The sequence below is a fragment of the Furipterus horrens genome, unplaced genomic scaffold, assembly GCF_987537825.1.
Source record: "Furipterus horrens unplaced genomic scaffold, mFurHor1.1.pri manual_scaffold_17, whole genome shotgun sequence".
In the NCBI taxonomy this organism is placed as follows: domain Eukaryota; kingdom Metazoa; phylum Chordata; class Mammalia; order Chiroptera; family Furipteridae; genus Furipterus; species Furipterus horrens.
In genome coordinates, this window is record NW_028327187.1 from 18,796,338 (window position 1) to 19,949,770 (window position 1,153,433).

At 39.1% G+C, this 1,153,433-nt stretch overlaps 3 protein-coding genes, 1 non-coding gene and 10 pseudogenes across 10 annotated transcripts; 7 read left to right on the forward strand and 7 right to left on the reverse strand.

The window, feature by feature from the left end:
• The first annotated feature begins 16,652 nt into the window (after nt 1–16,652).
• Nucleotides 16,653–21,741, forward strand: LOC149990613 (ubiquitin-ribosomal protein eL40 fusion protein pseudogene; annotated as a pseudogene).
• A 42,737-nt stretch (nt 21,742–64,478) lies between these two features.
• LOC149990614 (N-acetylneuraminate lyase-like) lies at nt 64,479–69,792 on the reverse strand (annotated as a pseudogene).
• Nucleotides 69,793–172,123: 102,331 nt separating this feature from the next.
• On the forward strand, nt 172,124–726,246 carry FGF13 (fibroblast growth factor 13). 7 transcript variants are annotated; one of them, XM_090264776.1, is made up of 7 exons: nt 172,124–172,407; nt 194,409–194,625; nt 514,724–514,891; nt 654,597–654,707; nt 660,030–660,133; nt 723,358–723,556; nt 724,870–726,246. In XM_090264776.1, exons 2-7 carry the CDS (start codon nt 194,577–194,579, stop codon nt 725,004–725,006), a joined length of 768 nt encoding a protein of 255 aa, XP_090120902.1. In that variant the 5' UTR covers nt 172,124–172,407; nt 194,409–194,576; the 3' UTR covers nt 725,007–726,246. The 7 variants fall into 7 exon arrangements, with proteins under 7 accessions (XP_090120902.1, XP_090120906.1, XP_090120901.1 ...); XM_090264775.1 differs by lacking the exon at nt 172,124–172,407 and adding an exon at nt 193,169–193,315; XM_090264777.1 differs by lacking the exon at nt 172,124–172,407 and adding an exon at nt 193,612–193,745.
• LOC149990616 (choline/ethanolamine transporter FLVCR2 pseudogene) lies at nt 282,542–284,723 on the reverse strand (annotated as a pseudogene).
• LOC149990617 (lupus La protein homolog pseudogene) lies at nt 319,422–320,657 on the reverse strand (annotated as a pseudogene).
• Nucleotides 404,660–404,968, reverse strand: LOC149990618 (small ribosomal subunit protein eS27 pseudogene; annotated as a pseudogene).
• LOC149990619 (S-methyl-5'-thioadenosine phosphorylase pseudogene) lies at nt 516,174–651,965 on the forward strand (annotated as a pseudogene).
• LOC149990620 (U6 spliceosomal RNA) lies at nt 693,742–693,848 on the forward strand. Its single transcript, XR_016508846.1, has one exon. It is a non-coding gene; the product is annotated as a U6 spliceosomal RNA (small nuclear RNA).
• Nucleotides 726,247–785,644: 59,398 nt separating the features above from the next.
• On the reverse strand, nt 785,645–785,977 carry LOC149990621 (histone H2A-like 3). The gene has a single exon (XM_090264025.1). It carries the CDS (start codon nt 785,975–785,977, stop codon nt 785,645–785,647), a length of 333 nt encoding a protein of 110 aa, XP_090120151.1.
• A 10,375-nt stretch (nt 785,978–796,352) lies between these two features.
• Nucleotides 796,353–797,573, forward strand: LOC149990622 (zinc finger protein 599-like; annotated as a pseudogene).
• A 14,249-nt stretch (nt 797,574–811,822) lies between these two features.
• On the forward strand, nt 811,823–811,964 carry LOC149990623 (U6atac minor spliceosomal RNA; annotated as a pseudogene).
• A 15,291-nt stretch (nt 811,965–827,255) lies between these two features.
• On the reverse strand, nt 827,256–833,057 carry LOC149990624 (large ribosomal subunit protein eL20 pseudogene; annotated as a pseudogene).
• Nucleotides 833,058–861,692: 28,635 nt separating this feature from the next.
• Nucleotides 861,693–863,158, reverse strand: LOC149990625 (melanoma-associated antigen 10-like). The gene has a single exon (XM_090264026.1). The coding sequence runs from the start codon at nt 863,156–863,158 to the stop codon at nt 862,148–862,150; it is 1,011 nt and encodes a 336-aa protein (XP_090120152.1). The 3' UTR covers nt 861,693–862,147.
• A 210,237-nt stretch (nt 863,159–1,073,395) lies between these two features.
• LOC149990626 (translationally-controlled tumor protein-like) lies at nt 1,073,396–1,074,132 on the forward strand (annotated as a pseudogene).
• Nucleotides 1,074,133–1,153,433: the final 79,301 nt, after the last annotated feature.

Sequence of the window (1,153,433 nt, forward strand, 5' to 3'; positions counted from 1 at the left end):
TTATTAAATCATTTTTTACTGTTATTCTATTATTGTTGTCCCAATTTCCCCCCCTTTGCCCTCCTCTGCCCATCCCATCCCTCACTCCCACCGTCAATTCCCACACTGTTGTTAATGTCTGGGGGTCATTCATATACATTCTTTGTCTAGTCCCTTCCCTTTCTTTCCACCATTATCTCCCCCCACCCTCCCCTCTGGTCACTTTCAGACTGCCCCATGTTTCCATGCCTGTGGTTCTACTTTTTTTCATTCATTTTATTTAATTGTTGTTCAGTTACAGTTGTCCCAATTTTCCCCCACTGCTCTCCGCTGCCCTGCCCACGCCTCATTCCCACAGTCATTCCCCACCCTGTTGTTCATGTCCATGGGTCCTTTATACTTGTTCCTTGACAAGACTCTTACCCTTCTTTCCCCCATTATCCCCCACCCCCCGCTTCCCTCTCCCCCCTCCCCTCTGGTCGCTGCCAGTTTGTTCCTTATTTTCATGTCTCTGGTTCTATTTTGCTCATTTCTTTGTTTTGTTCATTAGGTTCCACTTATAGGTGAGATCATATGTTATTTGTCTTTCACCGCCTGGCTTATTTCACTCAGCATAATACTCTTCCATTCCATCCATGCTGTCACAAAGGGTAGGAATTTCTTCTTTTTTCTGCTACATAGTATTCCATTATGCAAATGTACCACAGATTTTTTTGTTTCTGTTTTGTTTTTCATTTATTTTGTTTATTTTTTTCCTTTTGTTATTGATTATGCTGTTACAGTTGTCCCAATTTCTTTTCCCCCTGCTCTCCACCTCCTTCCAGTTATCCCCCCCTTAGTCCATGCCCATTGGTTGTGCATATAGTTCTTCTCAACATCTTCCTGTCTACTCCACTCCCTCCGACTATGCTTCTTAATTCCTGCATCATTTCCCTCCCTCTCCCCTTTCCCCCTCCCCACTGACCTCCCCCCTATATGTTCCCTGTACCTATAGTTCATTTTCCATTCTTGTTGCCTACTTAATTTGCCTTTGTTTTGATTCCCTAGCTTCTGTTGTTGGTTGTTGTGATACAGTTTTCATTTTAATGTTCATAGTTTTGATCCTCCTTCTCCTAAATAAGCCCCTTTATCATTTCATATAACAGTGGTTTGTATCTGATGAACTCCTTCAGTTTTACTTTTTCCTGGAAGCACTTTCTCTGCCCTTCTATTCTGAATGACAGCTTCGCTGGATAGAGTAATCGTGGTTGTAGGCTTTTGCTTTGCATTACTTTGAATATTTCTTGCCAGTCCCTTCTTGCCTGCAGAATTTCTTTTGAGAAATCAGCTGATAGTATTATTGGGACCCCTTTGTATGTAATTCTTCTCTTCTCTCTTGCTGCTTTTAAGATTCTCTCTTTTTCCTTAATTTTTGACATTTTGATTATAATGTGTCTTGGTGTGGTTCTCCCTGGGTCCAGTTTATTTGGAACTCTCTGTTCTTCCTGGACTTGTAAGTCTATTTCCTTCCCCAGGTTAGGGAAGTTCTGCTTCATTATCTTTTCACATAATTTTTCAATTTCTAGTTCTTCTTCACCTTCTGGCAGCCCTATGATTCGGATGTTAGCCCGCTTATAGCTGTCTGATAAGTTTCTGTGCCTCTCCTCATTTTCTTCACTTTTCATTTCCTCTTGATGCATTGGTTGACTGTTTGATCCCTCCCTATGTTCCAATTTGTTAATTTGATCCATGGATTTTCCTTCCTCACCACTTGTCTTGTATGTATTTTTGTTCATTTCATCAGGACTAGCCTTCATTCCTTCCCTGTCTTGCTTCAGCCCCGCTGTTAGGTCTGTAAGCTGCCTCATGACTATAGCTCTAAACTTAGCCTTGGAAAGATTCGCTCTTTGTTCCTCAGTTAAGGCTTTTATTTGTTTTTTTTTTCATTAGCTGTGAGATTGGTATTTCAATCATTAATTCTGCCATTCTGACCGTTTTGTTTATCTTTCCTTCTTGGGTGGGGCGCTGTCACATCTCCTATGCTATATTGGGCGGAGCCCTGTGTGCTTGTCACAACCTGGCGACCTTTCTCACCACACTGTGATGCTTTATGTGGGGGCGGGGGTCCAAGATGGATGCCTGCTGTTACTCTCCGCTGAGGAACAGGGCTGCCTCCCAGTGGGGTCTGCCTTCCCGGGCGTTGGAATAACAAGCCAACGGATTTGGTCTGCAGCCAGGCCGGCTCCCAGGCACTTCTCTCCTCCCCCCAAATACAGGTGTCTGCTTACTGGGTCCCGCTGTTCGCTGCTGTGGCTGCCGCCTCCAGCACAGTTTGATCTTTCTCAGCTGCGTGTTCGCACTTCCTACCTGTCTGGACGAGCACCACTTTGTTTATGACTTTATACATCGGACTTCCATGTAGCTTTATTTTCAGGAACTTGTTATTATTTTTAGTTTTGCAGTAGTTGTAATCCTTCTTAGTTGTAGAGGGCGACAGAGCATATCAGTCTATGCCTTCATCTTGGCCGGAAGTCTGTACCACAGTTTTTTGAACCACTTGTCCACTGATGGGCACTTAGGCTGTTTCCAGCACTTGGCTATTGTAAATAACACCACTATGAACATAGGGGTGTATAGGTTCTTTTGAATTGTTGTTTCAGGATTCTTAGGGTATATTCCAAGCAGTAGAATCACTGGATCAAAAGGCAGTTCTATTTTTAGTTTTTGGAGGAAATTCCATACTGTTTTCCACAGTGGCTGGACCAGTCTGCATTCCCACTGACAGTGCACTAAGATTCCCTTTTCTCCACATCCTCACTAGCCCTTGTTTGTTGATTTGTTAATGATGGCCATTCTGACTGGTGTGAGGTAATATCTCATTGTGGTTTTACTTTGCATCTCTCTGATGGGTAGTGATGTTGAGCATTTTTTCATATGTCTATGGGCCCTCTGTATGTCCTCCTTGGAGAACTGTCTGTTCAGGTCCTTTGCCCATTTTCAATTGCATTGTTTATCTTCATGGGGCTGATTCACACGAGTTCTTTATATATTTTGGAGATCAAACCTTTGTCCAATATGTCATTGAAAAATATGTTCTCCAATACAGTCCATTCCTTTTTCATTTTGATGATGGTTTCTTTAGCAGTGCAGAAGCTTTTTAATTTGATGTAGTCCCATTTGTTTATTTTTCCTTTATTTCCCTTGCCCTAGGAGATACATCAGCAAAAATATTGCTACATGAGATATCTGAAATTTTCCTGCCTATGTTTTCCTTTAGGACTTTTATGGTGTCACAACTTATATTTAAGTCTTTTATCCATCTTGAATTGATTCAGGTGTATGGTGTAAGTTGGTGGTCTAGTTTCATTTTATTTATTTATTTATTTTGCTCATACCAGTCCAGTGCTCCCAACATCATTTATTGAAGAAGCCATTTTTACTCCATTGTATGCTCATGCCCCCTTTGTCAAATATTAATTGACCGTAGAGGCTTGGGTTTATTTCTAGGCTCTCTATTCTGTTCCATTGATCTATGGGCCTGTTCCAGTACCGGACTCTTTTGATTACAGTGGCCTTGAATGACTATATTTGTGCTCCAGTCATCCAGTCTTAGTTTATTCTGTTGGTACAAATTGAGTAATACTCTTGTTCCCTGCCCATCTATTTTGCCTGTAAGAACCTTATGTTCTATTAACCATTTCCATAACACTTTTACCTATTGGACCCCCTTGCTGCCACTCTCACCTTGCCATCCATTATGGCAATTGTGGCCTCATGGCTTCTGGCATTTAAGCTCCACCACTGACCTCTATATTTTTTGTGTCTTGTCATATACATTGCTATGGGCAAGCTAAGGTTTTGTTGACTCCCTCTCCTACTATCAGCCCCAGTCTGTAGAGGGGATCCACCACTGAACTTATTAGTTAGACTGGTGCCTGTCTCATCAGAGCATGCTTTATGGCCTTGGTACATGGTGTGTCCCAAGGTCCATTCTGTAGAACATGATCATCTCATGGTTCTCCCTCCGCTTTACAAAGTAGATCCATTCCACACTGCCTATCTTGCTGAACTTTTAAATCTTTTCCTCCGTCGTCAGTCTTGGCAATCCCAACATTTCAACTTCATTCAGCATGGACCATTACTTTTTCCATGCTTTTAGGAGTTATCCTATTAGGGAGTCATACCACTTCCTGGAGTCCTATTGAGGGCGTTAAATCCTGTGTCTCTGGAGAACACTCATAAGTCAGTATTCTCCATATCCAATTTTATGATCCACCTCCCCTTTATCAAGCACCTTCAGAATCTAGTCCCATGTGTTACTCCCTTAGCTCCTGTGGTACATGCTGGCTCATTCTTGTAGCTTCTGTGAGGGTATAGACCCTTCCCCCCCTCATCGAGTATAACACCTTCCCAGCTAAGTTATGCTATGACTTAACCCTGGTCGTGGGCTTAGTTGTCAGAAAAGGTTGGACGGGTTGAAGGTGGGAGGTACTAAGGGGAGTCCCTTTTGCCTTTTGTGTAGAGACTTTTGAATAATCTCAGGCAATGGGATGGACAACCAACTCCTACTAGATGGGCCACTTCAGTAGGCTCATGAAGTTCAGAAGTGTATACAATTTCCTTCATAAAAGCCTGATATGTCCTCATTAGTGCCTTCCTTTTTGTGGGACAACCCTTCCAATCCCGGTGAATGTTTTAACAGTTGGACCACCACTTGGGGCCAGAAGCTTTTTGTGTTCCACCTATTGATAGTGAGGGGAATTCTCATGGCCTGCCTGGCAGTGAGTGATCCAGCACCAAAGCCCTGTCTTAGCACCTGCTTTCTTGATCACTCCTCATACCAATTTCCTCATGCTGGGGTTTCCGGAACCAGTCACTAAGATGGAACTTGGAGTACAGGATGTTTTTTTAGGGAACAATGACCTGTGAAAGGAAACATGATTGAGTAGAGGAAGGAATCCAACTGCAGTACAGGTCTGACAATGACTTGGCCAACCTAATGTGGAGCTCTGGAGCAAGTGTTACCCTTCACAGTTGCCCTGTGGCAGGTAGGAATGGTGAGATTTTTTTACCCATTTCCCCTCCCCCACTTTGCTCAGTTGCTATATGTTGGCAACCTCAACCTCAAGTTACTTTCCTCTCTGCATGCATTACCTCAGGTGAGGTACTCTCTGCATCTGAGACAGACCCAAAAGGAACAGACAGCTGGTGACTGTGTGTGACCATACCCCCTGCAGGTGGGTAACAAGTTGTTCCTTGAAGCAGGATCTGGGCAGTGTGTCTCCATGTCTGCCACTTCCCCTACCATTAATGCTGCCTGTGTCAGTACCAGTTACAGATTGTGAACTGTCTCATTAATCCAAAGATCCAGACCATAACACAGCAATTTTCTGACTGGTACACAGTGCTCTGAGGCCAGCACCTCATTTGAACAAGATCCAATACATTGGTCCATGCCCTCAAGATGGGGTTTTCTTTAGCTTTTTAAAAATAAATCATCTCGGGAGAAACAAGATGGCGGAGGAGTAAGTGGAAGCTACACTAACTTCCTCCTAGAACTAGTCTGGATTTACAATGTAATTTTGGAGAAATCATCTGGAATAATGAACCGAACACCAGCTGGAGAGAAGTCTTATAACCACGGAGAGACAGAAAAGGCCGCTACATCACAACGTGACCGGTAGGGAGTGCGGAGACGTGGAAGGGCTGGCTGGGCTCCCACGGGTGGCAGCTGAAGGGGCTGAGAAACAGCTCAGCAGCCGGGGATTCCCCCTGAGAAGGGCAGGGTCTAAACCCCCAGCTGGGCTTCCCAGCCTACAGCGACAGAGTGGAAAGTAAAATAGTATCAGCTGTGAAAAGCGAAAAGCCACAGGCTTTCTTGCTAGCCGGAGAGAAACAGCAGGAGAAAAAGAGCTCTTAAGTGGATCACATACGAAAATATTTTGGCCACCACTTACCCTGGGCTCAAGCAGAGGGAAGGCAGAGAGGACTGGAGACACTTGGGGAGAATTTGGCACGGTGGCTTTGAGGGGAGAACTGGAGGAGCAGCTGACTGGGTCCCAGTGCTGACTCATCCCCAGTACTGCGGGTAGACCATTCCCCTCCAAGTGGCGTCAGCCTGAGGGGAAGCAAAAGCCCTGCCTACAGGAATTAAGCTGCCACACCCACAGTCCTTAAGCCTGACAGCTAATCACAGATTGAATAGATTAACAATCAAAGAAGACAGACAACAGCAGTAGATCCCTGGAAGTCTCCAACAGGCTGCCTAGGGCCAGACTGGTACATGATCTGACGCCACCAGAGGCAGATCCAGGAAGTGCAGATCATTCCAAGAAGCACCAACAAACAATAGGAGTCAAAAAAATGGGGAGACAGAGAAACAACCTCCCATCAAAAGGAAAGGTAGAATCCCCAGAAAGAGTGCTAAATGAAATAGAGGGGAGCGAACTATCAGATATGGAATTCAAAACATGGATTATGGAGAAGCTGAATGAGCTCAGCGGAAACTTCAAAGAACTCCAGAAAAACTACAAGGAACTCACAGAAAATTACGTGAGCATGAAAAAGGACATAGAAGCTATCAATAAGAGCCAGGAGGAAATGAAAAATACGATCTCTGAATTGAAGAACACAGTAGAAGGAATTAAAAGCAGGCTAGAGGAAGCAGAAGATCGGATCAGCGAGATGGAGGACAACCTACACAAAAACTCCCAGACAATGCAACAAAATGAAAAAAGACTGAACAAGACTGAAGAGGTTCTAAGACAGCTGCAGGACAACATGAAACGTAATAATATCCGTATCATAGGAATTCCAGAAGGAGAAGAAGAAGAGCAAGGGATAGAAAACCTCTTTGAAAAACTAATGACAGAAAACTTCCCTAACATGACGAGAGAAAGAGTCACGCAAGTCCAGGAAGCACAGAGGGTCCCAATGAAGATGAACCCCAACAGGCCCACTTCAAGACACATCATAATTAAAATGGCAACATTCAAAGACAAAGAGAGAATCCTAAAAGCAGCAAGAGAGAAACAACTAATAACATACAAGGGAGCTCCAATAAGGCTATCATCAGATTTCTCAGCAGAAACACTACAAGCCAGAAGGGAATGGCAAAAAATATTCCAAGCAATGAAAAACAAAGGCCTACAACCAAGAATACTCTACCCAGCAAGGCTTTCATTCAAAATGGAAGGTGAAATAAGGAGTTTCCAAGACAAAAGAAGGCTAAAAGAATACATCTCCACCAAACCAGCATTGCAAGAGATGCTAAAGGGTCTGCTTTAAGAAGATGAAGAAACAGAGAGACAGAGAGGAACACGAGTACAAAGGGGGAAAATGACAATGAATAAGTACTGAAAGAAAGAAGGAACTTCTACCATTTGCAACAACATGATTGGAACTAGAGAGAATTATGCTTAGCGAAATAAGCCAGGCAACAAAAGAAAATTACCTTATGCTGTCACCTGTTACAGGAAACTAATGAACAACACAAACAAATGAGCAAAATTGAACCAGAGGTATGTAAACAAGGAATAAACTAACAGTAACAAAGGGGGAGATGGGAGGGAGAGAAGGGGTAAGAAGGGGAAGGGTCTAGTCAAAGAACATGTATGAATGACCCATGGACATGGACAACTGGGTGGGGACTGACTGTGGGGGGGGGCAGGGTGCAGGGAAGCAAGAGGGGGAAAAAAAGTGAGACAACTGTAGTGGAAAAACAAACAAACAGAAAATTTTTTAGTGGGGGGGGAATAAAAATATAAAGAATAGAAATGCAAGTTCAGTGAATATTAGAAGGACAAGGATTTTCCTTCCGATAAGACAGTCCTACAGATTTAGAGACTTGTATGTGGGTTATGTTACATAAATTAACATGTGTTTTCTGTTTTCAAAGGGCATAAGCCTACAATCTCATTACCTGAGTGATTATCTGTATGCATAGGCCTCACTTAATCCTGTCTGCATTGCTGCCTCCTGAGACTCAATGGTTTGGCTGAACTAAGTGGCTGGGTTGGTGAAGAACAGGGTGGTCTGTGGGCTTCACTTTAAAACTGGTTTCTCTTTTCTATCCTAATGGCTTGGACAGAAAAAGCCCAGAGGCCTGAGATGGGGGAAACCTAAAATATTTCCCTCAGTCCAAAATAAGTATAATGGGCAAAAGGGTTTTGGACAGGTGAGATGTACCTGGCACACCTTCCTCCAAAGAAGCCCTTCTTTTCCCTAATGTGGGACATTGAAAAATTAATACCTGTCTTTTGTCATCTAGTGGTTACGGATTAAATGATGTCCTTTAACCCTGTTGCCCCCAGAATACAACAAGGATGCCAGCCTGTCAAACCAAGCATGCCGTTGTCCAGAGACAGCCAACCAACCTGGAGTCTGCACGATCCTTCCCCTTGTGGGAAGGCCACCCTCCCCTCCACATCCCCACTCTTATTAGGGATTTCTTGACCCACGGGTAGGTAGGACGACGACCATGTCCAGCTTGAAGCAGCTAGAGGAGCTCGAGACCTTCATCCATTGTCCTTTATAAGATTGTAAAGGGTCTTAAGTCTGAGAGGGAGGAATTGTTATTTTTTATTGTTAAAATATTTAACTAATTAATTAATTAATTTTAAAAAAAGAAGAAGAAGAATATATGAAAGGGTGAGGCGGGAGAGCTTGTATGTACGACCCATGGGCATGGACTTGGAGAGGGGATTGTTGGGGGGGGGGTGCTGGGCGGAGGGGAGCAAAGGGGAAAAAAAATTGGAACTATTGTAACAATATAATCAATAAAATATACTTAAAAAAAAATAAATCATCTCACTTCATCTAAATGTACAAAGCTGCTACAGAGAAGAGAAAGTAAAGTAGCAGATACTGATGCAGTGTATAGTGGGAAGAATGTGGGTGTTGGGTCAGGATGAGATTGCCTACTACTTACTTACTATGTGACCAGCACATATTCAGTTGTCCAAAAATATCATTAAGAGTAGTTTTGTTAAGAATAGATGCCTTACTTTCAAAGATCAATGCAATTTTCCATCTTTTCTAGCTGTATCCTGAAATATTAACTTTTGACAATGGAGCAAGAATCAGTATAATGTTAAGAAAGACATTTCATTCATTAGTTAAGTTTTAATCTTAGCTGTGAGCCAACATTAAAATTAGTGTTATATAACATCTTTACATACTTTAAAAAGCACATCTTTTCACTGCTGCAAGTTCTTCCCCCACTCTTCCTTAACTTTCTACTGATGATTTCTGGTACCTTGGTGAATGGAGTGTGCTGGCAGACTTGAGTATGGCCCCTCCACAGGAAATTGTCCCAGATCCCTCCAGCACACTCCATGCACCCAATTCACTAAATAACCTCTGATCAAACACTGATTTCAAGGTACCCAAAGAGCTAGTTTGCAACTCCTTGTTTTTCTTCCTTTCCTATGTCCTAAGAATCTTGAATTCAGTAAAATGTCTCTCTTTCTGGCCAGGTGAAATTAGGCCATAATTAGCTTTTCCCAGAAATCTCCAATACACAGCCATCATCTTTAATCTTGGGACCATGATCACATGTGTTTTTGAAAGTGTAAAGCATGTTCTATAATACTACTTCTAGTATTGGCTCACAGCTGAGATTAAACCTTTACTGATGAATGAACCTTTCATATATAAAGGCAATACCTAAGTAGTGTAATCCTTGAACTGGCAGTGATATGATAGCACACATGCTAGGAAAGTGTACAGAGCTTTAAAAACAAGCATTTTCTGATAATTTTAACTTTCCTACACTGTAAGAAGACTCACCAGCTCTATGGTTCCATACTCGAAGGGAAGGGATGGGGGTATTCACTGTATTCTTTACAGTCTTCATCTAATGTTTTCCAGCAAGTCACTGTCAGATCATTACCTCACTATCTACAAACCATATCCATTTCCATCATCACCATAGCCATCTTCATTGTAAAACATGACCGTATGCATACATGAATAAGCTGTTTTTTTTCAGGACCCTTTGCTTGAATTCTTCATTTATACATATATATATTATATATATATATATATATATATACACACACACATATATAATATTATAATATATATAATATATGTGTTATAACATGTATATAATATATATAGCATCCACCAGCAAATCCAGTTGCCTCCACATTCAAAAAATCCGGAATGTGATTAATTTATTAATATTTTATATAGATAATCTGTCACCTGGACCATATCCATAGCCTTCTAACTAATCTCTCTGGTCACCCCAAGTGATCACTCTTACCCCATACAATCTATTCTTTTTTCAGTAGCAACCTGAATGAGCCTTTGTTAATGTTAATCACATCATTTCACTCTCCTGTTCAGAAGCTTTTAACCATTTTTGGTTACATTCAGAATAAAACCCATATTTCTTGTCATCTACCATGAACCCCTGCCTGGTCTAGGTTCTCCTGACCTCTTAAGTTTCATGTCCTGTCACTTTCTTCCTTTCTAATTCTGCTCCAGCCACACTGGATAAAACAAGATAAGGCAAATGTTATAGTATATATAATGGGACTTTTCCAGTAGTTCTGGAAATCAGGTTGAGGCTCAAAACTAGGGGCAATGGGTGGTAAATAAATGAATAATAATGAAAGCTTATAGTTATTCATCACTTACTATGTGCCAGGCATGTTTCTAAGTACTTTCATTTAAACACAACTCCGTGAAACAGGTACAATTATCGCTCTCATTTTTCAGAGAAGAAAACTGAAGTACAAAGAAAATCCATAATTTGCTTGAAGACACACAGTGAGTGCTGGGGCCAAGAGTTGAATCTAGGTACTCTGATTATGCAGTCCTTGTTTTTCACAGCCACCTTTCAGCTGTTCCTCACAGTCTCACAGGATCAGCCAAAGACCTACCAAACACACCATTGCAATACTTGCTAAGAGGTAGCTAAACTACCCCTTTAGATCCTCATCTTTCACCCCATACAACCTAGATAAGCAGACAAATAGGGCTTTTTGAAGGGCAGGGTCTTCAGGGAGAAGGAATTTGTATTAGTGGGCTCTTATCAAGCCAAGTGAGGCCATTTTCCTTCTCTCCTTATGGGGGGCAAAGGACTCATCAACTTCAAGCCAAATGAGACTGAACTGCTGATATGTTCTAGAGTACCAATTGCACTGAGCTAATTAATGTCAGGGGCTATATATTTTTGAGTCTCTGAATCCTCAGTTACTAGCACAGTGTCAGGCACAGGATAGGAGTCTGGTACACGATTGATTGATGCACAGCTGCACTGAAGGTTTTGTATACTGTCAAGAACTTGCCTCAGTTGGCTTGGGAACACTCAGGAAATGAGATGGATGGATTGGACCTTGAGTTGCTTATGATCTAGACATGGTGATAGAAAGCAGGGCAATTGCAGGGGGAAGAATGACAAGTACAAAACAACACAGAGGAAAGTCCAGTTGACAAGTATGAAAACTAAAGATAAGTCCCGTTGCCAAGTATGAAACTAAAGGAAATCAGCAAGGAGGGCTTAGTAAAGTTGCAGTTATCATTATCTTCATGTAGTGAATGTCAAAACAAGATGTGAACTGATGATGCTGGCCATGGATTTATGCCCATAGTGCAATCAGATATGCCAGGAAAATTCAGTCACTTGATTTGCTAGGGCCTGTCTCCCATTTCATGTTGATTGACTGGGGCTCAAAGACAGAGGAACATCATTACAGGAAAAATCATGATAATGAAACTTGCTGGAGAATAATTACTACATCTTACAGCTGCATCTGATTCCACTACATCGACTCAGTCTGTAGTGCCAGAGTCACTTGAGTAATTGTAACCTGTTTAGGGAGGCTGCCAGCTCTGGCCCCTGCAATAGGTCTTGAAACTGGGAAAATGGAGTAAGCAAGTGTGGGAGAGGGATGTGCTTTCAACAGGAAACATGGGCAAGTGGATTAGAGAGTTCCTTTTACTAATAGGTGGCAGAGTTGTATGGACTATTGGTTATAAGCCAGGGCATTGGCACCACACTGTCTGGCTTCAAATTCTGGCCCGATTAGGAAACCACAATTAACTCGTTAATTTGGGCACTGGCATGTAAGACATTAACACCTACACAATTCTGTTTTGTCATCCATAAAACGGAACTCATAGTAGGGCCTACCTCATGTGATTGTTTTGAGTTAAATGAAATAGTGTATATGAAGTACTTGGCGCTTAGCTTGTGCTTAACAAATATTTGCTCTTTTTATTATTTATATTACTATTTTCTCCTATTAACATTTTTCACAGTATGGTTTCAATCCATCATAGATGAGAAAAATCATTTAGGCAGTCATGACCTGAATATTTCATTAATAAAATAAGATAAAATAAAAAATATGAGTGCATTGAATGTTATAAATATTGTTTCATGAAACTTATTTCAGGTGTTATGTGTATGCATGTATAATATACATGCATATGGAAACACAGAAGCACACACATATGCATGAGTACACAGGAAATATGTACACAGTTTTATGTGTAAGTATATACATAATAGATAAATACAAACACATTCACATACATACACACATGCATAAACACACACATAAAGATACACAAACACACATATACACATGCACACACATTTGCACATGCATATATACAAATTCATATCCATACATATACAAATGCATATCTACCAATACAAACATGCAATGCACTGATGCATATAAACATACTCATACCATATATACATAAACCTATACACACAATATATATACACAGCTAGGGACTAAATATCACAGTATTGATTATACAGGGGTGGGGAAAAAAAGTTTATAGTTGCGACTATGTAAAACACAGAGTTTATTCTTGTATTACTATTTATTAATTATTGTATTGTCAGGAAAACTCTGACTCCAAAAATCCTCCGCTGCCTTGCGGCATACCTCTTCAGGGGAAAGGCTAAGGGAGTAAACCCCGACAGAAAATCCGGAGCCGGAGTCCCTAAGGCGGTTTGACGTTGTAGTCAACACCGGCAACTCCTGCGGCGCACCTGAAGCCAAGCTGTATTGACTCCGTCTTTCCCTTGGACCCTTCAGCTGCGAAGAGAGGGGGGGTCTGCTGCATGGGCAACAGCAGACCCTCCATATCACCCTGCCCAGGCTCTGTAGCTTCAGCTCCACTGGAGAGGATACTCCAGCGTCATCGCAAGATGTTGATTCAACACGGGAGGAGACAGATACCGTGTCACTCCCGAGTCGGACTGCACAACCATTCTCGGCGGTGCAGATAGACTCTTAAGAAGCTACACCATCGTCTCTCGAGACGGACGGCTGCCGACGACGACGACGACGACTATTTATTAATTATTGTATTATTTATTTGTATTACAACTGTGAACTTCTTTTGCCCACCACCTCTGTAGTTTCATGGAGTCATGTGACTAGTTCTCACCAATTGCTTATGAATAAAGAAATCTGTATTACTCCCAAGAAAATCATGCACATTTACTTCAACCCATTTTCTCTTCTTACTGACTGAATGCAGAGGAGCATAGTGATCTGGGAAGCCATGTGTTGAAGGTAGAAGGAGCCTAGGTCTCTGAGTCACTGCTTAGAAGAGAGCTGTCTGAGTAACAGGAACACCCATTTAGAAGTCAAGTTCTGTTATATTTGAACCTATCACACATTTGAGTCTGTTTTTTGAGTTACCCTACTCTTAACTAATACAAATGCCTTAGGTTAATTGTATCTTTCTGGATTTATAATTAAGATAGAGCATTCCCTGAGTTTGGTCATTCTCTTAGTGTGTTTGGGCTGCTATAACAACAACAAAAAAATTATAGGCTGGATAGCTTATAAGAAACAAATTTATTTCTTATAGTTCTGTATGCTGGGAAGTCCAAGATTGAGGGTCTGGCAGATTCAGTGTCTCATGAGGGACTGCTTCCTGATTCATAGGCAGCTGTCATCTCACTGTGTCCTTACATGGCAGAAGGAATGAAGGAGCTCTCTGGGGTTTCTTTTGTAAGGGCACTGATGCCATTCATGAGGGCTCCATCCTCATGACCTAATCACCTTCCAGAGGTCCTACTTAACACCATCACATTGAGTGTTAGGATTTTAACATATGAAGTTTGAGGGGTCACAAAGGGTCTATCTAAGGAAGTCATGAATTCAAAGTAATAGAGGTTATCTAGAACCCTTTCTACTGATTTTGGCCATTAGCACTTGTGCTCTGCAAGTAGGCTGAAGATTTTTAATAAAGGAAAAAGGCAGCTAAATGACTATTGACCTTCAGATACTTTACTTGGTGCCAAACATATAAAGACTGTTTTGTTTAATAAACAATTAAAAAGCACTTACTCTGCCTGGTGCTATTATAACTGCTTTAAAAATATTAATTCATTCAATTTTCTCAACAATTCTATGATTTAAGCTCTATTACCACCTCAACTTTACATATGAGGAAACTGAGGTGTGGAGAGATTAAATCATTTGCCCAAGATGAAATCATTTGCCCAAGGTCACACAGCTAATAAGCTGCAGAGTTGGGGAGGAAAACCCAGGCATTCTGGTTCCAGAGCTCATGCTTTTATCTACCATACCAGATTGCTTCCCATTAAGAGATGAACTGTTTTTTTTTTTGTTTTTGTTTTTTTTTTTTTCACGTTCTACTCTTGGTGAAGAGCAGATCTGATGCCTTCCCTCAATTGTAAAAGAGGTAGTATATTTTCAAGGAGTATTCCGGTCCTTGGTTTTGCTTTGAGCAGAACTCTTCCTGAATTAGGAAGTAGATGACTGCCACCTACTACCTCCATGTTACCATTTTGAGTGTCCCTTGGAGGTTGCATGTGTGTACATGGAGGAAGACAGCCAGCCCCACTGAACTGCTTTGCCTGTGAGAATTAATAGGATCACAGCACACAGTAGTATGATTGCAAATAGAAATACTGCTCTGCGCAAACAAATCTGTTTCTTGCTTCATGCCAAGAACTACAGTGGGTAAACTTACATTCAAATTGGCCTTGGTGCATGGAGTGTTGTTTTTTTCTGTAACAAATCCTTGGCCTTGGCCAGAGTTCACTAGTCCATGATATCAGTTAATGAGTGTTTAGTAGGGCAGAATTGGCCCATGGCTCTGAGTTGTCAGAGGTCTGCCTTGTCTTTGGGTGAGAGAGGTAAATATCCCACAACCAGCAATCATCTCTTATCTTCACTAAAACTGGTTGTGGTTAGGTGGTTAATTCTCATACTCCCCCTTTTTTACTCCCCACTTAGAAGTTCCAGTGGGAGTTTTATAGCTCTTTTCTCTATAACTTTATTGCCAGGGCTAAATTTAACCCTACCTCCACTAACTCTATTATTGAGGCACCCCCTCAACCTTGTTTTGGTCTCTGTGCCTTCTTTAAAATTCTCCAAGAGCATGATGTTTCTAAATGTTTATATTTCTAGATATAAAATCATAAGAACTTAGAGTATCAGAACTGAAAGTGCCCTTAGAGATGATTTTCTACCCTAACACCTTCATTTTATACATGAGGATATTGAAGCCAAAGGGAGGATGATTCATTGCAAGGGTGTATGCCTGGAATTGGAAGTGAGCAAGAATGCTACTGAGGTTGGACCCATGTCCCTAAGTCAGGGCTACTACACTGATAAGCCATAGCTTCCTGAGAAAAATTGTATCTTGGGGTTGGCCTTCTAAGCAGTGCACTTAGGAGAGCCTAGATTACAGTTTAAGGGGCTTCGTGACTCAGTGAGAAAAGGTTGCAATCCAAGGCTAAAAAGTAGAAATAATAATAAATGCCAGACATCAGGTCCCTTAATCTAATCAGATGTTGTGCTGTTTGCTTTCATGCTCAACTTTTGAGACAAATAAGGGTTAACTATCACATCTATATTATCTTATTTGAGTATCACTGTAATCTTCCAAGGTTGGTTTTATTATGTTAGTTTATAGATCAGCAAACTGAGGACCCAAACTATTAAATAACTTGCCAAGGGTAACAGCAAGTAGATGCAGACCCAAGATTCACACCTAGCTCTGTCTTGCTTCACAGTCCACATATTAAATCCTGATCCAAGTGGGGACCGCTTTGCCTCAATATGAGGCTCTCAGATGCTCCCCTCCCAGAAGTAGGTTGAGATTGGAGCTTTCTGAGAGCTCTTTGATCATTTCCTTTGAGATAATCAGTAGTAGCATCTAAGAACCATGCCCTGGCTGGCAAACCAGGCCTTATCGTGGACTCCAGGGATAGGAGGAGTTTGGCTTTCTCAGCCCATTATCCCTTAGTAACTCATTATTTCCCCAGGTGACCAGCTGGAAAGTGGCCTGCTGAAGTTGCTCTACAAATGATCTGTACCATAAACTTCACACTAACCTACTGGGAAGTTTATGGATTTGGTTTCTGAGGAATTGTGGCGTTTCAGAAGAGAAGCAGTTTATTGCGTTTTCATTTTATTCCAGAGGGAGAGTGCTCATTTTTAAAATGACTTTATTTATTATTAGAGAGAGGGAAAGGGAGTGAGAAAGAGAAGGAGAGAAACATCAATGTGTGGTTGCCTGTCGTGCACCCCCAACTGGAGACCTGGCTCGCAACCCAGGCATGTGCCCAGACTGGGGATTGAATTGGTGACCCTTTGGTTCACAGGCTGGTGCTCAGTCCACTGAGCCATACTAGCCAGGGTAGGAGAGGGTGCATTAATAGTGAAACCCGTAGCATGCTTGGAGTAGGGGCAGGTGAGTGAGAGGAAGAGAAGAGTGGAGTTCTTGTCACTGGAATAAAACCTCACCTGGGTAAAGCTGTGATTCCTGTCACTACCATCTAGGTCTCACTTCCTTCAAAACAAGTTTTTCTTCTCTGAGTATGTTCTCACATGAAGCCATGTGTCCTGGCACTTGAAGAATTAGGCAAAATCCAGTGATAATAGCTAATATTTATGTGGCACATAGTACATGTCATATTCTTTTTTAAGTGCTTTATGTATCCATTAATTCACCTAATACAACAACCTTAGGAGGTAGCTACTTTTTAATTATTATCATCACTATTGTACAGATTTAGAAACTGAGAGACACATAAGTATTGTAACTTGCTCAAAAATGCATAGCTAGGAAATGATTATGTCAGCTTTGTAAACCCAGGCAGTCTGACTCTATACTTTGTGTTCTTGATCATCACACCACTCTATTTAAGGGAGAGAAATAATGGCTAAAATGTGATCCTGCATATCCTTTGAGGACAGGCTTCTTTTGTTCTGACTCAATTTTGGCCACAGGCTATTGACAAAGATTGCAGTGTGATGCACTAACCTTTATGCTGTAGGTATGATTGTTTGCTTGGCTGTCATCCCTATTCTGTATCATGTCAGGGCTACCAAGAGCAAGAATGGTCGACATCCAGGAGACAAAAATTCTGGATTTATCTATTTTCTCCTGCAAAACTGAAAATTGAGCCCTTTTTCCTAGTCAACTGATTCCACTCTTGTTCATTCTTTTGTGGACCCAGTCAGCATTTTGTTCAAATGAGTGATGATAACACCACCACTCACCTTGTTATGTCCTGTCCCTGGAGAAAAGTGAGAAGGCATACTTACCAGTAGTGTAGTCAAATAATCTCTGAATTGGACTGGTTTCAAATAATTTTAACTATAAAAGTATATGAGTCTGCAGGTAGATATTGGAATTCTAAGCATTTTTGCAATTTCTGATCATTGCAAAAAAAAATTTAAACCCAACCTGAAGAATTTCATAGTCCTGAAGCCCACTATTTCACTACAAAAAAAGGGGGGGTAGCAAGTGGCAAGGAAAATTTAATATTTGGTGCACTACATTCAGAAAAACAGAAGTGGTTTTAAATATTACAAATATGTTATTTTTAGAAGCCACCAAGTCCTTAGTCACTCAGTTTAGAAGGCTGATCAAAATAAACTAAAATAAAATAAATACCAATGGTTTCTTCTCCAATTAGGTCTGTCTCAGTTTCCATGGCATCCAATCTGTTAGCACCCATATGCTCACCAGGATCTGTGCTTAGCTTTTAGGACGGCAATGTTTGCATAGAGGTTTATAGGCCATATCATAGTTCAAAGGATTCCATTATAGTCAAGGAAAGAGGATTTATGGATGCCAGCGGTGATGCTATATTTGATCCCTGGTATCAGTGTTCGTTCCTATCCTTCACACGTCCCTGTGGGTAACTGGGATTTGATAGAATACAGGTGATATATTTATGATAAGAGCTTGGTCTCTAACTACATTGTTTTACAGCAGCCACTCCAGATAACATTCACAGGCTGACCCTAATAAAAGGGTACCCCAGAGCAATCATTCCATTGCAGAGAATGTGGAAACAACCAGGGTTTGAACAATGTGTAAACCTTCATTTTGCATTTCAGGAAACTTAGCCACAAGGTTCAAGATAAATTTTTCATGTATCAGTGGGTCCACAGTACATTTATTTCCTCAAGCAAACAAACAGACAGACCAAGAGGCAATCATACAAATAAAACATGTGTAGTTCTTCCTTAGAATGGGAAGACAATATGATTAAACTGAGACGTGCAATTTCCAAGGAAACTAACAGGAAGGCAAAGTGTAGACTTATTTATTAAAATATACATAACACTGTGAAATAAAAGAATGTTTAATAAATTTAGTAGGTGGAATGGACTGTTCTTCTCTGGACATATCACTTAAAAATAATATTCTATTTAGAAAACACATATGCAGGTCCCACAGTTTATAATTACCCCTGACTCTCAAAGTTCATGCATAGTGTTTTTACATCAGGTGACATCTTTCTTCAACCTTATGTCTTCAATTTTTTTTTTAAGTTTTCTATTTTTCAATCAGATTACAATTGGAGCAACGTCTTTGGGAAGATCTATTTAGAACACTCCTTACCTTTAGTTTCTTTGTTTTCAAAAGGAAAAGCTTGCATTATAACACAGGCTCTTATTCCGGGTTTCATGGATGGGATTCATGGGGGTCTCGAAGCCCCAGGAAACTGTATGCAAAATTTGGCATGCATATATAAGTACTTGTGTGCAGTGTTCTGAGGGAAGAGTCTATGGCTTTTATCAGACTATCAGATGTTCATGTAACTCCATAAAATTAAGAAATTTTGAGTAGGATGCTTTTTTGTAACCCTGAAGTTCAAAGAGATTTGCTAAGCAGATTTATTACAGCTCTTCCTTTGTTGAGGGGAGGGTGATAGGAAATTCAACAGGTAACCCAGTGGAAGCAGTATAATATTTGCCATAGTCAAGCATAATTGAAAATCTAACTATGTAATGAGATAACCTAATACACGATTTTTAAATTGGAGACAGAGAAGTAATAAGGACTAATAACTTCCAAGCCTCAATAATTTTGTCACATTAGTAATAATAAAAGGTTTCTTCAGGCCCACTTTACTTTCAGTATTGCTTTTTATTGTGTTAATTGTCTACTCATTCCTTTCACATATCTATGATATCCCATGGAAGCTACCCAAATACAGCATAAATATGTGAAGGAGACAAGATGAGAATGAAGCTATGATTACAAATAGGTCAAATCTATTAATATGTGATATTTATGTCTCCGCATACTTGAAGCTGCAAATCCTTTTGTATAACATTTCCTCTTTGATTGAAATTTTTTCACTCAAAATACTTCAAAACCATCATTTTAATTTTTATCATTCCTGAAAATTCCATTTTAAATGAAACACAATGTTATCATGCTGAAATGTGTGCCATTGTATTACATCATTTTGCATGGTGTGGAACTTTCTCTCGAGTTAATTTCATCACTCCATATCAGAAATGTGCCTGTGAACTTGGTTGGGGGTGGTAGTGGTTAGAGGACATAACTAATGAGCACAAAGTCATGGGTTCAGTCTTCATAAGTGTCTTAAATTAGTTATGTTCCCTGAGCATAGACTGTACCCCAAGTCTGGCCAAAAGACTCCTGGGCTCAATGGAATTCAGGAAAGAGAGGATATGACTTAGTGTATGAATAAACTCATCTTCCATGACTGAAGAGATAGCTGAACAAACACATTTCAGAATCTTCCAGTGTTAGTGTTGGAAAGAACCTCAGAGCACTTCTCTTTTTCATTCTTATCCAATGTCCAATATTTTTGTCAGAGTTAGCCAGTATACTTTTGAATACCTCCAGTGACAAGGAATGCATTGCCTTATAATGCCATCCATTCAATCTTAGAACAGTTCTGATCATTTTTTATGTGAATTACAACTGTCTGCCATTCTGTAAACTGGTTCTAGACCTCCTCTGTGGTATCAACAGAATAAGACTCCAAGCCAATCCTTTACAAGTTGGAAAACAACAAAATAGTTGAAGTAAGGGCTTCTGGCTTTACCTCTACAATGCCATACTTGTTGGCTTGTGTCAGCAGAGAGAGCCCTTGCTTAGAGAAACAAGCATTTAAGCAGAGATTTTGATTCCTTCATAGAAACACTTAGCTAAAGCATTTGGGAAAAGAACCTTAATTCCCTTCCAGTTCTTGAGAACCGTTTTTCATATAGCACACAGCTGGGTGATATAAAAAGGACCACTAGAGGGGTATCTATCAACCCTCAGCCTGCAAAGAACATTGCAACAGGCACCGCCCCCCAGCTGGAGATTTGGGACATTAATAGGTGGACATTAAAGTCATTGCTTCTCCAGAGGGCCTAATGAGGAGATCTTTGAATGAGAATATTGACTATTAGTCCCCACAGAAAACATGTACTAATTCATCCATTCAAAAAGTATTTATTGAAGACCTTTCATGCCCCATGAAAGGGATACAATGGTGAGCAAAACAAACAAGGACAACTGGGGGATATGGATGTTAAACAAATAATCACACAAGTAATATATACTTCCAAGTCATTATTACTGATCAAAAAGAATATTACAGGTTAGTTTTAGAGCTTAACAGGTCTGATTTGGTTGAGGGTTTCAGGGAAGGCTTGCCTGACATTTGAGCTAACATATAATGGATGAATAGGAATTACCAGTAAAGGGTGTAGAGGCGGAGGAAGCATTTTAGCCAGAGGCACAGCATATGCAAAGGCCCTATGGGAGAGAGGTGTAGGAAGAAGAATTGAATATTCAAGGAACTGAGAGAGGGCCACTGTAGGTGAAATTCAGAGATAAGGAGTGTTGTGGTACAAGATAAAGCTGGAGAGGTCATAGGGGCAAGTCCATGAAAGATCCAGCAGTCTATGGGTAAGACATATGCAACTTTACCTTTTGTTCTTCCCCTGACAAAGTCTCTGTCCCTTTCAGCAAATGCCATGATTACCAGCGCCCTTCAATTCTTTGCTTTTGCATTATTCTTGTCTCCAGTGATAAAGACTGACAAACCTGAAGAAAACACAATCAGGTCCTTTTTCTTCTCAATGAGGTGGCAGAGTGGCCTCCCCAGCAGATGCAGACACGCAGATCTTTGTGAAGAACCTCACTGGCAAGACCATTATCCTTGAGGTTGAGCCCAGTGACACCATTGAGACTGTCAAGGCTAAAATCCAAGACAAGGAGGTCATCCTGCCTTGACAGCAGAATCTGATTTTTGTGGGCAAACAGATGGGAGATGGTTGTAGTCTCTCATATTACAACATTCAGAAAGAGTCCACCTTGCACTTGGTGTTCATCTCCAGGATGACATCATTGAGCCTTCCCCCACCACTAGCTTGCCCAGAAATACAACTGTGACAAGATGATCTGCCCCAAGTGTTATGTCTGCACATCTGTGCTATCAACTGCTACAAGGAGTGCAGCCACACTAACAACCTGTGTCCCAAAGAAGAAGGTTAAATAAGTCCTCTCCATCACCTTCTCAGGCCTACAGGGTGGACTTCTGCCTGAACCCTGTGACCCTTGGGCCTCAATAACATTTCCCTTTCATCGACTGGAGGAGTTAAAAAAAAAAAGTAAAGTAAAATAAAGTAAACGCAATCAGTTTGGAGGGTCTATAGGAGGAGTTAGAGCTATGGAAATCTCATAAGTTATTGCAGGAGTAAGTGAGGACTCTACAGGAAGAATTCTATGCTTAAAATAAACCTCTATGGTCCTAACTTCCCCTTCATTTTACTTCCTCTTCCCTTGGTTAAATACCTCTTCATGTTGGCATGTCTGAGAGTGTGCATGTGGCTTGCCACATCTGCCCCAGTGGGTTGAAACTCTTTTTCCCCCCTGAATAAATCATTTTTGGTGGCAAAACACCTACTCAATATTAATTTTCAGTTGACACTAAGAACATTCTCCCTTCTCATCACCCATCTCCTACTTAATGTCTTACCTTCTCATTCTCTGAACTTTGGCATCCAGGAAGTGGGAGTTAAGGAAAAAGGCTCTAATGTATATTAAGCACCTGCTGTTCACCAAACACAGTGATTTTTAACCACTCATTGTAACACTGTGAAGTAGTGCCCTTTCCACCATTTCACAGATGGTGAAATTGGCTCTCAGAAATCTTGACTAATTGGTCCAATGTCATATAGTTAAATAAGCCCAGATAGAAATTCAGGTTTGACTGACTCCTAAGATTCTGCTCTTTCTCCTAAATCAAGCTGATTCTATTTTCCTTTTTTGTTCTTTTTAACTTCACAGTAGAAGTGTCCTGGTACACTGATTTTGACATTAAGGTAACCATTTGAAACCAGTTGCCGGTAGCAATGAGATAACATTCAGTGGGGGTTGGAGCTCCTGGGCACAAGAGCCCCATTCACAGCTCATAATACCCTTATATTCACAAGGAACTAGATGCAATCATCCCAGAAATTTTTACATAGAACATTTTTGTTATCACCCCTTGCAAGTGAGCACTTAACGCAGGTATTTGTCAGAGTTTTCTAATCATTTTTTGTAGCCTTTATGAAGCTAATTACCTCAAGACCCAACAAGATAACATTCTAACAAACATTCTGAACACCAAGAAAAATGTTAAAACAATTGTAATTAGCACTATAGATGTGGTCTCAGAATTCATCAAAGTAGATTCAAGTTTCCATGTATGTCAAACTTTCATAAAAATCTTTCTTAAACTTATTTCTTATGTTATTCTCTCAATAGCTCACACAATACAGATACCCCAAACAGCTCACATATTTCTTTCTCAAACTCTCCAAATCTTCCTCAAGCCTAGGCTGTGCTACTGACTCTTGTCTTTCTTACTCTTTCCTCTTATTTTCTGGATTTAGTCATCTCTTTTTTGCCAGTAGCTTTCTGCTCTGTCCATTATAAATGTTTCAAGTGGTTTCAGTGGTCAGGATGGCAGAAAAGGGATCTTTATAAATCAACAAGTCATTGAACATCTAAAATTTATTTTTACTTTCATTAATTTTTGTGATGTGTCTACTTCAAGATTCTTTCAACTTGATGCAATAACAGTTCAAAAATGATAAGTACATTGCCTCCCATTTTCTAATCTTGGCAGAGTCTGTTAATGCTCAAGGAAAACTCTGACCTACTCTGCACTTCTCACCATCCCTTTGTAGTTGAATTGGCCATGAGATTGGTTCTAGCATATGGAATTTGAATGGAAGCAATATGTGTCACTCTGCACCTAGACAGATAAATATGCAGCTTGCCTTTTCTGAACTATTTCACCTGTTTGATATCTGGATAACACCAGGATGACCTGGATGCCACTAGATGGAATCACTCTGAGTCTTTGAGTCACTGCTTAGAAGAAAGTTCATCAACATTCTTCAATTCTATCAGTGAGAAATAAAGTGTAGTTGCATTGTTTGTTTCAGTAGCTAGTGCTAATTAAGCTATTATATTTTCATGTTTTAATTAAAACTCATTAATAAGTTCACAAGTAATGAAGTCCACTTTATCAATATTTTCATCAATAGTTAATACTCTTCATGCTTCATTTAAGAAATTTTTGTCTAACCGAAGGTCATGAAGGTATTTTCTGATACATTATTCTAGAAGTTTTATTGTTTTATCTTTTACATTTAGCTCTATATGATCTATCTCAAGTTATTTTTAGTATACAATTTGAGGATCATGGTTAAATTTCCATATGGGCATGCAGTTGACCCAGTACCATATGTGGGAAAGACCATCCTTTTCCCACTAGAATTCAGTGGCCCCTTCTTTGGATTTTAGATATAGTAAACAATCTCTAAAAAGGCTCCCAAGGATCCCCATATTCTAGTTAGTATTCACACTCTCATGTAATCTCCTCCACTTAAGTGTTGGCTGGGTGTAGGGACTCACTTCAAATGAACAGAATATGTCAAAAATGACAGGTTACTTCTGTGATTAGGTTTAAAAAAGACCATAACTTCCATTTAGTTTCACTTTGTCTCACTCTGGCAGAGAACTTTACACTCCCCCATTTTAATCTGGTGTGTGCTTTGGTGAGGTTAGAGAGAAGGGATATTCAGAGAACTGCAAATGGTAGTCTGGGTTGATATTGCTCAAAATAAGATGGTGCTGGGAAGGTACCCCTCTGACAATTAGATTATTAGGAGGAGCCTCCACTAGTTACTTGCAGGAGATGATATCACACAGGAGCTCCCAGGTGCAAGAGACAACCAAACTGAATCCCCTGGTGCCATACTATGTTGGCAAGGATTCCTTTTATGTCAAAAAGGAAAAACCCTCTACCACATCTGGATTATACAACAGGTAACCAAATTTATATTGATTTTGTTACTTGGATTTAACCTTCTTTCAATAATAATACCACATATAAAATAGACCTCTTTTTTTTCTCTTTTTATAAGGCTCTGATTAAGAAAAATCTGAGGTATAAAATGTCATTCTTCAGCAGCATTGGTTTTGTGAACAATAGACAGAAATCAAATAAACATACTTTTGCTCCTATTCCTTACATCCTTCTTCTATGTAGACACAAAACCTGTTTATCAGAACATAAGCTTTCAGAGGCCAGAGAACATTCTTCTTTTCTTCTTGATAAGTGAGCTAGTCCCCTGTTGCTTTGAAATGCTTTTGATTTAAGAGCAAGATTCCAAGAGACACAAGCTATTCTAGTGGCTGGAATGTTACCAACTCCACACATGGAAAATTTTAAATCAGACTAGTTCTGCTCATTTAATTTCACAATTTTTTAGGGATCCCAAGAATTCCCAAATCCTCTAGTTCCCTCATGAGGAGCAGAAGGTATTTCAGTATCCATTTTGCAGCCCATTCAGCTGATGTGCTCAGGGCATCCTTAGCTTTGTTCTCTTCACCTAGCATGTGCCATTGCTCAGAAATAGAGTGCAGGGGTCTCAAATTACACCAGTGTCTGTGCAAAAGCAAGGTCAAATGAAAAAGAAAGGTGAGACTCAGTTAGTCCATTTGGGCTGGGTTGTGTTCTTACTATGAAGGATTGCCAGGGAAGGAAAAACACTAGGGAATGAATTTGCCACTTCAGCCAGATAAAATAAAGCAATTTAACTTCCATTTCTTAGGAGCATGGCAAAAACCCGAGCCCCTTACATTTTAGATAAGAAACTGGGTTAGACACAGAGAAAATAACAGCTGATATGAAATGAAATATGTAGTAAGTAGATCCAGGGTTTGAACCCAAGTCTGTCTGATTCCAAAGTCCATTCCCAGAACACTCATGGGACACTGAGTTCCTTATAGTAATAAGATGTTCAAGGGACAAAGTGATAGTACATTTTACAGTGGGAAAATATGCAGCCATAACAAAAACAATTTAAAAACTGGAAAGATAGCCCTGGGCAGGTGACTCAGTTTGTTGGGGCATCATCCCATGCATTGAAAGAACATATGGGAGGCAACTGATTGATGTTTCTCTCTCCCTCTCTCTCTCTCTCCCCCCCTCCCCCTCCCCCTTTTGCCTCTCTCTGTAAAATCAATGAACATATTCTTGGGTGAGAATTTGAAAAAATGGAAAGAGAGCCAATTTGGTTTTTGTTTATTCTGGCCCAAGAGTAACCTACTATGTTTCCAGCAGTTCTAGGTGCTGGAGAATACAATAACCTGCGTTCATGATGCTTGTATTAGGACGGTTTGGCACAGAATATAAACATAAATGTCATATCTGGCTGCAGTAAGTGCTACAAGCAAAATTAAACAGAGCTATGGGTGTTTTAGCACGGCTGGACAAGGAAGGCCTCTCTAAGGAGATGAGATCTAAGTGCTGAGAAGAATATAGTCATTCTACATTTCACTCAGGGGGGATGGCAAATATAAGAGCACAGAGAAGAGAACATATATCCTTTAGGGACAGAAAGAAGGGTGCCATGGCTCAAGCATAGGGATTGACTGTGTAGCAGCAGCAAGGACAGTAGTAGGAGATGTAGTAGGAGAGACTATCAGAGACCAGATGATTTAAGATGCTTTAGGTCACATTAAGAAGTTTGGATTTTATTTTTAGTGTTATAGAAAACAAGTGGTGTGTTTTATATAGGGAAGGTGTGACATGATCTGGCTGCTTCTGACGACTGAAATGTACTAGTGCAAGAAGGGCAACAAGGAGAACAGTTAAAAATTATTATGGTTTATGGCCATAAGAGAAGATAGGCAAATATTCTCCCCTATAAGCAATTATAGACCTGGTCAAAATAGACAAAATACCTATCTCTGGACTATAGAAATTGACCAAGGGCATAAAGTAAATTGAGAATTGCTTATTTAATAAAAACTACTGAAATTCATGTCAGAACAGTAAGAATTCAATGTCTTTTTTCAGTCTTGGGCTGCTCCTATCTCCCTACGTCTATCAGTGCAGCCATTCTGCTAGGGCAGGACAAGTTGTGAAACCAAGGGATTTGCTGCCAGAGGTGGCTAAATTGACATGGAGTGCAGTACAGAAAATCCCATGCCCCTGGGAATTATAAGAAACAGATGATCTTGGTGACAAATAAATGGAGGAAGGACAAAAATCACAGCTTGCCTGTTGTGAACCTAGTTGACAAAGCAACAGACTGACAGATTAACTTTAAACTTAACAGGAAAATCTAGTAAATGAGACAACTGGTGGGCCTTGATAAGCTCCCAAAATTTCTGGCAGTCTAGAAATCTGTGAACATTCTCAAGGCTGCATGAATACTGAGAGATGAGAGAGAGTCCTTCCTAAGCATAAGAACCTGGCTGAATGTGAGGCCTCACATGCAACAGAGACCTAAGAGGGCCTGGTAGAAAGTTAGAAGCTGGGACATAGCTATAAACTGCCCAAACTTTAAATGCAACCTCCAGTCCACAGAGAGATCCACTAATGGAAAGGTAGAAGGAACCCTTATTGACTCAAGGTGTTTATGCACAACATTTTACTAGTCATTGGCTGCTTACAAAGATATGATGACACAGGGGTGACCCATAGCAAGACAGGCTTAAAAATTAAAAACAAAGAAAATTTTAAAACCTGAGCTAAGACATTAATGGCTATATGTTTTGAGACTGCAGACTTTACACAATATGTATAGATAAAGTCTGTTAACTAACTAACTAACTAACTAACTAACTAACTAACTAACTAATCAAACACAGCAACTACACCTCCCTGTGAAAATCAATGCAGAGTTTCCATAGTTTTGTTTAAAATATTCATTTTTCAACAAAAAATAATGTGGTATTCAAAGAACCAGCAAAGTGTGACCTGAACTCCCAAAAAAAAAAAAAAAAACCAGTCAAAGAAACTGTCTCCAAACTGACTAAGATGTTGGATTTAATGCAAAAGACTTCAAAGCCACTATTTTAAATATGTTCAAAGAACTAAAAAAATGATGTTTAAATGATTAATATATTTTATGACCAAAATAACTCATCAAACAGAAGCAGGAGCCCTCATACATTAGTGGTGAGGGTATAAAAATGGTACAGTAACTTTGGAATCAGATAATCAATTGCTTAGCATATGACTCAACAATTCCACCAAAGATAAATGAAAATGTGTGCACACAAACACATGCATTCAAATGTTCATTTCAAAATTATCATAATGTTCAAAAACTGAACATAATCAAAAGAACCATTAACAAATACATAATGCATAACTAAAGTGTGGCATATCTATATGATGAAATATTATTTGAAAGTAAGAGGAATGAACTATAGGTACATGCAACAACATAGCTGAACCTGAAAAACATAATAAGTAGAAGAATCTAGGCATATTTATAGATATCTGAAACAAATAAGTGGTTGCCTTGGGTTGAAAGTGGGTTCATGGGTTACATGTAAAAGAAAGATGTGAGCAAACTGGGGTGATGAAAATGTTTTCAAACTAGGTTTTGGTTCTGATTTCAAAACCTAATTTTACAAGAAGTCATTTTCTTAATGCTTACAATAGATGAATTTTATATTATGTAAATTATACTTTAATAGAAGTATTAAAATTAAACATTTTTATAAAGGTTGACAGAGGTGTATGTTTGGAAGTTTCTTTGTCCTAATAAACTGGAGATTCTTCTCCCTTGCTGAGATAGACACCAGAGCAGGCAGGAGGAGCTGGAAAAAGGAACCCAGTCAATAACAACTGGCCATAACTTGTAAACTTCTTTATTGTCATAGCTAAATTTTTTTTTACCATGTACTCAGAGACATTAGAGCAGTTGTTGGCATCAGTAAGGGATCCCAGCACACCCTTCCCTTCCCCTCCTGAGAACACTATGCAGCCTGACCTATAAGACCTCTCTTACACACCTCAGTCAGCACTAGCAAGAAACACAGGGAACCTCAGTGGCATCAGATAAATGAATCAAACCAAAATAACACCACGAAGTCTCTAGAAACAAAATGCCATTGGAACCACAGCCCACAAAATTAGGTCAGGACTGAAACTAAAGCAGGGTGACTGCCTGCTGAACTAAAAGAATTAAATAGTTCTCAGTGTCCTAACATAATGAACAAAATATCCAAGATAAACTTGAAAACCACCCATCATAACAAGAACCAGAAAAATCACAACTTGAATGAGAAAAAAAAATCAACTGATGCCAAGACTGAGATGAATCAGATGCTGGAATGATCTGACAAGGATTTTAAAGCAGCATTCATAAAAATGTTTCTTCAATCGAATTATAAATTCTCTTGAAACAAATGAAAAATAATAAACTCTCAGCAAAAAATAGAAGTCATAAGAAAACCAGAAGGAAGTTATAGAACTGAACATTGTAAGAGAAATAAATAACTTGCTGAATGGGCTTAATAGTAGTGCGGAGATGACAGAGTTAAGCTTGAACACAGAATAATAGAAGTCACCCATTTTTAAACAACAGAGAGAAATTAAACTGAAAGGAAATGGAGCCCAAAGCTTATGGTGTAATAAAATATTCCATTGTTTGTGTAATTAGTGCCTCAGAAGGATAGGAGAGAGTGAGGCAGAAAGAGTATTTGAAGAAATAATGATTAAAAAGTTATAATTTGGCAAAAAATTTAGCCACAGATCTAAGAAGCTGAACAATTCATAAATAACAAATACAAAGGAAAATTTTCAGAAACATCATAGTTAAACTTTTGAAAAATTAAGACAAAGAAAAATATTGAAAGCAGCCTGAGAGAAATATCTATAGGGAGACACCAATTCCAACGTGTATTTCTTACCTGAAGACATAGAGGTCCAATGTGACAAAACATTTTTCAAGTGCTGATAGAAAAAAAAAAACTGTCAACAATATATTCTTTTATCAGTTGACACTATCCTTTAGGAGGAACAAAGAAAAAATAAAATATTTTAGCCCCCCGCCCCCCCCCCCCAAAAAAACCCTACAAGAGACTTCTGGTCAAGATGGAGGCATAAATAGACATGCTTCACCTCCTCATGCAATCACAGAAAGAATTACAACTACATCTCAAAAAAAAAAAAAAAAAATTGCACCCAGAGCCATCAGAAAGTCAAGCTGTATGGAGTCCAGCAACCAAGGCTTTAAACAAGCCACATTCATCCAGATGGGTAGGAGGGGTGGAGTTGCAGAGATAGGCAGAGAGGCATGGAGATGTGACGTGGCATGGTGAGGTGGTGGGGACAGCAATACGGATAGTCCCATATTCATGTATGGTGGATAAAAACCAGGAGGGATATCTTGGGATCCCAGCCCCAGGCCAGACTGCACAGCCCAGGGTTCCAGCGCTGGGAAGATAAATCCCCATAACTTCTGACTGTAAAAACCAATGGAGGCTGGGGTGGTGGAAGAAACTGCCAGATTTTCAGGAGACTCCATTTAAAGGGCTCACACAGACTTAGAATGTATGCAAACCTACTCACTCTGGGATTCAGCACCAGGGAAACAGCTGGAAGGGTGCCAGTTGCATACAGGAAGTGGGCGAAGTGACTGGAAACAGGATGAGTGCCAGGCAAACCTCCATAAGCCAAGCAGCAGCATTGTCCCTTCTCTGATCCCTCCTCCAACACAGAGCCACAAAGTGATAAATTGGGTTGCCCGCACCCTGACGATTACTTAAGGCTCATCCTCACACAACTTACAGATGCCTTTTCTACACTAGGCCACGCTACTAAGACAGGGAGTTGAGGAGGCTCTACCTAATACATAGAAACAAACACAGGGAGGCTGCCAAACTGAAGAGGCAAAGAAATATGGCCCAAATGAAAGAACAGAACAAAACCCCAGAAAAAGAACTAAATGAAATGGAGATAGCCAACCTATCAGAGGCAAGGTTCAAAACACTGGTGATCAGGATGCTCAAAGAACTTATTGAATATTACAACAACATAAAGGAAGAAATGAAAGTTACACTAACTGAAATGAAGAACAATCTACAGGGAATCATCAGTGGAGGGGAGGAAGCCAGGAATCAAATCAATGGTTTAGAACATAAGAAAGAAATAATCAGCCTGGCCCATTTGGCTTTGGCTGTGCACACAAGTGAGGGCACCTTTGGCCCATCACCCTGCCCTGAGCTGAGCGCATGAATGGGATACATTTAGCTCACCCACCCGCCCCGGGCTGTGCGCTCCCAGGGGCACATTCAGCCTGCCCCAAGCTGAGCACCCTTGCAGGGGCACATTTGGCCTGCCTTCCCCAGGCTGCACACTCACAGGGGTGCATGTGGCCTGCCCTCCCTGGACTGCAGCCATAGGAGGGTGAAGTGAACTAGAGGCACCTTGGAAAAGCTTTGGGCGCTGGTTTAGGAGAAAGAGCTGGGTAGCAGTGGATTGGATCCCAGTGCAGGTGCATCCAGTGCTATGGGGGAAATTTCTTAAGCAGACTACTCCCCTCCAAGTGGCATCAACCGGAGGGTGAGCAGCAGCCCCTCCCAGAGAAATTACTGAGCTCCACCCACCATGGTGCTTAAGACTGACTGCAGATTACATAGTGACTACAGCAAAAAACAACTGAAAGAGATAGACACAGGCAGTAGAACACTAGTAGACTTGAATAGACTGCCTAGATCCAGAGTGGGACATCAGGAACAGATCCAGAAAAAGAAGAAAGTGCAAAAAGAAAACCAAATTCTACAGAGACCAATTCCACTGAGATCTTCTACAGGAGTTTTCTGTCTCCTGCATTCTATACATCCTTATTAATACTGGATCATATGCAGCTGATCCAGCGATTGAGGGTGGGGGATATCTTTGGGAGTGTGGGATCCTTGTCTGGACTTGCAGCTCTGTTTTAGCAGCAGCTCAACAACTGTTTACAAGATGAGGTGGGCGGAGTGACTCTCTGTCAGCTAGCTGGAAGGAAGGACCCACCAAAGAGCAACAGAGCAACAACCAAAACCAAAATACCACCAGAGAGTCCAAATAAAAGGCATAAAGAGCATCCTAAGAGCATCAAGGTCAGGAGATTAAGGAGCCTGCACCACTGAAAGTCACACCACAAAGGTAGGAAATACAAGCAGAGCAACCTAAGCAGCAGAAACAAACAAGAAGAGCCACCTAAAATGCAGAGATGAAAAATCAACACCCCATCGAAAGGAAAGGAGGAATTCCCAGAAAAAGGGATAGAGATAAGCAAACTATCGGACATGGATTTCAAAACAATGGTAATGATAAAGCTCAATGAACTTGAGAAACTCAAAGAAAACTACAATGAACTCTTGGGAAACTACAAAGAACTCTAGAGAAACAACAAGGAACTTACTGAGAACTACACCAGCATTAAAAAGGACATAGAAACTATCAATAAGAGCTTGGAAGAAATGAAGAATACAGAAATGAAGAATAGTTCTGAACTAAAGAACACAGGAGGAGAACTCAAAAGCAGGCTACATAAAGCAGAAGATTGGATCAGTGGGCTAGAGAACAACGTAGAAAAATTCCCAGACAGTGCAACAAAATGAAAAAAGACTGAAAAAGAATGAAGAGGGTTTAATAGAGCTACAGGACAACATGAAACATAATAATATCCATATCATAGGGATATCAGAAGGAGAAGAAGGGGAGCAAGGGAAAGAAAACATAATTGAAAAAATAATGACAGAAAACTTCCCAAACATGAAGAGAAAAAATGTCTCAGAAGTACAGGAAGCAAAGGGTCCCAATGAAGATGAACCCAAGGTGGCTCACTCCAAGGCAATCATAATTAAAATGGCAACATTCAAAGACAAAGAGAGAGAACCCTAAAGTCAGCAAGAGTAAAACAGCAAATAACATACAAGGGAGCCCTGATAAGGCTATCAGCTGATTTCTCAACAGAAACACTGTAAGCCAGAAGGGAATGGCAAAAAATCATTCAAGCAAGGAAAAACAAAGGTCTACAACCAAGATTACTCTACCTAGAAAGACTCTCTTTCAAAATGTGAGGTGAAATAAGAAGTTTCCCAGACAAAGGAAGACTAAAAGAATACATCTACACCAAACCAGCATTGCAAGAGATGCTAAAGGGCTTCCTTTAAGAAGAAGAAGTAAAAGAGAGAGGGAGAGGAACACAGGTATAAAGGGAAAAAGTCACAATGAATAAATACCCATCAATAATAACCCTAAATGTAAACGGATTAAATGCTCCAATGACAAGACATAGGGTAGCAGAATGGATATGAAAACATGACCCACATATTTGTTGTCTACAAGAGACCCACTTCAAAACAAAAGATCTGCATAGACTGAAAGTGAAGGGACAGAAAAAAGTATATCAAGGAAATGGACAAGAAAAAAAAAGCTGGAATAGCAACACTTATATCAGACAAAATAGATTTGACAACAAAAACCTTAGAAAAAGACAAAGAAGGACATTTCATAATACTTAAGTCAACAATCCATCAAAAACATATAACCCTTGTAAACATATATGCACACAACATAGGAGCACCGAAATATAAAAGAAAAATCTTGGAAGACTACAAGGAGGATGTCGATAGTAAGGGACTGTAACACCCCATTGTCAACAATGGACAGATCTTTGAAACAAAGAAACACCAAGGATGTTGAGGCATTGAACAACACTCTAGATCAAATGGACTTGGTTGGTACATATAGAAGCAAAATATACATTCTTTTCAAGTGCACATGGAACATTTGCAATGATAGACCACATGGTAGGACACAAAACAAGCCACAAAAAATTCAAGAAAATTGAAATTATATCAACCATCTTCTCAGGTCACAATGGCTTGAAACTGGAAATCAACCTCAAGGAAAAAACTCAAAAACATAAAAACTCATGGAGAATGAATAACATGCTATTAAATAATGAATGGGTTAAAATCACATCAAGGAAGAAATCAAAAAGTCTCTAGAAACAAATAACAATGAACACACAACACCCCAAAACCTATGGGACACAGTGAAAGCAGTCCTGAGAGGAAAGTTCATAGCAACACAGGTCTACCTAAAAGGGATAGAAGAATCTCAAATAAAAAAATCAACCCTACAGCTACAAGAACTATTGGAACAACAATAAACAAGGCCCAGAGTGAGTAGAAGGAAGGAAATAATCAAAATCAGAGCAGAATTCAATAGAGACTAAACAAACCAAAAGGTAAGCAAAACAAGGAGCTGGTTCTTTGAAAAGATAAACAAAATTGACAAATCTTTAACCAGACTCATAAAAAAAAAAGAGAGAGGACCCAAATAAACAGAATCAGAAACAAAAGAGAAAAAATCACAACTGTTACCACAGAAATAGAAAGAATTGTAAAAAATTACTATGAACAACTGAATAAGAATAAGTCAGACAAACCTAGATGAAATGGACAAATCTCTGGAAACATATAAGCTTCCAAAACTGAATCAAGAAGAAGCAGAAAGCCTGAATAGACCAATAACAACTAGTGAAATTGAAGGAGTAATCAAAAAAACTCCCGGCACACAAAAGCCCTGGATTGGATGGCTTTACAGGTGAATTTTGCAAAATATTTAGGAAAGAACTAATGCCTATCCTTCTCAAACTATTCCAAAAAATCAGAAGAGAGCGAAGACTTCAAAATTACTTCTATGAGGCCAATATTACTATAATTCAAAAACCTGGTCAAGACACAACAAAAGAAAGAAAACTACAGGTCAACATTGCTAATGAACATAGATGCTAAAATCCTCAACAAAATATTGGCAAACCGGATCCAGCAACACTTTAAAAAGGTCATACACCATGATCAGGTCAATTCATCCCAGGGATGCAAGGATGGTTTAATATTCGCAAATCAATAAGCGTAATACACCACATAAACAAAACGGAAAACAAAAATCACATGATCATACCAACAGATACTGAAAAAACTTTTGATAAAGTACCACACTCATTTATAATTAAATCATTCAGCAAAATGGGAATATACGAGAAACCTGAAGCCAATATCATACTTGATGGGCAAAAACTGAAAGCATTCCACCTAAGATCAGGAACAGGATAAGATGTCCACTCTCCACTCCTATTCAATATAGTCTTGGAAGTTCTAGCCACAGTAATCAGACAAGAAAAAGAAATAAAAGGCATCAAAATTGGAAAAGAGGAAGTAAAACTGTCATTATTTGCAGATGACATGATAGTGTACCTAGAAATCCCTATAGGCTCCACCAAAAAATTACTTAACATAAAACATTAATTTGGAAAAATAGCAGGGTACAAAGTCAGTATTCAGAAATCAAGGGCACTTTTGTACATCAACAATAAAATATCAGAGATAGAAACTAAAAAAAAAAAATCCCATTTACTATAGCAACAAGAAAAATCAAATACCTAGAAATAAACTTAACCAAGGAGGTAACAGACCTGTACGCGGGAAACTACATAACACTGAAGAAAGAAATTAAAGAAGATACAAATAAATGGAAGCATATACCATGTTCATGGATGGGAAGAATCAACATCATTAAAATGTCCATACTACCCAAAGCAATTTATAGATTCAACGCAATTCCTATTAAAATACCAAAGGCATATTTTACAGACCTAGAATAAATACTCCAAAAACTCATATGGAACCAAAGGAGACCCCAAGTAACCACAGCAATCCTGAGGAAGAAGAACACAGCAGGAGGATTTACAGTACCTGACATCAAACTATACTACAAGGCCACTGTAATAAAAACAGTCTGGTACTGGCATAATAACAGACATATATATCAATGGAACTGAACAGAGAGGCCAGAAATAAATCCAGGTCTATATGATCAACTAATATTTGACAAAGTGGGAAAGAACATAAAATGGAGTGAAAACAGCCTCTTCAACAAATGGTGCTGGGAAAACTGGTCAGGGACATACAAAAACAGAAACTAGACCACCAACTTACACCATACACCAGAATAAACTCAAGATAGATAAAAGACTTAAATGTAAGCCGTGACACCATAAAAGTCCTAGAGGAAAATATAGGCAAGAAAATTTCAGATATCCCAAGTAGCAGTATTTTTGCTGATATATCTCCTAAGGCAAGGGAAATAAAGGAAAGAGTAAACAAATGGAACTACATCAAACTAAAGAGTTTCCGCCCAGCAAAAGAAAACATCAGCAAGATGAAAAGGGAACCAACTGTATGGGAAAACATATTTGCCAATGATACCTTAGACAAGGGATTGATCCCCAAAATATATTAAAAACTTACATGACTCAACACCAAAAAGACAGAGAATCTAATTAAAAAAATGGGCAAAAGACCTGAACAGGCACTTCTCCAAAGAGGATATACAGAGGGTCCATAGGCATATGAAAGAATGCCAACATCACTAGCCATCAGAGAGATGCAAATAAAAACCACAATAAGATACCACCTCACACCAGTCAGAATGGCCATCATCAACAAATCATCAAACACAAGTGCTGGTGGGGATGTGGAGAAATGAGAATCCTAGTGCACTGTTAGTGGGAATGCAGACTGGTGCAGCCACTATAGAAAACAGTATGGAATTTCCTTAAGAAATTAAAAATGGAACTGCCTTTTGATCCAGCAATTCCTCTGCTGGGATTACACCCAAAGGATTCTGAAACACCAATTCAAAAAACGTATGCACCCCTATGTTCATAGCAGCGCTATTTACAATGGTGAAGTGCTGGAAACAGCCTAAGTGCCCATCAGTGGATGAGTGGATCAAAAAACTGTGGTATGTTTATGCAATGGAATACTATGTGGCAGAAAGAAAGAAGGAACTCCTACCATTTGCAACAACATGGATGGAACTAGAGATAATTATGCTAAGTGAAATAAGCCAAGCAACAAAAACAAATACTATATGATATCCCCTAATACAGGAAACTAATTAACAACACAAATAGACAAGCAAAATTAAACCAGAGACATGTAAACAAGGAGCAGACTGACAGCGACCGGGGGGGAGGGAGAGAAGGGGGATAAGAAGGGGAAGGGTCTAGTCAAGGAACTAGTACAAATGACCCATGGACATGGACAATAAGGTGGAAATTGACTGTGGGAAAAGGGGTGGGCAGAATGGGGGGGAGCAATGGAGGAAAATGTGGGACAACTGTAATAGAAAAACAATTTTAAAAGGGGGGAGGAGATTTGGAAATATGGTAAAAAAAGATAGAAAGAAAAAAAGAGAAAGAAAGAAAAGAAAGAGGGAAGGAAGGAAGGAAGGAAGGAAAGAAGGAAGGAAGGAAGGAAGGAAGGAAGGAAGGAAGGAAGGAAGGAAGGAAGGAAGAAAGGAAGGAAGGAAGAAAGAAAGAAAGAAAGAAAAGAAGGAAGGAAGGAAGGAAGAAAGGAAGACGCATTCAACCAAAACAGCAAGAAGAATATAGAATTCAATAAAATGAGGATAGTATAAGGAACCTCTGGGACAACTTTAAATGTACCAACATCCGAATCATAGGGGTGCCAGAAGTAGAAGAGGAAGACCTAGAATTGAAGTCTTATTTTAGAGTAAACTTCCCTAAATTGGCAAAGGAAATAGACATACAATTCCAGGAAGCACAGAGAGTTCAAAGCAAGTTGGACCCAAAGAGGACCACACCAAGACACATCATAATTAAAATGCCAAAGATTCAAGATAAAGAGAGAATATTAAAAGCAGCAAGAGAAAAGGAGAGAGTTACCTACAAAGGAGTTCCCATAAGGCTATCAGCTGATTTCTCAAAAGAAACTTTGTAGACAAGAAGGGACTGGCAAGAAGTATTCAAAGTGATGAAAAGCAAGGGCCTACAACCAAGATTACTCTATCCAGCAAAGCTATCATTTAGAATTGAAGGGCAGATAAAGTGTTTGCCAGATGAAGTAAAGCTAAAAGAATTCATCATCACCAAGCCATTATTACATGAAATGTTAAAGGGACTTATTTAAGAAAAAGATCAAAGCTATGAACAGTAAAATAATAACAAATTCACAACTATCAACAACTGTATCTAAAAAACAAAAAGGAAAACAAACTAAGCAAAGAACCAGAAAGGAACAAAATCATAGATATGGAGATCATTTGGAGGGTTATCAGGTGGGAGGGGGAAGGGGAGAATAGGGGAAAAGGTGCAAGGATTAAGAAACATAATTTGTAGATACAAAATAGACAGGAGAAGTTAACAATAGCATAGGAAAGGGTGAAGTCAAAGAACTTACATGCATGACCCATGGACATGAACTGAGGGGCAGAATTGCTGGAAGGAAGTGGGGTACTGGGTGGAGGAGTGCAAGGGGAAAATTAAGACAACTGTAATAGCATAATCAATATAATATATATTTTAAAAACTACAAGAATATTTTTACTTGAAGACTTACCATTGAATATTGACTAAAGTAAATTCTTCAAACAGACCCATAATCATAAATGAATGAATGACATATGAAGCATCAGGATGAAAGAAGGAACAATGGAAAGAACAGGAAATTAGATACATATAGTAGTCTTTCCATGCCCACATGAGTTTTATAAATCATAAATGATGATTACAACAAATATTATATAGCACCCTCTAGTATAAAAATGATATTTTAAAGTGAATAAAGTAAAGAGACCTAAATGGAATTGAGATTTCCACACTTGAAATGGTAAAAGGTTGACACCAATAAACCTTTATAAAGCACATATTTGTATTGTAATAAACCAAGCCACCGCTATGAAAACTACACAAAGAGATAGACTCAAAACCACTGTAAAAATCGAGATAGAATAGTAAAAAATGTCAAACAACTGTAGGAAGGAAGGTAAGAAAAGAGAAACAGAGGAATGGGAACCAGAGAGATTAAAAAAGAAAATGACTTTTCTAATATATCAATATTACATGAAATATAAATGATGTAAATACAACAATTAAAAGACAAAAATTAGACAAGTAAATTTTTAAAATGACCCACATATATACCACTTACAAAAACATGAATGCCTTTCTTAGTTTCTTAAGGTAGGACCTTAGGTTATTGAGTTAATACCTGTGCTCATTTCTAATGTAAACATCTAGTGCTTTTAATTTCTTTCTCAGTATTATTTTTCAATGTTATAAGTAAATTCAATATTATAAATAAGTTGAAAGTAAAAGGATGGAAAAAATATACATTGCAAATATTAATTTTAGAAAGCAGATGTGGCTATGCTAATATCTGATAAAATAGGCATCGAATTAAAAAAATTATTACAAAGAGGGCCATTTTATAATTACAGAAATATCAATCACCCAGGAAAATATTAAAATCCTAAAAATGTGCATATCAAAATCAGTCTCAAAATAAATGAAGCAAAAGCTGATAGGGTTGAAAATAGAAATAGGCAAACCCAGAATTGGTTAGGGACTTTAAAATCTCCCCTCTCAACAACTGATAGAACTACAGCACAGAAAATCAGCAAAGATACAGAAGCAATTCTATCAACCAAAAGGATTAAATTGATGTATATACAATGAGGTCTGTCCAGAAAATTTCCAGTCATGCACTATGAAACATAGAGACAATTACCGAAGAAGATACAAGATACAAGAAACAGGACAATGACAACTCAATCTCCTTCAAAGTAGGCACTTTGGGACCTCACACAGTTCTCCCAGCATCTCTTCCATTGTTCAAAACCCTTGCAAAATCTGTTGTTGGAATCGCCATCAGCTGCCCTGTTATATTTTCCTGAATCTCATCAGAAGTCTGAAATCTCTTCCCTTTCAAAGATGATTTTTGTTTTGGGAAAAGCCAGAAGTCACAGGGTGCCAAATCGGGGCTTTTTTTTGGGGGGGGGGTGCTGAGTCACCTGGATCATTTGATGTTTTGCCAAAAATCTCTGCATGAGATGTGATGCATGAGCTGGCATGTTGCGATGATGAAGCTGCCAATCACCAGTTGCCCGTAGCTGTGGCCTTCTAGTTCATCCAAATAGTTTCTGTGGAGAAATGTTCAAGTTTAATGCAAAATTTGATGCAGGTTCATTGCTCTATTTGCTCCGTCATTTTGAATGCAATGGCCACACAGTACACATTCTCACTCAATGCCATCTACTGCCCCATGGACTAGAACAGTGAAGTCATCATTGTTCACACATGCACATTCCAGTCCACTCTCCTTGGCTGCCAGGTTACATCGATGTTGCACAAACCATTCTCATTATATTAACAATGGCTTGACTTTTTCCGGACAGACCAAGTATAGAAGATTCCACCCAACAACAACAGAATAAAATTTTTTTCAAGCATATGGGAAGTCACAGGCTCTAGAATAGATAAAAACAATATTGATAGAGAAGAATAAAGTGAGAGGAAATGCTCTGATAATAAGGCTAGTGTAATTAAGGTAATGTACTATTGGAGGAGGGATAGACAAAATGGTCAATGAAATAGAATAAAGAATCCAGAAATAGATCCTCACAAATATGCTCAATTATTTTTTAACAAATTACAAGAGTAATTTAATGGCGGGATAGACTCCTCAACAAATAGTGTTGGAGCAATTAGACATCCAAATGCAAAAACAAACAGACAAAAAATCTCCCCAAATCCCCCAAAACTTTCACCTAACTAAGCCTCATACTTCATACAAAAATTATCACAAAGTTTATCACAGGCTTAAATGTAAAACATAAAACTGTAATTTTTTTAGAAAAAACAAAGGACACAATCTTTGGGCACTAGGGCTAGACAGGAGGTTTTTAGGCTTGACCCAAAAAAAGAAAAGAAAGAAAAATTTAGCCTCATCAAAATTAAAAACTTTTGTTCTGTGCAAGTCCGTGTGAAGAAGATGAAAGATAAACCATGGACTGGGAAAAAATGTTTGCAACCAACATTATCTGACAAGGGACTAGTATTAAGAATATATAAAGAGCTCTCAATACTCAGCAGTAAAGAAACACAAAAAAATCTATTATGAAGTGATTAAGAGACATTTCACCAAAGTTGACATACAGATGGAAAATAAAGATGAAAAGATGTTAAACATCATTAGCCATCAGAGAAATGCAAATTAAAAACAATATAAATAACACATTTATCAGAGTGATTAAAATAAATAAAAAAAATTAGAAAACACCAAATGAAAGAAACGATTCAGAGAAACTAGACCACTCCTACATTGCCATGGTTTAAACACTTTGGAAACTAGCTTCACAGAGTGCTACAAAACTAAATGTGCAATTATTATATGACCCAGAAAGAGCACTCCTGGGTGTTTATTCCAGATAAATGAAAATATATGGTCTCACAAAAATCTGTACATGACTGTTCATACCATCTTTATTCTTAATAGGTAAAAACTGGAAACAGCCCGGACGTCTTTCAACAAATGAATGATTAAAGGCACTGTGGCATTTCCATACCATGGAATACTGCTACTCAGAAATAGAAAGGAATAAACTATTGAAACATGCAACAACTTTGATAAGTCCCCAGGAAATTATGCTGGTGGAAAAAGCCAATCCCAAAAAGGTTTTTTTAAAAAAGCATGATTCCATTTATATAGCAGTTTTGAAATGACAAAATTTTAGAAACAATGAGCAGATTAATGGTTGCCAGGTGTTAGGGACAGGAGTGGGGATGGCAGGAAGGAAGTGGGTGTGGTTATAAAAGGGCAACAGGAGAGGTCATTATGTGGTTGGAACTGTTCAGTATTTTGACTTTTGTGATGGATACATGAACCTACGCAGGAGAAAAAAGATGTGTAGAAGTAAATAAACAATACACACACACAAATAGACAAATAAGTACCAATAAAATGGAAAATCTGGGTAAGATTGGCAGATTGTATAATGTCAACAGCCTGGTTGTGCTATTTTGCTATAGTTTTGTAAATGACGGTCATATGGGTTATCTGGGCAAGCAAACAAGCAACCTTTCTTTATTTTTTACAACTGCATGGGAATCTTCAATTAATAAGAATTTTAAATTAAACATGTTTCTGCAGAAGTCTAGCAAAGGGATGAGGAAATTGGACTTGGATGATAATGGAGGTCTTGTCAGTGTATTAGTCAATTAAAAGAGTCAAGGTACAGATAGTTGTGCAGTGTATTCCTGTTTATGATATAAAAGGATACATTTATACATATTTGTATATCATCATCAAAAATTTCTGGAAGGGGACAGGAAACTTGAAATAGTGGCCTCTGGGAATTCTAGCATGGGAGGAAACTTCACTTTGCAAAATAAGCCCTTTGCTGGTACTGGTCCTTACTTTTTTAAAAACCACATGCCTATATTGCTTGTTTATACTAAAAAAAAAAATGCAGTACATAAAAACTTGAATATCATACATAAAATATAAACCAGTGTTTATTAAATTCAGAGTCTTTAATTGTGATGAGGATAACAACAGCAATGACTAAAAGTTTTAAATATGCCGTATGTGCTAAGCATTACTCTAAATGCTTTACATACATTAACTTGTTATCAACATAATAGTTTTAAAATATGAATTTTTACATTTGATACTAATGCACCCATCAAAAATTATTTCTATTGCTCTGAAAGCCCCAAGACTCCAGATTCCAAGCCTGAATACATTGCAGAGGAAGCTATCACCAGGGAGTAGGGGGAGTTGTGATACCACCTTCATGATAGTTTTTTAAAAGTTTCTGAAGGCACTGTATTTTTATGTGGAACTGTATGGAAGAAATAATTTTTTTGCACTACTGTGCTGTCATTTATACTGTCTCATTGACCACATTTTATATATGTTCATGAAAACAGGCCTATATTATTTATTTATTTATTTAGTTTTTAAAAAATTATTACAGTTGTCCCATTTTTCCCCCTTTGCCCTCCCCTGCTCCACCCACCTCCCCTCTCTCCCACAGTCAATCCCCACCTGTTGTCCATGTCCGTGGGTCATTTATACTAGTTCTTTGACTAGACCCCCCCCCCTTCTCTCTCCCCTTCTCTTCCTTCCCCTCCCCTCTTGTCAGTCTGTTCCCTGTTTACATGCCTCTGGTTCTATTTTGCTCATTTGTTTGTTTTAAAAAACACAGGCATATATAATTTAAAAGTTCATATCCTCCTAATGCTTGATTGTAAATATCAACAATATTGACAATAGTGGTATCTAATACTTCTTACAGCCTACCACTAGGGAAGAGAGGAACTGATGTGCAGATTACAGTAATCACTTGGGCCTAATGCTGGGTGCAGCTGAGCTCCCTAAAAGGCTGATCCATTGTAACAAAATTAGGAACATCTAGAGAGCAGGTCTATAGTACAATTAATTTTTGTATAAATTCTCTGAGACCTTTTCAGCTATATGTAAGCATCAGCCACATGCAGAGGCAAGACTCCACAAACAAAAGAGTGTGTAAACTGCAAAGGTGGTGGGTCACACTTAGGTTACCTTGGGCCAATGTGATTTTGAAAATGTTTGTCTTTTGACACTGATGTAAGATCTTTGATAAATCACTACTCCACAGAAACATTTTCATCATGGAACCCGTTTATCCCCTTATTTTTATTTTTGCTTCCCACTTTATATCTTAGGAAGGAGTTTGACAGTCAGCTGTTTAAAACAGCTAAAATGGATTTTGAAATAAATGATCTGGGCCTTTGGTTCCTGCTTCCATAAACCTTAAGGGCTGGAAGGCATCATAGCAGCACCCTTCCCCCTCCCCGGTTTTGTTACATGCTGGCACTTATGTTTAATTCTCGGTGGCTACCATGCTCTGCCTAGTGTCATTTCAGACACATTGCAGCCACACTATGTGGCTTGAGAAGAACGTGTTTGTTGAGGTGGATTATAACTTAAGCCAGTCTGTCAGTAGACCCCAAGGATTAAGGTGGGACTGCCTAACTGTTACCTCAATTTGATGTTGGGGTTGCAGAGGAACCCCTAATGGATCTGGGTGACTAAATAGTAAGTGACTTGGGACTACAGATGTGTCCTCACTAAGCAAGTCTTGGCAACCAATTGTTAGATGATTTTACAACATACTCCTTTCCTCCCTGGTGAGCCAGCCAACCTATCAGAACAGCTCCACTTCAAAGATTTGTAGGCACCTTAAACTCTCCATATTTCAAAATGAACTCGGGATTTCCCTTCTAAAAGTTGTTTTCTCCACCACCTCCTCAAGTTTGAATGCTGACTTCTTGTTCTCCCCACCCCAGTCCAATTAGTAGCCAAATCCTGCTGATAGTCCCTCCAAATATTATTCAACTCTGCCCCTCTTTTCTATTCCTGCTGCCAATGCCTTAAGTCAGGGCTTTAGCATCACCTACTCAGATGACTGTAACAGGTTCTTCTTTTCTTTTCTTTGCTCTTCCAAGAAATAATGATAATAATAATTAACACATATAGTTTTCTTCCTGTATATACTCTATAATAGTTGTTTTCTAAGACCTTTATATTCTTTGCCTTATTTAGTTCACACAACAACCTTGTAAGGTAAGTGCTATTATCATAGCCATATTACAGATGAGGAAATTGAGGCAGAGAGCAGTGAAGAAACTAGTCCAGGTTTACACACATCCAGTAAGTGCCCCAATTCATCCTGTATTGCAGTGATTCTCATGCTTGAGTGAACATAAAAATCATGGGGGAGAGAGTATGTTAAAATACTCCACTCTGATGCAATACGTTTAAAATTGGCTGGCAATCTACATTTCTACTAATATCACTGACTCAGATGCAGGTGGTCAGGAGTATACTTTGAAAAAAACTGGTCTGAAGCTTTAGGGTGAGGTTATTAAAAATTCAAATCTCATAATTTTACTTGCTGCCTTAAAACCTTTTGATGGCTCCCTATTGTTTTTTAGAATAAAGTCCAAAGCCCTTGGTATAGCACACAAAACCCTACACAGAGTAGCTTCTGACAGTCTCTCTAGATTCTCTTCACCCTTTTCCCCCATACCAGACTTCTTATATTTTTTAGCTATTCATTAATTTATTCACTCATCCAACCACCATTTACAAATGTTTTACTCATGCTGAGCACTATACTTAGGTTTGGAGATATAGTAAAAAAGATATGATACTTGCTCTCAAGAAACTTAGTGTAGTGGAGCGTAATTTTAAAGGGGCAGATCTACCTGGCATTCAGTGAAGGTATTACTGAGGAAGTAGCATTTGAGCTGAGACTTAAAAGATGAATAAGAGTTTACCCACTAGACAGACAAAGGAAGGAGTATTCTGGGTAGAGAGTCGCAGCACATACAGAAATAGGGAAATATGCATTCCAGAATATATACATAGCCCTGTAATTCTAGAGTGAAATTATGAGGGGATGAAATAGTAGTTGTCAAAATTGAAGCTAGACAGGAGAGCAAAGATTAGGGACTTACCTATTTCAGGAGGCAGAAATCTGAGATGGCCCTCAAGAGACACAGTGATAACTGGTTTGATTTTGCTCTATAAATTTCCTAATTCCTTAAATGCAGGAAGGACCTGTGTGTGTGTTGAGATATTACTCCAGTGTTTAGAATTTTTGATCAGAGTACAATGTTTCAGTATTGAAAATTAAATTTTGGAGATCTAATGTACAGCAATGTGAATACAGTCTACAGTACTGTATTTTAAACTTGAAATTTGCTAAGGGGAAAAAGAAAGAAATAGGGAAGGAGGGAAAGAAGAAAGGAAGGAAGGAAGGAAGAAAGGAAGGAAGGAAATGGTAACTATATAAGGTAATAGATATGTTAACTAGCTTGATTTAGCTATTATTTCACAATGTGCATGTACATCAAGACATCAGGCCTTATAATATGTGTATATATAATATATATTTGTAATTTTTATTTATAAATTATACTTCAATAAAGATGGGTAAACGTTTGGCTATTCTAGGTCTTTTGAAGTGTCTTATACACTTTAGAAACAGCTTGTTAGTGTTTACAAAAGAACATTTTAGGATATTTATTTTATTGCATGAACCTAGCAGTTAATTTAGGGAAAATGAACATCAGTTGACTGCTAATGTGTGTATTTATTTCTTTATTCTATTCCATCGGTCTATGTTTCTGTTAGTATGCCAGGACCACACTATGTGTATTTGATTACTGTAGCTTTGTAATATATTTAGAAATCAGGAACTGTGATGCCTCTAGCTTTGTACTTCTTATTCCAGGTTGTTTTGACTAATGGGGGTCTTTTGTGATTCCATATGAATTTTAAGAAACATTTTTTCCGTTTCTCTGAAAAATTCATTGCAATTTTGATAAGATTTGCTTTGAATCTGTAGATCACTTTGGGTAGTATGGACATTTTAACAATATTAATTCTTTCAACCCATGAACATGGGCTGTCTTTCCATTTATCTGTGTCTTCCTTCACTAATGTTTTATGATTTTTGATGTACAAGTCTTTCACCTCTTTGATTAAGTTTATGCCTAAGTATTTTTTTCTTTTTGTTGCTGTTATGAATGGAATTGTCTTCCTAATTTCATTTTTTGGATACTTCATTATTTATATAGAAAAATGCCACTAATTTTTGCCTGTTGTTGATTTTTGTATCCTACACTTTACTGTAGTACTCAGTTCTAATAGGTTTTTTTTTTTTTTTTTTTTTTTTTTTTTTAGTTTTTAGGGTTTTCTACATATGATTATGTCATCTGCAAATAAGGATAATTTTACTTCTTTCTTTCATATTTGAATTCCTTTATTTATCATTTTTTTGTCTAATTACTCTAGCTAAGACTATCAGTACTATGTTGAATAGAAGCGACAAGTGTGGGTACTCTTGCTTGTACTAGATCTTAGAAGTAAATTTTACAATTTCCCACTTGATTATGATATTACCTGTGGGCTTTTCATATATAGCCTTTATTGTGTTGAGGTATAGAATAAGCATACCTTGAAAACAAAAATCAAAGTGAACATACATATGAATTCAAGTGTTATTATAAAGTTTCAGAAATTAGACAGTGTGGTACTGGCATAGGGACAGAAAACTAGATCAATGACATAGAGTAAGGATTATAGATTTAAACCCAAAATTCTAAAGTCAGTTGATTTTTGACAAACATGCCAAAGTAGTTCAGTTAAAAAAAATACAGTCTTGTCTGTGTTTATAAGGGTTTTGTTTTGTTTTGTTTTGTTTTTGGCTTAATCCCTTCACCTTTGACACCCAGCCCCACAATTCCCTTCCCCTCTGACAGCTGTCAGTCTGTTCTCAATCAACAGCATGGTGATTACCAGAAGGAAAAGGGGGTGGGGTAAGTACAAGAGGATAGAGGGGGGATAAATTGTGACAGAAGGGGACTTGACTCGGAGTGGTGAACACACAATACAATATACAGATGATATATTGTAGAATTATACAACTGTAACCTATAAAATTTTATTAACCAATATCACCACAACAAAGGCAATAAAAATAGTGTCTTTTCAACAAATTGTACTGGAACAACAGGATAACCATATGGGAAAAAAATGAATCTTAACTTCTACCATACACAAAATGTAATTCAATATGAATCTTAGATATAAACATAATGCTTAAACTACAAAGCTTCTAGAAGAAAACATAAGCAAATATGTTTTCAATCTGGATGTAAGCATTTTTTTGTAGATAATACACAGAAAGAAATATATATTAAAGCAAATATCTTTGTCACCTATGCTTAATAAGAATAAAGAACTATTTATCAAAAGATACCATTAAGAAAATGAATAGGCAAATCAAATGCTTGGAGAAAATATTGATAAAATATATTAAGTATAATAAAAATGTGGAAAAGAATGTTTCCCTCAACTTGATTGTTCTCTATTATAGCTCCACAGTTTTTTTGTTTTGCCATTTATCATAGTATCTAATTATGCATTTACTTGTTTGTTGTCTCTCCCACAGAAATGTAATCTCCAAGAGAGCCAGGACTTTTATATTTCTAGCTCAGTGTACACAGTAGGTGCTCAAGAAATATTTGTTGAATAAATAAATAGTATTTATGTATTTATCTAGGAGGGGCTGGGACTGTATATTTATTCACTGGGTGAGGGTTGGCATCATCCAAGGAGGCAAGTCAGCTGTGTGTGGGAGTCCCTAAGTGTGCACTTTTCCAGCTCAGGCTGGATTTGCTTTGCTATTTCCTATTGTTGGCAACTTGAGATGTCTTTATTCCAGCCTCTGTCTCAGAAAGTGAAAATTGACGTGTGTTAATCCCCAGGAAATAATCTTTTAGGTGTGTGTTTTACCTCGAGTTATTCCTATGCTTACCTAGCAATTCAATTGGAATGGTCCTAAGTTTCATGGTAAATATTTTGGAGTAGAGTATGGCAAAACCCAGTACTTTATTATGAACTCAAGGTTGTTTTCATGCATTGATGAGGATATCAGAGGATTTCAAGCTCCAGATGAAAGTACTTAAATGAACTGCACATCATTTTGGTGCAGGAAATGTTGACTTATCAACCTTATCTCTCATCATAAAATGCTAGCAAAGATAGTGAACACTGAGAATAATTTAGGTATTGATTACTTATATACCAGCCATTGTTAAAATTTTGCTTTCAAATTCTCAAAATCAACTTCTATTTATTTCCACACAAGTAAAGAGGGTAGGGTTTTGACTCAAGTTGACACCTAAATAAATGCACCCTACAAATGCTTGCATTTGGCCGGCATTTCTAACCACCATCTCAAAGGGGCAAAGTGAGTACATTGTAAAGCTACGTTTACTCTGAATAAATGTGAGAAAAATCTATTTCAGTCCAATATATACTTAAGATAAAACATTGGATTAGACAAATGGCTGTTACAGATTAGCCAGCCTCTACCATGGTCAAAGTTAGGAGAGAAAGCCACTGGCTGCCTTTGAAGAGATGAATTATCTGGGCTCTTATGTGGCTGTTTAATATTCTAGTTACCCGTCCCTGGACCTCAGTTTACTCATTTGTTAAATGGAAGTTAATGTTTACTTTTATGGACAACAATGGGCACTACATGAGGAAATCATCCTAACTCACATTTCATCACAACTATACATTTCTTGAACACTTTGATATGTCAGGCACTAGGCTACCTACTCCTTTTTTACATTTACAAAACACTTTTATATGAATTTCCTCATGTAGTGCCCATTGTTGTCCATAAAAGTAAACATTAACTTCCATTTAACAGATGAGTAAACTGAGGTCCAGTGGGAAACGAGTGATGCCACACCACCAGTGGGTGGAAAAGCAGGATTCTAATTCCTCTCTCTTTCACTCTAGAGGTTTGCTTAGATTTTTTTCTTTCTCATTACAAATGTAATAGCATCAACTAAAAAATGTGGCAGGATGCGATAAAGAAACTTAAGAGACTAAGGTAGCAGGAGGGGTGCAAGGATCATGCGGGCTGGCTCTTCTGAGGCCCAGGACTTGGACAGGTACCTTTCTGGAACCACTATCAACTTACAGTCTCTATGAGAATTGCTTCAGAGAGCCTACTAATTTCTCAGGGAGCCATACATGATGATCTAGGAGTTGTTGCTACATTTACTCCAACCTGCAGAAATATTTCCAAGCCTCGAACTCCCAGCCTGGGAAGGGAAGCCTTCGGAGATGAAATGATGGTCCCTCCCTGTTTCTCTGAGTTGGCTCTGTCTTTCTCTGTGGCTGTGGCTGTCTGGATGGAGGAAAGAAGCCCACTGAAGACAGATCCAATCCTTAGGGGCTCATTTGAGTCCTGCAGAGTCAGTGCAAAGAATATAGCATACAAGCCCCTTCTCCTTTACATGCACAGGAAGCAAATAGTGTGGACCTGGAGATTCTGCGGAACCTCTAGCCTTAGACTCAGGAGATTCCTGACTGAGTAAGAGCAGAGGCTGACTGCTTTTGAGAATCCTCAGTGATTCTCCACTGTTTGAAAGACTTGGCTGAAGGCTGTGCATTAGATCTCCAGTACTTATTCATCTTCTATCTGCACTTTTGTACCCTTTGACTAATGTCTACCATTTTTTCCCACCCTGCAGCTTCTGGCAACCATTATTCTACTCTTTTTTTCCATGAATTTGGCTTTTTTAAATTCCACATATAAGTGATACCATACAACACTCCCAAGATTATTGCAGAATTATTCACAGTAGATACTGGAAACAACCTAAGTGTCCATCAGCGGGAATAGATAAAGAAGTGACATATCTCTACCTGTCTGTCTATCTATCTATCTATCTATCATCTATCTATCTAGAAATATTACTTATCCATAAAAAAGAAGGAGATTCTACCACTTGAAACAAGGATGGACCTTGTGGGCATTAATTATGCTAAGTGAGATAAGTCAGAGAGAGATCACACTCTTTAAAAAAAAGATTTTATTTATTTATTTTTAGAGAGAGGAGAAGGGCTGGAGAAGGAGAAGGAGAGAAACATCAATGTGTGATTGTCTCTTGCACATCTCCAACTGGGGACCTGGCCAGCAAACCAGGCCTGTGCCCCAACTGGGAATCGAACTGGCAACACTTTGGTTCACAGACCAGTGCTCAATACACTGAGCCACACTAACCAGGGTGAGATTGCATTCTTAAATCTTTATTATCCTGCTTCCAGAAGTTTCCCTAATCTGGAATCGGAATTACACTGTTGCCCATGCATCTTTCAATTCCAGTTGATCATAATAATAGTCCTAGGGACCCCCATACATTTAGCATTCATGATGTGCCAAGCACTTTACAAAATTTATTTTGAATCCTCATAACAATCCTGCCAAATAGGTGCTTTTCACTTTATGGATAAGAAATTTGGGGTTCATAAAGTTTAGGCAACAACTTCCTTCAAGATACGTAAGAATGGTAAGCATAAGAATGCCTTTGGAGCTGTACACCAATGAATTTCGTGAGACACTACCTGAACTGGTAAGAAACACAAAACCTCCTCTTCTTTTGAATCAGTGGACCTCTGAGAAATAGTAGAAAGTAGAAAGTGACTTCTTTGTCTTCACAGTCACCAGCCATGTCATCCTGGGCTAATTCATTCCTCTCTAGGAGTTTGTTTCTTATCTGTACAGTAGAGAAAACTCCTACCCCATAAACTTGCCAGGAACATTAATGAGAAAGTACATGCTGACCACCTAGCCCAGCATCCATCTGTTCATTATTCTTCCCTTACCTATAATTATAGATCTTCCCTTTCTGTGGACTGTTGGCAGGTTTCTGTTTCACCTTTGCAGTAGTCATGGCTGAAATTTAGCTAGACTATTTTCCACAATAGAAATATATAATTTTTCTATGTTAGAATTTGAATAAATTGGTAAAATTAAGCTGGAGTAATTTTGTACCTGACTTTTCCCCATTCTGAAAAACCCAAGCATTCTGATCTCTAAATGTTTACATGGAAATACTAACCTCCTAAAGAGTATATATCACAGAGGATTCCAAAATTTGACCTTTTTTTCTTATTTTATATTTTTAATGATACATGCACATGGGGAAAAAGGCAAAAAAGCAAATGAAGGTTGTACATTGAAGAATAAATTGCTTGTTTCCACGACTCTTTATCCCCTAATCACTCTTCTCAGAAATAACCACCGCAATTCTTCTGTGTCTTTCAAGAGATATTTTGTGCATATACAAGCATATGTGTTTTTTTCATCTCCTTGCTCATTTTGACAAACACAATAGCATATTCTACACACAAGTTTGAACCTTGTTTTTATTGTTTAACAATGTGTCTTGGCAATATTTTATTTCAGTGTGACTAGATTTCCCTCATTATTTTTAATAGCTGCATGGTATTCAAATAAGTGGATATCCTATAATTTATGTAAACAGTCCCAAAGTTGTTTATAGTCTTTAGCTATTAGAAATAATTTTGAAGGCATTATCTTCATACACACATCATTGCTTACATGCATGGAGTCATAATATAAATGGTCATTTCTGGAATCTCTTGATCAAGTGTATGTACATTTACAATGGTGATAAATATTGCCACATTGTCCTTTAAATAAGGTGTCTTAGTTTAATTACCACCAACAATGAATGATTGTGTTTCTTCACATCCTGGAACACAGTGCATGTAGATTTTTGTTCTTTTCAGTTCTAGTTGGAAGATGATAATTTGTTTTAGTTTAATTTCATATTCCTTTTACTCTGAGTGAATTGATCATATTTTCATATATTTGAGTCACTTAGATTTCTTTTTCAATATGAATGTTCCTTGCCAATTTTTCTTATGAACTTTTAATTTTATTTTACTTGTTTGTCAAACCTCTTTATATATTAAAACTTGATTCTCTACCATGTATATTGACAGTATTTTGTCTGCCATTTTTTACTTTATTCATGATGTTCATGATATTTTGATACATGGAATGTTTCAAATTTTAATGTCTCTGTCTCTTGTTTAATGGATTTTGGTGATATGTCATACTTATACAACATTACTGAGAATATAATAGTCAGTTTTTCCTGTTTTCTTTAGTTACTTTAGTGGTATTATTTTTTTTTAAATTATTTAACATTATAATTAATATGGTATTTATTTTAGCACAAAAATGGAACAGGTATCCAACTTTATTTTTTCAAATACCTAGCCAGTTGGTTCAATACCATTTATTGAATAGTTCATTTTCCCCTGTTCATTTTATTTATTTATTTATTTATTTATTTATTTATTTATTTATTTATTTATTTATTTTCACTGTGTGGTTGCCTCTCACTCGTGCCCCCAACTGGAGACCTGATGTGCAACCTAGCAATGTGCCCTGACTGGGAATCGTACCAGAGACACTTGGCTCACAGGCTGATGCTCAATTCACTGAACCACAGCAGCCAGGTACCCCCTGTTGATTTTAAATGTTTCCTTAATAATAAACCACATTTTATATGTAGATAAATATGTAGAAAGATATCTATCTATTTATCTACCTAGCTTTTCTAGATTCTTTGTTCCATTCCATTGATTTGTCAGTTCAGTTACTGATATCACCTGTGTTAATTATGTAAGTTTTATGATATTTTAAGTGGTGTTATTGCTAGCACTCTCACTACTCTTCTACAATATTATTGGCTGTATTTTTTATGCTATACTTTACATCTCCTGACTGTTTTGTAACTACCAATCTGTCCTCAATTCCTTCATTTTTTTCACCCAGGCCCCCAGCCTCTTCTCTTTGCCGTCAGTCTGTACTCTATAGATCTATGAGTCTGTTTTTGTTTCTTTGTTTACTTGTTTTTAAAATATTTTATTTATTTACTTTTTAGAGAGAGGGGGAGGGAAGGAGAAAGAGAGGTAGAGAAACATTGATGTGTGAGAGATACATTAATCAGTTACCTCTCACACGCTGCCAACAGGGGACTGAGCCCACAAACCAGGCATGTGCCCTGACTGGAAATTGAACCAGCAACCTTTTGGTTCACAGGCCAGCACTCAGTCCACTGAGCCACACCAGCCAGGGCTGTTTAATTGTTTATATTGATCTTTTGATTCCACATATAACTGAAATTATATATTTGTCTTTCTCCGACTGACTTATTTCACTTAGCATAATACCTTCTGTTGCAAATGGTAAGAGTTCATCCTTCTTATAGCCAATTAATATTCTATTGTATATATGTACCAATATTTTTTTAATCCACTCATCTATTGATGGGAAACTTGGGTGGCTTCCATAGCTTCACTATTGTAAATAACGCTGCAATGAACATAAGGGTGCATATATTCTTTCAAATTAATGTTTGGGTTTCTTTGGATATAAACCCAGAAGTGGAATTGCTGGGTCATAAGGAAGTTTGATTTTTAATTTCTTGAGGTAATTCCTTATTGCTCTTCACAGTGGCTGCACCAATCTGCGTTCCCACCAAGTGCACGAGGGTTCCCTTTTATACGCGTCCTCGCCAACACTTGTTGGTTGTCAACTTATTGATGATAGCCATTCTGACAGGTGTGAGGTGATATCTCATTGTGATTTTAATTTGCATCTCTCTGATGATTAGTGATGTTGATCATATTTTCATATGTCTGTTGGCCATCTGTATGTCCTCTTTGGAGAAATGTCTACTCAGGTCCTCTTCCCATTTTCAATTGGATTAGATTTTGTTTTTTGTGTTTCTTTTTGGTGTTAAGTTATATGAGTTCTGTATATATTTCAGATATTAACCCCTTATTGAATGTATCATTGGTGAATATGTTCTCCCATTCAGTAGATTGTCTTTTCATTTTGTTGATGGATTTCTTTGTTGTGTGGGAGAACTTTTAGTTTGATGTAGTACCATTTGTTTATTTTTTCTTTTGTTTCCTTTGCCTAAGGAGATATAGCAGAAAAAAGTATTGCTAAATGAAATGTTAGAGATTTTACTGCCAATGTTTTCTTGTAGGAGTTTTATAGTTTTTAATCCATTTTGAGTTTTTCTTTTATATGGTGTAAGAAGGTGGTTTAGTTTCATATTTTTTATATGTATCTGTCTAATTTTCCAAAAACTATGTATTGAATAGACTGTCTTTACTTCATTGCTTCCTTTGCTAAGTACTAATTGCCCATATTGGTGTGGGTTTATTTCTGGACTCTCTATTCTGTTCCATTGATCTATGTGTCTGTTTTTACGCCAGTACCATGCTGTTTTGATTACTATGGCTGTGTAGTATAGTTTGATACCAGGTAGCATGATTCCTCCAACTTCGTTCTTCTTTCTCAATATTGCTGTGGCTATTCCATGTCTTTAGTAGTTTCATATGAATTTTTGGATTATTTGTTCTAGTTCTGTGCAATAATATACTATTGGTATTTTGATAGGAAATGCATTAAATCTATATATTACTTTGGGTAGTATGGATATTTTAACAATATTAATTCTTCCTATTCATGAGTACCATATATGCTGCAATTTATTTTTATCTTCTTCAATTTCCTGCTTCAGTTTTTAAAATTTTCCAAGTAGAGGTCTTTTACCTCCTTGGTTAAATTTAGTCCTTGGTATTTTATTTTTATGCAACTGTAGATGCGATTGTTCTTAGTTTCCTTTCTGATAGTTGATTACTGGTGTATAAAAATGCAACCAATTTCTGTATATATATTTTGTATCCTGCTACTTTACTGAATTTATTTATCAGTTCTAGTAGTTTTTTGGATGAAATCTTTAGGTTTCTCTATATAGAGTGTCATTTCATCTGCAAATAATGACAACTTTACTTCCTTTTCTACTTGGGTGACTTTTTCTTCTTCTTTTTTGATTGCTGTGACTAGGACTTCCAGTACTATATTGAATACGAGAGGTAAAAGTGGACATCCTGTCTTTTCCCTGATCTCAAGAGAAACACTTTTGGTTTTTCCCCATTGAGTAAAATGTTAGCTGTGGATGAGTAATGCAGGGCCTTTATTATGTTGAAATATGTTCTGCCTATTCCCACTTTGCTGTGAGTTTTTATCATAAATGGGTACTGGCTTTTGTCAAATGCCTTTTCTGCATCTATTGATATGATCATATAACTTTTATCCTTCATTTTGTTTAGGTGGTGTATGACATTAATTTATTTGTGGATAGTGCTCCAAACTTGCATCCCAGGAATATATCCTACTTGATCATGATGTATAATCTTTTTAATGTATTGCTGGATCAGGTTTGCTAATATTTTGTTGAGAATTTTGGCATGTAGGTTGATCAGGGATATTGGCCTATACTTTTCTTTCTTTGTAGTTTCCTTATCTGGTTTCAGAATTGGGATAATGCTGGCATTGTAAAATGAACTCAGGTGTCTTCCCTTCTCTTGTATTTTTGGGAATAGTTTGAGAAGAATAGGTGTTAGTTCTTCTTTGAATGTTTGGTAAAATTCACCTTTGAAGCTATTCAATCCAAGACTTTTGTTTGTTGGAAGCTTTGTGATTACTGCTTCAATCTCATTAGTTGCAATCACTGTTCTTATTCAAAATTTCCTTGGGTTTCTTTTTTTATTTTTTATTTTTTGGTTTTTCAATTACAGTTGTCCCATTTTTTCCCCATTGCTCCCTCCCACCCAGCCCACCCCTTCTCCCACAATCATATCCCTCCCTGTTGTCCATGTTCATGAGTCATTTATACACGTTCCTTGACTAAACCCTTCCCTTATCCCCCTTCTCTCCCTCCCCTTCCCCCTATTGACTGTTAACCTGCTCCTTGTCCTATTTAGTTCATTTGTTTGTGTTGTTCTTTAGTTTCCTGTATTAGGTGATATCATATATTTTTCTTTCTTTGCCTGGCTTATTTCACTAAGCATAGTTCTCTCTACCTTTATCCATGGGTTTCTTAATGTTATATTTTCATTTAAACTTTAGAATACTTGTGGCTGATTCAAAATAGAATCCCATTTGGATTTTTGAAATTATAAATATTCATTTAAAAAAATTTAAGAGACTTTGAAAATTGTTTTTCTATTACAGTTCTCCCATTTTCCCCCTTTGCTCTCCCCTGCTCCACCCATCCTCTCCCTCTCCCACAGTCAATCCCTATTTAGTTGTCCACATCCATGGATCATTTATAATTGTTCCTTGATTAGAACCTTCCTGTCTTTCCCCCCCTTTCTCCCCCACCTCTGGTAACTGTCAGTCTGTTCCTTGTTTACACGCCTCTGGTTCTGTTTTGCTCATTTGTTTGTTTTGTTCATTTGTTTCCTGTATTAGGTGAGATCATATGATATTTGCCTTTAGCCACCTGGCTTATTTCACTTAGCATAATACTCTCGAGTTCCACCTATGCTGTCCTAAAGGGATTTCCTTCTTTCTTTCTGCTGCATAGTATTCCATTGTATAACTGTACCACCATTTTTTTGGCCACTTATCCATTCATGGTCACTTAGGCTGTTTCCAGCACTTTGCCATTGTAAATAGTGCTGCAATGAACATAGGGATGCATAGGTTCTTTTGAATTGGTGTTTCAGGGTTTCTTGGGTATAATCCTAGCAATGGAATCACTAGATCAAAAGGTATTTCCATTTATAGTTTTTTGAGCAAATTCCATTACTGTTTTCCATAGTGGCTGCACCAGTCTGCATTCCCACCAACAGTGCAGTAGGGTTCCCTTTTCTCCACATCCTCACCAGCACTTGTCATCTGTTGACCTCTTCTTGATGGCCATTCTGACTGGTGTGAGGTTTTAATTTGCATCTCTCTGATGGCTAGTGATGTTGGCATTCTTTCATATGCCTATGGGCCCTCTGTATGTCCTCCTTGAAGAAGTGTCTGTTCAGGTCCTTTGCCCATTTTTTAATTGGTTTATCTTTCTTCTTGGTGTTCAGTCCTATAAGTTCTCTATATATTTTAGAGATCAAACACTCGTCTGAGGTATCATTGGCAGTATGCTCTCCTATACAGTTAGTTCCCTTTTCATCTTGCTGATGTTTTCTTTTGCTGAGCAGAAACTCTAGTTTGATGTAGTCCCATTTGTTTATCCTTTCCTTTATTTCCCTTGTCCTAAGAGATATATCAGCAAAAATGTTACTATGTGGGATATATGAAATTTTACTGCCTATGTTTTCCTCTAGGACTTTTATGATGTCATGACTTACATTTAAGTCTTTTGTCCATTTTGGTTTATTCTGGTGTACGGTGTAAGTTGGTGGTCTAGTTTCATTTTTTTGCATGTTTCTGTCCAGTTCTCCCAACATCATTTTTTGAAGAGGCTATTTTCACTCCATTTTATGCTCTTTCCCCATTGTCAAATATTAATTGATTGTGGAGACCAGGTTTATTTCTGGGTTCACTATTCTATTCCATTGATCTATATGTCTGTTCTTATGTGAGTACCAAACCGTTTTTATTACAGTGGCTTTATAGTATAGTTTGATATCAGGTATTGTGATTTCTCCTACTGTGTTCTTCTGTCTCAAGATTGCTGAGGCTATTCGGGGTCTTTTTTGGTTCCATATAAATTTATGAAGTATTTGTTCTAGGTCTGTGAAATACGCCATTGGTATTTTAATAGGAATTGAGTTGAATCTATACATGCTTAGGTTCATTTTAATGATGTTGATTCTTCCCATTCATGAACATGGTATATACTTCCATTTACTTGCATCTTCCTTAATTTCTTTCTTCAGTGTTATGTAGTTTTCTGAGTACAGCTCTGTTACCTCCTTGGTTAAGTTTATTCCTAGGTACTTTATTTTTCTTGTTGCTATAGTAAATAGGATTTTTTTCTAGTTTCTATCTCTGATATCTTATTGTTGATGTACAGAAATGCCTTTAAATTCTGAGTATTTACTTTGTACCCTGCTATTTTGCCAAGTTCACTTTTTAGGTCAAGTAGTTTTTTGCTGGAGCCTATAGGGTTTTCTATGTATACTGTCATGTCATCTGCAAATAATGACAGTTTTACTTCCTCTTTATCAATCTGGATGCCTTTTTTTTCTTTTTCTTGTCTGATTGCTATGACCAGAATTTCCAAAACTATGTTGCATAAAAGTGGAGAGAGTGGACATCCCTGTCTTGTTCCTGATCTTGCGGGGGAAGCTTTCAGTTTTTGCCCATTGAGTATGATGTTGGATTCAGGTTTCTTATATATGGCCTTTATTATGTTGAGGTATGCTCCCTCTATTTCCACTTTCCAGAGCGTTTGTACATTAAATGGATGTTGTACTTTATCAAATGCCTTTTCAGCATCTATTGATATGATCATGTGATTTTTGTCTTTTATTTTGTTTATGTGGTGTATTACACTTACTGATTTGTGAATATTAAACCATCCTTGCACCCCTGGATGAATCCCACTTGATTGTGTTATATGAGCTTTTTAATGTGTTGCTGGATATGGTTTGCCAATATATTTTTAAACTTTATTTATAGTTTTTCTATTACAGTTGTCCTACATTTTCCCCCATTGCTCCCTGCACCCAGCCTACCCCCTTCCCACAGCCAATCCCCACCCTGTTGTCCATGTCCATGGGTCATTTTTATTAGTTCCTTGACTAGACCCTTCCCTCTTTTTCCCCCCTTCTCCTTCTCCCTCCTGCCCCCTGGTCACTGTCAGTCTATTCCTTGTTTACATGATTTTGGTTCTGTTTTGCTTGTTTGTTTGTGTTGTTCATTAGTTTTCGGTATTAGGTGATTTCATATGGTATTTGTCTTTTGCTGCTTGTCTTATTTCACTAAGCATAATACTCTCCAGTTACATCCATGATGTTGCAAATGGTAGGAGTTCTTTCTTTCTTTCTGCTGGGTAGTATTGCATTGTGTAAATGCACAATAGAGTTTTGATTCACTCATTTACAGATGGGCACTTAGGTTGTTTCCAGCACTTGGCTCTTGTAAATAGGGGTGCATAGGTTCTTTGGAATTTGTGTTTCAAAATACTTCAGGTATAATCCTAGCAATGGAATCACTGCTTTGCCAATATTTAGTTGAGGATTTTAGCATCTATGTTCATCAGCGATATTGGCCTATAGTTTTCTTTCTCTGTTGTGTCTTTACATGGTTTTGAAATTAGAATAATACTGGTGTTATAGAAGAGTTTGGGAGTCTTCCCTCTTCTTGGAATTTTTGGAATAGTTTGAGTAGGATAGGCGTTAGTTCTTCCCTAAATGTTTGGTAAAATTCACCTGTGAAGCCATCTGGACTGGGGCTTTTGAGTGCCATTAGGTTTTTTTTTTTTTTTTTAGTAATGCTTCAATTTCACTAGTTATCAGTCTATTCAGGATTTCTGGTTCTTCTTAATTCAGTTTTGGAAGATTATATGTTTGCAAAAATTTGTCCATTTCACCCAGGTTGTCAAGTTTTTTTGTCATACAATTGCTCATAGTAATATCTTACAATCCTTTGTATTTCTGTGGTATTGGTTGTGATTTCTCCTCTTCTATCACTGATTTTATTTATTTGGGTCCCCTCTCTTTTTTTCTTGATGAGTCTGGCTAAAGGCTTGTCAATTTTGTTTATCTTTTCAAAGAAGAGCTCCTGGTTTTATTGATCTTTTGATATTTTTGCTTAGTGTCTATGTCATTTAATTGTGCTCTGATCTTGATTATTTCCTTCCTTCCACTCGATCTGGGCTTTGTTTGTTTTGTTTCTCTAATTCCTGTAGCTGTAAGGCTAGGTTGTTTATTTGATACTCTTCTGTCCTTTTTAGGTAGGCTTGTGTTGCTATGATCTTTCCTTTCAGGACTGCTTTTGCTGTGTTCCATAGGTTTTGGGGTGCTGTGTGTTCATTATCATTTGTTTCCAGAAACTTTTTGATTTCTTTCTTGATGTCATTGTTAACCATTCATTAATTAATAGCATATTATTCATTCTCCATGAATTTGAATGCTTTTGAGTTTTTTCATTATGGTTGGTTTCCAGTTTCAAGTCATTGTGGTCTGAGAAGATGCCTGATATAATTTCAATTTTCTTGAATTTGTTGAGGTTTGTTTTGTGTCCTACAATGTGGTCTGTCTTAGAAAGTGTTACATGTGCATTTGAAAAGAATGCATATTTTGCTTCTTTGGGGTAAAAGGTTCTATATATATTAATTAAGTCCATTTGATCTAGAGTGTTGTTCAATGCCTCAATATCCTTGGTGTTTCTTTGTTTCGAAGATCTGTCCATCATTGACAATGTGGAGTTAAAATCCGCTCCTAGGAGTGTGTTGCTGTCAATATTCTTCTTAAAGTTCTCCAAGGTTTTCCTTATATTTTTGGGTGCTCCTATGTTGGGTGCATATATATTTATAAGTTATATCTTCTTGATGCATTGTTCCCTTAAGTATTATGAAGTGTTCTTCTTTGTCTTTTTCTATGGCCTTTGTTGTGAAATCTATTTTGTCTGATATAAGTATTGCTACTCCTGCCTTTTTTTAATGACCATTTGCCTGAAATACTTTTTTCCATCCTTTCACTTTCAGTCTGTGTAGATCTTTGGTTCTGAGGTGGGTGTCTTGTAGACAGAAAATATGTGGGTCAGGTTTTTTTTATCCATTTAGCTACCCTATGCCATTTTATTGGAACATTAATCAACTTACACTTAAGGTTATTATTGATAGATACTTATTCATTGTGATTTTTCCCTTTGTACCTGTGTTCTTCTCTCTCTCTCTCTCTCTTTCTTCATCTTCTTAAAGCAGACCCTTTAGCATCTCTTGCAATGCTGATTTGGTGGAGATGTACTTTTTTAGCCTTCTTTTGTCTGGGAAACTCCTTATTTCACCTTCCATTTTGAATGAGAGCCTTGCTGGGTAGAGTAGTCTTGGTTGTAGGCCTTTGTTTTTTATTGTTTGAAATATTTTTTGCCATTCCTTTCTGGCTTGTAGTGTTTTTGTTGAGAAATCCACTGAGCCTTATCAGAGCTCCCTTGTATGTTATTTGCTGTTTCTCTCTTACGGCCTTTAGGATTCTCTCTTTGTCTTTGAATGTTGCCATTTTTTTTTTTTTTATGATGTGTCGAAGGGCCTCTTTGTGTTCATCTTTATTGGTACCTCTGTGCTTCTTGGACTTGCATGACTTTTTCTCTCTTCAAGTCAGGGAAGTTTTCTGTCATTACTTTTTCAAACAGGTTTTCTATCCCTTGCTCCCCTTCTTCCCCATATGGTATCCCTATGATACAGATATTATTACATTTCATGTTGTCCCGCAGCACTCTTAAATCCTCTGCATTCTTTTTTAGTCCTTTTTCATTTTTGCACTGATTGGGAATTTTTTTTCTTATTTGTCTTCCAGCTCACTGATCCGATCCTCTGCTTCATCTAGTCTGCTTTCGATTCCTTCTACTGCGTTCTTCAGTTCAGAAATTGTATTCTTCATTTCCTCTTGGCACTTATTGATAGTTTCTATGTCGTTTTAAAAGCTGGTGTTGTTCAAAAAAAGTCTGTTGTAGCTTCCCTGGAATTATTTGTAGTTTACCTGGAGTTCTCCATGGTTCCCCTGGAGTCATTGTAGTTTCCTCTGAGTTTGTCAAGTGTATAGAGCTTCCTTATAATCATTATTTTGAATTCCATGTCTAATAGTTGGCTTGCCTCTGTTCCATTTAGGACTATTTCTGGGGACTCCCTCTTTCCTTTCATTGGGGGATTGTTTCTTTGTCTCCCCATTTTAGGTGACTCTTGTTTATTTTTGTTTCTTAGATTGGTCTGCTTTTATTTCCTGCCTTCTTGGTGTGACCTTATGTAATGTGAGACCTGTGGGATTCAGTGGTGCAGTCTCTTTGATCTCCTGAGCTTGATGCTCTTGGGAAGCTCTTTATGCCATTTATTTAGCTGTCTGATTGCGTTTCGGTTTTGGTTGTTGCTCTTTGGTGGGACCTTTCCTCTGACTAGCTTACTGGGGGTCACTCCACCCACCATGTTTTGAATTCTTTTGTGGAGATGTCTCTGCTCAGTATTTGTACTCCAAATCTGTTCCATGATGGGAGCAATCAGACAAAGCTGCTACTTACTCTGCCACCATTTTTCCCCCTTACATATCTTGATTGACTTGTTTTTGTAAGAATTATTTCTGTTGCTACTTAAATGGATTATTTTTTTGTTATTTTTTCTAAGTGGTTATTAGGTATATAGGAATGTTAATGTCATTTTTATTAAGTAATTTCCTATGTAGCTCTAAGACTGATATAGGGAAGCATATGTTTTGAGCATAAATGATTAGCACTCTGGCTTCAGTTTCGAAATACATAACCATATATAAAGACTTAGAAAATATATTGGCAGGACATCAGCCCAAATGTCAACATTGATTATCTCTGAATAATGGGTGATGATTCTGAATGATCTTTGTTGTCTTCCTTGTGGTGTCAAGTGTTTTCCATATTTCTTGCAGTAAATATGTATTACTATTATATCAAGAAGAAAAATATTTAAAAAGAGGAATGAGTTCATAGCATCATTAAGAGATGTAACCTTGGAGTATAGTTGTGGTGCTTATATAGGGAGGAAAGGAACAACAGGACCAATTGTATAATCAGGGTAGACTAACTGCTATAATTAAGTATCCAAACACTCAGTGGCTGGACAGAAGGAAAGTTTCCTTTCTTCTTACAATTTAATGTAGGTCCACAGGGACTGGGACAGGGAATGGGTACTGTTGCATATAGTAGGTTTTAGGGGGTCAGCCCAGAATTTATATGATCACTTCCACTCACATTCAATTGGCCGGCCCTCAGTCATGTGGCCATATCTAGTTGTAAGGGTGACTAGAAAATGTAATCTAGCTGTGTGCTCAGGAAGAAAAAAAATTAAATACTGGTGAGCACTCACAGACTCTTAGTGAGTCTAGTGAGCACTTAGAGTTGCATTATTGTTTTTGCATCATTTTCTAGGACAGTTATTTGGGTTTTGGAGTATTCTTCCCAAAGAGCTTTCTTGAATTTTTTGAGAGTATCAAAATTGTCCACGAATAATCAAACAAGCAGAGATGTTTCCTCCCCCATCAAGATTCACAGGCAAATTTCTTGGTATCTTGACCCCTCTGTCCAGCTATTTTTTGCATTGAGTCATCTTCAACCTGAAGTTCAATCCTCAGACTCTAATTTCCCATCTTAATCTGCTCTGATCTCATATCTTCAGTTATTTAACTCAGTATTTGACTTTCACCTATGATGGACACTGCTTGCTCTATGTACAATATTTTGGTGAATTGTCTATATTTTCCTCCGTGTCCGAACTCAGCCCATCTCCTACTTCTTGACCTGACACTGGGTTGTCAGGTTGGCATCTCAAAAAGACTCTGTGTCATCTTAATTAGGGCTGATTACTTCCTGGAAAAGGAGTAAATAATTTTCTCTTCCCTGGTTTCTGGAGAATGATTTATGAACCATTAACAGTTGAGTTAATGCAATCACCTGCCTAGTGTCCTTTGGTACCTTGAGTTTTTGTAAGGAAGCTGATAGATACATGTGGTACAACCTGACATGGCTTATTTGGAAAAGATCACTGATGGACAACTGATACCATCATCATTTCACAAAATATCAAAGTACATGTTATGGTGAAAACACTCAGTGTATTCATAAAGGACAAATCCTGCATAAGTATTCCAAGAAGTTGTGGTTCGATTTTGTTAGCTCTGTGCTCACATTGAAAGAAACTATTTGTTTCTTTCCCATAGGGGTTCCAGAGTGAAATTCCATTTTCACTCACTACAAATTTTCTGTGATGTGTTTTAAATGGGGCCCTTCAAAAGTATTTTCTGTGCTCTGCTCACGTTTTGCTATCCAACAAATTGCTAGGCAAACAAAATGCCTGGGGCCTATGACCAACTGTGGGTATTGGAATCCAGAGCTATTTTTAAAATAACATTTCCTTTCTTATTATAAAAGTAATGCATAACAATGACTTATGCTTTCCAGTTCATACTAAGAGCACAGTGCAGGATTCAGTCTTTCATGTGCATTAAATAATCTTCACAACAACTTTTTGGATGGAAATATAATGATTTCCATTTAATGTAGACAGAAACAGAGGTCCAAAGAAATCCAGTATCTTGTTTAGGTTGACAACCAGGAAGTGGTAATGCTAGGGGCCAGCACACTTTACTGACACCAAATCCTGCCTTTATATATAACTATTACAGCAAATCTGAAAATGTAAAATATAATAAAGAAGAAAACAAAAATAAAAATTATTAATAATGCCTTAACCTAGAGATATCTATTATTTCCAAATGAATATTTATTAAAATTAAAGTACATTATAGTAGTTTAAAATGAGAAAACCTTAAAATAGGATTAAAAACCAGAAATTAAGATAATAGGAACTCCCAAAGCAGATTGAATTAATCTATTACAATTTTCCTCTTGATTCCATTTTATCCATACAAGCAGAAATGTCTCTGTAAAAATTTTGAGCAATATTGAATGGCTCAGGGCTCATGATTCCTTTTGGAGTTTTTTGCCCCTTCACAAAATAAACTTTTAAAGATCATAGTAGGTACTTAAATACTTGTTTATTGATATGAGATTTCATTTTTTAAGCTCATCTATAAAGTCCTTTAGAAATGAATGCACTGTTCAGGTAGATTATATCTCAATGTACCCACCCTGAGTTGATAGAAAGGCATTAGCTACAGGCTTCCAAGTTTTCCCTCTTTAAATCAGTAAAAGAAAGGAAATCAAGCTCTTCAATTTAGCTTTCACATCATCAGTAAACTCCTTGGAGGATTTCTGCAGTGGAAGCTATGGTGGGTCCACTGGAATACCAGACACCAGAGTCATGATGGCTTTGATCTGTGACACTCCAAAACCTAGTTTGACCACAAAGTTCATAAATCTCTGAATACAAAACTAATCATTCTAGGCTGAAGAGAATGCCTTCCATTCAAAAGCCTCCAATATCTGGTTTGTCTTTTTCGTAGGTATAGATACAGCCCACTGCTCCAGTTGCTCCCTTCACCAGAGCACTCAACAGTTGCTCATCATCCCAAAAATAAAAGCAAACTGTCACTGGCAATTCTGATTGACACACTGCCGAAGTCTAACAGATCTGTGTCACTAAATTTCAGCCCTTGGAAGGTAGGGATCTTCTCCTGAATCCCATCCAACAACTCCTTAGCATGAACTGCTCAGAACAATGAGTGCTTCATTAATCTGCCCACCAGATATATCTATTTTATTTGGTACATGTTCTTCAAATCTTTACCCCTGATGGATAGGTATTTTTTTAAATGAACAAGTTTTATGCATGTTACTCCACTTTTAACATTTAACCTCTTATTATGAGCATATTTTCAAGTCATTAAATTTTGTTGAGAGCATTTTCCTGGTTGCATGCTATTCAAATGTACCATAATTCATTTAACCAGTCCCTTATTACTGGACATTTTTCTGCTTTCGGTTCTTGCTATTATAAAACTAGTTACAAATAATTCTACCATAAATTCATTTGACTATTTTTTTACTGATTATTTTCTTGTTATAAATTCCTAGTAGAATTACTGTTTTAAATATATGCACATGTTTAAGGTCCTTGACACATATTGTCAAACACAACAAATTCTTGATTGCATCTATATATCAACCAGCCATAATTGACTTTAATATACTTTATAATTGGTACTAATCAATACCAGAGATATCGTTTTTAATATGGCCATTAAATACAAAATAGATTAGGATTATTTTAAGTACCATGCTTTTTTCTTTATCTATAGATGAGTGTTTTAGGAATAAGAGAAAGATTTGGCCTCAAGCTTACCAGCTCAGAAAGGGCTTGATGACCTCAGGAGACCTGAGGTGGGATTGGATGGCATCTTCAGCAATATATGGCTACCAAGAAGGAGGACCTGCAGGATATGCTGAGGGAATTCTGCCTACTAGGAGAATTGTGCATAGATGCAATATTTGCAGATACATTTCTTTTGTGAGATTGGCATTCTTGAGTAAGAAAGAGAGGTAAAAATAACTTTGAACATTTAGTTTCTTTAAGCTTAGAAACTGAATTTAAACTACTACTCATTTGAAGCTGCCATGACTTTCCCTATGTAGTGCCCTTGCAACAACCCTATAAAGCAATGGTTCCCAGCCTTTTTGGCACCAGGGACTGGTTTTGGGGAAGACAATTTTTCCATGGATGGGGGAGACAGGAGGCCTATCTCAGGTCGGAATGGGAATGAAGCTTAGCTCACTTGTCCGCTGCTCACTTCCTGCTGTGTGGCCCTGTTCTGCACTAGTCCGTGGCCCAGGGGTTGGGGGCCCTGCTATAAGGCACACAGATTAAGTGTTATTATCCTCACTTTACAGAAGATAACAATAGTAACAATATAATTTTATCAAGTGCATACTATAGCACAGGCATTGTGCTAATACTTTGTATGTATTATTCTCCTTAATGCTCAAAAGAACCCTATGAAATTGGAACCACATTTCATGGATAAGGACATGATTGTGAACCCATGTCACCCCAATAAATGTAATAAAAAATAAAAACAACAATTTTAAATAACTGATTTAAAGTCACAAATTTATCAAGTGGCAGAAAAGGAATTCAAATGCACTTGGTCTCCAGAGAAATCTTGAGAGTGCTTAAAGTGCTTTGTTTCAAGTCCTCCAGAGACTGAGCAGTTGAACTGGAACCCATGTCCAGATCTCAGTGTTCAATGATATTTCCAGTACTCCAAGATTACACTGTTCCCATTTGGATGCAGTTGGCAATGTCAGCCCTTATTTGAAGTGCCAAAACTATTAAGAGTCTCTCAAGCACAGGCTAAATTTGCTTACAAACGCAGTGACAAATCATTGACTTTGTTCCCAACATCTGTGCATGCCACTGTGTGTGTGTTTGTACCTGTGGGAACCTGAAAATACCCATAGGCACCCATTTACTAATGAGTGGTGGAGGAACTAAAAGATAAAATAACCTGTTGAAGATGACATAGCTGGTAGTGAAAGTAGAGATCATAACACCCCTTTCCCAGAGTTGTTGAGAGCATTATATGTATGTTGGAAAGTGACTTTCACAAAGTAAACATTTGGTAAATATCAGTAAATAATAATGACTATGATGATGATGACAGTTATCCTGTTACTACAATAGGGTAATCAGCTCTTCTGCATCATTAATCCTTGTGTTCTCAAATGGAGACGATTAGGCTTATTACTTGTCTTACTGGATCAAATAGTGCCTGATAGATCTGCAAATATTGATTCCACAGTGTATGAAGAATGTCTCTTAGGAAGTTGCTGGTCAGCTAGGAGAAGCTCGTTAACCCTGAGATACTCAGATTTGTACCAAAACTATAGAAGCTTCCAAGCAGAGACATTATTTTCAGTGTGTCCACCTCACACTTATCTTTTATAAGCAGAGGCACTTCTACTTTTACACACTATACCTGAACATGAGTCTGCTTCAACATGATAGGAAGCAACAAGCTACCCAGTCCCTGCTATTTTAAGTTTTGAATAGCAAAATCCTGTGACAATCTAGAACACTTCTTTCTATAGAATGTGCTGACACAGAATAGAATTCAATGGGACCTCATACCTAGTGTATTTCACTACCAGCATGCTTTATTTATCCTTGCTTAACTGTATGAATGGGCAATTTTCCTTCCAGATGAAGAGGCACTCTAGTAACTGAACTATAATTTTCCAAGGAGAATTTCTTGGTCCCTGTTTTGAAGGAAGAGGTCATTTTGGCTGAGAGATAGTAATAGTTTCCTGGTATGATATTTTCATTACCACTAAAATACATGGTGTGTAGATTCTATCTTGATTTTTCCTATGAACAGTGAATGCAGATAGTGATGATATCTAGTCTTCTGTTATCACAGCTGTATATTCAAGTGAGGCTAGAACCAGACATGGCTCTGGGCTGGAGTTCTGGCTTTAATTGTACTGGGGTTCACAGGACTGCCATGTGCAGCAGTCTTCTTACTGGCAAATGGGAAAACAGAGCAAGCCATGCCCCTCGAAGAAGCATAGTGAAGAATGTAGGTTTGTGTCATTAGTCCTCCCCACAAAATTGTGTGCTGTGTATTGACGTGGCCAGGGCCAGCCATCACCCTGAGAATAGGCAAGAGAGTATGGCAGACATTATAAACCCACTCTTGCTATCAGAAATAAAATAAAATATAAAATAAATCAGTTAATGAAAAACTTGGTGTTTACTGAGTATTAGTTATGTGAATGAGTGGAGCACCTAAACTGTGCTGGGATATGGTAGTAGATGTTTTACTAACAGTATTGCCAAATTTCAAAACAATTATGTGGGATAGGTACTATTATTTTCATACCCATTTTATAGACGAGGAAACCAAAATGCAGAGAAATTAAATAATTTTCCAAAAGCAGACAATAGGAGGCAAACCTGAGATTGAATTCCAGAGCCTGTGTTCTTAACCTCTAAGCCCAGTTTTTCATAAGCATAAAAAACAGGTGTATTGCTATGGATTCCAGATCAATACAGAAATTTTACAATATATTCATTAGAATATTTGAGTCCCATTCTGTGTGGACTACTTTAAAAAAATAAAACATAGCTGTCTTCAAGGATAAATACTGTTATCACCACCATACAGATAAGGCAGCTGAGGCACACAATGACTTCCCCAAGATCATCTAACTTGTATGGTACAGAGTTAGTTTTTCTGGTTCTAAAACACCAGCCTGCAAGGAGGCTATGAAGATTAATGAAACAGCACCCTTGCCCATATGAATTTGTGTTCTAATAGGCAAGGAATGGACCCTGGACATGAATCACTAGAATTCAAAGTCCAATGTAATAAGTTCCATATGAGTAATAAAAAAGGAGGAAGACTAAAGAAGGAAAAGAAAGAATGGTAAATGGGATGAGGAGGAAGGACAAAAGGGGAAAGAGGAAAGAGAAGAAGTAATCCTGTAGAAGAGAGAAATTTAATTTCTGTTCATAAATAGCTCTGAAACAGGCCAGCAAGCCTGGCAGGACAAGTGGAGTAGAGAAACTGAGACAAATAGCTGAACAAACCGGCTGAGCAATTTACAGTCATCTCCCTAGGTATAACATCTAGGCCTCAGTTGCATTTCAGCTCCAGGACCAGAAAAGCAGCAAAACACAGTGGGCGGGCGACACCGGGAACAGAAACAATGACTCAAGACCCCCTGCCCTGTCACTGACCAATCAGTGGAAACCATGACCCTGAAAGGGCACACCTGGAGAACTGATGAATATTCTGCTGAAACCCTTCCCCGAGACCTCCCTTAAAATTCCTGCCTGCAAGAAAGAGATAAAAATTTAAGCCCTGGCTGGTGTGGCTCAGTGAATTGAGTGCTGACCTGCAAATCAAAGGGTCACCAGTTCGATTCCTAGTTAGGGCACATGCCTGGGTTGTGGGCAAGGTCCCCAGATGGGGATGCAAGAGAGGCAACCACACACTGATGCTTCTCTCTCTCTTCCCCTCTCACTGTAAACAAACAAACAAACAAACAAACAAACAAATAAATAAATAAATAAATTCTTTAAAAAAAATTGAGACAAAAGACCCAGCACTTGAGCTCTCCCTCTGGGGAGCAGCCAGCACTATTTCCTTTCCCTTCTTCTTCCCTCATTTCTTCCCCCACAGGCACACATCCTCTAAATGCTAAGGGACCCCAAGACTTACAATCATGGGAGTAGTGGACAGTGACAGCTTGTCCCAGGCTAATTCCCTGAAACTGTCCCCAAGCCCCTCTTCTCTGACTTTCCAGTGAGCTAAGGTAGCCCAGCCTAGGCTCTCCTGTTGCTTCCTCTATGCTAAGCCCTTCCTTGTTTCACTCTCCCCAGCTTTAATAAATGTACCCTCATAGTCACCTGGACTCATGTCGTGAAATCTTTCCTACCCGAAGTCAAGAACCCGCACACTACCTGCTGGCCCCAGGCAGACCCACTCAGGGGCAGGGCCACTGTCTGGTAACAGCTCCATTGACAAAGAGGTATTGAGTGCATCCCTGAGGGATGAAAAAGAATTGAATAAACAGAGCCTCCTTTTATTTATATGCCAGACATTGCACTAGGTTCTTTACATCCATTAAGACTGGGTCTCACAAGAACAATGTCATTGTTTCCAGTTTGTAGCAAAGGAAACAGAGGCAAAGCAAAATGATGTAGCCAGATGTAAGTGAATGGCATGAACAAAGGCCTGGCCTAGGGATAAGGAACAGAGATGTTGCTGGAACGGAATTTACAGTGGTATTAGAAAGGAGTGCTGGGCCCAGGTGCTGGAGTTCTGGGACTCTATCCTATTCACAATGGAGAGTTGGTCCAATTTCCTAAGAAGGCAGAAATGAGATAATGAGCACATTATCTTAGGAAGATTCTCCGGCATTGGTTTGCAAGGATGAATTGAATGGCAGTAACTAGAGTGAGTCAAGATGCTGTTCCTATACCCTAACCACAGGACAGTAGGCACAGGCCTAGAGGCTTAAGTCTGAGGCTGAGCTTTGTCACTGATTAACTGTGATCTTAAGGAAAGCATTCTATCTCTCTTGACCCTCAGTTGTCTCAGCTGTAGATGAAGATGATAATACAATGCCTTGCAGGGACGCTGTGAGGAGTAAACAAGACAAAAATATGTGAAATGCTCTGCTCAGTGCCTGATCCTTAGCAATCATGGGAGTTCCTATTTTGTTTCATGAAAAACTGATACTAGCTGAGAGGCTATTACAGTAATCCATGCACAAGGTAATAAGGGCCCTGCCTGACCTGGTGACTAGAGACAATCAGAAAAGATGAAATAATGGTAAGTGATAGTGACACTCCTTCTTACATGGCTAAGTTGTTGAGAAAAAATAAAATCGTACTTTAACCAGAATATTTTGCTGCCAAACTCAAAACAGATTTGAAAATGAAAATTATCTCTCATGTGCAGTATAGTATTTATATGGCTTTTGTCAGACTGAAAGACATTGACTCCAATATTGTTATATTTATCATTCTTTAAGCATTCAGTGGCCCTGGCTGGTTTAGCTCAGTGGATTGAGCGTCGGCCTGCGAGCTAAGTGTCGCTGGTTCGATCTTCCAGTCAGGGTACATCAGAGAAGGAAAACTCTGACTCCAAAAAACCTCCGCTGCCTTGCGGCATACCTCTTCAGGGGAAAGGCTAAGGGAGTAAACCCCGACAGAAAATCCGGAGCCGGAGTCCCTAAGGCGGTTTGACGTTGTAGTCAACACCGGCAACTCCTGCGGCGCACCTGAAGCCAAGCTGTATTGACTCTGTCTTTCCCTTGGACCCTTCAGCTGCGAAGAGAGGGGGGGTCTGCTGCATGGGCAACAGCAGACCCTCCATATCACCCTGCCCAGGCTCTGTAGCTTCAGCGTCATCGCGGGATGTCGATTCAACACGGGAGGAGACAGATACAATGTCACTCCCGAGTCGGACTGCACAGCCATTCTCAGCGGTGCAGATAGACTCTTGGGAAGCTACACCATCGTCTCTCGAGACGGACGGCTGCTGACGAAGCATTCAGTATATTGATGCCATATCTAACCAAACCCTTTTGAGATTAAGCAATGGATTTGAGAATATATGAAAGTGAGCCCTAAAATGGAAGATCGAATTTCATTTTTGTAACTTTTTGTTCTATGATCCTGAAAGACTTGCCTTTTCATGATTTCCATCATGTTTTCTGAACTGACATTAATGTTATAGATATTAACTTTGATATTTAATTAAAAGGAGGTTATCTGTTCATGTAATTGCTGTCCAGGTAATTAGTCACTTGTCTTAGGTGGCTAGGACTGAATGTTTCCACCACAAATCCATGTCAGCTATTTGACACATAAATCAGGCCCTAGAAAGAATAAGCTTAGGAATTTAATGTCTAGAACATGGCTTTGATTTCAATATCCAGCCCATAATATAAAATTCTAAAATGCCAATCTCTAGCCCTTACTTAAAATGAGTTTATTAGTTGATCATTAAACATACAGTATATGCCACAAAGTTAATTTTATAAAAAAGTTGGCTAGAGCCTGGGTAAATGAACAATTAACGTCTCCTCTAAGAACAGATCCATTATCATAATTCCTAACAAAAATACAATTCACATGCATGCATAAGACAAAAATAACACCTCCCTCTCTTTTAGGCATTTGATATAGAAGCAAAAAGCTCAATCTGTAAGATCTAGCAGGACTAATTCACTTCGTTGTTTTTTTCTTCACCTTACAATGATAATCAAGCATTTCTTATTTGAAATCTAAAACTTGTTTTTAACACTGGGATATATTATTAGGTATATTTTGAATACCTAGTTGAAATAAAGAGAGAACATATGCATTTCATTAGGAGGCTTTAAAATCATAATTAACCTAACGATCAATTATTTGTAATGTATCAATACATTGATATGTCAAATATTTCTGAATGAAATATAAGAGAAATGAGATGTTGCATACTTTGATAACTCCTCTGCTGCAGGCAATAGTATTGATGGATTAAATATCACAAAGATAAACAAAAAAGGCACAGCTGGTCTTGGATAAAAGGCAAGCATCTCCATGGATCAGATACAAAAAAGAAAAACACAACTGTGTGTGGGGCTGAATGTTGCTGGGCTCCTGCTCTGGTAATAGGCAATGATGGCCAAGAAATTAGGTCTTTTTGAAGAAGGCAGCTAACATGCCTCACACAAGAAGAGAGATCAGGACTAACTCAGTGCTTAAAATCAAGAATTGGGCATGGGGGGAACAGAACATTTCACCTTGTCTCATGAAAGGAAGCTGCAACTCTAGCCAGTGTGGCTCAGTTGGTTGGACACTGTCCTGAAAAGCAAAAGGTAATTGGTTGGATTCCCACTCAGCGTACATGTCTGGGTTACAGGCCAGGTCTCCGTTGGGGGCATGCAAGAGGCAACTGATTGAAGTATCTCTCACACATCAATGTTTTTCTCCCTCTCTTTCTCCCTCCCTTTCCCTCTCTCTAAAAATACATACTTAAAATCTTTAAATAAAAATAAGCTGCTAAATGTGGACTGAGACCATATCCCCTACAAGATATAGGCCTTAGAAAGTGGGAGGGCACGAATACAACCTCATGACCTAGGAATGAGCCAAGTTGCCCATTTGTTCCATGAAAGAATTTACCAATTGCCCAACATAACCACTGGGCAGAAACTCCAAACTGAGTCTGTAAGACCTGGTTCTGAAATAGGGACCTGTAGGGCTGAATGAAGACAATTATAAAGTGCCAGATGGGAAGGGATGAAAATAGAAAGAGATAGAAAGAAAAGGCCCTAGGCAAATTACTTTTAAGAAGGCACTTGCACACAGAGTCTCCTTAAATTTTGTGCCCCAACTGCCTAAGTCTCCTCACTAGGCTCTGCTAAGAATCAGCAAGTCCTTACAAATATAAGTAAATAATCAATAAATGGAGGATTAGTGAGAGCACTCCCTTACAAAAGTGTTAATAAATGTGGAAGGAATAATAGAAAATAATCATTTGGCAATAATTGTCAATGCATGCTAAAACTATTAGGTTACATTTTAATAAGGAATGATATATTTACAAACTTTCAAAGGCTCTCATCTACAACATATTTATTAATAAAAAAGGGGCAAGTAGGAAGTTTACAGTGGGAGAACCCACGTTTTCTTTTGATGAGAAATTTTAACACCTACTTTCTTAGCAGCTTTCAAATATGCAATACTTGCAATATATTTTTTCTTTTATTTTAAGTATATTTTATTGATTATGATGTTACAGCAGTTCCAATGTTTCTCCCCTTTGTTCCCATCTACCCAGTACCCCTCTTCCCTACAGCAATTCTATCCCCCTTAGTCAATGTCCATGGGTTGTTCATATAAGTTCTTTGGCTTCACCCTTTCCTATATTATTCTTAACATCCCCCTGTCTATTTTGTACCAACCAATTATGCTTCTTAGTCCCTGCACCATTTCCCCATTTCTCCCCCTCCCGCCTCCCAGCTGATAACCCTCCAAATGATCCCCATACCTATGATTCTGTTGCTATTCTGGTTTGCTAAGTTGGACTTTGTTTTTATATTTTTAGATTCAGTTATTGATAGTTGTGAGTTTGTTGTCATTTTAGTGTTCATACTTTTGATCTTCTTTTTCTTAAATAAGTCCCTTTGACATTTCATATAATAATGGCTTGGTGATGATGAACTCCTTCAGCTTTACCTTGTCTGGAAAGCACTTCATCTGCCCTTCCATTCCAAATGATAGCTTTGCTGGACAGAGTAATCTTGGTTGTAGGTTGCTTTTCATCACATTGAATACTGTTTGCCAGTCCCTTCCTTCCTGCAAAGTGTCCTCTGAGAAATCAGCTGATAGCCCTATAGGTACCCCCCTGTAGGCAACTCTCTGCCTCTCTCTTGCTGCCCCCAGGACTCCTTCTTTTTCTTTCACCTTTGGCATCTCAATCATGATGCGTCCTGGTGTGGTCCCCTCTGGGTCCAGCTTGCCCGGGACCCTCCATGCTTCCCGGACCTGTATGTTCATCTCCTTTGCAAAATTCCCGTTTTTTTCAACTTTTGCTTCTTTATTTTGTACTGGTCGACTGTGTTTTTTTTTTTTTTTTCCCTTATGTTCCAAATCACTGGTTTGAACCCCAGTTTCCTTCCCCTCACCATTGGTTTTGTGTGGATTTTCCTTTGTTTCACTTAGCATAGCCTTCACTTCTCTTATGCGCTTGCCATACTCAATCATATCTGTCAAGCCTGTGAGCATCCTTATCACTAGTGTTTTGAGTTCTGCATATGTTAGGTTGTCTATCTCCTCAACTGTGAGGTTGGCTATCTCCTCGTCGCTTAGTTCTCCCACTGGAACCTTGATCCATTCCCCTTTTTGGGCCATACTTCTCTGTCTCCTCATTCTGACAGGCTCCTGTGTTTGTTTGCTTCTGTATCCCAGGAAGAGCTGTCACTCCTGTTACGTTGTAAGGGGCAGAGCCTTAGGGATTTGTCAGTACAGGGCAACCTATTTTGCCATGTTGTGGTGCTGTATGTGGGGAAGGTGTCCAAGAGGAAACAATGCCACCTGCCCAGCACTCACCCCTTTTCCAGGCACCACTCCCACCTCTGCACTGGGCTGGCACCCCTCTAGCTGCCATCTTGGCCATTGTTCCCAGAGTGGGTGGGTCTGTGGATGTTCTAGGACCATGGGGTCCCTTTAAACAAGGGGACTCTGCTGAGACCAGCAGTTTCTGCCTCCACCCCAACCCCACTGGTTGGCACAGTCAGAAGCAATGAGGCTTGATTTTCCCCAGTGCTGGGACCATGAGCTGTGAGGTCAAGTGAGGAGCTGGGAACGCTCCCCAGGGGTCCCTCCTGACTTTTTAAAACATGTGACTCCACTTTCTGCCAGCCTGCCACCGCCGCCGCTGCTGCTGCTGCTGCTGCTGCTGCTGCCACCACACTGCGTCCTCTCCGCCCCATCTCTGCTCTGGCTCCGCCCCTCCTACCTGCCTGGATGAGTATTTCTTCTTTATATCTTTGTTTGCTGGACTTCCATGCACTTTGATTTTCTGGAACTTCTGGTGGTTTCTAGTTTTGAGGTAGCTGTATTCCTTCTTAGTTGTGGGGGGAGACACAGCGTGTCTATCTACGCTTCCATCTTGGCCGGACGTCTTCACTTGCAGTATTTTTAACTGTACTCACCATGCCATACATTATATCCCCATGACTTATTTATTTATTTTATACCTGAAAATTTGTACCTTTTGACTCCCCTTTTCCCCATTTCACCCGCCCCCACTACCCACACCTGGCTTTGTTTTAGATTTCACATACAAACAAGATCATACAGTATTTGTCTTTCTCTGTCTGACTTATTTCACTTAGGATAATGCTCTCAATTTCTAATCATTTTGTTGCAATTGAAAAGATTTAATTCTTTTGTATAGCATTCTGAATACTATTCCATTGTGTGTGGGGAAGGGTTTGCCACATTTTCTTTATCCATTCATCTCTCAGTGGACACATCAGTTGTTTACATGTCTTGGCTATTATAAATAACACTGCAATGAACATGGGGTTCATATCTTTTCGAGTTAGTATCTACATTTTCTTTGGATACATACCCAGAAGTAAGATTGATGGATCATGCGGTATTTCTATTTTTAATTTTTTGAGGAACCTCCATACCTTTTTCTACACTGGCTGCACCAATTTACATTCCCACCAACAGTGCACATAGGTTCCTTTTTCCCTATATGTCTAACAGTACTTGTTATTTCTTATGTTTCTGAAAGGAGCCGTCCTAACAGATGTGAGGTGATATCTCATTGTGGTTTTGCTTCTTATATCTTTGATATTTAGTGGTGTTATTTTTTTTTCATGCACATATTGACTATCTGTATGGCTTCTTCGGAAAAGTGTTTTATCACGTCCTCTACATGTTTTTTAATCAGATTGTTCTTTTGTTAATGAGTTGTTTATGTTTTTAATATATTTTGGATGTTAGCCCTTTATCAGTAGATTTGCAAATATTTTCTCCATTCAGTAAGTTGCCTTTTGATGTAGTCCCAATTTTTGTTGCCTTTGCTTTTGGTGTCAAATCCAATAATTATCACCAAGACATGTCAAGGAGCTTACTACCTATGTTTTCTTCTAGGAGTTTTATGGTTTCAAATCTTACATTCCTGTCTTTAATCCATTTTGAGCTAACTTTGTATATGGTGTAAGATAGCAGTCTAGTTTCCTTTTTTGCATGAAGATGTCCAGTTTTCCCAACAATATTTATTGAAGAAACTGTTGTTTCTCCATTGTATATTCTTGGCTCCTTTGTCATAAATTATGTATGGGTTTATTTCTAGGCTCTTTATTCTGATGTATGTGTCTCCTATTATGTCAATATCATAGTTTTAATTACTATAGCTTTATAATATAGTTTGAAATTATGGCATAGCATGATGTCTCCAGCTTTGTTCTTTCTTCTCAAGATTGCTTTGGGTATTCAGGGTCTTTTGTGGTTCTATATGCATTTTAGGTTTGTTCTATTTCCATGAAAAATGCCATTGGAATTTTTGATAGAGATTACATTAAATCTGTAGATTGCTTTGGGTAGTATGGACATTTTTACAATATTAATTCTTCCATCTATGAGCACGGTAAATCTTTGTATTTGGGTCTTCTTCAATTTCCTTCATCAAAGTCTTTTACTTTTCAGTGTATAGGTCTTGTGACTTTGTGTAAGTCACCCAACTTCTCTAAGTCTATGAGAGTAAAAGTTAGTATGGGTTAGTAACACTGGCCACTAATCCATCCTCTGAATCAATAAGCAGCCCCAACATTTCTGAGCTAGATTTATTTCAGTTGCATTTGCTGAAATGCTTAGAGAGGCCTGCCCTCTTTCTAAAGAGTAGAGAAATCTGGGGTATGGAATTTTTCTCTGTGAACCAGAGTCACATGAATGAAACTCCTTTTCCGATGCCTGAGGTCAAACTTAAAAATTCCCTAGATTCTTCTTTTGGAATCATGCACACATATGCATGCATGATATACACATACGTGTCATTTTGATTTGTTTGATTTTTTCCACTTCATCAAACCCAGCTTCCTTTGCCACTTTATTCTCCTTGTTCACTGCTGAGACTTTTAGACATATTATTTTTCTACTCAGGAGGAAAAAGCCTGATGACATTCACTTGATGGAATTCTGAGTGGAGCATTAGTAATCAGACCTGGCAGTAGTGATCACTCACCCAGGGTGACTTAAGGGGAGGAAGAAGCCAGTTTTGGTGCTGTAGAACACTGAATCCCAAAAATGGGTCTGAAGGACTTTGCCAGTCTTTGACAATGTTTTATATATCTGTATCTAAATGAGAAAAAAATAAAGACAAGGTCGTGAGTTTTTCATAAAACTAAAAGGATTCAACCTAATGACCTGTCCTCTATTTTGAGATGGTATATATCTCGTTTTGGGGGGGATAAAATGTCTTTTGAGATCATTGTGATAGCTTTTAAAAATGTATTCACTTAGCAATTAAACTTTGGAAGTCCTACATATGTTCCCAAAATGTTCGTGGAAAATGTTATTGTTCTATGAAATCCAAAAATCTGGAAACCAGTGATTTATATTGCCAAAGATGAAAGGATTTTCAACATTGAACTCCCCATCTCAATTTTACAGATAAGTCGACAGAGGGACTTAAACTTATGTAGCAAATTGGTAGCAGGACCTGGACTAGAACTGCATGACTTGATATCCAGGCTACTGAGGACCTGGACTAGAACTGCATGACTTGATATCCAGGCTACTGAGCCTTCCTCTCATCTGCCCTACTGCTCCAAATGGAAAGAGGAATGGATGAAAACTTCCCTTGACCTCACTATGTAACAAATTTTTACCATGCACTGTTTATTTCCTGTTTTGTTTTAAGTTCAGGAACTAAAAGAACATCCGAAATCCCAAAGGGTAATGATAACAACGAAGTTCTGTGACCCCTAATCATTAACCCTGTTGGAATGGGGGTGGGCAATAAAATGGTCACTTAAAGTTTTGCTGACTTGCTCACTGTTGAGTCAGAAGAAGTGCCTACTCAGAGCATTAATTTCTGATTAGCTGTTAGTCCAGTCAGGTTAGAAAATTGGATGGAGAAAAATAAGCATTCACATAGATTTTTCAGATCATTAACTAGCAATGGCTTACAGAAGTGGGTCAGTGCTGTTACAGAGGGGAAACTGGAGGTGTCTGAGCTCTACCCAAAACAAGAGACAAATCAGCTTCTGGCCTAGGGAAGCTGATGGGGGTGGAACCCGGTCAAAATTGGGCATTTGGGTAGCTCAGACCTAGAATTTTAACAGCAGTGTTAGGATTAGAGGGACCCTAGTAAGAATCATGGGAAGACATTGCTTTGGGAAAACCTCTCTATATCTATATTAAAGGAGGCCTGACTTTGATTAGAAAGGCCTCTAAATATCATGTTTTATACTCATGCATTCATTTACTATGGTTACTGTAACAAATCACCATGAGCTTAGTGGGCTTAAACAATGAAAATTTATAATAGTTATGTATGTCAAAAGTCCAAAATGAATCTCACTGGGCTAAAATCCAGGTGTCAGCAGGGCTGCATTCCTTCTAGAGGCTCTAGAGGGAATCCATTCCTTGCCTCTACCAGCTTCTAGAGACCACTATATTGTTTTGGTCCTATGGTGGCACCACTTAGACTTCTGCTTCCATAGTCACATCTCATTCTCTCTTTGACTTTGACCCTCCAGCCTCTGTCTAATGAGGACCCTTGTGATTACATTGGTCCTACCAGGATAATTTGCCCGTCTCAATATTCTTAATGTAGAACACATCTGCCAGTCCTTTTTCCATGTAAAATAGCATTCACAAGTTTCATGGATAAGGATGTAGACCTCTTGGGGGCATATTTTAGCCTACTGCAACTAGAAAAACTATTTTTTTCAAGTGAAATTATGTAAGGATCCCTAATGTGTAAATTGCACCGAAGCAGAGCAGCTGTAATTAAAATCTTACCCATTCAGTCTCTACAACTTCCTAACTGTGACAGTCACAGGAGCACCCAAATGGAACTTTGTGGTTCTAGGACCAATTTTAATAAAATTGATTTATACTTGAAAGGAGGACATCATTTGAAAACACCTCAGCCACTACATCCTCAATAGTCATTATATGCTTCATGAAACTATATGACTCTTAAAGCTTGTCAATGAGCTCTATGGGACAAGAGACCTTGCTCATTTAGTCCTGCATTACCAGAATCTGAGGTGCTCAATGTTTGTTAAATGAATGAGTTAATAATCAATTAATGGTGATTGAAAAATGCTTAGGCAGCATCCATTTCCCATTCCCTGCTCACAATTACATGAATCAGACCTATACATCTGCATTGTTGGGGAAAGATGAAAATGAAACTGTGCCACTTTGCTCTCCCTCCGTATATCCTGTCCCAGACCATTTATGTACATGAATACACAGTGAATTTAACTGTTTGTAGTGAGTCTTAACAGAATGTATCATTTTAAATCTTGATCATGGACATCTTATTTGCATATCATGGAAGTAAGCAGTGGTATAATATTTTTTTCCACTTGTTTCCCAGAACCTCATTCCTAGGGTAAGATTAAAGGTGGAGCAAAGAATGTTTAGAGATGAAGGTTCTTTGGTACCTTAAAGGCTATCTAGGGCAGATAACATTACAGATGAGGAAACTAAGGCCTGGTGAAGAGAAGGGATTTATCCAGTATCATAGAGCACATCTTATAAGATTGAAACTAGAACCCAGGTCTTATACTCCTCAGTGTTCCTTCTCTTGTTCCACAGTTGGTGGACATGAACAATGGTGAGGTGATTACCTGAGGAAGTGGGGTATGCTGGGTGGAGGGGGGCAAAGAGGGAAAAATTGGGACAACTTTAATAGCATAACCAATAAAATATCATTTTAAAAAAGACAAACTGTGACTTTAAGAAAACGGAGTCAGTAGGGAGGGTCTATGGGAGGAGCTAGGGCTTATGGAAGTTTATAAACTCTACATAATTGCAAGAACCCTACAGGATGAACTCTGTTTATAATAAAGTTCTATGTTTTAACTTCCCCTTCCCTTTTCTTTCTTTCCTTCTATAAATACCCCTCCTTTTTGGCACTCAAGCCAGAGTATGCACGTGGCTGCATGCACTGGGTCGCAACCCTTTCTTTTTCCTGAATAAATCCTTGTTGGTGAAATAAATAAATAAATACATACATACATACAAGCAACACTGGGGGAACAGAGTAGACCATTTGCTCCCATGAGTACAATTGCTCCCAAGGAAACAAGGACTGCATTGAGTTAAGCATGTCTAGTAATGTAATGAAATTTATCAACCAAATAAGTATTCCTCACTTGTGATGCTCAGTAAACACTTTATGGAGGCATACATAAATGGTACCTGTGAAAAGCGGAAAGTAAACTTGCAACACAACCTGTGGTAATTAGCGTAGCACAAACAGGAATCTTCATGTTTGCCTAAGGAACACTGGGATAGCTACAGTGAGGTCCTTGTGTAAATAGCACTTTGGAGCCCACATTACATCTATAGCACCAGGCTTCAGATCATCTCATATGCAACTGAAATATAAAGGCTGCCTTGACTTCTGCACAGAGAATCATAAGAAAACATCTTTCATCCTGATGTAAGGTGAGTTCAACTAGGGGCCAGGGAAAAGTTTTACTGATGGGTGTAGCTTGAATAAGGAGGATCAGCTAAAATTTTCACCAGTACCAAACTGGAACAAAAAAGATTCATTAAGCCAAAGCAAGTTTCATGCTTTGTTTTGTTTTGTTTTGCTTTGCTTTGTAGAACACCTGTTAATATCGTTCTATTTCTAGCCCTGTATCTCATTGAACTAATCCAAGACAACAAAAAGAATAGCTAAGTGGCCTCATGCTCTCAGAAGAAAATTCTCAGAATGGGGCTACCCTGTTCCTAAAGACCTCTATGATTTAGAGCCACAGGCTTGGAAGATAAAACATTTGAATCATCTCCATTTCCCTACAATACTGAGTTTAGTAATTGACAGTGATTGGAAAGGGTTGTGATCATGGTTACCAAATTTTTGACATAATAAGACAAGCAGGTTTTGTTACAGAATAGCTAGTTCTATTTCAGAACACTCAGTGGGGCTCCACAGTTTGCCGCCTATAGGCAAAACTCTGGAGTCAGAAGTTTGGTAGAAAAGGAAAGCGGTGGTCTATTTAAAAGCTATATTGTTTTCAAATAATTGGCAGGTTTCTGCCACAGGGCCTCGCTTCCTTTAAAACACCCAAAGATAAATAATCCTGCCACCCTTTTCCAGGCCAGACCAGTTCCAGAAAGTGCCTGGAATCCCTTTTCCCATATTAAGGTACTGTCCCCTGGGGAATGCAGGTGGCTACAGCATGCTTACCCAGGCTGTTTGGCAGGTTCCCAGTCATAGCTTGGCTCCAGGTGTCTCTCATGAGTCTGTGTGCACCTGGCTGGGCAGGGCCATGTAGCACCAGTCAGCGCTGCTGCCACTTTCTGTGTGGTAGGAGCTCCAGAAAGGTCCCCAGACCACGTGATCTCCAGGGCCCAGCAGTCTCAGGAACTTGAGCCCCCTATGGCTTACTGGACTAGTGAGGGGAGGGGAAAGGCCACATGTTTCACAGCACATTTCATTTTAAAGACTCGGCCCAGAAGTCCATGCATGGTGGAGTGTCTGGCATTTCAACCAATGCGCACCAAAGTCCACCATGTTTGTCAGCTCCCCAGTGTCTTTAACCCTCTTTCTGCCACCATTTTGCAAAAGGAAGCAGAAGTTTCCCAGCCACACACAGGTGCACAAGTCTTTCGGCCCAAGGCATCTTGCCCCCACTGCTCACACAGGCTCTGTACAAGCTCCCTCTCACTGGGTCACAAGCTCGCTGGTTGCTCACACTTCCCCAGAGAAAGGACGCCTATTTCACAGGCTGCAGCTTCAAATCACTGCCTCAGGGTTTCTTCCTGCCCATTTTGGGGGAGGTACTGGCTCTTGTGCCACCACTGCGGTGTCCTTCTCTGCTCCCCAGTGATCTGCCCTGACCTACCACGTTATAGTTTTGTACTGACACTTTTTCTTTCAGGAAAATTGTAGGCAAAAACACCAACACTATCTCCATGTGCATAGATGGGTCTGTGACCCAAAGTTCTAGGCTTAACTGGCAAAGCAGAGTTAATAATCTCACCATCCATTAATGGTGATCACCCACATTTAATCTGTTTCTGCTCACAGACTTTGATTAGACCATTCTTGTTAACTTGCTATAAATGATATCTGAGAATTAAATCCTTCCTGGGTCTAGGATTTCTATCAACAACTTAATGACCTCGACTTTTCTTTGTGTCACAATCATCGGTCTTCTCTTCACCCTGCTTGAACTTTAAAAAGAATTAAAGGGACAGGCTTAGTTCTGATATTTATAGGTGGTATTAATTCAACATTTATTGAGAGCCTGCACTGTGCTCTTTAGGCCCTTAACATACACTATCTGCAAGATTGATGGTATTCTCCCAAATTCCCAGGTGAGAAATCTTCTCATTACAGAGATGAAGTCCCTTGCGTAAGTTCCACAGAGAGTAAGTGGTGGAGATGGGATTCACACCCAGGTCTCCTGAGGTGCCAAGCTCCATAGACTGTTTCTAATAATATGCTCAACTGCTTCCAGCTGGCTTTCTAGCTCAATGCTAGATCAGAGGAACCAGTCCTTCTTCATGAGATGTTTACTTTTTTTCTTCTTCCAGTTGAAACAGTAAGAGGAGCTGGCTAATCACACTAGGATGGGCCCCTTAATGGTAAAGATTACTCACTGATTTCCTCTTTTGGGAAGAACAGAATGGTCCTCTTTTTATGTTATCTGCTCCTTTCTCTGGAAACTACGAAGTCTGAAGAAATGTAACATCTCTAAAATATGTTTTAGAGCTTCCTCCAGTAACTGCTGAAACTAACAAATGGCTTTGCTGGGCAGAGCTTCCAGTCACAGACTGAGGCTTGTACCACAACAGAACCTTTGTAGATATTTTAATTTAATCACTAATAAAATTTTTAAACAGAGATTTCAAGCAATTTCATTCAAGCCTCAAATCAGCAGGGATATAGAGTGCTGTCTCCACAGATAGGCATTAAAGTCAAGACCTGTGGGTCTGGCAGCCCTGAAAACCAAAACTCCCCATTCCAATTTTGGAGGTCAGAAGGCAAGACAATGGGAGAGTAGGAGTGTTACAATTCCTCAGTCTCTGAGTTGAAATATCCCAAAATACTTTTTTCTTAGGACATTCTTCCACACATGGGCACTCAGAAAACAGATAAGGAGAGAGGGAAATCTGGGAAATATAAGGTTGGTGCAAATATAATTCCCCATTTTGAGGTCTATTTTAAAAATAAAAAAGTCCATGATTATGAAAATATTTATTCATTGACATAACCTCGTTTGCTTTCTAGAACCTTATTCCATCTGTCAACTAGCTTATACATGCCACACTTGTAAAATTCTTCAGGTTTTGAAGCAAAATATGAAACCAACTCATTTTCACCATCTTCTCTTGATGTCAACATAAGACCACCAAAATGGTTCTGTAGTCCCCGAATCAAGTGATAATCAGAAGGAGTAAGGTCAGGAGAATATGGAGGATGAGACAATATTTCCCAACCAAGCTCTTTCAAGAAATTTTTGGTGAGTTGAGCTGTGTGAGGATGAGCATTATTGTGATGGAAGATGACACCCTTTCTGTTGACTAAGGAGATTCACTTTTGATTCAAAGCTGCTTTCAAATGATGAAGTTGTTTACAGTAAAGATTAGTAGTAATTGTTTGATTGTTGTCTAACAGTTCATAATGGACAATTCCTTCCATATCTCACCATACACTCAACATGACTTTCTTTGGATGAAGTCCTCCTCTTGGTTGTTAAACTTTTCTTCCTCCTTGACTGATCCACTAATGGTGGTGTTTAACGTTATGGAAAAGGATCCACTTCTCAGCACCTGTAACAAGCCTACCTAAAAAAGGTGCCTGAAGGTGTCACAAAAGCAATGATTCACAACAAGCAACACGCTGTTGCAGATTCTCTGGAGACAGTTCGTGTGGGACCCATCTTCTGACTCCTGAAACCTTTCCAATCCTTTTCAGTTGGTGTAGCACAGTTGTATGGGCTATGTAAAATTGTTCTGCAAGTTCCCTAGAGGTAATGGTGGGGTTTTCTGTGACAACAGCTTCCAATACTTTGGAATCAAGTTTTTTTGAATGACCCTCTTTTGGCTTCTTTTTCAAACTGAAATCCCCACCTCAGAAAAGGGAAAACCACCTCCTGCAACTTCTTTCAGTCACTGCATCATCCCCATAAGCTCTCTGAATAGACTCTGCAGCTGTACTTGCATTGGCACCTTTATGAAACTCATAGAGTAAAACATTTTTAATGTGGTCTTTAGATGGGATGAACATGGGTGCAAATATTGCAGACGATTATAAACAATACTTCAATAATCTGAAAAAATAAGGTATAAATTAGTCACTGTGACATCAAAAAATTATAAGAAGAGGCACAAATTTAATAAATGCTATCTAAAACTTTCTTTTAAAAAAGTCTGACATTACTTTTGCACCAACCTGATATTAGCTTAGAATTTATTCAGTGGATTTCAGGATCCTGGTGGAGTCAGGTGGCACAATCCCTAGAGTGACCTTCCATCCCAGCCAACCCAACATAAATCAGCTAAAAGAGGGTGAATCTTATATAAGAACATTGGAGAGTTCCTATAATTCTGGTACAAATTGGTGTTTTTATTTTTGTCAACAGAAGTCTTATACAAATGATTTCTCATTAAAGAAGCCTTGTGGTGAATCCTTTTGTAAACTGAAGTGACCTTTTGTAATGCAAATAAGCTCCCTCTAATCTATTTGTATTGTTTCTGAGTTTCCTGTGAAGGATTTTCTTAGATGATATATTAGTAATGCCCCAAATCACAAATATATTGCTTATTTATAAGCTTCTCATTTTAGAACACTTCCCACCTAGAAACTCATATACCATTGTTTCTCTTTATTGTTAATAAGTCTTGCAAAATACTGACTTTGTTTTATAGCCATTTAGCTTTGAAAAACATGCAGGAGATTTTCAAAACTAACAAGGACAAAAATCAAGCAGATCTTGGAATAAAAGAGAAGCCAGGTGTCAAATATCAGGGTAATGGCATCAAGATCTTTGTTTTTGCTTTCATTTTTATTTTTTCTTTGCAAAATAAAGTAGGTAGCCTTATGCATAACAAATAGGGCAGAAAGACTTTTCTCTTTTTTCACTTATTAAACTGAAGTTAGGGCACTGAAGTCATTAAAAAGAAGTCAGTCAAAACAAAAAGTTTTGCCTTAAAAAAAAAATCCAGACTTTTGATGGGTGTTGGAGACTTTTTGTTTCTTCGTTGGCTAATTTGCAGGTTGCACTCCTGCAGTTCCATCTGGATATCTGAGACATAAACAAGTTGGAGAAACCCACTGAGATTTAGGGTATAGTCCTCTGAAAAATAAAGTACCGATATTCAAATAGGATTGGAAGAATAGTACATTTGGGCCACAGCATTGGTCACTCCAATTGAATAGAGATCTGTTTTATTGATCACCAGCAACAGCAGTGTGAGAGGAAGTTCGTAATTAAACAGATGTGTCTTTTCCTGAGGAGACATTGCAAGTAGGCTGGTGATCCCAATGCTCTTGGACTCTTTCTTGAAGAGGGGGCTTTCCAGAAGATAACTAGAAGTTACAAGGACACAAACCAACAAACCTCAGGAGAACCAGGGAGACAAGGCAGTGAGAAGCAAGACTTCTAGAAGCAAATTTTTATATGTATTCAGAGACTGAAGCCCAGAAAAGGGAATGGAGACCAAGTAGATTGTTGGGAAGACATGGTGTCAAACAGGAATTGGTTTTATTTGTGAATTGAGCTAAAGAGTTGTTGGCAGGAAGTGCCCAGGTGACTGAGAAGATGTAAGTTGTGGAGTGGGACCTGGAGCCCAGAATATTGGGCAAAATTCCCTGACGGAGCCTCCATACTCTGTGCCACAGGTGAACATCAGAGTATATACACACATCAATTTGGTCTTATTTTCCTTACTTGTGTTATTGAGTTGCCAAACTAGGTAGATAATATTCAATTACACTCCCAATAAATTTAAACATAACTAGAGAGTAAGAGGGAACCATTTTGTTCAAATGTTAAGTAGTCACTGATGACATTTTTGAAATTAAACTTGATGAGAATCCTCAAAGGAGATGTTAATAGATGAATTTGTGCAATACGAAGTCAATTCACCATTAATTATGCTCTGCTTTCCTATATAAGAAAACAACTAATTTTGAAACAAATTGAATTGTGATCCTGTATTTGGTTTATTTAATTATGAATTTCCTTGTTTTTAAAAACTGCCTATTTCTTAATGACATCAGCATTCTCAAATTTCCTTCTTGAACAGATTTGTATGCCATTCTAGTAATCGAGCATTGCACTTAGACTTTTATCTATCCACACAGGGGTGAGCAAGGTGGTTGGGAGACAAATAGAAAGGAAGGTAGCTATAGTACTAAGAAATAAGATGACCTGCCTAGAGTCTGACAGCATTTTGCTTTGAATAACATGCTCATTCACTTATTTATATAATTCTGTGATTATAATAGCCCCCAAAACACATTTTATACTATAGTATTGAAAATGACTATCATTGCTGAGCCCTTCAAAAGTAATTGTAGGAATAAATGGTAGCTAATGCATAACAATTATCCTTTGGTAAAAGGCAAACAACATGGAGCCAGTCTGAGGACCAGATTAGTGATAAATGATAGTTAGAAAAATGATGCCTGGAGCACCAATCAGAGGGAAGTTCCCCAAGAGACCTGAAGGGCTGGATTAACTGTACTGAGGGAGGTCCTGTTCAGACACCAGAGTACTCCTCAACTTATGGGTGGACCTGGGAAGGATTTGGGGTTTTATTCTGCAACTTAATGATAGGCACCTGAAGAATAGCTCTCAGCTAAAGAGGCAAGTGGAAGGACCAGCACTGTGTCTTCACCCTCATCAATTACCTCATTTTATTTTATTTTATTTTATTTTTAGGTTTTTCAATTACAGTTGTCCCATTTCCCCCCCATTGCTCTCCCCCACCCATCCCACCCCTTCTCCCAAAATCATATCCCTCCCTGTTGTCCATGTGCATGAGTCATTCCTTGACTAAACCCTTCCTTTACTTATCCCCCTTTTCTTCCTCCCCTCTCCCCCCGATTGACTGCTATTCTGCTCCTTGTCCTATTTAGTTCATTTGTTTATGTTGTTCTTTAGTTTCCTGTATTAGGTGATATCATATGGTATGCTTCTTTCTTTGCCTGGCTTATTTCACTAAGCATAATTCTCTCTAGTTCCATCCATGTTGTCACAAATGGCAGGAGTTGCTTCTTTCTCTCTGCTACATAGTATTCCATTGTGTAAATGTACCACCGTTTTTTGATCCACTCATCTACAGATGGGCACTTAGGCTGTTTCCAGCACTTAGCTATTGTAAACAGGGCTGCTATGAACATAGGCGTGCATAAGTTCTTTTGAATTAGGGTTTTAGGATTTTTTGGGTATAATCCTAGCAGTGGAATCTCTGGTTCAAAAGGCAGTTCAATTTTTAATTTTTTGAGGTAATTCCATACTGTTTTCCATAGTGGCTGCACCAGTCTGCATTCCCACCAACAGTGCAGTAGAGTTCCTGTTTCTCCACATCTTCGCCAGCACTTGTTGTTTGTCGATTTGTTGATGACGGCCATTCTGATAGGTATAAAGTGGTATCTCATTGTGGTTTTTATTTGCATCTCTCTGATGGCTAATGATGTTGAACATTTTTTCATGTGTCTATGGGCCTTCTGTATGTTCTCTTCGGAGAAGTGTTTGTGCAGGTCCTATGCCCATTTTTTAATTGGGTTGTTTGTTTTCTTGATGTTGATTTGTATAAACTCTTTATATATTTTGGAGATCAGTCCCCTGTCTGAGATATCATTGACAAATATGTTTTCCCATATGGTTGGTTTCCTTTTCATCTTGCTGATGTTTTCTTTTGCTGAGCAGAAACTCTTTAGCTTGATGTAGTCCCATATGTTTATTTTTCCTTTATTTTTCTTGCCTTAGGAGATGTATCCATGAAAATATTGTTACGTGGGATATCTGAAATTTTCCTGCCTATGTTTTCCTCTAGGACTTTTATGGTGTCATGGCTTACATTTAAGTCTTTGATCCATCTTGAATTTTTTCTCGTGTGTGCTGTAAGTTGGTGGTCTAGTTTCATTTTTTTGCATGTCCCTATCCAGTTCTCCCAGCACCATTTGTTAAAGAGGCTCTTCTCACTCCATTTTATGTTCCTTCCTCCTTTATCAAATATTAGTTGACCATAGAGGCCTGGGTTTATTTCTGGACTCTCTATTCTGTTCCACTGATCTATATGTCTGTTCTTATGCCAGTACCAGAATGTTTTGATCACAGTGGCTTTGTAGTATTGTTTGATGTCTGGTATTGTGATTCCTCCTGCTGTGTTCTTCTGTCTCAAGATTGCTTTTGCTATTCGGGGTCTTTTTTGGTTCCATATGAATTTATGGAGTATTTGTTCTAGGTCTATGAAATATGTTATTGGTATTTTAATAGGGATTGCATTGAATCTATAAATTGCTTTGGGTAGTGTGGCCATTTTGATGATGTTGTTTCTTCCCATCCAAGAACATGGTATTTGCTTCCATTTATTTGTGTCTTCCTTAATTTCTTTCTTCATTGTTATGTAATTTTCAGAGTACAGGTCTTTTATCTCTTTGGTTAAGTTTATTCCTAGGTACTTTATTTTTCTTGTTGCTATAGTAAATGGTATTTTCTTTTTTGTCTCTGTCTCTGATATTTTATTGTTGGTGTACAGAAATGTCTTAGATTTCTGTATATTTATTTTGTACCCTGCGATTTTGCCAAATTCACTTATTATATCGAGTAGTCTTTTAGTGGAGTTTATAGGATTTTCTAGGTATACTATCATGTCATCTGCATATAATAATAGTTTTACTACTTTTTTCCCACTCTGGATGCCTTTTATTTCTTTTTCTTGTCTGAATGCTGTGGCTAGGACTTCCAACACTATGTTGAATAGGAGTGGAGATAGTGGACAGCCTTGTCTTGTTCCTGATTTCAGGGGAAATGCTTTCAGGTTTTGTCTATTGAGTATGATGTTGGCGTCAGGCTTCTTATATATAGCCTTAATTATGTTAAGGTATGCTCTTCTATTCCCATTTTGCTGAGTGTTTTCATCATGAATGGGTGTTGTACTTTATCAGATGCTTTTTCTGCATCTATTGATATGATCATGTGATTTTTGTCTATCATTCTGTTTAGGTGACGTATTATACTTATTGATTTGTGAATATTAAACCATCCTTGCATCCCTGGAATGAATCCCACTTGATCGTGGTGTATGATCTTTTTGATGTATTCCTGGATCTTGTTTGCCAAAATTTTATTGAGGATTTTAGCATCTATGTTCATCAGTGATATTGACCTGTAGTTTTCTTTCTTTGTTGTGTCTTGACCTGGTTTGGGGATTAGGGTAATACTGGCTTCATAGAAAGAGTTTGGGATTTTCCCCCCTTCTTGGATATTTTGGGATAATTTGAGGAGGGTAGGAGTTAGTTCTTCCCTAAATGTTTGGTAAAATTTGCCTGTGAAACCATCTGGTGCAGGGCTTTTGTGTGCCGGGAGATTTTGGATTACTATTTCAATTTCCTTCTTTGTTATTGGTCTGTTGAGGCTTTCTACTCCTTATTGATTAAGTTTTGGAAGGTTATATGTTTTTAGAAATTTGTACATTTCTTCTAGGTTGTCAAATTTTTTGCCAAACTGTTGTTTGTAGTAATTTCTTACAATCGTTTGTATTACTGTGGTATCAGTCGTGATTTCTCCTCTTTCATTTCTGATTTTGTTTATTTGGGTCTTCTCTCTTTTTTTCTTAATGAGCCTGACTAGAGGTTTGTCAATTTTGTTTATTTATTCAAAGAACCAGCTCCTAGTTTTGTTGATTTTTTGGATTGTTCGTTTCGTTTCTATGCCGTTTAATTCTGCTTTGATCTTGATGATTTCCTTTCTTCTTTTTGCCCTAGGCTTTGTTTGTTGTTGCTGTTCTAGTTCTTGTAGCTTTATGGTTAGGTTTTTCATTTGAGATTCTTCTAGCCTTTTCAGATATGCCTCTATTGCTATGAACTTCCCTCTTAGGACTGCTTTTGCTGTGTCCCATAGGTTTTGGCTGTTGTGTGTTCATTGTCATTAGTTTCTAGAAATTTCTTGATTTCCTCTTTGATGTCATTGTTAACCCATTCGTTATTTAATAGCATGTTATTAATTCTCCATGAGTTTGGGTGTCTTTGATTTTTTTCTCTGAGGTTGATTTTTAGTTTCAAGGCATTGTGGTCTGAAAAGATGCTTGATATGATTTCAATTTTCTTGAATTTGTTGAAGCTTGTTTTGTGTCCTATCATGTGGTCTATCTTTGAAACTGTCCCATGTGCATTTGAAAAGAATGTATATTTTGCTTCTTTGGGGTGAAAAGTTCTATATATATCAATTAAGTCCATGTGGTTTAGTGTGTTGTTCAGTGCCTGTATATCCTTGGTGTTTCTTTGCTTCAAAGATCTGTCTATTGTTGATAATGGAATGTTGAAGTCCCCTACTATGAGTGTGTTGCTGTTAATATCCTTCTTGTTGTCTTCTAGTATTTTCTTTATGTATTTGGGTACATATATGTTTATCAGTGTTATATCTTTTTGATGGATTGTTCCCTTAAATATTATGAAATGTCCTTCTCTGTCTCTTTTTATTGCCCTTGCTTTGAAATCCGTTTTGTCTGATATGAGGACTGCTACCCCGGCTTTTTTTTCTGGTCCGTTTGCTTGGAATACTTTTTTATATCCCTTTACTTTCAGTCTGTGTAAATCTTTTGTTTTGAGGTGTGTTTCTTGTAGACAGCAATTATGTGGGTCCTGTTTTCTTATCTATTTCATTACCCTATGTCTTTTATTTTTTTTATTTTTTTAAAGTATATTTTATTGATTATATTGTTACAATAGTTCCAATTTTTTCCCCTTTGCTCCCCTCCACCCAGCACCCCCCTTCCCCGACAATCCCCTCCCCAAGTCCATGCGCATGGCTCACCCTTTCATATATTCTTCTTCTTTTTTTAAAAAATAATTAATTAATTAGCTAACTATTTTAACAATAAAAAATAACAATCCCTATCTCTCAGACTTAAGACCCTTTACAATCTTATAAAGGACAATGGACGAAGGTCTCGAGCTCCTCTAGTTGCTTCAAGGTGGACATGGTCGTCGTCCTACCTACCCTTGGGTCAAGAAATCCCTAATAAGAGTGGGGGTGTGGAGGGGAGGGTGGCCTTCCCACAAGGGGAAGGATTGTGCAGACTCCAGGTTGGTTGGCTGTCTCTGGACAACGGCATGCTTGGTTTAACAGGCTGGCATCCTTGTTGTATTCTGGGGGCAACAGGGTTAGAGGACATCTTTCAATCCGTAACCACTAGATGACAAAAGACAGGTATTAATTTTTCAATGTCCCACATTAGGGAAAAGAAGGGCTTCTTTAGAGGAAGGTATGCCAGGCACATCCCACCTGTCCAAAACCCCTTTGCCCATTATACTTAATTTGGACTGAGGGAAATATTTTAGGTTTCCCCCCTCTCAGGCCTCTAGGCTCTTTCTGTCCAAGCCATTAGGATAGAAAAGAGAAACCAGTTTTAAAGTGAAGCCCACAGACCACCCCGTTCTTCACCAACCCAGCCACTTAGTTCAGCCAAACCATTGAGTCTCAGGAGGCAGCAATGCAGACAGGATTAAGTGAGGCCTATACGTACAGACAATCACTCAGGTAGTGAGATCGTAGGCTTATGCCCTTTGAAAACAGAAAACACATGTTAATTTATGTAACATAACCCACACACAAGTTCATAGATCTGTAGGACTGTCTTATCGGAAAGACATCCAGTTGCAAGGCATTTGACATTCTTCTTGCCTGTAAATTAAACATCTTTGATAATGCCACAGACATAGTTTAACTTTCAAATGAAAACAAATTTTAAATGAAAAGAAACTTTAAAGACGGTTAGCTGCACTACTTTATAGTCTACCACTGGGCATTGTGATCTTCCTTGAATCATGATTTTTCTCCCTAAGATTACCCTCCTTGTCATTAAAGGAAGTGCATTAAGTTCATTTTTAATTTATCCTGTTCATTTGCATAAACACAACAAGAGCAGCAAATGATCACTTATGATCTTTAGTTCTGCTTTGCTGGAACTTACGCAAGGAACATTTAGGGTGACCTTCAGTCTGCCCTTCAGGGCACAGAAGCTGAGCCACATACCTGGCATTCAGTCTTGCCTGTAAACGCCTGTCTTTTCCAGGTCCTCCTGGTTTTCCATTGTGCCTTAAGGTCCCTTCTAGCCATCTTTCAGGAAAACAACCTTTGTTCCTTCCCTGGAAAGATTGCTATGGACCGCTCATCCATCCAAGGTACCAGACCTTTTATCTTGTGGACTTTTATTACCTTTGAAAGTCAGTCCCAGTTGCTCAGGGCTTTTTGGTAACAACCAAAGCCCAAGCATGTCTCCTTTAGGCATGACATTCCAGTCAAAGTCTTAGTTTTATGCAAAGAAACTTAGGTCATTACTTACTTCTTTAGAATGCCAAGTTCTGGAGGTATCAGATAGGGAGAAAATATATACAGTGTGAAGGAAAATCCTTGTCCTTCTAATATTCACTGAACTTGCATTTCTATTCTTTATATTTTTATTTTCCCTCCCCACTAAAAATTTTTCTGTCTGTTTGTTTTTCCATTACAGTTGTCTCACTTTTTTCCCCCTCTTGCTTCTCTGCACCCTGTCCCTCCCTTCTCCCACATTCAGTCCCCACCCAGCTGTCCATGTCCATGGATCATTTATACATGTTCTTTGACTAGACCCTTCCCCTTCTTACCACTTCTCTCCCTCCCATCTCCCCCTTTGTTACTGTTAGTTTATTCCTCGTTTACATACCTCTGGTTCAATTTTGCTCATTTGTTTGTGTTGTTCATTAGTTTCCGTTAACAGGTGATAGCATAAGGTAATTTTCTTTTGTTGCCTGGCTTATTTTGCTAAGCATAATTCTCTCTAGTTCCAATCATGTTGTTGCAAATGGTAGAAGTTCCTTCTTTCTTTCAGTACTTATTCATTGTCGTTTTCCCCCTTTGTACTCGTGTTACTCTCTGTCTCTCTCTATTTCTTCATCTTCTTAAAGCAGACCCTTTAGCATCTCTTGCAATGCTGGTTTGGTGGCGATGTATTCTTTTAGCCTTCTTTTGTCTTGGAAACTCCTTATTTCACCTTCCATTTTGAATGAGAGCCTTGCTGGGTAGAGTATTCTTGGTTGTAGGCCTTTGTTTTTCATTACTTGGAATATATTTTGCCATTCCCTTCTGGCTTGTAGGGTTTCTGCTGAGAAATCTGATGATAGCCTTATTGGAGCTCCCTTGTATATTATTAGTTGTTTCTCTCTTGCTGCTTTTAGGATTCTCTCTTTGTCTTTGAATGTTGGCATTTTAATTATGATGTGTCTTGAAGTGGGCCTGTTGGGGTTCATCTTCATTGGGACCCTCCGTGCTTCCTGGACTTGCATGATTCTTTCTCTCTTCATGTGAGGGAAGTTTTCTGTCATTAGTTTTTCAAAGATGTTTTCTATCCCTTGCTCTTCTTCTTCTCCTTCTGGAATTCCTATGATACGGATATTATTACGTTTCATGTTGTCCTGCATCTGTCTTAGAGCCTCTTCAGTCTTTTTCAGCCTTTTTTCATTTTGTTGCACTGTCTGTGAGTTTTTGTCTACATTGTCCTCCAGCTCGCTGATCCGATTTTCTGCTTCCTCTAGCCTGCTTTTAATTCCTTCTACTGTGTTCTTCAATTCAGAGATCATATTCTTCATTTCCTCCTGGCTCTTATTGATAGCTTCTATGTCCTTTTTGATGCTGGTATAATTCTCAGTAAGTTCCTTATAGTTCTTCTGGAGTTCACTGTAGTTTTTCTGGAGTTCTTTGTAGTTTTCACTGAGCTCATTGAGCTTCTCCATAATACATGCTTTCAATTCCATATCTGATAGTTGGCTCCCCTCTATTTCATTCAGCACTCTTTCTGGTGACTCTACCTTTCCTTTCGATGGGAGGTTGTTTCTCTGTCTCCCCATTTTTGTGACTCCTATTGTTTGTTGGTGCTTCTTAGAATGATCTGCACTTCCTGGATCTGCCCCTGGTGGCATCAGATCCTGTTCCAGTCTGGGCCTAGACAGCCTGTTGGAGACTGCCAGGGATCTACTGCCTTTGTCTGTCTTCTTTAGTTGATAATCTATTCAATCTGTGATTAGCAGTCAGGCTTAAGGACCGTGGGTGTGGCAGCTTAATTCCTGTAGGCAGGGCCTTTGCTTCCCCTCAGGCTGACGCCACTTGGCTGGGAATGGTCTGCCAGCAGTGTGGGGATGAGTCAGCACTGGGACCCGGCCGGCTTCTTCCCCAGCTCTCCCCTCAAAGCCACCACACCAAACTCTCCCCAAGTGTCTCCAGTCCTCTCTGCCTTTCCTCCGCTTGAGCCCAGGGTAAGTGGGGGGCAAAATATTTTTGTATGTGATCCGCTTAAGAGCTCTTTTTCTCCAGCTGTTTCTCTCCGGCTAGCAAGAAACCCTGTGGCTTTTCGCTTTTCTCAGCTGGATACTATTTTACTTTCCACTCTGTTGCTGTAGGCTGGGAAGTTCAGCTGGGGGTTTAGATCCTGCCCTTCTCAAGGGGAATCCCCAGCTGCTGAGCTGTTTCTCAGTCCCTTCAGCTGCCACCCATGTGAGCCCAGCCAGCCCTTCCACATCTCCGCACTCCCTACCGGTCACGTTGTGATGTAGCGGCCTTTTTTGTCTCCCCGTGGTTATAAGACTTCTGTCCAGCTGGTGTTCGGTTGGTTATTCCAGATGATTTCTCCAAAACTGCGTTGTAAATCCAGACTAGTTCTGGGAGGAAGTTAGTGTAGCTTCCACTTACTCCTCCACCATCTTGTTTCCCTCACCCTATGTCTTTTAATTGGAGCATTTAATCAATTTACATTTAAGGTTATTATTGACATGTATTTATTCATTTCCCTTTGTACCTGTGTTCCTCTCTTCTTTCTTTCTTCTTTTTCTTAAAACATTCCCTTCAGGATCTCTTGCAATGCTGGTTTGGTGGAGATGTATTCTTTTAGTGTTCCTTTGTCTGGCAAACTCCTTATTTCACCTTCCAATTTGAATGAGAGCCTTGCTGGGTAGAGTATTCTTGGTTGTAGGCCTTTGTTTTTCATTGCTTGGAATAGTTTTGACCATTCCCTTCTCGCTTGTAGTGTTTCTGTTGAGAAATCAGTCGATAGCCTTATTGGAGCTCCCTTGTATGTTATTTACTGTTTTTCTCTTGCTGCTTTCAGGATATTGTCTTTGTCTTTGAATGTTGCCATTTTAATTATGATGTGCCTTAGAGTGGGTTTTGGGGGGTTCCTCTTCATTGGAAGTCTCTGTGCTTCTTGAACTTGCATAACTTTTTCTCTCATCAGGTTGGGAAAATTTTCTGTCAATACTTCTCCTATTAGTTTTTCTATTCTACTCTCCTCTTCTCCCTCTCTTATTCTGATGATCCTGATGTTGTTTCTTCTCATGTTATCCTGTAATTCCCTTACAGCTTGTTCATCTTTTTTCAATCTTTTTCTATTTTGTTGAATTGTCTGGGAATTTTTTTCTACATTGTATTCTAACTCACTGATCCGATCTTCTGCTTCGTTTAGTCTTCTTTTGATAAATTCTACTGTGTTTTTCAGTTCAGAGATTGTATTTTTCATTTCTTCCTTGTTCTTGTTAATAGCTTCTATGTCCTTTTTTGTGCTGGTGTAGTTCTCTGTAAGTTCCCTGTAATTTTCTTGGAGCTGTTGGTAACCTCCTTGGAGGCTGTCGTAGTTGTTTTTGAGGTTGTGGAGTATATTGAGCTTCTTCACCACCATAGTTTTGAATTCCATGTCTGACATTTGGGCTATGTCTATTCCATCTACCTCTCTTTCTGGGGATTTCTCTTTTCTTTTCATTGAGAGGTTGTTTCTGCATCTTACCATGTTGGATTCTTCTTGTTTGTTTTTGTTTTTTGGATTTGTCTGCTTTGACTTCCACCTTTGCGGTATGAGATTCTTTATAGGAGATCTGGGGTTTCGGTGGTGCAGTCTCTTTGATCTCCTGAGCCTGATGTTCTTGGGGTACCCTTTATGTCATTTGTTTATGCTGTCTGGTTATATTTCACATGCTCTTTGGTAGGATCTTCCCTCTGGCTAGTTGATTGAGAGTCACTCTGTCCACTTTGTCTTGAGTTCTTTTGTGGAGATGCTGTTAAAAGCATAAACACACAGCCCAGGCAGGAAACTCACACCCTCAAAAATATCCCCCACCCTCTATCCCACTATCGTCAGCCAGTGAGCCAGTATTAGTATAAATTTAGAGAGATTAGAGCTTTTATAATATAGGAAGAATAGATAAGAGTTGTTTTTAAAGAGGAAAAATATGATTTTTGAGTGAGGGGATGATAGATTAATAATAGTAACAAGTAGTGTTGAGACTATATAAGACAGTAGGTAATGTTTACATTGTATGTTAATAATAATAAAAGAAAAGGAGGGAAGAATGCAGAATGTAGTAAGAAAGTAGGATTGTATGGTATTAGATTTATATAGTAGTTATATTCTATTTAGTGTGAAAGGGAGGCTAAACTAGACAGACAAAAAATATAAACAAAAATTAAAAAAGAAGGATGAGAAGGAGAGATGTTATGAAACAAATTAAAGATATAGTTTTTTAAGGAAAAAAATTAAAAAATTAAAGTAAAATAAAATACAAATAAAAACACTAAAATGGAAATAAAAATTTAAAAAGTACATAAAAATTTTTTTTACTCAGTTCAGCCTTTGTGTGTCGTCTTCTTTTTCTGGCTCCACAGCTGGTCTAATGAGGTGGGCCAGAGGTTCCTGATCCTTGCAGTAGTGAATGCGCCCACGGCATGGAGGCTGGGGCGTTCCTTTGGCGCCTGTTGGAGCTGGCCGAGGTGCTTTTGCATGTGCACCTGTGCGTGAGCAAGGTGGCCTGAGCGCTAGCCTCAGGCCTGCTGAGCTGCGTTTTGGGAGTTGGTCTCTCGGTTCTTGGGGTGGGACCCTGGACACTTGTGCACAGTGGAAGTGAGCATCTGTGAGTCGCTGCCACTCGCTGTTCCCACGCTGCAGCCCCCGCAGTTCCCACACCTGCCTTGGCGGGCAGGAGCAGAGCCCGAGGAAGTGGTCTGTGCTCCAGCCTGGAGCCCATTGGAGCTGGCCAGGGGTGTCTGCACACAGCCTTCTGTGTGCCCAGCTGGCCCTCCCTTTGCCCATTGGGGCACTGATCTTATGCCTGTTGGGGTGTGTCCGAGGGGCACCTGGACGCGTGGCCCTGCATACCTGGGCCAGTGAATGAGGGCACTTCCCTGTGCGCTCCCGTGCAACCCAAGGGGAGGATTGGGGAGTGGGCAAGCGCACTTCTGCACCTGCGCTCCTTAAGAATGTCCTATCACCCCCAAACTTTCCTCCCCTCTCCACAGTTCACAAGAGAAAAATATAAAGGAAAATCACATTCTCACATGCACAGCAGTATGCTGTTTCTTGTCTTTCAGCGCCAATGCCACCTGGTCCAGTTCTGACTCTGTCAGCAGGCAGATATCCGCTCTCCTCCCGATTCCTCTCTGGGGAAGCCTGTGGTCACCAAAAAGCCTTTTTGTACTTCCAGCCGCAGCTTGGGTAGCCACCCCAGTCGGAAATCCCCTCTCGTCCCTTTTTCCTCTGCTATCCTCACCAAACAGTTCATTACCAGATGGTTTTTCTCTAATGCAGCAGTGCCAAAGCTTGACTCCTGCCAGTGTCCAGCTTCTCACTGAGATGTTCTGTCTGCAATTAGTCCAAAACTACAGACGAGTCTCGGGAGCCAGAAAGCGCAGCCTCCCCTCACTCCTCCACCATCTTCTAGAAAAAAAACTCAATTACCTCTTTATGTCACTAAATCTAGTGGATAATTTTTAGTCCTCATCTTACTTGACATGTGTCCCGGCATCTATTGTTGATTGCTCCCTCCTTGAAGCACTCACTTTTACAGCTATCATTCTGGTTTGTTCTGTCTCCTCAATTTATCCTCTACCTGATTTTTCAATGTTATTTATCAGTTCTGTAGTTAGTCCTCCTTTGTGTTCACTTTCTACTCCCCCTAGGTGAACTCCCTCTCTCCTTGACTTCAATTACCACTTCTATAATGAACTGACAGAATTCAGATTTCTATCTCCTTTCCTCTGAACTTTAGGTTTATATACACAACTGCCCACTGCCATGTCTCCAAAACACCTCAGTTCAACACATCTCAAAGTGAGCACACTGTCATTTCACCTCAGTCATTACCTGTTCTTTTTTCTGTATTTCCCATCCAATGAACAACTCCCATCTCCCACCCAGCATGCAAGCTAAAAATAGTCATCCCGGACACCTCCCTCTCCCTCACACTCCACATCCAATTCATCATCAAGTCTTTTCAGTTACTCTGACATCTCTCTCAAATCAACCCACTTTCTCATTCCTTCTTAGCACTCTTCCTACTACAAGCTGTTCCAACATCACTCATTGGACAATAGCATTCAAACAGGTCCCTGCATGTCCTGTCCTGGTCTGCCTTCCCTCAACCCAATCAACAGCTCTCCCACTACCCCTGAAACAAAGTATAAGCTCCTTATCATGGACAAAAGGCCCAGTAACCTGATCACCTCATTTTATACCATTCTTCCTTTTGCTGATTACCCCTAACCCCACTAGCAATCTCTCAGCTCTTTGAAACTTGTCATGTGCTTTCCTTTCTTGGGGTCCTCCCCAATATTTCCTTTGTCTCTAATCATTTCTTCCATCCAGCATCTGGCATCCTATTGCCTTTGCCTAGATAATTGCATCCTTCAGAGCTCAGACCGAACATTATTTCCTTAAGGAAAACTTCTGTGATACTCCAAATTGAATCAAGCCCCCATTATTTGCTCCCTTAGCAACCTGTTCCTTTTCTTTCCACCACCTAGACAGCAAGCAAGCAATTACAATAAAAAGTACATGATGACAATTATACAGTCACCTTCACTAGATTGTTAGAACTGTATGGTCTGTGACAGTGTCTGCTTTTTAGTCACCAATATATTTCTGAAACTGATCATAGGACTTGACAAAATATATGTGCTCACTTCATAGTGGTTAACCATATAAGTGAATAGCTCCAATCACCTTCTTATTGTTATTTCTTGCCCAATAAAATGTTGTTTCTGATCACTAAGGGCAGAGACTGCAGTGCCTGGGGAAGAAGTGGGTCTGGTTCAAGGATCAGCACTGGCCTCACTTCAGGGACACAGCAAGGCAGCTATAGGAGCCTGTTACTGAATGCCAAGTCTATGGGAGGTATACTCAGTATTTGCAGCAGGAGGAGCCATAGTGTGCAAGAAAGACCTGTCCAGAGGGGAGTCCAACAGCTAATCCTTCTGGGGCTCACCTGTCCCAAAGTGGCTTCCAGAGCAGTAACACTGAAACGGTTCCTCCATTTTCCAGAGTCCCATAGAAATAGACACCTCACTAGTGTGAGGACATAACTGTCACAAGTAATGGATGTGAGCAATAGGCAACTAGACAAGCTTTGAAGGATGGCTTAGGGGCAGCAGATGTGCGGGACAGCAGAGAAGATGGGTGAGACAGGTGGGTTGACTTTCAGAGATTTTAGAAAAAGTAAACAGAAGTTTCTATGTATTCAATGTTTCCCAGGTGCCAAGCACTGTGCTAAGGTTTTTGTGGGCATTCTCTCATTTAATCTTTGGAAAACTATGAAGTAGGTGCTTCTTTCTAGATGAGCATATTGAGGCATAAAGACATTAGGTAATTTTGTCAAGGCCATATAGTTAGCAAGGTGACAGAATCATCTTGAACTCCAGTGTAGAGACTTGCTCTCTGGACATGAAATAAAACAGACTTGCCCTGGCTGCTGTGGCTCAGTGTATTGAGCGTCGGCCTGAGAGCCAAGTGTCGCTGGTTCGATTCCCAGTCAGGACATATGACTAGGTTGCACGTCAGGTCCCCAGTTGGGGGCGCGAGTGAGAGGCAACCACACGGTGATGTTTCTCTCCTCTCTTCCTCCTTTCTCCTCTCTCTAAAAATAAATAAGTAAACAAAACAAACAAATAAATAATTATAAAAAAAAGAAATAAAACACACTAATGGGGCTTTGTAATCCCCCTGTGAAACACAGGAAGTTGGACAAGATCACCATTAAGGGCCTTTCTTAGTGTTTCTGTCTGGAAGTGACACCTTGTTTTCCTGGGAGAAGTGGCTGAGACCCTTTCTGAGCTCAGATGGTCTCATTGTACTGTGCTGTCAGCCTGTGCCTAGTATACCTACCTCAGTGACTTTCATTAAAACTCTGCTCCTAATGCTCTGTGAAGACAGGGGCAGACTGTTACAGGCTGCCACAGCCTCCTCATGCTCAGGGCTTTTCATCCTGGCACAAGCTGATTGAAATCCCATCTTCCCTTTGCTGGGCACCTGCTCTGGTCTCCCAATTGGGGTTGTCAGGGAAACAGTTGAGGCACAGGGGAGCTGGTTTCCTGACATTTGGGTGCCCAGCTTCTCTTTCACAATCTCATGATACAAATGGCTACTGAGCATTTGGTGTGTCCTATGTGCCAGTTTCTGTGCTAAATGCTATATTTGTGTTGCCACATGTGATTCTTGCCACAATGTGGTAAGGTAGACATAATCATGCCCATGAGCAAACCAAAGCTCAGGGAAATTACATCAAAGTGCTCATATCTAGAAAGTGGCCATAATGGAATTCCAAGACCTGTCATTTTCTTCCTACAGTGGTTCCTTGTTACTTACTCTATGTGGGTTTTGGCAAGTGACTTAGCCTCTCTCAGCCTCAGTTTCCTTGCCTGTGAAATGAAGACGATAATAGTGGCCATCTCATAGGCTTGCTACAAGGTTCAAAGCGCAGTAATGTGCACACCTAGTACATAGTAAGTGCTCCATAGTCTGTAGTCATAATAGTTGTGGTTGTAGTTGCTGCTGCTATTGTTATGATATCATTACTGCTGTAAACTATCCCCACTGAGCTCTTCCAGCCATCACTCTTCCCCACACAGCCAAGGCTCCAGGTTATAAGAGCAAAGCTTCTTTGTGGCTTGGGAACATGGTGACATTTTGTCTCTCAATGGTCAACTTCCCTTTTTCATCCTCTCTTCCCTGGGAGAGACAGCTTCTGAGTCATGGCTCTGCCCAGGTGACAATGATAGTGAGGTGATTTACATTATAGGCAACTGAGCTGCTTATGCCTAATAAAAAAAAGTGAAAATTTCTGAGGCTAGACAGCCAGTGCCTTTAAATAAAACTAAATCAAATGAAAGAAGAGCCCTTTACAATTGTTGAGATCATTGCCTCCTGCAACTGCAGAAGGGGCTCTGCAACACTCACGTGTTCAAATCTCATATGCGGGCTCCTCATCTCTTAGAACTGATTACTTTAATGAATTTTAAAGGGAGAGCTTTAATTAAAACAGGTCTCTGTGGACAGAAAGCATGCTATTTTGTGAGCTTTGTAAATATTACCATTTAAACCAATAAGTTCACTTACCAGAAATACTACTGTGTATAAACAGATGGCTTCTTTTTCTTCCTATACTATGGAAACATAACTAGATATTGAAGAGATGCTGGCTGCATTTCAAAGCCTGGCATTTGGCTTTCAAAATAACAGCAACTTAAATTTTCAGGACATCTTTTTCCTCTGGATCACAAAGAACTTTCCAGGCATGATCTCACCCTGTCTTTAGACATCCCCCTATGAAGCAGGACTGAAGAAGGCAACATTTATTAGGTCAGCTCTGCCAAGCCTTTGTGACTCACTTCAAGACCTCCATGACACCCCCACTCCACAGTATTGAGAAGACTGAGGCAGCCAAAGGGATGCAACAATTTATTTTCCCTTTACCCTTACCCAATCAGCACCACTTTCCTCTTGTTCAGAATAAGAATAATAAACAGTGTGAGTACTATTTATGATAATGCTGACATTTATGTTCCAGGCACTGGGCCAAGCAGTGACAATATGGATGGACCTGGAGAACATTATGCTGAGTGAAATGAGGCAGTCAGACAAAGACAATTACCATATGATTTCACACATGTGTGGAATCTAATGAACAAAATGAACTAACAAGCAAAAGAGAGACAGACTCATAGATGAATAGCAGGCTGACAGCTGTCAGGGAAGGTTGAGGGGGTGAAGGTATTGAGCAAAAAAGAAAAAAAGAAAAACTCATGGACACAGACAACAGTGTGGTGGTCACTGGGGGTAGGAGGAATGGGACTAGGGGCAGGTGGAGAAGGGTATGGGGGGATAAATGGTGATGGAAGGTGACTTGATTTGAGGTAGTAAACACACAATACAGTGTAAAAATGAAGTGTTGTGGAATTGTGCACCTGAAACCTGTATAATTTTGTTAACCAGTTTCACCCTGATAAATTCAATGAAAAGAAAAAAAAATCTTGATCAAAATGATCATTATGTTCTGAACTTCTTAGAGATGATAAAAAAAAAAAAAACATTATTTCATTTAACCTTCAAAACAAGCCTGTGAGATTAAGTACTAATATTATCCTTAAAGATTCTTCCATTTCACTCAGAGTAACAGCCAAAGCCTTTGCAATGGCCTGCAAATTCCTTTTAAAGGCCTTGTTAGCTCTCTGATCTCATTGCCTCCTATCTCCCCCTTTGCCTGCTTGGATATCTGAGAGCAAGACAGGCTTGAGCAGCAAGCCTCACATTTAGAAATTAGAATGTCACTATTAAAAAAAAAGAGAGACCCTCTATGGGCATTTTCTCTATGCCAAGTTTCATGCGAATCACTTTTACATGACCTGTTTACCTTTCCCAGTAGCTTTGTGGAAAGGATATCATCATTATACACATCTTAGTGATGAGAAAAACAAGATTTAGAGAGGTTGAATTTTTTTCCCAAGGCCATAAACCTAGTAAGTGGCATGTCCAGGGCTTAAAATGGACTGTCTACCTTCAGAGCCTTTTCTATTTCCATTAAACTCACTGTATTCCAAAGTTTAGAAATAGGTGGTCTTCAGACATATGGGTGGTTCTGCAACCTCTCTCACTGCACATCCCCCATTGGTTATATTTGCTTTAACTTCCCCTGTAGGCTGAAGAGTCAGTATGCATGGTTTATATCATCTGTCATTCACCTCTAATTATGTGACTCAGCCATTGAGTACTTTGTTGTCAGAAAGCAGATCCTTTCTGTCTGTAAAGGTTCTGTCTTTATTCAAGTAACCTCTAATTTGTGGGCTGAATATTCCATTTGGGTAAGTTGGAGGAAGGTATCAGTCATACTGTGGTCAGTTTCAGTATCCCAACTTATTTTCCTTTTGTCCTTACTTATCTTCAATTTTATTGTAATGACTTAGTGATTTGTATTCCTCATTAAAATCAAAGAATGGAGGACTCGAACTTGGAGGAAGTGGTGGAGACCCCCCAACACTTACCAATATTTGTATTCTCTTTTTTTAATTTTTAATTTTTAAAATATGCTTATTGATTATGCTGCTACAGTTGTCCCAATTTCTTTTCCCTCTGCTCCCCTCTATCCAGTGACATCCCTCCTTCCAGTTGTCTGCCCCCCCCTTAGTCCATGCCCATTGGTTGTGCATATAGTTCCTCTCAACATCTTCCTCTCTACTCCACTCCCTTCCACTATGCTTCCTAATTCCTGTACCATCTCTCACCCTTTCCCCCCTTCCCCCTCCCTGCTGACCTCCCCCCATAATGTTCCCCATACCTCTAATTCTTTTCACAGTCTCATTACCTACTTAGTTTGCCTTTGTTTCAGTTCCCTAGCTTCTGTTGTTGGTTGTTGTGATACAGCTTTCATTTTAATGTTTATAGTTTTGATCCTTTCTCCTAAATAAGTCCCTTTAACATCTCATATAACAGTGGTTTGGATCTGATGAACTTCAGTTTTACTTTGTCCTGGAAGCACTTTCTCTGCCCTTCTATTCTGAATGACAGCTTCGCTGGATAGAGTATTCATGGTTGTAGGTTTTTGCTTTGCATTACTTTGAATATTTCTTGCCAGTCCCTTCTTGCCTGTAGAGTTTCTTTTTTTTTTTTCTTTTTTTTTCTTTTGGTTTTTCAATTACAGTTGTCCCCTTTTCCCCTAATTTCTCTCCCCCACCCAACCCACCCCTCTCCCGCAATCATATCCCTCCCCGTTGTCCATGTCCATGTCCATGAGTCTTTTATACGGGTTCTTTGACTAAACCCTTCCCTTACTTATCCCCCTTCTCTCCTTCTCCCCTCCCCCCTATTGACTGCTATTCTGCTCTTTGTTCTATTTAGTTCCTTTGTTTGTGTTGTCCTTTAGTTTCCTGTATTAGGTGATATCATATGGTATTTTTCTTTCTTTGCCTGGCTTATTTCACTAAGCATAATTCTCTCTAGTTCCATCCATGTTGTTGCAAATGGCAGGAGTTCCTTTTTTCTTTCTGCTGCATAGTATTCCATTGTGTAAATGTACCACAGTTTTTTGATCCACTCATCTACAGATGGGCACTTAGGTTGTTTCCAGCACTTAGCTATTGTAAATAGTGCTGCAATGAACATAGGAGTGCATAAGTTCTTTTGAATTGGTGTTTCAAGATTCTTCGGGTATAATCCTAGTAGTGGGATCGCTGGTTCAAAAGGCAGTTCCATTTTTAATCTTTTGAGGTAATTCCATACTGTTCTCCATAGTGGCTGCACCAGTCTGCATTCCCACCAACAGTGCAGTAGGGTTACCGTTTCTCCACATCCTCGCCAGCACTTGTTGTTTGTTGATTTGTTGATGATGGCCATTCTGACTGGTGTAAAATGGTACCTCATTGTGGTTTTTATTTGCATCTCCCTGATGGCTAATGATGTTGAGCATTTTTTCATGTGTCTATGGACCTTCTGTATGTCCTCTTTGGAGAAGTGTTTGTTCAGGTCCTTTGCCCATTTTTTAATTGGGTTGTTTGTTTTCTTGATGTTGAGTCGTATCAGCTCTTTATATATTTTGGAAATCAGTCCCCTGTCTGTGATGTCATTGGCAAATATGTTTTCCCATATGGTTGGTTTCCTTTTCATCTTGCTGATGTTTTCTTTTGCTGAGCAGAAACTCTTCAGTTTGATGTAATCCCATTTATTTATTTTTTCCTTTATTTCTCTTGCTTTAGGAGATGTATCCGTGAAGAGATTGTTATGTGAGATATCTGATATTTTCTTGCCTATGTTTTCCTCTAGGACTTTTATGGTGTCACGGCTTACATTTAAGTCTTTGATCCATCTTGACTTTATTCTTGTGTGTGGTGTAAGTTGGTGGTCTAGTTTCATTTTTTTGCAGGTCCCTATCCAGTTCTCCCAGCACCATTTGTTAAAGAGGCTCTTCTCACTCCATTTTATGTTCCTTCCTCCTTTATCAAAGATTAGTTGACCATAGAGGCCTGGGTTTATTTCTCGACTCTCTATTCTGTTCCATTGATCTATATGTCTGTTCTTATGCTAGTACTATACTGTTTTGATTACAGTGGTTTTGTAGTATTGTTTGATGTCTGGTATCGTGATTCCTCCTGCTGTGTTCTTCTGTCTCAAGATTGCTTTTGCTATTCGGGGTCTTTTTTGGTTCCATATGAATTTATGGAGTATTTGTTCTAGGTCTGTGAAATATGTTATTGGTATTTTAATAGGGATTGTATTGAATCTGTAAATTGCTTTGGGTAGTATGGCCATTTTGATGATGTTGATTCTTCCCATCCAAGAACATGGTATTTGCTTCCATTTATTTGTTTCTTCCTTAATTTCTTTCTTCAATGTTATGTAATTTTCAGAGTACAGGTCTTTTATCTCTTTGGTTAAGTTTACTCCTAGGTACTTTACTTTTCTTGTTGCTATAGTAAATGGTATTTTCTTTTTTGTCTCTGTCTCTGCTATTTTATTGTTGGTGTACAGAAATGCCTTAGATTTCTGTATATTTATTTTGTACCCTGCGATTTTGCCAAATTCACTTATTATATCGAGTAGTCTTTTAGTGGAGTTTATAGGATTTTCTAGGTATACTATCATGTCATCTGCATATAATGAAAGTTTTACTTCCTCTTTCCCAATTTGGATGCCTTTTATTTCTTTTTCTTGTCTGATTGCTGTGGCTAGGACTTCCAACACTATGTTGAAAAGGAGTGGAGAGAGTGGACAACCTTGTCTAGTTCCTGAGTTCAGGGGGAATGCTTTCAGTTTTTGTCCATTGAGTATGATGTTGGTCTCAGGCTTCTCATATATAGCCTTAATTATGTTAAGATATGCTCCCTTTATTCCCATTTTGTTGAGTGTTTTCATCATAAATGGGTGTTGTACTTTATCAAATGCTTTTCCTGCATCTATTGAAATGATCATGTGATTTTTGTCTTTCATTCTGTTTAGGTGATGTATTATATTTATTGATTTGCGAATATTAAACCATCCTTGCATCCCTGGAATGAAGCCCACTTGATCATGATGTATGATCTTTGGGATGTATTGCTGGATCCTGTTTGCCAATATTTTATTGAGGATTTTAGCATCAATGTTCATCAGTGATATTGGCCTGTGGTTTTCTTTCTTTGTTGTGTCTTGACCTGGTTTGGGGATTAGGATAATACTGGCTTCATAGAAAGAGTTTGGGATTTTCCCCTCTTCTTGGATTTTTTGGAACCGTTTGAGGAGGATAGGAGTTAGTTCTTCCCTGAATGTTTTGTAGAATTCGCCTGTGAAGCCATCCGGTCCAGGGCTTTTGTGTGCCGGGAGATTTTGGATTACTGTTTCAATTTCCTTTTTTGTTATTGGTTTGTTGAGACTTTCCACTTCTTCTTGATTCAGTTTTGGAAGGTTGTATGTTTCTAGAAATTTGTCCATTTCTTCTAGATTGTCAAATTTCTTGTCATACAGTTGTCTGAAGTATTTTCTAACTATCATTTGTATTTCTGAGGTATCAGTCGTGATTTCTCCTCTTTCATTTCTGATTTTGTTTATTTGGGTCTTCTCTCTTTTTTTCTTGATTAGACTGGCTAGAGGCTTGTCGATTTTGTTGATTTTTTCAAAGAACCAGCTCCTAGTTTTGTTGATCTTTTGGATTGTTTGTTTAGTCTCTATGTCATTTAGTTCTGCTCTGATCTTGATGATTTCATTCCTTCTTCTTGCCCTAGGCTTTGTTTGTTGTTTTTGTTCTAGTTCTTGTAGCATTGTGGTTAGGTTTTTTATTTGAGATTCTTCTATCCTTTTCAGATAGGCCTGTATTGCTATAAACTTCCCTCTCAGGACTGCTTTTGCTGTGTCCCACAGGTTTTGGGCTGTTGTGTGCTCATTATCATTAGTTTCTAGAAATTTATTGATTTCTTCTTTGATGTCATTGTTAACCCATTCATTATTTAATAGCATGTTATTCAATCTCCATGAGTTTGGGTGTCTTTGATTTTTTTCTCTGAGGTTGATTTCTAGTTTCAAGGCATTGTGATCTGAAAAGATGCTTGATATGATTTCAATTTTCTTGAATTTGTTGAGGCTTGTTTTATGACCTATCATGTGGTCTATCTTTGAAAATGTCCCATGTGCACTTGAAAAGAATGTATGTTTTGCTTCTTTGGGGTGAAAAGTTCTATATATATCAGTTAGATCCATGTGGTTTAGTGTGTTGTTCAATGCCTGTATATCCTTGGTGTTTCTTTGCTTTGATGATCTGTCTATTGTTGATAATGGAGTGTTGAAGGCCCCTACTATGAGTGTGTTGTTGTTGATATCCTTTTTGTGGTCTTCTAGTATTTGCTTTATGTATTTGGGTGCTCCTATGTTGGGTGCATATATGTTTATCAAAGTCATATCTTCTTGATGGATTGTTCCTTTAAGTATTATGAAATGTCCTTCTTTGTCTCTCTTTTTTTTTTTAAGTATATTTTATTGATTATGTTGTTACAGTAGTTCCAATTTTTTCCCCTTTACTCCCCTCCACCCAGTATCTCCCTCCCCCAGCATCCCCCCCCAAGTCCATACCCATGGTTCGTAAAAAATAACTATCCCTCCCTCTCAGATATTAAGACCCTTTGTAATCTTGTAAAGGACAATGGGCGAAGGTCTCAAGCTCCTCTAGCTGCTTCAAGCTGGACATGTTCGTCGTCCTACCTACCCTTGGGTCCAGAAATCCCTAATAACAGTGGGGGTGTGGAGGGGAGGGTGGCCTTCCCACATGGGGAAGGATTGTGCAGACTCCAGGTCAGTTGGCTGTCTCCGGACAACGGCGTGCTTGGTTTAGCAGGCTGGCATCCTTGTTGTGTTCTGGGGGCAACAGATTTGGCAAAAAGGGTTAAAAAGCATCATTCAATCCATAACTACTAGGTGGCAAAAGGCAGGGATTAATTTTTCAATGTTCCACATTAGGAGATAAAAAAAAAAAAAAAAAGGGCTTCTTTGGAGGACGGTGTGCTAGGCACATCTCTCCTGTCCAAAACCCTTTTGCCCATTTTATTTAGTTTGGGCTGAGGGAAATAGTTTATGTTTCCCCCCTCTCAGACCCCTGGGCCCTTTCTGTCCAAGCCATTAGGATAGAAAAGAGAATTCAGTTTTAAAGTGAAGCCCACAGACCACCCCATTCTTCACCAACTCAGCCATTTAGTTCAGCCAAACTGTTGAGTCTCCGGAGGCAGCGCTGCAAAGAGGATTAAGTGAGGCTTATGCGTACAGACAATCACTCAGGTAATGCGGTCATAGGCTTATGCCCTTTGAAAACAGAAAACACATGTTAATTTATGTAACATAACCAACAAAAAAGTCTCTAAATCTTTAAGACTGTGTTATTGGGAAGACATACAGTTGCAAGGCACTTGACATTCTACTTGCCTGCAACTTGAATCTCTTTGGTGATATCACAGATATGGTTTAATTTTCAAGTGAAACCATTTTTTAAATGAGAAGAAACTTTTAAGACGGTTAGCTGCCCTACTTTACAGTCTGCCACTGATCATTGTGATTTTCCTTGAATACTGATTTTTCTCCCTAAGATTACTCTCCTTGTCTTTAAAGGGACTACATTAAGTCCATTTTTAATTTATCCTGTTCATTTGCATAAGCATAACAAGAGCAGCAAATGATCACTTATGATCTTTAGTTCTGTTTTGCTGGAACTTACCCAAGGAACATTTAGGGTGGCCCTCAGTCTGCTCTTCAGTGCACAGAAGCTGGGCCACATACCTGGCATTCATCCTTGCCTGTACACACCTGTCCTTTCCAAGTCTTTCTGGTTTTCCATTGTGCCTTAAGGTCCCTTCTAGCCATCTTTCAGGAAAACAACCTTCGTTCCTTCCCTGGAGAGATTGCTGTGGACCGCACAACCAACCATGGCAGCAGGCCTTATATTTCGCGGGCTTTTATTACCTTTGAAAGTCATTCCCAGTTCCTTAGGGCTTTTTGGTAACAACATGAGCCCAAGCATGTCTCCTTTAGGCTTGACATTCCAGTCAAAAGCTTGTTCAGAAAAAGGAACCTCTATTAACAACTGGTCTTATTAGGTCTATGCAAAGAAACTTAAGTCATTACTTACTTGTTTAGAATGCCAAACTCTGGAGAGATCAAATAGGGAGAAAAATATACAACGTGAAGGAAAATCTTTGTCCTAATATTCACTGAACTGGCATTTCCATTCTTCATATTTTCATTTTCCCCCACTAAAAAAAATTTTTTTGTTTGTTTTTCCATTACAGTTGTCTCACTTATTTTTTTTTTCCTCTCTTGCTTCCCTGTATCCTGCCCCTCCCTTCCCCCACATTCAGTCCCCACTCAGTTGCCCATGTCTGTGGGTCATTTATACATGTTCTTTGATTTTACACTTCCCCTTCTTACCCCCTTTTCTCCCTCCCCCCTCCCCCCTTGTTACTGTTAGTCTACTCCTTGTTTACATACCTCTGGTTCAATTTTGCTCATTTGTTTGTGTTGTTCATTAGTTTCCTGTAATAGGTGACAGCATAACGTATTTTTCTTTCGTTGCCTGGCTTATTTCGCTAAGCATAATTCTCTCTAGTTCCATCCATGTTGTTGCAAATGGTAGAAGTTCCTTCTTTCTTTCTGCTACATAGAACTCCATTGTGTAAATGTACCACACTTTTTTGATCCACTCATCTACAGATGGGCATTTAGGTTGTTTCCAGCACTTGGCTATTGTAAATAGTGCTGCTATGAACATTGGAGTGCATAGGTTCTTTTGAATTGGTGTTTCAGGATTTTTTGGATATAATCCCAGTAATGGAATTGCTGGTTCAAAAGGCAGTTCCATTTTTAGTTTTTTGAGGAAATTCCAAACTGTTTTCCATAGTGGCTGCACCAGTCTGTATTCCCACCAGCAATGCACCAGGGTTCCCGTTTCTCCGCATCCTCTCCAGCACAAGTTGTTTGTTGATTTGTTGATTATGGCCATTCTGACTGGTGTGAGGTGGTATCTCATTGTGGTATTTATTTGCATCTCTCTGATGGCTAGTGATGTTGAGCATATTTTCATATGTCTATGGGCCCTCCGTATGTCTTCTTTGGAGAAGTGTTTGTTCAGGTCCTTTGCCCATTTTTTAATTGGGTTGTCTGTCTTCTTGGTGTTGAGTCGTATGAGTTCTTTATATATTTTGGAGATCAATCCCTTGTCTGAGATGTCATTGGCGAATATATTTTCCCATATGGTTGGTTTCCTTTTCATCTTGCTGATGTTTTCTTTAGCTGAGCAGAAACTTTTTAGTTTGATGTAGTCCCATTTGTTTATTCTTTCCTTTATTTCCCTTGCCTTAGGAGATATATCAGTGAAAATGTTGCTACGTGGGATATCTGAAATTTTCCTGCCTATTTTTTCCTCTAGGACTTTTATGGTATCACGGCTTACATTTAAGTCTTTGATCCATTTTGAGTTTATTCTGGTGTATGGTGTAAGTTGGTGGTCTAGTTTCATTTTTTTGCATGTCCCTGTCCAGTTCTCCCAACACCATTTGTTGAAGAGGCTCTTTTCACTCCATTTGATGTTCTTTCCCCCTTTGTCAAATATTAGTTGACCATATGAACCTGGGTTTATTTCTGGGCTCTCTATTCTGTTCCATTGATCTATATGTCTGTTTTTATGCCAGTACCAGACTGTTTTGATTACCGTGGCCTTGTAGTATAGTTTGATATCAGGTATTGTGATTCCTCCTACTGTGTTCTTCTTCCTCAAAATTGCTGTGGCTATTCGGGCTCTTTTTTGGTTCCATATAAATTTTTGAAGTATTTGTTCTAGGTCTGTGAAATATGTTGCTGGTATTTTATTAGGGATTGCATTGAATCTATAAATTGCTTTGGGTAGTATGGACATTTTAATGATGTTGATTCTTCCCATCCATGAGCATGGTATATGCTTCCATTTATTTGTATCTTCTTTAATTTCTTTCTTCAATGTTATGTAGTTTTCTGAGTACAGGTCTTTTACCTCCTTGGTTAAGTTTATTCCTAGGTATTTTATTTTTCTTGTTGCTATGGTAAATTGAATTTTTCTTTCAGTTTCTATCTCTGAGTTTTTATTGTTGGTGTATAAAAATGCCTTTGATTTCTTAATATTGACTTTGTATCCTGCTATTTTGCCGAATTCACTTATTAGGTCGAGTAGTTTTTTTGTGGAGTCTATAGGGTTTTCTATGTACACTATCATGTCATCTGCAAATAATGACAGTTTTACTTCCTCTTTTCCAATTTGGATGCCTTTTATTTCTCTTTCTTGTCTGATTGCGGTGGCTAGAACTTCCAAGACTATGTTGAATAGGAGTGGGGAGAGCGGACATCCTTGTCTTGTTCCTGATCTCAGGGAGAATGCTCTCAGTTTTTGCCCATTGAGTATGATGTTGGCTTCAGGTTTCTCATATATGGCCTTTATTATGTTGAGGTATGCTCCCTCTATTCCCATTTTGCTGAGAGTTTTTATCATAAATGGGTGTTGTACTTTATCAAATGCTTTTTCTGCATCTATTGATATTATCATGTGGTTTTTGTCTTTCATTTTGTTTATGTGGTGTATTACGTTTATTGATTTACGAATGTTAAGCCATCCTTGCATCCCTGGGATGAATCCTACTTGATCGTGGTGTATGATCTTTCTAATGTGTTGCTGGATCCGGTTTGCCAATATTTTGTTGAGGATTTTAGCATCTATGTTCATCAGCGATATTGGCCTGTAGTTTTATTTCTTTGTTGTGTCTTGACCTGGTTTTGGAATTAGGGTTATACTGGCTTCATAGAATGAGTTTGGCAGTCTTCCCTCTTCTTGTATCTTTTGGAATAGTCTGAGAAGGATAGGAGTTAGTTCTTTCCTAAATGTTTTGTAGAATTCACTTGTGAAGCCATCCGGTCCAGGGCTTTTGTGTGCTGGGAGTTTTTTGATTACTGCTTCAATTTCACTAGCTGTTATTGGTCTATTCAGACTTTCTGCTTCTTCTTGATTCAGTTTGGGAAGACTATAGGTTTCCAGGAATCTGTCCATTTCCTCTAGGTTGTCAAATTTCTTGCCATACAGTTGTTCATAATAATTTCTTATAATCCTTTGTATTTCTGTGGTATCAGTTGTGATTTCTCCTCTTTCATTTCTGATTTTATTTATTTGGGTCCTCTCTCTTTTTTTCTTGATGAGCCTGCTTAAAGGCTTGTCAATTTTGTTTATTTTTTCAAAGAACCAGCTCCTACTTTTGTTGATCTTTTGAATTGTTAGTTTAGACTCTATGTCATTTAATTCTGCTCTGATCTTGATGATTTCCTTCCTTCTACTTGATCTGGGCTTTGCTTGTTGTTCTTCCTCTAGATCTTGTAGCTGTAGGGTTAAATTTTTTATTAGATATTCCTCTAACTTTTTTAGGTAGGCCTGTATTGCTATGAACTTTCCTCTTAGGACTGCTTTCGCTGTATCCCATAGGTTTTGGATTGTTGTGTGTTCATTATCATTAGTTTCCAGAAACTTTTTGATATCTTCCTTGATGTCATTGTTAACCCATTCATTATTTAATAGCATGTTATTCATTCTCCATGAGTTTGAATGTTTTTGAGTTTTTTCCTTGAGGTTGATTTCCAATTTTAAGCCATTGTGATCTGAGAAGATGCTTGATATAATTTCAATTTTCTTGAATTTGTTAAGGCTTGTTTTGTGTCCTACCATGTGGTCTATCTTTGAAAATGTTCCATGTGCACTTGAGAAGTATGTATATTTTGCTTCTTTGGGGTGAAAACTTCTATATATATCGACTAAGTCCATTTGATCTAGAGTGTTGTTCAGTGCCTCCATATCTTTGGTGTTTCTTTGCTTCGAAGATCTGTCCATTGTTGACAATGGGGTGTTAAAATCCCCTACTATGAGTGTGTTGTTGTCTATATCTTTCTTGGAGTCTTTCAAAAGTTTCCTTACATATTTGGGTGCTCCTAAGTTTGGTGCATATATATTTATAAGGGTTATATCTTCTTGATGGATTTTTCCCTTAAGTATTATGAAATGCCCTTCTTTGTCTCTTTTTATGGACTTTGCTGTGAAATCTGTTTTGTCTGATATAAGTATTGCTTCCCCGGCTTTTTTTTCATGTCCATTTGCTTGGAATACATTTTTCCATCCCTTTACTTTCAGTCTGTGTAGATCTTTTGTTCTAAGGTGGGTCTCTTGTAGACAGCATATATGTGGGTCATTCTTTCTAATCCATTCAGCTACCCTATGTCTTTTAATTGGAGCGTTTAATCCATTTACATTTAAGGTTATTACCTATAAGTACTTATTCATTGTCATTTTTCCCCTTTGTACTCGTGTTCTTCTCTGTCTCTCTCTGTTTCTTTATCTTCTTAGAGCAGACCTTTTAGCATCTCTTGCATTGCTGGTTTGGTGGAGATGTATTCTTTTAGCCTTCTTTTGTCTTGGAAGCTCCTTATTTCACCCTCCATTTTTAATGAGAGCTTTGCTGGGTATAGTATTCTAGGTTGTAGGCCTTTGTTTTTCATTGCTTGGAATACTTTTTGCCATTCCCTTCTGGCTTGTAGTGTTTCTGCTGAGAAATCTGATGATAGCCTTATTGGAGTACCCTTGTATGTTATTAGTTGTTTTTCTCTTGCTGCTTTTAGGATCCTCTCTTTGTCTTTGAATGTTGCCATTTTAATTATGATGTGTCTTGAGGTGGGCCTGTTGGGGTTCATCTTCATTGGGACCCTCTGTGCTTCCTGGACTTGCGTGACTCTTTCTCTCGTCATGTTAGGAAAGTTTTCTGTCATTAGTTTTTCAAAGAGGTTTTCTATCCCTTGCTCTTCTTCTTCTCCTTCTGGAATTCCTATGATACGGATATTATTACGTTTCATGGTGTCCTGCAGCTGTCTTAGAACCTCTTCAGTCTTGTTCAGTCTTTTTTCATTTTGTTGCATTGTCTGGGAGTTTTTGTGTAGGTTGTCCTCCATCTCGCTGATCCGATCTTCTGCTTCCTCTAGCCTGCTTTTAATTCCTTCTACTGTGTTCTTCAATTCAGAGATCGTATTTTTCATTTCCTCCTGGCTCTTATTGATAGCTTCTATGTCCTTTTTCATGCTCACGTAATTTTCTGTGAGTTCCTTGTAGTTTTTCTGGAGTTCTTTGAAGTTTCCGCTGAGCTCATTCAGCTTCTCCATAATCCATGTTTTGAATTCCATATCTGATAGTTCGCTCCCCTCTATTTCATTTAGCACTCTTTCTGGGGATTCTACCTTTCCTTTTGATGGGAGGTTGTTTCTCTGTCTCCCCATTTTTTTGACTCCTATTGTTTGTTGGTGCTTCTTGGAATGATCTGCACTTCCTGGATCTGCCTCTGGTGGCGTCAGATCATGTACCAGTCTGGCCCTAGGCAGCCTGTTGGAGACTTCCAGGGATCTACTGCTGTTGTCTGTCTTCTTTGATTGTTAATCTATTCAATCTGTGATTAGCTGTCAGGCTTAAGGACTGTGGGTGTGGCAGCTTAATTCCTGTAGGCAGGGCTTTTGCTTCCCCTCAGGCTGACGCCACTTGGAGGGGAATGGTCTACCCGCAGTACTGGGGATGAGTCAGCACTGGGACCCAGTCAGCTGCTCCTCCAGTTCTCCCCTCAAAGCCACCGTGCCAAATTCTCCCCAAGTGTCTCCAGTCCTCTCTGCCTTCCCTCTGCTTGAGCCCAGGGTAAGTGGTGGCCAAAATATTTTCGTATGTGATCCACTTAAGAGCTCTTTTTCTCCTGCTGTTTCTCTCCGGCTAGCAAGAAAGCCTGTGGCTTTTCGCTTTTCACAGCTGATACTATTTTACTTTCCACTCTGTCGCTGTAGGCTGGGAAGCCCAGCTGGGGGTTTAGACCCTGCCCTTCTCAGGGGGAATCCCCGGCTGCTGAGCTGTTTCTCAGTCCCTTCAGCAGCCACCCGTGTGAGCCCAGCCAGCCCTTCCGCGTCTCCGCACTCCCTACCAGTCACGTTGTGTTGTAGCGGCCTTTTCTGTCTCTCCGTGGTTATAGGACTTCTTTCCAGCTAGTGTTCCGTTGGTTATTCCAGATGATTTCTCCAAAATTAAGTTGTAAATCCAGACTGGTCCTGGGAGGAGGTTAGTGTAGCTTCCACTTACTCCTCCGCCATCTTGGATCTCTTCTTTGTCTCTTTTTATTGCCCTTGCTTTGAAATCCATTTTGTCTGATATGAGAACTGCTACCCGGCTTTTCTTTCCGGTCCGTTTGCTTGGAATATTTTTTTATATCCCTTTACTTTCAGTCTGTGTAAATCTTTTGTTTTCAGGTGTGTTTCTTGTAGACAGCAAATATGTGGGTCCTGTTTTCTTATCCATTCCGTTACCCTATGTCTTTTAATGGGAGCATTTAATCCATTTACATTTAAGGTTATTATTGTCGTGTATTTATTCATTTCCCTTTGTACCTCTGTTCCTCTCCTCTCTTGTTTTTTTCTTCTTTTTTCTTAGAACACTCCCTTTAGCATCTCTTGCAATGCTGGTTTGGTGGAGATGTATTCTTTCAGTCTTCCTTTGTCTGAGAAACTCCTTATTTCACCTTCTATTTTGAATGAGAGCCTTGCTGGATAGAGTATTCTTGGTTGTAGGCCTTTGTTTTTCATTGCTTGAAATATTTTTGACCATTCCCTTCTGGCTTGTAATGTTTCTGTTGAGAAATCAGTTGATAGCCTTATCGGAGCTCCCTTGTATGTTATTTGCTGCTTTTCTCTTGCTGCTTTTAGGATTCTCTCTTTGTCTTGGAATGTTGCCATTTTAACTATGATGTGCCTTGGAGTGGGTTTTTGGGGGTTCCTCTTGATTGGAACTCTCAGTGCTTCTTGGACTTGCATAGCTTTTTCTCTCATCAGGTTCGGAAATTTTTCTGTCACTATTTCTCCTATCAGATTTTCAATTCCATGTTCCTTTTCTTCTTCCTCTCGTATTCCGATGATCCTTAAATTATTTTTTCTAATGCTATCCTGTAATTCCCTTACATCTTGTTTATATTTTTTCAATTGTTTTTCATTTTGCTGTATTGTCTGGGAGTTTTTCTCTACATTATCTTCTAACTCACTAATCCGATCCTCTGCTTCGTTTAGTCTGCTTTTGACTGATTCTACTGTGTTTTTCAGTTCAAAGATTGTATTCTTAAGTTCTCCCTGGTTCTTGTTAACAATTTCTATGTCTTTTTTTATGCTGGTGTAGTTCTTTGCAAGTTCCCTGTAATTTTCTTGGAGCTGCTGGTAACTTCCTTGAAGGTTGTCATAGTTGATTTTAAGGATGTCGGGTATATTGAGCTTCTTTACCACCATTGTTTTGAATTCCATGTCTGACATTTGGGCTATGTCTATTTCATCTATCTCTCTTTCTGAGGATTCCTCTTTTCTTTTCATTGAGGGGTTATTTTTGCATCTTACCATGTTGGATTCTTTTTGTTTTTATTTATTTATTTATTTATTTGGTTTTTTTTTTTTTTTTCGGGGGGGTGGTAGTCTGTTTTGACTTCCCTCCTTTGTGGTGTAATATTCTTTATCGAGGGTCTGGGAGTTTCAGTGGTGCAGTCTCTTTGATATCCTGAGCCTGATGTTCTTGAGTTACCCTTTATGTCGTTTGTTTATGCTGTTCGGTTATATTTCAGATATTCTTTGATAGTATCTTCCTTCTGGCTAGTTGGTTGAGAGTCACTCTATCCGCTTTGTCTTGAGTTCTTTTGTGGATATGTTGCCCAGCAGCACGCTGTCTCCTGTCCTTCAGCGTCAATGCCACTTGGTCGAGTCCCGTGTCTGCCAGCGGGCAGAGGTCCGCACTCCGCCTCTAGAGTTTCTTTTGAGAAATCAGCTGACAGTCTTATTGGGATGCCTTTGTATGTATTTCTCTTCTTCTCTCTTGCTGTTTTTAAGATTCTCTCTTTATCCTTAATTTTTGACATTTTGATTATAATGTGTCTTGGAGTGGTTCTCCCTGGGTCCAGTTGTTTTGGAACTCTCTGTGCTTCCTGGACCTGTAAGTCTATTTCCTTCCCCAAGTTAGGGAAGTTCTGCTTCATTATCTTTTCACATAATTTTTCCGTTTCTAGTTCTCCTTTTTTCACTTTCTGGCAACCCTGTGATTCGAATGTTGGCCCGCTTATAGCTGTCTGATAAGTTTCTGAGCCTCTCCTCATTTTCCTCACTTCTCGTTTCCTCTTTCTGCACTGGTTGACTGTTTGTTCTTTCCCTATGTTTCGATTTGTTGATTTGATCCCTGGTTTTCTTGCCCTCACCACTAGTTTCTTATGTGTTTTTGTTGATTTCAGCAGGACTAGCCTTCATCCCTTCCCTGTCTTAAGATCTGCTGTTAAGTCTGTAAGTGCTTTTATAAGCAAAGCTCTGAACTGTGTCTCAGGAAGATTTTCTATCTGTTGCTTCATTAGATTAGAAATTTGCTGTCTGGTCAGTTGCATCACTGGGATCTCTATCATGATCTGTTCCATCCTGAACAATTTTGTACTTACCTTTGCTTCCTGGGCAGGGCTGCCACACCTCTTATGCTATAGGAGGGGGAGCCCTATGCACTCATCACAATCGGGCGTTTTCTATGAGGGTGGGGGTCCAAGATGAATTCCTGCCATTCAATCTCTGCTGAGAGACCAGGAGCCTCTTCCTCCATCCCCACCTCCACCGGGCCTCACAATCCAAGGCAATGGGGGTCTGCCTTCCCCAGCTTTGGAATAGCAAGCTGATGGGTCTGGTCTGCAGCTGGGGGTGCTTCCCAGGTGCTTCTTGCCTCCCCTTAAATACGGGTGTCTGTGCTTACTACTGTCCTACCACCATCACTGCTGCTGCCACAAATAGCACAGCCTGACCTTTCCTCCCCGGCTTCGCCCCTCCTACCTGTCCGGATGAGCACCACTTCTTTATAACTTCATACGTTGGACTTCCATTTATATTCTGGAACTTCTGGTTATTGCTAGTTTTGCAGTAGTTGTGTTCCTTCTTAGTTGTGGAGGGAGAGGGGGCGTGTCAGTCTAGGCCTCCATCTTGGCCAGAAGTCTCCTGTGTTTGTTTGCCTCCGTGTCTCAGGGAGAGTGTTGCTCCTACTACACTGTGAGGGGCAGAGCCTTAGGTATTCATCAGCAACTGGTGACCTGTTTCACCACGTTGTGGCGCTGTATGTCTGAGAAGGAACAATGCTGCTTGCCCAGCACTCGCCCGTTTTCCAGGCACTTCTCCCACTTCTGCACTGGACTGGTGCCCCTCTAGCTGCTTCCCTGGCTGTTGTTCCCGGAGTGGGTGGGTCTGCAGATGTTCTAGGACCCCGGGGGCCCTTTAAACAAGCAGACTCGGCTGAGACCGGCAGTTTCTGCCTCTGTCTCAACCCCCACTGGTTTGCACAGTCAAAGCAACGAGGCTTGATTTTCCCTGGAGCTGGGACAGTGAGCTGTTCTGGTGAGAAGCTGGGAACAGTCCCCAGGTGTCCCTCCTAACTTTTTAAAACATGTAACTGCACTTTCCGCCGGGCTGCTGCTGTTGCCACTGCTGCCACCACCACACCGTGTCCTCTTCATCTGGGTTCCACCCCTCCTACCTGTCTGGATGAGTATTTCTTCTTTATATCCTTGTTTACTGGACTTCCATGCACTTTGATTTTCTGGAACTTCTGGTTGTTTCTAGTTTCGAGGTAGTTGTATTCCTTCTTAGTTGTGGAGGGAGATGCAGCATGTCTGTCTACACCTCCATCTTGGCCGGAAGTCCTGTATTCTCTTATTCTTAGGTACATAGCTCAACTATGGTTCCCAAGCTCCCCTGTAATAAGGTGACTATTCCACACAAAATATGAGTGAGAATTATGTGAACTTTGTGCAGACTTAGCTCATAACAACTTCATGTGATTTTCATTCCCTTTCCTATACATCAGTTTTATAGAGAGAACTCTACAATTAGAGGACTCTAGGTCCAGGATGACAATGAAGGAGCTACCCAACGAAGAATACTTGCATTGGATTGGGATGTGAATGGCAACCCTTTTTCTGCTAGGTCCTAAAGTTTGACTTACAGAGCCTAGCTTTACTTACTCTAACTAATATAGAAGAAAACAATAGTTTCTGGGGGTCCATAATATAGATGGAAAGGAAGGAGTTATAACAAACCAAGGAAAAAAAGTCACTGATTAGGAGGAATCTGATATATAGTGAGTGAATAATGTCCTTTTGCCATTTTCATATATCCTTCCTTTTATTCCTCTCTTCTCCCTCCTGCAAAAGAATCAACAGAATTTAGGACAAGACCATTTCTATCCCATGTGCAGCTGATTAAGAACAGTAAACACCAATGGATGAGTGACTTCTGTGTATATGCAAAGCCACTGATTAACAATGTCTCTCCAGTTGGTAGAATATGTGTGTGTGTGTGTGTGTGTGTGTGTGTGTGTGTGTGTGTGTGTGTGAGTGAAGGGGTATTTTTGAGGAGGGATCTACTGTGTTGTGGTTACTACTGACAAAAGAGGAGTCATTATTCCCCACCACCAGTCCTCATGGGTCTCTCTGGAAATCAGCCTGTCCTCCCAGTCCTTCAGCAGTGACCCAGACACATTAGTGTCAACATAACAGAATAATCCAGGTGGGAGACAGAGATATGCATGTTCAATACCAGAAACCCTAATGAAGAAAGGGCTTTGGGCAAGAATGCAAAGAATCTTCTATATATTTTTTTAAAATATCTATTTATTTGTTTGTCTGTTTATTGATTTATTTTTAGAGAGGGGGAAAGGAGAAAGAGAGGGAGAGAAACATCACTGTGTGGTTGCCTCTCACTTATGCCCCCAACTGGGGACCTGACATGCAACCAAGTCATGTGCTCTGACTGGGAATTGAACCAGTGACACTTGGTTTGCAGGCCAACGCTCAATCCACTGAGCCACAGCAGCCAGGGGAATCTTCTATATTTTTAACAAGTGACACATAGGATTATTGTACATTCACCATGCTGTGGAGTCATTACTCTTAGTTTCAAAGGAGGTTTTATATAGATTGTGTAGGTGCAAACATGGGGGCCTCAGGGAGTGGGGTGGACATGATCTATTCAATATCCCATGGCTGGTCAGTGCCAGCGTGAGAATTTGATTAAGGCTGAATGCTTCAGACCATTTCCTAGCAAACTTGGGTTTAATCATTTCGTAAAGATTAGAAACAATTTTAAGGTAATAAATCTTTTATAGCATGCTGGGCTGAGAGGCATATCAGCCCCCAAACTCTGGGAAAGTTGTGAAAATATAGCTCAGTGAATAATATTTTTGTGTATATATTTACTTGAAAATATCAGAATGTTGTAAATGAAGTGTTTCCTTTTGAAATATTAATTTGGACATTTGCCTGAAATCATGCAGTGTTTTCCTCTGTTATGTTATGTAAAAAAATGGTTTCTTAATGAGTGACAAATAGCTGTGTTTTCTGTTTATCATACTTCAGTCATTAAACATGTACATAACACTTATTGTGGAACTCTGTTAGGTGTTGCTTGGAAGAGTATGTGGATGTGCGAGCCACAGACTCTTAAGCTGTTGGGACCCATCCTTTGTATTTCTCCACAGCAGTCTTCCAGAAAGAAAAGCAGCTTTGACCACAAAGCGAAGTTCTGCCTTTCCTTGGTCAGCACTGCTTTGTCCCAAATCCATATTTTCAGCTTCAGGGATTCATTCCCATAGTCTTCCCTGCTATTTAGCCTCTTCTGCTTTAAATGGCCTCCCTTGCTTTTTATTAAGCATTAAACATTTTAATTATCCAAAAGAGACATATTCTTTGTAGAAGCTATACAAAGTATAGGCAAGCAAATAGAGAAAATCATGTATTAACTCCACCAGCCACAGGAAGGCACTTTTGACATTTAATGAAAATACTTCCAGTCTTTTTTCATATGCATATAGACATACCTACATTTTTAATTTATATGCATGGAATTATATTTAACACACTCTTTTATAACTTGCCTTTTGATTAATTCTGAAAAAAATTATAAGCATAAATACATACTTTATTTTTATTTTTAGTGACTGCATGACATTTCACTGTATAGAACTATCATGTACTTAATCACATGTTGTTGAATATTAAGTTACAGTATTTCCAATTTTTTACTATAATGAATAGTATTTCTGTATTCATCCTTATATGTACATATTTGAAGCCTATTTACTTCTGAAGAATAAATTCATAGATGCTGAATTTCTACTTATATATCCTTTTTCAAGATTCTTAATATCTATCAGTTTGGCATTTGATTCAGCTTCTCCTAAAAATATTGTCTCCAAAATTGCTCCATTTTTGGCTGTAGAAACCCCAGACCAAGTTTTGCTCCATCAACCAAGACCTCAGGTCACATAGTCAGATAGCTATGTCAGGGTGAGACTAATACCTGTATTTCCTGATCCAATTGACATAAATATTTGAGTTGCCACTAAGGGTTAACAAAGGCTGCCAGCCCACCCCTTCTCACCAACAGTGATCTGGCTTGTGCCTGGAATGAAAAGAACATAGTCTGCAATGCAGCTCTGGATTTTCTTGGCATTTTTACTCGTGTCCAAATGCAAATCACATTATGTGAATTATAAAAATGATTTAACAATTTTAAAAATCTGTAGCTGTCTCCATTCTAACTGCCCATTAATGTGGGTAGAATGCCTTTAGAATTACTGAAAAAATGATATACAGATAAATATGAAGCTGAGAGGGAGGGAGAAAAAGGATACAGCCTCATCTAGTAGAGAAAAACAATAGGTTACAATTCTAACTCTCACTCTGCCACTAACTCTCCATGTGACCTTGAGAAGTCTTTTTGCCAAGGTGGGACTCAGTGTCCCATTGTGAACAAAGAGGAGGTTGGACATTTATCTCCATGATATGTGCCAGTTTTAATGATCTAATATTTAAAATCAACAAGTTAAAGTTTACCCTTTTTTTCACACTCTGATGTTTATAAAGAAGGAGTGTTTGAGATAGTCTAACAATAGACCCTGGGTCCAGAACTTGAAGAGAAGAAATAGGATATCACCTGGTCACCTTTATTAAAACATTTGAACTTGCTTGCCATGAATTTAATGTACCTCAAAGCTCCTAAATAGGACTAATTCAACATACCTTATAGAATCTAAGATGTTACTTTTGTACAGTGCTTTATTTTGTACCACTGAAAACTTTTTTAAAGCTGAAACAGTGCTGTCTTATGCACCAGTTATGTACAACATACGTTCCAATATCTGTGATGTTGTATATCTTAGAATCAATGAAATAGTATATGAATATATTTCCTCATGAAAAGTTAAAAGTGCATTGACTAAGTAATAAAAATGATCTTGAGATAGTTCAGCCTTCACACCAAGAGACCCTTCTATGTTGCACAGAGAAAGAGCCCAGAGAGGTAATGTGAGTAGCCCAAGTTCACAGAGACAGTATTGGAGTAGAACCAAAGAGCAATAGAAAGGGGGAAGCACTTGCAAAATGAGTAAGTCTATAAGAGACTCTCTTAATTAAAAATTGTTACAAGGACAAAGAATGACACTATTTATTGATAAAAGGGGCAGTCCATCAAGAAAATACAATTATAAATATATACATAGCTAATAATGGAGCCCCAAAACATGATGGAACAATTGAGATAAGTGAATAGATAGTTTTACATAACAGCGGAGATCTCAATACCTCATCTTATAAAATGAGTAACAGTAGAAGATCAATAAAGAAGTATTAGACTTGAACAATATCAACTAGACCTAAGACACTGTACCCACCAACAAAATATACATTTTTCTGAAGTGCACATGGAACATTATCTAGAGAGACAGGCCATAGATTAAGCCATAAAACAAGTCTCAATAAATATAAAAATATTGAAATCATATAAAATACTTCTCCATCTTAAAAGAAATGAAACTAGAAATCACTAACATAGAGACTTCCGGCCAAGATGGAGGCTTAGACTGACATGGTCTGTCTCCCTCCACAACTAAGAAGGACTAAAACTACCTCAAAACTAAAAACAACCAGAGGTTCCAGAAAATAAAACTACATGGAAGTCCAATGTATGAAGTTATAAACCAGTGGTGCTCCTCTGGACGGGTATGACGGGTGAAACTGGAGTGGAGAGGTCAAGCTGTGCTGGCAGTGGCAGCAGCCGGGATAGCGGTGGGACTGCAAGAAAGGCCAGGGGAGCACTCCCGGTGGCAAACGAGACCCGTCAGCTCATGATTCCAACACTGGGGAAGGCAGACCCCCATTGCCTCAGACTGTGAGGCCCAGAGGGCACAGGGATGGAGGAAGAGGCTCCCGGTCTCTCAGCAGAGAGTAATGGCAGGAATCCATCTTGGACCCCCGCCCCTTCCCACAAAGTGCCATAGTGTGGTGAAAAGGGTTGCCCGGTAGTGACGAGTGCATGGGGCTCCGACCTCTATAGTGTAGGAAGTGTGACAGCCAGTCATGCCCAGGAAGCAAAGGCAAACACAAAATTGTCAGGATGACACAGATCATGATTGAGATCCTGGTGACACAGCTCACCAGATAGCAAATACGGGACCTAAGCAATGAACAAATAGAGAATCTTTCTGAGGCTCAGTTCAGAGCTATAGTCATAAGGCAGCTTACAGACCTAACAGTGGGACTTAATCAAGATAGGGAAGGAATGAAGGCTAATCCTGCTGAAATGAACAAAAATACATATGAGACAAGTGGTGAGGAAAGAAAAACCAGGGATCAAGTCAACAAATTGGAACATAGGAAAGGAACAGTCAACCAGTGCAGAAAGAGGAAATGAAAAGTGAGACATATGAGGAGAGGCTCAGAAACCTCTGGGACAGATATAAGTGAATGAACATTCGAATTATAGGGTTGCCTGAAGGTGAAGAAAAAGAACTAGAAATTGAAAATTTATGTGAAAAGATAATGAAGCAGAACTTCCCTAACTTGGGGAAGGAAATAGACTTACAGGTCCAGGAAGCACAGAGAGTTCCAAAACAACTGGATCCAGGGAGAACCACTCCAAGACACATTATAATCAAAATGTCAAATATTAAGGAAAAAGAGAGAATCTTAAAAGCAGCAAGAGAGAAGAAAAGAATTAAGTACACAGGGGTCCCAATTAGGCTATCAGCTGATTTCTCAAAGGAGACCCTGCAAGCAAGAAGGGACTGGAAGAAATATTCAAAGTAATTAAAATAAAAAACCTACAGCCATGAATACTCTATCCAGCGAAGCTGTCATTCAGAATAGAAAGGCAGAGAAAGTGCTTCCAGGACAAAGTAAAACTGAAGGAGTTCATTAGATCCAAACCACTGTTATATGAGATGTTAAAGGGACTGGTTTAGAAGAAGGAGGATCAAAACTATGAACATTAAAATGAAAACTGTGTCACAACAGCCAACAGCAGGAGCTAGGGAATCAAAACAAAGGCAGACTAAGTAAGCAATGAGAGTGGACAAAGAATTAGAGGTATGGGGAACATTATGGGGGGAGGTCAGCAGAGAGGGGGAAGGGGGAGAAGGGAGGGAGATGGTGTAGGAATTAAGAAGCATAGTAGGTGGGAATGGAACAGACAGGAAGAGGTTGAGAAGAACTATATGAACAATCAATGGACATGGACTAAAAGTGGGGGACATCTGGAGGGAGGAAGGGTCACTGGATGGAGGGGAGCAGAGGGAAAAGAAATTGGGACAACTGTAACAGCATAATCAATAAAGCATAATAAAAAAATCACTAACATAGTAAATCTGTAAAATTCAGAAGCATGTGAAAATTGAACAACACACACTTAAACAACCAATGGATCAAAAAGAAATCACAAGGGAAATTAGAAAATATTTGAGATGAATGAAATAAAAAGTATTATATCAAAGCTTAATAGATGCAATAAAGGAAGTGCTCAGAGGGAAATTTATGGCTGGAAATGCCTACATTAAAAAAGCAAGATCTCAAATAACCCATTTTTACACCTTAAAGAACAAAAAAAAAAATCAGAGGAAACTAAACTCTACAGTAGCAGGAAGAAGAAAATAGCAAAATTTAGAGCATAAATTAAAAAAAAACAGAAAATAGAAAAACTAGAGAGATAATTAACAAAACCAAAAGTTGATTCTTCAAAAAGATCAACAAGTTTGACAAATCTCTAGCTAGAATGACCAATGAAAGCACAGAGAAGACTCAAATTACTAAAATCAGAAATAAAGTTGAGGACATTACTACTGACTTACAGAAATAAAATTATAAGATGATACTATGAACAAATAACATGCCAACAAATTAGATATCCTAGATGAAATGGATAAATTTCTAGAAACACTCAAACCTCACTCAAGAAAAAATATAAAATCTATGTCAACTCACAACAAATAGAGATTGAATTGGTAATCAGAAAAGTCCTAATAAAAAAAGCCCAGGACCAAATGGCCTAACTCATGTATTCTACCAAACATTTAAAGAAGAATTAACACCCCACCCTTCTCAAACTCTTCCAAAAAATCTAAGAGTAGGAAATACTTCCTAACTCATTTTTTAAAACCAGCATTACCCTACCAGAGCCAAAGACATCACAAGCAAAGAAAATTACAGATCCATAAATCTTGATGACTATGGATGCAAACATCCTCAACAAAAGGCCTTGAATACAATTGGGTGTGTAAATTAACACACTGAGTGTTTACTATGTGCCAAGCACAATCCTAAAGCCTTACACTGATTATCCATTTTTAATCCTATAATAATCTTGTGAGGAAGGCACTTGTATTTTACACTAAGTGGTTTATAAATAACAGAGATTTATTGCTCACATTTCTGGGCTGGGAAGCCAGGGATCAAGGTGCCCACAGATCCAGTGTTTAGTAATGGCATATTTACTGGTTCATAGACAGCTGGCTTCTCACTGTGTCGTCACATGGTGGAAAGGGCTGTGGGGTTCTCTGGGGACTCTTTTATAAGGGTACTGATCCCAATCAAGAAGGCTCCACCATATGACCTAGTCACCTCCAAAGGCCCCACCTCCTTATACCATAGCATTAAGAAGTAGATGTCAAGATATGAATTTCAGTCTATAGTCATACAATTACATTCAGTCTATAATAGTATGATTGCAACTAAGTAGCTGAGTACAGAGAGGTGAAATAATTTGACTATGTTTATACATCTATAAAGCGGCAGAGCCAGGCATCATATCTAGGTAGTTGTACCCAGAGCTCTTTAACCAGTGCACTATCCCAACCTTGCGTGAGAGTTTACCCAGAACTCATAAATTCCCCACTGGCAAAGTCCAGGTATTATTCCTGAGTTTATCTGTTTATTCATCTTTACCTCCAATGCCTAAAGTAGTGTGCAAGTGTCTTTTATTATAGAAAGTAACAAAATAAAAGTAACATGTTCTGAGTGAATGCTCACTTTGTGCTAGGCTTGACCAGGGCCTATCACATAAATTTACCTCATTGAATTTAAGGATCAAAACAATCTTTTCAGATAGGCATTATAACCCCAATTTATGTGCAACGAAACTAAGCCTTGTATAGATTAAGCAGTTTGTTCAAGATCACTAAGCTAGCACATGATAGGACTAGGATTTGAACCCAGGTCATCTGTCTCCTTGGTCTATACTTTTTGTCATTTAGCATGCTGCTTTGGCAATGATCTTCATAGACCCTTTCTGTTGTACTACTTCACGAACACTTCTTGACTTTGGCCATCTAAGCTGTGTGGTCAAGCTTACTATTTACTTTTTATGCTACCTCCTTCATGTTAGGTAGTTTCAGAGTCATATCACACACTGTCCTAATTTCATCAGTACCTAGGACACATACTCTAGTTATCAAACTCTGGCTCTACTCCTGTCCTCAAGGATTCCTCTACCCAGTGCATTTTCAGAGTGTATGGATGAGGACATAATGGGTGGTGATAGGGTGATGGTGGGCGCAAGTTAAACATACATGCCCATCAGCCATACCTGGGGCTTTAAAATTTGACAAGCCCGCACATTTTCTGCATGCTCTTCATTGGGTTTTAAATGTTTTTTTTTTTTTTAAGTACATCTTGAACTTCCAAGTGAAATCTGAGAAATCAAAGCAACTAAATGCACAACAAAAACATGTGCTAGACAATGGGTGGAGCTTGTTTTCAGACTTGAACAAAATGTTCTCCCTAGATCCTTTTTAACCATTGTCAGGTTGGAATGAGTTATGTTATATTAAATGAGATATTTTCAATTTACAGTAGAAAAATGGCACACCTATATACCCACATCTAACATTAATTAATGTTAACATTTTGCTTCAGTTTTCTTCATTTTTAAATTTAAAAAATGTTATGGAACATTCCAATTTTAAGGTGGTAGAATAAAATAGTGGTTTCTGAGTTGGGGGAATATAGCCTTGGGAGTACACAGGCACCTTGTAACCACTTTCATATCCTCTCCTTACATATGCTCTCCTGAAATTGATCTGCCTCAGAAAAGATGTCAGGACTTACTAGACTTGCCTACCAAGGTAGATCATTAAATATAGATAGTTCTTGATAAAATATGACTAGGTGATTTGGGCATATAATTCAGAAGTAGTTAAGAGAATTTAGTGACATTGCTATACCAAACTCCTAGTGTTTATGTGAACAAAGTTTCTTAACCCTCATACATACAAAAATGTAAGAGAGATAGAATTTGCCAAAAGGTAATATTAATTCAGAGATGCATAAATTAATTGAGAACTTATTCTCATTCAATGCATTAAGAGATAAGTAGAATTTTATTTTTAGGTTTCATAGTTTATATCAATACTTATATCATTTCAAACTATTGTGTAATAGTAATAATTATAATTGAGTCCAGAAAAATACATAAAGCCTTAGGTTCATACAAATTTTTAAAAATGTTTAATCTTCACCTGAGGATATGTTTATTGATTTGAGAGAGAGAGGAAGGAGAAAGAGAGGGAGAGAGAGAAAGAGAGAGAGAAAGAGAGAGAGAGGTCAATTGGTGCATTCTGGACATGCCCCCATTGGGGATCAAATCCACAACCCAGGTATGTGCCCAGACCAGGAGTCAAACCCATAACCTTTCAGTGTATGGGATTATGCTCCAACCTTAATCAACTGAACTACCTGGCCAGGGCAATTCGTAGAAAAATACTTTGAATTAATTTCTATATATATATTTCGATGTGGCAATTATAGATATTCAAGGTATAAAAATATTATGAAAAATCTCGGGGGAATGGAATGAATGTATGAGGTCAAGAAAAAACAGGACCTATGTATACTTAAAGTAGATAATTATGGGTAGTAAATAACAATTTAACAGTTTTTATTTCATTCATAATATGTGGGAAACTATAGTCCTTGTACCTGGTTATACATATGATAAAAATCAACTTTAAAATGTGCAAAGAGGCATATTGTTCTTAAAAATTCTTTTGGAGAATAAGAATAAAAATACCCAAATACTACTGAAGGAAAGACTTCACTGCCTCCTTCTTCCAGACATCATCTGAAACTGACCAGCTGAAAACCTTAAACTTACACAGTGATTCATGTCCATTATTTCTCAATAAAACTGGAGTAAAGAGGCATTAATTATACTTAGCCATCTTCTCCCATTGTTTTCCTGGGCTGTGTCATCAAACTCAGTATTTTTCCTAATATGTCTTTCTGATGACCTTTTTGACTTCTGAATTTTGATCTTCGAAGTTTTCAAAAAGATATTTAAATCACATTGTTTAAATACAACAACATTCTAGTTGGTTTGGTACTAATTCACTGCTGAAGCTAAAATCTAAGGATTCAAATTGCTTCTTTTCCATCAAAAGAAGCAAAAAAAATTTTGGCTGTCAAACTCAGAGGCTGTATCTTACAAAGGTACTTCAGACTGTCCAGAGGAGATCATTGCCTGGAGCTCTGCTCAAGATGAATGTCTGTGTCTCTCTGAAATTCCTGTGTTAAAACCAAAACCCGCCCTGGCTGGTGTGGCTCAGTGGATTGAGTACTGGCCTACGAACCAGAGGGTTGCAGATTTAATTCCCAGTTGGAACACATGCCTGGGTTGCAGGCCAGGTCCCCAGTTGGGGGTGCACGAGAGGCAACCACACATCAATGTTTGTCTTCCCCTCTTTCTCCCTCCCTTCCCCTCTCTCTAAAAATAAATAAATAAAATCTTAAAAAACAAAAAACCCAGTGTGATGATGGAAGTAGGGCCTTTAGAAGGTGATTAAGCCATGAGGGTGGAGCCTCATAAATGGCATTAATCCCCTAATAAGGGGCTGAAGAGCCCTTCTGCCACGTGAGTACACATGGAAATGAGGACTGTCTCATGTTCTGAACGAGGAAGCTATCACCGAACACCAAATCTGCCCATGCCTTGGTCTTGAACTTCCTAGACTCTAGAATCATGAGAAACAAATGTTTCCTCTAAGCCACCCAGTCTATGGTATTTTTATTATAGCAGAGCTAACAATTCAGACAAGCATCTTGGTCATGTCCATAGAAATATTTTCGTATGAATGTAAAATTTGATGCCTGCCTTTTTCTCTTTGGACACCACCTTTCCCATCCTCCCAGAGAGGAAAGCTAAGAACCAAAGTTATCTCATCTTTGGCTTAGGCAGAAGCAAATTTTTGATTTATTGTGCTTCTCAATGAGGTTTGCCAGAAGATTGGATCATATATGCTCTATAAACTTATAACCACTAGAAAAATGCAAAACAAATGCTTCACAGATTTTGCAAATACCCGTACTTTAGGTCATAGTGCCAGGTTTACTGGTCCCCCCCTTCCAGGTTTGTATGTGTATGCTTATCCAGGAAAGGTTGCACTCCTGCTCTCTCAAATCCAGTAACTGATCACTACGTACTGATTTCCATAATTCTTTAATGGAGAGGGGAGAATAAGTGACATTTTGAAAAAAAGCATCAGGCAAAAGACTTTATTGCCAATTCAGGATCTGGTATCTGCTCAGGAATATTTTAACATAATAGTAATTTCAAGATGTAAATTAGTGATTTTTTCCCAAGGCTGATAGTGCAAGTGAAACAGAAATTATGTTCCTAAGCAGTATCTGAATTAAATATATGCATGATGTGAATACTTAAAATATTTTTAAATGCAAATGGAAATGTAATCATTTAAACTATTGTTTGATTACAACTAATCTTGGAATTAGTGATGTGTCATTATCACACCAAATGCAATAGGGTTAAAATACAGGAAATTTGAATAAGTGAAATCGTATATGAATGTCAAAGTATTAGTGTATCTCAAGGTATTGAGGAGAAATATAATGAGATTCTAGAATTTTAAAAATATTAAGCTCAAATTGAACCACCTAAATCTCAATATAGTTACATGATAAAGTTGGGGCCAAATTTATCAAGAGAGCCCTAAGGTAAAAATGGGAAGAATAAATAGAAATTTTAAAAAAATGATACACATATATCATTCTGTATTATTCCTTCTCATTTATATAAAAAACTGTATACAAATACCTTTTATTTTATTTTTATAAAGTCAGCTATATATATTCATGTATAAAAATGAGGAAAAGCAGATAAACAGATGAAAAAGTTTAAAACACTCATAATGCTATGACTCAGTGGGAATTGTCATTTGTATCTTGATGTTTATTTCAGCTCATTGTTATGCACATATGTGTATAGATAGTTTTAAACAGGATTTTATTGCATATATTGTTTTAAAACTTTTGAAAAGGTAAAATTTAAAGCACATTTTGATAGGATCTGATTTCAAGATGGCTGCAGAGTAGATGGATGCTACACTCACCTCCTCCTTGCACCAAACCAGATTTACAGCTAAATTATAGAGCAATCAACCTGAATAACTGACTGAAAGCAAGCTGAACTGGAGTATTATAACCAAGGAGGTACAGAAGAAGCCACATAGTGACTAGTAAGAAGGGCACAGATGAAGAGAGGGCTGGCCCCTGCACCCATGTGGGGCAGCTGAGAATCTGGAGGAATATGTTGGTTGCAAAAATCTCCCCTGAAGAGCATGGGGTCTCAAACCCATGCTGGGATCCTCAGACTAGAGCATTGGGGCTGGGAAGAGGAGCCTGCATTTGGAAGTGAAAATCAGCAGTGTCTCTCTCCACTGCGAAGAAGAGGGAGTCTGCTAGAATCCCAGGTGTGCTCCTAAAAGGCCAATGCACAGGAGCTTGCTCTAGGGCACTCACCCAGGGCTCTGGTAGAGGGAAGGTGACTCAGGAGATACAAGAGTTATAAAAAGAAGATCTGAATGGCATGGCCTTGAAGAGAGATCTGGAGGGTCAGTTATTGAGGTTCTTGTCCTGATTCAATATTTCACATGGCCCTCAGGCACCATCCTCCCAGGGTTGGGCAATCCTAACAACACCAGCCTGGGGAGTGCACTAACCCAGTTCTCCAAATACTGGCAACACCAACCTGCCAAGTTTGAGTCTGGCAGCAAGGACTGTTGGTTGCACCCAACAGGGACCTTTGGTGAACTCTTTCTCTGGAGAAACTATAGATATATACTCAGACAGACATCAAACTGTGAGGCATTGAAACAGGGGAAAGCCTCCCTGCCAATCTCCAGACATTGTTAATGCGACAAGAATGGTTTGTGCAACATCAATATAACCTGGCAGCCAAGGGAGTGAACAGGAATGCGCATGCATGAACAATGATGTCTTTACTGTACTAGTCAGTGGCGGCAGTAACCGCTGTTGAGTGAGCATGTGTACTGTGTGGCATCGCATCCAAAATGACTGAGCAAGTAGAGCAATGAATCTGCATCAAATTTTGCATTAAGCTTGAACATTCCGCCATGGAAACTATTTGGATGATTTAGAAGGCCACAACCATGGGCAACTGGGGACTTGCAGCTTCATCACAACAATGTGCCCAATCATGCATCATGCCTCATGCAGAGTTTTTTTGGCAAAATATCAAATCACCCAGATGACTCAGCCTTCCTATGGCCCAGATATCGTGCCCTGCCACTTCTTGCCTTTCCCAAAACAAAAATAATCTTTGAAAGGGAAGATATTTAAGACCATCGATGAGATTCAGGAAAATATGGGGCAGCTGATGGTGATTGGGAGAACTCTATGAGGTCCCAATGTACCTACTTTGAAGGGGATTGAGGTGTATTGTCCTTTGTACAATATTTCTTATATCTTGTATTTTCTTCAATAAATATCTCTATTTTTCATATCACATGGCTGGATACATTCTGGACAACATATATATATGATGTCTACAAGAGAACTACCTCAGAACAAAAGATACAAACACACTGAAAGTGAAGGGATGGAAAAAATATTCCATAAAAATGGAAATGAAATAAGAGCTGGGCTAGCAATACTTGTATCAGAGAAAATAGACTTCAAAACAAAGGCCATAACAAGAGGCAAAGAAGAACATTACATAATACTAAATGAATTGTTCCAAAAAGAGGATAAAGCTCTTGCAAACATATATGCACCCAATATAGGAGCATCTAAATATGTAAAGAAAATATTGGTGAACATCAGGGGAGAGATCAATAGCAATACAATACTAGTTAGGTATTTTGACAACCCATTGATATCAATGGGTAGATCTTAACAGACAAAAAATCAAACAAACAAACAAGCAACAGTGATCTTAAATGACACACTGAACTCAGTGCATTTAACCGATGTTTACAGAACATTTCATTCCAAAGCAGCAGAATATACATTCTTTTCAGGTGCACATGGAACGTTTTCTAAGATAGACCTCATGATAGGACACAAGATACATTTTAATAAATTGAAGAAGTTTGAAGTCATGTCAAGCACTGTTTCTACTACAGTGGTATGAAACTAAAAAATAAATTACAACAAAAACTCTAAAAGCTCCTCAAACACATAGAGGCTAAATAACATGTTATTAAGCAATGAATGGGTTAAAATTAGATTAAGGAAGAAATCAAAAGTTACATGGGGACAAATGAAAATGAATACACAATAACCCCAAATATGTAGGACACAGCAAAATCAGTCCTGAAAGGGAAATTAATAGCATCACAGGCCTACCTCAAAAAGCAAGAAAAAAATTTGAAATAAATAATCTAACCCTATACCTAAAAGAACTAGAAAAAGAACAACAAACAAAACCATGAGTAAATAGAAAGAAGGAACTGGTAAAGATTATAGTAAAAATAAATGACATAGATACTAAAAATGATACAAAAGATCAATGGAACCAAGAGCTACTTCTTTGAAAAGATAAACAAGATTATCAAACCTTTAACCAGACTCATCAATAAAAAAAGACAGAGGACCCAAATAAATAAAATCATAAATGAAAAGGAGAAGAACAACTGACACCACAGAGATACAAAGGATTGTAAGAAAATATTATGAACAACTATATGCCAACAAATTGGACAACCTGGGTGAAATGGATGAATTTCTAGAAACATGCCATCTTCTAAGACTTAATCAGGAAAAAATCAGAAAATCTGAATAGACCAATTACAACTAAGGAAACTGAAGCAGCAATTTTAAAAACTCCCAGAAAAGAAAAGTCCTGGACCAGATGGTTTCACATGTGAATTTTCTAAACTTCAAAGAACCAACACCTATTCTTCTCAAACTATTCAAAAAAATTCAAGAGGAGAGATAACTTCCAAGCTTGTTTTACAAAGTCAGCATTATCCTCATACCAAAACCATATTAAGACACTACAAGGAAAAGATGTTATAGGCCAACATTCCTTATAAACATAGATGCTAAAATCTTCAACAACATGTTACATGAGCAAACTGTATTCAGCAACAGTAAAAAGATCATACATGATGATTAAGTGGGATTTATTTCAGAGGCACAAGGTTGGTATGATACTCATAAATCAATAAATGTGATGCATCACATTAACAAAATGAAAAATGAAAATCATATGATGTCTAGATGCAAAAAGCATTTAATAAAATCCAGCAACCATTTATGACAAAAAACCCTCAGCAAAGTAAGAGTAGAAGGATCGCTTCTCAACATAATATGGATCATATATGACAAACACACAGCCAATGTCTTACTCAATGGGCAGAGACTAAAAGCATTTCCCTTAAGATCAGAAACAAGATAGGGATGTCCACTTTCACCAATCTTATTCAACATAGTACTGGAAGTTATAGCCACAGCAATCATACAAGAAGAAGAAATAAAAGGCATTTAAATTGAAAAAGAGGAAATAAAACTGTTATCATTTAAAGATGATATGATATTGTATATAGGAAACCCTGAAGACTCTACTAAAACCTACTAGAACTGATTAATTAATTCGGTAAAGTAGCAGGATACAAAATTAATATTCAGAAATCAGTGGCATTTTAATACATCGATAATGAACTATCAGAAAGAGAAATTAAGAAAACAATCCCATTTACTATTACAATAAAAAATAAGGTACCTAAGAATAAATTTAACCAAGGATGTAAAAAACATATATGTGGATAATTATAGGACACTAAAGAAAGAAATAGAGAAAAATACAAACAAGCATAAACATATACCATGTTCATGGATAGGAAAGACATCATTAAATGTCCATACTACCCAAAGCAATCTGTAGATTCAACATAATTTTTATTAAAATACCAATGACATATCTCATCAATCTAGAACTAATATTCCAAAAAACTTATGTGGAACCACTAAAGACCCTGAATAGCCTAAGTAGTCTTGAGAAAGAAGTACATAGTTGGACGTATCACATTACCTGATATCGAACTATACTACAAGGCCATAGAAATCAAAAACACCATGGTACTGGCATAAAACAGAACAGAGAGCCCAGAATTAACCCAAACCTTTATGATAAATTAACATTTGACAATAGAGGCAAGAACATACAATGTTGAAAAGACAGTATCTTCAATAAATGGTGTTGGGAAAATTGGAAGATACATGCAAAAAAACAAATGAAACTAGACTACCAACTTATACCATATAAAAGGATAAATCCAGAATGGATCAAAGATTTAAGTGTAAGTTGCAAAACCATAAAAATCCTAGAAGAAAACATAGGTAGTAAAATCTCAGACTTCTCTCACAGCAAGGGAAACAAAACTAATTGAACAACAATTTAGAAAAAGAAAAAATAAGCAAATGGGACTACATCACACTGAAAAGCTTTTGCACAGGAAAAGAAACTATCAACAAAATGGAAGGTCAACCCACTGAATGGGAAAACATTTTGCTCATGATACATCTGATAAGGGGTTAATATCCAAAATACATAAAGAAGTTATACAACTCAACACAAAGAAAACAAACAATCCAATTAAATAAGGGGCAAAGGGCCTAAATAGACACTACTACAAAGAGGATGTACAGATGGCCAATAGATAAATGAAAAGATATTCAACATCGCTAGTCATCAGAGAGATGCAAATGAACACCACAATGAGATATCACCTCACATCTGTCAGAATGGCTATCATTGACAATTCAAGGTGGAAGTGGAGGCAAACGTGGCTTGCCTCCTCACACAACCACAGCAAAGTTATAGCTAAACTACAGAACAAATATTACTCAGAACTGTCAGAAAATCAAGCAGTATGGAAGTCTGACAACTAAGGATTTAAAGAAACCACATTCATCCAGATGGCAGGAGGGACAGAGGGGTGGAGACAATGAGACAGGGTACCAGTTCATCCCAAACCCACGTGTGGTGGATATAAAATGGAGGGGTATCTTGGCAGTGAGAGATCCCAGCCCCGCACCAGACCACCCCGCCCAGGGTTCCATTGCCAGGAAGATAAGTCCTTCAAACTTCTGGCTGTAAAAACCAGTGGGGTTTGGTTCAGCAGAAGAAAGTGTGGGATGCTCAGGCCTCTCCTCTTAAAGGGCCTTGCAACACACACAGACTTACTCAGACTCACACCCTCTGGGCTCCAGCACTGGGGCAGCACCTTGAAGGGCACCAGTGGCATATACGAAGGAACTGAAGCATCTGGCATCAAGGTGAGAGCTGGGGGACAACTTCCTCCCAGACAGAAATGCAGACAGTGGCCATTGTACCTTTTCTGATCCCTCCCCCACACAGAGCCACAGTGTGGCAGCACCATATCTGAATCTCCATGAACCTGGCTCACACCTGACAATTATCTAAGGGTCCTCCCCATCCAGCGTACAGGCCCACCCAAGCTGGTGGCAGTGGCTTTTCCATATGAAGGGCTGGGCTAGGTGAAGGCTTCTGACCTTTCTAAATCTTCCCAAACAAGCAACAGCTCAGCCCAGCCCCCGTACTTCTCGCTGAGTGGCCACAGGTCTGGCACTAGCAGCAGCTATATGCAAATTGCTTTATAGCTTACATCAAGGGGCCCAAGACAGAACACAGATGGAGGCTGACCTTGGCCTGCACCACCTGTGAAAACCCAGAGCCTGCACACCTAGTAGACAGTTATAGACCATGTCACGGTACCACCCAACCACCTCCACAAGCCACAGAGGGAGGTGGTTGATGGCCAGGAGTCACATCCAGTACTACCAGCTGTCTGCACTGGGTGAATACCTCCCATTGACCTGCTGACAGCAATCAAGATTCATCTATAAGAGGAGGGAATACCTTGAGTACACATCTTGGGAGATAGGGGAGGTTGTTCCACTGGACCCTACAGCACACCTACTACATTAGGCCATGCTACCAATACATGGAGTCAAAGCAGCTCTATCTAATACAGAGAAACAAACACAGAGAGACTGCAAAAATGAGGAGACAAAGAAGTATGGCTCAAATGAAAGAAAAAAACAAAACTCCAGAAAAATAACTAAACAAAAGGGAGATAAGCAATCTATCAGATGCAGAGTTTAAAACACGGGTTATAAGGATGCTCAAGGGATTCGGTGGGTACTTCAAAAGCATAAAAAGGATCCAATCAGAAATAAAGGAGACACTAATTGAAATAAGGAACAATTTACAAGGAAACAACAGCAGAGTGGATAAAGCCAAGGATCAAATCAATGATTTGAAACATTAGGAAGAAAAAGACATCCAACCAGTAAGGCAAGAAGAAAAAAGAATCCAAAAAATTGAAGATAGTGTAAGACACCTCTGGGACAACCTCAAGCATGCCAACATTCTCATGATACAGGTACCAAAAAGGAGAAGAAAAAGAGAAAGAGATTATAAGTTTATTTGAAAAAATAAAATAAAATAAAACTTCCCTAATTTGGTGAAGGAATTAGACATACAAGTCCATGAAGCACAGAGAGTCCCAAACAAGTTGGACCCAAAGAGGCCCAGTCCAAGACACATCATAATTAAAATGCCAAAGGTTCAAGATAAAGAGAGAATGTTAAAAGCAGCAAGAGAAAAGCAGAAAATTAACTACAAGGGAATTCCCGTAAGACTGTCAGCTGATTTCTCAAAAGAAACTTTGCAGTCAAGAAGGGACTGACAAGAAGTATTCAAAGTGATGAAAAGCAGGGACCTACAACCTAGATTACTCTATCCAGCAAAGCTATCATTTAGGATGAAAGTGCAGATAAAGTGCTTCCCAGACAAGATAAAGCTAAAGGAGCTCATCATCACCAAGCCCTTATTATATGATGTGTTAAAGGGACTTATTTAAGAAAAAGAAGATCAAAACTATGAACATTAAAATGGCAATAAATACATAACTATCAACAACAGAATCTAAAAAACAAACTTAACAAATAAGCATAACAAGAATGGAATCATAGATATGGGGAACACTGGCATTGTGGCCAGTTGGGTCATAATTTTACTTGCTTTCCTTCTTTTTGGTTCAAAAAATGTTAGTTATGGTTTCATTAATTACTCATGTTTTCCTCATACCTGAGGTGGAGATGACATTGCCTTGCACCCTTCTACATCTACATACAGTCCCTGTGCACATATCTTTAATTATTTCTTACTATAATTCCTAGAAGTGCAATTGAAACAAAGGATATGCATAGACACATTTTTAAAGACATTGTTACAAATGTCTCAATTGCTCTTGGGATAATTTCAGTTATTATGATAGTCTAGCATTATAATTTCCATGTCAAAAAGCTGTCCATTTACTAAGGTGTGCATGAATTTGATTTAAGATCTTCAGATATATAATTCTAAACTAATAGGAAGGACCAAATGCTAGTATTGTCATCATTAAAACATTTGATAATGAGATTCTTTGAGAGAATGTATAAAGATCACATTATATCAGCTTTTGCTAAGATAACTGAGATAAGCTAATGCCAACATCATTATTAGAAAGATGGGGAAAATAACTGACAGTGAGAGAAGGAGAAAGCTCAGTTGGTCCCTGGATGTCACAGTTTGGTCATACCCCCAGATCTACTAACTTTCAAGCCATTTCCTCTTCCTGCTCTAGCTTCTTGAAGTTCAAATCATCTTTGAAAACATAGCAACTTGGGCTCTGGCTCCAGATCCCCATGTAATCAGTCCTCCTGGTGAACTCGTCTGAATGATCCAGGCTCCCTTTGCCTAGACCAGAGATAGGCTAAGAAATCTTTTTTTTTTCTTTCCTCTTGGAGCTACTCTGATTCTTTCTTTTTTTCTTTCCTCTTGGAGCTACTCTGATTCTTCCTTTGCCTTCTGAGGATAGAAGCATCCTTTGATCCAGAGATATCCTAGGACCAGTAGAGAAATATACCTTCATCCTATCACACCTTGCCAACAGCAAGGGTGGTATGGAATAATTAGTTACAGCCTGTCATCCTCTTCTGGCTCCTGTTATTTTGGGGTGGTGCTTAAAAGTAGGCCATGAACTTGAAAAGGCTATGCAAGTCAGAGAGAGAATGATACAGAACAACCTTCAGGGTACAGAGTTATAAAAATTAGAGGGAGACTTGAGCACTTCAGCAGTGGATGCAGCAACATCCACTCAGCCTGTGTAAACCAGGATGATTGGTTACCCTAATGTGTTCCCTCCCCGCCATCTATTTATAGAGTTTACTATGTCTGTCTTCACCCTTCATATTGTCCTTGTAATTCAGCTTAGGGGCAAGCAGTGGGATGCCCTTTCCAAAGAACTGCATCCTTACATTCTAGCCCAGTGATCTAAGCCTTTCTCTACTGGTATGCATGAAAGATGACCTTCAGAAGCAACATGCACTATGGACTACTACTGTGTACTTTGAGGCAGTATAATCATGGCTGGATGTCCTTGGGGGTCAGCTTTTCTAAGACATCAGAAAATTCCAGGTTCTTATTTGGACCCCTGACCTCTCTTCTCCATCCTACCAGACCTGAGTGAGAGCTGAGCTGCGAGGAACTCCAGATGTCCCTGCTCTCAGTGAGCCATTGAGCCAGCTGGACCCCAGACTGTATTCAATGAGAGTGTCAGGTGTGGACCACCGTGGAATCACACCCAGTCCACCACCCTCCCTTCCAGTTCCCTGTACACAACTTTCCAGACACTTCCCAATGCCTCCAGGGTCAGTAAAATACAGTTAGCAGGTGATGTCCTCAGGGGAAGAACCTGTCCCTACCTCAGCACTCCTCCAACTGGGTCACCCATGGGAAACGTGTCCTTTAGCCCTTCCCCCAGGTATATATATGGAGGGTACAGTGAGGTCTTCTAGGTCATTTATAACTACCTGTATTATCTGTATAAACAAGTAGGATTTGAATGGGAAAGAGAAAGACACGGGATGGTCTTTGAGTCCATACACAATTCCCAGTGGATTTTCTATAATTGCATCTTTCTCTTATACTGCACAAGTATGCAAGTAAAAGAGATTTTTTAAATAGAGAAAACAATGAATCTTCCTCACTTTGCTTTCAGAGAAAGTATTCCATTCTGTATTACATGTGGCACCTCATAATTGTCCTTAGCACAATTATGTGTCATGCCACCTCGATTGAGAAGTGTTTTCCTAGCTCCTTTTCACTCAAGGTGTGTGTGGTTAGTACATAGTTCAGTATGGGCGTGGCCTTGAGGCTTATGAGAAATGCATAATCAGAATCAGACCTGCTGAAACAGAATCTGCCTATTAGCAAGGACTCCAGGTGATTCATTCTTGGGTTCAAGTTTGAGAACACTCTGGAGGAATGGTTTGCAAAGTGTGGGACCTGAACCAGCAGCATCAGCATCACCTGAGAAATTGTGAATAATGTAAATTCTCAGGCTTCACCCCAAATCTAATGTATCAGAGTCTCTTGGGGCAGAGCCCAGCAATCTGTGCTTTAACACACCCCAGGTGAGTCTGATATAATCCAAAGTTTGAGATCAGTGCTCTAGAGGATGGTTGGAAATGCAGGAGTTAGTTATGTGCTCCCATTCCACTATAATCAGCTCACGGCAGGCATTGCTAATCAACCATGACACTCTTTCTAACTGAATCTGGACATGGCCTCAGAGTCTTTCTCAAAACAGCGTTCTAGTCAGTCACTACCAATTTAATGGAGATGACCTACTTGTCATCCCAGCATAAGTGGCCACAGGACTGTCTGTACAGTAACCTGTGTACATATCTTAATACAGGAGAGAGGCAGGGGCCACAAGAGCCTCTGTGTAACTTATGGAAATGCTACTAGCAAGAGTAAGGATTAGGTAATTTATTTTTTAGTCTCATAAATCACTACTGTGATAAATTCTTGTTTTCAGGGGCAGTGTTCAAAATGCACTCCTGCCATGCTGTTTCAGCATGCTCAGTCCCTCTTCCAGCCCTCAGCCATCAAACTCAGTTTTTGTCCTCTTTAGATGTATTATGGGGCAGGAAAGCTGCGGCTGTGGGCTTGCTGATATATAAATTCTCATTGTACCCTGCACTTCCCATTTATAATAGTTTATTGAATGTATTGGGGTGACATGGTTCACAAAACTATGCATGTTTAAAGTGTACACCTGAACAAAACATCTGCATACAGCATCGTGTACCCATCTCCCAAAGCAAAGTCTTTTTTTGTCCCCATTCCCTCCCCTTTGTCCGCCTCCACCTGCTCTCGCACCCTTTCCCTCTGGCTATCACCACACTGTTATCTGTCTATGTGCTATGTGCTATGTGCTATGTGCTATATATATATATATATATATATATATATATATATATATATATATATATATATATGCCTCCTTTAATCCAAGACCTTTTAATTTTTAAAAAATTAACATCTGTCTTGCCCATTCCATGAAAGCAGAAATCACATTTATCTTTATCACTGTTTGTATTAATTACCTAGGGCTGCCATAACAAATTATCATATCATGTGGCTTAAAACAATAGAAATGTATTCTCTCACAGTTCTATGGTCCATAAATGTGAAATCATTGGCACTAGGCCAATATCAAGGCATTGGAAGGGCCACACTCCCTCTAGAGGCTGTAGGAGAGAATCTGTTCATGACCTCTTTCAGTTTCTGGTAGCTTCCAGAATTTTTTGTCTTGTGCTGCACCACTCCAATCTCTGCGTTTGTTTTCACATCTCTTTCTCTGACTTGGATCCCCCTGCCTTCCTCTTATAAGGACCTTTGTAATTAGAATGAGCTCTCCTGGATAATTCAGGGTAAGCTTCTTCTTAATTTAATCATAAATTAATCCTTAATCACAGCTTTTGCCATATAAGGTGATATTCATGGGTTCTGGGAATTAGGATGTGGACATGTGTTTGGGGCCATTATTCAGCCCACTCTACTGCTGAAATCACCATCAGTGCCTGGCTCATAGTAGGCACTTGATAAAACTGTGTGATAGGAATGGCTGAAAAAACAAATAAGTGATGATGCAGGAGTGGGTAGGATGACCTAGAAAGGGAGTTGTGAGAGAGAAGAAAGATTACAAAGGAAGCCTGAAAACATGCAATCCCTGTGGCCAGACTGGCTGGGTTTGTATCCCAGCTCTACTGTTCACTAGCTGTGTGAGCTTAGACAAGTCCCTTAACTTCTCTGGGCCTCTGTTTCTTCATCTGTAGCATGGACACGACAATACATACTTTGTAGAATTATTGTAAGAATTATATCAGCTATTGTGCATAAAATTATTAGAACAGTACTTGGCATGTTATATAATTTACTGCCTCTAGCACAAAGCAGGGGGCCAATCATTGAAGGTGCCGAGTAATGATTGTTGAATGAACTCTGGAAAGAAGGCACACACCTTGTCTTCCTGGCCCTTTAGGCTTGGTAAAAACTTTCAGAAAAACCTCAGGATAACTATTATATCCAGAAAAATGTGAAAAGTGCCCTGAAAGGGGAGAATGAAATGTTCATGAGGATCCCGAGAGGGGAACGTGACATAAAACTAGTGGCCTTGGGAAGGCCTTATGAAAGTGACAAACTCTGAGATAGGCCTTAATGAACCAGTTGGATTTCTGTGGTGGGCACAGGAACAGTTTGGATGGAGGATCTACTTGAGCAAAAGGATGGAAGTAGGAATGCATGGGGGCGGGGAGCTGATGGGTACAGCTGAAACTTTGACAGTGGGTAGCAAGAGAAAGGAAGAGAAAACATGTCAAGTTTGATTAGGTCCAGGTTGTGAACAGCCTTCAATGAAAGGTTAAGAAGAAAGTTGATGGAGTAGGCAATGGAAAGCCCTGAAAGATTTTTTTTAACTGCATAAATTATATAACAAGTAAGTATGTTTTGGAAATACTATCTGGGAAATAATGGACTGGAGATAGAGAGCTGCAGGGGGACTATTTAGGGTGCTACTGCACTGCATTAGGAACAGGCAGAAGAGGCCCTAGGCAGATGGCAGGAGGGACAGAAAGGAAAGGAGTGTTATGATACATGTTGCAGGGATTAAGTTAATTAATGATATTTAGTAGCAAAGGAAAGTGGGGAGGGGGGCGGGCACAGACTCCAGGCTTTCCCACTGTGTAGCAGTGGGACTTAGGACAATGCCGTTAAGTTCTCTGTGGCTTAGCTTCCTCATATGTAAAATGGGGATAGCGGCCTTGGAGAAATGTTCTGAGGCTCCTAATGGCATGTATTATATCAAATAATTGAGACTCTTATTGGTATGTGGAGGGTATATAAAAACTATTTTGTTGAAAATGACAGAAGCAAAATTCAATTAAGTTTAAAACAGAAAAGAGAGGAATATATTGGCTTCTATAATCAAGCCAGGGGAGAGAGAAAAATGAAGTTGGCCTTGGGTACAGCTGGAAAGCAGGAAGAAGAATGCTGTTAGGTATTCTTTTCCTCTTCTCATTGCTCTTTTCTTTATGTGTCAGCTTTATTCTCTACTGCTGGAGGATGGCATTCTCCATGCAGTGAGAAACCTGACCACAGGGAAACCTGAAGCTCACACATTTTCAGGTCATTGATAAGAGAACAAAGAGGGTCCTCGTATCCAACTCCAATGTGAGGAGTCTCAGAACCAGATGTAGACTGGCCAGGCTTATTTGGAACTACCTCCATGGCCACAGTGGGGATAGGAGGTGGGGTGCTTCCTAGAGTCACATAATCAGTGCAGGAGGAAGTGTTTCTCAAAACAGAGTTCAAGACCATGGGTATAGCACCTGAGGATACTTCTGGGACCTAAACAACTACCACAATGCAGGTCCCACAGCAGCTGAACTTGAAGGACTCAAGACAGGTTGAATGTTCAAGCCTGATTGTATCATTAAAAATTAAACTTCAGGAAAGCAGGAGATAGAGCTGGCATGTTGGAGAACATGTCAGTAGACTGCATTTCTGATGGCATCAAGTCCAGCCTCCTCTCAATCCCCAGCCCTGCCCCAGGCTTGGTAATAGCTGGGTCTGCCTTGCAAAGCCCTTGGTGACATGTGGCTCTGTTGCAATTCCATATTCTACTTTCTTCATTTCTTGTGTGTGTAGAGAATGAGTGGTTGTGTCCTGACCCTCTTTTTAGCCATGGCCAGGAGGCACAAGTGCGATGCTTAATTAGACACTCCAAGTGTGACTATAATGTGACCGAACTGTATGCTTTATGCCAACTGATCCTTTTTCCCTCAGGTTATGTAATTTTTTTCTTAAGTTGTCAGGATTAGATCAGAGATGTGCAAGTCAGTAGCACCCACTGGGCATTGCTGACCCTGGCCTTAGACTTTTCAGGTTGGACAACTCCACTAATACTTTGATGATGAGGACAACAAAGGCAATTATGATGATGGAGAAGAGAAGGAGTACTATAAGCATACACATAATTACTTAATTTTCCATGAGACCTATCTTTTAAAAGTGAGTCTCAGTCACACATGTCATGTCCCTATATCCTCACAACAACTCTGGAAGACAGTGAGGGATAGTAGAAAGAATATAACTGGCCAATCACAAAGACCTTGGTTTGTATCCCACTTCCATCATACATGGACAAGTCACTTTATCCCTTTGAGCCTCAGTTTCCCATCTATAAAACATAATGATAATAATAATATCTGTTTTGCAAGTTTACAGGGAAGACTCCATGTGAAAAAACACAAAGTGCCTGATATAGTAGTCATTCTAGAATCTTCATTCCTAATCTTACAGATCAGGGGTATCTGGGTCAGGTATTTTAGCTTTACAGTAGTCCCTCTCTATATTGAGGTTCACTTATCATGGCCTCACTGTATCGTGGGATTTTAAAAAAGATTATATTTAATTATTTATCGAGGATCTTTTGCTATATCACGGGATTTTGCAGTACTGTATACGTATGTTGTTAAAGTTACATAGGTTTAAGAGTGTTGATATGTTTAAGAACATAAGTAGTGTTTATAAAAATGTGGAAAAGGTTAATAAGGGAGTGGGAAAGGTTAATAAGGGACTGGGAATGGTTTATAAGTGTGTGGGAAGGGTTTCTAAAGCCTTAAAATATGTATAAATACTAAAATAAATATAAGGTTCCTACTTCGCGGATTTTCACCTATCGTGGGGGTGTCTAGACCATAATACCCACCATTAAGTGGGGGAATACTGTATTACTAAATAGAGTTACTAAATCATTCTGTGCCTCCAGTGCCTCATCCATAGGGAGAGGAGGGTCTTTTAATAATGTACTTAAAATGTTAGGAAAGTTAGATGTGTTTTAATTTTAAAGCACTGAGAAGAGTGCCTTGCCCTGGGGTCAGCACTCAATAAATTAAGTTTCCGAGTCAGGCAGAAATGAGTTTGAATGCAACTTCACTACATATTAGCTGCATGACCTGGGGCTAATTACTGAAGTACTCTCAGCCTCATCTGCAAAATAAAGATGATCATAGCATCTGCTCCCTACAGCGGTCATGAAGATTAAGTGAGGTAATGTATATATAACCCCCAGCACTGTCTCTGGCACCAATTCTTAACTGATACATATTCATTCTCCCTTACTCAAAGATAGCGATATCATGAAAAATCCAAATCTCCAAGCTTGAAAAAGCTGGAATTTGGTCACAGAAATAAGACCTGTAGTGAATTGAATGTTGGACCCTCAAAAGAATGTCCACATTCTATTTGCCAGAACCTGCTAATGTAATTTTATTTGTACAAAGGGGCTTTTGCTTATATAATTAAATTAAGCATCTCCAGATGAGATCATCCTGAATTATCTGGATGGGCCCTAAATCTAGTGACAAGTATCCTATTAAGAGAAAGGAGAGAGAGACTTGACAGAGAGACACAGAGAAGGGGATGTAAAAATAGCAGCAGACTATACACTTGAAACTAATACAAAATAATATTGAACGTAAACTGTAATTGAAAAATAAAATTAAAAAAAATAAAGTTAGGAGTGATTAAAAAAAAAAAGGCAGTCGCAGAGATTGGAGTGATACACATATGAGTCAATGAATGACAAGTGTTGCCGGCAATCCGCAGAAGTTAGGAGAGAGGCAGTGAATGGATTCTCCCTCAGAGCCTCCGGTAGGATCCATCCCTGCCTACAATTTCATTTCAAACTTCTTGCCTCTAGAATGGTGAGAGAATACATTTCTGTTGTTTTTGCCACCCAGTTTGTGGCACTTTGCTATAGGAACTCTATAAGATGCACTTTTTTTCCCCAAAGGGGGGGATGTCTGTGTGTCTTATGGAGAGAATATTGCATCACAGACCGTGATGTGTATTACCTGACCTGTCAGCAGGGGTGACAGCTGCTAGAAAAGGAAGCGGTGGGCCCATGAGAAACCCCTGGGGATGCTTAAATGTCCCACTTTACTGCTCAATCTCAGGGTGTCTGGTCAGTATGAAGATAGTGAACAAAATGATATCAGTGATAGTGAGGAACTGAGTTTCATTGATTCTGACACTAGTGATGATGAGTTCTTGGGGTTCCCAGAAAAGTAGAAGAGTACTTGAACCTTCAAGTTTTTCCTCATTTGTTAATGACAGTAATGACGGTTCTTAATACCGCTGTTGACTGCTGTTCACTTTACATGGTTGAGATATTATTCTGTTATATTTTATTAAATATTTTAGTACACCATTTGGCTCAGAATATTTTTTTCTTGTTTTCCTCCTCTAAACCTAGGTGCGTCTTATGGAGTAAAAAATATGGTAATTCAGACTCTAGAAACAAATGTAAGAGATCAGTTGGGGTAATGGAAGTGTTTTCCCCCCAGCCTGAAATATCACCTCCAACCCAAGTCAATACCCTGTTACAATCAGGGATCTACCTGTATGTGGTTGGAGACTTCTAGGAGCCTTATAAAAAGATATGTTCAAATTCTTTCAGATAGAAAAAATTTCCCAAGGGAAAGATAGGCCTCCTGCCCTAGGCAAATATCACATCTATGTAGGTACCCTAAGAGGTTCCAAATAATTTAAGGCATTGGCCATAAAAAGCCACCTGGGAAAATGAGCCAGGCAGACTAACCTTTGTGATAGAAGAGGCCAAAAACTAAAAAAAGACTCCATAAAAAACAAGAAAAGATCAATTCATCTTCTTGGCAATGCTGTAATCTCATTGCTTTTGAAAATTAAATTCCACTTAGGGAAAGGAAAGGGAACTATGAGTTATTGATTGCCAAAACTCTGCAGGTGCTTTACACACAATTTTGCATTTGATTGTCACAACTACCCTGAGAAAAAGACAAGCACTATTATTACTCTCAGTTTAACAATTAGGTAACTGAAGCACCAAATCACATAGCTAGTGAGTGATGGAGCTGAATTTTAAACTCACCACTGATAAGGTAAAATGTGTGTGCAAGTATATATATGCCCTTATCTGGAGAGATACAATTTTCATCAGATTTTTCAAGGGTATTATGACTCCAGAAACTGAAACACTCTTGCTGGGATCTTCTACTGTTATTTTTCTGGTATCCTCCGAGTTGTCACCTCCTTGGGCAAATTTTTCTCGACACTTGTCTCTAACAATAATTAAGTGACCTCCAGTCAAGATGGTGGTGTAGGCAGACATGGCTCTCCTTTTCACACAACCACATCAAAATTACAAAATAGAGAACAACTGTCACTGAAATGTGTCAGAAATCAAGTTGAATGGAAGTCTGACAACTACAAAATCAAGTTGAATGGAAGTCTTGACAACCATAGAATTAAAGAAACCACATCCATCCAGACTGGTACGAGGGGTGCAGATGTGGAAAGGGCTGGTCCTACACCCACGTGTGGTGGATAAAAATTCAAGAGGGTTGTCTCAGGAGCGAGGAGTCCCAGCCCTACACCAGGCCCCCGCAGTCCAGGGTTCCAGTGCCAGGAAGATAAGTCCGCAGAACTTCTGGTTGCAAAAACCAGCAGGGATTGAGTCTGTGAAAGAAACTGTTGGACCCCCAAGCAGTTCCTCTTAAAGAACCCACACGTAGACTCACCTACTCAGACTCACTCCCTCTGAGCTCCAGTATTGGAGTGGCAGCTTGAAAGGCACCAGTGGTATACAAGGAGAGACTGAAAATATGTGGCATCAAGGCAAGCAGAGGACATTGTCTCTTTTCTACTCCCCCCCCACAGAGCCAGCAAGCTGGTGCCATATCTGAGACTCCATCAACCTTGCTAACACTCGTTGACCTGCCTTAGAGATCTTCAGAGACTCTGCCTCACCCAACTTAGGCCCCAACAAGCTGATTTTCCATTTGAATGGCTGACCTTGGTTCATGCTTCCCAAATTCCTAAACCCTATCAAATAAGCAAGAGCTGGCTTCAGTGAACCCCAGGTCTAGCACTAGCACCAGCCAGCCTAGATTCACAGCTTGGCTGCACCTGGGAATCTCCAAGCCCAGCACCAGTAGCAGCTGTCTCATATTGCTTTATAGCTCAGGCAGGATGCCCTGGGCAAGACACAGGTGGGGGCTGATCTTGGCCTGCAGCACCCAGGAAACCCCAAGGTGAACCACCCAGTGGACAGCTACAGATCACATTGGAGCACCACCACCCTGCCCCTGCACAGATGATCCTCCATGAAAGGCAGAGGTTGGTGGTCAGTGCTCACAATCAGTCCTTGCAGCTGACTGGCCTGGATGAAGCCCTCCCATCGATCTTTCAACAGCAATCAAGGCTCATCTACAAGAGGAAGGTGTACTCAGCCCACATGAATGGTGCACCTCAAGTACCCAGCTTGGGTGATAGGGGATGCTGTGCCCCTGGACCCTATAGGACACCTACTACGTTAGGCCACACTACCAAGGCAGTTTTACCTAATACATAGAAACAAACACAGGGAAGCTGTCGAAATGAGGAGACAAATAAACATGGCCCAAATGAAAGAACAGATCAAAGCTCCAGAAAAAGAGCTGAACAAAATGGGAATAAGCAATCTAACAAATGCAGAGTTCAAAACACTGGTTATAAGGATGCTCAAGAAACTTAATAAGGACCTCAACACCATAAAAAAGATATACTAATTGAAATAAAGAACAATTTACAGGTAAACAACAGTAGAGTGGATGAGGCCAAGTATCAAACAAGTGATTTGGAACATGAGGAAGCAAAAAACAACCAATCAGAACAAGAAGAAAAAAAATCCAAAAAAACGAGGATAGTATAAGAAGCTTCTGGGACAACTTCAAGAGGTCCAATATTCACATCATAGGAGTGCCAGAAGAGAAAGAGCAAGATATTGGAAATCTACTTGAAAAAATAGTGAAAGAAAACTTCCCTAATTTAGTGAGGAAAATGGACATGCAGGTCCAGGAAGGACAGAGAGTCCCAAACAAGTTGGACCCAAAGAAGCCCACTCTAATACAAATCAAAATTAAAAATGCCAAAGCTTAAAGATAAAGAGATAATCTTAAAAGCAGCAAGAGAAAAGCAGATAATCACCTGTAAAGGAGTTCCCATAAGACTGTCAGCTGATTTCTCAAAAGAAACTTTGCAGGCTAGAAGAGACTGGCAAGACATATTCAAAGTCATGAAAGGAGGGACCTACATGCAAGATTGCTTTACCCAGCAAAGCTATCAGTTAAAATCAATGGGCAGAAGATGGCGCGGAGTAGGAACAGTGTTTTCAGCTCGCTCCTGTTAAGGAGACAATCCAGGAGGAACAAACTCAGGGAGGAATGACTGAGTGAGTGGGAATATCTGATAATGTGAATGGGGAGGAGATCGTGGGAGCAGCGTGGAGGGGGGTGGAGGGGTTTATCACAAACTGCAGGCTGAGTCATTCTGAGACTCCGTGCGTTTGCAGTATCAAGCCGGAGAGCTCACTAGCCGGGAGTGAATTCTTGTAGGGAGCTAGGGAGAGGATTTGGCCGAAAAAGCCAGAGGAGGGAGAGAACAGTGAACAATCAGGACTGGGAGAAACTGTGTGACCTGAGTCTAGAGAGAAACATCCTCAGCTGCAACCTCCGACCGAAAGCTCGGCATCCCGGGCGCGCCCAGCACTTGCGCTAGGGCCCTACAGAACAAAGGAGCAGTTTTGGGGCAAGGAGACGGGCTGCACAGAAAAACTGCTGCGGAACTCAGGACCGGGGGAGAACTGTGTTCTTGAAATCAGTGTTTGCTCTTTAGTCGCGCTAGAATCCAACAGAACAAAAGGCAGGTTTGGGGCTAGGAGAGAAATAGGACGGGCAGGGTGTGTAAGTAGGGAAGAGAGCGGAGGCAGAGGTTCTGGAGGGGAGGCGGTTTTAGGGCAAGGAGAAGGGCCCGCAGGGAAGGGCTGCTGCGGAGCTCCAGACTGGCAGAAAGCTCCGGGGAAGGAGAGTGCTGCGCTGACCGACCACACTAGAGTCCCACTGAACAAAGGGTCGGTGCTGTGGTGGGAAGAAAGATAGAGCGAGCAGGCCGATAGACAGGGAAGCCAGCGGAAGCGGTAGCTCGGAATAGAGAAAGTTTTGCGGCAAGGAGAAGAGCACAGGCAGGAAAGCCACTGCAAAGCTCCAGACTAGGGGAGAGGCCCGGGGCAGGAAAGGGCCACTGGGCCCGGCACTTTGACCGACTGTGCCAGAGTCCTGCAGAACAAAAGGACGATCTTGAGACAGGGAGAGAGGTAGGGTGCGCAGGCATATAGACAGGGAAGAGAGCAGAAGCTGTACCCTGGGAATAGAGACAGGACTGGAGGCAGGGCAGGGATTGCTGGCAGGCACAGGCTGGACCAACAGAGGGAAGGAGTAGCTGGACAAGCCTGAGGAGGGCTGAGGGTGCCTCAGGAGGGGACTACTAAAGGCAGCTCACAGCAGAGCGGAGGTAGGCCCACGAAAAAAAGACTAGCAACCCCAGAATCAAGCAGAACCCTCCCACAGCCAGCCAACCAACCAGAAAAGACTTGAAACTCATGGAATTTTGAATAGGAGCAGACTCAGGAAGGAAGCAAGGAAAAACCAAAAAACAAACCAAAAATACCCAGAGACTGTGCATAAAAGTTGAATTGAGTTAAAATCCTCATTCTTTTATCTCTCACTCTCTCTCTAACTACCCCTACAGTCAGTCCCTTCTTATTCTCGCTCCTTTTCTCCCCTCCCCTTCCCTCCCTTCTCTCCCCTTAGCATTCTCCCCTGCATCCTATTCTCAGTTAATTTTATAATTTTAAGTTCTCTCCCTTTCTCACCCTCTCCTTTCTCTGCGCTACGCACCTTCAACTTTATTAAATTTCTTTCTTTATTTTGTCCCCCTTCAGTCTACATTGATTTTTCTTTCATCTCTTGTCCTTATTTTCCTTCTCTCCCTATACATAATCTCTCTCTCTCCCTATTACACTTTATATTCTAATCTCTTAATATTCAAATTATAATTCTAATCTATCCCCCTCTCCCTTTACTCTCCCATTCTTACCCCTTCTCTTTTTCTACCCCATCCCCCCACTTCTTTCCCTACCTCTTGTATTTCTCTCCTTCATCCTATCTTTTGCCAACTCTTCAATTTCAATCCTCCCCTCCCTAATATCTCCTCTTCCTCCTGATTTCCTTCCCTCCTCTGAGCTCTTTTCCTCCCAAATCCTCTTGCTTTTCTATCTCCTATTCCTCTCTCTCTATATTCACTTTTTCTCTCTATCTTGCAACTTTATATCATGTTTTAATCTCCTAATCTTTTTTATAACATATAATTTAAAAAAGAATTTTAATCCAGTCCCCTCTCTTCTACCTCCCCTTCTTCTTTTGTTCTCTCTCCTACCCTTCTCTTCTCTACTTTCTCTCTCTCTTTCCTCTCTCCCTTCCTGTCTTGCTATTTTCTACTCTGTATTTTTATCCTTAAAAAATTCTCTCTCAATCTATTTCCTACCTTCTAACCTCCCCAGCCCTCTCTTTCAATTTCTGGCTGTCTGTCTACCTGGATGTCTGTTGTGTCTACCCTACCTCCCACGCTAATCATATAGTATATACCGATTATATAATCCTAATACTATACACTTCCACTTTCTCTCTCCACACTGTAACCCTCCCTCCTTTTCAAACAGACAGTGCAAGTGTTAATTGCTCTCTTACATAACCTTGATCCCAATTGCTAACATTAATACTCTATCAACTTCCAGCTCAAAAATTACCCTTCCTTCATTTAAAACAACTCCTTTCTGTTTCTCCTACGAAATAAGAGTCCCAGTAGCTCCAGAAGTATATTAACACGGGCTCATTTGCAGCCTATAGTGGGATTGTATTTGGGGGAGACATTGGAGGGTGTGGGTTTCTTGCCTGGGTTGTGTAATTATGTTTTAGCAGCACCTTCACAAAAGATCTCAAGACAAGGTGGGCAGAGTGACTCTCAATCAACTAATCAGAGAAAAAGATCCACCAAAAAGTAGCTGAAATACAACCAGACAGATTAAAGAAATATCATCAAGGACAACACAGACGGAGATCCAGGAGGGCGGAGGAGTAAGTGGAAGTTACACTAACCCCCTCCCAGGACCAGCCAGTGCTGACTCAGCCCCAGTACAGCAGACAGACCATCCCCCTCCAAGTGGTGTCATACTAAGGGGAAATAAAAGCCCTGCCTACAGGAATTAAGTTGCCACACCCACGGTCCTTAAGCCTGATGGCTGATCACAGATTGAGTATAGTAACAACTAAAGAAGAGAGACAAAGGCAGTAGATCCCTGGAAGTCTCCAACAGGCTGCCTAGGGCCAATCTGGTACATGATCTGACGCTACCAGAGGCAGATCCAGGAAGAACTGATCATTCTAAGAAGCACCAACAAACAAAAGGAATCACAAAAATGGGGAAACAGAGAAACAACCCCCCATCAAAAGGAAAGGTAGAATCCCCAGAAAGAGTGCTAAATGAAATAGAGGGGAGCAAAATATCAGATACAGAATTTAAAACATGGATTATGGAGAAGCTAAATGAGCTCAGTGGAAACTACAAAGAACTCCAGAAAAACTACAGTGAACTCCAGAAGAACTATAAGGAACTTACTGAGAATTATACCAGCATCAAAAAGGACATGGAAGCTATCAATAAGAGCCAGGAGGAAATGAAGAATACGATCTCTGAATTGAAGAACACAGTAGAAGGAATTAAAAGCAGGCTAGAGGAAGCAGAAGATCGGATCAGCGAGCTGGAGGACAACGTACACAAAAACTCCCAGACAATGCAACAAAATGAAAAAAGACTGAACAAGACTGAAGAGGTTCTAAGACAGCTGCAGGACAACATGAAACGTAACAATATCCGTATCATTGGAATTTCAGAAGGAGAAGAAGAAGAGCAAGGGATAGAAAACCTCTTTGAAAAACTAATGACAGAAAACTTCCCTCACATGAGGAGAGAAAGAGTCACGCAAATCCAGGAGGCACAGAGGGTCCCAATGAAGATGAACCCCAACAGGCCCACCTCAAGACACATCATAATTAAAATGGCAACATCCAAAGACAAAGAGAGAATCCTAAAAGCAGCAAGAGGGAAACAACTAATAACATACAAGGGAGCTCCAATAAGGCTATCCTGAGATTTCTCAGCAGAAACACTACAAGCCAGAAGGGAATGGCAAAAAATATTCCAAGCAATGAAAAACAAAGGCCTACAACCAAGAATACTCTACCCAGCAAGGCTCTCATTCAAAATGGAAGGCGAAATAAGGAGTTTCTCAGACAAAGGAAGACTAAAAGAATACATCTCCACCAAACCAGCAATGCAAGAGATGCTAAAGGGTCTGCTCTAAGAAGATAAAGAAACAGAGAGAAACAGAGAAGAACATGAGTACAAAGGGGGAAAATGACAATGAATAAGTACTTATCAGTAATAACCTTAAACATAAATGGATTAAACGCTCCAATTAAAAGACATAGGGTAGCTGAATGGATTAGAAAGAATGACCCACATATATGCTGTCTACAAGAGACCCACCTTAGAACAAAAGATCTACACAGACTGAAAGTAAAGGGATGGAAAAATGTATTCCAAGCAAATGGACATGAAAAAAAAGCCGGGGTAGCAATACTTATATCAGACAAAACAGATTTCACAGCAAAGTCCATAAAAAGAGACAAAGAAGGGCATTTCATAATACTTAAGGGAAAAATCCATCAAGAAGATGTAACCCTTATAAATATATATGCACCCAACTTAGGAGCACCCAAATATGTAAGGAAAATTTTGAAAGACTCCAAGAAAGATATAGGCAGCAACACACTCATCGTAGGGGACTTTAACACCCCATTGTCAACAATGGACAGATCTTCAAAGCAAAGAAACACCAAAGATATTGAGGCACTGAACAACACTTTAGATCAAATGGACTTAGTCGATATATATAGAAGTTTACACCCCAAAGAAGCAAAATATACATATTTCTCAAGTGCACATGGAATATTTTCAAAGATAGACCACATGGTAGGACACAAAACAAGCCTCAATAAATTCAAGAAAATTGAAATTATATCAAGCATCTTCTCAGATCACAATGCCTTAAAATTGGAAATCAACCTCAAGGAAAAAACTCAAAAACATTCAAACTCATGGAGAATGAATAACATGCTATTAAATAATGAATGGGTTAACAATGACATCAAGGAAGAAATCAAAAAGTTCCTGGAAACCAATGATAATGAACACACAACAACCCAAAATCTATGGGATACAGCGAAAGCAGTCTTAAGAGGAAAGTTCATAGCAATACAAGCCTACCTAAAAAAGCTAGAAGAATCTCTAATAAAAAATTTAACCCTACAGCTACAAGAACTAGAGGAAGAACAACAAGCAAAACCCAGATCAAGTAGAAGGAAGGAAATCATCAAGATCAGAGCAGAATTAAATGACATAGAGTCTAAAGTAACAATTCAAAAGATCAACAAGAGTAGGAGCTGGTTCTTTGAAAAGATAAACAAAATTGACAAGCCTTTAGCCAGGCTCATCAAGAAAAAAAGAGAGAGAACCCAAATAAATAAAATCAGAAATGAAAGAGGAGAAATCACAACTGATACCACAGAAATACAAAGAATTATAAGAAATTATTACGAACAACTGTACGGCAAGAAATTTGACAACCTAGAGGAAATGGACAGATTCCTGGAAAACTATAGTCTGCCCAAACTGAATCAAGAAGAAGCAGAAAGTCTGAATAGACCAATAACGGCTAGCGAAATTGAAGCAGTAATCAAAAAACTCCCAGCACACAAAAGCCCAGGACCAGATGGCTTCACAAGTGAATTCTACAAAACATTTAGAAAAGAACTAACTCCTATCCTCCTCAGACTATTCCAAAAGATACAAGAAGAGGGAAGACTCCCAAACTCGTTCTATGAAGCCAGTATAACCCTAATTCCAAAACCAGGTCAAGACACAACAAAGAAAGAAAACTACAGACCAATATCGCTGATGAACATAGATGCTAAAATCCTCAACAAAATATTGGCAAACCGGATCCAGCAACACATTAGAAAGATCATACACCACGATCAAGTAGGATTCATCCCAGGGATGCAAGGATGGTTTAATATTCGCAAATCAATAAACGTGATACACCACATAAACAAAATGAAAGACAAAAACCACATGATCATATCAGTAGATGCGGAAAAAGCATTTGATAAAGTACAACACCCATTTATGATAAAAACTCTCAGCAAAATGGGAATAGAGGGACCATACCTCAACATAATAAAGGCCATATATGAGAAACCTGAAGCCAACATCATACTCAATGGGCAAAAACTGAGAGCATTCTCCCTGAGATCAGGAACAAGACAAGGATGTCCACTCTCTCCACTCCTATTCAACATAGTCTTGGAAGTTCTAGCCACAGCAATCAGACAAGAAAGAGAAATAAAAGGCATCCAAATTGGAAAAGAGGAAGTAAAACTGTCATTATTTGCAGATGACATGATAGTGTACATAGAAAATCCTTTAGAGTCCACCAAAAAACTACTCAATCTAATAAGTGAATTCGGCAAAATAGCAGGATACAAAGTCAATATTAAGAAATCGAAGGCATTTTTATACACCAACAATAAAAACTCAGAGATAGAAACTGAAAGAAAAATCCCATTTACCATAGCAACAAGAAAAATAAAATACCTAGGAATAAACTTAACCAAAGAGGTAAAAGACCTGTACACAGAAAACTACATAACACTGAAGAAAGAAATTAAAGAAGATACAAATAAATGGAAGCGTATACCATGCTCATGGATGGGAAGAATCAACATCATTAAAATGTCCATACTACCCAAAGCAATTTATAGATTCAATGCAATCCCTATTAAAATACCAGCAACATATTTCACAGACCTAGAACAAATACTTCAAAAATTTATATGGAACCAAAAAAGAGCCCGAATAGCCACAGCAATTTTGAGGCAGAACACAGTAGGAGGAATCACAATACCCGATATCAAACTATACTACAAGGCCACGGTAATCAAAACAGTCTGGTACTGGCATAAAAACAGACATATAGATCAATGGAACAGAATAGAGAGCCCAGAAATAGACCCAGGTTCATATGGTCAACTAATATTTGACAAAGGGGGAAAGAACATCAAATGGAGTGAAAAGAGCCTCTTCAACAAATGGTGTTGGGAGAACTGGACAGGGACATGCAAAAAAATGAAACTAGACCACCAGCTCACACCATACACCAGAATAAACTCAAAATGGATCAAAGACTTAAATGTAAGCCGTGACACCATAAAAGTCCTACAAGAAAAAATAGGCAGGAAAATTTCAGATATCCCACGTAGCAACATTTTCACTGATATATCTCCTAAGGCAAGGGAAATAAAGGAAAGAATAAACAAATGGGACTACATCAAACTAAAAAGTTTCTGCTCAGCTAAAGAAAACATCAGCAAGATGCAAAGGAAACCAACCATATGGGAAAATATATTCGCCAATGACATCTCAGACAAGGGATTGATCTCCAAAATATATAAAGAACTCATACGACTCAACACCAAGACGACAGACAACCCAATTAAAAAATGGGCAAAGGACCTGAACAAACACTTCTCCAAAGAAGACATACAGAGGGCCCATAGACATATGAAAGTATGCTCAACATCACTAGCCATCAGAGAGATGCAAATTAAAACCACAATGAGATACCACCTCACACCAGTCAAAATGGCAATCATCAACAAATCAACAAACAACTTGTGCTGGAGAGGATGCGGAGAAACGGGAACCCTGGTGCATTGCTGGTGGGAATGCAGATTGGTCCAGCCACTGTGGAAAACAGTTTGGAATTTCCTTAAAAAACTAAAAATGGAACTGCCTTTTGAACCAGCAATTCCATTGCTAGGATTATATCCAAAAAATCCCGAAACACCAATTCAAAAGAACCTATGCACTCCAATGTTCATAGCAGCACTATTTATAATAGCCAAGTGCTGGAAACAACCTAAATGCCCATCTGTAGATGAGTGGATCAAAAAACTGTGGTACATTTACACAATGGAATTCTATGTAGCAGAAAGAAAGAAGGAACTTCTACCATTTGCAACAACATGGATGGAACTAGAGAAAATTATGCTTAGTGAAATAAGCCAGGCAACAAAAGAAAAATACGTTATGCTGTCACCTATTACAGGAAACTAATGAACAACACAAACAAATGACCAAATTGAACCAGAGGTATGTAAACAAGAAGTAGACTAACAGTAACAAGGGGGGCAGGAGGGAGGAAAAGAAAGGTGTAAGGGGAGGGGTCAAGTTAAAAAAAATATATATATATGAATGACCCACAGACAGGTGCAACTGAGTGGGGACTAAATGTGGGGGAGGGGAGGGACAGGGTGCAGGAAAACAAGAGGGCTAAAAAAGTGAGACAACTGTAATGGAAAAACAAACCAAAATTTTTTAGTGGGGGAAAAATGAAAATATGAAGAATGGAAATGCCAGTTCAGTGAATATTAGGACAAAGATTTTCCTTCACGTTGTATATTTTTCTCCCTATTTGATCCCTCCAGAGTTTGGCATTCTAAACAAGTAAGTAATGACATAAGTTCCTTTGCATAGAACTAATAAGACCAGTTGTCAACAGAGGTTCTTTTTTTTTTTTTTTTTTTTTCTGACCAAGTCTTTGACTGGAATGTCAAGCCTAAAGGAAACATACTTGGGCTCAGATTGTTACCAGAAAGCCCTGAGGAACTGGGAATGACTTTCAAAGGTAATAAAAGCCCGTGAGATAAAAGGCCTGGTACCATGGTTGGTTGTGCGGTCCACAGCAATCTTTCCAGGGAAGGAACGAAGGTTGTTTTCCTGAAAGATGGCTAGAAGGGACCTTAAGGCACAAGGAAAGACCAGAAAGACTTGGAAAAAACAGGTGTGTACAGGCAAGGATGAATGCCAGATATGTGGCACAGCTTCTGTGCCCTGAAGAACAGACTGAAGGTCACCCCAAATATTCCTTGGGTAAGTTCCAGCAAAGCAGAACTAAAGATCATAAGTGATCATTTGCTGCTCTTGTTATGTTTATGCAAACGAACAGGATAAATTAAAAATGGACTTAATGTAGTCCCTTTAAAGACAAGGAGGGTAACCTTAGGGAGAAAAATTATTATTCAAGGAAAATCACAATGATCAGTAGTAGAGTATAAAACAGGGCAACTAACCGTCTTAAAAGTTTCTTCTCCAGATTTAGAGACTTGCTTGCCGGTTATGTTACATAAATTAACACGTGTTTTTTGTTTTCAAAGGACATAAGCCTATGATCGCATTACTTGAGTGATTATCTGTACGCATAAGCCTCACTTAATCCTCTCTGCAGCGCTGCCTCCTGAGACTCAACGGTTTGGCTGAACTAAATGGCTGGGTTGGGGAAGAATGGGGTGGTCTGTGGGCTTCACTTTAAAATGGGTTTCTCTTTTCTATCCTAATGGCTTGGACAGAAAAGGCCCAGAGGTCTGTCTGAGAGGGGGAAAAACCTAAACTATTTACCTCAGCCCAAACTAAGTATAATGGGCAAAAGGGTTTTGGACAGGTGAGATGTGCCTAGCACACCTTCTTACAAAGAAGCCTTTGTTTTTTTTTTTTTCCCTAATATGGAACATTGAAAAATTAATCCCTGCCTTTTGTCATCTAGTAGTTATGGATTGAATGATGTTTTAACCCTTTTCGCCAAATCTGTTGCCCCCAGAACACAACAAGGACACCAGCCTGTTAAACCAAGCACGCCGTTGACCGGAGACAGCCAACTGACCTGGAGTCTGCACGATCCTTCCCCATGTGGGAAGGCCACCCTCCCCTCCACACCCCCACTCTTATTAGGGTTTTCTGGACCCAAGGGTAGGTAGGACGACGACCATGTCCAGCTTGAAGCAGCTAGAGGAGCTTGAGACCTTCGCCCGTTGTCCTTTACAAGATTACAAAGGGTCCTAATATTTGAGAGGGGGGGGATAGTTAATTTTTATGAACCAGGGGTATGGACTTGGGGGGGATTGCTGGGGGAGGGGGGTGCTGGGTGGAGGGGAACAAGGGGGAGAAAATTGGAACTGTTGTAACAATATAATCAATAAAAAACATTAAAAAAAATAAAATAAAATCAATGGGCAGATAAAGAGCTTCCCAGACAAGAAAAAACTAAAGAAGTTATCATCACCAAACCATTCTTATATGAAATGTTAAAGGGACTTATTTAAGAAAAGGTAGAGCAAAGATATGAACAATAAAATGGCAAAAAATACATATCTATCAACAATTGAATCTATAAAACAAACTAAGCAAACAAGAAGAATAGAGACAGAATCATGGATATGGAGAATATTTTGCTGACTTCCAGTGGGGAGGGGGGTGGGGGAGAGTGGGTGAAGAGGCAAGGGTATTAAGAACTACAAATGGGTTGTTACAGAATAGCTATGGGGATGTAAAGTAAAGTATAGGAAATGGAGTAGCCAAAGAATTTATACGCATGACCCATGGATATGAACAATGTTGGGGGGATTGCCTGAGGGAGTGGGGAGTGCTGGGTGTAGAGAGGTAAAGAGAGGAAAATCAAGGTAACTGTAATAGCATACTCAATAAAATATAAGTTGAAAGATAATTAAGCAAAGAGACTTGGCAAGATTCCCCTACTCCATGTCTTTATGCCACTTTTTCACAGTGGTTTCAATATAAATTCATACTTTTCCCTCCTCTATCACATTGTGAGCTCAAGAACAAGTAATGTGTTCTCTTCATCTTGCATCACTGGTACCAAACACAAGACTTGGTTTATGACAGAATCTTGGCAAATGTCAAATGGATGGTAGGTGGGTGGATGAGTGGATGAATAGACAGATGAGTTGATGAGTGGAAAGATGGATATTTGCATGGATGAGTGGATGGACGAAGGAGTGGACAAGTGGATGAAAGGATGGTACAGGGCATTTCTGAGTTCAATAGCCAGGCCTCTTTCATTGAAGCTTGTGATATATGAAGAAAATAAATAATTCCAATACAAAATTATAACACTTGTGCTATGTTTAAAATGCTATGAGTATATTACCAATTTTAACATGCACGTAAAGTATCACTGTAGTATAACTTTAGATTAATGAGTTATTATCTACAAAGGTCTCAGAACAGTACCTGGCGCATATCAAGTACTATATGTTTGCAGTTGTTATCATTTAAATATGATGTCAAAAAATTAACTTTAAGGTCCTCTGAATATGAGTCTTGGGCCCAGGGGCTTCCTTCCCTCATACACCACACTCCACATAGTCAGTCCTGGTTGACTAAATATTAGGACAACTCTTTTATTTGAGGAGCAGTCTTTTAATTAATCTCTTTGCCTTTGCTCTGAAAGCCCTTATTGTAGATGTATGTTGAAAGAAGTTGGTTTAGCTAATAAGATATAGATGCTCCTCAACTTATAATAGGGTTACATCCCAATAAACCCGTCATAAGTTGAAAATATCATAAGTCAAAAATGCAGTTAGTACAACTAACCTACTGAACATCATAGCTCAGCTGAATCTGATGCTTCAAAAGACCAAAACACAAAACATCAGAGTTTGGAGAAAGGAAATGTTTATTGATTAAGAAGGCATCAGCCAAGAAGATGGGAGACTTAGTGGTACCTCAAATCCATATGAAAAAAGTACAGAACTCAGACTTCTTTTATGTCAAGAGAAGGGCAAATAGGAGCGGCAAGAGGTAATCGACAAGCAAAGCCATCTAGACACTGGCAGGGGTTCAAGGAAGTTTGTGCTAGTTGATGTGAGTTCACAAGGTTCCTGCAAATCTTCAATAAATAGTACACACTTACCTTATCTCCTTAAGCCACAAGGAGAATTCCTCTAATGATTAGCATGTTTATATGCAAGACTAAGCAGAAACTAGTAGCTGGAAGGCCGTGGGGACAAAGCAGGAGTGAGCACCTTGGATCCAAAGAGTCCCAGCATTTTACTGTTATATTATTTTCCAGTTTTGTCCTCCAGTGCACTAAACTTGTTTATTCTTACCCAGCATTCATTTCCACATTTTCTGATGATACTTATATTTAATTGAGCAACCAGTTATCATTTATTCTCAGTGCAATTGGTTTTGATGGGATTGAACCTTATCCACACATCATGGGCCTATTGATGAATTCTAAGCTCTTAGCGACAGTGACAATCCAGTTCAAAGAGACTCAGTTCTAGAATTTTGGTTGGAATTATTGGAAAAAAGATCTCTTTCCACTAGACTAAACCTGCTTTGTATCCATTACCCAGCTACAATAATCATCACACAAAGGCATTCTTGTTTAATCTACGTCCCTAGACATTCACTCCTATCAATCATGTTTTATTTGAAGCCCATCTCAAACATCATATTGTTTCATCTACAAATGCTTCAATATATATCTGTAAATGATACGATAATTTTATCAATATAATTTATCACATCCAAAAATTTAAAAATTTCTTGACTATAAAATATCTGGTCCATATTAAAATTTCCCCTATTAAGAAGAAGGAGAAAAAAAAAACCCAGAGAAACATAGTTAAAAGAATAAAATGACAATAAATATGTACCTATGAATAATTACTTTAAATGTAAATGGCTTAAATGTTCCAATCAAAGAAAAAGAAAATATTTAAAAATAAATAATAAAATGGCAATAAATACATATCTATCAATGAATGACTCTAAAAATACAAAAACAACAAAGAAACAAGCAGAACAGAAACAGACTCATAGATACAAAGAACATTTTGACAAGATTGGAGAGGGGTTGGGGAGAAGGGTGGAAAAGGTAAAGGTATTAAAAAGTACAAATTTTTTGCCACAAAATAATCATGGGGATGTAAAGTACAGCATAAAAATATAGTCAGGGAGCTTTTCTGGTTCCTGAGCTGGCTTTCTCTGAGGCTCTGGCACTGGCTTGGGCTCTCTGTCTTCTGGGCATGTTCTCTCTGGCTCTCCAGCTCTTTTTCCTCGAGGATGCCTGAATGATCATGCTGCATATGCCTGCATTTTCCAGTGGATGGTATTTTGCATGGGAAGGAACTCTAGGCACAGCCTACGATCGGGCTGGCCAGCAGAGAGTGGCAGGGTTATTCTTCTTTGGGTATTCTAGAAGAAACAGGCTCTGAAGTAGAAGCCTCCCATTCTTTCAAAATTGTGTAGCTTTTGTGTATTATATTGTTTTAGTTTGTAAACTAACCGTAAAGAAACTAACAGGGGAATGATAGAACTCAGGTGTTAGAATTTAGCCTTAATTGATAGACTTAAGTGATTAAAGCTGTGACTTGATGGGCTTAAAAAATATATATACAGTCAATAATATTCTAGTAACTATGTATGGTGTCAGACAAGTGCAAATTTATTGGAATGATCACTTAGTAATTTATCTGATATCTAATTACTTGGCTATACACCTGAAATTAACATAATAATGTATGTTAACTATAATAGGAAAATAAAAATAATTTTAATATGGAAAAAATAAACACACACACACACAAAGACATAGGATAGCTGAATGGATAAGATGACAGGATTCATGTATATACTATCTACAAGAGACCGACCTCAAAATGAAAGATACACACAAGACTAAAAGTAGGAGGATGGAAGAAGATATTTCATGCAAAAGGGAAGAAAAAAAGGTGGAGTAGCAATACTTATATATGAAAAAATAAACTTTAAAACAAAGGCTTTCATAAGAGACAAAGAAGGACACTGCATAATGACAAAGGGAGCTATTCAACAAGAGGATATAACCCTTGTAAATATTTATGCATCTAACATAGGCCACCTAGATATGTAAAGCAAATCTAGATAAATATAAAGGGAGAGCTTGACAGTAATACAGTCATACTAGGGGATATTAACACCTCATTGACATCAATAGGTAGATCATCCAGACAGAAAATGAACAACAACAACAAAAAAAAAAATGAAGGCATTAAATGACATACTACATTAGATGGATTTAATTGATTTCTTCAGAGCATTTCATCCCAAAGCAGCAGACTATACATTCTTTTCAAGTGCACATGGAACATTTTATAGGATAGACCACATGTTATGACACAAAACAAGTCTCAATAAATTTAAGAGGATTGAAATCAAATCAAGCATCTTCTCTGACCATAATGGTATGAAAATAGAAATCAATTACAAGAAAAGAAAAAAGAAAAACACACAAAGACACGGAGGCTAAATAACATGTTACTAAACAATGAGTAGGTTAAAAATGAGATCAAGGAAGAAATCAAAAGATACCTGGAAAAAAATTGAAAGGAACACAGAACAACCCCCAATCTCTGGGACACAGAGAAATTATTCCTGAGAGAGAAGTTCATAGCATTACAGGCCTACCTCAAAACAAGAAAAATCTCAAATAAACAATCTAACTTTACACTTAAAGGAACTTAAGAAAGAACAACAAACAAAGCCCAAAGTAAGTAGAAGGAAAAAATAAGAAAGATCAGAGCAGAAATAAATGAGTCAAAAACAAGAATACAAAAGATCAATGAAATCAAGAGCTGGTTCTTTGACAAGATAAAGAAAGTTGATGAACCTTTAAATAGACTCATCAAGAAAAAAAGAGAGTGGACCCAAATAAATAAAATCAGAAATGAAAGATAGGTAACAACTGACACCAAAGAAATACAGGGTTGTAAGAAAACATTATGAGCAAGTATATGCCAACTAATTGGACAACCTGGAAGAAATGGATAAATTACTACAAACATACAATCTTCCAAAACTGAATTTAGGAAGAATCAGAAAATCTGAATAAGCAGATTACAACTAGCAAAATTGAAGCAGTAGTTAAAAATCTTCCAACAAACAAACATCCTGAAGAGACAGCTTAACAGGTTAATTTTACCAATTATTCAAAGAAAAACTAACACCTATTCTCAAGATACTCAAAAACATTCAAGAGGAGGGAAGTCAGCCAAGCTCATTTCAGGAGGCCAAAATTATCCTAATTTTAAAACCAGATAGGGACACTAAAAACAAAGATAATTATAGGCCAATATATCTGATGAACATACTTGCTAAAATTCTCAAAATATTAGCAAACTGGATCCAGAAATACATTAAAAAGATCATATACCATGATCAAGTAGGATTTACTCCAGGGAAGCAAGGTTGGTAACTTATCTGCTAATCAATAAATGTGATATACCACATACAAAAGGAAGGATAAAAATGACATGATCATATTCACAGATGCAGAAAAAAATATTTGATAAAACCCAGCACCCATTTATGATTAAAAAACTATCAGCAAAGTGGGAAGATAGGAACATATCTCAATGTAATAAAGACCACATATGAAAAACCTACAGCCAACATCATACTCAATGGTCAAAAAATACAAGTGTTCTCCTTAAGATTGGGAACAAGACAGAGATGTCCACTTTCACCACTCTTATTCAACATAGTACCAGAAGTCCTAGTCACAGCAATCAGACAAGAAAAAGAAATAAAAGGCATTCAAACTGGAAAGGAAGAAGTAAAACTGTCATTATTTGCATGTTACACAGTACTGTATAAAGAGAACCCTAAAGATTCCACCAAAAAAAAAACAAAAAAAAACTAAAACTGATAAATGCATTCAGGAAAGTAGCAGGATACAAAATAAATATTCAGGAATCGGTTGCATTGTTATACACTAATAATGAACGATCAGAAAGAGAAACTAAGCCCCAGCTGGTGTGGCTAAGTGGTTTGAGCACTGGCGTGCCAACCAAAGGGTTGTTGGTTTGATTCCTAGTAAGGGCACATGCCCTGGGTTGCAGGCTAGGTCCCCAGTTGGGGGTGCATGAGAGGCAACCATACATTGATGTTTCTCTCCCTCTCTTTCTCCCTCCCTTCTCCTCTTTCTAAAAATAAATAAATGAAACCTTAAAAAAGGGAGAGAGACTAAGAGAACAATGCCATTCACAATTGTTTCAAAAAGACTAAAATATCTAGGAAAATTATAAGACACTGAAGAAGGAAATTAATGAAGATACAAATAAATGGAAGCATATATTGTGTTCATGGTAGGAAGAATTAACACCATTAAAATGTCCATACTACCCACAGCAATCTATAGATGCAATGCAATTCTTATCAAGATACCAATGGCTTATTTCAAAAAAGTAGAACAAATATTTCAAAAATTTATATGGAACCACAAAGGAGCCCAAATAGTCACAGCAGTCTTGAGAAGGAATAATAGAGTTGGAGGAATCATGCTACAAGGCTACAGTAATCAAAGCAGCATGGTACTGGCATAAACTCAGACGTATAGATCAATGGAAAAGAATAGAGAGCCTAGAAATAAATACACACCTTTATAGTCAGTTAATATTTGACAAAGGAGGCCAAAACATGCAATAGGGTAAAAATAGTCTATTCAGTAATAGGTGTTGGGAAAATTGGACAGATATGTGCAAAAATATGAAACTAGATCACCTTCTTATGCCATATACAAGAATAAGCTCAAAATGGATTAAAGACTTCAATGTTAGACTCAAAAGCATAAAAATCATAGAAGAAAACATTGGTAGTAAAATCTCAGATATTTCTCATAGCAATATTTTTTCTACTATATCTCCTTGGGCAACGGAAACATAAGAGAAAAATAAACAAATGAGACCAAATCAAACTAAGATTTTGTACTGCAAAGGAAACCTCAACCAAAAGAAAAGACAACCCACTGAATGGGATAACATTTTGCCAATAATACATCTGATAAGTGGTTAATACCCAAAATTTATATAAAGAACTTATAAAATACTCAACACCAAAAAACCCCCAATCCAATTAAAAATGAACAAAGAACCTGAAAAGACACTTCTCCAAGGTGGACATACAATGGGCAATAGACATATGAAAAGATGCTCAACGTCACTAATCATCAGAGAAATTCAAACCCAAACCACAATGAGATATCACCTCACACCTGTCAGCATGGACATCATCAATAAATGAACAAACAACAAGTGCTGGTGAGGATGTGGAGAAAAGTGAACCCTTGTGTACTGTTGGTGAGAATGCACATTGACACAGCCGTTGTGGAAAGCAGTATGAAGGTACTTCAAAAAATTAAAAATGGGTCCTGGCTGGTGTGGCTCAGTGGATTGAGTATTGGCCTATGATCCAGAATTCCCAGTCAGGGCACATGCCTGGGTTGTGGACCAGATTCCCAGTTGAGGGTGTGCAAGAAACAACCAGTGGATGTTTTTTTCACACATCGATGTTTATCTCCCTCTTTTTCTCCCTCCCACCCCTCTCCCTAAAAATAAATAAATAATTTTTAAAAATTTAAAATGAGCCCCGGCCTGGTGGTTCCAGTTGGTTGGAGCATCGTCCTTTACACCAGAAGGTTGTGGGTTTGATTCCTCGTTAGGGCACATACCTAAGTTGTAGGTTTGATCCCCAGTCAGGGTGAATACAGGAAGCAACTAATCCATCTTTTTCTCTTACACTGATGTTTCTTGCTCTCTCTATCTCTTAAAATAAATAAACATATCCTTGGGTGAGGATTGAAAATGGAACTGCCTTGTGACCCAGTGATTCTACTTCTGGGAATTTATCTGAAGAAACCTGAAACACTAATTTGAAAGAATATATGCACCCCTATGTTCATTGCAATATTATTCACAATACCCATGATTTGGAAGCAGCCAAATTGTCCATCAGTAGATGAGTGGATAAAAAAGCTGTGGTACATATATACAATGGAATACTACTCAGTCATAAATAAGAAGGAAATCTTACATTTGGGACAGCATGGATGGACCTGAAGAGAATTATGCTAAGTAAGCCAGTCAGAGAAAGACAAGCAAGGATCATATGATTTTACTCACATGCGGAATCAAATGAGCAAACTGATCTAACAAGCAAAATAATGACAGACTCATAGCTCGAGAGCAGGATGACAGTTGTCTGGGGAGGGACTGGATGGGGTGGAGGGATTGAGCAAAAGAAAAAAAAGCTCATGGATATGAACAACAGTGTGATGATTGCCAGGGAAAGGGATGGTGGTGTTGGGAGGTAGAAGAGGGTAAAGGAGGGATAAATGGTGATGGAAGGAGACTTGACTTGGGGTGGTGAACACACAGTACAATATACAGATGGTGTATTATAGAACTGTACACTTGAAAGCCACATAATTGTGTTAACCATCTTCATGCTAATAAATTCAATCAAGAGGAAAAAAGAAAATAAAATTCCCTGTTGTTTCACAAATATGTTATTACATTTTTATATTTGATTCAGGGTCCACACAAGGTCCATGCATGGTATTTGGTTATGTTTCTCAAAAGTCTTTCAATCTTTATGTTCCCCCTTCTTTTTCATTTCCTTGAAATTTTATTATTCAAGAAATGGGGGACCATAAACTTATTTTTTGCTGTTTTCCTGGTTCCTAGTGTGGTGCCTTGAAAAGATTCAGAACTGAATCACTGTTTGTGAATGAATGAGGAGATGAAGGGCCACAGTTTCATCAGCCTGGTGCAACACTTGGTTGGGTTTTCCACTTCTTAGAGGCCTTTGCTTGGAGTCTATCCCTGGAATAGTCTCTCCTCATGCACCTCCTCAGTCTCCCGGTCTGCAAAGTGGAGCAGCTAATACCTGCCTTCTGCTCCAGTTCCTGGGAAGGTTGTAACAAAGTATGGGATTTTAAAAATAAAGCCTAAAACAGCTTTGAGCAATTGGTGCTATAAATATCAGGGAAAGGCTTCTATTATTAAATGTCCTTTGTTCATAGAAGCTTCAGGCAGAGTGGTAAGGTTGAGAAGTAGAATCCCTTTTCCTTGTCCTTTGTGCTTTCTTGGGTGTGGCAACTAGAAGGGTCAGGCCCAGGAACGTGCCCTGGGTGAGGAGCCCCAAGGCTCCCTTTAGACAAGTCAGCCCTGCTCTGGCGGGGGCAGGCCTGCAATATCCTATTCCATCCAGGCAAATATAGAATAGCCTGGAGACTGGGAGGACTGAGACAACTGTTCCTGTTTTGAAAAGTGTCGGAAGGATGTAGCTGCAGGTGGAGGGTGAATGTTTGTCTCTTACAGGGAAGTCCATCCAGGAAGTCGCAGGGCCCCAACAGGGGAGAGCTGAGATTTGGGTTGGACTCCTGACAGCATCTGTGGCCCTGGCGTCACTGGCAACAATGGAGGACTTCTTGTCTGGAAATTCTGCACATATTTATGAGTCAATTAGTTTTCATTTCAAACAAAAAGATCAGAGAAGCTTTGATGAGTGGCCAAGAACTACTACAGAGAAGTTAATAGCCAGTGAGGTCAAGTTTCAGCCTTCCCTGGTTTGGAGAGAATCCTGTTCTGAAGCCAGCAGCCCTGCCATATTACTCTGAGCCAAGCAAGCAGCCAGGAAATAAAAGGGGACCTTCCCTATGGGCATTTTGTACCTAAACTGCACGCCAGAGAGAGCTTTGCAAGGGCCTTTGTGGGAGGCTGTATTCAGTATTTTACTTCCTACTCAGCAACCCCCCCTTACCCCACATATTCTCCACAAGGTGGCACTTGAGGCAGGGTCTATTTTTTTCTTCTTAAGATTTTGTTTATTTATTTTTAAAGAGAGGGTAAAGGTGGGAGAGAAACATTGATATGAGAGAGAAGTATTGATCGGTTGCCTCTTGAATGCATCCCAATTGGGGTCAAACTCACAACCCAAGCATGTGCCCTTACTGGGATTTGAACCAGCGAACTTTTGCTTTGTGGGATGATGCCCAACCTACTGAGCCACACTTCTCAGGGCTACCTCAGGTCTTTAACAAACAGGGCATGCACACAGAATGTGTGCTGTGGGAATTACAAAAAATGACAACAGAACATAGGAGTTTGCACTAGGAAATCTTTTAATTTCTTTTTTTATTGTTGTTCTATTATAGTTTATCACAATTTCCCCCCCCCCGTTGCTCTCCCCTGCCCTGCTGACCTCTGTCCCTCTCCTATAGTCAATCCCCACCCCATTGACCATGTCCATGGGTCATTTATACTAATTCCTTGACTAGACCCCTCCCCTTCTTGCCCCCCTTCTACCCCTCTCCCCTCCCCTCTGGTCTCTGTCAGTCTGTTTCTTGTTTACATACCTCTGGTTCTATTTTGCTCATTTGTTTGTTTTGTTTATTAGGTTCTTGTTATAGGTGAGATCATATGGTATTTAATTTTAAAAGTAAATTTGCAAGTAATGAGCACTTAAAAGTTACCCATATGTGAAGGCAACATTTTCTAAGCTTTCTGTATGCCCAAAGGAGGAGTTTATTTTGGAAAGGAAGAAGTATGATTTTTCCCCCTTCAACTCAAAAGTGTTTGGACTGTTTTGGCTCAAACTGATAAAAGACAAAAACCAAATGTGCCAATATTTTTGTGTGGAATAGGGTGGAAGCAACCAGAGGGGTAAGACCATGAAAATCTAGTGCCTTGAAATCATATCCTTCCAGCTGATTTTTCAGATGCCCATTAGAGGATTTTGAGGGTAGGTTTGGGGGGCATAGGGTTCTGAGTCAAATAGGCAACTAACTCAAATTTAACCCTTTTAAAATAAGAGATTATTGGAAGTTTCCATTAATCTGAAATTATTTTTCCAAACATTCTCACTTTAGTGTTTATAAAGCTACTATCATAGCCAGGATGTTTTTATATGTGTTTAAGTAATGAATTTAAGTCGTCCAAAGCTATTAACACAAACTTTGGAGACAAATAGGACTGGGTTCATACCTGCTAGTTTCTCTTCCCTTACTAGATGCTTGAACTTAATATTAAGCCTTATTGCTTCTTTTGATAAATTTACTTCAGAAGTTTGTGATAAGTATTACCTAAGATGATAAACATGAAACACTTAGAATAGCACCTGGCAGATAATGAAATACCCCAAATAGCACTGATAATAATAGTATTTATGAAACTGGGGGCAGCCCAAGGCTTTTCTTTATGCTCTTTTCTACCAAATAATCTAGATCAATGTATTTTTAGAAAAGTTAAATTTTGTGAAGACTAGCAGTAAGAAATGCACTTTATGTGGTGATTGAATACATATGTACATAAAAGAAGCAAAAGTTTTACAGAACAATACTCACTTTTACTGTGTACAGTGCATTCTATTCTGTTCTATTCCATTCTATTCTATTCTACTCAGTTGTACTGTATTATGTGCTGTTCCATTCTATTCTATTCTATTCTATTCTATTCTATTCTATTCTATTCTATTCTTTTATTTCCTGGTCACAGCCCACTAAATAGATTTTCACTACCGTCTAATGGGTCTTGACCTTCAATTTGTAAAAACACTTCCTAGGTGAATCTGGAGGAAACAATTAACACCCTCAGAATCCCAGAGAGCTGCCTTCTTCTGAATTAACAACTCTGGTAAAGCTTTGTAGCCAAGATAAATGTTCCCTGAATTTTCTTCCCCATTAAAACTACCTTTTAGAACAATGCATGACAGCTGCAAAGTGACTAGACACCAGTCCTCCTCGTACTTTCACCCCTGGCCTGGCTCCTGGATGATGACACTCTTTTCTAGACCTCTCTAGCAAGTCAGACCAAGATCTATGTTTGGCTTGCAGAACCTGGCACGTGTGTATGTGAGGCAGAGAGAGAAAAAGAGAGAGGGTGGAGTCGGGGCGGGGAGGGAGGTTGTAAAAATTGGGGAAGAGAGAGGAAGGACTGCCAACTTCTCAGTTTTTCACTCTTATATCACCAACCTATCCAGTTTCTGACAGGTCGGAGTGGAATGTGCACTCCCTCTGGAGATGGCTGAGACAGTGAAAAACAGCCAAAGCACCAACAGTCACCAGCTCATTGCTCCACCTCCCTGGTTTGGTCCCTTCGACTTGACAGAGCCTTGGTCCAGTAAGATGATCTGGCCACAGCTGGTCTCCTACACTTAGAACAAGTTGGAAGCAAGAGAACTTGGGTAAGGAATTTGGTTTCACTAAAAATAGCTGCAATATAGACCCTGTGACTACCACTCCTCGGAACAGTCTGATATGAACCGCACAGGGTTCACTGACCCTTGCAATCACGTTGGACTATTTGCTTTCTCTGCCTGGATCCCTTGAAACCAGGAGTGGCTTAGGGAGTTGGGGGTGCTTTGGCTCAGATGAGGATTCTTGCAAATATCAGAAACGCATGGTGATGGTATGACCAAGAAGCTTCCTCCTCTAGGGAGCGCGTGACTGCTGGCACTCATAACAACAGGTCCCTTTAAGATTTTGGTCCATGGTGAGATCGTGCTTGTTCCTCACCACCAAGCCCGTTGCATCTCCACTTCTAAGGTAGGTGAAACCAAACTCATTGGGGGAAATGCTACTGGAATTGTGATGCTCTTGGGTAACCCTGGCCCAGGTTTCCTCAGCCTGGGGCAGGGAGGAAAATGTTAGAGTAGGTCATAGCTTACAAATGGAAGTCTAAGTCCACCTTCCTGACACACTGATCAAGCCTCAGCAATGTTTGGGAATTATTTCCTTTCCTTGTATTCTCCTACCCCAAAGCCAAGGTATTAGCTAGCAAGAAAGCACCTCGAGTGTTAAATTTAACCCTTTCTCAACTTCTCTGTTTATAGATGCTTTATTCTCATCCTTCCTGCCCTGCTATTAATGCTGAGAGTTTGAATTTGGATCAGGGCCCTGGTTATCCATGTTTGCCTTTTCTGCTGTACAGCAACAGAGTAATACAGACCTGTCTAGAGCAGGGATTCTTATAGGTTGGGCAGTCCCCGCAAGAGACTGGATTTGTCCAATCCAGGTGCACAAAACACTTGCTTGGATTCTATTCCCTTCCTGAAATACCGCTCTCAGGACTCATCTCTGGTTTCTAGCCTGTTTATAGCAATGGGCCTTCGGAGGAGTTGGAATTGAAAGGGGAGTTGGAAAGTTCTGGGTCTGAGGTTAGGAGCCTTCTGAAACAAAAAGAAGCTGCCATGATAGTTGAAGGGTTAAACACTAACAATTTCTTGCTTAAAGTTGACTTTTGAACCTCGCACTAAGCCAACTACTATGCCAGCATTCCAGCTTGCCAAACCAAGATGTTTTCATGTAAATGAAGAGACATCTTAGAAACGGATACATTACTTTAAATGAAAATGACAATCTCAAAGTATCACATGGCTGGAGGAAACAAATCTACAGACTCAGAATCATCTGTATCTGCTTTTTTTTTATTTGATGGACTACTGACTGATACTACTTAAACATTATAATCCATCTTCCCTTTTTTTTCCTTTCACCCATCTTCAAAGTATATGACTGTCCAAATAACATAAATTAAAATCTTAATCCTGTAAGAAATATCTTGGAAGTCATGTGGTTTACCTTTTACTTGAATTGGAGCATGAGTTGGAATGAGTGATCATCTGATCTGTACCTAGATTGTTGCCCCAACTTTCCCTGTGACCTCAAAACAAATACATGGTAGATACTTCCACTTTGAAGCCATGGCTCTATCGTATCGGCATCACATTTTACTATCATTTTCTCCTTTCCAATATTACTTTAAGGCTCACTCATGTTACTGCAAAGCTAGATGAAAGTAGCACATTTTCAATTATTCTTCTCATGTTGCATGTGTGCCACCATATGGCATCATTAATATCAGGCAATGGTCTCACCACCCAAAAGTGTTGTCACATTTTATTGAAAGTTATCAGGGGTTTTGCATTTCAATCCAGTAAGCATTTTGTTGAAACCCTCTAGAGAAAGCGATTTGCTAGAGCTTGCCTGTAAACATCACACTTGCGGAGCACTTTAAACAAATGACTCCACTAATAAAATCTCGATGAACAAACAACTTTTTAGGAATGCACTTGTTAGTAGAGCAATAATTTACTAACTCTATTTAATGAACCAATGCTAGGCTGGCTTTCCAGGAATAACCTGGAAAGATTATTTCAAAATATAATTTCTAGGCTGCATCCCTGAAAATTCAGATTCAAAAAGTCTGGGAATGGAGCCCCCAGAACCTGAGCTTTTAAAAGTGATCCTGATAATTCTGATGCATGGCCAGATTTAGGAAGCACTGTGAAAGTCCAGGTCCTCCTGCTTTTATTTTCTTTGTTTGTCTCAAATCTCTCAGTGAATTAAGTTCAAAATTCTTCACTTGGCATTCCCTAGGTCCTCCATAATCTAACCCTAACCCACATTTCCAATCTTACTCCTTATTAATCCTCTTCACCACCCTCACCCCCAGTCAAATTGAACTGGCCATGTTTTTGATTTTTCTTTCAGGCCCGAACACTTTGCTAATGCTATTACTTTTGACTGCTGCATCCTTCCTAAAATTTCTGCACATCCAAACCTGCTCATTTTTCATGGTGTGTACTTTAGTGTGCACGACTTGGAGGGCATCTTTATTTTTTTAAATATTTTTTATTGTTCTATTACAGTTGTCCCAATTTTTCCTCCTTTGCCCTCCTCTGTCCATCCCGACCCCCACTCCCACAGTCAATTCCCACACTGCTGTCCATGTCTGCGGGTCATTCATACATGCTCCTTAGAGGGCATCTTAAAAAAAAAACAATATATGGGACATGCTTCTGGGCATTCTGATTCAGCAGGTCTGGTGTTTTAGAGCACCTCAGAGGATCTGATTCTGACCGTGTTTTCAGAAACACTGCATCTAGCTCAAATGTCATTGGTTTATAAAACCACTTCTCAGAGTGTTCGTGCTTCCTCACTCCAATTCCCACAGCATTTGGTTTTAGCTCGGAATTGAACACTTCACTTTCTACCTTTTATTTGAATTATTTCTATATATCATCATTCCTTTCACTCAACATTCACTGTGTACCTAATATAAAAAGTATTTTTTAAGGGTTTTACTTATTTATTTTTAGAGAAAGGGGACTGGAGGGAGAAAGAAAGGGAGAGAAATGTCAATGTGTGGTTGCCTCTAACACACCCTCAACTAGGGGTCCAGTCTGCAACCCAGGCATGTGCCTTGATTGGGAATCAAATTGGTGACCCTTTGCCTCACAGGCCAGTGCTCAATCCACTGAGCCACACCAGCCAGGGCTAAAAAGTATATATTTTTATCTCAAGAACCCCAGCTTCTTGGCAGAAGTGTCTGTTCATTTCTCTCTGTGAACACCTTGGGCATGAGTGTGGAGTGTATCAGTGGGCATGGCAAAGTTTAAATCCCTCTGCAATAGATGAGGCTTTATTTTCCCTAGAATATGTGGATGTGAGGCAGATCCTTTCTGTCTCCATGCCCAAAATCTGAGATTTATGCACAAGAGTGGGCTCTGAGAAGCCTTCAGGGAGTATCATGGCTTAGGTAGGATGGGAAAACACCTGGCATTTCTAAATACAGTCGTTTTGACATAAGGGAGGGATGTGCACTGTGAGGAGAGCAGGGAGAGCAGAAGTGCAGGGGTCATTAGGTGATGGGGATTTGCAGGATATTCCCTTGGGACAGGCTTCCCTTATTTTCCTGACCTGGTACAGTAACTGCAATCACTCTGGAATTGTCTGTGACTGAAACTTTGTGGCTCTTTAGTTATTTTTAATTTACTTATATCCATATAATATATAATTATGTAAAATATAGTTAATAACCCATATTACCAGCCTAGTATGTATTCTTCCATATTTCTAAGCTCGTAATTATATAAAACAAACATATGTACACACATATATATATACACATATATTTTGTGTTATAGATTATTTTACAGAAATTATATCATGTTACAATTTTCTGCACGTTACCAGAAAATTCTTGCCATTTACTAGCTGTATGACATTAGGGCTTCAGTTTCCTCATCTAGAAAATGAGGTTGATAGTAATACCCATCTCATAGGGTTGCTGTGAGAATTCAATGAGTTAAAATACATACAACACTTAAAACAGTTCTATATATGAGTGTTTGCTGTTTATCTTGTTACTATTATACTCATTCAGCAAAACCTACAAGTTGACAAAAGTTGCTTAATTTCCATGCACCTGCAGCTGCACAGAATTTTGTTATATAGATGGAGAATTATTTATTCAAACATGCAGCTTTTAGTGGACATTCACTTTGCTTCCATTAGAAAAAATTTATTGTATTTTTCTCATTACCATTTGACTCTCTTATACCATTTTTTTTTATCACTAAAAAGCAACACTGCAATAAGCACCTTTGTACATATACCTTTACAAGCATTTGTTTTTCTTACTCTGGGACAGATTCCCAGAAGTGGAGTAGCTGTGTTGATTTCATTAAATGTTGCCACATTTTATAAAAATCACATAGCAAATGCACTATTCCACCAGCAATGTATGCATATATACCTCTTCCTGCACTCCAATCAACAGTTGATCTAACTGTTCTTTTAAAATTTTAACAGCCGTGCCCTGGCTGGTGTGGCTCAGTGGATTGGGTGCCAGCTTGCAAGCTGAAGGGTTGCTGGTTTGGTTCCTGGTCAGGGCACATACCTGGGTTGTGGGCCAGGTCACAGGCTGGGAGCATGAGAGAGGCAACCAATCGATGTATCTCAACATATTGTCTTTCCCTCTCTTTCTCCCTCTCTTCCCCTCTCTCTAAAAGTAAACAAATAAAATCTTTTAAAAAATGTTTAACAGTCCTATTGGGTCAAAGTGGCATCTCATTGTTATTTTAAATTGAGTTTCTCTGGCTACTCAGGAGACTGAGCATCCTTTAAAAAATGTGTTGGCCTTTTGGATTTATCTTTCTATAAAGTGTTTTTTTAATATCCTTTGCCTGTTTTTTGAATGGGATGTTTTTCCTTGTCAATTTGTAAGAGATGCTTACATATTAATTATATCTATAAGCCCCTCATTTGTTCTCTGTGTGCAGCTATGTTTTCGATTTCTTGTTTTATTGATTTTAATTATTGTACCTTCTGCCAAAACTTTGAAAATTTGTATATAGTTAAATTTCTTTTATAACCTCTGGGTTTTGAGGATTGGTCAAGAGGGTCTACCTACTCCTAGATTGTACATGCAGCTTCTTGGATTTTTTTTTTGCAAGACTTTTACTGTTATTATTTTTAAGTATGTCTTGATCTAGAATTTATATTGATTTTTGGTGTAAAATAGAGAACCAATTTTATAGTCTTTGAAATTAATAGCCAGTTGTAGCCATGTTGTTCATTAACAATCCATCTTTTTCCCACTGAAATGAAGTACCACCTTTGCCATATATAAATAATTACATGGGATTAAATTCTGCAGTCTCTGTTTTATTCTTCTGATCTAGTTGCCAGTTATTTTTTATGACACTACCATAGTTTGACTTAATTATGGTGACTTGAGAGTATATTCTGATATTTGGTTGAGATATTTCTCATTATTCTTATTTCTCATGGCTATTCTAAGGTTTTTATTCTTCCACATAAGTATTAAGATTATGTATATAAATAAATCCCCACTTTTCACTTTGAAAAATTGTGTTGAGAATTTAAATTGGAATTTTTAAAATAATATTAATTTTGGTAAAATTTAAATTTTATAATATCAAGTCCTATGATTGTGTCATTCATTCATTTTTTTCCAGATTTTGCTTTAGTCCTTTAGTAAACTATTGCAATTTTCTTCATACTGATCTAATGCTTTTCTAGTTAAACTTAGTCCTGTGTATTATATATTTTTTATTATTGTGAACGTAATATTTCCCATTTTTATTTCTTGGTGTTGATTGCATGAATAGAGAAACGCTATTTCTTTTGTATTGTAACCTTGGGTTCTTTATCATACCATATTCTCTAAATAAGTCTCACCAATTTTACTAGAGTGTTTTGTTTGTCTAGCTGTACAAATACACCATTAGCAGACAAAGAAATAGATAAATAGATATCTTTTCTAATGTGTATACAAGTTCTTTTTTTCTTTCTTCTTTTTTTAAGTCTTTTTTATAAGCTAGAATCTCCAAGGCAATGTTGAATAATAATAGGGATAAGAAGCATTCTTGTCTACTTCTGAATTTGATTTGAACAAGTCAGTATTTTGCTTGTTAGGATAATATTTGGCGTCTGCCTTTGGTAAGTGAGTCTGTATTATTTTAATAAATTTTCTTATAATCCTATTTAATTTAGAAATGTATTGGGAATACAGTTGAATTTTATCAGATGACTTTTAAGCATTTCTTGATATCATTATTCATATGGTTCTCCTCTTTAATTTATTGATGTAATGAATTATGTTGATAGATTTGCTGTTTTTGAACTTCCTTTGCATTTCCAAACATAATTGTATATGTCAGTTAGTAATTTATATGAAACATATTAGCCAATATCTCAGTGGCTTCAAAAAAAAAATCAATGATTTGTTATCACTCATATTAGTTGGGATCTGGCCCATCTGGCCTGGACTGGGCCGAGTGACACTGCTTGTCACTATAGGTCTGTTAGTCTGTTGGGGCTGCTTTGCTTCAGGTTGTGATGGCTAGTGTGGCTCTGCCCAGGGAACTCTTTGGGGCCCGCAGGTTAGTCAGACTAGTCTCAAGGTGACTGTCAGAACCACAAGACAGAAGGTAGAAATGTGTAAGGAAGACCTCAGCTGGGAAGTGGCACATTTCCACTTCATGTTACTCACCTGAACAAGACATTCCCAGACCCAAAGTTAAGGGATTCTGAGATGTATACCATACAAATATTTGCAGCAGAAACTCCAGAATCACATGGAAAAAATTCCTAAATACAAGGAAGGGGAAAGAATTGGGGTCAATACTATAATTCACCATGCATTTTTATAGCTATAATTTTACTTTATTGAAAGGGAGCTGGATTGTATTTGGAGGAATGTTTCATCAAAAGTTCAGCATCTATATTTTTAAAAAGAACATTTATAGGTTTCTCTTTTGTAGCCTCCTCTGTAGGTTTGGGTATTGAATTTGGGTTGGATTCATAAAAAGGAATTAGAGGGGTTCCCAGTGACCTGTTTTGCAGACCACCCCAGCAGTTTTTGTCACTAAAGAAATCAATGACTATCAAAGCAATTGCAGACTCCCCTGTAGATTTCACTGCATTTTTGCTCCACAGGTATTTTCATTCACTGACACCAGCCATCTGAGTCCCTCCCAGTTCCCTTCCCTTTGCTACCGCCTGAGCCCCAGACTCAAACCCACACCCACAGGAGCAACCAGCCCAGGACTCTTCGGCTGCATAAGTACAACACTCAAACCTAGACCCCCACAGATGAACAACACCACTGTGTGCACTCTCAGGGCTAGACATTCCAGCGTGTGCTTGCACACTGCCAGCCCAACACTCATCACCAGACTCCAATGCCATGTGCACACCTGTGGCAAGATCTTAACAGTTGCAGAAGTACACACTGATAGACAAGACCCACACATCTGCTTGTGAGCCTGGATCTTGCCTTGTCTCCTGTCACTGGCCTGAATTACGGGCTTACCTGCAGTTAGCCCCTCCAGCTGTGCACCTGCATGCCTGTAGCCTGAGTCTCAACAATGGCCTCCTCTGCTATGTGCATGCCCGTGGGGAGATCATACAGCAATGGAAACGCAGAACATTCCATCCAACAACAGCAGAATACACTCTTTCAAGTGCACAATGAAAATTCCTCAGGATAGATGATAAGTTATATCATAAAACAAGACTAAGCAAATTTTAAAAGATTGAAATTATACCAAGTATCTTTTCCAACTATAATTGTATGAAATTGGAAATCCGTGACAGGAAGATAACTGAAAAATTCACAAATATGTGGAAATTAAACAACACACAGCTGAACAACCAATAGGAACAAAGATGAAATAAAAAGATATCTTGAAACAACAAAAATGGAAAACAGCATAACAAAATCTATGGGATGCAGTAAAAACATTGCTAAGAGGAAAGTGTATAGAAATAAATGTTTGCATTTAAGAACTATGTCAAATAAACCACCTAACTTTCCACCTTATGGAACTAGAAAAACAAGAACAAACTAAGCCCAAACTGAGCTGAAGGAAGGATATAACAAAGATCAAAGCAGAAATAAATGTAATAGATAGCAGAAAAACAACAAGAAAAGGCCAATGATACCTAAGAGTTGGTTTTCTGAAAAGGTAAACAAAATTGACAAACCTTCATCTAGACTTACTAAGAAAAAAGAGAGAGAACTAAAAAACAAACATGTAAATAAGAGAGGAAACATTACAACTGATACCACAGAAATACAAAGGATCATCAGAGACTACTATGAATAATTATATGCCAATAAATTGAATGACTTAGAGTAAATAGATAAATTCCTCAAAACATACCAAGTCTGAATCATGAAGAAATAAAAAACTTGAACAGACCAGTAGCAAGTAAGGAGATTGAAGCAGTAATCAAAAACTTCCCAGCTGAGGAAAGCTCTGAACCAAATGACTTCACAGGTGAATTCTAGAAAACATTTAAAGAAAAATTAATGCTGAATCTTCTCAAACTCTTCCAAAAAAACAGAAGAGGAGGGAATACTCCCAAACTCATTTTATGAGGTCAGTATTACCCCAATATACTAAACCCAGATTAAGATACCACAAGAAAAAATAACTACTCCTGATGAATATAGATGCAAAAATTCTCAACAAAATACTAGAAAACTGAAATCAATAATGCATTAAAAGAATCATATACAATGATTGAGTGGAATTTATTTCATGGATGTTTCAACATACACATCTATAAATGTGATTCATCACGTTAATAGAATGAAAGACAAAAGTCATATGATCATCTCAACAGATAGGGAAAAAACAGTTGACAAAATTTAATGATAAATTATTCTTTCATGATAAAAAAGAAAAACAAAACCTCCCAACAAATTGTGTATAGAAAAAAATATACCTCAACATAATACTGGTCACATTTGACAAACCTACAGCTAACATCATACTCAAAGGTAAAAGGTTGAAAGCTTTCCCTCTAAGATCAAGAGCAAGACAAGTTGTCTACTCTCACCACTTCTATTCAACATTGTACTGGAAGTCCTAGCCAGAACAATTAGGTAAGAAAAAAAAAAAAGGCATCCATATAAGAAAGGAAGAAATAAAATCATCTCTGTTTGCTGATGACATGACCTTCTATATAGAAAATTCTAAACATCACCAAAAAACTGTTAGAATTAATAAGTGAATTTGGTAAATTTTCAGGATACAAACTTAATATATAAAAATCAGTTGCATTTCTATACATGAACAATGAACTATTTGTAAAAGAAATAAAGAAAACAATCCCATTTACAATAACATCAAAAGGAATAAAATGCTTTGGAATAAGTTTAACCAAGTAAGTGAAAGATCTATAGAGCAAAACCTATAAGAGACAGTGATGAAAAAAAAATTGAAGAAAACAACAATAAATAGAAAGATGTCCTATATTCATGGATCAGAGGAGTTAATATTATTGAACTGTTCATGCTTCCCAAAGCCATTTATAGATTTAATGCTATCCCTATCAAAAGTTAGGTGACATTTTTCACAGAGGAAAAACCATCCTAAAATTTGTCTGGAACCACAAGATAGCTAAAGCAGTCTTGAGAAAGAAGAAAGCTGGAAGCCAAAGTCACACACTTTCTTATTTCAAACTATATTGCAAAGCTACAGGAATCACAACAGTATGGTACTGGCATAAAAATAGATGCATAGACTAATGGAACAGAATTGAGAGGCCACAAGCAGGTAAGAATACTCAGTCAAGAAAAGATAGTCTCTTTAATAAACAGTATTGGAAAAACTGAACATCCACATGAAAAATAATGAAAGTGGACCCCTATCTTACACCACTCATAAAAATTAAACCTAAATGGATTAAAAATTTAAACATAAGGCCTAAAAACATAAAACTTCTGGAGGTAGATATAGGAAAAAATCTCTTAGACATTTGTATTGGTAATGACATTTTGGATATGACACCAAAAGCATAGGAAACAAAAGCAAAAATCAGTAAGTGGGACCACATCAAGCTAAAAATCTGCACAGCAAAATAAACAATCAACAAAATGAAAGGGCAACCTATGGAATGGAGAAAATACTTGCAAATTACTTATCTGATTTGCAAGTAGTTAATATCCAAAATATATAAAGAAGAATTCTCACAGCTTAATAGCAAAAAATAAATAAATAACATCTGATTAAAAGGTGGACAAATGACCTGGATATACATTTTTCTGAAGAAGATTTATAATGTCCAACAAGTACATGAAAAGGTGCTCAACATCCCTAATCATCAGGGAAATGGAAATCAAACCCACAGTAAGATATCACCTCACACCTATTACAGTGGGTATACATGTAATAAAAAAGGTAAGAGCTAAAAAATGCTGGTGAGGATGTGCGGAAAAGGGAAACTTGGTGTACTGCTGTGGGAATGTACATTGGTGCAGTCACTATAAAAGCAGTATTGAAGGTCCTCAAAAAATTAAAAACGGAACTACCATATGATCCATCCAGCAGTCCCACTTCTGGCTGTATATCCAAAGAAAATGAAATCATTACCTTGAAGCAGTATCTTCACTTACATGTTCACTGCAGCATTACTCACAATAGAGACAACATGGGAACAAAGTAAATGTTCCATTTATAGATGAATGAATAAAGAAGATGTGAGATATATGTATATGTATGTATCTATACACACACAGTGGAATGTTATTCAGCCATAAAAAGAAGAAAATCTTGCCATGTTTTACAATGTGGGTGAACATTTATGGCATTATGCTAAGTGAAATAAGTCCGATGTCACTGTTATGTAGAATCTGAAAACGTCAAACTCATAGAGACAGAGAGAAGAATGATGGTTGCCAGGACCTGAGGGGTGAGGTAAATGGAAAGATGTTGGTCAAAGAGCACAAACTTTCAGTTATAAGATAAATAAGTTTTGAGGATCTAATGTACTGCATGATGTTATAGTTAATAAGTATTGTATACTTGAGTATTGCTATGAGAGTAGAGGGTTAATATTCTCAGTTTTGCTACAACAAAAACAACAATAAAGTCGTAATTATGTGAGGTGATAAGTGTGTTAACTAACCTTACTTTGGTAATCATTTCTCAATATATACGTGTATCAAATCATGTTGAACACTTTAAAGTTACACAATGTCATGTGTCAATTATAACCCAATAAAGCTGGAAAAAAGGATTCAAGGGCTTTCCTTCTTTCTTATGGTCTGGGATAGTTTACATGACATTGAAATTACTTTTGTTTAAAAAAAGTTGAATTAAAACATATGAACCAATCTGTTATGATTATTTTTTCAGCAGTAATTAGTTAATTCATTTTTTCAATCTCTTCTGATAATTAACATATTCTACACTTCTTGTTGGGTTAATTTTGGTTTCTAAAAAATCATTTTTTCTCTGTGTTTTCAAATTTGCCTCTATAGAGTTTAATGTAATATTACTTTATAATTATTTAAATCTTTGCGTGTACTTTCTCACTTCCATTTTGTCAATTTTATTCTTTTTTCTTAATCAGTCTTGAAAAAGGGTTATCTGTTATATTAGTCTTCTCAAAGAAAAAATTTTGGTTATTTCATTAATTCCAGCTTCTTTGTTGTTAAAGCCTTTTCCTAGTGGTTTTCCCAAATATCTTAAGATAAATACTAAGTTCCTTTATCTTTTCATCTTTGTTTGTTAATACTGAAGACATTTAAGAATGTAATTTTTTCTGAGTACAGCATTCATTGTGCTAGGTAGGTTTTGGAATAAAGTTTTATTTTTTATTGCCTTATAGATAGTTCATAATTTCACTTTTTTAAACATTTTTTATTATTGTTCTATTACAGTTGTCCCACTTTTTCCTCTCCCCTGCCCTGCCCTCTGATTTCACTTTTGACCCAGTGGTGTTCTAGCAGTATATTTCTTAACTTCCAAACTCTTACTTTTTCATCTTTGAAATTATTTCTTTAAATTCTATAGCTGTTATGCTCAGAAAAGCTCTCTTGTAGTAGCTTTTAAGAAAATTATTGCCCTTTTTCTATCTCTTCCTTCTACTTCTAGAAGACTTATCATTCTCCAGGATCTTCAAGTCTCTTACATTTTCCTTTATGATTTCCCTCTCCTGGTGCTTTTCACTTGGTGCTCTGTGAATCTTTTTCCACTTTATCTTCCAGACCACTATCTTGGGTCTCAGAAGTGATCATCCTCTCCTTCAATTCATCTCCTGAACTGTTTCTTTGTGGAATCACATTTTGTAGTTCCAGAAAGTCTCTTTTTATGCTACACATGAATCTCTGTGTATGTTCTATTTGTTTTTATCACTACTGTTCTTCAAGTTATCATTACCTCAAAAAACTAAAAATGGAACTGCCTTTTGAACCAGCGATTCCACTGCTAGGATTATACCCAAAGAATCCTGAAACCCCAATTCCAAAAAACTTATGCACCCCTATGTTCATAGCAGCGCTGTCTACAATAGTTTATTTCTTTAGGCATGCTTTCCCTAGTCAACCTTCCTCTGGTTGCTGAAGGCTGGACCCACACAGATTGTTATATATTATTTTGTTGTCAGCCTATCAGGGTCATCTCACTGTGAAAGAGATCTCTGAGAACTCCCCAAAGCACCAGAAAGCCTTCAAATGGTGGAAAATGAAGTACTGAAGGCGGGCTCCCTCTTCCCAGGTCTCCTTGCCTGTTTCCTCCTTAATTGACCTGGTCTGCTGCTTTAGTAGATTCTTTCCTGGCCCGTTGGAGATCTAGGAGTCTGGAAAAAAATGGTCTGATATGTTTCCCCAACCTCTTCGTCTCCTTGTGCTGGGTTTTTCTGGTGCTGGATACAGGCTTTGCTCAGCACTAGAGAGAAAGCTCGAGAACACTTCCTTCTGCTGATACTCCCACAATATCTAGGACCTCATTCACATGCAGTTCTCCATAGACCTTTGTAGCTATTTAGCTGAGGATGGGCAAGCAGCCTGGAATTAGGAATGAGAAACAACTTGTGCCTGAGTTTTCATCTTCCCAGAGTCTTCTGTGGTTTATGAAGGGGGGAAAAAAAAAAAAGGCTTTTATGTGACTGGACCTTAGTTAAATGACTTCCCAGAGAGTCACTTTATAATAACATCTGACTGGAGGTGAGGTTCAGGGCAGGGTGGGATCTGTAGCAGTCTGGGCATAGTCATGAACATATTGACATAAAAAGGGGTTTTATATATATATATATAAACTAGGCTCATACAACTTGGGAGGATCTAAGAGAGCAGAGGTCCAGAAGGTTCATATAAGAGGATCAGTGACTTCAACTGGAAGTGTTGGGAGTGAGGAAACCAGAGCTCACAGGAATTGTGAGAAGTCATCAGGTCTAGCTGCAGAAGGTGACCAGAGAGGGGGAGCTTATGGAGAGATCTGTGAGGCCACACTGACTGTTACAGCCTTCTGAGAATAGTGGCTTCTGCTTCACTTCTACCTTCCAAGACTTCAGTGAGTTTCTCTCAGTGACAAACTTTAACCTGAAGCCACATACAAAAGTATCTTCTGGGTAACCTAGTTCCTGGCCTTGGTCAGAAGTGGCAGTGGTAGCTGAGCTGGCAACAGACATTCTATCACTGTACCCCAGCAGGAAGACCAAAGTGTAGCAATGAAGGATTATGGGTATGGCTAAAATGGCCTCTGGAAAGGACTTCCAGGTCTTGGGTCCCAATGGCATAGATCTCTTGACTGACATGGTTTAATTTTGGTCTCAGAGGTGTCTTCTTCACTAGCACCAAAGCCAGACCATCACTCACTCATTAGTCATGCATTCTTCCAGAATCATCTGGTCCATGCCAACCAGTGCCAAGACTGTTATGTAAGCCTTCTTGACTGTGTCAGCATCTGGCAGTACAAAGTATATAGGATTTTGCAACAGAAAGACCTAGGTTCATATCTTGCTAGTGCTATTCACTAGCTCTGGGAACCTGAACAGATAAATTGCTCCATCTCAGTCCTTTTCACTATTTATAGACAAAGGGTGACAATATCTAATTTTTTTTCAAAATTACAGTTTACATTTAATATTATTTTGTATTAGTTTCAGGTGTACTGCACAGGTGGTTAGACAATCTTATACTTTACGAAGTTGTCCCCCCGATATTTCCAATGCCCTCCTGGCACCATACATAGTTATCGCAATATTACTGACCAAATATCCTATACTCTACTTTATGTGTCCATGACTATTCTGTAACTACCAATCTGTACTTCTTAATCCATTTACCTCTTTCACCCAGTCCTCCAACACCTTTCCTCTCTGGCAACCACCAATCTGCTCTCTGTGTCTATAAATAAATATGGGTGAGGGGAGTAATGGGTAAGAGTCCTGCTGGACCCTAGCAGTGGGAGAGAGGATGAGAACATGAAAAGGGAAAAGGGAGGCTGCACTGACAGAAGTGGAATGGAGAAGAATAAAGAATTGCAGAAGGAGGAAACTGAGTAGGGGTGTTCCTTAAAGAAGACCACAATTAGCCACAGTCTGGCAGGTACAGTGACACGAACAGTGTGATGGGTACAATCACTCAGACTATGTGTCTGGTGCCTATCCATTCTTCAACAGATAAATCACATCCCATTGGGTTACAAACAATTTCAAGAGAACAGGTACAAGTGCCTCATTATTAGAAACTTGGCTTCATATTTCTTGACCATCTTCAAGTGACTCATCTTTCCCTAAAATATAACAGTCATATCAGTATCAGCTGGGTACCAGGGCTCTTTGGCAGGTGTAAATCCAGGCCTCAAAGAAGGTTCCAAGCAATATCCCAAAGATGAGGAAGTTGGAGGCAAAAGGCACTTGTGACACAGTAAAGTCACTTAAATGGCTAGAGGAAGAGGTGGACTCTCACAATCCCTCTTTACTGAAAGCCTGTGCAATAAGACAGAATTGGAGAGAAAAAGAGAGAGGATTCTCAGGCTGCATTTCTGAAAGCAGAGGGAGTTTGTAGTGAAGGCTGTTCTTTAGGAGCCAACAACTGTGAATGGAAGGGAGAAGAGGCAGGATCAGGCAGAGAGAGAAGTTAAACTGTGAAGCAGGACCAGTAAAGTCTTGGCTAAAGAGAGGGGGAGCTGTGGAGGGAGCAGTGTCTATCAGAGAGCCTGTGTTGACCCAAAGTGGCCAGGTCTTGCTTGCTCACTGGATGTGGGCTGTTTTAGGGAGGTGACCTCAGGCGAGGCCAGGATTCTACACTTGATACAGATCCAGAAGGAGCTGACGGCTGGAGGCTGCCCCTGACCCCACTCTTCACAGCTGGCAGCAAGCCCTTCCTGGAAGGGGAATGGGAACAGCACCCATCCACGTGTACTATGTGGAAGGTCACGTGTTGACAGGAAACGTAGGAAAGCCCAATAAGCCCTGGGATCTCTGCTCTTGCTCTAATTCTTGTCTTTATCTTTGGGGAAATTTAGAGACACTAGTTCTTTCATAATATTTACAAAATATGCAGTGTCATATTATGGAAAAAGCAGGGACCTTGGAAGCAGAATGACTACTTCAGTCTCAATCTAGGGTGTTTGTTCCTTTTTTACTGTGATCTTGGGTAGGTTGTTTCACAAGTTTCTTCATCTGGAAAATGTAGAAAATAATAGTCACTAATTCAGAGGGTTGCTTTGAGTGTACAATGGCATAATCTGGAGAAATATTTATTACTAAGCAAGAAACTCAGTAAATTAAATAAATGGTGTTATAATGATGAGGCTCTTTGCTGCGCCTTTGATGTGCTGGGCACTATGAAAACCATGGGGTGGCAATGGGGGGATTAGTTTTAAAAGAGTTTGACCCAATATTTATCACATAGTAGCTTATAGTCTCATTGAGGAGTAAAGATATGGGCAAATGAAAGTGTGCTAACAACTTACTACTATATCCAAGAATTTTTCAAGAAATAAAATGTTTCTACCTGAAGTGTTTTCTGTTAGTATTGTCACTATAACCACTAGAATGGAGGCAAGAACAAGATTTGAAAATCTTCTGGAAATTGACCAAGGCCATGGTCTTTTTTGAGTTATTTACTGGGAGAGAGTCTGATGCAGCGAATTGGGACCATGCTGTGAGGCAAAGGCCACCTTTAATTACTTATTCCTCTTAACACAGGAGGTTCTGAATGATGTGGACTGATAGGGATTCTGGATGGAGCACCGATGCTGCCCAATGGTGTTCCTTGTTTGGGGGCTAGAGTAGATCCTCGAACAAGCTCTATCTCATCGTTTTCTTCTTCACTGGAGAAGAAAGTGACAAAATATTTAAAGATGTTCATTCCTTATAGGTATCCATTACAATGGTCCAAAAGTTCAATTTCACAGGAGGTGGAAAATCACATATATGTTTGGTGTAGATTGGAAATATTATTTTTTTAGTTTAAGATTTATTTTTTATTATATTTTGTTGTTTATGCTACTACAGCTATCCCCACTTTTCCCCACTCTGCCTACCTACACCCGGCTCCCACCCCAGACAGTCCCCATTGTTCATGTCTATGGGACATGCATATACATTCTTCAGCTAATCCCTTCACCTTCTTTCAACCAGTCTCCCCCTCCTCTCTGACAGCTGTCAGCGTGTTCTGTGTATCTATGCCTCTGTTTCTATTTCGTTCATCAGTTTATTTTGTTCATTAGATTCTACATATAAGTGAGATCATATGGTATTTGTCTTTCAATGACTAGCTTATTTTACTTAGCATAATAGTCTCCAGGTCCATCCAATATTGGAAAGGTCTTAGTGTGAAGCTGTTTTTAGATAAATCATTGACATCTCTCATAACTTTCCTCTACTCTAAAGTCCCATTCTAATCTATAGAAGACCAAGAAACAGAGACAGCTTGGTACAAAAGTGATTCTAGGATTCTCATTTCAGTTATCTATTGCTGTGTATAACAAATCACCCCCAAACCGAGTAGCTTAAAGAAACTATTTTGCTCACAATTCTGTGGGTCAGGAATTTGGACAGGGCACAGAAAGACTGTCTCTTCTCTGCTCCATGAAGTCTAGAGCCCCGCAGCTTGAATGGCTTGAAGTTGACTTCAATAGCTTTTCTGGGGTCACATGTCTAGAGCCTTGGTTCCTACCCTTAGCTGGGTTCCTTAGTTCTCCTTCACATGGTCTCTCCATCTAGCCAGTTTGGGCTTCCACGCAAATACAGGTTTTAGAGTGTCTGCCTTCTTATACGGTGACTGACTTCCTGCAGAGAGACATGCCAAGTTTCTTAAAGGCTAGGCTTGGAACTGACATAGCATCACTTTGGCTACATTCTATTGGTAAAAACAAGTCACAAGGCCAGCCTGGATTCATGGGTACATGACCTCTAGAGGGTGGAGTGGCATATGCATACAGGCTTAGAAGAAATTGATGGTCACTATTCCATTTACTTTTTCTATTCTTACATAGCTTATTAACCCTAAAATGTAGCAGCTAAAATCATCCATTTAACATTGCTCATAATTTTATGGGTTAGAGATTTGAGAAGAGGTCCATTGGATAGTTATCCATCAACCAGTTTTCTCACAAGGTTGCAGTCAGATGTCAACTGGGACTGCAGTCATTTGATGGTGTGACTGTGCTGGACATCCAACATGGGTCTCTTTCTTGGCTGACAGGCTACAATGGCTATCGTCCAGGAGCTCAGCTAGCACTGTCAGCTAGAGAGCCAAGATGTACACTTTCCAGCATGGCAGTCTCAGGGTATGCACCCTGCATGCATGGTGCCTGGCTTCCCCCCGCCCCCGAAAAAAAAATACATCCCAACAGGGCCAGGTAGAAGCTGCATGGCCTTTTCGAACCTAGATTAAAACTCATAGAGCATCAGTTCCACCATACTGTGTAACAGTTATAAGCCCACCCAGAGTCAAAGAGAGAGGTCAATGTGGCCACCTCCCAATGGCCATGTTTTAAAACTGCCATATTTGCTATCTTTGGAGATGATCTTACCCAACTCTTATCTCACAGAAACCCACCAGCTCACCTGATATTCTGATAGAAAGCAATCTTAAATTGTGATGTAGACCAACACTGTAGGGTTTGAATCAGAAATGAATCCTTGCAGAGCTCTAGTATTTGGATTTCAAAGTTCACATTGTTGAGACATGAGCTTAAAACTTCCAGATCTTGGTCCAGTGGGCCTTTCTTGAGCTCATGTACCCTGCTTGAAAGTGTAGGTTATGCCAGGTTGCTTCCTTTTGGACCAACTTCCTGCTGTGGGTTTTTGCCCCCCAAATGAAAAACACATTTGGTCATGTGAGAAGCAGTCTTGTCAGTAAAACATCTAATTTGGTCAGCTTGTCTGAACCTGCCAGCAAAAATCCCAGAGTGTATCCAAACTCTGTGCCCCCACTCACCCCAACCTTAACCTCCAGTGCAGACACTGAAAGCTCATGACATCTTGCCCAGAAACAATGCTCAGAGCTGGTAAAGGATGAACAAACATGGAATACAGAGGCTGGTGTCCAGAGGCATTTGGGAGACTGGTATGAAATAGACACAGGGCTAAGAGGACGAGAGACTCTTGGGACATTTTCATACCAAAACTCAAGCCTCTGCCCCTTACTCCAGAAAAAAACCTGGCTCTCTTTAGAGGTGTGGCCATGAGGTATTTTATGATAGAATATTGATTTAATTCCAGGACTAGGTTACTCATCTGCACAGGAGTTGTGCCCAAAGTTTTATCAGATATTTGGAGTTCTCTCCCACACAGCAGTGGCAGAGACAAGATGGATGGGATGATTTTACCATAGCAACAAGGTAGAGGAGAATGAGGTGATCAGGTAGTGCAAATTGCTAGACTGAAGAGTGAAGGCCCTTTCACCCCAGTGGGATGGGGCAGAAGGATCTAGGTGGGGAAAAGGAAGTGCTACAGACTAAGCTAGGGATTTACTGATGCTTCCAGAATGATTCCATTTGGTGGTGGGGAAAAGACCACCATCTTAATGCCCTCACATAGATGTCAGACCTTCCAGCTGACCACCCCAAGTTACCAAGTATCTTGGGGACTGGAGACTGGAGCATGCCTTTTTCTGAGCTAGTACCAACATTCTTTTTATCCAATATTAAACATTTCACAGGGCTTTGAAGAGGGGAAAGCCCCCTTGTCTTTTACAAAAGAGGAGGCCTATGGCCTCCTTAGCAGGGTCTTCAGAAGCTTCATTTAGATGAGATTGCTTGTCCTGGTACTTGAATACTCATAATGAATGCCCTTATGCCATCATTAATTTGGCCCCATATGGACATACGTCACTATATTTTTCTTGCACGAAGTATTTCTTTTCTTTGTCTTCTTATTATTTCTTTTGTAGAGACTAACGTGATCCATACTTGACTTGCTCTTTGTTTGTCTTCATGGACAGACAGAGTCCACTAATACTCCCAAGTAGATATCCCTTCAACTCACCTCAAACATATTAACTAACCTGGGTTTAGACGTATGTCAACTATTAGTTTTCTTCAAAGAATAGGGTAATATCTGGCTTCCAGCTCTAAGTTACACTTGTTGGAGGTGTGTGCCATTAGTGATATTGCTTGGGGTAAGGGGTAGTTAACCTGTGCAGAGAATTTTCTTGGAAAATTTAATATGGTGGGAAAGGTGAGACAGGATGGACATAGGTATGGTGCTTAAGAGCTCCCAAAACAAAGACTGACTTTTTCCCAAAAGAGGTTCTTGTTGCTTACTGGGGGAAAGTGGAAAAAGCAAATGTTATGTGTATACGAGAAAGGAGAGAGAGGGAGGGAGAGAGTAAGAGACAGAAAGAGAGAGAGAAACACACACATGCAAAGAGTTTTTGAATGTGCTGAGTTAAGGGAGTTTGAAAAGATCTAAGAGTTTAGGACTGGCAGATAGGTCCAAAGAAAATGTGCTTCCCCCCTTTCTTTAAGAAGCCTATAGGAGTGTTGGGAGACCGTGTGATTTAACAGAGCACTGTGTGAAAAAGAGACCCACCTGATTTCTATCCCGGCTCTCCCAGTTTTTTATCCAGGGTCCACGACTCACCAGAAAGTTGATTACACTCTTAGATCCTCAATTTCCTAATTGGTAAAATAGAAATAACAAAGTCTCAGCACTTCCTAGGCCTGTTTGTGAAGATGAAATAAGATGATGTAAAGTATTTAGCATGCTGCTTGGCACAGTGTAGGCACTAAATCCATGGTAACTGACTATTATTGGGTGTAAATTGTCTAAGGACTCTATCTTCTTCCCTTCTATCTCTTCTCTAAAATCACCCAGCTCTCCACTCCCTTTGAATTTCAGTCATTTCAAGAGAAATTCCTTTTTCCCTCCCAGAGTACTGATATTAATTAATGGTCTAAGCCTGGGTTGGATAATCACATTGTGTCATCAACCTCGTGATTATTAGATATTATTTACAAGAAAAACAGGCCTGTAGTTCCTCCAAGACCTAGGACGGAGGCTGCAAATTTGATTTAGAGGGTTGCCGACCTTTAGACCCAGGCTGGCTGCAAGGGGCAGCCCACTCTCCTGGTCTTGAAAGCCACAGCAGGCTCTTGTAATTGGGTTACCGCTTGGGATTCAGTAGGACTAATCCATCTATATAATTTCTTTGCCTTGGTTAATGCCATTAACGAAACTGAATTAAAGAGCGGGTGGGGTTGGGTGGGACGAGGGGAAACAGATTTTCTGCATGGGAGTGGACGCTGCCTCTCCGCTGCCAGTCTGGAGCCTATGGCCTGATTAACGGATGGCTCTGAGTCCTGCCAGCGGCCACCCTAGTCTGTCATCGCATCGGGCTTCCGGGTATAGGTGCGCCCAGAAAAGGCCATCAGGGAGAGGGTTTCCCAGGACGCCTCAGGACTACCGTGTCCTTCCTTCTCTTTGTTTGGCTCTTTCTCCATATCAGTCCGCCCCTCCCATCCTTGTACAATTTCTGAGCAGTTTTTCTTCTAGTTAAAATATTCTGGGACCTTACATGTGTTTTGTGACTAGTGTGTCCCAGACAATATGTACTTATTCCAGCACTCGCCCCACTCCCACGTCACTCCGTTTGCCTGGGGTTGGCCATTCTTGGGGTGGGCACTCTTTACTCCCAGTTTGCCAACCAGAGCGTCCAGCCGAAGGAGGAGGGGCCTGCTTGTGGGGGTGGGGATGGGGGCGGGAGGTGGCTGCCGCTGCTGTCAGTTTCTCTCGGTGCCGAGTGATACCCAGATCCCAGCGCACCCTTCCCACAGAGATCCCGGCTATCTCAACTTGAGCAGCTGGCCGTTGGAGGCGAGAAGTCGCTGACTCCTGGAGTGAGATTCCACCACTCGTTGCAGGCTGTGGCCAACAGCGGAGTTCCCAAAGTGTAGGTGGCGAGCAGCGCGGGCCGGGACAGCGCTGCAGGGAGCCGCAGGCGCTGGGAGCAGGGGATCAAAGAGGCAAAGGGGAGTTGGGCGGGGGCATGGGGATCCAATCTCGGCCTCCGACAGTGCAAGTGCGCACCGGCAGTGCCCGTGGGCCGTGCGTTCCCCGAAGGGGCCGGGGGAACGTCCGGTCAACACGCTTGCTGGCTTTCTGGGCTCGCTGGGGTTTTGACAACTGGCAGCTGACGTCTGCGCTCCCCTGCCGAGCTCCCTTTACTACAGCCGGCCAGCGGCTGTGTGCCGCCCCGCCCTCGCCGGCCCCCATTCCCCGCGTGCCCACACCTTGCCGTGGATGTAGAAGGCGTCGCTGTGTAGAGCCACGGCTCCCGGACGCGAGAGTTCTTTGGAAGGAGAGCGAGAGCGAGGGAGTGGGTGAGCTTCGAGGGGGTGTTGGTGTAGTGAGAGAGAGCAGGTAAGGGCCAGCGGTTCCCGCTTCTCTGCCGGGAGCAACTCGGCCCCCCTTTTAGCAAAATGATAAGAACTGTGAATTGATTAAACAGAAAGGAAGGTGCGACCCTCCCCTCCAGATTCCCCGTAGGCAAGGAGCTGCGCGGTTGTGCGGTGTAACAGGCTCACACGTTGCTCATCACATGTTCAAACATTTCCTTTTTGGAGAGGCTCATTATTTTTACATGAATATTTTTGTCTTTGTTTTGATTTTTTAAAACCGTCCTTGGAATTTTATTTTGATTGAGTTGGCGGTTCGCTGCGGCTTGGGAAAGAGGGGAAATCAGCCCGCTGGCGCGCGGGGCAGCCCACCTAGGCAACTCCCCGGGCAGCCCGAGAGGCGGCAGCGGAACAGAGGAGTGCCGGCCGCCCCTTTCGGTGGCCCCGGGGTTGCGAGTGCGGCTCAGCGCGGGCAGGCGGGCTGGCGGTTTGGAGGGGCGCAGAGGGAGCGCCGCGCCGCTTTGTCTCTCTACTTCTTGAGCCAGGCGAGCGTCTCCTCCTGCGGCCGGCCGCTGGGGCTCGCATCAGCGGCGGCGGCGGCAGCGGCTCCTCCTTCACCTCTCTCCTTTCCTCCCCACTCGCTCACAGGCAGCGGCTGCGGCGGCGGCAACGGTGGGGGGAAAGCGGATCCCACCCCGAGCCACACCGAGGGGAGCTCGCGGTAGCTACTTGCCGCCCTAAGCACTCTCCTAAGTCCGGCCCGCTCGGCGAGGACTTCCGTCTCCTGGGCGAATCTTGTCAAGCAAGCTGGGATCTATGAGTGGAAAGGTGACCAAGCCCAAAGAGGAGAAAGATGCTTCTAAGGGTAAGCCTGCCCTCCGAGTACGCCTGCTTCCTTTCCCTTGGTTTTCCTCGCCCGGCTTGCGTTCGCTCCGCCCTTCGCGGCTCCCGGCCTCACTCCCAGAGCGTAAGCTGCCCATGACCTCTGAGACCCGGGACAGGAAAGGGGGGACCAGGGCCGCTGTGGGGGGATCTGTGTTTGCACCACTTTCCCGTGAAATTGTCGCCCCATGAATGCCTCCAGCCTCTTCCACTCCCCCTCTGGACGCACTGAGGCGGCGCTGCGGGCAGCCGAAGCTGCTGCAGCCTGGAGCGCCGGGTACAGCGCTGCCTGCTACCCGCCCGCAGACTGTGTGAGTTCGTGTGTGCAAGTGCGCGAGTGTGCATATGTGTGCTGCGCGGGTGCAACATGGTGACATAGTCAGGAATCTGCCCCAGTGTAAGAACCCAAGCTCGTACCCACCTTCAACACCCTCTCCCCGCCCCCAATGCAAACAAAGAGCCTGGCCAAGACAGAAAACCCCTCCCCCCCCACGCTCCTTTTCCCCTTACACCCCCTACTCCCTAACTCTGTGGCCCCCTCCCCAGAAGATGAGCTTGCAACCTTCCACATGCCATGAGCAAAAGTGAGCATTCCTGGTGCCCCGGAGCTGCCGGCGCTGCGCCTCGGCAGCGCAGCCTCGCCAAGCCTCGGGAGAACAAAGGCTATTGTCCCCTTGCCACTAGTGCCCAGCAGGAGTGGGCCTCCGAGGAAAGGAGAGTCCCCTCCTTCCGCTCTCTGGGGTTCAGCCACCTGGCTCGGAGTGCCCGGCCGCCGGTTCCCCAGAGTGTGCCGTCTCGGCCTGGGGCCTCCCAACGGAGGGCTGGGGAGGCGCAGTGGACTAGGGCTCAGGCTAGGGAGAACTCAGAAGAAGGAAGGGGCGTCCCCCCTGGTCCCCGCCAGCCCACCCTAGCGGTTGCCTAGCTGAGGACCTGGCTTAGCTCTGGCAGTAAACGAGACAGCATCCTTGGAAATCCGGGTGCGGAGAGAGGCACAGGGAGGGGGTGTGGTAGAGCAGTGGGGGAAAAGGCAGATGCATTAGGTGCAAGTGTCCAGCATGGCCACAAAGCAGACGCTGGAATGGACTGGATCCACTCGAACCGCAGCGACCCACGCTGAGTCCACGCTACAAAAGTGGAACTGCAGAGGGAGGGGGGTGTGCACAGCTTTCGTTCATGGGGCCCCGATTGCTCTCAGCCCTGGGGCCCCCTTCCCTCCCACTCCTTTCCCTGTTCCTTTTTCTCATCTCCTCCCAATCTCTCAGAGCTTTCTTCTCTGGGAGATTCTAGGGCAGCGCCAGACCTCCCCCGCGGAAAGTTGTCAAAGTATTCAGCTCAGGGCCTCTATCCTTGTTTCTAAATGGAACCGGTTCTCTTCCAACTAGGCAAACCGTTGACGAAATGCTTGGGAAGTTTGTGAAGGGTTTAAATCTGTAGTCTTAAGGATCAGTGTTCCTGCCAGTCTGGCTCAAGGCTAGAGTCCATCCCCTTGGACTCCCTGGACCCGCTGGCTATTTGATGCTCACAGGTCAATTGAAACAGTCACTTGGAAAGTAGAAGTGCTACGCATTCCCAGAGCTTTCCTAATTGTAATGTATCTTAATCGGGTGTTCATATGATAAGAGAACACAACTTTAGGATCTTTAAAATGTTCCTTTTTTCCACTGAGGACCAGGAATTGAAGACTACCACCAAATTGATCTAGGCAAGTGATTCCCCTTCTGAATCTGGTTGTACAGTATTTCGTTTGTTTCTGGAACTTGGGTTCCCGATTTCCGATTTCCATCAGGTGGTTACTTAAACTTTATTTCAGGCTACCTTTAGGAGAAGCCTGAAACCAAATTCACTCACAGAAAGTGAATTGCTGTTTTAGGAACATGATTTGCAATTGTCCAGAACTGATTGAATCTGGAAACATTAGAGTAAGTTTCTGAAGCTCAATAATGAAAATTTTACCAGGAGTATGTCATAACATTTTCTTATGTTGACTCACTACATTTGAAACTGAACACCTCTCTGTAGGAATTGTATAATTAGTATTTGGATTTATGGTTGCAATTAGAATAAATTAATTTTATAAGACAACTTTTAAGAAGGAATTTACTTTCCTGAGGAGATGGGAATCTTATGGCTGCTAAGAGCAGGAGTTCCACCTCTGCTTTTCTGTTGGTTGTTAAATTTACAGCATTTTCAAAATAGCGAATGCCTAATAGTCATCAGTATTTTCCCTTTCAAGTAAAAGTCTTATGTGACTATTTTTAAACACTACTTTTTATGTTAAGGATGAACAATACCAGGTTTATCAATACTTTTAATCAATAAAGTATATTGACCATATTTATGAAGAGATTTGGTTATTTATAAATTTCCTATATATGGGTCATTAAATTTTTTTAAGCTAGGGGATTCATTAGCACACTCTGTGCAACATAGCAAGATCAAGGATTGAACATTTAATAGATAATTTGAATATCTGCATATTTGATTTTGAACAATGGTGTGACAAATGATTGGATCCAGTCAAATAATTTGGTAATAGTTTGAATGAATTTCATAATCTGTTTTCAAGAGTCTACCACTCATTTAAATTCAGCCTCCCACCCCATCATTTGGGGTTCATGCCAACAGCCTATCATAACCACATAGGTGATTATCATAGAGTACAGTGTTTCTAGAGTTTTTAAAACATAGGTAGTAGGTAATCAGTAAATTATTTTGTGCTGCTTCATGAAATATGGCTTTTAGAGCATATAAATTGTTGATTGTCTTTTTAAATGATGTTTTCTTCAACTCATGGGAGGTTAAGGCCACTGATGGACAATGATATTTTGGATAACCTTTTCAATTATCTAGCCAGCCGAGATAGACTGTCTCCTCTGTGGCAGCAGGGAGGGCATCTTGATTCTCTTCGAAACTGTTATTATGGTCCCTTGTACAGCAAATCATCTTTTGTATATTTACGTAGGCTTTGAATAGACTTTGAAATTGGCAGATATGTATATATAGTTTGGGGCACTCAGGTCCTGAACAGGAGGACCTATTTCCATTTCAGGGAAGAACAAAGCATAACTTAGCTTTGACTCACTGTTCTCTACCTTGTCACATAAGATCTTTTGAGCAGTTCTGTGTTGGAAAAGCATTCAGTTAAGTCTGTGTCTGGTTTACTGCAACTGTGCTCTTGTGGCATTTGGAAAATGCATAGCCTGCTACGGATAAAACCAAATCATTTCTGGGTTGAGTAAAATTGCTAAAAAATTCTTGATTTTAAAACTATCATTTGGTTTGTATGTAGCTACCTGTTTGGAGCTGGGTGTGTTTTTCCAATAACCTTTTCCCTTATGCTTAGCCAGAGAGCTATCACACCTATGCAAATTTCAAAGCCAGGATAGGACTGCTGGAACCAGCATCATGCTGGGCTTATCCTTGCTGGCTGCTGGGCAGTGCAGGACAATTCCAGGCATAGCCCAAGAAGCCAGTGGCTTGCACAGCTGTTGCCACATGCATTTATGGGCACAGCTCATTTTCTGCTCACTTCCTGGTCTTTTCTCATGGCCTCTCTAATCGTACCTAAGAAGGACAGGGCATTGTGGTTATGCAACCAGCATATCACTTCTTGAACGTTGAATGCCATTTCAAAAGATCATCTTGGTCTTGGTGGGTTACTGTAATAGCATCCAGCAAGTGTCATGCTCAGGCTTGGGCCAGGTGAAGCAGATGTTTTAGAGGTATTTTAACCACAAGAAATCATGACGTTGGTGAACTCTTATTAGAAACTAACAATCATAATCTACCTGTTACTCATGCAGGGACTTGTTCTTTCACCTTGTGAATGAATCATCATGGACCAGTGCTTTTATGGAATATTTTAAGCCCCATATTTTCTTCTGGGCCAAAGATGGTGATTGCAGCCTTGGTGAGGGGTGTCAGCAGGGAGGTCTCTAATCAGAAAGTTAGTGTGTTCTTGGGGGATAGGTACAGAAGATGAGTGCACAGTGCCTGAAAATCCTCTCCATTACTATATCTAGTGGCTTTTTTATTGACAGAGACTGAAGCTAGAAGTGAGAGCAAGTTGGGACATGGCTGAGACGTACTGTATCCTCTCCCTTACTTAGTACTGCTTCCTCTAAGTCTCTTCCTAGTACAGTTCAAATCATTAAAAAGGGTTAGGATGTGTCCTTAAGCTGGATGTATAGATGAGGTTGGGGTGGGAATGAATGTTGGGTTGGGGCCTGGGTGAGAAGCAGAAAGTGAGCTGTGGGGTGAAGGGAGGGGATGAGGTTTCTGGCCAGGGTAGGGGAAGGTAGGATGGCCTTGAGAACAGGATCAGAACCATGGAGAGAACTGGAATCAGGGTTTGGGTGGTAAGCTGGAGGGCTCATTTGTGAGGCAGTGAGTAGGGAGATGAAACTGTTAACATTCCAGATCTCTGTGCAGCTGTGCTGTTTTATGTTCAAATCAACTCCTCATTCTGGAAATTACAATCAACACAGAACAACCAGAATATGTTGCAACTCTTCAAATATATCCAATAAAAAAGGATTTCTAGTGACTGCTTCATTACGGCTTATATTTTTAGAGTTGAGAAATTTGAAAGGAGTAAAAATTAATTGCCAAGATTAAACAATTCAAGGAGAAAAAAAATACACGAATTACAGTACAGTGGGTGGAGGGGATCCTACATGACTATTACCGTGCAAGTTTAACATGATCTTTGAGATCTAAAGATTGGGTACATAATATTGGTTTTAACAATTAGTAGAGAAGACAAACATCTGCATAAATAATTGTCTGCGGTCACTGATTTACATTTCTCTATAAAGAAGACATGTCAGCACCAGGATTTCTCAGCACAGGCTGAGGACTGGATTTCAGGCTCATTGTCCTGGGTAATGTGGTTCATTTTAGTCAGTCCTTACTAACTCAAAATTTAGCTTATCTATTTGTGATACATCAATTCTACAAGCTCAGTTGAATCAGATTTCTGACACTTTTAAATGTCGCATTTTATCACTTTGACAAATGCCATATCTTGATGAAACATTTCTCAGGGGTGCAGACTTCTGGCTAAATGCACTAATTTCCCAAAGAAAGTGAAATAGTATACAGTTAGTAATCATTATGACTATCATTCCAGCCAGCAGGTATATTTTCTCCTCGAAATGGATGACCATTTATTTTTCTCTAAAGAGGTATTTTCCAAGGCATTAACCCTGAAAATGTGAGCTTTACGTTAGGAAAGAGAGAAGTTCTTGATTCTCGGGGCACTATGAAAATGTGAAGGACTGTTTTATTAAGGATCTGGGTTGGTGAGAAATAAAACCTTGATTACAATGACTGTACGTTCAGATTACTGTAGAGCAGTCCCCATACCCTGCTCTTGCCTCTGCCCTTTGAAATGACTTTTAGCATTGATTTTCAAATTGAAATGGTATTAGTGTCACTGGCCAATGACCTTTCCCACAGGCAAAGGGGAGAGGGCAGTAGGTGTCCTTGCTGAGGCTTTTTAGCTCTGGCTTAACAACTGCGGTAAAGTTTAGGTTGACATTCTAGGGGGTGTTGTAGGACTGGGTTGGGCTGGGCTGGGTTGCTTGCTTGTCCTGTCAACTGTCAGCTTTCTGCAGAGACCTCATATTTGATTTGGACAATTACTTTTTGGCCCAAAGGAATTCTCAGGTGTACATGCCTGTCCTTTGTGGATCCTGTCGGTAGGGCCTGGGAAGAAGGAAAAAAAATTTTTTTTTGGTGAAAAGCAGGTCTCGTCAGAGGCCAAATTAGAAAGAAGTTAATTAAGAAAATAGTATGAACTCATTTCATTTTTTGGAATTGCAGATTATACTGAGTAACATGCCCAAATCTAAAGTTGCATCTCACTTTTGACAAATGTTTACACCCATGTAATCAGCAGCAAAATCCAGATACAAAGTATTTGCATCATCCAGGCAGTTTTCTCATGTCCTTTTCATGTCATTCCCCCTTCAAAGGCAACTACTATTTTGATTTCTGTCATATATTAGTTTTGCCTGTTATTGAATTTAATATACATGGAAGCATGCAGTATGCACTCTTTTTGACGCCTAGCCATCTCTCCATTCAGCATACTCCCTTCCCTAGTTGACACCTTTTCTCCTTATCTTGTCCTCTGGTTTCTTGGAAGACCCACACCTGTCCCACATTAAGCCACTCAACAGAGCCCATAAGGAGTATTTCTTGAATGATCTGGTCAGGTAGGGAATTCCATTAAGCAGGGTTATGTTTTATTCCTTAGAATAATAACAACAATGATTATAGTTATTATAGTTATCATTATAGTAACTTCTAAATTTTTGAGCACTTACCATTCACTAGGCATACAGTATTTTTACACATAGCTCAGTTAATCCCCATGATAGCCAAATGAAGTAGTGATTAAAATTTAGGGACTTTACAGATGAGGAAATTGAAGCTTAGAGAGATTATGTAGTTTGCCATAAGGTCACACAGCTGGTGGGTTGCAAATTACTAACACAGTGCTTGGCATTGCAGTAATCAATAAATAATTGTGTAATGCATGTACCAGACACATATCAAAACTCACTTGGTCCTATGCTACCTTCATTTCCAATTTCCTGTCCTATCAGAAAGCTGCATGATGGAAAAAATCTCTGTCAGTGACTCACTGTGGCTTACTCTGAACATGCCTGTGGCTATTTACATTTTAACTAATGATTGCCAGAGGCAGAGCTTTAACCCCAAGGAATTAATGTCTGTGGTTGGCTTTCTGACACCCATATAGTTTAGGGAAGTAATTTCAGTTGGGGTCTTAAAAATCATAGTTTTCCTGAACACTGACTATATGCCAGGTATTTCACAAGAAATATTTCATGAAATCTTTATAACATTCTCTGGAAGACAGTTATACATACTATTATTGTTCTCATTTGACACATGCAAAACCTGAGTCTCAGAGATTGAGGCCAGCCAGAGGTCACTTGCCTAGCAAGATGTAGAGTAAGCATTTGAACCAGGTTTCACTGACTTCAAATCCATTTCTTAGCCACTTTGTTATACTGCCTCCCTAGGCAACACAATTGGTTCTTTTCTAATGTAGGTTTGCACCAAGACAAAATTACTTCTGGTTTGCCAACAGGGACATGATTAGGAAGAGTGTACCTTTACATTCACGAGTGTTCCAGGGCTGTGGTCTTGGTGTAGCAGGACAAATCTCTTAGCATTCCTGGGGTGACTTTTGCATATCAGGCACTGTGCTGGGCCTGGGCATTTATGCAGGGATGAAAAGTCCAGTCCTACTTTAGGAGTGCCCTTTCCTTCTTATTTGCCCTTGGACAATGACTTTCTGCTTTCCAATATACATTGCCCCTCACTTGGCTACGACTGTGACTTTTAAAATTTAAGCACCTGTCAGTTTGAAAATAAGAGTCCTTTTTTCCCACAACTGTGTTTGGGAGTTTGTTTCACCTGTTCTCGAGATTACAAATCCCTTTAATTCATTGCTGGGTAAAACTTCCAATTGTTTGCTTTTTCCCATTACGTGGCATATGTTTTGAGTCTGTTTCTCATCAGAATCATGTCTCATTTCCCTTCTCCATCTTTCTCAATCCCACCCTGTTCTACCTCCCTCCTTCCCTCACTGGCTTCCTCTCTCCTTTTCTTTTCCTGTTCTTGTCAACAAATGTCCATGGTTTTATTTAACCATGTGTGGTTCCTTAGGGTCTGCTGGGATCATTGGAGAGTTCTCAGTTTCTGGACTTTTTCCCTTGATAGCAGTACTAACTTCAGCAAAAGAACCTCCCCCTCTCCTGCAGAAGAATCCTTTCAGTACTTATTATATAACTCATTTTAAATGGGAAAAAGTGTGAGCTTCATATTTTATACTGTTTATGCTGCTTTCAGTTAGATAATATTTCCGAAAATATATCTTGTTAACAGAGACACACTTTGAATGAGCATATTAATTATAGTTCTCAAAGTTAGGAATTGTAGTTTCTCTGTGCTGCAGAACCTATGTTTAACAGCTGTAATTAACAGCAATGTGTCTCTTGCATGGTGATAGGTAAGTTTAATAACAAATATAAAACCCAGTTCTCAAAATCTTTCCAAATGATGTACATAGCATTTCTACTGTTCTTGAACTGGGGGCTAGTAAGTAGATTGAGTTCTTACTTATTTATCTTGCTGTTAAAAGTAGAAATAAACAACCTAAAGAAGGCAGGCTGAGTGTAGTTCTTGAATATGCCTGTAGATACTTTGAGAATCTTCTTTCAACCATGACTTTGAAAGTATTGAGAATTTATATGCTATTTTGCCTTTGATTGTCAATATATATGCTTGCCTCTCCCCTTGGGGAGTTTACTGAACACGAAGACTTCCAAGAGCTGTTGGATTTAAGAGTGATTTTCAGAGTTCTGGGAACAATGTGAGCCCTTCTCCTGGAAACAGGGCCAGGTGCTCCTCACTGCCCCCATTTCAGGGAGCATTTGTTTTCCAACCATCTGGAAACTGGGCAGCAGTGCTGACTAGTCGCTCAGGTTAACCAGCGTCCCTCAGTAACCGTGGATCTGGCAGGCGAGTTTCTTTCAAACCTCTGTGTGTTTATTAGCCTCGTGATGTAGTGGCTGCCTAAAAAAGAAACACGGAAAAGTTGTGTCACCAAAGGTGAAACTTGACGAAGAGCCGCTTAGCGCTGGGCATGATGACAAAGCTCCCTTGCAGGCAGTGGCGGCGAGCAGCAGAGGACTTGAACCACTTGCCCGGGATGCCCACGGCCCGACCCGCTTGCGTGGGGACACTGCAAAATGAACCTCGGCCAGAGCCGGTGGTGCTGTCGGCTGCAGGAGGGGAAGGGGTCCGTCCCCAGAGCTAGATGGTGGCGCTAAGATGGTGGCAGCTTCAGGAAGCGCCCTCACCCCCACCCCCACCCTACCAGCCTGTGCTCCTTACTCTGCATACACTTGACCCACCCACCCAATGCCTGAAAGGCAGACAAGGAAGGCAGGTTCCAATCAAAGCCTAGAAGTCAGGGCTTGGCCAACGCAAGAGCTTTGGTTCCTCAGTCCTCTGGTCAGCGCTAATTCTTCGGTGTTTGCAGGTCGGAAACATAGAATACATCTTGAACAGAATGATCAGGGCCGATTTGAATTTATTTGTGTGATTTTTATATTGCTTATGTTTCATTGTATTGATTTTTCAGATTACAAAATAATTCATGTTTACTGGGGACAATTGGGAAAATCCTAAAAATACAAAAGAGGAAATATCACCCAAGAGTTTCACTCTCAGGTTAACTTTCTGAGGTCTTCCATTGTCCTTTCGTCTTTGAATTTTATGATACACTCACATACAAGGATAATTTTCTTCAAGTGTATGTGTGAGATCATACACTACCTACTCTATAACATGCTCTGTTCTCTTGACAACATGTTAGAATGTTTTTCTATGTTATTAAATACTCTTCTGTATCATCATTTTTAGTGTGTGCCCTAGGGGTGGACTTGAGGGTGACAAAGGTGAGAAGGTGAATTTATGCCTGTGGGTGTGAAAGGTTTTTCTGTATGGCCTTGAGATCCTTCTCACTGAGTTCCACAAACATCAGTTGTATTTTACAAATGTACATGTACATATATGCACACATATAAAGATATATATGCATGCATAAGCCTGTAAATAGAAAAATAAATGCATGTATTATACACACACACACACCACACACACACATATACGCATAGAATAAATCTTGGGGGAATCAAAACCAAAAGGAATCTCTGGGTGGTTGGCTATAGAAGATGCATGGTTTTTATTTGTATCTTCTCTTTTCTATACAGTGGTGATATATATATATATATATATATATATATATATATATATATATATATATATGATAAAATAAAAAGTATACCCCAAACCATAGCAGAAGTGTTTAGAATGACAGCAACGCTACATCTGGACTTAATATTGCTAATTTAATTTGGAGTGTACTTTCTACTTTACAACAGGCCATTTTCCAAATAAAAGTGGCTACATGGTTAAAAGCATGGATTTTAGAGACTTGGGTTTACATCTAATTTCCTCTACTATTTGCTGTGTGATGTTGGGCAAATAATCTTTCTAAGCCTTTTCATAATGGAGATAATTATATTTATCTCAGAGGCTTATTTTAAAGATGGAATGAGATAATGCATAGAAAACATACTTAGAATTTGGTCAATGGTGATATTGATAATATTACTAAAATTATAGTGATTTTCATATTGATTATTCAAGTTAGAAGGTTCTTTTCAGAAGGCTTGTTGGTCATAGAAACAAATCTACACATTCATACATCTTGTGACAGTCATACTCTAATATGGATTTTTATTATACTAACTCATGCATTAATTCACCCATTAATTACTCAATAAATATTTATATGCCAGGTACTGCACCAGATACTGAAGATACAGTAGCATGTGGAACAGGCAATGATCCCTGCCTTCATTGAGCCAATATTTTGCAAGTTTACTTAGAGGAACCAGACTTGCAGAGCACCAAGTACTCTGCTCCATGGAGATTGTATGTCAAACACTGAGTGCCTTTGTGCCTATCATGGCCATACAGGCCCTGCTCAGGCCAGACTATCAAGGAGGCACCCTGCCACGGGGTATTTTTTATCCTTTGGCCAGGGACTGCTAGAGCTGAGGTTCTTGAACCCACTTGGGCATCAGCATCACCTCCTAGCACATATATCCCCCACCATAAGAAGCTGATTTTGTAGATCTGAGTATGAGGCTTATGGACCTTTAAAAAAAATTCAATAATTAGTTTATTTATTTTTAGAGAGAGGGGAAAGGAGAAAGAGAGGGAGAGAAACATCACTGTGTGGTTGCCTCTCACTCGCGCCCCCAACTGGGGACCTGACGTGCAACCTAGTCATGTGCCCTGAGTGGGAATCGAACCAGCGACACTTGGCTCACAGGCCAATGCTCAATCCACTGAGCCGCAGTAGCCAGGGCCACCCATTTTTAAATAAATCTCCTCAAGTGATTCTAATGCTTAGCCATTTTCTGAACTTACTGTTCCTGAGCAGTGTTTCTCCAGTTTGCCTGAAGTTAAGTATCATATGTAGGGTTTGTTAAAAAGAAAAAAAAATATTACTCCTCTCATCCTGGCCTGCTGAATTAGAAATTTAGGAAGAGAGCTTACTAATCTGAATTGTAGACAAATATCTAGGTGATTCTTATCTTCAGGTTCTGGAGACACCAAAGTACCCCTAGAAATTATGTGTAAATGCATATTTTTCTGGTAAATGGTGTCTATAAGCTTTCAACAGATTCTTGAATTGTTCACTATCTCCAAAAATGTGAAGTGGAGCCCTGAGGTCCATGCCCAGCATTGTTGTCAACGAATTGTGTGCTTTGTGTCCTGAGTTTTCTAGTAGGTTGAAGACAATAACCTCCATTACTCACAGCTCTGTTCATCTTCCACATGCAAATATTCTGTTTGGAAGCCTACTTTCTCCTTTTTTGCTCCTCTGCACTCTCCTATTTCCAGTCTTTCCTTCATTCTTCCTCTTGCTGAATTCTCTCTAGGGGAAAATGGAGAAGAAGGGAATTTCAAAGCCTGGGCCCTTCCAAGGAAGGCAGGACTTGGAGGGAGTTTTGGGGATGCCATCCAGAGCTGGCAATCCCAGAACAGCTATTAGAATGGCAGAGGTCAATGCTCACGTATTCTGACCCATCTGGTGGCTTGCAACTCAGTGGATCTTGATGTGGCAGTGGTGGTGGAAGTGGGACTTCTATGATATCCCTTTGTCAGTTCAGAGCAGGTGGACAAGAGAATTCCTCTTCTTATATACCACTTTCCTGCCTGTATCTGAATAGCAGTGTGAGGCTTGGACCAGGCCTAGGTGCACCCCTACTTCTTCTTATCCTTAAGGCACCAAGCAGTGTCCTTGTAATTGGTTCATAACCAATCAAATGCATTGACCTATTACTGCTAGTTACTTTGAGTTATAAATGTTTTTAAAAAATTCCCTGGTGTAATTGGGAGTTCAGGCTGTATAGAATGACCTGATTTGTACCACAAGAGCCTTTGGGACTTTGACAGATCTTGCCATTGAAGAAACACAGAGTTTTCTCCCTCCACCCCGTGGGACGTAAAAGCAACCTTTGAATCGATGGAACAAAAAGCATGTCTTTAAAGGGCAGCATGCACAGAAGGGGAGGAAAGGGAAGTAAGACAGTTCATCCTCTTTTCTGAGGCCATTGTCTCCAGTCTAGTGACAAAACCAAATACCTTGAAAAATCTTGTATTGATTTTTAGTGCAGAGGCATCTTTTTAGGATCTTAAAAGCATGGTAGAAGGTAATAAACTTGTTTCCCTGCCTTTGAGCCAGAAGTTGAGTTGCTTAGTTTCTATGGAAGGAGGAAATGAGAGTAGTTGTTCCAGTGAGAGGGAGATTTTGGCCAGGGTGCATCTCTCTTGACCATATTTCATATAGGTGAGAATCAATTTATGAAAGCCTTGTATGTTACAGATGGGGCTCTAATGGGGAATGGGGGTAGTTACACTATTGAAGGAGTTCTTGCTTTATGAAAAGTTTTTCTTTTAATAATATCATTTCTGATATATCTGAATCTTTCTTTGGGGATGAAGGATTACTTGATTAAAAGTGAAAAAATAAAAACCAAGCCCAGAGGCCTCTCGTGGAAGCATTTAGGTTTCCAGCAAATTCTAATTATAAGTTATTGCTCAGAGTGGCTATTTGTGCTTTCGAGGTTCTTTTGAAAAACTTCAAAATTATCTTTATTTTTGTCATGGTAAAATATATAACATAGTATTTACCATTTTAATTATTTGAAGTGTATAGTTCTGTGGCATTACATACACTCATATTGTTTTGGAACCATCAGTACAAAGGTTCCCAGGTTCTTAATCAGAAGTTATAGTGGTTGGAAGGGATCATAATAACCACTTGTTCCAATCTTCCCATTGCAAAATAAAAAAAATAAAAAAAAAAAAAGGGAATCAGGCCCACAGAGAGGCAATGATGTACCCAAGGTCTTAAAGCAAGCTAGTGGCAGGGGCCTAACCCAGTGCATTTCCATGTGACCACACCGATAGACTCAGGCATGGCCTTTTACTCTACTGATCATAGAAATAAGGATCAATGTAAATATTTAGGATGCTTCCTGATTTTTTTCTTTTTTTTTTATCAGGTAAGCAATCAACCATTATGAATTAGAACCAGAAAGCCCTTCAGAGACACTGTTTGTCCAAATTCTTAATTTAAAATACTGTTTCTACTTGCTATTTCTATATCCACATTGAACTACAAAAAAGATGCTACCATCCTAACTTCTAAAATCCAGTAAAATTTTGCCCCAGCCTTCCTTTCACTGACTCCATGACATCCCATGGTTAAAACCAGGTCCTTTGTGGGTGGCTGTTATTAATATGCTTTCCTTGGGATGTTTACAGTAACTACTGTGACCTAAATAAGATTTCTTGTATTGTTTTCCCCCATGAAGGCTTGAACATTTTAAAAAAGTGTGCTCATCTCCTCTCATAGCATGGTATTTATCCATGACTAAAAGAACTGAGGCATTACAGTTTTTCCTGTTTATGTATTAGATAAGGAAACTTTCACTGGAAGAAGAATATGTCTACACAAGTTAAACATTTGGGACTTTGTCTACCATAACCATTTTGTCTTGGAATAGAGCTTCATAACAATGTATCTTCTTATGTACCATGTATCATCATGCTAGGTACCATATAGCATTATGACATGATCCTTTAAAAAATTATATCTAATTATGGTAAAATGCATAACATAAAACTTACCATCTTAACCATTTTTAAGTGTGTGATTCCAGAAATGTTAAATATATTCACATTGTTGTGCAATTAATCTCCATGACTTTTTCATCTTGCAAAACTGAAACTTTGTACCCATTAAATAAAAACTCCCCTTCCTCCTTACCCCCAGCCCCCAGCAACTACCATTCTACTTTCTGTTTCTATAAGCTTTATTACTTTAGGCACCTCATGTAAGTGGAATCATACAGTATTTATGTCTTTGTGACTGGCTTATTTCACTTAACATAATGTTCTCAAGGTTCATCCATATTGTAGCATGCATCAGAATGTCCTTCCTTTTAAAGGTGAATAATATTTTATTGCATGTTGTATTAGTCAGGGGTTTCCAGTGAAACAGCCCATACCTATCTACGTCTATATAGATAGAAATAGATACATGAGAGGTTTCTATAAGAATTGGCTCACATGGTTATTCAAGCTGAGAAGTCCCATGATTTGCTTTCTGCAAGCAGGAGAGCCAGGAAACCTGATGCTATAATTCAGTGCAAATATGAAAATATGAGAACCAGAGTAGCTGATGGTGTAATTCCCAGCCATAGGCTGCAGGCCTGAGGGTATAAGTCCCAGAATCCGAAGACCCAGAACCTGGAGCCCCAATGACTCAGGGCAGGAGAAGATGAACATAGCATCTCAAGAAGAGAGAAAAAAATTGTCCTTCCTCTCCCTTTTTGTTCTGTTGGGACCCTCAGTGGAGTGGATGATGTCTGCCCATATTAGTGAGAGAGATCTTCACTCAGTCTACTGACTCAAATGCTAATCTGTTCCAGAAACATACTACAGACATATCCAGAAGTAATGTTTAACCAGATATCTGGGAGTTCCTTAGCCCAGGCAAGTTGACACATAATATTAACCATCACATATATACAGTGGTACCTCAGTACTCATCATTAATTCATTCTGGAACTTGCGACGAGTACTGAATGATGAAGCATTTTCTCTTGCGGGGCCGTGCGATGATTCATGTAAGTTCTAGCAAGTGAGATGAGTCCTGAGCAAGCACCAAGTACTGAAACATTTTTTTTCTCATCAAAATGCAACGAGTACAGGGTTTGACAAGTTCTGAAGTCAATGAATACTGAGGTATGACTGTATATGCCACATTTTCTTTATTAATTTGTCGATGGGTATTGGGGTTGCTTCCACCTTTTGGCTATTGTGAATAATGCTGCTATGAATATGGGTCTTGATGGTTTTTTTTCAATTGATGGGAGAAATTGTTTTAAATAATCAACTTGTTTCCTCAGTAATCAAAACAACATGGTGAAAAAGTGAAGGAAAAACCCAAACCATCAGGTATCTGGAGTACTGAGGTGTTAAGCCAACTACTTGCAAGTTTGAGGACCATGACAAAAGTGAATATGGCTTTTCTTGGTCCTCCTAGGTCTACTTATTGTTTATGGTGCTTTTTGTACAGTGATTTTTTTTTTGTAGAAATAATTTGGTTCCTCTGTGGTGATAGCTTTTGAGACCTCTGTCCCTGCATTTGGAGTGGACTGTGCCTTTCTGTGCCCTTTGCAATTGATTTCCATTTTCCTTTTGCTTTGTATGTCTCTTGCACTATATTGTAAACTTCTTGACCCTGTCATTCTTCTCTGGATTCCCAGTACCTAGGACAGAGCCCATAAAGCAAATGCAATAAATGCTTGTTTGAATAGAAATTTGACTCAATCTGTCATTTGGAAAATGTTAACTTCCTAGTTAGTCTTGGAACAGTTTGACATTTTTGTTTGTTTTTCTCTGCTTCTTTTATGTGTGAGACATGGCTTATGTTCAGGAGCACACATTGGGTTTAAATATGTGACAATTAAGGGTTTTTTCCCCTCAATCCTTTTTGGGGAGTGGAAGAAACATTTGCTAAGTATTTTGCATCCAGTAGAGGAACTATAGAGGCCTGAGCTTTATTTTTGCTTTATGTAGGTCCCTCTGATCATCCTCACTGTGCATTCTCCCCTCCCAGCCATCCAAAAGTGGCTTCCATAGGCATCATGTGTGGCTTTGGATTGTACAGCTAGTGCTGTCAGTGAGATTGGTATCAGGGCACAGATTTCCCACTCTATGTATTGGCTCCTAAGCCTTGTATTTCATGCACCCTGCTGTCTTCTGAACCCTCCCTAACATCTTCATATGTTTCCAGAAATAGAAACCTCTCAAAGTGGATTCTGCCTTCTAATAAAAGCCCTAGCAATGTTTAATATATTTTGTTTCCCACTGGTGAACAGAGAGAATGGAGATACATTCTTTTCAAGTGATAGATAACACTTTAGAAACACATGTCTGAGAATCTGAACACCATTCTTTCAAGGAGCACTAGCCATATGCCAGGGTCAGTGCCTGGCACTAGGGAAACAGTGATGAGGAAGAGAGTCCTTGTTCTTGCTACCATGGAGCTGATGGTGGGTGAAATAGACAAGGAATCAGTATACTGACCTGGGAGGATAGAGAGCTAGGGAAGCTCATAGGAAACAGAACTGACCTAGTTGGGTGGTAGTAGTAGTGGGAACATTAACCTGACACCTGATAGATAAAAGAGGTTGTCAGTTGATGAGAAGAAAGAAAAGCATCGTGGAAAGTGGAACGGTATATGCAAAGGCTGTGAGGTGAGCAAGAACATGGCTTATTTAAGAACTGAAGGAAGTTCAATATTCCTAGAGGAGTGAGTCACCTTTGTTACATGGACAGTCCTTGCAAATGTTGGATTATGCCACTCACATTTCAGTGAATATTCTCATGAATTCCAAATTTTAAGGAAGAATATCTGAAATCCCATTTCTCCATGCTTTAATGAGCAGGTCCCTTGATTGAATGAAATATATGAAGAAACAAACTACTCAACATTCAAGCAGGCTCAATGTTAAGTTACGTACCTGTGTTAGCTTTGTGCCCACCTGTGTTAGCTTTGTGCCCAGAAGAAGGGAGGAGTTGGGTGAACCAGTTCAAAGCCTTTATTGAAGGATGTTCAAGCAGTCATCTGAGCAGACTGCAGCACCAAAGGAAGGGGTAGAGGGATTTTTAAGGGTGTGGAGCAAACTTTCGGGGGGATCGGTCACCCTGCTGGTCAGCACCAGAGTCCAGGATGTAGGTATTTAGGAAGGAACAATGTCCTTTGATTAAGGTTTGCTGTCAAGAGACTTATTGCCCTTGTTTCTGGGAAATGATTAAGGGAGAGGGGAAGGGGCAATGGGGTGTAATTAGCTCTCAGCAGGATGCGGCGACGATGTCTTAATCGCCTCTGTTAATGGGGAACCTTGTGATGGGATACATGGCTGGTGACTCAGACCCTCTGTGTTTCAACACAAGCAGTGGCTCAGGCTCTGTGTGACTGTAGACCACAGCTCCCGAGAACACTGGTCATAGCCTGTTTTGCAAGGCCTAACTCAAGTGGCAGGTTATGGGGCAGACAACATGGGATCTCTGACCCTAACAAAATGTTTATATAATGACTGAAGAAAATCATGGAATACTATGTTTTTAAATGAGTCAGACTCAGATTTTAAGTAGAGGCCTGATGTTTTTTCTGTTATTTATGTCTTTTCTTTTTCCTGCTGCTAAAATCAGAGCTGTTGGAAGTTTGTCAGTCAGCTTAATCAACTTTATTCACACAAAAGTACATGCTAGTTATATGGCTAGTATTCATAGGTCATGAATTTTTATTAAGTCAAAAAACCACATTGATATTTAACAGATAATAAATATCAAGCCAGACACAATTTATTTCCAACTCCAAGTTACATCACTTATGTTTGCTTTCAGCTTTGACTTCAGCATCGCATGAAAGTAAATGTACTTTCCCTAATATTGCCCAGACTTTGCCACATAGAAATTTCAGGATAGTTCCATTCATATCATGTATTCATTCATTGGACATGTATTGGTTGCCAGCTTGTGTCAGGCTTGATTGTAGGTGCTGGTGATACAAAGGTGAACAAGCTATAGATGGTCCCTGCCCTCATGGGGCTCACAGTCTAGAAGGGAAGACAAAAAGTAGTCACTTGGGATAAACAATGTGAGCAATGCTATAGTAGAAGCCTACTATGCAAGCCCAGATGACAGCTAACTCAGCTTTTGAAGGGTAAAGAAAGGCTTCCTGAAGAAGAGAGCTGTTTAACTGGGATCAGAAAAGTGGGGTAGGAGCTGGCATGGTAAAGAGGAAGGGCAAGAGGATTTCAAGCGGAGGGAATGGCACATTTTAAGACAAAGTAATGGAAAGAATGGAGGGAAGGAAGGGAGAGAGTGAGGGAAAGGGATTGCAAATATAAGTATAAATATGAATAATACTCATTGTGGCTAGGAGAGGCATGAGAGGGGCACCTGGTGCGGTAGACAGGAAACAGCACACGGAGGCATTGAGGGCTTTGTCAGGATGAGTTTGAATTTCATTTTTTAAAATTTATTTATTTATTTATTTATTTATTTATTCTTGTTTGTTCTATTACAGTTTTCCTCATTTTTCCCCCTTTTCCCTCCTCCATCCAGCCCAGCCCTGACTCCCATAGTCCATCCACACGCCGTGGTCCATGTCCGTGGATCCTTCATTCATGTTCTTTGACTGGTCCTGTCCCCTTCTTTCCACCATTCCCCACCCCCACACTCCTCTGGCAGCTGTCAGTCTGTTCCATGTTTTCATGTCTCTGGTTCTTGTTTGCTCATTAGTTTATTTGAAATGCATTGGGAAACCTTTGGAGGGTTGCATGGTGGGGAGGCCCTGTGAGCTGATGTACAATTTGAAAAGCTTTATCTGGTTGTGGGAGCAGTGAACATGCTGAGGGACCCAAGCTTAGAATTAGCAGGGTAGGAATGAAGACAATGTCTAAAGATGTGAGAGCACTATTCAGGGGTTGGAGGAGTTTGGGCTTAATGCTAATAATAACATAAGTGATACATTGATATTAATTCAGGAAGAGAGGAGTCAAGAGTGATGACTCTTGTGTTTCTGGAATCCAGTTCCATCTCTAGCACTTATAAACTGGGATTCAGCAATATCACTTCTCTGGGCACCTCCTTTTCTTCATCCCTTAAGTTTCCCCACTGTGATCTGTAAACCCATTTTCAATTATGATTGATAATGACCCTAATATCCTTTACTTCTAAGGTATATAGCAGACCTTTAATAAACATTGGTCAAATAAATGAACTAACATCAGTCAGTTACCCCTTATTTCCTTATGCAGGTACATCTCCTGGTTAAGTGCATACCAGCATATTGTCTCATTATTATTTTCAAGTTGTTACAGAGGGAACCTGTCTACAGGTTCCATTAGTCCCATCTGGGGTCACTAAAACTGTTACAGAGCGAAAGGTGGTTCTTTCACGTGGCCCCTTGGTGTAAAACACGACAACTAGTATTGCGGAAAACAGGTCTGTATTTACAATATTCCAACCTGGAGAGGGCAGTGAGCACTTTAGCTCAGAGCCCTGTTCTCCCACAGGACCCAGCCTTGCTACCCAAAAGGCTATAAGTAAAAAACATGCCCAGAAGTTCCCCATCTCTTATCTGTCAGCTGTCTTCAGGATCTGGGGTACGATGTCATCAGCCTTCGTATAACAGTCCAGGGAAACTTGTGCCACGTTGCAGTGGATCATGCATGGTTCTCTCTTTGCCCTTTCAAAGTCACATGGAGTTCTCTGCCTTCCTTGAGGACCGCGTGGATCTCCTCTCCTCCTCTTTTCTAAAATGGTTGCCACCTTATTTTTAAATCCCTGACTGTGTCCTGTGACACAGTGGGCGTGGTAACCAGTTCTGACCATTCACAGAACCTTGCGCAGGCTCTGTATGCTCTTTCTGCACCATTCCATGGTCAAAACCCCTCCCATCTCTTGGGGCCTTGGAAGAATCAAAGCCATTTGCATAACTAAGACACTAGCTACCAGCCATAGTCATGCAAAGGCATCTTAAAAGCTGTTCCCTTTTCCCCATCCCCCAATCCACAGGTTCTGGGGATTTTGGGAGATCCCCCACTCTGTAACAAAATGAGGACTTAACCAGTCAAAAGTGGAAATTAAACCTTAGAGTGAGTATGTTATAATGGTCCCCATATTGGATTGGGACTTTTATTTCCTATTTTCCTGTGGTCTTGCATTGAGAAAATCACTTAAGAGCTTTATATCAATATTCATGTCTCTAAAATGTAGATGCTGATGCCAAACCCTAAGTGGTATGGGTTGCTATTAACAAGATAATAGAGTTTAAGCACTTAGTGTTTATAGTAGACTACTCACCTAAGAATTTAAGGGTGGTTGTCATGGCCCTAGGCTAAGGCAGTCAATAGAAGCCCCTGAAGAGCTTTTTCAGAGAACTGGTTTATCTGGAGTCTGTGACACAACTGATTCACATTGGGGATTGTGGGCTGGACCTGCACAGTGGGCTACTGCTGTCTGGGGGATCCCTCTGCTCACCTCAGGGGAGAGGCCCTGCTCTGCAAAGTCTTGTGCAGCGTGGTCTTCTCTTGTTTCAGAAATACCACATGCAAAGTCACAATTGTTATGGACCCAATCGTAGTTAAGAGAAAATATACAGGTATTGGTATTGCTATTGACAAAGGCTAAATTTTAAGGTCAACGATGTGAAGTCATGCTGCTTTGGGAGCATTGCATCAGGGGATTGGTATCTTCTGAATAGACTAAAGGAAAACCGGTATTATATAATGGTATTATATTATGCATAAGCATACAAAATAATGTGAACTTCTAGCTAGCAAAATTTTACAGATTTCATGGATTTTGTGGTTTTGCCATGATAAATAAATACAAATCTTTTAAAATTTTCTTACTGTTTTTAGAAAGTAGGTATCGCTAGATTTATATGGCATGTGTCATGATGTACTCAGCATACCATTTCCCCTTAGGTAGCTCAAGGTCGGCTCCTGTGGGATTTATGAATTCTGTGCCGTCGAGTCTAATGAGTTAAGCTCCAGTGCAAAACAAAGATAATGCAGGTACTAACCAGAGCCGGTTTCATCAGTGCATGAACTAGAACTACTAAGTGGTGTACATTTGAGGCTATAATAGGGAGAGTTGTTCTGAAAATGGATTTGAGTGCTCTCTGAAGAAGACGGTCATGTTAATTCAGAACTGCATTAGCAAACACGAGGAAATGAAAAGGTTGTTCATTCTAACAGAAAACTAAAGTTGATATGGGAAAATCTTATTTCAACTTTGAAAGCAAGGTGTTCTCATATAACATTTGTTCCACAAATACTTATTGAATATCTACCATGTATAAGGCAGTGTTGGAGATGTAAGTGATATAGCATTGAATCAAACTAAGACCCCTGCCCTTCTTACAGGGGTGTGTGTGTGTGTGTGTGTGTGTGTGTGTGTAGAGGTGGGGGCACATAATAAACAAACTATAGGTAAAAAGATATGTTATCTGCCGACAAATGTAGAGAAATACCTGAGGATGTGTGGTGGTGGTGGCAGCAGTGAATGTGTGCAGTTTTGTGTATTATGGTTAGGGATAGACTCACTAAGGCGACGTTTGAGTAAAAACCTAAGAGAAAGTTATGCAGATATATGGGGAAACAGGACTGCCAACATTTTCATGTTGCCTGGGGGGAGAAGTGCCGAAGAATAAAATGTGTGTTACTCAGAATTGAGATAGTCGGGGTCGTTTTTTACTGAACAGGAGTGGAGCCCTTCTTTCTACATTCCTCTATAAATTCAGCAAAGGAGAATTTTAAGCACAATATGCAGTTACTTGCAGTTACTTAAAAGTATACAAACAGCTTTTTGCTTTAATGCAGTCTCTGAAATTTGTGTGTAAGCATCCCCATGACGTTGCATGTACTAAATTGGTCTCTACCATGTAACACCTGCTTTGGTGTTGAAAACTACTTGCTGATTTGCAAATGCAAGCATGGCAAAATTTTCAATTATGGAAATGAAAGCATAAATCATTTTTATGTCTTGGAAGAATGAGCACCTCCCTGGTCTGAAGGTTTGTTACTGAACTAAATGGGTTCATTTGCCTGCATGCATCAAAGGCCAATAAGACACAAACAGTAGTTTGCAGCAAGGAAAGTAAAGGTTTATTTGAGGAAATAGTACCAAGTCAGGAGACACAGGTGAACTGGTGCTTCAAAACCTGACTTACCGATAGCCCACAGTGGGCCAGAATTGATATGGAAAGAATATTAGTCATAGTGGTTAAGAGAGCTTGGATTGTGGACTGTACTGATTGGTTGAGGCCAGGGTAGGGAGTAGTTGATCATTGTAGCAGGTCCTGTTGTCCGCCATGGCTTCCTTCTGTATAATTTTGTGAGGGTATGCTCCTAGGGTCTTCCTCTTTCATGGGCCTGAGGCTGAAACACAAATGAGGTCAAGATGCTATCATTAGTTTGACCTAAACTCTGTTCCCTTCATCAAGAGGCCTGAGGCTTTTATTCCTGAGTGTTATGAAGCAGATCAGAACCTGATGTCCTATGGGCTCAATGCTTAAGGGAGTGGATGTAGTGTGTCACGGTGCTATTTGACTGGCCCAAACTAGCTTGAATTAAGGAAAAGGTTATATTAAAGAAGTGAAGTTTGTAAGATGCTACAGGTTCAACTTGAGCTACTTAGGATCATTTGAGTTGTGAAACTAAGAGGGTGTTACAGCTAGGTGGAACCCGCCTGTCCTGAGGACCTGAAAGGTGCAGGTGGGAGCAATACTGAACCACTTCATCAAATAGTGAGTGAGTCACAGTCACGGGGGGGGGGGTAGGGAGGGGGCGGGGAGACGTTCTCCTTTAATATTTGTTGTGGCTTAATGTCAGGACTTAATAGATGCATATTATTTCTTTCACTTTCAGCAGTGCTCTAACCCTTGGCACGTGCAGGTAGATCGGTAAGAAGACCCACGGGGACTGGAAGAGCAGAGCTCTGATCCTGCAGTGGGGAGATCATAAACCCAGAGTGAACAATTATCACTTCAGCCTTCATTGGACAAGATCTGGGCATGTGACATTTGATCTTCGGTACCCACCTGCTTGATGATTGTGTGCAAATATATGGAGTGTTAGAGTGGGTCTCTGCTAGGACAAGGAGCTGTTGTAATTGGGAAGGGGCTGCAGACTGAACTTCCCCTCCTGTCTTTGGTTAACTGCTCATTTTTAAAAAAAGATTTTTCTTTATTTTTAGAGAGAGGGGAAAGGAGGAAGGGAGGGAGAGGGAGAGAGAGAGAGAGAGAGAGAGAGAGAGAGAGAGAGATAGATCAGTGTACGAGAGATACATCAATTGCTTGACTTTTGCACACCCCAACTGGGAACCTGGCCCACAACCCAGGCATGTGCCCTAACTTGGAATCAAACCAGCAATCCTTTGGTTCCCAGGCCAGTGCTCAATCCACTGAGCCATACCAGCCAGGGCAAGTGCTCATTTGTTATATAAAGTTTTGAGTGGGACGCAGGTGGGGAGGAGGTAAACTGTATGTTCTTATGTGAAGGGGACAGGAACTGGGAGCCCTTGGGCGAGCCTCTTTTTGTCACTGGATCTCCGTTTTGTGAACCAATATACAATGAGAGTGGTATTTTCAAGCATCTATCAAGCTTGTTAGGGAATAAAATGAGATACAGTGTGTGAAAACACTTGATGTAGCACTTTTATATATGTGTACTTTTGTGAAGGAATAGAGCCCTGGCTGGTGTGGCTCTGTGAATTGAGTGCTGGCCTACAAACCAAAGGGTTACCAGTTTGATTCCCAGTCAGGGCACGTGCCTGGGTTGCAGTCCATGTCCCTGTTGGAGGGCATGTGAGAGGCAACCACACATTAATGCTTCTCTCCCACTCTATCCCTCCCTTACCCTTTCTCTAAAAATAAATAAATAAAATCTTTTAAAAAATTATAAATGAATAGACTAGCTTTGCCCTAGAAATCCTTTAATGGTGGAAGATTGTTCAACTATTCAAATGACACAGTCTTTTATCAGGAAATTACCCCAAATTAGGATTATTCACATTTGAAACTACATGTTTGGTTCCTAAAATTTTATCACCCTTATCATTTCATTCTGGTATCTTCTCCACCCCACCCCAGGGAAATATGTGAACGATTTAATATTGATAAATAAACATAGTGAAAGGGACAGGCCTAAATCAGCAGGAGGGCTTGCATTTCTGCTGCCTTGCTGTCATTCAGTGATAGAAATATTATAGAATGTTTATTACTATATGTATGAGAACAAAAGTCAATTTCAAAAGAAGGAACCTTATGACACTTTATTTAACATAAAAGACTGATGGTCCTATTGAAGTTCAAATAAAGAGCTGGATGTTTTTCAGTAAGGAACCTTGAACATATTTAGGGTATTCCTTTCAATGTCTCCTTGGAGGCTTTACCCTTTGATATTCAAGTGAAGGCACCCCTGAGACTGTTCACTGAAGTCACTTTTGCTCTCAACATCTCATAATGAAGAGATGATATGGCATAGCCCTTAAACACACAGAGTTTGTGCCTTCATTTTCCCAGCTATAAAATGGGGATAAAAATAGTGTGTACCTCATTGGGTTGTTGTAGGAATTAGGTCAGTTCAGGTGTATGTAATAACACTTAGAATAGTGACAGGCAGATAGCACTACATAAGTGTTTGTCTGCTACTGTCATTACTTATGTGCTCACAACTGAGATTATTGGCTTAGATGGTTTTTGTCTAAAACAAAAGTCTGAACAAAGTCTATGTTCTGTAGAGAGGGAAGAGGGGGTGGTGAAGGAATCATTCTCAGTAAATAACCAACAATATCTGCCACAAACGTTCTTGCCACCTCGTTCAAGTCCCTTCAAGACCTAGTTCAAAGATTCACCCTCCCTCCGTTCCCCACTCTTCTCCCCAAACCTAGTGCATAATCTCCAGTGTAATCTCAGCACTTTATCCAGTAAGTTCTTGGATGATATCATTTATCATACTGAACCATATTATCTGTTTATGGGTCTGTCTCCCTCACTAGGCTGTGGGCTCCTTGACGACAGACTGGTGTAATTTAAGTACAGTACCTCGGTACACAGTAGGCACTCAATTTGTGTTTGTTCAGTGCTGACTATAGCTGGGCGGAGATTTCTCTTTCAGGGCTGTCCTTCCTTGTGGTGACTGTCTTCCTCACAAAAGTAGACTAGAGCCAGCCCCAGGTGGCCTCAATTTTCTGCCTGCCCAGAGGCCTGTCCTCTCCACAGTGGGCAGCTGGACAGCTGAAAGAGGTGGTAGTCACAACTGGGGCAGGCTATGGCAGTTTACTGGGGCAGGGCTGATAGCTATATGCCTCACACTGTCTTTTTGGAGGCCTTCCTGAAGGCCCCCAGGCAGACTGAGCTGCTGCTCATCCCATACATTTACTGCAGTGTGAACATCTTTCTTTAAAGAAGTGATTTTATTGCATAATAACTAATACATAAACCACAGCTTGTTTGCCTGTTTGCTCCTCACTAGACTGCGGGCCACAAGAGGGAAGAGACTGTCTTTTTTGACACTGTAGAGCAGCCTACAGTTAAATGGTTGTTAAATGAGAAGAGTCGGTTTATCCTTCTGATACTACTTCATCGATCTGCCCAGATGCCGATGAAAAGCATATCTGATTACTTGTTTCTCAGCCATCTCTTGTTGGTTCCAACTTTAAGAAAACTGTGGAGCCATTCACTCTCACTTGGCACCTGGCACACAGGAGGGTTCAGTGAACGACTGTTGAATTGAGTACGTGAAAGCAGCATGGATCTCGGGTACTTCTATTTCCTGGGGGTATTTGGCGGCAGCAGTATGGGTCAGCAACCTATGGCAAGTAGCCACTGGGGGAGGGGTGTCAACATGCCAACTATGCAGTTAGGGAGTGGTGGGGACAGGGACCACACAATCACCAGTTAATCAGGTGATTCCATTGCACACCTGGTCTTCAACTCTACTGGAAGTTATATGTACAGCCCATTGTAATAACGATGCACATAAAGTGGCCGCATATGTTTGAGATCCTCTACTTGAGAACTTGAGGAAGTATATGGTATTTGTTAGAATTGAGTTTTTTTCATCCAGAGAGAAACAGAACTGAGAAAACAAAATTAACCCTCAGTATCTCAGAAAACTCAATATTTGAGTATTTTGGATAATAGCATTTTTTCAGCAGCCACCCAAGCTTAGATAAATTAGTGCATGGGAAACCCTTAGGGAACATCACTTCTAGATGATCATTTAGGGTGCCCAGCATGGTGCCAGCCATTGTAAAGAATACCAGATTGATAAGGCCTATTCTTTTTCCCCAAAGAGTTTGCATTCTCATTGATCTCTGAAGTTTATGTCTGAAATGGCAATGAGCCAGTGGAGAAGATCTAAACTATAAAGCTAAGCTGTATGTTTTGTATATGTGGGAGGTTTTCAGAGGGATCATGCTAAGGATGGGGTAAATCAGGGGAGCTGTATGGGAGGAGGGAGGACTTGGATGAGACCAGTAAAGGGAGTGGAAATTTCAGTCTAGGGAGGGGGCCAGGGGAGATGGGAATGGAAGTAAAAGTGGTCATGGGGTGTTGCTGGCGGGCCCAGGTTGACAGGATTATTCATTCATTCATCAGGTGAAATTTATTTCATCAACTACTTTGAGCCAGGCCCTGTGCTATATATGAGGGGACAGAGATACCTGGAACATGGTCCCTGCTCTTGGTAATATGGGGACACACAGGGATGCATTCCCTTACTCATCAGTGCCTGATTGAGAACTGTATGAGCAGAAGTAAAGTTTGAAAATCAATTGTTAGTGGAAAGAGATGCATCTTTACCTAAATAAATGAAAGAATGATTTCTCTAAGTGGGAAAATTGCTGTGAACTCAGGGGAGGTTGTAAAAAGTTTGAAGACATGTAGCGGCAGGGTAAGCAAAGGATTAAAAAAATAAGAAAGGACCATGTCTGGGTGTATTGCTTCACTAGTCCACTGTGAGATCCTCAGTGTGGATTAGCCATGATCTGGTACATTCTGCGCTGTTCTTTCTCGCCTCGGAGCTGGGCGGTGGTTGTGGAATCCTTCCAGATTGACTCCTGAAGACGAAGGCAGTCTTAATATTTGGAGAGGTTTTTGATTAAAAATGAGAACTTACTAGACAAGAGCCTTCCATGTCAAAACTCTGCCCCTCATATCACACTCAGATTGCTTTGATCTATTTCTTTTCCAAATAACCAGACCTAGGCTGCCTCCAGTCAGGCCAGTTGGCATCATAGAATATTGATTTAGAGTTAAATGTTCTGTAAAGTAAAACTATTGTTTAAAAAGCACATGTGGTATCTTACATCTGTATGTGTCAATTCTTGATCTTGCTGGCTTATAGTTCATAAGTTTATTTTTAAAAAGAAAATCTGTTAGGTAGTTTAGATGGTTACATGGATTTCTCCCTCCCTCCTCCCTCCTCCCTCTTCCCTCCTCCCTCCTCCCCTTCCCTCCCCTTCCTTCCCCTTCCTTTCTTTTTTCCTTCCTTCCATCCTTCCTTCCTTCTTTTGCTTAGTCAGTAATGTTAACATAAAGAAAGAGTTATAAAAACAATCTAGAATACTGGTGTGCAGTTTAATTCCTTATTCTTTCCTGCAATCAGAAGATAAAGTAGGGAGGTAACTGGAGTGTGTTTGTGACAAAAAATGCAGGAAAGAAATTGTGATTACAGACCTCACACCAAAAATATGATTATAGACCTGACACCCAAATTGTGCTGATTGAGACCACCTGAAGCACATGATACATGTTTTTCTATGCATAGTTTGCTTGATCTTTCTTTAAAGCCCTGAGATATCAAGCTGACTGTTGATAAGTTCTCTCTGTGGTAATCACATTCTGAAACCATCCCTTGAGGTTTTCACGGAGACTTTCAAACTTTGCAATAGTGCAGAAGAAATTCCATATATGACATGGTGTGGAGTGTGGGCTTGCTGGCTGTAAGTTTGTGATGGGATTGTTGGGGTGTTAGCATGAAAGTACCTGTATATACTTGGCAGCATTCTTTTGGGGGCTGTTAGAATTGAATGGATAGGAGTATTGATTGATTTGGAAGTCATCTCTGGCAGTAGGGTGTAATTGCTGTCTATCACATTCTTTCTTTCCATTTTCTCTGTCATCCTCCGAAACTCTGTTGACCTCAGAGAACAATCCAGCATTCTACAGTTGAAGTAACTGAAGCCTAGAGAGCATAAAGTACTTGCCTAAGGATTTTTTTGCACAGTAGTACCTCTTTATATCACAGTTCGCTTATCGCAACCTCACTGTATCCCGGAATTTTAAAAAATATTATGTTTAATTATCGGGGATTTTTCACTATATCGCGCGATTTTGCGGTACTGTATACGTATGTTGTTAAAGTTACATAGGTTTAAGAGTGTAGCATACATTTAAGAACATAAGTAGTGTTTATAAAAGTTTTGAAATGGTTAATAAGGGACTGGGAATGGTTTATTAGTGTGTGGGAAGGGTTCATAAAGCCCTAAAGTATATATAAATACTAAAATAAATGTAAGGTTCCTACTTCGTGGATTTTCATCTATCATGGGGGGGCGTCTAGAATGTAATATCCGTGATAAGTGAGGGAATACTGTATAGCAAAATATAGCTTTTGGAAATGCTTTTCATTAATCACATTGCTTGCCCTTTAAAACAAGTTGATAGGGTAGATGGGGTAGGTTGTTTTGTTACATTGTATAGCTGAGACTCTTGAGAGCCAGAGAAGTAAAATTGCTTGTTCAGGGTCCAAGAGATAGTCAGTGGCATAGCTGGGACTAAAGCCCAGACCTTCAAATTTCTAGTAGAACACCATCATGCCTCTGATTCTTTTTTCCCCAGAACAGACATTTCTGTTGTGTTGAGTTTGTCAAAGTACCTCGTACATCATTTTTTGACACTAGTCTTCATTGGTACTTGCATATTGCCTCAGATCGGTAATTACCTTTTTAAATTGGTAGCTATTTTGTTTCTCTAACTTAGTCATTTGTGCTGCTATAACACAATCCCACAGACTGCATAGCTTATAAACAACAGACATTTACATTTCACAGTTTTGGAGGCTGGACGTTCAAGATCAGAGTGCCAGCCTGCTTGGGTGAGGGCCGTCTTCCAGGTTGCAGACTTCTTTTTGTATCCTCACGTGGTGGAAGGGGCTAGAGAGTTCTTTGTGGCCACTTTTATAAGGGCACTAATCCCATTCATGATAGCTCTGCTTCATGACCTAATCACCTTCCAAAGGCCCCACCTAAAAGAATCACCTTGGACATTAATTTTTCAACGTGAGATTTTGAGAGCACAAACATTCAGACCATAGCATTAGCTACATTATAATTTCTTTGAAGATTTGGGATAGGCAGTTTTTATATAGCTTTTGTCTCCTCCTTAGTACCTAGCACATAATATACACTTGATGAATATTTTTGTTGATTGACTGATAGTTGAAATAAACTAGGGGCTCGCATATGTCTAATATAAATCTGAAAATTGTAGTGTGTTTTGGTTCTTGGCTCAGGATAAAAAAATCATGGGTAATACCATTTGCAAGTCTCCTAGCCTAATAAGGTGTTATGTAAAATTTGTCTCCTGATTTGAGAAATTCTGTGTCTGCCAACAGATTCTGACTGTTAGAACATGAATATACAGATTAATTTGTGGTTGCAGAGTTCTGGCACAGGGTTTGTGGAATACCATCTCAATTATCCCCAGAGCTTTCTGGTGTCTGCCAATAGTGAACAAGTTGATCTTTTTTCTCCTTTTAAGATTTCTATCTTTAGATTTTTGTGCAGAGCTTCACTGACGAATGTTCTGCTCCTAAAACCAGGACCTTGAAAAGCAAAGTTGGATCAAATACCTGGTTTGTGATAAGAGCCAAGAAAGTGGAAGCCAGTGCAGTCAAGATAGAAAATAGAGAGAGGGCAAGAGGAAGGGTGAAAGGGAAAGTTTGTAAGCGATACAAGCAGGAACTTAGGGTAAACCTGATGTTTGAATCAGAGAACAAGGCTCTTATGGGCCTGGCTGATTGTCATCTCCCCACATGACCTGCTGGCCAGAAAGAGTTAATGTGTCCCTTCACTAAGTCTGGCCTTCCATTCTGCTGCAGGTCTAACCCAAGGACCATCAAAGTAATCACATAAAACTTTCTACTCAAATTTGATTTGGGTCTTGATATTAAGGAGTTAAAAAAAAAAAAAAGAAAACATTTCAAACCATTTCATATGTTTATGAAAGCATGTGGGATTTTTATGGACCTATAGGAAATTTAATACAAATAAAATAGAAATACACAGTCATATCTGAATTTTATGTTGGAATCATAGTTTGATGAAGCTAGTTTTAAACAACTGTATTTACTGAGGACTCACTGGGGGCAAACCACATTCTATGTATGCTTTTCAGGTGTTTTTTTTTTTTTTGCTGGAGAGAGAGAGAGAAGCAGTCACAATGAAGTGACTTGAACGGTTATAAAGGAAAATAATAGAACAATGCATATTCTTCACTCTTGAAAAGTTTATGAATCAGTGGTATGTCAAAGAAATATCATAATCACAATGTAGAGAAGATAATCCATTGGTTATTTTTTTTGTATGAAGTCATTAGCATTCTAATTTATTCATTCATTTGGAAATAACACATTGAAAAGAAAACAATTAGCACTGCTCTTTCACATGACAGTGGTAAGCCCTTGGGCCCACTCAGAAAGCCACTGAGTAATGGGCATGCTGACCTATTATTAATGCATTATATATTTTAGAAAAAGCATCGAACTTGGGTATGTAATTGAATTTTTCTTTTTAAAAAATAAAAGTTGTTGTGAGAGGTGATAAGGAGACAAGCAGGTAGGCAAACAAGACAGGAAGGCAGACTGGGGCACAGGGTCTGTTCATACCCTGTTTCTGCTGATAGGAGATTATAATCTAAGAGTACATAGTAGAGATTTGGATTAGAACCTCAGATCTGAAGCTATTCATAGACTTTTCCTTTTCCCCACTTCCTGCACTTGTTTCTTTCACAAGCTTTCCCAGTATTCTTTGGGTACTCTGTTGTACGACCTAAAAGAAATTCAACATCTAATAGTAGTTTTCTTTAGGACGAGAAAGGAGCATAATCTAGAATTTGCATTTCACATGTTCCTAATAAGGGTTCTTCTTTTAAAAATAGCTCTGTGAATGGAGCCTCATTCTTTCATCAAGCTTGCTTTGGGCACCCACTATCAGCTCTTGGGGACACAAGATGAATGGGACATATCCTATTTGCCAGTAGCTCACAATCTGGTAGGCCTTGTGGGGGAGGAAAAATAATTTTCCTTCTACCCTTCAAAATTCTTCTAGCTTATGTAATAAGCAAATTGACATGAGACAGAGTAACAGGAGAAAATAACCAATTTTATTACATAAATACATATGGGGGTTGTGTAAGAATATGGGACCTGAGGCCAAAGCTGACAGTTGATATTTATATGCCATCTTGAGCTAACGGGTTGTGTGTGGGGGTAGTGGACTTCAAAGAAAAAGTAGGCAGTTCTTCTTTAAGCAGGTTTTTCTATTTGAATTGCTTTAGGCAGATAAAGGTGAGATAAAAAGCTCTCCTTGGGTCTTTCGTTTCTTAAAAATAACAAGCTTAAATAATCAATATCCCTAAAAAGGCATATTTGGTGGTAGCAAAACTGTTCTCCCTCAGCCCCATGTGTTAACACAAAGACAACCAATCTCAAGGGCCTGTGGGAATTAAGGGGAGGAGGAAATTGATTTCTGCTGGGGGACTCCTGGAAGAGGGCATTTGGAGCTGGTCCTTGATGGCATAGGTAGGATCTGGATGTACAGAAATAAGGGAAGGCAGAGGGAGCAGCCACAAGGTTGAGAAAGCATGTGGCATGGTGGCTGACAATGAGAAATAGATTTTTGTTGGGGTATAGGGCTTGTGGAGGAAAATGATGGGAAGTCAGGTTAGTAATATAAGCTGAAGCTGGATTGGTAAGGACAGCCTTCGCTGTCAGACCACCGTCTTTTGTACTTTGTTCATGGGTGGTGCTAAGACATCAGAGGATTAGCCGAACATCATTAGGAACCGAAATCTAGAGCATATTGTGATAAGAAACACAATAGAAATGAGTGCAGAATGGTTGGAAGCACAGAGAAGGGAACCAGTAAGATGCCAAGTATGGAAACTGTGGAATAGTCAAGAAAGGGTTCACATAAGTGATGACATTTAGCTGAGCCTTGACTGATGGATATGAGTTCTCCAGGGGATGAGTTGGGGAACGGCCTTCCAAGCTGAAGGAATAACACCTGCAAAGTCTGAGAGGTCTGTAAGAGCATGTCATGCTGGGGAATGGTGATTACTTTGGTATAGAAAGTGTTGCTATAAGTGGGTATCAAGAGATAAAACTAGGGAGAGGGCAGGGACTGGAGCACAACAGACCTGGCAGGCTAGGATAAGCAGCTTGGACTTAAAGGGCCATGTGCAGGAAAGAGGCCTGATGGACTGGTGCTTTAGAGAGATCACTGTAGCTATGGTAAGGAGGGTGGGTTAGCACAAATGTGGAAAGCTTGGCTTGCTGGGAGAGAGGGCTGGCTGGCAGTGGGACCCCAACGAGTAAACAGTGTTTGGGACTTAGAGTCTGGGCTAGATGTGGAGAATGAACTGAAAGGATTTAGGGGAATGGATTTTATGTTTTTAATTAAATACTATAGTTTAGCAATAGGACTCTTTGCTCCAAGGAAATCTTACACAAACTCCATGTGGCTGGGAAAGGGAAACTTGCCGATTTTTGTTTACACGACACTCACCTAGACTAAGAGACTTGGCATTTTGACTATTAAATATGAAACTTTCATGAAAACTAGTTGAGTTCACAAATGGTCTTAAATGAAACACCATGTGGCTGTAACGTGTGCTTTCACATTTACTCGTATGAGCATGAAATAGTGCCCTACTTTTCACTTTGAACTCCAGAGTCCTGTATTTGTGAAGTATGAAGTCTTCTCTTTAAGTGTAATCATATGGTCTTTGAAAAGGAAGATATTTGTAGTTTATATTCCAGTAAAGTTGGATTGTTATACTTTGCAAATTATTACTCCACAGTATTTACACATTAATTTTTGAGAGGACTCTTATGCTTTTTTTTTTTTTTTTAAAGCAGTTTATGGCATATTTATCATGACATTGTCCCTTATTTTTGCTATGTAGAATTTGTCTGACTTTGTGGGCTGATGAATGGTGCCATGTTTCTTTTCTCGATCAGACATGTGGCTGGTCAGTGCAGATATCACATATAAGCTCTGAGATTGCCAACTGGGACTCTAGATTCATTGGTGATAGGAATGTTTATCATTATCACTCACGAGAGATCAGGGCCACTTGAGATTTTGACACCTGGCTGTGTATTTGGTGTATTGCCATTGTTGGATGTCAATTATCTGGCGTACTGTTATTACCACATCCCTGAGTGAGTTGCCCTCTTTCTTCAGGTGTTGCCAACATTCATATTTCAGAGATTGGTCATAGAAAGTTTCTCAGAGTGAGTTGGGATGATTGACATTGACTGAGCCTCTACTTTACTATAATCAATGCAATGTTGACATATTGGTTTGGGGTGTGTGTGTGTGAATGTAATTGCTGACTTGACTTTTGCTTATCTTTATCTCTGTAATTAGAATATATTTTGTCTTGATGTTTAGATTAAACCTGCCATTTTCACATAAACATTTTACTATGTGCCAGCTGCTAGGCCAAGTACATGGTGTAGAGAGATTATTTTACCCTTGAAGAACTCACAATCCAGTAAGGGAGGCAGACAGTATACTTAAGCAGGTTCTTCAGTTGAATTATGTGCAGTTTATTAGAGGAACACAAGAGGAAGGAGATGTTAATTTATAAAGGATAATTGCTCAAGGGAGGTTTCTCTAAGGAGGTGATACTTGACATGAGTCTTAGTAAATAAATAGAAATTTGCCTAATTGAAATGCAGAGGGAACATTACTTGTAAAGGCGCAGAATCATCGAAGAGGATGAAGAGTTAGAGAGGCATGTGTGAGGTTAAGAGGGAGGGTGGAGATACAGGCGTAGGCCGGGTAATAAAGGATCTCATGTCTAGATGAGGAGTTTGCGTGTGTTGCGTTAGGTAATGGAGAATTGGTGGAGAGATTTAGATGGAGAAGTGCAATGTTCCAACTGTGTTTTAGGAAAGGCTCTCTGGTGGCAACATGGAGGAACTACAGCTGAGTTAGTGGTGGAAGGTGGAGCCCCTTTGTCATCTGGTCTAAAGCAAAGAGCCTGGGGCTAAATCAGAAAAGCCTGGGTTTGAGTTCTTACTGTACCACTTACAAGCTATGTGACCTTGAGCAAATGATATCCCTTCTCTGAGCTTCAGCTTCCCATCCTGAAATGGGGATGATAATTCCTAACTTACAGGGCCATGGTGATGATTAAATAATATCATGCATGTACATCACACACCTAGAATGTGGTAGATGCTCAGGAAATGCCGCTTCTCTTCCTAACTCCTTCTCATATTTTCAGTCCTGCCCTTCAAATAATATCTGGAATAGTCTATTTTGCGCTGAGATTTTCCCGAAAGTGCTTGTTTCGGTCTTGTTTTCCTCAGATGGCTTTGTGGTGTTCACTTGTTCATTTAGCTTTTTTTTCTTTTCTTTTCCTTCCCTTAATTTATTTATAATCATATTTTAAAGAGAGGAAGTTAAGAAACCTGTTCTCTTCTATCTCTAACTTCCATTTTCCTCTTTTTTAAAGTATATTTTATGGATTATATGGTTACACTATTGCAATATTTTCCCCTTTGCTCCCCTCTGCCCAGTACCCCACTTCCCTCCAGCAATCCCACCTCCCTTAATTCATGTCCATGGGTCATGCATATAAGTTCTTTGGCTTCACCCTTTCCTATATTATTCATAACTTCCCCCTGTCTATTCTGTGCCAACCAATTATGCTTCTTAGTCCCTGCACCATTTCTCCTCCTTCCCCCTCCCAGCTGATAACCCTCCAAGTGATCCCCATACCTATGATTCTGTTCCTATTCTGGTTTGTTTGTTTTTTTCTTTTTAGATTCAGTTGTTGATAGTTGTGAGTTTGTTGTCATTTTAATGTTCATAATTTTGATCTTTTTCTTAAGTAAGTCCCTTTGACATTTTATATAATAATATTTGGTGATGATGAGTTCCTTAAGCTTTACCTTGTCTGGGAAGCACTTTATGTGCCCTTCCATTCCAAATAATAGCTTTGCTGGATAGAGTAACCTTGGTTGTAAGTCCTTGATTTTCATCACCTTGAATACTTCTTCTCAGTTCCTTCTTGCCTGCAAAGTTTCTTTTGAGAAATCAGCGGATAGTCTTGTAGGTAATTGTTCTTTTCTCTTGCTGCTTTTGAGATTCTCTCTTTATCTTCAATCTTTGGCATCTTAATTATTATGTATCTTGGTATGGTCCTTTTTGGGTCTAGCTTATTTGGGACTATCTGTGCTTCCTAGACTTCTATGTCTATTTTCTTCACCAAATCTGGGGAGTTCCCCTTCATTATTTTCTCACAAAAGTTTTCCATTTCTTGCTCTTTCTCTTCTTCTGGCACCCCTATGGTTCGGATGTTTGCATGTTTAAAGTTGTCCCAAGGGTTTCTAAGCCTCTCCTTGTTTATTCAATTTTTATTTCTTCATTCTGTACTGATTGACTGTTTTTTTCTTCCGTATGTTCCAAATCATTGATTTGAACCCTAGTTTCCTTCCCTTCACCATTGGTTTTGTGTGGATTTTCCTTCATTTCATTTAGCATAGCTTTCATGTCATCCCTTATGCATTTGCCATACTTAGAATATCTGTCAAGCCTGTGAGTATCTTTATCACCAGTGTTTTGAACTCTGCATCTGTTAGGTTGCCTATCTCCTCGTCACTTAGTTCTCCCACTGGAACCTTGATTTGTTCCCCCTCTTGGGCCATACTTTTCTGGCTCCTCAACTTGACAGGCTCCTGTGTTTGTTTGCCTCTCTGTCTTAGGTAGAGCTGTTGCACCTCTTACATTGTGAGGGGTGGAGCCTTAGGTATTTGTCAGTACAGGTGCTGTATGTGGGGGAGGGGTCTGAGAGGGAACAATGCCACTTTCTCAGCACTCGCCCCTTTTCCAGGCACTTCTCCCACTTCTGTATGGGACTGGCACCTCTCTAATTGTTGCCCTGGCCATTGTTCCCAGAGTGGGTGGGTCTGTGGATGTTCTGGGACTGTCGGGGCCCTTTAAACAAGCAGACTCTGCTGAGAGACTGGCAATTTCTTCCTCCGCCCAAACCCCGACTGGTTTGCACAGTCAGAAGCAATGAGGCTCTGTTTTCCTCAGCGCTGGGACCATGAGCTGTGCGGTCTGGTCCGATGCTGGAATAGCTCCCAAGGTGTCCCTCCTGACTTTTAAAAATATGTTACTGCGCTTTCCACCAGCCTGCCACCGCTGCTGCTACCACCACACCACATCCTCTTGCCCCGGATCTGCCACTCCTACCTGTCTGGAGGAGTATTTCTTCTTTATATCTTCATTTGTTGGACTTCCATGCAGCTCTATTTTCTGAAACTTGAGGTTGTCTCTAGTTTTGACATAGGTGTATTCTTTTTTAGTTGTGGAAGAAGACACAGCGTATCTGTCTAGGCCACCATCATGGCCGGAAGTCCCCTTCCACGTAGCTTTTGATGCCTCACTTCAGTTTGATATAAACAGCAGTTTAAGGACCTGTTACTTTTTCCTCACTATGATTTATTGTGGCCTGTAAAGCTCAAAGGTGTTGTCTTGTAGGCTACAGTGTACCTAGCCTTGCCTTAGATTTTAAGTATGTTCCTCATGATGATGCAGTCATATCTACAGACAAAAATTTTGTTCGATGGCTTTATTTACCCTGTAAAATTTTGAATTTAATTATGAGTTGATGCCCCATAGGATCCAAACCATGATCAGCCACTTTGCAAGAGATGCAGTGATTTACTTGCTATAAATACCTTGTATGTTTCATTTCATTTCAACTTGCTTTTTTTTTTAATGTCTGTGATATCCAAGCCATTGGGCCAAGTGAGGAGTTAAGAGTTGATTCAGACATGGCCTGCGCCTTCCCACTGCTTGCTTTCTGTAGGGCAGGGAGGTGTGTAAACTGCTATGGGATTGACAGTGGAATTGAACGAGTGATAAAGGAAAGAGCAGATAAGCTAGCAAATGATTTGTATTGGAAAGCAGAGGAGGGGGACATTCATCAGAAAGAGATCAGAGAAGTATTACCTGGAGGAAGGTGGCTTTTGACCTGAACCATAGAAGTTTAATGAGAGATGTAAAGGTGGGGATGGCAATGCTAGATGAGCGAAGACATGGTGTGTAGCTGAGGAAGGGTGCATTGTTCATTGTGGTTGGAGGGTAAATGTATTTGGAGACTAGGGTGAGTAAAGTAGCAAGGCTCCTGAATGGCCTTGACTGCTAGGTTTGGCAGCATATTCCTGACATTGAAGAGTCCTGGATATTACTTACAGGTTATTTGATTGTGGTTTTGTTTCATTACCTACCCATTGTAAGAAACCTGGAAAATATAAAAACGTTCGAAAAAAAAAAAAAAAAAAAAAAAAGACAGCATAATTCACCCAATAGAAAAACCAGCTATAGTTTTGGTGAATTCAGAGAAGGAAAACTCTGATTCCAAAAAACCTCCGCTGCCTTGCGGCATACCTCTTCAGGGGAAAGGCTAAGGGAGTAAACCCCGACAGAAAATCCGGAGCCGGAGTCCCTAAGGCGGTTTGACGTTGTAGTCAACACCAGCAACTCCTGCGGCGCACCTGAAGCCAAGCTGTATTGACTCCGTCTTTCCCTTGGACCCTTCAGCTGCGAAGAGAGGGGGGGTCTGCTGCATGGGCAACAGCAGACCCTCCATATCATCCTGCCTAGGCTCTGTAGCTTCAGCTTCACTGGAGAGGACACTTCAGCGTCATCGCAAGATGTCGATTCAACACAGGAGGAGACAGATACCGTGTCACCTCCGAGTGGGACTGCACAGCCATTCTCGGCGGTGCAGATAGACTCTTAAGAAGCTACACCATCGTCTCTCGAGACGGACGGCTGCCGACGACGAGTTTTGGTGAATTTCTTTCTGGTGTTTAATCTATTTAGTGAGTATATACATGTTTACAGCTCTGCTTCTTATATATTTTTTCTCTTGTCATATTGTGAACCTTTTTTTTTTTTTTTTTTGGTATGATTAAAACATCCTTAACACATCATTTTTCATGACTGTGTACTGTTCAATCATGTGGGTGTAATATATTTTATCTAATCATTCTTCAATTGTTGGCTGTTTCAGAAGTTTATAATTTTGTATATGAAGGCTATGATAAATGATGTTGTTAATCTTTGTAGTGTCAGTGAAGGTTTTTAAGGAAGGGGAGGGACATGATCCTGTGTCAGTTTTAGGAGGATCATTCTGGGGGCACTATGAAAAATTGATTAATGAGATGAGAGATTTGAAACAGGGAGAAAGTGTAGATAAGAGAATATTCCATTAGTGCAGGTAAGAAAAGATGAGAGAGACACTAAGTCAGTGGCAATCGGAATGGAGAAGAGATGATAAATGAGAAGGACTCTAGGCAGGAAAATGAACAGGAATTAGGATTTATTGTTTGGTAAAGTGTAGCATCAGCACCACCATTTTGTAAAAAAAAAAAAAAAAAAAAAAAAAAGATCATGCCCTGGCTGGTGTGGCTCAGTGGATTGTGTGCCGGCCTACAAACCAAAGGGCTCTTGGTTCTATTCCCAGTCAGGGCACATGCCTGGGTTGCAGGTTAGGTTCCTAGTTGGGGGCGTGTGAGAGGCAACTGATTATACTGATGTTTCTTTCCCTCTCTTTGTCCCTCCCTTCCCCTCTCTCTAAAGATAAGTAAATAAAATCTTTTAAAAAATAATCACAGCCCTGGCTGCTGTGGCTCAGTGGATTGAGCGTCAGTCTGCAAGCCAAGTGTTGCTGGTTCGATTCCCAGTCAGAGCACGTGACTAGGTTGCACATCAGGTCCCCAGTTAGGGGTGCAAGTGAGAGGCAACCACACAGTGAAGTTTCTTTCCCTCTCTTTCTCCTTTCCCCTCTCTCTAAAAATAAACAAACAAACAAACAAATAAATAAATAATTTTTAAAAATAATCAAAAGTATCGAGCCTCCACCCTCTGCTATGCTATTGCTGAATAAGAATCTCTAGGGGAAGGGCCCTGTTTTCTGATAAGCTCCCCTGAATATTCTGCAAACTAAAGTTGGAGAACCACTTACTTAGGCCTGTGGGCTATAGGATTGAGGGCCTCGGTTTCTTGCTGGCTGTTGACCAGGGGTTACTCTCAGTTCCTTGCCAAATGGCCTTTGCCAATGTGACTGCTTGCTTCTTTAAAACTAGCAAGAAGGAGAGTCTCTTAGCAAGACATATGTTAAATTCTAGTGCATTGTAACTGTGTACACATAATCACGTACACCTCTCCAGCTTTGTAGTGTCCTCTTGGTTAGAAACAAGTCACAGGTTTCACCCACACTCAGAAGGTGGGGATTGTGCAAGGGTAGGACATCAGGAGGCTGGGCACATGGGGGCCACCTTAGAGTCTGCACCACACACACTGTGAGGGGGGTGGAGAGATGGTGAATTTAGTTTTCCATGTGTGACCTTTAAGGCACTTGTCAGCTAGTTGAATTTGTCACAAATCTAAAGATTCAATGTCAGGGCCCTAGACTTGAATGGCCCCTTACAAGGTCCCATACCTAATTTTATATACATAATTTCATATTTTATTTCTAAAAAGAGTTGTCTTGAATTGTGTAAACTTTAGGCCTTGCAAAACATAGATCTGCTCTGCTGACTGAGCTGTCTAGTAGGCTGTTAGTTTCTTGGGTCTGGAGCTCAGAAGAAAGGTCAGTCGGTGCCTACTGCGTTAGTAATCCATAGCAGTAATGGGGGCTCTCCATTATTATCAAGCAGGATGGTCCCAGGAGTTCTGCTTCAAGAGATTTCTTTGCTCTGCTGTCCAAAGTTCATGCTGACAAACAACCCCTGGCTGTGGCTTGTATCACCTTGGCCCAGCAGCTATTACCAATAGGTGGTCATTAGCAGGGGAAATTCCTAAATCATTATCCCAAGCAATTTCTGAAGAAGGGAGAGGACAAGTTCCAAAAGACTGCTTTTGTATCTGATCCAGCATGCTTTGAGAGCTCATGCTAAGCAAAGAGGAGAAAATAGAACTGTCGGGAAGATATTTGCATACTCTCCTCTACCCATCTGTTATCCACTAGGCATCTGCATCTCCAGGGCAAACATGACCCTGAAGACTGCTGGGTCCCGGCTCCTGTGCTGTGTCCAGTAAAAGCCATTGAATGTTCCTGCATTTCTTTCCGTATCCAGGACCTTACAAGTTTCTACCCCAGGACAGTGAGTCAGGGAGTCTGCAGTTAGCTGAAGTTTCCTGAAGATAACTCATGTAAGACAACTTAACAAGTCAGATAAGTTGTATCCCTATACTTCTCATCATGTGTGTGCTGTAGGATATTTTTGCCTAAGGTGGAGAATTGAGGGGCTTTCCTTCTAGTGGGTTCTTGTCGGCCAACACTGACCTGGCAGGGACCTCCAAGGAGACAAAGAACTGGACTAGGCTTTAAAGTTTTTCCAGCATTGATTGGGTCCCAACATGTGACTCCTGGACCCTAAGGATATGGAAGTGTCATTAATGCTTCTGGTGCTATATAGGCACAGCTGGTATTGGCTATAGACTAAGTGATCAGCATGGCCTATATCAGTGCTTCTGTTTTTCACATTTATATGTTTGTTAGTGTGATGGCAGGTGAAGAACATATGCTCTGGAATCTGACTGCTTGGCTTGAGATTCTCCATGTAGAACGCACAAGCTATGTGATGTGTGATGATGCTAGACAAATCACTTAACTTCTTTGAGCCTCAGGTGTTTTTTAAAAATTTTGTTTATTTATTTTTTAGAGAGAGAGGAAGGGATGGAGAAAGAGAAGGAGAGAAACATCATCGTATGGTTGCCTTTTGCACGCCCCCAACTGGAACCTGGCCTGCAACCCAGGCATGTGCCCTGACTGGGAATCAAACCAGCGACCCTTTGGTTCACAGGCCAGCACTCAATCCACTGAGCCACACTAGCCAGGACCAGCCTCAGTTTTGTTATTCGTAAAATGGACATAATAATTTTATCTCAGAAGGTTATCAGGCTTAAATTAGTTCCAAAAAAGTGCTTCGAACAGTTCCTGGTACAAAGTAAGTGCTTTATTGTTATAAAATACAGATTAACAGAACTATCCAATGCATTCTAGCTGGTTCAGGGTTTTCTCAGTCAGAAGATACTGAAAATACCAGCACTGTCATGCTCCTTACCTGAGCGCAGAGCTGGGGATGGAGCCCAGGGCTCCAGACTACAGTTGCCACATAACCTGTGCCACTGCAGACCCTACTTTTTGTCCCTTAAAGCCTTTGCTTAATGAAAGTAAGTTGACTTTTTTGTTGTTCTTGTTTTTGTTCAGGGCCTATTGTCCTTAAGGAGCTACATTTTAATATCAGGGACCTCTTTAATTAACCAGTAGTGATTATCTGGGCACTCTCTTCTCAGTTAATATGTCCAGAAGAGCCCTCATTCATAATTGTTTGCTTCTATGGTTATGTTATGTTCAGCCAGTACTTTCCTGAGACAATGGATATGTTCTCCTAGATGCCTTTCTTGCTGATATGGGGTTGGTAAGTATATCGATTTGTTGATGCTCTTAAAATGGTTGATTTATTGCATGCTTTGTGAGCAACACAAAATATTTTGAATAGAAAAACCTCATGGTAACTCAAAATAGGGCTATTTTTGGCCCCCTCATTCACTCCTGCATATGTGCTTGCTTATTGTATAGGTAGAAGCCCATTTCACTAGCATTTGTCCAAGAAAATCCTCTTATTACCAGGACCCAAGGACCTAGCAGCTATCCAGGGATAGTTAATGGATATTATATAGTAGGGAAAATGAGAAGACATTTCCTGTTTTTGGTCTTTTCTCAAGATAGTACCTGTGTTAGGTTCCTAGGATTGCTGTAACAAATTTCCACATATTTGGTACCTTGAAATAACAGAAATTCATTATCTTTACAGTTCAGGAGGCTAAAAGTCTAAAACCCAGGTGTAGGCAGGGCCATGCTCCCTCTGAAGGCCTCTTCTATCCTCTGGGGTTTCTGGCAATCCTTGGCATTCCAATCTTTGTTCCACCTTCCCATGGCCTTCTCAACCCTGTGTGTCTGTGTGTGTCACCTCTTTCTCAGTGTCTAAATTTCCCTCTTCTTGTAAGGACATCAGTCATTGAATTAGGGCCCACCCTAATCCGATATGACTTCACCTACTTGGATTTATCTGCAGAGACTACTTCCAAATACAGTCATGGTCATAGGTACTGAAGTGTCCTAGTTAGTTTAGGTTGCTATGAAGAATACCATAGACTGGGTGGCTTAAACAACAAACATTTATTTCTCAAAGCTCTGGAAACTGGAATGCTGAGATCAGGGTGCCACCATGTTTGGATTCATCATAAGGGACCACTTCTTGGTTTATAGATGGCCATCTTCTCACTGTATCTTCACATGGCAAAGACGGTGAGCTCAGGTCTCCTGATTTCCTTATAGGGACACTATGGCATCATGAGAACTCTACCCCCATGACTTCTTTCAAACCTAGTGTACTCCCAAAGGCCTCACCTCCAAAAACCATCACATTAGGCATTAAGTATTCAATAGATGGATTTTAGGGGGTTAAAAACATTCAGTTCATTTTATGGGGGTTAGCACTTGAGCATATCTTTTTGGGATATACAATTCAATGCACAACAGTAGCTATTTCCCTTTCTCTCTTGTTATTCCTATTTCTTATATTTAAAAAAAGAGGAAACTCCCCCTGCCTCCCCCAAACAACTCAGTGGTTCAGGAATGACTTCATTTATAAACCTGGATGAAAAGTCATAGACTGTTAAGAGTAGGAAGGAGAAAATAGAAGATACTGCCCATTTCTCTTATTCTACCAACTGAGGCCCTAGTGGAAGGGAGGGTACTTGGTTAAGGTTGGAAATCTGGTAAAGGGTAGAGCTGATATCAAATTTCTCATGTTTTCTGACCCCAGGTCAGTTTTTCTTTGCATTTGCTCTTGACAATGATGTTGGCAGTTGTGCTTAAATAACCAACCTATGTGATCACAGTACATTGAGGCAAATTCCTATAAAACCAGAAATTGCTGGGAAAATGAAAGCCAAGGTTGGTTTGACTGATATTGGCATATTTGGCTGTCTACAGGGGTAAATTGACAGCCAAAAGGCTTTCCAGACTCCAAATCTCTTTTCCATCCATTTCAGCTCAATCTGACCAATATTTTTATTGAGCTATTAACCTGAACTAGACTCTGGGGATTCACTGATCAGAAGAGCAAGTGCTGGCCCTGCCCAGAGAGGGCTAAAACAATGCTGGACTCAACTGTGTGCTCATTTATCTGAGGGCTGTGGAAGGAGCAGTATGTGACAGGGGCACCTGGTTCAACCTGAGGGTAGGGGGTGGGTGTGGGGGAAGTTGAGGAGCTAAGACCCAAAAGATGAGTAGGAATTATCCAGATAAGGAAGAGTGGAGAAGGGTCAGAGGAACAGGGGTGTTTCCCACAGAGGGAAAATGCACACGAGAGAGCAAGAACAGCACATTTTGTAAGAACTGAAAGAAAGTGAGTGTAGCTGAAGCACAAGGTATGGGAGGGGGTCATTGTGAACAGCTTTGCAAACTTTCAGGGATTTTATTTTATTTTCCTGAGGTTGGCAACTCATTTCAGGGTGTCTGTGCATGGAATAGGTATTCAGGCTGGGGACTCGGGTACCAAATGAGATTGAGCAGAGCTTTATTTTGAATAAAGAAAGCTTCAGGGTACCTCCATTCTGGGTACAGCCACCTTTCCAGTCCTTCCGCCTTATTATAAGATGGTTAAAAATTAGCTTCAGCATCTGTCTCAGGCCCTGGGGTAATTACCAGGTCTTGTTTTAATTTTTTTTTTAACTTAATTGCTCTGGTAATTACCCCAGGGCCTTCTTCATCTTTTTGTAATAGTTCACCGTGAGCTTAGAATTTCTTTGGGTTTGCTTTTACCTTCTTGGACTGAGTTAAGCTGTGGTTTCCTCTTCTCTTGTTGATCATATCCCGTGCTTTCCAGCTTCAAAGAATTCCTCAAATTTGAGTATACGGAGCACCCTTTTCCCCAGCTCTGTTCAATGTGTTGCAGTTAGTTCCTGTTAAGGTGATAAGTATTAGTTTATCTCAGTGTCTCTCAAGCTTTTAAAATTTTATTATTGCTCCCCTAAAGATCTCTTTTAGACATTTTTCCCTAGTTACCTGCTTATGAAACTTTAATAAAAAGATGATTTTATATCTGTTTGTGTACTATATGTCTGTGCTTTATATGAAAAAAAATAAATATAGGCTTACTTTTTATAACATGCAGAATTAAGAATGCTGACATTTTAAAGGTGAAAGCTAAATTGAAAATTAAAAAGCTACTAACAATAAATGATTTGTGTTTACTGAGTAACTGTTAATTGATTTGCATAAAAATTACAATGTGTCAAATTACATATGCCAATTTCCAATTTATAGAAATATGTAATAATAATGGCAATGTGATCAAATTAAAAACCATCATTCAAAATTTATTTTCTAGTAAAACTTAAATTAACTTCTTAAAAGTATATTTGTGAACTTAATTTTAAACTATTACTTGGTATTGGAAAATAGCTTCAAATTTAGCTGCTAGATATGTATTCAGATCTTACTGGCAGTTTTTCTTTGCATTTGACATAATTGATCATGAGTTGAATGATGTTTTTAGAATTAAATAAAATATAAACTGGGGATCAAGTATAAACAAGACTCACAAGGTTGCCAATGATAGCTAAAAGGCATGCACAGGCACATGCTGACCACAGTTTTATAGCTCTGATCTGCATGTTTTGTGTACCATCAATACATTCATTGTCAGTGACACTTATATGATATCTAAGAAAACCCAATAGGAGAAATTAAATACTGAGCAGTAAGATTTTGTTGGGTAGGGTGAGCTTTGGAGGGCCACAGATCATTGTGAGTTTTGCCTCCCTTTCTCCCCAAACAATTTCCATCCCCGTGAAGGCTATATTACTTGCAAGAGAAAGTATGGTTTATCTAATTGTGTCCTTTTAGAAGTCTAGCTGAGTGCTGGAAACAGCCTAAGTGCCCATCAGTGGATGAGTGGATCAAAAAACTGCAGTACATCTACACAATGGAATACTATGTAGCAGAAAAAAAGAAAGAACTCCTACCTTTTGCGACAACATGGATGGAACTAAAGAGTATTATGCTTAGTGAAGTAAGCCAGGTGGTGAAGGACAAATACCATGTGATCTCACCTAATACAGGAAACTAATGAACAAAACAAACAAATGAGCAAAGTAGAACCAGAGGCATGTAAACGAGGGACAGACTGACAGTTATCAGAGGGGAGGGGGGAGAGGAAGAGGGGGGAAATAAAGGGAAAAGTCTAGTCAAGGAACTAATATAAATGACCCATGGACATAGACAACTGGGTAGGGATTGATTGTGGGAGGGGTGTAGGTGCGCAGGGCAGGGAAGAGCAATGGGGGAAAGATGGGACAACTGTAATAAAAAACAAACAAAACAAACAAACAAAAAAAGAAGTCTAACATATAGGGCCTGTGAAAGCTGCATATTAAAAGGGTATAGGACAGAGGACCAGCAAAGATGCAGGGCATGAACCATTGGCCTGAAGAGCAGTTCAGGTGGGGCATTGAAACAAGAAGACTGGAGCACTGATGAAGATGCTACAGCAATGGGGTCAAGGCGGGGTTAAGGGCACTTCTTTGGGGTCCTTCTGTCTCTTAGGTTCATAGCATCCCAGGAATTTTGACACAATGACCAATTAGTGTTCTAGATGCTATCTAGTTGGTGAGCTGTGTGCAGGCATTTTATCTCGTTCTATTGCCTATATCTAGCACAGTGCCTGGCACACAGTAAATATTTGTTCATAGAATAGAGAGAAGGTACTGCAGATGGGCTTAGGCTATTTCATGGGCTAGATGAGGGCTGGATCCAACAGAAGAAAAGATGTATTCTCCAGTGAAACCCTCAAGCCACCATCTCCAAACAAAGCCTTCTCTTCAATACCACCTGGTCTACCTCAGCCCAAGGGAGGAAGTCACTGTGGATCGCTGAACCATTTTGCCATTTAGATACCAAAATAGTTGTAATGTGAAAAGTCGAGTAGGTACCTTTCTAAAATATACTAGTTAACTACTTTACTTTTTTTTGAAGCAAATACTGCTGAATATAATTTACCTTTTCCTGGAGACTCAAAAATATTCCTAAGAAGAATCAATTCTTGAGGTATGAGGAACATTTTATCCAGTACCACGTGGTCTGTGAGCACTCTTGAATTTTGGGGCTGACGTTTCTGAGTCGGCTTTTTGGTCTCCTTTCCTGACAGGTCAGTGACTGTCACTTTGAGTTGTTGTCAGTGGTCTACTGGGAGCTTTTGCTCTCCTCCCTCTCATTTGATGGTTCTGAGATGTTTCAGAGAATAATCAGTAGCAAACCTTGTAAACACTTTGTGTAAAGTAGGAAAAAGAAACTTCCACTGAGGAGTTGAGGAGCTCCCTGTGAATAAAATTTCTAGAACTCAGTGTGTGTGTGCACTTGTGCACTTTAGAGAGATCAATTCTGCCCCTCTTCCTTTTACCATCTAAGTTCTGGACAGGGGAAATATGCAAATAAGTTTTGTGCTGCATAAGCAACTGACTGGTGTAACATCTTCTCGGAAGAGGTTATGGAAAGTATACCCATGAGGAAGTTTAGCTTTGTCTCAATGTGCTGGCCAAAGTTCCTTTTGCGGGAACTCATCCGTGAATTAAGGGCTCTAGATTTCCAATTCATAGAAAAAAGTAACCCATGGGGAGATTTAGGTTGTTTTGTACATTATGACATGTACTTGCTCAAGTAATTATACCAAGTAACACTATTCAACAGTGTTTTTAAAAAGTGCTAATTAACATTTCGTTTGGAAAATGTAATTACTTGAATGGGAATTTTGACCCAGAAACTTAACTGCTATTCTTAGGACATTTTAAACTTAAACAGACATTTTTTTTCACCAATTATACTAACCAGATATAATACTAGTAGCCATTATAAGTGTGATGAGCACTTCAAATTTCTAGCATTTGTAATGATTGAGTCCTTGAATATTGATCCTGTATCCATTTAACAAAGTGGTCTCAATGTACTACAGCAGGTGGTCCCCCTTTTGATATCAATTCCATGTTTCTAATTTAATTCTTAAATATTTAATCTTATGTATTACAATAGTATATATTATTTTGATAGGTCTGGAAATGGAAAACCTTTGAAATGGTGGAAATTCATGATGTGCAAACATCTTGAAAGACTAGAGGAAGAGTAAAGGATAGAAGAAAAGGAGAGAGAGAGAAAGAGAGAGAGAGAGAGAGAGAGAGAGAGAGAGAGAGAGACAGAGAGAGAGAGAGAGCCACAGAGAGAGAGAGAATCCTTAAGGGAAATAATAGGGTCTTTGTAAATACATTGCCAAATCACTGAGACTGACCACTGAAGAGGCCAAGGCCTTTTTAACATTGTAGAAGACTAAGTCCAAGTTGCTTTGAAGAAATAATGATGTTTTGAGTGACTCAATATTGTACTTAAGATTTGATATTGGGGACAAAAGAGAATAATGGCCAGACTCTGAGGCTGGACACCTCACTGGCTGAACAATCCCTGTGTTCTGGGCTGGGGGACCAGGACACTACCCAACCTGTCCCCATGATTCTCAAAACACTTCCCAGGCATCTAAGCCTGTGGCAGGAAGAGGGAGGGGACAGCAAGGCCTGTTATGTATTGACAGCAAGACTGACATTAGGTGCAGGCTCATGAGAGCCAACAGCTCACGCATAGGTCCCCAGATGTGGGTTTTGTTGAACATGGCTGGCCTTTTAGTGTTTAAGATGGACATACCATATTTATTTGTTTTGGTTTCTCAACAAAAACTTCGTGATGCTTTACCATAGTATCTCATGGCTTCTTTCAACTAGCTGTCACCAACATTAGAAAGTCTAATTGCATTGGCAGCATTCTGTATCAGAGCTGATTTGGGAAGGCATTTTTAGGGTAATGATATTCAGAGTCCTCTTTCCCTTTTATTTATTTGATATTGCCAGCCTTTAGGAGTTATTATGTAAGCTGTGTACACCAAACATGTTCTTTCCCCAGGAAATTCTATCTCCCTCACTGAGAAATTTTAACATTATAGTCCCTAAATGTAAGAAAGCAATTCCTGGACAGTGTTTGAAGTTCTATTGTGAATAGGCAGGTGTGTGTTCTGTATGGGACTGCCCACGTTGGTCTAGGGTGAGGGAACAAGGAAATGCAAGGGCTGAGCAATGTGGGGGGGGGGCAGGAGCTGAGAAGGAAAACAGTTATCATCCACAGCTTTCTTCAATTTCCCTGCTAGTCTCTCACACTTGATAAGTATGAGAAGGGATGCAAAAAAACAAACAAACATAAAACGGAATTTATTTTTTAAAAAATGTGTATTTACTTTTACATGATTAAACTTTAGTCACCTTCAAAGTACTCTCCATTTGATGTAATGCACCTATTGAGATGGTTTCTCACTGCTCAAAACAGTTTTTGAACTCATTGATTTTGATGCCTTTTGGTGCTTCTGCTTTTTTTTGTTTCACTTCTTCCACATCATTAAAACGTTCCCCTTTGAGGACTTTTTTCATCTGGAGGAAACAACAAAAAGAGTCGCTCAGGGCGAGATTGGGTGAGTAGGGAGGGTGGGGCATGGGGGTCATGCCATTTTTGATCAAAAACTGCTGAACATTCAGAGTGGTGTGGGAAGGTGCACTTGTAAATCACCCATCATGAAATGGGCAAATGAGTTGAAATAGTCTTCAAAAAAAAAAAAAATTCACTGAAGCCGAATGCAGCCTCTCACAACAACGCCAGTTGGTACACTGATACAGATGGGTTCCTAGAGTGCTCACCTAGCAGGGAAGCTTGTACTACAAGGCATATGCCTTCCAGAAGATAATTCCAGTTTTTGTTTTCTTTTTGAGTCCCAGCTTGTAACTGTGTATGTAGAAAGTCTTTTGAAAGCCCAGGCAACCCACTGTCAAGGGAGCACTCTGCTACTCTTCCTTATTTGCAGAAGGGAGGATGTTCACATAAGTTGGGTACCTACTATGTACCAGACACTTTCACACATGTTCTGTTTACGGGGTTGAGTAGTGACCCCCCCTAAAATTCATGTCTACCCACAATGCCAGAATGTGACCTCATTTGGAAATAGAACCTTTGAAGATATAATCAAAATAAGATGAGCTCATACAGAATTAGGGTGGGCCGTAAATTCAGTGACTGGCATCTTTATAAGGAGAAAGAGATTTGGAGACACACAGACAGGGCTACGTGAAGACAGAAGCAGAGACTGGAGTTTTGCATTGCAGCCACAAGGCAAGGAAGATCAAGGGTTGCTGGAAATTACCAGAAGCTAGGAGAAGCTAGAAGAGCCTTCGGAGGAAGCATGGCCCTGCTGATACCCTGATCTCAGACTTCTAGCCTCCAGAACTTTGATAAAATAAATTTCCATTGTTTTAAGCCACCCAATTTGTGGTATTTTGTTTATGGCAGCCCTAGAATCTAAGACACTCTAAATTAGGACTTAGCACAACCTGGACAGGTGGATGCTCTTAGATGCTGATTACAGATCAAGAAGCTGAGTCTTATTGAGGAAATCCTGTTTCTCTGGCAGCACAGGTATTTTGTGAGTACCTGTAATTGGGCCTGGCCCTTGGAGGTTTATGGATGGCTAAGTGTAGCCTTCACCCCCAGGAAGCTACCTAAGTGTGTTTATGGAGTCCCCTGTATTGTGTTTGTTGTGGTGGCGTGCTGGCAATGTAGGTGAGTTTTCCCCATAGGCCCTGTAACAGGAGGTTACTTGGGTTGGGCAGCCTTCATCTGCTTTTAGGCTGCTTTTGTCCCCTACCCCCCTTTTGGTGTCTCTTCTGGATTCAAAGAAGATTAACAATGATAAGCCAAACTGAGGAAATTCAGAGCGAAATGTGCCCCCAGCTGCTTTCACCTGATTCTTTCCTTGACCTGTAAAAGTTGAGACAGTAGCTTAATATTCCCTGGAGAGGGTGTTGAGTTCTAGGAAGGCTTTTTAAGCTGGTGACATTTGATGTGGATTTTGAGGAATTTCTTCAGTGTGAAAAGGGAAGGAGGTAGAATGGAGGCATTGGTGGGAAGGCACTTCAGGCTGAGAAAGAGGCAAAGGGAGAAGGCGCAGAGAGGCGCTAGGGCTGGGTAGGGCAGGGCCACCATTGGTAGTGACAGTTAAGAGTGTAGGTTATGTGGCTTTGTGAGGACAGGAAGAAGAAAGGGAGGTTGAGGCCATGATGAGCAGTATTTCTCCTCCTCCCCCCTTTTCCTAGTTTTAACAGCTTTATGGAAATAGCATTGATACATGACAGACAGCACAAATTTAAAATGTACAGTTTGATAAGTTTTAGTGTATGTACACCCTGAAACCATCACCACAGCCAAGGTAATGAACATATCTATCACTCACAAGTTTTCTTGTACTTTTTGTAATCCCTCTCTCCCACCCCTCCCTGACTCCAGTGACCATACTTTGTCCTTGGGAAGCCACAGATGAAGTATTTCTTAAAGTGTGGTCTGAGGATCCCCAGGCATCCTGAGTTCCTTTGGGGGGTTCTGAGAAGTCCTGCCTTTTCTAATTACATACCTGTATAGGACTGGATTTTTTTTTTAATGTAATTCAGGTAAAACAACCTCACAACAAAATGAAAGCAAAATGCTGACATGAAAATCCAGCTTCCCTCTATCTAGTAAAACCAAATATTGAAGTGATTTGTTAAAATACAAAACAGTGTTGCCATACCTCCATTTTTGGTTGTTTTTAAAATTACAGTTATTTTACATAAAATGTCATTTTTTATAAAAGTATGGTATTTATGTTACCATGTAATTATATTATTTACATATTAGCATGTAGTAGGTCTATTATCATTAACTTTACATCCATTAATACCTGAATATTTAAAAATTTCTTGCAATTAGGATTTCTAATATGATAAATATGGAAAGATGTAACCCATATAAATAAAAGCTCTTTGGGCTCCACAGTTGTTGTTTTTTTCAAGAAGTACCCCTATTTCCCTCCTGCCACCTTTTGAATATGTTTTTAGATACTGAGATCAAAAAGTTTTAGGGTTGTTGCTGTGGAGGGCTTTCAATGCTAAACTGAGGTTTGTAAAAATTTTTCCCCTAAGTAGTAAGGACCTGCTGAAGATCTTTCCAGCAGTGGAGTGCCAGGATCTGACTTGGTTTTGGAAGGAGGCCTCTGGCAGCATCAGGATGGCTGGAGACTACAGGAGTCTAGGCTCGGAAAAAGGAAGACTTTCCTGAGGGGCATGGCTGCAGGGAGTGCAGACAAGTGATCTGCTTTGAGGGGTAATTAGGACAGAGGTACAGTTCCAGGACTTTGTTCTCATAGGATGTGGAAGTGAACTGCCCACTGTCCCCAAGGAAGGGAAGAGTCTCAGGCAGCGGTTAAGATGGAAGCAGCTTTTGTCCCCAGGGTTTTTGGCTGAACTGTGGCAGCTGTTCCAAACTACTGGGCTGGTTAACTCGAGCATGTGGAATCAGCTACTCAGATTACCAAATAAAAATCCAAAACATAAATGTGCTTACAGATTGCTGACTTTCTTTTCAAAATCTTCATAGCATGTTTCTCAGAGGCAAGTTTCTCATTGGCCTTTGAATCTCATGGGTTCCTTGTATTGTTTATTCTGCTTATCAGACTTAGAGGGAATGTAGCATTTGCATGGCAGAGCCCTATCTTTGGCAGTGTGTTGTTTTAACATTTTTCTTTTGAATGGCCTTAGGTGATCCTTCAAATGCCCAGACATTCTTGTTTTCATTAAAGGAAATCTATCAGGACCTCTACTTTCCACTCTCTCTTTAGCCTTTAGCTCATTATTACCTTTGGATGGTGACAGCCACCCACCACCACAATGAAGTCACTACCATTTGTGGAGTGCTTATTCTGTTCTTCCCATATATTAGTGCATCTAATGCTCATAAAACCTCTGAGGTAGGTATTATTTTTATTTCATTCTACAGTGAGGAAACCAAGGGTCAGAGCAGTAACACTACTTGCCCAACATCACATGCTTTGAAAGTGTCCAAGCCTGCACTGACCGGTGTGGCTCAGTAGGTAGGGCATCCTCCTGCAAACCAAAAGGTCATTAGTTCGATTCCTGGTTGGGGCACATGTCTGCGTTGCAGGCTGGTCCCTGGTTGGTAGTGCGCGAGAGGAAACCAATAGATGTTTCTCACATTGATGTTTTGCTCCCTCTCTTTCTCCCTCCCTTCCCCTCTCTCTAAAAATAAGTAAATAAAATTTAAAAAAATTAAAAAGTGTCCAAGGCAGAGGTTAAATCCCTCCAGACTGGTGTCCAAGTTCTCTGTATTAATTGCTGCACTATGCCTAAAAGCCAAACACCACTTATTCCTTCAATCTGTTAAGAATTAGAGACTTATTTTTAGCAGCAGATTTGGAAGAACAATGTACTTAGTTAAATTTTCTTGGAGAGAGTACTTTGTTATTTTCTGGAAGTTTACACCTTGTCTATTTTCATTGTCTGTGATGCCATTTATGTTTTTATGTGGTGGTATTTTTATCATTCTCTTTCTCTTGGCTGTCATTTTTATCTGCAGAACCTATAGCTGATTATCTGTGCTGTTTTTTCACTTGACAACTAAAATATTGACAATAAACATCTCAGTCATTGCTTGTAGCTTAGAAAAAATGTGGTGAAACACATTTATTGTAACTCAGTTTTGGAAACAATCTGTCTTCATATTCAGGTGACAGATGCACTTGTAAAGAACTGGTATTTACAACACTGATTTAGATCTTGCAGAAGGAATGAGGTGGTCTCTTGTAGCCCAGGGGCTTCTCAGGCAGTGCCTGCCTGTCCTTTGAGTGTTTGAGCCCTGCAAAGTCTTAATTCAGAGTAATCATCAGGGAATTCTTTTTCTGGCCCTCTGACTAGTCAGTATGTTGGTCCGAGGTTGCACCAAACCCATGACCTTACATTTACAAAAGTTAATGGGATCTGAGCTGCATTATCAGGCACCTGCTTTTACCAGTCATTTAACCAATATTTACTGAGTACCTACTATGTGCCTCTTAGGCACCAGAGTACTGAATAAGATTGATATATTTTCCATCTTCATGGTTTATTAGAAGAAACAACACTGAAGAGCTAAATATGTATAAATAAGGTAACAAAAGGAGTGGGGAAAGGCTGTGAAGGAGATGCACAAAATCAAGAGACTTGTCCTAGTCTATGGGTTCTGAGGTTCCCCCAGAAAGTGATTTTTCAGCTGGAATGGGATGGATGTGGAGGAGTTAGTATATAATGAGCAGGGAGGAGAGATTTGCAGGTCGAGGGATCAGCAGATGTGAAGGCCCATCAGGGAAAGAAAGAATAGAAACAGAGAAGTTCAACAGGGCTGGAGCAGAGCTAGCGAGCAGAGAGTGGCACAAGATGATGCTGGATTGAACCTTTTTTGGGCAACCATGGGAAGTCATTAAAGGATTTTAAGCCTGGGATAACAGGATTCAATTTGCATTTGCATTTTGAAAAGGTCAGTGCAGTTACTATTCATTCCAAAAATAATTATTGAGCATTTACTACATACCAGGCATTGTCTTTGGTTCTGGGATTAAGTCATAGAATTAAACAGACAAAAAATAATCCTTGCCCTTGTGGAACTTGCATTCTAGTGTGGGTGTGCGGGTGGGGTTGGTGGGGTGAGTGGGAGGTAGTAAAGAAACCAATAGTAACTATAGAAGAGCAGCAATGGTCCAGGACTGTGCAGTGCAGGAAAGGGTGTTGATTTAGAGTGGTAAGGGAAGGCTGCACACACAATGTGAAATTTCAGCAAAGGCCTGAAGGAAGTGAGAGTTGGAAGCATGAGGAGGAGAACAGTGGTCCGGGCAGATGAACAGGTGCAAAGGCCCCAAGCAGGACCATTTTGTCCTTATTGCAGAAAGAGCCACTGCGTTGAAAGTAAGGGGCAGTGTGGCTAACTGCAGCTGCCTCGCTCCTTTGGCTGTCCTTGTCTACTTTCACACCAGCTTCCCAAATGGCAATAAGTGCTGTGGTTAAGAGCTTGGGTTTTGTAAAGGATCAGGAGTGGAGTTCAATCCCAGCTTTTCCACATGTTAGGTGTTTGGGCTAGAGAAAGTAACTTAATCCCCTTAAGTCTCAGTTTGTTCACCTGCGGTTTGAGTCTAATAAGAATATGTACCTCACAGGGCTATTATGAGGATGCATGTAAGGTGCTTAGCACAGTGCCTGGTGCATCCAATAATTGCTGAATAAATGTTGGCTGCTAATGTTATTGTCATAGTGATTCCAGGAGGTTCTTTCAACTTTGCATTGACAGAGGACAGTCCCTTGTCAGTCTTTGGAGAGAGGAGCAAGGAAACACCCGCTTTTGAGCCCATACTCTGTGACACAGTAGTCAAGGATGGGGACTGGATCAGCTTACCCCTGTCATTGCAGCGCCTAGGCTAGTACACCAGCTAGAGCAGGCACTGAATATAAGACAGAGAGCTTGAACTTTAACTGGGTATGTAAAGGTTGCTTCAGAGAGTTTTGAAAGGTTTTCCCTGAACATACACATAATCACCAAAGTGCCAAAGAAGTGAGATCTGAAGTAGGCAATAAGATCAAATCCTAGCCTTACTGTCCTCCTGGTTGAGACACTGGGCATGTTGTTTAACCTCTCTGGGCCAATTTCTCTTTGTCGATGATTAAAATAAGAATGCTTACTTTGTAGATGGTTGTGAAAAGTCATGTGTTATGCAGGTAAATTTCCTATCTAAATGTCTGACCGTCATTCATTCCTTCTTCATGCAGTAACTGAATGCCTACTCTGTGCCAGGCTCAGTACTAGGTGTTGTAGACTGTACAGAATAGTGTCAACATGGCAGGCCTAAATGCTGTCCTTTGAAAGTCCTGCTTACAAGGTTGGTCCTTGGCTGGAATCTGGAAATTGGGATTTCTGAAGGGTTCCTACCATTCCCTTAAATGATAAGATGTCTCACTGTGCCTAAACTGTTTGTACAATGTGGTTTATGCTGACTTTGGGGAGTCAGATATTTTGATATGTGCTAGGCAGAGAGTGTCTACAAGACCAGCCCAAAAGATAAACACTGGGCACTTAGTCTAATGAGCTTCTCTGGTAGACATTTCACTTCTGTTGTCACACTCGTTGCTGGGGGAATTAGGCATACTTTGTGTGACTTCCCTGGGAAACTTGCTCCTGGTTTTCCTGGGACTTGTTCCCATGTGCCTTTTCCTTTTGCTGATTTTGATGTGTATCTTCACTGTAATAAATCACAGCTGTGAGTGCAACAATTTGTTGAGTCTCGTGAGTCCAAGCAAGTCATTAAATCTGGAGGTGGTCTTAAAGACTGGACATGTGGATATATAAAAAACTGTAAGATGTACTCTTTGCCCTCAGAAAACTCACACTTTAAATAAAAAGTTTAACTTGTCAGTGTTTAGTTACGGTACAGTGAGCGAGGTTAGTGTATGTGTGTGGAGGGGCCTGGGGTAGCCCTGAGGAGGTGCATTTATTCTAGCCCTGAATGGCCAGGAGAGCTCTTTGTATTGAATCTTGAAGGGTAATTAGCAGTTGGCTATGTGAAATTGGAGGAGAAGACATTAGACACCATTAAAAACTACTAGGGTCTTCTAAATTATTTCATATTTCAGTCACTCTTCTCTTTAAAAGTGTTCATGTAATCACAGAGCATTTCCTGAGAGGCAAGGTCTAGTACAAAAGACAGATATGTTTCTTTTTTTTCCTTTTCTTGTTTTATTTCATTTTTTAAATAATTCATTTATTTATTTGTTGTTTTGTTTATTTATTTATTTTTAGAGAGAGGGGAAAGGAGAAAGAGAGAGAAACATTACTGTGTGGTTGCCTCTCACTTGCACCCCCAACTGTGGACCTGACATGCAACCAAGTCGTGTGCCCTGACTGGGAATCAAACCAGCAACACTTGGCTCTCAGGCCGACACTCAATCCACTGAGCCACAGCGGCCAGGGCTGTCTTTCATTTTATTTTGCAATTACAGTTTACATTCAGTATTATTTTGTATTAGTTTCAGGTGTACAGCATAATGGTTAGACAATCATATACTTTACGACATGTTCCCCCGATATTTCCAGTAGCCACCTTGCAAGACAGGTAATTTTCAATCTGGACAGGAGAAAGGCATTACAGGAAGAGGAAACAGCCTGTGTGAAATACTGTGACAAAAGGAACCACGATGTCTTTGAAAACAATAAGTTCAGTGAACCTGGAGCATAGCAGATGAACAGGAGGTAGGCAAGAGCTCTGTTGAGGAACTGGCAGAAGAAATGAAGTAGGACATATAGAACAGTTGTTGGACAGGGCAAAGACCCACGGAAGGTTGGACAGAATGCATATGTACTGACACCAGTCCTTACAGTTCCACCTATTGATCTGGGGTTGGAAGTTTGCCGCATGAGAAAAATGGATGGAAAGGAGACACAGAAGTTAAGGACATTGGCAAAAGTGACTGAAGTCAGGGACTGCCATATCTAAGATGTAAGGCAAAAGTTATCTACTAGACTTCTTGGAGTCCTCAGTCTTCTTCTGACTTCGCTACTTTCTGAGTGCTGAAAAGTGAAAGTAGCAGGCTGAAAAAGCTAGTGACCAGAAAATAAGCTGTTTGAACTTAAGATATCAGAGTTGAACTACTCCAGGGGAGTAAAAATTCTAGGGGTCAACGAAAGTATATGGTGGTAACCTTTGGAGATTAGGAGAGCAAGGAACTGAGAGCCAGTGCTTGGATACACTATTCACATGTACATTGAAGTCACATAGGGTGAATGTGGAACTTTTGGTGGAGTGGCAGACTGGGGGCCAGGTGCCAAAGCACCCAGTGGAGGTGAGAAAGTGCTGAGGCCCAAGGTGACAGTGATGAGGGGGAAAGGGCACTATCACTACATGGTTGTGAAACTCAAAGGAGAAGGGACATGTTTCTTTTTTTAAAGAAAATATTTATTTGTTTTCAGAGAGAGGAAAGGAGGGAGAAGAGAGTGAGAGAAATATCAATGTGTGATCACTCCATGTCCCCAAATGGAGTGTTGGCCCACAACCCAGGCATGTGCCCTGAGCAGGAATCAAACCGGCGACCTTTCCATTTGCAGGCTGGTGCTCAGTCCACTGAGGCACACCAGCCAGGGCAGGACATGTTTCTTATAATATGAACTTGCTCTTCTTCCTCTGTTATCTAAATCTCAATTTGACCTGCTTTGGTCCTAAGGGATAGAAACACTTTCAAATCTGTAGAGCAGTCACCCATGCATTCTCCTCACTACCTGAAGCCTTCTATTGGGGTATGTTTGTGCTTGCATGGGGAGCCCACTTCCAAAGGCCAGACCACCCTGCCTTTGGAGAGCTGCTTTGTTATTTATCAATATTATTTCATGAAGTGTATGCATGAAAATACTAGTACTAGCAATGATGGGTTCCATGGTGAAATATTGGAGAACTAATATCCTTTTTTTTAGAGATTCATACTCTACATTAGTATATGAAGATCCTGAGAAATCTTAGAGTGGGAAAACCTTTGGGTAAGTTGGCATTTCCTGATGTATTTGACCACTGAAGACCCACTTTTTTTCTTATTTAATCCCCATCAATAGAGGATGGATATATATATATATATATATATATATATATATATATATATATATATATATATAGGGAATTGCTGATCAATTGCCAGAAAATAATTATGTTGATTTTTTTCCCCCTGACCAATGGCCATTTGTCTAAGAGAGATGCATATTGCAACACTGGTATATTTTAATTCTATTACTACAAGATTTCACTGCATTTCCAAGTCTAAATACCTTGAATTACTACATTTGGTTAGAATTAACACATTGAACTATTTTGTTTAGATTGTCATTCCTATGTTAAGTGGAAACATTAGAAAATTAACTAACAACATTTCATTTTTCTTTGGAAGAATTCCCATAACTACGATGAGAACCCAAAAAGGAAAATGCACATTTTCAGAGTCCTCTTGCTCTTATTTTAATTAAAAATGACAGCATAAACTTGAAACTAATCACATTATTTACTTTTAAGGCAGTGATAAAATTTCTTTGCAAATGCATGTGGATCATTCATAAAAATTAATAATATGTCTGGACTTAGGTGTATATTATACTCTGTAAAAATAAAAAGACAAAAGTACTAAAAACACTTTACAAAGTCATAATGAAATATGAAATAAGGGAAATTAGCAACATACTCCCTTAAATAATACCTTGATTCTGAGAGAAATATAGAACCCAGTAACCCAAAATTTTTTAAATAAAGAAAAGTCAAACATAAATATGAACATATCAAAGTAATGTAAGATGTTGCCAAAGTGGTGCTTAGAGGAAGATGCATTCTCGCAGGTGTTTATGTTGCTAAGAAAGGAAAGGCAAACATAATGAATTAAGCTTTTATGTAGATGATTTTGAATAGTAGCAATGTCAGATGCCAAAAAGTGGGTAGAAGGAAGTAATAACAGCATAGGTAAACTGGAGGAAAAGCTGATAAACCCTATAGGAGATTTTTGAAAACAAATGAACAATGGCTTGCCTAACTAAAAGAAAGAAAACACAGATTCATTCAATTAGAAATGAGACAGGAGATCTGATAACAAATGTAAAATATAATCAGATAGATCAGAGCTGGAGAGAATGGCTCCTCACAAAATTATAAAATATAAAAACTCATGCAAAATTAATAGAAAACATGAGCAGACCAATTATAGTAGAAGCAACAAGAAGTCATTCAGGGAGGGAGAGAAGAGAAGGTGGATAAGTAGGGGAAGGGTCTAGTCAAAGAACATGTATAAATGATACATGGACAACGGGGTGGGGAATGACTGTGGGAGAAGGAGTGGGATGGATGGGGGGGAGCAATGGGGGAAAAATGGGACAATCATAATAGAAAAACAATAAAAAAAGTAATTCAAGTTTTACCATGAAACCCACATAAGTCATGGGTATTTGGACACAACACATTAATGAAAAGATCTCAAACTTTGAAAGCCATGATATTTTTTGACTGTCTTTTATGGGCTAGATCATTTACATATACACACACACTACATCGAAGTTCTGATCTGTACAATTAGTAACACTAATTTACAATTTATATAATAGGCTCTGAAAAGTTAGTCACACAGCAAGTAAGTGGTGGAGCTAGGATTTGAACTCAGATCTATCTGGCTACAAATGTAAAAATATTCCCTGTATTATACTTTCTAAAAGTATAAAAAATTCACATCTTTACTAAATTGTTTTTAAATGTTGAGTTGATGCCGATTTACTCAATTCTCAGTTTACTGATTTTTGTAAACATATTTCAATCCCCAAATTGGGGAAAAAGAACAAAAAAAAAAAAAAATTATAGGCCAATTTTACTTATGGATAGTCATTAATTTAAACAAATATAAATAGAAAATTGTTCTACTTAAAATTTTATCTGATCAAGTGAGATTTAATCCAAGAGCACAGGATAAGATGATAAAATAAAAATTATTGTGACAATTTATCATATTAATATGAAAACATAGTTAAAATAATATTTATATTAGTAGATGTTGAAAAAGCATCTAATGAATGGAACAACTCTTCTTTGACAATGTGTTTGGTAACCTGAAAAAGAGTATGATTTTTACATATTTAAATATAAGATCTAATACTATTTTTTGTAGAGAAGAGAATTCCCATAAAAATAGGGAAAATTACAAATGACAAAGGTAGGTCTAAGGTTCTACCATTTTTTAAAACATTGTAGTAGAAATGCAAGCCATAGTCATTGGTAAGGAAAAATAAATTAGATGAATACCATCAGCAAAGAAAGCCATGCCTTTATTCTATCTAAAATAGGAAGGCCTACTACTTACTGTATGTGAGACATTGTAATAGGTATTAGGGATATACCCCAGAAAGACTATCCATATCTACAACATACAAGGTCATCATATACTAGTTGGTATAAAAGAGGTTAACATCATCTTGAAATTCAAGGCAAATGAACACAAATAGTCATGTTTTTCTAGTTGCAAACAACTGAAGAATATAATAAAGAAAATAATTTATTTGCAACGGAGACAAAAATACATTAAATACTAGGGAATTAATTTAATTTGTGACATGGGATTCATTTAAGTAATCCTAAAGGGAGAAATCAAAGGCATTAAAAGAAGAGAGAGATACCTTGCTCTAGTTGAAGAGATAATATATGGGGAAGATTCCAGTATTCCCTGAGTTAATATAGAATGCCAGTGCATGACAATTAAAGCCCTGGTGGGATACTTTATGAGATGTGATAAATTGCTAGCAAAATCCATCTAGAAAACTAGGCTGAAATTTTAAAGAGTTTTGAAATTAATCATTTGAAGTTATACTTTCTAAGGTAGTCTTTTTTTCCATATCCATCCACTTCCTAGCAACTGTACCTGATTCATAGAAGGTTCTCTATAAATATTAGTTGAAAGAAGACAGGGAGGGATCCTTATTGTAGGGATTTGAAAATAAACTAGGGACTTACTAGTGGCTTTCCACAAGGTGTCAGAGAGTCGATGAGTTGGAACATTAGGGACTTAGGGACTTAATCAAGGCAGGAGTGGTCATAGTCGGAAAAGAGGAGAATGTTCCAGGATCTCATAATCTGCAGAAGAGGGACCTGCCTCCTAGCTTTTTGCCTGGGCTTTTCCTCAGCATGTGGAATGCTCAGGCAGTGCCACCATGACACTTGGGATCTCTCACTCATCAGTCACCATCTGCATAAAACAATGAGAGAAGTTCGAACATGAACACCAGTCTGCATGTCACTGCTTTCTGCTGCTGCTTTGGGTCTGGCCCCTCTACTTTTGAGATGCAAGAAATACCCCTTTTTTTGAGGCCCTCCTTTGGTGTGAGATCTTTCTCAGCTGCCCCTAATAAAAACACCTCTTTCTGCTCCCCACTTTTGCAATAATTTACTTGTTTCATGAAGGGCCTAAAGCAGGCCATGTTAACTCTTGTATAGGGATACCTAATAGATATTGTGGGTTTGATTCCAGACCACCACAATAGAGTGAGAATCGCAATACAGCAAATCATAATATTTTTCCTGGTGGAGGGTCTTGCCTTCAATTTTGTAAGAAATACAACACTAGTGAAGTGCAAAAGTGAAGCACAATAAAATGAGGTATGCCTGTACAGGCAGGCCTCCTCCACCAAATTCCTTGAGGGTAGGATTTAGGCCTCCTCCCTTTTCTCCACAGCATCATTTCCCAATCTGGTCTGGTTATCAGAATCACTTGAGGAGATTTGAAAGAGAGAGATATCCCTGACCATGGCGATTCTGATTCATTAGATCTGAGGGTATAATATATGATGAATATATTGCATTGTATTATATATTACACAGTATTGCATATTATATTACATTACACACACACACAGACACACCCATCCCAGATTATTTTGCTGAACAACCAGGTTTGAGGATTCTGGTTTCATAGCATGGAAGAGAGTATACCCACCCAGTAACTGGGTTTGGGGGCTGAGGTGGGTGTCACTAGGGAAGGAAGCATAACTCCAACAATGAGAGCTAGTGGCCAGGCCAGGGAAGCACCAGCAGCCCTGGTCCTCAGGGTGATCCACTGCTGATGCTGAGCTTCTTAAGCTCCTGCCCTGGGCAGATTTCATTCCTGGCTGCGACTAGGCTGGAAGCCAGGTTAGGGTAGGGCAGTACCTGTGAGGCCAGCCTGAGGAACTACAGAGGTAGAGAGAGGGGCACTCAGGCCAGAGATCGGAGAAGCACCTTCGAAGCAGGGTGAAGACCTTAGGTGACATCAAGCTTCAGACCAAAGTCAAAAGGGATCACAGCACTGGCAACCTTTTTAAAGTCATGGGACACTGGGCAGAGTCCTTCTAATATGCTGAGGCTTGGTGCGGAAATAATTACAGGCACACTCCTAACTCCTGAATTGGGGAAGGTGGCCGCAGCTGGCTTATTTGCTTCTGAAAAGTGGTCATATATCTCGAAGTTACAGCTTGCAAAGGATGTGCTGAAAAATGAATTATGATGTGTCTGACACATTGTTCCCCTTAACCCTCCTGACTCCAGGGAGTGCTGGCCTGGGTTGCCTGGGGTGACTGGTAGCCTCAGCATGCCACGTGTGACTGGCATTCTGTGTAAGTGCCATGACATGAAAAAGGTTGAGAAACATCACTGGAGCCCCATTCCTTGTTGGCCTTCTTTAACACTGCACAGTCATGTCCACTTCTATCTCTATGGCACCAGAATGGTGGCATTCAGCATTTTTCTTGCTCCAGACCCTTGAGAGAAAACACCACTCCAGTAGGTAAAGGTGCTCTGATTTGCAAGAGAGCAAGGCCATCATCTGGACCTCCCCAGAGCAGATAGTTTGAGAACGCAACCCCACCCCGGGTTACTCTGAACTATTTTCCTGGAGGAGGGGGCCGTGTTCCTAAACCCTGAGAATCACACAGTTAGAAAGTAAGGGGGACAGCAGTAACACCTGGGTCTTTGGACTCCAAGTCCAGTACCACTTTGTGTGGTGCTGTGCCCCATCCCTGATATTAAGATTAGTACCTGAGGAAAAAATGGCAATGTTAAAAATCGGGCCCATGGACATACTGGCAGACCTGTATGAAGGTAGCACTCAGGACATGTGGGGTGCGGTGCCACAGGTTGGGGGCTAGGTTGGAGCTGGGTATGGTGAGCTGGAATGAAACAAGTAAGAAGACCCAATGGGCTGATGTGGCTCAGCCAACAGACCCCTGGGTAAGCTGTGCTCAGGGCTGAAAATAGCCGTTAGGCTCTAGGCCTGGTGGGTAAACCTCTTCTGCAAGCAGCAGGGGCAGGTTTTACTGTTCTGCTGATGTCTCTTCAGCCACACTTGTCTGTTGGAAAACAGCTCCCTCAAACAGTCACAATTCTCGCTTAAGGGCCATGACTCTGACTTCAACAAATGCCACAGTGATTGTTGAGTGGTGGGTGGTGTAGCTTTGTGTCACATTCCAAATATAGGACAGCCATGCCTGTGTGTTCCAGCAGGATTTATTTAGTACCATTTTTCGGGTCAAGCCCTGTGTACTGGGTATCCAGGATCCATAGATGAATGAGCCACAGTCCCAGATAGGTCACTGTCTTGGGTTTCTGACAGATAATGCCAACCCAGTGTGATTAGTGGTTCGTAGGGGCATGGACTGAGTGCAAAGTAGAGGTGGGGTGCATATAAGAGGAAGGTTCCAATTCCCTTGCAGTAACAGCAGGGTGAAAAGGTCTGGGAACACTTCCTGGAGGAGAGGACCCTTGACCCAAATTTTAAAAGATAAATAGGATTTATTCAAGTAGGAGAGAAAGGGGATGAGGGCATTCTAGGGCAGGGATCTGCAAACTTTTCCTATGAAGGGTCAGACAGTAAATATATTAGGCTTTATGGGCCATGCAGTCTATATCCCAGCTACTGAATTCTGCCTCTTAGCGCAGAAGCTACCATGGCTGACTGCCAAAGCATGCCCTGCCATAAAGGCATTGTCCCTGTCTGAGGTCTGAGGAAACAGAGGACCATGGGGTGAAGTGAGTTGCTCAAAGACAAACCAGTACCTGTGTGTTAAGCACCTCATATGAACACATGAGGGCCCAGGCACAAGGGGACCCACGCACTGGTAGCTGGGGCCACAGGTGCACATGGAATATGGCATGTGGATGCGCTGGAGGAGGTAGGCGTGGGCTGATGCTAGCACTTGGACCTATTGTTACCCTCTACCCCTGTCCTTTTCCACCTACTGGACTATCCCTTTCCAAGGTCTTGATTCTGCAGCAGCTGTTGGTCTGACAGCCACACATTTTCATTCGCATAGGCTCCCCTAACACAGAACCTGACATTGAGCAAGTGCCTAGCCCATGTTTGTTTAATTGATTAACCTAGGATCCAGGTATGGGCTATGGATCATTTAAAGCACTGTTTGTACTACAACTGGAATCAAATTCTTTTGGTCTTTCTATTTGTTTTAATTGATGTAACTTGCTACTCACAAAAATGAAGACATTCAACTCTATGGAACTGCATCATAAACACAGGAACTCTTCCAGATTATATTGGCATTTCCCCAAAGGGGGAAAAAATATTTTTCATTCTTAACTAATTATTTTTAAAATGAATGGCAGGTGGAACACTACAAAATCCATAATTTTGCAAGCTGAATAAAGAACTGAACATCTTTTTCTTGCCAACAAAATTTACTGGTGTTAATGACAACATTTTTTTCCCCCTGGATCAGATTGAAGACATTTATGGAATAATCAGTCCTAAATATGAATATTCCCTTAGGGAGGCTGTTTCTAAGGAGACTTAAAAATACCCCTGAAGTCAGACATGTAGCAATTTCTATTTCTGTGACTTCCCCTCCCCACTTGCTTTTGTAATGGATTTCAGTTGGTTTGGTTCTTATCCCGTGTCATGACATTGTTGCCTTATTAATTTTGAAAAAAAAATATAAAAAGACTTTTTCTGTCTCAAGAGCCAAAGTATAAAATGTATATTATGTGATTTTGGTCACCGGGTTCTTGTTTTGGAGCCTGAGAATGTGTCCACTGCCCATGTAGCTGGGGTGAGACTTAGTAATAGCACCTTCTCCCCAGAGGGTATCCGTAAGAGAGTTCTATTTGGAAGCCAGCCCCCTCTCAGCCTGCCCTCCACCTCTAGCCTTAGTGCACTCCCTTGTAGCATTTGTCTTTCTTGACTTGATTATGGTAAGAATAGCAAGTGCTTCATGAGCACCGACTGTGACTTGCCTACATACAAGCATGCTCTCAGTGGAGCCTCATGAAAACTTGGACATTATCTTGCTGTTATTCCCATTTTCCAGATGAGACTGAGACTCCAAGGAGTGAGGAGAAATGACCAGGGTGACTCTGGGTAGAAGCTGCAGAACTCTGATTGGACCCCAAAAATTTAGTCTCACTCTGGGCCTTGTGTTGTTTTCATTTCAGTGGTCAGCTTACTTGTGGAAGGAAGTGCCTGTGCTTAGTTGTAGGCACTGCATGACAAGGCACATATGATATCTGGATGTCCAGAGTGGTGTAAGAGGGGAGTCTGGGAATCAAGGCCTGCGAAGGTACTGAAGGGATTGTTTATCCTGGGGAAGAAAAACTCAGAGGGAAGTATTAGCTAAACTCCTATGTGATGGGCTTTATCTGTGAACAGATTTCTGTGTTCATTCATACGTTGTTTTAGTCACCTCCTATTTACCCCATTCATTGGTCCACAACCTTCTTGACACTAGGGACTGGTTTCATGGGAGATGAGGTGGGGCGTGACAGTAGAAGGCACAACTCAGGCGAGCTTCACAAGCGGCCCTTTTGGGGGCCGCTGACCCAACACACATCTGCCACTGAACAGATGAGATGGAGAGCAGTTTATTTATCACAAAAACTCACAGCCCAGAGCACTAGGACACCACGCTGACCACACATGTTCCTCTCACTCCCTCTGCTTCTGACTGGCCCCAGTGCTTCCCCACGTGACCCCTTGTGTAGTGTGCCTCCTGCTTCTAGAGGATTGTGACTGATATAATAAACTTCTTCTTTTTTTTTTCCTTAATGACAGTCACTTTCGTGTCTGCATGTCTTATCACACTTGATTAAAACAAATCCAGGGTACCATTAAATCAGGCCTAGAGTGGTAATTGCCTTGCTCATGGTCATACAGGTAGTGTTAGAGCCACTTCTGGAATGCAAATCTCCCAAAATATAGACATATTCTCTTCCTTTTATTTATATGGTTGCTTATTTTACAAGCAGTGCAGAGATGTTGCTATCAAGAAAGCACCCTAAACATTTAAAATCCTGTCCAATCTTTTCATGGAGGATGAAAATTGGTAACTCATTTTGTGACAGGCTGTATAGATGAAAAATAGAAGGAAATGCAATAAATTATAGTGATGTCAGAATTGTAACATTAGAAGCCCTTGGGGAAAATAAAAACAACAATAAATGATTATATGCTTATCCCAGTTCTACTTGCTGCTATAAAACGGCACTATTGCATACAAAGAGTCATCCTTACTTGTCAGGAGAGTGCCACCTGAAATTATTAGTGAGTAAGGTTATAATTGTATGTTTGTGGTTTAAAAATGAGTAATATGCTTGTCATTTTTCCCTACCTCCTCTGCCTTCATTAGTCATCTGTATTTCAGTAGTGAACCTGGTTGTCAGTTTAGACCTGATTTTAGTCTGGGGCCCTGGAGGCAGAGGTTTGGTCTTCCAGCTGGCCCATAGCTCATAGGGCCTGGAGGGCTGCGAGGCCCAGGCTGTGCAATGCGCGGGGGACATGTTCTGAAATAACTGAGGTCAGGGTCTAAGTAGACCTCCTGGAGGAAATCCCCTGGGGGCCTGTAGCAATGTATCTTGAAAGCCAGAAAGGCTTTTTTTGTGGGGGGGGGCAGTGGCTAGAACCTGCTGGTTTTGGTTGGTAGTATATAGTAAAGGCTATAGCTGGGGAGACCGAAGAGACCTCATTTTTTCAGTATGGGCTACAGTATGGTGGTTAAGAACATGGACTCTGGAGCCAGACTGCTTGGATTCTAATCCCAGTTCCTCTTTTTATTGGCTGTGTGACCTCAGGCAAGTTACTTAACATCTCTGAATATCAATTTCCTGATATATAAAAATGGAGAGGTATATCAGAGGCAGTGCAATACAGTGACTTGAAGACAATGCAGGAGCCAGACTGCCGTAGTTCAAATCCTAGCTGGATAACTTAATCACTAGTTGTTGAGTCTTGGCCAAGTGTCCTCACTTCCATGTCCCACTTGCCTCATCTGTAAATTTGGGATGGCAATGATAATAGGGTCTTTGGTAGGATTAAATGAGCTAACTTATGTCAAGCAATTAAAAGGGTTCCTGCCACATGGAAGGACTATTTAAATGTCTGCTATTATTACTATATTTAATTTCTATTAGTGGCCTAAGGCTATGTGGCAGACCCTATGTGCTTCAGAATTCAGAGGAATAGGGGAGCTTGGAGAGCTGGGGGCTCAAGGAAGGCATTACTGAGCTTGTGGGCCCTAGGGACACTGTGTAGGTTGGTAGAGAGCAGCTCAGCCGTGGGGCATATCAGAAGTGGGTTTGAATCCCTTCTCAGCCACTTGTTAGCTGAGTGACCTTCAGCAACTGATGCTACTTCTCTTTGCCTCGGTTTCTATAACAGCAGAATGGAGATGATAACATTATATCTTTGGGATGGATTATGTAAACAAATATATATAAAGTGCCTGGCACATGGTCAGTACTCAGAAAAGGAAGATGCTTAGTGGCAGTGAATGCCCAGAGTAATTCCCATTATTCACAGTCCCAGGGCAAGCTGCCATTATGAAAGATAGACAAGGACCTGGGTGCTCTGAGAGGGAGAGGTTTAAAGCTGGGAAGTGAGAAACTCACCAGGGAGTATTGGTGGCAATGGGCATACCATTTGGATTTCCTTGGCAGGGAGCTATAGTGGGACATGTGGTTTAAGCTAAGGAGTAAAGGGCACTGGATACCAGGTAAGGAATTCTGTTTTTATTTTGCTAAAAATAGAAGCTATAAATTGTTGAGTAGGGAGTCTGTAGAGGTTTCAGGGAGATTCTGTTTTGTCTAAATGTCAGAAGCTCTAAAACTAGAGTGCATCTGAGGCTCCTTTTCTGTCTGTCTCCTCCTTTGTGGATTCTCCCCATTTTTCAGTACATGTACTTCTGTAAAGGGACAACCTGCTGCTTGCCTTTACTCATGTAGGATGTCTGACACCTCCTCTAGGCAGCCTTTCAGCTGCTGTATGTACTCCCTTTCTCCTGTGGACTGCCACAGCACTGTGTAACCTTCAAAACCTCTCATCCCAATTTACCTAGTGGAAAATTGTTTATGTTCTCCCCATTTCATAAAAACCTTGGGAGCCCATAGAGAACCTGGATGGACTGTACCTTGTTTTTCTCTAGACTTCCTTACTACCCCATTCTCAGCCCCAGCTTAGTTCCTTACACCAAGGAAATGATATGAAGAGAAACAGATGTGTGAGGAATCAGGCAAGGGAATGCTTCATTGACCAAATAAGTGGGCAGTGATTGTCGGGGGTGAGGCAGGGTCCTCATTGTCTGGGTCCTGAGCAGCATGGAGGTACCACCTCAGACATCTGTGGGATGTGATATATGTGTGCAGGGATGGGGTGGGGTACCTGTCTTCCCTCTGCTTATGGCTTTGCTTCTCATCTAAAACATGATAGTAGGAGGACTTAATGCAGACAGTTATATGCCTTTCTGGACAGTAGTGGGTTTCTTGGGAAAGGAAAGAAGCACTTATTGTAATTTTCACTCCATAAGACGCACTTCTTTCCCCCCAAAGTTGGGGGAAATGTCTGTGCATCTTACGGAGCAAATATTGCGTCACAGATTGTGATGTGTATTAGCTGACCTGTCAGCAGTGGCGACAACTGTTAGAAGAGGAAGCAGTGGGCCTATGCAAAACCGCTGGGGATGCTTAAATGTCCCACTTTACTGCTGAATCTCAGGGCATCTGGTCAGTATGAAGATAGCGAAGCAAGTGATATCAGTGATTGTGAGCAACTGAGCTTCATCAATTCTGACACTAGCGATGATGAGTTCTTGGGGTTCCTAGAAAACTAGAAGAGTACTTGAACCTTCAAGTCTCTCCTCATTTGTTTTTTGTTCTTTTTAAATTTTTTTTCTTTTATTTTTTGGTTTTTCAATTACAGTTGTCCTATTTTTTCCCCATTGCTCCCCCCCCCACCCAGCCCATCCCTTCTTCTGCAATCATATCCCTCCCCGTTGTCCATGTCCATGAGTCATTTATACATGTTCCTTGACTAAACCCTTCCCTTACTTATCCCTCGTCTCTCCCTCCCCCCTCCCCCCTATCGACTGCTATTCTGCTCTTTGTTCTATTTAGTTCCTTTGTTTGTGTTGTTCTTTAGTTTCCTGTATTAGGTGATATCATATGGTATTTTTCTTTCTTTGCCTGGCTTATTTCACTAAGCATAATTCTCTCTAGTTCCATCCATGTTGTTGCAAATGGCAGGAGTTCCTTCTTTCTTTCTGCTACATAGTATTCCATTGTGTAAATGTACCACAGGTTTTGATCCACTCATCTACTGATGGGCACTTAGGTTGTTTCCAGCACTTGGCTATTGTAAACAGGGCTGCTATGAACATAAGGGTGCATAAGTTCTTTTGAATTAGGGTTTTAGGATTTTTTGGGTATAATCCTAGCAGTGGAATCGCTGGTTCAAAAGGCAGTTCCATTTTTAGTTTTTTGAGGTAATTCCATACTGTTTTCCACAATGGCTGCACCACTCTGCATTCCCACCAACAGTGCAGTAGGGTTCCCGTTTCTCCACATCCTCACCAGCACTTGTTGTTTGTTGATTTGTTGATGATGGCCATTCTGACTGGTGTAAAATTGTATCTCATTGTGGTTTTTATTTGCATCCCTCTGATGGCCAATGATGTTGAGCATTTTTTCATGTGTCTATGGACCTTCTGTATGTCTTCTTCAGAGAAGTGTTTGTTCAGGTCCTTTGCCCTTTTTTAAATTGGGTTGTTTGTTTTCTTGATGTTGAGTCGTATAAGCTCTTTATATATTTTGGAGATCAGTCCCCTGTCTGTGATATCATTGACAAATATGTTTTCCCATATGGTTGGTTTCATTTTCATCTTGCTGATGTTTTCTTTTGCTGAGCAGAAACTCTTTAGTTTGATGTAATCCCATTTATTTATTTTTTCCTTTATTTCTCTTGCCTTAGGAGATGTATCCATGAAGATAGTGTTACGTGGGATATCTGAAATTTTCCTGCCTATGTTTTCCTCTAGGACTTTTATGGTGTCATGGCTTACATTTAAGTCTTTAATCCATCTTGAGTTTATTCTTGTGTGTGGTGTAAGTTGGTGGTCTAGTTTCATTTTTTTGCATGTCCCAGTCCAATTCTCCCAGCACCATTTGTTAAAGAGGCTCTCCTCACTCCATTTTATGTTCCTTCCCCCTTTATCAAATATTAGTTGACCACAGAGGCCTGGGTTTATTTCTGGACTCTCTATTCTGTTCCACTGATCTATATGTCTATTCTTATGCCAGTACCAGAATGTTTTGATCACAGGGGCTTTGTAGTATTGTTTGATGTCTGATATCATGATTCCTCCTGCTGTGTTCTTCTGTCTCAAGATTGCTTTTGCTATTCGGGGTCTTTTTTGGTTCCATATGAATTTTTGGAGTATTTGTTCTAGGTCAGTGAAATATGTCATTGTTATTTTAATAGGGATTGCATTGAATCTGTAAATTGCTTTGGGTAGTATGTCCATTTTGATGATGTTGATTCTTCCCATCCAAGAACATGGTATTTGCTTCCATTTATTTGTATCTTCCTTAATTTCGTTCTTCAATGTTATGTAATTTTCAGTGTACAGTTCTTTCATCTCTTTGGTTAAGTTTATTCCTAGGTACTTTATTTTTCTTGTTGCTATAGTAAATGGTATTTTCTTTTTTGTCTCTGTCTCCGAAATTTTATTGTTGGTGTACAGAAATGCCTTAGATTTCTGTATATTTATTTTGTACCCTGCTATTTTGCCAAATTCACTTATTATATCGAGTAGTCTTTTAGTGGAGTTTATAGGGTTTTCTAGGTATACTATCATGTCATCTGCAAATGATAGTTTTAATTCTTCTTTCCCAATTTGGATGCCTTTTATTTCTTTTTCTTGTCTGAATGCTGTGGCTAGGACTTCCAACACTATGTTGAATAGAAGAAGAGAGAGTGGACAGCCTTGTCTAGTTCCTGATTTCAGGGGGAATGCTTTCAGTTTTTGTCCGTTGAGTATGATGTTGGCTTCAGGCTTCCCATATATAGCCTTAATTATGTTAAGGTATGCTCCCTCTATTCCCATTTTGCTGAGTGTTTTCATCATAAACGGGTGTTGTACTTTATTAAATGCTTTTTCTGCATCTATTGATACGATCATGTGATTTTTGTCTTTCATTTTGTTTAGGTGATATATTATATTTATTGATTTGTGAATGTTAAGCCATCCTTGCATCCCTGGAATGAAGCCCACTTGATCGTGGAGTATGATCTTTTTGATGTATTGCTGGATCCTATTTGCCAATATTTTATTGAGGATTTTAGCAACTATGTTCATCAGTTATATTGGCCTGTAATTTTCTTTCTTTCTTGTGTCTTGACCTGGTTTTGGGATTAGGGTAATACTGGCTTCATAGAAAGAGTTTGGGATTTTTCCCTCTTCTTGAATTTTTTGGAATAGTTTGAGGAGGGTAGGCATTAGTTCTTCCCTAAATGTTTTGTAAAATTTGCCTGTGAAGCCATCCGGTCCAGGGCTTTTGTGTGCAGGGAGATTTTGGATTACTGTTTCAATTTCCTTCTTTGTTATTGGTCTGTTGAGACTTTCTACTTCTTCTTGATTCAGTTTTGGAAGGTTATATGTTTCTAGAAATTTGTCCATTTCTTCTAGGTTGTCAAATTTCTTGCCATACAGTTGTTTGTAGTAATTTCTTACAATTGTTTGTGTTTCTGTGGTATCAGTTGTGATTTCTCCTTTTTTGTTTCTGATTTTGTTTATTTGGGTCTTCTCTCTTTTTTTCTTGATGAACCTAGCTAGAGGCTTGTCGATTTTGTTTATTTTTTCAAAGAACCAGCTCCTAGTTTTGTTGATTTTTTGGATTGTTTGTTTAGTCTCTATGTCATTTAATTCTGCTTTGATCTTGATGATTTCCTTCCTTCTTCTTGCCCTAGGCTTTGTTTGTTGTTGTTGTTCTAGTTCTTGTAGCTTTAGGGTTAGGTTTTTTATTTGATATTCTTCTATCCTTTTCAGATATGCCTGTATTGCTATGAACTTCCCTCTTAGGACTGCTTTTGCTGTGTCCCATAGCTTTTGGGCTGTTGTGTGTTCATTATCATTAGTTTCCAGAAATTCCTTGATTTCTTCTTTGATGTCATTGTTAACCCATTCCTTATTTAATAGCATGTTGTTCATTCTTTATGAGTTTGGGTGTCTTCGATGTTTTTCTCTGAGGTTTTTAGTTTCAAGGCATTGTGGTCTGAAAAGATGCTTGATATGATTTCAATTTTCTTGAATTTGTTGAAGCTTGTTTTGTGTCCTATCATGTGGTCTATCTTTGAAAATGCCCCATGTGCATTTGAAAAGAATGTATATTTTGCTTCTTTGGGGTGAGAAGTTCTATATATATCAGTTAAGTCCATGTGGTTTAGTGTGTTGTTCAATGCCTGTATATCCTTGGCGTTTCTTTGCTTCAATGATCTGTCTATTGTTGATAATGGAGTGTTGAAGTCCCCTACTATGAGTGTGTTGTTGTTAATATCTTTCTTGTTGTCTTCTAGTATTTGTTTTATGTATTTGGGTGCTCCTACGTTGAGTGCACATATGTTTATCAGTGTTATATCTTCTTGATGGATTGTTCCTTTAAGTACTATGAAATGTCCTTCTTTGTCTCTTTTTATTGCCCTTGCTTTGAAATCCGTTTTGTCTGATATGAGGACTGCTACCCCAGCTTTTTTTTCAGGTCCATTTGCTTGGAATATTTTTTTATATCCCTTTACTTTCAGTCTATGTAAATCTTTTATTTTGAGGTGTGTTTCGGTAGACAGCAAATATGTGGGTCCTGTTTTCTTATCCATTTTGTTACCCTATGTCTTTTAATTGAAGCATTTAATCCACTTACATTTAAGGTTATTATTGACATATATTTATTCATTTCCCTTTGTACCTGTGTTCCTCTCCTCTTTTTTTCTTCTTTTTCTTAAAACATTCCCTTTAGGATCTCTTGCAATGCTCGTTTGGTGGAGATGTATTCTTTCAGTCTTCCTTTGTCTGGGAAACTCTTTACTTCACCTTCCAATTCAAATGAGAGCCTTGCTGGGTAGAGTATTCTTGGTTGTAGGCCTTTGTTTTTCATTGCTTGAAATATTTTTGACCATTCCCTTCTGGCTTGTAGTGTTTCTGTTGAGAAATCGGTCGATAGCCTTATTGGAGCTCCCTTGTAAGCTATTTGCTGTTTTTCTCTTGCTGCTTTTAGGATTCTCTCTTTTTCTTGGAATGTTGCCATTTTAACTATGATGTGCCTTGGAGTGGGTTTTTGGGGGTTCCTCTTTATTGGAACTCTCAGTGCTTCCTGGACTTGCATAACTTTTTCTCTCATCAGGTTTGGAAAATTTTCTGTCACTATTTCTCCTATCAGTTTATCTATTCCTTGTTCTTCTGATCCCTCTTTGATTCCAATTACTCTTATATTGTTCTTCCTTATGTTATCCTGTAATTCCCTTACCTCTTCTTCATACTTATTCAATCTTTTTTCATTTTTCTGTATCGTCTGAGAATTTTTTTCTATGTTATCTTCTAACTCACTAATCCGATCCTCTGCTTTGTTTAGTCTGCTTTTGACTGATTCTACTGTGTTTTTCAGTTCAGAGATTGCATTCTTCATTTCTTCCTGGTTCTTGTTGATAGTTTCTATGTCTATTTTTTTTTTTTTTTTTTTTTTTTTTATGTTCGTGTGGTTCTCTGCAAGTTCCCTATAATTTTCTTGGAGCTGCTGGTAACTTCCTTGGAGGTTGTCATAGTTGTTTTTAAGGTTGTCGAGTATATTGAGTTTCTTCACGACCAATGTTTTGAATTCCATTTCTGACATTTGGGCTATGTCTATTCCATCTACCTCTCTTTCTGGGATTCCTCTTTTCTTTTCATTGAGAGGTTATTTCTGTGTCTTACCATGTTGGATTCTTCTTGTTTGTTTTTGTTATTTGGATTTGTCTGCTTTGCCTTCCCACCTTTGTGGTATGAGATTCTTTATAGAAGATCTGGGGGTTTCAGTGATGCAGTCTCTTTGATCTCCTGAGACTGATGTTCTTGGGGTACCCTTTATGTGTTTGTTTATGCTGTCTGGTTGTATTTTAGATGCTCTTTGTTAGGATCTTCCCTCTGGCTAGTTGATTGAGGGTCACTGTATTTACTTTATCTTGAATTCTTTTGTGGAGATGTCAGTTCAGCCTTTGTGTGTTGTCTTGTTTTTCTGTATCCACAGCTGGTCTAATGAGGTTGGTCAGAGGTTCCTGTTCCTTGCAGCAGTGGGCCCCCGCACTGTGCGTTCCTTCGGCGTCTGTTGGAGCTAGCCAAGTTGCCCTTGCATGCACGCCTGTGAGCGCTTAAGGTGGCCCGAGAGCTTGCCTCAGGCCTGCCACGCGGAGCTCTGGGAAAGCCGGGGAGTTGCTTTTGGGCTCGCGTGCCGGTGCACGCCCAAGGCGGCCATCTCCTCATTTGTTAATGACAGTGATGATGGTTCTTAATACCACTGTTGACCGCTGTTCACTTTACATGGTAGAAATATTATTCTGTTATATTTTATTAAATATTTTAGTACACTGTTGGATTTAGAAAATTTTTTTCCTCGTTTTCCTCTTCTAAACCTAGGTGTGTCTTATGACCAGGTGCATTTTATAGTGTGAGAAATATGGTACTTTAGTTCTTGATGATACCTGGGGATTGGAGCAGTGGTTTTCACACTTTTTAAAGTAGCAGGACCTTATCCCTTGCTGGTATGGCTCAGTGGATTGAGCACTGGCCTGCGAACCAAGGGGTCACCATTTGACTCCTGGTCAGGGCACACTCCTGGGTTGCAGGCCAGGTCCATAGTTGGGAGTGTGTGAGAGGCAACCACACACACATTGATGTTTCACTCCTTCTCTTTCTCCCTCAATTCCCATCCCTTCCCTCTAAAAATAAATAATAAAATCTTCATTCAAATGAAATTTTAAACTTTGGCTAACAGGTAGATAAGGATATATAGATGACAGATAGAAAAGAGTGACCTTGGATAAGACATACTCCTGTACCTTGATCTCCTCTGTACCATAAGGGTAGAGCTTAATCTGAACCACTCAGCTATTGACACTTTGGGCTGGATAATTCTTTGTTGTGGGGACTAAGCTGTGCCTTGTAAGACGTTCAGTGGCATCCCTGGCCTCTAGCTACTAGATGCCATTAGGATCCCTCCTGCTCCCACCCAAGGTGTAACAACCAAAACTGTCTACAGATATTGCCAAATGTCCTCAGGGCTCCAAAACCATCCCAAGTTGAGAAACAACGGGCTAAATGGTCGCTTTTTATGTTCTAAGTGGTTTGTCCTAGGAGGTTCATCATAAGTTCTCAGTTAATGGTAGCTGTTCTTATTGTTATATGATTCCCTTTATTAGTCCTAGCTTGGCTATTCCTCATCTAACACTGTGACTGGTATTTTTAACGTCCAATTTGGTAGCATAGCTCATCTTAGGAAGCAAAATGGTCTGTTTTACTTTCTTATTAGCAGTCTCCAGAGAAGTCTAGCCATCAGTAATCAAGTGGTTGCCATGCTGGAGATGGGAACATGGTCACTTTGTACCATTCTCCCTCCTGCTGTATGTTCTTCAATTTGGCCTTTCCTGTCCTCACTAACATTTTCCCCTGGTGTGCTCTTCTCTCTTGCTAAAGTTAACTAAACACACTACAAAATGGGTTTTTTTTTTCTGCTCACTCTTTTTCTTTCTTTACTAACTAGAAGAAACAGGATTCAACCTCCAGAACAACTTCCTATATTACTTTAGGTTGCTTCTATTGAAAGACCATTAAAATAAGCTTTTAGGTTTACAATGAGAAGGGACACTTGCCATTTTTATATTAATATTTATATTCTTTCTTAAGATAAAAGAAAATACCAAAAGAGTATTTAGGGGAAGAATTCAACTGCAAGAATATACAAATCTACAATAAGACTATTATAGTCTGTCATACATTAGTTACCAAAAATAAGCTGGTCTTATGGGATGAATGAGAAATATACATTTCTGTATTTTCTTGACCTAGGAGAAAAATAATTCCATAAATGAGAAAACTAAATTAAGTATACTAATCTTAATGCCATAAAATGAGCATCCCATTATTTTGGAATTTGTGCTTTTTTAATGAAAATTAGCAATGATCACTCATCATACAGTCCTAGTTAAGATTAGTCCATGATCAGAATCTAGCTGTTTTGTTAATTTGCTATAGATATTGTGAGTTTTTGTGTGAGGTGCTATTATATAAACATTTGGCAACACTTCTCTTTAGTCCCCAACATAGGGCCTAACACCTAGTAGGTGCCTAAGAAACTTCTGTTGAACTGTGTTAGCAGAATTGATCCTGGTGATCTGTGAAATTTTGCTCATTGAGTTAAAAGGCCACTCAGTTTTTAAAAATGGGAGTAACTAGGTGCATCCATTATATAGCATACCATATTCAAGTTACTTGAATCATTTATGTATAAATTTTTATTAAGCTCCTACTATGTTGTCAGGCACACAATAAGAGATGGTTCACTAAACAGACATAGTCTGTGTAGTCATAGAGTTGACATTCTAGTAGGGAAGACAGACAAACAACAACAAAACCACAAAGAAGTAACTTAAAATGTTAAGAATTGCTATAAAGAATACAAAGAAATATTTGAACTGAGAACTTACATGTATCAGAAAAGCTATTCACCTCTACAGGAGATAAACTTCTCAAAACAATAGCTTAAATATGTTTCTGTCACAGGAAAGAATTTGGGAGGTATAGTGTTTCTTTGATGTTGTTACTGGACTAAAGGGGTATATTTGCCTGCACACATCAAAGCCCAATAAGACAGGAAAAGGACTTGCAGCAAAGAAAGTAAGGGTTTATTTTTAGATAGTCGCCCATGCCCAGAGTCATAGGTGAGCTAATGCTCAGAGACCTGGCTCCTGGGTGGTTTCCAGGGGATGGATTATATAGGGGAAAATCATTAGTCATGGTGACAGAGGGAGTTAGGGTCCTGACCTCTACTGAGTGGTCAGCACTAGGATAGGGGTAGTTGATTAGTGTAGCTCATCCTGACATCAGCCATGGCATCACTTTGTCTGGTTTTGCTGCTTTTCTGGGCCTGGAGCTGAAACATAACTGAGGCCTAGATGGTATCTCTAGTTTGACCACAACTCTGTCTCTGTGGTCAGCAGACCTGAGATTATTTGATGCTGATCAGAACCTCAATGTCATGAGGGCTTAATGCTTAAGGGAGTGGGCATGCAAGGGAGAAGGAGGTAGGTGAGTCAGTGTGCTGGACGAGGCCAGTTTGAATCAAAAGGAAAGAAAGGAGAAAAGAAATGAAGCTTCTGCACAGTTACAATGTCATCAGGACAGAAGCACCTTCTAGATTCCCACTTCTCCAGGTTCTCTGGATTTAGAATGGGGCTTCCATCCTTAAAGTCAGTTCTTGATCCAAGAGACCTGCTGCCTTTTCTGTAAGGAAAGAGGAAGAAGGAGCTAGGGGAGGCAAAAGGGACTATTTCCCAGCTAAGTCTGTTCTTTTGAAGAACAATCTTGGAAGCCCCACCCAACAACTGTCCTTTTACATTGCCAGTTACAAAGAAGCTGGGAATGCTGTCTTTGAGCTGGACACATGACCCACACTGAATAAAATGAGAGTTTTGTTAGTAAAACAGAATGAGAGAATGGATGTCAGTCACTTCTCAGAATTTTATGGAATTTTCTAAAAATACCAAAGTTTTAAAAAATGACCTTCCTTCCTTCCTTCCTTCCTTCCTTCCTTCCTTCCTTCCTTCCTTGAGAACACTTCAAAGATCCCTGTTGTCATGTAGGGCAGTCTAGTGGGGTAAGACAGAAAAGATATAACATAAAAATAAATAGATTATATAGGTCACATTTTACATAAGATTGAGAAAACATCACTGGAACTATTGTTATGGGCTTTTATTTTTATTGTGTTCCGTTTCTTCACCAGTTGCCTTACTGAGCTCTCACATCAGTGGTGTGAGGCAGACTTCATTTCCCCCACTGAACAGGTGAGAAAACAGCAGAGGCTTGTCGAGTTTGGGTAAGCAAGTTCATACTCTTGCTCAGGTATCACCGCCTCCAGGAATGCTTCTTGTTCAAGTGTCTGCTTCACCCATGAAACAATGAGATCCCCATGGGCAAGGACTGATTGTACCGAGTTTGATATTCCCACCCCCTGACCCAGGACGTGGCATTTAGTCAGTACACAATAAATGTCCAGTGGTTGAACAGAACTGGCTGGAGCTCACATTCCTAGTATTTCAGTGTCAGAGCCAAGATTTGAATTCACCAAGGCCTATTGGACTTCAAGCCTTTGGTAGCGTGAACATTTGTTCCCAATTCATCTATTTTGTACATCCAGATTTGATTTTATTTTTCGCGTTGCCCTGGAATGTTAATAAAATACCACTGTACACCTAGATTTTAGATACTTGTGTTTTCTAAAGCAGATTCAGTTCTCTTTTTTGCTTGATTTGTTTACTTCAAGGTAAAACAATACAGACACTCTAAGGCAAACCATTCTACATGAAGGGCATTCCTATGGTGCCAATGCATTTTCTCCCATTCCCTTTAATGAGCCTGATTCCAGTTATCTGGGCCCTGTGGCCCTGGGTGGAGACATGAGCTCTGCTTTCTCCTGAACAGTTCATGATCAAGTCACTTGATGACTTGCCATCCTAGGCTATAAAGACATTAATTATTTAAATTAAGTGGGTGTTAAGAGAATCTGAAGAGGGTTTTGCTTTGCCTAGAGACACCAGAGAATCTGAGAATATTAGAGCCAGAATGGCCCTTAGTCATCCCTCGTATAGCCTCTTCATTTCCCAGGAAGAGGAGGTGGGGATCCAGAGCAGCAATGGCACTTGGCCAAAGCAAGCTGATAGCAGCCCTGCCACTGACTCCCGCTCCAGAGTCCTTCCTGCTCTATCATGCTGCCACTTATGCAGCACATAAAAGGGATTCTTACCGAGTATGAGGAATTGTGAATGGACTCTTACTCAAGAGTGAAGAGGTAAATCATTATAATTTAACCATGTATTTCAAATAATAAGTCAAGTACAGTTGACCTCAACCTGGTTTGAATTAGAAACATCTGCTATGGAAAGGTTATATCTTTTTACTACAGTTTTCCTAACTCTGTGTTACCTGCCACCGCTGCAGAATGCATGAAGAGGCAAGTATATGTTTTCTGATTCCTGAGAAAACATTAAGATTCTAATAAGGCAGCAGCATGATGTAGCCAAGAGAGCATAGGCTTTGGACTCAGGTGACCCGGCTTTCACTCATGGCTTCACCACTTACTAGCTTTGTGAGCCTTTGCTAAGAACCTTCTGGGAGCTGTTGGAGAATTTGGAGGTTCATACACTTGACGGCTAGGAGGAGGGTTGGTGTGGAGGTAAGTGACGACTTGATCTGGTTCTCTAGAATGTGACTGAAATCCACTAGGTCTCTGTGGCTGCATTTAGACAGTGATTATAATAATTTGCATCCATGTTGATGACACAGCCCTTGGATAAATGTGCTTCTGGTTAGCATTAGATACGAACATTTTCCTTTGCTTTCATAATGTTTTACTACCATTCAAGGAGCCACTTTAATTTTTTTTCTGGAATAGAACTTGCTCTAAATGAAAGGATATATACACACGTGTGTGCATCTGTGCATTTGCACACACAGCCACTCCATAATTAAGTATAGCAGGTCCTTGAATAACGTTTTGATATAACATTGATTTTAAAAAATCAGTTCCTAGCAAACGTCACTATCTGTCTGGTTTGCACATTCTCCCCACATCTGCGTGGACTTTCTCTGGGTCCTTCAGTGTCCTTCTGTATCCCAAAGATGTGCAAGATAGGTGAAGTGGCACATCTACATTGTTCCTGTCTGAGAGTGGGGTGTAAGTGGCCCTGAGATGGAAGGGTAGCCTGTGCCCTAAGCTGCCCAGAGAGGTTCTAGCATCCCATGACCCTGAGCTAGAATAAAGGAGTTGGAAAATAAACATCTGAATTGTTTTTATTTATTTTACAAAATATAGGTATAACCCACATTTATTTCAGTGTTTAATATTAGAAGTGTTTTGGGTCTTTATTTATGAATTTGGTGATGTTTTTGTGACCAGAAATTTGCTGTAGGAATATAACCCTTTGTTTCTATCAATTAGCCTCTGGTAAAATTGGTTTCATTATGTGTTGTTTCCCTTAAAGTTGCAGTTCCCAAGAACCTATCAATGATGTTATTTGAGGACTCCACAGATTAGTTCATGACACATGTATTATGCATTTTATGAAATCATAATGAAAACCAGGCGAAATAGGGGTAGGGAAAAATATGCAGAATGAATGAAAAGGAAGAGGATTGTGATGATGATGGCTGTCATTTGTCTAGTGTTCACCACGGGCCAGCCACTGGTAGGTGCTATACAGTATATGCATTTCTTACCAGATCCTCACAGCCGGCCTATAGGATTTGTACTATCATCACTGGCCTCTTACAGTAAAGAAACGGAGGCCCAGTAAGATTGAGCAACTGTCTGAGGATCACACTGCTAGCAATTACTAGTGCTTGGACTTAAACTCAGTTGTGACCAGCTCCAGGGCTCAAAGTCTTAGCAATCTTTTATGTGCATTAAAAAAGACAATATAGTGACTGCTAATGGGTTAAAGCCTTCCTTTTGGTGCGACAAGAGTATTTGAGAATTAGAATGGTGATAGTTGCCCAGTTCTGTGAAATGATACAAAAAAATTAATTGAATTGCATATTTTAAATGGATGAACTTTATGGAATGTATATTATACCTCAAAGGTGTTATTATAAAAAGGCAGGGTACCTTGGTGGTTTATGCTAATTAGGAACTTACTATATGTTGTGCACTATGCTAAGCATTTTATAGACATTATTTTATTTAGTCTTAAACAGCCCTGTGAAGTAAGTGTGCCATAATCCCCATTTTACAGATGAGGGAATTGAGGTGCAAAGAGACTAAGACATATGTCTGAGATCATGCACCTAATAAGCATTGGAACCAGGACTGCATTCCATGTCTATTTGGTTCTAAAGCTTGTGCTTTTTTTGTCTCCTGAAAGCATGGTAGACATTGGTTTTCTTTTCAGTATCAAAGAAATATAGTCCCAATTTTTATTGGTCTCAGAATTTATTATCCTTTCTACTGCTAAATGGTCATGGAATGAAACTTGGCAATGTTTCTGCCACATCACAGCTCACTTGTATTATTGTCTGTGTAAAAGAAGCTCGGGGGTGCGGTTGTTCATCCAACAATTTAGTGATTAAATTTTATGTCAGGTATAAATTAGAGATTGAAAAAATGCTTCATGTCTAAGGAATTTAGAATGGGGAAAATGTATTCACTATTTGTTATGCTCATTTTTGGCAGTGCCGATGCATTTTATTTTAAATGCACTGTTCATTTTTGGGAGCTGTTTTGTTTCTCTTATGTAAACTTTTTCCATTTATAACAGCTTGTGTTTTTTTCTTCTTCTAGAAATAGATAGCATTCATAAACTGAAAGTTTCATTGGGGAAATTTTCTGTGGCACTGCGACAGAACTGTCTTGGCAGAAATACTGGAATCCTATAAAATAGAGTTAATATTGATATACTTTAATCAAAAATTTCTCTGTAGAAGCAGTAAAGTCGCTCATTGTTAGGCAGCCTTGGTTCTATCCTTATCCTGCCTACTAAAACCATCTTCCATCTTTGGAGTGACGTCATAACCATATATCTCCAAATTTCTTTCCCTAGTACTAAAAGAGAACTCTTTAAAAAAAACTATTGAGGAAGAATTGACAAATATAATTGTATATTTATAAAATGTGTAATGTAATGATTAGGTACACATATACACTGTAGAATGATTACCAAGATCAAGATAATTAATAACATTCATCTTCTCACGTAATTAACATAGGTAATGTTTTTGCGTGGTGAGAATGCTAAAGATCTACTCTTTTTTATTTTTTTAAAAATTTTATTATTTACTTATAGAGAGAGGGGAAGGGGTGGAGAAAGAGAAGGAGAGAAACGTCAGTGTGGGAGAGATACATTGATTGGTTGCTTCTCACACAACCCCAAGTGGAGACCCAACCTGCAACCCAGGCCTGTGCCCTGACTGGGAATCAAACTGGCAACCTTTCAGTTTGCAGGCCAGTGTTCAATCCACTGAGCCACACCAGCCAGGGCTAAAGATCTACTCTTATCAACTTTCATTTATACAATACTGTATTATTAACCATAGGCACCATACTGTATATTAGATCCTCAGAACTTTTAAAAATATATTTATTTATTTATTTATTTATTTATTTATTTATTTATTTATAAAGAGACGGGAAGTGGGGGGAGAAAGAGAGGGAGAGAAACAGCAATATGCAAGAGATACATTGATTGGTTGCCTCTCTCATGCCCCCAACCAGGGACCGGCCTGCAACCCAGGCATGTGCCCTCACTGGGAATCCTGACTGGGAATCGAATCGATGACCTTTCTGTTTATGGGATGACATCCAATCCACTGAGCCACACCAGTCAGGGCAGAGCTTATTCTTCTTATACCTTTAACTTGGTATCCTTTCACCTACATCACTCCATTTTCCTCCCCTATTAGCCTTTGGCAAACACCACTCTACTCTTTGTTTCTATGAAATTGGCTTTTTAAAAAAAGAGGACTCTTGAGGGTTTCAATGGTACTGAGAATCCTCCAGCATTGCCTCCTTGGGATGGTACAATTATTCCCAGTCCTCTCTGATACCTAATAACATGATCACAGGGTTCATTTGGTGCATAAGTCTCCAGAGCAAACCTTTGTCAGACTAGCTGTGATTGCATGCTTTGGCAGCAGGCCCCTTCTCATGCTCACCTGACTATATCCTGCACACCCCTGCTCTGCACCTTTGCTCAGGCTCTCCCCACTAGCTAGGGTGTGGTTATTCTCTTTCCCGACTCTGCCTCTGCCTTTTGCGAGTCAACAGTGATCTGGAGGCATCAAAATGCTGCTGTTGCTGTTTTAAGCGAGTGTAGCGGTTTAATTAGGTATTCACAAAACTGCTGGGATGCATGGAAGTGGGGTCTCTGGTCTGGGTCTCCAGGAATGACACCCACAACACCAGCACTGAACTGGCCCACCAAAGGTAACCACTGCTGTTTTCACATCCAGGGAGATGGGTAATCAGGAAGCTACCGCTGGAGCAATGGCTTTCAGGACATACAGCAAGGGCTGCAGGCCAGGGGAGGTGGCCACCAGGCAATTGTCTCTCAACACCCACACAGCCAATGACTGGACACTGGAACACTGCTTGTCAGGAGTAAAAAACAAAACCGATGAAGATGTAGGAAGATGATCTTTGCCTTACTCTAGTCTTCTAAATACACGAGTATATAAACATGAATAAAATGAATATACATGTAAACCTATACTCCAAATATAAATACAAAATATATAACTATGAGGCTAACTTGCACAAATTATAAGCATCTTGACCTACAAAATGCATTTTATTATCTATGCCCCACATCGTACTCCTAGAATAGAATTTTGCCCAAATGCTCAATAAATGTTTACTGAATTAATTGCAAATAGATGTGTTATTGGAAAATACCTTCCCATCTTTGGGCTTTAGTGTTCTCCTTTGAGAAGTGATGGGCTTGCACACCCTGATCTCTAAATTCTTTCCAGCTTATATACCTGAAGCTTCCTTGGGTTGAGTTGCAAGGGCAACCACAAGAAGAATTACCGTTATAGTTAGTTTGCTGTATGCCTGGTTCTAGTCTAAGCACTTAAAGCGCATTGTTTCCTTTGAGCCTCTCAGCAGCCCCATGAGGAAGTTATGGTCCTAGTCCATTCCTACCTCACATGTGAGGAAATGGGTGCTCAGAAATCAGAAGTCACTGATCCATGGTCATACCAGTAGTGAATGGCTAAGCTCAAATGCCAAAATATGTCTTCCTGACTCCAAAGCCTTCCTTCTCTCAGAGAAAATGACATCATAGGCATAATTTTTGTCTTCTTTTCCTCATTCCCAACTTCTCATGTATTCTTTTTTTTTTCATTTTCATTATCATCCAAAAGCACAGCAGGTCCTCCGGCCTATATCTTAAGATTCTTACCCCTTTTCTTGGAATTGAAGTAAAGAATATTTTTCTTGGTATTGAATACATGTGACATGTGTTGAAAGCTGAGAGTCATTCTTGTTGCTGGGTTGGTTGTTAATAAACACTAATGAACTGGTTCCATCTCCCTGAACAGCGACAGATATCATAGGACATGGTTTTGAAAGCTATCAAGAAATTAAAAACTAGAGAATACCATATTGAACAGTCTCTTCTTTGCATTGATTATCTAATGTTGTTCTTTTTATAAAACCCACTTATTTTTGTAATAAAATATTCTTTTAAAATATTCAATATCATTTTATGCTTAAAATCCATGTTTATATACATAGAATGAGGTCTGGAAATACATACTAAAGATATGAACTATATTTATATGTAGGTAGTACAGTTATGATTTTTTGTTGATTCTATTTTCTTATGTGCATTGTCTGATTCTTTTCTATCATGAGTTTGTCTGACTTTTGTAAGAACAGGAGAATGGTAAAGCAAAATGTTGACCATGCTTTGAATGGGCATGTTCTTAAAGCTGAATCCATCACATCCCTTTCCTCTGTGCCTCTGACCCTAAGCCAGTGAGATACAACACATTTTTAAAGTATATTTTATTAATTATGTTGTTACACTAGTTTCAGTTTTTTCCCCTTTTCTCCCCTCTGCCCAGTACTCTGCTTCCCTCCAGCAATCCTACCCCTCTCAGTTCATGCCCATGGGTCGTGAATATAAGTTCTTTGGCTTCATCCTTTCCTATATTATTCTTAACTTCCCCTTGCCTATTTTTTATCAACAAATTATGCTTCTTAATCCCTGCACCATTTCTCCATTTCTCTCTCTTCCCCCTCCCAGCTGATAACCCTCCAAATGATCCCCATACCTATGATTCTGTTCCTATTCTGGTTTGTTTAGCTGGGTTTTGTTTTTATTTTTTAGATTCAGTTGCTGATAATTGTGAGTTTGTTGTCAGTGAGATACAACACTCTTGTATGTCACCTACCCACAGAAACCTGACTAGAGCATTGACCAATCTGTTCATAGTTTAGAACTTCCAGTGACCAGGACTCTCTAGGTTTGTGACTTTTGACCTTCAGAATGAATTTTCATATGTAGTTTTATGTACCTTATTAGATGTGAAAACAACAAAACTGTTCCTTACTCAGATCTATAACTTACAAGGGACTTGAGAAGATACTTTAAAATTTTTTTAAATTTATTTATTGTTTTTGTATTACAGTTATTGAGAAGGTACTTTTTTAAATGTCAAGCTCAAAGAGTATTGCATAGTGGGGAAAATTATTATTTTTGAATTTATTGGTTCCAGAGAGAGAGGAAGGAAGGGGGAAGTGAGGGGGGGGTTCGACATTGATGTGAGAGAAGTATTGATTGGTTGCCTCCATTAACCACTTTGACCAGGTTCCAAACTCACAATCTAGCTGTGTACCCTGATCAGGAATTGAACACATGACCTTTCAGTTTACAGGATGATGCTCCAACCAACTGAGCAACACTGGTCAGGTTGGAAATTAGATTATTTAAAAATCAGATGATGTATTACAGGATGGTACACTTGAAACCTGTATAATTTTATTAACCAATGTAACTCCAATAAATATAACAAAAATAAAAAAATAAAAATTATCACTAACATTTGTACAGTATTTTAGAGTTTACACAGCCTATTCACTTTTATCATCTCATATGGTCTATACAGTCTTCTAGATTATTAGGGCAGGGATTGTTACTTAATTTTATAGATGAGAATACTGAAGCCCAGAGTGTCCAGCTAGGAAGAGGCACAGCCAAGACTTACAGAATCCACATTCCTTGATGCTTACCACTTCAACACAGCATTTCCATTAATTAAATAATATGATACTAGGTATTCAATAAAATGATAGCTACTGCTGCTGCCCCCTCTGCTTCTCCACTTCCTTCTCATCACTGTTCCCCTCCTCCTTATTCTCCCTTCTTCTCCTACTCAGGTGTCCTTATGGAAGTTCATATTTTGAGAGCCTTAGTATTTGTTTATGAATGTAGTGGAGTCCCCAGAAGAGGAGGGGTGGCATCAAAGGGATAAAATCATCCCTGTTGCATCTCCTTCCCTCTCTTTTCTCTCCTCCTCCTTTCCTCCATCTTTCATTCTTCAGTTAGTTCTATAAATATATTTTTGGACAATCTTTTATTGCCTTAACACATGTGGTTTTCAAGTAGAAAATACAAATGATGTTTTTAAAATAAGACAATGGATTCTTTAAACATTTTAATATATTTTAAAGGGCTGAAGAGTAAACATCTTTCTCCTTGTAAAAAAGCAAAGCACACTTTCTCTCCACCCCTCTCCCACCCCTAACTCATTCCCACCTGACTTGTGAACTTCTTTTATTAAGTACACAGTGTCTACACACACACACACACACACAGACACACACACACACACTCACGCCTGGCTCTTCTGGTAGTGGTACAAGCACCACAGCACTGTGGCCAGAGCAGGCTGCTCCTTATATGCTGAAGCCAGGGCAGCAGCCACAGCAAAACAGCACAGTGGTCATGATTGCAGCTGCTGAATGTGCATGAGAAATTACCAAAATGCCTTATTTTCAGGAGATGCTGCCTAAACCTATGAGTAGAGCCAGACAACAGGTTAAGCAGGACAGGAGGTCAGGTTGGGTTTGTTTAAAGGCAATCCCTTTAACTTTCAAACATTAGATAAAAGGTTATGGCTCAAAAGGGGTGGGTGTGCAAATACTGTCCCCGCCAGAGGTGGGATACAATTAATTCAAGAACATTCAATTCTGATTTCAAAGGGCCACCTTTCCTTCTGCCCTTTTCCTATCATCTCAGAAGTAGCTTTGGATTTCTCAGCGTGGAATGAATCGAGGTTTGTTTTCAGTAAAGATCACAGGAAGTTGGCTGGTGTTTCCCCCTCTCTAGAGAAAATAAACCCTTAGTTTCTCAAGGCAGTGTCCATATGAAGGCACCAGAGGTGACTGACACACACAGAATCACTGGGCAAGGTCTTCTTTTGTAGAGAAGAACTTCCCTGCTCCCAAATCGAGCTACCCGAGTTCCAAAATGCAGGCCTTCACAAACACACACAGAAGATTGCTCCCAGCACCCCCACACACCTGGGTGGTTACCTCTTCCAAGTCAGTTTCTCCTTTATGGCCACAACAAAGTTTTTCTCAAGTTTATTGATGTTTGGTTTGATCAACTCCAAAGAAGGTGGGCTGGGAGACAGATCCCAACATTAGGCCAGGAGAACCTAGGCCCAGAGTGCCCATGGGTTTGTTCCAATGGAGCTTTCTCTCCCACAGAAGGTCAACAGTCAGTCTGATGACCCAAGAATGACCCTCATCCGGCACAGCTGCCGCTCCTTAGAATTTGGGCTTCTAAGGGTCTTAAGACACTAGAAAAAGTTAATATCCTGAATAAGCTTCCTTCCATGATAATTTGGCAGGCTTTCTCCATGAGGGATGGAGGTGAGGAGGGAAGGTAAAGTGCAAAGCCAGGAGTGACTCCCCTACTCACCTGCCTCTCCCAACACCAACTCCCAGAACTTAAAGGGGGAGGGGTGGGAAGCAAATCTGTATTTGGTGAAAGCTCTGATTTCCTCCAACCAGACCAAGCAAGCTCTTGAGTGGGTTCCAGGAAGCAAGGGCACTTCTGTCTAAGCTACAAACATTCCAGCCAGTTCCTTCCAAAAGCTGCCCCAGCCAAGACCTTGGTGCTGGTAGTAAGACGTGTGCTGGCTGAAGGGGTGGTGGTGGGGTTCTCCTTGTTCTGAGTTGCAACCACTTTTTCTCTCAGAGATGCTCCTCAGACACAGTGGTGTGTACTTTGTTGGTATTGCTCTCCTCCTCCACCTCCTGGAAATTCTCAGGATTTTCTTTGTTTGCTTTCTGCCTCCGGAGATCTGCCTTGATGAACATACTGAGGGCTGCTCCGAGGGTGAGGAACACACATAGAAAGATGTTCCCATGCATGGTTCCATAGGTGTTGATAATCTGGCCCTAGGAGATGGTGAAGATGATCCCAAATACCTGGGCAGACACGTTGAGGAGGCCAGACGACATGCCTTCTGATTCTGGGTATGTCAGCTCCACAGCAAACTCAAATCCCAGTGGGAGATAGCCAGTCATAAAAAAGTCCATTGTGCCAGCAGTGATGAACACTACCCACAGATGCCCCACATTCAAGGTCATTGTGTATACCACCATGCCCACCAGAGTCATGATATAGACCACCAGGATTGTCTCCTTGTAGGTTTTGGACCTATCCAGCCAGATGCCTGAGATCACAGCCCCAAGCATTCCTGCAATGACGATGGTCAGGCTGATTCTTCCAGCATTCACTTCTTCCCCTGGATAGTGCAAGATCACCCTGCGGTTCAGCAAAGTGGACAAGGCATAAAAAGCCCCAGCATTCAGACCATAAGTGATGATGAGCAGTACAAAGATGAGGTTTTTGAAGAGCTGGGCAATGGAACTTAAGTACGAAGCATCAGGGGATGCCAAGGCATAGCTCAGGGATTGGGCCCTGCTGGGGGGGATATTTAGGCTTCTCCTTGAATATGATGAAAATGAGGATGAAAAGAAGAGTGGTGAAACCTCCCATTATGCAGAATGTGAGGCGGATGTGGTAGGCAAGCTTGTCCTTGTCTTCAATATTGGGTACCAAAACAGGAGGGACCAAGAACCCAATTGCAATTCCAAGCCGATTGCCAAAGACAGCTATGGAGCAGGCCTTTGAAACCTCATTAGCTCCAAATCAAACTGAAGCTATGTGGGACGGCATGCCGAGGATGAAGACTTGGGCCATGGAGCAGATGACCTGGCCCAGCATGGTGACTGCAAAAAGATGCAGCTTAAGGCTGCCCAACTTCACCCAGGCCCCCAAGCAGTTGAGAGCGGAGCCAGCCAAGGCAATGGTGCGCAGGCCATATTTTTCCAGCAGCCAGGCTACTGGAAGTAGTAGAAATATGTAGGTCAGCATGTAGCACATGGACAGCCAGTCGATGGCAAAGGGACTGACCTCATAAAAGTTCATGAAGACGTTATTGATGGAGCCATACTGGATCCACTGGAAGGCATTGCACATTGAGTAGCAGCTAAGTAACAGGACCACTGCCCAACGATGCTTGCTCACCTTGATCACACTGGAATCCTCACGACCTGAGCTACTGGGGTGGGCTGAGCTACTTGGTTGGGCCAAGCCACCAATCTTCTGCACTCTAAATATTTATTTAAAACTATCTTTCTGAAGATTCACTGGAGATTCAGACTTAGCCATGGCAGATGGCCTGAGAAGCCAGCTTTCAGAACCAGATTATTTTCTTTTTAGCAGCGAAAGATAAATATTTTACGATCAGCATATTTTACTGATGAACTAAGGCTTTCTGATTACTTTCCATCGGCGGAGCCTAGTTTTATTTGTTGCCTTCGCTTTTTAAGATGTTTCTTATATATAATGTATTCATGACAAATACCAGTTGCTTTTGTTTCAAGGAAAGTCATCTTAGAGAGACAAGTTACAATATTCCCCTCCCAAACTATAATTTTAGATGTGATAAAATAACATCTACAAGCATTAATATAAGGGGCCAGGTGCAGGCTATAATAGTGCTAGTATATGCCTCTATTTATCATACTTTGTTGTACACTTGTCAGTTTACTTGTCCACACCCCCTTCCTCCTCACTCCACTGTATACTCCTTAAGGGCAGGTCTGCATCTTAATCACTTTTATATCCCCAGGGTCTAATACATATTAAAAGTAGAATAACAATGAAAAATAATATGGCCTCTGCACAAAAGCATAACTTACAAGCTTCTGAAGCTTTCTGGAATTATCCTGAGGCTTGAGAGTTCGTCATCTGTTCAGCAGGTGCAGTAGTGATTTTACAGAGGCTTTTCAGGGACTCTGCCCCCCACCCCGCTGCGTGTTCCTTCTTAGTCTTCTTGGTCTCCTCCTTGTCCTTCAGGGCCATGCTTGCATCAGCAAATCCTGGCTCCTTTGTACTTGGCAGTGAATGTATATAAAGAATGTCGAAGTCCCATTTTAAGTCTATGTATTAGCTTTCTCGTGTTTTCATTTTGTTTGGAGTCCTAATAGATCTTAGAAGTTGCTGTCTCTGCTAACATGTTCTCTGAGTCTGAGCCCAATAAAATGAATCATTAAAATATTTAATTCAGCTGCCAGAAGCAATAATGAGGATAAACATCTTAGAGGCCCAAGTTGATATCCTGTGCTCCCATTCCATCTGTGAAAAGTTGTTTCTCTATCCATCCCTTAACGTTTGTAAATGCAAGGGCCATAAGACCTTAGTCAACAGGAAATTACAAAACTCTGGGCTTCTAAAAACAAAGCCTAACTTTTCCTTTACAATTTCATGGCATTGCAATTGAACAAATTCATGTTAAAGACTGAGAGAGAAGTAGCACTGGACCCTGACCACCATCTCTGCGGCTGACAAGCTGGATGGCCCTGAGTAAGTCACCAGACTTCTCTGTGACTCCGTGGAGTCATCTGACAAGTAAGGGCACTCAATCTTGAGTGCCTCTGTGGAGTTACCAGGCAGTTTAAGGGCACCTCTGTGTATGGAATGTGCTCTGTAAACTGGAAGGTGCTGACATGCACGCAGGACTGCTTCCTCTTAGGGTGGCTGCTTGGTCACAGAACTTGCACTAGAGGTCCAAGTTTGCTTTAGCTCCAGTCTGCAGACATTTAGGATTAGCATTCCCATTATGCAGTGTTACTCACATTACTTCTGAAATCCTGTTATTGCCTGGAGAAGTCAACAGTGCCAAGCATGCTGTATATTTTACACAGTAGAAATGATCTTGAAGAATTTAATGAAAATCACAGTCATACAACAACTCAAATTTACTTGAGGGAAGTTTTCTTTTTGCAAGAAACCTGTGATGAGTTATTTGGTAATGGGAAAAGCCCTTTTGTAATGGAAATAATCATCTTCTATCTCTTCTGTAAGTTTATATTCTTATGTCATTTTTTTCTTCAGCCTGCGATGTAGCCTAAAATATTGTAATGTAAAATAATGTGCTCTATCATATTCTAAAAAGATGGTGGTGTAATTTAAGTGTTTAGCAAGTAAAAAGCAAATACTTGTTTTTGTTGCTAGTAATTGCACCTGTTTATTGACTGCTTGCTATGTGCCCCACATTGTGCTAATTGCTTTATATGCTCTGTCTTACTGGAGCCTCATTATTTGATAGGTGTCATGAAGCTGGACTATAGTAGTTTATATTTTATAGAGTTTGGAGTCTGACTCATGGGGCTGGGAGAGAACATAGAAGGTTTCAGGTTCAGAGGAAGACCCTGTAGTCCATAAATGGAAAGCAATTTCCCTGAGTCACTCAGCAAGTTATTGGAAAGGCTAGGATTATAAAGGATGCTTCCCAGCTCCCAGCCCAGTGCCTGCACCCCACACTGACCTGTCTCTACTGCACACAACACCTCATGATCTATGGATGCCAGACCCATAGTCAGAGTTTACAGAATGAATAAATCATCAATAGGTTTTTGTTAAATTGTGTATTTATTCTTACATACTTTTTCTAAAGATTTTATTTATTTATTTTTAGAGAGAGGGGAAGGGAGGGTGAAAGAGAGGGAGAGAAACATTGATGTGTGGTTCCTTCATGTGTGCCCCCAACTCAAGACCTGACCCTCAACCCAGACATGTGCCCTGACTAGGAATCAAACCAGTGACCCTGTGTTTCATAGGCTGGTGCTCAATCTACTGAGCTGCACCAGCCAGGGCAATCATCAACAGGTTTTATATTTTAAAGTGCCCAGCAGCACTGAGTCCAGTGCCTTTTGAACTGGAGACCTGTTTAAGTGTGGTGAGAGTTGGCCAGATAAGGAATTCTATTGAAAAAGAATGCTAATATTAATAATGGCCTTGCTAAAATATGTAAAGAATAGAATTTAAAGTGGAAAAATGTTGAAGGACAAAGAAAATCACACAAGACACAGCAGTGGGCCCAATATAATTTAAACCAGGGTTGGACAAACTTTATCTGTAAAGAGCCAGGTAGTAAATATTTGAGGCTTTGCAGTTCGTATGGTCCCTGTTGCAATTACTGACCTCTTCCATTGTAGTATGAAAAAAGCCATAGACTATAAAGAAACACATGGTCTGGTCTGTGTTCCAGTAAAACTTTATTTACAAAACAGGTGGCAGGCTTGATTTGTATTATGAGCCACAATTTAGTGACCTCTGACTTACACAATCCTGGTCCTATGTCAAGGAATGTGAGCTGGTGTGTTTCTGACTACATTGGGGCATGTGTTCTCCTTTTGTCAGGCAGGCAGGAAATGACTAAGGCCAAGTTAGGGTAGAACAGTCCAGTGTTGCCCAATGTCCCTGGTTACCCATGAGTGTGCCAAAAGCCACATTTCTCGGAGGGTATTCCTTACTGATAGAGTGGCTATTGAATTTCACTGTTCTTTTTGGAAACACAGCCTAAGAGGTATTTTGAGCTGTGAAGTCATATTAGCTAATATGTTTCCTAGTGGTAATGATGTCAGGAGACTTGACAATATAGTGTACAGGTGATGGTTGTGGAATTGTGCACCTGAAACCTTATAATTTTGTTAACCCGTGTTACCCCAATACATTTTTTAAAGTTTAAGTAAAAAAAGAATCAGTTAAAAAAAAAAATAAAAGAAGCCCCAGCCTTGGACTCACCCAATACTAGGCCCTACAAACTGCTCCTCTGAACTTAATTCCCCACCCCACCATTGTTCTCCCTATTCAGTCAAAAGTATTTCTAAATAATGATAATGATGGTCATGCTGGTTAATAATTATTGAGGACCTCCTATGTGTTGGGCAACTCACCTGACATTTATCCATTTTCATCACTGACTTCTACCAACGACTCTATGAGACAGATACTATCACTTTCTCCTTTTGCACAGTTTTGACAATTGAGGCTCGAAGAGGTTCATGACTCAATCAAGGTCAAAGAGCAGTTAAGTAGCTGAAGCAGATCTAAAGCCCAGGCTGGGTGATGATAAAGGCTATGGTCTTTACCACTCTACCACATGTCCATCTGTGCCACAGGTTCTTGAGGGCAGGCACTGTAAACCTGACTTTCAAAGAAGTCATACTATCCATCTTCCTCTGAATCTGGGTCTGAGAATGTTTTCTCACTTCTTTTTTTTTTTTAATATTTTATTTATTTATTTTCAGAGAGAGGGAAGGGAGAGAGGGAAAAACATCAGTTGATGGCCTCTTGCACACCCCAAACCACGGACCTGGCCTGCAACCCAGGCATGTGCCCTGACCGGGAATCAAACCTGTCACCTCAGTTCACAGGCCAGTGCTCAACCCACTGAGCCACATTAGCCAGAGCTGTTTTATCACTTCTTGCTCTCCTATGTCACTCTTGTCTGTCCTTGATTCCCAGTCTCAGGCCTGTAGCACTTCACACCTGGACTGCTGCAGTGGTCTTTGTTTAAAACAGCTCTGTTGAGATACAATTCACACTCCATACAAGTCGCCTGCAGTTCATTTAAGAACATTTTTGTCACTTCAGAAAGAATCCCCAAACCCCTCAGCTACCACACTGCTCTCCCCTGTCCCTCCTCCCTCCAGCCCTAAGCAACCATGAATCTACTTTCTGTCTCTTTGGATTTTCCTATTCTAGACATTTTGTATAAATGGAATTGCAGAGTATGTGGATGTTTGTGACTCGCTTCTTTTGCTTAGCATGTTTTCAAGGTTCATTATGCTTTTAGGGTTCATGAATGTTGCCACATATATTAGTAGTTCATTCTTTTTTGTGGCTGAATACTATTCTATTGCATGCATAGACAATATTTGTTTACCCTTTTATCTATTGATAGACATTTGGGTTGTTTCCACCTTTTGTATATTCTGAATTCTTTGGCCTCTTAAATGTATTCTGCACAGTACTTTCAGCTTAATTTTTATTAAAATGCAGCTCTCACCATATCACCCCTCTGATTGAGAGTCATCTCTGATTTCCCATTGCCTGTAAGGACATTGTTGGAACTCCTGAGTTTGGGTGTTATTGTGGGAAAGTGACAGGCATGGAGTGGACACATACTAGGTAGGAAGGGTGAGGGAACTGTGCCTTACTAAGCATGGAACCTTTTTGTGTTGCTCGAGCCTTTTCACATTGCTGGAGCCTTTCTACACTGATGGACTCTTTCCACATCAATGGGCTCTCCCCACATTGCTGCTGCTTCCTGTGAACCCTTCCTTCATCTTTATCTTCCAGGCCTGTGCCATCTGTACTGCCCATGTGGCATTCAACATGGACTGATGCACATCAGGAGGAAGATTCTTCTCTATGTGTCTCAGTTCCTTTGCTGATCTTGGGAATCTTTGAGGTCAGGGATCAAGTATGATTCATATTGATGATTACGAGTGTAATCATAATACCTGTCATTTGTTGGAGGCATTGTTATGTGCCAGGCCCTTAACTAGGTCCTTTCATTCCTTACCTAACAAGGCATCAGGATAGGTACTTTTATTTTACTCTCACATATAAAGAAACAGATGCTGAGGGTCTAAGTAACTTGTATTGAATATATTTAGTAGCTCAGTAGGTTAATGGTGATAGAGCTTAGGCTCATCTGACTCCAAGTTCATACTTTCACAATGCAGTGGTGACAAAGGACTTCTTTTTCTCTTCCTACCACTCCTCTTCTTCCTTTTCCTCCTCTGTCAGCAGGTATCATCACTCCCATTTTGAAGATGAGGAAATTAAGGTACAGACAAGTTAGATGTCTTCTCCAGGGTCACATTCCTAGTAAATGATGACTCAGGGACTTTAAAATTAGTACTTCCACAAGCATATTTTTATTTTCCCCAACTGTACTATGGCATTAGTATGTGCCTGGTACTCACCAAGCTCTTTGATGATGATAATTGTCATGCTGTAAAACAGTAGCAAGAAGATGCACATATATAAATATCAAGAGGAACTATAAGACACTCTATAGTGATAAGGATTATAAATGCTGTGGAAATTTGAGAAAAGTTATGAAAGCTTCATACATGAGGGAATCCTGATCCTAGACCTTGGAGGAGGAGTGGAGCTTAGTGAGGCAGAGAGGAGAAAGGGAAAGAGAGGCAAAAAGAGGGAGATAGAGGAAGAGATTAAAATCTTCCCATGGGGCCATTTTCCCATTCCAATCCTCCACATTGACCCAAATTCTCTTAATAGTCTGGGCACTGGTGTAACTACCATTAGGACTACTGATAAGAAAGAAACAAATAGTTGCATAATATAGACATGAACATGTGGTTTTGTAATAAGCTTATATTTTTCAAAGGGACAGTCAAGGACATTATACATTTGGGTGCTGTCTATCAGAATTCCTTGAAGTTCTATTTTAAATAAACTTATTTTGGTGAATATATCGACACCATTTCAATGACTTCAATTTCTGGGAGAGTTCACAAAAGCAACCATCAATGCATTAAAGCATGAAACATGCACAGATGTAGTTATAGCATGCTGTGGCTGTGATAAGCCAGCCCTTCTCACTAGAGCATTAGCCCTAAGCAAAGGCCACGGTCTACATAGGTTCTCCTCTTTCTTCTTTTGGTTCTGTGTTGTGAAATATGGAAGCAGATGGCACAAGTCTAGACTCTTAACTCAATCAAAGTTCAGGATAGCTCAGTTTCTTAAGAAAGCAGAGTCCTATGTAATGCTTCGGCTGCATTCTCCCAGTCTCCCAGGAGACTGCAGGGATTAGAGACAGCTCATGTTAGATGCCTGGGTCTCTGGCATGGGCAGCCTGGGCTGGCTTGGAAGCCCACAGGCTTTGGGCTGTGCTTTGCATTTTTCTCAAAAACCCTTCTCTGTCTCAGGACAATCCACTTGTACAGTCTACTTGAAATTCTTAAGATTGATTCTTGTCTATACAGTTAACTCGTATTTCCAGAGTACTGTTTTCTCCTTGTCTTCTGAAATTATTCTGTAGTACAGTGTCAAGGAGTTGTTTCAGGAGGCACATCAGGTGGTCTGCTGAGATAGTTAACCGATTTTTTAAATTTGCATTTAATTTCATTTACTACAGTTTTAAAGGGAGTATATTGGGAGCTGAATGTATTTCTTTTTCATTGCAAAAGTATTTCATATTTATTTTGAAGATCTTATACTTCCTCAAATTCTATTTTTATTCCTCAAATACTTCTCATAATAACAACTCTTTTAGTTCTATTGAAAGGCATAGTAATAACCAGTTATCACTGAATATTGTTTTTCAAAAATTATAAACTTGTTTTTCACTTAAAAATGTGATACCATGTTGGATTAAAAACCACAAATAATAGAATGTTTTCAAAACAAGTGCTGTAGTTGGAATAGCAGTAAAATAAATCTCACCGATTTTTAGGTATTTGCAGCAGACTATTCAATAGCTTTTGGCTTCAAGGATAATTAAAATGTACATTTATTGATTTCTAACCAAACCACAATATTAATAATCTCTGGAGGCATAGTGGACTATTGGCTTCTTGTCACAATGGCTTTGAGGAGGATATGGCTTTTGGTTCTAATGCCAGCTTCTCAGCAGAGTTTTGAGTTGGGTCTCTGAGTCCAGTGCATTTATGGTTTGGCAGCAACTTTTCTCCAATCTTGATGGACTTGTTCAATTTGAAGGCAAAGGAGTCATGTTTGAGGACTGAACAAACTCAACATCTCAACCTCACAAAACATTGCTCCTCTACCAAAATTGGCACTAAGTTACTAGAAAGCCACTCAAAAGCTGGGATGACATAAGCATGAGCAGAGCTTAGGAGTATACCTACAAGAGTAGTTAAGAGGAAAATTACATATTGATTGGACAAAATAATTTCAATCTCAAAAATCTGAATTATTTTAGCTCTTGGTTATAATGGCAGGACTAAAGGAAATGGATGTCAGCCAGTTCTTGTCATTAAGTCAGAAAGGCACGGAGTCTGAAATAAATGACCCGACTTGGGGAAAAAAACCTCTTAGTGTGTTAAGAAGAGTAATCCGAAAGAGGTCCTCTTAAGTAAGGATGATAAATGGAAATTAATGGTTCAGATGCCACTGATACTGATATAACATACATTAAATATCATTGATTATGGTATTTGATATCACTAAATATCACATATAAAAATAGATTGCTCTTCTTGCTTGATCTTTTCTCTATGTCTTGCCAAGATGCTAAACCATAGCAACTACATTTCTTGGCTTGTGGTATTGTGGGAAAAGAGCAGATAATGGATAGTAGTATATCCATTTCTTCCACTTGGGCCAAGGAACGTGGTTCACATATAAAGTTAACGATGCCCATTTCCCTTTCAACATATGACAGATCACATCCTAACATTGAGGCTCGGGGTCTGAGCTTTTAGTTTTCAAGAAAGTGGGAATTATTAAGAACTTTTTCACCTTTTCTGGCTAGTAGGTGAAATCCTATTGTTTGCAGGTGTTCATGGTTTTCAAAAGGAAAAAAAGAAACCCTCCCTCTTCCTTATATCATGGCTTTCCTAAAGAGGCCTCAGCTGGGCCCTTGAAGTGCCAAGTTCCTACATGGTAGTCCGCCTTCCCCTGAGTTAGCTACCTTTTGGGGTTTAGTCTTCTGACAAAATCCATAGTGTCGTTTATTGCCAGTGCTGCTCAGAGCCTCCTACTCTTGTTCTTATCTGCCTGTTACCCTCTCTTCTCCTCTCTGTCCCTGTCGATTCTCCTTCCTTTTTCCCTCTTATGTTGCTTCCTCTCCCTTCTTTCATTTCTCCATTTCTATCACTTGTAGGTGCTGGCATATTCCTGACTGAGGTACTAGGTTGGTAGCTTTTCCTCACCTCCATGATCTCCTGTATATGTGTCCTTAGTACATGGTCTGTTGATTGTGGTAAAGCTGGGTTTCAAGCTGGGGCCATCTGTTCTGCAAACCCTGTTCATACCCTGTCCCAAAGTTGTTTTTGCCTTCCTGGTGCTTGCTGAGTGTGTGTGTGTGTGTGTGTGTGTGTGTGTGTGTGTGTGTGTGTGTGTGTTTGCTTTATTCAGTAAGTGGCAGGATGGCGCACATGGCTATTGCATTATTCTGGGGGTATGGTTGGCCCCTTTTATACTCAAGTCTGCCTCTCAGTTGCTGCCAGTATTTTGGGTTATGGTTCCAGGCTTTTTGCACTAAACTGAGAGGAATAAGTTGTCGTTTCCATGACCAGGGATCTTCTAATATAGCAGTTTTCACACATTTTTTATTTGTTTTGCTTTGTATTCTTTTAACAGTGATTCTTATAAATCCTCTATGAAATCTTATGCCAAGTCCAATATTTCTAACAGGTCAAATTGGAGCTGCTTTGCTTGAAATTTTGGTGGGAAATTCAGAGCTTGCCTTCTTTTTCCCCTACCTTAGGGGTCCACCAAGGGATTCTGCAGAGAGAACTATATTTCTTCATAGCAGGGTTTGATATATCCCTGGGCTTGTACCCTCTTTTAGTTCATAGGTGAGATCCAGAGGGAGAGGCAGGGGAGAGGACATGGTACAGAAAAAGCTCAAGGGCAGATAATTGAAGTATTGCGCAACTAGGAGCCCAGTCACTGGTCTTGAATGAACCAAAGGGGCAACCCTTGAGTCTACATTTTTATTAGTATTCTGCCAGCTGTCTGGCCATTCTTGGGGCTCAGGATTTAGTAGAATCATTGTTCTTTTTGAGACAGAAAAAAAAATCCTATCACTATTCCCTTCACTAGAAAAAACAGACAGAATCAACCATAGACAGCAGTTTGACAAGTTGCTATGCCTTTGATAGAGATTAGTTAAGAGTGTGAGATGTGTTTTTATGTTATAATGAGATTATTTTTGAATTTTATTCCAGGAAGAGAGACAGGGTCAGACCAAGCAAATACAAATTTACTTGATTTGGCTTTATTATTCGAAGGCTAGGGCTAAGCTGGGTTGTGCTTGCAGGCACAGAGTTGCCAGAGGAAGAAAGGCAAGGAGCTGAAGTGAGATTAGCATGGCAGGGTAGGGAGCACAGAGAGGGCAGCTCCACAGTCCACTGTTAGGAGGTGCAGAGTCTGGCTGTAAGGAAAGGGGCTCTGGGGCAAAGGTTGCTCAGAGCAGGAAGGCCTCATTTACAGAGAGGTGAGGGGTGGTTCTACGCACTTTTTAGACTCCTTTTAGTCTCGCCTCCGCCTCTGAGCTCTGAAGTTGAATAGTGGGATTCCTCTAACAACCCTCAGTTGGCCATCCTCACCATCACTTCCCTCCTCTTCCTGATCATTCTGCCTCCATATTTTCTGATTGTTTTGTTTTTTATTTTATTTATTTTTATTTTTTATTGGATTTATTGGGTGATACAGACAACAGGCTGGTGGTAGCCAGAGGGAAAGTGGGTGGGGGAGGTGGTGGGTTTTTTTTGTAATGTCTATGGTGAAATGTACACGCAGAAGAGTGTATATAGCCTTTGTATGAAACTTAAAAATAATTACAATTAAAAAATAAAATGAACTCCCAGGGGTCCACCATATAGCTTGGGAAATAGAATAATACTACCTGTACCTTGGAATCCTGAATCTGACAACCCTGCTAAATTCTTTTAATATAATTCTAATAATTTATGAGATTCTTTTATTCTATGTAGCCAATCATATCATCTGCAAATAATGACAATTTTATTTCTTTCTTTCTGGTCCTTGTGACCACTTTTCCATTGTTTTGCCTTACTGTGCTGGTTAAGACCTGTGAATACAATGTTGAATCAAAGGAGTGAAAGTGAAAATTCTTCTTTTGTTCCTGATTTTAAATGGAATATTTATAATATTTCACTGTTGAGTTATGATACTTCCACATTATTTTATATGGACAGATTTTATCAGGTTGGAGAAATAACCAGCAATAATTAGCTAATAAATTTTATTGTGAATGGATGTCGATTTTTATCAAATGTATTTTCCATATCTTTTGAGATGATCCATAGCATACTTTTTTCTTTTGTTCTCCTTTAAAACTTTAAAGCAATGCAGTGTTTTACACTCAGAAATTTTAATGTTAAAACAAACTTAAATTCTTGGAATTAACCCAACTTGGCCACAATTTATTTTCATTTTTGTACTTTGCTAAATTTCAGTTGCTAATATTTTGTCCAGCATTTTTTACATTTATGTTCACAGGTTAAACTAGTATATATACCGTCTTCTTTTATCCCTGCCTATTTTTGGCGCCAAAGTGAAAGTTTTATAATAAAACAAGTTGGGAAATATTCCTTTCTCCTTTTCTCTCAAGCTATTTGTGTAATATTGTAATTATCTATTTTTTGAATGTTTAGTAGAACTAGCCTGTAAACCCCCTTTCCATTGGGTCTGCCATTTTTTTAAATGGAATGCTTTAAAAATAATTATTATGTAGAAACATTATTGAGTCAATTTTAAAATGTATACTTCTCTAGTAACTTGGATATTTCATCAAAATTTCCAAATTTATAGCTGTAAGTTGCTCATAGAATTATTTGACTTTTAAATTGTTTGCTGTATCTACCGTCATGCTCCTTTTAATTCTTAATATCATTTATTTGTGCCTCTGCTTCCAGTACTGCTCCCTTTTATTTCAAAGTCCACATAATCACCAAAACAGTGTTATTAAAACATGGTACTAGTCATATAGTTATCTTTCACACTTATAGATCACAGAAGGACTTTCAAGTCTCTATGATTTAGTCCCAGCCTAGCTTTACATTATTCAACTGTTTTTTTTGTTTGTTTGTTTGTTTTGTTTTGTTTTTTTTTAACTCGCAGCTTTGATTTCCATCCACACTGGACCCTACTGTGTTTCTCCTGGTGTATTCTTAACATCCCTTGAACAGTACCTTCATTTATGCCCTTCTGACCCTTTCCTACATCTTCATCCTTTGAAATACTTGTTGTTTCTCAAGGCTTATCTCAAATTCTGTTCCATGAAGCTTCCTCTATTTTCCTTCAAACAAATAGATACCTTGTTCTCCTGCATTTCCCTCATATAGTCCCCCAAACTTCTCCATAGCAAGTTTTATATTTAATGAGTTGCTCACATGTCTGCAAAGTCCTGTAGGTCATGACTCTCTTGAGTGCAAAACCCTGTCTTATTCTTGCCTGCATTCTAATCACCTAGCAGAGGACGACTCAGAATCTGTGAAATTCCATTGAACTGAATTAAACTGAGTGGAACTGAACAGGCAAGGTGTAAAATTGAAAAAGTGAACTGTAGGTCACATGGTGCAAGCTGGAGTAATGTGAAGATGTCTTTACCTCTAAGAAGTCTTCTTTCATCATCAGGTTGAGTCCTTAAAGGGGAGGGAGACAGCTATTTCAAGGAAGCTGGGAAATAGCTCAGAGGGCCAACCAGAGACCAGGAGCATTTGGGGTTTCTGTATATTTGGGGACAATTGTGGTTTACTATTTTCAGGCAGTTCTCTCACTATGCTAATACACAGAGCCACTTCAGGACTGCCACATCAATAGTCTTACAGGCCATCTGGTTCAAATACCATCATTGTATACATGAGGAACTAGAGGCCAGAGAGGGGGCAGTATCTCACTCAGAGTCACATAGAGTGGGAGTCAAGCCTGTATTGAGATCCAGGGCTTTTGATGGAATGACCCAGATTAGGAACTTTACGGTATAGTCTACACTTTCTTATCAGTTATTTTTGCAAGGTGACATGCCCCCCCTTTTCTTTTTCATTTAGGCTTTTAGTGCCTTTAAGACAGAGAGCACATTTTGTAATTGGTTTTGGACTCCCTACCATGACTCCCATGTAGTTGGTCCTCAGTGGGGGATTGGTGGCTTGACTGAGTTAGCCTTCTCCTTTTCCGACCCTTATTCAACAGGACTCCTAGTCTTCTGTGTATGGCATTGCCTTTGGCAAGGTGTAGTCCTCCATCAGATGCATCTCCTTTCACCTGGAAGTGGCTCCTCAGTGCACTGAAACAGCATTTCCACTACCTCCACTCTTCATTTAACTTCCATATCCATTAGCTACAGTTCCTTGAAATCCATTCCATATTTTGTTTCTAACTTTTGCTGGTTTGTTTTAAAATGGTCTTGCATTGCATGCATACAGTTTCTGGAGTGTTCTGGTTTTTTGTTTGCTTGTTTGTTTGTTTTGTTTTAACTTAATTTTAAAGCTATATGGTAATTCTTCACATAGCGCCATAAAGAAAGGTGTGTAATTATGTCTGCCATGTCTATAAGACGCAGAATAATTTGGTTATTAATCTTGGTTCTCTGGGTCTTGCCACGTTAAGAAAGGATGCCTCCCTTGAGACAGTAATATAACTACAAACAAACAAACAGGCATAGAGGGCCTGTATAAAAGACAACATTATTTCTGCATGGTCTATTACACTTGCTACTTTTTTCTTCATTGAAATTTCTATGGCTGAGATGCTTCTCCTGGCATCCTGTACCAAGCAGAGTGACCTTAGTCAAGTAATTTCATCTTTCCCAGCCTCAGTCTCTTTATTAATTGACAACGATAAAAATATAGGGAGGATCCAATGAAGTAATGCCAGTCAAAGCACTTAAACATGGTGTATGCAGCCCACTGGGCAGTAGTAGTACAATTGTTCATTATTGGAGGGCTCAAAAAAACAGTAAAATTCAGTTGTAGGAGGTATTGGAAGAACAGAGGCACTGTTGTGCTCTTGCACAGGTCTCCTAAGCCTTGTATCCTAAGTGTTACCAAGTATGTGAACCTTGGCTCTGTGGACACCCAGCAGGCTGGAGCCACTGATACCATTGGCAGGCTAAGAGAGTTCATTGGGATCACCCTTTCCTTTAACATACAAAATAATAGCTTACCAAGTACTGCAGGAAATCCAGAGCCTTCTGCAATATCTTCAAGAGCCCCATGCTCCCTGGTGGAGGTGGGGACTTATCTTTTTCTCTTAGACAGCTCCAGCTGTCACTTGCTTCTTCACTGTCCCCTGGCTCTCCTAGCAATAGCAGATGGTTGAAGAGTATACATGAGCATTCTGAAGGCAGCTGCCAAGGAGAAGCTGTCAGAAAATTGTGAGCACATGCAAGACAGCAAGTTGGAATTTAGCAAGGGACAAGTCTGAAAGCAAGAAAGCACATGGATGTGTAAGCTGCAGTGTGATTGTGACAAAATTATCCCCAGCCCACTGGACCTATACCTTCTACCTGGTGTATTGCAAGGACTTGATAGGCCCATTAATTTTATTCTCTTTTCATAGGGATGCCTTTGCTGGTTCTGGTACAGGTGTTTGTAGCATGCCCCAATACTCATCCCTGGAAGACTTTATTATTCTTATCCCCACTGATCACTTCAAGATTTCTAGCTTTCTTGTGGTTGTTTCACTTTTAGTCTTGGTGAGAGTTGTGAAACACATTTTGTTATAAGAAGATTGGAGATCTGATTGGCTTTATTGAGTATGATTGCCTTGTCTTAAGATCAGTAATTCATCCTTGGAGATAAAACCAAATCTACCTAGTTAATTTTCAGCTGCTATTGTCAATGGTGGGAAGATCATGAAAATTGCTCTGAGCATCTCAAACCTAAGTTTCTAGGAACATGGTAGATCTTCCTTTGCCACCTCCCAGCTACTTTTGCAGTTTCAGTTGGTAAATACTGACATCTGAATGGACATACCCAATTGCCTGCCAAGTAGCTTCTTCTGTTAGCTTTGATTTTGGGAGGTAGATTGCTTGAACAAAAAATCCCAGCTAGAAGCAGAGTCCCAGAAAATTGATCACAGACAATTAAAGACTGTTGTCTGGAACTGACTGGCTTTTATCAGGTTGGCCAAAAAGTTCATTTAGTTTTTTCCATATGATGGCTCTAGTAGTACTTAGTTGTCTTTAACTTCATTTGAAACAATTTTGCTAGATGGTATTGTGACAGCTGTCATGTCAGTGTGCATTAAAAAAAAACCTTATCAAGTGACCAGAGGGGTGAGGTGGGGAAGGAGAGAAAGAAGGGGAAGGGTCCAGTCAAAGAAGTAGTATAAATAACAACTAAATGAGGATTGACTGTGGGAGAGTGGGGAGGTGGGTGGAGCATGGGAGAACAAAGGGGGGGAAATGGGACAACTGTGACAGAAAAACAATTAAAAAAAAAAGAAGTACAAAAAACTTATCAAAACTGGTGAACTTTTGTGCAGCCATTTTAATATTGAAGGTGGAAGAAACTGTGCAATGTTTTCAGTGTATTATGCTTTATTATTTCAAGAAAGGTAAAAATGCAACTGAAAGTCAAAAAAATGATTTGTGCAGTGTATGAAGAAGATGCTATGACTGATCGAATGTATCAAAAGTGGTTTGTGAAGTTTCTTGGTACTATTGACATTTTGGCCAAGTAATTCTTTGCTGTGGGGCTGTCTTACGCACTGGAAGATGTTTAGCAGCACCCCTGGCCTCTACCCACTAGAAGCCAATAGTGGGAGAAAGCTGACATACTCAAATTACCAAAATCAATAAAGTTATTGGTGAAAATAAAAAATCTATCTTTTAGAGAAAAAAAATTCAGATTGTTTGGCGAACCCAGTATCTGTACATCCCACCACAAAATCACTCCCTGAAAAAGGCAATTAGTGAAATATTTTGATGCGGCCATATGATTTAGAAGTTGAGGTGCTCAGAGTTTGGCCAAATATAGCCCAGAGTAGAGGCACTGAATATTTAGAAGCTAATTAATCATGTCCCTTCAGGGAACAAGATCCTCTAAGGAGTAAGGTATGTGTGATCTGTGACTACTTAGTGCTTCAGATCACTCAAGTGCCACTCAGCAATTGTGGACCTAGTGGAAGAGAAAGAAAAGTATACTCAGTGGCCACCACTCTACACCTCCCAGGTTACCACCCCATTTCAGGGAGGATGTCCTTAGCACTTTTCTGTGTTGTTGCAATGGCCTCCTGTTCTCTACCTTCCCACATCTGTCCTCTCTGGCCCCTTCTCCCTCCAGCATTTACTATAACACGGTGCCAGCTACTTCCTTTTCAGGCCCAGTTCTGACCACCTTTGCCCTGTACTCAGACTTCAGCAGCTAAGGAACCAACTACTCTCCTCAGCACTCTGTCCACGGACTTCCCAACCAGTGGAACAGAGGCCTGGTCTCCTTCACCCATACGCATTTCCACCCAAGCCACTGCTTTCTGAACACACCTTGAAGTTTTCTACTTCTGCTATAGGTGTTTGTTTAAATATATTTCTCCTCATAACTTTACCTGTCATTTGTCAGTATCATCTACTTTACTAAGCTTTCCTTGACTCCCTGCCCCCAATTGGATAGGATGTTTTTTCCCTCTAAACTCACATAGCCTCATCATCGGACTTCCTTCTTGGCTTGAGTTCATGTTGTTTGTGACTTATCTGTCTCTCTCAGTGGACAGTGAGTTCCTTAAGGGTCAGGGCCTGTGTTAGATTCATCATCACATTGTCACACACTGTCCTAACAGAGTCCTTGGTTAATGTTGGGGTGGCCTCACCTACCATTCTGAAATGCTTGCAGAAACCCTGAGATTCTGTGGGAGGTGGTGGAAACCTATTACTCCCCTTCTTGGCGCTCCAGGCTTCTGCTCTACAAATTGGCGGGGGCGGGGGGTGTTGGTCAAAGTCCTGACTAGCTATAGTATTCAACTTTACAATAAATGTGTAACTGGGTGTTCTCTTAGGGTGCAAATGGTTCCCTTTGCAGCATGGGCTTGTGCTACCTTTCGGTATTGTTGGATAAGGATGGAGACGAAGGGATAGCCTCTGTTTTGTTTTGTTTTGTTTTTGTTTTGCCTTATGGAACCTCAGATTTCCCAATATTTCTAATACCTTTCTAATTTGTGACCCTGGAAACCAAGGCAGTAATATAAAGTTATGCAGAATCTGCATAACATTGTTATAATGCAGGTTTAACTTTGGGTACAGTGCCTGCTACATGCATGCAGTAAAGATGCGCTATTTTCATTATCATTGTTAATAGTCATTTTCCAATATGAGTACAAATTCTGGATTTGTCATTTACTAGTGATGTTATTAGTAATTTCACTTTCCTGATTTATAGGAGCCTCTACTGGGTGGGCATTTACCTTGCAGATACACTGTTATTATTAAATAAACTCATGTTATGTTGTCTAGCATGGTCATGGTGCTTGAAGGATGTATGTCGTAGCTCAAAAATGTAGGTATTGTGAGGATGATGATGATGTTGATGATGATGATGAACATGATAGTATAGGAACGTAATACACTTATCCAAAGCCAATATATAGGGCTTTACTGGTGGGCGTGCGGTGGGTAAACATCTGTAGGCTGGGATCCAGATTCAATTCAGACCATTGTCTCTGAATGTATCCAAATTCCTCAGAAGGCCAGAGGTTCCCAGAATATTTTTAAAAACCTGCTATTCTGCATGACTCCAAATGGCTGAATAGAGGTGTTGCAAAATTGAAAATTGGTGACATGTTCTTAAAATATCCAGAAGGTCTTTGCTGCCTCTGTCATATCAATGGTTCTTTCATTCAAAATAGCAGATCACTGGCAACTGTGCAGTCCAACTGTAGAGAGACACGTTTGAGAAGCATTCAGTAAAGGGCCTTCTAGGAAATTAAGCCATACAAAGTACCGATAAGGTATAGTTTTCTTGGCTGTGGATGGAAAGATTTTTTTTCTTTTTTTGGTCCTTCAAATAATCTAGCTGGGTATGGAGTCAGAGCAGTGTGAGAGGTGCAGACATAGAAATCACTGTGTTAATGACAGTGTTTGTGAGACTCAGATAGAACCCAGGTCTTCAGCTTTCCTGGGGATAAAGTGGTAAGGCTAAGAAGGTGTGAAACACTACTGAGTTAATCCACAACGCATCACGTGCTTCTCAGAACTGAAATAACTGCATGAATTTGCTTGATACAACTATCAAAACACAAGGCAGATAAACAGTATATCAAAGGATTTTGGAACTGCAAAGCAAATTCTAGAAAGCGGCATAAGGCAGAGATTTTGAACAAACAGTAAATATTTTAAAATAGTTTTTAAAAGGACAAAAAATTAAGAAAAGAACAGTGGTGGATTGCTGTGGAAAGAACACTGGACCAAGGACACTTAAATTCTAAATTCAATTTTGTGAATTATCGTGTTTATGTCTTCTCCAGCATCAGTTATCTATTCTGTAAAATGAAGTGGCTGAAGTGTCTTTCAGTTCTAAAACCCTTTGACTATGATAATGACATGATAAAAACTGCACATCAATTAATTATACCCATCTCCCTGAAGCAAAGTGAATGAGACTGTTATAATTTTGATCTAGGTGTACAAAGTATTTACATGTTGGACACATAAAACTAAAGGAGCAAAATTTCCACATCTGTAATGAAGTTACCTGCACTTGGTGTTCATAGCTTAATCTTTATTTTTACTTTATAGAGATAAAAGTCATACAACATACAATTAGCCATTTAAAAATGTTCATACCCATTAAGCAGTCACTCTGTATTAGCCCCTCCCCCCAGGATGACATAATTTTAAAAATATGCCTTCAAAGTGATTGCAAAGGTGGATGGGGTATTTGGCCATCTGCAGCAAGGAAAGCAAGAAATATCCCTGCCTTTGTCTCTCTGACAGTAAACTTGGAGGGCAGCAGGTAGGTGCCTGCATGCTTCCCAGGAGGCCCATGACTCCCAGAAACCAGCATATGAGCCTCTGAGCCCAAGATTCAACTACTTTGAGAGACTTAGGGATTTATGGGTAGGTGCCCCCTATTTGCCATGATGTTGAATACAAGTTCATTATTTTAAAAAATCATTAAAAAAAAAAACAAACCCCAGAAAGTTCAGCTAAGTCCATATAGGAAGTCGTCGTCGGCAGCCGTCCGTCTCGAGAGACGATGGTGTAGCTTCTTCAGAGTCTATCTGCACCGCCAAGAATGGCTGTGCAGTCCGACTCGGGAGTGACATGGTATCTGTCTCCTCCCGTGTTGAATCGACATCTTGCGATGACGCTGAAGCTACAGAGCCTGGGCAGGGTAATATGGAGGGTCTGCTGTTGCCCATGCAGCAGACCCCCCCTCTCTTCGCAGCTGAAGGGTCCAAGGGAAAGACGGAGTCGATACAGCTTGGGTTCAGGTGCGCCGCAGGAGTTGCCGGTGTTGACTACAACGTCAAACCGCCTTAGGGACTCCGGCTCCGGATTTTCTGTCGGGGTTTACTCCCTTAGCCTTTCCCCTGAAGAGGTATGCCGCAAGGCAGCGGAGGTTTTTTGGAGTCAGAGTTTTCCTTCTCTGATGTACCCTGACTGGAAGATCGAACCAGCGACACTTAGCTCGCAGGCCGACGCTCAATCCACTGAGCTATAAGTCACCTAAATTTCTATCATGCAGAAAGAATAACCTTTTAGTATACAGTTATTGAGAATTTATCTCTGCATTTTAACACATACACTATGTATTTGAAAAGTGAGAAAATATGGTATAATTTTTATTATTTTATTTCTTAGGTAAAATATGTTTGTTAAAATTGATCCAAGATAAGTTTATAATATGTAAATAGAACATAAAATAGAGCACCTGTTTCTTAACTTTTTTTTTCATTCAACATTATATTTTGGCCATACTCTTCTATTAATAAATATACTTTCAGAGCATTATTTTAATTGTTACTAAGTAGTCTAGTTTAAGTATATGTTACAATTTCCTCAGCTTTTGGACGACATTCAGGTAGTTTTCATTTTTCAGCTATCATGATGCTGCAGCCTGTGCCTAAATCTGTGCTCACATCTATGATTAGTTCCTTTGCATAAACGTGAATACTTGCTTTTTGCTCACTTGGTGATGAGGATGAGTTTGCAATGTAATGAAAATAAGGCAAAAAATTAGTTACTCACATTGGAGTCAGGTATTTGCAAAAACACTTCTGGTGGCTCTTATTTTATGCAACATACCCATAGCCATTATTTCATTTCATACTACCAATGGCAAATAGCCAATATTTTTTGTACACATATGTACCAGACACTGTGCTATGTGCTTTAGACACAGGTATCTTATTCATCCTTAACTTATTATGTGCTATTATTATCTCCATTTTAGAGATGGGAAGAGTCAGGAGGCTCAGAGTAATTATGTAAATTGTCCAATGTGTGGTAGGTAGTAGAGCCAAAATTTCACTTTGGTCTTTAGGATTCTAGCTTTAGTATTTTTTCTGGTGTAGCACAAGTTTGTGAATTATAAGACAGTCCAAGACTATATAGGAACAAGTGATTTAAAGTCCATACATCAGTTAACCTGGAAAGATTTAAAAATAAGGGAACAACATGCTGTTCACAGATTGTGTTCACTCCCTTGTCAGTCCAGCCTGGCTTCATATGGGGATGCCTACCTCTGGTTGATTTTACAATGTGGTCCATAAGAACTGTAAGTGTGGTGCCTGCCATATTGGATCCTTTCCCAAAGTAAGACTAGAGTGGCCATGCCCAAGGAATCAGGTGTGATTTATGAAAGTGCCGAAGAGGCCAAGAACAGAGATTAGGAGAGGTCCCATTTCCATTAAGAGTCACTGTAAAATAGGTTCTGGGGCCAAGTGCTCAAATGAATTCATCATTAAAGAGTAAAAAAATGTATTAAAGGATAAATTGGCTGAATTTTATGGGACTGTCATTCTGTGCTGAGGAACAAATGATAGTTTGTGCTGTTTATTTCTCGGGGAAAAGAAGCTGGAAAATGAAACTTACACATTAGTAGGCCCCCAAAGAGAATATCTTCTTGGGAAGAAAGCTGGGGGGTATGGGAAAGCAGCTACAGCTACATTTGGGGACCAGAATAGTTTTGGCACAGGGAGTCTCTGCCTGTTTTCAAGGACATCTGCTAAAGCTCCAAACTGTGTCCTGGTTGGCCTAGGTGTTTGGTGACTACTGACCCAGATCACCCAGCTGGTAAGTGCACAAGTTATGTATTTACAGAGGTCAGAAATGTGAGAGTACTTAGAGATCGTCTAAGATGCTAACTAATTTCCTGCATTGACTGATGAGGAAAGAGAGGCCCAGACAAGGGAAGGGACTTGCACAAGATGCCCATGCTATTGAGTTCCAGTGTCAGAGTTCAATAATCACATTTGCAATCTTCAGCACAAGCTGTATCACCACAGACATGTAGAACTGAATTCTTTTTCTTCTCCTTTTCTTTCTACTCTGCCTCTTCTTTCTTCACTCCTCCTCCCTTCCCACATTTCCCCTTTCTGTTCTTCCTCCTCCTCTTTCATTTTCACCTTCTCTATTCTCACATTCTTTACAACCACTCTGGTGTGTGTGTTATGCCTGCTATCTAATTAACAAGCCACTTTACATCCATCATTTCTTTTGGTCCTTCATCCATCTTGGCCACAGTGCTCAGAAACTGGGTACCTTTCTCACAGAGAGTGCAAGCCAGAGGCCCCTATCCATTCAGGCTGTGCAGTGTACTGAGCATTGTACAGATGGTATATACATGCCACGGACTTCCTCCCCAGGATACTTTCTTTCTGTAGGTGTTTGAGGGTTGAATTTTCCCTGGCACAGCCTCAGGCTCTGTGGCAAGGAAGGAAGGAAGTCAAGAAGTTTCCCTGCCATTGGATCCAGACCCTAAATAAAACTTTCTTGGCAAGCATACTTCCCATATTTCCTGGTTGGCCCTGCACTGTGGGAGGTCCTTACTCATGAACACTCTTGAGCCAAGACCAGGTTCTTTATAGGCCTCATCACTCACATGGATGCCCATGGTCTGCCTCCCTGAAGAGCATCACTTTCTATTTCATTAAAAAAAAAATTTATCCTCACCCGAGAACATTTTTATTGCTTTTTTAGACAGATAGGAAGGGAGAGAGGAAGGGAGAGAGAGGGAGAGATATATCGATGTAGGAAAGAAACATCAGTTGGTTGCCTCTCGTAGGTGCCTAGACAGGGAATGAAACCCGCAACCTTTTGATTATGGGACAATGTTCCAACCAACTGAGCCACATCAGCCAGGGCCATAAAGAGCATCAGTCTTTAATACCTAGCCTCCTGAGACATAAGATTTTTGTCCAAAAGATGAGAGGTGGGGGTGGGGAGAGAGAGATCTATAAAAATGCAAAAGGTAATTTCACAGTTAGGAATCCATTTTCTTTTCCTCATTCATTTTGTTGTTCACTCCACAGATATGCATCGAGAACCCAATAAGTGCTTGGGAGTACTTTTCACTGTAGGTCATGTTATCCTCAAGGAATTTATATTTCAATGGGGGGGGGGTAGACAATAAACAAATAGACCTATCTTATAATTTAGCCAAGAGCTGGAAACAGCCTATGTAGATGAGTGGATCAAAAAACTGTGGTACATTTACACAATGGAATACTATGCAGCAGAAAGAAAGAAGGAACTCCTGCCATTTGCGACAGCATGGATGGAACTGGAGAATGTTATGCTAAGTGAATAAGTCAGTTGGTGAAAGACAAATACCATATGATCTAACCTTTAACAGGAATCTAATGAACAAAATAGAACCACAGGCATGGAAACCTGAAAGAGACTGACAGTGACCAGAGTGGAGGGGGGACAAGGGTGGACAGAAGGGCAAAAAACTAGTTAAAGAGCATGTATGAATGACCCATGGACATGGACAACAGTGCAGGAATTGATTGTGAGAATGGAGGGTGGGATGGGAAGAGGAGGGCAAAGAGGAAAAATTGGGATAACTGTAATGGAATATTAATAAAAAATCTTTAAAAAAAGAGAGTTAGACTTGTGAACAGAGAGGAGAGAGTATGAAATAGTCTCAGGGAGAGTAGACAAATGAATGGACTGCAGGCAAGGGAGTAGGATGGCAGATAGCACTGAAGGCCCACACTTGCAGTTTCAGGTCATTAGTTTATAGGAAAATATGACATAGTTGTGTGTTTTTCCAACCATGCTAAGCTGCTTGTGAACAGGCATTAAAGAGCTGGATTAACTCACCTTGGGGTTTTGTCAAGGGTGCATGGTAGAGGGAGAAAGGGGGAATTTAGGTGTATACCTACCTTTTCTTGGATTTGTCTCCCTTAGCATCCTCCATGTTTCCTCATTACTTTTGTGTGTCTTCTCTCATTTTGTAACTTGGCAGTAACACTTCTACACAGGTGTGAAACATGTTCTCTCTAGCTACAGGTAGATATGGGGGAGAGTGAGAGAATGGCAGAGCTCCAGCAGAAGCACATGAATATAAGCAAGAGAGATTATCATTGAGCTGGTAGAATTTTTAATTTTAAGAAAGTTTATAACAGTTAGTTTGGAGGGAAAAACTAGAATTCTGCTTTTTGTGATCTTTTGGGGTAGCAGTGTTTCTTTTTAAAAAAAATGTTTTACTGATTATGTTGTTACAGTTGTCCCAATTTCTTTTCCCTCGGCTCCCCTCCACCCAGTGACCCCCCCTCCCTCCAGTTGTCCCCCCACTTAGTCCATGCCCATTGGTTGTGCATATAGTTCTTCTCCACCTCTTCCTGTCTACTCCATTCCCTCCTACCATGCTGCTTAATTCCTGCATCATTTCCCTCCCATTTCCCCCTTCCCCCTCTCCACTCACCTCTCCCCAATATGTTCCCCATACTTATAATTATTTTTTCACTCTTTGCCTACTTAGTTTGCCTTTGTTTCAATTCCCTAGCTTCTGTTGTTGGTTGTTGTGATGCAGTTTTCATTTTAATGTTCATAGTTTTGATCCTCCTTTTTCTAAACCAGTCCCTTTAACATCTCATATAACAGTGGTTTGGATCTAATGAACTCTTTCAGTTTTATTTTGTCCTGGAAACACTTTCTCTGTCCTTCTATTCTGAATGACAATTTCGCTGGATAGAGTATTCGTGGTTGTAGGTTTTGGATTTTCATTACTTTGAATATTTCTTGCCAGTCCCTTCTTACCTGCAGAGTTTCTTTTGAGAAATCAGCTGATAGTCTTATTGGAACCCCTTTGCATGTTATTCTCTTCTTCTCTCTTGCTGCTTTTAAGATTCTCTCTTTATCTTTAATTTTTGACATTTTGATTACAAGGTGTCTTGGTGTGGTTCTCCCTGGGTCCAGTTTATCTGAAACTCTCTGTGCTTCCTGGACCTGTAAGTCTATTTCCTTCCCCAAGTAAGGGAACTTCTGCTTCATTATTTTTTTCACATAATTTTTCAACTTCTAGTTCTTCTTCTTCACCTTCTGGCAACCCTATAATTCGGATGTTTGTTCACTTATAACTGTCGCAGAGGTTTCTGAGCCTCTCCTCATATTCCTCACTTTTTGTTTCCTCTTTCTGCACTGGTTGACTGTTTGTTTCTTCCCTATGTTCCAATTTATTGATTTGATCTCTGGATTTTGTTTCCCCATCACTTGTCTCGTATGTGTTTTCATTCATTTCAGCATGACTAGCCTTCACTCCTTCCCCGTCTTGTTCAATATCTTTTGTTAATTCTGTAAGCTGCCTTATGACTATATCTCTGAACTAAGCCTCAGAAAGATTATCTATTTGTTCATTGGTTAATTCATGTATTTGCTTTTTGGTCAGCGGTGTGATTGGTTGAAATCATGGATTTCATGATTCCTGCCATCCTGACCATTTTCATTTATCTTTCCTTCTTAGGCAGGGCTGGCACACCTCCTATGCTCCCGGGGGCAGAGCCCTGTGCACTAGTCACTACCGGGTGACCCTTCTCACCACACTGTGGCACTTTGTGTGGGGGCGGGGGTACAAGATAGATTTCTGCCATTACTCTCCATTGAGAGACCGGGAGCCTCCTCCTCCGTCCCCATGCCCTCTGGGCCTCATAGTCTCAGGCAATGGGGGTATGCCTTCCCTGGCATTGGCATCATGAGCTGACAGGTCTGGACTGCAGCTGGGGGTGCTCCCCTGGTGCTTATTGCCTTCCCTTAAATACGGGTGTCTGTGCTTATCACAGTCCCGCTGCCAATCGCTGAAGCTGCTGCCAGCAGCACAGCTTAATCTCTCCACCTCAGCTTCTCCCCTCCTACCCATCCAGATGAACACCACTTGTTTATAACTTCATATGTTGGACTTCCATGTAGCTTTATTTTCTGGAACTTCTGGTTATTTCTGGTTTTGCAGCAGTTGTAGTCCTTCTTAGCTGTGGAGGGAGACAGAGAGTGTCAGTCTAAGCCTCCATCTTGGCCAGAAGTCCAGCAGTGTTTCCATTTTGGTCAATGTAAAAGCCTTCTGATCATTTGTTAACAATGTCAACCACTGACATTTATTTAGTACTTACCATGATGAAGGGATTTCACTGAGTCCTTTAGATGCATTAAGTCATTTAAGTCTCATAACAGTCATAGGAATTAAGTACCATTTCTACTATTTTTAGATGAGATTAGGTAATGTGCCCAATATGACATACCTAGCAAGGTTCAGAACTAGGTTTTGAACCCAGAAACTCGTGATTACTAGTACATAGCCTTCACCAATCCTGCAGTGCCCTATAGTGCCCAAGAATTTGCATGTTAAAATATATACACTCACCTATCTCTAACCATTTAATGTAACTTTCCCAATGCCCACTCTTTTGTAAGTAATTGTATTAGTTGCTGGGTAGGCTAAGGGTGTGGGTGTCTTTCAGCCCCAGATACTTTGTTCATTTTGTGGTTAGTTAGGGATCTTCAAAGAAATGAATGGGAGAGTGGCGTTTCTGCTTGGAAGCTGTTCTGGAGACTTGTATTCTGGGCTCACATTATATATTCTGATGATTAAGCCTGTGAGACTGTGCCTCTGCCTCCTTCATGTTTGAGAACTTGTCATCATATCTTCTGGTTTTGCTGATTCTGTGGGTACTAGGCTTCCACCTTGTTCTTCTCCATGCTGTTCTTCTCCATCTTTTTCTTCCTTTGTCCCTTTCTCTGAGCTCTTAACTCTTATTGGAGAGTCTGAGACCTGCTCCTAGCACCCCGATCTCAGGCTTGGCATGACAAATTGCCTTCCTATTTATACTTAATGCCAGCATGTAAATAGAATATAACTTTCTGCTCACAAACTGCTACCATCTCTTATATCCCTCTAGAGTCAAGAAGCCTGTATCGTCGACATAAAACCCATAGAGGCAACACATGCTGGGAATTGGTCTTCCATATCAGAGTTGATAACCATGGACCAGTGAATTCTGTAGATCACATCTGTCCTAAACAGCAAATTAGCTATGCTTGACTTCAGCTACGTTGTTGGCCCTCTGTGAACTTGCTTTACCCTTTTATGAAATATATTTTATAATATCGTGGAAGAAATATATAAAGTTGATTAGAATTGACACAATTTGTGCAGACTTCTGCAGTTATTATTATAGTAGTTGCTTTGAAAGACTCGACAAATTCTCTCACCAATTTTGTACCTCTATAAAGTTCATTCAAATTTTAGTGGATTCATTTATGTGGAAATCGGATCACCTTCCAATGATAGCTCCTTGTCGTTAGTGTTTTGATGTTGTTTGCCTGAGCAGATTGATTTACCATTATGAAAAAACGTTTGAACTAAAAAAGTTATCTGAACTTTGTTCACTAATCTTATCAAAGAAAATGGAGCAGAACATGTAAACAGAAACCTGAAAATTAAATTTACTTTTCCAACTTAATGTATTTGATCTGCATTCGTTATGAAGCTAGGGCAGTAGTTGCTTATTGTTTCTGTAATAACATTGAGGTTTAGACTGTTTTACAAACTGCTTAAAATCTTAATGGAGGGCAGAATCAGCAATGTTAACCACTAGTAACATGTACACTTTTATATTAAGATACCTCATAGGTGATGTCATTGTCCTTCAGTCAATCCCAATGATCAAGCCTGGTGAGCACCATGCAATGGTGCCATTTCTGGAAACAGCTGGGCCAACCCTGCCATGTGGTGACAGTTTGTTTTGGGTAATCCAATAGTGTCAGAAGTGTTATAACACTTGCAAGTATTATTTGCAGCCATGCAAAGGTCCAATTTATTTTGCTTGACTCCCAGGGATGGGTTATTTCTCAAAGTTCTATTTAGATTTTGGAGAACTGGGCTAATGGCACGAGCTGTTTGTGGCCTGGCTTTCACTATCTCTCACGTGTTTTCAATCATGCCCTAATTTACTGTCTTTTAACTAGCCATGTGAATCAGAACCACTGTGGAAACTAAAAAAAAAAAAAGAAGAAGAAGAAGAAGAAGGAGTAGGATAAGGAGAAGGAGAAAGAGGAGGAGAAGAAGAAAAAAGAAGAAGAAGAAATACATGAGCTTAAGACCTAGAGATGTTCAAATAGCTCAAGTAAATAAAAGATACTAGGAAAGAGGAGGTTACCTGGACTTTGCTCTGAATCCTGATTTCATCACTTGGCTAGTCCTGTGCCCTTGGGAAAATTATTTACCTTCTCCAAATCCCCTCACTTCCTTCATTTCTCAGATGGGAAATGTTTACACTGCTTTCATGTATGTAGTTGTTATAATGGACAGTAGACAGTAGTACATAGGGAAAAATATACTTAATATTTGAGTGCTTACTATGTATTATTAGCTCTTAAGTGGTGACCAGGCTTCTGCATTTTAAGGAGTTTAGAGGGTATCTGGAGTTCTGTTCACACTGGCAATCACACTCCTAAAAAACAGCTTCCTCTAAACTGTTCTCAGCAGCTGTTTCAGATTCCATGTTATGATGCCACTTTATGGAAGTATGTATATAGTGGGTGTTTATGCTTTGCCTGGCACTGTGCAGGTTATTGGGGACACAGAGACCATGAAATATTGTCCATACCCCTAAGAATTGAGTCAGCCAATACTTCATTCTGCCTTGTGGTGAGGTGGCAAAATATTTCCAAATATGATATAACAGAAATTCCTTGTGGCATTCAAAGGTGGGTTTTAGTTCTGATAAACTTAAGCCACTCCAAACCCAATACTTTTCTAAACTAATCTGTAACACACTTTCCATTGGTAATCTTTATAAATCAAATAAAGATAATTCAATCTTGCAGTGGTGTTTTCAAAGGAGGTACATTTTTTTTACATTTTTAAAAAATATGTTTTATTGATTATACTGTTACAGTTGTCCCAATTTCCCTTCCCTCTGCTCCCCTCCACCCACTGGACCCCTCCCTCCAGTTGTCACCCCCCTTTTAGTCCATCTCCATTGGTTGTACATATAGTTCTTCTCAACCTCTTCCTGTCTATTCAATTCCCTCCTACTATGCTTCTTAATTCCTGTACCATCTCCCTCCCTTTCCCCCTTCCCCCTCCCTGCTGACCTCCCCCCAGTATGTTCCCCATACCTATAGTTCTTTTTCCACTCTCGTTGCCTATTTAGTTTGCCTTTGTTTCGACTCCCTAGTTTCTGTTGTTGGTTGTTGTGATGCAGTTTTCATTTTAATGTTCATAGTTTTGATCCTCCTTTTTCTAAACCAATCCCTTTAACACCTCATATAATAGTGGTTTGGATCTAATGAACTCCTTCAGTTTTACTTTGTCCTGGAAGCACTTTCTCTGCCTTTCTATTCTGAATGACAGCTTCACTGGATGAGTAATCATGGCTGTAGGTTTTTGCTTTTCATGACTTTGAATATTTCTTGTCAGTCCCTTCTTGCCTGCAGAGTCTCCCTTGAGAAGTCAGCTGATAGTCTAATTGGGACCCTTTTGTACATGATTCTTTTCTTCTCTCTTGCTGCTTTTAAGATTCTCTCTTTATCTTTAATTTTTAACAATTTGATTATAATGTGTCTTGGAGTGGTTCTCCCTGGGTCCAGTTTTTCTGGAACTCTCTGTGCTTCCTGGACCTGTAAGTCTATTTCCTTCCCCAAGTTTGGGAAGTTCTGCTTTATTATATTTTCACTTAATTTTTCAATTTCTAGTTCTTCTTCTTCGCCCTCTGGCAATCCTATAATTCGTATGTTTGATCTCTTATAGCTGTCCCAGAGGTTTCTGATCCTCTTCTCACTTTCCTTACTTTCTGTTTCCTCTTTCCACACTGGATGACTGTTTGCTCCTTCCCTATGATCCGGTTTGTTGATTTGATCTCTGGATTTTATTTCCACACCACTTGTCTCATATTTGTTTTCGTTCACTTCAGTATGAGTGGCTTTCAATCCTTCCCCGTTTTGTTCCAAATCTTTTGTTAATTCTGTAAGCCACCTAATAACTATAGCTCTGAATTGAGCCTCTGACAGGTTTCTTATTTGTTCGTCTTTCAGATTCTTCATCTGCTGCCTGGTGAGCTGTGTCACTTGGATTTCTATAGTTGTCTGCCTCATTTTGACAGATTTGTGTTTTGCTTTGCTTTCTGGGTAGGGTATAGGGGGCAGAGCCCCATGTACTCACCACTACCCGGCAACCGGAGGTCATCCACAACCTTTTTTGCCACGCTATGGCACTTTGAGTGGGGGCGGGGGTCCAAGATGGATTCCTGCTATTATTCTCTGCTGTGAGACCGGGATCTGTCCTCCTGCCCTCTGGGCCTCATCATCCGAGGCAATGCAGGGGCTGCCTTTTCCAGCGTTGGGGTTGCAAGCTGCCTGAACTTGACTGCAGCTAGGATTGCTCCCCCTGCCACTGTCCCCACTGCTACCGCAAACAGCACTGCCCGATTTTTCCCCTCCTACTCATCTGAAGAGCACCACTGGTTTATAACTTCGTACGTTGGGCTTCTGTGTAGTTTTATTTTCTGGAATTTCTATTTATCTTTTGTTTTGAGGTAGTTGTTTTCCTTTCTAGTTGTAGAGGGAGACTGAGCATGTCAGTCTAAGCCTCGTTCTTGGCCAGAAGTCCCAAAGGAGGTACAGTTTTAAAGGCTCAATTGGCATTTATTAAGAACTATCACATGCCATGCATTTTTACTGATGCTCTCTTTTTCCATCCTTACAACAGTCTGTGAAGTTGTCCTCCTGACAGTTTATGAGGAACTGAAGGCTCTGAGAAGTTATTACCTTGCTCGAGATCATATAGCTAGTAAAAGGCAAAGGCATGGTTTGAATATAGACCTGTATGACTACAAGTCACATTTTCTGCCCACCCTTCCCCAATGCATGTAGGAGTTAAAGATGAGAGCTAATTACTGAGCAATGTTTAAGGGCCATCTTAAACATTTTATAAGTAGGCTAAATAGATGAATGTGATAAATGCATGTAATTTCTCAAGAAATATTAGCTGTGTTGAGGTTAGAGATCATTTTTAATGTCAAGAATGGGCTGTGTTCTCTCAAATTCCTTTTCCACTGAGTGGATAAAATGTTTGAGAATTGAGCTTGATTATTGGAATGATGAAAAGGTATTTGTGGTTAAGAACTGTGTGGTCCTCAGTATTGCTAGTTTACCTGTCCTTCAGCTCAACTTGGGCATCATCTTCATGACCTCTATTTGAACTATATGTGTGAGATTGTTCACAGAGTTTACATTTGAATCTAAAATTTGAATATTAAAAACAGCAACAGCAAAATGATGTTTCACATTTTGGTCCTGAATTGCTCTATTAAGGTGCATGTTAAAGTTTCAGAGATGCCTCCTGTTCTTTAAATCAGTACCACCAAGGGGTCTGGGGAGTGGGCAGCTACAGCCTACTAGAAAATGGTGCCATTAATGTTAAATCAATATGCTTGACCTGAAGCTGTGTACGCAGCGTCACTCAGCATCCTACTATCCTGTCCTGTTGCAGCAGAACAAATTGATCCCAAGTTCAGGTGCAAAGATACAGGAAAAACAGCCCTGCAGTTCCACAAAACCTCCCTCCTCAAATCTAAACATTTCAAAGAAAACATTTTTTCTCCTCTTTGGTGACATCAGATAAACTCACCTGTGCCATGAGCTGTAGTGGGTGGTAGGCTGCAGTGCTTCCTCTGATTCCTCTGGGCAGACCTCAGAGGTATAGTTCATTACCTGTGCCAAGTGGCCTCACCACTTTCAAGGCATTGCGTTCTCAGATGGTGTCACCAGAAGATCAGGGGAGAGCCCTGAGAAAAAAATGGGACTTTTTCTCCTACCCAATTCCCAGGCGAGAATCAGATTGCAGCTTCAGTTAAGAAATTCTTGACTTCCGGCCAAGATGGAGGCTTAGACGGACGTGCTAGGTCTCCCTCTACAACTAGAGAGGAATACAACTACTTCAAAACAAAGGATAACTAGAAATTCCAGAAAATAAAACTACACGGAAGCCCAACATATGAAGTTATAAACCAGCGGCGCTCTTTGGGCAGGTAGGACGAGAGAAAGGGGGCGGAGCTGTTTGCGGTCGCACCTGGGACAGCGGCGGGGAGAACAACCCCGGCTGCAGTCGAACCCCCGGCAGCTCGCGACCCCAACGCTGGGGAAAGCAGCCACCACATCGCCTTGAACAGTGAGGCCCAGGGGGGCGGGAGGACGGATCCTGGTCTCCTAGCGGAATAACTGTGTGAATCCATCTTGGACCCCCGCCCCCAAAGAAAGCACCACAGGGCTGCGAAATAGGTCGCGGACAGGCACCGGTCGCTGGCTTGTGACGCGTACACAGGCACTGCCCCCTACAGCCGGCCCAAGAAAACAAAACGCATCTGTCAAAATGAGGCAGACAACTATAGAAATCCCGGTGGCACAGCTCACCAGGCAACAGATGGAGAACCTGACAGATGAACAGATAAGAAACCTGTCAGATGCTCAGTTCTGGGCCATTGTTATCAGGTGGCTTACAGAATTCACAAAAGATCTGGAAAAAGATGAGAAAGAAGCGAAAAACACTCATAACGAAAAGAACAAAACCACATACGAGACAGATGGTGAGGAAATAAAATCCAGAGTTCATTTCAACAAACCGGAATATGGAGAAGGAACAAGCAGTCAACCAATGCAGCGAGAGGAAATGGGAAGCAACGATGAGAGGATCAGAAACCTCTGGGACAGCTATAAAAGGCCCAACATAAGAATCATTGGTTTGCCAGAGAATGAGGAAGATGAACTAGAACTTGAAAAATTGAGTGAAAATATAATAAAGGAGAACTTCCCAGACTTGGGGAAGGGAATAGACTTGCAGGTCCAGGAAGCAAGGAGAGTTCCCAAGAGACTGGACCCAGGGAGAACCACTCCAAGACACATTATAATCAAAATGTCAAAAATTAAAGATAAAGAGAGAATCTTAAAAGCAGCAAGAGAGAAGAAAAGAATTATGTACAAAGGGGTCCCAATTAGACTATCAGCTGACTTCTCAAGGGAGACCCTGCAGGCAAGAAGGGACTGGCAAGAAATATTCAAAGTAATGAAAATCCAAAACCTACAACCACGAATACTCTATCCAGCGAAATTGTCATTCAGAATAGAAGGACAGAGAAAGTGTTTCCAGGACAAAATAAAACTGAAAGAGTTCATTAGATCCAAACCACTGTTATATGAGATGTTAAAGGGACTGGTTTAGAAAAAGGAGGATCAAGACAATGAAATCTAAAATGAAAACTGCATCACAAGAAACAACAGAAGCTAGGGAATTGAAACAAAGGCAAACTAAACAGGCAACGAGACTGGAAAAAGAACTATAGATACGGGGAACATATTGGGGGGAGGTCAACAGGGAGGGGGAATGGGGAGAGGGAGGGAGATGATATAGGCATTAAGGATCATGGTAGGAGGGAATGGAATAGACAGAGAGAGGTTGAGAAGAACTATATGCACAACTAATGGACATGATCTAAAAGTGGGGACAACTGGAGGGAGGGGGGCCACCGGGTGGAGGGGAGCAGAGGGAAGGGAAATTGGCACAAATGTAATATTATAATGAATAAAACACATTTAAAAAAAACTATAAACAATAAATGGCAAAAATACATATCTATCAACAATTGAATCCAAAAAGAAAAAAAAAAAAAAAAAGAAATTCTTTTTTGTCTTTTCTGTGTTTAGATTTGCATGTGATCAAAACTCACTAGAAACATTATGATAGCATAAGGCTGCATTTTATTTATATTTCTACTTAATGTTTTTATTTCACTGGCAAAAGACCTGACAGGGAAACAGGGAAAGCACATCAGCTCATTTTAAAAAAAAAGGCTATCGCACATTAATGTTGATTCCTTTAAAGCAAATTTATTTTTGTACCTGCAGAAGATGCTGTGGCTCCTCACTTTCCTTTCCTTTTTCCCTTTAGGTTCTGTTGAGCATGAAAAACAGGCATTGTTTCAAGTATACAATTAGGTATCCAAATGAGTTAAAATTATGCTTCCATATCAATATTTATTCCAGTGATTGCACTGATTGTATTTGACCATGCATTAATTAGGTCACATTCAGGTCACAAATTTCCATTTTGCACCTTTTGGGTTGTCTAGTTTGAAATGTACTAATGGCCTAAAGAGTGCTTTGGTGTTAGGTGACCAGAGGAGCCATTTGTATGATGTTTTTGCTAATGGAGAGGTTTAAATGTAGGGAAGGCTATCTCCACAGATTGAGGCTCTAAATAGTCAGAACCGGGCACCAGTATACTAATCAGAAGGCACTTTTTCTTATGGGTAATGGTGGCTGGTTGTTACAGATTCAAGCTGTATAAATGGATGTAGTTGGAGAAATACACACACGCACACACACACACACACACACACACAATTTGCCATTGGTTTGGAATGGGTTATTTAATGTATAGGTCTTATACAAGTTTAACATTAAATCATCCACTTCAGACTAATGGTAAAATAGGCTGGAATATAAATAATTAGCCAGTGGCCAAATTGAGAGCCTTTTCTTTCTCCTCCAAGCCTTCTGATGTCAGTTCTTTCTTCCACTTAATTATTTGAGCACCTCAGACAACTCTGAGCCAGGTGAAGAGTAAGGACTCAAACATGTTGACTCTGAGGGATAGATAAGGCAAGTGTTACCTTCCCCATAATAGGCTCATGGGAATTTTGAAAGCAGGCTACATGGAGACAGCCAGCTTAATGGGAAGGAACAGTATCATGATGGTCACTTTTTAGCTATTAGCAGGTAACTGCTTCTGCCTATGAGAACGGCTGTCCTTAGATGGGGAACAGTTGCCAGTGAGTGTCTAGCTGGAACTGGGAATAGATCCCACTGAGCCACCAATGGAATTAAGCAGAGCCTGTTGTGAAGAAGTCCCTGAGATGGCAGGTAGGAGACAGGAGCAGAGATTTGGAGAAAGGCAGAGTGGGAAGGTAGAATCTGGAGAACAGGAGGGAGTAGGGAGGGGATGAATCTTTGGTTCAAATCATGAATCTATTGCTATTCATTCAACAAATGGTACTACTGATCCCCTCGGAGCTTTCCATCTTTACAAGAAGATAGTGTTAATCAAATGACTCATGCATTCACCAAGAGGTATTGAACTTACTGTGTTACAAACATTTTAGGCGCTATGCAGAAAAAGTACAGGTTACGAGAGAGCCGACCTCATCTGGAGCATCAGTGAACTTCATTGATGGAACATCATGACCCAAAGAAGTAAAACTTGAGGTGAGATATGAAGAATAAACATGAGGAATGAAGAGCTGTTTAGGCAAGGGTATGTGAAGGGAACATTTCCAAAAGAGGGAAGAACGGGCCTGAGGAAAGACCATAGTGTGTTCTAATTTATTACTTGAAGGCAAACATGTCTGGAGCATAGCAAATGTGGGAGAAAATAAAAGCTGAGGCTAAGAAGATGGGAAGGAGATGGAGCCTTCTAGGCTTACCTGTCCATAGTAAAGTGTTTGAAAATTTTCAAAGGCATGGAGACTATTTAGAAGGCTGTTGCAGAAGACTGGACAAGGCATGGTGGGGACTTAGACTGGGATGGAAACAGAGGAAGAGAAACATAGATGGACAGTGTGACCTTGGCTGAGTTGCTTCACTTCTCTGAACCTAATTAGGCTTATTAACTTTCAGGTTTGATCTATCATATCTATTGAGTTAAGAGTAGGCTTCACTGCTCAGATCATCTGCTATGTGTAATCTCCCTTTCAATGTCAACTATTCAACAGAAACATTCAGTCCATTCTTGATATATGAGGGGAAGACAAAGCTAGCTTGGAAGTCTTATGAGTTGTAGTTGTTACAATTTCTTGAGGCTGGTGGTCTAGATGCATTTTTGTGATAGAAACCAGTTTTGAAATAAATGAAGGAACATTGACATAACACTGCACCTGTTCTTCCTCTCATTCTAAAGTACTAACCAAAAGATCCAAAAGAAGTCTCCTTGCATTCAGCAGTAATTAAATAGAACTGTACTTAGTTAGGAAACTGATAACAGTAAAGAGAAATTTAGTGCCAGCTACCCGTGAAAAGGCAGTTCAAGGACTACATTTTGATTTTAGAGTTAGAAACACTTCCAAATAAAATAAAAAGAGAGTGTCTTTCAGTGGTACAATGTCTTCCCCCAGATCTTTGAAACTTGGCAATCATCTATTGCCAGCTTGTCATGCTAAGCTCTGTAATAATTTTGCACAATGTCCAATAGGCAACAAATGACTCTGAGAGTGATGATTATGATTCTAGGTTTTATTTTATTTATTTATTTTTTTGCTCTTTTTATATAGTATATTTTATTAGTTTGTACTAATACAGTCTCATATTACAAAGGCAATTTAGTACAAGAATCTTTCTTTTGATATTTGAATTATCCGAAATAACATAGAACTGTACATAAAAAAAAAATTCCTCATTTGGATAACAAAAAACAGAAGACAAGCTAAACAAAAAAATTTTCTTTCTTACAGGTGGACATTGGAGTGGACCTAATTCGGTTTTCTTTTTAAAATCCTCCAAAGACAAAAGCAACTGAAAACCTAATTTAAATGAATTTTAAAAATTGTTTACTAAACTACTGGTCTCCAACACCATTTTCTGTTTTCTGCTGTTTTGATGCAGGTTCTTCTCTGTCTGTTTCTTCTCTTTCTCTTTTTATTGGTCCAGATGCACCATTTTCATCACGTTCATCATCACTTTCAAATTTAGTTTTCTTGCCCTGAAACTGTACTTCTCCTTTAGCAGATCCAATGTGTACAGCTTTATTTCCCTTTCCTTTTCCTTTAAATCTGCGACCTTTTGACTTCCATTTATTTAGGGATTCTTGTTGATCTTCTATGATTTTTTTCAATGCTTCTTTTTCCACATCTCCATCTAGTACTTCCCATGTCACTTATTTGTTCCTCAGTTGTAGGTTACCATTATTTGCATCTTTGGCTTTATCCAGTGCTTCCTTAGCTTTTTCTTTAAATAGAATTATTCCCTCCTTTGCTCCTCTGACAAAGTGTATCCATTTTATTTCATCATGATTTGAGAAAAGGATATGCAAATCTTCTCTACAGGTCTGATCATCTAGGTCCCCCCCAAATTTCAACAAGCAGCCAATCTTTTCTTCTAGAGATTTGATTTCAGCATTTTCTGCCAGCTTTTGTTTTTCTTCTTGTTCTTGTTTAGCTCGAAATTTAGCTTCCACTTTATTTTGCTTTCTTTCCTCATTTTTCTTTGCAAAGTAATCTTCCTTGAAAAGTATTAGCAGATCTGTGTCTTTGTACTTTTGTCCAGGGGTCTCCACAAACTTTTTAGCAGACTCAATGCTATCAAACACAGCAAATATTGATCCCTTAAATGCTTTATGCAATGTTCTTCCCATCTGAATATTTAGTACTTGACCTTTACCTTCTAACCATTCTTTTATGTCATCAAGGGTTGCATCAGTAGGGAAGCCTTTAATATAAACAGATCTGTTTTTTACATCATTTTTATACTCATCAGTCACTTCAGGGAGGGGTTTGTTTGGAGATCTTCTGATTTTGGTTTTATCTTCACTTATTTCCATGAGTTCTGCCTTTCATTTGCTCAATGCTTCTACTATTACATTAAAATCTGTTGTCAGACGGTTTAACCTATTGAATTTTATCATTATTTCCAAAGGTACCCAGCCTTCATCCAGTTTGATTTGTTCCTTTAAAAATTTGTCCCGTGACAAATTGAAGTCACCAAAATAATACTCAATTTGATGACAGATTTTAGCCTCCAAAGCAGCCATTTTTCTCATCACCATTTTCGGCCATTGTGGCTATCAGAGAATTGCGCTTGGTCAATTACTTCTTGGAATTGTATGTGTTTTCGATTCTAAGTTTTAAAATAACATTACCTTTGTAGACAAACCCTGGTGAGGGTATGCAAACACTGAAACTATATGCCTAAACCTTTCAAATGGTTCAGTTCCATTTGATCGATATTTGTCATAGCACAGGTTCTCTGGGCAAGACCTCGTGCTAGACATCCTCAGGGAAGGCAATGGTGGGAACCTAGCAAGCAAACAGTGTTTAAAATATAGAAGATTTGAAAACCAAAATGGTAAATGTAGTGAGTCCTACACCCAATGATTAGAGAATAAAAATTATTTTCTAACAAATAGGGCACATGTACAAAAATTGACCTTTTACTAAACCTTAAGGGAAATAATATCAAAAAGCCAGTATCATATAGATTAGGTTATTTGACAAAAATACAATACTGTGTGACCTCCACAACTATAAAGTAGACTAAAGGAGGAAAAAAAAAACCATTGTCACCAGGTACAGAAATAATTCAATAAATGTATATTATTAATAACAAGATGAAGGCTTTCTATGAAAACTATGGTAAACATTACTCTTCATTGTAAAATATTAGGTATGTCTCTTTCAAGTCAGCAACAAGATGAACAAGAGAACCTCTAATCACTGTTTTTATTCAGTATTGTAAATGTGGTTTTAACTGGCTCATTGGGAAAAGAAAAATATAATAATTGAAAATACATTTTTTCCATAGATGGCACAGGTAATGTTAGAGAACATGTAGACAGGCTAATAGAACTAATACAGCATTCAACAAGTTTCCTGGGAGTAGGATCAATATATAAAGATCATTAGTGCTCCTTTTCAACAGTAAGAAAGAAGGAGGAAATATTATAAAAGACAAATTCAAACAGCTAGCATGGCACCCAAAATTTTGTGTTGGTGTCTTTTCTCCCTTTCTTTTGGGCTTTGAGTTGTTTCTGCAAGATTTGCCCCTTTCCGCTCCAGATGCTTGGGTCATGAGGTTAGGTAGTTCTTCCTTTTTATCAAGCCCTCTAAAGAGAAGTTAACCAATTTAAAACAGAGGACAAATCAGGAAACAGGATTGTTGGGAAGAACTTAGAGAATGTTCCTTTGTAATGCTTCCTCTTCAAAGTCCAAAGTGACTTTGATGTATCTACTACTATGAAAATTGAAAACCACAGTGATAATACTGACTCTTCTGGTACCAGTTTATTCAATTCACTGCTGTCTAACCTAAGGGGAGTCAACTCCCTACTAGAGTATGTGCTCCCTCACTTGAGGGTATTCAAGCAAAAAGTTTCTCAAGTAACTTTCCTTTTAATCAACCCCATTGACTTTATTGTTTTTTAACATTTTAAAATTATTGTTCTTTTACATCTGTCCCATTTTTCCCCCGTTGACTTTAAAAAGCTAATTTGGAAATGTTTAAGAAAAAGAAGTATAAAAAGAAAGGGAAGACCAAAAGGAAATATAAATTCTTTATGGCTTTCACCAATAAATAAGAAACTATGTAAAGACAAAAGCTCTGGTTCCTATAATTAGATTCATATAATAGAAGGAAACCATTCTTCTGGGGGAAAAATTAACCTTTGAGCAAATCATTGCAAGAAGATTTTAAAAGTGTATTGAAAAACGAAGTATAACATCACCTCAAGGAATCCTTGAAACTTAGGGATGTTGGTGAAGATTTAGTAAAATAAGACTTTGATGTTTACAAATGTGAATATTTAGATTGTTATGGATCCATTTCACTTGTTACTGAGTTCATTACAGCGGATACATGCAGATATATGTGATATCAACTTGGTAGAAGACAGTACCTTTATAATAAGTACTCAATTACTAAATAGAAATCTATATCTAAAATAAGAGAAAAATGGCAAAACCCCCTGCTTTGTCTATAAAGAAGACATCTTTGAAGACAAAGATGAAAAAAATAATAAAGTAAGGACAGAATTATTAAAAATGGAGAATAGTTAGGAGGAAATGTAGTACCGAGAAGAAATTTTTAAATATATTTAAAAACATATGAAGTGTGTTTGCATGTGTGTGTGTGTGTGTGTGTGTGTACATATATCCTCTAAACCCAGAAACTTCTAAGGAAAAAAATCATGACTTTGAAAAAATGTATACAGTAAAGGCACATAAAGGACCAACACATATTCTAAAGAATAAGAAGAAAAAACTTTGCATATAGAACCACTGTAAGAGAGTGAGTTCCATCTGGGAAAAGTTGAAGCTTTTGTAGGACAAATTTCATTCCTGAAGTGTAGAAACAATGTCATACTAACTAAAAAGCAGTCTCCAAACATCATTGGGATTGTTCTATTTTGTTTAATGAAAGGTCAAATTTGACTCTAATTTTGGTGAGCGCAGAATGTCAGCTACTTTCAAGCACATAAAGTCTTATTTCCTTAGCTATTTATGTAATGTATGAACATATAGTAGAATCAGAGTTTATTTGCAAGATAAATTGCTAAATTGGAAAGGAAAAAAACCTATTCACACAGTAGCAAAACCCATAATAAATCTAGAGATATACCTAATAAGGTATATGAAATTTTGATGAAGAATATAAATAATGACTAATATAAATAATAAAAGAAATATAACACTTTAAAGGTTTATAAGACTCAATGTAATACAGAAGTCAATTCTTCACAATTTAATTTTAGTTTGGTACAGTTTTAATGAAACCCCATAGAGTTTTTCCCCATGGAACTTGACAAATATCCTAAAATGTGTGTGGAAAAAGAAAAGGCAAAGATTAGTTAAGATTCTCTTGGAGAAGAAAAATAAGATGAAGTAATTAGCTCTGTCAGGTATTAATAATTGTTGTTAAGCCATATTAATAAAAAGTGTGATATTGGTACAGGAATAGACAAATATACCAGTTGAACTCAATTGAAATTTCAAAAACAAACTTATGGGGAAAATGTAAATTTTCTTCCGCAGTCTGTGAAGAAATGTCAACTCAAGATGGGTCAAAGACTTAAATGTTAAAAACAAAAATTATTTGCTTCTGAATGTTTTGAAGAGTATCTTAATGATTTCAACATTGGAAAAGGATTTCTTAAAACCATAGCATGGAAACCATAAAAAAAAAAATCGATAAATTTAACTTCATTAAAAATAAAAACTCTGATGAAATATACCACAAAGAAAATTTAAAATAATGAGACACTGGCTGGTCTAGGGTATTTTTAGCTCTTATAAATAAGGAAGGATTAATATCCAGAAGCTATAAAGTACTCTAATATTCATTATGAAAAAGACAAACAGTTCATTAGAAAAAATGTGCAAAGGATATGAGCAGGCAATTTATCAAAGGGATAACCTGATTCACCTATAAACATCTGAAAAAAAGGTACTCATTTTCACTAGTAATAAGGAAAATGTAAATTAAATTCAAAATAAGACAATCCTTTACAACCATTAAATTGACATGTGTTAAAAAGCATGATAGTGCCATGTGGTCAGGCCAAGGGAAGCTGTAGCGAACTAAGAGTTCTGGTGGTAGTATAAATTTATACACCTGCTCTGGAGAGCATTGTGGCAATATCTAGCAAAGTCAGCAATGTGCATATCTTATTAACATCCTGAAGAATCTCTTCTAGAATCTTACCATGGAAAAATCCTTACACATGTAAGAAGACATGAATAAGAATGTTTATTGCCATATAAAAATTCATGTCCAACAATACAGGAGTGGATTAATATTGTAAATAATAACACATTTAAAAAATAGAATTCTGTATGCACATAAATTAGTGAACTATATCCATATGCATTACTACAGATGAATCTGGAAAATATTATTTGATGTACAAAGCAATTTGGAAAAGGATATGTGCAGTGCATTTGTGTAAAAGAACAGAAAAGTAAAGAGTTGGCCATGTCAAGAGGGTCTCTTGGAGCTTGGATTTATTTTTAGTGTTTTTTTTTTTTTCTGTGATGAACAAAGAAATGGTTAATATGAATACATATAACCAATCGTTATCTTCATAAAACAGCAGTAATAGGAATGTCTAATTCGGGGAATAAAATAAGATTGAAATAAAATATTGAAAAAATGGAAAACAAAACAAAAGACAGGGTCTCTTGGGGCCTTTGTGTAGTGGGCCACACATACCCCATGAGGTTCCTTTGAGGAGACGGTTGAAAAAGTTTAGTCCTATCTCCTTGTGCCTGAGAAACCTGAAGCAGTGAAGCAGGAGACCCTTCTATACATGTTTACTTAGAGAATATTCTTCTCTTTACCCTTGAAGAAAAGCCTGGTGTAACACCATCTATTATTGTGGCAGTGACTCAAGTACACTGTGTGGTGGCTCTCTGCCTGGGAGAGTTCAGAGGTCAAATGACTCAGGGTTTTAGATGAAAAGGCCGAATCTACAAGCTGAAGCAGAGGAACTTAAACTGCTTTTTATTTTTTCTCTTTTTTATGCCTCACAAAAAAGTTTTTGAAAGAAAGGGGGCCAGTGGTTATTTTTTGCAATCAGTTAACTTTTTAGAAAGTCATTGCTCAAAAATTCAACTGAATTCTCTGGATTTTGACCATATTAATAGTGAAAGTGATGCTCAAAGTTTTTCCTTTCTCCCCACGCTCCTCTTCCCTATCTTCCTTTTTTTTTTTTTTTCAATCTCAGAACCTGATAGATGCAGATCTAACAAGAAACTTTTTGGTTGATTAATCCCCTTGGACTCAGTGTAACTTTCAAAGAGAAGTGGGAAAGTGACTACAGATCAAATCAGGACCTCATCTCATGTGGCCACCCAGGCTCTTGTCAGTGTGTTTTAGGTGGTAGGTGTTTACAGACTTTCTTCACCCCTTTTTGGCACAGTTTTCACAAGATTACATTGGGAATCAGCATTTATGCACATTCTTTTAATGACACGGAGAATGGTCAAATCCATGAGTAATATAGGAAATTGGACCCAGTCCACTGTCTAAGAAACATCATATTAGACATTTACATGACTAGATCTATGGCTGTGGAAATTTAAAAGTCTCTATAAACTTCAACAATATTTTTGATCTTAGATATAGTTTTAGAATGCTCAATCACCTTGGTGAGATTCTTTGGCAAACCCCTTGAGGCCATGGGTTTGCCTGACTTGTTCACTGTGGTATGGCCTAACACAGTCCAGGCACATGGTAAAACATCAGCATTTGTGAAACGAATGGGTGGGGGGACAGATGGAAGGAAAGAAGGAAAGAGAGAGAGTGGGAGAAATCTGCTTTGTGAAGGGCTTCCGTGAAGAAGGTATTCGCTTTGCCAGGAGCATTGCCTTTCATATTTAAAATGTCTGCCCTCTTTGGATACCCAGGGTGCCAGCTGCAAGATAGTTGAGATTTATGATCTTTAGAACATTTGAAGCCCATTGCAGGGACTAAGGAAAGAAAACCACATCAAAGCTGCGCTGCTCCTTTTTTGGTTTTAACTTCAAACATAGTATTCAAGATGAGGCAGGTATTTGATTGTATAGAGTTAATATTCTTCCAGAAGTTAGAAACAGCTGAATTGTAAATAGCCTCTTTAGATTTTTTTAAATAAAGTGCTTTAGATGAATGACAGTCATAAAGAAAAGTGCACAAATCCTACATGTACGGCTCTTTAAATGTTTACAAATTGAACAAATCATGGTAACCAGCCCCCAGATCAACAGAGGTAACAATGCTTGTATTCCAGAAGCCACTTTTCTGCCCTCACCCAGAACTTACTCCTCACCACAAGGGCAACCACTATAATTCTGAACACCATAGATGGGATTTTACTATTCTAGAGGTTTTATATAAATGAGATTATATAATATATAGCTTTTGTAACTGGCTTTTTTCACTTAGCATCATGTTTTACAGTTCATCAATGCTGTAGCATTGCATCAGTACTCATGTGTTCATATTGCCAAATAATATTGTATTGTATGGATATAGTATCAGTGGAGGTTTGGGTTGTTTCCACTTTTTGGCTATTGTGAATAATGTTGCTATGAACATTTATGTACAAGTTTTTGCATGGACATATGTTTCAGTTCTCTTGGGTAGATACCTAATAGTGGAATTACTGGGCCATATGTTTTTTAAACTTTTAAAATAAATGGTCAAACTGTTTTCCAAATGGCTATACCATTTTATATTTCTATCAGTAGCTTAGAAGTTCTCTAGTTGCTCCACATCCTTGTCAGTACTTGGTATGATTAGTGTTTTTAATTTTAGCCATTCTGGTAGGAAATCTGTGGGGTTTATTCTCTATAGATGTTTAGGTCTTTTCATGAGACTCAGAAAATAACTCCAAAGCTAACTTCTCTAAATTAACTAATCTTAGATCATTTCCTATCCGGAGCCTTAATGGGAGCAACCAGTATGCTTCTGTCTTTTCTAAAATTGTGAAGACAGCCTTCAAGATTTAGCTCAGATGCCACTTCTGCCAGAAAGCCTCTCTGACTCCTCTTTGCCTAGTCTGCATGTGATGACTTCCCTCTGAAGCTCTCTTTCCTTTCCCTGCTTTCGGCCAGCCAGGCCTGACACAAAGTAGGTGCCCACATGCACTTTCACTGCATGACTAGATTTTCCTGGTAGACTCTGGATCCTCCACCGGATTAGTTCAAAATATCTTGCACCCAAGTCCTGGGAGGGCTTAGAAGTCATCTACCCCATTCCATAATTTTACTGATGAGAAAAATTAAAGCTCAGAGAGGGCAAAGGGTATAGCCAGACAACCGGGGCCTAGTGAGCAGGTCCCTTGACTCCTTCCTATTCCAGGGTTCTTTCTCCCAACCCAGATAATTCCCATCACTTATCTTTGCTTTCCCTCTGCTGCCCATTGACAGAGATTGGAATTAATCTTTGGCAGGGGTTGGGGTGTGAGGGGCTGTACACTTACAGAGATTAAATTAAAGGTCAAAGAAATGCCTGTCTTTTCATTCAAAGTTGCCTGCTCCAGCATGGAGACCCACCATCATCTAAGCCACAGAGAGGAAACTGAAAGTGACTTTTCAGCAAATACAGTTTTTAATGATACACATATAATATTTTGTTCTGTTTTATACTCTGATCATGATTAAGAATTTCAAATAGCTCAGGGAGAATTAAGAAGATTTACACCCACATTATTACTCATAACCACTTACAGCAAAGAAAGAAATCTTTTAAAAAGATGTTTATTGCTTTCATACCAAATGAGAATCTGAATTAAAATGATTCCCTGCACAATCTTTTGCATTGAAAGTACATTCAGCCATTTTCAAAATCCCTTGTAATAACAACAATGCTCTGTAATTTCATGGAGTTTGTATTTTTCAAAGGTGATTAGGGGATATGCTGTAAACATGAACTTTCTAATTCTCATTGTGCAGCGACTGCCCTGGGTCAATTGTTACACCTGCTCATCAGAGGGGGACACTAGTGCTCTTGACTAGCTGTCTAGGCTTGAAGTTTTGACCCCTTGGTGCCCTGTGAATTTACTTCAAATGGAAGACCCTTAGTTCTTCAGTCATTGTCTGACCCTCAGTTGCGAGGCTGTAAAATGTGATGATTATATATCCATTTCAGAGAACTAATTTATGTAAAGCACTTAGTGCTTAATATGTCTTTGTCGTATGGTAGTGACTGTTGATTCTCTATTGGAAAAGGCTGTGGACTAGAAAAGAGGGCTTTGCTGACCTCCAACCCTCCCCCACAATATCCCAAAGTCTCCATTCATTCATTCATTTATTGAGAATAAGTTGCTTACTTTATAATCTTGTAGCTGAGGGGGGGTTGATATTAAAACAGTTTTCACATTCAAACATGTCATATATTCCAGTTATTATTCTTAATTTATTTTTTATTTTCAATTACAGTTTACATTCAGTATTACTCTACACCACCATCTTAACTAGAACTCCTGGTTTTTGTTATTTTTAATTTACAAATTTTATGAATAACCATTACTCCAAGTGCTAGTGTCTAGCATCGTAAAACAAGGCTCATAAAGAATGTTGCAACAGAAAAAAATACTATATCATATATCACATAATGATATGAACGGACAGATGGGCTAAAGCAACTCCTCTTATCTAAGTAAATGTTATAAAGAAAGCTTCAGGGACTTGTAATTTATACTAACTCCTGGACCTGGTATACCCCTTTGTTAGGTTAATGGTCTAGAACAAGTAAAAAATGTAGTTCCCTTCCCTTCCCTTCCCTTCCCTCCCCTTCTTTTCATTTTGCCAGGAGGACTTTCAGAGAGTGGCTGAAATCAGTCATAGGCTTATCATGGAGGTCTCAGAAACCAGTGCTAACTCCTGTTTTCTAGAGCAAATACAGGGCAGGAGAAACTGCAAAGGAAGACTGCTAGGGTTGAAAAAATGCCCTTTGCTTGGGAGTCAGGAGACCTGGCTTCTAGTTTCAGATCAGTTACTGCTTTATAGTGTGACCCTGAGCAAGTCACTCTATAATAGAAAAAAAAAAAAAATGACGCAGTAATTCCACTGCTAGTATCTACCCAAGAGTATTGAAAACATAGGTCCACGCAAAAACTTGTTCATGAATTTCATAGCAACATTATTCATGATAACTTAGAATAGGTTTCAGTTTTTTTTCATGTGAAAACTACCAATCTAGTCTAAACTCTTAATTATAAACTACATTCTACAGACTCGTAGGGTTCCACAGAGGTGTGTGAGAGATCATTGAAGGAGGTGGTCTGACACATTAACCTCTAACCCCCATCCAAGTACAGTACTCCCTCACTTATCACTGGTATTACGTTCTAGACCCCCCGTGATCGGAGAAAATCTGCGAAGTAGGAACCTTACATTTGTTTTAGTATTTATATATATTTTAAGGCTTTACAAACCCTTCCCACACACTTATGAACCGTTCCCAGTCCCTTATTAACCTTTCCCACTCCCTTATTAACCTTTTCCACACTTTTATAAACACTACTTATGTTCTTAAACATATTCCACACTCTTAAACCTACATAACTTTAACAACATATCTATACAGTACTGCAAAATCCCGTGATATAGCAAAAAGTCTGCGATAAATAATTAAATATAATATTTTTTAAAATCCCGTGATACAGTGAGGCCATGATAAGTGAACCATGATATGGAGAGGGACTACTGTAGTTCCATTTCCTACTGCTCCGTATATGGGGGCTCTTCTCAGGGTTTCATTTGAATAAAGGGTTCCAAGGCCTGAGGAAAACTGAAAATACCTATGCTAAGTGATCCTCAAGGTTTTCTGGGCCTTAAGGTTCTATGGTATCTGAATAACCCAAGTGGATGTCTGTGCCATTTTCAAGGACTGATATGTTAGGCAGTCCTTAGGCTGGAATTATAATGGTAATAGGTATGCCCCCTCTGCTACCCAGGTACATCTTACACCTGGACTATCGGATTCAACAGAGTGTCTGACTCATCAGAGAAAGGTTGAGTTTGACTTAATTTTATTTTCCTATTGCTCATTCATACCTTTCTGTACTATATTTAGTGGGTATCTAAGTTTATTTGGTGGGTCTCCAGTAAGTAAAATGCTTGATGAATCCATGCATGCCTTTGCTGAGCTATGCCAGGTAGCAGAAAGCTTATCAAATTGGACAGTGAACAACTTAAATTTGGAGCAGTGCTTCTCACAGTTATACATGGGATGTCATAAGGAAGAACTAGAGAATAGGTGTGTGTATGAGTATTGGTCATTTTTTTGTAGACATATAGTAAGGGCTGATTTACTTGAGGCATAGAGTTATTTCAAGCAATCTGAATTAACTATGTCTGAAAATGGTTCTTCTGAGCTATTTATTACATTTCCAAGTGACTAAAAAAACCCCACATATACGAAAGCAGAAATCTAAATTTGGCCAGGATACACCCAGCAACTCCAAGAATGTAAACTGGAGGCATATTACACATTACATTTTAAAATGTAGTGGCCTCCCACTGAGTGACAATGGTGCTATTGTCATTTTACATGGGGGCTGTTTATTGTCAGTCTGTTTACCTATTTACCTACTAATTCCTTCATTTTGTTTTGCCCCCCCTTTCTGTATAGGCACGAATGCTTTTGATATTTTACTGCATTCGTGCAATCCATAATGTAGATAGGATGCCTGCTGATACAGAGCAAGGTTCTGTGATAGGCTCTGTTGGGGACAGTGATGATGAGCTGCTCTTCTTAGTATGTTACTGCATTTTGGAAGATTGTGTTTTGAAGGGTTATCACTCTAGGTGAAGCTCTTGTTTAGGACTATTCAAAGTCAGATATTGTATTCAAGATGGAAGCAAAGGTGGGAAGATTGGAAGGACATGGATACTGTATGTCCTTCTTTTATGACACCTTATCTTATATCACATTGATTTGTTAACATATGTCTGTTTCTTACTAGATGGATTGCCTCAAGAGCAGGTTTTTGACTTATGTGGGATTTTCAGAGTCTAGTGCACTGCCTGTAGAGTTGGCTGTGCACATCATATTCAATGAATGAGAGAAAGGGAGTCTGAGCTATCATTTGGGAGAGACTGTTTTAGAAAAGTAAAATGTAGTAAAGATATGTTGCAATTCATCATTTGACACATTTGTTGACATCTGGGATACGGAAGATTTTAATTGGCTGGGCTCTGAACTGTGACAGGTAAAGATTTGCATCCCTCCAAAACGTTCATGCCACTCTTCTCCCAAACAAAGACCAAATTGTTCTCCCGACTGCCCATTACACAAATGGACCGATCCTAGAAATCAGAAGGAATGCAATGGGATTCTAAAACTTATTGCCATCCGTGCCATGTATGGCTGAATTCTGAGAATTCATTCAGTCAGCAGGATAGAAATAACATCTGCGTAGGCAGACGATAAACTCAGACCAGCTTCCCTCTGAAGCCCAGCTGCCATTGTGACTCATGGAAAGTTCCCAGCCTGAAGGAGCTAAGAAACACAGAGTAGTCTCCATTGTACCCAGAGTGGAGACTAGAAAGGACAGGGGCAGTACACAAATAGGTTCCTATTAACACATTTATTTTCATGGACTCAGGTGGGCAGTTGTACAGAGAAGAGGGAGTGGTAGAGGGGATGAGTGACACTTTATTAAGTAAGGTTTATTACAGGAATGCAAGGTTGGTTCAACAATTGGAAATCTATTATCATGATAGATTTGAACCATAAAAGCCATATAATCAGCAGATAGAAAAAAATACTTTTATAATTATAAAAATCAGAAATGAATGCTCAATTTTAAGTAAAAATTGGAATGGAAAGTTGCCTCTTAAACATGATGAACATGATTACTATAAACCAATAATAAACATCATAACAAATCAAGAAATATTATACAAATGACATTTTTATTAAAATTAGGAATAATACAGGGATTCCCTCACCATCACTGTTATTCAATATTGTTTAAGAGATAATCATTAATGTTATGTGTGAAGGAAAAGAAATAGGTTTTATAAACAGGAAAATGGCAAAATTATCATTATTGAACCCAATATCAGTATATATCTATAAAAACCAAAGATTCAACTATAAATTCTTCAAAATGAATAAGACTTTAATAAGGTGGCTTGATGCAAAATAAACATAAAAAATTAATTGATTTAATTTATGGTAGTACTAACCAGTCAGAAAACAAAAGACAAAATTCCATTCACAACAAGGCTTAACTAATAAATTCACCCAGAAGTAGAATGAATTAAAAAGATACAGTCTGTGTGAAAAATAATAACATTTTAATATAATGACAGAAAACAAGGCCTCTTCAAAGTCAGAGACATATCATGTCTGTGCATGAAAAGAATTATTATCTTAAACACTAACAATATTTTAAGTATATTTCATTGATTATTTTGTTACAGCTGTCCCAATTTCTTTTCCCTTTGCTTCCCTCTCCCAGTACCCCCCTTCCCTCCAGCAATCCCACCCCACTTAGTTCATGTCCATCGGTTGTGCATATAAGTTCTTTGGCTTCACCCTTTCCTATACTATTCTTAACTTCCCCGTCTATTTTGTACCTACCAACTATGCTTCTTAATCCATGCACCATTTCCCCATTTCTCCCCCTTCCCCTTCCCAGCTGATAACCCTTCAAATTATCCCCACACCTATGATTCTATTCCTGTTCTGGTTGTTTGCTTAGTTGGTTTTTGTTTTTGTTTTTTAGATTCAGTTGTTGATAGTTGTGAGTTTGTTGTCATTTTAATGTTCATAGGGTTGATCTTTTTCTTTAAAAAGTCCCTTTGACATTTCATATAATAATGGCTTGGTGATGATGAATTCCTTTAGCTTTACCTTGTTTGGGAAGCACTTCATCTGCCCTTCCATTCTAAATGATAGCTTTGCTAGATAGAGTAGTCTTGATAGTGGGTCCTTGCTTTTCATCATATTGAATACTTCATGCCAGTCCCTTCTTGCCTACAAAGTTTCTATTGAGAAATCAGCTGATAGTCTTATAGGCACCCATTTGTAGGTAACTCTCTGGTTTTCTCTTGCTGCTTTTAAGATTCTCTCTTTATCTTGAACCTTCGGCATTTTAATTATGATATGTCTTGGTATAGTCCTCTTCAGGTCTAGCTTGTTTGGGACTCTCTGTGCTTCCTGGACTTGTGTGTCTATTTTCTTTGCCAAATTTGGGAAGTTTTCCTTCATTTTTTTTTCACATAAGTTTTCCATTTCTTGCTCTTCCTCTTCTCCTTCTTGCACCCCTATGACCCAGATGTTGGCATGTTTAAAGGTGTCCCAGAGGTTCCAAAGCCTCTCCTCACTTTTTTTCAATTCTTGTTTCCTCATTATGTACTGGTTGCCTGGTTTTTTCTTCCTTATATTCCAAGTCATTGATTTGAACCCTGGTTTCCTTCTCTTCACCATTGGTTTTGTGTGGATTTTCCTTCATTTCATTTAGCATAGCCTTCCCTTCTTCTCTTATACATTTGCTGTACTCAAGCATATCTGTCAAGCCTGTGAGCATCTTTATCACCAGTGTTTGGAATTCTGCATCTATTAGGTTGGCTATCTCCTCATCTGTTAGGTTGGCTATCTCCTCATCTGTTAGGTTGGCTATCTCCTCGTCGCTTAGTTCTCCCACTGGAACCTTGATCCATTCCCCTTTCTGGGCCATATTTCTCTGTCTCCTCATCATGACAGGCTCCTGTGTTTGTTTGCCTCTGTGTCTTAGGTAGAGCTGTTGCACCTGTCTCGATGAGTATTTATCCTTTATATCTTTGTTTGTTGGACTTCCATGCAGCCTGATTTTTCTGGAACTTCTGGTTGTCTCTATTTTTGAGGTAGTTGTACTCCTTCTTAGTTGTGGAGGGAGACACAGCATGTCTGTCTAGGCCTCCATCTTGGCCAGAAGTCCCAAACACAATATATTTAAACTTGAGATTGTGGTTCTGAACTTTATATGAAAGAATAAATATGCTAGCATCTCTTGCTAATAAAGAAATAAAATAAGGAAATCTTGGAGAAGAAGAAGTGTGAAGGATATTAAATTGACTGAAGAAACGAGTGTCATATTGATCTGTGAACAAACACATGACTAGGTCAGAACTGAGAATATAGATCCAAGTACATATGGGAACCTGATGTATACTAAAGAAATCATTGAAGTCTTAAAGAAAAAGTGACCTTTTCAATATATGGTGTTATAATATAAAAATAGAGCCTATTTTTTACATTATAAAGCTACATTCTAAATGTACTAAGGTCGAAATGTAAGAAGAGAATTATTGAAGTATTAAAAAACAGTATAAGAGAATGTGTATATGACTTTAGGGTGATGTTCCTTAAGCAAGACATGGATTTAGACTATTTAAGGAAAAAAAAAACTACAGATTTTGTTAAAAACAATAAGCAATTGGGGTAAAATTTTGGATACATCTGGCAGTGTAAAGGTTGATATTGCTAATACACAAAATACTCCTACAAATTCATAAGACAAAGGAACTACCCAATGGATATATGAGCAAAAGAATTGAACAGGCAGTTTAAGAGAGAAAGTACAAATTCGTTGAAGTATTTATTTGGAATATTAAAAAACTGGAAGGAACCTGAATGAATATCTGTAGGCAAAATACAAAAGTGAACAGGTTCTCATTTCTACTAATCATCAGGTAAAAGCACCTTAAAATGAGATCTTATTACACTGGCCCAAATAAACACATCAATAACATTTACATCTGTCAAGGGTGTAGAGTAAAAAGTACTGCACTATACTACTGATGAGGGTGCTAAAGACTACAACCTACTGAGAGATTAATGTGGCAGTATTTTTAAAAGTCTTACTATATTTATTCAGGTGACATTGCATGATAAGATTATAGGTTTCAATTGTACAATTCTATAATACATCACCTGTATATTGCATTGTACATTCACCACCCGATGTCAAGTCTCCTTCTGTCACCTTATTTAACCCCTTTTACCCTTCTCTACTTCCCCCTCCCCCTTCCCTTCTGGGAAATAGTTGAATAAATTGTGATAATTTCCTCATTTGGAGAATATGCAGCTAGAAAAAAAGTTGCTGTAGACCTATATCTAGCTGTCTACAAACTTGGAAGACTGTCCACTATATATAATTAAATAAAACAAACAGGTTTTACAATTGCATGTATAGTATGGATTCCACTTTGTTAAGAAACAAGCCTAAATATGGGCATATACTTTTTGTTTGTTTATATGGAAAGAAAAACACAAAGCAGTTGATGGTGGTAACATCCAGGACTGTTATTGTATGAGGGAGGAGAATGCTACTACTTTTACTTTAGTTATTTCTGTATTGTCAGACAGGTTACAATGAGCCATAAAAGTGAAGACCAGTTCAATTTTTAGTAAAGCTTAAATCCCTTCAAATGTAAATAATGCTTATTCAAGGGCAAAGGGAAGACACCATTATAGAGAGAGTAAAGTAAATGCCAGGAAGCATCCAGTGTGTGCTAAGATATTTGAGTAGATCTGCTCACTCAAGCCTCCAACTAATCTTAGAGGTTAGTAATACTATTATCTCCATTTTACGAGGTGAGGAAATTGAGGCTCCATGGATTGACTAACTTGACTGAGATCATGCAGCCCATAAGTAGCAGAGCCAGCACTTTAATTTAGCTCTATGGGCTCTAAAATCAGTGTTAAACCCTGTAATGTTGAGAACCTGAGAAGATGTGTAAGATGGAGACACAGATGTATTCTTAGATTGTTAAGAAAATATACCCAGAGATTGTTGGCATAGTGATGATGTGCTTTATAGTTCAAGGAGAATTTTGAGTAGCTAAGGAATTCATTCTGTTGGTTCTGTCTTGACCAAGTAACTCACAGGGCAACCTTGGGAATGCCTCTCAGATCCTGTGAGATGGATACCTGAGCAGTTTGAGTGACTGAACTAGAAGAATGCTGAATAAAGTCTTTTTTTTAAAGTTTTTTTAAGTATATTTTATTGATTATGTTGTTACAGTAGTTCCAATTTTTTTCCCCTTTGCTCCCCTCTACCCCCCTTCCCTCCAGCAATCCCACCCCCCCTTAGTTCATGTCCATAGGTCATGCATATAAGTTCTTCGGCTTCACCGTTTCCTATATTATTCTTAACATCCCCCTGTCTATTTTGTACCAACCGATTATGCTTCTTAGTCCCTGCACCATTTCCCCATTTCTCCCCCTCCCCCTCCCAGCTGATAACCCTCCAAATGATACCCATACCTATGCTTCTGTTCCATTCTGGTTTTCTTAGTTGGATTTTGTTTTTATTTTTTAGATTCAGTTGTTGATAGTTGTAAGTTTGTTGTCATTTTAGTGTTCATAGTTTTGATCTTCTTTTTCTTAAGTAAGTCCCTTGGACATTTCATATAATAATGGCTTGGTGATGATGAAGTCCTTTAGCTTCGCCTTGTCTTGGAAGCACTTCATCTGTGCTTCCATTCCAAATGATAGCTTTGCTGGATAGAGTAGTCTTGGTTGCAAGTTGCTTTTCATCACATTGAATACTGCTTGCCAATCCCTTCCTGCCTGCAAAGTGTCCTCTGAGAAATCAGCTGATAGTCCTATAGGCACCCCTCTGTAGGCAACTCTCCACCTCTCTCTTGCTGCCCCGAGGACTCTGCTTTTATCTTTTGCCTTTGGCATCTCAGTCATGATGCATCCTGGTGTGGTCCCCTCTGGGTCCAGCTCGCCTGGGACCCTCCGTGCTTCCCAGGCCCGTATGTCCATCTCCTTCGCTAAATTTGGGATGTTTTTTTCACTTTTTTCAATTCTTGCTTCCTCATTCTGCACTGGTTGACTGTTCTTTTCTTCCTTATGTTCCAAATCATTGATTTGAACCCCAGTTTTCTTCCCTTCACCATTGGTTTTGTGTGGAATTTTCTTCAGTTCACTTAGCATAGCCTTCACTTCTCTTTTGTGGTTGCCATACTCGAGCATATCTGTCAAACCTGTGAGCATCTTTATCACCAGTGTTTTGAATTCTGCATCTATTAGGTTGTCTATCTCATCTGTGAGGTTGTCTATCTCCTCGTTGCTTAGTTCTCCTACTGGAACCTTGATCTATTTCCCCTTTTGGGCCATACTTCTCTGTCTCCTCATTATGACAGGCTCCTGTGTTTGTTTGCCGCCATGTCCCAGGTAGAGCTATCACTCCTGTTACATTGTAAGGGGTGGAGCCTTAGAGATGTGTCAGTACAGGGCGACCTGTTTCACCACATTGTTGCACTGTATGTGGGGGAGGAGTCCAAGAGGGAACAATGCTACCTGCCCAGAAGTCGCCCCTTTTCCAGGCACCTCTCCTATTTCCTCGCCAGACTGGTGCCCCTCTAGCTGCTGCCCTGGCCGTCATTCCCAGACTGAGTGGATCTGTGGACATTCTAGGACCATGGGGGCCCTTTAAACAAGTGGATTCTGCTGAGACCGGCAGTTTCTGCCTTCACCCCAATCCCCACTGGTCTGCACAGTCAGACGCAATGAGGCTTGATTTTCCCCCATGCTGGGATGGTGGGCTTTGATGTCTGGTGAGGAGCTGGGATGGTGGGCTTTGATGTCTGGTGAGGAGCTGGGAATGCTCCCCAGGTGTCCCTCCTGACTTTTTAAAACATGTGACTGTGCTTTCTGCTGGCCTGCTGATGCTGTCGCTGCTTTTGCCACCACCACACTGAGTCCTCTCCACCCCGGCTCCACCCCTCCCACCTGTCTGGATGAATATTTCTTCTTTATATCTTTGTTTGCTGGACTTCCATGCAGTTTGATTTTATGGAACTTCTAGTTTTTTCTAGTTTTGAGGTAGTTGTATTCTTTCTTAGTTGTGGAAGGAGATGCAACATGTCTGTCTATGCCTCCATCTCATCGGAAGTCCGAATGAGGTCTGTGTATACACTGCTCCAGTGTTGGGAGGGCAGACAAGTTGTTTCCTTCATTGTTGTATTGTCTGAACAGATGCGCAGTCTTCCTTTGTAGACCCTGGAGGATGGGCTGTAGTGGCGGGGGGCAATAGGCCCGTCTCTTTCATTAACTCTCTACTGTTCAACCTTGAAATCATTAAGTTGGATGAAGCCACAGGAACATGATTGTCAGATTTTTTAGTTTTGTTGATGGGGCTAGAGTATCCTAATAACAATTTGTTCTATTCTTCTCAAGTTAGTTGAGAAATAACATTCAAAAGGCAAACAAGTAGAGACAGAATGATAATGTTATGAATAATGCTGATGGGAGAATTTGACTTTAGATCTGTGGTGAGAAGTGTCTGCTAACAATTTTACTCCATGCTATACTCAAAGTGCGTTCAAGTTCATAGTTTATCCATTCATCCACTGATGGGCATTTGAGTTGTTTCCACTTTTTTGGCTATTGTGAATAGTGTTGCTATGAACTTTTTATTCAGGTATTTGATTGAATACTTGCTTTCCATCCTTTTGGGTAGATATATCTAAGGGTCGAATCTCTGATAATGTGGTAATTTTATGTTTAGCATCTTGAGAAACCACCAAACTTTTTTCTACCCTCCTGACCTTCTAATGGTAAGTTAGTTGTCCCTGATAGAAAAGTGTAGCCCAGTGGATGTGCCCCACCATCAGATCACTTCCTCCTGCTCCTAGTGGTGTAGAGTAAGTCACAGGTGGGTAAGAAGCTAGCACTATTACTCCAGTTGATGTCCCCTCACATGTATGCATAGGACAGGGAAATGGAGCAACCCTCCCTTCTGCAACAGATGACATACAGCTAGGAAAAAATAACTGACATCCACAGCAGTTATTAAATTACATTAACCACACCAACCTATTGAGGACTTATAATGTACCAAGGAGTGTGACAAGCATCATGGATACAGAATCAAGGAACATTTTATGTCCTTTGTAGGTTCAGATTCCAAAAGTTGAGCATAGATTTTTTAAAATGAAGTAATGCACTAATCAGGATCCATGATATGTTTAAAAAGCCAATTCTCTGAAATACAAATTTAACATTATATGGTGGTGTCTTTCAATGATAAGTGAACTCAGACTCACATTTTGTCAGTTCATAAAATATTTAAATGGCCATGTCCAAAAAAATTACACATAATTCAGTTGAGATGAGCACTGCACAAAACTGAATAAATTACAGTAAGGTCATTTGTCTTTAAAAATAATATTTAAATTAAGAAACCAAATGGAATCATTAACTGTACTTCATTATTAAAATATAATATTTTTACATAAATGGACGTTAATATGTAGGCACTGTACACTGCTGTCATTATACCTGTCAGTTTTGATTTACAACTGAGAGAATTTACCATCATCATGTAATAAGTGACTCTGTCCCTAAACTCCCAAGTGCAGGTATTACCAATGAGGTGATTATATCTTCACCTACTCACCTAAACCATTGTCAAGCACTGCCTGGGATATTATACTAGTGCAACACTCCATTCTCAGAATGACTCCTGGTCCAAATGACTCATTTCTTATGGATCTGCCCCCACATACCCCAAACTCATGTTATGCACAATTAGGTACTACATTAGTGTATGCCACAAAGAATACCCATCTCTTGCTAAGAATAATAGCTTTATTGTATAGGTAAAGCATAGCTCAAGCTTTTTGAATGGAAATAGACACAGGTAACAATGCCTCCTTTATCGCTCTGTGTAAATTTCATTTAATCTCTAAGGTACTGTAGACATACCTGTTCTTCTAGTCAATGGCTAAATGCCTGATACTGGCAAATATCATGATGGAATATTCTGACAGGTCAGCAGTTTTACTCATGTGATTGAATGTTCAGGATATTTCCTGTCTATGCTGGGTTACTAAACACTGAAAATAATTTTTGAGTGTTTTTGACAGAAGAATGGGCATCATTTTTTTTTCTGGAGAATAAATGCCTCTGTGGTTTGGTATTTAAAATTTGGGCAAATTCTAGTAGTCCGTTTTCCATGTTGTTTCAACTACAGTCAGTTAAGTATTGTGATGCTTTGTTCAAATGCCAGCTTTTATATTAAATTAAATTCAAAGTTGGCATGGTTAATGTAACTCAAAAAGACCCATTAGGGTTACCTGAAAAAAGTTAGGAACAATGATTGCAACTAGAACACAGAATTAAAGTTATCCAAGCCATTGAGTTCTATTCAAGTACTTGAGTTTAGGTGGAAGAATAAAGCTGAGGTATGGCCAAACACAGTGCTGAAAATAGAAGATGCTTAGCAAATGCCAGTTAAATGAATGAATGCATGTGATAAATAAAAAAGGAAGTTATCCAGAATATAATTTTAGGTGCCTGTGGGAGAAGTCCATCTCGCAAAAGAGACCCAGGATAAATACAAATTCTTGTTTTGACAAGCTCACCATAAAAGAGCATCATTGCTTTCATACGCACATTATTGTTCTAGCTAATCCCCATTGAGTGCTATCTCATTCATTTAAATGTATTATAATAGAAAATAGATCTGCCCATTCTATTCCACATAATAGGAAATTAATAAAAAATCCTTTGTTGTGACATACATATCATATTGGTCTACTCAAGTTTGTCTGAGCTTCTGTTTTCTTAGACAAGTTCTGATTCCCCTCCTTCCCCAGTTCTCTTGAAGGATATTGGTTCTTAGTTTCTTTTGATGTTGCCAGTCTAGTCTATATTTTATTCCTAGCTGCAGAGCATCTCTCTTGCCCTCCATCTCTAAACTTCCCTCCCCTCACACAAAGAATGCTTCAGTGGAATCAGATTCTTTATCCTATGAGTCTCTTACTGTACCTGTATGACTGGAGAGCATCACCAACTTCCTTGGCAGGTTTAGTTACCATCATGATGAGATGGGGCTATAATGTGGCCAAGCATTAAAGTCATACCGGGACAAAGAACTCAGTTCCTCTGTGCCTCACATTCCTCACTGGCAAAAAGAGTACAATGATGATAGTTATTTTGAACACTTAGTGCAATCCATGCACACAGTAAATGCTCAAATAATGTATCAAAAGATGATGGTGAACACTAGAGTTCCTCATAGAAAAGCCCTCCCAAACCACCCTGTTAACCTGCTCTAGAAAAGTATCCTATTGCTCCCACTTAATTTGTTTGAAGGTGTAAACATTCAAACTTTCTGAAAATCATTTGCCCATCCCTAGTTTTCTAACATGTCTCACATTCTTCACCTTTCCTCAAATTATAAAGGGTCACTCAGAAATTTAACCTACAGATGCTCTCTTCACCTGGGATGTCATCTAAGTGAGCCATAAGACTTGATTTATTCATTCATAAAATGCTGACAGAGGGCCTGCCATGTGGTAGTTGCTGTGCTAGGGGGAACAAAACAACATCCCTCCTTCTTTCCCAGTGAAGTCAAAATCAGTTAGGATAGCCAGGTCTTCTTTTCTAGTCTTATTTAGCTTCGCCCTACCCTTGCCATTATTCTCTTCCAAACTACCTTAGTTATTCCTTTTCCATTTGTTGGCTCATTACCTTTTATGGAGAATATTGGAGCAAATTAAGAGTTGAAAATTTGTTTTCTCTCTCCTCTGGTTACAACATGCTGTTGTTCCCAAGAAGAAGCCTAGCCTTTCCTCTGTCATCCTGTCTGGGAAATGATGGAATACGTCATTTCTAGGTAGCCCTTACCTTATGCAAGGCTTCAGTGTTTCTGACACTGTTCTAAGGGCTCAAGCACTTCTTGACACAAAGGAAAGGGCTTTGGAGTCAGACCTAACTGAACTCAAATCTCAACCTCACTGCTTCCTAGTTGTGTGACCACCAGCAAGTCACTTCACCTCTGTGACCCTTAGTTCCGTCATTGTTAATTGATGATAATGATTACCATTTTTATGAGATTGTAGTAAGCATTAAAATGAGAGAATGTATATAAGTAATACAGGTCTGGCATAAAGTAAATGTCCAATAAACATTAGGTTATTAAAGTAAGAGCCTTTGAGTAAGAGATACCTGGTGTCAAATTTCAGTTCCAAGCTTAAAAACTGATTAACATTCAGCAAATTACTTACTTTCACTGAGGATTGGCTTTCTTTTCTGTAAAATGAAATTTGATATCCACTTATCTACATGATTGTTGAAAGGATTAAATGTGATAAAATATTTAATGACATTGTGCAGATCATTGTCATTTCACTCTTCTGTCTGTTGGTCACACTAAAAAACTTAACTTTCTGAGAGTGGGGCCATGCCTTAATATTTCTAAAATGCAACCATAGTTACATTCTTCAGTGGGTCTGGCCACTGAAAAAGAAAATTCCAAATGCCCATGAGTTAGAAAATACATTAGTTGCTCATGAGAAATAGAGCTTTTCTTGTCAATGAGGACAGAGAACTTCCTGCCTCCCATGGGTTCTTCTCAAGTGTAGAATAGGATATGGTGACAATGCTCCCAGAACCATCTCTACCACCAACACAATGACAGGTCTCTAATGAATAGTTCTAGTAAGGTGCGCCCCTGGAAGTGTAGTGCCTAGTGCTGAAGTACATTTCAGAGGGGGTGAGCTCAGGAGGCTTGAGATGTATTACAGGGAGAAAGAGCTCTCTGATATGCTCACTTCATTCACAAAGATCATTTCTAGAGGAACAGACAGAAACGTATAGTATTTCTTTACCCACTGCTCCCAAAGGAGAGCCTTTTGAAACTCTAGCACATTTCTCAGAAGCCAGGCAGTGTTCCATTTGCAGTAATTCCAGATGATATATTTAAGGTATTAGAGATATAAATTGTCCTTTGTTTACCAAGGGACCAGTAAGTAAACATTAAAAGTCATTTTTATGTCAAGTAAATACTTAAGGATCACAGAGAAATTCACTAGTGATCTATAAAATAATAGCACACCTGACCTATGAAATAGGGTAAGATTTGAGAATTCTGTTGGTTTTGACGTTGACCAATGCAATAGAAACCCCCTGGCATCACAACTGTGTTTAAATCTCATGGGTGATAGAGCTCCAGTTTTTAAAATGCATTTCAAACTCAAATTAACAGCCCACTGCTGACATATACATGACATTCTGCTGCTTCTCAAAGCCACCCTCTGCTTGGAAGCTGGGAAGCCAGGCCTTTGGGGGTCTCCATAAAGTTTTCTCTTCCCTTTCTCTGAGTCCCATGGGGTTTGATTAGCCATCACCCCAGAGCCTCTGCTGCTTCTTATCTTCTACACTGTCAATTTGAAGAATGTCCACCAGTATCTTCAAGTCTTTTTAGCCCAGAGATCCTCTTTTTTCTTATTGTTGTTCTATTACAGTTGTCTCGATTTTTCTCCTGTTGCTCTCCACTGCCACTCCTCTGCTCTCAGTCAATCTCTGCTCTGTTGTCCATGTTCATGGGTCATTTATACTAGTTCCTTGACTAGACCCTTCCCCTTCTTTGTCCCTCTCCCACTTCCCCTCTGGTCACTGTCATTCTGTTGCTTGTTTCCATGCCTCTGGTTCTATTTTGCTAGTGGAATCTGACCTAGAAGTCAAATATTTTCTCTGGTTGAAGGAAGACCATCATCTTGTCCCTGCCAAAGCCCTAGGTCTGTGGGGTGGTCCGCTTGAAACTACCACCTCGCAGCAAGCTCAGGTTTAGGGCTGAAGCCCTGAAGTTGAACGTAGGCTCAGATCAAGTGGCAAACTCTCTTAGCTCCAATAAAGATAGCTCTTCCCCCTGGCTGCTGTGGCTCAGTGGATTGAGCATTGGCCTGCGAGCCAAGTGTCGCTGATTCAATTCCCAGTCAGGGCACATGACTAGGTTGCACATCAGGCCCCCAGTTGGGGGCACAAGTGAGAGGCAACCACACAGTGATGTTTCTCTTCCTCTCTTTCTCCTTTTCCTTCTCTCTAAAAATAAATAAACAAGTAAATAAATTTTTTTTTTTAAAGAAAGCTCTTCTACCATCTTTGGACAGCTTTGCAACCTGTGAGAAACGCTCACAATAAAAACTGGGACACAGGACTTGAGCAGTAAAACGAGGCCTTTATTCACAAGTCTGCAGAGCCAGGCGCACCCTCACAGCCAGGAGAATGTGCACGCCAAGGAGACAAAGGAAACTGGTTTTATAGTCTTAGCTTCCCCACCCTGAAATTGCCACCCTAAAGTGATTATCTTCTCCACCCTAAAGTGATTATCTTCTTTGCCCTAAAGTGAGAGCGATTAGCTTCCCCCCCCAATGCAATTAGCTCCCCCTCCCCTCTCCTTCTTCCCCGTTTCTCCATTACTGGTTACTCCGGAGTTACAATCTAACACGGTTATCTAATTGCCCCTTCTGTGGTTTGTAGATATGCCAGTGCTGTCAGCTCCCTTCTCAGAGACCCTCTAATTACATTTGCCCTTTGTTACTAATGACTTTTTACTGGTTTGGGAGTCACTATGTCCTTATTTCTAACAATTCCTCCCTGTCTTTTTTGGAAAATTGACTACTCAAACCATTCTATTTATCCCTTCAAATTTAAGGAGGATTTCTCGACTTTCTTCCTCATGGTTAGGATTCCCTTTGGTCTCAGGAAGAGATTATGAAAAATTGCTGGCATTTCTTTAGTTAGTGCAGTCTCAATTAGCCTTTGAACCAAACCTCTGACACATGGAATAATACAGCAGCCTAAAGCTGTGAGGACGCCTGCTACCACTATGAGGGATACCAGAGCTGATGAGATCATTCCTTTCCAGTTGCCAAACCAGTTTTCTAACCATCCTGTTATGGGATTGTCAGCTCATTTGCTAAGGTAGTTAGTCCCTGCAGAGCCTTAGTGATAGATTCATTAGGGGCAGTATTATTAGGGATAAAGGTGCAATACTGCCCCCGAGCATTACACATACACCTCCCTTTTCTGCCAACATCATATCCAGTGCCAACCTCTTCTCCTAGGGCACTCAACTGGTGGCATCTAATTGTTGAGCGATTCCTTCTATAGTATTCCTAGTATAATTGATAAACCTCTGTTGGTTATAATAAATATAGTTTATCCAATCAACATTTTTATTAATGATTGACCACCAGAAAAGCACTGACTCAAACCCTGCTGCTATCTGATTTCTAGCTTTAAACTCATTTGGAACTCCTCTGGAATGGAACTCCTCTGGGGACTCCAATGGCGTCAATATAGATATGAGGATCAAAGGATCCACCAGGCGCCACTGACCTCTTTTTTCCTAACAGGGGCAGTCTGGATCGGTTTTGGAAATGCTAGGGTAAATGGGATAGCCAATTGAACCAGGGCACAGGTTCCACTCCACCAGTTAGGTAGGATTTTCCAGAGACTCCTCTGCCCACAATGCCACCAGACATCTGTTCTGGGGATTCAGAGGGGAATATAGTTGCGGGCCCCACTGTAAAGGTGGCTCGCATTTCTGGTATGAGTGCATATTAGGAGTTCTTCCGCAGGGGTACCCAAATTCACTTCCCACCTAGAGAGGCAAGAAGAGTAATTCATGGGCCCCACTGAGTATGAAGGGAGGGATTGAGTCCCATTACTCCTTATAGAGGGAAAGAGGAGAGACAAGCTTCTGCAAGTCTCATTTCCCCATGCATTCTCATCCTGGTAGAGAGCGAGCATACAGGCCATTCCCAAGGGGTCAGAGTCCCAGCCTAGTGGAAATGGTACGACCTGTGCCTGGGGTCTTCCTGTGGTACAAGCATAACAGTTGCTTTTATTCAGGGACTTAACGGTAAATTTGACCCATTCTACCCAAGCATTTGCGTCCCCATACCCAGTCTCTATCTCTAAGGTTTGTCTGAGATCTAATACCTCAAAAACTTTTACTTTGGCTGGATTATTCTGCGGTATTTTCTGAGGTATTTCTGAGGTCTGGCTGGGGAAAGTTAGATTTTCTATGGAAGAAGGAGTTGTCACTAAGTGAAGACCTAGCCACCCTACTGAATCTATGCCAGATACATCAGCTTCTAGGCCATAAACTTCGGCAGCCACATGGGGTTCCTGACTTAAGGTCCGTGGCTGGTTCAGTGTCAGAAGAAGAGGGTTGCACTGGAGAGGCTGGCAGTTTTGGGGAGGAGCTTCTTTGCTTAAAGTTATTTTAGGCAAAAGAGAGACCAGTTTTAAAGTGAAGCCCACTGACCAACCCATACTTCGCCAACCCAACCACTTAGTTCAGCCAAACTGTTGAGTCTCAGGAGGCAGCAATGCAGATGGGCTTCTTAAATGCAGCTTCTATGTACAATTAGGTAATGAGATTATAGGCTTATACCCTATGAAAACAGAAAGAACACACACATGTTAATTCACAGAACACAATTCACAAACCAATTTCTAAATTTGCAAGACTGTCTTATTGGGAAGACATTCAGTTGCAAGGCATTTGACATTCTTTTTGCCTGTAAATTAAGCATTGTTGATGTCACAGACCTGGTTTAACTTTCGAATGAAAACAAACTTTGAATTAAAATAAACTTTATAGACACAGTTAGCTGCACTAGTTTATAGTCTACCACTGAGCATTGTGATTTTCCTCAAATCACGATTTTTCTCCCTAAGATTACCCTCCTTGTTATTAAAGGGACTGCATTAAGTCCAGTTTTAATTTAGCCTGTTCATTTGCATAAATACAACAAGAGCAGCAATTGATAGCATAAATTTTTTAAGTCTGCTTTGCTGGAACTCACACAAAGAACCTTAAGGTTGACCTTCAGTCTGCCCTCTGGGCACACAAGCTGAGCCACACACCTGCCATCTGGCCTTGCATGTAAAACCCATGCTTTTTACAAGTTCTTCAAGCTTTCCATTGTGCCTTAAGTTTCCTCCTAACCATTTATCAGGGAAGCAACCTTTGTTTCTTCCCTAGAAAGATTGCCATGGACCGCACAACCAACCAAGATGCTAGGCCTTTCCCTTATGGGCTTGCCTTAGCCTAAGCATGCCTCCTTCACGCATGACATTCCAGTCAAAGCCTCAGCTGACATAACTACCATTAGCAACTGGTCTTATTAGTTTTATGCAAAGGAACCTTATGTCACTTCTTACTTCTTTAGAATGCCAAATACTGGAGGGTTCCCGTAGGGAGAAAAATATAATGGCGTGAAGGAAAATCCTTGTCCTTCAAAACTGCATTTCCATGCATTATACCTTCTATTACTAAAACCATACAATTTCTTCTCAAAACCTTTATAAATCTCTAACCAACCTTTTCATTTACATGCCTTACACCTTTCCTGGTTCCCTTTCTTTTATGTGAAGTTTTAAAATTTCCCTGGGAAACCTCAATTTTTCCTTTCAGAGCATAAACAGAACACAAGCAGCTGAGGTTTCCTTTTCCCAAGTTTAAAGCTTCCATAACTTTCTTTTTTTTATAATTACAACTTTCCTCAGACCTTTTTCAACATTCACAAACTTTCTAAATACCTTTTACTGCTTTAGATTTAACCATAACATGCTTCCAATCCTTGTTCTTTTCCACACGGTGAAGGACTGTACTCAAACTCAGTATCTGGCAGCTAAAAGTTCCTAGATTTGCAGAGATATTCTGCAGTTTTTTGAAGTTCCTGCTTGTCCTCCTCTCTTCTGACATACACTTTCTGAGCTTTCCTGAGGAGTTTTTCAATTGCTTTAATTGGCCCATTCATTTACTTTTTGCAATTTTTTACAAATATTTGGCCAGTTTCTGTTACAATGGTGACTTTTAAGAGTTCCTGTCCTATAGCATTCTCTGGATTTAGACCAGAATACTTCCTTATTTTGTTCCTGAGCTTCTGTAGGAATTTGATGGAGCTATATTTCAAATGCCTTGCAGACATTCTGTGCTTGGGGAATGGACTTCTTGATTCCCCTGATGATGAGGCTCCTAAGGTCTCTCATCTGAGCCCTATCCTCCGGCCTGTTATCCCATTCAGGGTCTATACTGGGAAACTTCTGTTAGGCCGGGACAATTCTCTGACCGGGGGGGTGTTCCATTTCCCATATCCTCATAGCAGCCTGTCTGATCACTCCCTTCTCTTCCCCACTGAAGATGTCTAGTATAGACATTAATTCTGTCCACATGTATATGCTGGGTCCGGGGAACTGATCTAATTATTCTGCCAGTCCAAAGGGGTTCTTTACCAAGCGCTTCTTATTGCGCTTGAAGTTTCTAACTTCAGTGCTTGTTGAAGGAGCATTTGACATATCTAATATGTCATAGACCCCTGGAGACTTCCCTAAGGGGAAACCGGCTGCTCTGAGGGAATGGGGAAGTTCTTTAGGTCTTTCTTACATTGTTTCAATTCCTTTCTTAATTTAGATAAGTTGCCACCAGCGCCCGTAGGTGTCATGGGGGAGGATACTGGTGGGGTATCTCCTAGGTGTTCCTGGCCTCTTCCGTCTGTACTGTCCGTCCACGGTGCCTCTGCCCAGTTGGCTGCCGGCTGGCCAGGGCTATAAGGCAGTGGGAGACAGGACAGAGGGTCCCAGGCCTTATCTTTTTCTTTTTTACAGGGAAGAGACCTGCGGATCTGCTGGTAGGTGGTGATCAGCAGAGAGCATATTCCCTCTCTTCCTTAAAGGCTGATGCCTGGCCCTGGCTGCTGTGACCCAGTGGACCAAGCACCAACCCGTGAACCAAGTGTTGCTGATTCAACTCCCAGTCAGGGCACACGACCAGGCCACACGCCAGGTCCCCAACTGGGGGCACGAGCGAGAGGCAACCACACAGCGATGCCCCTCTTTTCTCTCTCCAAAAACAAACAAACAAACAATCCAAAAAAGCTGAACACACATATAAGACCAAGGCTTAACAAACCCAACATTCATCAGACCCAAATCGGGGCTAGAAGACAGATTTCCCCTAAATGGGCTCCTTTGGCCAAAGGAAACAACAATAATTTGCCATTGTCTGTTTTTCCTTACTTTCGGTTCCCACCCCTAGGCCTAGAATTTCTATTTCCCATCCTCAGCTGATTCCCGTGTCTGAATCCGGTTGTGTTCTCAACCTAATGGACCCAGCGGAGGGGCACTCCACACTCGCTTACTTGCACACAGACCGAGATGCTTCGTTCATCTCCGGCCACTTCCCTCAGAGGACAATGGACCCAGCGGAGGTGCACTCCAGCCGTTCCCTCACGGGAGAACGGACCCAGTGGAGGGGCACTCCAGCCGTTTCCCTCACAGGACAATGGACCCAGCAGAGAGGCACTCTGGCTGTTTCCCTCACAGGACAATGGACCCAGCAGAGAGGCACTCCGGCCGTTCCCTAACGGGAGAACGGACCCAGCGGAGGGGCACTCCGGCCGCTTCCTTCACGGGAAGACGGACCCAGCGGAGAGGCACTCCGGCCGTTTCCCTCACGGGACGACGGACCCAGCGGAGAGGCACTCCGGCCGATTCCCTCACGGGACGACGGACCCAGCGGAGAGGCACTCCACACTCGTACCAGCCACACACAACTTGTACCAGCCACACACAACTCATACCAGCCACACGCACAATCAGTTCCCCGAGGATGCCCAACCACCAAGGCAGTACTTAAGTCCAATTTTCCTACCTTGGCCCGTGCACGAGGTTGCCTGGTTGCTGCGGTGTTTGCTTTTGTTTCCCCCTGCGTTGATCCACTGCTGTCCCAACAAGAAGTCTCGGGTCGTTTCCGGACGCTGAGGCGGGTGGGCCCTGGGTCAAGCGGGTCACCCAAGAGCGGGTAGGACGCATCTCCCCACCTTGGCTCAGAGCCCTTCCCGCACACAGGCGGAGGATCCCAGACGAGCCCCCAAATTGTGAGAAATGCTCACAATAAAAACTGGGACACAGGACTTGAGCAGTAAAACGAGGCCTTTATTCATGAGTCTGCAGAGCCGGGCGCACCCTCACAGCCAGGAGAATGTGCGCGCCAAGTAGACAAAGGAAACTGGTTTTATAGTCTTAGCTTCCCCACCCTGAAATTGCCACCCTAAAGTGATTATCTTCTCCACCCTAAAGTGATTATCTTCTTTGCCCTAAAGTGAGAGCGATTAGCTTCCCCCCCCAATGCAATTAGCTCCCCCTCCCCTCTCCTTCTTCCCCGTTTCTCCATTACTGGTTACTCCGGAGTTACAATCTAACACGGTTATCTAATTGCCCCTTCTGTGGTTTGTAGATATGCCAGTGCTGTCAGCTCCCTTCTCAGAGACCCTCTAATTACATTTGCCCCTTTTACTAATGACTTTTTACTGGTTTGGGAGTCACTATGTCCTTATTTCTAACAAACCTGACTCTTCAACACTTACTTGTCCTATAACTCCCGGCAACGTGGCTTCCTTCTATCACTTCTCTACAGTATGTGGTGTTAAGTGAAAAGGACACTGACCTTGGAGTCAGGAGAGTTGGGTTTCATCCAGATCTGCCTCCTTGACTAGCTGTAGGCATACCTTTTCAAATCTGACCCTCATTTTCCCTCTATATAAAATGAAGGAAAGAATTTCTTGTTGTTCATGAACCTGCTTATATAACTAAAGAATGCTATGGAAATAAAAGGGTATTGGATTAGTTTCCTATTGCTGCTTTAACAGAAATGACTTCTAGTATAAAACAATACATATTTATTCTCTTATAGCTCTGGATGTCAAAATTCCAAAATAAGTCTCATGGAGCTGAAAGCGAAGTGTTAGCAGGGCTGGGTTCTTCTGGAAGTTCTAGAGAAGAATCCACTTCCTTCCTTAATTTTTGCAGCCTCTAGAGGCCATCCACATTCCTGGGCACATGGCCTGAGCATCAATCTGACCTCTGATTCAGTTTTCACATCTCCTTCACTGACTCTCTTGCCCCCCCCCCAGTCCCTTATAAAGACCCTTCTGATTACAGTGGGGCCACCTTGATAATCCAGAATAATCTCCCCATCTCAAAATCCTGTAAATTCCTTTTTACCATGTAAAGTAGCATATTTATATGTTCCTGGGTTAGGTGCTGTACATGTTTGGGGGTCACCATTGTTAGGGATAAAGAAGCAAGCCAGTGATTCTCAAACCAGTAAGAGATAATTAATGGATGAATCATGGGAAAAGGAGGGGGGGAAATGACATTCCACAGCTCCTCACACATCTCTGGGGTCAAAAGGAGGAAGATTGTTATCACCAAACACAGAGAAATGGGAAGATGTAGCTAGATAACTTTGCAAATAAGTTGAGAATAGACCTATAACTAGATTACTCTTAGTTAATCACACCCTGAGTTAAGTAGTTAATCACGTTAGATTTTGAACCTGGATTAACCAGTAATGGAGAAACAGGGGAGAAGGAGAGGGGATGGGGAGAAGGAGAGGAGATGGGGAGCTAATTGCATTAGTATAAAACCAGTTTTCTTTGTCTACTTTGTGCGCACATGCTCCTGGCTGGCGGTGCGCCCAACTCTGCAGACTTGTGAATAAACGCCTCACTTTGCTGCTCAAGTCCTGTGTCCCAGTGATTTATTGTGAGCGTTTCTCACACTATTCAGCCTACCATAGTTATATATCAGATACTGCACTGGATAGCCTCCACTCATCTCTCCAGATCTACATCCCATCCCTCTCCACCCTGCTCTGTGCTCTTGAAGGCTAATCTATGTGGACTACCTCAACCTGGCTTTCTTCCCCTCTGGCTTCCATTTGGGTTTGGCCCATGGTAGGCTGGCAAGAGTGAATGAGGCGTGGGATATATGGCTCCACCACCAGATTCTTTGGTGCTGGACTATAGGTTGGTACTACCTGTGTTACTGCACCAAAGGCCACGGGACTGACAGAGGGCTTTTTCCAAACAGCTACTGCTCTCTCTGGGCTCTGTAAGAGCCCCTACCCCAGCTATATCAGGGCGGTGGGTGATAACAGCTCTCTGGCCTTGCTTGCCCTGGAATGCTTCCCCCTCCCTTGTTGGTTTCTTTTGACTATTAACCCTAAACCCTGACCACAGCTTTGTAAACAAACCCTTCATTACTCCTTTGGGTGTACCACCTGTTTCCTGCTGGGTCTCTAACTGACAACAATATTGAAATTACTTTTGAAAGGCTTACCGTTGCCACCTTCTTAAAATCTTCTTGCCTGCCTTCACTGCCTTGACCTCTCTAACATATTTGATAATGTAAACATCTCTTACTTTTCTAAATAAAGGATGGGGTGTATTCTTTCAAAATAATCAGGACATCAGGCTTCTTTTAGCTCTTTGAACAAACCGAGCTGTTTCTGTCAAGACCTTTCTACATACTGTTCCTTCTGGCTGAAATGCTTTTCCCATTGCTAGTTCCTCTTCCTTTAGGAGCTCAGTTTAGCTGCTATCTCTTAAAAGAAGCCCTTCCTGATCCTTTGATTTACAGTAAACAACTACTGTTCTCTATAGTAGCAATGCTTGTTTCCTTCATAACTCTTTTACCATCCGTGCTTATTTTTTTTACTGTTTATTTAGAGTTATTTTATTCATATAAAGGCTATTTATTGTTACTGTATGTCAAATTGTGTACAAGTAGTAAAGTTCTGCTACCAAACATACATATTATGGTATTTTATCTTTTCAAACAACAGGCTAGGAAATGCCAAAATGAGATACTTGAAATAGTCTCCTTCAGTTGGCAAAGCTTTAACAAATTGCTTCATGAAACCCAGTTTTATGTACAGAGGTGGGAATATAATGTTCTTTCTGTCAACAAGTGGCTCATGTAGAATGTCTGGATCACTAAGTTTGAGGTCAGATCTTTTTTTTGTTTTTTCAATTACAGTTGTTCCATTTTTCCCCCATTGCTCTCCCCCACCCAGCCCACCCCTTGTTCCACAATCATATCCCTCCCCGTTGTCCATGTCCATGAATCATTCATACATGTTCCTTGACTAAACCCTTTCCTTACTGTGCTTATTTAATTAATTTGTATGTCTTCAGGGCAGCAAGAGACCAGGTCCATCTTGCCTTCCATTATACCTCCAGGGCTGAACACAAGATCTTGGCCTTCATACATGCTGTTCCCTTTGTCAGAATCATATTCTCTCTCTCCTCCCCCCATTCACCTAGCTAACTCCCCTTCATTCTTTTCATGTTTCAGCTTATATGTCACTTTCAACTAGAACTTCTTGATTCTCCATACTTCTTGTTTTTCCCCTGTGGCTACTTTCCATATTGGGCCACTTCTTCCACTGAATAGTGATTATCAAATTAATGTCTGTCTCTCCTCCCAGATCATAGGTCTCCAGAACTGAATTGTCTGCAACTGTATTTCCAGCACTGACCACAATGGCTAGCACAGAGTAAGAACTCAATAAATAAAATTTACTATTGTGGTAAATGTTGATGATGCTGATAGAAGTCATTTGGGGAGCAGAACAGCCATAATCAGTGAGAGAAGACAGAAGCTGAAGCAGCATGTAGATTCCATAGCTGGACATTACTTTTCCCAGCTGTTTAGGTATTATATTGGGGATAATAGGACACGTAGCAATGGAGAGAAATCAGCTTACCCCAAACTAATTTTCACTTTTCATTCACACTTGCTCTTTGTAACAAAAGGTTGTATTAGTTGGTAGTTGGAATGATTCCAAGATGACTGCCTATTTCAACAAGTCAAAGGAGCTTCTGGGGCTTTTCCCTGTACTGCATTAACTTTGTCATGAGGTTGTGGGGAGGGTACCTGAAATATGACAGTTTAGGGTAGAAGCACAGGGGTGGGTGTCACAAAATGTCATGTTGTTCACATGCCTTTTTGGTACTAAGATTTTTTCTATTTCCATGTAACAAAGCATCTATGTATCCCTGTCCAGGTGGCTCAGTTGGTTCGAGTTTCACCCCATACCCCAAAAGGTTGCAGGTTCGATCCCTGGTCAGAGTACCTAGGTTACAGGTTTGGTCCTAGGTTGGGGCATGTACAAGGGGCAGCCTATTGATGTTTCTCTCTCACATAAATGTTTCTCTTTCTCTCTCTCTCTTTTATTTTCCTTCCCCTTTCTCTAAAATCAATAATAATAATAAAAAAAACATATCCTCATGCCATGACTTAAAAAAAAAAAAGAAAGCAGCTGCCTATATTGGAAAGGGCTTTGAACCTGGAGTCAAAAGTTTTTACCTGTCTGCTTCCTAACAGTGCTATTTTTGGCAAGTGGGCTAATCCCTGAGCCTTGATTTCTGCATCTCTAAAATAGGGACAGTAATGTAAGCCTGGTGAAGGATAAAAGTTTGTTGAATTCAAATGTCAAAAAAGATATACCCCATTGGGATAAGTGTGAACATTCTAGCTTTTTTCTTTCTCAGGGTTTGTGGATAATTTTTAACATTTCTATTCTTATTATTAACATTGCTTATTTACACAGTACCCCTCTGCAACAAAAAGATAGAGACAAAGAATGTCAAGTAACTTACCATTCCAAATAAAATTGATTTGTTTAATAAAGCAATAGCTGCCAGAAATTCTAATTTTGCTCTGCTTTGATGTAATCTAAATGCAAACTGGGAGTTTCCCTACAGAACTGAGGGGAAAAAGAAGGCCCACAAATCTCTCTAAATTAGCCCCTGAATTTCAGCAGCATTTCTTGGTCTTTTAATTATTCTACCAGTCTGAGAAATAAGCCTGGTTCTTCCTTGATACCACAAAATTCAAAGAAGAACAGAAAGTTCCTTGAAGTCCTCCTGTTCTTTTGAAATGTGTGTGATCTGGCTCCTGTGATTGCAAGGTTATTAACATGAAGCAGGAAGGTGTTAGAGAAATGAGTAAAGAAACATCCTTCCATCTCAGTTGTCATGGTACCTCTGTAATTCAGACCCCAACAGAGCAGGAAGCAGTGAGCTGCAAAACACAAACATGAGCTCCCTCCCACTTGCTGCTACTGATATATCAAAATTCCTGAGGCTACTCAGTAATGGGCCGATGCTTTCCTTCCTATCTGTGCCTCCCAATGTCCAAGCCAAGTTCTCCTTTGCCTATAGTTCTGAGGGTTCTTCTCTCTCCTTCATTCATTCACAATAGGTCCCTAACAACTCTGTGCAACCTAGCTGGGAACATATTATATGCTCTTTTGTTGCTTAGGTACAGTGCAGATACTCCTTGACTTACAAAGGAGTTGTATTCCAATAAAGCCACCGTAAGTTGAAAATGCATTTAGTACACCTAATTTACCAAACATCATAGTTTAGCCTAGCCTACATTAAATGTGTGCAGAACACAACAGACAAAAAGTGCTGGCAAGACTGTGCACACTGTAGAGTATTGGTTGTTTACACTCGTGATTGGGTGGCTTACTGGGACTTGTGGCTCACTACTGCTGCCCAGCATCATGAGAGAGTGCTGTATCACATATCAGTAGCCCAGGAAATGATCAAAATTGAAAATTTGAAGTATGGTTTCTACTAAATGTGTATTCTTTCACAGACTTGTAAAGTAAAAAAAAAAAAAAAAAGTAAGTCAAAGCATTGGAAGTCAGGGGTATAGAACTATAGGGAAGTATAGAAGTATAAATGGACTCTTAGTGACCATCCTAACAACTATATTTCATGATTTCCAAATTGTGCTTTGTATACCCTATGGGTATACTCTCAAGTGGTATGAAAGGCTTCATATAAAAGAAGTTGGTAGCAGATGGGCGCCAATAAAGAAGCTGAATGGACAAGGCTGTAGCCAACCTATCATTCCTTCAGCTAGAGAGGTTCTATTTCTATCTGCACTTCAAATTTTGCATCAGCATGAGATTTCATTAAATAAATGAATCTATGGCCAGTACAATTAATGGAGAAAGCATTTGCTCCAGCTCTGTTACATATCCATAGAGGGATAGGAATCTGTTCATTGGGAATTATATTGTTGTGTACCTGCTCTAGTTGCACAGATGCATGTTCTCTATCTCCAGGTGGAATGAATAGACACCTTGTCACCTCCCATTGGGTGCAGCAATATGTTCTTCATAGATGAGTTGCTCTTAAATTTTTCAAGTTCTCTTTTTTTGAAAGTGATCACAGTTATAGTCCTGTCACCATGAAAAATGTTTATAAATAGCACAATTTCCATGTTCTTTAAAGGAATTATGGTGTCATTGAAACTCAGCCACACAGTCTGAGAGTAATATTCTCTGCAGCAAAGGCTTCTCTTGATTGACCACACAAGTTGTTGAGGTAAATATACACTAAGGAAGCATGTGATTTTTTCTGGATCATTAGAACTTCCCAGTATTGGAAAGTCTAGTTCATGAGTGACTGAATACTTGATTACTTCACATGTACAGATGCTGGCTGGCCACTGGGGCAGGGTGGAGTAGTGGAAAAAAGCACTGGATTCAGCATCAGTCAGAACAGGTTTTAGATCCAATTGCCACCAATTCCTACATATGTTTCCTCAGACAAATCACTTAACTTATCTGGGCCTCATTTTCCTTATCTGTAACATGGGAATGATGGTGGTGTCTACTTTATAATAACCTCATAAGGTTGTCGTAAGAAGTTAATTTATTTATCGTGGTGTAGAGTAGTTGGTCAAAATGTCAGTTTCCTAAAACTTTTTGAGGAAAGGGTACCTGCCTTGTGTGGAAAATTGAATTAGATGCTCTCTCAAGTCCCTTGTAACTCTGAGAGTCATTGTTGGTTTATCCTTTCTGTGATGTTTTGTTGAATAATTAAGAAACTATTATCTTCTTGCTTTGGATTTACCCTCAAGCAGGTTTTGTGACTAGAATCTTGGGCCATGATTGCTTTTCATCTCAAAGATCAGCTTTACAAAATGTCTCAAAAATATCTTCAGCTTCTTTGAAGAGCTTTTACATCTTTATTGTAAAGTGGTTCTGAGTCCCCCTTAGGAAATAGAGGAGACTTTGAACAAAACTTGATTTGTTTCATTCTGTAGCCAAATAGTCTAGGGAAATACACAATTATGAGTAAATAGTGTAAGCTTGGAATTTGTGATCTGATTTGGCTTCAGACTTTTAAATAAGTCAGCCTTGTGATGTTCCAAAAACTTGATCTTCAAGATGGATACCATTTGACATGTGTATAGTAGCTCCAGTCCAAAGAGAGCATCCAAATGAACCATGTTTTCTTGCATTAGGCCCTCTATTCGGACCTGGACTGGCTTTTGACCAATGGAATGTGGTAGAAGTGACACTGCATGACTTCTAAGGCTGGATCTTACAACATCACTCTTGAGTTTCTTGGAATTCTCATTCTGGGAGAAGTCAGGTGCAGGGTAATAAGTCCGACTACCCTAGCTCCACCATGCTCAAAGGAGCTAAAATGTTAAGAGGCCACTTGGAGAGAAACAGAGATGTCTGACCATCCCCCACCCCCAGCTGCTCCAGCCATCCTAGCTGACAGGTGAGGGAAAGGCCGTCTTGGACATCTAGCTCAGGTGAATCTTTACAGGACTCCAGCTGCCATCTGACAGCAACTGCAGGAGAGACCCCATGTAAGAACTCTTAGCTTAGTCCAGTTAATCCATGGAGCTGTTAGATAATATAGTAAATTGTTCTTTGGATCTACTAATTTGGGGTAGTTTTTTAAAGCAATAAATAACTGAAAAGAAGGCCTAAATCAAACATGGATGTGGGAAGGCACACACAGACACACACAATGGTGAATTGTATGCAGCTGCAGGAGAGTGTCTGGTAGGACTGTTGGAGGACATGTGACTTCCTAATAAGAAGGGCCAGGTTGGTTGGCATTGACTCAAGTTGATGGCCTTAACCTTCCAATAAAAAAAAAAACAAAAAACTTGTGATTGTGTTAAGACTACTGCACAAGAATACAGTTTATATCTCTCCCACAGAACCCCTTGGTACCTAAGTTCATACCTTCTTTCTCATGACAAATTTTATAGAATATTTTGTGTTATATTTCCCCCAAAATTACTTGCCAGGCTGACCTCATGCAACTGTCGAAACTAAGGTTGGCAAAGTAGAGCCTTCAAGCAGAAGACCCATTTTGTAAGTAAAGTTTTATTGGAACTTGCCCATTTGTTTACATATGGCCTATCACTGATTTCACAGTACAGTGGCAGAGTTACATAGTTTTGACAGATGGTATGGAGTACAAAGCCAAAAATATTTACTATCTGACCTTTACAGAAAAAGTTTGTAAAACCCTCGTCTAGACCATTGAGGTAACAATTTGATGATATTTTAGATTATGTGCATTATTATACTTCGAATCTGTGAGCTTAACTTTATGATGGTGTTCTTCTAATTTCATCTTTTTTGTCTATGTGTTGTTTTGTGTATTATACATTACTGCATATAATAATCCTGTGAGGTAAATATTTCATCCCTACTTTATAGATCAGGAAATTTGAGACTTCAGGAGAAAAATGATTTTATTAACGTCATATAGTTGCTGACATAATTGAATTAGGATGTGAACCCAGTTAACAGGCTGCAAGTACTGTTTTTTTTCTTTTTTACTTCCTACAGCAGTGTTTTTTAAAGTTTAGTGTAATTTCATTTTATGTATTTATGTGTGTATGTATTTATGTATGTATTTAAGTGTTTGGCAGGCGAACCTTCTTTTACTCAAAAAATACTACCCATGAGCCCATTGTACATAAAACCAATTAAAGCAGAGCTTCTTTAATCAAAGTGTTCCATGATCACACATCTCCTCATTGCAGCTAGTGCCTGCTCAGGTGCATGTGCACACACATACACACACACACTCACTCACTCACACACACACACACACACACTTTAACTTCAGCCTTAACCTACATAAACAAGTGTGGATGATTTCAGGACCTATAACAAAGCATGGAATGACATGAGGCTTGGGACATTATCATTTGGTCTTTGTTTTTCCTAGAGCACAGATGGCTCATTGCTCTTTTGCCTCAATGCCAGTGATTCCCAAGGCATTCCATACAATTACCAGAACAGTGCCAAGGATAACTGCATTCATGTGTGTGACTTCTCTCACCACTCCCAAGCTTTAAATGTCCCCATCTAAATCTAAAGTAATCTGAATACTATTGTTCTTTTTTAAATGCTATTTTTAATTTAGTATACCCATACAATGGGGTTTTATATATAAAGATGAGAAATTATAAAGGTGTTTACTGATATTAGAACATATTTACAGTGCAATGCTGATTGAAAAAGAGCTCTATAGACACTGTGATCTCAGTTTCGGGTGGAGATGTGTGCATTCACTCACTTATCCCTAGAGAAATAAAATTAGAGAGACCTGTGCTTAAATGTTGACAGTCATCTCTGGGTGGACAGGTTCTGTGTGAGTTTTTTTTTTTATTGTTTGCCTTAGATCTTCATGTATTGTCCATTCTTTTGAAAGCATGTAGAAACAATTTGCCCCAATTAACTATCTATATGTACTGTATTGTGATACTTTCTGATATTATTTCAAAAATTTAGATGAAATGGCTGGCCTAGAAGAATACAGACATGTCGCTTCCTGAATTCTTCCTGAGTCTTGCATTGTCCTTTCATTCATTGTCTGCCTGTTTTTTTATGCTTTTCATTTACAGTGACATTAAAGAAAGGGTACGAAAGGCCCTTGGCATTTTATTTAGCATTTTTAAAGATATATCTCTATTTTGGCCTATCACTATTGAATGAAAACTTGACTTGAAATAAAACTAACTGTGTTTTGAACAAAGAAGTGCAGATGTTAATTAGCATTGCATGTTTTGAATATAGTAACTGTAAAGTATGAATGAGGTTATATTTAGGCAAATAAATGATTTGAAAAATTCAATGAGTTGCAAATGAGTCTTTAGGACTCATGAAAGATAATGTATGATGTGTTCTATTGCTTTGGAGAAAAACTTTTCTACATCATAAAAGTGTATTGACTGTATAAGTAAGTTTTTAAACATTTATATATTTTAAGAAAATGTAAAAAAAAAAACAAAACACCTGTATCTCATTGGGAGAACAAGTTATACATTAATGTCCCTCTTGAATACAAACCGATCAGTGTCACATTATGTAAACATCTCTGTATCAGTTAGATTGTAAGTGACAGTACATTTCATAAGGTCTAAGGAAGCTTATGTAAGAACAAATATTTTCCCAATACAATCAAATGCCACTTTGAATAAGGGGCACAGTAGAAGAGATGCAATGGATATGTGTAATGTGTGCTAAATTTGTGATTGCCTTGGGCACTACTAAAGCCACATTGGCTAATTTCACTTGACAGCCAAAAAAGAGGAGCTAAAGGAATATGGCAGTTTCACCTCCTGTGTCTATTTACAAACTCCCATGGTGACCTCATTAATCTTGGGGAGGAGAAGCACTCAAAGACTGGCTGCATAATACCAAAATGACTGCTTGCAAAAATCAAGTTCCAGTCCATCTGCCCCTGGTTTGCTTTGTGCTGGTGTTTGGCAGCTTTATAAAGGGTCATGCCAAGGTGTTCCAGGTCACAGTTCAGGAGAAGAATGCTACCTCAACACTGGCTGGAACAGCAGCAAATGTTTCTCAGGCTTTCTCTGCCTGCTGACCTGCCACAGAGGCCAGGCTCCAGCTCTCCCACTTCCTTGCTGCCACTGGTCCTCACCATGCTGCTGGCACAAGTGGTGGAGAGAACAATGGAGGCCAGCCTTGGGCCTCCCACTGGAGACAATGGATTGACCATGTCATCATTTGCATGTGCCAAGGAATTCTAGCCTCTGACCTTAATCTGAGTACACTAGACTATTTGTTGGTCTAATAATGCTTTACTTGCCTTGATTCACTCTGTATTTTCCAACTGACCAATTGTTTGATGGCCAACAAGGATCAGTGACTTTAGATTTAGATTCAGCAAACATTTCAGCATTTGCTTTATGCCAGGCACTGTGCTACTCACACTGGCATCTTTATCTCATTTAATCATAATATTTTGAGGGTAAGGTTACTATTCCCATTTTTAATTAATAAATTAAGGCCCTTTCTACTAACTCATGCTGTGAGTATTCTTACATTAGGGGGAAATCTATTTTCATAAATAAAATTATAACATATATGTGACATAAAATGATCACCTTTTAAAAGATACATGTCATTGCTAAAAATCTGAATTAGGTATTGGAAATTATACGAAGGACATTTCACTGGTGAAGTGGTATGAGAGTAGGAAAGTTGGGGCACTGGGAATTGGAATATAATGTGTAACACTGAGCCTACACGTGTCAAGGCCATTCCTTAGTCCTATAGCAAGCATTACAAGAAAGGCCATGATTCAGATGGGTATACATAGAACCAGGAGAATGCATTGTGATAGACGTGAAGAAAGAGGACGTTTCAAGCTGGAACAGGGACTCAACATTGTGTGTTGTAGATGGGAGGTCCAGAATGATAAACACTGAAAAGAGCCACAGTATTTTGCATTTTAGAGATCAATGCTGACCTCACCAAGAACCCTTTCCATGAAGTAGACAGGGCAACAAACAAATATTGTAGAATGAGGGGTGAATAGGGAGTGAATGAAGAGAAGACCATGTGTGATTGATTAGTCTACTGCTTCCAATGATTTTGTTGGGACAGGTAGGGGAGAAGGGTGTGGTGTCTAGGGGACAGGTCCTTAAGGGAGGATTATTTTTTATGTACAGGAGAGTTCCCATATGACTTTCAGCTGATTTCTCAAAAGAAACTTTGCATGTTAGAAGGAATTGGCAAGAAATATTCAAAGCTGTGAAAAGCAGGAACCTATAGCCAAGATTGCTCTACTCAGCAAAGCTATCATTTAGAATCAAAGGGCAGATAAAGAGCTTCCCAGACAAGAAAACACTACAGGAGTTCAACATCACCAAACTATTATTATATGAAATGTTAAGGGGACTAATTTAACAAAAAGATCAAAACTATAAACAATAAAATAGCAATAAATACATATCTAGCAACAATTGAACCTAAAAAACTAAGTAAACAAGAAGAACAGAGACAGCATTATGGATATGGAGATCATTTTGATGATTGTCAAATGGGAGGAGGCTGTGGGGGAATGTGTTAAGAGATGAGGGGATTAAGAAGTACAAACAGGTAGTTACAGAATAGCCATGGGGACGTAAAGTACAGAATAGGAAGTAGAGTAGCCAAAGAATTTATATGCATGACCCGTGGGCATGAACAATGGTGGCAGGATTGCCTGACAGAGTGGGGTGGTGCTGGGTGGAGGGGGGCAAGGGGAGAAAAACTGGAACAACTATAATAGCATAATCAATAAAATATAATTTAAAAAAATTTAAGGCAGTGAAAAGACTCCACCATAACTACAGTTTGAAAGAAAAGGGTCTGTATGGAGAGAATAATTTGAAATATAGGAGCAGACTTGAAGGTCAATGTCCATGAGGTAAAAGGTGGGGGTTTGGGTCATAGTACAGAGAGAAGGATTGCCCTCGAACTGAAGGAGGGACCTTTCAATCCTCGTTCTTGAGGGGAGAACATGAGGAAGGATATGGTTTGTAAATGTTTATGCTGGAGATGTGGAAAGTTAAAAAATTCATAGCTAAAATGCCCAATTGTGTTAATGAAGCATGAGGAAAAGTCTGATACTGAAACTGGAAATGGCACGTTTTGGTGACTTACTTTTGAGCAAGGCAGTAAAGGCTTAACATGGTCATTGAAGAGAAGGAAGAATGGACTGATGAAAAGTATAAAGAAGTTGCTGAGACTCCAGCAAAGACTGGAGAACATGACTTTGTAATGATGCCAAACTGCCTGGTTTGCATAACTTCCTCTCACTGGGTAGAGCAGAAAGGGTAGATTTTAGTATTGCACCAAGGTTTGGGATTTGGGGTTGTGGCAGAAGACAGTAGTGGAAAGATACTGAGGAGGCAGAGAGCTTGGGTTTGTAGCCATCAGATCAAGGCAGAGTAGGGATGGAAATGAAAACAGGAGTCTGGTCAATTAGAAGGTAATACAGAGATCAATGGACTGGAGTCTCAGAGCGCAATGTCAAAGGTGGCAAACCACGATGGAAAATCATTCTGAATAGGTCATTAGAAGGCATATAATAATGTATAGCTAGTAGACAAACTTTTCAAGAGACTAGATGGAGGTTTTTACATAAAGATTTGGGGATAATAATTTATGATATTGGGTTATTGGAACAATAGAGCCTAGCCACAATATTCTGGTATTGAGATATAAAGTGTAGGCGGAATATTAACCAAGTTGGTGCTTGAGGCTAGTGGGAAAGTTTATGGCACTTCTTTGCAGCCCTGTGAGTTATAGATAAGTGAGAAATATGTGAGAGCTCTCGGAGTCCAAAGCTTGAGTATGGATAAGGACCCTGAACTTCAGGGCATACTACTATGTCAGTATTTATTACTAGACTGACAATTTGCTTGGCTACCAGGCTCACAGTTTGCTTGACTACAGCTTCATCTATGATGAATGATATCTTGACATTATGCATTCCTTAATACTCTATATTCTGGTTCCTTTTGATACCTTTTATTTATTTATTTTTTGCCCGTGCCTATTTCAAGGAGGAGTTAAAGCAGGTATGCAGTATCTGAGATTCCTGATATGAAGCATTAATGGAATTGACTGAGAATGTATTGTTAGGTAATTTGGGAAAGCTTTGGAGGGGGTGGATCTGGCCCTTTTCCCATCCAGTTTTTATATATTCTATGACTGAAATATCCCCATATGACTATAAAGTGAATGTAATATTGAAATCATTTACTTTGAAACGGTCTTTAAAAATGGCTTCTAGGGAAACGTCTAGTCAAAATGATGTTTGGGGCAGTATTTATGCACTTACTTGATCACTGTTTCCCTACTGCTCATGGCTTGGCTGTGTGTACCTGATGATCTTCTAAGGGTTCGCTGAGCAGAAGATCCAACCTATCAGGGAAAAAAAAATGTTTGTTTTTTCATGTACCTAAGCCACAATATTTAAAAGCAGGAGAAACTTTTGGAAACTCTTCAGGAGTTTTATAGCATTACTTGACTGGGGTGAAGGCAGGTAGAAGTTTTTTCTCATTTTATGAAATTAAGATATAGTCACTGTAAAAAATATTAAAAACAAAAAATATAGAGAAATGAAGAAAACAGAAAAATCACTTTTAATCTCACCAACTAGAGGTATTCATTGTTAACAGTTTGATGCACATTATTTATCACTTTGACATCTCTATACTTTTAGCAAAAAATGAGATCACAGTAACATTTAAAAATTTTTTCCCGATTGTGTTATGAACGTATTCAAATGTCATTACTACTCTTTCACAAAATGATGTTCAATGCAGTATTCCACTGACTTACTGTATTTAACTAATTTCCTCATGCTCTTTATTGGGGGTTTTCATATTTTTAGAAATATAAATCATGCTGATATGAACATCCATGAGAGGAAATTAATCTTGCAGATATTCATGATTACTTACATGAATTCTTAGAAATATAATAGCTGGATCAAAGTGTTCTTCCCTCCCACTTCCCTCCTTCTTCTCTCCCCATCCCTCCCCTTTCTTTTCTGTTTCTCTTTCCTCCTGCCTTCCTGTTGGCCTTCCTGCCTTTTTCTTTTTTGTTACAAAATATACTTCAAATCAAATGTGTCCTTGTGATTATGGTGCTGTGGATTTATCAGATGTGTTCCTGATAACACCGGGGGTTAACAAATTTCAGGCTATGGGCCAAATTCAGCCTACTCCAGGGTTTGTATGGCCTACTTGCCAAAAATGCTTTGTAATTTTAAATGATTGGAAAACATCTAAAGAAGAATGATATTCTGCAATATGTGAAAATTACGTGAAATTTAAATTCCATTGTTCAAAAATAAAATGTAGAGTACAGTCACACTTATTTGTTTATATATTGCCTATGGCTCCTTTCATGCTCCTATGGCTGAGCTGAGTAGTTGAAACAAAGACTATACAGTGTGCAAGTGTCTAAAACATTTACTATCTGGTCCTTTATATAACAAGATTGATGATCTCTGATTTAGGTCAGAGGGCTTCAGAAAGTTATTACAGCTAATACACCAATGCTTTATTTTGACTTCAGAATATTTTGCTTTTGTGCTATAACCTATCTATATTGTAAATCTGTGTCCCTGCTTCTTTATCTGTGGAGGATAATAATAATCACAATCTCACATGGTTTTTGTAAAGAGTGGATGATGCATTTGAAGTGTTTGGAATAGTGCCTGACTTAGAACTGATAAGCAGTCACTGGAGAGCATAGCAGATTGTTCCTCTGGGAGGGTGTGCCATTTATTTCAAAGGAGGGAAGCCCAAGCTTGCTTGTTTTGAACCTCATATATGTTGGACATGTATCTGCTTTCTAAGACCATTGCAGATGCTCCTTCATGTGGCTGGGGTGGGAATTATTCTCACTGATCAAGTAGCATCTTTGGGTTGGGGACTTGGTAGATATATTTTGGGTGTTCCTGGTGGTTGAATGTGGTCGAATATGTTTTACTTCTTGCTACAAAGTCACCATCAGCAGCATATGGATTACAAATGCTCATACAATCAACAATTTTTATAAAATTAAGGCAGTGAAGGAAATGATAAGAACTGAGTTGAATAAGGAGAAGAGAAACTTGACAGAGTGGAGGGAGGCAGACAGAAGGGAAACCATTGGAATATGATGACTTTTTGAAACTTTCACTAGATTTAGAAGTCATTTTTAAAATGGCTGGGGATCGTATGCCCAAAAAAGAATAGAAGAAACAGTATGCAGAAAACGTGGGCTTTTAAATACGTTACTAGAAATAACTTTCACATATGCTTTCAATTTCTTGCTCTTCCTCTTCTTCTGGCACCCCTATGGTTTGGATGTTGGCACATTTAAAGTTGTCCCAGAGGTTCCTAAGCCTATCCTCATTTTTTTTTTTCAATTCTTGTTTCCTCATTCTATACTGGTTGACTTTTTTTCTTCCTTATGTTCCAAATCATTGATTTGAACCTGTTTCCTTCCCTTCACCATCGGTTTTGTGTGGATTTTCCTTCGTTTCATTTAGCATAAGCTTTACTTCTTCCTTTTTGTGTTTGCCATACTTAAGCATATCTGTCAAATCTGTGAGCATCTTTATCACCAGTGTTTTGAACTCTATGTCTGTTAGGTTGGCTATCTATCTCCTCGTCACTTAGTTCTCGCCCTGGAACCTTGATCTGTTCCCTCTTTTGGGTCATACTTCTCTATCTCCTCAACTTGACAGGCTCCTGTGTTTGTTTGCCTCTGTGTCTTATGTAGAGTGGTTGTAGCTATTACGTTGTAAGGGTCAGAGCTTTAGGTATTCATCAGTATAGGGCAAGCCGTTTCACCATGTTGTGGCGCTGTATGTGTGGGAGAGGTCTGAGAGGGAACATTGCCAGTTGCTCAGCACTTGCCCCTTTTCCAGGCACTTTTCCCACTTTCGTATGGGACTGACACCTCTCTAGCTATTGCCCTGGCCATAGTTCTCAGAGTGGGTGAGTCTGCAGACATTCTAGGACTGTGGGGGCCCTTTAAACAAACGAACTCTATTGAGAGACCAGCAGTTTCCTCTTCTGCCCCAATTCCCACGGGTTTGCACAGTCAGAAGCAATGAGGCTTTATTTTCCCTGGCACTGGTCTGGTGCTGGGAGTGCTCCCCAGGTGTCCCTCCCTTCTTTTTAAAACATGAGACTGCGCTTTTCACTAGCTGGTCACAGCCACTGTCACTGCTGCCACACTGCTTCCCTTCTGCCCTGGCTCCGCCCCTCCTACCTATCTGGATGAGTATTTCTTCTTTATATCTTTGTTTGTTGGACTTCCATGCATCTTGATTTTCTGGAATTTCTGGTTGTCTCTAGTCTTGAGGTAGGTGTTATCCCTTCTTAGTTGTGGTGGGAGACACAGCGTGTCTGTCTAGGCCTCCATCTTGGCCAGAAGTCCTCAGTCTCCAAACATTCTACCTGATATTTTCTACAGAAACTTTATCTCAGGGTCCTCTGGTATTTGGACGAACACAAAGCAGGACATCTAATGTGAATGAAAGAGACCAGTTACTGGTGTCTCCTAACACAGTTCTTAGTCTTCCAGATCAATGGAATGCAAAGTTGTGATGGCAGCTATTTTTTTAAGTTTTCAGCCTTGAAGTGCTCACTTAATTCAAAATATTTTAAATCCTTTTACAATATTTTCTTTGACCAATGAATTACTTAGATTACTATTTCAGTTTGCAAATGTATCTCTCTTCCCCCTCCTTTGTTACCATTTCATATTGAATATTGTGTCTTTTTTAAAGCATTTATTTGGAATTTTTAAATGTTCCTCTATGGCCAGTATATGGTCAGATTTTCTTAATATCTTATGTGTGCTTGAAAGCGTGGTGTATTCTCTAATCATTGGGTTCCTTGTGGTTCAGTTAGACCAAGCTTGTTAATTATGTAGTTCAAATCTTCTACGCTTGTAGTAATTTTTTGCCTGATTGATTTGTCACTTTCAGAGAGATGTTTGTTAAAATTCTTCTGCTATAATTATGGATTTATTGATTTTTCTCTGTTGACATGCCATTTTTGTGTCACTTGTTTTTAGACAGTATTATTACATTACAGATAAATTTACATGTAATCATGTAATAAACCTCTTTATTTCTAATAAAATTAATAAAAGTTAAACCTTAAACAAGAACTTACTTTTTAGAGGTATTATAATATTTAGCAGCTGGAGGACTAATATTTATCTCCTGAAGTATATCATAATTTTTTAAACTTATAAATGTAATACCTTGGTCATTGTGGAAGTCAGAATTATTATTGATTTATTTTATCTGTCATTTAAATCACAATTCTATCAGTGATATGACTATATCACTGCCAGCATTGCACCATACATTCTTTCATTGTTCTGTGTACATTTTCATAGTTGAGATCATATATAAAATACAATATTATATCTTGATTTGTTTTAACTTCAGTGTTTCACAAATATTTTCTAATGTCATTACAAGCTCTTTTTGGACATCATGCTTCTGTACCCTTAACCATCAAAAGAATTAAAATGGACTTTGGGATACAATCAAATACACATAAAATAATAAATAGAACATAATCTAATTGTGAATCACAGAAGTTAAAGAATATGACTTGAACATCAATCACATTATTTATACCACATTTTAGGAAATTTGAATTATAGAATTTCAATGATGGTTGCAGTCCTTGGGGAAAACTTCATAGCAAAGGTGGAATTGAAGCTTATATAACATTGTCTTCCTCAATGCTAAGCCAGCTCCATTTAACAAAAAGGTACTAGGGAGGGCATGAACCAGGCCCATAATACAAAATGGATGATAAGGGAGTGGTAGATCAGGTATCAGTAATGTAAAGAAAAATCCATCAACTTCACTCCTGAAAATAGGGGTGATAGGATTCACTAAGCAGGATGGAACCAAGTTCTGGAGGATCTAGACCTTCAAGAGAGTTGCTCCTCTCTGTGCATAAGATAGGTGTCTGTAGCTATGCGTTGCCACATCAAAAAGAGAAAAAAGGAAGGGATTTTTATGTCTCCTTGGGTCATGCTGTCTCAACCATAAATCTCTTGAGAGGAAAGGATGGAACAGAACTATTTTAATAAATGAAAGTGAAAACATGAAGCTGATTTTACTGGTGAGTTTGTAGCTCTAAGTAAGTAAAAACCAACACATTTTATTCTTGCAAAGCTTTGAGATTGTTTTTTAATTATCCTAATATGAAATGGAAAGGAACCAAGTCTTAAGGAGGCTGAGTAATTTCATATGACCACACTACTAGCCATATCTTAGGAAACCTAGTTTGGTGGTTTTTCCATTACTCCATACTGCTTCTCCAAGCTAAACATGATAGTTTTTAATGATGTAATAATGCTTGCTAGTCCTTTTACTCCACAACTTTTTGGCCAGTAAGGTGTTAGATTTCCTTAAAATTTTTTGCAGTACTAAATATCAGAAACAAAGAAGAAAAACAAACATCCCTAGAGAAGGCCAGCCTGATAGTTGTTTTATAATTGACCTCTTCTTTCTAGACTGGATTCTTGTTGGATTTTATATAGACACACGTGTGTACTTGCACACCTGTGCACACAAACCCACGTTTATCTATATGTAGCTCTCTTTTCACTTGTTTTGCCTGGAATTTGAGGAACCCATTTTAGCAGTATGCTCAGCTTTATCATCAGATTAGGAAAGTCATCCTCAAAATAAATTGTTTGTCTTCCAGTTATTCTGCTTTCTTTCTTAGGAATGCTTAGGATGCCTAAATTAGTTCTGTCCTTCATATTGATTATCCTTTCTATCTCTTTGCCATGTGTTAGTCTTTAATTATTGTACTCAGAAGATCTTCAGAATGTGAATATTTGGTTTTATGTTCTGTAGTATTACTTTGGCTCTTAATGTGTCTCTATTAACCTACCTTTCTCTCCACTTTTTACCTGTTTCAGTCAACGCAAGCTTCATCCACCTGCTTGCTCAAGCCAGCTGCTTTCTGTCTTTGAACACCTATAGAGAAACTTTCACCAATTCTTTTCTATCAAGCATCCAAATTATGTGTTGAATCATTCCATGTCACAGAGCAAAATAGTGGCTAAGGCAGGGCTAGAATCCAGGTCTTCTGGAAGGTTTACAATAGAAAGATGAAAATAACATTCATTGGATTTAGCTCTAAGAACATCCTGTTTTGCTTCCTGGCTTCACCACTTTCCACCTGTGTGACCACATGCAAATTATTTTATTTCTTTGAGCCCCGTTTCCTTCTTTATAAGAAGTTAAAATAGCTACATTTCACAGTTATATTTTTTGAAAATTCTTGTATGATTCCATTTGTATGAAATCTCCAGAATAGGCAAATCTATAAAGACAGAGAATATATTTATCTTTGCCCAGGGATGGAAGAGTGTATGGGCAAATGGGGAGTAGAGCCAACTGCTAAAGGGTATAGGGTGTTTTTTTTGGGGGGGGGAGGTGAAGAAAAATGTTCCAAAACTGATTGTAGTGATTCTTGGACAATTCTATGAATATACTAAGACCATTGAATTGTCTACTTTAAATGGTGACTTATATGGTATATGAATTATATCTCAAGAAAGCTATTTAAAAATGTTTTAAAATAGTAAATAAAGAATGGGAAAGTTTCTGTGATAATGGACAATGGAGTTCCTTGGGCCTCAAAGCCCACTCCAGTCTGTCTGACTACTCTAGGTTCACCATCTCTCTCGGGAATTTGGTCTACTTGTGTTCACTGCAATTTATTTGGCCTGGTAGTGCTGATAATGCTAATGCTGAATTACTTGAGACATTTGATAGAATCGAGGACATACCTTTTAAGGAATTTGATTTACTATTCATCTCCACTGAGAAATATCTTCCAAAGTGGATTTACTTTGATGCATCTTTACTGGAGACATTTGATACAGTATGGAAGATTAAGAGTTGGGGACATACCCTGGGCCTCCATTTGTGAGGGGTTCCATTCACTGATCTTCACAGAAAAACATGTTGAGGGAAGCTGAAATGACACATCCTGGCCCTTGATTTTATAAGGAGTTTAATCTAATTGTCTCTACTTTGGACCAACCTGAATTCACACAGCCTGCAGGGAAGTCCCTTGATGCAGAATTACTGAAAACATTCCCTGTGCTTGGGAGGGAACCTGAGGTGTGTGTACATACACATACTCATATATATGTATGTTTATATGTATATATATGTGTGTGTATGTATACATATATACATAATATACTCTATATCTAATATATCTCTATTTGCTATATATCTTCTAGGGTAAAAGGAGTTTATTTAACATTAAGTCCTTTAAAAGAATGCTGAATTACTTACCACAGAGGTTAGTGTTTAGTATTTGGTGTGAAGGAAGAAAATAAATATATTGGAAATATATAAAATAAAACATGACTTTGAGAGAAATTAGTGCATTTGCATCTTTCTTAAAAGCACAAAAACTAAAATTAAGAAACGTTCATATTTGTATGGTGTGGGAGAAAGCAACTGTCCCTTGAGTGGCCCATTTCTTTCTGGATCTCCATACGAAAGGCAAACTAGAGACACGCTGGGACCAGGGAAGCTGGAGCAACCTAGATAGGACATCCAAAGTGAAGCCATGTGATTGGCCCTGAGGCACCTCACAGACTGTCATCTCAAGTACTGTTGTGGAGCCAAATGCTGAAGCGAATAAAATATGTTCTAGTTATGCTTGGGAGACCTCCCAAACCCAGCTGCCTTACTTTCTTCCTCCCTTTGCTTGTTTGCCAAGGTAATGCTAGGAGGGAAAGATGCAAGGAGAGGAGATGGCTGGGATGACTCCATCACTAAATTATATCTGTTACATTTTTATTTGCATTTGAAAAGCTTTGATTGTTTACCAGCTCCATGTTTACTTAGAAACTTCAAGATGGGAAGGGACTAGGAAGAATGCTGGGTCTTGATCTTTCTCTGACCTTGAGAAAATTGCTTTGCCTCTCTGAACACCTTCTTTATTTACAAAAATAGAGGTAGGGATAATCATACATTTTCTACTCTTTTCACATATTGCTTGTTATCAAAATATAAAGCACCAAACTTATTTATCATCACTTAGATGTTATTTGTAAAACACTCTCACAAGCCCAAGTAATTCATATTTGAGATGAGACTAAAATGTTTAGCTCTACTAAAAGAAAAAAGTTAACACAAGTGAAATATTTTCTAAATATTAAAATAGAAATTTTAAAAAAAGATGAAGTATGTTGGAAAGGGTACAGGGAAGTGGGCACATTCATAGTCTTCTAGTGATGGTTGAAATAATGCATCTTTATTTATTTTATTTTTAAAAGATTTTATTTACTTTTTTATAGAGAGAGGGGAAGGGGAGGAGAGAGAGAGAGGAACATCATTGTGTGGTTGCCTCTAACACACCTCTAACTGGGGATCTGGCCTGCAACCCAGGCTTGTGCCCTGACTGCGGATCAAACAGGCGACCCTTTGGTCTGCATGTCGGTGCTGAATCCACTGAGCCACAACCAGCCAGGGCAAAACAATGCATCTTTTTAAAGGACAACTCAGTAGTATGTGTCAAAACATAAAAAAGTTGTGAAACATTTGATCCAGCAACTCCACTTTTAGGAAATTCATTTGAAATAAAGGATCAAAAATGTGCAGATATGCATAAAGCCATTTTTTTCCCATGGAAATTGGTTGCAGGGTTATTTCTCATAATAAACTGTGAGATTATAGCCTCTTGTCCAATAGTAGGAAGTTAGTTAAAAGAATAGAAAACATGATAGAATATAAGGCAATTGTTAAAAAGCATTTTTGACAATAATTATTGATATAGGGAGATGTTCTCAAAAGTAGAGATCCTCATTTATGTGTCTTTCAGCATAGTATAGAATTGTTTATAAGAGCAATTGGCCAAGTAAACCATAGACTATGGAACATTGGAGCGTTAGTTAGTACTACAATATTGTACTTGCTCTGATAAAATGTTAAGCATGGTTAACAACTATAAATTCCTAATGTTTCCTAAATAAATCTGCAAGTATATTGATGCAAATGCTAAGTTAAAAAACCCAGCATATACACGATATAATTTATAATATCTATGCATACAGAATGTATATATGAGAAAAATACAAGAGAAACTATCTTGAAATAATGTCAACATTTCTAGTATAGGAGTTATGTGTTGAAAATGTTTTCACTTTCAAAATTTAAGTTCACATCTACCAAGGGAAATGATATTTGAATTTTTTAAAAGACAGTAACAATGCTGTAGGCTGAATGTTAACCCCTCCAAATTCACATGTTCAAGTCCTAATCCCTGCAGTTGTGGAATTTGCAGGTGTAGCTGTGCAAAAGCAATTAGGTTTAGAGGAAGTCCTAAGGTTGAGACCTCCGTGCTCGGACTAGTGCCCTTTTAAGTAAAGGAGACCACAGATTACTTTCTCTGCCAAGTGAAGACTGAAGACATAGTGAGAAGGCAGCCCTCTCAGCAAGGTAGGCAAAGAACCCTCACTGTGCCAGCATCCTGATCTTGGACTTTCCAGCCTGTAGGACAGGGAATGTCTGTTGTTCACACCACCCAGGCCATGGTATTTTGTTACAGCTGCCTGAGCTGACTAAGACAAACAACAGCAAAACTGGGGGGGGGGGGGCGCTGCATCCTATTTCAGCGATTCACTAGTCTCTAGTCTGATAGAGGAGGGAAATAGTTTCAGTAATTGTAAATGCATTGGTCCTGAGACAAAAGGCTAAGTCAACTGGCATTTCATAAAAATCATGAAAACAGTAGTTATTACTTATTAAGCATACACTAAGTTCCTGACACTGATAGAGGCACTTTTACACTTTAAGTCATTCAATCCTTATGACAACAAAGTATTTTATTTAATTCTCATTATATCTTTTCAAATTGATAATTATCATAATTTGACAGATGGGAAAAGACCACATAGCTTTGATCTGTGAAAGAATGAGACTTCGGTTTGTCTTGTTCCTGTGCCTCTGTTTGTCATCATTGTGGGAGTTTCTAGAAAGGGTGGTATTCAGCTCTGATGGTGAACCGGTAATTAGAGTTTAATCCTGAATATTCTCTTGTCTCAGATACTCATTTTCATTAAGCATAGATAGGGAAAGCTACTTTACTCCTTAAGTTCTCCACTTTGGATGAAATAGTTTAGATAGCAAAGAGGGATTATTTTAAACTTTTTACTTGGAAATAAATTTAGGCTTACTGTCAAGTGACAAAATTAGTACAAAGTTCCCATATACCTTTCACTTCATTTTACCTAATTTTAACTTCTTATAGTACCATAGTGTAATTACTGAAACTAGGAGACCAACACTGATATAATACTGTTAACAAAACTACAGATTTTATTCAGATTTCACCAATTTCTCCACTAATGTCTTTCTGCTTGGTGAAGGACCTCATCTATGATGTCACATTGCATTTAGTTGTTATGTCTCCTTAGTCTCTTCCAATCTGTAGTTCTCAGTCTTTTCTTACCTTCCTTGACCATGACACTTTTCCAGGGGTACTGGTCAGGTTTTTAAATTAATTTGTTTTGTTTCAGAATGTTCCCCCATATGTTTTGGCCTGGAGTTTCTCATGATTAAATTCAGATTATGAAATTTTGGCAGGAAAAACATAGAAGCAATATCATGTCCTTTCCACTATATCCTATGAAGAGGCCCATTATTTCAGTATGTCTCATTACTGGTGATATTGACTTTGACCACTTGGTTGATGTGGTGTCACCAGGAACCTTAGGTAGCAGCAATCCATTAGCAGTCACAACCATAACATCATGGAGAGGCACCAACAGGTGGGAGTGTATGGACTGCTCGATTCTGGGCCAGGCCCACTAGCCTTTCCTACTGATGGTTGGAATCTAAGTTTTAGTATCTGTGGGTCTGCAATGGGCCTAAAGCCTCCAGTTTAAAGGAGGCTTGCAGTTTTTCCAGGCACAAAGATGCCTAGGGAGGGAGCTGGGGGCATAGCATCTAGCCTATGCTGTGCTAACAATATCATGAGCCCTGGCTGGTAACTGCCTCCTCCCAAGGAAGGGACATTGTTCACTCATAGGCTCAGTTTATCTATGCCTAAAGGGTTGTGCCTGCCTTGAACTTTTCTTTTTTAAATTTTTATTTATTGATTTTAGAGAGAAAGATGGGGAGAGAGGAAGAGATAGACATCAATTTGTTGTTCCAATTATTTATGCATTTATTGGTTGATTCTTTATGTTCCCTGACCTTGGATTGAATCCACAACCTTGGCATATCAGGATGATGCTCTAACCTACCTTGAGTTTTTCTAATTCACAGAAGTGCCATGTAGGCTAGTGGAGGCCCTGGTGAGGCTTCAAAACCAAGTCTGTCTGAGTCTAAAGCCTGTGTTTTTCACTCTTTACTCAGAAAGCTAAAATAAAGTTGAGATACATCTAATTCAAACCTTAACATTTAGAGATAGACCAAGAATTTAGGCTTCCAATGGTTAAGAGACCTACATGTGGTCAAACAGTACAGACTCAAGCCTAGAATCCAGGACTGATACTCAATCCAGGACTGTTTGTATCATCAAAAAAGCTCAGTCTAAAGGTATACAGTGCACTTCTGGGAAAAAAAGGAATCTGTAATTTCACAAATTAGGAAGTTTCCAGGCCTGGACACACACAGTATAGACAGATTCTTTAAGATGCCAAAATCTTGCCCCCAGCATTAATTTATTTTTACCAAGTCCTTTTACAAGCTCTGCTTAAAATATCTATGGTAAGTCTTCATTTAATTCAAGGCTTGTGGATGTCCTAGCTTGTTTGCTGATTTCAACCTTGAATTTGGGGGTGATAATGTGATATGGGGGTTGGATGAGTGTTGTTGGTTCTATTGGTCTTCCCCATTGTAGTTCTACAACTCTAGGCAGGACATTTAACCTCACTGAGATGTGTAAACATCCCCCCCCCCACTTAACGGTAAATCATGAATATTTTCCCATGTCATTATTCTTTTACATCATTTTTATATCTGCACAATATTAATTGTGTGACTCAACTATCTAGTTTCATCAGTTTCCTATTATGGTTAGATATCTGTGCTGTTTCCCATATATGTGACGATCTCCTTTGCAGTTCTCTTTGTGGGACCCCCTACTTTTTAAAATTTTTTGATTTATTTATTGTTTTTCCATTAAAGTTGTCCCACTTTTTCCCCCATTGCTCCTCCCCATCCCACCCACCCCTTCTCCCACAGTCAATTCCCATCGCATTGTACATGTCCATGCGTTATTTATACTAGTTCCTTTACTAAATACTTCCCCTACTTACCTCCCTTTTCTCCCTTCCCCTTCCCTCCTTTTCACTGTTAGTCTGCTCCCTGTTTATGTGCCTCTGGTTCAATTTTGCTCGTTTGTTTGTGTTGTTCATTAGTTTCCTGTATTAGGTGATATCGTATGGTATTTGTCTTTCGTTGCCTGGATTATTTTGCTAAGCATAATTCTCTCCAGTTCCATCCATGTTGTCACAAATGACAGGAGTTCCTTCTTTCTTTCTGCTGCATAGTATTCCATTATGTAAACATACCACAGTTTTCTGATCCACTCATCTACAGATGGGCACTTAGGCAAATGTTATTTTCAAATAGCAACTTCCCATTCCAGATATCTTTAGCTGAGATATTCCTCAATATGAAAAACCAAAAATAATAGTTACTCTTTATTGAAGCTCCTTTCTAAGGAAATACTTAGGGTTAGGAAATTTTCAAGGTCGGTATCACCAGTGGTCCACCCCCGCTGGAGAAAAATGCAATGAGGCTCTTGTGGAAACTGTGGCTGTAATCAGCTACAGACTCTTGGTATCCTGGACAGGACCTCTGAGCACTAAAATAAAATCCCAGGATACCAAATCAATTGACTCACTAGATAGATTACTTCTACATTGACATACTTGCATCCAGGGAGCACAGTTTTCATTTTGATGACAATTCGTGATGAATCCTTCTGGATCGTTAAATACAAGTACCACTTCTCTATTTCTCTTGGCATTATTCTTGGTTGCAGATATTGAAAGCATATCATCAATATAAAGGAAAAAACTTATTCCCCACCTTACTATGGCAGGACAGCATAGGTTTGGTTCATCTATAAATGGCAGCAGACAACCAAAAACACAAGTTAAAAGGAAGGATGTCAAAGTCCTAGTCCTCATTTTGCTTCTCAAACTATTACTTAAGTCACTACTAATTTCTCTTCTCAGCAATCTCCAGAATATTTGTATATACTTCCTAGTGGCCAGAAAATGAAATACAGAAATCCACTGTGAGGACCAGCTACCACAGAGAAGATGCCAGCAAGCATGCTCAGAATGAGGCATTTGTAACAATTTCCTCTCTTACCCCTTGCAAAAGCCTCAAAACTGTATTTATGCTAGTTCCAGCTCCTGATTTCTGTGTTTTATTTGTAAGTGATGCAGCTAGATGGATTTGGTGTTCACTTGCCTAAGTCCTTGGCTTTTTAAAAAATTGTGCTAACACAACATGAGATCTACTCTCTTAACAATATGATACTGTTAACAACAGGTACTAACGTTGTACAGCAAGTCTCTAGAAGTTATTCATCTTGCATAAAATAAAGTTCTTGGTTCCTGACTAGAGGAACTATGGGCTCCTTGTGTCATGTACATGTTGCACCATATGTGTTAGTGTTTTCACAGCAGAGCTATTTTATATTTAAAAAAATATCTTTTTAATTTACTTTCATAGAGAGGGGAAGGGAGACAGAAAGAGAGGGAGAGGAGCATTGATGAAACACCGATTGGTTGCCTCTCACACGCCCCCAACAGGGGACCTGGCCCACAACCCAGGCATGTGCCCTGATGGGGAATCAAACCAGCAAACTTTTAGTTCTCAAGCTAGTGCTCAATCCACTGAGCCACACCAGCCAGTGCTAGAGTAGAGCTATTTTAAATGACAGTATTTACCTGGAGCCATATGCTGACAAATTTTGGCACATTTCCAATCTGGTCTTCCCTACACATCTATACAATGTGATTTGGAAATCCCAGCTAAGGAACCTGTGATAATAGCTCAGCATTATAGAGTATAGATCCATTCAATTATTCATTTGTTCATTCAGAAAATATTTATGGAGCACCTGGCATGTGCCTATTCACCTGTAATGAGATTTAGAAAGTTCATTTGCTGATTTAATTGTCAAGTTAGTGGGCTACAGAAAATAAGGCCACTCAAGGCTTGGTAGTGTATGGATGGATAGTTGAAGCCACTAAGAGCAGATTATATCCACAGCAATAGAGAATATTGAGTGAGAAGAGGAAGGGGTTAATGAGGGAGGTTTGAGAACACCTAGATTTAAGTGAGTGGTATATAAGTGAAAAAAAAACAGCCTACTGGAGCGCACATAGTGAGTTAGGAGGAAAATGATTTTCCTTTTGGTTCCTAACTATGGAACAAGGGAAAACCAGACAGAGAGTGGTAATCAGGCTTTATAAATTAAGCCATTACTTTTATCTGTAACAATAAAACTAGGATCTTTTTATTCTTATGAGAAGATCCTTTCTTATCTTCAAAGGTATTTTTTGTTACTAATGAAGTCATGTAGATTAAATATTTTTGGTCTCTTCATCAACACTGAAAGTGAACTCATGAATGAATAGCATATGTTTCCTATACACTTAGGTCATCATCAAAATGTTGTGCGCATATTTTATAACCAAAATCAGAATAACAGATGTTAAGAAAACAAATGTTAACCTCGGCCACGATTCCTGAGATATTTCCAATATGATTTCAAGATTTTCTTTTTTCCTCCTGATATATCTGAATCCTATTACCATCAGCTAATTTACTAAGTTCACATATTATTTTATACACCTTCCATGGCCTCTTCTAGCCAATATTTAATGCTGTTGTAATGGTGCTTGTAAAGCAAATATTTTAAATGAACAAAACTCCACAAAACCTTCTGAAGAAAGAAAAGAAAGCCATACAGCTTACTAAATGCCTATGTCCCTGTAGAGGCATGTACTTAATTACATGGCCCAGCCACACTCAGATTTGACCCCTGCACACTGAGGAACTGGAGATAAGGTACAAGGGACCATAGGAGATGGTTATGATTCCTCTGAGGTATAGCATAAATGTTGTGACATCCACAAAGGCAGCAGCAGTTTCAGTAGAAGTGAGGGTAAGTATCCTGTTTTTTTAGGGATATAATTATTTTAAATATTCGGATCTCACAGCAGTACTATTTACAATAGCCAAAAGCTAGAAACAGCCTATGTGCCGGTGCCCATCAGTGAGTGAGTAGACCAAAAAACTGTGGTACATTTACACAATGGAGTACTACGCAGCAGAAAGAAAGAACTCCTACATTTTTTGACAACATGGATGGAACTAGAGAGTATTATGCTAAGTGAAATAAGCCAGACAATGAAAGACAAATACCATATGAACTCACCTAATACAGGAAACTAATGAACAACACAAACAAATGAGCAGAATAGAACAAGAGGCATGGAAACAAGGAACAGACTTACAGTGACCAGAGGGGAGGGGGGAGGGGAAAAAGGGGAGAAAGAAGGGGAAGGGTCTAGTCAAGGAACTAGTATAAATGACCCATGGACATGGACAATGGGGAGAGGAGTGAATGTGGGAGAGGAGGGAGGTGGGTGGCGAAGGGAAGAGCAATGCGGTAAAAACGGGACAACTGTAATAGAACAATAATTTTAAAAAAGAGAGATGGCAGGATAATGGGTGATTTTTTTAAAAAATGTTCATTCTATTTTTGTCAATTTTCCATGTCTCCTTGCTGTGAGTAGCTTGATATACTTTTCAAAATATTCTGTGATAAGCAATCAAATGTAAAATATTCCTATTTTTAAAATGGATTCAGTGGGAAAATGGCATTACTTTATAGAAATTAACACTAGAGCCTATTTAGTTGACGGTGTTAGCCTTATCTTTAAAAATATTTCTGTGATGTGGGAAAATGTGTCCTTCCCCCTTCCTATATGGGTAGTACATACTCCTGCTGATGCAGTGATTAACTGGATTTGCTAACCCAGTTGAAGCCACATTCAGCTTCAAGTGCACAATGGTGTAGAAGCAATTCAGGCTGGAGTCATGGCACAAAGTTTTAATATCTGGCTCTGCCACTTACTTATTGTTTGATCTTGGACTTGGCTTGGGCCTCAGTTACCTCTTGAGTAAAATGAGAGAAATTATGCTTGATGAACTCAAATGCTACTTTGCTTGTAATTACCATGCTCAGTCATGGAGCTGGGCTCTATTGCTCTTATACAGAAAAATAATTAATAAATAATAATAACTACTATAATAATAATAAAAACAATCCCAGCATTGGTAGATTTCTGTGCACATAGGCAGAAACTCATAGTGGTTAAAGACATGGGTTCCAGAGGTACCCCGTTTGGGTTTGAATCTTAGCTTTATCACTTAAAAGCTACACAACACTAGGTGAGTTGCTGTTGTGGGAAACTCCATCCTGTTTACCAGAGATACTAGGTGGAAAAGCCATGACCATGGACAGCTGATCTGAGTTCTGTTGGCTACCCACTGTCCTTTATTCTCTCAGTGTCTTCATAAAAGGCTGTCATTCTATGAACATTGTTAGCTTGGATGGGTAGACACACACACACATATAACCCCCAAAAATTACCCCCAAAATTGGGACATCAGTTCCTATCTGTGAATCTGTGTCACCGAGTTCCTTGCCACAACATGTTTGCTGTGATCTAGACATAGCCTCACCTTTGTCTTCCACATAGTCCTAATGGAGGATGCCTGTTTTCTTTCCTTCCTCAGTCCTCAGTGGTGTCAGAGGCCAACAATGCTAAAAGAAGGGATACACCCTTTGGGCTCTTTGTGAAAAAGCTACTGTCTATCCAAAAGGCATTAGTATGTTTAGGTGTGATGTCATTAATAGTTCCCTAAACTGCCTTTATCCTATTAGTGCTGTAGGTAATTTTTGTGGCCAGGAGACATCTTCAGTTGTGCTCTTATTTTAATAAGAACTTATGACAGTGTTTCTTCATTGCTCTTAAAGAAAAATACAAAAATAAAAAAACAAGAGAACACACAGTGAACTGACCCAGAATCTTAGTACATTGCATTTTTTACCTTGCATCTAATTTTAAAAAAATTTAATTCAACTACAGTGGTACCTCAGTACTCATCGTTAATTTGTTCCAGAACTTGTGACAAATGCTGAAACTGAAGAGTACCAAACGATGAAGTGTTTTCTTATGCTGGGCAATGTGGTGACTCACACAAGTTCTAGCAAGTGCGACAAGTCCTGAGCAAGCTCCAGGTGCTGAAACATTTTTTTCTCTTCAAAATGTGATGATTGCAGGGTTTGACACATTCTGAAGCTGATGAGTACTATGACTGTAAAATGCTGAAGTTCCTCCTGACTCTGTTTTTTATTGCTACCCACCAGTCAAACCTGCTAATTTTATATATGGGGAAACTAAGGGTCTGAGAGTAATATAATTTTCCCAGAGACTCAGCTTGATGGTAGCATAGCCAGGACAGGGACCTAGTCTTCTGATTCCTAGGTCATGGCTTTTCCCGTTCCATCTTGTGCTGATTTTTGCCTGCCATTGAATCATATAAATCAAAGTTCATTTCTACCAGTCTGTGAAGGCATGTATTTGATGATATTTGGCTGAAATGATCATTCATTCCTCAGCCTTTTTGTACAACTTACTCTATAACTTCTTTTCAATGCCTTCCTGAGTCCCATGCAGAAATCTGTTACTGAAATACAGAATCCATTTTTCCTCGCTTATCAATAATTTGTTCTTCATTGAAAAATACACATTCTGAGTTTGGGTTTTATCTTCTTTGATTTTCCCTGGCATATGTGTGTGTCAGGACTAAGTGGATGGGCCGCATGAGGATTATGACATTCCATTGGGACAGAGTTAATGATATTGGTAGAGAAAATGGGCTTGAAATAAGAAAAAAGGGAAATATAATTATTCCAAGCACAACTACTCACCTGAGCTCGAATCAGATTCATTAACCTGACAACAACCAACAACTCAGATGATTTCCCCAGAGCTACTCATGTCCTACCTCTGGTCACACCTGCATTCTTGACCTTAGGGACTTTCCCACAACCCTGATTAAATCCTTCAACCCGAAAGAGCCACTTTAACTGAGATCATTCTACCCCATTTGTCAAGTCCTCCACTGCTGACTACACTCCTGCCCTCTTGCTCCCCAAATGGCTCCACCCCAATAGTACTGAACATACCCTTCCTGACTCTTCTTCCAAGTCTTTCAAAACTGCTCTGTCCTGATCATTACTCAGTCTGATACTTAATCCTAACTACCTACAGGTGACTGATTCTGGAAGCCAGATCTAAGGCAAGACTGTGAACAAAAGGATGAAATGACTCAAGAGGTTGTGTGAAAGGGAGAGAGAAATAAGGGGTGAGGAGAAGGATGGGTGGGGAGTGCTGGTTGTGAGAGGAACTTTATGATGTGGCTCCTGAGCCTAAAATTAATTAATGTCCTTTGCTTTTGGATAGAGATTGGGGATGAGTTGAATATGTAGGCTGCTTCCCAATTTTCCAAGTGGACTATTAGGTTATATTTCTTGACCCTGAAGGGAAGGACTGATTGAAAATTCTCTGGAACCTTGTATAGGAGAGTGAAAGTGTGAATTAATTTGTGGCCCTTCAAAGGAGTATGTCCTACCCATTCTCATGTCTTCCCCTTCACTCCTAGCATACTGTCACACAGCTGACATAGAGCGTTTGCTCAATATAGAAGCATTTATTTGGGATAATTCTCAAATTTCTGATTTTTCTTGCCTCTTTTCTCTCGACAAGCATTCCCTTCCTTGGTGTTTTATGCACACACACACACACACACACACACACAGAATTGTGGTTCTCTGACTGGGCCATATTTTCTTGAATTCTCTCGCCTTTGCATCCACTATTTCTCTGTCCTTCCTCTCTAACTCTTGTTCAGTCTTCCAGTCTTAGCACAAGCATTGTTTTATCCAAAAGGCTTTTCTTGCTAACTCTAGCATTCCCCCAGATGCTTTTTTCTCTGTGTTCTCATAGCCTTTCACCTCATGGAATCATTGTCATAAGAGTGAAATAAAACTTTGTTTCTGATTTCATCCATTATAAAACTGTGAGACTGTAGAAGGTACAGGCTGCATTAAATTTTTCTTTCTATCCCTTGTGCTTAACCCAAGGCCTGGCACATATTAGGCTTTTAGTATCTGTTTCCTGAATATGTAAATGGAAACCTTCTCGCTGCACATCTAGTCTGCTCCATTGGACCCTTTTGTTCACCTCTTTGATTGTTTTTGCCTGTAAACTGAATACATATATCATGAAGTCACCAAAATCAATCATCATTTATAAGAAAAGACTATTCATTCTTATCATCTAGAAAACAAAAGATACCTGTATCTCTCCTAAACACAAATTTCTTCTATTAATGACAAAAAAATACTTCTGGAAGTATCCATAGTACTGACTAGTATTACTATTCTCTAGAGATTATTAACATTTTTCAACCAGCTGTTTCATGGGAAGAGCCTTAGCAATTGTTTAGGATTTTGTAGTTAATTGCAGGAACCAAGTGGCTACCAATGCAAAATCTGGTTTTTAAAGAAAATATTCTCTCCCTAAGCAAGTCCACATGTTAAAAATAACATGAAATGGTAGATCCTTTTTGATTCCTAGTTAAGAAGTTGAAGACAGTCCATGTTTCAAGGGAATTTGCAGAATCAATTATACAAATGCTGGAGACTTAAAATGAGATAAGGTTTAGCTCAAAGGAATTCTACCATGTGGTCAAAACCTCTTGGTGGTTATCAATTTTTTGAATAGTTTACTATTTACCTCATTTTGTTAGTGTCCTGGGTTAAATTATAATGTCCCAAACTATCTTACTTCTTTATCTCACACTCCTCTGAAACATTCAGTAGTAGGTACATAAATGTCTCTGGAGTCAAACTGCCTGAATTCAAATATTAGGTCTGCGGCCTGCCAGCAGTGTGACTTTGGACAAAATATCAACCTTTCAATACCTTGGTTTCCCGTTCTATAAAATGGATTGTAAGGATTGAATACAAGGTTTGTCCAGATGTATCCAGCCATGTAATATGAAAATAGAAATATTTATTGAAGAATATACAAGAAACATTGTACATAAGACAATGGCACCTCAGTCCCCTTCAAAGTATGCACCTTGGGACCTCACACAGTTCTTCCAATCACCATCAGCTGCCCCATCATACTTTTCTGACTCTCATTGACAGTCTGAAATCTATTCCCTTTCAAAGGTGATTTTAGTTTTGGGAAAAGCTAGAAGTTGCAAGGTACCAAATCTGGGCTATAAGGGGGCTGAGTCACCTGGGTAATTTGATGTTTTGCAAAAAATATATGCATGAGACATGATGGATGAGCAGGCGTGTTGTCATGATGAAGCCGCCATTCATCAGTTGCCCATAGCTGCAACCTTCTGAATCATCTGAATAGTTTCCTCAGAGGAATATTCAAGCTTAATGCAAAGTTTGATGCAGAGTCATTGCTCTACTTGCTCATTCATTTTGAATGTGACAGCCACACAGTACATATGCTCACTCAATGGCATCTACCACCCCCACTGACTAGTACAGTGAAGTCATCATTATTCATGCATGTGCATTCCAGTCCACTGTTCTTGGTTGCCAGGTGTCAACAATATCGTGCAAACCATTCTCATTATAGTAACAATGGCTGGACTTCTTCTGGACAGACCTCATATGTGGTATAAGTCAAGTATACATGGTATCATTGAGCCCTGGCTGGTTTGGCTCAGTGGATTGAGCGTCGGCCTGCGAGCTAAGTGTTGCTGGTTCGATCTTCCAGTCAGGGCACATCAGAGAAGGAAAACTCTGACTCCAAAAAACCTCCGCTGCCTTGCGGCATACCTCTTCAGGGGAAAGGCTAAGGGAGTAAACCCCGACAGAAACTCCGGAGCCGGAGTCCCTAAGGTGGTTCGACGTTGTAGTCAACACCGGCAACTCCTGCGGCGCACCTGAAGCCAAGCTGTATTGACTCCGTCTTTCCCTTGGACCCTTCAGCTGCGAAGAGAGGGGGGGTCTGCTGCATGGGCAACAGCAGACCCTCCATATCACCCTGCCCAGGCTCTGTAGCTTCAGCTTCACTGGAGAGGACACTCCAGCGTCATCGCAAGATGTCGATTCAACACGGGAGGAGACAGATACCGTGTCACTCCCGAGTTGGACTGCACAGCCATTCTCGGCGGTGCAGATAGACTCTTAAGAAGCTACACCATCGTCTCTCGAGACGGACGGCTGCCGACGACGACGACATGGTATCATTATAGTAGGTACTCAGTAAATGTTAACTACTGTTATCATTATTGTTGATTGAAACCATCAAGTAATCTAACAATAAGAGAATCAGGGGAGAGTAAACAGGACAAAAAGTACATTAAACTCACCCAAAGGCAAGCTCTGAGGGAGAGAGGGCTAAGCAGTGTTATGGAAGGCTCATCAAGTCACATATGAAATAATGGTTTAAGGCAATGCTCTACAATGGAACTTTCTATGATGACAAAAATGTTCTATATCTACACCATCTAATATAGTAGCCACAAGTCACATGCGGCTCTTGAGAAGCAAAATGTAGCTAATTCTAATGAGAAATTAAAATTTTCATTGTATTTAATATTAATAAATTCAAAGTTAAATTAATATAATCACATGTGGCTAGTCTACCATTTTGGCCAGTATAGTTTCAAGACTTATGCTTTATTTTTGTCAGACCATAAGTCTTTGAGTAGTAAAAGCCAGCTTAAATTGCAATGAGGTTAAACATAACCCAAGGATAGTGAGTGCCATGTGGTTGGTAGCAGTGACTTGGCATTAGGGGCCAGTTCCAAGTGGCACCTCACATATTAACACCTTCATCTCTCCCTCTAGGTCTACTCTTCTCACTTTTCCTCTGTGCTCCCCTCCATCATTCTTCCTTGTTTATCCCACAGCCATGTTCCTCTGCCAAATACATTTTGAGACCTGTGCTTCTGTAGTTAACTCCTTACCAATTAAGTACCAACTAATTAAGGTTAATAAGATACACATGAGGAAGTATGTTAAGATACCTGTGGTGCAAAGAGATCTTTTCTCACACCATTTTCATACAAAGAGTTACCCTCCTTCAATGTAGGATTGATTCCATTCATCTGTTAGGTAGTAGATCATGGGCAAGATCATTGAAGAGTTTGTGAACTGTCAGCAAAGGTTCTCACCATTTACCAGAGTAGATACAGATGACATTTCAATACTTTCCTCATCTTATAAAAATTATATTTTGAAAGCTTAACTAGTAAGGGAAAGTGAAATTTAATATGTCAAGAAAATGAACTTCACTTATTGTATTTGGAAGGTGAAGTGAGGTACTAGCTAGACCACAGAACTGAGAATGGTGCTCATTGTTATTCATACAGTGTCTGATGCAAGTGTTCACTATGTTAACAAAGTCATAGACCTTCTAAAACAACTCCTTTCTTCATTTTAATATCCAGGTTAAAACAGTTCATTGTTAGTAATTTAAGTATTTGAAATGTGTACTGAGTCAAAGTCAATATGTGAAATAGCTTGAGCATTTGCTATTGTAAATAAACTATTTTGTACAGTACTGTAAAACCTTTTTATTCATGGAAGTCATCCATATTAAAGTTATAACTTTAGCAGCTTTCTGTAGAGAAAATGGTGAACCTGACCTTTTATCCCAATTAACCATGGAGAAGAGAACCATAATTTAGACAGTCAAATCTCAAATGTGTTATTGTGACTGTTTTCTTTATGCAAATGTCTTTCTGTCTCCTAAGAACTCACCCTAATCCATTTTCAATGGCCTTTTTCTTTTTTCCAGGAAATTCTCATGAATCCTTTTTATTTTCTGGAAAACAGAGGTAGCTGTTGTAAATTCTCACACATGTTCATAGAGTAAATGTATACAGTGATACCTCAGCTAACGAAGATAATTAGTTCCGGAATCACATTCATTAGCGAAAATCTTCGTTAGCCAGAACTTGATTTCCTGCAGGTTTCCATAGAAAATCATTTAATTCATTCTGGATGCTTCCCACCAATTGTGTACCATATGGACATTGGTAGGAGAATAGTTTCTCTCTGTGGCATTCTGGAAGCCCCTCTGTAGGAGTTCAAAGCAATGGCCCTCTCTCACCTTCTGATATACATCGTCATCAAATCTGAAGCATCTTATGTTATCAGGCATCTCACTTCTCACTGTCTTGAATGTAAGCAACCTAGTCGGATTGGTGGGTCTCCCCTATGTGATGTGGTGAGTTTATTTGTTTGTCACACACATGCAGACAGAAAAGATAAGCTCCTGGAACGGCCCAACTGTTCATGTTTGCTGCTTTATGTTAATACACACATCCACTAAAACATGTGTTAGCTGAATCCGAAAAATAGTGAAAAAGTCTTGGTTAGCTGAAAAATTCATTAGCAGGGTCACTCGTTAGCCGAGGTATCATGGTATATTAAAACTAATTCATTCACGATGTCATGGGAAAGTGGGTGTTGCTTTGGGATGGCCATCAGGGTCAAGGAGCTGTTCTGAATCCTGTGCCTAACACAGGTCATACAGTGTTGGAAGGCCAGACTGGAAACAACAGTTGCCAGTAAATGGCCATGAATGCAAGGCCAGGCTATAATTTTTTTCCTACACAGAGAAACCTAGAAGTATCCAATGAACCAGTGGCTCAAAAATCTAATACAGCAGGTCTTGGACAGACAGCTTCCTCAAATTCCATTTTCCTGTACTGCGAGTCCTTCAATAACGTCATTTTGTTCAACATCGTTCTGTTTTAACATTCATGAGATGCCATAGAATGTTAACTCTTTATATCAATTTATATATATATCAATTTACATCAATAAGCTTATGGTAAAGAAAACTGGTTTTGTTATATGTCATTTAGCTTAAAGTCGCAGAACCTATCAATGACATTAAGTGAGGACTTGCTGTATAGGCCAAACTGCCTCCTTCCCAGTGTGCCTAGTGATCTTGCCCTTTACTGTTCTCAAACCTCTGTACACCCTTGAATGTCTCACAACCTCAAAGTCCTTCACGATTTTGCTCTTTCCCTCTTTCCCAGCGTCTCTTCTCACTGCTCTGCCCTCCTGCAGCCCCAGTGAACTGCTTTCCGTTCCCTGTCACCCACCAGACTTCTTTCCCATTTCCACTTGCTCACACCATTCCTCCTCCAGGGTCTCTGTCTCCTCTGGATCAGTCAGGCAAATAACTATCCATCTTTCTGAATTCTACCTCTGCCAAGGACAGACCAACTGAAGGTTGTTGTTTTTTTTTCTCTCTAGTCTTTGGCACTTTGACACCATGGCATAGTAGAAGAGCTGGAATCAGAAACCCTGGATTTGAATCCCAAGATCTGCCTTTTGCTAGGTGTGTGATCTTGGACAAGACATTTAACCTCACTTTCTGAGCCAGTGCCTTTACCTGGAAAACAGAGATAATAATGCCTTCCCTGCACATGTCACTGACTTGCTGTGAACCTCAAAGGAGATAATGCACATGACAGCTCTCAGTATTCAGTAAAATGCCATGAACACAGGCAGTGTTGTTTCTTTTATTATTGTCCTCCAATTGGAAAACCAGCCAAGGCTGCTTCAAAGCAAGCATTCTGAAAGGTGTCGAAGGAAGAAGTTTGTTCACCTAGTCTCTGGGCATGACCATCAAAGTGTCCCAGAAACTGCAGGATTTCTGCCTTCAAACTCAACTTCCCAGGCTGCCTCTGGCACCGAAAGAGGCATGACAATCTTTAGTCACACTGCATGTTCTAATTTAGGGTTTGAAAGACAGGATTGCTGTGATCACAGCACTTTCTTACACTAGATAATGAGTTTCATGAGGATGGGGATTGGATCTGACTTAGCTCTGTCTTCCATAAGCTTAGCCCCATGCCGATGCCAGTACATAGAATGTGCTCATTCTCACAGTCCCCTCTAGTGAGCTCTCTAATGAATGCTAAAAACATCTGATGTTATATATGCAGCTGAAACCCATATGTGCCAGTCTGATATATCATTAGATGTCTCTCTTCCCTCAGTTTTTCTGAAGAGTTGAGGAGTTCTCCTAATCTTCATTAAATATTCAAGATTGAAGGCTTAGAAGTAGAGAGAGGAGATAATGACTCAGTGGAAAGGGTCCCGAGAGGTGAGACTGGGTGTCAAAGTAAAGACTTGGCAGAACTATAGAGACTGGGCTTCTGAAGGGTGGAATTCCTGTGTGAGCCCTTATTCTTGGGGTCAGGGGAGCCTAAGCAGCTTTTATTATAAAGTGAACCGAATGGCACCAGCTAGAGAGCTCTATTATGTATCTTACTCATACTCTTTTAACCAACTCATCATGTCGTCGTCGTCGGCAGACGTCCGTCTTGAGAGACGATGGTGTAGCTTCTTAAGAGTCTATCTGCACCGCCAAGAATGGCTGTGCAGTCCGACTCAGGAGTGACACGGTATCTGTCTCCTCCCGTGTTGAATCGACATCTTGCGATGACGCTGGAGTGTCCTCTCCAGTGAAGCTGAAGCTACAGAGCCTGGGCAGGGTGATATGGAGGGTCTGCTGTTGCCCATGCAGCAGACCCCCCCTCTCTTCGCAGCTGAAGGGTCCAAGGGAAAGATGGAGTCAATACAGCTTGGCTTCAGGTGCGCTGCAGGAGTTGCCGGTGTTGACTACGTCAAACCACCTTAGGGACTCCGGCTCTGGATTTTCTGTCGGGGTTTACTCCCTTAGCCTTTCCCCTGAAGAGGTATGCCGCAAGGCAGCGGAGGTTTTTTGGAATCAGAGTTTTCCTTCTCTGATGTGCCCTGACTGGAAGATCGAACCAGCGAGACTTAGCTCGCAGGCCGACGCTCAATCCACTGAGCCAAACCAGCCAGGGAAACTCACCATGTACCTAGCAACTAATAGTAAAGAGATATGGACAGCCCAGTTCTGTTAACACCATGCTCTTTTCAGCTGCTTATATTTTCCCCAACTTTGCTCTATTCTATCTTCTCCAATTCTGTATTCACCCAACTCCTGGCCTCTTACCCCTGTGACACTTTCTAGCCTTGAGATCACCTACTGATGTGGCTTTGATGCTCCTGGGGAATATTGTAGGCTCAGCCCTCAATATTTTTTTCTCTGGATCAATCCAATTCATGTTGCTCTAGTACTCCAGCACTGGCCTATGACATAAGTACCCCCAACCCACACCAACTCACCCCTGCTGCCATCACTGAGGCCAGGGAAGCTCCTGTAAGGAAATTAGCACCCACTGGGTCTGATGTCCATTTGGGGCTCTATATCCTAGAGGCAGCAAATGACCTGGTTGCCTTATTCTTTCCCCTTTAAGATGGGTTCCTGATCTCAGGGACTATTATAGGACCTGAGGTAGGGTACCTCTGGCCCACTGTGCTAGCCTGAGACCAAAAATTGCTTTCTGAATGATAACCTCTGTGCTTGAACTCTGGTGGTTTCTTCTATTTCCTACATGAACCTTTCATTCAGTTATAACATTCATGAACAAACATTTACTGAATATATACCATGCAGATGGTGTAATCCTTTATGTCTCATAGATTTGTCTTATCTGCACAGCCAAAATACAAGCTCTTTGAAGCAAGGATGCTCTTGAAGTAAAAATAAACCACCCAACTGATTCATGTGATTTTGTTAATGTGCTCGAGAGAATATAGGGGTGGACAAAAGTAGGCTTACAATTGAGAGTACACAAAACAGAGATTATTCTTGTATTATTATTGACTAATTATTAATTATTGTATTATTTTCCATATGAATAATTGTAAACCCACTTTTGTCCACCCCCTGTATTCAAAACACTTAGCATTTATCAAGTGCTTACTGTGCAGTGGGCTCTGAGTTAAGTGCTTTACATGTAACATTTTATTTAATTCCAACACTCTCCCTAAGAGGTAGGTACTATTGTTCTTACTTTACAAATGAGGAAATTCAGGTCTTAAGAAAAGGATAAGTAACTTGCCAGAAGCCACACAGCTAATGAGTACTGGAGCCAGGAATTCAATATATCTCTCTTTGACTTCAGGACTCCTGGCAATTCCCTGTCCTATGTCTTACCATGAATCACTGGTATGGTGGGCCACTGTGGTCAGTTCTGCCCAACCTTGCTTATACTGTGTTGCATTGCATGGAAATACTTCAGTTTTGAAGTCTAGGAGAATAACTGCATCACAAACCCACTGAATTCTTTTTTGATTCGATGAATTCTGTTTTATTGGCTAGATATTTATGATTGGATTATCAAAACATTTAACTTAACTCACATGAACCTATTTAAGGATAAAACGTGAATCTAAGTTGATTTTTTTTTCTTTTGATGTATTTCTATTAAGTCTTCACTTCTGACTTAAGTCCCATTACATGGTTGATTCAAGTTTTTATTATGATTATTTTTATTGTTGTTCTGTTACAGTTGTCCCAATTTTCTGCCCATCGCTCTCCACTGCCCCACCTACCTGAGACTAGGTTGTTGAATTTTACTTTTATTCATGTTGCAGATGAGTTTTCCAGAAGATGAAACACTTAGTGATGCTGTTATGGGATTGTTCCTTAAGCATCTAAATGTAATAATTATCTAAACTTTCTCAACTTTCATACCTAAAAATGTTTTATTCCTTGCTGTATTTGAAAATAAGATTTGATTGCTGCAACAAGTGTGGATAATAGGTGGGAACTTAGAGGAATCTGAAAGGCTGGATGAAAAGTCAAGTTTATAAGGGTGAGTTTAGAAGTGATCTGTCAACTCGCAAGTGCACTGGTCATAGCAGATATCAGAGTCCCACTTGGTTCTTTGTGGGAACAGAAATTTCTCCTGAAGGTGTATTGGTAGAAGTGAAAACACTCTTTTAAAAATCTTTTATCCCATTTTTTACTTATAATTATATTATGAAAACATTTTTGTGTTAATCAGCTGAAATTTAGATCATTACTTTAACAGGTACAAGTATCCCATCAGTTGAACCAGCCATCATTTCACTGCTCCTCTGTTCTTATTTATTTATTTATTTTTGTTTTGTTTTGTTTTTTCAATTACAGTTTACATTCAAAATTATTTTGTATTAGTTTCAGATGTATAGCATAATAGTGTAGTGGAAACACTCTTGAACTAGAAGCTTTGTGGCAAGCTCTGGCCTTTCAGGGAAGGCTGTTTGTGGGAGCATCTGAATTGTCACTGTTTCTGTAGCCCACCAAACCCTAGCCAGAGGGACACATTGTTCTTCTTCTTCCCCACCTATCTCATTGAGGGAACGATATGGCAAAATAGATGTAGTATTGGCCAGGAGGGGAGGAAACATACAAATCCCAGCTGTTTCCTCTTACTAACTGCCTGAGTCACTATAAAATGGGGCTTGAGGCCCACTCTCCTCTCCTCTCTCCATTAAATTTTTAAAGGTACTTACTGAGTTGCGACCATGTGCCAGATTGAACCTATGTTCTAGTCAATTAAACCTGCTGTAAAGATTAAATGAGAGCGGTGGGTGTAAAATGGCCAGAGCATAGGTAGTGCTCAGGAGTGTGGGTTTCCTTTCCTTCTCCCCATTTTGGCATTAGAGCATGAGATGACCTTGACTCTGGCATGTACACATACACATGCACTCAGGTCTGTGTGACTTTCACTTATTTTAGTCCAAGATTGTTGTCATTCACAGTCCCTACGGCAGGTGAATCAGCCAGTCAAAATGGGCTTGATTGATTTTCTTGAGTGACTTGCCTATGAAAAAAAGCAGAATAGATGTATGAATATAGTCACTGAGTCAGGTTGCTTTCCAGGTTTCCTTTCGTGTTAGAATTTCAAACTTAGTTTCTTGCTGCTGCTTATACATGAGAGGCAATAGCAAACCATCAGCTCTCCAGTGTGTTGTACTGACATGCTAAGTAAAAGGCATTCCTAATACATTAAATTTTGGGTTCAAAAGCCAGTGCCCTTATCAGAAAGTGACACTAATAATGAAAAGCACACTGTGTTAACTTATGACAAATTTCACAAATATGACACCCCACAAGCGCATTTTATTTTGCAGGCATTATACAAGTTATATTGCTATGTTGCAATTGTATGTTCTAATTGATCAGCCTCCTCCACCTACAGTTCTGTCCCATGTATTTCACATCTTTGTGACACCACCAAATGACTCAGAAATCTGGAAGGCAGCCTAGATGTTTTTCTGTCACCCACCTTCCCCCATATCTGTTCTATTGCAAACTTCTTGAGTCTGTTCCTTAAATAGATCTTCTTTCCATCCCCATCGCTACTACCTTAGTTCATGCTCTCATTATCTCAATCATTGAGGGTGGAAATAACCAAAAAGGCCTCTTTACCTCCAGCTAATCCTCCTCCCCTACCTTTTCCACCTCCCAACACCCTTACTTCAGAATACATTTTCTATACACAGTTGACCATGTCACTTTCTTTCTCAGAGTCTTGCAGTGGCTCCCTGTTGCTTATACAAAATAAAGCCTGGACGCCTTAAAATGGTACACAAAACTCTGCCCAGCTTGTTTTCTCTCTATCCAGTTTCAATTCCCATCGTCCCTGTATTTTTTTTTCCCAATCATACCAAAAGACTTATAATTCCAGAATATAGGCATTCACCCATTCAGTGGATATTTCTGTCTAAACACTGTACTGCAATCAATGAATAAAAGAGTCAAAAGTGCCTTTCTTCATAGGTTGGCATTCTATGTGGGGAAACAAACAATAAACATGTACATTATTTCTATATCTTATTTATCTTTCCATATACCCTTTCCTCTGCCTGAAGAAACTTCCTTGCCCTCTGTGTAGATATTGCCTACTCCCCTTTTAAGCATTATGTCTATGGTCAATTTCAGCCCACTTTCCTCTTTTTTCTGTACTTATGCTTACTTTCAGTATAGCATCTGGTTTGCTATTGTTTTTCATTGTTTACGTTGCCATACCCAGCCCTCATGATGTTCTCTACTTAATGGGACAGTATCTCTTTCTGCTTTGTCTTCACGGTATGCTGAACTGTGCCAGCACTTTATCAGGATTCACAGAAGGCATTTAAGTCCATGAAAGAATGAAAGGAAGGAGGGAGGAAGGAGAGGGAAGGAAGAAAAAGGAAAAACAAAGACTGAAAGGAAAAAGGGAAGGGAGGGAGAGAGAAAGAAAATCAATTTATTTCCATTTCTTCTTGACTTGTAAGCTTTAACTAGTTTTGAATTATGACCCAGTAGGATTGCATAGTTAAGAAAATGCCCCTAAGTTTTACAACTGATGATAGTTACTAAAAAGTATAGAAGAAGTGGATATCCCCCCTTGTGATTTCGTTTATAAGTCATTGTTTCAACAACTTTATGTTAAACTAAGAAGTTAAATGAAATCTCCCTTACACACAATTAATCTTTGCTTTCATATCCTATTACTATATAATAATAGTCAGAACTTGCAAGAAGTAGAAAAGCAGAAATCACATGAACAACAATGTGGTGATCACTGGGTGGGTGAGGGCGTGGAGGAGAGAAGAGGGGGATAAATGGTGATGGAAAAAGACTTGACTTGGAGTGGGGAACATACAATACAGTGTACAGGTGATGTGTTGTAGAACAGTGCAGCTGAAACCTGTATACCTTTTATAACCAGTGTCACCCCAATAAATTAAAAAAAAAAAAAACAGATAGACTTGACACATCAAAATGTATTTTAAAAAAGAACCTCCTCTATTCCTGAGAATATCAAAAATAAAAACAGCTCTTCTTTTGTTAAATTTCTTTTTTGAAAAGAACTTCATAAATTTTATTTTTCAATTACAGTTTATATTCAATATTATTTTGTATTAGTTTCAGGTGTAGGGCATCATGGTTAGACAATAATATACTTTGCATAGTGTTTCCCTGATATTTCCAGTACTCACCTGGCACCAAACATAGTTATTACAACATTATTGACTATTCCTCATGCTGTGCACCCCATGACTATTTTGTAACTACTAATTTGTACTTCTTCATGCCTTCACCTTTTCACCCAGCCCCACACTGCCCCCTCTGTAAACCATTAGTCTGTACTCTGTGTCTATGAGTTTGTTTTATTTTTATTTGTTTGTTTTATTTAATTAGATTTCATATGTAAGTGGAGTCATATTGTGTTTATCTTTCTCTGATTTGCTTATTTCACTCAGCATAATACCCTTTAGGTTCACCCATGCATAAAAACTCTTCTTTAATGCCCCTTTTCATCAGCTATGAACATTAAAGAGACTTCTGGTCTTTATGAATATTTTCAGGGATGGTTTCATGGGTGTGTGATCTGTGCTTAGTTTAATGCTATGCTATTGTCACCTTGAAAATTTTAATTTTTGAACCAGGGATACGCTGCTTTTTTAAAATTTTGCACTTGGCCTCCCAAATGATGTACCTAGTCCTGAGTCTTCTTGAATCATTTTAGAACCTCCTTGATCCCAGTGATACTTCTGACAGCATGTCCATTTGTATGATGCTCAGTGAAAGAATGTAGGAAACCACCTTTTCAGTAAACTTAGGCTTCCAGGGGAATGTAGACGGCACCTACCTGTTCCATACTATGCCTGTGCACCATATATGTAGCGTTCATTCATTTGTTACTTTGTTAATTGAACATTTGCTGAAGGCCTCCTTTGTACCAAGCACTGTACTAGTGCTGGGGACGCAGTGGTGAGTAGATGAATGCTGCTGCTGCTCTGAGGAAGATACAGACACAAGTGAGTGGAGCACAAGTCAATGTGGAGGTAATCACAGAGGGCAGCAGGGAGCAGAGAGCAGAGGCTAAGGAAGTCTTCTGAAGGAAGCTGACATCCAAATGATGACCTGGAGGAAGAAAAGAGGTGGAGATGAGAGGCATGGCCTGGGATGGGCATTTCAGGTCAAGGAAACAGGGTGCTCCCTTGCTGTTCTTTCCTCAGTAGGACAAAGGGCTTGACCAGCAGTGGGAATTCCTCAGGTTAGGGGTCATGTGGTGATGGAACAGTGGAGCTGGCCTCTATACCACAGTTTTACACCCATCCCAAGCTGTGTATTGTTGTACTGTACTTGCCTCTGTGTCTGCTTAATGTCTGAAATGTTCTATGGCAGAAGAAAGTAGAAATATCCACTGCATCCCTAATTTCTAAGGCATTGATAAACCCTCTAGATATTTAGAAAGTCTCAGATTCAACTAAAATGTATGAGGCCTTGAAGAGCTAGTTATCCCACTTAGCTTGCATATTATAGAAAAAAAAAAGTATGGTGGGGCAGGTTTGGTCCTGGGGGCATTGTTTGCTGATTTCTGATCTAGAGCTAAGCTTTTTCAGACCCAAGATCCTTTGTTTACATTTGCTCTTAGTCTGCCTAGAAAACTCTCTCTCAACCCCACTTCTGTTGTGAGTCTGTCCTCAATCTCGTTGAAGCCTTCTTGCTCTCCAGATAATGTTGGAACCCAATTCACTACTGCTGTTTGTTTCTGTAGCATCCTTGTGACTTGCCTATCAAGTCATACATCATCCTTGGAAGATGTTATTTGCTTAATGTTTTAATTCTCCTTATATAATGAAAACTCGAAGAAAGTAGAGTCTATAGTTGTGTAGTTTTACATTTATTTTAATAGTTAAATCAAAGCTTCCAGCCCACTGCCTGGTTGAGAGTAGTTGCTTAACAAGTACGTATGAGCAAGTGGAGTATCACTATCCCCATTTTATAGATGATGAAATTGAGGCATACCTAGTTGATCCTGACCAAAGTCAAAGAGCTCTAACAGCTTTCCAGTTAACCACACCCCTTTTTAAAATATTTTAAACACTCAGTGAGCTTATGTAGAAATGAAAGAAATAAGACAAAGTAAATAGGACTTTATATAAACAAAACATCAACTATAAAAATGGTATGCGATTTCTTTTCTCCTTATTCCCATGGGGTATGCAGTGTAATAACGGAGGTTGGATAACTGGATAGAAAATAAGTCCAACAATCCAAGGTCGCTTACAGCAATTACCAAGAGGGTTGGTGTCAGTGAACACTGCTGTGGTGAGACGGGAGCACAGAGAAGGCCAGAGGCATGCACTAGGCCCAGCCACAGGAACCACCCAGGACACATTTTTCTAGGGAGGCACTTACGTGGGGATTGGCTAGCCAATGCAAAGGCAACAATAACCTCTAAGGCAAATGTGTAGGGATGCTCATGAACTCATTCCCAGGTAGTTTGTTCCCCAAACTGCTACACACTGGTCTGTAACTGCAGGAATACTGAGAGCAATTCAGCAATGGGAGTGGTCAGAGCCTTGCCAGGAGTGGGGTTCTAGCAGGTGCACAGAACGCGAGAGTAGGTACTGTATTTTTTGCTCCATAAGATGTACTTTTTTCCCCCAGAAGTGGGGGGAAAATGTCTGTGTGTCTTAAGGAGCAAATATTGCATCACAGACCATGATGTGTATTAGCTGACCCATCAGTAGTGGCAACAGCTGTTAGAAGAGGAAGTGATGGGCCCACGTGGAACACCTGGGGATGCTTAAATGTCCCACTTCACTGCTGAATCTCAGGGCATCTGGTCAGTATAAAGATAGCAAAGAAAGTGATATCAGTGATTGTGAGCAACTGAGCTTCATAAATTCTGACACTAGTGATTCTGCCCTGGCTGGTTTAGCTCAGTGGATTGAGCGTCGGCCTGCGAGCTAAGTGTCGCTGGTTCGATCTTCCAGTCAGGGTACATCAGAGAAGGAAAACTCTGACTCCAAAAAACCTCCGCTGCCTTGCGGCATACCTCTTATGGGGAAAGGCTAAGGGAGTAAACCCCGACAGAAAATCCGGAGCCGGAGTCCCTAAGGCGGTTTGATGTTGTAGTCAACACCGGCAACTCCTGCGGCGCACCTGAAGCCAAGCTGTATCGACTCTGTCTTTCCCTTGGACCCTTCAGCTGCGAAGAGAGGGGGGGTCTGCTGCATGGGCAACAGCAGACCCTCCATATCAACCTGCCCAGGCTCTGTAGCTTCAGCTCCACTGGAGAGGACACTCCAGCGTCATTGCAAGATGTCGATTCAACACGGGAGGAGACAGATACCGTGTCACTCCCGAGTCGGACTGCACAGCCATTCTCGGCGGTGCAGATAGACACTTAAGAAGCTACACCATCGTCTCTCGAGATGGACGGCTGCCGACGACGACGAGTGATGATGAGTTCTTAGGGTTCCCAGAAAACTAGAATAATACTTGAACTTGAAAGTCTCTCCTCATTTGTTAATGCCAGTGATGATGGTTCTTAATTCCGCTGTTGACTGCTGTTCATTTTACATGGTTGAAATATTATTCTGTTATGTTTTATTAAATATTTTAGTACACCATTTGGTTCAGAATATTTTTTCTTGTTTTCCTCCTCTAAACCTAGGTGTGTCTTTTGGTCGGGTGCATCTTATGGTCAGGTGTGTTTTATACTGAGAAAAATATGGTATTTCATGACTCATGAAAAAAGGGTCTGGAGGCCTGAAAGAGTTTAATGTTCCTACCAGTGTGTTGTTTGGGACATTATCTGAACCATGAGGTAGTATTTATTAAGTGCCTACTATGTGCCAAGAAAGTCAAATAGGTATTCTATTTCTGGCAGTTGAACTTTTAACTCCCATCTGTTTTCTTTGTTTTGAGTTGAACATAAGTCTGATCTGGAAGTAGAAAGTAAATCTTTCTGTGCCTGCTCATTCTTCATCCACCTTCCTGCTAAATAGTACTCAGCAGCTGTGCCAAGTCTTTCTGAATGCCATGAAATCATTTGTGCATTTTTATACTGTATTATGGAAATATTAATTGTTTCTCCTCACTTCAAAGCTTTCTAATTAGCTTGAACAATGCTCCCAGTCTCCTCTTGAAAGAGACTCTGTGTCTTGTGATGATTTCTCTAATTCCAGTGTGGTAGATTAGATGGGAGCTGATCTCTCTCTTGCTCTCCTTTCCTTTTGTTTTTAAAAACTGGTTGTAACTGACATACAGTATTATGTTAGTTGTACAGCTTAGTGATTTGATGTTTATATACCTTACAAAATGATCATTATGATAAGTCTAGTAACCATCTGACACCATACATAGTTATTGCAATATTATTGACTATATTCCCTGTGCTATACATTCCATCTGAATGTATAACTCTGATTCCAAAAAATCTCCGCTGCCTTGCGGCATACCTCTTCAGGGGAAAGGCTAAGGGAGTAAACCCCGACAGAAAATCCGGAGCCGGAGTCCCTAAGGCGGTTTGACGTTGTAGTCAACACCGGCAACTCCTGCGGCGCACCTGAAGCCAAGCTGTATTGACTCCATCTTTCCCTTGGGCCCTTCAGCTGCGAAGAGAGGGGGGGTCTGCTGCATGGGCAACAGCAGACCCTCCATATCACCCTGCCCAGGCTCTGTAGCTTCAGCTTCACTGGAGAGGACACTCCAGCGTCATCGCAAGATGTCGATTCAACACGGGAGGAGACAGATACCGTGTCACTCCCGAGTCGGACTGCACAGCCATTCTCGGCGGTGCAGATAGACTCTTAAGAAGCTACACCATCGTCTCTCAAGACGGACGGCTGCCGACGACGACATTCCATCTCCATGACCTATTTATTTTATAACTAGAACTTTGTACCTCTTCACCTATTTTGCCCATCCCTCACCCCCCTTCTCTCTGGGACCAATCAGTTTTTTCTGTATTTTTATGAGTCTATTTTTTTGTTTGTTTGTTTGATTGTTCTGTTTTAGATTCCACATATAAGTAAAATCATATAGCATTTGCCTTTCTCTGTCTGACCTATTTCATGTAGCAGAATACCCACTAGGTCCACCCAGATTTCATTCTTTTTAATGGCTGATTAATATTCCATTGTATATATACCACTTCTTATCCAGTCATCTATTGATGGATACTTCCATATATTGGTTATATCTTTCATATCTTGTCTGTTGTAAACAATGCTGCGATGAACATGAGAGTGTATATATCTTTTCAAATTAGTAGTTTTGATTGCATTGGATTAAATACTGAGAAGTGGGATTGCAGGATTGTATGGTACTTCTACTTTTAAGTTTTTGAGAAGCATCCATACTGTTTTCCACAGTGGCTGTACCAGTCTGCATTCCCACCAGCAGTGCACTAGGGTTTCCTTTTCTCCACATCCTTACCAGCACTTGCTGTTTATTATCTTTTCAACAGTAGTCATTATGACAAGTGTGAGGTGATATCTCATTGGGGTTTTGATTTGCATTTCCCTGATGATTAGTGATGTTGAACATCTTTTCATGTGTCTTTTGGCTTTTGTACATCTTCTTTGGAAGAATGTCTGTCCAGGTCCTCTGCTCATTTTTTGATGAGATAACTCATTTTTTTGATATTGAATTGTATGTATTTTTCTATATTTTTCAGATAATAATTTCTTATCAGATATATCATGTGCAAATATCTTCTCCTGTCTTCAGTAGATTGTCTTTTTGTTTTGTTGATGTTTTCCTTTGTTGTACAAAGGCTTTTATTTTGATGTAGTCTCATTTGTTTATTTTTGTTTGTGTGGCCCTTGCCTGAGGAGACATATCCAAAAAAAATATTGCTAAGACAAGTGTCAAAGAGTTTGCCAACTATGTTTTTTCCTAGGTGTTTTGTGGTTTCAGGTTTTACATTTAAGTATTTAATCAATTTTTAATTTATTTTTGTGTACAGTGTAAGAAAGTGGTTCTATATCATTCTTTTGCATGTAGCTGTCCATTTTTTCCAACATCATTTATTGAAGCGATTGTCTTTTCCTCAATGTATATTTTTGCCCCCTTTTTTGTAGATTAATTGACCTTATAAGTGTGGGTTTATTTCTGGGCTCTCTGTTCTGTTGCATTGATTTATGTATCTGTTATGTACTACTACCACATTGTTTTGATTACTATAGCTTTGTAGTATAGTTTGAAATCAGGAAGCGTGATACCTACATCTAATTTGTCAATTGTTTTGGCTATTTGGTGTTTTCAGTGGCTCCATATAAATTTTAGAATGATTTGTTTTAGTTCTATGAAAAATTCCATTAGTGTTTTGATAGGGATTGCATTGCATATGTAGATTGCTTTGGGTGGTATGAACATTTTAGCAATACTAATTCTTCCATACATGAGCTCGGTGTCTTTCCATTTATTTGTGTCATCTAAAATTTCTTTTATCAATGTCTTACAGCTTTTAGAGTATGTGTCTTTCATCTTCTTGGTTAAATTTATTCCTGGGTATTTTATTTTTTGATACAATTATAAATGCCATTGTTTTCTTAATTTATTTCTTATAGTTTATTATTTGTGTATAGAAATGCAACAGATTTCTGTATATTAATTTTGTATCCTCAACTTTACTGAATTTATTTATTAGTTCTGATAGTCTTTGGTGGAGTTTTCCATATATGGTATCATGTCATCTGTAAAAAGTGACAGTTTAACTTTTTTTTCTGATTTGGATACCTTTTATTTATTTTTTCTTGTCTGATTGCTGTGGCTAGGACTTCTAATACTGTGTTGAATAAAAATGGAGAGAGTGAACATCTATGTCTTATTCTTGATCTTAGAGTAAAAGCTTTGAACTTTTTACCATTGAGGATAATGTTAGCTGTTGATTTGCCATATATGGCGTTTATCATGTTGAGTTGTGTTCTATTTCCACTTTGATAATTTTTATTATAAATGGATGTTGCATTTTTAAAGTGCTTTTCTTGTATCTGTTGAGATGATCATATGATTTTAATCCTTTGTTGTTTCATAATGTGGTGTATAACATTAATTGATTTACAGTTCTGAGGAATGCAGTTCGAAATCCAGTGATCTAGTCTAATCCCTTCATTCCTTTATAAGAGAATATTGAATCAAAGAGAGAAGAAATGAGTCACAAAGTTATGCATTCAGTTAGTGGCAGAGCTGAGAGTGGAACCCCTGGCCCTCACCTCCAGACATTTCTCTCTCCTCTTCTAGTTGCAATTCTCCTGCCATCCATACCACATCAGCTTCACAAAGAACCTGGACAGACACAGTTTAAACACCAAATTTCATGTAATCATCACAATTTCAGCAGCAGGAAATGGAAGTAAAGCTGACTCGTGTGTTGTTTTTCCATTAAGGCCATATTTATTTAGTCTCATTTCTGCTGGTTCCCTTGTCTGCATCCATTTTATAGCTTGTACTTTATTAGAATACACATTACAGTCAAAAGCATTCTTTTTGTCCTCAATAAAGTGTCATACTGTTGGTTTTCCACAAACACTCTGCTATAATTTTAAAGTAGCAGCTAGCCATGCCCCTGGCATGGTACCTGCTTGGCTGCAGGCCACTAGCTAGAAAACCTAGTCTATTATTGGACTTGTCTCCACCCCATTCTTCCAACCTACTTTGTCACTGTCAAGAAACCTGACTGAGCTATAGGTGCAGTCTCTAGAATTGTTATGGACCTCACTATGGGTAAGCCAAGCCAAGTCTGTCCTGATCTCACTTTTCTGTATGTTGTTCCAAGATAAGGACAGCGCCTTCTGGGTACCAGACTGAAGAGAGAGAAACCAACCAACTCAAGAAAGCAAAATGGCAGTTAACTGACACCTTTGTTGGGTTTAGGTGTATGCTGTTCTCTACACTTTTTGAGCTGAAGATCAATATTCCTTTGAGTGGAGTTTCTCTGTGCATCAGAAGCAAAGATAGCTCCACTTACACATAGCTTCAGTCTATCTAGGGTAATGAAAATTAATGAAAGCTTGCCAGGCCAGAATTCCAAACCAGGATAGTGGCATGGTATAGCGGTTCAGAGTACATTCAGGTATGACTTGAATCCTGGCTCTCTGTATGATCTTGGCCAAGTTAACTTGTCTTTGTTGGGCCTCTATTTCCTCATCTATAAAAATTGAGAAAATAATGTCCAGATTAGAGGAGTGTTTTGAGGAGTAAAAGAGACACAGAGCACCAAGCTTTTGCTTTCTTTGCTACTTTCATTAGAAACCTAAGGCAGATTTTGTATTCTGAGTATTGTATTCATCACCAGTCATCTAGACCTTTATTGCCTGGAGAGAACATGGGAAAAGTGGCAGGACATGCATATGACAGCATAAGTTTAGCCACTAACTATTGTGTTAATCATGATTTAGATCCCTCTTCTCTGTTTGGTCTCAGTTTCTCCATTAGGGAGGGAGGAGTTTGCCCTTGAACAGTTGTTTTGTATATTGATCTAGGACTTGAATATATCAAAATCATCTTAAAGGGTTAATCTTTTTTAAAAAACACAGAAACCTATGATTATATAACATTAAATTAGATATGTATATAATTATTACTTCAAATGTAATATTTCTGAGATTTGGGTGTGAGGGTGATTCTCATTAGGTACAAAGATTTCATTGGATAAACTGTACCTATATAATGATAAAATATCTTATATCCTTTCAATAATAAATAGAGCACAAAATTAATTTTAAAAAAAAGCACAGATCACACGTGCCCTCCTAGACAGTTTGATTGAGGAGATCTAGAGTATGGTCATAGATCTATAGTGTATTTCAAGTTCCTCATGTGATTTTAATGTATAGACAGGTGTGGGGACTGATTCAGGAGAGTTTAGAGTCTCCCTTCCCTGACTTTCTTCAGTCTTAGAACTTCTTACTCTTTCCCCATTAATGAGACCCACCACTCAAACATGGTGATTTTCACACAAAATCACAGAGTATTTATACTTTCTCTAGAGGACCTCAAAGATCAGATTATTCTTCATTGAGAATTCCTTTTGTTCCTGATTTAGTGGCTTGATGGCCAATTCCAGGGGATGTAATACTTGAACAGGGTGAACTTTGAGGGATCTGTTTCATATTGACTTCCCCTAATGATCATTCACATCATTTTAAAAATAAATTTTCTCTTTTATAACTGCAGCTGAAGTAGTGAAGTTTAACAGTTCATGTAATGGAGTAGAAAGAAGTGTTTCAGGATAGATCATAATAATGGCTACTGAGCACTTTCTAAATGTCAGTTGTTACCTATGTTTCCATAACCATTATGAAAATCCTTGAGATAGGCATAATTATTTCCCTAATTTTAAAACAAAGATAAAGCTCAGAGAAATAAAGTGACTTACCTAAGACCACACAACTGATACGTGATCTTCACTTATTGAACAGGGATGAACATGATCTTTTGAAAATGAAAATTGGATTGCCTTATTCCCTCTATTAAAATCCTTCAGTCACTTATTCCTTACCCTTAGCAAAATAGCAAACTTTTAGAGGGCAGAGTCTTGTCTGTTTCAGTTACTACCATATCCCCAGCAATTAGAACAGTACCTGACATATAATGGGACCTGGATTCAACCCAAGTCTGTTTGACTTTGAAGCTCACTTTTCAGTATATATTACATGCACACATGTGCACACACACACACACACACACACACCTCTTTTATTTACAATGAAATGTACTGATATTTAGTGTGCAGTTTTATGACAAATGCTTACACCCGTGTAACCCACAACCTCATCAAGATATAGAACATTTCCATCATCCCTAGAATGTCCTCTTTTGTCCCTTCCTGGTCAGCTTTTCCACGTACTCTGGGGACAAACGCTTTTCTGTTTGTTTGTTTGTTTGTTTGTTTTTGTCATGGGATCATTTTGTCTTTTCTATAATTTCATATAAATGGAATTATATGTCATGAAGGTTTTCTCACTCAGCGTGAGTCCATGTTGTTGTATGTGGCAATAGTTCCTTTTTAATCATTAACTAGCAGCCTAGCATATGACTATAGCACAGTTTGTTCACCATTCTGCTGATGGACATTGGGGAGGTTTTCAGTTTTTGGCTATTACAGATAAAGTTGTCATGAACATTTGTTTTCAGGTCTTTTTGTAGGCAGATGTTTTCTTTTCTCTTCCATATTTATTTACACATAGATTTCCTATGTGACATGGAAAGAGTATGTTTAACATTTCAAGAAACCACCAAACATACGTCAAAATAGACTTTCCGCAGCAAAGTATGAGAGTTGTGGGTGCTTCGCATCCTTGTCAGCACTTTGATATTTGCAGTCTTTTAAGTTTTAGCCATTCTAACAGGTGTGTTTTGGTATCATCATGGTTTTAATGGGTATTGCCTTGACATGTCCCTGGTGAGCATTTTTTTCATGTATTTTTTGTCATTCATCTATTTTCCATGTGAAGTGTCTGTTAAAGTCTTTTGCCTATTTTTTATTGGCTGGTTTATATTCTTTTTTTTTTTTTAATCCAAAATGTGTTTATTGGGATGATTCCCCACTCATCTTGATTAAGGGTGCTTTTAGTGCTGCTTCCTTCTGAAGGAACATTCTTTTGTAAGCCTTGCTTTTCCTCCTGAAGGCTGACAGAGGACAGTGGAGCAGCCAACACACAAAACTACTCTTTGTGCATGGCTAAAGATTGTGGTGATTTTATAGCATCCTGGGCATTTCACATCCATAAAGTAAGAATTGGGGCTCTGCATCAGGTGTTTCTTCTTGTGTTTCCTCTTCTCTTTTGGAGAGGGATGAAGGAGATCCTTAGCAAGAGGCATGTTGTCGTGGGGAGGTCATCACCACTGAAAAAGTGGTTTATATTCTTACAGTTGAGTTGTTGGAGTTCTGTCTGGACAGAGGTTCTCTATCAGATACATGTTTTGTGAATATCTGTCCCCAGATTATGCTATTCTTTTTCTGCTCTTTGTGTATAGAATCTTTTAATTTGATGAAATCTAATTTATTAATTTTTTTCTTTTATCGTTCATACATCCTGTGTCCTAAGAAATATTTTCCAACCCCAAAGCCATGAAGATATTCTCCTGTGGTGTCTTTGAAAGCCTCCATTTTAACCACTACAACATACACCCCTTTTCTGACCTTATTTTTTAAATAGTGGATGCATTAGTTCATCAGATAATTTTTATCAGAACAAGGTGATGGGAGGCAGTATACTGCAGAATTCAACAGGACATCTTTGACGTTCAACAGAACTGAATTCACATATTGGCTCCAGTACTTTCTGTGGATCAGTTCTTTCATTTGTACAGAGGGTATAATACGCCCTACTTATCTCACAGGGTAATTATGTATATTAAAAGAACAATTGTATGACCACTTCTTAGCACAGAGTATAATACATAGTTAGTCCTGAACAAATGGTATTTGCCATAGATATAAAAATTTTACTTCATATGATGCCAAGCTCACCAAGAACTCTTAATGCTAGAGGCAAATGAAGGAAGAATTGCATTTTTTTCTCCTTAGCAGACTTCAAACAGAATCATTGAACACAGAAGTGACCCATGAAGAAGAGATAGGTTGTAGTTATGAACATAGTTCATTATGCATATATATATATGTGTGTGTGTATATATATATATGTATATATGTGTGTGTGTGTGTGTGTGTGTATATATATATATATATATATATGCCTAAAATCACATCTTTATAGTTTTGGTTAATGCTAATAACAGAATTTCCCAGAATAGATATGACAGATATAATTGTACAACTCCCTGGTATAGAGGACAATTTTATTGAAAACTGAAATTGTATGAAGGAACACGTGTAATGCTTTTCTAGAAATGCAATGTGCTGGTTAAATGTGGTTAAATGCAGGTGTGTGGAAGGTTTTGAATTCAAGTGTTTCACAGTGAAAAGAGCAGGGACTTTGAGATGAAGCAACCGTGGAACTAGAATTCTTGGACACATTACTTGATTGGTGTGAGCCTCGCTTTTATCATCTGTAAAACGGTGTTTAAGTAAGTAGTGGTGAACATTTCGTGAGTGCTACATAGAATATGAATACACAACCTGACACATAGTAGGCCCTCAAAAATGGTAATTATTGATTCACATTTTAGCGGCTTGTGTTATTACTTTTATATGTAGTGCAGGTGAAATATCAAATTTCAAATGTTACATCCTAAAAGAGGAAAATAATTTTTGGATAGATTTCTCCTCTCTGTGTTAGGGGATTACATTCACAAAGTACATCTGTTTGTGTGTGAGGCCATTTGCAGATCACCCATTGACTATGCATTCCTGAACACTAAAGGAGTATTTCTTGTTATTTGTCACGTCTGAATGATGCAAACACACATTCTATTGATTCTGTGTAATGGAGAAGAATGTAGCATTTACCCCATACATTTCTCCTTTTAACACCTTCCATTGTAACATCTTCCTGTTGTGGTGGGGGAAGGAAAGAGGGTTGTGCTTGTAAATTCTTTCCGCTACTGCTACTGCTTTCAGAGCGAATATGCAGACCAATGCGTTAAAGCCTATTGACCAAGCATTCTTTCTGCATGTTGAAGTCATCAAAGGGTTTAATCAAGCCTTTGGAGCTACATCTGTTGAAGTTCTCTCCATGGGATTCACTCTTGGAACTTTATGCTCTGGTCTCAACCTGCCTTTGTAGCCTTACCTCTTTTTTTGCCGGTGAAAACAATTTACTGTTCTCCACATAATTCCCATCTTTTCCTGTGTCTGCATAATTGCTCCTGCTGCCCTCCTCCCTCACCTCTCACACTTGAGAAGCCTTTCTGGTCATATCTGTCTGCTCCAAGTGTATCCATCTGTACTGAGTTGAATAGTGTTCCCTCAAAATTCACATCCACCTGGAGTCTCAGAATGTGACCTTATTTGGAAATAAATTCTTTGTAGATGTAATTAATTAAGATTAGGTGTCCTTATAAGAAAGAAGTCATTGACAACACAGTGTCAAAGACGCATAGAAGACAATGCCATGTGAAGACAGGATTAGCAATTGGAGTTCTGTAGCTAGAAGCCAAGGCACACCAAGGATTGCTAGCAATCACCAGCAGCTAGGAACAGGAAAGGAAGGATGCTTCCCTAGAGCCTTCAGAGGGAGAATGGCCCTGCTAGTGCCTTGATTTTGGACTTCTACCCTCTAGAACTCTGTGAGAATAAATATCTGTTGTTTTAAGTGATCCAGTTTGTGGTAATTAACAAATGACAGTGGCAGCCCTAGGAAACTAATGCACCATTTTTCAAAGTCAAGCTCAAATATGACATCTTCCCAGTTCTCCTCAACTAGATGTTAATTTCTCATTTTTCTTGATCTCTGCAGCAATGCTGTTGTAGGAAGATCATAAACTTTGGTACCAGAAGCATTTTTGGCTCTAATTCCGGCCAGCTCTGGTCTGGATTTTATCATCATATGGTGGTTGTGTCTCTCCCTTCCCCTCTGGACTGAGGCAGTCATTGTGCCTCATATTGCATTAATTTTGTATTAAGAGCAGTCTTTCTGCTATTACTAGTTCAGGTGCTGGAGAGAACACAGATAGGTCTACAATCAACTTGGTCTACTCGAAGACAGAAAGCAGTACCTACCAATGGTGGAGAAAAGCAAAGTTCAAGGAGTCGAACTTTCCAAATAGAGGATATCAAGAGTCTAGTTTTTTCCATTGGGAGTCCTAACAATAAGTTTGTAAATTGAGTTATAAGAGAAATGGGAAACACCTGCTTTTAGCTCCTGAACTCAGAGTTGTAAAAACTGGGATGGATTTTGTCTCAATTGGTAAGTACAGGACAGGAATTTTGGAGTTGTTAGAACCCTCTTGGATGCACGTGGCACTGGAACATCCTTACACTTGGCCACACACCATAATAAAGCCAAAAGTCCTGCACCTGGCATTCTGGTCTCTCTTACTCTAGGACATCTCCTCAAAGGCCTCATCCTTTGAGGATTTCTTTTTGTTTTAGCTTTTTCTCTTTTGGAGCCTTCACTGCCAGGCCACAAATTGAAGGCTCAGTGTGTACACCCTGTCCTGAGTTCTCTTTGGTTGTCTGGACCCTCAGTCCCCACCCTCACTAATCTTTTTTAATGGTCAGTAGTAAAATCTTTTTGATAAATATTTTATTTATTTTTTAGAGAGAGGGGAAGGGAGGGAGAAAGAGAGGGACAGAAACATCAATGTGTGAGAGAAAGGTTGCCTCTTGCACGCACCCTACTGGGGACCTGGCCCAAAACCCAAGCTTGTGCTCTGAGCAGGAATTGAACCAGTGACCTTTCAGTTCCCAGACCAGTGCTCAATCCACTGAGCCACACCAGTCAGGGTACATCATCCCATTGCTTTTAGTTCATTATCTCCTTTTCCAGGTATACCATCAGAATTATTTGAGAGCCTTTTTGTTAAATCACACTGGAGTGTTTCTAGGCGTTGACTTGTATCCGGTTAGCATGGCAGAGTTAATAAGTACAACATGCCTGCCCCCTCTGTATAGATAAGTCATTGTATTCATTTATGAGAGCTGTCATAACCACATACCAAAGACAGGGTAACTTGAACAACAGATATTTATTTCCTCACAATTCTGGGAGCAAGAAATTTAAGATCAAAATGTCAGCAGGGTTAGTTTCATTCTGAGGCCTTTTCTCTTTGGCTTACAGATGGGTGTCTTCTCCCTGTGTCTTCATGTGGTCTTCAGTCGGTGTGAGTGTATACGTGCATCTAAATTTCCTCTTCTTATAAGGACACCAGTCACATGGATTAGAGCTTCATCCTAATGACCCCACTTTCCCTGAGTTACCACTTTAAAGGCCTTATTTCCAAATACAGTCACATTCTGAGATACTCGGGGTTAGGACTTCAATATATGAATTTTGGGCACACACAGTTCAGCTCTTAATGGCTCTGTAGTTGCTGGATGATCGGGATCAAAAGGCTTTGAGGTCACTTTGTGGTGAATTTATTGTTTAGTCTTGGTTCTCCAAATGTAACATCTTCTAAGGGCTGAGACTTTAGGTTCATAGTTTATAGAGAGAAATTATTCAAGCACAAATCACAGGTCTTTTTTATCAGGAGAGGCAAATGAGTCCAAGTTAACACTTGTTGAACACCTACCATGTGCCAAGCACTATAATGGGATTTTATATTTATTTTTCACAGTCTCTTAGCAAAATAGATATTTATATCCTCATTTTTCAGATGTATAAATTAAAATTGAGAGAAGCTAAAGTGATTTGCTCAAGGGCACAAAACTAGTAAGTACTAAAGTTGAGATTTGAATATAAATCTGTCTGATTGTAAAGCCATGCCCTTTCCACAGGCATGTCTTATCTGAAATTGAAAAACAAGTTTTTGTTTTTATTTCAAGCTGTTGCATTAAAATGGAAGGAAAAATATCTTTCCAAAAGAGTTTATGACTGTTCACAATCATCATTTATTCATAGTTCCATTTATCATATACCCATGTATTCTTTCTAGTATTGCTTCATTTGCTGCTTCTGTTTTAAAGCTTGTCGTGCAAATTGCACAATGAAGAATTAGGAAATGGTGACATCGAAGTGGTTAATTATAAATTGAAGAAAGAATTGGAGGGTGATGGCGCAGAGAGCCTTCTGAGCCATGCTGGTGTAATGAAGTGATTCAAATTTTTCCCAGGGCCTCTGCAATCAAGCTTCAGTTTGCTTTGTCAGAAAACATTGGCTTGCAGTACCAAAAATGGTTTGTTTGTATGCATTGTTCTCATGCAGTTTTGTTCCCAAACTCTGAAAGTGGTCAGAAATTATACAGGGTAAGTCAGGAGCATCCAGCTCTCTGTACATTTTCTATGATTGTGACATACTTTGTGATACTATTTCTGCCAGTGAATAGTTCATCTCCTAATGATGAATTCTTTGCAGAGGACTGAGTGTTGAAGTGACAGATAAAGTACATTTCAAAGGATTGGAGGGTGATTTGAAAATGATAATGGCAGTAATAGCAATGTTTTCTACTGTTGAGAATTCTTTACAGTTTACAAGGACCTTCTTTATTTCATTTGATTTTCACAAAAGCATACTGAAGTGACCAGTCAATGATTGTTATGTCTATTGATACTTTTCAGATGTGTAAACTGAGGTTCAAAGAGGTTAAGTGGAGGCAGGGCAAACTCCCAAGTCTTTTGATCAATCCTGACTCCCTTGCTAATTTCCTCTTTATAAGTACAACACACTGAATTCATTCACTTTCAACTATTAAGCATTTTGTCCTCTTGGGAAAATTTATAATTTGAATTGGGGTCATGAACAATTGATTATTAGTTTCCAATGCCCAGTTGATGCCAATGGAGATACAATGGCTCTTTTCTCACTAGGCTGTGTGAAGGAGAACGGTTGGTGAATTCAGTCCATTGCTCAGTCTTCCATCTAATGCTTTCCTCTTGTTAATTATTCATAACAAATAGCCACTATTTATTGAACATTAGCCATGTGTCAGGTACTGTCTCTGCATTATTTCTAATCCTTACAAGAATTCTGGAAGAGAGATATAGTCACACTCACCTTACAACTGGGGAAACTGAGTCTTGGAGCTGTTAAGTAACTTTCCCAAGATTACACAGAGAGTAGACAGCAGAGCTAGAACTTGCAACCACTCAATCTGGCACCAGACCATTTCTTTTAATCACTATACCTCTTTAACTTGGAAGTAGTTTGTCCTAAGGAAATAGATTTTTTTTAAAAATAAATAATAATTTTAGAAAAATACAATGGATTATGTACCTGGAATATGAAATTGTCAACTTGTCTACATCATCTAATTAGCTAAGTCTCCTATAGTCAGATGAAAAGTGCACAGTATAAGCCAGGCTCCTGTGGAGGGAACCTGTAGTCACTGATTGCACAGAGGGTGCCTTCTACTCTTTTATTGGGTTGGCCAAAAAGTCCGTTTAGTTTTTTTCCATAAAACAAAAACACATTTTTTTCATTTTCACCACTAACTTTATTGATTTGGATATTTTGAGTATGTGATCTATCTCCCACTACTGATTTCTAGTGGGTAGAGGCCAGGGGTGCTGCTAAGCATCTTCCAATGCATAAGACAGCCCCACAGCAAATAATTATTTGGCCAAAATGTTAGTAGTACCAAGAAACTTCGCAAACCACTTTGACATGTCCGATCAGTCACAGCACCTTCTCCATACACTGCACAGAACCTTTTTGTGTGTTTCAGTTGCGTTTTTATCTTTCTTGAAATAAAGCATAATATGCTGAAAATGTTGCATATTTTCTTCCATCCTTAATATTTAAATGGCTGCACAGAAGTTCACCAAATTTGATATGTTTTTTTTTCAATGCACGCTGATGTGACAGCTGTCACCATATGATCTAACAAAATTATTTCAAATGAAGTTAAATACAATTAAGCACTGCTAGAGCCATCATATGGAAAAAAACATAACAGACTTTTTGGCCAACCCAATACAAAACTATTTCTGACTTCCTATATCTCTAACCCACTGAATCTTGTTTCCATACACCTATTATTTTAGTACATGCATCATCTAATTCAAAACATATCACCAATAAGCCTCATCTCCTAAATGCTCTCCTGATGGAGGGTTAATCACTTCTGTTGGCAAGGATGTTAATAAGCATAATAATAAAGAACCCTGGGTAGGTAGCTCCTTTTTACTAGGGATAGTCCCCTCAGTTCAGGGAGGCAGCAAGGACTACTGAGCAAAACTGCCTTCCTTCATGCTCCACTGCCTGAATGATCTGTAGATATCTGACTGCCTCTTCTGTTGCTATCTATGATTTACCCTCATTGTGTAATATGGTGGAGGTCAGCATCTGTGCTGATGGAGCAGAGGAGCAGGCCTGACACAAAGCATCCTAATGACTACACTTGCTTTTAGGACTTAGTATGTGAAGAGGCTCGGTGCATGCCCCATGGACTCCTTTTATGTAGCAGTGAGGAACATGATTCAGACATAAAGATGTAGGAAATGAAAGTCCAGGCCTGACATTACACTGCAGGTCCCTCATAGGACTCTGACTTTTTGACAGTGGCAGCAACCTTTTCCTAGGCCATTCCTTGAAGGTGCACTCTGACTTCTCCTCAGTGTGGGCTGCCTCTGTACACTTATTAACACCTCATCTCAGCTCTCCCACCACCAAAAGAAAAAGGATCCTTAGACCAATGGTGACCAACAGCTTTTTTGGGAGGTGAACTGGGGAAAAGAAAACTGTGAATGGGATTAAACAATAGGCACTTCAATATACAGGACCAGAAGGAAGGACAGAGGGTGGATGCATTTCCAAAATTAAAAAGGTTTTATTTGAGGGGTGAATATTAAATGTCCTGAAGGGTCAGAGTGCTGTCAGACATGACCCATGGACATGGACATGGTTGTAAACATGGTCATAGTAAAATGAAACTTACAGATTACAAACAATGGAAGACAGAAAGACCGTTAGAAACTGTACAGGAGAAGCTCGCTGCACGCGGGCTAAGGGATCCATGGGGCCGCAATGAAGCTTGTATGGGTGGCTTTGCAAACAGTGTTTCCTTTGTTGGTGCATTATTTAAATGATTCAAATGGGGGAAAAAGGTTTTATTAACCCCATGGTGGTGGTGGAGTGGTGGGAAATGTTTATCCTTAAAAGTTTATATTACCTTTTTTTCTGAATAGAAAAACACTAGTGAGAACATTGTCACTGCTTTTCAGCCACTAAAAAGTGTAGTGTCTAAGCATATTTGAAGAGCAGCAACAGAGGCTGCATTTTAATCTTTCATCCTGAGATTAGCCTGCTGGCTCTAAGACGCGTCCTGGAAGGGCCCTTGGAGAGGGTCCAGTCTAGTGACTCCAAAAGTTTTCATTGCCAAGGGCATCTTTAATTAATTTCTCCCTGCATTTCCTGTTATGAAATATCGGGCCTGCTAAATAAATGACATTTATCATATCATAATTTCTTTTCCCATTGTTTTTTGCTCAGAGCCATTGATAAATGCCCCTGAGAGCGTCTGGTCTGCATGAAATAATCTATGTGACCACAGTAAGCTGATATAATTCCTCCCTAAAGCAAACATACTCTGTGATTGAGTTAGCCTGGGGTCTGCTAGATCTCAGGGATCTTTACAATCTATTCTAAGCTTACTGAAATGTTAAAAATAGCTCATAGATTCCCAGCATGACCTTATTGTAATCCTGTGGAGAACATTTATCTTATCTTCCTATAAGATGAGGAAACTAAGATTTCTTTTTAAAGACTTTGTAATTTATTTAAAGAGAAGCGGGGCAGAGAAAGAGAGGGAGAGAAACAATGATTAGTTTGCCTCTTACACATGCTCCCAACTGGAGATCGGGGTACAATCCAGGCATGTACCCTAACCCAGAATTGAACTGGTGACCCTTTATTTTGCAGGATGATGCTCAACCAACTGAGCTGTGTTGGTCAGGCCTGGAGACTACGTGAGATTTAATAACCAAAGAGTTTGGCCCAAGGTTACATAGCACCTTAATGACTAGGAGGACTAGAACTTATGTCTGAGTCTCAATTCTCTTCTTCCATATATTCAATTTTCATGTGCTTTAAGTCTAAGGGCTCCATATTGTCTTACACTCTGTGGTGACAAGGACTTTTTAAGAGCAGACAGGATGGAGAAAGTGACAAATAGCATTTGGGGAACTTTGAAGATGGCAGTTTTCCATACAGACCTTTCGGATAACTGAGGGCACTAAGGAAGCTGGAATGAGAGTGTAGTTTTGTGGAGAGGGCACAATCTTAGCAGTGAAAAATATGTACATTTAATGCATGGTTCTGCCACTTAGTGGCTATGTTACCCTGGGTCAGTTCCTTATTACTTTGAACTTATGTGTCTGATACATGCAGGCATTCCATAGACATTTTGTTTGCTGAATTGGTAGGGTAGAAACAATGATGCTTACCTCATGGGATTGTATATGGATTGAATGAGATGGTATAAACAGAGTTCCAGTAGCCTAACACATAGAAAATGCCAAAACTAAAAACACACCATGGATTCATTAAATAACCTATATAATAATAGTAATAGACATCTCTCAGTTCTGAATTTGTATCCAGCCAGCCTCCATTCTATGAATTATTTTAGGCATCTTCTTATAGAATATATCAGGTGTTATTGCTCTTTGAATGATTCACTTAGGCAACCAAATAATGTCCATGTTATCTTCTAATACTTTGTCCCCGAGGGGTGAAAAGGCAGAGACTTACTCTCAGCAGTGAAGTTCACCCTTCTTTTTTGCCTTCATCCCCTTTACAGTGATGATCTTCGCTAAAATGATTGGAATTTGCCTAAGAATACCCCAGGATGGCTCGTTCTGTCATCCTAGATAGGGTCACAGTGAAGTTCCACTTAGCTTTTTTGTTTTTTCTTCTTTTAGCCTGATGCCATTAGCCATGTGGGACATGACCATCGGCCATTGTTAGTTAATAATATTTTTGACAGATCTTCCCAGAAGGTGAGGTAACAAAGCTTCAGATGTGCATGCTTGCTGTTATTTTCATTGGAATTCATACTTGGGAGCCCTGGCAAGCTCATGCTCTCTTAGCTTTAGTGACATGTTGAGACATGGGCTTAATTGTAGGGTTTTGATTGCCATTTAATGTCCTCCATGTGGGGTACCATTCATATTGACTAGAGTGAGTCGTACACAGCCTACAGGACTGGATGGCCATAACCTACTCCACATTCCACATTGGAGCTCAAAGGAGACCTCTGCAGACTCCCATCACTGGCCGTGAGCTGTAGGAGTGAGCCAACAACTCTCTCATGCACAGCTCTGGAGCCTACTTGGATGCCCAAGAGAGGAATAGGTTGCCCAGTCTTTGATCAGCAGTCCCCTCTCCTGGCCACTATGGTGCAAAAATATATATGGTGTGATTCTTATGGGAGGTTTCGAGTCAGTAGGAGAGAACAGATGGGGTTTTCTACCCCGCCTCAGAATTTTAGGTGGAGTTGATGTAAATTTCATGAGCAAAGGAGAATCTTGGCCGGTCTAATGCTTGTAGAAACTAACTGTTCATCAAGCTCAGATAAAATTTTTCAATCTTGTAAATGGCCTAGAGCAATCTCAAAGATGAAAAGTTATATGTTGAATGGCAAAACAAATAAAATACTTAAAGAGCACAATGTACAACAAGCCAGTGTAATGAGAATTTCCCCAGTTTTGTTTTTCTTTCAGTATTGAGGGTTTTTTTCCTTGTGAACTAAGGAGATGAAAAATACCTTTAAGTTTGGTTAAGAATGGATTCTTAATTAAGTGTCTAGAGATTTGTTGTGTGAGGTAAAATTCTGAGAAGGTTCTTTCTATGGACAGGAAGAATTGGCTCTGTAGCAATCCAACAAAAGGGTGAATTTTTTCTCATTGGCTTTTTTTTAAGGAAGCCAATGAAGGAGAAAAGCACCAACGAGGACATTATCTCATTGCTCAAAAGACCAGGGACCCAGTGCTTAGGCCACCTCCAGGTTGTCCCTTTCTTTGCCCAATTGTTATGTAGATGTGTGCGTATGTTAAAGAACATACTCCAGCCTTGGCTATTTGGGGGCCATGCATCCAATGAAGATGACACTCTGTGCTTCTTCACTCAGGTAGATATTTTGTTCCAGAGGAGGGAATGTGTAGGAGTGGGACCATGGGCCCTGGGGGTCTAAGCTCTCACACTATTACATATATTCCTTCAGGAATATGCCTTACCCTTTCTCAGTTTGCTTGCCTAAGAAATCAAGAGAGTGGTGACACCAAGTTCCAAGGCTTATTTCATGGGCCACATGAGCTATTCCATGTAAAAACCCTTCTCTCCAGGCCAGGTATATAGTAAGTAGTTGCTCAATAAAAGACAGATGAGCTTTGGCTTTGTGGCTCAGTTGGTTGGAGGGACATCCCATACACAAAAAAGTTGGGGGGTTGATACCTGGCTGGGGCACATATGGAAGGGAACCAATTGGTGTTTCTCTTTCACAGCTCTCTCTCCCTCTCTCTCTCTCTCTCTCTCTCTCTCTCTCTCTCTCTCTCTCTCTCTCTCTCTCTCTCTCAAATCAATACACATTTTAAAAAGAAAAAATATAGATAACAATGACAGTGTCTTATAGAATAAGATCTGTCTGGACTTATAGACTGTTTCCTTGAATGTAATTCTAATGAGAAATCCTCATCTTTTAGGCCAGTGAGTTTTTTTCAGGGAATAATTTGGACACAGGCCTACAGACTGCAGATTTAAGCACTGTCTGGTGTTCTTTTAGATCAAAGCATTGGTTTCCAGGGACTCCTGGTGAAATGTGGCTTCAATATATACAGAGTAGTTGAGAAGGGGACTCAGACACCTATAGGTTAGTAGCAGGGCCACTTTTTCAGAGGAAATACAGGCCATGGGGTATGACTCAATCTGGCCTCAGATTTGGGAGCAGGGACCTTCAACCTGTATGCCATCATGTGAGGTTTGAGGGCTTTCTGTACAACACTGGGGATTTTCAATCTGTGAAATATGGAACAACATCTTTGATTTCTTTTAGCAGATGGATACAGGGAGAGATCATATAACTTAGGTCCAGTCCATGGCCAGTTGACCTGTGGCTTGATTTCTGTAAATGAATCTTCACTAGCAGCTTTAGCAACATCAGCAGCATGTCAGGCTAGATCCAGGGTCATTATTTCCTGGCATTATGTCAACCAAGCCTGAAAATCTTGGGGCAACTCAAATATTTTTTTGTTTTTTAGGAAATGGCTTTAAATACCAGCCTTTCTTCCTCGAGCCCTTTAAAAGCAAAACAAAATTAAAATTACACTTAAACCCAACAACTCCAAGACAGGGAAACCTCAGCAAATGCCTCTGAAGACCTAAAGGACAAGCTTCTCATCAGAGCTTATCTGGCCTTCTCCTTGCTCTGAACCCCAGCCCACATCAGGAGCTGGGTAGAAAAGACTGCATTGTGTTCTGCATAAGAAACTTACCTAAGCATCTAGGTTTAGGGCCTCATTTGTAATTAGACAGTTTCTTGGAAGTACATCAAGCTCAGTCTCAAATCAGAACATCTCTTGGGGGACAAATCTGTATTTAGATGTTTCATTTAAAAATTTATCATTGAATAGCACAGTATTTTGTTGCAATTCTTACTTGATGCAGTCCACATTCTCCCTAATTCTTTTTTTGATTACAATGATGTCATTAATAATGGATGGAATGGAGGGAGTGAGAATGTGCCAGAGGCTCAGCAGCAAGCAGAGGGCAGGCAGCACAGGCAGGTAAGTCAATGCTCTCTGGGGCTGCAAAATCCAGTGCATCTCAGACCAAGAGCTTGCCACCCTGCCTCCCTTTTCTGGATGCCTGTTATTTGCATCCTAGAACTGCTTGGGTTTGGCCAGGAGAAATGTCTTTTTAAGTAGTGGGCAGGAAATGAACTACTAAAAAGTTATTTGGCAAGAAGATCAAGTTTCCCCGAAAGTTGGGAAAAAGACTTTTTGTGTTTGTACTGACAGCTTATAGTTCCTCTTCTCACAGCCTGTCCTGTTTTCATTCCATTAATTCCACCACTAACACCTTTCTCAAGGTCATCAGTGACCACTGTATTGCTCAGTAAAATTTTCTTCTCTTTCCGCCTCTCATTTGCTCTCTTAGTAGCATCCACTAAGTACACTGCTCTCTTTTCTTGGTTTACTTGATTTCACACTCTCCTGATTCTCCTTCTTCCCTGGATACTCCTTCTCAGTCTCCTTTACAGGCTTGTCCCCCTCTAACCAGTCTCTAAATGAAAGGGTTCCTTGGAGCTTGCTTCTGGGCTTTCTTCTCCTCTTTGTCTATACTTCTGCCCTGGTGATCTCGTCTATGCTTACCGTACAAAATATTCTCTCTAAAGCAGAATACTGAAGTGAGGTTAACTGTGAAGAACATTGATTGTTTACTGGCTTTCTCTTTTTCCCCTTGATTTTTGATTTCTCATTTCTAGATCATTCACCTAGAGTTACACTTTCAGCAAATATGAACAGATTATCTACACTGTGTCAGACACAGTGCTGGCTGCTATAGGGATTGAGGGTTAGGGGATAGCCAGTTACAGTGCACTCGGATATGGGATTGTATGGGTTGGCAGAGAAATGTGCGTTCCTTCATGCAGTCACTAAGAAGTACCTATCTGCATACAAATTGTCATTCAGTAGATATTAACTGGGAGCCTACAATGTACCAAGTGCTATGCCACATACTAGGGATACTGTAAGGGTCAGGGCACAGCTCCTGCTCACATGGCAGCCTATAGTTTAGTTAGAGAGTCAGAAGGCAATCATAAAGGCAATGTTAAGTGTCCCACAGAGATGATTCGTGTACAGAGATGAGTATCAATGAAGGTTTCACTTCCAGCCTCTGTGTGTATGTGTTTTTGTGTTATTATAAGTTTTGTTGAAAAGATTGGTACTTTCCAGGTTCCCGCCAGCTTGGTCAATGATAATGTGTACAGGAACAATTTCTAGGGCTGTGGTTCCCAGCATGACTGTGTGTCCCCAGCCCCAGTGAGCTAAGTTTCCAAGACCAGAAAGTCTCATCTTGTCTCAAGTCTTGTTTCTGTGAGTTTCAGCTAAACTCTCTAAAGAAGGAAATAGAGATGGGCTGGAGTGAAAGGATGGAGGGCACCTCTATTCAAGCAGAAGGGGGCCCTCGGACTGCTGCTGTCACACCAGTCATGTCATAGAGGTGCCCTGACTATGCAGGGAAGACTTCTTCTCTCAAGCAGAGATAACGAAAGTCAAGGTCACCCTCATTCTCACATCAAACTTCCATCCTTTTCCTCACTGAAGTGTAAACTCTTCCTTATAGCATTGTGCCCCTCCCTTGACCCATGGCCTTGTACTTTATGCCATCAGTCCCTGAGGGCTCCAGTGAGGAAGGATGATAGGGAGCAGCAAAACATCGGAGCTCCCTGTGAAAACCAGCATGTGTGGGTTTCTCCACAAGTATTCCCTTAGGTATGCTTTTATAGAAAGGAGCTCATACGAGGTTCCCAATTAATATTTGTTGAATGAATGAATGGATCACATGTGAACAGAAGTTTGTCAGAATCTATGCTGGCCAGCCATGATGCTGGATGCTGAGAACATAGAGATCAGTGATCCTGGATCCCTGTTGTCAAGGATCTCAGTTCACAGTCTAATGAAATAAATTGAAATGTTAACAAGTAAATGCCTCTCGGTGTTAGAATTATTATAATAACAATAACAAATAATGCTGATTGAGCCCTTATTATATCCAGGGAATGCTTCATGTGAATTATCTCATTTAATCCTTATAGTAGCTATGTGGGATCTTTTATGAGTCCCCACTCTTCAGATGAAGAAACTGTCATAAGGAGTAAAATGAGGGAAAGAAAAGTGACAAAGCCATGATTCAAATCAGGCAGAGGGACTCCAAAACTTAGGCTTGTAAGTGCTCTCGCTATTGCCTCTCAGTCTTGGTTGAAGCTTGAGGACATCTTGGCATCTATCAATCAATAAGAGCACCCAGGGAAAGCTCTTTTTGTGCAGAGAGAGGCAGCCCAGGGATAGAGATTTAGGGAGAGGCAGTAGAACGTAGAAGGCTGCTTGGTTCATGGTAGCACACCTGGTGTAGATGAGGGGGCCTTCTCTCCAAGAGATGATTGAGCCATACTGAGAATTTTGAGGTGATTCACCTTTGTTGAGATACATCTCAGGGACCTTAGAAATACCCAGTATGCCCTGTCCCTGTCTGTGGCTCTAATGATGCATAAGGGGCCCGGAAGAAGGAGCGCAGAATTAAGTCTTCACAGGGATTTCTTGAACCCTCAGCCCAGCCAGGCTGTACCCTTAACTACTTGTATTTGGAAGCAGCAAGACCTGCAAGTGTGCCTCATGGACATCACAATGAAATATACCACAAAGGTTCCATTTGTCTCATTTCTATGACATTCTTAAAAGGACAAAACTATAATGGCTTGAAACAAAGTAGTTGGGAGGAGTTAGAGGTAGGGTGGCAGGTGTGACTGAAAAGGGGTAGCACAAGGCAGTGTTTTGCACTGACCAATTGTGGTTGTGGTTCCCTTGCCCTATGCACTTGTTAAAACTGTCCACCAAGAAAAGTCAATTTTACTGTCTGTTAATTTTAAAAAACAAAATTTAAGAGGGAAGCAAGCAGACCCCACACGTTTTATTTTTTACCTTGTAGTTTCTGAACAAACATGCAGGCAACTCAAAGCCTTTGATGGTTTGGCAGGGTTGGAAGAAGGGTAATAAGAGAACAATTGGTTGAATTCGACGCCTGATTCTTTACAAGTCATGAGAAACTAATTTGTCCTCCCATGTGCCATCTCTGCTGTTAAGCGACTGAATGCCCTGATTTGAAAAATGCCACGTGGGCAATGTGGGATGATGCATGGTGATAGTGCACGCTCCAGGGAAGCCATGTGAAACTGGTAGAAAGAGCATTTTTGCCAATGTTGCAGTCCACAGTCCCCAGATGCTCCACTCACCAGCATTCTGTCAGTGTGTGACGTGACTTCAGTGCTTTTTTGTACTTGCAGTGAGAGCAGGTGGACCTTGATTTCTATAAGTCCTGACCCATTGGAGGGGTCATCCACTGAGTTTTGTGCAAGGACTAAAAGCTGGAAACTTTAGTTCTGGTGCCATAGGGCAGAAGGACCACTCATATCTGCCAGACTTGGGAGTTATCTTTTTCCCCTCTCCCTCTTCTATTCCTCTTCCTAAAGTCTAGGTTTTGCTATAGTCCAGTGTACAGGAGGGGAAGAGAGGGAACAGTTTGTCACAAATTATATTCTAGCTAGACTAGCTTTGGTAATATGCATAGCCTTTTTTCAAACCCCTCCCCTTAACTGGTTAATGGACCTTTGGCAAGGCACTGAAACTCTGATTCTTTCCTCATCTGCAGCATATAGATAACAGTATCTGCCCTGCTTAACTCAGAGAAAGACTCTTTGGGTCAAATGTCAAAGTGCTGGGCACATTTGTATCATGATGAGGGTGAATTGAATAGGATTTATGACAGACTACCTTGGACACCTACCATTTCTTCCCATGGAATCCTGTGTTTTGATTTCCAGCCTTAATGGCCTCCAAATTACAAATGCATTTTTGCAACCTATATGTAATACAGTTCATCCACTTTATTTTCAAAGCTCTGAACAGAGAGTCACATTCCATGAACAAAATACTTGAAATAAAACACAAATTCCCATCAAGGTATCAAAAGATGCCAAACTGTTAGTGTGCTGTGGAATGATTAGGCAGGATTGAAAAGCAGTTTTTATCATGACTGAAATTTATTTGTGCTTATCCATGATCAAACTGAGCATTTTTGAGACATGCTCATATGGGTGAAGGGTGTTCTTGATCCTTCGTCTCTATTAGTTTTTGGAGGAGAAGGCATCCTCTCCTGCTTTTTGGTTATGAGCCTGCTCCCTCTGCTGAACCCCCATGATATTTTGCTGAGACCACTCTTAGTGATTTTGCCATATTTTGCCTATGGCATTATTGCTGCATCTCTGATTAGTCTGGAAGCCCCTCCAGGGCAGCCAGGTCCTGCTTAGAGCACTATGCAGAGTACCTAATGTATTGCTGGTATCTGGATTTAGCTCTTGAGCTCAAAGTTCAAACCAAAAGAGATTCCATTGAATTATAATGAAGCAGACTGTTTTTTATTAAGAAAAGCAAAACCAAATCTGATTACAGAACATCTTGAGATATTTTTTTTTCAGGTTTTAAGTATATTTTATTGATTTTGTTGTTTTATTATCTCACATTTCTCTTTAGCCCTGTCTATATTTATATCATGATTAAATAGCTTTAAATATAGGGCAGATAAAATTTTGAATTAGATTAAGATATTTTGAAGAAAATAATCAGAACTTCAATTTTTATTTTATTATTTTTACATAACCCCTGAAATCTTTACCAATCAAATGAAATTAGGAGCTCTAAAGGGAAGGGCTTCAGGAATTTTTTGCTGTCAGAGTGGCTATACTTTAGAAACCTTTATTTTTCTGTTTTATTTTTGTTGTTGTTGTTCTTTGTTTTCAATATATTATCTTAAAATTTTTTTCAATTATAGTATACTTTCAATATTGTTTTCAGGTGTGAGCTTAGTGGTTAGAAAATCACATACTTTACAAAGTGTTCTTCCAATATTTCCAGTACCCACCTGGCACCATATACAGTTATCACATTATTGACTATACATCCTGTGCTGTACTTTACATTTTTGTGACTATTTTGTAACTACCAATTTGTACTTTTCTTAAAAGTTATTTTATTGATTATGTTGTTACAGTAGTTCCAATTTTCCCCCCTTTGCTCCCATCCACCCAGTACCCCCCTTCCCTCCAGCAATCCCACCCCCCTTAGTTCATGTCCATGGGTCATGCATATAAGTTCTTTGGCTTCACCCTTTCCTATGTTATCCTTAACTTCCCCTTGTCTATTTTGTACCAACCTATTATACTTCTTAGTCCCTGCACCATTTCCCCATTTCTCTACTCCCCCCTCCCAGCTGATAACCCTCCAAATAATCTCCATACCTATGATTCTGTTCCTATTTTGTTTTTTTTAGTTGAATTTTATTTTTATTTCTTAGATTCAGTTGTTGATAGTTGTGAGTTTGTTGTCATTTTAGTGTTCATAGTTTTGATCTTCTTTCTCTTAAGTAAGTCCCTTTGACATTTCATACAATAATGGCTTGGTGATGATGAGTTCCCTTAGCTTCACCTTGTCTGGGAAGCACTTCATCTGTCCTTCCATTCCAAATGATAGCTTTGCTGGATAGGGTAATCTTGGTTGTAGTTTGCCTTTCATCACATTGAATACTACTTGCCAGTCCCTTCCTGCTTGCAAAGTGTCCTCTGAGAAATCAGCTGATAGTCCTATAGGCACCGCCCCGCCATAGGCAACTCTCCGCCCCTCTCTTGCTGACCCCAGGACTCTGTCTTTATCTTTCACCTATGGCATCTCAGTCATGATACGTCCTGGTGTGGTCCCCTCTGGGTCCTGCTCTCCCAAGACCCTCCGTGCTTTCCAGACCTGTATGTCCAACTTCTTCACAAAATTTGGGAAGTTTCCCTCATTTTTTTCAATTCTTGCTTCCTCATTCTGCACTAGCTGACTGTTTTTTTCTTTCTTATGTTCCAAATCATTTATTTGAATCCCAGTTTTCTTCCGTTCACCATTGGTTTTGTGTGGATTTTCCTTCATTTCACTTAGCATAGCCTTCACTTCTTCTCTTATGTGTTTGCCATACTCAAGCATATCTGTCAGGCCTGTGAGCATCTTTATCACCAGTGTTTTGAATTCTGCATCTGTTAGGTTGTCTATCTCCTCATCTGTTAGGTTGACTATCTTCTTGTCACTTAGTTCTCCCACCGAAACCTTGGTTTGTTTCTCCTTTGGGGCATACTTCTCTGTCCCCTCATTCTGACAGGCTCTTATGTTTGTTTGCCTCTGCGTCCCAGGTAGAGCTGTCATTCCTGTTACACTGTAAATGGCGGAGCCCTAGGAATTCGTCAGTACAGGGAGACCTGTTTCACCACGTTGTGGCGCTGTATTGGGAGAGGGGTCTGAAAGGGAACAATGCTGCCTGCCCAGCACTTGCCCCTTTGCCAGGCACTTCTCCCACTTCCGCACTGGATTGGCACCTCTCTAGCTGTTGCCCTGGCTGTTGTTCCCAGAGTGGGTGGGTCTGTGGATGTTCTAGGACAGTGGAAGCCCTTTAAACAAGTGGAGTGGTGGGACCCGCAGTTTCTGCCTCCACCCCAACCCCCACTGGTCTGCACAGTCAGAAGCAATGAGTCTTGATTTTCCCTGGTACTGAGACCATGAGCTGCAAGGTCCAGTAAGGAGCTGAGAACGTTCCCCAGGTGTCCCTCCTGACTTTTTAAAACTTGTGACTGCCTTCTGCCAGCCTGCCGCTGCCACCACTGTTGCTGCTGCTGCTGCCATCACCACACTGCATCTTCTCTTCCCTGGCTCCACACCTCCTACCTGTCTGAATGAGTATTTCTTCTTTATACCTTTGTTTGCTGGACTTCCATGCAGTTTGATTTTCTGGAACTTCTGGTTGTTTCTAGTTTTGAGGTAGTTGTATTCCTTTTTAGTTATGGAGGGAGATGCAGCATGTCTGTCTATGCCTCCATCTTGGCCAGAAGTCCTCTTGAGATATTGATAAGCAAAACAAAGTTAACATAATATGTAACCCATCACATAGGTCAAAAGGTTTTTTACTTAATCTGGCTTAATTTGTACAGTTAATGTGGTTGATGCTGTGAATCTAAAGGTAACCATGGCATGGTCAATGCCTTCATAGCTTTACAGTCTGGTGGGAAAGACAGATGCATAAACTTAGTCCTGCAGGCAACAGGGAACCAGAATAAGTTGTGAGCAGGACATTGACAAGACAGAAATATTTGAGAAATATTTATCTGACAGCAGTACACGGGACAGTGTAAAGAAAGTGAGGCCTGAAGCATGGAGACCAGTTAGGAGGCCATTTCTAGGAGGCCACACATTTTACTATTTGGCCTTAAGATAAAGACAATGTCATTCAACCAGAGTGACCCTCTTCCCAAGTTACTCACACTAGGAACTTCCAAAATGAGACTTGGAGGCTATTGTTGCCCCTTTCACAATACTGAACAAACAAGAGCCTCAGTGGTAGGGCAACAGGCAACACTTGTCTCTCTCTCTCTCTGAGTGGCTGAACTCTCAGACCACACTGCAGAATGCAATTGCTAAGGGTCATATCTTTAACCTGCAAGTCAGCCACTGGGTGTCCATGTTAAAAATATCTTACAGAATCTTACCTAGTCTATCTCTGTTACCCTCCAACCAAGAAACTTACATTTTTTTAAAAAAATCTGGATGTTTTTCACTGATAACTTTCAAGAGACCTGTGTCTATAATTAGAATTGGTTATTTTATCAACTGTATTGAACAACTTTGCTTTATTACCAAGGTGATGGGGCGGTCCAAGATGATCATTATTAATGATTTATTATAGGTAGGTGTTTTACAAGTCAGACTAAACAGAACTTCAATTTTGTCCTCTTAAAAATTAACTTGGTATTATGGAAGGAGCAGGACTGATCTTGAGGCAAGACATGCTTATTGAGACACTGAATGCTCTAAATATAGATGCTTTAAATTTAGCACATGTGAGGTATTGTGAAATTTTGCTAATGAGCTTTGAGTGAGTAAAACAGATGGACTGGACAGTACAAGAAGTAATTGAAGCACAAAGTGACCCAAGGAAGTTTCTGGAAGAATGTACCTCAGAAAGTCAACAGTGTAGAGACTTCTGGTCAAGATGGCAGTGTAGACAGACATGGCTTGCCTCCTTACACAACCACATCAAAAGCACAACTAAATTATTGAACAACCATCACTGAGAACCATCAGAAATCAAGTTGAATAGAAGTCTGATGACTATGGAATTAAAGAAACCACATCCATCCAGACTAGTAGGAGGATAAAAATTTGGGACAGATATCTCGGGAGCGAGGAGTCCTACACTAGTTCCAGGAAGATAACTCCCCATAACTTCTGGCTACAAACACCAGCAGGGATTGAGTCAGTGGAAGAAATTTCTAGAGTCCCAAGCATTTCCTCTTAAAGAAACTACACACGAACTTACACAGACTCTTTCCCTCTGGGCTTCAGTACTGGGATAGTGGCTTGAAAGGCACCAGTGGCATACAGGGAGGAACTGAAGTCTCTGGTATCAAGGCAAGAGTTGGGGGACAGCTTTCTCCCAGACAGAAAGGTAGATAGAGGCCATTGTCTATTTTCTGAACACTTCCCCAGCAGAGCAACAGAACCTGCAGGCTGTTGCCATATTTGAGACTTCTGATGAAGTCTCAACCTGGCTAACACTGTTTGCTCAACCCTGGAGATCCCCTGAGGCTCTGTCCCACCCAACTTACATCTGTTAACAGTGGCTTTTCCACATGAATGGATGGTCTTGGATCATGTTTTATGAATTCCTAAATCCTTTCAAACAAGCAATAGCTGGCCTCAGTGAGCCCTCAGCCCCTGTACTTCTTGCTAAGTGGCTCCAGGCATGGCACTAGCAGAAGCCACCTAGATGCACAGCTTGGCTTCACCTGAGGATCTCCAAGCCCAGCACAAGTAGCAGCCATCTCAGATTGCTTTATAGCTCAGGCAAGGTGGACCCCAGGGCAAAACACTGGTGGGAACTGACCTTGGCCTCCACCACCTTGGAAACCCCAGGGCCTGCACACTCAGTGTGCAGTGTCAGAGCACCACCACTCTGCCTCTGCACAACTGATCCTCCATGGAGGGCAGAGGTTGGTGGTCCATGGTCACAGCCAATCCTTGCAGCTGACTGGCCTGGGTAAATCCCTCCCATTGACCTGCCAAAAGAAACCAAGGCTCAACTACAAGAGGAAGGTGTACTCAGCCCACACAAAGGGCACACATTAAATACCCATCTTGGGTGATAGGGAAGGCTGTGCCACTGGACCCTACAGGACACCTACTACAGTAGGCCACACTAGCAAGACATGGAGTCAAAGCAGCTCTACCTAATACATAGAAACACACAGGGAGGCTGCCAAAAGGAGGAGACAAAGAAACATGGCTCAAATGAAAGAACAGATCAAAACCCCAGAAAAAGAACTAAATAAAATGGAGATAAGCAATCAATCTGATGCAGAGTTTAAAACACTGGTTATAAGGATGCTCAAGGAACTTAGTGAAAACTGCAACAGCATAAAAAAGATCCAGTCAGAAATGAAGGATACACTAACTGAAATAAAGAACAATTTACAGGGAAACAACTGAAGAGTGGATGAAGCCAATAATCAAATCAATGATCTGGAACACAAGGAAGCAAAAAACAAGCTATCAGAACAACAAGAAAAAGAATCCAAAAAAATGAGGATAATATAATCAGCCTCTGGGACAGCTTCAGGTGTTCCAACATTCACATCATAGGGGTGTCAGAAGGAGAAGAGAAAGAGCAAGAAATTGGAAATCTATTTGAAAAAATAATGAAAAAAACAAAAACCTTCCCTAATTTGGTTAAGGAAATAGACATGCAAATCCAGGAAGCACAGAGAAGTTCCAGACTAGTAGGCCCACTCGAAGACACATCATAATTAAAATGCCAAAGGTTAAATATAAAGAGATAATCTTAAATGCAGCAAGAGAAAAGCAGTTACCTACAGGGGAATTCCCATAAGACTGTCAGGTGATTTCTCAAAGGAAATTTTGCAGGCTAGAAAAGATTAGCAAGAAATATATACATTTTTAATTTTCTTTTCTTTTTCTTTTAATATGTTTTATTGATTATGCTATTACAGTTGCCCCAGTTTCTTTTCCCTTTGTTCCCTGCCACCCAGTGACACCCCTCCCTCCAGTTTCCACCCTCCTTAGTCCATGCCCATTGGTTATGCATATAGTTCTTCTCAACATCTTCCTATCTACTCCACTGTCTCCTACTATGCTTCTTAATTCCTGTACCATCTCCTTCCCTTTCCCCCTTCCCTCTCCCCACTGACCTTCCCCCAATATTGCCTACTTAGTTTGCCTTTGTTTCAATTCCCTAGCTTCTATTGTTGGTTGTTGTGATTCAGTTTTCAATTTAATGTTCATAGTTTTGATCCTCCTTTTTCTAAACCAGTCCCTTTAACATCTCATATAACAGTGGTTTGGATCTGATGAACTCCTTCAGTTTTACTGTGTCCTGGAAGCACTTTCTCTGCCTTTCAATTCTGAATGACAGCTTCACTGGATAGAGTAATTGTGGTTGTAGGTTTTTGCTTTTCATTAGTTTGAATATTTCTTGCCAGTCCCTCCTTGCCTGCAGAGTCTCCTCTGAGAAATCAGCTGATAGTTAATTGGGACCCCTTTGTATATAATTCTCTTCTTCTCTCTTACTGCTTTTAAGATTCTCTCTTTATCTTTAATTTTTGACATTTTGATTATAATGTGTCTTGGTGTGGTTCTCCCTGGGTCTAGTTTATTTGGAACTCTCTGTGCTTCCTGGACCTGTAATTCTATTTCCTTCCCCAAGTTAGAGAAGTTCTGCTTCATTATTTTTTTCACATAATTTTTCAATTTCTAGTTCTTCTTCTTCACCTTCTGGCAACCCTATAATTTGGATGTTGGCCTGCTTAGATCTGTCCCATAGATTTCTGAGCCTCTTCTCGTGTTCCTCCCTTTTTGTTTACTCTTTCTGCACTGGTTGACTGTTTTGTTTTTTTTTTTCTTCCCTATGTTCCAATTTGTTGATTTGATTCCTGGTTTTCCTTCCCTCACTTGTTTCTTATGTTTGTTCATTTCAGCAGGACTAGCCTTCATTCCTTCCCCGTCTTTTTTTAGGTCCACTGTTAAGTCTTTAAGCTGTCTTATAACTATAGCTCTGAACTGAGCCTCAGAAAGATTATCTATCTGCTGGTCCAATAAGTCATGTATTTGCTGTCTTGTCAGCTGTGTGATTGGGATCTCTATCATGATCCCTGCCATCCTGACCAGTTTCTTTACCTTTCCTTCCGGGACGGGGCTGTCATACCTCCTATGCTATAGGGAGCAGAGCTCCGTGCACTCGTCACTACCAGGCAACCCTTCTAACCACACTGTGGTGCTTTGTGTGGGGGCGGGGGTCCAAGATGGATTCCTGCCGTTCACTCTCCACTGAGAGACTGGGAGCCACCTCCTCCATCCCCACGCCCTCTAGCTCTCACAGTCCGAGGCAATGGGGGTCTGCTTTCTCTGGCATTGGAATTGCGAGCTGATGAGTTTGTTCTGCAGCCAGGGTTGCGCTCCAGGTGCATATTGCCTCCCCTTAAATACAGGTGTCTGTGCTTACCACAGTCCTGCCGCCCTATTGCTGCAGCTGCTGCCACCAGCACAGCTTGACCTCTCCGCCCCAGCTTCGCCCCTCCTACCCGTCTGGATGAGCCCCACTTGTTTATAACTTCATACGTTGGACTTCTATGTAGCTTTATTTTCTGGAACTTCTGGTTATTTCGGTTTTGTGGTAGTTGTAGTCCTTCTTAGTTGTGGAGGAAGACAGGGTGTGTCAGTCTAGTTCTCCATCTTGGGCAGAAGTCAAAAGAAATATTTAAAGTCATGAAACATAGGGACCTACAGGCAAGATTGCTCTACCCAGCAAAGCTATCATTTAGAATCAATGGGCAGATAAAGAGCTTCCCAAACAAGAGAAAACCAAAGCAGTTCATCATCACCAAGCCATTATTATATGAAATGTTAAAAGGACTTGTTTAATAAAAAGAAGATCAAAACTACGAACAACAAAATGACAATAAATGCCTATCAACAATTAAATCAAAAAAAAAAAAAAAAAAACAAGCAAACAAGCAGAATAGAAATGGAATCCTGGACAAAGGATTTTGATGGTTGCCAGATATAAGGGGGTTGTGGGGAAATGTGTTAAGAGGTGTGGGGATTAAGAAGTACAAATAGACAGGTGCAGAATAGCGATGGGGATGTAAAGTACTATATAGGAAATAGAGTAGCCAAAGAACTTATCTGCATGACCCATGGACATGAAAAATGGTGTGGGGATTGTCTGAGGGAGTGGGGGGTGCTGGTTTTGGGGGGAAGGGTGAAGATTGTGGCAACTGGAATAGCATAATCAATAAAATGTAATTTAGAAGAATAAATAAATGAATAAAATCTTTGAAAAAAGTCAACAGTATAATGACAGACAATGTCAAATTATTTTTTCTTTTTTGTCCTATACAAAGTTTAAAAGAACCATCATTCTTTTATCACCAGAAACAATAAATGTATTTGCTTTCTGGAAAAAAAATGGCAATAAAAATAATATGTTAAAGTTCAACTTTTGCTATCTGAAAAAAGTATATAAAACATTTTTTTCTTAAATATGGATGCTCCTGGTCAGAAAGGTGTAGAACCAAAGATATATTTCAAGCTAGAAAAGACTTGGGGACCTCTCATTTCATAGCTGAGGAAAGGAGAACTGAAGAGGCCATACTATCCCAAGGTTTCATATAGTCAGTAAGTGGCAAAGGTGGGTCTCAAATTAAGCTCCCCACTTCTTCCATGAAGGCCTAGCCCATACATGTAGCTTGCTTACAGGCTGGGGGAAATATCTGAGACTGTGTGCTCCAAGGCCAGTAGAGCTGGAGAATGGCAGTGAAGCCCAGACAAAATGGATTCCTGTTGGTTTTCACAAACATGACAATTAAGGACAACCAAGAAACAAATAAACCCAGAAGTTAAAAAATAAACGGACAAAATTACACTCCTGGCAGACCTTTTCTCTCCACTTCTGTTTTTTTTTTTTTTTTTTTTTTTGTTTGTTTGTTTGTTTGTTTGTTTTTTGCTGGGGTTATTTTTAAGTTTATTTCAAGGAAGGAGATTGGTTTTAATGGCCCCACACACTATGATCTTGTGTGGAACAATGGGATCAGTGGGCTGTTTTGCTGCAAAATGTCCTAAGCTCTTCTGAATTTACACTGGGTACCTCTTACCTTCATGGTGATGTTTAGGTTTAAAAGGATACTGGTGAGAGTTTTAAGTATACCATTGGAACAAATTTCAGGAAAATTTCATGGAACTGAGCTCCTTTAGAGAGGATGCATCATTGGCTAAATCCTGTCTTCAGGAGGGGTGACTTACCCTGAACTCCATGGAGAAGCCACCTTTATAATGGTAGGATGGGAGTGGGTATTTCGTTGGCTGCTGTCTTTCATTATGTATGGTCTGCTAATGCATATGGGAAAACATTAACTACAGATTCAGAGCTCATTTCTTTGCAACTGAACTATGACCATTCCTTCCTATTTATCTGTTTTTATTTGAGCACATAAAGCTATTTTTGAATGCTGTCAACTGCCCTTCATTAGGCTCTTCTTACTAGACTCATGATTACGGTACAGCTGAGTAGAGTACACATGAGTTTTTAGAAACAGTAAACACTCTCATCTTCATATCCTTGGGTATAACTAGAAATATGCAATGTTTTTTATATCAATTGACAGAAGTTTATGACTCTATTGACATATATCTCTGTTAGGTATGTTGGAGGCTTGGGGCTGTTAGGCCACAGAGAACTTTTTTTGTTTGTTTGTTTGTTTGGAAGAAAACTCATCCCCCAAAATAGATATTGTGGCATGTTTTATTTTTAATGAGTGTGTTTTCCTGTTCCAGCTTAGAGATGTTGGTTCATTATTTTGATTCTTACAAAAAAATTTATTTATTAATTTTAGAGAAAAGAAGAGGGAGAGAGAGAAAGGGGAAGGATTTGTTGTTTCACTGATTTATGCATTCATTTCTTGTATGTGTTTGACTGGGGGTTCAACCAGCAACGTTGGCATATCAGAACTCTCTAAGGAACTGAGCTACCCATCCAGAGCCATTTCGATACTTGACAAAAGCATTCTGCTTAGTATCTCAGCTCTCTGGTGAGTTGGAGTTTCACAAAAACATTTGCTAAGCAAAGGGGATTTGTACTGTCTCAGACAGTGTTCCCTAGAAGGTTTATCGTAACATCTATACCTAGAAGATTCCCTGTCAGTCTCTACTCCTCAGCGGGAGATGGGACTGCAGCCTTCACTGGTGACTAGGGAAAACTTGACAGTTACTAAAAAAGAGAGGGTCCCTTTTTATCAGTAACAACCAAGTCTGGTTTAGTATATGGGCTGCCTCTAGCATGTACTGCAGCACATATTTACTATTACTAAGCATTGTGGGAAGTTGGGAAGTAAATGGCCCCCCAAAATGGTCTTGAGGGGAAAAATAACTGGAATTATGATTATGGTAGAAAATTCTTTTCAATTTATAATTCATAAGAAATTTACTTCAGAAGAGAATTGATTTTAGAGGCCATGCCCCTGTCATTACCACTGCCCCTTCTTTTCATTTCTTGCCTCCTGCCGACAGTCAATTATTCAATATATGATGTGTATGTGCCTTTGTGACTGACCCAAGTTGCTAGGGATATATCAAAAGGTTCAGCCCAGAGCAGCTGAGGGAGGTTTGGGGTATCTCCACAGCCCTTGACTTTTCAACTTCAATTATAAATCTGTTTGGTCAAGTTCCAGTTTAAGCTGTGCATGGTCTCTGGGACAGGTTTTTGGTAAACAACTGCAGTACAGAGGCAGCTCAGGCCTTTTTTTCTTGTCATCTCTGCTAAGCTTCCAAGGTAACTGCATGGGGAGGATGATTTAGCAAGTTAATGAGGGCAGAGTTTAATAGTCTAGGTTCTTAGGTTCATGAAGTAAAATGATGCTTTGTGAATGATTATTTTTTACTTTAAAGGAAAAAAGATTAAAAGGCTTTCAGATTTGTCCTCCTAAGTAGCCACAGAATATTTTGTTCATATACCTTCATTTCTCCTTTTTCTCTGGATTTGGAGAAGTCTTTTGTGGAGGGAAGTTTGTCCCATTCAGAAAGCAGTAGATCACATTTTCCATTGCACTTTCCATTGCACATGCATTTTACTATCCACCTACCTTGTTTCTGTGAACATTAAAATAAACAACACCCTACAACATAAATTTGGTTTTTTTTCCAAATAAATGAACATGGTAGTTACTAGTTGAATTCAAGCAACTCTCTGATAGAAACATTATTCTATTATGGCATAAACACAGCAGAAAAAATGCACACCTTAGCACAGCACATGTGTCACTGGGAACTTGACAAATATGTTGGTCTCAAAGTAAACAAGCTATATTCTCTCAGACTTGATGAAGCTCATTAACTCTTACAGGCCACTTGCTGCTAGGCACCCAGTACCCTCCTGGCTTGAAACTATCAATTTTATGCCAAACACTGGCTGAGGGACTGAAGAAGGTGAATTTAGAAAGTACGCTGCATTTGTTAGGCAAGTATTTATTTTGCACCTGCTCTGGCCTAAAACAGTGGTAGAGACTGGAAGTGGAAGACGCAGTAGCCCTTGCCTTAAAGGGGCTTAAAAGCTGTTGAGAGATTACACACACACACACACACACACACACACACACAGCTAAGGGAGGAAAATAATAGTTCATGATAGTGTATGACTGAGGACCAGGGTGAAGAGTGTGGACCACAGTTGCTGCAGAGTAATTAAGGGAAAGAAAGTCAACCCTGTGGACTCGTGGATCAGAGAAGGAGCCTGGGCAAAACGGACCTTAAACTGGGCTAAGGAGATCTGGAAGAATATTGTAAGCACAGAACAGAGGGGAGAGCCATGATGTTGCCCAAATAAGGCAAATGGTTATTGAAGACCTTGTGTTTTGAAATTTTATTTTATTTTTCAATTACAGTGTACATTCAGTATTTTGTATTAGTTTCAGGTGCACAACATAGTGGTTAGATAATCATATACTTTACAGAGTGTTCCCCCTGATATTTCCAGTACCCACCTGGCCCCATACATAGTTATTACAGTATTATTGACTGTATTGGCCCTGGCTGGTTTGGCTCAGTGGATTGAGCGTCGGCCTGCGAGCTAAGTGTCGCTGGTTCGATCTTCCAGTCAGGGCACATCAGAGAAGGAAAACTCTGACTCCAAAAAACCTCCGCTGCCTTGCGGCATACCTCTTCAGGCGAAAGGCTAAGGGAGTAAACCCCGACAGAAAATCCGGAGCCAGAGTCCCTAAGGCGGTTTGACGTTGTAGTCAACACCGGCAACTCCTGCGGCGCACCTGAACCCAAGCTGTATCGACTCCGTCTTTCCCTTGGACCCTTCAGCTGCGAAGAGAGGGGGGGTCTGCTGCATGGGCAACAGCAGACCCTCCATATCACCCTGCCCAGGCTCTGTAGCTTCAGCTTCACTGGAGAGGACACTCCAGCGTCATCGCAAGATGTCGATTCAACACGGGAGGAGACAGATACCGTGTCACTCCCGAGTCGGACTGCACAGCCATTCTCGGCGGTGCAGATAGACTCTTAAGAAGCTACACCATCGTCTCTCGAGACGGACGGCTGCCGACGACGATTGACTGTATTCACTATGCTATACTTTACATCTCTGTGACCATTTTGACTACCAATTTGTATTTCTTACCTTTTCACCTTTTTCACCCAGCCTCTCAATACACCTTCCCTCTGGCAACCATCAGTCGGTTGTTGAGGACCTCTTACTTGCTAAATGCTAGGGGCAAGTAAACAACAGACCCGGCATTGTCCAGACTAGCTTGGAACTTACCCTTTACTATGAGAATGATTTTTTTAATTATATTTTATTGTTATTGTCTGTTATTACAAATGTGCAAAGTGCTATACATAAGCTTAGAGTCCTTTTGAACTGCTTAAATAAAGGAGGTGAAGAGATTAGAGTAGTCTGCGAGTGCAACCCGCCCTGGATCCAACGGCAGGATCCAAGAGCTAGAAGATCAAGACTAAAACTACTTATTGCAGAATCTTGGGTCATATAGACACTCATTGCTGTTTCTAAGACCGCTTCAAGTTGATCTCTTCTCTCCTTTTCCACACACCACGCATGCGCGCGCGCGCGCACGCACGCACACACACACACACACACACATTTTTTGCTTTGTTTTCTTCTACTTCCACAAACTTATGATCCCATCAGCCTCAAATGTATGTCCACTTCCTGGTCCAAAGAGCCAACAGAAATTTATCAGCATTCCTGTGTCCCAATGCCCAAGTGTCCTCCTTTGGTTCAATTGTCCATTCTGATTCAATCAGCTGTGCCTAGTGGCACAAGTCATGTGACTTTGAGAAGAGAGGAAGAGAAATTACTGTCATTTCAATACAGACAGTCACTGTTAGAAAAGAGCAAAAGCCCAAGTAGAGGCTTTATGTCTCAACCACACATGGTGTGTTTGATAAATAGTGGGGAGAATGGCATCACTAAACACCAGACTTGCAATGGTGAGAAGTGGTGAGAACATAGACTGTCAAGGGAGCATGGGCCTGGATTTTAGTAGGTTGTTTTAAATGTGGAGAAGGAAAGTCTGTGTGTTTTATATTGGCAGTGAGGCACATACTGACAGCGCAACTCTCAGGGAATCTGTAGAGAAAATTTCTGTCCTGGATGGGGAGTTGTGGGACTGGAGTAAGAATGTCCCGAGATTGCTCCCCAGTATTTGGGTCTTTGATTTGAGGTTCCTGTAGATGCTTCTCAGAGAGGAACTTTGGTGATTTTTCTCTCACCATGAAGAGGGTGCTGCCCACTGGGGATCAGGAGACTCCTGAGAGGTGAGGGCGCCACTGTGTCTGGCCTCCTCCCTCAGAGAGCACTGTGCTAATACCTTTGCACAAGAGGAACATGTTCTTCAAAGGCAGAAATGGAAGAGATTCAAAAATCTCTTTGCTTTCAATATATTCCTCTTCTTGAAGAAACCCCCCAAAATAGGGTCAGTGTTTTTTTGTAGAATGCCTATTGCTCATCTTAGTATATTTAAATTATTTATTTTATTTTAAAAGTTATAAATTATAGTAGTTCCTCTCTATATCATGGGTCACTTATCATGGCCTCACTGTATCATGGATTTTAAAAATATTACATTTAATTTTTTATCACAGAGTTTTCACTGTATCGTGGGATTTTGTGGTACTGTATACATATGTTGTTAAAGTTACATAGGTTTAAGATTGTAGAATACATGTTAGGTTCCTACTATGCAGGGGGGTCTAGAACGTAATACCCACGAGAAGTGAGGGAATACTGTATACATTTATAAACATTTAATATAGAAATGAGAATAGCTTCTCATTATGGGAGATTCAGGAAAGTACACAAAGTGCCCATGACACTAAACACCCAAATAAGATCAAGTGGACATTTTGTTGTATTCCTTTCCTGTATTTTATACATGTTGCATATTATTTAAAATAAAATCATAATACAGTACACACAGTTTTGTATCCATTTTTTAGAAGATTTTTATTATTTATTTTTAGAGAAAGGGGAAAGGAGGGAGAAAGAGAGGGAGTGAAACATCAATTGGTTGCCTCTTGAACATACTCTGACCAGGACCAGACCTACAACTCAGGCATGTGCCCTAAGTGGGAATCCAACCAGTAACCTTTCAGTTTGCTGGACAATGTCCAACCAAATGAGACACACCAGGCAAGGCTCCCCTTTTATCTTAGTAGTATATAGTGAGCATTTCCTCATGTCATTAAATATTTTTGGTGGCTATATAGTTGTACTGAAATATATTTACTTATTTGGGAGTGTTTAATTGTCAGCTTCCCTTCTTTGATATAACAACGCATATAAATATCCTTGTATGTAAACATTTGACCACACCTCTATTTTCTTAGTCTGGTTTTCAACAATTGAAATTACTAGGGGAAAAGATGTGATATTTTAAGGTTTGGTTATGTAGCTCCAAATTGCTTGCTAGAAAGAATGTACCAATATATACTTCCAGCAACTGTACATGTCAGTGGCTGACTATTCTACCCTTTCTGGTACTAAGTGATGGAACATCTGATAATCTATATTATCTGGATAGCTGGAAAACTCTACAGGGTAGGGACCATGGCATTAACCTCTTTAATGGCACTCAACACATACCAGGCACAGTATGAATATTTGTTGAATAATTCATAGTCAAAGGGAAGGTTGTAAAGTTTATTACTATTACGTGTGATTTACTCCAGGTCTGTGTGAAAAGCAAGAGGAAATTAATTGGCGCATGTGTAGGAAGAAATAGTGGAAAGATTAGATTGAGAAGTGAAGGGCTAATAATGTTGTTTAAATACATTAGAACCTAATATAAGCAAGTAGAGCCAGGGAGTGAAACTTGTTAAAGATATAGTGTGGGCTAATCCATGCAGCAAAGCACAAACAGACTGTGGATTGCTTGAACATAAAATTAGGAGACTGAACCTTGGACTTCATTCAAATATGTCTGAGGATCCCCAGGGCCTATGACTAAATGAGAACTGCAATGATACAAGTCAGAATTTTAGATTTATTTGTTCATTAATTCACTCATTTAACAAATATTTTTTGAATTGCACTATTTTCATAGTGTTGAGGCAGCTATGAACATGGTATTGGAGCTCCTGTTCTAGTAGTTTGTTCATATGCATTAGGAAAGGAAGCTGGTACAAGGTTTGCACTCTAGGCCTAAAGGATCATCTTGGCTTTCCAAGAGATTGACAGAATAAGACTCACTTACTCTTTTCTGGCCATATAGGCCTCCTTGTTGCTCTTCAAATACACGAGACATGCTCCTACCTTACCCTTTGCAGTGGCTGCTCCTTCAGTGTGGAATGGGCTTTTCTCAGATACCCACTAGACCAAATCCTTTGTCTCATTCAAGTCTTGCTCAGATCTAACAATGTCAGTGAGGCCTACATTGACCACCCTATTCAATGCCACAGCCTATTTAAATTCTCAGTTCAGGCACTGCTGCTCCCCCTATTGTGCTCATATTTTCCTTTTTTTCATCAAATTATACTGTACTTTTTATTATACTTTATGCTGATTGCTTATTGTCTGTTTCCCCTCACTTCTTCATGAAAGCCAGGATCTTTGTGTTGGTCATTCTATATCCCTGCAGTCTAAAACAGTGTGTCTTGCACACAATAGGGGAGCATTATGTATTTGTGGAATAAATAACTGATCCATGTGCTGGGCAGGTGACAGTGAAGAGTGTATTCAGAAGAGCAAGAAAGAAAATCCCCCATCTATTGGGCTGTGGGCTGTGGACTCCAGATCAAAGTTTGAAGAAACACCCTCCTCCATTTCTTGTGGTGGGTGGTGAGCTCAGCCAGAGAGATAGGACAAAATTATGGGAAGAATTTGAGTTTAAGGTGTCCTGGCCAGTTTTGTTATGGTACTAACAGTAATGCAGGCCATCACTTCAGTGGTCTTTAAGTGAAGCACCTCATCTTTGGATCAAACCCGAAGACCAGATTTCCATGGCTGCTGCTGCTGCTCCTGTTACTACAATCACCCCTTCCTTGACCGAGTCCCCACTGATCAGTGGTCTCAGCAAACAGATTCTCACAGCTAATTATCATTCCATGACATGTCCCATAGACAAACTTAGCCTTGCCATCAACACCAGGACAAGAGAGCATTAGAAAAAGAAGATCCTCTAGGAGTAGACTCCTTGGGAAGGGTACAAAAGCCTTAGTATGGGAAAATGAGGGGATGGGGAATGTGAGGGCTAGCTGAGCAAGTTTGGAATTCTTTAGTGAATTGTGGGGCTGTTACTCATCCCTTTTGGGGTGTGGGTAATGGGGTGCATGAAGAGCCACAGCTGCTTTTTTTTTTTTTTTTGCTGAGTCATACACTTGTATTTGTACTTTGCCTTGCATGGAGAAATCCAAGGTTGCTTTACAATGACTTTGTTAAAATTAGCACTGTCAGAGAGCTCCTTAAAGATTCTTGTGAAGTCTTCCAAAATAAATCAACATGGGGTTTAGTCATCCCTCTTGCTTCTTTCTTCAACTAGAAATGATTTTAATGGGGAAATGAGCCAGTAAGATCTTTGTGGTTGCCAGTTTTGAAAATATAGGTTGTGATAAATCAGGGGGTTAAACTAGAAAGGGTCAGATGGAGGTAGAGGATCAGATGCTGGTTGTGCCACTAACTGGCTGTGTGACTTTCAATGAGTTCTAAAACTTACTCGATTTTCATGCGTCTCACAAATCAAAAGTCGGGCTAACAACACCCGCTTTCTTGAGAGGCACTGGATGTATAATTGAGTGAAAAAATATACAGGAAGCATACTCCTTTGCACATTATAAGCCCTCAACAAATGAGAACAGAAATGATAATGATAACTGCTTTCCCTATATCCTTCACATAAATATGTTCCCAACCAAGTTCATCACTCCCTTTCCTATGTTCTCGTTGAGAATTGCTACTCCTTGACTTCCCAGATGCTCTCCAATGCCTTGATGGCCCATCTCTTTCTCTCTGTCACCACTACTAATACTCTAGGTAGGCCCCTCATTACTTCATAAGTGGACTAGTTTACCAATATTTTTTCTTGACATCCCTTACCTCAACCACCTATTAGGTAGGGAAATTCACCTACTAGAGTGGTCCTAGCTTTTTCTTAGGATGTGCGTTACAGTTTCCACCTTATTCTGTTTACTGGGTGGTTAAGTTATTTAGGAATAGTATAGTACTATGTGTTGTGCAAGGACAGGGACTTGGTTACTTAATTCTGCTGTGCAACCTTTGGCACAGGTGAGCACAGAGTAGGTGCTCTGTAAAGACAGGCTAGAATGAAAATATATGAGAAACTATGACCAAAGTGTCCTGAGGGCTATTAAATATCACTGTCACTCTCTGAAATGATCCCTGTTTATCTTTTATTTGCACATATATATGGTCTGGCCATACGCATTGTTGCCTATTTTACTCCTGTGTCATGTCAGATGGAGTAGATGCCCAGACAGCTCATCATTCCCCAAGTCAAGCCTGCAACAGAGTAGGGAACATGTCTTATTATTCTTTGCTATGTCCCCAGCACAGAGCCTGGCACTTCTGATGACCATCTTTTCCAAATGTGAGAAAAATCCTGCCTGTAAATGAAGTCAACAGAGAGAAAAGCAAAGCTGAAAGATGGAGAAGAGAGGCAGAGTACTACTGACATTGTTCAGACTTTCAGATCTTGTCATGCCTGAACCCGACACACCCCTTGGACATCCCATTTGTGAGCCAGTAAATTCCTATCATTACCAAAGCTAATTTGAGTGAGGTTTCTGCCACTGGCAATCAAAAGAAGACTGACTAATACACCCTCTCACCTCTACTTCATAAAGCTTCAGTTAAAATCAAAAGGAACTTTTCATCAGCAAAAAGTTATAAATTCTGGTATTAAAGTTTCTACATGGTTATCTTTTTCTGCCTTGATCAATTCAGGAATGCAGAGATAATGATGCCACTGGAGACAGAGGGACTTGGTAATGGGCTAAAGAGCACCTCAGGTAGTGGTGAGGGTTGCTGCTTTAGTTAAAGGAAGTGACATTTGCACTGACATATGAATGATGAGAAGCAGGGAGAAAGGTACTTATATAGAGGAAGAGAATCCACGTGGAGGAATCAACAAGTACAAAGATGGGAAAGAGGTCTGTGTTGGTTTGAGAACTCCCCAGAAGGTCCATGTGGCTGGAGCTTTGTGAAAGAGGAGATGGTGGATGGATATGGAGAGGTAACCAAGGGTCACCTGCCATCTTTTACGAGAAGACATAGCTTGCAGAATGATGAGCTGTCTGGGCATATGCCCTTGTCTGACGTGATACAGGAGTAAAAATTGGCACCAACGAACACAGTAAGGGAGGTCTGCATTCAATTCAGTAACATCACAGGATGGCTGACCTGGCTGGCACTGTGTTATTTGGTGTAGCCGGACAAGAAGGTGTCTGCAAGGTTGTAGGAGCAAATCAATTGCTGTACTACCAACCTAGAAAAGTCAGTGAATCACTCTTCTGTTTTGATCATATAGTTACATATTTTCTGTTTGATCTTTTGGTTAGCAGAGCTGCAAATAAATGAGAATGAATGGGAATAAAAGAGAAACAAATTAACCTCTCACATTCACCAGGGCTTAATTTAGTGATTGCTTCCTCATTGCCCTAGATGGGCCAGTAGTATGCGCTATCTTCATGGGACCACCTTACTCTCAGAATTCTGCTTGGTTTCCAAAGGTAAATACTATAAAGTGTGAAATAATAACATTAATAAATTGATCTTATAAAGCTTATCATACTTCAAACATGGTGATGATATAATATGATGTGAATATAACAGGAGTGTGTTTTAAGTTCTGGGCATTATGCTTGCAAAATACCTCAAAATCATGTCTATTCTCTGGCACTGAAAGCACCTCTAAATCATTAATGTGCACATGTATTGAAAAAGAAAACTATCATTTAAGAAGTTTGGGTAATGCAAATGAATTCCTCTTAATTAAACAAATATATATGAAGTGTCTGGTATGGATTTGCAGTCTAGAAAGAAGACTCAGCTCCTTTTATGAAGAGTGATTGGATGGGACAAGAGATGAAGTAAGGTGGTCTATTATGAAACATTGCTAGTATTCTGGGGAAGAGAAAATATTAGCATGAGCTATGAAAGTGACAGTGGAGATGATAAATAGACAGCTGAAGATATTTAGGGACTAATCTATCAGGACTTGGTGACAATTTAGATTTGGCGAAATAAGGAGAGACAGGAGTCAAACATGTATGTGGAGTCAACAGACTGTGGTCAACTAACTGGGAAAATGATAGTGCTTTAGACAGAATTGGGTATTATTGAGGAAATTTAGTTTGGAAAGATGCTTCCTGGTGGACATCTGGAAGGCAGGTGTAGTGCTGAGCACCCAGTTACACCCTGAAGATGCAGCTTTAGAGATTATTCACCCCCAACCCCGAGGTGATTGCTGAAGCCATGGAAATGGATGAGTTCATTCAGTGAGAAAATGTAAAGAGAGAAGAGAATTCCAACAGATTGAGGCTTACAGAGTCCTGTGCAGGCCGGCCTGCAGTAACCCACCACGGCTCTCCCCATGAGGTGATTAGAACCACTGGGTCCATATTGATTTGGGATTGAAGCTTTATACTATGGAAGAGGGAAATCCAATTGCTATCACTGGAATTGTGTTTGATGGCTGGATAATGGGCCTCAAACATTGAGAATAAACATTGCTTTCACTCAGGGTACAGTTAGTGATCCCTAATCTAACACTTAAACATTTAAGATTTTCAGAAATGAGAAGTAATTTCTTGGAGAGGTTTATTTGGGGGCATAGCCAATAGTAAAATCAGCCTTTGACACCCTGGTTTTTCTGGTGGTTTAATGTATGTAAATTTCATCTCCCCAATGAATTTTCTGTTCTTATGAGGCTTAGGTTCTACCTCATAATTTTTGGATTCACCACCACCACACACAACTCCTAGCACAGTGCAGAACTACTGTAACATACATTCAAATATCTCTTGTGGAACAAAACCACATCACAATAAGTAGAATTATGAGGCTAGATAGAAAGATCCTTGAAATACCAAGTCTGTTCACAGCCTATGTGTAGGATTGCAGTCAAGCTGTCCCATAAATATTGACTTTCTTCATATGAATCACAAGATATGTTTCTTTGGTTGAAGAAAAAAAAAAAAAGACATGTGGAGAAACCATAGCTTCAAGAGCTCTTTATAGCTGGAAGTCAGAAATACCAAGGGAATCAATAATAATAGAGACAGAAAAGGATAATTGTAAGACTCACACAAAGAAACTTAGTAATAGCATTTCTTTTTTAAATCATTTTTTATTGTTATTCTATTACAGTTGTCTCAATTTTCCCCTTTGCCCTCCTCTGTCTGTCCCACCCCTGCTCCCACAGTCAATTCCTACACTGTTTTCCATGTTCATAGATCATTCATGCATGTTCTTTGTCTAGTCCCTTCCCCTTCTTTGTACCATTATTCGCCCCCCCCATCCTCTCTGGTCACTTTCAGTCTGATCCATGTTTCCTTCCTGCTCTATCAACCTTGTCACTAAAAAGGCAGAGCCATTTTGGAGTTAGAATTAATGCCATAAAATGAAATGCTAAATTTGCAAAGAACTTGATGAATGTCCAGAGCATCACCACCCAAGTTTACGATAAAATGAGGTATTAACATACTTAGAAGTTCACATTGTACAATTTCTACCTGTTAGGAATAATGAATGGATGTATGTTCTAAACCAGTTCATTTATTTTGACCTCTTCATCCCCTCGGGAACTTCTGAGACATGATGTGGTCAGAACAGTTTGCCTTTGATGTGAGTAATGCTTAATGGTTGGGTAGATTAATATTAACTAGTTCTTGAGTGTTTACTCTCTACCTGGCACCATCCAAAGTATTCTATATAATTTAATTTAATGCTTGAAATGATCCTATGAAGTTAGTTTTATCATTTCTATGTATATAGATCAGAAAATTGAGGCTCAGAGTGGTAAAGTACCATAATTCTTTGCTATAAGACACACCTAACCATAAGAGGCACCTAGGTTTAGAGGAGGAAAACAAGAAAAAAATATTCTGAACCCAATGGTGTACTAAAATATTTAATAAAGTATAACAGAATAATATTTCAACCATGTAAAGTGAACAGCAGTCAACAGCGGTATTAAGAACCATCATCACTGTCATTAACAAATGAAGAGACACTTTAAGGTTCAAGTACTCTTTTAGTTTTCTGGGAACCCCAAGAATCATCATCTCTAGTGTCAGAATGTATGAAGCTCAGTTGCTCACAATCACTGATATCACTTTCTTTGCTATCTTCATACTGACCAGACGCCCTGAGATTCAGCAGTAAAGTGGGACATTTAGGAGTCCCCAGGAGTTTCACATGTGCCCACCGCTTCCTCTTCTAACAGCTGTTGCCACCGCCGACAGGCCAGGTAATACACATCATGGTCTATGGTGCAATATTCACTCCATAAGATGCACAGACACTGCCCCCCACTTTTTTTGGGGGGGAGTGCATCTTATGGAGTGAAAAATACAGTAACTGGTCTAAAGGCATACAAGAAGTGGCAGAACCAGCTCAAATCTAGGGTTAAACCTGAGAGTCATGATCTTAAGAGCTATGTTTGCAAGATATATTACCTATACTAAAATCAGTGCCCATTCTTTGGTACATAATTGGATAGAGGTACATCAGAATTTGTGGAGTCTTGCCATGCACTGTTGAATCCTTTGTCTGTGGAGATGAGATAAGGAGTAGCCAAGACTAAGAGAACTTGGAGCATTTTCCCCAGCAGTTATGCTTACCATGCTTTTTGAGTTTTACCTTCACTGTGGTTAAATCACTGAAAAGTAGTCACACAACTCTGTGGCAGGGTTGATAGCATATCATTTATTCTCATTTACCTTTTGTGTTATAACATTTTATGCAATTAATCTAATGGACAATATGATTTGATGTTGCTAAAATAAACTACCAAAGGTATATTTTTTCCATGTAAGAACGTATCTACAGGTTATTTGAATGATCTTGGCTTAGTTTGTGGGGACATGTCAAATTAATTTCAGCTGAGGCTATATGAAACAGAACAATCTTATCATCATCATTAACATCCTTTTAAAGCAGCCATTAATCACATTGGTGCTATTTGCCAGGCACATTATATCCATTATTTTAATTAATGTTATTAAAAAATCTCTTTAAGGCAGGGAAATCAGATATGTTAAAAGAGGAATGGCTGAAATGAAAAAAGGGAAATATTAATATAAAAGTTTGTACTAAAGTAAATAGCCTCAGGGGCTAGACCAGAGGGTAACTAGTCCAATGGACTCCAAGAAATTGTTGGGAGCACCACACATTGAGTTCCTTGAAGCTAAGGTGTTGATGCCTTTGGTGATATTGCCATCCCCTCTCCCCTTCCTTAATCTCTGGCAGCTAACCTGTTTTCCATAGCTATAATTATGTATTACACAAATGACACGTAAAATGAATCATATAGTATATAGCCTTTTGAGATTATTTTTGTCACTAATTCAGCATAATTTCCCTGAGGTTCATCCAAGTTATGTGTAGCATATTGTGGTATGGATGCACCACAGCTTACCAGTTATCTACTGAAGGACATTTGGATAATTTACAGTTTTTGACAATAAGTCTTAGTTTCTGTGGGATAATGGCTAACAGTGAAATTGTTAGGTTGTATGTATGGTCTCATCCATGTTTAAAAAAGCCTTTGCCAAACTATTTTCTAGAGTGGCTGTGCCTTTTCCCTCTTGCTAGTTTACATTTTCAAGATTATATTTGAGGTGAAACTCTTTTTATGTGTTCCTTTGCCTTTCTTTCCTTTGAAATTCCTATTCATGTGACTTGCCCACTTTTTCTAATGAGCTTTTTGGCTTCATTGACTTCGTTGCAGTTCTTTATTTATTGTTAGTGGTAATCCTTGTTTTTTTGTTGTTGTTGTTGTTTTTTGTTTTTTTAGTTACATATATTACAGATGTTTTCCAGTCTGTGACCTGCTGAGTTAAGTTGTTCATGGTACCTTTTTTAATGTACATATTTTAAATTTTATTGTAGCCATATTTATCACTCTTTTTCTTTATGGTTTATGGGTTTTGTGGTCTTGAAAAAGAAATCCTTTTGTACTTTATTCATAGGTAAATTGCTTAGAGTCTCAAATAGTCTATCTGCTCTTAATTTGTACACAGTACTAATACTCCTGCTGATCTGATTTTGAAGCACCTCACATATTAGAGGCAGTACATTGGAAAGGGTAAAGGAAATTCTAGAGATACTCTGATGACAGCATCTAATGATGATTTTCTACTCACCTCAATTAATTGTACTATCTGCCAGCCAATCATTCACTTCTATTCATCCTTCAGGACTCAATAGCTACTTTCCTGGGAAGATTTCCTTGACACTTTTCAAGTCTTGTTCCAAGTTCCTCCTCTGCGTTCCGATATCATTGTGTGCTACCCTCATTATAGCACTGTTCACACCACGTGTAATTGCACATTACTCGCCTACATGTCCCACATGGTTTTGGCTCCAAGAGAGAAGAGATGAACCTGTCTGACAGTGTAACCCCTCAGTGCAGCGCCGGGTCCCGTGATAAGTAATCAGGTTTTCTTATTGAGTGTGGGGATAAAGGTGACCCATTTAAAATAATCAGACATTAGACCCCACGAAGCACAATAGCTCAGTGTACTTAGTGCAGAGGCAGACTCTTTGGTGATCCCAGACTTCCTTTCGCATGGGAAAAGCAAGCTGGTCAGAGCTCTGTGCGCAGAGCTGCTTGGAGAATATGGTCTGGAGCTCACAGGGCACAGTAGAGAGTTTTATGCTCAAGGCAGTCAGAGGCCTTGGTAGTTGAAGGGGTCAGTTAAGCCAGAGTGAAGGTCCAGTTCCCAGAGAGGCCAGGTATAAACAGCAAGCTCTAGTGTCAATAGCCAAGAGCTACGTGAAAATAATATTGAAGCACAAGTAGACCGGGAATCTTATATATTTTTTGTCCTCTATTTAGGGAGATAGAGAAGTGTGTCAGCTGTTTCAGAAAGGTTTTGCTCCAAGATGGTTAGACTGTCTGGTGGTATGTTTCCTCTCCCTTGTCAGATATGGACACAGGGACACAGACACGTGTTCTGTCCAAGAAAGATGGGTCAGAGCTGATAAAATTCCCGACAGCTCCTTATTTCAGATGAAGCGATCATGAACTTTCCTTTCAGATTCACCGTATGTAACTTTTAAAAATTGTTCCTCTGGCCTCTTTTCCAGTAGCTCCTGCTGCTCTTAGGCTTTGATTGCCATTGGGAAACAAGAGGTTCTTTGTAATCAGAGAGCTGAAAGCCTAATCTTATGTCATGGCCACCTGTTGCTGAAGAAATAGACACTCTTGCAGGCTGCCAGGAGGCAAAGATGCTCATAGCAAGGCCACTTAAAGTGAAAAGAGAAAAATAAAGAGCAAACTTCAAGAAAGCATGAGATGTGGGGAACAGTTTTGTTACCTTTAATCTTTCCTGAACTGGAAGCCCTTGCCCAGGAATGAACTATCATTTAGAATTTGGGGTCAGTTATAGGAAAGGAAATTCCCTAGGTGAGACTTGATGCTCACAAAGTAAAGTGAAGGATGGGGGAGGCTCAAAGCTAAATACATATTTTCTTAAGTCTCAGACTGTTTGGTTATTCAATATAATGCTGCTTCTTTTATTTTCTTTATTTCTCCTTATTCTTATATAGTTAATATTGCTCTTTGAGTCACTATATAACTATAATCAGGGTCAGCTTCAGAAAAATATTTCATATTTTGTACTATCTTGCTCTTCTTTCTCCCCCTCTCTTTCTCCTTCACCATTGCTCCCTTTTGTAATTCAGGGACAATCTGGTTTAATAAAAAGTGCTTTGGTCCAGGAGCTAGGACATTCTGGCTGTGGTCACGATACTGACACTGACTCATTATGTGAACTTGGGCAAGTTCTTCATCCTTTGTAGAATTCAGCATTCCCATTATACAAAGAGAGGGTTGGATGAATTGATCTCTAAACTTCCTCCTGCTTCTGCTCATATTGGTCTCATTGAAATATTATCAAAACTCAATTGTATATTCATGTTATGTCTGGACATCAGGCAGTAATGTGATAATTTTTCCAGTTAAAGTAGCTTTTTTAAAAGCAATCAATTTGTCAGAAAGGAGTTAATGTGTCCTGCCTGCTTCATATAAATATTTCTATCTTTATCAACATCAAAAATTGGAATTTGTAAGCACTGAGATATACTGAAAGCTAGCCAGTCTCTGACTCATTGCTGCCCCCTTCTGATGGTGGTCTGTCAGAATGTGTACTCTGTTCACTGTAATCCAAACACCCATGCAAGCTTCCCCACGCTATCAAGCCTGTTCCTTCTGTGATCTAGCTTACCTGGACCAGAGGTTGAAAATGGATTCATTTCACTTGCCAGCTCCAATCAGTTGGTGAAAAATATCAGGAGTCTGTGTTCAGAAGCATTGTGGGGACTCTTTGGCCACTACAGATTTAGGATTAATTGTCAGAGTGACCAACATGTTAGGAATGTATTATCTAAGACCTGGCATGAGATTTTGAAATAATCTCCTGCTGATTTCAAAATCTACTCACCAGGGATTATGAGAGATGTAGCTCTATGGTCCTCCCAAAGCTCTGGAGGTACTTTTGTATGACAGCAACAGGACCAAGAGAGGAAAATTACCCAGACACCACAGTACTGCTTGCTGCTCACACTTTGCAGCTTCTTATGATCCTGGAAAAATACATACATATAGAATTACTTGCTATAAAATGGGTAAGAAGTAAATGTGATTGGTGAGGGTGCTGGGACCAAAACTAATTGGAGAACCAAGATAATTCACCATGTAAATTGATCCACCATGTGTTCTATGCATGCTATATGCCAGACACTTGAAAAGGCACTTTATATCTAATCCTCACAATAATACTATGATGGAGGTGCAGAAGGTTTAAGTAGTTTTCTAAAGTTCACATGGCAAGTAATGAGTAGGTTTACCCCTCTGGAGTGTGTGTACGGAAATTGATAACAGCAGTGAACTCTTGAAGACTTGGGTCCCTTCTAACAGTAGAAGGCGAGAAGACATAAACTCCTATTGAGGCTTTAGTGGATCAATAAAAAATACTTCTCCATTCTCCATCTGAGTCCCGAAGAGAATGAGACACAGTAGTGTGGTAAATGAAGGTAATGATATCACTTTGACTTCTGATAAAGCTATTTAGAGATTGTCACTTAGGTGTGGGACCAAGCAGACCAGAATGTGTTCTTTCAAGGAAGCATATTTCAAGAGAAAGCAAGGATCTCAGTTGATTATGGCTATTCATTCTTCCAAACTTATAAGATAGACTGTTTACTCCTTCCGCAGGGTGGGGTGAGGTAGTGGAAAGAGATCAAGGGTGTTACACTTCAGGCAGTCCGTCCACATGGAATCATGAACATGGCAGAAGAAATTTTCCCTAATAGATATAAAGTGCACTGTTGAATGGTATGGGTCAGTCACAGGGAAGCCTAGTTATCTGGACCAGAGCCAAGAATTATAGTGCTTAGTTTGAGAATGTTCAGGAGCGGCCAGTCCTGGGGACTAAGCAAAAAGTCTTAGCACATAACTTTTAATGAATGACTCTGAGTAGCAATTTTAAGGTGACACCCTGTAGTGAGCATCCCTGGCCAGCTCACCAAGTGTTCCTTCCCATCATAGACAGTAAAATCCTAGCGACATCTCAGAAATGCCCTAGGTCTGTCCCCCAAGACTAAGACAGGCCTAGCTAGTCTCATACTACTGCTGTTGTGTGTAAAACTGCACATATGAACAGTCACCGGGCATGGAGGCTGCTGTCTACAGCACTGTTCCCAGAGCTGTTGACTTTCTAGCAGAGATGGCCATATGGCAATGGCAGCACGGCTTGGGAATGGTCAGTCATGGGTCTGGGGATGATAATGAGAAGGGTCTTAAGTCAGCTTCTCTCTGAAGTAGACCCTGAGACAGGATTTGAGTTCAAGTGGTTGATCTGGGAGGAGATTCCAGGAAACATCGTTATTGGAGTAGGTAAGTGATATAGGGAGTAAGGAATGTAAAAGCCAATACAGAATACCTTATTTATTAGGTTCCCGCTTTGGGCAGCAGAGGTTCGCTCATCCTGGGGATTGTAGGAGTTGTGCAAAACATGCCTCAGAGTTGAAACAACTAATATTTATTGACCAACTCCTCTGTTAAGAGCTTTTCCTGGAAACATCAATTTCCTGGAAACATCAATTCTCTGGAATTAGTAACTTTCCAGCCTATCCCATGCCCAGGCTGATCGAGTTTCTGCAGCCAGAGGATACATTCTGGCAGGCAGAAATTGCAGGTCCTTGCAGTAGAAAACTGTCAGTGTGTACAGGAACAAGATGCACCAAGGGGATATGGGCAGGACATAAACTTCTATGAGACCTGAAAGGACCTGACCCTGGATTTTCTAAGATTTGCTAAGCCTTTGCTTGGAGCAGTTTTCCTACTGCTTCCTGTCCTCCCTAAGGAATTCTCACCATGGCTCTCCTAGCCTAAGCAGAACATTTTTTTCCCGTTGGTCCAAATAAGAAAGATTATTTTTCCCTTGTTTTATTTTTCAGTTCGTAAAGCCAGAAAAGGCCAAGAAAAGTTCGGAAACAATAGCAAGGTCTTGGTTTTACAAAAGCTTTGGAAACCATTAGTGAGCTTGGAAGCTGTCAACGTGCTTTCAGGCAGATTGGTTTTAAAGAAAAAAGGCAGAGAAGTGTATCCTGAGCCGTGGATGCCCAAGCCCTGTTCTCTAGGGAACTGAAAAGGAATGCAGCATGAAAGGCTAGGCTCTATTTTGGGGAATGGGAGGACAGGCAGAGGCCAGCAAGTAGGGTGACTATATAATAGTGGTGGGAGATGGATTCAAAGGAATGGAGTGAGGCCCAAAGGGCCAGAAGCTGATTTATATGGAAGGCAATGGCTGCTCAGGGGACAGGAGTGGGTCAGACCGTCTGGTCCAGTGCCCTTTTGCATGGATCTCAACACTTTATTGGCCATTAGCTGCCTGCTGTCCAGGGGAGCTGTAGGAGGGAAGTTGGGGTGTTTCTCAGGAAGAACATCTACGAACAAGATCTCTGAGAGCAGTGATGATTGATTTGTAATTAATGCATGAAGTTTGTCAAAGGCTCATGTACAGTTTTCATGGCTTTTTTGTATTTTCTTTATTTTTAAGGCCCAGAAGGGAAGAAATTATCTCAGTGGTAGCCTTGCTGTTACTAATGAGGCACTATCTCACTTGGTTCAAGCACAATACAAATAATACTAACAGGAGAGCGGTGAAAGCATTCCCTCTGGGTGTGCCTGGATTTAATCCTGGGGTAGAGGCATGTTGTTTCCATTCAGTTATTTCTTCCTGGAGACTTAACCTTACACCACAACCCAAAAACAAGCTATTGAATTCTTTTGATCATTAAAGATTGACAAAACCTGTCAAATCATATTTTTTTAAGGAAGATTTTTAAATGCTGCTTGTTCAGTGTCATAGTTGTTTTTGTTTGCTTTGTTTCTTTTTCCTTCCTGCCCTGTTTATTGTTGTAATTCTGAGTAATTTAAGTCATCATATTTTTCACAAGTCTTAGCAGTATCCCAATGATCATTGAGGTTTCTAAATAATTGAGGCTTTTTCTCTGTAGATGCAAGACAAGAAAATCATAATAAGGCCCTGTCCCTAAAGGGAAAATGATGCTGTGTGGTTACAAATGGGTTCTGGGATGTAATGAAACAGTGTTTGCAATTTATTGCTATGGAATCATAGCCTGGCTTTGAATGAGTTGTTTTTGTCAGGGGCTTCTTTTCTCTTCATACCAGGATAATATAAGAGCAAAAAGCACATTCTGAGGAAATGTCAGGGCCAAATACTGGGCACAACCAAAGGAAGGGTCAGGACGCTCCCTTCCAGAGACTTGTCCAGGGCTCTTTCAGGAGTTCATCTTCCTGGGATGCAGCCTCAGAACTATCCCCACCCGCCCCTAATCCCCACTGCTATTTTGAGTAGGGATTTCAGGGCAAGACAATGCAGAGCCTGGGTGTGAGGCTTCAAATCTGAGACCTTTGCCATGACATGAATTCATGGGCTTAAACACAGCCACACAACACAATCACCTAGAAGTCTATTAAAATGCAGTGTTGCCAAGATTTTGATACAGTGGGTGTATGGTGGGGCCTGGGAGTCTATGCACTTTAATCTGCTCTTTCACTTGCACAATTTTGGTCAGTTTGTTTCAATTCTTTATTCTAGATTAATAAAATAATGCTGTGTTGATAGAAGAGCTTTCTAACTCTAATTCAGTTCCATTTTCCCCCTTTCCTTTGTATGGACAGCTGACTTGTTGATTAGCATGCCTTCAGAGCCCATGTCTCTGAAGTCAGTGTTCTGTTCTCAGATCTGCCTCTGATTTGAAGGATGACCTTTAACATCACTGTAGTTGAGTTTTCCCTGTCTTCTATGTGGACTTAACCACACTTGTTTGGCGTGCAGCATGCAAAAGGAAAATGACTGTGAAAAGCTCAAAATTCAAACTGCTTTGGAAACAATATAGTGTCAGTAAAGTATGTATGCTCAGCAGATGAAGGGGAAGACATGTGGGGGGGGTGAAACTACTCATTCATCCACATTGGATTAATCAGTCTCTTCTTGTCATTTTAAATAGAGTGATTTAAAAGGAATTATTTTTTGGTAATTTTTTTTTATTGTTGTTCTATTACAGTTGTCCCAGTTTTCCCCCATTGCTCTCCACTGGCCTGCCCTGTTGTCCATGTCCATGGGTCATTTATACTAGTTCCTTGACTAGACCCTTCCCCTTCTTTCCCCCCTTCTCCCCTTCTGCCTTCCCCTCTGGTCACTATCAGTCTGTTCCTTGTTTCCATGCACCTTTCTGGAATGAATTTGCCTGGGTTACTATATTTTATGTCAGTCCTAAACAGTTTTTTAATGTGCTATGCTACTTCTGGGATATACACAAAGATCGATCTCCAAGAGAGTAGGAAACCATTTGCTCAGGGACTTAGGAAGTCCGCTCCGTTTTATTCCTTTTTTCCTGGAAGGGGAAGTAGGTGTCCTGTCAACATCTGTGTTGGGCACATATATATCCATTCAAGTCATGGAATTGTTCCTGAGTACCTTCTGATGACAGGGGTCATATTTCTGGGTTTTTATTATTCTGAGTGTCTCAAGGCATATAAATAGATAACAGGAATATGCAGTCCTGCTTTGACAAGTTTACAGTAATGGTTGGGAACTTTGGGGTTGATGTAAGTTATTAGTTGCCTGTGATACAGAATAAAATATTTTCTATGGATACTCAGAGCAGCAAAATGTCCTAGGATGTTGGAAGAGTGAACAAATACTTCATGGTGGTAAACAAAAGACATGTAGAATCCAACCAGACAAAGGCATTCCCACTACAGAGTACAGCTAGAGCAATGGCTTAATTGTGGGTACAGGCACAATATGTTTGAAATTGTCTTCAAAATCTCCTGAAATATTTTTAGGTTGTCCTGGAAAATGGCTAATTTCCTCTTTCTTGGGACTTTTAGTCATCAGACATCGCAACACCTGTCTTGGCATAAAAAACAAAGCCTGTGGTACCAGGGCTTGTGAGCTGTGGAAATGAATAAATGGCAGTAGCCCTGCAGGCATGGAGCCAGTTGTGGGGTTTGGTTAGGATCCAGCACTGGGACACTTTACTGAAACAGACCTAATGAGTTAAGAAAGCTAGGCAACCTACCTCTCTCACAGTGGAAATGAAAAGGCCTGGGCTTTGCAATCAGATCCACCTGGATTTCAGTTCTGGCCCTGTCACTCACCAGTGTTACCCTAGGCAGTCATTAAATATAATGGGTATAATATAGTTGTTACAGCTGATACACTATAAGTGTTCAATAAATAAACTACTTGAGTCATGTGTAGAGGCCAAGCTACAAAGGACCATGGTACATGCTCACCTGGGTTTCCATAGAGCCACAGTTTATTTATTTTTGCTGTTTTACAAGATACCGTGTCTTGTTTACATCTCAGCTCTTTCTTTGGCTTTATCCAGGATCAGGATGCCCCATTACATGTTCCTGGGCTGGCAGAAAGAAAGACCATCCCTTCAGAACTTGCAGTGGGTTCCTCATTTGGGGATTCTTTCAGCTGATGCTTCCATCTTGCTATCCTCTGACATTCTGGCTCCTACTTAAGTTTCTAATTGTGTTGGATTTGTCCTATCTCTATGGGAGCCTGACCCCAACACATCTGTGATACCAGTGTTACCTTCAGGCCAAGCTACCTTAATGTCTTCTTAACTATTCTCTGGTCTTTGCATGTGGCAGATAGTGCCAGCCAGTTTTATGGATTGCTGTTCATCAAAGATGACCAACCTGGACATACTGGGGGCCTTGGGCACTGCTAGCTTGGGGCCAGCCTCAGTACTTATTGACCTTTAGCTGGACTCCTCAGCCCTGGTGACTCCTGACATACGATGCCTTTTATGCAGAGCAGGAGGAACTGTAGGTAATAGCTTGATCTTGCCTTAACATACTCTGAACAACCTGGTGGTCTAGAATGGCTCTCTCAGGCCAGCCAAACACTCTTGGCCTGCTTTGAGCTGTCCATGGGGCTTCTGAGCAGCTTCTAGATTTTATGATAGGCTGGAAAGTTGGTGGTATGTCCTAAAATACCTTGGCTTAACTTTGTTTAACCAAGTGTTTCCCAAAATCATTAGATCATGGCATTCTCCCTTCTGTGCACTTTGATTCACGTACACACCCACCAAATACCTATTTAACATACTTGGAAAATAGTTTCTCCATACTGTGGGAAAATGTCCTAATTCGCTCTTCATAAACATGCCATAAGATAGATTATCTCCATTTTATTGATGTAGAAAATGGAGTTCAAAGAGATGAGACTAGTGAGCTCTCACCAATTGGAAATCCTGCTGCTCTTCTACCACACTGTGTCTCTGCATGCACAAGCCCTGCCCTTGGCCCTTGTGATAGAAATGTCATCTTTGCAGCACAAAGTTGAGAAACAATGCTCTTCCATAGACCACCCATAACAACTAGAAGCCAATGTTAATGCCCCAATGTTAGAGCATGGGCAGGCTCTACTTTGGTACTGAATTGAACTCAGACAAGAAAGTGAAGTCAGGAAGCTTTATTTTAGAGTATGTTTTATTGATTATACTATTACAGTTTCCCCGATTTTTCCCTCTTCCACCCTCTTCCTGATATCCTCCTTCCCTCCAGCTGGTTATATTATTCAGTCTTGCACCCAGGAGTTTGCCACGGAGGTCAATTCATCCTTCCCTCTCCTGGGGCATGGTGGAATTATCTCATGGGAGGAGCTCAGATTCTGTCCTAGTTACCACCTGCTCTGCTTGGGAAGGGGGTCACCATCTTTCACACCCATTCCCAAGCCTCCAGCCTCTGACTTTGGGTGGGAGTAGTGGATGAGGTTTTTTAATGCTGATTTGTATTTTCGTGCCCCGGGGACTAGGGAAAGAGTAAAACAAAAACAAATCCTTTTCTGGAGGACTCTATCACCTTGAGTTACAGAGAAAAACCAAATACAGACATCTAGAAGCTCAGTGACATCCCAGCAAAACCAGCTTCCCATATTTTTTTTTTTCCAGTGAAATTCTGAGAGTGACGTTTAGCATGGCTGACCAGACATGGGTTCAAATACTGGGTGCTTGGCTGTGCACTTCTCTGAGCCTGTTTCATCCTTCACAAAAAGGGGATAATCATCCTTATTCCTGTTTAATAGTGTGGTTGTAAGGATTAAATGAGATAATTGATGTACTTTGTTATATATGTTTCTGATGAGTCCCCTGAGGCAGGATTTGAAGTAAAGAAATTTCTTCAGCTCAAGGCAAATGTTATGAATATTTTGTTATTAGTCCCACACTTTTGGTAGCAATATGATAGATCCAAGATATGCACAACTGTGACTCACAAGCGAACGCAGAATAATAGCAACACCTGCTAGCTCTCAGGCCAAGTGTCAGAACCCGGCAGAAAGAATTAGCTTCCTTACCATTCGGCCACTCTAGTCAGGGTGACTTGAAGTGCGGATAATGTCCCAGCTCTTTAAATTGCCTAAATGCACTAATATTACCCACTCAGAAATGCATTAGCAACTCAGAATGGTAGAACTAAAGTCTTCCCCCCCCAGCCTCTGCCTCTCCTTTTATAGATGGGAAATTTAAAGACCCAAAGAAGGAACTATACTGGGCTCCAAAGTAATAAATAATAAGTGATAAATATGAGATTCTTACCCTGATCTTTTATTTTATATGATGTCGGTGTTCTAGTTTGGCATGCTTATAGATATCATTTGAAAAATACAGAAAATGACCAAGAGGAGAAAACCACCTGTAATCTCATTTCACAGACAAATCCACCATTACTATTTGGTTGTAAAATTGCCTTTCTTTCTGTCTTCTCTCAGTATTGAAACCCAGGGCTTTTGGCTGTACATTCAGTGCTTTCTCTAGCACATCACACTGCTTCTTCTAATCAGCATCCTTATTTGAGATTTGATAAACAATAGTTAAGTTTGTTATTCTCAAAACCAAGTAAAGCTGCCAATGAACCCCCAATATATGTGGCTTCATTAACAAAACAGGTGCAATAATGAGATCAGGAACAAATCTGATCACCAGGATGGCCCAGAGCAGAAAGCCCAGTTGGTGCTACACTCTCAGGGGAAGCCCCCAAAGCACACCCCCAACCCACCCCTAGCCTCAGACATAACACTCAGTGCTCAGTGGCAGCCCCTCTCTCTGAAGGTGGTCCCCTAAGTCTGTGCTCTTCCCAACTGGAAAGGGAGCAGAAAATGAAAAGGCCAAATGGGATGTGTCCTACAGTTTCATTAATGATAGGAATGCAACACCTAGGCCCCGGGGCATTTTGACTCAGCTTCTGTCCTGTGGCTGGATTACTAGAACTCCAGCTGCAGTCTGCATTTTAACTCCCTGTTCTATTCCCAAAACACAGTCTTGTTATCAGTCTGTAAGGGGAGGAGGAGGAGGAGGAACTAGTGGAGATGTGACTGTGGGGACTGAGACAAGTTCAGAATGTCCTTCCAGTTGATTGTGCCTTAATGGAGGTAATGCTATAGTATCCTGTGCACTGGGAGAAAGTAGAAACCCCTTGTTCTTGTTCCCTTTGTTAAACTGAGATAAGAAGTTTCCCCAAGGCTTTTCTTAACAGAGGTATCCACAGCCTGTGTGCTTCACTGTCTGACCATAGTTCCTTGGGGAGGCAGAAGGTAAGCTACTGTCCTAGCCGACTTGAATCAGGAATTATGTGTGGTGGAGAGCCAGGTAGCCTCTTTGTTACACAGTGCCTTGATGAAGCAGCCATCTATTTTTTGAAGGGGCAGAGGATGCAGCAGCTTACTCTTTAAGGATCAGCAGGTGGCATAATGATCTGCCAAACTTTAATGTTAAAGTTTTTGTAGCTGGGCTGCAAATGAGGCTTGCTTGCTTGCCTCAATGTGATGTGGTCAGCATCTCTGCAGATTCCTGAACAACCAAAACATGAATGCTGTGGCAAGGAGACATGGTACTGAAGGCCAAGGGGGCCTATAGGCCAAAGCAACTGGATTAGGAAAAATCTATAGGTGGCCTAGTCATTAGGAGCATTGAAACCTCAAGTCTGTGCTCAAATGTCACCCGCAGTGAGGTCTTCCCTGGCACTCTGTGTAAACTAGCCCCTTTAGGCTGTATTATTGTTCTTTTCTGCATACATTCCCACCTGACATATGCTTTTTACTCTTTTTATTAATTTTTCTTCTTCTAAAGATTTTATTTATTTGTTTTTAGAAAGAGGGGAAGGGAGGGAGAAAGAAAGGGAGAAAAACATCTGTGTGAGAGAGAAACATTCATCGGTTGCCTCTTGCAGGCCCCCAACTGGGGACCTGGCCCACGCCTTAGGCATGTGCCCTGACTGGCAATTGAATCGATGACGTTTCACTTTTGGGAATGATGCCCAACCGACTGCACCATACCAGTCAGGGCTGTTGTCCATTTTACTCACTAGAATGTAAGGCCCAATAAATAAAGCAGGAACTTGTTTTTATGGATTTTTGTGTCCCCAGGGCCTACACAGAATAGTACCTAGTATATGGCAGATGCTCAAGAAATATATATTAAATAAGTCAGTGGATTGTGTGAATGAATTAATCTAGTATTAACAAGAATAGTGGGTATACCAATGACAGCGACAACAACAATACCAGTTGATATTTATTGGATGCTGTATATTAATTAACCCACTTAATCCCCACAGAAACTCTGAGAGGTACATTCTGTCCTTATCCCCACTTTACAGTTAAGGGAAATTAGACATGGGGGTTAAGTGACTTGACTGTGTGACCTTGAGATCACAATGTGATCACAGGCCTGGGGACAATTATTCCAGATACACCAGACTAAAGATTCATTTGATAATATCTTGAATTGTGTTATTTGGAACTTTTTTCCATGATTCTTACCCACTCTGTAACTCTCACTAAAATAATCACATGAGAGGAGGAAGATAAGGAAGATGGCAGAGGAGTGAGGGGAGGCTGCGCTTTCAGGCTCCCAAGAACCGTCTGTAGTTTGGACTAATTGCAGAAAGAACATCTCAGTGAGCAGCTGGACACTGGCAGGAGTCGAGCCATGGCACTGCTGGATTAGAGAAAATCCATCTGGGGACAACCTGTTTAGAGAGGATAGTGGAGGAAAAGGGGACGAAACGGGATTCCTGACTGGGGCGGCTGCCCGAGCTGCGGCTGGAAGTACACAAAGGCTTTTTGGCGACCACAGGCTACCCCAGAGAGGAGTCGGGAGGAAAGCGGATCTCTGCCCGCTGGCAGAGACGGGACTCGACCAAGTGGCATTGGCGCTGAAGGACAGGAGACAGCGTGCTGCCAGGCAAGTGAGAACATAACTCTCCTTTATATTTTTCTATAGTGGACGGTGCAGAGGGAAGGAAAGTTTGGGGGTGGTAGGCCATTCTTGAGGAGCACAGGCGCAGAGGCGTGTTCGTCCACTCCCCAACCCTACCCTTGGGTCGCGGGGGCACGCATAGGGAAGTGCTCTCATTCACTGGCCCAGGTACATGGGGCCATGAGTCCGGGTGACCCTCAGACACTCCCTAACAGACATAAGATCAGTGCCCCAACGGGCACAGGGAGGGCCCACTGAACACGCAGAGGACCATGCACAGACACCCCTAGCCAGCTCCCATGAGCGCCGGGCCCCAGGCCGGAAAACAAACCACTAGCTCAGGCTCTGCTCGTGCCCACCCAGATGTGTGAGGGAAGGCGGGCGGCTGCAGCACTGGAACAGCGGGAGGCGGCGACCCACAGACGCTCGATTCCACTGAGCACAAGTGTCCGGGGCCCCGCCTTAAGAGGCGAGAGACCAACTCCCAGAGCTCGGCTGAGTAGGACTAAGGGTACAGGCACGCAAGCACGAAAACACCCCAGCCCGGTGACAATAGGCGCTAATTGCGGGGCAAGCTCTCAGGCCACCTGCACGTGCCGGGACGAGTGCGCAAGGACACCTCAGCACAAGCGCGAAAACACCTCAGCCCGGCAACAATAGGCACCAATTGTGGGGCAAGCTCTTGGGCCACCCCGCCCATGCAGGGGCGCCACGCACGCAAGGACACCTCAGCTGGCTCCAGCGGGCTGCAAGGGAGCGTGCCATGCCGGCAACCACGGGCGGACACCATTGCTGCAAGAAACAAGAACCTCTGAACCGCCACACTAGACCAGCTGCGGACGCAGAAAAAGAAGATGACATGCCAAGGCTGAACTGACATCTCCACAAAAGAACTCAAGACAAAGTGGATAGAGTGACTCTCAGTCAACTAGCCAGAAGGAAGATCCTACCAAAGAACATCTTAAATATAACCAGACAGCATAAACAAATGACATAAAGGGTAACCCAAGAACATCAGGCTCAGGATATCAAAGAGACTGCATCACTGAAACCCCCAGATCTCCCATAAAGAATCTCACACCAAAAAGGAGGGAAGTCAAATCAGACCACCCCCCCCCCAGAAAACAAACAAACAAATAAATAAATAAAAACAAGAAGAATCCAACATGGTAAGACACAAAAATAACCCCTCAATGAAAAGAAAAGAGGGATCCTCAGGAAGAGAGATAGATGAAATAGACATAGCCCAAATGTCAGACATCGAATTCAAAACAATGGTGGTAAAGAAGCGCAATATACTTGACATCCTTAAAAACAACTATGACAACCTCCAAGGAAGTTACCAACGGTTCCAAGAAAATTACAGGGAACTTGCAGAGAACTACACCAGCATAAAAAAAGACATAGAAACTGTTAACAAGAACCAGGAAGAATTGAAGAATTCAATCTCTGAACTGAAAAACACAGTAGAATCAGTCAAAAGCAGACTAAACGAAGCAGAGGATCGGATTAGTGAGTTAGAAGATAATGTAGAGAAAAACTCCCAGACAATACAGCAAAATGAAAAACGATTGAAAAAATATGAACAAGATGTAAGGGAATTACAGGATAGCATGAGAAGAAATAATATCAGGATCATTGGAATTAAGGAGAAGAAAAGGAGCTTGGAATTGAAAAACTGATAGGAGAAGCAGTGACAGAAAATTTTCCGAACCTGATGAGAGAAAAAGTTATACAAGTTCAGGAAGCACAGAGAGTTCCAATGAAGAGGAACCCCCCAAAACCCACTCTAAGGCACATCATAATTAAAATGGCAACATTTCAAGACAAAGAGAGAATCCTAAAAGCAGCAAGAGAAAAACAGCAAATAACATGCAAGGGAGCTCCAATAAGGCTATCAACTGATTTCTCAACAGAAATATTACAAGCCAGAAGGGAATGGTCCAAAATATTTCAAGCAATGAAAAACAAAGGCCTACAACCAAGAATACTCTACCCAGCAAGGCTCTCATTCAAAACAGAAGGTGAAATAAGGAGTTTCTCAGACAAAGGAAGACTAAAAGTATACATCTCCACCAAACCAGCATTGCAAGAGATGCTAAAGGGAGTGTTCTAAGAAAAAAGAAAAAAAAAAAAAAAAAAAAAAGACAGGAGAGGAACAGAGGTACAAAGGGAAATGAATAAATACACGTCAATAATAACCTTAAATATAAATTGATTAAATGCTCCAATTAAAAGACATAGGGTAACAAAATGGATAAGAAAACAGAACCCACATATTTGTTACCTACAAGAAACACATCTGAAAACAAAAGATTTACACAGACTGAAAGTAGAGGGATATAAAAAAATATTCCAAGCAAACGGACCGGAAAAAAAAAGCTGGGGTAGCAGTCCTCATATCAGACAAAACGGATTTCAAAGCAAGGGTAATAAAAAGAGACAAAGAAGGACATTTCATAATACTTAAAGGAACAATCCATTAAGAAGATATGACATTGATAAACATATATTCACCCAGCATAGGAGCACCCAAATACATAAAGAAAATACTAGAAGACCAAAAGAAGGATATCAACAACAACACACTCATAGTAGGGGACTTCAACACTCCATTATCAACAATAGACAGACCATCAAAGCAAAGAAACACCAAGGATATACAGGCATTGAACAACACACTAAACCACATGGACCTAACTGATATATATAGAACTTTCCACCCCAAAGAAACAAAATATACATTCTTTTCAAATGCACATGGGTCATTTTTAAAGATAGACCACATGATAGGACACAAAACAAGCCTCAACAAATTCAAGAAAATTGAAATCATATCAAGCATCTTTTCAGATCACAATGCCTTGAAACTAGAAATCAACCTCAGAGAAAAAAATCAAAGACACCCAAACTCATGGAGATTGAATAACATGCTATTAAATAATGAATGGATTAACAATGACATCAAAAAAGAAATCAAGAAATTTCTAGAAACTAATGATAATGAGCACACAACAGCCCAAAACCTGTGGGACACAGCAAAAGCAGTCCTGAGAGGGAAGTTCATAGCAATACAGGCCTATCTGAAAAGGATAGAAGAATCTCAAATAAAAAACCTAACCATAAAGCTACAAGAACTAGAATAACAACAGCAAACAAAGCCTAGGGCAAGAAGAAGGAACGAAATTATCAAGATCAGAGCAGAACTAAATGACATAGAAACTAAACAAACAATCCAAAAGATCAACAAAACTAGGATCTGGTTCTTCGAAAAAATAAACAAAATTGACAAGCCTCTAGCCAGTCTAATCAAGAAAAAAAGAGAGAAGACCCAAATAAACAAAATCAGAAATGAAAGAGGAGAAATCACGACTGATACTTCAGAAATACAAATGATAGTTAGAAATTACTACAGACAACTGTATGGCAAGAAATTTTACAATCTAGAACAAATGGACAAATTTCTAGAAACATACAACCTTCCAAAACTGAATCAAGAAGAAGTGGAAAGTCTCAACAGACCAGTAACAAAGAAGGAAATTGAAACAGTAATCCAAAATCTCCCTGCACACAAAAGCTCTGGACCGGATGGCTTCACAGGCGAATTCTACAAAACATTCAGGGAAGAAATAACTCCTATCCTCCTCAAACTGTTCCGAAAAATCCAAGAAGAGGGGAAAATCCCAAACTCTTTCTATGAAGCCACTATTACACTAAACCCAAAACCAGGTCAAGACACAACAAAGAAAGAAAACTACAGGTCAATATCACTGGTGAACATAGATGCTAAAATCCTCAATAAGATATTGGCAAACAGGATCCAGGATTACATCAAAAAGATCATACATCATGATCAAGTGGGCTTCATTCCAGGGATGCAAGGATGGTTTAATATTCGCAAATCAATAAATATAATACATCACCTAAACAAAATGAAAGACAAAAATCACATGATCGTATCAATAGATGCAGAAAAAGCATTTGATAAAGTACAACACCCATTTATGATGAAAACACTCAGCAAAATGGGAATAGAGGGAGCATACCTTAACATCACTAAGGCTATATATGAGAAGCCTGAGGCCAACATCATACTCAATGGACAAAAACTAAAAGCATTCCCCCTGAATTCAGTAACTAGACAAGGTTGCCCACTCTCTCCACTCCTATTCAACATAGTGTTGGAAGTCCTAGCCACAGCAATCAGACAAGAAAAAGAAATAAAAGGCATCCAAATTGGGAAAGAGGAAGTAAAACTTTCATTATATGCAGATGACATGATAGTATACCTAGAAAATCCTATAAACTCCACTAAAAGACTACTCGATATAATAAGTGAATTTGGCAAAATAGCAGGGTACAAAAGAAATATACAGAAATCTAAGGCATTTCTGTACACCAACAAAAAAATATCAGAGACAAAAAAGAAAATACCATTTACTATAGCAACAAGAAAAATAAAGTACCTAGGAATAAACTTAACCAAAGAGATAAAAGACTTGTACTCTGAAAATTACATAACATTGAAGAAAGTAATTAAGGAAGATACAAATAAATGGAAGCAAATACCATGTTCTTGGATGTGAAGAATCAACATCATCAAAATGGCCATACTACCCAAAGCAATTTACAGATTCAATGCAGTCCCTATTAAAATACCAATGACATATTTCGCAGACCTAGAACAAATACTCCATAAATTCATATGGAACCAAAAAAGACCCTGAATAGCAAAAGCAATCTTGAGACAGAAGAACACAGCAGGAGGAATCACAACACCAGATATCAAACAATACTACAAAGCCACTGTGATCAAAACAGTCTGGTACTGGCATAAGAACAGACATATAGATCAGTGGAACAGAATAAGAGAGTCCAGAAATAACCCAGGCCTCTATGGTCAACTAATGTTTGATAAAGGAGGAGGGAACATAAAATGAAGTGAGAAGAGCCTCTTTAACAAGTGGTGCTGGGAGAACTGGATAGGGACCTGCAAAAAAATGAAACTAGACCACCAACTTACACCACACACGAGAATAAACTCAAAATGGATCAAAGACTTAAATGTAAGCCGTGAAACCATAAAAGTCCTAGAGGAAAACATAGGCAAGAAAATATCAGATATCTCACGTAACAATTTCTTCATGGATACATCTCCTAAAGCAAGAGAAATAAAGGAAAAAATAAATAAATGGGATTACATCAAACTAAAGAGTTTCTGCTCAGCAAAAGAAAACATCAGCAAGATGAAAAGGAAACCAACCATATGGGAAAACATATTTGCCAATGACATCACAGACAGGGGACTGATTTCCAAAATATATAAAGAGCTTATATAACTCAACATCAAGAAAACAAACAACCCAATTAAAAAATGGACAAAGGACCTGAACAAACACTTCTCCGAAGAGGACATACAGAAGGTCCATAGACTCATGAAAAAATGCTCAACATCATTAGCCATCAGGGAGATGCAAATAAAAACCACAATGAGATACCATTTTACACCAGTCAGAATGGCCATCATCAACAAATCAACAAGCAACAAGTGCTGGCGAGAATGTGGAGAAACGGGAACCCTACTGCACTGTTGGTGGGAATGCAGACTGGTGCAGCCACTATGGAACACAGTATGGAATTACCTCAAAAGATTAAAAATGGAACTGCCTTTTGAACCAGTGACTCCACTACTAGGATTATAGACGAAGAATCTTGAAACACCAATTCAAACGAACTTATGCACCCCTATGTTCATTGCAGCACTATTTACAATAGCTAAGTGCTGGAAACAACCTAAGTGCCCACCTGTAGATGAGTGGATCAAAAAACTGTGGTACATTTACACAATGGAATACTATGTAGCAGAAAGAAAGAAGGAACTCCTGCCATTTGCAACAACATGGATGGAACTAGAGAGAATTATGCTTAGTGAAATAAGCCAGGCAAAGAAAGCAAAATACCATATGATATCACCTAATACAGGAAACTAAAGAGCAACACAAACAAATGAACTAAATAGGACAAAGAGCAGAATAGTAGTCAATACAGGGGAGGGAGGAGGGAAAGAAGGGGGATAAGTAAGGGATGTGTTTAGTCAAGGAACGTGTATAAATTGCTCATGGACATGGACAACAGGGAGGGATATGATTGCGGGAGAAGGGGTGGGTTGGGTGGGGGAGAGAAATGGGGGAAAATAGGACAACTGTAATTGAAAAGCCAAAAAAAAATAAAAATAAAAATAAATAATAAAGTCTAACCTCCATCCCTAAAAAAAAAAAAAAAAATGATCACATGAGCTGGATAAATTTCAATTGTGTCCATGTAACCTGTGACACCCATGAACTTGTCATCATAAACCCAAATAGCAGAGCAGAATACTCCTCATTGTTCTGTGGCAGAGAGAGCCACATCCTTTGACACAGTAAAGGCTCAGTGGTGAAGCTGTACCTGATAGATAATGGTAGTTTCTTTCCTTGACAATTTGGAATAAAGGTGAATGCCCCTTCTCACATTCTGTCATATTGGCTTTCTCCTGCTGGAGAGAGGGCCTAGACAACCTGATTTACTTACTTAAGTGTTTTCCAAAGCCAGAGCCTGTTAGGGCCTTTTGGTCATATTTTTAGTCACTTTTATTCATGAAACTGCAATTTGTATGTACACCCCCTCCTCGTATAAAATACCACAAAAATATATTAGATCAAAGACACGCACTGACTAACAGCAGCTCACTGAGTTCCACCAGTCCAGTGTATTTTTATGCGCGTATCTAAATGTCCCCAAGGCCCTGCTGAGGCTTGTCTCCTCCTGGTGGCTCCCAAGTGCTGTCAGCATGATGACCACGGCAGTGCACCGAACCTCCTTTGCATCCTGAGCCTAGCGCATCCACACAGCAGCACCTGGTGCAAGCCATTGTCAGAGCAGTCACAGCATTGTCTTGCATTTATGAAAATTCAGGTCCCTATCATGTGTTTGTATTATAATGAACCAATGGAAGAGTTCTGTTATTTGTTTTAGAGGAGACCTACACATGAGTGAGAGAAAGAAACTTTGTGTTTCCTTGGGAGATTGAAGAGGATCACTGCCTTGTCCCCAAGGCAGGTTCCAGCATCATCTACTGCAGGGAGTCTGTGCTCAGTCACCTCCCTGCCCCAAGAATCCCAGATTTCACAGAAGTTTTGTGCCATTCAACCCAATCTGGAACTAAGTTCTTTCTCAGTGTTCAAACTACTAGCAGATTCCCTCAGCCATTCTTTCTTTCCTTCGGGTTGGCGCTCAATTGCACTTGCATCTATTATGAAACCACTGAGAATTCAGTGTACTCTTCAGTATTTCATAGTGATTTGTCAATAATGAGCCAATCCCTAATAGAAGGAGTCCAGACTCCTGATACTTGGATTCCTGTCACAGTAGAGAAAAATCTACTTGTTACCAAGTTTTAGTTGTCAATATATTTCATCAGCTCAAGTCATATATTTTCAAGGAAGAAAGGTAGCCCATGTGACTTGTTCTCTTGAGGTGCACATGTCTCTTCTCCCAACTAGCTCAAGAGTTCTCAACCTAGCTTTATATTAAACTTAAGAGGGCATCTAAAAATTAGTCATGCCCAGGATCTACTAAGGTCACATAAATCGGAAAGGCTGGGGGTGCAGCCAACGGGATTCTAATCTGTACCTAAGATACAAACCCACGGACTGACAGAAGTTTCAGTGCCTGTGTCCCCAGTTTTACTGTGCAGTCAGTGCTGATGAGAACCAGGGCCATAGAAAGTAGGTGTTTTAAGGGAAGACCCTATATTTGAAAGCCTGTTTGTTCGTTGCCTAGCAATGACCCTCTGACCTGCCAGGTGCTCAACACAAGTATGCAGAGGATAATAAATAGTCCAAATCATTCAATTTGCACCAGCCACTTTGTGCCATCACCAGAAATATCAGTGCAGTTCTGACCAGATTTCGTTGTGAACCCCCGCTCCCACACTACCTTCACACGCCCTAGGCAAATACTAAATCAGTGTCTTTCTGGAGATTACAAAGTGTTTCCTTCAAACCTTATTTAAGCTCCTTCTATGTAACCATACTTACAGAATCCTTTCACAAGCCAGTGTCCTTTTGATCTAGTAGTTTTGGGTTTGGAGACTTCTCATTTAGAAGGAGCAGTAATCATGATGCAGCCTGAGATTGGACCACACCTTCCCATCTTATGAAGCAGAGCCATAAACTGTGTAGGTGCTTTGACTACTTGAGGAAAATTCTCAGCCTAACCTTCAATGTGGGTGAGATGCATGGGGAGCCTCAAAGGACTTGTCTAACTCCCAATGGTGCTGGGTTATTCCCTGTCAAACAGCCATGGACCTCGCAGCAGCAGGAGAAATGGCTGCCCCAGACTAGGTCGGTTGCTTTTCAGCTAACCGAGTATAGTTTTATTGGTCCCTACTCATTTTGCCACTTTAATTTTTCATATGCTTGTCAGTTTTCTTGTCTCCTGTTCTACAAAACCACTTTCCAGTAGTGTATCAACATTAAAGTTTGACTGTTGGCATATTGAGTAATGGGAATTTGGAGAGCCACTTTTTACTGACAGCCTAGAAGATTGTATGCATGGGATAGTCATCAATGCCTGATAAGTAGGTTGTTTTTTTTCCTGTTTTTAATTGTTAAGCTGTTTGTAAACTGGAAGGGATGGGAAACTTCCTGGGACCTAGATTTTCTTTCTGCTTTTTCTTTTCACCATTTCCAGAAACAATAGCAGATCTCAGCTTCTATGAAATTGATCTTCATTTAGGTCCTGTTCTTCCTAAAACAGATAATAAAAAGTTGATGCAGTGTCTAATCCAGTTCTCTGGATTCAAAAATTAATCATTAGATGCTCCTCTTTTCTACATAAGATTCATATTCTTTTTGTCTGTTGATTCTTTTAATAGTTATTTAAATGTTTCTTTAAAATAGGAGTGTTTATTTAAATGTGGAGCCCCTCAGATGCAGCTATAACTGATTTTTTAATATATTTTTAAGCATTTAGGTGATTAGTTGTGTTTTGCTTGAAATACAGAGGTCATTAACAAACACATCCAAAGTGCCTCCATAGATTAAAAAAAAAGCCATTGTCTAAAAATATGTATTTATGGTATTTAAATATTTCTACCAAAATGCTTTTTATGCAGGGTTTTAATCACTTCAGGATTTTCTATTCTTCCTCTTTTCTCTTTCCTACTTGTTGCTTGGACAGAAAGACAAGGAAGAAATAGAGGTAGATCCCTCTTAGACTTTGTTTTTCTTCTTCAAAAAACAGTTAAAAACTTCATGGATAGAAGGTTAAAACAACTAGTTAAAATGGGATTGCGAGACTCTCTGTGTAAAGGAAGAGAAGTTTGCAGCGATGATCAAATCTTGTTAGGAAAAGAGAGAGAGTTTCCTTCAGAGAACCAGGAACAGACCGAATGAGACCAAATTACATAGCATAATAAATGAAACATTTCTTCAGTTTGTTTTCCAGCTGATGGGCCACATGGAGAACATTTGTGTGTGTATCAAAAACAGGTGCTGTAAGTACCCCTTGGTATAACCATCAAAATAACAATTACTGTCGAGTGCCCTGCTCTAGTCTAACAGAAATATCTGACAACATTAAACCTGCAGCTCCGCAGGGTAAGAGGTTTGGATGGTATAGAAACATTAGGGAAAGTAGATTTTAGAGTCAGTCATCAGTTGAACAATTATAACAGAAGGGAAAATAGTTACTGTTTGTTTCTGTTATTTTGCTGTTTTTTCTTTTTCTTTTTAGTGTATGGTGGATTAGCTTAACAAATCTAAAACTACTCAGTTTCTCTACTCTCCTCCTAAGAATTGTAAGGAATTATAAACCTGTGTTTTTAACTTCGATCTCTCAATTACCATGTATCAAATTGTTGTCTATCACTATTTAGTTCCACCTTGTTTTCACATTCCCTCCATTGGCCATCATTTTAAAAATTATTAACAGTTTATGTTTTTTTAGATTCACCAGCAACTTCTTTGCTTTCCATTTTCTCTTACATTCTCCTTTCGTTTGGATTCAGGTGCCTTCTTTTCAAACTACAATATATCCTTTTAGTGAAGTGCTCTAAGCAGTACACTAAGTTTTTTTTTTTTTTTTTTTTTTTTTTTGTCAGAAGATGTTGACATTTCACTTGATAGAGATTTCTTAAGTCCCCACTGCCAACTTCAGTCACTTTAAATATTTTTTTCTTCAAGGCCCTACGGTTTCACCGCAATGTTTCTAGGTGTGGATTTGATTTTATTTGTCCTTTCTGGAACTTTGTATGTTTCTTAAATCTGAGAATTCATTTCTTTTTCTTCAATTCTTGAAAATTACTGCCATTTTATCTTAAGCTGTTTCCTGTCCACTCTTATATTATCTCCTTCTGAAAATCCTTTTATACTTTGATTGGTGTTCCTCATTTTGACTCCCTGTCTATTAAGCTTGTTTTCCTAATTTCCATCTGTTTAGCTCTCCATACTGCAGCCTGAGGGTTTTTTTTTTTTTTTTCTCAGAAAGCTTTCAGTTTACTGATTCCTCAGATCTGCATGGATTTAAAATAGCAAGGGGTTGATCATTTACATTTGACGACTCCTGACACCTTCAAACTCCTTCAAACTCACTGGAAATTCAACTGGAGTAAAGAATGCAGACATGGAGTTCCAATCAGTAATTGGGGAGGGTAATGTGGTGGAAAGAGTACAGCCCTTGGAATTTCTCCTGATAGAAAGCACTCAATGAATGTCTAATGAATGATTGATTGAATTAATGGATGAATCAGTGAACCCATTCTCCTATATAAATGTGGAAAACCCATTCCCTGACCTTGTGTTGCTTACACCTTAAATGGAAAACCATTACATTGCTTTGTCATTGTTAACTGACCTGTACAAGGTGTACTGGGAACCAGCGGAAAGAATGGGAATCAGGGACATATTTGCAGAGGTAGCAATGCATGTACTGGATTTTGAAGAATCATTAGGATTTTGCCAGGGGGATAAGCTATGGAGGAGGGAGAAAAAAAAAACATTGTGTATTCAAAGGCTCAGAGATTCACAAGAGCCTGGGACTCATGGAGATGGGCATATGGATGGCTGCCAACAAGGGGAACACTATGAGGGAAAAGGAAACATGTTACCCCACTGGACTTAGGACCTGTGGCAGAACAATAAGGCCTGGTAAGATTTCAACAAACGATTTCACCCTGTGTGTCATAATGTAGTCAACTGTATCAGTCCAGATGCTAAATACGGCAACAGGGGAGGAAAGACAAATTACCGACTTAAACAAAGGAGCAGATTTAGTATGCCTTTCAGCATGGACTCACTCATTATGTGCTAGACATTATGCTGGGGTTACAGCAATGCATAAGACAGACCAGGTCCCTATTCACGCGAACATTATGTGCTAAAGTGAGGAGATTTGTAATAAATGTGTAACTTGATACTGAACTAGTGTCATCAAGTCCTAAATGCCCTAAAGAAAATCCAGCAGCGTGAACAGGCAAAGAGTAATTGGAAAACTGATTCTGTAGCTTAGTGGGAGGTCTGAGACAGTATTAAGAGAGAGACCTAAATGATGTGAAGTGGCTTGCCAAGAAAAGAGATGGAGGGCAGGGGAAGTGCAAAGCTGCTAAAACAGAAACAAGTGGATGACATCCAAAGGACAGAGAAGAGCAGTAAACTTGGGGGAAGGTTCGAAACCATGAAGCCATGAAGGTGGGACGATTCCACACTGTCTAAGGCCTTGTAGACCATGGGAAGGTGTTAGGACATTTTTTTAAGTAACAGGAAAAGCCACTGGACAGTCTTAAGCTAGAGGCAACACAGTGGGATTTGGGTTTTTTAAGGGTTGCTGTGGTGATTGTGTGAATAATTAAGTGGGAAAAGACAAAAACACTAAAAGGGGAGATAAGTTAGGAGCCTACTGGAGGAGATCAGTGGAGGACTGGTGGTAACTTGGATTGGGGTGCTAGAGTGAAGAGGAGTGATCAGATGTGGGGCCTATGAACCTGAGAGTGTAGGAAAAAGGGAAACCCAGGTTCTGCGCTGAGTTTCCAGGTGGTATCTTTTACCAAGATGCAGGAGATCAGCAGGAGGAACAGAGGTAAATATCAAGAGTTCCAGCTTGGACACACCAAGGATTAGAACAGAGATGCTGCATAAATATATGTTGCAAAGGGTGAGGATGTGATCCTGTACAGAACCCTGAGTTAGTGGAGGTTTGCACACTAGTAACATGATCAGCCTGCAGACTTAACAATGCAGCAGGGCCTCCACAGGCAGCTTCGAAGTGTTGGCTGATATGGAATAAAAATGGTCATGACTTGTGAGGAAAAAGAGCCTTGCTCACTTCCCAGGCCTGACTCGATTTCTGATTATATCCAACTTAAGCTCTTATTCTTTTCACTTTCCATTTTCACTCTCTCAAACATAGCTCTTTCCATGATTATAAACCCAGAGCCCATGCAAATATACTCACACACATGAGGAGACACACGCACTCAGCTGTGTTATTTCCAATTTTCAGAGTGAAAGTTGAGTGACCTTACTTAGGGAGCTGTCCTAGCTCTCTGCTTCATGATTCTAACTGCAGGCAGTTTCCTGGTCATATGAGAATTAGTTACTCATTTACTAGTTCCCTGATGAAAGGCTAAAAATAGGCCTTTTGGGGGCCAAATACACTCTATGGGAATGTCTTTTTTTGGAGGAATCTGAGGTGCAGTATAGCCAACTCATTCTTGTCTTAGCCTACCATGTGCCTATAGTTTTAAATATTCTATCTCTGGCTGCTTTCTGCTTTGAGACCCAGAGGCTTCTCTGGGTATGTGACACTTGGGCCCCTAACCTCAGTTTCTCTTGCAACCTCACCAAACTTTTTGAACCTGGCAATTTTGGCAAGGTTCCCCAAATATGGAGTGAATTGTACCAATGTGACTGGGTTTTTGCACCAAGGGACAAGCCGAAAAGATGCATTCCCCAGCCTGAAAGGCTGCTCTGTAATTGGCTTAACAATTGTGACATTGCCAGTGGTATTTAGATATAAGCTTTCCATCTCCCTGTTTCTCCTCTTCAAACATATCAACCTCAACCCATGGCCAGCAAGTGTTGAGTTTCTCCAAGTTCTGATAACGCACCTCCCATAAGCTTTTTCTTTCTTTTTCTTCCTCTAAACTCTTCCAGTCTACGAGTCATAGCAACAACTGGCTGTGCCCAGAATAAAGAACTGGATAAAGGCTAGAGAATCTGAGAGAATGAGATAGCATTGAATCTGGGTTCTGATTCAGGGAACCTAATTGCCGGGATTCTGATGGAGCAGGGAGGAGAGGGTGAACCCTCCAGCATGAAGGCAAATGACATAAAGATCTTTCCTCAGTGACAGGAAGTGTTCCAATAATTTTAGTAACCCCCTGAGCTGTGCAGTGAGCATAAAAGAACAGTAATGGAGAGAAGGGTGACAATAATAAAGCACCAGCTTCCTAAATTTTTTCTCTCCCAAATTCCCAATTGAAGATGGAAGGCAGATAACGCAGATTCTCTTACTCCCAGCTATAAAATTACTCTGATATTTTATGAAGATGGTAAAAAAAAATTATTTTCTTTTTGATTCTCTCCCTCTCATGAATCTCCTCTTCCCCAACAAACTTGGAGCATTTAATCACCTCTCAGTATACTTTGAACTTTCTGTTAAAGAGAGCTCTGAATGCTTTAAAATCATAACAGAGCAGAGGAGAAAGTGAGTCTGGACATTCTGAGTAAAGGCAAACTACTCCCTGTGTTTCTCCCACAAAGAACTGAAGTGTAAAGCAGGTCCCGGGCTCTCCAGGGTCTTTGCACTTAACCAGCTGTCTCACTAGAAGGAAGTGTGATGAATCCATCAATTCAATCCACCACACATAAACCAAGCATCTACTTAGTGCCTAGTCAAGTGCCTGTCTCCTAGTGGATGTTCAAGAAATATTTATGGACCAACTGCTCTTCGCTTTTACCCAGTACTAATCGTTGATGACACAGAGATGAATAACACAGGCAGCACTTGCCCTCAAACAGCTTACAGATTTTAGGTAGCTAAAAGATGTGCAAAGAAATAAACTAGTGCTCTTACTCCCTCCCTTTTGCCATCTGTCTCCAGCTCCACTAGGAAATCTTAATTTTTGTTGTTATTGTTAATGTCAGAGGAAGCATTTTTTTAAACAGAAGAGCAAATGTGCATGTTTAGCTGAAGAAAGATCCCATGACATTTACTTAGGCAAGTGGGATTAAACTGCAGAGGCAGATGATGCTGTGTCTAAGCTTTGTACATGTGGAACAATTTGTCAGCATTGCTGCTGAAAGGCTGAGAGAGTGTACCCTCATCTAACAGGTGTTGGCAAGAGTCCTCAGAATGTTTGGCCTCATCAAGAATAAACAAAAGCATGGGCTTTGGGATTCCTTTATCACCGACTGAATAATCCTGGTTCAGATCTGATTTTGGACCAGTGCCCCAGCCCCTCAATGCATTCACATTACAAATTGTTGTGGTTGACCATACAGGACCTAGCTGTGGTGTGAGGCCTGAGACCCATCAGTTCCATAGGAGTTTGGTGGACCGAGCTTTTTGGTCATGTGCCCAGGTTAATCCACAAGTTATCCCAGCCTCGGGTGGCTTCCTAAAAGTCTTCTGAACCAGCACAGTAGAAATAGTGCTGGCCCGGCAGACAGAGGTGTGGCAGTGATGCAGCATCTGCTATGGCTTGCTCCGCTGCTCTGAGGCTACACTGGTGAGTTTCCCTTCTAGATATCTAACAACTGTGCCTGATATCATGTGGCTGTATGGCCCTCTCACCTAATTGTTCATAGTAATTAGGGATCAACGGAGTGTGAACCATTCCAAGCCTGGGATCCATGCTCACTTAGCCAAGCAAGGCTGATTTGAGTGCCCCCTGGAACTTTTGACTGGCTCGGGGATTTAGATGCTTAGCATCATCTACATCATCTTGTTACTGTTTCATCCTCTCTGCTACTAAATCACTGGTTGAAGGATACATAGGAGCCATTCTGATAGAGATGGCAGAGGAAGGGTTGGGGCACCATTCCAGGCAGGGGAAATAGCCTGTAAAAGTCCCAGATGTGGGAGAGCAATTGTTTTCCCAATTTACTAATTAGGTCACCGAGGCTTAGAGGAGTTAGACATGCTGCTCCAGTTTCCATACTAGTGAGTAAAAGAGCCTAGATTTGTCTAACTTCAAAGCCTGTGTATTTGCACATACACTGCCTCATGAAGGCCAGGCTGAGGGTTTGGGCATATCTTATAAGAAGTGGGGAGCCATTAAAAGGTTAGGAGGGAGGGCTATATGAAGAAAGCAGTGTTTTAGGATGACTAATTCTATGGCCATGTGGAGGCTGGGTTAGCAATGTGAGAGCCTAGAACTAGAGACCAGTTCGAAGATACTGGAAGGGCCTAGAAAAAATGGTTTAGGACTTGTTACTGTGTACCAAGCTATTGATATTTACTTCCCCTTTCATAATATTTATCACATTTCTGTTTTTTAATGTTGGCTTTAACCTAGTAGTCTGTAAGCTTGAAGAGAATAGGGAGGGTGTCTCTCTTATTTACTGCTTTATCTTTGGTGCCCAACACAGTTAGGGCATGCAGTAAATATGGAATAAATACACAAATGAAAGAATGTGAATGAAGGACAACAAAGAATATTTGAAATGGTTTGGTGAGGTAAAGTGGATAAACATTTAAACATTAGAGTTAGGATAATAGCTACCATTTCATGAGTACAGGTAACCCCTGTATAACACGGTTGTTAGGTTCCTAACAAATGCTGTCTTATGCGAATCCATGTTATACGAAGCAAAGAACTAGTACAAAAAGGGGGGTTAGTTCCCAAAATTTAGAAAACATACTACTATATTTTTATAATTAAGAGAAATATATTAAAGCAATTTTCATCAAAAGTATTACATATTAATATGAATTAAGTAATGTTTTCTTCATCGTCGCTGCTAAACTCCATTAACCAAATGTGTTTTCTTTCTGACAAGATATCCTCATCCTCTGAACTTTCTTCAGCATTATCTTGATTTTTATGCTCTCCTTTCTGCAAAAAATCTGTTATTTTAGATTGCTTGCTTTTAGCTGAGAGATCTTTATAAATTTTGTTATACGGTGCTAAGCACTTTTGAAGTTCTCTCTTAAACTGTGCTCCTTTCAGTGGAAGGCTCTTTATTTAAGAAACATGACTCTAACTGTTTGGCTAAGTCTAGGCCTTTCTTTACGCTTTTTAGAGTAAACTGTTTAACTTCTTCATTTTCATCAGTGCTATCATCCCCTAAGTTATCTTGGCACATTCCAGATGTCATTTCCACCAAAATTGCTTCATCAGTTTCTTCTTCTACCAAAAATTCTTGGATATCTTCTACAGTCATATTGTCAAATCCTTCCCCTCCTAAAGACTTAGCAAGTTCTACTATTGCATTCATTCTGTTTTCTACTGGCTCAATTAGATTTTCACTTTGAATTGACTCCAGCCATATATTTTTCCAACAAGCATTTAATGTTGTCGGTTTTATTTCTTTGATGAATGAGTTTATTAGATTAATACAGTACAAAATTTTATCATGGTCAATATTGTATGGGGATTTCCCTAATTTTGTGTTATATGGGAGTTTTCCCCAATTCTCTAACCATGTTAGAGCAAAACCATGTTATAAAAGTACTGTTATATGAGGAGGGGGTCCCCAATTCTCTAACCATGTTAGAACGAAACCGTGTTATAGAAGTACTGTGTTATATGGGGGATACCTGTATTTGTTGTGAGCTCAGCAAGTGCCTTAACTTCATTTTCTCAATTCATCTTCACAGCCAGCATGGAAAGTAAGTCCTATTATCTACAGCTGAGGAAATTCCCTTGAAAGAGGGGTAGAGTTGAGCATGGTGACTATACTGTAGTATATACTTGAAAGTTGGTAAGAGAATAGATCTCAAATGTTCTCACCACACATACATATAAAGGTAACTGTGTGAGGTAATGGAGGTGTTAACTAACCTTATTGTGGTAATTATTACAATATATAAATGTATCACATCATCATGTTGTACACCTTAAAGTTAAACAATGCTATTTGTCAATGATATCCCAATAGAGCTAGAGAAAAACAAGGGGTAGAGTGGTAGATCACATTGCCAGGAATAGGCTGAGCCAGAACCTGGGTCTGGTTAATTCCAAAGACTGTATTTTATGAGCCTGGGAGAATTGGGGATAAAAATTAAATCTGGAAAGTAAGAAAGGGAAGAATATGCTTTCTGAGGTCTCTTTTGACTTACTGCTCTGTGATTTTGAGGATTTTGGTTTTAGAACTCTTTTGAGGTAGTAACAGGCCAGCCCAGTACAGATCAGATGCTCAGTAGATCACCTGTGATAGGGAAATGGGGCTTAGATAAGAAGTTAGGCTGGAACAGAAATTTAGCAGCCATTAGCATGAGGGTAGCAGGAAGATACCCAGGGAGTCTTTTCAGGGCAAAGAATGTAGAGTGTGAAGCCCACAGGTCCAAATCCTCCACCTGGGTTGATAACTATACTCAGCAGACTAGAGGAGGAAGGGGAGCTAACAAAGGAAGGTCTTAGCCAAGGTCAGGCACCTTGACTCATGTAGACAGACAAACCATGAGGAGGGTCTGGAGAGTAGATGCTCATTCTTTACTCTGGCTGGCCATCTGGGTAGGGCACAAGCCCAACAGATTGATTGCTGGGCTGGAGCAGAGACCTTTGATTCTTCTTCCCTAACAGTTCTGGGCAAGAATATGAACACCAAAGATTTGTTTTGAAGGAGCTTGCTTTGGTAGAGTCACTAACACACTTTCAAAACAGGTTGTCATGTAAGGAGGGCTCAAGGGAAGCACTGAGCATACATACAGAGCCAAATGGGGTGTTCTATATTCCTAGTCCAAATGTTTAAGCATTAACACATTGGGGTCATTTAACAGGCAAGACAAAGTACGGCCTTGGGAGCTGAGTGAGGGGGAGTTGGAAGTAGAAACAAGGGATTATTAGTGTTTTATGCTGCCAAGAGTTCATATGGCCAATAAGTATATTTCAGAATTTCTGCAGAAAGGGACTCATTAATTGTCCTTGTTTCCAATTGGCACATATGAGTGCCCTTTCACACTAATTGCTCACTGACTGCCAAGAGCAGCTTGATATATACCCACTGCCTCACTCTGCCTACCTCCAAGGGAACACATACCTTCGTCTACAATGCCAGCAACAATCTGGTTGCCTAAAATCAGAATTAGCATAGACATAGGATGACAGCTTTAGCAAAGAGGAGCAAGGCCTGGACTATGTGAGAGACATATGAGCAATCATTGTTTAATGTAAATCATTGTTTAGCTTTCCAACTATTTATTGTTTTTTCCATTGTGCTTAAAAAGGATACTGATCCAGAGGCCAAAAGAGAGACAGTCATATGCTCTTCGTTCCCTAGATTTTCTTCTGCTCCACTTCTACCATCTTGAGTATGTGCCAAATGTCTTCATCTTCTCTTAGGAATAACAAGTAGATCTAGGGCTATTAAAAAGAAACAAACATAACATTGGGCTAAACATGTGTGCATGCACAGAGTGTCTCTCAGGAGTCTCAGTGGTGGTCAGGAGGCTGAGGGCTAAGCTAATTAAGATCTTTATATGTATAAAGGCATAGAGAAAGCCATCTATCCCCATTGAGGAAAACACAATTAGAAGTAGATTTGGATGGCAGACAGAGGTATTTGGGATGGAGTAAGAAGGTAGAAGGAGCCCTGGCTACTGTGGCTCAGTGAATTGAGCACTGACCTGCAAACCAAAGGGTTGCCAGTTCGATTCTCAGTCAAAGCACATGCCTGTGTTGTGAGCCAGGTCCCCAGTTGGGGGCGTGTGAGAGGTAACCACATATTGATGTTTTTCTCCCTCCCTTACACTCTCTCTAAAAGTAAATAAATAAAATCTTTAAAGAAAAAAAAATAGAAGGAAGTGTTATTTCTTCTCCTTTGAGAATATTCAAAATATCACTTTTAAAATGGTCCATCTCAAAGGGCTTAAAGAAATCTACAAAGAGCCAATGAACCTATGAGAAAATGTTCAGCTTCCTTTTCTAATAGTCAAGAAAAGTGAAATTAATAAAATATCTTTTTTTATTTTCATCATATTGACAAAAATGGTTTCATTAATTTGTATTTGAATAATATCCATCATTGAAGAGCATTAAATTGAGACATTCTGTTAGAAAGTTATATTCAAATAATCCTTCTGAAATTCACATTGACCAGATGTTGTAGTTCTACATCTAGAACAAAAACTAAGAAATTTCATAGTCCTTTGTCTACATTTTATCTGCAGATCTGATTTAGATGTTCATTGCTGCTTTATTTATTATAACATAAATGGAAAAAAACTAATTGTTCAACATTAGGGGATTGTTTGGTAGCATATTATGTGGCCACTTAAAATTTGAACTATATGATTAATTTTAATAACATAGATAATACCTATTATATAATGTGGATTGATTGAGTTATAAAAGTTTAGGTCTAATTGTATGGGAGAAAAATTAACAATACATAGAAAAAAAAGAACAGGAAGGAAAAATATGCCAACATATCAAAAGAAGATACCTCTAGTTAGTGGGTTTGTGTGTAGTTATTAGCTTCTTTATGTTTTTCCTAGTTTCTAAATTTTCCACAGTGGGCATGTGTGATGGGCATAAGCAGAAATAAGTTAATTTAAATATATCAGTGCTACCGACTAGAGGCAAGGGAGGATACAAAACCCAATTACATTTCAGTAATTTGAGGTGGGATGGGGATCATCGATTTTCTTTAACATAATATGATCAATTCTCTGTCTACTAGCTCATATCAATATAGCATTATCCAAAAAGGAAATTTGTTACTACTTGCTTTCTCCTCTTGGGTACATTTTATAACTGGTCTCATATTTATCTAATGCATGTCATTCCCAATGGAAATCTGGTTGGAATGAAATAGCCAGGTTGGTGGTAGTGTAAATTGGGCTTTATTTATTTTAATTTATACTTCATTAATATTAAATAAGTTGGATTGACGAGGAAATTTTCAGTAAGGCTTCAGGAACCTTTGCAAATGAATGTTACTCTTTTGTTTAATTGTTTTTCAGTGTGCTATTTGCATTCTATTTCCTTAGTTATTTATTGTTTGTGTTCCTCATAGAATTGCTGAATTAAATGTCTCCTACTGCTGTTTATGAATATAGTACAGATGCAATAATATACTTATGAGGTCATTTTTACAGGAAGAACTTGATTTTCCAATAAATAAGATGCAACTAAAAATATTCATTAAATTTAGCCCTGGCTGGTGGCTCAGTGGATTGAACACTAGCCTGTGAACCAAAGGGTCATCAGTTCAATTCCCAATCAGGGCACATGTCTGGGTTGTAGGCCAGGCCCCCAGTTGGGGATATGTGAGAAGCAACCACACATTGATGTTTCTCTCCCTCTCTTTCCACCCTCCCTTTCCCTCTCTCTAAAAATAAATAAATAAATAAAATATAAAATCACTAGGACCATACTAATCCAACTTGGAAACTGAGCTTGAAAATGTTTGCATTTAAAAGACATTGATTGCACATGTATGTAGTACGACTACAGATTCCTAGGAAAATTGAAATGACTTGCTGTAAATAATAAGAATTGATGCAATAGAGTGTTAACATAACAGGCTGTAGATAGTGTGTCACAGCATGCACTTTTCTCACTTGTTTTGATAAAGGGAGTTAGATTCAAATTATTTGTGAAACTGTTACTACATCCTTGGTAATAACAATGTGATCTTCATGATCAGATACCTCTTTGACTCAGTGCTGTGAACATGGGGCTAAGAAGGGTGCAATCACTCAGGCACTGTGTTCGTGTTCTTCAAATGAAATACCAACTCTGAGGACTAGTCAAAAGGCCCTAGAAGAAGATGCTTCCAAATCAAATATATGAAAATACTAAGATGCTCCTATGCCACAAGATAGCCTTTAGAGGCTAAGAGGACAGCAAGGGAGCTGACCTTAGACATACAGCCATCCCACTTCTATCACAGTAAAGAATCTACAATAGCCACTGGAGCTTTTGCGTGGGGAAGTGAAATACACAGTACAGGGTAAACCAACTGGACCATTATCATAGAATCACTGTCTCACCAGGCTTCCTAGTGGATTGACCTGACAGTCTTTTATTTTGTAATAATTTGACAGCAATTGCTACCACTTAGATTTTTGCTGTTATATAATACAAGCTCAGCCATAGGTGCACTTTCTAATTATATGATCATCACTTTGGTTTTCACAGAGCCTTTTCTCTTTTCTTATGAATTCCTAGTATATTCACGCCACTTTAAATGTTCTCAGAATAATTGTGTAAGGAAAGCATGGAAGGGAGTACACATCCTCAGTCTTCTTTCCAAACCCCCTGGGAACCAGTGTTTTCTGTAACAAAGAACTATTTTGAATTGGGAAAGAGGAAGTAAAACTTTCATTATATGCAGATGACATGATAGTATACCTAGAAAATCCTATAAACTCCACTAAAAGACTACTCGATATAATAAGTGAATTTGGCAAAATAGCAGGGTACAAAATAAATATACAGAAATCTAAGGCATTTCTGTACACCAACAATAAAATAGCAGAGACGGAGACAAAAAAGAAAATACCATTTACCATAGCAACAAGAAAAATAAAGTACCTAGGAGTAAACTTAACCAAAGAGATAAAAGACCTGTACTCTGAAAATTACATAACATTGAAGAAAGAAATTAAAGAAGAAACAAATGGAAGCAAATAGCATGTTCTTGGATGGGAAGAATCAACATCATCAAAATGGCCATACTACCCAAAGCAATTTACAGATTCAATGCAATCCCTATTAAAATACCAATGACATATTTCACAGACCTAGAACAAATACTCCATAAAATCATATGGAACCAAAAAAGACCCCGAATAGCAAAAGCAATCTTGAGACAGAAGAACACAGCAGGAGGAATCACAACACCAGATATCAAACAATACTACAAAGCCACTGTAATCAAAACAGTCTGGTACTGGCATAAGAACAGACATATAGATCAGTGGAACAGAAGAGAGAGTCCAGAAATAAACCCAGGCCTCTATGGTCAACTAATATTTGATCAAGGAGGAAGGAACATAAAATGGAGTGAGAAGAGCCTCTTTAACAAATGGTGCTGGGAGAACTGGATAGGGACCTGCAAAAAAATGAAACTAGACCACCAACTTACACCACACACGAGAATAAACTCAAGATGGATCAAAGACTTAAATGTAAGCCGTGAAACCATAAAAGTCCTAGAGGAAAACATAGGCAAGAAAATATCAGATATCTCACGTAACAATCTCTTCACGGATACATCTCCTAAAGCAAGAGAAATAAAGGAAAAAATAAATAAATGGGATTACATCAAACTAAAGAGTTTCTGCTCAGCAAAAGAAAACATCAGCAAGATGAAAAGGAAATCAACCATATGGGAAAACATATTTGCCAATGACATCACAGACAGGGGACTGATTTCCAAAATATATAAAGAGCTGATACGACTCAACATCAAGAAAACAAACAACCCAATTAAAAAATGGGCAAAGGACCTGAACAAACACTTCTCCGAAGAGGACATACAGAAGGTCCATAGACACATGAAAAAATGCTCAACATCATTAGCTATCAGGGAGATGCAAATAAAAACCACAATGAGATACCATTTTACACCTGTCAGAATGGCCATCATCAACAAATCAACAAACAACAAGTGCTGGCGAGGATGTGGAGAAACAGGAACCCTACTGCACTGTTGGTGGGAACGCAGACTGGTGCAGCCACTATGGAAAACAGTATGGAATTACCTCAAAAAACTAAAAATGGAACTGCCATTTGAACCAGCGACTCCACTACTAGGAGTATACCCGAAAAATCTTGAAACACCAATTCAAAAGAACTGATGCACCCCTATGTTCATAGCAGCCCTGTTTACAATAGCTAAGTGCTGGAAACAACCTAAGTGCCCATCTGTAGATGAGTGGATCAAAAAACTGTGGTACATTTACACAATGGAGTTCTATGTAGCAAAAAGAAAGAAGGAACTCCTGCCATTTGCAACAACATGGATGGAACTAGAGAGAATTATGCTTAGTGAAATAAGCCAGGCAAAGAAAGAAAAATACCATATGATATCACCTAATACAGGAAACTAAAGAGCAACACAAACAAAGGAACTAAATAGAACAAAGAGCAGAATAGCAGTCAATAGGGGGGAGGGGTGACGGAGAGAAGGGGGATAAGTAAGGGAAGGGTTTAGTCAAAGAACCTGCATGAAAGACTCATGGACATGGACAACGGGGAGGGATATGATTGTGGGAGAGGGGGTGGGATGGGTGGGTGAGAGAAATTAGGGGAAAAGGGGACAACTGTAACTGAAAAACCAAAAAAAAAAAAAAAATGTGTCAGATCTAACTCAAAAAAAAAAAAAAAAAAACAACGAACTATTTTGGAATGAGAATGGTGATAACAAATATTATGATATAGAAACTAGTTCTAATAACCCCATGGTCACTCCTTGTGGGCTTCTACTAACTCGGATACTCAGGACTCTCTATCAGCTCATAACGTTCCCTGGTCTGAAGTGCCTTTTCCTCTCTACTTCACTTATTCTGAAACATCTTTCAGCTCTACCTCCTCCAGGAAGCCTTCTCTAACACCTTCCCTTTATAGTGATTCTTTCTCTGCCAACCTCCTGGAGCACTTGTCCTTAGTATCACTGATTTCCTCTTAATTATTCTGTACTTCATGGGTATACACATATGTTTTACTAGTATGCATTGTTTGCTTTTGGTCATGCACTGTACTTACTATTTTATATTGACCATGTCACTTAATCCTTACCATTAAGAATTTTAATTTTGCCCATTTTATAAGATTCATGGAGGTTAAGGAACTTGCCCATGGACACGTAGTTCATCAGTGGTGAAATTGATATTTAAACTCAGTTCTCACATGAATTCAGAACCTATACTTTTCACTAGTACCTTATTTGGTGTTAATCTATGCTCTTTAAAGAGCTCACAGTATAGCTGGGAAGGTAAGTGTTTGAAATCGTCTATCTCCTTGTTGTGGATAGAATATTTATGTCCCCCTCAAATTCAGCTCTTGAAACCCTAAGCACCAATGTAATGGCATTAGGCTATGGGGCCTTTGGAGGGTAAATGAGTTTACATAATGTTGACATCATTAATCATCAAGAGTACAATGAGATATCATATCAAACCTGTGAGGATGACTATTTTCAAAGTCAGAAGATACCAAGTGTTTGCGATGATGTGGAGAAAAAGAAATCTTATGATGGGAATGCAAATTGGTACAGCTTTTATGGAAAACAGCAGGGCGATTCCTCAAAAAGTTACCCTTATCTCAAATTTCCAGCCTCTAGAACTCTGAGAAATAAGTTTCTGTTTTTTAAGCTGCCCAATCTGGTATTTTGTAACAGTAGCCCAAGCTGGCTAAGTCACTCCCCTTAGCACATTGGAACAGAGTCAGGGAACATCTTGGTGCTCAATATTTGTACATGCCTTGATTGCTTAAAATTTGATAGGCATCTGAACCTCACTGAAGGCTAGCTTGGCATATCCCAGTTTTGCATATGGTAAGTGTACTGAAAACATCCCTGGGAGGATGTGGTTCAACACCAGACTGTATAATTTAGCAAAAAAAAAAAAAATTACATGGTCAAATTACTTAACTTCTCTGTGCCTTAATTTATGCATCTGTAAAATGGGAATAATAATAGTACCTCCTTCAAGCTGAGTGTGAAGAATAAGTGAATTAATATATGTGCAGTACTTAGAACAGTAGATGGCAGAGAAAGCCCTATAGGTTTCTACTACTGGTTTGTTGTTGTTGAGATGTGCAACTTGATACAGTGAAGAGGAGTAGTTTTGATAATGCCACCAGTGATCCATATGTCTTAGGGAAGAGAAGCGCTGTCACTCTCTCATGTTCAACTTGGCACAGTACTTGACACCTAACAAGTACTAGAAAAATATTTGGAGAATGAATGAGTTGCGGAATGATCTTAAACCCTGACAGTGCTGAAATATCTTTGTAGAAAAAGTTCAAAAGGTAGAGGTTAGATAACATTTTGCCTTCATGTTGAAAATAAGTGGGTCCCAATAACCACTGTCATCCAGCCTCTCCCTCCATTCAGAGTCCCTGAGGCTCATTTCCTGGCTCAGCACTGTGACAGGGCCTCTCTTTCATGACAGATTATTCTCTGTTCTAGCCTTGATATACAGTTATAAGCAAAGATGACACAGAAATAATTTTGTTCTTTGGCATATGAATGAGAATGATTTTCCTTGGAGCACTTCATGCCTGATTTGTCATTTCCTTTATGAGCCTGTTCAAGAGAGCTGAGCTATGAGATGCTTTGTGAAGGCCATGTGCATTGTCTTCTCTAAGACACCAGGGAGATTTGATGGGTTTTCTTTTGGTGGGATTCTAAGGAGATGCCCTTCTAATCTTGGACAAACTGCCTGCTGATACCCCTGGGGTTTGTCATGGTGGCATCAAATCAAAGGACTTTTGTACAGTTGGGAGGAAAAACAATCAATCAAGCAGTCTGGCTGGGAGGCTTCTTTGAGACCATCTGGTTGAAATTCCCATCTAAGGGCAGGGGCCATGTTTGCCTTGTTTCCTTTTGCATCCCCAATGATAGCGCTATCTTGGCATAGAGTAGATAAGTCATAGATATCTATTGATCAAATTAATATTTTGCAAGGGGAAGAATGGAAATACTTTATGTTAGCCTGTTTGGATTTGGCCATTCTCATCTGTACCGCAGCAAAGATGGATTTTTTTTTTCTTCATCTGCACCCCTAGCATGGCCTATGCAGCTCTCTTCTGTACCTTCATACATCCTTCATTCCCCTCATTATACTACTTGCTGTACTGTGATGACTCTGTCTTTCTGTCCCCATTGCCATTCCTGTAGTTGTGTGTCTGTCTTGTCCACTGCTGTCTTCCCAGTGCTGAACTGATAGTTGGTGCTCAAAAAATATCAGTAGAATGAATGAGTCTAATGCTCATGTTGGTCAGCAAGAACAATTACAGTGCCATACATCACATTCATATCACACAAAGGACTTCTTGAGGACAGACATCAACAGAATGCTGGCAATTGTGGGACTTCTGCCAGGGGAATGACTGGTTGTTGAGTTTCTTCATTTGGAACATAGGAATAATAATAATAGTGAATTCCCAGGAAGGTTGTAGGGATTTAGTGAGAAGAGCCTCTAAAGGGCTCACAGTCTTTATAATAGCAGGTGGAATTTTGCTTTGCCCCTCACCTTGTCATATGAGCAGGTAGAAGGATGGGGAAGAAGGAAAAATGTCAGTGCCTTGGGAAGCAAGCAAGGATTATCTCTCTTCCCACTTCCCAGCTTCTTCCCCTCCCCACCACTCTTCCTAAGCCAAAAGGAGTGCTAAATGCCTTCCATCAACCTTAGGGAATCTGGGAAGCACCACTCCAGATGAGAATCTGCTGAGCATGAATCTTGGAGGATCAGAACAGTAGAGCACTGTGTTAGGTTCCAGGCAAGTTGGAAAAAACAGGAGCCTGGGGGTTCAAATGCTAGAGACAGAGGAGGTAGCAAGGGTCCCAAGACAGGAAAGTTCCCTTAGGATCATAATGAGCTAGATGAATGGGTGCCCACAAAGACTGAGCTTGAGCACTGGCTTTCACAGTTTCAGTATCTGAGAGTTTGTTATAGTATATTTTTGCTGTTAAGTAATAGGGCTTGCAAAGTGACATTCCTAAGAGGTTCGGAATGGCAATCACCTTAAACTAATAACCAGAGGATTCTGGAAAATGGTGAGATGGAAGGGAGGATCATGTCCATTTTTTCAACTGCTTCTCATTGATTCATTTCTTCAAACATTTACTTATTCATCCAAGAAACATTTTTAATAATCTGTTCATGTAGATTAACAGTTGGCTAAGGATCAAGAAACATAGTAGTGAATGAGATAGACAAGGGCCCTGCCCTGGTGGTATTTACAGTCTAAGGGAAAAAATGAATCATCATACAAATATAATATAATTTGAGTTCATGGAGGACATATGGGAAGAGCTATAATAGCAGGAGGAGCTATGAAGAGTCAGAGAAGGGGCCTTTTGAGCTGAGAACAGATGGATGAATAGGCATTAACTAGAAGGGAGTAGAAAGAGGAAGTAAATCATGAGAGACTCTCTAGTAGGCAGAGGGAACCAGCATTAAAAAAGAATGGGATAAATGCTAGGTAGGAGAGGGGAAGGAGAAGATACTGTAAGCCAAGCCCAGTTTCTATATGACCTTGAAAGATAGGCAGGGCAACTATATTATTATCCTCTTAAATGCAAAAGGAAATTGAGACTCAGATATATTCATGTCTCTAATTCATGTAAGGAGTCATTATCAAATACCTACTAGTGTTAAGTCACTGGGCAGGGGCCAGATGAACAGGTTTGGGTATGGTCCCTGCCTTCCAGGAGCTTGCTTTCTAGTGGAAAGTAGAGTGAGTTAGCCTAGGTCACAGTGTTGGTAAGAGATGGGGCAGAAACTTGAAGTCTTCTGTCCAATGTTCTTTCCAGGTTGTCACCTTGTGGCTCAACAAAGAAGAGGCCCTGTCAGTCACATCCATGATGACTTGGCCAGATGAGGCAGCTTAGCTTTTGTTCTAGCAGCTGATGAGGGCTTCCTTAATATTTATTGAGTGCATTGGGAACATGGGACTACAGAACGTCAAGTTGAAAGAAAAACAGAATTTGGCCGCAGCTCCTCTATGTGACAACCACAGCTGCCCCTTTTTGAATTATTTCTGTGGGCTGGACATTTTATGCATGGCATGTTATCTAACCCTAACAAACACCCTGTGAGTGAGGTACATACTCATACAATTTTGCCTGTTTTACAGATAGGGATGCTGAGGCCCAGTGAGGTTATATAGCATTGTGAAGCTTGCTCAGTTACTAATTCAGGGCTACAGAATGCAAACCTGTGCCATCTGACTCCATAGCCCGTGCTCTGAATCACCATGCTACGGGGAATCTGTCTACCAGACTGGAATGAAGTTGATGATGCTAGTGCAGAGACAAAGGGCCAGTCTGGGACAAAGTCCAACAAAGATTGCTCTTCCTGGCAGGACTCCCAGTCAGAGTTGTTGAACAGGTGAAAAAGCACAAGATTGGACCTAGAAAAACAGATTGACCACATCTGCTAATTTCAGATGTCAAGTGACTGTTGAGTCCTGGTTTTCTACCATTGTGCCATAATTTATGAGGCTTTTCTATCCTCTTGGTGTGTTTTTTCCAGGTAAATTAAGCGATGGAGCATAAACAGCTGAATTTTAGAAGGCTGCTGTGAGGTCAGATTTACCACAAACCTTATTGTGTATCTGGCTTTACAAAGTCCTTTTACATTCACGATCTCATGGGATCCTCACAGCAACCCCAATAAGATTCTTCCCATTTTGCAGCTGAAGAAATATAAGTCTGAGAGAGCCCAACATCATGAAGCTAGTAAGGGATAAGAAGCCATTTCTGGACACCTTTGCTGCTGGACGTGGGTGAAAGCATACCCAGCCTCTTGGGAAAGCTTATCACAACTTGCAACTCTGTTTTTGTGTCAACCACTGAAATGAACCAGTTAGTAAAACATTTGAATTTTCAAAATGTGTATAGTTTATGCAGGTGTACAATGATGCACAAAGATTTATTTTTTATTCCAGATGCAAAACTTTAAAATTATTTATTGTGTTCATAAACACAACATCATATATTATAGAAAGAATATTAAAAAGTAGCATTTATTATTTCCTAGGTTTCCTAAAATAAGTAGTATATATGTATAGCTTTAGTTGGGAGAAGCTACTAGCTTATTGGGGTAAGGGCAGGGGCTTTTGTTCCTTTTAGGATGTACAACGCACCTCCACTGCATTGGGATTTTATTTGTCTACTTGGGAAGTGTCGCTGGATTTTTTTCTTGCAGTGTCTTGTCCTCCATGACTGGCAAGATGGGTAGCTTTAAGCATTTTCACTTTTAAAACAAACATGACTGATAACCCATGTAGATACAATGACTGCAGTTGGTTTGGTGAACATTTCAAGCTATGAAGTGGGAGTAAACAAGAACATCACTGTTGCATTTTTTTTTAAGTGAACCTAATGCATTGGAAATGGTATAGATGAAATAGAGGGGAAATATGTGAATATTGGAAATATATTCCAGTTGACTAAAACCTGGGTGACAGCATTAAAAATTAAGCAGATATTTATTCACTTAGTCAATGAATATTTAATGAAGCAGGCATTGTTCTAAGCACTAAAGGTACAACACTAAAGAAAAAAAAGACAAAAATTCTTGCCCTGTTAGAGCTGACATTCAAGAGGGGGAAAAGAGGCAATAAGTATAAATAAAACATGTTATGTCAGATGTTGATAAGTAGTGTGGAGAACAGTAAAGCAAGACCAGAGATGAGGTGCTAGAGTGTGTGTCTGTGTGGGTACAGGGTAACTAGAGAAGGCTAAATTGTGCAGATAACATCTGAATAATGACCTTAATGATTAAGGGTGAAGGTAATACAGATTATCTGCACAAAGTGCTTCAGGCAGAGGGAACAGCATGTGCTGACACCTTAAGATGAAAGCATGTTCAAGGCCCAGCAAAGAGACCAGTGTAGCTGGAGTGGAATAAGCAAGGTGGGGAGTAACAAGAAATGAGCTTGAGAGATGGCCAGGAAGCTGGCCAGCCCACAGTAGGAAGCTTTGTTTGCACGGTATCTGGTTAATGTTCAACTTGGGCAGTTGACACTGTTTGGTGCCTTGCCTGTATTCCTTTTAACAGTCATGCATACCTATTCCTTAGCTGCTGGGAATGCTTGTTGCTAAGGCTCACAGTTGTCCCTTCCTCTGTAACAAGATCCCTCTTGCCAGAGAGGTTTTGCTTCCTCATCCCTGGTGGCAGCCCACAGCCTACAACTGGTTCAACCCCTTTGCCTCAAGGCGGAATGACACTGTGATGCAGTTTGTGCCCCAAAACTCCTCACAGGATCGTGTTAAAGCTAGGCACTTGATCAGGACTATTCGAGATGAATATGTTGAAGGAAGAGAGAGCAGGGCAAGGGGGATTGAATACATGGAATCAGCTTAAAGCTAGACTCCAGCTGAGCACACCACCACCTTGCTTGGTTAGCTGGTTAGCTCCTTCCCCTGCCCCCTCTTGTTTGTCCCATTCCCCCCCCCCCAAGAATCCCTGTCTCAGGATCTGCTTCTAAGGACCAGAAACTAAGATGACCAGCTTTCAGCAACACAATTTTAGAAAGCTAATATGCTATATTTTCTTTATAAAGGCTGTCTTTGGGTTACATTTTATTGAATCAGGCACCCTGAATGTTGAGACAGATCATTCATGCCAGTATCCACTATCTTCCCTTGCCTCTGGGAGCCAGGAAAGATATTTGCGAGCTAGATGGCACTAGAGTTGCCACTGTTGACACCTGTGATGGTCTTTTTAATTCTAGTCATTTTAAACCAGGGTCTTGATGGTATTGTATTACACTGATTGATTCTTTTTTCCATTGGTAAGTGAATCCACAGGAGGGATCCTTTAGATGCCTTATTTTAGTTACTTGGACTTATAATCAATACATATCGACTTCCTTCCTGCAATCTTGCAATTGTGTGTGAGTGAATATAGTATCTGTCCTTTTCTGAGAAATGCCAGTGGTTTACACACCTTTTGTTTAACTATAGCTTCTGTACCTTAGGAAAGGGAAATAAGCCCTGGCTGGCAAATGTAAACCCATGTCAAAAATAACAAGTGATCAATTTGCCTTTTCCCTTCTTCTCAATAGTGTGGGAAAACTGCCTTTGTTATCAGGAACAAGGTTTAGAGAACAAATGTTTTGTGTAAGAAGTGTTTGGTTATAAATCTGAACTTTAGCAATTGGTGTGATTAAACTCCAGCTGATGGCCCTCTCCCTTGTCTAGGCCATGAATGAGCAAATCCAAGTTCCTGAAGAGCCTCTCCACATGCACTACCTGCTTTTGACATAGGATTTCCCCATGGTCCTGAGGACATTGGATCCCCTTTCACAGAACCACTGCTGAGACCATGGCAGCTCACATTACATAGGATACTTTAGGATTCTCAGGGCTCACTGTAACACAATACCTTCAAGACCCTAGTTAAAAAGCCCTCCTCTGATGAGGATCAGAATTAGACAGTTACAGGTGTCAACAGTGGCAACTCTAGTGCCATCTAGCTCTAAAATATCTTTCCTGGCTCCCAAAGACAAAGGAAGGTAGTGGAGACTGGGATGAATGGTCTGTCTCATCATCTGTGGCCGTTATAAAGAAAATAGAGCATATTAGCCTTATAAAACTGTGTTGCTGAAAGCTGGTTATCTTATTTTCTGTTTCCTAGAAGCATATCCTGAGACAGGGATTCTTGGAGGGGTGGGGGTTGGGACTAAGCAGGAGGGGGCAGGGGAGTGAGCTAAACAGGCAAGGTGGTGGTGGACTCAGCTGGAGTCTAGCTTTAACCTGATTCCATATATTCAAGCCCCTTTTCCCTGCTCTCTCTTCCCCCAACATACTCATCTCGAATAGTCCTGATGGTGTGAGTTGCCCAGTGTCACTTAATATAACCCTGTGAAGTAGGCAGAGGAGGTGCAATTAACCCCACTTTGCAGACGAAGCAATAAAGACAGATTCAGAAGTTCAGTGATTCACCCAAGATCGAAGACCTAGTAAGGGGCAGAGTCAGAGATAGTCCCTAGGTCTATCTCCTGTGCCCTTCCAGAGGAATGTGTGATGAAAAGGCAATGACTTATTTTTGTCACCGTGCTTAGTAATGTGTTTGTTTGACTCCCTCCTGGTGTCTTTGTTTCTTCAAGGACAGGACTTCCCCCATTATCTGTGGTTTTGCTTCCCATGGTTTCAGTTACCCCGAGTCAAAGAATTTTAAATGGAAAATTCCAGATATTTAGAGAGAGAAAAACTACATTGACATAACTTTACAGTATACTGTTATAATTACTCTACTTTATTATTAATTTTTGTTGTTAACGTCTTACTCTGCCTAATTTATAAATTAAACTTTATCATAGGTATATATGTACTGTATAGGGTTTGGTACTCTCTGCAGCTTCAGGCATCCACTGGGGGTCTTGGAATGAAATGTATGCCCCACAGAAAGGGGGAGACTACTATAGTTTGCCTAGGTAGTGCTCTTCTCATTAAAGCCTCCTAATGGCAGGCTGTATGTCCCACAGAGTGGTTCTGTCAGACCTGAGCTTCTGGATTGTGGCTGTATTGCCCCTGGACCTCATCTTTCATTCATTCTCATCACCTGCACAGCCACCTGTGTCCTTGTCCATCTCCATCATGTGGCAGTGGGTTTGCCACTCCAGTTTGTTGCCTTGGCTCCTGATTAGTTAATATTGAGAAATGTCATCAACTAATGCCATGCTCTGCTGTGTAGAATGCTAATCCAGACAGTCCTGAGAACTGGTCTCAGGGCTGCTGTGCCTTTATAGTCAAGGTCCAGTTACTTCCCTAGGATTTCCCAAAAGCAAACAAGTGAATAGACAAACAAACCTACCAACTCATCTCAGTATGTTTGGATCAGCTTGCTCCCAGTTCAACTGCACAGTTGGGGTGTGTTGTAACATATGGGAGACAAATACTTGGCGCCCTATGGGAGAAAGTGGTGGTTGTGACTTTTGTTTTTCTTTTTGTAGAAGAAAGTAGAAAGTTCTCAGTGATTCATAGCATCAAAGATAACAGGAATGTCTCTTGCCATTATTATAAAGATGGTCAAAGGGAAGAAATACAATTACAAATAATGGATCTCCTAGGAAACTTTCTAGGGATCTTGTTCAGCAGGGCCTTAAAGGGCTGTCTTTGTAGCTGGTCACACCTAAGATGGGCCAATTGTCTGGCATTCAATAGCTCAGGTATTTGGTAGAGTTTTTCAGATGCTGTCTGCCTGTGTTTCCAGTAGTGGGACTAGCTCACGTGGAGTCATCTCCATTCTCTCACTTCACTCTCCTTATGCCCAAGGGTAGTCATTAGTGGCAGGTGTGGCCAGGACCCAAGGTGCAGGACTGAAACTTTCATCCTGAATTTATCCATGCTATGTATGGAGTGGCCAAGCTGAGTCCCCACAGGCTCTGTGGTGAAGCAGGGTGAGTGAGAGAAATCTATAACTGTCAGAGATGCCAGGGCACCTGCTAGATGGGCACTATGCCCCATCCAGCTGTAAAAAGTAAGACTGGACTAGGCAAAACAGCCTTTGTAAAGCAACCACCTGGGCTTGGGCAGCTCCTGTAGGGCACCTGGATTAAGAAGTCTTCCACAATACCACCTCCTCCCATGCCAAATGCTGAGTAACGTAAATACCTCTGAATGACAGCATTCATACATTGGGCTTACATCCACCCACTTTACTTAGATTCAAGCTAAACCCAGGGGGCACAACTACTTATAATTTTCTTGCCAAAACATCGGGAAAATTGTACTTTTGTTGTCTTTTAATTCAATGAGAAAAAGCCCTACCATCTTCTCCAGCAGCTAAGTATGCAAAGGTGCTGATTAAATCTTTGTTTTTCCCTCTGGAAGTACAGTTCCTTAGCCTGCTTTGGGGGACCCCCTTCAACTATTTTTGTTGTTGTAGCTGCTGTATTTAAATTCAAAAAGGAAAAGAAAAGAGTTTGTCTGGATAATTTGTTCTCAAGAAGCAATGCTGACATGGTCCTTAATTGAATAATCCACTTCTAATGGTATTTTTCTTCCCAGGGTTGCTTCTAAGTCTGCCACTAACCCTGTTTTGCCTGCCTACTTCAAAAGGTTTTCAGATTGTACATGGTGTCTATCCCCATGGAAAGAATAGTCCATTAATATACCCTCCACAGATATACCTTCTCTCTCTGGAGAACTGCGTAGGTTAAATCAGAAGAGAACAAGACCAATTCATTCATATATTTACTTCATGTGAACAGTCATTGGTTTTTCTCACTTCTGTGGGCTCCAGACACAGTCTAGCATAGATCTGGTACATAGTAGGTGCTGAATAAATGGGTATGCTAATGACTTTATTGAACCTAATAAATATATCTGTGTTGGACACTGGGTTAAGAATCAGAGTCCTGGTTGTGTTTCTAATTCTGTCATGTATTTTCTGTGTAACCTTAAGCAAATAACTTCTGGAGCCTTAGCTTCACTCACTATAACAATCAGGATAATGCTTGCCTTTTTTTTATGTCATGTAGTTTGTTAGGAAGATCAAAATTAAATCAAAATGGAAGACTATATGAATAAGCACTTCTTAAACTGAAATGCTAAACACATTGAATTGGTTACTATTCTACTAGTAACACATAGCATTGGTTTTGGGTCTCTTCTGTATCTGTTGTTACCAGTGACTGATAACATTCAATGTTTTTCACTCACTGCACCCAAAACTTTTGATGGCATTTGATACAAGCGATACCGCTAATTGACAAATTTCTTTTAGGATAATCACCTCAGAGCAAAGAGAGCACAGAATTATGTTGAGGCATTAATTTTATTTAAAATTTTCCAGTGTGTATAGACACATGGATTGAAAGATAAAATATTTTACCATCAAGTAAAAATTTACTCTGTTCTACCACTGAAGGAGTTTGAGGAGTTCAACTCTGCAGAAGCAAAGTACTGCCTGGGGCACTGGGAACACTTGCAGAGGGATGGGGAAGCACTGAAACCCAGCCATTAAATTTATGAGTGTGCTAAGTCAGTTTCAAATCTGGAAGAAGGAAGTAAAGTAGTAAAATAGGAGGAGTGCAAGGGCTGGGAGATGAAGATGGGAAACTGAGGTCCTGTCACCTTTGCATGCATCTACCCCTTGACATACCTGCTGCTTAAGCATCTATGGGTTTTTCCAAACCTAGCAGTCTAGCAAGACACTTAGGAAGATTTATAAAAATGGTTACCTTGCATGAGTGGGACCTAGAAAGCATTCAGTAAACAGTAGCTGCTATCATCTTTAATATCGCATTTATTATTATTTGTAATCATCATCAGAATGTGAAAGAGGTTAGAATGTATCTAGTCTACACTAGGACACTCACCCAGTTTAGTGTTTGTTTTTTAGGCTCTACTCCTATGACTTGTGAGAGAAGTCCTTCATCTCTCCCAACTATCTCATTTCACAGAGACAGAAACTGGGACCCAGATGGGAACTAACCTGCTCAAGGTCCCACAGCAAAGGAGAGGCAAAGGCAGAGCCAGAACTTGGAGCTCACTGCCTCATGCAACTTGTCCTTGTTGTTGGCTGTCCCCTCTGGCCCTTCCATCACCAACAGAGATTGAACATTTTGCATCCTGGTGGGTTATGAGCCCCACTGTCAGATGATTCTCTGAATCCTGTGTTTCTCATTTAATCAGGTGCCTCTGATTGCTATGAGCATTTTCACTTTAGGACAGTGGCCGGCTCTTAGAGGCTTCCCAATAAAAATTGTGGAGGAAATGGAATGTTTCTGCTTTTCCATTCTCCACAGCTGGAGAAACTGAGTTCATTGTCCCCACTTAATTAGCCTTTTGGTGACAATGACTTGTGAGCCTAGGTCCCTGGTGGTATGCCTCCTGTCTCCTTGCAGGGGTTGATCTTCCATAGCTGTGCTTGCTCTCCTAGGTACAGGCCTTTGTATCCCTGCTGGGAGATGAGCTTATCTTATGGTCATAAATGAAACTTTTTTTTTTTTTAATGAGATGAAATTACATGCGCTGCTCTCTGCTCCCCCCCCCATGCCTGACTCCCGTACCTTGGCTGATAATACGGCTAAATACATATTCTTGCTGATAGAGATTAAGTTGGCTCTAGTTCCAAACCACAAGGGCTTACTTTTGCAGTCTGTAGGAATTTTGTGCTGGAGAGAAAATGTTTGCACCAGGCCGATTTTATTTGCTCGTTGCACAGACGAGTGGAAGTGTGATGAGTGCTGATACTGCAGTAGAAAACCTCTTTGTTGAAGCCCAATGCTAGCCTTGGGCAGCTCGTGCTGAATATGACAACATGGCAATTTGCTCAGGCTGTGTCTTGACAGAGCCATATGTCCAGGTTTCTTCTTCACATCACATCTGCTTGCTGCCTGGCTTGGAACTTCAGTAACAACTTGTGGCTGCCACTGTCCTAGAGAATAGAAATGTTGTCTGGGGCAGGTGTCTACCTTGTGTGTTCCAGTCTCAAAGCCTAAAATCTAGGGCAGTGGTTTTCAAATCTCCTGGCATAAGGAGGGCAATTGTAGGGAGGAAAGAGGAAGAGGAAAGCTCGCATGGCTCCTTCTCTAACCACTCCTAAAACTAGTTTATGTACAGACGTATCTCGTTTTATTGCACGTCTCTTTATTATGCTTCACAGGTATTGCATTTTTTAAAAATTGAAGGCAAGACACTTCACAGTGCAAAATGATTATGACTCACTTTATTATAATGGTCTGGAACCAAACCTGCAGTATCTCCGAGGGTATGTCTGTACTCACCTTATTATCATGGTCTGGAAACAAATTCACAATTATCTCTGAGCTAAGCCTATATTGGGTTTCCAGGCAAGAGTTTGTCTGAAAAAAGGGTTCTGCTACTGAAGGAAGGTTAAAAATCACATGAGGTCTGGTGTACCAATTTCAGGCCTAGGTGCCAAATGTCTGTGTTCTGAAACTACCCCCATTTATGTGTCCTGCAAATTGAGACCTGAGACTAACTGCCAGGTGACTTTGTGTGGCCTGAGCTTTCTGGATTATAAAATTATATTATTCTTCCCTTGATATGATGCATAACTTGGTGGAGGGGGTGCTAAAGGTTTTGCTGGTTGTCTATGAAGAATTTGGAGCTCTTTCCAGGATAAGTGAGAGAGGACAGTTTGTTTTAAAGACCGTCATTTTATTTCAACATGAAAGTCATTTGATTCCAAACATGTCCTCTTAAAGGATTATTGTATATACTAATACCATACATCAATTAGGCCTAACAGGCATATACAGAAAAAATCACCACCAATAGCAGGACACACATTTTTCCTAGGTACACATGGACTATTCTCCTATTAAACCATAAGCTAGGTTATAAAACAAGACTCAATTATTTTGTAAAAATTTAATAATCTAAAGTATCTTCTCTGACAACAATGGAATGAAAATATAAATCAATAATAGAAGAGTTGAAGAATTCACAAATATGTGTAAATGAAGCAACCCATTCTTAACAACCAATGATTGCATAATAAATTACAAGAGGAGTTAGAAAGTACTTACAGAATAATGCAAATAGAAACACAACATACCAAAACTCATAGAATGCAGGAAAGGTAGTGTTCAAATGGAAATTTCTAAATGCAAATGCCTACATTAAAGGAGAAGAAAGAACTCCAATTAGTAACCTAACTTTACACCTTGAGGAAGTACAGAAATAAGAAGAAACTAAACCCAAAGCTAGAAAATGGAAGGAAATAATAAAGATTAGGGTGGAGATTAAAAATAAACAGAGTCAATGAAACCAGAAATCGATTGTTTGAAAAGATCAGTGCACTTGACAAAACTTCAGACCAATGAAGAAAATACAGAAGATGCAAATAACAAAAATAAAAAATGAACATTGGGGCATTACTTACAGAAATAAAAAGGCCTAAAAGGGGACCTTACAGAATAAAAATGACTATGAATAACTCGTCGTCGGCAGCCGTCCATCTCGAGAGACGATGGTGTAGCTTCCCAAGAGTCTATCTGCACCGCCGAGAATGGCTGTGCAGTCCGACTCGGGAGTGACACGGTATCTGTCTCCTCCCGTGTTGAATCGACATCTTGCGATGACGCTGGAGTGTCCTCTCCAGTGAAGCTGAAGCTACAGAGCCTGGGCAGGGTGATATGGAGGGTCTGCTGTTGCCCATGCAGCAGACCCCCCCTCTCTTCGCAGCTGAAGGGTCCAAGGGAAAGACGGAGTCGATACAGCTTGGCTTCAGGTGCACCGCAGGAGTTGCCGGTGTTGACTACAACGTCAAACCGCCTTAGGGACTCCGGCTCCGGATTTTCTGTCGGGGTTTACTCCCTTAGCCTTTCCCCTGAAGAGGTATGCCGCAAGGCAACGGAGGTTTTTTGGAGTCAGAGTTTTCCTTCTCTGTATGAATAACTACACACCAACAAAATTGTATAATATAACCTCGGTGAAACAGACCAATTACTAGATACAAACAACCCACCAAGGCCAAATAATGAAGAAATAAAAAATCCAAATAGACCAATAACTCATAAGGAGTTTGAATCACTATTTAAAGACTTCTTAATAAAGAGACGTCATGGACCAGGTGGTCCCCCTGGTGACTTCTACCAAACATATAAAGGAGAATTAACAGCAATCCTTCACAAACTCTTTCATAAAATAGAAGAGAGAACATTTTCTAACTCAACTCTAGGGGCCTCAATTATGCTGATACCAAAATCAGATGAATATGTTACAATAAAATAATTTACAGACCTATACCCCTTAAGAATACAGATGCAAAAATCCTCAATAAAATATAAGCAAAATGAATTGAACAGCCTGTTAAAAAGATTGCACAACATTACCAAGTGGAATTTATCCCAGTAATGCAAAGGTGACTCAACATAAGAAAATCAATCTGTTTAATACATCATATTAATAGAATTAAGGGAAGAAACACATGTTCCCCTTAAGTGATAAAGAAAAGGTATTTGACAGAATTCAGCATCCTTTCATTATTTTTGAAAAACACCCCAGAAAACTCAGAATAGAAGGGAAATACCTCAACATGAGAGTGGCCATGTATGAAAAACCTACAGCTAAAATTATACTTAATGGTGAAAAACTGAAAGCTTTTCCCTTAAGATGAGGAACAAAACAAAGATACTCACTTTTACCACTCCTATTCAATATTGTACTGGAGTATCTTTTACAATATTGTACTGCAAGTTCTAGCCAGAGCAACTAGGCAAGAAAAAGAGATAGAAGGCATCCAAATTGGAAAGACATAAAACTCTCTTCACATGTGATGTGATATTACATATAGGAAATCCTAAAGAATCCATAAAGCAACTAGAGCTAATAAACTAATTGATGGAAGTTGCAGAATACAAGATCAATATGCAAAATCCGCTGTGTTTCTATATACCAACAATAAACAATCTGAAAAGGAAATTAAGACAGAAATTTCATTTATAATGAGATCAAAAAGAAAAAAATACCTAGGAACAAGTTTACTCAAAGAGGCAAAAGACATGTACACTGAAAACTATTAAGTTAAACCTAAATAAATGGAAAGGCACCCAGTGTTTATGGATTAAAAAAAAACAACAAAAACTTTACTACCCAATGTGATCTGCAGATTAAATGAAATTTCTTATTGCAGAAATGGAAAAGGCAATTACATTCCTACTTAAATACCCCAAAGAATTGAAAACAGGGACACAAATAAATACTTGTATGCCCATGTTCTTTGCAGCATTATTCACAGTAACCAAAAGTTGGAAATAATCCAAATGTTTTTCAACAGATGAATGAATAAACAAATCATGTTATATATGACTTTACTTTAAGTGGGAGAGATATTACTGACACTTCAGTCTACTCAGATTCTATTTGGAAATTTTCTTTTGTTGTAACCTTTCTGAGGAGACTAATGCTAAATATTAAGATAATTGTTTTTCTTTTATCACAGTAACCTTTATAGAACACAGAAAGTGATTCATCATAATTACTCTAGTCCATTACCACAGCCTGTTTCTTCAATCTTAAGAATCAAAGCCTCAAAACAACAGCATATTTATGGCTAATCATGCCCCTGCCAATAAGTGTTTAGAAGGCATGGCATAGCTGACTCATTTGTTAAGGATCTTACAAGGCCGTGATCAAGATGTTGATGGCCTGTATTTCTTTCTAGACATCAGGATCCTCTTCTAAACTCATGTGATTATTGACAAAGTTCACTTGTTTGTGGCTGCAGGACCAATGCCCTCATTTTCTTGCTGGTTGTCAGCTGGGGCCCAATTTCAGCTTCTAGAGACTTCCCAGTGTTCCTGGACACATGGCCCTCTCCCAGGACTTCTCACAGGGCAGCTTATTTCTTCAAGGCCAGTAGGTGAATCTCTTTTAATGCTTTCACTTGATTACATCAAACCCACCCAGATTAATCTACTTTTGATTAACTTAAAGTCAATTGACCTGGACCTTAATTACATCTTAAAATGGTTCACATGTTTATAGAAGCTAGTAAGTCCCAATATCTGCAGGGTGAGTTCCAGTCCAAGTACCTAGACCTGAGAACCAGGAGAACTGATGATAATAGTTCTGGACCAAAGGCAAGCAGGGTTAAGATCCAAGGAAAGCCTATGTTTCAGTTGGAGTTCAGTCAGGAAGAAAAGCTGATGATTCAGTTCAAAGTCCATGAGGCAGAAGGAGATCCCCCTTGCTTATGGGAAGGTGAGCCTTTTTGCTCTATTCCGTCCTTCAACTGATTGGGTGAGGACCATTCACATTGGGGAGGGCAGTCTGCTTCATTCGGTATATGGATTGAAACGTTTGTCTCATTCAAAAACACCCTTACAGAAATACAATAATGTTTGATCAAATATTTGGGCATCCTATGGCCCAGTCAAGCTCCTATGTAAAGTAACCATTACAGGTTTCTTCAGTAATTACACAGCCTTTCCCCTGACATATGGGGTTAATCCAATTATTATGATTCATCCAGTTCCTGCTTTTCCTGTGAACCTTAGTCAGAGCTGAGGACCTTAACTTAGGCTATTTCCCACAATTATTGCGGGGGCACATTCCAATTCTGGTTATAGCATTTTAGGCTGTGTGCCTCCAGAGAACTTCTGGGAGAAGACAAGCAAGCTGTGCTTGCTCCCTGGAAAGGAGGTAAAGATGAAGCCAGGAGCAGAGGCAGGAGGCCTTGTCTTGCTCGAGAATCCCAGGTAGGCATATCTACTGCTTCTTTGACTTGCCCTCGCCACTTCCTCCATTCATAGAAACCACCCTAAATATGGATTTCAAAAGAACACTGTTTTTTTCTGTCACCATAAATCTGGTAAGGGACTCCCAAAGTCCCTGCAGATCAGAAGAAATTATAAAGAAATAGCCTGCAGCAAAAGGCTGGTGACACAAAGTAGCACATGGTTCAGGCCATGATCATTGCAGCTTCCTAAATCTGATTGGGACCCACCCTGATCTCAGCCCAGAACATTTCATCAAGGTTCCCATAGCTTAACCTGAGGATCACTTTGTCAGCTTGGGAGTGACTCAAGGGTGGTTTCTGAAGCCTCTGAGAATATCTCACCTACATTAACTTTGTTTCTAGGAAACTTAGTTAAACTAGTGTTACACAGACATTGGGAAAGGAAAAAGAAGGAACTGCTCTCTCTCTATACAACTCTAAAAGGTTACTGCTGGTGATACTCCTGCATTTCACAAGAACTCTAAAGGTATCTTGTCTACTGCATAGCAATGAAACACCTAATTGGGAGAGCATTTATGTGGAACATTTCACCCTGGCTTTCTTGTGTGCAATCGTGAACTCCACTTAACTCTCCATTAAGGAGAAAGAAAAGGGCCATCTTCAATATGAGAACTGGGACATGGTTCACTCCCTCAGCCTGTAAGAGTGGCAGCTTTCAATTTCTTGATGGTGCCCACAGGCACTCCTCAAATGACCTGGTTTCTCAATTTGAGTTTAATTAATGCAAATATTGGAAGCCTGTCAGAGAGGCTAACTGCAGGGACCATCAGAACAGACAGGGAGGTCAGACTTGGGAATCTTGTGCTGCCTCCTGGGATGGACACTTTGCTCCAGTGCAATCCAAGAGGAAGGATTCACAGCTGCATGTCCCCCTAGCATTAGTGTCTCTGTCCCTATGTATGACCTACATTATCCCTCTCCACCCTCTTCTTGCTGCTTTGAAATTGAACTTCCTACTGAGATTCCTGTGGGATTATGAGAACATCATCAGTAGCTAGTGATTTCCATGGCAGCTAAAGGGTTTTAAATGAGTGTGGCAGCCTGCTCCTTCCATCTGCGAAGGAGCAAATGGGCACTCACATCTCCTCTCCCTTTGACATCATTTCTTCCTCATTCCTCCCTCCTATTTATCCCAGCCTCTGATTGCGGGGCTCCTGGTATGGTCTTGGCCATGAAAAATACCCGCTAGTTTCTCTGGTATCCACCCTGAGTCAAACTGGCCAGCAGAGCTTGATATTTTGTAGACATCTTAGGACTTTCCCAATTCTCCAAAGCCATGATTCTGAGCATTTATAAATATTAATGGGAATGCTGGGTGGGAAGAGGGGAACAATACTCATTTTCTCTCTAAGTTGTGAACAAATGAGAAACAAGTCAAAAGAGAAAGGGGTATGAACAACAAAGTATCACCTTTATTCTTAATAAAGCTAATACTGGGAGATGAGCCTTTTGTCTGAAAAGGTGGACATTCTAATAATGAACCCTATAATTAGAGAGATGCACCCACTCAGTCATAGGCATCTCTGGAACTTTCCTACCTGCCCTCGCATACGGCTTCCACCTGCAAACCTTAAGGTGCAGAGGAGCAGAGCAGAATGTGTGCTTTTTGTGGTGAGCTGGCTCCCAAGGAGAAAGAGCAATGGAAGGAGCTAGGCTAGGGATGCTAGTTTTTCTTTTAAAACCTCACCAATATCCCATCCAGAAAATAGTGGATGTTGGGGCAAAGAGAAGTCAGCAATGTCATACTAGCGAGCTTCATAGTGAAGAAAATATAAAGGAGAGGGAAGAACCCCCACTGCTCCTTACAAATTAAGCACTGGAAAAGATTCCAGCAACCATCTGGTCAATTCCATTTGAGGATATCTGGGTTCACACAGGTGGTGTGACACATACAGTTAGGACTAGGCCCTGGGCTGGCTTAGGAGTCCAGGCACCTCAGTTCTCATGTTTCCCTCCATTCCTTTCTCCCATTAGTACATGAAGAATTAGATTTATTTGGTGGTCTCTTTGCCACAATGACAGATGGGGAAGAGACTTATTGAAGGGAAACAAGGCTCAGAGAATCAATTTCTCAAGAATGTTATTTTGCAAACTGCCCATCATCCTCTCCATCATTGCCATGAATACTCTCACGCAGTGCTAATGTTTGCTGAGTACCTACTTAATCATATTCTATATAGATGTCTTTACTACAATGAGACTGCAGGAGAGAGTTAAGTGTGAGGAGATTTCTCTCCTCTTCTGCCTAAAGAGTAGAATTAGGTAGCCCACAGAAAATATTTTCCCTCTGAGAAGTGTATATTCCATGGAATTACCATTATCAAAAGTGGTATATATTAAATAGATGCTGCATACTGTTAGACATGCTGTTCATAAAAGTCTATACTCCTAGAGTACGTACCCAGGATCCAGCCATTTCTTTCCACCTAGTACTAACTACTGTCATCTGTTGTCTAGATTATAGCAGTAGCTTCCTCGCCCTGGCTGGTGTAGCTCAGTGGATTGAGCACCGGCCTGTGAACTGAAAGCAGTAGCCTCCTTACCAGTCTCTCTGCTTCTATCCTTGTGCCTTGAAGCCTGTTCATAGCAGTGAGAGTAAGCTTCTAAGCACATAAACCAGATCACATCACTCTTCTGCATCAATTCATTTGCTGGCTCCCCACCACTCAGAAATAGAGCCAGACTTATTTCAGTGGCCTACATAAGCAGTCTTCTCATTTGCTTTCTGGCCTTACCTCCTGCCACTCTCACCCTCAGTCTCTCAGTTCTAGCCACATTGGCTTCCTTCATTTTCTTAAAAAAAAAAAAAAAGTCATACTCCCACCTCCGAATCTTTGCATTTTTGACCCCTCTACTGGGACCACTCTTCTAGATACGTCCATGGTTCACTCTATTCTGCTCTTCCTTCAGGCTTCTGCTCCAGTGTCACCTTCTCATGGAGACTTCCTGTGTGACATAGATTAGACTAAGTTATGCTGCTGTGACAGAAAGCTCACTGACATATCAGGAGCTTAACTTGTAAAGGTTTTTTTTTTTTTTTTTTTTTTTTTCCTCGCTCCGTGGGTCTAGCAGCAGTTCAGAGCAGCTCCCTTCCCATCAGTGACTCAGATACCCTTGGTGGTCTCATCTTATTATTTTGTTTCTAACTGCTTACCCCCTTTCTTTATCAGCTCATGTGTAAACACTGTGAGGATAAGGGCTTTTGTTGACATTTTTTCATCTCCTATATACTATATGCATTGAGTAGTGCCTGGCATAGAGTAGATTCCCAATACCTATTTGTTGAAATAATGTTGGAAAAGATGGTGTTGTGACAGGGAGTGGAAAATGAAAAGGCCAAAGGAAGCATCTTTGTGTGTGTGTGTTTTCTTTTCAGGTGTGAGATGGTGAATACACGTCAATTCCACATATAATAATTGATTGCTGTTATTAAAACAACTGTAGAAGGCTTATGGACTTTAGAATCTAGCTAGGTTTTCAGCATTGAGGTTTGGATATTGCATTAGTTTTCTATTGCTGCCACAACAAATCACCACAAACTTAGTGGCTTAAACAACACAAATTATAATCTTACAGTTCTATAGGTCAGAAATCAGGCATACATCTCACCAGGACAAAACTAAGGTCTTGACAGGCTGCATTCCTTTCTGGAGGCTCTAGAGGAGAATCCGTTCCATTGTTCATTTTGGTAGTTAGCAGAATTTGGTTCCTGGTAGGATGGAGATCCCTGTTTCCTTGCTAGCTGTCAACCGAGGTCTCTTCCCAGCTTCTAGAGGCTACGTGCATTTATTGGCTTATTTCCTCCTTCTTCCATCTTCAAAGCCAGCCACAGCAGGTTAAGTCCTCTCACACTTCTAATCGGCCCTGGCTCTTGTTCCTTTTCATCTCTCTGGCCCAATCTTATGCCTCCTTTTGATTTTGCGATCTCATAGTTGCCTAGGATTTCACTGGCTAATTCAGGCCAATCTCTTTCACCTATAGGTTAGCTGATTAGCAACCTTAATTACAGTTCCTACCTTAAGGTAACATATTTACAAGTTCCAGTGATTAGGATGGTTGGTATCTTTGAGGGGCCCTTATTCTACCTACCATAGATATGCACACTAATATGGGATATGGTTTAGTGAGCAGGAGTATAGATTCTAGAGGCATGACGACCTGGATTTGAACCTCAGTTCTGCAAATTGGGAGCTGAGGTACTCTGGACATGTTCCTTAACCTCTTTGACATTCAGTTTCCTATGTGACAAATGGAGACAATAATGATACATGCCTCATAGGGTTGTTGTGATTACTGGAAATTATGTACACCAAGCATACTATTTTACTCCTTTTTAATATATACGGTGAGCATTCCTCATGTTCTAAATGTGAGCACCAAACTCAGCTTAGAGTCCACCTCAGAAGACATTGCCTTTAATAGGATAAAGGAGGCTGAGTGCTGTTTTACTAAAGGCCCACTTAACCAGCTGGGATTGTAGGGAATGAAGGGAATTCAAATCTAAGTGTTTATGATTCATTTACACCTAAGTCACTAAATGCTATTTTAAGGACATTTGATTGCTTGAGGCTTTTAAAATAATTGTAATGCCTTTTTTTCTGATGCATAAATGCTACCAGGAGTAAACAAACTGTAATACCATTTGCTTTGAAATTATTCTCCAATTTAGAGTGGGTTCCAGCATGGCACAATATACTCTTCCATCTGTAATCCCTACAGGGACAGCACCCCCTGCCCCCAGAAACACAACCTCCTTTTTACTGAATGGGGAGTTAGAAATTGTGGCAGGTGTGAGTGCAAAGAAAAACACCCTTTCAATAGAGAAGTTTCTTTTTTAGAATGATTTCTTAGATTTCAGCTATTGTAATTGGGAATTTTGTTCTAATGCTTTCCATTCACTAAAAATGTGCCTGTTTTAACTATCAAGAGGGTCAAGTTCTTCCACAGCATATAGGTGAGAACTGCATTTCCTGGAGATGTTAAGGACCATTTGTTTGAGCTTGAAAACTGATTAATATGATGTGGCCAAAGTGAACGAACTGTCTTTTGATAAGCTCCAGTGCAGCTTGTGACTAACCAAGGAGAGAAAGATTTAACCAGAGCATATTTTATTTTATTTTTATTTTTTTAAAGATTTTATTTATTCATTTTTTAGAGAGAGGGGAAGGGAGCGAGAAAGAGAGGGAGAGAAACATCAATGTGCAGTTGCCTTTCACATGCCCCCAACCAGGGACCTTGCCCTGCAACCCAGGCATGTGCCCTGACTGGAATCAAATCAGTAAGCCCTTGGTTCACAGGCCAGCACTCAATCCACTGAGCCATAGGAGCCAGGGCTAACCAATGCATATTTTAAATAAGACAGATTGTACCAAGACTCACCTCTTGATCAACTTGAAGAGCCTTCCACTACCTCTTTTCTATCTTCTTTTCTATTTTTTCCTGCTTCTGGAATCCCTGGCACCACCATATTACATGGAATTCCAGGTAGCACAAAGCCACAATGCAATACACATAATTTATTGTTTCTGAGAAATGTTTTTATAGATCAGCCCATTTATTGGTATTTGCACTATGGTTCTTGACAAAGTGTTAGAAAAGATGGGTTGCTAAGGTATTTGAGTGAACTGTTATCCATGTCATTGTGGGTAGAAGGAGGCACCAATATGTGACAGAAGCCCATGTGGTCACAGAACACTAGCAGGCAGGGAAAATAAGAGAAGACTGCTTGCTTAAAAGTAATGACTAATGAAGTTAAATGAGTTTGCTATTTAGATACCTTTGGGGAGAATGTGGAGAGGGAGAGGTGAATGGTGGCATTGATTGCTCTTCCAGTCATAATTTTAAAGCAGCATTACAGTATAGTTTTCCAGTCACTATCACTAGGACCAAGGAATTTCTGTCTGTCAACCAAGCCTGTCGGTGTGGGCTTTCTGAGCTCTCAAGACATCCTGGGGACTCGGGGCAATCATGAGATTTGAATCAGAGATTAGCTTTTGAAACCTGAAATAACAATATGAAGTAATAGTGGTAATAAGTCACCCAAGAGTCTCCTAGCATGTCATGTGAATAAGTACACTGTCAATGAGCACATTTTCCAGGAAGATGTGGCTGTAATGCTTGAGAGTGCACTCTATAGTGTATTGGCGGGGATCCTTCAGTCCTCTTGAGATTTAATGCTACAAAAATGGAAAATACTGATAAAAGAAAATAGGCTTTCTATAGCAATTTAGTCTGTGATGTAGCCCAAGTAAGATCTTAAGATCAATGGCCGAGAAGAGTCCAGGTAAGGAAGTTTCCTTCAGTAGCTATGACATCATTTTGTAAGCCTAATTAGAGTGCCTGTAATAACAGTTATTAATTATGCATAGAGGAAGATGCAAAATTTGTGCAATGTCAGCCTGGAATTGGTCTGTAAGTAATCTGTAAGGACTGCCTAGATGTTTCAGTTCCTAGGACATGATGGCCAGAAGCACTCTGCATTAAAAACAAAATGAGCAAGAATAAATAACAAAAATTCAATGAAGCCAGTCACAGTGAAACATTTTCAAGAAAGTACAGACAGCATTCTGGAAGCAGGACCATTTGTCAATAAATTTATTACTACATGGGCAGTATAGCCATATATATATTTTTTTTTTGCATGAGTCGTTCTGCCCACTTTGATGAAGCCAGAAAAGATTACGCAGCCTCTCCTTTTTTTCTCATCCCTACTTGAGCCAGGTCTTTGGTTGGCTGGGTCCCACCTGTTATTCATAGCAGGTGCCTGAGGATACTTACTTAGAGTCCAGCAATATCGCTGGTGATGTCCAACGTCATCACTCACTAGAGAAAGCCCTTGTCCCAGGCTGAGGAAAGACCCCAATGATGTGTAGCAGTAATGCTTTACATCTTTCCAGTCCAAGGCTTTCTGTGACCTAAATGATTGGCCATGCTCATTGGTATGTGTTTCTCCTTCTGGTATGGGCTGTGGGGGCAAACTCCCCTGAATGGAATAGCTGAGCCCTTGCAGGATGCTGAGCATCTCCAAGAGTCACAAAGGAACTTCCAGGATTGTTACTACTTCCTTACAAAGAGGCTTGTGGACCAGATGGGCTTTACCCTTCATCGAGTCCAGTGATCCTCAGCTAAGGCACTTTTGCCCTCCTCCCACTGTGTGTGTGGGGGTATTTGGCAATATCTGGAGACATTTTTGGATGTCACAAATTGGAGATGGATGCTACTGGCATCTAGTGGGTAGAGGCTAGGGGTGCTATTCAATGTTCCACAGTGCACAGAGCAACCTCTTAAAACAAGGAAGTATCTAGCCCCAAATGTCAAAAGTGGCAATGCTCAGAAACTCTGGCCTAGTTCAAATCACTTATTTTTGAAATGAGAAAACTGAGGCTCAGAGATGTAGCATGGAATTCCAAATGTTACCAGAAAATCAGCAGTGACTCAGGATGAGAATTATGGTTTCTTAGCCTCCAAGAGTGCATTTTTTCAGCAGTTTCATCTCTGTCACAGACAGCGTTTCCTCCGTGGCAGATGCCAGGCAGTGTGCTGAACTCTTCCCGTTTATTTCCTCATCTGCTTAGCACATACCTTCGAGGTGCTAGAAGAGGCTCATTTTATGCCTGTAAAACTACCATGTGCAAAGTGTTGTAGGCCATTAGGAAAGCAATGATAATACCAAAAGAGACAGGGTTCTCGTCTGCCTAGAGCTTACATTCAAGTTGTGGAGGAAAGTCATATATATGAAAATAATTATCAGTCTAACTTTTCAGTGAAAGCCTGGATAATAACCAAAAAACTGTCCCAATACAAAACAAGATACATTTCCTAAAATGTTATATGGAAACTAAGAGTTAGAGTGGGCTCTTTACCTTAGGTTTGAGAGAAGCTGGTTAATGAGAATTCTTTGAGTGCGTATAATAAGTGAGACACTGTGTTGGACCCACATATTAGATGGTAAATGGGATAAATAATGTTTCTGTTTCAGAGAGCTTGTGTATTTGTGGGAAAATCAGATAAGAGACAAGTACATACATACATACATAAATATAATTACAGATTATGACAAGTGCAAACCTACCTAATGTGCCTGAAAAAGACACCTTTGAGGAAGTAGCATTTAAGTAGAGCTGGAAGGACCTAAAGGAGGAATCACAGAGAACAGCAACTGCAAGGCATTATGGTGGGGAAAAAGCCTGGCATATTCTGGACACTAATGGAAAGCTACTGTGAGCAAGGAGAAAAGAGGCCTGAAATGGAATTGAGGAGGTTGGTGGGCTGCTATAATAGGAAGTTTGCATTTCATTCTACCATGAAAAGAAAAAAACAGTGTGAACAGACAGAATTTGGAGGAAGACCTAATAGTGATTTGGGAACTGAATAGAGAAGGGGGATATTGCAAATGGGAAGGTAACTGAACTTTCTAGAAATATTTTTTGTTATTTCTATCTTGGCCAAATGAAATGATCATTAGTATTGATCAGCTCCATTCACTGAATGGTTTACTTAAGTTGTCTTTAAATTTAAGCCTGCCATCTTGATAATGTTCACTGTGGCAATAAAACTTGAAGATCATACACAGATAAGTAGATGGTTAGTAAGCTGGGGAGCAAACTGGAGGTCTTAAGCTAACTCGCCCTGTGGTTGAATGTACTTTTCAGGATGACAGGTGTTCAGTGACATGGAAGAGTAATCACTCTAATTACTTTGTTTACTTCTCACTTTCTCATTATGTGAGGTCATTTGATAATCTGTATATTTGTCATATTTTCTGTTTCATAAGTGTTTTTAACTAATTGCTTGTTGGAGTCACTAATAACTTTGGGACTCCCATGGCTGTATGTGATTTCCGTTGCTCTGGTCATCTCAGATTTGCTTTAATTTAAAATCATGTATCATTAAGTATTTTGAGTCATCTTTATGATGTGTTAATTTAAAAGCAAAAAACATAATCATCAAATAATTGAGGGCTTGTTAACCACTTCCAGTTTGAAGTCAGCAAACCTTGCCCATTACAGTGTCCTGGTGAGGGACGGGTGCCTTTGTAGCATTGTCTAAGTAGTTTCCTAGAAACTTGCCTTTCTGTCTTTGAAGAGAAAAAAAAAGAAAAATTCATTGGAGACACGGATTATCTTTGAAGCTAAAAAATACTGAAGAACCTGATCCCTATTTAATATATCAATGTTTGTACAAATCAGTTTTGCTTTAGACTTGCTGGTAAACACACTGGAATCCTGGCTTCTAGGCTGGGCTTTTCCAATAACTGTGTGACTTGTCTAGGTACTTCCTCTCCTTGAGCCTTATTTTTCTTATGTTGTAAGACAAAATGTTGCATCATATTATCTCTAAAGAAGTTGTGTTTGGAATGACATGGAGGATTGCATTGCAGTATTTGTGGTAATACTAACTATTTGGGTAGCTGTTTTATGTAGCCAATGTTATATATATATTTCTTTAAAGTATATTTTATTAATTATGTTATAGTAGTCCCAAGTTTTTTCCCTTTTCTCCCCTATGCCCAGTGCCCATCTTCCCTCTAGCAATCCTACCCTCCTTAGTTCATGTCCATGTGCATATAAGTGCTTTTGCTTCACCCTTTCCTATATTATTCTTTTTTTGAAGTATATTTTATTGATTATGTTGTTACAGTAGTTCCAGTTTTTTCCCCTTTGCTCCCCTCTGCCCAGTACCACCCTTCACTCCAGCAATCCCACCCACCCTTAGTTCATGTCCATGGGTCATGCATATAAGTTCTTTGGCTTCACTCTTTCCTATATTATTCTTAACATTCCCTTGTCTATTTTGTACCAACCGATTATGGTTCTTAGTCCCTGCACCATTTCCCCATTTCCCCCTCTCCCCACTCCCAGCTGATAACCCTCCAAATGACCCCCATACCTATTATCCTGTTCCTATTTTGGGTTGCTTATTGGATTTTGTTTCTATTTTTTAGAATCAGTTGTGGATAGTTGTGAGTTTGTTGTCATTTTAGTGTTCATAGTTTTGATCTTTTTTTAAGTAAGTCCCTTTGACGTTTCATATAGTAATGGCTTGGTGATGATGAACTCCTTTAGCTTCTCCTTGTCTGGGAAGCACTTCATCTGCCCTTCCATTCCAAATGATAGCTTTGCTGGATAGAGCAATCTTGGTTGTAGGTTGCTTTTCATCACATTGAATACTGCTTGCCAGTCCCTTCCTGCCTGCAAAGTGTCCTCTGAGAAATCAGCTGATAGTCCCATAGGCACCCCACCCCCCGCAGGAAACTCTCTGCTTCTCTCTTGCTGCCCCCAGGACTCTGTCTTTATATTTCACCTTTGACATCTCAGTCATGATGCATCCTGGTGTGGTCCCCTCTGGGTCCAGCTTACCCAGGACCCTCCGTGCTTCCTGGACCTGTATGTCCATCTCCTTCGCAAAATTTTGGAAGTTTTTCTCATTTTTTTCAATTCTTGCCTCCTCATTCTGCACTGGTTGACTGTTTTTTTCTTCCTTATGTTCCAAATCATTGATTTGAACCCCAGTTTCCTTCCCTTCGCCATTGGTTTTGTGTGGATTTTCCTTCGTCTCACTTAGCATAGCCTTCACTTCTTCTCTTATGCATTTGCCATACTCAAACACCTGTCAGTCCTGTGAGCATCTTTATCACCAGTGTTTTGAATTCTGTGTCTTTTAGGTTGTCTATCTCCTCGTCGCTTAGTTCTCCCACTGGAACCTTGATCCATTTCCCCTTTTGGGCCATACTTCTCTGTCTCCTCATTCTCACAGGCTCCTGTGTTTGTTTGCCTCCATGTCCCAGGTAGAGCTGTTGCTCCTGTTATGTTGTAAGGGGCAGAGCCTTTGGGATTCATCAGTACAGGGCGACCTGTTTCACCATGTTGTGGCGCTGTATGTGGGAGAGGGGTCTGAGAGGGAACAATGCCGCCTGCCCAGCACTCACCCCTTTTCTAGGCACCTCTCCCACTTCCGCACCGGACTGGCGCTCCTCTAGTTGCTGCCCTGGCCGTCATTCCCAGAGTGGATGGGTCTTCAGATGTTCTAGGACTGTGGGGGCCCTTTAACCAAGCGGACTCTGCTGAGAACAGCAGTTTCTGCCCCCACCCCAACCCCCACTGGTTTGCACTGTCAGAAGCAATGAGGCTTGATTTTCCTCGGTGCTGGGACCGTGGGCTGCGAGGTTCGGTGAGAAGCTGGGAATGCTCCCCAGGTGTCCCTCCAGACTTTTTAAAACATGTGACTGGGTTTTCTGCTGGCCTGCCGCTGCCGCCACAGCTGCCACCACAACACCGCGTCCTCTCCATCCCGGATCCGCCCCTACCACCTGTCTGGATGAGTATTTCTTCTTTATATCTTTGTTTGCTGGACTTCCGTGCAGTCTGATTTTCTGGAACTTCTGGTTGTTTCTGGTTTTGAGGTAGTTGTATTCCTCCTTAGTTGTGGAGGGTGATGCAGCGTGTCTATCTATGCCTCCATCTTGGCCAGAAGTATAGCCAATGTTATATTTATTGATTTAAGTTATAGAGTAAACAAGAGCTGAATTTTCTAAACATAAGAATTAATGAATGTCAACTTCTTTAATTAAAATACATTTTAAAAGTCTACTACATTGGCAGCTGATCAATGTTTCTCTCTCACATTGATGTTTCTCTCCCTTTCTTTCTCTCCCTTTCTTTCTCTCTCCCCTCACTCCAAAAAATAAAAATAAAAATTCCATTACATTGGAATTAGTTTTTATTTCATCAATGATTGTTTTGCTATAGACTGGTTCTTTTTTATGTCAAATTTGTAATAAGAGTACTATATTTCTGTGAACTAGTTTAGCAATGATTGTTTTGCTATAGATTAGTTTTTTTTCTTTATGTTTATTAGTGAAATGAGAGTCCTACATTTCTGTGAACAGGAGTAGCTTAAGCCACATCACCAGGCTTAGACTCAAACTCTCTTCTCTTAACATGACTGCCTTCCACTTCTGAACTTGATCTTGGTGATTGCTAAGAAACCCGTAGGCGAGTGGGGATGGCTTAATGCCAGTCTAGTGCTGCTCCTGAGAAACTAATTCTAGATGCAGGCTTGTCCATCCAATGGTTAGTCAATAGTACACCTTTTATACTAGGAAGTAGCTCTTTCATAAATTGTGTCATAACTATCATCCTGCCAGTAAAAGCCATTTATTTTTGTCACCGCCATGTCTGAGTATGCCATCTGTCAGTGTTTGTGTGTCTGTGGATGTGTGGATCTGTATGTATTCATTTGTCTCCCCCAACTCTCTGCTACTCTTGTGGGACTTTGGAATCCCGAGTGGATGAGCTGTGTGTTCAAGGCCAAGGGCACAATTTCCTGGCAAAGGTCTACTCCTTGGCAGCTGTTGTCATGGGTCTCAGCAGCTTTTCTAAAAGCACAAGACTATACAGTTTAGAATTCAACCATGAGCCACTCTTACTTGCCTTGATGAGTCAACTTGAAACTCATAAACTGGAGGAAACTGTAAACCATTGTCTACCTAATATCTGGAGCCTTTGGCCCACCTCCAAGATTGGATCAATCCATTGTTAGGAAGGGCAGCAGGAGTCACGGAATAAATGTGCATAAATTGTTGAAATGAACAGAGGGAGGAGTGATTTCAGATGCTAGAGATTGTAAATGAGAGGGAATGCACTAGAAGGGGGGAAATAGAAAATATTGGACTAAGTCAGGGAAATAAAGAATCCCATTCTTTTTTCCTGTTTTGATGGGCTGACTTCTTTGAGAGCTTACTCTCTCTTTTCTAGAGCTAGTGCCCATTTGGAAGCATTGTGTCCTCACTTCTTTTTAAGGGAAGTAGGATGAAGGTACCTACCTGCCTTAGTGCTAGGATTCTATGGGAGTTCCCCTGTCACTCCTGCTTCTGTCAATTGCATATACAGCCACTTTCTTCTTGAGGGAATGCTGGGAATAAATGGATTTGATGTAATAGTTTTAATTTTTTCATGCCAAGATATTCTCAAGTTCAGAAATTTTATGGACCAGAGTGAGATGTTACCTGTACAATTTCACTTCTGGTTAAACGGTCCAAGATGTTTCTAGATCTGGTGTCAACTTGACCCCAGTCTACTGTTTTGCCTGAATTGACTGATATTTGGAACATTGAATAGAGACAGCCTGAGACCCAAAGCTGAGCCATTAACTCCCAGATGCTCACGACTTCCAAGGAAATGTTCTGTGCCTGTGGTTATTACACAGATGGCTCCTTAAATGCTCTCATCTTGGCACCTTTTGCACTTGCTAAATTCAATTTGAAGAAAGAACAGGAGAGAGAGAATTTTTTAGAAAGCAATTATCCTGCACTTTTGTGACCTTCATGCTTTTCCCATCATGATGGATTTTGGGGCTGGTTCCTGCATCAGTCAGCATGTCCCTCTCACCAGAATCTTGTATGTTACAGATAACCAGTTGTATCTAATTAAACAATAATGATGGCAGAGCAAGGCCTTTCCTGGGAATTAATGAGCAGCTGGGAAAAGCTGATGGCTAGAGAGTCAGCCAAAGGCTATTAGTTTCAGTCTGCCATTAATCTCCAGAAATGCACATTTGTGACGTCATTGTTGGTACTGAAAACTAAAAATTGGAGATCATTTACTGATTTTTGTCATTTACTTCTAAATAACAAAATAACAAGTTCCCTATGTATTATCAAAAGTCCTTTTTCATTTTGCAATTGTCTTCTAATCTAAAAATAAGGTTCTCATATACAGTGCATGAAAATGGAATTTCTAAGCTTCTATATAATCACGGATGTTCCTTTTAAAAAAGAGTTCCAAGTTTAGGATGTTTTCTTTAAATATTTTGGATGGTAAAACCAAAATTTGTCTTCAGCTGTGATGCTGGAATTTGATGTGTCTGTATTATCAAAACTATCTGCTCATGGCAGGAAATGGTTGCAAGTGTTTTTGAATAGCAGCTGTTGCTAACAGAGATGTGCATTCAATGCAGTTCTGAGACAGTATAGTCACATTCCTAGTAGATGAAGGGAACTCTCTGCCAGGAAAAGCTGTGATAGTGTATCTATATAAAATTTTTGAGTACTGCTGCTGAGTGCTGGAGGAAAATAGAAAACTGACTAAAATATTCATCACTTTCTTATATAATTTAATGACGTATAAAGGAAGACAACAATTTCAAATACAGGTTCTCTATCTAGAATTTGTTCAAAACTCATAATACTGATTTAATATTATATTGGTGTTTGTACTACTTTTACCCCAACATGAAAAAGAAATACTTGAAGCTGGTTAAGATCCCAGCCAATGAACTGGAAATGTTTTGCCAATCAGAGTAGATTCACATCCCATTTAATTTCAGCCATAAGCTGTTCATATTCTCCAAACATCGTAGCATTATTCTCCCCAGAAGAAGTTTAGTGATGGGGCCAGTCCTCCTAAATGCATGTTGATTGTATGCATTTGGGGGAGTATAATTCATCAGAATGTCACTAATCACAGCTTTGGAGGTACTGGCAAAATCCCCGTTCTCATTGGGAAGGGTGTGAAAGGGAAAAAAATATGTCCCAGGGTCATTTGCACATTTCTACAAATGCAGATTAAATTTGCACCCCCTTTGGTGGGTGGTTGTCAGGCTAAAAGAATGTTCCAGTGGACACTGTAAAAGCAGACATCTGTTCCTAGAGGGGGAAATACACTACAAATTCACAATCACGCTTAGGAAATTTACAAAGGGCCTAGGAAAAATATGTGGGCTGCGAGGGACTTGGTGTATATCTAAGGCCGAAAGTAGTGAACGAGGCCCTGCTCTTCCACAGTCCAGCAAGGTAGGTTTTGACCCCGTGATGATTGCTAGACTTGCAGCTGGAATTTCTTATCTTCATTAAGGGGTTTTTAATATCCGAGGAATATTTGCAACAGAACTAGTTCTCTTTGGAAATCAAAGAATAAAGAGCAATGCTCTTGATTCTTTAATCGGACTCAATACATAATGCATGGAAGTCAGGTTCTTGCCAGCAGCAGACCAAGGAAAGAACAATAAACTGATGGTGATAGCCAGTTTCACCAGTAAATATAGGAGTGGGCAAAAGTAGGATTACAGTTGTATGTGAAACTGAGTTTATTCTTGTATTATTATTTACTAATTATTATATTATTTTCCATAATAACAACTGTAAACCTACTTTTGTCCCACCCTGTATTTATATAGTATCTCAAATTGAAACACGTGAGCTCTGCATGGTGTTTATTTAGATACAATATGGTTATTGGTATTAATATATTTTATCACATTCCAGACACAATTTAACACTGTTACATTTTCATTGTATTAACAATAGAGGTATCTGTAGTTGAGTAAGCTAAGCTATTTCCAGGCCTTAACTATTTTAAACAAAGCCTCTAAAAATAAAATTGTCAAGCTATTAAATGCTTTTCTTTGAAACTTTTTTTGGGGAATGTTGTTTCTTTAGTCTTCCCTGGGAGTAGATTTGATTTAAGACATTCGCTGCTTTCATGAAGCTCTAACTTGAGTTCATTTTGTTATGTGGTGACCACAGTTCTGGATGACGCCCCTCCTGGCACACAGGAATACATTATGTTACGGCAAGATTCCATCCAATCTGCGGAATTAAAGAAAAAAGAGTCCCCCTTTCGTGCTAAGTGTCACGAAATCTTCTGCTGCCCGCTGAAGCAAGTACACCACAAAGAAAACACAGAGCCCGAAGGTTTGTGCACGACAGACGCGTGTTTTGCTTGTTTTCTCTCATTCTTCTTTCTTTCTCTTTCTTTTTGACTGTGCATTGCCCTCTGGTGTGCTGTGTGTCATTCGGCCCCTGACATACTCAGGAGGCCCCCCAGCTCGCTGATGAGTGTGTTATGCAGTCTCAGATAGGCCACTGTATAATACAGTCATCTCTGGCACAGCACGCAGCGTCCTCCTGCTTCTCAAAGCTGAAACGGTTTCAGCTGGTGTCATTACACTGCCCTGTTTGGGCTGCTAAAGTTGCTTGCTCTTGTAGCCAACATCTGGTCCAGTCTGTTCCCATTACCTGACATTCCTGAGGCAGCAGTCGGCTGAGGAATGGCACTTCAGAAATGAAATAACGAGAAGATTGTTCCAAATTTTCTTACTCTCCTCCACTCCATAAAGCTTTTGCATTGTGCTCGAAGAATGCTCATGGTGTACTTAGTTTGCTGAAGCAGACGCAGACTTGCCATGTAATGCACGCCCACTTGTACTTTGCCATAGTGAAATGCATGCCTCAAGGAAACTGTGAGTAGTTTGTTTTTCTTTTCAGCTCAAGCACAGGTTTGGAAAACTCAACTTGCTGTTACTTAAACTAAGGTCAAGGTGTTCCTTGCAATCCATGCTACAAATCTATTTTGAAAGTGCTGCGTCTCCCTTGAAAGAGCATTCATTTTTTCCAACTTTTTTTGCATATATCAAATGGGAACATCTTTCACATCACAAAATGTAGTAAACATTTTGCCAGCTGTGTATATTTCAACTTTCAAAGTGCCATTTAAGATATATACTGTGTATGCTAATTAAATGCTTGTTGTACAACAGCCTGTTCCCTCATATCTAATACTATAAAAGCAATTTATCAATGAATAACATTGAAGTGACAAACTTCACCTGTCTTATGGCAGTTGGTGTACACTTTTGCATAAATGGTTCTGATAGATTTCTAAAAGCAACCTTGTTCCCTTTTCAAGCTACTCTTTTTATAATATTATGGGTGTGTGCAGTACAACTGTCTTTCTGACTTGGAAGACTGCCATGTGGTGCTGTTCAAAGTTTTGATGTGTAAGGAAATTACCCCAAATTGACTCTAGTCCATGGTTTTGAAAGCAAGTTTTTACATCTCAAAGTCTCCCCCTGTCCTTCCTTCCAAATAGAATTTTAAATGTTCATTGGCTGAAAATGAGAAGTGTACTTTTTTATGTTTAATTTTATTTCAGCAATAGAATAAAACATTTCTATTTTATTTTACTCATACTTGGATGTCCAAGCTATCCACTTTGGGTGTGAGTTCTGATGTCAACACTTACTTATCTGGAGGTATAAATGGTGATCTTTTACAGTGAGTAAAATAAATCTTTTTGTGATTTAGTAGAAAAGATATTAGCTTGATTTTATGCTCTAATAGAACAACAACAAAAAATTTAACTGGTGACAATTACTTGGCTCTATATAATGTATTTCAATTTGTTCTGCTTTCTTTTCTCTAAAATTATATGTGTGTGTGTTTACAAGTACAAAACAGTATCTATTTATAGATGCATGTTGTTTATTATATAATTATATAACAGACACTGTACTGTTTATTCTACTTGCACATTATCCTGAAAAACAAAATTTGGTTTGAGTAGGAAAGACAAGCCATTTAAGAAGCAGTTGGCTAAATTGAATCAAATAATCAGTTAGAAACTTCACATTGTTTTAACAATACCCAGATTTTAAAAAGAACAGTTGAATAACTAAATTTACATCTCCATCCCTTCTCTTATTGCATATAATTTCAACAGGATGTATTAATTTTCAAAATACCATCTGGAATGTATTATGAATACTGTTAGCAATGTTTTCAGATATAAATAATTCTTTAGAGAATGGGTAGCAGTTAAACTCTCTTATACAAGGTTTGGATAGTTTCTAACCTGTCCTTTCCTCCACAACTTGAGTGGCTGCCATCGTACCTAGTGTGGCTATTATCCTTTCATTTGTAATACTTTGATGATAGGCATTTTTAGGAGCAGGCCTCCCTTCTCCGTTCTTTCAGACTGAAGGTTTCCCTTAGTTTTGCTCTCCTACCAGTTCCACTGCAATAGCGAAGCTAATATTTCCCTCCTATAACTTATTATGAATTATCTATAAATAATATTAGATTCCTTACAGGTTTTCTGGGATGACATTTATAAGTTTACTATACCCCCTTCAAACAAAGTCCCAGAGACTAATGGTGAACCCAGGCCTTAATGTGACATCACTTGATCTCTGTACAAATTAACAGAATCCAGAAGACCTTAGATGGGGGTGAAAGAAAACTTGCAGTGGAAGAGACCTTGGATAAATAAGGAAACATTTCTAAGAAATTAACATGCTTACTTCATGTAGGATACCAAACCTCATCATTGCTAGGAGGTGGAGTAACTCTGGGTTTGGAAGGGTTCAGTGGCCATTCTGGCAACCTGGAATATTTTTGCAAGACTGGATTTTAAATGCTGCAATATACAGTCTTCAGTTTTCTCTTGTTGTTGCTGTAATGTGTTATTATAATTAGTACCAATGGATAGAATCTTAGTTCTATATTATGTTCAAACCTCAAAACATTTTATTCTCATGTGAAGCATTTTGAAGAGCGAATTCCTCTCATGATCTCTGTGTCCAAGGATGAGATGTGAATTGACCTTGTCTATGGATGCCCACCAATTGCACTGCAGGTGAAGGCAATGGAGAGGATGGTGAAGTTGCTCATTGTTTGATGTGTGCACGTTAAACTGCCAGTATGATCTCTTCTAATGAGATTGTGTTTATATAGCCTTCATGTGACAATGACAAATATATTTAAATTGGGGGGGATAAAAGTTTGAGTTGGATAAGCCTTAGAAATGATTAAATTAGGTCAAAGAGGTTTATGTGAATCATGATAAAGCTGGAATTAATTTTATTTTTTCTTACTGAATTCTAACCTTTTTGCATTACTATAGGCAAAATCTTGGTGTTTCTTTTGGTTGGTGATTTTTTTTCTGTAAGGGCTAGGTTATTTCCATAGTTTATGGCCATCTGAGATTTGGTAGAGACAACTTATTTATAATTGTTCACAGTCATCTGTATTTTTAAAGTTTTGTATTATGCCCAGGGCCCTCAGAATTCATGTAAAGCAATACATAGGGTGAGTGATGTAGCTCACTGGCTTTTCAGGATACACTAAGGCCAAATTACACCTTGCCAAAAAACAGGTTGCTATCTGAGCAGTCAATTCAAAAATAAGTTCTTAAATCTGTTTCCGATACTTGTGGTTTTTAGTGATGTAGTTATTTTCATAAAAACCACTTATAATGTCATCTATGTGTGTGGTAGAATTTGGCTGAAGAAGCACATATACTATCTGAGAGTCTAATTTGGCCCAGTACCAGCAACTCTCTTTGTTATGAGAAAACCACATGGAGAGTGGAAATCATTACCAAACTCTTTTTCTTATTGTTCCAGGAGGTTTTTGGCAAGAGAAACTATAATCTTCATAGCTGTATCTTTTTATTCATTTTTTTCCCCTTTCATTGTCATGTGTGCCAAAATGAAAGCCCTGATTTAGACTTAACTTCTCAAAGCCAATCTATTATCAGCATAGTTGCTGTTTCCTAAACCCTAGCCCCTGTGCTTTTGCTGGTATTTGAAGATTGAAGACACACATGCTTGCATGTGGTTGCTGTTGAAAATCTATAGAGAAAATCAAGTCATGGATTCCTAGCATTTGCTTTTAGGATTGAGAATCCTCATTACAATAGTAAATTTAAAGGAGTCAACAAAATATAGGAATATATTGCGGAGCTCAGAGATTTGTCACCATCTTTTAATCAAGCCTTTGGCCTGTTTTGTACAATCCTGTTTTCATGTAATTTAATACACATGCACACACACACACACACACACACACACACATATTTCATCTCCCTTAGGACATCCATAATTATTTTGATTCAGAGAGGCATCCAACCTTAGTGATTTTGGTTGAAGAGGAGCATCTTTGCTCCAGACTGGTGATGAAGTATATAGCAGCTTTCACCAACCAAAGGAGAGCAAATTTCTGTGCCAAATGTTAAGGGGGGGGCATTTTTGTAACTAGCACAATGACTGTTACTTATAATGCCTTGGTTTTTTTTATCCCAGAAAGAGAATATATCACCATGTGTATCAGTCTTGTCTAAATGGTAGGAGAGGAAGAAGATGGAAGAATGATAAGGCAAACGCTGAGGAAAATGTTTTTATTTTCTTCCTTACCTTTTATTTAACTGTCATCTCATGTTGTGTGTCTTTCTCATTTTAATACTAATTTACCTTTTGAGACAAATGGGTCTCAAAGTACTTGAATGAATAGTCGGTTCAGAAAAATGAAGCAACCTCTGATACTTGACACCTGAAAATGTCTTGACTTTCAGAAAAGATATAACTGCGTTCTATATCTGTAGAATTGAGGGAGTATTTCTATTTTATTAGGAAAAGATAGGGCCATATGTTTGGGTGACTCTGAAGAGATCAAATACTTTATTCTTAGCCTTTTAATTTCAAAATAACTGTGACTTAGGGTCTCACTGTATTTGGTTTATGACCTGAAGGTTGACAAAAATGACACCAGATTATATTCTTTCCTCATTGAAGCAAAAGACACCTTAATTGCAGAGTCACAAGAAAGATAAAAAATTGGTCTGTATCAAAATCAAACTAAAGCCAGGTATCTGAAGGCCTTGGTGATTAGCAATGAGTAAACACCATCCTCTCCCTACAGAGTGTTTAAATGTGTTTCTTTTGGTTGCCTGTCAGCTTCTTCTTAGAAGACAACTTGTTATGTCCTAATAACATTAGGAAACTAATAATGGCACTGAAGCACATTCTCTCTTCTGTCCTATTTCCCTACCTTATGGCAGCAAATGCAAAATTAAGTCATATTTGGGGGATAGATTCTACTCTCTGGGAACCTAATAATGTGATCAAGGAAGTATACTGAACCAGTCGATAATTCAATTTCAGGCCAGGATGAGCATTTATCATTCTCTTATTAGATATATGCATCTCGACTTCATCTCCAGGCTGCCTTTTACCGTAGAAACTAACGACCATTAATCCTTTGATGACTCACTTCTTAAAGGAGCAGGCCTCCCTTCTCTCTTAAGACTAGGTGTGCCCATTGAGCTGGTGTAGATGTTTTCCTGAGAAGTGGTCTCTTCTTTACAACCGTCATAACTGAGGTTTCCCTTAGTTAGTATTGGAGGCAAGTATTTCTTCCTGTGTGAAGCCAACATTAATGACCCATTTCAAGTAATTATGTTTAAAATAACACTGCTTTGGGAAAGTGCTCTGAAAGGTCTATTGGATTGATGACAGAGTTATAGTGGTGTGATTTTTTTTTTAATGTCAAACTCTAAGTGCTGATACCTGAAAAGAATCTGGAACTTATCCATCCATATGGGTTCTGCCCTGTCAAAGCTATTACTTCAAGGGTTGCATGGCCAGCATGCTCCTGAGGATCTGGTATCTCCACAATTCCTCTTGATTTTTTTCTTTTCACAGGGAGTTGATAAAATCACCTAAATTAATTTTTTTAACGAAAATATGCCTTTCTGACCCAGCATGGTGTGACCCAGGTAGACTGTGTACCATCATGCCTTTAAAAGTCAACTATCAGGTGAATATCTGGGCTCTGAAGGGGGGGGTTGTACTCATGTCCTAGTAACCACAGATTGCTATTCTTTGAGGGAAGCGATTCAGCCCAGCTATATTGTCATTGTTGATCAGTTCATCAACAGGACCACCACAAGGCCTCAGACCTTCTATGACAGGAGTCATTCCTGTAGCAGAGGAGCATGCCATATTCCAGTGGCTGAGCCACTCTGCCCCAGAGCAAGAGGGGTCCTCACAGAGACTGCTGAGAAGCTAAGACTGTGGTGCCACTCAAAAGGGACGATGCTTACAATAGAAAAAAATCTCATTTTAGTTCATGGACAGAAAGCTTCATATTTCGCACCTGTCAGGGGTGGATGTTATCCACTTGACCACAGTTTCAGAGGTGGTTCTTGCTAGGGAGGCTGTACTTTGCTATGCATGTATCGCCATGGCAACAGATTATAATTGCTGGAAAAAGCATGAAGAAGTGGTTTCGGTGGACTGGGTTTTAAGACCATGAAAGAAAATGCCAATAAAGCCAAAAGTTTACCCCTCACTACTTTACCTCAGATGGGGTGCATGGAATGGTCAGAAAACCTCTATAACCTGGAGAATATGGCCCAGCTTTCTGTTTTATTACCAGGACATTATAATAGTATGGCTGTCCAGAAGACAAGAAGACTTTCTAATTTTAATTATTTTGGGAATTTCTGCTTAATCTGAAATGTGGAAAGCTTTCATACCCATGTCTGCTAAGGACGAACATGGGATAAGACAAGGGCATGCCAGTGTGAAAGATGCCTTCTGGAAGACATGGACTGCTTAAAAAACAGAAGGCAAGCAAATGGCCTGGAAACATGGGGACAAATTCCTATACTCTAGAAACAAGGCAAGAAGACACCATTCATCCTTTCCCCATTAAATTCATAACAGTAAAGGGTGGGTGGTAACATTCAGGTTCCTATGTTGCTAAGGAATATGAAGAAGAAACAGGACTCAGACTATTTACTGGCGTTGCTGTAAATTGGTACAGCCTGGAGAGTGGTTTGGTAAAATATCAAAAGGCTTAAAAAATACTTAAATCATTTGTGCTGGTTATTCTACTCCTCTTATCTTAAAACATTATATTTAAAAATTAGAAGTGCGTATGAAGAATTATGTATAAAGAACGATGTTTAATATAGTGTTAGTTTTAATAGCAAATATCCAGAACAATTTGAATATTCAAAAATTGGAGATAAATTATAGTTTAGCTCTAATGAGATTGTGAAGCAGTGAGCTAAAGGTCATGATTTTATATAATATTTAATGCCCTAAAGAATTGGTTGCTCTATGATATGAAATGAAAAAGGGGTATGTAAGCATTTTACACTACTAATTTTGTTTTAAAATTCTACACAAATGAACAAAAAGACTAGAAAGGAATATAATGTTTTGTTAGTGTATTTTGGGAGTATACTAGATAATTTTAATTTTCTTTATGCAATTCTGTCTTCACATATTTTTCTACATGAATATAATCAAATAGTAAAGTTATTTTTAAATTTTTTTACTTGTATTTTTTCCATTACCATTTATCCTCATTATAATCCCTCCCTACCTACAATCACCATGCTGTTGTCCATGTCCATGAGTCCTTCTTGCTCAGTCCCTCCCTTCCGCAACCCCCCTCCCACACACACACATCTGTCAGCCTGCTAACTATGAGGGTTTTTTTTAATTTTGCTTGTTAGTCCAGTTTGTTCATTAGATTCCACATATGAGTGAAATCATATGGTATTTGTCTTTCTCTGTCTGGCTTATTTCCCTTAGCTTAATGATAAAAAAATACTTAGGAAAAGATCTTAGAAGAAAATCTGCCTTTCTGACCCAGCATAGTATGACCCAGATAGAGTACGTTCCATGTCCAAAAGGGCAGAGCCTGAGTGACGTTTCACTGTTTTCTTGAGTCACGCCCAACATAAATGCATGGAGGTCTGCATGGTTAAGGAGATGCACCAGAACATGCTGCTGCCTCAGCTCCAATTTTCCTCTGCCTTTTGTTTTCAATAGCTTGCTTGCCTTGAGAAAGACAATGCAGAAATCAACTCTACTCTCTTTGACATGTTCTTAAATAATTATCAGATAAACATTTTCCAACTTATGTTTCATGAAAGACTAATCATGTCTTTCAAAAGACAGATTCTGTGGTCGAATACAGGTTTCCCAAATTCCTCACCACCCATAGTGAGTCACAACACATGAGACTATATTAAAGGTTTTTAAGGAGTCTTATAGATTAGGAATCTCTCTTACTTTGGGCACCTCAGTGACAAACATCTTCCAGCTGTCAGACCTTCTTTATTCATAACACTTGTTAATATCCCACAAGTTTGCTTGAGGAAATGCCACACTGGCTCCACTGAGCAATGTATTTGCATCAAAGCTGGGCTTTGACGAGTAACATGCTTTTGAAAATGAATACTGTTCCCTCTTCCTCTGACCCTCACCTACTGTCTTTATGGAATTGCTAATCAAAGTGTGATCCACAGAGGAGTGCTGGGTCTCAAATTGTTTGTTACTGGTCCATAGTGAGATAAAGGACCTGTGCCAGAACGTAAACCAGTGCAGTGCTTCCTTCATCAAGATAGTACTGCTGTTTTGCTGTGAAAAAAGAAAGTCAGCTGAATTAAATTTAAAAATGCACTTAGGGACATAGTTCACAGATCAGCACCGAGTCTGTGGACCATACTTTGAATGGCAATGCTTAGAGTACTTAGATGATTCTCAACCGTGGCTAAACACCAAAAGCATCTGAAGACCTTTTAAATAATATGGATGCCTGAGTTCAACATTAGACCCAAACTAGCCAGCTCATCAATAACTTCTCTGAATAAAAACCCTGCAAAATCTCTTGTGGCAGAGGCTCAATGTGGCTTATTAAAAAAAAGAAAAAAAGCTCCACAGGTGATTCTAATGTGTTAACAGGGTAAAATATTTGCCTTAGAAAAATATCACCTTGGCATAAGGTTTGTTGTGTGATGTCAGCTGTCAATTCAGAATTCTTATGCTGATTGCATGGGCCTCTTTAGGAGGTGTCTTGTGATTAAGGGGCATGGCTGGACAGGCAGCACTTACATGACCTTTAGAACTTTTGGCCATGTAAGGCATCCATCTTTTTCACCACCACCACCACCACCACCACCACACACACACACACACACACACACACACACACACTCTCTCTCTCTCTCTCTCTCTCTCTCTCTCTCTCTCTCTCTCCTTTTCGAAGTCCTCTTGCCTCTTTGCCACTCTACATTTTTAGAAAAATAATCAGGCTTCTCCGCAGGAGTGTGGTAATGTGCCACCTTGTGACCAACATCCTTTCTTGCAAGTAATTGTTGCAACACTTGTTCTGCTCTCAAAATATGATTCAGCTTGCAAATGTAGGTGGAAGAGTGTCTAGGGGCCATCTATGAGTGTACTTAAAGAAGCGGATGGAAAAGGGGTATTCATAAACCAGAAAAGTACTACTGCCTCTTTACTTGATTGCTACTGCTCTAGAGTGAGATTGCAAAAATTGACTCACGCTGCTCAGGACCTGGATGTCTGTCCCCAAGTTACACCAGATGCAGTCATCACTGAGGCACTTGTCATATAGACATCACCAGTTACTGCAGCACGAAGTTATTACAGCATCATGGATGTGAAAGCTGACTGACATGATTGAGGGACTTTAATTGCTGTCTGTGTTTGTAACTCATCCCTAGCATTGTATATATCATTGATTCAGGTTTTCATGTGTTATATGCTACTGCATTTGTTAGTCTGCTTAAGAATATGCAGCTTGAATAATGCCCTCAGGAAAGTGTGGAATGAGAGATATAACATCCTGCAGTTTATCAACCCTTACCCTTGTCGCGCTTCACAGCCAATATCCACACTCTCCAACACATCAAAATCACCTGCCCACTTCCACCCATGTGCTAGCATCTTTCTATCTAGGAGCCCCAGCTATTTTAAGAAATATATTCTCAGAACAGCTCTAGGTCAACTTTCCAGCATGTCCAGCTTTGGAAGCAACAAGTGTACATTGGCTGGAAGATCAGATCTACACAGAGGAAGGGAAAGCATTCATAGTTCTGCTGGGCTACTTCTAAATACAGTGAAGTGTGCTGTGCAAAGACACTGAGAGACATGATCACAAAAACTCTGTCAGGTAGGGGCTGCTTGCAACATTTCACACATGAGCAAACTAAGTTTCAGAAAGGTTAAATCACTTTCTTGATAAATTATAGGACTTGATTGGAACCAAGTTTTTCTGGCCTCTAAAGCTTGTGCTCTTTCTCCTCCATGGCTTTTCCAAAAGTTTAGCTTTCTCCCTCTTGCCCTATATGTGGGTTTGTTGCCCAAGGGCAATTTTAGTGCAAAATAGACATCTTAGGTTTAAAGGAATAAAATGTTCTCCACAGTCCATTCTCAGCTCCTCTATGATAAGGAGTTGTCGTAAACAGAAGGATCTTAGGAGGTACTTGCTAATTCGGTGTGCCCATAATTAGGTGGAGTGCAGCATTCAAATGAAGTAAACAAAATGCCCCTTATCTTCAAGGACATGATTACTTTGTCCAGGACACACGAAGAGAGAGTACAATGGTTAGTGAATAGCTAAATTAATTTGAATTTAATAGAACTGTCCCTAGATATAAAATATATATATATAAACTGGTCACTTGCCTAATCACCTTTCTTTAAGCCAGGAGATGCCCTTCACCTATAATGGTAGAAATGAGGAAATATCATCTCTGATTATTAAGAATCTGCTTCTATTGCTTCATTTTTTCTCAGCTCAGTGAAATTGTCACCACTGATAAGAATGTTAAGGCTTGCTTTGACCACTTCTACTATTACCTAAAGGCCTGGATATTAGCAATGAATTCGTTTATCACTTGTTACAACCCTATTCTCTCTTTTTAAAAACCTTTATTGTATTTTCTTACATTAACTTTGAGTCCCCTCCTCCCAGCAATCACCACACTGTTTTCCACGTCCATGAGTCCCTTTTCCATTTTACTCAATCCCTCCTCCTCCTCACCTCCCCCTGACTAGCTGTCGTCCTGCTCTCCATCTCAGTCTGTCCCCATTTTCCTTGTTAGTTCAGTTTCCTCATTAGATTCCACATATGAGTGAAATCATATGGTATTTGTCTTTCTCTGACTGGCTTATTTCATTTAGCATCATGTTCTCCAGGTCCATCCATACTGTTACAAAGGGTAAAATTTTCTTCTTTTTTTATGGCTAAGTGGTATTCCATTGTGTATATGCCCCATACTTGTTTTATCCACTCCTCTATCTTCAGGTAAAAAATGAAAACAATAATTGGCAATTATCCAAAATATACTAATGTACTATTTACTGTGTACTTTATCTAACATTATCTTAATTCTCACAACAATCATTGGAGTTAAGTTAGCTTTTCTTTTTTCTTTTTTTCTTTTTTTATTTCCATTTTATGGATGAGGAAACCCAGACTCAGGGAAATGAAATAACTTGTTCAAGATCACATGACAAGGAAATGATGCCAATATTCAAATGCAGCCTATTTTACTCCAAATGCCATGGTCTCTCAATTACAACAGACTGTCATAACAGGACTGGCCTATACAGGGCTCTCATTTGCTCTCCATGTACTCTAGTGCCATCTTACTGAGACACATCACCAGATATACTACATGAACAGAGGCAGAGGGACCTTGTATCTGCTGTCAGAAAAACAATAGATTCAAAAAGTGGCTTGTTCTTCAGAGAAAAGAGAAACAACCAGGTTTAACTTTAATATGTTAACAGGACAAATTCTCAACAAATTTGATTTGGTCAAAAATGCCTTACAGTTTGTAATGTCAGAATTGGGATTTATTCTTTATACTGCTGTACGTTTATTCAGCTTCAGGCCAGGTCTGAATCACCGCAGGCCAGTTGACATTCTACCTCAAGACCTGGTCTCAAAAAATATCTGCTGACCTAAGTCTCTAAATGACAAAACTTTCATTGCATAGTGAGAACTAACTGAAGGCACGGGAAAAGAATGTCCTGCCAAACTGGGTTGGGTCATTGTCAAGAGAATGTTCTGTGTGACTTTCACAGGGAGTGAGATTGCATGAAATGGCCAGTTGCCCTCTGGAAGCATGAAGAAGGACCCCATAGGAAGTTGTGTGATGTATTCTGTGCAGTACATTCTGTATACTGTGCTTTGGTTAGATGCTTAGCTATCAGTTTTTTTCACATATTTTATGTGCATGTGCTAGGCACTTCAGGTTTATTGTTCCTAATTGTCCCAACCCATGAGGTGTCATCAATCTTGAAGCACACAATGGTAAAACTAGAGCATAGAGATGTGAAATAACTTGTTCAATGTCACACAGCTAATAACTGTCTTGATTGGAATTTAAAACCAAGTATCTGGAGATTGACCTCTTTTACTAAACTGTGCTTCCTCAGGTCATCCTATACCCTAACCCCCAACTTCCCCTTTAGGTGCAAGACTGAAGAAGAGAGCTCAGCACCATCTTATCCACTACTGGTGAGAGTTAAAGTACATCTATTGGGAGACTTTTCTTGTTCTTCTACATCCTGGTTTGAATGTTGGTATAAGCAGTAGACAAAGGGTTCAAGCTGCAGGCCTGAGATTTGTCACATGCTCTCCTTTGTTTCTTACATGAACATCTAAGTGCAGGTCATTTTCCTTGAAGTGCCTCCTTCAAACCCATAGTTTTGCTCGTGGAACCACTAGACCTTAAAATAGTCTTAACTCGTTCTTCCATGAAATGCCTCCCCAAGAAAAGGGAAGAGTTTCAGCCCTGTCCAGTGTGGCTCAGTGTGTTGGGAATCATCCCACAAAGCAAAAGTTTCCTGGTTTGATTCCTGGTCAGGGCACATAACTGAGTTACGGGTCAGGTCCCCAGTTGAGGGCACATGAGAGGCAACCAGTTGGTGTTTCTCTCCCTCTCTTTCTCCCTTCCTTCCTCCCTCTCTAAATAAAAATTTAAAAAAAACTTTTTAAAAAAGGAAAGAGTTCTAGGAGTACCATATTTCTGAGGTGGGATTCCCACATCTAGAAAAAGCCTGTTTTTAAGTCATCCAGCTTTGGTGCCTCCCAGTGAGAGCTCAGAAGCACCCTTTTTTCTCTGGATATTTATGCCCACCTTGGAATAAAGTGATCTTGTGCACTAAGGGTGGTCCTCCTTTTAGGGTAGTCTCTCTGAAATTCAGGAAGATTATAGGACAAACATGTCTATATGGGTGTTATTTGCTCCTTCTGTTCCTCACAAGTGACTTCCCCTGGATTATGTGCATACCCTTAACCAAGGATCTCACTGGGGCAGAAACTGTCTCAGTACAACTCTCCCAGAGACCTGCCATTGCCCCCATGATGGCACTGTTGACTTGGCCCCTTCCAAAAACACAAAACATTAGGGCAAGTGAAATGTGGACTCTTATTAGCAATCAAAGAAAGTGAAAATACACACGGAAACCCACAAACATACACCACTAACTGAAGTAGTTTATTGAGGAAAAACACACGTAGGGAAAGTAGTAGAGTTCACCCTGGCCCCCAGCAACATTGAGCCTGATCATGGCCCTCTCTAGGATAATGCGGTCTCAAGCAGGCCATTCATACAGTGAAGATATTTGTCTAGCAGGCTGCCTTTGCCTGTGAACAAAATCTATTTCTTTTCATGCAACAGAGGGCATTTCAAAAAGTGGGGTTTAGAGATGCTGCCAACTAGTAATTTTTCTTTTTGTTCTTTCTTCAGCCATTTTCCCTATGTAATCACTTGATTTTTCTCTGAGAAGGTAGCATTTTGGATCCATGTTAGAAAATTCATGAACTGATTCAGTAAATTTCTATTTGACATGCATGATTAGCTGTTCACTTAGAGGATAATTAGTTCAATATATCCAGAATATTTACTGTGGGTGGGAAAAAAATCCCCAAAGCAAATCAGGATAGTTCAGGAGCCTTTTATTCTAGTGCAGCTTTTTCTTTGGGAGCACTTACTGGTGTCTTAAAAGAGATCTATCTCCCTTCCCAATTAGAACTATATTTAAACATACATTCTTTATATCATCCCTACTGAATAGAGCTTTATTAAATAAATACCAGAGACAAAACACAGTGTCTATCAACAATAAATACTCAATAAATATTTTTCATTACAATTAACTAAATAACAAAATTTGATATTCTGAGTTTGACCAGTCATTTGCCCTAATTCTAGGCAGCAAGTGACTGACAGTTCTTCCAATCACCATTAACAGAATTAATGTATTTGTCAATAGATACTCATTGTCTCTTACAAGCCCAGCATTATTCTGGTTATTAGGTTCAGCATTGACAAGAGGCACCACCTTTTTCCTGAGGAAGAAAGACTGGCAGGAAAAGCAGACTTTGAAGTAGTCTATCAGTAAGCTCTAGGTGTGTTTTAAGTCACCCTAAAACAAAGTGGCTTAAAACACGAACAAGCCCTGGCTGGTGTGGCTCAGTGGGTTAGGTGTCATCCTGCAAACCAGAAGGTCGTGGATTCGATTCCAGGTCAGGGAATATGCCTAGGTTGTGGGTTTGGTCCCTGGTTGGAACATGTGCTGGAGGCAACTTATCAGTGTTTCTCTTTCACATCAAAGCTTCTCTTACTCTTTTTCTCTCTCCCTTTCCCTTTCTCTACAATTAATAAAAGAAAAAAAATTGAAACAGGAACAAATTTATTCTTTCTCATAATCTATAGGTTGGATAGGACTGCTATAGATAGTCTGTGATTAGCAGATATTTGGTCTTGTCTAAAATGTCCATGGAGACATTTGGTCCTATCCAAAATGTCCACAGAGACATTTGGTCCATGCCAAAAGGTCCTTGATATCTGGTCAGGTTCCAAAACATCCATAGAGGCATTTGTTCCATGCTGAAAGGTTCTTAAAGTGTGAAAAGACAAACAGCAGAGCCATGAACAAGTTATCCAGGTTCTTGGTGGTCACAGTCAAGTACAGTCACCAACCTTACAAAGATAAAGACAGAATCAAATCCCTATTCCTAAAACTTCACAGATAGAACAAATACAAAGCCAATAATCAGGTCAATATATACTTGAGAGCAGTTGCTCATCAACTTCAGAGTAACTCTGTCAGTGTTCATGATGAGGAAGGAAAGAATCAATGTGAAATCCAAGATTCCTCACTTATTGCAAGAATAATAGCATTTACACAGTTTGAACAAGGTTAAATGTTTGTATTCTGTAATGAACCATGGACCAAATGTCTCCATGGACATTTTGAACAGGACCAAATATCCTGCAGTAGTAGTCTGTAGGTTCTACTGGTCTTGGCTGTACATTGCTGATCTTGTCTGTGTGCACTCATATGTCTGTGGTCAGTTGGTTAGCCAGGGCAATTCTGACTGTTCTGGGTTGTCTAGGACAACTCAGCTGTCTTTCACCATTCACCAACTGAAGTCTCATGAATCCCTTTTTATATTTAATTTATTTATTCATTTAACACTTATTAAGCAATCTTGCTCTATGTCAGACACTACATGGCACTGCCTTCAAATTGCTCAGGAATGAGTTCTAGGCTTGTAGCAGACACTTAACACTTTTCAGCCTAAAGAAGAACCATGAGAGCAAAGAGATCACCTAAGGAGAAAGAGTGGGTAGAGAAGTGAGCCTTGAGGAGCACCAATATTGCAAGGTGGTATAGAAGAGAGAGGACTGCTTAAAAGTGAAAGAAGGAAAACCAGGAGAATGTGGTCCTCAGGAAGCCAAAGGAGGACTGACCTCTAGAAAGTAGGGATAGATCAGTAGAGCAGAGTACAGTAAGGAGGTACTAATTCAATGCAAGCCTCTCCTATACAGGGTGGGGCAAAAGTAGGTTTACAGTTGTTCTTATGGAAAATAATACAATGATTATTGAATAATAATACAAGAATAAACTCTGTTTGGTGTACTCACAACTATAAATCTACTTTTGCCACATCCTGTATTCTTTTTAACATTTAGACTTTTTAGCACAGTTTATTTCAATACAGTCATGTGCTGCGTAGAATTCCTGTCCATGACAGAATGTATATATGATGATAGTTTCATAAGATTGTATCAGGGCTGAAAAATTCCTGTGGCCTAGTGACATAGGCATCCTAGTATAATAGCACAACGTGGGCCTCATGTGTCTGTAGTGATGTTGGTATAAACAAACCTACTGAGCTACCAGTTATATAAAAGTACAGCACATACAATTATGTATTGTGCAAAATACTTGATAATGATAAAAAAGACTATGTTACTGGTTTATGCATTTACTACACTATACTTTTACTGTTATTTTAGAGTGTAGTCTTTGTACTTATAAAACTTGCTGTAAAACATTATGCCCTGTTACACCAGTCGCAGCCTTGTATATCTCATATTTACCACATCTCTTTATTGCATCATTTTCTCTTGTGCTTGACTTGATGTCATTTTGTTTTGTACAGTAACATGCTGTACAAGCTTGTAGCCTCAGAGCAACAGGCTGTACCATATGGCCCAGATGAGTAGTAGGCTGTACGATCTAGGTTTGTGTAAATGCACTCTATGATGTTGACACAATGACAAAATTACCTAATGACACATTTTTCATAACCTATCCCCATCATTAAGCAGCACATGACTGGATAGAACAGATGTCTCTCCACTTCTCACACCCCTGTAAATAACTAGCATAAATAATTGAATTGAGCTTGCTTAGAATGACCCGTGATAGATGGAGTGATAAGGAATTACATACTGCCCACCTCTTATTTCTTTAGCAGCAGGTCTTTATTAAAGATGTTATTGATTTTCCTTTTCCATAATGCATGTAATGTTTAAGTCTTTGCCAAGACTAAATTATTCTTTTGTTATTTGTCCTTTTTAATGTACTTAAGCTTGCTCGATATTTTTAATAGCCTAAAAATATTGGACCACTGGGAATTCAAATTAAAAGTAAATTGCCTCTTGAGTTCAGGATTTTTTAACTGACATACTTTGGGGTTGTGTTAATATGATGTGATCAGGGATGACATGATGTGAGTTCCCAATAAAGCACGTTTTCTGCCAACACTACAAACATGTGCACTCTTGCTAGACTATGGAAATTGATTCCTTTTCTAGCAATGAAGGTTTCTTGCTGAATCAAAGAGGTAATATTTCAAAAGAACAAATACACAGTTTTGTGGGGAAGAACTGTTGGGTTGACAATATGATATAGAGCCTACATAATAGAGCTGAGATTTCGTCTAGTACTTACAAATTTGGATCCCATGGAAATGTTAACTTCTTGTGCAAAACAGGATGAAAGTTTTCTGTACAAGGTGTCCCCTTGTCCAAGGTGACATACAGAATTAAACTCATCGAAGTTCAGAGAAATTAAGGCTCTGAAAAATTATCAGAGTCAAGTGAAATTTACCTCTCAGCTAATTTAATATATTTAGATTTTTTTCAAAAGCAAGTGACTTTTATCTTGTTCTTGGTTTTTAGCTTAGTCTTAATTTTCTTACCTTAGTAAAGTACTCCCAGTGAGTTTTGTAACTTTGAACATGGTCCATTCCTTCCCTGGATCTGCAAATCTTTACCTGCAAAGTGAAAAAACAAAGGATTGAATGGGTACTGAATTCTCTTCCTGTTTTGAACCACTCTCTATGTCAGAATTGTTCAAAATAGGATGCAATTTGTTGCTAGGAAAATGAACTAATAGATATTGATGAAGCTTGACTTCCTAAGTTTCAAGTGTTGCTGCCTTCAGCTGGGCTTCTCCTTTCTCAGACTCTTACTGAAACTAATGATCGTGATTCAGGGCTAGCTTTATACACTGAGGCTCAGAGAGTTTGGGTTAGGCAGAACTTGGGAATCCAGTAGGTGTTCAAAAATAATGATTTGATTTGAATTTTGAACTGTAAGTAGTTTAAACCAGTCCTTTGATATAGTAACTCCTCCATCTGGGATAGCACGTATGTCAGTGACTTGAGCTGTTGCTTAAAATGTGACTAAACGTTTTTTTTTTTTTTAATTTTTTTTTGGTTATTCAATTAGTTGTCCCATTTTCCCCCATTGCTCCCCCCTCCCAGCCCATCCCTTCTCCCACAATTGTATCCCTCCCCATTGTCCATGTCCATGAGTCATTCATATACGTTCCTTGACTAGACCCTTTCCTTACTTATACCCCTTCTCTCCCTCCCCCTCCCCCCTATTGACTACTATTCTAGTCTTTGCCTATTTAGTTCATTTGTTTGTGTTGCTCTTTAGTTTCCTGTATTAGGTGGTATCATATGGTATTTTGCTTTCTTTGCCTGGCTTATTTCACTAAGCATAATTCTCTCTAGTTCCATCCATGTTGTCGCAAATGGCAGGAGTTCCATCTTTCTTTCTGCTACATAGTATTCCATTGTGTAAATGTACCACCGTTTTTTGATCCACTCATCTACAGATGGGCACTTAGGCTGTTTCCAGCACTTAGCTATTGTAAACAGGGCTGCTATGAACATAGGGGTGCATAGGTTTTTTTGAATTAGTGTTTTAGGATTTTTCGGGTATAATCCTAGCAGTGGAATCACTGGTTCAAAAGGCAGTTCCATTTTTAGTTTTTTGAGGTAATTCCATACTGTTTTCCATAGTGGCTGCACCAGTCTGCATTCCCACCAACAGTGCAGTAGGGTTCCCGTTTCTCCACATCCTTGCCAGCACTTGTTGTTTGTTGATTTGTTGATGATGGCCATTCTGACAGGTGTAAGGTGGTATCTCATTGTGGTTTTTACTTGCATCTCTCTGATGGCCAATGATGTTGAGCATTTTTTCATGTGCCTATGGACCTTCTGTATGTCCTCTTCGGAGAAGTGTTTGTTCAGGTCCTTTGTCCATTTTTTAATTGGGTTGTTTGTTTTCTTGGTGTTGAGTCGTATAAGCTCTTTATATATTTTGGAGATCAGTCCCCTGTCTGTGATGTCATTGGCCAATATGTTTTCCCATATGGTTGGTTTCCTTTTCATCTTGCTGATGTTTTCTTTTGCTGAGCAGAAACTTTTTAGTTTGATGTAGTCCCATTTGTTTATTTTTTCCTTTATTTCTCTTGCCTTAGGAGATGTATCCATGAAGATATTGTTACGTAGGATATCTGAAATTTTCCTGCCTATGTTTTCCTCTAGGACTTTTATGGTGTCACAGCTTACATTTAAGTCTTTAATCCATTTTGAGTTTATTCTCGTGTGTGGTGTAAGTTGGTGGTCTAGTTTCATTTTTTTGCACGTCCCTCTCCAGTTCTCCCAGCACCATTTGTTAAAGAGGCTCTTCTCACTCCATTTTATGTTCCTTCCTCCTTGATCAAATATTAGTTGACCATAGAGGCCTGGATTTATTTCTGGGCTTTCAATTCTGTTCCACTGATCTATATGTCTGTTCTTATGCCAGTACCAGACTGTTTTGATCACAGTGGCTTTGTAGTATTGTTTGATGTCTGGTATCATGATTCCTCCTGCTGTGTTCTTCTGTTTCAAGATTGCTTTTGCTATTCGGGGTCTTTTTATGAATTTTTGGAGGATTTGTTCTAGTTCAGTGAAATATGTCATTGGTATTTTAATAGGGATTGCATTGAATCTGTAAATTGCTTTCGGTAGTATGGCCATTTTGATGATGTTGATTCTTCCCATCCAAGAACATGGTATTTGCTTCCATTTATTTGTATCTTCCTTAATTTCTTTCTTCAATGTTGCATAATTTTCAGTGTACATGTCTTTTATCTCTTTGGTTAAGTTTATTCCTAGGTACTTTATTTTTCTTGTTGCTATAGTAAATGGTATTTTCTTTTTTGCCTCTGTCTCATATTTTATTGTTGGTGTACAGAAATGCCTTTGATTTCTGTATATTTATTTTGTACCCTGCTATTTTGCCAAATTCACTTATTATATCGAGTAGTCTTTTAGTGGAGTTTATAGAGTTTTCTAGGTATACTGTCATGTCGTCTGCAAATAGTGATAGTTTTACTTCTTCTTTCCCAATTTGGATGCCTTTTATTTCTTTGTCTTGTCTGATTGCTGTGGCTAGGACTTCCAAAATGTGACTAAACTTATATTTTTTATTTACAGAATAACTTACTCTAGAGTAATATGTATATTGGACACTGAAGACATTGCTTTGGTAAATCCCTTATTGGTTAAAAGATAGTAGCTGCATAAATATGCATTCCAATCTCTTTTTCCATAAATAGAAGACTTGATTTATTGAGTATCTACATTTCTGGGCCTTTTTATTTTAACTTGGCATCTTTCACTTTTTTTTTTCTTTTTTTACTGTGAACAACATAGCTCATCCCTGTAAGTGCAAAGTTGGTCAAGTGCAAAACTCTTAAAAGCCTTGTTCAAATGCAACCTCAGCTTTTGCCTTCCCAGATTTATTCCCAACACTCCTACCCTGAGACCCTCTTGGAATCAGTCCCTCGTCAATTTCTGCAGCACTTTGCTAACCCATTCATTTTAGGTCTTTTCAATGCTTGTCTAAGATTAAAGGGTTTTGTCGTTCCATAGAGGGCAGGACTCATGTGTTTTTCCTGACACATAGTAGGTACCCAGTACAAACTTCTCCACAGAAGGCTGCAATCCTGCTGCTCTAGAAATGAAGCAGGGTGGCATACTGAGTAAATAGAATGCCCCATTATCTCTTAATGCACAAAAGAATACTTCTCAGAATTGGAAAATACTGTGTGTTACACATCTCTGTGAAGAGCATGTTTGTCTTACTTGTAAAAGGCTTTCACAGAATGTGTTACACAATAAGATCTGTCTCCTGAGTGCTGTTTTACCTTAATGGAAATTGTAAAATGCTGAGAAAATAATAGATTCGTTACTTTATTAAGGCAATTAGCTTCCACATAGAATTTGCTTGCAGGTTACTTCTGGTTAAAAAACATTTTAATTGATGATTGCATTTTTCTATATTTTAAGTTCTGAGCTATGAGAATCCATTCACATATATTATTTTCTCCTAGTGTCTTCTCCTGGGTGCAGTTACCTACAGCATACACCACTATACGTATGTGCTATTCTGCAGGTCATTCAGAATTTCCTTCACCAAGGTGTTCATGAGAGACAGCTGTAGTGGAATGGAAAGAACACAGAACACACTGTGGAACAAAGCTGGTTCTCAATGCCATCTCTAACACATGATGCATTATTAAGACAAATGAGGGTAAAATAGAAACAATAAATAGGATTGAAATTACAGGGCTTTCTTGGGGATTGAATGACCATGGTACCTGAAACACAGAAAGTGGTCAATAAAGCTGAACTCTTTTTATTCGTCGTCGTCGGCAGCCGTCCATCTCGAGAGACGATGGTGTAGCTTCTTAAGTGTCTATCTGCACCGCCGAGAATGGCTGTGCAGTCCGACTCGGGAGTGACACGGTATCTGTCTCCTCCCGTGTTGAATCGACATCTTGCGATGACGCTGGAGTGTCCTCTCCAGTGGAGCTGAAGCTACAGAGCCTGGGCAGGGTGATATGGAGGGTCTGCTGTTGCCCATGCAGCAGACCCCCCCTCTCTTCGCAGCTGAAGGGTCCAAGGGAAAGACGGAGTCGATACAGCTTGGCTTCAGGTGCGCCGCAGGAGTTGCCGGTGTTGACTACAACGTCAAACCGCCTTAGGGACTCCGGCTCCGGATTTTCTGTCGGGGTTTACTCCCTTAGCCTTTCCCCTGAAGAGGTATGCCGCAAGGCAGCGGAGGTTTTTTGGAGTCAGAGTTTTCCTTCTCTGACTCTTTTTATTACTATCATTGATACTGATGATGAAGATTGAATTCTGCATGAGTCTTTTAACTCACTGGGTCATCCTTCAGCCAATCCAGCCATTGTCATATACAGCTTTCAGCCACTGTTCCCAACTACTCAATGCAACCCATCTTGCACTGTGCTTCTGGACTAGTTCCTGAGTTTCACGTGGCACTTCATCCCTGGAGCTTAATAAATGCTTGGTACTCTTATTGTTGTTAAAATTGTCTTTCGAATAGCATTTTCAAATGTGTTACCCAAATGAAACACTCCCCTAGGAAAGCTCCTGAGAGTAAAAATTGTCTGAGAAGCAGCTGCTTGCCATCTTCCTGCCCTGGAGGTTTTCACTGCATGTTAGAATATTACAGACTCTGAGGAGCCCCGTCTCATTCTTATTTTATGCAGATGAAATTGTTTTTGCCATTATAGAATACCTCTCCCCTATGAAAGCACATCTGTTTTTGTTGTCTTCATTTTCAAATCAATGACCCTTAAAAGTCTTTCACTCTACCCACTTCAGGAGAGTCCTTTAATATGTAGGGGCCATGAAGTTGCAGTCACTGTGATCAGGCCATCAGGACCAGAGGACATGCTAGTCTGTTTATTAGAAGTTTCCAAGCGGTTGGTAGTCAGTGCCATTTTCTAGCTTATATACAAGTTTTTCCAGCATCGCAACATGCTTCAGTAGCTGGTAGACTTTTCCTTTGATATCAGCTGAATTATAAAGTACAGCCAATGGAACAGGGAGTAATCTCGTATAGAGGAGTCTATATGCCATATATACACTCCCATGCTACGATTTCATGTGTCACAAGCTTTATGACTTGGCTTTCAGTTTACTGCGAATTAATATGCCAGTGTACCAGTTTAGTGCCATAATGCCCATCTTGGAATAAAGGTTGCTTACAGTGTATAGCTACTGTGCTAGGGTCTCTTGGGTCATAAGGAAATCCCACTTTAAGTATTGCTATTTGAGCATTTTAATTTACAAAATATGTAAATGGGAGTCATTATTAATTTTACTAATGGATTCACTGCAAGATTGCTTTGGAGGGCCTTTACAAACTAGAATACTTAAATAAGCATTGATTTATATGCCACTCTCTAAGATAAAACCACTTTATTAGAGAAAGTTCGGGATAGCACCTTGGGCTATGTGGTTTGATTCCTTCCCTTAGCATTATTTGGTTCTCTCTCTCTTTCTTTGTTTTTTTCTTTCTTTTTTTTTTTTTTTTTTTTTTTTTTTTGCATAGTGTTCAGTCTATGATGAAGCCTTGATGACTACAATATTTGTGAAATATTATCATTCAGGTCTTTTATTTTACCACTTGACACATTTTTACATTAGACCTGTGTTTTCAAATTTTATATTCTCTGGAAAGGCACTATCCTTTGGTTGTTTCAAATAGATTTTGTTTGCACATTCTGAATGACTTGTAGGGAAATGAGTTAGGCATTTAAGGGGTGTACCAACTTCTAGACCACCTGGGTGTCATTAGTACATTGTAGACATATGTTATCTAATGGTATTCATTTAGCCTAAAAAAGAGAAGAGGTTTTCAGAAATAGCAAACTCATTCCTGAGAGCACCTAATGCACTGAGTGAATCATCCTGAAACTCTGAAGAGTTAGAATACTAAGGTCCCGTGGGAAATGGCACACCAAATATTTCAGAAAGGACAAATATAATGATCTTCTAGTGTAAATCAGAAAGCAAACTGATGGGAACTGAGAGGACAAATTGATTTTCTCAGGAAAAGCTTTGTGCTAGGTACTATTTTTGTAAATGCCCTCACCTGAACTGTGAGAACCAACGTCGGGAAGGATTCCCATTTTCTAGAAGCCTCACACATTAGCCCAGTGGAGCTGAACTATTTCTCCATCCTCCAAGGAGTTAGAAAGTCCCTATTTAAGAAGCCAAACAATTAACCACCCTGGTGTGAGTGTGGCTGCTCTTATGGAACCAAGTATATAGTATAGAGTTTGGGGCACTATTGTTGCAAAAACTAGAATTCAGTTTTGTCAGACTGCCTCTGGAAAATGTCATCTTATCTTCAGCCAAATGTGAGCCTACTCAATAGTATCAATTGCCTACATTTTTAGTGTATACTATATGCCAGTCACCGTGTTTTACATACATGATTTCATTTAATTCCTGTTTTGCAGATGAGAAAACTGGGGCTTAGAGAGATAACTTGCCTGATGTAAGTAGCAGCACAAGGACTCAGACTTGGTCAGTCAGAGTCCAGAGGTCAATTTCTTAACCATAGCAGTCCACTTTGAAAGGGTCTTCATGCTTATCTCGGGGTTCTGAAAGGTAAAGGACGAGTTACTTTCCCCTATGAAATAAAGGCAAGAGGAAACGCTGAATTATTTTTATTCCACTGCAGATTATGGGGCGCCACTATATGCCAGGTACCAGGCTGAGGCTTTATTGCTTGCATGATCTTTTGTAATCCTCTCACCACTGTTGTGAGATTGATCTTATTATTTTCCCCAAGAAAACAGAGACTTAGAATATGAATTTGAATTATCTTGCCCAAGGTTAACTAGTAAGTTGTGGCACTGAGATTTGAAACCAGATCTATCTGACTCCAAAGGCTATGGTCTTTTACTACTCTGTATTTATTGCCCCAATGAGCAATTCAGAAGACATTTTGACCACAGCATTGATTGCTCACAACCGGGATGCTGCTGTGATGGCTTATAGAAGGGAAGATGAGTGAAAGGACAGTCCAGTCCAATCTTCCCATGGTCTTTTTCAATGAGCCTAGACTCATCCTCTTAAAGGAATGCATTGCTCAACTCCTTGGGCTAATGGCCATGTCTATAAGAAATGGATTGCTGGCTACCTGTGTGGTGGAGGAAATGCCCAAAGGAGAACATGTTTGAGCAGTAATATCATTCTTAAGCATAAACCAAACAGGGCATATAATTCCCTTGCAGCAAGATGTAAGTCTGCTCACTGAAGCAGAAGACAACATTCCTTTTCCTTAGGGCTTGTGAAGGTATGAGATAAGTGAAGGGAGGGATATGAGTTAGAGGCTTTTTAACATAGAAAATCCTAACCACTCCCGATTCCTTCTCTTTAAAGGCCAGATATTATAATATTATGGGCTCTTAGAATACACTGAGACAGAATATCAGCAGAATTTCATGAGACTTGGCCTGTATTTATGGCCAAGATCTTTGACACAGCTGCACTTTTAAGATATACTTTGTATCACTAAGCATAAGACATTAGTATTATGTATCTTTAGTTATCCCTTAATTGTGTCTCCAGGAAGTCAGTTTTTACAAAAAGTATAATGGTTGGTTTTGTTCTAAGTTTTAAGATTATTTCTAGTCTGGGACATAATAAAAGAAGAATTTCACCTTTTGCTCCTTTACACTGGAAAGTGGGTATGTGAAGTACATCTAGTGTATATACAGCCTTGCCTCTGAGTCATCAGGTCAGTCATGCATCTTGTTGTCTGTCTCCCTCTTTCATCTCCCACAGCAAATGTCCTCAACTTTCCACCACTTGACTCAAGCCTCTTCCCCATCTTAAGGCTACTGTATTACTCGGCGTTTGCCCTGGCTGGTTTAGCTCAGTGGATTGAGCGTCGGCCTGCGAGCTAAGTGTCGCTGGTTCGATCTTCCAGTCAGGGTACATCAGAGAAGGAAAACTCTGACTCCAAAAAACCTCCGCTGCCTTGCGGCATACCTCTTCAGGGGAAAGGCTAAGGGAGTAAACCCCGACAGAAAATCCGGAGCCGGAGTCCCTAAGGCGGTTTGACGTTGTAGTCAACACCGGCAACTCCTGCGGCGCACCTGAAGCCAAGCTGTATCGACTCCGTCTTTCCCTTGGACCCTTCAGCTGCGAAGAGAGGGGGGGTCTGCTGCATGGGCAACAGCAGACCCTCCATATCACCCTGCCCAGGCTCTGTAGCTTCAGCTCCACTGGAGAGGACACTCCAGCGTCATCGCAAGATGTCAATTCAACACGGGAGGAGACAGATGCCGTGTCACTCCCGAGTCGGACTGCACAGCCATTCTCGGCGGTGCAGATAGACACTTAAGAAGCTACACCATCGTCTCTCGAGACGGACGGCTGCCGACGACGACGACGATTACTCGGCGTTCTCTGGAGAAACAGAACCAATAGGATATATCTATTGGGGGAGAGACAGAGAGAGATTGATTGATTGATTACAGGAAATGGCCCATGATATGGCCCAGGAATCCTAAAATCTGCCATCTGCAAGCTGGAGAAGCAGAGGAGCTGATGGCGTGATTCAATCCAAGTCAGAAGGCCTAATAACCAGGGGAGTTGAGAACCAGGAGTGCCAGTATAAGAGCAGGAAAAGATGGATGGCCAGGTCACACAGGGAGCAACTTCATTCTTCCTCTGTCTTTTTGCTCTATTTAGACCCTCAATAGATTGGATGATGCCCACCGACATTGGCGAGGGTCATATTCTTACTCAGTCAATTAATTCCAAAGCTAATCTCTTTTGGAAATACCCTTACAGACACACTCAGAAATAATGTTTTACCAGCAATTTGGAAGTCTCTTAGCCCAATCAAGTTGACATAAAGTTAACTATCACACCGGATCAGCCAGTGAACTCGCAATGTTACAGAAAAAAGTCCAGGTGAACTTTATAAGTTTCCCTCTTCTGCCTCTTCATTTGCAGTCAACCTCCATTTCATCCCCCATCTCACAGGACATGTTCCTTCCCTACTTGTGATTAATCCTCCTCTCTGCATGTGTTGCAATAGACCTTCTTCCTGCCACTTTGTCATCCTGGATCTCAATCAGTTCTCTGTACCTTAATGTCAGCTTTTTTTCCTTCCCACTGGCTGTTCTGGCATTTGAAATATAAATATGCTCAGGTAAAGGAGCTCTTTGGAGTGGACACCTTTTGGTGCTAATGGGCAGGAGTAGAGAATACAGAACAATGAGTCTAAGGTTCATTCCCATGCTTCAACTATCCCCTATATAAAAATAACCCATTGGTGAAATGTTCTGATCTCTTAAATGGGTATAATGATATGGTTATTTTGAGGATTAAATGAAATACATATCACTGAACAGTGTGTATCAGCAAATATAGAAGCTAGAACCTAGTACATACTCCAAAACAATGATAGTTGTGCTCATGGTATTATTGATAGTACTTCTAGTAGAGGTGGGAATAATTATATGGGGAAATTGAACTGAAACATCTTCAACTTGTCCTATACTTATCCAAGTACAAGTTTGGACCCCACAATCCTCTGTCCAATCCTTTGCCAGCGTGTTTAATACATTATAACTGTATCTAAAATTTCTCACATTTTCATTTTCTCTCAAAGCCACCCTGTTCCAGGCATCTCAAACCACCTGCCATTCCCCAGTCATGCTGTGGACTTCTATGCATCATGACTCTGCTCATGCTGTTCCCTTTGCTTTTCCTGCCTTTCCCCCTTCTCCACAATATCTTAATGATGCACCTTGATTAGTGATGTTTTACTCATCTCAAGCTTATTCTGATTAGAGTTGGTTATTCTATAGCCTTTATACATATTGTCCCACATTGTTGTTCATGAACTTGCTTTTCCATCTGCTACACTTGGAACTCCTGGAGGAATAGGGTGTGATAAGCTTGGTGTCTCTAATGCCTGGGAACTCTGTAAAAGCCAAATGGTTATGGTAATGATCGACTGCTATGGCCTCATGACACTGCCCACTTTTAACAAATTTTATATCACATTATTGGAGATTCTTTTCTTTTTACTTTTAAAGCTGTTAAATAACAATGTTCCTTTCTTAAGCATTCTTGAAGATGGGAATTAATAAAATATTTAGTTCTCTTCTTTATGTTCCAATTGATGCTAAGAAATTGAACCTTTTAGCTTCTTGATTATAAGCAGGAAACAGCCTCTTAAAAATAATTGGCTCCAATAAGCAGAATTCCTTCTCAACCCTTCTTCTCTCAGCTCTCTGTGAGGGTATGAACGATTTTAATGATTTTGCATCAATTTGAAAGACAACTGTGCCATCTTCCCTGTTCAATGTGTATGAGGCCACTTAGCAAACTTGGAGGCAGTAATTGTCATCAACTTACTCTTTTCTCCAAGATACAAAGCATGGCTTTAGCATTTAGCAAAGGGTTGCCAACAAGAGGATTCGATTGGCTCAGCCTCCGCCACATCAACAGGGTCAGGGGTATGATGCTGGTAGGCAAGAAATGGGTTAAGGAAGGATGAAGCATGCGAGGCTTCCATGACCTAGGGACTAGATTGGCACTTATTTTTGAGGTTGGCAACCTTGTGTCACCTACTAATTTGTTCATATCTAAGTCATTGACTACAGGTATCCTAAAGGCCTTACTTTCCTTTTCTGGTAAGGACTAAAGACCCTTTCTTCCAAAAGTGGATTTTCTACTTAGTCCTTCACTTGTTGGCAGCCTGAGGTAGAATTGACCTTAAATCCATTTTAAATTTTTAAAAAATGTTTGCTTCAGTCATTTCAGTACTGCTTATACCTCTGTCTTGAACATTGTGGTTAAGACCTCCAGCTTATCCACTCACCAGATAATCGACCTCAGACATGGTATTTAACCTCTCCAAGCATTAGTTTCCATGTATGTAATATGATAGATGATAATTTTAGTACCTACCATTTGGGATCAGTGTGAATATTCAATGTAGAGTACAGAGGGAATGTTGACTTTCATTGTTATGAATTGATTTAACTTTTTCCTCCCACCCCCACACTCTGCTGTGGGACCCTGCAGAAAAAGGACAATTGTCTTCATATATTGAAAACATTTATTCATTAATGTCCTCAAGAGTGTCAATGAAGAAGCTTCATTTGTGACCATTACCTTAAATTTGCCACTCTTTCTTTTAATAATTTGTATGCCAGGATTCAATCAGGGGCAAGTAGGGTGAAAAGTATTGTACATTGTTATAAGTTATCTGAAAATTCTCATGTATAAGTAAACTTAATCAGTGAGCAATCTGACAGACAAAAGCCTGGCCTTAAAACAGTCATCTGAACATTTTAAGAAGTCCCTTTAATTTCAGGGCCTACTTTTATTTTATGTTGTAGAACAAATGATCTCACAGAAAATATATTTGCTATTAGAAGTCTAAAATACCAATTTTTTTTAATTTTTTCTTTTTGGTTTTGGCATACCAAATCTCTGAATTACTTATCTTCTTTTTTCACATTCTCACTTTCTTTTTTTAAATAACTTTTTAAATGGATTTTTAAAAAGAGAAGGAAATGGGAGGAAGAGAGAGAGAGAGAAAGAGAAATATCAATTTGTTGTTCTATTTATTGATACATTCATTGGTTGATTCTTTTATGTGCCCTGACCAGATATCCAACCTGTAAACTTGGCATATCAGGACGATGCTCTAACCAACTGACCTAGCCAGCCAGGGCCACATTCTCGCTTTCTTAAATCAACTATAACACTTGCTTTTAAAACAAGGTTTGTATATATTATTGACCTTTTGGGCCAGATTACTTTGCTGTAGGGAGTTGTCATTTGCATTGTAGAATGTATAACAGCCTCCCGGGTCTTTTACCTTTGACATACAAGTAAGCACATCAGCCCTGCTCTCAAACTGTGACAAACAAAAATGTCCCTAGTATGTCAAATGTGCTCTAGAAAGTGGCAAAAACACTCCCAGTTGAGAATCACTGCTTTACAGGATTTTGCCCATTTTGAAGCCTCAATGCCAGAACATGGGAAGACTTCTCTATTTTAGAAAGGAAAATAGGAGAAAATGATGGGCAAGGCAGATTTATCTTTAAGGAGTGATGTGGGTCAATCCAACTCAATTTCCAGATATTTTTGTAGTAGTTACCTAGTGTAAGGAATTGTGTTTTACTTTTATTACCATTAATTGATTTCCTCATTATGTGGACATAGGTTATGCCTATGTTCTTATTTCTACTATAGATTCATATATTACACATCTGGGCTGAAGAATATATTTTTAAGGCAGATATACCTCATCTGTCCCTCTATATTCACTTTATACCATTTGGGGGACCTGCTCTGTCCATAGTGGGTGGGCTGAGTCAATCACCTGGAGTTCTTTGCCCTCTGGCTTCAAGTTGGTTCACATTAAAGTAGGTCAATGGGGAACACAAGCAAGAGATTGTAGGAAAGAGGGAGAGAAAGGTTGGGATTCTTCCATCTTTGGCCACAGTTACTTTCAAGTGACCCTTCTTCCAAGGCTGCAGCTTTCTCTGGCTTCCAGTAATAACTCTCCCCTTGACCTTCCATATTTAAGTGGTATAACACATTTCTACTCTTCCTCATCCCTGGAAACTTTACCATTCCACAATGGTTCCCTGAATGCTGCCCATGTTTCTGTGAAAGGTCCCTTTGTTAGATGCTATTCAGTTACTCCTTGGATGTGCCATCTGTTTCCTTCCTGGAAGGTGCCTGTATAAGATGATCCTTCTTCCCATGACTGCAGGCAGTTTTTGGTAACTTCTTTCCATCAGGGTATTATCTGCCACTGATGTTCTTATAAACTTCCCATCCCTCTATCTTTAACTCTGGTCAATGAAAGCTATTGGAAAACCTTAGCATTACTATGTGTAACAAAATAAAGGTAAGGAATTGTTCTGACTCCTTTAATATGAAGAATATTGTGGTTACATTGTCCTCATTTCTGCAGGAAGAGATAAAGGAGGCTTTGTCTTTGCTTTAGAATGATTCTAACCAAGCACAAAAATCTTGGACGAAGTAGTGATCATATTCTTGACTTGATCTGACCTTGGGGTTCAGTGTGTATTGATGATCATGTTATCTTTATCAATAATAGCCAACAGATACTATGTGTCTCTCATATATGATGACTTGAACTCAGTGCTGGGTACAGGGGTACAGAATGTATGAGCCTTCGTCTTCTTTCTCAGATTGAAGAAATTGGGCTGGGCACATAGACTATGGGAAGAGAATTTGATTTTTTTTTTCTTTTTGAACGCATTGAAATAATCTTTCTTTTATACTCTTCCTCTTATCATTCAATCTGATCACCATCAATCTCCCCACTCTTTTCCACGTACTCACCAAATCATAGGAATTTCCCCTCTAAAGCAGCTGTCCATTAGCAACATAATGTGAGCCACATGTTTAATTTTATGTTTTCAAGGAGCCACATTAAAAAGAAACAGGCATCAAAAATAAAAATAAAAACCACAGACAAATTTAATTTTAATAACATTTTATTTCATCCAATACATTAAAATATTGTCATTTCAATATTTAATCAATATTTTAAAATTTAGTGAAATAGTGTACTTGTTAAATATTAAGTCCTTAAAATCGGTATATTTTATACTTACGGCACATATCAATTTACATACCAAATATTCACTGGAAATTTTTAGTCAGCTTTGTTTTGTTTTGTTTTTAATTTGCCAAACTTTTTTTTTATTTTTTATTTTTTATATTTATTTTTTATTGTTTTTCTACTGTAGTTGTGCCATTTTCTCCCTTTGCTCTCCCCTGCTCCACCCACCTCCCCCCTCTCCTACAGTCAATCCCATTTTAGTTGTCCATGTCCATGAGTCATTTATATTAGTTCCTTGACTAGAGCCTTCCCCTTCTTTCCCCCCATTTTCCTCTACTCCCTCCTCTCTGGTCACTATCAGTCTGTTCCGTGTTTATGTGCCTCTGGTTCTATTTTGCTTCTTTGTTTGTTTTGTTCATTAGTTTCCTGTATTAGGTGAGATCATAAGATATTTGTCTTTTGCTCCCTGGCTTATTTCACTTAGCATAACACTCTCAAGTTCCACCCATGCTGCCATGAAAGGTAGGAGTCCTTTCTGCTATGTATTTTCCATAGGGACATGCAAAAAAAAAAAAAAGAAAGAAAGAAACTAGTCTGTTTTTTTATATGTTTTATTGATTATACTGTTACAGTTGTCCCAATTTCCCTTCCCTCTGCTCCCCTCCACCCACTGGACCCCTCCCTCCAGTTGTCCCCCACTTTTAGTCCATGTCCATTGGTTGTGCATATAGTTCTTCTCAACCTCTTCCTGTCTACTCCATTCCCTCCTACTATGCCTCTTAATTCCTGTACCATCTCCCTTCCTTACCCCCTTACCCCTCCCTGCTGACCCCCCCCCCAATATGTTCCCCCTACCTATAGTTCTTTTTCCACTCTCGTTGCCTATTTAGTTTGCCTTTGTTTCAATTCCCTAGCTTCTGTTGTTGGTTGTTGTGATGCAGTTTTCATTTTAATGTTCATAGTTTTGATCCTCCTTTTTCTAAACCAATCCCTTTAACATCTCATATAATAGTGATTTGGATCTAATGAACTCTTTTAGTTTTATTTAGTCCTGGAAGCACTTTCTCTGCCCTTCTATTCTGAATGACAATTTTGCTGAATAGAGTATCTGTGGCTGTAGGTTTTGGATTTTCATTACTTTGAATATTTCTTGCCAGTCCCTTCTTGCCCGCAGGGTCTCCCTTGAGAAGTCAGCTGATAGTCTAATTGGGACCCCTTTGTACATGATTCTTTTCTTCTCTCTTGCTGCTTTTAAGATTCTCTCTTTATCTTTAATTTTTGACAATTTGATTATAATGTGTCTTGGAGTGGTTCTCCCTGGGTCCAGTTTTTCTGGAACTCTCTGTGCTTCCTGGACCTGTAAGTCTATTTCCTTCCCCAAATTTGGGAGGTCCTGCTTCATTATATTTTCACTTAATTTTTCAATTTCTAGTTCTTCTTCTTCACCGTCTGGCAATCCTGTAATCCATATGTTCGATCTCTTGTAGCTGTCCCAGAGGTTTCTGATCCTCTCCTCACTTTCCTTACTTTTTGTTTCCTCTTTCTGCACTGGTTGACTGTTTGTTCCTTCCCTATGTTCCAGTTTGTTGATTTGATGTCTGGATTTTATTTCCTCACCACTTGTCTCGTATGTGTTTTTGTTCTTTTCAGTATGAGTGGCTTTCAATCCTTTCTCATCTTGTTCCAAATATTTTGTTAATTCTGTAAGCCACCTAATAACTATAGCTCTGAATTGAGCCTCTGATAGGTTTCTTCTTTGTTCATCTGTCAGATTCTTCATCTGTTGCCTGGTCAGCTGTGTCACTGGGATTTCTATAGTTGTCTGCCTTATTTTTACAGATTTGCATTTTGCTTTGCTTCTGGGGCAGGCTATAGCGAGCGGATCCTGTGTACTCATCACAACCCGGCAACCAGCGGTGATCCGCAACCATTTTCGCTGCACTGTGGCACTTTGTCGTCACTACCCGGTGACCAGCAGCAATCCACAACATTTTTCGCCATGCTGTGGCACTTCGTCATCATTACCCAGCGACCGGTGGTGATCCACAACCTATTTCACAGCGCTGTGGCGCTTCGTGTGGGGGTGGGGGTCCAAGATGGATTCCTGCGATTATTCTCTGCTGGGAGACCGGGATCCATCCTCCCGACTTCTGGGCCTCACCATCTGAGGCAATGCAGTGGCTGCTTTTCCCAGCATTAAGGTCGGGAGCTGCTGGGGCTCAACTGTAGCTGGGATTGCTCTCCCTGCCCCTGTCCCTGGTGCTACCTCAGACAGCACCGCCCACTTTCGCTCTTCCTACCTGTCCAATGAGCGCCGCTGGTTTATAACTTTGTATGTTGGGCTTCCGTATAGTTTTACTTTCTGGAATTTCTAGTTATCTTTTGTTTTGAGGTAGTTGTATTCCTTTCTAGTTGTAGAGGGAGACTGAGCATGTCAGTCTAAGCCTCCATCTTGGCCAGAAGTTAGTCTGTTTTTTGACTTCATCCAATTTACTGTTGAAAAAGTAGATGTGTATTACCCAAGCTGTTCCAAACATATTTGAAAACTTTGCAATAACTGCATGAATACTAGTTTTTACATTTAAATGTAAATTAATCAAAATTTTAATTAAGCTCTGCGTTCAGTTCCTTGGTTGTGTCATCATATGTCAAGTACTAGTGCGCACTGTGCTGGACCACACAGGTCTAACTTATCTCCAGAATGCATCTCTTCTCAATTCTATAATACAGCCTTAGATAAACGCTTTGCCATTGGTTCTTTGGACTGTTACCATTCTTCTATCCAACTTCTTTATCTTTACTTTCTCTCTCACGAGGCCATCACCCTCACTGATTCCTGCAGTATTTTGGTATAAGCCATATCTGATCACATTATTTCACTGCTTGAGGATTCTTCAGTGCCCACTACTGAGTGCAGGATAAAGCCCAAATTTCCTTAATATGACCCACTAAGCACTGACCTGTTCCCTGTCAACCTCCCTGGCCTCTTTTGCTTGTCCTCTGTTTCAAACACACTGGGCTGGTCCCCATTCTAAAAAGCATCATGCACAATCGACTCTCCCAAATTCACATGCATTATGTTTGTCCAAATGCTACTCTCTTCGGGCCTAAATTAAATGTCATTTCCTATAAGAAGGCTTCCACTAGCCCTGCTGCTAAGCAACATTAATGTCCTCATTTATATCTCAAGCAATACACTTTTCCCATTATACTATCTTCAGATGTGAGTTGATCTGGCTCATGAACTCATCTGGAGCCCAGAGCAGGGGTCAGCAGACTACAGACCCACAGCCAAATTGTGTGTCTTACTAAATAAAGTCTTACTGGAATACAGCCATGCTCATTCATCATCTGCATATTGTCTATTGCTCTGTTTATGCTCCAGTGGCAGAGATGAATAGTTACAACAGAGACTGAATGACCCACAAAGGCTAAAATACTTATTTTCTGGCCTTTTAAAGGAAAGATTCACCTACCTCTGTCTTAGGTGATGGAGGTTGTATCTTATCTATCTGCAGTGCCTAGCACAGCACTGGCCACATGACAAGTTGTCGATAAATGTTTGTGGAGTTGAACAACAGATAAAATGAATGAAATTGGACTGATGAGTTAAATGAAAGTTGATGTTTTTATCTGTTATTAATAAAATTTTTGAGGACAGAAAATCCTTTTTGCTATTCTTTAGAATTCTTTACTATATCTTATTGTCACTTGATAACTGTTTGCTTGAATAAAACGATTTTCTTTTACCACTTCATTTTTTAATACTATGCACCACCTATAATTTATGTTTATTTGATTTTACTTGTTTCCCAAGGACACAAATTTATTAAATCCTGAGAACTTGAGTGCCTTCAACTCACAGAAGTGGCAGGGGCTGTGAATTCAAGTCTCAGCTTGATCTTTGGCCTAAATGGTTACTTTGGATAACTTGTTAGTGTTATTTTCTGACTCTTTAGTATAAATTACAATATCCCATCTTCAAGTTATTGCTTGAAGTATGTGAATACAATATGCAGTTTCATAATGAGTATTATTAACATAAGGTAGATTTTCCCAAAATAAAAGCAAGTGTTTTTCCTCCAGAGAATGGAGAAAAAGGCTTTATAAGCACCAGTTTTAAATATTGCTTAGAGTTAGCCTCCATTGATAAAAGTTTTCTGTTTGAGGGAAGAAATTTTTGGCCATCAATAATCCCGTCATGATTGAGTACTAACAGCAAGAGACCACTTGGCCATCACTTCAATGAGTTTTAAAACTAAAATTCTGAAAGACAAAGTTGGAGATGGTGTCCACACTTGAGCCATACCTTTATGAATGAGGAACTTGAAGGGTGAGAAGCTAGAGATCATGTACAGAGGTCTGGAAGCTTTATGACATGAGGTAAAAGGTGAAGGGGCTGCCATTGGGAACTTTCATTATAGATGGACTTTTGCTTTGATAATGGCTAGTATAATTCATTATCCACACCCAGTCTTACAGGTTAGGTTTCTAGCTTATTTTTTTCTCAGAATTTTTAGGTTAGATGATTCTGCTTATCATCTCTTGTCCTCATAATAACCCTGTGAGATAGGTACTATTATCTTCATTTTACAGGCAAGGATACTAAACCTCAAAAAGATTAAATGTCCTATACCCAGGTCATATAGCAAGCAAGTGGTAAATCCAGAATTTGAACCCAAGTCTCGGGAGCCCATGGCCTTCACTATAGAAGCTGTATTATTTTCTAAGATGAAAGAAATTAGGCTTTGGAGGAGTGGGGGAGTACACATGCTACACTTTGAAATATCCTACCTTTTTCATTTGAAGGTTTAAATTCTAGAGCTAGAAGGGGCCAGAGAAATCCCCTAATTTAACCTAAGAAGTTGAGCAACTTGCCTGCATTACTTTAGCTAAGTGAGTGGTAAATACAATACTGTGATTTCTTGGCTCCTATTCCAGTACTCCTTATACTAACTACATCCCAATTTATGTTTCTGGCTGGATGTAAACAATTATACACCCATTTTATTTTAAGATACATTTTAATAAAGTTATCTGTGCTGATAGAATAGGAAAGAAAATGAAACTTTACTCCAGAAGTAAACCCAAGTTGATTTGGTAGTACCAAACCTGTAGGGAACCCAGGCAGAGATGCCAGCACACACCAAATTGCGTATTTCAGAGTTTGGCTTCTGACAGGCCCGGCTTCTGTGTGCAACTCTCTAGATCTCCCAGAGACTTCATTTCTTATCTGTAAAATGAGAAACCTGAACTAGGTGAAATGTACTGTTTTCTCTGGCCAACAGTTTATGATTTTGAGAAGTATGATTAGGAGGTGCCAGGACCAATGAGAAGAGGCAGATTTTGACTCAATATAAGAAATTATTTCAATTAGGCACGGCCTTTCTAAAATGAATTGGGATACCTCAGGAGTTGGGGAATTTCTGTATTCAAGCAGAAATGGACAGTAATTTAGTGGGAATATTGTAGAAGTTATTCAGATATTAATAATTCAATTACAATTATGATTAAGATTGTTTCTATACTTCACACTGCACAGAATAAGATATGCTGGAATTCCCAGGCATAACCACACAATCTGACCCTGTGGTTAAAGATGTACTCATTCAACAACTGGTTATGGAGTATCTTTGAGAATTCCTGGTACTGTGCTAGAACCAGGGATATTAAAACTTAGGACATGGCCTCTGTCCTGCATGTCATAGACAAGGGGTCAGCAAATTATAGCCCTTAGGCCAAATCCCACCCAGAATCTCTTTTGCTAAATAAGATGTTATGGGAATGCAGCCACACTCATGTGTACATTCATGTTTTCTATGAATACTTTTGTACTACTAAGCAGAACTGAGTAGTTGTAACAGAGACCATATGGCCCTCAAAGCCTAAAATATATACTGTTTGATAAGAAGTAGCAACGTTTTATAAAATTTAGCCTGCCATTTTATGCAGAAAAGAATGTGAGAGATCCATAGGTGGCCATTGCATTTTAAAAGGGATTAAGAACCGCTGATCTTCATGTTACTGTTTGAATTTCAAATGAAGCATGTTCTGACCCTTTATCTGGACCAGGCTGATGATTTTGATCCATAGAAAACTTGAGGAAATAAAGACTTGGGACCTGCCTCCCCTTCCCACACAGACATGTTTTTACCACCCTGAAGTATGCCTAAATCCAGAAAACAGGACTCAAGGGTGCTCAGTAACTGGTTTTCAGGGAGACAGAAGAATAAGCAGAACCACCTTGATCCCTTTTACCTTTATATCATGCAGGATGTTCTGGGGCACTCTCCACAAAGTAGAATTTCTCCAACTAAATGTGTTGACTGATTGACTGACTTCTTCTAGAATCTGTTACCAGTCTGGAGAGTACTACAACAGTGTGATTAATGATTTGTTGAATATTCTGTTGTTCATTTATATATTCAAATCCTTGACTCCCTAATTATTTTGAAAATGTGATGTGAGATGGATACTATGACAATGGGAGTCCTGAAAATTCTTCTGATAAACTCATGAAGGTATTCTTAAAGGAAAGAACATTAATATTTTTTCTTTGAATTTTAATTTTCACACAATTTCGGACTTCCAGTAAAGTCACAAGAACACTATGCTATAGTACACAGTTTCCTATATTTTTGTAATTAAAATGCTGCAGTCAATAACCTTATGCTTATGGGTGTTCATATTGTTGGAGATGTATGTTCAGAATAAATCCTGGTAAGAAGGATTGCTGAGTCAAGAGATAAGTACATACATAATTTGGTTAATATCAAAGTCCCTTCAGAAGGGTTGTCTGTACCAGTTTATATTTCCAGCACTATATGAGAGTGCCTGTTTCTCCAAAGCCTCACCTGCACAATGTTATACTTTAACATTTTTGCCAGACTTATAGGTGAGATATGGATTCTTAATGTAGTTTTAACTTGCACATCCTTTATTATGAGTGAGGGTGCTTCTTCCCATAAGCTTAAAGGTCACTGTGGTCTTTTTTGTGAGATACCTATTTGTATTTTGGGCCATTTTTCTATCTGGGATTTGTGTTTTCCTTGAAATTTTAAGAATTATTTATATATTAGAGATAGCCATTTATCTGCCATACATGCTCTGGATATTTGTCCTGGTTTGCCAGTTATCTTTTTGTTTATGGTATTTATTGACATGCATTATTTTAAAATTATTGTTATGTGGTAAGATTAACAATTATTTGTTTTATTGTATCTGGATTTAGAGTTCTAGTTACAAGACCTCTTACTACACCAAGCTTAAAGAGGAACTCACCTATATTTTATTCTAATGCTTGTATGGTTGTTTCACTTTATGTTTAAATCCTCGATCCATTTGGAACTTTTTCTTATGTATAATGTGAGCTGCAGATCTAATTTCTCTTCTTCTAAATGGCTAAACTTTGTCCCATTACCATTTATTAAAAATGTCTATCTTTGCTTTAGTTATTCAAGATATCCATCTTTATTATATACTGAAGTTTTGTATTTACTTGGGTCTATTTTTCAACTTTCTGTCCTTTTTCACTGGTATATATTGATGTGTTAGTACCACATCCATTCATTATAGAGGCTTTATAGTATGTTTTATTGTCTAATAGGGTTAGTACCTGTTCACAGTGTTTTATTTTTGTGTTTCCATGGCTGTTATTTTTTTACATGAGATTTAGTGACAATTTGTCTAACTCTATAAAAGTCTTGTTGAAATTTTAATCGGGCTTATATAAATTTGTATAATTAAGTTTCTAAATGAAGTGAACTCGTTATACTGTTGATTCATCCTATCAAAGAACAAAGAATGTCTTTTCATTTCTTCAAGTCCACTTCTGTGTCTTTTTTGAGTGGAAAACACTTTGAGAAAATTAGATTTTTATTTGGACTACTGAAGTTTTTCAGAACATGAGAAATATAATGTTTATTTCATTCACATATATAACAAGTAAAAAAAGATTTGTTCCAAACCTGTTCCAATTATACTCCAAGGTGAAAATGTCCTACTCTACTCTTTACTCATTCATTCATTTTGTCTCATAATGGGCTTCACTGAAGGCAGAAATTGGGTTATCAAAACCAAAGAGAATAGTTGGAAGGGATAATAGTGATGACTGATAATAATCAAGATCAAAAATATTTTAACAGTCTATAATTATCAGCACAATCTCCACAACTGGATAAAATTCTAGACTGAGGTTCACAAGTAGAATTGCATAGATAAAAGTCAAGGAGAAACTGCTTCAGCTGCGGTGCTTTTGATATCTGCAGGAGGTATCTAGATGGTACCATACACTTAACAAGAACTTATGCTTTCTACTTAGCAGCTGTTAAAATAATATATTCACCCAAGCTTCATTAAAACAATTGTGGTAACCAGATTAAAGCAAGCAGTGCACTGCTTTGTTTGGAGCAACCTGTTGGTAGCATTATCTTCATTTGTGATAAAGGATCATTAATTAAGGGAAACATGGACAAACTAGGGAGAATCTGGAGGAGAACACCCAGAGATGTAAAGGGGTCAAGAAAGCATCTGGTATGAGGAACTGTTGAAAGAGCAGGAGATATTGGAGAAAAGGATGAGAGAAAACTGGGTGCTCTTTTGATAAATAGGTCTCAGGATCTCAGCAATACTAAAGAAGAAGCAACAGGAAAGCAACAAGAGGGCATCTCTTGGTTCTCCTATTTCCTAGTAAAGTTTCAGTTGACCAGAGTTTGTGTGGAAGGGAGAAGAGGTGGTGATAGGGGTTATGGAATGAGAGAATGTGAATGGGAAAATGGGCTATAATGGTGGCAACAGCACAAATTGAGAGCTCAATCAGGAGGATGTTGACACAGTATAAGCAGAAGACAATGGTGATCAGTGCTAGACTCGAGTGATAATGGGGATCATGAAAAGTGGTTAGATTTAGAATATATTTTATAGGTACAATAAATGAGATTTGTTGATGGATTGGATGTAGGATATGAGGGAGAGCCAACAATGAAAGATGAACTTTAGATTTGAGGTTGAAAAACTCAAATGCTACCATTTACTGAGATAGGGAACATTGAGAAAAATCAGAAGGGAATGGTGGTGGGATTGGAAATCTAGAGTCATTTTATGATCATGTCAATTTTGAGACGTCTACTAAACATTGATATGAAGATATTCCATATGCAATTGGCTTTATGAATGTGGAAATAAAGAGCTAAGTCAACATTGGATATATTAATTGTTCACAGCTTTTGCCTATATGATTGATGTTTAGTAGTCTGAGCTAGAGGTAAGTGGTTCATTACTACATATTATGTAGTCTCTGCTGAAGGTGTGTCCAGTCTAGTTTGGGAGATAAGAAACCATTTTATAAAAATTCAAGAAACAAAAGTAAGCAATTAAAGAAAGATGTGCTAGAAAAGATAAGTCCAAATGAGGGCCCAAGAAGAGAGATCACTGAAGACTTTAGTAAAGAAGGCTTCCTGTAAGAGATAGCATTTGTTCTGGACCTTGAAGGCTATGCCCAGGGAGAGAGGAAGGATGCAAGCATTCAAATCTCTGAAAAAAATACTACATGACCTTAGTTTTTTATGAGAGTGTGCTTAAGTATAGCTTAACCTGATGACTTGGATATTTCCTGAGCATGACTTGGGTGCTGTGATCCACTTTGTTTGGGCATGGAAATGCCCCCATTTTGGAATAGTGTCTGCTCATGGTTAAGGGATGTGGATAGTGGAATGCTACAGGGCACATGACTTTCAGTGAATCTCAAACATTTGTGCCCTGTATGGACTATCTATAGCATTAGAGCTAATCATCTCCTCCTGGGACTGCATCCTCTTCTTGCACTAGGTTGCAGAGTAGTTCTCTCAGAGTAGTTCTAACTCAGTTTCTCAAGTGAAGAAGCTGTGGAAGGAAATACAGATGTGCATGTGGGAGAGTACATGGTGGGGAGCACTTACGGCACTTGGAAGTTTTGACAGTGCACTCTGAATATAGACAGCAGGTTGTATGTTTCTGTTAAAGCAGCTGCCACCAACAGGGGCACAGGCTGTGCTATTCTAGGAAGCCACCAACATGATTGTAGCTCTTGTATATTTTACCTTGTGATACATTCTTCCAAGTCCATCTACATTGTCCAGTGCCAAATTCATGTCCTCAAATCCCCACCCGGAGATAGAACCCAGCTTCCCTTCTCTAGCCTTGCTGAAGTGCATTGCTAGAGTGGTAGTTTTCAAACTGCTTTTGGGAACCCTATGGGTTCTGAGTTGTGAAGTACAAGGAGAGAGATGATGCAATTAAGGGACAGACATATTCAGGGTGGAGCTAAAGGCCACCTCCCCATGCATACCATCTCTGCTTTTAATTATTTTGTATTTTAAGTTTTACATATGGTTTCATTTACATAAAGTATGAGATTCATTGTCCTATACAGTATACATAATATATTCAAACTTCTATTTTCACTAGATCCTTTTGTTAAAATGGGTTTTTTTATAACTGTTTTCTTACTGCTGGTCAACATATTTATTATAATTATTGGGTAGATTGTATAGCAAGAAAGATGTGAGGATTTAAATCTTTCAACAATAACAACAAAACTACTAGAATAAGATGGGCATGGAGAAGTATGAACTCTGTCAAGAAGGTATCCAGATATTTATTGAAGAAGATAAAAGATACAAGTAACATTGTACACAGGACAATAACACCTCAGTCCCCTTCAAGGTAGGCACCTTGGGACCTCACACAGTTCTCCCAATTGCCATCAGCTGCCCCATCCTATTTTCCTGAATCTCATTGACAGTCTGAAATGTCTTCCCTTTCAAAGGTGATTTTAGTTTTGGGAAAAAAAACAGAAGTTTCAGAGTTTCAAATCTAGGCTATAGGGAGGCTGAGTCACTTGGGTAATTTGATGTTTCACAAAAAAAATCAGCATGAGACATGATGCATAAGTGGGCATGCTGTCATAATGAAGCTGCCAATCACCAGTTGCCCAGAGCTGCAGCCTTCTGAATCATCCAAATAATTTCCATGGGGGAATGTTCAAGCTTAACGTAAAATGTGATGCAGATTTATTGCTATACTTCCTCAGTCATTTTGAATGTGACAGCCACACAGTACACATGCTCACCCAAGAGCTTCTACTCCCCCACTGACTAGTACAGTGAAGTCATCATTGTTCATGCATGCGCATTACAGTCCACTCTCCTTGGCTGCCAAGTTACATCAATGCTGCACAAACCATTGTCATTATATTAACAGTGGCAGGACTTTTTCCAGATAGATCTCATATATATACTTTTGCTATAGAATTAAATAATTAAAACTGTATTTTGGAAAACAGCACTGTTATTTAAGGATATTTTTTCATTAATCTATGCATTCATTCACAGCTATTTATTGAGAACCCACTGTGTTCCATACTGGAGCCACAAAGATACAGCTTATAGACTATTTTCAGGGATAAAATTATTTGAATATAGTTCATTGGGGAAGACACCTGTTTCAAAACTTACCACAGTATAGCACAAAGCAAGAATGAATTGAACTGTTTCTTCTGATATACTTACATATGGTAGAGTTGAATTGCAAAGAAGCCTTTTAAAAATAGGATGTGTGTATGCAAAAGAACCAAAGTCAAATTGACAATGCAGAAAATAACATGAAGTATATAGGTAGAGTGATATATTGTGTCAATGATTCTATTCTTATGAACCATAGAGATCTTGATAATGTATGTGGTCTTAAGTGTGTGTGCGTGTGTGTGTGTGTGTGTGTGTGTACATATCCCACAGGCACATAAATAATTTTGGACTAATAAGTGATCAAGAATTATGGTAAAAATCATCAATGGACAGGTGTTATTGGATCCAATTAATGATTGTGCATATAGGTGTATACTGAAAATAGGAATCCAGGTTTCTGTGTGACACTTTCAGGTCCACCATGGATTGCACCAGCCAGGCACAGGTGATATATGACAGATAATGATGGTGGTAGGAGGAGCTGTGACAATGAGATGGAAAGCTTTTTGAGAAAATGTAATGCCACTTTTGAAGAATCTAGCTGTCCACAACAGTAAAGTGAATGGTTCTAATAAACCAATGAAAGGGGTATGATAGGATAAATTAGAAGTAGAGTGTTTGCCATTTAGCTTCAACTCTTTCCTTGTTAGGGAGCTCAAGATATTTTAAGTGAATGAGGAGGAAATTTCAAATTCTGTGGGAGCAAAGTGTGTCAGGTTTTTAAAAGCACATTCAGTCTAAATGTGGTAATGTATGCCTGTCTTCAGAGGGTCACCTGGAGAACTGGCTCTTTTCTGGAGCTCAGGCAGAAATGGTAGGACTGATTGTACCCATGTGGGCACTGTATTTCAGAGTACGGCTTTTGTTGTCTTCATTTGCTTCTCAGTTCCCAAATTTGACTCAGTGCTGTCACCCAATCTGGCATCAAATCAAAAGACTAACTCTGCTGCAGAGGAAGCAAATGTAGCTGCAGAGTTCTGCTTCTGTGACAACTGTGCTATTGCCAGTTTTCTGAAACGCTGGGATTGTAAGCATGAGAGGAAGGCTTTGCCAGGACTCTAGACCAAAACATCATCAACCAGTCAGGAAGGATATGCAAATACATGACTCTAGTGGCCAGAAGATTCCCAACAGTGGCATCTTTAGATAACTGAGGCACTATCTTACCAGTTTCATAACTTAGCCTTACAACTCACATGCTGGGGCTCAAGTACCATGTAGAAAGTTGGCCTCCAAAATGGGTTCTACAGGTGCTGCTCATTTGGGTCTCCCTCAGTAGGCTCTGGAGGTGGAAATTCTGAAGGTTCAGTCTGAACTGCCAAGACCCCCACCCAGGACAACAGGAATGTGCAACAGAGTATCCCATTTTAGAGATGAACAAAATAAGCTCTAATGAATATGAGGAAGCCTCCACCTCAGCAGTCTGGATGTTCAAATTCCAGGAGCCTATCTCCTACTTGCCCTTCTAGCTATTCAAAGGGATTTTAGAGATTTCTACTCATATTCTTTACCTAGTGCTTAGATGGCCTCTGAGTCACCGCTCAGCCCCACCCAGGAGTAGCAATTAGGTAGCTAAGGTAGGTGATGCCTTGACATCCAAACAGAGGAAACTTCAGATCCTAGTGATTTGAACGGGGAAGCTAGAAATGAAGGCAGGAGGGATACTGAGGAGGTCGATAAACTATAGCAAGAAAGAAATGGTGGGCCTGAACCAAGGTGATTGCCATTAGAGTTGGACAAATGGTAGGAGTGATTGGGCAAAATGGTCCAGGAGAACTTGGTGTTGTCTAGGATGTGTCCCAGAGAGAGGGAAGGGAAAAAATGATGAGCCTGGCCTTTCAAGCCTTGGTTCCTTGACAACTAGAGGTGCCCTTCACAAAAAGAAATCAGAAGAAAGATTTTGTTTAAGATGTTGAGTTCTGTTTCAAAGATTATGAGTCTGAGGTGCAGATGGAAAATTGCATTGAAGAATGGATGCTTTGGAAGGAGGCCAAAATTTGAGAATTGTGTGAGTAGTACATTGGAGTAGATGTAGAAAGATAAGACAAGATGTCAAAGATGGATCCCTTGTGAGTACCTGGTTTTAGCACAGAGGGGGAAAAGGCAGAGAAACTAGGAAAAGTCAGGAAGCAGTGGTCAGAAAAGTAAGAAGAGCCAGGATAGCAAAATGTCATGAAAACCAAGGTAATAGAGGGATTGGCCAATAATATTAGATACTTCAAAAGATCAAGGAGGGTGTGAGCTGAGACAAAACCATTGGATTTGGTGGATGGAGCTCTGTTCTCTCCCTTTATTATAACACAACTGAATCCACCACCATGTCCTTAATAATGGTATACCAACCTCAGTGATTTGTAACTGAAAGACTTTGGAGAAGTAAAGCAATACAATTTTTACTTTATTAATTTATTCATTCAACAAGCCTTTATTGAACTTTACTACATGACAGGCATTGTGTAAAATGTTATCTTTTTGTTGCCAGTATAAGTTATAATATTAGCAGTGCCCTCTGCTGCCTTATAGCTAGATCTTAATGTAATTATTAATAGTTCCTCATTTCATCCTAAAAAAGTCCTTATTTGGACAATAAATTATATTTAATACTTAGGGTTCACTTCTCCAGACTCATCTGGCCTAGTCCAGTCCTATAGTTCTTCTTGCCTATGCAAGGGCTTTCTGAACTCAACTGGAATGGTACCATTATGTGTGCCATATTGTCAATGAAAGGAATTACTTCCAAAATCATTGTCTTCACAACATGAGTTTTGTGTTTCCAAACATGAGTCTTACAACATGTGTAATGTCTTACAACATAGAGGCCCTGAGGCTCACCTGCCCAGACCTGCTGTTCATGTGTTATCTGCCAAGAATCCATGACAGCCATTCAATGTGGATTGATTTGATGATTGAGAGTAGGTCTGTCACTTGCCCACAGGAATAACTCATGGTAAAACCTAGAATAGATTTATTGTCTTTATTTTAGGACTGTAGGCATCTTTTTCAGATTATATTGTGTGAAGAATTAAGTGAGGATGGAGGAACTGACATAGCCAAACCAAAATTTCTCCAGTGTGGAAGTGAGAATCCAAATACCTTTAACCGGTCAATAAAGAGTTACATAAACTAATAAACAAAATAAAACCATAGGCATGGATACAAGAAACAGACTGACAGTGACCAGAGGTAGGGGGGGAGGGGGGGATAATGGTGGAAAGAAGGGGAAGGGACTAATTATGGACAACAGTGTGGGAATTATGGGAATTAACTGTGGGGGTGGGAAGAGGAGGGCAAAAGGGGAAAATTGGGATAACTGTAATAGAATAACAATTAAAAATGATTTTAAAAACTTCCAGCAAAAAAAAAAAAAGTTATGTATGTTAGCTAGAGGCACTTGGAAATCCAGGTTGTGCTTATTTCTCAGATTTATAAATAACTTAAACACATGTAGGAGTTAATTAATTTGGCTCCTCTCCACCTATAGTTTAGCTTTTTGAGGGAATAACTTGACCCCTCTTATACCCAATGTTTGCAGTTGTAAAGAAAATTCCCAACAGAATGAATAAAACCTGGCTTGGATTCTCTGAGTTTGGCTTCTTGTGTACTTCTGTGGAGAAACTCTTAAGATGTCAGGCACAGCACAAAATGTCAAAATAACTCTTCAGTTAAGGACAAACACATACATTTTATTATTTCTGGCTGGAGTTTATAATTATGTTTTTTTTTCTTTTAAATGACTTGACATTCTAAAGCAAGAGTTAACCTGTGATTTAGTAACAGTAATAGAGGCTGTTAAAAGTATGCCAAATTTTGTTCACTTCATCCCGACCTCTTTTTTCCCTGGAGAATTTTTAAAAACAAAATTATTGCCTTTGGGACAATAGTAGGTCATTTTTATCACCTCTGAGATTCCCTATGATTACATAAGAAGTTCCAAGAGCTTTCTCAGTTATTAGAATCCCAGAGTGCAAGAACACTGAACAGTAGGAATAAAAAGGACTACCCATCATGCTCACAGATATTACTTGTAACAATTCTGAAAAGATCTGACAGCTTAGACTGCAGGTAAGGCCTGTGAGTGGAGTGGAGCAGACAAAAATGAATTGAGTCATTTGATGTCACAATGTAAATGAATTGTGACTTTGTAGAAAGTGCTCATTCCAAATGCCATGTCCCTTGTGTCACCAATTTTTCCAGCCACTCAAGTGGATACCATCACTGAATATCATGACAAAATCTAGTCCATTAACTGTGATGGAAGCTTGTATTGTTTTGTTGACTTCATCTAAAAAATAATCCTTATGGATCACTTATTTCATAACTGTACTAAATTTTATCTTAAGTTACAAAAAAATAATGGTTGGAAATAGTCACATCACTCATCCACGCAATTTTACTGTAAGATCTGAGAAACAATTAGCAGCTAAAGTGAGAAGCCATCAATCACGTCTTTCCCAGACTATGAACTGCATGGGCTTTCACCACTGTCCCACTTTGAGAAGTGGGTCCAGGAGGCAGAAGAGGCTGTTTCTCTCAGCCATCTTCCCCTTGGGTTATAGCATAGGGCATGAGAATAGAGCCTGCTCCTGACTCCTGAACCAGCCCAAGATAGAATGGCAATGATAGAGCTGCTGACTGAGGCCTCATGACTGAATAGAACAACTGCCATGTTGTAAGCTCTTATTTTGTGTGAGTGATATTACACTTAAACTTGTAATATTGAATTTAACCCTGACATCTCAATGACAGAGTTCCTGCCATTGTCTTAATTTCATAGATTAAAAGAAAACTGTGAAACTTTATAGCCATGTCAGCTCAATGACTACATGACCTTAGACAGAGCCAGAATGCAAACTCAAGGTTTTAGACTAATGTATGTGCCCATTTCTCCACATTGTTCAACCTCAGATGAAGTTAAAGGCAGGGTAAATTGTCATAACTGAAGCCTAGCTTAAGTCCTCATGCGTATAAGCTTACGTATCTGGTGTGGTATTGATTCCTAGTTAGAATCCTTACATTTATGTCTACAGATTTTCCTGTCGCACATATTAGCCCAGCTGTTTCTGGTCATAGACCCTTTTCTAGGTCCTGATTGCCATCCACTTACTCCCAGTGTCTTACAGTGCAAGACCCTTGGCCTACGTTCTAAGCACCTTAGATTTCCTGGTTGAGGGTTTGTCATAATCAAACTACTCAAACCTAAGGGTAGACAGAACTCTCCTTTTGTGTGTCTGCAGATAGACGTACATACCTCAAACCACACTCATGGTATGTATTACTTTCTTGAGGAAGCCATGACAAATTACCACAGACTTGGTGGCTTAAAACAACTACATTTTATTCTCTCACTTACCTTGAGTCTAGGAATCCAAAATCATGTTGTTGGCATGGCATCGCTCCCTCCAGAGGCTCTAGGGAAGAATGTGTTCCTTACCTCTTTCGGTGGCTCCAGGGATCCCTTAGTGTTCCTTGGCTTGTACATGCATCATTTCAATCTCTGCCTCCGTCTTCATATCACCTCCTCTTCTGTGTTTTCTCTCCTTTTGCCTGTCTTGAATATCCCTTTACCTTTCTTTTATAAGGATATTTGTAATTGGGTTTAGGGCCTACCCAGATAATGCAGGAAGATCTCATTTCAAGATCCTTAATTTAATCATGTATGCAAAGACCTTTTTTCCCAAATATGGCAAGATTTACAGGTTCTGGGGATTAGGATGTGGACACATATTTTGGGGGAATCACGATTTAACCCACTACAGGGGACTCAATGCTCCCCAATGATGCTCTGAACCACAGGGAATCAAGCTGTCCAGTGCAAAATTAAACCACTAGAAATATGAAGATAAGGTTGTGGTTACCCTGCACTGCCACCTTTTAAAATATCACCCTTCACCTATCATGCCCTCAATTCTACAGACTCTCCTAACATCCCATTAGATCAGTTTCATGTCAATGTGGTCTATTAGTTCATGGAAACAGGGTAGTTTATGAGAGAGAGCATGAACTTAGTCTGACAGAGCTGGGCTACAAGTTACTCTAATACTTCCTGGTGATATGACCTTGGGAAAGTTACTTTAACCTCTCTAGGACTCAATATACTCACTGCAAAACAGAAATGAGATGAAGAAATCCATTTGCCCTTGGACCCAGTGAAACATGGGCTTGTTGCCTGTCTCTGCTACCATTAACCATGTAATTTGGGCAAGACACTCTACACCTCAGTTTCCTTATCCACAGAATAAGGATAATACCTCTTACCTTGCAGAGATGTTAGAATTTAATAATAAAATGTGCAGAAAATGTAGTTGGTGTCAATGCATATTTATTAAATTTATTATTATTGCTGTTGTCATCATTAGCTACAAGTTCAAATGTCTGAATCTATGCCAGACATTGTGCCACATGCTGTGGAGTAATGCAGATGTATCTAGGTCCTGCAACAGAGAAAGCTGAAGTTAGAAGAGGAAAGAAGATATTGTCGTGAGAAACTAGAAACACTACTCAACTTATGCCCCTGAAAATTAATTGCTTGGGATATAGTCAAGTCATCTTAACTTTTGGATGAAATTGTGTAAATGTGAATTTTGAAAGGAACAAAGAAGCTGGAGGTGAATTAAGTTTTAATGAGCAACCATTTTAACTGTGGTGAACATTTTATTATGAAGACCACAGATCAAAACTTTCCTGTCAAAATTTATAGATATTAAAAATGTCCTGGGGATAAGTTGAGAAATGTAGACAACTGACAAATGAACCCTTCTTAATTGCATTTCACTTTTCTGGCTGAATGCTCATGGAGTTTTCCTTTTTGTTTTACTGGCAAATTCCAATTAGGGTCATTAGAGTGACAAAGCCAGCTTGACTGTTCATAAATATCTTGCATTGTACAGAAATTAAAAGTGTTGCTGCAGACATCAAGATATTACAATTCAGACCACTGAGGAAGACTTCTAGGACAATAATTGAGGAGTGCACATTAGCCTTGTTGCTTCCTTTGATTGCAGTTTAATACAACACACCAGCTCAGTCTCCCAACGTCAGTTCAAATGCAATAGCACAATGGATGGTAGAGGAAGGGGACTTCCCTAAAAAAAAAGCAGCCAATTAACAGATTGACATACAAAAGGCAGACATTGCCATCATACTAGGCATTGGGTCAAGGAAGTACAAGTTTTGTTCCCTGAATGGGCAGATCCAAGTTCTGAGGACCCATTCTTGTGCTCATTTTGTCAATAGACATTAACTAAATACCTTGAAAATGCACCAGCGTTATGCCAGGTGCTGGCAATACCCAGATAAAGAAGACTCAAAGATTCAGCCTTAATCTGTGAACCCTAAAAGTTATTGTAATACACTGTTGTGTGTTTTGGGAAGGGTATGGGCAGAGTGCTGGGGGACTGCAGGGGAGGAAAGCCATTCTGTGCCTTGCAAAGCTGGCGGTAGCACTTCCCAGGGGAGGGGCCACTTCAGTTGCATCGGAGAAGATGAATGATAATGAAGTCAGGTTATTAGAGGAAAGGATTTTACCAAAGGCAGAGGACAAAGTCATAGAGTGCAAAGACACAGAAGGCATAAGGTGGGTGAAGATGAAGAGAGAAAGGGCTGGCCATTTGGACCTGGACTTAGCTGGGGGGTGTTTCTGAGGCAGATTCACCAGGAGCAGATGAATGGACAGGATGGAGGTGGGGACATAGCATGTGGAGGCAGGAAGGCTGGCAGGACTCAAGCTTGGGCATTGGGCGGGCAGTTTGGGTTTGCCCAGCCCACTTTCTCTGGGAGGCCAATCTAGGCCGCCAGAGTCGGTGCTTCCCTGAGCTTCTGCAGCCCCATCTGGCTGATTAACCACTAATTCAAAGATCAATTCGTCGTTCCTCATTTAATTTCTTTTAAAAACATTTTGCACTGTAGATAACGAGGATAAATCTCCTTTGAAAAGTCAAGGAAGACCTATCACTGTAAAGAAATAATCTAGAACTGTTGCCAATTGTAATCTAATAAGTAGGCAGATGTTGGCCATTTCTCTGTCTCACAAAAGAAAGATCAAAGCTCTGGTGAACCATAAAGGGTTTCCAAGAAAAAAAGTGAAATGCCCAATATTTGGTTTTTTCCTCTCCTTGTTTGTTTATTTTTTCCTCCCTTTGGCCTGGTGCTAATATAATTGGTCATGTATCGTGACTTGAAAACCAACAGTTGATTATGGAATCCTTACTGTTAACAGGGGTGATTGCAACAACATTATGGCTCAGAGGGGTTATGTAGCCTGTGCAGGGTTGCATAGCTAATTCGTGGCAGATCGAGCTGGACCACAAGATAGAAGGCCAAGGTTTCATTGCCTTTCCTTTGGTAGTGAATGATGGTGGCATTTGGATAGGTGGTGAGAAAGACAGTAGGGGGTGAGGTAAAAACATGGGTGGAGAAATTCTAACATACTCTTGCAAGCAGGAAGTTCTCAGGAAAATAGTCCCCAGGAAGGCTCAGATTTACAGATAGATTGACCCATGCTTGGGAAAGAATTGCCAAGAGATTTTAATTTCCTGCAAATAAAACAGTCTCCTCCTCCAGGGGCAAATACAGAGTGGGTATTTCCACGTTCGTTCCCTTGATCCCTTCCCCGTCGTCCCCCCCCCCCCCCCGGAAAACGAAGACTGAAATCTCTCCCTGGCTTTTCCCATAGGATGGGCTGGAAAAATAAGTAGGAAAAGTAGTTTGGATTTAAATTCTAAGTCTGATGGGTAGTCCCTAGAATAGTTTAAGAGATAAATGAATTATTTGATTTTTTTTTTCTTAAAAAGATGACTCTGGTGCTGAGTGGAGAATGGATGGTAGGGAGTTACAGAAGCTAATAAAACATCAGGAGTGATTGCTTTGGGTCAGATCAGGAATGGTTATAGCAGTGACAGATAGAAGTAGGCAGAATCAGGATACATTTTTGGAGGTAGAACAAGAAGGATTGTGGAAGAATTGATCATGAGCTGAGAAAAAGAATGGACTCCATCCTAATTTTTATGTGAGCAACTGGAAATGGCTGGGGGAGAAGATTTTTGCAGGAAGAATCTTGAGTTTTGATCTGACCACATTAGTTTTCAGGTACCTATTAGACATTCAAGTGGAGATGTCAAGTACGCAGCTGGATGTATGAGTAGAAATGTAAGCTTGAGAGTCATACACACGTAGATAGTATTTAAAGCTATAGGATTGAATAAGGTCACTTAGGGTGAGAAGGAAAAGAGGCTGCAAAACAGATTGAGGAGAGGCCAGCGAGATAGAAATAGAACCAGGGAGTGCAGTGTCCTGGAAGCCCAGGGAAGAACAGGTTTTAAAATGGATGGACTAGTCAGCTGTTTCAAGTCCTGCTGTGAGTCAAGTAAATTGAGAGGAGAGAAGAGGCCAGTAACTTTGTTTGCATCAAGGTCATTGATGACATAGGCAAAAGCAGTGTCTATAGAGTGGTGAAGACAGAAGCTGGATTAGAGTGAGTTAAGTAAAAAAAAAAAAAAAAACAAAAAAAACAATGGTTAAGCCCTGACTGGTATGGCTTGGTTGGTTGGGCGCCATACCACAAAGCAAAAGGTTGCAGATTCAATTCCTGGTCAGGGCACATGCCTGGATTGTGGGTTTGGTCCCTGTTTGGGGTGTGTTACAGAGGCAACTGACTGATGTATCTCACATCGATGCTTCTCTTACTCTCTGAATCCCTTCACCTCTCTCTAAAAATAAATAAATAAAATCTTTTTTAAAAAGAATGGTTAAGAGTCAGAGAAGTGACTACAGACTACTTGTAAGAGATTTTTGTGTTGAAGAAGAACAGAGTAACGTGGTGACATCCGGAATGGAGATGTGGGGGTCAGAGGAATTTTTTGTAAAAATAGGCAATACCTAGGGCTTACTTCTTGATGGGAATAATCAGATGGAGAGGGAGAAAGTTAAGATGCAAGAAAGAGAGGGAATAACTAGGATATGGGATGAATACCAAGCACATGTGGAGGAGTTAGCCACTGAGAGAAGGAAGGACAGTTCACTAGAGTGCTCCTGCTTTGCCAATTGAGTCAAGGACATCATCTGTGACTGAAAGGCTGGATGTTGGGTGGGTTTCCAGATTTGAAAGGGAAGAAAACCTGTGAAATAGTTGTTTTGGAAAGTGGGAATGTGAACATTAAAGCAAGTGTGATAGGATATTCAGGCAACATAGAGGGCTCATTTGAAGACTATGGCCATGCTTTTAACATGAAACTTGTTACCACAGCTGTGTTTTTTTCCCCCCAGACAATAATCAGCTGCTAAAATACAGGGATGACATAGACAGCTAGTAGAGCTGACTAAAGTTGGGATTTTGAAAGGCAAATGTGATAGAGGAAGAGAAAAAATTAACAAGTTAAGCTTGTGTGCAGCACAATGAATAGAATGGTGGATAGTTGAACCTAACATCTGGATAGAATGAAGTGAACACATGAAGTAGATGATAAACTATGAGGTAAGTACCCTGAAGGTTTTCATGAAGTTAATGACCAGAATGAGTTTACCATGATAGCTGAACTGGAAGGAAAAGAAACAGGCAGATAAAGAAAGTGAGATTAAGGAATGATTTGTGACACAGGAGGGGAAAAGAGTGTTTCCAGATGGAAGGAGCAGTCAACATAATGAGACATCAAGATAGGGGTAGAAAGGTTAACATTGGATAGAATGATGAGAAGATCGTCATCAGCCTTGACAAGAGCCATTTTAATGGGATGATATGATCCATTGTGGATTGGGAATTGATTAGGTAATAAGGAAGTTGGGACAGACAAGTCAGAGTTGTCTGTGAAGGGAGACTAAAAATATAGATGGCAGCTAGAGAGGAATATGGAACCTTAAGTGAAAACTTTTTTAAAAAACTGAGCAACATTTATTTTTAATTGAAATTATTATTGAGATAATCATAGACTGACATGCAGTTGCAAGAAAATAACACAGAGGCCAAGATGGAGGCATAGACAGACATGCTATGTCTCCCTCCACAACTAAGAAGGAATACAACTACCTCAAAACTAGAAACAACCAGAAGTTCCAGAATATAAAATTGCATGGAAGTTCAACAAACAAAGATATAAAGAAGAAATACTCATTCAGACAGGTAGGAGGGGCAGAGCCGGGGTGCAGAGGACACGGTGTGGTGGCGGCAGCAGTGGTGACGGCGGCGGCGGCGGCGGCAGGCCAGCAGAAAGTGCAGTCACATGTTTTAAAAAGTCAGGAGGGACACCTGGGGAGCGTTCCCAGCTCCTCACCAGACCTTGCAACTCACAATCCCAAAACAGAGGAAAATCAAGCCTCATTGCTTCTGACTATGCAGACCAGCGGGGGTTGGGTGGAGGCAGAAACTGCCAGTCTCTCAGCAGAGTCCACTTGTTTGAAGGGCTCCCATGGTCCTAGAACATCCACAGGCCCACCCACTCTGGGAACGACGGCCAGGGCAGCAGCTAGAGGGGCGCCAGTCTGGTATGGAAGTGGGATAGATGCCTAGAAAAGAGGCGAGTGCTGGGCAGGCAGCATTGTTTCCTCTCAGATACCTCCCCCACATATAGTGCCACAACGTGGTGAAACAGGTCACCCTGTACTGACAGATCCATAAGGCTTCTCCCCTTACAACGGAACAGGTGCTACCACTCTACCTAAGACACAGAGGCAAACAAACACAGGAGCTTCTCAAGATGAGGAAACAGAGAAGTATGGCCCAAAAGGGGGAATGGTTCAAGGTTCTAGTGGGAGAACTAAGCAATGAGGAGATAGACAACCTAACAGATGTAGAATTCGAAACACTGGTGATAAAGGTGCTCACAAGCTTTACAGATATGCTTGAGTATGACAAATGAATAAGAGAAGAAGTGAAGGCTATGCTAAGTGAAATGAAGGAAAATCCACACAAAACCAATGGTGAAGGGAAGGAAACTGGGGTTCAAATCAATGATTTGGAACATAAGGAAGAAAAAAAAAGCAGTCAACCAGTGCAGAATGAGGAAGCAAGAATTGAAAAAAATGAGGAAAACTTCCCAAATTTTGCGAAGGAGATGGACATACAGGTCCGGTAAGCATGGAGGGTCCCAGGCGAGCTGGACCCAGAGGGGACCACACCAGGATGCATCATGATTGAGATGCCAAAGGTGAAAGATAGAGAGCCCTGGGGGCAGCAAGAGAGAGGCAGAGAGTTTCCTACAGGGGGGTGCCTATAGGACTATCAGCTGATTTCTCAGAGGACACTTTGCAGGCAGGAAGGGACTGGCAAGCAGTATTCGATGTGAGGAAAAGCAACCTCGTCGTCGTCGTCGTCGTCGTCGGCAGCCGTCCGTCTCGAGAGACGATGGTGTAGCTTCTTAAGAGCCTATCTGCACCGCCGAGAATGGCTGTGCAGTCCAACTCGGGAGTGACACGGTATCTGTCTCCTCCTGTGTTGAATCGACATCTTGCGATGACGCTGGAGTGTCCTCTCCAGTGGAGCTGAAGCTACAGAGCCTGGGCAGGGTGATATGGAGGGTCTGCTGTTGCCCATGCAGCAGACCCCCCCTCTCTTCGCAGCTGAAGGGTCCAAGGGAAAGACGGAGTCAATACAGCTTGGCTTCAGGTGCGCCGCAGGAGTTGCCGGTGTTGACTACAACGTCGAACCGCCTTAGGGACTCCGGCTCCGGATTTTCTGTCGGGGTTTACTCCCTTAGCCTTTCCCCTGAAGAGGTATGCCGCAAGGCAGCGGAGGTTTTTTGGAGTCAGAGTTTTCCTTCTCTGGAGGAAAAGCAACCTACAACCAAGATTACTCACTCTATCCAGCAAAGCTATCACTTGGAATGGAAGGCATATGAAGTGCTTCCCAGACAAGGTGAAGCTAAAGGAGTTCATCATCACCAAGCCATTATTATATGAGATGTCAAAGGGACTTACTTAAGAAAAAGAAGATCAAAACTATGAACATTAAAATGACAACAAACTCACAACTATCAACAACTGAATCTAAAAAATAAAAACAAAATCCAACTAAGCAAACCAGAATAGGAACAGAATCATAGGTTTGGGGATCATTTGGAGCATTATCAGCTGGGAGCGGGGAGGGAGAGAAATGGGGAAATGGTGCAGGGACTAAGAACCATAATCGGTTGGTACAAAACAGACAGGGAGATGTTAAGAATAACCTAGGAAAGGGTGAAGCCAAAGAACTTATATGCAGAACCCATGGACATGAACTAACAGGGGATGGGATTGCTGGAGGGAAGTGGGGTACTGTGCAGAGGGGAACAAAGGGGAAAAAATTGAAACTACTGTAACAACATAATAAAATATACTTAAAAAAAAGAAAATAACACAGAGAAATTGTTGCACTACCTGCACAGTACTCCTCACTGGTAGCATCCTGCAATAACATAGTACAGTAACCCAGCCACGACATTGACCCTGATATATTACATCATCCCTACCCAGATTTCCCCAGCACCACCTGCACTCACTTGTGTGTATATATGTTACATGTTGTGCAATTGTATCACTTGTGCAAGTTGTGTATACATCACCACTGCCAAGAGGCTGCACAGTTTCAACACAGGAATCCCTCATGTTGCCCTTTTATAACCACGCTCATCACCCTCCTGAGCCCTTAACCACTTGTAGCCACTAATCTGTTCTTCATTTCTATAATTTTGTAATTTCGTTAATGCTATATGAATGGAAGCATATAGTATGTAACCTTTTAGAATTGGCTTATTTCATTCAGCATAATTCCCTGGAGATTCATCCAAATATTGTTTGTTTCAAAAGTTTATTCCTTTTTATTGCTTAGTTCCACAATATGGATATACCAGGGTTGCTTAACCATTAGCCCATTAAAGGACGTCTGAGCTATTATCAGTTTTTAGTTCTTACAAATTGGGGGAAATGGTGCAGGAACTAAGAAGCATAATTGGTAGGAACAAAATAGACACAGAGATGTTAAGAATAGTAAAGGAATGGAGAAGCCAAAGAACTTACATGCACAACCCATGGACATGAACTAAGGGAGGGATTGCTGGAAGCAAGCAGGGTACTGGGTGGATGGGGAGCAATAGAGGAAAAATTGGGATGACTCTAATAGTATAATCAATAAAATATACTTAAAACTTCTACAAACATTTGTGTAAATATTAGGGATCGTGATAGTATAATCAATATAATATTCTTAAAACATCTACAAACATTTGTGTATAGGCTTTTGTGTAAATATAGGTTTTTGTTTCTCTGGGATAAATGCCCTGAAGTGCAGTTATTGAGTCAAATGGTAGTTAGTTGTGTGTTTAATTTTTTTTTTTAAACTACCAAACCATTTTCTAGAGTGGCTGCACCAGTTTACTTTTATACAATACCAGCAATATATAAGTGATCCTGTTTCTTGACATCATCACCAGAACTTTCTGTTATTATTTTTTTTATTTTAACCATTCTGGTGGGTGTATAGTTGTATCTTTTTGTGGTTTTAATTTGCATTTTCCTGGCAGCTAATGATTTTGAATGTCTTTTTATGTGCTTATTTGCCATCTGTATGTTCTCTTCAGGGAGGTGAAATGTCTGTTCACGAATTTTGTCTATTTTGAATTAGATCACTTGACTTTTACTGATGGATTTTGGCAGTTCTCTATACACTCTATATAATCTAGAAGATTTTTGTCAAGATACATCGTTTTCAAATACAAGGATGGGTAAAAGTAGGTTTATAGTTGTTCATATGGAAAAAGACGTGTAGGTTATGATTATTACTGTAGCTTTATCCACTCAAAAGGATGTTAGAGTGGTACAGTAAACCTACTTTTGCCCAGTCCTGTCTGTTCTCTCAAGCTGTAGCTTGTTTTCATTTTCTTTACACCGCTCTTCTCAGGGAAAATAGTTTTCTTTCAGTACTTAAACACTACTATGCTAATTCCTCCTGGTCTCCATGGTTTCAGATGAGAAATCTGCTGTCATTCAAATTAGTATTTCTCTATGGGTGATGTGTTGCTTTCTCTTTTGCCGTTTTCAAGATTTCTTCTTTGTCTTTCTTTGTCAGAATTTTCATTATGATGTATACTGGCATGTATTTGGTTTTACCCTATTTGGAGTTCACTTAGCTTCTTGAATGTGTAGGTCTGCATCTTTCACCAAATGTGAGAAAATTTTGCTCTTATTTCTTTACAAAATTTTAGCTCCACTTTCTTTCTCCTCTCTTGGGATTCCCATGATATGAATGTTGGATCTTTTATTTTTGTTCTGCATCTTACTGAGGTTCTGTTCCTATGTTTTCCAGTCTAATCTTTGTTGTTCATATTATGTGAATTCTATTGGTCTATTCTCAAATTCACTGATTCTGTCCTCTGTTGTCTGTACTCTGCTATTGATTTCTTTATTTGTATAATTTCCATTTGGTTCTTTTATAGATTCTATTTATTTTCTGGAATTTTTTTCATAACTTTTTTTCATTTATTTTAAGAGAAATTACAATTGCTCTTCAGGCATTTCTATCATGGCTACTTTAAAATCCTTATCAGGTAATAATAACATCAAAATCATCTCAGTGTTGGTATTAACACTTTTTATTCAGGTTTTGGTTTCCCTGGTTCTTTGTATGACAGGTGACTTTTTATTGTGTTCTGGACATTTTGGCTAATATGTTAGGACACTTGGGGTCCTATTTAAATCTTTTCTTTTGGTAGGCAGTCACTCTGTTTAGGTTTGGCATGCAGGTCCTGACGTGCTCTGTGGGTTGTGGTTCCAATGGCAATTTAATTTTTAGAACCTTTACAGTGTTATTTTGGTTGGCTTGGTTTATCTGTGACAGAGTGCTCCCACTGGTTCCTGCTGGTGCTGCCTAAGGGGGCAGAGTTTTCCCAGGCCCACATGGTTGAAGAGGCTTCCTGGGAAAGCTGCTTGTCATGACTGGGTCCCACCCGCCCCAATATCACTTGGCAGAGGAAGGGAATCTCAAGTTCCTTTTCCCCTTTTGTGGGGACAAAAATGCTTGTGGGGCAAGGTATTTGCTGGGGTAGGATCCCCTAAATGGTATTTCCTGGCAACCTGATGTCACTGAAAGGGGGAGAATGGCAGGTCTACAAAGACAAAGACGCTTTCTGGACTAAGCCTGCTAGTTGTAGCAGGATATGCCTTACCAGGACTGCCAGGCTACTGTGTCTATCTTAGTAAGGAAGGAGAGTCTTGGGCCAGCGGGGAAGGAAAGTGCCTACCTTGGCCACCTGTAGTTAGCCAGACTCCCAATTATTCCCTCTAGTTGTTGCCACCAGGCTCACCTGATGTTGTCAGAGAGATTGCCATTTGATCTGGGGAAGAAACAAGCCTATCTGAGCTGCCTTCTTTTATTCATCCAGGGATCAGGTCATGATGGGTCTGAGTCACCTTGCCTTGCGTAAGAGCAGTCATAGGACACCCTGCCACCAGCCTGTTCCTTGAGTCCTGGGATCCAAAAATAGTCAGCCTTTCTTTTGTCACCTTTCAGAGTTCTCCTTTGTTTGCTTCTCACATTATTCCAAGAATTTATAGCTGTGCTTGTAGAGAGAGCAGGGAGAAATGACTACATCATCTTGCCTGGGCTAGAAGTCCGATTATGTGTTAAATGGCAGTAATGAAAAGCAAATAGAGGACAGTCAATAGAGTGAAGTCCCACAAAAGGCTAAGAGAAAAGGACTCATGACACAGACGAGAATATCAGCTTTAGCAAGAGGTGGGGAGGAGGAAAAGTGAAGGTTCAGGTAATTTCATAGGTTTGGTAGCAGGAATTTGAGGAATTCTTTACTGATAGGCCAGATTATTTTTCTGTGAAACAAAGAGGCAGCCGACAAGGCCAGAGCCTACAGTTGGATGTTCCTGGCTATGAACCCCAGTTGTGCTTCTTATCAGCCGTGAGACTTCTGGCAAGTGTCTTAATCCCTCTGTGCCTTTGTTTTCCATAAAAAAAGATAACAGCATATATCTCTATAGGAGTATTATGATGCTTAATTAAAATGAATTAATAGTGTAAAGTGCTTAGAATCAGGTGTTACAGTAAATGTTTTGTACATAAAAATATTTCATAGGGTTCTTGTAAGTATTAGGGGAGATATGTTTGCTAAGCAAAGTGAGTAACAAATGGCATGGTATATAGCATTCAGTGACTTACTATCATTTTCATACTTACTCTGATCAGCCTTAGGCTATTTCCTTAAATTAAAATCCTGGGTCAAAATCTGCCAAACTCTGCTCAATACTGTGCTTTGGTAGAGAGAGTCCAGATGAGGTCATGCATGGGCCTGTACAACCAGCCTGCATAAAAAATAGTGGGGATGGGACTACTGAGTAGGAGGTGCTTGCAAGATGCAATTGGAGCATCTATTTCCTGGGAAGCTTTAGGTGAGTGACGGAACCCACTGGGCTCCCCTGGCCTCCTTGTACATTCTACTGGAGCACTGCTTGCCTGCAGTGTTACATGCAGCTTCCTGCCCTACTTTTCCCTAATCCTGAGTACTCCTCCAGGTTAGGGACCAGCAATCAGAAAAGGTGCCCATATCTCCACATCGCAATATGCCCTCTATGAGATAACATATACCCTCTCCCAAAGTAACATTTGAAAGTCCCTGTGAAAACCATCATTGACAGTTATCTCATAAAATGTATTCATATGAGCAGTCAGATACATCAATTGTGAAACAGGTCATGGTTCTACTTGTTCTGCAACAGTTGAAAAATCATAGGGTCTTTCATCATGTTGGAAAGGGAATACAAAAAAGAATTAGGAGTGCCATCTTGTGGCATGATCTATCATTACCACTTAGGAGTCACAGAAAACCACCAATGGAAGCTGAGTATTTTCTTTGTATCCTCAAAGCCCAGTCTGGAAGAAATGCTTGAGAACTGTTTGCTGAACAAATGAATGAATGAGAGAAGCAGACAGGCATGGATGGACACTTGCTTTGGAAAGTTGGGCTGGATGTCACCTTGATAAAATGTCGGATGCACTGCGCATTATTGATTTGGAGACCTTTAAAAATGGTATTGTAGCCCTGGCTGGTGTGGCTCAGTTGGTTGGATCATCCTCCCATAAACCAAAAGGTCACAAGTTTGATTCACATGCCAGGGTTGAGGGTTCAGTCCCTCATTGGGGTGCATGCAAGTGGCAGCCAATCAATGTTTCTCTCTCACATCCATGTTTATCGCCCTCCCTTTCCCTCTCTCTAAAATCAATAAGCATGTACTAGGGTGAAAATTAAAAAAAAAAAAAAAAAAAAAAAACTATTTTAAAATAAAAAATAATGAAGAAATAAAGAAAGAAGGAAGGAAGGAAGGAAGGAAAGAAAGAAAGAAAGAAAGAAAGAAAGAAAGAAAGAAAGAAAGAAAGAAAGAAAGAAAGAAAGAAAGAAAGAAAGAAAGAAAGAAAGAAAGAAAGAAAGAAAGAAAGAAAGAAAGAAAGAAAGAAAGAAAGAAAGAAAGAAAGAAAGAAAGAAAGAAAGAAAGAAATAGAAAAATGTGTTGTATATACCCCCAAGGCATTATTATGTACCTGCCATAGAGGACAATGAAGAATAAAATAGTTACATGAAGAAATCAAGAACTGCTAACTTTGCCATTATCTGGCCTTGTCAATGTTAGGTTAGTAGACTATCTGATGATATTATTCTTTTTCTGTTAAGTATCAGTGTGCTACAAATTTAAAAGCCTTTAAATTTCATGAAGAGTATGGTTAGCTTCAGATATGGTGGGTATTGTTTATATCCTAGCAGGTCGAACTAAATGAAATTCACAATAAACTATTTTGACTTATAATAATGTCAGTTTCATATGGAGCAGCCTAATATTTCAAATCAGTTCACTTAAAATATTTCTTTTGGACCTATGATAGGTCTAGATAATGTGCAAGACCCTGGAGGATACAGAGGCAAATAAGATATAGGCCTTGCCTCCAAGTATCTGACCATTCAGTGTAGGAAGGAGACACTTAGATAGCATGCCTTGTATTCTAGTCATTTTTTTAAATTGCCAACAGTGTTAGGTTAAGCCAAAATCTGGGAGGTGTTAAGAGAGGTCTAGGAAGGCATAATGATTTATCATGGTGGGTAAGAGCATAGACTGTGGCACCAAAGTGTGTGAGTTTGAATCCTAATTTTGCTGCTTACCAGCTGGATGACTTGGGGCAAGATATAAAATTTCTCTACACCTCATTTTCCTTATCTGTAAACTGGGAAAATATAGTGCCCACTTTATATGATTGAAGTGAGTATTAAATGAGTTAATATGCATGCAACACTTAGACTAGCTCCTAGCACACAGTAAGTGCTATTTAGCTATCATCATCATCATCTCTCTATTACTACAGAAGACACCTTTGAGGTAAGTTTGTACCTGGACTTAAATTTCAGTATTCATTCTTTCATTTGTTTATTTAACAAGAATTTACTTACTGAGGCCCTACTTTTTCTAGTTCCTACAAGGAATGGATAGGGACACCATGATCTATTCCTTTCAAATAGATTATTATCTCTTTCAAGTCTTGCCCTGAGACAGGAGCTAGGGCAAAGAAATGGAAAAATGCAAGGACAGAGGATAGTAGTACTGGTCTCACTAGACTGTATGGTGCATGGGAGCTTGTGTCAGTCATGTGGAAGAGTAAGCCAATGCCTCAATGCCTAGATTATTGGAATCTACTCATATGCATACTTGTGAAGGTCAAACCCATTTTGGGTTGACTTTAACAAAATCAACTGAAATGGCTAGAAAGAAGCTAAACAAAATAAAGTCAAGTATGTGTCCCATTGCTGACATACAGTAACTTCAGTGTGCTTGCTAGGCATAGATGAACACTGAATGCTCTGTGTTCTCAAGCTGTGAAATCACCCTTCCATGAAATACATTTTCTGTTATATTACTTAAAAGTAAATTAATTTTAGTACCATAGCAAAAGTATTGACAGCTAAGAAGTAAGATTATAAGAGTTAACTGCTATGGAATATGGACAGTCAAAATTTTACTTGCCTTAGCCATCTAACAATATATTGTAGCATTGCTTTACAAAAAGTGGGTATGTTCATCATTTGGTTGTTCAGTATTTCAAAGTTCTTAGGCTAGTGGACAGTTGTAATTGGTGCTTAATATTTCCTAAACTGTCCAAATAAGAACAGTGACATGTCTGTACTTCCCCCACCCAACCCCCCACCAAACTTGACTACTGAAATTTGGGAATCCCATCAACTTGACCAATTGGTAAGTCCATCATTGATCTTCTATCCTGTAGGGGCCCAGTGAGATCAAGCTTTCTCTTGTGACTCCACTGGAAGGAGCAACACTGCATAAGGACTAATTCACAGGCACATTACATTCTATGGGGAGCACAGAACATATAGGTTGACTAATTTCATGGTTCTATTTGAATTAACTTGCCTTCTGGAATCCTGATCTCTCTTTTAATTTTATGTGGTAACTATTATTTGTTTGTACTGAGTCTCAATGATCACTTTGATCAATTTTTAGTGAGGCCTTTTTTTTTTTTTTAAACTAAATATAGACCAGCCATCAACTTGAACTTAAAATGATATAGCAGATAGCTCAGTCAGTGGGAAAGAAATAGTCTTCTATGCTGCTAGGATTTGAGCCCACTATATATACATCCATTACTAGCTCTAACAGCAAGACTCAATGAATGATACGTTGTCCAGATTCCCATTAAGAACTAATAATATGAGAAGCAACATCAGCTCAACACAAGATCTATTTGTAGCTGGGATACTTCATGGATTTTAAGAGGCTTTCAAAGCTAATGACCTATTAAATAGGTCACAGAGGTAAAAGGAAATGTGGCTTGGCCAAAACCATAGTGCATCAATTTGTGGTAGAACTGGAGTTTCTCATTTATGATCTGGCTATCAGAACATGCTGCCCATCTTTCTGTCTTTGCCACTCGCTAAGAAAACTGGCAAAGCTTAGTTTCACTGCCCAGTGACAATATTAAACATGGTGGAAAATAGCACAGAGTTAAAGGACTGACACAGGAAACAAATAATAATTGAAAATAAACAGCATCAAAGTTCTGTCTGGGTAAAGCATTTGCAGTTGTTATGGGTGCCAAAATTTGACATACAAATACAGCCCTTGAGGGTGAAATGTGAAGTATGGAAGCCCCCTTTTCTCCCTCCTTCCCCAAACGGTTACTCCTGTGTTATAGTCCCTTCCCCCTGTTATGTGCTGTAAGAAGGGAAGCTCATTGTAGATTGCTCCAGATTTAGAAATAATACTGAAAAATAAAATAATACAAATATTAGCAGCTTCAATTTATGTAACTCTGTTTAAGTGTTTAAAATGTGTCATCACATTTAGTTCTTGCTAGAGCCCTGAGACATAGATATTTTTATTCTTCTTGTTGTAATATCCTAAAAAATTCATTTTAAAGAAATAATAAATTAATATTTTCCTGAAAGCTGAGAGAGAAAAACCAAAGAAATCAACAGTTAAAAAATGTAGGTGCTCTCTACTTTCATTAATTACTGCCCCCAGATCCTGTACCTTTTCCTGGAGGTACAACACCAGGAAAATCTGACTGTCCCATTTTAGCTGTTAATACACAAAGGTATCACATGTAGAGTTGCCAAATTTAGCAAACGAAAATACTGTATACCTAGTGAAATTTAAATTTAAGAGAAACAATTTTTTAGAACATGTCCCAATTACTGCATAGGACATAGTTACACTAAAAAAAAAACACACACACACACACACACACATTGTTATCTGAAATTCAGATTTAACTGGGCATCCTATATTTTATCTAGCAGTAATAAATGCTATTTATAATTTACAAATTATATAAACAAAATACAGCAATAAGGCCAATCTTAACTTGATTTATTATACTGGGAATCCTACAGAACGAGCTTCACTTCTTTAGAGACAAATGAGCAGCAGATGTCTGATTTGGTTAATGGGCCATCAGCTGAGCACAACCAACATGTATATAGTAATTTAATCAAGAGAAGGGAAACATACTAAAAATGCAGGCTCATATAGAAATGTCTCTTTAGTTTACTTATTTTAGATTCATAGTGTTTCAGCTCTGAAATGGCTGTGGAGAACAATCTGTGTAATTTTTCCTCCAAAAATCCCCAACCCCAGCCTGGAACCTCATTCTTTAATTCTGCAGTTGCTGACAAAGACCCAAAAGGGTCTTAGGGCTAAAATAAAGGTTAACCCATACTCTGACTCCCAAGCCTTGCACCTAGAGGAAAGGGCCCCACTCTCTCATAAACATAGTTATGTGCCTTGTACTTGCCAAACTATGCACTCCCCCAGGCTGAGTCTCATAAGGGCAGATGCCTTTTAAAAATAATTTGCATAAAATCATTGGACTTTTGGCCTTGACTCACACAGACATATTAACAAGCATATTGCAGAGAAATTGAGGGTTCGGTTCCAGACCACTGCACTAAAGTGAGTATCACAATAAATTGAGTCGTAATCTTTTTGCTGGTGGAGGGCCTTGCCTTCATTGTAAAAATGCAACATCTGTGAAGCACAGTAAAGCAAAGCACAATAAAAAGAGGTATGCCTATATTTGAAAAGTCAGTACTAATAGCCGAGGACCATATGAATACAGAGATAAATGAGGCATGGTCCCTTCCTTCCAGGAATGCAGAGTCTGGTGGAGGGCAGACAAGTAAAACAATCATTACAAAATGCGACTTTGTATGGGGTGTGCAAAGGACACAATGGGATCAAAGAGGAGGGGAGGCTATTTCAGTCCAGTGGTGTGAACTAAGAACAATCTCAGAGAAGTTGGAGCTTGAGCAGAATGCAGATGGAAGAATGAGGTTAGTGAGGCAGAACAGGGTTGAGGGGAGAAAAGGCATTCCAGGCAGAGGACGAAGTGACAAGAGCAGACTTACAGAGGTGTGAAACTGAATGTCATGCTTTGAAAACCCCTAGATACTCATTTTAACTGTAGTGAGTAGGGGGCTGCGAAGGGGTGTCAAATCATGAAGGCTCTTCACAGAGAAAATCCATTTGAGAAACACTGGGTTAAACAGTACCCTGTGGGGGACTTAAGTTCCCTGCTATATTCCCCCCGATGCCTAGAATAGTGACAACCAAATAGAAGGCACTTGATACATATTTTATTAAATGAATGAATGAACAAGTGATTGAATGAATTGCAGTTCTTTTCAGAGCCTTTAATAGGCCAATGTATGTTATAGATCTCAACAGGGGTATAGTTTGCAGAATTTCCATCTTATTTCACCACATGCTTTTTATTTCACTGAATAATACATTTTCAAGGACTATTGTTTTTTGGACTATATTTGGAGAAATCATGTCCAAAGGAAGCATACAAATAAATATCTACATAAATGACTATGAAGTGTGAGAAATCCAAGGCTTCAGGGGTTACACTTAGGTAAAAGATGCACCACTTTCTCTGTCAATTCTTCCTGGAACTGGATGATTGATTGCAGGTGGCCAGGCACAAGGCGAGCTGGCCCCAGTCCCTGGGAGCTTTGCAAGGCCTTTTCAAGGACAGTAATTTTTTTTTTTTTTTGTTAAGTTTATTCCTAGGTATTTTATTTTTCTTGTTGCTATGGTAAATTGAATTTTTCTTTCAGTTTCTATCTCTGAGTTTTTATTGTTGGTGTATAAAAATGCCTTTGATTTCTTAATATTGACTTTGTATCCTGCTATTTTGCCGAATTCACTTATTAGGTTGAGTAGTTTTTTTTGTGGAGTCTATAGGGTTTTCTAAGTACACTATCATGTCATCTGCAAATAATGACTGTTTTACTTCCTCTTTTCCAATTTGGATGCCTTTTATTTCTCTTTCTTGTCTGATTGCGGTGGCTAGACCTTCCAAGACTATGTTGAATAGGAGTGGAGAGAGCGGACATCCTTGTCTTGTTTCTGATCTCAGGGGGAATGCTCTCAGTTTTTGCCCATTGAGTATGATGTTGGCTTCAGGTTTCTCATATATGGCCTTTATTGTGTTGAGGTATGCTCCCTCTATTCCCATTTTGCTGAGAGTTTTTATCATAAATGGGTGTTGTACTTTATCAAATGCTTTTTCTGCATCTATTGATATTATCATGTGGTTTTTGTCTTTCATTTTGTTTATGTGGGTCAAGGACAGTAATTTATAGTCACTTTTTCCTTTCCTTCATTCACAAGTCCAAATTACACCCAAGCTACTCAGGCCAACTATGCCCACACCAATGCTAACCTCTGAAACAGTGGGCTGAAGATAATGACAGCATCATTCAAGCACTAACTTTACATCAAGCACTTTGTACATTTTATCTCACTGATTTTCCTTGACAGTCACTGGCATGATAATACTATAATAATAATTACTGGGCTAAGTATACTTTACAAACATTATGTATTTTAATTCTCATAACAACATGATCCATTGGTGACAAAACTGAGACACGGAGGTTAAGTAACATGTGCCAGGTCACACAGCTAGTAAGTGGCAGAACAAGGACTTGGACCTGGATCTGATACTGAAGTTTACATGCTTAATTGCCCCACCATGTTACTGCTAGGTCTACTATAAATCATTTTTAGTGCAAAACAAAATAGAAGTTGAATGCAACCCTTCTGTAATTCTTCTGTATGTTTACACAAATGTATCTTCAAGAAAACAATCCTAACCTCAGTGACTACCATGAAATGGGATCCATTTATGACTATTTGTGAAGTAGTTATGGATCAAGTATGTACCATTGCCCTGCATGATATAGATCAAGCTTGTTGACAGTGTTATTGGATTAGAGCAGTCAGATGAGTCATGTTTAATGCTGATTCATAACTGACAGCTGATGCTGGATGTTGACTACTACAGCATTACACAATTGAATACCACCTGGGATTGAACCAAACCAAACAAGTTAGAACTGTGCTGTGCTGGACTCCAAACTGCTCAGTCTTTCCTACTCTCCCCACAGGAATTCTAGGTTTCCATGAATCTGCTTCATGCATCCTTTCACACATAGATCCAAATAAAAGAAAGGAGGCCAATCATGAAAATTAATGGGATGTAACCTTCTAGGCTGTTGGTACAGAGCCCAGCCACTTGTGAAATATTACTATACTACTTACACTTTTTTTAATATGCTAAATAATTTTTAAAGATTTTATTTATTTATTTTTTAGAGATAGGGGAACGGAGGGGTAAAGAGAGGGAGAGGAACATGGATGTGAGAGAAACATTGATCGGTTACCTCTCATATGTGCCTCGACCAGGGACCTAACCCACAACCCAGGTATGTGCCCTGACTGGGAATCAAACCAGCAACTTTCTGCTTTGCAGACATCACCAAATCAGCTGAGGCACACCGATAAGGGCTATACTTCTTACTTTTGCTTTTTGAACATTAAAGCATGTATTCACAACATTGCATGAGTTATATGAATGGCACATTAGGTAGGACACCCAAGAAACCCTGAATTTATGTATAAAATATTGTGTATTTATCCTTACATGTTTAAACTTAAGTCATCCTCAAAGTGCTTTCCATTTGGTGCAATACACCTATTGAGACATTTTTTTCTTATCCACTGCTCAAAACAGTTTTCAAATTCATTGATTTTGATGCCTTTTAGTGCTTCTGTCATTTTTTTTCTCCTCTTCCATATCAGCAAAGCATTTCCTTTTGAGTACTTTTTTCATCTGGGGAAACAAACAAAAAAACAGTCTCTTTGGGTGAGACTGGGTGAATAGGGAGGATAAGGTATGGGGGTCATGCTGCTTTTGGTCAAAAACTGCTGAACACTCAAGCTTGGTGTGGGCAGGTGCGCTCATAAATAACCCATCATGAAATGGGCAAATGCATTGAAAGAGTCTTCAAAAAAATTCACTGAATCTGAATGCAGCCTCTAACAACAATACCAGATGGTACCCTGATACACATGGGTTCCTAGAATACTCACCTAGAGGGGGGAGCCTGTACTACAAGGGACCCGCCCTCTAGAAGATAATTTCAGTGTTTTTTGGGGGTCCTTTCTTGTAGATTTTTTTTTAATTTTATTTTTTGTTATTCAACTACAGTTGTCCCATTTTTCCCCCATTGCTCCCCCCTCCCAGCCCATCCCTTCTCCCACAATTATATCCCTCCCCGTTGTCCATGTCCATGAGTCATTCATATACGTTCCTTGACTAGACCCTTCCCTTACTTATCCCCCTTCTCTCCCTCACCCTGCCCCCTACTGACTACTATTCTAGTCTTTGCCTATTTAGTTCGTTTGTTTGTGTTGCTCTTTAGTTTCCTGTATTGGGTGATATCATATGGTATTTTGCTTTCTTTGCCTGGCTTATTTCACTAAGCATAATTCTCTCTAATTCCATACATGTTGTCGCAAATGGCAGGAGTTCCTTCTTTCTTTCTGCTACATAGTATTCCATTGTGTAGATGTGCCACAGTTTTTTGATCCACTCATCCACAGATGGGCACCTAGGCTGTTTCCAGCACTTAGCTATTGTAAACAGGGCTGCTATGAACATAGGGGTGCATAAGTTCTCTTGAATTAGGGTTTCAGGATTTTTCGGGTATAATCCTAGCAGTGGAATCACTGGTTCAAAAGGCAGTTCCACTTTTAGTTTTTTGAGGTAATTCCATACTGTTTTCCATAGCGGCTGCACCAGTCTGCATTCCCACCAACAGTGCACTAGGTTTCCCGTTTCTCCACATCCTCGCCAGCACTTGTTGCTTGTTGATTTGTTGATGATGGCCATTCTGACAGGTGTGAGGTGGTATCTCATTGTGGTTTTTATTTGCATCTCTCTGATGGCCAATGATGTTGAGCATTTTTTCATGTGCCTATGGACCTTCTATATGTCCTCTTCAGAGAAGTGTTTGTTCAGGTCCTTTGCCCATTTTTTAATTGGGTTGTTTGTTTTCTTGATGTTGAGTCGTATAAGCTCTTTATATATTTTGGAGATCAGTCCCCTGTCTGTGATATCATTGGCAAATATGTTTTCCCATATGGTTGGTTTCCTTTTCATCTTGCTGATGTTTTCTTTTGCTGAGCAGAAACTTTTTAGTTTGATGTAGTCCCATTTGTTTATTTTTTCCTTTATTTCTCTTGCCTTGGGAGATGTATCCGTGAAGATATTGTTATGTGTGATATCTGAAATTTTCCTGCCTATGTTTTCCTCTAGGACTTTTATGGTATCACGGCTTACATTTAAGTCTTTAATCCATCCTGAGTTTATTCTCGTGTGTGGTGTAAGTTGGTGGTCTAATTTCATTTTTTTGCAGGTCCCTATCCAGTTCTCCCAGCACCATTTGTTAAAGAGGCTCTTCTCACTCCATTTTATGTTCCTTCCTCCTTTACCAAAGATTAGTTGACCATAGAGGCCTGGGTTTATTTCTGGGCTTTCAATTCTGTTCCACTGATCTATATGTCTGTTCTTATGCCAGTACCAGACTGTTTTGATCACAGTGGCTTTGTAGTATTGTTTGATGTCTGGTATCGTGATTCTGCCTGCTGTGTTCTTCTATTTCAAGATTTCTTTTGCTATTCGGGGTCTTTTTTGGTTCCATATGAATTTTTGGAGGATTTGTTCTAGGTCAGTGAAATATGTCATTGGTATTTTAATAGGGATTGCATTGAATTTGTAAATTGCTTTGGGTAGTATGGCCATTTTGATGATGTTGATTCTTCCCATCCAAGAACATGGTATTTGCCTCCATTTATTTGTATCTTCCTTAATTTCTTTCTTCAATGTTGCATAATTTTCAGTGTACAGGTCTTTTATCTCTTTGGTTAAGTTTATTCCTAGGTACTTTATTTTTCTTGTTGCTATAGTAAATGGTATTTTCTTTTTTGCTTCTGTCTCTGAGATTTTATTGTTGGTGTACAGAAATGCCTTAGATTTCTGTATATTTATTTTGTACCCTGCTATTTTGCCAAATCCACTTATTATATCAAGTAGTCTTTTAGTGGATTTTATAGGGTTTTCTAGGTATACTATCATGTCGTCTGCAAATAGTGATAGTTTTACTTCTTCTTTCCCAATTTGGATGCCTTTTATTTCTTTGTCCTGTCTGATTGCTATGGCTAGGACTTCCAACACTGTGTTGAATAGAAGTGGGGAGAGTGGACAGCCTTGTCTAGTTCCTGATTTCAGGGGGAATGCTTTCAGTTTTTGTCCATTGAGTATGATGTTGGCTTCAGGCTTCTCATATATAGCCTTAATGATGTTAAGGTATGCTCCCTCTATTCCCATTTGGCTGAGTGTTTTCAACATAAATGGGTGTTGTACTTTATCAAATGCTTTTTCTGCATCTATAGATATGATCATGTGATTTTTGTCTTTCATTTTGTTTAGGTGATGTATTACATTTATTGATTTGCGAATATTAAACCATCCTTGCATCCCTGGAATGAATCCCACTTGGTCATGGTGTATGATCTTTTTGATGTATTGTTGGATCCTGTTTGCCAATATTTTGTTGAGGATTTTAGCATCTGTGTTCATCAGTGATATTGGCCTGTAGTTTTCTTTCTTTGCTGTGTCCTGACCTGGCTTTGGGATTAGGGTAATACTGGCTTCATAGAAAGAGTTTGGGATTTTTCCCTCTTCTTGGATTTTCTGGAATAGTTTGAGGAGGGTAGGAGTTAGTTCTTCCCTAAATGTTTTGTAAAATTTGCCTGTGAAGCCATCCGGTCCAGGGCTTTTGTGTGCAGGGAGATTTTGGATTACTGTTTCAATTTCCTTCTTTGTTATTGGTCTGTTGAGACTTTCTACTTCTTCTTGATTCAGTTTTGGAAGGTTATATGTTTCTAGAAATCTGTCCATTTCTACTAGGTTGTCAACTTTCTTGCCATATAGTTGTTTGTAGTAATTTCTTATAATTGTTTGTATTTCTGAGGTATCAGTCGTGATTTCTCCTCTTTCATTTCTGATTTTGTTTATTTGTTCTTCTCTATTTTTTTCTTAATGAGCCTGGCTAGAGGCTTGTCAATTTTGTTTATTTTTTCAAAGAATCAGCTCCTAGTTTTGTTGATTTTTTGGATTGTTCGTTTTGTTTCTATGTCGTTTAATTCTGCTTTGATCTTGATGATTTCCTTTCTTCTCTTTGCCCTAGGCTTTGTTTGTTGTTGCTGTTCTAGTTCTTGTAGCTTTATGGTTAGGTTTTTTATTTGAGATTCTTCCAGCCTTTTCAGATATGCCTGTATTTTTATGAACTTCCCTCTTAGGACTGCTTTTGCTGTGTCCCATAGGTTTTGGGCTGTTGTCTGTTCATTGTCATTAGTTTCTAGAAATTTCCTGATTTCGTCTTTGATGTCATTGTTAACCCATTCGTTATTTAAGAGCGTGTTATTCATTCTCCATGAGTTTGGGTGTCTTTGATTTTTTTCCCTGAGGTTGATTTTTAGTTTCAAGGCATTGTGGTCTGAAAAGATACTTGATATGATTTCAATTTTCTTGAATTTGTTGAGGCTTGTTTTGTGACCTATTATGTGGTCTATCTTTGAAAATGTCCCATGTGCCTTTGAAAAGAATGTATATTTTGCTTCTTTGTGGTGAAAAGTTCTATATATATCAGTTAAGTCCATGTGGTTTAGTGTGTTGTTCAATGCCTGTATATCCTTGGTGTTTCTTTGCTTGGATGATCGGTCTATTGTTGATAATGGAGTGTTGAAGTTCCCTACTATGAGTGTGTTGTTGTTATTATCCTTCTTGTGGTCTTCTGGTATTTGCTTTATGTATTTGGGTGCTCCTATGTTGGGTGCATATATGTTTATCAGTGTTATATCTTCTTGATGAATCGTTCCTTTAAGTATTATGAAATGTCCTTCTTTGTCTCTTTTTATTGCCCTTGCTTTGAAATCCGTTTTGTCTGATATGGGGACTGCTACCCCAGCTTTTTTTTCAGGTCCATTTGCTTGGAATATTTTTTTATATCCCTTTACTTTCAGTCTATGTAAATCTTTTGTTTTGAGGTGTGTTTCTTGTAGACAGCAAATATGTGGATCCTGTTTTCTTATCCATTCTGTTACCCTATGTCTTTTAATGGGAGCATTTAATCCATTTACATTTAAGGTTATTATTGCCATGTATTTATTCATTTCCCTTTTGTATCTCTGTTCCTCTACTCTTTTTTTTTGTTTGTTTTTTCTCTTCCTTTTCTTAGAATATTCCCTTTAGCATCTCTTGCAATGCTGGTTTGGTGAAGATGTATTCTTTTAGTCTTCCTTTGTCTGAGAAACTCCTTATTTCACCTTCTGTTTTGAATGAGAGCCTTGCTGGGTAGAGTATTCTTGGTTGCAGGCCTTTATTTTTCATTGCTTGAAATATTTTGGACTATTCCCTTCTGGCTTGTAATGTTTCTGTTGAGAAATTGGTCGATAGACTTATTGGAGCTCCCTTTTAAGTTATTTGCTGTTTTTCTCCTGCTGCTTTGAGGATTCTCTCTTTGTCTTGGAATGTTGCCATTTTAACTATGACGTGCCTTGGAGTGGGTTTTTGGGGGTTCCTCTTGATTGGAAGTCTCAGTGCTTCTTGGACTTGCATAACTTTTTCTCTCATCAGGTTCGGAAAATTTTCTGTCACTATTTCTCCTATCAGTTTTTCAATTCCATGCTCCTTTTCTTCTCCCTCTCTTATTCCTATGATCCTTAAATTATTTTTTCTAATGCTATCCTGTAATTCCCTTACATCTTGTTCATATTTTCTCAATCTTTTTTCATTTTGCTGTATCATTTGAGAATTATTACCTACATTATCCTCTAACTCACTAATCCGATCTTCTGCTTCGTTTAGTCTGCTTTTGACTGATTCTACTGTGTTTTTCAGTTCAGAGATTGCATTCTTCATATCTTCCTGGTTCTTGTTGATAGTTTCTATGTCTTTTTTTATTCTGGTGTAGTTCTCTGCAAGTTCCCTGTAATTTTCTTGGAGCTGTTGGTAACTTCCTTGGAGGTTGTCACAGTTGTTTTTGAGGTTTTCGAGCATGTTGAGATTCTTCACCACCATAGTTTTGAATTCCATGTCTGACATTTGGGCTATGTCTATTCCATCTACCTCTCTTTCTGGGGATTCCTCTTTTCTTTTCATTGAGAGGTTGTTTCTGCCTCTTACCATGTTGGATTCTTCTTGTTTGTTTTTGTTATTTGGATTTGTCTGCTTTGCCTTCCCACCTTTGTGGTATGAGATTTTTTTATGGTAGATCTGGGGGTTTCAGTGGTGCAGTCTCTTTGATCTCCTGAGCCTGATGTTCTTGGGGTACCTTTTATATCGTTTGTTTATGCTGTCTGATTATATTTCAGATTTTTGTTTTGTTTTGTTTTGTTTTGTTAGGTTATTCCTTCTGGCTTGTTGATTGAGAGTCACTCTACCCACTTTATCTCGAATTCTTTTGTGGAGATGTCAGTTCAGCCTTCTTGTGTTGTCTTCTTTTTCTGTGTCCACAGCTGGTCTAATGTGATGGGTCAGAGATTCCTATTCCTTGCAGCAGTGGTGTGTGCGAGGTGGCCGGCAGGGCGCAATGCAAGGCAGCCACAGCCCACCTCAGGTCTGCCACGCCGCGCTCCAGGAAAGCAGGCCACAATGCACTCTGGGGAAGCTGGCGAGGTGTTTTTTATTTTCACTCAAGCATCAGTGCACGCCCAAAGCAGCTGGGAAACTAAGCTCCGGCCTGCCACACCGCGCTCCTAGAAAGCTGACCGCGCTGCGCTCTGAGAAAGCTGGCCACGCTGCACTCTGGGAAAGCCCTCGAGGTGTTTTTTTGGCTCGAGCACCGGTGGCCGCCCAAGGTGTACGGGGAACTAAGCTCCGGCCTGCCGCGCCGCACTCCTAGAAAGCCGGCTGCGCCATGTTCCGAGGAAGCTGGCCGCGCCGCGCTCCAGGAAAGCCCTTGAGGTGTTTTTTGGCTCCAGTGCCGGTGTGCACCCAAGAGACTGAGGAGCTAGCCTGGGCAAGTGCTCTGTGCTCCGGATTCCGGCCTGGTACTTTGGCCTGGCACCCACTGGGCTGGCCAGGGGCGACTGCGCACAGTCTTCTGCGTGTCCAGTGGGCCCTCCCTGCGCCCGTTGGGTCACTGATTTTATGTCTGTTGGTGTGTGTCCGAGGGGCACCTGGACACGCAGCCCTGCGCACCTGGGCCAGTGAATGAGGGCACTTCTCTATGCGCGCCCCAGTGACCCAAGGGGAGGGTTGGGGGTTGGATGAGTGCACTACTGCGCCTGCACTCCTCAAGAATGGCCTACCACCCCCAAACTTTCCTCCCCTCTCCACCATCCACTAGAGAAAAATATAAAGGAGACTTATGTTCTCACTTGCCCGGCAACACGCTGTCTCCTGTCCTTCAGCGCCAATGCCACTTGGTCGAGTCCCGTCTCTGCCAGCGGGCAGAGATCCGCTCTCCTCCCAACACCTCTCCTGGGTAGCCTGCGGTCGCCAAAAAGCCTTTGTTTACTTCCAGCCACAGCTCCGGCAGCCGTCCCAGTCAGGAATCCCGTTTCGTCCCCTTTTCCTCTGCTATCCTCAGTAAACATGTCGTTCCCAGATGGATTTTCTCTAATCCAGCAGTGCCTTGGCTCGACTCCTGCCAGTGTCCAGCTGCTCACTGAGATGTTCTGTCTGCAGTTAGCCCAAACTGCAGAAGGGTCTCCGGAGCCTGAAACCACAGCCTCTCCTCACTACTCCGCCATCTTCCCTCCCCTTTCTTGTATTTTAAAATTCAAGTATAACATATACAGAAGAGTACTCATATAATTAATGATTGCTGTTAACAAATAGAGCACACCTAAATAATGAGCACCCAGATGAAGAATCAGAACATTACCATCACCCCGAAAGCAGCCACTCTGGTCACTAACCTCTAAGGCCAACCTCCATTCTGACTTTGAAAGGCAAAGAAGCTAAAGGAATTACAAAAGTGGCCTGTCTACAAAATGTCAGACATGAAATTTAGGCCATCGAACGCCAGAGTTAATGCATCAGATAATGCATCCCTAAAACTACAAAACTCCAAATTCCATAGAGAGAATTTTTCTAGTTTTTTTTAAAGTCTTTGATTGTATCTGGAGATAAAATGATATGTGCCTCAACAGCCTGGCCTGAAAGAGTGACCATGGTGGTAGCAAGGGACATCTGACATGATGCCAGGCTTCCATGATGCTGTGTCTGTTGGGGCCAATGGCAGTAGTGATCTCCATGGGCTAAGGGCCAGGTCCTAAACCTCTTTAGCTTTGTAGTCCCCCCAGAGCAGGTCTTCCTACAGAGGAAACTGCCAATGGGGAGACTTAGTTGGCCAGCTAGTACTGGTCTTAAATGCAGCCGGGTTTCATGGGGCCAAGATGACTCTTGGCTGTGCTGATACAATCACTGCCAAGCTCTGCACTCTCTCTCTAGTCTCTAATCCTCCAAACTCCCCTCTGCAATTGTTAGCCCTTTTCACAGACAGAAAACTGATGCTCAGAAGGGTTAAATGCCCTGACCATGGTCCCTTGCCTAGTAACTGGCTGGTCCAGGATTGCCCGTGTCTTTTTTGACTGGATCCTCTGCTTATAACCATCATATGCCAAACTTTGAAACATGTCTTAGCTTCGCAGAGAGTTGTCTTATTGCAGAATTCTTGACTATCGCCACCAGAACTTCAAATTGATATCTTGAATTTCTGCTTTTTTGCAATGGTTCAGAAGAAATTTGCAGAGCCTTAAAATGATTATTGATTGCATCAGAAGCCGCTGATGAGACCAGAGAAAGACTGCAGGATCCCATATGGCTTTGCTTCTCGGTGTGGTCTCTGGACAGGCAGCATGAAATGTAGGGTCTGAGGCCCCATCCAGAACTCCTGAATGAAAATTTGCATTTTAATGAGATCCCCAGGAGATGTGTGCACACAATAAGTTTTAGCGGCACAGCTGAATCCCAGAGAACATAGTTTAATGTACTCTGCTCAAAATGGGCTTACATGGAGCTTCTGTTTATCTTGGGTAAAAGACAAGGACAATGTGAGTGAGATTATTGATCTTATTTCAAGAAGAAAGAAAAAGAAACTTGTCTCCTCACTGAGGCAATAGGAGGTTGTGAGAAGATTATAATAGGAACAATCTCCCTGATTCCCTTTGCTCTCTTTGCCCGTGCTTTCATTAGCATTAATTGGATTTACAGAATTCACACACCTGCTAGGGAAAATAGACACCTTGTTTTGGTACAATGTAAGAAAACATCAGCCAGCTCAGCTACCCCTTTGTTGATGTTAATAAATAATGTGCAATGTCAAAAAGATATTTAAACACCCTAATATGGGCTGCATTATTTGTCTTCTAATAACATCCTGACTAGTAACAGCAAAGGGAAATAGGTTTGTACTAAAACTATGTCTTCCTGCTCTTCAAGTCATTTTTCTCTTAATGAACTGACCACTGTGCAAATGTTAGCTTTCTGGAACTTTTAATTCTGTGAGATGATAAAGTTGATATCCTGGAAAGAAGAGCCTATCACAGACTCATTCGTTCGTTTTTCCAATATGTATTGATTGACCATCTATTATGTAGCAGGCCCCAATTTAGGTGCTAGAGATAAAGTGGTGACCAGATCCAGCTCTTGCTCTCATGGGCAAGACAGACATTTAACAAATAATATCCAGTTTCCACTTTTAAAAAGGGAAATATTGGTCTCAAATGCCAGTACACTGAGGTACAGGGTGCAGTGGGAGTCACTGAAGAGGGTACAAACCAGTTGTATGGACATGGGGGTGGGGTTAGGAAGAACTTTCCTGGAGAAATGACATTCAAACAGAGGTCTGAAAGATGAATGGCTGTTAATTAAGTGAAGTGGGCAAGAGTTGAATGAGAGCAGAGGGTTCATTCCCAGCCCATACAGTCTCTTTGGTGGGAAAGAGCATGGAATATTCAAGGATCTGAAACAAGTCCAGTAAGTCTTGATAGCAGAGAGGATGAGTTGTATATGGACCAGACCCTGCAGAGCCTTCATAGTCATGTAAGGGGTGGTGATGCCATCTCTGGGGCCATGGTGACACCTTGAAGGGTTATCAAAGAGATGAGTGTGACTTGTTCCAGCCCTCACAGCTAGTAAAGGACAGAGTAGGGATTCAACCCAAGCCTATTTGACTGCTTAGCCAGCTCTCTTAACCATGACAATGTAGCACTTGTCCACTTATTTGTGGCTATATTTTTTTCCTGAAATCTCCTCCAGGTCATCTCTAATTCAAATTGTATAATTTGATTTGCTTTGAAATATGTCTTGGGCGTTTTCTGCTATGTGACAAATGGGCATCAGGATAGGGTGCCTGGCATGGTAGCACGAAAAGAAGGTGTCTAGCATTCCAGGTTAAATTAACCTGTGGAGTGTGTAATAGAAGACAGGATCACAGAATCCTACTGGGAGAAAGGTAACATGCATAACTAGTTTCTGTAAGATGCATCCATGCTTAATAGATCTAGTATTTTAGAAGGTAGTATCCAAGCAAGGCAATAGGGAGACAGTACTGTACATGTAACAATAATCAAACCAGTATGCAAGACATTTTTATTTTTGCATTTAAAAAGCCCTTTGACATAGTTAATTATTTCTCTCACTGATGGCTGTGAACACTAACTGGGGTGAAATATTATTAACACATTTTTCAGGAAAAAGGAAAAAGGCTCAACGAGGCCACAAGACTTCTCCAAGTTGCATAGTAAGCAGATGATAGTTGATACCCAAATTAAGGTCCTTCCAACTCTTGAGTTGTTAACTAATTTTTTGCCATTCATGGGCTTAGAACATATTATGTTGAATAGATCATTGCCATTATCAAGAAGGAACTAACTGAAAAGAAGTAACAACCATGTGTCTCAGAAGACCCCAAATTTGTTTTCTGCTTTTGTGTTGCCTTTCAAATTCTCAAGAAGACACATTATACACATCATCTAATTTGATCTCTGTAAAAGTCTTAACATAAAGGTAACAGTTAATAGCAGCATTTTATAAAAGAGGCTATTGAAACACTAAGAAGGTTGTTGGCAAATTTTTTTTATAAAAGGCTAGAGAGTAGATAGTGTATGTTTTTTTATCTCTGCCCCAACTTTGCCACGGTACTTAGAAAGTAACCATAGACAATACAGAAACATATGGGCATGGCTGTGTTCCCATACAACTTTGCTCATGGACCCTGAAATTTGTATTTCATACAATTTTCATATATCATGAAATATTCTTCTTTTGATTTTTTTCAACCATTTAAAAGTATAGCCCTGACCGATGTGGCTCAGTTACTTGGGCATCATCCCACAAAGCGAAAGGTCACCTATTTGATCTCCGGTCAGGGCATGTGCCTGGGTTGAGGGTTTGGTCTGTGGTTGGGGCACATATGAGAGACAGCTGATTAATGTTTCTCTCTCTCTCTCTTTCTCCCTCCCTTCCCCTTTCTCTAAAATTAAATAAATAAAATCTTTTAAAAGATTCATCAAGATGAATACTTAACATCTAGGTATTTTTTAAATTTAAAAACAGATGGCAGTGCACTGGCTTTGACCTTTGGGCCATAGTTTGCCAAGCCCAGCACTCAGAGGTTAAGGTGCATGCATAAGGGTATACATCAGTAACTGTTGTACTAGTTGTTCAAATGTTGGATGTTTACAATCAGCAGGGTTAGAGGCCTGCCCTATACCCAAATTTTAATTCAGGCAGAACAATAGAATTTTATTTTATTCAACTAGAGTTATCAGAGGGTTAATTATACATGCTTTCATCTGAGAAAAGCTGCCAAGAGTCCATTGGCCCAGGTTCAGGGTTGACATGCTGCCTAATCATAGTTTGTTCCTGTGCTCTTGGGTTCGGGATCTCAGGCTTCCTGTGTAAAGGAGAGGGTTTTTCAGCTCAGGGTACAGACTTAGAAACACAGCAAACACTACTCATGCAGGAGAAAGGGAGTCTGGTTTTGGAACGACTGGATCCATAGAATTGATAGTGTCTTCCTATTATATCACAGGCACACAGTGGAAAGTGAGGTATCTGGCTGATGACCACTTGCTTCTTCCTAAAGAGCAGCCAGCTGACAGTGTGAGCGTTTATTACACTTATGCCTCCCTAATTCGGCTACTTCCCAGCTCTGTTTCTCTCTGCCCAATAAATAAATGCAAGAGTGACAGTGCTGTCCCATTGCTGAGGGTCTATTCTTAGCACTGGATGTAGCACATAACTGCAGCCTACCATGTGGAAAAAGAATAGAAGGCCGTGTTTTATAGCTGGTGAATTTAAGGCAGGAAGCGGGTGACACACAAAGGGAAGAATGCCAACTCTTTAGTATCTGCCAAAGCAGCCCCCCATGTTAAGGTTCATGATTTAAGAGAGAGGATAATGCTATGAATGAGGATGTTAATTAACTGTTACTAGAACATTCAATCCAAAAGCAAATGTTGACTTTCAGGTCTTAGCATCCAATTTTCTTGCTTGCTGTACAAGAGATAGAGTGTTTTTGCAGATACAACAGCCATGCTTTTGTGCACAGGCAAATGTAGTGGATGTGACAAGGGAGGACTGCAAATACTTGTGGAGGAAGCTATGTGTCTGTCCCCAAACTAGCAAGGATACACATGGTTTCCCAGCTAGAGTGGTAGGTATTAAGGACCTGCTCAAATAGGGGAAACCCCTCCATAAATGTAGGATATGTGTGTGTATTGTATTATATTGTATGGTATGTATGATATATTATATATTTAAATTCTATATCTGGAGAATAGATAGATAAATAGACTTAACAAGAGACAATGAAGCCTCTTGCTTAGCTTATGGAAAGCTTGGAGAAATATATTTATGTATATATATTACATAAAATACATATGCAATCACATATGTGTGTGTGTATGTGTGTGTGTGTGTGTGTGTGTGTGTGTGTGTGTGTATTTTTTCCCAAACTTTTTGGGAGCTAAACACGGAGCTCCATTCATTGTTTCATAGTGAGATATGATAAAACTCTCAGCCATTTTGGAAACTGTCCCTTTATACATTTAGAACATCTTCCAAAATTTTGTAGTTGGCTGCTGTAGTCAGCAGTCCCTTCAAACCTTGAAGAGCCAGGGGATGAGGGTACTCCAGAAGTGAGTGTATAGCACTATGCCAACTAGGCAGTTCTACTATTAATGGTGACTGGGGTTTGGGGACCTCCTTAAGGCATCCTCATTCTGAACCTAAGATCCAGAATCCCTAGACTTCCTAATGCATGACATGTCTAAGTCTGCTTTTGTGAACTCAAGGAACTTGTAATCCAGGTCGATACTAGCTATTATCATTATTATTATATGCCAGACATTGTACTCTGTATAGTTTTTTTTTGTATTATCTCACTTAATCTTTACAATAACCCTATGAAGTAAGTACTATTGTTATATCTACTTTATAATGAATAAACTGATACACTGAGAGATAAGTAACTTGCCCACATTTATATCTTTAAGTGGTAGAGCCAGGATTCATACCTACACAGTCTGACTGCAGATGCCAAGGTCTTAACCCCAACACAGTGCTGCCTCCCCAGAGGACAGGATCTAAGATCTTCAGGTTGTAATTGGGGTGAAGAAATGTGATACATTTGGAGAAGAGCATAGGTTCCATTTTTCAACAATCAGCCAGTTAATGTGCTCTTTGTCTGAATAATCTTGCTCTCTGTCCAAAAATGTAGTTCTCATAAGAATGGATGAAATTAAAATTAATTCACTGCCCTTCATTCATGCTTGTATTTAATAAGTATTTATTGTATGTGTTGGGCTTTTAAGTAGAAATTCTATCAGAGGTAGCATTTATGAGGTTGGATCTCCACATACAGTTATTTATCAAGCCAAAGGACATTATGGAGGCATAAACATGGAGGTGCCACCTAAAGCCATGCAAAGGGGTGAGACAGCCACATGCAAGAGTCTATACTTTCCAATAAAATAGGCACTAGTTAATTTAAATTAATTGTAATGAAATGAAATTAAACATTTAGTTCTTCAGTCACACTAGCCACACTTAATTGCTCAATGACCACATGTAACTTGTAGCTCCAATGTTGGACAGTAAAGGCATAGAACATTTCCATCATTGCAGGAATTTCTATCAGGCAGCACTAATGTATAGAGAAAGTTGGGAAGAACTAAGGTGTTGACAAAACCTTGGGCACTACCTACAATTAAGAGTCAGAAAGTAGAAAATGGGGCAGTAAAGGAGAAGGTGAAGAGTTGACCAAAATAATGTGGGATCAGGAAAGCCAAGAGTGGCAAATATCAAAGAGCAAAGTGTTGTTCTCAATGTCTATATGTCTTTTGAAGTTAAGAGTTGAGCCCTGGCTGGTGTGGCTCAGTGGATTGAGCACTGGCCTGCGAACTAAAGGGTCACTGGTTTGATTTCCGGTCAGGGCACATGCCTGGGTTGCAGGCCAGATCCCCAGTTGGGGGTGCAGAAGAGGCAACCACACACTGATCTTTCTCTCCCTCTCTTTGTCCCTCCCTTCCCCTCTCTCTAAAGATAAATAAATAAAACCTTTTAAAAAGTTGAAAAATATCCTCTGGATTTGATAAATAGGACACTTGGTGCCACCTTTGTGGGCACTGATGATGAGGCTGCTTTATGACAGACCCTGCTAGACAATGGAGGTTCCCAGCCCCAGCCCCTGCTCTCAAGTCCAATGAGGCAGACATCACATAGAGGGGCACTAACGATTTGGTTTTTGAGAGTCTGACTTGCCACTGGCTTTAACAATATGGATAGCAGAATGCCTCCTGCCCAAACTGATGCTGCCTCAGTGGCTCTTTCAAAGTCTATGGCCTTGAACATTTCCAAAGCAATTCCAAAAGTGGTGAAGTGCTCAGAGCTCAGAGACAGTAGTGCTATTCAATTCAAAGGTGATGCCTGAGTTTGGTAATGAGAGTGAAAAATTGAGTCTGTGACCTTTGTCAAATGCATAAGTAATCATTAATAAGAACTGGATGGCAAGTGAAGTAAGACTAGGCAGTGTTGTAGAGAATATTAAGTCTCAAGGGCCATAAAAAGCACTGACAAGGGCCCTTTTAGTTGACTTAAATTAACCCCCTGGGTTCTTTTAGGAACCACTTAACATGGTGATTCTGCTGCAGTTGGGAGCCAGAGAGGAACATAAATCTACATGTTCAGGATTCTGACCTAGTGCGTGTGATAATGTAATATATGTCCAGATACATGTTCCTGGAAGCTGGAAGAAAATGTAGTTTTCATTTTTGACCTATCCCTGTTCATTTGTTTCAAGTTTTCTTTAACTTGTACCTTTCTAGGCACCAATCTGGTGGAGTGTTAGAGGACTTGGGTCTACTTAGTAGAAATGTACATTCTAATCCAACTCTGCTGTTGAGTCAGTGACCTATTGGTAAAGTCCCTATGGCATATTAATTTACGGGAAGAAAACTGGAGGCCTTGATAGTGAGCTGAAGTGGAATCCTGAATGAGGTGGGGTAGTATGGACCAAGGCAAGCCTTGTAGCTCTCAGTCTTCTAATCTGCAATAAATTGTCTGTTAAGGTCTTCCTTTGTTTTGGCCATAACCCCCTTATGCTACCCCAGTCACATTGGGGATTTGGGAATCTCAGTTCTCCAAGGGGGCTGCAACCTTCAAAGTGAGGCTGACACCAAAGCAGGCTTGCAGTGGTTGCCTGATCCTTCTTCCCAAAAATCAACACAGAAACTCAAAGGAAGGGAGATGGCTAATGTAAAGAAAAAATTTTCTGCCCTGCCCAGGTGGCTCAGTTGGTTGGAGCATTGTTACACACACCAAAAGGTTGTGGGTTCAATTCCCAGTCAGGGAATGTACAGAAATGTTTCTCTCCCACGTTGATGTCTGTCTCTCTCCCCTTCTCTCCTTCTCCCCCTTCCTCTCTCTCTAAAATCAGTAAACATATCCTCAGGTAAGAATTGTGCAAGAAGAAATCTCTTTTCAAACACTTGCAAGGAGCTTTCTCCTTCTTGCCTTTTCATTTAGTACTTGTGTGCACACACATGCACATACATGCAGACATGCAAACCACACAGCAGCGCCTTTCCAACTGTTCATCTTAGGATGAACACAAAGAATTGTTGAAGGAGAGAAAATGTGTTAAGTGAACTATACTGTAAGTAATATTGATCTGCATTAACTGTGCCCTGTTGAGGAACTCTGATGTGAGCATCTCCAAGATGAATAATGTTTGTTGAGGTTGGCAGAAGTTCAGGAATCAGATTATTTATTCAGTTATAACCACCATCTCCCCTACTTGTTCCCACCCACCTTCACATACCCTAACAAGGCATGCATATCATCTAGCACAGTTCCTGACACATAGCAAGGATTCATCAAAAAGCTACTTTAATTCGTGAACTAACTGTGCTAATAATCAATGTCAGGAATAGAGAAGAGGTGGAATAAAGGGTCCTGACCTTCAGTATTAGCAGTAACAATTGCCATTTATTGAAAGCCTATTATGCGTCAGCTTCTTTACTTGAATCATCTCCTCTTAGCCTCAGGACAACCGTGCATAGCCCCAATTTACAGATGTGGGATTGAAGTGCAGAGGGGTGACATAATTGCCCAAAGTCACATAGCTCCTAAGTGGCAGGGTCAGTCCAGGTCTTTGATTCTGCAGGCTGTACCCTTTGCACTTTTCCACACTGCTTTCAGGACATAGAACAAAGGAAACAATGAGGAGCCCAGGATTAGGCCAGAGAGAAGCAGGCTGGTCTGCACGAAGCAGGGTTAAAGGTCACCACCTACCCCTTGCAACCCAGGGCCTGGGATCAACAGGCTGGGCCTTTGTAGCTGCTCCATGTATTTTCTTTCTCCTCAGCCTGTATTAAAACTTCATTCTTCCCTTGATTGTTTGTCCAGAGAATCAGGTGGTGAGAAAGCACACTTGAGGTGTCTGCCGGAGCTGTGCCTTGCTTTGCTTACTATAAATAGCTCTCTCTCAGCTAGCTGCCATCAATGGCATTTTACAGGGAAGGTGACTAGTTTGAAATAAGCCCTAAAGAGATATCAGGATACCAATATTTTCTTGGTATATGCAGTGTTCTCAAACTATTGCAAGAAGTTAGGAGTGTTGAGATCTTATCTTGAAGCAAAAGTGATTTCATCATTCCAAACCCTTGGTCTGGAGATTGACAGTTCACCAGAGATTTCCTTCTTTATTTAACCAAGAGCCAACGGTGACTTAGACCAACCTGCAGTGGAAACTGAGTGTGGGCTGTGTGCAGTAAACCTTTTTACCCTCTGAATTCCTATTCATTGCAATAGGATTGCAATTTGCCCTTTGGCCTTAAAAAGCTAAAGTGCAGGAAAGGGACCTCCCTGCTATTCAGGCAGACCTGGAGTATGAACACATTTGTAAAATGTATGTGGAGACCACTCCTAATGATTAAAAATGAATGGGTGTAAGGGGCATGAATTTATTTACATGAGGCATTTTCATTATTTTCCATTAGTAAATAACCTAAGAGTTGATTGAGGATTTATTATTTAATTAGCATAAATGAAATGACTTATATAAGATAAAATGCACATATTGATTTGTGCTGCATCCTTTAGCAAGGATAAATGATTTTACTTCTGGGAGTTTCTGTAATCAAAATTTGATACAGAGCTGCAGGGCCAGAATGCCTCAGGGCAGGACTCAGGGGCTAGGCAGTGTAAGGAGGGGGCAGGGGGTGTGCCAAGGGCCTTGGACTGCCTGTGAGAGAGGAGGTAAGGTGGATTCATCTTAACCGTTGGATGATGGGACATGAGAAGAGAGTTGAGAGCCTGGGTGGCAGGCAACTAAGCGCCAGAAGCTTTCTCTATTCCCCTGCTCTGTTCAGTGGACCAGTTGCTGAGGTCTGGGTTGTTGGTTCCTCTTAACTGTGTCTGGAAAAGACTGTTCATAGAAGGTGTAGTCCTTGTTTGAAGAAGGTCATATGAGTCCAAGGCAGGCCTCTTTAAGTCTCCCCGGGATGTATTTCCCCAATTTCTACAGTGAGCAGAGAGGACCAGCTTGCAAAGGCCCTTCAAGCTCTGATGTGAGGAGGAAGTACAGTGATGGTGACATTTAGGGATTGCTTTGGCTGCTCCTGTGTTTGCTTTTCCCCTTCCACCTTGACTTAGAGAAGCAGACACAGCTTCCTCATTCCTACAGGAAAATGTTGAATCACCAAGAAATGAGAGCTAAAGCATTATGTGGCACTGGGAATTAGTACTGCGTATACCAGTTCAGCACAGCAGTGAACAGTACAGCCCTTAGGGTCCAACTGACCTGGCTTCAAATCTTGTCCCCACTTACTTTTTCGGCATCCAGCTCTGGTCAGATCAATTGGCCTTGCTGTGTTTCATGTCAGAGATGGGTGTAACACCAGTGCCAACTTTCCAGGGTGGCTAAAGCAATTGAATTAGAAAATCTGTGTAAAGCAGCAATAGTAGAACCTGGCATAGGGTGGGTTCTCACTCCCAACCCCTTCCTGTCCTCACTGTTTCCAGTCTCCTTGCCCATCCCTCACTGTAGTGCTCAGTATCTTGTCTTAACTATTAATTTAGCATTTTAGTGTCAAGGATCCGGGGTCAGGCATTTTGGTTTCCTCCAGCCTCTGTTCCTTTGCCATGTCTGGTAACCATGAAGTCACTATCAGCTCACACACATTTCTAAGCACCAAACAGTTCAGGGAGAACAGCTAGCTCTTCCTTCAAGCATCGGATTGACATTTTAACAATGACAGAAAACAATCACAAGATAGTTATTTTTAGGTTTTCTCAGAAATTCACTGAAGTGCCACCCTGGAATTAAATTCACCTCCACATGTATATTTAACACTTACTATGTTCAGAGAATTACAAGCAGCTTGGGAATATATCCAGTGACACATGCTGTAGGCAAAGCAGAGATGGTGGGGAGGTAGGGAGAAGGGGAATGGAGGTGTGCGCTGAGGTAGCAGTGACCAACATATATAAAATGTAAGGTGACCTAAGGGTCAAACTGTGATGCCACACAGGTTTCTAGGGCAGCATGTGATTAGGTGCCAAGCAAGGAAGAACTACACTAGGTGTACAAACAGGGATGTTTCTCCTCTCTTCTATCCCCTGCCCCACCAACCTCCTGCTCCCATCTAGGCTTCCACAGCTTCTTGAATACAGTTCCATTATATGACTGTCTTCACACTGTATTACTGTGGTTCGGGGAAAGACATCTGACTGAGGGTTGTGGTACCCAAGGAATCCTTTGTGAATTAAAGGGGCTTAGTTCAGCCTAGAAGTAGGTAAAGGATTGGACTTAGACAGAGGGAAGGAGGGCATTCTGGTTGGAGTACACAGTGGGAACACAAACCCGGAGCCAGAAATATATGGGGTACCTTGCCTCTGGGGGTTGGGGGTGGGTGAAAGTAAGGGGATGCACATGACTGGGAGTTCACCAGGATGACGGAATAGGAAATTTGAAGCCCATAATGAATGAGGCACAGCCTGGCATTTATGGAGGCTGTGCTCTGCTAAAGGGCTGAGGTGTTGGTTGGGGGGTGTGGTGTTGAAATTAGGCAAGAAAAAGAGATTCTTTCTGTAAGCTTTGCTAGGGCTCCCCACTCTAGTTAGAAACATGGCCCTGGCAAGGGTCCTTCTTTTATTTGGGCCCATTGCTTATCCTCCCCTGATGTAAATTGTTAGGGAAGAAGCAAAAAGGCAGCTGTACTGCCTAAAGGAGTAATCATTAGCTAATGCTGCCATCTCCAGGAACTGCCTGCTAATAACCAGCACACAGCAGGCCTGCTTCAAACCGGCAGCCCTGGCAGGCTCCTCCTTAATCCCCACCCCAGCCCCCACTGCCTGGATTAGCTCCTCCATCCTGAAGTTTCACTGGGCAGCTGGAGGCAGGGATACACTGCCCAGGCCTCCTAGAATCTTTGACTGCCAGCTGCCTCATCTTTTCTCTGGAACTCATAGACATGTGTAACAAACACTGTCATCTGAAGGATAAGAAACCCCTTGTGTGAATGTGTTAGGGTTGCCATAACAAAATGCCACTGACGGGATGGCTGAAACAGCAGAGATTAATTTTCTCACAGTTTTGGAGACTAGCAGTCCAGGGTCAGAGTGTGGGTGGGTTTGGTTTCTTCTGAGGCCTCTCTCCTTGGCTTGCAGATGGCCATGTTCTTACTGTGTCCTCACATGGACTTTCCTCTGTGTGCACATCCCTAGTTCTTCTTTGTGTGTCCAGTTTCCCTCTTCTTATGTGGACACCTTTCTATTTGGATTATGGCCCACCTTAATGGCTTCCTTCTGACGTAATCATCTCTTTAAAGGCCCTAGCTCTAAATGCAGTCACATTCTGAGGTATTGGGGGTTAGGACTTCAACACATGAATTGGAGGGGACACAATTCAGTCTACACTACACCTTGTACAGTGAAGAGTGTAGCTTGATTCCTTGAGACTTTGGGTAAGCTCTTCCCTTGTCTGGGTGACTCCTCACCATTACGATACAGTAGGTATTTTCTCATCATTATGATAAATGGGTTAGAGCTAGAAACTTAGATATCTTGTACAAAAACAAGTGCTGCTATGAAGTAGAGATAAGTTTTCAGAAAAGAAACACAAATTTTTGATTTGCTAGTGAATGGATTTTCAAAGTAAAGACTGATTTCTTATTCTAAGAACAAACTAATGTCGCAATTTTATTTTATAGAGTTTGAACTTGGCCTATATCTTCATATGTGTTTATTAAATAACCATATTTTAGTGTCTTATATATGCCAGGTACTATGCTAAATGCAAAAGAAGAAATCTAATGTGTTAGCTCATATTTTCTAATTAGCTTTTATTATAATTTTAGACATATTCCACAAGAAATTATTGGACCCAATATTGAATGTAAGCATTCTTCTTGAAGAACGGTAAAGGGAATAATCAAAGAACATATATGAAGGACCGATGGACATGCACAATGCAGGGACTGACTATAGAAGTGGGGGGCGGGCTGGGAAGAGGGGTTGAAGGGGGGAAAGGGGGGATAACTGTAATAGCATAAACAATAAAATATTTTTAAATATAACCATTCTTCTACCTTTAACAATGACTTTATAAGTGTAGTCTTAAGGCTTTAATTGACCCTACATAGTTCTCTAGTTTATTTATTCTTTCATCCATCTGTGCATTCTCTGAATATCCCAAATATCCACAGTGTGCCAAGCGCTGTGCTAGGTACTGAGGATACTGTGGTCAATGAGACCAGCAAGGCCATTGTCCTCATGGATCTTACGGTTTAGGGTGGACTTGATGATATTTTGTTTATTTCATGAGCTGTAATGAGTATATAGTAGAAGCTATGTCAGGAGCTACCAAGATCACCCCCAGGTTCATTGATTCATTAGGAATTATAGGGCTCAGCATTTAGTTGTGCTCATGGCTAAGATATATTACATCAAAAATATACAGAGCAAAATCGACAAAGGGGTGGGTTGCATGGGGAGGAGTCTAGGGGAAACCAGATACAAGCTTCCAAGAGTCCTTTCCCAGTGGAGGCACACAGGACTTGCTTATTTCCCCCAGAAACAAGTGGGACAACACTTGTGAAATACTGATTGCCAGGGAAGCTCATTAGAGACCCAGTGCCCAGGGTTTTTACTGAGGGTCGGCCACATAGGCACCATCTGTGTAGTACATACTGAAATTCCAGGTGCTCTACAAGAAAAATAGGTAGGTATTCAGCAAAATCCACATTGTTTATTCAAAATTGTTTAAAGGCAGTGAGCCACTTTTATCATTTAGTGAAAGTTTCATTTCAGTGTAGGGAACTGCTTGCCAACCAACTTCACAGGCATCAGCCAAGACCCAACTATGCAAGAAGGCCTCTCTAAGGATTGTAGTCTCAGGGCAGTTAACTTGGTGAAGTACTGAGTTGAGAGTTAGACTGAGTCCTGGCTGGTGTGGCTCAGTGGATTGAGTGCCAGCCTGTGAATCCAAAGGTCGCTGGTTCGATTCTGAGTCAGGGCACCTGCCTGGGCTGTGGGTCAACTCCCTGGTTGGGGTCATGCAAGAGGCAACTGATTAATGTATCTCTCACATATTGATGTTTCTTATCCTCTCTTTTTCTCTTCCTTCCCTTCTCTCTCAAAATAAATAAATAAAATATTTAATAAAAAAAAAGTTAGAAGGAAATATGGCCCAGATTTGGCCACACAACTACAAAGGTCAGGATGGTTATAGGATTCACATTCTTATCTCAAAGGTTTTGGGAATCTTATAGCTTTGCATTGTTTATTTTCAGCTGACTTAGGCTGATGCTTGATAATTCAGACACATCTCGATTTTTGCACTCTAAAAATTCAAAGTGTTGCTCATAGTCATCAAAAGGGAAACCACTTCTGAAACTGTGGCTTCATTTCTACCAATAAAAAATCTTACGTATTTGCTGCATTCTCATCTGACATTTAAATCTGAGTAACTCTGAAAATACCTTGGGTGTTGGTGGCCATGAAACTCAAAACAAGGAACAAAACAACACTCCAGATAAGTAAAGATATCCCTAGCATTTAGCTATTGGAAAAAGCAAAAATTCTAGATATACTGACATACAAGTTGAATTCTCAAGTTCCTTTGTGCCTAGAACAGTGCCTGAAATCCAGTATGCTCTCAACAAATACCTGATGAATGGATAAGCAAAAGAATGGGTGGATTAAATATATTAAAGTCATCCGGCCAAGATGGAGGCTTAGACTGACATGCTCTGTCTCCCTCCACAACTAAGCAGGAATACAACTACCTCAAAACAAAAGATAACCAGAAATTCCAGAATATAAAACTACATGGAAGCCCAGTGTACAAAGTTATAAACCAGCAATGTTCATCTGGATGGGTAGGAGGGGCGAAATTGGAATTGGGCTGTGCTGTCCACGGTAGCAGCGGGGATAGCGGCAGGACTGCGAGAAACACCAGGGGAGCAATCCCGGCTGCAGTCGAGACCTGGCAGCTCACGATTCTAATGCTGGGGAAGGAAGACCCCCCCCCCCATTGCCTTGGACGGTGAGGCGATGGGGAAGGAGCCTCCCAGTCTCTCAGCAGAGAGTAACGACAGGAATCCATCTTGGACCCCCGCCCCCACACAAAGCGCAACAGAGTGGTGAAAAAGGTTGCCAGTCGCTGGGTAGTGACGAGTGCACAGGGCGCCACCCCCTACAGCCCACCCAGGAAACAAAGGTAAACAGAAAGCTGACAGGATGAAACAGACCATGATTGAAATCCCGGTGATGCAGTTCACCAGGCAGCAGATGAGGGACCTAACCGATGAGCAAATAAGAAATCTTTCTGAGGCTTAGTTCAGAGGTATAGTCATAAGATGGCATATAGAATTAACAAAAGATTTGGAACAAGACGGGGAAGGAATGAAAGCTAGTCACACTGAAATGAATGAAAACACATACGAGACAAATGGTGAGGAAATGAAAACCAGAGATCAAATCAACAAATCAGAACGTAGTGAAGGAACAAACAGTCAACCAGTGCAGAAATAGGAAACAAAAAGGGAGGAACACGAGAAGAGGCTCAGAAACCTCTGGGACAGCTATAAGCGAATGAACATTCGAATTATAAGATTGCCAGAGGGCGAAGAAGAAGAACTAGAAATTGAAAAATTATGTGAAAAAATAATGAAGCAGAACTTCCTGAACTTGGGGAAGGAAATAGACTTACAGGTCCAGGAAGCACAGAGAGTTCCAGAAAAACTGGACCCAGGGAGAACCACTCCAAGACACATTATAATCAAATTGTCAAAAATTAAAGATAAAGAGAGAATCTTAAAAGCAGCAAGAGAGAAGAAAAGAATCATGTACAAAGGGGTCCCAATTAGACTATCAGCTGATTTCTCAAAGGAGACCCTACAGGCAAGAAGGGACTGGCAAGAAATATTCAAAGTAATGAAAATCAAAAACCTACAACCATGATTACTCTCTCCAGTGAAGCTGTCATTCAGAATAGAAGGGCAGAGAAAGTGCTTCCAGGACAAAGTAGAACTGAAGGAGTTCATCAGATCCAAACCACTTTTATATGAGATGTTAAAGGGACTGGTTTAGAAAAAGGAGGATCAAAACTATGAACATTAAAATGAAAACTGCATCACAAGAGCCAACAACAGAAGCTAGGGAATCGAAACAAAGGCAAACCAAGTAGGCAATGAGAGTGGGAAAAGAATTATAGGTAGGGGGAACATATTGGGGGGAGGTCAGATGGGAGGGGGAAGGGGGAGAGGGAGGGAGATGGTACAAGAATTAAGAAGCACAGTAGGAGGGAATGGAGTAGACAGGAAGAGGTTGAGAAGAACTATATGCACAACCAATGGACACGGATTAAGAGGGGGGGACAACTGGAGGGAGTAGGGTAGAGGGGAGCAGAGGGAAAAGAAATTGGGACAACCGTAACAATATAATCAATAAAACACTTAAAAAATTGAAAAATAAAAAAACATATAAAAGTCAAATAGTGCTTAAAGAATGTATGAAAATTGAAGCTAATCTATAAAATGGTCAGTTATCTGGGTCCATATTTCAAATTCAAAATTTTTTCACATTTCAACTATAAGAAAAAGTATCATCAATAAAAATGAATAATGGGAGGAGCTGGCCCAAACATAGATACTTCTGATTTTTTTTTCTGACAATGAGAAATAGCCTCAGAGGATAAATGTCTGGGAAAAAAGTTGTTCCAAAAACTATATTTTTAATTACAGTATTCCCTCACTTATAGCGAGTATTACGTTCCAGACCCCCTCACGAAGTAGGAACGTTAAATTTATTCTACACTCTTAAACCTACATAACTTTAACAACATACATATACAATACTGCAAAATTCCACAATATAGTGAAAAATCCGCGATAAATAATTAAATATAATATTTTTAAAAATCCCACGATACAATGAGGCCGCAATAAGTGAACCACAATATAGCGGGGGACTACTGTAAATCCATTGTTTGTGCACTGGTCCAAACAGTGCAAAGGATTTGGATCTTCAAAGTGGTGTAAAATAGAGAGGCTCAGGAGCATGGGCTCGGGGACAGACAGTCCTGCCTGTGCCTTAAGAGATTGGGGCTAGTGAGATCTCATTTATCATTCTCTCTACCCCAGTGACCTACAAAATTTTTGATCACACATTTCTGTCTGAGTGTGAACATTTATTTATATACAAATGAAGTAAATGAATACATCTACTAATAGAGTTCGTGTTTTAATTATTTATATTCTAAAGCATTCACACAAGGATACCAATAAAAACTAATAGGAAAAATAAGTATAGTTGAGCATCCAATAGGCTCTTTCCACAGCTGTTTGTCTTGCCTATTCCTGAGACTCATGTATCCCACTTGGGAGAACACCATTCTAGAGTATGATACATCATAGATACTCAATTAATAATATTTATTGTATTATTGAATGTATTCAAGTCCAAGTTCTGCTACTGACTTGTGAACCTGAGCAGGTTCTACTACCCATATTCTGGGCCTTTGTTGTATCATTCATAAAATAGGATAAATTAATCATATTTTCATTTGGGGGTTGTTGTGAAGAGTAAATGAAACAATCTAGTAAATAATAATTGTGATGATGATGATGAAGACAATGGCAAACATGGTTAATTCCCTACTTTGATTAAATGAAATTAGATTCTGCTCTCATCATACCATTAGTTTTGACCATGGATACCCCTCATATATGTTACTTAAAATGATGCATTCCATATGTAGGATCTGTTCACAAATTGGAACAGAATTTCCTGCTAATAGATTTGGAGAAAAGCAAAAAGGGAAAAGGTTGTTACTCTCTTTAAGTATATCTCCAAAAGCGGTGCCTTTCAACAATATATGTTACTAACTCTGTGAAGAAAAGGTACTAGTAGAAATGGTATGAAAGGAAGACTAAAAGGTATTTAGAGGAGTTGAAGGATGGCATCTTTTTATGAACTAATTCCCCCAACTAATCAATCTAAGATATAGAGGGACCCTTCCACTCACCTCCCCATGCCTGTCAGAACCTGTCTATGCCTCTGAGCATGGATCTCGGTGACCTAAAGTAAGAATAATGGCAGAAAAAATTCTTTGGGGACTCATTTTTCTCCTCTGCTCCCTAGAGCTCTGATTCTGCTTGTCTGTAGAATAGCGCATGAATATATTGTATTGACAAGGGACAACAGAGGGTACAGAGAATAGGAGAGAGAAAAGCAGTGACTTCCTCACCTCCTCTTCTTTCCTCAAGTCACTGCCTCTACCACTTTCTCCAAGGTTGCTACAGGTCTTCTGATTACAGGAGCCAGTGGACACATACAATCCTGAACTAGCTTGACCTCTCAAGAACATCTTACTTGAACTCTCAGGAGGCCCTTCTTCCTTCCTGGATCTCTCTTCTCCCTTTGTTTCTGTGTCACCACTATCTCCTAGTTTGTCTCCCCCCACCTTTTTAAAAATATATTCTTCCATAGTCTACTTTACTGCCTCCTTTCCTCTGTTAACATTTGTTAGTGTTTCCCTAGGTTTCATCCTCAGACTCCTTCTCATCTCTGTGCATCCTTCCTAGAGCATCGCACCGCATTTTTCCACCCCCCAAAACTGCCATTACCATCTCTTTGCTCTTCACTCCAGAATATTTATCCCTCTTGGTCCCTCTTCTGTATCCCAAATCTACTAATTTGAGATCATCTTCACAGCCATGCTCCTGACAGGCATATCCAAAACTAAATCTATTGCATGTGCACGCACACACAAGACAATTAGTTGGCAAGGTCCCCCATCTTAATGAATGACAACTCCCCAACCATCCAGTTGACCAAGTCAGAAACCCTAGAGGATTCCTTGATACCTTCCATCTTCAGGCCATAACCAAGTTCTCTCAATTCTTAATCCATACTGACTCTGAATTTTCTCTCCTCACAATGTCATTGCCTTCATGTAGACTATTAACATTGCTCTCTGGCCAGTTGACAACCTCTTAAAAGGTCTCTCTGCCTTTAGTCTCACAGCCACTGAGATCTCTCTAAAATGCCAAATAGATCAGGCCTCTCCCTTGCTTAAACCCTTGTATGTTTCCCCGTGGCACACAGGATTTTGGCTAATCCCTTTCTGTGACCCATGAGGCACCACATGATCTGGCCCCTAGCAACTTTCACAACTTTATCTCTCAGCCTATCCTTGCAAGGCTGTGCTCTAAGCATTCCAGACTGTCTACATTTCTCAACTGTGTCAAACCACCTCAAGTGTGTATGCCTTTGTAGTTGTTCCCTCTGCCTGGGATTCTCTTAGCCCTGCATTTCTTCTCACCCTCTTCTAACTGACTTGACTAATGACCTCTGGCGTCCAACCTCAGCTCCCTCCACCTGCTCTGAGAAAGGTATCCCTCACAAACCAAGAAGCTAGGCTTCATGGGTACCCCGCTCAGTGCTTTAAGAATGCCTTGTGCCACATCTGTCATTACACTTACCACCTAGTAAGGTCATTATGTGTGTATTGGTTTCTGTTCTGGGATCTAAGAGCTCACTTAGGGCAGAGCCTTTGTATGATCCCTGTAGGTTCTGCCAGCTTCTAGGGCAGTTACTCTCTTCGCCTAGTTGCCTCCTGCTCTTCTTACAAGTCTCAGATTACTACCACCTATTTCGGGATGCCTTCCCTGACTCCAGCCTCCCAAACCCTGACCAATGCATTAGGTGCCCCTCCTTTGTAGCATACAACTTTGCTTTCTCAATGTCTATGTATTTGTCTGTCTCCTCCACAAAAGGCTACATTCCTTGAAGGGACTAGATTTTATTCAACATTGTGTTGCTCACCCCAGCCTCCTATCACCAAGCACAGAGCCAGGTACAGATTAAATCCTCATAAGACTGATTTCACTTCTCATTTGGAGATTGCAATTTTGCCTCATTTCTATTCCATTAAAATTGCATTTCTGTTTTTAAACCACTCCTGGTTGCATCAACTTTTCCAAGCATTATATAGTTTTACAAGTTTGGATTGTTATTTTGTCCTCAAGGTGTTGTTTTTTTTGTTTTGTTTTGTTTTGTTTTTTGTTTTCTTTTTTAAAGAAAGAGCATGTGTGTGTGTGTGTGTGTGTGTGTGTGTGTGTGTGTGTAGAAAAAAATAGGTACTGCAGTAGTCTGTTAGGGCTTCCATAACAAAAGACCATAGACTGGGTGACTTAAACAATAGAAATTTATTTTCTGCCAGTTCTGGAGATTAGAAATTAAAGATTAAGGTGCTGTAAGGTTTGGTGTCTTCTCTTCCCTGTGTGCAGATGGTTACCATCTTGCTGTCTCATCACATAGTCTTTCCTCTGTGCACATGTGGAAAGAGGCAGGGTAGGTAAGAGACAAATGGGGTGGCGGGGAAGTACTCTCTAGTCTCTCTTTCTTTTCTTATAAGGACACCAATCCCATTGGATTAGGGCCTCTCCTTTGTGATCTCATTTAACCTTAATTATCTCCTTAAAGGCCTTATTTCCAAACTGAGGGCCAGAGCTTCAATGTCGGAATTATGGGAGATACACAGTGCAGTCTATAATAAGTACCCATCTCAAGGTAATCTAAATTTTGTGCAATTCAGTGCTGGCCAGTGTGGCTCTGTTGGTTGGAGCATCATCCCATACACCAAGAGCTTGCGGGTTTGATCCCTGGTCAGGGCACATACCTAGGTTGCGGATTCAATCCCTAGTCAGGACATATATGGAAGGCAACCAATCATGTTTCTCTCTCTTTCTAAAATCAATAAACATATACTTTTTTAATTTTTAAGAAAACGTTGGGCAATTCATTGAAACTATATTGAAATTGTCTTGGAACCAGTGCAGCAGGATTGGTTGTAACCCCAACTTATGATCAAACTTTCTGAGTTTCCATAATGTCATGTGTTAAAGGAGGGAGCTTATGCTACTGGAGCAGTGCAGGGACCAGTGGAAGCCCCAGAGAACACTTAGTCTGGAGAAACAATATTTGCATTTTTTCCCTTTCTGTCCTTTCATTACCTCAGGAGCTTAGAATCACTGTCGAAGGCCACAAAGCTCCATTCTCTCTAGGTCAAATGGACGGCCTTCTTCAAGAATTTTACTTTTACCATTTTCTGGGCATCAGGATTCAAAACTTACCTGAGGGAGCACTAGCCTGGAAACCAGAAGTACCAGAAGCAGTGGAGTTGGTCCCGTCCAGGGCACTTTTTGATCCCATCCCTCTGTGGCCATCTGATATACGGGTTAAGAATGCAATGCCATCCTGGGATAAGGGCCCTTGGGAAGCACTAATGGGGGCCCCTCTGACTGGTTCTGTCTGTCAGTCCTGACTAAAGAGAGACCTGTTCTCAGGAGACATTAGCCTGGCATGTCCTCAAAGAGTTTTTCACTAAGTAGTAGTGTTAAGGAGCATGAGAAGTTATGGTGAGAAATAAAGGATTCTGGGGACAAATTAGTATGTTTAACCCAGAGTTTCTCAGTTAACAGACTTATTCACTGTACACTTTATTAGAACCTTCATCAAGCCAAATGTATAATAGGAATCTCCAGGAGTAGGGCCTGGTGAGCAGGCCTTCCCAACCTTACTGATCATGGAATCTTTTCAGTCAGAGAATCTTGATCATATTGGTGTTCTCTAGAAATGCTAACTCTGGGACTATCATGTAAAAATCACTGTATGAGGTCCACCTGGACTTAAGGAATTCCTCCAGGCCTAGCTCTGCTGTCTCCCTCCTGACACCTATCTACCTATTTGCTCCCAGTAATGCCAAATACACCCGGCCTCCCTTCTTGCCTGTTTTTTTCCTGTTCACCTGTCTCTTGGATGACCTAGAAATTCCATGGGATTTGGGTGCCAACCTCGTTTCCAGGCTCCATGCTTCCCAGTGAGAGTTGGTGGGTATACAAACCGGACTCTCTGGACCATGAGAACCTGGCCTGTTCTCAACTTTATGTGTAGAGCTTAGACTCTTCCCTGATTAGGAGGGAAGCAAACTGCTGAAATCACCAGATACCCTTCAAATAGAAGCTTTCCTTAGCCCAAGGTAGAGTACCCTAGAGAGGTATAAGGTTGGTGCAAAAATAATATCTGATTTTGAGGTCTATTTTAAAAGTGAAAAAGCCCATGATTATGAAAATAGTTATTTGTTAACATAACCTCCTTTGCTTTCTAGAACCTCATTCCATCTGTCAACTAGCTTATAAATGCCAGGCTTGTAAAATTCTTTAGGTTTTGAAGCAAAATATGAATCCAACTCATTTTCAACCTCTTCTCTTGATGTCAACTGAAGACCATCAAAATGGTTCTGTAGTCCCCAAATCAAGTGATAATCAGAAGGAGCAAGGTCAGGAGAATATGGAGGATGAAGCAATATTTCCTAACCAAGCTCTTTCAAGAAATTTTTGGTGAATCGAGCTGTGTGAGGATGAGTGTTATCATGATGGAAGATGACACCCTTTCTGTTGACTAAGGAGGTTCACTTTTGCTTCAAAGCTGCTTTCAAATGACAAAGCTGTTTACAGTAAAGATTAGCAATAATTGATTGTTGTCTAACAGTTCATAATGGACAGTTTCTTCCATATCCCATTATACATTCAACATGATCTTCTTTAGATGAAGTCCTCCTCTTGGTTGTTGAACTCTTCTTCCACCTCGACTGATCCACGATCAGTGGCATTTAACCTTATGGTAAAGGATCCACCTCTCAGCACCTGTAACAAGCCTACCTAAAAATGGTGCCCGAAGGTGTCGTGAAAGCAATGATTCAAAACAAGCAACACGCTATTGCAGATTCTCTGGAGACAGTTCATGTGGGACCCATTTTCCAACTACTGAAACCTTTCCGATCCTTTTCAGTTGGCATAGCATGGTTGTATGGGCTACGTTACATTGTTCTGCATGTTCCCTAGAGGTAACGGTGGGGTTTTCTGTGACAACAGCTTCCAGCACTTTGGAATCAAGTTTTTTTTGACGACCCTCTTTTGGCTTGTTTTTCAAACTGAAATCCCCACTTTGGAAATGGGAAAACCACCTCCTGCAACTTCTTTCAGTCACTGCATCCTCCCCATAAGAGCTCCAAATAGACTTTACTGCTGTGCTTGCATTGATACCTTTATGAAACTCACCGAGTAAAACATTTCTAATGTGGGCTCTATATGGGATGAACATGGGTGCAAATATTGCAGATGATTATGAACAATACTTCAATAATCTGAAAAAATAAGGTATAAATTACTCACCGTGACATCAAAAAATTATAAGAAGAGGCACAAATTTAATAAATACAATCTAAAACTTTCTTTTAAAAAAGTCTGACATTACTTTTGCACCAACTTGTACTTAGGGACATGTGTACTTGCCATCTTACAAAAGACTAATTTGCCCCTGGGCACACTGAACAAGGAAGAAGAAGATGAAATAAAGTCACCTTTGTCACCTGCCTACTGTGTGCCAGACACTATAGTAAGTGCTTTACATACATGACCTGATTGAGTGCTTACAACCACCCTGCGAGATATTTAGATACAATTATTACAATCCGTTTGACACAGGAGGAAACTGAGGCTTGGAGAGATGAGGAAACAGGCTCAAGGAAGCACAGCTTACAGTGAGTAGTGTAACCAGGATTCAAATCTGTGTGGCCCTGGAGCCCATGCTTTTTTACAACTTTGCTCTGCTGCTTCTTGTGATTCTTCATATGGGATGGAGCCTATCTACAGTGTGTTGACCAAATCAAAGAGAAGCCTGGATGACTGTTTGAAGTAATCACTGTCTGTCCCCTCCCTCAACCCAAGTCAAGTGTTTTTTAGTCAACAGAACTATAATAGTTTGGTGTATGTTTTATAGACAGTGATCCAAGCCTTGGTGGGGTCTTTACAGGGAACCTACCACCCCAGTTATTACCCTTACAGTAAAGTATTAATGTAGATCCTTACCATCTCCCTGATATCACTTAGCAGAGCTCCCTATCACCAGCCTTCCCCCTCATATTCTCTGCACTGTAGCCAAAGTTTCCTTTCTGAAAGTTGTTTTCATCCTTTCTGGTGTAAAATCCAATCACTTTCTGGATAAAGTCTAAACTCCTTAAACCAACTTTCTAAATCTCCCCTGCCTACTTCTTCAGCTTATGACTTCAAAATATTCTCCTCACCCTGGCTGGTGTGACTCAGTGGATTGATTGAGTGCCAGTCTGCAAACCAAAGGGTCATCAGTTTGCTTCCCAGTCAGGGTACATGCCTGGATTGTGAGCCAGGTCTTCAGTTGGGGGTGCCCAAGAGGCAACCACACATCAATGTTTCTCTCCCTCTCTTTCTCCCTCCCTTCCCCTTTCTCTGAAAATAAATAAATGAAATCTGTAAAAAAACAAAAGTTCTCCCCTATGCCCACTCTCATCTCTTAGCTTGTGGCCATGGCGAACGACGTTCAGTTTCTGGTGTGTCCCATCTGGTTTCAGGTTGTTTCACACCTCGAAGTTCTTTCCTCTTTATTTTTACTGCCTAAATGCCTTATATCCCTCATCAACCCTATCTGACTTGGAAACAACTGTTCAACTTATTATGCTCAGGTACCGTTCTGGTTCCTGCTCATCTTCTTTGAGTTTTGCCAGGCCTGCTGTAACCTCCCAGCCTTGTACTTTTGAAGACAGCCTTCCAGAGGTACCTCTCAGTTTTAGACAAGCTCCTTCCCAGGAGGGACCTGGGATTATTTATTCTTGTGTCTCAAGCACCCAGAATAGGCCCGGCATGTAATAGGAACCCAGGAAATGTTTGCTGACTAAAAGAATGAAACGAAACTTTCCCTAAAATAGGCAAGTATTTGACATTAATTTTAAAATCAGCCAAGAGAATCTTAAGAATAAGTGGACAAAGAGGACTATAATTGGATTATTTTCCTATTTTCATGAGATATGAGTCTAGAAGAATCTGAATATTTAATTTCTCACCCCATTACACTTTATTTTTATTGATTGTCAGACAGAGGGAGAGAGAGAAACATTAATGTGTTGTTCCATTTATTATGCATTCATTGGAGATCTAACCCACAACCTTAGCATGCTGGGACAACACTCTAACCAACTGAACTACCCTGCCAGGGCCTTCCGTAAAACTCTTGAGAGGAAAATCAAAATTGCCATGAGGGAGGTTAGCATGCAACTGAAATATGCTAACGGTCCACCAGGGGGTGCTATGAACACAAAGAGAAACCATCCTCCTTTAACGTTCTTCCTCAGAAACTGCAGAAACCAAATCACTTTTCTATTTTCCCTGCATTGCGTACAATTTTCGCTAGAAATTAATAACCCTTACAGCATACTAGAAAATCATGTATGCCTGGAGCACGTCGTCCTGCTAATAACGGGCACATGTTGCATGCACACAGCCCACCCCTTCTGGCATCTTTAAAAGATGCAGGTGTTAAGTTTAAAGATGCATGATTTGTGGTATAACTGGAATCTGTTCATCAAAAAATTTAGGTGTTATTTACTATGGTGTCAGAAGCAGAACTGAGCAGAATAGAAGCATATGTTATGTAGCTTTTAACCCTAATATAGATTAGACTATTATAGAAGACCTGTCCAAGTATCAGAAGTGGACATCTGTTAGCTCTTCTTACTAAGAACCCACGGACACAGTGGTACCCGTTGTGTACACTAGTTCAGTTTTGATTCTATGAGACAATAATGGGGGAACACACAGAACGTGGTCAATATTCAGGGAGTTGTAATTTCTATAACCAGCAACTTAGGTAAATTGAATCTTGTTTTCAACATCTTACCTCCAGTTTCTGCCTTCAGTGTATTCCTTATGGCCTTGTATTCAGAGTGATATTTTTAAACTATATTCATGTTTATCTTCCCGTTTAGACTCTGAGCTCTATGGGAATGTGTGTGCTTTTTCTGTTTGTATATCACGCATATGGCACTGGTACATTGCACAAAGGGACATTGTCAGAACTCAGGTAATGTTCATGGATTGTTTGCTTATTGATCAGTTTCCACAAAGATGTCAGGCAGGATAATGAAGAGATTACAGGAAATACAAGTGAATTGGCAAGAAGGGACCAAAGGGAAGAGAAGAGGACTAACTTTTATTGACTGCTCACAGTGTGCCGGGCACTGCCCAAAGCACTTTATACGAATTTCTCATTTAATCCTTTTTCTTTTTTTGGCTCTGTAAATTCTATTTTTTGCCTTTTTATTGTTGTTCTTTTACAGTTGTCTCAATTTCTTCCCTGTTGCTCTCCCCTGCCCCTTACAATAGTCCAATGAAGGAATGATCATCACTGCAATCCCACCACCTGCCTTTTTGCACATTTGTGGCTGTTACATTAAAATACCCAACTAGGCCGCATTGCTGGGAGTGTCCAAAGCTTCACCTGTGCCTCTGTACCTCAGGGCCTTGGTGATGCTGCCTGGGATTTGAGTTGTGGGCACAGTAGCCAATGGGCTGTTATTGAAGCTGGGTCCTGTGTTCATGGGGAGGAGGAGGAGGACGGATCTATCTGGCTGCCTCTCTGCCCCTGGCACCCTCAAAGAAAATGAGAGATGCAGTCTGTGGTAGTTGACAGCAGTGGTCAGTCCCCATATCTGCGTGGGGTGAGGGGCTTCCTGTGTAGCATTTCCTTTCCTCCCTGGAACTCATTAGTATCATAGGAAATAAGTGATAGGAGCAATGCAGATGGACTTACAGCAATTGGATTCACTGGAGAGTGCTTTATGGAGGAAGGGGGCACAGAATCATGAAGACTCTGGGTTGGGAGAAACAATGCATGGTATCCAGCAAGCTTTTTGGATCCCTTCACAGTATTCTAGCCAGTTGCCAGCTATGTGATCTTGAGCAAGAAACTTGACCTCTTGTAGCCTGAGTTTCCTCATCTGAAAAAAGAAAGAACAAGGGAAAGCAAACCTTACAGGGTTGTCATGAGGATTCAGTGAGGAAACATGTGCTTCTGGAATATATTAGGGACCCATTTATTGTTTTGTAAACAGACTTTTTTCCAGAGCAGTTGTAGATTCACACAAAATTGAGTGGCAAGTATGGAGATTTCCCATATGCCCCTGGTCATTCCCCTCTTATCAACATCCCACATGACTGTGGGACATTCATTACAATTGATGAACTTACACTGGCACATCAAAATCACCCAAAGTCCATAGTTTACATTAGGGTTCTCTCTTGTTGTGGTACATTCTATGACATCGGACAGCTGTATAATGACCTGTATCTATTGTTATGGTATCATGCAGAGAATTTTCGCTGCCCTAAAAATCCTCTTTGCTTTGCCTATTCATCCCTCTCTCCCCTGTCTTCTGCCAACCCTTAGTAACCACTTTAGTGCCTTTTCCAGAATGGCATATAGTTGAAATTGCACAGTACATACATAGCCTTTTCAGATTGGTTTATTTCACCTAGTAATATGCATCAAGGGTTCCTGCATGTCATTTCATGGCACTATAGCTCATTTCTGTTTAGTTCAGAATAATAGTTTGTTCTCTGTAAGTGCCATAGGTTATTTATGTACTCATCTACTGAAGGACAATGTGCTTGCTTCCAGGTTTGATGATTATGAATAAAACTGCTATAAACATCTGCATGTAGAATTTTGTGTAGACATAAAATGTCTACTCATTGGTGATTTTTAATGCAAACTAAATTTGTCCTTACCCCCATAAATTCTTCCCAAAATGGGAGATCAGTGCAGCCAAGATGCCTGATTTTTGGCAAAATCCTCTTTATTAATTATCCAAGAGGCCATGGTGGCACAGCAAGTAAACAATGTACCACAAATCTGTTCATATCAGTTTCTACAGACATTTTAACACAATTAAACTGTGAAGGGGACCTGGAGACAGAGCTTTGAATTTTAATGGGAAATGATTAAATATCAGCCATTATTGCTTTTGATGTGTCTGGCCTCTAAGAGGAGGGCAGAGTATTGATTGGGGCCTCCAGGAAGGGAGGAAGCTTACTCAGGCTCCTTGACCACAGTGTAATGAAAGCTTCGAGATCTGTAATATCTTGGCCTGGGATTAAAGGCCACTCATCAGAGGGTTAACTAGATTTGTCAACTTTGGTTTAGTTGGACTTTGCCTGTAGGGACAGATGATAGATCAGATGGGTACTATTGGTAAATGGGCAGAGAGAGAGAGAGTCGGTTGCTGGTGGCATTTATTGGAAAAGGGCAAGTGACACAGCACTGAATGCTGACCCCAGGATTGATACGATCTGGAATGAAATTGTCATAAAGGAAGTGAAGGCTACCCATGCAGCCCCCACCTACAGTGACTAATGCAAAACTCTACCCTACAACCTGCGAATATTTATGTCACAATTATGGCAGCCACACAGGTTCAGGTTTCTAGTGCACTTACCATTTAGGACACTCCATTTTCTATTGAGTTCATTCATTCACAGGAGCTTGTCAGATTGCATGTGGTCCTTGCCCTAGCCACTTATAGTCCTTTAAATGAGGGATCATGTAAACAGCTTAATGCAATGCAGTCATAGTTCAATGATAGAAGTTTGTGTTGGGGACAGTGAAAGGACCAAGCAGGCCAAGGTCAACCTGAGAATCATGAAGAGTCTGGCAGAAAAGTCTTCCTAGAAGATGATCTACTTGAAAGTAAGCCGACAAAGGCAAAAGGACACCCCAAGCTGAGGGAAGATCATGAACAGACCTGTGAAGGCATAAAAAAAGTCTGGGGCATGCCAAGGACTCAGTTAGTCTGGTGTGTGGGTTTAGGAGTTGTACCCTGAGCCATTGGGCTGAATCATCACAAACGTGTACCTTTGAAGCTCAATAGAACAGATGAGCATTACCATCCTCTGTGCCTTTCTATTGTTTAAAATCCTTCCATTTGTCCCACTACCCAAGAGGATGGCAATTGGAGAACAAAGTACTCTTTGTTTTTCCAAAATGAGAACATCTTTGTGAGAGTTGTCATTTATTTACAAATTTGTGTCAATGAACTTAATCAATATTGCTTGCTTCCATAATATCTGACCAAGATCAGTCACATTGTGGACTAGGTGAATAGGGCAAGCCAGAATGTAAGAGAAGATAGAAGCATGGAGTCCTGAGAGGGCTGCCAGACCTAATAGGGCGTTAACTCCTGCATGGAGTTACAACAGTTAGAGAGCAGTACAAAGGTGCTGAATAGCAGGAAGGCCTTGAGTGGGTGAGAATTAGTTTTGGGAGACAGAGAGAAAGGGTAGCAGAAATAAGTTCCACCTGTCTTGCAATTTGGCTCCATGTCAGCCCTCACTTGGTTTTTTTCTGTGCAGTCTAGACATCAAAGATTGAGTTGCTCTTGCCCCAGGGGACCCCCTTCCACATGGCATTGACTAGTGCAGCCCCTGCAGGGCCACAAGAAGCTATGGCACACCTAAAAGAAAAATTGTGTCTCTTGCCTAGACCTGATGAGACCACACATATTGAGGTGACTTAATTTTGTCCCTTGGGAAATGCCTTTTTAAAGAGCTCTTACATTGGCCAAGAGAGACTGCCTCCATATTAGGATTTGCTATTTTTGTCTGAAGAAAGCTGGCATCTCTCCTGTGCAAGGAGTTCACTGAAGCCTAAATTCTTCCATTAGCCATTTTGGTTTGCAAACAGGGGTCTAAGCATATGCAATTGAGTGCCTGGTGGCCCCAGCACTAGCTCAGCTTCCCAGTCACAGGACAATGGGGAACAGCCCTGCCACACTCTCAAGCTGATCATCTGGCCCTCTAAGCATGACTGACTAGTTGACAAACTTTGTTTTTAAGGGACAGGACTGGCTATACAATTTGCAGGGCCCAGTGCAAAGCAAAATGTTCAAAAATTTTGTCCTTTCTTTGAAATTTGTTAAGAATTTTAAAACAGTGACAGCAAAGCATAAAACCAAGTACAGGGTCCTTCTCAGGCAGGGTCCAGAGTGGTGGCACAGGCCACACTTCCAGAAAGCTGGACCTGCTGAGGGACAGCTCATTGGCCCATTTGTGTTCTGAGGGCTCCTGATGTTCAAACCCTTAAGATGTAGGCTGTTGGTGGGGGATGGAGGAGGATGCTTAACTTCAGGGCAGAATAAATTTTCTCCATCCTCTGCTTACTGCTGAAATCCCATCCTACAGCTAAAGCAATTTCACTTGAGGCTAGAACTCTTTGAGAGGGGCTAACGTTTACAGCTGTCTGATACACTCTTAGTTTTGATTGGAAAAGTGGAGGGAGAGAGCACAAGGCAATTTTGATTATTCAGAGAAGCTTATGGAAAAATTATGTAAGTTTATGGAATGCTTTTGGATATACATCCTTTTCCTTTCCATGTAGCACTGAGTATGGGTGTTGGTGGGACTCAATAAATATAGCTTCTTGTGGGTGTCAGTAAATCTTCAATATTCATTGATAGTGACAACATTCAGACCTTGAGACATATTTCCTTTTGCTCTGACTCAAGGGAAGTTTTCCCAGAGTCACACAGGAGAACCCAATCTGTTCAATAGGAAAGACTCATTTACTCCCAGAATAACTGAATTTCCATTTCTATTTGAATTTTTAACCAAAAGAGTGGATCTTTCATAAGGCAAATATAAAAAGAATGGCAATTTGGCTCAAGGTTTCACTTTTTCTTAAAATTTTGATTCCTGTATTAACACTGTTGGGTGCTTCAGTAATGTGTATGATATAATGCTAAAATAGTCTTTGTTTCTTGTTCTTTTTTTTTTTTTGTTGTTGTTGTTGTTGTTATAATTAGCTGAAAGCCTAGACATAGGCTACTAGTAGGTTCTCTGAATTTTTAAACAAAATCTTCAATATGAAAATGTGTTTTCTGGCAGGAAACTCAAAATTCAGGTAGACTTTCACCATTTTACAAGTAATACAGAGGACCGAGCAACTGTAACTCTTATAAATCTCTATTTTGCTTGTAGCATTTTCTGTTCATCAATAATTTAATTTCAAAATAAAAGACACATTTTATGCATTCCAAAAGCTATTGGAGAGCCTTTCAGACTACAGTGTTCCTGACAATGAGAGAAGCACCTACCAAAGAAGGCAGCTAGCTTCAAAATTGCCTCTAATGTGCTGAGGGATTGTATTACAGACTATTTTTTGTAATTCTAGGAGGCAAAATACTCTTTTCTGCTTGGAAATAATAAGTCTAAGCAAATAGTATGGGTGAAGCTTATATCCGAGTCCAAGCAATGGTCTGATTATTGCCAGAACAATACTGCTACATGATGAATCATTAATGATCTGTGAGAGTCATAATGGTCTGTCACTAATGCCCATTAATGATCTCTCTATACTGCGAGTATGGGCTTGATGTTTCTGGTCAGTACCTTGGAGAATACTTTAGATATGCCTTAAACTTTCTCTGATCTCCTCTCTCTGTGTCTGCTCCAAATGTAGACAGCAGTCGTCTGGGTAGGACCAGCTTATAAAGAAGCATGGCTTTGTTAAGGAAGTCGTATTCAGGTAAGATTTATTTAAGCAATGTTTTTGAAGGACATAGATTTGAAAGCTTATCTTAGAAATTAACGCCTTTGTAAAAATTAACAAAATTATGCTGGGGATCTTTCTTTTGAGATCTTTTCTTTCCAACGGGACAGGGGCTCTTGAGTTTCCTCATACCCCATGATGTTTGGCTGTTGAACATAGTCTCTTTGAAAAATGCTTCCTTTGTTTTTTTTTCTAAGAGGAATTTTAGATATTAATTGTTATAGAAGAGTGAGTGAGTATATCTGTCTATTTAAAGCCCTATTTGTAAACACAGAGAACCGTGCCACTGGCTGGTTCGAGAGAGATTTCCTCCCTCCACATCTGTATTTACTCTATGCATACAGCATAAAACATTTGTTTGAATTTCTAAAGGGAGAAAAGAGAATAAAAGATTATAATCTGGCTTTAAAAGTATTTTGCTTTAAGCTTAGCAAAAGGAACGAAAGAGAAGGCAACAGAAAGCTAAGGAAAGGTGGACACAATTACACATTAATTCTGAGAATCTTATTAGGTGTGTCTACAGGGAAATCACAGAAGCTAGGCACTCCAGAATGTCTAAACGAAACAAGGAGAGAATCCATTCCTCCATGGCGGCAAGGGAGATGCGGCAGATAGCTAATGGGACCAACGCCCAAGAGCCTTCGGCTCACAGACAAAAACAAGATGAGAGAAGGTCGCAGGAGCGGCCACTTTCAAGCCTCTGAAAACAGCAAGATAGGGATTCTTTTGGAGGGTCAAAATTACTCCGGGGTCTACTTTTGGATGAGAAATTTTACCACATACCTAAATGGAAAATGATATATTTTCTCAAGAAAACTGTTTGCAAATCTGCGTATTATCTAAATGAAGTAACCTCATCAAGCTAAGAGAAAACCTTTGCACTTGAACATTGAACTGGAAAATGTCCCAGGGAATGCTAACCCCTCTGAATGTTTATTTTGCTAGAACATTTTATCCAAGTGAGTGATTATTTTTTGCAATTTTTGTTTCTTCAAAACCCTTCCCCCTATCCCAAAACTATTGAGTAGCATGTGTTTATTCATGGAATTACCTGGGATTAATAGGCTTTTCCTTCTCAGTACTTGGCAGGATCTCCTGGGCTACTTGGAGTGGTCCTGGAGCTTCTGCAAATGAAGGCTCCAATTGATGTTTCATGTTGCATGGGCATTGTTACTTTGGTTATTTTCAATCGATCTCCCCATGAAATGGAGAAAGAAAAAAAAAAAAAACACCTCATTTCAATGGTTTGGAAATCAAGGACAATATTAGTGATGAAAATCATTATAAAATTTCTGAGGTGGGTTCAGCATTTCCTTTATTCGTTCTCACAATTCATGCCTCTAAGAAACCCACCAAAGTTCCCACCTGCCAGATGGGAGACAGCTTATAATCATCCTTTAAGGAACGGACTACAAACTCTATGCCCCTTATCTCATGGTATGGTATGTGTAGCAGAAACATTTAAACTTGTCATTCTGCTGGTAAAGTATTTGAGTGGAACATGTACATTCATTCTTTGCTGAGTAAGGTCTGTGACACAGGTAATTGTCACCAAACAATTATTGCATTGACATGTGCATGCATGAATTGCAAACTATCAGATTGCCACCTAAGCTCTTTGGTTAGATTCAAGCACCAACCAATTTTATGCTTATAAAAGACTTCTAGATTGATTGGTGAAATATTAAAAATAGATGTGTCTGTTTTGGGGGGGTTTTTTTGTTGTTTTTTTTTAATTTTATGTATGTATGTATTTATTTATTTTTAGAGAGAAGGTAAAGGAGAAAGAGAGGGAGAGAAACATCACTGTGTGGTTGCCTCTCACTCATGCCCCCAACTGGGGAACTGGTGTGCAACCTGATCATGTGCCCTGACTGGGAATCGAACCAGTGATACTTGGTTCACAGGCCGATGCTCAATCCACTGAGCCACAGCAGCCAGGGAGATGTGTCTGTTTTTAAGTAGATATATGTTCATGGCAAACTGAGCCCCTTTGCAGAAATGAATGCAAACTATGGGACAGATTGATAGTGACTGGAGTTTCTTTTTGATAGGAAAGTTATTGATAAAAGTACCTGATGCAATATAGTGTAAGCTCTGAGTCTATGGTAGTGCAGTGCAAATGAAACCAGAGGAAAGGATTATGCAACCAAAGAAGGGCAAGTTCCAAGAAAGGCCGGTTAGTTTATTTCAATGCCTTTAGGCAGAAAAACACTTTACTCCTGATGTACAGATGAGATTGTCCCAGTCACTGCACCCAGAAGCTCTCTAAACAATTCATTTCAACAGCTCTCAAGGCAGGAGCATTCACCCTAAATCCCCCCTCCTCCAGTTAATTCTGCTGCCTCTTCTTTGGTCCTCAAGGAGGCTAAAGTACAGACAGTAGCTGTGCTCTGTGTATCCCCTCACAGCCTTGAAACCCTCATGGTCATGCTTATATAAGTTAAGGAATCACATTTCTTTATCCTATCCTTTTAGTCTTATTTCTAGCTAACCTGTTTTAGCTCATCAACTTACTTCTCTGTTTTTGTCCTTGCTGTGCTGATTTCTATTTGTCATGACTACTTCTTCACCTTTTCAAGGTCCCTTGATGTTTTTCTCTTTTTCTGGCTGGTTATGGACCCTCTGTTCAGTGGCCTAACAGTCTGCATATCCTATTGACTTAAGAGTTTTCAAAATTTAGAACACATGAAGACAGATTTCCCTCTTTGGGAACTATAAGAAATAACATCTTTGTTAATTTTCTTATTGACAGATACCTAGAAATGATATTTTTATTGTTTTACTAATAATGACTTAGTCCATTTTCAGGGGATGCAGATATGTACTTTCAGCTGTTCCCATGGATCAGTCATTCCAAACACTGAGGCCATTGTCACCTGGGCAGTGCCTCACAGTGTCTTTTCATAATATGCAATTCTGACTGCCTGGACCTGGGCCTGGGGCTTGGTAGATACTCAGTATTTGTTGAGTGAATGAATATATCCACAATGGCTGCATAGAACACTCAAAACTATTTCAATATATTTGCTTTGGACATAATTAAACAATCTAAGCTGATCTTATAAAACTGACGGGAAAGACTTTTCAGATTTTGTTTTTAGAATGTATAGTGGAAGTATATATTGTCCTTTTCCCATTTGCTTTCGAAACTGGAGGTTTGGAGTTGTGAATACCATTTGGAAGGAAGGGAAGAGGTCTTGGGCAGTAAGACAATTCATCTCAACATCTAAGCTCTTCCACTGGAAACAAGTGCATCTTGGGTAGAAGAGGTTCTGTAAGTTCCTCTTGGGATACCAGGCCCATGGGAGAAAGATGAGTATGTCGTTACTTTTCATTCTAACAGTGCCATGGAGCGTGGCCTAAAAGTGTAAGTGATTCAAAGAACAACTGTGTCTTTATACAATTAAATTGTTTCCAGAAAGTTATATGTAAATCGAGTCTCATTTGAAATCTGCATGAGGTATGTAGTAAGGAAAGGAGCCTTTTTGTGAGTGCTTTTTTAAAACAATTTGTTTATAATATACAAATTTAAAAGATTACTTCTTAATATATCCATTTGAAAGTCTGAATTTTTTTATGCCAAATGATATCTACATTCTGTTCAGAAAGGATTGTTTGACCAGGGCTTGGTAAAATATGTTTTAATTTAATAGTGCCTCATTTGTGAGAATGTTAAAAATGATTACCTTTAAATCTGCTTACTTTGTTTTGGAAGTTTCTGAATAAGCTATTAGTGTTTCTTAAAATTTAGCAACTGTTACCCGATATGACATGACACTATTGCTTTCTAAAATAGAACTTTTTAAAACCCTTACTCAAAGGGAATTGTAAATAACAGGAATCGTCATTTACATATTAAGGAGGGTTTATACATGTCTCTGGGACCCCAAACTCTAATTCATTACCTATACGAATTTCCTATGTCTAGTTCAATGTAGGCCTGCAATGTCCAAATATTGACTCTTTCCCAATGTACTGTACCCTTTACTATGTTCTTAGACAACTAAGTTATGATCCAGGAGCCTTTCCTTGCATGACAAGATGGGTATTATTTAGGGCTCCAGTTGAGTCAGAGTTGCAGGTGTTTTACTAGGACTCTTTCTTTGGATGTTTATGTGCATGCATCTCTGTAAAGACCAAATACTCCGGCATTCTTTGTAATATTTATTTATTCATTTTTCCACTAAGGCCTAACTTCATAGTTGAATAAGAAGATAGTTTTCCAGCTCTAACTAACAGTAGCTAATACATAATGGAATACGATAAGGTCTCCAAATGTCATTCATCATGTTCCTTCCATATATAAAAACCTGTACTGGCTTCACTGAATGCCAAGAAGTTGAGCACAGGGCGTGGTTGACTTGATAAACAAAGCCTACAACAGTCTGGCTCAACATACCTTTCCAGTCAGTCCTTTCTCCTTCCTTCCCTAAGAGAACTGCTTCAGTTTATCCAGCTGCCTCCATTACACCTAGAGGAGTTTGTCCAATTCATTAGTCATCCTCTATGCAGTGCCCTCCCTGTGATGTGTTACACACTGAGGAAGGTGCCAAAATGAAAGAGCCATAGGCCCTGCATTCCAGGAAGACACAGTCTGGTTGTCCAGCTAGATAATACCAGGCACACTATGATGAGGCCGTAATGTAAATACAAAAAGCCACAGGGGAACAGGACCAGGATAAGATGCCTTCTTCTGGCTGCATTTGGGACAGCCTCGGTGAGGTATAATTTAACCAGGGACTTAAATGTCTGTCAGACTGGTTCATATCCTCTGAGATGCTTTTCCTCTCCCCTCCCCCAACCAGTAAGATTTCATCATTCCTAGAACTCTGATAGTACTCACTAACTAACCCAATCATATGGCACTCATCCTAAACTCCCTTGTATTGTATTGAGCTCTGTGCTTATTTCCTTTACTAGATTTAAATTCCTAGGAGGCAATGCCCATATTCAATACTCCTATTTATCTACCTAATCAATAGCACAGGACTAATAACAATAGTAATGTCATTTATGGGGGGGAAAGCCTATTGATTGAATTCTGGGGGTTCTGTGACTTTAGTTACCCACTGCTACATGGTAGTGAGCCGAGATAGAGAGCAAAACAAGTCAAGTTCACAGTTACTGAGTTAGGATGGAGTACATCCAAGGTGTGAAGATTATTTTTGCCTTATTTCATTCACTCAATAAATATGCATTGGGAACCTACTATGTTGCAGGCGTGTACAGTACTGAATAAAACTTAGACTATACAGTCTAGAAACAACTCAAGCAGACTTTTTGTCCTGTTTCCCCTACATCACAACATAACCCTGTCCTATAGGTCTTAACACTCCAAGGACAAGGAAACATGAACCCAAAGACAAGAAGTTAGGTTCCTATTTTATTCCTTTTTGTAGTATTTCACCCTCTAAGTATGTTATCTGCTTGATTCTTTTTCTTGGTAAACAGTTTCTTTGCTCTTTCTCATTAATAAATACATAGATGCTTAAATAATCAGCTTAATGGTTAAACTGTGTGACAAACAGCTATGATTTGTTAAGCATCAAATACGGGTCAGTCAGTCCCCCAGCATAAAAACTGTACAGGTACAACTCGAATGCTTACAACAATCCTCCAAGGTAGATGAATATTTTTCTCATTTTACTACTGAGGAAACTGAGGCTCAGAGAGGTTAAATAATGAGACAGAGTTCCCCCAGTTAATGAACATTAGAGCCAATCTTTAATACATGTCCATGTAATGCCATACTATTCAAGATATAATAGATTTTGAGCAAATATTGGTTTGTTGATTGGCTGTTACCGATCTGATTGCAAGATCTTTATATATTTAAGATTCCCATGTAAGAGGCTGGTAGTCTTTGGTTACTACCAATCCCAGGCAGGTGTCTTTATGTTCCAACAGAAATTCTACAAATGCTTTATGCTTAATAGAAGCAAAACTATTGTTTTATACACTATAGTTCACTTTTCTTAAACATTTTTACATGAATACATATTGACAATTCATCTAACAGGAAAATTTAGAACCTCAGTTAAAGTTATAGTTTCTGTCAGGTGTTCAGTTTCAAACATCCAACTAAATATTAATTACAATGTCAAGTCACCTCAAGGAAATAAAATAATCTGATTTTATAGACTTATGAAAGCTGACTCATAACATTCGTAACTCATGAAAATATCCAAAATCAGATTTCAAGCATTAGCTTCAGTGTTGTCTAATGACAGTATTTCTATATGAAAAAAATGTGTATTCTAGGCTAAACATTTTCTAACCAAGCTGTTTCCAAAACTTTAGTGTGTGCCATCAGTATCCTCTGTGAAACTGGTTAAAATCAGAAATTCTCAGATGATTTGTTTGTAACCCAAGAATATACATTTTAACAAGTACCTCATATGATTCTGAAACAGGAAGACGACACATACATCACTTATAGAAACCCCCCTGGATGTATTCTCTACTAATCACTCTTGTCACAGTCTTCATTGTTGTTGTTCCCTAACCAGCTTCCCATATCAACATACAAGAAGTTCAATGTATATTACTTTTTAAGTTTTTTTGCTATTTAGGTATGATCTCAAGAAGACAGCGATTGGTTTTGAAAAATGCATACTCATATAATCCATATTCAAGATATAGGATATTATCATCAACCCATCAACCCAGAAACCTCCCTATGCCCCTATCTATTCAACACCCCTCTACTGCCAGAGCAACCACTGAATTCATTTTTATCATCATAGGGTAGTTTTCCCTATTTTTAGAACTTCTTATAAATGGAAACATTACTGTCTATGATTTTTCTTTGTCTGAGTTCTTTCACCCAGAATAATGTTTTTGAAATGCACCCATATGTCTGTGTGCATCAGTAAGTCATTACATTTTATTGTTGAGTAGTATTCTATTGCATGAATGTGCGAGCTGTTTACCTGTTCTCATTGGGGAGACATCTGATGATTTACAGGTTTGGGCTACAATGAATAAAGCTTCTATAAACAATCTTTATAAAATTTTTGTGGACATAACATTTTAATTTTGAAAACAGAAAGGCACCTAGCAGTAAAATTGTTGGGTCATAAGGTTGTCATAAGTTTAACTTTTAAGCTACTGCTGAACAATTCCCCATTATTTTCCATTTCACCAATGAGAATTATGAGGGTTCCACATAATCACCAACATTTGAGGTTGTCAGTTCTTTTCATTCTACCTATTCTGGTGTGTTTACAGTAGCATTACATTTTGGTTTTAATTTGCATATGTCTGATGACTCATAATGTTAAGTAATTTTTCATGTGCTTAGGTAGCTATTTGTATATCTTCTTTATTGAAGTATCTGTCCAAGTGTTCTGCCTCTACTAGGTTTTTTGTCTTACTATTGAGTTGTTCACCATAGCCTCTCCTTATCCTTTTAATGTCTGTAGCATCCTTGGTGATGTTCCCGTTGTCATTTACTATTGTATATTAATATTTTGTATTGCTTCTCTTTTTTCATTTGTCTTGCTAGTGGTTTAATTTTTTATTAATCTTTTCAAAGAAAAGATAGACTATGTCTATTTGTTTTTTATGTCATTGATTATCTTTCTCATTTTTATTATGTCCTTTCTCCTACTGACTTGGGATTTAGTTAGTTCTTCTTTTCCTAGTTTCTTAAAGTGGGAATATAAATCATTCATTTTATAACTATGTTCTTATTGAGTAAAGGCATTTACAGTTACAAATTTCCCTATGAAAGTTGCTTTAGATTTATTTCATTTTTTCATATATTGTACTTTAATTATCATTGAATTTGAAGTGTTTTCTAACTTCCCTTTTAGGTTTTTCTTTACCCATGACTTATTTAAACGTGTGATACTTAATTTCCAAATTTGGGGGGGGTTGTCTATTTATATTGATGATATTGTTTTCAAATTCGATATTTTTACAGTCAGATAACATAATCAGTTTGATTTGGTCCCTTAGAAATGTATTTAAACTTGTGTTATGGCTGAACTAATAGGCTACTTGGTGAATATTCCATGTGCCCTTGAGAAGAATGTGTTTCCTGCTATTGCTTCCTGTAGTGTTTTACAAATTTATATCAGGTCAAATTGATTAATAGTGTTGTTCAATTCTGTAATGTAATATTTTGTCTAAATATGTATCAGTTCCTTAGAGATGAATATTGAAACCTCTAATCATGAATGTGGATTTATCTATGTTTCTTGTTATTGCTATCAGTTTTTGCTTCAAGTATCTAGTACCTTTGTTAGTAGCTGCAAACATATATATGAATTTATATTCTTAATAAATGACCATTTTATAATTATAAAATTTCCTTTTTTATCTCTGGTAGTATTCATTAGCATGAGGTCTACCTTATCTGACAGTAGTACAGCCACACAATCTCTGTTAGGCTTACTGTTTGCAATATATATATTTTCCACCCTTTGATGTTCATTTTATGTCTTTATGTTTAAAGTGTGTTTCTTGTAAATAATATATAATTGAGTCTTTTCTTCCAGTCTCCAAATTCTGCCTTTTATTTAAGGTTTTTAGGCCATTTATGTTTACCATAAGTATTGATATATTTGGATTTAAATCTTCCATTTTGGTGCTTTATTTCCATTTGTCCAGTCTTCTCTGCATCATTTGTATTATTTTTAGCAGTTTCACAAGATTATAATATGCATCTTTATCTCTGCAACTTTCTTTTTTTTTACCTCACCTGAGGGTGTGTTTATTGATTTTTTAGAAAGGGGGAAGGGAGAGAGATAGAAAGAGAAACATTAATGTGAGAGAGAAACATCAATAGGTTGCCTCCTGTAAGCATCTCAACTGGTGATCAAACCCACAAGCTAGGTATGTGCCCTGAGCAGGAATTGAACCCACAACATTTTGGTGTATGGGACGATGCTCCAACCAACTGAGCCACCTGGTCAGGACTCTGTAACTTTCAACATATATTCTATTACTTACAAACAAGGTAAGAAATTTCCAGCATTATTCTTTTAATTATGCCACTCACAACCTTTGTGATTGTTTTCTCATGTTTTATTCTATATGTGCTATAAACCCCATTGTTATATTGTTTTTACTATAAAGAATAAATAGTCTTTGTGATTTCTATACACATAAACATGCACATACTGTTTTTAAAATAATGACCTTTTAATAAAGCCATTAAATTGCTCACTTTGTTTTTCAATATTTTATTTATTTTTAGAGAGAAGGGAAGGAAGAGAGAGAGAGAGAGAAACATCAATGTGCAAGAGATAAATTTATAATGTGCGAGCAATACATTTGTTGCCTCTCACGTGCCCCCAACTGGGGACCTGGCCTGCAACCCAGGCATGTGCCCTGACTGGGAATTGAACTAGCAATCTGTTGGTTTGCTGGCTGGCACTCAGTCCACTGAGCCACATTAGCCAGAACTAATAATGACCTTTTATATTTACCAACAAATTTATTCCTCTGGTGTTTTTTTAAATTTCTTCCTATATAATTATATTTCTATGTAGTGTAATTTTACTTTGATATAAAGACTTTCTTGGGCATTCTTATAGTGTATATCTGCTGGATAAAAATTCTTTAAGCTGCCCTGACTGGTATGGTTCAGTGGATTGAGCACAGACCTGCAAACTGAAAGGTCACAGGGCACACGCCTGGGGTGCAGGCCAGGTCCCGGTTTGGGGGCTTGTGAGAAGCAACTGATCCATGTTTCTCTCACACATAGACGTTTCTATCCCTCTTTTTCTTCCTCTCTTCCCTTCTCTCTAAAAATAAATAACTAAAAATATTTTTTTAATTCTTTAAGCTTTGTTTCCCTGAATATTTCTTTATTTCACTTTCATCTTTGAAGAGTAATTTTTGCTGAATTATGTAATTCGGGTTTGACAGCTTTTATTTTTCTTTCAGCAGGTGAGATGGTATTCCATTGTCTTCTGTCCCTTGTTGTTTCTGATGAGAAGTTATATATTATTCTTATCATTGTTCCACTCTATGAAGTGTTTCTGTTTTCTCTGAATACTTTCAAGATTGTCTCTTTATCTTTTTTTTTTTAGTTTTTGACTACAATATACCTAGATGGTTATTGTTTGTTTCATTAATCCTATTTAGTATTTTATGAGCTTCCTGGATATTTCAGATGTTGCCTTTAGTAAATTTTGAAAATTGTTGGCCATTATCCCCTCAGATATTTTTCTGCTCATTTCTCTCTTTCTTTTCCTCCAGTGACTCCAATTATTCATGTCAGATCGTTTGTAATTGTCCCACAGATATTAGACACTCTGTTTCAGTTTTTACTTTTTTATTTCTCTCTCTTTTTTTAAATATACTTTCTATTCCCACATTTCCAAGACAATTCCATTGTCTGCAATATCCAGTCAACTGATAAGCTCTTAAAACAAATTCATCATTTCTGGTATTCCACATTTCATTTCTAACTTTTCCATATTTCTCTATTTATAGCTTCCATCTTGATGCTGAAATTCTATATCCATTCATTCATCTAGGCCATCTCTGGGACTGGTTCTGTTGATGCTTTAGATCTTAAAAATGTTTCCTATTTTATTCCTTTTTGTAACTCTTTTGTTTTGTTTTGTTTTTTTATGTAATTTCTGGTTGAATGCAAGTCACTATATGTAAAATAACAGAAATTGAGGTAAATTATATCACTGTCCAAAAATGGGAATAACTTTCCTCCTACTGGGCCATTAGTATTTGGTTTGGGATCAATCTACTCTTAGATTGATCTGGATCTGAGCTTTGTTATTGTTACATTCAATTCACCGTAGGTTTCACCTTATTTAAGAGCAGGATCACAACTTCTCTTTAGTAGGGCTTTCAATCTGAGTAGCTAGAGAGCTTGTCTCATTTCTCCTTCCTTAACCTCATATTTCAGCAGGCTCTGTTACTGGAACCCTGGCAGGAGAGGGTGTTCTCTATTTTATCTCTTGCCCATCACAACAGTAGGGGGCCAATAGTGGGTACTCAGTACACTCAAGGTTCTCAGTGCCTGTGGGTTTCTCTCTATTATTGTCCCCACCCTCCCTGCACTATGCTCCTAGGGTTGAGTGAAGGGCATTGTCATCTCAGCTTTCCTGCCCCTCCTCCAGTGGCAGAGAACCACTGTCTCCTCTTTGTAAAGCCCAGAAGTGTGGAGGCATTCTAGTTTGTACTTCCTGAGTTTTGTTTACCACTAAATCTTAGACTTGTGCTTGAATACCATTACTGCAGAAGTAATAGCACTCAATATAATGTTGTTAGTAAAATATCCACCAACCAGATAATACTCCAAAATTATCTACATGCTTGATTAAGCAATAATTGCACATATGGCCTGGTTAAACCCAGACTTCAACTTGGAGCTCAGAGCTTGTTTATGGTAAATTTTCTTTTTTTAGTGGATTGAGCGTCAGCCTGCGAGCCAAGTGTCACTGGTTCAATTCCCAGTCAGGGCACATGACTAGGTTGCACATCAGGTCCCCTGTTGGGGGCGCGAGTGAGAGGCAACCACACAGTGATGTTTCTCTCCCTTTTTCTCCTTTCCCCTCTCTCTAAAAATAAAACAAACAAACAAATAAATAAATAATTTAAAAAATAAAAAAGATTTAAAAATTGTGGTAAAATACACATAGCATAGTATTTAAATTTTTTTTCTTTTTTTAATTTTTTTATTTATTAATTTGAGAGAGAGAGAGAGAGAGAGAGAGAGAATCGTTGATTTGTTATTACATTTATTTATTCATTCATTGGTTGATTGTTGGATGTACCCTGATCCGGGATAGAACCCCCAACCTTCACGTATCAGGACAGCCAACTAAGCTACCCAGCAAGGACTATGGTAAATTTTCACTGTAAGGTCTTTGAAGACACAGAAGCTATGGCTCCAGGGATGGTGTATTTAGGAATAGGAGAAGGGAAAAAGGTTTTCTCTGTCTACTCACATTTAAATGCTAGAGGAGAGATTGACTCCATTCTGAAACTTTGGAGAACCTGGAGTTATAACCCTCAGAGCCAAAGAGGAAATCTATAAAAATTGTATCAGTTTAGAGGGGAATGTAAGCAAATAAGCCATGACATGCTGGATTATGAGTCATAAAACACTTTTATTTAATATAAATATGTTCCTATATGGATCCTCCGTGGAGTATAAATTTGCACATTTTGTTATATGTGGCTTTGAAAAGGATAATATGATATTAAAATACTGGGCAAGTAAAAGTCAGTGTTATATTTAAAATGTAAGTTTTCCTGTCTGTCTTCTTCTTCATATTTAGTCTTCAGACCTTGTAGAATTTGGTAGACATTTTTTTTATACAAAATTAAAATAAGGAGTTATAAAAAGTATAGTAATATCCAGTGGGAAAAGCATAAAAACCACAGAATGTATATATTTTTATAACCCTTTGTTGTTCACTGTAGTGCCTTTTGGAATATGTTTTGTGGGCCATACTTCCAAGAATCTAAGGACAAATAAATATTCATTATTAGCTTCATTTCACATTTTACTAGGTATGTTTTCTTAGTGGATCACAAAAAAAATGTATTGGTCTCATTGACATCTTAGCCATTCTAGGGTAGATCTAGAAGTGTTTTCCTGTAGAATTAAATAGGATGAATTTGTTTCACAGTTACTTCTTCCAAGCAACTCATTGTGTTTCATCATGTAAAAAGCGGTGTGATTATGGGCTTTAGTCGGAATGTTATTTTGTTCACTTAAGAGTAATTCTCGGGAAGGTTGAACAAATTTGAATTTCATATGAAAGCTTTCTTTATGTGCTTCAGTAACTCTTTCCCTTTATATAAGAGAAAATCTTCTTGCTGAAGAGATCTACAGATCTACCAGTGCCTGTGAGGCCCAGATTAGCACCAGGGGGCCTTCAATGAAGGCTGTTTGCTCCTTCCTGTGCCTCATTAATGGGAGGACTGTGAATATTTCCCAGAGAGCGTGCTGGTGTTGTAGTTATACACTGCTTCCAGAAATTTGACCCTGAGTAAAATTTGCCTTCAACTCCCACTAGACTGCCTCTGAGTTAAGAACAAAACAAAACAAACATAGACCTTGTTTTTGCTAAGAGGAAATGTGGTAGAGCGGATGGACAGGACACAGGCTGCGGAGAGAGACTCTAGTTCTCCCGAGCCCTGTAATGGAGCTAAGTCACTTAGTCTTCCTGAACCTCACTTTCCACATCTATAAAAATTGAGATAAGCATAATACCTACCTTGCAGGGTTACCTACAGATTAGAGATAAGGTCTGTAATGAGTGTGGTGCTTAACCAACACAGTCTATTATGGCAGCAAAACACAGTGTTAAAAACAGGGACTCTGGAACCAGTCTGTTTGAGGCCAGATCCTGACTGATATATACTAGCTGCCACTTGAGCAAGTTGCTTAATTTCCAAACCTTTCATCAAAACATTAGGGATAATAATAGTACCCACCTCACCAGCAGGCTTAAATTAATTAATGTATGGAAAGGACCATGCAGTATTTGCTATTATTCTTTTTTATTCCAGACAGCCCAGGCCAGGGCTGGTTCAGGAGATGGGAGACCACTGGAGGCCTCAACTAAATATCAGTCACTTCCATTACTCTATAGTAGATGGGAGGTTCTATAGTTGTTGTGTGTGCCAAATGCCAAGTACATGCTAAACTCTTTACAAACATTAGCCCAGTTAGTTCTCACAATTACCCTAGGAGGTCAGTACTGTCATTATTTCCATCTCAGAGTTGAGGAAACTCAGGAACAGAGAGGTTAATTGGCACACTAAGGTCACACATCTAATATGCTGTGGAATCAAGATTCACACCTGTTTTTAGTTGCAGAGCCCATGGTCTTAACCACTCTGCCACATGGCCCACTATCTTTGGCATTAAGTGGAGAGCCTGCTCCAGGGCTTCAGGCTTCCTGTACTTCATGACTTTTTCAATATGATGGAGCAACTGAATATAATGGGCAAATAACTCAATGGCTTTGGGATAAACTCCCATGGTCACTGTCTTTCTGATTAGTAATGGAATAATTAAATTCAAAGAGTTTTTTATGTACATGGATCTCTTATTTTATAGACAAGGAAATAGAAGCCCAGAGTGTAAGACAGAGTTTTTCTAAAGCCACAAGGCTAGTTGGTAGGGGAACTGAGATGCAAACAGGATTATTGTTTTCATCATTCCATCAAGCGTGTAGTTTAAAAAGTAGAAATAACAGCTTATCCTGTTTCTAATTGTCATGTGCAATGTCTAGTCCTTATTTTCAAAGGCAAAGTCATGCTTTGTCCACTACCAACAATATCAATATTTTTGCAGGGAGGAGAAAATGAGCTTCAAGCTTCCTGGGCAAGTAAAAGTAAATATCACTGGAAGTGCATGCCAAATATCCATCATTAGGAGAGAAGCCATTATATTATCAATACCCTTTCCCCTAAATGGCATTTTCTCTGCTGCGATCACAAACACCATCTGCAGCCAGTTCCTCTAAAAGGTAAAGACTTGAAATTCATAATGTCTGGTGCTGGCAGTCTTAATGCTGAGAAATCTCACAGTACAGCTTAGGAAGAACAAGAGTGCTGTTTCTGATTCAATGAGACATAAAAGCATTGTTCTTGACCTGTGTCGACCTATTGTGCTCTCGTTGTTAGATTCAGGGAGCTGTATCCCCCAATAAACAACCATATCATAGGCTTCACTAGTTTTTACTTGTTGCTTTTCTATTAGCAGCAATGGAGAGAGTCCATGCTTCTCCCTGCAGACTCAGCAGCTGTCTTCTCATTGCCCTGTTGGTGCAGTATCATCTGTGTGCTCAAGGTCATCTCCTTAAATCAGGAAATTATAAAATGGGGGTGGGGGACAATGAGTGAAAAATAGGCCTTATTTCAGATACATCTTTCCCAACCACATCAAATCCTATTACTTCTTTTACCATAGTTCAGATTAAATAGACACTCTATCCAGACTAGATGGCTCGTGCCAGCCAGTACATTTGTCAAAATTAAGAAACCAACACTGGTACATTGCTATCAACTAAACCCTAGACTTTATTCAAATTTCACCAATTTTCCCACTAATGCCATTGTTCTGTTCCAAGGTCCCATTCAGGGTACCACATTGCATTTAATAATCATGTCTTAGTCTCCTATTGTCTGTGACAGTTTCTTTGTGTCTTCTTGTTTCTTAGCTTGCACTGTTTTAAGAGTAACTCCACATGGCTTATGTGTACACAGAATAAGACCGCTGACTATTCCAGCAACTCACCTAGTAGTTTACAAATTCTGACCTGAATTTGTGATGACTATACTTATAAAATTCTGCCCTGAAACCATCTTCCAGCCCCAGCCCCTAAAACCCTGTGAGTACTGTTTTCTGGCTCTCCCCTTTTGAACCACCACTGAGACTCTGCCAAGGGCATACTCTCTCTTACTCCGCAGGTTTCACATGCCCAGCTTTTAATGGCCAACAGGTTTCCCTGGTGATCTCTGTGTTGGATCTTTCACAAAGGGACCCAAATGATTCATTTATTTTACAATATCTGGTAAGTGTATAGCAGGTCTGTATGGGCCCTACAGCCCCTATGTGAACACTTCCAAGTGACAGGGTGCATATTACCTCCCAAGATAATTGACTCTGGCTCTTTTTGGACAGCCCCTGTTGTTAGAAATTGCTTAATCAAAGTGAGCCCTAAATCTGTTTCCTTGCAGCTTCTCTTCATTGGCCCTCTTTTCTGTTCTCTAGAGAATCAAGTTATTGGATGGAAAGTAAGCTCCACCTACAGTCCCACTCCAGAGGTCTGGAGGGATTCAGACACACTTGGGTGATCCAACTGCTGCATGAGTTTGGGCATGTGACTCAACCTCCCCTCTCCAGGCCTTGTATGACTATTGTGAAAATGAAATGGAGGAACACATACAAAAACGCCAAGCACACTGCCAGACACAGAGAAGACTCTTCATAAATGATAGTTGGTCAGGATGATCAACTCCTGAATACCCAGAATGAAATGTATCATTTATGTTGTATTACGCAGGGGTGGGAAAAGTAGGTTTACAAGTTGTGAGTTTATTCTTGTGTTATTATTTAATTATTAATTATTGTTTTACTTATTTGTACTATTTTGATTTGAACAACTGTATACCTACTTTTGGCCACCCTTGCTTGTATTATTATTGTTATATTCTTTCCTCTTCCTCGTAGCAGTGAATTTTACTTTTCCCTTCTCATTCACTAATTTCCTAAAAGATTTAATTTTATTTTTCTATTGACCTTTTTTTAAAAAGTTGAGCTTTAATTAAGCTGTTACCAAACAGAACTGAAGCATTAAATAACCTGAGAGGATCAGTTCCTAACATTCATAAATTTCATATGTCACTGACACATGAGATTAGTCAAGGCAGTGGATGGCAGAATTTGACAGGGATTAGCAAGTACCCCTGCTAATCAACAGAATATGCATATCAGGCCCCTGCTAGTGTCATTGATCTAAATTTCCATGGCAATGCCAGGGTTAGCTATATACATGTGAAGAGGTGATGTCAAAGCTGCAAAGTATGATATGAATCACTACAATGAGCATCGAGGGAAAAAACTGAGAAGTATTCACACTTCTTGAAATTCATACAACTTTCTATAAGTTTAATAGTATCTTTATTTATCCTGAGACCCTGCTACTGGAGTGTTAATTTGGCAATGATATCAACAGCAAAAAAAAAAAAAAAGAAAAAGAAAAAGAAAGAGGAAATAGGAAAAGGTCAGAAACAATTCACAAAATATATAATCCATTTATCTGAGCAAATAACCATAGATTAGCATTATTTTCATATCTGTGTTTAGCAGGGTTGTCTGAGTTCCAGCACTTGTTAGCTGCATGAACCCAGGCAAAGTTTTTAACCTCACTGTACTTTGTTTTCCACATCTATAGCATGGACATAATAATAGTTCCTCCTTCACAGGGTTGCTGTGAGAACTGAGTAAGTTAACATACGTAAAGTGTTTAGAACAGTGCCTGGTCCAGAGTACATGCTCAGAAAAAGAGCTGTTGTTATTATTACCACTCTCTCATCATTATCATCTTGCTCTTTGGTCATGATGCTAGAATACAGACTACCTTTCAATTTTATACCTTGTGGAGAAAGTACAGGGCGAGAAAGGTTATATTTTCCATTTTCTGATTTTGTTTGTGCTGGTAAAGAGACTTGGAAATGTCAGCACTGGAGAGCTTTTATAGGTATTATCATTTTCAATTTCAGTAAAACACTTAGGAAAATGGTAACTGTGATACTGGTTGAGTCACAGGATCCACATAAAGCCACATTATTGTTTAAACTCTCAACAAAATCTAGGAGCAGACAGATGTCAGTAAAATGTGATCTGATCAAAATTGAATTAGTTTACCTCTGAAACCAAGCCACCTTTTGATCTAATTAATGTTTCAGTATATATGTAGCTCAGAAAAACAAACATAGGTTCCCACACCCGCATGAACCAATCTTCTTCGTGGTCTCAGCTCATTTCACCTTACCTTGCCTCTTTCCGTTGTCTGATTAGGTGTCTAGTCCAAGCAAGATAATTGCAGTGATTCAAGTTCGGATTTAATTTTCAGTGCTTACATTTAGATGGGAGATCATTCTAATACATTTGGGCTACTTGCTTTATGAGGTTAAAATTGTTGCTGCTTAAAAAAAAAACAAAACTGCAGACAAAACTCTTGCCAATTACACCCAGTGGTCCAAAATCTCAGAGGCAGCCTAATGGGGCTGAAAAGGAATCAGACTAGGAGTCAGAAACCTTGGGTTTGAAACCCTGCTGGCCTCATATAGTGGCTGGTTCCTCTTCCTTCAATGTTTTTTCTTTGTTTTCAATCTTATTTTCCTGCACATTTTTTTTCTGGTAAGCAACTAAAATTCCTTTTTGGAACGAGGTAGGGCCTAAACTAATTAATAAATAGATTTGTTGTGTGGTGTTAATGAGAAACAGTTTTCTGTTATGTAAAATGAATCTGATTGAAACCTGCTCTGGCTACCTCAATAGTTTTCATGCAGATCAAATAAGACGATGGTTGTAAAATGGCTATATCAAATCTTAAAGTGTTGTATGCTTTGTAAAAAAATATTTTAATATCAGAATATGGCTAAAATATGTACTAATCTAATTACCAAGCTGATTTAACTTTGCCTTTCACAAGGAGGCAATAGTCCCCAGCTTACAGTTCAATACATGAACTATTCTGCTGTTTGTAGTTAAGTCATAGCCACACTTTAACATGCGTTGTACATTAATTTACTCTTATCAAAATGGACTGGATCTGTCCTGCATTTTGTTGTTCTAGATGTCTACTGTCTGCTTTCTAAACAGAGAAAGGGAGAATTAGCTAATTCATTTAGCCATGAAACTATCATTTATTGAGCTTCTATCTGTCTAGATGTGGGGATCCAGAGACTAAGTTCTAGTCCCTGCCTCAGGGAGTTCACTGTAAGCATGACAGACAAACAGAAATGAACATTATAGATGCCATAGTAGCTATATGTACAGGGTGCTGTTGGCCAGAGAAGAGGAAGCTGTGTCCTTACATGGGGATTTTCAGGGAAGGTTTTCCAGAAGAGATGGTGCCTGAGGTATATCTTGAAGTTTTCTGAGTGGGAGAGAATGGAGTTTTCAAAGATACAGCAGTTGGAGTGGTTAACGGGCAGAAGTGGGTGTTTAGTAGAAGGTGAATACTTTGGTTTGTCTGAAACACAATGTGTCAGAGGGACAGTGGCAGGAGGTAAGGCTGATAAGCAAGTCTGGGGCCAGATAATGGAGGGTTTGTAAGTGGACAGCGACTGAGACTTGTAATAGGACAAAACATGATCAGATTTGTCTGTTAGAATTGTATTGTATTAGTGAGCAGAGCAATTTGAGGCTATGGTAAAATTCAGGAAGGAAATGAAATAGAAACGGTGGGGGGAGTCTTAACAATAGGAATTTATTTTTAAAGATTTTATTTACTTATTTTTAGAGAGAAGGGAAGGGAGGGAGAAAGAAAGTAAGAGAAATATCAGTCAATTGCCTCTCACATGCCCCCAACCAGAGACCTGACCTGCAACCCACACATGTGCCCTGACCAGGAATTGAACCAGTCAGGGCAACAATGGGAATTTAGAAAAGATATTAAGAAGGTAGAACCTGCACTGCTTGGTTACTCCTTGGATGTAGGTGGGAGAGGGAAGAATTCAGGATAATGTCCATGTTTCTGCTTTGGTTGAAATGGTGAATGAATCCAGAAAGGAGTAGGATACAAGAAACAACCTTACTAGCCACATGGAATAAGAGAAGCTGTACCGGTTTTGGGGAGTGAGTTCAATTTTGGGTATATTGTGTTTGAGGTCCTCAGTGATATTTGGGTAGGACTATCCATATCTCGAGTTCAAAGGAGCTAGCTACCTGAGTTGATGGAAGTGCAGGGGAGGAGGAATTTTTTCTCAGCCCTCTTAGTATGCCTGACTAGGTCTGGAAATTAAACAGACAAAGTCAAATTAACAAGAGAAAAACATCAAATTTATGTATATAAATTTCATGTGACATGAGAGCCTTTATAAGGAAATGGAGGCCAGGAGAAACAACATAGACCTGAGTGTTTTTAGGCTAGATTTGATGAAAAGCATGGGTCTTCCATAGATATTATAGGCCAAGGAGTATGAGACAAGAGCAGTAAACTGGGAAAATCTTGGCAAAGCCTGCATTTTAGCGTTCTTTCCAGTGTCCCTTTGTCTTCAGACATAATGGTGCTATTTCCTCTGTTACAAGAAAGACACGTCTCACATAGGGTTTTATGACCTGTTTCTGGGTAGAAGGAAGGAGAGAAAGTTGGGGTGACCTTATTCTGCTGTTTTCTCACACTCCTTCAGCTTAAAATGTTTAATATGCCAAAGCGCCATATTTTGGGTAGCACATCCTGAAGCCCATCAAAAGCAGTGGAGAGCCCTGGCTGGGTGGTTTAGTTGGCTGGAGCATCATCCTGTGCACCAAAATGTTGTGAGTTCAATCCCCAGTCAGGGAATGTAACTAGGTTGTGGGTTTGATCCTTGGTTGGGATGCATACAGGAGGCAACTGATCAATGTTTCTCTCTCTCTTCCTCTCTCGCCCATCCACCAACCCTCCTTCCCCCTTCCCTTCTCTGAAATCAATAAACATATCCTCGGGTGAGGATTTTTTAAAAAGCAGTGCAGATTTTTGGAGTTGTTACAATAGAAAAGGTAGTTATTTCCTGCACTATTCATGAGACTGGATCCATAATCATATTTCAAGAGTCAGCAAAATGTCATCTCCTTTTAGAGGCCTTCCTTGACCTTCCAATCTCAATAAGCTTCTCCCATATTACTCTTGCATAGCATCCTGTCCTTCCATTTCATAGCAGTGATCACAATCTATAACTACATATTTATGTCATTTGTTTACTATCTGACTCTTCATTACACTACAGGTTCTATGTGAGCATGATCACATCTGCCTTGTTTACTGCTGAATACCTGCAACTCAGCCTGGCACAGAGTAAATGCTCAAAGAACATTCATTGAATGGATGAATGAAGAGTACAAACCTAGAAAGAGAGGACTGAGAGAGAAAATTAGAGGGCATAAGGTAGAATCCTAAGGAACTCAAATGGTCAGTAAGAGGAAAAGGAACTTGAAAAGGAGACTGCGAAGAAGCAGTCAAATCTAGGTAGGAGGAAAACCAGGAGAACGCATCTTGGAGTAGCTTATGGAAGAGTGTCAAGAAGAGAGCAATGCAATGTTGCCAAAAGGTTGTGAAAAGTAATGACTGAGAAATAGTCATTGGATATAATGATATGTGTAGGCTGTTGATGATCTTAGTAAAAGCTATTTTAGTGCTATGGTGGAAGTAAAAATTGAATAGGAACTTCCAGTCAGCATGTTAAACTAAGATATTGCAGAAGCCTCATCCTTCCATAAAAACATAGAAATAGTGGATAAAATATTATCTTAAGCTTTTGACAATAACAAAATTCAAATGTAAAAGAGGAAAACCTCCAGGTGATAGAAACAAAACAGCTATTTAAAGCCAAAGCAAAGTGCAACAGTTGAAGCTAAAATGGCCAAGGGTATCAGAACTGACTATATACCCTGGGGCTTCAGCTGAAGCCACAGCTCTGCTACAGAGCCCTGAGCTTCCTGCATAAAGCTACAAGCCAGGAAGTCCTGTTCAGTTCATGATAAATGAAGGCTTAAGGTCTAGTAATGCAGAATATAGGCAGGGTGTCCATTCTGGGCCTAGAGTGTAAGAAATTGGAATCCCACATCTGAATTTGTACTAAAAATCTGACCTGGATCCAGTGAAACCCAAAGAGCACTGGCATAGAAAGAACCTAAAACTATAGATATAGATAACTCTACTATCCAGGGTTCACATGGGACTTCTACATAAAATCATTCTCCTGCTGCAGGTGAGCCCATAGTCAGATCTACAGAGCAAGAGGAGAAATAAACCACTGCAGGGATAGTCAGTGGCAACAATAAACAGGGTAACTTATATCCCAGAAAAGTTATTCATAAGGCAATATGAAAGAGACTTGCACATAAGTATCTCCATGCTGTTCAGTAGGATAAAGGAAGGAATAAGAATCCATATGGTATGAACAGCACATTGTGAGAAAAATAGCAGATAGCAGACATATTAGAAAAGATGAAACAATAATATTATACATATGTGTATATGTATGTGTGATTAGGTCCACATATATAATTTTAATATGTTGTATGTAATGTATGTTAATAAATATAGATAATATATGTGTGTGTAACAATGGAATAAAAACAAAATCAAACAATAGACTAAACTCAACTAGAGAGGGGATCAGTGAAGCACCGAGATTCTCCAGAGGAGATTTTAAAAATGGAATTAGGAAAGAGAAGTAGAGAGTCACGAAGGAGAGAATGGGCTCTCACATATAGCTACTAGAAGTTTCAGAAGAAGACTAGATAGAGACTTAAGGAGAGACAGTAGATGAAGAGTTGATGGCTAAATTACCAGACATGAAGAACAATTAAAGAGGAATGCAATGAGTAGAAATATTTTTTTAATATATTTTAAATATATTCAAACACCAACCTAAATACTAGATGTCCCTCTCCAAAAGGGATATTGCAATCTATATAGAAGAATTATTAGGAATACATATACAATGTAATAAAAATAAGCAATAATATATATTAACATCAGAGTGAATAGTGAATGTGGAGTAAGTTGTTAAAGACAACGTTTTTTCCAATAATCTTGCCTATAAAAGTTAAGAAAGATTGAACAGGAGCTGGATGAGCTGGTCTGACATATTTTATGCTATTTGAGTAGCAGAGTTAGCACAGCAACCTTCTGTATACAGTCACATGCAAACACATTCAGAAAACCCGAAGTATAAAATGGCAGGGGACTTTTAAATTGAGGGGTTCTCCAAAGCTGTTCCAACCCTTGAAGCTATACCAGCAGCCTGTTCTGCCACTTAAAATGTCACCAGTAGAAACACTCTTTTTGTAGTATAATACTGCCTCTCAGAATGAGCCAGTTCCTGGGGAGCCATGATGACTACTAGTACTCATTAACTTAGCACCAATGAGAGTATCTGATAAACTAGCTATTTTAGTGGAAAGCAGTGACTCAGGGATGGGAGATAAGAAAGGACAATTTTAATGAAGGAAAAGAATTATGAAAATGTGGATCCTGAGGTTCCTATGGGCCTTATAAGGACAGTGGGCACCTGGGCCGAGGTGCTGGCTTTACAGCATTGCCAGAGGCTGACCTGGAGTGTATATACACATACACAAATACACACACAGGTTCACACATTGTTTTTTTGGTCCTTCATATAGTGAAATAGAGCACTGTTGTTTCTGTTAGTAATTTTGTTAAGTATATATTTTTTCAGAACACGGGATACCATGATTCTGACACAGAAGATAGGCACTGGAGTTTTAGGGGCAGGAAGAGGAATGCAGTAAGTAGGAAGATTTTTAAATATGTTTTCAGCATATTTAAATACCTTGTCTGGGCTGATGTGGCTCAGTGGATTGAGTGCCAGCCTGTGAACCAAAAGGTCACCAGCTCGATTTCCTGTCAGGGCACATGTGGGCCAGGTCCCCAGTTGGGGGCATGTGAGAGGCAGCTGATTGATGTATCTCTCACACATAGATGTTTCTCCCCTCTTCTCTCCCTTCCCCTCTCTCTGAAAATAAATAAAATCTTTAAAAAAACACATTCAAATATCAAACAAGTCCTAGTTTTCCCTGTTCAATAGGAATATTGAAGTCTATATAGAAAATTACTAGGATTATCTGGCTTGGACACTCATTTTCCCACAATCTTTAATTCATTTGTTAACTTAAAGTTTTATCATGCATCCTTCAAGGTATAGGTCAGTACATGCCAAATAGTTCTCAATATATCTTTACTGGCTGACTGACCAACTAAATGAATGAATGAATAAACATTTATTCAACTACTCTTGCCTCAGATCTCTTCTCTAAAATGAGGTTGTTAATTGAGCATCAAAATCCATTTTAGGAAATCAGGTTCTAAAAATTATCGGAGGTATTCAGTGGTTGCAGGAGAAAGTTACTTAAATGATTTCAATCTCTGGATTATACTTTTAGCTGTTTGTCAGAAGGGAAAGTCAGAGCAAATTAGTTAGAATGAATACTGGAGAAACCCCTGATTGCAAAAGAATAGTCATGGATTTCAGGCATGGAAGTGCATACAATGTGTGTAATGTTTTTTTTTTTTTTTTTGGCTGAATTCAAGCTTCCTGTAGCTGAAAGCAGATGGCACCAAAAAAGCTTACAATGTGGAAAGCCAGTTTTCCCTCTATGAAAAGAACGGCGAAAATTGGGAGTGCTTTAACTTCTTGTCTCTGCTAAATAGTGATGAAGATAAAGGCCAGGAAGTGTCCTTGGGGTCTCAGCATTCTAAATTCCAGATTACTTGAGTCCAACCAGGTCCTGGTGTCAAAGTACTCCCTGGGCTGAGAAACCCAGAATGACATTAAGCAGTGATTTTGTAATCATTTTATGTAAAACACAGCAGTTTCCTTTAAATATTACTCTAAGAAGTTATTAAAAGTATATGAACTATGCTCATATACATAGGTCGTATCTATTCTTGTTTGTTTCATAATTCACTTTGTTAAGAAAAAGAAAGAAAAAAAAAACATAACTGAGTTGAAAATCATGCTATATTCCCCATCTTTTTCTGTTACCCAAGCCAAGAGATAGCCATATCCAGGCACCACACTGTTCAGCGACCCAAATTCCAGATCCAGTGCCAAAGAGGAAAAAGTCGTATTTAAAGGGCTGGCCTTGTACATATAAATTGTATTGGCTGGGGATCCTTGGCTCAAATAGTGGCACTGCCACCTGTGCACAGGGCAGGAAACCATAGATACATCACTTAGTCTTTCTAGACTTCACTTTCCTCGCCTGCACAATGGAAATAATGATAATACCTACCTTAGAGGTTGTAACAATTATAGAAAAATAGAGTTACAGTACTTAACAGGATGCTTGTCCAATTATAACCACAGAATTTATTGAGTGTTATCACCATTTGAGACACCCATTTTGGCCCCCCAAAATCTAAATAGAGTGGAGAATTTAAAAACCATCCAGGTGAATGAATAAAAAAGAGGTGGTGGTGGTGGTGGGGGTGTGTGTGTGTGTGAGAGAGAGAGGGGGGTGGGGGGAAAAGGAGAAGGAGAGGGAGACAGAGAGAGAGAGAGAGAGAGAGAGAGAGAGAGAGAGAGAGAGAGAGAGAAGAGGTCTCCAAGGATATGGAGAGTCATTTTGTTCAGAGAAAAGCCTGAAGTGTATAACAATGAAATATTATGAAACAATAAAAAAGAAGGAAATCTTGCCATTTGCGACCACATGGATGGATCTAGGGGGTGTTATGCTAAAGTGAGCTGTCAGGCAGAGAAAGACAAAAATGTATGATTTCATGTATATGTGGAACCTAACAAAACAAACCAACAGACTCATAGAAACAGAGACCAAAGTGATTGTTACCAGAGGGGAGGGATGTGGGGAGGGGTGAAAAGTAGAAGGGGAATATAGTCAGTAGTATTGTAATAAGTTTTCACAGTGACAGATGATTGCTAGACTTAGTAGGCTGATCACATAGTAAGGAATATAAATGTATGTCAAATTTTGTATTATGCATCTGAAACTAATATAACCAACATAATTCTTTTTAATTGCATACCAACTAAAAATATTTTTTAATCTAGGGCATCTGCACAGTGCTCCGGTGGATCATGGACCTGTCTTTTGTCCCCTTCTTAGAATCTGGAGAATACCAATTCCTCTAAATTCAGCATATTCTCCTGCCCAAATATTGGTTGGTGTCCAAAACAAGATGTCTTCAGATTCTTAATCCTAAGGGAGCACAGAAGTATTTTCCCATTAGTTCTCTGCTTTAAAAAATGGCAACTCTTGATAGGAAATTGGTGGAATCAGTGTCACTGGCAAATAGGAAATCAATCCAGAGTTCCTTATGCTGGCTGCGAAGCCTGCCCCCATATGCTAAGTAATAACAAACGTTACATCATTTGCAAACACTGCATTCCCTTTCTCAAATCCTGAGTTTAGGTCACCTTCTTGCAGAAATCCTATTTCCTGAAACAGCTTAGATCCAGAAAAATCACTGATTGTCTGCTTTTGCCTCAAATGCTCCATCATTTCTCCCACCCCCAGCTTTTCATTTAGATTATTTAGTTCACTGGGCAAGAAATGAACCCAGCGTTACAGATATTTTGCCCCTGAGTCTTGCACATTTTTAGTCTGCCATGAATGTCTCATCATAGAAACACCTCATTTATGTTTGTTAGCCACCAGTCAGTTCATAAAATAGCAGCCGTTCTTTCACAATCTTCAAATATTATTGAACAAAACTGAATGGGACTCACTTAGAGAAGCAGGTGCTTTTGTTGGCTCTGGATGCAGTGTCATAAATGAGGCAACGCATTTGGTTAAGAATAAGTTTATTGTGTCTACAAAGTATTTCCCACACATTGGACAAGAGAAGCTTTAGAAAATGGGTGTGACTGCCTTGACCCACATGTTGCAGGTTCACTCAATATGATGTTCCAAAGTCAATGGCACTAGCTATCTCCCTGCCCCATAAGACAGGACCTTGGAGTTTTCTCAGTAATGGTGTTGCTTCCAATCCCCCTGTGACCCCTTGTTGGTTGCAGGTCATGGGTAATATAAATAGTACATAACGTAGTTTTTATGACAGAATGATAGCTTCGAGGGGAATCAACTCACATACCCACCATGATAGGTAAGGTTTCTGTTCTATTCATAAAAGCTTCTATAGGAGAATCAGCAATCTTGGTATTTAATAACCCCTACTAAAAAGACTGTTTTCCTTCTACAAAAGTTAAATCTCTACATATTGGAGCTTAAGCTCATTTCCTTGTGTTCCTTCCTTCCAATCAAGAGAGAAACCTTGATCCCTGGCTGGTGTGGTTCAATGGATTGAGTGCCTGCCTTCAAACCAAAAGGCCGCAGGTTTGATGCCTGGTCAGGGCACATGTCTGGGTTGTGGGCCAGGTCCCCAGCTGGGGCCAAGCAAGAGGCAACCAATCGATGGATCTCTCACACATTGATGTGTCTCTCCCTCTCTGTCTCCTTCCCAACCTCTCTCTCTAAAAATAAGTAAATAAAACCTTTTTAAAAATCCTATTCCTAATTTAAAAAAAAAGAGAGAGAGAGAAACTTGGCCTCAGCAAGCCTGTATTTCTCTCCAAGTTTTCTTAATTAAATGACCAAGCAGGTAATCAGAGTCCTTAAACTCTTGATGTTCAGCTACTATGGTTAATTAGATGACAAAGAGCTGAATTCATTGATATGATTAATGCCAACAGGGTGCTTTATGGTTTTAATGTTCATATATTATGTCTAAACAATGAAATTTTTATGTTATAGGATTTTTTTTCTTAAAGGATCAGAATTAATTAGTATGTTCCTGATTAATTTCAAATATAAACAAGAGGTGCCTTTAGTAAATTCTATAGCTTAAGTATTTAGAGAATGATGTCAAAGAGGGGACATAATAAAGACCAAGCCACCTAGTGCAGTGCAAGCCTAGGGTTCCTTGGCTTTTCATCCTTCAGGAGCGCCAATCAATTGCTAAACGATTGATTCTGGAGACCTTTGTTTCTGAAGTATAATTCCCCTGAATGATCTGACTAGGAGAGAGTCATTGCCAGCTAATAAATGTGTCAGCTTATTTTACAAAATACAGTAGTCACTCTTTCTGTCCCTAGAATTCCAGTGCGACATTGACAAGATTCCCTTAAATTGCATCCTTATTTTTGCTTGAAGTGGTAAGAGCCTTTGCTAATGGCTTTCATCTAATCTCCTCATTTGTCTATCTATCCAGTCATTTCTCTGGGCTTTGGATGTGATTAGACTGACCACAAATGGTGGTACTTGTTGCCCGGTCTATTAAATACCCCTCTGGTGCCCTACTCAGTTAATGGTGAGATCCCTGTGGTACCTGGCTTTGGTGCTCTTGAACCTGCCTCCCTTTCCTCCCTTTGAGCTCATCACCAGTCCTTGACCTTGTAACTGGTCACTCAGATGTTCTGATGTATGGTCAATGAAGATGGAGAGCAATCTGGCAAGTGGCTCCATTTATATTTATCTTCATGAAGGAAGGGTATTTGAAATCTCCCATTTTCAGATTTTCAGAAAGACAGACAATTTCTTTGTGCTTGAAAGATATAGAGGCTGCTCCTGCATAGGCTGAGTTCACTCATTTTTACTCATCACAGTCACATCTGTTTGGACTTTTATCTTTCTCCTGGAGACACCTCTTGAAAGCAGGTCCCCTCAGCTTCTTTACAGCTCATCAGAGACCTACCAAAAGAGACTGGCATCCCTGACAGGCATAGCTCAATTGGTTGGGCATCATCCCACAAAGCAAAATATTGCCAGTTCAATTCCTGGTCAGGACACATGCTTGAGTTGCAGGCCTAGTCCCCAGTTGGGGCATGTACAAGAGGCAACCAATCGATGTTTCTCTCACACATCAATGTTTGTATCCAACTCTTTCTCCCTCCCTTCCCCTCTCTCTAAGAATAAATTAAAATATATATTTTTTTAAAAAGATGAGCAGAAAACAATCAGCATTCTATGCTCTGATAACTCACATAACACTGAAAAGAATGCTAAAGCCTGGTTCTCAAGTGAACCCATGAGGAGTGGAGCCAAGAAGACCTCTGTGTTTTTCTTTGGAATCCAATTTAGAGTTTATGTTCTGTTGGGGGGGGGAGGGGAGAGCAGAAGTATGAGGATGGGAAGATATACATGTCAGAGGAACAATGGCATATATATATATATAAACCCATAGCCTTTAAGGTACATTTCATACAGAGGTTTTCAAGTACTTTATATTTAATAGTGGAATCTTTGTTTCATAAGAAATCACACAGAAGATAGAAACATGCAGAGTGAGTAGGAACATCTTAACTGCTCATCCCACACCCCAGATATTTGGCTCTGGTCAGAGCTTATTCTGACCCTTCGTTTGGTGGGATTATTTCTCTTCATGGTTCTTGGAATTTGAATCTCATACGTTCTGAGCTAGGAAACATCCTCCTACCCTTCAGAACCAATATAAATCAGTCATCATCAATTATTTTCAATAAACTTTCATTGAGCATAAATTCTGTGGCAGTAACTGTGCTAGGAAATGAGAATGTGGTGGTGACCAAAGACCTGGTCCTGAGTTTCAAGGTGCTCAAAGTTTGGTGGGAGCAGACTAGGACTTTTCCCCCATGAATCAAAATTTTAAAAAGTGGATACTTGAATTGACTTCTCTTCCTATGTTGTCTTCCATTTTCTTGTGGGAAAGCCAAAAATACAAAGCTGTAGACTAACCTGCAGGGAATCTCAGACCATTTGCCATCACCCTCCAGTAAGTCTTCATCTCGCTACCCGCCCCTTGCATCTCCCCACCCCAATCTCCACCCCAGCCTGTTTCTGCAGACACAAAATAGTGCTTCTGGTGAGGCAAGAGACATTCAAGGTTGGGGGGAAGGGTAAAGGGAGGTAGGCAGCAGCTTCCTGGTGAAACACTCATCTACATAACGGTCAGGTAATCCAGCTCTGATGGGCTAAGAAATCTGAGTTTCCTAGTTGGAAGCTCAGGCAAGAAAAGACGGTCTTAAGTCTGGGCTTTTAGTTTTGCATCTACATCTATTCTGAAAAGACCTGGAAGAGAGGGGAGTCTAGTGAAGAGAGTGCAGTGACCGCTGCAAGACAGAGCAGCCCTACTATTGGGGGCATCCTGTCTGGCATCAGAAATTAAGTAAAACAGTAAAACAATCGTGATTGTTTGAGGGTAGGAATGCGGATGGACCATTCCCTGTAACATTCTTGGACACAACATTCCTTCTTCTTCTCCTGCAGATTAAAATATAGAACTGCGAAAGGACAGAACTTGTGAATAGAGTGAGGCGAGAAAAAGGCCAGACTTGATTCCTGAATTGGAGGGAGAGAAGGCTGCCTGAGCTTTGAGGAGCAGAAAAACAAAATGAAAGAAGTTAGGAGATTGGAAACAGGCTAGGGCTTAAATAAGGAGGTTCGGCGCCGCATTTCCCCAATACTGCTTATGGTGCACGACTCAGGCTCTCTGCTTGGACCCGAACGTAATGATGAGGGGGCGTAGAGGAAAAAACGGAGTTCGGACGGCGCAAATTGGCTCGAAATGGAAAGTCAGCACAAACCACTGGGTGGCAGCGTGGTGTGCGGGCTTAGCTCTGCAGTGCTTGCTTACCACTGCTGCCGCCGCGGGGGCTGAACGCGTCTGGGAGCTCCGGTCTCTCTCCTGAATGGCTACAAGTGTCGCCAGGCGAAATACCTCAGTGGCGGGGGGTGTTTGAGGGGTGGTGTTGTGAGCCCGAGCTTGGGGCAGGTGACTGGAGAACTTCCCAGGAACTCAAGCCGGGGTGTAAACCTGGCCAGCTGAGAGTCGTGTACTAAGAATCACCCCACCGCACCATCCCCCACCTCCAAGCACCACCCCCTTCCACCCCTCACCCCGCTCCTCCAATGCAACTACCTCATCCTGGTGCCTCCTCCATCACTGTTCCCGAAGCTCCTTTCGGGAACAGGAAGGGAGAAGGATTTAGTGATGGGGCAGTGCTTAAACCCCTACAGGTGTTAACCTGAGCGGCCGCTGGGGACTTGGGGGGTGGGGCGGGTGGGGGCAGCCCGCGGCCGGAGCCTTTGGGCTGGGCTCCAGGAAGGAGGGGCCGCCGGGGGAGGGGGCCTCGGGGAAGCTGTCGCTCTCTTCCGGAGGGTGCTTGCACAACGGGATTCCTGTGCTGAGACTGTGCCGCGCCCAGAGCAGCAGCGTTAGCAGCGGCAGCAGTGGCAGCAGCGGCAGCCGCTGGCAAGATGCGAGGCCATTACCTGTTTGATCTCCGTCGGAAAGCTGGCACCGACCAACTTTTACCAATTGTCACCCCAAGAAGTTGCAAGGACTAGTCGGAGGCTCGGAGGGGCCAGGGTGAGGGCGCGCTCCCCGGCGCGTTTCCCCCTTCCCCCTCCTTCTTGCCGCCTGCTCTCGGGGCCTCTCTCCCGCCCGCGCTCTCCCTCCGCCCGCCTCCCTCCTCCAGCCCCCTCCGCGAGGCACAAGACGGGGGGGTTGCCGCCAAACTCCGACCCGAGCCTCTTGGACTTGCACAGTGTCCTAGGGCGCAGGGGCCGAGCGCACGCAGTCGCGCAGCTCTGCCTCCGCCCGCCAGTCTCGCCCGCGATCCCGGCCCGGGGCTGTGGCGTCGACTCGCATCTAGGCAGCCCGCAGCCCACGCGGGAGCCGGACCACCGCCGGAGGAGCTCGGACGGCATGCTGAGCCCCCTCCTTGGCTGAATCCTGAGTGCGGAGAAGCCCGAGCGAGGGCAAGCTAAATAGCCAAAGGCGGCGAAGGCGCGAGACAGAGCGGGCGGGCAGCGCAGGAGCGAGCAGAGGCAAAGCCAGAGAGGGGCAGCAAAAGAAGTGGTGGTGGTGGGCGTCGTGGCCATGGCGGCGGCAATCGCCAGCTCGCTGATCCGGCAGAAAAGACAAGCCCGCGAACGGGAGAAATCCAATGCCTGCAAGTGTGTCAGCAGCCCCAGCAAAGGCAAGACCAGCTGCGACAAAAACAAGTTAAACGTCTTTTCCCGGGTCAAACTCTTCGGCTCCAAAAAGAGGCGCAGAAGGAGACCAGGTTGGAAGGGGCTCTTGGCTGGTTTTGTTTTGTTTGTTTGTTTCATACTTCACAAATTCCGAGAGGCTGGCGGTCGTATAGGTAAGCGTAGGTGAGTTTGTCTTTGGCCCATCTTGTGCGGATGTGGCCACCTAGCCAATGTGCGTAAGGAGGGAAGCGATTGCTTTTGATCGGTACCATGCTTGCTGCATTGCCACTGCCATGGGACAGGCGCAGAGCTTGTGGGACATACCCTGCCGAGGCGGCGCACCCCCGGCTTCAGACGTGCCACATGTGTGCATGCCCCTGGGCTCTGGGCGGGCTGGACCCAGACATGGCAATTGAGGGGAGGGGATATAGAAACTGCAGATGTGGAGCTGGACAGACACCACTGCCCCCACACTCAGGAGAACCCAGGGAATCCCTCCCTTGTTTTCATTCCTTCAAGTCTGACCCTTACCCTCTAGCTTCTGTTGCCTATGCATTCTGTTTCTTTGATCACTTTTGAGGTGATCGGGACAGACTTGACTTGTGCAGCTTTGGAGAGGCGGGGAATGGATTCCTAGAACCTTTTGGCAAAGAGCTTAGTGATCAGGCTAGAATAGTAAAACAGTGGTTACTTGCTACCAAAATGCAGGATTGACGAGAGAATTTAAACTCATAGCTAGAGTGTGGGTCCTTCGGAACCTATTCAGTGATGAGAGTAGCGAGAGGTTCGGTTCCAGGGGAAATTCCCACTGCTCTAGATGTCAGGTTGCGTCAAGGTAGACCTTCCAACGAACATGCAGCTTATTTGGCAAATGAATCTTCTCCACTTTTTTTTCTTTTAACTAGCTAGTATTGCAGAAGTTTAGATTTATTCGTCAATATATTATTTCTCTACGTGTACTACACATGCTGGAATGGAAATGCAAACATACATTTTCTGTTGTTCGAAGTTTTTTTAAAGCATTAGCTGTAAATTAGGCTTGTTTTAAAAAGGCTTAAGTGACTGTAAAGCATTATTATGTGGCCCCAATAATCACGTAAATATTTCAGTGCAGGTGTCTGTAATCAATATAAGCAAATTTGGGATAACATGACTATTATTTATAAATTAGGTACTTTACTAATCTATGGTGATTCATAATTGAAAATAATTTAATTGAGAACATATTTTGGACAATTATGTTTCTGATATTAAATTTGAAAATAAGTATGAACTAAATTTTTTTCCTTTCCACCAAAAAAACCCTGGTCTTTTTGTGCCCATTTTTCCTAAGGTTAATTAGTATGCTAGTGTATGGTAATTGTTGCTTTATTCTTCCCTCCTCCTCTTTTTTTCTTTTTGTATCACAGCTCAGTTTTCTTAATATAAGTCCTTTGATTGGGTTGCTGGTTATTTATGCATTCCAGCTTTATTAGAATGGAGGGGACTATTTATTCAAATTACCATCATTCTGAGGGAAATTTTGACTAGTGTGTTCTTCGTTGGCAAACCATTCTAAATGATCTTTGTACTTCTTTTCCTTCCACATGAAAAGTGGCACATTGTTAAAAGGCAGAATGTGCTGATGCCAACCCATTCCTAATGCTCGGTGAGAGAGGACCAGTATTCAAGTCAAAGGACAAGCTATCAGAAGCTGTAGCTATGTCAGAAGTGTCAGGGCTTTACCAATGTTATGAGGTAGAAATCAAGTGTTTTCTTCAGTTTGGAGATTAATTCTGAAACGAAGTTTGTTTTCTTTCTTTCAGAGGTTTCTTTAAAAGTGTAGACTGACCTTCTCCACTAAAAGTTGTAAATGAAAATAAAAGTTTCAATTTTGAGCCTTTTCACGTACCCATGCACAACTTAATTGATCCAAACCATTGTTCTCTTTACAGAGCCTCAACTTAAAGGTATAGTTACCAAACTATACAGCCGACAAGGCTTCCACTTGCAGCTGCAGGCAGATGGAACCATTGATGGCACAAAAGACGAGGACAGCACTTACAGTAAGTGATTACTAAATAAATTAGTATATCTCAGCATGTTGTTGACATTGTCTTTTATTTCTTCATTAAAAAAAAACCCTTGCTATATCCTTAAGAAAATGCAAAATATAGTCAACACTATATAATCCTGTTTATGCAGGTTAACCTAAATGAAGTTGAACCTGAAAAAAACCTAAAGTAGTGAATTATAGCAAATAATGTTGACACCATCTGAAGAACAATCCAAATGTCATCTCCATGGTAATCTGGATAGATTTTGGCCATCCTTTGGATTTTATTACTTTTTTCCCCACAGAAAATTTACTCACCCACACACTGGTCCTGAAATAGCATGTTATCTCTACTCTTAAGAACTGGTCTGTCCCAAGAGAGAGGTGTGGTTTTGTGTCATGAGAATTCATCATTACAAGCTTTTCATTTCTATTCCCCACTACACACACACACACACACACACACACACACACACACACTGATAACTCTGAGGCTAATCGGGATTTTAACATTGAGATACGTCCATAGGTGGGTAAAGAGATTTCCTTTAGTGCTTTATTTTTAACCATGGGTTAAATAAAGACCAGATTGGAAAACAACAGTGAACCTAAAAAGGAAACAGGTCAAAAATGAAGTCAATTTTTTATCTAATTATTGAAGTTAGTTGATTCCATGGTGTTACACAATCTTTTATTATATATGTTTTATTTATTTGGAGTAATAAAAAGAAATGCACAAATAGTGAAGCCCTGTCTTCAGTGATAATAATTGTTGTTTTCTTGCAATTTACATGAAGCTAAAACATCTAGTTTTGACAATTGAGTCTCCATTTTCCCAAATTTATATTCATTTTCCTCCAATTTTGATAATTGCCCAGGAATATTCCCACTGTCGGCTAAAACCAGCCAAGCCCAGGAAAGCCAGTATGAAAGCTACTGAGTCCTCTGCAGTATTTGTAAAGATGTGTGGTTATAGATGGTTTGGTTTGCTGTAGACTAGGGTCCCAATGTTGTGTTAGAGTTTCACACCTGTAAGCCTGCTTCCTGGGCTGATGATCAAGCTATGACTTCAAGAGGAAGTCACCTTTAATTATGCTTAAAGAAAGCTCTTTTGGTACCTAGGTCGAAAAATATTCACACCGAGTGGTTCTTCACTGTTTTGCAAAATACCATGTTACTGTTGTGATATTAAAGTATCCTAGATATTCTTTTATGCATGCTCATCTATTTGAAAAAAAGTAGTCAAGTGTAACTAGACAGTTTTACTGTAATCATATAACAGACATTAATACATCATGATCAGTAATATAACCTCCTTATAAATCAATATGTATAAATTGATATTTGGGGAAGGGAATTAGTGGATGTAAACTGCTGTTTTCCAAAGTGCCTCAGCAAAATGGATCCTTTGGGTGTTATTGAAATGAAGTTTATGATTAAATGCTAATAAGCCTCACCCAGTCAATTTTTCCTCTATTTATTTTTAACATCTCCTGCAGATTGAAATCAGAGAAAAAAATTGTTTTGGGTCCAGTATTCACATGTGTTTTCTGAAAAAGGAAGGAATTAGACAGTTCATTTGCAGTGCCTTATAAACAGCAATGTGCCAAATACATCGAACTCACACTGTATGTAGTCATTTTAGGATATATATGTGTATATATTCACATACATGAACACATACACATATATGTATGTAAATCAAGGCTCCATTTCTTACTATGTAGCTTTAAATCACATAGGTTTTACTCTTCAGTTCCTCCATATGCATAATTTCTGCCTTCGGTTGTCTTATAACTGACTGATACGCATGGCATTTCTGTGTACTAATGATATTGTAAGACCTTTCAAGAGCATAGCTTGGTAACCAGAATCTGTGTTTAGGCATAATGAAATAATGAGAGGTAAGTCAATTGATGGTAAGTATTAGCATAACATGAAGTATACAAATGAGAAGCATTTCAAAAGAAAGAACAAGCCTATAAGGCTTGATTCTACCCCTGATATTGTGACCAGAGGCCATGCAAGAAGCAAGCTTATCTTTCTAATTGAGCATATTGTAAGGTATAAGTCATAATGAAACAAAAATGCTTAATGATTAAAAGGATCATTAAAATGGAAGTCTGGCCATGTAAAATTTTTCCTCTAAAGCCAAGCAATTTTCTTGGCATTTCATTACTTAATTATTTTAAATGGGTAGTAGAAGGGAAAAGTTGTTGGTTTTTTTTCTTCAAGAATCACTTTTTTATTTAGATAGCATTTTCTTAATATGTATTCCTGGATTTCCTTAGTATGTATTCCTGGTATTGTGATTGTATTTTTCTAGTTTTGGGTATTTTTAATCATACTTTTCTCATTTAGTTTAATTTGATTTGATTTATGATACTTATCTTACCACATCAGAATTGATGATAAAACGGATCAGTTTACATTTACCCAGATATAGTTGTTTCCAAAAACGTGTTTGGTGTTATGCATTTAAGATGACCTTGGGTAGATTTAGTACAATGATAAATGTCCGTCCAATAAAATCTCACCATGAGCAAATGAGCCATTGTAAATTATGTATTTCTCCCTGAAAAGGAAAAGATGATAGACATTTTATGGCAGCAGTTTTATTGTATCTGCCTTGGGTGTAGTGAGAGCTATATTAAAAGAATAGGCAACTTTTCCCTTCAGAGCTACAGTACTATTACAGTTCAACGTGTTAGCATTTTCCGATCTTCATTAAGATATATTTTATTAACTATTCCCTTTGAGAAATTGAATTTAGCCAAACTGATGAAAAAGCATACCCTCGGTGTCATCTTCAGAAACACTGAGTGCAAGGTAGAGTTTAATTGTTCTTACGTAGACACAACAGGGAACAATAAAAAAGCAAAAGCCCTTTTATTTATTAAAAACTTCTTCAAAACTTTGATGAAAATGGAATTTAACTATTTAATCAATGTGTTTTAGATATACAAATGGAATAAGTTATTTTCTTCTCGTATTTAGAATAGTTTTATCCTAGGCAAAATAGTAGCTTAAGTCCATGAGGAGGAATTCCAGATTCAGAGAAATAAAGGCATAAAGGAAAATACTGATTCTGTCTAAGCTCACCCCTAATAAAATTTCTTTGCATTTTTATTTGGAAAGACTGCTCCTTTAGACAGACTTTAAACCAACCCAGTTTATGATCTATTTTGAGTGTTTAAAGGAAAGATTGGCGTAGTATGACCAGCCACTTGCTGCTTTTGCTACTGTCTTCATTTCTTTTTTGTGTGTGTTAGAGTGGCGATTTGTAGTTTTGAATCAGACTTCATCGAAATTTGTGGTGCATAATGAGAAACTCATGTTCTACTATGTAGTTTATAACACTTCAGGAATAGATGATCCCAGGTATGGATTATTGTTCTTTGCTCCTCTTCCTTCTACTGCTTACTGATGTTTAGAATTTAATCATTCTACTGCTCATTAAAACCCACATCAGAAAGTGGTTGGGGCACCCAGGGCAAATCAAATCAATCTCTATAAATGTGTTACAAGCTGTATTAAGAGAATTAAGGAGGTTCAGAATATTGTAAGAGATGAAGTTCTAGAAATAATTCTGGGTTTTCATTTATTATTCTCTGCCATCTCTTAATATGATTAAATTAGGATTCAGACATGTGCTGGTGGTTTACTTGTCTAGTCATATGTGGTGGTCTGGCTTTTAAACTAAACCCAATGGAGGTTTTGGTTTGGTTTAGTTTGCTTTGTTTTTTTAGACCTCAAAATTCTTAAACTATGAACTTCTATATAATGGGATTGTGATTTGTTACTTCCCAAAAATGGAATATTATCATGTTTCACCACAAAGATTGCTATCAATTCACAAATGTGTGTTGAGCACCTGCTCTGAGCAAGGCTTCGTCAACAGAAAGAGATAGAGACATGACATGTGCAAAGATCTGAGCCGCCTTTCCTGTGCATTGCATTGTCAAATATAGCATGAGATCCTGGTTTGCAATCTGTGCAATTACTTTCCTTTACCTCGCATAACAGAAGGGCACAGCTTTTAATATGATGAGTATTGAATGAAGTGCCAGCAGTGGCATGTTGTAGGAACACTTGTGTTTTGAACTGTGTGGTATGTCCTAGCTCCTCTTTGGTAGCACCTTGATTTTAAGGGAAAGATACATTATAGCTTCAGCAAGGAATATTTAGTTGTTGCTTAATATTTCTCATCCCTATGACCCCATATACTACAGCAGATTCTATATGCACCAAGGTAGGAGATCTCAGAAAAACCCTTCTTACCCATGGTATGGCTCTTTTACATTTCTGCTCACAGAGATGATAGCAGACTGATGTATTGTTCTCAATAAACTTACACACCAAGACAAAAGTTGTCAACATTGGTCTAGGACTCTTGAGATAAAGGTGCAGATTATTTTAAAAAGTGTGTGGCAAGCACTACGCTTTAAAAATGTACTGTTTTATTTTTATTCAGAGCGTAGGAGGGAGTAGACAGCTGGTAGGGGGAGGACGCCCACTCGTTTTCTCCAGTGAGTGGTGTGTGATTGTGAGGAGAGCCTGGGTGTAAGTTTCATGCAGTCAAACCTTCAAATGAAGAAATGAAGCCCTCTGGCACCAGCTGGCTGCCCACTTACAACTATTTTGCAAAAAATTAATAATTACAAATCAATAAACTTACAAGTTCACTGTTTTTATTCCTATAAGCTTTGCTCCTAGAGATTAAAACCTAGGGCCCCTTTCAACTCTATCTTAGAAAATGTTGGTTCTTTAAGAAATACTACTCTGGGAATATAAGAGTATAAAATGCCTACTTTTTTTCAAGGTCTGAATTTATTTTTGGGTCATTGCATTGGAAATAATACATATAATTTAGATGAGGGACTTGGACTACTGTCTTTTCTAAGATTCTAGGAATCTCTCCCCAAGTAGTAGGTCGTAACTATCTCTGTGAACTTCAGCAATTATCTAGGGAACAGCTTAAAACCTTAGTTTATTGAAGATAAAGCTATTTAATACATAGACCAATTCCCAAAACTGGATCTCTCCAGAACCATTAAGATTCCCCGCCTTCAACACTATACAAACCATGGAATTGTCTTCCATTTTCTCCGGAGTGTTTGAGTATATATAGTTATAGTCCCAGTAATGTGACTGCAACCATGAATCAAGTATCCTAAAAAGGAGAAGAGGTCCTATCTGTATGTATATAAATATGTATCTGTCTATTCTCACCAAGCACACATCTCTTTTGGGGAACCAGATAGTGCTTTAGAAACTTTGAAAGCCATAGAATTCAGAATATAATATTTTTTCAACTTCTTTTTGATTTCAGCTCTGTTTAACCTCATCCCTGTGGGACTTCGAGTGGTGGCTATTCAAGGAGTTCAAACCAAGCTGTATTTGGCAATGAACAGCGAGGGATACCTGTACACCTCGGTAAGCCTTTCACTAAGTTCATATTTTGACTGTTGTAGTTTCCATCTGCTGTGAAATAAAATATGCCACTTATGTGTTATGGCAGATTTCTTTGATGCAAGAAAGAGTGTTCTTGATGGAAACATCTCATTTGAAAGTTCAAGTTAACTTCCAGTGAAAATTGTATTTATTACTAATTAATCATTTGAAGCTAACACTTTCAGTGTAAAATCTAAGATTCACTAAACATTTTTGCATCCAGCAGCATTTGGATTATTTTATGTAGCATATAATATAATGATCTGTCTTGCTCTCTTGCTTTGCCACTGTGGGAAAGCCAGTTGTATAACTCAGTTCAACATATTTACGCATGTTTGTTTCTCAAGAAGTTAATGAGACCTCATCCTGAGATCATGTCTAGGACATAACAGTACTGGAAGTGTTTCTATTTCTTGTCTTCAGCTCAATTAGGTCACGTTTGCTGTGTCTACTTTAAATACTATTTTTTCATCAAGCACAGTTCAACTTCTTACATACAAATTTCTGCTTGCCTTTTTCTTATGAATTTGTAATAAACAGAGTAAAAAATGCAATTTTTTCCAAGAAATCTGTAAACATTGTAGACAACTACTCAACATAGGGAACATGGGACCAAATTAAGATTTAGGGTTTTTTTAACATTTAAATATAGACAGAAATGTTATAATACCAGGTTTAGGATTTCATTCTTATCAGCAGATCTAGTTACAAATTGCAGTAGACCACTTAAAATATGAATATTTTAATCTTGTTTTGAATTTCATGCATTTTAAGAAAAGAATAGGATTTTACAAATGGAGAAAACTGCTTGCAAAATTTCATACTAGATAGTCTTGAAGAAAACTATAACCATGAATGTAAAAATTTATTGCTCCAACCGCAAAAGTTGTTACCTTTAACCACTCTTGCTCTCTCGTGTTTCCAGAATTTATTTCAAAGCCAAGTATGTAGCGAGATTCTTGGTAGACACATAGGAAAGCATGCTATAATCAGCATAATTCTAAAAGCCTGGTCACTATTAGTATTTCTATCAGGCTATTTCAACTGTCTTGTTTAATAAATTCATGGGTTTTATTCTTTTTACAAAGGAAGTATTTGTTGGGTTTACTGCAAACTTCATGAAATCTGTCACTTTATTAATACATTGCTATTATTATAAATGATAGGAAAGTGGATTTGCTTTTCAGATTTGTGCATCAAGGTAAAATAATTTAATTATGGAGGATTCTATTTAACCTCATTCAGATCAACAGACTACCTCAACAGGACTAGTTTCAAAGGTAGGTTTTTAATAAAATAACTGACTTCTTTCTGAAACTACTATGCAGGCATGGGAAGGAAATGGAATATACTGGGCATACTTCTGAGAAGATAAATGCCAGATGGCATAGGGAATAATTACCAGGAACTAATTTCACTGAGTTGTGGTCACCATTACAGTGCCATGATGGGAAAGGTTGACACTTTTTATACTTGCAACAATACAGTTTTTTAAATGGAAATAATAATTAAGTTAGAATGAGAAAAAGTCATTTAAGATAGGTAACACGTCAGGTTTCCCCACTCAAGAAAATCAGGGTATTCAGTATTACCTTTAGGGAACTGATGTTAAAATTTTATAGCCTACCATTCAAATTGACCATTATTCCAACAAACTGGTAAATGTCCATTTTAGCTCATTTCTAAAGAAGACTTCCCAGGGGAATAAACACTGTAGATTGATGGGATTCCTTTCCACATTGGGCAGACCAATACACAGCAAATGTGGGATGCTGCGTGCATTTTTAGTAATCATTTTCTATCATGGAAAAAAAGTGTGTTTTTATTAAGGAGGAAAGATGTCTGATTGATAATCTTGGAGTTTATAGAGGGAAAAGTATCAAGATTAGTCTGCTTCAGGAAAGAATCAGTCGTCCTCAGCATACATTTTTCAGTTCTTCTTACACCTCCTATTGATTGCAGTTTAGAGTCCCTTCACTGTTGATCACCATCCTCACTGGGCGTTCCAGTTTGTTATCTTATTTAAAGTGCGGTGTTCACACTCTCTCAAGCTACTGTCTTGTCTTGATGACTTCAGCAACTTGTGGCCTTGCGACCAGAAAGCTAAATGAATGTCATACTTAATTTGGAAGAGGAACAATCATTCTTCTCTTACATAAAACCATGGCACTTCTGCTACTGAAAAGCTGTGTGCAGTTTTGTTAGCTGCCGCTTAGCAAAGAGAAAATTAGATTGCACAATGACGTAAGGAGGAAGCAAGATGATAAAATGAAGTAGGGGCTACTGATGTGGGCAAGTAAAAAAAATTGGCAGTTATTGAAAATAATCTTGGTGAGGGATGACTAATGTCTGCATTAAAACATTTTCAGTGGCAAAAGCTAAAAGGAGATGGGTTCAGGAGATATTTTAATGGTCGTCGGCAGCCGTCCGTCTCGAGAGACGATGGTGTAGCTTCTTAAGAGTCTATCTGCACCGCCGAGAATGGCTGTGCAGTCTGACTCGGGAGTGACACGGTATCTGTCTCCTCCCGTGTTGAATCGACATCTTGCGATGACGCTGGAGTGTCCTCTCCAGTGAAGCTGAAGCTACAGAGCCTGGGCAGGGTGATATGGAGGGTCTGCTGTTGCCCATGCAGCAGACCCCCCCTCTCTTTGCAGCTGAAGGGTCCAAGGGAAAGACGGAGTCAATACAGCTTGGCTTCAGGTGCGCCGCAGGAGTTGCCGGTGTTGACTACAACGTCAAACCGCCTTAGGGACTCCGGCTCCGGATTTTCTGTCGGGGTTTACTCCCTTAGCCTTTCCCCTGAAGAGGTGTGCCGCAAGGCAGCGGAGGTTTTTTGGAGTCAGAGTTTTCCTTCTCTGATGTGCCCTGACTGGAAGATCGAACCAGCGACACTTAGCTCGCAGGCCGACGCTCAATCCACTGAGCCAAACCAGCCAGGGTCATTTTTAATGGTAGAATCATCAGAATTTAGTATCTGAATTAAGCTGGAGGGAAAATAGGACCACCATGGATGGTTGAACATGTACAGTTGCAATCACTGCACAGATGGAAATAAAATATCTTCAGGTTTAGCAGTTGCATCAATGATGAAGCTATAAACTAAGATGAAGAACAGAAGAAAAAGGGCGGAATTGGTACAGAACATACCTGAGCACAACCCATAGCTTGAGAAAGAGATGTAAGGTAGAGATAAAATGTGGGAGTTATCACCTGTAGGTGGTGGTGAGCGCCACAGAATAGTTGAGAGAATATGTAGCATAAGAAGAAAAGATAATTTTTCAAATAATATTAGGGAATACCAGCATGGAATTGGCCAGTAGCAGCAGAACTAATTGTGGCAGATACCATGATATTGCAAAAGCTAAGAGAGAGTTTTCAGAGCAGTCAGCAATGCCAAGTGTTTCAAAGAAAACAAGTAAAACAAGAACTAGGACTATATCATATGAAGGTCTTCAGTAATCTTAACAAGAGCACTTTCCATGGACACAAACCAGATTAGTGGCTTGTGGAGTGAAAGGGAAGAGAGGAGGTAGAGGCAGTAGGTATAGAATTTCTAAAGCAAGGAGAGTGATGGGTGAGTATGTACAGGAAGACTCAGGATTGTGGAAGGCTTTGAGGCGTCTTCAATTAAGACACTTGAATATATTTATTAGCTGAAGGGAAGGAGCCAGTAGAGGAGAATAAATTAAAGATATAGGAAATAGGATCCTTTATGGAGTGGAGCCCCAGAGGAGCCCAAAAGAGTGATGGAATTTAGTTAAGTGAAAGGATTAGATTCACTTTGAAAAGAGGGATCACCACTACGATAAAATACAGAGAAATGAGGACAGATGCAGCTGTATGTGTAGTAAGTCTGCAGGTGATGGATAAGGAAGTTGAACAATTTCCAGCCAGATGACCTGTATTTTCCCATTAAAGTAGAATGAGAGGCCATCTGCTGAAAATCAGAGACATGGGGATGGCACAATGTTTGGAATAGCTGTTTGGGGAAAGAAGAGAAGTCTAATGACCAGGGACAGGTAAACTGTGGTCCATGGGCCAAATACAGCCTACTCTCTGTTTTTGTAAATAAAAGTTTTATTGAAACACAGTCAGTCACCCCATTAACTTACTTATTGTCTATGGTGGATTTTGTGCTATAACAGCAGAGTTTAATAGTTGTAACAGAGACCTTGCAGCCCACAAGCCTAGATTTTTTTACCATCTTGCCCTTTAGCAAAATAATGTTTGCTGATCACTAGTGAGACAATGGTTCTCAACCTTAGCTACCTGTAAGAATTACCTGGGGACATTTGAAAAGAATTCCATTCTGTGTTACACCCAAACCAGTTGTATCAAAATATCAGAGGGTGAGGTCTGTACATCAATATTTCCTAAAGCTACCCAGCTGATGCTAATGTGTAGCCTGGGTTGAAAACCACTGGTCTAGGGCTAAGAAAAATTATTGCTGAATAGCATTGAAAATCCCTGCAATGAAGTCAGAAATCAGAAATTTATAGGTATTTTATCCTTTATTCAAAGTTTCTGATGCTGATCTTATTTTTCTGCTCTTGCAAAAAAAATTGCCTTTGCATTCTGAAAGACCATTTCTTAAATGAAGAAAAATGCTGATCCTTGGAAAAGATTTCTTATTTTATTTCCTTTTCTTTTTTCTACTTTTTTCATTATGCTTCTACATCCTTTAATTTCTTTTAAATTCATTTTTACATTTTACCATATCTTACCCTCTTTTGTCCATTAAATAAAGAAATAACACCTCCATGTTGTTATTGCTACATAAATAGCAATTTCCTTCCCTTGATTAATCTCAGGATTCTTGCACTGTACCCTCCCCCCTCCTTTTTTCTTGTTGCCATGGGGGACAGACTTAATGTAGGCTCAAGTGGCAGTAAGAAACCATCTGTGGCACAAAAAATCATAATTAGCCATTATTTCATAACACATTTACTTTTGTCCATGATATAACTAAGTCTTTCTGGAACTGTAAGGAAATTATTATTCATTGTGCATAGAGAACTTTGTTTATACCTTTGGGTTTTCTTTAACAATAATAATGAGTTTGAGTTATACACATGCTTTTGAGAGTTTCTCAAAACTTAATAGTATAAATATTTAATCATATAAAGCTATTTGTAATACATACTTCAAAACTGCTTGAAATAAATAACCATTAACTATAGAAAATAAAGAATCTCAAATGTGAAAATACTATTAATGTTCTAGTATCTCTTTAAGTAGAAGGACAATAACAGATATTTGAAACAGGACAATAAAAACTTAAAGCTAAGTCAAAAGCATTTTCTCTTGATTTTCAAATGTCCCAGTAGAAACATTTTTATCTGCCTAATTACTTACCTTTCATCAACACTAGTTTTCTGTTTCCATAGTACACAGTGTTCCTTGGGTGGTTGTTGGGGTTGGGGTAGCTAAAATGTGTAGACAAGTAAAAATCCTTTGGCAAGTATACCTGTTCCATTCTAGAAGGACTTACAGGAGTGATTTTACTTCCTTGTTTTGTGGTCCTGGGACTACCACAGCAAAGTAGATGCAAGACCAGGAAACAGGTCTCTCTGAGAGTAAGCTTGATGCCATGGAAATGAAGCAGCGTGTGTGTTACTTGGCCCCAGGTGCCCGGTTAGACTTGGAATCTGAACAATGGGAACATAGTTTCCTTCTTCATTGGATTATTACCACATACCTTAACAGGTTTCTCCTCCCATCACAGACATTAATTTTGATGATCTAATCAATATATTGTCTGATTTTTCCAATATACAGGGTGGAGCAAAAGTAAGATTACAGTTATGAGTATGCAAAATATGGAGTTTATTCTTGTTATTATTTATTAATTGTTGTATTATTTTCCATACGAACAATTATAACCCTACTTTTGTCCCACCCTGTAAAGATTTTGCTTTTTCTCTCTCTTTGCTACTAGTAAATAATCCATTGGGAAACACTTTGAATAAATATCCTGCTCCTAGGAGCCCAGATTTTAACATATTTTCAGGAATCCCAAACCTATTTAGAAAAATAAAATAATTAGTCAATAAATTGATAAATGACCATTGATTCTTAGATATATCATATAGGTTTTCTGTTAGCTAAATTCAGGTAGAGAAAAATTAACATTTTTCTCCCAAAGTGAACACAAATCATAAAAATAGGAATCAGTAGCAAAGGATTTTGGGGGTTCACCATCCTAGTCATCGTGCTTAAATGCCATCATTTAATGGAAGGTTAGTTTATATTGTCCAGGTGAATTAAAATTTAGTTCTGATTTTAATTTGATGTTAAAGGTAGAGGATCAGTTTATATTAAGATTCTTTAGATGTTCAGTACATTTAGCTATCAACTGTAAGCTAGTTCATGCGATTTCAGTGTGTGACAATTTAAGACCTAATTTTCAGTGATATGGCTTCACAGCTATCACCCATATTCTAATACAGAAAGGATGTTAAAGTTTAGATGAACTCATCGATCAATTCAGAGTGATGAATATACTCATAGCAAACATTTGTAGCATGCAAAATGTTATATCAGATCTTTATATCAGCAAGTTCATATAATTTAACTTCTAGAATTTTTATCGTAGAGGCTTATACATTTAATAACATTAAATGGAGGGTGCTGGTTTAAATATTACAGCTCTTTAGATAGGTAGGATTGGCTCAATTATAAAAGGAAAAGGATTTAAAACAAACATGAGCATTATCATATTTAATATAGAAGAAAATGATCATTATCAACTCAAAACTGAGCCCTAGTCAGTGTGGATCAATGGGTTGGGTGTCATCCTGCAAACCAAAAGGTCACTGGTTTGATTCCCTGTTACGGCACATGCCTGTGTTGTGGGCTAGGTCCCCAGTTGGGGCATAGATAAGAGGGAGCCGATTGATGTTTCTCTCTCACATGGATGTTTCTCTCCTTCTCTTTCTCCCCCCCTTCCCCTCTCTCTAAAAATAAGTAAATACAATATTTTCTAATTAAAAAAATCAAAATTGATTTCATGGATGGATTTTGCCTATAGCCAGTTGCCATCATATGTAACACCCCATACCAAGCAAGTAGACACAAATTTTAAATTCTGATTACAACTTTAGCTTATTTGTATACTTCAGCTAATTCAGAAATTGTTAAAGTTGATTTATTTAACATAAAATTAGAAAAGTGTTGACCATGAAAACCTAGGTTCTGAATTTTGGTGCCTACATCTAAAAAACTTTTTTCCCCAGTGGCTATGGGATAAACATTTTTGATGGGCATTTTCAGTTCAGACTAATAGGTTATAAGAGAAGTTATATACTTGCACACATAGTTCTAAGTGGTATCACTAAAAATGGAAAATAAAATGAAATTATTTCACAGGAAGAAAAGCAGAGAAAACAAACACATTTTATTTGCTAATAAATGGCTCTGCTAGCTCAAGGAGCTAAATTTTATGTTTGAAAGAGACTTTCAGTTATTGTGTTGTTTGAGTTAGAAGTCAGTAAAATTATTGTATTGAAAGATATATTGTAGTAGCTGTGTTCATCTTAGATATCCCTTCAGAATACCAGTGAATTAGCATGATTTTCAAACCTGAAATACATTTCCCAAGTCACAGATTATTTCACATCTTTAGTTGTCTTTTGCAGTTAATAGACGTTTCATTCAAATGTGAAAGAAAATATAGCTTGCCACTATTTGAATATGAAATGAAATAAATCTGGTTGGCTGTACTTTCAGAATCAAGTGCCTTCTCTTTATGGTCTCTGTAAAAAAAAATAAATAACCCAAACTGGTAAATTATTCAAGGTGAAGGTTTAGTTTCATAGGGAGAAGAATGACTAAGGATGCTGCTTCCTCTGAAATTAAGGAGACAGTAGTAGTTATAGCTAAATAGCATAATATTGGCTCTGTATAATGTTTTTGAAGCCAAGTTGAAAAAATAATCCAAATGAGAGGTCATGGGGCACATATTTAAAAGAGTGTCTCATGGCTTTAACTCAGAAGCTAAATTCATATTTGTAGGACAAAAGCCAGTCTCTTGGAGCTAAAAAAGAAAATAGTTGGCAAAAACAATAAAGCAGAAATCAAGCAAGTGAAGCCAGTTGTAAGGAGGTAATGCACACACAGGGATACACATACAACCCACATACATGAAAGACAAATGGGAGAAACCAACCATATTTATTGCTCTGTTGCTCTTATGGGATGAGTTATTTTGGAATTCCTAAAATAATTGTTTTAAATATATATCCTACACCAAATGTGTAATACCTTTGAAGATTGCTCTAGAGACATATTTGGCAATGGTTAATAGCCTTATAAAACAGCAAGTAAGATGTTTGGCTGTATTTTATATAATTACCCAATGAAACTCATTTCTTTGTGCAGACACTGTTTTTGGTTCCTTCCTTCTCGTTCGCATTATTTTATTTTTTATGAATATTTTTATTTACAATGCTGGAGTGGAAATTTTATTGACTCTATTGGGGTGACATTGTTTAATAAAATTATATGGGTGTATAATTTTATAATATATCATCTTTGTATTGTATTGTGTGTTCACCACCCCGAGTCAAGTCTCCTTCCATCACCATTTATCCTCCTTTACTTTCTTCTACCTCCCCTTACCCCCCTTTCCCTCTGGTAATCACCATACTGTTTTCTATGAGTTTGGGTTTTTTAATTTGCTTAACCCCTTCACCTTTTTCACCCAGCCCCCTAAATTACCCCTCCATTCTGACAGCTGTATCTATGAGCTTGTTTTAAACAAAGCCTATAGTAAGAGACAAAGAAACACACTACCTATTGATTAAAGGAGCAAACAAGAGGATATAACCCTTATAAACATTTATGTACCTGAATATATAAAGGTAGGAGAACCTAAATATATAAACCAAATCTTGATGGAATCAACAAGGAAACAGTGGTCTTAAATGTTTATATAATTTTAATCCACAGAAACCATCAAGACCCTTTCCTTATTGCCCTTCTTTCCATTAAAGTTGTGTTTTAAATAGATAACCTAACAAATCTTATTATGTAATAACTGATTTGATTTTTCTTCCTCTCTTTAGTGATAGAGTAATGTCCAGTAAAAATTATCTTCTTAATAAATATTTATTTAAATAAATAATAAAGGCGTATATAATAAACAATGAAGGTGTATCATATTATTTCTGTCAGGCCTTTTGAATATTTAAAATAACTTAAAGGGCCCAATTATAACCTTTCATTGATCCTTTCAAGTGTTAACATTTTAAGATTATATTAAAAAGTGAATTACTGAGACACAAGAAAAAAATTGGAGCCAAGAACACTGGTTTCAGTGGTTATATTGCTTAAAGGGAATTGTGACTTCTGAACAGGGAAACTTTAAAGGAAAACATATCTCTGATCATTTCAATAGCTGGAACCAAGGTTCATAACTGGCAAGCCCCTGGTTAATATGCTTAATATTTTTTGCCCAGGTTGAATGTATGAATAGATAACATATCTATGCTAACATTCCAATTAAGTTATGCATCAGATACTCTAATGCTAACTGCTTTTGACAGTTATGAAAGTGGAACTACTTGGAAAGCCTCAATTGATTTCTTGGATAGATTTTTCATATAGCCAGTAGCTATAATATGTAACATCCCCTTTCTTATGGGCCTCAGATATGAATAGGAATCCTGGGTCAGCATATAACAGGAGTAACCAGAATTAGAGATGATGTCCATTTTTACCTGAGAAAAAATTATTATACAGATTTTGAAAAGTCAAATATAAATAACCAATCCCAGGGTGTTAGAACACAGACTGCTATAATACAGAGGAAGAAAAATGCATACCAGAGGGAGAGTATGAATCATTCCACAAACTTTCATCATTGGCAATAGGACAGCAGAAAATGACAGTGATAGCTTTCAGAAATGAGATTCCAACAGGTAAAACTCCTTTGTACGAGTATATAGCAAATATTGTAATAAAAAACCCCTGCACATAACAAATCCATTGCTCTAATCTGGCCACAAAATCATTAAGGCTACAATAACCAAAGTGTTTGGTTGTTTTTCTTATTAAATAATTCTCACACGTATTGTATAAAGTATTCCCTGGTCCCTGCCCATATCACAGCAATGATTCACTGTAATACAAGTGTTACTGGAAGAGCCTCTCTGTAGGCTATTTGCACTGCAGAAGCCTAGGGGAAACTTAAAGCTGAGCACTTACATACTGTATCATAACCCTTAAATGAGAGTTACTGAAAGTTCTTTATTCCTTTAGTTTCAGAAAGCCCAGTTACCCATCTAAACTCCCAGAGAAACTGAGGCATGAAAAGGTTCAGGAGCTCTGTCAACCAATCAATTACCAGATATCTGTGGAACATCCACAAGGTACTAAGAGCCCCAAAGAGTAGTCACCTTGGTCTATACTGACAAAGGTGGAGTTTGCAGTATGTAATATCAGGAAACTCATCCTATGTTCAGAGTCCTAATTGTTAATAGTTGATCTAGTACAGGAAGGGTCGACATAAACTGCTTGTCCCCAACTTCGGCAGCTGTACAATGCTGTTTTTAGTCCAGAACTCACTGTTAGAAAATTCCACATAGGAAAATAATTTGAATGCCCTTGGGTTTGGTGTGGGTGAGGGTGCATCATTATGGAAATTGACCAATTTTATTAAACAATATATATTGGATGTTTAGAACCACAGTCTTCAGCAGATCACATTAAGACTTTGTTTATGTGCCTTGGGAAGGTGAAATTGAACACAATGGAAAAGTGGGTTTTAATTATATCAAGAAACTATGTAAGTTGAAGTGCCTTAAAAGTTTTATAAATATGTGACTCTTTTACGAAGTCTGCCACTTGTGTAACAGAGGTTTACAGTGTATTTAACCAACCAAAGCTTTAAGTATATCACAGTCCACCTCACACGTTTGGACAATGACTTGGGAACATCTTATTCTCTGTTTTTCTATAATAGCATGCTGCAGCAGTAGGCATAGCAAAGAGAAACAATGCTGACCCATAGAGGTACAACTTGTTGGAGCTATAATATGCAAGATATTTTAACATCTGATATTTTGAGGAATACCAAGTGTTCATTTCTCCAGAATGGAATTACCATTTTCTACCAGTAACTGTCATGAATGCTGAGGAAATGGAGCAAGTTTTTGACCCTTGCCATCTCTTGCTCTGAGATCCCTGTTACTCACATACCACTTCTCTCTGACTAGATGAGTGGCTAACACTAGAGATGGTAAGTAGATAAAAAGCACATTTATTAAAGTTGTTTATTACACTTGCATTCTTAATATCCTTACGTACCAACAAGAGAAGCTACCTAGCCAACTCATTGTGTTTCTTTGTCCTCCTCTATTCCTAAATAGATTTACTCAAAGAAGAAACTTTTGCTTCCAGTAAAGCTTTCAATAAATAAAACAACTTGTATGTCATAGGGGTACTTGAATCTAACAATTTTTAAATTTCACATAAGATAACAGGCTTGAGAAACACTTTTAACTGATAATGTTTTTGACCTACGCATAAGACTATTCAAAGCAGTAATTAACATTGAGAATAGAGGTCAACAGAACTGTGATGGGAGGTTTCGCTCGGTGTTTTTCTTTGCTCTGGACCTTGGCCTGATTTCTGTCTACATCCAGGACACGCAGGGCAGCATCTTGTCTTACATGGTATGACTTCTTTCCAGATTTTGAGGTATATGCTTTTATCTCTTTTCATCATTTTATCCTTTTATTCGCCACCCCTCATCAATAGCTGCTGGCTCAAACCTCTGAACCCTTGGTGAGACTAGTAGAGTTTTAGCATCAAGGAAGGTGTTTTGTTTGTTTTCCAATATCTATAACATGCTCTGGTGATGTTCATCTGTTACTTATGACTCTTGCTGTTGGGAGGTAAGGGGCCTCTGCCTCTCAGGGCTTGCATCAGGACATGGACAAGGAGTGGCAGGTTTGCTACAAGCTGCATGGATAGTAGTTATTTTTGTACTTAAACACCATCAAAACATTCAAAAGATGCAAGCACACAGACGAGGAATAATAATAGTAAAGGAATATAAGAATCCCAGGTGTTTTGGAAACAATTCTGGACTAGATTTGTTTCAGACCCAGTTATCTTTCTATTTGACAGTCAGGTCACCTCCATCAGGGCAGTTGCAGGGATGGGGGCGCAAAATGAAAATGAAGTACAATTGCCTCCACAAGGTTATTAGCACTCTCTGTGCTAAGCTCTATCCTCAGGGCTCGACAGTGTGGGAGCACCTGGCCCAGGCACTTCATAATCCCTGTTCCCACCTCAGTAGTAAACATATGCCATAAAAGGGCAAAAATTCAATGATTCAGTAGAGGAGGTTATATGATGGCAGAGGTTTTCAAGTAAGTTTACCTTCATTGCTTTTCTTCCTCCATCTGTGCTAATATTCATACAAGTAGCTATGCAAACAAGTTTGAAATAGTTTGATTACATACCTAAAAGGTCAGGTCTTCTTATTATCTTATTTAGCATTTTCTGTCAGAATATTTGATGGTTTTTATGGTAAACATAGAAGCATTTATATAATAATCTTTTTATATGGTCAGTCTTCCATTTGAGATGGGGAAGTATTTGCCATTTTTGTCAGGATATTTGTGAACTGCCTTAGTTTAAAAATTGGAACCATAATGAGATTTGATTGGTGCTGTGGTAGGTTATTGTACTGGATAAATGGTGATATAAAAGAGTATGCGCAAAGCCCTGGCCAGTATGGCTCAGTTGGAGTGTCATCCTATAGCCAAAAGGTGCAGGTTTGATTCCTTGTCAGGGCACACACCTAGGATATGGGTTCAATCCCCGGTCAGGGGACAAACCTAGGTTGTGGGTTTGATTCCCTGTCGGGGAACATAGCTAGGTTGTGGGTTCAATTCCCTGTCTGAGCGCATGCCGAAGGCAACCAGTAGTTGCTTCTTGCTCGCATCAATGTTCCTCTCTCTTCCTTCCCCTCTCCCTTCCCCTCTAGAAGCAATGAAAAATGTCCTCAGGTGAGGATAAAAATATAAATAATTATTTTAAAGCATGCTGAAAGAATTTTGATAATTATTTGGTTTTGATTTTTATTTCCCTTTAACCACCCATGCTTCATTGAGTATTTATTATTATTATTATTCCCTGAAGTATTATGCATCCTTGAATGGTGACTTAACCTTTGAGAGTCTTTACAAATGTGCAGTGTAGCCTTTTTCTATATATCTTCAATACAGGTGTCATTTGCATAATTTCTTTGAGTTGTTCCCTTAAATGATATAATTTTCTTAGCTGACATATAGTTTCCATTAAATCCAAAAATCTGGAATCCAAGAAATTATACCAAGATATCGATGCCATTTGCATAGAGGTAAAAGCATAAGATCTCTCTCTATGAAATGTATCGTAAGAGTATGAGATATCAAGCCACTGATTTGCTGTATAAATAGCATCTATGTAGTGCATCACTCTTTTTTATTTATTGATTTTTTTTTTATTTTGGTTTTTCAATTACAGTTGTCCCCTTCATCACTCTTTAAACTGAGGGATCTCAAATTTCATATGGTGTTTTTAAGTCAGGAGAAATGAAAATAGTGTCCACTGTGAAAAAACCTAGAAAGTATCTTTAGCAAGTTGTTCATTCCTGGAACATTAGTTAATTACTTCACAAATTGTTCACCATGTTCCTATTTCACTTTCATACACACGATAACACTTTTTTTTCCTGAATTTTACCAGCATTTAATTTCTTAATGAATAAATGACTATTTCATTGGTTATAACTTAGCATATAGGTTCACTCAACTGAGTGGCTGCACTGAATTTTCAAACATTAGTTGGAGCATTAGGGAAAAATTGAGGCCAACCGGTATTCTTTGCATAAATAATGTATTTTCTCTTAGAATTTAAAATGAAACTTTGTTCTTAAAAGTTAGCAGCAAGATGTTAAATAAATCATATTTTTTCATGGGGAGTTTATCTGAATACAGCAGTACTGGAGAAAATTTGTCTTTTTTTAATGAGATCTTATTAAACCTTTATTTGTTATTGTTTCTACCCAACCCTGTTATCATTTTGTCATGAACCAGTGTTTCATTCAATATAGTGAGGAAATTAGTCTTTCAGGAAGCCACATGCAGAGCTGCTATGCCAAAATCCATGATAGGTCAAAAGTTCACGGGGGACCCTTGAAGTAAAGGTACTTTCTCTGTATAGAAAGAGTTTAGCTTGTGTCATGCCAAAGAACCTTAATTATAAAAACAGTTTCCATTCTAAGTTTGTCCTATCTCTACGACTCTAAAGATAGCCTGGTATAATAATAATGTCAAAAGTACATAATATTGTGTATGGTGATTTATTCTTTCATACCTCTATTGCCTGCACCACCTTATATCACAGTATGTGTACTTGACAAGTCAAGAAAAACTACTGTATCTGAATTACTCTTTTGTCCTGCTGAGTTAATGCAAAGTCACGATAGGTATATTTTATAACAACAAACAAAAAATAGTAGCTTGAAATTCAACATTTTATCTATTTAAAATTTTTTTAAATTATGGCCTAGAGTCACACTGAAATGATTCTTAACATTCTAGAAGTTGTAGGTATGTACGTCATCTTTATATGTGAGGCAGTGCTGCCAAAGAACTTTAAGTGGCTTTCTTGTAAAATACGTGAACTTTTTTTCAGTTGTTTCATGAGTCTCAGTCTTCTGCAGAATTCTAGAATCACTACCTCTGATATGATCTTTTTTTTAATTGTTTTTCTATTACAGTTGTCCCACTTTTTCCCCCATTGTGGCACATGCATATAGTTTTCAAAGGTCTCAGAAAGTTTTTCTTGCTGTTATGATATCAACAGTGGTCCCCAAGGCAATTATATACCTTCAGTGAGCATCCCTCTTGATTCAAGGGGAAAATGTTCCTCTATACAGTTTCATTGTATTTCCTTGTGTTTTCTAAAAGAAGCCTCCTTACCAACTCAATTTTAACTCTGCTTTTAACTGAAATTTTCCTTTATAAAAATACCTAGTGGTTTGTTTTCCCTTCAGGTGTGGCATTCTGAATTCAAATGAGATAGGATTTCTTGTTTGTTTTTACTTTGTTTGTTTTGTCTACAATTACCTTCTCTCCTGAATGGCTCATGGAAGGACTCACTGCCTTTACATTTTTATTTAGCCAAAGTCCCTTGATAGAAGCTGGAGTACACATCCTGAAGGCTATACCTCTCTTTGGATTCATTGAGTCAATTGTAAATATAGAGCTTAAAAAGTATCTGATAATATCAGACTATTTTCTTGTAATGTTACAACCTTATAAAAGCTCTATAAACATCACAGTGCCTCACTTAGTGTTCTCAGAATGCAATGTGTGTACTATATTTATGTACCTCTTCTATTTCCCAGATGTTTTTGTGTATAAATTTGGTATTCCCCAAACATATTTAAGCTAGTTGTGGGTAAGAATGGTGCCCTCTGTTTCTTTTTAAAATTTTTATTGTATCTTTTTCCGTTATGGTTTACCTCCTTTTATCCCTCTCCCCTCCACCAGACCGAATTCATTACTGAATAGCCAGTAGGCACTCTACTAATATTTAGTATATACATGATAAAAGAAAATTTTACTATGTACGAGGCCAAAGATTGAGAAAAAATTAATTATTTCTCTCTTTTACATAGTAAGAGATGACTGATTCAAAAATGATACAACTTGGTCAGGAATCATTTAGAAATCCAAGTTACATGGGTGTTTCTGTGTGTGTGTATGCACACGTCTCTCTCCCCCTTCGTCTTGGAGGTTTATATGGATACCATTCCAACATAGTGGTGAATATAATGTGATTTGATTACGTCTTTTTTTTTTAATGCATGAGAGACACTGGTTGAACAAGTGATAATGTCAAAATTACACTAGTGGAGACACTAAACTAGACATCTGGGAATGCAGCTTCTAAACCCTGTTCAAATGGATGTATGAACTTGGGCAGCTCCTTTTCCATTGTCAGAATCTCAATTACCTCAAATATTAAATAAGAGTATTAAATTTGATTCCAATGGCCCTTGGAATCTATTTGGCTAGCCATAAATACCTCAATTTTGTATTCATTATTAAATTTTTAATAAAGTTCACAGCAATTGGGGTTAAATAGTGTGCAGATTGAATGAGTGCTCCTTAGTGCTGTCTGGCCAGGGGATAGTCTTTGAAATAGATGAGCTATACCTAAGGAAAGGAATAATTATTTTCTACTCATGATTAAAACAGTAGACATGGGTTTCTAATGAATCTTTCATGAAAACATTATTTTCTTTTTCTCTGCCTTTGATTATCTGGCTTATTTATATAAAAGTGACATTATGATTCTACTGGAAACATAATTGGGCTTGACCAATAAAGGATGACTATTTGTGTCTTCTAATTGCCTTTCCTTAATGGTCCTGCTCTTCATCCCACTGAACTAAGAAAAATGTCACACTTCCATGGTCTATGACTCATACAATAAATGAATGTGTGAACAGTGTCAAAATATGGCAATTTGCTCTATGTAAAGGGAGGGAATCAGGTTTTGAAAATGGTAAGGTACATACCTAGATATTTTTAAACAGAAGAAAATCTCATTTGGGCTTAGAAATAAACTTTTAATGGTGCACTCACGTAATTATTACATTGTCTAAGGAAGGGTTCACTTACCTCCTCTGTTTTCTTGAAATACTGGTAATGACCCAGGAAACATATCAAGTGGACTTAAAGCTCAAATATTATTACCCTATACAAGAATAGAAAATGTATTATTTCCTTCCTCTCTTAGTGTGTGTGTATGTGTGTGTGTGTCCACTCTGGTTTGTTTAGTTTCCTACATAGTGCAGTCTTCCAAACATTTGTTATTTCTCTTTTCATGCAATTCGAATTAATGTGGATAATTGTGGTAGTTAGAGGCTTTACTTTCTCAGATGGTAATTATCCATTCTATAGTTTCATTCCAAACCCAGTAAAACAGTATTAGAAAAGTTGATACCTCTGGACAACTGAATATACACATTTTCACAAATATATAATCATAGATTAAATTAAAACAATTTTAGCTCCAGAGTTACCCTAGTTATATACTATGTCAAGAGGTTTTATTAGTGATAGTACAAAATATCAACAAGGTTCTGATATATCCATGAGAATTTTATCTCTTCTATGAATTTATCATGTTATAATTCCCTAGAATATATATTACTTTTGCTGGCAAGAAAACAGGCTTGAGATTTCTTCAGAGGAATTATTAGCAGATAAAACTTCCAAACTTTGGTGATATGAAGGTAGAATAAGGGCTAATGTAGTAGGTTTCAGTTTTGTTTATCTACTCCTTTATATTTAATATTATCAAAAAATTAAAAAATTCTGGCATTTGGTTTTCTGAAAATTAAACCCAACGAATTCTGTCCTATTCCCTCATACATTAGCCAGGAAAATCTGTTTCATAGTTTATAGTGTACTTTCACCTCTAAATGGTAGTGGAACTAAAGATAACTTTTAGAGGACTCAGAATCTGTCATAAAATTCCTAGTTATGCACAAACTGTTTCATTTTAGAGAAGCACAATAAGATCAATGTTCCTAGTTTCTTCCTTTGAAAATATATTTGAACATGGAGGTGTGTATAATTCTGTCAAGAACTGCGAGGATTCTGAATACGTGTAACTTGTTGGACATTGTTGAGGAGTTTGTGATACAGCTTTCTGCTGTTGACTTTTTTTTTTCTCTCTTAGGGAGACAGTCCTTCTCAGAGGTTTAACCTTTAAGGGCACTGTAAATATTCCTTAGACATGGCAATGCATAAAATTTTCTATTTCATGGCATAATTATATAAATGTAGGGGAAGGAATTACAATGGTAACCACAAACTCCTCCTATTTTCCCTGTTCATAGGGTCACAAAATATAGGGGAGTAGAAGAACCCACTTCTGAGACCCAGTACAGGCATCATAGGCATATACATCTTCCACTGTCATTCGCCGCCTGTGTCACCTTGGGCAAGTTATCTTACACTTTGACCTTCAGATTCATCATCTAAAATATGGGGTATTACATATTCCTGGAGTTCAATGAGATTATTTATGTGAATTGTCTGGCACATATAGGTGCTTGACAAATCTTTGCATCCCCATCACTGTGGTTGAATGAACATTGGACTAAGGCAGCCTTCTATGTCACAAAAATTTTGGAAATATTTGTTGAAGCTCATGCTGTTGTAGAGTCTACAATGTTAATTGTTGCTTACAAGTGCAGTTTATGGAAAAGCAGTCAGTTTTTAAGAGCTTTTTAAGAAACATTTTAAGTATATTTTATTGATCATGTCATTATAGTAGTTCCAATTTTTTCCCCTTCATTCCCCTCTGCCCTGTACCCCCCTTCCCTCCAGCAATCCCAACACCTTAGTTCATGTCCATGGGTCATGCATATAAGTTCTTTGGCTTCACCATTTCCTATATTATTCTTAACTTCCCCCTGTCTATTTTGTAGCAACGGATCATGCTTCTTAATCCCTGCACCATTTCCCCATTCCTCCCCCTTCCCCCCCCCAGCTGATAACCCTGCAAATGATCCCCATACCTATGATTCTGTTCTTATTCTGGTTTGCTTAGTTGGATTTTGTTTTTATTTTTTAGATTCTGTTGTTGATAGTTGTGAGTTTGTTGTTGTTTTAGTGTTCATAGTTTTGATCTTTTTCTTAAATAAGTCTCTTTAACATTTCATATAATAATGGCTTCATGATGATGAACTCTTTTAGCTTCATCTTGTCTGGGAAGCACTTCATCTGCCCTTTCATTCTAAATGATGGCTTTGCTGGATAGAGTAATCTTGGTTGTAGGTCCTTGCTTTTCATCACATTGAATACTGCTTGCCAGTTTGTTCCTGCCTGCAAAGTGTCCTCTGCGAAATCAGCTGATAGTCCTATAGACAACCCCCTGTAGGCAACTCTCCGCCTCTCTCTTCCTGCCCCTAGGACTCTGTCTTTATCTTTGACCTCTGGTATTTTTATGATAATGTGTCTTGGTGTAGTCCTCTTTGGGTCTAGCTTGTTTGGGGCTCTCTATGTTTCCTGGACTTGTATGTGTATTTCCTTTGCCAAATTTGGGAAGTTTTTCTCCATTATTTTTTCACATAAGTTTTCGATTTCTTGCTCTTCCTCTTCCCCTTCTGGCACCCCTATGATTCAGATGTTGGCACGTTTAAAGTTGTCCCAGAGGTTCCTAAGCCTCTCCTCATTTTTTTCAATTCTTGTTTCCTCATTCTGTACTGGTTGACTGTTTTTTCCTTCCTTATGTTCCAAATCATTGATTTGAACCCCAGTTTCCTTTCCTTCACCTTTGGTTTTATGTGGGTTTTCCTTCATTTCACTTAGAATAGCCTTCACTTCTTCCCTTATGCGTTTGCCATACTTAAGCATATCTGTCAAGTCTGTGAGCATCTTTATCACCAGTGTTTTGAATTCCACGTCTGTTAGGTTGGCTATCTCCTCGTTGCTTAGTTCTCCCACTGGAACCTTTAGCCATTCCCCCTTTTGGGCCATACTTCTCTGTGTCCTCATCTTGAGAGGCTCCTATGTTTGTTTGCCTCTGTGTCTTAGGTAGAGCTGTCGTTCCTGTTACGTTGTAAGGGGTGGAGCCTTATATATTCCTATGAAACATTTTTATAAAGAAAAAACATCTCTTCTGGGTGCTTTGTTATCCCATTTTACTTGGTTGAGTGTACCTTTTTGTACATTATAGGCTGAAAGCTCTTCTGTGTTAAATTAACTGAGAAATATCAGTGGGAAAAAACACTACACATTCAAGTTCACGTTATATAAGTCGAGGATCATTTAGGGGTAAGACTTTTAATGGCTCACCTGTCTTGCATTAAAAACATATGGTCTAGTCATAAATGTGCACAAGTTGGGCATTGTGACAGCCTCACAGTCATAGCTTGCTTTCTTAGCTTTGTTGTGGACCACAGATGGGTGTGAATGGTATATATCATGTATCAGAAAGGAGCAAAGAGCACATGGAAGCTACCAAAAGAAAAATTGACATAACCGAATCTAGCAGCATATTTATCCACTTCAAGGCATAATTTATTTGGAATGCTACTTTATTTCCTAAGCTATCTTCCCATAGTTCATCACCACCCCTGCTATTCTGCTTTGCAGAAATGTCCTATCAGTGCATGGCTGTAAAAGGCAGTGCATCACAATGTGAAAAATGAAAAGCTCTCTGGGAAAGGATGAGCTGAATTTGAAGGAAGACCTGATTTCAAATATTAATCACATTCTCAACCTTTTAAACTTCTGATTGGCTAATGGATTGGAAAATTTTATAAATTTGTAAATTCCTGATAAGGAAATCGTAGTCTCCACCAAGATGATCTACTTGAATTCAGACAAGGTACTATTTTCCCTTTATAGCATACTTTTTAAAAATAGATTGGGGATACTGGGGCCCAGATAAAGACTTTCTGAATTCAGTGAGACATATGGTGAAGAAAACATGTGTCCATGAAAATAAATCTTAATAAACATTTAATTGGGTTTTCCAAGCACATTGATCCTATTCATGTTTAAACATGCCTTTCAGAAAAAATAAAAATAAACCTGCCTTTCAACCCAGAATGGCCCCATAAATTAGCTTATACCTAGTTCCAGTTCACCCTGTTTTCTTAGGCTTCTGAACTAACAGACCCCAACTGCAGGTTCACTGAAGTACGGGTTTTTCAGCTTTTTTCTTCTTTATGTCTTTTTCTGTTGTGTTTGATCTTTGGTCACCACCACCCTGTAGCTCTGTACTAAGTCATTTTACTACAGATTGAAGATATTTACTCATTCAAAATAAATATAAATATGTCTTCTCTAAAGCAAAACCCTTAGTTAATAATAATTATGCCCTAGCAACTAGCATCTATTTTCTCCACGATTTAACAGGAGCCTGAATTACCACAAAATTCAAAGACTGAGAGGGTGTAATAACAAAACCTCTTGGAGGACTCAAGCCCCATCTCTTGACTCTCATTTTTTTTATAAAGGAGACACATACTCCAAAATATTCTAAGTGGTTATTACTGTGTGGTAGTATTTTTATGCCTTTATCAAAGTTTCTAAAGTTAATTTTATTGTATTCTATTTATAAATGATAATAAAGCAAAACAAGGGGTTCTTTAGACGATGTTGAACTTACCTCAGTTTTCCATTTCCCTTTGTTTGTGTCAGTGTTGATTAATATGTGATATTGTCGCTAATATGCATATTTGATTATCAGAATGGCCTTATTGTGAAAAAGGGAGTGAAACTAGTAACTATAAAAATCACAAGAATTGTCCTTTCACAGAATTATTGTTGTATGTGGTATACACTGTAGAGTTAAAATATAGCAGATAACTACTATGATTCCTTAATATTTTCCTAACAAAGGGATTAAGAAGTACAAATGGGTAGTAATGAAATAGCTATGGGGATGTAAAGTACAGCATGGGAAATATGGTCAATAATATTGTAATAACTAGGTAGGGTGCCATGTGGGTACTAGAATTGTTGGGGGGTTCACTTCATAAATTATATGGTGGTCTGACCACTACACTGTACACCTGAAGCTAATATAAAGTAATATTAATTGTCAAGTGTAACTGAAAAAAAAAAAACAGTAAATAAAATTTAAAATTTTATAACAAAATAATAAATAGTTTAAGAAAGATTTATATTTTATTTATCCTTTGTCTTGGAATTGAGAAAATATTGTTTCTTGGGCTATGTGACGAGGACCTAAAAACTTCATTCATATATAGTTAACATTTCTGTTTGGAGCTATTCACAACACTTGAGCTCTACTTTTGCATCATACAAAGTTTAGCTTGCTTCCTTGGGGGAAAAAAAAAGGACATGAGAGAGAGTATCCATAGAATTAAGAAACATGTAGCAGCAAAAGCTAGCAAATAGTGTATCGATAGGAACAGTAAACTGATTACTTGGAAAAGTGGCAAGAATTAGAGGTGCTCTTCAAAACCATAACAATGAGAATTCCCAAGTGTTTGTCCTTCACTATTAGTTTACCTTGTGCTACACACCAATATTTAGTTCTCCCATGATTATTATTCTCTCCAACATCCCTTGACTATTTTATGTCCCAGTTAATTGTCACACCCTCCAGCATTAAGCTATTATAAATCTTGTTGATTTCAATATCCATGCAGATGATTCTTAAGTGTTCTGATCTCAGTTCCTTGATTTTTTTCCTCCAATGATCTTGTCTATCAAATCTCAGCCATCCATTCTTATGGAAAATGTTAGACTGTTATTAAAATTAACATTGGACCTCCACCATCTGAATTTCAAGTATCTCACTCTTTTGACTTTCTACCTTTGCAGTTCATTCCTTATAGTCCCCAGACTCTGACAATGTCTTTTTTAAATATTTTATTTATCCTCACATGAAGATATGTTTATTGATTTCTTTTTTTGAGAGAAAAGGAGCAGAGAGAGAGAGAGGCAGAGAGAATATGAGAAATGGATATGTTGCTTACCATACATGCCCCTACCAGGGATCAAACACACAACCTAGGTATGTGCCCTGATTGGGAATCGAACTACCAATCTTTTGATGTATGGGATGATGCTCCAACCAACTGAGTCACCTGGCCAGGACTCTTAACAAATTTCTGATCCCACTAGGAGAACTGTATGTTTATTCTAAAAGCTTTTCAGAGTTCCTCAACCCTGCCCACTTTCCATTTCCTCACTTATTTATCTCCTTCCTCAGGTTAGGGTCACACAACCCATCATGATAATGACTCTTCCATACACCATGGTTTAATTCAATTTTCTTTCTCTCCCTCTAATTTAATTGACTGGCAACATCCCCACCCCAGGTTAAATTCATATCTATGCCAATTCAATCATGTGTAGTAGTGCTGCTGGAGGAAAACACAACCCTGCCAACTAGTATTGCTTTAAATTCATGACCATTGATGGACTGTCTCTGCTGCCCAATAAGCCTACTGCACAGATGAGTTTCTGAATGTACTTTGTTTTCTTATGTATAACAGAAAACTTTGTCAGAAAGTTGAGAGATTTAAATTTGTTAGCACACATAAAGCCCATAAAACACTGTCTGGGACGAGTAAGTGCTTAATTTTGCTTTCTCTTCCCCCACTCGCCTTCTTCTTCTCCCTCTGTCTCCTTATTGGTATCATTAGAATTTCCGTAGTTGAATTACTTTTAGACAAAGCTAGCTGATTATTTCATACCTTCTTCTTCTGAAATTCTGTGTATGTCTCCTCCCTCTCCTCAGGCTAAGATTCTTGTTTCACAGAGAAAATAGAAAGTGAGAACAAAACGTCCTTGTGCTTCTACCACCATATCTTCTTACCCACTTAGGTCTGTGCCCACATACTCTGCCTTTTATTCTGTTATATGGATCACTTTTCCTTGCTCATATATAAAGCTAGTCCTTACAGTTTGTACTGGATTCAACCCCATACTCTTACTCAGGATTATCAGAGGTTGCCAGAAATTGGTCCCCATCCCTTCAGTATCATAAAATTTTCCTCTCTAATATGTAACCTCCCTTAGCATATAAACATGCTCTTATTTTCCCCATTTAAATAAGAAAAATTTCCATTTATTATACATCCCTCACCAGCTACCAACCCATTTATCAGTTTCCTGTTACTGCAAACCCTTTAAAGAATTATGTACTCATCTTCATTTCATCCCCTCCTAGTCTCTCTTAAATCTATTCCAAGTAGGCTTCTCCCCCTTCATCATTCTACCCAATTACTCTTCTCAAAGATACCAACTACCTCTTTATTTCCCAATTTAGTGACTAGTCCTCAGTCGTCCTCTTATCTGACCTGACAATGGTAGTTGATGCAGTTCAGTGCTTCTTCTGCCTGAAAACTCTTTCTTCAGTGTGCTTGCAGGATACCACATTCTCTTGGTTTTTCCTCCTCCCTCACTGGCTAGTCCTTCTAAGTCTCCTTCGCTGATTCTTTCTTATTTTTCTCACCTTTAGATTTTGGTGGGTTCCAGGGGTCAGTGCTTGGACCTGATCTGTTCTCTATATTTATTCTCTTGATGTATCATTCTCAAGACTTCAAATACTATCTATACATGGATGACTCCTCTAAATCTTCAGCTTGGACCTCTTACCTAAAATCAATTACTTCCTTGACACCTCCATTTGGATGCCTAGTTAGCATCTTTCAGTTAACTTGTCCAAATAGCAATCATCCTACCCCTTTCCCAAGTTTGCTCTCACCCACAGTCTTCTCCATATCAATAAATGACTACTTCATCCTTCCAGTTGCTTGGGTCAATGTCCTTGGAGTTGCCTTGCCTCTTTTCTTTATCTAATAGTACATACCCAGTGCATCAGCAAATCTTGATATTTTTTTCTTCAAAATATATGCCCCATAGAAAACAGTTTTCATACCATTTATGCCTCTTAGGTCCACCCTGTCATACCCAGATTCTGGTAACAGCCTCCTAATGAGGCTTCCTTCTTTCATCCTATGCCTCTTCACTCTGTTATCCACATAGTCATCCTTTTCAGGTCCTGTAATAACTCCTCTATTCAGATTCCTCTAGTGGCTTCCTCAGAATGAATTCCAAAGTCCTTAGTAAGACCCTCTGTGACGTGGTCTTTCATCTGTCTGTCTGACTGCTCCCTTCTAATAACTCACTAGCTTCTCTCTCACCACTTACTATGCTCAAGTTTCTTTGGCTTTCAAGCTTCATGACAAGCCCTCCCCTGCTTTGGCGTGTTTGCACTGGCTGTTTCTTCTGCCTGGACTCCTTTTCCCCAGGCATCCTCATTACTCACTTTCTCACTACTTTCAGGTCTTTGTTCAAATATCACCTTATCACAGAGGCTTCCCTAACTGATTTAAAATAGCACATTTCACCCTCATTTTCTATTTCCCATTGTCCACTATTTATATAGCATGTGTACATAGGTGAAGTCGTGACAAACATGTTTAATGTTTATTTGTTGAATAAAATGTTTATTTGTGTATTGTTCATATCTATATACTAGAATGTTACTTACAGGCAGGAATTTTGTTCACTGTTTTTGTTGAATTAATGAGTGAATATGTACATGCTTATTTGTCTCCCTCTACTAGAATGTCAGCTCCTTGAGGGCAGGTTCTTTGTTTTGTTTAGTGATCTATTCTGAATGTATGGAACAGTGCCTAGCATATAGTAGGTGCTCAATAAATGCATGTTGAAATAGTTAATTATTAATCAGTTCATGCTTCAAACAACTTTTAAGAGTAAGGTTCAAACTCAGATCAATGTGATGAATCAATATCCAAGTGTTGTATGAGGAAAACGTTGATAAACATTCACTGTATTTTTAAGACTTTTAATTTTATTTTACTCCTTGATGTGTGGGAAATGCTGATTTATTTTTTCAATACTGATAAATATAAATATGAAAACCAGAGGTTTTTCTTGCAGGAAGCAGTGATAGCATTCAGCCTAATGTACCTTGAACTCCTATAAGGCATTCATTGGTTCCTTTCTCACTTGTTTAGGTTTGTTGCTAGGATACATTTATTATGAATATTTTAATTATATATTTTCCCCTAAGGGTTATGTAATCACCTTTAATATCTTCTTAATATCCTTTATGATGATGTAGATTAATAATGGGGATGATGATAATGATGGTGGTGGTGGTGATGTGGGTGTGCCACAGCTGAAGAACAGCTTTGAGACTTGCTGTTCAGCTCATACACACACATACACACAGCCCACTCGCTACTAAAAAAATTATAAAATGGGTCAGTCTTATAACGTATTTTTTAAAGATGTGCAATTACACCTATTCCCTAGGTTAACTCAAGTTATACTAATTCCTTCTTTATCAAGGGTCTTGAGATAACCTGATTTAATGAAATGATGTATATATAGTTCATATCTCAGTTGTTTACATGTGAATTTAAGTTATCTGACGACTGCAGAAAAGCCGATTTCTCTGAACTTTTTTATTTCTATTTTTTATTTTATATAAAAATGGAAAGAAGTTTAAACATCACCCCAAACTCACCACCAAGAGATTTTGGTGTCTGTCACCCACGTGCCTCGATATAGATATATACGTGTGTTTGTGTGTGTGTGTGTGTGTGTACACACTTGATTCTACATAAGTGTTTTAATTCAATATGTGGTATTCAGTAACTTGCTTTTTGCACTTACATTTTGTACACATACTTCAATGTCAATAGATGTACAAGCACATTATTTTTTAAATGTGAATAATATTATATGTATGTGCCATAATTTGCTTAGCCAATCTTGTTGATTGTTTAGATTGTTTCCTTTTTATTATTGTTATGAAACAATTGCATGGTAAACATCTTTATGCATGTATTTTTTCCATTTGATTTGCAAGTATTTTTAAAGTTTCCTCTTCAATGTCATTATTTTGTACTCTGTATAAATGGATTGCTAAACAATATGTTTCTTCCCTATTTTGTTTTTAAATTATTATGCTTCAAAGTAGCAACATTTGAACAAGTGAATTTTACTGTATAATTTGCCTAGACCCCTCTTAAAGTACATTCAAAGAGAATCAGAAGGGTTCATTAACAGAAAGCTATTTTAGTTAAAGATCAAAACTGTAGAACATTTTCACTTAAAATATACCAACCTTATCTTCTTGACATTTTTTGTTATATTTGATGCTGACAATAAAACTTTGCAATAAGCTGTAATTTCTGCACTTATGCATATTCAGGTCTGAAAATTGAAAAAATATGACAGGTTTGCATGTGGCAACTTTCCTCCGACACATTTCTTTCCTATCTGATTCTGACACTTCAGTCTTTGAAACAGTTCCCATGAGCAATACTGAGAATCAGACTATTTAGATCTAAATGAAAAAACACAAGATCTTCTAATGCTTGTATATAGCACCTGGAAGCCCCTTTTTTATTGACTTTATTAGGGTGACATTGGTTAATAAAATAGAGGTTTCAGGTCTACAGTTCAATAATACATTATCTGTATATTGTATTGTGTTCATCACCCTAAGTCAAGTCTCAGTTGACTTGGAAGCCTCTTTGAAGAAGTGCTGAAAAGTACATCATGCTGTTATTTGTTATGCACACAGGAGAAATCCTAAAGATATTTTAGGGGAAAGCAGGAGAGGGAATTTAGAGTTAGTAAGGACAGCATGGGAACAGGGGTGAGGGAGGGAGCCCCAATTCACATTATTAAAGTGACATATTTCCAGTATAGTCTTGTCAACTTATATGTAGGTTGCATTTCACTTTCATGCAGAAGTAATCACATTTCACTTAACTTTTAGAAGAAGCCAGGGAAGGCAGAAAAAGAGAGAGAGCTTTTATTGGAAAAAGTCTAGGTTTAGCATCAGGTGAAAGGGTTATTGATAGTTGTCTGAAGTAGACTGGATCCTTATAAAATCACCTTCTTCTGTGCCATATACAGAGCCAGACTAAGTGCATAGGAGTACATTTGCTACCCAGTTATCCAAAATTCACTACAATTTCTGTAAAGTTTTGTTGTCCTTTGTTGTGAAGGACCTTACAGGTCATGTAAAAGAAGGCCACTTCTTCCCTTTTAGAGCTAAGCTCTCTTATCTTTTCCTTGATTGTATCCTTTCCCAAAGACATGTGGACTGGATCCATTAATTATTCTTAAACCCACAATTTATCTCCTTGACTACTGGCTTTTTCCATTTGGCATACAGATCATTTCATCCTAAAAAAGCCCCTCATGAAACTCTGGTTCCCCTTCAAATTGCTTGCCTGTCTCTTTTCCTTGATAGCCAGTAGCCAAATTAATCTGTCTTTGCTTTCTCATCTACTTCTTAATTCCTCGACCCTTTTCATTCTGTCTTCTGCCCTCATTATCATTGTTAAATGTCTGTTGCTAAGGTCACTAGTAACCATGAAATAAGATGCATTGTTCCCTTCAGTTCTTACCTTATTTCTGCTTTCTGTAGCATTGGACTGTGTTGGTCACCTCCTACTCATTGACACTAACTCTTCTCTTGGGCTTTCACAACACTGTCTTCTCTCTATTCCATACCACCACTCATTTTTCTTTTGATTCCCCCCTTTTCTTTACCTCTTTTAAAATACTGATAGCTTCCCTACTCCCAGGTCCCAGCCTCAGTGGCTATCTTGTATTCTGCATGTATTCTCTGAATTATTAAATGTATTCTCATGGCTCCAGGTACCATCCATATGCAGACAACTTCCCGCTTGAGAACCAGACCTGTGTATCCTGCTGGCTACCCCACATCTCCATTTTTCTTACTCCTCGATGGCTCTTCAAACTCAAAATAGCCAACACTACATCTGTCTCCAGAATATAACAGAACAGTCTGCTTCTCGTCCCGTGGCAACAGCTTTTTGATGTCCTAGGTTTAAACAGGTTCCAGCATCATTAATAAATGATATTTAATATCTGTCTTCAAGATGCTTTCAGTGGTTAAGAGTGAGGGCTCTGCCAGACTAAATGGGCTCAAAACACAGATCAACTGCTTATACAGTCTTTGATTCTTGGTTAAAGGAGTTAATCCTCCTGCTCTCTAGTTTTTCATCTATAAAATTGGGATAATTGTAAGATAGAGCTCCTTAAAAGAATTAAATAAGATGACGCACAGCATTTTAAAGAGTTAAACACAGAATCAATAAATATTTGGTCTTAGTATTTGCTGTTACAGTCCATATAGTGATGTGCTGATTTCAGGCCAATATGTAGGATTGTATAAATCTTGGAAGACTATGAGGATCTTATCATTATATTGCCATATTTTGCCTTTTTTCCAAGACTGAATTAATAAGATTTGTACAAAGTCAAAAAGTACAATTATTTGCAGAGGACAAAGTGATCCACAAGGCCACCATACCCATCACTGCCGCTGGATAATTCGAAAGGAAAAGGTAACTCAACGAGCCATCCATTCCCCACCTAACCTCACAAGTGAAGAAAGGAAATCTGAAGTGAAATGTTGAATCAGCTGCTGTTGGGAGACCCTGGTCTGCACTCTATCTGTATGCTTACTAAAGGGAGCGCAGGGCAGGGTTTCCCATACAGAGGGCACAGGCTACCACCGCATGGCAAAGGCTGACTGGAACTCAATTTCAAAGCCATTTCACTTGGAACCTACCCCACCAGTCCAGAGCTTCATGAAAATTCAACTGGTCTGCTGGTAAGAAACTCAACCCTGATAAGTCTCTGCAGTATTTTTTTTTTTTAATTGAGGTAACTGGTCCATTGTAACTGTCTTATACACTTAGGATGAACAAGAATTTTAACTTTTCTAATTGAGCACCTCTCTCTCCCACTCTTTCTCCTTCTCCTTCCCTATCTTTAAAGGAATACTGATTTTGTGCATGTTTATTTTCTGTTTATGATTGTAATGTATGTTTTTTGTAGAAAAAAGGGGAAATATAAAATACTAGCCATAAGAATATCTCCTAATGAGACAACCAATGTTAATACTCTTTTAACATTCCTTATATTGGCTTTCTCTTTCTCTCAAGAGATAGAGATAGAAACAGAGCAATAGATTTAGAATCACACTATACATACCATGCTTGAAGTCTTCTAATTATTGTGAATATTCTCTCATATATTAAAATCTTTTGCACATCATTTTTATGTCTGCATAATGTCTATTTAAGTTGTTCTCTGTTTCTTTATTTTTGTGAACAGGGAACTGTTCACATCTAAGTGTGTGCTACCTCTATGTCTAGGTGAGGGCACTTGAATTCCTCAAAAAGTGCTAGGAAATGGAATAGTTAATAATGTATGGTTAACAATATAAATTATGTATTCTTTTGTATTCTCATATATGATAGTCATATATACTTACACATATATCACTTTAAAATAGTGTTTTCACATTCATTTCTTTGTTTTATTCTTACAACCACCTTGTGAGATAGATAGGGCAAAATTATTATGTCTTCATAGATGAGGAAACTGATGTTCAGAGAGATGAAGAGATTTGTCAAAGAACACAGTAAATAAGTGGAAGAATTGAAATTTGAACTCAAGTTTTCTGATTCCAATCCAATCCTTTTTTCAGTACCAACCTCTCTACTTTATTTAAGTGCTCCTTATTAGCATTTCTTGCTTGAATATTCTCTTATACACATTTTTTGGTCATAACTTAGTTGAATTTAGCTTTCTCACCAATTTCCTTATTAGCAGAAAATTGAATATGGCTAGATCCTAACAATAAAAACACATCACGTTTTTTCTTTCAGAAATGCAAATGTGCTGTATGTTATACCTGGAAAAAACTCTTAGATGTTGGATTCTTATTGATGATGTTTATGTGGTACCTTACATAGCAATTCAGGCTTTTCTCAGAAAGAGGAAAATTCATTCTGTTTCTCTAAAAGTTTAGGGAAGCTGGACTGCAGTCATTCAGAGTTTGGACATCTTGATTTCAAAATGTGGATAGCTAGGTTAAGAAATTTATTATAGCTACCAGGAAATTAAACCTTAGGACAAAACTCCCCTATCAAAACTTCTTGAAGATAGGATATATGCTTTTAAAAAAAACCACTGGCTAAAGAGTGCCAATGAGAATAGTCCAGCCTACAACCAGCCTTTAATTTCTTGTATGTCATCTACTCTTTTCAGTTAAGATATCAAGGCTATAGTGGAGCAGGACTGAGTGTGTGTGTGTGTGTGTGTCGAGAGGAGAGATCCAGTGATAAAGAGACTAAATGTGCCCAAACTTGGAACTGGGTCCCTCCTCATCTAATGAGAGTGTGCTGATGACCATGTGCCTCCCTAATGTAGTAAATGGCATTATTGCTCCTTGCTTTTTTTTTTCTACAGCAGCTTAATGTTCTTGATTATTAAAATAGGACCTTTTAAAATTTATTTTTATTGTATTTTTTCCATTACCAACTATCCACCCCACCCTCAGTAGTCACCACATTGTTGTCCATGTCTGTGGGCCCTTTTTCCTTTTTGCTCAATCCCTCCACTTCTAACCGACCCCCACCCCAAGAGCTGTCAGGACCTTTTGATGCTCTGTTTTATCCTGGGCCCTATTAAAAAAAGTGACCAGGCACACACTTCTGCTACCTATTTTATATAAGGGTAAATATTTTGTTTTTCTCTCACGAATTAAGTGCCATTCCATCTCAGCTAAACTGCCTGCATTTAATGAGCACTTACAGAATACTGAAATGATCTATAGCAAAATAATCTGCATATTCTTTATAAACAGTAATGAAATTCTTTCAACTGTATCCCTTTGCTCAGAATTAGTATTTGGGCATTAACTACAGTATGACAAGTGCTTAAGGTAAATTTTGAAGGACCCCGCCAGAAAGATAGTACATTGTAGATAATGGATTCTAAGAGTTTGTGAAATATTTCAAAATTATTTTCCCTGTATCTTCCTAAAAGTCACAGGTATCGGCTCACCCACTATTCCTTCAAACCAAGCAGGAAAAATAGCAATAAGTACAATTGCTGTTCAACACTGTGAAACTGTCTTATGTACATAATCAGATCAAGAATAACCTGAAACCATAAGAGCCTTGGCTTCAACCAAACCCCAGAGTCAACATTAATGTAATATTTGAAGAATTAACACAGCTTCCCGGGTCTTACAGGACCAAAAAGTGGCAGATAGCCCAGCTTTGTCCCTTCAAATTCATTATTAATGAAGGAATTTTAGGCTTTAGTAAGGCCTGGATCTTGTCTTGGTAGGATCTCTGGAAACTAAGCTAGAGAATACTCTCTAGGGCTAGAAGATTATGATGCGACTAAAGAAGCAGACTCTAAGGCACTGGGAACCTCTGTCAGAGAAACAGACATTTGCTGTGTTCCCTTCCTTCCAGGGAGCTCATTGGGTCAATGTGTCCTTTAGTGTTGGCCATGCACAGCTGAATTTAAAAACAAAGTAGGCAGCAACCAAAGAACACATCAATGAGTGGAACAACACACTGTACACCACTCCCTCATCGACAAATACACCTTTAAAAATAAATAAAGACAATGTAGTAATAAAACTAAGGGGAGCAGTGATAAGGAAGGTAGAAAAGGGGCAGAAGGAAATACCTTACATTTTTGTTTCTATGGTTTGTCAGAGGCAAACTCATTACTATATGTTGCCTGACTTCTTGGAGCTAGATCATTGTTGGATATTTGTAGAGAGATGTTCGCTTTCTTCACCTCTTTCTTTCCCTGTTTCTTGGTCCATCTGTCACTGCTTCTTTTAAAAAATGGTAAAATAAGTTTTCTGGGCCCTATGTAGAAACCCTCTTGGCATTTTTGAACTGCTAAGTGTTCTATACCCAACCATCTGTGGAGGAATTTTGTTTTTTCTTTTTTTTATATTTAACATAAATTTTTATTGTTACTATGTTCCATTTTCCCTCCATACAGTTTATATTTTTGATGATGATCCAAAGGATTTTATCCAGATATTTCATAAATATACAATAGGAAAAATAAATACAAACTTAAAGTGAAAGAAAATTTTTCTTGAATTAATTTTTATTAATTCATTTTTCTTGTCTCTGTCTCTGTCTCTCTCATTCTCTCTCCCACACACAACCACAGACCAGTGATTAATGATTAGTTAACAACTGATCTCTCTTGTAACAACCTCGTTTCTTCAGTTGAACTTTATTGCTTGCTTTTCTGAATATTTTCTCCTAAAATATCTTAAATTAGGTGATTTCACAGAAAAAAATGTATGATGTAAACAGGTATTGAATATTACATTTCAGAACTGACTAATAATTTGGAATAACTTTGAGCTTCATCAGGCCCTGCCACCACCCCCAAAAAATCACATTGTTGTCCACAAGAGATTGTGTTAGCCAAAGTTTCCTCCCAGTCTGGATAGGAAGCTTTGTGCCATAACAATTTTCAGACTTCTCTGGATCAATCAAACAGATTGTTCTTACAGTAGTTACTTCCTGGGGAATTTGCCAACTAGGAATTTGTACCATTAAGCCAACACAGGCCACCAGAACATCCATACTCTCTACTTATTCATTTATGGAGCCATTTCACAAGATGCTCTTGCAGCAGCTGCCTGTTTGTAAAGGCAGTCTTGGGGGTGTGCTAAAAGAGACCTAAATAGGACTAGTAAACAATCAAATGATGACAGGTGAATCACAGCAGAAGATGCTGTGGGATTTTCTGTAGGGTTCCCCTCTGTGACTGTGAAATGACTAAAGTTGGAGCACACACACACATATCAGTTCTAACTTATTTCTGATCTAAATATGGATTTTAGATAGTTGACCAGTTTTCTTGTTATAAATGAAATTTGCCTATTTATTTGAATGTCTGTGCCTAAGGTTACCTGTAATCATATGTTGATGCATTTACCATATGCTTACATATTGGAGAAGGAGAGTAGTTGAGGATGACTCATTTGGGACTAGATAAGAGAATGCATATATAACTCAAGTATTGCCACTCTCATGGTTTAATGGATGTCTGTACAGAAGGCATGAGCTTAGAAATAACTGTCCTGGTTTCTGGTGTGGACTTAATGTGAAGGGCATCACTTGCTTTGTAGATTTTGTTCCTTGAGAATCATTAGTCGTGCTTGCTTCAGCAGCACATATACTAAAATTGGAACGATACAGAGAAGATTAGCATGGCCCCTGTGCAAGGATGACACGCAAATTCGTGAAGTGTTCCATATTTTTAAAAAAAATAATAATAATATAGGAAAGGGAGAAACCGGAGAGCTTGTATGCGTAACCCATGGGCATGGACTGGTGGGTGAGGTTGCTGGGGGAGGGGGTGCTGGGCGGGGTGGGAGCAAAGGGGAAAAAAATGGAACTATTGAGACAATATAATCAATAAAATATACCTAAAAAATTATTAGTCAATTTTCCACTATCTATGAATAAATAATGGAGGTAATGTTAATGGATTTTGTTGAGCAATTTGGCCCAGAATTGATTAGAAGCAATTAGGACATGGAAACTTGTAATTTGTTTATGCAGAAAATTTTAAATCCAGGCCAATTTAACTTTAAGTAACTTTCCAATTCTTCCTATCTAAGGAGGCTCAGAAAATACAGTCATTTTAATAATCATCTAAGCAAAATATAATTAAGAAGATAAACTTTTGCCCTGAATGCAATGCTACATAATCCAGAACTCCAAGAGAAACACCTTTGAGGTAATCTGTTCTCTTGGATTACTTACACCGATTTTTGTTTCCGTTAATCCAGAATCTAGCTTTGGGGAGTAGGGGAACTAGTCTTGTTTAAGTTGAAGCTCTTTAGAAAGTACAGGTCAGAGGCCCTAAGTGAGGCTTTGGACCAAATGATGAACAAAGGAAATGGGAAAGCTGAGAGTCTTCCAAAGCAAAGGGCCACTTCAGCTACCATGGCTGTCAGCTGGCTGGTGACAGCACCGGCAGCTACTCAGTAGGCATCAGAGCCTGCAAACTACAGCTGATTAATTCTCTGGACCTGGAGAGAGTGGGAGCTAGCTCAAAGTCATTCCCTCCTTCTTAATGGTTATCCATTAGTACAGCGTGGTGTTTTTTTCTTTTTTTTTTCCAGAGTAGATTAGAAACAATTAGCAAATGGAAAACTGAAGAGGCCCTTGCTGCTTTTAGTGTGTAGCAGCAACTTTTGAATGGAATCAAATGCCCTTTTTAGCCAGATGTGCTGTTTTACCTGAACTACATTTTATTTCTCTGTCATGGATGGATACATGCTTTATTACATCTAAAAATGGAAATTTTCTGGACACGGATTCACTATATGTGTTGCTGATTGCTGCATCTATTTTTTGATGCTTTTTAGAAAGCATTATTTGGTAAGCTAATTTTTTCATGCTGAACAATGTGTGTATATGTGTAATATATATTTGTAATATAATATATAAAAATATAATTAATTATAAAATATATAATATATAAACATATAATATATAATATATACACACACACAAAGCATATTCTAAAGACACCTTTAACTCATACTGTTAGAATATAGAACCATATTGACTTCTGTTAAGACTGTTTAATCATTCATTTTTAACTGGGAACATTTTTTATTTTACTGTACTTGTCATTACTTATTACTGTATTCTTGTGTAAAAGGGAACTATTTAGAGGGAAAAATAATAAAAATTAAAGAAACAATGGGTTTGATACTTATCAATGTTCAGAAAGTGAATCATTCAAAGCCAAGCTTATAGAAATCAGGGAAACATCATTAGGACCTCATGAATTTCAAATTTACTAATGTGAATTTTTTCATACTTTTCACATAGACTTGGATGAGGCTTTTTGTAAATGCAAATACTCTCATTTATTATACTGAAACTTTGGTGGGTGTTTTTTTTGCATTTTTATTTTACCTTCTCAAAAAAGAAGCAAAACTTGGACAATATGCAAATTTAGTTTTTATTGAGGATTGTTTTATTTTTCTCAAAGACTAAGGTGATAAAGAAGGTTACAACCACCTAGTGAAATTTGCATCACATTTAAAGAAATAGTGCCTAGTGCATGAGATTTTGTCATGGACATTTGCACAGCTTGATTCTATTTCTCATTATATCCCAATTATTGAATCAAATAAAATGAAATCATTCCTGTAGAGTGAAACACATGAAAATAGCAAACTACCCATGAAAATGAACAAAGAAATATTGATCTTTATTCCTATACCTTTATTTCCCACTTAATCTAGCAAATTCTTTCATCTTGTTTTTACTACAGTGTTCTACGTCAGATAGGTTAAATTATTGTCTAATATTATTGGTGAAAACAGAAGACTATGTGAAAACAAGGAAAACCTCAAAACAGAATCATGATGTCTCCTGGACTCCGTAGTATGGAAAGCATCTAATATAGTTAAGTAATGCACAGCAGTAACGTCATCAGAGTTCACAGTGAAATACTTTTGTTCATCCCCACTGGAGCTCCAAAGCACCAAGTGGAGTCAGCATCAGAGCTTAAAGAACTAGAACCATTAGTTGTAGGTCTCTCTGTAAAGAAAGAAAATCACAGTTTAGATACCTGTCAGAGGCACAAAGCAAAGCATTATTCTATGTCCACAATAGTCAATTGTACAGGAGCACCAGACATCTGAGAGGGTTAAGATTTGAGAGTTATACTGCTTCTAGTAAATGTTCCCAAGCTCTTATTCAGCGTGCAGAAGAAGGAGAGGGCCAAGTAAGACAGTGGCGATAGAAATTGGGTCAAAGAGGGAAAATGACTTGGACATATCCTAGTCAAGTAACCATGTGTCTTGGGTCACTTATTATGCATTCACTAGCCCTAACTCCCCCAGTGAATGTGGAGTACTGGTAATAGACTTCTGGTAAGACAATACAGTGTGTATTATCTAAAGGAGCAAAACTCCTCCAGTGTGTTTCTGTTGTATGTTTGGACTGTGCAAGATGATGTTTGAGGCAAAAATTATTCTTCCTACTTAAAATTTTATTAGGTGAATACTAAAGTGAGCGTGTATTCTCTTTGCAACTCCCTGAAATACAATAAATTTCAAATCATTTTGTTCTAAAAGTGGAAAATATTTTATGTAGATAGAGCAACATTCAAATAAAATGTATGCCACAGAGTACTTTTAGGAATGGCACTCTAAATCATTGGTTTTCCTTTCTAGACAAGGTGTAAATTGTTTAAACAAAATGTACAGGTGGGTTTCAAAAAGATCATGAGGCTGCCATCACTTATTTGCAACCCAGAAGATCTTCATGGCAGGCTGTTGCATTTTACTTATAAGGGAGTGGGTTCTAACAGTGGTTTCCCTTCACAGATTAAATTGGAGAACCAATTACATTTTAATGCCCTGATCAATATTGCATTAATAACCTATGTGATACCTATGTTCAGACATGAATACTCCAAGCATGCATTAAATTAGTAAAAGCACATGGCTTATGAAAACAGGAAGAATGGTTAAATTTATAACATCCGTTTTACAGTTAATTTTTAAAAAATCATTTTATGAAACATTTTGGCCCATTAAATTAGAAGGTATTATGTGATAGTGAAAATCTGTCATTCATTTTCCTTCAGCCATTACTTGTGTCCTTCACTAAACTGTGAAGAATTGGAGAGATAAGAAGACCAACTTCCAGGATTATATAAGGTTAAGGTTTATAGAAAAAGCAAACTGGTATTTCATCATCAGCTTGAGTTAAGATCCTGTGTTTTGACTTACATCATTGAGGTTTGATGTGAGCCAATCTCTTTCAATTTGAGGTGTTTGCTACAATATGCAGGAGATGAAGGTTTACTCACTTTGAAAAATAACTTCCTCCTTGAAGACAATTTTGAGAAAAAATTAAGCTATAACTATGTGGCCTTACAGAAATAATATTCATCATCTCTTAACCTGTAAATGAACAAGGTCACTATCATTCTTTCCATTATATAAATGATGGAAAGGTTCAAAGAATTTGCCAGAGTTTAGTAAAGGGTCTTAGTTAAATCAGTGATAGAGCCAAAGATCCCTCCCCACTAAAACTCCTTGATCTAAAAGAATGCAACTGTATTTATATAAGCTACTCCAGACACTTGAATGCTCGAACATTTTTCAGGCAAACTGAAATGTTCTTTTCTGTAATATTTTTTTAAAATTATTTATTTATTTGTTTATTTATTTTTAGAGAGAGGGGGAAAGAGAAAGAGAGGGAGAGAAACATCAGTGTGTGGTTGCCTCTCACTCGCGCCCCCAATTGGGGACCTGACGTGCAACCTAGTCATGTGCCCTGACTGGGAATCGAACCAGCGACACTTGGCTCACAGGCCGACGCTCAATCCATTGAGCCATAGCTGCGAGGGCTTCTTTTCTGTAACATTTTATAACAATGATTATTTTTCCATACTAGTAAAAGGAACTCAAATTTGTCGTAATTATACTTTTTGAATTATCTACCTAGCCAAAATAAATTTTAAAAATAATGGGAAAAGTACAGTTAGAATAATTGGATTAGCTGGTTGCTTTCATTTTAAGTGTCCATGCAAAAGGAAATGAGGTTTTAAGGATTCATTTCTTGATGTGCCGAGCAGGCTAGCTGATAGCCGTGCTAGTGATGGCAATTTCTGATCGTAATTCTTAGTAGTATTTGCTCACACCTTTCTTTAAAGGAAACCTGTCTGTTTTGACAGGCTCACATTTTTTGCTCATTCTGAAAATTACTTGGGAAAATGACTTGAGTGCAGAAAATTTATTTTTCCTCCTCTCTTAGGAAAAACATTCCTCCCTCCTGAACACAAATATTACAGTCCTGGTGAAATCTTACTGCTCACCTCCACTAGTTGGCTCCGTCTCAGTGAGGTTTTGAGCAGTTACAAATGGGGGCCTATTTCACAGTCTCCATTTTCACAACTGATCCTCAAGAAAACAGCCAATTAGGCATCATAAATATTTTACTTTCAACTTGGACATGGTCACTTTAAAAATCTGAAGCAAATCAATAAGACAAGATCTACATTAGAATCCTGTGCTGTCTCATATAGTATAGTAGTCTAAGGAGAAAGAGAGTCATCAAAGACCTATATTAATCAAACAATTCAAGTTGAAGTTTTGATTTGCGGCATCTGTGTAGTAGTCTCATTGGGGATTGGTTGTTTTCTTCCAGGAGGCAAAATGCTGGGAAATAGACTGAATTTCTATTGTGGATTACCAGAATAAACTTTCATAAAACCTAATCATCAGATTGGTTTCTTTAAGCATATGGCCACAGCCATAAAGTAAAAAAAAAAATGAGGTAATAGGTAGATAATGTTGTTCCAGGATCACATGCAATATTGTATAATATGGGGTCAAATTTTTAAAATTATTTAAATAGATTATACATGCCCATGTGACTTGAGGCAAAAGCTCCTAATTGCTTTTTAGAGGTAAAGTCAATGATTGCTAGAGATACATCTGTGGTTCTAATAAGATAATTGAAGAACATGGAGTGATTAATGTTATTTAATAGTAGATGCAGTCACATGGACACATCATCTGTGAGTTAGTGGCTTTAATGGGTTGTGTTTATTTATGATAAATGAGACCCTAGGGGGTCAAAATTAAAACTAAAGATTCAACTAAATCTTTTTATTCATTTCCAAGAATCTACTTCAGTACTTTGCCCACAGGCAATCAATTAACATATGCCAATTAATTAGCTTTGGGTTTGCTAACACTGATTTCCTATAATTCCTACAGAACAAGGCTTCATTCAAGAACAGTATGAAGGAGTAGTTTTACCAATAATTGGGAGTTGACCTCGGCATACAGGTTGATCTATGAAATGGGATAATTTCTGAAAGGCTTCAGTTGGGGTCTTTTTAAAATGTTTTATTTATTTATTTTTTAGAGAGAGGGAAAGGGAAGGAGAAATAGGAGAGAAAAACATTGATGTGAGAGAGAAACACTGATCAGTTGCCTCTCATGCGCCCCCAACTGGGAACCTTGCCCACAACCCAGGCATGTGCCCTGACTGGGACTCAAACTGGTGACCTTTTGGTTCTCAGGCCAGCACTCAACCCACTGAGCTATACCAGCCAGGGCAGTAGCGGGGGGTGGAAGTGGGGGCGGTCTTTTAATACAGGGAATTATTCTTCTTAGCACTATCAGTCAAGTCGAGTAAGGTAGGCCTTAACAATGCCTGTAGCTGGCACTTTTATTCCCTTCTGTATATGGCATTTCCATGGTTAAGATGCCTCACAATGTTCCCAAATTAGGATTTTCCAACCACTTCTGTTTTCTTGGACATTGTATCTATTTTCCAAGGTTCAGATAAATGTCTGTCTGTCATTTGTTTTGTATTTTAGCAGTAGTTACATAAAGGATTGAAAAGAAGGCTGTGTTTCCGCCACCGTTTTTTAACCACTTTGCCCTCCAGAATTAAGCTACTGGCCTGCTGGCATCTTCCAGAAAATTTGGTAGTGTTAAACCCATATGCTTCTGGGTACCAGCAATGTGAAATAGCTATTTTCATTCACTGGCTATCATAAGAACCCCAAGATGCTATGTTCTATTCCTCCAGCAAGCACAATTGAACTCCTGGCCAACCAAGAGATAGTGCCACAGGACAGTTCTTATTCTTTGTTCCTATCAGCTTTCAGAAGACACTACCTTTTGAATAGGCCTTCTTAGAAAATTTACTGAGGCAACTCTGCAATTTTCTGTCCCAACACCTATAGGATTTACATACAAATTACATTACATTTTATTCCATAGGATAAGTTATGTCAAGCCTTGTGCACACCACAGACATACTGCAAGTGTTCAATAAATGTCAGTCATTTCTATTATCAAATATCCATTATCATGACTGAGCCTCTCTAGTTGTCCTCAGGATAAAATAGCTATTAAACCCAGGTCTAGAATGCTCTTATGAAGCAACAGCTTCTTCCCTAACTAGATAGCTATGTGTTCTCAAAGACCCCGTAGCACACTATAATTACTCCTACTTCCATACTAGCCTTCCCAAACAGTACTTGCACATTTATCTCTCCTGCTTCTTTAATGAGAATGTAAACTCTGACGAAGAAAGATAGCTATGTCATGCCCCCTGCTGTATCCCTAGTGCTTAGCATAGTGTCTGAACTGAGCTTTGCGTGCATGTAGTAGGTGTTCAATAGATGTTTGCTGAAGGAAGTGTCCTAGTATCACAGGTACTAAATGACTCCCACAGAGTGATCTCCCAGAAAGGTGTGTGTTCTTCAGTTACATCCCCCAAACACAGGGTTATTGTAACCAAAATATGTGCTATGAATACATGCAAAGTATTAATATTGGCAGTTATGCCCCAATTATTAGCCTCAGATTGGATGCAACTAAGAATCATGCTTAGATATTAATTACAAGTCCTTTGATTGGGTAGTAGATAATTATCCTTTCACCATCATTATGCAATATCATTACTGATTGGATAAAATATGGTTAGGGTAGCAGCCCCTAAAAGGCACTTTCCCACTCAAGTAACTCACTCTCACACTGCAACCCCGGTAGTCCCTCATTAGCACATCTTAACCTTCTCTCACCTTTCATTTCTTCCACCTGTTATTGATAGTTTCACCAAATTATATACCTAATCTCAGTTTCTCCTATTTTCCTTTAGTTAGTAAGATCCTAAGTAAATGTTTCCTGCTCCTTTTTCATCTTTACTCTTATTCCTTTCATAATAGATTCCTCTAGTATGTACTCATATACTCCCATCCATCCATCTATCTATCTGAGCAATAATCCACTGATAGGCCAACATTGGGAGAAACAGGCTTTGAACTGCTAATTACAATCAAGTGCCTACTCAAGGTTTCCTTTTTATTGTCTGACCACTGCCAGATGAAGATGACCATGAACCAGATTACTATTACAGAGGAGCATTGTAACAGTGTTTTCCGATGCGGGTATTAATAAACAACAAGAAAGGCCAAGGAACTTGGATGTAGACAAGAAGGAGATGCATTGTTAGAATGGGACTCATTTTTAGGAGTTACAATCCAAAGTTAAGCTCTTGAGATTCATTGCCTGGCAACAGGAAAAGCTGCTTCACTCCTCAAAAGCTGAGGAAGAGCAGGGGAGTGGAGAGCAGTTCTGGAGAACTCCAGCAGTGATTTCTTAGCCAGATGTTTATAAACTATTTCTGATTCTTGAAGGTGGAGGATCCTAACCTGTGCTCTAAGGACAGGAAAAAAAGAACCGACTACCCCCAAAATGAGTTCATAGAATTTCAATACCTGCCACCACCTCATTTTAAGAACCAAATGAATAAGTCATCCACCCTGAAGCAGATTTGATGCTGACCGCAGATGTTAATTGATTGTCAGTCCTGCCCTGGTTTATACATGGGAGTGATATGACTGTTAGCAGCCATCACTGCACTGATCTTTTATTCAGGCAGAAAGTAATTGCACTTTGTATGAATGCAAATGTCCTACAATACTGCCTTTTGTTCCTGAAATTAAAACATCTGCTTTAGAAAATTCTATTCCTTCCTATGTGCTAGGCAGCCCTTTACAAATCTTAACCTATTTAATCCTCCCAACAACCCTCTGAAGAAAGTACTATTGTTTTCTTTTTAAAGGTGCAGAGGTTACAGGACTTGCCCAACATTTCCCAGTGAGACAGACCTGGGTTCTAGTTATTGTTCTTTCAGTTTGTGACTTGAAAACCTGTTGTCTCAACCAGTGTTCAACATTGTCTTAATATAAAACATAAAATGAAAAATAAAAAGAGTCTACAGTACAACAGTCCTGGGCAGCTATTTACCACTAGCCTTTAGTTAGGATTGTTTATCCACTTTTCCTTTTCCCAGTGGGCCAAGATCTACAAGCCAAGACATTTGATTGAAGTGAATATATCTTAGAAATAAATTTTCATGAAAAAGCCACTAGAGGCCTACACTTGTCGCCTTACTCTGTTTTATGAGAGTCCAGTATCTAGTCCATTAGTTTATATCCAGAATAGACTATCTTGCAAGGAATACAGCCCACTTTCTTTATAACACCTAGTTCAGGGCTCTGAACCTCTGCTACTGGCTAAATCATCACAGACATTTTATTACATACAGGTAATTCTGAGTCCACTTATTAGCAAGGCAAGTTGTAATGGAGTCCTGATGTAACACCTTGCCTCACGTAGACATAGTCATCCAGTGAGTGGAAAAGAGGTACAGTTTGCATTTATTACTGTTGACAAATTTAAACATGTTTATTTATATAAGTTGTAATTTACAATTTAAACCATTCTTTTTTCTTTCTCTTTCACTATGCTTCCTTATAAATTATTCCTTTCTCTAAACAACATCTGAAGTGTGACACTGAAGTGATTTTTTCAAATCCCATTGTACTTAATTAGCAAGTTGTGGCATATATTTCTTATTTAGCAGCCCTCTTTCTAAAAACAAAATCCTTATCTTCCCTTTGGTAAACTCAAGACAAAATGTGGTCCATGGCAAAGAAATGAGATATGAATCATTCTACACTGTTTGTTTAGCCTGATATTTCTGTGTTCTACACAGGGAAATTTAAGCACAAGTTACCCCTTACCAGTATGTCTCAGTTGGTTGATCATTGTCCCACAAAGCTCAATTCCCAGTCAGGGCACATGCCTGGGTTACAGGCTGGTCCCTGGTTGGGGTGCATGCGAGAGGCAACCAATGAATGTTTCTCTTCACACACTGATGTTTCTCTCCCTCTCTTTCTCCCTCCCTTCCCCCCTCTGTAAAAATAAATAAAATAAAATATTAAGCACAAGTTATATCAGGTTTTAAGCCCTCATAAAGGATACATCAGAGTTAAGCACTAGGTCCCTGGCCAAACTTTTCTTGATATATTTGTGTTTTAGTTAATGTATTCTAATTAAATCATTAAAAATCATAGCATCTTCTTTGGAAAGATGTATTCTTCATTTATTATTTTGTTCAATACAATAAACTGACATTTCTAATATGTTGAGAAGATTACACTTTCATCTATTACTGAAATTAGCCCTTGAAATTCACTAGCCATCAGGGTTTGCTGTTTTCAATGATTAATTACTTGTTGGCACACTTTTCAAAGATATTCTCTTTAGCTATTTCCTTTCATCTTAACCTATTCATTTTATGAATAGCCTTTCATGAATAGCTCAAACGTGTATTAATAAAGTTTTATTTTGTTTCTTTGGGTAGAGATGCTGGCTTATATTTATAATGCAGTTCATAACCACAATGAAAATGAAAGCCCCAATATCTGTACTCCAATAGGAGCCTAAATATGATCTTATGACAAATCAGCAATTTAATATTTGTGCAAAGACCTTAGTAATCTGGAATAATTTGTCCCTCCAATCTATCAGGCCACCAGGATTTATCCATCTATTTAGCAGGTTTCTATGGCATAAATAATGGAACTTGCACTGTTCCAGATTCTGGGATGCAGCAATGAACAAAACATAAACAATGTCTTCATGGAGCTTATCTTATAGATGGAGTAGACAGACAATAGATAAACAAATTAATATATAATTTGTTTGGGCAAAAAGCAATAGGGTTAGGGGGATAGGGCATGCTGAGAAGCAGGGGAAACTTTTATGTAGGTGATCAGGGAAAGCCTCTCTGTTAAGGTGATATTTGATGGGCAAGAGGGAAGGCTTCAGGTAGATATCTGGAGGAAAACCATTCCAAGCAGAGGTATCAGCAAATTCAAAGGTCCTGAGATGAGAAAATGCTTGGCCTGTTCAAGGGACAAGCTAGGAAGCCAGTGTGACATAAAGTGAAAAAGAGAACATTTGAGTAGAGAAGTAGCCAGGATCAGGTAACATTATTTTATCCACGGCAAGGACTTTGGTTTTGAATCTGAGACAGGAAACTATTGGAGAGTGTGGAGTAGAGGAGTGACATGGTTTACCTTACGTTGTAAATTAATGTTTTACTGCAAATATGGCTTTCATGACACCAGTGGTCAGCTAACACAGTCAATTAGAGCATGCTACCAAGGAGTCCACAACCTCCCTCATCCCTCATTGACTTGACTTTGTTCCACAGCTACAGGATGAACCTCAGATTTGAAGCAAACATCGTGGGCAAATGCTCTGCAGGTCACAGTGGAATTGGCAAGAATGTGGAATTAGCTCCCATCCATAATGCAAGGAGAAAAAAAAAAGTATATTCATTTAACTCAGCCATCAGCAGTATAGGAGAAACAGCAAATTATGCCTTAAATGATCGTTCAGTGGCCTCAAGGAAGTAACGCACCTTTCTAAGCTCCTAATTTACTACCATGCTATGACTCAGGCTTAGGGAAAATCGAACCTATTATTGCTTACTCAAAATACAGTAAGCAACTGTAGATAAACATTAAAACTATTTAGAAAAACAGAAAGGTAATGTTGCTAAGAAAACAAATCTATAATCTGTAGTGGATCTCACACCAACTTTGTATGTGCATCTGTCCTCCAGTGACTGGTGGCTGTTTGTAAACCCATCCCTTTGCTTCCTCATTGGAGTTGCACATGTAATGTGATATGTTTTCCCAGAGTTAAACACTGCAGTTCTGATGACTCCACCCTCCTTTTTAACATGTCTCCTGCTCTGTTTCTTTCTAATGCTAGAAAATTAACAAAGTCACTGACAACTAGGCGTGGCCTATGGAGCCATTTCCAAAGCTGTGATGTTTTAAACTCTGTTACTGTTTACTCAACGTATTCATACTGTCCTTTATTCTGGTCACTTAGCCTGTATACAGCCCCTTCGTTCATTCCTTTTCCCTATGATTTTCAGCCAATATGCAGCTTCTATAAATATTATCTCCATATACTGTAATTGCAGGAAGTATAACTTCAGTGACATCAAAACACTTAAGTGTGTATAAAGCATATTTCTGGTGATTTACTAGTAATCTCACCATGTAGAAATATTATTTTAAAATGGTGCTTTGTCCTGGGCAGTGTGGCTTAGTTGGTTGGAACATCATCCTGTAACCGAAAGGTTGCGGGTTTGATCCCTGATCCCCGATCCCCAGTCCGGGCACCTACAGGAGGCAACCAATTGATGCTTCTCTCTTGCATCAATGTTTCCCTCTCTCCTTCTTCTCTCTAAAAGCAATGAAAAAAAATGTTCAGTAGTGAGGATTTTAAAAATGGTGCCATATTATCTTATATTGGCATATAGTATACAGTATCATTTATAGTTCACTCTGATTAAATTGACTCATGTTTAGCTATTCTTAGAATGTACAAATTATGTTTTCTAGGTACTATATCAGCGGCAACTTTGGTCATTCTGGTGTGGTTCTGAAGGATCTATTTTTAGGTTTCAAAATAAGCTATTTCAGTTCTAAGCTATACCTTGATTTAGGATAGTCACACTTCTTCAGAGATTGGTAAATGCTTAACTTCTACTGATTATGATAATGGAGCACTTAACTATAAGATATGATATTACCAAATGCATCCTTTTCAAATGGCATAAGGGCCCAGTCAGTTTATTGTAGTAGGAAGATATTCACCCACAGTAGGTCTGTATCTTGCTTGGCCACTGTAGACTATAGAACTCAGATTTGGTCTGTTGCCTCTCACTGAAGGTAGAATATATTTTGGGGTACTGCATGGGTTCTGGTTGCAGCTGGGAAGTGCTCTTTGGACAACTGTCTGGGGAAGGTAAGTACTACTATTCCCACAGTACTAAGGACTTTGAGTGTCAGCATCTCATTTAGCAAAAACAGTGCACATGATAGGCACTCAAGAAATCTTTTTGACTTGAATGAGAATCCCCATAAAATGGCATATAAAATAATCAGCCTTCATAAGTCAGCCAGAGATGATACTGCACATTCTGCAAAACAATAAACATTATATAAAAACATTGTTCAGAGAAGCTCTGACTCACTAAGCGAATCATGTATCATGATTCTGTGCATAAACCAATTCCTTTGTGGGACCACAAGTTTTACCTGTTTTGCTTAGGGACAGTATACAATAACTATATCTGAACATGTTACGCACATGTAATTGAATGTCTCCTCTCCTTTTCTGAATAATTGGCATTTGAGTCAACCAAAGAACAAGTCCGTGTCTCCTCTCTCCAATGGGGTAGGGGGCTACAGAACAAAGAGAAAACAGACCTTTGACAGAGAAGAGGAGGGAAGAATTGGATGTTGAACCCACACAGCCGTCTCCCTGGAGATACAACTTCGGTAGAAAAGGAAAAGGATGTACATCTAGTCCACCCTACCATCACCTTTACGTCAACTGACTATTTTAGCTGGAAGTCAGCATTTAACCAGTTTTGTCTGAAGCTAAGTGAGGGAGTTTAATTCTGAGAACAGAGGTCTCCCTGAAGGGTCATATCCTTCTCTTTCTCTTGAGGAAGGTGTTTGTACCCACCTGATGCTGAGGGATAGAGTAGGCAACAAATGGCAATATCTCAAATTCACCCTATCTGAGAGGTTTAAAAAAGAGAAGCAATCCAATTGCTGATGTGATTCAGGAATAGATGATGCAACTTACAATGATTTGGTGCTCTGATTTATCACATACCAATCACATGCACTTAAAAGAACCTTTGTGTGGAGTCAATATGAGCCATAAGACTTAAATGCAAATATATTGTGAACATTTAAAGCTTTAGCCTGGTTGTTTATTTTTAAAGTAATATATACGGCATGTTTACCAGTGTAGATTTTTCATCACCAGCCATCTGCAAAAAATTAGTATGAGATAAATAATTTAGCGTCCTTCTATTCAAATACAATTTCATTACCGTCTTCCTTGATGCTGTGAAAGTCTTCAGAAATAATCAATTGTAAAGTGCTTTTGCATTCCAGCTGAAGCTGAGCCTGAAGCTTTCTGACATGCTGACGTTTGATTCTTTTTCCTCTGTGTGCTGTAAAAAGAAGAGGTGCTGATTATTAGCAAGTGGCCTCAGAGAATTGCATAGCTGGTGGCGGCCCCTGCATAAACACACTGTCTGCTAAATCACAGTGTGCAGAACGATGACACGAGGCAACTCAGATATTTAAAAAGTGCAGGTCATTTTTTGAATAAAAAAATGCAGAGCACAAGAAAGAAATTTAGAAGAGATTAGTTATGAATTCCTTGGGACCCAGTGCTTCTGTCTAATCACAGTAAATAGCTCAGCCTCTGAAGCACAGGAATTGGATCGGAGGAGGTATTTTTCCATTCATAAGAAAAATCTCTGCTTCTTTCGGTCTTGTCCTTACTTCTCCAGTCTGGCTTGAGTTGAAGAATTTTCTGGTAGAGTCGTAGGCGAACACGTGCAAGATTGTGGAGGGCCCTGAACACCAGGCCAGGGAGTTTGGATTTTATTCTGTAGGCAGCAGGGAGCCATTAAAAGATTTTGAACAGGAGGAATGTAAAATATAGGACTTGATTTGGATGCATGTTTAGTATAAAAGTGCAATGATAAGATATATTAAGGAAGTGTTATGGTTCTGTTCACAGCATGAATATAACTAGAGAATTCATCTTTACTAGCTGTCTAGTTCAGCTTTTACAGCATGCAAATTTTCAGGGCCAGCTGCAAGAGCTTGATGGTAAAAGAACAAAGTAAGACTTGATCATGTGAATGTAATTGTTAAGAGGGGGATTTTAGTGATCAAGATGACTGGTAACAGAATAATCATTTTTAAGGATGACTGTAGAGTCATTTGCTATTTTGTTTGAGTTCTTTGAAGCCACTTCTATGCTATATAATTACCTTAAGTTTTAAGGGTTCCTTGTGGGGATAATTTGTGCATTTTGCATTCTCATGCAAAATGATTTAACTGTCTACACTATTGAAAATGAAAGCTGAAAATTATTCCAACTAGGTGTGGTGTGCAGAGCTTATGAAGTAGTCATCATTTTTTATATAGTCTTACAGTTTGTATTATATTCTTGCATTGTGTTTTCATCTACAGTAATACATAGGTAACAAATATTTGAAATTTTAAATTGTATGTTTTGATAAAGAACTGTAACTTGCCTATTTCAAAATTTAATGTCATCAAAACCCTTTCTTTAAAAATTAATATAAAAATGTTGCAGTGTTTCAAGAATTCCAGAACAACCTAAATTAATTTAAACTAAGCTACTGAAAGCTCATTTATGAGTTGTAGCTGGTACTTTGAACACTCCTGTAGAGCATTGCATTTTTAGAAGTCAGGCTTCACTGCAGTGGTTTCTACATAACTATAATATAAGTTGATGGGAATATAAATTTCACCACAAGTAAAAGCAGTTTGTCGTAAATAGGGAATCGTCTTGTTTACCACAACATAGCTCTACCTCTTAGCATTACATTTCTCTTATGAAACTAGAATTCAGTTAGTGATTGTGAAATTCATATTTCGAAGAGTCTTGTTTTAATGAATTTTCTCAGAACTTTTTTGACCTAATCCTGAGTTTCTTGAGGCCTAGATTTCCTCCCTGCACCCCAGAGAAGAATCTGTATTACGTGTAGGGAAATCTCCAGGAAGAAATAAATGGGTTTACTCCTCTCTCTGGATCCTCTATACATCTACAGATACTAAGTTTAAAGAACACCACCTGCCCTGGGTGGCCTTTCGGACTTCATCCTGAGCTCGGAGCACAGCTGAGAGTTTGGAGAGGAAACAAAGAGAATTTCTCCAGCAGAGGAGATACGACTTTTCTACCTTCCTCATTATACCTTTAGAGTGGGCATGGGGGCAATGTGTATGGCCGGCCTTTCCCCAAAGCCACAGGATTATGGAATTGGAAAAAACAAATAATATTTGCTTTCTTTCTCTGTTTTTACTTCTTGTGGTCTTTCTCTGTCTCTTTGTCCCCTCAACCCTGTCTCTATGTCTCTGCCCCCTCCCTTCTTTCTCTTATGAGCATGGGCTCACACATACACACGAGTCTGACTACATTGATATGTATTTCTCCTTGTCATGTCTTCACCTAAAGAAGCAGAAGCCTAGTTTTAGTAAATGTGTCTCACAATCATCCTGTAGGAAGTTCTAGGGAAGAAAAGGTCATTGGAAAGCAAAAAAAAAAAAAAATGCCCAAATTCAGTTGTGAACATTTTGCAGTAAAAGAATGAACTTTTCATGGCATGATCTAGGAGAATGTTAAATGCACACATTTACGTAATTGAAATGGAAAGCTGCATGGTGGAGAAAGCTGTGGGCTGGGAGACAGGCTGGTGGGCTTGGCTGATGTTCTGTGTTAAACCTCTTTCTTCTGCAACCCAGGACCAGTTACGGCTGCTGGGTCCTCAGTGTTTTGCAACCCTGGAAACATCTTAGGGATCAGGTTGCCTTAAAATAAGGGCCTCTCGATTCTAAGAAGCACCAACAAACAATAGGAGTCACAAAAATGGGGAGACAGAGAAACAACCCCCCATCGAAAGGAAAGGTAGAGTCCCCAGAAAGAGTGCTAAATGAAATAGAGGGGAGCCAACTATCAGATATGGAATTGAAAGCACGGATTATGGAGAAGCTCAATGAGCTCAGCGGAAACTACAAAGAACTCCAGAAAAACTACAGTGAACTCCAGAAGAACTATAAGGAACTTACTGAGAATTATACCAGCATCAAAAAGGACATGGAAGCTATCAATAAGAGCCAGGAGGAAATGAAGAATACGATCTCTGAATTGAAGAACACAGTAGAAGGAATTAAAAGCAGGCTAGAGGAAGCAGAAAATCGGATCAGCGAGCTGGAGGACAATATAGACAAAAACTCACAGACAGTGCAACAAAATGAAAAAAGGCTGAACAAGACTGAAGAGGCTCTAAGACAGCTGCAGGACAACATGAAACGTAATAATATCCGTATCATAGGAATTCCAGAAGGAGAAGAAGAAGAGCAAGGGATAGAAAACCTCTTTGAAAAACTAATGACAGAAAACTTCCCTAACATGAAGAGAGAAAGAATCATGCAAGTCCAGGAAGCACAGAGGGTCCCAATGAAGATGAACCCCAACAGGCCCACTTCAAGACACATCATAATTAAAATGCCAACATTCAAAGACAAAGAGAGAATCCTAAAAGCAGCAAGAGAAAAACAGCAAATAACTTACAAGGGAGCTCCAATAAGGCTATCCTCAGATTTCTCAGCAGAAACACTACAAGCCAGAAGGGAATGGCAAAATATATTCCAAGTAATGAAAAACAAAGGCCTACAACCAAGAATACTCTACCCAGCAAGGCTCTCATTCAAAATGGAAGGTGAAATAAGGAGTTTCCAAGACAAAAGAAGGTTAAAAGAATACATCTCCACCAAACCAGTATTGCAAGAGATGCTAAAGGGTCTGCTTTAAGAAGATGAAGAAACAGAGAGAGACAGAGAGGAACACGAGTACAAAGGGGGGAAATGACAATGAATAAGTACTGAAAGAAAGAAGGAACTTCTACCATTTGCAACAACATGACTGGAACTAGAGAGAATTATGCTTAGCGAAATAAGCCAGGCAACAAAAGAAAAGTACCTTATGCTATCACGTGTTACAGGAAACTAATGAACAACACAAACAAATGAGCAAAATTGAACCAGAGTGATTACGGATTGAATGATGTCCTTTAACCCTGTTGCCCCCAGAATACAACAAGGATGCCAGCCTGTTAAACCAAGCATGCCGTTGTCCAGAGACAGCGAACCAACCTGGAGTCTGCACGATCCTTCCCCTTGTAGGAAGGCCACCCTCCCCTCCACACCCCCACTCTTATTAGGGATTTCTGGACCCAAGGGTAGGTAGGACGACAACCATGTCCAGCTTGAAGCAGCTAGAGGAGCTCGAGACCTTCGTCCATTGTCCTTTATAAGATTGTAAAGGGTCTTAAGTCTGAGAGGGAGGGATTGTTATTTTTTATTGTTAAAATATTTAACTAATTAATTAATTATTTAAAAAAAAGAAGAAAAATATATGAAAGGGTGAGCCATGGGCATGGACTTAGGGAGGGGATTGTCGGGGAAGGGGGGTGCTGGGCGGAGGGGAGCAAAGGGGAAAAAATTGGAACTATTGTAACAATATAATCAATAAAATATACTTAAAAAAAAAAATAAGGGCCTCTCACATGTCATCACCAGCTTCATTATACAGATTACAGCTTCCCTGCCTGGATTTATTCTCTAGAAGAAAGTGTGAATGCCATATTTCAATGTAATTAGCATCTCTGGTTCCATTTCTTCAACTGTTAAAAAAAAACCAAACTCTTAAGAGAGGAAAAGAAAGGTCTACCAAAATCCATTATAATCATTTCCTTTGTTATCGTTATCATTATTACACTGTCCTTTATCTGTCACTTGAATGTCATAACTATTTAAGCACTTGCAGCAAACTTTAAAAGTAGGCAGTGCTTAAACATAAGGTACTATTAGACTTTCATTATTATTGTTATTAGTAACCTACATTTCAAAATTAGAACTAGTAAAACAATGAATTAGAACAAAAGAAGTGAGACAATAATGTTGTACTTTTTGTGGTATAGTAATTAAAGTGAGACATGGAAATGTCATTTGGCTCATTAATACTAGATTATTTCACAGATCTCGTTAATGTCATGTGGGTTCTCCAATACATGTTACAGTAATTCAGATTTTAGAATCCCAGGCTATTGTAAGCCCCCAATTAAAAGCTTGTGTATTGTTACCCTTGAAAAGGAATCACTACTGAAAACAACTGTCACACAGAGTTAATGCGTAACAGGAACCCGTCTCAGAAATGGCAACGTGCTTCTCTACTCTGTTTGCTTTCATTGACCACCACTAGGTTTCGTACCAGTTTCAGGTTGAAAGTGGGGCGGGGGGCAGATGCTGCATTTTCTTAGCTATTGCGTGAACTGAAAATTAAAGCAAGGAGAGGGATGCTGCCATCAGTGAGCACCTACATGTAAGCTAGCTGCTTTCCATGGCCTGTGCAGTGCTCCCCGAGAGGCATGCATGGCGCTTTTCTTTTATGGATGCACAGGTGAATTGCCAAAGTCAGAAATCTGGAAAGTGGAAGACACAGGCTTGCAAAGAGCTCTTCAATGTTCACAGAGGCAGGACACACAAACAGGAGGAAGGGCTGAACCTCCAGCAAATGTTGAAACTGCACATTTAGAAGAGAACTGGCATCGCAGCTATGGTTTACACAGTGACTCTTTGGGTGAAAAGGTACGCTTGCAATTGTGTTCATAAAGAAGTGACTCATTAAGGACTTATTTCCTGTGGTTTCTTCACATGTGACATGGGAGGACTCCTCTCTCAGGCCAGAAGGATGTAGATCTGCTTAAGTTACTACTGAGAGCTGCTGTCAAGATTAAATTAGATCATTACATATGCAATGGAGCCTCCCATAGTACCTTGGCATACAGTAGGCTCTCGTTAGGTAGTAGTTTAGAATGAATTCTTCCCTTTGAGTCTTAATTTAATGAATGGACTCCCCCATTCAGATTAATGGTAAGTGACTATCACTAGCATCCTCTTGTTAGCTCCTATCAATGGACTTTCTTCATAGAGAGATAACTCTTTACAACTCCCCATCCTCAAAAGTAATTTGCAGGTGTAATGTGATGTGTCAGTCCAGCAACTATCTGAGACACCATTTTCATCCTTCATTTATAGATGAGGCCTTTGCACCTTGTCCTGTGAGACTCTGGGTTTTATGGTTTGCAGTGGAAAGCATGCATTCACGGCTTCCGTTTGCACAGTCACTGTTGTCTAGCATTGCTTTCCTACCTGTGCAGGAAAAGGGATAGGAAATCTGTTTTGAAAGTCTTTGAAGAAGAATCCTGGTTATTGTATTCTCTTCTACGGAGACAGAGCCTATGGAATTTAACACAACCACTATCCAGCACAAATCAAAGTTTCAATCCTCAGTATTTCCTGAAGTCCTAGGACATCCTATGCACCCACCTTGTTATGATTTTATTTTTAATGGTTCACCTAACTTGCCAGGGTTTTTTTCTTTCCCATTGAGCTACAAGGAAAGAGTCATTCTCCTTTGCATGGTAGTTTGTTGGATCTGTGGGAAAAGTTTTTGGAGTTCTCAGGCTTTGAATTTTCAGATAGGAGCTTGCAATGATTATTTTAAAAGATACAACATACTAAGCTTATTTTCTTGCTGGCTATTAATACTTCCAAAATCATTCCCTTGCAGGTGGATTAATCCCACTCTGATGTTATCACACAGAAGAGTGCTTCCACAAGTTAGAAAGCATCATAGTAACAGTGAATATTTATATAATGGGCCCAAATTAATTCCAGTAACCAACCAAAAGACAGGAAAGTTTATTTTTAGAAATAGTTTCTGATATTCAACTCTTCTTTCAAAAACAGGGTGTAGTGGATATAAGGGGACTAAAGAGTAATGGAAAAAAATACAATAAAGATTAAATTAAAACAACAACAACATAGGTCAGCCCTGCTATATGAAAAGCCAACATCCAGAGTTAATATGTAGTAGACCAAAAAAGTTTTAGGGAGTTATTCATTTTAGAGAAGTATTCTTCACTTGAAAAAAGAAAACTTTCCCACAATGGTATTGTTTAACAGTAAGGTTCCCTAATAAGATTTTTAAAATAACATGATGGTCATACAGTCCCTCTGCAACATATCTTACATAAAATGAAGTATCTCTTCAGCCACCTAATGGGAATGCCTAAACAATCCATCTTCCGCAAGGTTTGGGTCATACTAATGCTGTCTTGGGCCAAATACACAACCTTGGAGACATGTGGCCTATCCCTCTCCTTTGTTACAAATCTCAGCAAATTGCCTTCATTTCAAAGTGTATTTGCTTGACCAGGTTTGGAGCTGAGTGAGGCCTTTGGATCATATAATTTTTATATCATGACAAAAATAATCCCTCTTGGGCTCTATAAGGGATGCATTGTTTTCGTTTTGTTTCCTGCTTTTTTCTAGCTTATTTCTGTGTGTTTTATAAAACAAATCATTTTGTACAATTTGCCAGCATGAGTAATCCGTTGCACAAGACTGCTTTACAGAAATATATAAAAATACAGAACAAGCCAATACAAAGGACTAAATGAACTCTGGGCCTAAAATATGGTCATGTCTGCATCCCGATTCTGTTTTAAACAGGCCATTGGTTGACAGACTCCTTAATATTCTCTTCATCTTTGTTTGTGAAGAATTGAGAAAAAGCAATACTGTGCTGGCATATTTTGTGGAGGCAACATAAGATAAAATTAAAATATCCATGAAATACCTTGTAATATAAAATTGCTACCAAGAAATTTTGTTGTAACCATATGAGGAAAAATAGTCCCATGTGCATATTCTTAATTATAATTTGCATGTTTTTTACAAATAGTTGCTAATTAACATGTATACATGTAAATCATTTTGTTGAGTGGTATTTCATGAAGCCTATTTTAAAGCATTCTGTTTCTTTGGTGCTGTGGCTTGAAGCACTTCAGCCTCTCAGCCTACTGCAGGCAGAAGTGAAAAATGAAAGGAGGCAAAACAGTTTTCTGGGAACAAAGCTTGAAGAACACTAAATGCAGAGTGTAATTCATGTGCAGTCCTAATTTTTCGGCAGAATTTTTATGCTTCCATGTTAATAAAACACATATAGTCAGACTCTTTCTATATAAATTGATTCCATAGTGGGAAAAGAAAAACGTTGAAAACAAGAGAATTTATTTATTTATTTATTTATTTATTTAGCCCTAGTTTTCTGGGCATGTATTATCAGAAGGAATTCCACATTTCATGTTTCTGGAGCCTTACAATTTTCAGAGCTTTTTTCACATACATCATCTCATTGGATCTTCGTACAACAAATCCGGTCAGGTCAGCAGGCTGGGAGGTTTTGTCCCATTTTATAAAAATCAAGGTAATGGGTTTAACTGAGATGTTTAGTTATTTGCAGACCCAAAGACCAACAGTATAAGTTTAATGCCTTATGCTTGGTTAACAGGAAATCTCTTTATTCTTGCAGCTGAAGCTCTGTTTTGTATTTATGATTCCCTCCCTCTCCAGTTTTTTTTCATTGAATTTATCTGTATGCAGCTTTCCTGCTTTTATCACCTACTCTTTCTACCCTCAAAGGCAAGTTCTAACTTGTCAGCCTACTGTTAAACAGCCCTCTGTTCATATAGTGCCACCTTTAACCCCTATTTGATTTGTACAAGGGAACTTCCAAGTTCTCTTTATATTATATTTCATCCTTTCATTTATTAATTCCATCACATGTATATTGATCATTGACTATAAGCCAGGCCTTACACTAGGAGCTGCCCTCAAGTATCCCACAGTCCAGAGGATATTTGAGTGAACCAACCACCCTCAGTTTATCATGAATTAATAATTTTGCTTAGCTACAGTGCACTGGGTGAGGGTTGATTCCCTCTCCCCCAACCTCTCCAATCCCATGCTTTGATCTTATAATAGTGAAGTTCATGCACATCAAATATACCCTGGGAGAGAACATCAAAGTCCTGAATATAATAATTAATCTTGAATTTTGAAATCACTGATAGAGGGGAAGCCTGTATAGAGAATATAGGTAGTTACAGTGTCACCCCCATAGATATGATTTATATTTTAAGGTTCTGTTCTTTTTTTAACCAGAATTGAAAATCTAATTTTAATCTGTATATTATTTTAATTGGGCTGAGGAATAATTGAGGTACACAACTCATACCAGCTTAAATAACCTGCTAACTTGAAATCTAGAAAAGTAATTGTCATCGGAACACAGCTAAGAATTAGAAGAGTGACCCTTGCTATTGACAATAATTGTTAAGTTAATTGGATTGTCAGGCTCGAAAATGTGACTGGAAACAGGAAGAGAAGAGAAGGAGGGAAGAGGCTTAAAGGGAGGGAAAGACTAATTATGTTTATAGAACCTGCTGAAAAGAGGAAATTAAGTTTTACTAGGTTCATTTTTTAACGTTTCTTTGAATACCCACTCGTAATCCATTTTTGTTTCTTGTTCTGTGATATCTGCTTTACAAAATGTTACCTCTGAATAAAACAAAATGTATTGAGAAATATTAATTTATACCAGGATGCATGCACTTGGCATAGCGTAAACATATGTGAAAAACTATAGTTACTGTGCAGTACTCTTTTCTCAGGCTTTGTTGAACATCTGGGGTTGCAGTGACATCATTTTATGTATGAACATCCTCAGTAGACTCTTGCTCTCTCGAGATCCAAGGAAATCAGTGCAGCCCCCATAAAAAATATTTCATTTGATGGAACTATGTTAAAAGGAAACATCTATAATATTCGTGGTCATCCTCAAAGTTTGCCATCCTACTGAGATAATAGACTAAAATGAAACACTGCCACCCTATCAGTGGAACCATAGCTGAACATACAAAGTGTGGTGGAAGGTATGAAAAACCTGCTGTTAAGGCCTATGTCTGACAAATTACTTCTCTTAATCAGGAAGACATCTAGTCATGGTGTGTGTCTTTTGGTATTACAGATATGTTTAGGGCACTGTGATGACATAAATGATATACTGATATTTTTTGTTCTTACCTTTTTGGTTATGGCTACTGCGAATGTAGTTACACATTGCCTGCTGAGTGACATGGCCCTTACTTGTCTACCATCAGGGAGGCCACCATCACAGCCCATGGTGTTTCTGACCTGCCTTCAGTTCTCAAAGCCAAGAGGTATTGCAACCTCCCCATACTTTGCCCTCAGTGCCAGAGGCAACCCAGGGCACTACTATATCTTCTGACCCTAACTGAGATTAGCAGTTTACACAGGTCCAGAGCTTTTTCTTCTGGGACAAAGATGTTTTGTGGCACACGGTTGAAACTGGCTGTTGTTTACAAATAACATTACTGATTGTGTTAATACCTTCTTCACTTGCCTCCCAAAGTCTGTGTGGGGGTCTAAGTTATCCTGAAAAGGGGAGCTGACCATCACCATTTGTGGCTGTAAGTATTCTCCAGTAGGTCTTATTGACCTGATATTGAGGGTTTCAAATATTTTCTTCTCACTAATGATATTTCAACCTCCAACTAACTATCTCCCCTTAATAGTGAGTAAATTGGTAAAAAAAATAAAATAAAATAAAAGACATGGTAGATTTTGCTCCTAGATATGTTCTTTCTGGAAATATAGAATCCTGATTCCTTACCCAAAATATGATCATTAAACTATCAGGTATGGATTTCTTAGAAATAAAGGTTCAATGTTCACAACCCGGAGAGTACTATGCTAAGTAAAATAAGCCAGTCTGAGAAAGATAAGTACCATATGATTTTACTTAGTTTACAAGGGGGGGCTCAAAAAAAGAAAAGCTCAAATTATCTTCTGGAGGGTAGACCCCTTATAGTACAGGCTTTCCCGCTAGATGAGTGTCCTAGGAACCCATCTGTATCTGTGTGCCAGCTGGCGTTATTGTAAGAGGCTGTGTTCAGCTTCAGTGAGTTTTTTTTAAGACTCTTTCAACCCATTTGCCCATTTCATGATAGGTGATTTATGAGCACACCTACCCACACTGCACTGAGTATCCCAACAGTTTTTGACCAAAAATGGAATGAGCCCTGTGCCCCATCCTCCTTATTCACCTGATCTCACCTCGAGCGACTTTTTAATTTCCCCAGATGAAAAAATGCCTCAAAGGGAAACATTTCGCAGATGTGGAAGCAGTGAAACAAAAAACAACAGAACTAATAAAAGGTATCAAAATTGACGAGTTCAGAAATTGTTTTGACCAGTGGAAAAAATGTTTCAATAGGTGTATTGCATTAAATGAAGAGTACTTTGAAGGTGACTGAAGTTTAAACATGTAAGAATAAATACAAACATTTTTATAAGTAAATTCTGATATTTTGGGGGCCCCTCTCATATAACAATCAAAATAAAAACAGACTCATAGATACAGAGAAGAGACTGACAGCTGTCAGATGGGAGAGGTGTTGTGGTCTAGTTGAAAAAGGTGACAGGATTAAACCAAAAAACAAACCTCATAGACAGAGACAACAGTATGATGATTACCAGAGGGAAAGGGGATGGGGGATATTGAGGATCGTAAAGGGGGGTAAATGGTGATGAAAGGAGACTTGACTTGGTGTGGTGAATACACAGTACAATATGTCGATGATGTATGGTAGAATTGTACACCTGAAATCTGTGTAATTTTATTAACCATTGTCACACTCAAAAAATTCAATTAAAAAAGTAGTAGAAAATATTTAATAAATAACCCAGAAAAAATAAAACTTTGAACACATGCACACAAAAAGGTTTAATATTTACTAAGAAAGAAGAAACCTTGAACTTTAAGGGGAATAGATTGATTACTGCATGAACTAAAAAGATGATATTTCTCTGAAAAATATATAGATATGCAAGATGTAAACAACTTTTAGGAGAAACCAATGCATAAAAAGATTATAAGACATAAATCACCTTTTCTTTTGTACTCATGCCAAGTAATTTCACAGTGACTGTTGAGGGAATGCTTGGCATCTTTTTAGTTCATTCATTATGATAGCAAATATTTATTTAGTGCATAGTAAATTCAGAGCACAGTGATTGCCACCTCTAATTAGTGCTTTCTGTGTGTCAAGGCCACTATGGTACTTTCTTCAAGAGCACTAATAATCATCACCAGATCGATCAAAGGAGGTTAATTCTTTGCCATATGTCTAGCTGGTCTCCTCTGAGTAAGGCTTCCCTGATTAGGGTCAAATCCAATTTCTGTTATTTTTGTGAATCACTGCTGAGACGTAGACAAATGCAACTGTACTCCCTTTTCTTTGGGGACCCTTCCTGTGTTGAGTGGGATGTTCATTTTTTCACATGTCATAAAAATCAAGGCTCTTCTGCCTACTCATTCCAACGCAAGATAAAATGACAGTGTCACACAGAGAACAGATCACTCCTTTGGTTACTTCAACAGTTGTTTTTTGGTTTGTTTTTTTTTTTGGCCTCATTTTTCTCCCTCTTTACTGAGTTTTTTTAGTCCAGATTTAGTGGTGATGACTAAGAAATTGCCAGGATGTGACAGAGCATTCAGTTCATTGAGTCCTTCCTTGCCATTTTCCAACAGTTGTAACAATTGCCAAGTTTTCCCTCCTAATGTTGTAGGTGCTAGTATCTGTGTAGTATCTGTTATTAGTAACAGATACTAAGTCACACACACACAGGATAAGTCTGTGCCATGACATCTTCTTTCTACATACAGATTATTTCACTATATGGTATTAGGGAAATTCGCTGCAGACTTTTTACAAGTTGATACTCCTGAATCCCAGAATTTGCAGTACTTAAATCTGAATCTCCAAAACTCAAACTTTGTAGACAATAACTGGGTGGTCTGCTGTGTGCAGGCAATATGATCAGTCATTTACAAAGCTGGAAGATGGATTCAAAAATAAGACAAATTCCCTCCCATTTGGAGCAAATCAAGTATGTTCCTGAGTTACAGGGCCAAGCTGGAGATCTAGCTGGAATTTGTGGGAACACAAATACAAGTACCATGACTGGAAGAGATCAAACATGATTCCAGAGGCAGTCATTTTTGAGCAAAGCCTTGAGAGATAAGGGAAAGCCAGTAGGCAGAAAGATAGGAGAATGACATTCTAAAGAAAGGAAATAAATGGCACCTGGAAAGGCGCAAAGACACACTCAGTTCTATGTATGGTAGAGGATGAGACTGAAAGCATTGTGGTGACTGAACTGTGGGAAAATTTTAAAAGCAATGTCAAGTTGAGTTTTTCACTAGAGGTATGATGAAACCATCAAAAGTTCCTGAGGAAGGAAACTTTGTGTTAGGAGGGAAATCTTTTAGCAGAGAGGGAGAGGCCAATTAGGAAATCATTTCAGCAGGCCAGTGAAGAGGTAATAAAGGCACAAACTAGAGCAGTGGCAATGGGAAGCGAAGGTCAAAATCATGGCCTGGAGAGCATGTGGAAGAACATCAAGGTCTCCTGCACCTTGAAGTATGAGCATTTGCCAAAATGATGGACTTGAATTACTGAGAGAGGGGACCCAGAAATGGAGGATAGATGAACTGTGGCTCTGTGCTTCAAATATTCTTCTTTTTCTGTTTTGAATTCCTACCCATTCTTCAAGGCTCAGCTACAGTAGCACCTTCTCTGTAAAGCCCATCACTCCCTGGTCCCCCAATCAGAATTAAGTCAGGCTTCCTCTCTTCTCATACAACATATTTATGCCTCCCTTTCTGTAGTTAAATAACCTGCATTTGGGTTATTTGGGTATATGTCTTATTCCTGAAAATATATGGTAAGCTCTCTGAGGCCACATCCTATTTACCTATGAATTTTTAGTACTACTCAAGCATATAATGGATTGCCAGAAAATGCATATGAATGAAAGAGTGAATGCTGCAATCACACAAGACATTAAATGCAGCCTTTTGGGGACCTGCTTTAGAGCACACCATGATCCCATCTCATCATTTTGTAGTCAGTCATATAGTATGTTGATATAGCTATACAGAATCACTTGCCTAAATCATGTGTGACTCACTATATTTATTTTTAAATGGTTTCTGATTTTAAAAAACTAAAATCCACTCTCCAATGATGGGATCTTTCCCCCAAATGATGATTTAATTCCCAGTGAATTTCAGCAATGTTCTATTCAATTGTCCTCATCACTAGAAGGAATGCAGAGACCTTGAGTCAAATTTCTTTATAGGCGTCCCTTGGCTTTCTGTATGTTGACAATCCTACAAAGAGGAGTTTTCAAGGCCCATCAGTAGAACACTTTGGTTCTTACCACATGATAGCTTTCTTAGAAGTACGTTTCTTCTTAAGTAGGTTAAATTTTTATGAATCTTCTGAGGCTCTATCAAGTGTGCCCAGGCAGAAATAAAGCTGGTTCCAGTCTGTGCACTCTACAGGCCAGATGGGAATCAGTGAGATTACTGAATGAGACAGATTTTGTAGGTTCCCAGAAAAAAAAGAAGAAAAAAGTTTAATTATTTAACTTTCGGAGAAAGGCAGACTCAATTAAAGGACTCTGCCCCTCTCTGCCTAAGTGACTGTGAGAGTGCTTGAGATCCTGTGGCTGAGGTAGTGTGCGTTGCTTAGGATGGCATCCCATATGAAAGTAATGGAAGTTAGGACCATGGAACATTGCTTATAAAATACTGGTGTCCAGAAAGCTTGTGGTATTTTTACAAGGTGATTTATTTTAAGGTTTTATCAAAAGGTACCCCTGATAACATCTCAGCAAATGATCAAAAAAATCTAATGGCTTCCTTGGTGCTACTGTCACATGTAGTTTGGTCAGCACTTACTTTTTTTTTTTTTTTTAAGCTATTTTTTTTTAATTTTTATTTTTGGTTTTTCAATTACAGTTGTCCCATTTTTCCCCCATTTCTCTCCCCCACCCAGCCCACCCCCTCTCCCGCAATCATATCCCTCCCCGTTGTCCATGTCCATGAGTCATTTATACACGTTCTTTGACTAAACCCTTCCCTTACTTATCCCCCTTCTCTCCCTCCCCCATCCCCCCTATTGACTGCTATTCTGCTCTTTGTTCTATTTAGTTCCTTTGTTTGTGTTGTTCTTTAGTTTCCTGTATTAGGTGATATCATATGGTATTTTTCTTCCTTTCCCTGGCTTATTTCACTAAGCATAATTCTCTCTAGTTTCATCCATGTTGTTGCAAATGGCAGGAGTTCCTTCTTTCTTTCTGCTACATAGTATTCCATTGTGTAAATGTACCACAGTTTTTTGACCCACTCATCTACAGATGGACACTTAGATTGTTTCTAGCACTGAGCTATTGTAAACAGTGCTGCAATGAACATAGGGGTGCATAAGTTCTTTTGAATTGGTGTTTCAAGATTCTTCAAGCACTTTCTTCATTATCTTCCACCCCAAGGGAACTCTCTGCTACTCTACAGATTCCCTAGGGATTAAAATTTGCTGTATATTTCATTTTGCTTACAAATGGCCTTTTTAAAAATAGCTGTTTATTGCATACACACACTTACACAAAACTTGAAAGAGGGTTTTCTGTTTCTGTTTTTGTTTCTGAAATAGTCAGTTGGGTCAGGAACCCTTCGTTTGTATGAACAAGTCCAAAGAAAACATGGCCAAGCATGTGGCAGAATATCACATTCCAGGGTTGAAAGTCCCCTGGGCTGCTCTGTCATGTCTGCTTGTGAATTACTGTAAATTCCTTGCTTCTATATTGATTTGCTGGTAAATGTTACTGTAAGGCAAGGATAGGGGTGAGGAAGAACTTTTTTTTTTTAAGTCAAGGTCCAGTGATCTAAAAAAAATCGATTTGGTTTACCTAAAAGTAAATGGAGTCTCTCTCTGTAGCATCCCTTAAGAAATATAGGCAACTAGCATTGTAACACAGATTTCAGCCTTGGGCAATTGAAAATTATAGTTTACAGTAACTGGAGAATTTATGAAAAATTAAGTACAAGGACTGAAGGTTTACTTTCTCATATTTAATCCCAAAGGGAACAAAGCTCCATGTGACAGCTTTATGCTTGTCTTTTTGATCTTTGGCTCTTGAATTTGTCTGATATATTACACTTACGTGACTGGTCCTAATTTTTTCATTACCTTATTATAAAGGGAGTTAATCATTGATTAGTAACACTTGCACTTAGTGCTTTTTCTAAAGCATCACACAAAGTGTTATGCATAGTCTTGGTTTCCAATGATAATAGTTTATGCTATTAAAATAGAGTGCTGGTCATAAAAACTTTAACAAAGTATGTCCTTTATTTCCAAAGGGCAATATCACATGGTTCTCCATGAAACCTATTGATATAAATATTGAGCTTTAGTTTATTTACTTTTCTTGTAGGAACATTTCACACCTGAGTGCAAATTCAAAGAATCCGTGTTTGAAAACTATTACGTGACATATTCATCAATGATATACCGTCAGCAGCAGTCAGGCCGAGGGTGGTATCTGGGTCTGAACAAAGATGGAGAGATCATGAAAGGGAACCATGTGAAGAAGAACAAGCCTGCAGCACACTTTCTGCCCAAACCACTGAAAGGTAAGCAGCATATTACAGGAGCTGTGGATTAAATAAGTATGTATTTAAATCAATCTTTTTTCACATGTTTGAAAATGGAACCTAATTCTTCTCCATTAAGGCATATATACAAAAATTTAGTAACATTTTAAATACTTAAAAACACTAAAACATTGACAATAGCACCTAATCTCCTGATTCTAGTTTTTTTATAGTATATTTCCACTTTATATATAATAACACCTTACTTACATGGAAGAAGTTTAATTGCTGACTCAGGACAGCTAAGAACCCCAAATTATGCCAAAATGGTCCCTGTGCAGGAAAACAGATGCTTAAATGTATGTACATTTAACACTTAATAGAAAAATCCTTGGACACTCCCTAACAGCCCAATTATATTGTCTCAATAATTTTCACTTATAGTTTTATTTTCTAGTTATTTTAGCAGGTTACTAGCAAATTAGAAAAGGTGAACAATCGGAATGGGCTGCAGAACTTAGGAATGTGTTAGAAGTGGTGAGACATGGTAGAAACGGAATAGAAAATGCAAGCAAAGCAGAGCAAGACCTCCAAGAGGTTACTGGCCTGGGGTTAGACTCTGGGGTTTGAGTAGGGTGACTACCCAGTCAGTCAGAATAGCACTGCTTCACAGCACATTTTCTGGAGCCAGACTACTTGGATTCAAATGCCAGCTTTACTCTTTACTAAATGGATGGTCTTGGGAAGACTGTCAACTTGTGTGTGCCTCAAGCTCCTCATCTGTAAAATATGGATAAAGAGGAGGTTATTCAGAGGATTCTTATGTGCATTAAGAGAGATAATGAATGCGAAGCACTTAGAACAGTATCTAGCACATTGTACATGCTCCATAAACATAAGCTAGTACTGTTATTAACAGCATAACAATAATAATATTTACCATTTTGTGCTCTAAGTATTGTGCTGATATTTAGAACTTCGGGAAGTTTAATTTTAAATCATAATAGAAATCAGTATTTTTAAATGTTTTAAATTTTAATATTTGGCTTGCACAGCGTGCTCTCAATCATATTTAAACTTCTAAGAGCTTTATTAAATGCCCTTTTCATCAACCCTCTCATATACATAACCATAAGTGATGGAAATTAGGCATTAGAATTCTTTACACACTACTTCACCAAGAGTAGATTTTGCTTAATCTGATCCAGTTCACTTCCTACTGAGTTCTTGAAAGTGGCATTTTTTCATGTTTGGCCTAAAGCATGGAAACCTAGTAACCAGAAAAAAAAAGTTGAGGGCCAGTGCGGTGTGCCCACTCTAAGTCTTTGACGCCATTTTTCTGTGCTTTTCAGTGGCCATGTACAAGGAGCCATCACTGCACGATCTCACGGAGTTCTCCCGATCTGGAAGCGGGACCCCCACCAAGAGCAGAAGTGTCTCTGGAGTGCTAAACGGAGGCAAATCCATGAGCCACAATGAATCAACGTAGCCAGTGAGGGCAAAACAAGGGCTCTGTAACAGAACCTTACCTCCAGGTGCTGTTGAATTCTTCTAGCAGTCCTTTACCCAAAAGTTCAAATTTGTCAGTGACGTTTACCAAACAAACAGGCAGAGTTCACTATTCTATCTGCCATTAAACTTTATCATCCAAAGTAAAGCCCCGTAACTTAGATTGAGCTTGTGCAAAACAATGCCAAGCATTATCAGTGAACTAAATTTGGGAGAAGGACTGCCCAATTTTCTCATAGTGTCACTTATACTTTGGGGATGAAAAACCACAATCATTTCATGGCACTAATACTGATAAAAATTTGCCCTCCAAGCAAGAAAATCGAAAAGACCACAATTGCTCTTCAAAAACAAAACAAAAAAATTAACTGCTTAAATGTTTTGTAGGGGCAAACAAAATTATGTGTACTGTTTTTTGTTTTCTTGGCTTAATGTTTTCTATCTACGCTTGATTCAAATGTATTCTTTACTTTGGTATAGTGCAACTTTCTGATTTCTGAAATTCAGTGGTTCTACTGATTCTGTCACTTAATCCAAATCAACCAAATTCAGGGTTGGATCTGAATTGGCATCTCAGGCTCAAGGTAACAGTGTTCTTGTGATTTTACCAAATTTTTTTAGATTTGTAGTATTCTGGTCAAGTTATTGTGCTGTACTTTGTGCATAGAAATTGAGTTGTATTGTCAACCCCAGTCAGTAAAGGTTACTTTAAGAAAAAGGATTATCCTCAAGTGTAGATTTCTCTTAACTCCATTTGTGTTATCATGTTAAACTATTGTTGTGGCTTCTCGTGTAAAGACAGGAATTGTGGAACTGTGATGTTGTCTTTTGTGTTGTTAAAATAAGAAATGTCTTATCTGTATGTATATGAGTCCTCTTGTCATTGTATTTGGCACGTGAATATTGTGTACGAGGAAATATTAAGACGGTTACCCCTAAACAACATATACTTATACTTGCTTCTGGAAAAGTGTTTAAGACTTAGCTAGGTTTCCATTTAGATCTTCATATCTGTTGCATGGAAGAAAGTTGGAATCTTGGCATAGAGTTGCATGATATGTAAGATTTTGTGCATTAATAATTGTTAAAATCTATGTTCCAAAAGTGGACATAGCATGTACAGGCAGTTTTCTGTCCTGTGCACAAAAAGATTAAAAAAAAGGTTGTTTAATATTTGTTGTTGTATACCCAAATACGCACCAAATAAACTCTTTATATTCATTCAAAAAAATTCTTCAACATGTCTTTATTGAGTGTCTATTACTTACCAGTACTGTATAGAAACTGGAGTTAAATCTTTAATTATTCATGAGATCACTATTCTCAAATAATATACAATTTAGAGATTCCTATTAACGTGAACACTTTTTCAGATGTGTTTATTGTACTAGTCATTGTACTTGTATTTCAGATTGGAACAAAGAATTCTCATTCCCATTCAGTGATGGAATTGTACAAATGAGACCTATGTTCTAGTGTTCTCTCTGCTGTTCACACTATTTCCCCTTTCTGTGGATTGTCGTTTTTTTTTTTTTTTAGAGGGAAGACACAAGACTAAACATATAAGGTCTTTTCCACCTCCGAGAGCTGAAGGAAATTATAAACATTTTTAAGATTGTTGACTTTTCACCAGCTCCCCAAAGCTGCTATTGCCTGGCATTGCATGGTCCAGAGTAGTCGAAATATGAAGTTAAAAGTGGAAGAACGGGTAAAACATACTGGAATGGTTCTTTTTAGGGCATCCATCAAATAAAGTTACTGGGGTCCCAATAAGCATGCTTTTGTACAGAAGGGAGGCTCCCCATTTCTGAGATGTTTCGGCTACATTCAACAGGAGCTCCTAGCCCAACCCAATTCAGTCACTTTGTGATTCCATCTTAAGACCTCATCCTGTCTGAGCTTTAATGTCTACCTGCATGAAGTGTGGTTGCCAGCCTAGCTTGGACTCAGGTGTCTTTATACTATGTACAGTTACCAGAAGTAGATGCACTCAACCCCGTATTAAGCTTTGCTAATTTCCAGTCAGTAGAGAAGTGCATCATCTTCCTCTTGCTACAAGAACTTTAAAGTTTGGTTTATTTACTATTTTTGGTTAATGCTTTTGCTTTGTCATTGTTCAGGAAAAGCGTAGGTCTGCTGGCAATAAACAAATCAGACATTGGTGTCTCAATGAAGCTTGGCATAAATAAGAGGCGGTCCTTTACTGCCAGCATTCTCCTTGAGCTGCCTCAAGTTGTTTTTAACAGAAGATGATGTTTGTATAAATCAGTAATTAGTCACCCCCCAAAAAAAACCTCCCTACAAGTGATGATGCTTTCACACATTTTTGTTACATACAAACACACACACACACTTCAGTAACATTTCTTTTGTCAGAATATATTAGCCCTGCCACATGTTTGATGAAAGAATAGGTTTGGAAACACTGCAAAGACTATTGGCTCTCAGACCTTTTGTAAACATCCAAAACATCTAGCCTGAGATTGCTCAACCACAGCTCCGGAGGTTTTGATTGAGCAGGTCTGGGATGGGCTCAAGACTATTTCTAACAAGCTCTGAGCTGATGCTGAGCCTGCTGGTCCTGGGGAACCACACTTTTAGAACCACTGGCATACACGAATTCTTTCTTTGGGATTAGAAAAGTCCTGTGTTAAGGAAGTCTGCTCAACTTTGAAAAATACTGGGATAAGTTATTGGCCATGAAGTCAGTTTCACAAAGCACATATTAACATTGCAGTAGACTGGTGGTCCCTCAAGCCTTTCTGGGCACCTGAAATCACCTGTGGTATTTAGGCTGCTTCTATGGATTTAGGCTAGGCTTGGGAGTCAGCTGAATCTGATGCCCCACAGCTTGAGAACCACTGCTGTATGGTGTAGCTTTCCACTTTATGTTGTCAGCAGTATCTGTGAGTATGTATCCAGTCCTTGCATTGTATTGAGCCTGAGGGACAATAGGAGGGGAAACCCCAACCACTTTATTCAAGCTACTTATAATTATTTAAAAGCAAAACAAATACCAGCTTTTCCCTCCAGGAGTTGTTTGCACGTGGAGAGAAACACTCATTGCCAAGGAATCCTTAAAGGGTTGAGAGGGGAAGTGATCTATAGCACTTCTCCCCTCTCTTGCCCCAGTTCTAAGCCAATCAAGTTTACTGAAGAATGTTTCAAAGACCCCAGCTACATGTTCCCAAATTTTCTAAGCATCCATTGTCCAAGTGAACACTTGGGGAAAAATTAATATCTAATAGGATCATCTCTCCATCTGCACCAGCTGGTTATAAACATTCTATGGATACTGGGTGACAGAATCAGAACTGATAACTTTTTTATGCTTTTAAAAATTTATTCCAGAGAGGAAGGAAGGGAGGGAGAAAGAGAGGGAGAGAAATATCAATGTGAGAGTGAAACATTTATCCGTTGCCTCCTACATGCACCCCAAATGGAGACTGAACATACAACCCAGGCATGTGCCATGACCAGGAATCAAACCAAAGACCCTTCAGTCTGCAGGACAGCACCCAACCCACTGAGCCACACCAGTCAGGGCAGAACTGATAACTATTTTGAATAAATGTCATCCAAATGTGCCTTAGAAACCTCATTTAGCTGAAATGTGTCCTCACTAGCACATCAATATTTCTACCAACGAGCTTTCCAAAGCAATCTAGGATTTTTCTATCATGCTTCCCCCAGTTCTTTCAACTTGTACTCAAAGCCATTCCACATTTTAAGTATTGATTATAGCAACACCCATTTGCTAGTACCAAAATCTACAGAGATATGGCAGTAGCATAATGAATGACCATTTCCAATCACCAGGTGGTACCCCAAATTATTAACCATATTCACAGTGATAACTTTTCATTTAGTATGCAAAGTGTGGCCCCAAGGTTTGGCTTGATGCAGTTAGTATCCTGGGAAGAAAACAACAGGTTGCCATGCTAGTTTTTTTCTGTCACCTTGGGTGTGCCTTTTCCCACTAAGGATTGAGAAGGCTACAAGCTATGTGGTACACTAAACAGGATATATCTCTAATTCTGAGCTGCTTTTTAGTTCTAAATGAGAAGGGAAAAATTCCTAACTTAGAGAAATATCACTTGGGTCTTTCATGGGCCATCACATCCCAGAGCTTTTTAATCCCTAAGCATAATGCTGCTTTTTAGAGGTCAGTTTGAATTTGTTGCACAGAGAACAATAGTCTATGCCAAATCCATCAGCTGTTTTGCTAATATCACATGAGTACCACGTGTTTGGTATTCATTTTATCATACTTACTCTTATTTAAAAAGAATAGAATAGTACATGGCATCACCTTGAGAATGTTCCAGTTTTTATGTGGACATTCTTGAGGTTTGTAACAGCTGCAATTTTGTCATATTGCAGAAAGTCTTTCTATGACATTCAGCATGAATGGTTTTCAGTATTAGAATTCTAAACCAGTTAGCGAAATATCAATCCAATTTCTCTGTGTCCATTAATTTTTGGTTCAAATACTATGTTTCTCTGTCGCACAATCACTTTACACATGCACACAAAGAGAGATGTACCTCCTAAGGACCTCAGTGATGTTCTGTTCCCCTGGGAGGATGAACATGTCTGTCAATAGGGAGACTGGGACAGCCAAGTTAAAAAGTCAGGGCTCTCTGCCTTCTGGCACTGTCCTGCCAGCTATGACACTTCCATACACTAAAGAGTATTGCTGGGGTTTGTCCAACATGTCAGCATATATGCACATTTCTTACCCTAAATAATTGTGTGCATTCTTAAAATAATTTGTTGCCAATTCTGTAGAGTTAACAATTAGAGTAAGAAATGTACACAGGTGGTGATTGAGTAAAGCTTGGCTCCTGTGAGTCAATTGCTCTACTTGTGGGCTCAGTGGATATTTATTACCTTATGAGCTGTCAATGCTGCACAGCACGTAACTGAGGGCTGGATAAAGCATTCACATGAAGATGAATGGATTGAGACTGAGTCAACCTTGCAAGGGCAAGAAAAGATACTCTGGGGTTTAACAACAGGGAAATATTCTTTCCTTACTGGGATTAATAAAGTGGAACCCCAAGTGTAAGTAAATACTCATTTTTACATTCTTCATTGGGTAAACCTCTCCATCACTAATACCCTCGTACAAACTGGATGATTACAGCCAAAGTGTTCTTTTCTTTTAAAACTGCAAAACCAAAATGAATTAGTTCTAGAAGGCTGGCTGCACTACAGTTTTCCCTTTACTGTAAAACAGCTGAACAAAACACCCTAAAATATTTGCATTTCATTGATCTTAGGGACATTTCAAAATACATTACCATTACATTCACCAACATTTTTTTTTCTTCTTCTTTTTCCTCACTTCTGTGTGGTGGAGGTTGCTTCCTCCATACTTTTTTTTTTTTTTTTGTATATTTTATTGGTGTCCCAAATTTTTCCCCTTTGCCCCTCACCACCCTGTGCCTCCCTTTCCTCCAGCAATCTCCCTCTATATTAGACATGTCCATGGGTTGTGCACATAAGTTCTTTGGCTTCTCCATTTCCTTTACTATTCCTAACATCCCCCTGTCTATTTTGTACCTGCCAGTTATGCTTCTTGATCCCTGCACCATTTCCCCATTCTCCCCCTTCCCCCTCCCAGCTGATGATCTGCCATATGATCTTTATATCTGTGGTTCTGTCCTGTTCTCATTGTTTGCTTAGTTTGTTTCTGTTTGTTTGGTTTTTTTTAGACTCATTTGTTTATAGTTGTGAGTTTGTTGTCATTTTACTGTTCATGGTTTTGATCTCCTTTTTCTTAAATATGTCCCTTTAACATTTCATGTAATAAGAGCTTAGTGATGATGAATTCCTAGCTTTACCTTGTCTGGGAAGCACTTTATCTGCCCTTCCACTCTAAATGATAGCTTTGCTGGATAAAGTAATCTTGGTTGTAGGTCCTTGCTTTTCATCACTTTGAATAATTCTTGCCAGTCCCTTTTTGTCTGCAAAGTTTCTTTTGAGAAATCAGCTGTAAGTCTTATGGGAACTCCTTTGTAGGTAACTCTCTTCTTTTCTCCGGCTGCTTTTAAGATTCTCTCTTTATCTTTAACCTTTATCATTTTAATTATGATGTGTCTTGGTGTGGTCCTGTTTGGGTCCAACTTGTTTGGGACTCTGTGCTTCCTGGACATGTATGTCTATTTCCTTTGCCAAATTAGGGAAGGTTTTCTTCATTATTTTTTCAAAGAAGTTTTTGATTTCTTGCTCTTCCTCATCTCCTTCTGGCACCCCTATGACTCAGATGTTGGTACATTTAAAGTTGTCCCAGAGGTTCCTAAGCCTCTCCTTGTTTTATTAAATTCTTGTTTTCTCATTCTGTACTGGTTGACTGTTTAATTCTTCCTTAAGTTCCAATACATTGATCTAAAACCCAGCTTCCTTCCCTTCACTATTGGTTTCACGTGGATTTTTCTTTATTTCACATAGTATAGCCTTCACTTCTTCCCTTGTGCATTTGCCATACTCAATTATTTCTGTGAGCATCATTATAACCAGTGTTTTGAACTCTATGTCTGTTAGGTTGGCTATCTCCTTCTTGCTTAGCTCTCCCTCTGGACCCTTGATCTGCTCCCTCTTTGGGCCATACTTCTCTGTCTCCTCAGCTGTCTCCTGTATTTGGTTATGTGTATTAGGTAGAGCTGCCACACCTGTTAACATTGTAAGAGGCGGAGTCTTAGGGATTTGTCAGTGCTGGGCGACCTGGTTCACCACCTTGGGGTGCTGTGTGTTGGGGAGGGGTCACAGAGGGAACAATACCTCTTGCTCGGCACTCACCCCTTTTCCAGTCACTTCAGCCACTTCCCATATGCAACTGGCACCCCTCTAGCTGTTGCCCTGGTTGTGGTTCCCAGAGTGGGTGGGTTTGCGTATATCCTAGGACCATGGGGGCCCTCTAAACAGACTCTGCTGAGAGATGAGCAGTTTCTTCCACCGCCCCAAACCCCACTGGTTTTCACAGCCAAAAGCAATGAAGCTTTATTTTCCTGGGGACTGCTCCTTCCTCCAGCCAGCTGCAGCCACTTCCTTACCACTGCCACCATCACACCACGTCCTCTCTGCCCTGGCTTCCCATCTCCATCCCTCCTACTTGTCTGGATGAGTATTACTGCTTTAAATCTTTGTTTGTTGGACTTCCATAGAGTTCAATTTTCTGGCAGTTCTGGGCACTTTTTGTTTTGAGGTTAGTTGCAATCCTTCTTATGGTTGTGCAAAGAGGTGAAGCATGTCTATCTACACCTCCATCTTAACTGGAAGCCACATTCACCAACATATTGAATGTCAAATACATACAAAACAAAGGCTTATGTGTGTGTGTGTAAATGTGTTGATGTGTTGTGGAGTGGTAGGGCACTAAATAAAGAGTCCTGCTTCCTACTCCTATGAAGGTTTCAGTAAAGAAGTCTTCAAATTTTCTTGGAGTAACACACATTAAATACAAGGTGGGGCATAAGTAAGTTTACAGTTGTCCATATGGAAACTGACATAATAATTAATAAATAAGAACACAAGAATAAACTCTGTGTTTTGCATACTCACAACTATAAACCTACTTTTTCCCCACCCTGTACAATATCATGTGATTAAACTCTGCTAGAAACCAAATACGCAGTTTTTGCTTTCTAGACTCTCTCAGTCTAGTGTAGTAGATAGACATGCAACTATCAAATTTAGTCAGGTTATGATAAATGCTGTAATATAAGGTGCCAGGATGGAAAAACTTGATTAGGGAAATTTGAAAAGTTTCAAATAGGAGTTAGTTTTTGAGTTGAGTCTTAAAATATGAGTAGGAATTTAACAGTTAGAAAAAGTTAGTGTAGATGACTAGGCCAAAACATTATAAGCAAAGGCACAGTCATGAAATAGCACTGAGTGTCCAGAAAACATTAATTAGCCTAGTAGCTGGACAATAGGAGTCAATGCCCCTGGTATGCAAAAGATGCTTGGGAAAAGAATGATATCCCTGCAATGCTTTATTCTTTTCTGTCTCATGGCCTGAAAGAGACTGTGAGCCACCTAGGTCTGGATATTGAGATGTCTCTGAAACCTAGTCATTCTATATGTTTTGTAGAAACTCAATGAGCAAATTATTATCTTCAGTAGGCAAAAACCAAAGAAAATGATCTATGAGTAAAGTATGATTCACAGCCTTGCTTATTAAACTGGAGTGGATCAGCCTTACTAAATTCCTCCTTCTTGTCTCCTGAACAATCTATTCTCTGCTTGCTCTAAAGAGAATTTGTCAATCAATATGGGTTTTATGACCAGTACAATCATATCTAGAAAAATTTAAAAAAGCAGCAAGATGATGAAAAGAAAATGTTCTTCAAACAAATTCTTTCCATCCAAAATGTACATTTTATTGATTTTTAAATAAAGTTTAGTTAAAATTTTCAAGTTTCCAAAATTATTTTAAATAGTCCTCCCCTTTCTTTACCCCAATCCCTTTCTTCCCCCCACCCCACACATATCTACATACCCACACACAATATTTGTACACTTTTTTGGAAGAAGGAGCTAAAATTTTTATATAATATAATGCACAAAGCTCTTAAGTTTATCAACTGATATGTTTTGACAAATGCACATACCATGGAACCCAGACAGACCCCTATCAAGATATAGAATATTTCCATCACTACGGGAATCTCACTTCAATTTCTTCCCAGTCAATACACATCCACCCACAGGAAACCAGTGGTCTGATTTTTTTTTCATCTTAGATTACATGTTTCCATTTTAGAACTTATTACAAATATTATTATACCATGTGTGTTCCTTATGTAAGGCTTCTTTTGCTCAGAATAATGTTTTTAGATCCATCCATATTGTCATGTATTTCATTCCTTTTTATTGCTTAAATAAAATATTATATTCTATAATATTTCTATCTCACAGTTTATTTATCCATTTTCTAGTTGACGTCACCTGAGCTGTTTCCAAATTTGAGCTGTTTTGGATACAGCTGTTATAAACAGTCTTATGCAGTGTTTTCTTTTTTGTTTGTTTGTTTGTTTGTTTTTGTGGAAATATACTCTCATTTATCTTAAGTAAATACCAAGGAGTGGATTTATTGTGTCCTAAAGTGTGTGTATGATTCATTTTATGAGACTATTACAACTTTTCCCAAAGTAGTAATGCTAGTTTTTTACACTTCTACGAGCAGTGTATAAAAGTTCCATTTTCTCCAAATTCTTGTCAACATTTGATGTATCCAGTATTTTTAATTTTAGCCATTCTGGTGTGTGTGTAGTGGTAATTACATTTGGTTTTAATCTGCATTTCTTTGATGATTAGTGATGTCAAGCATATTTTCATGTGTTCATTGACCACTCATGTATCTGTCTTTATGAATTGTCTGCTCTCCTAATTTGCCCACTTATATTGCACTGTCCTTTGAGTAATGATTTTATATATATATATACATATATATACACACACACACATATATATAAATTATTTATATAACCTATATACCAGTCCTTTGTCAAGTATATTATTTATGAATATTTTCTCCCATATTTTGGCTTTTGTATCAACTTTCTTAATGGTGCCTTTTAGTCACCAGAAATTTTAACTTTGATAAAGTGTAATTTTTGAACTATTTTATTTTATGATTGATTTTTGTGTCCTCTTCTTAGCTTTTATTCTTATATCTATGATCCAGCTCAAATAAATTTTTATGCATGGCGTAAGGTACTAGTTGAGGTTTTCAGGTTTTGTAAATATGTGGATATTCTGTTTTTACAGCCCCACTGGTTAAAAAGACTTTTCTTTCCACATTAGGTTGTTTCAGTGTTTGTTTTTTGTCAGAAATCAGATAACCATGTAAGTGTGAGTCTGTTTCTAAACATTCAATCCTACTGGTATACTTCTTATTCTTTTTATTCAGTACTACACTATCTAAATTACTGTAACTTTGTAGTAGTTCTTGAAGTCAATTAATGATTCCTTCTGTTTTGTTCTTTTTTCTTGGATTGCATTTGAAAATTCTAGGTCCTTTGCTGGCAACTGAGGTGCCCCTCAAGGCTCACTCTTTAGTCTTCTGCCTTTTTACTTTCCCATCCTCTCAAAGTGCTCACCTGATCTTGTATTTTCACTAATCATTTCCGAATAATAAATCTCCAAATCTTTATCTCCAGCTAAGTCCAGTTCATGCCCCAAGCTCATGTATACATTACCCTAAAGCTCAGACATTTCTTCACACTCTTTTGTTCTGTTGCTCTGATTTCAGCAGTAAAGTTGTTTTTGAAACATGCATTAGTAAACACTGACAAGTTTGTTTGTTTTTGTCTTTTATATTTGACTGATCTCCCAATACATCCATCCCTCAGTTCAGGCTCCAGATAATTTCAACTCATTGTTTCCTGAAGAAATTCATATAATTGAAGAAAGAACTTAGTGTAATTTTAACTTTATTAGAATTTGGGAGATACGCACTCTAGTTCTAGCCATCTCACCCACTTGCTTAATGACTTAGGATAAGTCACTTCTCTCTCAGTTTTTTTTTTTTTTTTTTTTTTTTTAATTTGTAAAATGAGTGGTTTGGAATCAATGATGCTTAAGGACATCCCAGTTACCCTAGACTAGGGCTGCTATGGTCTGAATATTTGTGTCCCCCAAATTCATATGCTGAAATTTTAATGCCCAATGTGATGATATTAGGGGGTGGGGTCTTTGGGAATTTAGGTCATGAGGGTGAAGCCCTCATGAATAAGATTAGTGTTTTATAAAGAATATCCCACATAGATCCATCACCTCTTCCTCCATATGAAAGCACAATGAGAAAGCTGGACCCTGAAAGCAGGACCTCAACCAATAGTGCTGGTACCCTGATCTCAGAAAAATAAAAAGAAAAAGAAATGTCTGTTGTTTATAAGCTACTCAGTCTGTGGCATTTTGTTATAGAAGCCAGAATGGATGGAGATAAGGACCTTTTAGGTACCTGATGGCAGAAAAATATTTCAGTGAAGCCCTTCCTTCAAAACACGGTACCTAGGCAATTCTGTCTGTTTATACATTAATTTGGCCCTGGATCTAGAACTATTTCAGGACTGCACCATATTTGGGCTTCAAACTCTGAAAGTAAAACCTCTCATAAAGATGGTAAAGAAAATGAAATATGCTACCCTCATCTAAACTAAGGACCAAAAAGTAAAAACTTTTCAAGAATGATGACCTCATCTGCCACATTGAGTCATTCAGTTATCAAACATTTATTGGGTTCTTACTAAGGTCCACATCTTATGTAGGCACTCAGAATACAGGAATGAAATAAATATGGTTCTAACCCTGGAAAAGAATATAGTCAAGTGAGGAAGACAGAATGTCTTCAAATAAATTACCCTATTGACCAGAATGCAACATAATATTTACAAAGTGTTTCAAGGCCATATTCTGATAAGTTAGCTACATCATAGCAAATACTAAGATTTATGCCACCAATTATGGAACTTGAGTCAGTTCAGTCCCTTGGGCTGTAGAGTTTTTAAAGGAAAACTCATTTGCCCCTTCAGTACTGGCATTGCTACCGTGAGAACACAATCAAAGATCTTACATTTTCTCATAACCAGAATTGTTCCCACAGAATAAAATAGAAACATAGTGGCAAAATGCCCTGCATCTAAAACTAGCCTTTAGTGAGTTTGAGAGAGTGTCATTCTAAAAGTCACTATTAAACATTTACAGAGTAAAAATTTTAAGACACACACAAAGAAGCAAAACTATGGTCCCCCAACTCTCCCCATTTATAGCATCACCATTATTCTTTATTCTAGTAGCAGAAGATAGTGTTTGTGAACCTTTATTTCTGCCATGGTATTCACTCAAATTGATCTGCCATGGTTCCTTTCAATTCCTGGTTACTAGTTCTGACTCCTTCCCACATCTCTCAACATGAAAAAAAGCTATGAGAATGTAGTTGAGAGCAATGTTACAACTGGAAGAATAAGCATGAGACTACTCTGATTGATTTATTTCTTAAAATATTTTAAGTATATTTTATTTGATTATGTTGTTACAGCAGTTCCAACTTTTTCCCCTTTGTTCCCCTCTACCCAGTACCCTCCTTCCCTCCAGCAATCCCACCCCCTTAGTTCATGTCCACGGCCCTGTGTATAGGTTCTTTGGCTTCACCCTTTCCTATATCATTCTTAACTTCCCCCTGTCTATTTTGTACCAACCTTTTATGCTTCTTAATCCCTGCATCACTTCCTCATTTCCCCCCCTTCCCCCTCCCAGCTGATAACCCTGCAAATGATCCCCATACCTATGATTCTGTTCCTATTCTGGTTTGCTTAGTTGGATTTTGTTTGTATTTTTTAGATTCAGTTGTTGATAGTTGTGAGTTTGTTGTCATTTTAGTGTTCATAGTTTTGATCTTTTTCTTAAGTAAGTCCCGTTGACATTTCATATAATAATGGCTTGGTGATGAAGAACTCCTTCAGCTTTACCTTGTCTGGGAAGTACTTTCTCTGCCCTTCCATTCTAAATGATAGCTTTGCTGGATAGAGTAATCTTGGTTGTAGGTCCTTGCTTTACATCACATTGAATACTGCTTGCCAGTTCCTTCTTGCCTGTAAAGTATCTTTTGAGAAATCAGCTGACAGTCTTATAGGGACCCCTTTGTAGGCAACTCTCCGCTTCTCTTTTTCTGCTTTTTGGATTCTCTCCTTTTCTTTCACCTTTGGCATTTTAATCATGATGTGTCTTGGTGTGGTCCCCTCTGGGTCCAGCTTGCCTGGGACTCTCTGTGCTTCCTGGATTTGTATTTCTATTTCCTTTGCAAAATTTGGGAAGCTTTCCTCCATTATTTTTTCATATAAGTTTTCAATTTTTTACTCTTTCTCTTCTCCTTCTGGCACCCACATGATTCAGATGTTGGCATGTTTAAAGTTGTCCCAGAGGTTCCCAAGCCTCTCCTCCTTTTTTTCAATTCTTGTTTCCTCATTCTGTACTGGGAGACTGTTTTTTTTTTCTTCCTTGTGTTCCAAAGCATTGATTTCAACCCTGGTTTCCTTCCCTTCACCGTTGCTATTGTGTGGATTTTCCTTTGTTTCATTTAGCATAGCCTTCACGTCTTCCCTTTTGCGTTTGCCGTACTCAAGCATATCTGTCAAGCCTGTGAGAATCTTTATCACCAGTGTTTTGAACTCTTCATCTGTTAGGTTGGCTATCTCCTCATCACTTGGTTCTCCCACTGGAACCTTGATCTGTTCCCCCTTTTGGGCCGTACTTCTCTGTCTCCTCATCTTGGCAGGCTCCTGTGTTTGTTTGCCTCTGTGACTTAGGCAGAGCTGTTGCTCCTGTTATGTTGTAAGGGACAGACCATTAGAGATTTATTAGTACAGGGCGACCTGCTTCACCATGTTGTGGAGCTGTATGTGGGAGGGGTCTGAGAGGGAACAATGCCACTTGCTCAACAATCACCCCTTTTGCAGGCAGTTCTCCCACTTCCGTATGGAATTGGTGCCTCTCTAGCTGTTGCCCTGGTTGTGGTTCCCAAAGTGGGTGGGTCTGTGGATGTTTTAGGACCGTGGGAGCCCTTTAAACAAGCAGACTCTGCTGAGAGACCGGCAGTTTCTGCCTCCACCCCAACCCCCACTGGTTTGCACATTCAGGAGCAATGAGACTTGATTTTCTCCAGCGCTGGGATAGTGAGCTGCACGGTCTGGTGAGGAACTGGGAATGCTCCCCTGGTGTCCTTCCCAACTTTTTAAAACGTGTAACTGTGCTTTCCTATGGTCTGCCACTGCCGCTGCTGCTGCCACCACCACAGCACGTCCTCTCCTCTCTGGCTCCATCCGTCCTACCTGTCTGGATGAGTATTTCTTCTTTATATCTTTGTTTTTTGGATTTCCATGCAGCTTGATTTTCTGGAACTTTTGGTTGTTTCTAGTTTTGAGGTAGTTGTATTCCTTCTTAGTTGTGGAGGGAGACACAGTGTGTCTGTCTATGCCTCCATCTTGGCCAGAAGTAAGAGTAAGCATGAGCCTACTCTGATTTATTTCAGTTTTTATCTTGAAGTAATTATAGATTCATAGAACATGCAAAGAGTACAGAGAAGTCCATGTGCTCTCTACCTAGTTCCCCAATGTTAACAACACTCACAACTATTGTACAATATAAAAAGAAAGGGAAATTGATTTTGGTGCAATCCACAAACCATATCTAGATTCCATGAATTTTATAAAGCACCCATTTGTGTGTGTGTGTGTGTGTAGTTCTATGCAAGGTTATTACATGTATAGATTCATGAAAATAAATGAAATGAGTATAGAAAATGTGACAATATTTTTGTTCTTTCTTTTCTGAATTTATGGGAATGACATTGGTTAATAAAATTAAAGAGGTTCTAGGTATACAGTTCTACATTATGTCATCAGTATATTGTATTGTGTGTTTACCACCCCAAGTCAAATCTCCTTCCATCACCATTTATCCCCCTTTCACCCCTCTTCTATTTTCCCCCACACCCCTCTTCCTTCTGGCAATCACTATACGGTTGTCTGTGTCCATGAGTCTTTCTTTTTTTTCTTTGCTCAATTCCTTCACCTTTCCCACCCAGCCCCCAACTACTTCCCCTCTGACAGCTGTCAGTCTGTTTTCTGCATTCATGAGTCTGTCTCCACTTTGTTAGTTTATTTTGTTCATTTGATTTCACAGATAAGGTGGTATATCAATAGTGTTAATTTTTATGTGTATCTGTCCAATTTTTCCAACTTCATTTATTGAGGAAACTATCTTTAACTCCATTGTATATTCTTGCCTCTTTTGTCAAAGATTAATTGACCATAAAGATGTGGGTTTATTTCTGGGCTCTCTATTCTGTTCCATTGATTTTTATGTCTATCTTTATGTCAGTACCATATTGTTTGATTACAATGGCCTTGTAGTATAGTTTCATATCAGGTATTATGATTCCTCCAGTTTTGTTTTTCTTTATCAAGATTGCTGTGTCTATGCTGAGTCTTTTGTGGTTCCATATAAATTTTTAGAATATTTGTTCTAGTTCTGTGAAGCATGCCAGTGGTATCTTGATAAGAACTGCATTGTATTTATAGATGGATTTGGGTAGTATGGACCTTTTTACGATGTTAATTCTTTCAATTCATGATTATGATATATGCCTCCACCTGTTTGTATCTTCTTCAATTTCTTTGCTTGTTGTCTTATAATTTTCCAAGTACAGGTCTTTTACACCTTTGGTTAAATTTATTCCTAGGTATTTTAGTTTTTCCTGATGCAATTGTAAATGGAATTGTTTTCTTAGTTTCCTTTTCTGTTAGTTCATTATTGGTGTATATAAATGAAACTGCTTTCTGTGCAAACAACCTGAATATACACTTCCCCAAAGAAGACATACACATGGCCAACAGACATATGAAAAGATTCTCAACATTACTAATCATCAGAGAAATGCAATTAAAACCACAATGAGATATCACCTCACACCTGTCAGAAGGGCTATCATCAATAAATCAATATACAACAAGTATTGACAAGGATGTGGAGAAAAGGGAACTTCCGTGCACTGTTGGTGAGAATGCAGAATGGTGCAGCCGCTATGAAAAGCAGTATGTAGTTACCTCAAAAAATTTAAAATGACACTGCCTTATGACCCAGGAATTCCACTTCTTGGAATATATCTGAAAAACTCCAAAACACTAATTTGAAATAATATATGCACCCCTATGTTCATAGCAGCATTATTTACAATAGCCAAGATGTGGAAGCAGCCCAGGTGCCCATCAGTACCCCACCTTCCTTCCCTTCACTATTGGTTTCATGTGGATTTTTCTTCATTTCACTTGTATAGCCTTCATTTCTTCCCTTATGCATTTGCCATACTCAATAATTTCTGTGAGCATCATTATGACCAGTGTTTTGAACTCTGCATCTGTTAGGTAGACTGAATCTCCTCCTCACTTAGTTCTCCCTCTGGAGCACTGATCTGCTCCCTCTTTTGGGCCATACTTCTCTGTCTCCTCATCTTAATAGCCTCATGTGTTTGCCTCTGTGTCTTAGGTAGAGCTGTCGCACCTGTTATGTTGTAAGGTGCAGAGCCCTAGGTATTCATCAGTGTGAGGTATCCTGTTTCATCACATTGTGGCACTGTCTGGGTGAGTATTACTTCTTTGTATCTTTGTTTGTTGGACTTCCATGCAGGGTGATTTTCTAGTAGTTCTTGCTTTTTGTTTTGAGGTAGATGTAATCCTTCTTGTGGTTGTGCAAGGAGGCGAATCTTGTTTACTTATGCCTCCATCTTGGCTGGAAGTCCTGCTTTTCTAAGTGCCCATCAGTAAATTAGTGAATCAAAAAGCAGTGGTATCTTTATATAATGGAATACTACTGAACCTTAAAAAAGAAGAAAATCTTACCTTTTGGATATTATGGATGGACCTGGAGAATATTATGCTAAGAGAAACAAGTCATTCAGAAATCATAGTACCATATAATCTCACCTGTATGTGGAATTTAATGAACAAAATAAAATGACAATATAGAAACAGATTCATAGATACAGAGAACAAACTGGCTGCGGTCAGAGAAGAGGGAGGTTGCAAGGCTGAGTGACAAACATGATGGGATTAAGCAAAAGAAAACAAACAGACAAACAGACAAATAAAACTCATGGACACAGACAACATTGTGGTGATTACCAGAGGGAAATGAAGGTGTGGGATGGTAGAAGGAGATAAAGGAGGTATAAATGATGATGGAAGGAGACTTGACTTGGGGTGGTAATAATTAATAAATATAGATAAATAAACATTTACCATTGAGAAAAAATATGTATAGTTTTAAGACATAAAATATATATTCTATGTATGATTCTTTTGGTAGATATAGAGTTTTCAATTTTTCTTACAGTGATTGATTTTAAAAATATATAATTAAGGGAAACCTCTGAGAACTGTAGAGTAAGGACCTATGAAAATATCTTCCTCCATAGAAGCAATGATAACCCTGGCAAAAATTCTAAATCAACTTTTTGAATATTCTGGAAATTAACCAGAATGTACAAGTAACTCTTACAACTTAATAAAAAAGACAATAACAAACTTCAAAATGCTCACATAATTTGAATAGACATTTTGTTAAAAAAAAAAAAACTACATAAAAATGGCCGATAAATACATGAAAAAAAGTCCAACATTGTTAGTCATTTGGATAATGCAAATCACAACAATAAAATTGCAATGAACACCCACTAAAATGGCTAATTTTTTTTAAAGACAGTAAAATATATTGGTGAGAATGTGAAGAAATTGGAATCCTCATACATTGGTGCTGGAAATATAAAAGGATGCCACCACTTTGGAACAAAATCTGTCTGTTCCTCAAAAACTTAAACATAGAATTACCATATGACACAGTAATTCCATTCTTGGGTATATAGTCAGGAGAAATGAAAACATGTTCTCACAAAAACTTGTACATGAATATTCACAGTAGCATTATTCACAATAACAAAAATGTAGAAACAACCCAAATGTCCACCAACTAATGAAATGGTAAATAAAATATGGTATACCTATACAATGGAATATTATTCACCCACAGAAATTAGTGAAGTACTGACATATCTATATAACATGCATGAACCTTGAAGAAATTATGCTAAGTGCAAGAAGCCAGATGTAAGAGATGACATATTTTGTGATTCCACTTATATCAAATTTCCAGATGGGCAAATTGATAGAGACAGAAACTATACTAATTGTGCCATTGGCTGGGAGGAAAGAGTAGCTTGGAGAGTGACTTTCTAGTGTGTGGGGTTTCCTTTTGGGGTGATGAAATATTCTGGAATTAGATGTGGTGTTGTTTGTGCAACTTTGTGACTGTAATAAAAAGCACTATAGGACTTCCGTCAAAGATGGAGGCTTAGACTGACATGCTCTGTCTCCCTCCACAACTAAGTAGAAATACAACTATCTCAAAACCAAAGATAACCAGAAACACCAGAAAATAAAACTGCATGGAAGCCCAACGTATGAAGTTGTAAACCTGCCGTGCTCATCTGGATGGGTAGGAGGGGCGAAATTGGAATTGGGACAGAAACATCAGGCTGTGCTGTCTGTGGTAGCAGTGGGAACAGTGGTGGGACTGTGAGACATGCCAGGGGAGCAATCCTGGCTGCAGTCGATACCTGGAAGCTCGTGATTCCAACGCTGGGGAAGGCAGATCCCCCATTGCCTCGGACTGTGAGCTGGTCTCTCAGTAGAGAGTAACGGCAGAAATCCATCTTGGACCCCTGCCCCCACACAAAGCATAACAGAGTGGTGAAAAAGGTCGCAGGTCACTGGGTAGTGATGAGTGCATGGGGCTCCACCCCCTACAGCCCACCCAGGAAACAAAGGTAAACAGAAAACTGTCAGGATGAAAGAGACCATGATTGCAATCCCGGTAACGCAGCTCACCAGGCAGCAGATGAGGGACCTAACCGATGAGCAAATAGGAAATCTTTCTGAGGCTCAGTTCAGAGCTATAGTCATAAGGTGGCTTACAGAATTAACAAAAGATCTGGAACAAGACGGGGAAGGAATGAAAGCTAGTCATACCGCAACAAACAAAAACACATACGAGACAAGTGGTGAGGAAATGAAAACGAGAGATCAAATTTAAAAATTGGAACATAGGTAAGGAACAAACAGTCAACCAGTGCAGAAAGAGGAATCAAAAAGGGAGGAATATGAGGAGAGGCTCAGAAACCTCTGGGACAGCTATAAGCGAATGAACATTCGAATTATAGGATTGCCAGAGGGCAAAGAAGAAGAACTAAAAATTGAAAAATTATGTGAAAAAATAATAAAGCAGAACTTCCCAAACTTGGGGAAGGAAATAGACTTACAGGTCCAGGAAGCACAGAGAGTTCCAGAAAAACTAGACCCAGGGAGAACCACATCAAGACACATTATAATCAAATTGTCAAAAATTAAAGAGAGAATCTTAAAAGCAGCAAGAGAGAAGAAAAAAATCATGTACAAAGGGATCCCAATTAGACTATCAGCTGATTTCTCAAAGGAGACCCTACAGGCAAGAAGGGACTGGCAAGAAATATTTAAAGTAATGAAAAGCAAAAACCTACAGCCACAAGTACTCTATCCAGTGAAACTGTCATTCAGAATAGAAGGGCATAGAAAGTGCTTCCAGGACAAAGTAAAATGAAGGAGTTCATTAGATCCAAACCACTATTATATGAGATGTTAAAGAGACTGGTTTAGAAGAAAGAGGATCAAAATTATGAACATTAAAATGAAAACTGCATCACAACAACCAACAACAGAAGCTAGGGAACTGAAACAAAGACAAACTAAGTAGGCAACGAGAGTGGAAAAAGAATTATAGGTATGGGGAACATACTGGGAGGAGGTCAGCAGGGAGGGGGAAGGGGGAAAGGGAGGGAGATGGTACAGGAATTAAGAAGCATAGTAGAAGGGAATGGAGTAGACAAGAAGAGGTTGAAAAGAACTATATGCACAACTAATGGACATGGATTAAAAGGGGGGGACAACTGGAGGGAGGGGGTCACTGGGTGGAGGGGAGCAGAAGGAAAAGAAATTGGGACAACTGTAACAGCATAATCAATAAAACATATTAAAAAAATAAAAATAAATTTTAAAAAGCACTATATTGTACACCTTAAAATTATTTTTAAAACTTTAAAAAGTACAAGCTTTAAAACTATTCGTAACCAAATATGTCTGACATCTTTCAAAACTTATGTGTCAAGTCAACACAATTTTCACCCACTGCTCTAGGAAACAAAGAGGGAAAGCGCTTTCTAAATGTTCTTCTGCCAGAGAAATAGATTTCACCTTTTCAGAGTTCTTTGGGCTGATGTGGTCCTCTTCATTCTAATGATATAGAACTCCATATTTCTACATTTCTTTATATATTAAGTAGGGATAATAACAGGACCTTTCTTATAAGTTTTTATGTATATATAATTAAAGAGTTTAGAATGGGGCCTGGCACATTGTCAACAAGAAATATTCACTATATTATATAACACACACAAAAAAATACAGGTATGAAACAAAACACGGAGCTCAAATTGGTGCTTGGTGTTTTGTTTTTTTTTAATCATCAATATGGCTGATTATCCTATTGCTATTGTATCATATGTTTGGAAACTGACAGGGTCATATGATGCAACCCGTTAGTCTTTGTTAGACAACCCCCTATGCAAATGAGTACATATGTCATTATGGGGAAATAATGATAATTTTTATTTTTATTATTAAATATTTAACATGTGGCTCTGTAGAATATTTTTAAAATACCAAAGGCATAAACTTTTTAAAGGAATTTAAATTACCAAATTAAAAATAACCAGTCTGTATGAATGAGTGTATGTGAATATATATTTCCTGGAAATGTGGAAGCCCATTTTTTCTAATCCTCATCTGAGAATATGTTTGTTGTTTTTAGAGAGAAAAAGAGAGAGAGAGAGAGAAATATTAATGTGAGAGAGAAACATCAATTGGTTACCTCCCGTGCCCCAACAGGGGATCCAACCCATAACTTAGGTATGTGTCCTGACTGGGAATCGAACTCGCAACCTTTTGGTGTACAAGACAATGCTCCAACCAAGTGAGCTACCCAGTAAGGGCTACTGAAACAAATGCTATCATGCAATATCAGAGCTAGAAAGAATCTTTATATTCTGCTATGTCATGCCTTGAAAACATGCCTTCTTCTGTCCATTTCTTCTATTTGCTTATCCGTGAGGTTTATAGTACAGATATTGAATAGTTCACTATTCTTCTGCATGGTTTTGGTTGAGGACTATACTCTAATCCAAACACTTTTTTTACAGATGAGAAAATGGAGAAATTGAAAATGTAAATCCCTTGTTCTGGTCACAAACCTTGTAAGTAAGCTTCTCAGTCACAGCCCAATGCACTTTAAACTTCACATCACTGATTGAACTGGGATGCATCAGATTCTATGTCAAGTGTCATTTAGCAGCACATTTGCATTTAGAAGTGAGACATTAATTTTTCTTCTGAATGTTTATGTGTCATCATAAGTTTAAAGTGAAATTCATGAACTCTGCATAAGACGGAACTTCAATAAAAGTGTCTACCTCTTCCCAAATATACATCTATGGCAGTGGTCCCCAAACTTTTTGGCACCAGGACCAGTTTAATAGAACACAATTTTTCCACGGACTGGTGGGGGAGGAGTGGCTTTATAGCCTGGCACTAATGCAGCTTAATTATCTCTTGCCACTCACTGATAGGGTTTTGATATGAGTCTGCAAGCATTTGATTTATTATAGTCTCTGTGCAGTCAAACCTTTGCATAGAGACCATAATAAATCTCTCTGTGCTAACGATAGTCTGTATTTGCAGCCACTCCCCAGTGCTAACATCACCACCTCAGCTCCACCTCAAATCATCAGGCATTAGATTCTCATAGGGAGGGTGTAATCTAGATCCCTCGCATGCACAGTTCACAGCAGGGTTTGTGCTCCTATGAGAATCTAATGCCACTGCTGATTTGACAGGAGGCAAAGCTCAGGCAGTCGTCGTCGGCAGCCGTCCGTCTCGAGAGACGATGGTGTAGCTTCTTAAGAGTCTATCTGCACCGCCGAGAATGGCTGTGCAGTCCGACTCGGGAGTGACACGTTATCTGTCTCCTCCCGTGTTGAATCGACATCTTGCGATGTCGCTGGAGTGTCCTCTCCAGTGAAGCTGAAGCTACAGAGCCTGGGCAGGGTGATATGGAGGGTCTGCTGTTGCCCATGCAGCAGACCCCCCCTCTCTTCGCAGCTGAAGGGTCCAAGGGAAAGACGGAGTCAATACAGCTTGGCTTCAGGTGCGCCGCAGGAGTTGCCAGTGTTGACTACAACGTCAAACCGCCTTAGGGACTCCGGCTCCGGATTTTCTGTCGGGGTTTACTCCCTTAGCCTTTCCCCTGAAGAGGTATGCCGCAAGGCAGCGGAGGTTTTTTGGAGTCAGAGTTTTCCTTCTCTGATGTGCCCTGACTGGAAGATCGAACCAGCGACACTTAGCTCGCAGGCCGACGCTCAATCCACTGAGCAAAGCTCAGGCAGTAGAGCTGTAAATACAGATGAAGTTTCACTTGCTCACCCACTGTTCATCTCCTGCTGTGAGGCTCAGATCCTAACAGGCCATGCACCGGTCCATGGTCCAGGAGTTGGGGACCCCCGATATATGGAATAAGCATAGAAATTAAAAGAATGGAAGGAGAACTCTTTCTTCACTCCGGAAAGCAAGTAAGGGTGCTATTCACACACAGTAAGTTTTTGTTTAATGTCATCAGTAAGTTCTGCAACTTTATGTGAAACAACATTTAATGAAACCAGTTTTGCCACAGGCTAATTCCTATAAGCAAGGATTAAGTTCCTATGACATCTCATCAATGTTATAACAAAATGACATTATTCAAGGGCCTGTTGGACTATAAATTTCAAGGAATGTCTTCTAAATATTATGATCATCAGCATATTGAAGATGCAAATGCCAGTCTCACCTCTCTTCTGAAAAGTATTGAAGAATTCTGGCCACAGTGTAGAGGCCATCATGGAAATGGGCAAGCATTACCACTTCATTTAGAAGGGCAAGGGCTGAGGGCAAGGATGGACCTTACGGTGGCTGTGAAATAAACCTTCTCAAGTCCCTTTGCCAATAAAGAGCCATAATAGCAACAAGCAGCAACCCTGGAAAACTCCAGGATGGAAAGAGCTACCAGGAGCAGGTAGCCAGCTGTACCAATGCCTGCATTTCTGACAACAGCACTGGGGAGAAGTCCAGACAGAGCCATTAAATAACTGGAATAGAAACTAAGCTAAAAGACATCTGAAAAGAAAAAGAAAAATATAAATAAATAAATAAATAAGATCTGAATACATAAAGTTGTCTCATTACTCAATGGGTTTACCAAACAGAGCAACAAACATCTCTTTCTGGGACTTCGCAAAGCACCAATCCCTTCTCCATTCTCTGCTCTATCACACTTCAAGAGAATCAGCCCATTCTCTTGAAAAGCAAAGTGGTAAATAGTGAATATATAAAATGAAAATACCCTCATATTTGTCTCTGTATATGAGGAAAACTCATTAACACTGTCTACAAAGATGAGCCTTCATTTCAGTGATGGAAATGTTGAAGGTAGGCAATCCAAGGCTGGTACAGCAGCTACTCAGGGATGTTATTGAAAAAAATCTAAACTTTTTCTATTTTCTTGCTCTGCTAGCCTTAGTATGTGGCTTTTCCTCTCATGGTTGCAAGGTAGCTATTTTATCTCCAGGCTTTACATCTGAATTTTAGGCAGAAATAGACAAGGTGTCAATGGGACACGCCAACTTATTATGCTCCATATAAAAACTTTACAGTAAGCACAACCTTGCAACATTTACTTGTATTTCATTTGCTAGAGACTGTGTCAACTGCAAGGAAGTATATGGGAAGGTATTTTATAATATATATCCTGTCTTTATCATGAAGGAAGGCAAGCTAAAGGGTAGTATAAATGTCTTTGGGATGTCAGATTGACAATGTCCACTACAGACTGCAAAGGAAGACATAACAATTCTGGATGATCTCTCTTCTTTCAAGACAAAGGGCAACTTTAAAAAATGATTTACAGAAGCAATAAAAATATTAGGTAATATTTTTAAATATATTTTATTGATCATGCTATTACAGTTGTCCCAGTTTTTCCCCTTTGCCCCCCTCCACCCAGTTCCCACTTTCTTCCAGCAATCCCCCCCTTGGTTCATGCCCATGGGTTGTGCATATAAATTCTCTGGCTTCTTAATTTCCTATACTATTCTTAACTTCCCCCTGTCTATTTTGTACCTGCCAATTATGCTTCTTAATCCCTGTATCTTTTCCCAAAATTCTTTCCCGTCCCCTTCCCAGCTGTTAATCCTCCATATGATCTCCATATCTATGAATCTGTTCCTGTTCTAGTTTTCTTAGTTTGTTTTTTTACATTCAGTTGTTGATAGCTGTGTTCATTGTCATTTTAATGTTCATAGTTATGATCTTCTTTTTTTTTTTTAAGAAGTCCCTTTAGCATTTCATATAATAATGGCTTGGTGATAATGAACTCCTTTAGCTTTAACTTGTCTGGGAAGCACTTGATCTGCCCTTCCATTCTAAATGTTACCTTTCCTGGATAGAGTAATCTAGGTTGTAGGTCCTTGCTTTTCATCACTTTGAATAATTCTTGCCAGTCCCTTCCTGCCTGCAAAGTTTCTTTTGAGAAATCAGCTGATAGTCTTATGGGAACTCCTTTGTAGGTAATGCTCTGCTTTTCTCTGGCTGCTTTTCAGATTCTCTCTTTATCTTTAGCCTTTGGTGTTTTAATTAAATTATAGTGTTTTGTCTTGGTGTGGTCCTATTTGGGTTCAACTTGTTTGGGACTCTCTGTGCTTCCTGGACTTGTATGACTCTTTTGCCACGTTAGGAAAATTTTTTTCATTAGTTTTTAAAGATTTTATTTATTTATTTTAAGAGAGAGGGGAAGGGAAGGTGAAGGAGAGGAAGAGAAACATTGATGTATAAGAGACACATCAATTAGGGACCTGACCTGCAACCCAAGCATATGCCCTGACCAGGAATCGAACCAGAGACCTTTCAGTTCACAGACCAGTGCTCAATCCACTGAGCTACAACCAGTCAGGGCTCATTTTTAATAAGTTTTCAATGTCTTGCTCTTCCTCTTCTCCATCTGACACCCCTATGATTCAGATGTTGGTACCATTGGAGATGTACCAAAGTTTCCTTATACTAGTTTTAGTTTTTTTAAATTCTTTTTTCTTCTTGCTGCTCTGGTTTAATGCTTATTTCTTCCTTATGTTCCAAATTGTTTATTTGAATCCTGGCTTTCTCTCTTCCATTGATCATTTCCTGTAGGTTTTTCCTTATTTCACTTAGTGTAACCTTCATTTCTTCCTTTATTTTGTTGCCACACTCAATGAGTTCTTGGAACATCCCAATCACCAGTGTTTTGAACTCTGCATCTGATAGATTGGTTATCTCCATTTTGTTTAGTTCTTTTTCTGGGGTTTTGCTCTGTTCTTTCTTTTTGGCCATGTTTCTTTGTCTCCTCAGTTTGGCAGACTCCCTGTGTTTGTTTCTGTGAATTAGGTAGAGCTGCTTTAACTCCCTGTCTTAGTAAAGTGACCTATTATAGAAAAGGCACCTGTAAATTGTGTGGGGTGGAGCCTTAGGGAATCACCAGTGCAGGACAACCCGCTTCACTGCTCTGTGGCTCTGTGTAGGGGGAGGTATCTGAGAGGGGATAAGTCCACTGCCTGGATTTTGAAGTTTTGCCCAGTACTTGCCCTGTTTCCAATCACTTCACTTACTCCCTGTATGCAACTGGTGCCCTTCCACCTATTGCCCTGGTGCTGTATCCCAGAGGGGGTAGGTTGGGTCTGCATACATTCTAAGTCCATGTGGGCCCTTTAAGTGGACTCTTCTGAAAATCGGGCAGTTTCTTCTGCTGCCCCAACCACCACTGGTTTCTACAGTCAGAAGTTATGGGGATTTATCTTTCTGGCACTAGCACCCTGGGCAGTGTGGTTTGACCTGGGGCTGGGATTGCTCACTCCCAAAGTGTCCATCCCAACTCTTATCTACCATATGTGAAGGTGGGACTGCCCATTCTCCTGATGCCACCTCTCTGTGCCACACCACATCTCTATGTCTCACCTCATGTCTCTCTGTCTCCTCCCATCTTACCCATCTGGATGAATGTGGCTTCTCTAAATCCTTGGTTGTTGGACTTCCATACAGCCAGATTTTCTGACAGTTTTGGGTGTTAATTGTTTTGAGATCTGGTTGCAATATTTTCTGTCGTGCTGCGAGGAGGTGAAGTGTGTTTACCTATGCCTTCATCTTGACTGGAAGTTACACTCAACAAAGTGGTAATGTGTTTTAAGAGGTATTACTTAAAATGGACAAAATTTAAAAAAAAGATGAAGCATGAGAGTACATAAACAGAAACATGAAAAAATCTTTGACTAAGAAAAAGAAAAAATCCAAAGGAGTTGGATGAAAAAATGAAAACATATAAGGAAAACTATCTTTCACCCATAGAATTAGGATCTTTACAATAAGCGACAAAGATCAGAATCTACACTATACTGATATCAAGGTTGTCCCAGGATTTTGATGAAGAAGTTAAAAAGATGACTATAATGGCAGGAATGGTAGGTGTGAGGGATCAGGCAAATGCAGACAATTCATATGCTTGGACAAGGAAGCAGAGCAACTGTGGTGGGACGGCAGTAATCACAGACACTCGTATTTAAGGGGAGGCAAGAATAGCCTGGGGAACATACCCAGCTACAGACCAAACCTGTCAGCTCATGATTCCAATGCCAGGGAAGGCAGACCCACATTGCCACAGACTGTGAGGGCCAAGGGTGTGGGGATGGAGGAGGAGGCTCCCAGTCTCTCAGCGGAGAGTGAACGGCAGGAATCCATCTTGGACCGCTGTCCCCACACAAAACACCACAGCATGGTGAGAAGTCTCACCCAGTTGTGACGAGTACACAGGGCTCCGCCCCCTATAGCATAGGAGGTGTGACAGCTCCACTCAGGAAGCAAAGGTAAACACAAAACTGTCAGGATGGCACAGATCATTATAGAGATCCTAGTGACAGAGCTGGCCAGCCAGCAAATATCTAATCTAATGGCTCAGCAGATAGGAAATCTTTCTGAGGCACAGTTCAGAGCATTTGTTATAAGAATGCCTACAGACATAACAGCAGATCTTAAACAAGACAGGAAAGGAATGAAGGCTAATCCTGCTGAAATGAACAAAAACACATATGAAACTAGTGGTGATGGAAAGAAAACCAGGGATCAAATCAACAAATAGGAACATAAGGAAGGAACAAACAGTCAACCAGTGCAGAAAGAGGAAACGAAAAGTGAGGAAAATGAGGAGAGGTTCAGAAATTTATTGGACAGCTCTAAGCGGGCCAACATCTGAATCATAGAGTTGTCAGAAGGTGAAGAAGAAGAATTAGAAATTGAAAAATTATGTGAAAAAATAATGAAGGAGAACTTCCCTAACTTGGGGAAGGAAATAGACTTACAGGTCCAGGAAGCACAGAGAGTTCCAAAAAAAAACTGGACCCAGGGAGAACCACATCAAGACACATTATAATCAAAATGTTAAAAATTAAGGATAGAGAGAGAATCTTAAAAGCAGTAAGAGAGAAGAGGAGGTCTCAATAAGACTATTAGCTGATTTCTCAAAATAAACTCTGCAGGCAAGAAGGGATTGGCAAGAACTATTCAAAGTAATGAGAAGCAATAACCTATAACCACAATTACTCTATCCAGTGAAACTGTTATTCAGAATAGAAGGGCAGAGAAAGTGCTTCCAGGACAAAGTAAAACTGAAGGAGTTCATCAGATCCAAACCACTGTTATATGAGATGTTAAAGGGACTTGTTTAGGAGGAAAAGGATCAAAACTACGAACATTAAAATGAAAACTGTTTCACAACAACCAACAACAGAAGCTAGGGAACCGAAACAAAGGCAAACTATTAGGCAATGAGAGTGGGAAAAGAAAATAAATATGGGGAACATAATGGGGGGAGGTCAGCGGGGAGTGGGAAGGGGGGAAATGGAGGGAGATGGTACAGGAATTAAGAAGCATAGTAGGAGGGAATGGAGTAGACAGGAAGATGTTAAGAAGAATTATATGCACAACCAATGGGCATGGACTACAGGGGTAGACAACTGGAGGGAGGGGGGGTCACTGGGTGGAGGGGAACAAAGGGAAAAAAATTGGGACAACTGTAACAGCACAATCAATAAAGCATATTTTTTAAAAAAGCAAGCAAGCAGGAAAACAAAGTGAATTTGAAAAGAAGGAAAAATTATATTTGCCTCAGATATTTGAGACTTACAGAAAATAATGGAGCATCATTGCAATAAAACTTTCCAATGTGATTTTTTTGCTTCAGTAAGTTCCATGAAATTCTCCATCAGAAAATGTTTCTGGTTTCTCTATGATAATAAAAAAAAAAGAAAGAAAAGAAAGTTCATGCCCTGGCCAGGTTGCTCAGTTGGTCAGGGCATTGTCTCATGCACCAAAAGGTTGAGGGTTCAATTCCTAGTCGGGGCACATATGGGAGGCAACCAATTGATGTTTCTCTCTCTTCCTTCCTGTCTCTAAAATCAATAAACATATCCTTGGGTGTGGATATTTAAAAAGTTATGAAATGTTGCATGTATGACCCTTTTTGGTAGTTTGATAAAACATATTTTATTAAAATCCTGAGAATTTGTGTGGCAAAGAAACCACACAAATTTGATTTTTAAATCCATAAGAACCCAAAATAAGTTTATTTGAGCACAGAACCTCTTTTTTCATGTAATAATGATTGTTATTTGACATTCAAAGAATGGGTTTTAGGGAATGTTGGACATAGTATTTAGGAAAATGTCTTAAGCCAAATATCATCTACTTAGGTAAGTTATCACTACAGGTTTATTTTCTGAGCCTTTGCACAACTGAGAAGAGACCAAAATGTATCCTTATATCCTTTCTGATTGTGTGTGTGTGTGTGTGTGTGTGTGTGTGTGTGTGTGTGTGTGTTTGGTGACACTCATCAGCCAAAGTAATATACATCAAAATGAATAACCTACAAATAAAAGGTGTGACTTCTGAAACCAACTCAATACAGATTTAACTTTAAGTAACTGAAATTGCATGTACCTTATCATTTAATGAGATATTTCTTGCTGTACCAAGGTGTTTGCTAAAACTCCTAAGGCTGAGATAAATAAATGTCATGAAACTTTTTTATTCTAAAGTGAGAAGTTAAGCCATCTATTTGAACTTGCAAAGGGTGTGTACCGAAACTAGATATGCTGCCATCTGTCCATCATCTATCTCTAAATAATATAAGGGAAGGCTAAGAATTTTTTGAGAGTTTAAAGAGTATGAAAAAAGTAGAGATTTAGTGTGATATACTCATAAATAATCCCTTCCAGCTGCTCATAGGGGTGGAGAGGAAACTATTTCTCCCCATATGAAGCCAGGTGAGGGCCACTTTAAGAAATTTTTTGGAGAAATTGACATGTGTCCCCTGAAGTTTACGGAATACAAAGACTGTTATTTACTTCTTCAAAAGTCAAAAGATGAGGGACTAGCTGCTCTGTTTGAAGTGTGAAGAGATGTGGCTGCAGTTTAAAGTTTATTGGAGCAAAGATAAATGAATCCTCCATTGGCTGGATAAAGTTTCGGGAAGGGAACTGGATGCAGTAGGTATGAGGACTCTGCCCAAGAATATCACTGAGAGGGGCAGGTGACCCTACAATGAGTGAGCCACTGAATCCAGGGACTAGAGAGGAAGTCATAAGTGACCAGCTCAAGCTATCACCCATGTGAAAGGAATTACAGGTGAGAAGTCTCCAATAATGAGTTTCTCAGAACTCACCAGAATTATTCCTTGAGTGAAGATGATGCTTGAAATCCACCACATCTAGAGCATTCTTACGTCACATGTATACTGCTCAAGTAAAATCTTTTCTATGTTCTTTACTTTTCTACCTCACCTTTGTGATTGACCATGGAAGGGGCACATGACAAGTTAGTGAGTTGGAACAAAAGAGAAAAAAACTTATAGAAAGCTCCAACTTCCCCTTCTCCATGGGAGATTTCCCTGACTGTGGTACCCTGAAATTTGAGTAGTGGAGACATTTTAAGTTGAATGATGTTTCAGACATTGGTATTACACTGAACTGGACTCTTCATTACCTGAAAGTTACTGGAGGACTTTTGTTGCCTGAGAATGACCAGAAGAGATATTTTCTTTAAGGAAACAGGAGGAATACAGTGATAGTGTGGGCGCATCAGCTATTCCCTGTAAAAAGTTGCAAAGGTCTGCTAAGAAGTTGCAAGGGTCTGATAAAAAGTATTGTCAGGGGACTAGAAGGGAGGAATGTTACAGCCACTCGGTGATTTACAAGCTAAGAGACCCCCAGCTCAGCTCCTTCTTATAGCCCCTATCTCCTTCCATTTGCTTGTGACTTGTTTATAACTCTTGTGATGTTATATTTTACAGGATATCTAACCTTTTGAAGATAAATTGCTTTACAGAAAATTCGACCCTGACTGGAGAGCTGCGCTGCTGCAACCGAAGATAACTTTATGGCCCTGCAAACTTTTGGCCCTGCGAACCTCTGTTCCTGTTACTGCTTGACACCCCTGAAGCCCTATCCTGCTCCCCACCACCAACTTCCCAAGGCTGCTTCCCACCGGAGAAAGAGCATAACCCTATATAAGCCTTGCCCTGAACCCCATTCATGGTTGGAGCTTTGTTAATAGACCTGCTCAGGTCTCAGTCCAACCACCAGCAATAAACTTTGCTTACTTTATACACTGCTTCAGGGTGTTCAATCTCACCTATGCAGCTGCAACAATAGAGCAAGTTTAATAGGAAGTGGTAAGGAACTGTCAAAGAGCTCCTCCAGTCCCAACTGAGCCCAGGTCATTCAATAAACAGGTTATGTAAACTTATAAAACATTATTTTAAAGTCATAAACAATTCTCATAAAAAGTGCAAAAGAAAAAATTCTAACTCAATAGCAACCACCTTGATTTTAAATACTAGTCTATGGAAAACCACCAGGGAATAAAAGAGAGAAAGGGGAAAGAAATGCAAGTGCACTTGTAGTATATGATTTATACAGTGTTTTGAGTTCCTACTACATTTCCAATCCCCACGTTTTCTGGTGACAAAAGCATTTGTTATGTGTGGGAAACCACTTGATGCCTTTCTAATAGAGATGAGTTTTCCTTGGACCACTATGTGAGGAAACACATGGCCCAGGCCTGTCCTTGAAAAATGACTTCTGACCCAATATAATTGGTTAAGGGATGGACACATGTCCCAAGATGAACCAGCCTCAATCTTCCATAGGACTTTTCCTGAACTCATATGGAAATAAGTGCTCTTATTCTCTGGGATCAATAAGCATGAGGATGATATAAGTCTAAAAGTTCTGAGAACCATTTTAGTCACTAAATGAATAGAATCAGCCTGAAATAAAGCCAACCAAGAGGAAAGTACAATTAAGAGAGAACAACAGAAGACTGATGACATCATGAGTTTCTCTGACTACAAAGTGTTGCCTAAAACTAGTGTCATTGGACTTTCCAGTTATATAAAGCAATAAATGCATGCTCCTGATATTAAGCTGTTCTAAAAATGCTTCCAAGTTTATTTACAATGATCATGACATTAAATATGACAAAGGTAATAAGAAAATAAAATCATTGATTAATTTTATGAAAATATATGCAGAAGTCTTGAATAAAACCCTAAAAACAGAAATTTAGCAAGTTAATAAATGTATAGAATCTCATAACAAAGTGTGCTTTACTTTAGGAATTCAAGGAATTTAATATTAGAAAATTTCTTAATATCTTTCTTACATTAATAATTTGCAGGAAAATCATATGATTACCTACATGGATGCCAAAATAGGTTGTCTGAAGTATTACTCATCTATAGTAAAATATAACTTTAAGTGTACAATTTGTTGAGTTTTAACAAATTTATACACTTACATAACTACCACCACGATCAAAATATAATTTTTTTCTTTTATCCCCAAAAGTTGTTTTTGTGCCATCAAAGTCCCATCATGGTCCCATCGCTGTCAATCCCTGCTCCCCGCCACCACAATACACAAAGCACCAGCTCCAGGCAACTTCTGATGTGCTTTCTTTCACCATAGATTATGTTGTCTTTTCTATAGTTTTACATAAATGGAACAATAACAATACAGTGCATACTCTTTGTGTCTGGCTTCTTTTGCTCAGCCTAATATTTATAAGGTTCATCCATATGTATCATGTATCAGTAGGTCATTTCTTTTTATTATTTTTTATTCCATATATTGATATGTTGATGGTATTTGTACTGTTTATATAATTTTTGGCTGTTACCAACAAAGCTATATGGTTTTATTTATCTTGGATAAAAATGTAGGTGTGAGATTGCTGAGTCATGGTAAGTACATGTTTTGCTTAATAAGAAGTTTCTAAATTTTCTTCAAAGATTTTTATGATTTTATTCTTTTTTTTTATTTTATTTTTTTGGTTTTTCAATTACAGTTGTCCCATTTTTACCCCTTTGCTCCCCCCCACCCAGCCCACCCCTTCTCCCACAATCATATATCTCCCCGTTGTCCATGTCCATGAGTCATTTATACACATTCCTTGACTAAACCCTTCCCTTTCTTATCCCCCTTCACTTCCACCCCCTCCACCCATTGACTGTTATTCTGCTCCTTGTCCTATTTAGTTCATTTGTTTATGTTGTTCTTTAGTTTCCTGTATTAGGTGATATCATTTTTTATCAGATACCTGTTGCTTAGCAGAGAAAAAAATGATATTTACTTTCAGTTTAAATTTACTTAATCTACATTCTTATATAATTCATAGGCTCAGTTTTTTTTCCAAAATGGTTATACTATTTTATATTCCCACCATCAATGCGTGACTGTTACAGTTGTTATTTATCATCTTTCAAAAATTTTAACCATTCTAAAATAAAATAAAATAAAAATAAAATTTTAGCTATTCTAATGATATTCTATTTTTGTGGTTTTAACTGGCATTTTTTTGATGACTAATGCTGCTCAACATCTTTTCATGTGTTTACTGACAATTTATATACCTTCTTTCATGAAGTGTCTGATCAAATCTTTTGACCATTTTTATTTGGTCATTTATCTTATTGTAGAGTTAAAAGTGTTTATATATTATGTATACAGGAGTTTTATCAGTATGTTTTACAACTATTTCTTCAAATCCGAGGCTTACTTCTTCATTTTCTTATCCATGCATTATGAAGAACAATACTTTTTAATTTTTATGAAGTCCAAGTCTCCAAATATTCTTTTGTGATTCATGTGTTTTGTATTCTATTTAAGAAACCTTTGCCTAGCCCAAGGTCATGGTATTTTCTACTATGTCTTCTTCTGGAAATTTTGTCATATTAGATCTTAAATTTAAGTCTATAATGTATTTCAAGTGATTTTTTGATATGGTATGAGAAAAGTATCAGATTATGTTTCATCCATTATTTCAGTACAATCTCTTTAAAAGGTGATCCTTTCTCCTCTGCATTGTCTTTACACCTTTTCAAAATTCATATATGTATGTGTCTATTTCTGGAGTCTCTACTTTGTTACATTGGTCTATATGTCTATATCCTTATGTCAATACCACGCTGTCTTGATTACTATAGCTTTAGGTTCAGTCTTAAAATCGGACCAAGTAGGTTCTCTAACTGTTCTTATTCAAAATCATTTTAGATATTCTAGATTATTTGAATTTCATTATAGATTTTTAAATAATCATGTCAATATTTAGTCTAAAAAGCCCAAAATTGGTTTTTAAAATAATTTTGGTATTTATTCCTAATAAAAGTCTTACTAAATTAGTTTTGGTCATTTTCTTACATTTCCGTAGTGTGATTCTATCTATTTGTCTTTCTATCACATATTTCTATTTATGTGTCATAGCCAGTATCATACTCAATGCATAAATGTAAGGTGTATTAATATTTCAAACCAATAATGACAGCTACTACCATCACTAATAATTAACACTACTTTGGCAAAATGGCATAGTGTTTAAGAACATGACTTTTGACTTCTGAGATCCAAGGCTTACAAGCTGTGAAATCTTAATGAGGCAATATAATTTATCTGGCCCTCAGATTTTCATCTGAAAAATGGGGATGATAATTTTTACTTATGCCTAAGATTAATATAAATACTAAGTCGTATAATTCATGTAAAGTGTTTAGCACATGCCTAATATATACTAAGTAATTAATGGATTTTAACTTAATTTTTATCACTATTGGAATCTCTAGACAATGCAAAATAAATAAGTGATATAAATTTTAAAAAATAAAAGCTGATCCCTCCTTCTTGAAATTCTCTTCTGTGTTGGCTCCTGTGATACCACTTGCTCTTGCTAGTCTTTCTACCTCATGGGCCATTCCTTTCAGTCTTCATTGCTGGGTCTTCCTCATTTTCCTTACATATTCACATTAGAGTGCCCCAGAGTTCAGACTTTGAAGAGGCCTTGATTTCATACACAAAATTGTATGATGATCTCATCCAAACCAATGGCTTTTAATTATATCTACAGATACATGAATCCCAAATTTACATCTCTATCCAAGACTTGTCTCTGAATTTATTGGTATTTTGACCTGCCTATATGACATCTCCACTTGGATGTTTACTTGGAAACTCAGATTTAATGTGTACAAGGCAGGATTTTTGATTCCTTCCCTACCCCATACCTGATCCTTCCCCAGACTTCCCTATTTGCCTAACCCATTTTCTCTTCAGAAAAGAAAGTAAATGAAAATACCACTACTAAAAACAGAACGCTATAAATAGAATGATATCATTTGCTTCCAAAGATAACCAATATACAGTATTCCCTCACATATCACAGGTATTACATTCTAGACCTCCCCACAATAGGTGAAAATCCGCAAAGTAGGAACCTTACATTTTAGTATGTATGTATTTTTTAAGGCTTTATAAACCCTTTCCACACACTTATAAACCGTTCCCAGTCCCTTATTAACCTTTCCCACTCCCTTATTAAACTTTCCACACTTTTATAAACACTACTTATGTTCTTAAACATTTTCTACATTCTTAAACCTATATAACTTTAACAACATACGTATATAGTACCACAAAATCCCACAATACAGAGAAAAATCTATGATAAATAATTAAATATAATATTTTTTTTAAAATCCTGTGATACAGTAAGGCTGTGATAAGTGAACCGCGATATAGAGAGGGACTACCGTACTAGAGCAATGTAAAAATAATAATAAAAGCAAGATATTTTGTGGCAATGTTTTGGGATGAGGTTGGTTATCTTGGGGTAAACACTGCAGCCACAAGTGCTACCAAGTGAGTATTCTCGGGGCAAATGGGACCAAAAACAGAGAATTATACTTCACTATACTCTTGATCCTCTTTCTCTAGTAATTTATATGCAACTGTGAGTAAATATTATCAGTTCTACCTTCAAAATACACCCCCAATCTTCCTTGCACCTCTACCACTACCACCCCAGTCATAGCCAACATTATGACCTCTTGTTTAGACTATAGCCTTTTCTCTACTAGTACCAAGCTTCCATCCTTATTCGTCAGTCTATTCTTTACCTAATAACCAGAGTAATTATTATAAAATTTAAGTCAGATCATGTCACCTTTTTCTATTTAAATTATTTAATGGCTTCCTATCTCAGAATAAAAGTTGAAATTCTACAAAGTTTAACACATTCTACCACCCTCACTGCTTCTCTGACCTCATGTCCTGATTCCCTCCCTCTCTTGTTCATTCCACACAAACTACACTGGCCTCCTTACTTTTCCTTAAAAATATCAGACATATTTCTGATTTAGGGCAGCACTTTTCATGTGCTTTTCTCTCTATCTGGAACATTGTTTATGCAGATCAAGATCCGTGCATGGCTTGCTCCCTAACTTCTTCCAAGCCTCTTCTGAAATATCACTTTATCAGAATATCCTTCCTGAGCCACCGTAATTAAAGTTGTAACCTATCTCTGCCACCATCACTCAATATCCTCTTCTCTCAGCTCGGCTTTTCTTCATAACACTTATTGACACCTGATATATTGTAGAAGGTTTTGTTTGATCATTATCTTTTTTTCTGCTATGAGGGTAGAGTCATCATCTTTCTTGAACTATAGCTGGGGACATATCCCCATGGTGAGAAACAATGTCTGACACAGAGTAGGTGCTGAATAAATATGTGTTAAATGAAGAAATAACAATTATTATTTTCAAGTAGCATTATAATAAATAAGGAAATAAAAGAGAATAAACTAAAAAATAAATTAAAAATAAAAGTGAATCTATTGTATGAGTAACAGAAAAAATGAGGGAGAATTTGAAATAAGTGACAGTTAATGAAAACATGAAGAGGAATGAGGTAGAAAAAATAGAACAGTAATAGTGATGTAATATTAGAAAGGAAAGTAACTGTATTGGGCAAAGTACTAGTGAGAGAATATAGTTACCTTATTTTTGCAAGATAAGAATGCGAGCTTTATTTTTCATTTATTTATTTATTTATTTATTTATTTATTTATTTATTTAGGTCAGAATGGGGTAACTACAGACTTTGAGGGGCTCAGGAAAGAGCTGAGAGAGTCCTAAGTTTTTCTCTTGGGTTGAATTTAAAGCTTTTCACAAGCAGGATATAAAGACTAAGGAAGAGTAGTAAACTATTTGCTTGAGTGTGGATGGCATGGACATGAAGGCAGAGGCCCTTGGCTAACACTGGGAGATTTTAGTTCCAAGCATTTAGAAAATTTTTGGCCACACATTAGTTGACCAGTAATCAAACTGGACAGAGACTTCAGTGGCTGCACACAACAAGGAATTTACTTATAATATACACAGACTTTAGATAGTTCAGGAAAGTGACTAAACAAGCAAACAACACCAAACAGCAAAAATAACATACCCCAGTTTTCAACAAAAAGTTATGAGACATGCAAAGAAACAAAAGGGTATGAACACAAACAGGAAGAAAAGAAGTCAGTAGAAACTGTCTCTGAAGAAGTATAGATGTTGTACTTTAGTAGACTTTAAATCAACTATTTTAAATTTGCTCAAGATCTAACGGAAAGTGATAATAAAGATATAGAAATTAGTCATTTACAAGTATAAATTTCCCTGTAAGCACTGCTTTAGTTTCATCTCATAAGTTTTGGTATGTTGCACCACAATGCTTAGTGGGTACAATTGATGAGTAAGGTTGACTTTGGGATATATTTTTAAATGTAGTATACTTAAACACTGACTCTGGCTATGAAGAGAAAGAGATAAGTCACAAAGACACTTAGTATCTTTACCTAAGCAATCTGGTTTATAATGGTGCTTGCTGTTCGATGTAATGGGGAGCACTGGAGAAATGAATTGTGTGAGTAGAAATCAAAGGTCTTGTTTGAGTCATTTAAAAATTTAGGTGCTTATTAGATGTGAATCTGCATGATATAACCTAGTCAACATATGAAGGTCTTGTAGTAAATTTTATAGACTCCAATATTTAGAGACTGGGTAAAAGAGGAGAGAAAAAGCAACAAAGGAGGTTGAAAAGTAAAAGCCAGTGGAATATTAAGAGAAGCAAGGGGCTGTGGGATCCTAAAAGCCAAGTGTAGAAATTGTTTCAAGGATACCATAAGCCCTTAGTGTGGCATGGTTGGGTGTCATCCTGTAAAGCAAAAGGTCACAGTTTCGATTCCCAGTTAGGGCACACGCCTGAGTTGCAGATCTCACATTGATGTTTTTTTCTCTCTCTCTTTCACTTCCTCTCTCTCTAAAAATAAATAAATAAAAATTTTAAAATGAGAGATCATGAAACTGTATCAGATGTTGTTAAATCCTCAATATAAGGACTGAGAATGGATCATTGTTTGGCAATGTGAAAGTTGTTTCAATGGAGTGGAGGGGGTAAAAACATTATAGGTGTGAGAGATGAGAAAATAAATATAGTAAGTAGAGACTACTCTTTTAAGTAGGTTAGCTAGAAAAGGAAGCAGAGTGCTATGGCAGTATTTAGGAGAGTATGGTACTCAGTCTCTCAACTACTCTCCCCTGATTCCCTTACTCCTGGTATTCACAACCCTGTTTAAACCTCTCCCCTTTAGTTCTGGCTGAATTTAGTGACTTACTCCTAAGAATAGAATGCAGCAGAAGTGATAAGGTGTTGCTTCTGGGAGATTAATTTACATAAAGACTATAGCTTCCTTTTTGGCTTCTCTCTTTTTCTTTCTCTGTCTCTCTGAACACTGGTACTTGTGGAAGCAAGCTGCCATTCCAACTCGTGAAGAGGACCAAGGTGTATGGGAAACAACTAAGGACCTCAGTCTAATAACCCATGAGAAACCAAGGCCTACCAACAACTTGGTGAGTGAGCATGGAAGTGAATCCTTCAGCTCCAGGAGAGGTGGGACTGCAGTGCCCACTGAGAGAACCTGAGCTAGAGCCACCAACTGAGTTGCTCCTGACTTCCTGATCCACATGAACTGTGAGAATCCATACTGTTTTCAGATGTTAAGTTTGGGGGTATTGGTTACACATCAATAGATAACTAATAAGGAGTGGAGGAGTGAGGAGGATGGTTATACAGTCTAGGAAGAATTTCTTTTTTAATGGGGAGATTTTATAGCATGTTTGTGTTTTGTTTCTCATAGATCATTCTTATAAACATACAATGAAGCAGTGGAGAGGGGTATTGATTATAATCCTTGTGCAGGGATCCTGGACTAAGGTGTAAAGGTTGCTTTCAGATAGGGATAAAGAGGATGAGAGATGTGTTTGTGTAAAATGAAATTGAGTTTGTAGCTTTGGTGGTGCGAAGATGTATAAATTCTCTTCTGATTGCTTGGGTTTTCTCAGTAAAAGAAGGGAGGTCACCACCTTATAATTAGGAGAGACAGAGAGACAAACTAAATTTGTGATGCATATTTTTCATAAAAATTAACCTACAGTATAAAGACAACCCACAGAATTTAAGGAAAATAAAACTGTATCCAGAACAGAGTAACTATGACTTTGCTCAGCTGTTGTCAAAATGCTCCTTTAAGCTTTCAGATCTCCCATCCCTCTCCTTAAATTACATAAATGTCTAATGAGTATAAACTTTACCACAGCCAAACAGAATAGCTATAGAAATTCCTAGAAAGTTCTTTTGTCACATCTATCTGTGAGGACCATATACAGTCATATAGTGCCAAGAAGAATGTGCATTTCAGAATGGCATAAAAGAATTTGGGCATTTAGAGCTCGCACTACACAGGCAAATACTGTGTCTTGGACTGGGATTCCATGAGCTACAAAGTCAGGTCCACTCATGTCTAATCAGCATAATTTGAACTAAGTAAACTGGCCTCAATCAGAACTGGAGAACAGGAGTTGGCTGAGTGCTCAGTCAAGAATTATCAGGGGTTACTAACTAATGAAAGAATTAGAAATCCACAAATACAAAAGCAAAACCATCTAAAAAGTTACACATATGAGGTTTGGAATTGACATTCTAATAATCCCATCATTGATAAATGAATAAATAAAACATATCTTAATTCAAATCCACTGAGAAGTTCTCAGAGCATAATTAAAAGAAATTGAATGGTAATTCAGAGAACTAGTACTGCAAATAAAAACCTTCAAAGTGTACCCTAACTAGTGTGGCTCAGTTGGTGGGCCTTGTCCCAGAAAATGAAAAGTTCAAGTTCAATTTCTCATCAGGGCACGTGCCTGGGTTTGGGGTTTGGTCCCTGGTTGGGTTGCAAACGAGAGGGAGAGGGAACCAATCAATGTTTCTCATATCGATGTGTCTCTCCCTCTCTTTTCTCCCTCCCTTCTCCCTCTCTCTAAAAACAAATAAATAAAATCTTTTTTAAAGAAAAGTTTCAAAGGGCAATCAGTTATAATGTCCAATGTCTAACTACCACCCTTGAAAAGTTGAGTATAAAATTCATTTTCACTTTGATAGTGTTGGTGGAACTCATTTCAGATATGAATCTGCATATTTGGAAGAAAGTTTGGAATAGATGGAAGCTTCAGAATAATCACAATAACAGCAGTTGAGACTACTTGCATACATGACTCAAACATTTATTCTCTCTCCTAAGCTAAATCATAGATCAAGCCCAATGACTACTGGATCTTCTAACTCCATCCCACAGTTATATGTACCTTTTCTATGCAATGCACCTGCAATATTTTGGGGGCTTATATATAGTGTGAAGTATCTAAAGTCCATATCTAGATAATGTACATGACCATATAAAGATTAATTTGGTCCCACAACTGGGAAGTAAAAGGGTACCATTATGAGAAGAAATCATGTGCTGCTGGACCACCATGGCCAAATAAACCTCTTCCTCCTCTAAATCCCCAGAATACTTTACTTCATTTCTGTTTTTGGCATTTATTATGTTCTTCCTGTTTTGTAGTTATTTGTGGGTATGAGTCAGAAACTGAGAGCTCCTTGAAGGTATATATTATCTCAGATTCATCACCAAATATGGTAGTCACTTTAGCAATTCACTGAACATTTTTGCTTCTCCAACCACAATTGATTAAGAAGTGGGTGATACATCCCTGTCCCTTCAAAGTTAAGTTTACCTCCTCACTTGTTGGTTAATTAAACTATGAGTGGAAAGAATGCTTGTTGCTTCCAAGTGGAAGCTTTAGAACTAGGATATGATCCACCACATTATCTTTTAGTGACTCAGCAATTATGGAAGCACAGAGGTGGAGCTTCCCTCAATACACACCTGTGAGTGAAAATGATATGCGTAAAATTTCCCCCAGCCAACATGTGATGGACATGTAGCATGAATGGAAACTACATTTTTGTTGTCTTAATATTCTCGTATTTTGAAGTAGTTGGTACAACATAAGTAAGCCTATTCTGCCTAATGCATTGTACAGCTCCCAGCACTGAACACAGTGCTTTGTAGATACTGTTCAATCACTAAGAGACTTTCAGATCTGAGGGTTAGTTTCATTCTCTGGGAAGTTTTTCAGCTCAGTGGCATGGACTGCTGTCACTGTGGAAGCCTACATACAGGGTTGGGTAAAGCAGGTTTATAGTACTTGTGAGTATGAAAACACAGTTTATTCTTGTATTATTATTTATTATTTATTCTATTATCTTCCATATGAATAACTGTAAACCTATTTTTGTCCTATTTTGTATTTCTTTCCCAGCTTACTGTAAGGAACATATTTACATGAAGAGGATGCTAATGATCTTTCTCACCCAGCTTACCCTGCCACTAATCAACAATTAACATGATTTTTTAATACCTCCTCTTCACCAGTATAGCCAAAAAACCCTAAGACATTAGATTCAGAAGGTACTACAGGGAGCTTCTACACACCTCCTCCATCATATAGATGACCATGAAAATAATCATTATGCAGATGACACATGATCAGAAAAGGAAAGGCTGAAGCCTGTAATCAGTAGCAGAAAAAGGAGTGTTTGTAACTAGGATACTTACAGCCTAGTAGGCACTAAGAGAAGATTATAAGAGAATAAATTATTAATAAACTGATAGACTATCTAGCTAACATCTATCTGTCTATCTTATTATATGTGTGTGTGTGTATATATATATATATATACACACACACACACATTAATAACATCATATAAATTTATTCCATGGCACTCAGATGAAACTAATAGTACATTTCCTTATTTAAAAAAATCTAATTAAACTTAGTTTAGCCCTTACCACCAAGATTAGTGAGAAATTAAATCTCAGGCATTATTATGAGGTTCCACACAATCATTTTGTTTGCATAAAATTGCTGAATCTCACATAATCCAAGAAATTGGGGGAAGGCTGCCTGGCTGTTAATCCAATTAAGTAATTAAGAAAATAAATCATTTAATACATTCAAATGCAGTCAGTTCTGCTCACAGCCTACACTCCTGACACGAATTTGGTCACCAGGATACCCACTGCCCCTTGGAAAGCAGTGATGCTTAGAGATCAGTCACTTAGATCCACACAAGTAATCCTGTGGGGAAAAAAGCCTGACAACTCTTAACTTTGTATATAAAAATGCTACATATTCCCAACATTCACAGAGCCCATGAATTTTCAATCCCTTCACTATAGAGAAATACAGCTCTTAAACACTTCCCCTTATCAAACAGTCTAGGCTTATATGTATATAAATTTAGAGACATCTGAAACCAATAAAAATAAAATGTATAACCTTGAAACTACCAGTGGAAAAAAATGCATGGAGAAAATTGGATCTATCTATTGGATACATACTAGGGAAAACATTTACTAACAAATAACATTAAAAATTCTACACAAGTTGAATCAATTTCTGGAAAAATATAAAATGCAAAAATTAACATTAAAAGCTATAAAACTTAAGAAAATCATATTAAAGAAATGAAATGGTAATAAAAAAGCTTCTTTTCAAATGAACATCAGGACCAAATGGTTTTATAGCCATGTTATGTCAACTTTCAAAGACTAGGTAACCCTTATCTTATATAAATTGCTTGCAGAGTAATTCATGTTACATGGCTCTCATCGTCTGATACCAAAAGCAGTTAAGTATTTTATAAAAGATATTTTTTTAAATATGGATATTAAAATTCTCAACACAATATTAGCTAGCTGAACTCAAGTGTACAAGAAAAAATAACACATCATGACCAAACAGGGTCTACCCTAAGCCTAGCCTACAAGAGAATAGTTTAATGCCAGAAAAATCTGTCAATGTAATTTTCCACTTTAACAAACCAAAGGAGGCTCTCTTTATGATAAAAGACTTAAGTATACTAAAAACCTATCCCAGTGTATGTCCACAGTTTAAATATTATGAAGGTAGTGACCACTTGGGCTGCCACAATAGATATTTAGTATCTTGAATAAGGAAGATGAGTCTCCTCTACTCTGCACTTGTCAGACCACTCCAGAGGGCTTCATTCTTCTCTGGGTGCCACCTTTAAGATGAGCAGAGGCTACAAGCAAGGGATCAGGATGGTAATGAGGCATGAAACCATACAATATCTGAAATAAATAATTTCAAGAAGTTGTGACATGCATATACACAAAAACTTTTTCAATTATTTACAGGGTTGTTACATGGAAGAAGGACAGAGCAATTTCTGTATGTCTAGAACTTAGAAGAGAGATTAGGTCAGTTCTCTGTGGCCCTAGATTCAACTGTTAGGATGAATGATTAAGGAAGATAGATTTTGGATCAGCATAAAATTGAAATTCCCAATAGAACTCTTCAGAGAAACACTGGCCTCCATCCTGAGGTAGTGAGGTGCCCATCATTGAAAGTGTTCAAGGAGAGAGAAACAATTATTTGACATGGATACACTATTTAAAACATAAACACTGGATGGAGAATTCTGAGTTATAAATAAAGATATTTTCTAATTTTCCTTCTGACCTTGAAAAGTTCTGTGACTCATCAGTAGCCCAAATTACCCTTATTCCCAACTTCAGCTTTAGCCAATGTGGTTTTATATATCAAATTTCACTTCTATAACAAAAAAAGATAGAAAAAACACAAAGAAGTGTTCCATAATTAACATTACTTTTTGGTAAATCTCTTGGGCTTTCCTTTTCAGTATTAGGTCAAATGGAAGGTTGATTTTTGTATTCAGTTGCATCAGATAGAAATCTATTGCCAGATACCAGCCTCTGTGTCCTCATGTCAGGCTCTGCTAGTTATTACCTATCCAAGAGCCATGTTTTTCTGCTATGTTGCTAAGAGAATCCTGCTTTTGTTCAGAATAGGCAGCAACATGCTCAAGGAAGGTGGGTTCCTCTCTACAATCTAAACTAAACATAATAACCCCAGGTATTCTGTTACTTAACACCCTAATATACTAGTAAATAGGGTCCCAGAAAAGTAATTCAGGTTGAGTGAACTGCAGAAACTATGTGACAAATACATATACAGGAGATACTTCTGTACTTGGACAGTATATAATTAATTAGCTATAGAAGAATCTAGTTTTTGTCTATCTATTTTTTTTCACAGACTTTTAAAAAATATTTTATTTATTTAGTTTTAGAGAGAGGGGAAGGGAGAGAGAAACCAGAGCCATGACCATCATTTTACAGGTGAGAAACATCAATCTGTGGTTGCCTCGGCGTGCCCCCAATTAGGGACCCGGCCTGCATCCCAGGAATGTGCCCTGACCAGGAATCAAACCAGTGACCCTCTGGTTTGCAGGCCAGTGCTCAATCCACTGAGCCACACCAGCCAAGGCTATCTATCTATTTTCTTTCTTTCTCTTTTTCTTTATCTATCTATCTATCTATCTATCATCTATCTACATATCTATCCATAGTTCATTAGCTATAGCAATGAAGTTAAGTGGCCTGTCCTCCTCAATCTAGACATCTGGTTTAACCATCAGTTGAACTACTTAAAGTGGTGTTAATCTCTACACTGTCTCACCCACACACCAGCTATGTACAATCTTCAGCCACCTGCCAATGAATATATGACTGCCATTTTATTATTTTTTAGAGTCTTTTTTAAATATCTTCATCCAAGGACATGCCCATTGATTTCAGAGAGAGGGGAAGGGTGGGAAGAAGAATAGAGAAATATCGATGTGAGAGAGAAACATTGATTGGTTGCCTTTCATGTGTGCCCTGACCAGGGACCAAACCTTCAACCTAGATATATGCACCAACCAGAAATCAAACCTGTGATGTTTTGGTTTGCTGGACAACACCCAACCAACTGAGCCATACCAATCAGAGCTATCACCACCATTTTACAGGTGAGAAATCAATGACCCTTAGTAAGGATCCAAGGTCACATGGCTAAAAAAGGGTGAGGGAAGTAATTGATAAGATCAAACCTTATACAATATGTCTCCTAAATTCCTATTTTTAACACGTACCCTATAATGCTTCCCTGTATTGAAAGATAGCATGCTAAATATGAGAAGTATGACTAATATGTAAGTGAAAATGCCAAGGTTACAAGCTCAGTACCAGCAGCAATGGGTAGGATGTATTCCCCTGGAGTTAAAGGTATAAAAAAGCTTCCAAACAGAGCCAACTTGCTAGGGACAAGACTTACAATTAAGTGAGGTAGAAGCAAAGAGGGAACATATGTCTTATGAAAGAGTGAAAATGTCTTGTTCTTCAACTTGCATGGACTTGTACTAATCACTAGAAACACCAGCTTGAGTATGCTAAATTGGAATGCTAATCCTGTTAACTCAGGCTGTCATTTCTTTGATCACTTTTAAAAGGTGAACTTTTGATCAGAAAATAATGGTCTATTTTCTACCATTTTCTTTCCTTTTTTTACTTTTTAAGTATATTTTGTTGCTTATGCTGTTAGTTGTCCCAATTTTTCCTCTTAGCCCTGCTCCTCCTGGTACCCCCTTCTCTCCAGCAATCCCTCCCCACTTATTTCATGTCCATGTGTCATGCATATAAATTCTTTGGCTTCACCCTTTCCTATATTATTCTTAACACCCCCTGTCTATTTTGTTTCTACCAATTATGCTTCTTAACCCCTGCACCTTTCCTCCATTCCCCCTCCAAGCTGATAACCCTTCAAATGATCCCCATGCCTGTGATTCTGTTCCTGTTCTGGTTGTTTGCTTAGTTTATTTTTGTTCATGTTTTTATTTTTTAGATTCAGTTGCTGATAGTTGTGAGTTTATTATTTATTGTTCACAGTATGATCTTCTTTTTCTTAAATATGTCCCTTTAACATTTCATATAATAAGGGCTTGGTGATGATAAACTCTTTTAGCTTTACCTTGTCTAGGAAATACTTTATCTGCCCTTCCATTTTAAATGATAGGTTTGCTGGATAGAGTAATTGTGGTTGTAGGTTCTTGCTTTTCATCACTTTGAATAATTCTTGCCAGTCCCTTCTTTCCTGCAAAGTTTCTTTTGAGAAATCAGCTGGCAGTTTTAAGAGAACTCCTTTGTAGGTAACTCTTCTTTTCTCTTGCCGCTTTTAAGATTTTTTCTTTATCTTTAGCCTTTGGCATTTTAATTATGATGTGTCTCAGTGTGGTCCTGCTTGGGTCCAACTTCTTTGGGACTCTCTGTGCTTTCTGGACTTGTATGTCTATTACTTTCTCCAAATTAGCGAAGTTTTTCTTCATTATTTTTTCAAATAAGTTTTCAATTTCTTGCTCTTCCTCTTCTCCTTCTGGCACCCCTATAATTTGGATGTTGGTGTATTTAAAGTTGTCCCAGAGGTTCCTAACCCTCTCCTCATTTTTTTCAATTTTTTTTTCTTTCTGTTCTGGGTGAATGTTTATTTCTTCCTTTTGTTCCAAATAATTGATTTGAATTCCAGCTTCCTTCCCATCACTGTTGATTCCCTCTTTATTTCATTTTGTATAACCTTCACTTCTTTCTTTATTTTGTGGCTATATTCAATCATTTCTCTGAGCATCCTGATCACCAGTGTTTTTGAACTCTGCATTTGATAAGTTGGCTATCTCTGTTTCATTTAGTTCTTCTTCTGGGGTTTTGTTTTGTTCTTTCATTTGGGCCATATTTCTTTGTCTCCTCAATTTTGCAGCCTCCCTTTGTTTGTTTCTATGTATCAGGTAGCGTTGCTTTGATTCCGTGTCTTAGTAGTAGGTGTCCTGTAGAGTCCAGTGGCACAGCCTCCCGTATCACCCAAGCTGGGTACTTGAGGTGCGCCCTTTGTGTAGGCTGAGTACACCCTCCTCTTATAGTTGAGACTTGGTTGCTGTTGCTACTTGTGCTGGGCTTCGAGATCCTCAGGTGAAGCCAAGCTGTGAATCTAAGCTGTCTGCTCGTAGTGCCTGGCCTGGAGCTCACCAAGGCCAGCTGTTGTTTCTTTGATAGGATTTAGGAAATTGTGAAGTATGAGCTAACACCAGCCATTCATATGGAAAAGCAGCTTTGGTGGGCCCATAAATTGGGTGGGGCGGAGTCTCCGGAGATCTCCAAGGTGGGTCAAACTGAGTTAGCCAGGCTGATAGAGTCTCAGATATGGCACTAGTTTGCCAACTCTGTGGGGGGAGGGTTTAGAAAAGAGACAATGTCCTCTGCTTGCCTTGATGCCAGACGCTTCAGTTCCTCCCTGTACACCACTGGTGCCTTTCAAGCTGCTATCCTGGTGCTGGAGTTCAGAGGGAGTGAGTCTGAGTAGGTGAATCTGTGTATGGATTTTTTTTTAAGAGGAACTGCTTGGGGCTCCAGCAGTTTTTTCCACCAACTCAATCCCTGCTGGTTTTTTCAGCCAGAAGGTATGGGGACTTATCTTCCTAGCACTGGAACTCTGTACTGGGGGGCCTGGTGTTGGGCTGGGCCCCCTCACTCCTGAGGTATACCTCCTGAATTTTTATCCATCACACATGGGTGAGACCAGCCTATTGCATGTCTGTGCCCCTCCTACCCATCTCTATAGATGTGGTTTCTTTAATTCTGTAGTTGTCAGACTTCCATTCAACTCGATTTCTGACAGTTCTGGCTGATGGTTGTTTTATATTTTAGTTGTAATTTTGATGTAGTTGTGCGAGAATGTGAGCCATGTCTTTCTACACTGCCATCTTGATCAGATCTGTCTACCATTTTATATATTTCCTAGGATCCTCTGACTTCTTGCCTATTCTTTTCAGAATTTCAAATACCTCAGCAATAATTTTGTAATAACACGATTTTCATTAACTCTTTTCTAACATTTTAGAAATGCTCTTTTAGTTATGTCATGGTAAAGTTCATTACAATATTGTTAAATTCATTAGCTCTAATTGCCTAATACCAATTACAATGACGACAGTTTGCCTAAAAACTGAAACATTTCAGCTGCATGTAGAGGAAGTCCTTTAGGTAGGAGTCAAGGTACACACAGGTGCCATTCTCTACTACAAGACTTACTCCATGAGTAAGCAAGGAAAAATCAGTCAACCTCACTGGGCCTCAGTTTTCTCACATGTAATAAGGGTACTAATACCTGCGCTATGTACCGTGCTGTTTTGAGGATCGAATAAAACAATGAATTTGAAATTCTTATGGAAACAGAAAGGCACTCATGCACAAAATCTTTTGTTACTTTTCATCTAAAACATTCAGAAATATCAAATTTTTATTAATCCAAACTGGCCTCTTAGCTATTTCTAGTCTGCATATATATATTCACCATTAAATCAAATGGAAATATATATTGAAGTCATTATTGCATTTTTAGGTTGAAAGATAGGGGAGAGATAGGAGTGACAGTGCTTGTAGAATTGGGGACAATAAATGCATTCTGAAAAGAAGAGATTATATGAAAAAAATGAGTCATCATCAGACAACCAATTCTTTCCTGGGGAAGTCTATTAGTAACTATTCTCTAAAAGCACAAAAAGAAACAGCTGGCAGAGTTCATATCAGAATGACCATAATATATTCACATAATTTTGTAGGAAACCATGATGGTGTCAGAAATCAATAGTCTTTTTTTCTTTAATTTCAACTCCATTAGAGGCAGAGCAAAGCAGATTCCATGAAGCTGTAGTTTATCTGCTGCTTAGATGCCTAACAAGACACTACATGCCAGAAGGATTTTTTTGAAAGAATTACGAAATCTTTTTTTAGTTTCTGCTAGCTACAGTCAGAGCTTAGGAAGTGTAGGCCTAGAGAGTTTCAATGATTGACAGGTCTATATAGGTAGCCTAGGGGTTGAGGGGGTTTGTTTCATTACAAACCAGCTTATTAGTAAAAGCAACATTACTCTTCAAACTCCATCATGTATTTACACTAACTGATATCATTGCTCATGGTCAGGCTATTTTCCTTGATTAGCATAAATGAATCTCAATAAAAATTTGCTTCAGTATAGAATGACTCATCCTCAATGGTTGTGATTTTATACACTTACCAAATAGGCTTTTGAAAAAAATTCAAGCCTAATGTTTAGCTAAGGGATTGCAGAAGTAGTCAGTGCTCTGATTCTCTTTTCCCAGAAAGAAAATACTTGCTCCACAAATGAGTACAGGATTTTGTTATTATAGGACAACCACAATGGTGTCCTCTACAGATTATATGTTGTACATTTAATTATTTCATAAAAGCACTGTAAAGAGTGATTTTAAGACTGTCTTGTATGATCCTAGGTTATATATTTAATCTTAATGGATCTTAATTTTCTCTCTATAAAATAAGGAATTAGGTTCAGAAGATCTCGAAGTTTTCTTCAAGCTAAAAGTAAATATGACACTGGTTTTCAGGTTTGTTAATTTGGGCAAGAATAATACAAGGACACACACCAAACTGAATTATAACCCCTCTTTAAAACTACATCATTATTTTTGAATGATAATTTTCATATTTTAAAACTTGCTCCACTTAAACATAAAACTGTACAACTTAATAATGTATCTGCAGAGTAACACATATAAAATATTAGAATTAAAAGCAAATATGGACCCTGGCTGGTGTGGTTCAGTGGATTGAGTGCCAGCCCGCAAACACAAGTGTCGCTGGTTCAATTCCCAGTCAGGGCACATGGCTGGGTTGCAGGCTAGGTCCCCAGTTGGGGGCATGTGAGAGACAAACACACATTGGTGTTTCTCTCCCTTTCTTTCTTCCTCCCCTCCCCTCTCTCTAAAAATAACTAAATAAAATCTTTTAAAAAGAAAAAGCAAACACAGAATTCAAGAGAAGATTTATTTTGAGGTGTGTCAAAGCACATTATATTAGGAGAAAGTTGCAGCGACCTTTTAAAAGAACCTCACTTCCCAATCTCTATAGATACACGTAACAAGATGTACCTATTCATCCATGTTAATACCTCTTTAGCAGAAAAATTTACGTTGGTTTTATTAACACATAATATGTTAGAAGTGGGATCTCTATATACAGTCATTTTTTCTTGCGTTGACCTTAACTCCTACATAGATGTAATCAAACTGTCAGGGGGATTTTACCCCAAACACATTAACAACTCCAATGTATGTGAAGCTCCTACAAATGAAGAAGGCAGAAATGATTCTAGGACCTTCTACTTGAGCTCCTAATAATGTTCCTTTTTTAGAAAAGACCTCTGAGTTACAGTTCAGAAAACCAGAGCCAAAATGGTCTCTGCCTCTAAAGATGGTCTTTTGGAAATGAAAAAAACTTGTTGCTGCCAGAACCCAGGATCTGCCTGTAACATTCCTTCCTTCTGCATCTGGGGGTGGGTTACATGTCCTCTGTTTCACAGATCTGGGATAAATACAAGAAACAAAACAAATTTCCCCAATATGTCAGGAATCCATGTCCAGCTTTCAAGAGTGACCATGAAGTGGGAAGAATTACTGATCTCTGTGAAGTCATACTGTATAAGAAAAAAAAAAAAATGCCTACTCAAGATACCATCAGATACAACACAACAGAATAATAGATCAAGAGAAATAATTTTTTCTCTACATTCAATTTTAAAAGGACTTCAGGCAAGGATCTCTACTACAGCCTCATACAACTTTCCCCTAAAACACTAAGAAAGGCAATTATAAAATGAAAATTCAGCACCAGTGAAAAGTAAGACTGAGAGACAACCTTCTAGCAGACTCTCAAAGGAATTTCTGCTTGTTATAAGACTACTTGAGCACTGAAAAAAATTATCAGTACCCCATGAAGGCTCCCTCTCATGCAACAGAACAACCTGGTCTGCCTGCAAAAGGACAAGAAGTTATAATGTCTCTCATTTACTACCTGCCCTTTAGCACAGATATCCCAGAGTCTGTACAGATCTGAAAATCGGGCCAGCACTAGTCTATTGGGAGAGTCCTAAGATTTGAAGCAACCAATGAATTGTTCTATAATACCAGACCTTTGTAATAAATTAAATAGTTTATTTGTTTTTTCGTATTTATAAAATGGATATACATTCACTGCAATTTTTGAAAAATTAGAAAAATACAAAGAAAAAGAATGAAATTACTTCCAATTCCACTACCCAGAGATACTAACTATTAACTTGAGAATATATATCCATTTGTTTTTATCATTATTCTATTTTTTACAAAAATAAGAGCATGTTATATGTAAAATTTTATAACTTGTTTTTAAATTGAAAATGACATAATTTGTGTCATCAAATATGTTTGGAACATGAATGTTAATAAGTATATATATATACAATGAATATATATTTTATTATTATATAATATATTATATTCCATTGTATGCATGTACCATATATATATTTGTAACCAGTTTCCTATTGCTGGGTGTTAAGGTTATTTACTGTCTTTCTCTATTGTCAATAATATTCTGTTGAACATATGTGTAGTTTTAATATATATTCATGTTTATTTTTTAAAAGATTTTATTTATTTATTTTTAGAGGGGAAGGGAGAGAGAAAGGGAGAGAAACATAGATTGATTGCCTCTTGGATGCCCCCAACCAGGGACCTGGCCCCAAATCCAGACATGTTCTCTGACCCAGAATCGAACCAGCAACCTTTCGGATTGCAGGATGATGCCCAAGCCACTGCGCCACACCAGTCAGGGCTCATGTTTGTTTTCTTAAGATAAATTTTTAGAAGTGGAATTAGTAGGTCAAAAGAAATGTTTAATTTTTTAATTATAAACAATATTAAAACATATTAAACAAAATTTTTTAAGTATTAGAGTCCTGGCCGGGAGGCTCAGTTGATTAGTGTCATCCAGTACACCAAAAATGTTACAGGTTTGATCTCTGGTCAGGGCACATACCTAGATTGTGGGCTCAATCCCAGTCAGGGCATGTACAAAAGACAACCAATGACATTTCTCTCTCTGAAATCAGGTTGTGAGTGTGGTTCCCAATTGGGGCACATACCTAGGTTATGGGTTTGGGAGACAACCAATGTTTCTCTTTTATGTCAATGTGTGTCTCTCTCTCTCTCTCTCTCTCTCTCTCTCTCTCTCTCTCTCTCTCTCCCCCCTTCCTCCCTTTCTAAAATCAATAAACACATCCTCAGGTAAGGATTTTTAAAAACTATTATAAAATGTTTAATGTTCATTGACTTTAAGGTCTCTGTTGCTCCTAATTTTTACATATAACTGAACTTACAAATATGCTATCACTTGCTGAATTAATTCCACTGTGAATTCTAGGGTGTCTGCTTCCCCTTGCAAATATTTCTATGCTTTTATTGTGTTTCTTTGTGAGAATGGCTAATGAAAGCATCACTAGTTTGATAAGGTATCATTAAGCAGTCAGTCATCTGCAGCATGATGTCATCACAAGCATCTTCTAAATGTTGGAGTTGTTTCCTTTTTACTCCTATTTCTTCTGTTATCTTTGTTGTTTTCATTTTAGTCTGTGCAAATTTGTTATCACTTGTCGATTTTCAAACGTGACATTCAGCATGGACCAGGGTACTAGTGGTACCCACTTTGTGCAATTGTGAGGGTTAAATGTGATAATCCAGGTAAAGTGTCGACATGATGGCTAACTCAATCAACAATACTTTTGGTCTTGCACACCCCAAGGGCAATGCCTTGGCCATGGGGTCCTTGGACTCCCCAGGGGCACTCTCAACAAGGTTAAAGGTGGTTGAAAGCCCACTCAGAGTCCTGGCACAAGCACCCTGCCTTTGTCAGCTGGGACCCTCACCTCAGGTCCCTGGGGCCCCATACCGGCCTCAGAGATGCATGCTTCCAGCATCCCACACCCCCTTGGACCAACCCCCACCTGCTTCCCAAGAACCCAGCACATCAAGCAGTTCAACAACACAGGAATGCTCATTTTTAAATTCTTTGAGATGTAACACCCCAAGAAACTTGATTTTAGCTTTGTGAAAACCCCAAGCAAAGAATTCCACCTGAATTTCTGACAGAACTGTGAGCTAATAATTGGTTGTTGATTTAAGTGACTAAATTTGTAGCAATTTGTTATGCAACAATAGAAAAATAATAGACTTGAGAGATTATAACAATCTGTAATCAACTGTAATATAGCTATGCTTATTATGCTTAAAGAAATAAAAGAAAGCGGTAAAAGATCAGCAGGAAATAAGAAACCATGAAATTTGTAACAGATTTCTGCAATCATCCACAATAGAGTAATAGGGATCAGATTTACTCTCCTGGCTTAAGCAACTAGAAAACTGGATACAATCCATGAATCAATTGTTTTCAGGCTGGATAACAGGTAGAACAGGACTATTATCACATAGGGAAAAGAAATAAATTAGGTGATCTCTCCAAATGCAGAGGGAGGTGTGAACCCAAGCACAGCCTGGTGGTATTACTGAACTGAAGAGTCAAAAATCAAAATTCAAGGAGGCCAGTGCAGCTAGTAATCAATCATGGCACAGAGTACCTGTGAGGAGAAAATGGCAGAGAGAAAACTCTAGAGAATGCAAATGTGTTCCTTTGAGTCTTTGGTGTGTTACTCTTGTGCATGCATGAGAAGAAACTACCAGGCACAGGAAATAGAATCACTATAAAGCACTAGGCTAAACAGTTTCCAAAGGTCCCTTAGGGCTGAGAATATTTGTATTCTCAACAGCCAAAGTGAGAAAAACTTTATAGAACACAGAGCACAGGGTAGATTTGTCAGAATGATAGCACCATAGCAGAGGAGATATATTAGATTTTGAGTAAAAGATAGTACAGAAAGTTTTCTTGCATTTATACAAGCACATATTCCAAAGACTTGTACACCCAATCTCAATATTACTACTTTCATTCTCAGAGCACTCAATAGCAGGCAAGGGCTTAGCTGGGTCCTTCTGCTTTGACAAATAGTAGAAAGCGAAGATAAAGTAGGTCACCAGTCAGTGAGAAGTCAAGAGGAAACCAGTGTATGGACTGTCTAGTTCCCTGTTCTAACTCTGACATCTTATCTTTGTAGCACTCTTGTCTCTCCATGAGTTTCACTGAGGTATAGTTTCCAGAGCTCATGGCCCAATCATCCAGCAATCACATAAGAACCAGATCCAGCTGCACCTTGAGGAAGCATACCTAAACATCTGGTATTTATGAAAGAAGATATATAAGCAGCTACTTATGAAGAGTACTCTATGCTAGGCATTGTGCTAAACTGCAGTTTACAGGCATAAATTGAATTAATCCTTGTGAAAACCCAAAGTTGGAGGAACTCTTACTCCCATTTTACATAAGGAAACTGATGCTCGGAGGTAATAAATGAATGTTTAAGATCACATGGCAGTGAGTGGTGAGTTGCTATTTTCAAACCAGTCCATCAAATTTTGTTGCTCAGGTTATCTGAACAGCCTCTTACCAGCTCTCAATGAAAAGGCCATGAGGCAGCAAAGTGTGGCATTTGAGCATCTGGTGAACAAATGAAAACCTCAGATATCAACATTCACAAAGGAGGGTGAATAATTACTGTTCATAAAAATTAATCTCAGCTTTTTACGTGTAATATGTCACCTATTTTTAACTTAATGCAGTGCATGGAAGAGTTTATAAGAATTGTACTTTTGAAACAGAGCAGGAGAGGGATCCCCAAAGTCCCCACAGCCCATGGTTTGAGGTATGGGGGAAGGAGATAATACAGCTTTTACGGTACTTTGCATATATATAGCAAGCTGGTAGCTAAATAATAGCTGTGTTACCCACCAAGGGCAAAAGGTATACCTGACTTTCAGGATTAAAAAAAAGTGTGGGCAGCCTTGAGAGAGGAAACATGTTGGAGAAGCATGATGGAGGGGGCCATGATGTAGGAGCAGGTTGTAGCAGCCATGTGGGAAGCAGCAAGCAGTTATGCAGTTTGTAGTGACAATTCAGCCATGTGGCCTGGGCTAGTAAGAAAGCAGGCATGCTGTTGCATTGGTTGTGCCCACGTTAGCTGACCCCTAAGCCACCAAAGACTCTGCCTTGCAGATCTGGATTCTATATGGACTCTTGGAACTTGGGACATATGGTGAGAACACTCCTTAGGATTTGTGCCTTTCCTGGACTTCACTCTGATCCAGGCGAAGAGCCGGAGGCTTCTTTCTTGTTGTTTGCTTGGAATTAACTGGTGCGGGTGTTTTGTGGCCCACTTTTCGAGAGGCGCCTCTCTGATCCCCACGCACCCAGTGGGGCAGGCGAGCCATGGCGAGACGGTAGCTGTCCAGTGAGGTGCGATGACCTCTCCCACCGTCAGAGGAGAGCCCTGGCGCTCGTTTCCTTCGCCAATCGGATGAGCTTATAACCGGTATCTGTCTCCTCCCGTGTTGAGTCGACATCTTGCGATGACGCTGGAGTGTCCTCTCAAGTGAAACTGAAGCTACAGAGCCTGGGCAGGGTGATATGGAGGGTCTGCTGTTGCCCATGCAGCAGACCCCCCCTCTCTTCGCAGCTGAAGGGTCCAAGGGAAAGACAAAGTCAATACAGCTTGGCTTCAGGTGCGCCGCAGGAGTTGCCGGTGTTGACTACAACGTCAAACCGCCTTAGGGACTCCGGCTCCGGATTTTCTGTCGGGGTTTACTCCCTTAGCCTTTCCCCTGAAGAGGTATGCCGCAAGGCAGCGGAGGTTTTTTGGAGTCAGAGTTTTCCTTCTCTGATTTTAGAGATGTCCTTCCTCTTTCCTCCTTTACAGTCTTGAGGGCAGCATTTACAGGCTAAAATAGAAAACTGGCAGTGTAACCTTCTAAGCAGATACTACCAATACCCTGCTTGGGTATACTCACCCAACAATAAACATCTCTTCAATGTCCTCCAAGTGCCATGCCTCGAATTAGTAAATGGCAGTGCAATGGCAGCCAAACATTTGGATCAGTTTCACTAAGTAAACCACCAACACAAGTAGGTTTTTAAAACAATAGAATAGTGTCTCATTTTATTAAAAATAATAACTATTTTTAAGCAACTTACCAGCAACACTGAATAAAAACCTGGCTGTGTTTCCCACTGTTTCAACTGCTCCTCAGCTGGCTTTAACACAGCAGTATCCTGACTGGTGGCCTGAGTTAAGACTTGAAGAACAACAGTGCTGGCACTATTGAGATCCATGGAAACCAATTGGCTCAGTCCGAATAGCCCGGCTCTCCAGCTTCCACTGTCCAACACGAAGTGGCGTCGGTTGGTCCCGCGCCCCACGCTTGCAAGTCCACGCGCCGCCGCCCACTGATGCCGAAAGCGGCTTCTAGGAACGCGCCATGTTCTGAGTCGCAGCTCTAAACGATGCGGACGCTAGAATATCGCGTCACAGACATCCACAGCAATAAAAAAGATCAAAATACTGATACACAAAACAACACAAATGAATCTCAAAAAGCATTACGCTAAGTGAAAGAAGCAAAGCATAAAAGTCTACATGAAGTTCTAGAAAATGCAAAATTATAGAGACAGAAAGTAGATCACTGGTTGCCTTGGGCTATGGGGCTAGAGGAAAGGATGATACAACAAGACACAGGATAATTTTTAGGGAGATGGAAATGCTTTAATCTTGATTCAATAGTAGTTATGCTACCGAAAAGCAATTTGGGGTCCTGCTGCCTGCCGCCACCCTCTAGGCAAAACATCAGGACCATGTGCCCCGGACTTACTGCAGACCTTCCGTGGATCAAGGGTGCCAGGAAAACCGCTGTCATCGATAGGGAACTGGCACGACTAAACATCGACATTGCGGCTCTACAGGAGACCCGGTTGGCCGACAACGGAACTATCAGAGAAACCAACTACACCTTCTACTGGCAAGGGAAGTCTCCGGACCAATCAAGACAGCACGGTGTTGGGTTCGCTGTGAAGAACACGCTTGTTAACTCCATAGAGCCACCCACAGGAGGCACAGAGAGATTACTTACCCTCCGATTGTCAACAACTTTCGGCCCAGTCAGCATTCTTAGCGCATATGCCCCAACCCTCTGCGCCACCACCGAAGAGAAAGAACAGTTCTACCATGCACTGGACGAAGCGTTATCCAAGATTCCCAGAAGTAACGCTCTCTATCTCCTTGGAGACTTCAACGCAAGAGTAGGAGCCGACCACATGGCCTGGCCCACCTGCCTTGGAAACTTTGGGAGAGGAAAGATCAATGAGAATGGTCAGCGACTGCTTGAGCTTTCGTGTCACCACGGCCTGTGCGTGACAAACACATTCTTCAAGTGCAAAGAGATCCACCAGGTGTCATAGAGGCACCCCCGCTCCCGTCATTGGCACCAGCTTGACCTCGTCATCACCAGAAGAACGGATATTGGCAGCACCCTCCTCACCCGCAGCTACCACAGTGCAGACTGCGACACGGACCATGCCCTCGTGGTAAGCAAGGTGCGCATAATGCCGAAGAGGTTGCACCACTCCAAGATGAAGGGTCGCCCACGCATCAACACCAGTTGTGCCAGCAACCCAGTTAAGACCCAGCAATTCATCAACAAGATGGAAGATGCACTCGGCGAGGGAGTGGCGGCAGATGACATTATCGAATCCAATTGGCCACGTCTCCGCGACGCCATATACAACTCCGCCATTATTGCTTACGGGAAGAAAGAGCGGAAGAACGCTGACTGGTACGAGGCTCACTGGGAAGAAATGGAACCCGTGATCGAGGCTAAGAGGAAGGCCCTACTGGCTTACAAGGTCACACCCACTCCCAGTACACTTCAAGCTCTACGGGCTGCCAGGAACAAAGTCCAGAAGACCGCCCGCCACTGTGCCAACACCTATTGGCTAAACCTGTGCAGAAGCATTCAGGAAGCCGCCGATATAGGCAACGCACGAGGAATGTATGAGGGTATCAAGAAGGCAACAGGCCCAATCCCCTCCAAGATCGCCCCCCTTAAGTCCAAGACAGGTGAGGTCATCACTGACCAGGAACAGCAAATGCGGCGGTGGACCGAGCACTACCTCGAGCTGTACGCGACGAAGAACACCGTAACAGACACTGCTCTTAAAGCCATCCCAGACCTACCAGTCATGGAGGAGCTAGACACCCCACCTACTGCGGCAGAGCTCAGCAAAGCCATCGACCGCCTTGCTTGCGGGAAAGCACCAGGAAGCGACGGAATCCCTCCAGAAATCCTAAAGAGCGGGAAACCAGTCCTGCTACAGCCGCTCCACCATCTACTCTGTCGCTGCTGGAAGGAGGGTTACATCCCCCAGGATATGAGAGACGCCAACATTATCACCATGTACAAGAACAAAGGAGACCGCAGCGACTGCAACAACTACCGGGGCATCTCTCTCCTCAGCGTCGTCGGCAAAGTATTCGCCCAGGTCGCTCTTGCCCGCCTGCAGACCCTTGCTTCCCGCGTCTACCCAGAGTCCCAGTGTGGCTTCAGAGCTGGCCGATCAACAGTGGACATGATCTTCTCCCTACGCCAGCTGCAGGAGAAGTGTCACGAGCAGCATAAACCACTCTACCTCGCCTTTATTGACCTCACGAAGGCGTTTGATCTGGTCAGTCGAAGCGGACTCTTCAGCTTGCTACGGAAGATTGGCTGTCCACCACATCTGCTTGCTGTGGTCATGTCCTTTCACGACAACATGCACAGCACGGTGTCCTACAACGGCGCAACCTCTGAGGCCTTCCCAGTCAGCAGCGGAGTAAAGCAGGGCTGCGTCCTCGCGCCTACGCTGTTCGGAATCTTCTTCTCCATGCTCCTCCAATACGCCTTTAAGGACTGCAGCGAGGGTGTCTTCATTCACACCAGATCCGATGGCAAGCTCTACAACCTGGCCCGTCTACGAGCCAAGACCAAAGTCAAAGAGGTGCTCATCCGTGAGATGCTCTTCGCCGACGACGCAGCTTTGACATCACACTCCGAAGAGGGACTCCAGCAGCTAGTCACTTGCCTTTCCCACGCATGCAAGGAGTTCGGACTAGCCATCAGCCTGACGAAGACGAATGTTATGGCTCAAGGCACGGGGACTCCCCCATGCATCACCATCGACGGATACACCCTGGAGGTTGTCAACGACTTCACTTACCTCGGGTCCACCATCTCGAGCTCTCTGTCAGTCGACTTGGAGGTCAACCGGAGAATCGCCAGGGCAGCCACAGTTATGGCCAGACTGAACCGGCGAGTGTGGAACAATTCCAGCCTCACTGAGAAAACCAGACTGCGCATCTACCAAGCCTGCGTACTCAGCACTCTCCTCTATGGCAGCGAGACGTGGACCACCTACGCAAGGCACGAAAGGAAACTCAACAGCTTCCACATGAGGTGCCTGCGACGCGTCCTGCATGTCGCCTGGCAGGATAAGGTCCCCAACACCGAGGTGCTGAAGCGAGCCAATATGAGCAGTTTGCATGCAGTTCTTAGCGAGAGACGCCTCAGGTGGCTCGGCCATGTCAAAAGAATGGATGCAGGCCGTATCCCCAAAGACCTCCTCTACGGCGAGCTAGCAGAAGGCAAGAGGATGACAGGGCGCCCAAAACTACGGTTCAAAGACATCTGCAAAAAGGACATGACACAATGCTCCATCAATCTCAACACATGGGAAGTTCAAGCAGACGACCGCCTAGCCTGGAGGCTCGCGGTCAGGCAAGGTACGTCACGCGCGGAGGCTGCGCGCAACGAGGAGGCGGTCCAGAAAAGATCGAGGCGGAAGCAGCGTCAGCAGCAGCAACAACAGCCATCTGCCTTCACCTGTAACAAGTGTGGCAGGGATTGTCACTCCCGAGTCGGACTGCACAGCCATTCTCGGCGGTGCAGATAGACTCTCAAGAAGCTACGCCATCGTCTCTCGAGACGGACGGCTGCCGACGACGACTCTGATCCAGTGTAACATGGCAGATGCTTTCCTGTACTATTATATGGAGACTGAGGACAATGTACCCCAGATCCTGAAGGAGAGAGCTGACAGGTAAGGGATGGGGAACTATTGGGCTTGGCTTTGGTTTATAACCTTTCAGGGAACAAGGGAAGTGCTGGGTTTTGTGAGAGAACAGAGCTCCGAGCAAGAGTGCTCCCCTGCCCCACCCCCCAAGGTTGAAATATTGAAAACGAAGACCTGTTTTTCTCAATACTAATTGTTAGGTCATACACCAAAGCTCCACATGAACAAGCCCGGTTTGCTTGGTAACACTTTCTTTTGAGTCCATCACTTGGAACAGAATTTACATAGAATATACTTATAGCTTTTAAAATTCTTATTCAATCACTTATAACTCTATGGTGCCCTATCAAATAAATGATTATTACACTTATTGGTGTTTCACCTGAGAATGAAATTGATAATTATATTTACAATGGAATAAATTAACAAATAGGTCCATTCACTAATATTTAATAACCACTAAGAGCTGCTTGAATTGCATGCCTTAGGACAGAGAGTAGCTTATATATAACATCCCTATTTATTTGTCCACAAAAGAGGACAGAAGGGCATATTACACAGGAAGAATTACAGCACCATCTATCTAATAATTCTTACTTCAAGTTCTTTTTTTTTTGGAATGAGGGTATAAATCAATAATAAATGAAATGGACATAACAATAATTCCTCTTTTGTATGATTGTTTAATATTTCACCCATTACTTTTCAACCTTCATGTAAAAGCTTCTGCCCCATTAAATCCATGCCAATCACTATGCAACCCACTCCAGCCCAGCCCCATTGCTGTCACCTTCTGACCTTTGGGCATTCCCTATCTCGAATAAAGCCTCTACACCTCATTCATTTTCTGCAGCTCCAGCCAACAACCACCATCATTATGGTAATTCAACATATCTAGGAGGCCCCCAGCCAACTTTCTGAACTTACAAGGCCTTACATTTTCAGAGCCAATGAAGGAGTCCCCTCCCCTCAACCAGGCACTCCCTCCAGGGCCACTCCCCACACTATTACCTATGTTCCTCTGAAATAACAGATTCAAGTAGCCCACACTGACCACTCCCTCTGTCCCTTCAAATCTCTATGGAATTTTTCTCTTGAATGTCTCACAGACAACCTCAACATAATATGACTAAAACTGAGAGGAATCAGAAGCAGCCCCATAGGTTTAAATTCTTTATTAGCATGTGCAGGTGTTAGCAGCACAGGCTCTTTCTGTGAGAGATTTTCACAATGGATGTGGCTGTGTAGACTCCCTCCAGTCTCTGGGATAAAGGTATCAGCAGTTCTTGCTGGACTGGAACATTTCATCCACCTGAGAATTGGTGTCATCCTTCAGGTGGCAGCTGAGCTGTGGCTTGTCGTCCAGGGCCCTCTGAACTCTGTAGTTGTTGTGGTCCTTGTTGCTCACCAGCTTGAGAATGTTGGTGGTTATGCGTCTGACAATGGCAGAGGAGACATCTTGGGTGGAAAAGTTCAGGTGCTGGGCAGAGCAGTTTGCCTGCAGGTGGCGGTCCATGTGGCTCATCTGAAACTGCAGCTTGGTTTTTGTGGTGCTGGAGAATGTCTCCTTCTTCAGCTTATAGGAGTTAGGACAGCTTTTTCCAGACATGATGTTTGATCCTAATTGGCCTAGCTTGATTGTCCAGCTAACCTGAGCCTTGGAAGACACCAGGCATCAGTGCTTATCCCCACCCACTCTGTCCTTATACTCTAGCCACTAGTTGCCCAGGGAGCAGCCTTTGTGACATCATAGATACTGGGATGTCACTGGTGTCCACTAGGTCTCAGCCTTAAAATATGTGTGTTAAGCCCTGGCTGGTGTGGCTCAGTGGATTGAGTGCCAGCCTGCAAACCAAAGGGTTGAGGTTCGATTCCCAGTCAGGGCACATGCCTGGGTTGCGGGCTGGGTCCCCAGTTGGAGGCATGTGAGAGGCAACCACATGTTGATGTTTAAAAAAAGAAAAAACATATATGTATGTTAGGAACTTGGTCATCCTATTGACTGGACCAGAATGTGAAACCAATATACCCATTAGAATGGTTGATAACATCTAATGAGGGTGAGGATGTAGAGCAACTAGAACTCCCATACATTGTTGATAGAGTGGGAAAAGGTTACAATCATTTTGGAAAAAGTCTGACAGAGTCTAAACATACACCTCCCTATGACCTAGTCATTCTTCTTCTAGATATTTATTCAATAAAAATAAAAATATATCTACATACAATGTCCACAAGAATGTTTATATCTTTATATCATTTTTATTCATAATAGACAAAACTGGAAATAGATCAGGTGTTCATCAACAGAAAAAAATGGATAAACAAACCATGATTTATTCATTCATTTGACGATAAATAAAAAAAACTACTGATGTATTCAATTATATGGATGAATCTCACAGGTACTACACTCAGTAAAGAAGCTAGACACAAAAGAGTACATACTCTATAAGTATGTGTATGTGTATATGTGTATGAAGTTCTAAAAGACTCAGAATTCTGACTGCTTCCAAAGTGGGGGAGGAGCAGGACTGATTGCAAAGGGAACTTTCTAGATATGGGAGTGAATTACATGGATGTATCTATTTGTTAAAATTCTGTGGTTGAAATGTATACATTTTAATATATGCCATTTTGCCTATAAGTGTACAAAGGTAATAATCAAGTAGCTTGGGAAGGTGGAGAGATATAGATGAAATAAGAATGAGAGAATGTTGATAGCTGTTGAAGTAGGTGATAGGTACATGGAGTTTCATTATAACATTTTGCTTATTTTATTTTATGTTTTAAATGTTCTATAATAAAAAGTAAAAAGAAGAAAGGATAAAAGAATAAGAGAAAGAAGGTAGTCATTACTAATCCATTACTATATCTTTGTCTGAGAATCCTCTTCAGTTCATCAGTAGTCTTCAACAATCAATTAGAAAGATATGTGTGATAACAACTATTTTCCATCCTGGACCTGTAGCATATACTCCTGAGTTTGTTAAAATCTCTCTCTCTCTCTCTCTCTCACACACACACACACACACACACACACACACACACACACACAGAATAACTAGAATGATTTTCTCCAATATATTAAAGTGCTTATTTTCAGGTGGCAGAATTATGAGTGATTTTTATCCTCTCTATATTTTTCTACATCTTCCAAATGTATAAATATGAATATGTATTTCTTTTATAATTAGAAAGGTAAAACATACAAAATTTTTAAAATACCATTTTCATTGAGTTTCTCCTGTATTGTTACTATGGTTGCAAAAATTCAACAGGCTTCACCACATTATCATTCTCAGGGAAAGCAATGCTGCTAATCATATTATTTCTTCACAAAAAAAGCTTTTGCCAATGTATGAACCTCCAGGGTCCATTTTTCTGTAAAGATAAAAATGCAATACTGCACAGGAGATCTGCTTATTAGACATTGGGCACACTATCTGTAGAACCAAAATAACTCTTCAGAAATTTTCTGCCAAACTGTTATGCAAATGTAACTACATCTAAATTAAAGTGCTGAGATAATACAGCCAACAGATTATGAAGTATAATTGCTTTTCTTGGTGTAGGCAGAAAGGTTGAATGTTTTATATCACACTCCATTTTGTTTCCTGTTTGGTTGAGGGTTCAGGTTATAGTATACAGAAAAGAAAAATGATAAATGAAAATAAATAAAGTTAAGAAGAAAGGAAAGGATAAGTTTAAGTGTTTGAGGTAAGGATATCTCAGCCCTCATAAAACAAACCAAAAAAAAAAAAAAAAAAAAAAGTGGACATAAACTTAATTTCACTTGGAGTCTGTAAGCTTTAGATCTATACATAAAAGGGAATGGTAGCCTTTATATTATGCATGTTAAACTCTCTTCATTTAACTTTCTTGTGTTTATGTCTTGCCTCCCCACCTCTATTCTTAAATAGCTAGCTCCAAAGTCTAGAGTCTGTCTCTTACTTCTGGCTACTTGTCATTAGGCTATAACTTCTAAGAGAGCACATTCTATCTTCCCCTTCTTTAAAACCTTAGAACCTAGTTCAATGCCTGAGACAAAGGAGACACAGTATTTGTTGAATAAATGAGTGAGTATTTCTATTAGTATGCTACCTGGTACCTTGCCCATAGTAAAACTCTAGCAGATATGTATTGAAGTAGTTATTAATTAATCCATTTATGCACCCCATTAATATTAGTGAGTGTTCGCTATGTGTCATGCATGCTCTAGGTTCTGGGGACATAGCACTGAGCAAAGTAACACCTCTGTTCCTGTGATACTTACACTCCAATGAAAAAAATTACCATTTGGTCAACTTAATAGAATACTACAATTTTCAGTTTTGACACAAATGAAAAACTTTCCACCTTTTCATTGTTACAGTATTAAACAACCCCTGGGTGCGTTGAGTCAACATTTCATTTCTATGGTACTTTGTGTTGGTAGGTGAATGTGATTAAAAGTAGTTTAAAGCAACAAGTATAAGCACACATAATTATTGTGATTGGAGGACTTTTCAAGATAGCACATGAAAATTGCTACAGAATATACATTCCTTGAAGACTACATCCTATGAACCAGGAGAGAGAAGGCTTCTAACAGAAACAGATTCCTTTTATTGACAAAGATGAATTGTTCCACTGCGACTCTCCTCTTTCTAATTTCCTGGCTAGTCAAGATCAATCAATACTCCTTAGACAGTACCCATTTACGGTTCTGACAAGTGTTATTTTTTAGAGGCCATTCTTTAAGCTTCTCATTAATGAAAAACAGTATTGTAGCATCTATTACCACTTCCACTCTGTTTCCTGGCCTTGCTCCGTCTGGTCCTGATATTACAAACAGCTGAAATCAGTACATTGTGATATTATGCAAATATGCTCTGGCAGATTGAGCTAAGAATAGTGTGCATTGGGCTATTTCACTTTATTTGGTATATACATGAATTTGGCATTTTTAAATTAAAGAACTTTATGGACATTTAAAAATATCTCTGCATTAGAAATGTGTTTTCTTATGAAGATTAAATAAACACCAGTCTGTGGAACAACTTTAAACTTGTTGAGTTTAAAACTAGGAATTCAGGGAGGAAGAAAATGAGGGCATCGTAAAGAAGAGAGTAGTGTTTTCCATGATGTCCTGTTCAATGAGCTAGAGAAGCATGGGCTGAGTGCCCAGTGGAGCTTGATGAATTCAGCCCTGGTCAATTTATTACAGCTGAAAGGTGCTGATTATGGCTCACTGCAATCCTGCAGAGAACGTTCTAATGTCATATTGCAGAGCTGGAAATTTGGGCTTGTCCTGTTCAGCAATATTTTAATGACTCAGAGAAGGACATTCATAACATATATATATAAAATCTATTTATCACAAGAATTTGGTAGGGTAAGTGAATGTATTGTTACATTATAATCAGGAGTCTTAAAGATCTCTCCAAGTTAGATTCTTTGTCTGAATCTAAAAGATGAACTTTGATTGATACAAAGAAATATAAAGTTTTATATCTATGTTGAAAACAGCCAGTTCTTATTTTAGGGAAATTCTTGTTCAAAGATCAGGGGACACTTCTCCTTTCCAGGCCATAAATTGATTAATTGATTATTTTCATAAGACAGCAAGTGAAAGATTCTGAACTCAGAAGGAAGTGAAGAATTTTTCAACAATGAAGATATTAAAGAAGAATTAGTTTTTACCTGTAATGCTCTTCAATCCTTTGCTGGTAACATTCCTTCCTTATTAAAAAAAAATGCCCTGGATGGTGTGGTTCAGTTAATTGGGAATCATACCACAAACTGAAAGGTCACAGGTTCAATCCCCAGTCAGGGCACATTCCTGGATTGTGGGTTCTGTCTCTGGTTGGAATGCATACAAGAGGCAACCGATAGATGCTTCTCTCTCACATCAATGTTTCTCTCCCTCCCTTTCCCTCTCTCTAAAATCAATAAGACTGTCCTCATTTGAAGAATTAAAAACACTAAATTAATTTAATTTAAAAGTATGAAAAGTGTAAACCTTACCCCTCTTGGCTTTCTCAGGAGAATCAAGCTCTTTGAACATCACCTGTTTTTTGTGTCTTAGGAGAGAATACACCTCACTCCTGTAACCAAGATAGTTTTAATTTCTAATTGTAAGCTTTATTTTCCCATTTTGAACTCAGAGAAGTAGGCTTCCCTTGTACTTAAAAAATTGCAAAGTAAACAATATACAGACTGTTTCAGGACAGAAAACAAACAATAACATTTTTGCAGACCATCTCATGTTGTTCCCTTCCCTCATAAGCATGCAATTCATAGATTATCACTGACAAATAAAATGGCCAAGTACTGGTACTACCACTCTCTAGGAATATAAAAAACGTTTATTAAGCCAATTTTTTTTTTAATAAAAGATTGTCACTTGAAAAATGGCAGGAAGGTCCTGGTTTGGAAATACAGAATTTTTTTAAAAATAATTTTATTTATTTGTTTATTTACTTTTATTTTTAGAGAGAGGGGAAAGGAGAAAGAGAGGGAGAGAAACATCACTGTGTGGTTGCCTCTCACTCGTGCCCCCAACTGGGGATTGACATGCAACCTAGTCATGTGCTCTGACTGGGAATCGAACCAGCGACGCTTGGCTTGCAGGCCGACGCTCAATCCACTGAGCCACAGCAGCCAGGGTGAAAGACAGGATTTTTAGAGTCTTCTGGCACATTACTAAAAAGAGCATACTTTGGAAAAAGAACGCATAAGCTTTTCACTTACTGAAAATAGAAATGAGTAAAGTATAAAATTCAGCTTCCAAGATAGCTAGTGTTGGTTTTATTAACCAATATGAAATGTCCAAAGAAAAAAGTAATGGCTCTGCTTTGCCTTACACTAAATCGTCAGACCATCCTTGTATATATACTGTGATCTGTTCTGGACACTATATTTTGAGAGACATTGCCAAAGAGGAGCATATTCAAATACAGTTATCCATAGAGTATTTGGCTATTCTGGAAAATGTGTAATGTGGTGAACAGGTAAAGGACCTGGAGATATTTAATCAAGAGAAGAAAAAAGACTTCTCTGGCTGGTGTGCCTCAGTTAGTTAGGCATCATCCCATAAAGAAAAGGTCACTTGTTCAATTCCCGGTGGGGCCACATGCCTAGGTTGCATGTTTGGTCCCCTGTCAGGGAATGTACTAGAGGCAACTGATTGATGTTTCTATCTCACATCGATGTTTCTGTCCCTCTTTGTCCCTCTCTCTAAAAAAGTTAAAAAAAAAAAAAAAGAGAGAGAGAAGAAAAGACTAAGGAAGGACATGGTAGCAATCTTCAGTTATTGAAAGCCTTAATAGCAGAAGAGGAATAGAATCATTTTCTGAATTCTTCAGATCAAAAGTAGGACTGAAGATACACCAGAATAAACTCAAGATGGACAAAAGACTTAAATGTAAGTCACGACACCATAAAAGTCCTAGAGGAAAACAGGCAGTAAAATTTCAGATATCCCACATAGCAATATTTTTGCTGATATAGTTCCTAGGGCAAGGGAAATAAAGGAAAGTATTACAGAAACAGGGGAGTCCAAAAATCCCCAGAGTTTTTGGCTGGGGGATGGGGAGAAGAAGCATCTTTTCAGAGTGCCTCCACATGCCTGAGGCTGGTGGCTAGTGTCTTTTATACGCAAAATGGCTTTAATGCATCCAAAGTCTCAGGTAGATGGGAGGAGACTTGGAACCAGGGGATGGTATGGAGAAAGCACACAAAGCCTGCGTGAGGTTCTGTGAATGGTCAGAACTGGTTACCGCACCCACTGGGATGTATAAACAGCTGCGGAAATTTCTCTCTCTCTCTCTCTCTCTCTCTCTCTCTCTCTCTCTCTCTCGCACGCTCACTCTCAGGCTCTCGCTCTCTTGCGTGCTCCCTCCACGTGGCTTGGTGAAGGGGCCTTCTCCATGTGGCTTGGAGAAGGGGTCTCCAGGCTGCTTTAAGAGGCTCTCGCCATGCGGTTTTGAGGAGAGGAGATCCGCGAGGTTTGCAGGAAGAAGGCAGTTTGCAAGAAGGCTGAGAATCCAGGCGGCTGTGCATTGAGAGCTGGAGGGCACCACAGCACAGAAAGGACCTCCCCAATCAGATTGAATGATTGGCAGCTGCTGGTAAAGCTGAACTGTGTTTGGAAAGTAGGGAAATGGTTTCTCTGACTTTCCTAAAATTAGCCTGGTTTGGAAGGGGGGGAAGCAAGGATATGTGTTTGTGGGTGTTTTAAAGAGCATAAGACTTAACAGCAGAAATCCGCAAATAACTAAATCTATATAACTGTTAAATAAACAATTCTTTTTCTTTTCACCAAACTCTGGTATTGAGAGTTATCATTTTGGCGGCGGGCAATCGGGCCCCTAACTAAAGAGCCCGTGGGCTTGTTTTCAACTGGAGTAGCCCAGGGGTTCTGTAACAAAAGGATTAAAAAAAGGGATTACATCGAACTGAAGAGATCCTGCTCAGCAAAAGAAAACATCAACAAGATGAAAAGGAAACCAACTGTATGAAAGAACATATTTGCCAATGACTTCAGACAAGGGTTTGATCTCCAAAATATATACAGAACTTATACCACTCAACACCAAGAAGACAGACAATCCAAGTAGAAAATGGGCAAAGGCACTGAACAGACACTTCTGTAAGGAGGATATACAGAGGGCCCATTGGCATATGAAAGAATGATCAACACCACTAACCATCAAAGAGATGCAAATTAAAACCACAATGAGATACCACCTCACATTAGTCAGAATGGCCATCATTAACAAGTCAACAAACAGCAAGCGCTGGAAAGGATATGGAGAAAAGGGAACCCTAGTGCACTGTTTGTGGGAACGCATCCTGGTGTACCCACTATGGAAAACGATATGGAATTTCATCAAAAAACTAAAAATGGAAATGCCTTTTGATTCAGCAATTCCATTGCTAGGATTATACCCAAAGTATTCTGAAACACCAATTAAAAAGAACCTATGCACCCCCATGTTCATAGTAGCATTATTTACAATAGCCCAGTGCTGGAAACAGCCTAAGTGCCCATCAGTGGATGAGTGGGTCAAAAAACTGTGCTACATTTACACAGGAGAAAGAAAGAAGGAACTCCTACCTTTTGCTACAGTATGGCTAGAACTTCAGAGTATTATGCTAAGTGAAATAAGCCAGGCAGCAAAAGACAAATATTATGTGATCTCACCTGGTACAGGAAACTAATAAACGAAACAAACAAATGAGCAAAACAGAACCAGAGGCATGTAAACAAGGAACAGACAGACAGTGACCAGAACGGAGGGGGAGGGGGAAAGGGCGGGGGGAAGAAGAGGAAGGGTCTAGTCAGGGAACTAGTGTAAATGACACATGGACATAGACAACTAAATGGGGATTGACTGTGTGAGAAGGGGGAGATGAGTGGAGCAGGGGAGAGCAAAAGGGGAAAAATAGGACAACTGTAATAGAAAAACAATTTTAAAAAGTAGGACTGAAGAGCTAAAGCTTCAGGGAGGCAAACTTTGGCTGGATTCAGGAGAAACTCATATAGCGAAACTCGTCAAAACTGGAATGGACTATCCTAAGAGACAAAGATGTATTCCCCTGTTACTGAAGGTGCTCAAGTGCCTCGGGAATGTCTTTGAAGAAGGAATCTGAGCAAAAGTTGGAGTTGGAGCAGATAATTCCTATGGGCTCTTCCAGCCCTAATTTTGTAAACTTGGGTAATGACATAGAAGCCTAGCTTTGAACATCAAAATGTTTTTCTATTCTTACTTATAACCCCATATCTAGTCAGTTAACAAGTCTACTTGGCTCTTTCTTTACAATGGGTAAATTACAATATTCCCCTAGTTGAGAAGATTTGTCAAAATTGCCCTGACTAATGTGGCTCAGTGGGTTGGGCGTCGCCCTGTGAACCAAATGGTCGCTGGTTCAATACTCTGTCAGAGCACATGCTCCTCGTTGCAGGCCAGGTCTCTGGATGGGGGCACGTGAGAGGCAACCGATCAATGTATCTCTCATACATTACTATTTCTCTCCTTCTCTCTCTCCCTCCCTTCCTCTCTCTCTAAGGTAAATAAATAAAATCTTTGGGAATAAAAGATTTGTCAAAATAAATATCGGCACATCTTGCGGAATGTTGTTTACAAAGATGGTTAAACATTTTATTCCATCTCTGTTTACACACGTCTTTGCAATGTAACTTGGTGGCTTATCTTCTCACTCCTTAATCTGGGATGCTGTGGGTTTCTTTGATGGATAGAATGTGGCAGAATTAACATTGTGTGACTTCCTAGTCTATGCCTTAAGAAGCTTTTCAGCTTCTGTTCTCACTCGCTTGTATCACTACAACCCTGTGAATAAGCCTGGGCTAACCTCCTTGAGAATCAGACAGCACAGGGAGAGAGAGATCTTATGGTGAGAAAGAGAAGCCTGGTCATGCTAGCTGTAGCAGCCCTTAGAGCTGGAGCCCTGATAGGAGAGAGAGGACATCCAAGACCAGCCAACTTCTCAGCCAATCCACCTACAGATTTAAATTCATAAGTGAATCCAACTGCTGTCACATGGAGCAGAGATGAACCATATGCCATCCAAGTCCTGCCCAAACTGCCAACCCACAAAATCATGAACAAAGAAATGGTTGCTGTTTTCCAAGGCAATTAGTTGTTCAACAATAAAAACCAATATGTGCTTTTATTCAGCAAAGTTGCTTTAAAAAATAACCTTATGAAGACATATGTACACATGGCCACTACATTGTTTCTAATAAGGGTCAAGATACAAAATAAAGAGGACTAGTTAAAAAATTATGGCATACACATGGAATGGAATACTCAGTAGCACTTAAAAAGAATCAGGTGGTTCTCTATTTACAATTTCAGAACAGTATGAATAGTTAATCACATTTATGTAAACAGACAAGTATGGCCATACATGTATACGTAGAAACTATTCAAAAGGATGCACAAGAAACTATTAAAAGTAGTTAGCTGAGGAGTTGGGCTGAAAGTTGAGAGGAGAAAGAAAACTTTATATCCTTTATTCCTTTAAAATATTTTACTTTGAGTATTAACTACTTAAGTATGCTAATTTAGAAATAAATGAAAAAAAGAACACCAAACACAACTTCTATTCCCTCTGCTTCCATTGGTAATCCTTCTATATGGTATCCCCACATTGATATAACACTCTTTTTTTATGATGTCGCTCTTCTACTCATGAAGTCTCAATAACCCTCCACTGCTTAGAAATGGTCTTCAAAGTGAGGTAGGTTCTATTTATATATTTCACCTCAAATAGTAAGATAGAAAGAAAAGTTCTATTAATATTGAATACATGGATATACACTGGCGTTCTTAATTGATATTAATGTGACCACCTATTACATAAGGGGGCATGGTGTCGAAGGAAAGAGCTGGAGTCCCATGATACAGAAGGGTGTATGGTGGTGGCCTAGCTCATCCTTTTACTTTCTCCTGATTACAACTAATTACCCTTTCTATGAGCCTGGTTACATTGACCTAAAGATTTTCAAAAATCTACCTTAAAATAAAGAAACCTTTCCAGGAAGGGCTCATCCAGAGTCTGACAGCAGTGGCCGCGCTAAGGTGCCCGGCTGAGGTGAGTGCGTGTCCTCAGGCTCTCCCCCCTCATCCCACGGAGCCCTGCAGCTCGGGTGGAGCACCTATCACGTCCTGCAGCCCAGGCCCCAATGGCTGCGACCGTGAGGCACTCACGGGGACACACAGTGTGACGGAGTGGGAGACAGTGACAGGCTGAGGGGTCGCTGTGTGAAGTATAGAGTGGCGACTGAGCCAGAAGCATCCGCACCTGGAACGGCAGGATTCTCATGACTACAGACGTTCTTATGGACTGTACATAGGGCTGTGTAACCTTTGAGGACATGGACATTTTCTTCTCACAAGAGGAGTGGGAGTTCCTTGATGAGACTCAGAGACGCCTGTACCTCTATATGACGCTGGAGATCTTGGAACTTATAACCTCTCTGGGCACCAGTGACCTTCAAGGATGTGTCTGTGACCTTCACCCCAGAGGAGTGGGAGTTGCTGGACCCACCTCAGAGGACCCCGTACCAGGAAGTGATGCTGGAGACCTACAGGCTCCTGGTCTCCCTGGGGCGCCCGGTTCCCAGGCCAGAGCTGGTTCACCTGCTGGAGCACAGGCACAGGCTATGCACGGTGAGAAGCCTCACATGGAGCACCTGTCCAGGCGACAGAGAAAAACTTTAGACCAGAGAACCAAGCACCACTCAGCCAGTTTTGTGTGAGGAAGCCTTGTTCCAGGGAAGCCAGACTCCAGAATCGTCAAGGGACTCCAAATTGGAGCAAGCCAGGGACCGGGAAGGGCTTTTGGAAGTATGGCCCAAGACGGACCCCACAAGGAGACCCATCCTGGGAAAAGGAGCCTTGAACAAGATATCGGTTTGGGGACAGATGACAGTCTGCACTCTAGGGTGTCAGAGGAGAGAGTCTCCCAGAGAGATGTTCACCATGAACGGGACCACAGGGACCAGAGAAAGGCCCCAGGAACCAGGTGGGGAGACCTCTACGAATGCAAGCAGTGCGGGAAAGGTTTCAACAGGAAGTGGTATCTTGCTTGCCACCAGCGGTTTCACATGGGGATGAAGCCCTACGAGTGCAACGTGTGTGGGAAAGCCTTCAGCCAGAGCTCCACCCTCATCCGGCACTACCTCATCCATACTGGGGAGAAGCCCTACACGTGCCTGAAGTGCGCGAAGGCCTTCAAGCTCAGCTCTTACCTAGTGCAGCACCACTGGATCCACACCGAGGAGAAGCCCTACAAGTGTGCCAAGTGAAGGAAGGCCTTCAGCCGCTGCTCCGCCTTCATTCAGCACAAAAGGACCCACAGCAGAGAAAGGCCCTTCGCGTGCAAGGACTGCGAGAAGGTGTTCAGCAACAGAGAGCACCTAGTCCAGCACTACTTTGTGCACCGAACGGTTCGAGTGTGCCTCGTGCGGGAAGGCCTTCTGCTGCCGCTAGGAGCTGCTGCAGGACCGGCGAGTGCACACAGGAGAGCGGCCCTACGTGTGCACGCAGTGCAGGAAGGCCTTCCACCGCAGCACGTACCTGCTGCAGCACTCCATCATCCACACGGGGGAGAAGCCCTACAAATGTGGCCTGTGCGGGAAGGCCTTCAAGCGCAGGTCCCACCTCCTGCAGCACCACAGGGTCCACACCTGAGCCAAGCCCTGCCAGCACAGGGGCCAGAGAAAGACCTCACCCACTGCCCGTTCTGGTCTGTTAAGAGGGGATCGACATGGGAGGAAAACACCCTTCAGCGCAAAGAATGTTGGAGAAGGTGTTTTGTCAGCTCTGAAACACAGAGTCGTAGTCGCCTTGGCGAGGAGCCCTGGGAATGCAGTGAATGTACCTTGAGCCGCAGCTAAGCCCTCCCTCATCACGATGGGAGAGAAAGGAAAGAAGGTGGGTACCAGGGGGTCTCCCTCTGTCAGCATCAGAGAACTTACTGAGGAGAGATGCTGAATGTAACTACGAAGAACCGTCTTAAGCCAAAGGGAAAAATCTTACTTGCCATCTGAGAACTCATAATTGAGAAGCCACATAATTGTCATTGCTGTGAGCAAACCTGGCACAGGTCACTTTGATAGAGAGAGATCTGATCAGATCACTGAAGAGAGTAGGGAGGGGCCGAAGAAGGAGGTTGCCCAAGGCAATGGTAAACAGACTAGGACTGGACTGGCTGAAAAGCTGAACGCCTCTGGTGGACATGGATGGACTGGAAGATTTAAAATAAAAGGAGGGCAGAGACTGGCTCTCTGACTTTTTTCCTTGAGGGTGCCTGGATGATTGTGCTACAGCTGCCTGCAGATGGTATTTTGGACAGAAGGAACTCTGGGTGCAGTCTAGGATTGGGCTGGCCTAGCAGAGGGGTTGCAAGATTATTATTCTTTGGGTATTCTAGAGAGGGTGGGCCTTGAGGCAGAAGTCTGTCATTCTTCCAAAATTGTGTAGTTTTGTATCTTATGTTGTTTTAGTTTGTAAACTAATCCTATAGGAATCATTAAAAACTAATCTGGAATGTTAGGGGAACTCAGGAGTTAAAGAGTTTAGCCTTAATTGACAGGCTTAAGTGATTAAAGCTGTAACTAAAGAGTTAAAAGTTTTAGCTTTGAATGACAGGCTTAAGTGACTAATGCAAGTGGAAAACTTATTCCAAAATTGTGTAGCTTTTGAATAAAGACTCCTTTCCTTTATCACCAAACCTTTGCCTCTGGAATTTTGCCTAGAGGGTGGTGGTGGGCAGCAGGACCCCACTTGCTGTTCAGTAACAGGAGTGGCGACTCTGGTGAGATTCTAACTGCCTGTGGAATTGTGGAGTTTCCCAGTCACCTAGAGTTCCTCTGCATGCCCGCTCAAGGTGCCCGCTGCCTAAACACATCTGGCAGGTGGAAAGGAAATGAGTCTGGGGAGGGGCTGTGAAACAAGGTAGGGGTGAGGACCACGGCTTGTGAGATTGGTTGGCAGAGTAATTGCTGGTGATTACTCTTTGGAATAATGGAGTCATGGCTACCAGTTTTGTTTATGTTCTCAGGGTTTGTGGGTTTTTCTGGTTATAGCCTTTGGCCTGTACATCCGAGCCAGTAAAAGCAGTTCTGTGCTGGCTCCTAGAGGGAGCCCACTAGGTAGGAATTTTGGCAGACTTGAGCATGTACTGTCATTATCCAATGTCCACGGAGGTATTGATTTATTATTGTAATACCTGTGTGAGAGAAACATCGATTGATTGCCTTTTGCATGCCCACAACCAGGTGTTGCAGGATTAGAAACAATGCATTTAAAGTATTAAAAGACTGAGGCTTGACACAGTACTTACTTTTTGTTTTTCTTTATCTATTTTGTTTTCTGTGTAAAGACTACCAAAATAAAAATCTTGGAGGAATTTCCAAGTTAAAAAAAAAAAATCAAGTGAATGCTTGTTTGGAATAAAAAAGTGAGAATTATATGCAACAAAATATCTTTACATTATCAGCTAAAAAATAAGTACATAAAGTTAGACAACATAAATCCATTGTCAACAGTAATTATTAAATTAGTGTGCTTGGTGGTGTTGCAAGGAAAAGCCACTGAGAGATTGTGCTAAAATAGTAGAATTATGTGTGGGTGAGGTCAGGTGTTCATAATTATAAGTGGTTGGGGGAGGTGGAGGAGGAAAAAAGGGGCATAAATGGTAATGGTCGGAGACTTGGGGTGGTGAACACACAATACAGATGACGTGTTGCAGAATTGTGTACCTGAAATCTGTATAATTTTGTTAACCAGTGTCACCCAATAACTTCAATAAAAAGGGGAAAAGATAAAAAAAAAAGGAAAAAAATAAAATGAAAAAAAGACGAAACCTTTTAAAAATTGATAAGTAACTTAAAAATATTCCTGCAAAGAAACTCAGCTTTCAGGCTAATACAAATAACATAAACACAAATTAATGAAAAGTGAATGGCAGATCCGACAGATTTCCTACTCCTGGTACAAGCTCTTAGTCAACTGCATTACAAGTAAAAATCAATGACTAGTATATCTGACAAAGAGGAAAAAGGACAAAAAGAAGGAAAAGGAGGAGAAGAAGAAGAAGAAGGTTAACTCCAGAGTTTCAAATGTATAAAATCAGTTGATACTCATTTCAATACATTACCCAAGTTCATTTAACAGTGAGGAAAACTTGAAGCCTCTGGTAAGGAGTCTCACTTGCTAAAAAACTACAAAATTTCACTCTCCTTGAAACAAACATGTTCATTTGTCCTGAGGAACTTAATGAAATAATATATGGAAAATATGAGAATAAAACAAAAATGCACAGACGACATGATATTGTATGTAGAGAATCCTAAAGATTCCATCAAAAAACTACTGGAACTGATAAATGAATTCACTGAAGTAGCAGGATACAAAATAAATAACCAGAAATAAGTTGCATTTTTATACACCAATAATGAACTATCAGAAGGGGGAAATTTAAAAAACAATACCATTCACAACTGCATAAAAAATAAAATAAAATACCTAGGAATATATTTAACCAAGGGGGTAAAAGACCTTTACTGGACACATTATAAGACACTGAAGAGCCCTGGCTGGTGTGGCTCAGTGGATTGAATGCCAACCTGTGAACCAAGGGGTGGCTGGTTCAATTCCCAGTCAGGGCACATGCCTGAGTTTCAGGCCAGGTCCCCAGTTAGGGTTGTTCAAGAGGCAACTGATCCATGTATCTCTCTCACATTGCTGCTTCTCTTCTGCTCTTTCTCCTTACCTTCCCCTCTCTCTAAAAGGAAATAAATAAAATCTTTATAAAAAAAAGACACTGAAGAAAGAAATCAAAGAAGATACAAATAAGTGGAAGCATATACCATGTTTATGGATAGGGAGAATTAATATCATTAAAAGGTTCATACTACCCAAAGTAATCTATAAATTCAAGGAAATTCCTATTAAGATGCCACTGGCATATTTCACAGAAGTAGAACAAATATTCCAAAAATTTATATGGTACCACAAAAGACCCAGAATAGCCACAGCTTCTTGAGAAAGAAGAACAAAGTTGGAAGAATCAAGCTACAATATCAAACCTATAGTGCAAGGTCATAAGAATCAAAACAACATGGTACTGGCATAAAAATAAACATATAGCTCAATGGAACAGAACAGAGAGCCCAGAAATAAACCCATGTCTTTATGGTCAATATTTGACAAAGGAGGGAAGAATATACAATGAAATAAAAATAGTCTATTCAATAAATGGTGGAAAAATTGGACAGATAATGTGCAAACAATGAGAAGAGACCTCCTTCTTACACCATATATAAGAATAAACACTCGATTCCCAGTCAGGGCACATAACTAGGTTGCACGTCAGGTCCCCAGTTGGGGGCGCAAGTGAGAGGCAACCACACAGTGATGTTTCTCTCCTTTTTCTCCTTTCCCCTTTCTCTAAAAATAAATAAACAAATTTTTTTTAAAGAATAAACACAAATGGGTTAAAGACATATTTAAATGTTAGACTCAAAGTCATAAAAATCCTAGAAGAAAACATAGACAGTAAAATCTTGGACATTTCTCATAGAAATATTTTTTTCTGCTATATCTCCTCAGGCAAGGAAACAAAAGAAAAAATGAAGCTACATAAAGCTAAAAGTTTTTTGGACAGCAAAGAAACCATCAAAAAAATGAAAAGACAACCCACTGAATGAGAGAACATACTTGCTAATGAAACATCTGATAATGGGTTATAAAGAATTTAAAAACTCAACAGCAAAAAAGCAAACAATCCAATTAAAAAATGAGCAAAGGACCTGTAGAGACACCTCTCCAAAGAGAATATACAGATGGCCAATAGGGATATGAAAAGATGCTCAACATCACTAATCATCAGAAAAATGCAAAATACAACCACAATGAGGTACCATCTTACACCTGTCAGAATGGCTATCAATAATAAATCAACAAACAGCAAGTGCTGGCAAGGATGTGGAGAAAAGGGAACCCTTGTACACTGTTGGTGGGAATGTAGATTGGTGAAGTCACTATGGAAAACTATAAACTTATCTCAAAAATTAAAAGTGGAACTGCCTTATGTCCCAGCAATTCCACTTCTGGGAATGTATCTGAAGAAACCCCAAATCCTAATTTGAAAGAATATATGCACTTCCATGTTCATTGCAGCATTATTTACAATAGCCAAGATTTGAAAACAGCCCAAGTGCCCATCAGTAGATGAGTAGATAAGCCCTGGCTGGTGTAACTCAGTGGATTGAGTGCCGGCCTGCAAACTGAAAGGTAGCCAGTTCAATTCCCAGTCAGGACTCATGCCTGGGTGTGGGCCAGGTCCCCTGTTGGGGCTGTGTGAGAGGCAACCAATTGACGTATCTCTTGCACATGGATGTTTCTCTCCCTCTCGTTCTCCCTCCCTTCCCCTATCTCTGAAAATAAATAAAATATTTAAAATCAATAGATGAGTAAATAAAAAAGCAGTGGAACAGTTTTAAAATTGTTTTTGTATCGATTGAGAGAGAGAGAAAAGGAGAAAGGGAGCACACAAGAAAAAGAGAAACATCAGTTTGTTGTTCCACTTAGTTATAGTTAATTCTTGTATGTGCCCTGACAAGGAATCTTACCCGCAATGTTTGGTGAATAAGGATGGAGCTCTAACCAATTGAGCTACCCAGCCAGGGCCCCGCAGTGGTGCATTTGCACAATGAAATACTACTTGAGTGTAAAAAAAGAAGAAAATCTTACCTTTTATGACAGCATGGATAAACCTGGAGAGTATTATACTAAGTGAAGTATGCCAATCAGAGAAAGATAAGTACCATATGATTTCACTTATATGTGGAGTCTAATGAACAAAATAAACTAACAAAATAGAAACAGACTAATAGATACAGAGAATAGTCTTGACAGCTGTCAGAGGGGAGGGGGTTAGGAGGCTGGGAGAAAAGGGTGATAGGATTAATAATAAAAACCTCAGAGACACAAACAACAGTACAATGATTACCAGAGGGAAAGGGGGGTGGTAGGAGGTAGTAAAGGGTAAAGTGGGGATAAATGGTGATGGAAGGAGACTTGACTTGGGGTGATGAACACACAATACAATATATAGATGATGCATTATAGAATTGTACACCTACAACTTACATAACTTTATTAATCAATGTAACCACAATAAATTCAATAAAAAATTTACCAAGAGCCATGGCTGATGTGACTCAGTGACTTGAGCACTGGCCTGCAAACCAAAGGGTCATTGGTTCAATTCCCAGTCAGGGCAGATGCCTGAGTTGTGGGCCAGGCCCCAAGCTGGGGTTGTGCAATACAGGCAATGACAGATTGCTGTTTTTCTCCCTCTCTTTCCCCCTCCCTTCCTCTCTCTCTCTCTCCCTCCCTTCCTTTCTCTTTCAAATAAATAAAATAAAATAAAACTTTAAAAGACTGAAATCCATTCTTTGTCAAAAAGCATTCTTGTAGGATGCACAAAAATTATTGTGACAACACAGTAACATGAAGATTCTTAAAATCATTATGTTGAATGATAGAAACTAGATACAAGGGTAAATGCTGTATAATTCTATGTATGTGAAATCCTAGAAAATGTTGTCAAAAACATTAGTGGTTTCTTGGATCCAGGGTCAGAGGTAAGGATGGATTGCAAAGGGATTCTAGAGAACTTTTTGAGGTAATGGAAATGGTCTGTATCTTGATTGTATTAGTGGTTCCATGGCTTTATACATGTATCAAAACTTGAACATTTAAATAAATTCTGTTTGTGTATTTAAATTATATTGAATTAAAGTTACCTAAAAATAAATACTAGAAAAATATACTAAATTAGGTACATGAAAAAGAAAATAAGCACTCTGCCTCATGGTGGAGATATGGTTGTGGGTAAGAAAAAGTTCTTGGCCTTTCATATTGATTACAGGTTTATATCTGGGAGGTAGCTACAAATAAAATAATCACAGAAAGTTACAGGATCAAAAAAGGAAATAGGAAGTAAAATGGAGGTTCTCGGAATGCCTATGCTGGAAAGGCTGGCCCTCGCTGTGAAGTCAGGGAAGGAAGGTGAAAAGTGGTTGAAACGGATGGGGAATTCTCTTTTTTAAGATTTATTTATTTATTTTTAGAGAGAGGGGAAAGGAGGGAGAAAGAGAGAGAGAAATGTCAATGTGTGGGTTGCCTCTCACATGCCCCCAACTGAGGAGCTGGCCTGCAACTCAGGCTTATGCCCTGACTGGGAATCGAACCAGTGACCTTCAGTTTGCAAGCTGGCACTCAATCCACTGAGCCACACCAGCCAGACCTAGATGAGAAATTCTGAACTTTTATAACCTTTATAACCTATAGCTTTCACTTAGCATATGGCAAACACTTTTAGTGTAGGATTGTTATGCATAGATCTTCACTTTTTAACTAGAGTATAAGCAGCTAGAGTCTGGAGACCGTATTATCTATTTATTTATATTCCCATCTTGTAGTACCTGGAGAAAAATATACATAGTAGGCGGTTCATATTTTCCAGTTGACTAATTTGCCTGCCTGCCAAAGAGAACAGACACATGGAGTGTTTCCTCCTAAGACAGCTAGTGACTATTAGAAGAAACAGTCAGGAGAACTGCTGATCTGTCCTTATTTGCCCCATCCCTTTCTGTGGCCATATGCACCATGGCTCTTGCTGTCCCTTGTTGTGTCCTGTTCCCCAGCTTGCTCTTCAGGCACACTGTTGGTGGGAATTTTTAAGGTGTCTCAGGCTCTTTTATGCAACCATTTTCATTTTAGTTTTTCACTTCATAAATGTGATCTGTGCTTTAAAACTTGACTTTTGCCTTCTAGCTCAATCAAACAATTCAGTCACTTTGACAGCCTTGGATACATGGCAAGGGCTCAAGAAATATGTATCTATCAGTTAAAATGTCAAGCTCAGCCCATGAAAGGGCTTGCTCTATTGTCCTAGAACATGAATTCAACTTCTATCTGAAACTGTGCTGAAAATAACTCCCAAAGTTGTTCTGTGGGTGCCATTTTTAAACAGCCCCAGAGTTAACTATTGCCACATGCAGCTTTTAAGAACCAGTCTTTTGGATTGTAATGGCAAGTCTACACATTCTCTGTCTTACATGCTGTTTCAGGTCACTGTTTGGCCAGGTTGCTCCACTGTGTGAAAATTGGTCATTAGTGAGGCTAAAAATAGAGAATTGACTCTTCTATAGATATATGACTTTAGAGGTATAGGGATATGAAAATGGTTGATGTCCTGGAACAAAGAGAGTATCCCACAGACTTGAAAAAAAGAGTCTCCCAGAAAGTGTTTGGGGATTTTTTAAAAATCTACAAGTAAGCAGACAGGACATAAATGGGATTGCCTTCAGCATGACCATTGCTTACTTTATACACTGCTCATTTGATTGAAAAGCTTTTGGTAGTCGCTCTACTCAGACTTGCTCTTTACAAATAGACAACTAAGGAAAGGCAATGAAATACTTGGTGAAGCCAATAATTGGACAAATTGTAGTGTGACAGTTATTTTTTATGTAAACATGGGCATGAAAATTTAGGATTGATTTAGTCTACAAACCACAATTCTATATTTTGAGTCCTCCCTCAAAATACAGCATATCTTCAGTCCAAAGCCACTGTACTTTAGAATGTTGACATGATATGTTCAAAGTTAATATAGAGGGAAACCATAAACTTCCAGAACTTCAAGTCAAAGAACATTGTACTACCAAAAACTGCATTGATGAATCATGTTATGAGGTGTAGTGTGTGCTGTGGCAGATTGGCTATTATTCACGTCACTGTGCTCAGTTACTCTCAATATTGGAAAGAAGACATGAAATACAAAGGCAGCCATTTCTGCATGTAAGGAATCAGAGTGAAGGTATAATGAGAGAAATTGTAAGTAGAAAATGGCAACAGCCAGTTAATATAAATAATTACCTTTTCTATAAGGCTCCAGGAACCCCAGGAAACTAAGATTTTCTAGGTTGCCTTTAAGTTTTAGAAACTTATTTTTTTAGCCTCTTTGTAAAGTATCAAAGGATTTGTTCCTTTCAAAATATTATTTACTTGTCTTCATTGTTTCAATAAGGATAATTTTCCTTTTCTTGAAAAGTGTTTTTGTTTTGGTTATCTTGTTTAGTTCTCACAACAGCCCTAAGAAATTGACAGGAAAGGTGTTAAAAATAGAAACCCTTAGAAATTCTGAATTTTTCCAGTATCATCAGCTAATATGTGATTGAGCAGGGATTCAAACTTAACATCCACTAATTCCAAATAATTTTGTTGAACTGCTTCACTCACCCGCCTTTTTATTTTTTATTTACTTTTTATTCTATTTTTTCCATTACTATTTACTCCCCTTACACCCCCTCCCCCAAGCAATCACCATATTTGCCGGTACATCTGATAAGGGGTTGATATCAAAAATTTATAAAGAAATTACAAAATTCAACACCAAAAAACAAACAACCCAATTAAAAACGGGCAAATGACCTGAATAGACACTTCCCCAAGGAGGACATACAGATAGCCAATAGACATACAAAAAGATCCTCCTTCTTTTCAAACATCTGTAATCTAATTATCAAAAATGCATTTGCCGTGAATCCTAGGTTATGAAAACTTTCAAAAGCATCTGGTATGTGGGTTTGACTTTGTGGTTACAAAATGGTCAATATTAAATCAGGCAAAGTGTCTGAACTCTGTTCTTGGACAAGCTGAAGCCTTGGGTATTGTTCCCAGGCTATAATCCTACGGGTGTAGGGCTCTGGTCCTTGGACTGCAGAGTGTCGAGTGATAGTATCTAGGGAGAAATTCAAATCTGAAGTTAGATAATACAACCCCAACATAGGATTACGAACAAGAGAATGAGGCAGATGGGCAGAATCTAGGAATGATAAAGTGGGATAGATATATAGCACCAGAGTGAAATGGATGATAGAGAGTTGAGGTGGAGCTTAGAGAAATTTACTGAGCCTCTTTTTAGTGCAGCTGCAGCTTTGGCAATAAGTGGGAAGAGTTTTTAAAGGTGTCCCACTGGCTTAGATGCATAGGTTAAGCATAAAATTATTTCAGAATTCAAGCTGGCAAGGCACCTATTTCTTTCCTTTCAAAATCCAAAGGGGAGATGAATATGTGCCTTATTTTATTTAAGGATATATGACTTAAAAAAACTTGATATATTTCCAAATTATAACTTATGGAACATTTGTAAAGAATTAATTGTATGTTAGCCAGTCAAGTTTAAAGAATCATGTTATCCTTCCCATAATATGCTAATATGTAAAATTAACAGAAAAATATAATATCTGAGACACGGTTGAAAATGGATAAATCCATTAAGAAGATTAATTGACCAGGATAATAAAAAAATAACATTTTAATTATAGAACAATCAAACCATATACTTTCCAATTATTATTGACTTCCAAAGTACATATTTGATAATTGGAGAAATGCAAAGTGTAATTCAAATATACTGATTGGCATCCTGTAGGACATCCATTTTCAAGAAATCATTTACCTCTCTGGGCTCAATGGAATGCACTGCATTAAAGAGAGGTTATAAGTGTATTCAATTTCATTTGTGAAAACTCCTTAGTAATTCCTATAAATAGACTATCATGAATTTAAAGAAGGGAATTAGAATTCAGTTCATTTGTAAAATGCAGCAAGAATGTGTTAATATCTTCTCAATTGAACCAGACCAGCTGAACCAAAATTAATTTTTTTCATTGAATTAGGATGCTTGGCCATACTGTTTTGGACCAAAGTGACTGTTTTCTATTAAGTGCATGTGCCTTTTTTTTTTTTTTCAGTTTGGTCATTAGCCTTGAGTATTCATGACCTCAGTGTAGTGATTTATGTGACCTGGTCTAGGGAATATAATGAGAATGCTGAAAAGGTAGAAATACAAATAAGAATGTCTAGTAAACATTCTCTATTCTAACTATGAAGGCCATGGCACTATACCTATATTATGACCCAATTATATTGTGAAAATTCCCTCCCAGAAAAAAAGAAATAATAGAAAATCTAATGAAAGAACTAAGTATTAGGTGAAACCATATGAAATAACCAACTGATAATCTTTTTTTTTTTTTTTTTTTTTTTGCAAAAGAAACAGTGATTTCTCATGGTACAACATATTGTAATAATCCATAGGTTAGTGTATTGTATCACTTATGTATTGATTCAATTCACTTCAAACATATAGGCACTACATTGTGCCAGGATTTGTAGAAACATAGCAACTATAAAGCAAACCTCATAAGAATGAAGGGAGCCCTGGCTGGTGTGGCTCATTGGGTTGAGTACCAGCCTGCGAACCAAAGGGTCTCTGGTTCAATTCCCAGTCAGGGCACATGCCTGAGTTGCAGGCCTGGTCCCTAGTTGGAGACATGAGAGAAGCAACCACACATTGATGTTTCTCTCCCTCTCTTTTTCTTCCCTTGCCCTCTCTCTAAAAATAAATAAGTAAAATTAAAAAAAAACAGAATGAAGGGAACACAAAGCAGGAAAGAGAGACTTCAAACATAGAGAAAAGTCTTGAAAGTTGAATTGTCCTTGAGTTTTGATAAAGCAACATGAGAACAAGATTGCAAATAGAGGGGATAAGGTCTACAAAGATAGGGATGTATTGGGATCATTTCTAGAACAGAGGGCTGTTAAGTAGGTCTAAGAAGCAAAGTTCCTAAGAAGATCAAGCCATGCTGCTGAACATAGAATAACAATGATTATTCATTTAGGTTTTATTCTGTGGATTCAGCAAAAATGTTTGAGCAGGTGCATGAAATGATTAGAGCTGTATAGTAAGAAAGCACCCTGGGAGTAGTATGAAGAATGGAATAAAGGGAAATGAAAATAGAGACAGAAAGATGACTTGGGAGGCATTTTTAGTGATATTAGGAAAGAATGAGGGCTTGAATTACATTAACTTGACCACAAAGCACAGGTCAAATGCCATCAATATTATAGTCTACAATCAATAAGACTTGGTGACTACATAGATGTAAGGGATGGTGAGAGGCAGGAGTGATTCAAGATGACACCAAGTAACTATGTAATGTCATTAAACAAAGTGAGGAAATCAGGAGTGGAGCATGTTGCATAAGGAGTTTATAAGGCAATGGTGAGTCTCATTTAAAAAACACTGAGTTTAAGGAGTCTAAGGAACATTTACCTGAAAATATCCACCCAGAAATTAGGATGGTTTGATCTGGAGCATAGATGAAAGATGAGTGCTAGAGATGGAAGTATAGGAAGTAAACACAGAAAAGGAGAAATAAATATGCTGGGGAGAGAGAGACAGAGAAGAGTAATGAAATCAAAGTAGTGGAAGGATACTTTTTTTTTCTAAAACAAAAACAAAATGAAAGTGTGAGTGAACAGAGAGGACTTTGAAAGTGAAAGGGAAGGGCTTTGAAGGAACACACAAAAGATAGCTTCAAACTGACCTGGAGTCTGCAAGATCCTTCCCCATGTGGGAAGTCCTCCCTCCCCTCCACACCCCCACTCTTATTAGGGTTTTCTGGACCCAAGGGTAGGTAGGACGACGACCATGTCCAGCTTGAAGCAGTTAGAGGAGCATGAGACCTTCGCCCATTGTCCTTTATAAGATTGTAAAAGGTCTTAAGTCTGAGAGGGGAGAATTGTCATGGAGCAGGGGTGGCCCCCCAAAAATAAATAAATTAAAAAAATTTAAAAGGGGGGTTTAGACCAGTTGAAAGAAGGTAAAGGGACTAGACAAATACCACATCTACCACCTATGGATATGGACAACAATGTGGGGATTGACTGTAGGGAAGGGAGAAAAGGGGGAATGGGGAAAAGGGGGAAAATTGGGACAACTGTAATAGCATAAACAATAAAAAAATTTTAATTAAAAACAGATGACTTTGATCTTCTTGGGTCTTCTTTGTAAAATTTGAAACAAGAGTAAGAGGAGTTAAGGAAGGATTAGGGAATTGACATGTGTGGGAAATATTCAGAAGTGTCTTTGTGTGAAAGGCATGTTGAGAGGCATCACTCCTACCAAGTCATACTAAGGAACTGACGAGAAATATTCATATATCTTTATCTGGTAAGCAGTTCAACTTGTTAACAAATACTGTCTGTTTGTTAACTCTAGGCACTATAGTTAGTCACTACAATGCAACAAAGAAATTAATAATATAACCAATTCAAATGTAATTAATTTCATTTACATCTCAAGTGATTTCTTTGTGTTTTTTCTAAATTTTCCACCTTTTGAAAAATTCTTTTTTATGAAGCCTAGTTTAATTTTTTCACATATCATGTGATTTTTCCATCCACCTTTTCTTATACTATTTATAATGCAATTTAAAAAAAATAAATTCTGCCCTAGCTGATGTGGCTCAGTGGATTGAGTGCCAGCCTGTGAACCAAAGGGACGCTGCTTTGGTTTTCAGTCAGATCACATGCCTGGGTTGTGGGCCAAGTCCCCAGCTGGGGGCGCTGGGGGCATGCAAGAGACAATCACACTTTGGTATTTCTCTCCCTCTATTTCTCCCTCCCTTTGCCTCTCTCTAAAAATAAATAAATAAAATCTCAAAAAAATAAATAATAATAAATAAATTTTCCTGATTTTAATCATTAAAAACAAAAAGACTACACTTCATTTTTATAACAAAAGCTCGCAATGTTAATCTTTTTTTGATTACCACATTCCTCAAGAACCCAGCTATTGATTTAAGTTATATGGATGGAATGAAGCATTAAAAATGTTAAACTAATTTTGTTGGTAGTAGGTTAAATTGCTTTTCTACCCTTAAATGATCTGTCACAGAATTTCTGAAAAGTCCATTAAAATCACCCAACTTATGGCATTAATTTAAACTAATAGAGCTTCAGAAATGAGTGACATGTATCTTCCTCCCTTATCATTGCTACAGAGGAGGAATTTAAGACTATGGCACTTTACAATAGGGCAAATATCCACTTAACTGTTGTTGCCATAGTTATTCTTGGTCAACTTGAAAAAAATATCCAGAAGTCACAATCAGTACCACCAAACAAGATTATCTATCACTAACAGAACAAACACTTTACTGCTGTTTGTTTTTTCTGAGTTAAATTCTTGTACCTAGTAAGCATTAAATAGTTATTGAATGGTGCAGTCAGCTAAGAAAGCCAATTCAGTTAGTTAAAGTGATATATTTACTCATGTAATAATATAGTATAGAGCCTTGAATCTGAAGAGGAATTCAGAGGTCATTTAGCCTCAATTTCGTCATTTTAAAAATGGGGAAAATGATGCACAAAAATAGAAAGGGACTGTTTAAGGTCACACAAACAGTAAGTGAGCAGAGTATATAAACATTTCTCCTCATAAAACAAAATGAGGTTTAGATTTTATTTTATTTTTCAGAAAACCTAAGGAAATACATGGAAAAAGCTAATATCTTCCTTATTACTAATTTTATTACTATCTCTGGGAAATATGAGAGTAATCTCTACAAGCTTTAAGATGAAGTTTAGAGAGAGACAATGGAAGTCATATCTGAGTAACTGCAAATATTGGCCTGCAGTGAATCTAATCATCTTGGCTGTCTTATTGATAGAAATAGATTAAAGTTGTGCATACAATGTTATATACTAACACAAGTACAAGTTCTTTGGGATCAGATACCATGTCATCTATTCAATGTGTGCATGAGAATAGGAATAAGATACTGTTCTTGCTTTCAAGGAATATTTTGTACCCCTCACCACACTGAATGTAGTAAGCATTCTAGGTTATTGATCAGTCTGGTGTTCCTCTATTCCTTCTTACCAAACAATTGCTGTGGTTTGCAATTTGATGGGACTTTACTGCAGATTTCAATCTTTGTCCGCCTATAGGACATATGCCACTGATCATATATTCATATGGTATCTTATGGTTTACACAGTTGTCCTTTGTGTATTAAGACAAGAGAGAATGTTAGCAACCCTCAAGATAAGGATGCAAGTGGTTCTAGTGGCCTTTTCAACTAAATGGTTTCAAGGCAGTGGTTTCAGAAATTAAGTTCAGGAGGCAAAGCCGTCCACCTCTCTGAGTTTCAGTATCCCCATGGTGGATTGTGATAAGAACAGTAATTTTTAAAAATTTTTAAAGAAGCAGAATCTTTTGTTTTTTGAACAAAACTGGATATTAAAAAGCTTAGTGGTTATATAAAACAGATCACAACAGAAATATTCTGTATGCATCAGAAGTGTGGGGCTTGGGTTCTTACTAGTTAGGCTTGCACTTTCCTCCTCTCCATCATATCAATAATGAAAGAGAATTCCAGAGAAGTTAAAAAATGAATTTTCCCTATAATTCATGGTTAATAAATGATATAGCTAAGACTAGATTCTAAATCTCTTTCTACTCTACCATATTTACTCAAGAGTATTGAATTTACTAGGATCTATGCTGTTGTATATTCATTGGAAAGTAAAAAAGAAGTTAAAAATACAAAGTCTTCCTTAAAGGAGTTAACAATTGTAGCATGGAAATGAAACAAAATTGCATTTATTCAGAGAATTTTTTCTAAACATTTGCTACTTTTAATGCACTACGAATTTAAAGGCTAATAAGACCACAAGTCCTTAAGACGTTCAGAGGACTAATAGAGTGTGTGGTCCTAATCCTTGGAACCTGTGAATGTTACTTTATATAGTAACAGGAGCTTTGCTTGATGTGATTAAATTAAAAATTTCAAAATGGGGAGATTATCCTGGATAATCTAGATAGTCTCTACATGTAATTACAAGTGCCCTCATAATAGGGAGACAAAGGCAGATTCTACTACACAAGAGAGAAGACTATGTGACAACCTCAGCAGAGAGAGATCTGAAATTGCTAAGACCTTGAACATGGAAGAAGAAATCATGAGGCAATGAATGCAAGAAATTCAGAAGGCCTATAGAAGTTGGAAAAGGAAAGGAAACAGATTCTCTCCTAAAGTTTTCAGAGGGAGCTTGGACCTGCTGACACCTGGGTTTCAGGCAGTGGAACTGATTTTAGACTTCTGGCCTCCAGAATGTACAGTTCCGAGAACACATTTGTGTTGTTTTAAACCCTCAAGTTTGTGGTAATTTGTTATAACAGCAATAGGAAATTATTGCAGGGAAGTACTCACATAACCAGACAATAAAATGAAGTGTGAGTGTTCACTTTGTCAGCATATACACTAAACCTGAAATGATAAAAAGAAGAGTAGCATGAAACAGAAACATAACATGCTTCATAGTGAGGAAAGGATAACAGTTCGATAATTTATTCTAGAAAAGTTGGCTATACCCATATGACAATCAAGTAAATGTGGATTTCTATTTCACACTATATATAAAAATTGGCTCTAGAAGGCTTAAAAGTCAAATGTGAAAAACAAAAGTTTTATTAAGAAAAAACTTACAAAAGTATCTATGACTTTAGAATAGAAAAATAGTTAAAGAAGACAAATGAAGCATACATTGTAAAAGGAACATCTTGACAAATAGAGCCACTGTGGTTTAAAACATTCATACAAAAATATTTTTAAGTAAAAAGACACACCACACATTGGGAGAAAATATTTGCAATGCACATGAGAAAAAAAAAACAAGACAAAACAGGATTAGTAACCAAAATATGTAATATCCTATAAATCAGTAAAGAAAAGGTCGCTCCAATAGAAATGATGAAGGTATGATTCTAACTTATGATGTGGTGACTCTGTAATGGGATGCAGAGCATGGACCTCCTGGTAATAGGGGAACACCCCCACTATCCTGCCTTCAGGACCACATAGCAGGATAGGGAAGAATGAAGTGTGGACTTGGACTTACACAAGACCCGCAAGATTTTAAAAGCCTAACTGTACTATGTGTTAGGAAGTATGTAGACCAAGGGCAAATCCCATACAATTATGACGGGACTGCAATTGCTTTAGAGAACAATTTGTTAATATTTATTAAAGCTTAGCTCATACATGCTTTATGACCCAACAATTCCACTTCTATGTATATGCTCTACATAAATATGTAATATATGTGCAGCAAAAGACAAGAATAAAAAAGTTCATAGCATAATTAATTATATTAAAACATTTTTTGAAAAATAATTCATCAATTAGACAGATTGGTTGCTACATTGTAATATACTCAAGGATCCAACATGGAGGAATCTCACAGAAAACATTGAATAAAAGTGTGTATCAAAGAAGAATACTTCCAGTATAATTCTATCTAAGGTTTATAAAACATAGCAAATAGTACTATGTGGTATATAGTTTTACATGTATGTGTAGTTAAATGATATAGAATTACATGGAATAATGGACATTAATTCAGGGTTAGGGAGGCAGGTGCCCAGGAGGTTTCAATATACTGATATTATTATTTCTTAATTTGGTGGTGAGTAAATAAGTGATCAAAATGTCATTTTATTTAAACTTACATCATATATATCTCATAATGCTTTTTAAAACATGAAGTGTAATAGGTGCTAGAAAAGAGGTATGCCCAAGGGCCTGCAGGAGCACAGACAAGGGTCCCATAACCTAGACCTGGTGGAGGTGGTCAGGGAAGGATGGCAAGATGAGCTAGAGTTAATCAAATGGTTTAGGCCATCATAAAAACCCTGGGACTTCAGTATAGGGAAAAAATCAGTGTGTTGTGGATACATCATTGAGAAACTAGACTTTAAATGTGTCTGAAAGAATGGGGATGAACTGCAAGAAGAGAGGAGTAGTTGGAAATAAAGCAGCTAAGTCAGAGAGACAGGGGCACGGGCACATTTCTAGGGAGAGCTGGACAATGTTTCCATGCAAGAAACAAGTTTTAGCCAGTAAGGCTTTAAGTTTCATTCATTTAGAAACTAGAATCTCCCCCAGGAAATTATGCTCAATCCACAAAGAGCAGCTCAAGGTGGGGGGATTTGTTTGGTTATGGTATAACTATCATCCCTTTAATATGTATTATGCTCTGCTCCTTGCAAAACTTGTAAATCCTCACAGCCTAGAGAGGTGGGAAGGCAGGCAGCACAGTCACCATTTTATAGGGGACAAATCAAAGCTTAAGAGAGCTACAGTGACTTGCCCAGGGTTACCTGACTAACCAGTCCTTCCAATTGCAAGTTCAAAATTTACTAGCCTAGTCCACATTTCTAAAGGTGAAGTTAGATCAATATGTAGAACACATTCTCTTACATAAGCACAAATCGACTGAAGAGCTTTTTAGCAAATTGGAATGGAATGAGAGTGCTCACAGACCTGTTGCTAAAAATTTATTTGTATAAGGTCATGATGATTTATTGCAGTGGGGTGAACTGCCCAATCCCTTGGGAAGGGTGGGTTGCTAAGAAATTGTTATGTTCCAGTATGTAAAACCTTTTTCAAAGTGCACAACCTGATTAAAAGTGTAATCTTTTAGTGACAAATGGTTCAGAGGTTCCATTTCTTCTATTAGACCATAAATTCTATAAATAAAATCAATGAAATAAAGCTGATGAGTTCTGTTAATAGAGTAGTCATGAAAATTGTGCTTTGGCCTCTATGATGTATAATTTATTCTTAATGTAGACTGAAAAAACTGTTAGAAATGTGTTTAATCTATACTTATTTTTTCCCCTCCCATCAGCAGATTAGTAAACCTATCTAAGAGCCCACAGAGGGGGACAATGCATGATCTCATATTGTTATTACTCAGTAAAAATAGGTAAATTGGCATCTTGGGAAATTTTGTGCCAGACGTTGGTTTCTTTCTGAAATATTTTAGGAATATGGTGAATCCATGTGTTTCTTGTATGGTTTGAGTCCCACACTGTGTGAAAGGCAGAAAACTGCAGAATGGCTCCTGGACTGATTATTCAATCAACAAAGCCATTGATTTGCAAAGAAGATGCAATTTATTTTAAATTGCATATACCTTGGACTGATAATAGTTTAAACAGATAAAAACCATTAGTTTTAAAAATTTCAAAACAATATTTTGTAACTTGTATTATACCCTGAGTAACAAAAAATAATACTTTATCCAATATTTTAACACATGCCAAAAAATATGAAGCATTTAACCATGATTTTAAATACAACTGGAGATACTTTATCATTAGGAAAAATCTCATAAAAAACAATAAAACTAGTGTTTAGGGCTAAGAAACAAAAGCACTATGCAGTAATTGGATGAGCTCAAAGAAAAAGAACAAAGCATAAGCAATAACATATTAAATTATTGTTAATTGGAAAAGCCAAGATGTTCCTCCAGGCAGAAATCAGTAATTAGAATGCGGTGAAGCTCATTATCATCATCTGGGTTGGAAATAAAAAGTAGATTTCATCTCCTCCCTACTCAAGTTTCTCTCAGTCAACAACATTTAGATAATTCTACTGGTGAGATAAAGCTATATGAATGTGATTGAACAGAAAAGAGTTCGTCCACCTGGTGCTAACAGAGCCAAACACTAAACACTGAGAATTGCAGTAGAGAAAGACTGGCTATTTTATTATGAATGGCACTATCCAGAAAAACAGGAAGCTAATGCTCAAAAGCCTAAACTCCCTGATGGTGTTTAGGTTACAGATTATATAGGGCAAAAGTTCAAGACAGTGTTGGTTAGGGGTCTGGGGTCGTGCTGGGAGCTCACTAGTTGGAGGTGAGATAAAGGTAGTAAGTTATTTATTCAGGTCTTGAGGACAGCTCTGAGGTCTCTGAGATGTGTGTTCTGGAGTCCTTCTGTATGGTTTCACGGGAAAGTAGGGGAGGGGACAGAGGGGTCATTCCACCTTAAGATTCAGGAGCTGAAACATACCTTAGAGCAAGATGTTATCTTTAGCCTGCCAGAGGTCCAGGACCTTGTGACCATTAGTCAGGTCTGGGCTATTGTCTTCTGCTGCCTCAGAGGTTGCTTATTATGAGAAAAGGCTAGGTCTCTAAGGGGTATATACATGGAGAAAGATATGATTTCTAAAGCTAGAATTTTAAAGCTAAATTTAATCAAAGTCATAAAAACCCTTGGTTTCACCAGAGGTGAAACATAGCATCTCCATATTTTCCCCCCTTAGAAACAGAGTGTACCTGCAGGCTTCTGATGTCCTGCTCTCAATCAACACCTATGAGCTGAGGGCCACCCACATACAGTGAGATGTATAAAGCAAGGCAGACAGCAGCCTGCCTTAGGAACAGGCTTCAACTCTTGCAGATCTCACTGATGTACAGATTTCTGCTAATAGGAACATCGCCTGACTAGGCCTATGACTTATACCACTCTGCCTACTGATCTTCCTGCCTCCACCCACTCTCAAGCCTTGATTAACAAACCTATGTGACTCCCTCTAGTCTGCCTGTTCCATTATCACTCATGCCTCCAGGCTTGTAATAATCTATGGATCCTTTCTCCAGGCCCACAGCTCAGAATTCCTCAATGCATTTTGGGCTTCAGTATGAAAATCTATCCTACACACCAGGAAGCAGGCCCCAAATTCTTGTTTCTCGCAAAGTGTCTTCCCACAAATCCACATATAGCTTACTTTTTCTCAAAATTCAGGTCTCAGCTAATGTCACCCCTCACAGAGGCTTTCCCAGGCCACTCCAGAGAAAGACGCCCTGCCCGCACTGAAAGTCATTATCACATTATCCACTTTTATTTTCTTCATAGTAGTTAACACTATCTAAAGTTCTTATTATGTAGATGTTTACCTGTGCATGCCTATCTTCTTCAGTGAGAATGCAAACTGCACAGAAGCAAGAACCTATCTTTCTTTAACAGCTCTTTCTTCAATGTGCCTGTGATAGTGTCTGACACATAATAGATAGGTTCTCAATAAATATGTGCTGAATTAATCCAACACTGATATAATGAAAACACCCAGGTTCCTAGGAGCATCGCTGTGTATTAGGCCAGTGAGAACATGAAAAAGTGCCCTGGCTGGTGAGGCTCAGCAGATTGAGCCCTGGCTTGTGAATGGAAAGGTCACCCTGATCTGTTCCCAGGCAGGGCACATACTGGGTTTGGGGGCCAGGTCCCTAGTTGGGGGCAAGGCAACTGATAGATGTATCTCTCACACACTGATGTTTCTCTCTTTTTCCCTCCCTTCCACTCTCACTAAAACTAAATAAATAAAATCTTAAAAAGAAAAAAATAATATAGAAAAGCTATTTGCACCCTGACTGGTGTGGCTCAGCTTGCTAGTTCAATTCCAGTTAGGTCCCCGGTTGGGGACGTGCAAAAGGCAGCTGTTTGACGTATCTCCCACACACTGATGCTTCTCTTCCTTTCTTTCTCCCTTCCCCATCTTTCTAAAAATAAATAAATAAATAATATTTTTTTAAAAAGCTATTTGCCTTCTTTTACCTACTAATGACCTTCCTTTCTCCTTTGTATAAAGTCAAATGTGTAAATATGTAAATTAAATTTGAACCAGATATGTATGTGTATTTTGAATATGCTACTAGGATTGTGTCATATAATTACAACCTTCTAGCAGTTGAATAAACCTTATTAAATTTAAATTTTTGGAGAAGTAGTTGTTTGGACAGATAACTTTTCTACATAAATTTAGATTAACCATTAAGTGCCAGAAAAGTATTATTAGTTTAATGGAATTCTTTCTAAGATTTTTAAGTACTCACAATATTATGATTTATAGCAGATGACTAAAATATATTTCTCATATGTATTTGATCTTCCTCCATGGTCCTTGTTCACAGCTTCCAAAATCCCTGGAATTTCCTAAATATGAGAGCTTAAAGTTGTCTTTTGTTATGGTAATCAGGTGACTTTTGGAAGCCACTTAAGAATGGGGGCTGGAGAAACAAGATGGCGGAGGAGTAAGTGGAAGCTACACTAACTTCCTCCTAGAACTAGTCTGGATTTACAATGTAATTTTGGAGAAATCATCTGGAATAACGAACCGAACACCAGCTGGAGAGAAGTCTTATAACCACGGAGAGACAGAAAAGGCCGCTACATCACAACGTGACCGGTAGGGAGTGCGGAGACGTGGAAGGGCTGGCTGGGCTCCCACGGGTGGCAGCTGAAGGGGCTGAGAAACAGCTCAGCAGCCGGGGATTCCCCCTGAGAAGGGCAGGGTCTAAACCCCCAGCTGGGCTTCCCAGCCTACAGCAACAGAGTGGAAAGTAAAATAGTATCAGCTGTGAAAAGCGAAAAGCCACAGGCTTTCTTGCTAGCCGGAGAGAAACAGCAGGAGAAAAAGAGCTCTTAAGTGGATCACATACAAAAATATTTTGGCCACCACTTACCCTGGGCTCAAGCAGAGGGAAGGCAGAGAGGACTGGAGACACTTGGGGAGAATTTGGCACGGTGGCTTTGAGGGGAGAACTGGAGGAGCAGCTGACTGGGTCCCAGTGCTGACTCATCCCCAGTACTGCGGGTAGACCATTCCCCTCCAAGTGGCGTCAGCCTGAGGGGAAGCAAAAGCCCTGCCTACAGGAATTAAGCTGCCACACCCACAGTCCTTAAGCCTGACAGCTAATCACAGATTGAATAGATTAACAATCAAAGAAGACAGACAACAGCAGTAGATCCCTGGAAGTCTCCAACAGGCTGCCTAGGGCCAGACTGGTACATGATCTGACGCCACCAGAGGCAGATCCAGGAAGTGCAGATCATTCCAAGAAGCACCAACAAACAATAGGAGTCAAAAAAATGGGGAGACAGAGAAACAACCTCCCATCAAAAGGAAAGGTAGAATCCCCAGAAAGAGTGCTAAATGAAATAGAGGGGAGCGAACTATCAGATATGGAATTCAAAACATGGATTATGGAGAAGCTGAATGAGCTCAGCGGAAACTTCAAAGAACTCCAGAAAAACTACAAGGAACTCACAGAAAATTACGTGAGCATGAAAAAGGACATAGAAGCTATCAATAAGAGCCAGGGGGAAATGAAAAATACGATCTCTGAATTGAAGAACACAGTAGAAGGAATTAAAAGCAGGCTAGAGGAAGCAGAAGATCGGATCAGCGAGATGGAGGACAACCTACACAAAAACTCCCAGACAATGCAACAAAATGAAAAAAGACTGAACAAGACTGAAGAGGTTCTAAGACAGCTGCAGGACAACATGAAACGTAATAATATCCGTATCATAGGAATTCCAGAAGGAGAAGAAGAAGAGCAAGGGATAGAAAACCTCTTTGAAAAACTAATGACAGAAAACTTCCCTAACATGACGAGAGAAAGAGTCACGCAAGTCCAGGAAGCACAGAGGGTCCCAATGAAGATGAACCCCAACAGGCCCACTTCAAGACACATCATAATTAAAATGCCAACATTCAAAGACAAAGAGAGAATCCTAAAAGCAGCAAGAGAGAAACAACTAATAACATACAAGGGAGCTCCAATAAGGCTATCATCAGATTTCTCAGCAGAAACACTACAAGCCAGAAGGGAATGGCAAAAAATATTCCAAGCAATGAAAAACAAAGGCCTACAACCAAGAATACTCTACCCAGCAAGGCTTTCATTCAAAATGGAAGGTGAAATAAGGAGTTTCCAAGACAAAAGAAGGCTAAAAGAATACATCTCCACCAAACCAGCATTGCAAGAGATGCTAAAGGGTCTGCTTTAAGAAGATGAAGAAACAGAGAGACAGAGAGGAACACGAGTACAAAGGGGGAAAATGACAATGAATAAGTACTGAAAGAAAGAAGGAACTTCTACCATTTGCAACAACATGATTGGAACTAGAGAGAATTATGCTTAGCGAAATAAGCCAGGCAACAAAAGAAAATTACCTTATGCTGTCACCTGTTACAGGAAACTAATGAACAACACAAACAAATGAGCAAAATTGAACCAGAGGTATGTAAACAAGGAATAAACTAACAGTAACAAAGGGGGAGATGGGAGGGAGAGAAGGGGTAAGAAGGGGAAGGGTCTAGTCAAAGAACATGTATGAATGACCCATGGACATGGACAACTGGGTGGGGACTGACTGTGGGGGGGGGCAGGGTGCAGGGAAGCAAGAGGGGGAAAAAAAAGTGAGACAACTGTAGTGGAAAAACAAACAAACAGAAAATTTTTTAGTGGGGGGGGAATAAAAATATAAAGAATAGAAATGCAAGTTCAGTGAATATTAGAAGGACAAGGATTTTCCTTCCGATAAGACAGTCCTACAGATTTAGAGACTTGTATGTGGGTTATGTTACATAAATTAACATGTGTTTTCTGTTTTCAAAGGGCATAAGCCTACAATCTCATTACCTGAGTGATTATCTGTATGCATAGGCCTCACTTAATCCTGTCTGCATTGCTGCCTCCTGAGACTCAATGGTTTGGCTGAACTAAGTGGCTGGGTTGGTGAAGAACGGGGTGGTCTGTGGGCTTCACTTTAAAACTGGTTTCTCTTTTCTATCCTAATGGCTTGGACAGAAAAAGCCCAGAGGCCTGAGATGGGGGAAACCTAAAATATTTCCCTCAGTCCAAAATAAGTATAATGGGCAAAAGGGTTTTGGACAGGTGAGATGTACCTGGCACACCTTCCTCCAAAGAAGCCCTTCTTTTCCCTAATGTGGGACATTGAAAAATTAATACCTGTCTTTTGTCATCTAGTGGTTACGGATTAAATGATGTCCTTTAACCCTGTTGCCCCCAGAATACAACAAGGATGCCAGCCTGTCAAACCAAGCATGCTGTTGTCCAGAGACAGCCAACCAACCTGGAGTCTGCACGATCCTTCCCCTTGTGGGAAGGCCACCCTCCCCTCCACATCCCCACTCTTATTAGGGATTTCTTGACCCACGGGTAGGTAGGACGACGACCATGTCCAGCTTGAAGCAGCTAGAGGAGCTCGAGACCTTCATCCATTGTCCTTTATAAGATTGTAAAGGGTCTTAAGTCTGAGAGGGAGGAATTGTTATTTTTTATTGTTAAAATATTTAACTAATTAATTAATTAATTTTAAAAAAAGAAGAAGAAGAATATATGAAAGGGTGAGGCGGGAGGGCTTGTATGTACGACCCATGGGCATGGACTTGGAGAGGGGATTGTTGGGGGGGGGGTGCTGGGCGGAGGGGAGCAAAGGGGAAAAAAATTGGAACTATTGTAACAATATAATCAATAAAATATACTTTAAAAAAAAAAAAAAAAAGAATGGGGGCTGCTTGCCAACCGTGTAATTAGAGGGTTGGAACTTTCAGTCCCACCCCCAGACCTCTGGTGAGGGGCTAGAGATTGAGTTCAATATCTATTGGCCAATGATTTAATCAATCATGCCCATGTAATGAAGCCATAGAAACCAATAAGGACTGGATTTGCAGAGCTTCTGGGTTAGTGAACACTTAGAGGTTTGGGAAGTATGGAGCATTGGGTTAAGCATGAAAGCTACGTGCTCTTACATCATACCTTGACCTGTGCATTTCTTCCATTTGGCTGTTCCTGAGTTATATCCTTTTATTATAAACTGGTGATCCAGTAAGTACAATTTATTTTGAGTTCTGTTTGCCACTATAGCAAATTAATCAAACCCAGGGTGTGGGTACTGGGAACCTCTGATTTATAGCCAGACAGTCAAAAGTATAGGTAACAACTATGAGACAGTAGGGGCAGATGGGGCAGTCTTGTAGGATGGAGCCCTTAACCTGTGGAATTGGATACTATGTCTGGACACAGAGTATGAGAATTGAGTTGAGCCCTGGCTGGTGTGGCTCAACAGATTGAGTGCCAGCCTGTGAACCAAAAGGTCACTGGTTTGATTCCCAGTTGGCACATACTTGGGTTGTGGGCCGGGTTTCTAGTAGGGGGTATGGGAGAGGCAACAAATTGATGTGTCTTGCACATTGATGTTTCTCTTCCTCTCTTTCTCTCTCCCTTCCTCTCTCTAAAAATAAATAAATAAAATCTTTGAAAAAAAAATTGAGCTGACACCTCCTGGTGTCCAAGAATTGTTTGTTCATGTGGGGAGAACTCCCCTGACCACAGGAAATTGATTCTCAGAATACCAAGAGTACTTCTTGGCCTTAATAAAATGTAGTAAGGGCAGGAAACTCAGCATATGACGTGGGTTCGCCTGAGCAAAGATTCCCAGGCATTCAGACATTAAGAGTTTGTTAAGGATGAACCAAAACCATGTGACCAGCATGTGTAGGATGCAGCAGTCACTTGCATCAATCCATTTATTCTGGTAGTTTATTGATGTTTTCCAGAACATTTGGGCTTCTATTGTGGCTCTTTCCAAGAAATGTACCTGTTTCCTTGAAATACAGAAATTCAAATGATTTTCCATCACTTTCTTTTACCATTTTTTTGGCGGGCTATGACCTGTGAGTAGATCTTGCTGCACCCATATATTTGCATATGCCATTTAATTGAAAGTTGCAGCCTTATATTATTTCCTCTATTTTACAGATGAGCAACAAAGGCCCAGAGAATTTAAATAACTTGCCTAAAGTCCACATATGTGTGTATGTTTATACTGACCTTTCTTACATTGATTATTTGCATTCCCAGATAAATAGTACAGGCAAGACTTTGTTGAACTCCAAGTCCTAGCGTCCTAAGATTTGCCCATTGCTAGCTCATTAACTAGAAACGAGAAGATGTCTAGATTAATTTTATTTGTATTATCTTCCTTATTTTAAGATTTTACGTAGTTCTTTTTTGAGGAAAAAACAGTTATACATTATCATGATAAAATTTCATACAGTGTAGAATGATATACAATGAAATGTCTCTAATCTCAGTCCTTCCCCCTTGAGGCAACCACAACCCAACCACCATTAATGGTCTCTTGTTTATCTTTCCAAAATATTCATAGACTACAAGAAACTACACACACACACAAGTATATATATATATATATATATATATATATATATATATATATATATATATATATTACACAAATGGAAGCATCTGTACCTTGATTTTTTCACTTAATGATATATCTTAGAGGCAATTCCTTATCATTATAAACATATATTTTTCTGTTTGGGTGATTTTTTACCAACATTTTACAATTAAATCTTTGAAGCACACACAAAAAATGGAAGGAATGATACAGTGAGTACACATCAAGCAGGTTTTAGAATTAACCGTTTACAATACCTATTTTATCCCATACCTATCCACCAATTAATTCAACTTATCTTCTTTAATGCATTTCAAAATAAGTAGCAGACATCAGTTCACTTCATCAGAAAATACTACAGAATGCATATCATCAACCAGAGTAAAATGTGTCTTTACAATACTTCCCTTAAGGAAAAGTTTATATAAAATGAAATATAGAAGTCTTAAGTGTTAATATTCAATGAGTGTTGATAAAGGAATACAACATGTAACTTAAAACTCTATCAAAATATAGAACTTTACCATCACTCCAGAAATTTCCCTAATGCCTCATTCCCTGTCACATCCCGCCCACACACTAACCAGAGGCAGATTAGTTTTGCTTGTTCTAGAACTTCTTGTAAGTAGAATCATACATTATGTACTGTCTTGTGTAAGGAGGCCACTTTCATTCAGCATAACATTTTTGAAATTCACTGATATTTTAGTATGTATCATTAGTTTGTTCCTTTTTGTTTTTTTTCATTTTATAAATATGCAATATATGTGATTTCACTTAAATGTCAATCATCCATCTCAAACTAATCTTTGTTTATGATGTGAGGTAGGGGTTGAGTTTCATTTTTTTTCCATATGGACAGCCAGTTTTTCCTCTGTCATTTGTTCTCTTCAATGTTGCATTGCTATAGTTACTTTTCCAAAAACCAAGTGACAGTTATAAGTGTAGGTATTTTTCTGGACCCTGTTCCATTTATCTTTTTTGTTAAGAATTAAAACAATTTTATTTATTGATTATTTTGAGAGAGGGAGAGGGTGCGAAACATAGATTTATTGTTTCACTTGTTTATGCATTCATTGGTTGATTCCTGTATGTGCTCTGTATGAGATCTAACCTGCAACCCTGGCCTATCAGGACAATGTTTTAACCAACTGAGCTACCTAGCCAGCGATCCATTAATCTTTAGACCAGCACTATGCTGTCTTGAGTGACATAACTTTACAGTAATTCTTGAAATAAAATAGTATATTTCTCCAAATTTGTTGTAATTTTTTCTAACTGGTTTCACTGTTCTAGATCCTTTTTTAATGCTATATATATTTAAGAAATTAGGTTGTCAGCATCATAGGATTATGTTTGATATTGTATTGGACCTGCAGATCAATGTAGGGTAACTGTCATCTTACAAAGAGTAAGCCTTCCAATTCATGAACATAGCAAATGTCTCCATTTATTAAGTGTTAATTCCTATCAGCCATTGCTTGTAGTTTTCAGTGTAGAGGTCTGCAACATCTGTTGTTATATTTACCCCCAGGACTATTATGTTTTTCACTGTCGTTGTAAATTTTATTGCTTGAATTTTAATTTTCAATTGGAGCTGTTTTATATGAAATATAATTGATTTTATGTTAAGTTTGTATCCTTCAGTCTTACTAAAATGATATAGTTGTAATAATTCTACTTGTAGATTACATGTGATGTTCTACATATATACCTTCATGAGATCTAAACATAAAAAGATTTTTATTTCTTCTTTAATGATCTTTATGCCTTTTTTTTTTTTTTTTTTTTTTTGCCTTATTGTAATAGCTAGTGCCTCCAGTAAAGTGCTGGATATATATGGTGAAAGTGATTATTCATCCCTTGTTCTAAGGGGAAAGCATTCCATACTTTACCATTAAACATGATGTTGACTGTAAGTTGCTTTGTAGATGAATTTTACCTGGTTAAAGAAGTTCCTTTCTATCCTTAGTTTGCTGAAGTTTCTTATGATGAATGAGTGTTCAACTTTACCATATGAAGGTTTTCCTTTATTCAATAAATATGGAAAATTACAATGATTCATTTTTTGAATTAAACCAATCCTGGGGTAAATGTTATATTGTTATGTTATATTATATCTTTCTGTTTCTGAATTTTATTCACTTCAGTTGTGTTAAGAGTTTTGTGCCTATATTCATGAGGGATACTGTATCTTAGTTTCTATTTTTGAAATAGTTTTCTCAGCTTTTAAAATTAAATTTTTGTTTTGCCTTATAAAATGAGTTGTGAATTGATCCCTCTTCTATTTTCTGAAAGAGTTTGTTTAAGGTTCATGTTTTTCTCTCCTTAAATTTAATTTCTTTTAGATTTATTGTGTGATTTAGATTTTTTGTTTTATTTTTTATCACTTTTGGAGAGTTGTATTTTTGAGGGATTAGCCCATTTCATCTAAGTTATCTACTTTGTTATAAGTTATTTATAATATATCTCTATAATATATATTTTATTATTATTATTTTAACCCTCACCTGAGGATATGTCCATTAATTTGAGAGAGAGAGAGAGAGAGAGAAAGGGATGGGGAGAGAGAGAGACAGAGAGACAGAGAGACATGGAGAGAAAGAAACATTGATGTGAGAGAAAACCATCCATCAGCTGCCTCCAGTACACATCCTGACCAGGGATTGAACCCGGAACTTAGGTATGTGCCCCAACCGAGGATTGAACCCACAACCTTTTTAGTGCACAGGAGGACACTCCAATCAAGTGAGCCACCCGGCCAGGGCAATATTTTTAACATCTAAGATTTCTAGTGATAACTGCTCTTTCATTCATTATTTTGGTATTTTGTGTTCTCCCTCTTTTTTCCTTCATCAGCCTAACTAAGAGTGTATCACTTTTACTGAACTTTTCAAGGAAACATTTTGGCTTTATTCATTTCTCTAATGATTGTCTGTTTTCTATTTTCATAGATATATGCTCTGCATTATTTACTTCCTTCCACTTATTTAAAATGAAATATTATCTTTGCTTTTTTTATCTAGCTTTTCGGAATGAAACTTTTTTCTTTTAAGTATTTAAAACTAAATTTTCCTCTGAGCATTACTTTATCTACACTCCACAGTTTATATGACATAATTTTACTGTTATTATTGATGTTATTATTCAGTTCAAAATATTTTTTAATTTTCCTTATGATTTATTTTTTCTTCTCTTGGTCATTTAGTAGTAAGTTGTTTAATTCCCAAGTATTTATTTCTTTTTTTAGATACATCATTAGTGTTGATTTGTAATTTAACTCCCTTGTGATCAAAGAACATACTCTGAAAGACTGAAGTCCTGTTAAATGCATTGTATTTTTTCTTTTGGCCGAGACATTGGTCTATCTACACTTGAAAGGTGTGTGTACTCTACAATTGTAAGGTGCAGGGTTCTATAACTATCAACTCAAAGTGGTGAACAGAAGTTTTATATATATATATATATATATATATATATATATTTTTTTTTTTTTTTTTTTTTTTTTTTTTTCCTGAGCACCTCGGCTTTCCCGAGGAGTTTATTTGGGCAGACCAGGCGGTAGGGAGGCCCTGCATCTAAAACAAGGTGTTGGGCCTCTTGGTGGTGAAGTGTGGCTTGTGTTGACGACAAAGGAGCCTGTGGAGCAGTGGGAACTTGATCTGGGAGTCGTGGAACTGCTTGCCTGCCAGTCGATGGCACTTCATGGCCGCCGTCTCCTCCACCTTCATGATCTGGATTGAGTGGGTGTGGACACGGTGCCGGGCCCCCATGTCTTGGTAGCACTGGGTGACGGCTCCTGCAGTGGTCAGGTCCCGGTCCTCCCGGTACATGCTGTGGGTGGGTCCCACTGCACAAGTTGTAGCGCAGCCAAATACCAAAGTTCACCCGAAGGGGGGATTTTTCAAACACTTGCCTACAGTAGACAATTTCCTCTGAAGATTTCTTCACCTTCTTCAGCTGAGACACAAAGTACCAGAAGCAGGACTTGGCAATGACATGGTTAGGTGCAAAGACGCACATGCGTTCGAGGGGCAGCATGCAACACTTAGGGGTAGGCAGGCAGCGCCACCACTACCTTGTACTATCACAGCGCCAGGCCTTCACTCCGCGTTCGCCACCACCCACAAAAGAAAGAAAATCTGTATCTTTACTGGTTTTTGTTTTGTTCTTCTCTTACTGGAAAAGGAATATTAAATTTATAAATATGATCATGGAAGTGTCAAGTTTTCTCTTTTTACTTCGTCAAATTTGTTCATTATTTTGAATCTGTTTAAAGGTGCATAAAGATTTATTATTGTTATACCTTCCTAAAGAATTGACCTTCCCTCTTTTATTGTAAAAGCCCCTCTTCAATCTCTGGTAATACTGTTCTGTTGAAGTCTACCTTATCTGGTATTAAAATAGTGCCCTCTGCCTTTCTATGCATACTTTTACATCACATACATTTTTCCCATGCATAGTCTTTTAATTTGTATCTGTACATACATTTAAAGTGGATCTCTAGTCTGTAGCACATACTTGGATGTTGATTTCTATCCATTCTGACAACTTCTGCATTTTAATTACAGTGTTTATTTACCACCAACATTTAATGTAAATTTTTATATAGTTAGATTTAAATCTACCATTTTACTGTTTATTTTCTGATATCTCCTTTGTTATTTAACTTCTAATCCTCCTTGTCTTTCCTCTGTTGGATTAATTGCATATAAGTTTTTAGAAATTCATTTTATTTTATCACTTGGCTTTGTAGTCATGTTTCTTTTCTGTTTTTATTTTAGTATTTACTCTAGAGTTTACAGTATACTTCCTTGATTTTTTATAGTGTACTTAGAGTTAGTATTTTTTTAAGATTTTATTTCTTTATTTTTAGAGAGAGGGGAAGGGAGGAAGAGAGGAAGAGAAACATCAATGCGTGGTTGCCTCTCATGCAACCCAACTGGGGACCTGGACGGCAACCCAGGAATGTGCCCTGACTGGGAATTGAACCAGTGACCCTTCTGTTCACAGGCTGGTGCTTAATACATTGAGCCACACCAGCCAGGGCTAGAGTTAGTATTTTATTGCTTCACAGATATATGTAGAAACCTTGAAAAACATATATAGGTCCATTTTCTCCTTTTCTCATCTTTTATGCTATTTTTGTCATATTCAGTTTATATTTCTCCCCAAGACAATTGATTGTAAGAAAAATTGAAAATTCATATCACATCTCAAAGAAAAATTATTTGAAAGGTGATTTTATTGGTTCCAAGTGTTAATAGTTTACATATTAACATAGCGACTCTCTGAGAGTCAGTATCCCAAGATCATAGAATGTGAGAGCTGGAAGAGATATTAAAACTCATCCAGCCAAGTGTTTCCCTAGAGGAACACTATTGCCATTTTCAGGGAGATTATTCTTGATTGTGCAGGATTATGACACCCATTGTAGGGCTTTTAGTATCACTGGCACCCACCTGCTAAATTCCAAAAATGCTAGCATCCATTTCCAAAGTCCCACCTGGAACTATTGTACAGCCCTCCATTAAGAATCATTGTCACTAAATCATTGTCCAGATTAAGAACCTGAAATTCAGAGAGATTGGGTAATTTGCTTAAATTGGAGCACCATTTTTTTTTAATAATTTATTTATTTGTTTGTTTATTTTCAGAAATAGGGGAAAGGAGAAAGACAGGGAAAGAGAAACATCACTGTGTGGTTGCTTCTCACTCGTGCCCCCAACTGGGGACCTGACATGCAACCTGGTCATGTGCCCTGACTGGGAATCGAACCAGCGACACTTGGTTCGCAGGCCGATGCTCAATCCACCAAGCCACAGCAGCCAGGGCTTACCTTTTTTTTTTTAAACTTGTGACTAAACCCTGGTTCTCATTTCAGTTCTCTTTTAACTGTACCATGCTCTGTCTGAGATTGGTCATGAAACTATTCTAACTATAAATAAAACATAGGATAAACTAGGAGATATTTTTATTTCTCATGTCCTAATTTAATGTCATCTTTTGGAAAGATCACCCTGAATAAGTTAGGAGGTGAAGGTCCTGAATAGGATCCTAGTATAAATTTCATGGACCTTCTGTAACCATTTAACCATGTATGAGAATTGCATTTCTTGTTATTCTCTCTACTAGACTGATTTCACCATGTTTATAAGATGCTCTATGCAAAACCTTCACAGGAAAAAGGCCCACTATAATCTCAGTAGAATCATTAGTGCTTTATTTTGGTTCTGTATAAATATGTGTACATTTCTATTTTTAAATTCTGAAAAACTCAGTTCTTAGTATTTTCTTCCAGATTTCAGAGAGCACAAATACAATATTATGCTGCTTACTGTCATAAGCATAACTACTCAAACAGCTCCTAAAGCAGCTTGAAAACTAGTTCTCACAGTTGTAGTGCCCACACACAACTCAGCTTGTTCATACATTTCCAGTATGAGATAGGGGCTTAACTCAGCCTATTCAAGATCTGAACCTGTTTGAGCTGAGCAATATGGTGAGCAGACAGGTGGCCTGGCTGTAGGATAACCACTGAGGAGATGAGGCTGTTGTTCAGAATGTCTGGGAAAAGAAATAACACAAAGCCTTGAACAGGAAAAAGCTAAATATGTACTAGACACTGCGATTATGCTTCTTTTGGACAAAAAAAAAGTTTAGATGGGGCTGAAAACAAAGCCACAAGGCAAATACATGAATAGATAGATACATTTAGCAGATGGATAGGGCAAAGGGGTTCTGAGTGGGTGTTGGCAGAGACTCTCATAATTCCTGGATTCTAGGCAAACAGATTGATATTGCTTAAATATATAAGACTTTTTTGGTTAGCATTTGTTAGTAATTAATAGGAAGTATTTTCAGTAGGATATTTTATCACTAGGTTGCATTAGATTACTCACATTTTCATATAACATTAAGTACCTACTATCAGTCTGCTACTGTTATCAAATGCTGTAGTGAGAAATAGAAATACCATGTTATCTCACTTATATGTGGAATCTAAAAAAAGACCCAAACTCATAGATACAGATTGGTGATTTCCAGAGGCAGAGTGTGGAGGGTGGGCAAAATGAATGAATGGCATCAAAAGGTACAAATTTTCTGTTACAAAATAAATAAGTCATGGGGATGTCATGTACAACATGGTGATGATAGCTAATATTACTGTACTGTATATTTGAAAGTTGCTAAGAGAGTAGATATTAAAAGTTTTCATCATGAGAAAAAATTCTGTAACTATGTGGTGATGAATTTTAACTAGACTTATTGTGGTGATTATCTTGCAATATATGCAAATATCAGATCATTATGTTGTATGCTTGAAATTAACATAATGCTATATGTCAATTATACCTCAATTTAATAATGCTGTAGCTACCAAATGGAAGAGAGAGAGAGAGAGAGAGAGAGAGAGAGAGAGAGAGAGAGAGAGAGAGAGAGAGAGAGATTTTGAGAGAGACAGAGAGAGAGAGAGAGAGAGAGAGAGAGAGAGATTTCTCTTCTCAAGTTAACTCCCTCACTGGGGGCATATAGACAACAAGGAGGATTAATTAGTAAGTACAGGTGGGGGATGTTAGGAACATCCTTTCTGATAAAATATTGTCTGAGCAAAGACATGAAGGAAGTGAAAGAAAAAGTGATGATGATACCTAGAGGAAGATGGGTGCAAGCAGCAGCAACACAAAGTATAAATCTCTAAGGCTGGGGCAAGTCTAGTGTATTCCAGGAAAGCAAAGAGACAATGTGGCTAAAAGGGAATAAGGGAGGGGAGAGTGGTAAGAGATGAACACTACTATTACCATAGACTCATGTCTAGTTAGAAATGTATGATGAGTTTGATTTTGTGATTTTGTAAGAGGACAGAGGTAGCTTTGGGTAAAACTTTTTCTCAATGTTTATGTCATCTTATGTGCCCATTTCTTTTCCAGTACTGAACTTCTGTTTTCTTTATCCCTGTCTTCATCTACATCTCTCTGTTCATCCTTTTTTTTTTTTTTTTTTTCTCCTAGAGAACTGAATTTAACAGAAATAGCTCAATAAATCCAGGAGACGAAGCAGACCTTTGTGGAAAACAAACGTCAGTTCTGAGTATGAGCTTCTAAGATGGCCAAATTACATTCTTAAAGGCAAGTTCAAAATTGTTCTAAGAGTTATAGGTGTAAGTTAACTTATCTCAAGAAAATGAATCCAGGCTTCTCAGCTGCTGAGTCTTACTTCCTTTAGTCTGTCCTAGTATTTTACTATCAATTGTGATCTTAGACTGTTCCACAGAGAGATGTGTGTCATTCACAATAGTGAGCTTGAAGATGAGTGTCTCTCTTCTACAAGTGTCACTAACTGACTTCTGGTCATGATCTCCTGATTTTACTCTCATCCAGGAGCTTGAGAACTGCTCAGCTGAGCAACTCCTTAGGGCACCATTACCATTATAATATGTCTGCTATGTGCAATGTCAGTTACAGTAATCCAGGTGAAATAGGTTGATGGTTTAGACCAGAGAGCAATATGTAGAATGGGAGAAATATAGACAGATTTGAGAAATATTTAGCTGGTGGTATTGACAAAAATTTGGGGTAGATTAAATACAAATGTTGAGGGAAAAGACTCCTAAGTTTTTGACTTACCAAACTAAATGGAAAGTGGAAATGTTCACTGAGGCATAGCATACTAGAAGAGCACCCAGCTAGTGGGGGAAGATTATGAAGAAAAATTGAGTTTGAAATACCTTTGAAAAGTTGAATATCAAGTAGATAGAGGGACTGAAGGGTTTTTGGAGATCAGAGGAAAGATTTGCTTTGAAAATATAAAATTTTGAATTCATCAGCATATAGATATTAAATGGATCTTGGATATCAAGGGAAGTTCCTAAAAAAGAATGTACAGCCCTGACTGGTATGGCTCAGTGGATTGGGTGTCATTCTGAAGACTGAAAGGTCGCTGGTTCCATTCCTAGTCAGGGCACATGCCTGGGTTGTGGGCTGGGTCCTGTGTTGGGGGCATGCAAAGGGCAACTGATCGATGTGTCTCTCCCTCTCTTTTTCCCTCCCTTCCCCTCTCTTTAAAAATAAATAAATAAAATCTTTTAAAAATGTAGAAAAAGAAGAGGTGTCCCTATAACTGAATTCTAAAGTGCTTGAGTATTTTCAAGTCAGGTTGTGGAGGAAGGGCCAACAATTTACTGGGATGGAAGGCAAATCAAGAGATTATGTGGTCATTCTCAGTCTCTTACCTTCCAATTCTCCTTCTTCAATGATAGAAAAAGGGGTGTAGTTATGACTAGTGCACTGGACTTTCTCAGAGGAGTGGGTAGGCATATTCATGCTCTCCATTCCATGTGCCGCGAGGGAATCAAGTTGAGAATTGCTGCACTGAGTCATGCTATCTTTCCAGTTATAGGAGGTGGATAAATGTGAAGTCTTAAAATTTTTTAAAATTACATTCAGAAAATTTAAGAATATTGAGACAAAAAATATTTCCCAAGTTAAAGTGTAGTGACTTTGGAGAATTAGTTGGTGATGGAGGGATTATGGGATTTAAAGGGATGAATTATATAGAATTTTAATGATATTGGTGAAATATAAATTATTTTAAAAACAACTTATTCTTAAAACTTTTATTGATTGATTTGAGAGAGAGACAGACAGACAGACAGACAGAAACATTAATTTGCTGTTCCACTTATTTATGCATTCATTGGTTGATTCTTTTTTTTAAACAATTTTACTTATTTATGTATTTACTTATTCATTTTATTTTTAGAGAGAGGGGAAAGGAGAAAGAGAGGGAGAGAAACATCACTGTGTGGTTGCCTCTCACTTGCACCCCCAACTGTGGACCTGACGTGCAACCTAGTCATGGGTCCTGACTGGGAATCGAACTAGAGACACTTGGTTCGTAGGCTGATGCTTAATCCACTGAGCCACAGCGGTCAGGACTCCATTGGTTAACTCTTGTATGTGCCCTGACCAGATATTGAACCTGAAACCTTGGCCCATCAGGATGATGCTCCAACTATCTGAGCTACCTGGCCAAGGACCAAAACTTTTTTTTTCATTATTTTTATTGTTGTTCTATTACAGTTGTCCCATCTTTCTCCCATTGCTCTCCCCTGCCCCGCCTACCCCATCCCACCCCAAAAAAAGCCTCTTAATTCCTGGTAATGTTCTAGCCCACAGAGAAAAATATTCTGCAGTTTAATCTCAACTATAACTGGCCAATACGTATCATGGCAGAATCTGCAGGTAGCAGCTTATAAGGAGGACAGTACTATGAAGCCAAATGCAATAGTGAGGGTGGAGGTCATGAAGGTACTTTTATAGCTCATGCTTAGTGGGAAATAATGAGATAATATCATAAAAATTGCTGAGGATGCATTTCTTTGTGCTTTTGGCTACTAATCTGCTGGGGGCAGCCAATGGTCTTTGATATATAGCCACTCTGATTTCTGTAATAACTGTGACTAGAGATACTTTGAAATGAAAGCTACCAGTTCTTGCTGCTAAGGACAAAATAGTGTCAAAAATGGAAGTTTTTTTTTCTGTCCAAGAAAGGAGTGGGTAATTTGGGGTGAAGACGGAAGAGAGAGAGATTGGTTTCCTGATGCATGACAAAGAAATGGTTCACTGTTTTTAAAGTATATTTTATTGATTGTGCTATTAAAGTTGTCCCAATGTTTTCCTTTTGCCGCCTTCTGCCCGGTATCCCACTTCCTTCCAGCAACCCCCCTCTTAGTTCATGTCCATGGGTCATGGATATAAATTCTTTGGCTTCACCATTTTCTTTACTATTCTTGATATCCCCCTCTCTATCTTGTGCCTACAAATTATGCTTCTTAATCCCTATACCTTTTTACCCATTTCCCCCTCCCCCTCCCTGCTGATAACCCTCCATGTCTATGATTCTGTTCCTGTTCTAGTTGTTTGCTTAGTTTGTCTTTGTTTTTTAGATTCAGTTGTTGATAGTTGTGAGCTAGTTGTCATTATTTTAAAATATTTTATTTATTTATTTTTAGAGAGAGGGGAAGGGAAATAGAAAGAGAGGGAGAGAAATATCAATGTGTGGTTTGCAAGCCCCCAACTGAAGACCTGGCCTGCAACCCAAGCATGTGCCCTCGCTGGGGATTGAACCATAAACCCTTTGGTTCACAGGCTGGCACTCAATCCACTGAGCCACACCAGGCAGGGCAGTTGTAATTTTAATGTTCATATTTTTGATGTTCTTTTTCTTAAATAAGTCCCTTTAACATTTCATATAATGAGGGCTTGATGATTATGAACTCCTTTACCTTTGTTGAGAAGCACTTTATCTGCCCTTCCATTCTAAATGATAGCGTTTCTGGACCGAGTAATCTCGGTTGTGGGTCCTTGCTTTTCATCACTTTGAAAACTTCTTGCTGGTCCCTTCTCACCTGCAACGTTTCTTTTGAGAAATCAGCTGATGGTCTTACGGGAATGCCTTTGTAGGTAACTCTTTATTTTTCTTTTGCTGCTTTTAAGATTCTCTCTTTATCTTTAGTCTTTGGTATTTTAATTATGGTGTGTCTTAGTGTGGTCCTCTCTGGGTTCAACTTGTTTGGGACTCTGTGCTTCCTGGACCTGTATGTCTATTTTCTTTGCCAAATTAGGGAAGTTTTTCTTCATTATTTTCGCAAATAAATTTTCTATTTCTTGCTCTTCCTCTTCTCCCTCTGGCATCCCTATGATTTGGGTATTGGTATGTTTAAAGCTGTTCCAGAGCTTCCTAATTCTCTCCTCACTTTTTTCAATTCTTGTTTCTTCTTTCTGTTCCGGGTGAATGTTTATTTCTTCCTTTTGTTCCAAATCATTGATTTGAACCCTGGCTTCCTTCCCTTCACTACTGGTTCCCTGTGGATTTTTCTTTATTTCACTTAGTGTAGCCTAAATTTCTTCCCTATGTGTTTGTCATACTCAATGAGTTCTCTGACTATCCTTATTTCCAGTGTTTTGAACTCTACATCTGATAGGTTGGCTATCTCCATTTCGCTTAGCTCTTTTTCTGGGGTTTTGTTTTGTTCTTTCATTTGGGCCATATTTCTTTGTCTCCTTAAGTTGTAAGCCTTCCTGTGTTTGTTTCTGTGTATTAGGTAGAGCTGTTTTGACTCTCTGTCTTAGTGCACCTGTTACTTTATAATGGGCAGAGCCTTAGGTATTCATCAGGGTGGGGCAACCCATTTCACCACTTTGTGAAGCTGTATGTGAAGGGGTCAAGAGGGACAATGCTGCTTGCTTGGCACTTGTCCCATTTCCAGTCATTTCACCCACTTCCCTTATGTGACTGGTGTCCCTCTATCTGTTGCTCTGGTGGTGGTTCCCAGAGTGAGTGGGTTTGTGTGCATTCTAGGACTACAGGGGCCCTCAAAATCAACTCTCCTGAGAGACTGGCAGTTTCCTCCTCTGCCCCAACCCTCACTGGTTTCATAGCCAGAAGCAATGAGGCTTTATTTTCCCAGCACTGGAATCATAAGTTATGTGGTCTTGCCTGGGGCTGGGATCACTCCCCAGGTGTCCCTCTTGGCTTTTACTGAATGTGAAATGACCCATTCTGCTGACTGGCCAGCTGCCACCTTACTGCTGCCACATAGTGTCCTCTCCACCCTGGCTCCCCGAATCCACCCCTCCTGATTGTCTGGGTGAATATTTCTTCTTTAAATCCTTGGTTATTGGACTTCCATTCAGTTTGATTTTTTTGGCAGTTCTGGTTTTGTTTTGTTTTGAGGTTAGTTGTGCAAGGGAGTGAAGTGTGCCTACCTACGCCTTCATCTTGGCTGGAATTCCAAAAGAGTTCACTCTTAACTTCAGTATCATGTACAGAATATGTCAGAATAATGTCTGGCTCCCATTGAATGCTTAACAAATATTTGTTGGAGTTGATTTTTAACTATTTTTCTCACATGGAATAATTATTTAACTTATTTTGATCATCATCTGGCATACTGATATTAGATCATTAAACAAAATAAGCAACAACCGAAGACATGGTTAAATATTAACACTTAAAGTCCAGTATCCTGCATTACATGTTTATTTGTGGTTTATATTACACTAATAACCTAGTTCCTCACAAGTATTCTGACAATTTGTTCAATAATACTTAGTAGACAACTGAATAAAAATGTTCCGCAAGTATGGAAATATTGACCTGGTGGTGTTAAGCAGCTGTTTATCTTTACTGAGACAAGGACAAGATAAAATGGATTTCAATTGTACAAATTAAATACCTCCTGTGACATCAGATAAAATTTATCTATATAAATTATTTGAAAATGACACAGTACAGTCAGATTAGACTTCTAGAAGCATAGCTCTGATCTTACAATTCCATATTCAAAAACTTTCAATGACTCCCCATTGTCAGAAGAATAAAATTAACCACTTAATCTGGCTCTCTATGATTTGCTCTACCTTTCAAGGTTGTGTCATGTTCTTTCCCTTCACAGACCCTAAAACTTAACCTAAGCTATTCTTCACATTTCCTTGTTTTTCCACTCAGGGTTTTTTTCTGCATTCTATGTCTTCTGAAGTGTAGATCCTTCCCCACATTCAGGTTTATTCAAATTTCATCTGTTCTTTATATTAGATTGGGTTCATTATTCAGTAATTTATCTTTGATCCCCTCAGAATAATCAATTTTCCTTTCTCCAAAAACGTTCATTAGTTTTTTTATGGTACTAACACAGGGCAATCATCTCTGTCTTGATATTCTCAAATCCCCAACACTATAATAGAAAAATTTTCAAAATTTATTTAAAAAACCAGAACTCATCTGATTTTATTTAATAGTAAAATCTAACCTGATGTGATTTGAGATTTTCTCTAGTCTTTATAGTAGTCCCCCCTTATCTGTGGGCAATATGTTCCAAGACCCCTAAATGGATGCCTGAATCTGCAAATAATACCAAATCCTATATATACTATATTTTTCTTCTACATGTATACCTATGATAAAGTTTAGCTTATCAATTAGGCATGGTAAAAGATTAACAATAATTAATAATAAAATAGAACAATTCTAACAATATACTATAATATAAAAGTCATCTGAACGTGGTCTCTCTCAAAATACCTTATTGTACTATACTCACCTCTCACTTAAAGGAAGGATTTTAGAGCTTCTCTTTCACATATCCAAAACATCACCATTCTTGTGCTTTGGTACCATTATTAAGTATAGGCATACCTCATTTTATTGCACTTTGCTTTATTGTACTTCACAGATACTGTGCTTCCATCAACACTGAGGCAAGACCCTCCACCAGCAAAAAGATTATGACTCACTGAAGAATTAAATGATGGTTAGCATTTTTTAGCAATAAAGTATTTTAAAATTAAAGTATGTACATCCTTTTTTTTTTTTTTTTTTTTGGACATGATGTTATTGTACACTTAATGACTTTTATCTGCACTAAGAAACCAAAAAAAAAAAAAAAAAAACTGCGTGACTCAGTTTATTGGAATATTTGCCTTATAGCAGTGGTCTGGAACCAAACCTGCAATATCTCTGAGATATGCCTGTAAAATAAGGGTTACTTGAACACAAGCACTAAGATACTGCAACAACAACAACAAGAAAAAAAAAGATACTGCAATAGTTGATTTGATAACCTAGATGGCTACTAAGTGACTAACAGGAACATAGTGTGTATGGCCTGGATACACTGGACAGAAGGATTATTCATGTTCCAGGTGGGATGTGGCCAAAGGACAAGGGTATGCAATCTAAAATGTATGAATTGTTTATTTCTGGAATTTTTCATTTAATATTTCTGGACTACTGTATTTATCTCAGTTTAGTGTTAATATTTATGTATTTCAGTTCAGAAATATAAATGTGTTTGATAACTGAACTATTGCCCCAAATCTGACTCAGTGTGTTATTTAAAATGCAATATATAGACCTTATTACTGTTCTAAGTATGAAAATTTATAAATTCTGAAACTATCTGTTTCTAAGGTTTCTGGATAAGGATTATAAGCTTGATTATATTCATTTACAGTATCATTTTTTGGCTGCCTAATATCTAAACAACCATTCTACTCTGAGAGAATCTGCCACCTTGGTGGGAATTAGGGCTCTATCTCCATCCTGGATTTTGAAGTGTTCAGGTACTGAAGTACCATTTTTTTTCTGGCACCTGGTCATGTATGTATATAACCTAGGCTTTATCAATTGAATACTCCTTACAGGGACTTTGAATTCTGAGAGAGTCATGCAAAGAGACAGGGAAAATTAGAGCTTGTTCACTGAGGTGGTAGAAACAAGTGGCCAGTGATAGTGTTGCCAACAGCAGCTGCTCCTGTATTTCTCACTGCCTAGTTTCCTTTGGTTTTTGACTGTTTTTGAACTGACTTTGCGAGACTTTCTGCTGGTTCTGTCATCTATCCAATATCATTTCAACAAGCATTTCCCCCTTAAGTTACCCAGAGTTTGTTCTGTTATTTTTATCCAAAAACCTTAACTCCTCCCTCTCTTTCTCCCTCTTTTCCCCTCTCTCTAAAAAATTAAATGAATAAATTCTTTAAAAAATAAAATAAAATATATTCCACATAATTTTTTTAAAAGTTAGTATTAACAAATTCTGAAGAGAAATATTTTTATTTTAAATCTGAAAGTGACAAAGTGGCTGAGTATGAAGTGAGTTGACCATCTTTATTTTATTGGTATGCTCCTGGCCCTTGATTTTTCTTTTTCCTTTCAAGAGAAAAATAGTTTAAAGCACAACGAACTCCTGGTTTCTAATTCTACCTCTGTCCTCTGTACCTAGTTAAATTTGGAACCTTAGAAAAGTCACCTTTGCCCTCTGGGCCTTTACAAAGAAGCTGCTGTCAGCTCCAGAGACCTCACAGAATTGTTGTGGAAATCAAGGAGAAATAGATGCAAAATTGTTTGGATAACATAAAGGTGCTTGTGAAAGACACTAGTGCTCTTGCAATTTTATGTGTGCTCCCCTGTAGAGGCCCATATCTTCTTAGTTATGTTAAGACTATATGAATACTTTGGCTAATGGGCTATGAGTAGGTGTGACATGTGTCACTGCTAAGTCAAACCATTAAAAGTTCATATGCCATCTCTAAGCCTTCTACTGCTCTTTTTTAGTAGCCATGGAGACAATACATTGAGATAGTGGCATAAAATAGAAGGAGAATCTATCTTTGAGCCACTAAATGGAGGGAAATCCCACCTCCCAAATGACCTTCAGTTGACTTTGCTTGAGTGAGAAATACATTTTTGTGGCTCTGAGATTTTGGCACTATATGTTTCTGAAACATATTTAAAACTCTACTGGTTAACCCAGTGTTACAAGCACAAGGCATTGTTATTTGAGATGTTCTGTGGAAGTCTGTGGGAAACTAGAGATATGAAACTTTAAAAAGCTTTTGGTGGTGGTCCCAGCAAGAGAAGTTAGAGGCTTATGGTTTCTTTAGCAAAGATGTTTCTTTTGCAATGTCTTTCCAAACCACCTCAAAATTTAGTATTCCAGCCAAGGTATCAGCTCTGCTATGGATCTTACTTTGATGCTAAGGCTAAGAGCTCACCTATGCCATTGCTTCCTGCCTTTCAGATTATTCAGACAAGATTAAGAATAGAGGCCTGGTAAATGTTCCACTAGAGCCAGTAGAATAGGGGTAGGGTGGGACAAGATTGGGAAATACCACTCCTATAAGGTTATTTTTGCATTAAGAAAACCCTTTTATTTCCTTTGATTATTTTCTTTTCTTGTATGCTTCCTATTACTCTACCTTCTATTTATTTTTTACTCATATGCCTTTCTTAATTATTTGCATGGCCACCTCTGTGCTCAGGGCTGTAAGAAATACAGAACAGTTTAAGGTATTATGCATGCCTTAAATACATTGTGGAAACAAGCTTTACACACAGCAAAGAGGACAGACTACATTGTAAAACTAAGTCGTCGTCGGCAGCCGTCCGTCTCGAGAGACGATGGTGTAGCTTCTTAAGAGTCCATCTGCACCCCCGAGAATGGCTGTGCAGTCCGACTCGGGAGTGACACGGTATCTGTCTCCTCCCGTGTTGAATCGACATCTTGCGATGACGCTGGGGTGTCCTCTCCAGTGAAGCTGAAGCTACAGAGCCTGGGCAGGGTGATATGGAGGGTCTGCTGTTGCCCATGCAGCAGACCCCCCCTCTCTTCGCAGCTGAAGGATCCAAGGGAAAGACGGAGTCAATACAGCTTGGCTTCAGGTGCGCCGCAGGAGTTGCCGGTGTTGACTACAACGTCAAACCGCCTTAGGGACTCCGGCTCCGGATTTTCTGTCGGGGTTTACTCCCTTAGCCTTTCCCCTGAAGAGGTATGCCGCAAGGCAGCGGAGGTTTTGGAGTCAGAGTTTTCCTTCTCTGCTGTGCCCTGACTGGAAGATCGAACCAGCGACACTTAGCTCGCAGGCCGACGCTCAATCCACTGAGCCAAACCAGCCAGGGGTAAAACTAAGTAATTCAGTGCTAAACTGAGAGACCAATTATAATTGCTGGAGGAGATAGCAGACAGGAAAAGCAATGGAGATTAATTGGATGAGGAAGAATTTGGAACCTGGGGTCCTGGCTAGGAGGCTGTTTCAGTAATCCAAAGGTGAGGGGATAAATATTTGGAAATGAGCATAGAGGAGAGAAATAATGTGGATGAAAATGACAGTCTTTTTGAAAGAAAATGGAGAGTTTGTGACTAATGGAATGAGAGTTATGTGAGAAGAAATCACCAAAGATGATTGAAAGTTTTAAGCCTGAATAGCTTAAGAAAATAAAAGTGTTATTAACAGGGAAAATTTATTTGAAATTGAGTGGAGTTTGATTGGAGGAGGTAGTTATGGAAAAGGGAGTTTGTTTATGGATAAAAGTGTTTGGGGGAGAGGAACTCACATGTCTACTATCCAGGCAGATCCACTAGCACTGGGACCCAAATGAAAAAATCAAATTGGAAGTGTGTATGATATGTGAAACCAGAGTATGATGGATTGGTTAATATTCCCAACTTGGGAGGATTGGATGGAGGATGAGTCCATGAGAGACTGGTAAAAACCAAGTGAGGATGTTCATTCATTCATTCATTCATTCATTCAACAAGCATTTACTCAGCACAAAATATGTATCATATATTTGTTAAAAAATTAATTACTTGCCCTGGCCAAGTGGTTCAGTTGGTTGGAGCGTTGTCCCATACAACAAAATGTTGCGGGTCAATTTCTGTTAGAAACTCGTGTGGGAGGCAACCAATCAATGATTCTCACATTAATGTTTTGCTCTCTGTCTGTCTCTCTCTCCCTCTCCCTTCCTCTCTTTCTAAAGTCATTAAACATATCCTCTGGTGAGAATTTTAAAAAACATATTAATTACTCAACAGATGGGTAATTGGAATTTGGGTTAATTTTACTATCTCAGCGTTTCCAAGATGAAAAGCAGGCATAATAGTAAAAATGACACATATATTTGAAAAGTTGTTTTATAGGCATTCATTCTGTTTAGAGCCTACCTAATAAAAGAAAACAAATGCAAATATTCTTTCATTTGAACCATGAGACAATTTGTCTTGAATGAAGTAGCTTGCTGAGTTTGTAGCTATGCTTTTGATATTATTATATTAATGCAGAAATAAAAGTGTGCCACAGAACTTTTAGTGATGGTCACTTTAAAAAGACCATTTAATATTTTAATTATCATGACCACAAATTTGCATCAGGTTTTAGCTTAAAATTCTGAAGTTATTTAAAAGATTTTATGTATTTTTTAGAGAGAGGGAAAGGGAGGGAGACAGAGAGGGAGAGAAACATTGATGTGAGAGAGAAACATTTATTGGTTGCCTCTTGCATACACCCCAAGCAGGGGCCGGACCCACAACCCAGACATGTACCCTGACTGGGAATCAAACTAGGGGATCTTTTGCTTTGAGAAACAATGCCCAACTGACTGTGCCACACCCATCAGGGCTATGAATTTATTTTAGAAATCAACAAAATGACTCTGTATAGGAGATAAAGTTTTACCTGCCATAGGATGATAACAGACTATAGAGGACAGAAGAATGTAGAGAATAACAATAGAAATAAAGAGAAAAGAATGATTCCTCATAAACCAGCTTCTCACCATACACCTAAAGATTATAGGAGGATAAGCCTGGGCTCACAAATTACCATGTTTATTTAGCTCTAGGTTGAGATAGAGTATTTTGCAGAATTTTCCATTGCAGAATTTGTTTACAAGTACCTTCATGGTCCAACTGCAATATTTCTTAGATCAAAAGTCCTTTTGTTCTTGGTTTTCAAAACTTCAGGCAATATGTGAGTTCCATATTACAGAAAGATGAGTTTCCTGGAGTGGCTTTCAATGGGGAAATACGCTGATTCTTTTGTTAATGGTTTTCAAAATTCCAGGCAATATGTGGCTTCTGTATTACAGAAAAATGAGTTTCCTGGAGTGGAGTGCCATTAGAGTTGCTTCTTCAACAGTGTGTGTGGAAATACACTGATTATTTCACTTCTACCCAATAGCTGTATCACAGTGCAACTACCTCAGGTTAAGTGGAATATTTAATTAGATCAGAAGTCTTGGCTTGTTTAGTACAATTTTAACCAATCAAATCAGCTGGCCATAGATCAAATATGGATTGGTTGAAAGAAGAAATCTCTTCTAGGAAACCTGCTATGTGTCAGGTATTTTCTATGTATTTAATAATTCCTTTACAGATAAAGATGGAGGCAAGACATTTCCCAGATTGAATTTACTGTACCAGTTAATGTGTTTGTGATGAGGTCAATAAGAAACTTATGCTATTTACTATTGACTAAAGCCTAGCTCCTTTAATTAAGAGTGCTTTATTGATTTTATGGTTATTTTTGAAACAGTATGTGCTTAGTATAAGTATTTAATTTATTTCCACAAAATGCAAAGTTTACACTCAGAAGAAAATTTACCATGTTTGAATGTTAGCTTAAAACTAACAGAAACCAAGTATCCTTGTGCTAAGAAAATAACTCCAAGACGGAGGGGAAGCTTTGTGCCTCAGCCAGTAAATCCTGCTTCTTAAGCTAAGTGTTCATAAGGCTTTCCCACACATCTCCCGTTGCTACGGAAACCTCTTTCAGTGTCTGAGCTCCTAAACAGCTGACTCATTTTAAAGTCTGGCTCTGAAACCCCTCAGCTCACAGTTTAGAGAGACAAATGGAAACAAAGAAAAACATAGAAACAATGAAATTGCAATATATATCACTTCACTAAACTGTTAATAAATTATATGTCTTGATATGTAGGGAAAAGGTAAGGTAATGCAAATCCCCAGTTGCTGAAGACTGCGGTGAAAATAGCATAGAAATGTGGAGTCCAAAGTCTATAAAAAGAGATTTCTGTCCTCTGGACTTAGTGACACAGAATAAAACTGAAACTTAATGGAAGAACCTCAGTAACTCCCTTGTATCAAAACAGTTCAAGCAGACACATATGTAAATGCAGGCAAAGAGCCTGGCTAGCAAAGCAGCAATGGCTGGGAGTGGAGAAAGAGAAGGGGGAGGGGTAGATGTAATTTAGAATACCCCAAAGCACTCTTAGGAAATGTCCAAACAAAGCTCTGCCAAGAAATGTCCTAAAAGGACCTTCCTGCTTTAGTCTTTGTCTTTGGCTCTATTAACAGAGCATATTCAATGAATGTACTTTGGCATGTTTATTACATGGGCAGATACCACAAATATAGTAGCTAGGGTTTAGGCCAGAAGACCTGTAACATTCCTTCACAACCTCAGACAGGAAGTAAATTCCCCAGCACTCTTCATTGTTGTCAGCTGGCCCAGGATATTGGTGGGATATTGTATATATATTTTTTACATTTACAACTAGTGTCACAGGTATTAAGGAAACCTTGAATCTGAACTCCTGAAAAAGTGATTTACTTCTATATATTGAGAATCAACTTTAGTTTTGTCAACGTAATAAACGTACAAAACTGTAATGATTTTTATGACTTTATGTGAGCCAAACTGATGACACTTGCTGGGAAGTAAAACCTCAACGGATTGAGAAGATGCTCCAAAAAAATGGCATTTTTACCACTTATTTTATACATCAAAATCAAAGGGGAAGATGTGAGGGGGTTACATGAAATCCATTGGTGATAAATTAGGGAGGCGGAAGAAAGCAAAGCGGGGCGCGGGGGAAACCTCTGGGAATGAATAGACACACACTTCTTTTACAAAGTTCAGTGTAGGATACTTAACAATGAACAATTAACATGATAACAATAATGAGGGTATTTGTGTTTTCCCCTCTGGGCTGGTGGTTGTGCTTTGAGGAATTGGAGGGGGGGGCGCGGAGACCAAATTACGTACTTCTTTATTCCAAAGGCATGTTATCAGATATGTCTAGAGGCAAAAAGACAGACTCAGTTAAGATGAAGACTGAGTTTAGGAAAAAGTGCTATACTAGGACATGACCGCCTGCCATGAACTACTTGTAGTTAGAAAGTTTTAATTTCATACCAACTTCCAAGGTTACTGGAGACCTTAGTTTTTAAGGTGCCATTCAGGCATCTCCTGAGCTTGTCAGATTTAGTATGTTGCACCTTGTTTGACTTCACTTTGGTCGTGAGAAACTTCCTTTTGAAGACCCAGTATGGTAGGGATTAGGAAAAAATCTTTTTTTTTTTTTTTAATATGCCTGTGTCAATGTAAGAAACATTCAAACTCGTAGAGAATTTTTGGTGAGTCCTTTTGAGCCAAACTGACGACAGTTGCTGGAAAGCCAAATATCAATTGATTGAGAAATGCTTTGGAGAATGGAAGTTTAGCACCCTTCTTTATACACTGCAATCAAAAGAGAAAACCAAGTGGGTTACATGAAATCCACTGGTGATAGATTATTGAGGTTTGGAGAAAGCAAAGCGGGGAAACCTCTGGAATTCGGTAAAAAGTAAAATGACGCTTACTGTTACACAGGTGAGTACAGGATAGTTAATAGTCAACGATTAACAGGATAACAATAACAATGAGGGGATTTGTGGTCTACCCCCAGGTGCAGTGCCTGTGCTTGAGAGGTTGGGGGAAAAAGGAAATTTGACATTCCAAAGGTATGTTATCATAGATGCAAAAAGACAACAGACTGGCTCAGTTAAGGTAAAGATTGACCTTTGTTAAGAGAACTACCGGACTACCGGCCATGAACTGCTTTTAGTTAGAAAGATTTAAATTAATTTCAGACCATCCTACATGGTTACTTCGGTCTTTGAGTTTGTAAGGCTACCACACAGACCTCCCCTGAGCTTGTCAGGTTTAGTATGTGTCCCCTTTTCTTCTACACGTGGATATGTCTTCGCATTTCAATGCAGGAAATGTAGATAGATAGATACGTATAGATCTGGATAGATATAGATATTGTAATTTGTAAGAAATATATATTTTGCAATTCAGATGATAAAAATATATTTCCTATATATTTGGTTTCCTTCACAATTCCTGGCTCACAGCTCCTGGAACTCTTGGAATTTCCTAAATGTAGAGAATGTTAAAAGTGTTTCTTGTTATGTTAATAAGGTGACTTTTGGGAAGCACCTAAAGGTGGGGCTGGTTGCCAGGAAACCCAGCCAAGTGATTAGAGGGTTGGAACTTTTATTCCCAGCCCCAGACCTCCAGAGAGGAGAGAAGGGTTGGAGTTTTAATTCATCTGCCAATGCCCAGTGATCTAATCGATTATGAGTATATATAATGAAGCCTCCATAAAAACCCTTGAGAACTAGGTTTGGAGAGCTTCTGGGTTTGTGAATATGTGGCGATTCAGTGAGAGAGCCTCCCTTAGAGAGGGCTCCGTATACATATCTTCCATCCGGCTGTTTCTTTTACAGTAACTAGTGGTCTCTGAGTTCTGTGAGCTGTTCTAGCAAATCAATCGAACCCAAGAAGAGGATTTTGGAAACCTGACTTATAGCCAGTAGGTCGGAAATGCAGGTAACAACCTGGGCTTGCATCTGGTGTCTGAAGTGTGTGTGTTTATCAAGAGAGTATAGTTGTAGGATTGAACCCTTTACCTGTGGAATCTGATGCTTTTTCTGGGTTGATGTAGTGTCAAAATTGAGTTGAATTCTCGGACACACTTCTGCTGTGAAGGAACTTCCTGCCCCCATGTTTGGCTTGGATCCAGGAATTTTATATATATATAGATATATCTATATATCTATATATAGATATATCTATATATATATATCTTTTGTATATTGCATTAATTTAGAAAAATGTTTATGTTGTCTCCTGTCTGTGCCTTTGAAAATACAGGTTGTAATATAGCTCAGATGAATTTTTAAACATCAATTCTATTTACCAATCAAAATTATCACTGATTTTATTGCAGGAAAATGTAAATAATACATACCATCAAAATATTATTTTGGTGGAAAAATGTAGAAAGAATCAATGAATGCATATGGAGTCTGTGAAATATCTTAAGCATTGCTATCAAACAGGCAAGATTGGAATAGCAATTAGCAAGGCTTGTACTTTTAATAAAAGTTATAACTAGAGAAGTCACTGTGTGTCTCCAAATCTTGGTGCAGGATAATTGGCATGTCCAGCTAATTGTGGGATATGCCAATTAATTTGTTCAATGCATTGCAGTTAAATTAATTGATTCAGCTGGTAATCCTTGAAAGGCTATCAAGGCTGGTAAATCTGGGAATGCTGTTGAACCAGTATGTGTGGAACTCAGAAAAAAGTCTGGTAGGCTGAATAATGACCCATCAAGTATGTTTACATCCTAAACCCTGGAATATGTGAAAATTAATTTACATAGCAAAAGGTGCTTTGCAGAGGTGATTAAATTAATGTCCTGAGGTGGGGAGAGTAATGTGAAATATCCAGGTGGGCCCAATGTAATCAATTTTATAAAAAGGAAGTAGTAGAGTTAGTGTCAGGCTGAGAGGGCCTGTGATGGTAGAAGCAGAGGTTGGAATGATGCTTTCAGGGTTGATGAAGGGATTACTAAGCAAAGAACACTGGCACTCTGAAAGCCGAAAAAGGCAAGGATATATTTTCTCTGGAGTCTCAGAAGAATTCAGCCTTGAAAATATCTTGATTTTAACCAAATCCACTTCAAGCCTTCCAAATTGTAAGATAATAAATTTATGTTATTTTAAGCTTCTTAAATTTGCAGCAATTTGTTACAGCAGCAATACTAACACAGTTAACTGATTGATTAAATTCAGGAAAGAACTTCACTATGGCCGTACAAACTAGAGAAATGATTAGATGAAAGGATAGGTAAATGGTGTCACACCTGATAGAAATGTACACAGATATGATTGTTCATTACTATTGTAGAAAATTGCAACTGAATTTTGTTTGTTGATCTTATATTCTGCAAATTTGCTGAATTTCTTTTAATAACATTCATTTTGTGTGCATAGATTCCTTAGGATTTCCCATATAAAATATATTATTTACAAAGACAGATTGACTTCCTTTTTTTAACTTTCAACATTATTTTGTGTTAGTTTCAAGTGTACAGCATAGTGGTTAGACAATCATATACTTTACAAAGTGTTCCCCCAATATTTCCAGTACCCAACTGTCACCATACATAGTTATGACAATATTATTGAAAATATTCCCTGTGCTGTACTTTACATCCCCATGACTATTCTGTAACTACCAATTTGTACTTCTTAATCCCTTTGCATTTTTCACCCATCCCCCAATCATCCATCCAATCTGACAACCATCTGTCTGTTCTCTAGCTATGAGCAAATTGGCTTACTTTTGCCTGTCATTCCTGAGAGGTTTTTTTTTTTTCTTCCCTGGATTTTCTAGTGTGAAAGTTAGGTTCAGTGCATTAGCAGTTTAATTTAAAAGATAAATTACATTATGATTGAAACCAGCACAGATCATTACAATTTGTTCTATCCTCCACCCCCACCATTAACAGTAAAGCATTTTTTCCTGTTGCATTAGTGAAAAACAAATATCATAAAAGGAAGTGGTTTTCCACCTTATGGTACTCTTTAAAGTTATAAGTCCTTAAAAATAATTCTAGTTTCCTAAAACGTAAGCTCAGTAAAAAGTGGGGTCAAACAAGAGTTAATATTATAGAGGAGTCAGAAGAAAAAATATATAAAGTGATCTGAATAGACACTTTTCCAAAGAAGACATATTGATGGCCCACAGGTTTAGGAAAATATGCTCAACATTACTAATAATGAGGGAAGTGCAAATCAAAACTGCAATGAGACATCACCTCACACTTGTTGTAATGGTGTTATTAAAAAGACAAATCACAAATGTTGGTAAGGGTGTGGAGAAGAGGGAACTCTTGTGTACTGTTGGTGGGAATGTAAATTGGTGCAATCATCATGAAAAACAGTATGGAGGTTCCTCAAAAAATTAAAAATAGAACTGCCATATAATTTAGCAATTCCAATTCTGGGCATTTATCCAAAGAAAATAAATTTAGCGATTCCAGTTCTGGGCATTTATCCAAAGAAAATGAAAGCACTATTTGAAAAGATATATGTACCCTCATGTTCATTGTTGCATTATTCACAATTGCCAAGACATAGAAAAAACCTAGTTGTCTCTTGATGAATGAGAAAAGAAAATGGGGGACACACACAGACACACACACACACACATACAGAGGAATATTATTCAGCCATAAAAAAGAAAATCTGGCCATTTGCAACAGCTTTGATGGACCTGTTAATCTTTTAAAGACATATTTAGGTCCTACCACAGCTTCCAGTCATTGGAACTGTGACCTTTTGTCCTAGTCACTGTAGGTATTTGAGAGAGACTAAAAACAATATGTTAGGCTGGGTGGGGGCGGTGGGGAGCAATAGGGGAAAAATGGGACAACTGTAATTGAAAAGAAAATTAATTTTTTGTAAAAAAAAGTATAAATAAATAAATAAAAATAAAATAAACAACAACAACAACAAAAACCAATATATCAAAGAAGTCGAAAAGACAGTCCTACACAGTAAGGGCATTTAGATTAGGAAGGTATGTCAAAGCAATATTTTGGTTATTTCAACGCAGTATTTTGGTTATTTAATTTCATTACTGTTCAGAGAGAGAGAGAGAGAGAGAGAGGAATCCATTTGAAGATTTTATGATGTGAACTGTGAGCCAAGCAAAAAATTAGAAATGGTTACTTTGACAGTGATAAAAAAGTAACTAGGCTATACATTTTTATAAATATCTATGTGTATATTTAATGTAGGCTTTGGAAATTACAGACTATAAATGTTAACCAACTTCTGAGTTTCAATTTCTTCAATAATAGAATGGGAATGACCATATACCTAGTTCACAGGATTATTTGAAAATTATGAGGTAAATGTAAATTTTTTAATTATATGCTATCAATAATATCCACCTATATGATTGTTGGTGTACATATGTTGACAGGCAATGAAGGACTCAGTTTTATTTAACATATATATGTTTTCTCTCCAAGTTAAACTTCTTCATATGAATCTCACCTTTTCAAGCATTGGGATTCTAATTGGACAAGCTCCTTTGCTACATAAAGTTATGGCTAATATTAGAGAGTAGAAGATTTAAAGTTAATTAAAAGGCCAGAAATTCCCTTTTATAGTGCCCACATTGGCCCAGGTAAGTCATCTTGTTTGTTCATGCTAGGTCATACCTTGTGATGACAATGATATATGTGTTCTACAAAAATATTAGCTTTTTCTCCAAGTTGACCTATTCCTAGCTTCAGTTTCTCACATTATATTGAGGTATATTAAATATGAAATAGTTCCACAAATGAAATAAACAGGAACTCTACCACATGGTTTTCAATAAATGAGGTGCCCTGCCATAATTTTATATTGTGTTTGATATTTTTATGGTATATTGATGAGCCAGGATTAGATCTACACTGAATGGCAATTTTCCTTCAAGAAGATTTTAAATTCCATGAATTGTAAGAATGAGTGCTCTTAATTGGTTCTCTGGCTTTTATAATTTTACCTCTATGCTGATGATTCCAAAATCTATATTGTCAGCATTGAATGCTCCCCTGATACCTTTGGACATTTCTATTTGGTCAGTATGCCCCAAATATAATTTGTTATCTTCCCTAAAAATCTCACCTGTTCTCCTATATTTCCCATGCCATATATCCAAACACTAGGACAGGATCTTTGGAGTCATCCTGGACTCCCTTTCTCTCTCATCACCATTTAATAAATAACACAAGCTTCTGGATTTTACTCCTAAAAGTTTCTTCCATTACCTTATATCCATGTCTCTCAACTACTGCACTAGTTTAAGCTACCATCATCTCTCCTGGGTTAACCTGACATTAGTGTATTTTAATAATTTCCCTGTCTGTGGTCTTATTTATTTCCATATATGCTTCATGTGTCATCAGAATAACCCATTTAAGAAAGGAAATTTCATTTTATTACTCTTCTGTTAAAAACTTTTCAATGCTCACTGCTGTTCTCAATACTAAGTACAAACTTGCCTGACTTGGCAACCTAGTTTTTCATGATCTAACAAATAATTTGCTGGCCCTTCTAGTCCCATAATTCACAACTTCTGACTTGCACTTCACATTCCAACAACACAGAATTGTGTTTAGTTCTTCACATAAAGAGTTGCCAGATTTACAAAAAAATACATAGGACACCTAGTTAAATATGAATTTCAGATAAACAATGAATACTTTTCATTGTAAGTATGTCCTATGTAACACATTGTTTCTTATCTTTGCTTTAGTATACACTATCACATCTCCTGGGAATGTACTAGCCACTTTTAAATTTAACTCATTTACTATCTCTTGGAGGGCACCCATCCTCCACATTCCCTCCCACCAGTCATCACACACTGTAATTGTTACTTTTTGTGTCTTCTTTCAGCAATATTCCTTGGGCAGGGATTATATTTTATTTTTCTCTGTATTTCCATTGTCTAGTATAGTGCCTGATACAAATGTTTATATTTTCTCTTTAAACCCAATGCAAAGAATATCTTACCACTACACAACATAAAATGAGAAGAAAACCTTCCCTAAAATAGAACTCCAAACTCAAAGTTTATAGGACAGTATATTTTCCCCTAGAGATTGGAAAATTAAAATAAGTTTAATAGAAAGAATTTTCTTCTTTATTTTTTTGCCTCATGAATCCTACTCTTATTTCATAAATTTTCAGCAGCTTCTTTGCCCTCCAAATGCTATGATCTACTGGCTCACATTGTTTTATTTTTGACTTATGCAGGATACATCTAATTCATATATTGTTCTGAATTTCAAAGACCTATATGAGTAAGAAAAACTGATATCCCAGTTAACAACCTTAAAAGGAACTCACACTAACCATTTACTGGGTACAAATTTATTTGCTCATTGCCTACATTTTATTTTACTAAGGATAAGTTTTTACTTACACTTGAAAAAGAGTGTATTTGAATATCCATTAAAAATTGAGTCGGCTGCAAATTTGATATTCAACTCTGCTCAACCAGAAGATGGGTAAACACATTAATCAGTGAGTGAACAAAGGTTAGTCATGTGGAGAATTTGAACATGGGAATTAAATTTCTGCTGTCTGTCCTGTTTTCAAAGCACACTCTTCAGTAGTTCATTAAATTACACATTAATTCTTAAAACATAATATTATCTAGTCTTAGTCATAGAATTGCAGCAAAACTTGCTGTGTACTATACTGAAGACATCTCGCCACTAGGTCTGACTGCTAAACAAATACTTGAAAATGGAAGGATCCTGGGTTTTATAGATTTCTAAAAATAAAAGAACAAAATAAAACCCCAAAAGAAACAAAAAATCACACACACACACACACAAAATCTGAGGGTAAATATATTAGTTCATTGAAGCTGCTAAAACAAAGTTGTATAAATTGGGCAGTTTAAAACAACAAATTTATTGCTTCACAATTCTGAAGACCAGAAGTCTAAAATCAAAGTTTCAGCATTATTGGTTCGTTCCATCTGAGTGCTAGACAGAGACTCTGTTCCATGCCTATGTTTTAGCTTCTGGTGACAGATCTCAGTCTCTGGCGTTCTGTGGGTTATAGATGCATCAGTCCAATTTCTATATTTTTTAAAAGATTATATTTACTTATTTTTAGAGAGAGGGAAGGGGAGAAAGAAAGAGAGGGAGAGGAACATCGATTGGTTGCATCTCCCATGCCCTCAACTGGGGACCTGGCCTGCATCCCAGGCTTGTGCTCAATCCACTGAACTATACCAGCCAGGGTTTTTTTGTTTTGTTTTGTTTTGTTTTTTTTTTAATATAAGAGCTCAGCTCAACTTAATCTTGCTTACATTTTAGGTCATAAACATTGGGTGACAATTGTGCTACTTCCACAGTATTTGTAAGTTCCAAGAGATTTGTTGAAATAAATGTTTTGATTTTAAAAAGGTATGAAACATTGTAAAAATAAATTAGCAACCAGACTTGTAGGTATTTGATTCATAATAATTAGACAGATTTGTAAGATTCTGATCTCATGCTAATTATGTCTCAACAATTATATTTTAGATTCTAAGTTAGCTAAGTAGCAATTACTTATAGTTTAAAACACATGTTAAATGAAAATACCTATTCTACTTAACAATTTTTGCTCAATTTGAGCAATTTAACTGGCTTGGCCATAATAATGGTTAAACCAGTCATTAGTGTACATAGTTAAAGTGTGTGCTAATTAGGTTTGCAGGTGATACTAACTAGTGAATTTGCTGGTATGTTTAAATTCAAAGTGACCCGAATACTTAAATAAATGGTCTTTTGGAAACAGAGACAAATTCAATAAATGTAAGTATATATGGCATATTTGGCTAGAATAAGTAGTTGAATCATAGCTACCTGCCTACTTCCTGCTTCCGATCCATTCAGTCCCTCAAGACTGTCTTTTCTCAAACATAGCTCTGCTCATCACTGTGCTTGACAAAAATAATCAATGGACCCTCATTGCTCAACACATTAGGTCCAAACTTCTCATTATGGCATTTAAAACCCTAACAGATATTTGGAAATTAAACAATATATTTTTACTAACTCATGTGTCAAAAGAAATTCTTGAAGGAAATTAGAACATATTTTTAACTGAATGAAAATCTAAACACAACATATCAGAATTTAGTGGGACTCAGCTAAAGCATTGTTAAATGGGAAATTTGTCATTAAATTCTTATATTAGAAAGGAAGAGGAAACTTAACACAGTAATAACAGCTTTACGTTAAGAAACTGGAAAAAGGAAAGTAAATTAAGCCCAAGGCAAACAGAAAGATAGTAGTAATACAGACAAGAGCAGATATTTAGTCCATTTAGTCCACTGCATTTATAGTTTAGAGTATGTGAAACTGTTCATGTGGAGAAAAGGAGTTTGCAGGAAAGGCAAAAATGATAGACAATTAATAAGCATATAAATGAATAAATGTCTTATCTAGTAGTAATTTGTAACTGTTTAATAGTGTGGAGTAGTTAACAAATTATGTAGATATACAACAAATGCATATAAAGGATACAAGATGATAATGTGGGGAAATAAAGAACAGTTATAATTTTGTAAGAAGAAAACACGTTAAATATTACATGGTTTGGTAAAAAATGGTATTGGCAAAGATACTGGTGCTTATTAATTCACTTGTATATTGTTTTGGAGAATGTAAATGCATATTTTATATAGGGAAAAATAAAAGAATTGTAAGATGATTTCATTGCAAAGACATAACGTGTATGTATTTTACAACCGAAAATCTGTAGAAACACCTTTGGATGAAAATCATTGGGTAAAATTCAGGGATTGATTAGTTTCAGAAATAGGGCAATGGTCTAAAAAGTAAAGACAAAATGCTCACATGAAGAAAGAGTCTTTGTGGTTGCTCTAAAAAAGAGAGAGAGAAAAGAATAGAAAAAAGGTAAAATAACAGTGATGAGAAAACCCTAAGGCACATAAATAATATGGAATCATATCAATGAACATTAATGGTTTTGTTAGGACAGTATGTGAACAAAACCATTAAAATGGTGAAATTGTTAAGTGCAGAAAGTGAGTATGTGAGATTTAGTGAACAACAAAGCACATAACAGAGTAGAGAAACATCAAAATTATGAATCAGCACTTTTTAGACATTTGATTTGTTAAAGATAATTGTGGATTAAACTGTTGATAATCTCTGAAAGAAAATGACAAACATTCTTATGAAAATGTTGCACAATAGAAAAGGAAAGGTGCGTTTTCAGGCACATCTTGGAATTAATGCAGTAATGAATAAAGAACATTTTAAAAATAACATGACTTATTTAGTATGAGCTTTGACAATAGACATATAAATAACACTCATAATAATGAATGTGATAATTATAATTCCTTCTCTCCAAATTGCCTGCATACTGTCTTTCATATAAATACTGGATCTAATCGTATCATAGAGAATACAATTTAGATATAAATATAACTCTCCCTTTTAAAATATGTTAATACTTTTTCTGGAGAGAAGGCTTTAAAAAGAAGATAGATTATTATCTATGTAGCATTGTCCTTGAAAGTGTTAGCGAAGTTGGATTACTACATACAGCTTACCAACTAGATTGCAATTTTCTTTCTAGTCAAACCAGCAGCAGTCACACCAGGGGCTGGGTAGAATCTGACAAATAAACCATCTAGAGAACGTATTTATTTTTGGTAGTCAAAATCGCATTTTAAAGAGTTTATATTTTATAATTATAAAGATCATTCATATGTGTTTCAGAAATGTTGGAAAATTTTAAAGCCATAAATAAGAAAATAAATTACTTATATTTCCACTGGTAGACAAAATTGTTGGTATTTTGCTGTATATATTTTCAGTTGTGTGTAAGTATGTCTATATTACTATAAATGAGTCCCACAGCTTTTCAATGCTGAATAATTTAAGTAAGATTAAAATTTTGGGGACATGTGTCATTTCTAAATAATTAAGATTTTTAATTTGGATTATAGGACTTCTGCTTCTGCAAGATGGTGAAAAAGGAACTAAACTCCTACCTGATATACCAAAAAGTCCAGATGAAATATATAAAACAACAACTTCCAATTTATTGAACATCAGGTCACAAAGGACAGTGATCTCTAAGAAATGTAAAAAAATGAGATAAGTCCTATGATACTGCAGTTTATTACTTAAGAAGATAATGCAGGCTACAGTGCACAGAGGCGGAGCCTGGACAGTCTCCTTGAATTGAGGAGATGGAGCTGGGAGTCCAGGAAGGCTAGAATTTGTAAGGCAGAATACTAGAGAGAAAATTGCTACACAGAAAGAGAATTCTGGAACTCCCATGTGTCTGGGAATACTTCCTGTTCCCATAGTCACGGTGGAAATTCTCATGATTCATGAGTCATAACAGTGCTCGAAAGGTTTTTACCTTTGTAGTGAAACATGTGTGAAAGGTCAGAAAGTCCTCCATTTTATTTGCTGCTTAGAATCTATTGGGTTGGCCCAAAAGTCCATATTTTTTTTTCTGTAAAATAAAAGACACGTTTTTTGCCCTGGTGTGGCTCAGTGGATTGAGCACTGACCTGTGAACCAAAAGGTCACCAATTTGATTTCTGGTCAGGGTACATGCCTGGGTTGCAGGTTGAGGGCCAGGTCCCCACTTGGGGGCCCGGCAGAGGCAACCAATCAATGTTTCTCTCATACATTGATGCTTCTCTCCTCCTCTTTCTCCCTCCCTTCCTCTCTAAATAAATAAATAAAATGTTTTTTAAAAGACAGATTTAAAAATTTTTACCAGTAACTATTGATTTGGATATTTTGAGTATGTCAGCTGTCTCCAACTATTGGTTTCTAGTGGGTGGAGGCCAGAAGTGGTGCTAAACATTTTCCAACACATAAGACAGCCCCACAGCAAAGAATTTGGCCAATATATCAATAGTACCAAGAAACTTCACAAACCACTTTTCACATGTTCGATCAGTTACAGCACTTTCTCCATACACTGCACAAATCTTATTTTGTGTTTTGGTTGTGTTTTTACCTTTCTTGAAACAGTAAAGCATAATATGCCAAAAATGTTGCATATTTTCTTCCATCTTCAATATTAAAATGGCTTTGCAAAAATTCACTACTTAAAATTTTTATTTATTGATTGATTTTAGATAGAGGAAGGGAGAGAGAGAAAGAAACATCGATTTGTTGTTGCACTTATTCATGTATTCATTGGTTGATTCTTGTATGTGCCCTGACCAGGGATTAAACCTACAACTTAGTGTATCAGGATGATGTTCTAACCAACAAAAAATTCACCACTTTTGATGCTTTTTTTAATGCATACTGATATGACAGCTGTCACAATACAATCTCAACAAAATTGTTTCGAATGAAGTTAGACACAGCACTACTAAAGCCATTGTAGGGGGGAAACCAAATGAACTTTTTAGCCGACCAATACCAGGTAAAGCACTAGCATAGCCTCTTTGCAGAAGAGTTCAAGGCAAGGGTAGGAAGGAAGGAAGAGATGGGGGTTATAGTAAGCCAGAAGAACACACCTGTGAAAAATCTAAAAATATTCAGGGCAATGGTGGGTAGCAAGGAAGGTAGCCAGTTCCATTTCAAGAATAGAAACTACATAAGTGGGTAGGACTGTGTGTGTGATTGTGTCTAAGTCAAGTGTGGGGTACTGAGTTGGGGAACAAGAAACAAGATGGTAAGGTATGTTGGGGATGCAAAGGTTGGAGGCTCCAAATTGTTGGCAGTGCTAGAAAGCTAGGCAGCAAATTTAGGAATCAGATGCCTGATAAAGTCCATGGCTGAGGAAAGGTCGTCTGGCATAGAGCTTTCCCACCAGTGCTCAGAGGGAACCCTAGAGTTCTGTGGTCACATGCCAGGGCCACTGTCCCTGAGCGAGAAGAAAGGGTACTGAGTGAGCAGGGCTCAGATTACAATCCTCGCTTCAACCAAATTGTTCATATTTGTGGATTCAATTTCTCTGAAAGCTTCAGTTGAAACAGTGTCCCACATCTAAAATGTTGGCAATCACTTCCGACCAGTTAAATATAGGAGGCATTATGGAATCTTAGCCTCCAGTTACCTGAGACCACCAGCCTCTTGTTCTGTTTGTGTTGCCTAAAGCAGACACTCTAGGTTAGGGAAGATGTGTCTGGGTATTGGTGGGTGTAAGCTCAGAGCTGGACAAAGGATGCCAAGAGTAGCTTCTTAAAAGGGAGCTGAGATACTCACAATATATAAGTTATGTATGAGCTATAAAATACCCAGGTGCTCACAGCCATATGTGTGTGCATGTATATGTGTCTGTGTACATGTGTGTACATATAAATGGAGATAGAAATTTTTCTTTGGTGGATTTTTTTGGTGACTAAATTCTCCTTTTAATTTTTTCCCTTGGATTAATCAAGTTTTTGTATGATTTTGATTTGCAGGAGAGGAGATGTCTGCTATATATACAAATCTCAATTTCAAATGATTTCTATTGATGCAATCTCTAGACCGAATTACATGCTTTGTCATTTTCTTTTGTTTTTTTTAACACATGTTCAATAAATGTTTACTTGATGAATGAATGAATGAATGAAATGAAACTAAGTATCAGAGACTCATACTTGCTGATTCAAAATCTGGAGCCTACCACATGTTTGGACCTTCTGCTTCTATAGAAAAAAGACCCGAATCCAGCTTTATATGGGTGAGAAATTAAGTTAGTTTTTGCTTAACTGAATGAGGAAATGGTAGATACAAATTAAAACAATAGTGAAACTATATTTTTACCCATAATTTCCCCCAAAATTTGAAATATGGATGATATAAAATGGTTCTGACTACATAGGTTGTTAAAATACACTAGTTTATGAGAAAATTGTTATAGCATTTACAGAATAGTTTCAGCAATATTTACAAAAATTTAAAATACACCCTTTCAGTGGTGATCAGTGGTCTGTTTCAAATAAGCCAACATCCTACATTAAAATGTCTTATGAGAAAATGCATTTGCCTAAGGTTTCATGTTCAAAGATTTTGATTTAAGTTCTATTAATCAGATTAAAATGGGAAACATGTATTTATCAGGAGAACTGTTTATTTAATTATGGTATATATATTCTTCAGAATTCTAGTGAGTAGTCTATTAAAGTGAGGTAGACCTATATGTGCTGTCATGGAAAGACCCCAGATCCATTTTACTAAGTGACAAAGGTAAGTGCCAGATGGATATGTATTTCATTACATGTAAAAAATACAATATATATTTCATGGCACATCTATGGAAATGCCTAAAGTCAGCTTTAAAATAGTACACATCAGATTGTTGCTTGTAGTTACCTCTGAGGATAACTCTGAATTGGTGGGGGGATAACTGGAAACAGGAAAATTGTGATTGATTTCTATTTTTAGAATTTTTTCAATAAGTATATATGCACATTTACTTTTGTAATTAAAATACTTAAATAAGCCTAAGAACAGAAATAAGTGTGGGGCATTAATTTGTTTAAGAAACTGTTCACTTATGCAACAGACAAATCCTGAAATTTAAATGGCTTAACACAACACATTTTTTGTTTTTTATGTGAATTCTGATTTTTGTTGGCAAGGACCTTCTGCTCTCAGGCAACTCGGGGATCGTGGCTGCTTCTACCTTGTAGCTCCACTATCTCAACATGGGGTCTCCATGTTTGCCGCTGAATGGCAAAGGAAGCATGGAAATGGCATACTGGCTCCTAACTACAAAGGGATGTTCCAGGAAGGAGAGAAAAGACAAGATGTGAATAAGCACTTGTAGTATCTCCCATAAGCTGTCATATAGTAGGTGCTCAATAAAAAGCAACTATTATAATTTGTTATGACAACAATCCTCTTCATTTCTTGGAGGAGTTTCTGAGGAAATAATTTTTTCTTTGAAATTCACCAAGTTTTTCAAGTACCTACTATGTAACAGGAGCTTTCAAATACAGGACCACATCTTGTTTTCAAAGGATCCTATAAATCTTAGCAGGGAGTCGTGCACTGCCCTTTGCAATAATCTCAGCAGCATGAGAAGTTTTTCCTTCCTTATGATACAAAGTTAAAATGTTAATTTGTGAGTCTCTGCTATACTCCACATGACTGAACATTCCCAAATTATCTGTATAGATGTCATCAGGCATACAGCAAAAAAGGATATTCCTGTGGGGCAGATATACACACAAGAGACAATGGAAGGATAGTTAACTATTTTTTTATTTTTAAATCCGAGCTAATATGTCCACCAGGGAACCATTGTTCGTCTCCTAGGACTCCAGGGCATTAGAAATACAGCCCCTATAGATGTTTGCTTACACGGTGATTTCCATCATCTGTTGATGTGATCAGTGGCCCATTTCAAATAATACATCTTATTAGAATCCTACTGCAAATACCTGGTTTCAAAAACCTTTATTAATTTCAGGGTCATGTGCCAAATGCCAGTAGATTATGTGCAAACCAGACTTTACTCATTTGAAAAACAACTTGAGAATCTATTGATGCCAGGAGGGATGCCCAGGCATATAAGCATCTTCTAAAGTGCACTTTTTATTGTGGCTCCAGAAAGAGGCTTCTGCAGGGAGTGGGAATGCTCAATGTTAGGAGTAAGGCAGGTAATTTTGGGCTGTTTCTTTGGGAGCAGGGCACAATCTTCAGAAGAGGAAGTGACAAGCTGGTTAGCAGGTCAGGTTCCAAAACTGGACAGGAGGACACATTGAGGAAGACCAGGGGAATGGTGTTGTAATGCAGGAAAGTATTGGGACTGGACAAAAAGGACAAGCACCTAGGCAGTCTACCCTCAAGGTGCCCTGGGGCTCAGGCAGGAGGACCCTGGGTAAATAAAACCTACAGATAATCCTCAAATGGTGTTTGCTTTTCCTTGTCACCTTTTTGAACAAAAAGTTTTTTGCTTTTCTATTACAATTGTCCCATTTCCCCCACAGCGCTCACCCCTGTCCTGCCCAGACCCCTCTCCCCAACAGTCAATCCCCACCCTCTTGTCCATGTCTATTGGTCCTTTATACTAATTCCTTGACTAGACCCTTCCCCTTCATTCTCACCTTCCTTCTTTAAACTTGCTTTTAGTACCTTGGCTGCAGGGCCCTTCTTTTTGTTGCCTGAAAAACATGGAATACTGAAAAGCTAAATGAACAAAGAAACAAAAGATCTGCCTCAGGCTGGGAGGAGTAGAAACACCAGGCCTAGATGAATTCAGGACTGGGATCTAGGCCTAGTCCCGGCACTCCATTAGGCACTGTGATCCTGGAGTTAATTGCCAAGTACTAAGAGTCTTTGGTTCTTCATCTGTAATGTTGGTTTGGTAAGCCATGTGTTGTAAGACTGCTGGAATGTATATAATGTAAGTGAAGCATATGGATAGTGCCTGACATTGATTGGATCTCTAATGAAAAGCAGTATTTTCTAATATGATTTTGACCCCAGCCTCTATCACTTCTCTGTGTGTGATATTTCAGAGAATATTTAGCACTCTAGGACATAAGATACCCAGTGACCCAAAAATGCAACTTTATACATAAAACTCAGTAAATGTGCCTTTAGTAGCTATATTATCTAATCTGGATATAAGAGTCTTTCCCAGCAGAATGCAACTGAAAGCTAGAATTTGAGTCAAGGACTAACTCCTTTCCTCGCTCCAGCTGCTCTTTATACAAATGACTATTTTGGTTCACTTCACCCCCACCCAAAATCTTGCCCTTGCTGAGAGCTAGCCAAATTACACTCAAGATAGCCTAAAATGTCCTTTAAATGGAGCAGGCTCTGGCTGTCCTAGGCCAGGGAAAAAGTGCCAGCCTCTGGGCACCACAAAATCCTTGCAGGCAAAGTGTATAGAGCCCTTGTGCACTGTGTTCAGTGGCATGGGACCAAGAGCACAGGATACTTTCCATATCTGCGTCAGGTGGGGATTTCTCTCTGGTTTATTCATGATCCCAAAGGAACTTCTAAGAGCAGTTTTGCATGCTCTTTTCAAACATATAAGACACCTATAATAATAAACGAGCCATTGAACTGAAGCTCTCATTTATTAAGATATAATTTTGCATACATTAATTAGCCAAGCAAAGCCAGGTAATACATCTGTAATTTTACAAAGCAGCAGACTAAATAGGCTACAAGAATCCTAGGATAACCTTGTACATTTTCCTCTTTCTTGATATCTATTTTATTGCTGAGCACTTTTACATTCCTAATTCCTATTCCAATTCCATATTATCCTGGTCTGGATCACAAAATGAAATGGAAGGTTCCCCAGCTTTTTAAAGAACAGCAAAATTCTTATCCTTAAACTTGTTAAACAGCACTAAATACATGACCAATGTCATTTGTGAACCTAAACTCTGAAGCTAATCTTTTAGGAGAAAGAATATTTGAAACATAGCAAAAAGAAATAAAAAGGCAAAATCTGCAATTCAACACTAGACTACTTAGAACCCCAATTCCCCTCTTGAAACACAGAGTGGAGAAACTTCCTCAGACTTCACTCATCACAGAAGCTGCTGGGCGTGACACTGGAACTTTCACTAGCCGCGGTAGTAGTGCCATCACCGGTGGCAGCTCTGGCCTCTGCTCTCTCTCTCTCATCTCTCAAAGCATCCTCATACCAGCGTGGGAAGGCGGCGGGGTCAGAATCAGTGACCCTGGTGAAGAACGTCAGGACTTTCATCTTGGTGGTTTCAGCATAGGCTCTTGGACCCCACAGGAACTCGTAGCATGGAGGATCACTGTTGGGCACCTGCTGGTACTTCAGGTATCCTTCCTGAACTAAATCTTGGGTAATGAGCTTCCTGGGTTCCCCATAGATGAAATCCTTCCTCCCAGCATACACCCCAATCATATTCAGCACTTCCCAGACTCTCTCCTCTGAGACAAGGTTACCCTCCATGAAGATTATGCCCAAGATTAATACCAGGAGGCCAGTCTTGGGCATGCCCTCGTCACCACTCATGCCATCATAGGTGAGGTCTAGGATTTTGTCGAGCACATAGATCTGGCTGTTGGGTTCAACTTCCTTCACTTCAATGCCAAAGACGAGCGCCATGCACTCACGGACTTTACTGAAGATCACAGGGAAGTGACCCTTGTACTCTCTGACAACACACTCCAGCATTTCTGCCATTGTGGTGGGCTCCTTTGTTACATACTTCATACTCAGGTATTGCACCAATTCAGCCAACACCTTTTGTAGCCCTTCAGTGAACAAGGACTCACGATTTGGTGGAGCCTGTGAGGTGCCCGGACCCTCTTCTTGGGTGCTGGAGCCCTCATTTGATTTGCTCGATGGAATGGCTGCAGTGGCCATGGGGGAGGAGCAGGATGTTCCAGCAGCAGGCACCATCTCTGGGGTGTCCTGGATCTTAGGACAAAGAGAGGAGGCAGCGGCTTCCTCCTTGTTTACAGAAGCCTGTGCAGCCACCAGGCCTGGAGCCTCTCTTTGGGCCTGAGGGCTTTGATTTTGATGGCGGCGCTGCCTCTTCTTTTTGGGAGGCATAATGACTTGTATTGAGCAGCAGCAGGAATGTGAGCAGGAAGTGGGTGATGGGGCCAATGGCCTGAGGGAGAGATGAAGCGTATGAGACACAACCTTGTCAGCCCTGCCTGGGACCTCTGAGAACTGTGAGAAAGGGCAGGTTTCTGTGGGGCCTTCTCTATCCTCTCAGCCCTACTTAAAGGACCCTATACTCTTCCCTCCGATCCTCACAGATTAGACCATTTAGACAAAGGCCCACAACTTCCTGGGGCCCCCAGTTTGTAAATGGAAAGAGAAAGAGGTTCAGCTGACATTTCCTGAGGTCCCCAGGGCTGACGGAGGAATCAGGGTTAATTTCTGTGAAGCTTCTGCTGGCTTTTATGGTATACCCACCCTCCTTCCCAAGGAATTCATATTTACTTCTGATAGGGCCTGTACCCTCTGCCTTCTGCAGACCCAAGAATGTGGCCCTCAGGCAAGACTCCTATCACCCGTAAACCACACAGAAGGAAGTACACAGCATTGCGGTAGGCACCTCTACCTAACTGCCAAGGGCCTCGGGGAACTGTCTCTGAGCTTCTTTTCTGTATGATAGGAGGGCCCCTCAGCCCTGCATAAGGATCCTCTTTAATATTTCGCAAAGGCTACGACCCCTCCCTCTAAGGACTTGAGTACTCACGTCTCAGAGAAAGCCTCACGTCCCTCAGACGGCCAAGATGGCGGTCCCTCAGCCTCCCAGGATAAAGATCCCTTAGGCTGCCAACATGGAAGCCCCTCACACTCCCAAGATGGCAGTCCGAGTAACAATTAGCAGCAAAAACAACAAGCGCAGAGTGGGGACTGGGGCACCTTCTCTTACAGATAAGAACTCCCTTTAGTCCTTTCTCAGAGTCCTTACCTTAAGGCTTAGCAGCTCCACGTACTCCCTCCGTCTGCAGATCTGGATCCAGCCTGAAGCTTCTCCTCTCTCAGCCTCCTGAGGCCAGAAGTTCATATACGTCACTTCCGTCCCTTCCAGGAATCCTGCCTGGGGCCTGTAGTAATGAGAGCAGGGGCAGAGCCTCGGACTGACGCCCCTTCTATCTATGGTAGGAGGTTACATCACTCCTCCCTCTGGAGCTCCTCCTTGAAGTCTGCAGGGCCTGAAACTCCTCCCTCTGCTGACCTGAGTCCAGCCCCCTTAGAGGAAGCCTTGCCGCCCACAGATTCCCAAGGTGAAAGTCAGGCTACACCACATCTGGGTGATCTTGCTTTGCATTTCCCAGGGCTCCTAGGTGCAGAGGAGGTGGGATTCCGCTCTACGTGGGATGGGGAAATCCTTCAGTCCTTGCCTGGACTTCTACTACTTAGTTCTCCCCTCTAACCTCTGTCAACCTGAGGCCTCAACCCCTCTCATCAAAACCTTCACCTTACAAAGACCACCAACATAGAGCAGAGTCAAGGCCTCAGCCTGACTGGTCTGCATGCAGTCTACCAGACAGACAGCAAAGACAAGGTAGGTTTCTGTGTGGCTCCCTCTGTGTTCCAGGTTGGGGGTTACCCTCTCCTCCCAAAGGTATTCATAGTTTCTCCTGACAGGGCTTGCACCTTCTTCCTTAAACCCTTATCTCCCTGAGATGCATATCACAAAAATGCAGAGTGTGAGTGATGGCTCCTGTTTCTGACAGTCCTGCCTGGGGCCTCCCAAGGCTGAAAGCAGGACTGTACTTCTATGGGGTCCCTCCATCTGGGGTAGGTGGCTAATTCAGCCCTCTATAAAAAAGGTCTCAATTTGATATTTGGCAGAGCCTGGAATTACTTCCTCTGCTGATCTGAGTCTTGCCCCATCATATCAAAGCCATCATCTCCCTGAAAATGTACTCTCCTGGTGGAAGTGAAGGTCTACCACATGTTGCCATCATGACTCAAGGTCTCCTATGCCTAACAGGTAGGGTAGGATGGGCCTGGGGAGAAGTCTCTTCTCTAGTGGGAGTTCCTAGTCCTCCCTTAGAATCATTACCTTGTCTTGATTCCTGGCACTGGGTTGTCCATCTGCCTCTGCAGACCAGAGTCCATTCACCTCAAACCAAGAGCTTGTCATCTGGGCACAGGCAGATAAGGCAGTAAATCTGTAAATTATTTGAGGACAATCGACCTATTTCCAATAATCTCAATCTATCAGAAAAATTTTATAGTTGCGTCCATAAAGATCTTGGACATTTTTGTGAAACTTCTTAGGTAATTTTTACATTTCCATGCTGTTGTGAATGGGGTATTTAAAAAATTCATAATGCATTTATTATCCTATACTTTGTCCATTTTCCTACAGACAAATAAGTGAAAGTTTACAATGTCAATGACAGAAAGGGCAGTGTCTTTTTATAAAATTTTATTTTATTTTTTCCAGCTTTATTGAACTATACTTGACAAAAAAAATAGGGTTTAAAGTGCACAATGTGATGTTAAATATGCATACACATTGTGAAATAATTATAAGTAGTAGCTAATTAGCATATCCATTAACTCACATGCTTACCATTTTTTGTATGCGGTGAGAACACATAAGGTTAACTCTGAGCAAATTTCAAGTACACAGTTGGGGTGGGGCTAAAAAACCCGGAATTATCTTCTGGAAGGCTGGCCCCTTGTAGTACAGGCTTCCTTCCCTAGGTGAGTGTTCTAGGAGCCCCTCTGTATCAGTGTATTATTAGCTGGCGTTACTGTGATAGCCTGTGTTTGGCTTCAGTTAATTTTTTTGAAAACTTTCATTGCATTTGCCCATTTCATGATAGGTGATTTATGAGCACACCTGCCCACACTGCACTGAGTGTTCAGCAGTTTTTGACCCCCAAACAGCACGACCCCTGTGTTCCAACCTCCCTATTAACCAAGTCTCACCCTGCCTGAGAGACCTTTTTATAGGGACCTTTTTTTTTGTTTCCCTGGATGAAAAAAGTTCTCAAAGGGAAATGTTTGGACAATTTGGAACAGGTAAAACAAAAAAAGGCAGAAACACCAAAAGGCATAAAAACTGATGAGTTCAAAAACTGTTTTGAGCAGTGGAAAAAATCTTTTTAGTTGTATTGCATCAAATGGAGAGTACTTTGAAGGTGACTGAAGTTTAAATATGTAAGAATAAATACACAATTTTTTAATAAATAAATTTCTTTTTGCCCCCCCTCGTATATAATAGAGTATGATTAACTATAGTCACCATGCTGTACATTAGATCCCCAGAATTTATTCATTCCCCCATTACTGAACCGTTTTACCCTTTGCCCACCATCTCCTTATTTTTTCCACACCTCAGCTCTTGGTAATCGCCATCCCACTTTGCTTTTATGAGTTAGACAATTTTAGATTTTGCATATATGAGATCATGCAGTATTTGTCCCTTTCTGTCTGATTTATTTCACAGAATAATGGCTTCCAGGCTCATCAGTGTTGTCACAAATAGTATTCCTTCTTTCTTTTTAAAAACTAATATATTCTCTCTTGCTCTCTCTCTCCCCACCACCCCAGGGTGGGGCAAACTTAGGTTTACAGTTGTTCATAAGGAAAATAATTAATAAATAACAATAGAAGAGTAAACTCTGTGTTTCACATACAACTGTGAACCTACTTTTGCTCCACCCTGTGTGTGTATGTATGTGTGTGTATATACTTGTATATAAATATTTTCTTTTGATTCATCCATCAACTGCCACTGAAGTGATTTTTATATCTTGGCTATTGTAAATAATGCTTCAATGAACATGGGAGTGCAAGATAACTCTTTCAGATAGTAATTTTATTTCCTTTGGCTATATACCCAGAGGTGGAAATGCTGAATCATATGGTAGCTGTGTTTTTAATTTTTTGAGAAACCTACATACCGTCTTGCACATTGGCTGTACCAATTTACATTCTTGTCAACATTTATTATCTCTTGTCTTTTAAAAAATATTTTAATTTATTTATTTTTAGAGAAAGGGGAAGGGAAGGAAAAAGAGATGGAGAGAGACATTGATCTTTTGCCTCTCGCATGCCCCCAACTGGGGACCTGGCTCACAACCCAGGCATGTTCCCTGACTAGAGATTGAACCTCTGACCTTTTGGTTTGCAGGATGACACCCAACCCACTGAGCCACATCAGTCAGGGCTGTTATCTGTTGTCTTTTTAATAATGGCCATTCTCACATGAACAAAGTGATATCTCATTATGGTTTTGATTTTCGTTTCTCTCATTGGTGATGCTGAGCCCCTTTTCATATACTTGTTGGTATATATGCCTATATGTCTTTTTAGAAATATCTATTCTGGTCCTTAGCTCATTTCTTATTCATGTGATTTATTTATTTATTTTTGCTATTGAGTTGTCTGAGTTCCTTATACATTTGGAATATTAACTGCAAATCATATATATATATATATATATATGAATTGTAAATATTTTTCTCATTCCATAAGTTGTCTTTTTCACTCTATGGATTGTTTCTTTTGCTATGCAGAAGCTTTTTAGTTCGATGCAACCCCACTTTCTATTTTTGCTTTAGTTGCCTGTGCTTTTTTATTTTATTTTGTTTTATTTAAAAAAAAAGATTTTATTTACTTATTTTTAGAGAGAGGGGAAGAGAGGCAGAAAGAGAGGAGGGAAGCATCAATGTGTGGTTGCCTCTCCCACACCCCCAACTCGGGACCTGGCCTGCAACCCATGCATGTGCCCTGACAGGGAATCAAACCAGCACCCCTTTGGTTCACTCAGTCCCCTGAGCCAAACCAGCCAGGGCTGCCTGTGCTTTTAAAATTATTTATTTATTTATTTATTTATTTATTTTTAGAGAGAGGAGAAGGGAGGGAGAAATAAAGGGAGAGAAACATTGATCAGTTGCCTCTCGTACACTCCTCAACCAGGGACCAAAACCACAACCTAGATAATGTGCCCTGAATGGGAATTGAACTGGCAACTTTTCACTTTGTGAGATGACACCCAACCAACTGAGCCACACTGGTCAGGGCAGTTGCCTGTGCTTTTGATGTCATATTTAAAAAATCATTGCCAAGACCAAGGTCTGTGTTTTCTTTTAGTAGTTTTAAAGTTCTAGGTCTTACATTTAAGTCTTTAATCTGTTTGAATTTGATTTTTTATATTGTGTGAGATACAGGTCTAATTTCAGTCTTCTGCATGTGGATATCTGGTTTTTTCATTCCCAACCATTTATTGAAGAGATTACGTTTTCCCTGTTGTGTGCCTTTGCCACTCTTGTTCAAGATCAGTCGACTGTAGACGTATGGACTTAGTTCTGAGTTCTTTATTCTGTTTCATTGGTCCATGTATCTGTTTTTATGCCAGTACCACACTGTTTGATTACCATAGCTTTCTAATATATTTTGAAATCATGAAGGATGGTACCTCCACCGTTTTTCACCTTGCTCAACTTTGCATTGTCTATTGAAGGTCTTTTTTGATTCTATGTGAACTTTAGGACTGTTTTTATTTCTATTTCTGTAGTGAATTGGAATTTTGATTGCAGGTACCTATAGATTACTCTGGGTAGTAGGGACATTTTAACAACATTAATTCTTCCCATCTATGCACACAGAAGTCTTTCCATTTATCTGTGTGTTTTAAAATTTCCTTCTTTGATGCTTTATAGTTTTTAGTATACAAGTCTTTCACATCTTTGGTTACATTTACTCTTAAGCATTTTATTCATTTTGTTGCTATTGTATAATGGGATTGTTTTCTTAATTTCTTTTTTGATCATTCATTGTGTATAGAAATACCACTGGCTTTTGTATGTTGATTTCGTATCCTGTAACTTTACTGAATTTACCTATTATTTCTAACAGGTTTTTCTGTTGAGTGTCTAGGGGTTTCTATATATGTGAATATGTCATTTCATCTCAAAGAACTCCCTTTAACATTTCTCGTAAGGCCTAGTATGATGAGGCCTAGTGATGATGAACTCCCTCAACTTTTGTTTGTCTGAGAAAGTCTTTATTGTGCCTTTATTTCTGAAGGACAGGTTTGCTAGGTATAGTATTCATGTTCATGTATTTTGTTATTATTCTTTTAATGCCTATAGAATATGTAGTGATGATCCCTATTTCATTGTGATATTGGTAATTCTGTCTTCTTTATTCTTGGTTAGTCTGACTAGAAGTTTATTAATTTATTGATCATTCCAAAGAACCAACTTTGGGTTGTTTTCTTGTTTTCAATTTCATTGATTTTTACTCTAATTATTTTTTCTTAAAATTTTGTTAATTTGTACTTTCATTTTCACTTAGGCCAAAAAATATTTTTAACCTCTTTGGATATTTTTTAACCCATGAATTATTTAGAAGTATGTTATATAATTTCCAAATATTTGGGGGATACTCTACTCTTTTGTTATTTATTTTCAGTGTAATTTCTTTGTGGTTTGTGAACATAGTTTGTATGATTTCTGTTCTCTTAAATTTGTTAAGGTGTGTTTAATGGCTGTGAATTTGTTCTATTTTGATAAATGTTTCATGTCACCTCAGAATAATATGCATTCTGTTATTGGATGGAGTGTTTTATAAATGTCAAGTAGGTCAAGTTGATCAATAGTGCTATTCAGGTCACCTGTATCTCTACTGGTTTTTTTCCCATTTCATCTATCAATTACTGACAGAGTGGTACTGAAGTCTCCAATACCACTATAATAATGTATTTCTCTATTTCTTTTTTTATCTCTATGAGATTTTGCTTTACATATTCTGACATTTTGTTTTTTCTTTTTTATTGTTCTTCTATTATAGTTGTCCCAATTTTCCCCTGTTGCTCTCCCCTGCCCCACCCACTCCCCGCTCCTACAGTCAGTCCCCACCCTGTTGTCCTTGTCCATGGGTCATTCATACTTGTTTTTTGACTAGGCCCTTCCCCTTATTTCCCCCCTTATCCCCCTCCTCCTGCCTCTGGTCACTGTCAGGCTCATAAGCCTCTATATGATCTCCAAATCTGTGATCTTGTTCCTGTTCTGGTTGTTTGCTTAGGTTTTTTTTGTTTGTTTGGGGTGTTTTTTTTTTTTTTTTTTTTTTTAGATTCAGTTGTTGATAGTTGTGAATTTATTGTTATTTTAACGAACATAGTTTTGATCTTTTTCTTATATGTCCCTTTAAAATTTCATACAATAATCTTTCTTATATTAAGTCCTTTTAACATTTCATACAAAATGGATTCGCAATGATGAACTTCTTTAGTTTTACCTTGTCAAGGAAGGACTTTATCTGCCCTTCCATTCTAAATGATAGCTTTGCTGGATAGAATAATCTAGGTTGTAGGTCCTTGATTTTCATCACTTTGAATACTTCTTGCCAGTTCCTCCTATCCTGCAAATTTTCTTTTTAGAAATCAGCTGACAGTCTTTTGGGAACTCCTTTGTAGGTAACTATCTGCTTTTCTCCCAGTTGCACTTGTTTCTCTTACATTCTTGCCAATACATTATAAGAACGATTTTATTTATTTTCGAGAGAGGTGAAGGGAGGGACAAAGGGAGGGAGAGAAACATTGATTGGTTGCCTCTTGCGCTCCCACAACCCAGCCATGTGCCCTGACCAGGAATAGAACCAGTGACCTTTTGGTTTGTAGACACCACCCAACCCACTGAGCCATGCCAGGCAGAGCCTTGCCAATATATTTTAATCTTTGACAATATTACTGGATACATGAAAAATTAGGTCTTTAATTTGTGTTTTACAACTATTTATAAAGATTGTTTTAAATACGTACTGGACAGTTTAATTTTTGTTTTGAATTCCTTTTTGTTTGCGCACCTATTTTCTATTAGGCTGTTTCTTTATGGACCTGTAGTTCTTAATATAACAATGGTATGTGACATTTTTAGAGCACCTAACTATGTTCCAGGAATATTTTAAGCACTTTATATTTATTATTTTATTTATTCTTCATAGAACCCAAAGGGGAAAATAATACATTATCTCTATTTATCTGATAACAAAACTGAAGTATGGTAAGGTGAAGAAACTTACCCAAGGTCATATAGTAAGTAGCTGCATAGGAATTTGAACCCTGGGAGTTTGTAGCCACAGCTTACTTTCCTAATTGGAATTACATTGAAGTTATAGATTAATTTGGTAAGAATTAATATCTTTTTAAAATTCAATAAACATGTAGACTTATTTTAAATCACTTTGGTACATATGATTTTGTAGTTTTCAATGAACTAAAATAGAAATTTCTAAATACAACAGTGTCTATGCTACAAATATCTTAAGGTAAAATAAGATTTTATAGAACTACATCTATCTGCATGAACAAATCTGATAAAAAGTCTGAACAGGTTTCTGTACACCTTCTGGATTAAAAAACCCACATTATTAATGGCTCTGGATACAAAATTGCTGAAGGAAGGACAAGGGAAAGGCTATAAGTTCTGGTGTAAGAGCTCTTCTTGAAAAATTCTAATTTTATATTGTATGCTATTGTTGTTAGAGCAGTAAGAATTGACATCTTTATTAAGTCTTCCTGTGGCTTTCCATTTATTTAAAATTTTAAAGTAGCTTTCAATTAAAAATTTCTAATTCTGTATATAATGGTCTTGCACATCTTTAATTGGATTTTTCTAGGTAGCTGGTAGTTTGTTGCTAATATAAATACTTTAAATATTTAATTGCAATTTCTAACTCTTTGTTGCTAATGTATAGAAATGAAATTGATTTTTGTATATGGATATCAGTTTCAGGAGTGTAGCTGAACCTGCCCATTAGTTCCAAAAGATGTGTCTCTGTGTTCTCTTGGTTTTATTTGTCTGTGATTAATATGTTCTATTTTCCTCCTTTCCAGACTTAACATATTTTTGTTTCTTTTTCTTGTCTCACAGTGCTAGGAACTCTAGTACAGTGTGAATAGGTAGGATACTAGTCCATTCCTTAACAGCTAGGCTCATATAGATTCACAGTGAACATAAGCATATTAAAAGTATGAAGTCTGCAGTTAATAAATCTACCAGTTATGTAGCATTACTATGTACTATTCTAAATGTTTTATATATGTTAGCTCATTAAATCTGCCTAAAATTCTGTGAGGCAGGAACTAGTGTCATCTATTCTATAGTTGAGGGACCTAAGGCACAGGGAAAATACGTTACTTCTTTCATGTCACATGGCCCATAAAGGACAAAGTCCACATGGTGTACTACAATGCCAAACTGAATTAAAAATTTTCTAATGTATCTACTTTAAATAGTAGATGGAATGGTAATGTCACTTGTCTATAATAAAATGACAGTATAGATTACATTTATTTTGAGGTTATGAGATATATAAACCATTTTAAATCATACCTATATGAAAACACGAAAAGAGGTCCCCCTACATTAGTTAATTTTTCCACCTTCCTTTGCCTATTTAATCACATGCAGACAATGTAGGATGGGTTCTTCAATAAGATGATCAATTAAATACTAAGTGGCCATCTAAAGTAGAGCAATGATCAGAGAATAGTGAATAGACTGCTTGGTTGTGTGTAATAGTAAATACATAGTGTAATTTTCTTGAAAGAGATTGTAATCAGGACTTTTACATACATAGTCTGGTTAGTTTAAGAGGAATCACACTGGTGTTTTAAAAATTGATGTGAGGTCACTGGGAGATCTTTTTGTTCATGTATAATTGTACTTGGATAGTATGTCTAAAGTACAGAGGAGCATTTGCCTATCCAGAGCCTATCAGAAGTGAAATGCCAGTCCATTTTGCATTTTGGTACCTCTGTAATGGAATGATATGTTGACAACTAACAATGTGAACTGGTTCGTAGGATCTCTGAGCCATATGTTGCACTTATTTATGACTTACAAGTGACAAGTTTTGTTCTGATTACATTTCTTCTGTAAACACAAATAAGATTTTTACATAGGTGGCATTTGCTATCGTGGTGAAGTGTAGCACTTTCCAAACTAATTCAATGCTAATTATGAGAGATGGCAATGGGTGGTCTATGAAACAGGAATTCCATAATCAAATTAATTTAGCCTCTCTACCCTATCCCACAACTCAATTATACTTCTGCTCTATGTAAAAGTATTCTGGATATCGATTCTTAGAGTTGTCCTATATCAGACCAATTTCAGATATCCCTCTCCTCTTTTTTCATCAAACAAATTACAATAAATACACCTTTAAAAAAGATGGGTGTTCTTTATATTTTAAGATATTTTTGACCTAGCAAAAAGGACAAATATAAGCCAGCAGTAACAATACTGTGTGTTAAGTGATAGACTAATGTAGATAATGATATAAATATATAATAGAAAAGGGAAACCTAACTCTTCTGGGAAATATGGGAAAACTTCATAGAGGTGATGGCTTTTTGGCTTGAGAATAAAAAGATGAATAGGAGTTTACTAGGCAGGCAAGGGTCCTTAAGCACAGATTATTTTTTAAGTCAAAGCTATGGTTGCTTTCAACTCTTAGTGTTCAGCATTAAATCATCCTTCTACTACTAACTTTTTTCTTGGCTTATTTCACTGTACTTTCTACCGATGGTAAATAAATAAATTCCCCTATATCCAGAACTTCTACATAAAATATATTGCTCTCAAGACATCCAGGAATCACAGACAACTGTCTCCCAACATTTGTCATCTGAACTGTAGACTCATATACATCAACTAAGTACTGGACATTTTCACCTGGGTGTTCTAAAAGAAACCTCAAATTAAACATGTTGAATTATACCCCCCCAACTATTTGCATAATCTATTCTGGTAATGTTCACTTCTTACTCAATGATGGAATACGAACCTAAGAATCACATATGGAACCTTATAGAAACAAAGAGGGAATACCCTAATTCTGCCTGTGGTAGCTTGAGGGTGAGCATTAGGGAAAGCTTCATAGAGGAAATGATGGTGAAAAGAGACCTAGTGAATAACAAAGAAAGTGAAGGGTGTTGAAAGGAGAGACAACAATGTATTCAAAATACATGCACTTAAGAAACTGGTGTGTTGAAGACTTGCAGCAGTTATATGGTATGGTATACATTAAGTTAAGAAGGTAGGGGCAGAATGACATTCAGGAGGAGGACAGGCAGGTAACTGCACAGAGTGTCACCCTATTATGGGTGCTAAAACATTGAAGTGTCAAAGAGTAAACGAAACTGGTTAGTTCATTTTTCTGCCTACAGTTTATTATATAACTGGTGCAAAAACAAATTGGATCACTTTTGATTGATATATTCAATATCTCAAGTAGAAATAAAAATGATCCTAATGGTTCTAACTTTTCATTACTGAATGGTTTTTGCAACACACACATGCAAGTTGAAGGCTCCAAATACAGATATATAACTAAACCCAAGACTAGTCACAGGATAGTCACTTATATTCAGCAGCAAAGTATAGGACTATTTTTTTTTTTTGAGTAAGAAATTTAATCTAGTAGCTACATTGTAAGTGGTTCACTATGTCTCCCTCCCAAGAAGTTGTCAGGATTTGGAAATTGTATGGATAATGATAATGTCATTAATCCTTTACCTTAAAGATAAGAATAGAATTTTATTATGAAATTTATTTCTTCCTATTCTCACTTTTATAAATGGCTGAAGAAGTATTTAAAGGATATTGGCTCGATTGGGTGCCAAATTATTAGATATACTGAGAGTACCACTTTTTGTCATTCTGGTTCTGAATATAGGGCAATAATGAGAGATGAGGCTACAGAGGTCAGGAGGGGACAAATAACAGCAGGCCACAGAAGCTTCATAAAATATGAAATTTATCCTATGTGTCATTGGAATTCACAGAAAGGATTTATCAAGGGATTGGTGTAATCCCATTTACGTTTTCAGACAAATCACTCTCTATCCATGCAGAAAATAGCTTGAGCAGGGAGAGGAGGGAGTATAATTAAAGACAAGAAAACCACTTAGGAGGCTGTTGACATAGTCTAGGTTTGATGAGGTACTGACCTAGTCAGTGCTTGCAGGAATGAAGAGGATATCAGAGATTCAGAATATTTTTTAAGAGAGATGCCACAAGACCTGGGGACTGATTGGATGAGGGATGAATCCAGAAAGATTTGTTCATCCATTTATTCCAAAAATATATTAATCTTCTACTTTGTGTCACCAACTGCTAGAGCCCAGAAATCCAAAACTAAGTAAACACAATTCCTGTCTTCAGGTAAAAGAAGTAGAAATGCATATGAATAATTAAAAGACAGCATGATGGGACTATAATTAAATTATATACAAGCTGCAGTGAAGAATAAAGAGAGGAAGTCAATTATACTACCTGGGAAATTTTGAGGAAGGCTTCAGTGGGTTATGAGGTAACCCTTTGGTTGAGTCATCAAGAACACATAGGAGCTGGTTGGATGATCATAGATCATCTTGGTAAAATCATTCCTGGAAGAGGGAGCTGTGTGTGAAAAGGCTCATAAGTTTAAAACACATAACCTTATTTGGGTAATGAAACTTCAAGTTGTTCAACCTAATCAGTGTGGGTGAAAGAAGAGGTGAGGGAGAGAGATATGACAGCAATTAATAAAAGTTAAAGGTGAAGAGCTAGAATGGCTAGCTCATAAAGTGCTTTGGAAAACCCTGTGCTGATGAATTTGGCCTTGCCTTAAGAGGTGATGAGTTGAAGGTTTTAAAATAGAGACTTGACATGGTCTGCATTGTGTTTTAGAGAAGATCTTGCTATTTGAAACAATTCTGCAAACAAAGTCGATCATGCTTTTTTGTCTGTGTTTACAGTACCTACTGTTGTATCACTCATCACACGAGTCAGACTGAAACGGTTTGAATCCTGGATCTATCGGCCATTTACCATTGGACCTTGGGCAAGTCATTTACCATTGATTCTTTTTCCTCTTCTGTCTTATGGGGATATTAATAGTGCCACTCACATTGGGTCCTGGTGGGGATTAAAAGTGACAATGTATGCAAAATAATTGTAACAGTGCCTTAAATACCATAAGCACAAAACAGATAACAGTACTTTTTTTGTGTGTTTCCAAGACAATCTACACTACCAGATTTTGACCTTTCCAAGGGCAAGAATTGTGCCTATTTTTGTGTTTCAGAATCCTAGCCTAATGTATAACTATGGTGGACCAGATGGTGTGACACCCAGATCCCTCTTCAGTGAAGTACTTGCTGCCCAAGCTGTTGGGAATACTGTCAGCAGGGAACCTTAATTTGTCAGCCACTTCAGGGATCACCTCAGCTACACAGAGCTGCCTTGCTCAAGGTAATATCCCTTCCCAATGTGACTTGGACACAGTGAGAGTTGATTTAGAAGTATACAGGCTTGGTAATATCCACCTTGGCAGGGGGAAACTCTAAAGGGCAACCATAGCTTCAAAGATCCCTCTGGGATTGTACAAGGCTATCATAGGGCTACATCATAACTTCTCCCACTGCCCAGTCCTCTTTCCTGTCTTCTCTCTTCCATAGATCTTTATCTCAAGGGCCTTAGCAAATATCCTACACATTGAAGTCCTAGGGAATCCAACCCACAGTTGTAGCATTTAGTAGGTAGTCAAAAGGTTAGTCAAATGCATGAATGAATGAATGTACGAATGAACACTCATTATTTCGCTGCTGAATGTGAAAATCATGGACTTTATGGGTTATCTAACCTTTCTTCCCTTTATCTTTATGGAGGTGTAGTAAACAATATGCTCTGAAAGGAGAATATTGTAAAACCAGGAATAAATTATGCTCTGGCAGAGTACAAACTTTCTGTGCCAAAAGTATTTCTGTTGGCTTCTCTCCTTGTAATTAAACCATGTTCATCCTTGAGTATGTCTTAAAAAGAAATGCTTGGATTTTAAGAGAACACTAATACAGTATGAAAGAAAGCTGTGTTGATAATGTCTTCCTTAAGAGATATTTAATGCAAGAAACTTAAAAAATATTACGTAAAGTATATCAACTCAGTACACCATATAAAAATATAGTATCTTGTTTCTTAGTGTTCTTGTTGGTAAGAAAAGATACTTAATTTCTTGATTCATGTTGTCATATACAACAACAACAACAACACACACACACACACACACACACAAATGTTCTGGGTATCACAGAGAACTCAGTTCTCCTTTCCTGTTCAGGCTGCTGAAAGGTTGAAAGTTCCCTCTTGCATCTTCACTATTTTGAAAGCATACGTTTAACAACACTGAGCATGCTTATAGCTATTTTAATTAAAATTTCTTCCTCTAAGAAAGGTATGGATGAAGTCAGAATTATGAATAGGGACAAACATATAGGTGCACACCATGATGTTATACACACACATGACAGTTCTGCACTGTGTTGAGAGCTGACCTGATTAGAGGCAGGCAATGATTTCAATAAAGTGTGGATGGACATCTAAATTCTAGTTTCCAAGTGAAGAAAGGAAATTATGAATATATAATACATTTGGAAAATAAAATGAAATTGAAGCAGGAGTAGTCAAATAAATCACTTAATGATTGATATCATTGGGCATGCAAGAAGCAAATAAGCACTAAAAATGGTCAGGAAGATGGACTTTCTAATTTAACAAATATATATTAAGCTCCTACTATGTACAATCATTACTAGATTGTAGAGGCAGGAAGCATGCTGGACCAGGTCCAGAGTTTTTTTTTTTTTTTTTTTAATATATTTTATTGATTATGCTGTTACAGTTGTCCCAATTATTTTTCCATTTGCCCACCTCCTCCCAGTTTACCCCTTCCCTCCAGAAATCCCTCCCTACTTAGTTCATGTCTTTGAGTCATGAATGTAAGTTCTTTGGCTTCATCCTTTCCTATACTATTCTTAACAACCCTGTGTCTTATTTTGTCCCTACCAGGTATGCTTCTTGATCCCTTCACCATTTCCCCCTTTCTCCCCCTTACCCCTCTCAGATGATAACCCTCCAAATGATCTCCATATCTATGATTCTGTTCCTGTTCTGGTTGTTTGCTTAGTTTTTTTTTGTTTGTTTGTTTGTTTGTTTGTTTTAAGATTTTATTTATTTTGTTTTAGAGAGAGGGGAAGGGAGGGAGAGAAACATCAATGTGTGGTTGCCTCTTGCATGTCCCCCAGTGGGGACCTGGCCTGCAACCAGGGATGTGCCCTGACTGGGAATCGAACTGAAGACCCTTTGTTCCCAGGCCAGCACTCAATCTACTGAGGCACGCCAGCCAGGGTTGCTAAGTTTGTTTTTGTTCTTGTTTTATTTTTTTGATTCTGTTGTTGATAGTTGTGAGTTTATCATTTATTGTTCATAGTTTTGATCTTCTTTTTCTTAAATATGTCCCTTTAACATTTCATATAATAAGGGCTTGGTGATGATAAACTCCTTTAGCTTTACCTTGTCTAGGAAGTACTTTATCTGCCCTTCCATTTTAAATGATAGCTTTGCTGGATAGAGTAATTGTGGTTGTAGGTTCTTGCTTTTCATCACTTTGAATAATTCTTGCCAGTCCCTTCTTGCCTGCAAAGTTTCTTTTGAGAAATCAGCTGGCAATCTTATAAGAACTTTTTTGTAGGTAACTCTTCTTTTCTCTTGCCACATTTTAAGTATGATGTGTCTCAGTGTGGTCCTGCTTGGGTCCAACTTGTTCGGGACTCTCTGTGCTTTCTGGACTTGTATGTCTATTACTTTCGCCAAATTAGCAAAGTTTTTCTTCATTATTTTTTCAAATAAGTTTTCAATTTCTTGCTCTTTCCTCTTCTACTTCTGGCACTCCTATAATTTGGATGTTGGAATATTTAAAGTTGTCCCAGAGGTTCCTAATCCTCTCCTTGTTTTTTTCAATTTTTGTTTTTTCTTTCTGTTCTGGGTGAATGTTTATTTCTTCCTTTTGTTCCAAATCATTGATTTGAATCCCATCTTCCTTCCCATCACTGTTGATTCCCTCTCTATTTTTCTTTATTTCATTTTGTATAACCTTCACTTCTTTCTTTATTTTGTGGCTATATTCAATCATTTCTCTGAGCATCCTGATCACCAGTGCTTTTAAACTCTGCATCTGATAAGTTGGCTATCTCTGTTTCATTTAGTTCTTCTTCTGGGGTTTTGTTTTGTTCTTTCATTTGGACCACATTTCTTTGTCTCCTCAATTTTGCAGCCTCCCTGTGTTTGTTTCTATGTATCGGGTACAGCTGCTTTGACTCCGTGTCTTGGTAGGATGGCCTAATGTAGTAGGTGTCCTGTAGAGTCCAGTAGCACAGCCTCCACTATCCCCTAAGCTGGGTACTTGAGGTGCACCCTTTGCGTAGGCTGAGTACACCCTCCTCTTGTAGTTGAGCCTTGGTTGCTGTTGCTACTTGTGCTGGGCTTCGAGATCCCCAGGTGAAACCAAGCTGTGAATCTAAGCTGTCTGCTCATAGTGCCTGGCCTGGAGCTCACTGAGGCCAGCTGTTGCTTGTTTGGGAGGATTTAGGAAGTTGTGAAGCATGAGCCAACCCCAGCCATTCATATGGAAAAGCAGCTTGGGTGGGCCCATAACTTGGGTGGGGTGGAGTGTCTGAGGCTCTCCAAGGTGGGTCAAATAGTGTTATCCTGGTTGATGGAGTCTCAGAAACGATACCAGCTTGACAGCTTTGTACGGGCAGGGTTTAGAAAAGAGACAATGGCTTCTGCTGGCCTTGATACCAGACACTTCAGTTCCTCCCTTTATACCACTGGTGCCTTTCAAGCTGCTACTCCAGTGCCAGAGCTTAGAGGGATTGAATCTGAGTAGGTGAGTCTGTGTGGGTTCTTTAAGAGGAACTGCTTTGGGCTCCAGCAGATTCTTCTACCAACTCAATCCCTGCTGGTTTTTTCAGCCAGAAGGTATGGGGACTTGTCTTCCTGGCATTGGAACCCTGGGCTGGGCAGCCTGGTGTGGGGTTGGGACCTCTCACTACTGATATATACCTCCTGAATTTTTATCCACCACACATGGGTGAAAACCAGCCTATTGTGTGTCTGTGCCTGTCCTACCTATCTTGATAGATGTGGTTTCTTTAATTCTGTAGTTGTCAGACTTCCATTCAACTCAATTTCTGATGATTGTTCTATATTTTAATTGTAATTTTGATAAGGTTGTGGGAAGAGGTGAGTCACATCTGCCTATGCTGCCATCTTCACCAGATCTGGCTCAGAATTTCTACATTGCAGAGTTCTAGGTTTTAGGCTGGTCTCATCTCAGCAACTAGTTTAGCATGCTCACGGCATGACTACCAGCATAGCATGGGCCTCTAGGATCTGCATGTTACAACTATGATCTAAGCTGTCACTGTAGATAAGAGCTTCACCCCTGCCAAGAGAGGAGTGTTGAGTCCTAAATTTCTGCAAGAGGATGAAAAATTCCTCTGAAGTTTTATATAATAAGGAACACATGTTACAGAAGAGAAATATATGACATATTCAAGAATTGTATATTGAACGTATGCTTTCTGTAGTACAGGAGGTCCATATGCAAATGAAAAAACCAGTCAGTTTCTGGATATTTGTTTATGGCATTCAGGAAAAGGACTTGAAGCTACTTTTATCTTATGAATACTGTGGAAGAAGAAAGAATTGAGATTAGTTTTGAATTTCATAATATTCAAATTCAGCAGACTTAAGCGGACAAGTGAGGGAAACAATTGGGTACCAATTTTTCAACTTTATAAGAGGTTTTTTCTGATATTCCTACAGTACATTTAACATGAACATGAAACCAGTAGCTCATATACCTACTGAAAGATTTCTTTCAATATCTTGAAAGTAGAAAATGAATCTATGCCTTCATCGAAACACAAGGATGTCCAAAATCTAATAGTAAAGGAAATAAGAACTAAAGAACAAATGCAAAAAGCCCATAAGTGGAGTCAACATTGCTGTGGGTTTGATGCAATGAGGAAATATAATACCACAAAGTGGTCTTGTAGTTAATCATTTCTAGTGTATCCTCTGAATATCTTTATAGTCATTCTCAGAGTAAGGGCTGTACCTAGTTCGGTTTCATCCAATTTTTAGGGTCAACATTGGTTCCCCTTTGTAAATATGTAGTCATTAAATAAAAGTAAACATTAATTAAAAAGAAATAAATATAGGACCTCACCTCATTTTACAGCATTTGAGATTAAAATGATGGCTCTTAAGCAGTCAAATTGCTTCTCCAGAGGAATTAGCTGTGCAGTTATATAGGCATTCAGCAAAAATTTTAATAGCTTCACTGAAATATTATTGACATATAAAATTGTATATACTTAAGGTATGGAAGAGTATAACAAAGTGTTGATATGCATTGTGAAATTATCTCCAAAATCCAGTTGGTTAACATATCTATCATCTTTACATAGTTACCATGTGTGTAGAAGATGTAAAATAAATCCTCTTAGCAAATTTTAAGTATACAATAAAGTATTAACTAGAGTTGCCATGTTGTACATTATATCTCCAGAACTTTTTCATCTTGCACAATTTAAAGTTAGTATGCTTTGACCAGCATCACTCCATTTCTCCTTCCCACCAAGCCTGGGCAACCACCATCCTATTCTCTGCTTCTATGAGTTTGATTGTTTTAGATTCCACAGATTAGTGAGATCACGCAGCATTTGTCTTTTTGTGTTTGGCTTACTTTGCTTAGCATAATGCCCTTCAGGTTCATCCGTGTTGTTGCAAATGGCAAGATTTCATTATTTTTAAAGGATGAATAATATCCCATTATGTATTTGTGCGTGTATGTATATATATAATATAAATATATATATATATATATGTCAATTTCTTTTTTTAATATGCTTCATTGATTATGCTTTACAATTGTCCCAATTTCCTTTCCCTCTGTTCCCCTCCACCCAGTGACCCCCACCTCCAATTGTACCCCACCCTAGCCCATGACCATTGGCTGTGCATATAGTTCTTCTCAACATCTTCCTATCTACTCCACTCTTTCCTACCATGCTTCTCAATTCCTGCATCATCTCCCTCCCTTTCCCCCCTCTCCTGTCCCTGCTGACCTCCCCCCAAAATGTTCCCCACACCTATAATTCCCCCCACACTCTCATTGCCTACATAGATTGCCTTTGCTTCGATTCCCTAGCTTCTGTTGTTGGTTGTTGTGATACAGTTTTCATTTTAGTGTTCATAGTTTTGATCCTCTTTCTCCTAAACAAGTCCCTTTAACATTTCATATAACAGTGGTTTGGTTTTGATGAGCTCCTTCAATTTTACTTTGTCCTGGAAGCACTTCCTCTGCCCTTCTATTCTGAATGACAGCTTCACTGGATAGAGTAATCGTGATTGTAGGTTTTTGCTTTTCAGTACTTTGAATATTTCTTGCCAGTCCCTTCTTGCCTGCAGAGTTTCTTTTGATAAATCAGCTGATAATCTTATTGGGACCCCTTTGTACGTAATTCTCTTCTTCTCTCTTGCTGCTTTTAAGATTCTCTTTTTATCCTTAATTTTTGACATTTTGATTATAATGTGTCTTGGTGTGGTTCTCCCTGGGTCCTGTTGTTTTGGAACTCTCTGTGCTTCCTGGACCTATAAGTCTATTTCCTTCCCCAAGTTCGGGAAGTTCTGCTTCATTATTTTTTCACGTAATTTTTCAATTTCTAATTCTTCTTCTTCACCTTCTGGCAACCCTATGATTTGGATGCTGGCCCGCTTATAGCTATCCCATAGGTTTCTGAGCCTCTCCTCATTTTCCACACTTCTCGTTTCCTCTTTTTGCACTGGTTGACTGTTTGTTCCTTCCCTATGTTTTGATTTGTTGATTTGATCCCTGGTTTTCTTTCCCTCGCCACTTGTTTTGTGTGTGTTTTCATTCATTTCAGCAGGACTAGCCTTCATTCCTTCCCTGTCTTGTTTAAGATCTGCTGTTAGGTCTGTAAGCATTTTTATAACCAAAGCTCTGAACTGTGCCTCAGAAAGATTTCCTACTTGCTTCTTTGTTAGATTAGATATTTGCTTTCTGGTCAGCTGCATCACCAGGATCTCATATCATGAGCTGTGCCATCCTGACAGTTTTGTGTTTACCTTTGCTTCCTGGGCGGGGCTGTCACACCTCCCAGGCTCTAGAGTGCGGAGCCCTATGTACTCTTCACTACCAGGTGACCCTTCTCACCACACTGTGGCACTTCATGTGCGTATAGGGGGTCCAAGATGGATTCCTGCTGTTCACTCTCTGCTGAGAGACCGGGAGCCTCCTCCTCCATCCCCATCCCTTCTGGTCCTCACTGTCTGAGGCAATGGGGGTCTACTTTCCCTGGCGTTGGAATTGTGAGCTGATGGGTTTGGTCTGCAGCCATGGGTGCTCCTCAGGCAATTCTTGCCTCCCCTTAAATACGGGTGTCTGTGCTTACTGTTGTCCTGCTGCCATCACCGCAGCTGCTGCCACCAGCATTGCTTGACCTCTCCACCCTGACTTCGCCCCTGCTATCCGTCTGGACAAGCACCACTTGTTTATAACTTCATACGTTGGACTTTCATGTAGCTTTATTTTCTGGAACTTCTGGTTATTTCTGATTTTGTGATAGTTGTATTCCTTCTTAGTTGTGGAGGGAGATGGAGCATGTCAGTCTAGGCCTCCATCTTGGCCAGAAGTCTCTCTATATCAATTTTTTTATCAATTAATCTGTCAAGGGACATTTAGGTTGTTTTCATATCTTGGCTATTATAGTTAATGCTATAATGAACATGGGAGTTCAGACATTTGTTTGAAATAATGTTGTTTTCAATCCTTTTAGAAATATACCCAGAGTGGGAATGCTGTATCATATGGTAGTTCTATTTTAATTTTTTTGAGGAAACTCCATACTGTTTTCCATAAGGGCTGTATGAATTTACGTTACAACCAACAGGTTCATTTTTCTCCACATCCTCATCAATATTTATTTTTTGTCTTTGTTGACAATATTTGGTCTCATAGATGTGAGGTGATATCTCATTATGGTTTTTCAAAAACTTTAAAAATCCTCACTGGAGGATATGTTTATTGATTTTAGAGAGAGGAAGGGGAGGAGAGAGAGAGAGGGAGAGAAAGAGAATGAGAGAGAGAAAAAGAGAGAGAGAGAGAGAGAAACACCAATGTGAGAGAGAAACATTGATTGGTTGCCTTCCAAACATGCCCCAACTGGGGATCAAACCAACAACCTCGGTTTGTACCCTGACTCACCTTCAACCTTTTGGTGTATGGGATGACACTCAATCCAACTGAGCCAAATGGCCAGCACTCATTGAGGTTTAGATTTTTATTTCCTTGATGTTTAGAGATGTTGAGCACCTATCATACACCCATTGGCCAATCAAATTTCTTCTTTTAAGGGATGTCAGTGTGGGCCCTTTGCCTATTTTGAATCAGGTATTTCATATTTTTGGTACTGAGTAATATAAGTTCCTTATATATTGTTGATATTAATTCATCATTGGATATATGGTTTCCAAATATCTTTTTCCATTTCAGAAGTTGCCCTTTCCTTTTGTTGATTGTTTTCTTTGCTGTGCAGAAGCTTATCAATTTGGTGAAATCACATTTGTTTATTTTTGCTTTTGTTGCCTGTGCTTTTGGTGTTATATCCAAATAATTTTTGCAAAGACCAGTATCAGTATCCCTATTTTTCCTTTTGTTTAAGTCCTCAATTCATTTTGTGTTAATTTTTGTGTATTGTTTAAGACAGGAATCCAATTTCATTCTTTTTGATATAGACATCCAGTTTTCCCAACAGCATTTGTTGAATAGACTATTTATTCTCTTCCCATTGTGTGTTTTTGTCATCCTTTTTGAATATCATTTGACTGTAAATGCATGGTTTTATTTCTGGGCTTTCTATTCTGTTCCATTGATCTATGTAGGTCTGTTTTTATGACAGTACCACACTCATTTGATTACAATTACTTTATAATATAATTTATATTTATTTATTTTTTATAATATTAATTAATTTATTTTTTAACGAGGGTACTTTATTTTATTTATCTGTTTTTATTCTTTTTAATTTTAAATATTTTATTGATTATGTTGTTACAGTAGTTTCAATTTTTTCCCCTTTGCTCCCCTCTGCCCAGTACCCCACTTCCTTACAGCAATCACACACCTCTTAGTTCATGTCCATGGGTTGTGCATATAAGTTCTTTGGCTTCACCCTTTCCCATATTATTCTTAACTCCCCCTGTCTATTTTGTACCAACTGATTATGCTTCTTAGTCCCTGCACCATTTCCCCATTTCTCTGCCTTCTCCCTCCCAGCTGATAACCCTCCAAATGATCCCCATACCTATGATTCTGTTCATATTCTGATTTGCTTGGTTGGATTTTGTTTTTAATTTTTAGATTCAGTTGTTGATAGTTGTGAGTTTGTTGTCATTTTAATGTTCATACTTTTGATCTTCTTTTTAAGTAAGTCCCTTTGACATTCCATATAATAATAGTGTGGTGATGATGAACTCCTTTAGCTTCACCTTGTCTGGGAAGCACTTTATCTGCCCTTCCATTTCAAATGATAGCTTTGCTGGATAGAGTAATCCTGGTTGCAGGTTGCCTTTCATCACATTGAATACTTCTTGCTAGTCCCTTCCTGCCTGCAAAGTGTCCTCTGAGAAATCTGCTGATAGTCCTATAGGCACCTTCCTGTAGTCAACTCTCCGCCTTTTTCTTGCTGCCACCAGGACTCTGTCTTTATCTTTCACCTTCCTTTGGCATCTCAGTCACGATGCATCCTGGTGTGGTCTCCTCTGGGTTCAGCTTGCCCGGGACCCTCCATGCTTCCCGGACCTGTATGTCCATCTCCTTTGCAAAATTTGGGAAGTTTTCCTCATTTTTTTCAATTTTTCTTCCTCATTCTTCACTGGTTGACTGTTTTTTCCTTCCTTATATTCCAAGTCATTGATTTGAATGCCGGTTTCCTTACCTTCACCATTGGTTTAGTGTGGATTTTCCTTTGTTTTAGTTAGCAAAGCCTTCACTTCTTCTCTTATGCGTTGCCATACTCAAGCATATCTGTCAAGCCTGTGAGCACCTTTATTGCCAGTGTTTTGAATTCTGCATCTGTTAGCTTGCCTATCTCCTCATATGTTAGGTTGGCTGTCTCCTCGTTGCTTAGTTCTCCCACTGGAACCTTGATCCGTTTCCCCTTTTGGGCCATACTTCTCTGTCTCCTCATTCTGACAGGATCCTGTGTTTGTTTTCCTATGCGTCCCAGGTAGAGCTGTCGCTTCTGTTACATTGTAAGGGGTGGAGCCTTAGGGATTAGTCAGTACAGGGTGACCTGTTTCACCACTTTGTGGCACTCTATGTGGGGGAGGGGTCTGAGAGGGAACAATGCCGCCTGCCCAGCACTCACCTCTTTTCCAGGCACCTCTCCCCACTTCCGCACCGGACTGGCGTCCCTCTAGTTGCTGCCCTGGCCATCGTTCCCAGAGTGGGTCAGTCTGCGGACATTCTAGGACCATGGGAGCCCTTTAAATAAGTGGACTCTGCTGAGAGACCAGCAGTTTCTGCCTTCACCCCAACCCCCACTGGTCTGTACAGTCAGAAGCAATGAGGCTCGATTTTCTCTGGTGCTGGCATCGTGAGCTGTGAGATCTGATGAGGAGCTTGGAACACTCTCCAGGTGTCCCTCCTGACTTTTTAAAATGTGTGACAGCACTTTTTGGCTGGCCTGCTGCTGCCACTGCTCTTACTGCCACCAAACCACGTACTCTCTGCCCCGCTTCCGCCCCTCCTACCTGTCTGGATGAGTATTTCTTCTTTATATCTTTGTTCCCTGGACTTCCATGCAGTTTGATTTTCTGGAACTTCTGATTGTTTCTACTTTTAAGGTAGTTGTATTCCTTGTAAGTTGTGGAGGGACATGCAACATGTCTGTCTACGCCTCCATCTTGGCCAGAAGTCTTGTTTATCTGTTTTTAGAGAGAGGGGAAAGGAGAAAGAGAGGGAGAAAAACATCAACGTGTGGTTGCCTCTCACATGCCCCCAACTGGGGATCTGGTGTGCAACCTAGTCATATGCCCTGACTGGGAATCGAACCAACAACACTTGGTTTGTAGGCCGACACTCAATCTACTGAGCCACAGCAGCCAGGGCTCACTTTATAATATAATTTGAAGTCACATTTAACATACCTTTTATTGCATATGTAGTTACATCGGAAAAATGATCCAGAAGTTGTATCATTGGACCAAAGGTCAATAAGACGGTCCTTGCATTCATGGAGCTCACTGTCATTGGGGGCCTGGTAAAGTAAACAAAATACTACAGTCCAGTATAAAAGGGACTATGAGAGAAGTTTGAAGTGAGAGCAAGAGGCTTTGGTTGCCCACAATATGTACACCTAATTTAGAATGGAGTAGGAGAAAATGTACAAGGGTATGCAGCTAATGGAGAAGGTGATGATGTCCAAGCCAAGTCAACATGACCATTAAGAGTAAATGAAGCAAAAAGGGTAAAGGCATTTCAGACAGAGAGCTCAGTATGTGCAAAACAGTGAGCTAAGTCTAGGAGAGAGTTGGGATGGAAATTATGGAAGTAACAACACAAACAAGAACTTCAGTGGGATAGAAAAGTTAACCTTTAATCCTAATATGATATCTCATCAGCTCATTAAACATTTCATTTCAGAAGTCACCACTGTATAAGTGGCATATTTCTTTCACTTTGTAATTCATATATTTCCCTGAAGCATTTGTGATTCCTGAATATTTACTCTCAATTTTATCTCTTTGAAAAATTAATTTCAAATGGTCTAGATTTTACACATTTATATATGAGGGTTAATATAGCATTATATATTAGTACTGAAATCGGTCCAACTTTGGGCTTTTCAAACTGACTCTCTTACCCACCCACACTGGGGGCAGCATGCCATAAAGTAGAAACTTGCAGCTTTCTGAGTAATAGCACTTGGGAGCACCACTTAGGTAAGCATAGAGGTTTCATAATTTTAAACTCATCTCCCCTCTTCTAAAACACTTTCTATGGCAGCCCACTGCCTTCAGAAATAAAATTTAATTTTGTATAAAAAGAATTTAAAACATGGGCAAACTTACCCCAAACTTCTGTTTCTGGCTCCGTACCCTGCATTTTTCATCCTCCACACTTTGAGTGCACCAGCCATGTCAGAATTCCTTACCATAGCCTAAATATGATCTGTGGAGTTTTAGCCTTGCTCATGCATCTATTCCTTTACCTGGAGTTCCCTTCCACACTGCACCCTACTATGTTATGGCTCCCTTCCTTAATATTTTATATATCACCTCTCTTTGAGCCGATTGAGCTTATTTATAGTAGGGGCACTTATTGCCTATTGGGCAATGTTGATTAGAACTGAGTTCAACAGAACTGTGTTCAAATTGAAGGTCTGCCATTTTTGCTAGCTGTGAAACCATGAGCCTGTTAACCATTTTAAGCCTCTCTTCTCTCATCTTTAAAATGGTAATAATGATAATACTGTTGTCATAGATTTGTGGTGAGAATTAAATGACATAATTATCATAAAATATTTAACATAGTGCCTGGCACATAGTAAGTACTCGATGGATGTTAGTTCCTTTACTAGTATTTCTGTAGTTGTCTCTCCATTCTTAGACTTGGATCTTACACAATCATGTCTGGATGTAAACAGCTCTTCTCACCAGCCTTGTAAATAATGAGGACCCAATAAACAGTTGTTAAAATGAGTTGATTCAAAAGGAGTTAGGGTCAGTTCCCTAGTGGATCAACAGATTTGTGAATAGACAAGGACTTATTCTTATCTAAACATATATCTAAGTATAACCCAAACTTATGATTATCTTAGGTTTCATTGCATTCTGCAGACATGATTTTATCTGGGTGTCATGTGACTTTTGTGGTTTCAGATTATGAAATATAGGTTTAGACTAAGAGAATATTTATAGGAAATTTCAAATTTCCATAAGTTTGTTCTTGTTTTGTCATTTTTTTCTATATTTAGAGTTCACTGAGTGAAATAATATCTTAGTCACAGTTGAATGGAAACCCATAGTTAAACTACAGATTAGAATAAAATACTAGCTTCTTGATATATTTGTTCGAAATGCAATTTCCCTCTGCTCCCATTATCATTTACTAAATAAGTACAGTCTAATTACATGTCAACTTTTTTTTTTCTCTTTTTGTAATACACAGATATTTTTCTACCATTTAGTGGTTATTTGGAACATTGCCAACTAGGAATCATACCAACTGCTGAACATCCCACTCAGAGTCTCCTCAACACAAGAGGCTTAGGGAGCATTGAAACACATATCCATTAGATCTGGATAACAATCAGAGGGAGCAATGTAAAAATGGCTAGCAGATGCTTAGAGCACAGTTTCAAAAGAACAAAGTCATTTGTTTTAAATATAGTAGTGATATTCTGAAGCATTATTTAGATAAATATCTGTAGTTCAGGGCATACTGTTTAGATCAGCACCTCAATATAGCACTGTATTAGAAATTCAAGTTTTCACTTAAATTGCAGAAAGCAGAACAAAGGCAGAGATATTAAGATATTTTCAGTAGACTGGCTCTGACACTGAGGTGGCATTTAAAAAATTTTAATTTTCAATTACAGTTTACATTCAATATTATTTTATATTAGTTTCAAGTATACAGCATAGTGGTTAGACAATCATATACTTTACAAAGTGGTCCACCTGATATTTCCAGTACCCAACTGACATCATACATCATTATTATAATACTGTGAGGTGGAATTCTGGAAGGTTATTTTGAAATGGTCTAAGCATGAGACTCTCAAATATGAGTTTGAAAAATCATGCCTGATTCATATTGATTTCATAATTTTAATCAGTTATTTCTAAAGTTTTGTTGTAGATTATATTTGCTTCAGATTCCTTCTTGATATTTATGTTGTAGCAGTGTCCTTTCAAATTCAAATTTGAGTAGGACTGCATGATTTCCCTTGGATAGTAGAATCATATGGAAGTAACTATGAGTCAGTTCCAAACTTAAGCCTTAAGAGGCTTTCATGTTTCCATTAGCTCTTAGACCCCTGCTATTGTCAGAACATGGTGAGCTGAGAATAGCCCACTGAACCCCGAAGGAAGATTAAGAAAATTAGAGCAGATTTGCTACCACAGCAAAATCCAGCCTCGTTCAGCCAACTCTCAGATGTGTGAGCAAGCATATCTGAGAATAGCAGAGCTGCCTAGTGTATCCCAGACTAGATCAACCAACCCTCAAATATGCAAGCAAGTACTGTACATCTGAGATAAGAAGAGCTATGCAGCTGAGCTCAACCCAGATAAACCAACCCCTAGATGTATGAAAAGCAAAACCGATATTAACATACCTGTCCAGCAGAGTCCAGCTTAGATTAGTTGATCCACAGTGTCTTGAGCTAAAAAAAGAATGCTTTGTATTTATGCCACTGAGATTTTGTGGTTGTTTGCTACCTAACTGTTTCTGTGGCCATAGTTAACTGATAAGTTGTATGCAGATATGTTTTGTAATATTATGTAGTAACAAGAACTCTGTTATCATGAGTGAAAACCAGATTTATGGAATCTTACACAATGTATCCAATTAAAATGATTTTATTTCCATTTCTTAGCCTGTCCACTTATCATAACTCTGAAACATAACTATATTCTCTAATAAGAGTAGATTGTCAGGAATTAAACCAACAAAGTCTAAATTCAGAAAATCTGAATCTAAATTCAGAAAGCAATATTTACATTTTATAAAATCACACTTTTAGGTACCCAGCTGTTTATGTTTATATGAAAGTTATTCTTAAACATTGGGCCTTGGGTTTCTAGGGATGCATGGAATTATTGCAAATTATCCTCTTAACCATAGTTATGTACATTTTTACACACTAACATGTAATTAGTATTTCACACGAAAGGGCTGGGAATGACCATCATAGAGTATTTTATGTAAGGCAATGAATAGTTTGAAAATAAAATTATGAAAACAATTTCATTCACAATAACACCAAAAGAAAACAAATTCTTAGGAACAAATTTGACAATAGAAGTGCAAATCATGTACATTGAAAACTATAAAACGTTTAGAGAAATTAATGAAGATTTAAATAAGTGGAGAGACAGTTCATGTTCATGAAATCAATATTATTAAGGTGTCAAATTGATCTATAGATTCATTACAATCAAATTCTCAGTTGAATTTTTTTGCAGAAATTGACAAGCTATTCCTAAAATCTATATGGAAATGCAGGGGACCCAGAATAACCAAAATAATATTGAAAAAGAACAAAGTTTGAAGGCTCACACTTCCCAATTCAAGAGTCACTATAAGATTATGCTAGTAAAGACAGTGTGGTAGTAATGTACAAACAGGCATATTAGTTAATGGAATGAAACTGAAATTCTTGGAATATTCTTACATTTCCAGTGAATGGATGCTTGGCAAAGTTGACAAGTGAAGATGGATAAAAGACTTAAATATAAGTCATGCCACCATAAAAATCCTAGAGGAAAACAGAGGCAGCAAAATTTCAGATATCCTATACAGCAATATTTTCACTGATATATCGCTTAGGGGTAGGAATATAAAGGAAAGAATAAACAAATGGGACTACATCCAATTAAAAAGCTTCTTCATAGCTAAAGAAAACATCAGCAAAATGAAAAGGGAACCAACCATATGGGAAAACGTATTTGCCAATGATACCTTGGACAAGGGTTTGATATCCAAAGTATAAAAAGAACTCTCACAATTCAACACCAGGAAGACAAACAATCCAATTAAAAAATGGGCAAAGGACCTGAACAGACACTTCTCCAAAGAGGACATACAGAGGGCTCATAGGCATATGAAAGGAAACTCAACATTACTAGCCAGGAGAGAGATGCAAATTAAAACCACAATGAGATACCACCTCACACCAGTCAGAATGGCCATCATCAACAAATCAACAAACAACAAGTGCTGGCGAGGATGTGGAGAAAAGGGAACCCTAGTGCACTGTTGGTGGGAATGCAGACTGGTGCAGCCACGTAGAAAACAGTATGGAATTTCCTCAACTAAAAATGGAACTGCCTTTTGATCCAGGGATCCCACTGCTGGGATTATACCCTAAGAATTCTGACACACCAATTCAAAAGAACCTGTGCACTCCTATGTTCATAACAACACTATTTACAAGAGCCAAGTGCTGGAGACAGCCTAAGTCCCCATCAGTAAATGAGTGGATCAAAAAACTGTGGTACATTTGCACAATGTAATACTATGCAGCAGAAAGAAAGAAGGAAGTCCTACCCTTCATGACAGCATGGATGAAACTTGAGAGTATTATGCTCAGTGAAATAAGACAACTCAATTTGATAGAGAACCAAATGGTCCTAGGACAATTGGATGGCATATACAGAAGAAATGAATTTATACCATTACCTCACACAATTCCCAAAAGTAATTAAAAATCTATCATACCAAAATGTAAGAGGCAAAACTACAAAAATTGTAGAAGAAAATCTTTGCAACCTTGAATTAAGCAAGTTCTTGAATATGATAACAAATGCATGATCCATTAAAGACTATGTTCACAAAATGGACTTTATATAAATAAAAGCCTTTATGCTTTATAGACAGCATTAAGAAAATGAAAAGACAATCCAAAAACTGAGACAAAAATATTTGCAAGACATATATCTAACTAACTAAAGAACTCTTAATACTAAGAAATAAGAAGGTAATTCAATTGAGATATGGGAAAAAGATTCAAATAGACAACTCAGCAACAAAATATATATGGATGGTAAATAAGTATGTGAGAAAATGCATGACACCATTACTCATTATGCAAATACAAATTAAAAACACAACAACATACCACTTAAATGGCCATACATTGCTGGTGAGAATGTAAACTGTTGCAGCCACTTTTAAAAACAATCTGAAAGTTTCTTAGGTAGTTCATCAGAAACATACCACATAGTACAACAATTCTACTATATATCCAAGAGATATGAAAGCCTGTTCCCACAAAGACTTTTGGGGGAATGTTTATATAATTGTTTTTAAATAACATTTATAAACTGGAATCAATCCAAATATCTATTAGCTGGTGAAAGGATAAACAAAATATGGTTTATTTGTACAATGCAATACTATGCATCAATAAAAAAATAGATTGCTGATACATTCTACAACATATATGAACCTCAAGAACAATGATAAGTGATAAAAGCCTAATGCAAGAGACTATATATGGTATGACTATTTATATGCAATTTCCAAGAAAGATAAATTTATAGAGTCAGAAAAGAGTTCACTGGTTGTCTGGGGCTGAGTCTAGGAGTGGGTATTGACTACACATAGACACGAGGGAACTTGTTGGACTGATAGAAATGTTCTAAAACTGAATGGTGGGGCAGTTGAACAACTTTGTAAATTTCCTAAAAATCATTGAAATCTATACTGAGAGCAGTTAAATTATCCACAACAAAAGCTATTAAAAATGACACATGAAAACATGTGGTTATCTATGCTGTCACACCAAATCCCATTAAAACAACAACAAATAAATAAGACAAAATAAATCATAACCACAAAGAAAACATGAAAAAAGACTATAGCACAAAATATGAAAATGTGAAAGCTATGCAGTGGATGGAAGATTGCTAAATGACTTATCAGAACATAAAGAACTAAAGTCTAAGTAGCAACAGAGGGGAAAAATGACAAGAAGTAAACTAAACTTTTTTGTGAAACTTGAAAAATTCTTGCTTGGAGGCCCCAAATACCACAGAAAAGCATGCGTGAACTTGAGGAAATAATGAAAGCATAAGGAATGGTTTAAAACCTCAATAAAATGTTAGACTCCCTGGTCTCCAGTACCAACTCATGTAGCCTCAGGTTTGTCCTAACAAATTGAAAGGTATGAGGTTTATTTGCTGGAGAAATGATATCTACTAAAGAGTTCTGTTGTGATGTTTATTTAATCTTTCACAAACTTAGAATATTCACCATTAACCCAATGTCTCAAAAACTTATGGTTAATTTTTTAGGATGTGATTAAAATTTACTGTTCAGTATAAATTGAAAAAAAAACTTTTCTGTGAGTAGAAAAATAATGACTATCAAATCAACAAACAAGTGTTGGTGAGGGTGTGAAGAAAAGGGAACCCTCATGCACTGTTGGTGGGAATGCAGATTGCTTAAGCCACTGTGGAAAACAGTATGGAATTTCCTCAAAAAATTAAACTGGAATATATTTGAAGAAACCCAAAACACTGATTTGAAGTAATATATGCAATCCTATGTTTATTGTAGTGTTATTTACAATATCCAAAATTTGGAAACAGCCCAAGTATCCGTCGGTAGATGAGTGGATAAAAAATGCTGTGGTATATTTGCATAGTGGAATACTACTCAGCCATAAAAAAGAAAGAAATCTTACCATTTGGGACAGCATGGATGGACCTGAAGAGTATTATGTTAAGTAAAATAAGCCAGTCAGAGAAAGACAAATACCATATAATTTCACTTATATGTGGAATCTAATAAATAAAATAACAAAAATAGAAACAAACTTATACATACAGAAAACAGATTTATAGCTTTCAGAGGGGATTGGGATTGGAGGTCTGGGTGAAAAAGATGAAGGGATTAAGGAAAAAAAGAACTCATGGACACAGAAAACCCTACAGTGATTACCAGCAGGAAAGGGGTTGGGGGGAATAAATGGTGACAGAAGGAGACTTGACTTGGGGTGGTGAACACACAATACAGTATACAGATGATGTATTATGGAGTTGTACACCTGAAATTGATATAATTTTATTAACCAATGTCACCCCAATAAATTCAATAAAAATTAAAAAAAAAATAGTGAATATATATCATCAATGGAGAAATTAAAAAATATTGTTGGAGCCCTGACTGGTGTGGCTCTGGGCTGGGCATTATCTCGCAAACCAAAGGTCACTGGTTCAATTCCCTGTTAGGGTACATGACTGGGTTGTGAAATGAGAGCGGCAACCGATCCATGTTTCTCTCGCACATTGATATTTTTCTCCCTCTCTTTCTCCCTCCCTTCCCCTCTCTAAAAATAAATTAATAAAATTAAAAAAAAATTGGAGATAGCTTATGCCAGGCTGAGAAAGTTTCTTTCTACTACTAGATATCTGAGATGATAATATGTTTTTCTTCTTTTGTCAGTTGATACGGTGAATTTCTCTAATTGAATTTGAATGTTGAGCTAGCCTTGTATTCCTGATATAAATCCTACTGGGTCATGATGCATTATCCTTTTGAAATATTGTTGGATTCTATTTTTGTGCTTTGTGTCTATTTTTTGTGTTTTGAGGATTTTTGCACTTACACTTATGAGAGATATTGTATAATTTTATTTTGTTTTAATGTCTTTGTCCGGTTTGCTTAACAGTGTAATGCTGGTCTCACAAATTAAGTTAGGAAGTATTTATATCTCTGCTATATTCTGGAAGAACTTGTGTGGAATTGTTATTACTCTTTCTTCAAACATGTGATAAAATCTGCTAGAGAATCCATCTGGACCACGATTTTTTGTTGTTGTTGGAAGGTTTTAAACTACAAATTCAATTTCTTTGAATAACTTAGCACTGTACAGATATCTATGTTTCCTTCAGTTAGCTTGGGAAGTTCACATATTTTGAGGAATTTATTTACTTCATTTTAGTTGTAAAATTGATTGCCATAGTGTTGTTTGAAGAATTCCTTTTTTAAAAACTATTTTATTGATTATGCTATTACAGTTGTCCCAATTTTCCTCCTTTGCCCCCTCCACCTGGTACCCCCATTCCTTCCAGCAATCCCTCCCCTTAGTTCATGTCCATGGGTCATACATATGAGTTCTTTGGCTTCTCAGTTTCCTTTGCTGTTCTTAACCTCTCCCTGTCTATTTTGTACTTACCAGTTATGCTTCTTGATTCCAGCACCTTATTCTCCATTCTTCCCCCCTCCCCCCTCCCCACTGATACCCCTACATATGATTTCCATATCTATGGTTCTGTTTCTGTTCTAGTTGTTTGCTTAGTTTGTTATTGTTTTTTAGATTCATTTGTTGATAATTGTGAGTTTATTGTCATTTTACTATTCATAGTTTTGATCTTTTTCTTAAATGTGCCCCTTTAACATTTCATATAATAAGGGCTTGGTGATGATGAACTCCTTTAGCTTTACCTCGTCTGGGAAGCACTTGATCTGCTCTTCCATTCTAGTTGATAGCTTTGTTGGATAGAGTAATCTTGGTTGTTGGTCCTTGCTTTTTATCACTTTGAAAACTTATTGTCAGTCCCTTCTAGCCTGCAAAGTTTTTTTTTTTAGAAATCAGCTGATAGTCTTATGGGAACTGCCCTGAAGGTAACTATCTTCTTTTCTCTTGCTGCTTTTAAGATTCTCTCTTTATCTTTAACCTTTGGCATTTTAATGATGATGTGTCCTGGTGTGGTCCTCTCTGGGTCCAACTTTTTGGGACTCTGTGCTCCCTGGATTTGTATGTCTATTTCCTTCTCTAAATTAGGGAAATTTTCATTCATTATTTTTCAAATAAGTTTTCAGTCTCTTGCTCTTCCTCTTCTTCTGACATCTCTGTGATTTGGATGTTGGTACTTTTAAAGTTATCCTAGAGATTTCTGAGCCTCTCCTCATTTTTTTTTTTTCAATTCTTGTTTCTTCATTCTGTACGGGTTGACTTTATTTCTTCCTATGTTCCAATACATTTATTTGAATCCCAGCTTCCTTTCCTACACTGTTTGTTTCATTTGGTGTTTTCTTCATTTCACTTAGTGTAGTCTTTAATTCTTCCCTCATGCGTTTGCCTTACTCAGTCATTTTTCTGAGCATCCTGATCACCACTGTTTTGAACTCTGTGTCTAATAAGTTGCCTATCTCCTCCTCACTTAGTTCTCCCTCTGGAGCCTTGATCTGCTCCCTCTTTGGGCCATACTTCTCTGTCTCCTCAACTTGACAGACTCCTGTGTTTGGCTCTGTGTGTTAGGTAGAGCTGCCACACATGTTACATTGTAAGGGGTGGAGCCTTAGGTATTCATCAGTGTGGGTGACCTATTTCATCCCCTTGTGGTGCTGTATGTGGGGCAGGGGTCAGAGAGGGAACAATGCCTCTTGCTCGGCACTCGCCCTTTTTCCAGTCACTTCACCCACTTCCTATATGCAACTGGCATACCTCTAGCTGTTGCCTTGATAGTGGTTCCCTGTGTGGGTGGGTTTGTGTACATTCTAGGACTGTGGGGGCCCTCTAAGTGGACTCTCCTGAGAGATGGGCAGTTTCTTCCCCCACCCTAACCCCTACTGGTTTTCACAGCCAGAAGAAATGAGGCTTTACTTTTCTGGTGTTGGAATCCTAGGTTGTTTGGTCTGTCCTGGGGTTGGGATCACTCCCCGGGTGTCCCTGCTGACTTTTATAATGTGTGATCACTCATTCTGTTGCCCAGCCACAGCCATTGCCTTGCCACTGCCACCCAACCCTGAATTCTCTCTGCCTTGGCTTTCTGTCTCTGCCCCTCCTACCCATCTGGATGAATATTACTTCTTTAAATCTTTGTTGAAATTTCATATAGTTTAATTTTCTGACAGTTCTGTGTTCTTTTTTTTTTTTTTTTTTTTGAGGTAGTTTTAGTCCTTATGGTTATGCAAGGAGGTGAAGCATGTCTACGCATGCCTCCATCCTGGCCAGAAGCTTTCACACCCCTTATTGTCCTCTTAATAACTGTATTGTCTATAGTGATTTCTCCTCTTCCATTCCTTATATTTGTAATTGGCATTTTTTTTCTTGGTATGTTTGTCTAGTTTACAATTTTATTGACTCAAGAAAGTTGCCTTTGGTTCCATTGATTACTGTTTTTTTTTTTTTTCTCAATTTTATTGCTACTCATATTCTTTCCTTCATCTTGCTCTTTCTTAAATTTACTCTTCTTTAGTTAGTTTCTTTTTTTCATTTAATGATTTTTATTTATTTATTTTTACAGAGAGGAGAAGGGAGGCAGAAATAGATGCAAGAGAGAAACATCTATTGGCTGCCTCTTGTATGAGCCTTGACTGATGATCCAACCTGAAACCCAGGCATGTGCCCTGACTAGGAATTGAACTGGTGATCTTTTGCTTTGCAGGATAATGCCCAACCAACTGAGCCACACTTTTCAGGGCTATCTAGTTTCTCTTGGTGAAATCTTATATTATTCATGTGAGATTTTTCTTCTTTTATAATATAAGCATGACGTGTTATATGTTTTCCTTTCAGTACTGCTTTAGTTGTATCACACAAATTTTGGTATGTTGTCTTGTCCTTATACTTCAACTCAAAATATTTTCTCATTTCTCTTGTGATATCCACTTTTTACTATGGAAATTTCTGAGACTATTTTATTTTCTGATTTTACTTTAATTCTGTTACATTCAGAGAATGTGGTCTGTATACTTTGTACTATTTTAATGTGTTAGGCTTTGTTTTATGCTCCAGAATATATCTTTGTGAATACCACTTGTGTACTTTTTTAAAAAATGTCTTTTGGAAGTTTTAAATTTTGATGTAGTTCAGTAGGTTTGCTTATTGTTACTAAGTTGCCCTGATGTCCTGCAGAGAGATAATGAGAAACTAAGGGTAGTAAACACACAGCTAAAGGCCAAGTGTGAGAGCCAGTCTTCTTGATACCTTACAAGGATGCCTATCTCTTCCAGTTCACCAGGGACAATGGGCGCAACTGAAGAGTAAATTCAGAATGTGATTGTTAGAATCCTAGAGCTCCAGAGATGTTTAAGATGTTAGCCAAAGTCAAGTCTGTTGTTGGGAGGGTCCCTGAACAATGGAATGGGGACATCAGGGAGGATACTCAAGGATTTTGGCTCTGTAGGTTCTTCCTAAACTCATAAGGATTTGCAGAGTTGGCCCACCATTCTGGAGAAAAACCTAGTACTTCTCCTTTAAGGGAAGAAGTGCAGAAGTTCCTCCAATGCAAGATATCAGGTACTCCTCAGCCCTCACAGATGCCTTACCTCCTCTCCTGGTTTCCAGGACAATAGCCTGGGTTAAATTCCAGCATAATTTACCTCAGGATATGATGGATCTGGTAAGGTGGAAAGAGGTTACACCCTGGAGTGTAAGACTTTGCTAGCATGTCATGTAGAAGCCATAGTTCTTCCTGGGATTGGATTTTGAGGCTGTTTCTAGAAGAAACCTGAAATATAAGATTAGATTATCAAGAATTAATTGACTCGGGGCAAAGTGACTATTTTGTAACTTCCAATTTGTACTTTTTTAAAAAGTGTATTTTATTGATTATGGTGTTACAGTAGTTGCAATTATTTTCCCCTTTGCTCCCCTCTGCCCAGTACCTCCCTTCCTTACAGCAATCCCATTCCCTTTAGTTCATGTCCATGGGTCATGCATATAAATTCTTGGCTTCATTCTTTCCTATATTATTCTTAACTTCCTCCTGTCTATTTTGTACCAACCAATTATGCTTCTTAGTCCCTGCACCATTTCCCCATTTCTCCCCCTCCCACCTCCCACCTGATAACCCTCCAAATGATCCCCATATCTATGATTCTGTTCCTATTCTCGTGTGCTTAGTTGGATTTTTTTTTTTTTTAGATTCACTTGTTGATAGTTGTGATTTTGTTGTCATTTTAGTGTTCATAGTTTGTATCTTCTTTTTCTTAAGTGAGTCCCTTTAACATTTCATATAATAATGGCTTGGTGATGATGAACTGCTTTAGCTTCATCTTCTCTGGGAAACACTTCATCTGCTCTTCCATTCTAAATGATAGCTTTGCTGGATAGAGTGATCTTGGTTGTAGATCTTTGCTTTTCATCACATTGAATACTGCTTGCTAGTCCCTTCCTGCCTGCAAAGTGTCCTCTGAGAAATCAGCTGATAGACATATAGGCACCCCTCTGTGGGCAACTCTCCATCTCTCTCTTGCTGCCACCAGGACTCTCTCTTTATCTTTCACCTTTGGCATCTCAATCATGATGCATCCTGGTGTGGTCCCCTCTGGGTCCAGCTTGCCTGGTACCCTCCGTGCTTCCCGAACCTGTATGCCCACCTCCTTTGCAAAATTTGAAAAATTTTCCTCATTTTTCTCAATTCTTGCTTCCTGATTCTGCAGTGGTTGACTGTTTTTCCCTTCCTTATGTTCCAAATCATTGATTTGAACCCCAGTTTCCTTCTTTTCACCATTGGTTTTGTGTGGATTTTTGTTTGTTTCACTTAGCATAGCCTTCACTTCTTCTCTTATGCATTTGCCGTACTCAAGCATATCTGTCAAGCTTGTGAGCATCTTTATCACCAGTGTTTTGAATTCTGCATCTGTTAAGTTGTCTATCTCCTCATCTGTTAGATTGGCTATCTCCTCGTTGCTTAGTTTTCCGACTGAAACCTTTATCCATTTCCCCTTTTGGGCCATACTTCTCTGTCTCCTCATTCTGACATGCTCCTGTGTTTGTTTGCCTCCATGTCCCAGGTAGAGCTGTCCGGTAAGGAGCTGGGAAAGTTCCCTAGGTGTTCCTCCTTACTTTTTAAAATGTGCAACTGCATTTTCTGCCCGCTTACTGCTGCAGCTGCCAGTGCCACCACCACACCACGTCCTCTCTGCCCCAGCTCCACCCCTCCTACCCGTCTGGATGAGTATTTCTTCTTTTAATCTTTGTTTGCTGGACTTCCATGTAGTTTGATTTTCTGCAACTTCTGGTTGTTTCTAGTTTTGAGGTAGTTGTATTCCTTCTTAGTTGTGGAGGGAGATGCAGTGTGTCTATCTATGCCTCCATCTTGGCCGGAAGTCCCTAATTTATTTCTTTTGTACAATTTTCTTACTGCATTATATGTTTATTCTCCCTGATAAGCACAAGATTAATCTTAAGTTCCACAGTAAATTTCATTGTTTTTAAAAAACTGCGTTTAATGTATAGAATAGGGAAAAATGATTATTTTTATAGTATTGAGTCTTCATGTTCAGTAACATGGCATGAGAGTTCATTTATTCTTGTTCCATTGTTTCTTTAAAAAAGGCCTTGTGATTTTTTGGTGCATTTTCAGTATTTCTTAATAATTAATTCTTAGAATTAATAAAGTTGTTTGGTGTTTTATTTCTTCCCCCTCCTACCCTCACCGTATGGTTCTCTTCACTAAAAATTTTATTTAGTGGTCTATGCTAAAACCCACTTCCCTGGCTTACCAGATAAATATACCATGCATCTTTGCCAAAATAGAAAATGAACAGATATGTAAAACATAAAAATAAAAAAGGAGGAAAAACACTGATATAAATGAATATCCAAAGAAAGTGTGGTTGCACTTCATTGCTTTAGGGAGGATTCTTGATGAAAATTTGACTCATTGATTCAATAAAGTTGTTTAATTGATTCTCAGGGTTTATTGTAATAGGTTGTTAGCTCCTGTCTCCAGGCAGTGGTTATTAAAAGCTTGGCATTTCACTTAGTTGATGAGGAAAAACTCCCTTCAGCAGCCTGAAAAACCATTTGGACTGTGGATAGAGATGGTACCACTCGGGGTGAAAGTATTAGTGAAAAGTAATTACGGTTTTCATTAGAGGTATCATTCTCATTAATGAGTTTGAAATCCTAATGGAATCATACTGCATTATATGTGTTTGAGTGTGTGCATGTGTTTTTTAATTTAATTTAATTTAATTTTCTGCATCTATTGGGGTGACATTGGTTAATAAAATTATATAGGTTTCAGGTGTACAATTTTAAAGTACTTTATCTGTATATTGTAATGTGTGTTCGCTATCCCAAGTCAAATCTTCTCTCTTCACCATTTATTTCCCTTTTACCCTTTTCTGTCTCCCTCCACCCCCTTTTCCCTCTAGTAATCACCTTACTGTTGTCTGGGTCCGTGAGGGTTTTTTTTCTGTTTTTTTGTTTGTTTGTTTCATCCCTTCACCTTTTCACCCAGTCCCCCAAACCCTTTCCCTTCTGAGAGCTGTCAGTCTGTTCTCTCTCCCTATGAGTATGCATCTGTTTTGTTTGTTAGTTTATTTTGTTCATTAGATTCCACATATAAGTTAAATTATATGTCTTTCTTTGACTGACTTACTTAACTTAGCGTACTACTCTCCAGTTCTATCCATGCTATTGCAAAGGGTAAGATTTCCTTCTCTTTATGGCCAAGTAATATCCCATTGTGTAAATGAACCACAGCCTTTTGATCCACTCATCTACTTCTGGGCACTTTGGCTGTTTCAAAATCTTGGCTATTGTAAATAACGTTGTAGTGAACATAGGGGTGCATATATTCCTTTGAATTAGCTTTTCAGGTTTCTACAGATATATTTTCAGCATGTGTTTTATATATGTGTGTGTGTGTGTATATATATATATCTATATATATATATAGATATATATATATATAATTATATTTTATTGATTATGCTATTACAATTGTCCCAATTTTTCTCCCTTTGCCCCCTCTACCCAGCACCCCCCATCCCTCAGGCAATCCCCACACCATTGTTTATGTCCATGGGTCATGTGTATGAGTTCTTTGGCTACTCCATTTCCTATACTGTACTTTATATCCCCATGGCTCTTCTGTAACTACCTATTTGCACTTCTTAATCCCCTCACCTCTTCATCCATTCCCCCAAACTCCCTTCCATCTGGCAACCATCAAAGTGCTCTCCATATCCATGATTCTCTTTTTTTTTCAAAAAATTTTATTGTTCTATAACAGTTGTCCCATTTCCCCCTGTTGCTCTCCTGTGCCCTTCCCACCCCCACCTGTCTCCCACAGTCACTCCCCACCCTGCCTCAGTTCTTGTTTGCTTAGTTTGTTTTTTAGACTCAATTGTTGATAGATATGTATTTATTGTCATTTTATTGTTCATAGTTCTGATCTTCTTTGTCTTAACTAAGTCCCTTTGACATTTCATATACTAATGGTTTAGTGATGATGAACTCCTTTAGTTTTTTTCTTTTCTGGAAATATGCCTTTCAATTTTAAATAATAGCTTTGCTGGGTAGAGCAATCTTGGTTTTAGGTCACTGATTTTCATGACTTTGAATATTTCTTGCTAATCCCTTCCAGCCTGCAAAATTTCTTTTGAGAAATCAACTGACAGTCTTACAGGAACTCCCCTGTAGGCAACTAACTGCTTTTCTCTTGCTTTATCTAAGATTCTCTTTTTATCTTTAATATTTGGCATTTTAATTATCATATGTCTTAGTGTGGTTCTCCTTGGGTCCATCTTATTTGGGAATCTCTGTGCTTCCTGGATTTGCATGTTTATTTCCTTCACCAAATTAGGGGATTTTTCTTCTATTATCTTTTAAAATAGATTTCTCATTTTTTGCTCTTTTGTTTCTCCTTCTGGAACCCCTATGATGTGAATGTTGGAATGCTTGAAGTTGTCCCACAGGCTGCTTTACACTGTCCTTAGTGTTTTTGGATTCTTTTTTCTTCTTGTTGTTTTGATCGCTTGTTTTTTGCTTCTTTATGTTCCAAATCATTGATTTCATTCTCAGCTTCATCCAATCTACTGTTATTTTCCTGTAAATTGTTCTTTATTTCAATTAGTGTATCCTTCATTTCTGACTGGATCTTTTTATGCTCTTGAGGTCATCACTAAGTTCATTGAGCATCCTCTTTTTGTGGTTTCCATGTCCTTTTTTTGTGCTAAGTTTTCAGTAAGTTCTACTTTTCCCATAAGTTCATTGATCATCCTTATAATCAGTGGTTTGAACTCTGTATCTATTAAATTGCTTGCTTCCTTTTTGTTTTGTTCTTTTTTCTAGAATTTTGTTCTGTTCTTTCATTTGGGCCATGTTTATTTGTCTTCTCATTTTGGTAGCCTCCCTGTGTTTGTTTCTGTGTATTAGGTAGAGTTTCTATGTCTCCCTGGCTTTGTACAGTGATTGATGTAGTAGGTGTTCTGTAGGGTCCAGTGGCACAACCTCCCTTTTCACTCAAGTTGGACACTTCAGATATATCCCCCACCCCCAGTGTGGATTGTATGCACCCTCCAGTTGTAGTTGAGCCTTGACTGCTCTTTGCATATCAATGAGAGGAATTTACCCCCAAGCCAATCTGCTGTAAGGACTCACTGTGACCATTGTGAAGGATCAGCTGTGCAGAGGGGCCCACCCTACAAAGCAGGACTTACTTCAGCAGGACTCTGATGCACACTGAGTTTACTCTTTGAGTTTGCCAATTGTGGAGCTGGTTGGAGGGAGTGTCAATGTGGTCTGAAACTGTCCACCTGGTGCACTGGCTCTGGGGCTTCCCAAGAGGTGCAGGACAAGGTCAGCAGCTGCCTGTGCCCTGCCTGGACTGTTTTGCATGAGCTACAAAGTGATCTGCAGATGGCTATTACTCGTTCTGGGGTTGGAGGTAACCAGGAGAGGCTGAGCCATGAACCAGTGCCAGCTGCTGTTAGTGCCAGGTCTCAGGCCACATAGCAAGAGGTATAGCACACTGAGGTCAGATACTCTGTTTTTGAGAGATTAGGAAAGTCTGAAGTGTGAGCCAAGATAGGCCATTCCTATGGAAAATCCACTGGAAACAGCTTGGGTGGGTCTGATAATTTGGTGGGGCAAGATCTAAGAGAATCCCAAGGACAGGGCTAACAGTGATAGCCAGGTTGATGGAGACTCAGATATGGCTCCAGGCTGCTAGGTTTATGGGGGGAAGGCTCATCAAAAGAACTGTGGCCTCTGCCTGGGCCATTTTTATGCTGTTGAAAAGCCAATGAGTTCCTGGAGCATTCTAATAACCATTGTTTTGAACTCTGCATCTGATAGATTGCTTACCTCTATTTTGTCTAGTTCTTTCTTTTTTGGACTTTTGGTCTGTTCTTTCATTTGAGCCATGCTTCTTTGTTTCCTCATTTTTGCAGCCTCCTTGTGTTTTTTTTTTCTTCTATGTATTAGGTAGAGCTGCTTTGACTGTTCATCTTAGTAGTGTGGCCTATTGCAGAAAAGTGCACCATTAAGTTGAGTGGGGTGGAGCCTTAGGCAATCACCATGGCAAGGCAACCCTTGTGAACCAGGTTAATGGAATCTCTTGAAATGATGTTGCTGCTCTGTGGCTCTATGTTGGGGAGGGCTGACAACAGAGACAATGCTACTGCCTGGCCTCTGGAGTTTTGTCTAGGAGGGAGCTGTCCCCTGGCACTTGCCCTGATGCCAGACATTTCAGTTTCTCCTCATATGCCACTGGGACCCTCTAGCTGCTGTCCCAGTGCTGGAGTCCAGAGGGAGTGAGTCTGTATAAGTTCTAAGTCTGTTGTGGGCCCTTTAAGAGAAGACTCCTGAGAATCCTGGAGCTTCTTCTATTGCCCCAACCCCCACTGGTTTTTACAGCTAGAAGTTATGGGGACTTATCTTCCTGGCACTGGAACACTGGGCTAGGTTGTCTGGTGTAGGGCTGGGTTGTCTGGTGTGGGGCTGGGATCCCTCACTCCTGAGGTACCTGTCCCAATTTTTATCCACCACACATGGGTGTGGGATTGCCCATTCTGCACCTCCATGTCTCTGCACCTCTTTGCATATCTGATCCTCCGACCCATCTGGATGACCATGACTTTATTTAATTCCTTTGTTGTTGGGCTTCCATACAGCTCCATTCTTTGATGATTCTGTGTGACAGTTGTTTTGTAGTTTAATTTTAATTTTTGTGGTGGTAGTGTGAGGAGGTGAGCAGTGTTCACGTTGCCTCAGTCTTCACCAGAAGTAATGGCTATACTCAGGAGTCCAGGGAAGAGTGGCAGCTGCCCCTGTGCTTCAGAGTAGGGTAAAGCAGAGGCCTGGGCACTGTGAAGGGAAGGGAAAGCATGTGTCACACAGAGTGGAGCCACGCCGTTTGTATCTTCTTTATAATCCTTAGGTGTAGGATTTCTGTTCAGCTGGATTTCAGGTGGTTCTGAATGCTGGCTGTTCTGTAGTTTAGTTGTAAATTTGATGTGTTTGTGGGAGACTGTGAGTACCACATTTACCTTACACCACCATCTTGACCAGAAGCTGAAAAAACAATTCTTAAAGCAACTTCTCAAACTGAGACAATAAATCCTATGATATTCTGGCTCTTAATTATATGCAGTTTAGCACTTTTTTATATACTCCATTTTCTTTTGGGTTATTGTTTTGAGAATGTGAATTTTGTCTTCTTGGTAAAGTTGTAAACCTAATGAAGGCATAAACCTAGTGAAGGCATATACACAGAGAGATACTACATGGCCCCAAATGGTTGAATTCCCTATAACAATCCATTAATATATTTGGACTAAAATACTGCCAATATTTGATTTGTTCTTCCATTTTCATTTCCTGCATCTTAAACGTGTGCTGAGGTTTGTATTTAGATTATACCTTGGCTGTTGCATGAAGGCTAAATTTAAGGGAGATAGAGAAACATTAAGATATTGCAACAATGGAAGGAAGACTCAACAAGAGCCAGGATTAGGTAGGCCAGTGATAGTAGGCATGGAGAAGAGGAGACAAATATGAGACCTGCTCAGTGGCAAAATCTGCAGGATTTGTTTGGTAGGAAGATGAAGTCAAAAATAATTCCTAGAATTAATTTGAATTGAGGAAATTTAGGTTTGAATTTTAGTGAGTTTTTAGTTGTGTGATTTGGACCACTTGGAAATTTATTTACATAGTCTTTGGTTTTGTTTCACTATTTGCAATATTAAGGATAATAATGCCTACCATATAAGGTTATGTGGATTAAATTGAATATATAACAATGCTTTGTCAATTCTAAAACACTACATCAAAGTTAGACATTATTTACTTCTTCAAAAGTACTATATTTTAAGGGAATACTGATAGATATTTACAGATGCATATGCCAAAAAAGATATCTCTATCTGTTTTCTGTGGTATGTGAGGGCATCTAAAAGGAGACACTGGTGAAATATTTTCAGTATCATTTAACTTGTTTCCCTTGTTACTAATACAGATATGCAGATATAATAATAATTTAAAAAGCGAGAATGCAAGGCTTATTCCTTAAAACCTGGTTCAAATTTTCAATCCTCAATATGTTGATGGCAAACTCGCATTCTATTCCTTTGCCTGGTTTTCTCCATCTGTAATCTAGGGTATTAAACCTTCTTATTTCTACAATCAGGTAGTAACTACCTTTGAAGGTCCAACATGTCTATTAATCCACTCAACAAAAATTCCTGAACTAGTTTCAATGCTTGCCAACCTAATGGAAATGGTAACTTTCCAATTGGAGAAATTCTTAATTTTCCTGCAGCTTCATTAGAAAATATTGAGTGGTATAATTTTTTCCATTCCCTTTTTCCCCAAAGGAAAATCAGGGCCTTGTATCTTGGAGGCTGATTTGTCCTAAGTCTGTGATCAGGTATTGTTATTTTCCTAGTATGGCCTTCCTGTTTTCCTCCATGGTAAATATTTCCTCTACTTAATCATTATTCTATTATTGAAGCTAAGTCTTTCCGTTACTTAAGGCCCACCTAAACTACTAACATCCCTGAAGTTGTCTCTCTTCTGTGGTTTTCCCGTTTTTTGATTGTTTAAAACTATACTATTGTTTAGTGACTAACTCAAACTATTTTTTGCAAAGATTGTATTCCTTGTCATGTATGGTCACTGAAACCTCTGTTCTTGACTTGTGTCCAAGTAGTGTTTTTAGAGTTTTCCTTCACCTCCAGAAGCTAAAACAAGCAAGCAATCAAAGAAATGACACCTCTCTTAGTCTTTGTAGATTAGTTCTGTACCGGAACACTACTTCAACATTTAGTTTGAGCCTAGGTACAAGCCCAAGGTGAAAGCTGTAAACTTTTGACTGTTTCCCAGAGGGTTTTTTTAAAATAATTTATTTATTTGTTTGTTGCTCTGTTTATTTATTTTTAGAGAGAGGGGAAAGGAGAAAGAGAGGGAGAGAAACATCAATGTGTGGTTGCCTCCCACTTGCGCCCCCAACTGGGGACCTGACATGCAACCGAGTCATGTGCCCTGACTGGGAATCGAACCAGCGACACTAGGCTCGCAGGCCAACGCTCAATCCACTGAGCAACAGCAGCCAGGGCCATTTCCCAGAGTTTTAACAAATTTATTTTTATCTTCACCCAAGGACATTTTTTTCATTGGAGAGAGAGAGAGAGAGAGAGAGAGAGAGAGAGAGAGAGAGAGAGAGAGAGAAAGAAACATTGATGCAAGAGAAACATCGAGGCCAGGGGCCAAACCCACAACTTGGGCTTGTGCCCGGACCGGGAATTGAACCCACAACCTTTTGGTCCATGGGGCGATGCTTCAACCCACTGAGCCACACCAGCTAGGGCAGAGTTCCGACAAATTTGATTGTGGCAATTTCTGTTTGTTTTTTTATATTTCTTTGGGGATGAGGGTAGACAGAAGCTTAAAGTTGCCTACTCCATCATTTTGCTGATATCGCTCATCAATACTATTATTTATAATCACATAATTACTCATATGTGTGTGTGTGTGTGTGTGTGTGTGTACTCAAATTGCTATGTGGTGTTACTTTCAGCCTGAAGAACTTCCTGTAGTATTCCTTTTAATGCAGGTCTGGTAGCAGTAAGTTCTCTAAGTTTTTGTTTACGTGGAATGCCTTTATTTCTTATTCATTTCTTAAATTATAGTTTTTATTAGATATGGGACTCTTGGTTGACAATTTTTCTTTGAATATATTATGAGATTGTTTTCTAGCTTCCGATGTTTCTGATGAGAAGTCAGTTGTTGATGTTATTGTAGCTCCCTCATAAATGACATTTTTTTCCTCTTAATGCTTTAAGATTTTCATTTTTTCTTTATCTTTTAGTGCTTTTACTATCATGTGTCTATTTTTAGGTGTTGGTTTTTATCCTAGTTGGAGTTCATTGAGATTCTTGGATGTGTAGATTAATGTTTTTGGAGAAATTTTGAAAGCTTTGAGCCATTGTTTCTTTAAATACATTTTCTTCTGCTTTCTCTCTCTTCTCTCCTTCTGTGACTCTCATTGTGTATATTTTGGTGCCCTTAATTGTATCCCACATTTTCCCGAGACTGTCTTCATTTTTCTTTCTTCTCATTTTCAGATTTTATAACCCCTATTGACCTGTTTTCAGTTTCACTAATTATTTTGCCAGTTTAAATGTACTGTTTAGCTGCCTAGTGAAACTTTCATTTCAGTTATTGTACTTTTCAGCACTAGAATTTCCATTTGGCCCTTTTTTATAATTTCTACCTCCTTATAGTTTCTATTTGACGAGACATTGTCATCACAACTTCCTTTACTTCTTTAAGTATCTTTATTTACTTATTTGAACACATTTTTGTTGACTACTTCGAAGTTTTTGTTAAATCTGACATTTGTTCCATTTTACAGGTTGTGTCCTGTTGTCTAATTTTTCCGCCTTATGTGTGTTAGTTTTTCCTCTTTCTTCACATCTCTCATAAGTTATTTTGGAAACTGGACATTTTAGATAATACATTGTAGCAACTCTGGGTATTAGCCCCAATCCCACCCCCTGGGCATATTGTTGTTGAATTACTTCAGTACATTCTATTTTTTTCTGTACTGTGAGGCCTCTGATGTTACTCATTAGAGCATACAGCCTGGGTATGCACAGTCACTCTGGGATGACAGTGGTTTTAGTAGTGTTCTCTGTTACTGTTTCTTTCCCTGACTACCTGTAGATAATGATAAGCCCTACTAATTTTTTTAAATTAAAAAAAATTCCACTTTTTTTTTTTTTTCCAGAACACTGTTAACTCCTGGAGAAAGAAGGCAAAAAGTTACAGAAACTATGGTGGCATTACCTCTTGGAAGAGTTAAGATACAAGACTGAAAATCTTGAGGATTAACAGGTATGGCTTTAGCAGAGTGACAGTTGAATGGGGCAATAGTTGTGGTGATGCTGTTGATAAGGAATGGGTGGTGAAGTTAGAATTTTTGAAAATCTTGTTATAGATGCATGAAAATGATTAAGAAATATAGACTTCTAGTTTTTCTCCTGCTCCTACTTGCTAACAAGAATTCTCACTTGTTAGGTGCTAGACTCTTTTCCTGGACTCTGGAAAGAGACTTCTGCCCTACAGACTCACTCTTGAAGTTTTGTGACATAGAATGAATCAACAGTAAAGAGGAAGAGCAGGAGCATAAGACATTATTAAGAGAGATACAGAGTGGAGAGCTGGAGGACATTTTTATGGGTTATAATGAGAAAGCTGTGATTTATGAAGGAAGTGGATGAAAAAGAAAGGGGAAATTTTTTTTAATGTTTTTTATTGATTATATTGTTACAACAGTTCCAATTTTCTCCCCCTTGCTCCCCTCCACCCAGCACCCCCCTCCCCCAGCAATCCCCCCCAAGTCCATACCCCTGGTTCGTAAAAATTAACTATCCCCCCCCTCTCAAATATTAGGACCCTTTGTAATCTTGTAAAGGACAATGGGCGAAGGTCTCAAGCTCCTCTAGCGGCTTCAAGCTGGACATGGTCGTCGTCCTACCTACCCTTGGGTCCAGAAAACCCTAATAAGAGTGGGGGTGTGGAGGGGAGGGTGGCCTTCCCACATGGGGAAGGATCGTGCAGACTCCAGGTCAGTTGGCTGTCTCCGGTCAACGGCGTGCTTGGTTTAACAGGCTGGTGTCCTTGTTGTGTTCTGGGGGCAACAGATTTGGCGAAAAGGGTTAAAAGACATCATTCAGTTCATAACTACTAGATGACAAAAGGCAGGGATTAATTTTTCAATGTTCCACATTAGGGAAAAAAAAGGGGGGGGCTTCTTTGGAGGAAGGCGTGCTAGGCACATCTCACCTGTCCAAAACCCTTTTGCCCATTATACTTAGTTTGGGCTGAGGTAAATAGTTTAGGTTTTCCCCCTCTCAGAGCTCTGGGCCTTTTCTGTCCAAGCCATTAGGATTGAAAATAGAAACCCGTTTTAAAGTGAAGCCCACAGACCACCCCATTCTTCCCCAACCCAGCCATTTAGTTCAACCAAACGTTGAGTCTCAGGAGGCAGCGCTGCAGAGAGGATTAAGTGAGGCTTATGCGTACAGATAATCACTCAGGTAATGCGATCATAGGCTTATGTCCTTTGAAAACAAAAAACACGTGTTAATTTATGTAACATAACCCGCAAACAAGTCTCTAAATCTGGAGAAGAAACTTTTAAGACGGTTAGTTGCCCTGTTTTATACTCTACTACTGATCATTATGATTTTCCTTGAATAATAATTTTTCTCCCTAAGGTTACCCTCCTTGTCTTTAAAGGGACTACATTAAGTCCATTTTTAATTTATCCTGTTCGTTTGCATAAACATAACAAGAGCAGCAAATGATCACTTATGATGAAAGGGGAAATTTTTAAGGAAGTGTTAATGTGGTTTATAAGTCCCTATTCACAGTTGCACTGGCTATTCTCTATTCCTGCAGTCATTCTCTACCATTTTCTGCTCTTGCTTTGTGCCCTTGAAGTCTCTAGATACTGCATCTCCTGTGCCTGTAGCTGGGTCTATGGTCAGATTCAGTAAACAGGAGGCCCCAGCATAAGATCAAAGGATGAGAAGAAAGAAAAATTGGGTAAGGTATTGATTCCCTACCCCACACTCAACCTGGCTATGCTTTTGGAAATGGTTGAAGTCCTTTACTAGCAGCCATAACTTGTGTTGAGGAGCCCTTCCCACATGGCTATAGTTCTCACTGAGTTCTAGTAACACCACCCTTCTCCTCTGGCTCCTTCAGTCCTGAGCCTGGTAGCAGCTTCCCTCTCTTCTTCGTCCCCAGACACTTTACCATCTTTGCTGATTTCTCTTACCCTGCCTATCACCTTGTAAAAATGGCCCCTATAGTATACCTTCCTCACTTACACCACTTGAGTATGCCATCTATGTTCTGCTGGGACTCTGTCTGTCATAACAATGTTTAAGAAACATAAATAAATATTTGGCTTATTTTGAAATTGATTTTGATCGTATAGACTGTTTATGGCCAGGATACAAATCTAGGTGGAAAGACAGAATAAAAACCTTGTATGCATATTACTATAAGACAATTTTAGCCTCTTATGTAAGGTTTTATAACTCTAACCATGAGGAAATGAGTTATGTTTCTAGCTGGGTTTTTAGGTAATATTGGATAAATTTAGAAAAGAAATAGATTTCATACTTATTGCTCTATCTGTGGGCTTCATGATTTTAGACATGTAATTTGATTTCTTAATGGCTTTGACTTGTCTTAATGAAGTCGGCTAATGCTTTCCTTTAATTTTAATAGAAACTAATTTGATTTCCTTCTTCCTTTCTAAATGATAGTTTCTTCTCTATTATCAAAGAGCTATAGCCGACACATGTGGACTGCCTGAGTCTCTAGAATCAGTTTTTAATAAGTTTAACATTAGTATATAGGTAAAGAACATAATACTTATTACAAGAGATTCTGTTGCACATAGCAAATTTTTGGCAGTGTTTGATTCCAGGAAATTAAGGAGCCATACTTATAATTTCAGTCCCTTGGGTAACTTTTTTTAGCTGCTCCTGGTGGTTGGTTGTTAATGCAGGATGACTAATGAGAAGGCAGTTGAACAAGTAGATAGAGTTGTGTCTAGTTCCTGCTTGCTTTCCTTGGCTGTTCATAAATCATCACTTCTTTTCATCTTTGTACAGGACTTTCACCTAATAGCTATATTCATGAAGAGCTGCATATGGAGAAAGGCAATTCTAAAATGTAATGTTGAAAGAAATCCTGGTGTTAGTCTTTTCATAAGGAAATTGTTTCTAAGTTATCTTCAAGCAGATTCAACATAGGAAATTCCAATTTCACATATTCATGTATAGTGTATTTGTGACATTTTTTCTTTTCCCCAGAAGAGTCTTTCCCCTTACCTAAAGAGTCTAGCTAAGAAAACAACTTGACTTTAATAAGCATTTGTAACTCTCATCTATTTCCTGAACTAAATTCCTTGTAATGTCTGGGCTTTAGGCCGCTACTCCATTAGGTTTGTCTAAGAAAATTTTGTGGCGAATCCTACACAAGGTAAGTAGGGCAGCCTGCTTGGCAGCACTGCTGCTTGTATCCTTCTTTCTTGGTCTTCCTCTTCTCTATTCTCAAAAAAGGCTGCCCAGAAAGATTTTAGCTATCCTGTTCAATTCCTAGACTTCTCTGATAAATCAATATGAGATGTTCACAAGTGGGGATTATTATCAAGCATTTGGGGCAAAGCTGGAGGACTGATGAGTCTCCCACAGCACACCCTACCTTGACAAGCCCAAATCCTATGAAGCCCATCTGGTTGAAGTCTTCAGAGAAAAGATGTGCATGGCAGACCAAGGAGCCTTGAGATATCATTACGTTTTCCTTCTTGCCTCTTGTAGTAGTGTATTAAATGTTCTGGTTCAATGAATTGCTTATTTTAACATCTCTTTTACATGACCCAGATTGTTATAGAAGAGCTTTTCTGAGTCTACAAGGCAGGGATTGGTTTGTCTTTGGCTATAGTCTGGAGAAAAGTATCATGCTTAGCCACCCTTCATTTTCTGGCCTTCATAGACCCATGTTGGTATCTGTGACTTAAGCCCTTGTAATCTAAGAAGCCAAAAAAAAAAAAAAAAAAAGAGGGCAAAGTGAAGGGGAAGTGAATAACCATTTATTGAGCATCTATTATATGCCAGATATTTGTATAAGGGGTTTTATACAGAGTACTTTAGTTAATTCTCACTAAACATTAGTAAATAGGTGCTATTATTAGTCCCATTCGACAAAAGAGAAAACTGTGACAATGTGGATTGGAGTCACAGGATACACATTTCAATAGCAGATCTGGGTTCTAAACCCAGATTTATCTGGCTCCATAATCTGTGCAATTTTTATCATACCATGATATGACCCACTTTGTAAGGTACCCATCTCTTTGAGTTTCCTGGACATTTTGAGCCAGGTTTGCATGGCTAGAGGGCATCTGTGGCAGCATTATATTAAACTTTTCAGGATGTTTGGCTTTTACAGCTCATGTCTCTGCCTCTTGGTAGGACTATACCTACATTATGAGGTGATGTGCAGGAATCATGAACTTCAAAGATCTTCCTGTACTTGCTTATAGGAATGGACTTAATCTGCTATTTTAGAATCAGAATGTTTGCATTTATGCTATTTTTGTCATATTCACAACCTCTTTCACATCCCTCACAATGAGCAGGTGAATGACTGATACTGGCATTGTTCTGTGGTGCTTCTCCTCCATACCCAAAAATCACAAGCTGGACTGAAAAGACAGCAGGATACTAGTTATAGCCATGTGACCAGAGACACTAACTTTTTTCAGATATCAAGGAACCAGGTAGAATGTGGGTATTACCCTGGAGTTTGTAAACCTTAGTGATGCCAATCCTAACCATTTTGTCCTATTGTTGCTTCCACTGCTCCACCTACTACAGGTGCTATTTGGGGAAACCCACCTAGAGAATGCCCCTGCTGCTAATTGAAGTATCATAGACTTCTTTTGGCTGTATGGCTTTTGAAGTATCTAGAGCTCCTGGGGTCTCCTGGTTTGGGTGGAGATGAGCAGCCATGAGAACTTCCTTCTTCCAACGATATAGGAAGACAGAGGTGATGAGGGGAGGATTAATAGGCTCCTCTTGGGACTCCTAAACCGTCTGGTATTTATTAGTTATTTTAATTTGTATGTACCCCTTTCCCACGTCTTCCTTAGCTTTTTAACTTAATCAGCCCTTAAATAGCTGGTAGCATTGGGGTGTCAAATGTTAAACAGGGAAGTTTGCTTCATGTGAACTCTCCAGACCTTTCTCCAGTACTCTCTGGAACATACCTTCCTATGCATGAGCGGGTGAAATTAGGAAAGGAAATTCTGTTTCAGAATTCCCTTTAAGAAGTACTATTGCCTAACTGAGCACTGGCCAATTAGAACAGATGCAAACAATAGGTAAGGCTGCACAGGAATGTACTAGCTGAATGTCTGCCATCTTGGGAGTAATTATTATTTTGCTGTTAGGGATGTGTGACCAAAAAAGGTTGGAGACATACTTTAGCACTCATCTAGTTAATTCTTTGCATTCCATTATTAGGCAGAAACTCGAATATTCATTTCTCCCAAGGCTCTGCCAAGAGCTGTCTTGGAGAAACTTTTCATGAATACGAGTAGAACATTTACCAAAAGAAGATGGAGCTTTTGGTTGCTTCTCTAAATGCTTTCTACCTTATCACTCCCTTATTCTCTCAAGATGCTGTAAACTGGCCACTGATTTCATTCAAAGTTCTTGGTCCCTGGTTCTTTTCCATAAAGTCCTCAGCTGGTGTTTGTGGCTGTGCTGCTAGGAACTAGTGGGAAGGTTTACATGTCTTTCAGTCTGTTCTCCTGCTGTCACACTTTAAATTACATGTGGCAGTGCTTTGTCATTTCTCCTCATATTTCCCCATATCTTTCAGAGTGAGGCCCCCATAGATCCTTGAGAAGAAAAAAAAAGATACTTGATGCTTCCTATCCTTTCCTCCCTTTATCTGACTCAGTATGTCAATACGATGTTTCCTATGGCTAGTAACAGGGAATTGTAGGGCAATGCACTTCACAGGCAAAATCTCTGATTTCCCTAGAGTTTTCTCATGTCTCCCCACCCCTCAGAGACTTCTTGCTGACTTTTTGATCTCAGTAATCAAAGCAAACCAAGGAACAATTTAAATGAGAAGAAGAGAAACCAGGTCTAATGAAGGCAAACACAGGAGCAGTGCAGGGGAAAAGGGAAGGAGGCCAGAAAAGTGGGGCTTCTCTCTCTTATTCTGGAACAGTGGCTGTGATTAGTATTGAAAACTTAAGAGATTTCTGTGACAGTGATTTAAGGTTCCTAGGTTTTTGCTTGTCTCTGGCCCCAGTGCTTTATCACTGTGAGGCCTTGTCAGAACTCTGCTCTTTTGTATCATTCATAATCTGCTCTGTTAGCTGTAAGGTCTTTGAAGAGCCACACAGTTAATGTCATTCTCCAAACTTGAGTCACTGAAATTGAGCCCCCAAAACAAAAATAGGCTGCCTCATTAGTAAACATTATTAATACATACATACATTTGTTCTCCTAATCCATTTAAAAGGAATTAATAGCAGATGTAGTTCAGGAAAGATTAACCATAACTACTTTAATAAGAATATGAGTGGGGCACATGATATTATAATTCAAAACTTTAATATAATGAACTACCCAGCTTTAGACTTCTTTTCATGTTTACCTATATTGCTCATTGCTATGGAATTAAAATGAATAAACATAGTCAAAGTAAAAGAAATATTATTATAAGAAAGGTCCTATAGTAGGTCAAGACTCCAACTTCAGCAAATCAGTGACCTAACATTATCTAATAACTGTTTACAAATATTGAAAGATGTAAAGAAGACCTTTTTGTGTGTGTTTTTAATTGAAAAACATTTTTAAAAGGGCAGACAATTTTTCCTTTATCCATTTCCACATGTTCAGTTAATTTAATATTGTAGCTATAAGTGCTTTGTATCATAACCTTTAAAATTTATTTATTTATTTATTTATTTTCCCTCACATGAGGATATTCTTTACTAATTTTAATTTTAGAGAGAGAGAAAGAGAGGGACAAAGAGGGAGAGAAATATTGATGTGAGAGAGAAACATTAATCAGCTGCTCCTTGCATGTGCGCCAACTGGGGACCAAACCTGCAACATAGGTATGTGCCCTGACCAGCAACTGAACCAGCAACCCTTCAGTTTAGTGGACAATTATGCAACCAACTGAGACACACTGGCCAGGGCTGTATCATACTTTTTTTGAACTGGATATGTTGTGCAGTAATTCAACATCCAGTGTAATACATTGATTGCTTATACCTTCTGTCTAGATAATAATTGGTTTTCAATGAGTATGCATATAATTTCAAATATTCTGCCTCTCTAATTCTATATCTAGGTAAGAAAATGAAGTTAATGGTGGCCCAGTGGAAGAGTCAAAATTAGAGTTCAAATCTCCAGATTCCCAGACAAGTAGTCTCCCCAGTGTGCAATGTTCCTTAACATAGGGTCTCCAAGAAGTAATATAAACATTCAGTCTTCCCTACAAGGGATCTGTTTGACATTTCTTGACAGCTATCAAAGTGTTCCATATTTTACTGGAGGTTACTGTGTTTTCAGTGAGGTCTTTTAAAAGGAGCTAACAATAACTGGCATAGTTGCTAAAACAAACATACAGTTATTTGACAATGCATATGTTCTTGAACTTCCCATATGCTCTTGAACTTCCCTTTTAGAGCACTAATAGAAAACAACAGAAAGATTAAAATTGATAAGAATATATTTATGGCTGTTAAGCAACATTAGTGACATAAGAAAATGGAGAGCAATTTTTTAATTGATTTTAGAGAGAGAGAGGAAGAGAGAGAAACATCAATTTGTTGTTCCACTGATTTATGTATTCATTGATTAATTCTCTTTATTTATTTATTTATTAATTAATTTTTTATTGTTTTTCTATTACAGTTGTCCCATTTTTCTTCCATTGCTTCCACCCACTGCACCCCTTCTCCCACAGTCAACCCCCACCCCACTGTCCATGTCAATGGGTCATTTATACTAGTTCCTTAACTAGAACCTTCTCCTTCTTGCTCCCCTTTTTCACCTCCCCCCTCCTCCCCTAGTCACTGTCTGCTTTTTGTTTACATGCCTTTGGTTCAATTTTGCTCATTTGTTTCTGTTGTCCATTAGTTTCCTGTATTAGGTGATATCATATGGTATTTGTCTTTTGTTGCCTGGCTTATTTCACTAAGCATAATTCTCTCTAGTTCCATCCATGTTGTTGCAAATGGCAGGAGTTCCTTCTTTCTTTCTGCTACATAGAATTCCATTGTGTAAATGTACCACCGTTTTTTGATCCACTCATCTACAGATGGGCACTCAGGCTGTTTCTAGCAATTGGCTATTGTAAATAGTGCTGCTATGAACATAGAGGTGCATAAGTTTTTTGAATTGGTGTTTCAGATTTCTTTGGCTCTAATCCTGGCAATGGAACTGCTGGTTCAAAAGGCAGTTCAATTTTTAGTTTTTTGAGGAAATTCCATACTGTTTTCCATAATGGCCGTACCAGTCTGCATTCCCACCAACAGTGCACTTGGGTTCCCTTTTCTCCACATCCTCGCCAGGACTTGTTTGTCGATTTGTTGATAATATGATTCTCTTTTTTAATTAAAAATTGTTATTGTATTTTTTCCATTGCCATTTATCCCTCTTATACCCTTTCCGCCCAGAAATCACCACACCGTTGTTCACATCCATGGATCCTTTTTCCTTTTTGCTCAATCCTTTGACCCCCTAACCACCCTGATCCAGAGCTGTCAGCCTGCTCTCTGTGAGTCGGTCTCTATTTTGCTTGTTAGTTCAGTTTGTTCATTAGATTCCACATATGTGGAATCATATAGTATTTGTTTTTCTCTGATTGCCTTATTACGTTGGTTGATTCTTGTATGTGCCCTGACCAGGGATTGAACCCTCAACTTTGGTGTATCGGGAAGATGCTCTAACCAACTGACCTACCCAGCTAGGGCTGAGAACAATTTTTTTTAATTGTAGGAAATATTTACTTTGGCACTATGCACCATAAAATCCTTAATAAAATTATATAGTTTCACCAAATGGTAACAACAGTAATATCTGAGTAGTAGGATTTCGAGTGAATTTTATTTTCCTTTTGTGCTTATGTATTTCCCAAATGTCCTATAATGACAATTAATTATTCTAGTGACTAGAAAAATGTTTGTAATTGCTTTGAGACTTGAGATAAATATATATCAGATATGAGACTGGGAGCCACTAAGCTATGTGCCCATCAGTAAGTGGTTTTCCTATAAAGTGACTATTCTAATTTTTTATGTCATACAAATGAGTCATATTTATGTACTAATACTTCAGCTTTAAAGTTATATAATTTATTTTTTACTCTTCTAGCACATACATGGTGTGGTGTCAAGCAATCTCTCTTGTCACTTGTGTTTAGGTCATACAGTTCAAAGAATTTAGGTCAACTTCATTGACCTAATAAGCATACACATATTGACAGTTTTTAGGAGCTGCCATCTTAGATGAATGTCCTTACAAGGAACTACTTCATCATTTTATTTTTCATACATCTATTAAGCTGGCACCATGGTCCAAATGGAAACCATTTTGCTATGCTTCAGTGTTATATGGTTTTAATGAGTCTCTAGAGGTCTCTGGGTGGATTTTTCTGCCAAATATGATTTAGCCTAGCACTGCAAGTGAAGCATTGAACCCAGGGTGTTTTGTCTGCCAATAGATTTCTGCTTGGAATAGCATCCTATATATTTGGAAAATTCTAAAATGACAAATTCCTAATACTTTACCATAAGACCACTCAGATGAGTTCAATGTGGTGGTCTTGGTTCTAAAAAGTTTCATCTAATTATCTTCATATAACTATAGTACTATAAGAATAACCCACACCTACCTTTAATAAGTGACTCGAGTCAATGGATTTGATCTCTAATTAGCAATCAGTTAGTGTGTTCATGTATTGTATAGCTCTTAACCAGTATCTTTGTAATATTTGCATGAAGAATAATGGGGGTTGATACTATAATCTTTGTCTTCCAGTTGCTTTCAAAGGGGGTTGAAAGATAGAAAAAAAAGTCCAGCCCCCAAATGTCTTATATGTGTACAAAGGGAATGGGAGAGTCCATTTTACATGAGAGTGACAGGAACAACAGGGAACCATTCTTCACACTGTCACCACATAAAAGAAAGAGGGAAATCAGTTAAGCTTTTGCAGTAGTCCATGTCTGAAGTGATAAGGACCTAGACTGGGGTGGTAAAAATGGGAAATGGAGACATAAAAGTTCTAGAGCATTATAATAGAGACTGGCTTAGTCACTGGTTCACAGGCCAGTGCTCCATCCAGTGAGCCACACCAGCCAGGGCTACTGGCTTAGTCGTTAATTGATGATGGGGAGAAGGAGTTGAAGGTATCAGAGATGTTTAACTTTCAATTCTGAAAGGGCCTCTTTGTCAGAAATAGGAAAGTCTAGAGACAGATCTATTCTGAGGGTAAGGTGTTGTGATGAATTATGTTGAATTTTGTCAGACCAACAGATAAAGAGTATTCTGTGAAAATGATGTAATTGGATTTCTATATGGTATTTTACAAAGCCTTTTCAAGTATCCTATACATAAGATGGATAAATTGGGACCAGGCAATTGTGTTGATACATACGGGTAATTTATCTTCATCCTAATTAGTAGATCAATGTTAACTCATCTTTAATGGGTCTCTATATTATGCCCTGTTGTATTAATCATTTATATTAATGAATTGAGTGTGAACATAGTAGACATGCTTAGCCAACTATTAGGAGATAGAAAGCTAGGAAAGATAATTATGTATATTGGAAAATAGATTTTCCCATTTTTTAGCTTGTTGATATCAGATTTTGGATTTTGATTTTAACATGAAATTTAATAGTGACATATTTCAACATTCTGCTTTTGCTTATAAAACAAGCTCTGTAAATACAGTAGTATAGTTTTGTGGTGATGTTCCTTAAAAATGAGGGACATGTGAAAAATTCTTGCTGTCTTATTCAGTAGATTCCATGAGCATTACGAGGCTACATTAATAGATGTTCAGTATCTAAAAGAGGTGATAAGCCTAATTCATTTTGCAAAGGCCAAAATATTCAGTGATGAGTGGGCGGGGTGGGGGAGGGCAACAGGAAAATTGGGACAACTGTAAAAAAACAACAATAAAAAAAAAGGCAAAAGAAGAAATACACACTGAAGTGTTAAGTAATATAGACATGATGCATCAATTTACTCTCAAATCATTTAGAAAAGTGTGTGTGTGTGCGTGTGTGTGTGTGTAGGAGAAAGAATGATAAAACAAATGTGATATGTTAAAATTTATTAATTTGGGTAAATAAATATTATACTAGTATTCTTTCTACTAGTAATATATATATATATATATATATATATATATATATATATATATATATATCTGATAATTTTACCCTGTTCTTGGTTTGACATTTTAAAGGACCCATATTGGGATGTGCTCAGAGGAGAATGACCAGGGTGGTGAACAGACTCTAAACATCAATATCCTCCAACATTTAAAGGAGCTAGAGATGTTTAATCTCAAGAAAGCTCAGAAAGGAAATGTGAAAAATATTGCAAATTGGTTCACTCAGTGTCCCTTCCAATTCTCTTCTACCATATTTTCCTCTACAAAGAATCTTGAAGCCATGAAACTGCATTTCCCCAATTCCCTTGCATCTAAGTTTGTGCACATGATCTAGGCTTCACCAGTCAGATGCCTGTTAAATTTGAGAGGGAGCTCGTGGCTGTGAATAAAGAAATAGAATCTTCTAGGGAAATTACAGGGGTGAGTAAAAGTAGGTTGAATATTCCACTTGGCTGTATTGTTACTGGCTGTGCAATATCTAAGGCTGGGTACCTCACCCACCCAGACATTCTGTAAATTATCTTGCAACCTATAAATAATCCCTTCCTGTTTAAGATAGAGAGTGGATTCCATTATCTATAACTAAGAACTCTGACTCATACAGGTATAGGTCTCAGACCAAGGGATAGGTGCTGCAAGGATAGTGATTTCATCAAAGTGGATCAATGATGGAAAGGGATGCCTCAGAAAGATCATTAACTATGCTCAATTATAATATGAGCAATCACCTGGTGGGGACAAATGCATCAGTAGGTATTTCAATAAGACAATTTTTAAGTTTTCTTCCAATTACCTGAGATTGTATTGGTATATATTGAAAGTATTCCTTCACCTGATCAAAATTATTCTCACATTGATATGAATGGAAGATAGATTTAACCCTCTACTGAGGTGTATAAACAGAACAATTTACTTCATATTAATTCCATTTTGAAATTAGAGAGCAAAGGTCTTTGAGGAAAGAGGACTTTTCATTGCTTTGTATGCGCTCTGGATAGCCCCCCCGATGACTTCACCCCTGTATTCTTCATGGTTTTAGATAGATATTTCACAGATATTTTAAAATGTGTTTAATTGCTCATTATTTGTAAAAGTAAAAAGCAAGTAAAAGCACCTACCTTGGACATTAAATATTATAATATATTTATACTCATGTGACTCAAATTAATATTATAAGGCCATAATAATATATAACTAGTACTCCACAGATAGTTTTGTACTTCTAAATCAGCATTTCTTTATCTCTTTTCCAATCTTTACTTGTAGAAATATGACCTCTTCGTTATGTTCCTTCACAAATGCTACCTCTCATGAAGATTATCCTGAACATTGTAATCTCATTTTTTCCACAGAGGCTTTACATTTTCTATTCTCTCTAACTGGAATGTTTTTCCATTAGATAATAGGTATAGAAAACTCTTTTTCTTCATTCAAGTATTAGCTCAAATGCCACTCTGTAGAAGGAAAGGCCTGACCACCCTAACTTAAATAACAGTGCCAATAACCTTCTCTCTCATTGCCCCATTTTATTTATTTTTTAATTTAACTTATCAGTATGTGAAATACTATCAGAACCTGAAAACATCCTATTACTTGTTTTCTACCAAATTCCATGAGTGCAGGGAGTTATTTATTTATTTATTTATTTATTTATTTATTTATTTATTTTTACTGCTGTATCTCTAGAAACTTAAATAGTAGAACTTCATAAATATTTGTTGAAGGAAAGAAGAATGGATATATTCTTTCAACAGGTTGTGATGTTGCCCTTCTCTGAATCCCCTTTCATTGTGCTTATACTTCTTTTTTTTTTTAAATATATTTTATTGATTATGCTGTTACAGTAGTTCCAATTTTTTTCCCCTTTACTCCCCTCCACCCAGTATCTCCCTCCCCCAGCATCCCCCCCCAAGTCCATACCCATGGTTCGTAAAAAATAACTATCCCTCCCTCTCAGATATTAAGACCCTTTGTAATCTTGTAAAGGACAATGGGCGAAGGTCTCAAGCTCCTCTAGCTGCTTCAAGCTGGACATGGTCGTCGTCCTACCTACCCTTGGGTCCAGAAATCCCTAATAAGAGTGGGGGTGTGGAGGGGGCTTATACTTCTTATATAAGAATATTAATATTCTTCCTTGCATGTGACAATAAAGACCATGTCTTACTGACTTTTTAAAAAAAAATTTTTTTTCTACCCTTCTAGGGTTTGCTTTTTTTTTTCTTCACAATTTTATATTTATTTATTTATTTGTTTGTTTGTTTATTTATTTTTAGAGAGATGAGAAAGGAGAAAGAGAGAGAGAGAAACATCACTGTGTGGTTGCTTCTCACATGCCCCCAATTGGGGACCTGACGTGCAACCTAATAATGTGCCCTGACTGGGAATCGAACCAGTGACACTTGGTTCGCAGGCTGACGCTCAATCCACTGAGCCACAGCAGCCAGGGCTCTTACTGACTTTTGATTTCTTGTGCAATCCCTACAATATAGAAAGGGTTCAATATATACATTTGTGAACTTGGACATCATCACTCATTTCCAATAAGTTCTTTTTTATATCTATATACCAATAGAAGATAAAATGACATTTTAAATATGAGTATATGTATGTGACTATCTTTAGTTTAAACAGAACTGCAAACAAAAGGGGATTCAATATAATGGGGGACACAAATAATGTGAGAAGTAAACAAATAGAACCATATTTTTAACAGTTCTTATCAAAGGTCTGTGTGATGGTTAATTTTATGTGTCAGTTTGGAGGATGTTTGTGTGTGAGATTAACATTAAGATCTGTGAACTTTAGGTAAATCAGATTGGCCTCTGATCATTTGGAGTTCTGAATACTACAAAAAGATAAGCTTCCTTGAGCAAGCATTTCTCCAACAGACTGCTTTGGACTGGAACTGGAGCATTGGCTTTCCTGGTCTTCCAATTACCAGCCTACACTACAGATTTAGACTTGCCAACCTCCATACCTCCATAGTCCCAGAAGCCAATTCCTGAAAATAAATTTCTTTACACACACACACACACACATGCACACACATATGCACATGCATGCACACACAATCTTATTGTTCCTATTTCTCTAGAGAACCCTGACTAATATAGTGGCCATTTAATTTATTTGTTTTGCCCATTTCATTGATGGCCCAATTTCATAACTGGAGTTTCATTCTTTTGGCTCAAGATTTCTTGTTTTCCTGATAAAATGAGAATGTCTAGAGGAGCAAATACCTGAATCCTTTTATACTTCTGCAAATGACTTTCAAAGCTTTTCCTCAGAACAGGTTTTGAAAAAAAAAGTAAAGTAAAGGAAAAACAAGTCTGTAAGAAAGTGATCCTCCAAGTCTTGGCAAGCTTTGTTAAATGGAGTTTGATGAATTACTGGCTGCAACTTGATTTAATCTATGAAAGAGGTTTTTTATATATTGTGCTTAATATCCAGAATGCTTAAAACTACAATTTCATCATTTGGGCCTAGTCATAGCTATTACTTATACTAATTGACCAAACCATTACTGTTACTGCTTCTCAGAATAACATAGTCTTTACACCCCCAGAAAAAAGCATAAGGATATCTAGGGCCAAGTCTTAGATCATTAGAGTGATTGAACATTTCTCGAGCTTTCACAGCACGTTAGACTGGCTAGGATGCACAGAAGACATATGATTTGCTTTATACATAGCCCTATTTGGATGGGAAATGTCAGAACTCTGCTAAGTTACTCTATGAAAGAAGCAAAAGAAAAATTATATTCACTTGACTGAATTCCATAAAGCTTGTCAATTTGAGGGGAGTGTGTCAGGTGGGAGTATAAAGGGGAATCCATGTTTATGAGCATAAACACTGATAGTCTGTTTCTCACCCTAGTAGCCACATAAAGTCTATCTGGTCTTTTTCTACAATGAGTTAAATTGGCCTCCTACTATTATATAATAATGAATATCTGCTCCCCCAAATCCACAGACCTTCTACCACCTAAAGCCCTTAACAGTGGCTAGCCACTTGGAGGATACTCATCAAAGCTCCATATTTCATACTCTTCCTGTGTCCTTGTCCTTCCCTCTCCCGTTGCCCTTCCTTTCCTTCCTCCTCCACTTTCTCATTCCCTCCCTGTCTACTTCAACTTTCTTCACCCTTCCCACAATTAAAATATTCACTTCCTTATTGCAAGAATTGAAACTAGCTTTTTAGGAGCAGAAAATAAGTGCATAAATTTAGAATGAAAACAACCAGAATTTTCAGGTTTTCTCCTTATTAGCTGTGAGTTAAAAACATTCTCAAATGCATATACTTCTCACCATCCATCCTGCAAACACTCTAGACCATGTCTTCATTATTTTTTATATCCATTACTGCCATATTCTCCTAACTAGTCTTTCTGACTTCCATTTTTGACCCTATAGTTTATTCTCCACAAAACAGCCAGAAATACCTATTTTAAATTAAAATCAGATCATGACACTTGCCTGCCAAAAGCCTCCCATGACTTCCCATTTCACTGAGAACAAAATACAAAATCCTTCTACATAATCAAGCTCCTTTGATATCTCTGATCTCAGGTCCTGATATTCCCACCCCCATTATAGCCACACTCATTCCCTCTTTTTTCAAAGTCATTCCCTCCTTAGACCTGTTGGCTTTTTCTACTTCCTGATGAACTTTGTCCCAAAATCTTATACATGGCTGCTTCTTTTCTCTTCTTCATACCTCAGTTCTGGTGTTTTCTCAGAATGGTCTTCATAGGTCCCAACCAAAGGCAGCTTCACCCCATCACTATCTTCCACACATTCTTCTTTATTTTTCTTATATATCTTATCACTAAGGAAATTTCCCTCTCTATTTATAGTGTCTCTTCCTTCTAGAACGAAGGCTCCTTGTGAGGAGAAACCAAATCTGTTTTTTCATTGCTGTATTTCCAAGGTCTTGAAGAGTATCTGGTATAGAGTATGCACTCAGTAAATAATTCTTGAGTAAATGATCAAAGAGATGATGGGAGAGTGCTTTAGAGCACAGGCCCTTAGGACCAGATTACCAGGATTTGAGTTCTAACTCACTGATTACCAATCCCGTGCCCTTGTGTTACAGAACCCCAGTTTATGCTGTTGTGGAACAGCTGTGGGATTTGATTGCCTGCCACCAAGAAGCGTGGCTCCCAAGAAAGAGTTTGGTGAAAAAGTAAAGGGGTTGTTTATTTAAAGGTTATACAGATTTAGAATCATGGTGGATTTCTGCTGTTAAGTCCCACTCTGTTTAAAACACCCCAAAACACATAATCTTGCCTCCCTTTGCCAAACCAGGCCAATTTCAGAACACGCCAGTCAGAGGTAACATTTCAAAAAATACAGCAGTCTGTGACTTATCATTCCCAGTCACTGTTAAGCATTCCAGGCATCTCTCAGTAATCTGTGCTTGGTTAGGCAGGTCCTCACACAGCTCCATCAGCTCTGCCACCGAGTTCTCCAGGCATGTTTCCCAGTAGGTCTCCCCTTTCTTACTCTAGCTTTTAGTCCAAAACTGCATGGCTTCTTACACACCAGACCTCATATGACCTCATATCCAGCCCTTCCTACAACGTGCTACTTTTGCCAGTTGCCCCATATCTTTTACCTTCTTTTGGCTGCCATCTTTAGTCAGGGCAAAAGCTCCCCATGACACAGGGGCCTTTGCCTCCCTGCCTCTCATGCAGGTGTTGTATAAGCTCCCCCACCTATGTCACGAGTCACTATCTGCTCTGAAAGTCATGTAGTCCTTTTCCCTGGGTGGCAGTCTTCTTCCCTTCAGGAAAGACACAGATATCAATTTGCCATTTTGATGAAAAGTATCTTAAATGCCATGTCGTCTGCTCCCCCTCCCCCCAACCATGCGCTGTGGGGAATTTCTCCTATATACTGGCGACCCTGGCTTTGCACCCTGTTTCACTTGGGCAAGGTGCTTAACTTTTCTGTGAATTGGCTTTATCATCTTTAAAAGTAGTAATATAAATGAAAGCTACCATGTAAGACTGATGTGATGATCAAATGAATTAATATATGTAAAGTGCTTATAGCAGTGTCTGATACATAATACATGGTATATAAGGGTTTTATCATTATTATCACTATTAGTATTGCTGCTGCTGGTGCTACTACTACTATTGCTACTTAACCATATAAGTCATATGGTTGTGATAAAAATCAAGTAATTTGAAGGAGATGGAAATACTTTTCCAACTATAATTTCCAGAATATAATTATTCTTTACAAAATATAGAGCACTATGCATAACTCAGAAATTGTTACTTGGGTTTATCATTGGATTAATTTATTAACCTTTAAGTTGTTTACATTTTTCAAAAGTTTATCAATCCAAATGGATGAATTATAAGCAGAAAAAATACCTAGGTTTCCTCATATTATGACACCAGTGATATCTGTATTATATAAGGCTGCTTCTTGATATTGGCATAGTTTATTTCTTTGAGAGATAGCTATTGTTTCATGAAAGACCATTGGACATGAACCTCAGTTTTAGGTATCTTAGCATTGTTTTTTAAGTATGATTCATGGTAAAGGCTTATATTCATGGGTCTATTATTTATAGACACAGACTGACATGGTGATAGGGACAGAGCTTTATAACTATTATAACAGAAAAGATTACTATATTGTGACTCAGAAAAATGTGTGATATCTTTTACTGTGATGAAACTCTGATTGACTACAGATAGCTTCTCAATATGGCTCAATATGACTGCATTCACTTAATATGACTAAAACCAGTGTCATTCCCTGTGGTGCTCTATTACAAAGAACAATTTTCATGAACATATCTTCAAGTAGAGTAGTAGTGTAGGAAAAGCTGCAATTTTTGAGTCATAGGTTCACCATAGTTTGGCATTTTTGTTATAGCTAAGATCATTTGTTGTATTTGATGGAAATATAATACATTATTTTGCATGTTCTTATGGTATCTAACCACATTTGGGAGTCAGTAGCAATAGAATTTGGGGTTGAATGTTCTGTGTATGTAATTTTTGTTTACACATTTATGCACTTAGCAACCCTAAGTCTGAAATAGTCATGCTCAATTTTTCTCAATATTTTGAGTTCAGTATTTAATTTAAAAAATGTGGACTATAGAATGCTAAAGTGGGCAAGAACTCTCAAGGAGTTCAAAAGTATAAAACTAGAAAAATTGGCCTCTGGAAGTTTTTCATCTCCTTTCTAAGTACTCTACTATCAGGTTGTAGAAGAAAAATGTTGATTTTGGAATCAGCTGGCTTATATTTAAGCACTGGGATTTGCCACTTATTAGCTGAGTGACCCTGGGCAAGTTACTTCAACACTGAAACTCAAAGTTCTTATCTAAAGGGTGGGAAAATAATGCCTGCTTCTCAGGGAAAATAAGTTAATAGTGCATATAAAATTCTTAATTAATATAAAGGTTCTTAATAAGTGGCAGCTATTAAGGTTGCTGTAGCATTTGAAAATCAACCATTACAATCCTGGACATTAAGAAAATAAAGGAGAAGAATTATATGACTATTTCAATAATGTGGTATCATTTGATAAAACTCAAAATTCTCTCATCATAATATAATAAAATCTCAGCAAACTAGGTATCCAAGGGAATATCCCTCTCAGATAAATGACATCTTCCAGAAATCCTGTATCTGCTGTGGCAGACTTTCTGCAAAGATGGCCAATTATAATTTTTCATGTCCATTTAAATACATGCCACTCCTTCCAAAGATGGTAGGGCCTGTTTTCTCTCTCCTTGAATTTAGGCTGGCACTGAAGCTTCTGTTGACCAATAGATGTGGCAGAAGTATCCCTGTGTGACTTCTAGTACTAAGCTGTAAGAAGCAATAAAAAGATCAGTAGTTACCAAGGGTTAGAGGGGAAGGAGGGATGAAAAGGCGGAGCCCAAAGGATTTTTAAGGTATTAAAACTACTATGCTGATACTAAAATGGTGCATACATGTTATTATAAATTTGTACAAACTGATAGACTGTACAACACCAAAAGTATACCTAATGTAAACTATGGGCTTTGCATAATGATAATGTGTCAGTGTAGGTTTATCAGTTGTAACAAATATACCACTTTGGTGGGAGACGTTGATAATGGGGGAGGCTATGCCTGTGTGGGGACTCAGAGCATATGGGAAATGTTTGTATCCTCCCCCTAATTTTTCTCCAAACCTAATCTGCTCTAAAAAAAATAAAATCTATTACGGAAAGAAGGAAGGAATGAGGGGAAGAAGAAAAGGAGGGAAGGAAGGAAGGAAGGAAGGAAGGAAGGAAGGAAGGAAGGAAGGAAGGAAGGAAGGAAGGAAAAAAGGAAGGAAGGAAGGAAAGGAAGGAAGGAAGGAAGGAAGGAAGGAAGGAAGGAAGGAAGGAAGGAAGGAAGGAAGGAAGGAAAAGCCACTGAGAGAGGACTTGAAAAGAGAATATACAAGGAACTCCTCAAATCTAAACTAAAACTACAAAGAACCTGCCCTGGCTGGTGTAGCTCGAGAGGTTGGAGCATCATCCCATAGCTGAAGGGTTGAGGGTTTGATTCCCATCAGGATACATACCTGGGTTGTGGGTTCTGTTTTGGTCAGGGTGCATATGGTCCCAGGTTCAGTGTGGGTGCATCTGAGAGGTCACCAATTGAGGTGTCTCTTGCATTAATGTTTCTCTCTCTCCCTTCCTTTCTCTCTAAAGACAGTGGAAGAATGTCCCCAGATGAGGTTAAAAAAAATATCAAACAACCTAATTGATTTTGATAAACTCCTTCACATCATCACAAATAGCCACACAACTTAAATCAATATTAATAAAGATCCTTCAAGGAATTCTGAGGAGGCAAAGAAATTATGTCCAGTTTATGGTGTAAACTGACATGAGCATTTCTAGTTTTCAAAATTTCAAGCAAATCAAAGCAGAAAGCTAGGTCCTAGCTACATCAAGGGAAAGACTCAGGAAAAATGTGGTCAAGGCAGAACCATCTGTGGCAATTTAATGATGATTTCAGGCTTGTACCAAAATGACACTTAATAAGAAATTAAGAGCTAAAAGGAAGACAATTTCAATGGGATTTGAATACCGAAGAAAATATCTGTGTATATAGGTACAATTAACTGATGGTTTGATTTTAATTCTCTTGGAACAGGGTATCATCTGTGGAATTGGGAAGAAGAGAAAACAAACTGCCTTAAGGCTTTTGTTTGTTCTTACTTGAGGCAATTTAAAAAATTATTTCTCTACTTCTTTTTTGACATCTCAGTCACATATGGTAAAAACAAATAGAAGACTCAGCTGAAAAACCACAGAGTTCTACACATTTTTAATTCAGTTATAACAAATAATTTGCTGAAAGCATTTTTAGCACATTGCTCTATTAATGAAAATGTTGGTGTTTTTAATTTTATAAGTTTGGCTGTATTTAGTGAGGTGGGACTTTCTCTGAGTCAGGTGCACACAATACCTAGCAGGCTGTGGTAAGGAGTAGTCAGGGATTCCAAGAACTCTGCCATTAATGTTATTGTCCTGTACTACTTATGGAAGGTACAAACCCAAATATAATCCAGAAGAGGGCATGAGTGGATGGTAATTTCAAAGAATTATCTTTTCCATTGCCAAGTAAAGTGAATGAAATAGGAACGTTATGAATCAGAAATGAGACAGAATCTTTCCTTAGTCCACTGAGAAATTAAAATAATTTCTCTGGGTGAAAATCTTACTCCACAACAAGTAATATCAATAATATTACTGACGTCAAGAAAGTTAACATTGAGCTATGATTAATATTAGCTCAACAAGTGATAAATACAATAAAATCAAAATTAATATTCCAGTTTGGCTAGGTGCTGTTAATTGGAGAAACCTTCAAACTTTATTAGTGTTCAGTCACCTTTACCAGGAGCATGGTGATGATTTTTTTAAGTCAATGCTACATTTCAGAAGAATTAGATTGCATCCTCCCTTCTCAGCCAAAATTTTCTGATAATGCATTGATATCAGTTTTTAAATAATTCAACTAAGTATTATCCTACTTTGGAAAGTGACTTTTATATTTTACTTTATTAAGTGAAAAAGGAACATATGTTTATATCATGAATCATATTTGTAGTGTCCTAGCTACAATACAATTGACAGGAAAGTGTTAGAAATTAAAAAGAAGAATCCATGAAGACAATTGTAGCCCACAATGGTGAAAAGTGCATATGCTGTAATTATAGGGTATTTATGCCATCCTTTTGTTTTCTAGATGCTTGTTTGGAAATCCTAGTATGAAAGAATAGCAACTTGCATTCCCATGACCATATCAGCCTCTTTTTCAAATAAGAGCTGAATAGTGAGGGAAAAAGGGAATACCCACTCACCCAGGCAGACCAAACATCCATCCTGCCAATTAGTAGGGTAAAAATTTTGCAACAACATTGCTCTCACATTCTTTCAGAAATGGCTGTGTTAGAGGGGACTGCTAGTTAGTTTGTTTTTATCTGTATAAAGTTCCATGCTAAGTTCATGCTGTTTCTGTAGTACCTGGGTAGCCATACGTAGTTATCAAGGGAAGCTGGAAAAAAAAACAGTCATTAAAGTAAAAGGCAGACATTTCTGTAACTAAATCCACTCCTACCCAAATATGAGCTGACTTGATACTTATAATTTCTGCTCTGTTGCACAAAATGGAGTTTGATTGCACCATATTACTCTTTCAATGGAAATTCTTTTGGTATAAGAACCCCTTAGTGAAGAAAATATGGTAAAGGTCCATAAGCACAGGTGCACTGAATGCCACAACATTTTTAGAGTTCAAATAAAGTCTAAGTCAAAATCATCTGATAAAATTATAAAATTAATGAAACCTTATTAGCAGCAGCATTGTTCAATGATTTAATGCCCCAAACTGGAATCAGCCAATTGGAACGACTATTCTCTACATCACAGCACTGTGTTACTCATGTCCACTTTAGGATCAAAGGCATTTCATAGATTTCATGTAGTAGATTTACCTTGTTTAGGCAAATATCTGATAAGTCTCTACTGTTTCTTCAACTTTTTTGTACAAAAAGATAACAGTGCCTATCTCACATGGTTATAGTATTAAATAAGTTATACATATAGTGTTTAGAACACTGCCATAAACAAATTAAGCATGGAAAACTCATTGTCATCATCACTGCTATTAGTATTATTTAAGCCATTCAGAATTATTCTTGTAAGTGGTACATTTGACCAAAATAATGTTACAGAGGAGAAATTGAGCTCAGGCCTTAAACGATTTTGTGGTTTACTTTCATGTTCTTGGGAAGCTCATAACCACCTTCGGGTGAGTAAGCCTAAGAAAATCTGCTGGAGGAAGAGAGGCTACTTGGAGTATGTCTTAGATCCTGCTCCCCAAAAGACATATTCTGGGATGGAGATTTTCAAGCAGGAAGTTTATTGGGGAGTGCTGTAGGCAACAACTGAGAGGCAGTAATGAATGTAGGATTGGTCATAAGGGAAAGTTAGGCTGCAACACAGTTGAAACAGAGGTCTCAGCTGATTCCGTGGGGAGCTCTGGAGCTGAGGTGGCCCTTCAAAGTTTGTTCAAGTTGAGGCAAAGGGGCTAGAAATTTTAATGTTTGCATCAGTCAGTCATTGGATGAAGGCTGCTCTTGAGAGGGTATGACCTTGGGCTAGGCAGCTTATTTTGGCAATTATTGGGGTAAGTTGTTAGCAGGCAACACTTCTAGACACTGTGGGCAAAATGTTTTGGTTCTCAAAAGGAGGACCTGGATTGGATGCTATAGTACAGTAGTCCCTCTCTATATCATGGTTCACTTATCGCGGCCTCACTGTATTGTGAGATTTTAAAAAATATTATATTTATTTATCGTGAATTTTTTGCTATATTGCGGGATTTTGCGGTACTGTATATGTATGTTGTTAAAGTTACATAGGTTTAAGATTGTAGAATATGTTTAAGAACATAAATAGTGTTTATAAAGTGTAGAAAAGGTTAATAAGGGAGTTGGAAAGGTTAATAAGGGACTGGGAATGGTTTCTAAAGCTTCAAAATATATAGAAATACTAAAATAAATGTAAGGTTCCTACTTCGTGGATTTTCACCTATCGCAGCGGGGGGCATGTGTGTCTAGAATGTAATACCTGCAATAAGTGAGTGAATACTGTATTCACTATAAAGGTAAACCTAGGTTTTCCATTCAATGGCTTACGAAGTACCAGATATGTGAGGCCATACTGTACTAGCCAGTTGCCACTGGCTGACCACAGACACATCATTGAGCCCAGCATAGATAAATCAAACCAACCCAGGCTAGAAAAATATCCTAGGAGACTCGCAGAATCTTGAGAGATAAGAGATAGTTGCTTATTTAAGTCATTATATATATTTTTTTGTTTACTTTCCTTGAATCACGATGTTTCTCCTTAAGATTACCCTCCTTGTCATTAAAGGGACTGCATTAAGTCCATTTTTAATTTATCCTGTTAATTTGCATAAACACTACAAGAGCAGCAAATGATCACATATGATTTTTATGTCTGCTTTGCTGGAACTTATATTAGGAACCTTTAGGGTGACTTTCAGTCTGCCATTCATGGCATAGGAGCTGAGCCACATACCTGCCATTCAGCCTTGCCTGTAAACACCTGTCTTTTCCAAGTTCTTCAGGTTTTCCATTGTGCCACAATGTCCCTTCTAGCCATCTTTCAGGAAAGCAACCTTCATCCTTTCCCTGGAGAGATTGGCATGGACCGCAGGTATAAGGCCTTTTGTCTCATGGGCTTTTATTACCTTTGAAAGTCAATCCTAGTTCCTCAGGGATTTTTAGTAACAACCAGAGCCCAAGCATGTCTCCTTTAGACATGACATTCCAGTCAAAGTCTTGGTCAACAAAACCTCTATGAACAACTGGTCTTACTATTTTTTTCAGTCCTCCCAAAACTGTTTATTAGGCACAAGATCATCATTGCCTATACATCTATTTCAGCTTTGAGACTATCCTGATTCAATAGACATGTCCATTAAATGATACCTAAGAGAACCTGTTGTATATAACTTTTATAAATTTTGTTGTACAATCTTTATGAATACTTCAGAATGCATAGTCTTTTTTTTCTACAATACCTTAAACTGAAGGGCAGTCTTACTAGTTTTATGCAAAGAACATTATGTCATTACTTCTTCAGAAAGCCAAATTCTGGAGGGATCAGGTAAGGAAAAAAATATACAATGTGAAGGAAAATCCTTGTCCTAATATTCACTAAAATTGCATTTCCACTCTTTATATTTTCTTTTTTTCTCCCCACTAAAAATTTTTGTTTGTTCTTCTATTAGAATTGTCCCACTTTTTTCCCTATTGCTTCCCCGCACCCTGCCCACCCCTTCTTCCACAGTCAGTCCCCACCCAGTTGTCCATGTCCATGGGTCATTCATACATGTTCTTTGACTAGACCCTTCTCCTTCTTACTCTATTCTCTCCATCCCCACCCCTTGTCACTATTAGTCTACTCCTTATTTACATACCTCTGGTTCAATTTTGCTCATTTGTTTGTGTTGTTCATTAGTTTCCTGTAATAGGTGATAGCATAAGGTGTTTTTCTTTCATTGCCTGGCTTATTTTGGTAAGTATAATTCTCTCTAGTTCCATCCATGTTGTTGCAAATGGTAGAAGTTCCTTCTTTCTTTCTGCTACATAGTATTCCATTGTGTGCATGTACCACAGTTTTTTGATCCACTCATCTACAGATGGGCACTTAGGTTGTTTCCAGCAGTTGGCTCTTGTAAATAGTGCTGGTATTTCAGGATTCTTTGGATATAATCCTAGCAGTGGAATTGCTGGTTCAAAGGGCAGTTCCATTTTTAGTTTTTTGAGGAAATTCCATACTGTTTTCCATAGTGGCTGCACCAGTCTGCATTCCCACCTGCAGTGCACAGGGTTCCCTTTTCTCCACATCCTTGCCAGCACATGTTGTTTGTTGATTTGTTGATGATGGCCATTCTGACTGGTGTGAGGTGGTATCTCATTGTGGTTTTCATTTGCATCTCTCTGATGGCTAGTGATGTTGAGCATTCTTTCATATGTCTATGGACCCTCTGTATGTTCTCATCGGAGAAGTGTCTGTTCAGGCCCTTTGCCCATTTTTCAATTGGATTGTTTGTCTTGGTGTTGAGTTGTATAACTTCTTTGTATATTTTGGAGATCAATCCCTTGTCTGAGGTATCATTGGCAAATATATTTTCCCATATGATTGGTTCCCTTTTTATCTTGCTGATATTTTCTTTTGCTGAGCAGAAACTCTTTAGTTTGAGTAGTCACATTTGTTTATTCTTTCCTTTATTTCCCTTGCCTTAGGAGATATATCAGTGAAAATGTTACTATGTGGGATATCTGAAATTTTCCTGCCTATGTTTTCCTCTAGGACTTTTATGGTGCCACGTAAGCCATTACATTTTGATTCAGTTTATTATGTAGTGATAGATAACTGATACAGAATATTACATTATGACTCTACTCATCAAAGGCCATGAGTATAAGAGTAAGGTGATTCTAGTTATAGTGTAGTAACAATTTTTTTTTCAGACAGCTGTTGTAGTACTTTGTGGTCAAGGCGCAGAAGTAATTCCAGCAGATAGAATGAGAGACTGTCAGAGGGCTGCTGCTCGATCAGGCAGGATCAGCACTGAGCAGAGCAAGCACCTTCCTTTTATTGGATTTTGCATATATGCTAATTAACAGGGAGGGTCCAGGAATGAGTTCACAGGCACATCCCGGGAATGATCACAATGTACTTGAAACTTACAACAGAGGAAGTTCAAAAGGTCAACTGAAGAGAACGCTTCCTGACAAACAAGTCTATAGCATTCATAGACCGAAAAACAGGAAAACAGAAATCCAATCACTTATCCCTTTAAGGCTAAGGAAGGGATGCACTGTTCAGAAAGCAATTAAGGTTAAACACCATTTGTACTTAGTTTTGTTTGATTTCCTTATCAACATCAGGGAAGATGGAGTACTCGGCAAGATTCTTTTTAAGTCACAGGATGTCTTTAAGATCCTGAGGCCTGAGCAGTCAGAGACTGTCGGCACCAGTGAGTCCAGCTCACTGCTTGGATCATTAAACACCTGGACTGAGAGTCACGTAAACATACCTCAAATCAGAAGTCTTGATTTCCAGCATCAGACAGCCATTGCCAAGGGCATTAAAATCAACATATATTTGAGATTAAATCAGCAAGACAGATCATACGGATGGATGCTGGGTTGTGAGAATGTAGTACAACTCCTATGCCAAGAAGACACCAATTGCCAAGCACAGGAGGTGGGCACACAAGCCTCTTGGGAGCAAACTAGTGTACACTTAGAAGAATCAGTGTTCAAAGCATTTGTGTCATCTGACAGCATAACTACAGAGAGTTGTCAAGAACTTTCCTAAGGTATTGTTTGAGAAACTTGGAATTTATAAGAGAGAACCAATGGCATTCTAATTAGATATTGGCATTTTACCAATTTTCTTGAAAGCTAGAAATAGCATTTTTCTCTAAAGAAAAGAAAGTTGACTCAGTTGAAACAAGAACTTCTAAAGATTTATTTATTGAACTGTTTTATTATCTCACATTTCTCTTTAGCCCCTGTCAATATTTATATCATGATTAAATAGCTTTAAATGTAGGGCAGATAACATTTTGAATTAGATTAGGATATTTTGAAGAAAATAATCAGAACTTCAATTTTCTTTTTTTACATAACCCCTGAAATCTTTACCAATCAAATGAAATTTGGAGCTCTAAATGGAAGGGCTTCAGGAATTCCTTGCTGTCAGAGTGGCTATACTTTAGAAACCTTTATTTTTCTGTTTTATTTTTGTTGTTGTTGTTCTTTGTTTTCAATACATTATTTTCTTAAACTTTTTTTTCAATTATAGTATACTTTCAATATTGTTTTCAGGTGTGAGCTTAGTGGTTAGAAAATCACATACTTTACAAAATGTTCTTCCAATATTTCCAGTACCCACCTGGCACCATATATAGTTATCACATTATTTACTATACATCCTGTGCTGTACTTTACATCTTTGTGACTATTTTGTAACTACCAATTTGTAGTTTTCTTAAAAGTTATTTTATTGATTATGGTGTTACAGTAGTTCCAATTTTTTCCCCTTTGCTCCACTCCACCCATTACCCCCCTTCCCTCCAGCAATCCCATCCCCCTTAGTTCATGTCCATGGGTCATGCATATAAGTTCTTTGGCTTCACCCTTTCCTATGTTATTCTTAACTTCCCCTTGTATATTTTGTACTAACCAGTTATTCTTCTTAATCCCTGCACCATTTCTCCCCCTTCCCCCTCCCAGATGATAACCCTCCAAATGATCCTCATACCTATGATTCTGTTCCTATTCTGGTTTGTTTAGTTGGATTTTGTTTTTATTTTTTAGATTCAGTTGTTGACAGTTGTGAGTTTGTTGTCATTTTAATGTTCATAATTTTTATTCTCTTTTTCTTAAGCAAGTCCCTTTGACATTTCATATAATAATAGCTCATTGATGATGAGCTCCTTTAGCTTTACCTTATCTGGGAAGCACTTCATCTGCCCTTCCCTTCTAAATGACAGCTTTGCTGGATAGAGTAATCTTGGCTATAGGTCCTTGCTATTCATCACTTTGAATACTCCTTGCCAGTCCCTTCCTGCCTGCAAAGTTTCTTTTGAGAAATCAGCTGACAGTCTTATAGGCACCCCTTTGTAGGTAGCTCTCTGCTTCTCTCTGGTTGCTTTTAAGATTCTCTCTTTATCTTGAAACTTTGGCATTTTAATTATGATGTGTCTTGGTGTGGTCCTTTTTGGGTCTAGCTTGTTTGGTATCTGTATTTCCTGGACTTGTATGTCTATTTCCTTTGCCAAATTTGGGAAGTTTTTCTTCATTATTTTCTCATATAAGTTTTCAATTTCTTGCTCTTTCTCTTCTCCTTCTCACACCGCTATGGTTCGGATGTTGGCACGTTTAAAGTTGTCCCAGAGGTTCCTAAGCCTCTCCTCATTTTTTTTCAACTCTTGTTTCCTATTCTCTACTGATTGACTGTCTTTTTTTCTTTCTTATGTTCCAAATCATTGATTTGAATTCCAGTTTCCTTCCCTTCAGCATTGGTTTTGTGTGGATTTTCCTTCACTTCATTTAGCATATCCTCCACTTCTTCCTTTATGTGTTTGCCATACTTAAGCATATCTGTCAAGCCTGTGAACATCTTTATCACCAGTGTTTTGAACTCTGCACCTCTTAGGTTGGCTATCTCCTTGTTTGTTAGGTTGACTATCTCCTTGTCGCTTAGTTCTCCCACTGGAACCTTGATCTGTTCCTCATTTGGGCCATACTTCTCTGTCTCCTCATGTTGACAAGATCCTGTGTTTGTTTGCCTCTGTGTCTTAGGTAAAATTGTTGCTCCTGTTGTAAAAGGAGGAGCCTTAGGTATTCATCAGTAGAGGTCGACTCATTTCACCACGTTGTGGCACTGTATGTGGGGGAGGGGTCAGAGAGGGAACAATGCTGCCTGCTCAGCACTCGCCCCTTTTCCAGACATTTCTCCCACTTCCGTATGGGATTAGTGCCTCTCTAGCTGTTGCCCTGGCCATCGTTCCCAGAGTTGGTGGGTGTGCAGATGTTCTAGGACCATGTGGACCCTTTAACAAGCGGACTCTGCTGAAAGATTGGCCGTTTCTTCCTCCACCCCAACGCCCACTGGTTTGCACAGTCAAAAGCAATGAGGCTTAATTTTCCCTGGCACTGGGACTCTGAGCTGTGAAGTCTGGTCTGGTGCTGGGAGCACTCCCCGGGAGTCCCTCCCAACTTTTTAAAATGTGTGACTGCACTTTCTGCCAGCCTGTTGCTGTCACTGCTGCCGCCACCACCACACCACATCCTCTCCACCCTGGCTCCGTCCCTCCTACCTGTCTGAATGAGTATTTTTTCTTTATATCTTTGTTTGTTGGACTTCAATGCAGTATGATTTTCTGGAACTTCTGGTTGTCTTCAGTTTTGAGGTAGTTGTATTACTTCTTAGTTGTGGAAGGTTCACAGCATGTCCATTTAGGCCTCCATCTTGGCTGGAAGTCTCAATTTGTACTTCTTAATATCTTCACCTCTTTCATACAGTTCCCCAACCCTACTTCCCCTCTAGTAACCAATAGCCCACTCTTTGTGTCTATGAGTCTGTTAAATTTCATTTCTTTTGTTCTTTAGATTTCACATATAAGCGAAATGATATGACATTTGTCTTTCTCTGACTGACTCATTTCACTGAGCATAATACCCTCTAGGTCCATCCATGTTGTAACAAATTATTAGATTTCATTCTTTTTTATGGACAAGTTAAATACATGCTGGAATCACTGGGTCATAAGGCAGTTCCAGTTTTTAATTTTTTGAGGAAACTTTATATTGTTTACCATTATGGCTGCACCAGTCTGCATTCCCACCAACAGTTAATGAGGGTTCCCTTTTTTCCACATCCACACCAGCACTTGTTGTTTGTTGATTTATTGATGATAGCCATTCTGGCAGGTATGAGGTGATAGCTTGTTGTGGTTTTAATTTGCATTTCTGTGATGATTAGTGACATTGAGCATCTTTTCATATGTCTATTGGCTATCTGTATGTTTTCTTTAGAGAACAGTTTTAAAGACCCTTTCTGAAAGACCTACAAAAGAATGGATTTCAGAAAGAAGGAAATCGAACATATGAGGAGTGGGATGCAATAGTTGAAAAAAGGAAAGGGGGGACTGTGAACAAAGTTGACCAAAAGCTCTGAGTGTATAAACCAGGACTTAGAAAACTATGTCTTATGGGACAAATGCTGCCCACTGCCTATTTTATACATATAGTTTTACTGAATATAGCCACACTCATTTATTTACCTATTGTCTGTGGCCATATTCAGGCTACATTAGCAGAATTAAGCAGTTGTGACAGAGACTGTGAAGCCTGCAAAGCCAAAAATATTTACTCTCTCATCTTTACAGAACAAGTTTTCTAACTCCATATTAATAACTAATCACATTAATGACTAATTTTGGGGTGATGTGATAAAAAATAAGGTGGGATTGTGATACTAGAAAAGAAAATAGAAGATGGAGGCTGATTGGAGTTATTTCTAAGATACTCGTATTGCTTGGAAAGAGTTAAATATTGCCAGGTATGCATGTTAAAATTTTATATAATTTTTAAATATACTGTAGTACAGTAGGCTTAGATTTCATATTGAAAATTTAATTTCATTTTAAGTGACCCTTCACATTGATAATGTAATAATTTGTCTCTCTCCCACAGCCTTCAGGATTCACTTAGATGGCAAGTGAAGCCAGTAGACTGGTTAGCACGTCCTCTGCAAGTGACATGATTGTTCCCTAGTAGCCCCACGTAATTTTAAGTGACAAAACCTTATGTGGGGAGAAATAACTCCCACAAGAAACTCAGCTACTGGTAATGCATGTAAATTGAGGGGGGAGATTACTTGTGAATTTTGGAACTTGAAAAGAATATGTCCTGTGTAAATGCAAGCAAACTACTTTATATAGCTGTAAAAACTTCTGTACCTAACCAATTCATCTCCCAATGGTACAAAAATGTACTAAGGAAATTATTTTGTGAATCAGTGTTTGAACATTGTTATATTTATATTTAAATCATATAGCATTAAGTACATAAAACTAGCTTGATCAAGTCTTACATTTTTAACCAGTGATTTTAATATTGTACAAACAATCTAATGTCATAAATTGGAATTTAAGCCAAGGAAAATATTTAAGGCAACTTAATTTACAGCAATCATAATTGTATTGTGAGCCATTTTTGAACTTCAGCTCTTAAATTATTTTTTACACACAATACATCTCAGTACAATCAATTGTTTAACCTTCATCTAACTGACAGTTCTGAATCTATATATGTACATTGTTCATTATTCTGTCCACAGAATTTTCTATTCAATTTTTTTAACCTTAAACCAGTAATATGTCTTTCAGAAGGTTGAGGATTCCTGTTTTTTAATTTTTTGTTATCTGATGCTAACATCTTTAAAACTTGCAATGCACAGCTCCACTGAATCATGAGCTTCCCCAGGCAAGGAACCATGTTGTATTCATCTTTTCACCCCCATGGCTTGGCACATAGTGGGCACTTATTAAATGTTTATTGAATGTATTAGTTAGCAACATCTCATGATGCCCAACTCTTCCAGAACAAGTTGTGCTTCTTTTCACAGTGCTCATTTCTTACATTACACCTACTCTGTTGTAAACATTTGTTTTTTTTCTCTGTCTTCTCTAGGTAGGTCTCAATTACCAAAACAAAAAACTTGATCTATGTATTCCCAGTTACTAGCACAGTTTCTGACACACAGTAATAGGTACTCAGAAAAAGTTTTTTGAACCAAATGTATCTTTGGAAATTATATCCTTTTCAGAAGGGTGGGTTTCAGACTGAGAAGAGATAGAAAGATTCATCCCTTATGAATATTATCTCTCCCCTTTGATTCCTCAATAGACTATGGTCTCCTTGAACATAGATAATAGGCCTAGCCATCTGTCTCTCCCCAGTACCCAGCACCTGTATGGCACACAGTGCTCAACTGTTGAACTGAATTGAACACCTACCTCTAATCTTAGGTTGGACTTAATTATAGGTTAACCTAGCCCAATCATTAGAGTAAAATAGCTTCCTGGTTTGGTTCAATAAATGCAATCAAATTCAAATCTTGGATGTCTGCAATAAATCTTAGAGTTCAAAGTGCCAGGATAGACTATTCTGCTTTAATTAGTTTAGCTTTCTTTGATTTGAACATGGTGCATTAATTTAAATTAAATAAGCAATTCTAAGCTTATGAACAATAAATTAGATAAATGTAAATGTCAAGGACTACAATCCCCTGCCTATATTTTAAAGATAGTATATATGTAAGACATCAGAACCAAATATTTCTTTCTTTAAAGTATATTTTATTGATTATGTTGTTACAGTAGTTCCAATTATTTCCCCTTTGCTCCCCTCCACCCAGTACCCCCCTTCCCTCCAGCAATCTCCTCTCCCTTAGTTCATGTCCATGGATCGTGCATATAAGTTCTTTGGCTTCACCCTTTCCCATATTATTCTTAACTTCCCCCTGTCTATTTTGTACCAACTGATTATGCTTCTTAGTCCCTGCACCATATCCCCATTTCTCCCCCTCCCCCCTCCCAGCAGATAACCCTCCAAATGATCCCCATACCAATGATTCTGTTCCAACCATTCTGGTTTGCTTAGTTGGACTTTGTTTTTATTTTTTAGATTCAGTTGTTGATAGTTATGAATTTGTTGTCATTTTAGTGTTCATAGTTTTGATCTTGTTCTTAAGTAAGTCCCTTTGACATTTCATATAATAATGGCTTAGTGATGATGAAATCCTTTAGCTTTACCTTGTCTGGGAAGCACTTCATCTGTCCTTCCATTCTAAATGATAGTTTTGCTGGATAGAGTAATCCTCATTGCAGGTTGCTTTTCATTGCATTGAATACTGCTTGCCAGTCCCTTCCTGCCTGCAAAGTGTCCTCTGAGAAATTAGCTGATAGTCCTATAGGCACCCCCCTGTAGGCAACTCTCCGCCTCTCTCTTGCTGCCCCCAGGACTCTCTCTTTATCTTTCACCTTTGGCATCTCAATCATGATGCATCCTAGTGTGGTCCTCTCTGGCTCCAGCACACCTGAGATCCTCTGTGCTTCTCAGTTCTGTATGTCCATCTCCTTCACAAAATTTGGGAAGTTTTTCTTATTTTTCTCAATTCTTGCTTCCTCATTCTGCACTAGTTGACTGTTTTTTTCTTCCTTATGTTCCAAATCATTGATTTGAACCCCGGTTTCCTTCCCTTCACTATTGGTTTTGTGTGGATTTTCCTTTGTTTCACTTAGCATAGCCTTCACTTCTTTCCTTATACATTTGCCATACTCAAGTATATCTGTCAAGCCTGTGACCATCTTTATCACCAGTGTTTTGAATTCTGCATCTGTTAGGTTGTCTGTCTCCTCATCTGTCAGGTTGGCTATCTCCTCATTGCTTAGTTCTCCCACTGGAACCTTGATCCTTTCCCATTTTTGGGCCATACTTCTCTGTCTCCTCATTCAGACAGGTTCCTGTGTTTGTTGGCCTCCACATCCCAGGTAGAGCTGTCGCTCCTGTTGTGTTGTAATGGGTGGAGCCTTAGGGATTTGTCAGTACAGAGCGACCTGTTTCACCAGGTTGTGGCGCTGTATGTGGGGGAGGGGTCTGAGAGGAAACAATGACACCTGTCCAGCACTTCCCCCTTTTCCAGGCACTTCCCCCACTTCTGTATGTGACTGGCGCCTCTCTAGCTGTTGCCCTGCCTTCGTTCCCAGAGTCGGTAGGTCTGCGGATGTACTAGGACCGTAGGGGCCCTTTAAACAAGCGGACTCTGCTGAGAGACCAGTAGTTTCTTCCTCCACTCCAACCCCCACTGGTCTGCACAGTCAGAAGCAATGAGGCTTGATTTTCCCTGGTGCTGGGACCATGAGCTGAGAGGTCTGCTGAGGAGCTGGGAAAGTTCCCCAGGTGTCCCTCTTGACTTTTTAAAATGTGTGACTGCATTTTCTGCCAGCCTTCTGCTGCTGCCACTCCTGCCACCACCACACCGTATCCTCTGTGCCCTGGCTCCACCCCTCCTACCTATCTGGATGAGTATTTCTTCTTTATATCTTTGTTTGCTGGACTTGCATGCAGTTTGATTTTCTGGAACTTCTGGTTGTTTCTAGTTTTGAGGTAGTTGTATTCCTTCTTAGTTGTGGAGGGAGACGCAGTGTGTCTGTCTACATCTCCATCTTGGCCAGAAGTCCTAATATTCCTTTTGATGATGATATTGAGGTGTTCCAGATCAAAAGTAAAACAGGGACTTATTTTTTAAACCCACAGACATGAGAAATAACCTGGCAATAAGTTCTATTTCTGTGAGTAGTTGTTGTCCTAGTTCAAATACAATTTTAGAAGTTGTTACCACATTATTTGTATTATTGTGCTAATTGTAGTTGATTTATTTTTTGTTAGATAAAACTGTCATTTTTATTTTTTTCCTTTTTACTGAATTTTTTTGTGTGATACAGGCTAACAAAATTATACAGGAGTCTGGTGCGTAATTGTACAACACATCATCTGTACACTGTATTAGGTGTTCACCACCCCAAGTCTCTGTCAATCACCATTTATCCCTACTTTGCCCTCCTCCATCTCCCTCCACTCCCCCTCCCCCAGCAATCACCACACTGTTGACCGTGTCCATGAGTTTTTTTTTGTTTTGCTCAATCCCCCCACATCCTCTGCCCAGCCCCTCAACCCCACCTCTGACAGTTGTCAGCCTGCTCTCTATCTGTGAGTCTGTTTCTATTTTTCTTGTTAGGTCATTTTGTTCATTAAACTGTGTTACATTTACACAATGGAATACGACTTGCCCATAAAAAGAAGGAACTCTTACCCTTTGTGACAGCATGAGTAAACCTAGAGAGTATGATGCTAAGTGAAATAAGCCAGTCAGAGAAAGACAAGTACTGTATGATTTCACTCATATGTGGAATCTGATGTGATGTTTTTAAAGAATCAGGTTGTAATGATATTTTAGAAATCTTTTTGCCATTCCATACTAGATGCTTTGTTTCTGGTGACCATTTGTGGATGTTCATTACAAAGTTAACTACATTACTTTCATCCATCCATTAGAGTTTGTCAAAACTTACCTCTGCACAGAAAACCATATCAACTAGTAATTTGGTCAAAAGTGTCATTTTATTAGACAGTAACAACAAAATACATGAGTTATTTGATCCAGTTGAGAGTTTGTTGCATGGAGCTAATCAGTAGATACATCAAAAATAAACCATGCAGACTTAAGCTGGAAGAAGATGGCGGAAGAGTGAGGGGAGGCTGCACTCTTGGGCTCCCGAAACCTATCTGTGGTTTGGACTAATTGCAGACAGATCATCTCAGTAAGCGGCTGGACACTGGCAGGAGTCGAGCCTTGGCACTGCTGGATTAGAGAAAAACCATCTGGGAGTGACCTGTTTGGTGAGGATAGCGGAAGAAAAAGGGACGAAACGGGACTCCTGACTGGGGCGGCTGCCCGAGCTGCGGCTGGAAGGACACAAAGGCTTTTTGGTGACCACAGGCTTCCCCAGGCGGGAGTCAGGAGGAGAGCGGATCTCTGCCTGCTGGCAGAGACAGGACTCGACCAGGTGGCATTGACGCTGGAAGACGGGGGACAGCGTGCTACTGTACAAGTGAAAACGTAATTTTTCCTCTGTATTTTTCTCTTGTGAACTGCAGAGAGGGGGGAAAAGTTTGGGGGTGATAGGACATTTTTAAGGAGCGCAGGCGCAGAAGTGTGCTTCCCCACTCCCAAACCCTCCCCTTGGGTCACGGGGGCGCGCATAGGGAAGTGCCCTCATTCACTGGCCCAGGTGCGCGGGGCTGCGTGTCCAGGTGCCCCTCGGACACACGCCAACAGATATAAAATCAGTGACCCAACGGGCGCAGGGAGGGCCCACTGGACACGCAGAAGTCTGTGCGCAGTTGCCCCTGGCCAGCCCAGTGGGCGCCAGGCTGAAGTACCAGGCCGGAATCCAAAGCGCAGATCACTTGCCCAGGCTCTGCGCGTGCCCGCTCAGGAGGTGCGGGAACAGCGAGCAGCAGCCACTCACAGACTCTCACGTCTACTGAGCACAAGTGTCTGCGGCTGTGCCCTAAGAGGTGAAAGACCAACTCCGGAACACGGCACTGCAGGCCTGAGGCTAGCTCCCCAGTCACTTGGGTGCACACTGGCGCTTGAGCGAAAAAAAAACAAATGAACAAATAAAAAAACACCTTGCTGGCTTTCCCGGAGCACGGTGCTGCGGCTTTCTCAGAGCGGGGCGCGGCAGGCCTGAGCTTAGTTCCCCAGCCGCCTTGGGCGCGCACTGATACTTGAGTGAAAAAAATACCTCGCCAGCTTCCCCAGAGCGCAACGTGCCCTGCTTTCCCGGAGCGCGGCGTGGCAGGCCTGAGGTGGGCTCTTGGCTGCCTTGCATTGCGCCCTGCCGACCACCTTGCGCACACCACTGCTGCAAGGAATAGGAATCTCTGACCCACCACATTAGACCAGCTGTGGGCACAGAAAAAGAGGAAGACACAAGAAGGCTGAACTGAGTAAAAACATTCCTTTTTTTTTTTTTTCTTTTTCCCTTTTTCCTTTTTCTTTTCTTCCTGAAAGAGGAGGGAGGAGGGAGGAGGGGAAGGAAGGAGGAAAAAACAAACTATATATCTAATCTGTTTTATATAATCTTTCCTTCTTATCCCTCTTCTTCAATTGTTGTTTATTTGTTTGTGGGCCTAGTTTAGCCTCCCTTTCACTCTAAATAAGTAGAATATAACTACTATATAAATCCAATACTATATAATTCCACTTTCCTACTATATTCTGCACTCTTCCCCCCTTTTTTCTTCTATAGTTATTAATATACAATGTAAATATTACCTACTGTCTTGCACAGTCTCAACTATTATTAACCTATTATCCCCTCTCTCAAAAATCATATTTTTCCTTCACTAAAACAACTCTTATCTATTCTTCCTATAGTGTAAGAGCTCTAATCTCTCTACATTTATATTAATCCTGGCTTGTTGGCTGACAATAGCAGGATAGAGGGTGGGGGATATTTTTGAGGGTGCGGGTCTCCTGCTGGGGCTGTGTGTTTATGTTTCTAACAGGATCTCCACAAAAGAATTCGAGATAAAGTGGGTAGAGTGACTCTCAATCAACAAGCCAGAAGGAAGATCGTAACAAAAAAATCTGAAATATAACCAGACAGCATAAACAAACGATATAAAAGGTACCCCAAGAACATCAGGCTCAGGAGATCAAAGAGACTGCACCACTGAAACCCCCAGATCTACCATAAAAAATCTCATACCACAAAGGTGGGAAGGCAAAGCAGACAAATCCAAATAACAAAAACAAACAAGAAGAATCCAACATGGTAAGATGCAGAAACAACCTCTCAATGAAAAGAAAAGAGGAATCCCCAGAAAGAGAGGTAGATGGAATAGACATAGCCCAAATGTCAGACATGGAATTCAAAACTATGGTGGTGAAGAAGCTCAATATGCTCAAAAACCTCAAAAACAACTATGACAACCTCCAAGGAAGTTACCAACAACTCCAAGAAAATTACAGGGAACTTGCAGAGAACTATACCAGCATAAAAAAAGGACAGAGAAACTATCAACAAGAACCAGGAAGAAATGAAGAATGCAATCTCTGAACTGAAAAACACTGTAGATTCAGTCAAAAGCAGATTAAACGAAGCAGAGGATCAGATTAGTGAGTTAGAGGATAATGTAGGTAATAATTCTCAAATGATACAGCAAAATGAAAAAAAAGATTGAAAAAATATGACAAGATGTAAGGGAATTACAGGAAAGCATTAAAAAAATAATATCAGGATCATAGGAATAAGAGAGGGAGAAGAAAAGGAGCATGGAATTGAAAAACTGATAGGAGAAATAGTGACAGAAAATTTTCTGAACCTGATGAGAGAAAAAGTTATGCAAGTCCAAGAAGCACTGAGAGTTCCAATCAAGAGGAACCCCCAAAAACTCACTCCAAGGCACATCATAGTTAAAATGGCAACATTCCAAGACAAAGAAAGAATCCTAAAAGCAGCAAGAGAAAAACAGCAAATAACTTACAAGGGAGCTCCAATAAGGCTATCGACCGATTTCTCAACAGAACCATTACAAGCCAGAAGGGAATGGTCAAAAATATTTCAAGCAATGAAAAACAAAGGCCTACAATCAAGAATACTCTACCAAGCAAGGCTCTCATTCAAAATAGAAGGTGAAATAAGGAGTTTCTCAGACAAAGGAAGACTAAAAGAATACATCTCCACCAAACCAGCATTGCAAGAGACGCTAAAGGGAATATTCTAAGAAAAAGGAAGAGAAAAAACAAAAAAAGAGTAGAGGAACAGAGATACAAAAGGGAAATGAATAAATACATGTCAATAATAACCTTAAATGTAAATGGATTAAATGCTCCCATTAAAAGACATAGGGTAACGGAATGGATAAGAAAACAGGACCCACATATTTGCTGTCTACAAGAAACACACCTCAAAACAAAAGATTTACATAGACTGAAAGTAAAGGGATATAAAAAAATATTCCAAGCAAATGGACCGGTAAAAAAAGCTGGGGTAGCAGTCCTTATATCAGACAAAACGGATTTCAAAGCAAGGGCAATAAAAAGAGACAAAGAAGGACATTTCATAATACTTAAAGGAACAGTCCATCAAGAAACTATAACACTGATAAACATATATGCACCCAACATAGGAGCACCCAAATACATAAAGCAAATACTAGAAGACCACAAGAAGGATATTAACAACAACACACTCATAGTAGGGGACTTCAACACTCCATTATCAACAATAGACAGATCATTGAAGCAAAGAAACACCAAGGATATACAGGCATTGAACAACACACTAAACCACATGGACTTAACTGATATATATATAGAACTTTTCACCCCAAAGAAGCAAAATATATATTCTTTTCAAAGGCACATGGGACATTTTCAAAGATAGACCACATAATAGGACACAAAACAAGCCTCAACAAATTCAAGAAAATTGAAATCATATCAAGCATCTTTTCAGACCACAATGCCTTGAAACTAAAAATCAACCTCAGGGAAAAAAATCAAAGACACCCAAACTCAGGGAGAATGCATAAAACGCTATTAAATAACGAATGGGTTAACAATGACATCAAAGAGGAAATCAAGAAATTTCTAGAAACTAATGACAATGAACACACAACAGCCCAAAACCTATGGGACACAGCAAAAGCAGTCCTAAGAGGGAAGTTCATAGCAATACAGGCATATCTGAAAAGACTAGAAGAATCTCAAATAAAAAACCTAACCATGAAGCTACAAGAACAAGAACAACAACAACAAACAAAGCCTAGGGCAAAAAGAAGAAAGGAAATCATCAAGATCAAAGCAGAATTAAATGACATAGAAACTAAACGAACAATCCAAAAAATCAACAAATCTAGGAGCTGGTTCTTTGAAAAAATAAACAAAATTGACAAGTCTCTAGCCAGGCTCATTATGAAAAAAAGAGAGAAGACCCAAATAAACAAAATCAGAAATGAAAGAGGAGAAATCACGACTGATACCTCAGAAATACAAAGAATTATAAGAAATTACTACAAACAACTATATGGCAAGAAATTTGACAACTTAGTAGAAATGGACAGATTTCTAGAAATATATAACCTTCCAAAACTGAATCAAGAAGAAGTAGAAAGTCTCAACAGACCAATAACAAAGAAGGAAATTGAAACAGTAATCCAAAATCTCCCTGCACACAAAAGCCCTGGACCGGATGGCTTCACAGGTGAATTTTACAAAACATTTAGGGAAGAACTAACTCCTACCCTCCTCAAACTATTCCAGAAAATCCAAGAAGAGGGAAAAATCCCAAACTATTTCTATGAAGCCACTATTACCCTAATCCCAAAACCAGGTCAAGACACAGCAAAGAAAGAAAACTACAGGCCAATATCACTGATGAACATAGATGCTAAAATCCTCAATAAAATTTTGGCAAACAGGATCCAACAATACATCAAAAAGATCATACACCATGATCAAGTGGGATTCATCCCAGGGATGCAAGGATGGTTTAATATTCGCAAATCAATAAATATAATACATGACCTAAACAAAATGAAAGACAAAAATCACATGATCATATCTATAGATGCAGAAAAAGCATTTGATAAAGTACAACACCCATTTATGTTGAAAAAACTTAGCAAAATGGGAATAGAGGGAGCATACCTTAACATTATTAAGGCTATATATGAGAAACCTGAAGCCAACATCATACTCAATGGACAAAAACTGAAAGCATTCCCCCTGAAATCAGGAACTAGACAAGGCTGTCCACTCTCCCCACTTCTATTCAACATAGTGTTGGAAGTCCTAGCCACAGCAATCAGACAAGACAAAGAAATAAAAGGCATCCAAATTGGGAAAGAAGAAGTAAAACTATCACTATTTGCAGACGACATGATAGTATACCTAGAAAACCCTATAAACTCCACTAAAAGACTACTTGATATAATAAGTGAATTTGGCAAAATAGTAGGGTACAAAATAAATATACAGAAATCGAAGGCATTTCTGTACACCAACAATAAAATATCAGAGACAGAGGTAAAAAAGAAAATACCATTTACTATAGCAACATGAAAAATAAAGTACCTAGGAATAAACTTAACCAAAGAGATAAAAGACCTGTACACTGAAAATTATGCAACACTGAAGAAAGAAATTAAGGAAGATACAAATAAATGGAGGCAAATACCATGTTCTTGGATGGTAAGAATCAACATCATCAAAATGGATATACTACCCAAAGCCATTTACAAATTCAATTCAATCCCTAATAAAATACCAATGACATATTTCACTGACCTAGAACAAATCCTCCAAAAATTCATATGGACCCAAAAAAGACCCCGAATAGCAAAAGCAATCTTGAAACAGAAGAACACAGCAGGAGGAATCATGATACCAGACATCAAATAATACTACAAAGCCACTGTGATCAAAACAGTCTGGTACTGGCATAAGAACAGACATATAGATCCGTGGAACAGAATTGAAAGCCCAGAAATAAACCCAGGCCTCTATGGTCAACTAATCTTTGACAAAGGGGGAAAAAACATAAAATGGAGTGAAAAGAGCCTCTTTAACAAATGGTGCTGGGAGAACTGGACAGGGATGTGCAAAAAAATGAAACTAGACCACCAACTTACACCACACACGAGAATAAACTCAAGATGGATTAAAGACTTAAATGTAAGCCATGAAACCATAACAGTCCTAGAGGAAAACATAGGCAGGAAAATTTCAGATATCACACGTAACAATATCTTCACGGATACATCTCCTAAGGCAAGAGAAATAAAGGAAAAAAAAATAAACAAATGGGACTGCATCAAAGTAAAACGTTTCTGCTCAGCAAAAGAAAACATCAGCAAGATGAAAAGGAAACCAACCATATGGGAAAACATATTTGCCAATGATATCACAGACAGGGGACTGATCTCCAAAATATATAAAGAGCTTATACGACTCAACATCAAGAAAACAAACAACCCAATTAAAAAATGGGCAAAGGACCTGAACAAACACTTCTCTGAAGAGGACATACAGAAGGTCCATAGGCACATGAAAAAATGCTCAACATCACTGGCCATCAGAGAGATGCAAATAAAAACCACAATGAGATACCACCTTACACCTGTCAGAATGGCCATCATCAACAAATCAACAAACCACAAATGCTGGCGAGTATGTGGAGAGACAGGAACCCTACTGCACTCTTGGTGGGAATGCAGACTGGTGCAGCCACTATGGAAAACAGTATGGAATTACCTCAAAAAACTAAAAATGGAACTGCCTTTTGAACCAGTGATTCCACTGCTAGTTTTATACCCGAAAAATCCTAAAACCCTAATTCAAAAAACCTATGCATGCCTATGTTCATAGCAGCCCTGTTTACAATAGCTAAGTGCTGGAAACAACCTAAGTGCCCATCTGTAGATGAGTGGATCAAAAAACGGTGGTACATCTACACAATGGAATACTATGTAGCAGAAAGAAGGAAGTCCTGCCATTAGCGACAACATGGATGGAACTAGAGAGAATTATGCTTAATGAAATAAGCCAGGCAAAGAAAGCAAAATACCATATGATATCACCTAATACAGGAAACTAAAGAGCAACACAAACAAATGAACTAAATAGGCAAAGACTAGAATAGTAGTCAGTAGGGGGGACGGGGGAGGGAGGGAAGGGGGATAAGTAAGGGAAGGGTCTAGTCAAGGAACGTGTATGAATAACTCATGGACATGGACAACGGGGAGGGATATGACTGTGGGAGAAGGGGTGGGCTGGGAGGGGAGAGCAATGGGGGAAAAATGGGACAACTGTAATTGAAAAACCAAAAAATAAAATTAAAAAATAAATAAAATAAACCATGCAGTTTTCTAACACCGAACAAACATGTTTGTTGACATATTTGCTTGTGTTTTCTCTGTATTATAGTATTTGGAGGCAGGACTTCAGAAATACTACTCAATGTTAAGACAACTTTACAGAATCTCACTCTTCAAATATTCATGCTCATTTGAGCTCTTCTATGGCATATATATATATATATATATATATATATATATATATATATGCTTTGCTCTGATATATGGATAATTGTTGCCAGTAGTTCTCTAATATTTTTAAACTCTTCTGCCTGAGCTGTAGGTGCTAACTTGCAACAGAGTAACCTATTCTCAAAAGGTTCTAATTTTATTTATTTATTTTATTTTATTCTAATCCTCACCCAATGAGAGAGAGAGAGAGAGAGAGAGAGAGAGAGAGAGAGAGAGAGAGAGAGAGAAATGATTGGTTACTTCCTGTATGTGCCCCTACTGGGATTGAACCCACAACCTAAGTATGTGCCCTAACTGGGAATCAGACCCACAACCTTTCGCTGTATGGGACAATGCTCAAGTCAACTGAGCCACCCAACCAGGGCAGAAGGTTGTCATTTTAAATGTAGGGGAAAATACATAATCGCAGAGAAGTCAGTTTATGTTAAGAGTCCATGGTAAAGCTAGTTCTTAAAATAACAGCTCTCTTCCCATTAACAAATATTCTTGGCATTAGAATTCATTGTCAGTTTTCTTACTTTTTTTTTCTTTCGACAAAATAAATAGTGTAGAGAAAGACACTGTGTTCAAATGACAAAAACATTTTCGAGGATTCATGATCATCCTAATTTAGTAGAGTGAACTTAGTAGCACACTGTCAACTGCTTAAAGCTGAAAATTTTAAACAAACCTAGACCCAGCTGATAAATATATCCCATATTTGTGAAATGTGCTGTAGTCTTGCCATTAAACCAGTGCAATTTCATTTTAAGTACCAACAACTCCATAGCTCTTTTCAGACTAAGTTACATCCTTAGTCATTAAGCACTCCTGACTATTCATGCGAATGACTCTGTGATAGGTAAACAAGGACTTGGGGGACAGTGAGAGTGAGGATGCCTCAATGAATATACGTTGGTTATTGGAAAACCAGGAGCTTGCATGAGAAGTTTATCAGGAATGGATACAAGGAACCAAAGAAAAGTTAGGGGCTTTATCAATCAGGCTCCAAGCAGGAAACAGATGGCCCACACATCTTGGATAATTTGAATAGAAATTAAGACAGCGGCTATTTACAAAAGTTTGGGTAGGGGTTAGGAAAAGCCACAAGGAATTGTGAAGTACCCCAGGGATAACAACAAGACCTGTTGCCAACCCTGGTATTGAAGGAACAACAAGGGAAATGATCATTAGAACCCAAAGAAGATAGTTATATGGAGAGGACATCCTGACAGGAGCTGTGGCCATTAGCAGTGAGCCATTGCCATTCACTGTAGGCCAGCAGGGAGAGAGACAGGGAAATACATACTCCAGTCTCACTTTCACTTATGTATCTTGACTACCAGTGCCTCCCACTGGCCAAAACCAGCAGGAAGCTGTAGGCAAGGGAGCTTGACTTAAGTCTACAGAAGTCAACATCCCAGGGCAATGAGTAAGAAACAGAAGAGAGCAGAGTTTTCCACTGTAAGGATTTCCACTGTAAGGAAAAAAAGTTACCTCATGCCTACATGTCTCTGAAGGTGGATATAAATGGAAATAAGTTTATTGTGAGGAAGTGAATTAATTCATTTTAATTAGTTGATGTAATTGAAGATTACCATAGAACAATTGAAATACAATTACAATTTCATGGCATAATTTGTTCTGTAAATGTGTTGCAGATTTTGGTAAACAAAGTGTGTGGTATAGTAGAGAACAAATGATTTAATATCAGAAGATCTGGACTTTGGTTCTGGCTCTGCAAACTGACATGCTTTGTGACTTTGAGCAAGTTACTTTACTTCTCTGAGCTTAGTTTATATATGGGTAAAATGGAAATTAATACATGTTCTATTTGTTCATATCTCAAAGGTGGTTATATAGATCAAATGAAAATATATAAAAAAAAACACTTTATAAACCAAATGTCTCTTCTTTTTTTTAAATTTCTTTTTTTTATTGTTGTTCTATTACAGTTGTCCCAATTCCACCCCCTCCAAATGTCTCTTCTAACACAAGTATCTACTCTTCCATCACTGCAAAGTGGGGTTTAAAGATATATGCTGTGCTTGTAGAGAAATAAGCTGACTTTTCAAAAAAAATTTTTTTACAGTGACAGATCTATCTCTTTTCACCCAGACAGACTCTGCCAGCTTCCCACTAGTCCTAATTAAGTTTTAAATGAGATTCAGGAAGACATAATAGCTTATTCTGATTGTTCTTTTTATATCATACTGTCTCTAAATATTCATTGTGCTCGTGTGGTTAAGCTGTAAAGCAATAGAGCCAATGGGCTTTTTTGAAATTTTTATTTTGCTTCATATATTTGGCTGTACAAGTCATCCTAACTTCATATCAGTTTTTACATTGCCCTTTGTCTGAAGAGCTCCTAATCATATTTCAAGACCTAAAGTAAATATCCCTTCCTCAGGAAAGCCCCCCATCTTTCTCCAACTTAAGTAGATTTATACCTTCTCTGTTTGTTACATATAGTGCTTGGAACATACCTATTATCACAGGTATCACTGTGCATTGTATTAGAATTATTTGTTTCTATTTGTATTTCCAAATATACCTTGAGGGTCTTGAATATAAGGGTCATGTCCTATCTGAGTTTCTATCTTCATCAACTGGCAAAGTGCCTGGCACTTTGTGTGAGCTCAGTTAATTGGACTTCAAGTTCTTGGAATAAATGTAGATATAATACAAAAAGAAATTCAGAGGCCTAGCTTAACAGAAGTGTCATTTCTATTCCTCAAATTAGTTTATTAGATTCAAACTGCTAATATTTTGGACAAGATACTATTTTCTTTCAGGACTAAATTTTAGCAGAACATACACATTGATTTAGATCAGCAATTTTTAACCTTTTTCATCTCATGGCACACATAAAATAGTTACTAAAATTCTGTAACACACCAAAAAATATATTTTGCCAATCTGGTATACTTTTGATTCATTCACACTGGATGGCTATAGTTGTGTTGGCTGTTGTCATTTTTTTGTATGACAATCTAAGGGAGAAGAGTTCAGTGCCCCAACAATATAGTCAGGTATTGCATGTTCTAAAAATTCTTGCTGCACACCATTTGAAAATTACTTACTTAGATGGAAATCCTCAAAAGTGTTCCAAGCTGAGAGTGATCATAAATGTATATGTTAGGGGAAAACTTGTCTGGGAAATTATCTTGAAAAATTTAAGCAAATACTTTAAAGTTAAACTCTTTTAACAGTTTTTCTATTAGCTTTTTTCCTGTTGATACCTGTTTTCCATTTGCTGATTCATCTATGACTATTCACTAGCAGACATACTGTAGCAAGAGTCACAGGTTTAAGAAAAAAAAAATATTTATGGGAAGATATAATTAAAATCAAAACAAATTATATCTATTGACTTAATTCTACCCCCCACCCACAAAGACAGAGAATTTAATGCTAAACACATGCATCATCAGTATTTTGCAAAACCTAGTTTGTTATGTTGGCCTTTTTCTTAGCCTGAATTTGTAAGGTTTAAAGATAAAAGCAGTGGCTCAGGGATGATTGTGATGCCTTTGCCTCAATGAGGTAGATGGACTGATGGACAGCAGAGGACATTTCTGAATGTTCTGTTTGTGGTTTTCTGATGTTAGGGGTTGGGCTTAAGAATGGTGAAGCAGATTTTAGACTGTGCGTTTTCCTATTTTTTGTAACAAATAAAGTCAAATAAAGGCCAAACGGATGTTTAGATTTTAACTATTATGTTTTTTTATGTCCTTTTAAAAGACCTCAATGTTTGAAAGATAACTTTGAAAAGTTTTCTCTTTAAAGAAGATAGTGGAGCTGAACCTACTGTTAGGCCTCCCTCTCCTTTACCTGCATTTTAAGGAACGGTAAACTAATGAGTCATAAGCATCTCTCTTCACTTCTAAAGTTTCGGACTTGGGGGAGGATGGTCCAGTGGGAAGCTGATTCTACTATGATAGGCAGGAATTGTAAATTACAAACATCCAGGCCTCTTAGCATGACGCACTGAGATCCAAATCTACTAATTGCTAGCACTCACTGAGATGGAAAAAATGAGGAGTGGGATTTATCAGGGTGTTCTTACAGCTGAGCAGTGGTCTAATAGGAGACATAACATTACCCACCATAAGCAACATCTGTCCTTCAGATGGAGCATGTCCAACCCATGAGGGGTGGAAACACTGAGTGGTTTGTTTTATTTCTATTTTAACATTTTTTTGGTCAATCCTTTCAACAGATAATTTTCTTTTTAAGTGCCCAACTTGAAAGGTGCTTAATTTCATTGAATCATGTAGTTGTGTTAGGAAGAAGTAAAATAGAAGGTAAATTATTGAAACTAGCCCACAGAAATCATTTCACAGGAGATACATCTTCTATTTAATTCACATTCTGATTTTGGGAAAGGAAGCTAGCAGGTCTGATTTTCAAGACATAAATGCTTATATTTTGGTCCTCTACTGTAGCACTCACTCAGCTAGGTTCTTTATATGCATTCTCAATTTCTTCAAAAATCATGACCCCTTTTCATAGCTAGCATAATATGAAAGTCCTGGACTAGGAAAGAGTTAAGCTTTTAGTCACTCTCTGTGATAGTATAAGGAAGAGGCTAAAACTGAAGCAAGGGCTGACTCTGTTTCATTTTCCTCCATGGAACTGTGCACCAGTTGAGGGTCAGGTAATCAGCACAGATGTAAGGGTTATCTCACTGATGAAAAAGTCTAGAACAAAAGGCACTGACATTTTTAAGAAACCTCAGGTGAAAGAGACAGGGATGAGGGAGGAGGGCTCAGAGAGGAAAAGTACTGGGTAGTAAGTCAAAGTAGGGAAGTGTCTTTAAGGTTTCCCACTAGTCTCCCAATAAGGAGGCCTTGGTAGAGACCCCTAAAAGATACCTCTGTCCAGGGTTTCAGATAAAGATACTTAGGAATGAAGGCACAGGGGCTAGTGATTCAACTATGTGAAGATGGTGACTGGCCAGAGGGATCTGAGTCCTTGACTGAAACTCCCCTCACAGACTCTATTGCTCTGACTATGCACTTAATCTAGTGTGGGGGTGGCAGCTTTTCCCCATGATGCCCACCAAGTAAAGCCTTTCTAATTGCCTAAGGCTGGGCCTGAAAAACACAGGAAGTTTTTTTAAACTTGTGCCTTTCTTTCTTTCCACATTTCTCTTCCTATCTAAGGCTACCCAATTCCAAGGCTAAGTTTACCTTATTTACTTGAAGCCTTGTAGATTATGCCAGTCTGTAGTCCTCTGAAACCTCATACCACTTATTTTGGATAATTCTGCTGAAAAATACAACTACTATCTTTGTGAGAGCTATAAATTATTTACTTTCTATTTCTTGTCTCCCCACCTCAACTATCATTATCTTTTGGTAAAGAGCTATTTATACCTTACATGTCTGTAATTCACAGCAGAATTATGTGTGTTGTAAACATTGAATTCATTTGCGGGAAGGAATGGTCTGTAGTGTATGATTTGAAAAGTATATTCCTAAAATATCCCCCAAATAATTATTTAAGTGACTACCTTTTTAAGAAAGTGACTGTTACCTACTAAAGTAACACAGAATAAGTGTTTGGTTTTTCCATTATCCCTTGGCACTCATCTAAAGGAAATATTTATTTTGTTTGTGAGTGAGGAGTTAAAAGAAGAGTAGCATTTATTGAGTGACTGCCATGTGCCAGAAGCCATGCAGACATTTTCTAATACTTATTGATTCCTTACAGTAATCCTGAAGCAAGCATGTTCTCCATTTTAAGAAATATGATATTGGGATACATAAAAGTGATGTAACTTTCCTGTGGTCACACAGTTCTTAACTGACAGAGCTGGTTTTAAATCCAGGTCCATTTGAATATCGAATTATTACATTAAAGAAACCCTAAAGCATGGGACAATTTGAATGCCAGAAAGAGGCATCACAGTATGATAAGAGATGGATGACTGTCAAGAACCACCCCATAAAAATCTTCCTCCTACAATATTAGGTTACTGAAGATTAAAAAGTTGAAATAAATTTAAGAAGAGCTAAATAAGTGGAAAGGTATTTTGTGTTCACGGATTGGAAGACTTAATATTGTTAATTTGACAATAATCCACAAGTTGATCTACAGATTCAATACAATCCCTGTCCAAGTCCCAGCTGCTTTTAATTTTTTCAGAGATTAACAAGTTAACCTTAAAATTCATATGGAAATTTAAGGGACCCAGAATAAGCAAAACAATCTTGGAATACTTAGTACAAATATACAAATCAAGATAGTATGGTACTGGCCTAAAGTTAGACACATAAATCAATGAAATATAATTGAGAATTTATAAATAAACTCATATATCTAGAGTAATTGATTTTTGACAGTGGTGCCAAAATCATTTAACGGGGAAAGAATAGTCTTTTAAATAAATGGTTCTGGGACAACTGGATACCTACATGTGAGAGAATCTAGTTTGACAGATATCTCATACCAGATACAGAAATAAACTCAAATGGATCAACAACCTAAATATAATAGCTAAAGCTATAGAACACTTGACCTTGGATTAAGCAACAGTTTCTTAGTAAAGACACCAAAAACACAGGCAACAAAATTTTAAAAATTGATAAATTGAACTTCATCAAAAATTTAAAAATTGTGTGTCAATAACTATCATCAATAAAGTGAAAAATAGTCCACAGACTGGAATAATATATTTGCAAATCATGCATGTGATAAGAGGTTTATTTTCAGAATCTATAAAGAACTCATAACAACAATACAATGACAACCCAATTATAAATTTGTTGAAGTGTCTAACAAATTTTTCCAAAGAAGATATACAAATGGCCAATGAGCACATGAAAAGATGCTCAATATCACCATCCTTCAGGGAAATACAAGTCAAAAACAGGAGGCACCCCTTCACACTCATTAGGATACCTATAATAAAACAGACATAATAGTAAGTGGTGAGAATGTGGAGAAATTTAAAACCTCTTGCACTTCTCATGGGAATGTAAAATGGTGCAATGGTGAAATGGTGCAGCTGCTTTAGAAACACAGTCTGACAGTTTGCTCAAAAGGTAAAACATATGGGTATTGTATGACCCAGGAATTCCAATTCTAGGTTTACATCTAAGTGAAATGAAAAAATATAGTCCAAAAAACCCACCTTGTACATGTATGTTCATAGCAGCATTATTAATAAGATCCTAAAAGTAGAAACAGCCTTGTTCGGCACAGCTCAGTTGGTTGGAGCATCATCCTGCAACCAAAAGGTTGTGGTTTCGATTCCCAGTCAGGGCATGTATGTGCCCCAGTCCCAGTCAGTACGGGAGGTAACCAGTTAATACTTCTCTCTCACATTGATGTTTTTTCTCTCTCCGTTACTCTTTCTCTAAAAGCCATGAGAAAAATGTCCTTGGGTGAGAATTAAAAAAATAAAATATAAAAGTAGAAACAACTCAAATGTCCCTCACATGATGAATGATAAATAAAACTCGGTATAGCTATATAATTATATATTATTAGGTGATAAAATGGAATAGTGTATTTATTTATGCTTCAATATGGATGAACCTTGAAAACGTGCTAATGAAACGAGCCAGATACAAAAGGCTACATATTGTATGATTTCACTTTTGTGAAATGTCCAAAATGGCAAATTTTAGAGACAGAAAGTAGAATAGTGGTTTTCATGGGGTGAAGGTGGTGAGGGGAGAATGGGGATTGACAAATTAGTGATTACAGGCTTTCTCTTTAGGTTGATGAAATGATTCTAAGATTGAACACTGATGATAGTTGTACAACACTGTGAATATACTAAAATTCATTGAATTTTCTATATTGGTAAATTTTATGGCAAGAATATACTTCAATAAAACTATTTTAAATTAAATTATTTTGTTAGTCTTGCTTCTATAAGGAATAGCAATTTTCTAGTCAGTTTTGTTTCAACATTCAGTGTTTGTCCTCCCCACACAAAATCATTTGTACATTTAATAGTTCCATATCTTCTTCTGGTTCTTAATATAGCCTAAAATGAAAGAGGTCAGGTTCTCCAATTACGTTGCTACTGATGGAAAACTTGGGTCACTGACTGACAGGCAACTTTGTGCCTATCTAAATGAGCTTAGTCATTCCCATTTCCCTTACACATAGGCACATAGTTTTGAAAGACAGGATAAGGCCCTAGCCGCCACACTTCCATCTAAAGTAAGATAAGTATAATTCTTTAAACCAAGTGACATAGCTAGATTTTTTACTCACTGAAAGTTACTTGAGTATATTACTTATATTGCAATCAAAAATAACATTTCATCATTTTGGCAAATATATTTTTATAGTAAGTGTGTTGCTTTTCTCCTGAAATGCAGTGACAATGCCCAATACTTTCTCTACTATTTGGAAAATTCCCATGCATGTGGTGAAATATAGTGAACTATACTAGTTACTAACAAAAAAATCTAAAAATTCACATATCTAAAACTAAAAAATATTTATAACCTTAATTTCTCTCTGTTTATGTAATAGGATTAGAATGGATGAAAAGAGGATTTAACACTTAAGATAATACTTTAAACTTTTATTATCTGGGTATTTATTACTCTTCCTATTTTGCAGATGAAGAAACTGAGGCACAGAAAGACAGTGATTTCATTTTTAATTTTATTTTTCAATTACAGTTTATATTCAATATTATTTTGTATTGGTTTTAGGTGTACAGCATAATAGTTGGACAGTCAGTTATTTTACAAAGTATTCTACCTGATATTTCTAGTACCCACCAGGTACCATACAGACTTATTACAATATTATTGACTATATTCCCTATGTTGTACTTTACATCCCAGTGACTATTCTGTAACTACTAATTATTAATTCTCAGTCCCCTCAACTTTCACCCACTCCCCAAACCCCCTCATAACTGACAACCATCAGTTAGTTCTCTATATGTATGAGTCTGTTTCTATTGACAAAGGAATTTCTTGAAGTTCTTTAATGACAGATATGGATTCTGATTCTAGGTCTCCCTAATTCCAATGTCTGTTTTTATCCACTGCAGTTGGAGTACAATTAAGCCTCCTAATTAAGTGAATTTCATAATAAGAAAGCTAACCATATATTTTTATCAATAAGTTAGAGATATACCTATATAATGGAAAGACTGAAACATTTATTTTGCCACTGGGTTTAAAAGCCTAGGAAAAGAGGAAACCCTTTATAACTCTGGTAAGAATGACATGAATTTCAGATAAAATCCAAATGTTATCACCATGGTAATCTTCAAAGGCTCAGCTGGCTCTCTCTTGCTATTACAAAGACCAGAGTTCACTTGCCCATACAATGTGTACATATTGGAGGGTTGCTAATTATCTCTGCTCCTGTTTAAATAAGGTCTCTGCTGTACTTTTTTACAATTACTATTTACTGTGAGCTTATGCTTGCTCTTTTTCCTTTCATTGTGTTGTTTCCTTGACTATTGATGAATTATAAAATTTTAATTTATGTTTGTATACTTCAAGAATATTTGTTTCAACTAAGAAAGGGATTAAAAAGCACAAGGGATTAGGGCAGCATCATTATATTTATGGATACTTTTTAATCAACTCAGTGAAGATCAAATGGACATGCTAACACTTTAACAAAAGGGAAAAAAAAGAAATTTAATGCTTTCAGTGAATATTTCTGCTACTGTATATCCAAATAGTTTTAAACCAACATAGTATCCAAGAAAAACATTTCCAGAGACATACTACCTATTGGATACATTATTATGTATCACTGATAAGATGAAATAATTTAAAGAAGAAACACCCAAAAGTTAAAACCCAAACCATAGATGCCCTTTATTTCTTCCAGCTAGTATGTTGTCAGAACCAGCAGCTAGCTCTCTGCCCTCTCGTGGTCAGGTATTTTACTTAAAGCCCCTGCATTACACGGGAGTAGTGCCTGAGTAAACTTTTCCTACATGGGACTTTTGTTGATTACACTGTTTGCTTTGGTTGAGAATGTATTAGTAACAGCAAACACCATTACTGATATTAGCAATTTTAATATGATTTCATGCAGTGGAGGATTGCGGTTTATTAATTCATTTAACATTCATTTGGGTTTATTAGGTGCCTGATACTTATGAAAGTATTGAGGACACAGTTATGGATAATGTACAGTTTATACCCTCATGGAATTTTTATTTTGGTGAATAACATAACTTACATTTATTTACCACCTACTTCTATGCCAAAATTTAATCATTTTATTTTGTTTTTAACTATTTTCAATTACAGTTTTATTTAATATTATTTTGTATTAGTTTCAGGTGTACATTATGTTAGTCATTTTAAATACATAATTTCATTAAATTATTACCATGCTAAAAGAAGATATTATTCCCTGCCCATTAAAAAAATAAACTAAATAAACTGAGGTACAGAGAAATAAAATTAACACACGGGAGTGATGTGAGGTAAACCAAAGTAGTTTGGCTCCACAGATCACAAAATTTTATACAGAATTAATCTTAAAACAAAGACCATACAGAAGCCTATATCTTAAAAGTTCACTTTGATCTTTTGATTAAGCAGTCACTCACAGCATTTCTGTCCACAAAGATATGTACTAGTCTTGTTTGCTTTGAAATTTAGCAGTCAGAATAGAAAAGGAGTTCATTTCCTTCCTTCTTCTGTTACACCATGCTCCAACGACAAAGAAACAATAAGTCATTTTTTTCTTTCACTGATGCTAAATATTAGCTACTGATCTAGTGCAACTTTTATGTTTAATGTATTGAAAACCTGATTGCCCTAAGATAAAAATTCAGAGAAACAAGAGAAATAGATGATAGCTGAGAATATAGTCCTAGCATCTTCCCAAGCATTTGGATATTCAGCATTCATTTCCTCTTCATTTTTAAAAACCCACTTTTTGTTATTCTAAAGCTCAATTTTTACATCTCTAAAATGAAGTTTTTAGATGAATCTCAATTGCACTAAATATAGCACCATGAAAGGTCCATCATTTGCACTTCATCAATTAGCAGCTATTTTTAAGATTGGTTACTTATTTGTTATTCAATATGCCTTCCATTTCCCTTCACATTAATCAGCTGAGACATTACCGTGTGGGTTTTTTTCATTTATTGGTTGATTTGGAATAGTGTGCAGGAAAGAGAGGAAAAAGGAAAAGTCAAAGCAGGAGTTTTAACAAGCTCTTCTCTCTTCATGAACCTGATTAAACTGCTGATTTTGGAATAAAAGGACAGAAAAATTCACCAGGAAACCCAGTTAGCACTTAAGCAAGATCATTGCTTATTTTTCATAAAAATGTTTTGAAACTTCCTATTCCAGCACATGAAAGAACCTTTTGGTTTTTCTCTCTTTGATCAGGTCTAGCAGTTTTATAACTATAGCAACTGCACTTCAATTTCTTTCGCCAGGCTTACCTCTTCTTCCCTGGCCTATTTTCTCTACTTTTATAGGTCAGCATTTAACCCATCAAATAGAACTATTCCAACCCTTAACCTTCAATAAAGAGGGACTAGATGTTTTATGTGATTTCTCTCAATCCCTTTTATTTCACCATACATTTTGGGAAGCCAACTATGGTGTCCTCAATTGTGGATTAATCATAAAAAGTACTGTGTATTGAATGAATGGCTTTATTATTCTTCTTACACAAGGAAAGGAGCAATAAAATTGTATTTCATTTTTCCTACTAAAGTGATTATATATTTATAGGGTTTGGTCAAAAATTTTAAACTTAATTTATGTTTGTGTCTAAAATGTTATTTCTGAAAAAATGTATATTGTGTTATTCAATGTAGCAAGAATGAAAGGGATTACTTTGTAAATGCTAAACAAATACTCAGGAAGGCTTTATAAAAAGATTTTATTTATTCATTTTTAGAGGGGGGAAGGGAGGGAGCAAGAGAGGGAGAGAAACATTTATCAGTTGCTTCTCCCAAGTCCCCAGCTGGGGACCTGGCCAGCAACCCAGGCATGTGCCCTGAACAGGAATCAAACCAGCGACCTTTAGGTTCATGGCCCAGCACTCAATCCACTGAGCCACACCAGCTAGGGCCCAGGAAGGCTTTTGAAAGACACACAATTTGAGCATGGGCTGATAGAAAAATAAGATGTCAAGTAATAATTAGATCAATGGGTCATTTATAATGTAAGTGAGAAAGGTATCAATACATCCTTATTTGTTAGTTTTCAGATATTATACTAAATATTACAACAGCTTGGGCATTGTGTTAATAAACTATGTACTTGTCTGTCTTCCTCACTAGAAAGTGATTGTTTTTGAAGGATTGCATTAATCTCTGTATCCACAGTAACAGTATAGTATGTATGTGAGTGCATTACATAGTAAAGGTTCAATAAATATTAATTGTATTAAAAATAAGAAAGCTCATTAATGTGAAGGGAAATGATAGGCATAATGAAAACAAGTAACCAATATTAAAAAGAACTGCTAATTAATGAAGTATTAAACAGTAGCACAGCCCTGACTAGTGTGGCTTAGTTGGTTGGGCGTCATCCTGCAAAGCCAAAGATCATCAGTTTGATTCCTTGTCAGGGCTCATGCCCAGGTTGCCAGTTTGGTCCCTGGTTGGGGCGCATACATGAGGCAGCCAGTCAATGTTTCTCATATCAATGTTTCTTTCCCTCTCTTTCTCCCTCCCTTCCCCTCTCTCTAAAAATAAATAAAAAAATATTTTTAAAAAATCAGTAGCACAAAGGATGGACTTTCATGGTGCTATATTAAGTATAACTAACACTACTTCTTTACCATCAGTTCACCAATTCTGGCCTTATTAAAGTAATTTTATAAAGTTACAATAAGTGTATTAAAAGTAGACCACTTAAAGATTCAGAATTATATCCCATATGTCTGACAAGAAGCATGTAAACAACTACCAGGAGGAAAATAATTTACTAAAAAATATCAAGGTTTCCAACCATGCTCGAGAAACTGGTACCAGATTAACCTCCCCACCATAAGCAACCAAAAAGCGGGATAAAATATATAAATCAATAGTTTTTAGGCTTTTGAAAACAGATGGCTTTCTGCCTGAAGACAAGTTCCCAAACATGGTGAAGAGGACTGGAATACAAACAGAGTACAGAGGTCCCAGTGAATTGAGAAGGGAAAAATGAGAGTTCAAGGAAGCTCGAGTGACTGGAATCCACACTGCAGGACATTGAAGAGAAAGGAACTGCACAGAGGGAGGGCACCCAGTAGTCTGAGTCATGCATATCCCATGAGTTCTTGACAGACCTGTGAAAGTGCTGGGTAAGAGTGTCTGATGCTTACTACAAAGCAGCTGCTTTGAGGTTGAGAAGAGACCAGAAATACTAGAGCTCAAATGATTCTGGGAAACAGGAGTCTGACCAAGCCAGAGTAGAAATTCATCATTAACACTTCAATAACATCATGAGCTGAGATACCAGAATGACTGCCTTAAGATTAAGAACTACACATGAAACTAATAAAAAGATAATAATGAATGTAAACTGTATCAAAAAATATTAAAACCAAGAATTACTTTTCATTCAAACAACAACAACAACAACAACAAAACTATATTATGGCTGATTCTAGATCTACCCAGCAAAGACTCGATCAAACCTTGACAAAAATTGTGGGGTGTACAAAGTTTGGAAGTTGAATTCCACCAAGTTAGAAGATCTTGGGAAACATTAACTTCTGTATATCTACCTACCAAAGTGTAAACCTAAGCTAACACAAGTTTAAGATGATATAGGCCAGTAATTAAAAAACACCAACACTCCAAATGAAGATAAAAGAACCCAATGTATTTAAAATGTGTCATCAACAATATTTAACAGAATTTTTTAAAACTTGGGAGACATGCAAAGAAATAAGAAAATGTGATTCATAGTCAATGACAGAAATCTACAGAAACTGATCTACCTATGGTTCAGACTTCATATTCAACAGATAAACAGCTTAAAGCAGCTATCATGAAAATGATAAAAGAACTAAAACATGTGTTTAAAGATTTAGATTAAATCATGACCTTAACAAGTGAAAAATAAGGAGTCCTAGCAGATAAAGTGAAAATATGAAAATATAATTTCTAGAAAAGTACAATAACTGATAGGAATACTGTAACTTACTAAATGAGTTTAATATCAGATTGCCATAGAAGAAGGCAAACTAATAGTCAGTGGTTCACAGATCAATGCAACAGAATAGCCCAGATATAAACCCACACCTATATGGTCAATTAATATCTGACAAGAGAGGCAAGAACATATGATGGTGTAAAAACAGTATTCAATACATGGTATTAAAAATTAGACACATATATGCAAAAAATGAAACTAGACCACCTTCTGATAACATATACAAGAATAAACCAAAAATGGATTAAAGACTTAAATGTAAGGCTTGAAACCATAAAACACCCAGAAGAAAACATAGGCAGTAAAATCTCTGACATTCCTCTTAGCAATATCTTATTCAGATATATCTTCTCAGGCAAGGGAAACAAAAGAAAAAAATAAACAAATTGTACTACATTAACCTGAAAAGCTTTTGCACAGCAAAGGAAACAATGAACAAAATGAAAAGACAACCCGCTGAATGGAGGGATTAATATACAAAATTTATAAAGAATTCTTACAACTCGACACCAAAAAAAAAAATCTAATTAAAAAATGAAGAGAGGGTCTGAATAGACACTTCTCCAAAAAGGACATACAGATGGCCAATAGACATATGAAAAGACGCTCAACATCACTCATTATCAAAGAAATGCAAATTAAAACCACAGTATCCCCTCACACCTATCACAACGACTATCATCAATAAGTCAATAGTCCCTGGTCAGGTATCTCAGTTGGTTAGAGCATCATCCCAATATGCCAATGTTGTGGTTTTAATCCCCAGTCAGGGCACATACAAAAATCAACCAATGAATGCATAAATAAGTGGAACACAAATCAATGTTTCTCTCTCTCTCTAAAAATCAATAAAATAAATAACAAGTTTTGGTGAGGATGTGGGGAAAATGGAACCCTACTGCACTGTTGGCGGGAATGCAGATTGGTGCAGCCACTATGGAAAACAGTATTGAGATTCCTCAAAAAATTAAAAATGGAATTGCCTTATGCCCCAGCAATTCCACTTCTGAGAATATATATGAAGAAACCCAAAACACTAATTCAAAAGACTATATGAACCCCTATGTTCATTGCAGCACTGTTTACAATAGCCAAAGGTATGGAAGCAAACTAAGTGCCCATCAATAGACAAGTGGATAAAGAAGTGTTACAACACATATATACAATGCAATATTACTCAACTATTAAAAAATGGAATTGTACCATTTCCAAAATCATGAATGGACCTAGAGTGTATTATGCTAGGTGAAATAAGTCAGTCATAGAAAGACAAATACCATATGCTTTCACTTATATATGGAATTTAAAAGAACAAAATAACCAAATAAAAAAGAAACAGACTCATAGATAAGACAACAGACTGATGGTTGCCAGAAAGAGAGGGGTTTAGAAACTGATTGAAAAAGTTGGAGAAATTAAGAAGTACAAACTGATAGTTACAAAACAGTCACCAAGATGTTAAGTACAGCATAGAGAATGTAGTCAATAATATTGTGATAACTATGTGTGGCGTCAGGTGGGTACTTGATATGTTGGGGGAATCATTATGCAAATTATATGATTGACCAACCACTATGCTGCACACCTGAAATACAAAATAATATTGAATATAAACTGTAATTGAAAAATATTAAAAATGAAAACTGATGTTTAAAAATTTCCCAAATTAGAAAATATTGACATAGTGATCACACCTCAAAAAACCAAAGTGAATTCACTGAAAAAAATACAAAAAACATTGTACATAGGACAATGACACCTCAGTCCCCTTGAAAGTAGGCACCTTGGGGCCTCACACACTTCTCCCATTTGCCATCAGCTGCCCCATCGTATTTTCCTGAATCTCATTGACGGTCTGAAATCTCTTCCCTTTCAAAGGTGATTTTAGTTTTGGGAAAAGCCAGAAGTCGCAGGGTGCCAAATCTGGGCTGTAGAGGAGCTGAGTCACCTGGGTAATCTGATGTTTCACCAAAAATCTCTGCATGAGACATGATGCATGAGTGGATGCGTTGTTGTGATGAAGCTGCCATTCACCAGCTGCCCAAAGCTGCAGCCTTCTGAATCATCCCAATAGTTTCCACAGAGAAATGTTCAAGCTTAATGCAAAATTTGATGCAGATTTGTTGCTCTACTTGCTCATTCATTTTGAATGCGTTGGCCACATGGTACACATGCTCACTGAACAGTGTCTACTGACCCCACGGACTAGTACAGTGAAGTTGTCATTCACGCATGAGCATTGCAATCCACTCTCCTTGACTGCAAGTTTACATCGATGTGGTACAAATCATTCTTGTTATATTAATGAATGGAGTTTTTCTGGACAGACCTCATATATATTATTTCAATTCAAATAAAAAAATCCCCAGCATTATGCAAAATAACTGTTGCTACCTTTTGCTTCTAATGGGAGAAATGAAATTAGCCTAAGACAGCACATATGACAATGAAGGATATAAGAAATATCTCCTGGACCTGACGCTAGCTTTTGCTGGCTGTTTTTCTATCTTGTTTACCCCCTGCAAAGAATCAGCTTTTGCTTTTGTTAATATGCTCTATAATTTTTGTTAGTTTATTCACTTTTGCTTTAGTCCTCCTATAAATTTTTCTGTCATTTTATTTTATTTTTCTTATTATTTGGATCAAATACCTGATCTGTGTAAAATCATGTGCCTTATTAGTAAGAACAGTTCTCTAAGTTGCCTAATCTGACACTACACTTAACCAATTTTCTGGAAAAGGTGTAGAGAGCTCCATGACCATACAACTATAGTTGAACTTCAATTTAAAAACAGATTAATAAAGAGTACAACAATTAAATCCAAAATATGGAGTGACTGTTTATACCAATCACATGCTGTTACAATGCAACATGTGAATCCATGACAACTGTGCTTTCTAGGTAGGTCTTGTTATGTCTTTGTTGTTTGCAAACACCATGTTTCCTGCCCAGTGTCAGAAAGTAAAGCAGTGCTAGTGGTTAGGTGGCATGGAAAGAACACACATAAACCTAAATAAGCAGCTCACGGAAACTCACAGACACCTGCTCCTAAATCTGGTGCTCAGTGCAGGCTAGTAGTTAAGAGCATGTGATATAGTATAGCACAGACCTGGTGTGATTCTCTTTTTTCTGATTACTAGCTAAATCACCTGCTGGCACTTTCCTTACTATAAATTTCCCTTTTCTTGGTTATAAAATAGGGATAATAATAATGCCTTTCACTTTCAGTTTTTTTTGAGATTTAAATGAAATGAGTCACTTTTGCTGAGAAGCTTTCTCTAACACACAATCAACTGTAAGCTTCCCTGTTATCTTCCCTCATTGTACTCAATTATTTTCCCTTAGAGCACTTATCTCAATTTGTATATATTTATTCATATATTTATAGATTAATTTGTTTAATATTTGTCTTTTCTACTAGACTGTTAAATGGATGAGGATAGGAGCCATATCTATTTTGTCCATCTCTTTATATGTGCACTGAACAAAATATTTGCTGCATAATACTTGCTTGATAAATTTGTGTAGAATGAAAAAGCAAAATGTTTATTACAGTGCTATGTGTTTAAAATAATCAAGCAGCCAACTCAAGAACCAAAAGAAATACAAAAAAGGAATGGTCATTTCTTTTCTAACTTACTTGACATAGGTGGCCTTAAACTTCTCGCTCAGCCAATTCTTGGTTAATTTAAGCACTCTAAGTCTCAGCAGGGTTTAATGTCGCACTTACTTTATTTCATTGCTCATTCATTTACCGAGAGCCTCCTTTTGCTCTTATTTCCCCTGACACTTTCCTATTACTGGAAGAACTACAGCTCCAGGTCTCTGGGTTGTAGTCTTCCTTGAAGTAGAGGATTGGCCCTTACACAGACCCAATATTAGTCCATTTTTTCCTGGCTCTTTTGCTATTTTTATATACTGAATGGGCTGTCTGTCATAAAGTGCTTTTTACTGATACAGTTCTGAGTGTAGAATTCTTTACTGAAGAAAAAGTCAGGCTATATTGAAATATATCCAACCCAATTAATCCATATCACAATGTTAAACATAGAACACTCGGTTTTTATTTTTTATCACTCACCTTCACCTCCCACACCCCCACCCAATACAAACCTCTGTGTAACAAAGACTGTCAAGCACAGATTATGGCTCATATATTCTATGCAATATTGAGTGCATTCAAATTGTCGTACAAGAAAGGGTGTGGCCAGTTTCTTAGAGGGCATTGTATCAGCACTAACTAGCACCAGCTTGATATTAACCAATTGTCCAGAGACAAATGGATCCTTTATACAGGTAGCATTTCCAGTAGCATGAATAGATGCCTTATTTATATTTATTTTACCCTATCATCTCAGTGTCAAGTAAATATCAGTATCTTTCTCATGCTTTCTAAATCTACAACCTGATTGAGGAAAACAAATCAATGAAAAATGACTCTAAATTTCCCTTTACATATTTAATGTTCCTGGTATGTCATTTCTTTGCATCTTATCCTTTTGTGAATCAGACTAGATTTTGAAAATGTTACATGACTGTGTTGTCTCTGTCTAATGACATAGTGTATAAAACTTTCTAAAGAAAAATAGAGTTGATTGGTATGACTATTCGTCGGCAGCCGTCCGTCTCGAGAGACGATGGTGTAGCTTCTTAAGAGTCTATCTGCACCGCCGAGAATGGCTGTGCAGTCCGACTCGGGAGTGACACGGTATCTGTCTCCTCCCGTGTTGAATCGACATCTTGCGATGACGCTGGAGTGTCCTCTCCAGTGGAGCTGAAGCTACAGAGCCTGGGCAGGGTGATATGGAGGGCCAGCTGTTGCCCATGCAGCAGACCCCCCCTCTCTTCGCAGCTGAAGGATCCAAGGGAAAGACGGAGTCAATACAGCTTGGCTTCAGGTGCGCCGCAGGAGTTGCCGGTGTTGACTACAACGTCGAACCGCCTTAGGGACTCCGGCTCCGGATTTTCTGTCGGGGTTTACTCCCTTAGCCTTTCCCCTGAAGAGGTATGCCGCAAGGCAGCGGAGGTTTTTTGGAATCAGAGTTTTCCTTCTCTGATGTGCCCTGACTGGAAGATCGAACCAGCGACACTTAGCTCGCAGGCCGACGCTCAATCCATTGAGCTAAACCAGCCAGGGCTGGTATGACTATTATGCATAGCAAAATATATGCTTGTTAATATGGGTTACTATAATTTGTAAATTTATACTTCTAATATTTTAATTTTTATTTTCCCCAAATAAAATTTCACGTATTCATACCTTGTAAAACGGAGGTAAACAAGTAGTTCAACATAGATAGTGTCTGCTTGTGGACTCGCTCCCTCAATGGACCTGTGAAAGTGTTAAAGCACAATGGCTAAAATATGAGCAGACAATCATACCATTATTTTTGCACTTATTTTTCAAATTTCTCAGCAAGGACGCCCTTGGTTTGTACATTTCAAGGATGTTCTTTTTTTTAGTGTTTCAGCTATAGAAAGAATTCTCATGCTCTGAGTAATGAATCACTGTGTGGTTTGTCAGACAATGTCACTTTAGAAACAATGATTTCTACATGACAACATGTAGCTCATACATGGATTCCTGACAGTCATTTCTTTTAGGAATTATTGTGAGGTGAAAGGGAACCTTTACAGGGAAGGCTTACCACAAAACCTGATGCAAACTTGAAGATAAGCTCATACAGCAAATGCCCTGAAGCCTGGCTGTAATACTTATCACAGGGTTAGCATCACTTCACATGAGGATTATTATAATGGCTGCCAAACTGATACCCTTGGCTTTAACCCCACACCAATATGTCTTTCTTAAATATTTGATTGTTTTTCTTATATTACCGCTGTGCTCAAAAACTTTTGAAAGTAATAAGAACTTCTGGCCAAGATGGAGGCATAGGTAGACATGTTTCGCCTCCTTACACAACCATGGAAAAAATTACAACCAGATCTCAAAAACAAATAACAACCAGAACCATCAGAAGATCGAGCTATATGGAAGTCCAACAATCAAGGATTTAAAGGAACTACATTTATCCAGATGGGTAGGAGGAATGGAGTCGTGGAGACAGGGTGGAGAGGTGGTGTGGCTCAGATAAGCAGTGGAGGCAGCAGTGGAATGGATGCTGTCACATTCATGTGTGGTGGATAAAAATCAGAGGGATACTCTGGGAATGAGCAATACCAGCTCCAGGCCAGACTGCATAGCCCAGGGTTCCAGAACTAGGAAGATAAATCCCCATTACTTCTGGCTGTAAAGACCAGTGGGGGTTGGTGTGGCAGAAGAAACTGATGGATTTTCACTGCTTAAAGGGCCTGCATGGTCTTAGCATGTATGCAAACATCAGGGCAGCAACAGGAAGGGTGCCAATTGCATATAGGAAGTGACTAAAGTGACTGGAAACAGGGCAAGTGCTGGTCAAATTGCCAGAAGCCAGGCAGAGGCATTGTCCCCTTTCCAAGTCCCCCACCACAAATAGAGCCACAAAGAAGTGAAGTGGGTGGCCCTGCCCTGGAAATTACCTAAGGCTCTGCCCCACACAATTTATAGGTGCCTTTGCTAATAGGCCATGCTATTATGAGAGGGAGTAAAAGAAGCTCTACCTAATACACAGAAACAAACACAGGGAGGCTGCAGAATTGTGGAGACAAAGAAATATGGCCCAAATGAAAGAAGAGAACAAAACCCCAGAAAAAAAGACCTAAACAAAATGGAGATAGCCAACCTATCAAATGAAGAGTTCAGAACACTGGTAATAAGGATGCTCAGAGCACTCTAGAGTATGACAGAGTAAAGGAAGAAATGAAGGTTGAACAAAATAAAATAAAGAAAAAATATACAAGGAACCAACAGTGAAGACAAAGAAGCTGGGATTCAAATCAGTGATTTGGAACAAAGTGAAGAAATAAATACTCAAAAAGAACAAAAAGAAGAAACAAGTGCAAAAAACAAGTAAACAAAAACAAGAATAGGCTTAGGAACCTTTGGGACAACTTTAAATGTACCAACATCTGAATCATAGGTGTGCCAGGAGGAGAAGAGGAAGAGCAAGAAATTGAAAACTTACTTGAAAAAACAATGAAAGAAAACTTCCCTGATTTGGTGAAGGAAATAGTCATATAGTCTAGGGAGCACAGAGTCCCAAAAAAGTTTGACCCAAAGAGGACCACACCAAGACACATCATAATGAAAATGCCAAAGGCTCGAGATAAAGAGAGAATCTTAAAACCAGCAAGAGAAAAGAAGAGAGTTACTTATAAAGGAGTTCCCATAAGACTATCAACTGATTTCTCAAAAGAAGCTTTGCAGGCAAAGGGGGACTGGCAAGAAGTATTCAATGTGATGAAAAGAAAGGACCTACAACCTATATTACTCTTTCCAGCAAAGGTATCATTTAGAATGGAAGGGCAGATAAAAGTGCTTCTCAGACTATGTAAAGCTAAAGGAATTCATCATCACCAAGCCCTTATTATATGAAATGTTAAAAGGATTTCTTTAAGAAAAAGATCAAAACCATGAACATTAAAATGAAAACTAACTCACATCTATCAACAAGTGAATCTAAAGAACAAAACCAAAACCAGACTAAGCAAACAACTAGAACAGGAGCAGAGCCATAGATATGGAGATCATATGAAGGGTTATTAATGGGGAGGGGGAAGGAAGAGAATGGGGGAAAACGTACATGGCTTAAGCATAATTGGTAGGTATGAAATACAGTATTCCCTCACTTATCGCGGGCATTATGTTCCAGACCCCACTGCAAAGTAGGAACCTTACATTTATTCTACATTCTTAAACCTACATAACTTTAACAACATACATATACAGTACCACAAAATCCTGCGATATATCAAAAAATCCGTGATAAATAATTAAATATAATATTTTTAAAAATCCTGCGATACAGTGAGGCTGTGATAAGGGAACCATGATATAGAGAGGGACTACTGTAGACAGGGGTTGTTAAGAATAGTATAGGAGGAGAAGTGTGCTCACCCAGTCCCCAACCCTCCCCTTGGGTCGCACGGGTGCTCACAGGGAAATGCCCTCATTCACTGGCCCAGTGTGTGGGGATGCGTGTCCAGGTGCCCCTCGGACACACCCCAACAGACATAAGATCAGTGCCCCAATGGGCACAGAGAGGGCCCGCTGGGCACGCAGAAGACCATGCGCATAAACCCCTGGCCAGCCCCAGTGGGTGCCAGGCTGGAGACCAGACCACTTGTGCGGGTTCTGCTCATGCCCTCCCAGGCGGGTGCAGGAACAACGGGCAGCTACGGCGCAAGAAAAGCGGGCAGCGGCAACTCACAGATGCTCACTTCCACCATGCACAAGTGTCCGGGGCCACGCCCCAAGGGGCAAGAGACCAACTCCTGGGGCGCGGCTCAGCAGTCCTGAGGCTAGCATGAAGGCCACCTTGCGCAGGCACAAGCACCCCAGCCAGTTGCAACAGGTGACAAATGAATGCCGGCCACCGCGGGCACACACCACTACTGCAAGAAACAGGAACTTCTGGCCCACCTCATTAGACCAACTGTGGATCCAGAAAAAGAAGACGACACACAAAGGCTGAACTGAGTAAAAACTTTTTTTTTACATATTTTTTAAATTTTTATTTCTATTTTAGTCTTTTTGTTTATATTTTATTTTATTTTAATTTAAAAAATTTTTATTTTTAATTTTAGTTTTATTTTTTACTTAAAAAAATTTTTTCTTAAAACTATCTCTTTCATTTGTTTCATACCATCTCTCCTTCTCATCCTTCTGCTTTAAGTTTTCTTTGTTTCCCTAGTTTAGCCTCCCTTTCACACTAAATAAATAGAATATAACTACTATATAAATCTAATACTATACAATTCCACACTCTTACTATATTCTGCATTCTTCCCTCTTTTTCTTTTATTATTATTAACATACAATGTAAATATTACCTACTGTCTTGCGTAGTCCCAACAAACTTGCTACTATTATTAATCTGTCATCACCTCTCTCAAAAATCATATTTTTCTTCTTTAAAAACAACTCTTATCTATTCTTTCTATAGTATAAAAGCCCTAATCTCTCTACATTTATATTAATACTGGTTCATTTGCTGACGATAGTGGGAGAGAGGGTGGGGGATATTTTTGAGGGTGTGGATTTCCTGCCTGGGCTGTGTGTTTATGTTTATAACAGCATCTCCACAAAAGAACTCAAGACAAAGTGGACAGACTGACTCTCAACCAACTAGCCAGAGGGAATATCCTACCAAAGAGCATCTGAAATATAACCAGACAGCTTAAACAAATGACATAAAGGGTAACCCAAGAACATCAGGCTCAGGAGATCAAAGGGACTGCACCACCAAAACCCCCAGATCTCCTATAAAGAATCTCATACCACAAAGGTGGGAAGTCAAAGCAAACAAACCCAAAAAACAAAAACAAGAAGAATCCAACATGGTAAGACGCAAAAACAACCTCCCAATGAAAAGAAAAGAGGAATCCCCAGAAAGAGGTAGATGGAATAGACATAGCCCAAATGTCAGACACAGAATTCAAAACAATGGTGGTGAAGAAGCTCAATATACTCGACAACCTCAAAAACAACTATGACAACCTCCAAGGAAGTTACCAGCAGCTCCAAGAAAATTAAAGGGAACTTGCAGAGAACTACACCAGCATAAAAAAAGACATAGAAACTGCTAACAAGAACCAGGAAGAAATGAAGAATACAATCTCTGAACTGAAAAACACAGTAGAATCAATAAAAAGCAGGCTAAACGAAGCAGAGGATTGGATCAGTGAGTTAGAGCACAATGTAGAAAAACATTCCCAGACAATACAAGAAAATGAAAAAAGATTGAAAAAATATGAACAAGATGTAAGGGAATTACAGGGTAGCATGAGAAAAAATAATATCAGGATCATTGGAATAAAAGAGGAAGAGGAAGAACGAGGAATAGAAAAGCTGATAGGAGAAGTATTGACAGAAAATTTTCCCAACCTGATGAGAGAAAATGTTATGCAGGTCCAGGAATCACAGAGAGTCCCAGTGAAGAGAAACCCCCAAAAACCCACTCCGAGGCACATCATAATTAAAATGGCAACATTCCAAGACAAAGAGAGAATCCTAAAAGCAGCAAAAGAAAAAGAGCAAATAACATACAAGGGAGCTCCGATAAGGCTATCAACCGATTTCTCAACAGAAACACTACAAGCCAGAAGGGAATGGTCAAAAATATTTCAAGCAATGAAAAACAAAGGCCTACAACCAAGAATACTCTACCCAGCAAGGATCTCATTCAAAATGGAAGGTGAAATAAGGAGTTTCCCAGACAAAGGAAGACTAAAAGAATACATCTCCACCAAACCAGCACTGCAAGAAATATTAAAGGGAATGTTTTAAGAAAAAAGAAGAAGAAAACAGGAGAGGAACACAGGTACAAAGGGAAATGAATAAATACATGTCAATAATAACCTTAAATGTAAATAGATTAAATGATCCATTTAAAAGACATGGGGTAATGGAATGAATAATAAAACAGGACCCACATATTTGCTGTCTACAAGAAACACACCTCAAAACCAAAGATTTACACAGACTGAAAGTAAAGGGATATAAAAAAGTATTCCAAGCAAACAAACATGAAAAAAAAAAAGCTGGGGTAACAGTACTCATATTGGACAGAATGCATTTCAAATCAAGGGCCATAAAAAGAGACAAAGAAGGACATTCCATAATACTTAAGGGAACAATCCCTCAAGAAGATATAACACTGGTAAACATATATGCACCCAACACAGGAGCACACAAATACATAAAGCAAATACTAGAAAACCACAAGAGCATATTAACAGCAACACATCCATAGTAGGGAACTTTAACACTCCTTTATCAACAATAGACAGATCGTCGAAGCAAAGAAACCCCAAGGGTACACATACATTGAACAACACAATAAACCACATGGACTTAACTGATATATATAGAACTTTTCACCCCAAAGAAGCAAAATATACATTTTTTTCAAATGCACATTGGACATTTTCAAAGATAGACCATATGATAGGACACAAAACAAGCATCAACAGATTCAAGAAAATTGAAATCATATCAAGCATCTTTTCAGACCACAATACCTTGAAACTAAAATTCAACCTCAGAGTAAAAAATCAAAGACATCCAAAGCCATTGAGAATAAATAACATGCTATTAAATAATGAATGGGTTAATGACATCAAAGAAGAAATCAAGAAATTTCTGGAAACTAATGATAATGAACACACAACAGCCCGAAACCTATGGGACACAGCAAAAGCAGTCCTAAGAGGGAAGTTCATAGCAATACAGGCATATCTGAAAAGACTAGAAGAATCTCAAATAAAAAATCTATCCCTAAAGCTACAAGAACTAGAGCAACAACAACAAACAAAGCCTAGGGCAAGAAGAAGGAAGGAAATCATTAAGATCAGAGCAGAATTAAATGACATAGAGACAAAACAATTAATTCAAAAGATCAACAAAACTAGGAGCTAGTTCTTTGAAAAAATAAGCAAAATCAACAAGCTTTATGCCAGGCTCATCAAGAAAAAAAAGAGAGGAGACCCAAATAAACAAAATCAGAAATGAAAGAGAAGAAATCAGGACTGATACCACAGAAATACAAACGATTGTAAGAAATTACTACAAACAACTGTATGGAAAGAAATTTGACAACCTAGAAGAAATGGACAGATTTCTAGAAACATATAACCTTCCAAAACTGAATCAAGAGAAGTAGAAAGTCTCAACAGACCAGTAACAAAGAAGGAAATTGAAACAGTAATCCAAAATCTCCCTGCACACAAAAGCCCTGGACCAGATGGCTTCACAGGCAAATTTTACAAAACATTTAGGGAAGAAGTAACTCCTACCCTCCTCAAACTATTCCAAAAAATCCAAGAAGAGGGAAAAATTCCAAACTCTTTCTATGAAGCCACTATTACCCTAATACCAAAACCAGGTCAAGACACAACAAAGAAAGAAAACTACAGGCCAGTATCAGTGATGAACATAGATGCTAAAATCCTCAACAAAATATTGGTAAACAGGATCCAGCAATACATCAAAAGATCATACACCATGATCAAGTGGGATTCATCCCAGAGATGCTAAGATGGTTTAATATTCATAAATCAATAAATATAATACATCACCTAAAGAAAATGAAAGACAACAATCACATGATCATATCAATAGATGCAGAAAAAGCATTTGATAAAGTACAACACCCATTTATGATGAAAACACTCAGCAAAATGGGAATCGAGGGAGCATACCTTAACATAATTAAGGCTACATATGAGAAACCTGAAGCCAACATCATACTCAATGGACAAAAACTGAAAGCATTCCCCCTGAAATCAAGAACAAGACAAAGCTGTCTACTCTCTGCTCCTATTCAACATAATGTTGGAAGTTCTAGTGACAGCAATCAGACCAGAAAAAGAAATAAAAGGCATGCAAATTGGGAAAGAAGAAGTAAAACTATCATTATATGCAGATGACACGATAGTATACAAAGAAAACCCTATAAACTCCACTAAAAGACCACTCGAAAAGAAGGAACTCCTGCCATTTGCGACAACATGGATGGAACTAGAGAGAATTATGCTTAGTGAATGAAATAAGCCAGGCAAAGAAAGAAAAAAACCATATGATATCACCTAATATAGGAAACTAAAGAACAACATAAACAAATGAACTAAATAGGCAAGGAGCAGAATAACAGTCAATAGGGGGAGGGATAGAAGGGGTATAAGTAAGGGAAGGGTTTAGTCAAGGAATGTGTATAAATGACTTATGAATATGGACAACAGGGAAGGATATGATTGTGGGAGAAGGGGTGGGCTGGGTGGTGTGAGCAATGGGGGAAAAATGGGACAACTGTAATTGAGAAACCAAAAACATAAAATTAAAAAGAAAGGATAGTATAGGAAATGGAGAAGCCAAAGAACTTATATGCTTGAACCATGGTCATGAACTAAATGGGGGAATTGCTGGAGGTAAGTGGGGTATTAGGCAGCGGGGGGCAATGGAAAAAAATTGAGACAACTGTAAAAGCAGAGTCAATAAAATATTCTTTAAAAACTAATGAGTCACCATGTTTTAGGGCTTTGGTTTTGTTGTATTTTATACATAATCTCTAGCCCTTTGGTAACACTGTAAGGAAACGATGATAACATCTACTTTATTTTTATTCAAATAATGTGGCATTGATTAACAATGATTATGTTAAAATGTTAAATCTTATTCACTTTCCTGCTCCTTCTCACTTAAAGACCAAAGTTCTTTTTATAAGGCTTTACATGATCCAACCCTGATCATTTCTCAGACCTTGTCTTCTACATCTTCACTTTGTGGTGAGAGCTGCCCTGCCCCCAACCACCACAACATGTCATAACCTTTCCCCTGATTTATGTTTTATCCTTAGCACTATCTAACTCTCTAAAATACAAACTGTTTTATAGATTAATCTTAAGTATTGTCTTCCCTCACTAGAATGTAAGCATCAATAGAACAGAGATTTTTGTCTTTTCAACTATTTCCTCAGCACCTAGAATATGGCAGGCATTTACTAAATATTTGATAAAGTAAAAAGTTTATTCCTTTACATTTTAAAATTATGAAGTATATTATATCCAAAGAGCCAATATAATAATAAGTACAGTTTAAAGACTACTAAGAAAATTACTAATACCTTAGTTACCCCAATGTGTTCCACTTCTATGACATACACCTTCATTTTTCCAGATTTGCTTTTCTGAATTTTGTTTAGAGTACTCTGTTGTTTTTTTTTACAGTTTATCCCACAGGTATGTATCTCTTACACTTTATATAGTTTTACCTGTTTTGAAATTAATATATTTGAGGTAATCCATACGAGATCTGTCCAGAAAACGTCCAGCCATTGTTGATATAATGAGAGTGGTTTATGCAACATAGATGTAACCTGGCAGCCCAGGAGAGTGGACTTGAATGAGCATGTGTGAAAAATGACAACTTCACTGTGCTAGTTAGTGAGGGCAGTAAATGCCATTGACTGAACATGTGTTCTGTGTGCCCATCACGTTCAAAATGACTGAGCGAGTAGAGCAATGAATCTGCATCAAATTTTGCATTAAGCTTGAACATTCGTCTGCAGAAACTATTTGGGTGATTCAGAAAGCTTCTGGGGATGATGCAATGAATGCAGTTCAAAGAAAAGTGTGGTTCAGATGCTTCAGAGATGGCTGAGAATCTCTTGAAAATTATCCATGTTCTGGAAAGCCTGCAACAAGCACAACACCTGAGAATGTTGAATGTGTATGGGCTGCAATCAACAATTATCAGACTTCTGGTCAAGATGGAAGCCTAGACTGACACGCTCCATCTCCCTCCACAACTAAGAAGGAATACATCTACTGCAAAACCAGAAATGACCAGAAGTTCCAGAAAATAAATGGAAGTCCAAAGTATGAAGTTATAAAAAAGGGTGCTCATCCAGACAGGTAGGAGGAGAGAAGCTGGGGCAGAGAAGTCAAGCTGTGCTGGCAGCACCGACGGCAATGGGATGGTGGTAAGCAGAGACACCCATATTTAAGGGAAGGTGAGAAATGCCTGGGGAGCACCCCAGGCTGCAGACCAGACCTGTCAGCTTGCAATTCCAACACTGGGGATGGCAGACCCACATTGCCTTGGACTGTGAAGGCTAGAGGGGGTGGAGACAGAGGAAGAAGCTCCCGGTCTCTCAGGAGAGAGTAAATGACAAGATTCCATCCTGGACTCCTGCCCCCACACAAAACACCACAGTGTGGTGAGAAGGGTTGCCTGGCAGTGACGAGTGCACGAAGCTCTGCCCCCTATAGCCTGGGAGGTGTGACAGCCCCACCCAGGAAGCAAAGGAAAAAACAAAACTGCCAGGATGGCAGGGATCATGATAGAGATCCAAGTGACGCAGCTGACCAGACAGCAAATAGCTAATCTGACAGCTCAGCAGATAGGAAACCTTTCTGAGGCATAGTTCAGAGCTTTGTGTATAAGAATGCTTACAGACCTGACAGCAGATCTTAAACAAGATGGGGAAGGAATGAAGGCTAGTCCTGCTGAAATGAATGAAAACACATATGAAAAAGTGGTGAGGGAAAGAAAACCAGGGATCAAATCAACAACTCAGAACATAGGGAAGGAACAAACAGTCAACCAGTGCAGAAATAGGAAACAAAGAGTGAGGAAAATGAGGAGAGGCTCAGAAACCTATGGGACAGCTACAAGTGGGCCAACATCTGAATCATAGGGTTGCTAGAAGGTAAAGAAGAAGAATTAGAAATTAAAAAATTATGTGAAAAAATAATGAAGCAGAACTTCCCTAACTTGGGGAAGGAAATAGACTTACAGGTCCAAGAAGCACAGAGTTCAAAAAAACTGAACCCAAGGAGAACCACACAAAGACACATTATAATCAAAATGTCAAAACTTCAGAAAGCAGCAAGAGAGAAGAGAATTACATACAAAAGAGTCCCAATAAGACTATCAGCTGGTTTCTCAAAAGAAACTGCAGGCAAGAAGGGACTGGCAATAAATATTCAAGGTAATGAAAAGCAAAAACCTACAACCACAATTATTCTATCCAGTGAAGCTGTCATTCAGAATAGAAGGGCAGAGAAAATGCTTCCAGGACAAAGTAAAACTGAAGGAGTTCCTCAGATCCAAACCACTGTTATATGAAATGTTAAAGGGACTTGTTTAGCAGAAAGAGGATCAAAACTATGAACATTGAAATGAAAAGTGTATCACAACAACCAACAACAGAATCTAGGGAACTGAAACAAAGGCAAACAAAGTAGGCAACAAGAGTGGGAAAAGAATTATAGGTATGGGGAACATATTGTAGGGAGGTCAGCTGGGAGGAGGGAAAGGTGAAAGGGAGGGAGATGATACATGAATTAAGAAGCATAGTAGGAGGGAGTGGAGTAGATAGGAAGATGTTGAGAAGAACTATATGCACAACCAATGGGGATGGACTAAGTTGGGGAGAACAACTGGAGGAAGGGTGTGTCACTGCTTGGAGGGGAACAAAGGGAAAAGCATAATCAATAAAGCATATTAAAAATACAAACAAAGAAAGATCAATGGCTGACAGTGAGAGAACTAGAAGCTGATCTGGGGATTCCAAAAACTACTGTGACTGAGATTTTGACGCAGGATTTTGGCATAAAATGTATAGTTGCAAAATTTGTTCCACGGCTTCTGCTACTGGAGCAGAAGGAGCATTGTGCCACAGTCACTAATGTCTTGATTCAGGTAGCTAACCAATGAACCAGATTTTTCCTCAATAAGGTTATAACAGGAGGTGAATTGTGGCTCTATGGCTATGATCTGGGTCAAAGGCCCAGTTATCCCAATGGAAATTACTTGGTTCTCCATGCCTGAAGAAGGTATGACAAAGACCTTATGTTATCTGTGTTTTTTGATTGGGAAGGTGTTGTCCATCATGAGTACACCTCTCCAGGCCAGACAATTAATAAAGAATACTACCTCATTGTTCTTCATTAGTTGAGAGATGTGATATGATGAGAATGGCCACAGCTATGGGCAACTGGTGATTGGCAGCTTCATCATGACAGTGTGCCTGCCTATGCATCATGTTTCATGCAGAGCTTTTTTGCAAAACATCAAATTTCCCAGGTGACTCATCCCCCCTACAGCCCAGATTTGGCAGCCTGTGATTCTGGCTTTTTCAAAAACTAAAATCCCCTTTGAAAGGGATGCGATTCAAACTGTTGATGAGATTCAGGAAAATATGACATGGCAGCTGTTGGTGATTCCAACAAAGGATTTTGTAGTGTTTTGAACAGTGGAAGAGATACTTGAGAACTGTGTGAGGTCACAAGGTGCCTACTTTGAAGGGGACTGAAGCGCCATTGTCCTCTATACAATGTTTCTTGCATATTGTATCTTCAATAAATGTCTCTAGTTTTCATAGTACATGGATACTTTCTGGACAGACCATGTCTAATTTCTTCTGTAATTTTTCTTTTCCATTCAACGTATTTCATCCATCAATGGACACTTAGGATGTTTCCTTGTCTTGGCTATTTAAAATAATGCTCCAATGAACATAAGTGTGCAAAATCTGCTCAAGATAATGATTTCATATTCTTTGGATATATATATATATACAGAAGTGGAATTGCTTGATCATATAGTAGTTATACTTTTAATTTTGTGAGAAATCTGTATACGGTTTTCCATAGTGGCTGTGCCATTTTACATTCTCACCAACAGTATACTACGGTTTACATTTCTCCACATCTTCACCAGCATTTTTTATCTTTTGTCTTTAATAATAACCATTCTAACAGGTGTGAGGTGATATCTCATTGTGGTTTTAATTTGCATTTCTCTGATGATTAATGATGTTGATCAAGTTTACATGTCTGTTGGCTATCTATATGTTCTCTTTGAAGAAATGTCTATTCAGGACCTCTGCCCATTTTTTAAATAAGATTATTTGGCTTTCTGCTCTTAGCTACATGAAGAACATACACTTTTAAACCCTCTTCTTCCTGAATCACCATTTAACCCAGAATCATGAAGTAACTAGAGGAAACCACTAGCAAAAAGAGATTTCAACAAATTCCTAGGAGATGTTCTAGAGTGCATGGGAGATAGTGAATGATAAATGAAACAGAAGTAGCTATAGTCCACAACTGTGGAGAAGAAGAATTTGACTTGTACAATCATTGACAAACTCTTTCAGTACTAAGGAGTCACTGAAGAGAGATGTGGTCTCCAAAAACAGAAGCTTATATACATTTCAACCATCAACCACCAAGTATTTATCACCTAGGGAAACAAATAAGCAAACAAAATCCTAACGGTCCTTCCAAAAGAAGTTAATGATGTGTATTTAGGTTACTAGGGCAGCTAGTGTAGCAATTAGCACCTCTAGGGTGGATGATTTTGGCTTCTGTGAGTAACTTTGTAGAAGTTATTCCTTAAAGCAAATGTTTCTTCTTAAAGCAAAATCTGTGGGTGAACAAGCTTCTTGCACATGCAAAGATTCTGTTCATATTTTCTATTTCTATATCTTAAAATATGGAGGGCAAGTAGTAAGTGGATATTTGGGAACAGTCAAGAACATGAAATAGGAGAACCAGGAAAAGAAAAAAATAATCAAAGAACTAAAAAAGACTTCTTAGAAGATGTTAGAAGAAAAAGTTGTAGAGATTTCATACAATTTAGAGCAAGCAGACAAGTAAACAAATATATGAAAGAAATAGCATGAAGAATTAATCCAAAACATCTATTATTTGACTATGTACTTGGAGTTTTTAAATGGTATTGAAAAGTTATAGAGAAAAAAACACTGGGTGCTAGAAGATACAATAATGTAATGCCTTTAAAATTATAAGGGAAAAGAATTTTCACTCTAGAATTCTATACAGAAATTACCAATCATACTTGAGGACAGAAAAAAAACCTTTTCAAATATCCAAGTTCCTTAATATTCTTTCACTCATTCTTCCTTAAGAAATTATTTGTGTGGTCCAGCAATATAAGGTAGTACCCTAAGAACGAAGAATATAGAGTCTAGAGTATAGTGAGATGGCATTCAATGATGATATATTCATCATCCAGTGCTCATTATGTTCAGTTACAGGATGGATGTTCATTGTTGAGTGATAGATGCATAGAGACACAAATTGCTGGTGAAAAGTCTGATGCCAATTTGATTCCAATTTCTTTGTAGTATAACTTTTTTCTTTTTCTTTTGGAAGTCCTGTATTCTTTTATGTTTGTGCTCTTGTATTTTACTATTATGCATCTGGATGAGTTTTGTTGTTATTGTTATGGTGGTGGTTGTTCATTGTAGGGCATCTGACAATCCATGTCCTTTAGTTCCTGTACTCTCCTTTAGGAGTCAGTTTGCCTTCAGGAAGCCTGCATTTTCTGTTCCTCATGCTGTAAAGTTCATAGGGGCTTATCTTCTTAAGAGAAGCCTATGACTTTCCAGTAGTACCTGGGGTTGGAGGCATAAATTCACTTTAAGAATGCAGTATTAACATGTCTACTTGACTAACAGATGTAAAACCATGCTCTCCAACATAAAGTTGATATTTTTATCTCCATTTGTCTGACTCCTGTTTCATCCCTCAGTTGGTTCTGATTTCAAATGGAGTAAAGAGGTATTCTTTATTGGCCTGGTTCAACTCCAGTATCTCTCAAAATTCCCATCACACATAATTAGAAAACCACAATAATATGGTAATAAAATTATAAAGCTCCATGCTACAGTCTTGTCTGTTTATAATCTCCCAACTTCTCACTTAAATCTTCTACCCACACTGGACTATTTGCCCTTCTTCAAATATCCCATGCCTTCAGGCCTTATCTCAATGCTGACCTTTGCACATTCTATTACCTCGGTCTGGAGCACTCCTCCAACTTCCTCCTCACATATCTGAAAATTTGTACTCCAGAAAGTCTTTCCTGATCTCTCTTAGATCCCTGTATGTTTCCCAACATAGTACCTATCATATTGTAATGCAATTTTATGTCTGATTTTTCATTACATAGTAAGCCTCTTGGTGTTGATAGTGTCATCAGCTATAGGGTGTAACTATGAATCCATTTTAAAGTGATTTCTTTATTAAACAGCATCCTTCCTCCTCCCACTTGTGAACCTACAGCCTATCTAAAAGTTTCAATTATTTTTACATTGACAGCAACAGTTGGGATAACTGTGGCAAAGTGCATATATGAATCATTTATCACTCAGATGCCACGAAATTAGGGATTGCGTATCTTTCTGTTTAAGATTAAGTTTTCTCTTTGAATATTGATTTTGAAGTGTTTGTTAAGAGAGAAACTTTGATATTAAAATATACATACTACCCAAAGCAATCTATAGATCCACTGCAATCCCTATCAAAATAACAATGACTTTTTCACAGAACTAGAACATATAACCCAATAATTAATATAGAACTAAAAAGGACCCCAAATAGCTACAGCAACCTTGAGAAAATAGAACAAGGTCAGAGGTTTTATGCTAACTGATATCAAACTATACTACAAGTCTACGGTAATCAAAACAGAATGGTACTGGCATAAAAACAGAAACACAGATCAATAAAACAGAATAAAGAGCCTATAAATAATCCCATGCCTATGTGGCTGATTAATATATGACAAGGAAGGAAAGAATATACAATGTGATAAAGACAGTCTATTCAATAAATGTTGTTGGAAAAATGGACAGATATATGCAAAAAATGATATTAGACCACCTTCTTACACCATATAGTATAAGAATAAACTCAAGTTGGATTAAAGAGTAAATGTAAGACTCAATATCATAAAACTCTTAGAAGAAAACATAGAAAATAAAGTCTCTGACATTTCTCTCACTAATATTTTTTTCTGATATATCTTTTCAGGCAAGGGAAACAAGAAAATTAAACAAATTGGACTACATCAAACTGAAAAGCTTTGCACAGGAAAGGAAACCATCAACAAAATGAGAAGAAGACAGCCTACTGAATGGAAGAAGATATTCGCCAATTATAAGGAAACAATCCAATTTAAAAATGGGCAGAGGCTCTGCCTGCTTGGCTTAGCTGGTTGGAGCATCATCTCATACACCAAAAAGGTTGCAGGTTTACTCTCTGGTCAGGGCACATACCTAGGTTGTGGGTTTGGTCCCTGGCCTTGGAGCATGTACAGGAGACAACCAATCAATGTTTCAATGTTTCTCTCTCTCAATCTCTCTCTCTCTCTCTCTCTCTCTCTCTCTCTCTCTCTCCCCCTCTCTAAAAATCAATTTAAGAACATATCTTCAGGTGAGGATTTTAAAAAATTAAAAATGGGCAGAGGACCTGAATAGACACATCTCCAAAGAAGGCATACAGATGGCTAATGCACATATGAAAGAATGCTCAACATCAGTAATTGTCATAGAAATGCAAATCAAAACCACAATGGCTATCATCCATAAGTCAACAAAGTCAAGTATCCTCTGTCACCATTTATTCTCCCTTTACCCTCTTCTGCCTCTCCTCACCCTCCCTTCATTTTGGTAATCAGTATACTGTTGTCTGTGTCTATGAGGTTTTATTCCTTTGCTTAGTCCCCTTACCTTTTTCACCAACCCTCCAACACACCTCCCTTCTGACAGCTGTTGGTCTGTTTTCTATATCTATGAGTCTGTTTCTATTTTGTTTCTTTGTTTATTTTGTTCATTAGATTTTACATATAAGTGAAATTATATGGTATTCATCTTTCTCTGACTGGCTTATTTCACTTAGCATAATTAACTCTCCAGATCCATCCATGCCACCATAAAAAGTAAGATTTCCTTATTTTTTACAGCTGAGTAGTATTACACTGTGTAAATGTACCACAGCTTTTTTTATCCACTCATTTACTGATGGGCACTTGGGCTAATTCTAAATCTCAGCTATTGTAAATAAGGCTGCAGTGAACATAGGGGTGTATATATGCTTCCAAGTTAGTGTTTCAGGTTTCTTCAGATATAATTCAAGAAGTGAAATTGCTGGATCATAAAGCAGTTCCATTTTTAATTTTTTGAGGAAACTCCATATGTTCTCCATAGTGGCTGCACCAATCTATTCCCACCAACAGTGCAGTAGGGTTCCCTTTTCTCCACATCCTTGCCATTTGCTGGAGGCAGGGAATGCTGGGCCATATGCAAATAGATAAGTGAGCTGGATCAATCAGCTATGGCCAAGAGCAAGAGACTGAGTGAGCTAGGAATAGAGATCAAATTAGAGATAGAGATAAAGATTGGTTGCTCTGACAGAGGGAAAAGAGTATGTTAAAGCTTGTACAGGCTATAAAATCTTCCACCTGGAAATGACATATCTGTGCACATTTCGTTGACTAAAACAAGTTATATGACAACACCTAACTTCAAGATGTCAGGATAACACAATTTTCCCATGTTCCAAGAAGCAAAGAGAGAGCTTAAATATTCATGATCAGTACTAATGAATACAATGTTCAGGTACCATCATAGGAGTCCAAGGAAAATCAAATGAGGTAATGGATAACAAGTCTTATGTAACTTTAATGTCACATATAGGCATAAAATGATTTTAACTACACAGTAAAAGTCTGCTATAATTTAACTATCATAAATCTGTAGTTTATTAAATTTCTCAAACTTCAAAAATCAGTCAGAAGCAGGGGGTGATATATAAGCAATGGGATATTTTTTCTTTGTTTCTGCTTTCTTTATTGGTATACAAAGTAGGATAGGTATAAAAGACCATAATAGCTAGAGTTATTCTCTGTTTCTACAGCTCCATGCTAAGAAAGAACTAGAAATTCTTTTAGCTAAATAGTGCAGAGTGAAAATACTAAGAACGATTTGATCTTGGGTGTGTAAAATATATGAGTATCTTGGAGATATTCTACCTTGAAGGCATACAAAGGTAACATCTTTTTTCACACTTTCCCTTTTTATCTCTTATAATCTAAAACTTCCCTTTTTCTAATATACCAAGGAATCCATCAAGTGTCCAAGGATCAGAATGTTTGATAAACCTTTTCACAGGGCAAGAGAAAAAAATCAGTAGGTCTAAGTGGACACATAAAGGATAAATGAGGCAGAGTGGTTGCAAAAGGAAGAAGTTTCTCTCTTATGGGAAAAGGTTGGTTGAATGAGGGAAGCTGAAAGAGTAGAATAAAAACCCTATGTTCATGTGGAAATTTGGCATGAATTGAATGATAGAAAGGAGACAGTTTTATTCTGTGAACTTCAAATGATCTGAAACATAGAGTTAAACCAAAAATAGAGGATGATTTTATGCTCATTTGGGCATTTGTGTATTATCTGAGAATAAGACAATTTGGTTAAGTTCAAGTTCTGCATCATGCTCTCTTTACACTTGCAGGTTAAATTCTGATTTTACATATATTTCACAAAATTATTTTCTCAAATAAGGATGTTAAGTAAAGTAATTATGATCCAATTACCATATATTATCATCTTCACTCCATAAAAGAGGTAATTTTATCACTATAAAAGCAGAAGGACATAATCCTAGACTAATTAACAACTGGCCTCTATCTCTGTTATTGGTAGCTCAAAACCCAAAATATTAAAAATATATTTATTTGGGGAAATATGATTCTGGAAAATTGAAAACCTGGAGACAGAGAAATTATTCAGTCATGTGGTCACTTATTCAGAGGATATGGCCTCAACGAAGCTAGGATGTCCCAGTGTTTTATGAACACTAGCTTAAATGGAAAAATAGTGAACATTGTTGTAATTCTTCTAGATTGATTTATGCAAGTCTCTAGTAAAAAAATAATGTTGCATATCAAAAAATTAAACTTGGAAATAGTAGGCATTGCTCTTGCATACATAGATAGTTATCCACTCAATATCTATGTTCCATTTCCACTTCTTTCTAATTACAGAACTCAGATTTTGTTTGGGTTGACAATTTGCCAAGCTATTCATAATAGTAAAAATATTCATTTTCCCAGTCTCTTTTGCAGCTAGGAGTCTCTATTAGACCCAGTTCTGGAAAATGAGATGCAATCAAAACTTATGGCTCCTCTGTTAAATTGTAGGTATATCAAAGGCCAGATAATAAAGTCCTGGCCCAGATTTGGCTTACTGTGGGCCCACCGGGGTCCATGAACCCCAATCCCAAATATATAGTAATTGGTGTACTTGGCAATTGGAATAATCCACACACCAGGAACTTGGCCTGCAGAGTAAGAACTGTACCCACCCCTACCCTATATGAAGATAGTAAATTCAAACCAGTATTACCTCCTAGAGGTGGCAAAAATCAGTACTGCCGTTAAGGATCTGGAAGATGCAGAGATTGTAGTTTCCATTATATCTGTATTTAATTCACTAGTCTGGTCCCTGCAGAAAAGAAATAGTTCCTAGATTGGGATCAGAGACTGCCATAAAGTCAAGTAAGTAGTAGTTTAAATCCCAGCCACAGTGCCAGATATGCTTGTTAGGAGAGATTAATATGGTCTCAGGTACATGAAATGTGACCATAGATTTGGCAAATTCTTTTTCCTGTCCCAGATATGACCAAAAGTTCATATTCTCAAGGTTGAAAATCAATATACATTTACAGTTTTGCCTTCTGACCCTTTGCTATAAGGTAGTCTGAAGATATCTGGACAACCTATCTATAGGGCAGAATATCACATTGATTATTTAAATCTATGACTTCATGCTAATTGGGACATAGCAGCAAGAGACCATTAACATGCTAGAGACTTGGTAAGATGCATGCAGTCTACTCCAAGAGGTAGGAGATAAATACTAAAAGATTCAGACATCTGCCAGATCATTATAGTTTTTAGTAGTCCAGATGTCAGAAGTATGCTGGGACCCTTTCATTAAAGGAAAAGAGAAATTTTTGCACTTGTTCCACCTACCTCAAAGAAAGAAGCATTCTGCCTGGTAGACCTCTTTAGGTTCTAAAGGCAGCATATTTCACATCTTGCAATACTGCTCCAGCCTATGTACCACATGAAAAGTAAATCTGTCAGCTTTGAGTGTGGCACAGATCAGAAAAGATCTCTGCAGCAGGTCAAGGTGCAAGTAGCAGTGCTGCTTGAGCTGTATGACTGCATACCCTATGGTTTTATCATTAGGGGAAAGATGCTATGTAGAGTTGGTGGAAACTCAGTGGGAGAATCACAACATGAGCCCCTGGAGTTCTGTAGTAAGGCCTTGCCATATACATTGGAAAATCAAAAGCTTTTTGATAAAAAACTTGTTACTGTACTAGACACTGGTATAGACAGGTTAACCCTAAGACACTAACTGACAATACAGCTTCAGTTTCTCTTTATGAGTTGGGTTTTATCAGATCTAATGTCTGGTGAACCCAGAAACAACCATAGTAACACAGAAGTGCTACATTTAAGATCAAGTGCAAGGAATATGAGAGGGTACCAGCAAGCTATATGAAATAGTAGCCCAGATCCTAGTGTTATCCACCACATTTGCACCATCATCTCTCCCTCAGAATGCCTCTATAGCCATATTGTGATTTCCATATGATCAATTGATGCTGGAGTCTTGAAAATGCTTGAGCTTGGTTTAAAAATAGGTCAGCTTGGTAGATGAGTATAAATCAAAAATGGATGGCAGCTGCATTACAGTCTCATTCAGGGGTGACCAAGGAAGGGAAAAATTCTTCCAATGGGTAGTGTTTCAGGCAGTGCACCCGACTGTCCACCCTTTTTGGAAGGAGAAGTGGTCAGATGTTAGAATATATACACAGACTCATAAACAGTGGCAAATAGCTTTTCTAGTAGGTAGGGACCTGAAAGAAAAATGACTGAGATGTTTTGGATAAGGAACTCTATAGTAGAACCATGTGGATAGACATATTTGAGTTGCACAATGTGTGAAGGTCTTAATTTCACATTTTAACATTCACCATAGCATCTATTATGGGAGAGGCACTGAACAACCAAATTGATTAAAGTAACTGAATTAGTAGATATTAACTAGCCTTTGACATCAGCAGCCCTAAAACTGGTCTGATGGACACATAGAGGCAGAAATTGAGATTATACACAGATGCAACAGCATGGGCTCCCATTCACGAAGGCTGATTTGGCTTATTCTGGTGTGAAATGTCCAACTAGCCAGCAATAGAGGTCAATATTGAGCTTCCAATATGGAACTATTACTTGAGGATATCAATTGACCATGAGTGTGGCAAATTGGTCCCTTTTCACCCTGGAACAGCCAGTGGTTTGTTTTCAGAAATAGATACATATATAAGACATGAGTTTAGCTTTGTTGCCTTCAGGGCCTCAGCCAGCATCCTACCTGAAGACTTATAAAGGGATCCATCAAATTGGGATCCCACATGTTTAACCCCTATGCTGTACACCTGAAACTAATATAATATTGAATGTCAACTGTGATTGAAAAAAACATTTAGAAATTTTAGGAAATGGATCCTACAAAATACACCAGAAAAGGAGCCCTGCTAGTACTAGGACAAGGGCAGCAGAGTTAGAAAGGAAGAAGTGTCTGTTCCTGTGGATTAGCTGTGGATAGCATATTGGGAAGTTTATGTGTAAATTAGAACCTAAGGCTCCTGTGGTTTTTTTGGTGCCTGGCAAGTCTCTCTTTTGGAATATTGTGGAAACGGCCACATAAAAATTAATCCTAAATTCCAACAGATATACAGGAATGTGAGCAGTTTTTGTCAGAGCTGATCCACAATTATTAACAGGCTGTTTTGTCTCTTTTTCTCACTTTCCAGCTGCTGTAATTTTAACTTAGAAGATCTCGGAATTTTCTTCTTGCCATTATCTCCAGATAGATAGTGTCAGAATTGAATTGGACACCCTCTGATATGTGAGAATTGCTTGTTGGTGCGGGTGTGGGAGCCTCCACACATTGGAATTGGTATCAGTACCCCTTTTAAGGGGATAGTTATAGGGAAGGAATGCAGGAGAGAAAAGTTTGGACACTTCTATATGAGATGTTAAAGGGACTGGTTTAGAAAAAGGAGGATCAAAACTATGAACACTAAAATGAAAACTGCATCACAAGAAACAACAACAGAAGCTAGGGAATTGAAACAAAGGCAAACTAAACAGGCAACGAGAGTGGAAAAAGAACTATAGGTATGGGGAGCATATTGGGGGGAGGTCAGCAGGGAGGGGGAAGGGGGAGAGGGAGGGAAATGATATAGGAATTAAGGAGCATGGTAGGAGGGAATAGAATAGGCAGAGAGAGGTTGAGAAGAACTATATGCACAACTAATGGACATGGTCTAAAAGGGGGGGACAACTGGAGGGAGGGGGGGCCACCGGGTGAAGGGGAGAAGAGGGAAGGGAAATTGGGCCAAATGTAACATTATAATCAATAAAACACATTAAAAAAAAAAGATTTAAAATAAAAAAAAACAGTTACTTGGCGTAGTTGGCAGGATTCCAAAGAAGGCCACCCAGGACAACCCTGCAGACCCAGACCAGGGCTAAGTACAAGCAAGGGCCCATTGTGACCCACTGGCTCCTCACTTCACACCTGGTGAACTTAGCTCCCAAAGATTAAAAAAAACCTTGCTTCCCCAACCCCAAATAGCTGATGTGATCATAATAGTTGTTCAGATCTGGAATAATGGAAATAGGTGCTGGGAGTCATCCAGTGCAGTAACACAGCTGATCCTGGAGAAGTCTGTGGGAGCATTGGGGAGTAGGGCAAGATATCCTGGGATTGAATACTCCAAGAAAAAGAGGCCTGATAGAGGAGCCCATGACTTGGAACCTGTTCCCATTCTGGCTGCATCAGGTAAGCTCTTGCTGGCCCCTGTTCAACTATTCTTAGATGACTAAGAATTTTTGTGGGTTGCCTAAGGAAAAATGTCCTCTAGGGCATAAAGCAGTTCTATAGGGACATCCACTGCATTTGGCACATCCAGAGACATACATATAAGGGTTGGTTTTCCCTAGAAGTTTGTTCAGACTCTACAGATCTCAAAATTAACATGGGAAATTATGCCTTTAAGGCCAACAAGCTCCAAGGCATTCAGACTCTCAAGATGGCAAAAATGAGGATCCTGGATATTTCTAAATTAAATTTTTCATGAACAATTTTTAAAACTGACTATAACATTAGGTAGAATGAATGAAACACATGTTTAATTGGTCTCCTGAAACTTCAAAAAGAGGATTTAGATAAATAGACTAACCTATGATGTTATTTAGGTATCAACCCTATTCTTTGAGGTATTAAAAATGGTTGTCCTTATTTTAAAAGGGGAAAACCATTGGAACTTGACTTGTCAAGGACAGATACAAATTGTAAATACCTCCAGGTATATATCCTGCCCAGAAGGTATCCAGCCATGTAATATGAAAAACAGACATTTACTGAAGAAGATACAAGATACAAGAAACATTGTACATAAGACAATGACACCTCAGTCCCCTTCAAAGTAGGCACTTTGGGACCTCACATAGTTCTCCCATTCACCTTCAGCTGCCCCATCGTATTTTCCAGAATCTCATTGATGGTCTGAAATCTCTTCTCTTTCAAAGATGATTTTAGTTTTGGGAAAAGCCAGAAGTCACAGGGTGCCAAATCTGGGCTGTAGGTGGGCTGAGTCTTCTAGGTAATTTGATGTTTCACCAAAAAATTCTGCATGAGACGTGATGCATGAGTGGATGCATTGTTGTGATGAAGCTGCCAATCACCAGTTGTCCATAGCTGTGACCTTCTGAATCATCCCAATAGTTTCTGTGGAGGAATGTTTAAGCTTAATGCAAAATTTGATGCAGATTTGTTGCTCTACTTGCTCAGTCATTTTGAGCGTGACAGCCATACAGTACACATGCTCACTCATTGGTGTCTACCACCCTCACTGACGAGACAGTGAAGTCATCATTGTTCATGCATGTGCATTCCAGTCCACTCTCCTTGCCTGCCAGGTTACATCAATGTCATGCAAACTGTTCTCATTATATACCAATTACTGGGCTTTTTCCAGACAAACCTATATACATAAAATAGATATTTTCTATGTCCAGATTGTACTGTTAAAATTAATTAAAAGCAAGTGCTTGTAAGAATTGCATATTCTAAAATTCTCAGAAATATAGAAACTAATTCAAATGCTTTTCTAGTTCACATAATCTAACATTAATCCTTATAAAATAAAAGCTAGCCTAAGTTTGTTGGTTTAAGTAAAACAGACATGTCTTTATTTTGTCTGGGTTTTACAAAAGTAAGCCTGTGTTAATAATTGACATTTATGCCTATGAAAATGTTTCTAGAGGTTATAAAATGTCCAAGCTGAGTGCTAATTTATTACTTCTTAGTTTTTATTAGGCATTGAGGTTTTAAGGGTTAAAATCTCAATATATGTAGGAATAACTTGGCAGTTTTTCAGAAGGGACCCTGGAATATCTTAAAAATTTTGAAATTTCATGGGAAGCAATGTAAAATAAGTAACAAAAACTTCTAGGGCATATTGTATGGGTAAACAAGGGGTGTAAATTAAGCAGTCAGGGCTATAAGAATCCAAGACAGCTACTTGGTTCTTTTTTTTTTTAAGGTATATTTTATTGATTATCTTGTTACAGAGGTTCCAGTTATTTCCTCTTTGCTCCCCTCCACCCAGTAACCCCTTTCCATCCAGCAATACCACCTACCTTAGTTCATGTCCATGGGTCCTGCATATAAGTTCTTTGGCTTCACCCTTTCCCATATTATTCTTAACTTCGCCCTGTCTATTTTGTACCAACCGATAGTGCTCCTTAATCCCTGCACCATATCCCCATTTCTCCACCTTCCCTCTCCCACTGATAACCCCCCAATTGATCCCCATACCTATGATTCTGTTCCTATTCTGGCTTACTTAGTTGGATTTTGTTTTTATTTTTTAGATTCAGTTGTTGATAGTTGTGAGTTTGTCATTTTAGTGTTCATAGTTTTGATCTTTTTTTTTCTTAAGTCCCTTTGATATTTCATATAATAATGGCTTAATGATGATGAACCCCTTTAGCTTTACCTTGTCTGGGAAGCACTTCATCTGCCCTTCCATTCCAAATGATAGCCTTGCTGGATAGAGTATCCTGGTTGCAGGTTGCCTTTCATCACATTGAATACTGCTTGGCAGTCCCTTCCTGCCTGCAAAGTGTCCTCTGAGAAATTAGCTGATAGTCCTATAGGCACCCCCTGTAGGCAACTCTCCGCCTCTCTCTTGCTGCCCCCAGGACTCTGTCTTTATCTTTCACCTTTGACATCTCAATCATGATGCATCCTGATGTGGTCCCCCCTGGGTCCAGCTCACCTGGGACCCTCTGTGCTTCCCAGACCTGTATGTCCATCTCCTTCACAAAATTTTGGAAGTTTTTCTCATTTTTTTCAATTCTTGCTTCCTCATTCTGCCCTGGTTGACTGTATTTTTCTTCCTTATGTTCCAAATCATTGATTTGAACCCCAGTTTTCTTCCCTTCACCATCAGTTTTGTGTGGATTTTCTTTTGTTTCACTTAGCATAGCCTTCACTTCTTCTCTTATGTGTTTGCTGTACTCAAGCATATCTGTCAAACCTGTGAGCATCTTTATCAACAGTGTTCTGAATTCTGCCTCTATTAGGTTGCCTATCTCCTCATCTGTTAGGATGACTATCTCCTCACTGCTTAGTTCTCCCACTGGAACCTTGATCTATTTCCTATTTTGGGCCATTCTTCTCTGTCTCCTCATTCTGACAGGCTCCTGTGTTTATTTGCCTCCACATCCCAGGTAGAGCTATCACTTCTGTTACGTTGTAAGGAGTGGAGCCTTAGGGATTCGTCACACAGGATGACCTGTTTCACCACGTTGTGGTGCTGTATGTGGGGGAGGGGTCCGAGAGGGAACAATGCCGCCTGCCCAGCACTCGCTTCTTTTCCAGGCACCTCTCTCACTTCCACACCAGAATGGCACCCCTCTAGTTGCTGCCCTGGCCATTGTTCCCAGAGTGGGTGGGTCTGAAGATGTTCTAGGACTGTGGGGTCCCTTTAAACAAGCATACTCTGCTGAGAAACCAGCAGTTTCTGCTTTCACCCCAACCCCCACTGCTTTGCACAGTCAGAAGCATTGAGGCTTGATTTTCCCTGGTGCTGGGATTGTGAGCTGCGAGGTCCGGTGAGGAGCTGGGAAAGCTTCCCAGGTGTCCTTCCTGACTTTTTTAAATGTGTGGCTGCACTTTCTGCCAGCCTGCCGCTGCTGCCACCGCTGCTGCTCCACCACTCGGCATCCTCTCTGCCCTGGCTCCACCCCTCCTACCTGTCTGGATGAGTATTTCTTTTTTACATCTTTGTTTGCTGGACTTCCATGCAGTTTTATTTTCTGCAACTTCTGCTTGTTTCTAGTTTTGATGTAGTTGTATCCCTTCTTAGTCGTGGAGAGAGGTGCAGCGTGTCTGTCTATGCCTCCATCTTGACCGGAAGTCCTAATTGGTTCTTCCTTGCTCCCTGGCACCTCACTTTTTGGTTTCTGCATTCCTTCATGCATCACAGTGCATTTAAGCTGGATTTAGATGGAGAAACTTATTGAGCTGACATTAGTGAAAGGAGACATCATTTATTATTGCCAATGTTTGATAGAGTCACTTCAAGAAAATTGGTAACTGCTTTTTTTCACAGTGAGCTCCCAAGAGATAAAAACTTTAAAGATCGTTTGACTACCAATTGGAGATTTTGTTTATTGGAGATGAAATAAAATAAAAGACACTGTCCAACATCATTGGAAGAAACCTTATCAGGCACCTTACTGTGAACAGACATCTATTTCTGTCTACAGATATCAAAGAGTCCTTCAGAATGAGAAGCCACTGACACCTATCATAGGTAGACAGCTATCTTATGTACTTATGGATTAATGATAAACTCGGAATCCCTTTTGTCTGATTATCTTTACATGTCTGATAACGATATTAACTGTAATAAAAAAAGGAACCCAATTTACAGGAAAAGGAGTATGGGAATAGGCCCAAAAGTATGAGTTCCACTGGTTGTTTCATATATCATATATTGTGCAGAAATTGCCAGTAGTTCTACTGAAGGCACAGCTGAGGTGCCACCTGGAAGGCAATACTCTGAAAGTATGGGATTCCCTTTCTAGGACACAGTGTGTGAATAGACTCTAAGACATATATGGCTCTATGACTGAATAAGGTGGATACATGGTTTAGGAAACAATGGATATAAAAGCAGGAGTGGTCCCACTTACTATTACTCCCTGTCACTTTCCGGGGAGACTTCATAGTTCTTGTCCCCAGAAGTATGGGCTCAACAGAGTTAGAGTAGAGATACTTATCATCAAAGGTAGCACACTTTTACCACAGGAAACAATGGAGGAAACACTGAATTACAAGCTACAAGTATCATAGCACTTGGCGCTCCTTGTGTTCTTGGACAACAAGAGAGAAAAGGAGTCGACATCTTGGCAGGAGTCATTGACTTTAATCAGCAGGAAGATAAGAATGTCATTACAAAATGGTAACAGGGTGATACTTATGGAACACAGATGATCAACTTGGGTATCTTTTGATACCCCACTTATCCATTATAACCCTCAATGTACAAGTTTAGTATCTCCAGCTTGAGAAAGGCATGGTGACCAGGGACTCAGATTATTCAAGGATGAGGGTCAAGGTTATACCATCAGAGAAGCCACCAAGACCAGCAAGTGTGGTAGCTGGAGATGATAGGAATGTAGATTGGGTAGTGGAGAAAAGAAAATGTGTATCACTTGCAACTTCAAGACTAACTGCTGAGGCAGTTGGCTGCACTAACTCCCTTTTTCTGAGTTTCTCTTCAGGGAAAAAAAAACACACCAAATAGTTGCAAGAGCTCCTCCTCACTGATATGAAGAGGGTCCCAGTGGAAGAAGGGGTGGCCTATGGTGGACACAGAGATGATTAGCATAAATCTCCCTTCAAGTAAGGACTTGCTTTTCAGCTGTTCAGAGTTCAGTAAGCAGACTGCCTTTAAATTGACAGCTCCTTCTAGACCTGCTTCTGCTAAGCCACCTCACCCATGGTGATGCATTGCTTTTGTGGCACATATCCAATGACTGAAAAAGGTGAAAGCATAAGAGCTTGGAGATTCTAGCCCAACCAGTGATATCCCTATCAGGCAATATTCACTCCAGGGCTCCCTATAGGGTTGGCTGAGGCTTTGCCTGACTTGCATTACTGTTCAGCTTTTCCCTCTGCACAATCCACATCTTCCCCTTTCCTCCCCAAAGTGCTAAGCCTAGGCATCCCTCACAATGGTTTTCTCAGAATTATATTTCTGGAGAGCTCTCTTAAGAGTGTGTGTGTGTGTGTGTGTGTGTGTGTGTGTGTGTGTACATATTTTACCTTTTCCAATGTCAAGATAAATATTTTCTCACAGACCAGTGATGCCAGGTAGGGGAGTGGCAATTGGAATCACTATAATACAGCACTTGCTATATCATAGAAAATTTCAGTGCTTCCTGCTTCCTATTCAACATGTTCTGGAATTGCTGTTGCTATAATATTTACTGATTATGGGCAATATTGAAAGACATAACATGGAAAAGATCAAACATTTGGACTCCCTGGTCTTCAGACCCTCACCTTCATCTTTCACTTGGCTGCACAGCTTGGTTGGGTGGCAATGGGAGGGTGGCAAAAGGGGACTTGACATGCTGTTCCACTAGTTCTCATTGCATGGTTCATGCTACCAAAAAAGAAATTGGTGGGTTCCTTAGGTATGTGGTCTTGAATTTTCATTGTCAGTCATTAACACTAGCTATAAAATTTGTTTTCTAAATAGCTATGTTTTCAGCATTGTTGAAAATGTACATACATATCCAGAGGCTATAAAAAGCTACAGTTGTAATATTTTAATTTATTTAACAAGCCAAGGTCTGATTTATTTCCCACCCCAAACCTAACAGCTTAACTGATTAAATTCTTGCCCAACTTTATAGATTTGGTATTTGCAGCTATAAACAGTAGTACACCCACAAATTGAGTTCATTTTAATGTAATACTTAATACTCTGGAGAAGGATTACCTGTAATCATCAGCAAGCCTCCACTTCTGACTTCTGATCCAGAGGAAGTATGAGGAAATTTTTCACTGTGTGTGTGTGCGCGTGTGCGTGCGTGCGTGCGTGTGTGTGTGTGTGTGTGTGTGTGTGTATTTTGAAGTCCTAAATGCTAAGTGAAGTCTTTTTCTTTTGATTTGCTATGGAGTCTCATGGATGGGCACACATTTCCCAACACTATATTAAAGAATTAGGGAAAGGAGCACTTCTCAGTCCTGCAAGGGTCTATTAGTAAAGTGATGTCTCATATATGGCTTCTGGAATGACACTTTTTTCTCCTACATGTGTGAAAGTTGAGTAGCTCATAGTTACTTGGTTTCTGTGTGGCCAGTCATTTGGACAGTACAGGATAGTGGTTAAGAGAGCAAGCTTTGGAGTCAGATGTATGTGGGTTCCACTGAAGGTTCATCTCTCACTACTTGTTTAACCTGTGGGCAGACTAGTTAAAATCTGAGACTCAGTTTTCTCATCTGTACAATGGGTGTTCTAATAGGGCCTGCCTCACAGGTCGTTGAGGTGACAAATTGGAGCAGTAGCTTGTGGTCTTTACCAAAGTCAGAACTTTTGTACTCATTTATTTACTTATTTATCATTCTCTAATTGAACTTACCCTATGTGAAGGCACTATTCTAGGCACTGAGAAAACAGAAAAATGAATGAAATACAAGACAGAATCCTGTTCTTCAACAGGCTAATGTTGTAAAGGAGAAAACCAACATGGAAATAGACATGATACTACATGGTAAGTACAAGAGTGGGTGTTAGTACAGGATGCTTTAGCAGCACAGATAAAGGCCATCTTATTCAGATTAGTTGTTGAGAGGAGGATTCATGTAGATTAAAGGTATGTTGAGTTTTTAAAGAAGATAAGAAGTAGTTGGATGGAGAAAGGGTTCTATTGGGAGTTCCAGAAAGATAGGAAAATATGTGTGAAGTCATAGAAATAGTAAAGAGAAAGCAATAGGGTGCATCAAACAGTTCAACGAAGGAAGGGATGAAATATGAGGGTGAAGAAAAGAGCAAGGGCCAGATAACTTAGAACCTTGTTAGCCAGGTAAAGGGTTTTATCCTGAGACACTAAGGAGATACTGAGAAGTTTTTAGCAGGAGACCTATCTAATTTGTCTTTATATTACTGGTATTCAAAGTATGGTCCAGAGTCAGACAGCAAAAGCATCACTTGGGAACTGTTAGAAGTGCAAATTCTCAGGCCTGCCCCATACTGCTGACTTGGAGCCTCTGGGAAGGGGCCCAATAACCTGAGTTTTAATAAGCCCTTCAGGCAACTCTAATGCACACTCAGTTTTGAGAACCATTCATCTAGGGCTCTGGCTGCAAGAGAAAAAAATGTTGGATGTGGGAGAGGACAAGGCTGGATGTGGGGAGAATATTTAAGAAGCTATTATACAGTTCATAGATGATGTGGGTGCTAAAAATTCCACCTCTGAAAATCAGATCATCCTTAATAAATCTTGTAGTTTTCTTATCGGTTTCTGGAGCTTTCACTGTTCCAGTCCTATTTCCTGACTGATTTCTCTTTTCTTGTAATTTTGTCCTAAAACATCAAAACTGCTGAAAAGAACACACATTGGACTAAATCCTGTAAGCCTAATGTTTTTTAAAACCCTTTGCATGGAGAAACAAGATGGCAGAGGAGTAAGTGGAAGCTACACTAACTTCCTCCCAGAACTAGTCTGGATTTACAACGTAATTTTGGAGAAATCATCTGGAATAACCAACTGAACACCAGCTGGAGAGAAGTCTTATAACCACGGAGAGACAGAAAAGGCCGCTACATCACAACGTGACTGACCGGTAGGGAGTGTGGAGACGCGGAAGGAGGGACTGGCTGGCGTCACACAGGTAGCAGCTGAAGGGACTGAGAAACAGATCAGCAGCCGGGGATTCCCCCTGAGAAGGGCAGGGTCTAAACTCCTAGCTGAGCTCCCCAGCCTACAGCAACAGAGTGGAAAGTAAAATAGTATCCACCCGAGAAAAGTGAAAAGCCACAGGGTTTCCTGCTAGCTGGAGAGAAACAGCTGGAGAAAAAGAGCTCTTAAGCGGATCACATATGAAAATATTCTGCCCCCACTTACCCTGGGCACAAGCAGAGGGAAGACAGAGAGGACAGGAAATGCTTGGGGAGAGTTTGGTGTGGTGGCCTTGAGGGGAGAGCTGGGGAAGCGGCCGGCCGGGTCCCAGTGCTGACTCATCCCCACACTGCAGGCAGATCATTCCTGGCCAAGTGGCATCAGCCTGAGGGGAAGCAAAGGCCCTGCCTACAGGAATTAAGCTGCCACACCCACGGTCCTTAAGCCTGACAGCTAATCACAGATTGAATAGATTAATAACTAAAGAAGTCAGACAAAGGCAGTAGATCCCTGGAAGTCTCCAACAGGCTGCCTAGGGCCAGACTGGTACATGATCTGATGCCACCAGGGGCAGATCCAGGAAGTGCAGATCATTCTGAGAAGCACCAACAAACAATATGAGTCACAAAAATGAGGAGACAGAGAAACAACCTCCCATCGAAAGGAAAGGTAGAGTCCCCAGAAAGAGTGCTAAATGAAATAGAGGGGAGCCAACTATCAGATATGGAATTGAGAGCATGGATTATGGAGAAGCTGAATGAGCTCAGCGGAAACTACAAAGAACTTCAGAAAAACTACAGTGAACTCCAGAAGAACTATAAGGAACTTACTGAGAATTATACCAGCATCAAAAAGGACATGGAAGGTATCAATAAGAGCCAGGAGGAAATGAAAAATGCGATCTCTGAATTGAAGAACACAGTAGAAGGAATTAAAGACAGACTAGAGGAAGCAGAAGATCGGATCAACGAGCTGGAGGACAATGTACACAAAAACTCACAGACAGTGCAACGAAACGAAAAAAGACTGAACGAGACTGAAGAGGCTCTAAGACAGCTGCAGGACAACATGAAATGTAATAATATCCGTATCATAGGAATTCCAGAAGGAGAAGACGAAGAGCAAGGAATAGAAAACCTCTTTAAAAAACTAATGACAGAAAACTTCCCTAACATGAAGAGAGAAAGAATCATGCAAGTCCAGGAAGCACAGAGGGTCCCAATGAAGATGAACCCCAACAGGCCCACTTCAAGACACATCATAATTAAAATGTCAACATTCAAAGACAAGGAGAGAATCCTAAAAGCAGCAAGAGAGAAACAACTAATAACATACAAGGGAGCTCCAATAAGGCTATCATCAGATTTCTCAGCAGAAACACTACAAGCCAGAAGGGAATGGCAAAATATATTCCAAGTAATGAAAAACAAAGGCCTACAACCAAGAATACTCTACCCAGCAAGGCTCTCATTCAAAATGGAAGGTGAAATAAGGAGTTTCCAAGACAAAAGAAGGCTAAAAGAATACATCTCCACCAAACCAGCATTGCAAGAGATGCTAAAGGGTCTGGTTTAAGAAGATGAAGAAACAGAGAGAGACAGAGAAGAACACGAGTACAAAGGGGGAAAATGACAATGAATAAGTACTGAAAGAAAGAAGGAACTTCTACCATTTGCAACAACATGATTGGAACTAGAGAGAATTATGCTTAGCGAAATAAGCCAGGCAACAAAAGGAAAATTACCTTATGCTATCACGTGTTACAGGAAACTAATGAACAACACAAACAAATGAGCAAAATTGAACCAGAGGTATGTAAACAAGGAGTAAACTAACAGTAACAAAGGGGGAGATGGGAGGGAGAGAAGTGGTAAGAAGGGGAAGGGTCTAGTCAAAGAACATGTATAAATGACCCATGAACATGGACAACTGGGTGGAGACTGAATGTGGAAGAAGGAGGGCAGGGTGCAGGGAAGCAAGAGGGGGAAAAAAGTGAGACAACTGTAATGGAAAAACAAACAGAAAAATTTTTAGTGGGGGGGGAAATAAAAATATAAAGAATAGAAATGCAAGTTCAGTGAATATTACAAGGACAAGGATTTTCCTTCACACTGTATATATTTTCTCCCTATCTGATCCCTCCAGAGTTTGGCATTCTAAAGAAGTAAGTAATGACCTAAGTTTCTTTGCATAAAACTAATAAGACCAGTTGTTAATAGAGGTTTTTTTTTTTTTTTTTAACTAAGACTTTGACTGGAATGTCATGCCTAAAGGAGACATGCTTGGGCTTTGGTTGTTATCAAAAAGCCCTGAGCAACTGGGACTGACTTTCAAAGGTAATAAAACTCCACGAGAGAAAAGGCCTGGTACCTTGGATGGATGAGCGGTCCATAGCAATCTTTCCAGGGAAGGAATGAAGTTTGTTTTCCTGAAAGATGGCTAGAAGGGACCTTAAGGCACAATGGAAAACCAGGAGGACCTGGAAAAGACAGGTGTTTACAGGCAAGGCTGAATGCCAGGTATGTGGCTCAGCTTCTGTGCCCTGAAGGGCAGACTGAAGGTCACCCTAAATGTTCCTTGCGTAAGTTCCAGCAAAGCAGAACTAAAGATCATAAGTGATCATTTTCTGCTCTTGTTGTGTTTATGCAAATGAACAGGATAAATTAAAAATGAACTTAATGCACTTCCTTTAATGACAAGGAGGGTAATCTTAGGGAGAAAAATCATGATTCAAGGAAGATCACAATGCCCAGTGGTAGACTATAAAGTAGTGCAGCTAACCGTCTTTAAAGTTTCTTTTCATTTAAAATTTGTTTTCATTTGAAAGTTAAACTATGTCTGTGGCATTATCAAAGATGTTTAATTTACAGACAAGAAGAATGTCAAATGCCTTGCAACTGGATGTCTTTCCGATAAGACAGTCCTACAGATTTAGAGACTTGTATGTGGGTTATGTTACATAAATTAACATGTGTTTTCTGTTTTCAAAGGGCATAAGCCTACGATCTCATTACCTGAGTGATTGTCTGTACGTATAGGCCTCATTTAACCCTGTCTGCATTGCTGCCTCCTGAGACTCAATGGTTTGGCTGAACTAAGTGGCTGGGTTGGTGAAGAATGGGGTGGTCTGTGGGCTTCACTTTAAAACTGGTTTCTCTTTTCTATCCTAATGGCTTGGACAGAAAGAGCCCAGAGGCCTGAGAGGGGGGAAACCTAAAATATTTCCCTCAGTTCAAACTAAGTATAATTGGCAAAGGAGTTTTAGACAGGTGAGATGTACCTGGCATACCTTCCTCTAAAGAAGCCCTTATTTTCCCTAATGTGGGACATTGAAAAATTAATACCTGTCTTTTGTCATCTAGTGGTTACGGATTGAATGATGTCCTTTAACCCTTTTTCCCCCAGAATACAACAAGGATGCCAGCCTATTAAACCAAGCATGCCATTGTCCAGAGACAGCCAACCAACCTAGAGTCTCCACGATCCTTCCCCTTGTGGGAAGGCCACCCTCCCCTCCACACCCCCACTCTTATTAGGGATTTCTTGACCCAAGGGTAGGTAGGACGATGACCATGTCCAGCTTGAAGCAGCTAGAGGAGCTCGAGACCTTCATCCATTGTCCTTTATAAGATTGTAAAGGGTCTTAAGTCTGAGAGGGAGGGATTGTTATTTTTTATTGTTAAAATATTTAACTAATTAATTAATTAGTTAAAAAAAAGAAGAAGAATATATGAAAGGGTGAGGCAGGAGAGCTTGTATGTACGACCCATGGGCATGGACTTGGGGAGGGGATTGTTGGGGAAGGGGCGTGCTGGGCGGAGGGGAGCAAAGGGGAAAAAATTGGAACTATTGTAACAATATAATCAATAAAATATACTTAAAAATAAAAATAAAAAAATAATAAAACCCTTTGCATGATATAAAGGGCTTTCTCAATCTGAACTCAATACCAACTACTCTTTGCAAACTCTTATGATGCTTTACATTTTCATAGGCTATGCTCTGCTCAGATGCTGTATTAGGCTGATTGGGCTGCCATATAAAATATCATAGAGTGGGTTACTTAAATACATAAATATATTTCTCACAGTTCTGAAGGCTGGGAGTTTGAGATTAGTGTCTCAGCATGTTTGGGTTCTGGCAAGGAATCCTTTCATGTATTGCAGATGGCTGTCTTCTCATGTGGGGGAAAGAAAGTGCTGGTACCTTTCCTCTTCTTATAAGGGTACAAGTTCAGTGGGATTAGGGCTCCATTCTTATGGCCTTATTAACCTTTATCATTTCCTTAAAGACTCTATCTCTAATACTGTCACATGGGGTTAGGATTTCAACATATGAATATGGGAGAAACACAATTCAATCCATAACAAGTGCTCTTTCTCCACATTTCACCTGATAAACTTCTGTACTACTTTTAAAATTCAGCATACATCTCTTCTGTTTCTATATTGTTCCTTGGTGTCATTCCCATGATGGTAGAAAAGGATTAGCCTTCAGCTTTGTGAGAAACATTGCTAATGAAAACAACTGATACTGTTGATGTATTGGGTTGGCCAAAAAGTTCATTTTTTTCCCCTGTAAGATGGCTCTAGGAGCACTCAGTTGTCTTTAATTTCATTCAAAAACAATTTTGTTAGATTGTATTGTGACAGCTGTTATATCAGCATGCATTAAAAAAACATCAAAATTGGTGAATTTTTTGTGTAACCATTTTAATATTGAAGGCAGAGGAAAATACACATTTTTGTCACATTATGTTTTATTATTTCAAGAAAGGTAAAAAGAACTGAAGTGAAAAAAATAAAAAGATTTGTGCAGTGTACGGAGAAAGTGCTATGGCTGGTTGAATGTGTCAAAAGTGGCTTGTGAAGATTTGTGCTGGAGATTTCTTGCTGGATGATGCTCCATGGTTGGGTAGATCAATTGAAGTTTATAGCAATCAAACTGAGACATTAGTTGAAAACAATCAAGTTTCTACCACATGGGAGATAGCTGACATACTCAAAATATTCAAATCGATAAAGTTATTGGTGAAAATGAAAAACATGTTGTTGTTTTTTAATGGAAAAAACTAAATGAACTTTTTGGCCAACCCAGTATAACTAAGTTCATGCTCTAGTAATTGTTTATAAAGGACTTTACTGAGTCTTGAAAACCTGATTCTTAAAAATAGATTACTGGTGCTCCTATTTTAAATAACAGAGCAATATCAATAGAGTCTCAAAATTGATGAGGGACTTCAATTTATGGTGCAAACTTGAGATATATCCAAGAGTGAACTCTAATGTAAATCATGGACTTTGGGTGATAATGACTTATCAATGTAAGTTCATCAATTATAACAAATGTACCATGCTGGTGTATGATGTCAGTAGTAGGGGAGGCTGTGCTTGTACTTTCCACTCAGTTCTGAACTGTAAACGACTCTATAAAATAAAATTTATTAATAAAAACTCAGGTCAGTGAGCTAAAAAAAATATTGTTTTTCTCAGTAAATTTTAACTAAAGAACAACATGGGTCTAAGAAATGAATAACCTATTAACATCTTACCCAATAATTTTCTGGAAGAAACTGATAAATTGCTATATCTGGTTTCGAAAATGTTGATAAAGGTAGTATGAAAAAGGGTTCTGTGGTCACTTAAATATGGAAGCCATGGGCTTAAACAAGCCAAACAGGTTTATTATAGTATTTTTTTTTTCAGAGTGCTCAATACACTAAAATGCAGAATGAATTCCCACTCAGAAGTAGGAATATGGTAAGAAGCACTTCTCAAACTTATTTGACAATGGAACCCCAGAATACATTTTTGGAAATACAGCTGAGGTTATGGGAAACCCCTGGATATGGTTTTCATAAAGTAGTAACATGATAATATATTTGAATTTTTAGAAAGATCACTCTGGGAACAATGTAAAGGAAGAGTTGTATGTGATCCAAAAATAGGCAAGAAGACCACCTAGTGGGTTATTACAAGAGTCCTGATGAGAAAAGATGGAGGCTTGCTTAAAGCAGGAGGGTGACAGTAGAGCAGAAAGAATGATGTGTTCTCACATGGAACTGAATCTCACACAGGGTATCATTGAGGCCCACTTAGGTTTGGTTATTCAGTGTATTTGCTATAAATACAGTCCCCAAAGGGAACTTTAGAAAAGATTTCAGGGATTGTGCTCTGTGTATTAAAATGGGTATTTCTGCCATAAGTTTGCATAATTATGCTCTGAACCATCTTCACATAGAAGAGCGTGGGGTGCTTAGGTCCTGGGTGTCCACTTCTATAAGCTATCCTTATTGTGTTTCTATGGTAACAATGTCTCTGCAGCTGCTGCTATTTCAGTGTAATTGATTGAGACACCACATTGCAAATGCAGGGCTCCTGAAAGCTGTCTTACACCTGTTCCATAAAGATGATTACTGTTCCTTTATCATCCATTCTAGCTGTAAAAAAATCTTAGGGTAATAGTTTCTTAATAAAATAAAGGCAAGTTACTTGGTTTCCTGAGAGAAAAGGTGGTTTAAAGAGCTTTAGAAGAGATTGGCTTTCTGTCATTTTCTGATTATCTGCAAAGAGTCACTCCAGCAAACACTTCTAACTTCAGTTCTTTGGTACCAGTTTCTTACTGAACTAGACTCTGCTAAAAAGTTGTGTCCTTTTGCAATGAATTTACTAGCCTAATGGATTACTTTACAATAAAACTGATTTAAAAAGATACAGAATAGGACTCATGCACAATCAGTCACTTTTTGCACTTTTTTTTTATTTTAATTTTTGGTTTTTCAATTACAGTTGTCCCATTTTTTCCCCCATTGCTCGCCCCACCCAGCCCACCCCTTCTCCCACAATCATATCCCCCCCCATTGCCCATGTTCATGAGTCATTTATACACGTTCCTTGACTAAACCCTTCCCTTACTTAACCCCCTCCTCTCCCCCCCTCCCCTCTCCCCTATTGACTGTTATTCTGCTCCTTGTCCTATTTAGTTCATTTGTTTATGTTGTTCTTTAGTTTCCTGTATTAGGTGACATCATATGGTATTTTTCTTTCTTTGCCTGGCTTATTTCACTAAGCATATTTCTCTCTAGTTCCATCCATGTTGTCACAAATGGCAGGAGTTTCTTCTTTCTTTCAGCTGCATAGTATTCCATTGTGTAAAGGTACCACTGTTTTTTGATCCAGTCATCGACAGATGGGCACTTAGGCTGTTTCCAGCACTTAGCTATTGTGAACAGTGCTGCAATGAACATAGGAGTGCATAAGTTCTTTTGAATTAGAGCTTTAGGATTTTTTGGGTATAATCCTAGGAGTGGAATCGCTGGTTCAAAAGGCAGTTCCATTTTTAGTTTTTTTGAGATAATTGCATACTGTTTTCCACAGTGACTGCACCACTCTGCATTCCCACAAACAGTGCACTAGGAGTTCCCATTTCACCACATCCTCGCCAGCACTTGTTTGTTGATTTCTTGATGATGGCCATTCTGACAGGTGTAAAGTGGTATCTCATTGTGGTTTTTACTTGCATCTCTCTGGTGGCTAGTAATGTTGAACATTTTTTCGTGTGTCTATGGACCTTCTGTATGTCCTCTTTGGCGCAGTGTTTGTTCAAGTCCTTTGCCCATTTTTTAATTGGGTTGTCTGTTTTCTTGATGTTGAGTTGTATAAGCTCTTTATATATTTTGGAGATCAGTCCTCTGTCTGAGATATCATTGGCAAATATGTTTTCCCATATGGTTGGTTTCCTTTTCATCTTGCTGATGTTTTCTTTTGCTGAGCAGAACTCTTTAGTTTGATGTAGCCCCATTTGTTTATTTTTTCCTTTATTTCTCTTGCCTTAGGAGATGTATCCATGAAAATATTGTTACGTGGGATATCTGAAATTTTCCTGCCTATGTTTTCCTCTAGGACTTTTATGGTTTCACGGCTTACATTTAAGTCTTTGATCCATGTCAAGTTTATTCTTGTGTGTGGTGTAAGTTGGTGGTCAATTTTCATTTTTTTGCACATCCCTGTCCAGCTCTCCTAGCACCATTTGTTGAAGAGCTCTTTTCACTCCACTTGATGTTTCTTCCTCTTTTGTCAAATATTAGTTGACCATCTAGTCCTGGACTTATTTCTGGAGTCTCTATTCTGTTCCATTGATCTATATGTCTGTTCTTACACCAATACCAGACTGTGTTGATCACAGTGGTTTTGTAGTATTGTTTCATGTCTGGTATTGTGATTCCTCCTGCTGTGTTCTTCTGTCTCAAGATTGCTTTTGCTATTCGAGGCCTTTTTTGGTTCCACATGAATTTTTGGAGTATTTTTTCTAGGTCTGTGAAATATGTCATTAGTATTTTAATAGAGATTGCATTGAATCTGTAAATTGCTTTGGGTAGTATGGTCATTTTGATGAGGTTGATTCTTTCCATCCAAGAACATGGTATATGCTTCCATTTATTTGTATCTTCCTTAATTTCTTTCTTCAATGTTGAGTAATTTTCAGAGTACAGGTCTTTTATCTCTTTGGTTAAGTTTATTCCTAGGTACTTTATTTTTCTTGTTGCTATAGTAAATGGTATTTTCTTTTCTGTTTCTGTCTCTGATATTTTATTGTTGGTGTACAGAAATGCCTTAGATTTCTGTATATTTATTTTGTACCCTGCTATTTTGCCAAATTCACTTATTATATTGAGTAGTCTTTTAGTGGAGTTTATAGGGTTTTCTAGGTATACTATCATGTCATCTGCATATAATGATAGTTTTATTTCTTCTTTCCCAATTTGGATGCCTTTTATTTCTTTTTCTTGTCTGATTGCTATGGCTAGGAATTCCAACACTATGTTGAATAGGAGTGGAGAGAGTGGGGAGCCTTGTCTAGTTCCTGAATTCAGGGAGAATGCTTTGAGTTTTTGTCCATTGAGTATGATGTTGGCCTCAGGCTTCTCATATATAGCCTTAATTATGTTAAGGTATGCGCCCTCTATTCCCATTTTGCTGAGTGTTTTTATCATAAATGGGCATTGTACTTCATCAAATGCTTTTTCTGCATCTATTGATACGATAATGTAATTTTTGTCTTTCATTTTGTTTATGTGATGTATTATATTTATTGATTTATGAATATCAAACAATCTTTGCAACACTGGGATGAATTCCACTTGATCGTGGTGTATGATCTTTCAAATGTGTTACTGGATCCTGTTTACCAATACTTTGTTGAGGATTTTAGCATCTATGTTCATCAGTGACATTGGCCTTTAGTTTTCTTTCTTTGTTGTGTCTTGACCTGGTTTTGGGATTAGAGTAACACTGGCTTCATAGAAAGAGTTTGGGATTTTTCTCTCTTTTTGGATTTTTTGGAATAGTTTGAAGAGGGTAGGAGTTAGTTCTTCCCTAAATGTTTTGTAAAATTCGCCTGTGAAGCCATCCAGTCCAGGGCTTTTGTGTGCCAGGAGATTTTGGATTACTGTTTCAATTTCCTTCTTTGTTATTGGTCTCTTGAGGCTTTCTACTTCCTCTTGATTCAGTTTTGGAAGGTTATATGTTTCTAGAAATTTGTCCATTTCTTCTAGGTTGTCAAATTTCTTGCCATATAGTTTTTTGTAGTAATTTCTTACAATCCTTTGTATTTCTGTGGTATCAGTTGTGATTTCTCCTCTTTCATTTCTGATTTTGTTATTTGGGTCTTCTCGCATTTTTTCCTGATGAGCCTGGCTAAAGGCTTGTCATTTTTGTTTATTTTTTCAAAGAACCATCTCCTAGTTTCATCGATTTTTTGAATTGTTTGTTTGGTCTCTATGTCATTTAGTTCTTCTCTGATCTTGATGATTTCCTTCCTTCTTCTTGCCCTAGGCTTTGTTTGTTGTTGTTGCTCTAGTTCTTGTAGCTTTACAGTTAGATTTTTTATTTGAGATTCTTCTATCCTTTTCAGATGTGCCTGTATTCCTATGAACTTCCCTCTTAGGGCTGTTTTTGCTGTGTCCAATAGGTTTCGGGCTGTTGTGTTCATTATCATTAGTTTCCAGAAATGTCTTGATTTCTTCTTTGATGTCATTGTTAACCCATTCATTATTTAATAGCATCTTATTCATTCTCCATGACTTTGGATGTCTTTGATTTTTTTTCTCTGAGTTTGATTTTTAGTTTCAAGGCATTGTGGTCTGAAAAAATGCTTGATATGATTTGAATTTTCTTGAATTTGTTGAGGCTTGTTTTGTGACCTATCATGTGGTCTATCTTTGAAAATGTCCCATGTGCATTTGAAAAAAATGTATATTTTGCTTCTGTGGGATGAGAAGTTCTATATATATTAGTTAAGTCCCTTTGGTTTAATGTGTTGTTCAATGCCTGTATATCCTTGGTGTTTCTTTGCTTCGAAGATCTGTCTATTGTTGATAAAGGAGTGTTAAAGTCCCCTACTATGAGTGTGTTGCTGTTAATATCCTTCTTGTGGTTTTCTAATATTTTCTTTATGTATTTAGGTGCTCCTGTTTTGGTTTCATATATGTTTATCAGTGTTATATCTTCTTGAGGGATTGTTCCCTTAAGTATTATGAAATGTCCTTCTTTGTCTCTTTTTATGGCCCTTGATTTGAAATCCATTTTGTCTGATATAAGTACTGCTACTCCAGCTTTATTTTTTCATGTTTGTTTGCTTGGAATACTTTTTTATATCCCTTTACTTTCAGTCTGTGTAAATCTTTGGTTTTGAGGTGTGTTTCTTGTAGACAGCAATTATGTGGGTCCTGTTTTCTTATCCATTCCGTTACCCTATGTCTTTTAATTGGAGCATTTAATCTCTTTACATTTAAGGTTATTATTGACATGTATTTATTCATTACCCTTTGTACCTATGTTCTTTTCCTATTTTTTTCTTCTTTTTCTTAAAACATTCCCTTTTGCATCTCTTGTAATTCTGGTTTGGTGGAGATGTATTCTTTTAGTCTTCCTTTGTCTGGGAAGCTCCTTATTTCATCTTCCAATATGAATGAGAGCCTTGCTGGGTAGAGTATTCTTGGTTGTAGGCCTTTGTTTTTTATTGCTTGAAATATTTTTGACCATTCCCTTCTCGCTTGTAGTGTTTCTGTTGAGAAATCGGTCGATAGCCTTATCGGAGCTCCCTTGTATATTATTTGCTGTTTTTCTTTTGCTGCTTTTAGGATTCTCTCTTTGTCTTGGAATGTTGCCATTTTAATTATGATGTGCCTTGGAGTGGGTTTTTGGGGGTTTCTCTTCACTGGGACTCTCTGTGAGTCCTGGACCTGCATAACATTTTCTCTCATCAGGTTGGGAAAATTTTCTGTCAATACTTCTCCTATCAGCTTTTCTATTCCTCGTTCTTCCTCTTCCTCTTTTATTCCAATGATCCTGATATTATTTTTTCTCATGCTACCCTGTAATTCCCTTACATCTTGTTCATATTTTTTCAATATCTTTTCATTTTGTTGTATTATCTGGGAATGTTTTTTTACATTGTCCTCTAACTCACTGATCCAATCCTCTGCTTCGTTTAGCCTGCTTTTGATTGATTCTACTGTGTTTTTTAGTTCAGAGATTGTATTCTTCATTTCTTCTTGGTGCTTTTTAATAGTTTCTATGTCCTTTTTTTATGCTGGTGTAGTTCTCCGTAAGTTCCCTCTAATTTTCTTGGAGCTGTTGGTAACTTCCTTGGGGGTCTTCGTAGTTTTTTTAGAGGTTGTCGAGTATATTGAGCTTCTTCACCACCATTGTTTTGAATTCCATGTCTGACATTTGGGCTATGTCTATTCCATCTACCTCTCTTTCTGGAGATTTCTCTTTTCTTTTCATTGAGAGGTTGTTTCTGTGTCTTACCGTGTTGGATTCTTCTTGTTTGTTTTTGTTTTTTGGATTTGTTTGTTTTAACTTCCCACCTTTGTGGTATGAGATTCTTTATAGGAGATCTGGGGGTTTCAATGGTGCAGTCTCTTTGATCTCCTGAGCCTGAGGTTCTTGGGGTACCCTCTATGTCGTTCGTTTATACTGTCTGGCTACATTTCAGATGCTCTTTGGTAGGATCTTCTCTCTTGCTAGTTGATTGAGTGTCACTCTGTCCACTTTGTCTTGAGTTCTTTTGTGGAGATGCTGTTAAAAACATAAACACACAGCCCAGACAGGAAACCCACACCCTCAAAAATATCCCCCACCCTCTATCCTGCTATCATCAGCAAATGAGCCAGTATTAATATAAATGTAGAGAGATTAGGGCTTTTATACTATAGAAAGAATAGATAAGAGTTGTTTTTAAAGAAGAAAAATATGATTTTTGAGAGAGGTGAAGACAGATTAATAATAGTAGCGAGTAGTGTTGAGACTATGCAGACTGTAGGTAATATTGACATTGTATGTTAATAATAATAAAAGAAAAAGAGGTAAGAATGCAGAATATAGTAAGAGTGTGGAATTGTATAGTATTAGATTTATATAGTAGTTATATTCTATTTATTTAGTGTGAAAGGGAGGCTAAACTAGACAAACAAAGAAAAATTAAAGAGGAAGGATGAGAAGGAGAGATGGTATGAAACAAATTAAAGAGATAGTTTAATATTTTTTTAAAAATAAAAGTAAAAATTAAAGAAGAAATTAAAAAAAAATAAAATTAAATAACATACAAATAAAAAAACTAAAATAGAAATAAAAATTTAAAAAATATGTAAGAGGAAAGTTTTTACTCAGTTCAGCCTTTGTGTGTCGTCTTCTTTTTCTGCATCCACAGCTGGTCTAATGAGGTGGGCCAGAGGTTCCTGATTTTTGCAGCAGCGGTGCGCACCCCCGGTAGCCAGTGCATTCATTCATTTGGTGCCTGTTGGAACTGGCCGTGGTGTTTGTGTGCAAGCGCACGTGCGCGCAAAGTGGTCTTAGCGCTAGCCTCAGGCCTGCCAAGCGCGCCCCGGGAATTGGTCTCTCGCCCTTTGGGGCAGGGCCCTGACTCTTGTGCACGGTGGAAATGAGAGTGTGAGTGGCTGCCACTTGCTGTTCCCATGCTGCAGCTGCCCGCTCTTCCCGCACCTGCCTGGGCAGGCACGAGCAGAGCCAGCGCAAGTGGTCAACGCTACAGCCTGGCACCCACTGGGGCTGGCCAGGGGTGTCTGCGCACAGTTTTCTGCGTGCCCAGCGGGCCCTCCCTGCACCCTTTGGGGCACTGATCTTGTGTCCGTTGGGGTGTGTCCGAGGGGCACCTGCACACGTTTGGCCCCATGCACCTGGGCCTGTGAATGAGGGCACTTCCCTGTGCTTGCCCGCGCGACCCAAGGGGAGAGTTGGTGAGTAAGTGAGTGCACTTCTATGCCTGCACTCCTCAAGAATGTCCTATCACTGCCGACCTTTCCTCCCCTCCACAGTACACAAGAGTAAAATATAAAGGAAAATCACATTCTCACATGCACGGCAGTACACTGTTTCTTGTCTTTCAGCGCCAGATGCCACCTGGCCCAGTCCTGTCTCTGCCAGTGGGCAGAGATCTTCTCTCCTCCCAATTCCTCTCTGGGGAAGCCTGTGGTCACCAAAAAGCCTTTGTGTACTTCCAGCTGCAGCTCAGGGAACCAACCCAGTCAGAAATCTCATCTTGTCCCTTTTTCCTCCACTATCTTCTCCAAACAGGTTGTTCCCAGATGGTTTTCTCTAATCCAGCAGTGCCAGGGCTTGACTCCTGCCAGTGTCCAGCTGCTCACTGAGATGTTCTGTCTGCAATTAGCCCAAACTGCAGATGGGTCTTGGGAGCCAGAAAGCGCAGCCTCCCCTCACTCCTCCACCATCTTCCCCTCTCTTTGCACTTTTTAATGTCTTTGAAAGGCTCAAGCCAAACTGAGCACTACCACAACCTCATCCCACATGGTCCATCGTAAGATATCTAAAAATTCCAACCAATAAGAATAACAATACTGAAAACAAAATTAGAGACAGTGTGCTACAGTAGAAAATTAGCTGGCAAAAGTGTCAAGAGACAGGGAACTCTCTTCCTTTCTCTTTGACCAACTCATTGTATCACTTTGGACAATGTATTGTACTTTATCCCTCGAAGTATTTTTCTCCACCTGTAAAATGGGTATGCAGATACTTACAATACTCACCTCACTAGAATATATTGGAATTTGAACAAGTGTTTATATTTACAGTGCACTTTCCCAATTATTACCTTATTCATTCATATTCACATTTTTCCAACAAATATCATTGAGAACATACTATATTTGAAATCAGTTGCAGAATCACATGATAAAACATAACACTGGATAAAGACTTGGTGATCTCTTAGGACCATAACAGTATGAGCCTCAAAATATTTATGAATGTTTATACTTTTTGCTTTTGCGGCCAGTCCCACTTGGAGATAAGGAGACTAATCAAAGGTATATATTTTTGACTCAACTTATTTTACTTACATATGTATTTTGGGGAATAAGAAGGAAAAGAAAGTGATAGGAAAAGAGAAATATATTGGGGAAAATGAACTATGGTCTTTCCTCCTTCCATTCAAGAAGAAGTGGGAGGTGCTTGAAAGTAGGAAAGGGGAGGGCTTGGTAAAGTAAGAGAATAATACTTGTCTCCAGCTGGAAAGAATGACTGAGATGAATGGTAACTTTGATGACAAATCACTGGTAATTGTGGCTGAGAAGGTTAAAAGAGATAGGCAGGGGACAGTAACATCCTAAGATATTCCCAAGCAAGGCAGGTTGGCCTAGGTATAATCACATCATAAAAAATGTACACTGAAATTCTCCTTTCTCTACAGCTCATGGTCATTTGCATTTTTGTCATTATCATCATCCTAATATTTTAGGGTTCTAATAATCTACAAAGCACTTTCTAATGAATGTTTTCATATAATCCAGTAATTTTGTCAGGTAGTTATGAGCCTTTACCATGTTTCAGATGAAGACAGTGGATCTCAAAGAGGTCAAAAGATTTGCCCAATGTTATTCAAAAAATAAGATTACAGATCTTATTGGCTACCAATATGATTAACAATTCTGAGATCCTAAATACATGACATTTTGATTGGCATCTTCCTGAGGAAATTTTAGGGACTTGCTTTCATTTCATTAGCAATACATTTTCAAGTAATCTCTTAGGGTTGGTTGCTTCTGAAAAGATTTCCACAGATGGCTAACCCCATCTATTTTGTTTTCAATTCTTATTATCCCAATCAGAGTGACACTGCCTGACCTTGTCCCCACAATTCTGGACACTCATCCTATAAAGAGGTTTCTATCCTCCTACCCCTGATTAACTTGCCTACAAATATAAGGTAGTGAAATTATTTTAATGATGAGTCTTCAGAATGCCCTCTGTTTCACCTTTTGTTACATGCTGTTTTCATTAATGATGTAGCTAAGCCTGATGTGTGGAAAACACAATTTAAGCTCTGTAATCTCTTTCTTGCCCCACTGACCACACTGAGTAATTTTCACCTCTTCCCTTTATGGTTTCTCCTCAGATATTTAGAGACAAATACCCTGCACATTTACTAACTTTCTTCTCAGCTGTACAGATCAAATTGCAGTCCTGGAGGCAGGAGATTGATGGCAGGGACCAAGTGTCCTAAAAATGGCCAGTTAGGTCCTGATTACAGGAGTTATATCTTGCATTGCATGATGTCATCCCATATCATTTTATAGGTGCTTATGATATGTTTGTATTATTTATCATCAGCTTATAGGATGTTTGGTGCTGTGCGAGCCAGAGTCTGACCTACAGACCTGTTCTTAAAGATTCAGCTCTATCACTCTAACTGGGTAGAAGACCAAGGGCAGAAAAATCTGGAAAACCTACTAGAGCTCTGTATTTTATACATGAATGCTACTCAGAAGTTAAGCAACAATCCAAAATAATCACTGCATTGTAATCAGGGTTTCCAGGTGAAGATAAATTCCCATGTGTGGGGATTGTCTTGGGATACTGGAAGATGACAGGTGAATCACCCCCCCATTTCTCCTTTTATTGACAAAAAGCTTGTAACACTTGATCAGGAAACAACATGACTACCTAGGGATACACACAAGAGATTTCATCCCATTTTATTAGAACAAGCTGTGTGAACCTGTATTGTTAAGACAGCCACAGTATAGTCTGAATAGAGGGCAATAAATACAAGCAGGAGGTTGATATTGGAGGCTTTTGCAGCTGGCAACAATTTGAAACATATTTGGAACCATTTTTGAGGAGAGCTATACACATCGTAAAAGGCTAGAAGGAAAGGTTGCAGACCAGGGGCATGAGGGCTATATGAAAAGAGGCTTGCTAATTGTTTTCACATTTGGGGTGGAGTAGAGCAGCACCAGGTATTTGCTGCAGACTAGATAAGAACTAAAAACTATGAGAGGAAAAACTTTGGGAATTCAGTGTTTGGAGCCTTTGGGACACATTCATGACAGGTGTCATTCTTGAGTTCTGTTATGTATTGGTTTGTTATGATTTCAAATCCACTTGTTTATGATTTAAGTGAAGTTGTTTTGATCTAAGGGTGAATTTGTTTATACCGAGGAAGCTGTGCCAGGATGTTGTCATGGACATCTGTTGTCGAGAAGCACTCAGTAGCTCAGCTGTTGACAGGCACCACTGGGGACTTATGGATAAGAACATATGGAAGAGTGGCTATGATGTAATGGACATTTAAAATTTAAATGCCAAAAGTCAATGAAGACTTAAATGTTCAGACTGGGAAAGGCTAATCTTCGCTGATCTAAATAGCTCTCTGAAGATCTTGAGACAATTGTTCCTACCATGCAGGCTCTTGGTCAGCAGTGGTGTTTAACTGTGAAGCAGTCACAGGAAGAGAATGGACATGTGTTCCTGCCTTGGTGAGGCTACTCCTCATAGGCAGTGACACAAGCTATATAATGATTTCTGGACTAATAACCTTTGGAGCACCCCACTTGCCTGCCAACAGCTGTTCCATTGCTCACTAGCTACATGTCTAGTGGCAAGGGAACCAAGCCAGCAACTGATATCCAGATTTCATTGGAAGAACTGACTCTTCTGAGAACCAATGTTTAGAAAGAGACACCTCAACTAAATTTGGATTTTATTTCTTTCATCTTCTCTTTGCCCTAAACAATAGTGTAATTAATTAGTCTATTATTGGTTTGGAGTGTGATATTTTTTATTGACTTTTTAGGAGACTTTATTTCATATGCTATTGACTTGTATGAGAAGGGACTCGCCCCAAGAAACCTGAATTATCTTCTGAAAGGTGGGCCCCTTGCAGTACAGGCTTCCCCCACTAGTTGAATATTCTAGAAACCCACCTGTATCAGAGTACCAGCTGGAGTTGTTGCGAGAGGCTGCATTTGGCTTCAGTGAATTTTTTTGAAGACTCTTTGGACACGTTTGCCCATTTTATGATGGGAAATTTATGAGCACACCTACCCACACTGCATTGAGTGCTCAGCATTTTTTGACGAAAAATGGCATGATGCCTGTGCACCACCCTTCCTATTCACCTGACCTTACACCGAGCGGCTTTTTTTTTTGTTTCCCTGGATGAAAAAATTTCTCAAAGGGAAAAATTTTGCCCATGTGGAAGAGATGAAACAAAAAATAGCAGAAGCACTAAAAATCATCAAAATCAACAAGTTCAAAAACTATTTTGAGCAGTGGAAAAAATATATTGATAGGTGTATTGTATCAAATGGATAGTACTTGGAAGGTGACTGAACTTTAAACATATAAGAATAAATACACAATTTTTTATAAATAGCTTTTTGGGGTCCCCCTTGTAAAATTATTTTTTCCCAGCTTTTCTTTATTGATTATATTGTTACAATAGTTCCAATTTTCTCCCCTTTACTCCCCTCCATCCATCATCTCCCTCCCCCAGCCTCCCCCCCCCAAGTCCATACCCATGGTTGGTAAAAAATAACTATCCCTCCCTCTCAGATATTAAGACCCTTTGTAATCTTGTAAAGGACAATGGGCGAAGGTCTCAAGCTCTTCTAGCTGCTTCAAGCTGGACATGGTCGTCGTCCTACCTACCATTGGGTCCAGAAATCCCTAATAATAGTGGGGGTGTGGAGGGGAGGGTGGCCTTCCCACATGGGGAAGGATCGTGCAGACTCCAGGTCAGTTGGCTGTCTCCGGACAACGGCGTGCTTGGTTTAACAGGCTGGCATCCTTGTTGTGTTCTGGGGGCAACAGATTTGGCGAAAAGGGTTAAAAGGCATCATTCAATCCATAGCTACTAGATGACAAAAGGCAGGGATTAATTTTTCAATGTTCCACATTAGGGAAAATTTAAAAAAAAAGGGGGGGGGCTTCTTTGGAGGAAGGTTTGCTAGGCACATCTCGCCTGTCCAAAACCCTTTTGCCCATTATATTTAGTTTGGGCTCAGGGAAATAGTTTATGTTTCCCCCCTCTCAGACCTCTGGGCCCTTTCTCTCCAAGCCATTAGGATAGAAAAGAGAAACCAGTTTTAAAGTGAAGCCCACAGACCACCCCATTCTTCACCAACCCAGCCATTTAGTTCAGCCAAACCATTGAGTCTCAGGAGGCAGCAATGCAGAGAGGATTAAGTGAGGCTTATGCGTACAGACAATCACTCAGGTAATGCAGTCATAGGCTTATGCCATTTGAAAACAGAAAACACATGTTAATTTATGTAACATAACCAACAAACAAGTCTCTAAATCTGTAAGACTGTCTTATTGGGAAGACATCCAGTTGCAAGGCACTTGACATTCTACTTGCCTGCAACTTGAATCTCTTTGGTGATATCGCAGACATGGTTTAATTTTCAAGTGAAACCATATTTTAAATAAGAAGAAACTTTTAAGACAGTTAGCTGACCTACTTTACAGTCTACTACTGATCATTGTGATTTTCCTTGAATAATGATTTTTCTCCCTAAGATTACCCTCCTTGTCTTTAAAGGGACTACATTAAGTCTATTTTTAATTTATCCTGTTCATTTGCATAAACATAACAAGATCAGCAAATGATCACTTATGAACTTTAGTTCTGCTTTGCTGGAACTTACCCAAGGAACATTTAGGGTGACCCTCAGTCTGCTCTTCAGGGCACAGAAGCTGGGCCACATACCTGGCATTCATCCTTGCCTGTACACACCTGTCCTTTCCAAGTCTTTCCGGTTTTCCATTGTGCCTTAAGGTCCCTTCTAGCCATCTTTCAGGAAAACAACCTTCGTTCCTTCCCTGGAGAGATTGCTGTGGACCGCACAACCAACCATGGTAGCAGGCCTTTTATCTCGCGGGCTTTTATTACCTTTGAAAGTCATTTCAAGTTCCTCAGGGCTTTTTGGTAACAACTTGAGCCCAAGTATATCTCCTTTAGGCTTGACATTCCAGTCAAAGACTTGGTCAAAAAAAAGGAACCTCTATTAACAACTGGTCTTATTAGGTCTATGCAAAGAAACTTAAGTCATTACTTACTTGTTTAGAATGCCAAACTCTGGAGAAATCAAATAGGGAGAAAAATATACAACGTGAAGGAAAATCGTTGATCTAATATTCACTGAACTGGCATTTCTATTCTTTATATTTTCATTTTTCCCCCACTAAAAAAATTTTTTTGTTTGTTTTTCCATTACAGTTGTCTCACTCTTTTCCCTCTCTTGCTTCCCTGTACCCTGCCCCTCCCTTCCCCCACATTCAGTCCCTACTCAGTTGCCCATGTCCGTGGGTCATTTATACATGTTCTTTGACTTAACACTTCCCCTTCTTACCCCCTTCTCTCCCTCCCACCTCCCCCCTTGTTACTGTTAGTCTACTTGTTGTTTACATAGCTCTGGTTCAACTTCGCTCATTTGTTTGTGTTGTTCATTAGTTTCCTGTAATAGGTGACAGCATAAGGTATTTTTCTTTAATTGCCTGGCTTATTTCACTAAGCATTATTCTCTCTAGTCCCATCCATGTTGTTGCAAATGGTAGAAGTTCCTTCTTTCTTTCTGCTACATAGAACTCCATTGTGTAAATGTACCACAGTTTTTTGATCCACTCTTCTACAGATGGGCATTTAGGTTGTTTCTAGCACTTGGCTATTGTAAATAGTGCTGCTATGAACATTGGAGTGCATAGGTTCTTTTGAATTGGTGTTTCAGGATTTTTCGGATATAATCCTAGCAATGGAATTGCTGGTTCAAAAGGCAGTTCCATTTTTAGTTTTTTGAGGAAATTCCAAACTGTTTTCCATAGTGGCTGCACCAGTCTGCATTCCCACCAGCAATGCACCAGGGTTCCCATTTCTCCACATCCTCTCCAGCACAAGTTGTTTGTTGATTTGTTGATGATGGCCATTGTGACTGGTGTGAGGTGGTATCTCATTGTGGTTTTTATTTGCATCTCTCTGATGGCTAGTGATGTTGAGCATACTTTCATATGTCTATGGACCCTCTGTATGTCTTCTTTGGAGAAGTGTTTGTTCAGGTCCTTTGCCCATTTTTTAATTGGGTTGTCTGTCTTCTTGGTGTTCAGTCGTATGAGTTCTTTATATATTTTGGAGATCAATCCCTTGTCTGAGATGTCATTGGCAAATATATTTTCCCATATAGTTGGTTTTCTTTTCTTCTTGCTGATGTTCTCTTTAGCTGAGCAGAGACTTTTTAGTTTGATGTAGTCCCATTTGTTTATTCTTTCCTTTATTTCCCTTGCCTTAGGAGATATATCCGTGAAAAAGTTGCTACGTGGGATATCTGAAAATTTCCTGCCTATTTTTTCCTCTAGGACTTTTATGGTATCACGGCTTACATTTAAGTCTTTGATCCATTTTGAGTTTATTCTGGTGTATGGTGTAAGTTGGTGGTCTAGTTTCATTTTTTTGCATGTCCCTGTCCAGTTCTCCCAACACCATTTGTTGAAGAGGCTCTTTTCACTCCATTTGATGTTCTTTCCCCCTTTGTCAAATATTAGTTGACCATATGAACCTGGGTTTATTTCTGGGCTCTCTATTCTGTTCCATTGATCTATATGTCTGTTTTTATGCCAGTACCAGACTGTTTTGATTACCGTGACCTTGTAGTATAGTCTGATATCAGGTATTGTGATTCCTCCTACTGTGTTCTTCCTCAAAATTGTTGTGGCTATTTGGGCTCTTTTTTGATTCCATATAAATTTTTGAAGTATTTGTTCTAGGTCTGTGAAATATGTTGCTGGTATTTTAATAGGGATTGCATTGAATCTATAAATTGCTTTGGGTAGTATGGACATTTTAATGATGTTGATTCTTCCCATCCATGAGCATGGTATATGCTTCCATTTATTTGTATCTTCTTTAATTTCTTTCTTCAGTGTTATGTAGTTTTCTGAGTACAGGTCTTTTACCTCCTTGGTTAAGTTTATTCCTAGGTATTTTATTTTTCTTGTTGCTATGGTAAATTGAATTTTTCTTTCAGTTTCTTATCTGAGTTTTTATTGTTGGTGTATAAAAATGCCTTTGATTTCTTAATATTGACTTGGTATCCTGCTATTTTGCCGAATTCACTTATTAGGTTGAGTAGTTTTTTTGTGGAGTCTATAGGGTTTTCTATGTACACTATCATGTCATCTGCAAATAACAACAGTTTTACTTCCTCTTTTCCAATTTGGATGCCTTTTATTTCTCTTTCTTGTCTGATTGCGGTGGCTAGAACTTCCAAGACTATGTTGAATAGGAGTGGAGAGAGCGGACATCCTTGTCTTGTTCCTGATCTCAGGGGGAATGTTTTCAGTTTTTGCCCACTGAGTATATTGTTGGCTTCAGGTTTCTCATATATGGCCTTTATTATGTTGAGGTATGCTCCCTCTATTCCCATTTCGCTGAGAGTTTTTATCATAAATGGGTGTTGTACTTTATCAAATGCTTTTTCTGCATCTATTGATTTGATCATGTGGTTTTTGTCTTTCATTTTGTTTATGTGGTGTATTACGTTTATTCATTTGCGAATATTAAACCATCCTTGCATCCCTGGGATGAATCCTACTTGATTGTGGTGTATGATCTTTCTAATGTGTTGCTGGATCTGGTTTGCCAATATTTTGTTGGGGATTTTAGCATCTATATTCATCAGCGATATTGGCCCGTAGTTTCCTTTCTTTGTTGTGTCTTGACCTGGTTTTGGAATTAGGGTTATACTGGCTTCATAGAATGAGTTTGGCAGTCTTCCCTCTTCTTGTATCTTTTGGAATAGTCTGAGGAGGATAGGAGTTAGTTCTTTCCTAAATGTTTTGTAGAATTCACTTGTGAAGCCATCCGGTCCAGGGCTTTTGTGTGCTGGGAGTTTTTTGATTACTGCTTCAATTTCACTAGCTGTTATTGGTCTATTCAGACTTTCTGCTTCTTCTTGATTTAGTTTGGGAAGACTATAGGTTTCCAGGAATCTGTCCATTTCCTCTAGGTTGTCAAATTTCTTGCCATACAGTTGTTCGTAATAATTTCTTATAATCCTTTGTATTTCTGTGGTATAAGTTGTGATTTCTCCTCTTTTGTTTCTGATTTTATTTATTTGGGTCCTCTCTCTTTTTTTCTTGATGAGCCTGGTTAAAGCCTTGTCAATTTTGTTTATCTTTTCAAAGAACCAGCTCCTACTTTTGTTGATCTTTTGAATTGTTAGTTTAGACTCTATGTCATTTAATTCTGCCCTGATCTTGATGATTTCCTTTCTTCTACTTGATCTGGGCTTTGCTTGTTGTTCTTCCTCTAGTTCTTGTAGCTGTAGGGTTAAAATTTTTATTAGATATTCTTCTAGCTTTTTTAGGTAGGCCTGTATTGCTATGAACTTTCCTCTTAGGACTGCTTTCGCTGTATCCCATAGGTTTTGGGTTGTTGTGTGTTCATTATCATTAGTTTCCAGAAACTTTTTGATTTCTTCCTTGATGTCATTGTTAACCCATTCATTATTTAATAGCATGTTATTCATTCTCCATGAGTTTGAATGCTTTTGAGTTTTTTTCCTTGAGGTTGATTTCCAATTTTAAGCCATTGTGATCTGAGAAGATGCTTGATATAATTTCAATTTTCTTGAATTTTTTAAGGCTTGTTTTTTGTCCTACCATGTGGTCTATCTTTGAAAATGTTTCATGTGCACTTGAGAAGTATGTATATTTTGCTTCTTTGGGATGAAAACTTCTATATATATCGACTAAGTCCATTTGATCTAGAGTATTGTTCAGTGCCTCAATATCTTGGTGTTTCTTTGCTTCGAAGATCTGTCCATTGTTGACAATGGGGTGTTAAAATCCCCTACTATCAGTGTGTTTCTGTCTATATCTTTCTTGGAGTCTTTCAAAAATTTCCTTATATATTTGGGTGCTCCTAAGTTGGGTGCATATATATTTATAAGGGTTATATCTTCTTGATAGATTTTTCTCTTAAGTATTATGAAATGCCCTTCTTTGTCTCTTTTTATGGACTTTGCTGTGAAATCTGGTTTGTCTGATATAAGTATTGCTACCCCGGCTTTTTTTTTAATGTCCATTTGCTTGAAATACTTTTTTCCATCCCTTTACTTTCAGTCTGTGTAGATCTTTTGTTCTAAGGTGGGTCTCTTGTAGACAGCATATATGTGGGTCATTCTTTCTAATCCATTCAGCTACCCTATGTCTTTTAATTGGAGCGTTTAATCCATTTACATTTAAGGTTATTACCGATAAGTACTTATTCATTGTCATTTTTTCCCTTTGTACTCGTGTTCTTCTCTGTCTCCCTCTGTTTCTTTATCTTCTTAGAGCAGACCCTTTAGCATCTCTTGCATTGCTGGTTTGGTGGAGATGTATTCTTTTAGCCTTCTTTTGTCTTGGAAGCTCCTTATTTCACCCTCCATTTTGAGTGAGAGCTTTGCTGGTTATAGTATTCTAGGTTCTAGGTCTTTGTTTTTCATTGCTTGGAATATTTTTTGCCATTCCCTTCTGGCTTGTAGTGTTTCTGCTGATAGCCTTATTGGAGCTCCCTTGTATATTATTAGTTGTTTCTCTTTTGCTGCTTTTAGGATCCTCTCTTTGTCTTTGAATGTTGGCATTTTAATTATGATGTGTCTTGAGGTGGGCCTGTTGGGGTTCATCTTCATTGGGACCCTCTGTGCTTCCTGGACTTGCGTGACTCTTTCTCTCCTCATGTGAGGGAAGTTTTCTGTCATTAGTTTTTCAAAGAGGTTTTCTATCCCTTGCTCTTCTTCTTCTCCTTCTGGAATTCCTATGATACGGATATTATTACGTTTCATGTTGTCCTGCAGCTGTCTTAGAACCTCTTCAGTCTTGTTCAGTCTTTTTTCATTTTGTTGCATTGTCTGGGAGTTTCTGTGTACGTTGCCCTCCAGCTCGCTGATCCGATCTTCTGCTTCCTCTAGCCTGCTTTTAATTCCTTCTACTGTGTTCTTCAATTCAGAGATCGTATTCTTCATTTCCTCCTGGCTCTTATTGATAGTTTCTATGTCCTTTTTCATGCTCATGTTATTCTCTGTGAGTTCCTTGTAGTTTTTCTGGAGTTCCTTGTAGTTTCCCTGGAGTTCTTTGTAGTTTCCGCTGAGCTCATTCAGCTTCTCCATAATCCATGTTTTGAATTCCATATCTGATAGTTCGCTCCCCTCTATTTCATTTAGCACTCTTTCTGGGGATTCTACCTTTCCTTTTGATGGGAGGTTGTTTCTCTGTCTCCCCATTTTTGTGACTCCTATTGTTTGTTGGTGCTTCTTAGAATGATCTGCACTTCCTGGATCTGCCTCTGGTGACGTCAGATCATGTACCAGTCTGGCCCTAGGCAGCCTGTTGGAGACTTCCAGGGATCTACTGCTGTTGTCTGTCTTCTTTAATTGTTAATCTATTCAATCTGTGATTAGCTGTCAGGCTTAAGGACCGTGGGTGTGGCAGCTTAATTCCTGTAGGCAGGGCTTTTGCTTCCCCTCAGGCTGATGCCACTTGGAGGGGAATCGTCTACCCGCAGTACTGGGGATGAGTCATCACTGGGATCCAGTCGACTGCTCCTCCAGTTCTCCCCTCAAAGCCACCGTGCCAAACTCTCCCCAAGTGTCTCCAGTCCTCTCTGCCTTCCCTCTGTTTGAGCCCAGGGTAAGTGGTGGCCAAAATATTTTCGTATGTGATCCACTTAACAGTTCTTTTTCTCCTGCTGTTTCTCTCCGGCTAGCAAGAAACCCTGTGGCTTTTCACTTTTCTCAGCTGGATACTATTTTACTTTCCACTCTGTTGCTGTAGGCTGGGAAGCCCAGCTGGGGTTTTAGACCCTGCCCTTCTCAGGGGGAATCTCCGGCTGCTGAGCTGTTTCTCAGTCCCTTCAGCAGCCACCCGTGTGAACCCAGCCAGCCCTTCCGCGTCTCCGCACTCCCTACCGGTCAAGTTGTGATGTAGCGGCCTTTTCTGTCTCTCCGTGGTTATAAGACTTCTTTCCAACTGGTGTTCGGTTGGTTATTCCAGATGATTTCTCCAAAACTAAGTTGTAAATCCAGACTGGTCCTGGGAGGAGGTTAGTGTAGCTTCCACTTACTCCTCCGCCATCTTGGATCTCTCCCCCCCCTTGTAAAATTATTATTAATTATAATTTCTGCAGTGAACCTGTGTGAAATAAAGTGGCAAAAACAATCTCAGTCTCTGAGAATAATTTTGCTGTCAACAAAACAAGCTCTAATATGACTCAAGCATTCCATTAGTGGTTTTATATCCATAATCTCTTTATAACCACTTACCTGGCTGGCACTATTATCAACACCATTTTAAAGATGAAAAAACAGGCTTGGAGAGGTAAATAATTTGTTCAAGCTCACAGAGCAAGAAAGAAGTCTAAAAGATTCCAACTCATGTCTGACTGACTCCTTAGTGTACTGTGCTACTGTTCTAGAAAGATTTTCATGTGGCCCCAAAAATCATTGGTTATTTTTCTTTTCTGGACATTGGAAGAGCAGAGTAGCTATGGATTGGCCTAAGTGCAGCCCTTTCTATCTCTTTAACACCTACTGGGGCAGAGACCAAGACCATCCTGGCCAGGTGTCATACAGCTTTGCCTTCAGGAGTAAGTGGTCCTCACTGAAGACAAAAAAGTGTGAGAATTGGAGATTTTCTAAAGTTCTGCCACCTACTGGCTTTTCCTTCCAGAAAAATGTAAGCCAATAATGAAAATAAATGTCAAAAATACTGAGATATATGAGAATATTACCTTAAAGCATTAAATTGCTTGGTGAAACATTCTGACTAGATGAATAGCCTTACTTTTAAATCTATACCTCTGTCATGCCCTGGGTGGTGTGGCTCAGTGGACTTGTTACAGAAACAGGGGAGTCCAAAAATCCCCAGAGTTTGCTGCTGGGGGATGGGGAGAAGTAAGCAGCTTTTCAAATGCTTCCACATGCCTGAGGCTGGTGGCTAGTGTCTTTCTTATGCAAATGGCTTTAATGCATCCAAAGCCTCAGGCAGATGGGAGGAGTCTTGAACCAGGGGACAGTATGGAGAAAGCACACAGAGCCTACGTAAGGACCTGTGAATGGTCAGAACTGTTTGCAACGCCCACTGCGTCAGATGACGCAGTCAGGGATATATAAGCAGCTGCAGACATTTTAGCTCGGACTCTCTCAAGCTCTCGTTCGGGCTCTGGCTCTCACTGGCGCTCTGGCGCTCGGACTCTCTCTGGCGCTCGGACTCTCTCAGATGCTCCCTCTGAGACTCTCTCAGACGCTCGCTCTGGGAGACTCTCTGGCTCTCTCTCTGAGACTCTCGCTCTGAGACTCTCTCAAGCTCTCGTTCGGGCTCTGGCTCTCACTGGCACTCTGAGACTCTCTCTGACTCAGACTGGGACTCTCTCAAGCTCTCGTTCGGGCTCTGGCTCTCACTCGCGCTCTGGCTCTGGCGCTCTGACTCTCTCTCACTCGCGCGCTCGTGCTCGCTCTCGCTCTCTCGCTCTCTCGTGTGCTCCCTCCACGTGGCTTGGTGAAGGGGCCTTCTCCATGTGGCTTGGAGAAGGGGCCTTCTCCATGTGGCTTGGAGAAGGGGTCTCCAGGCTGCTTTAAGAGGCTCTCGCCATGCGGTTTTGAGGAGGAGAGGAGATCTGCGCGGTTTGCAGGAAGAAGGCAGTTTGCAAGGAGGCTGAGAATCCAGGTGGTTCTGCATTGAGAGCTGGAGGGCACCACAGCACAGAAAAGACCTCCCCAATCAGATTGAATGATTGGCAGCTGCTGGTAAAGCTGAACTGTGTTTGGAAAGTAGGGAAACAGTTTCTCTGACTTCCCTAAAACTAGCCTGGTTTGGAAGGGGAGGGAGGCAAGGATATGTGTTTGTGGGTATTTTAAAGAGCATAAGACTTAACAACAGAAATCCGCAAATAACTAAATCTATATAACTGTTAAATAAACAATTCTTTTTCTTTTCACCAAACTCTGGTATTGAGAGTTATAATTTTGGCGGCGGGCAATCGGGCCCCTAACTAAAGAGCCCGTGGGTTTGTTTTCAATTGGAGCAGCCCAGGGGTTCTGTAACAGACTGAGTACCAGCCTGTGAGTTGAAAGGTCACTGGTTTGATTCCTGGTCAGAACAAATGCCTGGGTTGTGGGGCAGGTCCCTAGTTGGGGGAGTGTGAGAGGCAACCCATTGATGTTTCTCTCACACATCAATGTTTTTCTCCCTCTCTTTCTCCCTCCCTTCTCTCTCTCTCTTTAAAAATAAATAAAAATAAAAACCTTAAAATCTATACCTCTCTCTTGATCTTGTATGGAGTGAGGTTGTTTCGGATGTCAGTGACAACTTTCAAGATAGAAGGAGCTTGTGAGAGCCCCATATTCAGGAAAGCTGTACAGACTGCTTCTATGTGCTATTCCCAAAGCACATTTCCAACCTGGGAGGCCATAATTCTAAAAATATTCTCAATGTATCAGACATCCTATCTGCTCACCAATTCAACAACACCTCTTCTTCTTTGGTTGCAGCAATCCTGTTCACAAATTGGTCTACAACTCTGTTAGGTGACACCCAAATACAAATGATGAACTATTCATAAACAATACTGGATCCAAGTTGCCTTTGTTTTCATATGGGCTTGTGTGGAACTAAAATGATGGATTCTGCTTTTATTGGTAGGAAAAATCTTCTACGCCCATTTCTCTACTTTTTTAATTCATTTATCAGGCTTTTACCATGGAAATATTCTGTGTTTGGCACTGTGTATGGCTCTAGGAAGGCAAAGGTAAATATGACAACATTTTTGTCTTCTAGGACTTACAATCTAATTGGATAAGACGGACACACCCAGGTAAGTATAATAAAGTGTTACAGGGAATTTTAAAATGACACAAGAACCAAAACAAAAACAGTTTCTATGTCTAACACTCAAAAACTTGAGCAAGAAAATAAAGTGTAATAGTATCAGATTATAACCCAAAGTATAAAATACACATAAGTCCATGTGGATATAAATAAATGATTGAATTAATAAATGAGAAGAGACAAATTTTCCTTATAGAAGAATTCCAATTAAAAATGTGGAAAGAATGAGAGAAATGTAAAATTACTATTAGAACACTATAATGATAAGTGCTGTAGGCAAGAAATAATAAATGCTAAAATTATAGGTGAAGCTTTAAGGTGAAATGGGATATTTGTATAGCCTCAAAGTATCCCCTAAGTATTTGTTAGTTACTGTGGTAATTTTAAGAAACATTCACAAATTCTTTGATGTTTCTTCTTTCATGAAGTAGAACTCCATTTCTTTCTTCTTAAGTGTGGGCTGAACTTAGTCACTCACTTTAACAAATACAGTGTAGAAAGGGAAAGATAGTAACTTTACAGTGGAAAAACATGACATTTTGAAAAGAAAGATCTGACCAGTACTCTTCAGAAGTGTCAAAGTTAGAATAAAAAAGGAAGAGTGAGAAACTGTCCTTGCTAGGAAGAAAGTAAGGACATCACAGACAGCTAAATGCAATGTGGGATGTTGGGTTAGATCCTTCAACAGAAAAAGAATATTAGTGGGGAAATTGGTGAAATTGAAATAAGCTCTATAGTTTAGTTACTAGTATTTTAAAAATGTTAATTTCTTTGTTTTTATGAACACACAGTGATTTTATAAAATGTTAACATTAGAGGAAGCTGAGTTGAAGGGTTTATGGAAACTGTGCTATCTTTGCAACTCTTATGTAAATGTAAAAATACTTCAAAATCAAAAGTTTACAAGTATCACAGGTGCATGAAAGTAATAGCAGCCTTTGATATCACTGGAGGGTTTTCCAGAGGAGGTAGGACTTGAGTTGCATCTGAAAAGAAAGGTAGATATTTGTTTTATAGACAAGGAAGGGAGGCCACTGCAGAGGGGGCATTCTAGGTACCGTGAGCCCCCTGGGAAAGCAGCAGAAGTACAAGATAGCTAACTAGTTCAGAGAAACAAACTAGCTGCAGGATTTCCACCTCCAATTGAAAGTGTTCTCTTCCAAGCTCAGACTCAGCATAGGGGGATGTAAGTTGAACATCTCAGTTTCATTTTCTCTTCTGGGTATTTTCTTCCTCTACCTGTGTTTGCTCATTGATAGTGAGGTGTCATTCTGGCAAGCAGAGATACTGCACATGTGTAAGAAATTAAAATGGAAAGGGCTAGTGATGAAGTGCTTTTTATAATTTGAATAGTCTCTGTTGAATATAATAGCCAAGTTGTTAAGCCAACTCCTAGTGCCTTCAAACAATAGTTAAAATCTCCTTAATTATAATGGTGTTTTTGTTAGATTGATGGTGCAGGGACTACAGTGGGGTTAGAGGCACAGTGAAATGACAAAAAAAGAGCCTAAAGTAAATGAAGTGTTCCAGGATATCCTGTCTCTTTGGCCTACTTCCCTCAGCACCCACCAACCCACGCTTTATTTCCCTAGAATATTTAATGAGTTGTTGGCAGGGAACATAAATATCAGGTAAAGAACAGAGCCATATTTTCTAGGATCTGAGAGTAGAACATTTACTTCCAGAGACTCAATTTGGAACTAAGAGATAGACTCCTGAGATGGTGAGTGACAGAGCTGGATCACACACAGATGGTACCCTCTGTCATTACAGCTCCCAAATGGCTTCTGAGCCAAGACAACTACTCATCATTGCAGGGAGATTTTAGGCTTCTTTCTTGAAGGGTAGCTTATGTCCTACTGTGAAGAAGAGCCATAAATGGACAAAACCATAATTACTGCAGTGCAGAGGAAGGAGATTATAGGAATCTAGATCTTAGGTAGAGAAAAGAGCGGCTGGAGGTTTCATGGCCCTGACTACCTCTAGGACACTGCCTTGTACTAATATAACTAGGTCAGGGCTCCTTTCTTCTCAAGGAACATAACCAGCACAGGGAGCCCAGAGCAAGAGGCAGACCTAAAGACATGCCATTTCAGTGGGAGAGGGCAATGCAGTGTTAGGAAAAAAAAAAGAGAAAGTCATTAAAATGGGCATAAGATCTATGTAAGACCAGGCCACCTCTGCTCCCAAAGAAGGCTGACTTCATTCTCTTTTCGTAGATTACCCCATTCCCATCCTACCACACTGCCTTATCCCAGGAGACATTTTGCAAAATAACATTTATTTCTGCCAAGTAAATTTTCTTTCAGAGAAAGTGAAGGAACCTGCATGTGTGTAGGGTGGGGGAGAGAGACAGGTGTTGAATTTGGCCCACTAATGCAAGATTTATTTAGGGTGATCAGGAAAGGCCTCTTAGAGGAGTGCTATTGGAGTACAGATTGAAAGTGTTTATTTTGACATTTGGCAGAAGAGCATTCCAGGCTGAGATAAAGCATGTACAAATGCCCAAAGATAAAAGTATATTCAATGCATTTGTGAAACAGCAAAGAGACAACTGTGGCTAGAGTAGAAGAAGTGAGGCTAAGAATGGAGTAAGATGAGAGAAATAGCTAGGGGACAGGTCCTGTAGGCCTTTCTGGTTCATTACTAGGGCTTTGGCTTTTGCTCAGAATAAACGGAGAGCCATGGATGGTTTTGAGCAGAGGAGTAACAGAACTTTATTTACATTTAAAAAGGATTCACTGTACTTCATAAGTTATATAAATGTCTAGCCACCATGCTGTACACATGAAACTAATATAATATTAAATGTCAACTGGAATTGAAATATTTAAAAACATTTAAAATAAGCAAATTAAAAGGATCCACTGGCTTCTGTGTGGATAAAAGTGTAGGGGAACAACTTAAGATCATACTGTGGACATCCACTTGGCATTACCTAAGTCAGATAATTTGCCAGGACTCTGGAGACAATTTGAATGACTTGGAATCCAGTGCCAAAAATTACACATTTTATTATTTTAATGTAAAAATCTCAAGAAGATTCAGGAGTTTTTGTTGCTACTAGTGTGTGAAGCTCCAACGTTTCATTCTAGATTGCATTCATAATAAATCCAGGGAGGAGGACTGACATTCATTAGATCATATAAACATGAGGAGGAATTCACAACAAATGTACCATCCTGATGAAGAGAAAAAAGTAGAACAGCCATGTTAAGGGAAAAACACCTTTTACTGCCTTAGAAAGATAGGGTTATATGTCTATCTGTCCCATTGCCACTCTAGCTAGATTCTCATAGTATCTGAAATTCAACATATACAAAATGAACCCTTCATCATTTCTTTCAAATCTTCAGCCTCTATTTTTTTCTTTATCTCAGCAAATTAAATCTCTATCCCCCAGGGCCTCAACCAGTAAATTGACTGTGATCCCAAGCTCTGTCTCCCTCCATTACACATCAAATCCACGAACAATTCTTGAGACTTCTGCCTTCAGACTATCTCTAGATTACAACCACTTATCCTCATCTCCACCACCACCTTCTTAGTCCAGGCTACCATCATCTCTTATTTAAACCACTGTGTTTTTCTCCTCTCTGGTTTTTGTTGTTGTTGTTGTTGTTGTTGTTGTTGTTGCTAGTTTTCCATGCTCTACCCTCTCAATTAATTTGCAGTTAGAATTATTTTAAAATGAAAAGCCTGGCTCTTCCATAGCTCTTCATTGCCCTCTGTATAAAGTCCTCAGTGCCTTGCTTGACTTACATTGGGTTGACCCAAAAGTCCATTATGCTCTTTCCTTATGATGGCTCTAGTAGTGCTTAGCTGTCTTTAACTTCATTTAGAACAATGTTGTTAAATTGTACTGTGACAGCTGTCATATTAATGTGCATTAAAAAAAAAACCAGTGACTTTTTGTGAAGTCATTTTAATGTTGAATATGGAATAAAATAGGCAACTTTTTTGCATATTATGCTTTATTATTTCAAGAAAGGTAAAAATGCAACTGAAATGAAAAAAAAAAAGATTTGTGCGGTATATGGATAAGATGAGCATGTCAAAAATGGTTTGCAAAGTTTCTTGGTACTATTGACATTTTGGCCAAATAATTCTTTGTTGCAAGGCTATCTTATTCATTGGAAGATGTTTATCAGCACCCACTAGAAGCCAATAGCAGGAGATAGCTGGCATACTCAAAATATCCAAATCATTAAAGTTATTGGTGAAAATTAAAAATGTGTCTTATTTTACAGAAAAAAACTAAACAGATTTTTTGGCCAACCCAGTGAGATTCTCATGGATTTGGATCCTATTTGCCTCTGTAGTTTCAACTCTCACAAAATCTCCCTCTTCACAAGAGTTGTGCTCTCTAGGCATACTCAACTGTTTGACAACTGTGATAGTTAATTTTATGTGTTAAGTGGCTAGGCTATGATACACAGATATTTGGTCAAAGATTATTCTAGATGTTTCTTTTAAGGTACTTTTAAGATAATATTAACATTTAATCAGTAGACTTTGAGTAATGCAAATTACCCATCATGTGGGTGAGCTTTACCCAATCAGTTGAAGGTCTTAATAGAAAAGACTGACATCCATTGACCAAGAAAGAATTCTGCTAGCAGATTGCCTTCAGATTTTAACTGTAACACCAACTCTTCCATGGTCTTTAGCCTGCTGGCCTAACCTGCTAGCCTAACCTGGAATTGCCCGCCTCCACAATTTTATGAGCCAATTTCTTAAAATCGTCCCTTCCTTTCCTTTCCCTTCCCTTCTCCCGTCCTAGATCTCACTCTCACTCTCAAGACCTCAGTCACCATGTTGTGAGGATGGCCATGCTACATAGTTGTATTCTGGTTGAGCACCCCAGCTTGGCTGTCAATTTACAGCCAGCATCAACCACCGGATGTGTGTGTGAGAGAGCAAGGCTTAAGATGATTCCAGTCAGCAGTCTTCTGGTCTCCTAGTCTTTCAGATGATGTCCCAGGAATTGTGGAGCCTCAACAATGAAAGACACTGAATTAGAATAGTGTTTTTCCAAAAGGGTAAAAGCTTCTTGTCAAGGCACACACTTGGTGATTGGAGCAGACTAAATTTTAGCTCCCATTTGCCCTCTCAGTTAGGTACCCTCATACAATGAACAACCTGACAACCATATACAGCCACCCTTACTGTGCTCATTTAAGCCCATGGGATTATATCTATATTATGAAAATAACTTTTCAGTGTATTACCTGACCCTGCCTTCATTTGTACTCCCCTTTCAACTCACCCTGCATGCTTCTGCCAAAACACAAATTTGGCCATATTACTCTCATGTCTGAAATCTTATGATGACTATCCATTTTATAGAAAATAAATTCTAGATTCCTTAGCTTAATGCAAGTAGTCTTCCATTATCTGAGCCTGATCCTCCAGCTTTGTCTCTGTGCCTCACACTCCAAGCTTTTGTAACATGAAAACTTATAGTTCTCCACATGCTTCCTGCTGTTTTATGCTTTTCATCCTTTGTTCCTTCTTATTTCTCTGCATTGGCTGCCTCATAGGTCCATACCTCTTCTCTTGTTTAATTAAATATTATTTATCTTAAGGTTCAGTTTGGTGTTACCTCCTCCGGAAATATTCCCCTTAACAACCCAGCTTGTGTTGAGGAATGCATGAGGATGTGGTGCTGCTCTGCTGTGTTCCCTTAGCTCCAGTGCAGTGCTCTACCTTTTCACCACCATTATGGAATTGACTACATGGAATGTCAATGTTCTCCTTATGTCTCTCTCTTTCCTACTGAATGGTTGATGAAAATGAGGACTGTTACTTATTTCATGTTGTATTCCCAGCAAGTAGCAGAGTGCCTGCCACATGTTATGGGTTCACTATGTGTTTATTGAATGAAGTAATGAATAAATGAATGGAGAATCATAGAATGCTAGCACCAAAAGGGATATAGTAAATTATCCAGCCCAATTTCCTTATTAAACTCATGAGAAAACAGGCCCAGACATGGTAAGTAACTGATGAAAGTCACATAAATAGTTAAAAATTGAACCAGCTTTAGGATAAAAATTCCTTCTCTCCTTGTCTTTCTATTTTTCTACACCAGTCCTAGGCTTATTATCTCTTAAATATCCAACCAAATAGACAGGTACTTTTCTTAAGAGAATTTTTGATTTATAAGTCTTGGTTCAAATGCCTTTCTTCCCTATTTTCTGGTAAATACCATCTGTCAACTGGTATTTTATGTGAGTGGAATAACAGAAGGTTTGTGCTCTTCGGAAAGTGTTAGAAGTTAATACTTCCCGCTGTGATCCTTATTTGGTTGCTTAAAGAGAAAAAGTCTTTTTCAGCATGAATAGGAAAAATCAACTGGAAGCTTAAATAATCTCTTACAAACTGGTTGAGTTCAAGGTTGTTTTGATCCTTATGAAACTTTTCTGGAAATGGAACACATCTTTGTTTTAATAACTCAAACCACCCAAAAGATATCAGAACAAGAGATTGAAAATATTACTAGCTTTGAAGCTATTGAAGAATTTGCAAGGGAGAAATGGATGATTTAGACTTCATAGAAAATAAAACTACATGCACATAAATTGGTTAATATAATAAGGCAGACAACAGACAAGAAAAATTACCAGTAAATGTGACAAAGGCTTAATATCTATATAATCTAAGAAGCTCAGATAAATTTCTAAGAAAAATATTAAGGCACTCAATAGATAAGTGGGCAATGAAGATGAACAATTTATGAAATGAAGTGATATTATCAAACAAGCATATAGGAAAATATTTAAACCCTCTAACAATCAAATAAATAAAAAAGAGAACATTAATGAGGTGTTTTATAGTCATTAAATTAGGCAAAACCAAAATGTTATTGATCATCTATCAGGTTCACAAGGTTGTGGGAAAATTGGCACATGTTTATATCACTGGTGGCAGTATAGATTGGGATAAATATTTTGGGTTTGGGTATTTATGGTGTTTAGCATGGTAACCTTACTTCTGAGGATTCAACCTCAGGATATAATCCAAAAGGAAAAAATAAAGTATAGCTATAAAAATGTCCGTTTAAGTATTATATAGGATAGAAAAGTAAGAAACCACTTAAATATTTAATAAAGTAAATTATCTGGTGAAGCAGTAACCACATAAATGATGAGACATTATTTTGGAAGACAATGCAAATGACTCAAAAATGTAAAAAGAACTTATATAAGCTAATCATGGTTATGAAAAAATATTCTGTTGGTGTGGGCCCTATTTCCTTGTCCTCGTGTTCCCATGAGAGTTTTGCTCTATTCCCAAGGAGCAAGTAGTATCAGAGAGACATTTTAAAGCCTTCTTTTTATCTTCCACTTTTTTTCCCTGTCCTAGGGAGGATTTATATGATTAACAAGATAAGGAAAAGATCACTGGGTACATGCATGCATATGTTTATTGCTTGCTTTCATGGGGGCACTTGTTTTTCTCTCTACCCCTGCTTCCATATATGGTAAGAACAGCTGGGTCAGGTCTCAGAACCTTGCTTCTACAGGCAAGACTGGAAATCTTCTTTCTTTTTGTCCCTCTGACTTGTGCTAGTCTGGGGTATATGTTGACCCATGATCTTCTATGTAGCTAACTGGGTAAAGACCTAGTCCACAAACCCAACTCTCCAAATATGTAAGTCCCATGATACCAACTAGAGAAGGAGTAATATGAAACCTCCATTTTGGCAACCAGTCTAAAGTACTTCTTCCAATCCACCTTTACAAACTGTAAACAAATAATTTTCACTTGGTTCCTAGGTCTATTCCTAGACTGCTTTCAAAAAGAAGGGAAAAATGTTGAGTAATTAGCTCCCCTCAACCCCAAAGCAGAATCCTGTGGTCCTAGAAGGAAAATCCAGTAAAATTAAACCCATTTCATTTATTGGAGGTATAAATAATGTTTTGAATTCTTTCCCTTTCTTTTATTTGGTTTTCCATTAATCTTGTTTGAGCTATGAGTAGCTCCAACCTCCAGGCAGGTAGTACTACTTCTCCTGGACTTAGTCCAGGTAATACAGTATGGCTGGCGTAAACCCAGAATCCACTTTTTCTAGGGCTTCTGCAAGCTTTGTGTGGGCATGGATAGTCTTTCACCTCTCAAGGGACCGTCCATTGGTATAAGAGTGGTAACCTTACCCGAGCTGGACCAATAAGATCTCTTCCTTAGTATTTTAAAAGCTAATCTGAGAGACTACAACTGATGTAGAAACTGATTGGCAATGGAGAAAAAGAGCATAATTAGAGGGCAGTAAAATTCCTGGTTCCAGTCATTGCTGACAACCAGCTATACACCTCCTTCTTTTCTGCTTGGTAACTTAAACCAATAAATTCTCATTTTTGCATAAGCTGGCTTGACTTGGATTCTAGTCAGAGTCTGACTACTGCAGATGGAAATTATCTTTGAAACTGTATCCCATAAAGGGCTGCTTTTGTGGCAATAATGAAGCTGCCCTAATTGTCATCCCAGGCCTACTTAGGAAGGTTGTACCAAAGTCTATGATTAAATTTAATCTCTTTCAGAGAAAGACTATTCTGCATACAAGCCATTAGAAGAGTCATATTTTAAATAATCTCAACACCAAGTGTTTTTTTCAGAAGATTAAGCCCAAATTGTTCAAAATCATTCACTGTTGTATTTCATCAACTGTTAGAATCACAGCAGGTATAAATGAGCAGCAAATTCATGAATTGTGCATTAGTTTATATCTTTTCCCCAAGGCTAATTGTTTGTCTTATTTTTTTCTTCCATTAAAACTGTCAGTGCAAAGTGATATGTGATGAACCTTGCATCTTGATGATAAGCAAAAAGAAATTTTAAAATGTGGATATAATCATCCAATGCCACAAAGTTTGTTTCCTTTTCCTCCCCAATAGCTCTCGTCAAGGAAAGAGTTTTTGTAAATTAACATAATCAGTTAATAAAGTAAATAAATATGTCAGCAAACAGTTTATGCATCTGCTGACTGCTCTTCTCATGAAGAACATTATCCAGAGTTGGTCTTTAGCTATTAGGTGGTACAAATGTTGTGTACATGTATGTGTGTGTTGGCTGAAATATACACTGTGGGCTATTTTCCAAGCTGAGAATTCTCTTTCCTGACCTATGTAGCTGTGGGTGATGATTATAGACTCTGCACCTGAAGATGGGATTCCTTTCCTTAGCACATTAGGGATTTTTTGCTTTCACAAAGTCTGGTAGATAAACCCTTCAGATGGCAGTCAATATTTACTTTGCCTTAGGTAAAATTATGTTTCTCTTTTACTTTAAGTATCATTTGAGAATACAGAGAATATTGACCATAACCAGAACCTCCAGAACTAATTAATACTGTTAGCCACTTGTTGGCATCAACTCCTCCTTCTCCATATCTATTTAATATTTCTCAGTAACTCCCATGTGGCTATGTCTGTTGGCCAATTCTCAGTTTTCATTTTACTTACTGTCTCAGTAAAGTTTTTGGTAATTCTCTCCAACCTTGAAACATTTACTTCTGAAGCATTACTTTCTCTTCCTTCTCCTCCTAGCTCATAGCTGTTCCTTCTCACTCTTGTGTTGATGCCACCTAATCTACTTAATCTCTTAATGGAGGAGTGATCTAGATTCAATCCTTGGGCTTCTTCCCTTCTTCAACTAGACTTTCTCTTTAGGTGATTTTCCTTTTCCGTGGCTTCAAAAACTATCTATACACTGAAAATTTCCAAATCCATCTTTCTATATCTAAGCACTAAGTTCCAGACACATTTTTTTCAACTGCTGACAACACATTTCCAATAGCTAATAAGAATGTCAAACTTTATATGTCTGGAAGTACTTACAATTATCCGCACTCCCTAAACTATGTCTTCTCAGCCTTCCCTATCTCAGTTAATGTCAATTTGAACCTTTCACTTGATCAGGCCTAAAACCTCAGAATCATCTTTGCCACCTCACCTCTCTTTCCCTCATATACCATACCTAATCTATCAAGAAATTGTGTTGGCGCTGCCTCCACAATATGTCCCTACTCTGTTTTTTCGACCTAGAATGTCCTCTTTGATTTTGCCATATCTCCCACTGCTCTTGATTTTCTTCTTTTTTCTTAATGGTATAAATGTTTAATCTGTTTTTCCATATTATTTGACTAAATGAAAACATGTAAGTTTCATTAATTTTCCTAGAACATATCTATGTTGTTTTTCCCTCATAATATTACCTTTTTTACTAAATTAGTTTCAGGTGTATATATAGTGGTTAAACAATCATATATTATACTTTACAAAATGATCCCAATATTTTAAGTACTCATATGGCACTATACATAGTTATTATAATATTATTGACTATATTTCCTATGCTGTACTACCAATTTGTACTCCTTAATCCCTTCACCTCTTTTGCCCAATCCCCCAAACACCCTCCCCTCTGGAAACTATCAGTCTGTTTTCTTTGTCAGTGAGTCTGTTTCAGTTTTTTTTATTTTGTTCTTTGTATTCCACATATAAGTAAAATCATATGCTATTTGTCTTTTTCTGACAGACTTATTTCACTTAGTATAATACCCTCTATCTAGGTTCATTCATGCTATCACAAATGGTAAGATTTCATTTTATTCTTTTTTATGGCAGAGTAATATTCCATTGTATACATGTATCACCACTTTTTTATCCACTTGTTTATTGATGGGCACTTGAGTTGTTTCTCTATCTTGTTGTTGTAGATAATGCTGCAATGAACATAGGGGTGCATATATTCTTATGAATTATGATTTGGGGTTTCTTCAGATATATACCCAGAAGTGGAACTGCTGAGACATAAGGCAGTTCCAATTTCAATTTTTTGAGCACCCTTCATACTGTTTTCCATAGTGGTTACACCAATCTGCATTCCCACCAATAGTGCACAAGAGTTTCCTCGTTTCACGTCCTTGCCAACACTTGTTTGTTGATTTATCAATGATAGCCATTGCGACAGGTGTGAGGTGAAATCTCACTGTGGTTTTAATTTGCATTTATGTGATGATTAGTGATGTTGAGCATCTTTTCATGTGTCAATCTGCCATCTCTATATTTTAACCTGTACCTCCAACATATTAAGCAAATTCACCTTAGAGTCATTGTGTTATTTTCTTCTGCATGGAAAGCGCTTCTCTAAGTCTTTGAATGGCTGGATTCCTTATTTCATTTTGGGCTCTGCTCAGAAGTCTCCACCTCAAGGAAGACTTTGTAGAATATTCTATCAAAAAGACAGTTTATCCATCATATCCCTCCCTCCCTATCTCTTTGCTCTATTTTATTTTTTTTTCACATAATATACTACTCTCTGGAATTATACATTATAGTTTTGTTTTTGTATTTATTGGTTGTCTCTCTACTTAGACTGTAAGTGACATGAAGGCAAGGGCTTTGTCTTGTTCACCATGACAACCTTAGTGTTGACCTTATAATGGGTAGCCTAAAACACCTGTGGGATGAATGAATCAAACACCCTATTTTACATAAGAGAAAACTGAGGCATGAGAGGTTAAGTAAGTTGTCCAAGGTCACAGAGACAGAGCTTTGACTTGAAGTCATATCTCCATAGTATTTACTATGAAATTACCCATTACCCTGCACAATGCTTGAACAGAAAACCTGAGGTAAGATCATATCACAAAGTTCTTTCATTATATATAGCAACAACATACTTAATATCACAAGGCAATGCCCTGCAGACTAGCATGCAGTAAATTTCTAATACACCCATAGATGAGATTTAATACATAGCTTTCCAAAGATAAGCCTGCTACTAAACTCAAACTTCAATTGATGATGATTTGATTTTTCCTTAGATGTGTCCTTTTTTAATAGATGAGTTGATTACAAATAACTCATCTTTAAATACTATTCATTACTTAGCAAAGAAAGAGAGGTTAAGCCAGCATCCTTGCTGTTGCCTTCTGCAAATGGAAATTAGGCTCATATGTCCAGGACTGCACATTAATCTGACTTTTTAAAAATAGGGACTGACAACTTTAATAATTGAAGGCATAGATATCTCTATCTTTGACATGAGCTTTTTTAAACTTTGGAGACTAAGATAGAAATCATTTCCTTGGTACAAAGTACAAGAAAATTTTCTTTAATTGTGGTCTTTTGTAGATAGCTCTGCTTCATGGTGCATTAATGAGAAGAATGCTCTGTCTGTAGTCCTAGGTCTGTACTCTAGTCCATAAAATGTCTTTTTGCTATTGTTGTTCTATTAGTTGTCCCAATTTTCCCCTGTTGCTTTCTACTGTCCCACCCACCCCTGCTCCCACGGTCAATCCCAACCCTATTCTCCATGTCCAGGGGTCATTCATACATGTTCCTTTACTAGACCCTTCCCCTTCTTTCCCCCCTTAAAATGTCTTCCAATGTGTATAAAGTTCTAACATGTCTGATTCATTTCCTTAGATCTCTTAGCTCTTAGTCTTCAAATGATTTGTCCCTTTGAATGCAAATATGCAAGGCCATAATCCCCTTCCTCCTTAAGCAGCACCACTCTTTAAAGGATCTGTGCAATCCAAAGGGATCTGTTCTCTCCATGGTGTTTTAATGGTATGAGTATTGGCAAAGAATGACTTGTATCTGTAAGCAGTATCCATGTGGCAAGATCTTCAACTTTTTTGATAATACTGAATTTTATTGAGTCAGAAGGTTGACAATGGTATGTTTCCTCCTGGATTGACCCCTATTTTTAAGGACAGAGCTAAACACTATATTTAATTAAGGGAAAACATGTGTATTTGTGTGTGGAGAGAGCCTTGAGATCTACTTTTAAAGGGGAGCCACCAACCAGAAGCATAAAGTCAAATTTCACATCTTTGGATTGTTTGAACATGCTTTCACAAGATAGGTCATTCTTGCAGCCCACCTTCAGTTCTGTCTTCTGTTTTAGAGCAGCACAGTTAATAGTTTGGGAGTCAAAAGAAACCTGGGTTTGAATCCCAGATTATTAACTGTTTGACCTTATGCAGATTAAATAACTTTTGTGTCTCCATTTGCTTGCCTGTAAAATGGAGATATTATTAGCCCCTGCCTCATAGAGTTTGTGAAGATTAAATGAACAGGTGCTTGTAAGATACTTAGTGTGGTGCCTGACACATAATGCAATTCAGTAAATGGGAGTTATTATTGTAGGTGGTGTTGCTTTCTTTAAGTGGAATTTTGTTGCATCTGTGGCACTTACCAGCTGTGTGACTTTAGGTAGGTCAGTTCATATCTCTGAGTATGAGTTTCCTCATTTTTTAAATAGGGATAATAACAGTCTACCTAAAATGGTTGTTGTGATAATTACATAGGATAATCAGTATAAAACTCATAGCAAAATACCGGTTGTAAATAAACAAATAAATGTTGATAATATTCTTGTTGCTTCCATCTCTTCTTGACCAACCCACATCTTTCTCCTGGAGTAAGACATCTCTTAGCGAGGAGGGAAAATAGAATTATGGGGGGCAGAATCTGATTGCATTACAGGAATACCTAGGTACAGAGGAAGGGGAGGAATTCATGAAACATAAGCAACCATGACATAACTACACAATTAATACATAGGAAACTAATATAAATTCAATTAAAACATTAAAATACATTTTTATTTTCATGTTGTGGTGAATGACAACATAATGCATCAAATATGATTAAGAATGAAATTGATCCCTGACTGGGTGGCTGAGTGGTTGGAGGACCGTCCTGTAAACCAAAAGTTGCTGGTTCAATCCCCTATCAGGGCACATACCTAGGTCGTGGGTTTGATCCGCAGTTGGGACACATACAGGAGGCACCCGATGGATGTTTATCTCTCACACTGATCTCTCTCTCTCTCTCTCTCTCTCTCTCTCTCTCTCTCTCTCTCTTTCTGTCTCTCTGTCTCTCTCTCCCTCTCCCTTATCCCCTCTTCCTCTTCCTCTTTCTCTAAAATCAATGAGCATAGCCTCGGGTGAAGTTTTGTTTTTTTTTTTGTTTTTGTTTTTTTAATGAAGTTGAGGATAGAAATTATTCCACAAAGTGATGAAACTGAAAGATTTCTTAGAGGAGACTATAATAATTAAATTAATTCCCTGGCCCTTTTTGGGAAATAAAACTCTTGCCCACTTTGAAGTTACTGGAAGGGAGTATTTGATCTCATGTGGCCATTGGCACAACACAATTCTCTATCATCTGACTACATAATCTTCACGTGTACTCTTTGAATTCTGTTCATAGATCAATTTTCTGCAAACTAGGTACTCTCTCTAGACATATCAAGGAAGTGTTTGCTGTTTGTGCCATATATGAAAAAATATTCAGTAGTCTCCATCATTACAACAATTTCTGATTTAAAATGATATAAAGAAGAAATAAAATGGTCAGATCTAAAATATTCAAATACCCACAATCAGTCAGAACTGCCAATCTCATGCCTGTTCTATTAAATATATTTTTGGAAATTGAAATCTGGTAATATTTTGGTATGTAACAGATATTAATGCTCTAAATGCCCTTTAATTGTTTTTAGATAATTTTTAGAACCTGTACAACAAATGCTCTAGACAGACTGTGTGCTGATTCTAATCAGTAGCCTAAGTATCTAAATAGCATAAAAAAATATTTTCAAATACTCAAGTGGCTTAGTTCTATGGATGGTGAACCTTTAGAAATTTTGTATAATGTCATTAATGGTTTTAAGTAACATATTTTCCTATGAGTGACAGAAAGTTTGATCTGCCTAACTTTCTCTAAAGCCAGATGTAAAGTACTCAATTGCTCTTTAAACTATTTTTCTAAGAATATCTCTACCAAATAGTCATTCTTGATTTCTCAGATGTATTTATGATATTGAGTTGTAGTAAGAATAGTTTTATAGGACATTAGTGGCCCAAGAGATTCCAGTCTTTAAATGATTTTGTTCCTGCTGTTACTGGGTTTTGATCTCTTAGACTGGTTAGAAATAGAAAACCCAAAGTAAAATTGAACAGATACAGGTAGCTTAAGTGAAATTTAATTGGATCATAACCCAAGTAGCAAGTCGCAGATGCTCAAAACAATCACGGGGGTAAACCAAAAGGGTTTGATTATAAATAGTTTTTTAGTAGTAATAATCAGTTTGTAATATGCTGTGTATCTGTATTCAACACTTCGAGCTATTTTTTTCTAAACTGTTTTTTACATAGAAACAGAGGTTCTTTGAGGAGTCTCATAATTTATTTTTAAATTGCTTTTCATCTATATTTAGGAAGGAGGTGAATGTTTTACCAGAAAACAAGTGATTAGTGAAGGGGATGCATATGGATTGACAGAGTTACAATAAACTCACTGATGGTAATAAATTGTGGTTCCTGGCCTTTTCTTTTTTTTTTTTTTTTGGTGGGGGTAGGGGGACAGGGATGATTATTGTTTACAAGGAAACACCACACTTTAATGAATGTTTTTTTAGTGCCTATCACTAATGCAGCTATTTAGAAAGGACAGAAATATTAGTTACATATTTTTATTTACACATTTCATTTTTTATTGTTAAATGACACACGGTGGAGTGAATACATAATGAATGTTATACTGCCACCTCTTGGTTATGTAAATGAGGTGCTTTGCAGTCATAATTCTCTGTATTCAAATTGAAAAATGCAAGTCAACTAACTCTTTTATATTTTGGCTTAACAAAAACAGTTGTAAATAAATATCTATGCACGTGCAAATGTCTTAAGAGCCTCTCAGATATATCTGTGCTTATGAAATGACAGTGACATTTTGTACTGCAGCATTCCAGAAAGCAATGTTCAGACTTGGAATAAGTTTAGAATTGTTTAGAGTATCTTTTATTCAATCAAGATCAAGTTAATCCAATATATGCTTAAGTATAATCTAAAGCATAGAAATGTAATTATTTTATTTTTTCTTTCTTTTTTAGTAAAAGCATTTGATCCTCATTTTAATCAATTTTAATCACTTTAGCAAGGTATTAGATAACCAGATTACAAGCCAGAAAAGCTAGCATTTTCTTATTAAACAAAGTCTAAAACCTTGACTGAAACTGAATTAAGTGTGCCAGGGACAAAAAATCTAGATGACTAATTTTTTTTTCTTCACTGAGATAGGGAGGAGCTTCTAAAGAAAATATGCAGGGTAAAATTCCTGTGGTTTGGTGGATACTAAGATCAATTACTTACTTCCACAAAAACGGAAAGAACTAACCACAGTGTTATATCAGTACTGCCATTTGGATAAATGTTTTACTATTTTAATAACAACTCTCATTTATGCCATGCTTTATATTTTACACAGCCCTTCCATATTTATCAACACACATGATCACAAAGTCAGTTTTCTTGACAGTGGGAGCACATAGTGCAGTCACGAAGGATCCACTGCCTCTTTGTATGTCAGGTTGTCGATGGTGGTCTTATTCAAGTCAAGCAATAACACGAATATGCTATTGTCCAGACACAAAGGTGACAGCTGACACTGTCAGCCCAATGGATGCACACTTGGTCACTGATGAGGGCAGTAAGGATTGTCATACATATCTGCTTGCCTGTTTCCCCTGGCAACCAAACACTGGTCCAGAATTGGGGACAGCATGTGTGAATCTAGAATAGGTTCTATTCTATTCTACTCAAGTTTTAGGGAGAAAAAACAAATGTGAAAACCAGAAGAGATCTTTGAGACCATATAATCCAACTGTTTTTAAAATGGGGAAACAAGGGCCCTGAGAGGACATGTGAATGGCTCGCCTAGCAAATGGGTGGCAAAGCAAGACCAAAACACTGGTCTTCTAACCACAAGGCCAGTGTCCTCTTACCCCACTGCCTCTGGGATATTTAGTCTTGCTTTAAGTTTTCTTCATGTGTCTTCAGTTGAGATCTAATTCCTTCAAAGTAGCTTTCCAGTTATAAGTTGTAAAGGCTTTTAAACCACAGTCCCTTAATCAATGCCCTGATCAGTGAATGCTGTTGCTTATAGCAAATGATTATAAGTACAGGGGCAGCACCTAGGTCAGGGGTAGTTTTCAAATCCAGGGCATAACCTCGTGATTTTAGAATTAAGTGTGTACACCTCAAATCACAATCTCACGCAGTTCACCAAAGAGGAAGTTCAAAAACAGGCCTATAAGCTTTACATAGCTAATGTAAAAACTGCCACCCAGAGAGAAGTGAAGTATCTTGCTTAAGACCTCATAGCAGGATTGTGGTCCAGTGGTGACTGGTGGGTTTTTTTCTGCACCACATTGATACCTGTATTATTACTCTAGTACATTAACTGACAGGAAATTGGGAGGAAGAGTTTTTATGTAGTGAAAGAAAATCTGAGATTAGAGTGGGCTTTGTAGAGTTTCATTGATCCAAAAGCGATGGCCATTGTGTAAATGGAAGCTGGAAGAAGGGCTACTGGTTTTCTTAAATTGAATTTCCATCGAATAGCAGATTTCCCTGCTTCTCACTATTTTCATTGACTGGCCTGAGATCTGAACAAGTGTTGCAGAGGACTTAAGATATCTCTAAATAAGTTAGAGATCCAACTGTGCTATATTTTTCTGGTCTCAAAATTAGTACCTGGACTCCAGACTATGGAATAATATAATGTTTGCTAGAACAACTCAGTTTACACAGGCCACAGAAGCAACAAAGAGGTTCAGGCAAGGGACTACAGATCACTTGTGTTTCATTCTACAATTTTGTATGGGCTTTTGAAGTAGCAATTATCGCAATGATTGTGATGCAGGAAGGGGCTCTTTCTATTATTTGGCAGTCATACAGAGTTGGAAAGGGAAGAGCTTGGAACTTCAGGTAATGAAGGTCTCACTCAGTCAGTTAATGTGCGTCATTCTCATCTCCTTGGCAACCAGCTGGACAGGGGCCATGGAAGGCTGGCCAGAGCACATTGCTTCTCTTAAGAGAAGTGAGGCACATAGTGCTATGGAGGAGATGGCCTTTGGGAGCTGGGTCACTACTCTGAACCTGCATGTTAGAAATGCCATTATTGCATTTAATTACTGAATGAAAGAGAGAAAGGGAGAGACTGTGTGTATGTGTGGAAGGTATATGTGGGAGTATATTTTGAATGATGTGTGGAACTGTGATGTTGTGGGCCTGTGTGTGCTGTGTGTCTATGGATGTCTTTGTCAATGGGCACCATAGGGTGTGTGTGATGTGTATGTTGAGAGGGGCAGGGATGGGAACATTCCATTTACCAATAATTCTACTAGGTGAAGAGGATAGTGATCCAGTATTCAGTAGCAAGATAGCTGAGGAACACTGAGGGGCCTGATATTTGGGGCTTTCTGGGACTTTAGAACTAGACATCATCCTAATAAGAAATTCTGGACCTCTATTAGCTTGCAGACCACTGATAATAATAGTTATAATTTATTGATCATTTACCATGTACCAGGTACTGTGCTAAACTCTTTCCAAGTCATGAGTTCTTTTTATCCTTATAACAATGCTGTGAGGTAGGCAATATTATTGCCATGTTTCTGTGGATGAGGAAAATGAAGAACAGGGTGTTTAAGTAACTTCCCTAAGGCCACCCAACTACTAAATGGTAGAGTCAGAATTTGAACCCAGACTACCTGGCTACATAGCCCGTGCTTTTTTGCCACTATCCTCTATAGTCTTTTATCTATCACCTCCCTATCAAAATCCATTTATTCTGAGGATCCCAACCCTGTCCTTTTACAAATGAGGAAATGGAAGCCAGAAGAGGAGAAGCAGCTTTCATTGGGCCCAAATGACCATTGGTAGAGCCTCTTGTTCACACACACACTGCTCTTTCTTTGATGTGGGGCAGCTAGCTTCCCAGGGGGAAGCACCTTCTTCATGAGAACCATACACAATTCTGGTCTTAATGTCATCAATAGCCTTTATTGCAGAAAGTTGATCATAGTTGTTTAGGAACAGAGTCTTCCTGCTTGTTTGAAGGCAAATGGAACAATTCCATGTTGTTTCCCGTTCATCATTAATGTTGTGAATGTGGGTATATTTTGCTCAAGGCTGTGCACATAATCACATTTCAAAGTATTCCAATCTATCAGCCTTGGAGTATTAGGGGGAAAGGGAATGTGACAAATCGAGTGAAACACCCAGAGAACCCTAATCCAGGAAGGTTATTGCCTTTTTTGTTGTCAAAGTACTAAGGCAGAATCTGTGATAAGACCAGAGACTAAGCTATAGGGATATGAAGATTCACTTAAGAATGGATCTTGGTGATTTGACAAAATTAAATAAGTATAAGGAACTGCAAAATTGCTCTTTAATTTTAAATTTTACACTGTGTAGCCACATGTGTATAATAAGCAAAAGAGGAACACAATTTCTTTTTTTTTGCCTACAATTCATTTTATTTTATTTTTTATTTTTTTTATTTTTGGTTTTTCAATAACAGTTGTCCCATTTTTCCCCCATTTCTCTCCCCCCCAGCCCACCCCCTCTTCCGCAATCATATTCCTCCCCGTTGTCCGTATCCATGAGTCACTTATAACGTTCTTTGACTAAACCCTTCCCTTACTTATCCCCCTTCTCTCCCTCCCCCCTCCCCCCTATTGACTGCTATTCTGCTCTTTGTTCTATTTAGTTCTTTTGTTTGTGTTGTTTTTTAGTTTCCTGTATTTGGTGATATCATATGGTATTTTTCTTTCTTTGCCTGGCTTATTTCACTAAGCATAATTCTCTCTAGTTCCATCCATATTGTTGCAAATGGCAGGAGTTCCTTCTTTCTTTCTGCTACATAGTATTCCATTGTGTAAATGTACCACAGTTTTTTGATCCACTCATCTACAGATGGGCACTTAGGTTGTTTCCAGCACTTAGCTATTGTAAACAGTGCTGCAATGAACATAGGGGTGCATAAGTTCTTTTGAATTGGTGTTTCAAGATTCTTCGGGTATAATCCTAGTAGTGGAATCGCTGGTTCAAAAGGCAGTTCCATTTTTAGTTTTTTTGAGGTAATTCCATACTGTTTTCCATAGTGGCTGTACCAGTCTACGTTCCCAACAACAGTGCAGTAGGGTTCCCGTTTCTCCACACCCTCGCCAGCATTTGTTGTTTGTTGATTTTTTGATGATGGCCATTCTGACTGGTGTAAAATGGTATCTCATTGTGATTTTTATTTGCATCTCCCTGATGGCTAATGATGTTGAGCATTTTTTCATGTGTCTATGGACCTTCTGCATGTCCTCTTCAGAGAAGTGTTTGTTCAGGTCCTTTGTCCATTTTTTAATTGGGTTGTTTGTTTTCTTGATGTTGAGTCATATTAGCTCTTTATATATTTTGGAAATTAGTCTCCTGTCTGTGATGTCATTGGCAAATATATTTTCCCATATGGTTGGTTTCCTTTTCATCTTGTTGATGTTTTCTTTTGCTGAGCAGAATCTCTTTAGTTTGATGTAGCCCCATTTCTTTATTTTTTCCTTTATTTCTCTTGCTTTAGGAGATGTATCCGTGAAGAAATTGTTACATGAGATATCTGAAATTTTCTTGCCTATGTTTTCCTCTAGGACTTTTATGGTGTCATGGCTTACATTTAAGTCTTTGATCCATCTTGAGTTTATTCTTGTGTGTGGTGTAAGTTGGTGGTCTAGTTTCATTTTTTTGCAAGTCCCTATCCAGTTCTCCCAGCACCATTTGTTAAAGAGGCTCTTCTCACTCCATTTTATGTTCCTTCCTCCTTTATCAAATATTAGTTGACCATAGAGGCCTGGGTTTATTTCTGGATTCTCTATTCTGTTCCACGGATCTATATGTCTGTTCTTATGACAGTACCAGACTGTTTTGATCACAGTGGCTTTGTAGTATTCTTTGATATCTGGTGTGATTCCTCCTGCTGTGTTCTTCTGTCTCAAGATTGCTTTTGCTATTCGGGGTCTTTTCTCATTCCATATGAATTTATGGAGTATTTGTTCTAGGTCTGTGAAATATGTCATTGGTATTTTAATAGGGTTTGCATTGAATCTGTAAATTGTTTTGGGTAGTATGGCCATTTTGATGATGTTGATTCTTCCCATCCAAGAACATGGTATTTGCTTCCATTTATTTGTTTCTTCCTTAATTTCTTTCTTCAATGTTATGTAATTTTCAGAGTACAGGTCTTTTATCTCTTTGCTTAAGTTTACTCCTAGGTACTTTATTTTTCTTGTCGCTATAGTAAATGGTATTTTCTTTTTTGTCTCTGTCTCTGATATTTTATTGCTGGTGTACAGAAATGCCTTAGATTTCTGTATATTTATTTTTTACTGTGCTATTTTGCCAAATTCACTTATTATATTGAGTAGTCTTTTAGTGGAGTTTATAGAATTTTCTATGTATACTATCATGTCATCTGTATATAATGATAGTTTTACTTCTTCTTTCCCAAGTTGCATGCCTTTTATTTCTTTTTCTTGTCTGATTGCTGTGGCTAGGACTTCCAACACTATGTTGAATAGGAGTGGAGAGAGTGGACAACCTTGTCTAGTTCCTGAATTCAGGGGGAATGCTTTTAGTTTTTGTCCATTGAGTATGACGTTGGCTCCAGGCTTCTCATATATAGCCTTTATTATGTTAAGTTATGCTCCCTCTATTCCCATTTTGCTGAGTGTTTTCATCATAAATGGGTGTTGTACTTTATCAAATGCTTTTTCTCCATCTATTGATATGATCATGTGATTTTTGTCTTTCATTTTGTTTAGGTGATGTATTATATTTATTGATTTGCGAATATTAAACCATCCTTGCATCTCTGGTATGAATCCCACTTGATCGTGATGTATGGTCTTTTTGATGTATTGCTGGATCCTGTTTGCCAATATTTATTGAGGATTTTAGCATCTATGTTTATCAGTGATATTAGCCTGTAGTTTTCTTTCTATGTTGTGTATTGACCTGGTTTTGGGATTAGGATAATACTGGCTTCATAGAAAAAGTTTAGGATTTTCCCCTCTTCTTGAATTTTTCGGAATAGTTTGAGGAGGATAGGAGTTAGTTCTTCCCTAAATGTTTTGTAGAATTTGCCTGTGAAGCCATCCGGTCCAGGGCTTTTGTGTGCAGGGACATTATTGATTACTGTTTCAATTTCCTTCTTTGTTATTGGTCTGTTGAGACTTTCTGCTTCTTCTTGATTCAGTTTTGGAAGGTTGTATGTTTCTAGAAATTTGTCCATTTCTTCTAGATTGTCAAATTTCTTGCCATACAGTTGCCTGTAATAATTTCTAACTATCATTTATATTTTGTGGTATCAGTCGTGATTTCTCCTCTTTCATTTCTGATTTTTTTTATTTGGGTCTTCTCGCATTTTTTCTTGATTACACTGGCTAGAGGCTTGTCGATTTTGTTTATTTTTTCGAAGGACCAGCTCCTAGGTTTGTTGATCTTTTGGATTGTTTGTTTAGTCTCTATGTCATTTAGTTCTGCTTTAATCTTGATGATTTCCTTCCTTCTTCTTGCCCTAGGCTTTGTTTGTTGTTGTTGTTCTAGTTCTTGTAGCTTTATGGTTAGGTTTTTTTATTTAAGATTATTCTATCCTTTTCAGATATGCCTGTATTGCTATGAACTTCTCTCGTAGGACTGCTTTTGCTGTGTCCCACAGGTTTTGGGCTGTTGTGTGCTCATTATCATTAGTTTCTAGAAATTTATTGATTTCTTCTTTGATATCATTGTTAACCAATTCATTATTTAATAGCATATTATTCATTCTCCATGAGTTTGGGTGTCTTTGATTTTTTTCTCTGAGGTTGATTTTTAGTTTCAAGGCATTGTGGTCTGAAAAGATGCTTGATATGATTTCAATTTTCTTGAATTTGTTGAGGCTTGTTTTGTGTCCTATCATGTGGTCTATCTTTGAAAATGTCCCATGTGCACTTGAAAAGAATGTATATTTTGCTTCTTTGGGGTGGTTTAGTGTGTTGTTCAATGCCTGTATATCCTTGGTGTTTCTTTGCTTGGATGATCTGTCTATTGTTGATAATGGAGTGTTGAAGTCCCCTACTATGAGTGTGTTGTTGTTGATATCCTTCTTGTGGTCTTCTAGTATTTGCTTTATGTATTTGGGTGCTCCTATGTTGGGTGCATATATGTTTATCAATGTTACATCTTCTTGATGGATTGTTCATTTAAGTATTATGAAATGCACTTCTTTGGCTCTTTTTATTGCCCTTGCTTTGAAATTTGTTTTGTCTCATATGAGGACTGCTACCCTGGCTTTTTTTTTCAGGTCCGTTTGCTTGGAATAGTTTTTTATATCCCTTTACTTTCAGTCTGTGTAAATCTTTGGTTTTGAGGTGTGTTTCTTGTAGACAGCAAATATGTGGGTCCTGTTTTTTTATCCATTTTGTTACCCTATATCTTTTAATTGGAGCATTTAATCCATTTACATTTAAGGTTATTACTGACGTGTATTTATTCATTTCCCTTTGTACCTCTGTGTCTTTCCTCTTTTTTTTTTTTTTCTTCTTCTTCTTTTTTCTTAGAACATTCCCTTTAGCATCTCTTGCAATGCTGGTTTGGTGGAGATGTATTCTTTTAGTCTTCCTTTGTCTGAGAAACTCCTTATTTTACCTTCTATTTTGAATGAGAGCCTTGCTGGGTAGAGTATTCTTGGTTGTAGGCTTTTGTTTTTCATTGCTTGAAATATTTTTGACCATTCCCTTCTGGCTTGTAAGTTTCTGTTGAGAAATCAGTTGATAACCTTATCGAAGCTCCCTTGTATGTTATTTGCTGTTTTTCTCTTGCTGCTTTTAGGATTCTCTCTTTGTCTTGGAATGTTGCCATTTTAATTATGATGTGCCTTGGAATGGGTTTTTGGGGGTTCCTCTTCATTGGAACTCTCTGTGCTTCCTGAACTTGTATAACTTTTTCTCTCATCAGGTTCGGAAAATTTTCTGTCACTATTTCTCCTATCAGTTTCTCAATTCCATGCTCCTTTTCTTCTCCCTCTCTAATTCCGATGATCCTGATATTATTTCCTTTCATGGTATCCTGCAATTCCCTTACATCTTGTTCATATTTTTCAATCTTTTTTCATTTTGCTGTATTTTCTGGGAGTTTTTCTCTACGTTATCTTCTAACTCACTAATCTGATCCTCTGCTTCGTTTAGTCTGCCTTTGACTGATTCTGCTGTGTTTTTCAGTTCAGAGATTGAATTCTTCATTTCTTCCTGGTTCTTGTTAATAGTTTCTATGTCTTTTTTTATGCTGGTGTAGTTCTCTGCAAGTTTCCTGTAATTTTCTTGGAGCTGTTGGTAACTTCCTTGGAGGTTGTCATAGTTGTTTTTAAGGTTGTCGAGTATATTGAGCTTCTTCACCACCATTGTTTTGAATTCCATGTCTGACATTTGGGCTATGTCTGTTTCATCTACCTCTCTTTCTGAGGATTCCTCTTTTCTTTTCATTGAGGGGTTATTTTTGCATCTTACCGTGTTGGATTCTTTTTGTTTGTTTTTATTTTTATTTTTGGATTGTCTGCTTTGACTTCCCACCTTTGTGGTGTGAGATTCTTTATAGGATATCTGGGGGTTTCAGTGGTGCAGTCTCTTTGATCTCCTGAGCCTGATGTTCTTGGTTTACCCTTTATGGCATTTGTTTATGTTGTCTGGTTATATTTCAAATGTTCTTTGGTAGGATTTTCCATCTGGCTAGTTGATTGAGAGTCACTCTATCCACTTTGTCTTGAGTTCTTTTGTAGAGATGCTGTTGAAAACATGAACACACAGCCCAGGCAGGAGATCCACACCCTCAAAAATATCCCCTACACTCTATCCCGCTATCTTCAGCCAACGAGCCAATATTAATATAGATATAAAGATATTAGAGCTTTTATACTATAAGAAAAATAAGAGTTGTTTTTAGGGAGGAAAAATAAGCTTTTTGATAGAGGGGATGATAGATTAATAACAGTTGAGACTATGCAAGCCAGTAGGTAATATTTACATTATATGTTAATAAAAATAGAAGAAAAGGATGGAACAATACAGAATGTAGTAAGAAAGTAGGGTTGTATTGTATTGGATTTATATAGTAATTATATTCTATTTATTTAGAGTGAAAGGGGGGCTAAACTAGACACAAACAAATAAACAACGATTAAAATAGAAGGATGAAAAGGAGAGATATATAGAACACATTAGAGATATAGTGGGTTTTTTTTTCTCTTCCTTCTTCCTTCCTTCTCCGTCCCCTCCTCTCCTCTCCTCCCTTTTCCTTTTTTTTAAGGAAAGGGGGTGGGAGAATGTTTTAACTCAGTTCAGCCTTGGTGTGTCGTCTTCTTTTTCTGCGTTCCCCAGCTGGTCTAATGTTGCGGTTCAGAGGTTCTTGTTCCTTGCAGTAATGTTGTGCACCCACGGTGGCTGGCATGGCACGGTCCCTTGCTGCCCGCTGGAGCCAGCTGAGGTGTCCTTGTGCACATGCCCCTGCATGCCTGGTGCAGCCCGAGAGCTTGTCCCGCAATTGGCGCCTATTGTCGCCGGGCCGAGGTGTTTTCAGGCTCGCGTGCCCATGCCCTTAGTCCCACTGAGCCGAGCTCTGGCAGTTGGTCTCTCTCCTCTTAGGACAGGGCCGCGGACACTTGTGCTCAGTGGAAGTGAGTGTCTGTGAGTCGCTGCCACCTGCTGTTCCCGTGCCGCTGCCGCCAGCCTTCCCGCACCCATCTGGGCCGGCACTAGCAGAGCCTGAGCAAGCGGTCTGCATTTCGGCCTGGGGCCTGGCACCCACTGGAGCTGGCTAGGGGTGTCTGCACACAGTCCTCTGCGTGTTCAGTGGGCCCTCCCTGTGTCCGTTGGGGTCACTGATCTTATGTCTGTTGGGGAGTGTCTGAGGGGCACCCGGACTCACGGCCCGCGCACCTGGGCCAGTGAATGAGAGCACTTCCCTATGCATGCCCCTGCGACCCAAGGGTAGGGTTGGGGAGTGGATGAGCGCACCTCTGCGCCTGCGTTCCTCAAGAATGGCCTACCACCCCCAAACTTTCCTCCCCTCTCCACCATCCACTAGAGAAAAATATAAAGGAGAATTATGTTCTCACTTGCCCGGCAGCACGCTGTCTCCTGTCCTTCTGCGCCAATGCTACTTGGTCGAGTCCCGTCTCTGCCAGTGGGCAGAGATCCGCTCTCCTCCTGATTCCTCTCTCAGGAAGCCTGTGGTCGCCAAAAAGCCTTTGTGTACTTCCAACTGCAGCTCAGGCAGCCACCCCAATCAGGAATCCCGTTTCGACCCCTTTTCCTCCGCTATCCTCACTGAACAGGTTGTTCCCAGATAGTTTTTCTGTAATCCAGCAGTGCCATGGCTCGACTCCTGCCAGTGTCCAGCTGCTCACTGAGATGTTCTGTCCGCAATTAGCCTAAACCGCAGATTGGTCTCGGGAGCCTGAAAGTGCAGCCTCCCCTCACTCCTCCGCCATCTTCCCTCTCGGAACACAAATTGTTGATCATTTTTTTTGATCACCTTAATTGCCAAATTGTATGGGCTGCTTAAATGCTGGAATCATTTATGCATACGTCAGGCAAGGCTGTCTACCTCAAAAATGAGCTGCCTGGAGATGAAGGAGCGCTAGCAGTGGTTGTCAGATATTTCCTCCCTAAATTTTTGGAGAAGCATATGGCCCATCCAGTTGTGTACTAACTTGGAAATGTGGTGTTTTAACCAAGAAGCAAATTCTAGACTTGGAAGAAATAGATACAAAGCCCAACTTGTAAATCAGGTATGTACATTATGCATTTTACTCTGGAAATGTGGCAAATAAGCCCCCAAATAAACTCACACTATAAATCAGTAGATGAACTAACTTTCCAGAAAACAATCAGAACAGCTGTGCAGGACAAAAGGAAACTTATTTAAGAGTACAACCTTCAAATATGGTTAGACTCCTCACTTCAAACCAGGTAATAGGACAGAAGATTGGCAGTTGTGGTGGGTGCAGGGTCCTCTGGTTAAAAAAACAAAACACACACAAAAAAACCTTTCAATAAAAGTTATACCATATGGTTCTTGACTTTTTAAATTTTACTAACTGGAAGCAACAAATGAACACACAAGACAAACAAAAACTCTTAGAGAGGCCATAGTATTGTGGTTACCAGAGGGGAAGGAGGAGGTAAAAAAAGATAAAGGGTGACAGAAGAAGATTTGATTTGGCTGGGAAACACACAATACAACAAAGAGTTGTACACTTGAAATGTATAATTTTATTAACCAATGTAAGTAACTGCAATAAGTTTAATTTTAAAATTGATTATAAACCAGGGTAACAACCCATAGCTGACTGGAAATGGAGGAGGTGGGTGGGTGGGAGATTAACAGTGGCTTCTGACCTACAGGAGAAATACAGTTTTGAACATTTCTTTATTTCTTCTTTAGAAACAACAATAACAGGAATTTAATATCAGCTATCAACAAATAGAAGGACAGGAGGAAGAAGAGTACAAGGGATTTGGAAGTTAGACAAGTACGTGCAAAATTCCTCCCCAATATTTTTAGTTTTATTTTTGAATCGTTAGGCTAATAATATTCAGAAAGACAATAGATTTGTAGCTGAGAAATGATGCTCCTGTAATTCTAATTGTTATTTAAAATAATAAAAACTTGAAAATATCATGGTGGTTAGTTAAGCACTTTGATAGCTTTCAACACAAGAAATATCTATTCTCTGCAAAGTTTTATGTTCCTTTTGATTCATTCCTTTGTGCATTTCATAACTCTCATGGTTAAAAAATAATCACCACTTATTTTTCTGTTAAATAAGAAAAATGTTAAGCTATTGTACATAAACCTTGGAAAGACTAAACAATTATACTGATTTCAAAAGCCTAAATGGCAATCAATGGTATTCAAATACATTATCTCATATGAGTCTCACAAACACCCTTTCAGGTATTTAAGACAGACACTGTTATTTCCATTTTATAGATAGAAAATTAAAGGTCCAAGACATTAAGTTACTTGCTGAGATCATCTTGTAAGTGGTAGAGCTAAATGTAAACCAGGTCTTTAACTCTCTACCACTGGTTTTTGGAAAGCAGACCTCTACTGGGTAAGGTTAATTGACCATTTATCTCCCCACTCTCCTTCAATCCAATATGGGAACTCTATGTGAATCTGGGAAGAATAGTTTGTGTGAGAACAGCTCCCTCTGGCGCAGTGGGCCATTGCCTCATCCAGAACCAGCTATATAACTTGTGAGGTCAAGTGCAAAATGAAAATCCAGGCCTCCTTGTTAAAAAATCATTAAGAATTTTAAGACAGCTCCAGCAGAGTATTCAATCAAGTCTGGAGCCCTTCTAAGCACAGACCCTTATGACCACACCTCATATGCCCAGGGAGCTGGCCCTGGCCCCACCCACAACACAGGTTGTAAGAGTTTAGAAGACTTCTTCTCAGGCACTATTCTATCAGGAAAATGACCAGAGAGTGACTGCCATGGCTAGCTCAGAGTGTCTAAGAGAAACTGTGGAGGAAGTTTCTGTTTCCCCAAATATACAGTAGAGAAAAGCAAGGGGAAAAAATAATTTAAGTTCCAATGAAGAGAATTGTGCAAACACAAATGTGAGTAACAAGATTTGATCAAATATGATGTGAGACATATATGAGTTACTCACAAGAATATTTGTCAAAGCACTAACAAGATGAAAGCTGTGCTTACTCACATAACCATACCCATCCCCTAACACCAATAGGTATTATAATATGGAAATATGAGAAGACATGGATTATGCAAGTAAGTGATTCCCAGCAGCTGAGAATTTGGGGTCAATCTCTTTGGAGGAACACACAATTTCTTGCTAGGTAGAACCCTCCAAAGGCTTAGCCAAGGCATTTTCTCAAGGTGCCCACTTCCCCCAGGATTCATGAATTTAGTGTCAGCCACAGGGTTAGTCACACCCTACTGACAGCTCCTATTAAGGATTCTGTAGGCTTGCTGCCATTGAAACAAAAAGTCACAAGGGACCTGGGAGCGAGGCACTAAATAACAAGAACAAAAACAGCTCCTTTACTATTAAAATTGAAACTAGTATCTTGAAAATAAGTTAAAAGTTCAGACACAGAAACAGCTCTACCTAAGACACAGAAGCAAACACACACAGGAGACTTCCAGACACGATGGAGGCCTAGACTGACATGCTCTGTCTCCCTCCACAACTAAGAAGGAATACAACTACCACAAAACCAGAAATAACCAGAAGTTCCAGAAAATAAATGGAAGTCCAACATACAAAGTTATAAAGAAGTGGTGCTCTCTGGATGGGTAGGAGGGGTGAAGGTAGGATGGAGAGATCAAGCTGTGCTGGCAGCGCCGATGGTGGCAGGATGGCAGTAAGCACAGACACCTGTATTTAAGGGGAGGTGAGAAATGCCTGGGGAGCACCCCCGGCTACAGACCAGACCCATCAGCTTGCAATTCCAATGTTGCAGAAGGCAGGCCCCCATTGCCTTGGACTGTGAGGGCTGGAGGGATGGGGACGGAGGAGGAGGCTCCTGGTCTCTCAGCGAAAAGTGAATGGCAGGAAACCATCTTGGACCCCCACCACCACAGAAAATGCCACAGTGTCATGAGAAGGGTCACCTGGTTGTGACAAGTGTACAGGACTCTGCCCCCTATGACGTAGGAGGTGTGACAGCCCTGCCCAGGAAGCAAACATAAACACAAAACTGTCAGAATGGCACAAATCATGATAGAAATCCCGGTGATGCAGCTGGCAGCCAGCAAATATCTAATCTAATGAAGCAGCAGATAGGAAACCTTTCTGAGGCACAGTTCAGAGCTTTGGTTATAAGAATGCTTACAGACCTAACAGCAGATCTTAAACAAGATGCGGGGTGGGGAGAATGAAGGCTAGTCCGGCTGAAACGAACAAAAACAAATATGAAACTAGTGGTTAGGGAAAGAAAATCAGGGATAAAATTAACAAATCAAAATATAGGGAAAGAACAAACAGTCAACCAGTGTAGAAAGAGGAAACAAAAAGTGAGAAAATGAGGAGAGGCTCAGAAACCTCTGGGAAAGATATACGTGGGCCATCATTCGAATCACAGGGTTGCCAGAAGGTGAAGAAGAACTAGAAATTGAAAAATTATGTGAAAAAATAATGAAGCAGAACTTCCCTAACTTGGGGAAGGAAATAGACTTACAGGTCCAGGAAGCACAGAGAGTTCCAAAACAACTGGACAGAGGGAGAACCACACCAAGACACATTATAATCAAAATGTCAAAAGTTAACTATAAAACTGAACCGCACCCCAGAGGGACAGCTGCAGACCAGCTTATCGCTCAGAATCTGCTTGGAGATTGCTGCCTACTGTGGGTGCAGCAAACAGTGGAGTCCCATAGGGAAACAATAGAAAGGTTTTTGTGAACCGGCCAGAGGTGTGGGAGGACAGCAAGTGGCCCAGACTGTGGAAAACTGTATGATCTGAATCTGGGTGGAGATCCCCTGGACAGGCAGATCTGGGCTGGTGACCCCACACCCCCAGGTGTACGCATCGCGGTGCCACTTAAAAGAGAGAAGCAGAACTGGGCCAAGAGAACTGAGTTAGAAACAGGGTCTCCGTCAGAGCTCCAGAGCGGTGGGCAGGGCGCGCAGGCAAATGGGGAGACAGTGAGCAACCCAGACTTTGGGAAGCTGTGTGAACTGAGACTGGTAATGGCGGCACCACATACTGGGCGCATGCATCCTTCGCGGCGCCACTGATCAGAAAAAAAGTGGAATTGGGCCAGGATAGCTGTATCAGAAACACGGTCTTGGTCAGGGCCCAAAGTGGGTGGGCATAGCACTCAAGCGAATGGAGAGATGCTGCTGGCCAGGGACGGACACAGCTCGGTGCTGTGGCTTGGAACACAGAGACTTCCTGGGAGGAGGAGCGAAGGCAGGATCCAAGGCAGGGTGGGAACCAGGAACATGCACAATGGTGCGCCAACAGAACAGAGTTACTAGAGAAGCTTGAGGACTGCTGGAGGATGCCGCAGGACAAGTGGGGAGAGACCCAATGCTGCAGCTCACAGAAGATAGTTACAGCAGGCCCCTGAGTGAGAGAAAAGCAGTCTCAGAAACCAGCCAGAGCTCCTCAGAGCCAGCCAACCAGGAAAAATTTTGAAACTCATGGAATTTTGGCCAGGTATGGATCCAGAAAAAGAAGACTGCACACAAAGGCTGAACTGAGTAAAAACTTTCTTTTTAATTTTAAATTTAAGTTAAAGAAGGAAGGAAAAAAATTTTTAAAGAAGCAGAAAGAAAGGAGGGGAAGGGGAAAAATTTTTTTTCTCTTTAAACTATCTCTTTAATCTGTTTCATACCATCTCTCCCTCCCATCCTTCATCTTTCATTGTTGTTTGTTTGTTAGTTTTGTTTAGCCTCCCTTTCACACTAAATATATAGCATACAACTACTATATAAATCTAGTACTATACACTATTACTTTCTTACTTTATCCTGCATTCTTACCTCTCTTTCTTTTTTTATTTTTATTTTTATTTAATTTTATTTATTTTTATTAACATACAATGTAAATATTACTTACTGTCTTGCATAGTCTTGACACTACCTGCTACTATTACTACTCTGTCATTCCCCCTCTCAAAAATTATCTCTTTCTTCATTTAAAACAACTCTTACCTATTTCTCCTATAATATAATAGTCCTAACCTCTCTACATTTATATTAATACTGGCTCATTGGCTACCGATAGTGGGATAGAAGGTGGGGGATATTTCTGAGGGTGTGGGTTTTTTGCCTGGGATGTATGTTCATTTTTAACAGCATCTCCACAAAAAAACTCAAGACAAGGTGGGCAGAGTGACTCTAAATCAACTACTCAGATGGGTCTCACCAAAGAGTAATGGAAATATAACCAGACAGCATAAATAAATGACATAAAAAGTATCCCAAGAACATCAGGCTCAAGAGATCAAAAAGGCTTCACCAATGAAACCCACAGATCTAATATAAAGAATCTCATACACAAAGGTGGGAAATCAAAGCGGACAAATTCAAAAAACAAAAACAAACAAGAAGAATCTAACATGGTAAGATGCAGAAATAACCTCCCAATGAAAGGAAAAGAGGAATCTCCAGAAAGAGAGGTAGATGGAAGAGACATAACCCAAATGTCACACGTGGAATTCAAAATAATGGTGGTGAAGAAGATCAATGTACTCGAAAACCTCAAAAATAACTATGACAACCTCCAAGGAAGTTACCAACAGCTCCAAGAAAATTACAGGAGAACTACACCAGCGTAAAAAAGGACATAGAAACTATTAATAAGAACCAAGAGGAAATAAAGAATACCATCTCTGAACTGAAAAACACAGTAGAATCAATCAAAAGCAGGCGAAATTAAGCTGAGGATTGGATCAGTGAGTGAGAGGACAATGTAGAAAAAAATTCCCACACAATACAACAAAATGAAAAAACATTGAAAAAGTGTGAAGAATGTCTAAGGGAATTACAGGACAGCATGAGGCAAAATAATATTTGAATCATTGGGATACAAGAGGGGGAAGAGGAAGAATAAGAAATATAGGGCCTGATAGGAAGAATAGTGACAAAAAATTTTCCTACCCTGATGACAGGAAGGGTTATGCAGCTCCAGGAAGCACAGAGAGTCCCAATGAAGAGAAACCCCAAGAGGCTCACTCCAAGGCATGTCATAATTAAAATGGCAACATTCAAAGACAGAGAATCCTAAAAGCGGCAAGAGAAAAATAGCAAATAACATACAAGGGAGCTCCAGTAAGGCTATTGACTGATTTCTCAACAGAAAGGAATGGTTAAAAATATATCAAGCAATAAAAAACAAAGGCCTACAGCCAAGAATACTCTACCCAGCAAGGCTCTCATTCAAAATAGAAGGTGAAATAAGGAGTTTCTCAGACAAAGGAAGACTAAAAGAATACATATCCAACAAACCAACACTGCAAGAGATGCTGAAGGGAATGCTTTGAGAAAAAGAAGAAAAAAAGAGAGGGAGAGGAACACAGGTACAAAGGGAAATGAATAAATACATGTCAATAATAACCTTAAATGTAAATGGATTAAATGATCCAATTAAAAGATAGGGTAGCAGAATGGATAAGAAAACAGGACCTACTTATATGCTGTCTACAAGAAACACACCTCAAAACAAAAGATTTATACAGACTGAAAGTGAAGGGATTTAAGAAAATATTCCAAGCAAACGGACCTGAAAAAAAAGCTGGGGTAGCAGTCCTCATATCAGACAAAACAGATTTCAAAGCAAGGGCAATAAAAAGAGACAAAGAAGACATTTCATAATACTTAAGGAAACAATCCATCAAGAAGATATAACACTGATAAACATATATGCACCCAACATAGGAGCACACAAATATATAAAGAAAATACTAGAAGATGACAAGAAAAATATTCACAGCAACACATTCATAGTAGGGGACTTGAACACACCATTATCAACAATAGACAGATCATCAAAGCAAAGAAACACCAAGGATATACAGGCATTGAACAACACACTAAACCAAATGAACTTAACTGATATATATAGAACTTTTCACCCCAAAGAAGCAAAATATACATTCTTTTAAAATGCACATGACACATTTTCAAACATAGACCACATGATAGGACACAAAACAAGCTTCAACAAATTCAAGAAAATTGAAATCATATCAAGCATCTTTTCAGACCACAATGCCTTGAAACTAGAAATCAACCTCAGAGAAAAAAATCAAAGACATCCAGAGTCATGGAGAATAAATAATATGCTATCAAATAATGAATGGATTAAAAATGACATCAAAGAAGAAATTAAGATGTTTCTGTAAACTAAAGATGATGAACACACAACAGCCCAAAACCTATGGGATACAGCAAAAGCAATCTTGAGAGAGATGTTCATAGCAATACAGGCATATCTGAAAAGGATAGAGGAATCTCAAATAAAAACCTAACCCTAAAGTTACAAGAACTGGAACAACAACAGCAAACAAACCCTAGGGCAAATAGAAGAACGGAAATCATCAAGATTAGAGCAGAATTAAATGACATAGAGACTAAACAAACAAATCAAAAGATCAACAAAAGTAGGAGCTTGTTCTTTGAAAAGATAAACAAAATTGACAAACCTTTAGCCAGGTTCATCAAGAAAAAAAGAGAAGACCCAAATAAACAAAATCAGAAATATGAAAGCAGAGAAATCACGACTGATACCACAGAAATACAAACGATTGTAAGAAATTACTACAAACAACTCTATGGCAAGAAATTCAAAAACCCAGATGAAATGGACAAATTTCTAGAAACATATAGTCTTCAAAAACTGAATCAAGAAGAAGTAGAAAGTCTCAACAGACCAATAACAAAGAATGAGATTGAAATAGTAATCAATAATGTCCTGGCACATAAAAGCCCTGGACCGGATGGCTTCACAGGCGAATTTTACAAAACATTTAGGGAAGAACTAACTCCTACCCTCATCAAACTATTCCAAAAAATTCAAAGAGAGAAAAATGCCAAACTCTTTCTATGAAGCCAGTATTACCCTAATTCGAAAACCAGGTCAAGACACAACAACAACAACAAAAAACTACAGGCCAATATCACTGATGAACATAGATGTTAAAATCCTCAATAAAATATTGGCAGACAGGATCCAGCAACACAATAAAATGATCATATACCACGACCAAGTGGGATTCATTCCAGGGATGCAAGGATGGTTTAATACTCATAAATCAATAAATATAATACATCACCTAAAGAAAATGAAAAACAAAAATCACATGATTATATCAATAGATGCAGAAAAAGCATTTGATAAAGTACAACGCCCATTTATGATGAAAACACTCAGAAAAATGGGAATAGAGGGTACATGCCTTAACATAATTAAGGCTATATATGAGAAACCGGAAGCCAGCATCATACTCAATAGACAAAAACTGAAAGCATTCGCCCAGAGATCAGGAACAAGACAAGGCTGTCCACTCTATCCACTCCTATTCAACATAGTGTTGGAAGCCCTAGCCACAGCAATCAGACAAGAAAAAAAAAATAAAAGGCATCCAAATTGTGAAAGAAGAAATAAAACTATCATTATATGTAGATGACATGATAGTATACATAGAAAACCCTATAGACTCCACGAAAAAACTACTTGATATAATAAGATATAATAAGCAAATTTGGCAAAATAGCAGGGTACAAAATAAATATACAGAAATCTAAGGCATTTCTTTACACCAACAATAAAATATCAGAGACAGAAAAAAAAAAGAAAATACCATTTACTATAGCAACAAGAAAAATTAAGTACCTAGGAATAAACCAAAGAGATAAAAGACCTGTACTCTGAAAATTACATAGCATTGAAGAAAGAAATTGAGATACAAATAAATGGAAGCAAATGCCATGTTCTTGGATGGGAAGAATCAACATCATCAAAATAGCCATACTATCCAAAGCAATCTACAGATCCAATGCAATCCCTATTAAAATATCAATGACATATTTCACAGACCTAAAACAAATACTTCAAAAATTCATATGGAACCAAAAAAGACCCCGAATACTCAAAGCAATCTTGAGACAGAAGAACACAGCAGGAGGAATCATAATACCAGACATCAAATTATACTACAAAGCCACTGTGACCAAAACAGTCTGGTACTGGCAAAAGAACAGACATATAGATCAATGGAATAGAATAGAGAGTCCAGAAATAAATCCAGGACTATGTGGTCAATTAATATTTGTTAAAGGGGGAAGGAGCATAAAATGAAGTGAAAAGAGCCTCTTCAACAAATGGTGCTGGGAAAACTGGACAGGGACGTGCAAAAAAAATGAAACTAGACCACCAACTTACACCACACACAAGAATAAACTGAAGATGGATTAAAGACTTAAATGTAAGCCATGAAACCATGAAAGTCCTAGAGGAAAACATAGGCAGGAAAATTTCAGATATCTCACGTAACAATTTCTTCATGGATACATCTCCTAAGGCAAGAGAAATAAAGGAAAAAATAAACAAATGGGGCTACATCAAATTAAAGAGTTCCTGCTCAGCAAAAGAAAACATCACCAAGTTGAAAAGGAAATCAACCACATGGAAAAACATATTTACCAATCATACCTCAGACTAGAGACTGATCTCCAAAATATATAAAGAGCTTATATGACTCAACATCAAGAAAACAGACAACCCAATTAAAAAATGGGCAAAGGAACTGAACAAACACTTCTCCAAAGAGGACATACAGAAGGTCCATAGACACATGAAAAAAATGCTCAATATAACCAGCCATCAGAAAGATGCAGATGAAAACCTCAATGAGATATCACTTTATACCAGTCAGAATGGCCATCATAAATAAATCAACAAACAATAAGTGCTGGCGAGGATGTGGAGAAAAGGGAACCCTACTGCAATGTTGGTGGGAATGCAGACTGGTGCAGCCACTATGGAAAACAGTATGGAATTACCTCAAAAAACTAAAAATGGAACTGCCTTTTGAACCAGTGATTCCACTGCTAGGATTATACCCGAAAAATCCTAAAACCCTAATTCAAAAGAACTTATGCATCTCTTGGACATGGACAACGAGGAGGGATATGATTGTGGGAGAATGGGTGGGCTGGATGGGGGGGGAGCAAAGGGGACAAAATGGGACAACTGTAATTTAAAAACAAACAAACAAATAAATAAATAAAACGCAACACATACGAAGCACACAAATAATTAATGATAAAGGGAAAATCTTAAAAGCAGCAAGAGTGTAGGAGAGGATTATGTACAAAGGGGTAAACTATCAGCTGATTTCTCAAAAGAAACTCTGCAGGCAAGAAGGGACTGGCAACAAATATTCAAAGTAATGAAAAGCAAAAACCTACAGCCACGATTACTCTATCCAGCGAAGCTGTCATTCAGAATAGAAGGGCAAAGAAAGTGCTCCTAGGACAAAGTAAAACTGAAGGAGTTCATCAGATCCAAACCACTCTTATTTGAAATGTTAAAGGGACTTGTTTAGGAAAAAGAGGATCAAAACTATGTTCAAAAAAACTTATGCACCCCTATGTTCATAGCAGCCCTGTTTACAATAGCTAAATGCTGGAAACAGCCTAAGTGCCCATCTATAGATGAGTGGATCAAAAACTGTGGTACATTTACACAATGGAATACTATGTAGCAGAAAGAAAGAAGGAACTCCTGCCATTTGCAACAATATGGATGGAACTAGAGAGAATTATGCTTAGTAAAATAAGCCAGGGAAAGAAAGAAAAATACCATATGATATCACCCAATACAGGAAACTAAAGAACAACACAAACAAACGAACTAAATAGGACAAAGAGTAGAATAGTAGTCATAAGGGGGAGGGGGGAGGAAGAGAAGGGGGATAAGTAAGGGAAGGGTCTAATCAACGAACGTGTATAAATGACTCATGGACATGGACAACGGGGAGGGATATGATTGTGGGAAAAGGGATGGGCTGGGTGGGGGGAGCAATAGGGGAAAAAAGGGACAACTGTAATTGAAAAACCAAAGAATAAAAGAAAGAAAAAAAAAAGAAAGCTGTATCACAACAACCAACAACAGAAGCTAGGGAACTGAAACAAAGGTAAACTAAGTAGGCAATGAGAGTGGGACAAGAATTATAGGTATGGGGAACATTATGCGGGGAGGTCAGCAGGGAGGGGGAAGGGGGTAAGGGAGGGAGATGGTACAGGAATTAAGAAGCATAGTAGGTGGTAGTGGAGTAGATAGGAAGATGTTGAGAAGAACTCTATGTACAACCAATGGGCATGGACTAAGGGGGGAGGACAACTGGAGGGAGGGGGTCACTGAGTGGAGGGAGGGGGGTCACTGAGTGGAGGGGAACAAAGGGGAAAGAAATTGGGACAACTGTAACAGCATAATCAATAAAGCATATTAAAAGAAGAGTTCGGACACAGGATTGAGGCCAACCTAAATTTGAAATCCTCCTCTGCTACTTTTAAACTTTGTGATCTTTGCTATGTCACTATTATTTCCAGCATCAGTTTCCTTCCATGTAAAATGAGAATAATTCCTATCCCACTAGGATATTGTAAGGAATAAATGAGATCATTAATGTATATAAATTGCTTAGCATGGTGCTTAGCAATTGGTAGGCATATAATAAATGAAACTGATATTATTAATTGAAGACCTAAATAAGTATTGCCATTATTAGAGCCATATCTTAAAGCCCATTTTATCTTCTCATGAGAAGTATAACAATCTTAAAAATATCAACACTTTATGTTCTTGGGATGTCAAATCTCAGGCTTATAAAATATAACTGGGCCTTTTAACAGCTTTCATGACTCTTGGTGTAATTTAGAGAGTATATGGAGTCATACAAAATTGTGTCAATGCATTTTATTTTAAACTATTTTACATTTTTGTTTATTTTGGTGAGTTTTCAGTTAAAACATGTTCGTTTAACATATAGGTTTTAATGACAGTTTTATAAGTAACTAATGACAATCTTATAAAATAAATTCTATATTGGGATCAACTTAAAGGGAACATGGAAAATAAAAAGGGTTGTACTATCAGGGACAAGAGCTTATTTAATGTTATACAATTATTAATTTAGCAATAAATAGTATTTTAGGCATATTTAGGTTTAAAGAAGAAAAGAAATTCACAGGAATATAACTTACTTTTACTCATGCATAATTACAAGAGTAAATCAATATTTTCTTTGTTCTTATATTTCTTTTAAAACATGTAACTGGAAGAAGACTTCAAATGCCCCAAATCACTGAAGACCTGCTTATTGATTTTAAGTAAACAGCATCCTTGATCTTTGCTTTTAAAATGTAATTTATTGTTTTCCATAATTAGCCACACCAAAAACAAAATGGCAGTTTTGCCTATTTCTTCTTCCTGAAATTCATATCTCCAGGCTTTGGCTCCAGATGTACACCTACATGATCATTTCCCCACCATCACTATCACTAAAAATCCACACCTGGAAGTCAAGTGAATACTTCTAAAAAAACTTTATATAATGTTTATCCCTCTACTCTTCCTTTCAAAGACCCTCAGTTGTACCCAGGTGGCTATAAGATAAAATACAAACTCCTTACTTAATGTGTCTTCCATGGCCTTTTACAGTTGGGCTCCTCTTTTTTCAATGTTTTCATCTACTCCCTTAGAGTAAACTAATTGTCCTTGCTTCATGCCTGACACACCTGCTTCTCTGTTTCCTAGATATTCTTCAAAGAGCAGCTGTGATGAGCATTCTGTAGGAAAACCTTCCTTTCTCTTTAGGTACTTGGGATGTCTGCTTTTACCACCTCTTCTGCACACTTAGGTACCCAAACATTCTTGGCCCTGAGTACTTGCTGCCTGCATGCATGACCTTAATCCCCATGCTGGCATGAATGCCTCCTTTTCTCCGCATCCAGCAGGGCAGGCATACATCAGTGTTTGCTGATAATAATGGTAGAGCAATTGTGAAAAAAATTAATGGAGAAATAACCCTAATGTTAACCTCTATGCTCCCTAACCTCTTATCTACAGTTTCTATTTAAAGCATAGGGTCATGTCCTTGCTGCCATGATCCTATACTTGTCATTGTTCTCAAGTCATTTTCTCACATCCATGCTATCTTCCTAACAAGAATATCAGCTCCCTGAAAGCAAGCATGCCTCTCTTTCTTTTGTTTTTCTTCATCTCTTATAATATTGGAATTGGCAAGGTCAACCCAGAAGTTCTGTTAGGGCTTCTTACCTAAGTAATCATGTAATTAAGAAGTGAGGCATGGAAAGCACTTGAAAGGATGAGGGTATTTGCCAAAGTCCTCATATACATCCTCCCAAGTTTGATTATTTTCACTGGCAATGATACCTCCAGCAGCTTGTCACAAAAACTTCTTAATAAAAATTTTAATGTCTCCCCCCTTTTTGGTGTGTGAGTGGAAATCATGGTAGTAGTAGAATTTTTTGGAAGATAAGGTGTTATGCTTGAGGTAGAATACAACTGAGGCTGAAATGCATTTAATTTAGGAGAGCTTTCCAGAGGATGTAAGATTGAAGGTGGGATTGAGGCACCAGTATGATAGAGTGAGAACAGCCCTAGGTCACAAGTCGGGAAACTTGGGCTCTTATCCCTGTTATGTACTGAATGCATCTCCTTAAACCTCTAGGTTAATTTTCTCATTTGTAAAATGAAATGACTGGTTTCTAGGATCTCAGAATTCTTTTTCTTTTCCTTTGGCTTACATAGTTTTTTTATTTTTATTTTTTAAATTTGTTTATTTTTTTCAATTACAGTTTACATTCAATATTATTTTGTATTAGTTTCAGGTGTACAGCATAGTGGTTAGACAACCATATACTTGACAAAGTGTTTCCCCTGATATTTCCCCATAAGACATAAAAATCTTCCCCCAATGTCTACATCAATGGGTCATTGAACTGCCAGTTGTACATCTTTTGTAGGGGGATTGCACAATCTATCTAGAAAGGCACTTAGTTTTCATGTGAGTCTAATTCTTCGGCAATCTTATTTCCTCAAGTGATGTTCTTTCTACCTGAAAACTCTGGAAATTGAATGGGATGACTAGGGTAAACTGGCAGATCAAACTGGAAGCCACAGTAGGCGCAGGAGAATAGACAATGTGGTAGAAGGGGGAAAATCAACAACCCTGAAAGAAGTGAGTTCACAAAAAGGAAAGGGCAGAAGAGGACAGAAATATGAGATTTTAAACCGAGAGGGGTCAAGAGGATAGATAAATGTGGGGAAGAATCATGCCATGCAGAAGCCACTAAGACCAGGAGGATCAGACCAAAAATAGAGTTACATTTCATTGATATGGGGTGAACCAGGAGTGTCCTCAGTGACAGCAGCAGCTTTTTCCATCTTCCCTATTTTCTGAGTACATTGCTGAACATGTATTAGCTCTCAAGGAAGTCTGAAACCTAGTTTACAACCTCTGGTACTGTGCGTAAATTATCAGGTTTGCTTTCTGCTGTGATTTCTCTAATTTGGCAAAGTACCTAAACGAGAATCTTGAAATATTCTAAGAAATTCAGTTTTAGCAAAACCTTCAATCACTCAAACTGCAGACGTTCCAGCTTGCTGAGAACACTGATCAATGGGTACTTGGGCTCACAGTAGTTACTTCTGCCTTCAGACTATCATCTTCTCTTTCTGTGGTTTTCATCACCCTGTTGACACTGTGCCTGAGTCACTTGCCATCTGAATGTGCACACCAGCTGTGTGGGAGGCAATCTCTAGAGGTGCTGAGGGAAGACACCCTGAAATGAAATATTTTCTACAGCAATATGAAGAGGGCTGCCTGGAAGGTGGTGGGGCTATTTGTGTGTCAGGAAAAAGAAGCAGGGGAGAGGGAGGGAGCTAACATTTACTGAAACCCTTGCTGCTATTTGTCTGGAACAGTGCTAACTGCATGCATTTTCTTATTTATTCTCTGCAAAACTGCTATAAGCTGAGTCCTATTATTCTCCCTATCACATATTATAGTAATAAAAAAATCAGATGATTACAGGAAGAGGTTCTGTAATTATAGTAAGGAAAGAGGACAAAGGGGTTCGGCAACTCATCATGGTATTGAATGATCTAGTAGGTAGTTCCACCTCCATGTGTCTTCCAGTTCACTACTCTGCTTTCATCTGTTGCTTTTTCAATACCATCTCTAAGGAAGTCCCTCTAGTTTCTACCTAAGCCATCTGGATTGACTTCCAAAGAGCTAGCCTGACTGAATGGTTTTTTTTCTAGCCCTTGCTTTAGGTTTCTGTAGACACAGCCAGGGATTTCAGCAAACTCAAATGGATGATTTTGCCCCCTCTTAGCTCTGTGAAGCTTGGAGGCCTTCATATTTTTTACACACAAGGAGTTCAGACTGCAGTCTAAACATGAGGACCCCATGAGTTTAGGCATAAAAAACTGGTGAATGCCACTAGGAGCTCTACTCTTCCCTCCATAGGCTGACATTGACCCTAGCCATGCCTTAGGCAACTTCAAACTTATAAAGCTGTGGAGTGAGTGAAATAAAGCCCAATTCCTCTGCCTGCCTTGAAACTTGGGCTTGACCATGGCCAGTCTTTGTGACATGTGGTCAGAGATTTGGTGAAAGGTGGAAATTACACCCTTACCAGCTCCACTAGAATCAGGGATCTGATGGTACAAGAAAGAGCTAGGGCCTAAACATGTTGCCAAGATACCAAAAGCATCAGTTCCAGTAAAGAGGGCTCCAGGTAAAAAAAGAGATTAATCTCCAGATTCTACAGGCCAATGGTCCTCAACTATTGTGAGAATAGGGATTATTTTAATTACTGTAAACTCCGGGAATACTGATAGAAGAGGAGTGAGAGAGTCATGACTGAGAGAGGATATATTAGCTGGAATTCCTTGAGCAGGGTCAGAGAAGTCACTGAGTGGGTCAAGGGAGCAGAGAGGACCCGGGCTTCCTGGGGATCCTACAGGGGCTCAGGGACTGCTTCATGTTTACAGAAATATCAGGTAAAGTGTAGTATTTGCAAGGTGTCTAGTATGTACCAGACATTGTGCCAAATTCTAGCCACATTCTTTTAAATTCTGTCAAATCTTTAAATGAGCTCTTATATTAATTTTCTAGATCAGAAGAATAAGGCTCGGAGACATTGAAGTCCTTAGCTCAAGGGTACATAGCTAGTGAGTGACGAAGTCCAGAGTAAAATCCAAGTTTGTCTTATAATTCTTTTCACTGTATAAGCTCCTTTTTAAAAAGGGAGCTAAGGGTGCTAAAGTGTGCACACCTCCATCCAGAGTCCCATAGTTACTACTGAGAGTGCAAGAGGCAAATGTGCAGAGTAGGAGATGGGTGGGATAATAGAGGCAGGTAGCTGATAGGCGTCCCTTTACTTCCCAATGGCCTCAGAATTCACAGGAACAACACAGGCAAAGCCTAATGGAATTTGCATTTAATACTTGGAAAGCAGGAGCAAGGGTGTGATGTCAGTAGCACACTATTTTCTCGGCCATTTTCACATAATTCCTGCTGCAGGAATAGAGTCCTTCACATTTCAGATGACCTAATGAGAGTATATACCACAATGCAGCAAAGGGCTCTCAAATCAATAGTACTTTCTGGCACACACCTTGATAAGCACTTTTGCAAGGTGGACATAATAATAAATGTGCAATGTAATATTTAAGAATAACCTTTAGCTATTAAGCTGATTACCTATCAAGCTGTAACTTTTGCAATGGAAGCTCACTAATTTAAGCTCACATAAAATCCCAGTAGGTAGGTACTTCATGTAATATCGCCCTAAACTGGCTTTTCCGCCCACTCCCCCCTCCCCTAGAGCGCCGTTCAGGCTGCACCGCACTCTGTAGCGCTCCAGGCTCCTGCTCAGCCAGCGCCGCTGTTGTATTCTTCCAGCCGCCATCATGATCATCTACCGGAACCTCATTAGCCATGATCAGATGTTCTCCGATATCTACAAGATCCAGGAAGTCGCAAACGGGCTGTGTTTGGAGATAGAGGGGAAGACGGTCAGTAGGACAGAGGGCAATATTGATGATTTGCTTATTGGTGGGAATGCCTCTGCTGAAGGCCCCAAGGGTGAAGGAACAGAAAGCACAGTAATCACTGGTGTTGATATTGTTATGAACCATCATTTTCAGGAAACCAGCTTCAAAAAAAAAAAAAAAAAAAAAAAGCCTACAAGAAGTACATCGAAGATTACATGAAATTAATCAAAGGGAAACTTGAAGAACAGAGACCAGAAAGAGTAAAGCCTTTTATGACAGGGGCTGCAGAACAAATCAAGCACATCCTTGCTAATTTCAAAAACTACCAGTTCTTTATTGGTGAAAACATGAATCCAGATGGCATGGTTGCTCTGCTGAACTACCGTGAGGACAGTGTGACCCCATATATGATTTTCTTTAAGGATGGTTTAGAAATGGAAAAATGTTAACAAATTGGCAATCTGGATCTATCACCTGTCATCATAACTGGCTACTTTTCATCCACACACCGGGACTTGGACAAATGGGACTGATGTTATCTTGAGCTCTTCATTTATTTTGACCTTGATTTATTTGGAGTGGAGGCATTGTTTTTAAGAAAAAACATGTCATGTAGGTTGTCTAAAAATAAAATGCATTTAAACTTTAAAAAATCGCCCTAAACTGGCTGCCAAGAAAAGAAAAAGGCAGGGATATAAGTAGGGAGGGTTTGTGGCCTTCTTAACTCAAGAAGCATACCATAAAGAACTTCAGAATCTGACTTTTCACTGTCATAGTAAACAACAGTAAGAAGTCTGTTGCCTTTCCGTTTTTATGCATTTATATGCTTGCCTATTATTCCATATGAAGCAGTCTCCCACAGTCTGCCACAGTCCTTTCAGTCCCTACCAGGAATCAGCTAAACTTAAGGAACCTTACAAATAAGCCCTGCTCAGAGAGATGGTATCAGAAAGTGAAAACTCTTTCTGTGCTTTAATCAATCAATTCTTCTTGTGGAATACTATCTGACCCAACAGCCACTCTCATTTTAAAAAATATTTGCCTGGCAAGGATAAACTTCTCTTCATGCTTAATTATCACCTTTCTAGGCTATGTCCAGGGACATCGGAGAATTTTTGATACAGCACATTCCAAAAATGATGTGACATTTTCTTTTAATAGAGATGGCAGATTCTGAACCATCGTTAGTCCCTCAGCTGGCCTTATGACCAGGAGAATTCGAAACAACTGTCCTATCCCTGAGCATTTTTTGCCCACAGTCTCTGCTCAGATACTTAAAACAAAATTTGAATGTGCACTGATTAACAAGTATCTGTTTACCTATTCTAGTCCTCACCAGTCACTCATGGTTTTTCATGTCTCTCTCTTCCTTTAATTTTTTTAAATTGAGGTAACTTTGATTAATAACATGATATAAGTTTCAGGTGTGCAACATTATAATTTGATATCTATACACTGTGGTGTGGTCACCACCAAAAGTCTAGTTTCCATTCAACACTATACAACTGACCTTTTACCCATTATGCTCCCCTCAGCTCCCCCGCCCCTCTGTAACCGCCACCTTGTTGTCTGTGTCTATGAGTTATTTCTGTTTGTTTATTTTTTGTTTTATATTCCACATATAATGTTCAACATCACTAATTATTAGGGAAAAGTAAATCAAACCACAGTGAGATATCACTTCATACCTGTCAGAATGGCATTATCAAAAAGGCAAGAAATAACAGGTGTTAGAGAGCAATGTGGAGAAAAGAAAACCCTCATACACTGTTGGTAGGATTGTAAACTGGTACAGCCAGTATTGAAAACAGTCTGGCAGTTCCTTAAAAAATTAAAAATGAAGTTACCATATGACCCAGCAATCCCTCTTTTGGGTATCTACCTGAACAGTTCAAAAACATTTATTCACAAATATATATGCACCCTTATGTTCACTACAGCATTTTCATGGTGGCCAAGACATGGAGATAACCAACGTGTCCTCAATAGTTGATTGAATAAAGAAGATGTGGTACATATTTACAATGTAATACTCAGCCTTAACAAAGGTTGAAATACTGTCATTTGCAACAACATGAATGGACCTTGATAATATTATCCTAAGCAAAATAAATCAGACAGAAAAAGCTAAGGAACAGATGATTTCATTCATATGTGGGATATAAAACTGAAACTTATGGACACAGATAACCATATGGTGGTTACCAGAGGGAAGGGAGGTGGGGAACTAGTCAAAGGTAAAGGAGGACAAATATATGGATGGTGGGCACACAATGCAATATACAAATTATATATCATAGAAATAAACACTTGAAGTCTATATAATCTGATTAATCAATGCCACCCCCATAAATTTAATGTAGTAGATATTTGTGCTCCGATGTTCATTGCAACATTATTCAAAATAGCCAATATATGGAAACAATCTAGATGAATGGGTAAAGAAGATGGTAGTCCAAGTAATTTGCCCAAGTTCACACACAATGGAATACTACTCAGCCATAAACAGTGATGAATTAATTTGTGACAACATGAACGGACTTTGAGGGAATTGTGTTAAGTGAAATAAGTCAGATGGAAAAAAGTTTATTCTCTCTTTGATAGCCCAGATTCCAAATGCATACACACATGCACATATGCATGCATGCATACATACATACACATATACAATACTATATAAAAGTCAAACTTTACTTTCAGACTTGAAAAGGGTATGGATCTAAGCATCAAAGCAGGCTAGTTGTGCTCTATGAAATAACAATCAGAGCAACATTTCTTGAACATATACTACAGGCCAAGAAAACTGTCAAAACATCTTTATAACATTATTGAATTTGATTTTCACATTTTATTCATCATCATTTCATATATAAGGGAAATTGAGACTCAGATAGTCTAAGTAATTTTCCCAAGTTCACAAAACTAGTAAGCAAAAGAACTGCCTGAAGCCCAGGTTTCCCTGATCCACTGTGCACATTGTTTAGTTACTGATCTCACTGTCTACAGAAAATAGGGCAACCCGGTTTAAGATTTGGTGAGTTAATCAAAGATCTGCATTCCTCATTTTGGTAGCACAGTGGAACAAACAAATGCAAGTACAGGTCTCATGCAGTGATCGACAAATGCTCTAGGAATAGCTGCCTCCCATAGCGCTATATCCATCTGAATGTCTTCAAATGCAGGTGTTAGTGTAGTTCAAATAAGGTGTTATTATAGTCCCTTTCTATACAGACCATAGTGTTGCATAAATTAGTTGTTCACCTACACTTATGTATTTTAAAGACTGTTGGACAAATTAATGCACAAAAGAGATTATTTTTTCAGTAAGTCTCTCTGAGAATAACCAAGAACACAGAGGGAAAGAAAGCAATTGCTTGACCAGATTATGAGTTTAAATGAAGCTTTTTCAGGACAGGAACAAAATGAATTAGCATAGGAGCTAACCAGATGGTGGGAAAAAATCATTGCTTGACACAGTGGTCTCTTAAGAGAAACAAGGAAACAGGTTTTCTAAAATATATAAACTAATCCAGGTGTTCTACTTAAGCTCCCTGGCTGCAGTTGAGTATCTGGAGTTAAACTAAATATGATGACCAAGAACAAATAAACATGAAAATCCACCCATCCACACACTGACATAAATTCTTTTCCCCTAATGTTTAAAATGTTAAAGGGTAAAAAGTTACTTGAGTACTGTGTTATATAGTTAAAGCTCTTTATGGCATCAATGGGGAAGAAACTCACAATGGGGTTATAGGCTAATGGTGAGATGTTGGAATTTTTGCATAGGTTAATGTTTACCAATCACTGAGATCTTGTTAAAATCAAGTTAGTCTGGGGTGAAACCTGAATTATGCATTTTTATCATGTTTCCATGTTATGCTGAATAGCAAGGGTCATATGCCTTCACAGGAGGAAATTAGTTGATTTGCTAGTTGAGTGAGAGAACTGCCTATGTTCAGGAAGGATACTATTGTACATCAGTGTTGAATACAAAATATGAACTTTTTAAAAAATTTGATAATGTAGACTTCATGAAAATTTAAATATTTTGTCCATCAAAATATTAAGAAAATGGCAAGCCTCAAAATACATACACTAAATAAATATATTATATATTAAGGCTTTAGTGAGCAGCGGAGTGTTGTCATGATGAAACTGTCAATCACCAGTTGCCCATAGCTGCAGCCTTCTGAATCATCTGAGTAGTTTACAGAGAGGAATGTTCAAGCTTAACGCACAACTTGATGCAGATTTGTTGCTCTACTTGCTCAATCATTTTGAATGTGACAGTCACACAGTACACATGCTTACTCAAGGGTGTCTACTGCTCCCACTGATTAGTACAATGAAGTCATCATTGTTCACACATGTGCATTCCAGTCTATTCTCCTTGGCTGCCAGGTTACATTGATGTCACACAAACTGTTCTCATTATATTAACAATGTCTGGACTTTTTCTGTATGGACTCCATATATTATCTACCTTTTCACTACTCAAAGTGTGGTCTAGGCACCAAGCATCATGGGCATCATCTGGGAGCTTGTTAAATATACAGAATTTTAACAGAAATATTAAATCAGAATCTGCATTTTAACATTCAATATTTTTACAGGTGATTTGTATACACATTAAAGTGTGAGAAGCATTAGTCTAGACTTAATTAAGGACAATTGAAAGAAAACATAAATTAAGAATTGCCACAGTATTCTAAGAGTACCAGAACCCCTTTCTGAAGAGTAACTACATTATAGGCCATCCTTTGCTAAGCTTGACTGATTTCTATCTAAATTCTTTGCCTCTCTCTTATCTAGTAGAAATCAATACTGCCCATTCAAGGATATCAAGTGAGAGTCCTACACTTGCTCCCAATTGACTTAGAATTTTGTTACCTGACATTGTTTGGTATCAATGCAAACTTGGAAATTTTTTGGGTAGTCTTATTTACAAATTAATATTTTAATAGAAATAAGGTTTAAAATTAAAGATACTCTAGTAAACACTAGACTTCATTCATTCATCCATTTAACAAATCACTAGTAAGATTACTAACTAGAAGTACACGAGTCACAGAGATCTCAGTCAAAACCAGGATATTAACAAGTGAAAAGGTCCTTTGTAATGCAGTATAAGATGTATGAAGGGGGAAGTATTAGGTTGGACATATTGCCAGTGTTTGACCATTTTTATAAACCACTGTTTCATATGGTTCAAATTCATAAGTGGAGGACATAGTAATGTTAGGGAAGACTTCCTAAAAAGTGATCGTTAAACTTGTACCTTAAAGGCAAGTAAAAACTAATTATGTGAAAAAAAAAGACAGTGGAGAAAATCTCTCCATTTCTGTGTACAAACTAGTCTGTTTAATTGTACCCTTCATTTCCTATCTCTAAGCTGATTTCCTGACCACAGATAAAACCGCTGTCTCATTACTTTCTACTTTTAATGAGTAACTTGTATGCTTTTATGACAAAACTCCATAGTTTCTTGAAGAGCAATTTTCCTGTTAATAACAGATACCTACTCAAATATTTTAATTCATTTCAAACACTAAAGGTTTATAAATAGACAAAAAGTTTTTAGGCTTGCTATTAGGGTAGCCAGATATTTTAAAAACCTGGGGTGATCTCAGTATTGACCAGCATGCATACATTTTTCCCCTATAGAGCTTGTTGTTAAAACTTCACTAGGCTAACACTCGTTAGGTGATTAAATTCAGGCCACCTTTTGAATTGAATAAGAGTTATTTTAAGCCAAATTTAGTCATAACTGAGAATGGTCTGACATTAACTGCTGTCACACCCTCATGGTAAAGCAATCAGAGTGAACAATGCTTCCCAGATCAGACTGACTGGCCAATGGACAAGTTCAAACCAGTGGCTTTTTAATATATTAGAAAACTTTGTAATTTCTCAAAAGCAAAAATTAGACAATTCCTATTGTATAGGAGGAGGAATTGAGCAACAAATGATGATTTGACCTTAAGACAATATTCATGCAAATTAGTAGCTTAAATGACATAAGCAATTTTGTAGGTTTTATATATGACATTTTGGCCAGTTTGAGAAACTGCCAATTTAGGCTTATTATGCATAGTAGTTTGCTTGTGTGTGCATGGGTTCTGGGTTGGAGAAAAAGATTTATTCTGTGCCTGGGTAAATAAATATGTATAGAATTTTGTATGTGAAGGTATGTGTTTCAAAGAAGCCTTGAGTTTAAGAGATATTTCTAGCTACATGGAGGATATATATTATAATGTGAATAGTATATATGTGTGTGTATTTTACACACACCCACCCACACACACACACACACACTGGGATTACAATAGCCATTTAAACTACCACAAGCTAGACTTTCTGTGAAGTTCTTATTGGGGAAGGGGGCACTCTGAAAATTTAATGAAAAGCTCATGTTATTACTGTTTCCCAGTAGGAAATAACTTATCTTTTGTCAAAAGAGGGGGGAAATAGATGGCTCACTCTCTACATTCTTAAAAAATCTTGAATATTTTTGGAGTGCAGTCAGTACATTTAAATATAGCCTACATTTAAATAAATTTTAAGTACTAAAAAATTAAATGCAAGTTTGCTGAAGCTTTAACTAACATGTAAGTTTACTGTATGCCATATACGAGAGAGAGTGGGGCGCGGGGGGAGGCATAGAGAAAAGAAGAAAAGGAGATGGAGGCGGAAGAGGAGAAAGAAAAAGAGTCTGGAAGTATTTGCATGTTGCAGCACTTCTCAAATCTGTGTTATTTTCATGTGGGGCTCTATACCCTAATAAATAAACAAGATAATTTTTAAAAATTAGAAAAACTCCAAAGGAAATAAACAAGTAATTGAGGGAGGCTAACTTGAGAAAGAATGGGTAGGGAAGGTGCCTATAAGATGGTGATCACTTCGTAAGGTATATAAATGTCTAATCACTACATTGTACACTTGAAACTAATATAATATTGTATGTCTACTAATTTAATAATAAATAATAAAATGAATGTGGCATTAAAGCTGATATCTAAAGAATGAGAATGAAGATATTCTAGGTAGATAAAATTGAAGACACAAATCTCTTGAGCTGGAAAGATGTATCAAGGAACATAAATGAAGTTGATGAAACTAGCTAGAGTATGGGTGGTAATGAAAACAGTAGTAATATGAGATCAAAGAGATAGGTGAAGGGCGGATAACATAAAGCTTTGTAAGCTAATATGATAGAAGACCATCGAAGGGTTTGAAAAAAGTGAGTGACAGATTTTGATTTTGATTTTTAAAGTATCAATTCAAATTCTGGGTGATGTATGATGGTTTAGAGTAAGAAGACCAGTTAGTCAATTGTTACTCTATGTTTGGATATATGGACTATATCCAATAGTTCACTATTATAATAGATGAACATCAGTAATTGGGAGATAGTATTCTGACTTGTGCTACTAGGTTAACCACACAGGATCAGTCTTGGGCATATTCTGTATCATATCTAAAATCAGTGATTGGCAAACTATGGCTTGTGGGCCCAATCTGGCCCTCCAGCTGTTTTTGTAAGTAAAGTTTTATTGGAACACATCTAAGTTCATTCATTTACATATCATTTATGACTGTTTTTGCTCTGCAGTGGCAGGGTTGAGTAATTGCAACAGAAAACATGTGGTCAGTAAGAACATAAAATATCTACTGTCTGCCTTTTACTGAACAGGTTGGCTGATTCTTGCTCTAAAGTATTAATTAGCATACCTACTATGTGTCAGTCTTAAGATGGATACTGGATAGACAGAGATAAATAAGACATTTTCTCTTTTTTAAAAAGGTTACAGTATAACCAGAAAGGGAAGATATGGACATAAATAATTGCCCAATTCTCCAAATTTTGGGTTGAAGATCTCTTAGCTTCCTCCTCTAAGTGCCTGTTTGAAATCTGTGAAGATATAGATAAATTGAACACCATCAAACAACTTGGCCTTGCTCAGGGAGCCGTCTAAATCCTAGTTATACCCTAGTTTATGATATACTCAACTGGGTACATTTTAAACCACTTTACCTGAATTAAAGCTCCTTAAGAAAAGAGATGGTGCCATCTATATAGAGTAAGTATTAGTCTGTAGTTTATTTTTCTTTTTCTGTAATGTCTTTATCTGGTTTTGTTATTATCAGGCTAATTCTGGCCACATATAATGAGTTGAAAAGTGTTTGTTTTCTCCTTCTCTATTTCCTGAAAGAATTTGTGATTGGAATAATTTCTTTCTTAAACAATTGATGTAAGTCACCAATGAAGCAAGTGGGCTACAGTTTCTTTGTTGGAAGGTTTTAAATTACAAATTAAACTCATTTAATGAATATAGTGATAATCGTATTTCCTATTTCTTCTTGGGTCGTATTTGGTCATTTGCATCTTTTAGGGAGTTTGTCTATTTCATCTAAGTTAAAGTTGTTGGTATATACAAGGTCTGTCTGGAAAAAAAGTCTAACCAATGTTAATACACAGAATGCTTTGTGCGACATTGATGTAATCTGGCAGCCAAGGGGAGTGCACTGGAATGCGTATGCATGAACAATGACAACTTCATGGTACTAGTCAGTGGGGGTGGTAGACGCCCTTGACTGAGCATGTGTACTGTGTGACTCTCACGTTTAAAATTACTAAGCGAGTAGAGCAACAAATCAGTGTTAGATTTTGCGTTAAGCTCGAATATTCCTCCATGGAAACTATTTGGATGATTCACAGCTACGGGCAACTGCTGATCGGCAGCTTCATCATGACAATCACCAACTCATGCATCATGTCTCATGTAGAGTTTTTCTGTGAAATACCAAACCACTCTGGTGACTCAGCCAACTTATAGCCCGGGTTTGGTCTTTCTCCTTTTTAATCAGTTCAATTAGAAGTTTATCACTTTATTAATCTTTTTAGCAAAATAACTCTTGGTTTCATTAATTTTCTTAATCATTTGTCTTTCTTTTTCATTGCCTTCTCCTCTTTGCCTTCCTGCTACTCACTTTGGGTGTCTAGCTTCTTATTCTTTTTTTTTTTTAATTTATTTTTATTGTTTTTTAATTACAGTTTTCCCATTTTTTCCCCCATTGCTCCCCCACACCCAGCCCACCCCTTCTCACACAGTCATTCCCCGCCCGGTTGTTCATGTCCATGTGTCATTTATATATGTTCTTTGACTAGACCCCTCCCCTACTTCTCTCTCTCCCCGCTCCCCCCTGGTAACTGTTATTCTGTTCCTTGTTCAATTTTGTTCATTGGTTTGTGTTGTTCATTAGTCTCCTGTATTGTTGTCGGCAGCCGTCCGTCTCGAGAGACGATGGTGTAGCTTCTTAAGAGTCCATCTGCACCGCCGAGAATGGTTGTGCAGTCCGACTTGGGAGTGACACGGTATCTGTCTCCTCCCGTGTTGAAGTGAAGCTGAAGCTACAGAGCCTGGGCAGGGTGATATGGAGGGTCTGCTGTTGCCCATGCAGCAGACCCCCCCTCTCTTCGCAGCTGAAGGATCCAAGGGAAAGACGGAGTCAATACAGCTTGGCTTCAGGTGCGCCGCAGGAGTTGCCGGTGTTGACTACAACGTCAAACCGCCTTAGGGACTCTGGCTCCGGATTTTCTGTCGGGGTTTACTCCCTTAGCCTTTCCCCTGAAGAGGTATGCCGCAAGGCAGCGGAGGTTTTTTGGAATCAGAGTTTTCCTTCTCTGAGTCTCCTGTATAAGGTGATATCATATGGTATTTGTCTTTCATTGTCTGGCTTATTTCACTAAGCACAATTCTCTCTAGTTCCATCCATGTTGTCACAAATGGCAGGAGTTCCTTCTTTCTTTCTGCTGCATAGTATTTCATTGTGTAAATGTATCAGAATTTTTTAATCCACTCATCTACAGATAGGCACTTAGGCTGTTTTTAGCACATGGCTATTGTAAACAGCACTGCTATGAACATAGGGGTGCATAGGTTCTTTTGAATTGGGATTTCAGGATTCTTCGGGTATAATCCTAGTAGTGGAATCACGGGTTCAAAAGGAAGTCCCATTTTTTTGAGGAGATTCCATACTGTTTTCCATAGTGACTGCACCAGTCTGCATTCCCACCAACAGTGCACTAGGGTTCCCATTTCTCCACATCCTCACCAGAACTTGTTGTTTGTTGATTTTTTGATGACGGCCATTCTGAGAGGTGTAAAGTGATACCTCATTGTGGTTTTTATTTGAATCTCTCTGATGGCTAGTGATATTGAGCATTCTTTCATGTGTCTATGGACCCTCTGTGGATCCTCCTTGAAGTGTTTATTTAGGTCCTTGGTCCATTTTTTAATTGAGCCGTCTGTTTTCTTTGTGTTGAGATGTGTAAGTTCTTTATATATTTTGGAGATTAATCCCTTCTCTGAGGTATCAATGGCAAATATGTTTTTCCATATGGTTGATTTCCTTTTCATCTTACTAATGTGTTCTTTTGCTGAGAAGAAACTCTTTAGTTTGATGTAGTCGCATTTGCTTATTCTTTCCGTTATTTCCCTTGCTTTAGGACATGTATTGGTGAAAATATTGCTACGTGGGATATCTGAAATTTTCCAGCCTATGTTTTCCTCTAGGGTTTTTATTGTGTCACAGCTTACATTTAAGTCTTTGATCCATTTGAATTTATTCTGGTGTGTGGTGTAAGTTGGTGGTCTAGATTCATTTTTTTTTTTTTTTGCACACCCATATCCAGTTCTCCCAACACCATTTGTTAAAGAGGCTCTTCTCACTCCATTTTATGCTCCTTCCCCCTTTGTCAAATATTAGTTGACCATATAGACCTGGGTGTATTTCTGGACTCTCTATTCTGTTCCACTGATCTATATGTCTGTTCTTATGCCAGTACCAGAATGTTTTGATCACAGTGGTTTTGTAGTATAGTTTGATGTCTGGTATTGTGATTCTTTCTGCTATGTTCTTTTGTCTCAAGATTGCTTTGGCAATCTTGTTTTTTGGTTCCATATAAATTTTTGAAGTATTTGTTCTAAGTCTGTGAAATATGTCATTAGTATTTTAATAAAGATTGCATTGAATCTGTAAATTGCTTTGGGTAGTATGGGCATTTTAATGGTGTTGATTCTTCCCATCCACGAACACGGTATATGCTTCCATTTATTTATATCTTCCTTAATTTCTTTCTTCAGTGTTATGTAGTTTCCCGGGTACAGGTCTTTTATCTCTTTAGTTAAGTTTATTCCTAGGTACTTTATTTTTCTTGTTGTTATGGTAAATGGGATTTTTTTTTTAAGTTTCTATCTCTGATATTTTATTGTTGGTGTAAAGAAATGCCTTCAATTTCTGTATACTGACTTTGTATCCTGCTATTTTGCCAAATTTGCTTATTATGTTGAGTAGTTTTTCAGTGGAGTCTACAGGGTTTTCTATGTACACTATCATGTCATCTGCAAATAATGACAATTTTACTTCCTCTTTTCCAATTTAGATGCCTTTTATTTCTTTTCTTGTCTGATTGCTGGAGCTAGAACTTCCAACACTGTGTTGAATAGGAGTGGAGAGAGTGGACAGCCTTGTCTTGTTCCTGATCTCAGGGGGAATGCTTTCCATTTTTGTCCATTGAGTATGATGTTGGCTTCATGTTTCTCATATGTAGCCTTAATTATGTTGATGTATGCTCCCTCTATTCCCATTTGGCTGAGTGTTTTCGTCATAAATGGGTGTTGTACTTTATCAAATGCTTTTCAGCATCTATTGATATGATCATGTAATTTTTGTCTTTCATTTTTTTTAGCCTTTAGTGAAACAATTTTTTGATTACTTCTTTTTTTAAAGTATATTTTATTGATATATTGTTATAATAGTTCCAATTTTTTTCCTTTTGCTCCCCTCTGCCCAGCACCCCACCCCCAGCAATTCCCCCCCAATTCCATGCCCATAGGTGGTACATACAAGCTCTCCCGCTTCACCTTTTCATATATTTTCTTCTTTTTTAAAAATTAATTAATTAATTAATTACTTTAACAATAAAAAATAACAACCCCTCCCTCTCAGACTTAAGACCCTTTATAATCTTATAAAGGACAATGGGCGAAGATCTCAAGCTTCTCTAGCTGCTTCAAGCTGGGCATGGTCGTCGTCCTACCTACACTTGGTTCCCGAAATCCCTAATAGGAGTGGTGGTGTAGAGGGGAGGGTGGCCTCCCCAGATAGGGAAAAATCGTGCAGACTCCAAGTCATTTGGCTGTCCCCAGACAACAGCGTGCTTGACTTAACAGGCTGGCATCCTTGTTGTATTCTGGTCATTTTCTTTAGGTAGTGTATTACATTTATTGATTCGTGAATATTAAACCATCCTTGCATCCCTGGGATGAATCCCACTTGATCGTGGTGTATGATCTTTTTAATGTGTTGCTGGATCCTGTTTGCCAATATTTTGTTGAGAATTTTAGTATCCATGTTCATCAGCACTATTGGCCTATAGTTTTCTTTCTTTGTTGTGTCTTGACCTGGTTTTGGAATTAGGATAATACTGGCTTCATAGAAAGAGTTTAGGAGTTTTCTCTCTTCTTGGATTTTTTGGAATAGTTTGAGGAGGGTAGGCATTAGTTCTTCCCTAACTGTTTTGTAAAATTCGCCTGTGAAGCCATCCGGTCCAGGGCTTTTGTGTGCCAGGAATTTTTTGATTACTGTTTCAGTTTCACTCTTTGTTATCAGTCTGTTCATGCTTTCTGCTTATTCTTGATTCAGTTTTTGAAAACTATATGTTTCTAGAAACTTGTCCATTTCTTCTAGGTTGTCAAATTTCTTGCCATACAGTTGTTCATAGTAATTTCTTAAAATCCTTTGTATTTCTGTGATATTGGTCGTGATTTTTCATCTTTCGTTTCTAATTTTGTTAATTTGGGTCCTCTATCTTTTTTTCTTAATGTGCCTGAATAAGATTTGTTAATTTTGTTTATCTTTTCAAAGACCAGCTCCTACTTTTGTTGATCTTTTGACTTGTTGGTTTAGACTCTGTGTTATTTAATTCTGTTCTGATCTTGATTATTTCTTTTCTTCTACTTTCTCAGGGCTTTGTTTATTGTTGTTCTTCTAGTTCTTGTAGCGGTAGGTTTAGATTTTTTATTTGATATTCTTCTATCCTTTTCAGGTAGGCCTGTATTACTATGAACTTTCCTTTCAGGACTGCTTTTGCTGTGTCCCATAGGTTTTTTGGTTGTTTTGTGTTCATTATCATTAGTTGTCAGAAACTTCTTAATTTCTTCCTTGATGTCATTGTTAACCTATTCATTATTTAGTATCATGTTATTCATTCTCCATGAGTTTGAATGTCTTTGATTTTGTTCCTTGAGGTTGATTTCTAGTTTCAAGGCATTATGGTCTGAGAAGATGCTTGATATAATTTCAATTTTCTTGAATTTGTTGTGGCTTGTTTTGTGTCCTACTATGTAGTCTGTCTTTGAAAATGTCCCATGTACACTTGAAAAGACTGTATATTTTTCTTCCTTGGGGTGAAAAATTCTGTGTATATCAGTTAAGTCCATTTGATCTAGTGTGCTGTTCAATGCCTTAATATTTTTGGCGTTTCTTTGCTTCTAATATCTGTCTATTGTTGATAATGGGGTGTTAAATTTCATACTATGAGCGTGTTGCTGTTGGTACCATTATTGTAGTCTTGTAGTATTTTCCTTATGTATTTGGATACTCCTATGTTGGGAGCATATATGTTTACCAAGGTTACATCTTCTTGATGAATTGTTCCCTTAAGTATTATGAAGTGCCCTTCTTTGTCTCTTTTTATGGCCTTTGCTGTGAAATCCGTTTTGTCTGATATAAGTATTGCTGCCCCAGCTTTTTTTTCCCTGTCCATTTGGTTGGAATACTTTTTTCTATCCCTTCATTTTCAATCTGTGTAAATCTTTTGTTCTGAGGTGTGTCTCTTGTAGACAGCATATATATGGGTAATGTTTTTATATCCATTCTGCTATCCTATGTTTTTTAATTGGATCATTTAATACATTTACATTTAAGGCTATTATCGACATGTATTTATTCATTTGCCTTTGTACCTCTGTTACTCTCCCTCTCTTTTTTCCTTCTTTTTCTTAAAGCATTCCCTTTAGCATCTCTTGCAATGTTGGTTTGGTAGAGATGTATTCTTTTAGTCTTTCTTTGTCTGGAAAACTTCTTATTTCACCTTCCATTTTGAAAGAGAACCTTGCTGGGTAGAGTATTTTTAGTTGTAGGCCTTCATTTTTCATTACTTGATTTTTTTTTTTTTTTTTTTTTTTGCCATTTCTGTCTGGCTTGTAATGTTTATGTTGAGAAATCAGTTGATAGCCTTATTGGAGCTCCTTTGTATGTTATTTGCTGTTTTTCTTTTGCTGCTTTTAGGATTCTCTTTTTGTATTTGAATGTTACCATTTTAATTATGATGTACTTTGGAGTGGTTCTTTTTGGGTTCATCTTCATTGGGACCTTCTGTGCTTCTTGGACTTGCGTGACTTTTTCTCTCATCAAGTTAGGAAAATTTTTTGTCATTACTTTTTTCAATCACGTTTTCTATCCCATGCTCCTCTTCTTCACCTTCTTGTATCCCTATGATTCGAATATTTTTTCATTTTATGTTGTTCAGCAGTTCGCTTAAACCCTCTTCATTCTTTTTAAGTATTTTTTAATTTTGTTGTATTGTCTGGGAATTTTTTTCTACATTGTCCTCTAACTCATTGATGTGATCCTCCGCTTCATTTAGCCTGCTTGTGATTGATTCTACTATGTTCTTCAGTTTCAAAATTGTATTCTTCATTTCTTCCTGGTTCTTATTGATAGTTTCCATGTCCTTTTTTTATGCTGTTGTAGTTCTATGTAAGTTCCTTGTAGCTTCCCTAGAATTCTTTGTAGTTTCCCTGGAGTTCTTTGTAATTCCCCTGGAGTTCATTGTAGTTTTCTTTGAGTTTGTCAAGTTTATTGAGCTTCCTTATAACCATTCTTTTGAATTCTATGTCTGATAGTTGGCTTATGTCTGTTCCATCTATCTCTCTTTCTGGGGATTCCTCTTTTCCTTTCATTTGGAGGTTGTTTCTGTGCCTCCCTATGTTGGATGCTTCTTGTTTGTTTTTGTTTCTTAGATTTGTCTGCTTTGATTTCCCACCTTCATAGTATGAGATTCTGTATAGGAGACCTGGGGGATTCAGTGATGCAGTCTCTTTGATCTCCTGAGCCTGATGCTCTTTGGATACCCTTTATGCTGTTTGTTTAAACTGTCTGGTTATATTTCATTTACTCTTTGGTGGACGCTTTCCTCTGGCTAGTTGATTGAGAGTCACTCTGCCTACCTTGTCTTGAGTTCTTTTGTGGACATGCTGTTAAATCATAAACACACACCCAGGCAAGAAATCCAGACCCTCCAAAATATTCTCCACCCACAGTCACACTAACAGCAGCAAGTGAGCCAGTATTAATATAAATGTAAAGAGGTTAAGACTATTTTACTATAGGAGAAACAGATAAGAGTTGTTTTAAATGAAAGAACAATGATTTTTGAGAGGAAAGATGATAGAATAATAATAGTAGCAAGTACAGTTAAGGCTATGAAAGACAATTAATATTTACATTGTATGTTTAAAAAGGGAGGGAAGAACACAGAATGAAGTGAGAAAGGGGAAGTGTATAGTATTAGGTTTATATAGCAGTTATATGCTACGTGTTTAGTGTGAGAGGGAGGATAAACAAAACAGACAAACAAACAAACAAATATTAAAGAAGAAGAATAGGAAGGAGAGAAGGTAGGAAACAGATTAAAGAAAGAAGTTTTACCCAGTACAAACTTTGGGCGCAGTCTTCTTTTTCTGGATCTGCTGCTGGTCAAAATTCCATGGGTTTCAAATCTTTTCTGGCTGGCTGGCTCTGAGGAGATCCAGCTTGATTCTAGGGTTGCTAGTCTCTCACTTGTGGGCCTGCCGGTACTCCGCTGTGAGCTGCACTTAGTTGAATCCCGTCACCCTCTGGTCCTGCGGCACCATCAGCTCTCCTCAGGCTTGTCTAGCAATGCTGTTCTGCTGGTGGGCCAGCATGCACATGCCAATAGTCTCTGCCCAGCTTCAAGTCCTGTCTCCGCTCCTCCAAAAAAGTCTCTGTGTTTCCTCCAAGCTGCAGCATCTGCCTGCGTTCCTGCCTGTACACCTGCATGTGCCACTTGCCTGCCTGGGGTCCCTACCAAGCCTGCAGTTCCTCCACAGCTTTCCCGTATGGGAACCTGTCCCTGGCTCAGTTCTGCTTTTTTGTTTGGTGGAGCCTTGGTGCGAGTGCCCGGGGCACAGAGATACCAGCCCAGGGTTGCCAGCCAAGGGATTCCCCAGCTAGACTCGGTTTATATTGTTTCTCAGTCTGGGCTCTTCACTGTCTTCCCACACCTCCACCTATTTCAATCAAACCTTCTTGCTGACTCCCTCTGGGACTTTGTTGGTCAGTGCACCTATGGCAGGGGAAAGTGTCCAAGCAGATCACAGCTAATGAGCCAGTCAGCAGCTGCCCCTTTTGGGTGCGGTGCGGCAGAGGTGCCGGGGTGGGAGGTCCAGTGACTCTGCTTGGAGAGCACAGGCTGAACTATCTGTCCTCTTTCACGCCACTCTCACACTCCCTTCCCTGTTCGCACTATCTGAAATCTGCACTTACTCCTCTCCATGTCTGTACTCCAAGTCCTTCTGTGATGGGAGCAAGCAGACAGCACTGCTACCTACTCCACCACCATCTTTTTCCATCTCCCCTCTAGCTTCTTAAGATAGAAGCTCAGATAATTCATTTGGAAACTATTGTTTTCTAATGTATTGCATTCATGTTATAAATTTCCTTCCAGAACTGCTTTAGTTCCATCCCACCAATAGTGATATGTTGTTTTTAAATTTTCATTCACTTCAAATATTTTCTAATTTCCAGTGTGATTTCTTCTTTGACACATGGCTGTTTTGAAGTGTGTTGTTTGTTTACAAATATTTTTATTAATTTCTAATTTAATCCTGTTTTGAACAAAAACATATTCTGTATTTTTTCAGTATTTAAAAAATTATTTAGACTTGTTTCACGAACTAGACTATGGTCTATTAATGAATGTTTCATGTATCCCTGAAAGGAATGTATATACTGTTGCTACTGGGTATAGTAGTCAATAAATTTCAGCAAAATCAAGTCATTTAATGATGTTTAATTTTTCTATGGCTTCATTGATTTCTTTCTACTTGCTTAACCAGTTACTGAGAAAACAATGTTGAAATCTCCAACAAAGATTGTGCTCTTGTCTAATTCTCATTTCAGTTCTGTGAAGTTTGCTATTTAATTAGATGCATAAACATTTATGATTGTTATGTCTTCCTGATAAATTGATCATTTTATCATTACAAAATGCCCCTCTTTATCACTGGCAGTATTCCTTCTTTTGAAGTCTACTTTGTCTGATATTAATATGGCTATTCAGGCTTTCTTAAGATTAGTGTTTATGTGATAAATTCTTTTTCATTGTTTTACTTTTAATCTATGTGGGCATATTTAAAGTGTGTCTCTCACAAGTCTGCCTTTTTTATTAGTTTGGCAATGTTTGGTTTTTAATTGGTGTGCTTAGATTATTTACATGTGATGTAATTTTCTGTATGGTTGGGTTTAAATTTATCACTTCAATATATTTTTCTATTTATCGCACCTGTTTGTTTTCCCCATTCTCCCTCCTTCTCTGATTTTTTTGGATTGAAAAGGGTTTTTGCTTTTTTTAAGTGTAGTTGTTTGGCTTTGTTTTGTTTTCAGGATATATGTTTTCCCTTGTGTTGGCTTATTAGGTTTTATTTATTGTTTCTCTTTTTCATTGTTACTCTAGGGTTTGCCTTATGCATTTTTAACTTATCACAGTCTATTTTGGATATTATTATATCATTTCATGTATTATGTAAGAACCTTGTAATAAATCCCCCAACTTTATGTCATTGTCTTCATACATTTTACTTCTACACATGTTATCGCATCAAAATAATTCTTATTTTTAATTATTTAAATACTCATTCATTTTTAACTAAGGGGAAATAGTTTTATAATTTCCAGTTTTCTTCATTCTTTTCTATAGATCTGAGTTACCATCTGAGTATTATTTTCTTTCATCCTGAAAAACATTTCTTGCAGTGCAGGACTTTTGGTGATGAATTCTGTCAGCTTTGTGTTTGTCTGAAAAAAAAAAAAAATTCCAGAGTAACAGGTTTTTTTTTCTTTCAGCATTGTTTCTGATGGAGAATCAGTGTTTATTTATTTATTCATTTATATGTATTTACATATATTCCTTTTATTTTTTAACTTACCTTAATATTTTCCTTTATTATTGTTTTCCAGCAGTTTGGTTATGATGTGCCTTGATATGGTTGTTTCATTTTTTTTTTTTGCTTGTTCTGTGTTTGAATTTCTCATACCTGTAGGTTTATATTTGTCATCCAATTTTGAAAATATTTGTTCATTATTTCTTCATATATTTTTTATAGTCTGCTCCCTTTTCTGGACTGTGATTATACATTTGCTTTATTTCTTGATATTGTCCTACAGATCACCAAAGTTCTGTTCATTTCCATAATTTTTTGTGCTTCATTTTACATAGTTCTTACTGCCACATCTTCAAGTTCAATAGTATTTTCTCCTATAGAGTTTAAATGTTCCAAAAACTCTACAGTGTGTATTTCATTACAGCTATTGTGTTTTCCAGTTCCTGAAGTTCCATTTAGCTCTTTTTTAGAGGTTCAATCTCTTTTTATTATGTACATGCTTTTCTTTAGATTATTTAACATATTTATAATAGCTGTTTAAAAAATCTTTTTATGGTACTTCATCTATGATATTCGGGGCCTAATTTTTTTTTAAAGATACATCATCGTGTTTTATTCTTGTAACCTGATTCACAAATACTGCTTACGACAATCACATGACAAATTAGAAAGGTCCGTGGTTTGACTTTTTCAAATTGATTCACAGAGATGTCTGCTAAAGAACATTTAGTAAACTGAAAGTAATTGTTAAATGGTGTATTCACCACTGGTTCCTGAGAAAATGTCAAACATGGTAATCATCTGATATGAAAAAAATAAACTAAGAAGAGCCTATTAAAATGTAATGAACATGATAGCCTCCTTAAAGCCAGGATGTTAAAAATAATATATTATGTTTTGTGTCTAGATATTGAAACTAAAATGAGGTCGTGGCTCTGCCCTGTGTGGTTACGTTGGTTGGAGCACTATCCTGTGCCCTGTCAGGGTCCATACACAGGATATGGTCTTTATCCACAATCGGGGCGTGTACCAAGAAGCAGCCAATTGATGATTCTCTCTCTGTCTCTCTCTCTTGCTCTCTTTTTCCCAGAGATGTTCATGATCTCTCAGCTGTTGCACTTTCCAGAAGTTAAGTGTCCCTGCCATGAATATCACATGACCGGCTCACCAAAACTGAGAGAGCAGGGGTCCTGTGACAGCAACTCTGGGTCAGTATGTGGTTATCACATCTTCGGTTCTTAGGATGGAGAAGACTGTCTTCTTTAGTAATCAAAGACCCTTGGGTCCAGAAATCCCTAATAAGAGTGGGGGTGTGGAGGGGAGGGTGGCCTTCCCACATGGGGAAGGATCGTGCAGACTCCAGGTCAGTTGGCTGTCCCCGGTGGGGCCTAATTTTTTGACTAACTTTTCCCCTGCTTATGCACTATATTTTCCTGATTACTGTAGGTCTATTAATTTTTGATTGGTTGATAGATATTGTAAAGTTACCTTGTTGAGTGCCCATATTTTATTGTTTTCCTTAATGAGAACTTGTTTTGACAGGTAGTTACTATGGTTGTGAAACAGCTTGATCATTTTATGGTTTTATTTTATTTTTATTTTTTCACTGATGTTTTCTTTTAAGCATATTTTATTGATTATGTTGTTACAGTAGTTCCAGTTTTTCCCCCTTTGTTCCTCTCTTCCCAGTACCCCACTTCCCTCCAGCAATCCCACCTCCCTTAGTTCATGTCCATGGGTTGTGCATGTAAGTTCTTTGGCTTCACCCTTTCCTATTCGTATTATTCCTAACTTACCCCTGTCTATTTTGTACCAACCAATTATGCTTCTTAATCCCTGCACCATTTCCCCATTTATTCCCTTTCTCTCTCCCAGCTGATAACCCTCCAAATGATCCCCATACTGATGATTCTGTTCCTATTCTGGTTTGCTTAGTTGGATTTTGTTTGTATTTTTTAGATTCAGTTGTTGATAGTTGTGAGTTTGTTGTCATTTTGGTGTTCATAGTTTTGATCTTGTTTTTCTTAAATAAATCCCTTTAACATTTCATATAATAATGGCTTGGTGATGATGAATTCCTTTAGCTTCACCTTGTCTGGAAAGCACTTCATCTGCCCTTCCATTCTAAATGACAGCTTTGCTGGATAGGGTGATCTTGGTTGTAGGTCCTTGCTTTTCACCACATTGAATACTGCTTGCCAGTCCCTTCCTGCCTGCAAAGTGTCCTCTGAGAAATCAGGTGATAATCTTATAGGCACCCCTTTGTAGGCAACTCTCCACTTCTCTCTTGCTGCTTTTAGGGTTCTCTCTTTATCTTTCACCTTTGGCATTTTAATCATGATGTGTCTTGGTGTGATCCCCTCTGGGTCCAGCTCGCCTGGGACTCTCCATGCTTCCTGGACATGTATGTCTATTTCCTTCACCAAATTTGGGAAGTTTTCCTCCATTGTTTTTTCACATAAGTTTTCAATTTCTTGCTTTTCCTCTTCTCCTTCTGGCACTCACATGATTCAGATATTGGCATGTTTAAAGTTGTCCCAGAGGTTCCCAAGCTTCTCCTCATTGTTTTCAGTTCTTGTTTCCTCATTCTGTACTGGTTGACTGTTTTTTTTTCTTCCTTATGTTCCAAATCATTGATTTGAACCCCAGTTTCCTTCTCTTCACCATTGGTTTTGTGTGGATTTTCCTTCATGTCATTTAGCATAGCCTTCACTTCTTTCCTTATGCATTTGCTGTACTCATGCATATCTGTTAAGCCTGTGAGCATCTTTATCACCAGTGTTTTGAATTCTTCATATGTTAGGTTGTCTATCTCTTCATCTGTTAGGTTGGCTATCTCCTTGTCACTTAGTTCTCCCACTGGAACCTTGATCTATTTCCCATTTTGGGCCATACTTCTCTGTCTACTCATTCTGACAGGCTCCTGTGTTTTTTTGCCTCTGTGTCTTAGGTAGAGCTGTTGCTCCTGTTATGTTGTAAGGGACGAGCCTTAGGGTTTTGTCCGTACAGGGTGACCTGTTTCACCACCTTGTGGCGCTGTGTGTTGGGAAGGGGTCTAAGAGGGAACAATGCCACTTTCCCAGCACTCTCCCCTTTTCCAGGCACTTCTCACACTTCTGTATTGGACTGCTTCCTCTCTAGCTGCTGCCCTGGCCATTGTTCCCAGAGCGGGTGGGTCTGCAGACATTCGAAGACCATGGGAGCCCTTTAAATAAGCAGACTCTGCTGAAAGACCAGCATTTTCTGCCTCAGCTCCAACCCCCATTGGTTTGCACAGTCAGAAGCAATGAGGCTTGATTTTCCCCAGCGCTGGGACTGTGAGTACTGCGGTCTGGTCAGGATCTGGGAATGCTCCCCAGGTGTTCCCCTTGACTTTTGAAAACATATAACTGTGCTTTCTGCTGGCCTGCCACTGTCGCTACCACCATACCGGGTCCTCTCCACCTGGCTCTGCCCCTCCTAGCTGTCTGGATGAGTATTTCTTCTTTATATCTTTGTTTGTTGGACTTCCATGCAGCTTAATTTTCTGGAACTTCTGGTTGTCTCTAGTTTTGAGGTATTTGTATTCCTTCTTAGTTGTGGAGGGAGATACAGTCATGTCTGTCTACGCCTCCATGTTGGCCGGAAGTCTTTCACTGATCATCATTTTATGGTTTTAAAGAAAATTTGATTAGGTGGGGTCTAGAGTAAATTTTTAAAAGATTTTATTTATTTATTTAATTTTAGACAGAGGGGAAAGGAGGGAGAAAGGAAGAGAGACATCGATGTGAGAGAGAAACATTGATTGGCTCTCTCTAATGTGCGCCCCAACTGGGGACCGAACCTGCAACCCAGACGGTTGTCCTTACCGGGAATCAACCTGGTGACCTTTTGTTTTTCGGGATGAGGCCCAACCAACTGAGTCATACTGGGCAAGGCTAGAGTAGTTAATTCTAGCACTATTTTAGTTTTATCACTAACGTGTGATTCTTTTGGAGATGAATTCACTTGCCTATGGGCATGCAGAGCCAAGACTGAAGCCCAGGTGTGACTTGACAAGAGCCTGCATTCCTAATTAGTATGATGTCCATAGATAAGCTATTGAAGGGTCACTGGCATGAGTTATAGTTCCTACTGGCATTCAAAGGGGCTATCGATTTGATCTGGGATGGTCAGAGAAGACCTTATTGAGCAGGGGTACTTATTCTGTCTCTGGAGCCTGGTTAGAATTCAAACAGTCAGAGAAGATAGTAGAGTTTTCCAGGAAGGAAAAATTCCAAAAGCATAGCTGTAGAAATGACAATGTTCAAGGCAGGATTGCTCCTGTGACAGTGAGTTTTCCAGCTGTGCCAGGGTTGGTTGAGTAGAAGTAGGGTAAAATGGCAGCAATGAGGGCCAATTCTGACACTCCTCAATAATGAAAAGTGGGGAACGTCCAGGTTAGGAAGATTTAGCATACTTCGTGATCTACCTGGATTTACATGGTAGCTCTGTGAGGAAAACTTGAGCAATCCAGAGCTACCCCACCTATTATATGAACTGGAGTCACATTCAAGGGCTAATGGGAAACACATAATGTACCATTTCTAGTCCAGCTTTTTGTAAAGAAATAAATTTCTTTGAAAAGACATACTTATGCAAATGTGGTATTACTATCAGTTACCACATTTGCATAGCCATCTGCTACATTTTCAGAGCTAACCTCAAAAATATTTCCACTCCAAGACTCTAGGTAAGGCCTTGTAATATCTATCAGGTTATGTACCACCAACAGGCTTTTATGATGGCTAGAAATCCATCCTATGATGTTGAATCAAAAACTATCTGGACATAGTGATTAATAATAGATGTTCAATGTAGTTTTGAGCTTAGACTTTGCACATCAGTTCTATCCAGCCATCATGCAGTGTCATAGCCTGAGAATTTCCTCTAGATTTTCCCATACACTCAGAGCCTAGCAATGTCGAAACAGAGATTCACTCATTCATTCATTCAGTCAGTCAGTCAGTTAACCAACACTAAATATTTATTAAGCATCTATTATATGTCAGACACAGCTCTAAGAGCTAGAGGTTAGATATGAACAAGACAAATAAAAATTACTCTTTTCACAGATCTTACATCCTAGTGGGAGAAATAGAAACATATTGATGTAAAATATGTCAGGTAGTGATTGTGCATGAAAAATAATAAAATAATACTGGGGGACAGAGTGTGACTGGAGCAGTACTCCAGATTGACTAGGCATAGAAGGCCTTTCTGATAAAGTAACATTTAAGCAGAGATTGGAAAAAAGTGAGGGAGTGAACCATGCATATGTCTGCAGAAGAGTGCTCAAGGCAGAGGGGATAGTAAGTGAAAAGTACCTGAAGGAGAAGCTTGCCTAGCATGTTCAAAAAAGAACAAAGAGGACAGTGTGTCTGAAACATAGTAAGCAAAGAAGAAAGTGGTAGGAGGTCAAGTCTCCAAAGAGGATGTATGCAGTGGCCAGTAGACATATGAAAAGATGCTCCACATCACTTATTATCAGAGAAATTCAAATTAAAATCACAATGAGATAATCACCTCACACCAGTCAGAATGGCCATCATTAACAAATCAACAAACAACAAGAGCTGGTTAAGATGTGGAGAAATGGAAACCCTAGTGCACTGTTGGTGGGAATGCAGACTGGTGCAGCCACTGTGGAAAACAGTATGGAGTTTCCTCAAGTAATTAAAAATGGAACTGCCTTATTATAAAGTGATTCCACTTTTGGGTATTTATTCAAAGAAACCTAAAACACTATTTTGAAATAATATATGCACCCCTATGTTTATTGCAGTATTATTTACAATAGTCAAGATATGGAAGCAACCCAAGTGCCCATCAATAGACTAATGGGTAAAAAAGGTGTGATACAATATATACAATGGAATGTTACTCAGCCATAAAAAGAAAGAAATCTTACCATTTGCAACAGCATGGATGGATCTAGATGGTATTATGCTCAGTGAAATAAGACAGTCAGAGAAAGACAAATACCATATGATTTCACTTATACATAGAATCTAAAAAGCAAAATAAACAAAGTAAAAACAGATTCATAGATACAGAGATCAGATTGACGGTTGCCAGAGGGGAGGGAGCTTGGGGGACTGGCTGAAAAAGGGAAAGGGATTAAGAAGTATTAGTCGGTAGTTACAAAATAATCACAGGGATGTAAAGTACAGTCTAGGCAATATAGTTAATAATATTGTAATAACTACGTATGGCACCAGGTAGATACTGGAAATATCAGGGGGATCACTTTTTAAAGTATAGGATTGTCTAACTACCATGATATGCACCTCAAATGAATACAAAATAATATTGAATGTAAACTTTAATAAAAAATAAAAAGTAAAAAAATAAATAACAGGCAGTCACCTAATCCTATGGAATATAGTAAGAAGTTGTCTTTGAGTGATAAGAAGACACTAAAGCATTTAAGCAGTGGAACAAAATGTGACACCTGATGTTCTGGTTTATTTTTTTGGAATACAGTCTTTAAAAAATTTCCTCAAGAAATTCTAATGTGCATTAATGGTCTGGGAATCATTGCATAGCAGGATTTCTATGCGTGTATTTTGAGAACAGATTTTCAGCAGAGAGAGCAAATGTGGAAGCAGGAACACCATTTAGAAAGCTATTGCAATAATCCAGGCAAAAGCTGGTGACAGCTTGGATTAGGGTGATTTGTGAACGAGAGGAGAATTAGTGGCTCTGAGTGTTCCTGCTAACATTTTGGCAGCTGCTGCAAAGATAGTAAAGTATCTAGTGCTCTGTACCTTCAGCCTTTATTTCTCTGTAGCTCGACCAACTGTCCCTCCTTCCCCCTTGGCAGGCTTAGAGGATCATTCCCAACCAATAAGGGAGGATTTTGAGAGTCTTGGTTAAACATTCTGGGGCCCCGGCCAGTGTGGCTCAGTTGTTTGGAGAATCATCCCATAGCGAAAAGGCCATGTGTTCAATTTCCAGTCAGGGCACGTGCCTAGGTTGTGGATTTGATCCCCAGTTCATATCCAGACATGCACAATCCCAGGTCTGTGCATGTATGGGAGGTAAACTATCGATGCTTCTCTCTAACATTGATGTTTATCTCCCTTCTGCTCTCACGTCCTTTCTCTAAAAGCAATGAAAAAAATGTCCTCAGGTGAGGATAAAAAACATTCTGGGTACCTCAGTATAAAATCCTTCTCTAATGCAATGACAAAATTTTGAAAACTGAGGTTCTTTTTCCTATGACCTTGCCCCCCAACCCAAATTAAACTAAAGCTCTGTAGTGAAATACTTGTCTTCCTGGTATCTGCTTACCCAGTTTCTCCAGCTCCAGGTCCATCCTTACCTTCTGTCCTTCTGTCACAGAGCATGGTCCCCTAAATTCCCTAGAGCCTATGGTTGGGGGATGGGGGAAGGGGACAGCTTTCAAGATGCCTTTGCATATCTATGGCTGGTAGCTAGCGTCTTAATTATGCAAATGAATCTGGTTCTTCCAAGGCCTCAAGGAGATGGGAGGGGTGTTTACCATAGAATGGTGAGGAAAGAGCATACAGGGCCTGCACAAGGCTCTGTGGAGGGTCAGAACTGATTACCCTGCCCACTGCATCACAGGCCATGGTCAGGGATTTAAAAATAAGGCAGCAGCCATTTGGGAGAGAGATCCACATGGTTTGCAAGGAAGTAGAAAGGGAGAACCATGCAGCTTTGAAAGCGAGAGGGAACTCCATGTGGTTTTAGAAGGAAGGAGAGCACCGTGCAGTTTTAGAAGGAAAGAGATCCATGTGGCTTTGAAAGGGCAGAGAGAGAACCATGCATGACCCAGTGTAACATGGCACATGTTTCCTGGACTGTTATACGGAGGCTGATGACCTAGTACCCCAGATCTTGAAGGAGACAGCTGACAGATAAGGGATGGGGAATTTCTGGGCGTGTTTTTGGCTTTTAGCCTTATGGGAAGCAAGGGAAGTGCTGGGTCCTGTGGGAGAACAGGGCTTTGAGCTGAAGTGCTCATTGCCCTCCCCAGGTTGGAATATTATAAATAAAGACCTGTTTTCCTCAATATTAATTGTTGGGTTTTACACCAAGGTGCCACATGAAAGCACCCCCTTTTGTTCTGTAACACTTCCTTCGAAGTCTAATTTTAATAATGGGCACCAGTTATTGAGCACCCACTCTGGGCTAAGCACTGTTCTAATCACTTTATATTAACAATTCAATCCTCACCACAACACTAGGAGGTGACTGCCATAATTATACCTGTTCAACAGATGCTGTAACTGAAAAAGAGTTAAATAACTTGCTCAAAGCCACAATCTAGGTATCAAGACAAGGATTTAAACCTAGGTGTGTATGACTGCAAATACTGTACATTTTTAACCACTTACCTGTGTCCCATTCAAGAACCCATGATTCAGGTGAGACCTGGGATCTGCTGGCAAACACCTTGACCTTACTGCCTCCCTGGATCTCTGCCTCCTGTCTGCCCTTCCACATTGCACTTTTCCTTTCTGTTTCCTTTGCCATGAGCTCCACGCCTGTATGAGCTGCTTCGGCTTTTTTGCTCCAGCTTCAGAGAAGTTCCTGTATCTGGTTTCTGGTTTCCTGCCCTTTGAAGTGGGGTGAATATGACTATCTCTCAGGAAGTTTGCCTTCTTTCAGAAAAGTGAAGTTTGTGTATGTATCAGCTGGATATCCTCATTCCTTGTAGTGACATCTCTTCTTGCCACTCTGGGGAGTTCAATTTGTTCTTACCTCTGGGAAGTCAGCAAACCTACTTGGAAGGGACAGCCCCTCTTCCTCTTAACAGCGCTCTAATTTGTACCCTGCAGAATATGAATTTCTAAAGGCCTTGGTAAAGCCAAAAGTCCATCATCACCTGCAATATTTCAGCATCTCTGACAAATGAAAGCAAAGCTTTCCCCAAGGTTTACCCTTTGCCTCCAACAGTTTTATGTATACACACACATATATATTCATATATCATATGTATATTTTTGCACAGGTATGTGCACATACATTTTTACATACCAACAGTGCATTATATAGTGGCTTACCTGTTTGCAGCTGATAAAATGCATTTGAAGTCTCCCAAGAGCTTATATGTAAACAATGATATTGAATGGCTTGCAAACTAGCTGAGTATGTGAGCACAGAGAATGCTGGAGTATGCAAGCTGAGTACCACCATGTGATTTCTCATAAGCCACCCTAGAGACAAATTAAAAATTGTTAATATAAAATATGAATGAAGAAAATTGGTTGGAATATGAACTATTAATAAAACTGGGAGAGGACCTAATTTGTATATGATATGCAGCATTAAAATGTTATTTATAAATGAATTTTGTAAAGCCCATTGTTTATTGCAGCTGTCAATAAATACATAGAGAAATAATTAATCTTCTTGTGTAAAAATGAGAGTATTCAGATATAAGGGTAACTGTGATCTTTCCTCAAAAAGCTGTCTTGTGCTTTTTGTCAACAAATAGTGGTGGGTTTATTTTCTCATATTTTCAATCAGAAATTCATCTATGTGTCAAGGGCATGACAAAAGCCTTCAAGTGTCAAATGGAGTCTGTCACAGGGCAGTGAGGTGACTGATGGAGCCAATACTGGCTTCAGTTGGCTCCAACAACAAGTAATGGGGATGTATGGGGGTGGGTTCAAGGAACTAAGCACCTCTGACGTTTCTTTTGTGGTCAAAGAAGTGGAATATTGGTGAAGGTTTTTTTTTTTTTTTTTCCTGTCTTCTGATCTCTTTAAAAACAATCTCCAAGCAAGCACTTGGCAAGCCTAAACTGGTGGCTAGGCCAAGTGCTGTCATTTTGTCTTTGTTTTCTTTCTATCTCTTACCTCAAGATTATTTTTCATCATATCCTTCCCAATTACACTAGAGAGAATTATCTACCCTGGCTTGGTAAGCTTCCGGGTTGCTTTCCTCCTGCTTTCTTTCTCCATATCCAGACCAACAGTTGGTGTGGGCATAGGAAATGCAAATTTACTTCGGTATTGACCTGAACTAAACAAAGCTGAAAAGAGATAGCTTCTAACTAAAACTACATTTATAGGATCTACAGAAGGATGGCAGTGCATTAGTGGGAGTGAATTAGCATGGTATTTTAACAGGTTTGAGAATCAGGTAGACCTGGTTTCTCATAGGAACTGTACTATATTTTTTCATTGTACTGAGAGGAAAAGAGAGGAGAAAAGAATAAAAGCAGCAAGCACCACCACCAGAGAAAATTTCATGGATGACATAGTTGTTGACCTGAGTCTTGAAGGATGAATAGTCTCAGATAGTTTGTGGAAGATTGAGGGATGACTAGACTATATATTACATCATTGTTATAACCCCCATAGTACCTGGCACATGGTATATTTGTATAATCAGTATTTTTTAAATGAATGAAAAAAATTGTAGGGCTTTGTGACTGGATGGAAGGACACTACAGGATGTAAATGGTTACTTGGGATAGGTACAGTGATGAAAGGAAAGTATTTCTTTCCAGTTTGGCTTTCATTTCCATGCATACAACTCCATTTCCTCAGCCCAGACATTCAGGGCCTCTGGTCCTCTCCAACCGGGGCATTCCAAGACATAGCCACTTCTTATAAGCTTTCATTCACTTTGATACTCCTCAGGACCCTGCTTTTTAGAAATTTAGTGGCCTGAATTGTGGTCATCAATGGTTTAAATATCAGCTTTCTTTCTCAAAGGTCCTGGGCTTTTCCCTGGCAGTATTTCATGAGGCTCCATCACACATTCTGAGGGAAACACTATATCCATATGCCTAAGCATTTTCTGTTCAATGAACAGGTATAAATAACCCACGGACATGGACAACAGGGTGGGGCTTGACTGTGGGAGTGAGGGGTTAGGGGGACAGGGAGAGCAATGGGGGAAAAATTGGGACAACTGTAAAAGTGCAACAATAAAAAAAGACAACAAACAAACAAACAAACAAAAACAATGTCATGGTATTCAAATAGACAGGCCTCTTTTCTTCACCAAATGCCAAATCTTGACATTTTGTCTACATTGTTGGTTGCTCCTCTTGTTAGAGTTGTAGGCCTTTGAAAATGGCCTAGAGATCAAGGAAATATAAAGCTATTTGCTCAAAGTCAAATATCAAGTTATGGCAGGACTAGAGCTAGTACACATATATCCCCCCTCCTTTTTTTGGTTCCTGTATTGTGTAATTGTGAGGCAGGAGATATAATAGGAAATCCTGAGACAGTGAAGCTGTCATCAGTCAGCATCCTGATTTTTGAGAATTGCCTTGTGACACCTGATAATAATTAGCATTGTGGTTTTCTCCCCTAAGTGAATGATCAAGAAGGATTCTGGGAATTTGCATGTGTAGAAACTTAAGTAAAAACACTATAAAGCCTGTAACCATTCAATAGAAGAGAGCCATTCCCTAGACAGAGATGACCTGCTCACATATCTTGGGATGATGAAGCTGAGAGAACCAAGGCTGAACCTTACTATCCCTTTGATTCTTGGAAGAAATGAGGATTTTGTGAGTCAGGATGATTTTGACTTTGGAATTAAATATTTTAGTGTAACTTTTCTTATGAATGCATTTCTGCACATAATTGGTAAAATGCAATTCCTGACATTTTCTGTATGATTAGAGTCCCTATCTCTTTTTTTACCTTTTTTTTTTCTTTTTCTCTTACCTCCTGATGATTAGTCCAAGGGCTGGGAGTAGGGAAGGGTTAGCTACTAGGAGCAAAGAAAGAATTAACTTGGAACTTTTGAAATGATGCCTAACATACTGTAATGATGTCCTTTCTGCCAAGTATTCACCTTGGTTTGCTATGTTAAAACTTTAAATACAACAGATCATGGCATTTCTCTCTAACTGGATTGAGTTTTTCCTGTCTTTTTGCCTGACCACTTCAGCTTCAGGATGGGATGAGGCTATTTTAGTATTTGATCTCTCTCTAATCAAGTGAATTCTAATTGCCAGGTTTTCCACTTTTTTCCCTGGATATTTTGATGATCATTGTTGGCTCTGGTGGGTGTTCCTGGTTTTAGACTTTCTTCTGTTTCTTAGAGGATTTGTCATTTATGATGCCAGAAACTTTTCCTTGCTTGCTTCATTTATCTTTGTGTGGCTGTTCAATTCTTTGTTTGTGACCACCAAGAGCCTAGACCCTGTCTCTATCTGAAACAATAGGAGTTACTAACATTTGTTCCATTCCTCTCATTAATTCATACTCTTCTCTCAACCCAATTTTCACCACCACGATGGTAACATAACAGGGAATTTCATCTATACTAAAATATTTTCCAGTCTGACAATATCAATAGCCACAAAGCTTGGCTACTGGGGATGTGGACGATCATTTAGGAACCCCAACTTGCCAAAAGGGCTTCAGAACATGCTTTGTTAGAGACAACGAGACTAGCTCACAAATTTCTGCATACTTGAGTTCAAGTTTAAACTGAAAGTCTCTAGATGACCCTCCGCAATTAAACTTCTCAATGCCTCAGTTTCCTTATCTATAAAATGGGTATGATAAAAATTTATTCACAGGATTGTTTTCAGAATTAGATGTAATAATACATGTAAAGAATTAACAGATGGAGAGAAAACCTTAGCTCTACCTGACATATGTAGCTAATTTAGATGATGATATTTAGATCTTTTAGCTGATGAGATTTAAATGAGATTTTTGTGTTTTGCGCTGATCAAATTATCAGATTTAGGTAGTGTGACTTTGGACATGAGCTGTTGTAACAATGGGATGAGACTCTTGGGAACACTGTGAATGTATTTTGCACTTAGAAGAGATGTGTCATTGGAGAACAGAGGGCAGGTTGTGGTAAGCAAAATTCTAAAATACCCTCCAATATTTTCATCCCCTAGTGCATAATACTTTTCTTTGAATGTGGGCAAAATCTATGAATATGATGATGTCATATCTGTGCTAAGGTTACGTTGTGTGGTAAACATGAAGGGGTTTTGCAGATATAATTAACATCCCTAATCAGTGTAACTTTGAGTTAATCTAAAGGGAGATTATACTAGGTAGATCTGATGTAATCAGGGGAGACTTTTATAGGAAAGTACAGAAATCAGAGTCAGAAGTCTCTCTCCTGTTGGCCTTGAAGAAGCAAGCTACATGGAAATGAATTCTATCAACAACCATATATAAGCTTGGAAGAGGATTCCAAACCTCAGATGAGACCACAGCCTTTGTGAGTCACTGACTAGCTTGTGAGACTCTGAGCAAAGGACAGAGTTAAGCCATCCCCAGACCCAACACACAGAACTGTGATATAATAAATGAATACTGTTTTTAAGCCACTAAATTAGTGGTAATTTGTTATGCACCTTAGGTACTTAGTAAATGACAATTCCCTTCTACTCCTTACTTGGATATCTGAGTGCTTGACACTTACTAGGCCTAGATACCATATCATGGGTTTCTTCCCCTAATTTCCATTAGACCTGATGTCCCATGACTTTTCATAAATGTCCCTGGTGTCCATAACCCCAACCATGTCATCTGAACTCTACCTGGAGGTCATAGCATTCCCCCGGCATCTCCGTACCCATAGCTACAGCCACTCAAGGAGCTGGTGCTACTTATCCTTAGAAGTCTCCTTTCTATATTTCCTCCTTCTTACTTTGGTTGGCAACATTAGGTGAGACCTCAGAGTCCCTCTGGCTTTCTTTGCATTAAGCAGCTCCAACTGAATGCCTTGGGGACTAGATTTCCTCCTCCATAGAGTGATTTTCAGCTGCCATTGTTGACAGTTTCATAATGAGCCTGTCATGGTGAAGTGACAGCTCCTGTGGATTCTGTCCTATTGCTGTAGTACCTTCTGCCTGGTGCCTCACAGTATGTAATTAGTTAATCTTCCAAATGCTCCTCATGTTTGTCTCTACATCAAGCAAGCATGGGAGCACTCTGCTCTATCTCAGGTCTATCAACAAAATCTAAGGCACATCTGTGTGTGCCCTGGGCCATGGCCTTCCCTTAGTGTCTTCAGGGGCCTAAGTAGCTTTCGGCCTAAGTTGGTGGTTGGATCTTTGCAATCTAATGAAGGAGGCACCACAGTCTGTATAGAATACTGTCTCCTTGTCTGACCTCAGAGCTCCCCAAGCAGGCTTATTATTGCACATAAAGAAACTGAGGTTCAATGGGGTTAATAAACTTGCTTAAGTGCCAGAACCCAGTCAGTAAGACTTCAAGCCCCAGGTGCTTAATGGTTTAACTGTCATAGTGTAAAACCTGTTCTCTTGAATTATGGAAAAATTTGACTCAAGAGTATGGAGTTTCAGTCTCTGGTCATGACTATGTCATTTATTTAATGTGTACATTTGGCAACTCCTTTCTTTTCCTCTGTGAATCTCAGTTTTCCTATTGAAACTGGAAAAGTTGGCATTTGTGCTGCCTATCACTAAACCAATAAGTAGAGACAAGGATTGAATCTTTATGGGCACTTTATTCAATGCCAGTGACCTGAGAAGACAGTGGGTATGTAATGGGTTTAGAAAAATGGTTAATCTATTGATCAACAATTCTTTATCTGTGTCACAGATGGTCCCTCTCTGGAATACAATGGCTCAAGATACCACCTCCATACTTACAGTTCCCCTGGGGCACAAAAATTGAATTGCTTGTCCACCTAGAGTCACGTTAGATCATGCATTCCAGTTCCTGGAATAACAGCTTTCCAAATGCATTAATCACTTAAGCCTATCAACTATGACTAAAGCTAAAAATCTTTAACTCTTGAGTTACTCTATTTCTGTCAATAATATTGGAGGAAGAGAGAGGACTGTTTTGTGAAGTAATTTTCAAGGGCAATTCTAGATCTCCCCTTCAAAGACTTTATGAAATATACATTAGGGCCTCCTATTTACTTGACTATGTTGTAATATCATGCTTTGTCATTGTAACTACTCAGGAACCCAAGGCCACTACTAATTTTAATTAATAAAATATGCTAATGAGACAATAAAAATTGATAATTTATATTCAAGTTGTGATGTATCATTTCTTGTTCAATCAATACCTATTTGCTTAATGCCTGTTCTGTCCAAAGCAATGCAATACATGCTATGGGGAATTCAGAGAAGTAGGAGAAATGTCACCTGCCTTTCTGGAACTCAGCACAATTCAAGGATGTGGGAACAAAGTGCATATATATATATATATATATATTCTAAGACAGCAATATGTAACAATCAGAGGATAAATAATAAGGTACAGTAGTCCCTCGCTATATCGTGGTTTACTTATCATGGCCTCACTGTATTGCAGGATTTTTAAAAATATTATATTTAATTATTTATTGCAGATTTTTCGCTATATCATGGGATTTTGTGGTACTGTATACATATGTTGTTAAAGTTATGTAGGTTTAAGAGTGTAGAATAAATGTAAGGTTTCTACTTCGTGAGGGGGGTGTCTGGAACGTAATACCCATAATAAGTGAGGGAATACTGTAATAAACTGAGGCAGTTGCCAAGGCCTTGGCTTGAGATACTCAATGTGTGTCCATTGCAGGATATTTCTCATTGGGCCCCACTTTCGTGAACAATGAGAAAGTTGGATTGATAATATTTGAGGCAATTCTCAGTGTTGGCATTATGGGATTCTATAAGATGAGACAGATCATTTTGGTAAATGTGAATGAAAAAGCTTATTAATTTCAGTATTGTATGCCTAGAATCATTCCCGGGATGAAAGGTGAATGGAAGAAGTAAGAGTAAAATTGGGCCTTAAGAGATGGAAAGAATATTAGTAAATGGTAAGAATAAGTGAAAGAATTATATTTCAGGACAAATAAAGAGCATCAATAGAGGGATGGCAAATGGAACATTTGGTTGGAATCAAGGGGTTCCTTTGGAAAGAAACAGAATACAAAGTTTTAAAAGACATGCACAAGATTATAGAGGACTTTGAGTGGTATGATAAGTAACTGACTTTGGGGAACCAGAGAAGATGTTTATAGTAGGTAGGTTGGTAGGTATGTGGGTTGGTCAGTAAATTAGTTAGTTGGTTGGTTTTAAATAATGCAGTGGCATGATGAGAGAGGAATTTAGATAAGAAAGCCCTCACATTTGTATGGAGAGTAAAATTAAAAAGGTTGAGATTAGAGGCAGAGCACCAATAATCCATGTGAAATATTATGAGAGGCTGTTCTAGGGCAGGGACAGTGGGAATAAAGATAAAAGAATGGGATATTTTCAAGAATCACTGTGAAGGGAGACATAGCATGGTCTAGTATATGACTGAATATGAAAAATGAGAAAAATTAATGAGGCAAAAATGATACCAGAATTTCTCTCAGTGACACCAAGAAAATAAATATTTCACAAAAAGAAAGAAGTCAGGGAAAAAACAGGCTGAATGCCTGAATGCACTTTGAGACTGAGTTTGAGGGCTGGCAAGACATACCCAACAAATAATCCAAAGTGTTGAACTGAGTTCATGAACAAGGTATGAGGTGGAACTGAAGACATAGAGTTTGTTAATTAGAGAGATGGGGATTAAAACTGTGAGGATGGCTAAAATAATTGAGAGTGTGTATAGGAACAAAAAAAATTAGAACAGAAATGTGTGGGAACTATCAAGTTTAAAAGCAGAGACTTTTTCTCCTCCTCAGTCTTTCAATTATTATTCCACACATATCCTATCCCTCTCTCTACTGGCTTTTTATCCTCTGCTGACAATCATGCTCCAATGATCCCTATTTTTTGAGGTAACATTCTTCTTGACCCCTCCTTCTGTTTCCTTCCTCTTCACCTTTACACCCTTCCACAGCCTCTCCATGTATCATTTACTCCCCAGTCTCCTGCATTATGGACTTCTGATCTAAGCAACATCTAGGGAAAAAAATCACCAAGATCTCCCAATGATCTCATGTCACCACATTTGATACTACTTTTCTCAATTTCATTCTCCTCAGCCTCTGAATAGTTGGATGCTATTGATCCCTTACTCTTTTTTGAAGCACTCTCTTCCCTTGTTTCTTAATTTTTTCTAATTTAAAGAATTGCAAATATTGAGTGAGAAAGAGTTAGCAATGAGCTATAACCACGTGAGGAAATTGCAGATATAAGATAGAATATCAAAACTGGAATAGAGAAAGATTCTTATTTTTAATATATATTTTTAATAGTTGCCTTGGAAAACATGACAGTGAGCTTTGTGCTTGACTGTACCTAGCAATATATGGACACATGACTCATAGACACAATCAACTTCTTTTTGTGTTTTAACCTCTAATAAGCCATAAGCCACTCCTTACCCATTTTTCTTCTGTCTTTCTACCTGGTAGACACAAAGACCTGAAATTACAATCAAGAGACTGAAACAGTCTATTAAGGGAGGGCAGGTTCCCTCAGAAATGCTTACATTGATCTGTTAAGAAGTTTGTGTCATTTAGTAAGTTTCCATTCTCTTCCACACCTTATTTTTGTCTGCTTACTAAGAATACATGCTAAAGAAAAGTCATTAAGGGACTTCCAGCCAAGATGGAGGCCTAGACTGACATGCTCCATCTCCCTCCACAACTAAGAAGAAATACAACTACCGCAAAACCAGAAATAACCAGAAGTTCCAGAAAATAAATGGAGTTCAATGTATGAAGTTATAAAGAAGTGGTGCTTGTCCGGGTGGATAGAAGGGGTGAAGCCAGGTCGGAGAGGTCAAGCTGTGCTGGCAGCAGCAGCAGCGGCGACGGCAGTAGGATGGCAGTGGGCCTAGACAACTGTGTTTAGGGGGAGGCGGGAAGCACCTGGGGAGCACCCCTGGCTGCAGACCAGACCCATCAGCTTGTGGTTCGAATGCTAGAGAAAGAAGACCCCCATTGCGTTGGCCTGTGAGGGCCGGAGGGTGTGGGGATGGAGAAGGAAGCTCCCAGTTTCTCAGCGGAGAGTGAGTCCCAGGAATCCATCTTGGACCCCCACTCCCACAGAGAACACCACAGCATGGTGAGAAAGGTCGCCTGGCTGTGATGAGTGCATGGGGCTCTACCCCCTATACCATAGGAGGTGTGACAGCCCTGCCCAGGAAGCAAAGGTAAACACAAAACTGTCAGAATGGCACAGATCATGATAGAGATCCCAGTGATGCAGCTGACCAGAGAGCAAATATCTAATCTAACGAAGCAGCAGATAGGAAAACTTTCTGAGGCACAGTTCAGAGCTTTGTTTATAAAAATGCTTACAGACCTAACAGCATATCTTAAGCAAACAGGGAAGGAATGAAGGCTAATCCTGATGAAATGAACAAATACACATATGAAACTAGTGGTGAGGGAAAGAAAACCAGGGATCAAATCCACAAATCAGAACATAGGGAAGGAACAAACAGTCAACCAGTGCAGAAAGAGGAAACAAAATGTGAGGAAAATGAGGACAGCCTCAGAAACCTATGGGACAGCTATACACGGGCCAACATCCGAATCATAGGGTTGCCAGAAGGTGAAGAAGAAGAACTAGAAATGGAAAAATTATGTGAAAAAATAATGAAGCAGAACTTCTCTAACTTGGGAAAGGAAATAGACTTACAGGTCCAGAAAACACAGAGCTTTCCAAAAAAATTGGGCCAAGGGAGAACCACACCAAGACACATTATAATCAAAATGTCAAAAATTAAGGATAGAGAGAGAATCCTAAAAGCAAGAGAGAAGAAAATTACGTACAAAGTGGTCCCAATAAGACTCTCAGCTGATTTCTCAAAAGAAACTCTGCAGGCAAGAAGGGACTGGCAAGAAATATTCAAAGTAATGCAAAGCAAAAAATCTACAACCATGATTATTACTCTATCCAGTGAAGCTGTCATTCAGAATAGAAGGGCAGAGAAAGTGCTTCCAGGACAAAGTAAAACTGAAGGAGTTCATCAGATCCAAACCACTGTTATATGAGATGTTAAAGGGACTTGTTTAGGAGAAAGAGGATCAGAACTATGAGCATTAAAATGAAAACTGTATCACAACAACCAACAATAGAAGCTAGGGAACTAAAACAAAGGCAAACTAAGTAGGCAACACAGTGGGAAAAGAATTATAGGTATGGGGAATATAGGAGAGGGTCAGCAGGGAAGGGGAAGGAGGGAAAGGGAGGGAGATGGTACAGGAATTAAGAAGCATAGTAGGAGGGAGTGGAGTAAATAGGAATATGTTGAGAAGAACTATATGCATAACCAATGGGCATGGACTAAGGGGGAGGACAACTGGAGGGAGGGGGTCACTGGGTGGAGGGGAACAAAGGGAACAGAAATTGGGACAACTATAACAGCATAATCAATAAAGCATATTAAAAAATAATAAAATGGAAAAAAATCCTCTTTGGAAACAAAAAACAAAAAGAAAAGTCATCAAGTACCACTTTTCTCATAGTCAAAAGAACAAGGGCAAATTGTTGGTCAGATGGGCTATTATTGGGAAGCTCTAGAAATAGTCTGTTTCCTGAGTTATTCAGATTATTGACAAAATCCAGTTCCTTGAGATTGTATTACTGAACTCTCCCTTTACGTGTTAGCTGTCAGCCTGAGATCATTGTTACCTGCAAGAGGCTGTCTGCATTCCTTGGCCCATGGTTCCCTCCACCTTTAAAGCCAGCAAAGGCACATCAAGTCCTTCTCTTGCTTCAAATATTTCTGACTCCCCTCCTCTGCAATATCATTCTGACCTCTTATAATTTTAAGGTTTCATGTTATTATATTGAGTCCACCACATAATACAGATATTCTTTTTATCTTAAAGTCAGCTGACTAGCAATATATCTTCAAAGTTCCATTTGCCAAGTAACATAGTGTAACCACAGGTGTGAGACCAGAGGGCAATTCATAGGCTCCAGAGCACATAATCTGAACTGCTAAACTCTGATATAAATAAATCAATTCCATATAAATAAATTGTGATGTGTCCATACAGTAGAATATTACTCAGCAATAATAATGAGCTACTAAGTGCAATGCTATGAATGAATCTCAAAATCATTTTTTTGAGCAATAAAAACCAGATCCAGAAGAGCTAGGTACACAATGCATCATCTTATTTATATAATATTTTAGAACAGGTCAAAGTAATCTATAGTGTTGGAAAGCAGATCAGTTTTTGACTGCAGCTGAAGGTAGGGGGAGTTAAAGCATTAAAACAATTGTGATGAAGAAATTATGCTATAGCTTGGGAGTGTGGTGGTTACATGGGTATATGTACACTTAAAATAAATGCATGTTATGGTACTTAAACAATAGTTTGATAGCTGATTTTTTAAAACTTATACCAGAAGGTCCAACAGCTGACTAATAAGAATTGTAGAATAAGAGAACAGAGGAAATGGAAGGAAGGAAATTGTTCCTTAAAATAATAGATGACAATTTCCCAAAGTGCAAGAACACAAGTCTTCAGATGAAAAGAGCCCATCTAATGCTCAAAGTATTCATCCTGGCTCAGTGGATTGAGTACCAACCTGCGAAACAAAGGGTCGCCAGTTCAATTCCCACCCAGGACACATGCCTGGTTGTAGGCCAGGTCCCCTATTGGGGGTACAGGAGAGGCAACCACACATTGATTTTTCTCTCCTTCCCTTTCTCTCACCCTTCCCCTCTAAATATAAATAAAATATTTTTTAAAAAGTATAATGAAAAATGGCTTACTTTCTCTCTCACACATATACATTACTGAAAATTTTCAGAACAGCAAGGATCAAGAATAAACTCTAAAGACTTTCAGAAATAAAAAAAAAAAAGGTCATCTATAAAGGAGTAAAAATCAGATTGCCATCAGACTTCCCATATACCACATTAAAAACTAGGATATAATGAAGAAATATACACAAAGTCATAAGAAAAAGTAAATTTTACCTCACTGACACTATTAGTCAAACCTCATAGTATAATAGACATTTTCAGATGTTAAAGACTCAGAAAGGTCATCTTCCAAACTTCCTTTCTTAAAGCATTTCCTACAGATATAATCTGGCACAATAAGAGACTAAATTATAAAAGAATATGTTGAATTCACCCTAGAAGAGTATTGAAGGAAATTGCTACGATATCATGGTAGGCCTGAAATACAAGCAGTTTAAATTGTGAGTTAGAGTGGGTGAATAAAGCATTCTCAAGAGACAAAAAAAAAAAAAAAAAGCAAAAACAAACAATGGCCTCCATAGATGAATCACATAACTGAAAAGTAGAAAGGACTATTAAAGAGAGTGAAGCAGTCTAGCCCCAATGGACTCTCAAAATCAATTGGTGTGGTTTCCTTTGAGCCTTATAGTAATGGACTCAAAATTGATCAGGAAAGGGACCAGAGACAAAGCAAAGCAAAGTTCCAGAACAACATAAGAGAGAAGAGAAGGCCCAGGAATCTGAGAAAGCTGGCCACTGTATCTGTGAACACTATACCAAACAACATAAAATTAATTTCCCTTAAAAATGGATAAAGTTTATCAAGGCCAGATCTCATACAAAGTTATTATAAGAAAAAGGAGAATAAGAGGCATAACATCATATAGATTGTAAAAGCATGCCAGAAAGACCTGCCCACAAAACAGACAAAAGTCAAACATATGATATCAAACAAGCTACACAATATAGGAAAATGATACAGTATGTGAAAGACCAACAAATATCAGAATTTAAAACACACAGAAAGGTGGCAGTATTTAGGAAAGAATTATAAATAATATTTGTAAAACAAAGACTAACTAGAATGAATAAAGAAGTAAAAAACACAACAATGCCTTTTCAAATAGAAGATAAAAAACATTTTTAATATTCTAGAGAGAAATGTCCATAAAATTGTTTTGAGGGAAAAAATCATAAATTTTAATTATAGGCAAGGGGTATTAAATGTATAGATAATCAGAGTTCCTGAAGAAGAAGGCCAAAGGAGCAGAATACTGAAATCTGCAATTGAACAAAACTGCCTTGAATAAAAAAAACAAAACAAAACTAAAACTTGAAACTATGTATACGCTCCATGTCTTAGGATATTGACCCCCAAACCAAAAATACCAAGACAAGTTCTAGTAAAACTACTGGACTTTAAGGAAAAAGAAAAATTCTTTAGACATTTAGAAAAAAAGCATTTTATTTATAAAGGAAAGAAAATTAGATTATCATCAGACTTTACGTCAGAAAAAAAATGTCATGACATATTTACAACATCTAGGAAAGATAAGGGGGAGCCAAGAACTTTATTTCCAGCAAAATTGACTTTCAAGTATAAAGGATTGGTCACAAATTGTTATCAACATGTAATCAGGGGATATTATTTTCATGAGCCTATCCTGAAGAATCTGCTAGAAAATGAGCTTTAGACAATCAAAATAATCAGAGAGACGTAAACTAGACTGGTGTGTAAACAAAATAATTAATAAATAAAATAATATATGTTAAACTATTTTTAAAATTAAAAATCAATGTATAGAAAAAACGTGGAAAACAAGCATGGTTATAGAACAGAGCATGCATCTTCACAATAGTACAAGTAAAGGAGCAAGCTGATGAAAGCTGGAGAAAGGTGGTGAGGTGACAAAGGGAAAGTGCAGCTCCATCTTCTCAGGCTACAAAGTAGGAAGGCAAGAGATTTGTTTGTTGTTAAATGGATCAGTCGATGGAATAGTTTAATAATGCTTTTTGAAGTTTCAGAGGTGATCAGGTGACTTCCCACTATGGAAGTCAAAAGGGTTCCTGGAGGCTCCTGTGCTACACTTGTCTACCTACGCCTCTCTCTTGGCTGGAAGTCCTCTAATAAGATGATTTTCTAAAAGCACCTACAAATGAAAGATGGTCTCCAAGGGAAGTAACCATGAATAGAGGTTTAGAACTTTCAGTCCTACCCACTGATTTGCAGGGAGGAGTGAGGGGCTGGAGGTTGAATTAATTACCAAAGGCCAATGATTTAATAAGCCATGTCTAGTTAATGAAACACCCATAAGAACCCCCAAAGACCTTGATTTGGAGAGCTTCTGAGGTGGTGAACACATGGGGGTGCTGGGAGAGTGGTACACCTTGAGAGGACATGGAAGCTCTGTGTCCCTTCCCCATACTTTGCCCTGTGCATGTCTTCCATTGGGCTGTTCTTGAGTTATATTCTTTTATAATAAATCAGTGATCTAGCAAGTAAAATATTTATCTGAGTTCTGGGAGCTACTCTGGCAAATTAATCAAACCCAAAGAAGGGGTCATTGGAACCTTCAATCTATAGCTGGTTGGCTCAGAAACACAGGTGATAGATAGCCTGGCCTTGAGACTGATATCGGAAGGGTGATGGGTAGAATTGTAGGACTAAACCCTAAACCTGTGGAATTCAACATTATCTGTGGGTAGATAATATCAGTATTGAGTTGACTTGTTGGACATAGATCTGTTGATTGAGAATTGCTTGGTATTATGGGTAACCCCCCACCAGACATTTTACAATGTATGGTTACCAAATTCCAATAAAATTTACAAACCAATTTTATGTTAAAACTGTACTTCAATTAGGGAAGACACACAGGTACAGTGTCCAGCCCTCTCTCTCTCTCTCTCTCCTCAATCTCTACATTGGGGATTGGGTGTAGAACCCCTTTTAATTACCTAGAGAGTTTTTTTGGTGTTGGCTGTAGTGTTGGAGGTGGGGGTTAAGACAATCTAAAAATACAAATTGAATGGATTCCAGAGTTTGTCCTTTAGATTACTCAATTAACAAAGAAGAGACAAAGAGGAGGGAGGAGACTTTCCCAAGTCATACTTTGAATTTGCAGTAGACATGTTGGCTTCATAAATGATCCAAAGAAGGTCAAAATGAGATAAGAGATAGTGACAGGAAAATGCTTTGGGGTTTTCTATATAGTGAGTCCTGAGTGTTAGGCCACTCCTATGGGATGAAATGAGAAGTGCTTGAGAGTTCTCCCTCTTTCCTGTGTTATTTCCTTTCAGCCTTCTGAGAGGCCTAGACTCCCAACAGACCAAGGCTTTGGAGTGCTGCCATTCCCTGGTCAATGCCTGTCCCAGGCCATTCGGCCAGCCTGCTCAAACACGCTGATGACAAGAGGATGCTAATTACTAGAGATCTGTTTTCATATGGAACATGAAACTTTCTCATTATTGGAGGATTTGCATCAGTTAAATTATACAGATTCTCAATGATGGGTTGTACAAATACTGCATGGATGCATTACCTCCTAGTTGGCAGGAAAATGGAGACCAGAATGAAGCAATAAAAACTTGGAGGTCAGGAGACACTCTGGAATTTCCTGGCTACATGAGGGAATAAAGAAGTAGAAACCAAACCCAGGCAAAAACAGGAGTAAAAGTCTGAGGAGAGTGCTCTCAGGCTGTCTTTAGGACAAGACAAGGGACATTAAATAGATGGACAATTATTACTTGAGTGCCTACCATGTGTCAGCTCCTATATATATATATATATATATATATATATATATATATATATATATATAATCTCATATGAGTCTCATCATAATCCTATGGGGAGGGAGATAAGGATTATTATTCCCAGTCCCAAAATGAGAACATTGAGATTCACAGAGCTGAAGTGATTTCCCAAGGTCAAGAGCAGGTCAGTGCCATGCCCAACTTCCAAGTCAATGCTATTTCTAATCTACTGTTTCTAAACATAGTTGATGCCTAATACAAGGAGGGGGAGGCACCCCAATATGGACTTTAAATCCCAAGGCTAATTTTCATTCCAGTCCCTGGTCTGCAGAGCAAAGGAAGTGCTGAGTGAGGCTGTGTTTTTCATACTCATTTTAATCTAAAATGTTTGACAGGTATTAGATGCTGTGGAGGATAAAAAGCCATGGCAGTCCCTTTGAAAAATGTGTCTGTATTATCTGTTTAGCTGGAGCCTCTCTTAACATTGGAATTGCATTTCATTGAATATGGCAGGGGAGAAAAAGCAAGAGCAGGCTTTCTCTCTAGATTGCTCCTGGCCCTTTAATATTGAGAGAAGATTGTTTGTTCTTGGGTTGGGCTAGGGAAGATATATGGTCATCACTGCTCCCTCTGGCTGCCTTCCTTCCTGGCTGAGGAGATTGTGTGTCTGAATATAGTGTCTGTCTGTCTTGTTTTTTCCGAAAAGCATTAAGCCTTGTAAAATTTAAAATACAGTAATCTCTCCCCAGTCACAGGTTTATGTTCCTGAGAGAGGGAGTAAATTCAGAATCTACAAAGAGAGAGTACATTGTTGCAAAAGGGACCAACACGATGAGATTTGGGGATGGGGCAGCTACAGGGTTCTCTGCCTATTCTGGTGATTTTGAATACACTGTGAGCCTCATTAGGGCTGGGAGCTATAATACATGGATTTACATACCACTCTATGCCCAGCAGTTAGCATACAGGCCTGGTACCTAGTTGACAGATGGTAAATATTTATTCCATAGATGAAAGAATTCCCTGTCATATTGTGAGATATACTAGAATATGAGTTTCTTGAAGGCAGAGATAGTGGCATATTTGTCTTTGGTTTTCCCATGTCTGGCACAGCATTGATTCTTAATTAATATTGGATGAAAAAAACTTTTGCCAGAAAATCTGAGGCAGCCCACACCTCAACTAAATCTATTATTGTCTACTATTTCTCTCTCCCTGATCTTCCAACTCCACTTTGCTGTCCAGTGTTCTGTGATGCCCTTTTCCTTTAGAGGTTTCATAAAGGGCCTAGCTTTATCCAGGACAATTCAGCACATTGACAAGAAATGAGAAATTTCCAAACCTGGATTTTTTTTAATCACTGGAGAAAAATTGTACTTTCTGGTGGTAGGTCTGTCTTTGCTATTATATGCAGTGCAGGCTTTCAATTGGAGAAATTCATATTGGATAAGGAATTAGCTTTTGTGATCACTGAAGTACACTCCCAACTTTATGGCTTTACAATATTTGCATTTGAGAGCCTGCTTTGTATGTCTGTGTGTGCTATGTGATGTCCTTCAAAGGGTGGTCAAGCTTAGTCTGGACAAGAACTACTAGTAACACTGCTTTCACTGGTATCATTTTTAAATCACTGGTAACATTTTGCTCTGTGCAGATGGGGAGTTTAAACAGGGATCTTGAATCAGTTTAGAGAAGGAGAAATATATAGGTTAACTCTGTAGTCTTAGTCATGTTACTTAGTCTCTCTGTGCTTCACTGTTTTGTCTGTTAAATTTTCAAAATAATATTTAACTCTTACAGATATTTTTTAGAAGGTAAATGAAATAAAATATGTGACTGCATTAGGTTTCTACAGAGAAAAAGAACCAATAAGAACTGTGTGTGTGTTTGTAGCTTGTGAATATGTGTGTTCAAATGTGCATTTGTTTAATTAGTTGCTTTCTCTAAGATTAAGATAAACAAAGAGCAGCAGATATCAATATTGGTTGTAGGAGTGGCTTTGCAGAGCTTGTAGAACAAATTCAGTGCAAGACTTCTAGAAAAATCATTCCCTTTTTATATCCTTATGGGAACAGGATGGCAGAAACCCTAGAACTTTTGCATTAGAAGAATAGCTACCTTCTTACTGCCTGTAGTGCCCACTGCTTGAAAGGCAGAAACTGTGCTGAGCATTTTCCGTGGATTGGTCATTCAAATGCTATGACCCTAAGAGGGGGGTTGTGAAATTTCCATTTTGCAGATGAGATTTTTAAAATCATAGAAATTAGTGACTTGCTCAAAGTCACACACAGCTAGTAAGGGGTAGAACTGAATATGAACTCAGATCTGTCTATCTCTGTAGTCTCCCCCTAGGAAAGTGCGCCTGTATTTTCTTCCTGCCAGGCTAGACTTGTTTGCCCTGCTCTGTGTTTCAACAACATCCCCACACCTCTTTCAATCACAGTACTTGTTGCATGGTAAAATAATTTTCCATGCATATCTCTATCATACTCTACTGTGAACCCCTTGAGGGCAAGGACACTGTTCTGTTCACCAATGATTCTCCAGAATTCTTTATAAATGCTTGTTGAATAAATAAATGCATCCAAGAAGATTATAAACTGCAGTTGAATATTTCCAGTCTGGAAGATTCTGTGGTTATGGTAGGGCTTTTGCACTGTAGCTGTGTATGATTCTGATTCACAATTCACATGTTTAGCCCCAGATTGCACACTAGCTGCAAAGACCTCTCTCTGAATGCCTGCTCATTTCTTGCCTGCATTTTACTACTCTCTGCCATAAGTCCCTTTCACATTTCAAAGATCCTTTTTATTAGAGAAAGCTCTCATTTAACCAATCTGAGCCCAATTTCCTTTAATCAGCCTTGTTTCCTTCTATCTTTCTCTTTTAATTTTTATTTGTCCCCATTAAACTCACTTAAATAATTAGTCCCCATGTTGGTTGTTAGCCATTTATGTTTGGTATGCTGGCTTGATCTGGGTTTGTTCTGAAAAATATTCCATATTAATTTTAAAATGTGGGACTAGTGTTCACCACATTTATCAACTCTGTCAAGTACAAAAATGTTTTCTTCCTGTCAGGGCAGATTAATAACCAGCAAGCTTTCCAACAGGTTTAAAGTAGGCCCTACCTCACTGACAATGCATTGTATTTTTCAAAAAGATTTTATTTACTTATTTTTAGAGAGAGGGGAAGTGAGGGAGAAAGGGAGAGAAACATTAATGTGTGGTTGTCTCTCACATGTCCCCAACTGGAGACCTGGCCTGCAACCCAGTCATGTGCCCTGGCTGGGAATCAAACCAGTGACCCTTTGGTTTATAAGCCAGTGCTCAATCCACTGAGCCACACCAGCCAGAGTGACAGTTAATTGTCTTTTGGCCTTTGTTTTGACTTTTTACTCTAGATAAATCAATTATTTGTGATTAAATCTCCACATCCAACCTTTGAATGATTGACAAAGGCATTTGTTTTGTCATATTCTCTGAGCAGAAACTGGTGTCCTGAAGCTCAGGAACTATAAACATCATTTTAATGCTGATTTTTCCTTGGGCTGGGAGGGTGGGTAGATGGGGAAACACACTGTTTATTTCTAAGAAGTATCATAGAAGAGGTATGTTGGAAATCTGATATTTCAAATTTTATTTACAATCCCCCAAATCTTATATTTCATAACTTTGGGCAAAATAAACTCAGAAAAGAGGGTATATCTTAATTTGGGACACTAGCTTTTGTTTGGCAATTAACTTATTCCTTTCCTTCATTCTCTTGAGAGGACTTGAAATTCCTGAGGAAAGTGTGGCCAACATGTTTTGTATTATTTAGGAGGATGATTAGTGATGGCCTGTCAGCCTGAAGATCATCTAGAATGCCAGGCGGTAAATCTTCAAAACTTTCTGGGACACAATTCTTGCATCTTTTGTGTAAAAGCAGTGTGTTTGACACTTTTTTCCAAGCTCAAAGAACCACCCTTTTCTCCACTAAACTAGCCGAAGGTGAACTCTATGTCTTAGCCTTTTGGCTTTGAATGATGATAGAGGCCTTCAACTTTGGGCTGTTGGATAATAGAGGAAAGTGCTCCATGAGCCAACATGAAACAGCAATTAGTAACTCCAGGTATATTGTATGCAATGTGTTTGCTGCAGGATCCGTCCACTGATCTGGGATGGAGGAGACAGCTGCTGGAGTTGTGTGAGCAGACAGGCTGCAGAGGTAGTACTTAGACCAAGTAAAAAAGTTTTGCAGTTAACAGCAATTGAAACATGGAGTTTGAGTTTGCTGCACTGTCAGGGCAGCTGTTTGAGAAGGCAGGTGCTGGGCAGGCAGCCGTAATAGGCACAGGTTGTCTTTTCTCAGTTGTCACAGAAGTAAAACCTACAGTCTTCAAAAGTCAGACTGCCCCCTCTGAGACCCTTTTTCTCCACCAGCACCAACACCTGAGCTGACTCTCTCCCCCTGCTCATATGCCTCAGCCTCTGGCAGGGAGCCTGCAAAGGACCTTGAGCTCAGTTTTGGAACTTCAGTGAGGACTGGCTTGCTATCACAAAAACACTGCTCTAACTCTGAATGGGAGGTAGAAATGATCACTTTATGCTCTGAGTGCTAGCTGACCAAATTCAGCCCCACCATTTAGATCACTAGAGCCCTGGTTCTTAAACCCATTGCACTTCAGAATCATTGTGTGGGGGAACAACATAGACCTCATTGCTCCCACCTTTATAAATTCTGACTTAGCAGGTATGTGGTTGGGTGCAAGAATCTAAGTTCTTAACAAACTGCTGCATTGGTGGTCCTTGGACCATATTCTGAAAAGGGCCCAGAATGTTGAATTGAAAGAATTCTTAATGACCATCTCAGGAAAACCACTATTTTACAGATGAGGTAACTGAGGCCCCATGAGGAAGGCCTGTCTGAGGCCACACAATGATCTGATGTCAGAACTAGAACTAGAACCAAAATCTCAAATCTCTCACTCCTCATACTTTCTCCTGAGGAGAAGGAGACAGGTTGTCATGACTCTGTATTCTTGTGTATTTTTCTAAGTGAGCACAACCTGGTATAGCCTGAAGTGGTTTTCAATGGGACATGCTGGCATTTTGAAATGTGTGATTGTCTAATGCACTGCAGGCCCCTGAGTATTATATGCCATTAGCACCCCTACCCTGAGTCATTCTGACAATCCAGAATGTCTGCACACATTTCCAAATGTTCCTTGGTGGTGGGAGGAAGACAGTGCTGCCTCCAATTAAGAATCATTAGCAGGAAAAGGAATTATAGTTGATTATTCATCTTAGGAAGTTTTGTTTTGTTTTAATTTTGCCATTAATGACTGAAGGCATATCCCTGACCCAATTGCTGACACTGTACACCCGTTTCTTCAACTACGCTAATGATTTTCAACCCTTTTCAGCTCATGGCACACATAAACTAATCAATGAAATTGGGTGGTACACCAAAAATATATATTATATTTTTTGCTGATCTGACCAAAAAATAGGTGAATAATTTTCTTTAATTCACACCAGGTGGTTTTTATTGCATTGGCTATTGTCATTTTTTTGGTAAGGCTTTTTAAAATGATTTTATTTATTTATTTTTAGAGAGAGGGGAAGGGAGGGAGAAAGAGAGGGAGAGAAACATCAATTTTTGGTTGCTTCTTACACACCTCCAACTGAGGATCTGGCTCAAAACCCAAACATGTTCCCTGACTGGGAATTGAACTGGAGACTCCTTGGTTTGTAGGCCGGCACTCAATCCACTGAGTCACAACACCCAGGGCTGTTGTCATTTTTTAAATTTCATGATCTAAGGGAGAAGAGGTTAGTGACTCTGACTAAATAGCCAGGTGTTGCATATTTAAATATTCATGGGTAATCCAAGATGGTGGAGGAGTAAGTGGAAGCTACACTAACCTTCTCCCAGGACCAATCTGGAATTACAACTTAATTGTGGAGAAATCATCTGGAATAACCAACTGAACACTAGCTGGAGAGAAGCCTTATAACCATGGAAAGATAGAAAAGGCTGCTTCATCACAATGTGACTGGTAGGAAGTGTGGAGATGTGAGAGGGCTGGCTGGGCTCCCACAGGTGGTAGCTGAAGGGTCAGAGAAATGTCTCAGCAGCTGGGGGTTCCCCCTGAGAAGGATGGGGTCTAAATCCCCAGCTGGCCTTCCCAGCCTACAGCAACAGAGCAGAAAGTTAAATAGCATCCAGCTCTGAAAAGCAAAAAGCCGTGGGGTTTTTTGCTGGCCTGAGAGAAATGGCTGGAGACAAAGAGCTCCTAAAGGGACCACGTACAAAAGTATATTGGCACCCACTTACCCTGGGCTCCAGCAGAGGGAGGGCAGAGTGAACTACAGGTGTTTAAGGAGAATTTGGGGGGTGGCTTTAAGGAGAGAACTGAGGAAGCAGCCGATGGGGTCCCAGTGCTGGCTCATTCCCCATACTGCAGGCAGACCACTCCCCTCCAAGTGGTGTCAGCTTGAGGGGAAGCAATAGCTCCACCCACATGAATTAATCTTCCCCGCTCTCAGTGCTTAAGCCTGAGAGCTAATCACAGATTTAATAGATTAATAACTAAAGGAAACAAAGACAGTAGATCTCTGGTAGTCTCAAACAGGCTGCCTAGGCACAGACTGGGACATGATCTGATGCCCCTAGGGGCAGATCCAGGAAGTAAAGAAAGTGAACCTCTGCAATAGTATACAAGGTGTGGTGGGAGGAGTGACTTTCATTCAGATAGCTGGAAGGAAGGACCCACCAAAGTGCAACAGAACAACAATCAAAACCCAAGACAGACAGCCCCAATAAATGGCATAAAGAGCATCAAGTTCAGATCAATGAGACTGCACCACTGAATCCCACAGGTCTCTTACCACAGAAGATCACAACATGAAGACAGGAAGTCAAAGGAGATAAGTCTAAGAAGCAGAAACAAATAAGAAGAATCACAAAAAATGGGGAGACAAAGAAATCAGCCCCGATTGAAAGGAAAGGAATCCCCAGAGGAGTGCTAAATGAAATAAAGGTAAGCAAACTATCAGACATGGAATTCAAAATAATGGTTTTAGGGAAGCTCAATGAGCTCAGAGAGCTCAAAGAAAACTACAAAAACTCCAGGGGAACTATGAAGAACTCCAGGGAAACTACAAAAAACTTACTGAGAACTATACCAGCATTAAAAAGGACATAGAATCGATCAATAAGAGCCAGAAAGAAAAGAAGAATAGAATTTCTGAATTGAAGAACACGGTAGAAGGAATCAAAAGCAGGCTAGATGAATCAGGAGATTAGATCAGTGAGCTGGAGGACAACATAGAAAAAGATTCCCAGACAGTGCAACAAAATGATAAAAGACTGAAAAAGAATGAAGAGGTTTTAAGAGAGCTGCAGGACAACATGAAATGTAATAATATCAGTATCATAGGAATACCAGAAGGAGAAGACGAGGAACAAGGGATAGAAAATCTGTTTGAAAAAGTAATGACAGAAAACTTCCCTAACTTGATGAGAGAAAAGGTCATGCAAGTCAAGGAAGCACACCTCTGGAAGATGAATCAAAATAGGCCCACTCCAAGACACATAATAATTAAAATGGCAAATCTGAAAGACAGAGAGAGAATCCTAACAACAGCAAGAGAGAAACAGCTAATAACATATAAGGAAGCTGCAATAAGGCTATCATCAGATTTCTCAACAGAAGCACTACCAGCCAGAAGGGAATGGCAAAAAATATTCCAAGCAATGAAAAACAAAGGCCTACAAACAAGACTACTCTACCCAGCAAGGTGAAATAAGGAGTTTCCCAGACAAAAGAAGGCTAAAAGAATACCCCTCCACCAAAACAAAATTACAAGAGTGGCTAAAGGGTCTGCTTTAAATCAATGAAAAATGGGAGAGACAGAGAAAAACACAGGCACAAAGGGGGAAAATCACACTGAATAAGTACCTATCAATAATAACCGTGAATGTAAATGAATTAAGCACACCAATAAAAAGACATAGGGTGGACTTCCGGCCAAGATGGAGGCTTAGACTGACACACTCTGTCTCCCTCCACAACTAAGAAGGACTACAACTACCACAAAACTAGAAATAACCAGAAGTTCCAGAAAATAAAGCTACATGGAAGTCCAACGTATAAAGTTATAAACAAGTGGTGCTCATCCGGTTGGGTAGGAGGGGTGAAGCTGGTGTGGAGATATCAAGCTGTGCTGGTGGCTGCAGCGATAGACCAAGGTAAGCACAGATACCCATATTTAAGGGGAGGAGAAAAGCGCCCAGGGACCACCCCAGGCTGCAGACTGAATCCGTCAGCTCATGGTTCCAATGCTGAGGAAGGCAGACCCGCATTGCCTCGAACTGTGAGGCCCAGAGAGCATGGGGAAGGAGAAGGAGGCTCCCGGTATCTCAGTGGAGATTAATGGCAGGAATCCATCTTAGATCCCCGCTCCCACACAAAGTGCCACAGTGCAGTAAGAAGGGTCGCCCTGTAGTGATGAGTGCACAAGGCTCCACCCCTATAGCATAAAAGGTGGGACAGCCCCGCCCAAGAAGGAAATATAAATGAAAATGATCAGGATGGCAGGAATCATGATTGAAATACCAATCACACAGCTGACCAAAAAGGAAATATGTGAATTAACTGATGAACAAATAGATACCCTTTCTGAGGCTCAGTTCAGAGTTATAGTCATAAGGCAGCTTACAGAATTAACAAAAGATATTGAACAGTATGGGGAAGGAATGAAGGCTAGTCATGCTGAAATTAATGAAAACACATATGAGACAAGTGGTGAGGAAAGGAAAACCAGGGATCAGATCAACACATCGGAACATAAGGAAGAAACAGTCAACCTGTGCAGAAAGAGGAAACAAAAAGTAAGGAATATGAGGAGAGGCTCAGAAACCTCTGGGACAGCTATAAGCAAACAAACGTCTGAATTATAGGGTTGCCAGAAGGTGAAGAAGAAGAACCAGGAATTAAAGAATTATGTGAAAAAATAATGAAGCAGAACTTCCCTAACTTGGGGAAGGAAATAGACTTACAGGTCCAGGAAACACAGAGAGTTCCAGAAAAACTGGACCCAGGGTAATCTACACCAAGACATATTATACTCAAAATGTCAAAAATTAAAGATAAAGAGAGAATCTTAAAAGCAGCAAGAGAGAAGAAAAGAATTATGTACAAAGACATTCCAATTAGACTATCAGTTGATTACTCAAAGGAGAGCCTGCAGGTAAGAAGGGACTGGCAAGAAATATTCAAAGTAATGAAATGCAAAAACCTACACTCATGATTACTCTATCCAGCAAAGCTGTCATTCAGAATAGAAGGGCAGAGAAAGTGCTTCCAGAACAAAGTAAAACTGAAGGAGTTCATCAGATCCAAACCACTGTTATATGAGATGTTAAAGGGACTTGTTTAGGAGAAAGAGGATCAAAACTATGAACATTAAAATGAAAACTGTATCACAGCAAACAACAACATAAGTTAGGGAGTTGAAACAAAGGCAAATAAGTAGGCAATGAGAGTGGAAAAAGAATTATAGGTATGGGGGAACATATTGGGGGGAGGTCAGCGGAGAGGAGGAAGGGAGAAAAGGGAAATTAAGAAGCATAGTAGGAGGAAATGGAGTAGACAGGAAGATGTTGAGAAGAACTATATGCACAACCAATGTGCATGGACTAAGAGGGGGCAACTGGAGGGAGGAGGTCACTGGGTGGAGGGGAGCAGAGGAAAAACTAATTGGGACAACTGTAACATCATAATCAATAAAACATATTAAAATAAAAAGACATAGGGTGGCTGAGTGGATAAGGAAACATGACCCACATATTTGCTGTCTACAAGAGATCCACCTCAGAACAAAAGATCTACACAGAGTGAAAGTGAAGGAATGGGGAAAAAAGTATTTCAAGGAAATGGACATGAAAAAAGTGGGGATAGCAATCCTTATATCAGACAAAACATATTTCACAACAAAGGCCATAAGAAGTGACAAAGAGGACATTTCATAATACTTAAAGGAACAATATGTCAAGAAGATATAACCCTTGTAAACATATATGCACCCAACATAGTAGCACCCAAATATAGAAGGAAAATTTAGGGGGACTTACAGAAGGGTATTGACAGCAACCCACTCATAGTAGACTTTAACACTTCATTATCAACAATGCACAGATCTTCCAAGCAAAGAAAAACCAAGGATATTGTTTCACTGAACAACACTAGATCAAATAGACTTAACTGATATATACAGAACCTTTCACCCTAAATAAATAAAATAAACATTCTTTTCAAATGCACATGGTACACAAAACCAGCCTCAACAAATTCAAAAAAATTGAAATTATATCAAGCATCTTCTCAGATCACAATGGCTTGAAACTAAAAACAATCTCAAGGAAAAATCTCACAGACATTCAAATTCATGGAGATTGAATAAAATGCTATTAAATAATGAATGGGTTAACAGTGACATCAAGAAAGAAATCAAAACGTTTCTGGAAACAAATAAAAATGAACAAAAAACAGTCCAAAACATATGGGAAACAACAAAGGCAGTCTTGAGAGGAAGTTCATAGCAATACAGGCCTACTTAAAAAGGATAGAATATCAAATAAACAACCTAACCCTACATCTACAAGGTCTAGAGGAACAACAACAAAGCCCAGAGAGAGTAGAAGCAAGGAAATCATCAAGATCAGAGCAAAATTAAACGACATAGAGACTAAAAGAACAATTCAAAGGATTGATAAAACCAGGAGCTGGTTCTTTGAAAAGATAAATAAAATTGACAAGCCTTTAACCTGACTAATCAAGAAAAAAGGAAAGAAGACTCAAATAAATAAAATCAGAAATGAAAGAGGAGAAATCACAACTGATACTACAGAAATACAAATGACTGTAAGAAATTACTATGAACAACTATATGACAAGAAATTTGACAACCTTGGGGAAATGGACAAATTTCTGGAAACATATACCCTTCCAAAACTGAATCAAGAACAAGCAGAAAGCCTGAATAGACTGATAATAAAGAGTGAAATTGAAGCAGTAATCAAAAATCTCCTGGCACACAAAAGCCCTGTACAAGGCAAATTTTTCAAAACATTTAGGGAAGAACTTCCTCCTATCCTTCTCAAACTATTCCAAAAAAATCAAAGAAGAGGGAAAACTCTTAAACTCTTCCTATGAGGCCAGTATTGTCCTGATTCTAAAAGCAGGTCAAGACACAACAAAGAAAGAAAACTACAGGCCAATATCACTGATGAACATAGATGCTAAAATCCTCAACAAAATATTGGCAAACCAGATTCAGCAATACATTAAAAAGATCATACATCACACTCAAGTGGGATTTATTCCAGGGATGCAAGGATGTATAATATTCACAAATCAATAAATGTAATACACCACATTAAAAAAAATGAAAGACAAAAACCACATTATCATATCAAGATATGCTGAAAAAACATTTGATAAAGGTCAGCACCCACTTGTGATAAAAATGCTCAGCAAATTGGGAACATAATAAAGGCCATATATGAGAAACTGCCACCAACATCGTACTCAATGGGCAAAAACTAAAAGCTTTCCCCCTAAGATCAGGAACAAGACAAGGATGTCCACTCTCTCCACTTTTATTCAACATAGTTTTGGAAGTTCTAGCCACAGTAATCAGACAAGAAAAAGAAATAAAAGTCATCTAAATTGGAAGAGAGGAAGTAAAACTGTCATTATTTGCAGACAACATGATAGTTTACATAGAAAACCCCATAGACTCCCCCAAATCTACTCAACTTTATAAGAGAATTTGGCAAAATAGCAGGGTACAAAGTCAATATTAAAAATTCTTGCAGTAGAGTGTGCCACTTGTTATATCCCAGTGTGCAGTGGCACACCAGTTGAAAATCACTTAACTACACAATGGTGGGGGGGGGATGTCAGAAAGATCTCTTGGGGCCTGCCCAGATAACTATCTAAATCTGAAAAGTAATTGCTTTGTGACTCAGAAGGCACTGGTGTAGTGCAGAGACAGGATGTGAACATTCAGATTCTTTCTTTTGCACTGTTGTGGTCAGCACAGGACATTTGTAATACTGTCAGGAAATGGGTCTATTTCCAAAGGAGACAGGGGCTTAAGCTCAACATCTGGAGCCACTCATCAGGCACTTTAAAGTCTCCTATCCCATAAAGTTGACTTCACATCTTCCACCCTTTGCCTGTAAGAGAACATGACTTGGTTGTGTTCATCCTGTCAACTCTGCATTGGCAGTGACAGAGGGATTCAGTATCCAGAAGTGATGTGGACTCCCATCACAATTTTTTCCGAGGTGATCAGTTCTTATAATCCCCAGCCAATCTCAGAGGTTTTAGCTACCTCAGCTTATTTCTTTATGAAATTGGAAAGGCTGTGCTTGCAGCCCCAATTCCCCAGTGTATTATGAAGGCATTCTGTTTTATTCAGGGGGAGGGGAAAGAGCACTCAGAAATAGTATGTGTGTGTGGGGGGGAGGGCTCCATGGCCCTCAACTAACTCTCAGTATGGGAACATGTGATTACCTTTATCACAGTCTGAGCCATGTTCTGTGTTAGCAGAGGCCCCCAAACCAGCACTCTCAGGCTAAACTAAGGCCAATTAGTGTTCTCTCAAATGAACATAGAACTCTTTACTTCTCAGTACTGCAATTTGGCTTCTTAGGCTAGCTCCTTTGGGAGAAAGGCATCAGATTAATTTCTAGAATAAGAACATGATTAATGAAAATAATAAGCTGTTTTAATTATCTTTTCATCTACCAGTTACTGGCTTTCAAAGAGCTCTGCAGCAAAGCTCTTGACTAGAGTAGTTGTTTCACAGTAGTTCATAGTAGTTATGTCATAGTGGTTTTTATTCTTCGTTCATTTTCCTAGAACAGCAGGGCTGAAAGGAACAGAGCTCATTAAGTCCAACTTCCTTATTTTATAGCTGTGGAAGCTGATATCTATTCAAGAGATGGGACTTGTTAAGGGTCACATAGCTAGATAACAACAAAGATAAAACTAAAATAGAGGTTTTCTGACTACCAGACCAATGCCCTTTCCATACTTGATTCCCTTGTGAAGGTTGCCTTTGTACAAAATTCCCCATTTAAATTCTGTTACTGTTACAGAAACAGGGGAGTCCAAAAATAAACCCCAGAGTTTTCGGCTGGGAGATAGGGAAAAGGAAGGAGCTTTCAGGATGCCTTGCATGCCTGGGGCTAGTGGCTGGAAACTTTGTTGCACAAAGATCCGCTTTGAAACTTCCAAGGCTCAGGAAGATGGGAGGTGTCTCATGCTCTCTGAGTCTCTGGGTCTCGTGCTCCCCCTCCCTCTCTTGCTCGCTCTCGCTCTCTCTCTCTCGCGCTCCCTCCATTTGGCTTGGTGTAGCGGCCTTCTCCATGCAGATTAAAGAAGCTGAGTTCTCCATGCGGTTTTGAGAGGGCTCTCCAGGCTGCTTTAAAAGGCTCTCGCCATGCAGTTTTGAGGAGAGGAGATCCATGCGGTTTGCAGGAAGAAGGCAGTTTACAAGGAGGCTGAGAATCCAGGTGGTTGTGCACTGAGAGCTGAAGGGCACCACGGTGCAGAAAGGACCTACCCTATCAGACTTGAGTGATTGGCAGCTACTGGTAAAGCTGAACTGTGCCTAGGAAGTAGGAAAATGGTGTTTCTGACTTTTCTAAGGCTGGCCTGGTTTGGTAGTAGGAGGCAGAACTATGTGTTTGTGGGTATTTTAAAGAACATAAGACTCAACAGCAGAAATCCGCAGATAATCTAAATCTATTTAACTGTTAAATAAACAGTTTTTTCTTTTCACTAAACTCTAGTACTGAGAGTTGTAATTCTGGCGGCGGGCAATTGGGCCCCTAACTAAATGGCCTGTGGGTTCTATTTCAATCGGAGCAGCCCACAGGTTCTGTTACATTACTACATTTTCTAGACCATGCCAACAAAAACATGTCAACAAGACTCCCTAGCCCCCCTACACAAATACATACCAAGTATTGTGCTGTGACCAAACTGTTTCAACTAACAAATCCCCCAATTTATGTCCTAAAGAAAACCAATGAAAAGTACTTTTCTCTTTTCTCTGGTAATATACTTATTTTTCATCTTGCGATCTGATAAAATGGGAATGGGACTCCATTCTGCCAGAACTTAATTACCATAATGGTCCTAAACAGGAGCTTCTAAGATAATGACAATCTCAAAATTTCAAGGAGTCACAGATGAGGTAGGGCTTTGTAGATTAAAAAACAAACTCTATAGCAACATCTGTGAGCTGAGATACAGAACTGACATTAGGTGAAATATTCCCCAAGTAGATTTTTTCTTTATCCCTTTAAAAACCTCAGAACATTTCTCAAGCATTGGAATTCCCGAAGACAAGGGACTAGACACTACTTACTGCCCACACATATATGGTTTAACTCTCATTGTATCAGACTGAAGACCATTCTTAGTTTCTACTCACTCTTCAAGGAGACACAAATTCTTTTTTTCTGAGGATATGTCACACAAACAGACATCCTGGGGCAGAAATGAAGCTAGAAATAAAGATTGGTACCACATTCAACTCCTTTGGCTGCCACTGGAGATTCATAGTAAGTCATGCCTTACCAGACTCCCAATCCTTATTCAGCAGTCTCTATACTTGGCTCACACTCCTGGCTTCTGTCTTTCAGTGAATGGCATCACCACCCACCTAATTGCCCCAGAAGAGAATTGAAGATCATCCTTCCTTTTTTCCTCTGCCCTTACCTCCAACCCATCACCAAATGTGGTCTAGTCTCCTTTTCTTTCTTTCTTTCTTTCTTTCTTTCTTTCTTTCTTTCTTTCTTTCTTTCTTTCTTTCTTTCTTTCTTTCTTTCTTTCTTTCTTTCATCTTTCTTTCTTTCTTTTAGGTTTTAAAGCCTTTGATTAAGTTTTTTAAAATATGCTTTATTGATTATGCTGTTACAATTGTCCCAATTTCTTTTCCCTTTGTACCCCTCCACCCAATGACATCCCTCCCTCCAGTTGTCCCCCACCGTTAGTCCATGCCCATTGGTTGTGCATATAGTTTTTCTCAACATATTCCTATCTGCTCCACTCCCTCCTACTATGCTTCTTAATTCCTGTACCATCTCCCTCCCTTTCTCCTCTTCCTCTGCCCTGCTGAACTCCCCCCATAATGTTCCCCATACCTATAATTCAGTTCACACTCTTGTTGCCTACTTAGTTTGTCTTTGTTTCGTTTCTCTAGCTTCTGTTATTGGTTGTTGTGATACACTTTTTATTTTAATGTTCATAGTTTTGATCCTCTTTCTCCTAAACAAGTCCCTTTAACATCTCATATAACAGTGGTTTGGATCTGATGAACTCCTTCAGTTTTACTTTGTTCTGGAAGCACTTTCTCTGCCCTTCTATTCTGAATGACATCTTCACTGGATAGAGTAATCATGGTTGTAGGTTTTTGCTTTTCATTACTTTGAATATTTCTTGCCTGCAGAGTTTCTTTTGAGAAATCAGCTGACAGTCTTATTGTAACTCCTTTGTATGTAATTCTCTTATTCTCTCTTGCTGCCTTTAAGATTCTCTCTTTATCCTTAATTTTTGACTTTTTGATTATAATGTGTCTTGGTGTGGTTCTCCCTGGGTCCAGTTGTTTTGGAACTCTGTGCTTCCTGAACCTGTAAGTCCATTTCCTTCCCCAAGTTAGGGAAGTTCTGCTTCATTATTTTTTCACATAATTTTTCCATTTCTAGTTCTTCTTCTTCACCTGTTGGCAACCCTGTGATTTGGATGTTGGCCTCTCCTCATTTTCCTCACTTCTCGTTTCCTCTTTCTGCACTGGTTGACTGGTTGTTCCTTCCCTATGTTCTGATTTATTGATTTGATTTCTGGTTTTCTTGCCCTTACCACTAGTTTCATATGTGTTTTTGTTCATTTCAGCAGAACTAGCCTTCATTCTTTCCCTGTCTTGTTTAAAGTCTGCTGTTAGGCTTGTAAGTGCCTTTATAAGCAAAGCTCTGAACTGTGCCTCAGAAAGATTTCCTATCTGCTGCTTCATTAGATTAGAAATTTGTTATCTGGTCAGCTGTGTCACTGGGATCTCTATCATGATCTGTGCCATCTTGAACAGTTTTGTGTTTACCTTTGCTTCCTGGGCAGTGCTGTCACACCTCCTACGCCACAGATGGCAGAGCCCCATGCACTCGTCACAACCAAGTGACCCGTCTCACCATGCTATGGCGTTTTCTGCGGGGTTGGGAGTCCAAGATGCATTCCTGCTGTTCATTCTCCGCTGAGATACCAGGAGCCTCCCCCTCCGTCCCCACCCCCACCGGGCCTTACAGTCCAAGGCAATGGAGGTCTGCCTTCCCCGGCTTTGGAATCACAAGCTGATGGGTCTGGTCTATACCTGGGGGTGCTCCTTAGGTGTTTCTCACCTCCCCTTAAATACGGGTGTCTGTGCCTACCACTGTACTGCTGCTGTCGCTGCTGGTGCCGTGGACAGCTAGCTTGACCTCTCCTTGCTGGCTTCGCCTCCCCTACCTGTCTGGATGAGCACCACTTCTTTATAACTCCATATGTTGAACTTCTGTTTATTTTCTGGAACTTCTGGCTATTGCTGGTTTTGTGGTAGTTGTATTCCTTCTTACTAGTGGAGGGAGATGGAGTGTGTCATTCTAAGCATCCATCTTGGCCAGAAGTCTCCTGTGTTTGTTTGCTTCCATGTCCCAGGGAGAGCTGTTGCTCCTGTTACATTTAAGGGGCAGAGCCTTATGGATTCATCAGTAATGGGCGACCTGTTTCACCATGTTGTGGAGCTGTATGCGGGGGAGGGGTATGAGAAGGAACAATGTCACTTGCCCAGCACTCGCCCCTTTTCCAGGCACTTCTCCCACTTCTGCACCGGACTGGTGCCCCTCTAGCTGCTGCCCTAGCCGTCGTTCCCAGAGCGGGTGGGTCTCTGGACATTCTAGGCCTGTGGGGGCCCTTTAAAAAAGCAGACTCTGCTGAGAGACCGGCAGTTTCTGCCTCCATCTCAACTCCCACTGGTTTGCACAATCAAAAGCAATGAGGCTTGATTTTCCCTGGAGCTGGGACAGTGAGCTGCTCTGGTGAGGATCTTGGAACACTCCCCAGGTGTCCCTCCTAACTTTTTAAAACATGTGACTGCACTTTCTGCCAGCCTGCTGCTGTTGCTGCTGCTGCTACCACCACATTGTGTCCTCTCTGCCCGGGTTCCACTCCTACCTGTCTGCATGAGTATTTCTTCTTTATATCTTTGTTTGCTGGACTGCCATGCACTTTAATTTTCTGGAACTTCTGGTTGTCTCTAGTTTTGAGGTAGTTGTATTCCTTCTTAGTTGTGGAGGGAGATGCAGCATGTCTGTCTACGCCTCCATCTTGGCCATAAGTCTAGTCTCCTTTCTTAACATCTCTTTGATTTCTCCACTTTGCTCTTTCTCTGAGCCACCATCACCACTTTAAAACAATCTCTTATATCGGGTTTTGTACTAAATTAGGGAAACAGCAGTGAATGAAGCAGACTAAGACACTGTCCTCATTGAGTTTGGGCATGGATTCTGATTGAGCATTTATTCATTTGCCTCCTTCAGTAAACCATGAACTCAGTGAGAGAATGGAACAAGTCTATGTTACTTCTGTATTTCCAGAATCTAGCAGAGCACCTGGTCCATATTAGGCACTCAGTAAGTAAATGCTAATGGATAAATATTCAACTTTTACAACTATGTAGCAGCCTCAGCTTGGCTCTGTTTGTCTTATTAGCTCAAAAAACTGTGTCCAGCCTTTTCTTCTTTCTATCCCTTACCTGTACCTTCTAGTTACTCCACCCCTTTTGGACACTTCTGTCTTATCCTATCCATTTATTTCACATCCTATGCTTTCTGGAGCTCTGGTCTGTGCTCCTTTCTCTGGAAAGCCTGCTCAAGGTTCTCTCTTTTCTTTCCAGAAAAAAAATGCTACCAGTCCTGCCCCTAGTAGCCCAGCCAACAGGTACATACAGTTGGGCTCAAGGCTGAGGTTACAGGGTTAACTACAGTTCCTGAACAGCCAAGGTCTAAAAGGTAAACAACTCTTACCCCAAACTGGAAATTCCAGTCCCAACCATCTTTAAGTAATAAACATCATCCTCCCCACATACTCAAATTCTATGTTCACTATCACAACATCTTTTCCTATTCATTTTCTTCTATTGAATTTTTTTGGTGACATTGGTTAATGAAATCATACAGAATTCAGGTGTACAATTCTATAATACATCATCTGAATATTGTATTGTGTGTTCACACCCCAAAAATCTGTTTCTATATCAGGTCAATATTATCTTAAGACTTGGGTAAAATTTGTGCTATTCAAAAGGATAGGCTAAAAGCAATTGAACAGTGGTAGCCCTTCTATTTCTCTAATTCAAGAGGGGGAGGATACAGATTGTCTCTACTCCATGGGATACAAGAGGTGAGTGATCTGGGTCTGTGTTTGTTTATCATTGTACTCCCAGTGACTAGCTCATAGCAGCATCTCAATAAATGTTTCCTGAATAAATGCATGATGAGCATCATGGTGACTGAGTAAAGGAGTCTTAGAGTACACCAACTTAAATCTCTGTATTCTATAAATGAGAAGACACAGGTGAAGAGTGACTGGGTTACAGCAAAAATCACACAAGTTAGTAATAGAGCCTGAACTCAAATCGGGCTTCTCAATCCCTCTGCTCTTTCCCCTACACCAAATCTCCCACCCAAGGCTTAAATCCAAATATGAGTTCCCTATAAGGATTGGTTAAAGTCTGGCCTGTTAATATGCATTCTGATCCTATATGTTTTGATAAATTTTTAAAAAGCACTGACATTTTGACTTGTCAGAGAATTGCTCTCCTTCATTCTCACATTTCTCTATACAGCTATTTTTTTAAAGTGGTCTGTGTTTTTAATACATAGAAGTGAAAACTATCAAAGCCAGGTGCAATTGATAATCAGAGAAATTAATTACTTGTTTCAGTGTCAAATAATTCTGATTGTTTGGTGCTGATTTAATATATTTCGGGGAAAATAAACAAGGGAATTCAATAATGACCACCTGCTTTTTCCAATAAACTTTCTGAGAAACAACCCAAAGTGAAAGGAATCAATTTAGATATAAATGACTCAACAACCAGCCAGTCTAATGGAAAGGTTTAAAATTGACCTAGCTTCATGTGAAGCTCTTTTCCCTCTACTGACCTGGTTCCTGTACATCATGAGGGCTCAGTGTTCTATTTTAGTTATAACATTTCCAAGTGTGCAGAAAGCCATCCGTTTCATATTCCTGGTTTCCTTGGAGAAATAGATCTGTGACAGTTTAAGTTTTTACAGACTGTTTTCATGTCCATTGGTCTTTTTAGTTTCTTCTCACGACAGTCCCATAAAGCACCTAGGGAAGGAGTAGTCACACCAGAGAGGTGATATGACTTGTCAGGGGCAGACACAGGGACAAAAAGCCAGGGCTCCAGACACAGAGTCTAGTCCTCTTCTATCAATTCCATTTCATCACTGAAGGAGACACTCTGTAAGGCAATTTCTTCTTTGTTCTTTATCACAAAATTTATGTGCTGATATATTCTAGTGGGAGAAATTAAAAGGACACAGATTGGCATCATTTTAGTTCAGTCTTGGCAATATGGAGTCCTAAAAGAAACGAGATTGATTTTTTAAAATATTTTATTTATTTATTTTTAGAAAGAGGGAGACAAAGGGTGAAATAGAGGAAGAGAAACATCAGTGTGTGGTTGCCTCTTGCACACCTCCAACTAGGGACCTGGGCCACAACCCAGTATGTGCCCTGACTGAAAATCAAACCGGTGACCCTTTGGTTCACAAACCAGTGCTCAGTCCACTGAGCTGCACCAGCCAGGGTGAAATGAGATTGACTTATTCATTTCTCCCTTCTGTTTCATTATGGAGATGCAAAAGAATGTGGGCCCTGATATGACATTTCACAGGAAGTAGCTGGATGCCAAAACTTTAAATAATAGGAATATTGTATCCCTGGGCAGCAACATTCTAGTCTTTATACATTACACACCAGTGGCCAGTAAACTATGGCCTATGGGCCAAACCTGGCCACTGCCTCTTTTATAAATAAAGTTTTATTGGCACACAGTCACAACCATTCATATATGTATAATTTATGGTCACTTTTACATAACAATAGCATGACTGAGTAGTTGCAAAAGAGGTGAACCTCGAAGCCTAAATTATGTACTATGTCATCTTTTATATGAAAAATTTGCTAACCCCTATGTTAGAGAAATCAAACATTTAAGTACACTCATGAGGAAAGCTCTTGTCATGACAGAAGCTTTTTTCAGAACAGAAATTTCTGGGACTTGGAAGGAGACTACGCATTGCTAAAAATCCCTGAGTAGGTTTGTGAGGATGGATATTTGTCCTGGGATAGGCATAAAAATTTTTCTTGCCATTCTTTATGAAATCAATCATGAAACCTCATTATTTTTACTGTGAAAAGGTCTGTTATAGTGACTTCCACCCATGTAATTCCTGGCAGGATTTTCTCTTCATTACCAGTAATGTGATATCAACCCCATACCAGAGGGTTAAAGGACAATGGAATCAATATCCTGCAGCAGACGCTGATTACAGAAATTATGGATACCTTCCCCTTAAGTGTCTTATTTCTGACTTGTTCCATCAAGCAGGGCCACCAACATATGCTGTGTGAGGGATCTGGCTTTGTGGGATTTTCTAAAATTTATCTACATGTAAATAAATACCAAGGATAGTTCAGAGCCACATTGGCCTTGGAGAGGCCACAGTCTGTGAAGTACCTGCAGATTTCTTCATAGGTGACAATTGTTTTTAAGTAGCTCTGCTGAGCACTATGATCCATTTTGCAGGCCTGGATATCAGCATCAAAAAGAAGAATCAGGAAGCTCTCTTTGCTCTCCTAGGAAATCTCTGGCTCCTTCAGAAAGGTTTGACAGGGTTTTTCAAGAAGGTTATGTCTTCAGAATGCCAGATTGGGTTGTGGGTGAAGGTAGAAGAGGCTAGGATGGAATACCAGGAGGAATGCGCACCAGGATCTGTAAGGTTTTTAGTTCTCTTCCTCAGACCTTTCCTTGCCTACTCTTACTGTATTAATTTGCTAGGGCTGCCATAACAAAATACCACAAACTAGGTGGCTCAAACAACTGAAATGCATTGTTTCACAGTCTGGAGGCTAGGCATCTGAGATGAAAGTGCCAGTGGGGTTGGTACTTTCTGAGGGCTGTGAGGGAAGGACCTGTTCCATGCCTCCCTCCTAATTTGTGGAGGTTTGCTGGCAATTACTCCAATCTCTGCCTTTATCTTCACATGATGTTCTCCCCATGTGAGTGTCTCCGAATTGCCTCCTTTCATAAGGACAGTGGTCACGTTGGAGGTAGGTTCCACCTTACTCCAGTATGACTTCATCATAAGTAATGACATCAACAATGACCCTATTTACACATAAAGTCACATTTTGAAGTACTGCTGTTAGGACTTCAATATAATAGGGAGAGGAAGGGAACACTTCACCCCATTACCCTTACCCACCTACTCTCTCATCTCCCGCTCCTACCTTTTCAGGATTCTTCTCTGCCACAGATTCTGGACATGTGCCAATGCCATTAGAGGTTGTCATAAGACTAAAGCCAGAGAGCATGAAGTCAGTTGCTTAAGTATGTGAACCTGACCACATTATATAATATCTCTACCCTTCATTTGCTGCATTGATAAGCTGGGAAGAATTACATTCTTAACTTCACAGGATTCTTGTGTGGACTAGATTACACAGCCTGGCCCATAGCAAGGCTAAATAAACAGTAGCTATTAAATTATCTGCAGCAGCTAATTCTGGCTTCAGCATTGGGGACAGCCTTGAAATTAGAACAAAGAAGAAAGCTAAAGAGAACATGTCTGGCAAGGGTTCATTCCTTCGTGCAAAAGAATACTTATTGAGCTTAGGCACATTTATGGGCATGGGAACTTAGCAGTGATGAAAACAAAGTTCCTGCTATCAAGGAGCTGACAATCTGGAGGGAGAGACGGACCAGATACAAAAGGAGTAAATATATATGATCAAGTCAGGTAGTGATACATGCTTTGAAGAAAAAGAACATGGGATGAGAGGATAAATTCTGAAAGTGACTGGGTAGGAAACTGTCTTGAAAGAAAATAAGGGGTTGCTGAGAGGGACAGGGGACTGACAAGATAACACTTGCCCCTATGCTTACTGGGCCGGGCTGATTCTGGCTTTAGTGAATAGCCAAACAGACAACTCTGCTGCATACTTTATGGGTAAATATTCTCATCAATTAGGTTAGGTGTGAATATTGATTCCAATTCCCCTCTTTTCTGTCTGCTAAACTGTTATATATCTTCAAATAAGTACCATACCACTGAACATTTGATTATGTACTGTCCAGCATTCCTCTTTGTTATTTCTCCCATGCTGGTCTCTTCCACTGTTGGCTTCTTGGAGGCAGGACTCTTGTATCATACTTCTTTTGTAATGATCTCGTCCTTAGTGAAGTGCTGAAACAGGTAGTAGCTTCTCCATAATACATATGGATTAAATTATTTACAGAGAAAAATAAAGTTCCCCTATTTTCATAGGAGACAAAATGAGTAGAACAGAATTCCTAAGTTTATTATGCTGATGTTTAGAGAAAAAGTTCATCTCTGCCTACTGGGGTAACTAGTCTGATAGGTTAGCATCATCTGGCTACTGTTTCAGGGCACACTGTATTCTCCACAGCACATTCTATTTATAATAGTACTAGCCATTATGTACTCAGCACTTCCCATCTGCCAGGAGTGTTCTAAAGGCACTTTACATATGTAACTCATTTAATTTTTGTCACCACCTATGTGGTAGGTAATGTTATCCCCAGTTTATTGGTGAGGACACTGAGGCTCAGAGACTTGAAGTAAGCTTCACAAAGTCTCATTCTTCAAAGTGTGACCTAGATTGAGGTGTTGGGATCTGTATATAATTTAGATGATAATAACAAATGGCCTGAGAAACAGTATAACAAAGTGTCCAAGAAATCGGCCTTTGGGTCAAACTGATCTCGTATCAAATCCCAGCTCTGCAACATAAGAAATGTATGGCCTTGAAGAAGTAAATTTCCTTTCTAAATCTCATTATCCTAATCTATAAAATTAAGAATAAAGCAGTACCCACATAATAAGATTTAATGACAGTCAAATGAGCTAATACATGTAAAGCACATAGCATCATACATGGCATACAATAAGAACAAATAATTAGTAGCATGAATTACACTGGTGAAAACAATTTTTGTTGAGTTACATCTGACACTTGACTTTAACTTTTGGCATCTGAATCCAAAAATGACCCCAGTTTTTGTCTAACACGTCAACTTTAGAAGGCACAGGATACCCTCCCTTTGTCCCTCAAATCGTACAAAATGTACATACAAAGGAAATTAAAGAAAAAGTTACCTGAATATACTGTTTATCAAGTTATTTTAGTTATATAAAGGTTATATAGTGTTTTTTTTTGTTTTGTTTTGTTTTTTTTAGAATTTATAGGCTAGGCCTCTTTTATTTTTTATTTTTATTTTTAATTTTATTTTTTGGTTATTCAATTACAGTTGTCCCATTTTTCCCCCATTGCTCCCCCCTCCCAGCCCATCCCTTCTCCCACAATTATATCCCTCCCCGTTGTCCATGTCCATGAGTCATTCATACACGTTCCTTGACCTGACCCTTCCCTTACTTATCCCCCTTCTCTCCCTCCCCCCTCCCCCCTACTGACTACTATTCTAGTCTTTGCCAATTTCGTTTGTTTGTTTGTGTTGCTCTTTAGTTTCCTGTCTTTGGTGATATCATATGGTATTTTGCTTTCTTTGCCTGGCTTATTTCACTAAGCATAATTCTCTCTAAATCCATCCATGTTGTCGCAAATGGCAGGAGTTCCTTCTTTCTTTCTGCTACATAGTATTCCATTGTGTAGATGTACCACAGTTTTTTGATCCACTCATCTACAGCTGGGCACTTAGGCTGTTTCCAGCACTTAGCTATTGTAAACAGTGCTGCTATGAACATAGGGGTGCATAAGTTCTTTTGAATTAGGGTTTTAGGATTTTTCGGGTATAATCCTAGCAGTGGAATCACTGGTTCAAATGGCAGTTCCATTTTTAGTTTTTTGAGGAAATTCCATACTGTTTTCCATAGTGGCTGCACCAGTCTGCATTCCCACCAGCAGTTCAGTAGGGTTCACGCTTCTCCACATCCTCACCAGCACTTGTTGTTTGTTGATTTGTTGATGATGGCCATTCTGACAGGTGTGAGGTGGTATCTCATTGTGGTTTTTACTTGCATCTCTCTGATGGCCAATGATGTTGAGCATTTTTTCATGTGCCTATGGACCTTCTGTATGTCCTCTTCGGAGAAGTGTTTGTTCAGGTCCTTTGCCCATTTTTTAATTAGGTTGTTTGTTTTCTTGATGTTGAGTTGTATCAGCTTTTTATATATTTTGGAGATCAGTCCCCTGTCTGTGATATCATTGGCAAACATGTTTTTCCGTATAGTTGGTTTCCTTTTCATCTTGCTGATGTTTTCTTTAGCTGAGCAGAAACTTTTTAGTTTGATGTAGTCCCATTTGTTTATTTTTTCCTTTATTTCTCTTGCCTTGGGAGATGTATCCGTGAAGATATTGTTACGTAGGATATCTGAAATTTTCCTGCCTATGTTTTCCTCTAGGACTTTTATGGTATCATGGCTTACATTTAAGTCTTTAATCCATCTTGAGTTTATTCTCGTGTGTGGTGTAAGTTGGTGGTCTAGTTTCATTTTTTTGCACGTCCCTGTCCAGTTCTCCCAGCACCATTTGTTAAAGAGGCTCTTCTCACTTCATTTTATGTTCTTTCCTCCTTTATCAAACATTAGTTGACCATAGAGGCCTCGGTTTATTTCTGGGCTTTCAATTCTGTTCCACTGATCTATATGTCTGTTCTTATGCCAGTACCAGACTGTTTTGATCACAGTGGTTTTGAAGTATTGTTTGATATCTAGTGTTGTGATTCCTCCTGCTGTATTCTTCTGTTTCAAGATTGCTTTTGCTATTCGGGGTCTTTTTCGGTTCCATGTGAATTTTTGGAGGATTTGTTCTAGGTCAGTGAAATATGTCATTGGTATTTTATTAGGGATTGCATTGAATTTGTAAATTGCTTTGGGTAGTATGGCCATTTTGATGATGTTGATTCTTCCCATCCAAGAACATGGTATTGGCCTCCATTTATTTGTATCTTCCTTAATTTCTTTCTTCAATGGTGCATAATTTTCAGTGTACAGGTCTTTTATCTCTTTGGTTAACTTTATTCCTAGGTACTTTATTTTTCTTGTTGCTATAGTAAATGGTATTTTCTTTTTTGTTTCTGTCTCTGATACTTTATTGTTGGTGTAAAGAAATGCCTTAGATTCCTGTATATTTATTTTGTACCCTACTATTTTGCCGAATTCACTTATTATATCAAGTAGTCTTTTAGTGGAGTTTATAGGGTTTTCTAGGTATACTGTCATGTCGTCTGCAAATGGTGATAGTTTTACTTCTTCTCTCCCAATTTGGATGCCTTTTATTTCTTTGTCTTGTATGATTGCTGTGGCTAGGACTTCCAACACTATGTTGAATAGAAGTGGGGAGAGTGGACAGCCTTGTCTAGTTCCTGAATTCAGGGGGAATGCTTTCAGTTTTTGTCCATTGAGTATGATGTTGTCTTCAGGCTTCTCATATATAGCCTTAATTATGTTAAGGTATGCTCCCTCTATTCCCATTTGGCTGAGTGTTTTCATCATAAATGGGTGTTGTACTTTATCAAATGCTTTTTCTGCATCTATAGATATGATCATGTGATTTTTGTCTTTCATTTTGCTTAGGTGATGTATTATATTTATTGATTTGCAAATATTAAACCATCCTTGCATCCCTGGGATGAATCCCACTTGATCATGGTGTATGATCTTTTTGATGTATTGTTGGATCCTGTTTGCCAAAATTTTATTGAGGATTTTAGCATCTATGTTCATCAGTGATATTGGCCTGTAGTTTTCTTTCTTTGCTGTGTCTTGACCTGGTTTTGGGATTAGGGTAATAGTGGCTTCATAGAAAGAGTTTGGGATTTTTCCCTCTTCTTGGATTTTTTGGAATAGTTTGAGGAGGGTAGGAGTTTGTTCTTCCCTAAATGTCTTGTAAAATTCACCTCTGAAGCCATCCGGCCCGGGGCTTTTCTGTGCAGGGAGATTTTGGATTACTGTTTCAATTTCCTTCTTTGTTATTGGTCTGTTGAGACTTTCTACTTCTTCTTGATTCAGTTTGGGAAGGTTATATGTTTCTAGAAATCTGTTCATTTCTACTAGGTTGTCAAATTTCTTGCCATATAGTTGTTTGTAGTAATTTCTTATAATTGTATTTCTGAGGTATCAGTCATGATTTCTCCTCTTTCATTTCTGATTTTGTTTATTTGGGTCTTCTCTCTTTTTTTCTTAATGAGCCTGGCTGGAGGCTTGTCAATTTTGTTTATTTTTTCAAAGAACCACCTCCCAGTTTTGTTGATTTTTTGGATTGTTCATTTACTTTCTATGTCGTTTAATTCTGCTTTGATCTTGATGATTTCCTTTCTTCTTTTTGCCCTAGGCTTTGTTTGTTGTTGCTGTTCTAGTTCTTGTAGCTTTATGGTTAAGTTTTTTATTTGAGATTCTTCTAGCCTTTTCAGATATGCCTGTATTGCTATGAACTTCCCTCTTAGGACTGCTTTTGCTGTGTCCCATAGGTTTTGGGCTGTTGTGTGTTCATTGTCATTAGTTTCTAGAAATTTCTTGATTTCCTCTTTAATGTCATTGTTAACCCATTTGTTATTTAAGAGCGTGTTATTCATTTTCCATGAATTTGAGTGTCTTTGATTTTTTTCCCTGAGGTTGATTTTTAGTTTCAAGGCATTGTGGTCTGAAAAGATGCTTGATATGATTTCAATTTTCTTGAATTTGTTGAGGTTTGTTTTGTGTCCTATTATGTGGTCTATCTTTGAAAATGTCCTATGTGCCTTGGAAAAGAATGTATATTTTGCTTCTTTGGGGTGAGAAGTTCTATATATATCAGTTAAGTCCATGTGGTTTAGTGTGTTGTTCAATGCCTGTATATCCTTGCTGTTTCTTTGCTTGGATGATCGGTCTATTGTTGATAATGGAGTGTTGAAGTCCCCTACTATGAGTGTGTTGTTGTTAATATCCTTCTTGTGGTCTTCTAGTATTTGCTTTATGTATTTGGGTGCTCCTGTGTTGGGTGCATATATGTTTATCAGTGTTATATCTTCTTGATGAATCGTTCCTTTAAGTATTATGAAATGTCCTTCTTTGTCTCTTTTTATTGCCCTTGCTTTGAAATCCGTTTTGTGTGATACGAGGACTGCTACCCCAGCTTTTTTTTCAGGTCCATTTGCTTGAAATATTTTTTTATATCCCTTTACTTTCAGTCTATGTAAATCTTCTGTTTTGAGGTGTGTTTCTTGTAGACAACAAATATGTGGGTCCTGTTTTCTTATCCATTCCGTTACCCTATGTCTTTTAATGGGAGCATTTAATCCATTTACATTTAACGTTATTGACATGTATTTATTCATTTCCCTTTTGTATCTCTGTTCCTCTACTCTTTTTCTGTTTTTTCTCTTCCTTTTTCTTAGAATGTTCCCTTTAGCATCTTTTGCAATGCTGGTTTGGTGGAGATGTATTCTTTTAGTCTTCCTTTGTCTGAGAAACTCCCTATTTCACCTTCTATTTTGAATGAGAGTCTTGCTGGGTAGTGTATTCTTGGTTGTAGGCCTTTGTTTTTCATTGCTTGAAATATTTTTGGCTTGTAATGTTTCTGTGGAGAAATCGGTCGATAGCCTTATTGGAGCTCCCTTTTAAGTTATTTGCTGTTTTTCTCTTGCTGCTTTGAGGATTCTCTCTTTGTCTTGGAATGTTGCCATTTTAACTATGATGTGCCTTGGAGTGGTTTTTTGGGGGTTCCTCTTGATTGGAACTCTCAGTGCTTCTTGGACTTGCAAAACTTTTTCTCTCCTCAGGTTTGGAAAATTTTCTGTCACTATTTGTCCTATCAGATTTTCAATTCCATGTTCCTTTTCTTCTCCCTCTCTTATTCCTGATATTATTTTTTTAATGCTATCCTGTAATTCCCTTACATCTTGTTCATATTTTTTCAATCTTTTTTCATTTTGCTGTATCATTTGAGAATTATTACCTACATTATCCTCTAACTCACTAATCCAATCCTCTGCTTCGTTTAGTCTGCTTTTGACTGAATCTACTGTGTTTTTCAGTTCAGAGATTGCATTCTTCATTTCTTCCTCGTTCTTGTTGATAGTTTCTATGTCTTTTTTTTATGCTGGTGTAGTTCTCTGCAAGTTCCCTGTAATTTTCTTGGAGTTGTTGGTAACTTCCTTGGAGGTTGTCATAGTTGTTTTTGAGGTTTTCGAGCATATTGAGCTTCTTCACCACCATAGTTTTGAATTCCATGTCTGACATTTGGGCTATGTCTATTCCATCTACCTCTCTTTCTGGGGATTCCTCTTTTCTTTTCATTGAGAGGTTGTTTCTGCATCTTACCGTGTTGGATTCTTCTTGTTTGTTTTTGTTATTTGGATTTGTCTGCTTTGCCTTCCCACCTTTGTGGTTTGAGATTTTTTATGGTAAATCTGGGGGTTTCAGTGGTGCCGTCTCTTTGATCTCCTGAGCCTGATGTTCTTGGGGGAACTTTTATATCGTTTGTTTATGCTGTCTAGTTATATTTCAGATTTTTTTGTTAGGATATTCCTTCTGGCTTGTTGATTGAGTCACTCTATCCACTTTATCTCGAATTCTTTTGTGGAGATGTCCATTTTAGCCTTGGTGTGTTGCCTTCTTTTTCTGCGTCCACAGCTGGTCTAGTGTGGCGGTTCAGGGGTTCTTGTTTCTTGCAGCACTGGTGTGCACCCGCGGTTGCCGCAATGGTGCGCGCCCGTGGTTGCTGGCAAGGCAGGCTCCCTTGCTGCCTGCCGGAGCCAGTTGAGGTGTCCTTGCACGTGAGCCCCTGCAGGGGCGGGGCGGCCCAGAGCTTGCCCCGGGCGCCTATTGTTGCCACGCCGAAGTGGTTCCGTGTTCATGCCAAGGTGTCCCTGCGCTCGTCCCTGCACGCGCCCGAGTGGCCAGAGAACTTGCCCTGGGATTGGCTCCTATTGTCCCCGGGCTGAGATGTTTTCTCACTCGCCTGCCAGTGCCCTTAGTCCTGCTGAGCCGAGCTCCAGGAGTTGGTCTCTCGCCTCTTAGGGCGGGGCCGCGGACACTTGTGCTCAGTGGAAGCTAGCGTCTGTGAGTCACTGCCGCCTGCTGTTCCGGCACCGCAGCCAACTGCCTTCCCTCACCCGTCTGGGCCGGCACGAACAGAGCCTGCGCTTGTGGTCTCCTTTCCGGCCTGGGGCCCAGCGCCCACGGGAGCTGTCTAGGGGTATCTGCGAACGGTCCTCTACGTGTTCAGTGGGCCCTCCCTGTGCCCGTTGGGGCACTGATCTTATGTCCGTTGGGGAGTGTCCGAGGGACGCCTGGACTCACGGCACGTGCACCTGGGCCAGTGAGTGAGAGCACTTCCCTATGCGCGCCCCCGGGACCCAAGGGTAGGGTTGGGGAGTGGATGAGTGCACCACTGCGCCTGCGCTCCTGAAGAATGGCCTACCACCCCCAAACTTTCCTCCCCTCTCCACCTTCCACTAGAGAAAAATATAAAGGAGAATTATGTTCTCATTTGCCCGGCAGCACGCTGTCTCCTGTCCTTCAGCTTCAATGCCACTTGGTGGAGCCCTATATATTGTTATTGTAAGTCAAATTATGTACAAGTAGTAAAGTTCTGCTACCAAACATACATATTAAGGATATTAAGGTATTTTATCTTTTCAAACGAAAGGCTAGGAAATGCCAAAATGAGATACTTGAAACAGTCTCTTTAAGTTGGCAAAGCTTTAACAAATTGCTTTATGAGACCTAGTTTTATGTGCAGAGGTGGGAATATAATCTTTCTGTCAACAAGTGGCTCATGTAGAATATTTGCTTCACCAGGTTTGAGGTCAGATCTTGGAGGCCAATTCAACTCCACCCAATGCTTCTCACGAGCTCTGCTGTCCCACATACACAGAGAACAGGGATACTTGGTGTATCCACTTTGCTGACCAAGAAGGAAGCAGACCATTTTAAGGTCAACACAGATGATCCAATTGTGCTTGTGATATTGCAACAGATCAATGACTCTCTTTATGTCCTCATATTCTTCACGAAAACAAACTAAGTGGCCAATTGGGACTGCACCAAATAAATTACCATTGTGGAGGAGGACACACTTCAATCTCTGCTTTGAGTTATCGATGAACAGTCACCATTTAGTTGCGTTATAGATTGGAATTCCCAATTCCTCCATTAAATCATGTATGTTATGGCAATACACAAAAGCCACCATCACTTTGAAAGTACTGCAGAAATGTGCTTTCTCTTGATCGAAGGTAGGATACCTTCGCTTGTTTTTCAAGCAAGTTTTTCTCATGCAGTCTTGATGCTAGTCATCTTCAATTTCAAGATTTTCATCATTGCTGTCACTTAGTTCTTCACCATACTCCTGTGTTTTGAAAAAGGGTAGTTCAATGAAAACTGGCACTGGGATTTCAGCTGAATGAGGCACTGGGCATATAGCTGATGGTAGACTAGGATACTCTTATTTTACATTTACTTTTCTTGTTATATCCTGATGTTTTCACTATACAAAAGTAACAGTCACTTGGATGATCTCTGGGCTCTTGCCAAACCACAGGTATACCAAATGGCAATTTATCACGTGTTCCCTTTGTCCACACTGGTAAACTCTCAACACACTGCTTGCACGCCTTGTGAGGGGCTCAAGACTTATCTTGATCACCAAGTTTTACTTTAAAATATGCAAAATAGGCTTGCCTGACAAATGCGCTGATGTTTGTCCTTTGACTGGGAATGGTGAAACAGCCACAGATATAACAAAGTGAGTCAGTGTTGTTTAGGCACTTATGGCAAGAAATAATAGCAGAGGAAGACATGATCTGAAAGAAAGGAAATAAGTACATATGTAAATTAAAAAATAAATTCTGCTAACTCCTTGTATATAGACAAGAACTTGGACTACACTTCAGAATATGATTCACTATATAGAGCGGCACACAACCTCTCACCACACTCTCATGTGTAACTGAATAGCCTAGACAAGTATGAACCTGTCGCTGGTCTCCAAGGTCATCCCCCATAGGGTTTACAATGTTTTTTATAAGCAGAGAAAGTAGCATATTGTTATTGAGCCACAATTTTATTTCTCTCTGCTCTCTACTTCTTACAGCAAGGTGAAGGGACCAAAGCTTAGAATATATAACTAAAGGGTCTGAAGCAGAAGACCACTTTCAGATACTGCTTCTCTCTATGTGGTCTCTCAAAAGCCACAGCATTCTCTTCCATGCTGACCTCCTGGACCATATCCTGCACACAAATGGCTGGCAATCAAAGGGGCCTCTTCAGGACAGCAGGGTAGCCAGCCAACAATATTTTTAAAAAGATAACTTGCTAACTTTATTTTAATCTTATTTTTCCCCTGGCAAACTTATTTTTGTAAACTTATACATACTTTTGAAGCAATCTCAAACTTAAAGAAAAGGTTAAAATACATCAAATATAATACAAAGAGCTATTTATTTTCTTTCCTGAATTGTTTGAGAGCCAATTGCTATTTTGATGCTCATTGCCCTCAAATACTTCAGTGAATATTTCCCAAAAACAAGGGCATTCTCCTGTATAACCATAATGTGACCATCAAAGTCAGGAGATTAATATTGATAAATAACTGTAATCTATTCAAGCTTCAACAATTGTCTCAATAAGTTTCTTTATAGTAAAGAGATCTCATTCAAAACCATGTGTTTAACTATGTCTTTCTAATCTCCTTCCTATCCAGTCCTTTGTCCTCTTTGACTTTTAAGATATTGATGCTTTTGAATATTTCAGGCTATACTTTATAGAATACCCTTCCATTTGATTTTGTCTGATGTTTTCACATTATTAGATTTAGGTTGTGCATCTTTAGCAGAAATACCACAAGTGATGCTATATTCTCATTGGGTCATATCAGCTGTTTTAAAAACAAGCAAATTTTAGGGCTACCCATTGTAGTTAGCTTCTGAAGCAGTTTCATCACCAGTTGTGACAAACACCCAGTTGTACTTAACATTGGGCTCAGTATACACAAAGTAATTTTGACAGGTACTTGTGTTGCCTCCACACTAAAATCTACTGGAAGTATGATCTTAGCCTATCTTTGTGTCTTCACCTCCTATGAGACCTATGGCTCCCCAGGTGCATCACACCAACTTGTCCTTTCTCCAAATGCCTGGAAACACTTTCCCACCTCTGCCTCTGTTCATGTGGCTCCCTTTGCCCTTCATACTCCATTCCTGCCCATCTCTCATATCAAAAGCTGATTTGTCCTTCAATCCCCACTTCAAATGTTATATTCTCCATGAATATTTTTCCCAACCCCTCATCCCAAGATTTGAATTTCACCTTTCCTCTAGCGTATTTTGCCATTTTTATTATAATAATCATAATATATTTTATAAATTAGATGATAGTTTGCAAACTCTTTGTAGACAATACCTTTACATTATCCATCTCAGTTTTATCCCTAATCTTATCTAACCTAACCTCTACCCAAGGACTATTTAATATAATGCTGTGTGTATAATAATAACAGCTAACGTTATTAACTGCTAATCATGTACCAGGCACTGTTATAAGTTGCCTGCATTGATTATCTCAATTAATGCTTATAACAGCTTCATAAATTAGGGGCTATCATTGTTCCCATTTTATGAAAGTAACTAAAAATAATAGAAAATAAGAAAACATCCTCTGATTTAAAAAATACTTTTATAAATTCAAAAAGTAACTAGCAAAAAATGATTATATTATGATATCATGAGGGTCTTCTAGCCCCTGATCTTGAAGGCATTGTTTCTAATTAGAGGGTAAGGTTCATGTATGGACAGAAAAACTGTATCTAAACCAATGAAAAATGAAAGTCAGAGGCTAAAAAAGTTCATTTGGAAATAGAGAAAAAAAATCAGATGATGAGTACAAACCAAAGCCCCAAGAGATAGGCAAGGTTGCAACAAATGGAGGCAAGTGCTTATACTACAGACAAATCCCAAGAACAAGAGACTACAAGCTCAGTAAAGAGTCCTATGTCAACTTGGAGAACAAGACATATCTTTGGGCCCCAGTGGCTCCTTTGAGTTGCCTCAGGAGTAGCCCTTCTGAGGGCCATTTAGAATATAGAAACTGCAATAATCTCATACCCACAGTTTACTCTTCTATATCTGCATGGCTAGCCCTGGATGAGTAGGCCTTCTCAGTATACTCAGGCAAAACAAGCTAGATAAGGGGTGGCTAAGGTGTGGGAATTCCAAGGGAAGTGTCCTCTGATGAGTCAGTCACTTTATCTGCGTAAGCCCAAATTTTCTCATCTATAAAATGTTATTAATACCTACACTGCCTACCTCATGGCAACCGTACAAGCACATCTAATTGTTAACTGGTTAGATTGAACCATTACTGACATTTGTTCATTTTTCACAGAAACAGCAATGTTATATGGTTCAAGCCAACAGGACTTAAACCATGAGATCCTGTTTATCTCTGTATTCCCAGCATCAATTACAGTGCCTGACAGAGGACTAGCATCCAATAAACATTTTAACAGATTTATATCAAGGTGCAATTGACATAGAGTAAATGGCCAATATTTCAATTATACAATCTGATGATATATATATATATATATATATATATATATATATATATATATATATATATCGTCGGCGGCGGCGGCAGCCGTCCGTCTCGAGAGACGATGGTGTAGCTTCTTAAGAGTCTATCTGCACCGCCGAGAATGGCTGTGCAGTCCAACTTGGGAGTGACACGGTATCTGTCTCCTCCCGTGTTGAATCGACATCTTGTGATGACGCTGGAGTGTCCTCTCCAGTGAAGCTGAAGCTACAGAGCCTGGGCAGGGTGATATGGAGGGTCTGCTGTTGCCCATGCAGCAGACCCCCCCTCTCTTCACAGCTGAAGGGTCCAAGGGAAAGACGGAGTCAATACAGCTTGGCTTCAGGTGCGCCGCAGGAGTTGCCGGTGTTGACTACAACGTCAAACCGCCTTAGGGACTCCGGCTCCGGATTTTCTGTCGGGGTTTACTCCCTTAGCCTTTCCCCTGAAGAGGTATGCCGCAAGGCAGCGGAGGTTTTTTGGAGTCAGAGTTTTCCTTCTCTGATGTGCCCTGACTGGAAGATCGAACCAGCGACACTTAGCTCGCAGGCCGACGCTCAATCCACTGAGCCAAACCAGCCAGGGTATGTATATATATATATATATATATACCTGTGAATCCATAACCACAATCAAGCTATAGTGAACATATCACTCCCCAAAATGTCCTCACTAATATATATGTGTTGGGAAAATAAGCAAAACAAACAAGCAACCACCCCCCCTAAAAAAAAAAAACAACAACAACAACAAAAAAAAAACCATGGCTGTCATACTGCTCTAGAGACTATAAAACACCAATGCCAAGGGATAACTGCTAAGGCCTAAAGAGGACTCTTATTCCTCACTTCTATACCCAGAGCTCTGAGTGTGCTGTAATGAGTTTTGGAGCCACAAAGACAATGGTGTTCCTGATAAAAGAATCTACTGCCTGTTTGGAGGAATTAATACACTGATGGGACTCCAGGTCATGTTCTCAACTTTGGTGTGAACTCTGACTTGTAATGTTGAGTGGTTTTCTTTGCATGATTCTTAAGAAAAGCCTTATTGATTAGGAAAGCATTTTAGAGCTGATTGAATAATCTCATTGTTTTATGAGATTTTTTTTTTACCTTGTCTTAAAAAATAAACTTGAACAGAGATAGATGGTATAGGGTGCTAAAATGACACCAAACTGTAATTTCAGGTGATTTCATATCCAATATGGCGTGCTTTACTCATTTTTATGACAGTATGCAGTACTGGAAACTTCCACAAGGTAGTAGGGGCTGCCTAGTTAGCTGGGGAATCAGAGATTGTGCAGGCCTTATCTAAGTGGGGTGAGCCTAATAGCTCACTTCTGCCTCAAGTGAATTAGAGAATTGAGAACAGTCCTGATTTCACCCAGAACTTTTGCTTTGTTTTGCCCAATATAACCGAGTCTAAGGCATAAACTTACCTAGCCACTTCATATGTTTGTTTCATCATGGCCCTATCCAGATCAACCTAACTTTCCACATAGAAGTAAAACACTATGAGTCATGAGAAACTCAAGAATATCTTTTTCTATAGACTGAGAACAACTTAGACTATTTCAAACTCTCAATTTATCTGAGAAATGGATGCTTTGTAATAAAAGGGCCCAGTATATGCCTTCCTTTTAGTATTTTCTTGTAGTGATTGGACATTGTATGGAGAGTTGTAGACAGACAGATGTTTGAGATTACTAAACATTTGAAACTGTCTTTCTAGCAGAAAAATTTACATGAAAGGTCAATATATACAACACATAAAAGCAAACTAGATTTGATTGAAATTGGGTGTCAAGGTATACACCCTGTCAATAACTTGAGGGTGCCAGAGGCATCTTCATGAACTCATAGGTTTCTTCTGAGCATTATTTTAAACTAGTTTCTCTGAGTCTCAGCTTCTTCCTCTGTAAAATGGTGATAATGCTAGTGTCTACCTCCTAGGGTAGTTGCAAAGACAAAATGAGATAATATAGTAAAGCATTTGCATAGTGTCCAATACATGGAAAGCTTTCATTAAACAGACCTCCTTCTCTTCTCATGCTCCTGAGGCTATCACTTTGTAATTAGGAGAATCACTTCCTAGAGAGTAAAGTGGTTACTCAACTTCCACTCCAGGGATGCCTTTCAGTACACCACAGTTGTTCCCCCCTCCCTCTGTTGAAACTAAAATAGAATGAAAAAAGTGTCTAGTCACCATTGCCTCTAAGATGCAATGTTATTGAATCCTGAGAACAGAATAAAGAATGTCACCCTCTCAGCATCACATAAACAAGTAAAGAAGGAGCCTGGGTGTTTTTGAAGCACAGAGAATCACAGTTCTGTTAGCTGTAAGTCATCTTAAATCCATAGATTACTAAATTCATAGTCTAAATGACAGGGATGGTCTCCCAGAGAGCCTAATGCACCTACACAGGAAGCAATGTAACAGAGGTGCTGCTTATGAAATCACATAAAGCATTCTTTACCACTTCTGCATAGTAGCAAAACCATTAATCAAAGCATTAATGTTGAGAGACTTCCAAAAATGCAGAACCCTGCATATGTGATCTTACTGCATTTGTCTTTGAACATGGCTTTGGTTGCATTTCTAAACTGAATAATCCTTGCTCATAAGCATTTGATGCATTCAGGCAAACAAAAATCAACAGAGCCCAAGATGCACCCTATTTTAATATTTTATATTTTTATCACTGTACTAGTATATTTAAAGTAGCCCAAGAACCTCTTCTGCAGTTCCTCCATATCTCCAGTCATTTTTTCAAATGACAGTAATTAATATGTCATCATTATTCAACATGTGAAGTGTTCCTTCTCTTTCCACACCGAAGTGGAATGTGATTTATAGTCAAATAAGATTTTAATTTCCACACCCTGGCTGAGATTTGTCATGTGGAGTGAGGCAACTCAAAGGGAGGCTTTGGCTTTCCTCTCAGCCAAGCCTCCCTGCAACTGCATGATAAAGCCACCTTGCCCATAAATGGAGATGCTTTGCACATTGGTTAGAAACTCCTCAGGTATGCTAATAAACACAGATAATCTAGCCGATCACTTTTTTTTAGAAACCGGGGCTAATGTTTTCCGTGTCTGTGCAAAATGTATGTTGATCCTGATGGATGATAGATGATATTATTTTTCATTTACAAACACAGAAATCAAATGGAATTTCAGGTAGAATTAAGATGACAGATTTAAATGTATATGCAAAGAATTGGCTTTATGGGCAGGATTCACACACTGGATGGTATTGGTTATGTTGCTTGAATAATGGATCCCAGATTTCTAAGGCTTGTGGATTTAGCATAATGAGTTATAATAAGAGGTGGCAGTCATTGTGACTTTGTTGATACCAGTTATTTTGTATGTTGTCATACTAAATTATGATCCTCAC

What these genes read in the sequence shown, in the direction of transcription:
- FGF13 (XM_090264776.1), top strand. Translation starts at nt 194,577, where the DNA reads ATGAGTGGAAAGGTGACCAAGCCCAAAGAGGAGAAAGATGCTTCTAAG. An exon ending in GGAGAAAGATGCTTCTAAGG is followed by an intron (nt 194,626 to 514,723) that starts GTAAGCCTGCCC and finishes TGGTGACCACAG; the next exon opens with TTCTGGATGACGCCCCTCCT. An exon ending in AGAAAACACAGAGCCCGAAG is followed by an intron (nt 514,892 to 654,596) that starts GTTTGTGCACGA and finishes TTCTCTTTACAG; the next exon opens with AGCCTCAACTTAAAGGTATA.
- LOC149990625 (XM_090264026.1), bottom strand. Translation starts at nt 863,158, where the DNA reads ATGCCTCCCAAAAAGAAGAGGCAGCGCCGCCATCAAAATCAAAGCCCT.
- LOC149990621 (XM_090264025.1), bottom strand. Translation starts at nt 785,977, where the DNA reads ATGTCTGGAAAAAGCTGTCCTAACTCCTATAAGCTGAAGAAGGAGACA.